This window comes from Panthera pardus, unplaced genomic scaffold (genome assembly GCF_024362965.1).
Source record: "Panthera pardus isolate Hobbes unplaced genomic scaffold, ASM2436296v1 HiC_scaffold_8, whole genome shotgun sequence".
Taxonomy (NCBI): domain Eukaryota; kingdom Metazoa; phylum Chordata; class Mammalia; order Carnivora; family Felidae; genus Panthera; species Panthera pardus.
In genome coordinates this window covers 108,096,540-109,249,972 of record NW_026527013.1, presented here as the reverse complement: position 1 = coordinate 109,249,972, position 1,153,433 = coordinate 108,096,540, and the positions used below count along the sequence as shown (strand labels likewise).

At 36.7% G+C, this 1,153,433-nt stretch overlaps 8 protein-coding genes, 3 long non-coding RNA genes, 1 other non-coding gene and 2 pseudogenes across 23 annotated transcripts; 8 read left to right on the top strand and 6 right to left on the bottom strand.

Moving 5' to 3' along the window:
* The first annotated feature begins 26,839 nt into the window (after positions 1-26,839).
* On the top strand, positions 26,840-37,208 carry AGR2 (anterior gradient 2, protein disulphide isomerase family member). Of its 4 annotated transcripts, none has more exons than XM_019443520.2 (9): positions 26,888-26,946; positions 27,412-27,574; positions 29,765-29,910; positions 30,158-30,221; positions 30,340-30,392; positions 30,869-30,942; positions 33,186-33,249; positions 35,642-35,725; positions 36,912-37,208. In XM_019443520.2, the coding sequence occupies exons 3-9, from the start codon at positions 29,772-29,774 to the stop codon at positions 36,959-36,961; spliced, it is 528 nt and encodes a 175-aa protein (XP_019299065.1). In that variant the 5' UTR covers positions 26,888-26,946; positions 27,412-27,574; positions 29,765-29,771; the 3' UTR covers positions 36,962-37,208. The 4 variants fall into 4 exon arrangements, with proteins under 4 accessions (XP_019299063.1, XP_019299065.1, XP_019299064.1 ...); XM_019443519.2 differs by having other exon boundaries at positions 27,412-27,611; XM_019443518.2 differs by lacking the exon at positions 27,412-27,574 and having other exon boundaries at positions 26,840-26,946.
* A 6,232-nt stretch (positions 37,209-43,440) lies between these two features.
* Positions 43,441-75,272, bottom strand: TSPAN13 (tetraspanin 13). The gene is made up of 6 exons (XM_019443516.2): positions 75,016-75,272; positions 52,406-52,573; positions 51,622-51,702; positions 50,875-50,988; positions 49,533-49,646; positions 43,441-44,527 (listed from the first exon to the last, which is right to left on the bottom strand). The coding sequence occupies exons 1-6, from the start codon at positions 75,076-75,078 to the stop codon at positions 44,453-44,455; spliced, it is 615 nt and encodes a 204-aa protein (XP_019299061.1). The 5' UTR covers positions 75,079-75,272; the 3' UTR covers positions 43,441-44,452.
* A 44,142-nt stretch (positions 75,273-119,414) lies between these two features.
* BZW2 (basic leucine zipper and W2 domains 2) lies at positions 119,415-181,936 on the bottom strand. 2 transcript variants are annotated; one of them, XM_019443515.2, is made up of 12 exons: positions 181,802-181,936; positions 159,094-159,158; positions 150,704-150,880; positions 146,227-146,330; positions 143,829-143,894; positions 140,341-140,476; positions 137,264-137,373; positions 132,184-132,354; positions 130,168-130,314; positions 128,710-128,848; positions 121,320-121,442; positions 119,415-119,876 (listed from the first exon to the last, which is right to left on the bottom strand). In XM_019443515.2, the coding sequence occupies exons 2-12, from the start codon at positions 159,149-159,151 to the stop codon at positions 119,848-119,850; spliced, it is 1,260 nt and encodes a 419-aa protein (XP_019299060.1). In that variant the 5' UTR covers positions 159,152-159,158; positions 181,802-181,936; the 3' UTR covers positions 119,415-119,847. The 2 variants fall into 2 exon arrangements, with proteins under 2 accessions (XP_019299060.1, XP_019299059.1); XM_019443514.2 differs by lacking the exon at positions 181,802-181,936 and adding an exon at positions 161,952-162,044.
* A 278-nt stretch (positions 181,937-182,214) lies between these two features.
* On the top strand, positions 182,215-219,431 carry ANKMY2 (ankyrin repeat and MYND domain containing 2). Of its 3 annotated transcripts, none has more exons than XM_019443512.2 (10): positions 182,215-182,595; positions 187,821-187,885; positions 194,039-194,177; positions 196,009-196,107; positions 204,898-205,058; positions 209,875-210,089; positions 210,882-211,017; positions 214,366-214,494; positions 216,690-216,819; positions 218,253-219,431. In XM_019443512.2, exons 1-10 carry the CDS (start codon positions 182,529-182,531, stop codon positions 218,435-218,437), a joined length of 1,326 nt encoding a protein of 441 aa, XP_019299057.1. In that variant the 5' UTR covers positions 182,215-182,528; the 3' UTR covers positions 218,438-219,431. The 3 variants fall into 3 exon arrangements, with proteins under 3 accessions (XP_019299057.1, XP_053754450.1, XP_053754449.1); XM_053898474.1 differs by lacking the exon at positions 182,215-182,595 and adding an exon at positions 183,459-183,929; XM_053898475.1 differs by lacking the exons at positions 182,215-182,595; positions 214,366-214,494 and adding an exon at positions 183,124-183,929.
* Positions 213,143-213,322, bottom strand: LOC128775819 (U2 spliceosomal RNA; annotated as a pseudogene).
* A 6,230-nt stretch (positions 219,432-225,661) lies between the features above and the next one.
* LRRC72 (leucine rich repeat containing 72) lies at positions 225,662-267,739 on the bottom strand. The gene is made up of 9 exons (XM_019443511.2): positions 267,587-267,739; positions 261,742-261,815; positions 256,957-257,026; positions 245,940-246,021; positions 243,891-244,001; positions 234,929-235,018; positions 234,130-234,282; positions 227,409-227,436; positions 225,662-225,892 (listed from the first exon to the last, which is right to left on the bottom strand). The coding sequence occupies exons 1-9, from the start codon at positions 267,677-267,679 to the stop codon at positions 225,727-225,729; spliced, it is 867 nt and encodes a 288-aa protein (XP_019299056.2). The 5' UTR covers positions 267,680-267,739; the 3' UTR covers positions 225,662-225,726.
* Positions 267,740-330,193: 62,454 nt separating this feature from the next.
* On the top strand, positions 330,194-334,537 carry SOSTDC1 (sclerostin domain containing 1). Its single transcript, XM_019443510.2, has 2 exons — positions 330,194-330,592; positions 333,099-334,537. The coding sequence occupies exons 1-2, from the start codon at positions 330,388-330,390 to the stop codon at positions 333,512-333,514; spliced, it is 621 nt and encodes a 206-aa protein (XP_019299055.1). The 5' UTR covers positions 330,194-330,387; the 3' UTR covers positions 333,515-334,537.
* A 35,971-nt stretch (positions 334,538-370,508) lies between these two features.
* CRPPA (CDP-L-ribitol pyrophosphorylase A) lies at positions 370,509-691,609 on the top strand. Of its 3 annotated transcripts, none has more exons than XM_019443507.2 (11): positions 370,509-370,756; positions 389,800-390,076; positions 410,023-410,172; positions 478,521-478,625; positions 485,636-485,681; positions 511,570-511,664; positions 542,602-542,694; positions 543,683-543,775; positions 567,498-567,629; positions 629,780-629,854; positions 690,216-690,328. In XM_019443507.2, exons 1-10 carry the CDS (start codon positions 370,509-370,511, stop codon positions 629,816-629,818), a joined length of 1,278 nt encoding a protein of 425 aa, XP_019299052.2. In that variant the 3' UTR covers positions 629,819-629,854; positions 690,216-690,328. The 3 variants fall into 3 exon arrangements, with proteins under 3 accessions (XP_019299052.2, XP_019299053.2, XP_019299051.2); XM_019443508.2 differs by lacking the exon at positions 690,216-690,328 and adding an exon at positions 630,479-630,550; XM_019443506.2 differs by lacking the exon at positions 629,780-629,854 and having other exon boundaries at positions 690,216-691,609.
* On the top strand, positions 459,095-460,747 carry LOC109263776 (hsc70-interacting protein-like; annotated as a pseudogene).
* On the bottom strand, positions 656,859-656,958 carry LOC128775806 (small nucleolar RNA U13). The gene has a single exon (XR_008420778.1). It is a non-coding gene; the product is annotated as a small nucleolar RNA U13 (small nucleolar RNA).
* A 1,255-nt stretch (positions 691,610-692,864) lies between the features above and the next one.
* Positions 692,865-913,519, top strand: LOC109263772 (uncharacterized). Of its 4 annotated transcripts, XR_002078385.2 has the most exons (16): positions 692,865-693,862; positions 763,224-763,303; positions 781,998-782,210; positions 792,689-792,778; positions 793,360-793,479; positions 802,879-803,084; positions 813,155-813,261; positions 813,343-813,407; positions 813,501-813,575; positions 813,983-814,101; positions 842,750-842,926; positions 865,934-866,149; positions 867,668-867,860; positions 897,688-897,863; positions 906,938-907,090; positions 913,446-913,519. It is a non-coding gene; the product is annotated as an uncharacterized LOC109263772 (long non-coding RNA). The 4 variants fall into 4 exon arrangements; XR_008420451.1 differs by lacking the exon at positions 793,360-793,479; XR_008420452.1 differs by lacking the exons at positions 897,688-897,863; positions 906,938-907,090; positions 913,446-913,519 and adding an exon at positions 892,949-893,065.
* Positions 913,520-915,316: 1,797 nt separating this feature from the next.
* On the top strand, positions 915,317-995,373 carry LOC109263774 (uncharacterized). Its single transcript, XR_008420453.1, has 9 exons — positions 915,317-915,472; positions 915,635-915,900; positions 918,985-919,177; positions 931,968-932,150; positions 943,800-943,869; positions 946,010-946,183; positions 951,621-951,685; positions 961,852-961,923; positions 994,715-995,373. It is a non-coding gene; the product is annotated as an uncharacterized LOC109263774 (long non-coding RNA).
* A 42,765-nt stretch (positions 995,374-1,038,138) lies between these two features.
* Positions 1,038,139-1,079,022, bottom strand: LOC109263771 (uncharacterized). Its single transcript, XR_002078382.2, has 4 exons — positions 1,078,974-1,079,022; positions 1,048,310-1,048,376; positions 1,041,361-1,041,455; positions 1,038,139-1,040,829 (listed from the first exon to the last, which is right to left on the bottom strand). It is a non-coding gene; the product is annotated as an uncharacterized LOC109263771 (long non-coding RNA).
* A 1,699-nt stretch (positions 1,079,023-1,080,721) lies between these two features.
* MEOX2 (mesenchyme homeobox 2) lies at positions 1,080,722-1,146,219 on the top strand. Its single transcript, XM_019443504.2, has 3 exons — positions 1,080,722-1,081,596; positions 1,128,651-1,128,823; positions 1,144,698-1,146,219. Exons 1-3 carry the CDS (start codon positions 1,081,083-1,081,085, stop codon positions 1,144,920-1,144,922), a joined length of 912 nt encoding a protein of 303 aa, XP_019299049.1. The 5' UTR covers positions 1,080,722-1,081,082; the 3' UTR covers positions 1,144,923-1,146,219.
* Positions 1,146,220-1,153,433: the final 7,214 nt, after the last annotated feature.

The window sequence follows — 1,153,433 nt, the reverse complement described above, 5'->3', positions numbered from 1 at the left end:
ATTTCCATTACTATACAATGCTTTTGATTTAATTTATCTTGTAGAGGATTTTGAAAGTACCAAATAGACACTTCTGGCCGGAGTTGGAAATAGGGAAATAGAATTCAAAGTACTATGGGGGTGCCTGTAGTACTGTAAGGTTCTTTGTACTATAGTACAAACTACTATAGGGTGGCTCAGTTGGTTAAGTGCCCGACACTTTGATTTCAGTTTATGTCTTGATGTTAGTGTTGTGAGTTCAAACCTGTGCTGGGCATGAAGTCTGCTTTAAAAAAAAAAAAAATCGAAGTATTATAGAAAGCTTTATATTTTTAACATACCAAAAACATTCTAAAGAAGAGGGCATTTAATGTCCCAGTCAACAGCAACGGGTCTCAATGGGTCTTTGAAGCAACATGCTTTGAAAGGAGTAAGTATTTTTGTGAGGAACATGAGCCAACAAAGAAAGACAGAAACAGATAGAAAACAGACATCTTCAGGGAGACTACCTAAGGAGACAAGACATTAATTTTTGAACAAAAAAGTACAAATATTTATAGGTAGTTTCAGAAATTATTAGGGGTCATGCGGCACCTGGGTGGCTTAGTGGGTTAGACAACTGACTTCGGCTCAGATTATCATCCTGTAGTTCATGAGTTCTAGCCCTGCATCAAGCTCTGTGCTGACAGCTCGGAGCCTGGAGCCTGCTTCTGATTCTGTGTCTCCCTTTCTCTCTGTGCCTCCCCCACTCATGCTCTGTCTCTCTCTTTCTCAGAAATAAATAAACATAAATTTAAAAAAAATTTTTAAAGAATAACACCAAGGTCAACAGGATCCCCAAGTATAGGGAAAGGAGAAAACCTCCAAAATAACAAAGAGAAGGTAAATGTCTCCTATTATAAAATGGAAAAGGGGTACCTGGGTGGCTCTGTCAGTTGGGCATCCGACTTCGGCTCAGGTCATGATCTCATGGTCCATGAGTTCGAGCCCCTCGTGAGACTCTGTGCTGACAGCTCGGAGCCTGGAGCCTGCTTCTGATTCTGTGTCTCCCTCTCTCTCTGTCCCTCCCCCACTCATGCTCTGTCTCTTTCTCAGAAATAAACATAAATTAAAAAAAATTTTTTTTAAAGAATAACACCAAGGTCAACAGGATCCCCAAGTATAGGGAAAGGAGAAAACCTCCAAAATAACAAAGAGAAGGTAAATGTCTTCTATTATAAAATGGAATAGGGGTACCTGGGTGGCTCTGTCAGTTGGGCATCCGACTTTGGCTCAGGTCATGATCTCATGGTCCATGAGTTCGAGCCCCTCGTGAGACTCTGTGCTGACAGCTCAGAGCCTGGAGCTTGCTTCGGATTCTGTGTCTCCCTCTCTCTCTGCCCCTCCCCTGCTCGTGCTCTGTCTCTCTCTGTCTCTCAAAAATAAGTAAATGTTAGAAATCATTAGGGAACAAATGAGTAAGAGAAATACAGACTTGTGCTAATTGGCTAGAAAAATAAATATAAATGTCAAATCAATGCTTCTGAAGCTCAATATGCCATTAAAAAAATCAACACTGACAGCAAAATATTTCAAAAGTATTGACATGGCAGACTCTTCAAAAGGCCCTTTATTTATTTTCTTTATTCTTTAACTTCTTAGGCTATAACCTGAAATTTCCTTAGAGACACAGTCACGTTGCATTTTTTCTCACTGTCTAATTAACATGACCTTCCAGATTTCTGTCAGATAATAAATTATTTTAATGAGCTAGTGAAACTTTTTTATATAGAAAGCTTTATTTCCAGACAGTGCCATAAGGACATTTTATTGTGCTACTTAAACAAAAAGGAATCTTGGGTGTTTTTTATTTTATTCTTTATTTTTTAATGTTTATTTTATTTTGAGAGAGAGAGAGAGAGAGAGAAAGTGGGGAAGGGGTAAAGAGAGAGAGAGAGAGAGAATCCCAAGCAGGCTTTGTGCTGTCAGAGCCCCATGTGGGGCTCAATCTCACGAACCGAACTATTAGATAATGACCTGAGCCAAAATCAAGAGTCGGCCCACTGGGCCACCCAACACCCTTGGGTGTTTTTTAATTTTTTTTAATTTTTTTTTTAACGTTATTTTATTTTTGAGACAGAGAGAGACAGAGCATGAACGGGGGAGGGGCAGAGAGAGAGGGAGACACAGAATCGGAAGCAGGCTCCAGGCTCTGAGCCATCAGCCCAGAGCCGGATGCGGGGCTCGAACTCACGGACCGCGATATCGTGACCTGAGCTGAAGTCGGACGCTTAACCGACTGAGCCACCCAGGCGCCCCCTTGGGTGTTTTTTAAACATATGTATCACAACACAAAACAAATGATAGAACTTAACTTTTGAAAAATAATCTAATCCTTATACTTTTCATCTAAGGAATGCATTAAGCTCTCCTAGAATGTTGGCTATTATCCAACATCTTACTGAAGAAGGTAGGTGAAATTTTCATTCTTAAATTAAAATATGGAAACACCTCACAACATAAAGGTCCATAGTAGAGAATGGAAAAGCAAATTAAGAGTAATTAAACTACATTCTTTCCACAAATAAGCCAGTTCTGACTATTTAAGGGGGGGGGGGGGAAGCCCTTTATTGAAGTCTCTGACAGTAAGTGCTTACATAATACCATTTTATAACAAAATGTCAAGTTGACCCAAGCTATTAATTACACAAATTTGGATGTCTCCATGTAAGAGTAATTTTAAATGCTGCATGTGCACACGCACACACATACACAGACACACAGTGAAGTGAAGAAACAAAAGAAGTCCTCTCTCTCTCTCTCTCTTTTAAGTATCTTTCTATATTACCTAAAGCTAGTGCTGGTAGTTTAAATCCTTTCCTATTCAAAAGCTTTTATATCAGAGATATGATTTTTTCAAGCTTTAGTTTCAAAATCTAGAATAACCAATTAAGAACGTGTTTTTTTACCATTTTACCATAACATCATCATTTGGGGGTGGGGGGAAACGCAGCAGATAAAATATTTCTGCAGCTAGCAAGGGATTACAGGGAGATCTGTCTGCCATTTCCCTCTGGGTCATTTGACTCAGGACGGATAGACTTGAACAAAACCACCAGAGATCAAGCCAGTGCTTCCTGGCTTATGTAAGTGCTCTGGCTGCTGTAACCTAGTCCCTAAAAAGAGAAGAAATTTCAGATCCTGATACTCGGTGAATGTTCACCTTCCTTTAAATTATAGGTACTCAAAGGACCACACTTTACCATCTTCAACTTACCTTCAGAAATAGGAAAAATGCTGTTCGGGAAATGAACCTCATTATTCATTTGCACCTAAGGACTTAAATTCAAATCCATCATTGAGTTGCACATACTTTGAGCCATTTTTTCAAGCTTTGATCTGGAAGTACAAGTGGGACCCAAGGCGATGATAACTGGTTAGTAAGCCCAAGCCCACACTCATATGTTGAGCACAGCATCATAGAAGCCCGAGAATTTTTAGGAAGAGTTTTTTAGAAGGAACTACATATACTTAAGGGTGTGGAAAATCCCCTTGGATTAGAAACAGTGCCAGGCTTTCCAAACCATTCCCTACAAGTAGTCGTTTGTTGTTTTTGTTTGCTACATTCATAGCTCTCAGAGCCTCAAAGACACCCATCAAATACCACCAGTCAGTAGATTCACAAACACTGTTAAATTTGTTGAAAATCTGGACACTTCGGCACCCCCACCCCCACCCCAGGATCCTTTGTAAATGCCTCATTCCTACTGCAGGACACAGCATAAAATAGACTAGTTAAAAAGAAATATAGTTTATTTTCAAGTTTAGATAATAACTGGATCCTGTTACTAAATGGTTAGCAAATGGATAAAAAAAAAAAAAAAAAAGTCTGTTTTTAATACAGGAGGTAAACTGTGTAAGAAGCATTTATTTCACTAATACTAGGTTTTATGTTAAACTGCTCAAGGTTTTAATTAGTTAGTTTTCTTAAATAGGTTAATGTTCCCACTGGAAATCTTATTTATACCATTTTTGTTGGCGTAGGCTCCCTTTCCCAAAGGCGTATCAAAGTTTAACGTCAAACTAGCCGGATATACATTATCATAAAGTCCGAGTTAATGATAATTGGCAGTATGACTTCATGGCAACACAAAGGCACTGTTCCAAAGGGGAACTTACCATTTATGCAATTGCATTATGAAAGTGGTCCATACAAAGTTACCTGTCTCTTCCTTCTACTGTACCTAAAAACTCAGACTCACCAATGGCCAAGATTTGGATTAAAAGAACAAAAAGGGACCAGAGAGAAATAATGGTATGTAAAAATGATGCCCTTGGGCATCCCTTGGGATGTCACGAAGCTATTCTAGGGCTTTCTAGAAATAACTAACAGACTAAGATAAACTTGGGACACATGTCTTTGGGTCTTAGCATCAAAATAAACCACAACCCTCCCTAAAAGGTCAAATTTGAAGTGCCTTCCTAAGTGGCTGGACTGACAGCTGTTAATTAATCACATAATCTGATTCTTGGCTCGAATAAAGGACAATTTACAGAGATGCTCTGCTCCCTATTTGAGTCATGGTCATACCTCTGGCTTCTTCAGCCCTCCTTAGCAGTGTGGGTTGTGGTCGAGCACCCATATTTTGAGTGGTGTTAGACTCAAATCCTCGTTCAGCCATTTTTAACCTATGTTAGCTTCTCTTTTTTTTTTTTTTTTACCTATCCTACTTTAGGTAGGTCACCTAATTTGTATCAAAGCCTCTGCTTCTTCATGTAAGAAATTGTAATAATAAGAATACTGACTTGACATACTATTGCAGGGGAGAGAAATACTGTAGCAAGGCAACTAGCTCAGCGCCTAACAAGTGTTTGATTATGATGATTGTTTATTCAATAAATGTGGATACAATACTACCAATGTTATGATTTTTGAGCTACAAAGAATTATGAGTCATACAAATGGAAGGGAATCCCATCCTAATATTCGTATATTCAGAGCTCTTTACTACAATGATCCAAGTACAAAAAGAGGGAATATTGCATTCTCTGCCACTAGTGGGCATATTTGCTTCCAGCCTGTTCATGTACACCAGCACACTAACCCTAACCCTAACCCTGACCCTTTAGGGAATATTTATACTTTCACATTTACATCGCCTCATACTTGTTTGAAACTTGGGGTACTCGTTTCTTTTCTGTCTGCAGGTTCAGCCTCCATACCCACCTCATCTGTATATTTTGGTATATAAACAAAAGCTCAGCCTTTAGGATCACAGAGACAAGGACTTGATTCCTGGCTCCAACATTTATGAGTTGGGAGACCTCAGGCAGATTACTGACCTCTACGAAGCTATTCACCTCATCTACAAAATTGGAATAATAATTGCCTTATCATGGTATCATAAGGATTAGAAACAAATATTGTATGTTCCTGGCACAGAATTGACTCTGATAGATGGGAACAACATTGTTACAGTTCTTTGGCTTAGTTCTGCCTAATTCTAAGCTTTCGTCTTAGACTGAGTTATTTGAGTCTTTGTAAGGATAAAAATCTCACTCTGAAATTCTAGTTTGGGACACGATAAAGTATATCCTTCCCTTAGACCTCTTATTCATGGATGTTATGTTTTAAAAGGAGAAAGAGGCAGAGAGAGACAGGGGGAGACCAAGAGAGAGAGAAAAACAGAGATAGAGACTCTCAAAAACAGAAAGAAGAAAGCAAAGCAGGTAGACACCTCAGGACCCAAGGAATGGCACTGTGTTGGGTTCCCTGGGTTTTCTTCTTGCCTCAGACATCCTAAACGTGGGACTGAAGAAGTTGGCAACCTGAAACAGGTAATGAATACACGCAAAATAATCTCCAAGAAAAGCCTGCACTTCTAGTCAAAAGAGCAGGAAAGACACAACCCAGCAAGACAGAAAACTTTTAGACAATAACCATTCTACTCTAGGCACACACTATGGGAAAATTTGAGGCTTCCCCATCACCCTTGTCAGCAAAGGCTAGGCAGAAAGCCAAGAGTTCCACCACCATTTGGTGGTAATATGGCACCCCTCCCAGGTGCAATGGTGTCAAGGAGACCAAGCGGAAGAGAAGACTTTCGCCACTTCCCAGCATTAATTACACCATCTCTCCACCCTTGGGTTGTCAGTAAAGGTATGCAGGGAAGAGTAACAAGGCACCCCTTCCTTTCTCTGGCAGGATGTTATCCCTGTAGGATATCCCCAGTGGGAAGTCAGAAGTCCCACCTCTAATAGCACTAACAAGGTACTCGGCCCCAGAGGTTGGGTCAACAGAGGTTGATGAAAAATCTGGATTTCCATCACCACTGAGCAGTAAGGAGATAGTTCCCCACTTCTATCATCAGTATGGCATCAGATGTGTCACTAATAAATCAGATTTAAATAAGACCCAGAATCTCATAATATCAAAAATGTCCAAAATCCACTAAAAAAGTTAAAACTCTCAACATACCAAGAACAAAGAAAATCTCAACTTGAATGAGAAAAGACAAAGTGAATGAAAACAGAGAAATAATACATTCCTCTATTTACAGGGATATAATGATTGAAATGACAGCAGATTTCTCATCAGAAACCATGGAGGACCAGAGAAAGGGGACATTTTTCAAATGTTGAAAGAAAAAAAAAACAAACTGTAAACCCAGAATCCTGTATCCCATGAAATATTCTTCAGGAATTAAATGGAAATCAAGATATTCTGCAGTAAAGAAAACTTGAGAATTTTTTGCTGGCACCTACTCTAAAAGAATGGCTAAAAAAACACTTGAGGGGTGCCTGGGTGGCTCAGTCAGTTGAGTGTCTGACTTCTACTCAGGTCATGATCTCACGGTTGGTTCATGAGTTCAAGCCCCAACTTCGGGCTCACTGCTGTCAGTGCAGAGCCTGCTTCAAATCCTCTGTCCCCCTCTCCCTCTGCCCCCACCCCCTCACTCACGCTCACTTGCTCTCTCTCTCTCAAAAATAAACAAACATTAAAAAAAAAAGAAAACATGACACAATACAAATGTTAAAAGAGAGAATCTTGAAACTTCAAGAAGGAAGGAAGAATAACAAAGAGTAAAAATATGGATAAATGCAATGAATGTGCTTTCTTCTCTTGAGTTTTCCAAATTATGTTTGATGCCTGAAGCAAAAATTGTAAGATATCATTTGGTGCTCAAGATGTGTAGAGGAAAAATATGTAAGACCTTATATTAAAAGAGGAAGATAAAGGGACTCAAAGGGAAGTAAAATTTCTGTTCTTCACTCAAATTGGTAAAATGTTGATGGCAATAAATTGTTATGAATATATAAGTGAATAACCTATTACTACAACTAGAAAATATACACAGATACACTCAAAAATACTATAGATAACTCAAAATGGAATTCTAAAAATGTTTAAGTAACCTAATGAAGATGGGGGTGGGGGGAATCTTATTCTGTTAAGATTTGGGTAAAAACTGCTGGTGGCTGGGGCACCTGGGTGGCTCAGTCAGTGAAGCGTTCAACTCTGGTTTCAGTTCAGGTCATGATCTGGCAGTTTCATGGGTTTGAGCCTCCCAACAGGCTCTGCACTGGTAGTGTGGAGCCAGCTGGGGATTCTCTCTCTCTCTCTCTCTCTCCCTCTCTCTCTGCTCATCCCCTACTCACACTGTCTTGTCTCTCTCAAAATAAATAAACTTAAAAAAAATGCTGTTGGCTTAGTCATGTTCTTCATCAATACAAAGCTATTCCCCAGCTTCAACCTCCTTCTACTGTGACTGCTGATTATAACACATGGGTCTAGGGGCGTCTGGGTGGCTCAGTCAGTTAAGGGTCCCACCTCCGATCAGGTCATGATCTCATAGTTCGTGAGTTCAAGCCCCACGTCGGGCTCTGTGGAGACAGCTCAGAGCCTGGAGCCTGCTTCAGATTCTGTATCTCCCTCTCTCTCTCTGCTCCCCGCCCTCTCTCTCTCTCTTTCTCTCTCTCTCTCAAAAATAAACATTAAAAAGAAATTTCAACACATGGTCTATACTCAGTGGGGACCCCCTAATAGCCACTACAGTCTTAGACTCAATATCAATAATAATGTGTGTTGAGAAAAATAATACATAGGGCTGACTATCGGAAGAACAAGAGACCTGTTTTCCCAGAGACTTAATAAAGCCTTGGATTAAGCAAGATCATGCGATAAGGGCACTCGGACTGCACTGAATTGTACCCCCCTCCCTCCCTCAACCACATACAGAATAGCTTTTACTATATTGCATTTTGGCACAAGCTGTCAGCTACACTGATGTGAAAGCTTTGCAGAGAGGGAGTCCTGCATCCAATATTAGTGATAATCCTAATACCCTCCATTTATTGAGCCCCTCTTAAATAGCTACATACCGGATATCTTGTACAAATTATTATTAATCTTTGAAACAAGTCCTGGAAGTATATTATCTCATTTACAAGTATCTGAGCCAAAAGTCCCAGTTGTATCTGTCTGTCTCCACTCAGTCAGACTGTCACGGTATGAGAATTTTATTGGAAAAATGTTTTTTCACCATTTCAAAGCGTTAAGAGAAGATACCAGGAGAAATCCTGAGTTTAGAAGAGAGAAAAATTGCTGACAGGAATTACAATCACAACGTTAAAAGGCAACCCAGAAGATACATAGCCAGAAGAGTAGACTGAATATATAGATACCCAATGAAGCGAGAACCAAAGAAAAATCTCTATGGCCACCATGAAGTAAGAGGGAGAGTCATTGAATTACTTTGATAGGTTCTCACACAAGGAGGAGCTTCCTAAGTACTGTTTATTCAGGAATCAATCATGGGTGGGAATTCTATAAATTAGATAGCAGGTATTCAAGCGTTACTCTAGACATAAGGGGGCCTTTGAAGGGATGAGTCTTATAGACAGATTCTGATACAGTGACTGGGTTTCTCTTCAGTCTGGCTTTCTTGAGGGATTTTGACATACTTGTGTATCTAAAGCAATCTAGATCTGGCCCTGAAAATTCCCCTCACTGTCTTTCACTGTAGCAAGCGGCCTTTTCTTGTGCTTTTCTTTGTCCAGTCTTGTGCTAAAGCAGTAAGTGTTCGGCAGGCCCCCTAACTCCTCTAGGCCTATTTTCCCATTTGTAAAATAAGGAATCTGGAGTAAGTGATCTCTAAAGTCATTTCCAAAAGTCACATTCCATGATAATATTAAAAATATTTTAGGGATATATCCCTAGCCCTGATTGTTTGAAGAATATAATACTTATAATTCCCATCGGCTTCCAGGGTATTACCCAATGTTTAGTATTTTTTCCGAAAGTTAACACAACTTCACAACGACCAATCTTTATAAAAATCTCTAGTGCTTTAGTGGTGTTTAGTTATTTCAACTGTATAGAACACACATCGATACCACTGTTTTCTTACAGAACATTTCTTTTTCTATTTTCAGTTTCATGGCCATAAACTTCTCTTTCCACAACAGCCAGATGTTATATAAGATGTCTCCCACTGACAATTAATGGGGACAACCGCAAAGGATGTTGATGGATCAATGTTAGACCAGTCACCAGGATGAAGAACACAACTGAGATCACAAGTACCCCCAACAATAATTCAACACATTTTTGAAACAAAATGACAGCCATCCTCATAGCTCTGGCTGTTTGAGGAGTTAGAGTGACACCACCCTTTCAAGCCATATTTTTCTTTATGTCAAGTCAGAGAAGGAGAGCTGACCTAGTTTCTCAAACAATGGTTTTAAAAGCCAAATGGGATGATGCACATGAAAGAACTTTGTGAACACAGACACATTCTGACATGCAAATGTATAAGTAGCTCTATCTTTCTAGGAATAAGAAATCTTTGTAGGAATATCTTTCTAGGATAAGGTTGCACATTATCATAACAACAAAGCAGTAGTCTGATTCTCTAAAATATCTATTTTTTATTTTTTTAATGATTATTTATATTGACAGAGAGAGAGAGAGAGACAGAGAGAGAGACAAAGCACGAGTACAGGAGTGGCAGACAGAGAGGGAGACACAGAATCCGAAGCAGGCTCCAGGCTCTGAGCTGTCAGTACAGAGGCCGACGTGGGGCTCGAACTCACAAACCGTGAGATCATGACCGGAGCTGAAGTCAGACACTTAAGTGACTGAGCCACCCAGGTGCCCCCTATAAAATATCTATTTTGATAAACATATTTTTATACTCGTGCAAGATTTCCTGAAGTTTGTTCCATTGAATGCTAATAGATATTATGCAAATAAGAACAACAACAAAACACAAATTGTATTTGATCAAATAATTTGGAAAAATGCTTGGTTAAGCAAAGTTAAGCAGACCTCTTTCCCATAGAGCTTCATAATGCCTTTAATATGCTAATGTGCAATACACCAAGGGCACTATAGAATGCAGTGATTTCGAAGTTTATTTGACTATAAAACCATTTTCCCAGGCAACATCTCTTAGCAATAATGTCCACAGAGTATCATTAGAAAACAGAGCACTAATAAAAATGTTTGGTTTTGGTGCAACTTGCTGAATGAAGCAGAACCTATTCAGCATGTGCCTCAGACACACAGGAAGAAGCCAGAGTAGCAAACACTGATTCCAGCTGGGTTAATCACTTTTGTAACAACATTAAACTAAATTGCTAAATAGGGCTTCTGAGCAGCAGATATTCTAGAGACAAGGTCTTTGTTTTTGTTTTTTGTTTTGCTTCCCAGGATTTAAAGTGAAAGTACAGGTAAGCTGATGTCATTTGGCCGAAATTTACACACCCACATCACAAAGCTGGTCTCCCTTTTTACCCCCCACCGCGAGCCCATATTCTAGTATCTCGTGTTCTAACGATTTCTTTTGCTTTTCTATTCAGCATTTAAAATCCTAAACTTACTGGGACTCCCCGAGTATCCTAGTGAAAGACAGCGTATCACAGTAAATAAGAAGTCCCGTGACTTTGGATTCGAGTCCTAGGTTCAACATCCACAATTTACTAGCTGCGTGGCAAATTGTTTCACTTTCCCTGGCCTCAGTTTCCTTATGAGTAAATAGAATAAAATAGATATCCTTAGTATTTAAATTTAGGAACTGAATAAATTTGAATAAATCCCTTCCTGTCTGAATTCCCACTACGTCTGTCTGAAAATCAGGAATCAAATTGATTTGGATGGCATGATATCCCTTGTTATCCAACTTTGCTACCCAACACTAAATAAATTTGATAGCAAGGAGTATTTGTGGTACCTACCTTGTGGAGTCATTGTGATGATTAAATTAGCATCTGTAACGAGACTGGCACATAGTGAGTACTTCCTAATCCTATTGTTCCAACTAATATGACATAAAAATTCCATGAGTATTAATAATAGACCTCTTCTAGGCAATTTATTCCTACTTAACAGAGGTTCTTAGTACTTTAATCCTTTTATTGAAGGACTGAGCTTCAAATTTTATTTATGTATTCATTTGTTTATTTTTTACCAGAGGATCTTTCTTAGGAAGGAAAAAGAACCTGGGGATATGAATCAGGAGACATCCTTTCTAGTCACACTAATTTCTAGCAAAGTAGTAGTCATAATACATTGGGCAGGGATGTGACCTCGATTTCAGTTTCCTCTTCAGAAAAGTGGCACAGATCCCTACCCTTCCTACCTCATGGAGTTTCAGAGAAAGTGAATGTAAAAGTGTTCTGCAAATGGTTAATGTGTAACATTTAGAAAAGGGACTGTTTTCTACTCCACTTGGGCCACTGCTTATTCTTTTTGTGGAAAAAGAAATAAAAAGAAAATTTAGCCAAATAGAAATAAAATTTGGCCAAAAGAAAAAAAAAATAACCTCAGGATTACGGTGCTAAAACATGTATGAAACGGTCGTGAACAAATCTGTTCATAGCATATTTCACAGTATTTAACAGACTGCTGGTTGTACAACAGGACATTTTGGAAACAATATTCACTCAAGCCATGAACACTTTATTGAACACCTACTAGGTGCCAGGAGCTGCTCTTGGTGCAACTGTGGTTGAATTATGGAGTAAGTGACTCATTACCTACAGAACCAGATGTTGATATAAATTTTCCCTCTCACCTAACATACTGCTTTTCCTTATCAAGTCACTTATATTCTTTGCTCAAGCCTCCTTCTTTGTAAAAACGGCCCCCTGTTTCATGAGACTAGGACTATTCATAAGATCATGTTACTAAAGTGTTTGTACTTCCTCAAAAGGAAAGTAACTGGAAAACAGTCTACTTATCAGCAAAGTACCACAGGACTGATTTCCAACTGCAATGACTGCTTTGTTGTTCATTCATTTTCTTACCTTGGAAATTTAATAAACTTTATCTAAAGGTCATGAGTTCTTCCTGAATAGCAGCACCAAAGGTATTTGTATAGCATTTAATATTTAGCCAACCTTTTACAATCTTACTGTTTATTTTCCTCTTAGCAACCCAAATTAGTTCATTACTATCATATACTTCTTAGAAATGAAGAAGCTGAGGCCCCAAGGCATACAAAATTGATCAAGCGTAACCATCAATGTTATCCTCACTCTGAGTCAAGTGAGAAGGAAGTCATCAAGTTGAACATTTTTAGCTTTTTAAAAATTGTATCCCCAAAGTACATTTGACTATGCAAATGAGATTTAATCCTAGCAGGAAAAAAAGCTTAGATAGAATATGAATCTAGTGCTATACAATAAAAAATATTACTGTGTTATTTAATATGAAAGAAATTCTTCTTTCCCTCTCTACTTTGAATATATTTCCCCCTTATCCAAATTATCTGCTAAATTATCCATGAAATATGCTATCAGCTTATCTCCTACTAGTGTGAAATTGTTGGGAGGGGTTGGTCAGAGAGGAAAAAAAAAATCCAAGCAATGACAAACTTTAGACTAAAAACAAACAGGCAAAACCACTAAGAATGAATTGGAACTGCCGAGCCACTGCTGTATGATTTCTCTAATTCAAAAACAATTTGTTCTTCTGAAGAAAGGTTATAAACATCGGCTGTCCATGACTTCAAAGTCATGCTCTGATCTCAGTTTGGCCCTTACTGACTTATACCTGTTTTATCTGTTCTTATTATGTCTTATCCCATTCACAACTTGTGCTTCATCCCCAACACATAGGGTGTGCAAGTTACCTCAGTTTTGGGTAAGTGGAGTTTTACTATTTGTGATGAGTGAAAGAGCCTTTTCCTTCTCCAATTTCCAGCTTCATTTAAGCAGACAAAATCATCGCTTATTTGCAAAGGACACTAAAACAAATCACATCAAGTTTCATCAACTACCCTCTGCCTCTTTCCCACGTTTCTTCCTGCTGCTCAAGAAAAGATACTCCACCTTCTTGTCAAGGAAAACCCTTCCACAAGAATTCCTCCACTGCTTCCCTAAGGCTATTTTCAGTCTTTATTTTACACCACCCCTCACACGGTATATGTGTAACATCCGCAAAAGTTAAATTCTAGAAGCTATCTAGAAATTTCTGTCATCCTTAACAGTTGGGGGAATTAAGATCTCTTTTCCCAAGGCTCATAGGATGTCTCCATATATTTTTCTCTTGAAAGCTTTCAGATTATTCTTAATGGAGCAATAATTTGTGTTGTTTATGCAATAAATGTTGTTATAAAGATAGTGTAACTAGAGAAAAGTAAGGGCTAGAAGGGCTAGAAAAGGGGAAAGAGGAGAAAAATCTATTACTTGGGATAATATGTAACATTTGCAAAGGTCTTGGTGTGTTCCAGGTGTTATTCTTAGTCCATTACATTAATATCATTTTTTCTTCTAAAACACTTTGTACCATAGCTACTATCTTATCCCTAGTTTACCAATGGGAAAGTGAACAACAAAAAGATTAGCAACTTATCTAAGATCCCTCAGTTACTAACCAAGATTGAAACCCAAGTGCTGTCTTTGTGTCCCATGCTGGTAACACAGCATCAGATTGTCCCAAAGGACCGCGCCATGGTCCAGGCTAATGCAGGGCACTGATGATCACAGCTCAACATAAATAAATTTTTATGGTTGTTCACGGTTTTATGTTATAAAACTCTCCAGCGAGGGGCACCTGGGTGGCTCAGTCGGTGGAGCATCCAACTCTTGATTTCAGCTTGGGTCACAATCTCATGGTTCATGAGTTGGAGTCCCACATCAGGCTCTGCACTGGCATTGTGGAGCCTGCCTGGGATTCTCTCTCTCTGCCTCTCTCCCTGTTCCTCTCCCCCGCTCAACTTGTGCTCTCTCTCACAAAATAAATAAATTAAAAAAAATAAAGAATAAAAATAGAAATTACCGGTACGTTTCCCCTCCCAAAACATATCTCCCATACTGTCAGTAACCATCTCTGAAATTCTGTCATTAGAATTTGTGGTTGTTTATGCAAGTCTGTTTCCTTTCCATCCCTATCTTATACAGTAAATTCCCTGGGAGCAAGTGTCACGTCTCCCTCCTCTGTGTACCTCCCTGAGGGACCTAGCACAATGCCATACGTGCAATTAAATACAAAAGTAAATTTCTATGCGCAAGGAATCAAATTGAATTCTCTTTGAATCTTAAAGGAAGTTCATCCTCAAGCATCCTATAGAGGCAAAGTGGGTGACAACCAGGTATCATCCAGGACTTAAGCATCGACAGGCTTGTCAGATGACTGATCACCGCAGAGCAAGGATTCTGAAGCAATGCTTCAGGGATGCAACACAGGCTGAAACTGTCGAAGTAGGAATTGAGGTGGCTTTCAGCAGGAAGTTTCATGGGCTCTGTCATTGCCAAGGCCAACCCTGGGAACAAAGTGCGCCCCCTCTAACACCACCCAGAATTCTGCTCCACCCTTTAATCCAAAGAATTTGCTCACACAAACATCCCAGCACTTTGGCCCAGTGTTCTTAGTTTCATGGAGACTGGACGAGGTGCCTTCTGCCGCACCCGGAAATTTCCACAGTCCTTCAGTGGAGCTCTGGCTTTGTCTCCTACTCTCCCCTCCTAGAGCACTCAGCTCCACCTCCACAGACACTCCTTCCTCCACACACTTGCCCTTGCTCGTGCCTCTACCTGGCTGGCACCCTTAACCTTTTACTCTGTGAGGTCTTCCTGAAACGCCTGATTTAAAATTACAGGCATCCACCACCAGCTCTCCATGTCCCTTTGCTCGCTTTATTTTCCCCTACCCCACTTACCTCCATCTAACACACTCTAGGTTTGGCTAACTTATTTTATTTATCACCTGCCTTTCTTCACAAGAACGTAAATTTAATGAGGGCAAGAATTTTGCTGTTTTCATCACTACTGAATCCCCTATGTTTATAAAATACCTGGAACAGGTAGCACGTAACAATTATTTTTCGACTGAATTAAGTTTCCTTCACTTTTATAATGGTTCACTACCACCGAAATACTTATGCACCCGGTATAGATATAGATGTAGATATAAATATAGATGATATATACATATATACACACATATAAATATGTATTTATATGTATACATATATGTATACTCACATGTACACATAAACACCCCTGGATAGAATATTAGCTAAATTAAGAGCATGGTATGGGGCGCCTGGGTGGCTCAGTCGGTTAAGCATCCGACTTCAGCTCAGGTCATGATCTCACAGTCCGTGAGTTCGAGCCCCGCATCGGGCTCTGTGCTGACAGCTCAGACCGTGGAGCCTGCTTCAGATTCTGTGTCTCCCTTTCTCTCTGCCCCTCCCCTGCTCATGCTCTGTCTCTTTCTATCTCAAAAATAAATAAAACATTTTTTAAAAAATCAAAAAAAAAAAGAGCATGGTTAGTATTAAACACTGTGTGTTATTGTAATAAAGACACACATCCTAGGAAATATTCTAACTCATCCTCTATCCCATTAGCTTACTTTCTTAGATGTTTACACTGGGGCACACATATCCTGAATGTCATCACTTCCTATTTTGAGAATAAATATATAAAAGCAGGAAATAGAGGCCATCTTCTACCCTTACAGAAAGAATTAGATAGTATTGTCATTCTACCCAGCCTGCATCAGGCCTGTCACTGGGTATCCATCTGCTATGCACTACATTTGTAGTTACCACCTGGCTCATCCCAGGCTTGTGGCCAGCTCCCCTCCTCACCTACTCCCCTTCCTTAGTCTCCTCTCACCAATCAATAAGTAAAGCCTAGGGCTGGCTCCACCACAACCTTAAATAAAGACACTCCCTCATCGCCATGGCAATAATCACCTCTTAGGCAACACTCTATGCTGTCGCACTGGACCCTCTTTTCCGCTGAGCAAATACAGAGTAAAAAGTAATCACTTGCATGAACACAGATCAACTCAGACCTGGATATTGTAGGGGACTGGGTTGCTTTTATACCCTACTTATCGCCAACTGACCGTTCCAGACAGTGCCAAATGGTTCAGGAAAAGTGATTTTGGTCCAAGATAGAGAGCTAAAACTACGATCTCTGCTGAAACTAGAGAACAGGGGAAAAGGGGCTTGAAAATCCACCCTGTGGCCAAGAAACACAGGAAAACAACTTGTCTTTCCAGAGACCTAGTAAAGAAAGTCAAAATAAAGCAAACAATGGGGATTCCTATCCCCATTGTGTTGGAATCTTCTAGAGGAGAATATAAAAACTGTCCTCATCAAAGATACTACTCAGGCACCTGCCACACACAAATTTGAAACTTCTCTATAGAAACGTATCTACAACCCAGCAACTGGACTCCCGCAGAAAAATAACCCCAGTGGAAGAATGCGTTCACAAGCAAAGAGTACAGACCTCTGCAAAAACTGGTTCCCCAAGGAAGAGTGAACGAGCAATTAACAAAGAAGAGGTTTGGTTAGCACTGCCAATTCAAATAAGTAGGTTTAAAATTACTAAAGAATTGTTTAAAGGAAAGAAACAATAATGGTATAATGCGATATAAACAGGTGGGTTGATAAAGAACCCAATTAAACTTCTAGAAATGACAGAAAACGTCGTTTAAAAATAATCAGAGCATACCATATCCATGAACTGGGGTAGTGTCAGTGGAATGTCATCCGGGTGCTCTCCAGGAAAACGTGAAGTGAGTTCATTTGAATTCTATAAAAGGACACTGTTCCAAAATGTCAAAGGACGGCACTCTGCCCCAATTCTAGCAATGAGAACACAAGATAATTCTCTTCAGAGCCCCAGTGCCATTATACTAACAGAGGAATGACTCCATTCTGGTTTGCACAACTTCTTGTAACACAGTGCTCTGCCTAGTGAATATACAGGCAACCTTGGAAGAGGAGCTTTGAGAGCAGCACATGTAGCTGCGGAGACATGCTGAGGGTATAAAGAGGGCCCAGGGTCTTCTGGCTCTTGCTGTTAGGTGGAAAAAGCACTGTCTTTTTTTCTTCTTCTTCTGCATTAATCATTCAGGTATGACTCTGGAATTACTTTTTGTCTTGGACTTCAGATAACAAGACAGACTAAACAATGCATTTTTGTAGCCATATAGTCGATGATGACTTGTGGTTGGAAATAAAATATGAAACTCTTTATACTCACCCAGCACCTGGCAATAAGCTAGCATAAAGTGGTGCCCTGGGCACCATTTTTGCATTGGTAGTGTCCTTCTTCTGAGCATCATACATCAGTGTTGCATTATTACCTAACCTGAAACCCTGAAACGTTCTTCCAGAGTGCCTTGCAAAAGGGAAAATGGCCACAGAATCCGAAACTCAGAACGGTATGCAAAGCTACCTGTGAACGCTGTCATTTTAAAAACATCATGAGCTAGTTCATTCTGCAGTTCCACTGAAACCTGAAGTGTTTCCTAGGATGTATTATTGTTTCCAGCATGATATGCTTTGGGGATTCATTTTTTAAGTCTAGCCTGTTTTGGATCACATGCCAGAATAAATATTCTGTTACTTCATACTAGATCTCTGGTTTAATCTAGCTCAGAACATGTAGTCAGTCAACAAAGGCAGGCAGTTTTGCCAAAATTCAGTAATGTATACTGTTTGGAATGGTTACAAAAGTAACACCCAAAACCCATAGAAATAAAAAATTTTATTTTTACTTACGAGAGTAATTTTGCAGAAAAAAATTCTTCATTAAAATTCATGTGTTAGTTTAGTAATCCCAAAGCTATCATTTGAAGTCCTTTTATCCACTTTTCCATAGTGCAGTAGTACCAAACTATTTAAATGACTCTAACAGGCAAAATTATGCAGGAAAAGCTTATGATAAACATTGACAAACGGGACTGCAATGGGAAAATGGTCTAACCACGGCACCCAATTTACTACCAAGAGTCAAGAGAGGCACCTGGGTGGCTCAGTGGCTTAAGCAACCAGCTCTAGATTTCGGCAGGTCATGTCATGACCTCACGGTTTGTGAGATTGAGCCCCATGTCTGAGCCTCGTGTATGGCTCTGCACTAAAGGCATGGAGCCTGCTTGGGATTCTCTCTCTCCCTCTCTCTCTCTGCCCCCCACCCTGCTCTTGCACAGGCATGCTCTCTCTCTCTCTCTCTCAAAATAAATAAATAAATATTAAAAAAAAAGAATCAAAAGAATATTCAACATAGGATCAGTAGTCAATTACATTTTGAGAAAACTGTTTGTGTTAGCACCTTAATAAAACTTCAGAGATCATAGCTATAGCTATCAATAACAATTTAAGACATACACTAAAATGTATCATTTCAGAAATTTCAATCATTTGCACAGATTTTTTTTTGCATTATTTCCTTTGTCCATCTTCAGAAAGCCATTAATCCCTGTTTTCTAAACTGATCTGAGCTGTACATGACACAAATTTTGGACATGTCACATAAAAGTCTTTTGCAATTACTTTGAGGAAGTGAAGATTTTCATTTAAGAGCAGTATAAAATGAGTCTGAGTAGGGCTAGTGAAATGAATCAGATAAGAATAATCTTTAAGTTGTAAAAAGATGTCCATGTATTTGTTCGAATTTTTTTAAAAAAAATGTCCTATACATAACTTGGTGCTTGAAAAAAAAAATCCTTGTACTAATTCTAGTATTTTAAACAAAATGACCTGAATGATTCCAAATGAAAACCTCCTTATAGAATAGCTGCCTTTCAGGATACCTGGGTGGCTCAGTTGGTTGAACGTCTGACTCTCCATGTCAGCTCAAATCATGATCCTAGGGTCTTGGGATTGAGCCCTGCATTGGGCTCTGTGCTGAGCGTGGAGCCTGCTTAAGAGTCTCCCTCTCTATGCGGTGCTGGGGTGGCTCAGTCGGTTAAGCCTCCAACTTTGGTTCAGGTCATGATCTCACAGTTCGTGAGTTCGAGCTCCGCGTCGGGCTCTGTGCTGACAGCTCAGAGCCTGGAGCCTGCTTCGGATTCTGTGTCTCCCTCTCTCTCTGCCCCTCTCCCACTCATGCTCTATTTCTCTCTGTCTCAAAAATAAATAAACACTAAATAAATAAATAAATAAAATAAAATCCTAAATATTGACTGAATTAGAACCCACTTTGTCTTACTGTGGAGAGTCAAAAAAGCTATAAATAATGAACAAATGTGATATTTACATTGGAAAAAAGATGAGAAAAATACAATGTGGTGAACATCACAAAACTTAGTCTTGGAATGATGACGAGGTCTTAAATCAGGAAGAAAGTAAATGTGACGAGTTTCTTCCCTGTTTGCTTTCAGGGCTGACTGATTGCTGAGGACTTTGAGAATAAAGTTATTACAGAATGAGTCACACAGAAAACACAGGCAAATAGAATACTGAGAACACGAGTACGTGTTACTGTTTCATTGGTGCTTAACTTTAAGGATAAAACATAAAAATTGGATAGTGCAAAGTGTCCCAAAAAGATCAATTTGTGAAAGCCATTAGTGATCATATTTCTTTAAGTCAACATTATAGAAGTGTTTTTTTTTTTTGAAAACCTCACAATTATCCAAACTCTGATTTTGAAACCAATTATTCCATTTGGAGAAACAATATAACAGAATTAATTGGTATATAAAAGACACACACAAGCACACTCAAGGGAAATTTTGAGTCACAGAAGGATTATTTTGATCTTCCAAGAAATATATTCAATTATAGGCACACACAAAAATGAGGTTTTAGAAAGTTACTTATGACTATTTGTAAGGTGAGAAAAGTATAAGTATAATAGTACTTTCTTTTTTAACCCATTTGTTTTAATAGTAAATAGTGTTTTCTGCTGTAGGTGAAAATATTAAAATTTATAAGCTTTTTGCTTGTGAAAGAAGACCTCACTAATTTTGAAGTGTTGTATTATGTGATAGAGTATACCATGTGTTTTACATATCAAGCTGATATTGACATGTAATGTTTTTGTGTTTCCATATTGCATATTGTATTCATTTACCACTGTCCCTTACAAAACACCTGTCATGTCAGTGCACAGAGGGCCAGATAATAAGACAGAAAACTCTACTCGTGACTGTATGACAATGTATTCACTTTGGATATGAAAATAATGGTATAATAGCTTTTAAAGAAATAAAGGTAAAAAATCACCAGAAGAAATTTCATGGATCTGAAACTATATAGTAAAACTATCTCAGAAGGTAGGATTAGGCTTTTTAAAAACGTCACTTGCATAAGGAGGAATGACAGCTTCAGACAGCATCTTTGCTTGTTCAGGTCCCCACCCTCAGAAGTGTATTTGTCATGTAACAATATTGACTCTAGGGTCAGACTCCAACTGCTAAGGACACGTCTCCTTAATGTATTAGGAAAACTTCATTCATATATAGCTAAAGTAGTTACAGCATCTAGTGTATTTTTTTTAATTACCCCTGATCCCAGCCTATCCAAACTCGTCACTAGCATATCACTTCAACAGAAGGTTCTAAGTATTTATGAGGTTATTCACTTCAAATTCTCCTGATTTTCAATTCAATTTAACAGGACGATGTTAATGTTTCCTTTATAAATACTCATCTTCAAAAAGATTTTAGAGTTCATAGGGAAAGCACTTACCCACACTGGATACATTTTAAATTGCTTTTTATTTCTTCTTCCCTATAATAAGGCACACCTCTACCATGATCTAAAAGGATTTCCAAACGTGGACCTTCATTCAGGTCAAACAAGAGACTTTAATGCCTATGAGATTAGGATTCCTTCCAGTTTAGTACCAGGTATAAAATTTCTGATAGCCAGGAAGAAATGTTAGACTGTGCTATAAAACAAGTACAAATGCAAAATCCTAAAGCTGTGGGCTCCTTACGATGGCTAATAGATACACAAATGCTTGAGCAAGAGTTTTTAACCTGGGGTGTATGGATCCTGCAAAAGGATCCTGAAATTAGTTTGAGTGTACAAATGAGCCCTCTGAAATAACTGTAAAATCATCCGTGTGTGAGTATTTTTCCAGAAACAGCTCTGGAAACCATTCGAATGCTTATAAGCCCATGCATAGGGACCCTGCTCCAGCCCTGAACTGTCTCACCTGCATTTGACGCTGGTTGTTGACTAGGGCTTGGGGGTCCTGCTACACTGGGATTCAGGGCATGGCACGTCTCGGATGTCCTCGTACTTTTCTGTCTGCTTCTTTGTGTGCTTTACAAGCACATTTTTCTCACTCTCCTAAATGGAAGAATACGACCAAGGCTCGGTGCTGATGCTTCTGCTCTACACTTGCCCTTGAGAAACACACCTAATTGTACAACTCTCAGTATAACATGTCAGTGACGATGTTGCAGCCTTTGATGCCTATCATAGTCCCAAACTTGAGTCCCAGAAACATTTGTCCACATGAGAGGTAAATCTGCTCTCTCTTTGCTAACCCCTAGGAGGAATGGAAGTAAGAATAAAACTGACAAAGTTCCTCACTCAGATTCATAGTATCAAGACTTCTATGTGAAATGGAAGAATAAGTTTTGAAAGCATTGGAATACCTTTATGTGTTTGTTCTTTAAGTGTTGGTAAGATAGAAGAAAAGCTAATATTTTAAAGAATCTGAATATTAGCCTGTGACTGATTAAAAATAAACTAAAATTAGAATATTAATTTGAAAATGGTATTTACTGTTCATGAGCAATATTTAAATGATTCATAGTACTCAAATTACTATCCAGTAATTTCTATTTACAATATTTAAAAGAATTGCTAAAGTGGTTAGAATGGTTTTGCTAATGACATCTGCAAATCTGCCCTGTGGGGCATTTCAAAAGTCTAAGAGAACTGGGGCGCCGGGGTGACTTAGTCAGTTGAGCATTTGACTCTTGATTTTGGCTCAGGTTGTGATCTCACAGGTTCATGGGATCAAGCCCTACATCAGGCTCTGCACCGAGAGCGAAGAATCTGCTTGGGATTCTCTCTCTCTCACACACACAAACAATAAACAAATAAACATAAAAACAAGTAAAGTTTAAAAGAATTAGTTATGCAGGTATTAAATTTGTGAACTTGAGTTAAAAGCATTTGAGGGAATTTCATTAACAAAGTTTGTAAAATAAATTATTAATTGAATTTAATCTATTGGAATAAAAATATCAATTTGTGATTTTTTTTAACTTTTTTTAAGGTTTATTTATTTTTGAGACAGAGAGAAACGGAGCATGAGCAGGGGAGGGGTAGATAGAGAGGGAGACACAGAATCCAAAGCAGGCTCCAGGCTCTGAGCTGTCAGCACAGAGCCCGACGTGGGGCTCGAACTCATGAACCGTGAGATCATGACCTGAATCAAAGTCGGACATTTAACCAACTGAGCCACCTGGGGGTTCCAATTTATGATCTTTTAATTTAATGTATTGAAGTCCATAGGTTACATTTAATCTGGTAAATTTAATTTACTGAAATTGAGTCTTAAGCCTGTAGATTTAGGAAAAAGCTAGGCTTGAAATTTTTACCTTTAATAAACTGAATAGCATTTAAACCCCAAGACGTGGGAAACAATTAATTTTGTACACAAAAGCCCCCCATCGTATGTCAAGATTAAACTGCAATGGCAATCAACTCATCCTATATGTCAAAACACTAATGCTATGTGTCTATTTCTCTAAGCTAGAGTTTAGAGAAAGCTTATTTATTCAGCAGTCTGGTTTGCTGGTTAGATGAATATTTTTGAAAAGCCTCCAGCGGAGGCAAAGTCCTTGAGGACATGAAGCTATTTTCATCTTCCTCTACATAAAGCTCATCATCATTCCATTTGGGAAGGTTAACATTTGATTACAGTTTCCTCTCTTTACTTCCTAACATCAGAAGGCAGCTTGGTAGACTGAAAGGAATATTGGATTCATTATCAGCAATTATGAGGGCTTTGAGTCATCTCTCTACTCATCAGTTTCATGTCATTGGATCAGTTACCGCCACACATCTGAATTTATTTTCTTTATTTTTAAAAGAATCATATCTGGTGAGGTTGTTACGATGACAAATTCATTTTTCCAACAACATGGTCTGAAAGCTTAAGTCCTATGATAGGCTATAATCAAAGAGGAATCAAAGATTCTTCTGTCACGGAGTTCACACACTCAATATTATGTAATGGAGTTAACGGACCAAGGCCTCAATGATTATAATACAGAGAAGCAAGTGATACCTTCTGTAACAATAACTAATATTTTTGAACACTTACTATGTGCTACTTACCATTCTAAGCAGTTTGCTTCAGTTATTTTACATAATCTTACACGGATTATATAAAGCACGTCTTGCTGTCTATCCACACTTTACAGATGAGATGACTGAAGTACAGAAAGTTGAAGTAATTTGAAGGGGTTAGTAGAAAATGTAATAATCATAAAGGTAGATTTGAACTCAAACCAGTCTGAATCTACAACTCGCCCTCTTTACCACTACAGGACACTTCCTCTTAAGGATGAATTCCAGGGGTACCTGGGTGGCTCGGTCGGATAAGCAACAGACTCTTGATTTCAGCGTCGGTAATGATCTCCCGGTTGTTAAGAGCGAGCCCTGCACTGGGCTCTGCCCTGCCAGCGTGGAGCCTGCTTGGGATTCTCTCTCTCCGTTTCTCTCTCTGTCCCTCCCCCACTCACTCGTGTGCATGCGCTCCCTTTCAAAATAAATAGAAAATTAATAAAATGGTTATTTATTAACAACAGATTTTTACAGTATCAGGCAAGTCTGAAAGACTGATTACAGGACATCGCTATTAAAAGTAACGACATTTAATAATATATAAGAAAAACTGGTACCATCTACAAAACCCTCATTGCTTCACACCAAGACAGATATGTGAGCCAAAGATACCACAGTCATTACGATGTGTGTAAGATATGTTCGAATAATTACTTCCTTCCTGCCGTATCTTAGTCACTACGACAAATACCGGGTATTTATTGACAAAACAGCAGGCACAGGAGTATAGTAAAATAGTTACAATATTATTACGATGAATTATAACAAACCAGAGACACTTTTAATCACCAAGTGTATGGGCTGAATTATCCCCTCAAAATTCACAGGTTGAAATCATAACCATCAGTACCACAGAATATGCCCATATTTGGAGATAGGGTCTTCAAAGAGGTCATGAAGTTAAAGATGACTGGTGTCCTTATAAGACAAAATTAGGACACAAGTACAGAGGGAAGGCTGGGTGAAGATGGGAGAAGATGGCATTGAGAAGCCAAGGAGAGGCCTCAGAAGAAACCCAATTTGCTGATATACCTTGATCTCAGACTTCCAATCTCCAGAACTGTGAGACAATGAGTTCTGTTGTCTCAGCCACCCAGCCTGTGGTCATTTGTTACAGCAGATCTAGCAAACTAATACACCAGGTACTTTCTCATTTCTTAATTCATTAAAATCTCATCTAACACTCAAAACAGTCATCTACGATCATAGTACCCTCATTTTATAGAAAAGGGAACCGAAGTTTCAGAGGAGTTAAATGCCAGCTCTGATTGTCCAGGGAGCATGCACCAGGATGCAGGATTCAGACTGAAATCCTGCGACCCCAAATCCTACCCACTGTCCACTCTGAGCAGGTGATGCACTGGATGACACCTGGGCTTTGGTCCCGACAATGCCCTAAACTAGTTGTGGGACCTTCAGAGTCATTCGTTTTTTAAACATCTTTACTATTTGATCTGCACAATGCGGGGGCTGAGTTGAATCCTCTAAGAGCTGAATAGACTAAGGGTTTATGTAAAAGCCTTTCCAGTTTTAAAGTTCAGCTCAGGGCACCTGGGCGGCTCAGTCGGTTGAAGGTCCAACTTGGGCTCAGGTCATGAGCTCACAGTCTGTGAGTTCAAGCCCCACGTCGGGCTCTGTGCTAACAGCTCAGAGCCTGGAGCCTGCTTCGGATTCTGTGTCTCCCCCTTTCTCTGCCCCTCCATGCTCATGCTCTGCTCTGTCTCTCTCTCCCTCTCAAAAATAAGTAAACATTAAAAAAAATTTTTTAAATAAAGTTCAACTCAAATAATTGTCTTCAAATATCTAAAGAAATTATCTCTGTAAACTCATTTATTTATTTTTTAGTTTTTTTTAATGTTTTTATTTTATTTTGAGAGAGAGACAGAGACAGAGCATGATCAGGGGAGGGGCAGAGAGAGAGGGAGACACAGAATCCAAAGCAGGCTCTAGGCTCTGAGCTGTCAGCACAGAGCCTGATGTAGGGCTTGAACTCACATACTGTGAGATGATGACCTGAGCTGAAGTCGGACGCTTAACCGACTGAGCCACCCAGGCACCCCGAATTTTTTTTAATGTTTATTCATTTTTTGAGAGAGAGAGAGAGAGAGAGAGAGTGCATGAGTGGGAGAAGAGCAGAGAGAGAGGGAGACACAGAATCTGAAGCAGGCTCCAGGCTCCAAGCTGTCAGCACAGAACCCGATGCGGGGCTCGAACTCATGAACCACAAGATCATGACTTGAGCCAAAGTCAGACACTTAACCGACTAACCCATCCAGGTGGCCCCTCTCTGTAAACTCATTTAGAAGTGAAAGAAAATTCAGCATTTTGGGAATCACTATTTTTCCCATGGAAATTTTGGTTTTATCAAAAAAAATATATCTACATGAAGGTGTTTGGAAACATTATGATCTTAACTCATTTTAAAAAGTTACTTTCATAGGGCTTGTATCCCATTAGTTAATTTTCTGTTGCTAAAGATTTATCCATTCTGAGCTTTTAAGGATTGCACATAGCTTCATGAACAAAACACAGGACTGAAATGTTTTACATAAAATCTGAGTTCAGTCTTAAAATCTTTCGTAAATAATTACATAATTTTGAGTGAAAAAAGAAGTCGCAGACATGAGGCTCCAGGTCTGAAAACTGAGGTAAATGGCTTCTGCTTGCCTAGCAGGGAAGTTTACCATTAAATGAGAGTATGTGTGGATCACTTTTGAACTTTTTTGGAGGGAAGTTGTTGCATATTTTCAACGACAATGTAATTAATAAAAACTCATAGTGTTAGGTATCTTCTTTCAATGACTTCCTCAGCTTTGAAATACTTTGTGCATGCATGCTTGATTTGCAATTTTTTCATAGCCATGGTGAATGTACATTTTGTTCGTCAGGAAGAGGAAGTGTATGGCAGAAAATAATGTGTCCCACAATGGAGAGTAGCAGGTCCAATGACTGCCGAAGTTTGAATTGTGAATCACCCCTGGGTGTTCTCAACTCAAAAAAGGCAATCTGCCCAAGGGGGAGAAAAAAATTCTACACACCACACACTCCATCCAATCATGTAAAGACAAATCAGCCTCCAGGCAAATCAAATGTCTTCATTTAAAGCTTACCTGGATTTGGCACGCTGCCCACTTTCCAAATCTCTTTAACAATAGACTTTCACAAACAGTTAAAAACAGGCACACTGAAAAGCATACCCTTTGCGATGCTATTTTTAAAAACAAGGGACTCTTGAGCTATTTGCTGGGGTAAAGGAAAGTTCCTTTCTGAGTTTGCAACCTGTCCTTACGGGATTAGTGGGTGGGATTGAGCTGTGCTCGGGAGCATAAATAGAGGCTCAGCTGAGCTGGCTCACTAGGAGGTTTGGACCGCAGTGAGGCCAGCTGGCTCGCACAGACAAGTGGGTGGGGAAATCCAGGTAAGGCTCCCGACAATAATGTTGGCAGGGCACTGGCTAGAGTGAGTTTGGGGCTCTGATTACCGTGTCAAGTTACAGGAATCAATAGAGAGAGAAGTGCAAGGTAGTTCCCAGGGCAATGAAATGAGATGCGGGGAGGGAATTTCCATCAAAGTCTTACCAGGACCTTTCCTTGGCCTGAGCTGGTGGAGGGCTGCATTCCTGAGCTATTTCAAGGTAATGCTTTCTCCTTTTAGAAACAAGGGGTTTAAGAGTGGGTGAGCTCTAAGAGCTTTCAAGCCTGGGACAGGGCCTACGGTCTTCTGTCACTATGTACTGCTCATCATCTAATGCTCTGCTTCTTTCCCACTGGCTAAAGCACAGTTCCCCAGGACTACGAAATCTCAGCTCAGACTGCCCGCTAGGAACTACACTTGGGAATATTACTGCAGATCAGAAAAATGGTTCTTTTTCTCTGTTGTAAAGATATTCTTGTTGCACCTTCAATCTTGAAATTCATGGGATGGGCTACAAGACAAGAGATGGGCTGGCTTTCCTGAAGCATTTACGAACAGGGACACTGAAACCTCCTGCAAGTTCATTCCTTGCTAAAGATAAGAGGACGGACATACAACCACCGTTTCATAGAGTGTGTGTTTGTATCCAAATTCTCATCATTTTCTATGGTTAGCATTGTGATTTTTTTTGTTTTCTTTTGTTTTAGAGAGAGAGGGGAAGGGAGCATGAACAGTGGCAGAGGAAGAGAGAGAGAATGTTAAGCAGGTTCCATGCCCCGCACAGAGCCCAATAAGGGGCTTGATATCACGGCCCTAAGATCATGACCTGAGCTGAAATCAAGAGTCAGGGGCTTAACTGACTGAGCCACCCAGGCACGCTGGCGTTCTGTTTTGAGGTGGTTTATGCAGGGAATTTGCAGGCAGAGTCCACTTCGCATGAAACCTCAGTAGGATGAATGTCAGGAGTGAGCCCACAGTGGTGTATTTATAAAGCAGGAGTGACATTAGGCTTCAATGGGTCACCCTGCCATAAAATGCATGTATTATGTCAGCAGTTCCAGCCGGTAAGCTGTGCAGCTATTACAAGGGGTCCTGACAGTCAGGCAACAAGAACGGCCGGTGAGCAAAATAGATAAAACGTCTCACCATCAGTTGGTGATTATTTTTTCTAACATAAAGAGGTGCTGTTGCTATAAGTAAAATACAAAATCAAATGTTTGTTGATAAATTCAAAGTAATTATTTGCCACAAAGTAATTATTTGTTATGAACCAACTAACATCTAAAAAGTACAATTATTCTCATGTCAAAGTTCTGTTTTGTTTTGTTTTTTTCTTTTCTAGTGTAAAAAAGATGTCTTTGTACTAAGAAGGCTGGGAATTGTTGGCTATCTGTGTAGAAAATGAAGGAAGCGTATCCTTGCTTTTTGTTTGTCTTTTTTGAGTTAGACGTTTGTGGCTACCTGTGATGGTTTGGATAGTAACTGGTCAGTTTAATCCAAGCCATCATCTGGGTTTGGTAACTTAGCAATGCTTTTTTTTCGAAAACAGCTAACGCTCAACAACAATTTCCACTCAAGCTATCAGAACATGAGAAAGGTCTCCCCCACCCCCAGCTTAAAAATACTAACCATTGGTAATCCATCCTGTTTCCTTTGCAGAATTTATTCAGACCTACACCAATATGAGTGAGATATGTTTAAGCAATTTCAGTCTTTGTCCTTCCTGGAACCCCATCCCCAATTCTGCATGTGATCAATAACCACAGCAACTTGCTAATGCAACTCTCTTTACCAGCTAGCTCTCTCCCTCCCTCACTCATGGATCTCATCTTACCGTTCACTTTCCTACTTATAGGCATCTGCTTTGTAGTAGTGAAGCTTTCCCAAAGAATTAACTGTGAAATACAGGAAGGGAAAAAAAATTAACAAAGAGATACCCATGGGTTGGTTCTCTGTATTATGATTCCCATAGAATATTTTGGGCACTGAAAGACATGCCCACAGTCACCTACTGATACAGGCCCACGGAGAGAGTCGAAGAACTGTCTCAGTAGACTGAACTTGCATCGACATATTTTAGTCAATTCAGAACTAAAAATGGAATTTGAGTAAATGTTAGACTAGGGAGAGAGTTATGTGGGTACAAGTTTTCAGTGAAGCGACAAAGTTGGCAGGTTTTAATTTAAATAAGGATTCATTTTACTTAGATCTTACTCTTTAACGGCAATGTCCCCATTTTACAAGAAGGCTGGAGACGTGTGTATGTTTAGGGCCCTTGTTTCAGGATGGGAAAATGGGAGCCAGCCCTGCAAATGGAAAGATCCATAAGACTGGGTTCTGTACCAACCTCCTAAGCTTTCATCTCTCTGAATTTCAGACTCTTCATCTATAACATCAGGCATGGGTAGTGGGAATGGAGGAGTAGCCCCTAAGGTGCCGTCCAGTACTCAAAATTTCAAAATATAAAGTTTAAATGTAAACTCCTTTAGCTATAAGAGTATATACATCTATCTACTTTCTTAAAAAATATCTATAAACCTATTTCTATACTGTAGGTTTCTATGGAGATCTACATCAGTATACACACACACACACACACACACACACACACACACACACACACACACACGGTTGTACGCCTGTTAGTAGAAAAGTCAATAGATATCCACACTATGTATTTTTAGGAAAATTCTGTGGAAGGTAGTTTTTCATACCAGCTAAGCCTCAATTCCTTTGTATCCCATGGCCGTGATGCAGTCTGAAGATTTTAAAGCTGCTCGTTCCCTTTTGTTTTACTGATATTTTGCTTATTTCCACATCAGATTTGCCATGGAGAAGATCTCAGTGTCAGCATTCTTGCTCCTTGTCGCCCTCTCTTACACTCTGGCCAAAGATATCACAGTCAAATCAGGAGCTAAGAAGGACACAAAGGACTCGGCACCCAAACTGCCCCAGACCCTCTCCAGAGGTAGGAGAGAGCTTCCGGTCGGCTTCCAATGCCACTTAATTGAGAAGCTGAGACTTGCGTGCCAAACATATTTTTGCATGTGTTTCTTCTAAATTCATCAAAGTTTATCAATGTTTCTGCTTTCTCTAAAGGGTTTTATACTTGTTTGGTATCCAGTGTATATTTATCCCAGTCTTCACCATTGCTTTTCAACATTTTTAGTCTGAAATTATAATAGCTTTAAATATACTGATTCATTTTGTTCTAGGTTGGGGTGACCAACTCATCTGGACTCAGACATACGAAGAAGCTTTATACAAATCCAAGACAAGGTAAAGAGGAGGGTTACAGAGTTCTCCTAAAGCTCGCAAGTGCGCCACCTAGTGATACGTAGCTGTACATGAAATCTTACTCTTTAAAAATTACCCAATCGCTCTTTGTCTCTTACAGCAACAAACCCTTAATGATTATTCATCACTTGGATGAATGCCCACACAGTCAAGGTAATTTGTTCTTCTAAATATAATTTCCTTTATAGGCTTTTAGCTTTAGGGCCAAGGTTCAGGTCATTCATCTTTATATCCTTAGCACCTAGCATAGTTGAATGAAACATAACATCTTATGTAGTAAGAACCTATTTTAAAGTAACTCCAGGGGCGCCTGAGTGGTTCAGTCAGTTAAGCATCTAACTCTTGATTTCAGCTCAGGTCATGATCTCACACTTTGTGAGTTTGAGCCCTCCATCAGGCTCAGCGCTGACAGCACGAAGCCTGCTTAGGATTCTCTCTCTCTGCACCTCCCCTTCTGTGTGTGTGTGTGTGTGTGTGTGTGTGTGTGTGTGTGTGTGTGTCAAATAAATACACATGTTTTAAATTTAAAAAAAAATAATAAAAGTACAGTTCAACTTAAAATACAATTGAAAGCAATGCTTTCAGCCACTGATGAAATGGATACTTAGTGATTCTTCTTTGTATTCTAGCTTTAAAGAAAGTGTTTGCTGAAAATAAAGAAATCCAGAAATTGGCAGAGCAGTTCGTCCTCCTCAATCTAGTTGTAAGTTCACTTTTTTCATTGCTGACATTCCTCCGTGACTCATTATTTGAAATCGAAAATCTATCTTTTCCTATGCATTCTAGCCACACGGCACGGACTGGGGTCTGTTCCAAATGTCTCCTCTCACAGATTAGAGAGTGAGAGAGAGAGAGAGAGAGAGAGAGAGAGAGAGAGAGAGAAACATAGTTCATTAATAATCTATCTTGCATGCATATGATTTTATTTAGTGATTAATAATTTTAGCTTGTCTGAAAAATGCGCTCTTGTGGTCAGGATTTTCTCTGTGGCTATAATAATTGGAAGGTTTTTGTCTTCGCAAGCCTCTTCCTGTGCCCCTTTGCCTACAGTCCTTCTTAGTCCTTGTATCCTTTCTCCCTGAGAGACAGTTTCCTGGTGGTCTAAATGAAATCACTGCACATGCAAAATAGCTTCCCTTCATTCCCACTTTCCTTCACCATCAACACCCCTCCTGTTGGTCAGGCTTTCTGTCTGCAAGTGCTTTCTACTGCAAGTTCTCTCTCTCTCTCCCCCTTCTTTCCAAGTTGACATAGGTTGGCTTCTTCAAAGAGCATTCTCGGGGCGCCTGGGTGGCTCAGTTGGTTAAGCATCTGACTTCAGCTCAGGCCATGATCTCACGGTCCACGGGTTCGAGCCCCGTGTCAGGCTCTGTGCTGACAACTGAGAGCCTGGAGCCTGCTTCAGATTCTGTGTCTCTGTCTCTCTCTGCCCTTCCCCTGCTCATTCTCTCTCTCTCTCTCTCTCTCTCTCTCTCTCTCTCTCTCTCTCTCCCTCCATCTCAAAAATAAATAAACATTAAAAAAAACAAACAAAGAGCATTCTCATCTTCCTCAGTGCTCTTCCATGGGTTCACTTTCCTCTTTCTAACTTTATTAGTGACTTGGTGAATCTCTACTTGACATACTTGTCTTTTTCATATTTTATATTCTCTATGGACAACTTCATCTACAGCTGTCTTTAACCAATGCCCACACACTGGTAATCCCTACATCTCATCCAAACACATGACGATTTCCAACTTGTGTGTGCAATCGTGGTCCAGATATTGCATTAGTTAAGCTTAAATTCAACAGGTCCAAGGCTGAATTTATAAGCTTGGTTCAAGATTTTCAAAGAGCTCTTCTTTCATTATTCCCTGTTTCACTGTAAGTGTTACTCTAGATGGCAATCTCCTACTCACCTTCAGCAGTCAAGAAACCCTGTGGTCTAACTGCTACATATTCTTGCTATTGGTCATTTCCCTGTAGAATGAGGACTACTATTTAGTGTCACAATTTTTCTCCGCCTAGTTGACTACAGCATTGCTAAATGGCTCTGTGCCTACAAAATAAGTCCCAGCTAGTCCCACATGGCCATCAGGGTAACGATTCCAAAAACCAAACTGGGGTTATGGTACTTCTTCTAAATCTCTCCAGTTGTTCTTGTCTACTCATGAACAAATGCAAACACTGGCATAGTGTGAAAGACTGCTCAAGAGCCAGCCCCAGAAGCAGCTCTCTACCATCTTCTCTCGCCAATACCTCATGCATCCCCTATATTTCAATCCTCCCAAAACACGTAGTCAGACCAGAAAGTGCTGTGCCTTTCTTCTACCTTTGTGCAGTCATTCCCCACTGTCTGCAGTGACCTCATTTTCCACGTAACCGACTCCTGTTCATTTTTTAAGACTCCTCCCTACTCACTTCAGAAAGTCTTAGTAAAACTTGCACACGGGGCTAAATGTCCTGCTCTGGTCACCCACTGCACCTGAACACCCTCCATCATAACACTTCACCAACTGGATCCTTGATATTCATTTTCCTACCTGTATCTCTCAATTGACAGTGCATTCCTTAAAGGTAAGTGCTATAAGACAAGCCTGTTTGTTTCTGTAATTTCTCTAAATGTGACTTCTGTTTCTTTCATTATTCTATTTCCTATCTCACCCAACATGTCTTCCCAAACATTATAACTCCCTCCATATTCTCACTTCTTGAATGTTTTTCCTCTTGATCCTATCATTCAGTCCTCTACATCAGGTTTTGAATTATAGTCTGTTCTATCTTATTTATTATTTCATGTGTATAACCTGCCTCCCCATGTGTATTATAAACTCTCTGTGGAAGAGATGTGCCTTAGAGTATCTCAAGATGCCTAGCCCTGTAACGGACACATTTCTGGATTAACAAGTATGAAAACAACTAAAGAACAGACCAACTAAAAGCTGTCTTTTCTTTTAATCTTAGTATGAAACAACTGATAAACACCTTTCTCCTGATGGCCAGTATGTCCCCAGAATCATGTTTGTTGGTAAGTAAAAGTGACAGTGAGATTAAGCACACCTGTCATTTCCCACGTGCTGCGGTATCTCTTCTCGACTCCCCCTCCCCATCTCCTATTCAGTCATGGCCATTGCCATTGTCATGCCCTAACAAGGGGTATGACATTCCTTTACACTTCTCAACCTATTTTCATTAGAAAATTCAAGCTTCTGCCTATTTCCTCATCTGTTTCTCATCTGCTAACATTAACTTATCATGTCCTGTCACAAATACATCTGAAAAGGAAGCATTCCCATGAACTCTTTAAATGCATTGCCCATTTTCCTGAATACATCAGGCCTGTAAATACTTATTTTTCATCTGGCAAACTTCCAATTCGTATGTTGGATTTTTCATTCTGACATTTTTGATAATTATTTTGGGGAAAGTGAGGAAGATGCACTGGAATAAAAGAAATCAGAGGAGTCATGCTCCTTCCAGCCACCGGTACTTTTCAGGTGCTGTTCTCTCTGCTGGAAAGGTCTTCCTGCTTCCCCCATGCACTTCCCCCATCACCTCCTCCGTCATCCCTGTCGTTCACTGACCTGGCACAATCCCCACTATGTGCTCTTGTGACATCATGTTCCTCTCAAGAGTCACACTTATCTCAGTGATAAGTTCGCATTTAGTGGGTGATTGTTTAGTATATATTTTCCCCCACAGTACCACAGCTCTTGGGGGCAGGTACTGTGTCTGTTTCTTCTCACCCTCCTATTTGCAGAATGACCCTCCGGTAGGCTGGCAATAAATATTTGTTAAACGATTAAACAAATGAATTGGGAGTGGCTTTGAACCAAGTCAGAGTGATTTAAGGACACTGTATAAATAAATCCACCCCATGGCAGAGCCCATGCTCACTGAGCTCTAACTCACTATTGGACCATCTAACTCACTAAAGACACATTAACAGGGGAGAGGAACAAGTGAGGGATATAAAGGAAAAAAGCTGAACTGGAGCTAATAGTACAGATTCCATTTTGTTAGGATTTAGAAAACTGAGAGCCCTTAAACCGGGACTTTATAGGTCACCCAGTTACATTCTGTGCAGGAGTTCTTTTCATACTATCCCTGTCTAAGGGCATTTTAACCCACATTCAATGCCTTCCAAAAAACCCACCTCAGGCAGCTTGCTTGCTCTTTAGCTCCGGAGTTTCCACACTGCCTGCATATTAGAATCACCTAGAAGATTTTAAAACTCAAGCTACCCAGCCACATCTCAAACCCGTTAAATCAGAATCTTGCGCAGGGGAAGGCATGGGGGGGTGGTGGGGTGGGGCCGGGGAGGCTGGAGGTATTTCTTAAAGCTCTCTTAGTGGTTCCAGGGTGCAGGCCATGGCTTGTGAGCCAATGGTTGTTAAAAAGCTTTTCTTATGTTAATTTATTACAAAGAGTAGACCGTGTGTTTGTATCCTGTGCACGTAGCAGAAATATAATAGGTTTTAAGTCTTTGTTGAACAAATAGATGTCTGCTTTCTGTAATTAATGTCAGTTGGTACCATTCCAACATTCTGAAATGAAAGACTGCCCACTTAAGTACCAGCAACAGACTCTACATACAGGCATCTGGTTCTCACAGGACCTCTTCATCTGATTTTCAGGACACGTACCTTAAGCTCTTTCAATCTTCTTTTGCAAGACAAGGTGCCTAGACGTGTGTAGACCCTAGTATCTCCCTTTTCGATCCACCTTATTGTTAAAATACCTTTTTTTCTCATTAAGTGAAAAGTTAACTTGAAAGCTTCAAGTTAAATACAAAACATGAAAAAATGGACTTAAACCTATAGGGACATATGTATGCATGAGGGAAGACTCTTAAGTCTTTATTTTTCAAATGTATCCAGATAACAATAAAGTAAAAAAAAAAAAAAAAAAAAAAACAGGGGAACTACATGCTTATTTGAACTTCGCTTCTCTTACGGGTTGGCATTCTTTACTTGATTAAAAACAACCCTGGGTTCTGAAAACTAGCATTGGATGTGGGTTTCTAATTATCTAGGTTGCTCTTGGTAACACACTGCAATTACCACATAAGCATTTCAAAAGTTTAAAATAATTCTTTAGTAGGGAATGCCAATGTTTCCACCAAAGCACCAAACACCACCCCGAAAGTATGTATTATTGTGTTTTCGAGTTGCTATAGATAGGACAGCAGGGTTCATAACCTTTCCCACAAATAGCATTCCACAGCTGTCAAATGCTCCGGGCCCTGGTTGGGGGACTGCATCCATTGGCCGGGATGCAGAGTGGATGGCATGGAACTCCGTGAGACAGATCACACGCTGTGTTCCTTGCGTGGGCCACGGACAAACACATAGGCTTCCTCACACAGCAGAGCTTACTTGAAAACAGAGACTTCATTCCTGTTTGGTTTTTCTTTGTAGACCCATCCCTGACAGTTAGAGCTGACATCACTGGAAGATACTCAAATCGTCTCTACGCTTACGAACCTTCAGATGTAGCTCTCTGTAAGTGTTACCTCCTGTGAACGTATCTATTACTGTTGCTCTAGGAGTAGAGCTCTGGTGAGGAGAATCAGTTTGACCCTAACTAGCCTTGTGCAAATCATACTCACCTAGATCTCATTTATTTTAAATCTCAACGAAAGACTATTTAGATTAGGTATCCTTTTCTCTTGGAGGATTCTGTGACCACATTACCTGCTTTTCAACTTTCCCTCAGGCAGTCTATCCCATAACTCCTACCAAAGAATAAATGCAGTAGTAATTGTTTTATTACAATAGTAATAGTGGTAATCTGCATGCCTTATGTAGTTTTTCCAAAAGATGAAAATGAAATAACATAGTCCAGTCTGTTGACATTGAGTTTAAGTTTAATTTTAAAGATCAGAAGGAAAGACGGCTCCCAGTAGTTGGAAAGATTCTCACTTTTCCTGGATTTGCCATAAAATGGAAAGACAAGACAGTGCAGATAAAGCACCTCAGTGGGAGACTGTACCTAGTTGTCACATCTAATTAGTCCTTCTGGGAAGAAAGTTGGGCTTTATCCCAAGAACCAATTCTGCTCAATGACTAGTGGCTGCGTAGAACTATATCGCCCAATATGTGAGCCATGAGCTACACATAGCACTTCAACATTCAATTAATTAAAATTCAAAATTCAATTCCTCTGGCACACTAACCACAGTTTAAGTACTCAGTGCACCGGCACTGGATACTTTTCATCATCACCGTAATGTCTATTGAGCGGCATTGACCTAAAATATTACACTGGGAAAGACAGTGTAGCTGCATCTGGGCAGCAGCAAAGATTATCATGGTCCATTGGCAATGCCTCTGGTGGGTGCCGGGAGGACCAGGGAAGCACATTCCAAGCACTGGACATTCTCGAGATAAGAGCATATATCTTAATAAGACTTTGGACTCCTTAAAGGCAGGTATCCTGCACAGTTAATATCACAGTGCTTTGTAGAAAAGGCATGCAATAAATATTGGAAGAGAACTGGAATGTAAATAAAAGCCATTCACATACTTTTGGGAAAAAATTTCATAATAAGATTACCAACTCTTCACCCTATCATGAAATAGAACCCCATTTAGACAATGAATAAAGTACCCAAGTTTAGGGGTTTACTAGATCTATCAACACAATTGCTGGTGGCATCTTGACTGTGGCAACCTTTTCCCCCATTAGTGCTTGACAACATGAAGAAAGCTCTCAAATTGCTGAAGACTGAATTGTAGAGAAAAAGCAACATCTGCAAGCTTTTCCTTCTGTGTCAGGCCTTGAGACTTAAGAAGATCCTAGAAGACTTTGGAGAATGCAGGAACACAGATGGACACACTGATTAATTAGATCAGGGTTATTGTTACAACAGTTACTTTTTTTTAATTTGAAGTATATATGTATGAAAACAATCTTGCATACTACCATAGTCAGCCATGATTTTTTTTTAAAAAAAATAAATCCTTTTGGGGGTGTTCAATGTTATTTCTTCCCCCAACTTAGTCCTTCAGAGAAAAGCTATTTAATTCATTCACCAAATAGGACTTTTGGACACACAAAATGTTCAAAGAGGAGACAAGAAGACAAACTTCACTGGAGCAATGAAGACCAAAGACAGCCAAAGTTATCACCTCACTTCATTATGTAGTTTGTCACTGGGTGCCTAAAATAGTCATGAGCTTAGTCAACAGAAGCATCAACACAGAATATGTGTTAGTGTAAAAGAATATGTACAAAGGCATCCCAAGAAGATTGGGTACCTAACTGAAGACAACCCCTCCCCACCCTGGTGGGGAACTCCTTATACACACTTTAAGAATTCAATTTTAGTTAGATATTGCACAATTTAACCCTCTCAGAGAAAGCCTCTAGCAGACAGCTTTCTCCATCAGAGCACTAATTCAGTGAAAAGGTCATTCAAAGAACATCTGCACCCTTGAACATACCCTCAAGAAATGCTAAGAACTAGCCTTATGATACATTTGATCTCTCAAAATCATTCAAGAAAAACAGAGTTCTGTGAAGATGCCAATGGCAACATTATTTAAACATACTTTTAAAAAAAGGCAACCCGGGGCGCCTGGGTGGCGCAGTCGGTTAAGCGTCCGACTTCAGCCAGGTCACGATCTCGCGGTCCGTGAGTTCGAGCCCCGCGTCAGGCTCTGGGCTGATGGCTCGGAGCCTGGAGCCTGTTTCCGATTCTGTGTCTCCCTCTCTCTCTGCCCCTCCCCTGTTCATGCTCTGTCTCTCTCTGTCCCAAAAATAAATTAAAAAAAAAAAAAAAAAAAAAAGATTAAAAAAAGGCAACCTGGAAATATAATGGTTACATAGTTTATGAACTCACACGGCACTATGTTGTCATCTATAAAAATAAACACTATGAAGAAACAAAAGGATAAGTGAAAAAGAATTTAGGAATATGTGCTGTAATGGCAAAAGGAGGAAGTGTGTGCACACACAGGTTAGAAAGAGAAGATGCAAACACATAAACTTTTGCTTTAAGCATATGGAAACATCAGCAAAGCCTGTTCTAACAAACCCTTTCTTGCCATCTCCCTATCTTTCCTTTGTGTTCAAATAAATTTAAGCGAAAGCCTATGTTGACAACCTAACTACACAGAATTGGAAGAATGCTGTAGGTCAAGGGAGTATTATTTCAAACAGCTGAATAAAAAGGTTGGTGGCACAGTGTCAACACAAAAATGGCGCAGCCATTATAAAAAATATATATATATGGCTGTTCCTTACAAAATTAAACCCAAAATTACCATATAATCCAGTAAATCCACTTCTGAGTATGTCCCCCAAACACCTGAAAGCAGGGAAAAGCTATCTGTGTACTGATGTTCATAGCAGCATTTGTCACATAGTCAGGAGGAGGAAGCCACCCAAATGTCCATCGGTGGATGGATGGATAAACAAAATGCGATAAACACATACAATGGAATGCTATGCAGCCTTAAAAAGGAAAAAAAATTGTGACAAATACTACAACATGGATGAACCTTGAAAACACTATGCTAAGTGAATAAATAAGTCAGTCACAAAAGGACAAATACGTTGTTTCCACTTACATGAGGTGTCTGGCTAGTCAGATTCACCAACACAGCAAGGAGCATGGTAGTCGTCAGGGGCTGAAGGCTAAGGGGAATGGGTGAGGCAGGTGTTATTGTTTACCAGGTGTGCACTGTGAACTTGGGAAGATGAAAAAGCTCGTGGTGCATAGACACTTTTCCAAAGAAGACGTCCAGATGGCTAAGAGACACATGAAAAGATGCTCAACATGGCCCACCTTCAAGGAAATACAAATCAAAACCATGATGAGATTCAACCTCACACCTGTCAGAATGGCTAAAATTAACAACAGAAGAAAAACAACAGGCGTTGGTGAGGATGCAGAGAAATGAGAACCCTCTCGCACTGTTGTTGAGAATGCAAACTAGTTTGCAGCCACTCTGGAGAAAAATATGGAGGTTCCTCAAAAAACTAAAAGAACTACCCTACAGTCCAGCAATTGCACTATTAGGTATTTACCCAAAGGATACCAAAAAAAGATTTGAAGGAGTACATGCACCCCAATGTTTATAGCAGCATTATCAGCAACAGCCAAACTATAGAGAAAACCCAAATGTCCATCAACTGATAAATGTATACAGAAGATGAAGTATATATATATATACACAATGCAATATTACTCAGCCATCAAAAAAGAATGAAGTCTTGCCATTTGCAATGATGTGGATGGAGCTAGAATGTATTATGTTAAGCAAAATAAGTCAATCAGAGAAAGACAAATACCATATGATTTCACTCAGGTGTGGAATTTCAGAAACAGATAAATGTATGGGAGGGGGAGAAAGAGAAAAGATGGAAACCGCAAGAGACTGAGGGCTGAGGGAGGTGGGGGATGGGTTAGATGGGTGATGGGTACTAAGGAGGGCACTTGCTGTAATGAGCACTGGGTGTTGCATGTAAGGGACAAATCACCAAATGCTACTCCTGAAACCAATATTGCACTGTATGTTAACTAACTAGACCAGCTTAAAAAGGGGGGGGGGGGGGGGGCGGGAGAAAAAGCTCATGGTGATGGTTGTAGAACAATGTGAATGTACTTACTGTCACTTAATTATACACTTACAAATGGTTAAAAATGATACATTTTATGCTATGTGTATTTTACCGCACTAAAAAAAAATATTTTCTCAGTTTTATTGGTGGCCCCATGGCTTAGGTGGAAAAAGAGAAAGTAATTTAGAAAAAAATTTGGTAACATAAATCACCTGTGAGTCATTTACACGGATGTTCAACATGCCTGGTTAAACCATTTTCACCTGCTTAAGAGCTGCAGGCTTCAAATGATCATCTATGACTGCTTAGCTCTGTTTTGGTTTTTTGTGTGTTTCATGCAGTCAGTAATCCTAAGTAGCTTCTAAGGTCCTTATATTTAGCAATCACTGGTGAGCACAGGAGCTGGCGGAGAATTTAAAACATGCTCTGTGTCAAGAACAGAACTTTCTTCAGTCACTCACCAATGAGTCAGAGTTCAAAGTCCAAGTAAAATGAGCCTAACCTTTGAAAAAGCCACTCGTCAAGTTGTGACCTCCTAAACTGTAAAACGCAAGAACTTGAAAGTAAGCAAAGGTGGTTTCACCCTGCGAGTGATATCACAGTCCATTGTTTACCATATATTCTAACTCCAAGCAACGCCCTCCGGCCCTCATTTGAAAATGAATTCCAAAAGCTGATTTTCCTGAGGAGACGGATGAGAAGTAGCCTGGCACATGGTACAGGAGTCTGATTTTCCCCCTTGCCCACTATCTCCAGAGGTATTTCAGTGACTACAATTGCCCGGTTGTGATCACAACAAACAAGAAGACCTCTGTTCTCTTCTCTCTCTCTCTCTGGGGTTGAATGGAGGCGTGGGGTAAAGGGCATTACTGGATTGCTCCCTTAAAATTGTTCAGAAAGCATTGACCAATAACATGCACTCTAATTACATTTGGCATTGTCAGGTGGAAAATTAACTGCTAGCCCCAAGCATAACAAGTGCATAGCAACTCCATACAAATCCCCTGGAATTTCCAGAAACCTGAAAAACGCGGTACTTAACTTTATTGTCAACTCTAATAATAAAATTGACATGTGAATGATCCTATTTGTACAGTCACAATGTCTGAAAGTGTTTTTCTCTCACAAAATACGGTGTAAAAATGTGATTGTAATTTGTGCAATACCAGCTATGAGGTGAAATCGTCTCATACATTTACTCAGTGCATTTTCAAAAGGACGCATAAACCAAAACAGGGATAAACAAATATTAAAAAAAAAAAAAAGTAGGAGAAGGTTTTTGGCTTAAGGGAACTAAGATTTTAAGCCACTCTTCTGGATTCTTTCCTTTTCTCTGCACGGTTGTACTCAGTAGCATATTAGTTAGGCTGAACATGCAGAACTGGTTTTCATACCAAAGTCACTGTTTAGATCACAGAGTATCTGAGATGAATGTATGCTACATGAACTCTGATTTTAGGAATTATAGCCTCACATTTTTCCCTTGTATTAGCATTATATTAACTAAAATTTCACCCTTCATATCGAGGTTGACTGGGCAAATGTTCTAAGAAATAAATATCCCTCTTAATGGAATATGTAAATAGAAAAAAAGAAATTTAAAAAACAAGTGTAGCTTCTTTTTTAAAATAAATGTTAGTTTTAGAAGAGAGGAGCTCTAGAGTCTTGAGTGTGCATTACAGCCGTTTGTCGTAACTCAAGGACTGACCCTGATCTGAAATTCACCCTCCTCTGATGCCGTGTTTGTGGCAACATCTCTGTGCACGTAGGCAGTGGCCCTCCTGTAATGCTGGGATCAGCCTGACTTCTGTAGCCGCATTAGTGGCCATCTGGGATTCAGAGGCCTTTCCAGTGGGTTTATAATAAAGTGTGCAATGGGAGCTTTATCTCTGCCTGCAGAACACAAACAAAGATCCACAGGAGACCTCCCAGAAGAGGCTAGACAATCCATCACCTTCAGATCTGCCCAAGGGAACAGAGGCCCAGATTAATCTAACAAGGCTGCTCTTGGTACTTGAGAATGTATTATTTCTTGAATGGTTAATCATTAGCTACCACCCACTCTTAGAATGCTATAGTTTAGTAGCCCTAAAGATTCATGCTTCCCAGGCCCTGATTCGTAATTGGGTTGACCCAAATAAGGTCACTGCAATTAGAGCGCAAACAGGGCTATGGAAGAGCCCTTTCCACATATAATCATTTTGTACCAAGAAAAGTATTACATCAAGAGATACCAGAATCTCAAGGGAACTTCCAAATTTAACAAAGCAAACGAGGAAAATACAAAATGTCTTAAAGTAAAGACAGTGTTCAAAAATCTCACTTGCTTCATGCATCACTTCCAATCTCATTTTATGGGATAAGTAGGAACAATGTTACGGTTGCCCAGGGCTCAATGTGGCAGTGAAGGAGAGCAGACTATGCCACTCTTTGACATAAAGATTATTTTGAGCTGATTATTTTTTTAATGTGTATTTTTGAGAGAGAGCATGAGCAGGAGAGGGGCAGAGAGAGAGAGAGAGAGAGAGAGAGAGGATCTTTGGATCTGTGCAGACAGCAGATAGCCCAATGTAGGCCTCTAACCATGAGATCATGACCTGAGCTGAAGTCAGACGCTCAACCAACTGAGCCACCCAGGCACCCCTTGAGCTGATTATTCTTGAAAAAAAGAGGACACAGGAGCAGTTCTGCAATGACAGTAGAGGTTAATCCTTCTTTAAGGAAAATTTACATTTATAAAGGAAATACCTATATGTAAAGGTGTCTCCTTCTCTGCACCAGGAAGAGAATGACTCTAAATCGCAAGAAAGGTAGCAATGTAGAAGTCACTGACCAAAACCCATTTTACAAGACGTGCCTTTGTTTACACTGCTTTTCCTGTTAACCCCTGTAACTATCCTTCCCTCCAATTTCCACCTCCCAACACACACCCCTTTCTTTAGTCTTTAGCTAAAGACAGTATTTAAGATGATGTCTTGGCTATCATAGGGAGTTTCTCAGTTTTCGGGGGTATTTCCTATGTATACATAAGATATTCATGTTAATAAACCTGCTTTTCCCTTGTTGATCTGACTTTTCTTACACATGGTCTAAGACAAGAACTCGGAAGAGCAAAGGGAAAACTATTTTTCCTTCCTTACAGTACCATGGGAACTGCACAATTTGGTTTTCTTGTAAGATCACCCGGTCTTCCAGAGTCATAGAGGTGACACCACCACCAAATGCTCTAAAATTCTATATATCGACCATTTGCCCCCTTTCTTGGCCTAAAACCCATCGCCGTGACAATTACCAATAAAAGACTATATAGCACATAGAATGCAAGAACTTATGAACTGTCAATAACATGAAGGAACTTACATATTTTCCACAAATAAATACGAATGACTTCTCTTTTTAAAAAAACGCTATGGAGAATTCTCACTGTGGAGAAAATATTAAACACTGAAACATTTCAAGAAAGAATGTGGGGAGGACTACCAGTAGACATCAATGCTGGGAGTTCATTTCCATGGCTAGATTATACACTACAATGGCAGGACTGGACTGTCGGTCAGAGAGAATAAAGCAATAAAGAAAAGAATTCCATTTCACTGAATTCATTTAGCAATTCTTCCATTAATTTAATTGAAACATTCACACACAAAGAAAGGTTTCCATTCTTTAATTTTTTAACATAATCTACAGAACCACAATACTATTTCAAATTCAAATTATGGGAGCTCACATTCAAATATGCTTGGATTTGACGAGTTGCTGTCACAATACTGAGAAAATTCATGAAAAAGGTATTTAACAATTTGTAAGATAATCAAATATCTTTTTGCTACATGGGCCAATGCATTAATAGTAACTTGTTTAAAAACGCAGTCTTTTGGACTTCAAATTATTATAAAAGAATAAGAAGGTTACATAGCTAGACTTTCTCAATTTCCCAAACTCATTACATCTCGAAACCTGAAGCAAATGTCACATACACATCAGAACATTCATGAGACCATTTCTCCTTTGTACTTACCTATAAGAATCAAAAACTAAACCACACGTTCCTAAAGACATAGCTATTTCTAGGCTACATTAGTGTAATCATAAAAGACTACTGGAACTAAATTATCACTTTTATGTTAACAATTTTCACAATACAGCTTTCCTAAAAAGACAACAACAAAAAAAAAAAAAAAAAATGGGGGAATTTGGATTTCCCTTACTGAATTTAACCTAACAGAATTTCACCCTTTCTGGCTTTAATAAATGTCAACTCTTCTTTCCAGTAGGAACTATCTACACAGCACAGTGCTACATACAATTAATTATTCCAGTGAGATGTATATTTAGATTTACAATATGATCAACACAATCGTGCCATACAAAGTTTTTCTGCAGGTAAAAATGCTAAGAAAGGCCACAGTGGACAGTGCCAGACACTGTGAATACAGTAGATTACAGGTACCACTGAGGTTCAGAGGAGACCACGAGTATCTAATTTTTTTCAGCAATGGAAAAGGAAAACATTTAGAGAAACGTAAGAATAAAAATATATAATTCCACTGTCAATAATGTAACTTTTCAGATACTGCTTCCTTAAACAGGCAAATTAGCTGAACTTTAAGTTAGAGAAAGTGAACAAGATCAGAATATGAAAGATGTTCCGTGTTTTCGCATCAAAGGAATGCACTAGGATTAGCACGAGGATCTTTCTGGTTCCTGTATCTGTAGGTCAGCCAAACACCCAGGATCTGGAATGGAAGAAAAAAAAAAAAAAAAAAGAAAAAGAAAAAGAAAGAGAAAGTAACAGTTGCATATATTTCTTCAGTGCATCAATACATAATTCTGGACCTCTGAAGCGCTTTGCATTATTTGTTCAAAGAGGAAGAGGTTTCTTTTTTCCTTTTAAAGTGCAGTGACTAGCCCAAATTAGAGGCCCTGAGAACAATTACTATGACTACTGTGGTAGGCCAAATAATGGCCTTCCACAGATGTCTGCAACATAATCCCCAGAACCTGACAGAATAGGTTACCTTACATGGTAACAGGGACTATGCAGATGTGATTGGGTTAAAAATCTTGAGACAGGGAGATTATGTGGGTGGGCTGGCTGATGTAATCATAAGAAGGAAGAAGGACAAACAAAATCAGAGTCACAGAGAAAGGGTGATGTGATGACAGATGCAGAGGGGACAGTCAGAGAAAGGATGCTGCACTGCTGCCTTCGACGATGGAGGCGAAGTCCACGTGCCGCCTTCAAAGATGGAGGCCACGGCCACAAGCTACACACGTAGGAAGCTCTAGAGGCTGCCAAAGGCAAGGAAACAGGCTCTCCCAGAAAGCCTCCAGAAGGAGTCTGCATTTGACACTTCTGACCTCTAGCAGCATAAAATCATAAACCCGTGTTGCTTGAAGAAACTCCAATCGTGGTTGTTAGAGCAGCACTAGGAACCTATTACAAACACTGAATTTTCTGGATAGCTAAAATATCACATATTCTGATAATTCAGAAACAAGCTGAGTTGAGGGAAAATTCAGCAGTAACAAAAACCCCACAGTAACAAATTTTGCTAATGGAGATCAATAAAAAATGTTACAATTCCTACCTCCCGAAAGGCACAAAGATCCGTAATTCTAGAAAAGTACTAAGTTGTTATTGTGCTGTTTCTTACACCAGGTTTACCAAAGCGTTAACCAACATAATTTTTTTTTAATTAAGAAATGTGTTCATTCTGTTTCTGCCCTCTCAAAGTTGATTTACTTAAAATAATCAAAAATTCCTAGACTGAAAAGATATAAAAATTTAACGGAACAAAATGAATTTCAAATTATATTTTCCACTTTAGATCTGTAAAAACTTTTCACCTAAATTTTGTATATTTGACTTCATTACTACTCATGAGCCCTCTAAACTACTTCTAGAGAATTATGATCACTCCACAATTTTCTCCCTTACCACAATAATAACCCCGGTGTTGTTATAAAATTGACAACCAGCACTGATTAGTTACAACACGTAAGAGCTGATGGAACTACGATCGCTGAGGTGAATCAAGGAAAAATAAGTCTACTTTAAGGAAGTGGAAAGTTTGGGTTGAAATACATACGACAGGGGGAGAAAAGGAATTTACTTAACACACCAAGAGTACTTTGTGACATGCTCTGTTCTTCACACTTTACAAATTCAGAAAACTTCCCAAACACCCTACTTGATGAGAACTATCATAATCCTTATTCCACCAGCAAAGGAACTGAGGCCAAGAGAGGCTAAATAACCAAGTGCTGGTCACACAGGTCATGAGTGCTAGAACCGTGGTTCAAACCCAGAGTGATGCTCTCAGTGTTTGTGGTTGTATGTGAAATCTGATGTGCTAAAGGCCATTCCCAGGCTTACATTTCCACCAACCACTTCAACCAGGCTGGTTGTTACAATGCTGAAATATTTACACACCCGTTGTCAAAGAGCAACTCCGTGGACACCCCCCAACCCACCCAAGCATCATTTCCTTCACTCTGCCTCAGAAATGCTGCACATGGGAAGAGCTTTTGGTGAGAATTTTTGCGGTTTTAATTTTTTTTTTTTTAATGTTTACTTATTTATTTTGAGAGAGAGAGGGAGAGACGGGAGGGCAGAAAAAGAGAATCCCAAGCACGCTCCTTGCTGTCATTGCAGAGCCCAACAGAGGACTGGATCCTGCAAATCAGGAGATCATGACTTGAGCAGAAATCAAGAGTTGGATGCTAAACTGACTGAGCCACTCAGACGCCCCTTAAATATTCTGACTATCAAAATGAGACAGTCTCTTCTTTTGCCTTATTATTGAGCCACTGTCTCATCCCTCATTTCCAGGGAGTTTGGAAGGGAGGCCAAACCCAAAGTGCAAAAAGATCAAAGTTAGATAATGGATTTTAAACTTACAAAGCTGCTTAAAATGATTTGAAGATTTTCAAGGGTAACTTTGACTAGAAGGGATCATGAACTCAGCTGATCCTAGAACCTACGTCTAGAATGCAGGTCACCAACATAGAAATTGTGTCATAAGCCTATATATTATGCTTTATGTTTATTTGTTAAATATAGAAAGACAAAAGGTAATATGCCAAAATATAAAGATTGGTATTTGTAATTTTAGTTAGTAAATACATGTAATTTTTCATCTTAATAATTTTCTGTATTTTCTACAGTTTCTACAAAGAACGTGTGCTAACTTTTTAACTTTGTTCTCAGATTCTAAATGGTTTTTTTAGGGTTTAAGTTTATTTTCAGGCATGATAAATAGTTCAAATCAAATCATTCTGTTTCACCTATGAGAGGAAATCATTGGTTCGGTTAGTTAGCCTCATCCCTATGATTCAGTGAAATACCGAATACAACAAAAAATTGAAAAGTGAGAGTACCCATAAAATATTTACTATCCAGAAAATATCATGTGGGATAAATTATTTTTAAAAATCTCTAACCAGGTTTCAAAGGACATGGTATATAAAATATAAAGCAAGAGTCTATGAAAGAACAATGTCTTCTTAGCTCTTAGATACCTAAGACTCAAGAGTTTATATTCTTAACAGAAATGATAAACAAACAAACAAACAAACAAACAAACAGTAGGAGGAGGGATGAATAGGTAGAACAGAGAAGACCTACAGGGCAGGACAGCAAAAAATATTCTGTATGATATTATAATGATGTAATTATAATACATGTCATTATACATTTGCCCAAACCATATGATGTACAAAAGTAAACCTTAACATAAACTATGGAGTTTGAGTGATTATGATGTGTCATTGTGGGTTCATCAATTGTAACAATGTCCCACTGTGGTGAGTAATGGTGACAATGGAGGAGACTATGCATGCCTATCTAAGGGCAGGGATATATGGGAATCTCTGTACCTTTCTCTCAGTTTTGCTATGGACCAAAACCTGCTCCAAAAAAATAATAAATAAAGTCTGTTTTTAGAAAAAAAATAGTTGGAGCGCCTGGGTGGCTCAGTCGGTTAAGTGTCCGACTTCGGCTCAGGTCATGATCTCGCAGTCTGTGAGTTCAAGCCCTGCATCAGGCTCTCTGTGCTGACAGCTCAGAGCCTAGAGCCTGTTTCAGATTCTGTGTCTCCCTCTCTCTCTGACCCTCCTCCATTCATACTCTGTCTCTCTCTGTCTCAAAAAAAATAAATAAATAAACGTTAAAAAAATTTAAAAAAAAATAGGCATAATTGAAGGTAGTGTAACCTGATGAGAGGAAAACGGAGCTGCTCAAAAGAATCAAATTCAGGGCACCCGTGTGGCTCAGTTGGTTAAGCATCCAACTCTTGATTTCAGCTCATGGTTTGTTTTTAAATAAACATTTAAAAAAAAAAATAAGTAAAGAATTAAATTCTCAAAATGAATCCCAAAATAAAAAGGAAACCAAGTAGCAAAATCCTGATAATTGTTGAATCTGGCTAATGGGGTAATGGAGATGGCTCATCCCGATTTTTTTCTATCTGTATTTTTAAGTTGTTTCATGGGGAAAAAAAAAAGTCATACAGATTAAAGGAAAGGAAGAAATAATGCACAGAATTGTTTTTAAACAATACATCAATTTTCTTGTCCGATGTCACAACCAACCCACTAGACAGCTCTTTCTTGAGAAAAAGTGAAACAGAAAAAATGCTTAGAATAGGAAGAGATGTCAGGGGAGACTTCTTTTAAAAAATGAATATTAACCTTGGTCTTTATCTCCACTTTGTAAATAACAGCCAAGTGTGAATTTTTTCTTCTCACGAGGAGAAAAAAAAGGAAACTGAAAACAATAAAATATATAACATATATACATGTATATAACATATAAATATATAATATATGTAATTATATTATATATACAATATATAATATATAGCACATATATAATGTGCTATAGGGGTGCCTGGGTGGCTCAGTCAGTTAAGTGACTGATTCTTGATTTTGGCTCAGGTCATGATCTCACGGCTCATGAGTCTGAGCCCCATGTCAGGCTCTGCATTGACAGTGCTGAGCCTGTTGGGGATTCTCTCTCTCGCTCACTCTCTCAAAATAATGTATGAGTAAAAAAAAATTTGATACATATTGCCAACTCAGCTTTATCAAGAAATGTCCACAGAGACTGAGAATTTAATAAAGACGATGCAAAAGGAATTAGCATTCCTCTACAATTATCAAACAATATGAGTGTGGTTTTGCTTACAGACACATATATTATCTGTAACTGGATTAATATGAAAAATATATTAATACAAGTTATATAAATAAGAAATTAATAATACTGTTTACCTGTAGGTTTTGGAAGGCTAGGAACAATGGAGGATGGGTTTGGAAGGCAATTTTTCAAAGCTTATCTTTATATGTGTATATGTGTGTGTGTGTTATATACTATATATATTAAACAGTATGAATGTCTTACCTATTTCAAAATTTAAAATTATAACTTATCATACAACTCTATAAATAGAAGAGACTCTAGAAATAAACCAGTCCAAATTCATTTTATTAGTTCATTAAATTTTAAATGATTTAATGATGAAGCATCTCACCCTGTCTAAAGTTCATGCTAGATCTGTGAGGTCTTCTGATTTCAAGCCAGGGTTCAAACAATTATAATACTAAGTCTCAGTGAAAATATTCATCGATACATTCCAAAAGTTAAGGGCCATGCTAAGGTAAAATGTAATGCTCTCTTGCCATATAAAATGGATCCCTACGACAAAAGTGGAAAGATAGCGAGTTATTTGCACATACCTCTGTGAAGCTGAAGAAGAGGCCAATGCCACCAACAAATCTCAAAACCTCTCCAGCATATTTTCCTATTATTGGAGCACACAGTGAACATGGGTGGCTGCTTTTGACACAGCTCTGTATCAATTTAAATAAAAAAAAAAGAAAAAAAAGAGGACTTTTATTTCAAAGTACAGTTATAAAAAGCTGATAAAAATTGAACCCACATAAAAATGAGTGGCTGGAGTATTATATCCAGTCTGGGCCTTGGCTATTTAGTACTGTCCTAAATTCTTAGATGGCTCGCACGATTCCCACCCCCAGTGTACACACCTTGAGTAATCACCCCCCTTGACTGTGGATGGGATTTGTGAATACGATAGACAGTCACTCCCATGTTTGTGGTGTGTTACATAAGATATCATCTTAACAGAATGGAAATTATCAAGCTGACTTTGATGCTGCCATATTGTGAGAGCAAGAAAACGGGACCTAAGTCCTACAACCACCAGACAGACACCCAATTCTGCCAAGAACCCACTGAGCTTGCCAGAGGACCCTAGGCCTCTGATGAGACTGCAGCCTTGGCCAACACCTTGATTTCCCCCAGGGGAGATCCTAAGTGGAAGACCCAACTAAGCCACACTCACGCTTCTGACCCATGGAAACTGAGAAAATACACGGGTGTTGTTCGTGTGTTCCACAGCAGTAGAAAGTTGATAATCCCATGAAAGAGGCCTCATTGAGGGACAAGCCAGTTCAGGGCTCAGAGAGATGTTATAGGAGTTTCCCCAAAATTTTAACACATGTGAACTTCCTAGGAGAGCTAAGCTCCAACTCCGACCTCATACAGGGGTCTGGCCTGGGACAACAGTATGGCTCTAATTTGTCCATTGCGAGCTCAGCTCCCACACAGAAGGAGCAGGAAGTTGTAATGGGGAAGGAGGGAGGGAGGAAATAGGATCCACATATCCTTCCCCCGCGACATTTAAATGGTTAAAAAGCACAATTTAGGATAGACAGGTCTCCTCCCACTACCCCGATATGCTTCAAAACCAAGATATTTGTACGGCTCCTCTGCATCTTGAAGGCAGATGGGCTCTTTTCTTTCACAACTTGTTTTAGGAAGAGAAGAATGGGAATGAATTAGGGGCAGAACCAGAAACATCTGTGTCTGGCAGGGCCACGGGATATTTAGCACTCTCAGCAGTAGATACTTGAGGACAAATGATACAATAATGTCCATGGTATATGTAAAGCATTTTAAAAATACAACTGAGCATCAGAAAATCCATTTCTTTCATGGTAATCATTATTCATCTGTATGCAATACATCTCCAAAAAATACATTATGCTTTGTACTTACAGCCAGACAGGTGTCATTTGGGTTATAAGTTCGAAACCCACAGCAATTTAAATTTCTCTGGATGTCATTTCGAGCACTTGCTGTATTGTTCCAACCAACTTCGAGAAGCTGACCCTAGAAAATGCATTAGTATATGCATTAAAATGTGTTATCCCTGGACAAAATGTATAAAGCTAGAGACTGCAACTTTTAATACTGAGAGTATCTAAAATAAATACTCTTTGGAAGACCATTAGAAGTTTTCAAAGGGCAAGAACTGAATCTGTAACAAAAATTAAAGCACTGTGTCTATCCCAAGAGTGAAAAGTCTCAATTTTTACATGCATTTTTTAAAAAAGCACTGAGTTCAAAAAATTCTCAGACTGAAACAAGACAAATTTTCCATTGCCCCAGAGATCCTTAGTCTTTTACCAACTAGAGTTTGGAAAGCGTAGCTGTGAGAATGGAATCACAAATGTTTCACTGCATAATGGTGGGGAAAGACTGGGTGAACATCTTTTAGTAGTAGCACTTTTTACCCAGGGAAGGCAAAATTCTACTTCGAGGATGCAAAAAATAGCAACACCTGATGGTGTCTCAGGGCGCCAATCAGCCCCACAAAGGCAATCGGGAACAAAAGATGTTAGGTATGTGGAGTGAAATGCCATTCTGAGCAAGAAGTTACTTTATATTCCAATCATTTCTCCCCCTTTTTTCTTGCACACCCTATGTGGCCTAACAAAGCTGGAGATAAATGCCTTTGCTTACCTGTTGCTCCTCGTTCAGGGCTAAGCAAGCACATGATACAGAAAACTGAACAACGAATACGAGTAAGAGAATAATCATGTACTGAGAACTGAAGTTAAGGCATTTCTTGATACTCTTAAAATAATATAAAATAGAGGTACTGACAACATCAGAATGTACTAGAAGGGATTCAATCAGAAAACAGAACAAATGGCACCTAGAGAAAGTTCAAAAAGAAGACACACGATTGTTATTTTCATTAATACACTGTAGGTATAAGTTCATAATAAAAAATACTAATATTTAACAGCTCATCTACCAGAACTTCATTTAGATTATAATAAACATTTTTACATGTATAAAACAAGAAATAAGTATAGATAAACATACGTAAGATTTCTTACTATTAAATCTAAAAAAACAATCACTGAAATTCTCAACCAAATATTAACCTTCTAGAAAGGGTCTATAGGTCACTGAATCAGTTCAACGGAACTTTGAGTTTGCAACACATAAAGAGGACTATACTGAACTCTCAGAATACACTCTTCACGATGTGAAAAGGAGAAAATGGAAACATATGCACATACAGTAATTTCACTGTTAAGAAACATTCCTAATGTTGATTACACAACAAATTGTTGTGATTACACAACAAATACACATAGGGCATGCTAGGAGTTGCTGTCTGGCAATTAATTTCCTAATGATAATTCCAAATCCGTTGTAAGTTATCGAAAGAATAATCAATAAAGGTAAGAACAAATTCAATTGGGGTAAAAATTCGGCTTTTAAAAAAGGATACAAAAAAAAGCAACACCTGATGGTGTTTTACAGCTCCAATCAGCCCCACCAAGGCAATCAGGAACAGGAAAATGCCCACTGCAATGACGACGCCGACCACCCGGAGGCTGGAAATCAGCCCGAAACCAATGCCCCATGCGGCGATTCCAATTAGCAACAGACTAACCAACTGCAAAAACAACCAAAAGGGCCAGGGATGGGGTAGGGGAAAAAGGAAAGAGAAACAGGGGAGAAAAACATCAATTTATAGAATAATATCAAGAACATTTTTCAGTATCTTGCAAATGACTGCTCATACTCAATACGAGAATACACCCAAATCTTAGTAGATAATGTTGTTTTAACAAATCAGTCATGCTTTAAAAAAACTAATAATAATCTATGAAATTATTACGGAGAGTCAGAGGTCATCTGGTTTACTAAGCTTTATATGATTTCTCCCTACGCTTTTGAAATAATGGCATATGAAGAACTTATCAATGCCAATACATCTCAGTCCAACATGTTGATTTCTTCACATGGTAATCACTTATGTTTCCTTCAAAGCCCAGTTGCACTGTAACCTTCCCCATCCCTAATAAACTCTGTTCTTTAAATATGGTTCTACTGTTCCCTTGAACACACTCACATTCTGTCGCCAAGCCTGTCTCTCCTGGGAGACTCAGAGCACCTTGAGAATGGGCCCCCATCTTCTTACCTGTCTATATCCCTGAAACCTATCTCAGAACCCAGGCCTTATGAACAGTCCAAAATTTCTCAAGGAACTGTCGAAAATAACTTCTTTAGATGTCATTATGTATTCTATTTGAATTCAGACAGTGAAAGATCATTAAAACTCTTAGGACAAAAACAGTGTAAGAGACTTGCACTATTTTGAGTAAAATGGCATTGTGAGCAAGAAGAAATTATTTTACATTCTAATCATTTACTCATAAAATAAAATCAAGTGAAGAGGTAAGTGAAACTTACCTGTAAAACTCAAAGTTACAATTACTTCTTTAAAAGAGCAAATAAAGAGCATGCCTTAGAAAGATTATGATGAACTGATAGAAGATAAAGCTCAAACAGGTATGTGGGAGGGGTGGGGTCGGTGTTGTGGGGCAGGAAGGAGACAGTATCTTCAATTCAATTGGGAGCCAACCATTTCTTGGAGCAGGTGACAGTGTAATACAATTGAGAGGAATCAAAATACATAAAATCATAAAATATACTCCTAGCACCATTTCAAGACCCAATAAAATTTGTTTTGAAATATAAATCAACAGTCACTCAAATGGATTTTTATTCAAATATTTTATTTTCCATATGTAAATACAGTTTATTAACACAAATTTTAAATATCCTGGTATCTAAAAATTCTTACACGTGTCGAGACACAAGCAAAGCTGCCAAACATTGACAAATAGGACACCTATTTGTATTTTTATCCATTTATCATAAAGCAGAACTTGAGAAGGAAAGAAACGGTGTGCAGTGTGACAGAACCAAGTTAGGGAGATACATGGACTCGGTGTTCTCCACTGCAGTTATTATACACAAAAAGCTTTTGTCTTCAGAGGTTGAAGAAGAAGGAAGAAATTCTCAAAAACTTTGCCATCCGGAAGTTGCTTGGTCCCTCTCTCGTTTTCTCCAGTTCTCCTATCAGCAAGGCCGTTTGCTTCTGTCTTGTTTTTATCACCTCTCTTACCATCTTCTCAGGACCTCAGGCTATCTTGGACTGAGAAAAAATCTTCTACTCCATCACCAGTGAGCTTATTTCTGACTCTATGGTATCCAAATATAACACATTTCCTTCCACAAGGTATGGAACGAGGGGAGTTGATGAAGGGACAGCCCTTTGCCTTGCCTATACTCAGCATCCTCACTGCATCGTGGGACCCAACACTTCAGATGCTCCACATTTGCAACACATCACAGTAACCTGCTGTATCAGTCAGGGTTAGCCAAAGCAAGAGAACCAATAGGATATATATTTAGAAATAGAGATGTATTTTAAGGAATTGGCTCATGCAGTTGTGGGGACAGCATGTCCATAATTTGTAGGACAAGGACAGCAGGTTGATAATTCAGGCAGGCTTTCTATGATACAGTCTTGAGGCAGAAATCTGTCTTCTTTAAGAAACCTTAGTCTTGGGGTGCCTGGGTGGCCCAGTCAGTTAAGTGTCTGAGTCTTGGTTTTGGCTCAAGTTATAATCTCGCGGGGTTTGTAAGTTCGAGCCCGCGTCAGATTCGTGCTGGCAGTATGAAGCTTGTTTGGGATTCTCTCTCTCTCTCCCTGTCTCTCTGCCCTATACCCCACTCACGCCGTCTCTGTCTCTCTCAAATAAATAAACATTAAAAAAAAAAAGAAGAAGAAGAAGAAAAAGAAAAGAAAGAAATCTTGGGTTTTGTTCTTAAGGTTTCCAACTGATTGGATGAGGCACACCACAATGGGGTAATCTACTTTACTTAAAGTCAATTCAGTGTAAATGTTAAATCTAAAAAGTGCCTTCAAATCAATAGATACACTAGCATTCAATCAAATATTTGGGCACCATAGCCTGGACGTGACACATAAAATAACCATCACACTTCCCAACTTCAGTTCCTAGGTATGATGCCTATTTCCTAATTCAATTAAATTTGGAAGCGGGTTTATCACTCTCTAATTCTTTGAGTCTTAGAGCCAAAAAGATCAGAAGCATGAATAATAGAATAATTACACTTCTTCTAACCCCCTAGTTTGTTTGTTTTTTTAATTTTTTTTTTAATGTGTATTTATTTTTGAGACAGAGAGAGACAGAGCATGAATGGGGAAGAGTCAGAGAGAGAGGGAGACACAGAATCCGAAGCAGGCTCCAGGCTCTGAGTTGTCAGCACAGAGCCCGACGCGGGGCTTGAACTCACGGACCATGAGATCACGACCTAAGCCGAAGTCGGACGCTTAACCGACTGAGCCACCCAGGCGCCCCACTAACCTCCTAGTTTTAAAAAATCCTTTTGGGAATCATATCAAATCCTTACTATGTTGATGACATTCTTACAAGTCAAATACTCAGTAACAAATGACTAGTGCTCACTATACGTTAAAGGCCAGGGACAAGCCCTACTAGAACAAAGGTGGGCCAATTTTCTCTGTAAAGGGCCAGATAGCAACCATCTGGCCTTGTGGATCACATAGTCTCTGCCACAACTATTCACCTCTGCTACTGTAACACAAAAGCATCAGCAAATGAATGAGCAGGTCTGTGTTCCAATAACACTTCATTTACAGGTACTGAAATTTAAATTCATGTAATTTTTGTATGCACTAAAATATTACTCTTCTTTTAATTTTTTTCAATCATTTGAAAATATAAACCCATTCTTAGCTGACAGTCTACAATAACAGGCAGTGGAATGGATGTGGCCCATGAGCCGTGGTTTGCGGGCCCTTGCTCTAGAAGTCAGTGTAGGAGAGAATAAAAAATTACAATGGGACAATCTCTTTATAAGACATTTTTATAGGATGGGTCAGAGGGCATAACAATAATCCAAAAAATCCAGATAAATAGAGGAGGCCAAACACTGCAAAGAAATAGTAAAGGAGTAGGTAGTAAGCCCAAAAAATGACCATAGTGTAGAATGGTAGAAAAAGAGAATGAATATTATTTTATGTGGCAAAAGATGTGACTAAATTAAAAATCTTAAAAGGAGGAGCTTATTCAGGATGATCAGGTTGACCCTAAATGTCATCATAAATATCCTTATAAGACAGACGCAGAGGGAGACACAGAGAGGAGTTGGCCACGTAATGACAGAGGCAGAGAGTGGTGTGGCTCCAAGTCAAGGAATGCTGCCAGCCACCTGAAGGTGAAAGAGGCAAGGAAGAGATGCTCCCCCAGGGCTCTCAGAGAGAGTGCAACCCTGATGATGCCTTGACTTTGGGTGTCCATCTCCTGAACTGTGGGAATAAATGTCTAATGTTTTTAAGCCACCATGTCTGTGGTAGGTAATTCATCAAAGAAGCCCTAGGAAACTAATATGGAACAATTCACACGCCGGGCACTGGACAAGGCAGGAACAACTCGCTTAACAATTACAGAAACCTGCCTAATATTTTGCCACTAATGAAATCCTACCATGCAGCTGGAGAAAAGTGTTCAAGTATCCTTGTCAGCACCCTCCTAGCAGACCAAATCCTTTATGTACAGCAGCAACATCTCAGCAAAATGAGAAAACTGTCTTCTGCTCTCTCAGCTACCAACTTACAGGCTCATTAATAAGAATCTTTTGCCTTTTGAAAAGTAATGTCCACAACTAAAAGAAAAGGATACTTTATCACATCTATAAAATATTCCAGGTCTCAGGCTAGGCATTATGCTATTATTGGAAACATTATCTAGAACATTCTAGTGGGTATCTCTGCTCTGATTTTTTTTTTTTTTTAATAGGGGAAGAAACAGCCTACTCCCTTCTATATAGCTCTCTGTCAAGAGTATTCCTCACCAAGTTTACTCTCTGTGTCTCTAACATAGTTGTCAGTTTATCCCTATAACAATACAAAGCACTCCTCCTTTAAGAACATTGAAGAAAGTATATCAGTTCCCTGTTGTCACTTTAACAAATTACTACCAGTCTAGTCGCTTAAAACAACACATATTTATTCTGCTGCAATACTGGAGCTCAGAAGTCCAATATGGCTCTTACTAAGCTAAATTACAGTGTCAGTAGGGCTGCATTCCTTCTGGAAGCTCTTGGGGCGAATTCACTTCTTTGCCCCTTCCACCTTCTAGAAGACACATGCATTCCATTGCCTGTAACTCCTTCCACCACCTTCAAAGCCAGCAGTGCAGCATATTCAAACCTCTCAGACTACAACCTATTTTTTTCAGCGGGTCTCTTTCTTGGAGGATAGCCCTCCTGCATCCCTCTTATAAGGGCCTTTGTGATTACACAGGGCTTTCCCAGATAATCCAGAATAATCTCCCCATCTCAACATGTTTAATGTAATCACATTTCAAAGTTCCCTTTGCTATGTAAGGTAACATAGCAACCCATATCCAAAGATTAGGATGTACACCTTTGGGGGCAGAGGGATAATATTCAGCCTACCTTAGAGGGTTCTGGGATAATGGGCAACCGAGCTACCATAGAATCTTTCCTACTACAAATACTTTAAAAAGACTGAAATTCAATAAAAATTATTGAAAAAGATTATAATATTTTGTTTAAATATGTAGCTGAGCACTAAAAAACTATGGGAAAGTCCTACAGGCCAGAAAGGAAGGGAAAATGCAAACTCAGACTGTAAGCATACAACTGGTAGGGGGTGGGCAGGTGTTCCTGGATGGGAAGGATAGAAACGAGTTCCTAGATCAGAAGAGTCCCTAAAGAGGAGGGACTTGGGTTTCAAACCAGGCAGGACTGGGAAGTGAAACTAAAGACGCTAACATAATGAGGTCTTCCAGAAAGCTATATTGTCAGGGCAAGCAGTTATAGAAACTGTACCACCACATCCAGGAAGACAGCAAACAATTTTGAGTCCCTTTAAAAAGCTTTTTGTAAAAAAGAGAAACTCCAAGCTTAGAGTCTGTAGTCTAAATGTATGGAGTCTCAGTGTCACTACCCAGACGTGCAGGAAGCTTCACGCCAAGCAATCCAGATAAAAGCTCATCACAGGCAGTGATGGTATTCAGGGAAAGAAAACTCACAGAAGCAAATTCAAAATGATTCAGGGGGAACATCTGCAAGTCCTAGCCCTCACACCATTCCCAGGGAAAAAAGTAAAAACTTTGTTGTCAAAAATCACAAAACACGTAAGAAAAAAAAAAAAATCTACCACTAGAGAGATACAACAGACACAGCAAAAGAAGAATTAGAGTCCCCAAGAAGTTGAGGTACTAGAACTAACCAAATGAGACTAAAATTATTATTATTATTTTTTTTAATATTTTAACGTTTATTTATTTTTGAGAGAAAGAGACAGAGTGAACAGGAGAGGGACAGAGAGAGAGGGAGACACACAATTGGAAGCAGGCTCCAGGCTGAGCTCTCAGCACAGAGCCCGACACGGGGCTCGAACTCACGAGCAGTGAGATCATGACCTGAGCCGAAGTTGGGGCTTAACTGACTGAGCCACCCAGGTGCCCCTAAAATTATTATGTTTAAACTGACTAAAAAGATAAAAGAAGAAATAAAAACAATATGAACAAAACAAAACCATATTTAAAAAGAGAGACTGGAAAAAGAGCCAAACAGAGCAAAGTCAAAGAAAGTAGGAAGAAGAAAAGCATATTATAAGAAGGATAAATAAAGCTTTATTAAAAAAGGAAAAAAAAAAAAAGGTGACAGGCATTCAGCAAAATTATTTTCTAAGAATGAGAACAAGAGTAAATTCTCCCAAATTTCCTTAACTGATAAAGAATAGCCATCAAAAACCCAAGGCAAAAATCATACTCCATGATAAAACCTGAGAAACTTTCCTTCAAAATTCAGAAATAAAACCAAGGTGCTATCACCCCTTCTATTCAGCATTGTAATGGAGATCTTAGACAACTGAGTAAGCCTGAGCACTGAACACAGATGAGAAGGAAACACAGCTCTCGTTATCCATATTAACAGGAGTATACACATGGGAAATCCAAGAGACTGCAAATATTAAAATTGGTAAGATGAGAAAAGTTGCTATAAATAGGACCAATATACAAACATCAACAGTGTGCTCATGCATTGCCCCAAATTTTTAATGTATTTTTTCGAAGGTGATCTGTAATAGCCCTGCAAATATCAGGTACACAGAAATAAATCTACCAAAAGTATTAAAGACCTTCATGGAGAAAATTATAAAATTAATTGAAGAACATAATAAACTAAAATGAAATGTAACATGTTCATGGGTAGGAACGCTGACTATAATAAAGTATCAATTCACCTCCAATTTAGCCTACAAATTCAATGTATTTCTAGTCAAAGCTCAATAAGGTTTGTTTTGGATAGAACGTTATACAATGATCCATTAATTTACATGGAAGAATAAATGTCACCAAAGGGCTAGGAACATTTTTAAGCTTAAGTAGAAAGGCTATAGCTGTTGTACTCTATCTTAGCCCGGCTGCAGTCACCAGCACTATGCATAAGAAATGCTCTTAGTGGCAAATGGAACTGACTTTGTCAGTGCTTACAAGGAACTGTCCCAGACTCTTTTTTGTTGCTTTCACCACACTCTGCAAAACCTGAGCCTGACTCTACATCTTTTGGGCATGTTTTATTATTTTTTTTAATTAGTAAAATTAAACATATAAATAAAACTAAAAAAACCAAATAAGTTACAAATCCAAACAAGTATCACAACTTACTGTAACAGTTTGGTAATTAAAATCAAGTCGTTGACACAAAACTAAATAAGCCAATAATCTGGGCTTGGAAGGAGACAGAATTCCAAATAAGTAGGGAAAGAGTAGTCTTTAATTAATAGCCCTATGACAATTCCCTGCCCATTAAAACAAACAAACAAAAAATAGCAGTAGTCCCTACCTAATACCATAGATTTAAACCCTAAATATAAAAGGCAAAACTTAAAGTTTTAGGAAAAAATAGAGAAAACTGTTTTGACTTTGTGGTTAAAGAAAAACTTCTTAAACACAACGCCCCCAAAATCAAATATTATACTAATGTAATGTTTACTATGTGCAAGGAAGTATTCTAAGTGCTTTACATAAAGCACTTAGTACTCTAAGAGGTAGGTAATACTGTTGCCTCCATTTTCCAGATGGGGAAAGTCATGCACAGAGATGTGAAGTAACTTGCCCAACGTTACACAGCAAAGAGGAGACAGAACTGGGGATAAGAGGGGATCTGAAGCCAGAGGCTGTATGGCTGTGGATTCTGTGTTCTTACCTATCACACTACACCTGATGTGAAAATTTAAAACTTCTACATGATAAAAAAAAAAAAACACCAGACAACTTCGGAATAAGCCTAGGACTAGAGGATATTTCCAGCACATAAATATTAAAGAATACCTGCAAAACAATTTAAAAGGACAAAAAGCACACTGTAAAGTAGCCAAAGGCAATGATAGGCAATCCACCGAAGAAGAATCCAAAAGGCAATTAACACACGGAAGACGTTAAATCACATTATATATCAGGAAAACAAAAATTAGAACAACAGGATACCATCTCACATGCAAAAATTAGGCCTGATGACACTAATGATGTGGAGAGTCTAGAACTCATTTAAGTCAAAGTGTAAATTTTTGTAGTCACTTTACACAACAATCTGGCAGCACCTAGGAAAATTAAAGAAATGTATCCCTTACTAAACCAGCAATTCTGCTTCTAGATTAATACCCAAGAGAAATACCCATGTCCCCAACTAGACATCATACATCAGGATTTTCCTGCAGTCTTGTTTGTCACAGTAAAAAATTGAAAACAACCTCAGAGACCATGAATATGACATTCATAAACTCTAATGTGATCACACAGTAGAATACAAATGATTTTAATCTATTTCTATTAAATCAATAAGTTTCAAACAGAAAAGAAATGAAACACATTACATAAATACTGATAAGACATACCACTTCATCAATTTTCAAACACATAAAAAGCCACCGCATGTTCTTTGTGGTTAATAGTTAAAATTGTCATAAGTATATAAACATGGATGGAAATGACAGATGTTGATTTTAAAATAGTGACTACTTTCAAGAGGGGAAAAATGGAAAAGGGAATGGAGTGATCCTTTACCTGTATTGTAACACCGAACTTCTTTATTTATTTTTTATTTTTTTGATGTTTATTTTTTGAGAGAGACACAGAGTGAGAGAGGGGGAGGGGCAGAGAAAGGAGACACACAATCCTAAGCAGCCTCCAGGCTCTGAGCTGTCAGCACAGAGCCCAAAGGAGGGCTCGAACCCACAAACCAAGAGATCATGACTTGAGCCAAAGTCAGACGCTTAACCAACTGAGCCACCCAGGCACCCCTGTACTTCTAAACAAGAGGGAGATGTGGCAAAACACTGGCATCTGTAGCTTGTTGGGTTCACAAGAGTCTACCATATTTTCTGTGCACATGAAATATTTCCTAATTTAAATGAGCCTTGAAAATCTAACATCCCCTTTCTTACCAGGGCACCAATTCTCAATTCTCCTGCTGTGCCTTCCTTTGTAAATTGTTCTAACTTGCCTCATCAAGCCTTTGTTCCCACTATTCCTCAAACACAGCCACATAAATCAAGATATTCTCATTCATTTCTCAAATATTTCACATTAATTTTCATCTGTGCACCTTCAAGTACTGTCCACATTCTATCCTGTAATTTGCTTCCGTTTAGGAAAAAGGAAGGCTTTAAAACAACGGTGGTATATACTTGAAAGCAGTAGCCAATAATTTGTTGAATCTTCCCTTGTTTATAACAGAAAGCAACACTCTAGATCTGTCACACTTGGATGATCTCATGTGTGAAAATGACACCACACTATCTCCCCTTCCTGTATCCAGCTCTCAAGCACAGGCATGTTGACACACACACATACATCCTCATCTGTAAGATGGAAGAGACCATAGATTTAACTGTCCAATCCAAAACAAACTTTGCAGTTATGACTATACTTTGGCCAAACATAAACTTAATTGGGCTAGTCAATTTTCTGATAACCCCCAAAATATGTTTGTTTGTTTTAATTTTTTTTTTTTTTTTACATTTATTTATTTTTGAGAGACAGAGCACAAGCAGGGGAGGGGCAGAGAGAGAAGGAAACACAGAATCCGAAGCAGGCTCCGAGCTGACAGCACAGAGCCCGACGCAGGGCTCCAACTCACGAACCGTGAGATCATGACCTGAGCCAAAGTTGGACACTCAACGGACTGAGCCACCCAGGCGCCCGTTTTTTTTTTTTAAATAAAATAATTGAAAACAATATAAACGTTTTGTTCTGTGTGGCTGGTGTTTCTAACACATTGTAACACAAAGCCCTCAATATACACAATTTTTTTTACGTAGAAATAGCACCCAAAGATTTATGATATGGCTTTAATTAGATTTGCTTATAAGCGTTTCTTTGACTTACTGAAAAGAAGCCCTTTAAAGATAGTAATGCAACAATTTATTTCTGAGTAGTGGTAATTATATGTTATGGTTGGTTTGTAATTTTGAAGAGAATAGGACTGGATGAAGTCTTCCAAATTAGTGATCTAAAAATTATTGATTCCAATAAAATTAATTCTAACTGTATAATTAAAAAGCCTAAGTTTGTCACCAGAACTTGGTAGACAAAGAAACTGCAAGAATCCTTTGTTCAATAATAACAAGTTTCCTTATGAGACCAATTGTAATAGAAAGTAAATTTAGATCTATAACAAATAGTTTCCTTCGCATGGGAGACAGAGTACTGATAAAAACAGATTATGGATCCGTTAACTCCGCAATAGCAATGTTTTTATGAGCAGGAAGCACCCACCCTTCCTGTTTTCTCTTTAAAACAAAGAAAAGTACATCACATAAAAAGAGCTTCTAGAAGAGAGATTAGATGAGCTATAATGGAAAAGCCACACCAAAGCAAGATTATAAAAGTATCTACAACTGGCATGACTTCCCCAACCAAGTCCTAAAAGGAGGAGGTGGTGGGAGAACCAGTAGCCCACACAGGGATGGATTGTGAGGAAGGAAGCAACAGGAGGGTGCTAGCGGAAGGGAAAGCAATTCTCAACCAGGGCTCACAAGACAGCACAAACTCACAGAACAGTGAGGCACAAAGCTACCTGGCCAGTGACATATCCCCTTCCTTAGAGGTGATAAATCAGAACGGCTAAGTCACACGCCCAACGACACAGAGCAGAGCTTTCTGCTTGGTGCATTTTTTTCTCCATATCATAGTGCCTAGCATTATATTTAGGTAATTATTAACACTGAAATATAATACTGTATAGAAATATAGAAGACAGTATTATACTGCATAAGATGTACTTCTTGCTTTGTGGCCAGATCGTTACGGGTTTGTACAGTATCTCTTTAGCTTACTCCTTATGAGACCTGACTGCACAGCCATGTATAAAAGAACATGTATAAAAGAAAAAAAAAAAGGGAAGTCTTCTACTCACAGGATTTTTCTATTAGTTAACCACCAAACGGTAGCTTGTTCATTTTGTGCTTTCTATTTTCCTTTTACCCAACCTAGAAATGTTGTCACATAGGCCTACTTTCACACAAAAGCACACAGTGCATCGCCCAGAGTAGAGAGGCAAGAGTAAAAAGTCTATCTTCAACATCACTGCAGCAGGTAAAATTGTTTAAAACTAATAAACATGTACTTGTACACTTCTGGATACATGCAATGCCATTACAGAACAAGGAAAAAAATACATTGTGTATAATGTTCTTTGTAATCTAGCTTAGGTTTGTGTTGAAGTACTAAAACAAAACACTAAGCTTTTCAAATGAGGGAGCTGCTAGAATATTCTAGAATTAGGAATAGAAGAACCAAATTACTGCTCAGAAGAGGAATGACCTCTGTAATGGACACATGTTGCCTTTATAAGCCAGCACATTCATCCCTTGTAAACCTTTTTTTTTTTTTTTAATGTTTTTAATGTTTGTTTATTTTCGAGAGAGACAGAGTGTGAGTGGGGGAGGAGCAGAGAGAGGGAGACACAGAATCTGAAAGAGGCTCCAGGCTCCAAGCTGGCAGCAAAGAGCCCAACATGGAGCTTTAACTCATGAACCAGTGAGATCATGACCTGAGCCGAAGTTGGCCACTTAACTGACTGAGACACTCAGTTGCCCCACCCCTTGTAAACCTCTTAATCATAGTATTTCACTGGCTCCATCTGACCAGTACCGGTGGCAGAGACAGACAACATAGGCCTATCAACCATGGTTGTTCATCCTCCTGTCCACAGTTACTGGTCCATGGGATGGGTCCATAAACCAATAGGGATATTGAAAGAAAAAAAAATAATAATAATGAGTTTCTCCGGCACAGTAAGTTACAAGTACAATTAAAATTGAGGGGCACCTGGGTGGCTCAGTCGGTTGAGCGGCCGACTTCGGCTCAGGTCACGATCTCGCGGTCCGTGGGTTCGAGCCCCGCGTCGGGCTCTGGGCTGATGGCTCAGAGCCTGGAGCCTGCTTCCGATTCTGTGTGTCCCTCTCTCTCTGCCCCTCCCCCATTCATGCTCTGTCTCTCTCTGTCTCAAAAGGAAATAAACGTTAAAAAAAAAAAAAATTTAAAATTGATTCTGCCAGTGGCCATCTTGGCACATGGTAAGATCTTCAAAAAGAATGTAAGCAAGCTGAGCTGAGAAGTAGATAAAAGGAGCAAGAGAGTTCTGACCTTTTCTGATCCCCTTGGTCAAGCCATACTTGACAATCCAACTCCTGGATGTCCCAATTCTATGCATTATTTCAAGAATTTGTGCTCTCTCATCAACGTAGTCTTTAAAGCTCATCTATAACACATCAAGAATTCTGGTTAACACAAGCTTCATCTTGCAAATGTTTATCGTAAGTTTTTTCATACCTCTATACTTGTAGAAACTTTGCCTTCACAATTGAGACCACTTTCCCTACCTAGACTAAATCATTCACCTTGAATGTAGGCTTTTAAAAAAATGAGCCCTTCCTTTTTAGCTGAAAACACCTCCCTCCCAAAAACTCTTTAAGGACAAAACAAGAAGGTAAATCAATGATCCAGAAAAATGTCCACAGCATCTTCTTTGTGCAAACACGCTCTCGAGAATTACCAAATTTAACTCCAGCCTAAATTTTACTGCTGAGCAGGTGAGTGGTTGCTTGCACATGGGGAGCAGGGGTTGTGCAGCAGGAGAGAGGGATTACAAAGGAGGATAAGCAAACTGTGAGGGGTAATAGATATGTTCAAGGTCTTGAATGTAGCAATGGGTTCACAGGTATATTTCAAAACTTATCAACTCTATACTGTAAATATGGGCAGCTCATGATATGTAAATAATACCTCAATAAAATTGTCTCAAAAAAAGATACACCTTTCCAAGGAAAAGCATTTTACAGTATCATTCTTGTTCTGGAATGGAACAAGTCATAATGCCTGGAGTTGCTGATGTAACTTGGTGAAAAGGAAGAAAGTTACATGCCAAGGATGGCAGGGCAGGAAAACAATGAAGAGTGATGCCTGATAAGATCCTTGAATTGTGCCCCTGCTCTGGACTACACTACCTGCTTCTGGACATCTTACTACATGAAAATAATAAAGCTTACTATTTTAAGCAGCAGTAGCTGGGTTTCTATTACCTATTGCTAATACAGTGGTCTTTGGTCCTTTTTTAAAGCCAGCAATATCAGGCCATTCTCAGGCCAGCTATCTTTTGTCTCTAATCTTAGAATAAAGTCCAAATCCCAGGCTAACAAATCCAAGGATGTGCAGAGCCTGAATTACCACTGGAGGTAATTCATTGGCCACTATTCCCCACCTCCAGCCATACTTCCAATTCTTCCACTGAGCCTTCTATACTTTAAGTGCCACACAAGCAAGGCACATGTTTTTTCTGATATTCCTAGCACCTGGCTAAATGCCTGGTACAGAAGAGGTACTTAAAATACACTGCTGAATGAGAAAGAGCTCATGATAGCGCTCATTATGTTTTAAGGACAGGCAAACGCTTAGTCCCTAACCAATACAGTATTTGGGAGAAAGAAATTTAGCTTAATGATGTCCCAGATTATCCTTTCTCTATATAAGCTATAAAAAAGATTTTCATTGTTTCATCAAATATCCACATTTCAAAATGAGATGCAAAGAAAAATGTGAATTGTTTCCAAAATATTTCTAGTTACTTCTGCATTTTTTTAGCATCTGAATTCTATGTAAGTGAACTGCTTTAAGGATGAAAAAGGAAGATAGAACATTTGAAAAGAACTGGATTCGATTCTGTAGTTAAATTATTCAAAAATGGTTTGTCAGCACTAAAACAGGAGAGAGGTTGTGATGGTAGCAGAGGATGAGAAATTCAAAACAGTAATAAGGTTCAGAGGGACTGTACCACCAAAATGTACCCCCCACCCAGACATATAAAGAAAGCAAAGGCCCCAGACTGTCTTCCCTGTTCATGCTTCAACATTCACAATGAGCAATTACACTTGAACGCTCAATTCTCCCTCTGAACTTCTGCCTAATGTGGAAAACTGAAGAACAACTCAGCTATGGATGATCAAGCATGTGTTTCTACCATGCCAAACATCTGGATAGAAATCTGAAGATTCTATAAATAATCTAGATATTGCTAAATATCCAGACATTTAGTGTTGAAGCCAAGACTTCAGTTCTTTGTGTCATTTTCATTCTTCAAATGACACAAAGAAGCCTGAAGTGCATTTGTCACATATTTTTCTTCCTTATGTTCTCCCTGGTGCCAAGCAGATTTTATACTTACCAGGCACAAAATAACATATACTTATTATATAATATCTGCTAAGAAATGATATAGAAGGTATCAAAAGTAAGGGATCCTGACTTATCATGTTCCAAGGATCACAGTTTGAGGCGCCGCTCACGGCTGCCAACCAAGTTCCAACTGTATCCTACCCCTTCCTTCTCTGGAGCAGTTCTGGGAGACAAGAAATAGAGTTATGGAAGCAAGAGCCCTGCACTGACTCCTTCATTCAATTAACTAAATGTCAACTATATGTCAAGGCTGTGTTGGGCACCCAGGAAAGGAAAAGTGATTAGGACCTTGCCCATACTGCTGAGAGGTACAGAGTTGATCATATGAAAAGGAGGAGGGCAATTGCTCTTTCCAATGATTCCACTGATCAATTCTAGAATCAAGTCTTAGTCCTCATCTTACTTAACAGCATTTGACACAGATGTTCAATTCTATCTCCTTAAAAAGATTTGCACTGGGGCGCCTGGGTGGCGCAGTCGGTTAAGCATCCGACTTCAGCCAGGTCACGATCTCGCGGTCTGTGAGTTCGAGCCCCGTGTCAGGCTCTGGGCTGATGGCTCGGAGCCTGGAGCCTGTTTCCGATTCTGTGTCTCCTTCTCTCTCTGCCCCTCCCCCGTTCATGCTCTGTCTCTCTCTGTCCCAAAAATAAATAAAAAACGTTGAAAAAAAAAAATCACTTTAAAAAAAAAAAAAAAAAAAAAAAGATTTGCACTTGGTTTCTAGGACACCAACCTCTACCAGGTTTTCCTCTTACCTTTTCTGGCTTCTTTCCTGGCTCCTGAAACTCTTACTAGGAGTGCCCCTGGATCAATCCACAGATAAGTGCTATTCTCCCTCTAACCTCACTAACTTGTGGATGTCATCCAATATAATCTCTAACTACCATTCTCTATGTTGATGGCTCCCAGGATTTAAACTTCCAGCTACTTTTCTCCCCTGAACTGCACTGTTGGTAGTCTAACTGCTACCTGACATCTCCATTTGGGTATCTGATTGGCCAATCATATCTAATACTGAACCCCTTATTTTCCTCCCAAAGCTTTCTCCACCCACAGTCTTTCCATTCCTATTAATAGAAGATCCATCTTGACAGTGGCTTAAGCCATAAATCATGAGTAATCCATGACTCCTCTCTTTCTCTCACACCTCATTCCAAACCATCAGAAAATAATGTTGTTCCATTGATATTATACTGGTACACCTCTCGCCTGAATTACTGCAGTAACCTTACATATGATCTCACTGCTTCCATTGTTGCCCTCTATCATCTATTCCCAATTCAGTAGCCAGACAATCTTTTAAATGAAAATCAGGCCCAAAGCTACCAATGGCTGCCCATTTCATTCTGCATAAAAGCTCTCATCCTTCCAGGGTTCTCAAGGCCCTTCACAATCTTCACCTCAGACCTTCTCTGACTCACATCCTGTACCACTCCACACCTGGCTCATTCTGTCCCAGTCACAATGGACTCGTCTCTGTCCCTTACATAAACCAGGAATGCTCCTCTTAGTGGATCTTTTTCAAAGTTCCATCCATCTGAAACACTTTTCCTCTTTGTCTTTCATCACTTTCATCACTTCCTATTTCCTATTTGTGTTTCATCACTTTCAAATCTTTACTCCAGTGCTGTCTTCCCAAGCAGACTAATCCTGGCCATATATTAAATATGTACTTATCCCCCCCTACCTATCCACTGCCTCACCACTCTTCATTCCTCTTACTCCATTTTTCTCCACAGCACTTGCCTACCTTCTCATAAGATATATAATGTATTTACTTATTTATCATCTAACTTTGTCCCATAAATAAAAGACCAATAAAGGCAGCACATTTCGGTTTGTTTTGTTCACTGCTCTTGATGCTCAGTCGGTATTTATTATTGGAATGAATAAAGGAAAGAAAATTATTTGGTTTCATCTTGTATTTATATTAGACTAACAGTATATTAGACTAGTAATGTGAAATCCCTAGCCAACTATGATTTACAGTCCAATTTTAGAGGAAGTGTATTTGTTCATGGGAAACGTTACAGGAAAACCTGAGTAGCAGTATATGAAAGGTTGGCCAACAGTAGAGGAAAAAAGAGTATTTCAAGAAACACATTAGATTCTACGTTGGATATATAAATGTAATGCCTACTTAATATTATTTTGTAACCCAATGCTAACTTCCACGTTTTAAAATATTTGGCTGTCTTCTAGATTTAATTTTGACCAAATTATCATTTTTATGAAGTTTTCATTAGGTATGTCTTACTCCTGGTGAAAAGGGGGCAGCCAATTCTCTCAATTCGATTCAAGAAGTATTTGAAGAGTATAGCCTCTGTGTTTAAAAAAAAAGAAAATGTTACACACTGAAGGATCCAACAAAGGGAAAGCGATGATCTCTGCCAACAACAACAACAACAACAACAACAAACGGTTAATGGTTAGCTGGGGTAAATAGCAAACACAAAGCAATCTACAATATGGAGAGTAGGTATGGTCAAGGGCAAAGACAGAGTAAAACAAAATCTTACATTACTGACTCTCAGCCTTCAGTGTAATTTAGAATTAGGTAGGAAGTTTTAAAAAGGTTTAAAAAAATAATCACATGCCTTCCCTCTCTCCTGGATCTGACTGAATTAGTCTGGAGTGGCACTTGAGTATTAAGATACCCAAGGAAAAATTTAAGGAAACAACGCCTTTGAAAAGAAATGAGGCTTTATTCGAGTAACTTTACAAAGACAGGACAAGGTACTATAGGTTGAGGGCAGGGGATCAGCAAAGATGGAAAGGCAACAAAGGGCATTTTGTGTGGGGAATTCTGTGTGGTGGGGAAAGATCTTGAATGGCGTGTTAAAGAATTTGGGTTGATTTCACTAAGAGTTTTCCTCTATTATCACAAATGGGTTTGGGTCATTCATTTCACAGCCATAAAATAATTGGGAGGATAAATTCAGGTGAAGGAAGAGTATCTAAACCTAACCTGCTTTCACCAGTAATCCAAATGTGTTCGAAGTGATAATAGCCCATTTTTAAACCACTTAAAACTGTGTGTAAATCAAGCCACTGACATACTCAAATCTCACTTTTCGGATTTGGGCTGAAATGCAATTTTTCCCAAAATGAATTGTTTCTTTTTTTGCAATGCCTCTTGACTCATGTTGTTAAACTTTACGAAAGTCAATAACCTCACTTCAAGTGAGAAATGGCATAAATAGCACATTTGGGTTACCATTTTTAAATCGAAAGTTGGGAAATTTTACAAACGCATTTGGCACAAAGGCAGACTATAAATATCAGCACAACAGCATCATGTGAAAAATCTCAGGTTTTGTCAACAGTGAATCATTTTTAAATTCAAAATGCAAGAAAATATTCAGCAACCATGTAACCATTTTAAATTCATTCAGCAGTGTGAACAGGAACACAGGGAGAAATCACATACACCTAACCACACATTAAAATATGAAACAGGAATAATTTGAAAACTGATGCTCCGAATTTTGAAAAATGACAAGTGTCGTCATTTGAAAGTGACAGCAATACATAGGTTTTTCTTTGGCTGCAGTGCTGGTGGCATTTATTTTAGAGTTACGACTGAACAAAATTATAGTTTTCCAGCACCCTGATGACCAGAGTGACTAAAAAAAAAAAAAAAAAACATACACAGGTTAATCATTCCATATTTACACCTACTGTGCTTCCATCATTTTTTCCTTACAACTGAAAGATTAACATTACTATTTTCAGGCCATGAACTCATGCCTCCATAGAGTCTGCTTGAGTCAACACTAACTACCCTTAAGTGTTAGAAACCCCAATAGCCTAAAAATATTTTCATCATCACACGCAGGTTTGTAATTCAGAAATTTAAAATAAACTTTTTCCACTTGAGGCTGGAACAACTTTTTTTTTTTTTTTTTTTTTTTTTTTTTTGGCTTTCTGTAGTACATCCAAAGCGTTTGCCCACATTTTTCCATTTTATCCTAAAAACTCATTGGGAAGAGTGAAAAATATCATCACCAGTTTATAAATGGAAACACTGAAGCTCAAATAAAGTGAGCTGTTTGCCCAACGATAAATTCCAAGCAAGTTGTAGAGTTGGTATTTAGACTTACGTTTTCTTCCTGAATCCCTTTTTCTCCCTATAGACTGTATAGATATATTTTTTATCTATAAATATGGTATGTTTTATCTATTTTAAGACAATACAATTTCCGAGAGAGAAAGAGGTAAATCATTGTAATTCAGGGTCTTAGAATGGATGTAAATCAGTATAATTTTTGATGCTGTATGGAGATTTTTCCCAAAGCAACCAAAGGTATAGGGAAAAAAAATTGCAAAAAATAAATCAATAAAACAAACTTGGAAAGAATTTAAAGAATGAATATGGAAAAAGAAACAAACTCCTGAAATGACATTTCTCATTTTAAGATTAGTTATTTATGTTCTTTACATTCTCAATTAAAACTATTCATACATGTGCATGTGTATTTTATATATAATATATTATATATATATTGAAAATTAGCACAACTCCTTCAAGCCTCTTCTTCTCTGTTTAGGAAGCACAAGGAGATAAATTATAAATCTTCTAAATGTTAACATATTTTAGTATAACATTTATTTCATATTCTGAAAATTCCCCATAAATCAGAAGTATAATTTTATATATTTTTTTAATTTATTTTTGAGTGCACAAGCCGGGGAGGGGTAGAGACAGGGGGAAAGAGGAACAGAAGCGAGATCTGCACTGTCAGCAGCAAGCCCAGCCGGATGTGGGCCTCAAACTCAAGAACCCCGAGATCATGACTTGAGCCGAGTTGGATGCTCAACTGACCAAGCCACCCAGGCGCCACTTATAATTTAAAAAAGTTGTTTTTCATGATTTGTCAGAACATTTCCAACCAAAATTATTTTCTAATAAACCATGAAAAATAAAATAGACCATTTTCCCAAAGTAGCTCTCATTTGCATTTATATCCTAAGCACTATGAAAAAGTTTCACACTCTTTCTATGTTTCCCTGACTCTATTACAGCTTCTTCCCTTCCCACTTCTCTAATCCACAAAGATGTCTCCTAGTCCTAAATTTTACGTCAGCTAACGTCAGTCCCTCCCTTACATCACATTTAGTTTTCCCACTTCACGAATCCCAATTAGATCCTGTTTTCACAGAATTGGTATTTGCCTTTGTATGTGTTTATTACCTCTCAATGTTCTCAGCGGGATATACACGAGGCAAATTTATTCACTGAACAAAGCTCCTGAGGTCATACAGAAAAAAAGTACATTTTAAAAAACGAGGCTTCACAAAGCACATTAATGTTAAAGCCCAGTCTGGTTCACTGCTGTCTTCCCAGGCTGAGAACAGTGCCTGTTATAAATAAATAAATATTTACTGAATGAAGAAATGTTCAGTTACTTTAATACGAAGTTCTGAAGCAAGCCTTTCGTTTTCTCATAACACCATGAAAATGCAGGGAAGAGAACTCGGCTTCTCCTCTTCCTACCATATCTATAAACAGTTTATATTCACTACACTAACTTAAACTTATTCAAAGCTAAGGATCCTATTGATTTAAAATGACCCAACCATAAATAACAACAAAAATCAACTGTTGTTCCGTTGGCTAGTGATCAGAAGTCCAAGACAGGTTCAGGGGAAGTTCCTTCCAAGCTATTTCAGTGACATGCATTCTGGTCTGATCATGAATTCTGCTCTCAATTTAGGCTCACCAGCAGGCCACTTGAGCATGTGGACAGTTGGGCTTGTAGAGTCTTAAGTTCCTCAAGAAAATGCTTCAACACAAAAGCAGGCCATGGCCTTTACACCTGCCACTCCCGTATGCAATCCTGATCTTACTAACACTTTCAGGAATGATCTCAGACTCATCCTGCAACTTTGCGCCTATTTTAGAGGTAGTTACCCTGGTGGGATTGGAACCTATGAAAGGTCCACCTAGTTCCACCTTAGAAGGAAATGTCTCCTCAGTCTTCACCCTCAATCCTTCACCCTCAATCCACCCTCAACCTCAATCCTCAATCCTAACTACTTCACATTTCTCATCTTAAAATGTTCCAAGGAAGATATGGAATCTAAATAATAGTAGTGGCTATTGTCAGCATCTATTTAAGACCTGGTCCAACTTGTAAGTCTCATTCACCTCCAATTTAAACTGCTGAACTTACTTAAGCTTGTTCACAATGCATAAAGAGTAGACACTAATTCATCTTAAGAAATGCCCGTTTTATCTAAAAAGTCTAGGATTTAATAGGGTGCTAACTATTATATAGCCTTGTGACTTCTAATTAAGGTTTACTACATAACTATTAAAAATCAATAGAATACATTCTGAAGGCCAATAAGTTGGAATAGATATAAAAATCTTAAAATGTTCCTTTAGATCACCTTTCTCCTTGCTTTCCTGATACACACTAAATACAACCAAAAATGACATATCTTGAAAACAACTAGACTTAAAAATAACTTGTCTTTTAACATGTATATATAATATATATTATACATATATATGTGTATATAGATATAGATATACATACATAGATTGCACATTAATTTATATAGGCCCCACAGCCAAGTAAGCATGCAAAGTAGACTTTCTACTGTGTGTAAGCAGATATTATAAGACTAAGTGTCTGGGGAACAGGTGACCAAATCATGGGGAGAGGGCGAAAGTCAGGGCACAAAATGATGAATTTGAATAGCAGGCCATTCATGCCAAGAAAAGAAAATACCTGGAGAATTGGTCAGCACTTACTTAATATACAGTCAATAAGATAAGCATGCTTCAAGCAAGACAAAGGTGAATTTTGGTCTGAAACTTGACATGGTTCTCCAATTACAAGGAGCTGAATCACCAGGTGTTTTACAATTTTTCTCCCAAGTCTACTATCTGTGACCATGTTGATTAGATTCCTACTAACTAACCAGAAAAGCATACTTGATTCCACTGTCTTGCCTTCAAAGCTTTGCAAGCATGTTCATGTACAAAGGAACATTAATGGTAAACCAATCCAGCCTCTCTCTCCTGTTGGTGACCACAAGGCAGCCTCTCCATTCCTAGGATGTAACCTAAGCTTGCACAGATGGCCTAGCTCGCTGCTAATACAGGAGAACTGGGTTTGTTTTCAGGGTGGGTGCTGCAAACCAGCAGGTGTATTTATAGAAGGGAGATAGACTATGATGGAGGGATGATGACAGAAGAGGAAGTTTCTTCCACCTGGGAGAGAAGCCTTTGGAAAGATCTGGATCTCACAGCCTAGGTTCTATTCCTGACTTGCCAACTTATTAAAACCCTTTTTGGTCTGTTATCTTATGTTTAAGATTTACACAATGTCCCTTGCCTCAGATGGCTGTCAGAATGAGGAATGAAATCATGAATGAAGACCTGGGCTGTGATAGGCAATCAATAAACGGCAACTGCTCTCCCATTCTCCATTCGTCCAGAATTGCACCTCAAAAATCACAGAGGTAGACTGCACCATTAAAACTAAAAGGCCCAAGCTTATTAGCAGAGAAAGGAATGACTTGGGTGGAGGCTTGCTTATTTACTGGAGGATTTTGCTTAAAATGGAGTTAGGATATTAATAAATCGGGAGACCACATGGAAAAAGCATCCAGTATGAACAAACTGACAAAAAAAAAAAAAAAGGCATCCCTTTATGTAAGCACGAAACAAACTTCGGAAGCTGCGGATATCCTGTGAACCTACTCGGTGACCTCAATTTAAATCACAAGAGCACGGAGAGCTAACCAAGATGCACACCATCCATATGCCGCCTTGTCAGTTTCAGATCACGCTATTTTTGCAAAACTGTCCTCAAACCTGAGGCTGCTCTCCCGCCTCCAAACCCGCCCCAGGCGGGGTTGGAAGCCAGGAGCGAGTATCAGAAGGGATAGGGATGGGAACGTGGAAAGGTCTGGTCAAAAGACAGAAAAACAAGGCGGTGGGTGAGGGGGCGGGGTAGAGCAATGTGGCAGAGACGCGGCCAGTGAGCCAGAAGGACGGCGGCTTCACAATGAGGGAAAGGAAGAGACTGCGACAAGAGCCGGCTCCTGGTCTCCGGCAGGGAGTGATGGTGAGGTCAGGGGCGCGCAGAGCGTGGGAAGACGGGAAGGGGTGCGGAATGAAGTCAGAGTCGCTGGTCAGGCAGGGGAACCAAGGAGCAACCGAGCAGGTGCAAAGCCCGCAGGCGTGGAGGAACCGGTTCAGGGTACTCACTGTGTACAGCAGGTTGAGAGCGCACAGGCAGTTCTTGGAACACGCGAAGCCCCCGCAAACCATCTTGGAGCCTGTGGTTGCCGAAACCGCAGGTAAACGAGGCTCGGGCGGAGCCTCCGGAACAGCCTCTTTGTCCTTGCCTTTGAGGCCTGGCCGAGGCCGGGGTGGGAGGCCTGGGCTGCGGCTGCAGTGCGCTGCGCGCCCGCCGCGGCTCGAACCCGCTCTGGAACCTGCGGCCGCAGCAGCTGGAGCCTGAGCCCGAGCCCCGCCCAGCACCCCCGCCTCGCCCCGCGCGCTGATTGGCCGCCGGCAGGGAACAAAGGTAGAAATATGCAAATAAATGCGCTCCGCCTGCCGGCAGCCGGGAGAGGCTAGACGGCCCGGGGCCGAGGGGGAGGGGGTGGAGGCCGTAGGGGACCTAGCTCCAGGCCAGACCGTGTGACAGCGGCCTCCCTGTCGTTTCCTGGGGAGCAGGTGAGGAGAAGAGGGCGGGGCTCGACGGAGATCCACGCTGGCAGGGAGAAATATGACAGCACCTCTCGGTTCTTGGCCCTGGTGGATGACGTGGCACCATTTTGAATGAGATTTTAAAATTAAGCACCTGGCCTTGTTTGAAGGAAGGCAGGAATAAATGGAGAAATAAATAAACGAATGTGAATGATTTAAAAGAGAGAATGAAGTGGGGGGAAATAAAAGGAAGGAAATAAGGGAAGGAATAAAAGGAGAGAGCGAATTCTCGGCCTCTCTAGGAAAATAGGTACAGTACATGGCCCATAAATGTGACTCCTGTCACGTCAAATTTATCCTACAGGAATTTGCAAATACCGATAAACTATGAATACGTGCATGCCAGAGAAAATCAGGAGAGATTATTTTTGTCTTTCAATACTAAATATCAATAAATTTTTCTTTTTTTCCCAAATAAGAATTGTGAAAAATATTTAAATGATACAGTCTTTACCTCAAGTCAGTCCATTATCACTTTATTGACTGTCTACTGCGGAAATGCATCTTGTATCCTCAGATTTCTCACCTATAAATTGAGATATTATGTTAAGCACTTTTTTGCACAGTGCCTGGCACAAACTAAGTGCTCAATAAGTGTAGGCCAGTATTAGTAGATCTAATAGGCTTTTTTCTTTTAATGTTTATTTATTTTTGAAAGAGAGAGAGCACAAGCAGGGGAGGTGCAGAGAGAAGGAGACACAGAATCTGAAACAGGCTCCAGGCTCTGAGCTGTCAGCACAGAGCCTGAGGCAGGGCTGGAAGCCACAGACGACCTGATCTGAAGTCAGATACTTAACTGACTGAGCCACCCAGCCACCCCAAGACTAATAGTTTTCTAATACCTGCTGTGTTCCAGGCACCTAAGCTAAGCCAGTAAAGGCTTGGTTGTTTCATAGTACCATCTACCAAAACAGGTTCTTATAAAGAAATGTTCAGATATTTATATGGAACCTAAAGGTTCATACTGAGTAAATTATGTGATAGCAAATGCTAAATATATGGATTTTTTTTAAGTTTATTTATTTATTAGAGGGGAGCAGAGGGAGAGGGAGAGGATCCAAAGCATGCCCCATGCTGTCAGCACTCACAAATGGAATGCTGGGATCATGATCTGAGCCAAAATCAAGAGTCCCACGCTTAACCCACTGAACCACCCAGGTGGCCCTAAAACATATGTTAAGTAGAACACTGCAATTGGTTGAAATAGTTAGTGTTCTTGGAATTTCCTGCTCTGTCTTCTAAGCTCTCCTTACTTCCCCAAATCCCACCACACCAAGAAGGCTCCATTGATTCTTCTGCTTTTGTATTCCACATTAATCTTTTCTGTACACCCCGATTTTGGAAGTATTCCAAAAATCACTCTAGAAAATGACCATCCAACCCAAACAATACAATGCTGCTCAGCCTTCCACTGTAAAAACCAAAAACTTACTAAAGAAGTCCGAGCGAGGAGATCGGTTCATCCACTTCTCATTCCTGGAGGCCACCAATATTGTACCACTTCATTGCTCCCCCTAATCATGGCAACTCTTTTTTTGTCTCCTTCATAATATCTTCTACTATCTCCCTGTGGGCTGAATCTCTTTCTTTATCTCAACGAAAGGCCACCTATTGGTTAGGGGTCCAGCAGGAAGGATATAGTTCATTCAAATAGCATAATTGAAAAGAGTTTAATAAAGAGACTATTTTTTAAAGCGCGGACAAAGTTAAAGGAAGCTAAGAAAAAATAATGGAGAGGCTCAGCTCTAGCAAGAATGGGTAGTTATGATTTTCCTGAAGTCTAAAGGGGAATTTAGGGAACAATTACAGAAGCCGGGCAAGAGTTGTAGTGGTAGAAGCATTGCCTCATAGGATTTATGGGCTTTGATGGGGAAAACCGAGGAACTACTGCAAATTGGGAGGAGGGTGGGAGGTAGTGAACATGATGAATTTCTCCTTAGGATTTATAAAAGACCACTTATTTCCATCGCAATAAGAATGAGCAAGAGATGTTACAAATTCACAGTTTAAAACAAAACAAAACAACAACAACAACAAAAACTGTCAGAGAATTGAAGACCTAAAGACATCTAAAAGAACGAAAATCCGGGAAGTAATAAGACAGTCTTAGGAAGAAAAGTTCACAGTTGCCATTATCCTGTGTGGGTTGGCTGTAGAAAGAAGACTGCATAGAGAGGGACAAAGAGAAATGAGGTGATCTTTTAACCATGTTTTATTGCCCATGTGTGAACTGGTGTGACAGTGTATAATCCAGGGGGCTCCAGCTACAGAGTGAGTCTATTATTGCTTGCCAGATTTAACCCATGAACCTTCACTTAGTACAGGGGTTACAAGTTTCAAAGTCTGTGTTCAGAGAAGAGTACTCCTTCCCCAACTATCTCAAGGTTCACAGATCTTCCCCAAATACAAAGAAAGTGGTTAACAGCTGGATCAGGATGGGCAAGACGAGAAAGACCCCTATGGAGCAATCTGACTCTTGACCTAATCCAAGGCATTGGCTACTCAAGGCTAAGAGGGTAGAAGAGAGAAATCCCCCTATGATATATTGTAAGAATCCTCCATGCCTGAAATAGAACAGCAGGATAAGGAGAGATCTTACAAAGACATGACTGAAAGCAGAGAACATGACTGGAGAACAAAGACCACTCCACAGCAGACAAAATGGCAGCAGCCAGGTTATAAAACAGAGAACTTCCAAGGTTCAGAAAGCTGGTGACTGAGCACGAAGTACAAAGCGTTCTCCATACAGACCTCCTTCCTGTAGAAAAAAGGTCTTGATCAAAATATTTGAAGCCAATGCTGACTGAATCTAATTAAACCTGTATTTTTTCTTCTATCGAGGTAGGCACCCAGCATAGCAGCCTGATAGAATAAGGCCTGTATCATTTAATACATTCTCAACAGTTCTTTTATATACACTCTGTGACACACAATCAAAAATTATGAAAGGTGTGGATAATCAAAAAAATTTGGCTTATGGTCAAAAGAAAAAAATGATCCATAGAATCAGGCCCAGAGATGATCCTGATGTTCAAATTTTCAGACAGGTCCTGAAAACTAAACATGATAAATGTGTTAAATATTCAGTGGAAAACATGCAGGAACATATGGAGAATTTCAGCAGAAAGATCAAGATTATTGGAAAAAATGTAAATGAAATGAGAAATACAATCAGAAAAAAAATTTAATGTGATTTAAGAAAACTGGATAAAACAGAAGAAAAAATTCAGTTGAAAGAGAGATAAATAGAAATTACTCAGACTAAAACACAAAGATTAAAAAAAAAGTGAAAAAAATAGTTCAGAGCCTCTGATACCTTTAGGACAAAATCAAATAGTGTGTGTGCAGTTCCAGAAGGAGAAAACAAAAAAAAAAAAAAAAAAAAAATGGGACAAAAGACATATATAAAGAGAATAACGGTCGGGAATTTTCCAAAGTTGGTAAGAGATATCAACTCACAGATCCATGAATGGTCACTTCTACCTACTGGTATGCCCACAGCAGTATGAGCCTGCCCATATTAAGGTGAGGGAACACAGACCTATTATGGGAGGGTTGCAAGGTCACATTGCAGAGGAGCACATATATGGGAAATGCTGCAGTGTGTCTTTGGAAAATAAAATCTGCCATAGGTAATGTCCTTTTTCCATATAATGCCTCCATATTGCCCCTTTGTTAACAAACTGTGTTTTTTTTTTGTTTTTTTTTTTTAATGTGAGAAAAAGAATAGAACATTGGACTATAGTTCTCAGAGAGTTTCAATGGAGACTAAGCTCAGAGACTATTTTATTAAGTGGAAGAGGAAGTTTTGTATTTGTACAATAAAATTGTCTTTGGCCATAAAATCAATAAAATGGACAATTGAAACTTACTTTCTTTAAAAGTTGGGTCTTCTGGGGCACCTGGGTGGCTCAGTTGGTTAAACATCCAACTTCGGTTCAGGTCATGATCTCGTGGTCTGAGTTTCAGCCCCATGTCAGGCTCTGTGTTGACAGCTCAGAGCCTGGAGCCTGCTCTGAATTGTCTCCGTCTCTCTCTGCCCCTCCTCCACTTTCACTCTGTCTCTCTCTCAAAAATAAATATTTAAAATAATTAATTAATTAAAATTGGGTCTCCTAAGCATATTGTTTTTAATAGTTTTAGATGGAAATAACAAAGATAAACTAAATTAATTAGCTTTACATATAATTTCTTGGTCCTTGAATGTGAAATGAATTTTTAACAATTTAGGAGATTGCTATACTCCTCTCTCCTTTGTTTTAATTTTTTTTCCTTGCTTGCTTGCTTGCTTTCTTCCTCTTTTTTTTTTTTTTTTTTTTTTTTTTAGCCAGGGAAACAGCATTCTTGTGCGTTAGTCCGGATCCTCTGAGAAGCAGACACCAAGACTGTACTAGATATGCAAGAGATTTATTGGAAGACACATCTGTGAGGTTTCCCAGGTGCTACAGAAGGCTGTGAGCACTAAAAGAATGCAACAGAGGTCTGACTTCCGTGAAAGTAAAGAGGGAAGGAAAGAAGGGAGAGAAGGAGGGAGAGAGGAAGGTGTTAGATTTCAGGGCGGTTTTAAGAAGATTTGGCAAGGCCAGCAAAGAGTCTTTGAGTCAGATGTGCAAAGAATCTAGCACACTCTCCTGCAATGCAGCTGCCTCAGTATCCCTGCCACACTCAGTCACTGGCTAGAAACATCAGCACAAATGCAGTGATGGACATTGGGACTGGCTTCAATTATGCTCTCCACAATAGATCTGAGAGGTCCATTTTCTTGAAAAATAAGTCTAACTATATTTTCCCCTAAAAATATTTCCCTACTCACATTTCAAACCATCTTTGAATTTTTCAGTCCTCATCATTTTATCAGGGAAGGAAATTCTCTAACTTCATCTGGGTAATCCACTTCAGGCTTTAACGAACATTTAAAAACTCTTCATGGGGGTGCCTGGCTGGCTCAGTTGGGAAAGCATGTGACTCTTGATCTTGGGGTTGTGAATTTGAGCCCCATGTTGACTGTAGAGTTCACTTAAAAATAAAAAAGAGTCTGTTTAAAAAATTTTAAACAGGGGCGTGCCTGGGTGGCTCAGTCGATTCAGTGTCGGACTTTGGCTCAGATCACGATCTCATGGTTCATGAGTTCGAGCGGCACATTAGGCTCTGTGCTGATAGCTTGGAGCCCGGAGCCTGCTTCTGATCGTGTGTCTCCCTCTCTCTCTGGCCCTTACCTGCTCATGCTCTGTCTCTCTCTCTCTCAAAAAAAGAAACATTTAAAAGACAGATTTAAAAAAATTAACGAGAATAATTTGTTTTAAAAAAATTTTTTTAATATTAAAAAATAAATTTAAATTCTTCATGGTTTAGATTTAGCTTGATATTATCTTAACTTTTTTATTTTAATCTTTTTTTTTTTTTTTTTTAAGAGAGAAAGAGAGAGAGTGTGTGCACACAAGCAGGGCAGAGGGGCAGAGGAAGAGATCAACAGAGAATCTTAAGCAAGTTCCATGCTCAGCACAGAGGCTGACATGGGGCTCCATCCCATGATTCCAAAATCATGACCTGAGCCGAAATCAAGTCAGCCACTCAATTGACTGAGCCACCCAGGTGCCCCTTAATTTTTTATTATTTTTTGCCATTCAAGTTTAAGGTCAATGTATATATATATTTTAATTTTTCTTTAATTTTTTTTTTTTTTTTAGTATTTATTTATTTTTGAGACAGAGAGAGAGAGTGTGAGCAGGGAAGGGGCAGAGAGAGAGGTAGACACAGAATTGAAAGCGGGCTTCAGGCTCTGAGCTGTCAGCACAAGAGCCTGACGTGGGGCTTGAACTCACAAACTGTGAGATCATGACCTGAGCTGAAGCCATACACCCAACAGACTGAGCCACCCAAGCGCACCTCCACATTTTCCTCTTAATAATTCAATACAAGGATTTCACTGTTTTCAATAAATCTTAAACAAAACGACTCCTAAGCTTTTGTACAACATTGTTAACTACTCTACCAAAAAACTTTTTAGACTTCTCAGAAATATGAATATGAAATTGTTCATGCACATTTTATGGCCACATAAATAATATAGCAATTTTAAAACACTTCAACTACAGTACACCTTGCTATAGCTAAACCCCAGTATATTGCTTTAACCAATAAAATACTATTAAATAAATTAAATGCCAATTCCTAAAATGTCTGTCAATGGTTTTAACTAAAATTGATCCAGCTAAATGATTTCTAATGACAAATACATTTTTTATTCCACATTTTTTTTTGGTCCATTATTCTCTGATATTCTTCTGTCTCCTGGACAAATAAAAGAAAGGACTGTAGAATCTTCCATTTGAGATGATTTGTAATCTTTTGGATCCAGTGAAGCATAAGAAGGGAATTTCTTGGCCAAGAATAAGACAAAGCAGCTAATCAATTGTTACTTCTCTCCTTCCAAATCTCTCTCTTCCGCTATTTTCCCTGTTATCCTTTTTGATGTTTTGCCAGGTTTAGCAATTGTATGTGACATATTCCTCCATCCTATAATAATATTGTCTCCCTTTTGCTATGCAGAATGTTTCAACATTAATGCCAAAGGACCTCAAATGATAATTCATTTTCAGAGAAAGTTTTTCTTTCAACCACAAATTAAACTTGAAGTTTTTCTTCCTTTTACCGACTTATTTCCTTCTATGTAATGTCAATGGGACTAAAATATATGCATATATATGACTATCTTGTCATATGCTATGGCACTAAAATCTCAATTCTAAATTTCTGTGACCATTTGTAGTAGCAAATTCAGCTTTTACAGCATTGCAGAGAATTCCAGGGCCTAATAGGCAAATCCAGCTTGACGGCCAGACAAACCAACCAGACCACTGATCAGCTGCCTGTAATGAGGGGGGACAATCAGCTTTAAGCATGAGATAATCTGCTTACCCTTTGCCTCTGTTTTCTCCACATCTTCCCTTCCATTTTTTTTTTCATGTGCTATATTAATGATGTACCAATGAGAGTACAATTGTAAGTAAATTGATGATATTTTTAAGGTTCCATCACATGAAAGAAATTTCTGGAAATCTAAGGCTTTCCATTTTGAGTCCTGTAGATCACTGTGTATTGCATTTATTTAGTCCAGTGGCTACTTCAGTAAATACATAATTTTTATATCTGAAAGCTAATAATAATACTGCCTTCGTTAAGACACATATATCAGAGAAAAAATAGGTAAAAAATGAATAGGAAAAGGTACAATTATAGGGGTCAACTGAATTTATTAAAATAAGCTGTCATTATGTTTGAGAAAATGAAAGGAAACCTGACATTTATAAGGGTGACCAAATGTACTTAATTTTTTTTTTAAAGTATCTTTCTGACTCTTACCTATAAACAGTTTATGAGTTCTAAAATAAGATTGATATAGTATAATGCAGGTCCTGGCACACTGGAAATCATTCAAGCTGGAAACAACTCAGATATCCATCAGTACTGGAAATAGATAATGAAATCATGGTAAACTCACATAGTGGAAACGTATCCCAAACTGAAACTGAACAAAATACAGCTACCTCCATAATATGGATGTGTCTTACAGACACTGGGTTAAAAGAAACCAGAAATACAAGAATGTATAGTGCATCCTTCCATTTATATAAAACTCAAAAACATCAATTCTAATGCAGTATTCAGAGATGAACACTAAAGAGGCAAACTAAATAAAAGCAAGGAATGGGTAGCCATAAACGTCAGGATAGTCATGCGTTTGGGGAGGTATGTGTGGAAACAGTGATTGGAAAAGGGTAAAGGGGGTCTCCTGGAGTGTCCTCATGTTCCTCGAGGATCCCTTTCTGATGATTACTCTGATGAAGAGTGGAGGAGGGGAAAAAAACTTACAGCCTGAAGTACAAGTAGTCTGAGATTTTATATCATATAAACGATATTATTGTTATTCTAGAAAAAAATACAAAAAAATCATCAGTGTATTTTCAAACTTAGTTTCTTGCACAAATTTTTCTTTTGAACAGTAACTGTTTTTTTAGGGAATGTAGCTGATAAGGTGACCTTTGTCATTTCACATCAGAGGGTTTTGTATATTAACTGTTGCTACCATAAAGTGCCAATTGTGTCTCCAAGATATTTTTGGCAAAGTCTAGCAGGTACAATTTAGGGCAAAGAGACCTAGTTTTTGGAAATAAATGTGTGCCAGAGTTAAGTCATATCCTATTTACACAAGTTTAAGTATACTGGCACATGATTAAAACTTTCCTGAAATAGGAAGCATGGTAAATTTTTTGAGACCATACACTAGTCAGAAAATATTTTCATCCTGCCTTCTCATTTTATTAATGGCTCCTAATGTATTGAATTCTAGGTTGGAATTTGTTTTTCTTTATAAGTTTGAAGGTCTTTCTCTAATAAATTTTATCATGCAGTTCTTTTGAAAAATCCAGTCTTTCTGATTCCTGATACTTTGCTTATGACAATTTATATTTTTTGTTCTCTCTTTGGAAGCTTGTAAGACCTTCCCTTTGACTGCAGTGTTCTGAAAACTTGGAGGAGCTCTTTAAGAAAAAGGATACTAGAGTACAAAAATAAAAATTAAAAAAAAAAAAAAAAAACTTAGGTGCAAAAAGTAATTGTCTAAAATGGAAAAAGAAAACACAGCAAATTATAAATTTTTAAAATAAATGATAAATTCTACAAACCTCACAAAACTCATATTGTTTTTACTAACCACTTATCTAACTCTATAATACATTTTCCCTACTCTTTTGTCTTCTTACTCTGATTTCTTCTTTACATGACAACCATTTTGTAGTATTTTCCACAAAAAGGATGGAAACATAATTCAGTGTTTCCTCTAGCATGGTTGATTGAAATCTATTTTTTATTATCAATAATTTAGTTTAACATTTTCTGCTTTACAACTTACAATCAAATGCATTATTGGTAATGCTATATAAATTTGGGGGAAACCCCTAATCATTATCTATTTCTACATAACACATTACCCCTAAATTTAATAGCTTAAAACAATAACCATTTTATTATATCTCACCATTTTATAGGTCAAGAATTTGAGCAGGGCTTGACTGGCCAATTCTTCTGTTCCGTACAGAATTGACAGGGTTGTTTGGTGATATTCAGGTAGCAGCCAAGTTGGTCTGGAGGGTCCATCCTCACATCCTGGAGTTCACCTGAGACACCCCTTCTCCATGTCATCTCAAGGCCTCTGCATGCAGTGTCTGTGAATTGACTACATACGTAGCTCAGTGCTCTAAAAGCAAGGAAGACACTAATAATCTTCTCAAAGATGGGACTCAGAACTGGCACAGTATCATCTCCACAGAACTTGTTGGGCAAAGCCATCACAGGCCAGGCCACATTCAAGGGGAAAGGAAAATAGACCCACCCTCTTGATGGGAGTGTGGCAAAGATTTTGTGGCTTTAATTATACCACAGTGATTTTATTTCAGTTACCTATCAGCTATACAACAAACCACCCTCAAACACCAAAGCTTAAAACAATAACTTGTGGGGCACCTGGATGGCTCATTCCGTTAAGCATCCAACTTCAGCTCAGGTGATGATCTCACAGTTCATGAGTTTGAGCCCGGGTCAGGCTCTGTGCTGACAGCTCAGAGCCTGGAGCCTGCTTTGGATTCTGTGTCTCCCTTTCCCTCTGCGCCTCCCCTGCTCGCTCTCACTCTCTCTGTATCAAAAATAAATAAACATTAAAAAAAATTTTTTAAACAACAATTTGTCATCAACTCTTATGATTCTGTGTCTTTTGTGTATTCAGCTCGGCATTTCTCACTTCAGATTTCTCATTCTGTTGCTATCAGTTGGAGACTGTTAAAGTGATCGGAAGGCTCAAAATGGCCAGATATTCAAGATGGCTTCCTCACCACACGTCTGGAGCCTCAGCTGGGATGGCTGAAGCAGGTGGAGGATGCAGGCTTTTCGCATGAGTAGCATGAGCTTCCTCACATGGCAATTTCAGGGTAACTGGACTTCTTACACAATGTATTGCTGCTCCTGGAGTACGTGTTCCAAGAGATCCAGGCAGAAGCTGAAAGACTTCTTGGAACTTAGCTTCAGAACTCCCCTATACTACTTCTACCATATTTTATTTGTCAAAGCCTGATATGGTCAACCCAGATTTAAGGGGAGGAGACTATATACAAGGGCATAGCCGCCAGGAGGCATTTGGGGCTATCTTTGGTGCTAGCTGCCACCACTTAACAAATTTCTTCCAATTCAAGGCATTTCATAATCCTAAATACTCTTGAATTGACAACACCCAGTAAGTTTGCATGGATGTCCATGTGCAGTGAAATATTATGAGTTTTATGTAATTCTATCTGCTATGAGAAAACTTCCATTTTGATGAGGTGTGATTGAAATGGAATCTTCCATTTACAATTTTACATATCTAATGTTTGAAAAAAAAATTCTACAGACTTCCTTCTGGCCCTATAAATCACAAAACTTTCTTTTTCATATTCTTTTTGTGCTGGGTTCCATAGGATAAATCCATAACACATTATGACTTCTGGCACTGCACCTTGTTTCATAGGGTGAATTGACACAGTGTCAATATGAATTTTCCTGGAAGCCATTCCTATATGGGACTAGCTAAACTATACATGCATTATACATATGGAATAACTAACTACATATGGAAGTGGCTGCAGGCTACATAATTATATCACACTAAACCCAAACTAAATGTGTTCCCAACTCAACTTCCCCTCACTGAACCCAAGTATGTTCACAGTCTCTACAAAGCCATTCAACTAGACGGAGAAGATTAACAGAGGGCAAGTTGGAGTAGAGAGAGTCACCTGATTAGCGTTAAAATATCTTATGTTTGCAAATTTTACAAAAACATTGAATTATTTGAACACATTGCTAGAATCCCTCCCAAAGCCTGTGAAAGATTTATTTATATTCTTCTCCACCCCACCCCCACCCTTCACCCTGGTCTCGTCATCAATTCAGGATACCTTTCCTGGGGCTTTCTTCGCTAGCCTCTATAATGAGCCTCCTTACCTCAGATTTTGGCCTACTTAAATCTATTCTCTATCCTGCAACAAGAGTAATCATTCTAAAACATAAATGTGACCTGATTGTCATGATAGCTTAAACTTTTCTTTTTAGATGTTTGTTTCTTTATTTTGAGGGGGGAGAGGGGCAAAGAGAAAGAAGGAGAGCGAGCGAATGAATCCAAAGCAGGCTCCATGCTCAGCATGGAGCCCAACATGGGATTCAATCTCATGACTGTGAGATCAAGACCTGAGCCTAAATCAAGAAATCAGGGCTGTCAAAATGACTAAGCCACACAGGTGCCCCTAGATTAAAATTTTCAGTGGTTCTTTGCCATTTGTCCAATTCCTTAACATGGCTTACAAGCCTTTTCAAAGCTTGGACCATAACTACCTTTCATCTTAGTACTCCTTACTGCCCTTCAAGCACTCTTTAATCCAATCACATTAAATTATTTTAATTCCCTGGTATTCTTTCACTCTGGGTCTTCTTCACTCCTAGGTCTGGGTTGGGTACCCTATCAGCCAACTAAGGTAGACTGAGCTGCAATAACAGTTTGACCATTAAATTTCATAATCCTAGCAATACAGACATTTATTCCTCCCACATGAAGAAGTCGAAATCAGAAGGGCTGTCCTCCATGGAGTGACCCGAGAGCCTGGAGAACAGAGACCTGCTATTAAGGCCTCCATGCACTTTCTGCTTGACTAGAATGTATCAAATTACTGTAGTAATTGGTGAACACCACTAACTTAGTCACATTATTCATCTAAGCTACCCCCATCATAGCTCCTACCAGACCCATCACCATCTTTATCACAATGTTCCCAGGTCTTTTCACTTCTCTCTCTACCTTTTATTAGTATATGATACATTTTGTGAGAGAACAAACATGTTAGTATGGTTTAATATTTTTTTTCTCTCCTAGTCTCAGCAAATTCTAGGCATTCAATTTGTGTTTACTGAATGAATAAATAAATGCACAAAATATTGATGCTATCATGTATTTACAAGATGTCTAGCCCCATAATCACCTGAATAAAGTATGTTATAAAACTTACTTACGTCTATTCCTTTACTTGGCTTTTATTATACTCCAGTGAGATCATTATGATTTTTTATGTTACTTACTCCATTTTGGAGATCACAAAGTTGAGGTTTAGGGATCACAAAGGATTCATTATTGGTCATATGGCAGACTTCCTTTGTTCTAATTTCAAGTCCCATTCTATATCTAGAGAAAAAAACATTCACTATTTCGTGCAGGCCTGCGTTGCTCAAATCCTGAGCATTCCAAAGAAAAGCCAGTCTTTAGGACTGCCCTGGACCAGTTCCTGAAAGAAGGCCAGAGCCCTTGGAATAGCTTACCTAAGTGTGTTTGTATGCCCGAGGCCTTGGGGTATGCTGTTTTTATAGTGAATGTCTGTTTTGTTCCAGCAGGGGATGGGAGCAGGGGAAGGACAGGAGTCTGAGTTGTGGTCAGTCACTGGGCTGCACATCTACATGACAGACACCCAACAAAAACCGTGGACGTCAAGGCTTAAGTGAGCTTCCATAGTTCACGACACTTTGTACGTGTTGTCACGCATCATTGCTGGGAGAATAAGCGTGTCCCCTTGAGACCCCACTTGGAGGGAACGCCTGAAAACTTGAACCTGATGACTCCTGGGCCTCTCCCCATGCACCTTTTTCCTTTGCTGATTTTAATCTGTATCCTCTCACTGGATAAATAATAAACTCCAACATGCATGTAACAGCCTTTCTGACTCCTTCTAGTGGCTAGGATCCCAGTTGGAAAATAAGTGCTTTTTATAATTAACTCTTGTATAATAAAACGTGCCAATGCTAATTTTCAGAGATACATAGTTTTACACTTGGAGCTTACTTACTAAATAGCATTAAATAAGAGAATTTTCAATCATTGTTGCGTTAGTTGGCAAGCATAAAGTAAACTTCCAGTTCTAACCAATTAGCTTAAGGCAAAATGCAGTAAATTAGTTTATACTGCTAAAAGTAAGACTAATTATTGCCTCATCTTTTTAGAAAATCATAGGAAATATGACTATTACATTTATTTAGAGAAGCGGTTTTGACATGTGGCATGATATAAATACCACTGATTTGAGAGTCTATAAATCTTGTTTTAGCCATGGATTAGACCTTGGTTAAATCTGACCTTCAGTGTACTCATCTATAACCTGTAATTATACTCTTCTTGTAATACCTCATTGAATCACAGTGAAGAGAAAAAGAGAGAAACCATACTAAAAAAAATGTTTGAAAACATGAAAGCATTATAATGTAAACATTATTGTATATTCTCAACTTAGTGGCAACAAAGCAGCATTTTCAATGTAGCTCAATTGTGCTCTTAAGTGGACTCTTGTATAGTAGTTACTTGAATCCTTAACCATGAAATTCATACTTCAAAGCTTAAAATTTTTACTCCTAAAAGTGACATACTTTTGTTGTTAAACTATAGGTGCAATGAGAAGGCTGGGTAAGGAAAACATGTTTTATATACTAATTTATAGCCCTAAAAGAGACAAAGATGGACCATAAGGAGAAAATGTTTCAATAAGCCCACAGTCAACACCTGCTAATATAAATATTACCTTATAAATATGAGATAAAAACACTTGAAAGTTATAATAATGCTCAGATAATCCCATATATGATATAATAATGACATAATATCTAATCAAGATAGACTAGGTTACGTTGTGGTCATGTGACCTGGAAATCTCATGGATTAACAGAAGTAAGGTTTATTTCTGGCCTACCCTGTCTCATCAGAGATAGCAGAGCCTTTTGCTCTATATTATCACCCAGTTTGGGTTAATGGAGGCTCTATCACCTAGTGATGTGAATATCTCAACATGAGGCTTCTAAGGTTGTCATAGCGCAGGAAGAGGGAGCATGGCAGGCTTAAACTGGCATAAGGAACTTATGGCCCAGATACTCCGTAGAGCTCATTTTCTAAAATAACTACTGCAAAAGACTATGGTGTTGTTCAGAAAGCCAAATGTAGTCAGCACTGTTCATCTTACCCACAGGCATGTCACATGGTAATGACTTATTGCTAGTATGATATTACTGGCATGAAAAGATACACAAAGCAGATACACCCTGAGTCTCCTCTAGAACCTAGTAAAACAAACTCATATGTTCCTTGGTAGATGGTACATTGTACAATTCGATGTAACAGACACGTGTTGGCCTATACAATACATGATGTATTGGGACACTTGGGTATCTCCCCAGTGTCCATTTATTCCAACTACCTTCTTCCTTGATGAAAGTACACACTAATTTCCCAAGCAGTACATGTAACAGAGGAAGGTAATTTCACTCTATCTAAAGGATGGATCTTACATGGTTTGATGAATGGCCTTCCTTTGTCCAGAAGCTCTCATCCAGATGTAGAGATGTCAATTAAGTGGTGTGATTAAGGAGAATCTCAGTAGTCTTGCTTGAAATAGTTGGTCAACAGTTTCCTTACATGGTAGGCAGATGTAAAGCATGGAACATACCATGATAAAGTCTGAAGATCATGCTAATGCAAAATCACAACCAGTAGAACAAAAAAGAAATGGAGTCTGAAGCCCTGGATTTAGTCAATGATGAAGTCCTGCCCTTCCTCTAAACTTGCAGTCAGAGGAGTTAGCGTAAATCTTCAAAGGCCGTTGAGTCAGGTATTCTCTGTGCAGCCAAAGATATTATAACAGATTTAACACCTAAATTCTGAAAATATCTGCATGTCTACAATATTTACAATAAGTCCAAATACATGCAGTGAGCTGACCAATAAACTAAGTTTACATGACAGCGCATGTGTTTGGGATCCTAACTGAGTTAAAAATTGATAACTCTACAGGAACACTGTAATGAGCCTCATTGTATTTGTCACAGTTGTCCAGAAATAAACAGAACCAATAGGAGAGAGAGAGGGAGAGAGAAGGAGATTGATTTATAGGAATTGGCTTATCCAACTGTGGAGGCCGAGAAGTCCCATGATTTACTGTCTAAAGGCTGGAAAAGCAGAAAAAGCACTTGTGTAATTCAGTTTCAGTCTGAAGGCCTGAGAACCAAGGGAGCCAATGGTGTAAGTCTGAGTACTAAGGCCCCAATATCGGAAAGGAGACAATGGTATAAGTCTAGGTCTGAGTCTGAAAACTGGAGAATCCAAAGTGCTGCTGTTCAAGGCCATGAGAAGCTGGATGTCTGACCTCAAGCAAAAGGAGTAAATTTGAGCTTCCTCTGTCTTTTTGTTCTATTCAGGGCCTCAAACAGTTGGATGACACCCACTGGCATGGGTGAGGGTATGCTAATCTCTTCTGAAAACCCCCTCAGGGACACACCAGGAAATGGTGTTTTACCAGATCTCTGGGCATCCCATAACTCAGTCAAGTTGACACATAAAATTAACCCTCACACTCATTGAATAAAATAATCTCTCAGACTAGCTCAGCCCTGATCCTTTTCTCTCCTCTCTTTACCTTTTGTGACAGACTTTAGAAAATTTCCTTATCTTTCTTTCATTTCACTCAAATATCATCCCTTTCCCACTGTCCCAACAGTCTGACTTATGCAGCAATATTTAAGAGGTACACATATTACTTTTACAAGTGGTACCTGCCAACTGCCCATACTTTATGCAAGGAGTTAATTTAACATTAACTGATATTTATCATTAATTAGCAAGCAAAAGTTTTGGTAGGAAGGAATTAAAATTAGCTGAACACGATCTTTAAAATATGGCTACTATATCATGGTATAAATTGTTAGGGAAGTAAAATTAAAAACAAAATCTTCTTCCAACCCAGAAATCCTCTCCACAAAGGTAGTTAAGAAACACTTAAAAAAAATTGTTTTAATGTTTATTTATTTCTGAGAGAGACAGAGTGCGAGCGGGCAGAGACAGAGGGAGACAGAGTCTGAAGCAGGCTCCAGCCTCTGAGCTCCAAACTGTCAGCACAGAGCCTGAGGCAGGGCTCCAACCCAAGAACGGGAAGATCATGACCTGAGTCAAAGTCGTACGCCCAACCAACTAACCCATCCAGGCTCCCCTAGAAAAAAATTTTTTTTAACCAATTAAGCATTAAACCAAGATGTCATACGTATCACAGGCAACACTCTAAGTGACTGCAAAAACAGAAAGGACTCACACCCCTTTAGATAGCCAAGAAGATACAACCCGTAATATACATGCTTGCAAGATAAATGATAACTACTCCTCAAGTAAGAAGATGTGACAACACCATTTGTCACACATAGTTCATCCTAACTTTACCTGGCAGTTGGGTGACCACCTATGTTAGCTAACTGGCTTTATCATGATGAAAAACAAACTTCTCATATCTTTATGACAGAAAGTAGTTTTGCAACTTGGAGCAAGGTGCCCACCAAATTAGGCCGCCATTATCTCTCCCTCCCTCGCCCCAGAAACTGGGAAACAAGGGTCCTATCTCCCTTACGTTCAAAGAGATGGTTCAAAGAGACGGTTATCAGGTCCTTGAGAAGCACATTCTCTGTCCTATCAATGACCAACTGCCAATCTAGTCCTCAAAAGGATTTATAAACATTTCAAAGGGAGGAGAAAGTACTTCCAATTACAACTTTTCTGAAAAAACAAAGGGAGGAAAATCTTTTATTTTCAACAGAGAGATCAAGTCTCTCTTATTTTTAATTTATATTTATCCTTGCATTATGCATGTATTTTTATTTTATTTTAGTGTCCCAGACAATAACGTGGATGCAATGCAAATTGAACACATATTTCTAAGGACACCTACTGTGGGCAGGCATGTGCTAATCAAGTCCAAAATCTTCATCCTTATTCTAAAATCTAAAAGGCTCTGAAAATTATAAAGTTTTTATAAGTTTGGCGCAGAAATTCTTTTTTTGTTTGTTTTTTTTTAGCAAAACTTGACCTAAAATGACATGAGACTAAGCACAGTCTTTTATTTATTCCACTTGGTGTGAATAATTTTAATACATTTTACTGAGAATTACTAATGTGCTTGAATACCAGATAATATCCCAGACTCTGCTCAGTTAGCTTTAGTGACTGTTTTACTTTAATTTTTGAAGGAAAAAAGCATTAAAACATGACACAGTGAAAAGAAGGGGATTAGATTCAATACGCATAAATTGCATTTCTAAAAAACTTAATTCCACGTTATAGCCAGTTAATGGAGATGTAAGACATTAAATAACAGAAGTTCAACGGAGTAAATTTTAAATATCTAACTGGCTTTATTAATTGATTCATGAATCAGGCAGGCAGCGTCCCACTTAGTAAGCAGAGGGGAGCTCCAAAGGACTACAGAAAAGGAAAGGTTTCTACAGGTAGAGAGGGAGTGAAAAAAAGGAAATCATTAGCAAAGAATCCATTGTTTTAGGCAAGGTCACCCTTCTGGGGAAAAAAGAAGGGGACTATCGATAAATTTCCTAGTGCTGACCAGGAAATTCCCATGTCCTCCGGTTAAAGGTTCTATTTCTAGGGGGTTGAAACTGCAGTTAGGTTAGGTATTAAGTCTTGGTTTACTGATTTTGGGGCCTTTAACCTAAATGATGCCATTTGGGGTCTGTGGTTTTCTTCTTAACAAAGTAGAAAGAAAAAGAACGAAGTAGACAAACTGAAGGAAAAGGAAAAGGCAAACAGGAAATATGCATATGTGGGCAAGGATCATATTTGTTTTATTTTTTAGTTAACTATCCAGAATTTAGCACAGAGCATAAAACTAACTGAAAACTCAGTAAGTATTTGTGTAATGAAAGATACAGGCGGAAGAAGAGCTGGACAAGCACAGGAAATAGAAAAAGACATTCATAGAAAAACCACAAAGGGAAAAGGAGTGACCAGCACATTCCTGAAACTGGAGGGGGGTGCCACACTCTAGGCCACAGAAGGGCTATAAAGAGACAGGAAGGAAGGAGACAGGAGTGTCTAAACTATTAGCCTAGTGACAGCTCTATAGAGCAGGCAGAGACTTCAAGGTCTATTATCTTTGATCTTTGAAATGCTAATTCACTGATTAAAGACTTTCTGACACTTGTTATTTATACTTAAATTTTCAAGCCACAGCAGCTCACCAGGCAGGAAATTATTCTTTTAGTTGCACTGACAGTGACTGAAGAGCTGAGCTGATGGGGTGAAGTCCTGCCGAGGTCTGAGGGTATCCACCTTTTCTTTAGAAAGAGTAAAAGATACCCCAGCCTCTGAGATGTTTGCATTTGAAAAGAGATGTTACACAGCTTGGCAAGAGCATTGTGGTTTGCCTCTGGATTCTTTGTGTGTGGCAATGTCATCCACAGGCATTCACTCTCTAAGGAGACCTCCAAATATTAATTATTCAGAAGATCCTTAAACCTTCAAATTGTCCCATGGACGATGTCTCCGCTTTTGATTTTGTCCACTGTAAAATTGTGTTGTTCTTGTTAGACCCAGGAGATTTAATCCAGGCAATAGGGAAGAGCAAGAACCCAGGTCCAGGGTGATAGTAGACGCAAAAGAAATGGTGTGTGAGCAAATGAGGTTATCATCAGTTAGGTGATGTTAGTCCTAAGATGCACAAGAATATAAGAAAATTTGAACATGAGGTGAGAAGCAACTTAATGTTAGCTTTTCCCTCATCTTAGCCAGTAATTCTTCATTTTGGTGACCTACAAGAATTGCCCGAGGAAGCTTTTAAACATACTGGTTTCTTGGCTTCAGTTCCACGTATTTTGATCCAATTCCTTCAGACTGGGTCTTGGACATCCATACTAAACACACACACACACACACACACACACACACACACACACCCCTCCAGGTGATCTTAATGAAAATGCAGAATTGCGTACCTCTGCCCTAGGTGATCTGCTAGCCTCCTGCTATAATGACTACTATCCATGTGACCACAGTTACCCTTGTAACTACACGTGTTGTTTTACTCCAAACTTAACTCTTGATTTTTATACACATCTCCCCAAAATTCAACTTCATTCTTCTTGTGTCTGCCCTCTCCTCCCAGGTATCTTTATCACTTCAAACAAGCATCATCACCCCTGACTGGTGGGAAAAACCACCTGACATCTTGCTGTACCTCACACCCCCCACATTCAGTCATCAAGTCCTGCTGACTTTACTTTTGGAAAATCTACTTATTTCCCCGTGTCTCTCCTGTGTTCAGAGGGCTCCAGTCCCCACTCACATGCACCTGGGTTACTAGGATCATCTCTGAACCAGCTTCTCTTCTACTCTTGTTTTCCTACAATTCATCCTCCATATACATTTGGTTATGACTCACTCTTGCTGAAGATCATTCAAGTTCTTTCTCAGACTGATGGTTACCAGGGTCGAGATGGAGGAAGTAGGGAGGTATTGGTCTAAGGGTACAAATTTGCAGTTATAACATTAGCAAGTTCTGGGGCTCTTTGTGCAGCATTGTGATTATAGCTAACATTACTGTATTATATATTTAAAAGTTGCTAAGAGAATAGAACTTAAATGTCCTCGCCACAAAAACAAAATGGCAATTATGTGATAGGACGGAGGTGCTGACTAATGCTACAGTGGTAATCCTCTTGCGATATATAAATGCATCATGTCAATAGGTTATACATTGTAAACCTACACAACATTATATGTCAATTATATCTCAATAAACCCAGAATAAAAAAGATATTTCTTTTGCTCTAAGAATAAAATTCAACTTGTTTAATTTGACCTACTTGGCCCAGTCCACTTTTACAGGCTAATTTCTCAACCCCCACCCCTAACTCACCCTGTTTCTATGTCTTCACCGACTTTTTTTTCTTTTTTTATTTCTAGGCCGCATCAAATCTGGTCTCCTGTGCGGCCTTCATACGGGATCATTGTTCATTTTGCCTGAAGCACCTGTCCTCACATCTTTTCTCCCCAGTCCCACATCCCTATTCTCCATACCACTTCCCTGTCATGCTGGCCTGACCAAATTCTGGGCACCTTGGGTTTCTCAAGTTAAATGTTACCCTCATTCTAAATCAGGTCCACTTAATAAATGCACTAACACCTTGTATTCTTCCTTCAAAGCATTTCCAATAATCGCAATTAAGCATTTATTTTTGTGTTTATATATTTTCCTTTCCCAGGAAAACTTGTGTTCCACGAGGTCATAGACTAGTTCTGTCTCATTGGTGCTAAGTGCCCACGAAGGATCACCGTACGGGTCTCCTAGTCCTCAAACACTAAATATTTGTTAAACAAATGATTAAAATTGGAGCTTCCTCTTTTTGTGGTATCAATATCCATGGGATTCTCTTGACTGGAAGATTGAGGAGTACTCATTATTCCTAGGTTGGCTCTCACAGGGAGGAGCTGAAGATGAGGAAATCAAGATTGTAAGAGACTTTACGATCCTAACTGGATCCTAACACTGAAGCTTCCTCGTAATCTGTGCTCTTTCAAGCCAGTCTATGGTTTGAAAGATTATCTTCCTGGATAAAACCATGTGCCTGTTTGCCCAAAGGGTCCTGGTGGATTACTGTTGAGTATTATTTTAAAGCAGAGATCTGTCAGGCAAGATGTGATGTAGCTCATAAAACATGAGCTGTGGGGGAGGTATGACAGCTAGGAATACCACTCGAATCACCCGGGGACACCAGGGGAACAAGAGATTTCCAACCATTAACATACTTTAGTGATTCCATCCCCTGCTCCAGCGACATTATTAATGTATCTCTTCTTGAGGAGCTATACAGTCTAGAATCATCCTTAACCTTTTACCACATGGACATTTCTAAAGTTCCTCCACTATTATATCAGCTATGTAACTAGAGTTTCTATTCAATAAGATTGGTTGAATCATTTCTATTTCAGAAGCTACTCACAGAAATACAAAATGCTTATGCAAATTTTGTTCTGGCCCAGCGGCATTAAAACAATCGAAGAGTAATCTATTCTTTTTTGTCAGTCATCTAATAATTTAATCACCAATGGAAAAACAATCTACTTTTTTACAGAAAATAATAAGTGTAAAAAATAAGTGAGATTGTAGTATCTAGAATTCTGTAAGATATAATTACTTATACATTTGGCAAATAGTAAGTGTAAAGAAAGAAAGACTCTGGTACCTAGAACTATGTAAGAAGATAGCACAGACATAATTACCTATACATCTGGCTTCAGCTACTTGACAATGACAGAGTTAACCAGGTTCTGGAACTAAGAAATTGCTGGAACTCCTGAAAGTATTACCCAGCGGAAGAATGCAGCATGCATAACCTTCATCCTTCCAGATATCTGATATCATGAGCTCAGTCATCTTCATGAGGAGCTACAAATTTCAATATATTGAGCACCTCCTGACAGCAAATAATGGGAAGCAATCTCAGGGCAGTCAACTAATAGAGTCATCCACGGCTTGGAGACCTGTTTTCTGGTCTCAGGGGAAGCCCTGGAGAATGAATGAGACAAGTCATAAAACACCTGTAGAGACCAAGTACAACAGCAGTCCAGGCCCCCATGAGCAATCTGGGTCTCTTTGTTCAACTTTCTGGGTCATCCCTACAGATAAACAGGTAAAAGTACAAAGGTGTACAGGTATAAAGAAAAGACAAAAAATTACATAGTTTTAAGTTTATTGAGCATAGGCAAAAGATTTATTTCCCTTTTTCACCATTCTTTTATTATCAGTGTATATGTATACATATAATATAATAATGACCCATTATTGTAACATAAATCTCTTTATCCATTATTAAAAGAATTTTGTTGCTATTAACAGGTGATATGTAGTCAGTGCCTACTGGGGGCCTGACAACGCGCTAAGCATATTATATGTATTATTTCGCCTAATTGTGACTACAATTAGAGGCTAAGTAACTTGAATAACTTTATATATGAGATATATACTCTTTATATATGAGATATTGTACTATGAAATAACTTTCATCTCATTCAGCTGTGACCCTATGAGGAGTTAATAAACTTTTTCATAGGGACTATAATAACATTAATAAAGGGAGGCTTGGAGGAACATGTGTGGGAAGGCAAAACTAAGTCAAAGAAAGTAAAATCAGATTTCCATGACTTGTTTTCTGTAAACATTTGGATGAGTAACTTCGCTTTGCTAAGCTGGTTCATCAACTGTACAGTCAGATTAATACTAGCTTTATCCTACAGTGCTGCTTTGAAGATTAAAAGATAATATAATTATTTGGCCTTAGGAAATGAAGTATAATTACTGAAATGAACATTTTATTTGCCTTAGTCACTTTTATGGAAACCGTGTTTGGTTACCATATGTTTTAATTTAGCAAATGTTTAAATTAGCTCTGGGTGATAAAATTCCCAATGTTGAAGAATTTTAGAAAATGGTATTATACTGCATATTTAATGATATTTGTTATATTCATCTGTTTCGAAAAGCAATTTCTGATCGATGTTAGGATGCTTGAAAATTTGGCTTTTGATCGTAATTACATCTAATACTTTAGAAGAAATTTTATGTCAGCTTGATTTGGGACAGCCAGCAGACCTACTGGTGCTGCATCTCAGAGTTCTGCACACATCACCTCGTGTATTAGTTGGTGTCTTGGTCGGCTTAGGCTGCTTGCTCTAACAAACCACCATAGACCGGGTGGCTGACATGACACACATTTATTTTTCACAGTTCTGAGGCTGGGAAGTTCAAGATCAGGATGCCATGCTAGCATGCTTGGATTCTGGTGAGAACTCGCGGCTTGCAGATGGCCACCTTTTCACTGTGTCTTCACAGGGCAGAGAGATACACAGTGCATGCTCTCCAATTGTCTCTTTTTATAAGAACACTAATATAATTATGGAGAACCTACCAGCACGATCTCATCTAAACCTCATTTAACCCCTAAAAACCCTACTTTTAAGTACCATCACATGGGGAGTTAGGACTTCACCGTATGAATTTTGAAGGATGAAAACACTCAGTCCATAACATTTCTAGGGCTGTCATGACAAAGTATGACAAACTGGGTGGTATAAACAGTAGAAACTTATTGTCTTCCAGGTGTGGAGGCTGAGAGTCTAAAATCAATATCAGTAGGGCTGGTTCCTGCTCAGAGTTATGCAGGAGAACTTCTTCCATGCCACTTTCTTGGCCGCTGCTAGTTTGCTGGCAAGCTCTGGCATTCCTTGGCTTCTGCTGCATCAATCTGATCTCTGCCCTCATCTTCACACAATGTTCTCCCTGCGTGTCCCTGTGTCCAATTCTCCCCAGGCCATAAGGACACCAGTCATTGGGTTAGGAGCTGACCCTGCTCCAGAATAACCTCATCTTAACTAAATACATCTGCGGTGGTCCTACTTCTGCATAGATTCACATTGTAAGGTATTAGGGGCTAGGACACCAACATACGAATGGGGGCTACAATTCAATCCATAACACCTAGTTACCTCTAAAAGTATAAAACTTAGACAAGGATAGGAAACCTTATTTAGTTCCCATGTATTCGTAGGCCATATTAGTTTTTCACATTAAGATAAAATATTATTTAATATATTATGTGGTCTCTGTTTTCTCATTTGATGTCTTCTTTGAGAAGTATAGGCAATTGAAATAAAATTCTGAGCTTTGTGAATGAAAGGAAACGCTCATTTACAAAAAGAAATTGAATCCTAAGTGTCATCTGAGAACACTTTGCCAAATCAAATTAGTAATTTGCTGAGTTTCCTTGTATGGTACTTCCAGTGTTTAAAAGTGATTTCTAAATTAGCTATTAAAAAGCATTTAATTTTGCATAAAGCAGCTTTCACTACAGAGCCTTAATTAAAAGTCACTATTCAATTATTTATGTACCACTCTGGGTTTTCAAATGATTCAGAAGGAACTAGCAAGTCACATTTCACAGATTCGAGCCCAGTGGCACACAATAACCCACAGTAAATTTAAAATACTATTATGACTTTCCTTCTATGTGTTTGTATTTATTAGCCTTTAGACACAGCCACTACCCAATGCAGTCTCTAACAGAGCCAAAAAGATGCTGCAAGTATTCTGAATACTCAATAGTCTAGAGCAATTTGGTTCTCAAAAGTTTTCACCAGCTTGCAGAACAGTAATATTGATAATACAAACAAATCTTTTAAAGTAGGCTCCACGCCCAAGGTGGGGCTCTAACCCACGATCCCAAGACCAAGAGTTGTGTGCTCTACCAACTGAGTCAGGTGCCCCGATAAAAACAAACAAACTGTTAAGAGTTAAGTAAGAATAACACCAACAGAAAGAAGACTCTGTTATCTAATGCAACAGGGCATCTGCAGCTCTTTGGTGACCAGGCAGGCTCTGGGGCTGTGGGAGGTCCCAGTCTGCTGACCTCTAGCCCCATTCAGTTACCTCAGGGGCTCTTGAAGTGAGAGGAGTTTAAGGGCATGTCATGGTCTCCAAAACAATAAGCAAAATGAATGACAGAGGTACTCACCGCTCCTCTGATACCTTGGTGATGCCCAAGAGGTGTTCTGTCATCTGGCTATGGGTGACACTGCCCATCATCGACACAGCCCAGGGAGGAGCTGTAGGTATTATATTCCACATGGAAGAAGGCAAGTAGTCCCAGGTGTGGCTGCTTGGGGGCTCAAAGCCCAGAGGCTCTGTGCGAGCTCTCACCAGGTACAGCTTCAAAATTCTAAAAGTTGAGGGGCGCCTGGGTGGCTGAATCAGTTGGATATCCGACTCTTGATTTTGGCTCAGGTCATGATCCTGGGGTCGTGGAATCGAGTTCCATGTGAGGCTCCCCACTGAGCCTGCTAAGGATTCTCTCTCTCTCTCTCTCTTTCTCATGCCCTCTCTCTCTCTCTCTTTTAACGTTTATTTATTTATTCTAAGAGAGAGAGACAGAGAGAGAGAGTGCACGTATGTGTGCACAAGCAGGGGAGGGGCAGAGAGAAGGGAAGAGAGGACTCTCAACAGACTCTTCATTCTTAGCGAGGGGCTCAGTCTTCAAAACTGTGAGATCATGACCTGAGCAGAAATCAAGGCTCAGACACTTAACCGACTCAGCCACCCAGGTGTCCCGAGGATTCTCTCTCTCCCTCTGCTCTTCTCCCCTGCTCGCACTCTCCCACTCTAAATAATAATAATAATAATAATAAAAATAGAATAGGTATAAAAATATATTTTTTTTTTACTTTGAAATATGAAACGTTTCAAATGTATAAGGAAGAAGGCTGCTGGGATGATTGGATATCCACATTTAAGATTCAATTGCATGCTATTGAAGGACTTGTTGGGTCAGAAGACTCATAAAAATACAGTGTCACTGATTTTAAAAAGTTACATTTTTTAAAAAATATTTATATATTTATTTTGAGAGAGAGAGAGAGAGCAAGCAGGGGAGAGGCAGAGAGAACAAAGAATGGAGAGAATCCCAAGCAGGCTCCTTCCTGACAGGACAGAGCCTGATGAGGGGCTCAATTTCATGAACCGTGAGATCATAACCTGATCCAAAGTCAGACACTTAACCAACTGAGCCACTCGCGTGGCCCTAAAAACAACTGTTTTTAAAATCAACAAAGTATTTATTTACAAAATCAAGTTTTACAAATAAGAAGGCTATGGGACACTCTCCTCATTTAAATGCCTAAACTTTTATTTTTCTATTGGCTGAGTTGCTTCTAACAGGATCAATTAAGTCACAGAAATTTATTAGGGCTGGTGAGTCAATTCAAACTCCTAAGACAAACATTGTTTACAACTCTAAGTGAACAAACAATTCTCCAGAATGAGTATTTTCACAAACACTGCTTCCCGTTAAAAAGTAGTTCTAAGGTCAAAGTAGTTCTAAGGTCAACAGTGCTTAAAGAATACTTAATAAAAACGTATTAAATATCAATACAAAAAACAAATAAAAAATTGAAATGTTAGGGGAAATTTCCCTTCTTTTAGTAAACAGGCTAAGATATTCACTTTAGGATGATAAGGAACAGAATACATGGCAAATAAAGGCCAAATATTCTTTGTTCTTTATACTTTTTCCTTATCTCTCTAAACATATAGTAACGGTTGACCTGGTACTTTGAATCCTTGGAGTTAATTGTTTCAGTACTGTTTTATTTTTCCTTTCAGGTTACATTTTAGGAATCTTTACCTACATTGGCTCTTTTCCTTTAGCTTAATCAAGGTTGAATTAAAGTATCCTGGGCTAATCGTTTCTTTTTCCTCTTATAATAGTTCATTGTGAATGAGCATTAGGACCAAGTTTCTTTATATCCTGTTGGCATTTTGACAATTGTTGCAGATTATATAATGTGACCCAGTCCCTACCAAAGAGACCCCTGTCCTAATCTCCAGAACCTGTGAGTATGTTTCTTTATAGGACAAGTGGACTTTACAGATAAGGTTAAATTAAGGATTTTGAGATGGGGAGATTGTCGTGTGTATTATCCAAGTGTGATGGAATTACCATAGAATCACAAGAGTCCTGTAAGAGGGAGATGCACATAGCCAGAGGCTATGCTGCTGGCTGTGAAGCTGGAGGAAGGGGCCACTAGCAGAGGAAGACAGACAGCTGCTAGAAGCTGACAAAGGCCAGGACTCTTCTCTGGAGCCTACACAAGGAACACAGTTCTGATGACCCCTTTTAGACTTCTGACCTCCAGAACAGGAAGATAATAAATTTGTGTGTTTGTAGGCTATTGCATTTGTGGTGATTTGCTACAGTGCCGGGAGGAAATTAGGACAACAATGGTCTGCAAGCAGCTTTTACTCATCCCCTTTGTGGGATCTGCATATGTTGCTTGTGGTGTTGGTTTTAGGTGTGTTTATGAGGTCAGTAATGCTCTAGGGAGCACCTCCAGTTAGTGGCCTAAAAAGTGGTTGAAACCCAAGGTGAATGGGGCTGCCTAAACTGCCTTATACTAAATAGCTGGGTTTCTCTTCCGTGTCCCTACCCAAGATACAGATTAGAAAGCTATTCACTGTAATAAAAACACTAACAAATTAATTTTAAATAAGATAGACAACTTAGAGGACCATTCAAGGAAATGGCAATACCTGAACCCAATTAGTGACTCTAATCAGTAAATTTCAACTGCTCTTCATCACTGCTTAATCTGATTTGAGTTTCCTGTAAATTTGAGTAGAATATATTCATCTTGAACCTTTATTGTTCTGAGATAAGTCTGGAACAATCAGACCACACTGATATGAAAAATGTTTCCCAACTGCAATACTTTTATTCTCTTTAATTAAATATCGATCTTTGAGGTTTCCTCTGATTATCTTCTTTCCTATTTGGTTCAGAGCCCAGATTGTCTACGGCTTACTTCTGCTTCCACGTAAAATTAAGAGTGTGAGCCTGTCTCCTTTTATTCTTCTCGGTTTTTATTCTTGCTTTTTCATCTCCTCCCTCATTTACCTTCTGAGATAATAACCTCAGAGATAGCGTGTATGTGAGTGTCTGAGTGTGTGTCTCTGTGTGTGTACGTGTGTGCCCATGTCCGCCAGTTTTGTCGGCTGAAATTCTGCTGAAAGATGGTCTCTAAGAGAAAAGATTTTTAACAAGGCATGGCAAGAAGTTATATATAGTTGACTCTGGGTTTTACTCTTCTAGAGGCTAGTACTACCTCTAAACATCCCAATCAAGTTGCAAAAATTAGATCTTTAACACTAGGTTAAATTTAATTTTTTTTAATTAATTTAATTTAATTTTAATTTAATTTAAATTAATTTAATTTAATTTTTTAATCAATTTAATTTAATTTTTAATTTAATTTTTTTTCCAGTATTTATAAGGATAAGAAAAACAAAACAAAACAAAACAAAACAAAACCTATTTTATCCCAAACAGGCACTAGTATGAAGAGTGGTGGTAGACCGGTGAGCACAGCTACCTTCCAAAATGAACACTCATGGGCCCTACTCCTTAGTTCAGTATTGTTTTGAACAATTCAAGTTTATTACCTGAGTTTTTAAAGTCAGAGATGTACAGCGAGTTGCCTAAACTACTCCATATTTCTTAGAAAATGAGCTAGGACTTTTTCGGAAACAGTACCTTAGAGGGTTCTAGAGCCAACTCCTGAGATGGACAAAAAGAAGTGAGTCACTACAGCAAGCGCTTCATTACATCAGCCCTAACTTTGCCCCTTCATATCTCTATACCCTGAGATCCCTTTCCAATTCCTTTTTCCCTTTTTTTTTTGTTTGTTTATTTTTGAGACAGCGCAATTGGGGGAGGGGCAGGGAGGGGGGAGAGAGGACCCCAAATGGGTCTGGGCTGACAGGCTGACAGCAGCGAGCCTGAGGTGGGCCTTGAACTCACGAGATCATGCCCTGAGCCGAAGTCAGATGCTCAACCGACCGAGCCATCCAGGCGCCCCTGCTCTTCATTTTTGCATTGTGATCATATGTCAGAAGGAAGAAAGAATAGCACCCGGGATAAAAATGTGAAGCTAGCATGGGAGTTGACAATGGCACATGCATTTCATGTGGGAGTCAGCCTGTCCAGCTATAACTGCCAGTAGCTAACTTGATACCACTATTTGATAAGCCCTTGCCAGCTGGCTGCTAATTTTTTTTTTTTTTAAATCCTCATATTCGTGTATGAGTTCTATGCACTTTTCCTGAATGCACACATTTCTAACATATTTTGCAAGCCCATCTTCAAAGACATCTACTGTATTCATTTAATTATTTACAAATCTTTCCCTATTAGAATTTTTTTTTTTTTTTTAATTTTCAGCATGATTTGAAGAACCAACATAGTTTCCCCACATGTGCAAATCATAAAAAGCTCTGGGGAATTAATTTGTTTACTTGAAACTTTGTTGGTCATCGTATATGGAAAATATTTTCTTTATAAATACAAAGGGAAAGACAAGCAAATCTTTGGACTCCATCTAAAACAACGTTAAGAATTAACATTTGACTTGAATATTTTTAACCACAGGATAGTGGAGGAACTGATCAGTGTTTTTTTTTATTAATTTTGTTAGCATTTTTAAAAATTGTGATTGTGGTATTAACAAATCCTTAAGTCTTTTTATTATAACATTCTTTTACGGTGTCCTGAGAGCACAGATGTAGGGTTCAAAGAGGTCAGAAAGCAGTTTTGGAGTATCTCCAAGTCTCAGGTTCTATGTATGCATGGAATTATGCCATCACACATGTGTAGAAAGATATATGCTCTTAGAGGCCATCATGTCTAATCATCAGAGTTTGCAAGAGAAGTAACTCAAGAGAAGATAAGAATGAAGAACAGACAGCACATGGCCTCTTTTTTTTAATAAAAAAAATTGGGGAGGGAGAGACCATAGTCTCTTGAATCCCATATGATGCACTTGTCCCCAAAACCACATTACTCCAGCCTTTGAACATAAACAAACATGATTCTCCAAAGCTATTATAAAAATAAATGAATGATAGACATCTATCTATCTATCTATCTATCTATCTATCTATCTCCTACTGGTTTTATTCTTCTGGTAGAACTCTGACCAATACAGATTTTGGTATTCTTTTTTTTTTTTTTTTTTTTTTTTTTTTAATTTTTTTTTTTTCAACGTTTTTTATTTTATTTTTGGGACAGAGAGAGACAGAGCATGAACGGGGGAGGGGCAGAGAGAGAGGGAGACACAGAATCGGAAACAGGCTCCAGGCTCCGAGCCATCAGCCCAGAGCCTGACGCGGGGCACGAACCCACGGACCGCGAGATCGTGACCTGGCTGAAGTCGGACGCTTAACCGACTGCGCCACCCAGGCGCCCCCAGATTTTGGTATTCTTATATCTGGATATCATATTACACTAAATACACTGAATCATTGAATAAGTTCTGTAACATAATGAAACCCACAGTCTATTTTTAAAGTTGTCATCATTGTCTTTAAGTGCTTTGAATAGGCTGCCAGGAAAGGTGATATTAAAACTACGAGGATATACAGCATTAATTACAATTTTGTGTTCTTCCTATCAACTAGAAAATAACAAGGTATAATAGCTTTTAAAGGTGTCCATCAGAATACAAAACAATCCTGCCCCTATCTCCCACGTGTGATATTGATGCTCATTCACTGAGTTATAATAATTTTGTTACATAAATCATGACCTAAAGGAATTCTCTCTTCTCCACATAAATTCCCAGTCCTTGATCTTTTTTAAAAATTTATTATTAGTATTATCATTATTATTATTTTGATAGTGGTGAACATAACTGTCTTCGTGGTTAAGTTTTAATAGAGATTTTTGTCTTATGGAACTTAAGATGATTTCTGCAGAATATCTGCTTTTCTTGCTTCTGCTAAGTAACTAATGGCTGATGGGGATGACATCTAAGGTAAAAGGAGATTTCTAGAACCAGAGCTTTCTCATTGGAACTGTGAGCAATCGATTTGAACATAAGTTAACCGACGCTCATACCTATCCCCGAGTAGGATCTAGGCGTGGTATAGAATGTGAATTTTGTTTGAGGGTCGTAGAGTCAGACACTATTATGAAGAATGTAGGTAGAGTGGTAAGCACAGCTGCCTTCCAAAATGAACACTCATGGTCCGTACTCCTTAGTTCACTGTTGTTTTGAACAATTCAAGTCTATTACCTGAGTTTTTAAAGCCACAACTCTACAGTGAGTTCCTGACATAGGCTCTTCTTTGTTATCTCTTCGGTCTCTCTTGACTTTTGGGGTAAGCTGAATCCCACTCTAGGCCATTAACAATAATATGATAAATTGCTTCTAGTGTTAGTTCTCCAGATGTGGAACCCCCAGGTTTTTTTTATCCCCCCCCCCCCCCAGGTTTTTAAATGAGACAAATGTAACAGAGTTGAAAAAAGCTTACAAGTAATAAATGTACACCTGAACAAGGAGAGGTGTGGGCATTGTATGTATATAGCTATAAGCTGGAATGTTGGGCTCGTCAATAAGATTCCTAAAAGAATTCATTGCTCAAGTTTCTGCTTCTGCTAATGACCAAGTAGTGTCTACGAGATCAAACTCTCCATAGGTAACAACTATGAACTCCAAACAAAGTAAGAGAAACAATTATGTGAAGGCACTGGAGAATGACAAGAAATCAGGCAGATGCTACTTGGGGGGCAAACAATGGGAGGAGTTGACACTTAGAAGAAGAGAAGAGCACTGGGTGGGGTATGTCTCCTCCATACTTTCAAAAAAGTGTGTGCGGGCGTAAAAGCTTTGCACGTGGGGGCAGTTCTGGAATACTGATTCGAATCTTCTCTCTGCCAACCTCTCATCCAAAAAAGTGGAGGCCAAAATGCAGTGAAACAGGCTTTTTTAAGCACTGAAAGATAAAAATCGCAATACCGGGGGCACCTGGGTGGCTTAGTTGGTAAAGCATCCAACTCTGGCTCAGGTCATAGTCTCATGGTTCGTGGGTTCAAGTCCTGTGTCGGGCTCTGTGCTGACAGCTCAGAGCCTGGAGCCTGCTTCAGATTCTGTGTCTACCTCTCTCTCTGCAACCCCCCTTGCACTCTCTCTCTGTGTCTCCTCTCTCTCAAAAATAAACATTAAAAAATAATTACTATTTCAGAACATTATATCCAGTAAAATATTATTTAATAATAAAAGCAAAATACATTTTCAAGTAAAAGTAAACTAAGATAATTTGTCAGCAGATCTATACCTTTAGAAATTCTAAAAATGGGGGTTTTTGGTTTTGATTTTATCATTAAGAAATATGATATAAGGTGAAAACTCGGACCGCAGAAAAGAAGCCCCGGAAATGGTACATAAATGGATAGGCATAAAACAAGTTTGTCTTAAATTAAAAAAAACACATGGACTTGTTAAAACAAGAGGTTATTGTTTTCTGGATGGTTTAATTTTTATAGATGCAGTATGTACAACAAGTTTTATAAGAAAGAATGGGGAAAGGGTAAAGATATCTGTACTGTTACAATATACTTATATTTTATGTAAAGTGTTACAGCATTAACTCTAACTAGACTGAAACTTTTTCATTATAATTTTGAACAATAACATTTGTTCATTATAATCCCCAGGGCAACCACTAAAAGATAACATAAAGTAGTATAGTTAGAAGGCAACAGATTTAAACGGGATTCTAACAAACATTGAATTAATTATAAAAGTAGGCAGGAAACAAAAGACAAAGGAGTAAAAACCAGAGGGGAGAAGTAGGAAAAAATTGTAAAATTGTACATTTAAATTTAATGATATCAATAATGGACCAAACACTCCATTTAAAAAGGCAAAGATTATCAGGTTGGATTTTTTTTTTTTTTTTTTAAAGCAAGACTCAGTTACCTGCTGTGTACAAGAGTCTACCTTTAAATACAAAGGCACAGATAGCACGGATAAAAAAAGATATGCTATACAAACGGAAGCCTAAAAAGGGTGGAGGGACTATACTATCAGATAAAGTGGACTTCACAAGACAAAGATTGTCATTGGAGGTAAAGAGGAACATTTCTTAAGGAAATTTCTTAAGGAAAACATTTCTTAAGGAAAAATTGGCCAATTCATGAGAAAGCCATAGCAATCATAAATGTGTATGCATCTAATAACAGAACTTCTAGGTACATGAAGCAAAATTGATCAAATGAAATAGATAATTTACAATTGAGGTTGATTTTAATACCCCTGTCTCAGCAATTAATATAACTACCAGACAAAGAAATCATTGAAGACAGAATCTCTGAACAATTCCATCAACCACCATGATCTTACATATATTCATAGAATATTCCCTCCAACAACTGCAGATTGCACATTATTCTCAAATGCACATGATACATTCACCAAGATAGACCATGTGCTGGGCTGTAAAACAAGTCCCAATAAACATAAAAACTCCGAAATCATATAGAATATGTATCTTTTCTGACTATAATGAAATTATAGTAAAAACCAGTAATGTTAGAAAAACAAATATCTGGAAATTTTATTTATTTATTTATTAAAGAGGTTTTTTGTTTTTTTTTTTTAAGATTTTTTTTTTTTTTAATGAAAGAGAGAGAGATGGGGCCACGAGTGTGAACAGAGGATGGACAGAGGAAGAGGGAGAGAGAATCTCAAGCAAGTTCCAGGTTCAATGTGGGCCTGACGTGGGTTCAGTCCCACGATTCAATGGGATCTTGACCTGAGTTGAAATCAAGAGTCTGATGCTTAACCAACTGAGCCACCAAGGTGTCCCTTAAGATTTTATTTTTAAGTAATCTCCAGCCAGGCTCCCCGATATCTGGAAATTTTAAAATGCACTTGTAAACAGTCCATGGGCCATTGCCATTGTTCATAATATTTTAGAAGCCATTGGGTATTCACATTCTATGATGTGAAATGTGTTTTGATATGAACAAAAGAGTAGAGACTTTTATGGGCAAAGTAAACAGCTTTTCTAAGATCCCTGGAAAACTTTAAGGTTTGGCCAAAAGAAGATAAATGATCACATATTTCATCTGTTATTTTATCCCCAGCATTAGTGCAGCATCAGAATTTAACAATCTCTTGTTACAAGCTGAGTTCATAGCTGCCAGCTACTTCCATAGTTTGATCTATGTCATATAGCTACAGGGCATTGACATCGTCTATCCTTTTATATCACTGAAGTATGCCAGGTCATCTTGTCTCGAGAGATATTTTTCAGTGATCAACCTTCAAAAAAAGTGTATCACTTCACTAACCTCTGATCTTGTGCGAAATCCTGGTCCAGCTTCTATTGTAACTGTCTTCCTACACTTATGTCTTTAGGGATGTTTTCCAAGGTGGTCACTTAAAGTTTACATCTGGCCAGTGGCTCTTATAACTAAGCATGCATCAGTATCACTCAGAGTGCTTGTTAAAATAGATTGCAGGGTTTACCCCCTAGAATTTCTGATTTAGCATGTCTGGAGGGGATTCTGACAATATCCATTTCTAGCCTCCGGGTGATGCTGATGCTGTTGGTCTAGGATTTTCCTGTTTAAAGGGAAAGAGGAATGCTAAGAAAGTATTTACTCAACAGATTTTTTTTTCCTCTTGTGAGATGTCAAGACTGAATTGTGATGTTTCAAATCCTTTCACACGTCTTGAGAATACTTTAGAATTTCAGACGAGACAGGAGTTTGAGAGAGCTAGGGAAGAAATTATAGAACTTCAAAAGCTTTCAAGCTAGTCTAACTCAAGGTTCCAGTTTATGGAATTGGGTTGCTTCCGCATCCCAGTGACTGAGGGATTAGAAACCATCTGACCCAATGGTTCTCAGTGTGTGGTCACTGGACCAGCAGCAGCAGCAGGAGCAGGACCTGGGAACTTGTTAAGAAATGCAAATCCTCAGGCCCCACCTCAGGTGTATGAGTCAGAAACTCTGGGGGGAGGGGGTGGGTTATAGTTCAGCAACCTTAATTAACAAGCCCTCCCGGTGATTCAAATGCACTAATGCATTAGTCTGAGAGCTAGGGATCTAGCCCAGGGATATTTTACCTTTCTTAGATCTGTTCTAGAAATGGGGGGGGGGGGGGGCGTGGGCTGAGGGGCTCACAGTTGTTCAGCACTGTGTTGTCAACACCCACAATGCACTCTTACAGAATATGGCTAGACAATACTCAGGAAAGTATTTTTGCTTCTTTCGGAAACAGATAAGGGAAAGTGTCAGGATCATTTTGTAAGTTATGGGCCCACATCTTATTGGCTCTGTTTTAGAGAAGGCACAATCAATAATGATGCATTTCTGTATAGTGCAATAATCCAAACTCTTACTAAGTAGCAGTCAGGCTGTGGTCCCAATGCTGAACTTTTAAAAGAAGGTATAGGGAAACATTAGACTGAATTGATGATCAACCCTTTAAAAGGGAATTCTTAACAGACTCTTAAAAACTAAGAACAAACTGAGGGTTGAAGGGGGGTGGGAGGGAGGGGAGGGTGGGTGATGGGTATTGAGGAGGGCACCTTTTGGGATGAGCACTGGGTGTTGTATGGAAACCAATTTGACAATAAACTTCATATATTGAAAAAAAAAAGGGAATTCTTAAGGCACATTCGCTCATTTATTCATTCATTCAAACATTCACTGAACAACAACTTCTTGCCAAGCCATGCATTGTGCTGAATGGCAATCAAAGATACACAGTTGAGCAAAATACAACCCACCTCCTTTGTTGGAGACATAATAAACTGAAGAAAGCCATACTGGAACAGGCCCTACTAACCATCTGGCCCGGTGTCTGTACGGTCCTGACACCAGGAAGATCAGTGATCACCCAAAACTTGTCCTTAGACCTTGCCCCAGTTGCCCCAGATGATCTACTGAGTCAGAAACTCCCGGGGCAGGGATAGGAGAGGTGCTGCCAGAAATTGAGGTTAAGCTTTTTGGGTGATCTTGATGCATGCTGAGGTTTGAGAACCATCAACCTAGCCTAACTATATTTGACCTTTCCTAGGTCACAGACCACTCGGAGAATCTGCAGAAAACAGAGTCTCCCCTAAAACTTTGGGTGGTGTGAACTGTGAAGTCCCAGTTTAAGGGATAATTTTGAACAGACCCTTATTTTACAATTAAACACAGTAAATACTAAGAGTTAAGTGACTTGCTAATTGGTTAAACAGCTAATTAATGGCAGGATGCTGCCTCCAAGCTTAAGCCAAACAATTCCAAATGAATCTCTATCCTCCAGTAGCAGGAGCAGCAAGAGCACAGTATGGGAGGCAGTACGTGTCATTGAAGCCACAGTAATCTATGATTTGAGTCTTTAAAAATCGATCTGCCCACATAAAATGGGAATCCTCCTTCAGAGAAGGGAGGGGTCATTTTCTTTTTGTAATGGCTACAGGAGGAAATGCGCGTGTTCCAAAACTATCTCTGAAAAACAGATACGTGCCTAGGAATTATTCTCTGTGCCAAAATAAAATAGCACAACATTTTGGCTCATTAAAAAATAACGTTCTCACGTTACGCGTGTCCTTGCTGAAAGAGCTGAGTATTATTGTTGGTAGAGAGCCTGTGTTCACTTAATTACATACGAGAAAGGAACTAAACGCAAAGGACAACCACAAAAGAGGTTAAGCAAAGTTGAACAAAAGGAGGCATAAACGCAATATCACCGTCCGCATCCACTTTAAAGACAAAGTGAATCTATGCTGTCAGAACACAGGACAATGATTACCTCGAGGGGGACGTGAAGGTGGAGTTTGGGAGAGGCATACGGGACTCTGCTCATGTTCACTGTCTCATCTGACAGCTGATTACACAGGTGTGCTGTTTCTATTTAAGCCATAGATTATGCATTTTTTATTTATTTATCAATATGTAATTGAAACACACAAAACCAAGGTATAGAGATTTTAAATGTGTAAAGAATAGCTCTAAAAATGTCTTTTTCATGAAAGAAATGTCTTACTCAAATCTAGTCTCCAAGAAGAGGGCCATGGCAGTGTAGAAGCACCTATCCAGAGGGACCTTGAATCCTACTGTCTTTCAAAAGTGGAAAGAAGTAATTGCCATTAGCTCAGAGAAGGTGATGTCAGAGATGCTGAATCAGCTGAGCTGAGGACACCACATTGGCTCAAATCCAATGATTCTACAGCCAGGCAACACCTGAGGTCTTTCCAGACTATTGGTTTTCTTGGCTTGAAAATGAAATATTTTACTTTCCCATATTCCTATGATTTTACAAATTCAATCTGCTGAATTTCAGAAGTTTAAACTTTCATGTTTTTAGAGACAAATAGAAAGTTGTAAATGACATATCGGACAAAGGTCTAGTATCCAAAATCTATAAAGAGCTCACCAAACTCCACACCCAAAAAACAAATAATCCAGTGAAGAAATGGGCAGAAAACATGAATAGACACTTCTCTAAAGAAGACATCCGGATGGCCAACAGGCACATGAAAAGATGCTCAACGTCGCTCCTCATCGGGGAAATACAAATCAAAACCACACTCAGATATCACCTCACGCCAGTCAGAATGGCCAAAATGAACAAATCAGGAGACTATAGATGCTGGAGAGGATGTGGAGAAACGAGAACCCTCTTGCACTGTTGGTGGGAATGCAAATTGGTGCAGCCGCTCTGGAAAACAGTGTGGAGGTTCCTCAAAAAATTAAAAATAGACCTACCCTAGACCCAGCAATAGCACTGCTAGGAATTTACCCAAGGGATACAGGAGTACTGATGCATAGGGGCACTTGTACCCCAATGTTTATAGCAGCACTTTCAACAATAGCCAAATTGTGGAAAGAGCCTAAATATCCATCAACTGATGAATGGATAAAGAAGATATGGTTTATATACACAATGGAGTACTACGTGGCAATGAGAAAGAATGAAATATGGCCCTTTGTAGCAATGTGGATGGAACTGGAGAGTGTTATGCTAAGTGAAATAAGCCATACAGAGAAAGACAGATACCATATGTTTTTACTCTTACGCAGATCCTGAGAAACTTAACAGGAACCCATGGGGGAGGGGAAGGAAAAAAAAAAAAAAAGAGAGGTTAGAGTGGAGAGTGCCAAAGCATAAGAGACTCTTAAAAATAGTTTTTGAGAACAAACTGAGGGCTGATGGGGGGTGGGAGGGAGGGGAGGGGGGTGATGGGTATTGAAGCGGGCATCTTTTGGGATGAGCACTGGGTGTTGTATGGAAACCAATTTGACAATAAATTTCATATATTAAAAAAAAAAAGAAAGTTGTAAAATTTGTGACTAAAATGATACTGCCTTGAACTACTCCCAAAATGGGAGTAAAACGTATTCAAATGTATAAATGCAAATTAAGAAATAAGATCACATTGTGTTAAAAATATTCAAATTCTTTAACCCAAAATCCATTTCTATTTTTCTAAATAACCATGGATAAACAAAGATTTATATAAAAATATTTTAAATGGTTATTTTTAAAGGCAAAATTATAAACTGCTTTGTATTGAACATAGAGTGATAAATATGCTCCATCCATAGCGAGAACAATTATATATATTTGAAAATCATGGTTTTGAAGAAGAGTTATTGATATGGTAAAATGTTGTAGAATAATATTTAACAGAGAGCAAGGCATAAAATTGTTACACAATGGACTTACTGTTTAAATAATTAGGGAAAACCATATTTTTAAAAATATAAAAATATTGGAAAGGCTCATCTCTGTGGCAGAAAACTATGTGGTAGCTTCTTCCAAAAGCTTTTTTACATTTTCCAAAATAAACATGCATTTACCTTTTAAATCATAAAGATAGTGCATGTTTCTGCTGGTGGAAATGCAAACTGGTGCAGCCACTGTGGAAAACGGTACGGAGGTTCCTCAAAAAAGTAAAAATAGAACTACCCTACGACCCAGCAATTGTATTACTAGGTATTTATCCAAAGGATATTGGAGGGCTGTTTCGAAGAGGCACATGCACCCCATGTTTATAGCAGCACTATCAATAGTAACCAAAGTATGGAAAGAGCCCAAATATCCATCAATGGATGAATGGATAAAGAAGATGTGGTCTATATATACAATGGAGTATTACTTGGCAATCAAAAAGAATGAACTCTTGCCATTTGCAACTACGGGGATGGAACTGGAGGGTATTATGCTAAGTGAAATTAGTCCGTCAGAGAAAGACAAATATCATATGGCTTCACTTATATATGGAATTTAAGATACAAAACAGATGAACATAAGGGAAGTGAAGCAAAAATAATATAAAAATGGGGAGGGGACAAAGCATGAGACTCTTAAATACAGAGAACAAACAGGGTTGCTGGAGGGATATGGAGTAGGGGGATGGGCTAAATGGTCAAGGGACATTGAGGAGGGTACTTGTTGGGATGAGCGGAGTGTTATATGTAGGGGATGAATCACTGGATTCTACTCCTTAAATCATTATTGTGCTATATGTTAACTAATTTGGTTGTAAATTAATTTTTTTTAATTTAAAAAAAGTTAAAAAAAGATAGTGCATGTTCTTTCTAAAGAAATTCAAGTACACAGAGTAAAAAGAGAAAAATTCTCCTTTCCCTTCTCTCCTCCCGGCTCTGCCCAAGACTTACACAGGAATAGCAAATATTAGAAAATATTATTCCCTTTCTATGTACTTATAAAGGTATATTATATAAACACAGCTTTCCTTAGTGGGAAAATACTGTTTTTAACTTGCATTTTCCTTTAATGATATATTTTGAACAACTTTTTGAGTCTACCTCATTCTCTGATAAGAATTTCTATTAATTTATTCTGCTAGTCCTCTTCTCAGACATTTTGGACACTAACATTTTAAGAATGTCTCAGTTCGTTCCTGTTTCATTACTAACAGAATGATCGCTACATGTAAATCTGGGGGTACACCTATGGAGTGAATTCTAGAATGAAAATGCTGAGTCAAAGAATATGAGTTAATATTTATTTTTAAGTGTTAATATTTATTTCCAAATTATAACTCTAATGGCTGTGTGCAAAAGCAAAGAACCCATTTTTCCCATACACACGACCATTTAGTATTGGTTTTAGGAATTTTTTCCAACACCGTGAGTAAATTATTTTATCTTATTATTTTACACATACTGATTAACAATAGGATTGAACATCTTTCCATGTTACTCATTTTAATTGACTTTTCATACTCATTTTACATTTTCTCAATTTCTTATTGATTTATAGATGCTCTTTATGTCGTATTGTTGTTAATTCTTCATTTGTATCAAAAATTTTTTCTTCCAATCTGTTGAAACTCTATTGATACCTTATACATTTTTAATCACATATGTTTAAATATGGAAAAAGTATTGACATTTTATAATCAGATTTTTTTTGGCTTTTGTGTTAATGTTTTTTCCATGCCTCAGTTATAAAGGTATTTCCTACACTTTTTTAGTACTTTTATTTTAACATTAAATGAAGAATTTAAATCTATCCAGAAACATTTTAAAACTTCTTTAAATTTTTAAACTTTTTAAACCTTTAAATTTTTTTAACATGAATTGACTTTTTATTTTATTTCATTTTTTATTTTTTTGTTTATTTTTGATAGAGCATGCACGAGAGCATGAGTGAGGGAGTGGCAGAGAGAGAGAGAGGCAGAGAGACAGAATCCTAAACAGGCTTGGCACTGTAAGCACAGAGCCCATTGTGGTGCTGGAACTCACAAACTGAACCATAAAATCATGACCTGAGCCAAAATCAAGAGTGGAACGCTTAACTGACTGAGACACCTAGGCACTCTAAAACTTTGGAAGAATTCTTCGGATGTTTTTCTTCCTTTTTTTTTTTTTTTTTTTTTTTTGAGTAGTTGACACACAATATTACATCAGTTTCAGGTGTACAACATAGTGATTCAACTCAATTTGTTATGTTATGCTCACCACAAGTGTGGTTACCATCTACCACCATACATCGCTATTACAATACCTTTCACTGTATTCCCTATGTTGTACCTTTTATTCCCATGACTTACTCATTCCATAACTGGAAGCCTGTGTCTCCCACTCCCCTTCACCATTTTGCCCATCACCTACCTCCTCTTGCCAACCATGTTTGTTCTTTGTATTTATTTGTCTGTTTTTGCTTTTTGTTTATTCTTTTCTTAGATATTACATATTAGTGAAATCGTATGACATTTGTCTTCTCTGACTTACTTCACTTAGCATAATACTCTCTAGGTCCATCCATGTTGTCACAAATGTCAAGGGTGTATATATATATATATATACATACACACATGTATGTATATATGTATGCATGTATATACATACATGTATGTATATATGTATGCATGTATATACATACATGTATGTATATATACATGTATGTATATATATACAATATATATTGTGTATATGTGTATATATATATATATATATATATATATACAATATCTTCTCTTTATCCATTTTTCTATTGATGCAGAAACTATTTTAGTATGTGGGTATGTACTACTGCGGTAGCCAGCCACCAAGATGGCCTTCAATTAACCCCATTAACTGGTATTCATACCTCATGCAGCAGCATTCTACATTGTACCATGGTTGTCTGTGTGACCAATAGAATGTGGCAGAAGAGATGCTATGTCATTTCCAATATTAGGTTGTTAAAGATGGCTTCCTGGGGCACCTGGATGGCTCAGTCGGTTAAGCACCCAACTCTTGATTTTGGCTCAGGTCATGATCTCACAGCTCTTGAGTTTGAGCCCTGTGTCAGGCTTGGTGGTGACAGTTCAGAGCCTGGAGTGGGCTTCAGATTCTATGTCTCCGTCATTCTCTGCCCCTCCCCAGCTCATGCTCTTTCAAAAAATAAACATTAAAAAAAAAAAAAAAAAAATGGCTTCCTTCTAGCGCTCCCTTTCTCTCAGATTACTCATTTTGAACAGGGCCAGGGGGCAGCTGTTATGTCATGAAGACTCAGGCAGACTAAGCAGAGGACCTTGTGGTGAGGAACTAGTCTCTGGCTAATAGGAAAGGACTGAGACCCACCAAGCCCCACTGTCAACTTGGAAGTAGATCCTATAACCTTCAGATGACTGTAGTTCTAGCCAACAGCTTGCCTACAACTTGTGAGAGACCCTGAGTTATGGCCACCTAGCTAAGCTGCTCCTGGGTCCTGATCCACAGAAACCATGATGTAATTGTTATTTAAAGCTGAAAATTTTGGGGACAATCTGTTATGCAACAGATAACTAAAGCAACTACTTTTATAATTAGGACAGGTTTTATTTTTCTAAGAAAAGAGACACCTGTCCTTCAGAAAAAGAAAGGACTTTGGTTTGAGAATTTATTAAATAAGTCCTTGCTATTTGAGCATTTCCCCCCTCCATGCTTGCTTTATTTAGAGTCACTATCTCAAATTCTGTTTGGGAAAAACATCTGTGCTAGAAAACATGGACTATTTAGTATTCTATAATTGTTACATTTTATAGTTTAGAAAATTGATTTTCTGGATATCTCCAGATGTTTATTCATTGAAAGTGGTAGTTTAGGGGCAGGCCCCTTGGTGGCTCAGTCGGTTAAATGTCTAGCTCTTGTTTTCAGCTCAAGTTACCATCTCAGGGTCATGAGACTGAGCTTCCCATGGGGCTTCAGGCTGAGTGAGGAGCCTGCTTAAGATTCTCTCTCCCTCTGTCTTTCCCCTGTTCATGAGTACTCTCTAATAAAAAAAAAGTGCTTCTTAAAAACAAAAACAAAAACATTTGTTTGAACTGTAGAGACATAAGTCATTATAAATAATTTGCCTGCAGAACATAGGGGAGAAAAAGTATAAGTGTGGGACTCAGAAGATGGGACTTCTGGTTCCATCTTGGTCACTAACTCTAAGGCCCTGGACAGCTCTGTGCTTCTGTAGATCTCAGTGTGGCTACCTTTGATATAGTGGGAGAGAAGTCAAATATCCTCTAACACACTCTTTATTTGTGATCCCCTAAAATGAAGGGAAAAGCCTCTTACACATTGGCATATAAAATGCAACATGACATATATAGAATAAAAGATAAACATTGACATGAATTTTTTTATTACCAACTGCATCTAATTCTCAAAGTTCTACCTTTCATAGATCTTTTTGTCAAAATATCAGATGCAGATTTAACTTACTCTACTTGTGAAATATGCCATGTATCCCAACTGGCGGTCAGCACTTATCAAATGAGATGGCCAAATTTATTTTCCCATTAAAATTTTTCACTTCTTTTTCAATTCACATAAACACTTTTAGTATGTACTCTAGGATGTAACTATCACTTCATAATTCTAATTTTTAGATGGATGTAGGGTAGATAATGGAGACTTGTGATGAATCAATGGCCCACAAGGTATCAGACACCTCTCATGTCAGGTTCCTTCCTGCTTTTCTCTCAAAGGATTGTCCTATAAGACAATGCATTCTAGAATTGTCCCTTTGTTTATTTCCAGGTGATTTTCATCTTCAAAGCAGTGTACCATAATGGGATGGATGAGTTCATACTTTCTTCTATAAAATAGAACGGCAGACTGGGAAACAGGGGCATTTCTCAGCAGAATTTTAAGAAAGAATACATATACATACATTGGGGGTATTCTAATCACTTCAAGGTGCTGTAAGGCTCTTTATTCTGACTTCCCATCATTCCTGTCATTATTATTTCTCATGTTATGAAAATGACATTCTCACATATAGATGATTTTTCAAAAAGATCTATTCGAATCGATATTTCTCTGTTGGGACAGTGAACCTGAGAGTGCTCTATGGGAAGACAGAAAGTTATCAAAGGCTGATTACTTAAAAGACAGGAGGAATCCATCATGTTACAGATTTACCTGTGTGGTCTAGTCCTAGGGAAAAGATTTCCTTTTCTTCCTGAGGACAAACAGGAAACTAGAAAACTATCTTTTGATACAGGATGGTGACACGGTAGTGATAAAGCTCTTCATATACTTAACTTGGTGACTGTTGTTTCCAGTGTATCCTCTCCATTTCAACTCTTACTTAAAATGTTTGTCTTGAAGATTACCATTACCCTAACAGCAACAGATGCAGCCCTTAAGTTTTCCAAGGGTTAAGAAAGAACTGTGTCATAAAACGAAGAGCTTGACCCAACAGTAAGATGCCTCCCACTGCTACTACTGAGAACAAGATATTTTAAAGACTAAAATCCCCTAGTTATAAATATAAACAAAGATCTATTTACATATGTACATTAACTCTCATCCAAACAGGGAGGAAATTGCGCTGAGGGTAAACACAAGAAGTGTGGAACAATGTATTTACATACCTAAAAACTGTTAATACGATCATTTCCTGGTGTTTGTGCTAATGTGCATGTATTTTGGTCAATTTCCATTTCAGTATGAAGACAACTGAGATGTGGTACTTATCATGGCAAAAGGAACAGAGTTGTTTTTATAGATGACAAGAGAGGAACCTTTCAAAATTCTGGACGGAGAAAAAAAGCCTAACGCTGAAATGTCGTCTGTGGAAGAAGCCATGTGCTCTGAAGAAATTAAAGCTCTGAGAATATAAGCCCAGATTTTTAAAAAGCCATTTATTTTAAAAAACTGGTTTGTCAAATCACATACACGAGCAGATACACAACTACCAAAGTGGCCCTGTAATAGACACCAGTGGGGCGTTCACCACACAGTACCTGAAAAATACAGCTAAAAAAGAGGAGTCTGTTGAGTATTGAATTTCAGATACCTACTGGACTCCTTGTTGAATGGCTTTAAGTTAGCATATAGTGAGTGAGAGGTAGAGTCCCAAGTATAATAGCTGATGCCTCAGGGCTCCATTTAAAAACAAAACGAAAACAAAAACCATTTCCCCCTTCGCACAAGGGCAGCCTATCCTATTTTTTTTTTTTTTCCTTTGTGAAAACGGAAGCCAAGTTTTCTCTTCTCAAATGGTTCAGCATTCCCAGTAAAAGTGTTGTGTGGTGGCCTATTGTGCTTCTTGAGCCATCTAATTTTCTTCACCTTCTGACTCAGATTCTAGGAGAGATGAGAGAGAAAAGTCAGGTTTTTTATTCAGAGATTCCTTTTGTAAAATGTTTATTAAGTAAACGTTATGCCCAACAAGGGGCTCGAACTTTCAACCCTGAGATGGAGAGTTGAAGACTCTCTCAACTGAGCCAGCCAGGGGCCCCCAAAGACTCCTTTAGAGTCATGAAAGAGTTTCCAATATGCTACCTACCCCAACCCCCAAAAGGCATTGTTTTTTGCCCTGGTCATGCATTGACTAGGAAAAACAGTCACACATTCATTCCTTTTTTGCTTTTAAATGAACTTTGCCTTTCTATTTTTTAATTTTTATTTTATTTGTTTATTTTTTTTAAACCATTTTATTGACCTATGACTGATATACAAAAAGCTATACATATTTAACATGCACAACTTGGTGAGTTTAAGATGTGGATTTTTTTTTTTTTTAATTTACATCCAAGTTAGTTAGCCTATAGTGCAATAATGATTTCAGGAGTAGATTCCTTAAACCCCTTACCCATTTAGCCCATCCCCCCTCCCACAACCCCTCCAGTAACCCTCAGTTTGTTCTCCATATTTATGAGTCTCTTCTGTTTTGTCCCCCTCCCTGTTTTTATATTATTTTTGTTTCCCTTCCTTTATGTTCATCTATTTTGTCTCTTAAAGTCCTCATGAGTGAATTCATATATTTGTCTTTCTCTGACTAATTTCACTTAGCATAATACCCTCCAGTTCCATCCACGTAGTTGCAAATGGCAAGATTTCATTCTTTTTGATTGCCAAGTAATACTCCATTGTATATATTTACCTCTTCTTTACCCATTCATCCATCAATGGACATTTTGGCTTTTTCCATACTTTGGCTATTGTTGATAATGCTGCTGTAAACACTGGGGTGCGTGTGCCCCTTCGAAACAGCATACCTGTATCTCCTGGATAAACACCTAGTAGTTGAACTTTGCCTTTCTAATAATGCAGCATGCTCATAAATATTATTGAAGACTGTAATTACTTTTATCCTTCTGGGTCATCTAAAATAAACTTCTCAGGCTTAGTGGGATTCACTCTCATCCATTATTATTCTGCCACCTTGTGTTCCCATTTTTAGCACCAGTCAACTGGTTAATAATAATCCCATAATGTGTAATTAAGCCAAATGCTTTTTTTCCTCCTTTCACAACTGCTGATGATTTCTTCCCCCTTGTCTCCTATAGGGTGGATAATTGAAAAGGTTGTCTTTTGTTTTTTAACACATAGCACTTTTCATTGCTTTGATTTCAGAAAGGAAGGCTAAGATTATAGGCAAGATGCTTGATATGGAAGACACCCTAAGACCTTCAGTTTTAGAGAAGCAACTACAACAACAAAAATCTGTGCAAGAGGTAGATACCTTAAATTATAATGAGAAAGTATTTGCTAAATGACCACCAAAGTCGTTAAATGGAATCATACCTTCTTCTGCGTTTTGTAGCCACTCAACGAATTTCTTCATCTGGTCAAGAAAAACACTTTTGCCTTTGGCAACATGTGCTTCTTTGTACCATTTCAATATTGCTTCTTCACTCAGTACATCAGCTGCAATTTCAAAGCAAAGATTTCCAAGTTACTACATAAATATGATGTTAAAAAAAAAAAAAGCAACTTTATGTCTCATAATTTAATAGAAAGCAATGACTTTAAATATTGAAAGTGCTGTTATAAAAGAACTCCGTATCTGACACTTATTAAGAAAACAGGAACCAAGCTCATTTCCAATATAGCACAGTGCTGTATTTTGGGAGTTAGCTTGGCAAATACTTTAGTGATGACGATGATATATATCTCATCAGGTATGATATATTGCAAGCTTATCTGTGAGTCACTACTGGGACTTGGAAGTCTTTCTCAGTGCTAATTTGCTGGTAGGAAACTGGGTTATTTTGTAATTTTGCAAATGAATCAGCAATCCCAGCGATTCAGAACACTATGTGTCCTGCCAACTCCAAACACGTCTTGATTAAATAGCAACCTCAAATGACTGGTCTTTTAAGGCGATTTACTCTTTTAGGAGGAAAAAAAAAATGGCAAATAAAAACACATAACTAGAATGTAATAACGCTATTTACAATTAAATATGAAGATCAGCTTTCTGGGTGTATCACAGGACCAACACACTCAAAATCCTATTTTACTCTCTTTTTTTTTTTAAGTTTATATTAAGAGTGTGAGTGGGGGAAGGGGCAGAGAGAGAGAGAGAGAGAGAGAGAGAGAGAGGGAGAGAGATAATCTCAAGCTGGCTCCATGTTGTCAGTGCAGAGGTCTTTGTGGAGCTGAATCTCACAAACCATGAGATCATGGACCTGAGCTGAAATCAAGTGTCAGATGCTTAGCTGACCAAGCCACCCAGGTGCCCCTATGTTTATTCTACTGCTAAGTCATGAATCTCTTATAGCATAATATCTTAAGTCACAAGAGTAATGTTTTCCTTGTACTCCATTAAGAGAAAAAGAGACATTAGGTGGACTTCTTACAGGTTTCCAGCAAAATGAATTATCTACTAATACTCGTTACCTTAAATTCTAAACTCCAGAAATGTGCCTTGAAACCCTCAAGTTACCATTAATTTAGACCATTTAATGTTTAGGAAGCAAAATATGAAAATGATAGTCTACATATTTTGCCAATGTTCCAATGGGTTGTCTTTTCAGATTTCAGAGTAAGAAACGAGATGGGATGCAGATAAAAAGGATATTATTGTCCTCAATGCCTGCGCAATCCACCAAAAATGCCGATAAATCATGCTAATGATGTTTGTGCAGTTGAAAGAGAATTTTAACTTACAAAAAATGAGAAAAATAATGAGATTGTTTTTAATGAAAACACCACTATTGTTTTCATTGAAAACACCACTGATGTTTTCATAACCAAAACCTGAAGTGGTTTTTTTTTTTTTTCTTCAAAATTAATAACTGGCTTGGATTCAATGGAAGAGAATGAACTGACGAAAAATACACAGGACTGGCTTTAGAAAATATCAAGTTTGTTTTGTTTGTTTTTATTATTAAATACACTACAAAGTGTAAAGGGAGAAAAAAGTCTGGATTTACTCATCTATAAGAATTCGGTGTAAAAATCAGAATCAGTTGTCCTAGAGAATTATTGTTAGCTTTTAGCTTCCACTTCCAACTCACACCCTGCACTCACAACGATGAAAAACTGCCATCGAATCCCAGCGTTAGTTGAGGCGAGGAGCAAATGCTTCCCAGCCTGAGGAAGTGACTTGTTCTTGTGCAAGGCTGCTTTGCACAGACTTTGAGAACACTTATTAGCTCCGACATGGATTTTATGTTATTTATTTATTTATTTACTTTAAAGTTTATTTATTTTTGAGAGAGAAAGAGACAGAGAGAGTGTGTGTGTGGGTGTGGGGGAAGAGCGGAGAAATGGGAGACACAGAATCTGAAGCAGGTTCCAGGTCCTGAGCTGTCAGCACAGAGCCCATGTGGGGCTCGAACTCACAAACCGTGAGATCATGACCTGAGCCGAAGTTGGACTAGTAACTGACTGAGCCATCTAGGTGCCCCTCCAACATGGAGCTTAAAAGTCCTATGTAGGGCTCCTGGGTGGCTCAGTCAGTCAAGCGCCCGGCTTTGCCTCAGGTCACGATCTCATGGTTTGTGGGTTTGATCCCGGCATCGGGCTCTGTGCTGACAGTGTGGAGCCTGCTTGGGATTCTCTCTCCCTCTCTGCTCCTAACCCACTTTTGTGTGCTCGCTCTCTCTCTCTCAAAAATAAATAAACTTTAAATAGATAAATGTCCTTTTTAATATTTTGTCTTTGTAGCATTTTTAAGATGCTTGTGATTTAGACAGCTTAAGTTCCAAACTTTTTTAATCATGCTCCCCTAATGGGACAATTTTGAGCGCATACAACCAACATATGTATGCTTTTCAGCTTATAAATTATACGCAAGTACTACAGAACTATTATTATAAAACAAATGGAATTTAAAATGTGACAAACACATAGGGAAATGCTATGTTAACTCCCCACTGTAATGAATTGTGGTGATACCATGCTCATGGTGGAAAGCTGATTGAGGCTGCACTTTAAGGTTATTATTTTTTTTCAGGTTTTTCTTCTGACGATGGAGAACTCATTCATGTGTTTTATTGCCCCACAGAGGCTGAAAGAGGGCATGCAGCTACTAAAATCTTGTCAACCACAGATACTAGATCATTAGGTAAAACTTATCAGATACACTGTTAGCAGAAAAGGAGACCAGGTGCAAAGCTGAGTTCTTAGAAGAGCCTAATTTTGTAATGAATTCTGCCTGCAAGACCATACTCCTTGTAGAGGGGGGAATAAATAATAACAAAGGGACAAAAGCAACCACCCAGGGCAACTTAGGGGGCAAAGCACAAACATCAAAAAGCTTAAAAAGACACTCAACTTTGGTTTAGTGAAAAGTCTAATCTAAAGAGTAAAGAACTTCTTGAGAAATAGAGAACTTTTTTTCTCTCCACTAAGGAAAAGTGGGGAGAGTTCTCATTAATAGAAGCAGCAAAGTGTTTGCTGGGATCTCCCAGAGAAATCCTACTAGGAATACAGAATATCAGTGCAAGTCCCGTAAGAAAAGCAGACATCCTACAATTGCATGTAGAACTCCCTCAGATTAAAAAATAATTTTCTCTATCCTGTCTGGCCAACTTCCTCATCACGTCTGGTGGAATGCTGTGTGCCCTTCCTCAGTATCACCCTCTGTGTGCGCCTCATTTTAGAAATGAAATGAGGACTGTAATCCTTGGTTTTCTTCTACACTCTGAAATCCAGGAACTCAGGAACTATTCTGTTCATTAACTCACTTCCAGCATTTAATGGAAGGCCTGCCATCTCCTATGCATTCAATAAATGTATGATGGACAGATTAATTAACTCGATGAGAACAACTACATATTTCTCAATTTGCAGAGTTAGAATTTAAATGTTAGGTTTTTGTGATGATCAAAGAGGAATTACTGTACGAGTGGTTTGAGAATGGCAAAGCTTTCGAGAACATTACTTACATATTTAAGTTAAAAACTATGACTTGGAACTTAGGAAATTCATTATTTTTTAATGAACTAAAATATTCATTACGGGCATCACACAGGGACATTAAGTGAAAAATAATTTACCCTAAGAATATTGATAATGTATAGCGAGAAGGCCACTCACCTTTTTTTTTTTAGAATGAGAACAGGAAGTTTCTTTCAGAAAAATATCCACAAGGGACAGAAATTAACCTAAGAAGTATCTGCAAACAATAAAACCCATGACACAGATAGTGCCAGTACCTGACAGGTTTATATTTCTCTCAGATGGACATGCTGAGAGTATGGTACTTGGCTTTAGAAAGGAAGAGAAAGAAATTATTTCAAAAATGAATAATGTGATGATTGAAGGTTAGTGATGGATTTATTTTTCCTATTGCACAGAAATACAAAAATCTAGATTTAAATCAGAAAGAGAATCTTTACTAAATGACAAATCACCACTTTTTTAGTTCATTAGTGAAAAGTATTATTATTTACAGTTTATTCACTTTTATTTCCGTTATTTATATGTTTAAAAAAAATCTTTCAATAATGGCATTTGTTTAAAAAAAAAAAAAAAGGTTTGTCAGAGACATGGGGAATCAAATTCCCAAGTTTCTGTCATCCTCAAGTTCTAGAAATACAGAAAAGATGTGTGTGTACATAATAGATTAAATGGGAGAGAAATTATTTCTAATACATTAAAAAAAAAAAAACAACCCTGCTATAAAGCAAAGTGTTCCTATAGTAAATAAAAGGAATCCACATCATTACATAAAAGACACAAACAAGATACTATTTGATATTTGTTGAATGTGTATGTGTACGTGGAATTAATGAGAAGTATAATCTTGAAACATGTTACCATAGTTCACGGAATTTGTCATTTCTGGCATTTAATGACCCATCAGACAAGTGGTCCTGACCAACAGTCACAGCATCACCTGGAAATTTCTCAAAATGCAAATTTGTGGGCCCAACCCTGGACCCACCTTCAGAACCTGAATCCCCAAAGGTTGGCTCAGTCAGTTAAGTGTCTGACTTCGGCTCAGGTCATGATCTCCTGGTTCATAATTTCGAGCCCTGTATCGGGCTACATGCTGCCAGTTCAGAGCCTGGAGCCTGCTTCAGATTCTGTGTCTCCCTCTCTCTCTGCCCCTCCCCTGCTCATGCTCTCTCTCTCAAAAAGAAACATTAAAAAATTAAAAAGAACCCAAATCCCTGGGGAATCTGTGTTTTAACAAGCTCTCCAGGTGATTCATATGTGTTATAGCGCTAGGAAAAGAGGGCTTTAATACATAACACTGTTCATCAAGCCTTTCCAGGTGTATTAAATACAGAACAAGGACATCCAAATCCTTGTAAAAACAAATAACATATGTCTCCTGGTGCCCAGATATTTGTTGGATAAAATTAGGTCAAATAAAAGACCACTATCCAAAAAAGGTAAGAAGGTAAACACCATAACTCTCTTAAAAAATGGGATGGAATAATCGCTCCTCGGGGATTCCATGTTTCCAAGAAAAAAAATATATATATAATTACTTCTTTCAGAAAAAGACTAGATATATAATTTTGTGCGAAATTATGAAATTACTTAGAAAATAACATTTAGTTTTAACTTCTCAATGATTTATTTTCAGTCTTCACTTTACAGTTTCCTGATTTCATTTACAAAAAGAACGAGGTCAGAATAAAATTGACGTTGACACCTTCCTATGTTCCCGTGGGTCTGCTCATAGTTTCCACAGACCTTACTAACTTTTGATTATTTAAAAAGTGACCACCTAGCTATCAATGGCCTAAGGAAGAGTTTATTCTTCTCCTTTTTTACTTTTTGGTACCCATTTCTTGGTTATTTTATCATTTCTGGTCACTGTTCCTTAGCATATGGGGCCGAACAAGAGGAAATAACTGAAAGCAACTGGTTTTGTCAGTAGTTGTTAAAAGGAGGTCAACGGGGAAGGATGTTGACACTGATGGTTAAAATGAGAAATGTGGAAAAGTGTTTTAATAGATGCCATTACTGACAAAAAAGTAGGGTTTTTTTGTTTGTTTGTTTTGGTGAATAAGTTCAATAATAAAATGAGGTGCTCCTACAGATAAAGCTCCAACACATATGTTTCAGTTACAAAAAGATTTGGTTAGAGACACTGGTTGGGTTAGCTATTAAATGACAAGAAAGCAAATTGTGGGCTTAGGCACTAGTTTATAAAACAGTTCGCTTTTCTGTAGTGGAAAATACTAGCCACTCACAAAGCAAATGGGAAACAAATTTCAGAGGTCTCTCTACCTGTTTACAGTGGAGTCTGCTATGGTGCGTCTGGACAGAATGGCCATAGGCTAGATGGGCATGGCTTCTCCTTGGCTGCTAAAGAAGGTGGGCTAGCAATATGATCTGCAGATTTGGTTCTGATGGGTAACCATGGAGACCATTTACGCCCTAGTTTTAGGATGTTGACTCTCATGACCATGTCCAAGAGGACCTAACTTGGATCTGGCCGGAGGAAAACTCAAATTACTTCAAATGAGACTTAGCAGTCAGTACTTTCTCCTACTGATATAATAAAGATTGTGCCGAATACCTTAATGCTGAGAAAGTAAAATATCACCCAAACACCTGGGGCAAGATATATATCCATCTGAAGAATCTCAACGGCCAGTTAAGACTCTGTGAAGTACCATTAACATCTATAAAATAGTCATTAATAAATAATGTAAAATTTTTATACTAATTCGCCCAAATGATCATACAAGATAGACAAATGTAAGAGGTACCTCAGTGGCTCAGTTGGTTGAGCACTGGACTTTGGCTCAGGTCATGATCTCACAGTTCACGAGGTTGAGCCCTGCTGACAGCAGAGAGCCTACTTTGGATCCTCTGCGTCCCTCTCTCTCTCCCGCCCTCCCCAATTTGCTTGTTCGCTCTCTCTCTCTCTCAAAATACACATTAAAAAAGTAGACAAATTTAAGAACACATCAAAAGGAAAAGAAAGATTTGGCTGATGTTAATTTGTACTTTACTTTTTCTTTCTATATTAAATTGCCATTTAAGATTGCCGTACCTTCTACCAAACATTTTATAATGTTCAAAATGTGTTATTTCCTAAGTGTTCTTCCCTCCTCCCCCATAAAACTACATGAACTCAGACCAAAGAATAGTCCAAGATTATTTTTTATATACTGTAGGTATAGAGATGGAGATCAGTTAAAACCCTAATAGCATTCATTTATTGAAGGCAGTGCCAGTTGCCATGACAACCTAATCCTTACAAATATAATGAAAAGACAGTAAAGGGAAATCTAAAAATAGTCATTTCCTTCAAAAACAGGAGCATGGCTGGGCCAAATAATTAAAATACAAAGTAAAAAGCTAATTATTTCAATAATTTTAGTCAGCTTTATGGCATCTGAGAAGATCTCAATATACTATAGGCAGACTTTGGTAATTATAGTTATTAGAGCTAATTCTTACAATTCAAAAATAGACCTAATTACTTTCTGTTATTACAGTCTTTTTCACCACCCCCCCACCCTCCCACAAAATAATAACCGGTTTATCAGTAGTCTTCTGGCAATGTGCCCAGGGGCTTCATCAGGCTGGTTCTTGAGACCATGAATATGTGGCATATACACTTTCTCTCTTCTAACATAATACGGCTGTCTCACTAAAACTTACAAAGTTTAGCATGAATCCCATGTCTCCCTCTGCCTTAGCCCTTGCGCTGGCCCTCAAAGATCTTCAACAAAACAGGGAAACAGAGCGGTAGGGCAACATGGATAGATACCTTTATAAAAGAGAACCACGATCTTCTGAAAAGCTTTCATGAAATGGATGTTGTCATAACAGTATTCTTGAACCTTCTGGAGGAGGATCAGCTCTGACTGGCCTTGGGAGCTGAACACAGCCAGGAGTGGAGCGTATTGCTGAAATACAAGTGGGGAGTAAAACCAACCATTAACTTTCTTGGAAGGTACAGAGACAATACTTGAAACACAACAGAAATCTGGAGATTTCTTTAGGAAGCTTTCACTTTAAGGGTTATCTCATTAGAACATTGTGTCCAATCAAAATTAATTTTTTAGGCCAGCATCTTATCAGATTTCTCTCAATGTACCCACTAAAAGAGACCAAATAAAATTCTGACACTATTAAAGGTAACTTATGCTGCTGTTTAAAGGGCACTATGAAAAGGAGGCAGAGTGAGGTCTTGGGGTGGCCACATTTAGTACTGGTGGAGTGTGGAGTTCTTTCCCTAGACATCCCAGACACCCTCACAGGTCATCTTTATGGCTTAGTTCCTATTGTTCCCTTTGTCCTAATTGTCCTTGGCTTCTAGTCACTGATGTTGACCCAACATTTTCTCATTTCAACACAAATCTCCTCCAAGGAGCTTTCCCTGATCAACTTAACCTGCAGATTTCACTCACTCCTCTGTTCTAAACACAAAGGATTATCTTTAATTTGTATGCTACCTAGTTTCCACTAGGCAGTCTTTTTATTTTACATTTATTTATATCTTGAGAGAAGGAAAGAGTGTGTGCATGTGAGGAGGGGAGGGGCAAAGAGAGAGGGAGAGAGAGAATCCCAAGCAGACTCTGTGCTGTCAGTGCAGAGCCCGAGGTGGGGCTTGATCCCATGAACCATGAGATCATGACCTGAGGTGAAATCAAGAGATGGATGCTCAACCAACTGAGCTAACCAGGTGCCCCTCTACTAGGTAGTCTTTGACTTCCCAATTCAAATGTAAACTCTGAAGGAAGATATGTCTTTCATTCATCTTAATATAGTTTTATAGGGAGAAGACAATTAATGAAAGCAAAAACATTTATCCTTGCTCAAAAACATGCTATTTACACAATCAGTTGATCTCTTCCACCACTCAGATACTTTTCAAATGTTTTGGAATTTTTATTTAAATGCTATTTAGTTAACATACAGTACAATACTGGTTTCAGGAGTAGAAACTTTTCAAATTCTAATACCATTTTGTAGTTTACTTAAACAAAAATATTACCAGGAATTTTTGTCATGTAAAAGGAAACCAATACAGTTAGACCATATTTCTCTTTAACTTTAATTATTCTGTGTGTTTTCTGACATTGTGTTTAGTAAGACTTTACTCTTAGACGGGAAATAATGCCTTTGGCCCAAACCTGGGTGAATGGCAGTTAGAACCCACATATCATACAGTTAAGGGCTACATTTGGTCTGTGGCCAAGACTGTTTCCTGTTGATCCCGTACCTTCAGATGCTTAAGGGCCTGCTCTGCAACGAGTTCTTCCTTCTTGTTCCATTCAACAGCATTCATTATACAGGTCCACAGAAGTCCAATCACTGCTGTTTCCGGAAGATCATTCCTCTTCATTTCTTCCTTAACATAGAGCACCACCTACATTTCATGGAAAAAGGGGTCAGAGAGTTAACAGGCAGATGGCAGTTTCCCTGTCACCATGCCTGGTCAGTAAAAGGCTTTGGGTGGATAAATATTCTGCTCAGCCCCTCCCTTCCCAGTACATACTCTCAGATTACAAGAGGGAGGAAAAACACAATGATTTGTTCTCAAAGCAGATTTATTTTTAGTTCCAAAATTAATAGGCTTATCTCTGGCCAGGAGCTGCTGGATAATAGGAAGTGAGAGGGAATCTTTGTTTCTTAGAAGTTATTCTTTTACATGCAGCACCCCTTTGGGTCCAGCAGAACAGACGACTTGAGCTGGTTTGACTCTCTGGGTTTGAAATTAGCTCACGGAGCTGTGAATCTTTACCTCCAACTCACAACTTTAAACCTCTAGATGAATAACGCTTTTGGGTTTGTACAAGTCGATTTACCACAATTCATTCTTAATTATTACTTTAGACTCTCATGAGCCATGAAAATAAGCTGTGAAGTGCCAAAGCCATTTTTTATATGATACATATTAATGCAGCAACACTGGACAGGTTATTTTCCCCTTAAAATTATGTTTGATATGCAATTTATCCTCAAATCTGACAGTATGGAATAAAAGGTCTGCCTAGCCTAATGTATTTTATATCACACTTGTCAGGAAAAAAAAACTTTTCCTTTTGAAATACAACCACAAATTGAGGTTACGTCCTCAAAAGTGATAAAACACCACAATCTATACCTCAAGTACACTATGACTTGGTGAATAACACAACTACCACTTCCCTCATTGCCCCTTTTTAGTGAAAATACATTCTTTTCTTTCCTGTTGGCCTGGGTTGCAGAGGTATCAGGAATGGGTTAAGAAGCTCTGGTTAATTCCCAGAGACTGCGCTGGGCAGAGAAAGATGCAAAGACAGGCGACATCTCTGCATCTAGAAGCATCACAGCGTTTTTTGGGTTTGCTTTTTTTTTCCACCTCATGGAAAATCACAAGGTCTTGCTTGGAGAAATGTTACTGACTATAATGCTGACCTTACTGCCATGAGACTTAGAAATATTTTTTGTTCCAACACCTCCATCTGCTGGATAGCATCGGTCTGGAATTCTCTAGTCTTAAGCCATGTAAGGTCCCATGTGGGGCTTAGGGCACATACAGTGGTAAGGGTTTGGGACTCAGAAGTAAATGGCAAAAAGAAAGGACTTCATTTAATTTTTGGATTGTCACATAAAAGTTGTTAAAGTTCACATGGGAAGTTTTCCTCAGGCAGGAATTTTTTAAAAATTTAAAAAGACACAGCGATAGCTACATGAACTATTATTATAAAAAATGTAGTATTTATATTATAGGGATATGCAGTTATTGTGACTATGATCAAACAAGCCATTGGTTCAACTGGTCTTTTCCCATGCTACGAATTCAAAAACCATCAAAAATTTTTGTCTTAAAATTAAAAAAAAAAAAACAAAACCCTATATATTCATACCCAGTGACGCACGCAATACATAGTGTTGATTTCAAACACTAATCATATACTTAACCATATTATATTATCTGTGATGAAATGGAAAAACCACCATAAATGGTGCATAACTGACAGTAGATGGCAAATCTATTCGACAGACTAAAATATTTCATTAATCACAGTAGTGTGATAAAATAAATCACTTGTGTGGAAATAACCATTAATTTCTGGAATATGCCAGAGGATTCTGAATCAACACTTTGCAATTGAGATGGTATGAACAGGTACATTAAGTTCCAAGCAGTAAACAAAGGTGGGTCTTCTTAAGGAAGGTCCAGCCTATGCTCTTCGATGTTAATCCTCTCATTCGTGTGTTCTGCAGTGATCTAATAAGTCCAGGTCCCCACCTCCTTGATTGGGCATTCCTGAGAAAGACGCTCCTGGAGCTCCTTCTGCAGTTCCTTCCTGGTGCCCAGGGACTGCTGGACTCGGAGGAAGTCGGAAAGCTCCTTCAGGCCTGCGTCAGTGAAGTATTTAGCAAAATGATCCACGCTCTGCCTGTTAACTGGAAAGAGTTCCTTGAAGACAAAAGGAAAAAGACCGTTTCACAACAAACTATTCAAATGTCAGCAAGCAATAAAGGACAAACTTTTCATATTAGAATGGCACTTAGATTATCTCACACACTGGGAAGAACAGAACAAAGAATGATTTTCAAATGAATGAATCTTGGGTATCTTTCTGGAGCATTTGCTAAGCACCTTCTAAATTGGACAGGTTTACAGAGAAAGAAAAAAATGCTAATCAACTTATATAAACTAGCTTCACCTATTTTGAACCATTATTTACTTTTTCTTTCACTTTACTCAAAGTATAGCATATATGAATACAGAAGTGAACTTGCTAAATTAAATGTAAATAACGTAACTTACAAGTTAATGGACAAAAGTCAGGTTTTTCTGATATATATACTATACATACATACATACATACATATATACGTATGTATAGTATATATATATTTGGGAGAGAGTGCACGAGTTGGGGGCGGGGAGAGAGAGAGAAAAGAGAGAGAATCTTAAGCAAACTCCACGTTCAGCGCAGAGCCTGATGCAGGACTGAATCTCATGACCCTAGGATCATGGCCTGAGCCACCCAGGTGCCCCAAAAGTCAGTTTTAATAATGCTGAGATGACATGAGGTAATATTAGGAAAGAGTACTGACTATTATCTCAAGAACTTCTATTCACAATCTGAGAAAATGCTGCTATTAGTCTAATACTAGCTTGGAGCTAAAGAGAATTTTTGTGATATCTGTTAATGGTGGTGGCTCTAAATTAAGTAACAGGAAGATCTAATCTAAACCCACCCTCCCAACTCTTCAGTTCATTACATAATTCTGTTGGAAATTTTTAAAGAGCAATACACCATGGCTGCTTGCATATTTTTACCTCATTTCCATTTTACCTTACACAGCTTGGAAAAGTCCCAGTAACACTTAGTCATATTCTAATCCTGTGTGACTTCAACACCCAGCTAAGATATTAAGGCAATTTTCAAAGCTTTCACATTTTTCAGACTGCTGCAGTCTAAAAAGTAGATCCAAATTTTTATGGTGGTTAGATTTGCACATATATGGTTGATAGCTATATGCCTCTAGTAAAAATCTCAGTAGAAAAATCTCTAATAGTTTTGCTACCATGTAGAGGGACATAGCCAAAGGCTTCTATGACATGACTCAAATTTCAACAGTCTCTGTATCATAACTTCCCCTGTTGAGTTAGGAGTTTCAAAATGTCAGAAGAGTTGGTGGGAGCAGCTATTAAACGCATTCATGGTAAAACAAACATTTCACATCAGACTGAAATTTAGTCACTGACATTAGTTCTAGCATTCAAAAGGTCTAACAAATTTGGGATTTGGGGAATGAATTTAATTTTGATTTTCTTCTAGGAATCAAAATGTGGCTATTTTCCTGAAAATTACATAAAGTAAAAACTCTTATAGAGGATAGATTAAGTCTCAACAAGGCTAAACAGCTTGACCCAAATTATGTAGTCAGGTATATTTAAGGACATAGCAGACTATGCCCATAGCCGGTAATTATTCCATTACTCCGTGCCAACATTGAGTATTCAATTTAGGAACAATGTGACTGCAAAGTTTGATCTAAAGTTATGTTCAGAGGAATATATCAAACATATTCCTGGGGGTTTATTTATGAACTATATTCAAAGTCCTTATAAATGACACATTTAAGACAGTGAGGATTATTATTCAGATTAAGCTGAAGTAAAGTCAGTCTAAGTCCTATCATGATATTTACTGGCTTGGAGCATGGTTTGCATTAGTCAGAAAAACCCTACCCAGGCACAAATCTCCATCACCTCATCCCTAGATTAAGGTCTCCCTGCTTCTGCTCTTGCTTCTGAGTCTATTCAAAGCAAAGCCAGAGTTTTCCAACTTCCACAAAGCTTTCCATTTTACTGAGAATAAAAGCCAAAGTTCCTAGATGATATGGGACCTGCTATGTCTCCATGCTGATCTATACTTTTGTTCTTACCAAACACTCCCCACTGCTGTCCCCAACATGGCATGCCCCCAAAGTCTTTGCATTCTGTTCCCTTTGCCTGGAAAACTCTTCTGGAGATATCTATAAAGCTCACTCCTCAACTCCTTCAAGTCTTTACACAAATGTCACCTTGGGGCAGCTGGGTGGCTCAGTCAGTTAAGTGTCTGGCTTTGTCTCAGGCCATAATCTCATGGTTCATGAGTTCGAGCCCCCCATTGGGATTGCTGCTGTCAGGGCAGAGCCTGCTTCAGATCATCTGTCCCCCTCTTTCTCTGCCCCTCCCCAGCTTGTGCTCTCCAAAATAAATAAAACAGTTAAAAAAAAAGTCACCTTATCAGAGAGATCTTCCTCTGCCACTGAAAACTGCCTCCTACTCTGATATTCCTTAGAGTTTTCCTACTTAATGGTTTCCTAATCAATGGTTGATTTAGTCTGTTGCCTCCCATCCCCTCTTTTCAGAGTTGGTGTTTTTCTTGCTTCTGTATTACAGAAACGGGTAACTGCAAACTTTGAGATATGCTTCTTTTCCCCTAAAATGTACTAGTACGGCCAGAGAGAATTTTGTTGTATGTGTTAAATAAATAAAAATTTCCTCCTTGATGGTGAAATTGACCCTCTAGCTTCTCGTTCATTCACTGAGTTAGCAAATATCAAGCAGGTAGGCTCCACAGAGGATTACCTTGTCCTCATGGAGCTTATAGTGTTTCTGCTAGAAACTTCTACCTGTGCTTCTCGTACCCAAAATATATGCAGACATAGAAACCAAGTAGGAACAGTTAAATGATGTATTCCTCAAAAAGGAAAGACACTTTAAGAATAAATCTATGAAGTGACCTAATTAAGTTAACCAAGCTCTGCCATGGGCATCTTTGAGGAACGATGCCTTAAGAGATAATTGTGTCTTGGGCACCTGGGTTGCTTAGTTGGCTAAGTGTCTGACTTTGGCTCAGGTCGTGATCTCGCCGTTCGTGAGTTTGGGCTCTCTGCTATCAGCACGGAGCCTGCTTGAGATCCTCTGTGCCCCTCCCCTTCTTTTCCCTTTCTCTCTTTCAAAATAAACTTAAAAACAAACAAACAAATAAACCTGAGTCTTTTGTGGCAAACCGTAACAGACTGTATCTTTATTACCAGTCATGTGCCCCCTCTCTTTAAATGAGTATTAAAGTCCCTCCTTGCTGTGTCTGCCTGCAAGGGTGGAACAGTAAGCTGTGACAGAATGAACTTTCCTACTCCAGTGCCAGGCTTCACTCTGACTTTTGGCCAGCAGAAGGTAAGCTTTGACTGCACTGGAGGGGTTTACTTCAGTCTCCCGTGTTTCTGCCCTTTCCCATAAGGACAGAATGGCTTGCATGGGAAGTGTTCCTGCAGGCTAGGTCCCGGAATGAAAAGGTGTATAGATCACGGAGGGATCTAGCCCAGATACAGTTAATCCACAGACTCAAGGATGAGAATACGTTGCCTTCATATGAACTTCCACCCTGCTTGGCAACCTATTCACTTATCTTTTATGATTCCTCTTTCTGTACACAAGGATGTGCCCTAAGTCCAGGAGAAAGTAAGTTGCTATGAGGGCAGGGAACTTTTCCTTCCTGTTCTCTCTTGGCTCCATAGCTTCTTGGAGCATGTCTGGCACAGAAACATAGGCTGAATGAAAATAATTATCGGCAGAAATCAACTAGATGATCATCTAGTTAATCGTTGGTCTTTATCATAGTCTAAAGACTTGAAATACCCAAAGGGCTATTTGAAGGTAAATTTCAAGAGACAAAGGAACTTGAAGAGATAGAGAATAAAAGCATTTACAGTTAAAATTATTCTCAGGTTTTCTGAGGGGAGGAGCCCATTTTACAGTAATCCCTTGGACTGACAGACAGAATTGCACACTAAAACACAGTGGAAGTGAAAACCGAGAGAAAAGGTGAAGAGAAGATGGCAAGGGTGTCTTTCTTTCTTTCTTTTTTTTTTTAAATTTTTTTAATGTTTATTTATATTTGAGAGAGAGAGAGAGAGAGAGAGAGAAACTGAGTGCAAGACAGGGAGGGGCAGAGACAGTGAGAGACACAGATCGGAAGCGGCCTCCAGGCTCTGAGCTGTCAGCACAGAGCCCAAAGCAGGGCTCAAACCCATGAACTGCGAGATCATGACCTGAGCCGAAGTCGGACGCTCAACCGACTGAGCCACCCAGGCAGGCGCCCCAAGGGGCGTCTTTCAATTTTAGACTTTGTCCTAGACTAGAAGAGCAATGTCACTCGGAGAAATCTCTGTCTTCTGCACATGTGTGACTTCTAGCAGAAAGAAATTGTAGGGAGTAGATAGAAATATTAAGAACAAAATATTTCTCTTCATTTGTTTTTGAAAACCACAAAGAAAGAGAAATAAAAAACATAATCAAGCAACTATGATAGTGGGAGCTTCAAATCAACCATAACAAATTTGTTTGCTTTCTTAAATAGCTAAGTCATTTCCATGGTGTCTTGGTATAAACAAGGAATTCTGTTTAAACTCTTATTCTGTTAACACATTAATAAGTATGTGAGATTGGTGTCACCCATCTCCAAACTAACACATCAGAAATGTTTAATTAGACTGATGGCACTTTATCATATCGCAACGTTAAATCTGCATACTTACTAGTTACAAAAAAAAAAAAAAAAAAAAAAAAGGTTAATTCTGATCAATGTTAACATAATCTCAACAAATATCCAGATCCGAAAATCACAATAGACCCTATGACTCTTTAATTTTCTGATTCCATTCATTTATATGATAAATGTTAAAATGGAATTAATTTCCCTCTGCCAGTAATACAGAAATAAAAGGGACCATGCTCTGATTTAACACAGACCTAAGCACTTCAGTCTTGCATTGCCAAAGCCACGACAGAAACATCAACCCCTTATCTAGACAATACTTACAAGCAGCCTCTTATCTAAGTTGGCTTTTCTCAAAGAAGAGGTAACAGAGTTGGCATCTTTTTCTGCCATCCATGCTTTAAAAAGCTTGACCGCAAATGAGGCTGCAATGCCTGTTTAAAAAAAACAGAAAAAGAAACAGTGAGAGTTGAATTCTTTTAATAAGCAAAAACACCGGTAATTGACAGACAGGGGCAAGCTGCTCACTAGGTTTCCTGAAAGGAGTCTGCTGCTCAAAGACGTGATTTGGTACAGAGGAAAAATGGATAGCTCTTTAGGCACAGTTCTGTTTCCATTACTCAAAAGAAAAGGAAAAACAGTTAAAACATTTTTCAAAGTGAGACTCCTTAATTCCAACCTGGAATAACCGTGTCTTTATTTTTACCTTGGTTCAAAACAGATTGAAAGCCCAATATTCTCTAGTTTTTTTGTTTGTTTTGTTTTTGCTTCTCTTTCACCTGTGGTTCACCAGTATTTCATGTCTATAACAGTGATCCTGAGGTATAACAACTAAATCTTGAGACATAAAAATGAAATGGCAGCACATTAATTAACATGCTGATAAATGATACTAGGCAAAATGCATTAATAGTGAAAGATATAAATAAAGCTATAGATGCACAGGCAATATTTACTTTGTAAGTTTATTTCTTGTAAAAAGCATTAAAAAAAAAACAAAAAAAACTCATGATGGGGTGCCTGGGTAGCTCAGTCGGTTGGGTGTCCGACTTCGGCTCAGGTCATGATCTCATAGTCCGTGAGTTCAAGCCCCGCGTTGGGCTCTGGGCTGACAGCTCAGAGCCTGGAGCCTGCTTCTGATTCTGTGTCTCCTTCTCTCTCTGCCCCTCCCCTGCTCATGCTCTGTCTCTTTCACTCTCAAAAATGAATAAATGTTAAAAAAAATTAAAAAATCAAAAAAAACCCTCATGAGTCAAGCTATAAAAATACAGATGCTGTTTCAAACTGAAGTCTTTTCTAGATATTTTAAAAGAGATTACTAAAAGAGCTAATGTTAATCAGAAAACCACTCAATTACATATCCATATTGACATTAGGATTTATTTCCAAATATAAGTAATTAGATAGCTAGAAGACAGTTCCTCTGTGAACACTACAAATTTCCAAGTTAATGTTACATTTATTAAATTTCCAAGTTAAAATGCAGCTGAAATATTGAACTGATTTTTTCTGAAGTCTTCACTGTTGCAGCCTCAATCCCTCACACCCCCTTTTTTTCCTAAGAGAATTTCTATTTTGCATAGGCCAGGTGACTTCAAGTCTAAGTCCTGGTACCATTTCCTTCTGCAATGATTAGTCGAGAGTCCTCGCTTTAAGCCCATCTGCCCAGGGTGCCTCCCTGGCAACTGCTACTGGGCCAAAACTAGTCATGTGGCCTATGGTGGCCAATCAGCTGAAGGCATGATAAATTATTCTATGTTGAGAAGTACTCTCCCACTGAATCTAAACAAGAAAGGATGTCCCATAACTGTACCAGCAGACATCGTATAATGACCAGGGAAACCATACTTGGAATAAAGTTGATAATGCTATGATTGGTAGTGAGAAATAACAGGAGAAAATATCCAAGACGTGAATATTATTGTTTTGGACATAAGAAATAAAGGTTCTTATATGGAACAAAATTTCTTATACAGCAATTTGAGTTCCATCTTCTAGTTAGTTCCAAGTAAGAGCATTCAATCAATGTATCATTTATACAAACACAAACTTTGCCCAAATTTCTTCACTTGAATGAGCAGAGGAACGAGTAAAACAAAACAAAACAAAACAAAACACACACACACACACACACAAAACAAACACACACACACACCCCACAAAAAAAACCCCAAAAACCCACTATGGCTAGGACAATAAAACAGGTGTTTCGAACTGTAAACACTGTTAGTTACTTACACCCACTATCTAAATTTTATAATCATTAATATTTTATATTTGCTTCATCATTGTCCATCAAATTATTTGAGGAATTTGTAGAAATCACTTAGGATTTTAATATAACCAGAAAGACAATTATTTTCTGTTATGAAGGCTAGGGAAATCTAACATAATTAACATTTACTGTTTACATGTTATCTTGTGTTTTTCTGAGGGTAAAATGGCTCACATAAATCACAGAATCTGAACTGTCATAAATCTGAGCTATATTAAGCCCAAAACTATAGAAAATCTCTAAGATCACTCGACTCGCAATTTACTATTCTTTTCTCAGCTACAAGAAAACTACAATCCATTTCACTGCAGGCATGAACGAGGCTGGGACTTCAACATTTGTAGGAGAGAAACTAAGTTCTAAGAAGAAACAGATGTGTTCACAAAAGCTCTTTTATTTTTAAGGAAAAAATAACTCTTTGTTTTGTGTTGCATTATAACTCGAATATCATTATCCTCCTCCAAGAGCCCACTTTTGTTTTATTCCATAACCAAGTGATTGTATATATGCCTATCAAACTCTTACTGCCTTAAAATTAAAGCAAGACTTCGATGCCACCATCTGGACTTCTTTCTAAAACTGAGATAATGAATATCTTAAAAATGGGATCAAAATGAACATCGAACACAAGACTTTGAGAGGTAACGGTTTAGAAGAACGGTCCTAACCAGCGAAATAACAGTCTGGTGGGGGGGCATTTGGGAACATGAAGGGGCCTTTTTTCATTACACTAAATAGAGGTGGGTGCTAGAGCCTGGCAGTTTAAATGCCCCACAAAGTACAATGAAGCATTCTCCCAACAAAATATGCCAGTGGCAACTACATTGAGAGAAACAGTTTGGACGACATCCACTTCAGGGTATTTGATCCAGGCATTAAGCCTTACACCCTGAAATTCAGTTCACTAATAGTTTTTGTCTTTGTACAAGTGTGCATATTTTTTCTTCCAGTTTCCTCCAGTAAACATGTACGATTCTTATTGTTTAGAGATACACACACATTCGCTCATACAGATGATGGGTGGGTAGAAGAGAACACTAAGAGGAGTTGCCGGTACTTTTCTAATCACCTGTGGCTTTACTTGTCTTTTGACACATGACAGGTAAGAAAACGCAAGCATCATTACCTTCTTTGACTAAGCTGTCGGTGAACAGACTGGTGAGGATGGTGGCGGGAAGGGTGCCGTTGCCCAGCAGGATCCCCGACAGCATCGCCAACTTTGTCTGCTCTGTTTCGGAAAAGGCTTTAAGGAAGAGGAGAAGCTGTGGGTCAAACAAAAGAAACCAGGTCTATAAAGCAAAGGACTAAGGTAGGAAAATAACAGACAAGGTACATGCATGGCTGAATGGCAGACAACGAGTCGGTCGTACGCACAGCGCAAGTATTACCCATCAGAAACACATGCGCGTGCTCACTTATAAACTGGATGCTAAGGAAAGTGACTTTCTCAGGCACAGTTCCTTGCTTCCAAGTTCATTTACGCGTAGCTATAGATAACATCCACGGGAACAAAAAGAGACATATGGAGAATGGTGTGAATAGGTTATATAAAAAATTTACATTGGACTTTGTACAGAAGAAAGGGTAAGTTTTACATAATGAGCAGAACATTTACTGAAATATATTATTGTCCTTCATATTTTTCAGTGTTGGGATGCCCTTGTCCCCATACTATAGCTACCCATTTTCTTGGGGTTTGTTACATCGTACCACACACAAAAAAACAGGGAAAGTCACTAAGCTTTGACATCAGCATATATTTTTCTGAGTTCAGAGCATATAATATTCTTTAAAACAAGACTGTTGCATGAGAAAGGGGTTTTCTAAGTTTCTGCTGCTCTTTCTAAAATAACAAGATTCAAACTCAGTATTTCTTAGAGCATGTAGTCTTAGCAGCCCTGGTGATGAGGTAATGGAGGATATGACAAAGCCTCTTAAGAAAGAAAAGCCCTCTGATGCGAGTTGGAAAGAGCAATTTCAGAGGGGGCAATTGAGAAAGTAGCAACCTCAGGATGGTTAAAGGAGAACCAAAGCAAAGGTGATTATACCCCATTTCCCATTTTTCATTCTATGAGTTCTCAGTCATGTGGAGTACCCTCCTCTTTCTTAAGGCTACCCCCCTCCCCCCCCCCCCCCCCCCCTGCATTCCTCTGACTCTATTCCAGGCTATTTTCTCTAGTTCATCAGTTCTTAGGCATGTTACTCAGATCCCCGGGGCTCAATATCACTACTGGGGCCTTGCTCACTTTCTCATTGCTTTGCACCAATGAAATGCCATTAACTCTGTACAGTGCGGTAGGGCAATATTAACTTACTATCCTTGACAGTTAAAGGATTATTACATTACAGAGAAGTTATGTGAGTCTAAATATTTGTATTATGAGTAATGAGTAAGTGGCAGAACTGGAATCAAACTAGTCCATTTCACTCCCAGGTTATGCCTATTAAAGTGTCAGTGAATTAAAAACAAAGCCACCTTCAAAGTTCATAAAAAAACATGGAGGGAATGAGAGTATCAGTGTGTAAAGCTCCAGGGAATACCAGGAATGGGACACAGTAAAAGAACTGACAAAATCATAGACACTTTGTATCAATCTGGCCTTTCCCTCTGATTGAAAAGATGATTCAGATTCAAGTGAACAATGAAAAATGGCTCCCAAAATAAAATATTAAACACTACTTTTTAAGCCCATCAATATACTCTCATTCATTAAAATAGTGCAAAAGTTACATCTTTTTCTTAAATTCATATTCTCATTCATCAATTATGTTAATCAACATTAAAATCAGATGCTGCCTGTACTTCAGAATATTCCTTTTAAAATGGATATACTATGAAAAATAAATCATTCTTGAAGCATACATATACATCACGTGAATAAAATAGTAAGGAAATTTTCAAGTTACAAATGAGCTAAGAAAAGCATAAGTGGTATTATGAGACAAAAGTGGTAAAATGTCATTTAAAGGCTTTACATTCTCCCTCCCTGTTATATCAATTCCTCTGTTTAATCAGGTGCTTGTTATTTTCTAGACACCTAGCAATGTAATGGACATTTTTTTCCATTTAAGTTTTTTTTCATATTTATAGAAGTAATACATGCTAGTAGAATAGTATCTATCACTACAGAATAATATAAAAATGTGATTTCCTCTCTAATCCCGCTTCCTTAGAATTAATAACTGTTATTGTGTTCATTAATAACTATTTGATGTGTCCTTCCAGATTTTTAAATGTACTTATATACCTCTATATATTATATACATAACTATATGCGTGAACATGTATTGTTTTTACTGAATTATTCATTGATGACAGCTGAAACTTGTCAAGGGTACCAGCTATTTTTCTGAATACTTTCTGTGTATTGAAATTTACACCAGCCTTGATCTTCACTTTACAGAAAAGTAAACTGAGGCAGATAGAAATGAACTAATTTGCCTGAAGTTAAACTACCAAATGGCTGCTCCGCACCTATTTCACGTAACGATTTATCATGGACATTTTCCCCAATCAATTCATGTGGTTACACTCCATTGTTTACATGACTGTACAGTATTCCACGGTAAGGACAGACCAGAATTTAATTAATCAGTCTCCCATTAATGCACACTTAGCTTATTTCTCCAAACTGTGATAAACATCTTTATACATATAGTTTTATGTATCCATGCTGAACTATTCTTAAGAAATGGGAAAATGGAGTCATAGAGAATGCAAATTGTTTTAAAAAGGGATTTTACTGTCAAATGTTCATGATGTATGGATCTGCATTGAACATGGGGAAGCGAATAAGTAGTAAAGTAGATGCTATGGTTCCTTTATTCCCTTGGTTTATAATTTAGCAGATATCTAAAATTGGAAATAATGATCAAGCAACTTGCAAATCTGTAACAAGTTAATGTAGTGAGTGCTACATACACACACACACAAGAGTTACAAATTTCAAGAGGGAACATGTTGCAATGACAGAAAGGAGGTCTTCTTTAATGAGGTGCTACTATTTATTTTGCTACTTACTAGAGGCCACTTACTCTATTCAGTACCTTATATGTGATCTCATTGATTCCTACAGCAATCCTAAGGTATGGCATCTTACCGCAGCTATTTTACAGTGAGAAACACCACTGAGACTTACACCCACAGATTATCTCCCAAGATGTGCTTTTATCCTCTTTGCCAGACTGTATTTGTGAAAATTAAAGAATTTTACTGGGTATTAGCTGTTGTGCCATATACTCCTTCACATGCTTTAATTGCTTAAATCACCACATCTAGATTTCCCCCTTGATATATTTATTTTTCTTGCATATTTGGAAACTCTAGTTTTTATTTTTAAGCTCTGCAAGGTCAAGGATCAGATGCTATAAAACCACTCCTATAGAGCAAAGTATGTGGTCTTACATAAAGATGAATGAACAAAATCTAGGCTAATCGTGTATTTTCCCCTATAGCAATTAGCTAATGACCTGTTGTACTCATTCATTCAACAAACATTTTTAAAAAACTTACTATGTCCCTGGCACTTCTGCACTATCGGTGTAAATGAACTATTTTCATCCCCCTCCATTTCATTACTTTAAACAGGTAAGGCATTACATTTGAATTTTTACCTTCTTCATTTCATCCTCAAATGCTTTTTCCAAATACTTATATCTCCTGATGAGTTTATTGAAGACCTAAACATAAAACAGAAGCACTCAATATTATGTGAACAAGTTTAAAAGACAATAGGAGGTGTAGAAACTCACCATAATCACAACATGGCCCTAAGTAAAAAGATAACTGTAAAAGAACTGTAAGCATTTCAAAGGAGTTATAACAAGGGGGGAAATGTGTACATAACAATAAAAGAAATTCAAACAAAAGTATAACATGTGAGAAACCAAAAATAACGCTGATAAAAACACAATAATGTTAAACCTGTGAGATGCAGAGAAAGGCAATAGGAAATGAAGGGGGTGACATATAATCACAGAGACCATGGATACGATGGAGAGAGAAGACCTCAGACACATTGTACTCTGGGTGGACACAAAGACGTCTTTAGAAGACAAGCAAAACTTGGTATAACTTCATAGTAATAAAGGATTACTGCCTCCCCCCCACCCCATCTAGTTAGAACCCACAAACAGGGTTTGTAAGTGTGTCAGTGGAATTCTAGGCTGTTTATTTAAGTGAAATGAATGTTTGTATTCCCACTAAATTCAAATGTTGAACACTTAACTTCCAATGTGACTATATTTGCAAGTAGAGACTTTAGGAGGTGGTTAAATGAGGTCATAAGGGTAGGGCCCTAACCTGATAGAACGGATGGCCTTATAAGAGCCATAAGAGAGACTATACCAGGAACCCAATTGGCTGGCATCTTAAATGTACACTTCCCAGCCTTCTGAACTGCGAATAATGAAATTCTATTGTTTTATAGAAATCCCAGTCTATGGTATTTTGTCAAGGTAGCCTGAATAGAATAATAAGTGTTCTTATTTAAATAGAGATTTTTATAAATATTGATTATTTTTATAATTGAAAACGATTTCTGAATCTAATTCCTTTCTCTCTCTCTTTTTTTAATGTTTATTTATTGTTGAGAGGGAGAGTGTGTGAGTGGGGGAAGGACTGAGAGACAGGGAGACACAGAATTTGAAGCAGGCTCCAGGCTCTGAGCTGTCTGCACAGAGCCCAACGTGGGGGCTCGAACTCACGAAAGGCGAGATCATGACCTGAGCCAAAGTCAGATGCTTAATTGACTGAGCCACTTAGGTGCCCCTAATTCCTTTTTCTTCTATACACATAATACACTGTCATCTAAAACTTTTAGTTTAGATTATCCCCTAATGTGATCAAGATGGGGTACAAGAGTAAAGATTACAGTGCTGCCCTTTATGAGGAAATAGTGGCCCAGGCAGGGAAGTAGTATGCAATAAGGAAAAAGAATAAATGGTATTGAGATCCAATAAATTTGATTTGATCACTCGAGTCCTAGTACTTGCCCTTGTAGTCTAGCTGAGAACAACTGGTTGTTAACACAAGTCAGTGATAGAACAGGAACCAGCTACTCATGATGCATGTACGTTCAGCTCTATAGTGTTAACGTTTACTAGGTTGCTCCATTCTACAGTCCTGCAATGTCCAGACCTTCATTAGGGCCTAAAGACTTCTAATTTTATTTTTTTACCAATCTAATAAATGCAAAACGATATCATGATTTTACTTCCATTTCCCTAATTACTAGTAGGTTTGATTATGTCTTCATCTGATTTGGGGGAGCCTTGTGTTTCCTCTTCTTTGAAATGCCTACGTCTCTTCCTAATAGGCAGCTTGTCTTCTTCTCTAGTGACTTGCAATTTTTTTTATTTAATCCTGGTATGAATCCCTCATAGATATTACAAATATCTTCTTGTCTCTTTCTTGTTAATAGCTACATGATAGTCTAATATAGCTAATATAGCTATGAATAGCTACATTCATATCTAATATGAATTAGAAAATTTTAATGAGTACTCTACTGATAGACTTCTATGCTGTTTCCAACCTTTGATACTATTACAAGCATCACTGATAATTCCCATCGTATGTGTATGTGTCATTCTACACATATGCAAGCACATCTGAGAGTGAAGTCCTAGACGTGGAGTTGCTAAGTCAAAGGGAATGTGCAGTTTTAGTTTGGAAAGATAGTGCCAAAGTGCTCTCCCTGAAGTTTGGACCAATTTATACTCTCACCAGAATTTATGTGAGCCTCTGATTCCTTGTGTTCTGTACAGATGAGAGGCAAAAAAGAAAAGAAAAGAAAAAAAAAAATATATATATATAAATAAATCTACCTTAGCTAAGTTTTAATATCCACTGCTTACTAAGAATGCAATTGAGTATCTTTTCATATGTGCAAGGGTTTTCTAACATTTCTACCGAAAAAGTGGCCTGTAGAATTTCTGAACCTAAGGTTTCCCTAAATCCTATTCAGATGTCTCCCTCCTCGCACAACAATCTCTCAGTGATGGGCTTTACCTGAGCATAATTTCGGATGGTTTCATGATCTTCATTTGCTGAAAACACACAGTGGTTGGTCATCTTGGTCTTGTCTCCGTCATCTATGCGTGTTCCTCCAGGGGCTGAAAAGACAAAGGTAATTACAGTTAAGACAATACTGAAATGATAGGAACATTTACAGAGCAGATGAATTCCTGCACCTCAAGGAAAACAGTAAAAGTGGATGTAAAATCTAAAAATCACATAAAAATTGATAGGATGAGGTGTACATGTAGATACATATGTTGTTATGTTTATGTTTCTAATCTAATGCAAGCTAGTTGTTCCATTTCACACTACTACCATAGTGTGTGAGATTATTGTTCTAGATCCTTGACTTCACCAGGCTCCTAACATTCTAAGTCTGGACTCATTTATTCTCAATGTAGTTCCTGGTGTTTCTGACATCAGGACATAGTTCACTTTTTAGGTTTGATATTTTGCCAGACTCCACTTCACCAACACTGAGACCGGCCAGAACCTGGCTCTTGTAGATCTTGTTAGTTTCTTAACTTTTTTTTTAATGTTTGTTTATTTTTGAGAGAGAGAGAGAGAGAGAGAGAGAGAGAGAGAGAGCGCAAGTGCGGGAGAGATGGAGACACAGAATCCAAAGTGGGCTCCAGGCTCTGAGCTGTCAGCACAGAGCCCAACATGGGGCTCGAACCCATGAACCGCAAGATCATGACCTGAGCCGGAGTCAGATGCTTACCTGACTGAGCTACTCAGGCTCCCTTAGACCTTGTTGGTTTCTACTTGAGTAGGTATTAAAACTGTTCCCTCCTCCACTAGCCCAATTATCCATGCAGGGTTGAACAGTATACACTTCGACTGCTCGCTATTTGCATTTGGTCATCAGGCAGCTGTGTTGGCTAGGAAAGTGTATTTTATTCTCTATCGTCTTTTTCCCCCTTGGCCTATACAATATCATGGAATAAATGTACTAGCATAAAAGAATGCATTTTTTTCTTATGACTCAACTTTCTACATTCAAAGGCTCCTCCTGTAAGTTTCAATCATGGCCATTAGAAACACTGGCTGATGAGAAGAACAGAATCCATACTAGGTATTTTTGTTTTCTGATTGTACTTCATTATAATTAGGGTAGGATTCTAGAAGGTTTGAATAAGCCAAGTTAGACTAATGTCTTCCATATACTCAACACATATTTGGAGAATATACACTTGTACCAGCTACTTCCTTTATGCATTTATGTAACTGCCTTTATTTAACTCGTGATTTCAGATCTTTGGATGAAAAGTGCTACACCTAGCCAAACTTTTTCAGATTCCAGCATACCATTTCATAAGCAAATTACTTTTTAGAAAAGTGAGCTCCTTCAGGAATCTATTTTCAGGCAATTAATTTATGCATAAGATTTAATTAGCCCTCTGTAATGAAAACAACCACCTGGAACAAAATTTTATTAAGATGATAATCTTCTAAAAACTCTAGGCTAATGACTCCTATCTGACAGAAGTTAGTTATATAATTGAAATTAAATCTATAGTCTTTTCTTTTAGAGGTAAGTTTTAAAAATTGTATTCTTATACAAAACATGTTATACATGAATAATATTGCTACAGCTTGCATTAAAATTTTTTCCCTCTGATATTGGGACAAAGAATTAATTACCCTTTCTAAAATTTTGGTGAGCCTGCTATTTTCCTCAAAATGTAAGTTAAAAGAAAAGAAAAATATTTCTTGTATCTACTCTTCAAAAAACACAACTGAAAAACCAAGATGACTATTGTTTTAAGAACAATGGAAGAAGGTAAATTTTGGGGTAGGTGTTAAGAAAATTCCCATACTCAATAAGTAAACAAAGTATTTATATAAAAAGAATGTGCCTGGCTGGGTTTATTCATTGTATCAAAGGTCTGGCCTCGGTAGGTACCTGGGGGTTGTACTGGCTGTGCTCCTAAGTCTTACCATACCTTTGGCCTTACCTTCTTAGATGTATGGAGGTACAGTGAAGGAATGAAATCTGAGCTACAGATATAAATTTGCTGATCATCCTTATATAGATGGTCAATGACGCTTTGAGATCATCAAAGCAAAGTATACAGATAATTTAACAGATATATGGGGGCAGTAATATGGAAACCCAAGAGTCAGGTAAGAGGCATTCAGAGAAACACATGGTCTCATGTAGGGGAAGAAAGTAAACATTTCAAGAATGATAGGAGGGTCAGCAATACTGCCAGGAGGGCACGAAGAACTGAAAAAGGTCTATAGGATTGACTTATACAGTCACATGTGACTTTGGCAAGTACCAAAACTCATTGAAGACATAGAATTTAGCAGTGCACCAATGAAAGTATATCGTAATTCATGAAATACAAAAGCCAATCATTGCATCAGAAAATATTCAACTTCACTATTAATTTAGAAATTTTGAAGGTAAATATCACTGACCTAATTGGCAAACACCTAAAAAACTGAAAAGCATAAGAGTACCTAATGTTGCTAAAGGTGTAGATAAACAGAACACCATTTTCGATACAATGTTAATTAGAATCTTCTTTTTGAGGGCTGGTGTCTCTCTGATAGACAGGTAGACAAAGATAGACATAGATATCTCTATTCTTCAATTCATTTATCCCTTGCTAAATATATAAAGACATAATTAGATAAAGGTACAAAGCTATGTGTATACAGATACTGATTATATATTGTGCTTACAATGAAACTAGGAACAAATTAAATATGATTCAAAATCAGTATGATTTTGGTTCTTTTCGAAATCATTCAAGGTAACACTCATAGGTATGAAAGGCAACAACAGATTGCTGAATAAATACAAAACAGTCATACAGAGTACCTTATTTGTATAATATCATCCCATTCTCAAAAATTAGCATATGTAGGTAAATAGATTTCTAGAATGGAATTAACCAAAATATTAATAACAGTTGTCTCTAGGTAATGGGATTTGAACACAATACATATAGTTCTTATGCTTGGATTTGAATGATCCACAGTGATGATGTGAGATCTTTACAAATAGTAACAACAAAAAACTAAAGCAGCAATACAGATCAAAAGGGAGCCTGGTAGTAATTAGAGCCCGCGTACCAAAATGGAAAGATTTCTCAGAAGGAGGAATTAAAATGTGGCTATACCTCAAAATGGATGAAAGTACACACTTTGTCCTAAAGTAGCCTGGCTTACACAGTGTTTCTCAATGAAAGGCACTGATAGCACACTGGGTAGGGCGAATTTTCATTGTACTGATTCCCCCTGCAAAGTAGGTGGCATGCATGCCTCCACTACCAAGTCTTTATAGCAACCCAAACACTTTCACACATTTGCAAATGTCCCCTCAGTAGTTGCAAATCACTGGCCTAGAGGATTGGACCACTTCTAGTGATTTATGGTTACCACACAAACTGATTACACAAACTAAGTTCTAAGAATAAACATGAGAGGAACAATGGGTCATTATGATACCTAATCAACATTTAGATCAACATACCATGTCACTTAGAAAAGCCTTCTACCTTGATGCCTCTGCTCTATTATTTTTATTTTGCTTTTAAACTAACTTTAACTTTTGTAGCAATGTGGATGGAACTGGAGAGTGTTATGCTAAGTGAAATAAGTTATACAGAGAAAGACAGATACCATATGTTTTCACTCTTATGTGGATCCTGAGAAACTTAGCAGAAGTCCATGGTGGAGGGGAAGAAAAAAAAAAAAAAAAAAGAGGTTAGAGTGGGAGAGAGCCAAAGCATAAGAGACTCTTACAAACTGAGAACAAACTGAGGGTTGATGGGGGGTGGGAGGGCGGGGAGGGTGGGTGATGGGTACAGAGGAGGGCATCTTTTGGGATGAGCACTGGGTGTTGTATGGAAACCAATTTGACAATAAATTTCATATTAAAAAAAAAAGAAAAAAAAAAGAAAAAGAAACTAACTTTAATAATTTTCAAACTTCTACCTTTAATCCTTTTAGCTATATACTCACAATTACATATTTTAAAAAACCAGATTTAAACTATATTTCTGACATTTTTTGGATTAAACAGAATTTAAGGAAAAGCGGAGGGTTACGTTTCACTGCATGGAAAAAGGGTGGGCTTTAAGGGAAAGGGTGCTAGGGCATTTGGGGGTTAATTAAATATACTGGAAGAAACTAGTGACATACAAAAGCAGACTTTGTTCCAGAAACATTTTGAATTAGGGACACATGGGGAAGCTGTCCTTTAGCTATAAAGCAAGTAGCCGTGTTGTAACATTAACAAAAACCATCATTTCTGTGCCTCTCTTAACAAATAACTGTTTCTACAGCCACATTACCATCCCAAATGGTAAACAAGGTAAAAATCATAGAGACTCCCATTTGCATTTTTTTTTACCAACTCTCATAAATGTAAATTTATAAAGATTTTATCTTGTAAGAAACTATTTCAATGGAATTTAAAGTACTAAAGAAGAAGCTATAATGCATGGCTTACCAAGCATACTGCCAGCCACCAGGATATCAAAGAGTGTGTCTGCATAGCGACGATAATCTAATCTTGAGCCTGTGGAATCCAGAAACTTGGCTACAGCTTCAAGGTCATCACCAGCTTCATTAAGCCCCTGGACAAGTGTATCCCTGAAGACCGTGGGTTCGAATTTCTCTTTTTCATCTAAAATAAATGTTACAAATTATTCTTTTTTTTTTTTTTTTTTTTAAACACATTCTATCCCAAGAGCAACTATGCATTTCTCTGGTTCATTGTTCTTTATTTGACAGTGTAATTATTTAAAAGTTTGAAGACAACTAAGTTCTTCTACTAGATTTCGATGTTCTAAACCCCTTGTTTAAACATTTATTAAATCAAGTAATTTACTTTCTATTTAGAGGTGCCAAAAAATACATTAATTCTATCTAATACATAATAGAATTAATAACTGATCATTTATGTCATTCAGAGAATAGGCCAATGTAATCTACTAATCCTAACCATCCGAAAAAAAATAAAGTAGAACAATCAAAACTTAAAATTTTGTTTCATCTGAGATAAAGAAAATGATCCAGGGACAACTGCCTAAGAATAAAGGAGAATATATAAATAAACAAAGGTTAGGAGGGAGGAAATAAAGAGGGACATATCTTTTTTAAATTATTTTTATTATTAACATATAACATTAGTTTCAATCATCAATATATCAATTCTATAATTGACATACTACTTTCAGATATACAACATAATGATTCAATTTTATATATTTTGCAAAATGATTACCACAATAAGTCTAGTTAATATCCACCACCATGCATTGCTAGATTTTTTTTTCTTACGATGAGAACTTGTAAGATCTACTCTCCTAACAACTTTCTCTTAAACCGTACTGTATCATTAACTACTGTACATTACATCCCTGGGACTTATTTATTTTATAACTGGAAGTTTGTTCCTTTTGACTACCTTCACTCATTGTGCCCACCCCTCCCTCTCTGCCTCCGGCAACCACCAATCTGTTTTCTATGAGTTTGGGGTTTTTTGTTTTGTTTTGAAAGACTCCACACCTAAGTAAGATCATATGGTATTTGTCTTTTTCTGACTTGTTTCATTTACCATAATGCCGTCAGGTCTATCCAAGTTGTTTCCAATGGCAAGATTTCCCTCTCTTTATGGCTCAATAATATTCTATTACATATGTATATACCACATTGTTTAATCCATTCATCCATCAATAAACACTTAGGGTGCTTCCAGATCTTGACTATTGTAAATAATACTGCAATGAACATGGGGGCGCATATATCTTTTTGAATTACTCTTTTCATTTTCTTCAGATAAAATTTTCTTAGTTCGGTATTCTTCAGTTCTAAATTTTTTGAGGAACTCCCAACCCGTTTTCCATAGTGACTGTGCCACTTTATATTCCCACCAACATTTCATGAGGATTTCCTTTTCTCCACATCTACATTAACACTTGTTATTTCTTGGAGGGATGTCTCTTTTTACAAGGTAAGTTATTCCAGGGCACACTTAAAGTATTTAATATATATCATGAACTAGATATGTATATTTATAGCTTCAGAGCAGACGCTCTCAGTCTTTTTGGTCTCATGACCCTTTGCCACCCTTTACAAAAAGTACTGAGGATTCAGGGGCGCCTGGGTGGCTCAGTCGGTTAAGCATTCGACTTAGGCTCAGGTCATGATCTCTGTTCATAGGTTTGAGCCCCATGTTGGACTCTGCTGACAGCTCAGAGCCTGGAGCCTGCTTCAAATTCTTTGTCTCCTTCTCTCTCTGCCCCTTCCCTGTATCACACTCTGTTTGTCTCTGTCTTAAAAATAAACATTAAAAAAAAGCTACAAAATAAAATTACTAAAAAAAAAAAGTACTGAGGATGCCAAAGAGCATTTTTGTGTAAGGAGGTTGTATCTATGGATACTTACTTTATAGAAATTAAACCAGAAAATTAAAAAATATTTATCAAATAAAAAAAAATTAGTATGAACCAGGCTTTCTTGAATCTCTTTAACACCTGGCTTAATAGCAGACAGATGGAGTCCCATATCCACTGTAATATCACACATCATGTAGCCTCTGGGAAACCACCATAAACCAGAGTAAACATGTAAAAGAGACAAATAATATCCTAGCATTATAATGACAATATTTTTGAATTTGTAGAAGCCCTGAAAGGGCTTCAGAGGATTTGGGAATAAAAATACATGTAGCTTTCTATCCTCAGCAGACTCTAGAGAGACTTCTTGTGGAAGGTCATTTGGAGTCAGATCTTTTTTTTTTTTTTTTTTTAATTTTTATTTTTTAGTAATCTCTACACCCACTGCGGTACTCGAACTCATGACCTGCAGATCCAGAGTTATCAAGAGTTGCTTGAGCCAGTCAAGCACCCCTTAAACAAACCTGATCTTAAACAAAGCAAGGATCATACACTGTTGAAAAGAAGTGAAGATGATAAATTGGAGGAGGTCAGAAGAGGCAGAAAAAAAAAAAACTAAATTAAAGGTAAAAGTAAGATTCAATTCAAAGGACTTCTTCACCTTTACCTTCCCTTTAGGGAGAATGAGTTGGGTGTGGAAAGGGAGGGGCAAAAGATGAAACAGATACTTCACAAAAATCTTACCATAAATACCTTTAGGGAGATAAGTGGATACTGCAACTCTAAGAAGGGAAGAGGGAAAGGAGAGGAAGAAGAATATATTATATAAAGAAAAGAAACATTTCATGAATAAAAGAGTTCTTGGAAATGGGATGTATGATAAAATAAGTTAAAAACTCAATAGTAAGAGCTGAAAGACAAAGCTGAGAATATCTCTTAGAAACGAGATTTAAAAAGTCAAGAAAAAAAGACCTAGAAAATAAGTGCAAAAAAATAAGAAAAAGAGCAGACAAGTCAAATGTTTAAATAATGAGCATAATGAGAATTTTTTTAAAGCAATCTCTACACCCAAGGCGGGGCTCAAACTCACAACCCCAAGATCAAGAGTTACCCGCTCCACCAAGCAAGCAGCTGGATGCCCTCAGAATTCTTTTTTCAAAAAGGGAAGAAATGATTTAAAAATTTCAAGAAAGTTTTACAGAGTTGAAGGACATGAGTTTCCCAAAAAAGAACTGTCTAGACACCAGCACAAGGATTCAAAGTGGGCCCACAACAAGGCTCACACATTATCGAGAAATCTCAACACTGGGAATAAGGCGGCTATTGGAAGTTTCAGGGGTAAAAACCCAAATCACATACAAACTACCAAAAAACCAGAATGTCATTAAATTGCTCCACAGAAATATCAGAAACCAGATGAAATTTCTTCAAAATTCTGAGGGACAACGATTTTGAAACCACAACTCAGTGTTCAGCCAAACTGTTAACTCAGCACAAAAGCTGGATAAATGTATTTTGAGACACCTGAGGCCTCAAAAATGATGTTTCTCATAGAATCTTTTTTAAAAGAGCTCCTGAAGCAGACACTCGGCCAAAAATGAGAGAATAACTCGTGATTTTAAGTCAGGAGATCCCAGGAAAAAGGAGGAAAAAAGAACATGAGCCAGGAAATAGGATTCTCCAGGACACCGTGAAAAGACATTTCAAACATTTCATGTTGACAGCTGTACTGCAGGCCCAGGGAGCAAACTGACCTGGGGAGCTTTTCACTAAGAGTCTAACGTGATGGAGGATAAGAATTCCTAAAGTTTTTGTATTGGAAGATTTACATAACAAAGGGAAAGGTTAGTATCGACTAGTGTTAAGGCACAGAAAACTCATCAAAAAAGGGAAGATAAATTATGAAACATTAACTCCAGAGACAAAATGATGTTCAGAGAGATCAAACCAACCGCATAACAGTTGAGCTATGAATAGCAGGTATAAAGTCCCAATAATATAAACCCTAAATAGTGGCCAAGCTAAAACTGCGTCACAGAGAAAGAACTGAGAAGAGGTCTGCACATGAAAGAGAGCTAAATCTTCATCTTCCAGAGTACAAACAGGAAAGTCAGGAAATAACCATGTAAGGATGGTATTTGGTTACATGAATGTAAAAATTAAAAGAAGCACGTAAAAAGCGGAAGGCATTTCTCTGGGGGATCAGATTTGCTGTCTCTATCATGTGTCTTGCAGAATTCTTTTGACTATTTAAAACGCGTGACTGTGATACAATTAAAAACTACTTGAAAACCAGACAGCACCTGCCTGGTTTGTACAGACTCACTGTTTTCCTGATCTAGTAGAAGGGATGAGTTGTAAGGGGTTAACACCACAGCACAAGAACCAGAGAAGAATGGCATTCCCAGTACCAGTCAGAGTCACACAGCATAAGATGCCATAAAGACAGACATAAATTGAACACTATTTTTCATGAACAAGAGATAAAAGTCCTTTTGATGACATAAGCAAAACATTAAGCAGCCCAGAACATGCAAATGTTGAATGCAAAAAAAAAAAAAAAAAAAATTATATATATATATATATATAAATAAAATTAAGGTCTTGTTTTGTAGAGGGGGAGGAAGAGAATGGGAACTCCAGAGGAATAGATTATGAGAGGCTGTTAGAGGGGGTAATCGTGACTGCACACGAGGAACTCACTGGCAAGCAAGGGAAACTTCACTCCCCACTCAGGGTCCAGATTTACCAAAAGGTAATTCTCCTTTCCACTTGGGAGAGAAAGTTTTCTTTCCTTGTAATATGAGAACATGAGAAGAAAAGACTCTACAAGTTGTTTGCTGTCTTGTAACCAGCTTTCAAAATCAACTGACGCCATTCCTGCAATGGCACTACGACACATTTGGATGTTGACTCAGGTGGTAGAACAGACTTTGATGATTTGAAAATTATTAATTTGAAGCAGTGGAAAATGAAAGCTGGTACACAGGTAAAAATCTAGACTATGCTAAGAATTCATGCAGAGGGCTTTGTTTTGAATCTAAGAGACAACTTAAAAACTTGTGTCTGCACAAAGCCCTTCATTTCGGTTTTATTTTCCTAAGAGATTTGCCAAGGAAGAGGAAAGTAAAAGGAGGGAGACAGCAGGTCACAGCCGAAGATACTTCAACAGTGAGCAATAACGCAGTAGGTCAAGATGATCCCTTGTAGCTCGGGAATCTAAAGAAATCGTGATGGCATGAAAGGATTAATCATTCTTTTGTAGGCTGAAAAGCAACTCCCATCTGCTGAGATAAAATGCCCACCCAGTGGAATACAAAATTCCCCAACAAGAAAATGGCCACAACCCTGTCGAACGTTTGGAGAAACATGACATTTTACCCAAAGGTTCTTTTTTATCTGAAACAACATTATGTGTAATTTGTACTTCACATGAGGACAGTCTAGCAAAAAAACTAACAAAATCCTAATGAAAATATGCTATTACTCCTTGAGTTTCCATTTGACAGGTCAAACCTCCCTAGAAGCGGGAAGTATATAATTAGGGTCTCAAATTTATACTGTGTTGGTGAATCAGAAGTGTGACACTACAGAGTTAGTCATGCTGGCCCTTGTACTGACACTGAGAAACAGGTCTATTTCTGATGCTCAAATATGTCCATAAGTTATCTAAACAAAATGCTTTCACTGGAAACCATGGTAACTGGTTAATATAACACTTTTCCTACCTGTTAATTAAGTGATAAATAGCATAACTTACATCCCTTTTTGAATGTCACTTAGTTATAATAAATGAGTAAGAACTATGATGGGTTTTCTACCTATGTGCATACACACACACACACACACACAGAGTTCAACATTTGAACATTTACCAGCTTAGTTGCTAACACTTACTGAAAATCTAAGAGTGTTTAAAACTGTCAACACAGATGAAATGGAGTATGTGGTCACTCTGGTTGCCTGTAGTTGGTTACTTTTTTCTCTCTCCTATTTTCAGTAATTTTAATCCAATTTCTCTACAAAATTTATAAAGAGGAGAGTTCAGTCATTAACTATTTCATTTAGCTAAGCATAACAATGGCTCAGGGGAGAAATTCCATCATTTCAAATTCCCACAAGCCATACTAGAAAACATAATCTCTTTGAAGAAAGTATCATAAACAAGATGTGCATATTTTATAAAGGAAAAGAGTCTGAATGGATTTCTAAATGATGTGTCGCGTCATAATGTTTAATTTTGATCTTAGGCAATAAAAATAGTTTTGTTTCCCTGACTTGGCATGGAAGAGCATTATTAGCTTTGTTAGAAAACAATTTCAAATTGAAGACAGACCTTCAGAAGACAGCCTAGCAAAATGACCTTGAGATATCCTCACTAGATTTTTTTCCTTACCTCTACAAAACTGCCAGCCATTTATCTGAAGTCAGCCCTATCATAAGAGCAAAAGAAAAGCCAAAGCACGATAAATCATCAGGATGCAATTCACTATTATGAAGAGCAGAAATTGAGGTTGACTCCATTTTTTTTTTTTTTTTTTGGATTTCCAACCAGCAGTTTGGCACAAAATAGCTCAAGTGCTTAAATCCCCAATAGATCTGAGTTATATGAATCCACATCAATGGCAAATAATATATATTTCTGGGTAGCTCTGAGTATTCCAGCAGCGGTAAGACACTGGCACAATCTTGCCCACTAAATGAATCAGAGATAAACCAGCTCAGATTTAGAGAAAACCTTTCTGGCTTAAAACTGAAGACTGACTCTAAGGGCCAGTTGACTTGTTGAATCACGCCTGCTGTTGTGCAATACACCCTCGGGCCCTCTCTTGGCTTTTAAGCTCAGTTACCGTGAATCAGCGTCCCACGAATAAAGCTGGAGATCCAGGTCTGAGATTAACATGTTCCCCCAGTGGGCAGGCGATGGCAAACCTTTCTGCACCTCACAGTTGGACATATATTAGCTATTATCACATTACCAGGCCCAACAATACCTTAACTATAATTAGCTTTCTGAACTATATCGTTCCTTACTGATGAAATCCTTCTGAAATCATCCACATCATTTTCCCCCCATTGACTGCTTTAAACAATGAGATAAGGAAGGCACATTGACTGTAACACCTTGTGTTAATATCAGGGTCCAGATTTCAATGGGGAAATATCATGGGGACACAATTTATATGACAAAGATGGGACTAAGCAGAAGGAGATGGCTGAGGTCATATGTATATTAGTTTATAGGGATGAGCCAGGGATGGAAAAAAAATAGAAAACGGGAAAGCACAAGACAAAAATTACTGTACAAAATAACCACCTTTTGCTTAGTTTACAGTTTCTTAGTTTCATTGTTTCAGTACGAATGTGAATTCCCTGCAAGCAGCATCTACAAAGAAATCCAGCCTCACGGCTATCTAGCTACTCTCATGAACTCTTCCACTCCATTGATTGCATGGAGACTTCTTTTTCTTCTGCAAGGCTAGACTTGCTACTTATGCAGACACAATCCTTACGCAAGACAGCGGAAGGTTCAGGGGCCACCTCAACACTGGAAATGCCAAAGCCGTAACATATGGGTCATCAATTCAACAATGTAGCACATGATACCATTACATGCCATTATGTTTCATAATCAGTAGTGAGGCCTTCAGAGAGATATCCCACCATCATTTAGCTTTCTACATGATATTTCCTTAAATACGTTTCAGTTACTATCCTAGTGTTAGTCAACATAATAATCTTGTACCATGTTTCCTTTTAAAAAGTTTCCTAATCAGGTTATGGCTCAGCTATTTTTTTTTTTTTTCTTTTAAGTCCAAGAGGACTTCTGTATAAGAATGCCAAACTGATTAAACACTTGAAATTTAAAACCATTCTTTATGCAGAAAGGGTAGGGAGATGAACATGACCTAACAATAAGTCATTCACACAAACAGAAATTTTCCCAGTCATTAAACAGGTTCGACACTACCTTTCCACAATAAAAGACACTTGAAAATACTGAGTTTTCAAGATACTTAGGCAATACATTTAATGTGACCTCTTAAATTCTCAAGAGTAAAAACTCCTCAATATCTCCTTCCCTAGATTACCTCTCTCCCAAGTTTTACCATCTTTGCTTTCAACATTTCCTTAAAAACAACAAAGAAAGCAAAACTCAAATATAAATGTGATGTCAAAAATAGTAAAGTTTATCTAGTGTCTTCCTAGCCTCACAGGAGAGTGAGGAAACCGAACAGACAGAATCATCCTCATTTTGTAGATAGACACAAAGTTTAGACAAGTTAAATGACTTGTCTGAGGTCAGAGACCTAAATAACCTTTCAGAGGCTTGGAGGCAGAAGAACTTCAGATTTTACATTCAGAGCCCAGGAGAGTAGAACTAGTGAGCTTAGGTGTGAACAAGGATAATTTGAATCCTTCCCCAAACTCCTGTCTTGCTGAGAACTTCACCTACTCTCTCAGCCCCCCAGTCCCACAAATATGCAGCACAACCTACCCCTTTTCCGAGTTTTGAACCGCTGGCCTGTTAGCACTGGCTTCTGATGCTTATTCATAAAATTTCTGAAAACAAAGAAAAAAAGATTATATATTTCAAATAAGCAGTTCATACAAAAATGTATGGCTAATAAGCATATGTTCAACCTCACCTATACTGAATATACTTTTAAAAAGCAAGGTGTAATTAAAAAAATTTTTTTTAATGTTTATTTATTTTTGAGAGAGAGACAGAATGTGAGCAGGGGTGGGGCAGAGAGAGAGAGAGGGAGACACACAGAATCTGAAGCAGGCTCCAAGCTCTGAGCTGTCAGTACGGACATGGGGTTCAAACTAGGGAACCATGAGATCACGACCTGAGCTGAAGTCATATGTTCAACCAACTGAACCACCCAGGCACCCCAAAGCAAGGTATAGTTTTAACTGTTGAACTGGCAAAAATTTTTAAAGTTTAATAATATCTAGTGTTGACAAAAGACATAGGGAAAACCACAGACATAAACTCTGGCATAGGGAATAAGTTCCACACAATACTTTTGGGAAGCATTTGGTGAATATAAATATTTACATGTTATAACGTGTAGTCTAGCATTTCTTTTCCTAGAAATTTACCATTTTACCTGCACAAATATGCATATTTATGTGTGTGTGTGTGTATAAAGGTTTAGCTGCAGCATTGTTGAATGCATAAAAACATGCAAAGTTAAATGCTCATAAACAGTCATCTGGTTAGATAAGTTATCATAAGCCATTAAGTGGAATGTTATGAAGCTATACAGAAGAATGAGTTAAATCTAAATAAATGTATTGCACTTCTTGCTCTGGCTACCTCTCTGATTATGTTTCCCACACCTGCATCTCTCCCCATCACTCACTGTGCTCCAGCCAGACTGCCCTCTTTCTTCTTCCAATGTGCCAGAGAAGGTTTCCTCTCCTCTGGGAAGATCTCTCCCCAGCCCTTGAGGTGGCTCCCTCACTGACACACTCAAGGGCCTCTTTTTCAGAGAGGCCTTACCTGTACATCCCCACTACTGGTGTCTGTTCTTTCTCCTTTTACCTAGCTTTACTTCGCTTCACAGCCTTTAGCAGCACCTGACATTCCACTGTTATCTGTTTGCCTGAGGTCTACTTCTCCCATGAGGGTGCAACCTCTAGGTGAGTAGGGACTTTGTCCGTTCTACTAAAAGCAGTATCTTTAGCATCTAACACAATGGTAAGTAAAGAGTGAGCATTTAGTAAATACTCGTTAAATAAGCTGTTGCAGACATGGAAAGATGTTCAAGGCACAGTGTTAATGGAAAAAAGCCAGTTAAATAAAAGTGTGAAGCATAACTTTTTGGTTAAAAAGAGAGTATATGCAATATTTGCTTTTCTCTGCAAGGAAAATTTTAAAAAGAATCAATTATCTTTAAAAAAAAAAAAGTAAAAAAAAACCCTGCTCCATAAAATCTTTTACAAATTAAGAATAACCTTGTTGGCATTAATATTATAACCTGAAGATATATCCAGGTTGCCTAAATTATGAAGACCAAACAATTTAAGAGAATGTCAAGCAAATGATTTAATTACCTTTCAAGGGTCTTCTTTAAATTGTGATTTGAAAATGTTTAGATTTTTTCTGATTAAGTCACTATTAAACAATCAAGAAAATTTGCAGTATTTAAGCGAATTATTTATGTCTCAAAGTTTAAAAAAAATCTTCAATAACATGGAAAAATTATTCACTTTATACACCAAAACCTTCTTTCCACAAACAAAAGAAGAAAATCTCCTATCTTCATATAGAAAGCAATCTGCTTATCACTCAAAACTTTAATCATAATTTAATTGGAATTGATTAAAAAATAAAGTAACAAACACAAAAATTTCTTCTATAGTTTCAGTACAGACAATTTTTATTAATACTATAGTGTGAACTTAATATATCATGCTTTGTGATATAAAGGTGACTAAGCCAGATTCCGTGCCCTCAAGGAGCACGCCTAGGGGAGATAAAATCCACAAACATTTACAACTCAACAGAAGTACAACCTAGAACAAGCTCAGAGAAAGTGATGGCTCTTGGTGTTTGGGGCAGCTGCTACATACTGAAATAATTACAAATGCAATAAACTCTATTTGATACAAGTCAGAAACAGAGCTTCTCATGCATTGTTTACATTCACCACAAAACTCATTCAGAAAGTTCCTCGTTGGCATTTTCAGCAGATTCACTCTGGATTAGCAAACAGGTCACTGGGGGTACATGTGATAAATGGGCGCGCACATACATGTTTATAGTTTCTACCCCCCCTCCCCAAACATTACAAATATCACATAAAATGTTTTCTTGTGCCAGCAAAGAAAAACACCTGGTAAAGAGTTTAGGGCTCATACTGAGATATAAGAAAAATAGACCCCAGGTAGCCAGAAGCTTTTCCAGCAGATGAACACGCAGGAACGAGTTACTCTTTGCCAAAGATGTCTCCATTTTGTAATCAATAAAAAATACTTTTGAAGTGTGAGCCTTCACTAAGAGTTTTATTTTAAGGTCCAGAAGATAAACTCACAGAATTCTCTACCTCTACCTTTGCATTTTGTTGCTCTTTTTTCTGCTCATGAGGAATCACCACAAAACACAGCCTACCAACGACAGAGTTACTCTATTTTAAACATCTTTAGCTCCATTTATATTTATACTTTCTTCAGTTCTAAACACAAAAGTTTGTTTCTTCGTGGTCTAGTTTCCTGGGCTTACCATTCACACTCTCCATATACTATATGTGGAAGATAACATAATAAACATGCAAACAAAAAAGTATACAAAGATCTTGACGAACACAACAGCAAATATTAAAACAAACACAAACAGAAACTCACCTACTGGTATTGAAAGACTAAATGAAGATATTCTGCTCAGCAAGTCTCTATCGCTTAGCTGTTACTATTTAGAGCAGAGGTCTGGCTTCTCTCTAAATTTAGCAATCCACGCTACATTATAATCTGCTCCAGTGAGGGTCAGGCTTTATAAGGCACTCACTGAAGCTGTGGCAAAAGAGAAGCAAGGGCACTTTGAATAAGAAACTGTGCTAGTTTAAACCTGGGAAAGTAACAAAAAGTAACAAAGACAGCTCTATTAGGCCAACATCAAAAGCTTATTTTTATTGGGTTGCATTACAGTTTACAACTTGACAACAACTAGAAATGCATACTTATGTGTGTATGTGTCTATGTGTATGTATTTTAAAATCAATTTTACAGAATCCTCAGAGACAAAACTTATGTGGGGTACAACCTATGCATGCATATATGTATGCATATAAAACAATAAGCCAAACACACAGACAAAATAAAAATAAGCTCATGCTGTCCCCCAAAATGGAAAAGCTCCAGGGTTTAAAATAGTATTATTCAAGAAAACTGTATGCAAAATGGTAAAACAAAATGGATTTAAATATTTCACCTGCCATCTAAGAGACTAAATTTCTTGGATATTCCACAAGACAAAAAAGACAGTGAAGTATTAAAATGATTCAATCAACCAAAATTCAAAACTAAGCACCCTATTCATGAAATAAACATTTTTTGAATACATTCCTATTTAAGTCTAAATGGAAAGAGTTTTAGGTTTAACATAATAGATGAATTTCACCCACCTCCCTCTATTAATATTCTAGCTGTCCTGGGTCCTTCGCAGATTCCATCCCTTACTCCCAACAGGACTCAGGGGCCAAGTGTGATGATGGGCCAGCACTCAGATGGACTGGCCTCTTGCCAACAGTGCATTAATTCTGCCAGTTGTCCAGCACACCGTGAGTAGACTGCCCTGTTGTATGTGCTCTTGCTGGTGCTCTCCTTCTTTCATTCCCTTCATTTTGGAAAGAATGTGATCTGACAGAGAAGGACTTCTTACTGTTCCTAAAAGGGGATGATTGTTCTTCTGGTCTCGATAATATTTGAAGTGTGATAATCTGCCTTATGTAATATGTTACACTGCTAATATGCACATATAACTATGCTATCCAAACAACCTCAACTTTAGGAATACGCATACACAGGGGGTGCCTCGGAGGCTCAGTTGGGTGAGCATCTGACTTTGGCTCAGGTCATGAACTTACGGTTCGTGGGTTTGAGCCCCGCAACTGGCTCTGCGCTGACAGCTTAGAGCCTGGAACCTGCTTCGGATTCTGTGTCTCCCTCTCTCTCTCTCTAATATAAACAAATAAACATTAAAAAAAAAAAAAGTTGTTTGGGAAAACAACTTGACCTTTAAGAATCATGAGTATGCACACAGGACAGTGGGGTGGAAATCTTCTGCAAAGGGATAAAAGAAAATTGTTTCGGCTCTGTGAGCCACACGGTCTGTTTCAACTACTCAATTCTGCTGTTATAGCCTGAAAGCAGCCACAGACAATATGTAAACAGGCAGTCGTGACTGTATGGCAATAGAACTTTATTTACAGAAAACAAGTGGTAGATCAGGCTGGGCTCCCAGGTTGCAGTCTGCCACCCCCCATTCTAATACAGTGCGTCCAACAGGAGTGTCTGTGACGGTGGAAATGTTCTAGATTTGTACTGTCTAATACGGCAACTACTAGACACATGTAGCTGTTGAGCCCTTGAAATGTGGCTGGTGTAACTGAGGAATTAAAATTTAATTTTTATGAATTACAATGAAAATAGCCAATGTGGCCAGTCGTTATGGTGGGCAACCCAGTTCTAAAGCATTCATTATAGCCTAACCCACTTCAATTTAATAAAAAGGTGAAAATACATACAAAGAATATGACGTTTTTAAATAAAGTGGCTTGGAGGAGCGTTTTGCCCAAATTTCAAAACCTGGTGGCTATTGTGAGAAAAGAAGAATCCAGCAAACTTCAAAGTGAAACTCTCTCTGGGTAGTAAATAACCCTGGAGACAGTATGAAGGAAAAAAAAAAAAAAAAGACTTTCCGTTCTAAGATAATAAAAGTTACCAGGCAGCAACATCATCTCCAAAGTATAAAGTGTTTGGGAATGGCACCGTAACACCAGCACACAAAACTGGCAATGTGATTGCCACTTCACGGCAACATTCCCATGAAGCACTTTGTGCTCAGGAGGAACGTTCAAGAACTACCTTTTATTCTATACTCCAAATGAGCGAAATAATGTACCATAAGAAGAATGAACTAAAAATTTCCTAAAGTTATAAACTCTCCTCCTTTCCATTAAAGCTAAAACTCTAGGAACATACATCATAAAATCCTTCACTAAAAGTTGTGTCCAGGAGTCATTCGCGTTCATAAAAATGATCTCAGAAGAAGCAAAAATAATTAAGTTGCTCTCTAAAAGTGTAAATTACTAACATTCTAAAGCAATAGACCAGATAAATGCCTACAATAACACTACACTTTGTTGCCAAGAACAACATTATCTTTTTAAATGTCCTTATGATTTTGTACCAAACAGCCTCTGTACTCAAAATCATCCCCAGCCTCTACAGAATTCTTCATTATATCTCCAGGCACATTCTATGTAAGTTTTAGTTTTTATAATAATTGGAAAAAAAAAAAAAAAAACAACGAAATTTCAAATAGTAGCCTATCTATAAAAAAAAAAGTTTCTAAATAAAATCAGATATTCCCTTCTTTAGTACAAAAATATTAGTCACTCAAATGCCACTCTACTTAATACTGGTTCAGATTACATACATATAAACATGTTACCGAGTCTTCTTACACAGTGAATGACAAAAACATTTTCCCTCTAAAATCTAAAATAGTACTTTAAAGAAATATAGGCCAAGGTCACCTGGGTGGCTCAGTTGGTTAAGCATCTGACTTCGGCTCAGATCATGATCTCGTGGTCTGTGAGTTGGAGCCCATGTCAGGCTCTGTGCTGACAGCTCAGAGCCTGGAGCCTGTTTCATGTTTCAGATTCTGTATCTCCCTCTCTCTCTGCCCCTCCCCCACTCACACCTGTCTCTCTGTCTCTCAAAAATGAATAAACGGTAAAAAAAAAAAAAAATTAAATATCACTATTATATTCATGTCCCATTTACTCTTATCCTTAATGGTATGAAATAACAAAAATAATCTTTCTTAAAGAGTACCAAACTTAATAATAGTTCTCCCCTCAAAAACTTGACAACCATCTCCAGAGGGACATTAATGGTGGAAATTTAAATTGTGCTAAGCAACCACCTTACAAGGGAAGAGTGACCAAAACCCAAAGGAATTGTGCTGTGAAAAAAAAGCACTAAGAGCTTACTACTCATCTAAATCTTTTTCTGATATAGAGGCATCATGATAAAATTTTCATTATCATATTTCCAAAACAATTTCACACCTTACACTTATTAGCGTATCTACCTTGGTTCTGAATGGTGATACCTTGTTTTCCTTTTAGCAAAAATAGAAATATTCTAAAAATCACATTTTAAGTATCAATGTACAACTTCTTCAGAGAAATAAATTAAGACAATGTGTAATGTCTGGGAATGCAAGCTGGTGCAGCCACTCTGGAAAACAGTATGGAGGTTCCTCAAAAAACTAAAAATAGAACTACCCTACGACCCAGCAATTGCACTACTAGGCATTTATCCACAGGATACAGGTGTGCTGTTTCGAAGGGACACGTGCACCCCCACGTTTATAGCAGCACTATCAACAACAGCCAAAGTATGGAAAGAGCCGAAATGTCCATCGAGGGATGAATGGGTAAAGAAGATGTGGTATATATACACAATGGAGTATTACTTGGCCATGAAAAAGAATGAAATCTTGCCATTTGCAACTACGTGGATGGAACTGGAGGGTATTATGCTAAGTGAAATTAGTCAGAGAAAGACAAATATCATATGACTTCACTCACATGAGGACTTTAAGAGACAAAAAAATGAACATAAGGGAAGGGAAATAAAAAATAATATAAAAACAGGGAGGGGACAAAACAGAAGCGACTCATAAATGTGGAGAACAAACTGAGGGTTGCTGGAGGGGTTGTGGACAGGGGATGGGCTAAATGGGTAAGGGGCACTAAGGAATCTACTCCTGAAATCATTGGTGCACTATATGCTAACTAATTTGGATGTAAATTTAAAAAATTAAAAAAAAAAAAAAAAAGACAATGTGCAATGTCACTTATTTCCCCTTAAGTGAAGTTATTTTATAAAACTTTTAGGAAGTTGAATAAAACCCTAAAATGCTTTCACTCTATCAATTCATGTCCTCTGCTTAATGTAGATTGTAAGAAGTAGTTCAGGGCATGCATATTCTCTTCTCTGGGCCCTTCTCCTTTCCCCAGATGGATTCTCTCCCCCAGATCCTTCCCTTCCTCCCTTAACAACTAACCAGGCATATTCATTCAACTTCACAGATAGTCTAATGTTACTGATGTGATTCTTAAAGTCTCTCGACACTTTGAAACACAAACACACACACACACACACACACACACACACACACACCACACAGAGATTTATAAGAGCACACTTTGGCTTTTAGAAAGCCAGGTTCTCAAAAATAATGTTTCAAAGTATTTTAATAGCAAAACGCCCCAAAACCTCTGTTCTAGGTAAGTTAAAACAATTAGAACTTTTGTCTACAAGCAAAAGTATTGTGATGACTGCATACCTACAATATTTCAAACCACAAATTCTAAGAATTTAGAGGAAATGGTGGCATAAAATAAGTACATGCCAAAGATTGGGCAGCTGTGGTTTAAATATATATTAATTTGTATTTTGGGGGGTGCTTATTATGTGTTAAGCATTATTCCAGAGCAGTGATCTCATTCTGGGGTAATTATGTGCCCTGCAAGGGAACATGTGGCAATGTCTGTAGATATTCTTTTGTCATGCTGGGGAAGTGCAGATGCTACTGAAATCTAGTAGGTAGAGGATATAGGTGCTGCTAATAATGGACAATGCACAGGAGAGCCCCCCGCCCCCCCCCCCCAAACAAAGGGTTATCTGGTCCAAAATTTTAAGTGTGCCAAGGTTGGAAAATCCCACACTAAAAAGGAAAAAAAATTGTGAGCAAAACCAGAGACAGCCTATGCTCTCCAGAGTTAAAAGCTGTGCACATACATCTAAACATACCAGAGCAGTAACCAGGCAGATATTTCCTTGAGTGACTTATTTCTGTTTGCCAAACATTGATGTTAATTTTAGAGAAAACACATTTATCACTGAGTAGCTTGTCATAACTAAAATCAAAAGTGCAATCAGTATACAAAATAAATGCTTGCCACAGTCTTTAATACTAATTGCTGTCTTTCCACATGGATAATTGTGCATCCTCTGATGATCAGGCGGAAGACGGAGGGTAGGTAACAATGTGGGATTGAAGAGGGAGGCAGAAAATGTGGAGGGCGAGCGAACAAACTTTCCCTACTTACGGATATCACAGCACTGAGATAAAAAGACCACAAGGAAAAGATAAAAAGTATATGACTGAAAACTACAACTGTTTAATTTTTTGGACTTGGAGAAAACAATGATGTGTTAAGTAGAAAGAGAAAAAAACCTAAACGCCCACCAAATTCTATATACATGATACAATCTAATCTACACAAAACACACGTGGTCAAGAGAGTGCATAGAGTTCAGGGAGCATTTTATTCCTGTTCTGTTATTTGTCTGTATTTTCTATAATGTAAGAATGCATAGCTTTTTTAATTAGAAAAATTGCATGTTTAAATGGGAACTCTTTAACCTCTTTTGAAGTTTAAAGCAATCCCCAAAGTGTGGCAATAATATTATCTGTGCATAAGAAGAAATATGACCTAGGCTCCAAATATCATTTCCTACTAAAGAACAAAGGTCTCTTGGATAAATGACTGATTCCAAGGTTAGAGCAGGGAAGATTCAGCATGATTCTCAGAAGTCATGTGTCAGAAAGTACTGAATGGCTTTTAACAAAGAAAGATAAAAATAGATCAAACTACATAAAAACTATCCTGAAGACAATCCACTGACATCACCTGAGACAATGTGGCCACAAAAATAATTAACAACAGCGTGGAGAATAACTCAGTGAGTAAAATAAGAATCTGGAGGTCCAAACTCATTTATTTTAGCGAAAAGAAACAGATCAGTGCACAAGGGAAAGAGAAGTAATTAGACATAAATGTAAGTTTTCTTTTCAGTAGAATGCCAATGGAAAAATACAGAAGGAACATGGAGTTAGAAAATCATTGTGCCAAAAACTGATTCTTGCAAGGATCATCAATGGATGCTAAAAGTGCCCTGACACACTGTGTGCGCGTGTGCATGCGCATATGTAGAGGTGCTTGATGATCAACAGGATATTCGAAAAGCCTCAAAGCATCTTCACATCAGTTACAAAAAGAAAATGCTAACTCTGCAGTGCAGCAACAAGATAACACCTCAACCCAGGGACAACAGACATCACATGACTCCAGACGGTTTACAGTTAGAACAGGATATTATCTGCGTGGCATTCCAAACAAAAATGCATGATCTGAATCTAATGATGAGGAAACAAAGGCACATCTAGGGACATTCTCCAAAACAACTGGCCTGTATTCTTCAAAAATGTTAATGTCTCAAAAACAAAAACAAAAACAAAATAAAAACAAAAATCAAAGAACTATAGCAAATTAAAGGAGACTCAAAAGGACATTACTAAATGCAGCATGTAATCCTTGAGTGCATGCTGTACTGTGAGGAATTATATACATATTATGTGTGTGTGTGTGTGTGTGTGTGTGTGTGTGTGTGTGTGTCTATACACACACACACGTAATGTATTTAGGATAGTACTGGGGGTAATTGATGAAACTGGAGTGTAGACTATGGCGGTAAGTATGGTATCTATTATAAATTCACTGAATTTTACTATTGTACTGTGGTTCTTTAACAGAAATATCTTGTAAAGAAATATGCTCTGATGAAAAAAGGGGCAAAGTGTATACAACCTCCTTTTACATGGATCAGAAATAAAGTGAATATGTAATTATAGAACCAAGGAGCAAAGGCAAACATTGGAAGACATACATGCTTTAATGAATGAGGGTGGGCAACAAGAGTAATTCAGAGAGCTGAAAAGGCCCAAGAACCTAAAAAACACAGGGATTTTGTATTTTTGGGGACTGCTTAGAAATAAAGCTTGCCATAGAGTTACTCTAACTTCCCAGATCCTTCAGAATTTGGTCAGCTGTGATGTAGGAAATTACCCTGCTGTATTGATTGCACACTCCAGTAAAAAAGCAAACAAACAAGCAAAATAAAACCCAACTCTAGATTTGAAGATCCTTAGAATACATTACTCTGGTTAATGTATTTCTTTCTATTTGTCCCATGTACAGTATTACACCCAAACGCTTTTACTGTAACATCATAATGAGGGTTCTTTATACTGCTGCACATACAGACTACACAAAATCCTTGGCACAGCAAGCTATATAACCTGCTTAGCAATGCCCTGCACTACGTATGTTATTCCTGCCACGGAAGTAAATATTCTTCTATATTACAGTCCTAATTGAGGAGATATTCAGAAGGATGATATGAAAGAAACTATTATTAAGGATTACCAGTAAAGTCAGCATTAAAAAAATGTGTATGTATGCAAAATATGTGAGGGTTTTTTTTAAGTGTTTTATTTATTTTTGAGACACAGAGAGAGACAGAGTGCAAATGGGGGAGGGGCAAAGAGAGAGGGAGATACAGAATCTGAAGAAGGATCCAGGCTCTGAGTTGTCAGCACAGAGCCCGAGGCAGGGGTTTGAACCCACGAACCGTGAGATCATGACCTGAGCCGAAGTTGGGTGCCTAACCGACTGAGCCACCAGGGTGCCCCAGATGTGAGGTTCTTAAAGCTAAGAAGTTCTAGCTTTGAGTAATTCAAAACAAATACCTAAAGCCAAAATTATGGTTCCTAAACAGAAAAGGCTTCTAAAATTTTTAAATAAAACAGGCCATTATTTTTTCTATATATCTAGAAAATATTTATCTAAGCAAAAACCACCTAAGCACAAAATACTACATAATAACTGATGAAGGGGTGCCTGAGTGGCTCCCTGAGCCTGAGTGGCTCAGTTGGTTAACCATCTGACTCTTGATTTTGGCTCAGGTCATGATCTCACACTTCTTGGAATCCAGTCCCATGGCAGCCTCGTGTTGGAATCTGTGCCAACAGTGTGGAGCCTGCTTGGAATTCTCTCTCCCTCTGTCTCTGCTTCTCCCCTGCTTGTAGGTACATACACTCTCTATCAAAATAAACAAACATTTAAAAAAAACTGATTAAAAAAAGATATATTCCAGAATTTTCCTATCAAATTACTTTTTTCCTTCAATACAAGCAATGAAAATATTTTTCAAAAAGCAATTTAAAACACTTATTGATGGGGTGCCTGGCTGGCTTATTTGGTAGAATGTGTGACTCTTCATATCAGGATTGTGAGTTCAAGTCCCACATTGTGTGTAGAGATTACTTAAATATAAATATTTAAATAAACTTAGAACAATTTATTGAGGGGCACCTGAGTGGCTCAGTTGGTTAAGCGTCCAACTTCGGCTCAGGTCATGATCTCACTGTTTGTGAGTTCAAGTCCCGCTTCGGGATCTGTGCTGACAGCTCAGAGCCTGGAGCCTCCTTCAGATTCTGTGTCTCCCTCTCTCTTCCCCCCCCCTCCCCCCCCCCCCCCCCGGCTTGTGCTCTCTCTTTCAAAGATAAATAAATATTTTTTAAAAATGTATCAATCAACTGAATTATCAACAGAATAAATATAAAATCTCACAAGTTGATGATTTGGAAGGGCTATATCTATCAAGATATGATTTTATGTTACTCTTTGTTTACCTTATTAACATATGGTCATACCATTTATATTATAATGCATACCACTCTATTACTTGAATAAGGTGTGAAAAAATACTTTTTATAGAGAAAATAATTCCTTAAAAATTGATAATAAGATCAGTTCATCATATACCCATGGTTGCACATTAAGAGAAAATAAGGAAAACAGATGGAGATAAAATATCTATAAATCTAACTTTAAGTAATGGCCACTGTATACATTTTAACATACTACATAATTCTCTATTAGGTTGGTACCTACATACAGAAAATATTTAAATCCAATTCTATCACCTTTTCTAACGTTACAGCAAAGAATAACCTAAAAAATGTCCTTGCATTAGAACTTGCAGTTACAAGATTTGATTCAATGACATCCTCTAGGATCTTTATTTTATTTTGTTTATTTTTTTAAGTTTATTCGCTTATTTTTGAGAGAGAGAGAGAGAGACAGAGAGCAAGCAGGGGAGGGACAGAGAGAGGGAGAGACAGAATTCCAAGCAGGCTCTGCACTTGAACCACCCAGACGCCCCACAGGATCTTTATTTTAAAACCTATGTGTTCTAAGGGGGCTCCAGGGGCTCAGACAGTTAACCATCCAGCTCTTGATTTTGGCTCAAGTCATGATCTTGCAGTTTGTGGAATCCAGCCCCTCATGGAGCTCTGCACTGACAGCGTGGAGCCTGCTTGGAATTCTCTCTCTCTCTCTCTCTCTCTCTCTCTCTCTCTCTCAATATAAATAAACTTAAAAAAATTAAAAGCTATGTGTTCCAATGCATCACTTTAGGAAAATCAGAATCATTTTATTTTATTGGACTCTGTTAAACTGTAAAGTACCACTAACACACTGATGGCATAAAAACTAACAGTATAAAAGGGCATAAAGTGAAAAATAAAGACACTTTCCAACTTTTACTCATGATCTTATGTCCATGGAGTAGCATTCCACTCCATGTAAACAATAACGAATTTAAACCTTTGACATTGTCCGACTTGTATCCTTTCAGAAAATGTCTATGCATATATGTCAACAAATTCACATACGTGTGTGCATAGAAAATGGGTTGAACATTTACAATGAGCACCCAAGATATGCCAGACCATGTGCTATCAAACGATCCATAAATTCATCAGTTTACCATGTGTACTACTCCGAGGGGAGATGGGGACGATGGCAAAGGCTACGTATGTATGGAAATAGAAGGTATACCAGAAATCTCTGCACCCTCCCCTTAATCTAGTATAAACCCAAAACTGCTCTAAAAAAGTAGTCTTAAAAAAAAAAAAAAAAAAAAAAGAATCAGCAGGGAGTAGTGCCAAATTCCAGAGAGCAAATCATTTTATTAAAGTTGATTCTGTGTCACATGCAAAACTGGTAGGAGTCTATATGACTACCTGTTCAAGTGGGAAGTTAGAAGATAAAGTTATAGAAATGGGGATTGAAGTATATTCCATTCTTCTCTTAACCAAGGAGAGGAAAAGAGAATCTTCTAGAAAAAGGATTACACCCCTGACTAGTAACCAGTGGGAGAATTTTGCTTTGGAGCATTTGCTTAAAAAACATGATCATGGATTTGCAGGAAACTCAAAGGTGGTGGTGGGCAGGCATCCAGACATTTCCACATTTATGAGTTCTCTCAACCAAGCCTGCAACCATTCCCCCCACCCCCTCACCCTGCCCAGAAGGGGACCTGCCCAGGCCTGTCTGGCAGATGAAGCCTTATTTGAAGGGTGGCACAAAAATCACTTACCATCCACACGAGTATTTCACAATTGCCAAAGCATGAACTGAATAGAAATGTCAAAGCCAAGCCCCGGACTTGGTGGTATACAGCACACTGATGATATGGGACTGTATTCCTTGGAATAGTTTTATAGCAGTGGACTACATAAATTCAAATGTAAAAAGACAAAATCCCCAAACACTGAACAAAAAGTAGCACAGACCTATAAATTCTCAAGTACATTTTTTTTTTTTTTAAGGTTCAAACATAAAGAGAATAGCTTGTTTGTATTTATTTATCAAACATATGACTGGTACTAGTCAACAGGAATTCAACAGGGGTTAATCAGACAGATTGCACAGTGCTAGTTTTCTACCAAGTGGAGGTTTAACCCAAGCACTGCACAAAAACCTGGGGAGTGCGAGTTAACAAGAATTAATAGTTTCCAGTATGTTAAAATAATCCCATGATGCATTTGAGTTGTGGTTGTGTTTATTAATGTTTTAACAATATGTTTTACTTTTTTTTTTTAAGTTTATGGATTTGAGAGAGACAGAGACATCATGAGTAGGAGAGGGGCAGAGAGAGAGAGAGAGAGAGAGAGAGAGAGAGAGAGAGAACCCTAAAGCTCCGCGGTGACAGCAGAGAGCCCAAGACAGGGCTCAAACTCACAAAACCATGAGATCATGACCTGAGCTGAAACAAAGAGTCGGATGCTTAACCAACTGAGCCACCTAAGTGCCATGTTTTTTGTTTTTTTTTTTTTTTTTTTTTTTTTTTACTTTTTAACTTACAAGTGATAGCCATGAAGCATAGAACCCTTTGAAAACCAGGGACCCAAAACCCAGATCTTCATCTAACAATCCGATAACGCGCTGATGTGTCAAACCACTTGCTTGAGGTCATGCATTCCATTCTAACATTGGTGATAAAGCAGAGATAAAAAGCAAAAAATGCCTTCCCATCAGGGGCTTCATACAGGGACCAGTCAGGGCCAGAAACTGATCAACCCGGTTTCCATTCAGTGCACTTTCCAAAAAGCCAACCAAAGTTGTAGCATGGGCTAGGGCAATTATTTACATGATACTCGAAGGCAGTTTTTTCATTATTTGCCTCATAGACTTTATGGTTTAGAATTAGATAGAGTAAAGCATAAATATTAATTTTCAAGGCTAGTTCAGCACTTGGATAAATTGAACTGGCACAGGCTACCTCCCCCAATGCCAAGTGGTTTTCCACGGAGTTCCGTTACGGAAACATGTATCTTTAGTGAGAGGATTTAACAAAAGTCCTGCTTCTGAGAGACATGTAAATAAGAAATTTATGGCACAATGGTTTCTAGTATCACAGGAGCTGGTTATCACATTGTTTCCTGCAGAGGCTCACCTCTAACAAAAGCACAATCTTCACACTCCTCAATACCAAAGCCAGACACCTTTCCCCTAGGCAGCAATTTCCTCTGTCCGTGCAACGTGGGGTTCTCCTTCCTGTTTATAATAACCTCATTCTATTACCTCGTGTACTGAGAAAAACACGTGCCATTTGTTTTTCTTAGAAACGATCACAAAAAAAAAAAAAAAAAAAAAAAAAAATCCAGGAAGCTGTCGTAGTTTGAAAAGAAGTAAGGTCCTCTGTGCAAATGAACAAGAACAGGAGGACAGCAGAATATTCTAAAACTGCTCACCCAACAGTGGCTTATGATATATTCTCTGCAGTGTGTAACAGTTTGTATTCCTTCTGATTACTCACCTCTGCCTGGTGGTTTTCTTGATATTTATTTAAAAGTCCTCAAAGATAATAGTACATCTAACCATTGTTTTTTGAAAGTCTTCATCTAACATAAAATTTGAAATATGAATAGACAAAATATAATTCTAAATCTTTCAAACACTTTGCTCAACATAAGCCAAATCATTCCATTTGGCATTTAACTGCCCCAAAAATACACTTGCTGAAGAGACCCATGGCATCAGCATCAACATCAGAGTGAGCTAAGAATGAGAAGTACTTTTGCGCATACTCTGCTCACATCAGTGCATGTTATATTACAAAATCAGAAATTATTCTAAGTCATGTGTTTTATTCCCTAGTAGATGCAAAGGGAAGATACTGCAGAAACTCTTAATGACAACCACAATCCTGCATTAAAATGGTTCACATTAATCTGATTATTACATCCCTGCTTTATCTCTCAGGTTTAACTGTTTCAGCAACATCTCTAATCCACTGAATAAAAGTAGGAAAAAAATAGATCAGAACAGTCCAACTGGAAAGAAGTCAAAGTGAGAGAATAAAAACTCCTAAAATTCCTTTAAGGTATAGATTTGAAGAATTCCATGGATCAGAGATTCAGAAATATTTAAAAACTAAACTTCAGAAAGAATTTCCTGCTTATTTTCTAGGTATTTATATTTTAGTTATTTTGGAAAATTTCAAAGCATATTGTAATCAAGGACAAAATATTCCAATAGGTGGCATTTTCTTTTCCATTGTTTGTTTTCATGTCTATTATCAGCTTCCTGCTACCACCAATGCTGAAGATAGTGGTTTGTACTTTTGGATGTAGTCTTAAACATGTGATGTCACATTTTATAAACTACTCGAGAGCAAGAACATACGATCAAAGTGTGCTTTAAAATATAATCTACTACTTTCATGATCTTAAAAAGTAGACATATTGAGGAAAACATACCTTTGAATGAAATCACTGCTAGCTCCAGTATAGTTGGCTGAAAAACTGCAGCCAATATTTATTTTATAAATATTTATGATGTTATAATATTTTATGTAATTGTTTTTCTTGGGGGTTGTCCTCCCTGGAATGCTGTCCATTTTCTGGTTTGCCAAATTCATCAGCCCTTCCAGACTTGGTTCAAAATCTCACTTTCTCCAGGAATTAGCCCTCCCACTGAGCTCCACCCTTTCTGGAATTCACCTTTGTGTCTGTACTGCTCTGGTTGGGGATTGGAGAAGGCTGTGGGGAGGTGGGGTCATTTGAGCTGAGAAGGATTTGAGTAAATTTGATATGCAGAAATGGGTGGAGGAAGGCATTCTAGGAGCAGGAAGCCGGTGGGTGGGTAGAGGAGTAACAACATTGTTCCAAGTAGAGCTGGAAGATTGGCAGGCACCACCAGAGAAGCCACTCAAACCCACAAAGGGCTCTCAAAGGTAGGAGCTGACATAAGCAGAACCTAAGCAAACCTATGAGCTGACATAAGCAGAACAGAGCTTTAGGATAATTTCATCATTCAGTCCCTATTGGTTCAGGGGCTGATCTATCTCCTGGAGGACAGCACAAGCCTCTTGAAGATAAAGATCATGTCTTATTCCTTTCTTTTTTAAGCTTATTTATTTACTGAGAGACAGAGAGAGAGAGAGAGAGAGAGAGAGAGAGAGAGAGAGAAACACACACACGCAGGGCTTGAACTCACAAACTGTGAGATCATGACCTGAGCTGAAACCAAGAGTCCGACATTTGACTGACTGAGCCACCCAGTCGCCCCTCATGTCTTAATCTCTGTGACTCATTGGTCATACCAGATGCACACCAAGATCTTTCTTATTAATGAGATATAATTATTGGCATATTTTTTGAGTCTCTCTTTAAAAATAATTTTTATCTTCCCAAATCTAGGAAGATGAGCATATAGCAAAACTAATGCCAATACAATTTTACACTGAAATGTTTCCTCAACTAGGCCTGTAATTGTGTTCTTCTCAACTGTAAATAGACAGGATTGACCCTAAAAATAACAACTTGTTTTTTTATAACATTTTACAGTACAGGGCATCCTCAAAGTCACCCTGCAAGTTTGGTATATATATATATGAAGAAACTGCAAGCAAGGAAGATTACCTTGGAAAATACATCTCATCCCGGAAGCTGGAGCCATGGTTTTCTCCAATTCCCAGGGCTATGGTTGTGCTTGGCTGTCTCCCAGAGACCATCCATAATCATTTCCTACCAGATCAGAAGAGGCTACTTAATGGGCCTGCTTTACTCCACAATCAACAGACCAGGAAGAGATTCTTCTGCTCAGAGGGTGATCAATGTAATTTAAAGGGCTGCTTTGTCTTCTGGGTTTAACACAATCCCACAATAGACAAGTGACAAGAGACAAAACTGCCAATTTTCTTCCCTAAATTATTAATTGGGAAAGTAAATACTAACTTTTTCCTTCTGAGGCTGAAATAGCTTTCTACTTTTCATTCGTGGAGTTTTGTTATACTCTGATAAGACGCACCGGCCGAGAGGTTTAAATTCCACAGTGATACAGTTCATATAAATATGCGTTGACCATATACTAATGTATGCTTCAACAATATCTGGCCGTGATACTGGATTGGCTACATTGCCCTTAGACAGTGTGAAGACTTGGCTTTGAAGCTTCATTAAAACTTCTTTAAAATCCTCAAAGTCTGGGAAGACGTTTTAAAAATCATACATACAACAAATTTCCTTGTTGACTTTGGGAAACATCAACATTTAAAAAGTCCATAACATAATAAAAGAAACCTAAAGGTCAGGAAACACAAGTTATAAAGTTGCAAATATCCAGGGAAGTGTACGTATGAAAATAAGCAAATGCTGAGTAGAAGTCTTGCGGGCACATGTTCTGAGTGTGGCCCTTAAAAGCTTACATGAGTACACTTCTCCGAACAATGCCACTCATGACAGTTTGACCCTTCTTTTTCGGAAACGGTTTATGAGACATAGAAGAAATCAGTGTCTCTGCTTCATTCACAGCTTGCTTTTTTTGGTTAAATTAAATGTATCTGCACCCCTCGTTCAGACTTATCTGCAAATTACTTTGTCATTTTCCAAAAAGGATGAAAATTAGCTTTCGGTACGATATTCATAAGCCTGTGACACAAGCATTGAGTAATGCCACCTGCCTTTGAGTTTTGTGGAGAAGTTAAAATGTGAGGTGAATAGTTTATGGAAATGCATTGTTTGCAAGACGGTCCTTTGCAAACTGAGGTGTAACTGTTTGAACATGGAAACGAGTAACTGCATAAGCTGAACTCCAAGTATAGAGAAAGAATATTTGCATTCATATTAGTCTTCTGTTTTGTTCAACAATGACAATTTTTAGAAACTATAATACTTCCAACTTCTCCTTTTAAAAAACTTCATTATGGAAAATTTCAAACACACCCCAAAGTAGAGAGAACAGTATAATGAAGTCACTGCATACATCACCCGCTTCAATTGTTAACCAGTTTTCTCATTAATATTCTTACTCTCAGTCCCTGTCCCCCATGGTCACAGAATTACACTGAAGCAAGTTTCAGATGTCATAACATTCCCTCCTTAAATAATTCAGTACTTATCTCTAAAGATAAGGGATTTTTTAAAAAAAATACAACCACAATAGTTCTTTTAATTGGAAAATCCAGGAATGGTATGCAAAATCTGTAACCACGTGCATATCAACATTTTTTTTTTCTCGGTTGACAGCATTCATCAATCAGAATGTCAAGAAGCTCGACACCCAAACATTTAAAGAACTTCAGCCCTTGGTGATGGCAGGTGTGTTCAGTGCCACATCACCTCATGATGCCAGGAGGGATTAGTCAAGTAGGTAAACAAATCCACCTAAAATAACTTAGAGATGCAACTGAACTCAATTCGGCAAGCACTGAGCATATACTAGGTGCCAGACACTGGATTATGGATTTTGAGAAACAAGGGTAAATTAGTCCTCGTTAATTCAAAGTTGAGAAGGAGAAGGGGTCAAACAGATTAATAAGAACTATAATACAACGTCATGAGAAGGGTACCTGCTTCAGGTATTTTCATGGGGATCCAGATGAAGCGGCGATGATGGGGGGTGGGGGAGCACTGGGGCTCACAAGAAGATAGGTGAGAATTCAAGAATGCCAATAATGGTACCAGCAACTCCCGTGTAAAGATTTTACTCATTCCCCTAGCTGAGGGGCACGAAGAAATGTGTTTATTATCATCTCTGATGCCCTCAGTGGATGAGGTGATCACGAAAGCCAGAGAGAATTTACATGTAAGTAGTATTTCAAAAGTTGAGCGGTCCAGCAGATATGAGGAGGAGACAAGAGACTTAGCGGTGAGGGAAGGGAGGGCATTCCAGGAAGAGAAAAGCAGGAACAAAGGGGTGGAAATTACTGGCATGTGAGGGAACCAGCAGTGTGGTGACCTCTGAGTGTGTGGGAGGGGCTGGCTGACTGGAAATGCCGGCTGGGACCAGAAGTTGGAACTAGCAAGCAAGAACTGGGCCTCTGTTCTATGGCCAGTGAAAAGCTATTGACACGTTTTAAGTGGACCAACTGGGTCTTTACAGAGTATATGTTTCATCCTTGGGTGGATGATGGTGCTCAAGGTTTATTGAACTGGTGGTGCCTTGAACTACTAGCTGGATGGAGTAAGAGGAGAGAGAAGCAGGCTATGTAGCAATCCACTGTGGACAGGCCAGGAGAGGTCTAGGGTGGCACTAACAGAAAAGAGAGGAGGAGACCCCAAAATATCAGACATTTTAGAAAACATTATTTTTAAAAAGGTGATGAAAGAAACAGAAGAGAGACCAAAGCATCATGCAAACTTTATTATGCAGTGTGGAACAGTGTATTGTATGCTTCAATTTCTGTCCAAAGTGGGAATATACATCTAAGTTACAAGCATATAAAATATTTCAGTAAGGATATGAGAGAAACAGATACCAATGGTTATAGGTCATGAAGAAAGGACTAGGAAAAGAGGTAGGAAGGAGACTTCTACTTTGGTATACTGAACTACATGAATCTGTTATCTACTAGCTAGTTGAAAGAATGTATAATTTCCCCCTTCCCCTTACTGCCAGCCACATAGGCAGAAAATAGTAGGAAAAAAAGTTCTGGAGACAGATCTGGGTTCCAGTTCTGGCTCTGGCACTCCCTAACTGTGGGGCCGTGGGCAAATTAATTAAGTTCTTCTAGTTTCTGTCCTCTCATCTGCCGAATACAGATAATACTGGCTAATTCCTGGGTCACTGTAACAATAGTTAAGATAATCCTATACAAAGCATCTGCTAGAATATCTGAAACAAACTAAATACTCCCCAAGTGGGTGGTCACTGTTTTATTATTAATGAAACTTGTTTGACATGAATACTTTCTTAGTACAAGAAAAGTTCCTTGGTCTAGTTTAAGGTGTGCTCATTAGCTAATCTTATTCCTACATTAAATATTTATTCTGTACAAAATGATTAATGTAATCCATCCAATGAACGCTATCCATTACATTATCTGTTTCTAGGAACTTAAACAACATACTATTTATCTGTATTTCTTGGTAGATGTTAGTTTTTGTCTTTAAATGGCATTGACTCTAAATTTACTGAAGTCATGTATTCAGAGGCCTAAATACCAATCAGATGCCATAAAACACCAAGAAAATAGGTAATAAGTTGTTATCCTTGAGGAACTGACAACCTCAGGGCGACAAACAGGTGTGACCTTCAAGTAACCATGGCCCCAATTTGGCATAAGACATGGAAATACTGGCAATGAAGTACCCAATTTTGGACACACATCCACTGTAAGATGTTGTCACCAGTTGGGGGAGGCTCCTCTGCAAGCATTTCCTTAGGTTTGTGGGTTTCTTCTGCATGATACTATGTTCTAAATAAATTGTAACTGTGGCAGTAACAGCATTTTAAGTGTTACAAAAGATTGGTCACTCTCAAAAGCCTTACTACTTGTTGTTTGAACAGCCACATCATTATTAAAGCATCATCAAACAACAGTTTCTTTGTTATACACTGAGATGAATAATTTCAAAGTATTTTCATGTGAGATGTTAGGGCTCAGATCTGCCCCAGCATGCAAAGATGAAGCCTTAAAAAGAAAACAGCTGGAGTTTAGAAAAGATTTTGTTAAATGCAAGAAATAATGATGAACATCTTCCAGGATTTCAGAAGCGTTAGTGAATGCTTCAAAAATAAAATAAAATAAAATAAAATAAAATAAAATAAAATAAAATAAAATATAAAAAAAGAAAAAGATCAAAGGCATATGGCCAGAGGAAAATGAATTTCATTTCATATATGGCACTGTGGGGAGAAAGCGCGGTGGTAGGGATGCTTAACAAAAAAAGGTCTAGATAATTATTCAAATATTTCTCTTTGAAGCAGATGGGTCTAGGAAGAAACATCAATACTAGTCCGCAGAGAAACAACAGTGACACGTAAACACTAATTTCTAAAAGAAGCTTTCAATGATGCCATAAATATGTTACGGATGCGCGCCCTGGAGGAATGACTGACTTCGAATTAGCAAGCAAGTCTTGCTTCTGAGCCACAGGAGGTGGTACACACTTCTATTTACCCCCTAGCTACCTACGGTGGTAGCTCAAAGCTCGAGGCAACATATTACAGTTGAATGAAGGTTGGATTAAGAGGCTAATCTAAGGCTATATATAGGCAGCAACACCAATTTAATCTCCGCCCCCTTCCCCTCCCCTCCCTATTTCCATAAATCTCAAGATCAGAGTTACAAAGACTGGGAACTCTGGCAGAGCAGAGGCCCTTCCTTCCCCCCTTCCCCCAGGCCGTCTCTCATAAACGAAGTATTAGTTTAAGTGTAAATTGCTTCCAAACATCCTTAACCGGCACCACAGGGCGATCAGATCCGGTTTTCTTCCACAGCTTCCACAGAGGCCAGAGGAGATGACAAGTAGTGTGTGTGTTGGGGGGGGGGGGGGGGGGGGGACGAGTAGGGGGGAGGGTGTTAAGGCTTGCCAGAAGAGAACTATCTTCTTCAGACACTATTCTCACGATGCGTCCCCCTCGCGCGTACTGGGGAGCTCTCCTCGCCATCCCGCCCCTAGCCCAAAGCCCCAGCGCCGGCCTCTGGGGAGCCGCATCTGGCCGTGCCACGCACGAGACCGTAAGCACCCGCCGCTTCTCACCGCGTGGCCCGCCCCCGCCGGCTCCCTGTCCCAGGGTCTCCCGGGGCGGCCAAATGGGGCGAGCGGCGAGTCTTCAGTCCCGGGTGCGGATATGCGATATATGCGATGGCAGTCGGGTGGAGGGCAGGCTTGCCCACCCGGGGGCAGGAAGCCGCCCCAGCAGGCACATGCTTCCTCCCCGCCAGCTCCGGCCCGGATGGAAGCCCCCCGGCGGGGCGGCGCCCGCGGTTCCCGCAGCCCTCCCGGCTTCCCGTGTCCCACCCGGGTTGCTTCTCACCTGTCCGAGGAGGTAGCGGCGACGCGCGAGGCTGCAGGCTGCGGCGATCCCGGCAGCGGCGGTGGCACCCGCGGCAGTGGCGGCGGCAGACAATGGAGGAGTGAAGGACAGACACATTGACATCGACCCACGGAGCCCGGCGCAGCCCCGCCTCCCGCGCCGCCCCGCCTCCCAGCCCGCCCCCGGCCCGGGCTGCACCACTCCCGGGAAAATGGTGGGGGCTTACAGAGACAGACAGGGAGGTCTGTACGCCCCGAGCAGCCGCGGCCGGACAAATATCATCTGAAAAGAGAATTTAAATGTTGCGTATGTCTAAATATGTGAACATGGCGGCAGTATGGGGGTGGGGAACGTGGAAGAGGAGTTTCATCTCCCCCTCTGATTTTCTCCGTTGGGTTTTTCCTGGCCCGGCTGCTCCAATGGGAGCCTCTCGCTGCTGCCTCCTGTAGCTCCTCCTCCCGGCCCGGCCAATGACGCGCAGGGGGCGGTGACTGTCGCTGGGCTAGCAGCGACCGACCGCTCAGCTCGCCCGAGCTCGCCCGCTGCTCGCCCGCTGCTCGCCCGCCGGTAGGAGGGAGGAGAGAATTCGAACGCTTCCGTGGTTGGCTATTCGGGGTCCTGGGTTTCGAGCTGCCCCAGTGCGGCTGGCGTTCCTGACGCGCGCACACATATCGTTTCTTCTTAATACTTTCAAAGAAACAGAATCATCTTCAAGCTGGCGGGAGCAATGGTTCATATAACGAAAGGCGAGCTGACCCAGGAGGAAAAGGAGCTGCTGGAAGTCATCGGGAAAGGTATGGGTGCTGGGCTGCGACCGGGCGCTGCCTGCCTGGTCTGGGGGAGTGGCGGAGCCCTGGAGGCGCCCCTGGCCGGACTGACCCTCCGCTGCTTTTCAGCGAGGTTGGCTGCCTCGCACCGGTTTGAAATAGCGTTTCTCTGCATGGTCTCGGACCGGTTGCGTGGGCGGAGAGGAGCGGAGCGGGAAGCACTGCTGGGACTCCAGCTGAGGTTGCAGAGGTCCGTCTCCCAAATCAGCTGTTGGAAACATACACGTTTCCAGGCCCCAGCTCACATTGTAATGAGCGACCTCGGTGTGTGGGTCCCTGGATGCACATTCTTCAAAACTCTCAAGGTGATTTTGACCACCGTCAGTCCGGGCAACAGTGGCCTCAGGTTCTTAGAAGGGTGTCTAAAGGGCCGTTTCGACTTCCGGAGGCCGAAAGATCTGGATCCTTTAGCTGTCCCCGCCCCCGCCTGGGGGGTGGAGGGAGCTCCTAAGAAGGGTTCTTTATAAGGGCACAGAAGTAGGTCGGTAAATCGCTTCATTGAGGGTTCTACATCCTGGCCTCCCCGGCTTCCTTCCAGAAGCTCCCGGCCCCCGCAGGAACCCGCAGGGAAGCGAAGAGGTTGCCTAGGCGTCCACGGCCGTCGGCGCACTTAGCACAGCATGGATCTTCTCAGCGAGTTCTTCTGTGCTTTCCCTTCCACTCCCCCAACGCCTGTCCCACTTCCGCCGCTCCGGGTGCTGGGGCGGGAGATGCAGGCCGCGGGGACGCGCCTGAAGCCCTCAGTTCCCGAGTGGACGCCCCAGAGGAGCTCCCTGCTGAGTTCCGTTACCCGGCAGGTGACAAGAGTGTGACTTCGTGGCTTCTCCTGCACGGTCACGGCTCGGGATGGGGATGCATGGGACTGCGGATATAGTTAATGTGGTTGATTGAAGCTCAAGAGTGAGATAGCCACATCTGACCTGGAATGGCAGAGAGGCCACTTACGACAGCATAAAGACTTCCCAGTGTCCAGTCTTGTTTCTGTTAAGCAGCCAGGGTCAAATCTGGATCCCCCAGAGACCATGGCAGATTTATTTTTCATGCTGACAAGGCAAGTCTAAATGTAAAAGAAAAATCGGATTTGAACCCAACAGGTGCTGATGAACGGATCCCACCTCATCTGATGTCAACAATTTCAAGTCAGTCACATCTACATTCATCATGACAAGAGTTCTTTGCCTAGAACTGTGTGTCCTGTAGTTGCTGCTTTTAATGTTTCTTCTGCATGGTCCTGGCCGACCTTTTTGACACTGCACTCTTTCTGTTTTTCCTGAGGCTCTGGGATTCCAGTCAGCAAACATGTAAGCCCCAGCTGTGTGCCAGGTACTTTGGTAGGCAAAAGGAAACAGGATCCACTCAAAATCCACCAGGGATGCACATTCTGCTTTTAAACAGAGCTATCAGTTTTTCAAAAGTGTAAACAAATTAACAGTTTTGTAAGGTGGGTTTCTGGAAGGGGCGGGTGGGGAGGGGGTGGAATCCTTGGAACATATTCCTAGGTGTACACCAGTTTTTATTTTAAAGGTGGTATGAAAGATAACTAATTAAGTTTAGTCTGGTTAGTGCTGTGATGTTTCTGGGCCCAAATGGAGCGTCAAGTTGCATTGGTTCACAGACAATGTGGTTCACCAATTTCATTGGCCCAACCCATGAGAATAACTGAGATGGACTTAGTCTGTGATGCATTCTTATCAAGGGAAGGTCCATGGGACATCTCTGTACTCTCAAAGAAAAATAATGGGAGATACGAGAAAATACCAACTATAGTCAGCCTTTATTGAATGTTGGTATGAGCTAGCGTAATTCTTAGCACTTTACAAGTGTTGATCCATTTAACCTTGATGAGCTAGGAACTGTTATTATTTTGTTATTTATTTTTCACACACACACACACACACACACACACACACACACACAGTGTGTGAGTTGGGGAGGGGCAGAGAGAGAGGCGGAGACACAGAATCCCAAGCAGGCTCCAGGCGCTGAGCTGTCAGCACAGAGCCAGACCTGGGGCTTGAACTCACAAACTGCGAGATCATGACCTGAGCCGAACAAAGTCCGACGCTTAACTGACTGATCCACCGAGGCATCATGAGCTAGGAATCCTACCACAATCATTTGCTGGTGATGTGGCCTTGGACACATTGCTTTTTCTGAGCTTCTGGTTCTACATGGTACCTACCCCACAACATTGCTAGAAGAATGCAACGACTTAGCGTCTGTAAAGCATTTAAAATGCTGTTTGTGTTGTCTGTTATTACGGTAAATGAATCGACAAGTTGGATAACTTGTCCAGTGTCACACAGGGAATAAGTGACAGAACAGAGAGATCATTTGGCCCGTAGTGCTAGAAATACGCTGGAGTTGAAAACAGACCAAACAAAAAATGATACCAATACCACAGCAGTCCTTACCATATTCACTTCTAGAGGCAATTTAATTTCAACAAAACATTATCATCTGTCAAGTTAAATTAATTTTAGTTTTAAATGTTACTGATTCCATAGTTTTGTGTGCATTTAATTTGAGAAATAACTTTTGGTTTATAGTTGAATAGAGTTCATAAACAAAGTTTATGTTTGTACTCGTAAGAATCATTTTTTTTTTTAAGTGGGCTGCTAGCATTCTTAATGTTTTTGCTTTTGTCTATGTTTTCCCTTTGATACATTTCTCAACCTGGAGAAGTACTAGATTAGTCAGCACTAGTACTTGGAACTGACAATAAATTTTCAGCCAAGTGTGACCTGCCATGTGGGCCAATCTCAAATAAACTCAGCACATTTTTGAGTATCCGTTTTAGGCCTGTCACTGCCCTCTAGAAGTTAAGCAGACTGCAAGTGAGACTTAAAATCCAGAGAGTACTGCGTGTTGCTTCTGGACACCTTTAGAACAATTTCTTCTTCAAGTGAATTCACTTGGTAGGTCATTTACAGGTTACCTATTTGTTAGAACACCCAGAAGAAGTTCCAGATAAAACCGGGAAGCTGTTTGGTATATACCATTTATATATTTCAGTTAATGATGGCATCCATTTTACAACTTTGAAGAAGAGAAAATTGAAATCACAGAAGCACATTTAATGGGCTTATATTAGGTGTAGATTGGCCCGTTTTTCTAAGTTCTGATATCTTTTTTGTTAAGCACTGAGGAAGCACTATTTCAAAATAAATAAAGTCTTCCTTTAAGAGTATAAACCAGAAGATCTTCAATCACTTATCTTGTTTGGTACTTAACAAGAAAGGAATGTATTTACTACTTTTTTTTTTTTTTTTTCACTGTTTGCATAAAAGGGGTTATGTAATAGTCTTGGACAATAAGGTGTATTTCACCAACGATATTGAAGTATAATGAAAGAACAATCAATGGTGCATATTTAAAGTATATTCCAGACCTTCTATATTTTCCTGCTGATGTTGTTAAGTAAGGAAGATCAAATTAGAAATCATCACAAGGTTTTCCTCTTGGGGTATTTTGCTCATCTATTTTCCAAAATCTGGAAGCCCAAACAGTTTGAAAAAAATTTTTCATCCCATTCCTTGCATTTCAGAAGGCTAACTGGTACTCAGTGATATGTGTGTGTATACCTCATCTTTTATTTACTTATTTTAAATTTCTCACTGACAGGCCAGATATAACTTAGATTGTTGGCCACTGGGCTAAGCATTTTATACAATTATTGACCTGTTCTCTCACGTGAGCCATAATCCCCAGATTCCCCCTAACATGTAGCATGCTTTGACAGGCTCACAGTCCCTATGGTGCTCTCCATTTACTGAGCAAACATCTCCTGATCAGATGGAAAATAATTTCAATTATTTTTCACTGGCTAATGGAAATCAATTGAAGCATCTTTCTTAAGTGAAATTAGGGTGCCGGAGTTTTTGTTCTGGTTTAATTCCTTTCTAAAGATGTGGCAGAAAGTCTCTGATGAGAAGCCCAGGTATGGCTAATGTCCCATGTAGAACTTGCTCACGTGCTTGAAGGCCTTCCTCACTCATTCTGTAGCCCCTCATCCAGTAGTACTAACTGTCCTCAGATGGAGTCCAGGGTGGGAAAAATGCACTGTTTACGAGGTAGCTGCTGTTGTAATCCAGAGACTTGTAGATCATTCGCCTGACACATTTCCCCAGCAGAGCTATTTCTCTGTCAATCTAAGAGACATTTCTCTGCCTGTCCCCTGTTGGTGTCAGACAACCAGATGACCTGCCTGCAGAGCAGGTCAGGGAGAAGGAAGCAGGCTGATCTTTATTCTGCATTCCACATTTAACTCTGGAAAACTAGCCGAATTTAGCATCTTCTTGAACTGTAATTTTCAGTTAAAAGAGAGAAATAACTCCTCACTGTGGGATTCTCCTTTTATGTCCTTTCTGGAGGAGAGGCTTATCTCAACCTTTCTTCCTGAGAACATTCAATTTCATTTGTCTCGTCCCTGTCAAACCAGAAATTTTTTGGCAGAACGAGTGGCTGACTGTTATTAATGATGATAATAGCAACATTCTCTCTTGCAACTACTTGCTTCTGTCAGTATGCCTTACAGAAGACTGGAAAAACCTGACAGTTGTGGCCCAATTATGGCTTATTTCCAAATGTACAAAGGACTAACCTTCAAGTTTAAGTTAGAGGACTTTCAGTATGAGAGCCTGATTATTAACCAAAAAGCACTTTTATATGGAACCAGGCTTTAAAGATATGTTTACTTAAGCATTTCTAAACCAAGAATTCTATTATAAGTATGTTGCCATCAATTCACAGGGCCTAGTGATGACAGAGAATATAAATACTGACTGTATTTTGAACTCCAGTTATTACATTGACTGGAATTTAAGCTTTAGATGGTGGGCTGGACTAGATGCCCTTTAAGATTTCAGTATTAAGAGTCTTATTTATGCTTTGTGGTTACTGTATCACTGCCAAAAAGAAAATATGGCCAATTTAATATACTCTAAGGTCAGTGGAAGTAAAAACAAGATGGGGCTATTTTAGTTACTATAACTCTGTTCTGGGTAATTACTTTGTGGGAAAAATACTATGTGTTGATGCTTTGTTTCTTAACAATCTAACCAGACTAGTTTTAGTTTTACACATAACCCTTTAAAATTTGTTTCCGTGGTGTTAGATTTTTTCTGTTATAATGATAAATAACTTTAGTTTACATTTTCTTCTTCAGTCTTCTTTTTTTCTTTTTTTTAAAGGTACTGTTCAAGAAGCAGGAACACTGTTAGCCAGCAAGAATGTCCGTGTCAACTGTTTGGATGAGGTAAAATTTAAATTTTTTTTTAATGTTTATTTTTGAGAGAGAAACAAAGTACGAGTGGAGGAGGTGCAAAGAGAGAGGGAGACACAGAATCCAAAGCAGGCTCCAGGCTCCGAGCTGTCAGCACAGAGCCCGACGCCAGATTCGAACCCACAGACCTGGAGATCATGACTTGAACCAAAGTCAGATGCTTAACCAACTGAGCCACCCAGGCGCCCGAGGTTAGGTAAAATTTAAAAAGCAGAATAAAGTGTTTTATTTTCTATGAGACTGGATAATATATAAAATACAGTAGTAGGAGTTCTTATCTAGCATTTGTGATTAAGTTATACTGATCTCTAAACCAAGTGTAAGCAGGCAGTTTACAAAATACAAATAAGCATGTAAAAACATGTTGAATTTTATTAATAATCAAATAAGTCCAAATGAAACCAAATCATATTATTTCTTGTAAAGTGTGGGAAACATTGGACTTTTTACATACTAATGGATTAGGTATAAATTGGCATCACATTCTGGAGAACATTTTAGAATATGTGCCATTTTTAAATGTACATACTTTTGATACAGCAATTCTACTTGTAGGGAAAGTTAACTGAACCTAACCTCAACTTTCTAGTATAGCTGCTTTCCAAAATAACTTTCTGCAATGAAGGCGATGTCTGTTCTGAGCTGTCTGATACCAGCCATTAGCCTTGGGTGGCTCGTGGCTACTTGATTATTCAGTGTGGTTCTAGTGCTGGAAAGTTTACATCACTTGCTCGTGCAGAAGGGGAAGGGGTTTTATTGATCCTTCCAGACATAGGTAGCAAAATTACTGTCAGACGAATTAAAGTTTCAAGCAAAAAATTTTAAAAATTTTTAAAAAGATGAAGACTCTCATAGATTAAATTAGTAATCCACCAAGAACATACTAGCCTTAGGTGTTCACTTTAAAGCTTATAACTTTGAGATTCATAGAGAAAAAGATAGAATTCAAAGGAGAAATTTGTAAAACTGCTGAAACACTTTGACAAACCACTAGATTAAGTAGAAAAAAAGTAGTACAGGGAAAAGAAAATTTGGATAACTAATTGACAGACAGTGTACTAAGATAGAAAAAAAAACAATAGTACATTTTCTTTTATATGGAACATTGATAAAAATTAGTCTGTGTTACACTATCTTATAAAGGAAATTTTAGCTAATTTCAAAGTTTACCTAATGCAGTAGTAGACATTACAAATAAACAAAAATATGATCTGAATAATAAAGCAACTTGAAAAATTAATTTTAACTGTCAGTAGTTCTTGGTTAAAAGAAGAAATAGAAGTAGGAATTGTCTACTATTTAAAACTGAGAACATTTATCAAAAGCTACTATTTATCAAAAGCTGTGGTATGTGGCCAAAGTGATATTCAGGGAAAATTTGCATTTGTCACATTTATCATCAATGCTATTATTATTATTATTATTATTATTATTATTATTATTATTTTGCAGCATTTATTGTACTTTCAACTTGTGTGGTATTCTGAGCTTTCAACTAAAAATTGTTTTAAAAGATTAGGGTATGCTCAGAGAATAAAAGGAGTGAATGAATGAATTAAAATATAAATAAACATTTAAAAAAGTCATCAGGCACAAGCAACAAAAGAAAAAAATTAAAATAAAAATGTTTGTGCTTCAAGGTATACCATTAAACAGTGAGAAGATAATCCCACAGAATGGTTCTACAAATCCTATCTGATAAGGGAATTGTAACTAGAAGCTATTATGAACTACAACTCAACAGTAAAAAAGACAAATAACACTATTAAAAACTGGACAAAGGATCTGAATAGATACTGTTCCAAAAGATACTCAAATGACCGATGTGCACATGAAAAAATGCTCAGTATGAGCTGCCCGGGAACTGCAAATCAAAACTGCAGTGAGATACCATGGGACACCTGCTGGGATGGCTATAATAAAAAAGATAAATAATAATAAGCATTGGTGAGGTTGTGAAGAAATGGGAATCCTCATTGATTGTTGGTGGGTAAATGGCACAGACAGTCTAGAAAACAGGTTGACCGTTCCTCCATTGATTAAACATAGAGTTTTCATATGGCCCAGCAATCCTAGGTGTATTTTCCTAAGAAAAATAAAGCATATGTCAACACAAAAACTTGCTCATGAATGTTTATAGCAGCATTATTCTTAATAGCCAAAGTTAGAAATAACCCAAATGTCCATCAGCTGATGAGCAGATAAACAAAATGTAGTATATCCGTACAGTGGAAAAGTCCTTCATAAAAAGGAGCGAAGGACTGGTAAATGCTACAACATGGATGAACCTTGAAAACATCTGCCAAGTCAAAGAAGCCCGTCACAGAATACTAAATATTATGATTCCATTTGTAGGAGCTGTCCAAAATAACAAATCCATAGGGACAGAAAGTAAATTAGTGGCTGCCTAGGGCTGGGTAGGAAGGTGGTGAGGTGTGGGGGGGGGGGGGGGGGTGGTCCCTGATAATGGATAGGTGGTTCCTTGTGGGGGAAATAAAAATATCCTAAAATTGATTGTGGTGATCCTTGCACAACCCTGCAAATATACTGAAAACTATTTGATTGTATGTATTAAATGGTGAATTTTATGGTATGTGAATTATGTATCTCAATAAAGCTGTTTAAAAAGGATAGGAAAAAAAACAAAGTTCTCAGCATAAGAACAAAATATTAGACACAGTCTGGAAAGTATGAGCCAGAAAATGATGTATATAAGTACCAAGAAAGTAAGAGAGAGTATAACTGCAGTTATAAAGGAAATTTTCATGTTTTTGTGTTGAAGCCAATATATATGAAAACCCATATAACAGTAACTTTATAGAAAAATAAAAATGAATATATTCATCTCATATAGAAGTAGAAAAACTAGAATAATTAAGGAAAATTTGTGTAAATATATTTAAATGCCAACCACTTCCTAAAGCTGCAAACCTGAGTATGCTTTCCAAAATGTTCAAGGACTTCTCATTTTACACAGATTGCAGTTCATAAAAAGATGGGAAGATACCCAACTCATTTGATAAGACTAGCATAACACTGATGCCAAAATAGGAAAAAGACCAAGAAAACCTTGGGCCCAATTCAGTTTATAACTCAGATAGAAAAACTCTAAGATACTAGCAAATTGATCCAGTAGTATGTCAAAATAATAATTAAATAATAACCAAGTAAGGTTTCTCCAAAAGTGATAGGATGGTTCAATTTAAGAGAATCTTTCAATATTATCCATTATATTACAGAATAAAAGAGAATCACCTATGATTATCTCAACGGATGCTATAATACCTTTGATAACATTTAGTGTCCATTGATGGTAAAAGCTCTTAACAGATTAGGATAGAATAGGTTTTTTTGGTAACTTGATAAAAGATTTGTGGAAACCTTCCCCAAACAGTAGCATCCTGCTTAATGTTAAAACATTAGACACACTTTCATATTTAATGGTAAAACCTTAGAAGCATGAGAATCAGGACAAGGAGATTCCTGAAGATTCTGTGAGCAAACTGCAGATACATTAGGCCTCCTTGGTGTTCCTTGAAGGCAATAATACCCTTTGCTCTCAAAGTTTCCGACTTGCATTCCCTTTACCTGGAGCAGTCTTCCCCTAGTTATTTAAATTCTTTGTGTCTTCACTCCCTCAGGAAGGTTTTGTTCAAATGCCACCTCCTTAGAGGGACATTTCTTAACTGTCCTTTTATTTAAAAATAATAATCTCTTTCTCTCTGGCATTCTGTTTGCCTCTTACTCAATGTTCTTTCCCTGTAGCACTTGTGTTACCCCTGCCTTATCACCTCAACTAAAATTTAAATGTCAGGGACTTAGACTGGAGGAGCATGGGATTTGTTCATTGCTATCCACAGTGCATAAATCTGTGTCTGACATATATTAAGCACTCAGTAAAGATAATACGTAGTAATCATTGCATTCGAAGTTTATAATTTTTTGTTCTAAGTTATTATAACCCTTAATAAAAAGAAAGAAAAGCTTAGTATAAATTATCACTTAACATGTTTGGCTTCTCTTACCTAGGGTCATCCAGGCCAGCACTGAAATCTGATATGGGAAAAGCATACGCTGTGTTACAGACATGACAAAGATAACAGGTTCAGAGATTGCACAGCAAATGATGTTTGGGTTTGCTCATTACCTCTTTGAAAAAAAGCTCTCATTGATTAGTTCTGAAAACCAATCCCTGTTACGAAGACCAATGATAAATAAGAAAGAGCAAAAATAAAGAAAAATTTAAAGGGAGAGAGAGAGAGAGAGAGAGCAGAAAAGGAGTATCAGGAAACAGGAAGGCAGTCAGGTAAATGGACAGAAGTGATCAGCAGAGAGGACAGTTAAAACACAAGCAGACATAAAAAAAGTGAAGACACTTTGCAATTGCAATGTAAGATTCAAAAACTTTGCACATCTCCTTTGTTCTTAAACATCTTTTCACACTGTGTTGAAAGCTGCTTTAGGGTTATGTATTTATTTATTTTAAATATATGGGGCAGTTCTGCGGTGTCAGACTATATTATAACCTTTACTTATACAATGGGATTGCTGTGTGATAAATCGCCTACCTGCCTGTACTGTGTCCTTCTTTTCCCCCAGGCTGCACCTAGCTTCTTATGTCTAGGTTATAGCATCCTACGGGGCTACCACCCTAGTCTTGCTTTGAATGCATTTTTGTCTTATTCTAAAGGTAATAACCATATAATTCATCCCCACTTCCTCAGAGCTGCCTCTGTGTAGTGAAATCCTGATTACCCATGCACACCTGAACCACTCCCAACCTTTAAATACCTCGTCCTTGTAGATACTCCCAACAAAGGGAGTCTTAACATTATAATCTTACCAGTTTTTTTATTGTTCTCAAGAAACATTGGCTACTCCTACTAAGATGTCTCTTGTACAGCCCCTTGAAAGGTCTCAGCCTTCGTATAATCCTTATATCAGTAGCACTTCTAGAATATTGATGGTTTGTGTTCATAATCATAGTGTGGACTCATAAAGAACAATTCAAATTATGTTGACATTCTAAGATTCACTACAGTAACAGATTCTACATTTTAATGTTTATTTATTTTTGAGACAGAGGGAGACAGAGTGTGAGTGGGGGAGGGGCAGAGAGAGAGAGGGAGACACAGAATCTGAAACAGGCTCCAGGCTCTGAGCTGTCAGCACAGAGCCCGATGCGGGGCTCGAACCCACGAACCGTGAGATCATGACCTGAGCCGAAGTCAGACCTTAACCAACTGAGCTACCCAGGCGCCCTCAGAGTCTACATTTTAGAGAAGTCTTCATCCAGAACAACTTTGAAATTCCAGCACTTAAAGAGTTTTCCTGGTTTGCTTTGAAAATCCACTTAGAGAACACCTTGCTCATTTATCTACCACGTAGCATCAGATACTCAGAACAAATAAGGCTGGATGTTTCGCTGGATATGCACAAAACATGCAGACTAAACAATGTAGTGTGAATATGACCAATCATTTTTTGATATTTATATTGTATATATGATCAAATCATATATATAATCAAAATGTAAATGTGGTTTGGGGTGTCATTTTAAAAATGATACTATTATAATATACATTTCCTGCATCTTGTTTTTCTCATTGGCAGTAATTCGTGGAAATTTCTCCAATTCGTTAGATACAGATGCAGTCAAGAGGTTCACGATTACTCTTTTCGTGGTTATGATTTACAAGTGGATACAACATGCTTTATTCAACTTTCTCATTGATAGGCATTCTGATTGTTTGAGATGTTTTTGTTTTCATGTTTATGCATTTGTATCCGTTCGTTCATTTGTTTCTCCAGTAGCTAAGTATGTGTGGTAGAGATGTGAACCCTGATGATCTAGGTTCTTGTGCCTCCCTGGCCATTTTACTGGTTATGTGAGGTTGAGCAAATTTCTTTGAAACTATTTGCTAATAAAAAATTATCATATCAGATAACAAAACTCTTATTTTTCCTCAGTAGTTTATGAAAGATCCAAGTGAGAAAGTCAACATAAAAGTACTTTATGAGTTTATTAATTCATGTTTCTTTTATCTTTTTAGTTTAATTTCAGGAGTTGTTCATAGGAGAAAAGGTAAATAAATATAATTAATACTTTTTCCCTTTTTGTTACAGAATGGAATGACTCCTCTAATGCACGCTGCATATAAAGGAAAACTTGATATGTGCAGATTACTTCTGCGACATGGAGCTGATGTAAATTGTCATCAGCATGAACATGGATACACAGCCCTCATGTTTGCTGCACTTTCTGGTGACGTTTTAGAATTTATTCTAATGTATCAGTGTCAGTCACCTATGCAAAATTTTTATAAGTACATAGATACTTTTAAATTACATGCTTTTTTATTATAGTAATTTTAAGGTCAATTCTTACAGGAAAGGTGGGAATTGGTTCTTGAAAGGTTTTAATGTATAAAGTATGTTAAATAGTTAATTTGGTGATATGTTTCTTTGCTTATTTAAATCAGCTGATTGTATGGACAATATATTTTGTGTAGAGTTAAGGAGTTGGATCATTATTCTTTCAAGTGAATTCCATTAACGTTCTGTATCTTTGTATGTTGAAGTAATATGAAAACTTCTTTGGTCTCTTGAAAAAATAGCTGCTATGTTAGAGCTGTCTGTTTGCTTCACTGACATTTATGTCCTAAATATGCTGATCCAGTTAGAAACTTACTCTGATTTGTGAATAAAGACAATTGGGAAATATTTACAATTAAGTGGAGTCATCTGTATTTGTAGGTGTTTTTGTTTTTGTTTTTGTTTTTGTTTTTTTAAGAAAAGGAAGATATAATACTCTCATACCTTAAAAACAGTAATCTATATTTTTATAATCCTGGAAGAGGAAAGCATTTCTGGAGAAGGGGTGGGGATAGTTTAATAGATGATGGGGATTAAGGAATGCCCTTGATGTGATGAGCGCTGGGTGTTGTATGGAAGTGATGAATCACCAAATTCTATACCTGAGACTAATATTGCACTGTATGTTAACTAGCTTGAATTTAAATAAAAACTTGAAGGGGAAAAAAGAAGGAAAGCCTTTCTAAGTGTGATATAGAAAATATAGAATATAAAAAGGACAACATTGGCCAACTTGGTTATATATAATCTTAACATTTCCAAATAGAGAATATACCAATGTATAAAGTACAAATGAAAAACTGAGGAAAATGTTCATTACATATCTTAAAGGGTCATCTCATTATGTAGCAGGAGCTCTCATAAATCATATAGAAACAAGTACTGCAATAGAAAATTGGACAGAAAATTGAACAGAGAACAAAAGACATAGAGCTGGCCCATAAGGATATAAAATATTTCTACCAATTAGCAAAGAAATGCAGTTGGAAAAATAAATGATCATTTGTCACTCACTGTATTGGCAGAGGTTAAGGAAGAGTGATCATGTCCAGCGTCAGCATAGGGACTTCTCTGCACTGTTTTGGCATATGCACATCTGCCCAACCTGCTAGAAGCCAGCCTGGCAAAATGCCTTTAAAATAGGCATAACTTTGATTCTGCAGTGTTTTCCAGGAACTGTTCTATCCTGCAGCAATTAATGGAAAATGCTGGTCACTAAGTATAGTCCATAATAGGAAAATATCTGTAATGATTACATTAGCAATAGAATGCAAATAGAATAAAAGCAAATGATAGACCGTCACCTGTTGTATCATTATTCCAGGGCCTGTGGATGTGAGGATTGGGATGGATTAGTAGTAGATATTAAGGGGAGATTTTTCATTTTATCACTCTTTGTTGTTGATATTTTTTGTTTCTTTTCACTTTATACGTTATCAGTAAAAAAAATACATTTTGTTAAAAAAAAAAGTGATACTCAGTTCTATACCATCTTTGTATTCCCTGATGTTTTTCCCCCAAAATGAGGTTAATCTCTATATGGGTTTTTGTATTATTTTACTCTTTACTCTGGTTATGATTTACATTTCAGAGAAAATGAAAATATTCACAAGATAGAAACCTAAAACTAAATGAGGAAAAAGGGTACAGATCATTTGAAGGAGGTGTTTTCAGTTGGGCATTTCCTTAATATTAACAGATACGTCCCCTTCTAACGTCAGGTAACAAAGACATCACGTGGGTAATGTTGGAAGCTGGTGCTGAGACAGATGTTGTCAACTCTGTAGGAAGAACAGCAGCTCAGATGGCAGCCTTTGTGGGTGAGTTTGTACGGCATTTTTTAATTAGGTTGTATCCAAAATGTCCTCCGTGAAGAAATAGCACTTCGCTTCTCAGAGTACAAATAGTGTCATGTTTAGTTTTAAAAGAGCAAAATGTTTACACTTTTTTGGGTTTTGTCTAACTTAATGAAACGTCCAGTGACCCTTTGGAGAAAATGAGCAAGCTATCTTGAATTTCCACCTTGTGAGATACAAAGAATAGTGGGGCCATTTTAGTTGTAGTTAAATGCTTTGATGACTGTATCTTATTTCTTTAAGGAAGTAGTTTAACCTAAAGTCAAGAACATGAACTGTGAAGTCAACAGTCCTCAATTGAAATCCTGGCTGTGCCAGTCAGTAGCAGGTTACTTAATTATTCTGACCTTTACTTTATCCATTGTAGCATGGTTCCTGGTTATTAAAAGGATTAAATGAGATGTTGACTTCCGGAGCTTTACGGGTAGCACTAAATAGGTGTCATCAGTTACTGTTGCTAATAAAAATTGCAACAATGCAGTTTTTTCATAGAAAGGAGATTAATAATAGTGTAATATATAGCTGTTTCATTTTCATGCTCATCAAGCACAAACTTTTATTGTGTTGTGCCCAGTATTTCTTGGTATATTAATCCTGTTACTGGACATAATATGAGGGGTTTGGAAGAGAGTGACGTGAATATTTGGTCATTGGTGTTTTAGTCCAACTGAGTTAGCAGTTAAGGAAAGTCAAAAAATAGACAAGCAAATATATAAACCTCTGATTTATTGGGAATGCAGCAGTGACCTTATAGGACTGATAAGTCATTAAACAAATAATTATTGTTTGCAACCTATATACCAAGCATCACTGTAGGTGCTTGGGATACAGTGGTGAATGAAACAGAGGCTCTTCATGTGTTCAGGCAGTTGGAGGCTAATAGCAATGACAACCATTGTGAAATTATACTTCAAGGCACAGCTTAAGGGTTTCATAGAAATACGTCAAATAGAGGGATCTTGTATCCTCTTCCAAGGGGGTTTTGAGAGAAATTACATTTAAGCCATGGAAATTAGTCTCGTACAGGAGGGCAACAACTGTGTTTTGTTAAATTTTGTTACTAAATTATCTCAAAACGCTAATAGTACCTACCAGTGATTAAGTCAGGTAGTCACTGAGTCAGCTCTGTGAGAGCGAATATCCTTATTTTATCTCAACTTCAGGAGGATTTAAGTATGGTCTTGCAGTACAAACTTCAGAGAAATATTTATCTCCCACAGTTAGAGTCTCCCTGGTTGCCCCCAGCTTACCACTAGGCTCATTTTGAGGGTGTCAGTACAAAGGGAAAATAAGACTCATCTAGGAAGCTTGGTTCTCATATTTTAGTTCACGTCTGCTGCTAATTCATTACAAGATCATGGGCACATCGCTTCTCTGCAGGACTCAGTTTTCTGATCTGTGCCCTGAGGACTAGCAGTTAGATGAAATGAGGTTCTACTGAACTCCCAGTTTTCATCATGTCCACGATGTAGCAAATGAGAACGCAGACAAAGTTTCAGTAACTTTCCTCAGGTCACAGGGCTGGAAGTGGAGAGGCCTCTTTTTTCACACATGAATACGATGCTCTTTTACTTGCCTTTCTCTTAACACCACTAGATCCATAGAAATCTAAGGTAGAAATTGTCCCCAGTCCCATCCTAAAATAAGAGAATTGTTTGCATTCCATTTGAATCTCATAGACGAGAATTAAACCCTTTTGGTCTACACGATATTTTCCATTATAGGTAGTCTTTTTAAAAAGTCATCCACCCCCTCTTACTGTCCTCAAGCGGAATGGTTTGTATCAATATGTGCACGCATATGAATGATTTTTATCTTTTAAAAAAGAAAAATCTTTTAAAAAAGATTTATCTTACAAATATATTTCTTATAACTTGTTTCCTTCACTTACTAGTATGCCATGGAAGTCCCTCTCATCTCGGTGGATATAAATTCAGTTATCTCCACTGAATTTATGTCATATTCCATATGATTCAGACGTACCACAGTGCATTTGGCTGTCCCCTACTGATAGTTTTTAAAAATCATTTCACTACAAATAATGTAATAATTATCCTTGGTCATATATATTTTACACGACAGTGCTATAATACCTATAACACATACTCTCAGAAGTAAAAGGGCTGAGACGCAGGGTATGTATTTTTAATTTCAGTGTAAGTCTAGATTGTCTTTTAAAAAAGGGCATAACAGTTCACATTCTTATTTTTTTATTAAAAAATTAAAAAATTAATTTTTTTAAATTTACATTTATTAATTTTTGAGAGACATAGAGTGCATTTGGGGGAGGGGCAGAGAGAGAGAAGGAGACACAGAATCCAAAGTAGACTCCAGGCTCTGAGCAAGCTGTCAGCACAGAGTGGGGCTCGAACAAACTGTGAGATCATGACCTGAGCCAAAATCAAGACTTGTACGCTTAACTGACTGACCCACCCAGGTGCCCCATGATTCACATTCTTTTTTTTTTTTTCTTTAAAGTTCGTTTATTTTTCAGACAGAGACAGAGTGTGAGCATGGGTGGGGTAGAGAGAGGGAGACACAGAATCTTAAGCCGACTCCAGGCTCAGAGCTGTCAGCCCAGAGCCTGTTGCAGGGCTCGAACTCATGAACTGCGAGATCATGACCTGAGCCACGGTTGGACGCTTAACCAACTGAGCCACCCAGATGCACCCGCCCCCCCACGCGCCACACACATACAGTTCACATTCTATGAACATCTTCATCAGAACTGGGTGTTTTCACTTTTTTGCCAATCTGGTAGTTGAAAAGATGGTATATTGTAAATTTACATTCCCCTCATTATTCACGAAATTAAGTTATTTTCTGCTGTTGGTCATTTCTATTTCTCTTTTCTGTGGACGCTCATACTCATTACTTATTTATCCTTTGGGTTGTCTTTTTCTTACTGTTTTGAGGAGCTTTATGTGTATTACGGATGCTAACCCTTTTTCTATAAAATGTATTTCAAATAGTTATATTTCCTTCTTTTGACTTTATGGGAACTTTTGCCATAGAAAATTTATTTTTAAGTAATCATAGTTTTTCTTTTATAGTTTCCGTGGTTCTTGTCTTGTCAGAAGAGTTCTTAAATATGGGTTAGTTGAGGATTCTCCTAAATGCCCTTCAATTTTTTTTTTTTTTTTTTTTTTTGTACTTTCAAAATTTAATTCTTTAGAGTTTATTTCCCCCTGGATATGTAGTTAATTGTGATAGCACCACTTACTAAACCACCCAGCATTTTCCCACTAAATTGTAATACCACTTTTGTGGTAAGTTAATTTCTCTTATATACTGGTATCTATTTCTGGGCCCCATATTCTCTTCTACAGGCCTGCTTGTCACTCTCTGTGTCAATACCATATTGTTTGATCACATTGACTTTAAACCACTTGTTCCCTTCAGGTCTTCCCGTTTGAATACCTTCCTCTGTCCCCCCATTTTTTTGGTTCTTCTTGGACTTTTATTAAATAGTTATATAATTATTTTCAGAGAATTGACCACTGTATGATAAGACATGCTATTCAATCGCATGGTATGCTGATATATTGATTTTTGTGTATGTGTGTGTGTTTTAGAACTTATTTTTGGTACCTTAATAATATTCATTAGATTCCCTCAGATCAGTTCTTTCTTTTAAATGAAACTCCATTCTTCTAAAATTTACTTCTAGGTAATTTGTAGTTATTGCCCATATTGTAAGGAGAATTCCCACCACCACTGACTGCCACACTCTGTCATTTCTAGCTGGTTATGGATAATAAGGAGAAAGCTATTGATTTCTGTATTTTTCTTGTCATTTTTATTAGAGTCTCCTGGGTTTTATAGCTGTTCAATTGCATTTATTTTCTGTTTGAATTTGCTTCAGGCTTCAAAGTAAGAAGCAATAATAGTAGTGAAAATTGACATGTCTAGGTTTTTTTTTTCCTGTTTTTAATGGTAATATTTTTAGCTCTTCCCTTTTTATGAAATTGCTAGTAGTTTTATTGGTACAGAATCTACTAATACACTTTTTCATATATTATAACCATTCTTGATTCATTTTTGTTTTTTTGCCTTTGTCAATAACCTCTTTGCTGATCTCTTTATTTTCCATCTTTATTATTTCATTTTAGTAGTGTAACTACTTCTATACCTGTATGTTTATAAACCCATGTAGGTGTGCTCTGTTCTCTAACCCAGAATGAGATATTCTTTCTTTTAACAGGTATTCAGCTTATGCATATTTATGGTTACTGATAAACTTGACTACGTACCTCCTCTTTTACCACGTTTTTACACTTTGTTTTACTTGGTGGTTTTGTGTGCGTGTGCATGTGTGCATGTGTGTGTGTGTGTGTGTGTGTGTGTGCGTGTGTGTGTGTGTGTGTGTGTGCTTAATGTGACTGGCCTGGTCATGTTAGAGTACACTTATTTCTTCTTTTATTAACTTGAAAGATCAAGAATGCTTTCCCATTCCACTAATTCTTACTTTCCTATTCACGACACTCCCAGTAAAACCCATATTTGTTGGTTATTTAAAAACAAGAACATGGGAATGCAAGCTGGTGCAGCCACTCTGGAAAGCTGTATGGAGGGTTCCTCAAAAAACTAAAAATAGAACTACCCTATGACCCACCAATTTCACTACTAGGCATTTATACACAGGATACAAGTGTGCTGTTTCGAAGGGACACATGCACCCCCCATGTTTATAGCAGCACTATCAACAATAGCCAAAGTATGGAAAGAGCCCAAATGTCCATCGACGGATGAAGGGATAAAGAAGATGTGGTATATATGTGTGTATATATATACATGTATATATATATACACACACACATATATATATACACACACGCACACATACAATGGAGTATTACTCGGCAATCAAAAAGAATGAAATCTTGCCATTTGAAACTGTGTACATGGAACTGAAGGGTATTATGCTAAGTGAAATTAGTCAGAGAAAGACAAAAATCATATGACTTCACTCATATGAGGACTTCAAGAGACAAAACAGATGAACAAAAGGGAAGGGAAACAAAAATAATATAAAAACAGGGAGGGGGACAAAATAGAAGAGACTCATAAATATGGAGAACAAACTGAGGGTTACTGGAGGGGTTGTGGGAGGGGAGATGGGCTAAATGGATAAGGGGCATTAGGGAATCTACTCCAGAAATCATCGTTGCACTCTATGCTAACTAATTTGGATGTAAATTTTAAAAAATAAAAAATAAAATTAAAAAAAAAGAGCCAGGCAAGGAAAACAAACAAACAAACAAAGAAACAAGAACAAAATTTTCCTCTATGTCCCACCCCCAAGAAACTGTATTTGCCCATTTAGCAATTCGAACATGAGAAAATACTTCTAAACTCATTGATTTCTCTACTTTCTCTGTTTTGCCTTATCAGGCCTGGGACTTTCCTTTCCTCCTCCACCACTGCCACCAGCTGTGGACTTTGCTGAGGGAGTTTAGTATTTTTAGTCCCGATATGTAATTAGAGTGTCATTCAAAGTGTGTTACTTCTCTTCCAGTAATCCTCAGAGTCAACTCATGCTGCCTCCACCCATTATTCAGACTAGCCATCTCTGCTACCAGGCGTTCTCCACTCCTCTCCCCTCCCCCCTAGCTCCATCTGGAGCTCTCTGTGTTCTCATTTAGGTTTGGGCTATAGGACCTTCTGGGATGGTTTGTAGGCTGAATCTGGTTTGAAACATATCATAACAGAAATTCTCTTTCTCTCTGAAATGTGAGTCATCCCTGGGTAGTTTCATGGTTCTTGTATCACTGTGCTTTTCCCTCAGTCATTTGTAGAACTCCCTTCACACTTTCCTACGTACTTATAAATGAGAATTTATTTTCCTTAGTAAACTTTCCATATATCATTCTGGAAGTGTGTTTTGAATTTCAGCCTATCCTAGAAAATAAAACATTTTACTAAGATGTGTTTAGTTGTGTGTGTGTGTGTGTGTGTGTGTGTGTGTGTGTGTGTGTTCTCAGTAATCCTTCCTAAGACTGACTCAGTGACCCTATTCAATCAGGAAGACTTAAGTCTAGTGATAGTAATTCTGGCCCCAGATTATACACTGCCCCCCCTGCCCGCCCCCAGCATATATTTTCTGTAGTGATAGTACTGTTTTATTTGTATTTACTCAGAATTTATAAATTAAATACCAGTAAAACTAAATATTTGTTTTGGTTATAAGTATATACATCACTCTAATATAAATTATTAGCAGATTATTTAAAATAAAATATCAAAATAATGTAAGCACTACCTAAAATGTAAAAAAGATTAATGCTGAAAATATTATTATTTTGTCCTTCTTACAAAGATGGAAGCTCAAGAAGCCTCTCTATTCCTGTGACTGTGTCATTGATACATAGCTGGTATTTTTAATGTACCAATATTGCCAACTGCTCACAGGGACTGTCCTGACTCTATTAGTTGAGAGGCTGATGAGAACACATAGTAACAAGCTAATTCTCTATTTACCCGACTTTTTCCTCTTCAACTTTTTCTCTGTCGATTTTAAGGTTTTTAGGAGGTAATTTTAGAACTTTTTTTGTTTTTTTAAGTAGCAATACCCATCTTTTTATTGAAGCTGGATATAGACTGCCTTTTAAGGAAGGATTGTAGTTTGCCTTCATCTTGTCTGGTTTCTTTCTGCACAGTTGTAAATTTCCACATGCGGTGACCAGTGTTAATTTTGATGCCGACATGTTCATGTCCTGCTTGTACATTTGCTTGATGGACTGTTTCTGTCTTTCCCTCCGTGAATATTGTGGAGGTAGAGATGATCATTTGCTAAACAGAGCACCTCATGTTTCTAATATATCCTATTACTGTTTGACATCCCCTCAAGGTACATATATTGGAGCTTTTTGAATAAAAGAAAGAAAGAGGGAGAGAGAGAGAAAGAAACAAACACACAAACAAACAAACAAACCCTGGTGTTTGGGTACTTAAGAACAGCACTGAATACCAAAAAGGAGATTGTGGTCACTGCTAAAATTTCCCTTCAAATCAGGGACATGTTCGTCTATCATTTGTTTAATCTTTAAGTCTCGATCCATTTCTCTTTTTCTTTCTGGGACTTGTGTTATTTTTCACTACTACGTTTCTCGATCTGCCCTTCAGCTCTCGTCTCTTCCATAATGATTACCATTTCCTAATTTTTCTGTTTGGAGACATTTCATCTACTTCATCTTCTGCATTACTATTTTAGTCCTCACTACTATACTGGGTTACCTGTTTGAGTTTGTGTGTTAATTTTAAAGTTTTGAATCTTTCTGCAATCCGCGAGACTTCACATTTTGTACTCGATCTGCTTGATTTGAGTGTTCTCGTTTGGTGATTAGGGGTATGGTTTGGTGCTGGTTTGGGTCAGTGGTCGTGGTTGTAAGTGCACTTCCCACGAAAGAAGCCATCTGGTGGAGGCAGCACATAGTCTTCATGTTGCTGGATCCCTGCAGGAACTTTGCTCTGTATCTCCTAGGCAGCGAGGTAAAGCTGGAGGGTTGTGGAGCAGTGAAGAGAAGAGCCACTATCTCTATACCCGTGGGCCCACGGTCAACAAACTGGAAGATATTTTGTCCTCACTCAAGCAGACGCTGCCAGGACCATGCATAAGCTGGGCAGGGGCCACCCAGACCACTCTCCCAGAGCCCTGGTGCCCTGGGCCCACTTCCCAGGACTTTCTGCTGCTGGTCCCTCCCACCTCAGCAGGCAGAGAAGAGGAAGAAGTCTCTCCTCCAGAGATCCCGGAAGAGTCTGCACCTACAGCTGTGCCCTGCGAGGTTCTGGCTGCTTGCCCAGAGTGGCCTCTTCCCCGCCCCAGAGAGTTAGTGGTGAGGGAGCCTGGGAAGGAGAGGCAACAGGAACACACATTCAGGCTACCAGCTTCTCCAGGGACAGTTTTGGTTTCATAGAACCAGTTTTACCTCTAGAGATGGCTTAGAGAAGTGGCATAGGGATCTATAAGAAGCTGTAGAGCGGATTCCAGGCTGCGCCGGCAAAAGCTTTTCCTCTAATTATATTCACAAAGAGGCCAAGCTTTTCTCAAATTCAAGGGAAGGGGAGATAACAACAACAACAACAACAACAATAATAATAATAATAATAATAATAATAATCTATATAGAGTGAATTTACATTCTGTGTGAAGAAAGCCAGATGTGATTAGGGAAGAATGACCATCATTTCTGTAAGGGTGGAAGAAGAGACATTTAAATAGAATAAAAAACAAACAACTTTTAATCTTTTTTTTTTTTAATGTTTTATTTATTTGTTTTTGAGAGAGAGAGAGAGCACAAGCAGGGGAAGGATAGAGAGAGAAAGGGAGACACAGAATCTGAACCAGGCTCCAGACTCCCAAGTGGTCAGCTCAGAGCCAGATGCAGGGCTTGAACTCACGAATTGCAAGATCATGCAACACCCGGTTGCCCCCAAAACAACTTTTAAAAAATATTTAGGGTCAATTATAAATTGAACTCCCCCCCCCTTTTTTTTTGTAGTCTCCATAATCTTCCTATGTACTGTGCATTGTGTCTTTATAAGGAGATTATGTCTTGACCTCACAAAACATGCTTATAAATGTTCCTCAAAACATTTTACCTCTCCTTCTCCTCTTCTACTCTCTTTTCTTGAAAATGAAAGACGTTAATGCATGGTTACTTCACAAGAACACAGCAACATACTTAATAAAAAATTGGAAAATGTCCTATTTTGAATAATAAAATAACAGATTTCCTATTTTTCTGTTAAAAGGTCAACATGATTGTGTGACTATAATCAACAATTTCTTTCCCCGAGAGAGACTGGATTATTACACGAAACCCCAGGGACTGGATAAAGAGCCAAAACTGCCTCCAAAATTGGCAGGCCCACTGCACAAAATTATTACCACGACAAATCTTCATCCTGTCAAGGTAGCATAGTGTTTTTTATCTTCGCTTTTCATTTAAATATTGCTTCGGAGTTGAAACTTCTCTTGGTTATATAAGATCATTGGGCTTTGCCAGTGTAGAGCTTGTGATGGAGCTCTGTTGTTCAGTTGGTACAGTGAAGGAGTGTTCTTGGTTTAAACCTGAGAGTGAGGGACACAGGCTAGGGCAGGAGGAGAAGCTAGGCAAGGAGGTGGGTTCAGCTGAAGCATACTTTCCACCTCATCTCACGGCAGCTCTGGACTGTTAATGGTTCCAGAGGGGCAAGGGAGTCAGGCTTTTGTATCACTCAGTTGCCAGTGCCGGAAACTTGTTCCCAGAGGGAAAGGACAGCCTCCCAGCTACTGCCAAGGACAATGGCTTCCTATGGATGAAGGCAGTTCCCTGGAGAAGGAGGCAGCTCTGAGCCCATTGCAGCCAGCACACCCAGGAACTGAGGCTTAGTACACAGGCTGCTAAAAGGACCTCAGTGGGGCACCAACAGCATCTATTACAGTAAAGATCCTTCCAGGAAATGTTCTGAAATATAATCATGAGCACATTTTTTTAAAAAATATTTTTATTTTATTTTTTTGAGAGAGAGACAGAGTGTGAGTTGGGGAGGGGCAGAGAGAGAGGGAGACACAGAATCCCAAGCAGGCTCCAGGCTCTGAGCTGTCAGCACAGAGCCTGACACAGGGCTCAAACTTACGGACTGTGACATCATGACCTGAGCTGAAGTCGGACGCTTAACCGACTGAGCCACCCAGGCGCCTCAGTCATGACCACATATTTTAATGCAAGTAGCTATTTGATGCCTTTAAATAATATAGTTCTTCCAGAATTAGTTAAATCACAATAGATTTTCAGACTCTTTAGAACAACCCAGAAGTTCACATGGCTTACCTGAGAAACTTTAAGAGCCATTCTGAACTACTGTCTCTAATATTTTCTTCATAGTTTACATACAGACTTTTTTATTTGTTTAAAAAATGCATTTTTAAATTTAATTAATTAATTTTTTCATAAATCAATCCACATGAGCATAATTTTCTCAGTGAATCATTATAGAAAACTCTGTGTGCCACAGTGATGCTGTCCTTTTTCAAATTTCAGTGATCTGTATCTTCATTTATAGCGTATAGATTTGATAGTAATTCAGAACTGTTTGGTGAGCAAGACGACAAATTGGATAAAAAATTAATAACATTAGTACAAAATGTTATTATAAATGCAGTGAATTAGATGTCCTTTAAAGTCTATTTTGGTGAATCTGTGGAACATACTGAACACCATTAAAATAAGCGGGCAGTTTGCATAAAGTAACTCTTTTAAAGACTGACACTTACCTGAAGATATAAGTTCCAAATTATATGTAATATTATTACTTTATTGATGTTTCCCTTTGCATACAGACTTTGAAGCTCAAGAAACAAACTTACAAAACATAGCTGCCATCTGCCTTCCTTCTTCAATTGTTGTACTTAATATTCTGAAAGAACCCCAGGAGGTAACACTTGTGATCCTAAGTGGGCAAAAACAGAAATTCAGCCACAAATCGTATGTTTGTATTTATGGTGGAGATTAAGTGGAACTTAGAATTTAACTTCTAGAAAATACGTAGCCCTTCTGTAACGATGGGTTTTTTTCCCTCCCAGCACACGCAGGCAAAGAGATAAGTCCCATGTAGGAGCTCCTCCTCGTCCGTGGCGCTCTTTTTCTTAGCGGTGGTGCAGGCTAGGGTAGGAAGACAAGATTTTTCCTAGGATATAGCATTTCTCCACATGGAGAATGTGTGCGGTTTTACAAGGCCCTCCAGCCTGAACATTATGGGATCTTCTGGTTTAGACTGATTTGAAGAAGTTCCCTGTATTTTTCTGATTCACTGTCTTTTATATCTGTTTCTACCCCTTGAGACTGCAGTAATCTCAATAAATGGGAATAATTGAGTCTGTGGAGTAATTTTTTTTTAGTGTTTATTTATTTTTGAGAGAGAGAGAGAGAGACAGAGCATGAGTAGGGATGGGGCAGAGAGAGAGGGAGACACAGAATTTGAAGCAGGCTCCAGGTTCCGAGCTGTCAGCACAGAGCTTGATGCAGGGCTTGAACTCACAAACCATGAGATCATGACCTGAGCCGAAGTCAGACGCTTAACCGTCCGAGCCACCCAGGCGCCCCTGTGGAGTAATTTTTGATATTTATATGTAACCCAGTCTCTTCGGGTTAAATGTTTTAGTAGTTACTGTTCTTTAATGATCTTTATTACTTTTTCTTTTTTTAAATTTTTACTTCTTATTCTTCTTTTTTTTTTTTTTTTTTTTTTTGAGAAAGAGAGTGCATGCCCGTGCACACGAGCACGGGAGAGGCAGAGAGAGGGGGAGAGAGAATCTTAAGCAGGCTCCACACTGACAGCGTGTGCACTCTCTCTCAAAATATTTTTTTTTAAAACTAAATAAATATAAAAGTGCATACTTGAATAAATTAGAGTAAGGGTATATTTATACAGGCAATAAATTGTAAACATATATGAACTGAAATAGCCTACATTATATATTTTTTAGTACATTTGGTCTTAAAAGAGATTATTCTGTAATTATAGTACCTTCCTTCAAACCACACCTTGCTTTTTGTAGCTATAAATGATCTATTCACTTGGAAACCTCCCCGCCCACTTTGAATAAAAGTTGTGCAGTTGCTATCGTGGTGGCTTATTTTCATTGCTTTCCCCTTTTCAAGTCAGCAGGGGTCTTCTTGAAGTGTATTATAAAAAGGTAACTAACAGCCATTGTATAGAGTTACAGACCTTTTGAAATCACAGAGAGCCTCCTTGATACACAATTCACCCTTTCACTGCGGTGCACTTAACATAGCTGCCTGTGCGTCAAGGTTAAGTGGCTCCTGTAGCGATATGGATGTTTGTTTTCAACAGGGACTTGGAGAATTGTGCTGATGCTCAGAATACAGAGGTTATACAGGAGAAAAACAGAATCACAGGAAAAATGACAACAGAATTGAGCAGAGTCTCTAAATGGTCAGGAGACAGATGTACATAACTTTTTAAGGCCAGAATTGTTGGTATTTTTTTTAAAAGAAAAATAAAAAGAATTCAGAATGTCACTGTATAAACATATTCTTACATTCTTTGGGAGATGAGATATATCTGGCTTTTATGCTTAATGGAATATATTTATTCCTCCTCAGTAATTAATAATGAGATTTTCTTTATAATGGATTACTTTATAATGCTCAAAAGATTAAAGGAAGGAAACTAGTTCAAATAATATTTTTTTGTGTTTATAAAATGTTTCAGTAAGCTCATAGAGCTATGGTTATGTCTTTTTTTTTTTTTTTTTTTGAGTACGGTGGTATATATTACAAAGTAAATAAAGCCTAATATTTTCATAAAAGGAAAAAATGAATCTGGGTTCTAAGAATTTTTAAACAAGGTTTTATTTATAAGTTTAAGATCCTATGTTTTGATTATAAACGCTTCATGCAAAAATATACAACAGTTTCAAGTGAGTGCACTTGACAGTAGAAATACATGTAATTAACAAGCCTTCTCTGCCAAAAGTTAATTTTTGATACATGTTATTATGTAAGTTGTCAGCAAATTTACCAACCGGACTTCTCCTTATACTTATTTCATGAACTTTCTTTTATTATTGAGTGCTATATTTTAAGTAAAATATTATATTATATACCAATCTAGTAGTGTCAAAAATAAGTTCAAATCATATTTTAATTTCACAAGAACACTTAATCTATGTTAAATTTCTAATTAGGCTAGGCATGGGATTTATGTAAGTTAACAAATTATCTTCGTATCTGAAGAAAAGGATCTAATACATGAAATCTGCTTTCTGTGATTACTTGATATTTACATTACCCAAGATAGGTATTTAGTTGTAACAAAGGTTAGCAAATACTGACTTTTTGCTATGTGTGTACAATTGTGCCCATGTTACACATGTGTTTGCATTACTGTTATGTCCCCATGGATGTTTACATCTGTCCTGTGCAGACCTACTTCAGGTAATCTAGCCTATAACAAAGCCAGTAAAAAAAAAAATAAATAAAAAAAAAAACCAAACTCCTCATTACACTGATTTTGGACTTAATTTATATACATATATGAGAAGTGTGGGACTCATAATGCATCAAATTTGATAACTCTCTAGTATTCCTCCTTTTAAAGCTATTATTGCTTTGACCTATTCTCATTACCATAGAAGATTAGAAGCATATCATAAAAATTTCCACAGAGAAATGTAGTTAATTGGAAAGTAATACACTTTTTATTTTTAGACTGCTTCTTGTGAAAATCTCATTTCTTTATAATTAATAAGAATTAATGAGAATTATAGTACTCCTAACCATGAAATTCTAAAGCTCAGTAATGTTAGCTAAAAGTAGTGATTACTTGGTGATTTGATTCTGTATATAAAGGATATGTGAATATGCCACTTTTATCTTTGGTAGAAGTGCTTTTAACCGAGAATCTAAAATCATCTGCGTGGCGTACTAACACCCTGGTTTAGCTGGATGGCAGATCACGTGATAACTTAGATATAAAGAGCTCAAGAGATGTCACGATGCTACGGTCCTCTGTATTAGTTTCATAACTTTGATCATTGGCAGTTGGCATTCTAATTTGAATTAACATAGTAAACATATGACCCTGAGAAAGACATTATTTGGTAATCTATTGAAATCAACCCAAACTGACTGCCTAATTTTGTACATGGAAAAATCTCTCATGGAATTTCTTCTTTTTTTTTTTTTCTCATGGAATTTCTAAGCTCACTGTAATTTCTTCTAGATCGTGATGCTTATAAATGAGAATCCTCTACTGGCAGAAGAAACAGCTCTGAATAAATGCTACAAGGTGATGGATTTGATTTGTGAGAAATGTATGAAGCAGAGAGACATGAATGAAGTGTTGGCTATGAAAATGCACTACATCAGCTGTATCTTTCAGAAATGCATTAACTTTTTAAAAGATGGAGAGAATAAACTGGACACTCTCATCAAAAGGTACTGGGTTTTTTTTGTTTTTTTACCATGTCATATGTAGAACATGCTCAAATGGATAATGAATTATTATGTGAAGCCTCATTATGGATTAAAACATTAAGCCATTTAGCAGCAGTCGTTACTGTTGGGCTCACATTTAGTCTGTAAGAAACGAAAGACGATGTTACATTTAGACTGAGTGGTTATTCAGTTCTGTACTTTCTACAGTGATGCTTTTGTTATCCCCAGTTTACAGGTGAGGAATCTGAAGTTCGGAGAAGTTAAGTAGTGTGTGTAAGATGTAGAAGGTAGCCCAAGTCCAGCTTTGACGATGGGTACACCGTGCCGTAGGTTCCTGGTCCGGATTCGCCGTGGCCCTCAGTGTACCTCCGTTACTGAATCTGCGAGATCTGTGTGTTATCCTTGTTCTCTGAACCACCAGGGATCAAATTCCCTTACAGTCACACTGAGAAAAGTGAACTGTGTCAGAAGGGTGTAACTTCATGAGAATTCTCGCTCTTTGTACAAATAACTGGCATGGTAATGAGTAACTAGCTAACCTGATCATGACAGTTAGTGTGTTTTATGGCAGGGGGTGCTTTTATAAATACGGCTCGGGGCCCATAAACCTGATAAGGCCTAGCTTAGCATGCAGCTAGAAGAGCAGTTTGAATTAAGTCTGTCATCACGACTTGAAGAGACAATGAAAATCTGAAGTAGAAAAGAAGAAACTACGAAAAGTTCATGGGTTTGGCTGTGAGGAAATGCTTAGGGATCAAACTCCAGTTATTTTGTTAAAAAAATATCTTACAGCTTGCTAAGAGGCCGAGCTTCTGATGGCTTTCCGGTATACCAAGAAAAGATCATAAGAGAAAGTATCCGAAAATTTCCTTACTGTGAAGCGACACTCCTCCAGCAACTGGTGCGAAGTATTGCTCCTGTTGAAATTGTAAGCCTCCTCACGGTCACTTAGTTAACTCTACCAGTAAGACCTAATTACTGTATTTTGAACAATTAAAGGCAAGTTCTCTTTAGCATTAATTTATTGTTTATTTGATAGATAAACCAGTACAAAGTCCCACGCTAGATGAAAGGAGGAACTGATTGTCTAGGTTGACGGTTTCTGGTCGTGGGGGATGTGAAGGGATGGTCACGGGGAAGCTGGTTGTATGTCTTCATAAACAATCTCAAAGTGTGTCCCAGCTTCTGAGATTCTACCTTAATGCCTCTGATTATAAATTTTCCATACTTAACAAAATTCTGTTTTTACTTCCCAGCTGTAGGAAGTAAAATTTAACTTCATTGCCTGTTTTTTTTTGTATTTATTTTTTAAAGTTTATTTATTTCAAGAGAGAGACAGAGAGAGAGCATGAGGAGGAGAGGGATAGAGAAAGAGGGAGTGAGAGAGAATCCCAAGCGGGCTCCTCACTGTCAGTGTTGAGCCCGATGCAGGGCTCGATCTCATGAAACGTGAAATCATGACCTGAGCTAAACTCAAGAAATGGACGCTCAACCAGTTGAGCCACCCAGATGCCCCACTATCTGTTCTTTAAATTATTTATTGCCCTTTTGTTATATATTTATTTACGTATTTCATAAGACACTCCCTGGCTTCCTTATTGTGAACAGATTTCTGTTCACCATATCTGCACTAGTCATGCTTTTATATATTTCAATCAAAGCCTCATCAGCCTTTGTCTACTTGGTAAGAAATTGGTCCTGACACTGGTCACATCCATGGCTTCCTCCCTCCCTCTGGCAATGTTGGTTCTCCCCCGCCTTCTCTAGTCTGTCCCATCCTTCTCAATGTGAAAAATAAGGACAAGTCAGGGTGCTTATTTATAAGGGTACCAGGTGCTCCTTTATACATTAGGAATTCATGTATTCAGAACCATGAGATAGGAAAGATCTGAAGAGACCAGATGATTTCATGAAGTTCATGCATTGATTTATCCCTGATCTCCATGATTTCGTGTAGAGAATTTTTACCTTTACTTTTTAATATATGTGGTTATTTGGTATTCAGACTTTTGGAAGATTAAGGTTAGCAAATTATGGGGGTGGTTCATCAATTATGAATGTGCTTTTGTTCACATATTAAACTCCACCTAACCATTAATTAAATTGATAGGGTTTATTTATTTGCATATACTCAGAACCATATCAGGGAGGCAGACCTGATATGTCACAGTGGCTCAAAAATGGATTCCCACTTTTCAACCCAATATCCTTTAATGTTTTTTAACCTTTATTTTAATTTTTTTGAGAGACAGAGACAGAGCGCAAGCCAGGAAGGGGCAGAGAGAGGGATACAGAATCCAAAGTAGGCTCCAAGCTCTGAGCTGTCAGCACAGAGCCTGATGAGGTGCTCAAACCTACAAACTGTGAGGTCATGACCTGAGCTGAAGTCAGATGCTTCACCAGCTGAGCTACCCAGGTGCTCCTCCACCCAATATTCTTTAGCCATAGAGATTATCGTACACATGCTTATGACCTCAGGGTTGCAAGGCATCAGTTGCTGTTCCGCCAAGCTCACGTTTTTATCCCATTAAGGCAGGAAGAGGAAAGGGGTCTGTAGCTAGAAAACAAGGTCTCCCAGAAACCCACTGCCTGTGCGATGTGACCACTCTTAGGTTCGCAGGTTGTCTGGGGAAATGAGTGGTTTTAGCTGATCTAAACCCTGCTGCTCTGAACAAAATTTTGCTTCTCTTAGTGAAGAAGTTGGGGGAATGGATATCAGAGAACCTACTAGCACTGCCTGCCATGTGGCGTTTTCAACATTAACAAGTGGTAGACGACATTACACGTTCAAAGGGGAAAACGGCAAAACTAACAGGAGCCGAGAGTACTTTAAAAAAAGTCAAAGCAGACCAACGTGGGGTTCAACAATTCATTGTAGTTCTGTATCGTGTAATAATGTTAGAGTTTATGCAGTACAGTTATTAATGTATATCCTAGCGATCTGAGTTATTGAGAAAAGGTTTATTAATAAAGATAGTGGGGCACCTGGGTGGCTCAGTCGGTTAAGGATCCAACTCTTGACTTCGGCTCAGGTCATGATCTCGTGGTTCATGAGTTGGAGCCCTGCGTCGGGCTCTCCACTGACAGCACAGAGCTTGCTTGGGGTTCCTTCTGTCCCTCTCTCTCTGCTCCTTCTCCCCACCTCAAAATAAATAAACAGACTTAAAAAATAAAGATAAGATAGTATGAAATGCATTTTACACTTGATCTTAGCCAAAAGGCCGAGAAGCGATATATGAAATGCATTTTAAAACATTTTTCTCTTTAAAAATTGTTGTTCTTCCAGAATTATATATTCTCTCTGGGAAACTATATTTATCTGGAATGCTGGTAGTTGTGAATGTCCCGCGTAGCCACTGTTTACTACCTAAGGGGTTTTGTTAAACTGGCAAGTTTACAAGCCTCTGAAGCAATGCTAATCTTTTCCTGTACAACGGTAACTCTCAGGGTTGCCTGCCACGTCACCTACGGCACTTTCTGCCCACGTGGGTGCCTGGGCCCTCCTGCAGAGGTTTTCATCCCCTCTGCCTCCTGTGGCTCTTGGCTTCTTCCTGTCACAAATCCCAGCAGGAAGTTTGAGGCATAGCTACATTTAAGAAGTGTTGAGTCCGCATTGTAACAGAGTATACTTTTAAAGAAGTTTGGCTTTTGTAATTGACAAAATATATTTTAACTTCTGGAAGACTAGCTAATGTCTCAGTTCTTACAGGCTGTGTTGAGTGTTTGTTTTTAAGTTGAATATCTTTCCATGAGATGAACTCTGGTACCTAAACAAATTTGTACTTAACAAAGTGGATGACAAGGTTGTGTATAACAAGAAAGTTCCTGTCCCCCCAGCAGTGACAAGAAAGGTTCCGTGACGTTGTCTAGCTGTACCATCAATTTTTTTTCTCAAGCAATAATTCACACTAATAGCCGTGCTCTTGTAACATAGGTAAAGGCTGTGTCACGTATAGCCTTATTGACTTTGTCTCTTGTGTGCCTGCTTCTGGACAACATTGTTTATGGAGTATCGTCTCCGTAGTCTTCCCATGTTGATTTGATCTGATTTGATTTGATTTATCTAAAGTTGGCAAGGTGCAGCGAGAGAGGGAGAGAAAACCCAAACAGGCTCCACTCTGTCAGCACAGAGCCCAAGGTGGGGCTCGATATCATGAACCGTGAGGTCATGACCTGAGCTGAAACCAAGAGTCAGATGGGTAACCAGCCGAGCTTCCCAGGCACCCCTCCATGGTGATTTTAAAGTGTATTTTTCTCTTCTTCATGCCTACTCTAGGGTTCTGATCCCACTGCATTCTCTGTACTTACCCAAGCCATCACTGGTCAGGTGGGTTTTGTGGATGTCGAATTTTGCACAACCTGTGGAGAAAAGGGAGCAAGTAAAAGATGTTCTGTATGCAAGATGGTAAGAATGAAGTTCTTTGAAGTTCACTGATTTGGTTTAGGTTTCATATCCGAATTGATAAACTGAGTTTTAATATTCTACATACAGTGATTGACGTTAGTTTTCTAATAGACTCTAATATAGTATAAATTCTATGCATCTCATCCTTTTTTTTTTTTTTTTTTTAAATTTTTAATGTTTGTTTATTTTTGAGACAGAGAGAGACAGAGCATGAACAGGGGAGGGTCAGAGAGTGAGGGAGACACAGAATCTGAAACAGGCTCCGGGCTCCGAGCTGTCAGCACAGAGCCCGATGCGGGGCTCGAACCCACGGACCGCGAGATCATGACCTGGACCGAAGTCGGACACTCAACCGACTGAGCCACCCAGGCGCCCCTATGCATCTCATCCTTAAAAGTAGTTCTGGGAGAGAAGTATGGGAGAAATGTAGTTCTGTGCCTTATCTTCTCTCAAACTTCCATATTGCCACAGCTTCAGTGCTGACCACCTCCAAGAAAAAGAATGCAAGAGAGTGAATACAAAAAAGATAATCCATAAGGGATTGAGGCTGGTGCAGACCTGAGAACCTAAAGTAGGACAGTTCATAGATATGCAATCTCGGCTCTTCTGATGGCGGCTTAACTGCAGTCTCTCCATCATGTCTTCTATGTAAAACTACAACTCCCTTCTTACTGCCACCGATCTTTAAGCTCTCTGGACTGTATTACCCACTTCTGTCAGAATGAACTTTGAAAGGGCATATCTAACCGGGTTCTTCTCCTCACAGATACTACCTGCAAGCATTCATCTGTGCATTCACTTTACACTGTCCATTAAATCAAGTTCCTATTGTTTTTAAGGTTGAAATTCTTCAGCATATTAATAACATTCATCACATTTTGCTTTAACCTACTTCTCCGCTTCATCTCTTTTAATTACTTCTTTGGACCTTGGTTTCTTTATATGTGAAATGGGGTTAGCGTTGTAAGAATTTATTGAGACCATCTATATTGGTTAACTGTTGCTGCATATAAAACCCTCCAAAATTCAGTACTTAAAATGCAGTAATTTGCTAATTTCCCATGTTGGCGGTTGGCTGAGATGGGCTGAGAGGGGCTGGGACACTTTTTCTCCATGTGTCTCTTATCCTCCTTAGACCAGCAGGCGGCCCGAGCCATCTCATAATGATGGCAGAAGTAAAAGAGGGCAGGTGAAAACACATGAGGTCTCCTGAAGTCTAGCCTTGAAATTGTCATGCTCTCTCATTCCTTTGGCCAAAGCAAGTCACATGGCCAAATTGTAAACTCAGTTCTTCCCTTCATTAAAAAGAACTTTGAAGTCTCATGGGAAAATGTAAACATGCAGGGAAAAATTAAGAATTGGGACCAGTGAAACAGTCTCCAGTATGTGTCATCTATTTATAAGGGCCTCGCACAGTGCTTGGCATAGAATCTTACAAAACTCTAAGGTCCATTTGCACAAACTTCTTGCTGTTCCTTGAGCATATAATTCATTTCCCTTCCTCTATTTTTGTACAAGATAATCTGCCTGGAATGCTTCTTTCCCATTCCTCTGTTGACTGACTTCCTTCATTTAGAGGGAGTCACTGCTTCCTCTGTGCTCCTGTTGCTATTACTACACTTACTAGGATATAAATCATGTTGTTGAGTGTCTGCCTTCCTCCACGCTGCCCTATCCAGCTCTTTCTCAACCTACCTTCTTCTGAGATAACTATATCTCCCTTGTCATAGTACTGTATCATTTCTGACACATAGTAGGTTCTTTTTTAAAACAAATTTTTCAATTGTTTATTTATTTTTGAGAGAGAAGTAGAAAGCAAGCAGGGGAGGGGCAGAGAGAGAGGGAGACAGAGTCCCAAACAGGCTTGAACGCGGGGCTTGAACTCACAAACTGTGAGATCGTGACCTGAGCTGAAACCAAGAGTCGGACGCTTCACTGACTGAGCCACCCAGGTGTCCCCACATAGTAGGTTCTTAGTAAATCACTTGTTGGAGTCTTTGGTAGACTGTTCGTTGTATATCCATTATTGTTATAAAGCATGAGCTAAAAATTACAAATCTAAATTAGTGTACCTTATGGTTTTAAAAGAAAGCATACCAAACAGCATTTTTACAGCATAGTTGTTGGTTTAGTGTTATAGTTGGAATATCATGCAGTCACAGCTCTTGAAATGAAATAAACTTAATTGTTTTCAGGTAATATACTGTGATCAAACTTGTCAGAAAACGCACTGGTTTGCACATAAGAAAATCTGTAAGAATCTAAAGGACATTTATGAAAAACAACAATTGGAAGCTGCCAAAGAAAAGAGTGAAGAGGAAAACAGTACGTATATAAAAAGCAAGCTCATGGAGAAGAGGAATGATATTATTAATATTAACACAGGGCACCAAGGGACGGAGTATTCTCTGGGGACTGAGGAAACTTGGAGTTGACCAGCATAAGAATCACACTTAAATTTGTCCCTACTTTGGGTTGCTGGGATAATGTCTAGAATATGGTTAGCCTAGAAGTCCCTGGAAAACAAAGAGGTACAGAATTTTAAGGAATAGGGTTTATTCCATATTCTACATTTGGACTCAGGAGTGTACCCTGCAACAACAGGACTTTAAGTGAGTATTCACTTATCCTCTACTCACAAAGGATTTTAAGGTCTTCGACTAAGGAAATAATTACATTTCCCCTAATGGCTACCCACAGATTTTAAGGTTGGGAACCTTTAATTTTTTAAATTAAATTACAAAGCTGTAGGTGAAATTACAGAGCAAATTTATAAATTACAGATTACATCGCAGACCTACTGTACAGATTAGGTTTCTATAAGTGTCTGGGCATAGAGTTCCCTATTATTTTTTTCTCTCCCTCCCTCGTGAAGTATATGACTCATTTTCATCAGAAACAGTGAGTTGCTTCAGCAATGGTTCACAGACCGTAGTGGAAAACAACATCCACTCTATGCCCCACCCCTGAAAATATATCATACGTTCTGGGGAGCGCATCTAGTTTGAAAAAGTGGCCCAGGTGTCTCGGATACAAAACACTTCCCCCTCCACCCCTTAAAAAGCTGTACTGCCTTTACCACTTGCTTGAGAAACACTGTTAGTAGGATTGAATGATGTGCACAAAATGAAATTTAATTTATATAAATAAATTGTTACGAGAACAGCCAGGCTTTCTGCCACGCTTTCTCGTGTCTTCTGGACCAAACTTCTGTATGCTCTGTTTGGAGGGCAGAGGATAGCAGCTGGTCTCGTACCAGACGAGCAAGAGAGTAAGACTGTCAGGAAGCATGGGAATTCCCAGTTGCGAAGCATCAGCAGGTGCCATATGCTTTTCTAAATGTCTCACGCACCTCTACTTCCCACCAGGGTAGGATAGCCTTTATTATCCCCCACTTTACAGATGAGGAAACAACCTCGTACAGGCCATCACCTACCCAAAGACATCAAGGTAATTCACGGCAAAGCTGTATTTAAATGAAGATTTTATCAGATGCCAGACAACCATTTAGATTTCAAGGCCCGGCTGTGGAGCCAGAGGCCCGGGTCCAAATTCTGGTTTGCTCCTTCACTCTGAGTTGCCAAACCCTTCTCTTCTCAGTTTCCCCATTTGTAAAAGTCATGATAATGATAATAGAGATAATTTACCTCACATGGCTATTGGGAGGATTAAATAATTTAATACACGGAAAGCACTTAGAAGAGTGACCGACATGTGGTAGGAACAACAAAATGACTTTTTTTTTTTGTTTTGGTCAGATGGCAAACTTGATGTCAATTCTAATTGTGTTAATGAAGAGCAGCCAGAGGCCGAAACGGGAACTTCCCAAGAGGATTGTAACCCCAAAGAGTCTGTAGAAGGGGAGGAAGAACGTCCTCAGAGTGAAGTTGGGTTGGAAGGCTTGCAGGATGCTCCTGCAGGTCCACAGGCATCTGAGGAGTAAAAGCCAGAGCCAGCACCAGTGTGGATGGTTCGTACCCTGGCAGGTAGCTGGAAATCTCATGCGACTGTATCCTCACTGCCTCGTGATACCTGCATGGCACCATGGCAGGATTCCATGTTTCCTAGAATAGACGCTTTCAAGCAAAGCTCTGTCTACCATGCCCTAATTTCCTCGTGCTCTCTGTACTGTCATTGGACCGATACCACAAGGGAAAAATTTTTATTTCAAACTATAGAAGAAACATTTTTATTCCCTTTCTGAGGCCAGCTTCCCTGCAATTGTTCTCAAAGCAAAATACATCCCTTAAAGAAGAAATAAAATATAGGCTGTGGGGAACAAAGGACCCAGCAGAATAGGTGTAGGAGAGAGATTTTCAGGAAGGAAGGATTTTTTAGCCACTGAGACGGGTAGTTAGATGAATCATAATTTATATGCGAGTAAGATGAATATAAATAGCATTTACAATAGTGAAGCCCTGCTTATTAAGATGCAATGAAATGAAGAAAAGTTGTATGTTACAGGATCTGTCCCAGTTCAACCCATTGTAGTTTTATATAGGAATTATCCTGAGCAGTCTGAACTTTATATAGTTCCTGTGGTGACGTTGTATATACAGTATTTGTACCTTCAGAAATGTTAAATCTCCCAGAAGGAACGAAGGCATAGCCACAGTTATCTCAGCATGTGCTTTAAAAAGGATATTTCATGAAATGTTTGATTCAATAATGGCTAAACATAGTGTGTCCGCAGTTATGAAACTAATTCACGTGCCATATTCCACTTGAAAGGCTTTTATCTTCCCGTAAGCTTTTCATGTGGCTCTTCCTGTCCAGAAACTGATTTATAACTGTCACTTTTAGAATGTCCCGGCACCGGTTTTTAGCTTACACAGTACCGAAGCAGGCTAAGGTGTGATAGCCAAAGACAGTGCCGTGTTTCAGAGTTTCTTGTGATGATTGTAAAATAAATTGTGCCTACTGTATAACCAACTCTACACCTTGTTTCCTGGTTTATTGCTGTCAAGGGGTGGGAAATATTAAAGAAATAATAGAGGACTTAATTTTAGGAATTTCAGCAAATACTAGAGAACAACGTAATAAGTATTTTAATGTGCACAAATGCAAATCACAGTGACTAAAATTCCCACCTCACTTCACTGATCACATTCTTCTATCTTGCTGGTTCTCCTCTTACACCGAATGACTTTTCTCCCAGTCCCAGTACTACACCTGCACTCCCGCTACCATGCTGTTCCCGGAGGACTTCTTGGGGGCAAATTCAGTGTGAAGGGTTAACTGGTTGGGAATCAGGCAGACTGCACCTAAACTTGCCAGTCATGACAAGCCTCCCTTCCCTTGTCAAGGCACCTCGTCTGCGCACTGAGAAACATTCCGCTTTGACTCGTGTGATAGTCCTCCTAGGCTCTGTTCTCCCACCAATCTGTTTTATACCTGTGTTATCTGATTGTTTTTTCGTGTGTGTTGTCGCCATTTTGTGTTACCATTACGATGCCTGTCTTCGGATAACATGGAGGGTTGTGAAAAAGCAGGAGGAAATAGGAAAATCGAGAGATGTGGCGTTGTAGAGGTACCTTTTCCCTTCATTGAAGTGAATGCTAACATGAATCAACTCTAACACCGCTACAACCCCCAGTGGACAAAGAAGACTTCAGGTATAAGCCATGTCAACATGAAAATTTTCCATAGATGTGATTCAGGGAAGAGGTGGTCAGAAGATGGAGTTTAAGACACAATGGGGTTGGTTCTGATTATAATCCCTTCCTTTGTCATACTTCAATCTCAGAGTGATATTTCCAATTAAGATAGGTGGTCATCCAGTTCATTTTTTTTAAACCGTGTTGAATTACTTTTAATATGCTATGAAGAAACTTCTCAAACAAAAATATGACCTAAAGGATTAAGATAGTCTTATTATTCCAATATGTTTCATACCTAGAGCTGATGTAATAGAATATTGGTCAGCGGGTTTACTAGGAAACTGGATTTTGCTTTTTGATTCAATAGGTGATAACAGTAGTTAACACTGAAAGTTACTCTATCCCTGAAGTTATCGTTTTTAATCTTTATAACAAGCCTGTAAATTAGACTTTATAACAAGCCTGTAAATTAGACTTTATTTTAAGCCCCATAGCACAGACAAGGAAGAGGTCAATTAACTTATCCAAAAGAACAGAGCTGGAACTCATCCAGGTCTCCAGTTCTGACCACTCCATTATATACTTTTACTATGTTACCTTTGCTGTAGTATCTCTGCAGATATAAGATAATAGAGCTCTGAAGGCAGGCCATTATTTTATAGGATTTAATGAATATTTTCCAGGATCTTTAAAACATGACTGATTTTAGTCATCTATCACGTACATGGGTTTACTTGAATTTTAATATTACTGGGTACTGAACTTCATAGAAATTCTTCAAGTAGATATTCCTTTTTTTTTTTTTCCTAAGTAGGTATTCTTGCAGTGTTTTTATCTTCTCAGGATCCCATCTCACCTGCATCTGAAGCCAATGAGTGCCCTTCTTGAGTGGGAGCTTGTACATCTTCCAATCCAGGTGTTTTTATGGTTGCTACTGGTAGCCGTGACCTGCTTCTTTGACCACACCCAGGCCAATCAGAGCACTTCCTAGAGGTTTTACATTCCTGAAGCTGAAGAGGGGAGGCTTTTTTTTGTGTTTTGTTTCTCTCTTACAACAGTGATTAAATACAGGGATTCAATTCCAGAACTGTGCTGACATGTGGAGGCACCTGAGAGAATACAGCTATTGAACACACCCAAGCTGGCAAGGGATAGAGGGAGGGAATGCTGTTTGAGCTGTTGAATCCACTGAGTTCTGGCAGTCTACACTGGGCTTACATGGTTTGGTTACATGAGCAAATTTCCCATTTGGATATCTATAATTTAAAACCAAAGAATTCTTACTAATACATTTGTGACAAGTGGAAGACAAATGAGACCAAATTTTTAAAGTTAAGTGCATATAAATAGAGCTAAAAGGAAAATGAAGTCATATAACTTAAAATTTTGAAATTTATATGCTCTTAGAACATACAATAGCAGTTCAAGGTTTTTGATTTTTGTTTTTTGTTTTCTTAACAGTTCAAGTTTGGAATTAAATCATGGTTATCATTTTGGTTGGAAAGGAAACCACCAATGCAAGGTGTTTTTCTTTATGAATGTTTTTTCTAGGAAAACTCATTTGCTTGAAATTGTATAGAAATTAGTGCATATTTATATAAATTGTGATAATACTAAAGCATTATTTACATAGATAAAAAGCAATATCTTAATTTAGTAAAAAACAAATTTCTTCTTCTCATAATTCCTTCAGCAGATAAATAGGAGATTTCTTTTCCTCTAAAAGGTAATTCTGGCCTAGTTTATAGGGCTGTTTTTTGGAATCCTTTAAGGACTTTCATGAATACATGAAGGCATCTTTTGAATAAAAGCCAAATCATAATTTGTCTAGAATGAATCAGGTAGCTACATAACTGACCAATTCAAGGCAATGTATCTAGATAATTCATAAACTAATATGGAACCACTTAATTCCAGGATGATTTGACATGGGTAAGATTTAAATGTGAAAAAAAATGATCATTCTCTGAAAAAAACCATGAGAAAATTCTTAATGACTGCCTGGAAGGAGGCCTTCGTAAATAGGATCCTAAACCCAGAAGCCATAAAAGGAAACAAATACAGCTACACTTAAAACATAACCTGAACACTTCTGCCTCTGGAGAGGTAGAGTAGACATACTTTTCTCTATTCCTTCTGCTAAGTAAAACTAAAATCCCTAGATATGATACATCAAACATAAATAAGAAGACTTCTCCATAAGGTGGAGAAAGAAGGCAGACTGGCTGGGGACCTCAAGAGCCAGGCAGTGACATTCAGTTTGTTCTCTTGAGATTTTTTTTTTTTTTTTTTTTTTGCCTCATATATCCCAGTTTTGATGCTGAAGAAGCTGGCAACATGGAAATACCAACACTAAAAATAAAAAGTCCCTAAAAAGGCCTACTGGCCTGCCTTGTAGATTTGTGACTCAAGACTGCAACATCAACTCATTCTTGAATTTCTAGTCTACCTAGGCCTGCCCTACAAATTTTGGATTTGTCAGCTCCTAAAATGGCATGAACCAAGTCCTTGAATCTCTCTCTCTCTGTCCCCCCTTCTCTCTCTCTCTCTCTCTCTCTCTTTCTCTCACAATATATATATAGGATATATATAGGATATAGATATATATAGGATATATATACATACAGTTTCTGTGGAAAGTTTCTTTGGAGAGCCCTAATGCACCAGGTGTCTTACTTTGGGCAGTTATATAACAAATAACCTGTATATAACATGTATATAACAATAAACATGTATATTTCTCACAGTTCTGGAGGCCAGAAGAGATCAGAGTGCCAGCATGGTCAAGTTTTTGGTGAGTACCCTCTTCCTGGTCTACAGAGGGCCATCTTCTTACTCTGTCCTCACATGGTGGAGATAGGGTAGCCAGCTCTCTGTCCTCTTAAAAGGGCACTAGTCCCCTTCATGAGGGCTCTACTCTCATGACCAAACTACCTCCCAAAGGCCCCATCTCCAGATACCATCATGTTGAGGGGTAGGTTTCAATATACAAATTGGGGGGGGGGGGGGAGGAGGTGGGGACACATTCACTCTGACATCAGATAGAGTTCATAAAGGACACAGCTGCTCCGGGGATAAGAATAACCATTAGATCAAGCACTGACTTTGAGAAAGCTACTCTACCTAACACCTTACATCCATTTATGTAACTTAATACTTGAGATTTAATGAGTTAACTATGATTACCATTTTAAATAAGAGGAAATGAAAGCTTACAGAAGTTAGCTAACTTGTCCAAATGACGACTAGTAAGTGGAAGAGCTAAACTGGGTCTGATTCCAGAGCTGCAGCTTTTAGCCGCTTCCCTATCTACATCTATATAATATTTTCTCTTTCCTGGTCATGAGAGCTCCTGACGGATCCTAATATACTTTTGACCCACATCAGCTTGCATGTTCTCTTTTGCTTAAAACAAAGAATTTAATACCCTCTCAACTGTGTGTTCCATTTTGATAGAGTTTTAGGTTACCTCAGTAAGGATCATGTCTTTTATTTTGTGTTTCTGCCTAAATGGTGTTTTATTACAGTCACATCCATTCAGTAGCCCTTCATTACTGAATAAAAAACATTGAGGAGTGCATTTTAAAGCAAATCTTTTTCTTCATACAAATGAGACATCTTTCCATTAGTTCCTTAAAAAGGAGATTAAGTAAAATTTGCTAGCCATATTTTTGTAATTGGAATAATTTTTTCATCCTTTTCAGTTGCTTGCAGGATTAAAAATAAAATATCAGGCTCCATATTTTTTTTTACAATTCTTTCAGTAGTTAACCTGGAGATTACAATATCTCATCTTAAAGTTACTGCAATCTATTCAAAATTAATACTGCTTATGCAGTTTATGGGCCAGCTTAAATCGGATCCCAAATGTACCATTTTCATCATGAAATAGGTTGCTGTTCTGCCTGCTCAACATTATTGCTTAGTGGGTCTGATAGTGCTCCACTTCTGATGAGTAACGTTAGTCAGAGTTCCCTGATGTTCTTTGATCAGATTCTTAGTACTAGGATGGATGCAGTAGCATGCCTAAAACTGCTATTTGAACAATTACTAGCTCTCTGCTGAAGGTGGTATGGCCTTATTCAAGAACCTTTTGAGGCTGCACTGTGACTTTCTTAGAGTTTGCCAGACTTCACAAATCATCCTTACCTATCATAAATACTTTCAGCACCATGGATTATACCAAGTTATTCTGTTACCTGTTGCTGTATCAAGGACGCTTAAATTACACTGAAATCGATCAGCTGGAAGCATTAATAATCATTATCTCATATAGTTTCTGTAGGCCGGAAACCCAGGAGCAGCTTAACTGAGTGGTTCTGGCTTGGGGTTTCTCAGGAGGGTGTGGTGCAGCTCTTGGCCAGGGCTGCAGTCATCTGAAGGTTTAATTAGATCTGGGGAATCTGCTCTCAGGATGGCTCTTTCTTATGGTTGTTGACAATAGGCCTCAGTCTCTCACTGGCTTTTTGAAGTTGACCTCAGTTCCTCACCATTGAGCCTCTCCAGAGGATTGTGTAAGTGTCCTCATGACGTGGTAGCTGGCTTCTTGCAGAAGTGATCCAGGAGAGACAACAAGAGAACATTTCAGCTCTTACCACAACCAAATCTTGTAAGCCATGCACTATAACTTTTGTCTTGCACCACTCGTCTACATCAATGCCCAAATCTCTGGTTTTTCTTTCCCCCAAGTATAACCCTCTGCCAAGGATCATGGCTGAATTTTCAGATTCTGGCTTTGTACAGAATCCTAAGTGCCCACAGGGGAAAGGAGGTTACAGATTCTCAAGGACGGTTCACTATTCCCGCTAGGGCTTTTGTCCCTTGCCTATTTTGATTTCAGCCCCACCTATAGTGTCCCACTGCGGTGGTGTCTCAGCACCACCAGATAGGAGGAAATGTCACTCTGCTCTTTGTAAGCTTTGATCTAGCTCTTTAGCTTAGCTGGGGAAAACCAGCAATGCATTTTGTCTCTCAGTACCAGGCAACTGCTAAAAGCTTTTCTGGTTCCTCTTTCCTCCAGCAGCAGGCTTCAGGATAGGCAAAGTTCAGACCACGAGTCCACACGCAGAACTGGCAAATGCCTTCAAAGGTGAGATAAAACGACAATAGACTGGATAAATAAATTGTGGTATGATCATACAATGGAATGCCGTACAGCAATGAGAATGATAGGGCTGTTGCCTCATGGGTGAATTTTACAGTATTGAGTAAGGGAAGCCAGACACAAAGTAACTCAACTTTTGTGATTCCATTTATATGCCTTTCAAAGACACACACAATTAATTTATGGTTTAGAAATCATAACAGTGGCTAGGTAATAGGTAATAAGAGTGGTAACAGACTGAGGAGGCACTTCACATGCTGGTGATAGTCTATTTCTTGTTCTAGGACTGCTGTTACCCGAACATGTTCATGTTTTGAAAACTGTTGAGCTGAACATTTAATGATTTGTGTACATTTCCATATACATGTATTACTTCAGCAAAAATTTAAAATGTGTAGGAATTGTATTGTTGGTGTTTCTGTTTACATTTACATATTTCAAATAATATACTAATTATACAATATACTTAATCACAGAGAAGTTTAATGAAGAACTGGAAACCACTAGGCTTTCTACAGATACCAGGGTTTATCTCAGTGTAATGGTGAGCATTTGAGCAGATTCTGTGCCTTGCTCATCAAGGTATTTTTCCTCTCGTGTTGAAACTGTGTCCCAGTTGAGGGAGGTAATAGCCATAGCTGATCTCTTCATGGACCTTACAAATACAGCATCTTCTGGGTCATCAAACACAGTTCTGCAAAAATGGCAGTAATGTCAGACAAAAAAGTCATTAAGCCAAAGTGAAATTTTGATTTAAACAAATAAATGAAATCTTGCCATTTGCAAGAACATGGATGGAACTAGAATGTATTACGCTAAGTGAAATGTTAGTTCAAGAAATACAAATACAGAATTTCACTCATATGTGGAGTTTAAGAAACAAAACATGAACATAGGGGAAGGGAAGGAAAAATATGATAAAAACTGACAGGGAGGCAAACCATAAGGGACTCTTAACTATAGAGAACAAACTGAGGGTCGTTGGAGAGAAGTCGGGTGGGGAGATGGGCTAAATGGGCATTAAGGAGGGCATTTGTTGGGATGAGCACTGGGTGTTATATGTAAATGATGAATCAGCAAATTCTACTCCGAAACCATTATTATACTATACGTTAACTAACTTGGATTTAAATTAAAAAATAAATAAGGAAACAACCCTCCCCCCCCCCCAATAAATGCCATATTTTTCTGTGTTATTGGTAGCATAGTACCACTAACAACTCTTGGCTTCTACTGATAAATGACTTTCAGACTAAGGAATGATATTTTTATTGTATATATTGTTTATTTTTAAAATACAGTTTTTAAATATATTTGGGATTGGCTGTTCCACATTCATATGTTCATGATTTAAAACCAGTGTTAAATGAGATTATTAAACTATTTGTAGATGTCATATGCTTATTAGTATCTTAACTACATTTTATTAGAAAGTTGCTATTTCTCTACATTATGCTATATTTTATTATTTTTTAAATTTTTTGTTAAAAAAATTTTTTTTATTATTTTTGAGAGAGTGAGGGGGAAAGGTGTAGAGGGGAGGGGGGGAAGAAGAGGGTCCAAAGTGGGCTCTGTGCTGACAGCAGAGAGCCCAGCATGGGGCTTGAACTCACGTACTGTGAGATCATGACCTGAACCGAAGCTGGATTCTTAACTGACTGAGCCACCCAGCTGCCCGTACATTATGCTATATTTTATAAGTGTTCTTGGCAATAATATTTTTCAATCCTGAATCCAAAGGAAAAAAAAAATACCTAAGTGTAAAATTTAAAAAGAATTAATGACTTTAAAATTCATCAATGTTCTTGAATTTGAAATGTTTTTCATAGTTTAATAAAGTATTTACTTTTGAAAATATAAATTCCCATGAATATAAAATGTTAATCTACATATCTGCTTTCACTGAACATATTTAGAGGAACATTAAACATTTGTAATTTTCTAATAATTCTTAGGTTTTATTTTTTATGCACCAAATCAGCTTTTCATTTATTTCTGGTTATAATAATAATATTAAAAACCTAAATATGTAAAATATGAATAAATAGCTTGAACTTATTTATCACAGAAAGACAGAAGTTTTTCTCATCTATTGAAGAGTTAGTCGTTTTTTAACTCATTAAAATCTATTTGGGAAATGAAGATAATTTAAAGTCAATACAATTATGAAATAATTTGATAATAAAAGTAAAGTTAAAAAAATCACTTACTTGTCTACATTATTCGCAAATGAAAAATCTATAAAAAAAATACATTTCTAAGTTAGTATTTTCCAAATAATTATTCAGCTTTTTAAAACGGTAAAACCGTGCTATAAAGGAAAAGTCTGGAGCACAACTCTCTGATTTTTGAATGACCATTTAGATAAATAATTCAATCCATCAAAAATGCCTTGACGCTTAAGCTCAAATTGAACTTTTCTCTTAGTTATAGTGCCTTAGGTTTGCCTTAGGTTTGAAGCAAGTTCTTTAATTCAATACAGTTCTCAAAACTCTGAGAACAGAATGCTTAATCAATTAAGTTACCAGTGGAATCCAAGTGGGGATTTTTGTAATTATGATATTGAGTCTCATGTGCAGAAAGTGATCCTTTTTCTCAGATAGACACATGAATCTATAAATGGACTACCAGACCAAATGAGGAGAACTGTTTAGGGCAGTTTAAACCTTTTGAATTCTTGGCATTAACTTCAAAGAAATAGAATAAACAAATCCTAGATCACAAGAGTCTCCATCTTCCCTAGCTTTGGAGCTCAAAGGCTAGTCCACAAAGCCGGGATTTCTTATGGTATCTTCCAGAGACTGTCATTGCTTTGTTCATTCCTCTCCAGAGGCCTGGTGCCAGGCCAGACATGGAATGTACCAGCACCTGTTGGGCCACCAAAGCCCACAATACCACAAGCAGCAGGGAGCACATAGCCCCTGCCTTAGAGGAGTTCATGGAATTGTTCCCTTCACAAATGGCTGACCATTCCATTTCTGATTTCCCCAGTCTCTCTTGCTGCATTTTTTTAAGAATTTACATTTTACTTATTTATTTATTTATTTATTTATTTATTTATTTATTTATTTATTTATTTATAAGTAATCTCTATACCCATCATGGGGCTAGAACTCACGACCCTGTGATCAAGAGTCCTGTGACTGAGCCAGCCAGGCACCCCTTCTATATGTTTTAATTATAAAATGCTCATTTTGCTGATAATGAATATAAACTAGAAAATAGTAGAAAGTGAAATCTCCATTTGATCTTTCTCATTCCTCTTACCAGAGGGATCACTATTAAGAGTTTTGTGTGTAGATTTCCAGCCTCCTATGTACATACACATGTGTACTCACATATGTGAACTCAGTTCCAATTTTGTCATACTCTGCATTTTATTAGTCCATGATGTATTTTTCTTATACTCAATACCCCATGGAATAATTCTAAAGTGCAATGGTTCATGTTGTAGGAATGTTCCATCACTTAATATTCTTCTATGAAGGACCATTCGGTGTTTTCATTATTTTTTCTTTTACTTAGAATGTTTCATTGAGCAGCTTTATACATAAATCTTTGTTGTTATGTGCAAATACTTTTGCAAAAGAGGCTTCAAATTTAAATGCTGTTTTGAATGGTTTGCACATTTTATATGTTGGTGGATGCTGCCATATGGCTAAGAAGGTTAAACTAGTTTACACTCCCACCAATAATTTATAAGTTGTGCTTTTTTCTCCCTTAATCTTTACTAACCTTCTCAGCGTTTGCATATCTGCAGGACGAAATTGATATCTCATTGTTTTATTTTCCATTTATTTGCTCACTAGTAAGGCTGATTATGACACATCACATTTATTTCCTTCTCTAAATGTCTTGTTCATAGCTTTTGTCACTTTTTTTTAAAATTTGGAGTTTACAAATTGATTTATAGGAACCCTTTAATATAATAGGAATTAGCTTTTGCCTATTGTATATATTGCAAAGATTTTCTTTTAATTTTGTTCCTATATCATATAATGGTTGTCATTTTTATGTAGTTTAAATCTGTCAACTTTTCATTTTTATGGCCCTGAGTTTTGTGCAAAGCTTTGATTGTACTTCGTCTCCTTGGGATTATAAAAGTTTTTCTTTTTTCCCCCATGTACTTTTCAATTCATTTATATTTAGATATTTAATCTCTCTGGAATTTATTTTTCCTTATGATGTCTCCCGAAGAAAGTGGTTTTTGTTTATTTCTTTGGCGCAGAACTGCTCCGTGGCACAACTCCAGTGTCCCCCAGTCATGGCTTCCAAAACCTGCTCTGCTGACTGTTGATTTTTGCCTTCACAAATTCTTCTGACTCTGCGGTTTTCTCGTTGCCAACCAATCTCGAGTTCTCACATTGACCCCTGGTACCTCTCTGAGGCTTCCTGCACAAATAGCACTTGGCATTTGCTTTCCTGGATGTGCCTCATGTCGTTGCTTCTCAGAGTCAGAGATGTTTTTAAGGCCTGGATTCCCAAGGCTTCGATCCCCCAGCTCAAAAGTTTTAATTTTTACTTTTGTCTGGATTCTGGCCTCCCTGTCTTATATCTGGATTCACCCACTCTGCTGAACTATCCATTTGCTAAATAGTCTACATGAATTTTGTTGTTGTTGTTGTTTTCTTCTTCTCTCTTCCTGAGTAACACGCCTCAGCTGCTAGGCCTAGGCTCTGGGACATCATCCTCAGCTTGGTCTTAGCCCTGCAGTTCCATCTTGTTTGGGGGAGAAGAGCAAATACAGAAATCCAGCAGTTCTACTTAGACCACTACTAGTCATTTAAAAATGTTGGGGCGCCTGGGTGGCTCAGTCAGTTAAGCGTCCGACTTCGGCTCAGGTCATGATCTCGAGGTCCGTGAGTTCGAGCCCTGCGTCGGGCTCTGTGCTGACAGCCCGGAGCCTGGAGCCTGTTTCAGATTCTGTATCTCCCTCTCTCTGACCCTCCCCCATTCATGCTCTGTCTCTCTCTGTCTCAAAAATAAATAAAGGTTAAAAAAAAAATTAAAAAAAAAGAGTTATTGATATTTTCATTTATTTTAATCTCCCTTAATGTCTATCCCTATTTAGGTAGTTGGTGGGAAATCCCCCAATGTCTACTTCCTTAAAGCCGTATAAAAGCCCATAGCATTTTGATTCTGAAGTTATTGGTTATCCTGCAATAAGCATGATAATTAATGGAAATCGATGCATGTCTTTTACCCGTTTTACAAGGATGGATACGTGGCATGTGAAGAAACTACAAGTTGACCTCACTTCTCAAGCTGTTAGAATATAATTGGTTTCTTTCCCAGTATAAGGTTAAAGATAATGAAATCAAAACGTGGTGTTAAAATTACCTTATGAACAATTTTAAGTATGGTTTCTTCCCAGTTAAAGGATTCAGAGTCCTAAATGTGCATGTCACAGCAAGATGAGATTTATATAAAAACAAATATAGAAACTATAAAACTGTAAGACATATTTTAAAAAACTTACATAGTGGGTTTTATTAGTTTCATTGTACATGTTCAGTTATTAAGATAAGCTAAAGTAAGCCAGGCTAAATATTGGGCTAAAAATACTATTTAGTTGCTCTGATATATTGGCGTTTTGTAGGAAATGAGTAGATTAGGGCCATCCTAAGTTTTAGGAGCGCTATAGGTAACATAGCTATGAATTCAGAAGAACAACTCTCAGGTGCAGTGAAACACTCTCCGTATTCTTTCTTCCTCTGATTTCGTTTTTGGAGGTTTAATATGAAAAGTAATAAAGAGAATAATAAAAGGATAATAGTTTTTTTTCTGCAATCTCGTTGCACTAAAGAAAGGTAAAGCGCTAAAGGTAGTGTTCAACCGTCTTCCTCATACTTGTAATAACAGTAGCGCTGAAAAACAGATGGAATGGCTTACATTGTTTTTAAGAGTGTGTTACCTATTTTTAAGAGTGGAGATTTTCTATCCAGAGATTCACTTCCTGCCATAGCATGGCTCACTTGCACTAATCTGATAACATTCAGTTTGTGTATCTTACATGAAGTGAAAGAAAAACCTAGGAGGAGACTAATAGAACAGTTCAGTTTTTATCACGTCCTTCATATGTCAGATAGGGTGGTGGCAGTGTGTGTATATAATGAGTGTGTGTATAAGAGTCGTGACAGCCAGAGGAAGATATTGTCTGTCCCTAGTTTTAAAAATCAGAAAGCTGAAACAAGTTAGGGTCAAGATTAATAAAACTTCTACTTACTAGCACAGCTGGTATTCAAACCTAGGGGGAATCTGATCCCAAAGCTTGTGTTCTTGCCTCTATGCTAGTTGTTCTCTAACTGGGGTGTATATCAGAGTCACCTGAAAGGCTTGTTAAAACAGCTTTCTGGGTCCCATCTTTGAGTTTCTAATTTAGTCGATCTCTTTTGGGACAAGAATTTGCATTGGTCGCAAGTTCTTATGCGATGTTGCTGTTACTGGTTTAGGAACCACACTTTGAGAACCACTGCTCTACACTCTACTGCATCCAGAACATGTCCTATGGACATTTCTTCCATTCTCTGGGACATACAGTGGGTAAAGGGACAAGTTTAATGACATCTTGTGGAAACAGTCATACAAATTGATGCATTCTACAATTTAACTGGCCTGGTCCCTAAAAGAGTCGTGGAAACAAATTGCAAAATTTTTAAATTTAAAAAGAGTAAAGGTCCATAACAACCACATGTTGTTAGGAAATTTAATTGGATTCTGGTTTGAAAGAGCAGCTATAGCAGCCATCTTGGAACAACTGGGAACATTTGAATATGTATTATTATGTATTAAATAGTATGAGTACACTCATAGTTTTTTAGGTATGATAATGTCATTGGGGCTATATAGAAGAATGCCCTTATTTTTAAACTTAGAGGCTAAATTATTTAGAACTGAAGAGTCGTGATACCTGTTACTGAAACATCTAAATGGTTCAGTGGTATTTTGAGGTTTTCCAGTTAACATGGAGATTGGGGATGGCCAATCAGATGTAAGTAGAAGCTTCTGAGGAGGTCGTTCTTGAATAAAAAGGCAAAGCCTCATTTATGAAAGGTGGTGAATATGACAGAATATTAACAATTATTGAATATGTAAGTGACATTCTTTCAACTTTTCCTATGTTTTGAAATTTTCACATTAAAAAGTTGAGAGGAAAATCTTAATTTTGCCATTCTTTTCCTCTTGCTCATTTAAAAAAATGTTTTATTTTTGATAGCGCGTGCAAGCATGAGTGGGGGAGGGGGGGAGAGAGAGAGAGAGGGAGACAGAGGATCTGAGGCCAGCTCCGTGCTGACAGAAGAGAGATGGATGCAGGGGTCGAACCAGGGAACTGTGAGATCATGACCTGAGTTGAAGTTGGATGCTTAGCTGACTGAGCCACCCAGGTACCCCTCTTGCTCATTTTTTACTAGCTTAGCTAGTTGTAGAATTTTTGATTGACAATTACTTTTCCTCAGCTTTTTAAAAGCATTGGATCTGGGGCACCTGGGTGGCTCAGTCAGTTAAGCATGTGACTTCGGCTCAGGTCATGATCTCGTGGTCCATGAGTTCGAGCCCCGTGTTGGGCTCTGTGCTGACCTCAGAGCCTGGAGCCTGCTTGGGATTCTGACTCCCTCGCTCTCAGCCCCTCCCCCGCTCATGGTCTGTCACTCTCTGACTCTTAAAAATAAATAAACATTAAAAAAAAATTTTTTTTAAAGGCATTGGATCACTTTCTTCTGACTTCCATAATTGCAGTTGGAAAGTTTATTGTGAATCTATAACTTATTATGTTATAGGTAATCTACAATTTTCAGTCTATTTTTAGATCATTTTGCCTTTGGTGTGGATTTTTGACATTGTTATATGTTATTTATGTCTTTGGATTAATTTTCTGTGATAAATCTAAAGGTTCATATCATTTGTCAAATTTGGAAAATCCTCAGTTGTTATCACCTCAAACATCAACTTATGCCCAATTTCTCTATTGTTTTCCTTCAGGATTACTAAACTGATGCTGGACCTTCTGTTTCTAATGTCTCCTTGTCTCAACAGCTAATTAATATTTTCTATCTCTTGCTTTCTCTATACTACATTCTGGGTAGTTTCTTCAAAATCTTTTTCCATTTTAATATTTTTTTCCTTCATTTCTAGAAATTTTTTTTTTTTTTTTTTGCTTGTGGTTTTGCAAATCTATGTCATCTCTTTGGCACAGTGTCATGAGTAAAAGGGTTTTGTCTTTGCATCTTTTTTGTACCTCCTTGTGAGGCCTGGCTGTATAGCAGTCACCTTGTAACCATAAATCACACTATGAATAGAGCAAAAGATAGATGTATTCTTAAATACTGATATCATTGAACTTTGCACTAACCCTGAACACCCTCCCTTTGTACTATTTGCTATGTGAGAAAAATCTCTATTTCCTTAAGTCAGTGAAGTTGGATTGCTGTTACATGTAAGAAATTAAATTCTAACTAACGAAACATCACTGAAAATATTCAAATTCTACTTGTGTATAATGAGTGTGTATATATGAATCCAACCTAAATAGTAACAGTGATTACTTCTGGGTGAAGGAATTGTAGATGATCTTTATTTCTTCTTAATATTTTTGCCATATTATCAACAACTTATAGCTTTAATTGGTGAAATTGTCCAGTGATAGTGGTAATAATAATAAACAAAGCTTATTTACTGAGCCTTTTATAGTCACTAGATACTAAAGGAAGAATTTCAAGGTAATATCTCATTATTATCACATTACCTCATTTAATTTAATATACATAAACAGATAAAATTGCATATCACTTTAATTGGACTAATAAAATTGGAGAATATTTATTCACCATGTAGGGGCTTAGCTTATTGTCAATTGCAGCCATTATTATTATAATCAAAGTAACCAAAAGTCTGAGGAATTTTAATTTCATTTTTCTTCTGGTTTCAAAATACCTGGAGGTATTCTCTGAGCTGGTTTTTGCTTAAACGGTGATCTAGGATTCCAGGAGGCATCTACTTTTCCTCTGAATGCTATTGATTGAACAATATGAGCCTTTTTGTGATTAAAAATGGTGATCATTGATCTTCTTTCCTTCTCTGTAACTTCTGACAAATGCAAATAGTAATGTTAACTTTGTAGCATTATAGAGAAGCAGAGAGATTCAGAAGATAATTGAACACTTGGAAAAATGTGTTTATCTGAACTATGTCATATGTGAACATCCTGTCAGAACTGCGAAGGGCTATCACAGTTATTTCCTTGGAGGTAAAAGAGGCCCCCTAAAGGGTAAAATGTAACATGGTGAGGTTATTTTTGTGGTTCATATAAATGGACATACTAGTTCATCTACAATGTGTAAAGGTGTATTCACAAAGAAATTATCATTGATTATATATGTCTTAATATATATATTTACAGGAATTCAAAGAAGGCCTTAAGAGATTTAGTCCATTTCTCTCATTTTTGAAATAAAACACTAAAATGCTGGGGACAAATGATTTGGCATCCAACACATGTATGTCAAAATCAGGGCAAGGAGACCAATCCTTATGCTCAGTTAGATGGCCTTTTCAATACAGTGATCAAGAGAAATAATTCCTAAGCTAGGGAAAATTTCAGAACAAACATTTTGAAAATAAATAATTGAAAGTCCATTTACAAAGAAAATTATTTTCAAAGACTTTCAGCATTTTTAAGCTAGTGAGCTAGAAGACTGTCCTTCACTTATTTCTCTGCCAGAGGTGTCCTTACGATTTCGATCAAGCAACTCTACTCCTGGAAGGTGGTAGATTATATATAAACGGTACAGGTTATATTGGCACAAAGGGTTTTGGTAGAGACCTGCAAAGAGAGAATCCAAGTTTAGATGTCAGATTTCAAAACAGGTTTCATGTATCACTTGCTAAAATATGGGAAATTGCAGAATTAATATGAAACATAAGAACATGTAAAACTCTGCTCCATGGACCAAACCAATGGCCCCACTAAAACTCACTTTTCAGAGCGGCCCTTTTTTTCCCATTTGTTAAATACACTCATCCAACAAATATTTCCTGAGTGCTTACTGTATACTAAGAACAGTCCTAGGTGCTGGGGACATAGCGTCTACCCCATCTACCACAAATGATGAAAATTTTAACATGGCTATAAGTTAATTAGTAAAGAAACGACAAGATATCAGCTCTGCGGAGGCCTTAATGCTGCTGTCTGCTGAAGTATTTGTTCCCTCGGTTCTCTTCTAGTCTCAAAGGTCACAAAGGTGGCTGTGTGGAGACGGGCAGAGATGCAGTACACTGATCTAATATCGTTTTCTTCCTCCACTTTAAACCATCGCACGCAGTTCAGATTACATAAATACCAGTGGCGGCTTCAGAGCTCAGCAGGAGCGGAGCTGAACAGGTGCTGATCTTGCGTCTTGTTTACCTCTGGCCAGAAGCACGTGCTTCTGGTTTCCTTTATGCAGGTGCTGTGATACCTAATGAATCATGCTGTCTAGTACAGTGGCCGGAGGTGGGAGGCAAGCGCATGTGGAAGAGCTCCTGGCGTTTCTGACGTCACATACTTTAGACATCAGCGTGCAGGTGCATTTAAAAAAAATTTCAACTAAAGTTGTGAGAGTCTTATTTTCGTGGAGTGAGGTATCTTCCCTCTTCTTCCCTAGGTGTGTGAAACAGGGTTACTTTAATACAATGTGAAAGAAAGCTTTCATGATTTCCACTTGAATATCTTTAGCTACTGGATTCTGCCAACGTGCAATTTCTAGAAAAACACTTCGGGAAGATACATCTCGTGAGGAGAACCACTAGGTGGCAGTAGTAGAAAGAGTTCCAGCCGTTGTGCGACTACATCGCTATCACAAAATGGGGCTCGTGTACTGTACATGTTAAATTTAGGAGTAGTGCTCTAGCATTGGACTGTAAAATACAGAGACGCTTGATAAAAGCATGAAAACCCTAAGCATCATAAGCCCAGGAAAGAACAGTTGGCAACATGAAGAAGGTGGGGGAGTGCTTCAAAGACAATGAACTATTTTGATAAAAACTGAAAAAGTTGATCATCTGGATGTTTTCCCTGTAGGTTATAAAACATTTTGATATTTATCATATAAACACAAACTTTTCTGGCTAATGAAACCATTACATGTAGCTATTCCCTGTGGAAAACTTGAGCTTTACAGGGACTTAAAGTAGGCAATGGAAGACACCTGGTACATAATAAACAGAAGCAATCAGAATGAGGAAGGCATAAAAGAAAATGTAGATCCAGGAGCAACAAAGAATTTAAAAGAAAGGAAATATGTATGCATTGGGGGAAATAAGAGGAAAAAATGAAACAAAATTTTCAAGATTTCTTGAGTGACAAAAATGGTTTAAATTGTTAACTTGAAAGGAATTTAAAGTGGTAACAAATAATTATTACTACTGAACAGGGAATAGGACAGATGTATATTAAACCAGTAATAAGGACAGGTTTTTGGGTTTTTTTGTTTGTTTTTTTTTTTACGTTCATTTATTTTTGAGACAGAGAGAGACAGAGCATGAACGGGGGAGGGTCAGAGAGAGGGAGACACAGAATCTGAAACAGGCTCCAGGCTCTGAGCCGTCAGCACAGAGCCTGACGCGGGGCTCGAACTCAGGGACCGCGAGATCATGACCCGAGCCGAAGTCGGCCGCTCACCCGACTGAGCCACCCAGGCGCCCCTAAGGACAGGTTTTAAAAGATCCACAGGGATCATGTATTGGAGCCAGAAAGAGAAAAGAACATCCTACAAGGATGTAAAAGCAAAACACAATTGTTTTTAATGAGAGTTTAGGAGGAAGAAAAAGTCACAGATGCTTCAGTGCGGAAGCCTGTTCTTTGGTTACCGTGTTGGAGAATCACATCTGATGCTTCATAACCCTATCGTACATTAAAGATGGGGGGGGGGGGGATAGTCTGCCGTCGCCTGTGATGTAAATCGAAAATGTAGCTATGACGTTTCCTCTTGGTACACCCTTCCCATTCTCTTTTCCCTCTGAGAACATTCCTATTTCATTTCTTTTGGCTTTTTTTTCCTAGCCTTCAGTTAAGTAACTTCTTTATGTAAATTGAAAACCAAGCTTCGGCTCAACAAAACATCCAATTTAGATTTACTGCTGTTAGATTACTTATAAAGAAGGTGTCTCAATACTGAAGACTTGATGCGTTCATTGTGGCTCACCATTTATCTCATTCTAAAGTAAAATCTAAGTGACAGCAAGTCAGAACACTGGGCTCTTAGCCCAGCCTCTGCTTAAATTAACTTTAAAAAATAGAATTAAATCGTTTGAGAGGCATTTCATCTTTACGATTTTTCACTTTGTTTTTCCTTGCTCTTAAGTTTTAGAAAGAAGCAATCTTATTTCCAAACTCTTTTTCCCCCCTTCCATACTATTAAACACTCAACATTTTGGATTTATGAGTTTTGGATTGATGCTGTAAAATTACCATAAATTAAGTTTCTAAGATATGAAATCAGTTTCCTGTGTCTGAAAGTTCTGAAAGCCTTCCATGATGTATGGGTACATTCCTTTAGAAACTATGAAGCAAAATTGCTTACACTTTCACTTTCAATAGGTTAATACTATTTAATCCACTTTCCCTCTAGGCTACTTATAGAGTACACCTCGGTGGCGCCAGCACTGTCTTGCTTATCTTAATTTGGGATTCTGAGTCTCAGCAATTTACATCTATCCAATAATATATCAAAATGTCTTTACTACCTTACTGCACAGCTTGAATTACATGAGTCACATGTACGAAGCTACTTCTTGAAACAGAAGAGAAAAAAGTTATCTAAATAATTGGCTTCAGTTAATTTTTTAAAACTTTTAAAGCTAAATTGAAAACCATCATTTAAATGAACATTAAGGGTTTTAAGACCCCCTTTGAAGAAAGTTGATGTGATTAATAATGTACCAACATGTTCGCTTTAATAGATGGGGAAAATGATACAGAGAAGTTAAAAGCAGTTATGTTCTGTGTCTGTGCAGAACAGCCTGCAGAAGCGAGTTCAGCTGGCAATGGTCACACACTAAGATTCTGAGGTTCTGGCTCAAGGTTACTTAGCAAGGGCAGCATGTCCGTTGTTTACCACCATCTTACTTTAACAACATCTGTGGGCCACTGCACACCACGTGCTCATACTGAATATGGAAATCATCCCTGATTATTAAAAGGCAAACCTGGACTAAAGCAGGGGATGAAGACAGTAGAGGGGTCAGAATATTCTCTTCTTCAAGACAAACAGCAAAGACCCAGTTGGCTCTTGTTATTGGGTGGATTGTTTTGTTTTGTTGTTTGGGAGGGGTGGTCCTGATGGGGTTTGGAGGGGTGGCAGGCGTTCGGAGCTGATGGCCAAGAAAGAATTTTTGAAGACATTTTTGGTGCAAAAAGGTGATTTTTATTAAAGCTCGGGGACAGGACCTGTGGGCAGAAAGAGCTGCACTGGGGTTGTGAAGAGTGACTGCTTATAGACCATGGAGTTGGGAGAGATGAAGTCAGGAGGAAGTTTCTTAAAGGGTTTCCATATGCTAAAGAAGGTTCATTTACTGGAGGCCTAGATTTTGTCAAGCTGAGGTCGTTTTTTCCTCTAGAAAAGCTTAATCATTGAGATGGTAGGGAGTTCCTGGAGAAGGCTATTGATAAGATTGCTTTTTTTTTTTTTTTTAAATTTACTAAGATATTTGTAAACTGATGGAGACTATTAGTGTAACTGTTTGTTTTCTGCCCTTTCCTTTGTTCTTGGGCAGCTGGGAGTGCCTGGGGAATGTCACATCCCACCTGGGGGCCCAGGTGGTGTATGTGGTGTCAGCTTGCCTTACACTCCCTCATCAGTCCCACTTGAGCCATTTCAGGTAAAGGCTCGAAGGCAGAGGCCATCAAGATCATAGCCCCACCCTGATCTCAGTGTCCCTCTTCAGCCCCTGTCTATTTGCCATATGCAGTGGACAGGGGCCAAGTGGAAAAGGATAGAAAATGTTGAAGATGGAGTCTGAAGAAAATGGAGACCATCTCTTGAAAAGGTCACTCTGTCTCTAATGGTGAATCCTTAAAGGGCTTCTGGGAAGCAAATCTTAAAAATTATGAAATGCTGGGGCGCCTGGGCGGCTCGGATGGGTTAAGCGTCTGACTTCGGTTCAGGTTCATGAGTTTGAGCCCCGCATTGGGCTCTGTGCTGACAGTTCAGAGCCTGGAGTCTGCTTCTGATTCTGTCTCCCTCTCTCTCTCCCCTTCCCCTGCTCATGCTCTGTCTCTCTCTCCCAAAAATAAATAAACATTAATAAAAAAGTATTTAGAAACTTATGCAATGCAGGTGTCTGAATGTACTTCCCAATAGTGGAGCTTAACGAAACAAACAATTTGAGAGAAATGAGGAGAGTGAAAGTTTAGGAACAGCAGAATGTAAGTATTTTGTGGCTGCTGCTGGTGGTGTTTTCCTGCTGTGTGCTGGGAGAGAGACAGGGGGACTGAAGGTCAGGGAACATCATTAGCCAGAAAATGGGTCTTTGAAACACATAGCTCCTGATTTAGAAAGAGTTCACAGAAAGGGAGGAAAGAGGAACATGGAGCTGGAGAGGGAGGGTGTGGAAAGGTAGACCGCCTGGAGAGAAGAGGTGGGGCCCTCCTGACTCAGCCTGGAAGTCAGGAATTCCAGTTTCCAGGACCTCACACTCGGCAGCTGGGGTAGGCCTCCCTGAAGCTCTGGGCCCTGTGTCTCCTGGGCCATCTCTTGGCAATCCTCCTCTTAAACGCCAAAGGAGGGGAAAATGCCGAAATGGATTAGAAGTTTCCCCTCCAGGCTATTTTCTCACCCTCTGAAGAACTTGTAACTGGAGTGGAATAATAACAACACTTTAGCATTTTATACGGTTTTACAACTTGAAAAGGCAAAAATGTTAACACTTGAAAATATATGGATCTCTCATTTTAGTTAATGAGCTGAATCTAATCTGTGATTGCAAATGAGGCTCAGAGAAACTTAATCTGAGCACATTACTGCACAAATGCAATTAGTAGTCTAGTACGTGTGAGACTTTTTCCCATATAATATCTTCAACCAAAATGGGGCAAGTGTTCAAAGTGTGCATATTTGCTACCAAAGCTTTTCTACAAATGTTTTATTTTTAGGTAATTGGACATAGCATTCTCTCCCTTTCAAAAAACGATCCCACTACAAGATTCTCATTTGGAACAATTGTAGTCGTGGAACTTGAATTAGATGGCCATGATTGTAAGTAGAGGTCGCTTCAACTGTTGTGACAGGAAATGATAAGGACGTTATATGACCAGGCTGGCCAACCTAGAGAACTAGAAAAGGCAACCCCACCTCAGGGCTGACACAACTCTGTGCTCACATACTTGCTTAACAAGGGAGACGCAGGCTGGATTTCAGACTCCACTCGCTTCTGCACCAAGCACTTTGTTCAGGGCATAATCCTGTTGACTCCCATAGGACAACCTTGATTGGTAACTTCCAAATCTTGTCTTGTAAAATAAATCTGATTAAATTATTGAGTTCTTACATTTAGCAAATTGTCCATTTAGTTGCACATCTAGTTCCTTCTGCTCTCTAAGAAATATTTAGGCTGAAAGTTATAAAACCATAAGCTCCAGACGGGGTCTTTTTTGTTTACTTTTGTGTTTCCGTGTAGCAGAGGGTCATATAGTGACTGTATGATAAATATTTATTGAATGAATGAATGAATGAATAAATAAATAAATGATAAATATTTATTAAACAAGTGAATGGATTGATGCTAAACAAAGAAACAAGGCATGAGTTTAAATGTTAACATTTCTTTGTAGTTTGGTTAAGTCTCTGAGACCTGCGTGCCCACCATTAAAGGGGAAATCATTCTAATCAGATCATAGGATTTCTGTGAAGATTTAAATGAGACCATGATAAGAAAGCATATTCTCAACAGGAAAGACATTCAAATATGTTGTGATTATAATGATTATTATTTAAAATGTCATTTTTTTAAAAAGTAGGCTTCCTGCCCAGCACAGAGCCTAAAGCAGGTCTTGAACTCAAGACCCTGAGATCAAGACCTGAGCTGAGATCAAGAAGTCGGGTGCTTAACTGACTGAGCCACCCAGGTGCCCCAAGTTGTTTTTCAAATCTATTTACAACTTAGCAGAATTTTCTAGACTGCATGCATCTCAATTCATTATGTAATTTACATAAACCACAGTAATACCATTTTTGTTTTTATTGCTGCTTCAAAATAACATTAATGTCAAGAAATGCTTTTTCAAAACATGTCTGACGGAGTTAGCTTACTATTTCAGACAATCTTAAGGGCTAGCTATTAGCCCATTTTATGGAAAAATGAAGGTAAGTGAGAGTTCCAGATCAGTCGTTTAATCCCAGAAGCATTTGTTCCGCACAAAAGGGCCAGATAATTCCAATATGCAGGCCAATCCTGACTATTTCCCAGACCTTATCACATTTCATAAATAAGCCTGGAGTTATTTGCATGTTAAAAGGTGTCTGAGGGGGCAAGACTGCCATGTGGCCAGCTCCAGGGGACACCATTCAGTGTGTAGGCAATATCAATGTGCCCCTTGGACCTGTACTGTGCAAGAGCTCTGAGAAGAACAAGACAGGAAGTAACCAAAGATGATGAAAACCTAAGTAGAGGAAGCAGAAAAGAAAGGGTGGTGATAGATATGTACTAACTAGTGAGTGGGTGAGGATAATAAGGGAGGGCAAATGGTCTTGACCAACTGCCCAGTTTGTGGCCCAAGTTGGTGTGCTGAGGGGAGGGATGGGGTGTAGGAGTCAACTTAGATTACTGTTTGTTTCCTAAACATCTGTCTTCAACTTCTTTCCAAAGGAAAAATCAACAAGATTTTAGATTAACAATGACAACAACAACAAAACATAGAGCTCACATGAACTTGGTGTCATTTTAACATTGGGGTTTGAACAACCTACCTATGAGCATCTAAGTCATTTTTCCCCAATACAGTAGGTGTAACTGATTAGCACTGAAAATATATGAAAACTTTAATTACTCTATGAATTGATCTGATCAGAATCTCCACCATCAACACCATTTTACACATACTCAAAACACTGTTTCAGGCAAGTCTGAGAAATAAATAGAAAATAAATAGGAAAAAAACACATCAACTTCACGACATTATGTAAACAAGTCTCCAAACTCTAAAGTTTGAAAGCCCACTCATTGGGCTGAGTGTCTTTTCCCTTGGTACACCCAAAATAATTTGTCTTCTGTTCTACCTGTGTACAGGTTATTTACCCTTCAAGAGTATAAGCTTATTAGGAATGCAAGCCGTTGCAGCCACTCTGGAAAACAGTATGGAGGTTCCTCAAAAAACTAAAAATAGAACTACCTACGACCCAGCAATTGCACTACTAGGTATTTATCCAAGGAACACAAGGATGCTGTTTTGAAGGGACACATGCACCCCCATGTTTATAGCAGCACTGTCCACAATAGCCAAAGTATGGAAAGAGCCCAAATGTCCATCGACAGATGAATGGATAAAGATGTGGTATGTATACACACACACACACACACACACACACACACACACACACACACACACTGGAGTATTACTCGGCAATCAAAAAGAATGAAATCTTGCCATTTGTAACTACATGGATGGAACTGGAGGGTATTATGCTAAGTGAAATTAGAGAAAGACAAATATCATATGACTTCACTCATATGAGGACTTTAAGAGACAAAACAGATGAACATAAGGGAAGGGAAATAAAAATAATATATAAACAGGGAGGGGGACAAAACAGAAGAGACTCAAATATGGAGAACAAACTGAGGGTTACTGGAGGGGTTGTGGGAGGGAGGTAGGGCTAAATGGATAAGGGGCATTAAGGAATCTACTCCCGAAATCATTGTTGCACTATATGCTAACTAATTTGGATGTAAATTTAAAAAAATAAAATTAAAAAAATAGTATGAGCTTATTGAGCAAGAACTATGTATTATTTATTTTTCCAACCCATTTCACACTGTCTTCCACTACGTAGGTCACCTCCTTCCTGGGGGTGATTCAGTATACATGAATGAAATTTTCTGTTCACCCACTGGAAAGCTTTAAAAATTTTTAATTTTTTTGGTGTCAGCTTTATTAATATAATTTGCATACCACATACCACTCATTGTTAAGTATTCAATTCATGTTTTTTAGTATATTCAAAGAGTTGTGCAACCATCATCACAGTTGATTTTAAAACATTTCATCACTCCCAAAAGAACCCCTAATTCTTTAGCTATCACTCCCCAGTCCCCCCTTTCCCTCCCAGCAGTGGACAAACAGAAATCTATTTAAAAATAGTGAACTCTCAGTGTTGTTATCACAATAGATGTATGTATTCTGGACACATCATATAAATGGAATCACATAATATGTGCAAACATTTATATTTTAAATAAAACCAAACATACAGGTGTAAACATGTAAATCTTTTGTCACTTCCATCATTTCCCTTTGAGATGCCATATCAATTCTCCAAAAAATGTTTTCCACCTGTTATTCTTTCAAAAACGTATTTTTAAAACGAATAAGATTTAGTCTTCTTTTCAGGAATATTTAAGTATTTAGTTATACCACTGATCTAATTGAAACTTAAAAAATGCAACCTTTCCTGTGTTACTACTATTTTAACTTATGGCCATATAAATATACAAATGAATACTTAGGCTCTTCAGATTGAGCATTCCCTTTAATTCCTTCACTGTTGCGTCAATGTCCGTTAGCTCATTGTGGTGTAGCAGGAGGATATGCAATGAAGGTAGAGAGTGCAGGCCTGAAAAACATTATTTTGTACAAAATCTTAAATGCTTTTAATGCTAATTAAACATGCCAATTAAACAAAAGCAAAGAACACATTTCAGCTGGTAAAAGGAGTCACTACTAATGATGTGAATTGTCATTGAGAATACAACAAAACATAAGACTTTGAATGATTGAGTGTGATGTGGGAATGTAGAGTCAATTTCTTCCCACTGTTATTGTTTTACATTTTTTCCTGTAGCTATCATTTTTCTGTTTGATTTCAGAGAGGTTATTTTCTTTACTCTTCTTTTTATTGTGTTTTGTTTTGTCACTGTTACTTAGATTTATAAGGCCAATCAAGGGAATAATTACTCATTTGAATTGGTACTTTCCCCGAAATTGCGCAGCTAAATATTTTCTTCACACAATAGGAAGAATATTCACATTACTTTTGTTGATTCTAAATTTCACATTTCCCCGCATTTTTAGCATAAATGAAAGTGGGTTGTGTCTTTACTATAGCCACATCATAGTTGAATTGGAAGATTTTCTTTCTTCACAGTACATGAAATCATGGTGGATCTTTTTTTTTTTTTAATGTTTATTTATTTATTCTGAGAGTGTCTGTGTGCAAGCAGGGGAGGGGCAGAGAGGGAGATCCCAAGCAGGCTCTGCACTGTCAGTGCAGAGACAGAAGCAGGGCTCCATCGTGCAAACTGTAAGATCATGACCTGAGCAGAAATCAAGAGTAGGATGCCTAATGGACTGAGCCACCCAGGTGCCCCGAACTCACGGTGGATCTTAAAATTTATGGTATTTTGATCCTATGATACATGATATTAAAAAAATGTTTTGTGCTGTACCTTTTGTATTTCATGATCATAGTACATCATGTACTTTTATACCTGACTTGAAACTGTCAGCTTAGATACGTAAAATTAATTCAGAGTGAAAGAGGAATTTGTCTGGCAAAAATTATAGTCACCAAAAACATTAAGAGTATTTATAAAATCTTCATAAAGTTTATAAAGTTTGAGTGGCAAAATTTTTATTTAAAAACATTTTTTTAACGTTTATTTATTTTTGAGACAGGGAGAGACAGGGCATGAACAGGGGAGGGTCAGAGAGAGGGAGACACAGAATCTGAAGCAGGCTCCAGGCTCTGAGCTGTCAGCATAGAGCCCGACGCGGGGCTAGAACTCACGGACTGCGAGATCATGACCTGAGCCGAAGTTGACCGCCCAACCAACTGAGCCACCCAGGCGCCCCCAAAATTTCTATTTAAAACATTCTTTTACATTTTGAATAAGGTATATGACAATATTTCACTAAAACTGTAGTCTAAAGCACATTTCTTTCTTTTTTTTTTTTAACATTTATTTATTTTTTGAGAGAGTACGAGCAGGGGAGGGGCAGAGAGAGAGGGAGACACAGAATCCAAAGCAGGCTCCAGGCTTGTCAGCAAAGAGCCCGACCTGGGACTCAAACCCAGGAACTGTGAGATCATGAGCCAAACTCGGCACTTAATTAACTGAGCCACTCAGGCGCCCCTAAAGCACATTTCTTAAAATGAAATGTATATGAGAGCATTTTATTTTTATGTATTTATTTTTTTAATGTTTATTCATTTTTAGAGAGAGAGAAAGAGAGCGCACAAGAGTGGGGAAGGGACAGAAAGAGAAGGAGACACAGAATCCAAAGCAGGCTCCAGGTTCTGACCTGTCAGCACAGAGCCCAATGTGGGTCTTGAACTCACAAACTGCGAGATCATGACTTGACTGGTAATCAGATGCTTAAATGACTGATCCACACAAGCATCCCCATAAGAGCATTAAAAAAAATAGATTTCACTACATATTACCAACAGAAATATTAAAACAGATCATTGCCTGCCATTAGCTATATGATAGTTACCAATTATTACTCAATTGAAAATCTATTCAAACAGCAGAAAAAATGTAAGACATACCTTCTATCTCGAATATGGCATTGTTGTTTAGATATAGTTCTGTCAGACAATAGTTTCTAGTTAGAAATGTTATTCCATGGAGCTGAAAATGAGAGATAATAATATATTTTCTATAGTAATTATATATATAAATGTGTATGTATATACATATATGTATAAAGTTATAATGAGATCATAGAAGTTTGATGTTTGCTGTTATTATTATTTGTCACCTATTGGTTTGGGCCATGATTTCACATCTGGACTGTCTGAGGACTTTGTGATGAAAAGGATGTGTTCAGATCATTGAAGACAAACCTTTCATAATGTCTTGACCAAACGTCTTTGCATGGTTTTCGAGGCCCCTGTAATCTGGCCTAGCCCCTTTGCTCTATCTAATGTTGTTCCCTCCCAGTTCTGCCTCCTGCAGTCTCATTGGAGGTGGTCCCGTGTACCCACTGATTCACCATCACACATTATGGAGTGACTAGTGTGTGCTGCGGGCTCTGTCCTCAACAGTGAAGCCATCTCTGCAGCTGTGTGTGAGTCACGCCTTCTCTTTAGCCTGCTTGACTTTTCTCTCTACATTTCCCATAATTCTTAAGGATCAGCCATTGGCCGGCAGAGTGAATCAAACCATCCTTGAGTGGACCTCCATAGGAGGTGTCCCCTCCTCGGGGGATTTGCTGAAACCATCCTTTGATCTCCTGGCATCTCACTACTGTCTTCTTCTCACCCTGTTTTGACCCACTTTTTGTTTCACGAAACTTGCACCTGCTCCAGCTCTTGGAGTCTATGAACCATCTCTGCTCCTCCAGCTCAGTGTCCTTCTGTAAGCAGATCTCAGTTTAGCAGAGGATAGTGTAATCTGAATGCACACAGGAGGGCAGGCCCAGTGCTAACAGCCTGACCAGCCACAACTCTTAGGGCAAGGAAAGGGCAAGGCACAACATCATCCTGTTGCTTAACAGCCCATCTTTTTAAACAAGGACTTTCTTGACAACCTCCACGCCCATGAACCTCCATTGTCTTGACCACTCCCACACTTCATTTGACTTCTACAGTTAATCACTTGCTTGCTAGTTTTATGTCTTCATTAAGGAAAGGAAAACCATATTTCTTCGGTATCTTATTGCCTCCACCCCCTCCCCCATTTTCCTAACAATATGGTGAAGTCACATCTTATTTTTAAGATCAGTTTTGAAATTTAGTTATATGAACTGCAAAGAGTCAAAAGCACTCTTGAAATTCCTCAAATGAACCATTAAGTACTATACCCAGGAAATGGGGTATTCCACTCTAAACTGAATGTCAGAAGTGGCTCTGTTACTCTACCAAACTCCATTAAAAAAAAAAAAAATTGACTCTATGACTTGGGTAAAATTTAACAATTTGTTTGAGTTGTGAGGACGGATGAGTCAGAGGCAGGGCGGTATCTTCTAAAAGCTGCAGGTAAGTGAAATATAAGGCTATCTGTCTACTTAGTACAGGATCTATCAGGGAGACTATTCCCATTAATAGTTATTGACCAAGTGCTTCGTATTTTATAAATACAAAAGTATATGCTCATGATTATACATTAGTTTTAAGTGTTTATTAAAGCTTATCATAGGAATTATTATCAGTGAAATGTTTTTGGCCTTTGATGGATTGATTCAGATAGATGCCAACCGTGTGATTAAGTGAGGATTCATTGCGAATTTTAGTCACGCCCTCTCATAGCTCAGAAAAGCTATGTTAGATTTGTGTCCCAAGTTGCACAACTGATTTCTTTAATGAATTGTTTTTTATTTTTCTGTTGTTATATTTGCAACATTTGCAAATTATGAAGCTATAAAAGGCACATGTGCTGTTTATCTCATCATTTCACAGATTCATCTGCACCAAATTATGTCAGCGCCCATGCAGGAGGACCACCAGTAATTTCACCACAGCTTTTGTTAGGTCATACGAGGGGCTGTGTTCTTCCCAGGTAGGAGACCTACCAACACAATGAGGGGCGGATCCCAGTTGGCTTCCTATCCCTTTCTACTCTTCCTTCTGGCCTCCTGACAGCAACTCACTGCCTTCCTTCCCCTTACCACTCCCTGATCTAATGATAGCCACACCCGACATAAATATAGAAAACAAACCCCATTGGAAAGCATGACTTTGTCTTCTCTTCTTTTCCAGTTGCCTGCCCGACCACACATTGACAGAACATTTCTAATTAGTCAGGGCTTTAATTTCTCTTGCATTACTTATTAACGCAGGAAGAATACTAATAAACTCCATAATTTCATCTTGATTATAGCATCACAGTTTTCACAAGAGCATTAATGTCATTGTACCATGATGACTGGGATTTTAAGACTGCACTGTTTGTTGGGGTGAGATGCATAGGAGAATGGGGAGGAAAGAGATAAAGCCAGATCATGAGGACCCTGGGAGCTATTACAAGATTTTGTGCACAGGAGTGTTACTGTTCAATTTTATTTTAGAAAGAAAATGGCAGAGAAGAAAATGGTTTAGAAAGGATAGTAAGTATAAAGGGAGGAGTTGAAAAAAAAAAAAAAGGGTGTTACGCTAATTCAGAAGAATATATGGTGGCCCAGAGTAAAGTAATGACAGGGAGAAGAGAGGTAGAGGGTATTGAGAGAGAGACAGCTCTAAGGTGGAATTCACAAGACTGAATAGGCATTGCAATGTAGTAAGCTGTTGAAGGCAAGATCTAGGCATGAGAATTGGACACATGCTGATTGTTCTGACATTCATACTGACAGTGTTAAAGTAAAACGTTATTATAATTATCCATTTAGAAAAGTCTACGCTATTAATTCTAAGGATCGCCTTAGGATTTATATTGGATGTGACATTTCACAAATCATTTATTTTAGCTCAAGACTTGGCACATAACAAATGCTCAATAAATCACAGCTATTATTATTTCACCATTATTATTATTATTATTATTATTATTTTTAGAGAGAGAGTTGAGAGTACTTAAAGCACTTACAGGTAACCACTGAAGTACTAGTGGAGAAAAAATTATGCCAGCATGAATTTAGAATTGAAGAGGCATTCATTTATTTATTTTTAAATGTTTATTTCTTTTGGGGGAGAGAGAGAGAGAGAGGAAGCACAAGCTGGGAAAAAGGAGAGAGAGAGGAAGAGAGAGAGAATCGCAAGCAGGCTCCACACTGTCAGCACAGAACCAGATGTGGGGCATGATCCCACAAACTGAGATCACGACCTGAGCCAAAATCAAGAGTTGGACACTTAACCGACTGAGTCACCCAGGAGCCCCATGGAGGCATTCTTTTAGAACAGGGCTTCTCCACCTCTACAACTACTGACATTTTGGGCCAGAATATTCTTTGTTGGGGTTGGGAGGGCTGTCCTGTGCATTATAGTATGTTTAACAGCAAATCTAGTCTCTATCCACTAGATGCCAGTAGCACACACACACTCCACTTGTGACAGTCAAAAATGTCTCCAGAGAGTGCCACATGTCCCCTTGCAGGGGAAAGAATGGGGGTGGGGGGTCTGTGTGCAAAGTCACTGCTGGTTGATAACTGCTGATTTAGAGTCAAGGGAAGAGGGAAGAGTCATATTTATTAAATGCTAACTATTAGTTGGCCCCTGACCTAGATGTTTTTACAGACATGATCTAGTGTGATGCTTACAATAGCCCTTTGTTATTTGTTTTATCCCTTATTTATCTAGGAGGAAACTGAGGCTCCGTGAAGTTAACCAACTTTCTCAAGGTAACAACAGAGCAAGGATTAAAATCCAAGTCTGTCTGACTCTTGGATCAAAAACTGGCCTATAGTACACCATAATTTGGTTCCTTAAAAAAGAGGAACCTCTATATAAAGTAACCAGAAGACATTAATTTGAACATACATACTTTGAAGTAATAGAAAATATTATCAGTTTAAGTAACGGAAAATACTCTATAAATTATTTTTCTACTATATCAGCAATGTTTTTCACCAAAAATCATATTTAAAATATACCCAAAAATATTTGGTGTGAAACTGACAAAAAATAGAAGAGAATTAATCTCTAAACATATATGTCCAGTATATACTGAGCCAACTAAAATTCCATGATGTATATTGTAAAGCTACTTGAAAAAAAGGTAGTAATCCAAATAATTCTTTACCAATATTTAAAATAGCACATTAAATATTATTATTTCATTTTTCAAATGCTCTAAGCCGTTTTTAGAACAAGGTATGTTTTACATAAATGAATAAATAAATATATTTATACCCAAACCTTATTGAAAGAACCAATTAAAGTTGTATATATTGGCTTTTGGAATATTTTTCATCACTCAATCTAAAAGTTTCCATTACTCAAACTAAGAGTATTTTCTATTCAAAATATTTTCAAATTAATGTCTTCTGGATGATACGTATATCAATTTATTTAATCTTCATGATAAACTCATATGGTAAGAGTACTATCATTACCTTATTTTAAGAAGTGAAACTGAGGTACAGAACTGTTGAGTAACTTGTCCAAGATTACACAGCTAGCATATGGCAGAACTGAGGTTGACTCAGGCTCCAGCGTCCTTGCTGGGAACCACTGCACTTCATTACCATCCAGAGTAGGAAGCTGAGCTGTCAGTCAAGCTCATTTCCAGGCTCAGCTTGAGTCACTGGCTTGACTTGCCCCATTCACTTGATCTAATGTTGATCTCTTGGGTAATATGGGCATCTCTCAAAAATTGCTTGCACCTGGCTGACCTACAACCTACCAAGTTTCAAAAACCTAGGGGCAAATCACCATAGGCCAGTGATTAAAAAACACGATGGGGGGTGGTGGGGGCAGCGCCTGGGTGGCTCAGTTGGTTGAGTGTCCAACTTCCGTTCAGATCATGATCTCACGCCTATGGGTTTGAGCCCCACATTGGGTTCTGTGCTGACAGCTCAGAGCCTGGAGCCTGCTTTGGATTCTGTGTTTCCCTATCTCTCTGCCCCTCCCCTGCTCGTGTTCTGTCTCCCTCTCTCTCTCTTTCTCTCTCTCTCTCTGTCTCTCAAAAAATAAAATAAAGTGTTAAAAAATTTTAAAAAATGATGAAATTCTATAATTATGTGTTACTTAAAAGGGTATATTGTTGTATGTTTGATGACAGAAATCACAATATCTCCTAAATTTACATAAATGTCTAAGTATTAGTTGGGTAGAGTTTTAATAATACATATTGAATTATGTAGGAGAAGAAAAGAAAAAAGTCAATATACTTCCAGGATTCCTAAGTTCATTTTTATGGTGCTATTGTAGAAGAAATGAAAACAATGCATTCATTTGTATCTCAGTTCAAAATATGTACAATATGTGAAAATAAAATCTATACATTAAAAATATTCAGGAATAACTATATTTATCCAATACAAAGACTTTTATTCTCATGTTTTCCCCTCTGTATTCCATGTTATTGAAATTTTTGTATATGCCCTTTTACAAAATAGGTTACATTTTTTGGTTAAATCATTTTAAATCATAACTAGATACACAGTGTAGATATCTATGAATTTCATAACCATTCAGTGAAGCCTTATTTAGGTTATTTATGTTGATTTACTTTTTTGAAGAGGTTTTAAATATTTGGCAAAACATAATTCTCTCAACAAAGTTGACATAAAGGATAGAATTAATGTTGACCTGAGGCAACAGAAACATGTAAGAGCCCAAATTATATGGAATGCATGTTAGTTCATTTTATTCCTTAACAGTTCTTATGCTCTGCCATGGGATTTGTGCTGCTCTAAATTTGTTTTTCAGAGCAAGGTATGTTATATATAAATGAATATATAAATATATATATCCAAACCTTATTGAAAGAACCAACTAAAATTCCATGATATATGTTGTAAAGCTACTTGAAAAAAAGTAGTAATTCAAGAACTCTTTACAAATATTTTAAACAGCACATTAAAAATAATTATTTCTTTTTTCAAATTGTGAATTGCTAATTTTGAGTATCAATGTCCCTTCCTAAAATAATCAGATTTGTGCTATTTACAAAATTCTCAATATGTGCTGAATGCTTGGGAGATAGGAAAGAGTAACGTATCTTAATGGTGTAGAAGAATGAGTCCAGGATCTTTCTTTCTTTCTTTTTTTTTTAATGTTTATTTATTTTTGAGAGAGAGAGAGAAAGAGAGAGACAGAACATGAACAGGGGAGGGGCAGAGAGAGAGGGAGCCACAGAATCAGAAGCAGGCTCCGGGCTCCACGCTGTCAGCACAGAGCCCATCGTGGGGCTTGAACTCACAAATCTTTATATCATGACCTGAGCCAAAGTTGGATGCTCAACCGAGTGAGCCACCCAGGTGTCCCAGAGTCCAGCATCTTTCTCAAAGCAATTTTGCTTATTTTAATCTGACCATTCTCTGGTTAGTTAGTATGGAATATGTTATTATAAATAAGTATTTCAATTATTTTTTACATGATGAAGTTTATGAACAATACCTTTGCCAGAAGAGGTACTTTTATTTAGATTTAGTTTGTAAAATGTGTCACCTATTTGGTCTTTGCTACATGGCAGAAACTCAGATTTCATTTTGACAGTTGCTTGGTGAAGCAACATACGGGTTTTTCATCAAGTGCTTCTTCTAATCTGAGACAAATGAAATATACCCAAGTACTGGCCGTTCTTCCAGAAATAAAAGGATACTAGCATTGTGGCACCAATATTAAGAGTTCATTATTGGGGCACCTGGGTGGCTCCATCGGTTGTGCGTCCGACTTTGGCTCAGGTCATGATCTCACAGTTCATGGGTTCGAGCCCTGCATCAGGTTCTGTGCAGACCGCTTGCTCAGAACCTGGAGCCTGCTTCGGATTCTGTGTCTCCTTCTCTCTCTGCCCCTCCCCAACTCACGCTTTGTCTCACTCTGTTCTTCAAAAATAAATAAATGTAAAAAAAAATTTTTTAAAAAGAGTTCATTATTGAATGAATTAAAAAACAATTTTTGAGGTGATGAGCCCAAACACAAAAAGATCAAAAGTATAGACCACTTGAAAGTGTAGTATAAAATGCAAATCACTCAACTTCTCATGGAAGATTGGTAAGGATTAGCTGTGGACCTAAAATTCCCTCAGTCAGTTATTCTAGAAGATGAGACAAAGAAGGGGGTATTTAAAGGGCCTCGGTTAATGTGCATCTAAGAGCAGCGACCTCCCACTAATTACATGAGGAGAGATGAGAAAAGGTGACCCAGAAATGGAGGTGCTGCAGAATTAGTGAATATCTATGCAGTATGAGGAAGAAATGGGCCCTCAGAGAGCATAATAAAGGAACCAGAGTTGCCTGAGCAAACCTAGGAAAGCTGGGGAATTGGAAGCAACTTTTACCTATTGAATCTGCAAGTCCAGGGTCAGATTAGATGCTCCAGTTTTATCACCCACTAGAGAATGATGAGGAAACATACACCTGCTTCTAGCTATGTTAGGTTCTAAATACACCAAACTACATTCATTGCCTCCCAAGAGTATAGCTTTCTCATATTCCATTCCAGGTAGTTTGCAAATGCCATGCCCTTACCATGAGTAGAGAGAGCCACTCCCTCCGCCCTTCTTAATTTTATCGTGAGACCAGGTACCATCACATTTATTGTTACATTCTGTCAGTAGGCTAACCGTAAGTACAAAACGAGCCACATCAGATAGGATGTTTTGGCTTCAGGTAACTTCTGAGCTGAACTCAAACTGGCACATAGATGAGAACATTTATTACCCCACATACCAAGAAGTCCAGAGGCTATGAGAGCCTCAGTCCTAGTATCACAATGAGTCCCTGGGCTGTACTTTTCTCTAAATGTTGCTTACATTCTCATGCTGAGAGAATGGTTCCTGGCTTCATATCTAGGCAAGAAATTATCGAGGAACCAAGGGACCTCTCTTCTAGTGCTCCCTTTTAGGACTGAGGAAACGTCTCACAGAAGCCTCCTAGCAGATGCCTCCTCTGTCTCTATTACCATAATTGGGTTATGTGCCCATTCATTGACTAGCCACTCACAAGGAGGATGGGATTATCCCGATTGGCTTAGACAGTATAGGATCCATTCCCTGCAACTGGTGATGCGGTATCTACCTGATTAAAAAAGAGAAGTATGTACCAAAACCTAAATTCAGATTCTGCTGTTTAGGTAAAAAGAAAGAATGGATATTGGATGGACAACCAATAATATCCAATACACATTCCTCAACAAAATTCTTGAGTATAAAAGAGTAAACAACAAAGATGTGTTCATTTTACTTTACCACTTTGTGCCTTGGTTTTTCCTAAATAGAGGGTAGTTCAAGATACTCTCTAATGTAAGAACAATGCCAGTCACAGATTCTGGTCATTGTTAACAAAATGTTGCAATTCTAAATATTTACATTCCTGTGTCAGTGTTGATGTTTTTCACTGTATTTTCACACATCATTTCAATGCTGGTATATTAACTTCTTTGCGGTCATCCTAGAGCTATCTAGATTTTAAAGAAAAGTAATAATCGTGGGGCTCCTGGGTGGCTCAGTTGGTTAAGGGTCTGACTTCGGCTCAGGTCATGATCTCATGGTTAGTGGGTTCGAGCCCACAGCAGGCTTTATGCTGACAGCCCAGAACCTGGAGCCTGCTTCAGATTCTGTGTCTCCCCCTCTCTCTGCCCCTCCCCCGTTCACGCTCTGTCTCTCTCGCTCTCTCTCTCTCTCAGAAATAAGTAAACATTAAAAAAAATAAAATTAAATAAAAAATAAAGAAAAGTAATAATCAAAATTTTACACATGGATTTTGTTGAAGTACTATCATAGCTAATATGTTCATTGGAGTTTGGGATCCTGAATAAGACTTCTTTTTTTTAAATTAATTAATTTTTGAGAGAGAGAGAGAGAGCACAGGAGTGAGCAAGGGGCAGAGAGAGAGGCAATCCCATGAGGTGCAGAGGGAGATAAAGAGAGGGAGAGAGAGTGCAGAGCCCAGAGCAGGGCTTGAGCTCACCCAAAGTGGGGCCTCAACTCACTGTCCGTGAGATCATGACCTAAGCAGAAGCCAGATGTTTAACCAACTGAGTCACCCAGGTGCCCCCTAAATTAAGGCTTTAATTTTTCATGGACTATAAGTATTCAGCAGCTTAGCAACCAGCCAATTATTGACCCATAGGAAAACTTACAGGAGTTCATTTATTTATCGAATGAACACCGGATTTTTGGATAAGGTATCTTTTCATTGCTATACGAACTAAGTAAGTCTATTTTTTAAAAGAACAAAGTTAAATGATGATGATGTTGGAAATAATATAGTGAGTTTGATGAATGTACATAACCAGGCACATGAAGAGAAATCAGCCTCCTCCATTCCTTCCCCACCCACTGCCCTTCAGAAACAAAAGAAAGTAAAATAGTTGAGTGCGTGTACCATCCTTTCCTATGTATATAATGTGTCTCAAGTCAATTGTGTGAAAATTCAATGACTGGAAATGGGATAGTGTTCACTAACACAAAGCTAAAAGATATTTAAGAATCCCTAATTATATCTTTCCCTGTAGACACATTGCTGATATTTGTACACGTTCTTTCCTTCAGAGATGAACACCACAAGAGGCACACGTGAAAAACAAAGAGTAGTCAGTTTGGCCATGCTTCTGATGATTTCCGTCTTTTTCTAATCAGAGGTCGCACACTGTGACCCAGGATCATTTTTGGCAGAGTGTTTAAAAGAGTTTTAAACTTGCGTGCCCTTAGGTGGTGCGTACACTTTCCATTTCAGTTGCTAGTCGCCTGGGCCTTGAAGGTGATTTGTTTGTTCTCTCAGAAATCATTTCAAGCTCATGAGACTTATACTTACACTTAATATGAGAAGCACTTTCATTTTCCATTTCCCACTTAGTTAGTTAAGAAAAAAAAAAGAGAAGACTGAAAATGCCATGTAATATTGAAATGCTTGTATAAACATGACTGCTTAGGGATTCTGTGCTTTGAGTCGGGACTACTGTTGACAAGCAGACTACTGCTGAAAACTGAAATTATTTCTTTTTTTTTTTTTTTTTCAACTTTTTTTTTTTTTTTTTAATTTATTTTTGGGACAGAGAGAGACAGAGCATGAACGGGGGAGGGGCAGAGAGAGGGAGACACAGAATCTGAAACAGGCTCCAGGCTCTGAGCCGTCAGCCCAGAGCCTGACGCGGGGCTCGAACTCACGGACCGCGAGATCGTGACCTGGCTGAAGTCGGACGCTTAACCGACTGCGCCACCCAGGCGCCCCAAATTATTTCTTTTTAATCAGCTGGTATTTGAAAGTCGAAATTCAGAATGTTAAGATTGGATCATGAGTTCATAATGAACAAAACACAAGCTGTTGGAAAGTCAAATTTTTGAAAGTTGAGAATAACCGACTGATGATTGTCTAAGCTCGCATTTTAGTTCAGTTCTGCTCTTTGCCTTGGAAAGAACTTGGAGCCCCAGCCAGGCACCCACTATGGGGGAGGCAGTGGGAGGGCACTGCCTCCCAAACTCTAGCCTCCAAGAGAACCTTTAAGGGCCATACTCAGTGAACTTCCCTGCAGTCGGGGACATGGTGGCTTACCGTCTGGCACTTCCTGAGAAAGTAGATTGGCTTAGGTCACTGGGAGGTGACCACCTGCTTGGCTTCTGACAGCAGGAAAAAGGTGTGTGAGTGCTGGGAAGTGCATGCCAGACCACTGAAGGAATATTGATCTGGGGTACTTTACAAGGGATCCTGCCCAAGGGCGTAGTTTGCCACAGCCCAGAAACTGTCAGTTTCAGGTACCACTGGGATAAAAGGGGAGGAGGAGCTGGGAGAGGCCAACGAAGAGGAATTAGACTTGAAAAAACCTACTTTGGAATAATCCATTAAAAGAAAAAAAGTTGACTTTACACATCTGTTAGTACCAGAGGGTACAGATCATGTAAGAATTTTGTTTCTTACTTAAATTAGGAGTATAGAATATTAATACTTTTAAAGATTAGCTTCATCAAAAACATGAAATTAAGATTGTGATTTAATTATAGAGCTATTTAAAGATAAAATAGAACTACCTTATTGTGATGTAGCCATAAGTATTTTAATTTTTTAAACCTAGAGAGATCAATGACTTCCGTCAGTTCCCTGGAAAGGAATGAAGAAAATTAACATTAGCAACAATTAATTTAATTTAATTTAATTTAATTTAACTATTAATTAGCAACAATTAATTTATTCATGGGTAAGGTGGGTTATATAGTAGGTCTTTGGAATAACTGTAAAGGCCTCTGTCTTTGTTCTTTCAAAGTTGTTGGCACACCTCTCTACTAATTTCCAAAATACCATCGCTATACTTCATTCATTTGAATTAAGATTTTGTCAGCCAGTTAAAGAAAATACTTAAGGAAAACATTTGATCACATTCCTAGAAATTTACATCTCATTGTGATTACATTTATTGGCACTACAATTAAAAAAGGAGATTTGGGGGCACCTGGGTGGCTCAGTAGGTTGAGTGTCCGATTTCAGTTCAGGTCACGATCTCACAGTTTGTGAGTTCGAGCCCCGCTTTGGACTCTGTGCTGAGAGCTCAGAGCCTGGAAGCTGCTTCAGTATCTGTGTCTCCCTTCCTTTCTGTCCCTACCCCGCTCACTCGTTTGCACTTTCTCTCTCTCTCTCTTTCAAAAATAAATATTAAAAAAAAAAAAAAAAAGGTTTTACTGGGTACAGGGCAGAGGGGGAAAAGTGAGTGTGGAAGACCTTGGACTTGCACATAAATGTGGAAAACACCATCAGCTCCTACTTCCACAATGTCTTTGAGGTTCTTACTTTGGGGTTGTCCAGATCTTGGCCACATTGTACTTAAGACGTGGAAATGGCAGTATGTCAAAAGACAGAGACTAGGTAGTGTTTTACTCTTCCTTTGTTGTTTATTAAATATGGGATCAAAATATCACCATCCTTTTTGAATTATACAGGTGGTCCTGAGTCCTGTTGCTATGTGGCTCACTCAGCAAAGGGACAGGCCTGGGGTGGAGAGGGGGAATTATCAGTGAAGTGGGCAAAATCCTGAGAATAGTCAGCCCTTGACTGCTATGGGCTCAAATATTCAGATCTCTTTTATTTCTAATGGCAGAAACTGTGTGCCCAGGCTGGGTACGTACACATATATGTCTTTATCAAACACTGGCATAGAGCACACACTCTGTGGCAGGCACTTTTCTAAGCCCTTAAAAATCGTTAATGTTAATTAATGTTATATACATTAACTCATTGGTGGTAACATCCTTTCACAAATTTTTGTGTTTTTTTTTTTTTAGCTTTGCGACACTGAGGAACTAGTATTTTCCTATTTTTTGTGAAAACGTATTTTCTAAATCATGCAAACAACATTTCTAAACAAAAGCAACTTTCTCACCAACTTTTCACGTGGAGAGATTTCAAAATTCAGAAAAGTTGAAGGAATAGTACATTGAAAGCTTGGATAGCCCTCACAATTTTTAATATTTTGCCACACCTCTGCTCGCTGTCTCCAATCTATATAATATATGTCCTTATTGTTTGATAGTTTTCTTGGTGAACCATTTCAACATAAATTGCAGACTTATCGTAGGGCTCTCGCTCTTAAACACCTTGAGCATGCGTATCCCTCAAATAGGGACATTCTCCTGCAGAGGCACAATACCATTATCACCCCTAAAAATTAAATTGAATTCAATAATATCATCTACCATGCTTTTCATATTCAAGTTGTCCCTGTTGCTCCTGCACATCTTTGTTTCAATCCAGAATCCCATCAATATTCATGCACTGCATTTTTAGTTGGTATAATACCTTAGTTTTGTTAAATTTAGAATAGTCACTCCCTCTCCTTTTATTACCTTCACACTGACTTTGTGAAGATCCCAGGACACTTTTCTGAGAGAATGTCTCACATTCCTGATTTGTCTGATGGCTTCCTCATGATTAAATTCAAGGAGGGCCATTTTTCAGTTACAAAGGTAATGATTGCCGCATCACATTATGAAGCAAGTGATGCCACTTTGCCCCACTCTTGGTGAAGGAAGTTCAGTCATGGGGTTCAGGCTGCATCTGCCAAGTTTCTCCATTGTAAAAGTATATGAATGTTGTCATTGAGCAGTTATGTGTGGGGCAAAACTCTAACGACTATGTGTATGTCTTGTCCCCCAATAACTTATTCAATGGATTTAGCTTCGGTTGATGATACTTAGTGAATCAGAAGATTTGGGATTATAAAATGCTGATTTTTCTGATGCTTTCATTCTTTTTACACTTATTAGCTGGTATTCTGTTAAATAGGTGATGGGTATCAAGGAGGGCACTTGTGAGGAGCACCAGATGTTATATGTAAGTGGTGAATCACTAACTTCTACACCTGAAACTAATATTACACTGCATGTTAACCAAGTGGAATTTCAGTAAAAACTTGGAAAGAACATCCACCCCTGCCCTTTCTTTCTTTCAGTCATTCTCTTCCACACCTTACTTGTATTTTTTTCTTAAACGTTTTCCGTTGTTGTTGTTGTTTTGTTTTTGTTTTTGTTTTTGTTTTTTAATTCTCAGAGTATCCCAAACAAAAGACTTCAAGCAGAGTGCATGTCCTTTAGACATGCACTCTTGGTCATTGAACACTTCTCTGGTACACAAAATATTCCAGACTCCTCAAATCAACTCCTAATAGGAGACTGATATGCATAATGCATTCTCCTCCACTGTAGATATGTAGCCTATTTCTGGGAAGAAGAATTTGGATCTTGGTACACCTAAATTATTGCACTGGGCAATAATGATAATACATTAACTTCATCCGTTCCCATGAGAAATAAAACAATCATTATGTGGTAGGAGAGAAACTCAAGTCCCACTTAGAGGATTTCCCCAAGGATTTCCCAGAAGGGTTGTTTTAATACATTAATACTTTGAAATATCAATTGTGTCAAATTAATGTCATTAATTTTCTTGTACTAGTTGTATTATATAAGGTAATAAAGTTGATTCCCTTTTAAAAGGACTTTAATTCAAGTCAAAAGGGTAAATTCTGCACATAAACCTGTTAGAAATCAATAAAGGGCTGTTGCCCTTTATTTCGGGGTGATGCCAGTGGAAGACAAAGAGAAGAAATCCTACGACTAATGATGGCAATGACTTATGGCGACAATAACATGTTAGTTCTGTTGTCACAGTATGCATTCTCCATGATTACTCAAGGAAATAGTTGATTTTGTTGTTGTTTTATTTTGTTTTGTTTTCCTGTTTGGCAACAGAGACTCCAACAAATAACCTAGTTTACCCAGTTTAGTGGTGTCTGGGCTGAGAAATACATATAGTTTTTGTACCCAGATGTATTAAATGATAACTTAGTATTCTTAGGATATAAAATGTATTGTCCTTTAGTTGAGAAGACCAGTAATTACTCACTGTCAGAGGATCAATATTTCTATTTTTTTCTAGTGTTTTAAAGCTTTTCTTATTGTTATCTGCTTACCCTTGTACTACACAGATGTTAAAATCATGAAAGGCTTAGAGATGCGATCTTTGGCCACATAAAATATGTATTATAAAGCTAATTGATCTATAGAGAGATTCAAAGCATGACTTTAAGTGTGTCAGAATTATCTACTATATCTGTTCCATTCTAAAATACCCATTTTTAAAAATCCTAAATTGGCCAGCTCTTTTTTCCGTTACTATAGAGAGATTTAGAAACGTTACCAAGATAAATATTTTTCTCTGCACTTATTAATCTAAAAAAATTATACATCACAAAAGAAATATGTTTATTAATAAAGGATTTCCACAAATCACCAGCAATAAAGTGACTGACTTCAATGATAGAGTGAGACATTTGCTTTAAAAAGTAGCTGAGTTCCAAAGATTACATGAGTCGAAATATGTCTAGCCTATTTTAAAATAATACATAGAATTCATAGAGATTGAAAAGCATGAAAGGGGGGAAAGAAGAGTAGGAGTAGGGTCATTGTTATTAAATTCAAAGTATAGCCGCACAGATGTCACTTGTTGGCTAGTAAAAACTGTGGTCCAGTCTAACCCATAACTTCATCTTCCTCCTACACATGGGGTTCTATCTCAGGCATTGTGACTACTCTGTAGAAGAGCCCACATTACCTCTCCCACCTTGGGGAGTTGGAGGGGCATGAAAGGGGGTTGTTACAGGAAGAGGTTTTCTTACTTACCTGTAAAATTAGTACAGGGGTTGTTGGCTAGGGGTATAATATAATAGGATTATTATTATAGTACAGAGGTATAATGAGCCGCCATTCTGTAATAACAGTAATAATATTAACTGTATTAATGCTCACTGAGTGCTTACTGTCAACCAGGCCCTCTACTTTCTACTATCACACCTAATCTTCACCCAACAACCTTGTGAAGCAGATAGCATTGTTATACTCAGGCAGAAGCCATGGTAGATAAAATATGAGTCCCATTTACATGTGCATTTCAGAGAAACCCAAGGAAGTGTAAGACATACTTAATAATAAAGAAAAATTATATTCCTCTGTTTCTCTGAAACTCACATATAACTGGACTTGCTGTATGTTTATTTGGTAAATCTGACAATCCTAAGTTTTATGGCATGCCCAAGATTACACAGCTGGAAGAGACAGAGCTGGGATTCACACTCAGCCTGGCTCCATAATCTTTGTTTTTATCTATTTTAATTTCGCCTTTCTAATAGAGACGCCAGTGAATGGTAAAGTAATTAGAGGTTGGTACTTGCCTAGCCAGTCCTTGGGGAAAACAATGGAAAAGAACATGTGAATCTGTGAAACATTATAATATGATGCTCTTCTAATTCTTATATAAAGGACACTTACTTTTGAGAAAGGAACAGCTCAAAGACATCAGCATCCCTCTTGTGGCCACATATCTTTAGCTGATCTTCAACTGCCTGATAACATATAATTAATCTGTCAAGCCACATTCCACTGAGCAAAAATACAGAGACATTTGCAGTCAATAACAATAACGTCTACAAGAAGATCAAAAGAAAGGTGAATAAGGAGGCAACCACTCTAAACTAATAAATTTCAACACTACAATTATATATTATTTAATCATTTTTGTGGTTGAATTTCATTATCCTTAATCCTGGGCACAGATGTGTAAATAATTTTTAATCAAAAAGAAAAAAGTTTGTATGTGTACATATTAACCAAAAGCAAGTTTTTTTTTAAATGTTTTATTTATTTTTGAGAGAGAGAGAGAATGTGAACAGGGGAGAGCCTGAGAGAGAGGGAGACAGAGAATCTGAAACAGGCTCCAGGCTCTGAGCTATCAGCACAGAGCCCAATGCAGGGCTCAAACCCATGAACCATGAGATCATGACCTGAGCCTAAGTTGGATGCTTAATCGACTGAGCCACCCAGGTGCTCCCAAAAGCATGTTTTTGATTTTCTATGCGGCCGAATGATTTGGTCTTTAAATATTCTTAAATGTTCTTTCAAACATGAAGAATTCATATTTGGTAGCTTTTTCATAAAGCTTACAGAAGATCCTTGGTATCACCATTGCAGGTAGAGTAGGATACAATACATATTATTGTACAGGTGTTTCACATTGTAACTTCTCAATAAACGTCAGACCAATGAATAAGTGAATAGATATCATTTCCCTTTCTTTGCGAAGGAACAGTATCTTCATTTTTCACGAGTTACTAACATACTTGCACCGTGGGAATTTTTGATGGGAAAGAAGTAATTTTTATTCCCATAGGCTTTGTTTTGAAAATACAAATCCAACAACAGCAATTTAAGTGCTTTGCTTTTTCTTTTTAAGAGCCTTTGCTAAATTACAAAATAACATTTACAAGCCACATGGCCTAAAATGATACAGAGAAATTAAAGCCCATCTATAATTTGCCATGAAGGAGTAAAGCTAACAAGACACAACAAAAGTGGAAAGTATAATTGTTGCACTACTGGAATCTTATAAACATTGTAATTATCAGAGTCAAAACAATCACCAAATTTCAGCTGGGATTTGTCGTGGGTGGTGAGGTTGTGTTGTCAGTGATTTATGAAATTTTGACAATAGCTTTGTCATTTAGTAGAGGATGTTAAGAAGAGTTAGATTTAATGGAATGAACAAATATTGAAAGAAGAGAGGAAGATAGATATACCAGGGATTGAGAGTCACTGTTAATGTATTTCCCAAACTTCCTTTGTTACCTTGTTACACAAGGTGGATCTTGGGGCTTAGAGAACTCATTGGCTCAGGTGGAGGCATTTCCATCAGGGCATTTTGTGACTCTATAAAGAGCAAGCTGAATTGGGGGCTTGGATAAACCCACTAGATCAGGCTTAGGCATCTGGATCTGGATATTTTAACTTAACAATCTAAACTATCAGCTTCTACTATAAGCAGCCAATTGCAAGTGTGTTAAAGTGTTTGGGATGTTAAAATCCAGCCAAAGTAGAATTAACAATTTGCAGCTCTCCATGAAAGTTTTAAACGGGCTTTTAACTCAATTCCGCCATTCTACACCTAGCACTCAAAAATATACTAGTCTGTATATGTGCGTGTACCTGCACGCACACACACACACACACACACACACACACACACACACACACAATGTGAAGTTCATTGTTCATCTCAGCATACATTTTCTATATTTGTGAAATATGCCCCCTTTATTGGAATATAGGTTACATTAACATGTAACTTCACAAGAATATAGTGTAGTAGCTTAAAAATATATACAGACAGATATCTAAACATATAAAGATATCCAAAAGTAAAAATGCCATTGGCAGTATAACATGTGCTAATACCATTTTTGTTACCAATGACATGTATACACATACATGTGTGCATTTGTACACACTCCAAGTCGGTAACAAAAGTTATCACTTGAGATCATGGGGGACTTTCATTTTCTAACCTGTACATTTAAAAATAATTTTGGGATATTTTAAGAAGTACATATTAATTCAGTAATTGGAAATTGACACAAACTTTGAAAATGTAGAATAAATATTGTAAGGATTTGAGTCAAATTTTGAAAATGAAGAGATGAAAAGGGAAATTGAAACAATCAGCATAATATGCAAATCGCTGGTGTAATTATTTACACAGCTTTTAATCATGGTATGTTTCTTTCCAACCAAAAATTTGGTATGAATCTAGTAACAAGTATTAATGTCAAAGTGCCAAAGAACACGAAAACGTGCCAAGAAGTTTCAAGTTTCAGAGCATCCGTGGTGGAGCAGTTCCAGGTCCCAATCAACACACAACTTCACGAGCAGCATATCCCTTTCATCTAAAGACGCACAACAAGCATTCATTCCCTGAACTCTGTTTCTATTGTGGTAAAATATATATAACATGGAATTTACTATTTTAATGGTACAGTGCTGTGGCATTGAGTGCATTTACATGGTAGTGCAACCGTGGCCACCATCCATCTCCAGAAGTTTTTATTCTTCCCCAGATGAAACTCTGTACCCGTTAAACACTAACTTCCCCCTCCTCCAGCCCTCCGGCAACCATCCTTCAGTTCTCTCTCTCTATGGATTTGACTACTCCAGGTACCTCACCTAAGCGGAATCAGACAATATCTGTCCTTTTATGCCTGGTTAATTTCACTTAGCATAATGTCTCCAGGGTCCACCCATGTCGTAGTGTGTGTCAGAATTTCCTTCTTTCTTAAGGCTGAATAATATTTTTTCATAGGTATTTACTACATTTTGTTGTTCCATTTATCAGTCTATGGACACTTGGGTTGCAACCATCTTTTGGTTTTTGCCAATAACGCCGCTATGAACATGGGTGTACAAACATCAATTTGAGTCCCAGTTTTCACTTCCTTTGAGTGTAATATACTCAGAAGTGGGATTGCTGGATCATATGGTAATCCTATGTGCAATTTTTTGAGAAAACATCGTACCATTTCCGTAGCAGCTGCAGAAAACAGCATTCTTTAAGATGGACCATTTTTAAAATAGTGGTTCCATCATTTGCTGAACCACAGACCCCCGAGTGCTTAGTTCAGGTGGTGACTAGTTTAGTTTATTAGACTAGCGAATAAATGTAGTGATGAATCAGGTAAGGTGTCCGCTGTCTGTGAGTAAAGCTTTTACTCAGAGAGCACAGGACACACAGAGCTGTAAAGGAAGGTTACAGGTGTTAAGGGATATGGGACAATGAGGATATGCTCTGATGAATACAGAGGGAGAAGAAATTACTGTCAGCCTAGGAACTCCACGAACATTTCAGGGCATGAGTGACAGTTAGGCTGGACCTGAAAGGGTAATGAGAAATTAAAAACAGAATATTGATGAGCGTGTTTCTAATCAGAAGGGAGCAAATACACAATGGAGAAGAAGCAAGGAAAGAAAGTATGACACATGTGTGGTTTGTGGTCTTTGAATGCAGTGAAAGGCCTGTGGAAGGTAATTGTGAGAAATATACTAAGAAAGGTGGATTGGCGTCATATTATCTGTGCTCGGAAGTGTGCACTTACTCACCGTGCAAACAAAACTTTTATAGGCCCGAAGAACTCAAACTTAAAATCACATGTTGTATGTAATCTGTAACTTAAAATCAATTTCATTTTATAAGATATATATGAAATACATATTTTAGCAACATGATAAAGTCAGCGCAAGAGAGTCCAACAAAGTTCTCTTTTTTTCCCATCATAACTACATCCATGCTTTTAAACACTCTCCAATATCAAGGTATTTGAAAGACATTTTTCTTCCATCTCTGTTGGTGCCCTTGCTGTGCTGGTACTCTAAAACAAGGGGCTTGAGAACTCTGGAGTGATTAATTCAGCACTGGACTCCATTCTGGGGCAATAGGAATTAAGGGATGTTTAAACTGCAGAAAAGTTGTGACAAAGCAAGGCCTCAGGAAGAAGACTCTAGCAGGCGGAACAGGTACGATCGGCTGAGGCGCAGAGACAACGGCAGGTGGGAGGCACGGCTGCCACTGGCAAATCAGGGCGAGGCCCCAGGAGAGTGGCAAGCAGGAATGAGTGCCAAACAGACAGGACAGAGGGTGTGCGGAGAGAACGGAGAGAACGGATGGCAACTGGCAAATAAGAAGGTTGAGAACAAGGGTGAGCAAAGTCACAGGTGGTGATGATCATGTGAGGACATGAAGAGGAGGAGGTGTCTTGGAAGGGAAAGTGAATTCAGCTGGAAATGCTGAAACTGTGGCGCTGGCGGCTGGGACACACGGGTCGAGACATCCACCAGAAAGCTGCAGGTGGAAGTGTGGATCTCACCAGAGATGTCAGGGTGGGTATGCACAGCGTGGTGAGTCAGGTCCCTACAGAGGAGGGAGCGGGACCCAGGTTAGATGGTTGGCAGGTGTCTCCATTTATAGACAGGAGGGAATTGGGTTGGGAGAGCGGAAGGAAGGGGGTTTGGGAGAATGCTCACAAAGTTAGGAGAAACAAGAGCAGAGTGGGAGCCAAGAAAGCAAATTTCAAGAAGGTAGGATTTGTTATTTTTTTAATGTTTTTTAATTTAATTTAATTTAATTTAATTTAATTTAATTTAATTTAATTTAATTTAATTTTACTTTTGAGAGAGAGAGAGCAAGGAAGGAGCAGGGGGGGCGGACAGAGGATATGAAGCAGGTTCTATACTGTCAGCAGAGAGCCTGATGCAGAGCTTGAACTCAGGAACCGGAAGATCATGACCTAAGCAGAAACCAAGAGTTGGATGCTTAACCGACTGAGCCACCCTGGTGCCCCTCAAGAAACTAGAATCTGAATCTGCAGTGTTATGTAAGGTAGTAGGTAGAGGGTATTCATTACTCAGAAAAGGTGTTGAATCTGGACAACAATGTCAGTTGTCTGATGAGTGTGAACAGATTTCCAATTAACTGGTTAACAAACCAGGGAAATAAAAGCAATCCAACATGGAATTGGGGTGTGGGCAGTTCTGGCACAGGGAAGATAGCAGCAAGCTTCCTCCACTGCCCTGATGCCTTAGGATCTAGATAAAACAGAAAAAAAAATGTTTGATAATTGTGGAATTGTTAAATCCCAGAAGAATGAAGTCCACATCAGAATCTATAGAAGAAAGATTCTCTTTGATGATTTATGTATTCTGATGATAAACTCCTATAGCTACATGCAACTCACATGCACCATAGCTTAGTTAGGACTTACTGTCAGGAGCTTCAGTTCCTTAGAGAACCCCAGCCTTGATTTCCATGGTAGCCCCAAGCCTTTCCAGACAAATCCAAGAACCCTTCAACACTTGGCTAGCTCCTATGTCTAACACTTCTGACATTTTTTCCCCAAACATTCTTTAAGCCTTTATCTTAACTGCCCTCAACTCTGCTTTTACTGTCCATCAAAGAAGAAATGCCATTTCAGGGAATGGCATTTCCGGGTTATATATATTTGCTGGAGAGTCAAGACTCCAAGATTATGTCTTTCTCGCCTACTCCCTAAACCGCCATTGTTATATATGCGGCAGATGGCAAGCCGGAAAAGGTTCATGTCGGTCCACTAGTGTGGAACAGAGGCACCCCCAAACCCTACCCTGGAGATTACGGACCCCGAGCCCCAGCGCAGGGCCTGGGGTTTGCCGTGGTTGCACCCCCTCCGGCCCGACCCCACCTGGCGGCCTCCAACTGACTGGGGCTTTGGCGCAGGATTCCAAGGGTTCGTGGCCTGGAGAAGAGGGCACCGCTCACCCTGAGGCTGATCTCCAGGGCAGTTTCCGGAACACTGACTACGCGCGTTGAGTGTCTGAAGGCGCGGGCCAGATGGTCAGGGGCCCAGGCCATCCGGGCACCCAGGAGGCCAGCAGCACCTTCTATCCAGCCAGCCCAGCCCGCAGCTCATTGTTCTGTTACCAACAGTTACCGCAAAGTCGGCAACTAGAAACCAATCCAAACTAGGGAAGATTTGAAGGCAGTCGCTGACTTCTGTGACGTTTTCACGTGTGGCCCTGCAGCGTCCATCACGTTACACCCTGGACGCACTCCTGTTTCCCCGGGGTGCGGGGAAGCGTGCTGTGGATGCCAGAGAGCAGGTGATCAGCTATGTATACCAGAGTGCGAGAGAGCACCCCAAAGGCAGTCTCCCAGTAATAATAATGTCATTGATTTGAGCTCTAAGTATCAGAAAACGCAGCTCTCTGAAAATTAGATGTACCACTGACCGCCACGAGGAGGCTGGGGATGAAGGTACACCCTGTGGAACCCTAGTGGAGCTTGTAGGAAAAAGGAAAAAATCAGTACCGCTAATCCTGCCTTTATTTAAAATTTTGACATTCCGCCTCTCATGAATGCTGCTGTATTAATTTTGAATTTCTAAGAAAAAATATTGCCTAAGACATTTATTTTGATTGCTGACTTTGAATACCTTACGTTTTTGAACTAAGGCCAATGTCTAACTTGCTTAATCCTAGACCTAGTCTTAGGATGGGCACGGAGGTGGCATTATGGAGGAGTCCCACGATTCCAGGTGCACAGAAAAATGGAACTCTTGGCGGATCTTATTGTGAAGAGCATGTTGGGTGAGTAGCTGAGAAGTCCTCCCTCTGACAGAAAATGGGTAAGTTGAGTCACTGTTTTTGCAAGTCTCTTCCAATCTCTAAGTCTTTTTTTTTTTTTTTTTTTTACTTTTTGGATCCCCTAGTTCCATTGGAACCTCTTGCATAGGCTGTCATGTGATCTTGTTCATGTGAGTTTTGTTTCCCTCTAGCTTGGGATGCTTGAGATCTGTCTGTGCCATCACTATTTTCTGCCAAGGCTGAGTACACTGCATTTAGTAAACGTTGGTTCAATTGTATGAGTTGGTTGCGTGGGTCCAAATTTGAACTTGAAATCTAAAAATTAAATGTAGCTTTTAGAAATAAGTCAGGCTACTTGCATTAAAAAAAAATGCTGGTGTTGGGATAGAGTGTTCAAAACTGTCTCGGTAGAGAAATCAAACACACACTCTTTTAGTACTTCTTAAAAGTATTTGGGTCTGGTGGAGGTGGGTGGGTAAGCGTGTACCCAGTTATCACAGGAGTAATTATCTGAGAGTGTTGAAGTGGTTTTTATCCCAGAAGTAAAAATCAGTTGAGAGGAATGATCCACTGAGAAAATGCATAAAATAATTTATTTGTCCCTTTTTGCTGTGAATATGAGTTATATAATTTCAGATTATCATTCACGTAGATGCTACATGAAAAAATGGGAGTACATACTATTTGCTCGTTTTTGTACATTATACACATGCGAGTATTAGAATCATATGCAAAATACTTTTATGGAGCATCTTACGTAAGTAAACTACTAAGCAGATAATTTCTACTAAGATTACATTTAAAAATTTTATCCTTATTTAAAAAATCTTTTTACTTAATGTTGATTAAGAAGAAAAAAGAAATTAAAAAAAAATCTATTTTAGTAAAGGAACTCAGGAACTCATTTATTATAGGGTCTTAATGTGTTCTCTCTTGGAGAAAAATTCACCATTTAACTGATCATGAAGACTAAAATAATGCAAATTTAATTATGGAATGTCAAAGATGGAGGTTAGTGAAGTACTTTTTTGGTAAAGGAACATCATAGAAATCCTCACATGGGTGGTATCACGTTTTTATAAAAGAAGCATCCTTAGCAGAGTGAGCAGAGAGATTTTTTTTACCTCCATGAGATGGGAGTCTAGCCTGAGGAATTCAGCTTGAATTTTGAAAAATCCATGTAAAATGTACATTCTGCTTTATAATCAATCTTGTTTTAGTATAAAAATAAAGTTGCTCCCCCTAACTTCCCTCAAATCTTTGAGTAATATTTACATTGAGGCAAGACACCCTGTGTTTATCCTGTGGCTTTACCTCCCTGGCACGCTGCCATTGCCTGCAGGGGTATGCATACCCCAGTTTGAAAGCTCTATCGTATCATGTATGTGGCTTTGGATAAGAAGAAAGAGCCTGTGCTCCAAGTCAGGGCATGTGGGGTTTGGTCTCAGCTCTGACATTAACTAGTTGTTGGCCACTGTCAGGTCACTTAATGTCTCTGCGGATTAAGTGTTCCTTTAATAGTAAAATGAAGAAGTTGAAAGTTTAGCACAAAAATCTATTATTTAATTACATTCTTCTAGACAGGTAATGTGTGTTATTCTCAGAATGAAAGATTCTTGTTGAGTTGTTGACATATAATTGTTTTTTAAGAACCATTTTTCAGTGGAAAATATGTGAGAAAAAAAATATGCATGTGATGGTTATCTTTAAAGCTAAATAATTTTTTTAAATATTATCTTCCTAATTTTGCCCTGAGTAATTAGGGCAGTAATAAGTCTGGATGCTATTTTTCCAAGTGGCTAAAAAATATTTATTATATAAAATCATCATTATCTGTCATTTTCTACTGTAAAGAATGTACAGAGAATGAGCAACATAATCACCCACAATCAAAGCATATTCTTATATGTATAAATATATCTTTTTATGATATTTGATAAGCAGAGTATCAACATTTTCATTGTTTTAAGTTTTGGTAAAATGATATATCATTTTAATTGACAGCTACAATTTTTTTGTTTGTTGACACAAAATGCGAATGAAATAGAATATTGAGAATTCATGGAATTCTCCGTGAGTCTTTCATGTTACTGCAAGTCTTACAGGAAGAGGCACTGACTGCTTTTATTCAGGACTATATTTAAAATTTTTATAATGAATAGCCTTGGAAGATATAGTGTCTGCCTCCTGAGCAAAGAGTAGGTGTATTTTTGGTTTTTTACTAAGCAGCATAATAAATGTAATGTCTCCCTTATGATAAAGATGAGACCAGGCAGGCTTTTACTGCCTAGTATAAAATATTTGGGTTTTCCAAGTTCAGGGTTCCTCTCCTCCAACACAACCCATTATATGTGACCACATCATCTGGCCTGATTCTCAGGTCTCTGGAAATTGTGGCTGGAGGAATTGGTGCAAATACACATACTCTGGTTGTGCTTGTTACTGTGAATACTAAACCGTCCCGAGTCTCTGACCCAGAACTCTCATATCATCTTCCAGCCTCTATGAAACTGTGGCTCACTCACTTGCTTCTGCCTATGTAGGTTTTTTCCTTTTAATGAAAAGTGTCCATATAATTTATTCAGCCTTCATATTTCTCTTTACCATCTCATGAACTTCCATCTTTTAAACTCAACTACTGAATTGAATTTTTGTATTATATTCCATTGTAATTATTCTTATGGTTTATTTATTCATTACTATATTGATGGACATTTATGTTGGGCCAATTTTTTTTTCTTTTTTGCTGTGATAATCAATGCTGTAATAAATGCTTCTGGATGTTACATCAGGTGAAATTCCTTGATGGTATTAATGAGTCATATCTAGGAATGTTCCTATCTGTATAGGATGACATTTTATTGAATTTTGCCAAACTAATTGGAGAAAAATTTTATCTCAGTGCTTTAATTTGTTTAGTGAAGATGAGTAGCTTTGAAATGCCTATTAGTTATCTGTATTTTTTTTCTTTGATTTTTCTTTTTTCTTTTTCTTTTTCTTTTTCAATTTACATCCAAGTAAGTTAGAATATAGTGTAATAATGATTTCAGGCCTAGAATCTGGTGATTCATCCCCTATGTATAACACCCAGTGCTCATCCCAACAAGCACCTTCCTTACTGCCCATTGCCCATTTAGCCATCCCACCACCCACAACCCCTACAGCAACCCTCAGTTTGTTCTCTGTTTAAGAGTCTCTTATGTTTTGTTCTCCTCCCTGTTTTTATATTATTTTTGCTTCCCTTCCCTTATGTTCATCTGTTTTGTATCTTAAATTCCATCATATGAGAGAAGTCATATGATATTTGTCTTTCTCTAACTGGCTAATTTCACTTAGCGTAATAGCCTCTAGTTCCATCCACGTTGTTACAAATGGGAAGATTTCTTTTCTTTTTTTTTTTTTTTTTTTTGATTTGACATCTAGGCTCTTTTCATACTTTGGCTATTGTCAACAGCGCGGTTATAAACATTGGGGTGCATGTGATCCTTCAAAACAGCATACCTGTATCCTCTGGGTAAATACTTAGTAGTGCAATTGCTGGGTCATAGAGTAGTTCTATTTTTAGTTTTTTTAGTAACCTCCATACTGTTTTCCAGAGTAGCTGCACCAGTTTGCATTCCCACCAGCAGTGCAAAAGAGTTCCCCTTTCTCCACATCCTCGCCAGTATCTGTTGTTGCCTGAGTTGTTAATTTTAGCCTTTCTGACTGGTGTGAGGTGGTATCTCATGTGGTTTTGATTTGTATTTCACTGACGATGAGTGATGTTGAGCATTTTTTTATGTATCTGTTAGCCATCTGGTTGTCTTCTTTGGAAAAGTGTCTATTCATGTCTTTTGCCTATTTCTTCACTGGATTGTTTGTTTATTGGGTGTTGAGTTTGATAGGTTCTTTATAGATGTTGAATACTAACCCTTTATCTGATATGTCATTTGCAAATAACTTCTCCCATTCCTTCGGTTTCCTTTTAGTTTTGCTGATTGTTTCCTTCACTGTGAAGAAGATTTTTATTTTGATGAGGTCCCAATAGTTCATTTTTGGTTTTGTTTCCCTTGCCTCTGCAGATGTGTTGAATAAGAAGTTTCTGTGGCCGAGGTCAAAGAGGTTTTGGCCTGCTTTCATCTCTGGGATTTTGATGGCTTCCTTTCTCATGCTTAGGTCTTTCATTTCTGTGAATCTTCATTTCATGTTAGTTGTTTAACTTTTAACATGCAGATGGAAATGACTTAAGCCCTACAAGCTAGATCTATAGAGCTTCCCAGTTCTTTCTTTTTAAAAAAAAATTTTTTTTAAACTTTATTTATTTTTAAGACAGAGACAGAGTGTGAGCAGAGGAGGAGCAGAGAGAGAGGGAGACACAGAATCCGAAGCAGGCCCCAAGCCCTGAGCTGTCAGCACAGAGCCTGACGCGGGGCTCGAACCCACAAACTGCGAGATCATGACCTGAACCGAAGTCAGACGCTCAACCGACTGAGCCACCCAGTCCCCTCCGCCCCCCCCCACCCCCCCCAGTTATTTCTTAAAGTCACCCAGTGATTCAGGTCATCTTGTAGCATCCTGTACAACTGTCTTCCCTTGCTTTCCTCTTCCTGGCTAATGCCTGCTGCCTAGCAGACTGCTGAGATAAACTATTTCTCTGTCCTCAAAGTACCCCTTCGCTGATCCCCAGAATCTATGCCCAAGATGCTATTACCTGATGTTCTAAGTGTTGCCATTGTTTAAATTGTCAGAGTGATTGTGGGTTCTGAGCAAATAGAGAAGCATCAGTCTCTTGCCAACCCTGTGACACATTTGTCACCATGGTTCTAAAGGAATATTGCCCATATGTATTTTTCTTGAAGTCTCTCAGGAAAAGAGTCATTTCTAGTGCTTACTTACATAAACCCATTTTCTCCCAAAATTCACACACAATCCTCCAAATAGCTACCTTAATAGGAACAGGAGGTGGTTCAAGTTTGGAAACATTCCTAGACTACCTGGAACAGCTAAAAAACCTCTAGACAGAACTCCAGCTTAACCAAATAATATAATTTTCAATTCTAAACCTGTGCTGGCTTCAGTGTGGTTTTACATTTTCTCCCAAGATCAGTGGGCCCCATGTCTACTCTCTATCTATGCCCTCACAAAGCCACCCTTTGACTATCCCTTGTGAATAGAGGAGAACATGCCCATCAGGGTTCTAGGTATAGAGTGTGGAAAAGATGAGGGGACAAGAACTCCTGGTGAGCTCATCCACTTGTCCCATGGGGTGGGCAGGATCAGGGGGTAGGGAGGCCAGAGGAAGACCTGAGCAGGAGCTTTTATCTTTTAATTTAATTTAATTTAATTTAATTTAATTTAATTTAATTTAGTTTTTTAAGTAGACCCATGCCTAGCATGAAGCCCAACATGGGGCTTGAACTCATGACCCTGAGATCAAGACCTGAGCTGAGATCAAAGTAAATTGTTTAACCAACTGAGCCACCCAGGCATCCTGAGAGCAGGGGATTTTAAATAATGGAGCCTGGAACAGAAGACCTCCTACCTGAAATTAGCATGGTAACTGGGTAGAGAAGTCATATGGTTCTTTAAAATGAATTTCCATTATAGGATTTCATTGTGTGATGTCATTAAAATAACTAATCCTTCCCTTACCTTGTTCAATTTAGACTTCATGAGTTATTGATACAGAGAAATTTATCCTAAATTGGCAGAGAAGTCTTATAAATGCTAGTCAGAATACTGTATTTTGTCACATATATGATTTAACAATCAGACATCTGAAGCATAAGTTCTCTCTCTATACATGTGTGGGAGTATGTACATGCATGCATGTATGTATGTATACATATACATTCACACACATACGTGCACACACACACACACACACCTTACTACTAGACAACATTTCAATGCCCCCAATGATCTTTTTCTCTCCTGGTTTTCATATCCTTGTGTAATCCTCTCCCCTTGCACATGGGCTGGATTTATGGACTCACTTCTAGTAAATAGAATGTGGCAGGAGGATGGGATATCACTTCTGAAATTAGGTTATAAAAGGACTGTAATTTCTGTCTTGAGGACCCTCTGTCTTGTTCTGTGGCCTGGTCTGAGGTAAACTTGCATGATGTTGTGAGCTGACCTATAGACCCACATGACAAGGTATTGTTGTCTCTGGCCAACAGCCGGAGAGAGGACCTGAAGTCTGCCAATAGCTGTGTGAGTCAGTTTGGGAGTAGATGCCCCTCTACTGAAGCCTTGAGATAACTATAGCCCTGGCCTGGCTTGCTGCCTTCTGAGAGATTCTGACCCAGAGGCACCCAGGTGAGCCACACTCAGAGTCCTGACACTCAAAATGGAAATAATAAATGTTTACTATTTGAAGCTGCTAAATTTTGAAGTAATTTGTTATGCAGCAATAGATAACTAATGCATTTATATGTGTATTATTGTATTATATGTATGTATGAATTTAAATTACAAGTACAAGGAAGGCCAAAAAGTCACATTTCTCTAGTCAATTCAGTTATTTTCAAAAGAATCCTTGTCCCTGTTACCATATGTAGTAAACATTTGACAAAATTTCTCATCCTGACAATTTCCAGATTAATATTTAAATCTGGAAAGATAAATTTACTCTTGGAATGTTAGCTACATGCAACCACATGTTTAGATGTAAAAATAAATTTGACTCTTTTATCATAATGTAATTTAATTGAAGGATAACTTCAAAAAAATTTTTTATTAAACTACAACTTAATCTAAATTGTGTTGTGTTGACTTTAAAAAAAAATCATTACCCAAATAATACTATTGGCAAGTCAATAAACAATTTTTTAAAGTCTTTTTATGAAAACTTTTTAAATGCAATATATATTTTTAAAAAATGGGACAGAATAGAGTACTATTGTTTTGTCAAACTTTGGGTATTATATTGGGGGTGTTTTATGTCTCAATACATTGTTTTCTCCGAAACTCTTTTTTAAAGTTTTTTTTTTTTCCCCTTTATTTAAGAGAGAAAGAGTGGGGGGAGACGGGCAGAGGAAGAGAAAGACAGAGAGAGAGAGAGAGAGAGAGAGAGAGAGAGAGAGAGAGAGAGAATCCTAAGCAGGCTTCACACTCAGAGTGGAGCCCAACGCAGGGCTCAATCGCACGACCCTGGGATCATGACCGGAGAGAAAATCAAGAGTCGAACACTCAACTGAGTGAGGCACTCAGGCGCCCCATCTCAGAGGCTCAGGGATCCAAAACTGCTAAGATTTTCTTCTCTATACTCCCATAGATTTTAAAGTAAATTTTAGAATGAAGACTCAGCTTGGAAGTCATTTTCCTTTTTTTTTTTTTTTTAATTTTTTTCAACGTTTTTTATTTATTTTTGGGACAGAGAGAGACAGAGCATGAACGGGGGAGGGGCAGAGAGAGAGGGAGACACAGAATCGGAAACAGGCTCCAGGCTCCGAGCCATCAGCCCAGAGCCTGACGCGGGGCTCGAACTCACGGGCCGCGAGATCGTGACCTGGCTGAAGTCGGACGCTTAACCGACTGCGCCACCCAGGCGCCCCGAAGTCATTTTCCTTTATGGCTTAGATTAGTTTTGCATAATAAGATCATTGTTAGCAGTGGCATCCAGGATTCTTGGGGACAGATTATTTGTTGCTCTTATTTCCTTCCATACTAAAGTGACAGGGAGAGACTCCCAAATTAGCTTCAGGAAGCCTAGGTTACCGTGTGTGGCCAGCGTGGGCCATCAAGCCATTTAAAGGAGTCTTCTTTCTGCATGAGATGACCCAACATCCTTCCTTTATGCACTCATTCATTCAGTCAGGCATTGAAATTGACTGAATCCCTACCATCAATCAGATACTCTGCCAAGGACTGGAGAATGTGAATAAGGCACTCTCCAAAGAAAAGGAGTTATGAAGCAAATAGTATTAGTACCCATAGCTCTAAACATACTTTAATTATGTTTGGTTCTGCTTGATATTGGCTGGTATTCAAATAGATTATTAAAGATGTTTCTATTATTTTCTCAGAGCCTGAAGTGTTTCAATTACTCTTGTACATAATTCCAAACTGTCTTATTGACTGTAATAACTGTGTGCTCTTTATTGCCTTTATTCAGCTGTAAGGTTCTTATTAAAGATGCTTTCATTACCAACTTTTCACACAAAGCAAGTAGGAGACAAAGGTTCAATAATCATTTTAATTATAGACACTACATTTTGGAAAGTAGTTCAGAAGAAATCTTTTTCAGAAGAAGTACAAAGACATTGAGAGGTTTTTTGCATTTCAAGTTTAATGCTTCTAAAGTTTTAGAAAATAATTTTTGTTTCATGAATCCTTTTTAGGTTATAACGAAGAAATAAAATGTGTTTCCACATTGGGGAATGGTTTCCAAGATGCTTGGCAATTTTCCTTATATTTGGATAGAAAAGATAGACAAACAGCTCATTTAGGCTCTGTCCAATTTAGCCTTTCCCTAGTGATCTGGATTATGCAGGAAGAAGCAGAAATCAAGCTAAAGGCCACCAGATCCCTACCATTTGTATAGGTGATGGCTTCATGACACTTTTGCAGGCACAGATTATTAAAAACAGGTGGGGAAATATGGGAAGGAGAGTGAGCTAATAAAACAAAGGAGAGAGAGCAAAAGGGGAGAAAAACATAAGGGAAAGGGAATGAAGAGAAGAGAGGAGACAGAGTCAAGACAAGAAAAAAGAGAGCAGAAATACAGAGAAACAGGAGAGAGAGAAAGGAAAGATGATCCGGAATTATACTGTCTCTTGATCACCCTCACCATTTGAAAAGAGAGGCACTACTTCATCCTGGATCTCATGGCCCAGGGAGGCTGGTAATTACAGCTCTCTAAACTCCTGGCATCAAGAATGGGCACATAATCCAAGATAGGCTAAGTAGAATAATCACTCCTAGATTTTTCAAGTTGTAACTAAGGGGAAAGGGGGGGGGGGTGTCTATTCGTGGTGGTGAAGCTATGTGGTGTAAGACCTAAAGTTAATATTACACGTACTGCCTTAATATCCAAACCTGGGAGGGCCTAGAATGACCTAACTCATGTCCCCCTCCTCACTCTCTTCCCACAGGCAGAGTGTCCTAGCCAAGCAACCCTCCTTATCCAACAGAATGAATACAATTGCTGCCTGTCCCTGAGTGGCAGGTTTCACTTCCTTGCCAGCCCAAACAATGATTCAAACAATCCAATCACATCCTTGTGTGGGAACGAAGGCATCTCACTCTCTTGTCACTACAGACTCTGCCTCCCACAGGCCCTGGCTATTCACTCTGTTCCAGAGCACACCCCCTGTGTGGTCTTGCATGTTATGCAGCAGCGTCCTCCCCTGGGCTGTGAGTGTAGGGCACTAATAGACTGCTACCCGTCGTATCTCTCCAGAGTCAGGTGTTATGCATTTGGTCATCCCCATGAGCCTGGGGTGAAGATCCTGCCCTTACCAATAATTTGAAGAGAAGGCAATTAAAACAAGCTGTGATATAAACCGGGGGCTGCTGGGCATGTTTCCAGCCATGTATAGTAGCTGGGCTGAGAATGAAAACGTAGCTCACGAAGAGTGGCAGAACTGGGAGAAAATGGGAGAAAATGATTTGGAATTCCTGGCTCTAGTCACCACTGAGGTCCTGCCTTTCCAGCAGTTTTCCACCTTTTTTTTTTTTTTTCTTAACTTCTTATCGCTTGATGAGGGGTTCTTTCAATGGCATCCAAGAGTTTAGATGGATGTAGGCAGCCAGGGGAAAGAGGGGAAAGAAGGAAAAGTAAAGAAAGAAAAGTTGTACATGGTGAGTCGGAATCAAGAACCAGCTACAGTCACCTCACTGTGAATCAGTGAAGTCAATATTTGGTTGCCTTCATTTGAATGGAAGTTAATGGCCTTTTATTTACTAAGTACCTAACTGTGTGACCTGTACAGTTCTTGTAGAATGAGAAGATATATAACAGGTGTAGAAGGCTGCTTATAGTCCAATATCATGAACAGGGAAAAATATCTCCAGACACATAAGGTATATTCTATAGTGGGATAAGGAAGATATCACCCCATGTGGAAAGTCAAGTATAAAGAAATTAGAATATTACTTTTCAGGATTTATATTTGAAAGCACTGAAGTTCTTTCTTGAAGGCCCACAGTTTTCTGTATAGAAAATGAAGGAATCTTAAAGTTTATATGCTGATGAACATTAGAAAAATTTTTTTCTCACTGAGGTGAAAGTCACATAGAAAGCATTGTTTTGATTTTTTTTTGTTTGTTTCTTTATTTATTTTGAGAGTGAGAGAGAGAGCACAAGCAGGGAAGGGCAGAGACAGAGTGAGAGAGAATCCCAAGCAGGCCCTGGGCTGTCCCTGTGGAGTCTGACACGGGGCTTGAACCCACAAACCACGAGATCATGACCTGAGCCGAAACCAAGAGTGGGACGGTTGACCAACTGAGCCACCCAGACATCCCAGAGAAAACATTTTAAAATGAACAATTCAGTGGCATTTAGTACAGTTACAATGCAACCATCACCTTTATCTGGTTCTAAAACACTTTCATCATGCTCAGAGGAGATCCATCCCTATCCCCATTTCTCCCTCCACCCAAACCTCCCCCACCCCAACCCTGGCAACCACTAATCTACTCTCTATCTTTATGAACGGCCTTGTTGTGGATGTTCCATATGAATGGAATATATGTCTAGCTTCTTTCACTTAGCAGAATGTTTTGGAGGTTCATCCATGTTTCAGCATGCTTCAGCAATTCATTCTTTTTAAGGCTAAATAGTGAACCTTTGTAACAATGTACCACAGTTTGTTTATTCTTTCATTTGTTGATAGATACTTGGGTTGTTTCTGTCTTTTAGCTATTGTGAATAGTGCTGCTAGGTAAATTTATTGGAACGCTTTGTTATTTGTTAGAACACTTGTCTTCAGTTTTTTAAGGTATATGCCTAAGAGTGGAATTACTGGGTTATGTGCCAATTCTGGTTAACTGTTGGAGGTGCCATCAAATTATTCTCTAAATGTGGCAGCCTAAATGTAACTGGATTTCACAACCCTAGCCACAACTATTGGTCAGTCACAGAAGCTAGTACAATCAGTTTTTGCCTAGACTCTTTCCATTGTCTTATCATTAAACTGTTAGTGTATGATCTTAGAAGCTGCTGTTAGCCATGTTTCTACCTAGAAGGTGGACTTAAAATAGAAGAAAATGAAAGTAACATACAGAGCAAGAGCAGGTCAAGTTTAATGGTGTTAGTTCTTCCTTCTAGCTAGTTCTATGCCTGCTTTACTTCATTGCAGTTTGGTTATGGAAGTTAATATACTTTCCTTTTGGTTCAAGCTACTTGACATTAGATTTCTCTACTTTAAATCAAAAGTCCGACCAAGTTAGTTGATGTGGTAATATTATCTTGAGGTGAACTTCTTAATACCCTGGCATTTTCACATGCATGTGTCGTTTCTTGGGTCTATATCTGGCCCAAACTGACCCTTATTTCTAGTATAACGCTTGCCAGAACTTCTGTCTACTGATATTCCTGCTCCTCCCCTCCACCAAATTAAGAACTAATAAGAAAATGTGAAAATATTTCTGGTAGAATTGTATCTTTTTTCTTTCTCTTTAAAAATTTACATTACTGTAGTTGGAGAGCTGCCAAGAGCTTGAAGTACAGCTGCATTTTTGAATTAATTAAATATCATAATCCTGTTTGCAGTTTCTATCAGTAACTAGAATGAATGTTATAGAAAGAGCATTTACTAAAAGGAATGTGTTGTGTAATTTAATGTATGCTAAATGTAGGTGGTCTAAAGACTATTTTACTGCATTCCTAATTTTACCCATAAACTTTAAAAATTCTGTCACTGAAGTGTGAATACCATTCAACAAAAGGAAGTCAACTAAGCCCTTTATATAACATTATTTTAAATAATCTTTTCTATATTTTCGAAGTCAGATTGTATAGTTAGTTAATCCATCTACCTATTGTAATATTAGGTGGTGAAAAATGTCCTGCATCCTGTCTCTATACATTCTTTTTCAATTCCCTTTTGTTGACTTTTCTTATATTTTGTATCATAGCTTTGGTAACTAGGATGTCGTTGGGTGAAGAAAATCCCTTATTTCCGATCTTTGTCATTTACAAATTAGTGACTCAAAGTATTACATGTGCACTCCCATAATTGTTTATCTTGGTGTGGCCCATGCTGAAAATTATTTCTGCTATCAAAATTATTTTGTTCTTTGACTTGATCTGCTGGTATTTTTTGGTTATGTTTTCTCTAGAAGTCAGGAATTGCTTGTCGGAAATCCCTTGACAAGAAAATTTACTAAGAACGTTACTGGATTGGTAAACTTGACAGTTTCTTTGCTAACAAATTCTAGCTTCCATAGCTTAACTTCTTACCCTACAGCTATTTTTTCCTCTCGCATGATTTTCTTCATATACTATTGTGGTTTGGATACTTTTTTATTAACTTTGTTTTGTTACTTAGATATGGATCACACTTAAACTGTATAGCTATGATAACTTAACACTTTGTATTACTTAAGATAATTTAAGACACTTTCTTTAACTGGTGGAATGATCCTGAGGCTCTTGTCTGGAGCTCCATTGGAGGAGACCCATTGGAAAATCACACAGTCTGGCTACGGCTTTTTCCTACAGTGGCTTTTATAACCTGGATCATATTCCGTTTATCTATAAATGATCTCGGTTGTTGTTTCCAACAACCCTGAGTATAAGTCCCTGTGATTTATCATGTACAGAGTCACTAACTGGTTCATTGTCAGTGATAGGTGCTAACTTTGGAGTAAAGGGGTTGTCCTAAGTTATGAAATTTTCATTATAATATCAGGACACTAAGCTTTACTTGTTTACACAGTAAAGAACAGTAAAGAAGTATCTTGTGTCTATTAATAAGAAATCCAAAGGGCGATCAGTTCTCAGGGTCAGAGCTCTAGATCTCTGCTAGTTTTATTTTTAATTTTTTTAAGTTTATTTATTTATTTTGAAAGAGAGAGTATGGGGGTGGGAGCAGAGAGAGAGGGGGAGAGAGAGAATCCCATCAAGACTCTGCACTGTCAGCGCAGAGCCTGATGCAGCGCTCAAATTCATGAACCACGAGGTCATGACCAGAGCTGAAATCGAGAATCAGATGCTTAGCCCACTGAGCCACCCAGTTTTCCCTAGATCTCTGCTAACTCTATTTTTTAATTTTTATTTATTTTTACTTGTTGATTTATCTTTTAATTTTTTAGAGGGAAAGAGAGCACAAACAGGGGAGAGGAGCAGAGGGACAGAGAAAGAGAGGGAGAGACAGTGTATCCTAAGTAGGCTCTATGCTCAGTGCAGACCTGACGACCTGGGATCATGACCCGAGCTGAAATCAAGAGACTGAAGTCAAGAGACCAACTGAGTCACCCAGACACCCCTCTGCTAACTTTAAGTCCTATACTCCTCTAAGTTGATTTTCTTTTCAGGTTTTCAGTTAGCCTTTCCCATCCCAAAACAGTATTAGCAGCTCCAGATTTTACTTCTGATATGCCACTATTGAGAGGAGTGCTTACTTTCTATTATCACCTTATGGAAGGGGAAACATTTCCCTAAATGCTTCCCTTCCATGTACCCTTGGCCAGAATGGAGTTACATGCCCACCTAAAATCAGTCACTGGTGGGGTGCCTCGGTGCCTGGGTGGCTTGGTTGAGTGTCTGACTCTTGATTTTGACTCAGGTCATGATCCCAGAGTCATGGGATTGAGCCCCCCATCAGGCTCTGTGCTAAGCGTGGAGCCTGCTTAAGTCTCTCTCTCTCTCTCTCTCTCTCTCTCTCTCTCTCTCTCTCTCTCTCTGCCCCTTTCCCTGGCTCTCTCTTTCTCTCATTCTCTAAAAAAAATTCAAATCAAATCAAATCAATCACTGGCAAGGAGAGTGGTATTGCTATGATTGGTAGACAATCAAGATCCTCTCTGATGTGCTATCTGCCAGGGGGACTCACCCTTCACTGAACTGGGAAGATGATAGTTTGCACTCATCCGCCTGGACTCCCACATAGATGCCCTCCTCCACCTGCTAGAGTTCTACACCACCCAATGGGCTGTCCTCCTTCCCCAAGGACATGATCCTCATGTGGCTTGAACTCTGACACTATATCCACTTGTCTATCCATCTATGCTCCCCCTACTCTTGGGGAGCTGCTCTGCCAGTGTGCTGAGGCTGAATTCCCTGTATGGGCCCACTGTGTGCATGGACGCCTTCCTCATCTGCTTGGGCTGTGACGCCTGTGACCTCCTTCATACCAATGAGATTTGACTGCTTGCCCAGCCGTGTTCTGTTCCAGAAAGAGTTAAACTATGCTCAGATGCAATTTTTATAGAAGTCTATTTAAAGAATAACAAATAGCTATCTATTTAAAGAATGGCAAATAGCTATGTACAAAGTAAAAATAAAGCAATGAGACTTTTCCACTCACAGAAAAAAAAAGGAGTTGTCAGAATAGAAAGCTGTGATAGTGTATGTATACTGTTGCTATAAGACATACAGCTAATACGTATGGTGTTCATAGAATAAGAAAAATATAACTATTCCCCCCAACCCATTAGCAGTATCTCATGTTGCAGATGAGATACAGAGAATAACAATTTAAAATGACATTTGAACTTTTCTTTATTGTTAATTTTTTTTTTAAATGTTTATTTAAAACCCCACGGGGGTGGGGGGGCGGGGCACAAGCAGAGTGTCAGTGGAGAAGGGGCAGAGAGATGGAGACACAGAATCCCAAGCAGGCTCCCGGCTCTCAGCTGTCAGTACAGAGCCAGACAGATGCAGGGCTCAAACCCATGAACCATGAGATCATGACCCGAGCTGAAGTCGGATGTTCTACTGACTGAGCCACCCAGGTGCCCCTCAAATAACATTTTAATGTTTAAAACTGTGTAGCAACCCTTGACAGTTAGAAAAATAAGAATAAGAACCTGGCCCTATTGTTCCCAGAAATGAATTTAAAATAAAATAGTTGCTTTTTAAGAGTTGATGTCATGGTACTTAATAGTCCCCAGCACAGCTGCATTGCAAGAAGGCAACTTTGAGTGGCAATAAAATAAACCTTTTATGTTGCTATCTTAGCTGCAAGATTTCCACAGCATATTCATTTTACAGATGAGAAGCCCGAGGCATGGAGCGTTAAGTACGAGGTCCAAGATCACACAGCAAGCAGGCAGAACAGGCAGGACCCACTCCCATGCAGCCTGGCTCCTGTGCCCTTCTCTATAGTGACTGCTGACCTGTGGGAAAAATACCCAACTGCGGTATTATCTTTAATAGGAGAAAGCTGGGAAGTAACTATAGAAGAGAAAAGGTTAATGAATCATCTGTTCTGTGGAAATTAAACAGCTGTTAAAGAATGATGCAACCAAGTCACATTTATTGACAAGCAAAGGTGTTTAGTTTATCACCCAATGTTTGCTGTAAACACTGAGTAAGACCATCTATAGATTATAGGGAGAGTAGTTGTGTAAACCTATAAATGCCCAAAGCAGGATGGAAAGATTCCAGGCAAATTGTCCTCAGGGTCAGTTGGGAGAAGAGCAGGATCTGGGATGTGAGAAGAGGAATCTCAGGGGATAGAGGTATATCAACATGATGCAGGAAGGAAAGGTCAAACACATCCCCTGAGGTAGAGGAATGCTCAAGAGGGTTACACTGTCCAGAGGTGGGGGTGGACCCCACAGGCTGGAGGCAAGGGCTTGTCCTCTCTCAGTTTCATGCAGGGACATCACCTGCCCAGACCAGCTCCAGGGTGATGTCAGGCATATGTAGGCCAGGAGTGCTCACCTAGATCCTTCATCTTTTCAGGGCTAACAGGCACCCTGTGCCTACCAGCGTCTCTCAGGTAAATGCTGCAAAGAGCAAAAAAAGCTCAGATGGGTCCAAGACTCAGGTGTCCCTTTTGGAGCCTCTGTTGGGGATTGAGCAGCCCTTACTCATGAATGGTCTACTCAGAATATCCTGACCTGGCTTCTGTTTAACTCCCTTCAGGGGAAGTTCAGGAACCTCCATCATGTTCTGAACATGTGGCTGGTGCAGGGTAGGGGAGCTACACACAGGAATGAGACTCAGTTCTTGGCCTGGGGAGGTGAGTGGCCAGGGTTAATTTGCCAGTCTGTTGCCTGTGAATCTTGTGTCATTCCATTGGAGTGGTTTTGTTTTTGACAGTGAGTAAGGACCCACTTCCAGAATGTCAGGCCAAATGGGTAAGGCCAGGAGACTTGGAGCCCTTCTGTCATAGTGGCTTCTTCTGTTTTCATACCTGTCACTGCATGATGTTACTTGTCAACATATGAGTAACATTGGGCTTCCCTGCTGGAGTTAAACTCCACAATGGCAGATCTTTCCATGCAGCCCAGATCCTGAACCCAGGATCAGAGAGGGAAGACTCAGCCTGGCCCCTCTGGCTGGCTCCCTCTAACTAGTCACAAGGTCCATTGGGTAGTTGAGAGAGTCCTGGGGCCTCATAAGGGGGGAAGGTCCCCATGCTTGATGTCTCCATTGGTACACTCTGAAGGTGGCCCTAGGATGGGAGAGGATAGGGCTCCAAGGCTTCTCCCAAGATGGCATGGTGGTTATCCGCATATGGTTTCATTTCTTACAAATTCACTGCACAGTTTCAGGGGTATTGGAGCTCTCTGTTTAGCAAATGTCAGAGACATTTTAGGTAACATTTGGGGACCTGTGGAAGTTAGGAACTTGATGAAATTAAAATGGAAATAATTTTATGGAGAAAAAAGTCCAACTGGAGTTTCAACTGGGATTTCACTAAATTTATGGATTAATTTAGGGAAAATTCAGATCATTATAAGTTATTAAGATTTCCAATACAGGTACAGGAGATTGAAATCTTACTTGTTTTGAGTTTGGTATCTGAGAGGGCAAGATCATCTTTTTTTTGCTCCTTTTTTTTCTGTTTTTTTTTTTTTTTTTTTTTTAAGGCTGACTTGGCTGTTTTTAAAAAAAAAATTTTAAATGTTTATTTTTGAGACAGACAGAGAGAGAGAGCACAAGTGGGGGAGGAGCAGAGAGAGGGGGAGACACAGAATCTGAAGCAGACTCCAGGCTCTGAGCTGTCAGCACAGAGCCTGACGCGGGGCTCGAACTCAGAGACCATGGGATTGTGATCTGAGCCGAAGTTGGATGCTTAACCGACTGAGCCACCTAGGTGCCCCCTGACTTGGCTATTTTTGGTTAAATATGTGATATTGGGCATGGTCTGTGACAGAATTTGTACTTGATCTTGGAGTAAGCCTTCAGGAGCAGCATGAGGAAGTGGTGACAGCATTATTCTAATATCTTCGGTGAATCGCTTGACTATGGAAGGTTCTTCTTAGTGATTTTTGATATAATGAATAGCAAGTTAGCCATAGTGATTCTATTAAATATTTTTAACATTTTTAACATTTAATATTTCATATTTGACATTAAATATTCTAACATTACTATTAGCTCTCTTCTTTCTGTCTGTTCTTACTCCTCACAAGAGTTTTATTTACCCGAATGTATTTGCTTAAAGTCTCCTATTTTATAAGCACTGTTTTAAGCCCTAGGGACTTAACCAGGAAAAATTAAAAATCAAAATCTTTTGCCCTTATTAAGATTACGTTTTAGTGAGTACAACTCAGTTATACAACATGATGTATCTTTGGCCAGAGATGTGTCCATGAAAATAGGAAAAAGTTGATGCTCGATGAAGATGTATTTAATTTGAGCTGTGTGTCATATTTCTGGCCTCTCCCACTTCCCAGCACGTGGTTAAGTTGCCCTTCCTTGATCTCTTTTGATTGAGTGGGGCCAGATAACTAATTATTACTTATGAGTTATAAATAAAGATAATTTGGGGCACTTCTGGGTGGGAGCATTGAAATGCCAGTGTAAGATAATCTGGGACACTTCTTTTGCTCTGATCTGAGGGTGGGCAACATAGGAGATGGTGGCTGCTTCATCAGCCTGGGCTCCTGAATGACTGAGACAGTTTGTGATATTGATCCTCTGAGATTTTGTGGGGGACACATTGTTTGTTCCTGCAGGATAGCTCAGCCTGTGCTCACTGATATAACAGGTTTAAAGGAAAGCAAAATGAAACATGTTATATTAGGATTTGTGAGCAGTAAGGTGCCAAATTATACTTGTACAGCACAAGTAGGCAGATATAGATCAGGTTTTGTAAAATATTCCTTCCACTAGAATCCATGGGAATCCTCTACTAACTGCCTCTTGTTGTCTTTTTCATTTTCCTGTTTCTGGTCACTGGCCCCACATTCCATGCTCGCAGCTCTGGTTCATTCCCTATTTAGTGCCTGGCACCTTCTCTTCATACACTCTCTGATGCTGTTGAATTGGAGCTGGCATTGACCTTTTATTATGGATACCACATATTTCTGGTTTCAGTCATTCGATTCTCTACATTATGCAAAGTACAAACGTGAACATCTTCTTTGCAGCCTAATAGGTCATTCGGTCTAGCTGATATGCTAATTTATTTGAGAGGGCCAAGGTAATGATGCAGTGTTCCATTGCATGTTGATACACTTAGGCTGACTTTCTTATTTTCATCATTATTACTTTATTAGTAAATGACATTTTGGTTCTCTTATGTCCATTCCATTTTCCTCCCCAATTTAAATGAATGAGGATTGGTAATATTGGAGAACCACTTAGGCAACTAGAACTGTGGGATATGTTGCTAGGGCAGTATTGTTCAACATTGGTTCTCTGATAGAATTAAGAGCTCTAAAAGACTCCAGACCCAGGCAGCACTCCAGACCAACTGCAATGGAATGACTGTGCCAGGACTTTGGCATCAGTATTTTTTAACCCCCTCTCCCCTCCTGTTGATTCCAATATGCAGTTGAAGTTGAGAATCACTCTTGTAGACATTAGTGCTGTGTCGGGTGAGGGCAGGTAGCCAAGGTAACTAGCTGCAGAAGGACACAGAGGAGAATGAGGACTAGGAGATAAAGTCTTGCAGGGCCTCCCAGTGAATACTGGCATGCTATACATCTTATTCCTGACGTGCATCAAAGTTGGGCTTAGACACACTTGACGTCTACCAGGATTCTGTATTTTGTGCTGGCTTCTCCTTCTCTCTTCTCCTCCAGCCAGAGCTTGAAAAGCTACTCCTAGGGTAGCAAATATTTAAAAGGCAAATCTAGGTGAATAGAATCATATTGCAAAGTCCATTAGGAGAGAGGCAACGCCTAAAGGATAAAACAAACAAAAAAAAAAAAAATGGGAAGACACCAGAATGGAGTCGGGAGGTTGAGCAAAGGTGAGAAGGAAGGGTGGATTTTTACACGCAATGGTACAATGAGGCTGGGAACCCCAGCTCCATTGTTGGGGCAGCCACCTTTAAAGAGCACGGTGAGCCTGGGCAGGGAAGAAAGAGCAGATGGCATGTGGCATATTTTGAAATAGAAGCCAATCCTTAGCAAGTAATAAAAAGTGACTTTAGCAAAATTGTTTCTATATCTATTCTTCTTGAATGATAGAATAGGGCTATATTAACATTTTTTTAGGCAAAGAAAATCATTCATTTATGAGGAAAACCCTCCAGCAGTTGAATGTCTCATAAAAATGACACATCTTAGACAGAAAGTAACCTGTGTTCACCTAGATCTTGTACCTCAATATAATTCTACTAGGGTGGGTTAGGGGTAAGTGTTTTACACTTTAAAGGTATAGAAAGATACTCTGTAGGCTGGGTTGGCACCCACTTCCTTGCTTACGTGCTTTTCCCTTCTCCTTCTAACATCCTTTTCCGACATTCTCTCTCTCTCTTTTTCTCATCTTTTTCTAGCCTTCTGCGCTTAGGAGATCCCCTGCCTGCCACAGTGACTCCACCCATCAGATCAACACCCTGGGAGGTTCTTGCCCTCCCTTCTGTTCTGGTGTTTCCTTTCATCAGTACCATCCTTTCTTGCCACTTGTGTCTGTTCTCTAATCTCAAATTCTTGTCTCTGTCAGGAGGCTTTTTCTAAACTGTGTGACTTCATTTCTCTGCTGCTTCCATGAGCTCCCTGAGAAGCCTGAAGCTCAGCTAAATCTCTCCAGGACTATGTGCAGTAACGTACCCAGTGAAGCTTTGTTTAGCATTCCCGAGAAATGAGTCACCTGAGCCCTCCATGTGTAGAGAAAGCTGAGAAGGCCTACCTGAGTGGCCGAATGCTCCCTGAACCTGAAGTCTGCAACCCTCAGTTGAGAGTGTCATTATGTCCTCTCCTTGATCTTCTTGCTTTGGATCTAGTAGAATATCTCCTTGTTCTGTCTGTTCCAACCAAAGGAAGACTGCCAGAAGTCTGTCTGGGCATGATTTCCTGGATGCTTTGTTTCTATATTTTGTAGTGAGAAAAAATGATGAGGTTTCATGTAGAGGATGTTGGTGGTAGTTCCCACGTTCATTCTGCCTCTGTGTCTTACTCTTTGATGCCTGGGACCACTTGCCTCTCTGCTCTGTCTACTATCTCCCTGACCTCTGCCATTAAATGGAATTTCTTCTTAATGTTTATTTATTTATTTTCAGAGAGAGAAATAGAGAGTGTATGCACGTACATGCACGCAAGCCAAGGAGGGGCAGAGGCCAACAGGTGGCTCGATCCCATGAACCATGAGATCATGACCTGAGCCAAAATCAAGAGTTGGGCAATTAACCAACTGAGCAACCCAGGCGCCCCTAAATGGAGATTTTTAACTTCATTAAGGGGGGAAAGTGGGGTAGGAGAGAAAAAGTACAGAACAGCTCAGAATCTCTGGGGGCGGGAAATAATTTAAAAACTTTTCCACTATTATAAGATTATTGTATATTTTTATAAGAAACAAAAAGTCTTGCTTTTTTAAAAATTATGCTCCAGTGACTTTATATTGGTTAACTGCAAACATTTTTAAAGGAATCTTTTTTTTTTTTCTCATAATAGGGTCAATTTTTTTACTGCTCAGTGTAAAATTCCTTATTTGGTTCACATTTGTTACAAATTAGATCATTAAATTCTTAATGCCCTATTAAAGAACTTCCACGTCTCACATATTCAATATGCCCTTAACATAATTTTCCAGCGTATTCCTATGTACTGACTTAAATTTTTTTAACTATAACACATATTTTTAAACTAATGAATCCTGGCTCTATTCTTTTTCCCTTATGGCATTCCTTTATCATCACCACTGGTGACATTTTTTTTTCTGTTCTTTCTCAACTTCTTTAATTTTTTTTTTTTCTTGTGTGTGTGTGTGTGACAGAGAGCATGTGTGTGCATCCATGAGTGGGGAAGGGGCAAAGAGAGAATCTTAAGCAGGCTCAATGCTCAATGCAGAGTCTGATGCAGGGCTCTATCTCATGAACTGAGAGATCATGACCTGAGCTGAAATCAAGAGTCAGTTGCTCAACCAACTGAGCCTCTCCGGCATCCCCCCAACTTCTTTTAACAAAACATTTCAAACATACCTGTAGAGAGAATATCTTGCCAATCTTGTTTTATCTATCTCTATATATTTTTAAAGAGTATTTGAAAACAAATCCCAAATATATCATTTTACCTTTGGTAAAATTTGGTAACTGTAAGAGGTAAGGACTTTTAAACGTGAAATGAATATTAGATGACATTAAGCAAGAATTTAAATTATTTAGGTACAAATGTGGTTAAAACAACTAAATAATTTAAATTCTTGCTTGATGTCATCTAATATTCATATCATCCTTCGATTTCCTCAGCTCTCTCAAAAACATCCTTTTATGATTGATTTGTTTCATTCAGGATCCAAGTAAAGTCCTCAGTTAGAATTTAGTTAATGTGTTTGTTCGGTCTCTTCAAGCTACCTTCACTTACCACCCTCCCCACTTTTTAATTTAATTAATTTAATTTAATTTAATTTAATTTAATTTAATTTACAATTTATTTATTTTGAGAGAGAAGGAGGCAGTATGAATGAAGGAGGAATAGAGAGAGAGAGGAAGACAGAGAATCCCAAGCAGTCTCTACACTGCCAGTACAGAGCCTGATGCGGGGTCTGAACTCACAAATGCGCAAGATCATGACCTGAACCGAAACCCAGTCAGATGCTTTACCGACTGAGCCTCCCCAGGCGTCCCCCCACTTTAATATTTTCTACTTGTTGGATAAGCTAACTCGCTGGTCCTGGGTAATAGCTCGTCTTCTGCACTTGTTTGCTCCCTAAATGATAGTATTTATCTTATGCTTCTGTCAGCTGTTTTTTCCTATAAATAGGAGCTAGAGCTTTTCAGAGGATTGAGTAAATTTTGGTGCTTTTCTTTCTCTCTTTTTTTTTTTTAGGGAGAAATACATTATAGATGGCATTTTGTATGTCTTGTTACAATATTGAAGGGACCCACAAGGTCTTCTGTCCTGTTTTTGGTGATACTAAGAGGGATCCACAGATTCAGGAGATACCAGCCAGGTTATCACATTGTAACATTCTTATCCACTTTTTAGCTAAAGGTGTAGCAGCCTTTAATATTGTTGAATTCCTTTATTTCATTAGGGGTTGCAAAATGGTGACTTTTCTTGCAGTCTCTCTGTATTTATTAGCCATCGATTCTCCATAAAGAACTTTCTCTTGTCAGCAATTTATTACCCAGAAATACAGTTTGTACAGGCACAACAGAACAAGTGCTTTATTTTTTTCAGTGTATTGATTCATTTTCAGAATGGTGGATTGGTATTAGAAATGTCCAAGGATGACCAATGAATTTTTGTTAAAGTTTTAATATGAATTAATGGATTTTCAGGTGTTTCAATCCACCATAGTCATTATTATTTTTTTCATCTACTGTCATTGTAGTTCAAATAACAGAATATTAAGCTTTTCCAAATTTTCTTTTCTGGTGGGCATAGACAGATGACAGAGCAGAAATTCTTAAGGTGACCTGTGTGTCAGACTCTGATGAGTAAGAATTGATAGTTGTTTTATGTTTATGAAAATTGGCGTGCGTATGGTAAAAGACCAATGATAAGGTTTTGATGAAAAGTTGTGGATATATGTGTATTCACCATAAAATTCTTTCAGCTTTGTTGTAAGTTTGAAATTTTTCACAGGTAAAAAAAAAATAAAGAACTTGGATATTACGTTAAGACTCTCTGAAATAAACAAGTTGGGCTACATCAAGCTAAAAAGCTTCTGCACAGGAAAGGAAACCATCAACAAATGAAAAGGCAACCTATAGAATGGGCAAAAATGTTTGCAACTCATATATCTGATAAGGGGTGAATATGAAAAAAATTTAAAGAACTCACACAACTCAATAGCAAGAAAGCCAAATAATCCAATTTAAAAATAGGCTGAGGAGCTGAATAGACACGTTTCCAAAGAAGACAAACAGATGGCCAACAGGTACATCAAAAGGTGCTCAACAGCACTAATCATCAGGGAAATGCAAATCCAAACCACAATGAGGATTCACCTCACACCTGTTAGAATGGCTGTCATCAAAAAGATAAGAGATATCAAGTGTGGGTGAGGATATGAAAAAAAGGTAACTCTTGTACACTGTTGGTGGGAATGTAAATTGGTGCAGCCACTACGGAAAAGCAGTATGGAGGTTCCTCAATAAATTAAAAATAGAACTACGATATGATCCAGCAGTCCCATTTCTGGGTATGTATCCAAAGGAAATAAAAACAGGATTTCGAAGGGATACCTGCACTCCCATGTTCATTGCAGCATTATTCACAATCGCAAAGATATATAAACAACCTAAGGGTTTGTCAACAGATAAGTGGATAAAGAAGATGAGGAATATTATCCAGCCACAAGGAAAAAGGAAATCCTGCCATTTGTGACAACATGGATGGACCTTGAGGGCATTATGCTAAGTGAAATAAGCCACACAGAGAGAGACAAATACTTCATGGTATTGCTTATATGTGGAATCTCATAGAAACGGAGAGTAGAAAAGTAGTTACCAGGGGCTGGGAGGTGAGGGAAATAGAGAGATGTTGGTAAAAGGGTATCACCTTTCAGCTGTAAGATGAGTAAGTTCTGAGAATCTAATGTATAACATGGTGACTATAGTTGATAACGCTGTTATGTATCACTGAAATTTGCTAAAAGAGTAGAATGCTTAGAATTTCTCTGCCCTTCCACCGCCACAAAATAGGTAAATATGTGAGGTAATGGCTTTGTTAATTAAGCTGATGGGGAGAATCCTTTCAAAATATATACGTATGTCAAATTGTTATGATGTGCACTTTAAATATCGTACAATTGTGTTTATCAGCCATACCTCAGTAAAGGTGAAAAAAGCATCCTTTAGTGAGCACATTGAAAATTATAGCATAACACAAGAAAAAAATGAGTGAAAGCGTTTTTAGATTTTGAGTATAAAGGGAGATGTATGTGTTTCCATTAGTGCATTGAAATTTCGAACAGTGGCACTCAGACATCTACAATGTCTGTTGACCTCTGATATGTGAAATTTTTCTCAAATTAAATCAAGACTATTGAGCTGTGTAGGGATAAAAGAATCTTGATTTGTTTGAGAAACACATTTTGAAAAGTTATGATGAAGTTTAATGGGAAACATACTTGTATAGAAGCCTGGGCATAAGGTTGAAATTGATCATCACATTGTTTGTTTAGAAAAGAAAACATAACATTCAAAGAATATGTTGGAAGCATTGGATTTCTTCACATGAGAACACACACATTGAAAATGATGAGGCTTGGATAAAGCATAAATTACAGACTCTTTTTTTTCTTAGAAGTGTTGAGCTTTAAAAAATATGCATATATTATTGGGAATACTAAAAATCAGAATATTTTTGCATAGGGAATACTTTTGAGGAAAAAAAAAAGATACAAAATAATGGGAACATTTTGTTAACAATACCAATGACCAGACTCTGACAATTATTCTACCAATGGAAGAATAAAATGACAGAGAATTTACAGCATGCCAAATACATAGATTTTCAGCAGTAGCCTATCATTGCTTGCCTGGGTGGTCTCCCATTTCCCAGAAGAGAGAATCACTGAGTTTCATGATAGTCATGATGTACTCTGCACCAAAAGGTCCTCTGTGTGGGGGGAAGGTGGGGGGGAGGGGGAATGACTTTTTAAAAAGTCATAGAAGGGGGTAAAAAAAAAACCATAGAAAAAATTTTGTGAGTTATGTAAACCAACCCATTTACCCCTAAGAAAAACCACACCTAACTTCTTCCAGACAGATTAGAATCTTTCTTATTTCCAAAGACCTCCTGAGAAGGAGTTTCCATTTCCTTACTTTAGTATTTGACAGGCTTCACGCTCAAGAAGACTGCTCTTTCGCCTGTGTTAAATCTTTCATGGTACTGCCAAGATTTTGTTCGTATAATTTCCTCTAAGGGAAGACAGGCAGACGACTGTCTTCAGGAGATCTTTGTACCTCTGTTCCCCTTGGCCTCCTTTTTTCTACACTCACAATTTCCATCTTTTAAGGCAAAGATTGCAATGCCTTAGGGGTTAGGTGGATAATACATAACTTACCGGATTTGAGATTGTAGGGAGTGGTGGCAAAGTGGAGAGTCGGTGCTCCTCCGAAGGCATTTAATTGCATCGTCATTTTATGTACTGGTGAGGCCAAGCCAATGAAGACTTTGGGGTGAATTCTGCTTATGAGCTGCCCACTTCCATCCTTGCTATAGGCCTTCCTACCAGGGTAGAACATGTTAATAAGGTTGTATTTGCCTGTGCATACAGTGGAATACCCAAGTCTTAGTTTAACTCTGGTGAAAGATGTTTGTCTAGATTTCATATCTTCTGCAGGAGATTTTAATGTATGCATTAGCCCCAAGATGGCCTTCCGTGCCCTTGTCTCCTGGTGTTCATACCCTTATGTGCTAGGCCTGTGTGAGTAGCAGGATACATTGGAGATGAGGATGCATACCTTCCAGTGCTAAGTCATATAAGTCATGAGCAGCTTTCCCTCTGTCTCTTAAATCACTCGCTCTGGAGGAAGCTGCAGCTATGCAGTGAGGAACCTCAAACAGCCCTGGGCGAAAGACATGAGGCCCCCAACCAACAGCCCAAACTAACCTGCCACTCTGATGAGTGAGCCGTCTTGAAAATGTATCCTCCAGTTCCAACCAACCCTTCAAATGCCTATGGGACCAGCCAACAGCTGACTAAAACTGAATGAGAGACTTCAGGTGAGCTCTGCCCACAAAAGACCTGAGGTCTTGACCAATGGAAACCTGATGTGTAATAAATGCTTAGTATTGTTTTAAACCACTGAGTTTTAGAGGAGATTCGCTGGGCAGCAATAGATAATTTGACAAGTAAAGCTGGTGGATTTAGAGCTATAAATCCACAACTGCAGGCATCTATTACTTAAAAGGAGTAGAACAACAATCCTGGTGACCCATTCCTCTCAGTTTCCCTTTTAAACAACATTTTCTGGAGTGCCAGGGTGGCGCAGTCCGTTAAGTGCCTGACTCTTGACCTTGGCTCAGGTCATGATTTCGTGGTTTGTGAGTTCGAGCTCCACATTGGGCTCTGTGCTGACAGCGTGGCGCTTGCTTGGGCTTCTGCCTCCTCTTTCTGCCCCTCCCCCACTTGTGCGCACACTTGCTCTTTCTTTCTCTCTCTCTCTCTCAAAAATAAATAAACTTGGAGCACCTGGGTGGCTCAGTTGGTTAAGCGTCCGAGTTAGGCTCAGGTCATGATCTCACTGTTCGTGGGTTTGAGCCCCAAGTCGGGCTCTGTGCTGACAGCTCAGAGCCTGGAGCCTGCTTTGGATTCTGTGTCTCCCTCTCTGCCCCATCTGCTGCTTGTGCTCTCTGTTTCTCAAAAATGAATAAAAATGTTAAAAAAAATTTTTTTAATTAAAAACTAATTAATTAATTAATTAAAAAAGAGAAATTTCCCCAGTTTAATGAGATATAATTGATATAGTATTATGTAATATTAAGGTGTACAACATGATGATTTGATATATGTACATATTGTGAAACTATGGCCACAGTTAAGAGTTAACACATCCATTGACTGATTTACCCTCCCAGTTTCTTTGGCAATGGGGATAGAGATGTTTTGTTCTTCCTCAGGAATGGAAGCTAGAGATCATGTAGAAAGCATGGTGATCTTACATGGATCCATGTCATATTTTTTCCCATGTCACACTGGCTTTTAATTATCATTCTTTAATAGCTAATATTAATTGAACTTTTACTGTGTGGCAGCATTATGCTAAGAGTTCTGCCTGAGTTATCGTCATATAATCCTCCTAATAGCCCTAAGAGGTAGCTATTATTCTTATTTTCCAGTTTACTGCAAGACAGCTCTAAGGAACTGGTGAAGTAAGCTGATGTCTAAGTAGTTGTGAGTTTTTAAAAAATGCTCTATGACTTTTCTGCCCCCAAATATCTGTACAAATCACACATCACAGTTACTTCTATTTCATAAGTACGAGCCTTGAATGTTTTTCAAAATAATCTCTTAACAGGGTAGTTGGTCACTTCATGGATATATGTTTAGCAGATGTGTTTCGTACCCCTTCTTGGGAAAACGGGTGTGTGGCCCTTGCCCGGGAAAGCGAGGCATACAGGTCTGCGATTCCAGGGAGCCCAGCTGAACGAGGGTGCCAGCTGCTGTGCTCCTCCATCCATCCCTGTCTGCACTGAATTCCTATTTCCCATGAGCCATTCCTGGCCAGTGATTGAGTTGGCAGGGTCAGCAATACATTCCTGTTCTGCGGGATGCAGGGCTCCTCTGAAGGATGATGCCAGATGGTCCTGCCAAAATCTCTCACGACTACACTGCAGTCTCATATTCTCCTACCCATCCTGTCTCCTTGCCTCTCTCATTCACCCGAGGTTGGACATGCATAACGGTCTAAAAAGCACCCCTTTCCCCCTTGCCTGTCCTTAGGCCTCTCACAGGTGTGGTTGCCTCAAATTTATCTCCTGCATATTTAGTTCTGTCTTGGCATCTGCTTCTTAGAAGGCATGGACTGGCTCATAGTGGTAGCACATGAAGCATCTATGGTGACAATGTGACGAGAAGATATCATGAGCAAGCCTAAAAGGACTTGGGGAGGATTCAAAAGATAAGTAACACATTGTATAATTTTGGTTAAGCAAAACTCATGCTGTGCTTAGAAACAAATCAAAGATTATTTATGGGGAAGTTAAGAGGAACCCTATTAACAATAGAATTGTTGATCAAAAAAAAATGAAGATACGTAAGGATGGGTGTACGTGGTCTGTCTGATAAAGTTAGGTACATTTAGTCATCTAAAATAAAGAATACTCACATATAGCAGATGTTTTTGGTGCCCTGCTTTATCTTGCCCTCGGCCCATTTCTGATTTTAGCTGTGGCAGGTGTGGACAATTCTGGACAGACTCAGGCTTGTGACGACAGCATCCTACCTCAAGCACATGCCAGGAGAAGAGTTACCAGATTTAGAACATAAAGAAGAAGGAGAAGGAGAGGAAGAAGAGGAATACAGGACACTCAATTAAATTTGAATTTCAGATAAATAATGAATAATTTTTAGTGTAAATATGTCTCATGTAATATATGTATTGAAAAAATATTTACTATTTATCTGAAGTCCTAATGTACCTGGAATCTTGTATCTTACTGGCACTCCTAGCCAGGAAGGTCTCCACTTTTCTGTCTTGGAGCTTTTTTTGAGGCCATGGGAGCTCTCTCACCCTGAACTGATGCAGCCTGACTGTGAAATGGATTTAATGTCCCAGGAGTAACCCTCAACTAATGGAGAACTGTAGCTAAGGGATCAATACTCAGCAACCTGTCCTTCCAAAGGAGAAGTGAGCATTGTGTCTGTTTCTGATGTCCCTGCAATATCGAGTCTCTGTTTCCTACAGCAGCAATCTCAGTAACACAAGCCTATACTGGCATCTCCTTGCCTTCTTATTCCCCCGGCTTCACCTCTCCTGCTTCCTGTGATTGTCCTTCTGATAAATATAATTCCATGTCTTAGGATCTGCATTTGGAGGGATCTAAATTAAGACAACGTAATTATGCATTAGGCAAGTATATGCAATCCCTTTTCCCAAAAATAATTCCAAGCACTCATAAAGCTGAAAAATGAGTTTGCATAAATAGATGGTCACCTAATTATATGAAGATATAATTTTAGATTCTAGTAAATAAAAAATAAGGCAATTTGCCTTTCAGGAAGACCATTTTCCTTATTTGGCTGTAAATAAAATAAACCACACATTAATTTATGGTTAAAAAAAATTCTCATGAAAACAGTAACCCACAAGTATGTAAAAAGGGAGCAAGTGAAGTTAAGCAAATCCATTTTCTAATATATGCACTTTGAAGGCAATATGAGTTTTGTTTAAAGAAGTGATAAAAAACAGTTTGTATGGGTGTCTGTAGAGGGTTTGGGAAGTTTGCGATTATTAGCTCTCAAGTACTTCTGGTCATCAGTATAAATATTGTGTTACTATTGAAGAGTTACATTCATTTTTGGCACTGTTTTGCACTTCATCACAGTTTTCCAGTACTTTTAGACTGTGCGAGGTTGTGCATAAAACAATCAATCATCCCCTGTTGGCTGTTTGGCAGAGACAGCCAATGACTTGTTCTGTCATGAACTGAATTCATATATATTCATGAGGCCCAGAGAAACACTTCATTGTTTCAGATTGTTTTGTTATTTTAGAATAAATCATAAAGACACCATCCCACCCATAGCTGGTAAGGAAATATTTGTCCTATGATCCTCACTTTTGTGGTTTGTAGTGTTTTAACTTGCACAGGTTAGCCCACATTACATGTCTTTTTTTTTTTAACAGTAAGTTACATACCTTTTTAAAAAACGCCATGCCTGTGTTCCCTTGTATCAGCAAAAATTAGAGACATCTAAAAACTGAAATGACCTGTGTCCTAAGGTAGGGTGATTTAATTTTCAGATTGGGGGGGTGGGGCATGGTAGAATGGTAAACTTCATACAGGCAGGTGTTGTGTAAGCTTCCAAATTCTAAACATTTCAACCTTTTTGTCCCTCATTTATTTGTGCAGAACCTTCCAAGAATCAGTTGTAATTGTGTAATTTTATATGCTGCCAGGATGTCTGCATGAACCTCAATAAAAGCAAAAATATCACCATCAGCATGAAAACAACTTACTGAGAAAGCTATTTTAACACCTTTGATTAACAGAAGAGGTGAATAGTTCTATTTAAACCATCCAAATTCCTCACATTGTCTGTCTTTCCTAATCAGTAATCATATGCTCATAAAATCTTGTAAAATCTAGGGAAATAAAATCCAGAGACAGTGAATCCCAGAAACATAAAAGTCATAGAACATTCTTAATCACCACCAATGTGATTCTCAGAGAAGACAGTTTATTGGATCGTCCCTATGAATTATGAGTTCAGCAATAAGACTTGATTTAAACTGTTTACTGTCTTTGTTTCTAACAATGGCTATTTGTTTAGGTGGCACAGTGCCTATTTAAAACTTAGTCAACTTCTTGCCATAGGGATCAACAATATTTAAAAGGACAAATGGTAATATAAATGTGGCTCCACATAGGGTTGGGATCACACTTGGGTTTAAATCCTGACCCTGGGTGTATTAGATGGTGAAATTCAGACAACTTACTTGATTTTTAACCCTCAATTTTCTCATCTGTATAATATGGATACTAGTGTTTATCTTATTATTATGCAAAAATATGCTGGCCATAAAGTAAGAAGCTAGAAATTTTAGCTATTGTTTTCATTCTTATTAACTAGTGTGCTTAGCTGCAAAAAAATAAATAAATAAATAAATAAAAAAAGGAAGAAGAAGAACCCACTCCAGCTAGATTAAACAGAAGATGTATTTATATATTTATTTTTTAGGAAAAAAATGTATTAAAGGAGACCAAATGGCTCATACATTTTGGAAGTGGAAGGTACAGAGAATCTGACTTGGAAGTGATATGAAATGGGCAATGCCTAAGTCATTCTGACGAGGCTGCCAAGGGGCATATATACTGGAGCTCACACAGGAGTTACATAAATCGTGGAGCACAATGCAAAGTGAAAATATGAGGCCGCTTGTTCAAAAAGTAGGAAAATTTCCATTTAAAGACACTGAAATAGAGGGGCGCCTGGGTGGCGCAGTCGGTTGAGTGTCCGACTTCAGCCAGGTCACGATCTCGCGGTCTGTGAGTTCGAGCCCCGCGTCAGGCTCTGGGCTGATGGCTCGGAGCCTGGAGTCTGTTTCCGATTCTGTGTCTCCCTCTCTCTCTGCCCCTCCCCCGTTCATGCTCTGTCTCTCTCTGTCCCAAAAATAAATAAAAAAACGTTGAAAAAAAAAATTAAAAAAAAAAAAAAAAGACGCTGAAATAGAGAGCTCTTTCCTTTTTCCTGCAGGCTCCCTCACCACCTGTCATGGTGTTTTGTTTTGTTTTGTTTTGTTTTGTTTTGTTTTGTTTTTATTTGCTATTTCATGTTGTTCAAAGCAAAGAAAAGTGAAATTAAAAAAAAATTTACTATGAGTTGTATTCATCTTCATGTTGTACCATGTCAATCTTAAATGCAGATACAGGAGCATTTAGCTTGTATGCAGAATTACTGAAATCTCAATTCATCTATCATAATCTGTACCTGCATATGTATTTCATTCTTACCAGAGGAGTAGAAACATTGCCCCAAATTAACTTTTTATTTGACTTCTTGATATGTGGGCATTCTACCAAAACTCACTCTGTGAGGCATCCTGATAAGCAGGAAGGACTGATAAGAAAAGGAGACTTGGGTTGCCCCATCTGTCCCTTTTCTTCTGTCACAGTTCTGTCAGTTGGCTACTGCAGAGGAATAACATGAGTGAGAAGACGTAGGAGAAGGTTCCTTGGTTGTTTGTGTTTCTTGGAATGACATTGTCTTTTTTCTGTTTTGGAAGCAAGATCTGGTTCGAATGGGGAAGTGTGGCTTCTCAGGGCTGTCGGTGCTTCCCACCTCCACACCTGTCACTCCGTAGCAGACATGACACATTTGTTTTGTCCTTGCTTTGAACCTTGCTGGGCTCCTACACATCGCGGGTCTATGGAATGCTGCTCTCACAGGTCACTAAATGCTATATGCAGATGGGCGGTAAGGAATTAGGTCAGACACAAATACTGTGCAAATTGTTACATTTAGTATAACCTGGTTGGGGTATTCCCTGAAGATTTTATTTTTAATTTAGGAAGGCGTATACTTTACAGTCTGAATATTCTTTTTCAAGAAAGTAAATGCTACTTAAAGGAACGTATATCAGGCTACATGAGACTAAGCAGAAGAAATGTGTGTATAAATTCATCATTGTCCTGTTAGGTGCAGAGAACTTAATGACAAATGTCATCTGACAGAGTCAGATTTATGATCCAGAATTAAAAAAAAAACAAATCCCTATTGGAAAAATGTACAGTAGCTTAAGCTACCTGTGTTATCTCATAAAGTCAATTTGATAGATATACTCACACTCAGTTCCCAAGGATCTTCTCTTGTGACCTGTCATCAATATGTACCCTCAATATTGATGAGCTGAACTCAAATAAAAGAAATGCCTTCCCTCTAATAACTGGAGTTGAATGTGTAAAGTCATCATGGTAGGGTGTCCTGAATTCTTGAAATTCATTTTCAAACTCATTTTTCATTCTTTTTTAAACTTCTATTATCCTTCCAATTAAAATTTGTTGTTTTTTTTTTTCATTTTAAGACATGTTAATGTTGATGTGTTCATATTTCACTCCATCAGATATATTACTCAGATTTTGTAAAGAATTTCTTGGCTATAAGATTGTTGGAATATTAAATCTTCCTTTTTGTTTTATTTTACTACTCTAAAGACCTTACATTCTGCGTGCTGTAACAAAATGTTAAATTAAGTCAGAAATACACAATTATTTTTTTCTGTAGATAAACTGGCTTCCATTTTGTGACTAAAATTTATCAATTCTGATGATTTGGATGAAAATATATAATACAGATACACACACACACGGCACACTGGGAGCCTACTTTGTTACTTTATTTTTGGCGTGTTTTTCAGAACTGACATAACTTATTGCTCAATAAATATTTGTTAGGACAGATGACTCTGTGAGTAACTTACGAGCATTCTCATGAAGATGTTAATTCACCTCAGAATGGATAATAGATTTAGGTGAAGAAACTTCACAAAATTAGGTTTCTCATTTTGCATTACTAGCATTTTCAATTACATTTAAAACAATTTTTTAAAAGGGGTTAGATCAAGAACTTAAAGAAAACAAGAAACTTTTCTGGAAAAGTGGTTGTGTGGGTGCTTTTCTAAACGGAATCATGAAGTTATTGAGCACAACATTGATATTCCATCAGCTCTACCTTAATCCTCAGTAAAAAAAAAAAAAAAAAAAAAAAAATTAGCTGAGCTCATGATGACCCATATTAAATTTCCCAGACACTCTTGATGCTAGAGTGACTAGATTTTAAGACCAATGAGATATGAGCAGAAGTGACATATACAATTCAGATTGCACTGTTAAAGGTAGAAGATTAAAAATTAATCGTAGAAAAGTGCCTGTGATTTGGGATTTATAGTACATACAGCCAAATTTTGGTTCTAAATAATGCAATGCCCAAGATAGAATGTTTTTGGACAAAAATATGGTAAGAACTCGTTAATTTTTCAGTGAACAAATTAATGTAAGATGGGAATCGTTGACCTATATATATACATGCATATGTGTATGTGTATGTATATGCTAGTTATAATAATTAAATATTTATCTTCCAAATAATTTGCCACAATTCTCTTGATTTTGGAGCTCCAGTTTTCATCAAATACTTGCTTGGACCATCTCCGTCTGGCCTTTCGAGGAGATTGAGTGCCAGTAAGGTGGTCCTGAAGAGCTAAAAAAAAATAAAGTTGATTTCCTATACTTACATGGAAAGACTTAGAGGCAATGTTAAGTGAGAAAAGCAAGTTACAAAATAATGCATAAAGTATAAATCCAGCAGAATAACAAGTACAAAATAAATTTATGTATAGCTTGGCATGCATATATGCCAACTCATATGAGTGTATGTATTTGTGGGTGTGTGTATGCATGTGAATGTATAAATCAATAGAAACTTTTTAACAGTATATGGAGAATTGTTAATAGTAGTTACCTCTGTGGAAGAGCAAGCATTGGGAAGGGAGTTAGGTGAAGGCGATACATAATTTTTTAGTCCCTGTGCCTCGTTTGTTTGAATACTGTATAATGAATATGCATTTAGAAATTACTTGGGGAGTTTCTATTTATATGTATGTGTAGAGTGAAATAAAAATATGTATCATCAAAGTTAAATATATATCCTATTACTTATTAAATATTTATATATGATAGAAGTAAAAGCAAACTCAAGAAGGTTTAGTTTAACTATATTGCCTGTGGAAAAAGATTTTAGATTTTTTTACTTCCATAGTAAAATCATCCCTGGTTTGACTCCTCATTCAATAATTTGCTGGAAACAGCTAATGGGTGAGTTAAATGCATTATTTGAAAAGCATAGGTCATAATGTAACCTTGCAGACTGGCTGTTAGTATTATAGGTAATATCACCAGATCATTCATGCACCATCGACTGGTACATTAGAGGCACTCGGTGGATGCTATTATTACTGAGATTATTCTTAAGTGTGAAAAACTGAAATTAAACCTTTTTGATACATCATAGTTATAATTTCATTAATCCAGGAAAAAAATTATGATGTAGGGAAAGACAGAGCTTGACAGGAAAAATGTAGGCAATGTTTTAAATAAGCATACTTCGTAAATGACTTCAGTAAAGTTACAATTAAAAATGTTTTATAACAGGGCACCTGGGTGGCTCAGTCAGTTAAGCATCTGACTTTGGCCGAGGTCATGATCTTGCAGTTTGTGAGTTCAAACCCCTCATTGGGTTCCTTGCTGACAGCTCAGAGCCTGGAGCCTGTTTCAGATTCTGTGTCTCCCTCTCTTTCTCTGCCCCTCTTCCACTCATACTTTGTCTCTCTCTCTCTCTCTCTCTCTGTCTCTCAAAAATAAGGAAACATTAAAAATTTTTTAAAAATGCTTTATAATATATATGATGCTATTTGTAAATTAATTTAGGGGACACCTGAGTGGGTCAGTCAGTTAAGCATCTGACTTCAGCTCAGGTCACGATCTCACGGTTCGTGGGTTCAAGCCCTGCATCTGGCTCTGTGCTGACAGCTCAGAGCCTGGAGCCTGCTTCAGATTCTGTGTCTCCCTCTCTCTCTCTCTGCACCTCCCCCACTTGCACTCTGTTTCTCTCTGTCTCTCAAAAATGTATAAATGTTTAAAAAAATAAAATTAATTTATAATTTTATGTATCACATAGAAGATAAAATGAAAAAGTTCTATTCATAATAAAGAAATCAATAATAGCAGCAAACAGGGGCGCCTGGGTGGCTTAGTCAGTTAAGCGGCCGACTTCGGCTCAGGTCATGATCTCACGGTCCGTGAGTTCGAGCCCCGCGTCGGGCTCTGTGCTGACAGCTTAGAGCCTGGAGCCTGTTTCAGATTCTGTGTCTCCCTCTCTCTCTGCCCCTCCCCTGTCCATGCTCTGTCTCTCTCTGTCTCAAAAATAAATAAATGTTAAAAAAAATTAAAAAAAAAATAATAGCAGCAAACACAAAGGAACCAAAAAGACTCTAAACTCTGTCAACCCTATCTAAGGAAGATCAAATAAAAAGTAATGTTTAATCATCTTAGATCATATATATGGGTTAAAATTAATTATTATTAAAATTAATTAATCATTAAAGCTAACAACTAAATTAATTAACAAGTAATTACGATTAATTATTAAAATAAACCAATAACTTAAATAATTTTAAGTTTAATTTAAAATAATTAAAATATCACAAATTATATAAAATTCCTAAAAATCTGATGAGTTCTAGTATAACATTATCAGATATAATTTAAGAATATGTCATAAAAATATTTGTCAATTGCATCATTTTTGTATGTGTGTATAAACTTTCAGCAGATCCCAAGCACAGCTATTTGTCTTTTGCCATTTACAGTTGTTTTACTCTGATGCTTTTGCAAAAGTGCTCCTGAAAAAATGCTTCATCTTCAAAGAGATTCATGGAAAAGACCCTGATATATACTCTAAAATACAGGTTTCTGATAACTTTAAGATTATAACATTAAACTGAGTAAGAGTTTCTAAAACTCCAATGGAAAACTGATTCATAATGCTGTTAATCCAAGATGAAGCAAAACAAGAATTATATACATAAGATGAATGAACTATAAAAATGATTATAATTTTTATGACTTCATTTATTTATTTTTATGTATTTAGATATAATTTTTTGTCACATTGGTTTCCATACAACACCCAGTGCTCATCCCAACAAGTGCCCTCCTCATTGCCCATCACCCACTTTCCCCTCTCCCTCAGCCTCCATCAACCCTCAGTTTTTTCTCTGGATTCAAGGGTCTCTTATGGTTTGCCTCCCTCCCTCTCTGTTTGTAACTTTTTTTCCCCTTCCCCTCCCCTGTGGTCTTCTGTTAAGCTTCTCAAGATCCACATATGATTGAAAACATATGGTATCTGACTGACTTATCTCACTTAGCATAATACCCTCCAGTTCCATCCACGTTGCTGCACATGGCATGATTTAATTCTTTCTCATTGCCAAATAGTTTTCCATTGTATACATAAACCACATCTTCTTTATCCATTCATCAGTTGATGGACATTTAGGCTCTTTCCATAATCTGGCTATTGTTGAAAGTGCTGCTATAAACATTGGGGTACATGTGTCCCTATGCATCACCACCCCTGTATCCCTTGGGTAAATTCCTAGCAATGCTGGGTCCTAGGGTAGTTCTATTTTTAACTTTTTGAGGAACCTCCGCACTGTTTTCCAGAGTGGCTGCACCAGTTTATATTCCCATCAACAGTGCAAGAGGGTTCCCATTTCTCCACATCCTTGCCAGCATCTATAGTTTCCTGATTTGTTCATTTTAGCTACTCTGACCAGCGTGAGGTGGTATCTCAGTGTGGCTTTAATTTGTATTTCCCTGATGGTGAGTGACGTTGAAACATCGTTTCATGAGTTTGTTGGCCACCTGGATGTCCTCTTTGGAAAAGTGTCTATCATGTCTTCTGCCCATTTTTTCACTGGGTTATTTGTTTTTCGGGTGTGGAGTTTGGTGAGTTCTTTTTAGATTTTGGATACTAGCCCTTTATCCATTTGCAAATATCTTTTCCTGTTCTGTCAGTTGCCTTTTAGTTTTGTTGATTGTTTCCTTTGCAGTGCAGAAGCTTTTTATCTTCATGAGGTCCCAATAGTTCATTTTTGCGTTTTATTCCCTTGCCTTTGGAGATGTGTCGAGTAAGAAATTGCTGCAGCTGAGGTCAGAGAGGTTGTTGCCTGCTTTCTCCTCTAGGGTTTTGATGGATTCCTATCTCACATTTAGGTCCTTCATACATTTTGAGTTTATTTTTATGTATGGTGTAAGAAAGCGGTCTAGTTTCATTCTTCTGCATGTTGTGGTCCAGCTCTCCTAGAACCATTTGTTAGAGAGACTGTCTTTTTTCCATTGGATACTCTTTCCTGCTTTGTAGAAAATTAGTTGACCATACATTTGTGGGTCCAATTCTGGGTTCTCTATTCTATTCCACTGGTCTGTGTGTCTGTTTTTGTGCCAAATACCATACCGTTTTGATGATTACAGCTTTGTAGTAGAGGCTAAAGTCTGGGATTGTGATGCCTCCTGCTTTGGTTTTCTTCTTCAATATTATTTTGACTATTGGGGTCTTTTGTGGTTCCGTACAAATTTTAGGATTGTTTGTTCTACCTTTGAGAAGAATGCCGGTGCAATTTTGATTGGGATTGCACTGAAGGTGTAGATCGCTTCGGGTAGTATTGACATTTTAATATTTATTCTTCCAATCCATGGGCATGGGATGTTTTTGCCATAAAATACCTAGGGATAAACCTAACCAAACATGTAGAAGATCTATATGCTGAAAACTATAGAAAGCTTATGAAGGAAATTGAAGAAGACACAAGGAAATATGACTTCATTTAAAACATTGCTGGTTCTTAATGTGTTGTTTTATAGATTTAAAGTACTGCTTTTTCTATTCTCTTTTAAGCTATCTGCAACTTACTGTAGTTTGGTAAAGTATTTAAATACTTTAAAGCTAAAGTATTTAGGGGTGCCTGGGTGGCTCAGTCAGTTAAGCGTCCGACTTCAGCACAGGTCATGATCTTGTGGTTAGTGAATTTGAGTCCCGTGTCAGGCTCTGGGCTGACAGCTCAGAGCTTGGAGCCTGTTTTGGATTCTGTGTCTCCTTCTCTCTCTGCCCCTCCCCTGCTTGTGCTGTCTCTCAAAAATAAATAAACATAAAAAAAAGAAAGTATTTATCTTTTTTCCCTACCCGATTCTTCCAGAATTCAGAAAGTCTTATTAAATATTCTTATTTATCATGACAATGTATGTATGTTACATATGTTCAATAAGAATCTGTTTTTCTTGTAACAAGACACAATTGAACAAGTCCTTGGCTTGGCTTCCTAGCCTAAAGAGGCTTTTGAAAGTCCCACCTGAGATTCCTTATTAAAAGTTCCAGCAAGAAATACTTAAAACAACCTATATGAGGAGTGCCTGGGTGGCTCAGTTGGTTAAGCTTCCAACTTCGGCTCAGGTCATGATCTCAGGGTTGGTGAGTTTGAGCCCTACACTGGGCTCTCTGCTGTCAGCACAGAGGCTGCTCCAGATCCTCTCTCCCCCTCTCTCTGCCCCTCCCTGTCCCCTTCTCATGCTCTGTCCTCCTCTCTACGCCCCTCCCAGGCTCCTGTGAGAAAACCCATGTGCATGCTTTCTCTCTCTCTGTCCATCTCTCTCTCTCCCTCCCTCTCTCTCTCAAAAAATGAATAAACATTGGGGTGCCTGTGTGGCTTAATCACTTAAGCGACTGACTCTTGATTTCAGCTCAGGTCATGATCTCACAGTTTGTGAGATACAGCCCCCTGTAGGGTTCCTCACTGACAGTGTGGAGCCTGCTTAGGATTCTCTCTCTCTGTCTCTGTCTCTGTCTCTGTCTCTCTCTCTCTCTGCCCCTACCCTGTTTTGTTCTGTGTTTATGTGCTCAGGCCAAGTTTATTGAAACTGGAAACTAGACTTGATTTGCAAACAAATTAGTTTTACTATGGTTATCTTTGATAGAAAGGAGGTGATTACAAAGAGAAAAACATATGTTTTAGCAATACTCCTTTGTGGATACCAGATCTAGGGCTATTAGTTATCTTTGAGGTTTTGTTTTCCATCCATAAAATGGACCGAATCCTAATTCTTCTGATTTCCTCCAGTATCTGCCTAGAACTCTCCAAAATAGCATTTCCAAATTTCTCCTACTCTTTTGACTTGGAATCACTATAAGACTAAAACTGCCATTTCCCTGAATCCAGGCAAGGTAAAGCTAGACAGCTAGATATACACTTTAGGGAAATCACAACAGCTTATGTGTGGACAGTCTCCATGCCTTGTTGCTCCGTGACCACTTAGAAAGAGCACCAGAGACGTTGACTCTCTGCCCTCTGACCTTTCTGCCCTCACTCTATCTGAACATGCTTTGAACCGACATCTAGAAATTTTCTCAACTGATTGCTGTCCATACTCAGAAACTGAATGTATAATTTGTTCAAACTATGAACACTTGTTTTCTTTTTATTTCCGTAGGAAGGCATCTTATTAAAGTACTTGACTGCTCACATCACATAGAGGCCTAATCTATGCACTACCATCTCCCAAAATAAAATATCCTCCCATTCATTCTGTCCTAAATAATCATGGGGATATATGATTGCTAATATATCATGTTATGCCAATGTAAAACAAAAACTTTTAAAAATTATAATTCATCTGAGTTGTTTGCTTAAATCTTGGCTCCTGGGAATCTCTACTCTGGGCAATTTTTAATCCTTGGCTGTTGTTTTTATAGTCCTCATGTTAACCTCTCTGGTGTGTTGTATACTCTCGAGGGTTTTACATGCCTCTCGTCAGCTGCTCATGCACCAAATGGTGTCCATCAGGATTGAACAACTGGATGAAATCAACAATAACCACATAAATGATGAAGACGGTGACTACATGACCCTCCAGCCTGATGACTCAACTAATGGAAACAGCGAATGTGTGATTCTTCAGTCTGACTACATCAACGGTGCTAACCGAGAAGAACTATTAATGCTCTTCTGGTTGGTCTTATTCTCAGCCTGCCAACAGGGGAGAATTGTTAAAATAAAAAACAGAGACTGACTTTGAAAATTCCCTGAGCAGACAAAACCGGTTTAGTCTTTCAAGCAAAGCTTAATTTAACATATTTTGCAAGACTGACTTGACCTGGGCTATTTCTTGCTTATGCCTCTGAAAATCAAAAGGAAAACTTAAACTGTTTCTCAAGGTTGATATGAGGTAACCCCTGACCAGTTCCCTATCATTTAAGAAAATTCTACTATTATGACCAATCACTGTGAAGAATAAAGTCACTGGTTTCTCATTATATAAGGTGCTTTATAACAAAATACCCCTGAGCCTCATTCGACATTTTGGTTTGAGTGCTTCTCACTTGCAAACTGTTTTTTTGGTGTGTGCACAATAAAATTTCACTAATTACTACTTCGGTGCTTCATCAGTTTCACTGTGACTATTTCTGAACTTCTGACAACTAGTACTTCTCCCAGTTACTCAATGGAAGTGGCCAATGGAAGAGTTTCTGACATCCGGAAGGTGTCTATGCAGTCCCCACAGATGGGCAACAAGCCCTTCCTTGAAAGGGCATCAGGGTGGAGGGTTGCACCTCTGCATCTGCCACATTGTTAAGAGAACTTGACAAAGTAATTTTAAATCTCAATTGGAAGCATAAGCAAACCAGAAGACCCAACAAGTTTTGGAAAAAGGAAAATAGAAAGGATTTGCTCTCTCAGGTATTAAAACATATTTTAAAAGCCTCAGTAATCCTTGTCATAGGAATAGACTGAAACCTCAGTGACACAGATCTGAAGGCCAAAAACAACCACCTGCACCAGAATATTTAGTGAGTGATTGTGGGACAGCAGTTCATTTTTTGTTTGTTTTATATTTAGCTATTTTTTTTTTTTTTGAGATACTCAGATTAAGGCAATGATGTATATCATGAATATCAGGGTACTGTCCATTTCTTACAGTCGACCTCCATGTTGTAGTGGCCTTGCTGATAATCAGGTTTCTTTAAAAAAAAAGAAAACCCCAATAATTTCATGTTCATAAAAATGTCCATAAATGGAGGCAATTAGGTTGTTGATGTAAGATCTTCTTAGTTGAGGATATAAACCCCAAATGTTTAAGACTTACAGAAAGCTGTAGGTCGGCTGTTTACTCTGCTGTGACAAGCGTCTGTGTGGTAGGTCACCAGCAGCTGTGAGTCCAGTGTGGAAACCAAGAAAAAGCACCAAGATATAGTACATCTGCTCCAGTTGTGTGGATCTTTGCATTTATGTATATTTGGCTAATTAAATCATAATTCTAGTATTATGAAGTAGAGTAGGCATGAGAGGCTTAGTTTCTTCTTGTTAATCTGTAATTCTCTTTAAGTCTGAAATGTTAATGGATAAAATCAGTGGGAAAGGTTTAGATGTTCAGTAAGACTTTATTTAAAAATTTACTTAAAAATTTGGGGGGGAAGCATAACAAATAAGTTCGCTACCTTGCACCCTATCAAATAAACGTTATATAATAAAGTCTGTGAATCACAAAGAAGTAAAGTGTGTATATATGTATACCTGACCCTGGTGATAGGGAAAGCTTTTGTAAACATGAAGATATAATCAGAAACTATAAAATAAATGAATTATATATGTCATCATATATACCCATGCCACGCGTAGACATAGACTAAGTCTTATATGTAAAAACCATATATGATTTAGCCTCTAAGCAGTCTAAGACAAAGATTCACGTGTGGGTTTTTTTTTAGAAATGTGATCCCAGATGGCAGCAGTGAGTGGCAGAAGCAGAAAAAGTCAATACAAGGATACATTATTCAGTTTGCTCCTCTTTGTGTGTTAAATTACTCTGTACCTAGAGATGTTCTGAGAAAACTACAAATATCCTTGTACTTGGAGGCACAAGGAAAAAGTTCCACTGCCCATAGACCTTCTTAGTCCACAGTGGCAGTAACCAGAGAGTATTGATTCTGCCATGTTTTCACGTTGCAAAACTGAGCACAAGTGAGTGCCTGGGGGTGTGCTACTATCAGGGCAAAGAGAGCCCAGAGCAGGAAGCAAGAGGTTCAGGAACAAGGTCTTCAGGTGAGTGTTCTCAGGCTGCACCCAAAGGAAGCTGGGTGAAGCCAGCAGGGAAATGGACTTCACAACAGTGCTGGGAATAGGAGAGGAGGCTGGAGCCTGAGACGGTGCCCACGAAATGCTCAATGCTACAAACAAGGAAGACCACCAGCATGATTAAGTTGAAAAAAAAAACAAACAAAACAAAACACTGTCTATTCATGATAAAGCATTTGTAGTAACTTCATAGGTAAAGACCTCTTACAAATACATGGAAAGAATAAAGTAAATACAATTTAAAGATGAAGAGGCAAGTTATAAAGGAAGAAAAAACCTGATGGCAGACATTAAAAATGGTCCCATTCATGAACAATTTTAGAGATGAAGTGAAATATTCAACATACACAATTTTCACCCATTAAATTGGCAATTCAATAAAAAATTATTCTTCTCAGGTTTAGGGTGGATCGAAAGAAATGGGCCCTTTCACTTATGGCTGATGATTATCCAATAGAATATTTTTGAAGAGCAACTTGGCATTATTCACAAATAGGCTAAAGTGAGCACACAGAATAATCAAGGAATCATTTTTTTTACTATAGTTTTCAGAACTTAAACTACATAAAAATATGGATTAATTTTCAGAGTAGTTAAAATTGCCAATTAATAAATGAAAAAAGAACCAATGCAATAATGAGCAAAGAAATGAAAACTTATAGTGTCTATTACCTATTTAATTTAAAAATATTCTTTATCAATTAAATCACGAGAATATTAAAAATTGACAATCCTAAATGCTTATAAAGATGGGACGTCTACAGTGTAGGTAAGTTTGTACATGAAGCGTTGGAAACAATTGGGTATCTGGAACCAAACATTATGGAACCCATTTTAAGGAAATGATAAGAGATACAAATATTGATGCACAAAGATGTTTTCTTCAGTATATTTGAATTGTCAAAGAATTAGAGACAACTAAAAAGTGTCTGTTTGAAATACAGACACTTTGAAATATCTATCCACATGAAACCTAAGGATGAAATATTAGAATCCTTCCATGTTAAGTCAGGAAAAATCTAAGATTGCCTACCCATCATCGCTGCTTTAAATTAACATCGGTGGAAAGTTTTAACCAGAGGCATAAATAACAACATAGGATGAGAAAAAAAGCACAAAATAGTGAAAAGACAGGAACAAAGTTATCATTATTGCCAGATGATGTGATTATCAGGAAATACTGAGATAGTTAACTAAAAATGTATTAAACAGCATCAGTACTGTGGTCAGTTACAAGATCAATTATCCAATTCTGTAGCTTTTCAATGAACATTTAGAAAATATGATGTCAGAGACTCTCATTTCAACAGCAGCCTAAAACATAAAATATGCTTCTGATTAAACTTAAAAAATGTATAGACAGATACAAATAAAACTACAAAACCTGAATAAAGGACAGAAATAAACAGAACACATGGACAAAAACTTAAGAAAAAATAAAGGAAGTGGGAGGAAACCTTTGGAGGTGATTAGATAAGTTTATGGCCTTGATTGGGGTGATAGTTTCACAGTGTGCATCTATCTTCAAATCACCAAGTTGTGTACATTCTGTATGTACAGCTTTTTATATGTCAATCGTACCTCAATAAAGTGTTTTTTCTAAAAGAAAATAATTTGTGTCTTTTTGAAGACCTAGAACACCGTTGGAATATCCTGACTCTGCCCTCCCAGCCCCTTGTCTGTCGCCAGTAGGAGAGCTATGATTTATGCAGCCAGAGTTTGTCCCAAATCACCTCCACTTTCCCTCCCTCTTTTTCTTTTCTCCTCTCTCCAGTTCTTCAGTCCCCTCGTTTTCCCTCCCCCCCCTGTCCTTTTCAGTTTTCCCTCTTTAGTTTTTCTTTCTTAATGATACTCCTGACCTACAGAGGTGATGGTTCAACCCTCAGCTTTTAGCCCAGCCCTGTTTTCAGGCCTGGATTCTCTCCTCAGTCCTCCATTTGATTAGGGTTATGCTCACCCTATGCTAAATATTTCTGAAATTTAAATTTCTTCTACAACCCCTCAGAGTTATCTGTCCAAAACCCCAAACTACTCATGTCACTTCTTTGCTCAAAATTCTAGGAGTTCACGTTGATTTTAGAGTAAAATTCAAAGGGCGGCTGGGTGGCTCAGTCAGTTAAGCATCTGACTTTGGCTCAGGTCATGATCTCACAGTTCGTGATTTGGAGCCCTGCTTCAGGTGAGCCCTGCTTCTCTCTCTCTCTCTCTCTCTCTCTTCCTCTGCCCCTTGTGGGATTCTCTCTTTCTCTCCCACTATCTGTTTGCCCCTCACTCCCTTGTGCCCTGTCTCTCTGTCTCTCAAACAAAAAATAAACAAAATAAAGAATCAAATTAAAACTCCTTAGGCTGAGAAAATGTTGTTCAAATTCTTCCAGTGCTTATTTCTCTGGCCTCTTCTAACTACTCCATGGGAGGCATTTCAAGGCAAGCAAGATGGGTTTAGTTTCTAAAATTTGCTGTGCTTTCTGTCACTGCCAGATCTTTGAGCACATACTATTTCTTCTGTCTAGAATACTGCAACTTACTTGCTTTTTAATCTGCCTCCTTCTGTTTATCCTTAATACTGTGCTCGGAATTCACACCCCATGGAAATCTTTCTGGTCCTCACCAGTGACTTTGAGCTCTAGATCAATTCTTTGATTCTCTCCTGCCCTGACTTCTAGCCCTATACTGTAATTATCTGTTTAACTGACTGTCTTAATCTTGTGCAGTGAATTTAGGGGAGGCAGTTTATTCTATCACTGCAGGGCAAGCCACAATCTCTCGTACATACTGAGTACTCAGTATGTGTTAGCTGTAGTGGTAAATAAATGAAGGGCAACAAAGAAAGCATATTATAAATCCCACAGTGAAAAAAATGTATCCCTTTGGCATTGATAAGGAAAAATCAATTTTTAGGTCCAACGTGGAGAGGTTGAGCAATGAAGATGAGGATTTAAGATGTGAATTCTTGAAAGGCTGTAGGCCTTGTTTTGAATCATATGATGATTTCACTGGATCAAAGAGTGGTTTGGCAAGCAGTTGTTAAGGAACACTGAAACAGTGCCAACATTTCTGAGCTGATCTACTCCAGAGTGAATAAATTTTAAGGAACTGTAATTATCATGTGCATTAGCCACCTTTATAATTGGAAAGGGAAAATAGCGTTGAGATCGTGCCGTAAATGACAACATTTATGTGCTTAAGGGTTGTCTTTAAAGGCTCAATCTTATGAAGATTTCATCTGGAGGGACGCAAGCCTTTCAAGTGCTTCAGCCTCGGACTTGTATGGTATTTGGAGACAGTCACCCTAGGGCGTGGCTGTGCACAGTTGTATTTTGTTTTGCTCAACTTCTGAGACTAGCAAGATTCCCAGGACTACCAAGTATGGCAACAAAACCAGCAGAACATTTCGATGGTCACTAAACAGCTTGCAATGTCCTGGCAGGAGCGGACTTTCCCCAGTCTGTTTTAACTTCTTCTTTGGCTGTTTGTCAGAAGAGACTTGTCTCCCCGACCACCGTCAGGCCAACAGCCCCAACTGCTGTATAAACAGGCTGGAGAGTTAGGCCCGAAGGCAATCTAAACTGTTAGTTGACATAATAAAATTCTAAGCCATAAGACGTTTTAAGGATCCTCTCTGTCTTTCCTTGTTGAAAGCAATTTTAATCAATGCTTCTTAATCAGAGAATAATGGTTAAATTGTTTCCATGAGATTTTTAATTGACTTAATCTTTTGCCAACCTTAAACGAAGCTAAAGCCTTCAATAAAGATTGCAAAAGTACCAATTAAAGGTAAAAGCAATGGCAAACAAAAAAAAATTAATGATCATAATGCAGACATGGATTTTCCATAAATAAATTATTTTTTTCTCTTCAAAATAAACTATTAAATCTTTTCTCTTCATATTATGTGTTCCAAGCCATGCTTGATGTCAGTATGAAATCAAAGTGATATAATAAATCCTTAAAGTAGCAAAGGCATGGTTTATTTTTGTTGGAATTATATTTTAAGAGAGCAAATGGATGTCAGAAAATTCCACATGTAACTATGTCGAGATAAAGGAACACTATTTTAAGTGGGGATTGTTTTGTTAATCAATGTAAAAGAACTATCTTCTTATGGATAAAAAGTCTTGAAAATTGACATGCAACTATAAAATATCAAGATAGATAAAATAACTTGGTATTTTGGAAATTGCAAATGTTTATGAAGATGGTATGAATTCTGGTGTAGAAGCTTAGATATGAAAATATATATATTGCGATATATATGTATTATATACATATGCATATGTATATAATGCATATATACATGTATGCATTTCTTTATATTTTTAAATCAATTTAATTTAAAAACCTGGCCCTCATTTTCCTTTCACTCCTTCCCTTGCCCCTCATCAAGGGCTTTGCAGAGTTTTCTCCATAAGGCTAAGGCACTGGGGAGGTTCCTCTAGGTACTGGTGGTCATCAGCAGTCATTCCCTACTGGATACCCATTTCTAGGCTACATGTTCCCTTCAGGTTCAGAGGCTATGGAATTACATTTTTTGGGGGGGAAGATGGCAGCATAGGAGGATGCTGGGCTCACTGCGTCCTGCTGATCACTTAGATTCCACCCACATCTGCCTAAATAACCCAGAAAACTGCCAGAAGACTAGCCAAACAGACTCTCTGGAGCCAAGCGTAGACGAGAGGCCCACGGAAGAGGGTAGGAAGGGCGGAGAGGCGGTGGGCGCTACAGGGACTGGTGGGAGGGAGCCAGGGTGGTGGAGGGGCAGCCCGCCCAGCAAGGCAGAGCCCCCGAGTCTGACTTGCAAAAGTGGAGAGGCTGGACTGCATGAGTTCTGACAGCCAGTGGGACTTAACATCTGGAATGTTATAAGCCAACAGCTCTGCTCAGAGAGCGGGAGGGCAAGAGGACAATGGGGAGGAGAGGTGTTGAGCCCTGGAAGACAGAGCTCAGCTCGGTGGGGAACAAAGGCTCTGGGCAGTGCCATCTCCCTCTCCCATCCCCCAGCTGAAATCCCAAAGGGAACCAGTTCCCCACACGAAACTTGCTTGCACCGCTCAAACACCCAACGCTGTGCTTCTGTGGATCCATCCCTCCGACGGGTCTGCCTGTCTCCCTCCTGGTGCTGCAGGACCCCTCCCACAGGGAACCACCGATGGCAAAGGGAGCTAAGCCTGCCCCTCCCGCCCCTGTGCACCTTGCGGATCCACCCCGGCTAATATCCCAGATCCCATCAAAGCAGCACCACAAGCCTGGATGTGTGCAAGTAGCCCAGACAGAGGCCACACCACTCCGCAGTGAGTCCTGCCCCTGGGAGAGGGGAAGATAAGGTACACACCAGTATGACTGTGGCCCCAGCGGTGGGCTGAGGGCAGACATCAGATCTGACTGCGGCCCCGCCCATCAACACAAGTTACTCCAGACAGCACAGGGGAGTGCCCTGCAGTTTGGAGCCACCACAGGGACTACCCAAAATGACAAAACGGAAGAATTCTCCTCAAAAGAAACTCCAGGAAGTAGAGACAGCTAACAAATTGATCAAAAACGTTTTAAGCAATATAACGGAACATGAATTTAGAATAATAGTCATAAAACGAATCGCTGGACTTGAAAAAAGTATAGAGGACAGCTGAGAATCTATTGCTACAGAGATCAAGGGACTAAGAAATAGTCAGGAGGAGCTAAAAAATGCTATAAATGAGGTACAAAATAAAATGGAGGCAACCACAGCTTGGATTGAAGAGGCAGAGGAGAGAATAGGTGAATTAGAAGATAAAATTATGGAAAAAGTGGAAGCTGAGAAAAAGAGAGATAAAAAAATCCAGGAGTTTGAGGGGAGAATTAGAGAACTAGGTGATGCAATGAAATGGAACAATATCTGTATAATAGGAATTCCAGAAGAGGAAGAGAGAGAGAAAGGGGCTGAAGGTGTACTTGAACAAATCATAGCTGAGAACTTCCCTGATCTGGGGAAGGAAAAAGGCATTAAAATCCAAGAGGCACAGAGAACTCCCTTCAGACATAACTTGAATCGATCTTATGCATGATATATCATAGTGAAACTGGCAAAATACAAGGATAAAGAGAAAATTCTGAAAGCAGCTAGGGAAAAACATGCTCTAACATATAAAGGGAGACCAATAAGACTAGTGGCAGACCTATCTACTGAAACTTGGCAGGCCAGAAAGGAATGGCAGGAAATCTTCAATGTGATGAACAGAAAAAATATGCAGCTGAGAATCCTTTATCCAGCAAGTCTGTCATTCAGAATAGAAGAAGAGATAAAGGTCTTCCCAAACAAACAGAAACTGAAGGAATTCATCACCACTAAATCAGCCCCACAAGAGATCCTAAGGGGGATTCTGAGAGTGAAATGTTGCAAGGACCACAAAGTACCAGAGACATCACTACAAGCATGAAACCTACAGACATCACAATGACTCTAAACCCATATCTTTCTATAATAACACTGAACGCAAATGGACTAAATGCTCCAACCAAAAGGCATAGGGTATCAAAATGGATAAAAAACAAGACCCATACATTCACTGTCTACAAGAGACTCATTTTAGACCTGAGAACACCTTCAGATTGAAAGTGAGGGGATGGAGAACTATCTATCATGCTACTGGAACTCACAGGAAAGCTGGAGTAGCCCTACTCATATCAGACAAACTAGAATTTAAATTAAAGGTTGTAGGGGCGCCTGGATGGCTCATTCAGTTGAGTGTCCGACTGCAGCTCAGGGCATGATCTCACACTCCGTGAGTTTGAGCCCCATGTCGGGCCCTGTGCTGACAGCTCAGAGCCTGGAGCCTGCTTCGGATTCTGTGTCTCCCTCTCTCTCTGACCCTCCCCTGTTCACGTTCTGTCTCTCTCTGTTTCAAAAATAAATAGACATTAAAAAATTTTTTTAAATAAATAAATAAATTAATTAATTAATAAAAGGTTGTAACAAGAGATGAAGAAGGGCATTATATAATAATTACAGGGTCTATCCATCAGGAAGAGCTAACAATTATAAATGTCTATGCACGAAATACTGGAGCCCCCAAATATATAAAACAATTAATCACAAACATAAGCAACATTATTGATAAGAATGTGGTAATTGCAGGGGACTTTAACACCCCACTTACAGAAATGGATAGATCATCTAGACACATGGCCAATAAAGAAACAGGGGCCTGAATGATACATTGGATCAGATGGACTTGACAGATATATTTAGAACTCTGCATCCCAAAGCAACAGAATATACTTTCTTCTCGAGTGCACATGGAACTTTCTCCAAGATAGATCACATACTGGGTCACAAAGCAGCCCTTTATATAAGTATAAAAGAATTGAGATCATACTATGCATACTTTCAGACCACAATGCTATGAAGCTTGAAATCAACCACAGGAAAAAGTCTGGAAAACCTCCAAAAGCATGGAGGTTAAAGAACACCCTACTAAAGAATGAATGGGTCAACCAGGCAATTAGAGAAGAAATTAAGAAATATATGGAAACAGATGAAAATGAAAATACAACAATCCAAACTCTTTAGGATGCAGCGAAGGCAGTCCTAAGAGGAAAATACATTGCAATCCAGGCCTATCTCAAGAAACAAGAAAAATCCCAAATACAAAATCTAACAGCACACCTAAAGGAAATAGAAGCAGAACAGCAAAGGCAGCCTAAACCCAGCAGAAGAAGAGAAATAATAAAGATCAGAGCAGAAATAAACAATATAGAATCTAAAAAAACTGTAGAGCAGATCAATGAAACCAAGAGTTGGTTTTTTGAAAAAATAAACAAAATTGGTAAAACTCTAGCCAGGCTTTCTCAAAAAGAAAAGGGAGATGACCCAAATAGATAAAATCATGAATGAAAATGGAATTATTACAACCAACCCCTCAGAAATACAAGCAATTATCAGGGAGTACTATGAAAAATTATATGCCAACAAACTGGACAACCTGGAAGAAATGGACAAACTCCTAAGCACCCACACACTTCCAAAACTGAAACAGGAGGAAATAAAAAACTTGAACAGACCCATAACCAGCAAAGAAATTGAATCAGTTATCAAAAATCTCCCAACAAATAAGAGTCCAGGACCAGATGGCTCCCCAGGGGAATTCTACCAGGCATTTAAAGCAGAGATAATACCTATCCTTCTCAAGCTGTTCCAAAAAATAGAAAGGGAAGGAAAACTTCCAGACTCATTCTATGAAGCCAGCATTACTTTGATTCCTAAACCAGACAGAGACCCAGCAAAAAAAGAGAACTACAGGCTATATCCCTGATGAATATGGATGCAAAAATTCTCACTAAGATACTAGCAAATTGAATTCAACAGCATATAAAAAGAATTATTCACTATGATCAAGTGGGATTCATTCCTGGGCTGCAGGGTTGGTTCAACATTTGCAAATCAATCAATGTGATACATGACGTTAATAAAAGAAAAGAACAGAACCATATGATCCTGTCAATCGATGCAGAAAAAGCATTTGACAAAATTCAGCATCCTTTCTTAATAAAAACCCTCGAGAAAGTCAAGATAGAAGGAACATACTTAAACATCATAAAAGCCATTTATGAAAAGCCCACAGCTAACATCATCCTCAATGGGGAAAAACTGAGAGCTTTTTCCCTGAGATCAGGAACACGACAGGGATGTCCACTCTCACCGCTGTTGTTTAACATAGTGTTGGAAGTTCTAGCATCAGCAATCAGACAACAAAAGGAAATAAAAGGCATCAAAATTGGCAAAGATGAAGTCAAGCTATCACTTTTTGCAGAAGACATGATATTATACATGGAAAACCCGATAGACTCCACCAAAAGTCTGCTAGAACTGATACATGAATCCAGCAGAGTCACAGGATACAAAATCAATGTACAGAAATCAGTTGCATTCTTATACACTAATAATGAAGCAACAGAAAGACAAATAAAGAAACTGATCCCATTCACAATTGCACCAAGAAGCATAAAATACCTGGGATTAAACCTAACCAAAGATGTAAAAGATCTGTATGCTGAAAACTATAGAAAGCTTATGAAGGAAATTGAAGAAGTTATAAAGAAATGGAAAAACATTACGTGCTCATGGATTGGAAGAATAAATATTGTTAAAATGTCAATACTACCCAAAGCTATCTACACATTCAATGCAAACCCAATCAAAATTGCACCAGCATTCTTCTTGAAGCTAGAACAAACAATCCTAAAATTTGTATGGAACCACAAAAGGCCCCGAATAGCCAAAGTAATTTTGAAGAAGAAGACCAAAGCAGGAGGCATCACAATCCCAGACTTTAGCCTCTACCACAGAGGCTCTGGAATACATATCCTACTGGAACTTTAATGAAGGTGGTTATTGTGCCTTTCTGAATATTAGCCACCTTTCTGGGACACTGTCAGGGAGTAGGGCTTGGCCTCTGGTCTTTCATGAAGCACATATACCCAACCCCAGTCCTTCGCTCCCAATTCTACCTCCTCCTCAACTTCCTGGATGAAGGCAAAGGAAAAAAATGGACGCTAAGTGATTGTCTAGAACAAATATCCTGCCACATATATAAAGGAGATCATCTAAAAACAATCTAAATATTTTATCAGAAGAGAATTAATGGATAGTTTATATAAGATCCATGTAGCGCATCCAATGCTAAGGTTGAAAAGAATGAGGCAAACCTGTATGTTCTGATACAGGAAAATGTCCAAGATAGGTCATTAAATACTCAGTGTAATTTGAGAAATCCTATGTATAGCATGTTCCTGTCTTTATGACAAAAGTTAAAAATATATATGTGTATGTATATGCATATCATATTTAAATTAGCTTATAAATGCACAAAATGTTGGAAAACATCACAAGACACTCCTAACTGATTATTCCTGGGTAGTGGGGTTGGAGGAGAAATGGGAAGAGGTGACTTTATCCTACTTAATGAACTATTGACACAGTTTATAACATGCATGTATCCTTTTCATAATTTTATAATCCTATTTCTTAAAAAGGTAGAAATCTGATGATGCAACTCTTTTCCATAATACAATAAGCTTAAATATTATGAAGTAATCAGCTTAATTTTCTTGTTAATCATATGAGAGCATTAAGAAGGACACTTGTTTAGAAAATTTAAAAATATAAAGCAGTATTCTCTTTCAAGGTTCATAAATAAAATATTCTGTGCTGAAAATCTGCATATATCCTTTTCTCTATTTTAATAATTATATTTTAAATAATTTTACTGATCTTAAATACATTGTGCTGTGTATTAGGATTGGAAATGTAAAGCACCTGATTTTACTGAGATTAAAATAAATGTCTTTGTCATATGAGGACTTTAAGATACAAAACAGATGAACATAAGGGAAAGGAAGCAAAAATAATATAAAGACAGGGAGGGGGACAAAAACATAAGAGACTCTTAAATATGGAGAAGAAACAGAGGGTTACTGGAGGGGTTGTGGGAGGGGGATGGGCTAAATGGGTAAGGGGAACTGAGGAATCTACTCCTGATATCATTGTTGCACTATATGCTAACTTTAAAAAAATAAATTAAATAAATATAAAAAAATAAAAACTAAATGTCTTTATATTATTCTAAATTGTAATACCTAATCCTCAGAGACCCACCTCCCAAATATTCTTCCTTTTCCCCCAATTGTCCTTTCCTTTGTATTTCACCATTTGTTAATTTAGTCTATATTTTCAATAAAGCCTTCCAAGAACAGAATTTTGAATAATGAAAAGAGCATTTGCAGGAATGAAAGGCATAAAGGCATTAAATTGAATGGTGAGTATGAAAAACTACTATAGAAACATAAATCTAAGGAATGGAAAGAAAGGAGGATAGCTGGCTCATGAAGATGTTTTTTCTGCAAGTAAAAGGATCTAACTGACTTTTTTTTCTAGAGAGAAAGAGAGAGAGAGAGAGAGAGCACGCAAGCAGGGGAGGGGCCCAGAGAGAGGGAGAGAGAGAATCCCAGGCAGGCTCTGTGCTGTGTGCTGTGAGCATGGAGATGATGACCTGAGCTCACATCAAGAATCAGACGCTTAACCCATTGAGCCACCCAGGAGCGCCTCGACTAACATTTTTAAATGAGATGCTCTGATATCCATTTTTAAAAGATCCTGCTGTCGAGCACCTGGGTGGCTTAGTTGGTTAGGCGACCAACTTTGGCTCAGGTCATGGTCTCACAGTTCATGAGTTCAAGCCCCAGGTCAGACTCTGTGCTGACAGCTCAGAGCCTGGAGCCTACTTCAGATTCTGTGTCTCCCCTCTCTCTACCCCTCCCATGCTCACGCTCTGTGTCTCTCTGTCTCTCAATAATAAATAAACATTAAAAAAAATTTTTAATAAATAAAAGATCCTGCTGTATCTTATTCTGGAGAGTGCATTTTAAGGTGATGAGCCTGTAAGATGAGAGATCAGTTAAGTAGTTAATGACAGTAGCCCAGGCAAATAATGATGAAAACTTGAACTAAGCCAGTTGCTATCTGGGTGATAAAAAAAGAAGGGATGTTGAGAGATGTTTGTTATTTATGGTTTTGCAAAAAACACAGGGCATAAGTTTTATAAGCTTATACAAATATGTCTACACAGTAGTTTATACTACTTGAGAATTCCTGAAAGTAGGGAATTAGGTTTAAAAAATCTAGGGGCAGGATTACATGACAGTAGGTATGTAAATGAAAGTGTTTGTGTTACTTGACAAAAGGTTTCTAAACCAAGTTCTAGCGTTCTACTCTAAGAAAGCATCCGACTAAATTTGCTGCCCGTCGCTGGATATATTTCTTGAGCTTTGATTCTAGCTGTCTCTTAGACAATTTCTCTTGGTTTTCCACCAGCACCATAACCACATCCTAATGCAGTCTAAACTCATTATTAAACTTTAAACTCTTCCAGCCTGGTTCCCCTGACCCCACCATTTCCCTAGTCACCCAGCTTTACAACTTTATTTTCACCTTTGCCTTCATTTCCAATCAACTGCCAACCTATTCTCAGTGTCTCTGATCTTTGTCCTAGCCTTCCCTCTCTCTTTCAAGTTCAGGATTTTTTTTTTTTCACCTGAGTTCTCGAAATAATGTGCCTCCTTCCTATGTTGCAGTGTAACTCTGCCTAACCCATATCACGCGTTGCATCTAGAATCAGTGTTCTGAAACCATGTGTGTGCTCTTGACCTTCCCCTGCTTATAATCTGTCGGGGCGAGTGAATATTTCATTTAATGAGATTGCTTTGGAAAACTTTGTTATTATCTACTAAAGTTGAATATACAAATTCTCTATTTCATCCACTTCACAACTAGATTTATATTTAACAAAAATATGTATCTATAGATGCATCAAAAGACAGGCACTAGGATGTTTATAACAACTTTATTCATAATAGCCACAAGCTAGAACCAATCCAGTCTAGACTAGATAAATGAATTGTGGATGTCAATGCAATTCAATAGTATACAACAATGAAAAAAGTCATTCTTATATCAAATTCTAAAACAGGCAAAATTAATAACTGGTGTCAGAAATTAGAATAGTAATTTTATTTTAGGGAGGAGGAAGAAAGTGGTTACTAGGAAAGGGGACAGGAGAGAAACTTTGGGGTACTGGAAATTTTCTATCACTTTACCTGTATGTAAGTTACATGGTGTTTTTACTTTGTGAAAATAAAAAACAAAACACATATATTCACATTCACATCCTTCAGTGACTCTTCACTGTTTACCAAATTATCTCCAAACTTTTAAACCTGCAAAGCAGGACTGTAGTTAATGATGTGCTCCAATCTGCCTTTCCAATCAATGTAGACACAATTGTTTTCCATGTTCCCTAGCACATATCCTTCATTCCAGCTATATAGTAGCTGTGGGACCCCTACACCACACCTCCCATCTACACAGAACTTGGAAGCAAATTACTTCATTAAAACATACCAGAGTTGAAATTAGGAAGTTTCTGCAGCAACTTTATTTCCCAGAAAAGCTGTAGTGGTATTGGGCCAGATTCTCTGCTACGTTCTTTTTGTCCTCCAGTTTTCTGACATACCAGGGAACTACAGATTGTTAGGCCTCTACTACTGGTGAGGTAAGGTCCTAATAGGTTTGGGCTTGGCCAGGAAACCCATTGGTACTTGAATAAGAGATTCCTCAGGAAAGAGTGAAACGAGACTGCATGCTGCCAGGGCTAGGAGCCTGACTTGGCTGTGGAATGCTCCTGAGGTTGGTGGACAACAATCAAAACCACAATGATCAAAGTATTTTGCCAAAATCTGGGTCAACATTGATAGCTGTGAGAATCAGATATGGCTGCCAAAATTTCTAGTGAGCAATGGTATCACCGTAGGTGGTAATTTTTGTGTCCATCTCTGTGGAACAAAGCATTAATCAGTCACTGGAAGACACCAAGAATATCCAGGCCCTAGGGAGAAATAAATACAGGAAAAAGAAATGGGTTCAGGTTTTGGCCAACTGAGCTGAGCTTCAGGGCAGGGCTTCCATCTGACTGTACAAACTGGAAGAGTCTGGAGCAGAGTCCTAGTTAAACAGATGAGGTAACTGTGATGGAGACTATGGGGACAGGGCATGTGTGCAGTCTACTGTCGTGCATCTCACACCTTAGCACGCAGAACAAGGACTGGGAGAGTTGTTAGAACACAGGTTCCTGGATTCTACCCCAGGGGGTTCTGATTCAAGGTCTCAGGACCTTTTTTAAAGCTTAATTATTTTTGAGAGAGAGGGGGGTTGGAGGGGCAGAGAGAGATGGAGACACAGAATCTGAAGCAGGCTCCAGGCTGAGCTGTCAGCACAGAGCCAGATGTGGGGCTCAAATCCATGGACTGCGAGATCACGACCTGAACCGAAGTCAGCCACTTAACCAACTGAGCTACCAGGTGCCCCTAAAATACGGTTTTAGAAGAACTATCAGGGTTGTGTGGAACAAAACGAATTCTAGCTCCCATTATTGGGGACAGGATATTTAATATGTTACCAACCATGCTCACACTGAGTTCAGGGACTTGTGTGAGCTGAATGTACGATGAAGAGATCATTTCTTACTGTGCAAGGTAGCAAACGCCAGTGAAAAGGACAACTTACTAGTTTCCCTAATTTTTACAACCATATGGAAGCCCTCTTCTTACTGTCTTGACATGTTCCCTAGAGCTTGCATGTAACGTTTTCCTTAATAGCAGCTTGCTGGCATTTTTAGGAAGTTTCCTGGAGAATTTGCCTAGGCTGGTGGTTTATAACCCAGGACCGTTTTGCACATCGGGGACATTTGGCAATGTCTGAAGAAGATATTTTTGTTGTTCACAGCTGGGTGAGGGAGGTACAAGTGGCATCTAGCGGAGAAAGCCCAGGGTTGCTGCTAAACCCCCTACAATACACAGGACAGGTCCCATAACAATGCCCTGGCCCGGAATGTCGCTAGTGCCAAGACTGAGAACTATATCTAGGGATGTATCCACTGGATTTTGAATTTCCACTTGGGTCTTGTGTCAGGCTACACAGCGCCTTATAAACAGCACTATGTAAATTAATATTATCTGTGTTGGGGATGCTTATAACAACAACAAAAACACATTTATTCTACAAATAAAACCAAAAAAACATTTAAACAAAATAAAAGAGACAACTAATAACGGTGGTGAGGGAGGAAGAAAATCCTACAGAAGGATCAAGTTAAGGGGAATTCCTTTAGTGGAATTCTAAACAGGAGCTTTAGGGAAAAGGCAAGAGGGTAAGCGCTGTGCCTCATTCAGCTTTGCAGACCCTGAACTGCAGCGTCTTTGACAAATACTGGACTCGACACATATTGACATGAAATGAATGAAAGATGTTAATCCATCCTCTTTTAAGGATTTTTATGCATGAAGATTCTATAGTAGTTTTCTTTCTCTTCTAAACTAAGGGTGGTCAATGCCATAAGTTCTCTTATTAATTGGAACACTCTGAACATAGTTTAAGTCCATAGAGAACGAGATATAGCTCATTATTGCATTCAGTAAACATATTTTGTTTATATTTATTCTGGTTCTTCCCCTGTCAGAGACAAAAAAACAATTGGTCAGTCTAATTATTTTTAACCAAAGAACATTTACACATTCTTTAGTGTTTAATCAAACTAAACAATCTCTTTCCTTTTAACTTTTGTTCTCCATCTTAAATTGAATAATTGTGTTTGTTGGAGACTTCTCTAACCTTTGAAAAATCATTTTTAAATTCAAAGACTCTAATGAGAAACAGGACTTTTAAACTCATATTCAGTGACGATTTTTTCCATTTCTTCTGGGCCTGGTTTTATGCCAGACACTTTCATTTTTTTTTTTTTTTTAATTTCTTATTGAGATAGGTAAGTTTAGTGATGTTTTACACATGAAACAACTAACTTAGTTTCAGGAAATATAACCAGTTCATACAGATTACAAATGCCAGAAATAAGATTCAAATTCAGATTTTCTGATTCCAGTGCTAGGAGTCACATGATCAACAATACTATTAGAGCATTTAAATTCCAGCTTTTGCACATCAGAGTAATAGCGGTAATTCTATACCATTATTTGATTATTAATAATAGAACAACATTGATGACTCAACGGAGGACCAGAAAATAGATTTCAAAGCCTAAAAACAGAAGTTGCCCAACCACCATATTGAATGGTGCCACGTCTAATGCTTTCAAGGTCCTAGCATTATTCACAAAATTAATAGCTTAATTACTGTATCTTCATTTTCAAACAGATAATATTGTCTTAATTATCTATGGATATGTAACAAATTACATCAAACCTTAGTTAGAACAACGTTTACTATCTCATAGCTGCTGAGATGGCTCTGGCTTAAAGTCTTTCATAAGGTCACAAGGTATAAGCTGGGGCTGCAGGCCTCACGTGAAAGATGGGCTGTGAGATTTGCTTTCAAACTTATCCATGTGGTTGTTGATAGAATTCAGGTCCTCATGGTTTGTTTAGTGGAAGGCTCCCCTTCCTTGTTGGCAAGAGACATCCATTCCTTGCCACTTGGGCCAACTCTCCATAAGAAAACTTATAACATGGCAGCTGGTTTCTAGCAAAGCAAGTGAGGGACCTACAGCAGGTAAGGAAGACAGAAGTCACAGTCTTTTGGTATAACCTAAGCATAAAATTCACATCTCATCACGATATTATATTCATTAGAAGTTAGTCACTAGGTCCAATGTACACTGAAGAGAAGCAGATTGCCTCAGGGGTGTGAATATCATGAGTTGAAGGTTATTAGGGGCCATTTTTCTGATTGCCTACCATAAGTATTAACCAATTTTTGAGTATGTGAAAGGACAGTTTTTCTATATTTCTTAAATAATTTATCCACTTGTTGAACATTATTCATAAGATAAAAATCATTCTTGTATCACAAGGCTTTCAAAGCCATCAGACAATTGGCCACTCTGATACAATGGACGGGGTGCTGACTCCAGACTTGAGGAGGTAGAGGGCAAGGGACTTTCTTTACTCCTAGTTCTATCTAAAGTGAGTCTTGGAGGAAAGATATGTATTAGCCAATGAGGAAGGGAATGAGGAAAGTGATAGAGGGAGATTTTCCAAATAGAAGGAGAACCATGCGCATACGAAGTTTTGGAGATGAGAAAGAACATAGCTTGCTCAGGGCAATACTTTCTTAATCAATTATGTCAAACATTTATACCCATAATCTTAGAGTTTGTGGTTGTTCTTAATGAAGTACTGTTAAACTGCTCAGAAGAACTGTTAAATAGCAAATTTGTGATTATTTCTATTTTATCAAAGTAGTTTTCTAATTTGATCCTGTATGATGTATTGGATCTAAGAACTCTAAATTTTTCCTGTCCACATGCACCAACCATATTGCCCTCATCCTGGCAATTTTGCTTCTGCCTGAGGTAATATCCTAAGGCTGAGTCTGCAGAATACCAGATGCAAAACAGAGTTAACAATTATAAATAAATTTGATCAATCTGATTAATCCACCATAATAATTAAACTGCAAGGGGAGCCTGGGTGTCTCCATTGGTTAAGCATCTGACTTCGGCTCAGGTCATGATCTCATGGTTTGTGAGTTTGAGCCCCGCGTCGGGCTCTGTGCTGACACTGTGAGCCTACTTTGTATTCTGTGTCTCCCTCTCTCTGTATCCCTCCCCCACTAGTGCTCTGTCTGTCTCTCTCTCTCTCTCTCTCTCTCTCTCTGTCTCAAAATGAATAAATAAACTTTAAAAAATCAGAAAAAAGGAATTAAACTGCAAATTAAAATATCTTGTTTTACTGTGACACACAGACACACAACAGAGTAATGGTGAAGAGATTAGATTCTTTTGACCCCCTTGCTTCATTTAGGCATTGGGTCTACTGGTAAATGGTTAATAGTAACATCCTTCATGTAATTAATATCAAGTACTCTGATAAGCAGGATAAAAACTTCTTCAGTTAGTATTTTAAGAGGATGCCTAGTATATAATCTCCATGTGCATACAGTAAACTGATGTATTGTTTTTCAGGAAGGATGTTAGAATAAATGACTACATACAACCTTAGGATAGGGATCTGATTGTTATGAAGAAGACATACACATTAAATTGAATTTTTTTTACTTTAGTTTTTATAATTTTGATTATGTAGAATTTTGAACATTTGAACCCTTAACCCATGACCAGTCTTGCCCCACCTACACCTCTAATAACCTCCTCCCAAATTATTTTTGAAGTTTATTCCAGACATCCTATCATTTTGTCTAAGAATATTTCAGCATATACCTCTAACAGAGAAGTAGATGCTGATTCTAAACAAAACCATAATAATACTTTCCTTCTTGAAAAACTCAGTAATTTCTTAGTATTATTAAATAATTAGTCTTTATTCTTAATTTTACTTTCTTTTTATATTGAGAGAGATAGATGGATAGATGATTTTGGCCTGCAGGAGATATTTGGAAAAGTCTGGAGACATTTTTGGTTATAATGGAGGGGGTGGGGATATAGTACTGGCATCTAGTGTGTAGAAGCCAGCCAGGTATGCTGCTAAATACACAGAACAGGGGCGCCTGGGTGGCTCAGTCGGTTAAGCGTCCGGCTTCGGCTCAGGTCATGATCTCGTGGTCTGTGGGTTCGAGCCCCGTGTCAGGCTCTGTGCTGACAGCTCAGAGCCTGGAGCCTGTTTCAGATTCTATGTCTCCCTCTTCCTCTGACCCTCCCCTGTTCATGCTCTCTCTCTCTCTCTTTCTCTGTCTCAAAAATAAATAAATATTAAAAAAAAAAAAAGTTTAAATACACAGAACAGCCCTCCATAATAAAGAATTATCTATTTCAAAGTGTCAATAGTGCAATTTGGAGAAACATAGATGGATAGATGGATAGATAGCTGAATAGATACATAGGTAGGTGGGCAGGTAGGTAGGTAGATAGATAGGAATAGCAGCTATAACAGACCCAAGTTTATAAAGGGGAGAGATACAAAATATCTATGCTATCAGGTCATGTCAGTAACTGCACAGAAGGCAAAAATAGATCTAAAATTGAAAAGATGATTCAGAGTGTGTAATTATTCCAATCAAAATATCCCATAAACCAGAGGAAATTTCGTGACTTTTTTTAAAAGAATGGAGAATGGTAAGTAATATTAATGGAACATCTGTTGCAGGTGTGGATAAAGAAGGTCAGGAAAGTATGTTTCTTATGTGTGCAGCAGAGTCAAAGGCAGCAATGAACAAAATGCTTAGTAAATACAGATAGAACATGTGTTGGGCAGCTAATGAAAAACCTAGAAAAAATTATTTTGAATTTGCTAAACAATGATCTGTCCGGAATGGCTTTTTTTATGCTAAATGCTATGAATTTTCACAATTGTGACATATTTTTAAGATGAAAATTGATAGTATTTCTTTACTGCAGAAAGAGCTATGCTCATTATTCTCCACACAGAACCCCTGGCAATAATTTACCTAGTGGAGCAGCAGTTCATGCAGATCAAAGCTGCATTATTTAAGTGTGTCCAGGGGGCAGATTTTAGCTCCATATGCCTTATACTTTAAAGGAAAAAAAATATATCGGTTTGCTTCTTGAGAAACAAAATATGTTTAATAGGTGCTTACTGCAAGTCTAGCAAAACTCACCCGAACTCCTTCCTATTATCTGGGAAGAACCCGCTCCCTACCCTAAATACTCTAAAATCTGGGGGGAGTGCGGAACAATTGTGGGAATGTAAATCTCTTCAAATGAACAGCAGTGTATTTTCATTTAAATTAAACCCGAATGTGAACTAGATTCAGGAAAGGAAATGGCAGAGAGGGAGATAGTCTGGAGTTGCTATAGAATGTGCCTGGCTGCTTTAGCTCCCAGACAACTGATGAAGCGCAACTCTGAAATTTCAGGCCATTTGTATACCAAGCTCCTCCTTTTCTGTAGTCTTCTCTTCTATTGGTAAAATTCTTTTGCAGGGTCATGTAGGGATCCCACCCCTTCTCTGTGTTTTCACTCTGAAGCTCTATACAACTTTACACCTGAATGAACGCCAAACCTCACTGGATATATAAAGGGAACCTTGAAGAGGAATTTCACAGTTACAGTGCAGAAGCAGAGGGAAAGGAATTAACCAGCTCTCCAGCCAAGCAAATCCTCTCCTCACCATGCTTCCTCCTGCCATTCATTTCTATCTCATTCCCTTTGCATGCATCCTAATGAAAAGCTGTTTGGCTTTTAAAAATGATGCCACAGAAATCCTTTATTCACATGTGGTTAAACCTGTTCCAGCACACCCCAGCAGCAACAGCACGATGAATCAAGCCAGAAATGGAGGCAGGCATTTCAGTAACACTGGACTGGATCGGAACAGTAAGTGTGTTTTACTTGCATGGATTTTGTTTTTTTTCTCTTTTGGTAGCATTAGCTCACATTCCTATAGAATCGTTTCATTGCTAACTAACCTGAACCATGTATATTTTGCTAAACAATCTGGGAGTAATCTACTGCATGTGTAGATTGGCATTCTTCCCTACAAAGTTAATGCAACTAAAACAGTGATTTGATAATGCAGGCGAGGACTTAAGTTCTATCAAACATCCAAAAAAGAAAATGTTTCTAGGAATTAAACTGTTGCTTTTTTAAAAATCATGCAAAACAAGAATTTTTAAAAAAGTGTTCTTCTACGTAGTGTACATTCGGGTTGTTTTCTGTGTATTTCAGGACATGTACAATTGTGGTAAAGTGCATAAACGTGACTAACCAAAGTATGTATAGGAAATCATAAGCTTTCCGGGAAAAAAAAAAATGGCTCACAAGGATTTCTAAAATATGTCTAGTGAAATGGTTGAAAGTTTTGATGATGACCAATGTAAAAGAGAGATGTAACTAAAAATATTGGAGAATCCTACTTTTCCAACATAATTACTTATTAACCAGATCCAAATTGGGCTAATTGTATACTTCTGTGAAAGAGTGGGGAAACTTTTATAACTTTGGAGATTTAAAATAATAGCAGTACAATAATATTTTGTACAGGGAGTATTTGTTTTCTTTTCTGTTTGCTGAATTGACACACTAATCAAACATTACTTAGAGGGATTCAAATTTCTTCTCCTAACTTTTGCTTCACTCCTTTCAGGAAAAGTTCACATGCTAGCAAACAGGTTTTCATAGAGACACAGAAAAACAGTGCACAGGAAATCTTACACAAATCTTTTGCTCCACCTCAATTCCATTCAACTGCTAGAAGTAATTTTGACCTTTGAGAAGTCCAAGCAAATAGGGCTATTAATGTCTTTCTAAGAAAACCAAGGTGTTTTCACTTTCTTGAGGATAGTTGCTCTTATGTACAAAGGCGGTATCTGATTATTATTAGATTACTGAGCAATGTGGTGGGTATTCATGGTCAATGAACTGTCACTGCAAAAATGCCAAATCGGTATATACTTGGGGAACAAAAAGCTAGGCAAGTCAAATTCATCTCCGGCTCTTTCCAGGTGCATTCCTAAGGCAGATGCAGGAAGGGAAGCTGGAATCAGAATGAGACAGGCAGAGCACACTGACCAGTCAGCTAGTTTACCCTTTCACTTTAATCCCATGCTCTATACGGATGTATGTGTGTCTACATAAATTGTTTTACAGCTACTGCATCCCTTTAGGCTATGTCTCCCACCTCAGAGCTACTGAGGCCGAGAGACAAAGTCCAACTCCTCATTCAGGATCTACTTCAAATTAGCCTTCAGGATTCCACTTCAAGGCAAGACTACTTCACCGGTCCTTAGCATTTTTATCTTTTAAATTTCAGCAGTCTATCCTTATAAACATTTTTTTTTTTTCTGGTTAACAAACTTTGATTTCTTTTCAAGATTGTTACAGGCAATTTTCCTCAAGTTTGGGTAACAAAGCAATGGAAAGGAACACTCAAACATTTCAAGATTAATTTTTGCTTTAATTGCATAAGGCATGTAACAAGAAACAGCTGATTAGAGAACATACTTAACAGATTCAAATAACTAAACAAAAAGTTTGCCATGACCAGCCTTCAGGAAACGAACACCATGGTTCCTTTTGCAGTTGTAAATCAGACATGTTAGGCATTTTTCTGCCATAAAATTCATGGAAATGTAGCCAAGTTGTTATGGCAACCATACGTTCCTGATTTAGGGGCTTTTATATTCTTCAAATTTTGAGTTGTAGTGACATTTTGCCTTTCAAACATTTTAATATTTGTTTTTAAAAGATAGCTTGGGAATTTAGGTTTAAAACGTAGTTATTAAGGTTGATATGCAAAATGTCAGACTTTGTACACACATGTATGTATGATTCTCTGCAGCTGAATTTTATAATTGAAACAAAATAGAGAGAGAGCATACACATTGTACACAATATTTAAATACTTTTCACATTTTCCCAGGAGATTTTTTTAAAAACCTAATTAAAAGCACTTGCAGATATTAACTGATATGACCTGTGAGAAAAAGAACATTATAGTCTCTTAGCTCACTGAAGAAGGAATATTTACACAAGTGTAAGAACTGTTTAACCCTTACTGGGGAGTAAGACTAAAAAACAATGGGATTTTCAAACACTTCAGTAAGCAATTAGTTAATGTTACCCATGAAAACAAAAATCAGGCCTAGTTCATTTTATTTCAAAAATGTACAGCCATTTGAACTGATCATTTTCACGGAAGTTATCTCTACACCCATCCAGGCAGATTTTTGCATTGTGAAAATGAAATAGATGTTCCCTTTCTATTTAACAACTTGCTATCATTTGGATACAGTTTTTGCCATTGCAGATGCCTTTGTTGTTGTTGTTTTTGAAGCGTTCATTTGCTTCTTCTCTTTCATGCACGCTCTTCCGTTTCCTGTAGGTAGAGTTCAAGTGGGTTGCCGGGAGCTGCGTTCCACCAAATACATCTCCGATGGCCAGTGCACCAGCATCAGCCCCCTGAAAGAGCTGGTGTGTGCTGGTGAGTGCTTGCCCCTGCCGGTGCTGCCCAACTGGATAGGGGGAGGCTATGGAACCAAGTACTGGAGCAGGAGGAGCTCCCAGGAATGGAGGTGTGTCAATGACAAAACACGCACCCAGAGAATCCAGCTTCAGTGCCAAGATGGCAGCACGCGCACCTACAAAATCACAGTGGTCACCGCCTGCAAGTGCAAGAGGTACACTCGGCAGCACAATGAGTCCAGTCATAACTTTGAGAGCATGTCGCCTGCCAAGCCAGCCCAGCATCACAGAGAGCGGAAAAGAGCCAGCAAATCCAGCAAGCACAGCCTGAGTTAGAACTCAGACTCTCGACACCAGACTGGCTAGTAACCATCTGCTTTACAGATCTTATTGCTTGGAAGACTCAAGCCTGCCATTGCTATTTTCTTACTTGAAAATAGATGCTTTGTGCTTTGATCAAACCCACCAAGCTGTCCTAAGTATCAGGACCTTCTCTGGGAATAGCTTTTCTTTTTCAAGTTTTTCAAGATGTATGCATATCCTTGAGTGCAATTTGCATTTAAATTCCATGCAACCTGTAGTTTTAATTCCCCATGGTTCTCGAAAGACTGGTGATACTATATACATCACTGAATCATTACTTTTTAAAGCAGAAAAGGGCTTCTTGGTTATCCTCCACTCTCCAGCCCATCCCCCACCCCACACTATCCCCAGCAAAACCCTTTCATAATTAAAGAGTTAAAAAAAAATTGTTGCCATGAATCTTCACAGTAACATTTCAGAAAGGTGCTTTTTTTTTTTTTTTTGGTAATTTTCATGGGAAGTTTAGCAGCCATGAGTGATCTCCTTTGAAAGAGTGAAAGATATTGTGACATTTCACTTCAAAAATAAGCCCTGTAGCTTTTTACAGTCTCATAGTATGAAATTATACCCTGCATGCTGACCCTTGCTTACAATGGAATGCCAGAAATGCATGGCAGCAGCTAATAAGTAAAACTGATGAACTATTTATTTGTCAATGTTATTATTTAATGAGCTTTCACATGTGATTTTTTTTCAAACTGTTAATTTTTTATGTTTTGAAGCTTTTCCATGTACCTAAATATTTTCCTGTATGATTTGTGGTTGATCTAGAAATATGAGAATACGTGTAGATATGTAAAATAAATATTTTAGTCTCCTTTTTACATATATGTTTTATCATGAACTTTATCAATAGTATGGATCCTTTTAAATCAATAAGATGCTTTGTAAAACTGAAATATATAATACCTTTTTGTTTAATCTGTGCAATCCAAAGGTGAATTAACCTTCAATTCCGTCAGTTTCTTTTAACGAAAATAAACACTGCTAAAAGTTGTTGTCCTTGCCTTTAACATGTATGAAAAAGGTGCACGTGTACCAAAATTAGAATTTATGTATCAGAATAATTGATTTCTTTGATAAGGCACATTCAAGTTTTGAAAAAAAAAGTTCTTCAGTAACAGAGGAGAGAAAGAAAGACAATCTTTTCAGTAAAGGGATGATTTAAAAAGTTGGGTGACAATCCAGTTGTAGTGAGTTGTAATGAGAATATCATATGTATATACACCTGGGATGCCAAGTCTGCTGCCCATTATAATCACCTGGAGGAGATAATTTAAGACCCAATGTCCAGGCTGGCATCCAAATTACATCATACTTTCTGGGGGTAGAACTCAGATATCAGCAGATTTTAAGGTTTTCCAGGTGATTCCAGCATACAGCTAAATTTGAGAAAGGACTTGTGAAAAAACTACTACCATCTGTTAGGGGAATTTTGAATACTATTGCGTGCCCCTCCCCCACCCCCAAACAACAAATAAAACCAAATAAAAACAACAAAGGAAACAAAAACTAATTTTTCAGTATTTTCGAGTCTGACATGTTGAAACATTAAGCAACCTAGCCCCAGTCTTGAACCAGATTGTACGGTTATATAACTGATGTGCCAATTCAATCAAATGATTCAGCCCATCGCTCCGCATGAAAACCAAAGGGGCTTGGTTATGGGCTGATAAGATCTTCTGGGTTTTCCCTTTTGGATTTTGAACACAAAGGGGTCCTTGCTCCTCTTCTGTAGCAGGTTGTGCTTTTGTAATTGCAAATTTAAACGTCACATGCGTATCACACATGACATTATAAATTAAATAAGGACATTTTGTCCCTTTCCTATGAGAGGTAGGAGAGTCTCAACCTATATGAAGACAGAAAACCTCTCTAGATTTTATAATAATGCTATTATACCATCAGATAATGTAACAATTCATAGTCCACTATTGATTTATCTTCCAGTCTTACTAACTAGATATTAAACTATCTCATATTATATCATATTAATACTTGAGACACTTATAATAATTATATCACAGGTTGAATATACCAAAAATGTATTGTTTCATATGTCTATTTCAGTGGTTTAACATTGCTCAATATGGGATATTTCATATAACAGACATTGAAGACACTGTAGCCATTTCTTCTGTCTCAACAAGAAGGCACTTTTAATAGCCTTAGAGTTAATCTTAAAAATTAGTGTGTTCCAAGATCTGAGGCATAAAAAGGACTTGACCTGACAATGTCTTTTCAGAATCAAGAAGATTCTGCTGTTGCCTTGAAAAAAAAAAGTTTATTTACTTTTGAGAGATAGAGAGAGAGAGACAGAGGAGAGCCCGGAGCAGGTTCCCAGCTGTCAGCACAGAGCCTGACACAGGGCCACAGGGCTTGATCTCACAAACTATGAGGTCATGACCTGAGCTGAAATCAAGAGTTGGCTGCTTTACCCACTGAGGCACCCAGATGCCCTTGTTGTTTACCTTTTAATAAGAAAATGTTGAAACATAAGTTTGGGTGATAATAAAATGCTAAAATCTTCACTGATTTGACTGCTAATGTGAATTAGTAAACAAATGTACTAGGAAAAATGAAATGGAGTAAAAAGATTATAAGACTTCTCTCGTCTCTGCTAAGTCAAGAATTAGATCGATTTCTCATGGTCACATTTAATTTACTGATCTGTTTCTGGCAGTGTTACATTGATGATACATCCATTGTGTGGTATTTGACATCAAATGAGAGGAATAGGTCAGCAATCAATAAGAAAGGCCTAGGATACAATCAAGCTCCCAGAGAAGAGTGCAAATTAAAAGTCAACAGAAAGAGTAGCTTTACAGTTATTTAAAAAGGCGAAAAAGCACTTGCATCTGAATTGCTGATTTTTTTTGAGTTTTTTTTTTTTTCTGATTAAACTATGCGTAATTGTCCTCTCACCTTAGTAGCTATCATTTCAAAATGGTGAATTGTGATAATTTCAGCAGATTCTGACCTCTAGTTCACATTCATGATATCTATCCATGAAGGAATTGTTTGTCAAATTTATTTTTGTTGCTGTGAATAAGGACTTTTTCAAGAGGCTTCGTAGATAGAATATAGATACTAATATTGATATTTATACATACATTAGATATATAGATAGATGTGTATATTAATAACAAAAATGAAAGAAAAGTTAATAGCACATATACAAATAAATAATACAGATAGTGTGCTATACCCTAGTTAAACATGCACATAGAACCTTTAGAAATACCTACTTACAAAAGAATTAACATTTTTCTACAAATTACTTATATTTATTCATTTACATTAATTACAAATAATTGCTAATTGGCAATATTCTATCAGCCATGTTTATTTTACTGTGTATTTTTTGAAAAGCAATGAAATTTAAGTTGCTTTAAAAAATTTAATTTTGAGAGAGAGAGAGAGTGTGAGTGGGGGAAGGACAGAGAGAGAGGGAGACAGAATCTGAAGCAGGCTCCAGGCTCTGAGCTGTCAGCACAGAGCCCGATGCAGGTCTCGAACCCACAAATGGTGAGATCACGACCTAAGCCAAAGTCGGACTCTTAACTGACTGAGCCATCCAGGTGACCCGCTTTTTTTTTTAATATTAAAAAGAAACTTAATCTATTCCAGCTCAATGTCAAATGAATAAGGTTTTACTAGACGGTCTTGCTGTATCATTCATTCTATCTGCTACTAGAATTATTATTTTTTAATTACATAACCTGATATATCTATTTAGCATGATATTTACTTGAATAGGTATTGAATAGAATGGTTAAACTAGGTAGTTATGGTGGAAAGAATAGCACTCTGTCAAAGCAAAACCAGGAACCTTCCTAACAGCTGAATAAAGTCTTTGAACATTTAAATTTGCCATATGAAATACCCTTTTTTTTGCAATCACTATGAAATTTAGGTATCAAAATCAAATTCATTATAGTTGGATTTAAAACATTATTTGAATTTGATGTAACTCTTGAAACTGTTTTTTAGCACTAAAGTGGCAACTCATTGCATACCTTAAATTCGGCATTTATATGCTTCCTGTAGTCATACAGTTCTAATGGAAAGTGAAATGCATGGAAAATCTTTGATGAAATCCTTGTAGACACTCAGAAGGAATTCAGAGGGAAAATGATTTAGGATCCTCAGTGCTAGAGTGTATTCTCTTCTTAGGATGTTTACTTCCCTTAAGTGTAGACAGGTGACTTCCATCTTGGTCCTGTTGAAACCTATTAAAATACAGCTCTGTGTTGTGTTAAATGAGTCGAGACTTGTGAACTAAGTAGACATTTGGCCACTGTTATTACATTCACAAAGGGAGACCTTCTAGAATAGATACTGCAAAAGGCATTCTCCTTGTCAGTATCATTTTCAATTCCATTGGTTTATCCATTATTCCTGACTCTTTATCTAACGTTGCATTTGGTGCCTTTACCTGCATAGTTTGTAAATTGTCTTGAAGAGCTACAGGATGGCAAGTACCGCAGAAATCCCAATGGAAGGATGTTTTAGCTTCCTGGTTCAAGAATTGTTTAAAATGAATGCCAAACTGACTGCATAATTATCTCCAGTGCAAATTAGACTGAGTGTTCATCCTCCACATTGGCAGACCTGCTTGCTGAAGGATTTGTTTTCTGTCACAAACAAAGAAGAACGAAACAGTTTGGGAGATTTATGAAGAAACTTTAATGTTTTCCTTTGAATTTTAGTAACTACACACTAAGGATTACCTTATATTAGTGATTTCATTTTTTTAGCAATTGGATTAGGCCCTTGAATCTGAGGCAGAGTGTCTAAATTGAATGATATCATCAGTGATATAAATATATTCAACCCAAATTCATTGTTATTAAAACTGATCAAGGGTTTGATAGGCTTAAAGATATTTATTTATTCACTGTTAAAACTATAACTGTCACTTTTTTTTTCAGTAGGAATAAATGCCTTTTTTCGGGAATTTGTTATTAAATTCACACAAATTTAAAACTCTTTTACATTGCAATCTTGGTTAATTTTCACACAGTGATCATTTGAGTCCTCTTATTCATTGAGGTGTTGATCTAAATTTGGCACTGAGAGACAGACTAAAACACAGAACGAAGCAGTCTAGTAACCAGAACTTTTTGACAATCCATGCAATCTTTAATTTGCACTCTATGTCTATACCGTTGACCCTTGAACAACATGGGTTGGAAGGTGTCGGTCCAGTAACACATGGATTTGTTATGGTACAGTACTATAAATGTATTTTCTTTTACGATTTTCTTTTTTTTGTTGTTTTAATTTTTAATTTTGTAAAAAAATTACAAATTAATTAGCATATAGTGCAACAATGATTTCACAAGTAGATTCCCTTTACCCATTTAGCCCATCCCCCACCTACACCCCCTCCCGTAGCCCTCTGTTTGTTCTCCATATTTATGAGTCTCTTCTGTTTTGTTCCCCTTCCTGTTTTTGTATTATTTTTGTTTCCTTTCCCTTATGTTCATCTGTTTTGTCTCTTAAAGTCCTCATATGAGTGAAGTCATAGGATACTTGTCTTTCTCTGACTGACTAATTTCACTTAGCATAATACCCTCCAGTTCCATACACGTAGTTGCAAATGGCAAGATTTCATTCTTTTTGATTGCCAAGTAATACTCCATTGTATGTATATATATACCACATCTTCTTATCCATTCATCCATCGATGGACATTTGTGCTCTTTCCATACTTTGGCTATTGTGGATAGTGCTGCTATAAACATTGGGGTGCATGTGTCCCTTTGAAACAGCACACCTGTATCCTGTGGATAAAGTGTACCTAGTAATGCAATTGCTGGGTCATAGGGTAGTTCTATTTTTAGTTTTTTGCGGAAACTCCATACTGTTTTCCAGAGTGGCTGCACCAGCTTGCATTCCCACAGACAATGCAAAAGAGATCCTCTTTCTCCAGATCCTTACCAACATTTGTTGTTGCCTGAGTTGTTCATGTTAGCCATTCTGACAGGTGTAAGGTGATATCTCATTGTGGTTTTGATTTGTATTTCCCTGATGATGAGTGAAGTTGAGCATTTTGTCATGTGTCGGTTGGCCATCTGGATGTCTTCTTTGGAGAAATGTCTATTCATGTCTTTTGCCCATTTCTTCACTGGATTCTTTGTTTTTTGGCTGTTAAGTTTGATAAGTTCTTTATAGATTTTGGATACTAACCCTTTATCTGATATGTCATTTGCAAATATCTTCTCCCATTCTGTCAGTTGCCTTTCTTTTACGATTTTCTTAACATTTTTTCTCTAGCTTACTTTATTTTAAAAATATAGCATATAATATATATAACATAAAAATGTGTGTTAACTGTTTTTGTTATTGATAAGGCTTCTGGTCAACAGTAGGCTATCAGTAGTTAAATTTGGGGGGAGTCACAAGTTATACATGAATTTTTGACTGCAAGAGGTTGGTTTCACTAGGGGCTCCTGGGTGGCTCAGTCGTTTGAGCATCAAACTTCAGCTTAGGTCATGATCTGGCGTCCATGGGTTCAAGCCCCACATCAGGTTCTGTGCTGACAGCTCAGAGCCTCGAGCCTGCTTCGGATTCTGTGTCTTCCTCTCTCTCTGCCCCTCCCCCACTCACTCTCTCTGTCTCTCTCTGTCTCTCTCTCTCTCTCAAAAATAAATAATAAAAAAACATTAAAAAAAAAAAAGAGGTTGGTATTCCTAACCTCCATGTTGTTCAAGGGTCAGCTTTGACTGACAATCTTTACCAGCTGGAGCTTTCAATATATTTGTTTGCTTTGTTTCCTCTCTTACTTCTCATATGTAGCTTATATAAAATATTTCAAGTTTTTTTAATTCCTCAAGTTTAAAGTAAAAAAAAATAACCAACTCTTCCTTGCTATGGATTTCTTTGTTGCAATCCAAAGATAAACGTGCCAGATGCATTTAATAATCAAATGAAGTTCCATTTTGCTTGTTCAATACTGTCTTTCCTAAGAATTGGTTAATTTTGACAAGTTTGTATACTGATTAAGAAGTGTTTTACATTTAATCTGTGACTTAGTTTGACCTTAATGTTTATTTTAGAGAGAGAGAGAGTGAGGGAGAGACAGAGTGTGAGTGGGGGAGGGGCCAAGAGAGAGGGAGACACAGAATCTGAAGCAGGCTCCAGGCTCCTAGCTGTCAGCACAGAGCCCGATGCAGGGCCCGAACCCACAAACTGTGAGATCGTGACCTGAGCCGAAGTTGGACGCTTAACCAACTGAGCCACCCAGGTACCCCTTAATTTGACATTCTAAAAAAGTAATAAACAATGAAGTTTTCAATTTAACTTATTTGCAGCTTAAAACAAATTTTTTTTTTTTTACATTTATTTATTTTGAGAGAGACAGAGATAGTGTTAAGGAGGGGCAGAGAGAGAGGGAAACAGAGAATCCCAAGCAGGCTCTGCACTGTCATTGCGAAGTCTCATGCGGGGCTCGGACTCATGAAACTGTGAGATCATGACCTGAGAGGAAATCAAGAGTCGGACTTTTAACTGAGCCACGCAGGCCCCCCTGCAGCTTTTTTATGTAGTCTTTTTATACAAGTGACTTCAAGACATGCAAACTTGTTTTGTTTCTAAGTTTTTGTTTAAATTTCAGTTAACATACCGTGTAATATTAGTTTCAAGTGTACAATATAGTGATTCAATACTTCCATACAACACCGGGTGCTCATCACCAGGAGTGCCTACCTAAATCCCCTCCCCTATTTAACCCATTCACCCCACCCACCTCTCCTCTAGTAAACATCAGTTTGTTCTCTGTAGTTAGGAGTCTGTTTCTTAGTTTACCTCTCTCTCTCTTTTTTTCCCTTTGCTCATATGTTTTGCTTCTTAAATTCCACATATGAGTGAAATAATATGGTATTTGTAGTTCTCTGATTTATTTTGCTTAGCTTAATACTCTCTAGCTCCATCCATGTCATTGTGAATGGCAAGATTTCATTCTTTTTTTAATGGCTACACACACATACACACACACACACCACACACACACCACACACCACACACACATATCACATCTTCTTTATCCATTCATTAGTTGGTGGACACGGGCTATTTCCATGATTTGGCTACTGTAAACAATGCTTCTATAAACATTGAGGTGTGTGAGTATTTGAATGGGTATTTTTGTATTCTTTGGGTAAATACCTAGTAGTGGATTGCTGGATCACAGAGTATCCAGCAATTTTTTTGAAGAGCCTCCACACTGTTTTCCAGAGTGGCTGTACCATTTGTGTTCCCATCAACAGTGCAGGAGGGTTTCCCTTTCTTCACATCCTCGCCAACACCTCTTGTTTCTTGTGTTGTTGATTTTAGCCATTCTGACAAGTGTGAGGTGATATCTCATTATACTTTTTATTTGCATTTACCTGATGATCATGTCTCTTGGCCATCTATAGTCTTCTTTGGAAAAATGTCTATTGATGTCTTCTGCCCATTTTTAGTTGGATTATTTGTTTTTTGGGTGCTGAGTTTTACAAGTTTTTCTTTTTCTTTAAGTAGGCTTTATGTCCAATGTGGAGATCAATGCAGAGCCCAAAGCAGAGCCTGACATGGGGATTGAACTCATGACCCTGAGATCAAGACCTAAGCTGAGATCAAGAGTCAGATGTTTGTTTAACTAACTGAGTTACCCAGGCACCCATACATACTTAATATATTTGGATACTAATCTTTTATGAAATATATCATTTGCAAATATTTTCTCTCATTCCATAGGTTGCCTTTTAGTTTTGTTGATTGTTTCCTTTGTTGTGCAGAAGCTTTTTATTTTGATGTAGTCCCAATAGTTTATTTTTGCTTTCATTTCCCTTACCTCAACAGACATATCTAGAAAAATGTTGCTATGGTCGGTGTCAAAGAGGTTACTGCCTGTGTTCTCTTCTAGGATTTTTATAGTTGCAGGTTTCACATTTAGGTCTTTCATCCATTTTGGATTTATTTTTATGTATCATTTAAGAAAGTGGTCCATGATGAATGGATAAAGAAATTGTGGTTTATATACACAATGGAATACTACGTGGCAATGAGAAAAAATGAAATATGGCCTTTTGTAGCAACATGGATGGAACTGGAGAGTGTGATGCTAAGTGAAATAAGCCATACAGAGAAAGACAGATACCATATGGTTTCACTCTTATGTGGATCCTGAGAAACATAACAGAAACCCATGGGGGAGGGGAAGGGAAAAAAAAAAAAAAAAGAGGTTAGAGTGGGAGAGAGCCAAAGCATTAGAGACTGTTAAAAACTGAGAACAAACTGAGGGTTGATGGGGGGTGGGAGGGAGGGCAGGGTGGGAGGGAGGGCAGGGTGGGTGATGGGTATTGAGGAGGGCACCTTTTGGGATGAGCACTGGGTGTTGTATGGAAACCAATTTGACAGTAAATTTCATATATTAAAAAAAAAAAAAAGAAAAAAAAAAGAAAAAAAAAAAAAAAAAGAAAGTGGTCCAGTTTCATTCTTTTGGATGTTGCTGTCCAGTTTTCTCAACACGATTTGCTGCAGAGCCTGTCTTTTCCCCATTGGATATCCTTGCTTCCTTTGTCAGGGACTAATGAAGTTGGGAATTGTGATGTCTCCAGCTTTGCTCTTCTTTTTCAAGATTGCTTTGGCTATTTGGGTTCTTTTGTGGTTCTATATACATTTACGTTTGTTTTTTCTAACTCTGTGAAAAATGCTGACGTGAACTTGTAAACAGAAGATCTGGGATATAGTTTAAACTCTGCTGCTGCTAGTCAGTGGGGTGAAATTATATTTGTGTCTTAATGTTCCTAAGGCTCAATTACTTTATAAAATAAGCGACGTGGACCAGATAATGTCTAATGTGCCTTCTAGCCTAAAATATTCACATTCTGTTATCCTCCAAAATTAGGCCATATTTTCAACCGCACTGACACCCACAAAGGCAGAATTGACTAATGCTACTCTCTGGTTCTGATGATCTTTCCAGTTCATTCAATTGTGAAATTTCAGAGTAAGATTTTGGTCAGACTTGTTATGGAATTGACATACTTCATCATAATCAATACCTTGTTAAGGTAGGCAATATAAAACAAAATTGGAGACCCAGCTCCAGGAGGGCTGAAACTATAGCCTGTTACTGGACATCTCTCACATTTTGTCTAAACTTGAGCAAACACCAGGAACATGTTAAAGACCAGGGAAAGGTGAGGCAACTTTGCACAAAACAGACTAGAAATTTTCTCTATAAAAAATAGTATTGCTACTCTATTGCCTACTCATTTCTAGAAAAATAATAACAGAAAGCAGCTATAATCTAATACAGAGAAGTGGGTTTTATTGGAAAATAATGTTATGTTCTGTTGACAGTTTTCATTTTGAAAACCTTAAATATAAATACATATTATTATGTAAGTGGTCAAAATATTTTGTGATATTTGGAATTCATTCATTAATCTATTCATTTGTTTAATATTTGTTGAAAATCTAGTCTGTGTCTACTAGGTTCTAAGAACATATTGGTAAAAAAATGGTAATCCATTTAAGAAGATAAAAAAATGCCCTCCTACAAAATGCAAAAGTAATTACATATAATCTCGTTTTTGAGCAAGATTCATAGGACATCATTGCTATGATCCATTATCTAAATTGCACTATCTGGACTTAGAGCAGAAAAAAAATATTTAAAAAGGGAACACTAACATTGTCATAAAAATTTGAGGTAGACTATAACAAACAATAAACGTATACTGGAAAAAAGTTTTTTTTTTTTTTCCTTATGATTTTTAGGTCAGCCAAATTGAGCTGAAGCCTTTATTTTCAAGCAGACATAATCTTAGCACTAACTTCCTGAAAAGAACCTATCTTTTTGTACAAAGTTGTTATCAATTTTATACAGATTTTTCTCCTTATTTAGATATCCTAATAAATTGTTTTTTAAAAGACCGTCTTTTTCTGAACAATATTAAATATAAAAATTCCTGTTTCCTAATAGCTTCCATATATTAAGTGGAATCATTTTATTTTGCTGATGATAGCATGACTAAAGGCAATAGCTATAGACAATTTCAGCAAAATATTTATTTATTTATTTATTTAAAAAATTTCACTGTTTATTTTTGAGAGAGAGAGAGACAGAGTGCAAGTGGGGGAGGAGCAGAGAGAGAGGGGGACACAGAATCCGAAGCTGGCTCCAGGCTTCAGGCTGTCAGCACAGAGCCTGGACTCTGGGCTTGAACTCATGAGCAATGAGATCATGACCTGAGCCAAAGTCAGACGCTTAACTGACTGAGCCACCCAGGCACCTTAGCAAACAAAATATTTAGATATTTGTTCATCTAGGGCACCAAATATTGCTTGTATCCAACATTTGCATAGATATTTTAAAATAATTGTACACTTTAGAAATAATGTCATGGAAATCAATTTGCTCGGGAGAGGAGTCGTGGGGTGATCGGGCTGCCTGATTAGGGTAAACTCCCAGCAAAGTAATCTCCCCAAATGTGGAGATGTTTATAGATTACAGCAGTAGGTCGCAGTGATACCATGCAAACCATACTGATATTGCGTAACTTAAGTTGGTTCTCAGTCATTAACTTATGTTTGAGGGTACTACTTTTTTAAAGACGTGGATTGCATTTGTGTAAATTTATATCATATCCCCATTCTTCAATCCATATAATGGGAAAGAAAAGTCAAGAGAATGCCTCTGGCAGATGTTGGAACTGGAAGAAGGCTCTTTTTTGATCATAGTGTTCCTTTGGAGTTAAGACATTTATGATTCAGTAATATTATTAAACTGAAACAGGTGTGCTTTCTGGACCTTCTGGGTTAAGGATTTTCTGTCTTGTTTTATTGTCTCTTTTATTACCAGTAGTCGTGATAAGTATGTTCAATGGGAGGATGACCACAGTACCAGAAGAGCTGTGTGTTAAGTTGAAATGAAGAGCTGGAAAATGCTGATGACAGGGGAAAAAGGCTTGTAAGGGCACACAATCAACACCATAACACAGCTTTGGAATGAGTTCCGAAAAGCCACAGTCTCTCAGGACTGCTGCCCAGAAGAGGAATTTTCAGAGGCTGTTCAATTTCAAGGCCATGAGATGACCTGCTCCTCTCCTTCCCTGGTGAAAACAACAAACAAACAAAACAAATATAAACAAACAAAAATCCTCTCTCCAGCCCTTTTTTAACTACTGAGACCTAGTATCCTACACTAGGTCATTTCCATTTTTTAACATTTTTGATTCCTCTCAAATACAAACATGTCTGGAAGAGAAAGTACACGAAGGGAAGGTTTGCAAAGTCAGTGGCTACTAGGACCAGTAGCTTAGAAGTAAGACAAGGGAAAATGATGAGGATGATAGAAAAAAAAAACCCTGCATAACAGAGTGCTCTGCCATACAGTAGCAAAAATTCCACCAAAAGTCCAAATACTTTGTATGAACTTTCCTAATTTTTAAATATTAGCAGTAGACTTAAAAACAACAACAGCCCTGTATCTACTGAACTCTGCATACCAATCTACTTATTGGGTTTAAGTTTTTAAAGCTGTTTAAAATTAGGCTAAACTGGTCTGTGGGCCACATGTGGCTACTTAAATCATTTCTCCCTCAGGAGTTAGGAGACCTTAATTCCAATCTCAAGTCTACTGTTTCTGAATGGCTTTAGCTAAAATTCAGCTAAAGTATAAACCTCTCAAGATCTGAGTTGACATCTCTGTATTAGTTAGCATCCCCAAAAGAAAATAGACAACACACTCAGAATAAGTTAAGGAAGATTTATTTATAGGGGGATTAATTATACAAGTCTGGGGTGGGGGTGGGCATGTCAGGAAAGCACAAGACAATGGTACAGGAGCAGCAGAGGAGCACAGCAAAGCTGTCACAGCCTGAGACCATAAGAAAAGAGGGAAGGATGAGGTATGGGACTTTGGCAGGCAAGGGCACCCAGGAAGAGGAGCAGAGGGCTATGGTCGATTTGAGGAGTCATTTAGAGGAACCTGCAAATCAAGGGAACCAAGAGAATAATAGCCTCCTCACTTTCCTTTCTCCTTCCTCCTCTGATTGATCCCCTGGCCGGTCTCTCCGTTGGCAGTCCCCACCAGAGGCCGTGGGCTTGGGAGTGGTGGATGTAATCCATATAGATTAATCTTAGGGGAGGGTGAAGAGTAGAGGGTGGATATGGAGAGCAAAACCTAAGTTGTCTGGCACAATCTCCTCTAGCATACTTTTCTTTACAATGTCTGGAACAGTGTATTACATTAAGTAGGCACTGAGTTGTTATAGAATCTTTGTTTTTAATTCCTAGAATGTAGATACAGTAAAACCTTGGATTGTGAGGAACTTGTTCTGCCAGTGTTCTGCAAGACGAGCAAACGTTTTAAAAAACTTAACTTGATAAACGAGCAACGTTTTGCCATACAAGTAACACGTGATGCCGAATGTCACATGATCACAGCTGAGCCAATGGTTCTCTCTCACGTGCTACAGGATTGTGGGTGATCATCTCCCGTGCTCCGATGCTCCGCCTCAGGCCTCAGGCCAAGGTGACCACTGACAAACTGATGGATCTGCATCGGGAGCAACAGCAAGAGGTTATGGAGGAAATCTCATCTGCAGAGGAAGAAGAAAAAAAGGTGGAGGAATCACTCAGTTCAAATGAGATTAGGCAGATGTGTAAAATGTAGGAAACAATGCAAAATTCTGTAGAAAAGCACCACCCAAATAAGGCAGTAGCAGTGAAAGGGGCGAGTCTGTTTAATGACAATGCAATGTACCATTTCCCCGAAATCCTCAAAAGAAGGCAAAAGTAAGTGTTATTGGATAGGTTCCTTGTTAAAGTTGCACGAAGAGAAAAAGATTCCATTGAACCCATAGATAGCAGTGATTCTGTTAGTGATGGTGAAAGTCGTCCTACACAATAACCCCCCTGTATCTCGTCTCCCTCAAACCAGCCACAAAGGGTTTTAAAGGTAAGTGCAGGTTAATTTATTTTTTTCTATATTTCATATTTTCTTTATTTTGTATTAGATTACAGTATTGTAGTCATTTTTATATGAATATTTTTGGATTGTGGAACAAATCATCTGACCTTCCATGATTTCTTATGGGGAAATTTGCTTTGATATACAAGTGCTTTGGATTACAAACATGTTTCCGGAATGAATTATGCTCTCAAGCCAAGGTTTTACTGTACTAAGATGCTCTCCAAGTTCCCTTCCCTCATTAGTCTTCCCCACTTCATTATTTTCTACTCGAGGCAAAAATCTGAAAGAGACATTTGGGAGAAATTCTGAGAGTTTTAGATGCCCTGCCTTAAGGTTAGATATCATGTGATTCAAGAAACCGGCCAAAAAGACAAAATCTGAGATAACATTTTGACCAATATCTCATGTAGCACTTGAAAAAGTGGGCCATGTATACTGTAGACTCCTATAGCCTCTGAGAAATTTTCATACGCTTACATTCTATGTAGGAGGTAGTAGTTGGGTGTTTATTTTTGCTATTATTGTTGTTACATATTTTAATAACAACCATGTCATTAGAACATGCAGTCACAGGTGAATGACTAACTACAAATCAATTTCTATTTGAAAGTTTATTTCATGAAGGCCATTCAAGCTCTGAAATAGTCTATTCATTAGAAGAAAAGGAACCATCTGTTCCATAAATTTCCTGGAAATCAAATGAGAACAGTTCACCAAATATGATAATGCTCACTAAAAGGTATTATCTAGAATACAAATATATACTATGTTAGGGTTGTTCCACAACCTTAGAAAATAAAGCATTTGAATCAGGCAGCATTTAAGCTTGGCAGCCATCGTGATCTATGGTGAGGAGGAAACTTAAGATCTAAAACCACAAGGTTGAAGGTCTCCAGATTAAAAGAAGGGTGGCTACATTACTCCTGCATGATTTCAAAACATGTAACCCTTACCCATTCACGCTATACTCTCCAGCACTCATCAGTGTAACCCACGACCTACATGAAGTTATAGATTATCATCATGGTTCCATATGCAGCTGGCTTCTTCATTTGGGACTGGGACGATCATATCACAGTTTCACAGAGTGGGACGGATCCAGGGAATGATGGCAGAGGAATGCCAAGACACTTTAAATACACATCAAAGCCAATTTTGAAAGTTGGCTTAGGTGTGGAATGATGGGAAATGAAGCACTCGGCTTTCAGAATTTCAAAGACTCACTTTAAGAGGAAGCACTACATAGATAAAAGACGAGGAGAAAGAATGAACAGCTGTGCCAGGCTTTGCTTAGTGGTTACACTGCCGAGCAGAGCTTTTAGATGTACAAAGGATAAGAAGTACTGCCAACTTTGCAATTTCTTCTTTACCTACATCTGAATGCATAGCAATAACATCTGTAAGTGGAATAGTTCCCCGTTCCTCTTCTTCCATTCCCTTATACTTGAAAGGCCATATGTTGGGCTTAATCCACTAATGATAATATTACTTGATCAAACAAAGGTTCTAAAATGTTAAGATCCTAGGAATGGGAAGACAAGGAAAAGATTAAATGTGGAATCTATTCAAACCACTTGTATTTTATGTGGCATACTGTTAGTATTGAATAGTAGTCAAGAGTACAAGTACTGGAGCTATAATACCTGGGTATGAATCCTGGCCTTGTGCTTAGGTACTGTTTGAACGACATGTACCTCAATTTCCTCATCTATAAAATGGGGTAATTATACGTGGCTTAAACAAGTTTCTGAATGTAAGCGCTGACAGTGTTAGTGGTTACTGCTATTGTTATTGTTATTATTGTGTTTCTTTGTTAAGAGCAGCTAGCTGAGTGGGGGAGAATGTAGACTTGGATAGGGATTTCTTCTCCAAGCTCTTGATCCAGAAACTAGACTAGGAGTAAGAAGGGGAGAAGCACATTAAAGAAGGAAGAGTTCGCAAGATAGGAGAATGCAAGATGGAGGACAGAAATATTTTTGGAAGATATTCTGAACTGATTTTATTTTATTTTATTTTATTTTATTTTATTTTATTTTATTTATTTTTTAATTTTTTTTTTTTTTTGAGAGAGAGAAAGAGAGAGAGAATGAGAAAGAGAGCATGTGAATAAAGGAGTGGCAGAGAGAGAGGGAGACAGAGGATCTGGAGCAGACTCTGTGCTGACAGCTCAAACACACAAACTGTGAGATCATGACCTGAGTCAAAGTCAGATGCTTAGCCAGCTGAGCCACCCAGGCACCCCTGGGCTGATCTTAATTAATTTAAAATAAAAATGAAAAGCTTTGGCATCTTTCAAGGAAGGAGATCTCCTCTCTCTCTCTCTCTCTCTCTCTCTCTCTCTCTCTCTCTCTCAAACACACACACACACGCACACACAGTTAATGCCTTTATCCATTGCCTTTTTGAATCATCCTAAGTTTGTTTTTCTTGGCTATGTTGTCATTTCCTATTTATTTCATGTATCTTGTGACACAAAAATTGAGGTAGGATGTATTTTCATGTATTTATGCTCCTTTTGCCCCTATACTTAATCCTGAAAACTATTGTATTTGTTTACTTTACCAATAGGTCACCAAAGGCTCACACTTTATCATTCATTTCTTCAACAACAGAAATAGTAGTTTCTCGCTTCATTTCTGCTTTTTCATAATTCCAATGCAATGTATCAATCTAATTTTAAATGTTCAGACTATTGCTTTATTCTATTTTTTCTTTTTATAATCTGTGTTAACTGATGGCTAATAACCCTCTAAAGTGATTCTCTAAATTTTTTGAGCATATTCTCCACAAGAAAAAAAAAGCAAACTATGATTACCTTTTTCCAATACACATTTATTTATTTACTTACAAATTACATAACCATATTAATGTGTTATATACATTATGAAATAAATTTAAAAACAGGAATAGAATAAAATGAGTTAAAATGAATACACATTATTTTTCCTGTATTCCAATGGATCATTAAAGCTTAATAACATTAACAATAATTAATAATGCAAAATAAGATAATAACACATGAACTTGAGTATATTCTCTGAAAATAGTAAACGTCATATAATTTTGGAAAACTTGTGCAAGATTTTATAGTTTATTTAAACTACACTTCTAAGTATTTCTTGCACATTTCTCAGTCTTCTATTATAACCTCCTTAAAATGCTCTATGCTATCAGTAGTTATGCCTTACAAATAAATTATAGTCTTCTTTGGCACCCTGATTAATCTTTCCCTTATTTACTAATTTCTGTGTCATATATATTTTCCTCTATATTCCAAGATGATTTTGTGAAGAGAAATCCAGAAGACAATGACATAAATAGAAGTAAAACACTTAACATCATTCTAAAAAGTAATGGCAAAATTCCAGGTTAATGTGCCTGCTATATCTGGAAGTATATCTTATCCTTGGCCTCACAAGAAGATATTTAGAAGGTATCAATAGAGGCTTTGTTACTAAAGATTCTTTCAACATAGTTTATTGGCATAAAGAAAGTGATGAAACTTTTTTATACCAGTATAACCTTAATATACTTGGCAAATTTGTTTTATATCTTTTAGAAACCTTACATTCCTAATTAATGCCTGCATTTAATAGGGGTATTAACTCTCCCTTGATTCTTTTTTACATTAGAAAAGGAAGGAACACTAGGAACATTAGAATTTTCATTTCTATAGATGAAAAAACTTCATGTTTTAATTATTCTATACTAGAAATAGGGTATGACTTGGTAATTTTGAAATAGTAGTTGGCTATTAATCACTTTTTTTTTTTCCCCTCCTGTTTGGTATTTGCTTTCCGTAGGGGAAACTAGAAATTACATACAAGGTATAGCAGCTATGACTAGTAAGCTATTTCGATTACCCTAGAACACCTAAACCTTGGAATAACAAATTCCTTTGAAATGGAAACAGAAATATTATGGGATGTCTGTCTCATCTGTTGCAACCATGTAATCAACCACTTCATTGCACAGGTTTTGTGTACATCGTTTTTTTACCCTTCAATTAGACTGAAGTCTCTTAGAGAGGTAAGCGATGTTTTGTATCATTTGTGTATCTCTTACATAACAAGTTGGTAGCCTCCTGGGGAGGAACAATTTCCTTAGTTTTTCCAAACCAGAGAATCCCTTAGTGGATGAGGGAGTTGGGACTGACTGTTGCTATGAGACAGGCAGAGGCTGTTGAGACCCTGTTGAGACAGCAAGATGCCCACAGCTGCCACCTCATATTCTTCCCACCATGGGAAATGAGGGCTGAGACTCCACCCTCCTGTTGATGGTAGGCCTTGCACAATCCCTGATTCCTGGCTGGCTGGGATCTCATTGAGCAGATGAATGCTACAGACAGCTGTAAATTAACGATAGAAAAAAACAAAAAACAAAAAGTGCTGGTGAGGCTTGCTGGAAGAGGCGGTTCAATGCTAAGATTGGATCCAGCCTTTGTCAAGGATTGATGGAAAGTCTGTTTCATGTGGATGGTGTTTTCCCCAATGTTTCTTATTTTCTTCCAACTTTTCCCAGGCTTATTACTTCAACTTATTATTCCACACTCCCAGTTCCCTTCTATGTTTCTTGATTCTATAATTCTGTCCTTTTGGGAGGTGAAATCAGCATCTCAAGCAGATTTTTGAAGCCCAGACAGATGACTAATTACAGTGTATACCACCGCCCTTAACACAAAGAATCATTGTCTAATAAAACAGAAAAATCTTAGCAATGCGGATGAAACAAAGTAGGTTTTTGTGCAAGTCTAACTGATGCATGTTCTCTTTGATATGGTTTTCTATATCAAAATAGGGTTAGTTGAATCAGTCAGTTGTATTTTAATTGTTTGGTTCCTTCTTTCTTAGTCCTAAGCTTCTTTTAAGGGTGTTCATACAAAAATCTGTTTTCAAACCATATCAAATAAAGTGTCAGTACTGGCATATTCTTTTAACTTGATGAAACTTGGGATAGCTTAGATAGTCCTTCACTTTAGCCCTTGCTTTTTGCAATTTATTATTTCTTGAAAAAAGTTGTTTTTTTAAACTACGGTCAAGACCTGAGATTTAATAGGCCTTAGTAATGGCCTAAGGTGAGTCAGTAGTTTACTCTTACACAGCATCTACTATGTTTCTGGAAAAACAAACATGGCACATAAAATGTGTTAGTAATAAGATTAGATGGGTGGAAAGGATTCAGAGCTATAAGACATTATAAAAATCACTTTGGGGCTGGTGGTATGCCTCATGATCTCATTTCTGTGAAAGATCTACGAAGAGTTGTTTGTTGATATTTCAGTTTGTTTAGTGTTTTCACTTGTTGTTAGAACAGAATGTGACCTCTAAGCTCTATATGCTGAACTGTAGTCCCATTTTTAAGATTCTCTCTACTTAGATAAGCCTCTTACTGACAAGTTGCCTTGCTGTGGCACCCGTGCCTTTTACCATCTTCTGGTAAACATGGTCATAATCAAGCTGTGCTTACCTAATGATACTGTGTCAGTTAACTGTCTTCAATGCCACTCCTTTACAACAACCACAAAATTCCAATGGCATAAAATAATAACTACTTATTTAGATCATAGGTCTAAGGGTTTCCTGGGGGTCACTTGATCTAAATGGGTTTTTGGATTAGCCTGGTTGATATCAGGGTAATCATTTATAAATCTGGAGGACAGCTGGAGTTCAGGTGATATAGTTTAGGTTCAGCTGGGGCAGTTAAGCTCTGCTTCTTGCTTTCCTGCAAGAACTGGCCTGCTAGCTAGGGTATCTCATGGAGAGGTTTTTTGTTTGTTTGTTTGTTTGTTTTTTCTTCCCCCCCACCCTCCACCCTCACATGGAGAGGTTTATAGGAGAGGCTCAAGAGAGCCTAGTAGCAGAGGTACTTTTTAAGAATTTGGTCACTCATGTCCCTTAACATTCCATTTTCTAAAGAAAGTCACATAACTGAATTTAAAGTCAAAGAGGGGGGAAGTATACTCTGTTTCTTTACTGGAAATAACTGCAGGTAACATGCCAAAGGGTGTTGATACTCTAGAAGGGGTAAAGTTCTGATGCAATTAGTAGAATATACTACGTGTATCTTTATCCACATTCAGTCTTTGTCCCAGAACTTGAAACCCTTCAGACTCCACCCTCCTCAGTGTATTTATAGTTGTTGAGGAAGAGCACAGTAAATGTGGAACTGAATTTCTCTCCATTTTCATTGCATGTACTATGAAGTGCCGATTCTTTAGATGAAAGACTGAAAACTTTATTATTCTTCAACATGATTTGATTTGTTAGATGCATTTGGTAAAAAGAAATGGACAAATAAAAATTTCATCCAAAAAATCCCACCAATCCTTAAACTGATTTTGATCAGACCATGTGAAAAAGAGAGCAAACCTCATCCCAAAGAGACAATCTAAGCAATTTTACAAAAATAATTTCTTCTATTTAAGTAATGAAAAGAAGAAAAGGGTCTCGGAGGGCAATCACAGTAAAAATATGAATCTTATACTAATGAAATAAAATCTCCAGTCTGTTCTTGGCCAAACACATTTTATACATGTCGAATAATCATTTAACCCAAAGTTTTAAAGAAACAAAACATATGTCCATTTATAAATCCCAAGAATGTTTTCTTAATCTTAGGGAACCTAATTTGGTTTATTTAGGCCTCTGTGTCTTCAACTATATAAAGACAAGTTGGAAAAGTTGAGATTGATATGCCTTCTTGTGCTAACGTATCCACATTTTGTTGCATTGTCAGAGCGATATTGCATCAGCTAATTGTGCTGGAGAACAGCATTCAATGAAGAGATCTTTTTTTTCAGGGACAGATTACCTGTGGGTGGCTTTGGGCAAAAGTATAAAGTGGGCTAGTTTTGGCTTCTTACAAACCTTAAAAATGAATGAAAAGTTAATAGTCATTTAGCTACTTCTAATAACTATCAATTGAATTTATTCAGCCAAAACTGACCAGCACTATGACAGGTGTAGGAGATACATTGATAAATGAGCCAGTTACGATTCCTCATTCACATACTGCTGGTAAAGGTGGAAATTGGTGTAACCACTTTGGGAAACTTGTCTGGCACATCCACTGAAATTGAACATATCTTGTGGTCCAACAATTGCAGTGCTTGGTATATATACCACAGAGATATGTACATATGTTCACCAAAAGACACATAGCAGTATCATTTGGAATAGAAATTACCTAAATGCAAATCAGCAGAAGGGATAAATTGTGGTGTTTTCACACAAGTGATAACATACAGCAGTAAGGATGATTTACAACTACACAAAACAAAATGAATCTGATAAAAGTTATGTTGAACAAAAGAAGCCAGACACAAAATAGCACACACCATATAATTTTATTTATATCAAGTCCAAGAAGACGCAAAAGAAATCTTAGCTTTTAAGATGTCAGAAAATATTTACCTTTGGAGTGTAACAAACTTAGAACATAATACCCAGAGTTCTGGCATGTTGCTAATCTTCAGGGTTTTAATTTGGTACTTGTTATACAATTGTGCTCGATTTGTGAAAATTTGTCCACCTCTACATTAAGGGTGTGTGTACTCTTATGCGTGAATATTATAATTCGATAAGCAAATTTTTTCCCTTCCTACAAAAATTGATCATGGGTAGTTTACAGTTCACAGTGGCAAATAGGAAATAAGAAAATAGATATTTATCTGTTTTCAGTAAGTGCAGTGAAGGCAGTGAAGAGTGTGTAGCAAATATTAATCAAGTATCTACAATGGGGAAAGCACGCAAAACAAAATAAAACAGAACAAAGCAGCTGATCCCTTATTTTGTTGATGACCCCGTGTTTGACAATCGAAGTCAACATAAGGAGAACACTTGGCTGTTCAAAACTGCCATGTGCCTTCCAGGACTGAGAGTCCTCATTAAAAAGGAGGTGCCCTATCTCTGGTGGAAGATGTCATAGACTGGGCAGTTGACTGTTGTGCTTTTTCAGTAATGTGCAGTTATGCAACGCTCCTTGCACATTCTTGCTTAAGAACTCCATTTATTTTGTCCAATATGCTTCTGGCTGGACTTCTCCATTCCACTAGCATCTGTTCTCTTTTATGTCTCTCTTGTCCCAAAGGAGGTACAGTCAGCATTTGAGGACTTATAACGGGATGGGTGACATTAATAAACATCTGGGAAGCTGGTACTTTGCCTTCATTGTAGACAAACATAATTTAGACCTATTCATTCATTCATTCATTCATTCATTCATTCTGTTAGCTAGATATTACATGAATTTTGCTTTCTTCTGTCTTCAAAAGCATTTTTTTTCTTGGCTATATTTTTAGGCATCTGCAAAATCTATTGCATATATTTAATAATGAGAGTAGCATCTGTCACTTAAAAATTAGCTCCACAGTACTGTAATAAATGAATATTTATAGATTAAACTCTAAATTAAGTTCTCTTCCAGCCCAATTTAATCATCCACCCAAAAGAAGTTCAATTATGCCAATCGGCCTGTGAAAATCCCTGGCATCCTAGGCTATGAACCCGGGTCAATAAGTAAGCCTTCATCATCATTTTTTTCTCATAGTTAATGTGTGAGCAGAAAAATCTATTTTTTTTTATAATTATAACAATTTTAAAAAGCACGAAATCTGTTTAAAACATGCTGTTAATATGTAACAGGCTAAGCAACCTCTAAGAAATATAATCCTGATTAGAAAAAGATTCATTTCCATTTACCCTGTGCTACCAAATTTCTTGGCTTGGTCACCAGACCCCTACATGTTGCTTGCTGTCAGTTTATATTATCTGTGTGTGAATCAACTGATCTTGACAAATTGAATTCTCCAGACTGGTAAGGAGACAGCAATTTAAAGTCCTCTTTGAAAAGAGCTATTTTAAGTCCACTCTTGACTATACAGGATTTAATTTTCTAGTTCTCTTTATCCAGGACTTTGGCTCTCTTCTCACTCCTTGCTTTTTACCCAATCCACTCCTCCTTAATTGATTGACCAAGAGGTGGGCAGGGTGAGAAAAGAGAAAGGAATTTAATTGGTCAGTTGAGTAACTATATACAGCTCTGAACCTTTCAGTAATCTTATTCTATAACACTTGTAGAGATAATGTTAAATGGTTTCAGAAAACTGCTATTTAGCAAAGTGAGAAATACTGTATCTGAATTTTGAGTCTTAAAGAAAGCACATTTAAACAGTACTGAGAATTTTCAAGTTCATGATTCAGTTCCTGAAAGTAAAAAAGAATGATATCTCCAGTGGCTGAAACTTATTCATTCTATAACCTCTCTGGTTTGTATATAAAATAATTTCTTGTGTTATATATTTGGGGAAAGGTGTAATTGGTCCAAAGAAATGTATATCCTTGATAATGGATGTTTAAACATAGTGATTTTTTTTTCTTTTCCTCAAACATAACATTATAGTCCTTAAAAAAACACAGAAGTTTAGATAGAACTGGGTTGTAATTGAAAGGATGCCCATAATTTATGGGCATTTAAAACAAATATGCATACACATAAATGCAGGAGAGTAATTACAATGTAATTTGAATATGGGAGGGAGTTTAAAACACTGGAAAAAGAATTCAGCACAAACTCTAGTTGTTGTTGTTTTTGCTCCTAATCTTTTCTGTAAAGACAGAAGCTGGGAGAAACTTTTACTGAATTAAAGCCAATTAATGGTTGGGTAAATACTTCATATTTTTAATTTGAGTACACATATTTCATTGCCATAAGTTGTTGAATTCATCATCCAAAGAGCATTTATTGAGGACCTGGATATTTCTGGCATTGTTCTGGAGATGATGTGGAGATACAGACAAATTCTCTTTCCACAGAGATTTCATTATGGGACAAAACAACAAAGAAGTACCATTATGGAACAGACTCAAAGGGTCATCAACAGAGAATAGAGCACAAAAATTGCCTTGCTGATAGACTGCCAAACTACCAACACTTCTGTGGGTGGCAGGTTGATTGCCTAGGCAGGTATAAATCAAGCATTCTCTTCAGTACATGCTTTGCCTTTTTACTGATAAAAAGTGCTTGGGGGGGGGGACACAAGTTGGTACTGGTTGGAACCCCTCAAACACCACGGTCTTTTTGCTGGAAAGCACAGGCAGGTTTGAAAACAGAAGGCGACCATTCTTTAACCTCCCCCCACCCCCACCCCCACCCCCTACTTTTTTTTTTTTTTTAAAGAACTCATTATGGGTAAAGCATTGTTAGACCCTAAAGTGAATGCAGCAAAGACATAAGGTGGGAGGAACCTTCCCTTCCAGTCTAGTACAATTTAACGGGAAAAGATGATAGAACCACAAGAAATAATCACACGTTAGTATGGAGTTTTCTTTAGGGCTTATGAGAAAATTTCATTTATATGATTCACATAAATTTTGTTCTGAAAACTACCCTGTGAGGTAAGGCAGGAAAATGGTATTATTATGGCTAGCTTATGATGGAAGAAACTGAGCTCAGCAAAATTGAATGGCTTTTTCAAAAATCAAAGAGCCAGGGGTGGAGCAAGACTTAACTTGTTTGTTCTTTTTTTGTGACCATTTAGATTTTAAACGACATCTTGCTCTTTCCCATAAGAATGCTAATGATACATAGACCCTCATTCATTCATTTGTTCATATATTTATTGAACATATTCTATTTGCCGGCCACTGTAAAAAGTCTTGGGGATATAAAAATGAACTATTGTCTGCTCTCAAGGTGTTCACCCACGTTTGAATAGCACTTTACCTTTTCCAAGACTCTTCATAAAAAGGATACAATCATCACCACATCCTCTGTAATATGTCATTATTTGTTTTATTTTGCACATAGAGGAATTTAGTAACTCACCTAAAGTCAAAAAGTTGGTAAGGGCCCAGGAACTTTCAGTCATTACTTGAGTACTAAAATAAGTACAGAGCTATAGAACATTGGCTCTAAATTTTGTTGGACCTGTATTTCCATCACTAAAAAATTTTGAGAGTGTACTAGCAATAGACATTAAAAAAAAGCGTTTTAGCTAGTATACATTTGCTGTTACACTAATGTTAATACATGGCAAAACCCGCAAAACATTTTTTAAAAGATGAAAATTAAAGCAAATACAAATAGAAGCTTTAATATATACTTTCTGTACCCTAATGGATGATCTTGTACACCTTTAAGGGTCCACATACCTTTCTTTGGAGAACACTATTATAGATGATTATACACAAGTGGCAAAGGGGGCGGTCAATGTGGGTGGGTGGTCCAGTGAAAGTGGTGTTGTATTGAGTTCTGGGTGTCTTTTAAACTATGAGTGAATAATCCACATTCTAAAAAAATCTGATCTTCACACTCCAGTCATGAAGGTCTCTGTCAAACGGTAGAGAGTTGCAAGTTTTTCATGTTCACTTTTCTTACTTTGTTTCTAGGTTGTGCTTTTCAGCTTTTGACAACGTGACAACAAAACAAGTTTGCGTGCTAATGATTATAAGCAAGGAAATTTTGGGGGCGCCTGGGTGGTCAGTCGGTCAAGTGTTGGAGTCTCGATTTCAGCTCAGGTCATGACTCAAGGATCATGGGATCAAGCCCCATGCTGAGCATGGAGCCTGCTTAAGATTCTCTCTCTCTCCTGCCCCTCACCCCTGATCGCTCACTAAAATAAATAAACAGATAAATAAATTAAAAAATTTTTGAACAGAGGGATGTCTTCCCCACAAGCACAAAAAGGAGAAATAGTTAGATTTTATTCCATTCATGTGACAATCACATAAAACTTAATTACAAGGGGAAACTTTGAAACAGTAACATTTTATTTCAATCCCCAAACAGCTATTAATATAATTTGTGCTGTTGCAATAACTATACCACTTTGTGAAAACATTTAGCTACTATTCATGAAGAGGCGATCACTTTCTCTCCCACAACAAACTCCTTAGTAGAGCTCCATTTTAATTACTTTTTAATAATTTGAACAAACCCTTCACAGAAAGCAGTTTTCCACTTCAAACTTATGGTAATACTAAAATTCAATTTTTTTAGATATTAGCTCAATGAATAGGTTTTACCAGGAAAAAAATAAGCAAATTTTAATTGATCCTTTGAGGGATCTAAAACATGCCAGTTAGGCATATAAAATCATTTTCGTAAAATCCCAAACCTAATATACACACACAAAAACCCTCACAGTCTTCTAAAATTAGTTAACAACAAGGGATGGAATAATAAATGAAAGTTTTTGTCTGTATCGTTGCATTACCCAAATTTAGGAGGCAAAGTTTGCAGTATATTTTCTAGGCTTGGTGTCTCCTGGAGTTTAGTAACAGTGGCCTTGTTCCATTGGTATTATGCTGGGGCAAGTGATTAATCTAAGACAAGCCATATATATATATATATATATATATATATATATATATATGGGGTTTTTTTTTTTTTTTTGGTTTTTGTTTTTTTGCAAAGGGTGATGACGTCTTTGTGTTTATACCAGGGATCTCTGAAAAAACAAACATGTTTAATTTTTTTTTACATTTATTTATTGTTGAGAGACAGAGAGAGAGCATGAGCAGTGGAAGGGCAGAGAGAGAGGGAGACAAAGAATCTGAAGCAGGCCCCAGGCTCTGAGCTGTCAGCACAGAGCCCAACATGGGGCTTGAACCCACGAAACGTGAGATCGTGACCCGAGCTAAGTCGGACGCTTAACTGACTGTGCCACCGAGGTGCCCCCAAACATGTTAAACACTTTTAAAAAACTTGTTCAAATTTCGACAACAAAGACCGTTAAAAATGGAGTCCCGGTGAAATTTGGTGGAATAGTTCATCATATGAGGGAGCTCACTTTCAATTTGTTTATATTACACCTCTGTTCAAGGAGAGTTGTGGTGGCTTATGTCAGAAAATGTTTGACATGAAAATTAAGAAATAATAGAAAATGTTGAAGTCTGGTATCAAAATGAGGAACTGGTAATATTTGGGAAAAAAATGTAATTTGTGCTCTAGAATGACAACGTAAGAGCCATCATTCGTGACGAAAAGAAATCTTGATTTCTAAGGCATATTGTAGTTTTCAATGCCTTCTTTGCTTAGCTCATCTCATTGTATCCAGGAGTGTTTGCTGTGGGAGATACTGCTCACCGTTCACTGACGTGAATGTTTATCGTAGCCTTTTGTCAAGATTGGCAGTAAGGAACCGAACCGCACTATGAAGAATACTGAACACAAATTGAAAACTTTGGCCTCTCCTTCAGAGGTCAGCAGAGTTTAGACAGACCTGGCATTATAGCCCACCACTTCTTCTTTTTTTTTTTTTTTTTTATAGCCCACCACTTCTTTTGTCAAGTCACTAATTTTAGGTTCTGCATCAGTAAAAAGGCAGCACAGCAGTGATAAGCTTTGTTTCATAAAAGCAGCTGTGAGGTCTGAAAGCATTATTGATATAAGCGCATAATACTGTGTCTTGCATGTAATACGTATAATTAACTATAATTATTCATCAAGTCTATAGAACCACAGAGGAAAGGTGCACCTATCCCTTGATTCAGTGTTCAATCCATTATGCAAACCAGGCCAGATTTTCGAAAAATTATATACAATTTTCGTTGTATATAGTCGAGTATAGCGACTGCCTACAGAGGGGCTCTTGAGAATAAGAACTTCCAAGCTCTCACCTCAGTATCTGATTCAGCATTTGCACCTGTAAAAACCCTACAGATGATTTTGATGGGTAGCCTGTCTGAGAGCTATTAATCTATATTATGTGCCAAGAAGGCCCTGGACCTGCTTTTAACCTCTCAAGTTTCCAGCTTATCAGCTGCCTTTGCCTTAGTTGCTGTTATTACTATGGGGGTCTCTGCTTCCACTTGCCTTGGGATCAGAAGTTCAAATACATAGGCAGAAAAAGTTACCCTGCCTCTCCCACACCATCTGATTCCCCTATCTGTTGATAGTTTCTTCCACTGTTTTCTGGCTGACACATTTACGTATAAATGTGTCACTTACTCTTTGCAAAATTTGGAACTGGAGAGAATACTCCCCAAACTGCTTAATCATGGCATACATGATTTCAAAAGAGAGGCCTGATTCAGACAAACAGGGTAGTTGAAACAGGACCCCATGTCCATATGAAAGAAATTAGGCAACTGCATTATTTTTCTCCAAGTGTTACCACCAAGGTGTTGTTTATAAAAAAAAAAAAAAAAAAAAAAATGGGAACCAGAATGTTTCATTCTGTTGAAACAAGTTTGTATATCTGTAATGGATATTGGACGCTTTGGCTCCCTTTCCAAGATCGTGTACGTTTAGCATTCAGAAATCCCTGGTTGGCTGAGTCTATAACTTGTAGGTAAAGAAAATAAAAGCCCATATCATTTTGTAGAAATGGCTCTTTTGTAGAATAAATGACCAGCATGAATTGTAACAGAGCTTACTATTTTCAATTTTGGAGTAAGAAAAGTCACTTTTCAAATCGTTTATAGACTTTCAAAGAATTGTGTTTTTCATCGCTGTTATTGCAATTACGTCCTCATATTTTTAGTTTTATTGAATTCTGAATTAGGAACATCATTTGAAATAGTTTTAAATGATTAAAGTTGAATTTAACACTTGTGATTGAAATTCAAAAATTGAAAGAAAACATAAATAATGAAGAACTGGGACCACTACCATTTTTCCCTGTAATAAAATGCTAGCACACACAGTATAGTTCTGAGGAAACCTTCACTTATAAGAGAGACCCAAAAGTTGTCACATTTTGGAAATCAGTTTTTGGATGATCACTTGGTATATGTAACAATAGGGCCTTTCGTAGCAGAAACAATTTCTTAGACATATACACACTTTGCTAATATTTCAGCCCTAGTTTCGGCTTTTATGAGGGCGAAGAAGAGGGTTGCGGACAGTTATTGATAGTTTATAGTATAATCTGTAGAAACAAATTCCAAAGAGAAGATAGGGCCATACACATCACTGTGCATTTCTTTGACCACTTTCTCTTTTAGAAATTACTCTTTTAATCCTCTGCCCTGGTGTGGCCAGGAATCTATGGGGTCTGTAAATCTGAGTAGATGTTGCTCTAATCTAAAGACATGCGGATCCCTCAAATGGGTGATTGCTGCCTATAGAAGATTGTCTGCAAAGATGGTCATTACTAATTCCCCCATTCCCTGTGTGTGCTATTCTTTGCCTCAAGGTGTAGAGCCATTTCCCCTCTTCTTGAATTTGGGCTGGTTTTGTGACTTCTTCTGACCAATAGAATGAGACAGAAGTAATGCTATGCAAGTCCTGGACATAGAGTCAAGAGGCCTAGTGGAGGGGCGCCTGGGTGGCTCAGTCAGTTAAGTGTTTGACTCTTGATTTTAGGTGGCTTAGTCAGTTAAGCAACTGACACTTTTTTTTTTTTAACGTTTATTTTAGAGAGAGAGAGTAAGAGAGAGAGACAGAGCATGAGTGGAGGAGGGACACAGAGAGAGAAAGACACAGGATCCGAAGCAGGCTCCGAGCTGTCAGCATAGAGCTGGATTCAGGGCTTGAACTCATGAATCACAAGATCAAGGCCTGAGCCCTGTGTTTCCTCGGTGCTTACAGCAAGGAGCCTGCTTTGGATACTCTCTCTCCCTTTCTCTTTGCCCCTCCCCTGCTCTCTCTCTCTCTCTCTCTCTCTCACACACACACACACACACACACACACACACATACATGCACACGTGCTCTCTCTTTCTCTCAAAATAAATAAATATTAAAAAAAAAGAGGCCCAGTAGAATCTACTTTTGATTTTTTAGAACCCATCTGGTATATAAAGAAGGCCAGGGTATCTCGTTGGAGAAAGATCACGTGAAGAGAAATGAGATGCCCCAGACAATAGCCAGCTCCAAGGCCCTAAACATATGAATGAGTCCATCTCAGATCCTTCTCTAGCCTCAGTTGAACTTCCCCAGTCAACCCTAAAGGAAAGAGAGATGAGCTGCTTTCATTCAACCCAACCCAAATTCCTGGCTCACAGAATTTAGAGAAATAAAATGGTGTTATTTTAAGACACTAAGTTTTGGAATGGTTTGTTGTAAATCAATAGACACCTAGAAAAAAAGTTATAAAACAACATAATTCTTGTTCTTCAGACTTTAATATGATTTAGCAATAACATAGCACACTTATCTTTGACCATCCATTCAAAATAAGGACTAGAAAGTGTACCATTTTTAAGATTAGACTCTCACTGGCTTCATGTGTATGGTTTATTTCTTGACTTGCTATTATTTCCAGGCCTTGGGAATTTCCAGAGATATCATATCATGTTTTTAGATTATGATTCTGATATTTACTGAAAAGGAAATATCTCAGCTTTTATTAGTTGCTATTCCCCAGGATAAAAGAGTTGGTTGGATTTTCATCACTTTGAGATACAGGGTTAGTTGGGTAGAAGGGCCTTAGTGTCATAACTCAAATAATCCCAGATGTTAGCAGCAGCCAGTGGAAATGGGAAATAAATTAAGGCCAGGTTACAGAATATTCCAGGGAGATCCAGGAGTCAGAATTCACAGGCCTAGCACTGTGGTTACATCTGTTTTTATGTGATTAATTTTTTCAGAGAAGTTATCCATCCATTAAATGGAGATCAGCCTTCTGGTTACTAAAGCTCTTCCAGTCAAACTGGGGTTCTCTTCCACCTTATGTCAAAGAGATGTGGAATTCTAAGCAGAGGTCAGTCCTAGGACTTAGGTCAATGGGTGTGGAGTTCAAGAAGAAGGTTTCCAGAAGGTAGGTACACCCTGTGAACACTAAGGCAGTTCTAGGCAATGAGACAAATTCAAAAATGGAACCCTCTAACACGATGGAGCTGCTTGTTCTGCTCTGGACTAGTAGAGTTAACTCCATAGGTGAAAGCCACAGATGAACTACTGGTCAGCAGAGCTGGTAGTGAGACACCCAATTCAGGAGATGGGAGAAAAAGGGAAAAGAGTCAGGAAGGCAAGATGCCAGGAGGGCCAAAGACAAACAGAAATGTGAACATTTGCCCAGGACCAGTGTTGGTTAGTTTGTGCATATTTTTATTATTGTACCATAGCAGCTAATAATAATCATATATTTTTTTGAAGTTAGGATAGAATAATTGCTAAAGAAAGATTTGACAAAAAGGGGAAGTGTTTTTCTTTTTAATCTTTTGTCAAAGTCCTGAGTTCTTTTAAGGAACAGGATAGGAGAGGTAGAAGAAATAGGAAGTTGGGGTGAGGAGGGTTAGTGCAAACTTAAAATTGAAACTTTTTCATTTGGGAGTAGTTTTAAGCATTCAGATGTTTCTGAAGACTAAGTGAAAATTGATCTTCATGCATTTAAGTTTATAGCCATTGGCACATTTAACCTTTTTTCATTTATTCATTCTTTCACTTACGTCTTAAACCAATTAGTGGTAGCCATGGTCACAAATGGAAATATTTAATTTTTCTATTTAAGTTATTTCTATTCACATACAGCATAAACAACAGTAACCTAATTTCCACCTCTTTGCGATCTGCCACAAGTTACTTCTACATGAAACATTGTCTTTCTGTTACCACTAAGCACTTCTTGTCCAAGCCTGCCTATTGCTCTCTTAACTAGAATTTCCAGCACTGTCCAAATTCTGTGTTCCTCTTGTCCTCGTCCTCTTTTCCCTCCTCCTCTTCATGTTTCCTTCTCCTCCTTCTTGTCTTTCCTCTTCCTTTCCTTCTTCCTTTTCTCCTTCTCCCCCTTCTCCTTCTCTTCCTCCTCCTCCCTGTCCTCCTTCTTTGCTAGCCCAGTGAATACCCATGCTAGAGAGCAATGAAGCACTTTTTGATTTAATTTTATTTTTTATAAAAATTAGAAACTTTTTTATATCCTCACATCCGTTGGATGTCACTGAAGAGACTGTATTACCTGTCTCTCAGTCTTCTCTCTCTCTTCATGCCAGCTATCCCATTGGCCTCTCTGTACCTCTACCCCACCATAGTCCCTTTTGATCCACTTAAGGTCAAGATTTGCTATCGTCATGGTTAAAGTATTATTAGGCAATGATGTCCCATATTCAGACTCTATTGGACAGTTCACTTCTTATATTGATTCTGTGCTTTGCATGGTGATGGTGGTTGTGGTCATAATGTCACATTCAAATATCCACATTCTTCCTTTCTTACTGTGCAGAAGACAGTAATGACTGCATTTTCTGGAACCATTTCTTTTCTTCTTTAAATCTTGTTTTAGTACTGAGTTGTAGTTAAAATGCATAGGGATAGCTGCTGCCAATATCTGACCTTGCACAAAAGCAAATCTTCCTTTTCTAACTGTTCTCTTCTTTGATGATTCTGATTATTCTTCCCTTCAACAGATTATGAAAACTAGCCACCACCAATTCTAGACTAGTCATTTGTTTTCTAAACAAACTTTCAAAGACATCACCCCTCCCACATTCCTTCTGCATAGAAGTCATTCCCCTCTTTTAGTTTCTGAAGTTGTGTGGCATTCGACAGTAGAACCGTGCCCTTTAGTTCTATGCGCAGAAGCAGAATTCCAGGGAACAATTTCAATTCTGCTTAAGTTGTGGTCCAAGATATGGCTTTTGGGGGCTCTCAGAGGTGATTTGTTTTTAAATGACAGTTCTGTAGAAACACAAGGAGATGATTCATTTCTCTATTTCTCTAAAACGTCTCTTTTTCCCCGGTACTTAAATATTTTTTCCTTGTGTTTTCCTCCTTTTAAATTAACAAGGAAATAAGACATAACTGTTTTAATGGATTTCTTATGCAATTTTTATGTGGCATGTTTAATATACTACATGCCTTTTGCTTTAGGTCTTGAAATTAAATGCACTGAATATAAAGTGAATTGGGTGTCATTCTTTTTTTAATTCAATGTTTATTTAAGTCTGCTTCACGCTTAACATTGGAATCATCTAAGGAAGCATATTAAAAAAGGCAGATTTCTGGACATACTGCAGGTCTTCTGAATCTAATTTTCTGTCATAAGGTGCCAATAATATGTTTTCTAAGATTATTATATAATATATAATATGCAAATGACATTATATAAAATACATAATACTATATATGTTCACAATTGTCCCCAACTGATCCTTATGACAAATTAAACTTTAGTAATATTAATGATGTCAACTTTATCATTCAGTCCTAAGGCTATTCATCATTGTTTCCTTTTTTAGCTGTAATAGGAAAAACAAAGTAGACAGTTGTGACAGTTGATAATTAACTTTGTAAGATATATTGAGAAAATGAAAGATGATAATCTTGTTGTCATGTGGTGTTTAGTTTGAATTACCCACAGAAAGACCTCATTGTGGAGCATCATTTTTCTTACATATAAAAATGAGGTAAAGGTCAGGGGTTAATAGACTGCAGCATTTTCATAAGACACAATGGCAAAACAGAATTCATAGGCTGACAGAAATGTTGGGGCTGGCCCTTGGTAGAACAATTATATATTTTGTTTGGCTCCTATTCCAACAGAATTAAAGGGTAAACCATTAAGCTGTTCATTAGCATTTGTGAGCAACACCCCAAGTAACCTCTAGAATAGCTATTAAATAGGAAGTGTGTTTGGGGAGGAGGGGAATGACTGGCAGTGACAATTATACTTGAGTTAACAGTAAAAAAAAATAGACTTCAACTTGATCTAAAATTCAGTAATAATAATAATATCCCCAAGACAATCTTCCAGGGTACACTGACATGTAGAAACAAACAACAAAAGGTAGTTTTGGGTCTTTCAGATAGACAGATGAGAGCCACTTCCATTTAATGGGCACTTCTGTAAGCATTAAAAAAAGACATGTCAAAGTGAGTTTATAAAATTGTGGCATACATTTAACAAAGCTATGCTTTGAACAGTCACAGTACAATGAAACACATTTCATTATTCACAGGATAAAGGGTATTTTAAAAATCATAGTGCACTGTGGGTGTAGTTATGGGACATAAGTGAAGTCAAATGAACAGTGTTTTCTTTCGTTAGTCACATGAATATATTTCTAATTATGTCTAACTTCATTTGGAAATTACAGTTAACATGGAAATTTGAAGGTTTTCCTGTGTATGAAATTGTTTTAGTTTCCTATGGTTTTTATAACAAATCACAAATTTAGTGGCCTAAAACAATACAACTTATTTATTTTTTAAAGCTTGTCTATTTATTTTGAGAGAGAGAGAGAGAGATTGAGAGAGAGAAACATGCAGGGAAGGGGCAGAGAGGAGAGACAGAATCCCAAGCAGGCTTCATCGAGCTGTCAGCACAGAGTCCTATGTGTCCTTGAACTCACAACTTGTGAGATCAAGACTAGAGTGGAGATCAAAAGTCGGACGCTTAACCGACTAAGCCACCTGGTGCCCAACGATACAAGTTTATTATCTTAGTATTGTAGATGTGAGAAATTTCAAAATGGATTGGCTGGGCTATATTCTTCTGGAATCTCTAGTTGAAGACTTTGGTTCCTTCCTTTATCCAGTTTCTAGAAATTCCTGGAATCCTTGACTTACAGCTCTGTATTACTCTCACCTACAATTTCATCCTCATACTTTTTAAATTCTGATCACTCTCTGATAAGGGCACTTGTGATTACATTGGGCACACCTGCATGATCCCGGCTCCGCTCCCCATCTCAAGATTTTTAAGTTAATCACAGCTGAAATGTTCCTTTTATATAAGGTCAGGTAACATATTCACAGGTTTCAGGGATTAGAACATGGGCAGCTTTGGGAAGCCAGTATTAAGTACCACAGAAACCCAGATCAAAAACCACTCCAGAACTTTCCCCTTTGCATGCCCTGCATTGTAATGCAGTTGGGATTTGTTTTTTCTAAACTTTTCAACTGATATCACAGACTGGTTATTACCAACGGGTCACGGAGGATCTTACTTTCCAAGGTATGCACTTTTAGCTACTCATTGCAGAGAAAGTATTTTCGTAATGTGGCTGTTACAACTTGGTATAAAATTACATGGGAAACTATATCTTTTACCCAAAGTACATATAATAAGAAACTAATTATACCTACATAAAAAGATACAGAAAAATGTTTCTCATACTGTGATAGACAAATGAACAGTCTGTCCTTTTCTTTCAATACAAGTCTTAAATATTGTTAACATAAAGTATAAAAGATCTAAGTATTCATAGCAAACAGCAAAATTAATATATTTGCTCTAAAACAAAATCAAATCAATAAAACAAGATTATTGTTAAAATTTATTAAGATTTATAATTATATAGCAATTAAGATAAGACTTATTACTATGCTTTTTTTTTTTTGCTGAAGATTAACAATGAAAACTAGCTTTAACTCCACTGTTAGATTAAAAAGGGAAGTTTAAGATCAATATTAATTGGAACAATTATTTGATTTGTTTTCCTGCCTCTGTATAGATTCCTTTATTCATTTATCCATCCAGTCAACAGGTATTAATTGAATTCCTAGTACAGGCCAGACACAGGTGTGGTGGTGATGGTACAAAGTCAGGTGTATTATGGTGCTTATTTTTCAGCTAAGAGTCAATGATCTGACAAACTGAAACTGTAACGGAGTTAAACATTAATTATAATAGTAATTTTTTGTTACTTTTGTATTGAAAGTACTTCTGCATTGAAACTTGAGTATTGAAAATACAAGTACATTGAATATATTAAAAACATGCTCTATCACTGATAAAAACAGATTGGAAAATCATATTTTAATTGTGTATGCTTTAATCTCAATTGGGAAAAATTAGTAAAAATACTGAGTTGGATGGGATATTATAAACTGATAATATTTTCAGTGCTTAAAAGATTCAATTTTTATGAATCTTGTATTAACTATTGTTGGTTGAAGATTGATAAATATGAATTAGAAAATATTTAATAGTATATACTTCAATTATCATTAACGTATGTATTGAATGAACTACTGATTGAATATTTTTTAAGCTTCTATTATATTCCAGGTGCTGGACATAGAACCCACACCAAAAAAGTAAAAACCCGACTCTCCTGGAGCTTACATTCCAGGGACCTAATACATGGGCTCTGACATTCCAAATACTTCGATACATTTTTATGGTAAACATTGCCAGCAAGAACAGTACTAAGGGCAGTATACCTCCAGGCCTGGAATTCTTCAACTCTGGCTGTGCTTCTGTGCAAGGGCCTTACGGCAGTTCTGCCGTTAGAGGTGTAATTTTACACAGGTTACTTAAACATTGCAACCTTTTTTCTTTCTCTGTGTCAAAACAAAAAACCAAAACCAATAAAATCCCAGTAATAGCTGGGTTCTCCTGTAGATTAAATGAGCTAATGTGTGTCGCTTGTTCAGCAGTTATTAGTATTACTGCTTTGGCTCTGTGGGTCCAAAACGTGCCTGCTCATTAGAATTACCTGGGGGTCTTTAAAAACATTCCCAAACTCGGGCCACACACCAGACTAATTAAATCCCAATCTTTGAGCGTGGGACATAGGTGTCAGCAATTTCTGAGCTCCCCAGGTAGTTCCAATTTGCAGACAAATTTGGGATCCGTGGCAGTTTGGGTTAATTATTTCATAATAACACTGCCCGGCCACCTGTCTTTTTCGAGGTGGAACCAGGAAATCTTACGAGCTTAATCAAAGTCAGAAATCGAGGTCTTTCTGTCCCCTCCTGTGACCTGAATCCAAATATCCTTAAGGGGAGAGGGACTGGGGGGGAGTCCTGACCTCTACAGCCTACGCAAAACTGTTAAGTTTAATGGGACCCGTAGGTTCCTACGGAGGGCTGACACTTCCACCCGAGGCGACCGCTGGGCCCGCCAGAGAAGCGAGGAGGCGCGAAAACGCAGCCCGGCCGGGGGCGCTGGGCTCGTCGCTGAGGCCGCGGACGCCAAAGGAGGAAGCTCGGCACCCGGAGCGTCCCCTGGGGACACGCAGCGGCCCGGACTCCGCGGCTCCGGTGGGCGCCGTCAGGCCTCCTCTGCCCTCCCCCCCATCTTCCCGGTGACCCCAGCCGAGCGCAGCGGGGCGCTGTGGCCCGGGGCGAACCAGGCCGGCCGGCCGGCCGCGCCGCCCGCCGCCATGGAGCCCAGGCCCGCCGCGCCGCGGCCTCGCTTGTGCGACTCTCTCGGCGCGGACCAGACACCCTCGGCCTCTACGCTGAACGCGGCCCGGGCCGAGGCTCGGCCAGCTGGGCGCCGCGCTCCCGCAGTGGCTGCAGTGTTGCCGGCGGGGGGTAGTGGGGAGCGCATGGGCGTCCCCACCCCGAAGCAGTTCTGCCCCGTCCTGGAGAGGCCGCTCATCAGCTACACGCTGCAGGCCCTGGAGAGGTAATGCGGCGCAAGGCGCACCCCCGGTCCCCGGCCCCCGGCCCGGCCTTCCGCTCCTGGTGCGGCCCGCCTAGGGCGGCCCGCGGCACCTGCCCCTCGTGCTGCTTTCGCGCTGGCGCCTTCTCTCGGCGGACTGCGGGGCCGACTCCGCCCGCTCAATCCCAGGCTTGGGCTGCGTCCTTCCCTGCAATTCAGGGACCGGTGGTTCTGATCCTCTAACAGACCTGCACGCAAGAGGGGACTGCCCCACAGACCCCTTTCGGTGCCCGGGCCGTCGATGTGGTGGTGGGGAGCCCGGCTCCTGGAGCTGGACTAAGGAGAGCATAGGTTGGAACTAAAAGGCATTTAGTTTTGACAGTGGCCCCACTGGGGCCTAATGACAAGCTCTTTCAGGAGTCTCCCTGCCCGTCTGCCTCTTTCTCAATCTCTGTTAATGTTTTGTGCTCTCCGTGCATGCGTGGATTGGAGTTTTACTCACACATCTCACTTCACGGGCCTTTGTTCACTTTATCCATTCATGTACATTAACTGAGTATCTCTTAAGATCCTATGTTAATTACGAAGTGCTGAAGGTGGACGGAGGGACAAAACTTAATCCAAGGCTTTCACCGGTGGATATAGATTTAAGGGTGCGAAATTGTTAAGGCCAATACGTGTGGAATTGGGGTGAGGACTAGAGACGCAGTAGTGAGATGGAGAGGGGGTTTGTTAATTGTTTTAGCGCATAGTAGTATGATTGAGCGTGGGGTGAGTCTGGAGGGGTAGGAAGCAGGACAGTTGCACAGGTCCCTAGATGAGTTGCTATGGGTTGAAGCCAGTGTGGTGCTGTGATGGGATGTTAAACCTTGAAGTGAGTCCTTTGTGTCTCAAGAAGGATAACATTATTTTAGTATATCCTTTGCAGGTGGCTTTCATGAAGACCAAGCTAATGAGTTGCTGCTAATTTAAGGCTGTTAGCCTATTACCCAGCAAAGCTCTTCTTCCTGTCCCATCATGCTTGCACACACCACAGAAGCCAAAGGGCCCACGTTGTGTTGGATATGGTTATGGAAGCGTGAAGAGTCATAACCACCCTTGATTAGGGTAATCAGGCCAGTGGTCACATCTGAAACTCAAACAAACATGGAAACAGTTCAGGTGCTTTCCCTACTCTTGTAGCCCACCTTTTCTGTGTGTATGAATCATGTAACTACAGTACTACAGTATGTTAGACCCCGTGACAACATAACTCCTTTATGTAGGTTATCTTAAGGGACACAATGGATTTTGGCCAGCAGAACCTAATTGCTTAATAACTGGGCATAAGGGAATATAGTCTCTTGTACGTTCAGTTTCCTTTCCTATGAAGCAAATTAACATCAGCACGTTTGCATCTTCTGGGGTAGACTGAGATAGGTGGTTACTGGAAAAATCTTTCGAAGTAAAAATGTTCTGGGAATGCCTTTTTTAATGGAAGATGAGGAACATGTGTTTTGTATTGCTAACAGCAGTGATAAAATTCTAATAGTAACTAAAGAAACCTCCATTTTGAAATCCATCGGAGATCATTTTTGTCACTATTAAAATGCCTGAAGAACTTAAGGGATGATTGCATTGGGGTATGTTTCAGGAAATCCTTGGAAATCTTGCATTACAGGGGTTTAGGTATGGGTGCTTCTTAGCCATTTGCTAAAGGAAGGGCATTCTCTTGACTGCTAATAGACTTCCTAGAGCATGGTGTTAAAAAGCCTAGGTTATTTCATCCTCTTGAATTATGCAAGTTCAATTAAGGAAAGGAGATGGAAGCATAAAATGTCGTATGAAATTCTTACGTTTTGCTCTTTGGCAAAATGATGTATGCTTACCACATATTAAAGGGGAAGCATCACTCTCAATGCATCAGATCAGAAAAGATGTAATTGGATGTCACCACTGTCAATCATCTAGATTATTTTAGGATAGTGTCAGCTCTCCTTGCCCTCTTATTTGATTTCAAAGTTCATTTGTCTTGCAGAAGTTAAGACTTTCTTTTCTCAAGCTTTTTCCATCTCACTAATAGAGAGGTTGTTGTGAATAATCTTTATTAGTTGATCTTGACTATGAAATTAAAGATACTCACTGACTGAAAAATGACCCTCATAGTTGGATCTGTCCTTTGGAATTTTGAACCGATGAAAAACTATGGCATATGAGAGACTTCACCTCTGAAGTTTGGTCCGCAGCTCTTAAATTGGGATAGGGAAATGTAAAGAAATGTGGCTCGTCTTTGTTTTAGTTAAATACAGGTTTAAATGGCATTATTTTCACTGTTGCATTTATCCACCCAAAGAGACTAAAAACAGTATAGCCACACAAGGGAAAATGAATGTAAGAACTGGAGTAGATAAAAGATGACAACAAAACATTGGAAGAACAGGGTGGAAATCAATCAGACTTAACAGTCCCCAAGAAAATGGGAACAGCTGTGGAGAAGCAAGTTGGTTGAAGTCCCCAGATCTTGGAATGTTTCAGGAATCAGAGGTACAGGATGCTTCGGAAGGTGGGGTAGACAGCTCAAAACAAAACAAAAACAACTGGTTGCAACCTTAAAAAGAAACAGTTAAACTCCTAGCTCACTATCAAAATACTTGAAGCTTATTCTCTGACTCAGTACAGCCAATGGCTGAGTGAAGGTTCCATGGCCATAGAGGAGTTGAGAGGAAGACTGCACTTTGTAGTGATGAGATCCTTAGCTTCTAAGGTCAACTCAGGGGAGTTCCCCCCCCCCCCCATTTTTTTTAATGTTTTAATTTTTATTTTTGAGAGAGCAAACAGGGGAGGGGCAGAGAGCGAGAGAGTGGGAGACACAGAATCCGAAGCAGGTTCCAGGCTCTGAGCTGTCAGCATGGAGCCTGACACCAGCTCAAACTCACTGAGTGGTGAGGTCATGAGCTGAGCTGAAGTCAGATGCTTAACTGACTGAGCCACCTAGGCACCCTGAGTGTTTTTTTTTTTTTTTTTTCACTTTTTAAACAACATGGTACATATTAAAGCACCTGTTCTTAAATGACTGAAAAGTTAGAGGGGACCTTCAGAGAGTCTGTATTGTGAGTTGACTGAGACTCAGGATTGTTATCAATTCAGGTGACATTGGGAAAATATTTTTTTCTAGTTTAGTCCAGTTCTGGTAGGCCATTGAAATATCTTTGTGTGTGTGTGTGTGTGTGTGTGTGTGTGTGTGTGTGTGTGTGTGTGTTGGGAGGGGGAGAGTGCCAGCAGTGGAGGGGGAGGAGAGAACCTTAAGCAGGCTCCGTGCTCAGTGCAGAGCCTAGCACAGACCCCGGGTTCATGACCTGAGCTAAAAACAGGAGTCAGATGCTCAACTGACTGGGCCACCCAGGCACCCTGAAATTTCTTAATTATTAAATTAAATGACATTCAAAAGACTCTCTGCACCTTCCCAAATCTGGGAGACGTTGGCTATGGCTCTATCTGGACAAAGTCTATCAGTCAGTTGTATGTGCATATATTTCCATTAAACATTGTGTGTGTGTATAAACGTATGTGTGTTTATACATGTTTATATACCACCTCTATTAAGGTGATACAGCTGGTCGTTCGGATCTGTGCATTTGGGTTTAACTAAAACAAAACTACTACTTGGTAGGTTGTATTAGGAACAAGAGTCTTTCAGAAGTTGATTAAAAATGTTTCTAGGATTTTGAAACTTTGCTTTTGGCCTTGTAGAGGGAATAGAAGTTTATTAAACCAAAGATTTATAATTTGAAGAGAGCTTTTTTTGCCCCTCAGCATACTAACAAGGAATTGATATCAAGGGTACTAGCGCCTTATGTAACTATTGATTTATGTATGACCAGAGTTTTTAAAAGAAATATTGCTCTAAGAAAACTTAGGTGGACATGGTAGTGGTGGAGGCATAAAGCCCTGGCAGTTAAGTTGTAAAATACACTTTACAGATCAACTGTGCTCTTTTGCTGTCTAAAAAAATGTGTTCCCAGGTCTTATGTACGGAGTAAAAATCCCTGCCGTTAAGCTTACTTCGGGTTCCAAATATCTAAGGAAAGAAACTCATTAAGAATGGTTAATCTGGCTTAGCTGAATAACTAAAATGACAAATACAAGAAAAGTAAGACAAACACTGTCAAATACAAGGCAAACACTGGCCATGCTTCTTCAGATTCATGGTGATGGTGGGCTAGGAGTGGGAGTTCCTTTGCTGATACATTTGAACAAAGTCTGGCACAGCCTTCTGCATAGTTGGAGAAGTTTCTCAAGTTTTCTGCAGTAGAGGACACTGCCTAAAATGACTTGTTCCTCGATAGGGTTCACTGCCCATTGAAACTGTATTATAAACTGGCAGCCAGTATAAATCTCCTCTAGGAAGGAAATGGGCTGTCCCACTTATAAAAAGCATTGCAGACTTTGGATACTAATATATATCCTTATTAATGTGTTGGCATTCTAATTCAGGTTTCACTCTTAGTTTGGCTAATGTAAGTTAGTCAACATAAATGTGATAATGTCAGATGAATTTCAAAGAAAGCTGTTTTGTGGATTTGTATGTGTTGATCTTAAGGAGAGTAGATTTTTGTGGTTAAGTTGGGTTGCTTTCTTGCCACTTGGAAAATCAATGGAAGTCCAGTTTTAGAAACAGACTCCATGGTGTGTGTGTGTGTGTGTGTGTGTGTGTGTGTGTGTGTTGTCTGCTTGCCTTTTTTAAATTGAGGCATAATCAGCATATTAGTTTCAGGTGTACAACGTAGTGATTCTGTATTTGTATATATGTTTTTATGTTCTATTTACTTTTTAAATCCTTCTTTTTCATCATGATGAATCCCCTTCACCTATTTCAGCCATTCTTCCCTCCCAACTCCCCTCAGGTAATAATCAGTTGGTTTTGTAGAATTAAGAGTTCTTTTTTGGTTTGTCTCTTTTTTTCCCTTGTTTTGTTAAATTCCACATATGACTAAAGTCATGTGGTGTTTGCCCTTCTCTGACTAACTTATTTCACTGATACTCTCTTGATTTATCCATGTTTTTGCAAATGGAAAGATTACATTCTTCTTTATGGCTAATATTCCACTGCATTTAGGTACCACTTCTTTATCCATTTGTCAGTTGATGGATGCTTGGACTGCTTCCATAGTTTGGCTGCTGTAAATAATGCTGCAATAAACATAGGAGTCCGTGCATACCTTTGAATTAGTGTTTTTGTATTTTTAGGGTAGATACCCAGCTGTGTGATTACTGGATCATAGGGTTGTTGTTTTTTTAAATTTGAGAAACTTCCATACTGTTTTCTAGAGTGACTGCACCAGTTTGCTTTTCTACCAACATTGCATGAGGCTTCTTTTTTTCCTGAGTCCTTGTCAACACTTGATGTTTTTTGTGTTTTTGATTTTAGCCATTCTGACAAGTTTGAGGTGATACCTTATTGTAGTTTTGACTTACATTTCCCTGATGATAAGTGGTGTTGAGCATCTTTTCATGTGTGTCTTGGCCATCTGTATGTTTTCCTTGGAGAAATGTGTGTTCATGTCTTGCCATTTTTAAATGCATTATTTATTTTTCGGTTGTTGACTTTTCTAAGTTCTTTTTATATTTTGGATACTCTTTAACAGATGTCATTTGCAAACACTTTGTCCCATTCTGTAGGTTGACTTGTAGTTTTGTTGATTGTTTCCTTCACTGTGCAGAAACTTTTTATTTGGATGTTGTCCAAGTAGTTTATTTTTTGCTCTTCCCTTGCCTCAGAAGATATATCTAGAAAACTGTTGTTATGGTCAGTGTCAGAGAGATTACTGCCTGCCCTCTCTTGAAGTGTTTTTTAGGGTTTCAGGACTCACATTTAGGTCTTTAAACCATTTGAATTTACTTTTGTATATTGTGAAAGAAAGTGGTCCGTTTTCATTCTTTTGCATATCTCTGTCCAGTTTTCCCAATACCATTTATTGAAGAGACTGTCTTTTCCCCCTTGTATGTATATTCATTCCTCTTTTGTCAAAGATTAATTGGCCATGTAATTGTGCATTTAATTCTGGGTTTTCTGTTTTATTGATCTATGTGTATTTTTATTCCAGTACTATACTGTGTTATTTTATTTTTAAGATTTTATTTTTTAAAGTCCTCTCTATACCCAATATGGGGCTTGAATTTAGAACCCTGTTATCAAGAGTCAGATGCTTTACTGACTGAGCCAGCCAGGTGCCCCTGCACTCTTAATTACTACCACTGTGTAATATAATTTGAACTCTGGAATTTTGATAACTCCAGTTTTGTTTTTCATTTTCAAGATTGCTTTGGCTATTGGAGGTTTTGTGTGTGTGTGTATGTGGTTCTATACTATTTTTAGGATTGTTTATTCAAGTTCTGTGAAAAATGCTGTTGGTATGTTGATGGCAATTGAATTAAATTTGTAGATGGCATTGGTAATAAAGATGTTTTAACGATTTTTTTTTTTCTTGGAACCTGTGAGCAAGGAATGTCTTTGCCTTTTTCTGCGTTGTCTTGAATTTCTTTCATCAGTGTTTTATAGTTTTCCGAGTACAGGTCTTTCACATTGAAATTTATTCCTAGGTACTTTATTGTTATGGTATGATTGTGAATGGGATTTTTGTCTTAATCTCACCTTCTGCTTCGTTATTAGTGTATAGTAATGCAGTAGATTTCTATACATTGATTTTGTGTCCTTGGACTTTACTGAATTCATTGGCCAATTTTAGTAGATTTTTGGTGGGGTATTTAGGGTTTTCTATGTGTAGTATGATGTCATCTGCAAATAGTTTTACTCCTTCCTTACCAATTTGAATGCCTCTTATTTCTTTTTGTCTAAAGGCTGTAGCTAGGACTTATAGTACTACATTGAATAAAAGTGGTGAGTGTGGACATCCCTGTTGCTGATGTTAGGGGGAAAGCTCTTAGTTTTGCCCCATTGAGTATGATGTTTGCTCATACGAGACCTTTATTATGTTGAGATGTGTTCCCTCTAGACCTATTTTGCAGAGATTTTGTTTTGTTTTTAAATCATGAAGGGATGCTATACTTTGTTAAATGCTTTTTCTATATCTATTGAAATGGTCATATAGTTTTTATACTTTATCCTACAGATGTGCCATATCATTTTGATTATTTTGTGGATATTGAACCACTCTTGCATTCCAGGAATAAATCCCACTTGATCATGGTGTATGATCTTTTAAATATATTGTTGGATGTGGTTTGCTAATATTATGAGGATTTTGCATCTATATTCATGAGAGATACTGGCCTGTACTCTTTTTTTTTGTGGCGTCTGTATCTGGCTTTGGTATCAGAGTGATAATGGCCTCACAGAATGGATTTGGATGTTTTCCTTCCTCTTGTATTTTTTGAAATAGCTTGAGAAGAATAGATATTAACTCCCCTTTAAATGTTTGGTAGAATTCACCTGTGAAGGCATCTGGTCCTGGAGTTTTATTTTTGGGAAGTTTTTTGATTACTGATTGAATTTCATTGCTGGTGATTGGTCTGTTCAAATTTTCTACTTGATATTAATATTTGATATTGATGAATATTTTCATAATATTCTGTTAAAATTGTATTTCTGTGGTGCTATTTCTTCTTTTCCATAAATTTTTGTTACTTGGGTCATCTATTTGTTAATTTTTTTTTTTTTTTTTAATTTATTTTTGGGACAGAGAGAGAGCATGAACGGGGGAGGGGCAGAGAGAGAGGGAGACACAGAATTGGAAGCAGGCTCCAGGCTCCGAGCCATCAGCCGAGAGCCTGACGCCGGGCTCGAACTCACAGACCGCGAGATCGTGACCTGGCTGAAGTCGGACGCTTAACCGACTGCGCCACCCAGGCACCCCATTTGTTAATTTTTTTAAATTTTCTTATTTGAGTCTTGCTAGAGGTTTATCTATTTCGTTGAGTTTTTTCAAAGAATCAGCTCCTGGTTTCATTGATCTGTTCTATTGCTTTTTTAGTTTTTATATTATTTATTTAAAAAAAATTTTTTAAACATTTATTTATTTTTGAGACACAGACCGAGCATGAACGGGGGAGGGTAAGAGGGAGGGAGACACAGAATCTGAAACAGGCTCCAGGCTCTGAGCTGTCAGCACAGAGCCCGACGCGGGGCTCGAACTCACGGACCATGAGATCGTGATCTGAGCGGAAGTTGGCCGCTTAACCAACTGAGCCACCCAGGCGCCCCTATATTATTTATTTTTATTCAGCATATAGTTGGGTCTTGATGGTTTGTTTGTTTATTTATTTATCTTGCCACCCTGTGTCTTTTCATTGGGGCATTTAGTCTATTCACATTCAAAGTAAGTACTGATAGATACGTGTTTATTGCCATTTTGTCACTTGTTTAGTGGTTGTTTCTGTATATTTTCTCTGATGCTTCCCTGATTGTATTTCATGATTTTTTTGGCTTTCTTTGGTGATCTATTTCAAACCTTTTCTCGTTATTCTTTGCATCTCTATTACCTGTTTTTGATTGGTAGTTACCATTAGGTTTGTATATAACATCTTCTAGTAAAGCAGTCTATATGACATTGATGGTCACTTTAGTTGAAGTTCATTCTTCTTCCCATTTTTTAGGTGTATAGCATCATAATATACATCCTTTTCTTTAATGAATCCCTTGACTGGTTTTTACAGAAAAGGTTATTTTTACTGCTTATTTTCATGTTCTCACTTATGATCTTCCTTTCCACCCAAAGGATTCCCTTTAATATTTCTTATAGGACTGCTTTACTAGTCATGAGCTCTGTTTTTGTTTGAGAAACTCTTTTATCTCTCCTTCTATTCTGAGTGATAGCCTTCCTGGGTAGGGTATTCTTGGTTGCAGATTTTTTCCCGTTGAGCACCTTGAATATATCCTGCCATTCCCTCTGGCCTGCAAAGTTTTGGTAAAAAATCCCTTGTTAGTATTATGGAGTTCCTTTGAATGTAACTGTCATCTTTTATTGCTTTACTTTTCTTTTTCCTTTTACTACTTTTTGCCATTTTAATTACTATATGTCTTGGCGTGGACCTCCTTGGGTAGAGATTTTTTTTTTGGGGTGAGGGGGAAGGATATCTGTGTCTCCTCAATCTGGATATGTTTCCTTTCTCATATTAGGGAAGTTTCAACTATTATTTCTCCAAATAATTTTCCTGCCCCTCATCTGAGATCCTATAGTACAGATATTATGCTTGGAGTCACTGAGTTCTCTAAGAATATTCTCAATTTGCATAATTATCTTTACTTTGCTAAGATTGGTTATGTTCCATTAGTCTGTGTTCCAGGTCATTAAATAATTTGTCTGCTTTATGTAGCCTGCTATTTGTTCCATCAAGTATATTTTTAATTTCACTTACTGTGTTCTTGATCTCTGGTTGTTTTTTTTCTTTTTCGTTTGTTTGTTTTTGTTTTTTTTACTCTCTGTTAAGTGTCTCACTGATGTCCTCCACTCTTAAGTCCAGTGAGTATCTTTATGATACTTTTTTTAAATTCTCTATCAGCCATAATACTTACATCTGTTTTGCTTGGGTCAGATGGTGTGATTTGGTCCTGTTCTTTCATTTGGCAAATGTATTTCTGTCTTCTCATTTTGTTTGACTTAGTGTATCTATTTCTCTCTGTTAAGAGCAAGAGAAGTAGCTGACTTTCCTATGATAACAGCCTTATGAAGAAGAGGTCCTTCAGGGCTCTGTAGTTACCCAGGGCCAGGAGCTTCAGGGAATGTCTTCTATGTGTGTTGTGTCTGCTCTGCTGTTGAGTCTTGCCCTATTGTTCGTTCAGTTCAGCTGTGGGCAGAGTCCCTCTCTGCCTGTTGTGGGCAGCAAGGTGTGCAGTGGTCTGCTTGAGAACTGAGACTTGCCCCCACCACTATGTAAACTGAGGACCTACAAAATGCTCAGGTCAGATGTGGCGTTGGCAGTGTTTGTGCTGGTCTTCTGGGGGAGGGCCCAGAGCAGGGGGATGGAGGCAAGAGTGACTGGAAAGGGGTGGATCCATTGAAGCATTTGGGAGTGGCATGGCCTGGTGGAGCTTTGTGAAAGCAAGTTAAGCTATGAGTGTCAGTACTGTGCTGCTTCCCACAGGTAACCATTGTTTATGCTATGGGGCTGGGGAGGGAAATAGCATTTGCCAGCTTCTTTGTTCCTGGAGGTGTCTCCTAGTGGCATCTGTTTGTCCAGGCGGTGTTCTGAGATGAGCAAACTGCTCATCTGGGGGGGGGGGGGCAGTCTACCCCAGGCATTTTTCAAACTGCTGGTTCTACACTGTATCTGCATGGGCTGTTTATCCTGCTATCTCTTTAAGGATGGGGATTCTGCTTCCTAAAGCTTTCTGGGCTCTCCTAGAGCCAAGGCTGGGATTTTTAAAATTCCAGGCTTTAAGTCCTGCTTGTTTTAGGAACTCATGAAATTTGGCCTTCACTCAACTCACTCAAAAGAAAATACTAGAGATTCATTCTCCCAGTTCATGGGCTCCTGGTGTGAAAATGTGTTTTCTGCCCTTTACTGTGCTGCCAGCTTGAATGGCATGGTCTCTTTTGCTCTCAGACTACATCTCAGCCCTTTGTACCTTTGATGTGACCTTTCCCCTGCCCTTAGTTGTGGAGTTTGTACTACCAGTGTATTGGTCATTTCCTGGGTTATTTATACTGATATGGTCATTTAGTTGTAACCATGGGGTGAGGTGAGCTTAAGGTCCTCTACTCCACCATCTTCCCAGCTGATAGGTGTATGTGTTGAAGTGTGTGTATGCACTGATGGCTTAATAGATTTTCTGAGTTAATAGATTGTCTCTAATTTTTGCTTTCTTGTGTACTTGTTCTATCTTACTCTTTCTGAAAACCCTGGAAATTGTATTGAAACAAGATAGAAATATATATGTACATATATAAATGTTAATTTAAATAAGCAATGTTGATTGCTTGAATTGAACTAAAAGTTGGAGTAGGGAAGACAGGAGAAATATTTAGACAGGAATTGACTGGTTTTAGTGACTAATTGAATTAAGGATTCAGAAAGAAAAAGGTACTTGTGTTACTTTCAGTTGAACATGTTCAAATACAGGAATTGAACTTTAAATAATTTTCTTAATGCATCATTAAGGGTCAAATCTGAGTTAAGGGAAACAATAGGCCTACATTATGTATTAAAAATACAATAAGACTGTGTTTGTATGACTAGATGTTTGTGTCAAATTGCCAGTGGGAAGGCCCCCATGGGACTCTTTCAAGGAGAGATTAGGACTGGTAGGTTGGACTTCAAGTAGGAAGTCTGGGGTCATGAGACCTGATAAGGAGACCTGACATTGTGGGGGCAATTGGGAGCCATCCCCTTCACACCAACTCAACAATGGTTTGCTGCTAAAATAGCAGGGTAGGTATGGGGAGATGTAAATCTACTAAATATGGCCACAGTACAATCCACAAGCCTAATCTCTATGAAGACTGTCATGGCAGTCAGCCCTAGCTGCCACTGTCCCTTGGGGCCAAATTGGGGAGGGGCAGAGAGCAAGGGAGAGAAAATCCCAAGGAGACTCTGCGTGGTCAGCACAGAGCCTGACATGGGGCTGAAACTCACCAACCATGAGATCATGACCTGGGTCGAAATCAAGAGTTGGACACTTAACTGAGTCACCCAGGCACACCATGTATCTGTTTGCTTATTATTTATACAGTTTATTTATTTGGAGAGCCAGCATGAGTGGTGGGGGGGGGGTGCAGAAAGAGGGACCAAGAGAGAATCCCAAGCAGACTCTGCACTGTTAGCACAGAGTCCAATGTGGGGCTGAAACTCACAAACTGAGTTCATGATCTGAACCAAAACCAGGAGTCAATGCTTAACCAACTGAGCCTCCCAGGCATCTCCCTCCCTGTCTGTTTATATAAAAAGCATGTGTTTAAATCTGTCATTTTTAACTGATCATATTAAGCTGCCCAAGCAGAATACTGTAAGTGATTTTTTAGCATTGTGGGAGAAAATATGAGAAATGATAATTTTTCCTCAAAATGTCTATAGGTGATAGTCTTGTAATTTGCCTAGGGAATGTGCTAGAAAGGAATTAGTCAAGAGAACTTGATGAAATCTGGGTATAGCAATTCAGTGTGGACATACTTTCCACTAAGGAGGTCAGCCAGATTCATTTATTCAGCAAATACTTGTTCAGTAGGCACTGTGTGAGGTAGTTAAGGTTTTTCTCAGTCCCATGATTCTACATTATTTAACTTTAATACTGTAAAAGTCTCTTAATTCTACAACTAGAAAAGAATGTGAATAAATCCTTTGAAATATAAATAGTACTTAAAAAGGATTGCAAGTGCTTGGTTGCTGAACAAAATACCATAATTCTGTTATCTCTTAAGAGTGGTCTAAGACCATGTCTCCTAAATTTTTTTATTGTAACTTGTTTAAAAAAATATTTTGCATTATGACTCCATCAAGCACATAAATACACAATATGTACGTATTTGAATTTCAAGAAAACCTGTCCTATTTGCTATACATTCTAACTTTACCCTTCTATTAATTTCTATATCATTTATCCAAAAATGTTAACCTAAACTCCCTAAATTGATACACTAATAGGCCTTAATCTATAGTTTGAGAAAGAATAAAAGACTTAAAAGACTTTGCTGCTTAGAGTCTCTTACGACTTTTGGAAATAATCAAAGGACTTGGGTATATCTAATTATTTACATCTATTATGACTGACTTTCTTTGAAACAATTATTTTATAGCTCTTTGAAGGCATTCTAGTAACTATCTTGGGGAGTTCATTAATTCATTGACTCATTGTGCAGGAATTTGAATGACTATTAAGTCTAGCAATGCCTTGTCTTTCTCCCTCTTAATTGTTCAGTATTATTTAATTGGAAGTAATTTTTATGAAAAAATAGCAACTTAAGATCTTTAAAAGTTGCTTTTAAGTGACTTTTTTTCTGATAAAATACACTGTGAAGAGATAAATAGCTTAGAGTACAAGTTAAATTCTTGATTATAGAGTAGTTTTGCCTACTGATTTAGTTGAGCATGTACTTAAAATGTTTTTAAAAAATAAAACAAAAACCTTAGTGTGATGTTTTATTAATAAACTGAAATATATTTGATCACTGTTAATAATTCTTTCCTATAAACTTGAGCAAATCACAGACCATTATGTCAAAAGTGTTAACTGAATCCATGAACAGAGAAAAGGCTTAAACAATTATAAAAGTAATAATTTATTCCTTTCTAGTTATTTAAATCTTTCCTATTCATGGATTCATTTAACAGATACTGACATATGGTCTATGAGGTCAGGAATTCTGCCAGTCTTGGTTCATTATTATATAACAAGTGTCTAGCATACTGCCTGGCAAATGTTAGGTGTTTATTTTTGCTTGAATTACGAGAAATAAAGGAAATTTGTCATTTTGATCACAAATGTAGCAGTATTACATGGCTCATCACTAAGAATATAAATGATGTGCTGGAGACACAATGGATACTAACATAATTTTGCCACCTCTTTCTCACTGTTAGTGCATTTGCAGAAGTTAACAGTGTGCTCCCAAATCAGACTTGGTTCCACCCAGGTCCCTGCATTTCTTAAGTGTGAGATCATGGGCAGGTCACTGCTTCCATGTCCTCTGTAAAGTGATAATAGTGATTTCCTGCGATCTGATATATTGGATGAGATATTGCAGGCAAGTGCTGTACATAGCACATGTTACTGAGCGAGCCATCAATCTTAGTTACTGTTAATATTACTAATACTCCTTGGTTTAGAATGTGCCAAGCTCTGAAGTGTAGACTTTGCTTTCTGTGAGTTGGCAGCCTAGTGAAGGAGATAGAAAAGGAAACCGTAGAGTATGATGGTAAATCTCTTTAGCAGTAAGAGTACTCTGGAAGTGGAGAACAGGGATGCTGCTCCCAAAATGCCTGGGAAAGCTTCCTGGGGGAAGCCATATCTGAACTGACAGCTGAACAGGTGGAACTGAGCTTCCCATCTTGCCCCACCCCAAGATGGGGTAGGTGTGCTGGGTAGCAAAGGAAGTAACATAAGCAAAGACCTGGATGTGAGAGAAAATGTCCTCCTAAATAAGAGGGGAATGGGACAGATGAAGTGGCATAGGGACAAGTAGGCTGACCTTGAAGGGTCCTGCTCAAGAAGCAGCAGGGGGTAACTTTAGGTTTGCACTTGAGAAAAATCCTCTAGAAGTGGTGAGAATGTGTTATATTGGGATAAAAAGTAGAACGAGACCAGCTAAGAGGCTGGTGCAATAAATAATGGAGGAGATGAGTGCTTTGGTCACAGCTTGTGTCACTGAAGACAGAACCTTGGGAAGCTTCACATTTAGAGACCACGGACTGTCACTTGTCAGTTGCGGGGGGGGGGGGGGCGTGTGGAGTGGGCGCTTTAAGTACAGTATAAATTCTAAACTGTGTGAGTACACTGTAATCAATTAAGTTTGTAATGAAAGGGATGGGGGATGGATGGGCTACAAAGCAGAGCAACCAACACTGAGACTTACTCCCTAATACTTTCTATTGACTGCACATCATAATACATATCTTACTCTTGGGTGCTTTGTGAATATTTCTGCATTGTTTCAGCTTGCTTGTGATTAGAATTCCCCCCAGTGTCTGACAAAACATAAGTAATTCTGGCTTTCTAGGAGCCTAAAGTTATTGAAATGAAGGTAAGGAGTCAAATGCTTGAAACAAAACCACATCACATAGGGAAGGTTATACTGTTTTTTTTTTTTTTTTTTTTTTTTTTTTTTTTGAGTTTTTGTAGCTGATCAGCTTAATGAAGAGCTTCTTTTGTTTTTATAACCTTTGAGATGATGCTGTGTTGAGAGATACTACACCATTGCTGGTAGGTGAGATTGACCAAGGTCATTTATTCAACAAATAAATGAGGGTATACCAGGTATGTGAAAAGCAATGGACAAAACAGATGTTGTCCTTTCTGTCATGGAAGTTACCTTCTAGAAGATGGAATATGGTATTGTATTCTGGTAAAACGATTTCAAGAACTTTTTGGTACAAGATGGTAGTTTGGGAAAGCTAAGTAGAATGTGTATGTCACCTCTTAATTGTTTCCCACTTAAGAGAGACCGTAGAGAATGAGGATTACAGGAGTTAGAACATGACTAAGGCTTAAGCCATAGTAAATGCTTAATGTTAGTTATTTTATGTCATAATGAAACTTTTTTGCCAATTTTGCAAAGGTTATGCTTTCTAATTTATCTCTTAAAACCCATCTACAAGCTCCATCTGGTAGCGAGGCTACAGTCATCGTCTTTCCCAGAATGAAGCAGCAGTCATCTCCTACTTGGTCTGTCTGCTTTCCCTCTTTCTCTACCAGATGTCTTCTCTACCTTGTAGCAAGAGTAAAACTGAGTGTACTAAATTAGCTGCTGTTAAAACAAAACAAAACAAAAACAAACAAAAAAACCATGAAGTGAGTGACTTAAAGCAACATGTTACTACCTTCAACTTCTGGAAGTTAGAAGTTTACAGTAGGTATCACTGGACTAAAATATAAAGGTGTTGGCAATGCTATGTTTGTTCTGGACACTCAAGGGACAGTCCATTTCCTGGCCACTTTCTGGTTTCTAGAGGTTGCTTATATTCCTAGACTTGTGGTCCTGTATCACTCTGGCCACGTTTCTATTAACTCATCTGCTGCGTTGACTTTTCTGCCTCTTGTTCACGTTTAAGGATTCCTGGGATTATATTAGACATATCTAGATGGTCTAGGAAAATCATTCCATTTCAAGATCCTTAACCACATCTGTAAAGTTCCTTTGGCATGTAGGGTTGTCCCTTCACAGGTTTGGGAAATTAGGAAGTAGTCTTCTCTTAGGGGCTTTTCTGACTACTAGAGTTTTCTAGGCACTGTTTTATGACATGATACACATTTGGGTAAGTGAGCACTTTTTAAATTTTTTTTTTGTTGTTTTTTTAGAGAAATGTCCTCTCCTGCATAAAGCTTTGTTTATGGCTTTGTATTATAACATTAAAACTCATAACATGGTCTGTGAGGCCCCATGGCTTAGCCTATTCTGGGTCTTGCCTTGACCTCCAGCTTCTTCATAGGCTCTCATCCCATTCCATTGCTGAAACGATTTGACTCCATTTGCTTCCTGGCCCTCAGGACCTTGTAATGGCTTTTACTTACAGCAGACCTTCATACTCCTTTGCCTATTTTTCCCTGCCACTCACCATTTGGATCCTATAGCAAATTCTGGTTCCTTAGGGAATATCACCTTGGCCTTCTCTGTGCTAGTCAGATGATCTGCTTGCATGTGAGCCTGGATTTCTTCATAACACTTGATCACAGATTGCCATTGTTCCTTGGGGTTCTTTGTTTGATCTGTAACCTCAGCAAAGGCAGTATTTATTTTCATTGTGTTGTCAATGCTTAGTTTATCAGCATCTTCATTCAGTAAATACCTGTTAAAGGAATGGACTTAAAAATACAGTGTGCCTATAAAGTAGCTCTTTGTGTTGCTCATCTGTATATTACTGTTGTAGCGACAGGAAGAATGGGATTGGAAAGGGTTGGTTCAATTACAGAAGGTTGGAGGTTAATAATTAAGTAAATCAACCAAATGTTCACATAAATAAAACTCATTTCACTCAGTAATTTTCAGAACTTTCCATCTTTGTAAAAATGTATATAAGATTTTCACTGTCTAGCATGCATATAGAGTGTCTCAGAGGCTGAGAGTTCTTTGTATGGAACGAGAAAAGACCCCAAATAGCCAAAGCAATCCTGAAAAAGAAAATGAAAGCTGGGGGTATAACAGTCTGGAGTGCAAGATGTATTACAAAGCTGTAATTATCAAGACGGTATGGTAATGCCACAAAAACAGACACTCAGATCAATGGAACAGAATAGAGAACCCAGAAATGGACCCACAAAAGTATGGCAAACTAATCTTTGACAAAGTAGGAAAGAATATCTGGTGGAATAAAGACAGTCTGTTCAGCAAACCGTGCTGGGAAAACTGGACAGTGACGTAGAAAAATTAACCTGGACCACTTTCTTACACCATACACAAAAATAAACTCAAAATGAATGAAAGATCTAAGTGTAAGACAGGAAGCCATCAAAATCCTCGAGGAGAAAGCGGCCTCTTTGAACTTGGCCGCACCAACTTCTTAACATGTCTCTAGAGGCAAGGGAAACCAAAGCAAAAATAAACTATTGGGACCTCATCAAAATAAAAACTTCTGCACAGTGAAGGAAACAATCAGCAAAACTAAAAGGCAAGTGACAGAATGGGAGAAGATATTTGCAAATGACATATCAGATAAAGGGTTAGTATCCAAAATCTACAAAGAACTTATCCAACCCAACACCCAAAAACCAAATGATCCAGTGAAGAAATGGGCAAAAGACATGAATAGACACTTCTCCAAAGAAGACATCCAGATAGCCAACCTACACATGAAAAAATGCTCAACATCACTCATCATCAGGGAAATACAAATCAAAACCACAATGAGATACTACCTTACACCTGTCAGAATAGCGAACATTAACAACTCAGGCAACAACAGATGCTGGCAAGGATGTGGAGAAAGAGGATCTCTTTTGCATTGTTGGTGGCAATGCAAGCTGGTGTAGCCACTCTGGAAAACAGTATGGAGGTTCTTCAAAAAGCTAAAAATAGAACTACCCTATGACCCAGCAATTGCACTACTAGGCACTTATTCATGGGATACAGGTGTGCTGTTTCGAAGGGACACATGCACCCCTGTGTTTATAGCAGCACTATCAACAATAGCCAAAGTATGGAAAGAGCCCAAAAGTCCATCAAGGGATGAATGGATAAAGAAGATGTGGTGTATATATACACAATGGAGTATTACTCGGCAATCAAAAAGAATGAAATCTTGCCATTTGCAACTACATGGATGGAACTAGAGGGTGTTATGCTAAGCTAAATTAGTGAAAGACAGGTATCATATGACTTCACTCATATGAGGGCTTTAAGACACAGAACAGATGAACACAAGAGAGGGGAAGCGAAAGCAATACAAAAACAGGGAGGGAGACAAAAAATAAGAGACTCTTGATTATGGAGAACAAACAGAGCATTACTGGAGGGGTTGTGGGAGGGACAATGGGCTAAATGGGTAAGGGGCATTAAGGAAGACGCTTGTTGGGATGAGCACTGGGTGTTATGCATAGGGAATGAATCACTGGAATCTACTCCTGAAATCATTATTGCACTATATACTAACTTGGATGTAAATTAAAAAAGAAAATAATTAATTTTAAAGTGACCTTTATTCAGAGTTCGTATCGTGGGTCAGAGGCAGTTTGCCTGGTCTGAGCCTGTTGGCTCTATGTGGAACATAGAGTCTATAATGACCTCAAGCTCTGTTAGTGCTGGTGTTCAAGAAGTCTGCCAAAATCTAATGCAGTTGCCACTCAATGCTATGGAGTATGCAGTGCAAAATGTCAGTGTTTAAAAAAATATTTTACAACAGAAAGATTGTTTAATACTTTGTGTGACTCAATAGGTCAATTCTTTAATTAAATATTTTATTACAAAGTTTATCATTTTGAACTTGATATAATCTTAGTATCCCATTTAAGGCATGATGTTTCACTTGGATGTAGGCAAAGTTATGCAGCTGTGTTAGTGATTTGATGGATTTCTTGAGAGAGACAGAAATTCTGGTATTCAAAACTGCTTTGATTTGTTCCTATTTTATTGAACAAATGATTTGGAAAAAAATCAATTTAAAGGACTATTACTGCATTCTTTTATCTCAATGTACTGATAATAGAATCCAAACTTTGGAATCCATATCTATTGTATAGTATTTATATAGATAAAATTTGACTATGGAGTATAAAACACTAACTACATCTGTTACTAGCTATAGTGTGAAATATTCACTGATTAACAATCTTTTTACTAGACACAATAAAATGCATAAAACTGATTTAACTTTCAGTTTTTGATAGCCCTATGAAGTTACAGTAGTGCTTACTAATTCAGTTTTGTTACTAGCTTAACTTGTATAAGGCTCTATTTATATTAAACGTATGTACTCTTTCCTTTTAGAGTATGTTGGATAAAGGACATTGTTGTTGCAGTAACTGGAGAGAACATGGAAGCAATGAAGTGTATCATTCAGAAGTACCAGCATCAACGCATCTCACTGGTTGAAGCTGGAGTGACCCGTCACAGGTCAATTTTCAATGGACTCAAAGCACTGGCAGAGGATCAGCCTGACTCTAAACTGTCTAAGCCAGAAGTTGTGATAATCCATGATGCTGTGAGACCATTTGTTGAAGAAGATGTCCTTCTTAAGGTTGTCACAGCTGCTAAGGAATATGGGGTAAGTGTTTATACTTCTGAAGGTGGATAAAAGATGCAAATACAATAGCAAATGTTGAATTGCTGGATTTTGATGAAATCCTATTTAAATGTCTATATGAAACAGGCATGATGACTTAAAAGCATCATGCTAAATTTTTTTTCAGGAAGCTTGAAGTGTTGTAGGTCATGAGACTGTACCGGAATTTATTTTTTCTTACAGTCCAGTGCCTCATCATAACATGAGCTTTTTGGAGAAAAATGTAATAATGTCTTCAGAGTATGGCTATGTATGCACCTTGAATAAATGAGAAGCAATGTACACTTACCTGAAAATACCTAAGAAAATTCTCAAGTCTAGGACACACGATTATCAAAAATTTGGCTGATCACATGCACATTGTGTTTGGACTTTCCGGAACTGGTTTACTTTCCAGCACGAATAACTAGGCAAGATTTTCACACCCTTTAAAGTGAAACATTTTAAGATGATACAGAATTCTGTGTGATATTTCACCAAAGAAGACAAGATAGCAAAAGACCTTTGGTAATGTCTAGAACATCTTTGTTTTGTTCTTATATTAGTAGATAAAAATCCTAAAAATAAGGTAATAGTTTTCTAGTCTAAATTTGAGACAGTGCAACATGTTGTACACAGTTGGTATAGCATAATAGCAATAAGCTATGGAGCTGGACATGCTTAGGCCCCTCTTAAACATTTTTTAATTAATGGTGTATGTGCAACTTTCTCAACCTCTTCGAGCCCATTTTCTTTACTTTCCTTACTTGTAAAAATACAGACGATGGAGTGCCTGGGTGGCTCAGTTGGTTGAATGGCTGACTTTTGATTTTGGCTCAGGTCATGCATGATCTCACAGTGATGAGTTTGAGCCCTGAGTCAGGCTCTGTGCCGAGTGTGGAGCCTGTTTGGGATGCTCTCTCTCCCTGTCTCTCTGTGCTTCCTCTAGTTGTCTCTCTGTTTCTCTCTCTTTAAATAAATATTTAAAACAATGCAGGTGCTAATGCCTGTGGGGTTTTTTACTATTGGAAATTAGGTGTTAAGTTTTTAAAAATAAAAAAGGTATTAAGATGAATTACAACATGTAGGATTGTAGACCAATGGAAGGAGTCCTCTAAGCCTTCTTAGCCATATGGGTGGTGAGTTAAAAAATACCAATCTGGAAAAGATAGTATTTGATTTGTCTTCAGTGATCTATATGTAACTGCAATTTTGTCAGGAAATTGGTGGTAATTTTATCTCATCTCCCTGCAGCATGAATTCCTTTTAAACCTGTATAAGAATTCCATCAATCAAATAAAACATTTTTCTTCAGTGTAACTTAAAAATGGTAGCTTGATGTAGTGTTAATGGAGTGAAAATGATCATAGAGGTACGTTAGTTGACCTCAAAACTTGGTCAGGGCCCTCCTATTTCTTCTGTGACTCCTTCCTGTTTTCCAGGCTCCTTTACTGTAGTAGATGCAAGATGATCAGTTAGAAGTGAAATGAAGAGGAAGAAAAGGGCACAGGATTTATAACACTGAGGAATTAGAGTGAAACTTGACAAATTTGAGCAAGTTCCTAGGGAGCACTGTATAGGTGGGGCTGATAATGAAAAATTTATACTATAAGGCAAATAAAATTAGAGACCTTTGGCTATGTTACCTTTTGGAAAAATATCAGTCAAGCTCACAATACAAATTACACATTTGGAATTTTTTGCTGATTTTTTTTTTTTTTTTTTTTGAGATCTTATTTCTAAGATTGTCTGTAAAGTGATACTTGTGGTAATAGGTCTGAAAGTTAAGAGGACTCTCCTGCTGCAGTTAATAATAAGCTAAGATATCCTGGTTTAACTGGTGACTTAATAAAACATAAACATGCATAGCATTTACTGTTTTTTTTGTTGTTGTTGCAGATGTGTTGGAATTCTTTGACTCTTTATAATGAATGTTAATAGAATAACTTTTATGTATTATGCACATGATTAAATCATACACGATGTTTTAATGAAATCTGTGAAACTTTGATTGAATTAAGAAGCTAGTTTTAAGCAAAATCTTCACTGTTTATTTTGAAGCTTCAGGAACTTGATGTCTTCTAGAAATAATGTCTTGTGGGGTGCTTGAGTGACTCATTTGGTTAAGCGTCTGACTTTGGCTCAATTCATGATCTCACGGTTTGTGAGTTTGAGTCCCACATGGGGCTCTCGACTGTAAGCACAGAGCCTGCTTGGGATCTTCTGTCCCCCTCTCTGCTCCTCTCTGGCTCATGCTTGTGTTCTCTCTGTCTCTCTCAAAAATAAACATTTAAAACAATGGAAGTGATGTCTTGTTTGGATGGTGTTAAGGAATAATTTTCAAGACAGTAGGAAATGAGTTTAATACAGATAGGTGAAATACTTTTTTTTTTTTTTTTTTTTTGATATTTATTTATGTTGATAGAGCAACCACAGGGGAGGGGCAGAGAGAGAAGGAGAGAGAGAGAATCTTAGGCTCTATGCTCATTGTAGAGTCCAACACGGGGCTGGATCCCAAGACTCTGGGATCATGACCTGAGCCAAAATTAAGAGTTGGGTGCTCAGTTGACTGAGCCATGTAGGCACCCCATGAATGATTATTTCAATGTCCTGTAGATTCAATTTGCGCATATATATATATATATATATATATATATATATATATATATATACACACACAATATGTTTGAGAATTCTTGCATCCATGTTCATCAGGGATATTGGCCTCTAGTTCTCTTTCTTAGTGGAATCTTTGTCTGGTTTTGGAATCAGGGTAATGCTGCCTCTAAAATGAGTTAGGAAGTTTTCTTTCAATTTCTATTTTTGGGAAAAGTGTGAGTAGAATAGGTATTAACTCTTCTTTAAATGTTAGGTAGAATTCCCCCGGGAAGCCATCTGGCCCTGGATTTGGTTTGTTGGGGATTTTTGATTACTGATTCAGTTTCTTTGCTGGATATCAGTCTATTCGAATTTGGTATTTCTTCCTGCTGCAGTTTTGATATTTTATGTTTCTAGAAATTTATCTATTCCATGTAGTCTGATTTGTTAGAATATAATTCTTCATACTATAATCTTGTATGTATTTCTATTGTGTTGGATGTTATTTCTCCTCTTATTATTTGTTTATTGGGGTTCTTTCTCTTTTAGGGGGCATATCAGTATTATTTTTTCAAGTAAACAGCTGGTTTCATTGATCTAAATATTTTTTTTCACTTTCTATATCATTTATTTCTGTTCTAATCTTTATTACTTCCCTTCTTCTACTGGCTTCAGACTTCATTTGTTCTTTTTATAGCTCCTCCAGGTGTAAGGTTAGGTTTTTTGAGATTTTTCTTGTTTCTTGAGGTAGGCTTGTATTGCTGTATACTTCCCTCTTATGACTGCCTCTGCTGCATCCCAGAAGTTTTGGACCATTGTGTTTTCATTTTCATTTGTTGCCGTGTTTTTTTTTTTTTTAATTTTTTTTTTTATTCATTTCTTGGTTGACCCATTCATTCTTTAGTAGCATTCTTTAGTTGTTTAATCTCCATGTTTTTGTGGTCTTTGCAATTTTTTTCTTGAGATTGACTTCAAGTTTCATAGTGCTGTGGCCAGAAAAGATGCATGATACAATCTTACTTTTTTTTTGTATGTGATGAAGCCTGATTTGTGACCTAGTATGTGATCTTTGCTGGAGAATGTCCCATGTGTATTTGAATGTCCCATGTGTATTTTGCTGCTTTAGAATGAAATGTTCTGATATATTTGTTTTGTGCATCTGGTCCAGTGTGTTATTCAAAGCCACTGTTTCCTTGTTGATTTTTTGCTTAGATGATGTGTCCATTGATGTAAATGATGTAAAGTCTCCTGCTATTACTGTATTATTATCAATGAGTTTCTTTATGTTTGTCATTAACTGTTTTATATATTTTGGTATTCCATGTTGGAATTCAATTTACAGTTGACAGTTCCACTTGTTATGATGTAGTGCCCTTCTTCATCTCTGGTTACAGTCTTTGGTTTAAATGTAGTTTGTGGGGGCACCTGGTGGCTCAGTTGGTTAGATATCCAACTTTGGCTCAGATCTTTATCTTGTGAGTTAGAGCCCCAAGTCGCCCTCTGTGCTGACAGCTCAGAGCCTGGAGCCTGCTTCAGATTCTGTGTCTCCCTCTTTCTTTGCCCCTCCCCTGGTCGTGCTTTGTCTCTGTCTCTCTGTCTCTCTCAAAAATTAAAAAAAAAATGTTTACCTGTATATATATGGCTAGTCTGGGTTTCTTTTGATGTCCATTTGCATGGTAAATGTTTCTTCAGCCCCTCTCTTGAAATCTTCAGGTGTCTTTAGGTCTAAAATAAGTCTCTCATAGGCAACATATAGATGGGTTCTGGTTTTTTTTATTTAATCCATTCTGACACACTGTGTCTTTCGACTGGAGTCCCTTTACATTCAGAGTAATTATTGATAGATACGTATTTAGTATCATTTTATTACTTGTTTGGTCATTTCTGAAGTATCTTTGTTACTTTTGGTCTTTACTTTAGACTCAGTATTTCTTACAGGGCTGGTTTAGTGGTCACAAACACCTTTAGTTTGTGTTTGTCTGGGAAACTCTATATCTTTCCTTCTATTCTGAATGATAGCCTGCTGTGTTGAGTATTCTTGGTTGCAGATTTTTCTCAACCAGCACAATGAATATTTTATGCCACTCCCTCCTGGCTTGCCAAGTTTCTGTGCAGAGATCTGCAGCTAGTGCTATGGGTCTCCCTTGGAAGTTAAGGACTTCTTTTGTCTTGATGCTTCTAGGATGTTTTCTTTTTCTCTATATTTTGCAAATTTAACTGCAATATGTCTTGGTATTGACCTGCTTTTGTTGATTTTAATGGGAGTTCTCTATGCCTTCTGGATTAGGATATCTATGTGTTTCCTTCCCCAGAATAGGAAAGTTTTTACTTCTTATTTCTTGAAATAAACCTGCTGCCCCCTCTTCTCTCTCGTCCTCTGGGACTCCTTTTATACAAATATTACAGTATGTGATGGAGTCACTGAGTTCCCTAAGTCTACTTGCATGTAGCATAATTCATTCTCCCTTTTGTTCAACTTCATTATTTTTCATAATTTTCTCTTCTATGTGACTTACTCATTCCTCTGCTTCTTTCATCCTTGTCATTCTATCCAGTCTGTTTCAAATCTCCGTTGTTGGAGTTTTCATTTTTGCCTGATTGGTTTTGAGCTCTTTTATCTCTGTGGTAAGGGTCTTCCTGATGTCCTCCTGTTCTTCTCAATCTCAGTGAGTGTCCTTGTGGTTGTTACTTTAAATTCTCCATCAGGCACATTACTTGTATCAGCTAGATCTCTGGCTGGATCTTTCCTTGTTCTTTCTTAGGGGATGAGTTCCCCTCCATCTTGGCATTTTGTCGAAGTCTCTGTCGTCTTCTCTGTGTTGGAAAATCCTATTAGGTTTCCTGTTCCTGAGAATAATGGCTTTATGAAGGAGATGTGATAAAGTGTTCAGGGCCTGGCGCTTCAGGCCCTGTCTGTGCTGTCTGCTGCATGTAGTCTGCTGCTGTGCTTTGGCTGCTCTGTTGCTCAGGCCAGTCATTTGCAAAGGGTTTCCTTGTCTGTAGCATGCAATGTTTGGATCTTGGCCAGAGTGTAGTGAGTTTTAACTAGGTGTGGTCTGGTCTGCTTGTTAAATGAGATTCGATGCTCCTTCCTCTTGACTTGAAGCCTTGCAGAACTCTCTGGTTGGAAGACATGGTGTGAGCGCAGGTTTCTGCTGATCTTCTGGTGAAGGGGTCTGCTGTGCTAGGCCTTGGGCATGCTTGTGTGAGAAAAGGAGGACCAGCAGAGTCCTGGCGTGTCAGGACTTGGTTTAAGCTGGTGAGGCTGCCAGTGGTATGCTGTTGAGTGAATCTGGTTGGCCCTGTGCTCTTTAGTGAAGCTGGTTTATGCTGAGGGGTCATGGAGGGAGATGGCACCAGCCAGTTCCTGTGTCCATGGAGAGGAGTCTCTGTGCTTGCTGCTGTCAGGGAACTACCCCCCCCCACCCCCAGAATATCAAGTAACTTCCCCATAAGCGTCCCAGGCATCTTTCAGATTGCTGATGTCACACAGTCTGTCTCCAGGTTGCTTGCCCACCTGGAACAGTACATTGTCCTTTGGACTCTATCCCAGTCAAGCCTGATGCCTTTTTTTTTTTTTTTTTTTTAAATATTTGTTTTTAATGATGACTTTTAAACTACAAACTTTAAGGATGTGCCGTGTTAGGGGGCCTGCCCTAGTCTTCTGGAGAGGGTCTCGCCACTCTGGGACAGATGTAGGTTTGACTGAGAAGGGCAGGTAAGCCGGAGCACAGGGGCATGGGGTTTGTAGCGACGCAGGCTAAGCAGCCGGTGTCTGGGTTAGCTGCCCTCAGCAGGTGTCTCTGCGCCTATGCTGTGGGGCAGCGAAGGGAAGTGCTGCCTGCCCGCTCTTCTGTCCCCAGAAAGGCGTTTCTGTGAACACCACCTCTAAGAGACAGTGGAAGAGTGAACGGTCTCTTCCCAAGCACTTTAGGCAACCCTCAGATCATGCAGTCTTTCCCGGATGGTTCGCCTGCCTTCTTTCCAGGAGGAGGGCAGTGTTCTCAGGCCTCTTTCCCAGCCAAGCCCGCCAACCGCTAAAACTCCTGGCTTTGAGACCTGCTGGTGAAACTCAAGAAAATCAGCCTCTCTCGTTTTCCCAGCCAATGGCTTTGGAGAAGAGTTCTCCTGAGTGTACCCACGTGCACTCCAATCTCTCTCTTTCTCTTAGCTTTCTTTGTGGCCAGGACTCCTTTCCCTCTGCAGCACCCACGATAGGTTTCTTCCCCAAACCATGTCTCCATACTTCATACCTTCCTCTGTGTGGCCTCTTCTATTCCTCTAGTTGTACAGTCTGTTCTGTCAGTACTCAAGTCACTTTCCGGGGTATGATTTGACAATAATGTAGCTGTGTTCAAGGGATAAGTCAAGTCTAGGGTCCTCCTGCTAAGTTGGCATCTTAGCTACATAGTGTCTGCCAGGTTGATTTTAAAGTCACTTATTTTTCAAAGGTATTGTGCATTGTCTCTATGGTGTGACTAGATAAGAGTATCTTTTTTCCTCCCTTGCTTAGGATTTATTCATGCAGTTTGATTAATATCTTATCAATTCTAGAGCCTTCCATATCATTAACTTTTAAATATTGACTTTGCCCCATTTCTGATCCTACAGCTTTTTCTCCCTTCTACTTATGCATCACTGAATGTCTGGTAAACCTTACCCTGTCCTCATAACATCATTTTTTTTTTTCTGGCGCGCGCGCGTGTGTGTATGTAGCGGGGGTGGTGGTTTCTGAGTAGCCTCGGTTTTCATTTATATTAGTCCTAATATAATATCTTGTTGAAGTATTTTCACAATCAAAATTTGACTTCCTAGGAGTTTGATTTGGTCCTTTTCAGCTGTCATTGCCCCCCCCCCCTTTTTTTTTTCACGATTTTATATTCTTTTAGTACTTAAATACAAATATTTAATTCATTGTAGCTAATGTAATTCTTCGTAGTTCTTAACTTCTTCATTTCTCCACTTTTATTCAAGATTTGTTTCTTCCTCTGTTGAGCAGTTTGTATTGTAGTCCCATGTTTGGCAGGACTTTATCAGTAGGAATCCTTTGGGCATGGGATGAAGATGTGTTTTTGAAGCAGATTTGTGTTCTGCCAGGGATCCTGAGGGCTTTACCATTTTGGATTCACATTATGTTAATTTTTGGCTTGAGGTTTTATCCACCTTATGGTCATGTTAAACCAAACTCTGAACTCCCATTAAGTCTAGATGACAGTTAGGGCCTCTCAGGGAAGGTTCCCCTACCCATCAGAATACAAGCCAGGATAGACAGACAATTTTGTATAATCTTAACGCAGTGGTTATTGTGCTTTATCTGGCTTACCTTTTAAATGGTTACCTGGATCTTAATGTGAGGACCACAGTTCTTGTGGACTAGGTAGCATAGTCTCAGGACAGAATTCCTCATTCTGTCTCATTTGTTTATACTAAATCCTCTTAATAACCCAACGCATCTCCACTGTCTTCCTTGGATTCTGGATGTGATGTTAGTCCTAGGTAGTTATCTCATGAGTCACGGTTCTAAAATAATGATTTTTTAAAGTTTATTTATTTATTTTGAGAGAGAGAGAGAGCGCGGGAGAGAGAAGGGGAGGAGCCTGGAGAGAAGAGGAGAGGGAATTTCAAGGCAGGCTCCATGCTCAGTATGGAGCCAGATGTGGGGCCTGATCTCATGACTGTGAGTTCATGACCTGAGATGAAACCAAGAGTTGGCTACTTTGCCGTTTAACCAACTGAACCACCCAGGCACCCCTAAAAAATTAGTAAAAAAAAAATAACCTTAAGAGTCACACTGGGGAAAAAAGCTATTAATAACATTTTCTCCTGAACTTTCTTTTTACATTGCAAGAGGTTTTGCAAGATAATTTGTCAGCCATAGTCCTGAAATTAGAAGTTTTTTTACTGGGGCACCTGGGTGGCTCAGTCAGTTGAGCGTGTGACTTCAGCTCAGGTCATGATCTCAGGGTTCATGAGTTCGAGCCCCGCGTTGGGCTTTGTGCTGACAGCTTGGAGCCTGGAGCCTGCTTTGGATTCTGTGTCTCCCTCTCTCTCTGTCCTTCCCCTGCTCGTGCTCTGTCTCTCTCTGTCTCTCAATAATAAATAAACGTTAAAAATTTAAAAAAAGGTTTTTTACTAAGTATAAATTATTTTTATATTTCTGCATAATTAAAAGTCCAGAGATGGATGGGGCGCCTGGGTGGCTCAGTCGGTTGGGCGGCCGACTTCAGCTCAGGTCACGATCTCGCGGTCTGTGAGTTCGAGCCCCGCGTCGGGCTCTGGGCTGATGGCTCAGAGCCTGGAGCCTGCTTCCGATTCTGTGTCTCCCTCTCTCTCTGCCCCTCCCCCGTTCATGCTCTGTCTCTCTCTGTCTCAAAAAAAAAAAAAAAGTCCAGAGATGGAAAAGTAGTAATGAGGACATTGTTATAAGGGAGATGTTGGAAAGGGTAAAATAAGTTGGAACATAGAAATGTGAGAGAGTCATTTTAGGATTAATAAGGTAGCTGTTATATACACAAAACTGCCAGTAATAACATGAATTTGAAAATTATAGTGCATCAGAAAGGCAACCTCCTCAAAATGTGTTCCTGAGAGAAGACATTTCCATAGTTGCACATATTAAAGTCCTGTGTTCTTGGATCTTTAATCATGTTTTATCTTCTCCTCCCTTGCCAAGTTCTGACAGTAACAGGTCACATTTATTGCTCCTTCTTTTGCACCTCCTCAGTGCAAAAGTTTACTCCTCAGTGCACAGTGATCTGGCTTCTTCTCCTCTGACTACTCTGTTCAAAATCACCTGTAATTTTTCAGCTCCCAAACTATATGTGCAGTTTTAGTCTGTTATAAAATAAGTAAGATGACTGGCTTTTATACCTGGTTCCTTGAAGGAAGAATTGAAGTATTTAGAATTTCCAAAGCAATAGAGGTGGGTTTTTGTTTTTCATGATCCCCTTCCATCTCCCCTGAGATGATGCTAATGAGATCACTCAGGATCTGGGCTGGTTGTCAGAAATACTAATGGTGTCTCATTACCAATGGCAGTTGGAGGTTTGAGACTTTGAACCAGCCCAACCTCTGGGGAGAGTAATTGCGCTGGAGACTGAGTTGAACCACATGGTCAATGATTCAGTGACTCACACTGACAAAATGATATCCCAGTGAAGACCCTGGACACTGAAGCTCAGGGGAGCGACCTGGTTGAACAGCGATGTGCTGATTGCATGGGGAGAGGGCACCGCAGAGGCTGTGTTCTGAACTCGCAAGCCCTCACCCCATGTTTCTCGACATTTATCTGGTCTGATACATATCCCTGGTCATACACATGTGATCATAAATAATCATTGTCAAAATGTAGTTCTAATCATTTTCCTGAGTTCTAGGAGTTTTGGGTGAACTTCATTGGAGGTTATGAGAACCTTCTCGGTTTGCAGCCAGTATATCAGCAGAGCTGGTGATGTGGGGATCCCACTTGGGTCTGGTGTCTAAAATAAGGGCATTCTGGTTGTGAGCTGTGGGGGTTGTGCTAAGTCCAGGTGGCTGACATTAGAAAGAATCATATTATACCAAAGCAGCCTATACAGAATGTCTTAGCTAAATTGACAACGTTAACCAGACCTTCCTTCTGCAGCTCTCTCTACTTTGTCTTCTGTGACTGCAATCTTTGCTGGTTTTTTTTTTGACCACTCTTTCCAGATATATCTTCCCATACTCAAAATGTTTCCTTTAACTTCTTATATAACTGAACAAAGTACTTCTGAGCAATCAAAATCATGCTCACATTACTTAATTGAAAAGTAATGTTCACATTGAAAAGTACTGTTACACAGTAAAATTCACTTTTGGGAGGGTATACAGTCTGAGTGTTTATACCTGTATAGATGATTACAATCACAACAGAAGTTTGTAACACGCCAAAGAATTCCCTCCTGCTGTTGCCTGGTACTCAGACCCTTGGTCTCTTCCTAATCCAGGTCAATTCTTGATAGGTGCTCTGTCCCTTTGTTTTTGTCTCTTCCAGAGTACTGTATAAAAAGAATCCTACAACATGCAAGTTTGTGAGATGATTATTTGACGTGGTACAAAGCATTTGCATGTACCCGTTTTAACTCCAAATTGGCATATTTACTCTGAAATCTCTCATGCTATCGCTTCTCTGCTATAATTGCAGACCTTGTATGTTAAGCTTCCAACTGAACAGAACCATTTAAATTTGCCTTTTTTAGCATCTCTGGAATAATCTGTAGGTTTGAACTCATTAATCTTCCTTGATTTCTTTCCTTGAATTAGCTTTTGGAGACCAGGGGGGAACCATTAAATCTCCCCCTCCCCCCATCCAGGGGAAATAACCTAAGACTTGAAGTTTAGAAAGATGGCTGTCTCCCTGGTTTGATAGATGGAGTACAGGAGGTTGAGGGGACTGAAATTAGTCTGGGATCTTTGTAATGATCTAGCGAAGTGGTCAAAGTCTATTTAAGCAGACTGAAATAGAGAAAGAAGTAGAGGTTGGGGGGCAGGGGAAGAGTTTAAGGAACTGGATTGGCTGGACCTGATTGGATGATGTGAGCCAAGGGGTAATAGGACACATGTACTTGTGAATGCTTTAATTTTTCTTTGCCATTCCCTGACAGTAGACCTCATCTTCTCTTCTAAAATGCTCCTGCCCTCCCAGACCTCAGCATCCTTTTCAGACACTGAATTGCTTTCCCGAATTTGGCAGACCTACCCATGTTAATATTAGTTACCTAAAGAATTTTAACTGCTTGTGATCTTATCAACTCCTGACCCTTAGGTACATCTTACTGCTTACCTAATAAAAAGTACCCTACACTTACTATATTGGGTTGTTTCTCCAGTATTTAAGGCAACAGGTATTTTTGTATCTGAGAGTAGACTTCCAGACCTGAGTTTCTTTGTGTATCTGAATACTGAAGTGGCACAGCATTTCTCAAACTTGGCACAATCTTACATGTTTTCGTAAGGTACTTTCTGTTGGGGGGGGGCAGCTATCCCATGCCCTGTAGGATGGTTAGCATCATTAGTTAGAAAATATATTGAGTCCCTTTCTGAAGAGAAATAGTGTAACCTAATAAACTGAAATTCTGACGGGGTCGGGGTGGGGGGGTGGTGTGTGTGTTTGTGGGGGGGCGATCTTTGTATTTTACAGCAGGACTGTACTCAGTAACGATTAAGGAAAACTTGAGAAGTAAAAGCTAATATGTGTGTATCAGGAAAAATAAACTGTTTGACTATCCAGTATTGGATATTTATGCAAAGTATTTTGGGCTTGTTATTAAAGAGCTAAACGACTCAACAGATGCTATTTTCCAAACAAAGAATCTTAGGTAGAATTGACCATGGCCAACAGTAAATTGTACTGGATCTTTATTGGTTAGTTTTGATCATGATCAAGTGCATTGAAGGTCAGAGTTCATTCAGTGTTGGGTGGGGGGTCAGGTAATAAGCGCTCCTGGGCCATTGGATTCTGTATCTTACTGGAGGGAAACATTGGTATTAAGACCTGGGTCTAAAAGAAGCAGTTTGATATGTGAGAAAGCCTGATTTCTGAGTATTTAGTGGCAAAGTTGAGGCTTATTTTAACAAAGTTGAAGTGCCCAGGGCAGGTAGTGAATTATTCCCTGACTATGGAATGAGGTAAAACTTGATGTGTTACTGATGGTGAAAAGGCTACTGTGTGAAAAGCTTTTGTTTTCTTTAGCTAAAACTGTGACTCCTGTATATTTTATGTATTACCTCTAAATCAAGTTGGAGAAGGAGGCAGATCAAGGGGTGGTGATATACCTAGGGATTAAAATGTAGTAAGGCTTATTAAACACCCAGGACATCCAAGCAGAATACTTTTGATCAAATTAGATGTAAGTTAAATGGTACTGCTTTAATTTTCAGGAATTAAAGTTGAGTATATCAAATGGGGCTTTATTTCTTCATGCTACATATCCTTTTTTTAGGGGTACATGGAGTGATAGAGCAATTTGGATAAGTTTTTCTAAAATACTGGCATTTCTGTATTGAATAAATTATTTTTATGAAAGGATATTGGAGTTATTGTATTATCAAAATATGAAATACTCACAATCTCATAATGCCCAATGATTAGCTTTGAAGATGTGATTGTGTAAACATTCATTAAGTAGTCTCAGAATAGAGACAACTCAGCTAAATGAAATTGTAATTATATAGTCAGGATTTCTATAGTATGTTGTCATAATTAGCCTGAATGAAGATAGGCGAGTAGGAATGCATGTCAGCACCTGCTCTGTGTATGGATAAGTATTGTTGAATTTTGCTTCTAAAAGTAAACAGAAGAGGTGGGGTTCATTTTTCCACATTGTGTGATTTGTATCTGTGATTTCCATGCATTGACTTGTGGAAATACTTGGATAGATTAGCGTGAGATGCAAGTAATCACTGTGGTGCTGAGCTGTTAAGCTTCCATTCAGGGCTTATTAGGCTAATTCCCAATGAGGCAGTGTATTTGATAACTTGGGAATTATGCTTCATGTAACAAACTACCCAAATAGCTCTATTTTAGAGGCACCTAACTGACTTTGTTCATACTTGTGTCTTAATTTTGATACTTTAAATTTCGGAAAAGATTCACATAAATGAGGAGTTAGGTTTCTGAACAAACATCCCTTTCTATGGAAACAGCTATGGAGTGCGTGCCTGTCAGGATTAGCATCTTTGTTTAAACCAGATAGTTGAGTGAGTGGTAGTTTTTTTCCACATGTTATCCTTTTTATGGGTATTTTATTCAGTAAACCAGTAGTCACTTTGTGCTTTAAATGGTCTTCCTATTGTGCTACTATACAGCTGATCTCTAGGCTTCCAGTTAAACCTTACTGAGTCTTGCAGTATACTGGTCCTACCATAATTACATCCCAGATAAGGATGTTATTTTTTCTCTTCAGAAGTTTTTAGTAGTCAGAATGAGAGTCCACAAATACACTCTTAGAAATTAAAAAGGGAGAATTTGAAAAGCACTTTGGACACTTAGGTATCCACCACCTGAACATTACTGGTCACTTTTAAACCATATCCCTGCCCTGATCTTATTTATTTCCCCACATGGATAAACATTATCCTGAAATTTGTTTTTATTTCCTTGTTTTGTTTTTTGTTTTCATTTTTGTCGGATGTATTCCTAAAGGGCATAGTAGGTTTGTATGATTTTTCATATCCCTGTAAAAAAATAATTATTTGTATGATTTAACTTTTGCTTATTTTGACAGCACTTTTTTCCCCCCCAAATACATTTAGGGAATTGTATTTATGTGAATCTGTGCAGCTATCACATGTTCATGATCACTGTTTTATATCACAGTTCATCTATTTGTAGTTGATGAACCTATGTTTTCTTTAATTTTTGCCAATGCAAGCATTGCTGGCATGAACGTTACTATTAATGTCTTAAGCACGTGACCCAAGGATTTCATTACAGTCAAGATATATGCATGTCACCAGCTTTACCAGATGATGCTCAATTACTTACCGAACTTGGATAAATTCTACTCACTAGGGTATAAAAAGAGTTGAGCTAGAGCCATATCCTTACCATTTAATATTGTTGATGGTCTTTTTTTCTAATCCAGTTAGTGGCAAATGCTTTCTCTTCGTGGTTTAATTTGGTATTTTGTTAATAGGTTTGGCATTTTTTTCCCCAGTATTTACAGGATTTATGTGTTCTCATTGAATTGCCCATGAAAGTCTTTTGTCATTACTTTTATTTTTTAAGTAAAAAGCAATTTCTAGAAATTACTTATATATTAGGCACACAAATATTCTGCCAATTATATTCCTTGTAATCATTTTCTTCCAGTTTATTTTAATGTAGTTAAAAATACTAATGTCTTCTCTTATGATCTTCGTTTTCTGTATGAGATCTGAGGGAGGGAGAATGGGTGCTGGGCTCAGATTGTGGTGGTGCAGAAAGTGAAAACTGTGCTGAAATGGTATATTTTGAAGGTGATGGGCTTGCTCATGGATTCGATTCAAATGGAGTATGAGAGGAGATAAATTAATGCTGATCAAGGTTTTTGACAATAACTAGAAGAATAGAGTTGACTTTGATGAAGATGGGAAGTGTATGGAAAAGCAGCCATGGACTGTGTGGTATATGTGAAACCAAAACTGATGTCAATATGTTAAAGTTGGGGTGTAGCTCTTGATCTGAGAAGTTAAATAGGGTATTTGGATATTGAAAGTCTGGAATCGAAGAGATTGTTTGAGGATGGAGATATAGTTTTGGAAGTTCTCATGTAGATAGTATGTGAAATGCTGTGACTTGATAAAGTCACTTACGGAATGAGGGTAGCTAGAGAACTTTGAGGTCTCTGCTTGTGAGATGATTGAGAAGGTTTTCTGAAAGCCAGGTGAACAGATGCCCTTGAAGACAGAGATACCCATTGGATTTGGCCACGTGGGGGTCATGGGTGATATTTATAAATGTATTTTTGTGGTTTGGGGGAGATAAAATCCTCATTGAAGTCGATTGCAGAGAACAGGAGAAGAGACAGACATTGGAGATTCTAAGGAATACAGATAATTACTTTAATGGAGTTTTGTTTGAACCTCACTAGGAGTAATTTGCTTATAGCTGGAAGATAGGTGTGATCAAAGGAAGACTTACTTGATGGGAGATGTCAAAGATTGCTTGGATGCTACTGAAGATAGTTGACAGTAAAGGAATAAAAATTGATGAAGCAGGATAGAAGGCACACTGTTGGTGAAAGACTTGAGAAAGGGATGGGTGCCAGTGGATAGGTTCAGACACTGGCTTTTACATAGGAGCTTGGGAAATTTTTTTGTAGTTCTCAGAAAATAAATTTTAACTTCCTTTGTTAAACATTAAGTATTTGTTTTTGATGGTTTATTGCTAGTATAGATAGAGATAGAAGTGATTATTTAATGTTGATCTTGTCCTCTGCTTTCTTGTCAAATATGTCTATTCCTAGTTTTATAGGGAATTCATCCAGATTTTCTGTAGAATACTGTCTGCAAATAGAGATAGTTTCACTCTTTCTGGATGCTTTTTATTGGATTTTCTTGTCTAATTTTCCTGACGAGAACTTTCAGTACAACGTTTAACAGAAGTGGTGACAGTGGATATATTTTTGTTCCTGATGCTAAAGAGAAAATCCAGAGTTTTTATCAAATACGATGTTACCTATTGGTTTTTCACAGTTGCCGTTTTTTGGCTAGAGGAAGTTCTGTTCCTAATTTGTTGCATGGTTTTTTCACGAAGGAGTGTTGCATTTTGTCAGATACTATTTCTGCATATGTTGACATGTTGGTGTTTATTATTTTTTTGCCCTTAATATGATATATGACATTGATATTTTAGTATATTGAATCAATTTTTCATTCATGGGATAAATCCCATTTGGTTGCCAAATTTGGTTGTTAGTATTTGGTTGAAGATTTAGGCATCTGAATTCATCAGGGGTTTTGGTCTGTCGTTCTTTTTTGTGATGTCTTTAGTTTTGGCAATACTCATCTTACAGAGTTAAGTTAGGAAGCATTCTCTCCTATGTCCCTTTTTGGAATAATGTGAGGAATGGGTATTCAAGATTTTTTGTATAACCAGTGAAGCCTCCTGGGCTTTTATTTGTGAGAAATTAAAATTTCTAATTCAGCTTTCTTAATTGTACAGGTCTATTTAAATTGTTTGTTATTGAATCTTTTTTTGTAGTTGATGTCTTTCTAGAAAACTGAAATTTCATCTGTTTTGCTGAAATATACTTGTTCATAGTTTTATATTTCTTCTGTAAGGTTGGTAGAATGTCATTGTTTGATTCCTGATTACACTAATTAGAATCTTCCCTCTCCCTTGGTTTGTCTAGCAAAAGATGTGTCAATCCTCTTTATCCTTTCAAAGAACTAACTTTGGATATTGATTTTTTTTTTTCTATTTTACTACTTTCTATTTCATTTATTTCTGCCCTAGTCTCTATTTACTACTTATACTTGATTTAGTTTAAGTTTTTTTTTCCCGAAAAAACTTTAGAAGTGTTAAGTCTTCAGGTAGAACATTTTTGACTTGAGAATATCTTTTTATGTATTGACATACACTATAAATTTCCCTCTTTGGATTGCTTCTCCTGCATGCTCTGTTTCATACTGTATCGTTTCATCTCATTGTGTCTTCTGTTTTCCTAATTTTTTCTTGCATTCATTCTTAGTATGTTCACCTTCCACATTTTTGAAATTCTCACATTTAAAATTTATTGACAGATTTTTTTTTTTTGAGGTATAATTGATGTACAACATAAGTTTCAGGGGTGAAAGATAATGTTTCAAATTTGTTAACTTTATTTTGGTGATCATTTCGCAATGTAAACATCTGTCAGCACACGTGGTTACAGAATCCTTAGGATTTTTAAGATTTCTAAGCAACTTGATGCTGTAGTCCATGCTGTACATTACACCTCTAGTTCTTATTTTGTTCACTGGATATACCTTTTGACTGCCTTCACCTGTTTTGCCCTTCTGTACCCCCACTTCTGGCCACCACTAATCTTACGTGTCTTTGAGGCTTTTTTTTTTTTTAGGTTATATGTGTAGGTGAGATTGGTCTTTTCGTATGTATTGGTCTTTTTCTGACTTGCTTCACTTAGCATATTGCTCTTGAGGGTCCATCCATGTTGTTAGAAATAGAAATTTCCTTTCCTTCAGGCTGAAGAATAGTTTCTTGTGGATGTGTATACCACATTTCCTTTACCCAGTCACTGGTTGGTGGACCTTGAGATAATTTATCAGTTCTAGGTGGTGATGGTCTCCCTCCCATTTCCTCAGGGCTTATTGTTGCTGTTGTATGTGACTTTGCTGGTCTATTTCAGTGATGTTCCCCTCCCCCTCCCCCCATACCAGGTGAAGTCTCTGAAATCACTTCACAGAGGGTGCAATCTTGGGCATGGATATAGTCACCCTGGAATGACAGTGGTTTTAGTAGGATTCTTTTTGTCTTTGTTTTGTAATCTCTTACTGTCTGTCTCTGATATCACACCCAACTGATAAAGTCTATTCATTACCTGCAAATTGCTTTCTTTTTTTCTTTTCTTCCTTATTTCTTCCTCTATTTCTTTGTCTTTCCTTCCCTCGCTTGGCAATGCCTGAGTTATAAAATGTTCTACAGTGTGATTCAGTTACACTTTGCCTCCTCTGCAATGGTAGTTTTTGAGGCCAATGTTGGAAGTTTGCTGTGATTTCATGCCAGCTGCTGTTACCTGGCTCTTTCCAAGGTGTCCCTGGTAAACTAGCTTGCCAACAGTTTAGCTTTTTGCTCTCTTGTAGCTACCACCCCAGTCTAAATAGCTTAGTGTGATGATAGTCTTTTTTTTTTTTTTTTTTTTTTTTTGAGAGTGCACTAAGGTTTAAACTTGCTCACAGTCAGTTCCATATAAGGTGAGTTCCCTTTTGGGAGAGATTGATAGCTCTGTTCTTAAAGCCTGTCTGTCCCATGAAAAATCCCTGTACTGCTACTTGAGTAGGGAGTGGGGGGCATGATGTCTTGTTTCTCTAAGTGAATCTTCTATTTCACAAGTAGGGTGGTGCATGGAGACATTCAAAGACTCTTGTTATTCTTCTGGTGTGAAAACTCTGCCCTAAGTGAGATTGGGGGTTAAGGGTATTCATGCCCCAATATTCATTGTCTACCTACTGTGCCTGGGGTAGATAATCCATTCACAAGTTGTGGCTGTGTGGTTGGAAGGGAGTCGGCAATCTCTCGTCAGCAGTTTCCTTAATTTAGCCTCTATGACCTGGGGCTGAATGGGATGGGAAGTTCTAACACTCTGCCTTCCTTCTGGGAGGTAGTGGGAGAGGGAGCCCCATCTTTTCATCCATACCACTCCGAGTGGAACTTCAGTCACACTAAGCTGGGTGGATTATTAAGGAAGAAATAGATCTTGCCTTGAGTACCAAAAGCTCTCTCTTTTTGGCAAGCTTTAGTTGATTTTCTTAAAAAAATGTTTCATTTGCTGCATGCCCTTCAAAGACTTTAAATGGTTGCAGTAAAATACTTTCACTACTTTGGCTGGAGAGAGAATCTGGTGAGGTCCTCTTGCTCACGCTTTGTGTTTCATGTTGTATATTAAATAGAATTTTTGCTTCATGGCCTGGTATAGAAGATTATTTGCCCATAGTTGGAACGTAAATAGAACTTTTCCTGTAAAAAGTTGTGTGTGTGCTCACACACGTGTATGTGTTTCTCTTGCCTTCTAACCTTTACTGACAGGTGTTGGGCTTGAGGACTTGGGTTTGCTCCTTACTGAACTTGCACCTACTTGGACATTACTGCCTTCCTGTCAGCCCTGGCAATGTGCTCATTTTTGCTTTTATTCCAAGGTTCCAAATTTCTACTTAAGTCTCTGGGAATTGTGACAGTTTATAAACTGTCTACTTGGCTCACACATTAGCTTTTATTTTCAGCCAGTCTCTTGGATTTTATAAGCCAGTTTACGGACTATTTATCTTGCACAAATACTAGTCTTCTCAAGTCCAAATTTGTTGGTGTATCAATTTGATGGCCTGCAGTATCTGTGTATTAGTCACGTGGAAGATAGGAACTTGCGGAGGAGGTTTGGTTAATGGCCTACCACAGGAACTATATTTTAAAGCAACTTCTCCAAAGCAGTTGTTTGGGTTGTAGTTTCAAGACTACAATGAAACACTTTTAAAGATAAAGGGGACAAATTGTCAGATATGAAGGTGTCTTTTTGTAATGTTTAAATGCATCTATAAATGAGACAGTTTAATCAGAGCTATTGAAATCAATGGCTACTTTACATGAGGGCACATTGCGCTGAGATAGTTTGAAGGGAATTTTTTTTTTTTTTTACAGGAATTAGAGTATGGCATAAATTCATTGTTACTCAGGTTGAGTCTCATTTTGTCCTTCTTAGGAGATAGGTCTCTTTCCTTAATTATCTGTGTTTAAGGTAAATCTTTTGAAAGCCCGCTAAGAAATAATGATGTGTCATCCTTCTCTAGTTTTTCCCCATTAATTCTTCTCCCTCTCTTGTTCATGGAACAGCCACTTGTATCTTACCATTCTGATCTAGTATAAGACTTACACGGCTAGTGATAAACAAATACGAACTTACAGTGGAAAAGAGTATCTGTACCTCTTACTTGGAACCGTAATATTAAGAAATAGATTTTTTGATGTGAAATACTGTTTTATTAACCAAATTAACACTTGTTCAAATATTTTCTTGAGGTTGCTTGTTAAAATTAGAAATAGAACCTCTCAAAAATAAGAGAGAAAGTTGAGAGTTTGATTGTGAAATATGCTCTAGGTGAAACAAATGTTAATTGGATCTCTGTTTGTTTTTCAGGCAGCAGGAGCAATTCGACCTCTTGTATCTACTGTAATCAGTCCATCTGCTGATGGTTGCTTAGACCATTCACTAGAACGTGCCAGACACAGAGCAAGTGAAATGCCACAGGCTTTTCTATTTGATGTGATCTATGAAGCATATCAGCAGGTAAGAATCAGGGTTTCTGAAACCTGCTGTGTTGGGGGTCTGTAAGAATACTTGTCTATTTGGAGATTTGCTGGAAGAACTTGGGTGATTCCGTGTATAGCTAGGCTCATGGTTAAAATGGACAACAGTGAAGTACGGACGATTCACAGCTGGGTCATAAGAGAAACACATGCAGAGTCTGGAAGTATACATGTGTACTCTGAAGTTCTCACCTTCCCCTGAAGGGTCACACAGAGCACTCCCTTCCTCGCACCAGCAATGAAAATTTAGCAACATGTGTGTGATGGTTCTTCTCAGGGAAGACCATCAGAGACTTAGTGTCCAAGGTATTTATTGGGGTTGGTCATATAGGGATCCTCTGCCTTAGCATGTATAAAAATTCCAGATTCCCAGAAGGAAGGTAGCTGTCCAACCTCAACCATATTGTTTATGCAGTTAGTCTGAGCACAGTGAGCCATACTTAGTGGTTAACTGTTCAGTGAGAATACTGCAAGAGACAATTTCCCATATTGAGGTGGAAAAGTAAGGACAGCCGTTTTAGGCCTGTATGATAAATTTCCTGCACAGCTATATTGATACCTTGAAAATTTCAATTAACAAAATAACTTCTTTTAGAATCTCACATAATTCATTCATGTTTAGATGACCCAGATTACCTTTTTGTTTTTCATGTTCTAAAAATGTTTTGGGACCCGTAGAAGTTTTACTGGCTTTTATTGCATATTGATGGATTAAATACTTACTGAATATTAGGTATTATGCTTGTCAGAAAATACCCCATGAAATAAGTTATAACTACAGTGACTCATTGCTTGACTGATGTTAAATAATCTATGAAGAGTAGTTTGAATAGATGGACTTTGAGGAATATGAGGTACTGGTAATAGGGTTATTGACACTTAAAACAGAAGAATGCCTCCTATTTCGGATAGAAGGTGATCACAAACACAATAAATTATGGCTCAATCTCGTTGGTTAGTTTTAAAATGAGAGGATGTAAATGAGAATCCATTTTAGTGATATAAACAGTATGCCATGGTTTGTATTATTTCCCTAAAATGAATTTGGAGTACAGGAATTTATCTATATTTGGCTATTAATTATTCCAAGGGTAAGCTACTATAAATATTTATTCAAATACTCTTTTACATCCTAAATGTTGCAGAGCTAGACCACATCTGCCTTACCACCTGAAATTGTTGATCCTTAAACACTTAGACTTATCACATGTCATTCTTCCTAGTATATTTTAGAAGATAAAATGAATATAATTTCATTTCCTCACATTAGAGAAGCATTTTTTCCCCCCAGTTTTTGCTGGAGAATTAAGTGCTAATGCACTGAGGTATTGGTTCTCATAGTGTGGTTCCCAGACAGAATCGGTATGCTTTGGAACTTGTCAGAATGCAAATTCAGGGGCTCCACCTCAGATCCACTTAATTACAAACTGTGGGAATGGGGCCCAGCAATTTGTGTCTCAACAAACAACTCTGCCATGTGATCCTAATACCCTGAATTTTGGGAACCACCACCCTAAGGCATTCACACCATGTAATGAATCAGACGCTCTTCTACTGCGTTCTTGAGAGAATTCAGAAAATAGTAACATGATAATAATTACGTGTGTTCTGTGGTTCAGGTGAGGAATTTTGAATTACAGAATCAGTTTGAAGGTTTTGCTATAAGCTTTTGGTTTTTCCTCAATTTTTTTGGTTTAATTATTTATTTAATTAATTTTTTTATAAGTACTTTTTATTTTTTATTTTATTATTTATTTTTTTAATATGAAATTTATTGTCAAATTGGTTTCCAGACAACACCCAGTGCTCCTCCCAACAGGTGCCCTCCTCAGTGCCCATCACCAGTGCCCTCCTCAGTGCCCATCACCAACTTTCCCCTCCCTCCCACCCCCCTTTGTCAAGTTTTGATTAAAATCCAGCTAGTTAACATACAGTGTAATACTAGTTTGAGGAGTAGAATTTAGCGACTCATCACTTAGCACAACACCTGGTACTCATCACAAGTGCCCTCCTTTATACCCATCACTTATTTAAGACATCCTGTCCAAGTACCTTCTCTGCAGTAACCCTCAGTTTGTTCTGTTTCTTGGTTGGCCTCTTCCACCCCACCCCCTTGTTCATTTGTTTCATTTCTTAAATTTCGTATATGAGTGAAATTGTGGGATATTTGTCTTCTTCTGGCTGACTAAATTTCCTTAGCCTAATACTCTCTAGCTCCTTTCTTGTCATTGCAAAGGACAGTGGCAAGATTTCATTATTTTTCTGTGGCTGGGTAATACTCCATTGCATGTATGTACGTGTATGTATATGTACGTCTATCTACATGTACATACCACATGTTCTTTACCTGTTTGTCAGTCCATGGACATTTGGGCTCTTACCATAACTTGGCTATTGTTGATAATGTTGGGATAAACATCAGGGTAGGTGTATCCTTTCAAATTAGTATTTTGTGTATAATCTGGGTAAACGTGTAGCGGTGCAATTGCTGGATTGTAGGGTAGTTGTGTTTTTAACTTTTTTCAGGAACCTTCATACTTTTCTTCAGAATGGCTGCACCAGTTTGCATTCCCACCAGCACTGTAAGAGAATTGCCCTTCCTCCACATCCTTGCCAACATCTGTTGCTTTCTGTGTTGTTAATTGTAGCCATTCTGACTTGTGTGAGGTGATTTCTCATCGTAGTTTTGATTCATGTTTCCTTGACGATGAGTGATGTCGAGCATCTTTGCATGTATCTGTTAGCCATCAGGATTTCTTCTTTGGAGAAGTGTTTGTTCATGTTTCTGCCCAGTTTTTAATTGGATTATTTGTTTTTTGGGTATTGAGTTTGATAAGTTCTTAATAGATTTTGGATACTAACCCTTTATCAGATATGTGATTTGAACATACCTTCTCCCATTCATAGGTTACCTTTTAGTTTTGTTGATTCCTTCACTATGGGGAAGCTTTTTATTATGTTGTAGTCCCAACGTCCCTGTTGCATGTTTAGGTCTTTCATCCATTTTGAGTTTATTTTTTTTTGTGTGTGTCTGTGGTGTAAGAAAGTGGTCCAGTTTCATTCTTCTGCATGTTGCTGTCCAGTTTTCCTAGTACCATTTGTTGAAGAGACTGTTTTTTCCACTGGGTATTCTTACCTGCTTTGTCAAAGATGAGTTGACCATATAGTTATGGGTCCATTTCTGGGTTTTTTATTCTGTTCCAGTGATCTCTGTGTCTGTTTTTTTTCCAGTACCATACTGTCTTGATCACTTCTGTTTTGTAATCCAGTTTGAAGTTAGGAATTGTGATGCCTCCAACTTTGCTTTTCTGTTTCAAGATTACTTTGGCTATTTGGGGTCTTATGTGCTTCCATACAAATTTTAAGGTAGACTGTAGCTCTGTGAATAATGCTGGTGGTATTAAGATAGGAATATGTAGATTGCTTTGAGTAACGAAAACATTTTAACAATATTCTTTGAATGCATGGGCATGAACTGTTTTTCCATTTCTTTGTGTCCTCTTAAATTTATTTAATCAGTGTTTTATAGTTTTCAGAGTACAGATATTTTATCTCATTGGTTAGGTTTGTTCCTACATACCTTATGGTATTAGGTGCATTTGTAAATGGGATCAGTTCCTTAATTTCTCCTTCTGCTTCATTATTACTGTATGCAGCTGATTTCTGTAAATGGATTTTTGCATTCTGTGAGTCTACTGAATTCATGTTTCACTTCTAGCATTCTTTTAGTGGTGTCCTTTAGGTTTTCTGTATAGAGTATCCTGTCATCTGCAGAGTGAATAACTTCTTCCTTTCTGATTTGGATGCATTGTCTGATGGCTGTGGCTATCACTTAGAGTACTATGTTAAATCATAATGGTAAGAGTGGACGTCCTTCTCTTGTTCCTGCCAGTAGAGGAGAAGCTTCCAGTTTTCCCCCATTGAGGATAATATTAGTTGTGGATCTTTCATACATGGCCTTTATGATGTTGAGGTGTACTTCCTTTAACCCTACTTTGTTGAGGGTTTTTACCATGAATGGACATTGGACTTTGTCAAATGCTTTTTCTGCATCTACTGAGAGGATCATATGGTTGCTATCCTTTCTTTTACTAACGTAGTGTATTATGTTGATTGATTTGTGAATATTGAACCATGCTTGCAGCTGAGGCATAAATCCCACTTGTTTGTGGAGAATGTTTCTTTGAACGTACTATTGGATTCAATTTGCTAGTATTTTATTGAGAATTTTTACATCCATGTTCATCAGGGATATTGGCCTCTAGTTCTCTTTCTTAGTGTATTATTTGTCTGGTTTTGAAATCAGGGTAATGTTCGCCTCATAGAATGAGTTTGGAAGTTTTCCTTCCATTTCTATTTTTTGGAATAGTTTGGGAAGAATAGGTATAAACTCTTGCTTAAATATTGGGTAGAATTCACCTAGGAAGCCATTGGGCCCTACACTTGTGCGTGTTGGGAGGTTTTTGATTACTGATTCAATTTCTTTGCTGGTTATCGGTCTGCAGAAATTTTCTACTTCTTCTTGTTTCTGTTTTGGTATGTTATGTTTCTAGGAATATATGTATTTCTTCTAGATTGTCCAATTTGTTGGCATATGATTTTTCAGACTATTTTCTCATAATGGATTATATTTCTGTTGTATTGGTTATTTCTCATGTCTCATTTGTGGTTTTATTTATTGGGGTCCTTTCTCTTTTTGGTAAGTCTGTCTAGGGGGTTATCAATTTTATTAATGTTTTCAAGTAGCTTCTGGTTTCATTGATATGTTCTTTTTTAAGTTTTTTTTAAGTTTCTATATCATTTATTTCTGCTCTAATCTTTATTATTTCCCTTCTTCAGCAGCCTCTATTGCTGTATACTACCCTCTTAGGACTGCTTTTGCTGCATCCCAAAGGTTTTGGATTGTCATGTTTCCATTTTCATTTGTTTCTATATACTTTTTAAATTTCTTCTTTGATATCCTGGTTGACCCATTAATTCTTCAGTAGCATGTTGTTTAACCTCCGTGTATTTGAGGTCTTCCCCAATTTTTTCTGGACTTTGATTTCAAGTTTCATAGCGTTATGGTCAGAATATATGCATGGTACAGTCTCATTCTTGTACTTGATGAGGCTTGATTTTTGACCTAGTATGTGATCTGTTCTGGAGAATATTTCATGTGTATTTGACAAGAATGTGTATTCTTCTTTAGGATGAAATAATTCTGAATATATTTGTTAAGTGCATCCAGTCCAGTGTGTCATTCAAACCCATTGTTTCCTTGTTGATTTTCTGTCCATTGATGTAAATGGGATGTTAAGTCCTTTATTATTATTATAAGTGAGTTCCTTTATGTTTGTTATCAATTGTTATATACATTTTGGTGTTCCAAGTTGAGGGTACAGATATTTATAGCTGTTAAATCTTATTGTTGGATAGTCTTCTTTATTGTGTTGTAATGCCCTTTTTCATCTGGGGTTACAGTCTTTGGTTTAAAATCTAGTTTGTCTGACCTACGTATTGTTACTCTGGCATTCTTGATGTCCATGTGCATGGTAAATGTCCATCCTAACAGTTTGAATTTGCTCATGTCTTTAGTTCTAAAATGAGTCTCTTGTAGACAGCATCTAGATGGGTCTTATTTTTTTATCCGTTCTGATACCCTATGTCTTTTGATTGGAGATATTAGTCCATTTACATTCAGAGTTATTGATATGTTTTTAGTGCCATTTCATTACCTGTTTTGTCATTGTTTGTAGAGATTTTCTCTGTTCCTTTCTAGTCTTTTTCACTTTTGGTCTTTTCCATTCAGATTCCCTTTTACTATTTCTTACGGGGCTGGTTTAGTGCTCATGAACTCCTTTAGTTTCTGTTTGGGAAAATCTTTACCTTTGCTTCTATTCTGAATGATAGCCTGCTGGATAGAGTATTCTTGGCTGCAGTTTTTCCCATTCAGCATGTTGGATATATCATGCCACTCCCTTCTGGCTTGCCAAGTTTCCGTGGAGAGATCTGCAGCTAGTCTTACATGTCTCCCTTGTAAGTTAGGGACTTCTTTTGTTTTGATGCCTTTTAGGATTTTTTCTTTACCACTATATTTTGCAAATTTAACTACAATATATGTTGCTGGTTGGCCTGCTTTTTAAAATTTTAATGGAGTCCTCTATGCTTCCTGGATTTGGATGTCTGTTTCCTTCCCCAGATTATGGAAATTTTTGGCTCTTATTTCCTCAAATGTTCTGTCCCCTCTTCTCTCTCTTTTTCTTCTTGGATTTTTGTAATACAAATGTTACCCACTGAGTTACTAAGTCTATTGTGTTCCATAATTTTTTTCTCTATTTTATTCAGCTTCATTATTTATCCTTCTATATCACTTATACATTCTTTTGCTTCTTCCATCCTTGTGGTCATTACATTCAGTCTTTTTTGAATCTTAGTTACTGCATTTATTTTTTAAAATTTTTAAAAAATTCTTAACTTTTTTAATTAAAAAAAAATTTTTTAATGTTTATGTTTCTTTTTGAGACAGAGAGAGAGACAGAGCATGAGTAGGGGAGGGGCAGAGAAAGAAGAAGACACAGAATCCAAAGCAGGCTCCAGGCTCTGAGCTGTCAGCACAGAGCCGGTTGTGGGGCTGGAACTCGTCAACAGTGAAACCATGACCTGAGCTGAAGTTGGACGCTAAACTGACCCAGCCACCTCAGTTACTACATTTCTTATTTCTGAGTGGTTGCTTTTTAGTTCTTTGATTTCTGTTGTAAAGGCCTCCCTGAAGTCATCCATTCTTTTTTTTTTTTTGTTAATGTTTATGTATTTTGAGAATGAGAGAGCACACAGGAGTGGGGAGGGGCAGAGAGGGAGGTGAGAGAATCCCAAGCAGGTTATGCGCTCTCAGCACAGTATATGGGGCTCAATCTTTCAGACTATGAGATCATGACCTGAATTAAAATCAAGAGCTAGATATGTACCTGACTGAACGACCCAGGCACCCCTAAAGTCTTCATTCTTAAGCCTGGCGAGTATCCCTTTGATTGTTACTATAAATTCTCCATCAGGCATATTATTTATATCTGTTTTGATTAGATCTGTGGCCGTTACTGTATCTTGTTTTTTTGGGAATGGGTTCTTCTGTCATGGCATTTTGTCTAAGCCTCTGTCTTGTTCTTTGTGTTAGAAAAGGCTGTTAACTTTCCTGCTCCTTAGAGTAATTGCTTTATGATTAAGCAGGAATATAGTGTCCAGAACCTGGCACTTGCGGGAGTATCTCTGGTGTGTGTTGCATGCCCTGTGCTCTTGTGCTTTGGCTACTCTATTCTTCAGGCCAGTCATCTGCAGCAGCTCTCCTTGCCTGCTGTGAGCATTGTTTGGTCCTTGGCCTGAATGTGGTGAGTTTTAACTAGGGGTGCTCTGGACTGCTTGTTAAATGAGACCTGATGCTACTTCCACTAGAGCTGAAGCCTTGCTGAACTCTGGTCAGGAGGCATGGTTTGTGCCAGCGGTTTCTGCTGGTCTTCTCAGGAAGGGGCCTGCCATGCTGAGACTTAGGTACACTTGCCTGAGAGAAGCAGCATTGGCAGAGCAGTTTAGCTATAAGTTTTTAAGAAAATTGATCCTAAGGACCCACAAATAAACTTAAATACATGAAATAATTTGCTCTTGACTTGATGTAATTTGTTTACATGGTTTGATTTTCAAAAGCCAATAAAACAATACTAAACACTAGGGAAGAAAGTGAAAGTAAAAAAAAAAAAAGGCTTGAAGTTATAAAATAAACAAAAGCAACCCCTTATGCCCCCACCAAAAAAAACAAACTTAACCTTACCAAAAAAGTGACCTTGTCTTTTTGATGAAAATGAATAGATTTTAACATGAAAAAACTACTTTGAATGCATGAACTCACCCAGTTATGATTTCTATACAAGTTAGCTTACTAAGGATAAACAATTTGAACTATTTTTCAACTAAGAACATGTTTCATGGAAAAGTTTTAGTGAATATTGAATATATATTTGGTACTGGATACAATAGTGACTAAATAGACTATCTTTTGTGAAGGTTTTTATTTCAAACATTCCTTATTAAAGCTGAAATAAAAATAAATTGTCCAATCATTGCTCAGGACCACTATTTTGAAGAGATTCGTTCCCCATCACATATTTTTGGCTCTATATATATACCTGGGTTTATTTATAGACTCTCTGTTGATATGTGTCTGCTTTTATGCCAATAGCATATCATTTTGATGACTATAGCTATGTAATGCAGTGGTAAATCAGGAAATGAATGAACCTGTGGTTTTATTCTTGCTCAAGATTGCTTTGGCTATTTGGGGTCTTTTGTGGTTACATATAAATGTCAGCATTGTTATTTTTCTGTTAAAAATGCCATTGGAATTCTGAAGGATTACATTGAATCTTTTGATCAGCTTAGGTCATATAGACATTTTAATAATCATACTAACCCATGACCTCAGAATATCTTAACATTTGTGTTCAAATTCTTTCATCAATGTCTTAAGGTTTTCAGTGTACAAATCTTTTACCTTTGGTTAAATATATTTCAGAGCATTTTACATTTGATGCTATTGTAAATTTTTTTTTTATCGAAATACTTTCTAACAGTATATAGAAAAAACTGATTATTGTGTGCTTTTTGTATCTTAAAGCTTCACCAAATTTATTTACTCACATAGGTGTTTTTTGGTTTCTGTATATAATATGTGCAAATGATAACAATTTGATTTCTCCAATTTGGATGCCCTATTTCTCTTGCCTGATAACTGGCTAAGACTTCCAAAACCACTATGTTGAGTAAAAGTGCCAAGATTGTGGGTACCCTTGTTTTATTCCTCAATTTTGGAGGAAAAACTTTTGAACTGTCACCACTGAGTATGTTGCTAACTGTGCGCTGGTCTTATATGGCTTATGTTATGTTGAGGTATGAAGTTTCCTCTATACCCACTGTGAGAATTGTTACCATGAAAGGATGTTGAATTTGGTCAAATGCTTTTTCTGTATCTATTTAATCCTTAATTTTATTAATGTGTTATACAACATTGTTCCCCCCCCACCCCCCTCCACACACACACACACACACACACACACACACACACATATACTGAACCATTCTTGCTTTTCTGGGATAAATTACACCAGTTGATCATGGTGTATGATCCTTCAATGTATTGTTGAATTGGTTTGCTAATATTTGGAGGAATTTTGCATTTGTGTTCATCATGGATATTGGTGTGTAATTTTATGCTAGTGTCCTGTTTAGTTTTGGTGGAGGGTAATGCTGGCCTTAGAAAGTAAGATTGGGGGTGCCTGAGTGGCTCAGTCAGTTGAGCATCAGACTTTGGCTTAGATCATGCATGATCTCACAGTTTGTGAGTTCAAACCCTGAGTCAGGCTCCGTGCTGGCAGCTCAGAGCCTGGAACCTACTTCGGATTCTGTGTCTCCCTCTCTCTCTGACCCTCCTGTGCTTGCACTCTGTCTCTGTCTTTCTTAGAAATAAACATTAAAAAGGGGCACCTGGGTGGCTCAGTCGGTTGAGCGGCCGACTTCGGCTCAGGTCACGATCTCGCAGTCCGTGAGTTCGATCCCTGCGTTGGGCTCTGTGCTGACAGCTCGGAGCCTGGAGCCTGTTTCGGATTCTGTGTCTCCCTCTCTTTGACCCTCCCTCGTTCATGCTCTGTCTCTCTCTGTCTCAAAAATAAACAAGCATTAAAAAAAAAAAATAAAAAAAAAATAAATAAACATAAAAAAAATAAGATTGTAAGTATTAACTTCTGTTTTTTATAGTTAGAGGAGGACCTTGTTGATTACTGACTGATTCTCCTTACTAGGAGTCTGTTAAGATTGTCTTTTTCTGATTCAGTCATGGTAGGTTATATATTTCTAGAAACTTAACCATTTCTTTTAGGTTGCTCCATTTATTGGTATATAATTTTTCAAGGCAGTGATTCTTGGTAGTTGTGTGTTACCATTTATAGTGTTAGATATTTCATTTAAAATTGAGACTTTTTTCTTAATAAGTGTAACAAAAGGTCTGTCTATTGTATTTTTTTTATAAACCATCTCTTTCATTGATCTTAACTATTGTCTCTATACTCTATTTCCCTTAATTCTACTCTGATCTTTGTTACTTGTTTGTAACTTTAAGCTTATTCTGCTTCTCTATTTCTTTGTGGTATAAAGTTAAATAGTTCTTTGTTCTTTATTCCTTTTTTAAATTTTTTAAATTTTGACTTAGGTTCTTGTTTCGTAATATAGGAACTTGTCACTTCCCTCTTAGAACTGTGTTTTGCTACATCCCGTAAATTTTTCTGTGTTTAATAATTACTGGATTTGCTATAGTCCTGTGGGACTCAAGAATGCCCTGTTGGGTATCAGAGCTCTTAGGTGATTTGGGGTCCCGTCTCAAATAGAAGCTACAAAAGTTCGGGCACCCAAATAGGTGTACAGGCTGCCTCCGAGGAGATACTGGTGACTTGATTTTACTGTTAGAACAGTCCAGAGGAGGGACCGAAGGAAATGTGTCTTGGCTTCCCCAGTCCGCAGAGAAGAGCAGCCACTCTGTAGAGGTGTGCTATATTAGAAGCCAGATCCTTAGTCCTTAGGCATGGCTTATAAAGTTTGCAGTGAATTCTTGTCTTCCATTGTCCTTGAAATGACTTGTTTTCTTCCCTCCTCCACACACTGCCCCCACCCCAACCGCCTCCTGCCCTGCTTTGATTCCTAAAGGGATAGCTGCAGTTCATGTCCACATGTCCACACCTATTTGAAGAAACTGCTGTTTAGTTTGCTGCAGCCCTCTGGGTCTTGTGACCACAAGCCTAATGGACTTGCAGAGTTAGGTGTCTCAGGATCCTACCTATAATATGGGAATCTTAAAGTTGGAGTATAGATACGTGGTAAAAACCCTTGCTTATCAGGGAGAAGATGTTGAGTTGGGAGTTTCCTCCCGATTGTGTGAGGCTGTTTTGGGTTGGGGATGTTTAGGATGAGTTTTCACCTTTATTTTTTTGATGTAGGTATTTTTCTTGTTTTCCTAGTGTGTAGAAATCACTCAGCTGGGTTCTAGATAGGTTTCAAAGGAAAGTGCTTCTGGTGTGGCAGTACATCTGTGAGAGGAGGGAGATTGAGGAGTCTCCCATGTTGCTTTCCTGTTGGACTTCCTCTGTGAAGATTGCATCTTAATAGGGGAGACAGATGTCTACTAAAGGACACTTTTAAAAAGACAAAATTGCAACATTCAAATACAAAATGAGCACATGAAAATTTTTTTCAACACATGGAGGAGCCACTATGAGGTTAGTATTCACTCAGAGGACGTTCAAAAAGTTAAATATGTGTAGGCAGCTTAACAAGGTCTGTTAGCATAAGATTACAGGTTGGATGAAAAATTGGTTTATGTCTCACCACGAAAAAACTTTTCGTTTTTTTTTCCATTTTACTTAAATTATTTATATCACTAATAGGAGAAAAATATTGATGTTAACACTAACTTAAGACCGTCTTTTAAAAAAGTGAAATAAGTTCTTGAAAAACAGTCCTTGGGTGGCTTTTGCTGTACTTCCACATTCTGGATTTTTTTTTTTTTTTTTTTCATAATGAGAGAATAATCAACTACATGATAAATCAAATAGTGATAAATGTTTAAAGAGAAAAGTAGGATAGAGCTCCAGGGGTTGGAAGTTGCTGTTTCCTATTAAGTTATCAGACTGGTACTCTGGGAGAATGAGAAATTCAAGGCAAGATCTGAAGGGAATGAGTCATGCAGATAAATGAGAGTACAACATTTCAGATACAGGACACAGTGTAAGAAAGTCTGGCTATGGAATAGTGATGCTGGTAGGGAGGATTGGGAAGGGATGTGGTTGGAGAGTATTTGGGTCCCATAGCATGTAGACCCCTAAAGGTTATGGCACAGACTTCAGATTTTACACTGAAAGAGAATAGGACTTACCCTGTCAGTTGAGGCAGAATAGATTGTATAAGGGAAAGAAGGGAGGAGCTTTTGTGATACTGAAGGCAAAAGGTGGTGATGACTAATTGGACAATTGAGATGGTAGACAATGTGATATGAAGTGCTTATGCTCTGAATGCTTGAAGGTAAAATGAAGAGTATTAGCCAATGGATTGTATGTGGGGTTTCAGAATAAGAGGGGTCTTAGATAAAGACGTGATCTCAATAACTAGAAGGATACAATTGCCTTTATTGAGATGGAGAATGTTAAAGGAAGAGAAGGTTTTGTGGGAGCTGAGGAAGAGTTTAGTTTTGATACCCCAAGTCTGCAATTTCCTTTAAGCACCTTAAAAATGTCAAGGAGATAATTGGATACAAATCTAGAATTCAATGGAGAGGTCCAGATAAACAGTTGTCATCATCCAAGTATTGACTACCTTGGAGTTGATTTGAGATTATAGAATGAGGGGGTATAGACTTCAGTCTGAACCCGGGGGCAGTCCAAGATTATCAGGTTGAGGAAGTATGTAAGTTTTCTATTGCTGCTGTAATAAACTACCACCAACTTAGTGAATTACAAAACCATAAATTTATTCTTTTATTTAGGAGGCCAGAAGTCTAAAATAAAAGTATTGTCAGAACTGTTAGAGGTTGTAGAGAAGATGGCTTCCTTCACTTGTCCAGTTTCTAGAGTCCACCTGCATTCTTTGTCTCTTAGTCCTTAAATCTTTCCAAATTCCTGTTTTTACTGTTACATTACTCCCAACTCTTATTCTCTTGCTTTCCTCTTAAAAGAATCATAGTTACTACATCAGGCCCATCATGATCATTAATTGGATCATACCTGAAAAGTCTATTTGTCGTATAAGTTAATGTACTCAGATTTGGAGAAAGAGAATACAGACATCTTGGAGGGGCCTCAATTAGCTAAGGGAATAGAAGAAGGGTTGGCCACAGGGTAATGTCATGGAAGCCTAGGGAAGAATGTGTTTCTGGGGGCGCCTGGGTGGCTCAGTCGGTTAAGCATCCAACTTCATCTCAGGTCATGAGTTCAAGCTCCATTTTGGGCTCTGTGCTGGTGCCTCAGAGCCTGGAGCCTGCTTTGGATTCTGTGTCTCCTTCTCTCTCTGCCCCTCCTCTTCTCATGTTCTGTCACAGTCTCTCAAAAATAAATGTTAAAAAAAAAAAATTAAAAAACCCTAATTATTAGCCTTGGCAGTGAGAGTCTACTGCTGTTGGAAGAGAGTGGTGAATATGAAAACCCGTATAGAATTTATTTACTAGAGAAAAGGAGGGCTTCTCCTTGGGGAAATTTCCATGAATATTGAGCAGAAAAATGGAGGGTGTGGCTGAAGGACATTATGGATTAAGAAATTTAGATGGATGGTACAATAGCATATTGGTATCTAATATGATTTAGTAAAAGGAGACAAAAAGTGATGCCATATTGAAAGGAGATTGGGATATAATGTCTTCATGGTTTTGGAGTTGACCTTGACAAGGAGGATGGATAGGTCACCCATGGGGACAGGAAAAAATACAGAGTGTGTGTGTGCACAGGTATAAGTAAATGTGGTAGGAGGATATAAAGTTTGTTTATTCTTGGTTTTTTATTGTCTTACTGTTATAGGAAGCAAATAATCAGCTGACGGGCAGGTGGGTGAGGTGTGAAGTCTTAAAGAAAGTTGGGAATACTAAATACTTACTTTTATTCTCTTCTATGTAGCCTAAAATACAAAAAATTGTCCTGAAAAAAAAAAGTTATATTTTTCCAGTGCTATTTCTGGGCATTCCTGGAAAAGTGATTAAAAACTTTTTTTTTTTTAAATAGTAATAAAAGAGGAGATCAGGTGCATTCATGGTGGAATGGCCATATGCAATGGAATATTACTCAGCCATAAAAAAAGAATGAAATCTTGCTATGTGCATTAATATGGAGGAGCTAGAGTATATTATGCTAAGTGAAATAAGTTAGAGAAATATAAATACCATATGATTTCACGCATAGGTGGAATTTAAGATGAACATAGAAGAAGGAAAAAAAAGAGAGGGAGGCAAACCACAAGGGACTTTCAACTATAGAGAACAAACAGGATTGCTGGTGGGGAGGTTGATGAGGGGTTGGGCTAAATGGGTGATGTGTATTAAGGGGAGGGCACTTGTGATGAATACTGGGTGTTATAGGTAAGTGATGAATCACTAAATTCTGAAAAAAAGTAAAAGACCTTGAATGGCTTAATCATTCATGTGGTTTTGAGATAGGGACTTTTACATTATTATTATTTTTTTCCTTTATCAAGGGTTTAACTTATGTCTTTGGAACTTGTGCAGAAAATACATACTCTTCCCTACATCTGGAGAGTTGAACAAAAATTGGGATGTTGGTAGTAAGGTCATGTGGGAGAAACACATCTTAATATGACACACACACACAAAAGTAGGAGATGTGAAGGTTGAGGTTATAGATGACATGGCTTATGAAATGGTACTGAGAGATCATAGGTGTCAAGATGGCATTATGTATATTGACTTGCTGGCCTGTTACTTCCCCTGTCCTTTCTGCTGTCTGCTCTCCTTCATACTTAACGTTCTTTATATTGTAGCTAATTCTGACCTTATTTCCTCACAAAGAAGATTTCTCCTTTCAGGAACTTGACTTTCTTCCTATCTTGCTATGTACCCTTTAGATAATGCCTAAATTATCACTTAGGGAAGTCTTTCCTATCTCCCCCACTCCCCTACCCTCAACCAGATTAGGCCAACTCCCTACAAGTTTCCTAGTGCCCTGTTTTGTTTTTCTTGCCCAGAATTAATATCAAAATGGAATAATTGGTAAGTTGTGCATAGCATGTCTAACTCCCCTGTTAGGCTGAGTTCTGTGTAGGCAGGATGGTATCTGAGTTCATAGCCACCTGACTGATACATTAGTCCCAAGTAAGTATTTGTTGAATGGAAAGAGTATCTAAGAGTGTATGTGCATGTAAGTACATGAAAAAAGGCCTATGTGCTGTTTTTTCCAGGCCACTTTGTCTAGTTATGAACGTTGTTTCCACTGTTGATTACCTCCATGTATAGATGTCACCTCCTAGGAATCCTTCACTGATAATGTCAGATATAATAACCTCCTCTATCATATTTCTTGATTCTGTTTTAGTTTTCCTTACTATATTTCACTAGTTTACATAATTGTATTTCTGGTAAGTATTCGTGGCTCCCTGATGATGCCATGTCTGTTCCATGAATGCATGGACTTTTTCTTTTAGCACCTGGAAGACTTGATGGTTTACCCTAGATTCTTAATACTGTCAAATGAGAGAATTTCATGCACATAGCTATTTATATGTAGATATTATGTTGACACTAATGTAAATTATGAGTTGAGCATGGGGAAAATATATGTGTACATATTTGTATGTTTAAAAATATTTCTGGAAACCTTTAAGAAATTAATATGAAAATATTAGAAATATTGGCAAATATTTGTGTCTAAAGTTGGTGACTGGCAGCATTTTTATAAGTGTGTGATTCTCAGTCTATATATCTAGACATCAGATAGTGACATCTTTTAGTAACTTGAAAAGATCACCGAAAGTTATGTTTTTGAAAATTTCATTGGTGCATGAAAATGCTCATGATTGGATATTAATGGAACAGGATATAAAGGTATATTGGCTACATATGGTACATATTTATGCTTATGTGTAAATGTATGAGTGCATAGAATTAAAAAAACTAGTTTTATCTGTGAATACTGAAATGTGTGTATGGGTTAGTATTAATTTAAAACTTAATTAAAACTTACAGGTATGAGATAGTTAAATACTTGGGATGCCTGTGTGGCTCAGTTGGTTCAGCACCTGACTTTGGCTCAGGTCATGATATCATGGTTCATGAGTTCTAGCCCTGTGTCAGCTGTGCTGACAGCTCAGATCCTGGAGCCTATTTCAAATTCTGTGTCTCCCTCTTCTCTGGCTCTCCCCAACTTGCTCTCCCTCTCCCTCTAAAAGATAAATAAACATTAAAAAAAAAGACAAATACTTAAGTATTTCATTATTACTTTTCCATGTAATTAGGTGTTTTCTCTTTGATTCTTATGGTCGAAAATCTATTTCTTAGGAGTATTTAATGACAAATTAGGTTGATAAAGGAAAAAAGAAAACCTGGTAACTTGAACAAAGAAATTCAGTAGTAAGTTATGCTATCTTTAGGTATATGATGAAAATCTCAGATTGGTCCAGAGAATTTTTATTGCACTGACAGCTGTGGAGCCCGCTCTGGATTCTCTGTCTCTCTCTGCCCCTCCCCTGCTCTCTGTCTCTCTCTCAAAATAAATAAATAAACACTTTTTAAAAAGGGCTTATTGGGGCGCCTGGGTGGCGCAGTCGGTTGGGCGTCCGACTTCAGCCAGGTCACGATCTCGCGGTCCATGAGTTCGAGCCCCGCGTCAGGCTCTGGGCTGATGGCTCAGAGCCTGGAGCCTGTTTCCGATTCTGTGTCTCCCTCTCTCTCTGCCCCTCCCCCGTTCATGCTCTGTCTCTCTCTGTCCCAAAAATAAATAAATGTTGAAAAAAAAAAAAAAGGGCTTATTTATCTTGAAAAGGTGAAAACACCTTTAAGAAAGTTCAATTTTAAAAATAATTCTTTTAAGGCTCTAAGTACAGGAATATAATGACCATAAAATTAGAGAATATAGCAGGAGTTCCCTTTTTTTTTAATACATATCTTGTGCATATACCCCATATGCATTAGAGAAAATAAGACCTGTATCTTGTATTAGTTGCTAATAAGTGTGGGCTTTAAATGCTAAATTGACAAGTAGCTTGTCAAGAAGACTGAATTTTACTAAGATTGTCTTTTCTTCGTGTCTACAAGCATTGCAGTTCTAAGAAGTTTGACTGCTATTTTCAGAGTAGAGTTTCCCATTCATTCTCCCTCACTTCTAGTGTGCTGAAGGAGGGGGACTTTGGTGGTTGTTGACTTAGGCCTGGACTGAATTAAGAGATGGTCAGGAAGAGCCTCAGAATGAAGAGTTTCAGAAGAAACCTCATATTACATGGGGTTTTGAAAAGGAAAAACCTTTTCCAAAAGGAAAGGGATAAGAAAAGGACATAAATTGTTTAACAAATGGAAAACTTAGGAAGGGATAGAAATTAAAAGATCCTCAAGAGGAGGAGTGTGTGAAAGGTGGAAGAAAATGGAAAGAAAAGGGAGTGAGAGGGAAAGGATCTAAAGATGAAGTGTTCGGAATTAGAAGGAACTGACTTCACTGAAAATTACTGCCATCCGTCAGTTTGCCTCATGACTGCTCACTATAAACCACAGTAGCAAGTTGCACATCTCAGTTACTAGTAAAACCACAATCTGTGTGGTATAGTACTCAAGATAAAGTAAATCTACAATCCTGGTGTATTTGGACAGTTAGCAAACATTGCCAGAGTTCTTCTCTTTGTCCTGTTTCTCCTGATTTTTATCTTTGATTGTCTCTTTCTCACGTCTTTTTTTCTTCTACCAATTCTTCTAGATAGGCTCATGTAAGCCTTGTCATTTTACTGGTCCCATTTGGGGAATCTTCGAAAGTGTTGGAAAAGTTACTCTGTGACCTTCTCTGGGACCTCCTTTGAGAAGATTAACCTCTTTACCCCCAGAAATTAATTTCTTAGGCATTAGCCTGAAACTGATTTGTCTTCCTTTCTTTATATGTGTGGAGACCAATGTATAAATGCTACATAAACTTGGTCTTTCCTGTATCTTCCTTTTATTTAGAACTGTTGAATGAAATTTTAATTGTTAAATATCTTGATTTAGCTCTTATCATCTTACATGTGGACTTGGGGGGTAGGGGAGAAATCTCTTGATGGTTTTCCTCCTGCCTTCCGTGTCCATGTTCATGAACATTTAACATCAGCAAGCACCCCAACGGTCTTTATAATGTGCAACTCTGTCCATGTTGGTCCACAGCCCTCGATGGCCCACAGCATGAAGTACCTGCTCCTTCACATGGCCTGCAATTATCTTTGATGGTTCAGAACTGCCTTCTATGGGTATCATGAGTTGTAGTTTTTCCACTGTATATGTACCTTTTATCTCACCATGTCTATTTTTGGTATATTCTTTCCAGTTTTCATTAAACAGAGAAAAGACTTCTAATTGGGGCTTCTGCTCAAACATCCTCTGCTCCTCCTTATTTATTGAACCTCCTGAATTCCTGATAGTTTCTGCACGTATTAAAACCATTGAAATTTGTCCCCTTGCACCCCAACACATTCGAACATTTAAAGTAGTATTTAACAGGTATTTAGAGGCACATTAAAGTGCAAGCTTCTTTGTTCCATTTTTTGTTTGGTTTTGAACCTTGATACATAGAATTGAGTTGATGATCCTTCTTGGTTTATAGTTTGCTGCTGCTGTTTACCTTTGCTAGCCACTGTTTTTTATTGTAAACTACTTTTTCTTTCCGTTTCCAATCTAAAATCTTATTCAAGATTCCAGAAGAAATTCTGTTAAATGATTTTCGTTTTAATAACTATATAGATTCTTAAAATGTATCCTGTTATGCTTTTAAAATTCACACAGAAGACGGTGACTTTTTATCAGCATTATTTAGGAAACTGTCCATGCTGAAGCATCCAAAACTTTTGTTTGATTATTTGATAACTTTCAGTCTTGCACCAACCACATTTTATTTATTGGTGTCTTCTGAGGGTGGACACCTACATTGCCTTCTACCACACAACAGAAATGAATGTTGGCATATGTCACTTTGTGGGCTTGGGTGCAAGAGTTTCTTTGAGGTATGTGTCGAGGATTACAATTAATTACCAGGTCATAAGGTAAATGCGTCCTTAGCTTCAGTAACCTATTACCAGATTGATTTCCAGAACAGCTGTGTGTGTTTGAGAACCTCCTAACAGAAGTGTGAGGACATGTTTCTAGTTTCAGCTGCATCTTCTGCAGTTTTAACCTTTTGTAACTTTCTAATTATTCTTGATTTGATAGGTATTCATCTCTGTTGCAACTTGATTTTATTTGATTTCTAGCGAGGGTAAACTTTTCTACGTAGTACATTTCTGTGCTTGTTATCTGAATGTTTATTAATACTTGTCAATCTTCATTTGGGTTTCTTGATTCTTAATTGCTTTGGTGGAGTTTCTTGTATAGCCTAGCTACTATTCCTTTCCTAGTTGTACACGTTACAAACATATTTTGCTAGTCTGTAATCTCTCAGTGTTCTTCATTGTGATGCAGCCAAATCTTGTGCATTTAAAGTTTTAAGAAATTTGTCCCTATGTTGTGGTTCTATTTCATTTTAGTTTGCTGTTTCAAACTTAAGTCTTTCTTTTTCTTATTTCTCAAAATAGAAGTCTCTGAGTACGGTTACAGAGAAACTCTACTCAGAGAAAAAAAAAAATATATATATATATTTATTTTATTTATTATTTATTTACATCCAAGTTAGTTCGCATATAGTGCAACAATGATTTCAGGAGTAGATTCCTTAATGCCCCTTACCCATTTAGCCCATCCCCCCTCCCACAACCCCTCCAGCAACCCTCTGTTCTCCATATTTAAGAGTCTCTTATGTTTTCTCCACCTCTCAGTTTTTATATTATTTTTGCTTCCCTTCCCCTATGTTCATCTGTTTTGTGTCTTAAAGTCCTGATATGAGTGAAGTCCTATATTTGTCTTTCTTGGACTAATTTTGCTTAGCATAATATCTTCTAGTTCCATCCATATAGTTGCAAATGGCCAGATTTCATTCCTTTGGATCACCGAGTAATACTCCATTGTGTACACATGCCACATTTTTTTAATCCATTCATCCATCAAAGGACTTTTGGGCTCTTTCCATACTTTGGCTATTATTGATAGTGCTGCTATAAACATTCGGGTGCATGTGCCCCTTCGAAACAGCATACCTCTGTCCCTTGGATAAATACCTAGTAGTGCAATTGCTGGGTCATAGGGTAGTTCTGTTTTTAATTTTTTGAGGATCCTCCACACTCTTTTCAGGAGTGGCTATACCAGTTTGCATTCCCACCAGCAGTGTGAAAGAGATCCTCTTTCTCTGCATCCTCACCAACATCTGTTGTTGCCTGAGTTGTTAATGTTAGCCATTCTGACAGGTGTGAGGTGGTATCTCATTGTAGTGTTCATTTGTATTTCCCTGATGATGAGTGATGTGGAGCATTTTTTCATGTGTTGGTTGGCCATCTGGATGTCTTCTTTGCAGAAGTGTCTGTTCATGTCTTTTGCCCATTTCTTCACTGGATTCTTTGTTTTTTGGCTGTTGAGTTTGATAAGTTCTTGATAGATTTTGGATTTTAACCCTTTATCTGATACGTTATTTGCAAATATCTTCTCCCATTCCTTCAGTTGCCTTTTAGTTTTGCTGATTGTTTCCTTCACTGTGCAGAAGTTTTTATTTTGATGAGGTCCCAATAGTTCACTTTTGCTTTGGTTTCCCTTGCCTCTGGAGACGTGTTGACTAAGAAGTTGGTGCGGCCAAGATCAAAGAGGTTTTTGCCTGCTTTCTCCTTGAGGATTTTGATGGCTTCCTGTCTTACATTTAGGTCTTTCATCCATTTTGAGTTTATTTTTGTGTATGGTGTAAGAAAGTGGTCCAGGTTCATTTTTATGCCTGTCACTGTCCAGTTTCCCCAGCACAGTTTGCATACTCTTTATTCCATTGGATATTCTTTCCTGCTTGGTCAAAGATTAGTTTGCCATACATTTGTGGGTCCATTTCTGGGTTCCCTATTCTGTTCCATTGATCTGAGTGTCTGTTTTTGTGCCACATACTTAAGTCTTTGATCTCTTGTGAGGTGATTTAAAAATACTCTGTGATAATGGACTACAGCTTTTGTCATCCTTATAGAGTGAGCTAGTTTGTCCAACCTCACTTAGTAAATAACTTATTTTTGTTTTTTGAACTTGAGAAACTGCCTCTTTTATATTGTAAATTATCTATATATAGATATATTTAGATAGGTAGATATACACATATATATATATATTCATATATATGTGTGTGTGTATTTCTGAGTTCTTTATGTACTAATAAATGCTTTCTTGTGAACTACCATATTGTTTTAAATTTTACTTTTAAACTGGTCTTTTCCTGCATAGGATCTCTAACAGAGCCTTAGACTAGGCTTAACTGCTGTGTAAGGGGATGCATTACTAACCTGGCTGCTGCTTCACAAACATAGCTGGCCACGTTATCACATGGGACATGACCTGACATGCTTATACAAAACTGTCGGTGTTCTTCCTGACAGTGGACTATCTAGGAGACAATTTATCTCTCCAGCTTCTTCTGGGTTACAGTTAATCCTACAGGGATTGAACTCCTGGTTGTACCACCTAGTTCATTCATTCAGTCCCAAGGGAGGGCAGATCCCATGACTCATACCATAATACCATAACTCTGTCCAGAGGTAGCTATAGGGACAAATTGGAGATTCTGGTTTGTGGCCTCTGATAGAGGACCATGTGGCTCCCTATGTAGTTAGTTACTTTGGTGACCTAGGACTGTGAGACTAAGAGAATCTGAGGCAAGGTGTAGGATGGGACTGATGAATTATCTGTTGACGTTTATTACTTTTAAATAACTTTGAAACTTAAAGTTTCCACCAATTATATGTTTTTATTGGAATTCTTGGAAGTTGTGCATCAGTTTACAGACCAAATTGATGGCTTTAAACAGTAGTCTGTTGCACTCGTGAACATAATGTAGCTCATTCAGATCTTTTATGTTGTTTGAAGGCTTTTTACTTTGCTATATATCATGTATTCCTTATAAGTAATTTCATAGTTTATTACAGCTAATGGATATATAATCCATCTTCTTTTGTACTTTCTAATTTTTATTTGCTATTGGGCATTAAGTTTCCCCATACTCCCTTTTGGTAGATTGAGCTTATAATAGACAGTTTTATTGACCTCTGGTTTTAAATTTGTAAAGTCTTCTAAAGTGTTTTACATAAATGATATTATTTGCAAGTGATGACAAATAGGTCTTTCTCCTTTGAATCCTTAATTTTGTTGTGCCTTTTGCCAGGATCACTGGTGTTATGTTGTAGGACAGCAAAGAAAATGGAGTTAAGTTTTTCTGGATTTTATCATTAAATGGACTCTTAAATAAAATCTTTGCTCTACGTTTTTTGTTTGAAAGGCTTTAACAGATTAATTCTTTTCCAAGATGGCTTATTTCTTTAAAAATTTCAGAAAAAGGTTATTATGCTTTTTGAGAAAATTTTTCTCTATGTAGTGAGATCATCTTGTGACTTCTCTCAGTCTTGCTAATATGGTGAATTTACATAATAGACGTACTGATTTTGAGTTGTCTTTATGATTTGGGGATGAACAATACTTAATAGTATTTTTTATATTATTGGACTTAGCTACTTGGTATTTTATGTGGAATTGTTTTTCTTTTTATAAGTGAAATTGTTGTATGTTTCTTGTGCTGTCATTATTTGATTTTTCAAAGTTTATTTATTTATTTTGAGAGGGGTGGAGAGGGAGAGAATTCCAGCCTCATGAACCATGAGATCATGACCTGAGCTGAAACCAAGATCGGGCCACTTAACCAACTGAGCCACCCAGCCTGCCCTGTCTTTCTATTTTATTTTATTTTATTTTATTTTATTTTATTTTATTTTATTTTATTTTATTTTATTTTATTTTATTATTTTTTACTTTATGTATTAATTTTTTAATATGAAATTTATTGTCAAATTGGTTTCCGTATAACACCCAGTGCTCATCCCAACAGGTGCCCTCCTCAATGCCCATCACACACTTTCCCCTCCCTCCCAACTGCATCAACCCTCAGTTTAGTCTGTTTTTAAGAGTCTCTTATGGTTTGCCTCCCTCCCTCTCTAACTTTTTTTCCCCCTTCCCCTCCCCCATGGGTTTCTCTTAAGTTTCTCAGGATCCACATAAGAGTGAAAACATATGGTATCTGTCTTTCTCTGTATGGCTTATTTCACTTAGCATAATACTCTCCAGTTCCATCCACGTTGCTACAAAAGGCCATATTTCATTCTTTCTCATTGCCAAGTAGTATTCCATTGTATATATAAACCACAATTTCTTTATCCATTCATCAGTTGATGGACATTTAGGCTCTTTCCATAATTTGGCTATTGTTGAGAGTGCTGCTATAAACATTGGGGTACAAGTGCCCCTATGGATCAGCACTCCTTTATCCCTTGGGTAAATTCCTAGCAGTGCTATTGCTGGGTCATAGGGTAGATCTATTTTTAATTTTTTGAGGAACCGCCACACAGTTTTCCAGAGCGGCTGCACCAATTTGCATTCCCACCAACAGTGCAAGAGGGTTCCCGTTTCTCCACATCCTCTCTAGCATCTATAGTCTCCTGATTTGTTTATCTTAGCCACTCTGACTGGCATGAGGTGATGTCCCAGTGTGGTTTTGATTTGTATTTCCCTGATGATGAGTGACGTTTAACATCTTTTCATGTGCCTGTTGGCCATCTGGATGTCTTCTTTAGAGAAGTGTCTATTCATGTCTTCTGCCCATTTCTTCATTGGATTATTTGTTTTTCAGGTGTGGAGTTTGGTGAGTTCTTTATAGATATTGGATTTTAACCCTTTATCTGATATGCCATTTGCAAATATCTTTCCTATTCCGTTGGTTGCCTTTTAGTTTTGTTGATTGTTTCCTTTGCAGTGAAGAAGCTTTTTATCTTGATGAGGTCCCAATAGTTCATTTTTGCTTTTAATTCCCTTGCCTTTGGGGATGTGTCAAGTAAGAAATAGTTGCGGCTGAGGTCAGAAAGGTCTTTTCCTGCTTTCTCCTCTAGGGTTTTGATGGTTTCCTGTCTCACATTCAGGTCCTTCATCCATTTTGAGTTTATTTTTGTGAATGGTGTAAGAAAGTGGTGTAGTTTCATTCTTCTGCATGTTCTTATCCAGTTCTCCAAGCACCATTTATTAAAGAGACTGTCTTTTTTCCATTGGATATTCTTTCCTGCTTTGTCAAAGATGAGTTGGCCATACTTTTGTGGGTCTAGTTCTGGGGTTTCTTTTCTATTCCATTGGTCTATGTGTCTGGTTTTGTGCCAATACCATGCTGTTTTGATGATGACAGCTTTGTAGTAGAGGCTAAAGTCTGGGACTGTGATACCTCCCTCTTTAGTCGTCTTCTTTAATATTACTTTGGCTATTCAGGGTCTTGTGTGGTTCCATACAAATTTTAGGATTGCTTGTTCTAGCTTTGAGAAGAATGTTGGTGCAATTTTGATTGGGATTGCATTGAATGTGTAGATTGCTTTGGGTAGTATTGACATTTTAACAATATTCCTTCCAATCCAGGGGCACGGAATGTTTTTCCATTTCTTTGTATCTTCTTCAATTTCCTTCATAAGCTTTCTATAGTTTTAAGCATACAGATCTTTTACATTTTTGGTTAGGTTTATCCTAGGTATTTTATGCTTCTTGGTGCAATTGTGAATGGGATCAGTTTCTTTATTTGTCTTTCTTTTGCTTCATTATTAGTGTATGAGAATGTAACTATCTCAAGAAACAAGAAAAATCCCAAATATAAAATCTAACAGCACACCTAAAGGATAAACAAGCAGAACAGCAAGGCCACCCCAAACCCAGCAGAAGAAGAGAAATAATAAAGATCAGAGGAGAAATAAACTATATAGAATCTAAAAACAAACAAACAAAAAAACAGTAGAGCAGATCAATGAAACCAAGAGTTGGTTTTTTGAAAAAATAAACAAAATTGATAAACCTCTAGCCAGGCTTCTCAGAAGAAAAGGGAGATGACCCAAATAGATCAAATCATGAATGAAAATGGAACTATTAAAACCAATCCGTCAGAAATACAAACAATTATCAGGAATACTATGAAAAATTATATGCCAACAAACTGGACAACCTGAAAGAAATGGACAAATTCCTAAGCACCCACACACTTCCAAAACTCAAACAGGAAGAAATAGAAGAAATGAATCAGTGAAGAAATTGAATCAGTTATAAAAAATCTCCCAAAAAATAAGAGTCCAGGACCAGATGGCTTCCCTGGGGGAATTCTACCAGACATTTGAAGCAGAGATAATACCTATCCTTCTCAATCTGTTCCAAAGAAATAGAAAGGGGAGGAAAACTTCCAGACTCATTCTATGAAGCCAGTATTACTTTGATTCCTAAACCAGACAGAGACCCAGCAAAAAAAAAGAGAACTACAGCGAATATCCCTGATGAGTATGGATGCAAAAATTCCCAATAAGATACTAGCAAATCGAATTCAACAGCATATAAAAAGAATTCTTCACTATGATCAAGTGGTATTCATTTCTGGGCTGCAGGGTTGGTTCAGTATTCGAAAATCAATCATTGTGATACATGACGTTAATAAAAGATAAGAGCCATATGATCCTGTCAATCAATGCAGAAAAAACATTTGACAAAATTCAGCATCCTTTCTTAATAAAAACCCTCGAGAAAGTTGGGATAGAAGGAACATACTTAAACATCATAAAAGCCATTTATGAAAAGCCCACTGCTAATATCATCCTCAATGATGATAGCATTAGCTATCTATTAGCTAATCAGTTAGCAACTGAGAGCTTTCTCCCTGAGATCAGAAACACGACAGGGATGTCCACTTTCACTGCTGTTGTTTAACATAGTGTTGGAAGTTCTGGCATCAGCAATCAGACAACAAAAGGAAATCAAAGGCATCAAAATTGGCAAAGATGAAGTCAAGCTTTCTCTTTTTGCAGATTGACATGATATTATACATGGAAAACTCGATAGACTCCACCAAAAGTCTACTAGAACTGATACATGAATTCAGCAAAGTCGCAGGATACAAAATTAATGTCCTTATTTGATTTTAATAGCAGCACTATATTTCATGAGGTAGGTCATTTTTCCTCATTTAATCTCTGGAACATTGTTTATAAGAAGCATGTTGAGCTTCAAATTCTGTTGGAACTTCCTAGTAAAACTGCCTAAGCCTGGATATTTTCTTAGGGGGCAATAAGGGTAGGAAAATAGCTTTTTGGTGGCTGTTGAGTTACCATTATAATTTCTGTAATGATGATTGAATTACCTATGTTTTTTTGAGCTATTTTTGACAAATTTTTAGAAATTAACCAACTTCCTTGGTATGATCACTTGTTGGTATATTAATTAAAAATCTATAGGAGGCCATTTGTTTACAAAGTATATATTTTCTTTGAAGATGTGTTGCTATTCAAGTCCTATGCCCATTAACAAAAATAGGTTGGTTTTTCATTATTAAGTTTTCAGAGTTCTTAATATACCCTGGATATGAACCCCTTACCAGATAAATAACTTGCAAATTATGTCTTTTATCTCAGGGATTGCCTTTTCACTCTGATATTGTCCTCTCATATATGAAAGTTTAAGTTTGATATGGCCTCATTTATTTCTAATTTTGTTGTCTGTCCTTTTGGTGTTACATTCAGTAAATCACGGCCAAAGTGAACACCATAAAGCTTTCCTCTACATTTTCTTTTAAAAAAAAATTTTGTAAAATATTTATTCTTGAGAGAGAGACAGAGACAGAGTGTGAGTGGGGGAGGGTCAGAGAGAGAGAGGGAGACACAGAATCTGAAGCAGGCTCCAGGCTCTGAGCTGTCAGCACAGAGTCCGACACGGGGCTCGAACTCACAAACTTTGAGATCATCACCTGAGCTGAAGTCGGACGCTCAACTGACTGAGCCACCCAGTTGCCCCTCCTCTACATTTTCTTAAGAGTTTTATAATTTTTATTCTTAGAGGTAGGTGTTTGTTTTATTTTGAGTTTTTTATATGATGTTAAATAAAACCCAACTTGATTATTTTGCATCTGGATATCGAGTTTTCCCAGTGTCATTTGTTGAAAGATTGTCCTTTGCCATTGAATGTTTTTTGCATCCTTGTAAAAAATGAACTATGTAAGCAGGGGTTTATTTCTGGGCACTCTGTTGTATTCCACTGGTATATATGTCTTTATGCCAGGACTGTATGAGTTGGTCACTGTAGTTTCCCAGTAAGCTTTGAAATCAAGAAGTGTGAGATGTCCAACTTTTTTTAGTTAAAGATTGTTTTGGCTATTCAGAGTGAGAAAGTGCTAACATTATAGACATTAACAATTTCTCTTTGTTCTTCTGTCTTCATTATCTAGCATAGTGCCTCAAACCTAGTAGATGTTTAATACTTATTAATGTGAGAATTGAAAAAAAATGGGAGTTTTTTATAGTATAAGATTCGGAATGTTCTTACAGAATAGTGAATTTCTTTTCCTTCAATACTATGGGGTAGAAAATTGGACTTAACTGTAGAAACTTGAAAGAATGATACTAACAAATTTTTTCTTACTCTTCATTAGTTCACAGTTGTTCTTTAAGAAGTGTGTCTGAAGATAAGAATATCTGTTTTTACCTGTGTTGTGGAGTTTTTGAAAAAGTAGCATAGATGGAGTCCACTTGCAAGTGTCAGTAAGAATAACAACAACAAAAAAAGAGGCAGAGGACTCAGGTCAGAGGACATCAGAGGATGGCAGAGGACATCCGATAAAAGGATGATTGGTACATTGTTCCTGTTCAGCTAGGTATGGGTTCATCTAGAGTCACATAATGAAATACATTTCAGTCACATTTAGTCCTTCAACCTATTATGTTAACTTGTGTAGTATGAGCATTAACATCCGGATGGTAGCGTAGCAGTTGGTAGCCAAAACAAAACCGACTTCTTAAACAGATCTAAGAACTTTGAGTCCTATTTGAGGCTCTTAAGTAAAAACTTAAGAAAAATTAGGCTTAATAAATTCATTTTTGTGTATATCTGAATTACATAATATTCATCCATGGCAGGTATCCATATGCTGGTTTTGTTAAGTTGGGAATTCTCCTCCTCCTCTTCCTTTTTAATTTTTTTTTTTTTTTTATTTTGGTTAAATTTATCAAAGGAGCAAGAGTGAGACTTTGAACGCTGAAGTGAAACAGAAGCCATTTTTCTCCTAAGGTCTTTGTGCTTTCAGACTAGGTGACGGACAGACAAATGGTGCCTTGCGGGTTCCAACCTGTCCTTCCCATCATGTTCCGCCATCTAACTGATCCTAATGATGGCTAGTCATCATTACTGTTTTACCATAACCAGCCTTGGTTCATCACTGGGCTGGGGACCCACTGAGGCAGGAACTATACGAGGGCAACTATTATTCACAGATCTCAGCATAACTTTGTCCTCAAAGTCCCCCTTAGGTGTCTGGGTAGGTTTGGCTTGTCAGACTGATGAATCAATGATGACTCTTCTGATCCTTCAACGCATCCTTTATTCTGCTCCTTCCCTAGTAATTCTGACAATTGTGTGAGGTCTGATTCCTGTGTGACAAGGAATTAGATCACTTAGAGTAGCCCTGCTCCCCAGACCGATAAATCCTGTATAGTCAGCTCTTACTGAGTTGTGAGCACTGCTAAATTTTCTTACTTTGTTTACAAAAGAATACATTTTGGAAGACACACAATTCTTGCATAAAAATATTCTGTGGTGTTTGGTGCCAATGTTACTTGATTTTGTAATACAGCTTTCTTATTGTTTCACAAAGTATTACCACAAGAACTAGAAGGAAAGTTTTGCTTTTAAGTGGTTCCCACAGGATTGTGGTTTATTGGTCTGCTGCCTAGAACTTTAAAGTCCTATATAATGACATAAAAAAAAATTGCTAACTATATAATATTAAAGCTGGCATGTTTAGGAACTACCTTTGTTGTAGAGAATACCCCGATCCGAGTTAATTTTGTGTAATCTATCCCTCCAAACTACATGTCTCTTAACATGTATTTAAATATTATGTATTTTAACACATAAGAATATTGACATGTCATTTCCAAGTTTGCTGCATTTTGTGGACAGGATTTTTTTTGAGCCTTGACATTGTGAGCTATAAATGTGATTTTGGCATTTATCTGGTCCATTTGAGGATACCATTTCATATGCTTTAGAGTAAATTCAATTTTGTTGGAGGTCTAGTGGAAATCTGTTTTTTCCCCTGAGAACATCTTGGATAAGGGTTTGTCAGTGACACTTAGGTGTACCGTTGAATGCCAACATGGCCATGTTTGATAAAACCTCACAGTAAGTAGTCTGAAACATTAAATGAGTGGAAGTTCTCTGCTCAAAGTATTCTCTAGATTCTAAATCAAATCATCATCCACAGCTTTTGACTTCTACTGATGACACAATAGCTCGAATGGCCGACTTTGAAGTAGATAAAAAATAAAAGTTATGCCACCTATATGTATTAAGACAGAAACAAATACAGAGATGATCTATTTATGTTATATATATCTGTGTAATAGATCTATGGTGAAGGCAGTAAAGACCAACTAAAAGTAGGCAGAAAATGAAAGAGATTCAGTCTCCGACGGGAATCAACAGTGGATAAAACCCACATTTACATGAGATGCCACTTAATTTGTCTCTCATGTCTAAATCTACTTGTCACTGCTGTCTTGCTAGATCCTGTGGACATCTCTCTGTTGCCAGGAAAATTTTAGTTTGCTCAGTGGAGGGTGCTGAAGGGATAGTGCGGGAGGAAGGGGTTTTTCCTCCTGGTTGTGGTATGCTTGCATTCCTGCCGGGTCCACAGCTGCCATTAGCATGGGTGTGCAGCGCGGAGTGTTGTTTATTCTCTAGCAAGTTTTTGATGGCAGTTCTGGCCCCCCATTCCCTGCCAGGCAGCTTTTGTTTGCTGACACCCTAGTGAAGGTTTTCATGTTGGCCAGTCCCAGCCTGCGGTTCTGTGCCTGCTAGCCTTAGTTCCCTGGCACAGTAGAAGGCTCCAGCTTGTTGGTCCCTGTGTGCAGTACCCTGTTTAGCTGCCTTGAGTTCTTGGCCATATATCATAGCCCATGGTTTCTGACATCCCAGCCTTGGCCTGCTGATGGTGCACCATCTCTGGACCAGGTCAGGCTGCTAAACTTCTTGACCATCCAATGGGCTACAGCCAGGCCTTTTCATTTATTATTATTTTTTTTAATTTTAATTTTTTAAATGTTTATTTTGAGACAGTGAGTGAATACATGCAGTCACGGGAGGGGCAGAGAGATGGGGAGAGAGAATCCCAAGCAGGTTCAGCGCTGTCAGCTCAGAGCGTGTTGCAGGACTCCATCTCACCACCAGAGCCCAAATCAGGAGCTCAGATGCTTAACCAACTGAGCCATCCAGGCACCACAGCCAGACCTTTTTAAAGGTCTAAGCTCTCAATTTCAGCTGTGGAGAGGGGGGCCTCTTTTTTCTAAGTTTGTTCCTTTCTTGGGTATATTTCCTCAGACTTTTTAGAGTTTTACTCATTGTCAGATAGGCGATAATGGCATTGTCAGAGCCTGTGGGGCCTGGGTAGTCAGCTGGCCAGCCGAGCTGAGAGAAGATGCTGGGACAGTGGCAGCAGGTGTATTGGATATCAAGAAAATTGGAGATGAGTACTTTACATTCATCACTGAGTGTAAAGACCCCAAGGCCTGTACCATTCTCCTCCATGGGGCCAGCAAAGAGAATCTCTCAGAAGTGAAATGCAACCTCCAGAATGCCATGCAAGTATGTCCCCATGTCCTTCTGGACCCCCAGATGATTCCAGGAGGTGGGGCCTCTGAAATAGCTGTGGCCCATGTTTTGACAGAAAAGTCCAAGGCTGTGACTGGTGTGCAACAATGGCCATACAGGCCATAGGCTGTTGTCCAGGCCTTAGAGGTCATTCTTCGTACCCTTATCCAGAACTATGAGGCCAGCACCATCTATCTGTCTGCTTACTTTCCTTTGGGCCAAGTACACCCAGAAAGCTTTGAAACCAGTACCTTGGTGGACATGAAAGAGGTGGGCATCTGGGCGCCCCTGGCTGTCAAGCTGCAAACATAAAAGACAGCAGTTCTGCTACTGGGGATTGAGGACTTCATCTCCAACCACAAAAAAAAAAAAAAAAAAAAAAAAAAAAAAAGGGTGATGACCATAGCAAGGCGGGCTTCCACTGCTGTTCCACTGCTGGCCAGGAGTGAGTGGTGGGCAAGGCGACCTCAGTGTACAGAGCCAGCAGAGGCTCCCTCTTCCTTGAGCTAGACTCTCAGGGACGCTGTGGATGTCTTTGTTTGGAAGGGATCAGATTGAGGGGTGGCCCCAGCCCCTTTCTGTCTGAGCTCAGTTTGCAAAAGGCAAACAGGTCTTGAAAGAAAATATATAGTTTGTAAACCAATGGCTTCCTATAGATTTTAAATTAATATGCCAACCTGTGATGATATAAAGGAAATTGGTCAATTTCTAAAAAAAAATGTGTCAAAAATAGCTCAAAGGAGAAAACCTAGATAATTCAATAACCATTACAGAAATTATGTTAATTCAACAGCTACCAAAAAGCTATCTTCCTAACCTATTGCCCCCTAAAAAAAATCTCCAGGCTTAGGCAGTTTTAGTAGGAAGTTCTAACAGAATTTGAACATTCAACATGCTTCTTATACACACCGTTCCAGAGAATTAGGAAAAATGACCTACTTCATGAAATATAGTGTTGGTATTAAAATCAAATAAGGACAGGGGTGCCTGGGTGGTGTCACATGAGAGTTTTCTTTATTGTAAGCTTGCTACTTAGTTTGCTTCTGATGATTAAATCCAAGTCATTAAAAAAAAAAAAAAAGACCTTTAAAGAGAGGTTTAAACCTTTCTTGTTCAAATTATGTGTAGTGTACAAGTCCTTACTGAAGAGTGAACAATATCATTTTACTTGTTTATCTTGAGGCCACTTCCCCATTCCTGTAGTGGCAAGGAAGAAAGCTACGATTTTTGTCCTGAGAAGCCACAGTCTAGAACACGGGACTCCCAGGGCAGTTGGGATGGCTACAGAACAGTTGGGGCATATGTGATTATAACATCTTGAAGGCTTTGCTAACTCCTGAACTGTACAGTATGGGGCAGTGCTCCAAGGCAGTGTGAAGACATCAACTGAAAGGCTGAAAGACAACCAGAGACTGAAGCAGGTACTCACACCCAAGGAAACAGAGTTGAGGGTTGGAATCCTGTCATGTTAAAAGTAGTGAGTAAACACCTTTGGATTTTCATTAATAATCCAGAAGGACCACATCTTAAGAGTAGAGACCGCTTACAGGCAACAGTCACCTCTCTTCAGAGAAAGAAGAAAGACTCGTCTGTAACACGTATCTACAGTGTCCACTCAGTTGAAAGTTATTATATGTTAAAAAAAAAAAAAAGTAAAGGTGATTTATATTAAGAAAATGAGTCAATAGAAAAAAAAAAACCCAGATGTTGGAAACAGTAGTGTTTCAAAATAAGAATATTGAAAAAAATGTTGAATATACAAGAAAACATTGACTTAATAGATGAGACCTGATGAATTTCAAGACAAATACAGAAAATATAAAAAAAAAAATACAATGAAAACTGAGAACTGAAAAAACATCCAGGATAAAAAAAAATATTGAAATCTATTGGCTGTGATCAACAGTGAATTGAAGAATGTGGTGAACTTGAAAATAGACTATGTTCTATGAGTCTAAGGGGGAAGTGGCCAGTCTTGTTAGGTTCCAGGTCTGTGCCTAGGCCCTATCTCTTTTCTTTTACTATGTAGGTCGGAGTAGTTAGAAGACAGCCAGTAGAAAACAGATTGCCTTCCTCAAAGAATTTGAGGCTGTTTATCTCACAATCATTCTATTTTAAGAGTAACACATGGGGAAGATAGCTGAATTTCTGCTAGTTTCAGCAACTTACTCTTAGACTTCTTGGAGTCTTTGTTTTTTCTTGTCCATGAAAGGGGATAGTACAGTGTTGGCTGGATTGAGAAAGAAATGTCTCTAAATAGTATACAATTAAAGTTACATATTATGAACAATTCTATTGTTCTTCATTTCAATCACTTCAGTCCCTGGTAACATTTATATGTAAATGTGGTTAATTATATGAACTTTTTTCTTTGTTTCATCATTTTGAGATAGATTTGTAAGTAATGTAGAATTGTGTGAAACTTTTTCCTATTTCCAGTAATGTTTTATTATTGAGCATAAATAGGGTATATAAGTTGTTGAACCAGCTACGTATTGCCATTATAACTTAAATCAGGAATTTTGATCTAAGGCTATATGTTATGTAATAAAAAAAATAATAGAGGCAGTAGTAGGGTACTATACTTGATACTGTAGTAATAAATGAACTTCCACTTTGAGCAGGTACTGACTTAAAGCCACTGTTCTGGTCAGTATTCCCTTTGAGGGGCTTGCCTGTCTTGACAGAAAGGCCTCCTAATATACTACCTTTCTTAAGCCTGTTCGCCTTCCCAGTGATGGAAGAAGTTAAGAATAGTGATTACATTGGGACCCCAAAATACCCTACTTTTATTTCTAGTTCCGTGAACTTGAACAGTAATGAGCACGATCTTAAATATTTCTGGGCCTATATTCACCCCTGTACCTGAAAGTCTAAAATTTTTTTGCCCCTCATTTTATGGTTCAGAAACAGGTAAAGAGTTGGGTGTGGCAATGATTACCTCTGAGTAGAGGTTGACAGGATACTCAATGGTCATTTGGTTGGTGATATAAGCCTAAGTAAGCATGAGATATTAATGCAGCTGAGACTGAGCCGATGGAATGATGCCCTCAAAGCATATAAGAGGTTGCAGTAGTGAAGACATTGGCCAGGTGAATCACGACAAGGGCATTTCAAGTTGGGTTAGAAAATAAACAGTTGGCTTGAAAGAGATTTCATACTTCATTTCAAACTGTTAACTTCAAAAGATTAATTTCAGTGATAGAAATACTGGCCTCAGTTTGCAGCATTCCAGTAACGACTGATCTTTTAGCTTACACAATTAAAACCGATTTGGCCACATATTTCTATTCATTGTTAGATTTCTTACTTTAAAATACATGGTACTTAAATAATAAAATGCAGTATTCATTGAACAAAAGTAAATGCCTATCACTTAATATAGAACCACTTGCCCTTTTGATTTCAGTTGTCTTTTTGGTGTCTGTTGTGCCTAAGTGTCTGTTTTAAGCAGCAGGTATTTTCAGCTGCTGTTCACTGCTCGGTTGGTTGGGAGTTTATATAGAGGAGGATTGACCAAGGAGGAGTGTACATGTTTCTTTTAAGATTATTATAGATCATCAGTTGAAACTGATGGAAAATGTCTTCTTCTGCCTCACCTTAGAATACACTTAATTTGTTAAATTAACATGGAACTACCCATTCATGCAAAGGGAAAGGCAGACTACTAGTTCAGATGATCCACTCTATGGAAGGCAGAATAAATAGTATGTGATAGATTCCTATTTTATAATTAAGAGGTTAAGGTACTTGGACAGTATCTATCTGTTAAATGACAAAAACAAGATCAAAATTGTGGTATCATTACAATACCTGTTAGGTTTCCTGAAATTGATTGTTACAACAATGGCATGCTTTATTCTAGTACATCTTGATGATACTCACTTGTAAAAAGTATAATTACTTATACAAATATTTTTTCAATAAGATTTGGCAACACAGAATGAAAAGACTGGAGTATTTCCTTACCTACTTCATTGGAAGTATATTCAGTACAGTTTTTATTAGCATATTGTCTTTCTTTTTATCTCTGGTTTTCATCTTTTTGGTTTAACTTGTGGGTTAGTCTTGATGTTGAATATGTTTTTTTTATATATATGCCCGAGGGGAATAAGTGTATTTGAAATGGAATAAAATAGGATGACTAACTCCATTATTTTCTGATCGAGTTCAGTGAAGGAGGTTCAGGAAACATCCTACTTAATTGCGTTTAACGATTCTAAATTCCTTTCTTGGAAACACACCTTTTTCTTAGCCATAGTAGTCTGTAGGGTAATGAGAAAACTGCCAGGAAAAATGTTTTATCCTGTAATTCTAAAAATAACTAAAACTTGTAAAATGCTTTGGTCAGGCTTTTTTTTTCTTCTTAAGGTAATCAGAAGTTTCTTTGTAAGTTAAATGTCCAAAGCCTTCCTTAATCTGATGAAGATAGGTTGCAACATGGGTGCAGTCTGTGTGTTCCCTACCACAAAATACTAAATGGAGTTAAGAGTATCAGGAAGTTACACTTTTCCCCTTTCATTAGAAGTAGGTTAGCCTACTTACTGCAAACTTGATTTTGATGTATTTTGGAATGCATAAATGCCCTTTGTTTTCAACCCTATTCTAAATCATGTTAGATCCTGTCCTAGTGGGATATAAAGCAGTGTAATATGTGGGGGGGGGGGGGGGGGGGGTGGATCCTTAAAATGCAGCACTGAACATACAGTTAAATAAACTTAATTTTTTTTTATTTTTACCATGGCTTTATTCATTAAGATGAAGGAATTTATTAATTTATTAAATTAAGTTTTAATTCTAAAAGGAACATCTTTTCTTTAATAAGTTCTTTTTGAAGAGGGGTTACCACTGTCAAATTGTGTACTTAAAATGTCTTCTTGTTTTCATGAACACATTGTGGTAAAAGTTTCATTTAATTAAAAAAAAATTATTCTATTGGAGGGGGGTTGGGCTAAATGGGTAAGGGGCACTAACGAATCTACTCCTGAAATCATTGTTGCACTATATGCTAACTAATTTGGATGTAAATTTTAAAAAATAAAAAAATAAATTATTCTAATCAAATGACAATGATCAATAGTATAATTATATATACTTTCTCCCCCTGGTGTAGCTTGCTTCTTGCTCTATTTTTTGGAAGATAAAATAGTGATATTATTTAAAGTGGTATTAAGATTTGGTAGGACTCTGTTTAGTTTGCACCCAGGTAAAGTGAATCCTGAGATTCACTCAACAACAAAAACAAATCAGGAAACCCCAATTAGAGTTCTTACTTTATCTTTTGTAATTCACATCTGAAAATCCTAGACTAGCCACAGGCCAAGAATCTATGTGTTGATTGATGCTGTTGTTAGTAGACTGAAGCTAATGATGAGAAAGGTGGCTATCACAGTAATAAAAAGCCACAGAACTTTGAAATTGCATTTGTTGGGTTTGAACATTGGTTCTTAACCTGTCCGTCTGTTTCATGACCTCATTTTCTTAATGGTTACATAGGTATGTCTTTAAGCCCTATCTCAAAAGGTCAGTGAGAACTTTGGATGAAATATGAAATTTTCTAGTTCAGTGCTTGGTATTAGAAGTGTTTGTCACCTGTTACAGATATCCCCCAAACTCACAGGATGAAACAACAATTGTTTACTCTTGTTTGTGGATTGCCTGGGAGTTGGTTGATCCAGGTTGGGCTTGACTGGCTTGTGGTATGTGGTTCCTTGCGTGAGGGCTATGCTCAGGTTTGCTCTCTGTGTGTTTCTTGAGCCCACACTGAAGGGCCAGCAGCTATCTTGGAGAACTTCTTACAGTAATGGCAGAAATTAGAAGACAAGTGGAAAACTCTGATTCTTCATAAGTGATATGCATGTGCCTACCACATTGACACATTCGCTTTCATTCCATTGGACAAATCAAGCCATGTGACCAATCCCAACATCACTTTAATGAGCAGGTACACTTCACATTTGTGATGGTGGCAAGAAAATGCGTATATCATTCTACAGGGTAATGAAAAAATTATGATCAGTACTCAAATCATCAGTAGTAAACAAATAGATGTTTCTGTTTTGCCTTTAAAAAATATTAACTTTTTTTTCCTTTTTCTTCTTACCATGTACTTTCTGACATGAACAAAGTAGGTATTGAACCTGTAACATTATTGAGGTATTAACAGCTTTACAAACCTGACTGGTCATATATCATTTTCTCTGCTGACACAAGTGCTTTTTCTCATGCTCTGGTTTAATTTCATCCTGTAGATCACAGCTTAAATATCAACTCCCTATGAACCCTTCCTGTCTATTTTTCTCCTTCTTTCTAATTCCCTTTTTAATTTCCTTTGTAGTACTTAGTTGGATCTGTAATTATTTGGTTTATTTATGTTTATCCCCTGCAAATATGCAGTCCATGAAGGCAGGGATTTCATCTTCATTGTGTTTGCCTCAGAGATGTTAGCTGATTTTGATAACTGACCATTAGGACCACTTTTCACTTCCTGTGCCTTAAATTCTTCCCTGTACATTTTAAATTCACCAATAAAGACTGAGCCTCCCAAACCGTAGGTCCCCATGCTTGACCCCAGGACAGCAGAACCCTTGCATGTGCATGTGTGTTCTCTACCTGGGAGCTCATTGTGTATCCCTGGTTATGCTGTGTCATTTCCAAGTTTTGTAAGCGATAAACCTTTATTTTGTTTTCCAAGTTTCCTGATGGTTGTTGTTGAAGGGTATCTGGGAATCACAGTAAGAACAACCAGGGTTAGTTCAGTCAAAACATTGTTTTGGAGACAGGAGATGCCTGTTGGAAGGCTGACTGGGGCCCACGTGAGTGCCCCTGGACATTTGCAGCTGATAGCATTCCTATCAGTAGGCTGAGACTGGTACAAAACAGTAAGAATAAAATAAATGGAAGAAAAGCTATGTTTTTAGGTGAAATCAGCTATCTTTACTGTATCTCATTTTGGTATAACAGTTTACTACAAGCATTTATTAAACAACACATTAGAACACTGATCTGATGGGTTTTGAGTTGGCATTTTTATAGGTACTGAATTTAGCAACACCTAAACAAAATCTTTATATCTCGATGCAGAGTATTCAAGGAAGTTGTTTGGATTCTGGAAGGTAATAACCTAAGTAAATGTAGCTCCAGCAGCAGGTTGCTCATACTGTTATAAAGTACATTTCCAATATATAAAGTGGACTAATTCTATGCATTTTATACTTCAGATAGGGCTGAGAGTGACACTAAAGTTCCCAAACTGGTGATTTGAAAACTGAGTACTGCCTGCAAAGGTATGGGTCTCTCCTGCATTTTATTTTAATTATATATATTTTTAGCATTAAAAGCAAAACAAAACAAAAACAAACCTTACCTTTGTCAACAGCATAAGATTCAGCAGTGCTGGGTTCTCCGTATAGTCTTTTGTGCTAAATTGTCAAACAAATGACATCTTCATACACTGTATACTCTTCAGGACTCATTTATAATTATTCTTTTCAATTGCCTTTTAAATCAGATAATGAGGTACAGATATTTATACTGCCTTTTGTGTTAACTTATGTATGTAGTTACTTTTATTGGCTGTGTCTATTTATGTAGATTCAGGTTGCTGTCTAATGTTACTTCACTTTAGCTTCAAGGCCTTCCTTTGGTGTTTCTAGTAGCGCATGCTGCCTGGCAAAGTATTCTATCACTCTTTGCTAACTTGAGAATGTCATCCTTCATTTATGAAGGATTATTTGGCTGGATATAAAATTCTTAGTTCATGGTCTTTTTCCTATCAGCGCTTAGAATATGCTCTCCCACTGCCTTCAGGAATTCATCAGATATGGTTTCCTTTGGTTCATTAAATATATTTAAAATAACTTGTCTTTATCTAGTAAGTCCAAAGTCTAGTCTTCCTCAGGACAGTTGTATGATTTTCTTGACATATGCTCTTGTTTCTTGGCATATCTGCTAATTTTTGTTGAAAACTAACTTTTTTTAGTAATACAGCAACTTTGGAAATAAGAACCCACACCTCTATGGTTGGCTTTTGAAAACATTTGTTTCTACTTTCTAAAAATTTTTTAAGATGTTTGTTTATTTTTGAGAGAGAGACAGAGAGAGACAGACCATGAACAGAGGAGAGGCAGAGAGAGAGAAGTCACAGAATCCTTTTCAGGCCCTAGGCTCTGAACCGTCAGCACAGAGCCCAACGCGGGGCTTGAACTCATGAACCATGAGATCATGACCCGAGTCGAAGTCAGACGCTTAACCAACTGAACCACCCAGTTGCCCCCACTTGTTGGTACTTTTGATTTGTTAAATGACTTACCTGAATTCTATAGTATGTGTATTCTTGTCTATTATGTCCTATGTAGCCATTGAGGTCTCTATTAGGATAGTTTAGTGGTCAGTTAATGGTAAGAGATTTCCTTAAGTATCTGGAACAAACCATGTTCCCAGTTTTGCCTGTTGTCTCTGTGTGTAAAGACACACTTGGCTATGCTCAGGAAAGCAGTTTACAACTCTGGCTTCCTTCTCACTTCCTGTTTGTGAAGCACAAGATTAGTCAGAAGTAAGAGCATGGGACCTTGTCAGGTCTTTCCTGGGCATGTGGACAGCTCTATGTATGTTCATGGTCTTTACTGGATACCCAGGAATAGCATTTGGGCTTTTCAAAGCCTTGTTTGGACATCTTACTCTTCAGCTTTTCCTTTTAATGGTTTAGCTTAGCTTAGCTTATTGTTTGCCTCAATTGTTACCATCACATTAGGCAGCTGCTGTGGTAAGCAGTTACTGCTGATAATTTTTAGCACATGCTCCTAGGGAAACTATACTGGAAATCTCTGACTTAAGTCAAACAAAAACAAACCTTAGAACTCAGGTTTTCAGGGTTTTCAGGAGACAGGTGAAACTATGGCAGCTACCTTGGGACTGGAATTTAGAGAAACTCCAACTTTGTTTTGTCTTATCCAGTGGCTGTTAGGCTTCTGTTTTTCACTGTAGCTGTAGGTTGTTGGTGTTCAAGATAACCATCATACTCAGAAGAGACTGTGGGGCATGAGGTGGAGGAAAAAGGATAATTAAAATGCTACAACGTTCACTGTGGTTTTGTCTTTTTTTTTTTTTTTTATACCAAGATTCAGCATTACCTACTTCAGCAAACATTCCGTAGACTGACACATGGGTTTGATTAACTTCCAGAGTTGTGAAAAAGGTGATTTTCATAATACCTGTCAATGTTTTTGTTGTTTTTACAGAGAAAAGAATTTTGGTGCCCTCAACAAGTAACTATATTCCTTGTTTTTTTTACGTGACAGTTGTAACTCTCAGTTATGTCTGAGTGTAGGACTGTCAGGTCAAATATGCAAGAGCCAAGTATGCACAAGTTGATTCTTTTTTTAAAAAATTTTTTGAACATGTATTCATTTTTGAGAGATAGAGTGTGAATGGGAGAGAGGCAGCAGAGAGAGAGGGAGACATGGAATCTGAAGCAGGCTTTAGGCTCTGAGCTGTCAGCGCAGAGGCTGATGCAGGACTTGAACTTAGGGACAGTGAGATCATGACCTAAGCTGAAGTTGGCCAGTTAAACGACTGAGCCACCCAGGGGCCCCATATACACAAGTTGATTCTTGACCATATGCTATTTACTTGCCATAACCAATATGTGACTTATTAATAATATTCTGATACTAAATATATGTCTTTTAAATGTCTTTTTCTGTAAGTTGTGAACATATTTCTCTAACATGTACATTTGTGCCTGCTTCTGCTTTTTAATTACCATAAAGTAGATATGATTTACCTGATTTGAGAGGGTGGGATTGTGAGTATATTCTGCAGAAAGAGAGTGAGTGAAAAAGTTGAACTCAGAAATGTTAAATCATAATTTTCTAAACTGGGTATCATGGAATATTCTTGAAGATAGTAAGTTTTGGGAAAAGGCCTCATGGTAAAATATATTTGGGAAATTCTAGGCATAATATTCCTTATTTGAATATTTAAAGTGGATATTAGTAACCAAGGCCTGATGCAAAGTTGCTAAACTTTAACCTAGCATTTCCCAAACTTATTTGCATGAGGAACATATTCTGTGGATCATAGCTAGTAATATCGTGAGAAACAAGTACATTTTTGCAGAAGAAACCAGTGGACCTCTAGATAATTTTATCGATTTACTTTAACTTTTTATTTCAGCTAGTTACAGACAAGATATGCAGAGGTGAGTAGTGGGGACAAGTAACGATGAAGGCAATCTTGCATACTTAGCTGGAGAATAGAAATGTACTTAAGTTTTGCTAAGCTGTATCATTAGCCATATCTTTTATATATAATGAGGAATTAATAAGTTGACAAAATTAAATGTTTATTTATGCTATAGAACTTTAAGAATGTAGTCAATTTGTTCTTAATGCTTTGCACAGTTCTACACGTACGGCAGTTGTTAATGTGTGTGTGTAACAGATTAATGCATTTTATAAACTTTCATAGAGCTTATCACTGGGAAGAAAGAAAGCTATAGGAAACTGAAATAGAATTTTGAGCTCCCGTGTTTGGTTATGCAACCATTTCTAGGTTGGTAAATTCAGGAAAAGGTATTGAACTCTTTTGAACACTTGAGAAATAAACACGTACGTATATGGTTACTTTATAACAAATCAAGAACAGATGGGAAAAGGACAGTCTTTCCAATAAATTGTGTTGGTGAAGCTAGACAGCCATGTGTTTATGGAGGAACTGGACCAGTATCTTACACCATACACAAAAAATAACTTAAAAATGGAATAAATACTTGAACATAATAACTGAAACCATAAAACTTCAACCATACATAGGTGGTAGGCTCCTTGACGTTGATCGGGGGCAATGATGGTTTTTTTGGTTTGGTTTTGTTTTTTTGCATCTGACACCAAAAATAAGGACAACAGATAAGTGAGACTGCATCAAACTGAAATCTGTATCTCTGAGGGATTGGTGGTAATAATTCCATTTTCATTCATGATTTTATCTATTTGGGTCATCTCCCTTTTCTTTTTGAGAAGCCTGGCTAGAGGTTTGTCAATTTTGTTTATTTTTTCAAAAAACCAACTCTTGGTTTCGTTGATCTGCTCTACCGTTTTTTTAGATTCTATATTGTTTATTTCTGCTCTGATCTTTATTATTTCTCTTCTTCTGCTGGGTTTAGGCTGCCTTTGCTGTTCTGCTTCTATTTCCTTTAGGTGTGCTGTTAGATTTTGTATTTGGGATTTTTCTTGTTTATTGAGATAGGCCTGGATTGCAATGTATTTTCCTCTCAGGACTGCCTTCGCTGCGTCCCAAAGCGTTTGGATTGTTGTATTTTCATTTTCGTTTGTTTCCATATATTTTTTAATTTCTTCTCTAATTGCCTGGTTGACCCACTCATTCGTTAGTAGGGTGTTCTTTAACCTCCATGCTTTTGGAGGTTTTCCAGACTTTTTCCTGTGGTTGATTTCAAGCTTCATAGCATTGTGGTCTGAAAGTATGCATGGTATAATTTCAATTCTTGTAAACTTATGAAGGGCTGTTTTGTGACCCAGTATATGATCTATCTTGGAGAATGTTCCATGTGCGCTCGAGAAGAAAGTATATTCTGTTGCTTTGGGATGCAGAGTTCTAAATATATCTGTCAAGTCCATCTGATCCAATGTATCATTCAGGGCCCTTGTTTCTTTATTGACCGTGTGTCTAGATGATCTATCCATTGTTGTAAGTGGGGTGTTAAAGTCCCCTGCAATTACCACATTCTTATCAATAAGGTTGCTTATGTTTATGAGTAATTGTTTTATATATTTGGGGGCTCTGGTATTCGGCGCATAGACATTTATAATTGTTAGCTCCTCCTGATGGATAGACCCTGTAATTATTATATAATGCCCTTCTTCATCTCTTGTTACAGGCTTTAATTTAAAGTCTAGTTTGTCTGATATAAGTATGGCTTTCTTTTGGCTTCCAGTAGCATGATAAATAGTTCTCCATCCCCTCACTCTCAATCTAAAGGTGTCCTCAGATCTAAAATGAGTCTCTTGTAGACAGCAAATAGATGGGTCTTGTTTTTTTATCCATTCTGATACCCTATGTCTTTTGGTTGGCGCATTTAATCCATTTACATTCAGTGTTATTATAGAAAGATACGGGTTTAGAGTCATTGTGATGTCTGTATGTTTTATGCTTGTAGTGATGTCTCTGGTACTTTGTCTCACAGGGATCCCCCTTAGGATCTCTTGTAGGGCTGGTTTAGTGGTGACAAATTCCTTCAGTTTTTGTTTGTTTGGGAAGGCCTTTATCTCTCCTTCTATTCTAAATGACAGACTTGCTGGATAAAGGATTCTCGGCTGCATATTTTTTCTGTTTAGCACACTGAAGATATCGTGCCAAGTCTTTCTGGCCTGCCAAGTTTCAAAGGAGAGATCAGTCACGAGTCTTATAGGTCTCCCTTTATATGTGAGGGCACGTTTATCCTTTGCTGCTTTCAGAATTTTCTCTTTATCCTTGTATTTTGCCAGTTTCACTATGATATGTCGTGCAGAAGATCGATTCAAGGGAGTTCTCTGTGCCTCTTGGATTTCAATGCCTTTTTCCTTCCCCAGTTCAGGGAAGTTCTCAGCTATAATTTCTTCAAGTACCCCTTCAGCACCTTTCCCTCTCTCTTCCTCCTCTGGGATACCAATTATGCGTATATTATTTCTTTTTAGTGTATCACTTAGTTCTCTAATTTTTCTCAAACTGAAATCTGTATCTACACTCTGAAGGAAAGAAATCAAAATACAAGTTACCGAATGGGAGGACATACTTAAAAATCTTCTTTCTGATAAGGGGTTTATGTCAAAAATATACAAAGAACTCCTACAAATCAATAGAGAAATAGCTAAAAAAACAGGCACATAATCTGAATACATTTTTTCAAGAACACCTGCAGCTGACCAACAGGTACATAAAAACATGCTCACCTTCACCAGTCAGGGAAATGCATATCAGAACCACAATGAGATCTCCTCTCAACACCTGTCAGAAGGCAGAGTATCAAAAAGCCAAGAAATAACAAGTGTTGGTGAGAATGTGGAATAGAGGGAACCATCCTGCAGTGTTGATGGAGTCTAACTTGGTGCGGCCATCCTGGAAAATCGTGTGGAGGTTTCTCAATTAAAGAACTGCCATGATTCAGCACTTCCACTTCTGGATATCTATTAAAAGAAAAGGAAAACTCTCAAAAAGATATCTGTGCACCTACATTCAAGGCAGCATTATTTGCAATAGCCAACATAGGGAAACAACCAAAGTGCCAATAGACGGTGAATAAAGAAAATATCTCTTATGTGGAGTCTTAACAACAAAACTCAAGTTCATGGGTACAGAGAAGAGATTAGTGGTTGCCAGAGGTAGGAAGTGAGGGGTGGGTGGGAGAAATGAGTAAAGGGGGTCAAAAGGTAAAAAGAAAGAAATTTAAAAAAACCCAGTCAACCAAAATAGACATCACCAAATCCATATACAAGAAGTCCTTAATTTGATTCCATATATCTTTCTAATGTTTAGTTAGCTGATTTCTTAAGACATGATAAATTACAATTTTTAAAAAAAAAATTACTGCAGAAAAACTGTTGTCAGAAAATCCAAAGGGTAAAAATTTGGCATTTCAAAGGCATATGAATTATACTAAATTTTAGTAAGAATATGTTTGATGTTTTTGAAATACACTTTGAAAATAGATCACTTCTTGAAGGTGTTTAGTATTCAAAATTTCTTGCCCCTTTTTTCAAATTCATAGTAACATAAGGAAGGAAGTAATCTGTAAAAGACTAAAATCATGATCTTACAAGTCTCTAATCACTTCCAGTGCTAAATTCATTATAGCCTGGACCTTGAATAAACCTGACTTGTCTCTTAGATATTAATTGCTGATTAAAATGGTGTGTGTGTATAGATGTATCTATAGATCTATACAGATCTATAGATATACCTGTATCTAGATCTATATAGATATCTATATAGATACACACACACTACTGCGTGTATATACACACATACACACACTAAATTTTTTACAGTTTTTGGACAAATGATCATTTTCTATTATGCTGCCAAGTCCACCATATATTATCAATGTATTTTAGAAAGAGTAAGTATTGGGCACCTGGGTGGTTCAGTCGGTTAAGCATCTGTCTTTGCCTCAGGTCATGCTCTCCTGGTTTGTGAACTTGAGCCCTGCTTCAGGTGAACCCTGCTTCTTTCTCTCCCTCTCTGACTCTCGTGGGATGCTCTTTCTCTCTCTGTCTGCCCCTGGCTCACTTGTGCCCCACCCCCCCAAAAAAAGTAGGTACCATTCCTTTGGATGTTGGTTGAATAGTAGATGTATTGTACACATTTATTTATAGTTAAAAATGGACTCTTTTGAACCTCAGATTATATATATTTATATAAAATATAAAAATATAAAAATACATTAAAAAAATATAAAAACCTGTGTTGTAAAGTTGAACCTTAAGTGATTTTGTGAATGATAATGTTTCTGGCTAGAATTCTAGTTTTTTGAAGTTTGCCATAGTGGGGTTATAGTGTGTCTTAATTATTTTAATGATTGAAGTGCAGGTATTTTATACAAGCTGTCTAGAAAGCTAGTAGGAAAGGATCCACTTTGCCTTCTGTGACCTGCAGTGTGTACTGTGTTATTGGAGGGTTGGCAGGCTATCATGTGAAAAAGAACCCCAGATTACTGTTTTCTCCTTCAAAACACAATAGTGAGGATTTCATCAACAAAATTGTAGGTGGAGAGTTACACATGTGTGATTCTTAAAAAGAAAGCAAGAATTTTTTAATTTGTTTCCAAATTATTATGACATAATCTAGGTGCAGTACTCTATAGTGCTTCTGACAGGATTTGAAACAAGATTGGTGGTATTTTGAATGTAGTGTATTTAGATTTTTCTGCATTTGATCAGAGTATTTGCACAATGAAATGTCCAGGATATATAAAGCGTTCCGTTAGAAATTAAGGCGGGATTCTAGAATCGTTCAGGAGACTCAGTAAAGTAAAACAACAACAACAACAACAACAACAACAAAAACAAAAAACAAAAAACCTCAAGGTATCCTGGACAAATTGGCGGACATTTTCTCCCACTAAGAGTGCAGTGAGTGTGGTTAAAATTACTGTCCTAAGGTACAATATGTATGTAGTTTTTGAAAATAGATGAGAGAAGTTGTAACAGGAAGCCTCTCTTTGAGCTTTATGGAAACAGAGAAGAGACTAAAATTAGGCCAAGTGTGCATTAGCCTTAGGCAAAGGCATGTGTGGTGGTGAAGATGGCCTAGGATTTTGTAGCAAGTCAGTGATGGAACACACCCTTGTCAGCTGTGTTGAACTTCCACTTCTGTGTAAGGCGGGGTAGAATGAGTGTATGTTGCACATTGCCCCTTTATTGCTGAGCCAAGGAGCTTCCCCTTCCTCCTTAGTGCATGTATTGATAAATTATATGTAGATAAGGGTATACACACATTGATATAAATATACTGACATAAAAATTTCAAGACAAATACACCGTTTACCTTAGGAAGTGTTTGAATGAAATGAATGTATGAAAGAAAGAGTATTTTACCCTGTGGAGAGCAATGCTGGTCTCCAGAAGCTATTTCCTTTGAGTTACTTTTTTTTTTTTTTTTTTGTCTGCACAACATGCAGTCTGAGCCACAGTGTTCAAGGTTACTTGACACCTTTTATGTTAGCCACCTTCCCTTATTTTTCTCCAAGGCTGTGATCCTTTTGAAGATAGCTAATTTCATGTGGAGTGAATTGGAGCCCTTCCTTGGTAGGGTCCCTTCCCTAAGACAAGAAAACACACACACACACACACACACACACACACACAGAAACTTCAAGGTAACCTGGCTATGTGTGTATGTGACAACATCCCTTACGACTTGTAACATGAGATCACTTAATCAGACTGCATGTTTGTGTGTATTACCATATATGGGAGACAAAGAACTAGGGAATATATTAAAAACTCTGCCATATGGCGTTCGGGGCTCAGTTTAGGGCTCAGCCCGACTGAGCCATGCTGGCACGAATCAAGTTGCTTCCTGGAAAAAGGAAAACCTTGATGTCACAACTCTGTGTGAGAATCTTGCTACATCCCCACTATTGGAAATGAGAAAGGAAGACTATTTCTCTCAGGGAGGTGATTGAAAGGGTGCATAGAAATATTTCTACTTTTTGAGGAAAAAAGGGACAAAGTTAAAAACATGAAAATGAATTGGAATGCCCTACTCCTGGCACTTACTTTGACTTTATTTCAACCTAGAAAGACAAAAAGATTCTAACTCTTATTTTTCTTTTACATTGTGACAAGGCAATCAGAAATGGCACTGTCTGGGGGAAATATAGGGGCTTTTTCATGATTTGGTAGTTTTCAGGCACTAGACAAAATTAGTCCCCCAAAGTTTCATCAGGAAGAAAGTTTTATATCTTTTTGCTGTGCATTTGCATGATCAAGAAAGATAGTTTCTAGTTTTCAGGGAAATCACTCAAATCTTTCACAAGCACACTTTATGGAAAAAGATCACACAACATAAACTCCTCAAGATTGGGGTAAGAACTCTTCTGGTATGTTTTGAATTTGTTTCTCTCTCTCTCCTAACCTCAAAACATAACACATAAAACAGTTAATATGTAATGAATGAAATGTATAAAAATATATAAATGACATATATTAAGATTGGTAAGTTTATTCTGAGAATATTTTTTCATCTTTTATGTGATCCCAATGCCTAAAAAGTAAGATAATTTTAGCTCATACAGGACTTGATTGGTCTTAAATCTTCCCATGTGAGAATTCTGTAGAGAAATAGTACCTCTGTGATGAGTGATGAGTAGGGCAGATGATTTTTCTTGATTCCATGACATCTACATTTTAAGAGAGATTTCTTTCTTTAGTATCTACATATATTTCCTCCTCTTGATATTTTCACAATGAAAACTAGTTGTTTTTTTGTTTGTTTTTTTTTTACTTTTTTAATTTAATTTAGGCCTGTGTCTGTTAGATGTCTGTTTCATATGAAAATCCTTCTGGGGGACAGAGTGTGTTTTTGCTCACACTGAATATCAGAGAATAACTGTCAACACTCGGGAAATAATGATTATTAATCAAGAAGGGAATGCATTTCCTTCAGAAGACTGAGACCTGGCAGTGGGTAGGAGTCCTCTGTTCTCAGTATTCTCTCTCAGCTTTTTTTTTCCCTTTAGTTTTTCTTAGTTAAAATATATTCCACATCTTTTTTATGAAAGACTACTCTTAGACCATGTTTTTTTTTTTAGCATAAAGACTAAATTTCGAACAGTTTTTGGACAGATGATCATTTTCCATTATGTTTCCTATGCACCATATATTACCAACATAGTGTTCTAAAAAGAGTAAGTACCATTCCTTTTGATGTTGGTTGTATAGTAGATGTATTGTACACATGTATTTATAGTTAAAAATGAAATCCTTGAACCTGAGACTATATAAGGCACTCTAAACCACTTAGCATGGTGGAAGATTCTAGAAGTTCATGCCGAAGTTAAGCTGATATGGTGGATTTCACATGTATTGTGAAAGAGTTGCCAGAGTTCACTCTTGGAGGGTTTCAGTGTGATATTTGAAATATTGTTTTGGGAAAGATTTTTGGATTGTGACCATATTTACAAACAGCAGTGATGTTGTTACAATTACACAGTCACCAGTTTTGTAGGAGAATTTTGAGGTGAAATGCCTCTATTAACAATTCTTCCTGTTCCTTTAACTTCCCAGTGTTCAGGGTATCTCCCTGTCTCTTGGTTTTGCAAAGAAAGGAGACTTCAGGTTTTCCAAGACAGACTCTAAGTTTCTGGAGAAATGGAATTGGTAACTGGCAAGTTGTTGACACATTTGTTAGAACTAGGCTTTTTGTTGCTTTATGATTAATCCATTTTTTCCTATTCCTCTGCTTAATTTATGATTTCTGTTTCCTGTAACTTGAGTTTTACTTGCCATATCTCTTCCGCTGTAAGAACAATGTGTGCCATTGTAGGTTTGGCTTCCTTTCACAGCTTGCAGATTGTTTTGTTATGTCGTAGTTCAAATTTCTTGCAGATGGAATGTGATTTACTCCGCTTTATTTATTCATCCAGACCATAAGCCACAGATCATCTGATAGATTGGCTACTCTGGTGATAGGTCCTGATGCAATAGACCAAACACCAGAATGGGGTTGGAGAGGGAAGAGATGACAGGAAATAAAACATGGTTGATGCCTCTTTACCATGGACTGTAGATTAGGCATTTTCCTTAAAAAAGAAAAAAAAAAAAAAAAAGGGCGGGGGGGGGGTAGGCAGGGTAAGTATCTAATACATGTACTATAAACTTAAAACAATTTCAAGTAGAGGCACCTGTGTAGCTCAGTTGGTTGAATGTCCATCTCTGGGTTTCAGCTGGGGTCATGATCTCAAGGTCATGGGATAGAGCCCTGCATCAGGCTCTGTGCTGAGTGTGGAGCCTGCTTAAGATACTCTCTTTCTCCACACGGTCACTCTAAGTTAGTACCTGCGCCTGGAATGGGGCCACAACCTTTGTGCGTCGGCCACCCACCACCACCTCTGGACCATGGACCCCTGCAAAGTGAGTGAGCTTCAGGCCTTCGTGAAAATGTGTAAGCAGGATCCGAGTGTTCTGCACACCAAGGAAATGTGCTTCCTGCAGGAGTGGGTAGAGAGAATGGAGGGTAAAATACCACCTGTTACTCATAAAACTAAATCAGAAGACAATATCAAGGGAGAAAAAACAGATAGTAAGAAGGTGGAGGAAAACATAAAGACAGATGAACCATCAAGTGAGGAAAGTGATCTAGAAACTGACAATGAAGGTGTGATTGAACCAGATACTGATTCCCATCAAGAAATGCGAGATGAAAATGTAGAGATAACTGAGGAAATGATGGATCAGGCAAATGATAAAAAAGTGGCTGCCATTGATGCCCTAAATGATGTTGAACTACGGAATGCCATTGACTTGTTCATGGATGCCATCAAACTGAATCCTCTCTTGGCCATTCTATATGCCAAGAGAGCCAGTGTCTTCATTAAATTACAGAAGCCATCTGCTGCCATCTGAGACTGTGACAGAACTATTGAAATAAATCCTGATTCAGCTCAGCCTTACAAGGGGCGAGGGAAAGCACACTGACTTCTGGGCCATTGGGAAGAAGCAGCACATGATCTTGCCCTTGCTTGTAAACTGGATTTTGATGAAGATGCTCGTGCAATGTTGGAAGAAGTTCAACCAAGGGCCCAGAAAATTGCTGAACATCGGAGAAAGTGTGAGCAAAAACGTGAAGAGCGAGAGATCAAAGAAAGAATAGAAAGGGTTAAGAAGGCCGGGAAGAACATGAGAGAGCCCAGAGGGAGGAAAAAGGCAGACAAATCAGGAGCTCAGTATGACTCTTTCCCAGGTGGCTTTCCTGGGGGAATGCCTGGTAATTTTCCTGGAGACATGCCTGGAATGGGGGTGGGGGAGGGAGGAATGCCTGGAATGGCAGGAATGCCTGGGCTGAATGAAATTCTTAGTGACCCAGAGGTTCTTGCAGCCATGCAGGATCCAGAAGTTATGGTGGACTTCCAGGATGTGGCCCAGAACCCAGCAAATATGTCAAAATATCAGAGTAGCCCAAAGGTTATGAATCTCATCGTAAATTGTCAGCCAAATTTGGAGGTCAAGCATAATGCCTTTCTGACAAAGCCCTTGCTGAAGGAAAAGCAACTTAGATCACCTATTGGATGTCACAGTAATACAAACCAGTGTATCTCTGACGTTCTCATGGAGAAAGCTGGGGTGCTGTGAAGATAATCCCTACCCCTCTGCCCCGCATGCAACTGAAACATTATACAGTGATTTACCATTAGGGTTTTCATTCAGATGATGTTTTCCTACTAGGAATTACAAACTTTAAACACTTTTTAATCCTTAAAAATATTTAAAAACATATTAAAAGGGTGTGTTAATTCCTACATTTTTCTTTACTAATCATTGCAGTTTTTTTCTTCCTTTGGATTAATTGGGCAAGGAAGATACGTCAGTATGGAAGATTTATTGCTCAGTTTGAGTGAAATAAAAGCTTATTAGCAAGAGGCAAATATCACATTTAAATAGATGAAGTTTGAGATGGGTATATGGTTACTGAGACATTTTGACTTGTCTTTTTAAATGCTTTATTTTTTAAACATGATTTATTTCATTAAAACCATTGGGACCACCAGTATTGGGTAGGACCTGGATAGGGGCCGAAAGTTCTTGGCAGGGCAGCAGCAACCTTTCTCCTTTAATATAGCATGCATACTTGTGCAGATGCATTTAAATCTTACCCTGTGGTGAAGGGATGATTTTTATAATGCTGCAGTAGAGTTGGATTACTTAGCTGTGTTCTTCTGTGATACCGAAAATAAACGTTTCGTATTATTTCCACACACACGCACAAAAGATACTCTTTCTCTGTCTCTCTTTTCCCTCCCTCCCTCCCTCCCCCTGCCCCCAGCTGCTGCCCAGCTCCCCTGCTCGTGTGCTCTCTTTCTCCCTAAAATTAAGAATGAAATAAAAATCTTAAAACAATTTCAAGTATACAGTATTTCACTTGATGATGTCCTCAGAAAAATTCAGGCAAAAACTGAAAATCTTCTATTGTTGTAGGTATTTTCACTACTAAGATAAAAATGAGTATGACATTAAAATTGTTGTTTGACAACTCAGTTGTTGTATCATGGACAGTTTACTCAAGGAAAATGAGGTTAGAGATTGTGTATTAGTGTACTTTGAGGCTTTGTTACTAGTGGTACAAATTTTATTTGCTCCATCTATGCTAGAGACAAGGGCTAGTGTAGCATATGAAATGCAAGGGTCTCAGTACATCAAAGGCTGGTGGCCAAAGTTAGGTGTAATGGTCTGGAGCAGTTGTTGTTTGCCAGGGGCATACTCTGCTCATCCAGGATGGAATTCATACAACATACAGAGGATGTGCAGAAAGTGACCTATCTATCGGGCTGTGTTCTTACTCACTTTATATTTTTTGATTAAAAAACAAAACACACACAAAAAAAACCCTTCTTGTAGCTAATGGGATTTATTAAGTTCCTCAGAATAACTTGTTACCTATTACAGAAGAAATACTGAAATCCAGGTGTTCCTAGATAACTTTCCAGTGTATCCAGATCATCTTGCTATAATGGATCCTCACCAGTCTGTAACTGCACTATGAAGTTCATCCTGTCCAGGGACCACAGTTTTAGCTCTCTGTGGATGAGGGACAGGTGTGCAGGTCTTAATTCTTTCTCTATGCGGCAAGGCTTTTGTGTACATGTGTGTTAATATGCATGTTTGATAAAATATATTCCTTAGCATGTATTACATATATTTGATAGACTGTTTTAAAAGAAAATAGGTCTTTAATCTTGTCTTTATCATCCAGCTTAAGAAATAAAACATTGCTGGTATTTTACTTGATGTCTTTAGTATTCTCCTTTTTGTTTTCATCCTTGTCCTGCGTTCCCTTCGCTCCTATTTTAATTTTGGGCTAATAATTTTCTTGTCTACCTCTACAGTCTTAACAAATAACTAGAGTTTCCTAAAATTACTTGGTTATGAATATATGTATGAAGAGAGTCTTATTGGTAATATTTCTGCATGACTTTTGGTAGACATTATTGAGACTCCTTCTGCATATATTTGTAGTTTATTACTTAGAGTTGCTTGCTGTATTATAGAACAGTCATTAAAGTCTTCCTAGTTGTCGGTAAATTTCAGAAAACTTTTCCAACAACTTCGTTTGCCATAGCTATATCCATGGTGTGTAATAAACCATCCAAGAACATGGTAGTTCAACGTTAATTTATGCTCATGTGCCTGTGGGTTAGCTGAGCTTCTGATATGGACTTGGCTAGATAGCTCTGTTTTGGGGTAGCTCTGCCTCACACTGCAGGTGTATATACGCTGGACAGTTTTCCATGCTTTGCCTTTCTTTGATCAGCAGTTTATTCCAGGTATGTTCTTTTATGGAAGTGACAAAGGTATAAGAGAGTGGTAAGCTGCAAGGTTTTTTAAAGGTTAGATTTACAACCTTTGCAACTGCGACACGGTCATTTCTCCTATTGGATAGTACAAATCATGTGGCCAAATGTGTAGTGAATTCATTTTCCCCATTCCCAGGCTTAGCCATCATGGATCTGTTTTCTGCCTGTATAGTTTTTCACCTTGTAGCAGTCTTAGAAACGGAATCCTAGAGGTGTAGTCTTCTGTGTGTGGCTTATTAGTTTAAAACATAATGATTTTGAAATTCACTCACATTGTCGAACAGATCATTTTTTTTGTTCCATCTCTGTGGCCTACTGTTGAGGCAGATTTCATTCCTACTCTTAGTTATGACTTGTTTCATGATGGAAGGATGTAGATTAGAAAGAACAGAGTTCATGAAAAATGCCACAGGTAGTTTCCTAGATCATGTGTCAGTTGAGAGTTAGTGCTGAGGAAACTAAATTGCAAAGTGAAAGACTGTAAAGGGGTGAAACTATCATGGGAGATAAGAGCGAACTAGAGAGAGGACTAAAGATAATAAATTACAAGGAGTGTATTTTTTTTTTAAATGTTTATTCTTGAGAGAGAGGCAGAGTGCGAGTGGGGAAGGACAGAGAGAGAGGGAGACCCAGAATCCGGAGCAGGGTCCAGTTTCTGAGCTGTCCGTGCAGAGCCTGATGTGGGGCTCAAACTTGTAAACTGTGAGATCATCACCTGAGCTTGTTGGACGCTTAATAGACTGAGACACCCAGGCGCCCCAACAAATGTGTTTTGGAAGGAGGTTACTGGGCAAGTTGTGTAGAAGATGGGTTAATATTAAAACTATGCTTCTGGTCAATGAAGGACTTCAGATAATATCTAATTTAGGTTTAAGGCAGATAGTTAAAGTTTGAATTGCCCTGAACTCAGGTTAAATTTTGTAGAACTTACATAATGTGTCAATTAAAAAAAATAATAACTAATATTGTGAAAGGATTGATGCTTCTCTTATTTCCCTCAGCCTGTGAACATACCTCCGATATACCTGTCATCTCCTTGTGTTAAATTTGCCTATATGATTTTCCCCAGCCTTACTCATCCTTCTTAGTGCCTGTAATTTTTATTTTTTATTTTTTAATGTTTATTTATTTTTTAAAGAGACAGAACATGAGTGAGGGAGGGGCAGAGAGAGAGGGAGACACAGAATCTGAAGTAGGCTCCATGCTCTGAGCTGTCAGCACAAAGCCTGATGCAGGGATCGAACCCACAAACCGTGAGATCGTGACCTGAGCTGAAATTGGATGCTTAACCAACTGAGCTACCCAGGTTCCCCATGAGTACCTATAGTTTTTAATGGTTGGTAAATTATCCTTAAATATTTGCTTAGTAAATACATATGTTCCTCAGCTTTCCTGATAATTCTTTTCTGTGTTTTCCCCATGAATGTTTGGTATTTATTTACAATTTCCTAAGAGTAATTTTACTAGATGTCCTACAGGTGACTTAAATCTAAATGATGCCTTGAGCTTAACCAATAGACCTACTCACTTTTCTACATCTTTCAGCCTAGATAATAATGTCACCAGTCCTATAGCTACTGAAATAACTTGTGACTTTTGATCCTCCTTTCTCAATATTTCCTGGACTTATTTCAGATACTTATCATCTCTTGACATTCTGGCAACAGCCTTTTAACAGATCTCTGTAAATAAATTTGAAGCTGCCTTGTCTCTGGGGTTGGATGGTGATAAAGGGTTTCCATTTTCCCTTAGTTTATATTAGGGCTAGATAATGCATATGTAATATGTCCTTTCAATATATTTCTCAGCAATATTTTACTCTTAATTTTATTGCTAACCTTTGACCAGTTTACTTTTCCAATGATGGCCCAGGAGAGAGTGGAGTAAGATATTCCAGTGAAAGTCTTACTTTTTAATAGTGCTTGACAATATTTGATCGTGGAAGTCAACAGAAGGACTAAAAACACAGTTTTAGATTTACTGGTAAATTCATTTTCCCATGATAACTTTTCTCACCAATTACCTGGAGACCCAAAAGGAAATAACATTTTCTAGGTAATGATGAACTGATACACATGGATGGTGTTTGTCTCTAGGTTCATAACGAATTTTGGTTGGGTAAGGTCGGCAAAAATATGATAAACTGACAGTTTTGTTTTCTGTTGATAGGCACTTGAAAACCTTTTCTGAGTACAACTTTATGTAAACACCTTAAAAAAACTTGTATACAAAGAAATCCCGTCCTTAGCCAGGTCATTTGTGCTTTGTTTCCTGAAGCATGAGAGATGCTTCTGAATTATCAGCCTCCTATGGACTTAGTCTGAAATTGTTTATTCATAAAATGATCAGATAAATTTTAAGAACCAAGCTTCTTGGATAACTGTCTCCCGTGCAATTCTAGAATATGTTGCATAATTCAGACAATGTAAATGTATGCAAACTGCTTAAAGTTTGATTTTCAGATGATAAATTGAATGCAGGTGTTCATTGTTTACCTAATTGTAAGATAGCCTATTTTGTTTCTACTTGAAACATTCTGAGCATGGATCTGTAACTACAGAGTGAGAAACCTGTGCATGCATGCCTTTGATTTAGTTTTTCTCTAATGTATATATTGTTCTTTGTTGGGCAAACTTCCCAGGCTGCCTTGCAGAAATAATACTGTGAATGATGTTAAAGCTGAAAGGATAGATAGGTAACTGGATTATTTGTAGCCGTGGACCGTGACACAATTACCATAAAACAATGGATCCTAACTTCCATGTGTGTTATAAAAGTTCAAACTGGTAAAATCCTTTCCCAGAAAAATAACCACATGATACACAAAACGTGTTGAGTGGAAAAAGACAACTTGTCCATGTTGAAAAACCTCAGAAGACTCCAAGAATGATTACTTCAGGAATATAAAAGTGGTGAAGTGCCTGTGTGTGAACGTCTTGACAGTAGATCTAAACAAATAGCTTAGTGTTAGCTGTTGAATGAGTCATTAAGTATATAGAAAACTATACACTTGGAAGATAGGTTTTAATTCCAGGGAAGACAAAGGCTTGTGCAAGAAAGGAATTATAATAAATGACTTAGCTCGGAGGAATGTTTACGTAGTCAGTGATGTAAACACTCAATACTAATTTAACCAAAATTATGACATTGAAGGAGTAGGGAATTGGTAAGTTTTAGTGTATATCATGGTGAGGTTGGAAGGAAAGGGACAGAATTCTTCAGTAGATAGTTCAGAAGATAAAGAGGTAGTATCACAGTATGTTCAGAGATCACAATGTGATAAGTTAGTTGACCCCAGATTTTCAGTCCCCTTACACTGTTCTACTTCTGCACCCCTGCCATGGCCTCTTGGTGAGGGAAGGGTTTTCCCTGGTTATCGATTGTGGATTGGACCTCCTAACTTGCTTTGGGATTTTAGCAGATGTGATAGAGATGGAGGCTTAAGTGTGCTTGTGCTGTTGGGCTTGCCCTCTTGTGGTTCTAGTATTGCCGCTAGGAAGGCATATACTGGTTGGTTCTAGCCCCTCCGGTTTGTCTTGCAGAGTGTGACCAATGGGTCCTAGCTGCCGCAGCCAACTCAAAGCCCTGCAGCTTGCAGCACAACCATGTAAGCCATCACACAGCTCTGCAAGTGAAAAATAAGCTTATTACTACTGAGCCTGTGTATTTGTTATCCAGCAATAGTTGACTGCTAAACATGGAAGTGAATAATAGAAGAGATAGTTGAATGAAGGAGAAATAATTGTGTATGGGGAAGACAAATTAGAGTGAAGGGGGTTAGGTAAACTTTTTTGTGACAAATCTTGTAGGGATATTTGGTTCTTCAAAGTATGTACACTTAAGACTGATAAAACATATGAATAGAAAATTAAGGGAATAAAACAACATGATTGATTTGTAGTTGGAGTTCATAATGGAGATTTAGTGGATAGCCAATAGATCAAGGCAGTAATAAAGCTCAAATGCCTTCAACTATAGTCTTCTGACTTTTTAAATGTTGTTTAATATAGCGTGGGATGCCTCATTGAGCTAAAATGGCAAGATTAATGTAAGGAGAGAGTAAGAGAAATGATGGATTGGAAGTTTTAGTCAGAGACTTGAGTTGTGGAAATTAAAAATGTCTTACAAGGAACAGATAGAGGTAAAATCAAGTTTGAAGGTGATTGCCAAAGGGGAAAGGTTGAGGGATGGGCAGAATGGGTGAAGGGGTAGTGGGAGGCAGAGCCTTCCAGTTATGGAATGTATGTCACCAGGATGAAAGAGCATAGGGAAGATAGTCAGATATAATAGTACCGTATGGTGACAAATAGTAACTACACTTAGGATGAGCACAGCATAACTTATGGACTTGTGGAGTCACTGTTGGGTACCTGAAAATAATGTAACCTAGTGTGGCAGCTATACTTGAATTAAAACAAAACAAAACAAAACCTCAAAAAACAACTGAAATTATGAAAGGATCCAGAAGGAAAAAGGAAAAAAAAATCACGTTTCTAGAGTTGGAATGGTGGCAAGAGTGGACAGCAGACCCCAGTCTAGTCTATCACCCACCCCCCTGGGAGAAGCCACAGCTTCCTGACCATCCCAGTCACCATGACCGCAATCCAGAGCAGTGAGGCCGAGACCTGGCAGCCACTGAAGACACCAAGCGTGGCCCCATGGGCAGTGGCACACAGAGTGATGGCATCTGCCTGTGGGGACAACAAGGTCATCCTGATGAAGGTTTTGGGAACAATAAAATGAGTGTAAGAAACCGATATGGTTTCATCAACTGGAATGCCCCAGACTGCTGTAAAGAATAATCCCAGGAAGTACCTTTGCAGTATATGAGTTGGAGGAACTGTGGAGTCAGACGTTGAAAGAGAAAAGGGCGTGCAGGCAGCAAATGTGACAGGCTCTGAGTGGAATTTCAGTGACAGGCAGTAGGTAAGCAGCAGATCATAACCATTATCCATGCTATCCCCTTGGCCAGTGTTGTCCCCGCGACTCCCAGCAAATACCCAGTATAGTGAGAGTGGGGGAAAGAGTGGGAACTGAGCTTGCTCCTAAAGGCCTGGCCTCATGCAGCCTATGATTTCCATCTTATTACAGGTGGTTACCGGTGGCTGTTGGCCAGTCTTCTGAGGTAGACTTCAGGGTAGACCCGTGAGATAAAATATGCATCGGGCTTATAGATCACCATTGCACAGGGGTCCTCCTCTCCAAAGATAGCCTAGTCTTTGGAAGATAGCACTGAAGAAGATAGGGACGATCAAGGAGATGAGACCCAAAGTCAGCAGCCATCTCATTGTCAGTACTGCCACAATTTCACTTATGCATGCAGGTGCCCAGAAAACCCTAAATCATAAGATGGGCAAGAGACAAAAGCAGCCGAATCAGAAGCTGAGAATTCGTTAGCTCCAGAGGTTGAGAAGGGTGGGTCTGAGTACATGTGGGCTTACCGTCTCCACCATCATCCAGTTGAGTCATCCAACAGGAAAAAATGAAGATGAAATTCCAGCAATAAGAAATGTAAAAAAAAGATCGGAGCTGAAATTTTTAAGTGCTTGGACCAGATAAATAGAATGATCTGCATTATCTATGTAGCATGGGGTTTAAATTTTATTATTATTATTATTATTATTATTATTATTTTTTTTTTTTTTTACCTAAAGACATCTCATTCCGGTAGTAACAAACATGTTTTTAAAAAACTTTTTTCTCAACACCCCTTTAATTTTTATTGTTGGTTTTCGTAATGTTTATTTTGAGACAGAGATAGGCAGAGTGTGAGTGGCGGAGGGGCAGAGAGAGAAGGAGACACAGAATCTGAAGCAGGCTCCAGGCCCTGAGTTGTCAGTGCAGAGCCAGATGTGGGCTCGAACCACAAACCGTGAGATCATGACCTGAGCTGAAGTCTGACACTCAACCACCTGAGCCACCCAGGCGCCCCCCTCAACACCCTTTTAAAGGTTTTTAAATTGTTTCATACCTGGTCAAGTTGAGATTTTTAAGAACCTCATTTTCAATTTGTAATAAAAGTTTACGGCTTAACTTTTTTCAAAAAAGTCAAATGACAAGCATCTGTTAATAAAGGTCTTAAATAATTGTCAAAAAAAAAAGTTTCTCGGAGGATTACAGAAAAGTAGTTGCTCAGGGGAAGACAAAAGGTGAAACAAAGTTCTAGAGGATTTGAAAGTTTTGTATATGGGCTTGGAATTCAGCCAAGGTAGTGTCAGTAGTTCGAGTAAAAAGGAAGACTGATCCATGTGCGTAAAACTGCAGAGCCTGTGAAGTAGTGAGAGATGACGGTACTATGAAGATGGGAAGATTTTACCAGATGACATGAATTATGGAAGGATAGGATTCCAAAAAAATTCCTTGTTATGGAAGAAAAGTGGGGATCTGGAATATTAACTCTGACTTCAAGCCTTTTTAGTAACTGATGGTTGGGAAAGGCAGTAGATACCACATGAGAAAGATGTCAAGCAGTTGGTGTACCTTCAGCTGTAGGTGGTGAAGAACCTGTTTACGTAATGAGATTGAGTGTACCACAGCATAACAGAATGGTACAGTAGAAAGGGTAGGGAAGGAGGTTAACTATGGGGTGAAGATCCATGAAGAAGGACCCAAAAGTATGGGAGGGATATTACTTTGATGTTAGTCATGTAACTTTACTCCTGCATATGGAAAAAACAGCAAAGCAAGATATACATAGCAAAAAGCTTCAACTATGTGTGATTTACAGAGTACTTTAAAATGGGAAGAGAATGGGGCTCCTGGGTGGCTCAGTCAGTTAGGCATCCTACTCTTGGTTTTGGCTGGGGTCATGCTCTCGTGTCTCATGGGTCTGAGCCCCGCATCAGTCTCTGCACTGACAGAGTGGAGCCTGCTGAGGATTCTTTACCTCTCTCTCTCTTTCTACCCCTCCCTCAATCGTGCTTCTGTTTGTTTCTTAAAAATAGATAAACATTAAAAAAAATCTAATTATAGAATGGGAAGAGAAAATCCAATACTCTAATGGTAACAGTTGAGAATTCATAATAGTTACATACACTTTTCTTATCATTTTCTATTTTTATTTTTCCAACTGCAACACTAATTTTTCTCATTTTTTTCCCTGAAGGAAACTGGCTGTCAGGGAAAGCAGAAGGAAAAGATTCATAAACATGGTCAGAGCTATTCCAATATTGGTACAGAGGAAACAGAAATTTACACAAACATTAGATGTTATCATAAAGTTTCTGGCTACTTATCAAACCCCAATTTGTATAGTTAACTATTTAAATTCATAACCGATATCCAGACTTTATCAAGGAATAGCCATAAACTACTCACTACACCAGACACCTCCAGTGTCTGTTTACTTTTTTTTTTTTTTTAAATAACTCTCATTCTCCATTTCTCAAATGGAAGAAACTGAGGAAGAGACTACATAAATATTTTCTGCCCAACTTGTCACGTGGAAAAATTATTTGACTTCAGTGTCCATGCTCTTAAACACTTGGTAACAGGGTCTCAAATTCATGAGAGTATATATATACTGCTATCAGGTGAGCAAACCGCATTTAAGGACTTGTGATAAATTTTAACAGATAATTTATAAATTTCTGTAAGTTGTTAAAGAACAAGAACAAATTGAAAATCAATACCTTAAATTTATCACAATGACTAGATTTCATATTTTGTAATAGAGTAACTCACATGGACTGTTATTTCAAATTCATTGTTTAGACTTTTAAATGTTCTTGACCTTAATTATCACCAGAATATCAGATTCATTTGTTTAAAGTTAAATCCATGTGTTTTGAAACAAAATCCTTAATCCAGAAGCATCTATTTCTTGGGGATATAATATTGACATTGCTTCTTACATTACACTGTATAAATGTTACATAATTTTTTTTCCACTAGGTAATAGAAGGACAATATACATGTAGCAAGGGTTAACAAGAGCCTTCATGTCAACTCTGTCCCTTGTTCTTCCTTCTTAGAGGCGGCTTCTCTTGAGACTTTTCAAAGAGATTCTATTCATTCTTAACTTAGGTCTGTGAATCTCTTCCCATTTATAGGCACCCCTTCCTAAGGAGGCACAACGCCTTCTTTCACTTAGTTTCTCATTCTGTCTGCGTAGCGGTCACCTGGAGACTCTACTTCACTACTCTGCTAGCAGTTGCCTTTATTTTTCTACTGTGTGGGGATATCTTGCTTTCCATATCCTTTGTCTGAAGTTTACGCAGTATAGTCCTCAACTGTGTGGAGCACCATGTCCTGAGAAAAGAGGGCATGGGGGATTCTCTGCTTTCCTATGCACGTAAAGAGCTTAGAAGGTATCACTCTATTCCAAGAACAGCAAAAATTTGAGCAAAGTGAAAAATTAACTCTTTTTAACTTCATCAGCGGTGAAGTCACAGGGCAAACTACTGTCCTCAATATTGCAGACACAGGTGAAATTTAAAGTATTTTGAACTAAATACAAATGAAAACATTGACCTTGGAATATAGCAGAAGCAGTGCTTAAAGGGAAATATATAGTGTTCAATATACATACTAGAAAAGAAGAAACCTGTAATTGATACTCTAAAATTCCATATTAGGGAATTAGAAAAAGAGCAAATAAATTCCAAAATAGGTAGACGAGAAATAATGAAAACTGGAGCAGAAACAAATGAAATGGGAAACAGTAAGATCAAAAGCAAACACAAAACTTGGTTCTTTGCAAAGATTAATAAAGTAACTGTGCCACACAAAGAGGAAGGAGGATTCAAATTACTAACCCAGCAAGGAAATAGGGGACATCTTTACAGAACCACCAGAAAGTAAAAGGATAATAAATGAATAGTGTGAACACCTCTACGTCCTCAAAGGGGATGATAACCTGGATGAAACGGACCAATTACTTGAGAGAGACTATCTGCCAAAACTCACATAAGAAAAGACAGTCTGAGTAGTCTTATATCTATTAAAGAAATAAAATCAGTAATTTTCCAAAATAGCACCAATTCTGGGTGCATTCACTTGTAAAGTCTAGTACATGTTGAAAGGAGAAATTGTACCAATTCTCCTCTAGAAGACAGAAGCTGAGGGGATGATTTGCTAACTCATTCTGATGCCAGCCTAACACTAAAAACAGACAAAGGTATTACAAGAAAACAACAAACCACTAAGTCATGAACATAAGTGAAAAAAGAAAAAAAATTAACATTAGCAAGTAGAATCCAACAATGCATGTGAGGAATTAAAGACTTGAGCTCAGTGGGAATTATCCTAGGTATCCAAAGCTAGCTCCTCTTAAAAAGAAATCAATAACAATATATCAACAGGCTGAAGAAAAAATCAAATAATTCATTACTTCCAGGAAAAGAATTTGGCAGAATCCAGCACCCATTAATGATAAACGTTTAACAAACTGGGAATAGAGATAGCACTTCCTCAATATGGTAAATGATATGTACAAAAAACCTACAGCTAACATCACACTTAATGATAAACTAGAAACTTTCCCGCTAAGATCAGCAACAAGGCAAAAATGTACCCTCTCACCATTCCTTTTCAACATTGTACTGGAACTCTTAGTAAGAAAAGGAAGTAAGTACTTTGGGAAAGGTAAAATAAAACTCTTGGCAGGTGACAAAATTGTCTTTGTAGAAAATCTGGAAGAATGAACCAACTCTTGAAGGGAAGTGGTTGTAGAAAAGTTGCATAATTCAAAGTTAATATACAACAGTCCATTGCTTTCTTATATAATCAACAGGTGAAATTTGTAATTAAACACATCATCTGTGATGGATTTTGGGGGTGATGGTGGGGTTTGGAGCCAATGGCCAAGAAAGAATTCTTGAAGATGTCTTTGGTGCAAAAAGATGATGTTATGAAGCACAGGGACAGAGCCCATGGGCAGAAAAAGCTGCAATAGGCTTGTGACGGGTAACTGATTATATACCCTCAGGTTGGGATGGGGTTAGGGTTAGAGGAAGTCTCTCAGTTAGTTTGGAAGCAATGTTCCCAGGACCTTGAGGAGCTAGGTGGTGTTAGGAAAATGCCATTTATAACCGTTTAGTAAAATCTCAGCCATGAGACCCTTCAGATATCTATCAGGGGGCCATAAGCCTGGAGTATGGTTGCCAGCATATATCTTGGGGGAATTGAGATAAAGGACATTTCCAAGAGAATTTTTATTTGTTAAAGTAGACTTGCAGGATCCTGGGAGGTCAGGATAATGTTAAGCCAAGATTCCCTTTTGCTCCTAGAAAAGTGTCATCGTCAAGGCAGCTGAGCTCCTACAGGGAGGTCACTCTGCTGGTTTCAAGGACTTGTTTAATGGGCTGTAGACAGTAAGGGAATTGAATTTTTCATTTGCCTTAGTTTCCTGCATCACCATGGCAAGCACTTAAACCCCTTTGCTTTGTTCTTGGGCAGCCTGGAGTGTCCAAGGAATATTACACATACTTCACTTGCAGGGAAGGGCGCTAGCCTGTACTTTGCCCTCAGCTTGCATTATGCTTCCTCATCAATTTGTATGTAGTGCCCCCCAAATAAAATACTTAAAAATCTGTCCAAATATGTATTAGATCCATAGGAGAAAAGCTACAAAACTCTAAGCAAAATTAAAGAGCTGAATAAACGAGATCTATCCCATGTTCATGAATAGGAAGACAGTATTACCAAGATGTTAGTTCTTCCTATGTGGTCTATAGACTCAAAGCAATCCAATTAAAAAAAAAAACAGCATTTTTTTTTGTATGTGTAAACTGATTTTAGAGTTTATATACAGAGGCAAAAGATTCAGAACAGCCAGTGCACTATTGAAGAAGGATAAAATTGGAGAACTGACACTACTGAACTTCATGACTTACTATAAAGCTATAGTAATCAAGACTGTCTGGAACTGGTGAAAGAACAGACAAATCAGTCAGTGGACAGAGTACAGAGCTCTGGAATAGACCATGTAAATGGCTGATTTTCATCAAAAGAGGAGAGGAAATACAATGAAACAAAGGTAATCTTTTCAATAAATGGTGTAACAGCTAAACATACACATGGAAAAATGAATCTAGATGTAATTTACACGTTTCACAAAAATTCAGAAGGGATCATAGACCTGAGTGTAAAACACAAAACCATAAAACTCCTGGGAGAGAGAAGAAAACTTAGCTGACCTTGGGTTTGGTGATACCTTTTTAGATACAACATCAAAGACATAATGTACAAAAGAAAAAATTGATAAATTGGACTTTATTAAAATTAAGGGAGAATATACCTATAAAAGACACATGTGATAAAGGACTCCTATCCAGAACATTAAAAAAAAAAAAAAACTATTAAAACTCAACAAGAAGAAAAAGAACAATTCAAAAAATGGTAAGAGACCTCAATAGTCATCTCACCAAGAAAATATACAAATGGCAAATAAGCATATGAAAATGTGCTCCACATTCTAAGTCATTAGGTAAATGCAAACTAAAGCATTGAGATATCCCTGTACATCTATTAGAGTGGGTAAAATTTAGAATGCCAACATCTAATGCTGGTGAGGATACAGAGCCACAGGAATTCATTCATTCGTGGCGAGAATGAATGTAGGACAGCACATTCACTTGGAAAGACCATTTGACAGTTTTCTTATAAAACTGAACATACTCCTACCATATGGTCCGGGCATTGCACTTCTTATTTACTCACACGAGTACAAAACTTATGTCCACACAAAAAACTACACGTGAATGTTTATACCAGTTTTTGTTCATAATTGCCAAAACTTGGAAGCAAGCCAGAAAGGTGAATGCATACATAAACTGGTATATCCAGAAAATGGGATATTACCCAGGGCTAAAAAATGATCGAAGAAGACATGAAAGACATACAAGAAACCTAAATGCATGCTTTTATGTGAAAACAAAACAAAACAATCTGAACAGGCCACGTACTGTGAGTGCAAGTATATGACTTGTGGAAAAGGCAAAACTATGGAGGCAGGAAAAATTCAGTGGTTACCAGGGGTTGGAGGCAAGGAGGAGGATGAATAGAAGGAGTGCAGAGAATTTTTAAGGCAGGGACAATACTCTTTATGGTACCAAAATGATGAAATACATTACGCATATGTGCCAACTCATAAAATGTAAAAACACTGGGTGAATCCTAGTGTTAACTGGGGACCTGAAGTGATAATGATGTGTTGGTGTAGGCTCACCAATGTTAACAAATGTTCCACTCTGGTGTAGAATTTTGGTAATGGGGGAAGCTGTATGTGGAGATAGAGGGTATTTAGGAGATACGTATACCTTCTATTAACTTTTGCTGCAAACCTAAAATTGCTCTAAAAAGGCAAAGCCTATGAAACTCAAAATGAAAGAGAATGCAGAGGAACTAAAATTCTGTTGAGACCCTCAGTGTTTGTAGAAATCCATATCCTTTCCTCAAACGTGATGAAAAAGTGTTTTTGAAGTACAGTTTTATGTTGACAATCATTACCTTCAAAATTATGGATAAACTATCCCTTTGTTTTTCTAATTTTCATTCTTGCTATTATGTCTCAACCAATTTGGGCTCCTGCTTTATAGGAGACCTTTTGTTGCTGCTGTTAATTGAGTTTGGTGTATTTTCATTCATGAGCTTCTACATTCCTTGAAACTTTTTAATTTGGAAACTCATGTTCTTCATTACTGTAATTTTTTTGAAACACTTGATCTTTCTCCTACTCTTTTGTGTTCTTCCCTTCTGACTCTTATTTCTTCTTTTCTTTCTTTTTTAACATATTGGACTTTGTGGTCATTGTTTTTTTCTCTGTTTTCAGCTTTTTAAATATTACCCTATTTTATAGTTATAAACACTTTCTCCCTTATCATGCTTTAGTCCTTTTTCTTACTGCATAATTTCTGTAAACATTTTAATTTTTGCCTTTTTGACTTTAGATTTCATGTTAGTCTTGGTTTTCAGTTAAATCTGTTTTTTTCTGGTCATATTTATCTGTTGGGTGACTGTACTTGCTGGCTTTTGTAGGTGGAGCTTGTTGACTTTGAGTTTCATTATAACCATGACTGAGATGGACTGTATTTGGGGATCTCTGACAGTGTCCTCAGGGCTTCTGCCTAGGAAGAATATTGTTTGACATTCTTTTGGGCTGCAGGTTGATGGAGGCAGAGGGTTCTTAGCATCAGTGTATGTGTGTGTATTTTTTGTGACCAGTGATATCACTATGATTCCCATGCTGAATCATAAAGATCTAAATTTTCAGCAATTACACACTGATTAACTTTCTTAATGTAAAAATCTACCACTGTGGTAGTTGTTTTCTGTTCCATCTGTTGTGTTTCTTTTTCTGCCTGCCTTTATATTAATTTTTTATTTTAAAGATTCTGTCTTATCACTGTTGATTTCTTATTTTTAACTTAAAAATACTTAGTGCATGTCTTGACTTCAGAATGTATGTGTAGTCACGGTCACCTTCAAATAATAATATAGTATTCATGAGCCCAAAGTAGTAGGTTGCACAAGGGGAGCCTGCAGGGGTGTAAAAGTTCCTGTTGAGTATGTGGCTCCCAGAAGTTCTATATTCTCCTACTCACCTCCACTCAGTACTTAGCAATGTGTTGAAATTTTCTACTTATTTCTTCTTAGCTGCTTGTATGACACCTGATGTCTCTTGTTCTTCTGTTGTACTGTCTGTAAGCTGGTGATGGCATTCTCTCTGTCCTTGGGGGAGGCCTGCCTTTTCTTAGATTTAAGGATGCTTGGTCCTCTTGTGACCTTGGCTCTGGTGGATTCAAGAAAAGTTCTGCTTTGGTAACTTATCTGTTTTTTCTTCAGAAAAGAACATGACTTCTTCCAGCTTTCCATATGTTACACAAAAATAGAAATCCTAATCAGTGTTAGCGAGAAATGTAGAAATTCAAAATTTAATTGGTCATTAGGCATGTGTAGTTTTGAATTTACCCCCACAGTAAATTTTATTGCAAAGATTACCAAAAGTCTCATAAATAGTTGTAATATTAGTCTATAACAATGAATGACAAATTCAGGCTGTTCTTTTTGTCAAGATGGCTCAGCCTCTGTTTCTAGTATATATTTCCTATATACCTGACCCAGAATTTTCTGTTTCTCATTGGCCCTAGTGGCTGGAATCTTAAAGACTTCATACACTTTGTAGGCTGTTGCCATCTTTCATGGTACAATATGTGGCCAGCAAGAGTCTAGCATCCAGTAATTCTCTTTGTACCACCTAAGACAGGAGGGAACACCTGTTCCTATGGTCTCCTCTCAGTATGCACTTCGTGAGCACTTTGAAGTCTTCCCACAAATGTGGTAAATATCTTGTTTCTGAAAAGAGTCAAGAAAAGGGCTAATACTGGTCATCTTTCAGATTTAACCATGTGTTAAAGAGAACATTCTGTTGACTGTACATACATCTCACGTACTGCTAAATGAGACCAGATGCTGGAATTACTAAGAAGAGGTTTAACAAATTCATTTATTTGCATATAACTAATGTTGGTAATACTTTTCAAAGATTATAATGTCTAAGAAATCTGTCATGTTAAAGTGTATCAAAATGGAAGATAGAAGCTGAGACCATCCTAGTCAACTTGGGACTATGTATATTTGATGCTTCTATTTTCTTCGCCGTTACCTTCCCAAACCACTGTAGCTAGGATTTTGGAATCGCCAGTACAACAGTACAGCTTTGGCAACAAGTGCTGCATTTCATACTGATATTTGTGGCCTTTCTTTGGTCTTCTTTACATGGGTATGTTCATTCTAAAATCCAAATTTATCAGATGTCTGAAACTTTGGTATGTTTTTATGCCACCTTTTCTCTTAAAGGTATCCCTCTCTCCTCCAATTGTATTCAGTCTTTAGAGTGAGATCAGAGACCATTTCCTTTGAAAGGCCTACTCTGATGCCTTTACACAGAATTAAGTATTTTATTTCCTGGTCTACTCATAGATATACTTCTAGTGTTGTATTTATCACATTCTGTTGCAAAATATTTGTTATATAGATCAGCCTCCTTTTTAAGAGGTGAGTTCCTTGAGGACATAATAACATGTCTCATTTATCTTTATGTGCTGGTATGTAATACAGAGCTTGGACATGATCAGCACTCAGTATTATTCACCTGAATTGTTAGTCATTTTAATAGTTTGGCCTGAAATGCTTAAAAATGTTGCTTGTATTTTGCTAAGTTTATGAGAGGCTTTTCCATTCCTGTTTAATAATGGAATACTGAAATGTTTTCAAGTTAAGAATAAAAATACACATTTTTGAAAATGATATGTTGACAAGTAAAATATTAAAATGAACAAGAGCTGTGACCTGCAGATATGTTGATATAAATAGCAGAGTTGAAGTTTGATGGATACGTGTATTTGTTAAATAAAATTCTGATACAGGGATCTTCAGCCATACTCTGAGACATTTTAGAAACATGCTTGGAAGGGTAGCTTATAATCAAAGGAAGGAAAGCATTATGTTTATTTGACCCCTAAAACTATTGAGGAAGTTTAAAACTTGGGATTACAACTTTCCTATAGTGTATATAGGTAAAATTTACACAGGTAAAATTATTGTGTATTGTGTATTGTGATTAATAAGTACCGAATCAATTAATAAGTAGCTAATCAAAGAGTTAATGAGTTCTCTAGGCCCTATCTTTTCTGTATTGATTATGTAATTTAAAAAAAAGTTGTACTTAAAATATGTTGAAACAACTTCTTCTTTTTTTTTTTTTTTTTTTTCTATCCAGTGTAGTGACTATGACTTGGAATTTGGAACTGAATGTTTACAGTTGGCTCTAAAATATGGTCACATTAAAGCCAAACTTGTGGAAGGATCACCTGACCTCTGGAAGGTAAGGGAGTTGGTGTTTTGCTCTGGGTCTTGGCTATGCTTGTATATCATTCCTAAAACCCATTCTGTAAGTGTAAACACTTTCTGGCTGCTTCAGGAAATGGAGAAGTGGTATAAAAATATGTGGTTTCATACTGAAAGAATATTTTGAGGAAAAAGGGTATTGATGTATGTGTGTGTATATATGTATGTATACATTAAAGGCATTCAGAGTTTCACTGGGCTTTCTGAGCCATCAAAGTATGGTATCATTTCTATTTCCTTGTTTTAAGAAAATTCACTTGGAGATAATTTATTCAAATAAATTCCATTTTAGCTGATAAGATGGTTTTACTCATTGTTTTTCCTTCTCTCTCCCTATATCCTTCTATTCTGTTGCCTTACACTGCTTTGGGTTAAGGATGCAACTCTGCTTCCCACAGTGGCAACATTTCCTTCTGGTCCCTGGGGTGGTGGCTCCAACTTAACTGGGTTAAAGAAATATCTGCCATAGTTCTGACTCTGTGGACTGGATGACTGGACCCACTTGATAGCCCCAGTGAGCAGCTGGACTCTTGAATGTAATAAGGTTTGACTCGTAATGACAAATTCTTTGTTTTGGAGGGAATGAAGTGATAACACTCTCATACTAAAGTTTCCTGTGGAGGATGGAGTGTTTCACAGTGTGGCTTTCGTTTGTATAAAGGTGGGAATGTGTCGAACTGAACGATCTATTCTGGAATCCAAAGGCATATTTCCCCATTGACTTGAAAACAAACCAGAAAGCAAACCTACTAAGTTAATTAGGTATTATGTACGCTAAACTGAAGGGCCTTGCTGCATTCTAAGATTGTCTCATACACACTTGAAATGTTCTGAAATTACAAAATATTGGCATGTCTGGATTATTGGCTGGTGGAGAAAATCCATACAGTATTATTGTTTTTTTAAGGGTATCCAAATGTCATCAATCCAGCAGGCAAATATTTTATTCATTCTGTGTATTCTTTTCTATATGTGGCTCTGGTGGTGATGAACATATTGTGAGGACTGTGGTGTTTACCAAGTAGATGTTTTGTTCAAGATGCTGACTCCTATCTCTGTAAGGCCCCTTTTGACTGTGTGCTAACTTAATTTGCAGGCAGAGGGAGAAGGGAGTGAAAACTCGCAGACAACATGTTAACATAACACTCCCTGACCTCATTTTTGATGTCTTAGGGGGTGTGGTGATCTATCTCTGTGGGTGTTCAGAGCCTTTTTGAAACTTGTCAAGTGCCCTGAGATTTGCAGATGAAAGTAAAGTAACACATTGGTCTTGAAATTTTCCACTTGTTCCTCACCAATTTATTTCAATTAAAAAAAATAATTGTGAAATCTCATATTTCACTGCTTTCTCCAGCAACACAGTTTTAGCGCTCACATCTTGGTGCTTGGCTTCCCTTTCATGGGCACCAATGTCTGTGCCCAGAGTCAGGGATTGGCCTTGCCAAGTGCTTCTCATCATTCCCCTTGTGAGTCATTTCATGATGCTGTTACTGGTTAAATTGTGTCCCCCACAAACTTATGTTCAAGTTAACTTAACTCCTGCACTTGAGAAAGAGACCTTATTTGAAAAGTATCTTTACAGGGGACATAGGTGGCTCAGTCACTTGAGCATCCAACTCTTGATTTCAGCTCAGGTCATGATCTCATGGTTGTGAGTTCTATTCCTGCTTTGGGCTCTGCACTGACCACACAAAGCCTGCTTTTGGGATCCTCTCCCTGCCCCTCCCCCCCCGCCCCTCCCCTGCTCTTGCTGTCTCTCTTTCTTTCTAAAAATAAACATTAAAACAAAAAACATCTTTACAGATCTAATGAAGTTAAGATGAGGTCTTACTGTCATCCAGTAGGCTCTGAATTCAACAGAGAAGAATAGCCGAAGGGGGAGAGAGATAAAGGGAGGATGCCAGTGACTAATGATGGAGGCAGAGACTGGAGTGCTGCCTCTACAGGCACAGGAAAGCCAAGTGGGAAGAGGCCTGGAAGCATTCTTTGACACATCAAGCTTTCAGAGGGGGACATGGCCCTGCTGACACCTTGATTTGGGACTTGCCGCCTCCAGTACTGTGAGAGAATAGTCTCAAAGCCACCCAGTTTGTGGTTGGTTATGGTAACCCTGGGAAACTAAAAAACATTCCACAAGCTTAGGCCCAGAGGGATCAGCCTTATAGTATCAGTTTACAAACCTGAAGGGATAGGGGAAAGCCCGTTTCTTTACAATGTTTGAATAATGGGATCTTGGATTCTAAAAGTGTCCTTAACAATGGATTGGGCAAAAAGTCTTTTAATGGCAGTGAGGATGTCTTTTATAGATACCACATGTCTTCTGTTGAGGTGAAATTATTTTGAGTACAAATACTGTAGTTGTTGAAGCTTCTATGTTTCCTCTTCCTCCTGTCTCTCATTGTCTTCCTCCGCAACCCCCACCCCCAGCTTTTTTCTTGTTGCTGATATTTTCCTAGCTGTTGGTATCACCTTGTTGAGCATCTGGATGACATTGTGTGAACTGTCTTCAGTATAAAGGCTTCTCATTTAATTTTGAGGTCCTGGCATTTTGTTTGCGTAAAAGTTTTTCAGTTTCTCTTTAAACCAAAGCAATGGAATCTACACTTAGAACTTAGTGTTCTACTTCTATACTAGCACTAAAGATGCTACCATTTTTTAAAAATTTAGATCTGAAAGAATATTTAGTACAAGGAGGCTAAAACTGATACTGGAATCAGATGGCTGAGCCAAGTACCTGGCAGGTGATTCACAAATCTTGACAGGCTGAAAAATGCATTTCAGGAGGCATTTTACAACCATAAAAAAGTAAGGCAAGGGAGGATTCTGAAACATGGATCTAGGATACATTTCCCTACCCCTCAGAAGTCAGGGAGTTGTCTCCTACCGTGATGTGAGGAGTGACTAGGCATGTCTCATGCCTGCATGTAGAACTCTTTGAACTGCCACCAGAAATCCCAAGAGGGACATTTTGTATTTTACATACTTTTTTGTAAAAGTAAATGCAAGAAGTAAATGCTCAGAGTTAGGCCACCTCTCTTGGAGTAGCTCCTCTGTGGCCTGGAGGAAACATTTAAATCACCGTGCAGGGTAGAGGATGTCCCCCCACTCCCTGGGACAAAGAAGAGAACAGGACTGATTTCTGGAATAGGAATTGGCTCTCTCCCTTTCCCTTGAGGGGTTGTGCCTTGCGAGGCCTTAGTGAACACATTATTACTTTTACAAAGTTTCATCTAGTAGACAAGAACTTCTACTCCTTTAGTTTATAATTGTACTATATTTTTGTCCCAATATATTTAAATACATGCTCACTACACTATACAGACTAATTGAATAGGTTTTTTGTTTTTAAATGTTAGAACTATCCTTAAGGCATAAAAGATTTATAACCAGGTATTAAAGAAATTCAACTGTGTTCCATTGTCTGAAAATACTTGTTTAGGAGGAGCTTCTGAATTGTTTGAGTCATCACATATTACTGGAATAACTGACTTTTCAGGAATCCTTTTGATGAGAACTACCCCCCCCCCCACTTTTTTTTAAGATCCAAATGTTCTGCCATCTTTGTTTAAAACAGAAGAAACAAAATAGTCTCACTTCTTTTTAATTTCAAAAATGCAATGTGGTGACCTTGTTTATTTTCAGAGGTTTTCATCTAGTCATCCAGTGTAGACGAAAGAATATCTTCAGATAGATCCAATTGATGAAATAAATAAAATCAATATATCCCCAAATCCAAATTTGTGTCTAATAACACACCATACTCTATTTTTAAAATTTATTGTTTTCAGGCTTCTAATCATTGCAGTGACATATTCATTTTCTTACAAGGTAAAAGATGGGAAAGATAGGGATTACGTGTTCTCTAATTTACCGAAGATGGTGGCCAACTGAACTGGGCACTGAGAAATCTAAAGTCCTACATCAAGTGCTGACACCGAGCAACACAAGTAGGTGTGATGGTGGTGGTCTTGGGGACCCACCCTGAGGCAGCTGAGGGAGCCCAGGCCACGGAGCCACAAGACCATCGCTCTGGCTCTGAGTTTCAAGCTTCTTTTCCATGGAGTAGTTTTTTCCTGCAGTTACACACTTAGCTCAGATGAAATACTGCACAGAAGCACAAAGAAAAGAGACAGAAATGGATAGCTGTGTGGCACATGCGGGGCCCTGAGCCTCAGGCGCACAGAGCACCTGCCCTGGTCTTCAGGCGGCTCCTGAGCCTCTACTGAGCGGTGTGAAAATGAGTGATGGAAGAGAGCCTCAATCCTCTGATTCACTTAAGGGTTGATGTTTTAAAGTAACGAATTTTCATAACGCATTGTGCAAGGTCAAAGGAAAACTACAGATCATGCTGACAGAAGGAAATCAACTTCAAAACTGATCTAATAAACTTTAGAAAATTAAAAAAATAAGGCAAGGGCAACCCATATTACGGTAAAAGTTTGACAGAAAAAGTATAACTCATCAGTTCAGAATTACAGCATTTTCCAGTACTGTTTGTTCCCTTTGAAGTACGTTAACTTTCAATTAGGAAAAAAAGAAAGCTATTTTTAAATGCAGTATTTTACAAGTTTGTGAGAAACATTATGTACTTTATTTTCATTAAATCTGTGTTTGGTGAGAAGTGGAGTTCAAGTAGTAGATGTAAGGCATTATGTAGAAGATATTAGTAAAAAATAAAAGCTTTAATCTGTGTATAGTCAGTATCCACAGCCTACAAGAAAGAGTAGACAAAAGGAAATGGAGGAGTCTTTGTTGTTTATACGGTTAATGATTTAATAATAGTGGAGAAAGGACCTTTAGGTGATAAAAATGTGTGTCTTACTAAGATTGATTGCAATGCAAAACTTTTAAGTGTTGCAAGAATGCTAGAAAAGGGATTTTAGGATTTGAGACCAATTTTTCTGTAAGTTAAAAAATGTGTCATTAAAATCTCCTTGAAAAAAAAAAACAACAGTATAAGGTACTTTCAGAGTTCCTCTATTTTAATTTTGAATGCAGTTTTATTCCTTATAGCAGGAAAGAATACAAAATGAATAATGGTAATTAGGCTGTTTCCTAGTCCAGGTCTAAGTTTGCCCTACGCAGCAGAAAATTATTACAGAAAAACACTAGTGTCTCATTTGAATTACAAATATTGAAGCCTGATTTTAGATACCTAGTTGACTTTGGGTTTTCAAGAACACAGAAGAAGAACTTACTTGATGCATTTCTTCTAAGAAAATTTCTCCACCAAAATGTTGTTTTCATAGGTTAAGGCATTTTGCTCATTCTTTTCATTGTTCTATTCCCAAAACAGAATAGGACCTAGAACACAGTAGTTATTTGATAAACATTTGTTGAATGAATGAATGAGATCAATATAGTGTTTAATTTGGTGAATACATCTGTTTTGTATCCAGATAATGGAATTATATTGTGGATCAGGAACTATCGTACTAGTTTTGGTTGGTATATGCTTGTTTTGGCAATAATGTAGCAATGCCATATTTGAATTTAATAGTTTAGTTGAAGGCTCAAGCGGCTTTCTATCTTAGGTTAGTTACTACTTTTTGTTTGTTTTTTAAAGTGTATTTATTTTGAGAGAGAGCAGGCAAGCCAGTGGGGGGGGGGGGGGGGGAGAGAAGCCCAAGTAGGCTGCTTGCTGTCAGTGCAGAGCCTGATTCCTGGCTGAAACCCACGAACCATGAAATCATGACCTGAGCCAAAGTTTGTCACTCAACTGACTGAGCCACCCAGGCACCCCTGTTAGCTACTGCTTTAATTTTGAATTTTTGGGTATAGTTTTGCATCAGGATTTACCTACCAGGATAAAGGCATAGCAGGGGAGTCTATTTTGAGTAGAAGTGCCCTGAGCAACTTGGACTGAACACAGTTTCTATAGAAGTCTAGTTATGAGATAATCTGAAGGAAAAAAAAAAAAAAGTATGAGTAACAGATACAGAAATGCACTAATTTGTTAAGGATTTTTCAAAGTGTGTTTTTAGACCCTTTTCATCAAAATCATCTGGGTACTTTAATGGTAAACTAGCTCCGAAGCTTATAGTACTTATCAATGTAGTACATTATCTTCTAGGTTTTTCAATTCTGACGTGAGAACTAATTCTGCAGACCCATGCACCTGACAGGCTCTATTTGAACTCATGGCTGTGTTCTGGGAAGTATGTGCCATTGGACTAAAGCAGGTTACAGTTAGAAGGAGGATGTATATGTGTTCTCAAGGAAAGATAATGATTGTTCTTATGTACATGATGGTACCATCTAGTCTCTATCAGATGCATATATCAATAAAAAGCTTGAAACGTGAACCTTGTCTACATAAAGATCTCCATTCAGAATGAAGTCTCTCTTAATGTGAATTAATCTGTTTTTAAAATTTATTTTTGAGAGAGTGTGCAAGTGGGGGAGGGGCAGAGAGATAGAGACACGCAGAAGCAAGCTTCAGGCTCTGAGCTGTCAGCACAGAACCGCATGCGGGGCTCGAGCTTGTGAACCGCGAGATCATGACTCAAGCTGAGTCAGACGTGTAACTGACTGAGCCACCCGGCACCCCTTAATGTGAATGAATCTTTGAGAATCATCTCATTTGAACTAAAAATGCAATTTTGTGATTTTTTTGTTACACATACTTTTCTTCCTTCCTTACGCCATAAAACTTTACTATGAAACAGTAATAACCTCCAGTGCTGGTGCTTTTATTTAAACACTACCACGTTGTCTTGGAAATAGTATTTGAATTATAGTAATAAGATTTTGGTAACCACTGCCACATAATATCTCAATTTGAAGATCTAAAATCCAATATTAAGCAGTTTGCAGAAATAGAATATATTTTTCTGAACTTGGTAATGTTGTTATAATTTATAAATTGTCCATAGTATGTGTTCATAGTTTCTCCATAATAATTTCCTTTGGGGCATAATTTTATTGCTCTCACATTTCTTCCTGGTCTGTTAAGTCTAATGACTTTTTTTTTTTTTGGTCCTTTAGGTGACCTACAAACGAGATCTGTATGCAGCTGAATCGATTATTAAGGGTATGTTTGGCCTTGTGACTGTCAGTTCCTGTGTTTCAAAAATGTAAGCCAGTTTAGAATTTCTCATGACATTTTAAATCCCAGAATTCTCAGAAGTATAAATGCCTGTAGGCCACAGAGGTCTGTGATTTGGTGTTTTTGGAAAACAATTACATTTTGTGTTTCCTGCTTGTGAAATATCACTTATTATTTATGTCACATTAGTTTTAATTTTTATAGAGGAAATACTTAGAAAAGGATGGGACCCTGGGGTGCTTGGGTGGCTCAGTAGGTTAAGCGTCCAACTTCGGCTCAGGTCAGGATCTTGCGGTTTGTGAGTTCGGGCCCCGCGTTGGGCTCTGTGCTGACACCTCGGAGCCTGCAGCCTGCTTCGGATTTCTGTCTCCCTCTCTCTCTGCCCCTTCCCTGCTCATATTCTGTCTGTCTCTGTCTCTCAAAAATAAATAAATGTTAAAAAAAATTAAAAGAAAAGGATGGTATCCTTATACTATTAGAAGTAAAAACTGACTTTAATTAACTTAGGATACTTACTTTTACGAAGAGGCCCAGCTTCCACTGCACGCTTATAACACTGCCACACTAGTACACTGTATATCATGTTCGTATGAAGCTATTTTTCCCCCAACTAGAGAAGTAAAGCTAGATGATTTGTTAAATTTCTTTTCAGTTTTGACAATAACTGTGATTTTGTTTTGGAATTTAGATACTACACGTGTAATAACCCCTTTATCATTGTTTTTCGTCTCCCATCTACACTAAGGTAGTTATTTGATTATCAACAAATACTTGTTGTTGTGCTGAACACCGTGCTAGGAATGCAATGATGATGCACCAAGCACGTTGAGTGTGTATCTTGGCAGCCTCAGTTACTTAAATCAGCGTTTCTTAACCCTAGCACCCTTGGTATTTGAGGTCAGGTATTCTTTGTGGTGGAGACTGTTTGATCCATGGTAGGTTGTTGAACAGCATGCCTGGCCTGTATTCACTAGGCACCTGAGATACTCTTCCCCTGGATGCAACATCTAAGATGTATCTTGAGAGAATCACTGTTAGAAAACCGTTGTCCTAAGGGGCGCCTGAGTGGCTGGGTCGGTTAGGTGTCCAACCTCAGCTTAGGTTATGATCTCATAGTTCAAGTCCTGCATTGGGCTCTGTACTCACAGCTCAGAGCCTGGAGCCTGCTTCAGATTCTGCGTCTCCCTCTCTGTCTCTGTCTCTCTCTCTGCCCCTCCCCCCCCACACGCTCTATCTCTCAAAAGTGAATAAATATTAAAACAAATTAAAAAATCTGTGGTCCTAGCAAAAATTACAGTGCTAATCCTGAAGCAGGTGTGGTGCTTTACAGTCTTTTACTGACTCCTTTGAAATAAAGGATTGACCTGTGTGCTTAGGTTTTGACTGAGAGCTGAACATCTGTATTCAAGCTTGGAAGTTGAAAAAAAAATGCCGAATCTGAATTCTCAATGCATCCGTTTGTTAAGTAGGTTTTCCCCAAATTTTGAATTATCAATTGGCTTCCCATTCACAAAACTGAAATCTTTTCTCTGATCATGACATTGTATGTTTGTAATTTACCCTTAAGGTTTTTGTCCTTCAAGAATATTGTGTTTCAAACCATTAATGTACCATTATTTATACATCTGTGTATCTGTGTATGCAAACAGATCATCTATAGTTGTAAATCAAAATGTCGACATGTATTTACACAATAAGCAGGCATTATGTAAACATTACTGTGGACAAGTTGGCTAAACCATGATGTGGTTACTTATGCTCTCAGCACATGGAAATAGAAAACTAGTCTGGTTTCCTTACACAATCATACCTTTGTTACCTAGGTAAAATGGACATGACTTACTTTGTGAGTAGGTGGTAAGTGGTCCTACTGAGGATTCTACAAATTATATTTGCCTAGTGTTTATCAGATCAGGATTCTTATAAAAGTCTACATTTGAAGTATAATTGTAGGGATTATACTTTTGGAAATTGTATAGAGATAAATTGCTTTTCTTATTTACACAACATGTTTTAGTGTGCTATTTTTATTTTTATTTTCATTAAAAAATTTAATGTTTATTTTTGAGGGGGACACAGCATGAATGGGGAAGGGGCAGAAAGAGGGAGACACAGAATCCAAAGCTGTCAGCACAGAGCTTGATATGGGGCTCGAACCCATGAACTGTGAGATCATGACCTGGGCTGAAGTCGGACACTTAACTGTTGGAGCCACCCAGGTGCCCTTATTTTTATTTGTAAAGTATTTTTTAAAAAAGTAGTCTTTTATTCTCAGAGTAACTAATATGACCGGATGGAAAGAGCTCATCAATGATCTCCAAGGTTTTCCTTATGCTCTAGGGTTTGCATTTCTATCTTCCCAGGAGATTGTGATGTTGTGGATATACTGGGAGGGCCACTGCTCTGGGGCCTCCTCTACTCTCAGTGTGGGCTTCTAGATCAACAGAGTTGAGGTTACCTGAAAACTCGAATGCAGAATGTGTGACCCCACCACATTAAATCAGAATATGAATTTTAACAAAAACTCTGGATCGTTAGTTTGTATGTTAAATTCTGGAAACATTCCTCTAGGCTGCTCTTGAGTCTTTCATAGATCATTTCTTTTCAGATAATATTATTACTGCATTAAGAGCTTGAAGTCTTACTGTACTTTATCAGCTCCAAATGCTTGTTTGCATACCTGAAATGGCTACGTACCTTTGTGACTTGCACTAATTCTAGTTCTGAGGCCTGATAGGAGAAACAAACATGTGTGACATAGGCCAACGAATACCCTTGGATTTTTTAAACTAAAATTGCAAAATAAAATACGATATATAGTAGAGTGAGCTACATACTCATCTCTTTGCCTTTTCCTAGTAACTGTTCAAAATATTTTTCTAGACACGACTATAACATGGCATTTATTGGGTACTAACTTTGTGTCAGACAATGTTTAAAGCATTTCATGGGTATCATCTCTTGGTTCTCCAAGAACTTAATGATGTAAGTTGTGTCACTGTGTCCATATTGGAATAAATAATCAAGGGTTCTAAGCAAGTACTGCTTTAAGACAGAAAATAAATTCTTAAACTACAAGTTTCTGTCTTCAGTAGTTTATCTCTTAATGCAGCTATTGCCTCTTTTTTTGCTTATGCAGAGATTGTTCAAACTGTCTTCTCTGAAATTCTTGGACTGCATGTGTTTTGAAATTTGGAATACTGATTTTTTTTCAGAAGTTCATGCAGCACCCAACAAGTCACATCAGTAGTGGGGATTAAGGACCTTACCACATAGTGGAAATTAGAATGCAAGAATGTTTATATCTAGTACAGGAGTGAAGAGTATGAAGCGTCTAGTCCAAATTCAGGTCTTATTTTACCACCAAATTTATATAGGAAAACCATGATTAAATTTGCTATTTTAAGGCAATCTTAGATTTCAGCATTGCCCATTACTTGGTGTCATACGCTTTTAGATTCACTCTGTGAAGATGAGAGGTTGTCTCTTCTTTTTTCTTATGTAGCCTGTAACACTGAGTTTAACTGAATGGACTTGTATGTTGTAGGCTATGGCAAGGGTTTGTTCCTTCGAGTCGAAAAAATTTAAATGATGGGGACAAGTGGCCTTTTTCTCCAACCATACCACTTTACCTGCTTCTGACAGGTACATATCGAGACCCCCATGTATCAGTCCCTATATTATATATATATTTTCTCAAAGATGATATAAAAGATGATATAAAATCACATGTATGACTTTTATGTCAAAGTTGAAAACCAGGGTTTGGAATAGATGGCCCTTATAACATTTAAATACATTACCTCATTTTTTTTTTTTTTTTTTTGACTATAATGCTATAATAGAGATAATATTCCTCCCCTTTTGGAGATGAGTTAAACAGAGGTTTAGATTTAGTACTTTTCTCTTGGTCACACAGTAAGAGCAAGATGCACAATTTAAACCCAGTTCTCTTTTTGTCTTTAAGTCTGACTTTGCTCTGGGGCGTGGCCACTTGGCACCTCTGATTCATGAGTTACTCATGCTGAGTACTGTAGTGGATATTAGCTTCATTAAGTGCTCTTTTAGCCAGGATAGCCTAGGGTTTATAAAATTCAGCCTACCCGAATCTGATTGTGGCCTGATGAAGAGTGTCCAACCACATAGTCGAAGGTGGACATGTTCTCTTATAGTGCTGCGCTAACCACACAGTGTATTATTCTTCTAGAGAGTGTGGGAAAAACATAAAACATAATACTAAAATAGTAGATTTCTAGACATGCCGAAAGGATAAGTAAAAATAAAAACTCAAAGCAATAGTTTCAAAATGATTGGTTGGTTACTGTTTAGTTTTGTTCTTTGTTAATTCTGGTAGTTGAATGTTCATCTAGCCATACCAGTTGTCCATTTCCAAGATGAAGGTTGGAAGTTTTCATTCTGTAAATCGTCCTTCCTCAGCTGCTTTTTCACTTGAATTCCAATCATTGCTGCTCAACAAATTACCTTCTGATGAAAGCATTTTCTTGTATAGGTATTTTAAGATTCTATAAAACATTTCTTGTTTTATGGCATGTCTCGCAAGTGCATTTTGTACTCCCCAATTTATTTCTCACTAGAATAGCATCCATGTTTTGGTCCATCTGAATGTTTGTTAAAGTCCATTTTTTGTTGCTGTTGTTGTTGTTGTTCAGTGTGGGAATTTTGATGTAACTAACCTTAACCAAGCTTTTGACTAAAATTGTTGCTTGTAGCATCTAGAAATTTGACTTCTATTTTTGTATTTTTAGATAAGTCGTATTTTGAGGTTTATTTTAGCATCAGTATATTTATATAGATTTGCATCTATAGTGAAGTATTTGATAATAGTAAAGGTGTATATAAAGTGTTCTATTTGTTCACACAGTTGTGTGTGTTGAAAATCATATAGTTAATCACAAATTTACTGTGAGGTAAAACAAAGCATCGTTTTTTGTATTTTGTTTTTTATAGTTAAAACAATTTTTTTAAATGTGTATTTAAAGAGAGACAGCGAGAAAGGGAAGAGCAGAGAGAGAGAGAGAGGGAGACACAGAATCTGAAGCAGGCTCCAGGCTGTGAGCTGTCAGCACAGAGCCTGATGTGGGGCTTAAACTCAGTGACCATGAGATTATGACCTGAGCCGAGGTTGGACGCTTCACTGACCGAGCCACTCAGGCATCCCTTAACGTTTTTATTTAGGTAGGGGCCATCTGGGTGGCTTACTTGCTTAGGTGTCTGACTTGATTTTAGCTCACGTCATGATCTCATGGTTCCTGAGATCGAGCCCCATGTCATACTTCACACTGACAGCACAGACCCTGCTCGGGATTCTCTATCTCTGCACCTCCCCTGCTCGCACATGCACTGTGTCTCTCAAAACAAATAAACATTTAAAAAAAAGGTACTTAAATTCCATTTACACAGACAGTGACCATTAGTTTCATGTGTACAATATAGTGATTCAACAATTCCATACAACACCCGGTGCTCATCACAGCAAGTGCCATTCTTAGTCCCCATCACCTATTTAACCTATCCCCCACCCAACTACCTCACCTCTCCTCTCATAACCATCAGTTCTCTATAATAATTAAGGGATTGTTTCTTGTTTTGTCTCTCTTTTTTCCTTGGCTCATGTGTTATGGTTTTTAAATTCTACACAAGTGAAATCATGTGGTATTTGTCCTTCTGTGACTTATTTCACTTAGTATAATGCTCTCTAGCTACAACCATGTTGTTGCAAATGGCAAGGTTACATTCATTTTTATGGTTGAATAATATTCCCTTGTATATATACCACATTTTTATCCATCAATTGATGGGTACTTGGACTATTTCCATAGTTTGATACTTGTAAATAATGCTGCTATAAACAGAGAGGTGCATGTATCCCTTTGGATTATTGTTTTTGTATTCTTTGGATGAATACCCAGTAGTGCGATTGCTGGACCGTAGGATAATATTATTTTTAACTTTTTGAGGAACCTCCATACTGTTTTCCAGAGTGGCTGCACCAGTTTACATTCCCACAAACAGTGCAAGAGGGTTCCCCTTTCTCCACACCCTCGGCAACACCTGTTGTTTCTTGTCTTGTTGATTTTAGTCTTTCTGACAGATGTGACATAATATCTCATTGTAGTTTTGATTTGTATTTCCCTGAATATAAGTGATATTGAGCATCTTTTCATGTGTCTATTGGCCATGTGAATGTCTTCTTTGGAGAAGTGTGTGTTCATGTCTTCTGCCCATTTTTAAATTGGATTATTTGTGTTTTGGGTGTTGAGTTTTATATATTCTTTCTGTGTTTTGCATACTAGCCCGTCATCTGACATGTCATTTGCAAATACCCTCTCCCATTCCATAGGTTGCCTTTTAGTTCTGTTGATTGTTTCCTTAACTGTGCAGTAACTTTTCATTTTGATGTACTTCCATGTTTATTTTTGCTTTTGTTTCCTTTGTCTCAAGAGACCTATCTAGAAAAAAGTTGGTATAGCCAATGTCAAAGAGGTTACTGCCTTTGTTCACTTCTAAGATTTTTATGGTTTCAGGTCTCACATTTAGGTCTTTAATTCATTTTGATTTTACTTTTGTGTGTGGTGTGAGAAAATGGTCCAGTTTCATTCTTTTGCTTGTGTCTTTCCAGTTTTCCCAGCACGATTTGTTGAAGAGACTGTCTTTCCCCCTTGGATATCCTTCCTTTGTCAAACATTAATGACCATATAGTTGTAGGTTTATTTCTGGGTTTTCTTTTCTTTTGTATTGATGTATGTGTCTCTTTTTGTGCCAGGACCATACTGTTTGGATGGCTACAACTTTGTAATATAACTTGAATTTTAGAATTGTTATACCTCCAGCTTTGCTTTCCTTTTTCAAGACTGATTTGGCTATTAGGGGTCTTTTGTAGTTCCATACATATTTTAGGATTGTTTGTTCCAGTTTTGTGAAAAATGCTGTTGGTATTTTGATAGGGATCGCATTAATTGTGTAGATTACTTTGGGTAGTAGAGACATTTTAACAACTTTGCTCTTTGAATACATAAGCATGGAACATATTTCCATTTGTTGGTGTTTTCTTGAATTTCTTTCATCAGTGATTTATAGCTTTCACAGTATGGGTCTTTCACCTCTTTGAGTTTATTCTTAGGTATCTTATTTTTTGGTGATGTTATAAATGGGATTTTAAAAAAATTCTCTTTCTGCTGCTTCATTGTTAGTGTATAGAAACACAACAAATTTCTGTATATTGATTTTGTATCCTGTACCTTTACTAAATTTATCAGTTGTAGCAGTTTTTTGGTGGAGTCTTAAGGGTTTTCTATATATATTATGATGCCATGTGCAGTCAAAGTTTGGTTTCTTCTTTACTAAAATGGATTCATCTTATTTCTTTTTGTTGTCTGATTGCTGAGGCTAGGACTTGAAGTACTATGTTGAATAAAAGTGTTGAGAGTGGATGTCCTTGTCTTGTTCCTGGTGTTAAGGGAAAAGCTGTCAGTTTTTTGCCACTAGGGATGATATTAGCTCAGTTTTTTTCATAGATGTCCTTTATTATATGGAGGTATGGTCCTTCTAAACCTATTCTTTAAATTTTTATTTATTTATTTTTGAGGGAGTGCAAGTGAGGGAGAGGTCGAGAGAGAGACACAGAATCCAAAGCAAGCTCCAGGCTCTGAACTGTCAGCATAGAGCCCAACACAGGGCTGGAACCCATGAACCGTGAGATCATGACCTGAGCCAAAGTTGGACACTTAACCAACTGAGCCACCCAGGTGCCCCTCTCTAAACCTCTTTTTGAGGGTTTTTTGTCATAAGAAGATGTTGTTCTCTGTCAAGTGTGTTTTTCTGCATCAATTACAATGATCTTATGGCTCTTATCCTTTCTACTATTGATGTAATATATCACATTGATTGATTTGTGAATATTAAACCACCCTTGCAACCCGGGAATAAATACCACTTGATCTTGGTGAATGATTTTTTAAAATCATTGCTAGCATTTTGTTGAGGATTTTTGTTTCTATGTCCATCAGAGATATTAGCGTTAGTTCTCTTTTCTTTGGTTTCTTTATATGGTTTGGATATCAGGATAATGCTGACTTTGTAGAATTAATTAATTAATTAAGGAAGTTGTCCTTCTTTTTCTATTTATTTGAATAGTTTGAGAAGAGTAAGTATTAATTCTTCTTTAAATGTTTGGTAGATTTCTCCTGTGAAACCATCTGGTCATGGAATTTTGTTTTTTGGCAGTATTTTCATTACTGATTGAATTTATTTGCTGGTTATCAGCCTGTTCAATTTTTTTTCAGTTTTTGTAGTTTATGTGTTTCTAGAAATTTATCAATTTCTTCTAGGTCAACCTATTTGTTGGCATATAGTTTTTCATAATATTTTCTTAAACTTGTTTGTATTTCTGTAGTGTTGGTTGTTATTTGTCTGCTTTTTTGTGATAGTATTTTAGGCTTTTTTTTTTTTTATCTTGATAAGTCTGGTTAGAAGATTATAGATTTTATTTTTTTTTTCTTCCACAAACAGCTCCTGGTTCTATTCATCTGTTTTATTATTGTTTTAGTTTCTGTATCATTTATTTCTTCTCTAAACTTTATTATTTCCTTCCTTCTGCAGGTTTTAGGTTTTTTGTTTTTTGTTTTCCTAGCTCCTTTAGATGTAAGATTATGTTTTTTGAGACTTTTCTTGCTCCTTGAAGTAGGCCTGTATTGCTAGAAACTTCTCTCGTAGAACCACTTTGGCTGCATCTCTAAGGTTTTGGACCATTGAGTTTTTATTTTCAGTTGTTGCCATGTACTTTTAAATTTATTATTTTATTTCTTCGTTGACCCATTCATTGTTTAGTAGTATGCTGTTTAACCTCCATGTATTTGTAGTCTTTCCATATGTGTGTGTGTGTGTGTGTGTGTGTGTGTGTTATGTATATATATATTTGTGTGTGTGTGTGTGTGTGTGTGTGTGTGTGTGTGGTTAACTTCTAATGTCCTAACATTGTGGTCAGAAAAGATGCATGGTATAACTTCAATCTTCTTGAATTTGTTGAGGCTTGATTTGTGGACTAATAAGTGATGTATTCTGGAAAATGTCCCATGTGTACTTGGAAATATTTTGTATTCTACTGTTTTAGAATGCAGTATTCTGAATATATCTGTTAAATCCATCTATTTGAGTATGTCATTCAAAGCCATTGTTGTTGATTTTCTGTTCTGATGATATGTCCATTGACATCAGTGAGGTGTTAAAGTCCTCTACTATTATTATTATTGATTAATTCCTTTATTTTTGTTATTAACTGTTTTATTATTTGGGTGCTTCTATGTTGGGTGCATAAATATTTACAGTTGTTATATCCTTGTGTTGGATTGTTCCCTTTATTATAGAAGGTATCCTTATTTGTCTCTTGTTACAGTTATTGTTTTAAAGTCTATTTTGTCTGATACAGCGTTGTTACCCTGGCTTTCTTTTGACACCCATTTGCATAATAGATGTTTTTCTACCCCCTCACTTTCAATCTACAAGTGTCTTTAGCTCTAAAATGAGACTCTGCCAGACAGCATATAGATGAATGTTTTTTTTGTTTTGTTTTGTTTTTTTTTAAAAACTCCACTCTCTCACCCTGTATCTTTTTGGTTGGAGCATTTAGTCCAGTAACATTCAAAGTAATTATTGATAGACATGTATTTATTTCCATTTTATTATTTGTGTTTGTGGTTGTTTCTGAAGATTTTCTCTGATCCTTTCTTTCATGGTTTGTTGATTTTCTTTAATGATCCATTGGTATTTCTTTGTCTATATTCTTTACCTATTTATTAGTGGTTTTTAAAATATGGTTACCATTAGATTTGTGTATGACTTCTGCATTTGGTGGTCTGTGTTAAGTTGGTGGTCGCTTAAGGTTGAACCTATTTTTACTTTTCTCCTCCCCATATTTTGGGTACATGTTGTCATATTTTACTTTATTTTGTGAGTTTCTTGACTGAATTTTTTAAACAAATATACTCATTTTTACTTCTTTGTTTCCTACCTTCATACTGTCACTTTGGTGTCCTTTCAACTCAAAGAGTCCCCTTCAATATTTCTTGCAGTACTAATTTAATGGTCATGACCTCATTTAGTTTTTGATTGTCTGGGAAACTTTGTGTCTCCTATTATGAATGATAGCCTTTCTGGATAGAGTATTCTTGACTGCAGATTTTTCCCATTTAGCGCTTTGAATATATCATGCATCTCCCTTCTGGCTTGCAAAGTTTCTGCTCAGAAAGTCCCTGTTAGCCTTATTGGTTTTCCGTTCTATGTTACTGTCTTCTTTTGTTTTGATGTTTTTAATTTTTTGTCTTTATCATTATATTTTGTGAATTTAATGACAGTGTTTCTTGCTGTGGATCTGCTTTTGTTGATTTTGTTGAGGGTTCTCTGTGCATCCTAGATCCAGATAATCTGTTTTCTTCCCCAGAGTATGAAAGTTTTCAACTACTATTTCTTCAAATAATTTTTCTGCCTCCTTTTCTCTCCCTACTTCTTGGACTCTTGTAATATTAATGTCATTACATTTGATTGAATCACTGAGTTCCCTAAGTCTATTCTCATGTGGTATAAATCTTTTTTGTCTATTTTTTAAAATTTTATTACTTTGCATTACTCTGTTGTCTTTGTCATTCATTTGTTCCTCTGCTTCTTCCATCCTGCTGTTCATTCTATCAATTGTATTTCTCATTTCTTGTATTGAGCCCTTTATATCTGTTTTCTTATTCCTTTGTGTTAAGGGTCTCACTGATATTTTCCACTGTTTTCCTCAAGTCTAGTGAGAATCCTTAGGATCCTTTACACAATCCTTCAGGCATGTTATTTATATTTATTTTGCTTAGCTATAAGTCATGGCCTTATTCTGTTCTTTCCCTGGGGATACATTTCCCTGTCTTCTCATTTTGTCTAAGTCTCTGTGCCTGTTTCTCTGCATTAGGAAAGTCAGCTCCATCTCCTGTCCTTGAAGATAATGGCCTTATGAAGAAGAGGTCCAGGAGTGCCCTTTAGTGCAGTCCCCCTGTTCCCTAGGACCTAGTGTTTCCAGGAGTGTCTCCACTGTATGCTCTGTGCACTCTGCTATTTTGTCCTGGCCACTTTATCCTTCAGGCCGGTCATCTGTGGAGGCTTTCTTTGCCTCATGTGGGCAAGATTTGGTCCCTTTCCAGAATGTGGTGCTTTAAGTAGGTGTGTTCTGGTCTGCTTGTGATGAGACCTGTTGCCACCACTGCCAGAAGTGAGGCTCTGCACAACTCTCGAATCAGGAGGTGTGATCTGAGCAGGGATTTGAGCTGGTCTTCTGGGGGATGAGGCCTGCTGTGCTGGGACTCAGGCAAGTGAGACTGGGAAGTATAGTTGCATGGGAGTATGGGGGAGGTAGAGCTTGGTGTAAGCTAGTTAGGTGGAGGTGTTGTGTTAGTTCCTGCAAGTGGCTCTGTGGTTATGCTGAGTGATGCGGTAGGAAGGTGGTGCCTCCCAGTTCCTTTGTTCCTGGAGGAGTCTGTCACTGAATGCTGCCTCTCTAGGTAGTGCTCTGAGATGAGCAATTAACCTCCCCACTGTGTGCCCCAGGCACTCTTCTGGTCCCTCTTTTCAAGATGCCTATCCGTGTATTGTTTGCTAATCTTCTCTCTAAAAGCAGAGCAAAGCCGTCAGCCACACCCTCTGACCTTTAAAACTCCAGGCTTTAAACTGGTTTAAGCTGGTTTGCAGAAGTCAGGAAATTGGACCCTCTTGCTTTCCAGGCCAAATGCTATAGGGATTCCCATCACCATTTTACTGCTCCTTTTTCTGAGGTAAAGAGTGAAATTTAAAACAAACTTTGCTAGAGTAGCATCATTAAGCTCAACAAGACATTGAACTTACGCGGTAAGTTTGTAAACATCTTCTTAATGAAGAGGTATTATACTTTACACAAGCTGGTTAAGCCCACCCAAGCCTGCTTTGCTTGCTCAGATGTCCCCAAACTATTAGTGTTAACAGATGCCAGCGGTAACATACTTAATTTAGATTGATATGACATACAGACAATCCCAACCAACACTTAATTTAATAGGCTGACTGACCTTATCTTGGCAAAAGGAGCAATATTCTAAGATTTTCGCAGAAAATAACCCATAGAGTATGTATGTATGTATGTATGTATGTATGTATGTATGTATGTATTTATTTTTATTTAACTTTTTTTTTTTTTTAATGTTTACTTATTTTTTGAGAGAGAGACAGAGCATGAATGGGGGGGGGGGTGGATAGAGACAGAGGGAGGCACAGAATCCGAAGCAGGCTCCTGGCTCCTCACTGTCAGCACAGAGCCTGACGTGGGACTCCAATCCATGAACTGCGAGATCATGAACTGAGCTGAAGTCGGATGCTTAACTGATTGAGTGACCCAGGTGCCTCCCCTATAGAACTTTTAAATAAGAGATTGCATTTATTTTGTATCATAATCTTTCTGATCTATCATAACCTATCTAATCTTTGAATATATTTAATTTTTTGGTTAACAACTGTTGAAAAATAGTATTTTATTCTTTCTTGGTTATAATTATACAAACCTAAGTAAGTTTGTGTTATTAAAAAAAGCCTCATGGTGCCTCTTGTCATAAGATGGTTTATGTAAACCTGGAAAAACAAAATAATAAAAAAGGAAAATTTAATTTTTACATGGCTTCAGTTAATATTAATTAAAAATAACTAATGTTTACCTAAAATTTCATGTCTTACCAATCATTATCTAATGTTTTCCATTTGTTAAAGTAAATTGACTTTGATTTCTCGAAAACATCTATTCAGAAACAGACTTTATTCTGAAAATACATTTTTTTCAACGTCACTGATAAAGGCAGTTCTTTTACTGTTGTGCTTTTTTAACACGTAAGCTATAAAACCCATAAGCCTGCTTTTTTATGTTTCATACAGTGTTTTAGAAAATTATCCCAGTAGGCAAGCAGTTGAATCATCTTGTGCTTACACATTGAAAGTAGCTTATACATTAAAACTGGATTTGACTGCATGGAACAAGGTAAAATTACATGTGAATAAAATTCAGTGTTACTGAGAATTAGGGAGACTCATTGTGATAATATGTATTTTATGCATATGCAGAAACTCATGTCTTAATATATTTTTGATTTTTTTAATATTTACACTTAAAGTCATGGCATCTTAAGTGTAATGTATTTTTAGGTTTTTAAATCAAATTGAAAGAATGAGAAACTTTAAATCAGGTTTTCTACATCTGTAACAGGACAATGCTCTGCATCTGTAGTATGTCTTTAGCAGGTTTTTCTTGTTAAATACCCAGCGATGACACCATTTATGTCATTAACCATGCTTTTGTACAATGCAAAGTGACAGCTAAGATTTACATACAAACTGTAATTTTTGATGTATCTGGCTTTTCACTGTGATTATTCATTTTCCACATTTTCACATTAATACTGTAACTCCTTTATACATAATAGTTTTTGTTCTTCACTGTCTTGTAAGTAGTACTGTGACTGTATCTTACGAGAATCTGTAAGAACATTTGCGTCAAGCTTTAATTAGTTAGAACAGGAGGGTTGCAAATGATTTAATAGCAGTTTGGTTTCCTTGGAATCTTACTGTAAAAGAATGTAAATTGGAAAGTTAAATATTTGGGTGAAGATTAGAGAAAGTAGAGTTGACTTTAATTTTATAATTTATTTGTCATTAGTGAGATGCTCACTAAAGCATAGGGAAGTAAATCTGTCATATTCAAAAACTTCTAAGGTCACAGTGAGTTATCAAGCAATTAGCTAAATAAGACTTGATAAGACAAAAGACAGTTATACTTGACTCTGATGTAGGTAGGATATAAAACAACAAAAACTCTAAATGAACGTTTATGCTTAAAGCAATAATACATTTTGTAAATATCTTGGTGAGTCATTAGATTTTAAAAAATGTATTTCACATTTCTGTTAAGTCAGAATATATATACTTTGAAAAGCAATATATATAAATATATGGCATCATTTACTTGGAAAAAAGTAATATCTTACATGTAAAAATATGTCATGGGACAAGATATCACATGTCTGCTCCTTACTTTTAGTTGTAAGTAGGAAAGGCAGGAAACTTCATCCTGTATTCAATGACTAATTCAAAAATGTGGTTAAGATCAGACATAACAAATCTTGGGAAAAAAGTATCTGCCCTGTGTACTATTGCCCTTCAGTTGAAACAGGGACAGTCAACCATAGAACTAACTTCTCTGAAGATCAGTTTGACCTATTAAAGTAGGTATGTGTGGTTTTCTTGCAAGACTCTCTGTACCATCCCTATTTTCTGCTTGTCCTGGAGACATGGCTTGTTGGCTTTTTTTCCTTTCTCAATTGTATGCTGCCCCTTTTCCTGTTCTAATAGCTTCCTCTATGAAGGTGTTTAGAGAAACCTGAAGCCTTTTCCTGTAGTTTAAATGAAAACAGGGATATGAGGGCTCAGCTGTGATGGTTCTGTTTAATACTCTTTTAAAATCCTTGCTGTAAGACAGAAAATATGATTTGCTGTTGATTCAAGGAACTCAACAGGGGAATGGAAGAGGACTGCCTTTATTTTGAATGGATTAGGGCTAGATATATATTTTGGAGGTTAGCAGTATTGGATTTGATAGTTTCTTATATACCTAAGAACACTAACATTTTGGCTGAAGAGGTCAGCAAAGTGAATGATGAGGCTTGATTAAGTCACGGTATTAGATGTTTCTAAGAAAATTGAAGGCTGGCCTGGATTTTTTTGCTCACTTGTGGAACTTACTAATAACTTAGTATTTAGGTTTGTCTCTACTGAAAGATGTTTTGAAACCTTCTTGTAAAAATTAATACAATCCTGAGCACTCTTGAGTTCTTACTGGTTATTAGTTACAGGCACATGTCTAGATATTCCTTATTCCTCTTTTTTTCTTTTTAATGTTTATTGTTTACTTTGAGAAAGAGAGCTGGGGTGGGGGAGGGGCGGGGGGGGGGAGGGATAGTAGAATTGCAAGCAGGCTCTGTGCTGTCCCCCAATGCAGGGCTTAACCTTATGAACTGTGAGATCATGACCTGAGCTGAAATCAAGAGCTGGCTGCTTACCTGACTGAGTCAGCCAGGTGCCCCCCAAACTTTTTTCCCGTGCTCCTCTTAATGTGTCATTGGGTTTTCAGGTGGTAAAGAGAAGGTTGCACATGTTAGAAATTTTTCATTTTACTCTTTTCTGAAGTTGAATGCAAAAACCCCAAATTATATGTGTTTTCTAACCCTTGAAGGAATACCCTATATTTCATGTCTACCAAGAAGTCCAGTGTTCAAGGATAATAAGATGAACTTTTAAAAGATGAGTATATTACAAATTAGTGTTTGGCCTGATTCATAAACTTAAGAATGTCTACATAATATTTCCTACGTCCTATGAAGGACTTCAGAATAACATTGGAATAAAACATTGTTTTAAAGTTAATTTACTTATTTTGAGACAGAGAAAGAAAGCATGCCCAAGTTGGAGAGGGGCAGAGAGAGAGAAAGAGAATCACAAGTAGGCTGTACACTGTCAGCACAAAGCCTGATGTGGGGCTCCAACTCAGGAACCATGAGATCATGACCTAAACTGTGATCAAGAGTCAGATGCTTAACTCAACCACCCAGGTGCCCCTGGAATTAAACATTTTGGACAACATGTTGTACAAGAATGTATTTTGCTAAACCACATACCCTAACCAAAGGTGGCTAAGTTTTAGATGGCAAAGCATGTTATACAAGGGGATCAAAAGCCCTGAAGAGGGGAGCCTGAGTGGTTCAGTCAGTTAAGTAAGTGCCTGACTCTTGGTTTCAGCTCAGATCATGGTAACACGGGTTCGTGAGATGGAGCCCTATCTTGGACTCGTAGCACAGAGGATGCCTGTAGTAAGGAACTTCAGAGGGGGTGAGAACAAAGAGATGATATGAGAGATTGACCTGCTTTGTATCCTGATGTTGTGGTTACACAAACTTATAATGTATTAAAATTAGGGAGATGACATAAAGGTAATTTTAGTGCATACCAATGCAGAGAAAGCTAGAGATCAGTATATCTTCACATGGCCCGGAAGATGCTCTTTCTATTTTAGGAGTGTTACATAGAGGTAGCATTGGAGTTTTAATTTATTAAATAAAGTGTTGGAAGTTTGCTAGTTATGTAATTAAAAACAATGAAAGAAGACTTCCTATTTTCCCCACTCTAATGTCATTTTCTATTGCAAAGGTTTGTTGGAAACTGCAGAGAATCTTATTTACTCCATGAATCTGTGAGACTACCATTTGACATGTGTGGCTTCAATTAGAAAAAAAAAAGTGTGTGTGTGGGGGGATTCCTGAATTAGGAAATTACCTATCTTCCTTATATGTTTTATCAGCATGTGCAATGGTTGAGGGCTTCAATTCTAGACTAATTTGCCTGGTTTGAATCTTGGCTCCTCAGGTCACTAGCCAAATTAAGCCCAGGAAAATCATTTAAATCTTTACCTGTAAGAACGACATAATGGTTTTGCCTGCATCAAACGACTTTGCTTAGAATATACATTTATTATATTATACATAATATGATTTGTAAATTACCGAGTGAGAAATCATCCAGTGATTTGGCTGAGTTGCTCTGTGCCTCAATTGTTTTTATTGAAAGGGTGTTAGTATCTTTTATTTATTAGTAACATTGCTTTCATGAATTAGAATTTAAAGGTCTCTCTGTGGTAACTTGAATTTTTAATGCCTAGTACCCTGAATAAAAATAATGCTCCTGGGTCTGGATGTTTTTAGCTTTTCTCTTAAACGTTTCAAAGTTCACACATTGTTTTAACAGTTGGTTAGATTTCCTTATGTGATACACTCCAGACCTTTATCCTGTCCTCTGATCATATATAAAGATGTTTTCTGAATGAAAGAAGGATGGATGAAAACAGTAGTATACTTGCATATGTTTTTTAAAACGTTTTATTACCAAACCACAGATACAGAAATCCAAACCAAATTTGTACCTTAAAGAATAATGTGCATATCTGTGTAATAGCACCCAGATCAAGAATAGAACTTTCCCACCCACAGCAGAGACTTTTTCTTGTATTCTTAGGCAATTACAACTTGTTCTATCTCTATCCAGATTTTACAGCAATTTCCCCATATTTCTTCTGAGCTTTATCACTCAAATGTACATTTCTAGACACTTTGGTTTAGTTGTGTGTGTGTGTTTATTAATGACCTGTTTAATCTCACTTACCCTACCGGTTCCCCATCGTTTTATTTTGCTTAAACTTTGTTGCCTGATGAACCCAGTTTATGCGATGTGTAGATTTTTTCCTATTTTGAATTTTGATGAGTGTATATTCTTGCATGGTTCAATTATGCATATTTCTGTATGTTTTTCTGTCTTCTACAAAGTGTTAGCTGGCTCTAGAAACTTAGCAAGATTTAGTTTCATCTCTTTGGTAAGATGAGAGGTGGTATGAGTTTTTTATTACACACCAGTGTTTGGTTATCTCTTATTTTCTTGTCTTTTTTTTTTAAATGTTTTATTTATTTTTAAGACAGAGAGAGACAGAGCATGAGTGGGGACGGGGCAGAGAGAGAGAGGGAGACACAGAACCCGAAGCAGACTCCAGGCTCTGAGTTCTGAGCACAGAGCCTGACGCTGGGCTCAAACTCATGAACTGTGAGATCACAACCTGAGCCGAAGTCGGATGCTCAACTGACTGAGCCACCCAGGCGCCCCTTTTATTTTCTGATGATAGCAGCCATTGATATCCAGTGACTAGATTTCCTAATATGTGGAGGTGGTGTTAAAAATCATGACATTTTAATTCCTTTAATTAGTTTTCGTGTATTAGTTGAGGTAATTTCATAAACACTTCTCATCTATACTTTATTTACCCAGTGTACAGTTTACATAGAAAGGTAAATGGTTATTTTCTTTTATTAGTATTCAACTGAATAAATTCATTCTCTTCATTCTCTAAACTTACCAATTATTTTGTGTGTGTGTGTTTACATAAAGATGAAATACTTCATAAATTTATATGATACTTCCAGTTCATTATTCTATTTTAATTCCACCCCAATAAGAACCTTGGTTTTCAAAGATACAGGAATTAACAGAATATTGTACAATCATTCAGATACTTTATTCAACGGTGTACCCTCCAGGTCTCAAAGTGTAGGTATTATCAACCAAGACTATTTCTGAAAAAAGTTACATACTTTTTTATATGTTCCATTCATTCTCCTGTTGCATTTTCTTGTTGATACTGTATATTTCCAGATTATATAGCCATTATTACCGTATTCAGTTAATTTTAGACATTATTTAGTCACAGTTCTGCAAGTAACTATTTTATGCTGTTCCTCAGTCATTGTATATATGTGTCTCTAGACTTTGGTTGTTTGAAACTTGAGCTCTAGTACATTCCCTAGGAAATATTCACAGGAAAATCATTTTCTAAATTCAAGTTGAAAATTGTGTGCTTTATACTTGAAAGTCATTTTTGCTGAATATAAAATCTTGGCTCATAATTTTTTCCTTGAATAACTTAAATATGTTCCTTTGTTTTTATTGAATACATTCTGATGATTGTTTCATTACCTTTATTATCTCTATTCTTTTGTCTAGGTGACCAAAGGAATGATGTTTTTTTTGTTTTTTTTTTTTGTTTTTTTTTTTAAGTCAAGTAATTTTACTAGAAAATGTCTTGGTAATGTTTTTTCTTGGTAAATTTTTGAGGATATTTATATGTGATCTGAGTGTGTGTGTGTAAATAAAAATGTCAGTATTCTTCATGGATTCCTATTACATTTATGTTGGATCATCTTTATCCAACTTCAGTATATGTAACTTTACTGGATCCTTATCTCTTCATTTTTTAATTTAAAACTATTTTTCATTTTTAACTTTTTATCTTAAATTATCTGTTAATTTAGTACCTATGTCATATTTGTATAGTCTTTGTTTCTGAAATAGTCTTTTACTTTACATTCTTTACTGAGGACTACCACCTAATTTCTGTGTTTGTAAATTCTAAATTATATAGTTCTCTAATGTTTGGTTTCATTACCTGTATGTTTTTTAGCTTGTTGTAAAATAGTAGATTGCAATTTTGATTGGCTTCATAGGCACATATTTCTGGCACACCTTCATTATTTTTAGAAGTGTTCTCTTATAAAAAATTTATATGGTGCTTGACTTTGATAATTTTTCCATTAATTTGTATTTGTCTTTTTACAAAGAAAACAGTCATGTTGGATTAGGGCTCACTCTAATTGTCCTCATTTTAACCTGATGACCTTTTACAGTCTCTTGTCTCCAAATATGGTCACAATCTGAGGATGCTTAGGGTTAGAGCTCCCACTGTGGAAGCGTCCCCTCCCTAAGGAAAACAAAACAAAAAACAAAAACAAGGCAACCTAATTATACCCGTACATAACAACATCCCTCACAACCTTGTAACATGGGACCACTCAATCAGAGTACATGTTTGTATCTTACATATATGAGGGACAAAGAAGTAAAAATATATATATATAAAAAAAACTATGCCACGTGGAGTTCAGGGCTCAGTTCTTGGGGTACCAACCCAACTGAGCAGTGCCGGCAGGAATAAAGTTTGTTCCTGGAAGGAAAAGGCTCACCGTCATGGCTCTGTGCAAGAATCCTGCTACACCACAATGAATTTGATAGGGGACAAAATTCATTCAGCCCATCAAAATCTGTCTTAGTCATGATCCTAGCACACAGCCTCAAAACAAATGACTGTCAATACCTTCTTGTTGGTGCCCTGTGCTAAAACTTTGGAGTGGTGTGGGAAATCAGAAGTTATCAAATAAATTAGAGTTTACTGAGTTTAGGAGTCGGTGATTTTATGGTAGAGAAAAACAAAGGATAAAATTCAATGTAAAATTTGTAATAAAAGCAAAATAAAAATGCAGACCAATGTGAAAGAAAAAAATACCCTTTAGGATACTAACTTCACATAGATTTGAGTTAGAGAACAGAAATTTATAATTTCATGGCTCTGTGACTTTAGGCAACTTACTGGCTGTATAGACTCAATCTATAAAATGGGGAGAATTTCTGCTTGTTATGATTGAGAGAAATGATGTTTAAAACTGTCTACCTTGGTAAAAAGTAAAGACAATATTAAAGCCACTTACTTAGTATGGCATGCATATGGATTAATTAGAATAAATGCACTGACTACCAGAATGATTGCTGACCATAAGGACTCCCATTACTCTGTTGCTGGGTACTGCCTGAACATCAGCTTTGTGAGTGGCTTATTACAGCCAAAGTGTGTGTAAATTTCTGTTTCTGAAACTTTACACTGCAGGGCCTTGCCTTAGGACCACTCAGATTAGTAACACAGTAATTCATACCTGGGTATAAGGAAAATCCTGGCAGATTAGTAACACAGTAATTCATATCTGGGTATAAGGAAAATCCTGGCTGCGTGCTTACATATGTTTGAGAGAGATAGCTTTATGTATCACAAGTGGGAATTTGGAGGTGTGGGTTTATTGTAGTTTCAAAAAAGTCTCTTTGGTGAAGGTTACCTCCCTATTCCTTTTTTTTCCTCTCCTCCTGTTCCCACCCCTGACCAAAATGCATCTAAAACACTGACCTGTGGTTATTAAAGCAAATGGTTTGAGGTGGACCTTTCTGGAGAATTAGACAAGGACATGAATGGCATTTGCAGGTAGGGGGAACACATATATTAGTCCAAACATCAAGATATGTCCAGGGAATTATAGGTGGTATGATTTGGCTGAGGAGTAAGGAGTGTTGCTCAAGGCATGGGTGATTCTATGTTGCCTTTTATAGAATTGCAGGAGGTGGGAATTTTGTGATGAAGACTGGGAAATTACTAGTTATCTGTTGAAGAATTAAGCTTATTTGCTAGCATATTTGTCAGGGTTCGCCAAAGAAATAGAACAAACAGGATACACACATGAATTGGCTCAGGTGATTATAGATTATGGAGGTTGGCAGGTCCAAAATCTCCATAGCAAGTGTCACAGTTTAAGTCCTAAGGCCAGCAGGCTGCTGTAGAACCAGGAAAAGCCAGTGTTTCGTATCCAAGGCCATTAAGCGGCAGGTTCCTCTCTTACTCCTGGGAGGTCAAACTTCTGTTATATTCAGGTCTTCTACTGTTTAGATGGGGGCCCATCCACTTTAGGGAGGGCAATCAGCTTTATTTAGTTTACCAGTTTAAATGTAAACCACATCTAAAAATACCCTCACACAAACACACAGATTATGTTTGGCTATGTATCTGGACACCCCATTGCTCAGTCAAGTTGACATAAAATTATCCATCACAGCCAGGAAAGTAAAATCAAATTGTACATTATTTTTAACATAATACTTTTGACAATTGTGCACATACTTTGACCATTTAAAAGTTCTAGCACACAAGGATGAGGTATTAATTGAAAAATTGGTTCTTATTTATTAATGCTTACAGCTTGTAGCTAATGTATAGACTACACGTAATGTTCCTTTAGAATTTTTTCTGCTTTTAGTTGTGTTGAGCTCTGTGATACCTAGATGCTGTACGTAAATAAAGAGTTTTTCAGTGTAGATCAGAGAATATGTGTTAAAAACGATGTTTGGTGGAGAACATACCCTACAGGTTTAGATATTAAAATACTTCATGTGTCATAATTGTCCTTTTAGGAAGATTAAAAAAATATTTTATAAAAAAGGTAGCGTGACAACTAAAACTAACAAGTTAATATTAGTTGGGGGTGGGTATGTGGTTCATTCACTTGAACAGCCGACTCTTGATTTCGGCTCAGGTCATGATCTCGCGGTGTGTGGGTTCAAGCCCTACATCGGGCTCTGAGCTAACAGTGTGGACCCTGCTTCAGATTCTCTCTTTCCCTCTCTGTCTGCCCCTTTTCCACTTGCACACATGCGTGCGCACTGTCTTACAGTAAATGAGTAAACTCAAAAAAACAATGTTAGTAATAAAGTTGACAGGTCAGGTATGAGCTAAATTTAACTGCATTATTTTTCTAATTTATCTTTAGGTCTGTTTAAGGGAGAGCACAAAGACTACATTCTTGTGGTATATTTTTCATGATTCTGGGAAACAAAATGATTTTATGGTTTTCCCTCATTCTATTGTTGTGTTTATTTTAATGTCTAAAATTTCTAAGAATCGCTTTATTAATAGTTAGAACAACAGATTAACAACTCTAAAGGCCCCTGTTTTTGTTGATTTCATTATTAACCTCAGAGAAGTTGTTAAACTGTTTGCTTTGAGAAATAGTAACTATTAATTATATTATGTTTGGAAAGAATTTTCTCCTTCATGAAAAAATGAATTTTAAATGTACATTTTTTTCTGAGTTGGGGGTACTGGAGTAACTGGCATTGAGGAGGTTCAATCTATCGCAGCCCTGCTTCCATAGCTGCATTCTTCACCATTTGAGCCTCCAGCTGCATGGCCCGAGTGCAATCATTGCTATTGTCTTTTGTTGGTAAAGATTTTATGTACATTAGTATTCCCAGTTAGGATTGTCAGTGTGTGTGGGATTATCAGTAGAAACCACATGAGATGTTTCAACCTAGATCTAACGGATAAACCAAGATAAGAAGGATCAGAATGTATCCACTTTAGTTATAAAGAAGTTCAGGGAGGGACACCTGTGTGGCTCAGTCTGTTAAGTGTTGCACTCTTGATCTCTGCCCAGGTCACTATCTCACAGTTTCATGAGTTTGAGCCCTGTATCAGGCTCTTTTCTGACAGTGTGGAATCTTGTGATTTTTTTCTCTCCCTCTCTGCCCCTCCCCCACTAGCACTGTCTCTGTCTCAAAAAACAAACAGACAAGCAAACAAAAAAAACTTATAAAGTGCAGGGTTGAAAACACAGGACTGTTACTTAAGATGTGGTTTTTATTATTACACATAATTACTGCTTTTTTGGGTGTAACTTTGAAATTTGAAAAGGATTAGTGGGACAAAATTGAAATGGATTTTTTTTAACCAAACTGAAATAATTAAGACCATAGAGACCAGGGGCCATTTGTACTTACAGATGGGTCGTATCTTGAGTAGACAAAACTAATTTTAATTTATATTTTTGTTGGATCCATGTAACCATGGAAGTGACAATTATTATGTGAACAATTATTAGGGGTTTACTTGGACCAGACACTCTATGTAACTTTAGGTATATTAAATCCTCATTTAATCCTCATTAAAATGTCATAATGTTAGATCTTTTATCCCATGTTTCCTTCATTTCTTGTATATTTATAAATTCTGTGTAGAAAGTTTGTCATTTCTACATAGAAACTGATTTTTAGTCTTTGCATATTTCAGACATGTAAAACATTGATAAAGCATGAATATACTATTTATAGAATTTTTTGGATATTGGATTCCTGTAGCATTTAAAAAAATTGCACATTGCTCATTAACTTAACAAACATTATTAAATGCCCAAGAAGTGCCTTATATCTATAATTTATGAACATTGTGTGTTTTTTTTTCTTAGATTGCCTTTATAGTACTGGCCAAGAAACGGCTAAACTGTAAACTCTAGTGAGCCATGAAGATCAGAGTAGGTGGATGGATTTGGGTTTTTTTAAACAGTTTGACACTAGCAATCTCAAAGGGAATTGAATAACAATTCTCAGCATGCTCCAATTGCTACAATATGGAGTAGATTAGAGAAAACTGCAGAATTATCCCAAAAGGATTATATTCAAAAAGAGTTATACCATTTTGGGGGAATTAATCAGCTATCATAGACAATTAGTTTTTTGTTTTTTGTTTTTTTTTTCGAAGTGAAAACTTGTATAAACTCCACATTATAGAAAATCAAGGCAATGAACAAGCAGAGGTTTTCAATGTGACTAAACATCTGAATCAGTTTTGGAGCTTCAAAAAAAATACAGGCAAGGATCTTGTTGGGTGGGTTTTAAAAGTATGTATTTGAAAACTACAAAAGCCAAACAAAACCTACTCAGAATTGATTCTGATGTGCAACCAAAGTTGAGAACCATTGAATTGGGGGAACTGATGAAGATTTAACCTGGTCTAGACTGTGAATGCCACTGGACAGGTAGAAAATTTTATATGACTAGGGAAAGGACATATTGGTATGGACAATTGACAGTATAAAGAAAATGGTCAATCTGGCACAGATTACTCTGGAGTATAAATCCCTGGGAATTACCAGGTGTAAACAGACAGTATAGAAATCGACATGATAGAAGATTCACCTTATTTATTGTTATATTGCCTTGAATCTAGGTTCTTGTATTTTTTTTTTTTCGTTGATCTTCGGTAAATAGGTGATTGTTTTTTAATCCAGCTTTATTGAGATATAAAAGACATATAACATCATGCAAGTTTTTGGTGTGCAATGTAATGATTTGATGTATGTATATATTGTGCAGTGATTACCACGATAAGGTTAATGTATTCGTTACATCCAATAGTTAAATTTTTTTTATAAGATGAATTTTAAGATCTCCTACTATATGCATACATATGCAACACACACATGTTCATGTATTTTTTTATTGTATCTTATGTGTTTTTGGGGGGCAGAATATTTTTTATGTCAAACAAAAGATGAAAGAATAGTACATATAACTTCCATTCTGTCTTTTACCTAGGTATGCCATTTGCCCATTTTTTTTACATTATCTCCCCTTTGTAAAGCCTCAGCAAGAGTGATCATGAAAAAGTTAGTTCATTTCTGTGAATTCAGGTTTCTGGTGTCTATTATATAGATTCATAATAATATTGTTTGCAGGGCCATCATGAAGATTGGTAATAATAGAACATAGAGCTCTTGCACCATACAATATTCTTGATAGATGTGAGGTAGTTAGTAAAGGGAGTACTATTAATTGGTGCTTTTCTTAATATTTTAAATGTCTGTTGTCCCCAGCTGTGCTTGGAAAAATGATTAACTATTACTAGATTAACGTTTATATATATCATGTTATATAAAGTTGTTCCTTGAAGAAGCAGCTGGGTTAAATGTTAAACTAATTTGATTTGGGATTCTTATTTAAAATTAAGCCTTTGTAAAAGTTTTTGACATAATACCATGCATTGTCTTCTTAATTGGCAGCAATATAGCTATTTCTTAGTATTATAGACCTAGCTACTGTAGAGTAGGATTATGTATCTTTTGAGAGAGTGCATCCAAGGTTTACAAAGGTGAGAATGATTATGTCATATGAATTGTGTTTTTAAAATGGATCATGTTGAAGACACTTAACAAATTTGAAGAAAATTAGTTTGGCTATTATATTCACTTGTAACAGTTAAACAGGCAAGAACTTAATTGTATTGAATTGACTGAATTAAGACGAATGCCAAGGACACTTCTGTGCTCATCCAGGACACTAGGTGGCACAGTGAGTTGCACACAGAAGGTACTTTCTAGCCTGATGTGGGGGATCTGCATGAGATGGGATTTTATCAGATTCTAGGGGAGTCTTTATAAACAGAGAAGGAATGAACTGTCAGGCAAATAGCTGTCACCTTCAGTTAGTCCTTTTTAGATATATCCTATGATGTCTCATTTCTGTTGATTATACAATGTCCTGGTTAGCCACTTACACAGCACTGAATCCCTATCTTTATTAACTTGGGTGGTAAAGAGTGGAGGACTTATCAGTGTGGATTCCAAGTGACTTCACTGGCCTGCAGGTAAAAGCTTTGTAGTTTGACAGTTACAAACAACAGGTTAATCCAGGTTTTAGCATACTAGGGCTTTGTTCCATCTTCTCTTAGAAACTTACTTTTTTTTCTTTTTCCTTTTTCTTTTTTTTTTTTTTTTTTTTTTTTTTTTAATCTCAGAAAGAATTTCACAGCACATTTGCCTGGTTATGGACACAAAAGATGAGAATCATGTAGGTCATCGTCTTGAAGAAGTACTAAAAGACGCATTAAATGTAAGTATTCAAAGATTGAGTTTCATGATCTCAAAGAGTTGAGTTCATTTTACACCTCTTTTTTTGAGCTGATGAACTTGATAGTTAAATTCATATCTAATTGGGCTAAGGAAATGAAAGTAGTAATTAAATGTGAGGTCCATAGAAATTATTTGTAAGTTTTACCACTAATGACTTCAATTATTTATTTCTATGACAACTTTGTGTCTTGCAATGTTTTGACAGAATGATTTTATTTAACTGTAACTTCCCTGTTTCCGTTAAAACATATACCACCTATCAAAGTTTATGGTGAACATGTGATAACTTGTTAACAATATACATGATCAAATTCTATTTAAAAGCTGAAGGAAAAAGTTGATTTTAGGTAGCTAATTTTATTACAATAGCATAGTTAGAAGAGGAATGAGCTCTGTTAGGACTGTCTGTACTCAGATGGCAGCTTTATTGCTTAATTTCCTTATCTTAAATTGAAAATGTCAATACTATCCACTTTGTGAAATTATTAAGAGGGTTGAATAAAATAACTTAAAAGTTTGAATTTAAAGTTTAAATAAATTTAAAGTACTTAGAAAAGCATCTGGCTTGTAATAAGTTTTTGGTGAAAATGAGCTATAATAACTAAACTTTCAATGATGAGACAGATACGTATTAAGTAGTAAATACTACTGGTTTCCCAAAATTTAGTCCTGAATTAGGTACACGAACTGTTAAGAACATAGATCCCTGGAATATGTAAAAATTGAATGAACCATACACTGGGATTAGTTCTGGAATCCAAATTTTTAACAAGCTCCCCTAGGTGGTATTAATGACAATCAGTGACAAATTCTACCAGTAGTGTTTGCAGCAACGACCCAAAGCTGAAAAAAAAAAAAAAAAAATGATTACCATTTCTGCTGTTTCTTAGGTGGAAAGGTTATACTATAATCCAGTCTTCTATCCATTGCTTCTATCCATTGACTTTCTGGGGATTTTCCCCCCATCTTTGAAAATTTTAGCACTTTGCTCTCTGCTTTCTGTCTCAAGTTCACTTGTTAAGAATCTGTTCCTGGGGAGCCTTGGTGGCTCAGTGAGTTGAGTCTGACTCTTGATTTCAGCACAGGTCATGATCTCACTGTCCTGGGATGGAGCTCCAAGTTGGGCTCTCCATTGGTGTGGCGCCTGCTTGAGATTCTCTCTCTCCCTCTTCCTTTGCCCCTCCCCAGCTTGAGTGTGTGAGCGCGCTCACTCTCTCACGCTCTTGCTCTTAAAAAAAAAAAAAAAAATCCTAAACTATAGATAACTTTCCACTGTCTAACCCACTGAAGCGCCCTTTTGCCTCAAAAATAGTCTTTTACTCTTGGGTAATCTCATTTATTCTTTTTCCAATCAATGCAGAAGCCACTGAGGTGGGACCTTGAGAGAATTTTTTTTTTTCAACATAATACTTAATTTTTTTAAATTTACGTCCAAATTAGCACATAGTGTAGTGCAACAATGATTTCAGGGGTAGATTCCTTAATGCCCCTTACCCATTTAGCCCATCCCCCCACAACCCCTTCAGTAACCCTGTTTGTTCTCCATATTTATGACTCTTTTATGCTTTGTCCCCCTCCCTGTTTTTATATTATTTTTGTTTCCCTTCCCTTATGTTCATCTGTTTTGTCTCTTAAAGTCCTCATATGAGTGAAGTCATATGATATTTGTCTTTTTCTGACTAATTTCACTTAGCATGATACCCTCCTGTTCCATCCATGTAGTTGCAAATGGCAAGATTTATTCTTTTTTGATTGCCGAGTAATACTCCATTGTATATATATACCACATCTTCTTTATCCATTCATCTGTCGATGAACATATGGGCTCTTTCCATATTTTGGCTATTGTAGATGGTGCTGCTATAAACATTCGGGGGCATGTGTCCCTTCAAAACAACATACCTGTATCCCTTGGATAAATAACTAGTAGTGCAATTGCTGGGTCATAGGGTAGTTCTATTTTTATTTTTTGAGGGGCCTCCACACTGTTTTCCAGAGTGGCTACACCAGCTTGCATTCCCACCAGCAGTGCAAAAGAGATCCTCTTTCTCTGGATCCTCACCAACATCTGTTGTTGCCTGAGTTGTTCACGTCAGCCATTCTGATAGGTGTCAGGTGGCATCTCATGGTGGTTTTGATTTGTATTTCCCTGATGATGAGTGATGTTGAGCATTTTGTCATGTGTCGGTTGGCCATCTGGATGTCTTCTTTGCAGAAGTGTCTATTCATGTCTTTTGCCCATTTCTTCACTGGATTATTTGTTTTTTTGGTGTTGAGTTTGATAAGTTCCTCATAGATTTTGGATACTAACCCTTTATCTGATATATCATTTGCAAATATCTTCTCCCATTCCTTCGGTTGCCTTTTAGTTTTGCTGATTGTTTCCTTCGCTGTGCAGAAGCTTTTTATTTTGATGAGGTCCCAGTAGTTCATTTTTGGTTTTGTTTTCCTGGCCTCTGGAGATGTGGTGAGTAAAAAGTTGCTGTGGCCAAGATTAAAGAGGTTTTTGCCTGCTTTCTCCTCGAGGGTTTTGATGGCTTCCTGTCTTACGTTTAGGTCTTTTATCCATTTTGAGTTTATTTTTGTGTATGGTGTAAGAAAGTGCTCCAGGTTCATTCTTCTGCATGTCGCTGTCCAGTTTTCCCAGCACCACTTGCTGAAGAGACTGTCTTTATTCCATTGGATATTCCTTCCTGTTTTGTCAAAGATTAGTTTGCCATACATTTGTGGGTCCATTTCTGGGTTCTCTATTCTGTTCCATTGATCTGAGAGTCTGTTCTTGTACCAGTACCATACTGTCTTGATGATTACAGCTTTGTAGTATAGCTTGAAGTCCAGGATTGTGATGCCTCCAGCTTCGGTTTTCTTTTTCAAGATTGCTTTGGCTATTCAGGGTCTTCTCTTGTTCCATACAAATTGTAGGATTATTTGTTCTAGCTCCGTGAAGAATGCTGGTGTTATTTTGATAGGGATTGCATTGAATATGTAGATCGCTTTGGGTAATATCAACATTTTAACAATATTGTTCTTCCTATCCAGGAGCATGGAATCTTTTTCCATTTTTTTGTGTCTTCTTCAATTTTTGTCATAAGCTTTCTATAGTTTTCAGCGTATAAATTTCACCTCTTTGCTTAGATTTATTCCTAGGTGTTTTATGGTTTTTGGTGCAACTGTAAATGGGACCGATTCCTTGATTTCTCTCTCTGTTGCTTCATTGTTGGTGTGACCCTGAGAGAATATTGTTGGAACTCTGGCTATTCTTCAAGTCTGAGTTGACAGAGCTGGGTTTTTATACTCTTGTTGAGTACCCAGCTGTTATATTCTGTGTCACTAATTCCTTTTTTGGTCTTTAGGAATTAGCGACAGAATATAACAGCTGGGTACTCAACAAGAGTATAAAAACCCAGCTCTGTCAACTCAGACTTGAAGAATAGCCAGAGTTCCAACAATATTCTCTCAGGGTCACACCAACAATGAAGCAACAGAGAGAGAAATCAAGGAATCGGTCCCATTTATTTATTTATTACAGTTTATTTATTACAGTTGCACCAAAAACCATAAAACACCTAGGAATAAATCTAAGCAAGTCACAGTTAATGCAGTATTCTGTTAATAGAGTATTTTTTTGTTGCTTCTTTTTCTGTTCATGTTTAGTGATAAAACGGCATGAGATGTGGGGATACACACAGTGGTTCATTACTGGTCTTGTGTGATTGATTCATCACTGTGGCCTCTCAAGACCTTACCCCTCTCATTTTCAGTGACCTTCATTTACCTATCTGTTGGACCCTGTCTGGATATTGCCGTCATCTTCACTGGGTTGAAAAATAAGTACTAAGGCTATTTCTTAACCTCTGATCACAGATTTTGTCATTCCATAACTTTTACAAAATGCATTCCTGTGCATTTTTGAATTTTATAGGGAGCTCTAGGTCCCCTATATTGTCCCTTTTAGCTACATTTTATCTTATACCCTTCTTTGCCTCGTTCACATACCGTGTTCTATCACTTCCGTGGATCATGGATCTTCTACTGATAGCCTCAATTCCCTGTTCTTTGGAATTCACCCCCTTGGTTAAAGCTGTATCCATGTATTAGTCTAACTTTCACCTTTCCTAGCCTTGACTCAAACAATACTGCTGGAGGAAATTATACAGTAGTTCAGATTGTTGCCATTAAAAAAAAAATACTGGTCTCCATCTGCAGTGGACACAGAATGTTTTAGAGCAAGCATACCACGATTGCATAGTGAGCTCCCATCCTCCTCAGTGAATATTTTAGACCTCCAGCACTGCTCTCAAATGCCAAACCCAGGGTTTCTTAACCTCAGCACTGTTGGCATTTTGAGCTGGATAATTCTTTATTAGAGCTGTCTTGTGAATTGTACACTATTTAGAAGCATCCTTGGTCTGTACCACTGGATGTCCCTAGTTATCTCCAGATAGTACTATCATTCCCAGCTCCTGATTGTAGCAACCAAAATATCTGCATTTATACAGTAAATGGTGCCTGGATGGGGCCAAAATCCCCCTTTAGTTGAGAAATGTTGGTCTAATTCTACTATATTGACCCCTATTCTTAGTTATATTGAAATTGTCTCCAGCTTCAGAGCATAATTTTTATACTCTCACATGGGAACATCCTTATCGTCCTGGTACCAAACTTCCGCAGAGTCTTCAATCTGTAGTCATGCTCTTACTAAGACTGTATTCTCTTCTGAGCTCTGGTTCCCCTCCATCCACTCTCCCCACTGCCATCAACATTCCACCATATTCAAGTTCCTTCCATTAATGGAAACAAAGCAAAAAAAAAAAAAAATCCTCTCAACTCAGGTTACCTGAAGCTGTCCTTATTTAGAGTAATGTAACTTCTCATTCCTTCATATATTATAGCCTCATTTCCAGTCCCACCTTCTGAAGGAACTACTCTCAGCAAGGTCCTCGATGACCCTTTGAGCAATCCACAATACCTCATCAGTTCTTACCCTGATTTACTGCAGCATTTGACCCTCTTGTCTAATACTTTCTTCTACAAGGAATCTCATCCCATTTTGTAAAATCTTGTTTTTTTGAACATCCTTTTTTTTGTTTTGTTTTGTTTTGTTTTGTTTGTGGCTTCCTCTTAATTTTGTTTATAGGATACTGTTTATAATTTCTGGTTCCTGTACATAGGTGAGTGGTTTTCTCTGGAAAAACTATGCCGATGCTTCATATATCCTCTAATTGTTAGGGACAAAATCAGTCTCTGACCCTGTGTTTAATTGATCACTATCCTGTGTTTTAGAGATATAAATTCAATTAAAAGTCTCCCAGACTCTCAAGTTTGAATATTAGTAATATTTCACATTTCACAAATTGTTGTTCCAATTTTCCTTCATCTGACCTGTGTATATTTTTCCTAGATCCCTAAACCTGGTATAATCTTTCACCCATTCTCTATCTCATCCCTGAAGCAAATAAAATTCTGAAACACTTTCATTTTACCTCATTATCTCTCAACTGTGTTGTATTCATCAACCCTGTCACTATCCTATGTACCCCAGCTCTTGTCTGGATTATCACACAGTCTACTAACTGATATCCTGCCTCCAGTCTTGATTCTGTCACATCTATTCTTGGTATGACTGTTAGATGCATTTTTAGAACTCCTACGCCTTACCATGGTACTCTCCACTCATAACTGTCGTTTGATTTGCCATTGCTCCTAAATTAATGTAAAAATTCCTTGCCAATCTTATCAGATCTCTCATGTTACTAATGATGCTATTAAAGATGACAGACACAGCAACAATAATAATAAACATTTTTCATCACCTATTTTATGTTAGGTACCATAGCATATGTTGTTAATAACCTTCTGAAATAGGTAGTATTATTTTTATTTTCCAGTTGAGAGAATTGAGGCACAGGGGCATGCCTAAATGGTCCTTATTAACATTGCCATGAAGTAGCAAAGCAGGAACATGGGGATAAACATGGATTTATGTGATACCAAAGTCTAGCCTCTTAAAGTGGTACCCTTGCTTCTCCATATTGCTCACTATTCAGGCTAGCTCTACTTCTTTGAGTTTCTCAAATTGGATAGCACTTTCCTACCTCTTCACTCTTTGTCCCCAGTAGTGTTTCCCCAGGGAGCTTTTCCTGCTCACTATTTTTTTACAGTCTGGTTTACATAACTCTTTTATTGTATTCTCCAGGTTACTATCTGAACTAATTTGAAGTCTTCCCGGAGCTTAGTGTAGTCTTGATTCTAGGAGGAGATTTATTGAATGTTAAATAAACAAATGGATAAATGATCATGACTTGTTATCACTAAGTTGAACATTGTATTACGTATTGTACTGTGCTTTCTGCATAACCGATTACCCCCAATTTAGTGACTTAAAATAATGAGCATTCACTATCTCACAGTTTCTGTGAGACCTGAGTGTAGGCACAGCACAGCCAGTAGGCTTTGGTTCAGGGGTTTCATTTTGGGTGTAGTCAAGCTGTTTTCTGTAGGCTGAGGCCATGGAAATGGATCTGCTCCCAAGCTTACTCAAGTAGTTGCTGGCGGGCCTTAATCCTTTGCCATGTGGACTTCTCCACAGAGCTGCCTCACAACATGCTATTCAGAATTGAAGGCACAGTCTTTTTGTAAATTGATCTTACAAGAATATCCCCTCACTTCTGTCCTCTTGCCTTCTTTTGAAGGAAGTAAGTATATCCAACCCACACTCCAGAGGAGGTGAATATACAAGATGGTGAATATTGAGAGGTAGGGTGATTGTTAGTGGGCCTTTCTTATTTTTTTAAGATGTTTGTTTTGAGAGAGAGTGAGTATGCAAGTAGATACATGCTTGAGTGGGGGGTAGGCACAGAGAGGGAGAGAACGAATCCCAAGCAGGCTTTTTTGCTATCACTGTGGAGCCTGTCATGAGGCTCAATCTCATGACTGAGATCATGACTTGATCCAAAATCGAGTCAGATGCTCAACCAACTGAGCTACCCAGATGCCCCAGTGGACCTCTCTTAGAAGTTGCTTGCTACAAACGTATATTCATCATGCAGTTGAAAAAAAATACCCAGTAACGTGTCCCACCTAGCTTCTTGTGGTATGTGAAGCAGTACTGTATATAAGTCTGAGTCTTCTCTATTAGAAATTTGCCTTATGTTACCTAAAATTTCCTCATTGAAATCATTATCCAGCCAAACTATAATTCCTTGGTTAAATAAATGGAGGCACAATCTATTTGACATGAAAACTAGGGATTAGTACTTGAGTTCGTCAGATATTCTTTATGACTCACACCACAGTTAATCAGAAACATCTGAATAGTTGTCAAATCAACGACAGACAAAAGGAGCTAACTAGCCTAAACCAAAAGCCTCAGGATGTACTCTGAGCAGGAATGACTGTAATCTCCTGAATTAAATGCAGTTCTTTCCATATAAACCAGTCAAACAAATTTTCAAACTCCAACAGAGAATAGAGCCAATGACTAATTTGTTGAGAATTTTATGTTGATTAGTACATAGTATAACCCTAGGTAACCTATTGTATAATCTGATAAAACGTACTAAATATTGAATTAATCTTAGAAGAAATGAGCCTTCAAAAGAGAGACATAATGGTCTTAACATATTGTTCACAGCTTCAGAAATAGTTCCTGAGCTTCTACTTGTCTTCTTTTCTATATATTTTTTCTTTTCCCGTGTTCCTCCCTCTCTCTGTCACTTTTGATGATAGAAATTTTCAATCACATACCTAAAAAGAGACAATACTATTAAGAATTCTCACGTACCTATTACCTAGCTTCACAATGACCAACTCATGGCCAGTATTGTTTTCTTTATACTCATTTATCCCCAGATTATTTTAAAGAAGATCTCAGCTATCCTGTCATTTCATCTGTAAATATCTCAGTATGTACCTGTATAAAAAAAGTTTATTTTTAAGCTATTATTATTATACAATAACCACACTCCAAAATATCCTTAATTGTGCCATAATATCATCAAATGTCCATCAGTTATTAACTTTCTCCAATTCTCTTATGTATTTTATTCTTTTGTTTTCCATTTATTTGAATCATTGTATCTTTCAGTGAGCCTTCCATTCTCTTTCAAGAATGTCCACAAACAACCATCAGTTAATATGTTTCTGAAATGTATTTTTATCTACAGTTTTTATCTTCATATTTTTTTAGAGTAAATTGTCCTTTAGAAATGCCCATAGTGTGGCTTTTATTGTTTGCGACTCTGTGGTGTCAGTTAACAAGTCTCTCTGTCCCCTGTATATCCTAGAAATTGTTAATAAGATCTAGAGGTTTGTTCAGATTTTGACTAAAGTTTTTCTTTGGCAAAAATAAATTACTTTTTTCATGGCGATGTATACTTCTCCCAAGAAGTACATAAGTCTAGTCTTGTGTATTTTTGTGGTATAGGCAGACACTACTGTCTAGAACCATTATTAAGTGAAGGTTGCCAAATGATAAAAAGTGCATTGCAAGAAAGGTGGAAATTGTGGCTCTCCTCTGGAGAGTATCAATGGGGTTTTTTTTTCCTTAAAGATTATAGATAGAGTCATGATTTTAAAATATATTTAATGGGATTCAATCCATAGCAGTTATTTTTTACTGATGCTCAATTGGTCCAGGTCTGGCCATGAGAAGCATTTTCAAGTTAGCTTGAATCCTTTTTGCATTAGTCTGATAGTCTTTGATAACTCCTGCTTTCTGGTGTGACAAGATGTTCTAGATCCATCTTGTGCATTTCCTGACCAAAACTGGAATCAACTAGTTCTCTAGCTGACTGCTGCTAGACTGGTCATTGTTTTCACTTTTTATTTTGTTAACAGAGGTAGAAAACACTGTTTCCCTTATTTGTTAAACATAAAACACATCTTGAATTCTCAATGATATTTCCAAATGAAATTAGAATTGGAGTTGCAGAATTTTTTTTAATGTATTTTAGCTCTACTTTCTCCAATAGTGAAACTTACTGTTTTACATAATTCCAACATAACAAACACATTTACTTTCTCTCATGATACACATACCACAAGGTGGTCTTGACCTTTCAATTTCACCGTGTCATCAGTCCATTCCTGTGAACAATGTAAGGTATTTTCTAAAATAGGTAAGGTATTTTCTAAATAGGCTATATCCTATTTAGGATGAACAATCAAAATAATTTTTCTCCAGTCATTTGGAATTGTAATTGATTATGACACTATCTGGATACACAAAATCATTCGGCTTATCTCATTTTTAGACGTTGATTTTTTAAAAGAAACATGTTTTATAAATTTGTATGAACCTCTACCAAAATAAAATCTACAAAGCAAATTACACTCAAAGAAGTCCAACTTTTGTCTCTGCTTTCTGTGCCTATTGCCTTACTCTTCTACGAGTAACCAGTTTTTTGAAGTTTTATGGTTTATTCCTTACCCTCCTTATCAGTTTCTGTATAGTAAGTATTGTTTTGCATTTATAAAGTTTTCCTCTTGTCCCCCTTTGATGACTACCTTTCTATTAAAATTCTTAGGAAATACCTTTGTCTTTTACTAATATTAAATTCTTTTGGCTATTGTCTAATGGATCTCTTTTCTGGGCAACATTGAAATTAACTAGTGCCTTCTTCCTCCTACCTAATCTGAATTAATGTCTTTAACTACCACTTTAACACCCTTTTTATATTCTCTCCCATTAATATGTGATTACATATTATATTGTCTCCCTCAAAACCATTATTTATACTTAGTTCTATAATAAATGCTGGTCTTATTTTAAGAAGACTTACATTGATATTTTGCAGATATTTTGGTTCTCTGAAAATAATGCTCCCATAGATTCACTAGGGAGGGTTCCTCGACAGACACAGTATTCCATGTTCTTGCATATGAATAAAATTAGTCTTTGGCTAAAAATTTGCAAGCCAAAAATTTTTTGGCTCAAAAAAATGTTGGTTCAAAACTTTCTCTTTGGACATCTTAAATGTGGCTTGGTATTTTCTTCTATCATAGAGTTTTTGGATCAAGTGTGGTTAAAATCTGATTGTCTTATAAATGACTTGGCATATTTGCTTGGATGCCCACTGAATTTTTTTTTTTATTTAAAGTCCAGTTGTACTAGAATTTTCTCAGTGTTGGTCCTTTTAGGTTAATATTGCTCTGTACACAATGTGTCTATTATTGTGTAATTTCACATCTTTTTATTTCCTGAAATTTTTATAGCATTGTCGTTTTTAGTATATTTGCATTCCATCACTTTATCTCTTGCTATTGGATTACTATTGCATGAAAGCTACATATTGTTTACCCATCTTTGTAGCTATTAATTTCTTTTGGATTATTATTTTTGTTAATTTTAAACAATTCATGCTTTCAATTTTATATTTCTCTTCAGGAGTTGTCTGTCATATTTATTTTCTTTGGTGTTCTTCATAATTTACCCTTCATTTCTGAAACAAATTATTTTCTCAAATTAATTTTCCCAATTTCTTGTTCTAGTCACCTTTTTTCTGATTTATTCCAGTTCTCACTTTTGTAGTTTTTCATTTTGTTTTAGCTTATTATTAAATGCTGGGTTGCAGCTTTCATTGCTTTGTGAATATCTTTCTGATGTATGTGTATTGTCTGTAGGGACATTGTTTTGCTCTTTATTCTTTTATTTCTTATATGAGATTTGAGGTCCTTTCTTGTTGCTACTGTTTAAGTAAGAAGGTTTTTTTTTTTAATCTATTTTTAGGAGGAAAGGGTGGGTCATAGTAAGTTTTATAGATAAGTGGCATGTGCTGCTTATTCACTTGTTCAGGAAAAGATGGAAGAGATGGCCTGCTCTTTCTCAGCTTCTGTCTCTGTTACCTTTCTCCTTTGCCTGGATGTTCCCTGCCACTCCTAGCACACCTCTGACAATTTAGATTTCTCTGCCTGATGCTTTGACTTTGAAGGTGCTTTCTTAATTTGGGTCCAGACTCCTAATAATCCCCAGCAGAGTGAGAACCTTTATGTAGCTTCTTTGTTTTCAACTCAGAGACTAGAAAAACCTCTTTTAGTTTTTGCTGCTCTTTCCAGAATGGCTTGCTAAGCTATCCAGAGAGTACCCGATGATGGTTTTGAGTTACTTTCTTTGGGCTCTTTCCCCCCCCCCCCCCCCCCCCCCGCTTTCTTCTGCACAGTGTCTTAAATGGTGGGGGTCTTTATAGATCCTGGCAGTTTGTCTCTACCCACTGACAATTGGTTTTGTGGTAGATATTATCTACAGATTTTTGGTTTTGAAGTCTTTCTTGTACTGTTTTTATGGAGAGATCAACAGACACTTGAAGACTAAAAGAACTATCTTTCCAGAATCCTCTTCCCCTTTATTTATGTGTACTTGCCTAGTATTTGTAATTTTAAGCACTTGAATTTTTCTCTGATTTTCAAGTATCTAATTGATCTATAAATATACATGGCATTTTTGGAACTTTAAAAAATTAGTCTTGACTTGAAGTTAAGGATTTCATAATGATTTTATAAAGCCAAGAAGTACATGGATGTTCGAAAGAAAGAAGAACCACTGTTTATCAAACATCTCTTAACTTTAATATACTCCTTTAAGGACAATATATTGGATTTTTTAACACTAGGAGTTAATGTAGAACTTAGAAAAATGAACTTTGTGTGTGCTGTGAACTTAGAGAATCTTGGTTTATCTTGGAAAGAGATGTCATCCATAGCTGCAAAATCTGTCCTGGTTTCTAAATTTACCTAAAAACTCTTAAACCAAAGAAGGAAGTAACGAAATGTTTTCTCTCAAACGGCAGCAACACTAACAATTAGAGTGTTTTCTATGTGCCAGAGGGACTATGCTATATACCTTAATCCTCTAAAATAATCCTACAACTTCCCCCTCAGTTTACAAATAGAAATAGGAAAACTGTGGTTTAATGATTTGCCTGCGATTACATAAGTAATGAGTGTAGGTGCTAATTGATTCATGGTGACTTTACTAAATATTCCTTTAAGAAAAGGTAAAGTAAAAGAAAATTAAAAAACAATAACAACAGATGTTTAATAGGGTTTATACCTAAAGTCAGGATGAAGGTCCCCTTGGGAAAAGAATTACAGTAAAACTTTGGTTTGTGAGCATAATTTGTTCTGGAAACATGCTTGTAACCCAAAGTACTTGTATATCAAAGCAAAATTTCCCCCTAAAAAATAATGGAAACCCAGATAATTCGTTCCAATACCCAAAAATATTCATATAAAAATGATTGCTGTAATATAACACAAAATAATAAAGAAAATACAAAATATAAAGAAAGCTAAATTAACTTGCACTTTCCTTTGAAAACCCTCGTGGCTGTTGTGAGGGAGACAAGAGAGAGGAGAGTTAGTGTGTAGGATGACTTTCACTATCATTAACTGAATCACGGCTATTAGCTCAGTGGAATCTTTTAATTTTTTTGCAACTTTAATAACAAGGAACCTATCTAATAAAATAGAATGAAGCAAAGCATTCCTAAGCTTAGTGTTAAATGGAAAAGCAAAGGACTGTAGATGCTTTGAAGTGACAAAAAATACACTAGTGCCAGTGGTGGGCACCTTCCAACATTCTGAAAAAAACACTGATTTCTGCCAAACATTGTGGCCTGAGACCCAGCATCCTAGCATGGGAGACAATCACCCACAATTGTGCAGTGAGAGAGAGACGTAGAGCTAGAGAGAGAAGAACCATTGGCTCACTTGTAGTCATTTGACATTTGGCATCATGTACTAATATTACAAGACATTGCTTGTTTATCAAGTTAAAATTTATTAGAGGGGCGCCTGGGTGGCTCAGTCGGTTAACCATCTGACTTCGGCTCAGGTCATGATCTCACGGTCCGTGAGTTCGAGCCCCGCGTCGGGCTCTGTGCTGACAGCTCAGAGCCTGGAGCCTGCTTCAGATTCTGTGTCTCCCTCTCTCTGACCCTCCCCTGTTCATGCTCTGTCTCTCTCTGTCTCAAAAATAAATAAACATTAAAAAAATTAAAAAAAAAATAAAATAAAATAAAATTTATTAGAAATGTCTCCTTGCGTTGCAGAACACTCATAGCACAAGTTACTCATAATCCAAGGTTTTACTGTACTTAGTTTTGTAATGTCTTTCTCCATCATATGGGCAAATTTACCTTGTGTCATTTTTCAGCTCATAACTTAAGACAAACACAAAATGTCACCCTTTCTGACATTTTTACCTCTCAGAGCTTTTGTCTTACTTTGAAAAGAATATCTAAAAACACTGAAGTCACCACGGTTGAAATCCAGGCACCTGCTGGGCAGATAGGTGTGGGTATGGAGCTGCTCAGTACACAATAGGAGGATTGTCTTGTTGGCATGAAAAGAAAAAGTGTTTCTCATTGAAACTCAAGGAAGAGATTGGGTATTCTTGTTGTCATTATCTGTGCTAGATTTTGAAACATACCTTAGGGTGTGAACTGAATATCTACACTCCAGTGATGAACACACCATATCCATGAAGGAAGTTGGTTAAAAAAAAAAATAAGAAACTAAGTAAGGGACACCCTTCCCACTTTTCATACACATGAACATTTCACTCAGACTTGAATTTCAAGGCTTTATTATTAGGCTTGTTACATTCCTTCCTTGATTTCTTAAGGAGTTTGAGGTATTTCATGCGCCACAATAACTTTGGAGATAGAGCTCTCTCAAGGTACAGGAGACAGTGATGGAAGAGTCTGCTCTCATTTCTTGCTAACTTAATAGCTTATGCTATATGCTGGGCTGAGTAGTTAGGGATTTGTGAGGAGGAAGATGTGATCATTCTTCACTAGTTCCTTAATTTCCTAATTTACTTGCCAAATAATACTTGCCTATCAAGATTTAGTCACTGGATATATGGAGTTGAACTAAACAAGTATGGTTCCTTCAGGGGTTATCTGGAACATACTCCCAGTTGGGGATGACACAGTAAATGAATACAAAACCATGTTGAGTTACAAATGGCGATGACTATTCTAAGCCAAAAGTAAAGTATGCTAATGCAAGAGAGCCCTGGAAAATGATTTAAATTGCGGAAGGAAGGCACGTAGGACATTTAATTACACCGAAACGAGTAATCAGGAATTAGCTATTTAAGGAGAAATCCAGGAGAAAAGAGCACATGCAAGGCATTCAAAGAGCATTGTTGAGTGGACTGAATTGAGACGTGTGGTGGAAGGTACCGGTGTGGGGACACTGTGTGAAGGTGACTAACACCACCACCGCTGCTGCTGCTACTGTTACTAATAATTTGTCCTAAGAGGAAAACGAACTGATAGAAAAGTTGAGCTGGAAGTAGCATAAACCAGTTATATCTATAAAGAGATTATGTTGACTATTGGTTCTTAAAGTAAAAATCTATGGAAGACGCATAGTATTTAATGTTTTCTTATGTCACGTGTACTCCTAAAAGCACAGGTCTTTTCAGCCCATTTTTCACTCATATAATAGAAGAAACAAAGTTCTTAAATAATGCTTATTTTGTATTTTGAACAAACAGGGACTCTAGGAGATTTTCACGTATTTGCTTATCAACGCCTTCCTGTTTCCTGGAGCCTTTAATTTAATTATCATTTTGTGTAACCACCAGTGATGGGCAGGATATAACTGAAGCATGTTTGTTTTCTTGGGTGTATAGCAAGCTTTGGTTTTGTGGAGGCTGTCTGAGATACCTAGTTCATTTTGCCTGCTGTCCTCAAGTTTGTTTCCAGTGAGTGTATGGATCTGTTCCTTTTCTTACAGACCTAACTAGATCCAGTGTATGACATACTAGTTAAACAAAACATCACAAATAGCAAATGAAATAAGAGCAGATAGGAAACAGAACAAATTAAGCCATTGCAGCACTGTTAGGCCCATGCAAAGTGGGGTTATTTTATGCTTATTTTGACACATAGCATAATATTTTAGCTTAAAGATAAAAGATTGGTTCATTTTTTGAAGCTGACTGCAGTGAAGTACAGTGAAATAATATTGTAAACACTACAATGGGACCTCTGAACAATACCAGCATAATTGCTTCACTTAGAGTATGTGGTTTTAGTGTGTATATAGGACTACAGAAACTAGCTGAAGACCATCCAATTAAATTCTTTTAGTTTGTTTGGGTTGTTGGCCAGATTTCCTGATCAGTTTTCCAGAGGTAAAAAAGAAAAAAAAAATTCAAAATTATTGGACCACCTAGTTGCTTGGGATGGTATTAATTATATTCATGCTGTATTTAGTAAAATTAACAGTTTACAATTATAACTACTTGTCATAGTTTTAGGATGATTATTAATGAGGGGTTAAGTACAATCCTCCTCACATACCACTTTGTTTACTTTATATACATATCTTCATTTTTTGTATCCGTCTATGCTTTTGAGTTGCAGGGACATAATGAAATATTACTCTTTCTCAAGGAACCAGATGGTTAATTTGGAACAATGCTTTCTGCATCCTTGCCCGCTTAGGAATGAGGTCATTCTTCACAAATTCTAGACAACTGTTAGGCTGAGTTCAAAACAAACCAAAAGAATACCCAACATTTAGCTTTGGGCATATATTTGTAAAGATCAGGACTTCTAATTCAGGAAATTAATTAATTTTACACACATACCTGGTGAGTATGTTTAGGAGGGGAGTCTTCATAAAAGCTGAAAAAAATGCTGTATGGAGTGTATGTTAGTTTCCATCCTTCATCAGTTGATTTTGGTGAATTCACTAGTTATCTTAATGCTATTTAAAGTGTGGTATCATTTTAGAGCTTATTTATTGTGATTTCGTTTCATTTTATTGACTTTCTTTGGTTCCAAATAGATCATACATGTTCTAAAAATACAATTTTATATTTTTAATTATTGTGTTTCCCCTAATGATTTGAGAGATACGTTCCATTTCAATTATTTGCATGCATTATAATTCTATTTTGTAACACCATAAAGGCGTTTATATATTGTTCTCGTGACTTGTGCTACATAATGGCTCTAGGGTTTTTGTTTTTCCAGGGAAACTGAACAAAATATATCCATTTGAGCTTGTGGTCATAATAAATTATCCATGGCATCTTGTTTCCAAAGCCTAGAAGTACTTACCTGCTTAAATTAAAGTCTCTTTTTCTCTTGCATTGATATCACATACTTTGAATGACTGTTCACTGCTTGTGAGTCCAAGTCTCTACCGCTTGACCAGTTATTTGATCTCTTTTGCAGTCTATATCGAACTTTTCACTTATCTCTATGGTAGTCCAAAATGTTGTCTTGCTCATGCCTTGAAATTATGTAGTTTTCTCTCTTTTTTACTCAGCATTGTGTTTAATTATATGCCATCCCTGCTTGTCACTTGCAGATTTCATTTGGGGCTCAGTTTAATATTACTCATTTCATGAAGTTGTCTTCATTTTTCCAGTTCTTGGGCTTCCTAAACTACTTAACAGCAGTGGTGTTATTATGCATGGTCTGCTTTATATTGTTATTTGTTCTTACATCTATCTCTTTGACCATATCTTTTATCACTGATCCTTGCACAAGACTGTATACACAGTGAGAGCTAGATATATAGTTGCGGTTAATGGTGATAGGATGATGAACAAGCAAGCTTATGGAAAACCTCTCCATCTGGACATGAGCCAAATATATTTTTGGAGATAAAGAGGTGGCCGCCAGGCATCCATCAATCACGGGAATCGCTGAGAGGAGTTTAGAACACAAAGTACGCCCAAAAAGCTCTAATTGATTTCCCAGCCAGAAGACAACTATTTTTACAAAATGAGGGAAAGGAAGGGCAAAGAGCAGATGTTGCAAAGATGAGATGAACTGGAGTCAGCTAGAGTGATGAGGTTGAAATTGGTGTCCAGCAGCCTCTGTCAGGAAAGGAGAAGGAGGGAGTGATGAAGAAATGAGCTTTGCAGAGGGGGAATTGAAGTGGGGTGAATAAATAGATCCATAAGCAACACTTTTAAGGTTTGTTATTGAGAATGTGTAATATGATTCTGATGCTACATCAAGATATGAATCTATCTTTCTTCATTATCTGGACATATACAGCTTAAAAAATATCCTGAAGTAAACACGTGTTCACACACTTTTGAATTAAGTCACATGAGCATGTTTTAGTTACTTTTGCTTAAAATGTAAATTATCTTTAATATTAAATTTTTCAATGTAGCTATGCTTTTGCCTTCCGTGTGTGTGTGTGTGTGTGTGTGTGTGTGTGTGTGTGTATGTGTGTTTTTTTCTTTTTTTTTAAATTCTGGAGGTTGACCTGTGTGTGCATCATAGAATATTTGACAGCATCCCTGTCCTCTGTCCACTAGGTGCCACTAGTAGTTTCCTATCCCACATGTGACAACTGAAAATGTCTCCTGATATTGCTGACTTTCCTCTGAGGACAAGGTTGCCTAAAGTTAAGAACTGCTAATACAACCTGTTATGTTTCATGAATGCTCAAATTTTACAGTGGGTTGGGAGTAAAGCCATATATGTATTTGTAATTTCCAGGGAATGCATAGCTAAACGTAATAAACTATAGTCTTTGGTATACTATTTAAATCATTTCTAATACTGATTAGGAACTTTTTGTTCGTGTTGATTCTAATTAAATCAATGACATTTTGACTAGAATATAACTTGTATATACTTTATTAGTGTATACTTATATAGAAAACGAGCTCTAATTATACTTCTGTAACACTTCTGGCAATGTCTCTGTACTTAGAAAAAGTTAAAATTTTGTAAAAGTAATTAGATGATGCTATAAATCTGGTAAGAAATTGGATAAAACAGTTGAAATAATTCTTCAATTTTACTCATGTATATTTGCTATAGTGTGATAGATTTAATCAAGATACAGGTAATGTTTTTTTAAGTTTATTTATTTATTTTTAAAGAGAGAACACACACACACACACACGTGGGGGAGGGGTACATAGAGAGGGAGAGACAGAATTCCAAGTAGGCTCTGTGCTGACAGAACCCATGGGGGCTCCAATTCACAAACCATGAGATCTTGATCTGAGTTGAAATCAAGAATCAGGCCCTTAACCGACTGAGCCATCAGGTGCCCCAAGATATGGGTAATTTATTTTAGATGACACAGAAAGGCAGTGGCTTCAGTAGAGTCAAAGCTAAGTGATCTTCTGATTGCTAGATGGAGGCACACTCTTAAGTAAAAATGAGAGTAGGCTTTTAGATTAAATGATATTCAAATTATCTAACCTCTTTTTGCCTCAGAGTGTGATCCATGAACCAGTTAAGGCAACATCAGCTGGAAGCTTGTTAGAAATGGAGATTCTTAAACCCCACTACGCATCTAATGGCATAAAAATCTGTATTTTTAATAAATTGGAGAAATACAAGTCTAAAGTTGATTTCATCTTCCCAATATGATTTAAGCTCCATAAGGACAGAAACTTTGTGTAGTTCATTGCTATGATCTTAATGTACAATCTAGGGTCTGGCTCAGAGCCCTCAATAAATACTGGTTGAGTGAATGAAATGTAAATCCATCAGTGGATAGGCTACTCTATTCTTGTTTGTTAAATATTTTATTAAGCAGAAGATTTGTTGATGTCAGCATTCCAATACTCACCTTCCAAATATTTTATGCATTACTAGGAAGAAGAAAGAGGTCAAATGACTGTACATACTTTAAAATTTTTTTTTATATTTGTTTATTTTTGAGAGAGACTGCACTCAAGCAGAGGAGGGGCGGAGAGAGAGAAGGAGACACAGAATCTGAAGCAGGCTCCAGGCTCTGAGCTGTCAGCATAGAGCCTGACATGGGGCCCGAACTCACGACCCCCAAGTTCATGATCTGAGCTGAAGTCGGACATTCAACTGACTGAGCTCCCTAGGTGCCCCCACTGTACATACTTTTTAACATATTTTTTTATCATTTATAAAATTACAAAATGGGTAATACTTACAGGATATACCTGCCGAAAAATAGTTAGGAGCTAAAGCCAATAATTTCTCATTTACTACAAAGTTGTCTATTAGTTACACATAGTATAATTTTTTTTTAAGTTTGTTTATTTTAAGAGAGACAGAGACAGTGTGAGTGGGTGAGAGGGAGAGGGAGAGAGAGAATCTCAAGCAGGCTCCCAGCTGCCAGCGCAGAGCCGAATGTGGGGCTTGAGCTCATGAAACCCTGAGATCATGACCTGACCTGAAGCCAAGAGTCAGACATTTAACCGACTGAGCCACCCAGGCACCCCTAGTTGTATGTAGTATAACATTATGTAGTAAAACTCAATGGGAAGAAAAACTTGAGCAGATGTGTATTTGATAGCTTTCTCTTCTTTATAGACACAGTATCCAGCTTTGGATATGTAATTTGATAAAACGGGAGCCTTTCTCTTTAACAAATGGTGCTGGGAGAGCTGGACAGCAACTTGCAGAAGAATGAAACTAGATTACTTTCTCACACCATTCACAAAAATAAACTCAAAATGGATAAAGGACCTGAATGTGAGACAGGAAACCATCAAAACCCTAGAGGAGAAAGCAGGAAAAGACCTCTCTGACCTCAGCTGCAGCAATTTCTTACTTGACACATCCCCAACGGCAAGGGAATTAAAAGCAAAAATGAACTACTGGGACCTCATGAAGATAAAAAGCTGCTGCACTGCAAAGGAAACAACCAACAAAACTAAAAGGCAACCAATGGAATGGGAAAAGATATTTGCAAATGACATATCGGACAAAGGGCTAGTATCCAAAATCTATAAAGAGCTCACCAAACTCCACACCCAAAAAACAAATAACCCAGTGAAGAAATGGGCAGAAAACATGAATAGACACTTCTCTAAAGAAGACATCCGGATGGCCAACAGGCACATGAAAAGATGCTCAACGTCGCTCCTCATCAGGGAAATACAAATCAAAACCACACTCAGATATCACTTCACGCCAGTCAGAATGGCCAAAATGAACAAATGAGGAGACTATAGATGCTGAAGAGGATGTGGAGAAACGGGAACCCTCTTGCACTGTTGGTAGGAATGCAAATTGGTGCAGCCACTCTGGAAAACAGAGTGGAGGTTCCTCAAAAAATTAAAAATAGACCTACCCTATGACCCAGCAATAGCACTGCTAGGAATTTACCCAAGGGATACAGGAGTACTGGTGCATAGGGGCACTTGTACCCCAATGTTTATAGCAGCACTCTCAACAATAGCCAAATAGTGGAAAAAGCCTAAATGTCCATCAACTGATGAATGGATAAAGAAATTGTGGTTTATATACACAATGGAGTACTACGTGGCAATGAGAAAGAACGAAATATGGCCCTTTGTAGCAACGTGGATGGAACTGGAGAGTGTTACGCTAAGTGAAATAAGCCATACAGAGAAAGACAGATACCATATGGTTTCACTCTTATGTGGATCCTGAGAAACTTAACAGAAGACCATGGGGGAGGGGAAGGAAAAAAAAAAGAGGTTAGAGTGGGAGAGAGCCAAAGCATAAGAGACTCTTAAAAAGTGAGAACAAACTGAGGGTTGATGGGGAGTGGGAGGGATGGGAGGGTAGGTGATGGGTATTGAAGAGGGCATCTTTTCGGATGAGCACTGGGTATTGTATGGAAACCAATTGGACAATAAATTTCATAAAAAAAAAATGGGAGCCTTGAATTTGTTGTGATAGTGCTCAGGTTTGTTGAGATGAGGGTCTGTATATTCTGTCCTTCAATCTTTGTAGTTTTGAATCAGAACAGTAATGGCCTTTGAAGAGTATTTTAATAGAGGGGATGTATAATGGTAGACTTTTATTAAGGGAGTGTTACCACGATAATTCCTTCTGCTACCATCACCAACTACTCAGCACATGTTGAATGCAGTGGTTCAGAATTACTTGACTCTTTTCCAGGATAAAATCTAAGAACCTGCATCGGAGGACCTTTCTTAGATACTTAGTTTGCTGTGCAGGACCCAGAAAAATGATCTAAGTTAGGAGATTGTGTGTGGCAACAATTAAACTTCTTAGTACTCAAATCATTTTCTCCAGATGAAGCCTTTCTTTTGGGTTGACTTTGGAATCTATAGTATCATTTTCTCTGAAGAAAGGCCTTGTGACTTTCATGATAAGGTAATAGTCACTTGGAGTAAACTGATACCCAGTGTATTGTGGATGTTAAGTAAATGGGCCTGGAAATCCAGTAGATCTTAGTCTGAGTACTACTCTGTACTGGTTTTATGATCTCAGGTTATTTAAATAGGCTTCTGTGCCTCAGTTTTCTTAATGTAAGGATCATGATAATATATGCACAGGTGTACTTGGTGACTTCAGTAAGATAATTGCTCAAAGTATTTAGTGTAGATTCTTACAAATGGTAACACTTTAAATGTAAAGCATAAAATGTCAAGGGGTAATGGAGGTGTGGTGATGTGTTAAAGTGCTCTTTAAATATGTAAGTTAAATCAGGAGTGGAATAATCATAGCAAACATTTAATAAAGCACTAGGTGCAGGGGTAGTTATTAATGCTTTAAATATATGCCAGCAAACGAAGATGAATGACGTGACAACACTCATGCTAGACTTGAGATTTTCTAGAACAGTGATTAGTGGGGAAAGTCCATGGACTCAGGAACAGAGGCACTCACTGTCCATTGTATTATGTAGCATTGCAAATGGATCTTACGGCTAATGTTAGACTCCAGTCTTTGCATAGTGTGGCTTTTAAGCTGCATAATTAAGGGAGTACCAGCCCTTCCCCTGGTGTGATAAAGTACTGGGGTCCAACACCATTGTGGCATTGTAGAATCATGGTTCTAGTGCTATCCTGCCTGCCCTGCACTTAAGGCTAACAGAAGGTCAAGACTCTCTTTGGTATATCTAACAGGCTAGAGTTTGAGGCTTATGGTCGCAGCTTGTGAAGTACAAGGAGTCTAGTATGATGTACCAGCTCACTGTTCATGTTGGGAGGTCCATAGCGTATGTAACATGGGAGAACGGTAACCTGGATGATTTATCACCTCAAAGGTGCATTAAGATTTATTGGTTTATAGCTCTGGCCAATAGCTTTTTTTTTCTCTGAAGCTTTCCAGGAACCCCAACCATAGGGGAGAAGTTCTGGAAAAGTTAAACCTTAACTCTCATATATTAATTTAATCAACTTTCTTATCAATTCAATGAACGAAGTGTTTATTTTACTGACGATTCATCTGAGCCATGAAGCTTAAATAATTTACCCAAAGTCATACGGAAAGCCAGTGGCACAGCTAGATTTACAGGCAGGGATCTTGGCTCCAGAGGCCATGCTGTTAACTACAAAAACGGGCTTTAAAGCTGATTCTTAAAAAAATAAAAAATAGTAAATGCTCAGTGGACAAAACCTCCACAAAAGAATAAAATAACCATGAAGTAAAGTTGAATTGGCAGTTGAAAATTAGAAAATAATAAATCCTTAATAAAGCAGTTACTGAGGTGAAGATTACTAAATATGAAGGAGAGGCTCTGGGCTGTTAACCTCTGACTGAAGGTCCAGACACAGCACTCACAGACCAGAGGCGACTCCACTGATAAACACAGTGACGGATGAACTGAGGGCCCAGTCACAGCCTTCATTTGGCAGCAGTCATAGTTACAGAAGATGCCTTTCAAAAATGAGGATTTGCAGTATACAAAGACACTTTTTCCTAAGCTTTATTGAGGTATAATTGATGAATAAAAATTATTTTTACATATATAAAATTATATCTATTGATGATAAGATGCACATATGCACCATGGTCACCATGTTTAATTAACATATCCATTATTTTACATAATTACCACTTTGTTGTATGTTTTTTTGTTTGTTTTTTTCTTAAGGTCTACCCTCTTAGTAAATTGTTTCAAGTGTATAATACGATACTGTTAATTACGGTCACTGTGCTGTACATTAGATCTCTGACTTATTCATCTTGTAGACCTGAAACTTTGTACCCTTACACCAGTATCTCCCCACTCCCCCCACCCCCTCCATAGCCCTTGGCAAACACAAGACTTTTAATTGTAAGTATTGTCTACAGAGTGAAAAAGTGCATCTTGCTCTGATTTCTTGTTTATGCCCACATGAGTACCATGTTTGAACGGGAGGGAGGTGAGAATTTAATGGAATCAGATTCAGACATGATCCAGCCAACATGTTCTGTAAAAAGAGGGTTGGCTTTTCAGAAACACATTTTTGAACCTCTGACTCATGGGACTTGAACCAAAGTCTTTGAGCCTTAGTTAATCCTTAACTCTTCCTGAGATGGAAAACATTTTTTGACAAAGCATCTCCCTTCCTAATAGCCATGCTTTAAATAGTATTTTTAGTATGCAGATGGTTGCATTTAGTTAATGGTAAATCTTTTCTAAATTCTTATTTGTCAGGATGTAAGGAAAGTACTTCATGGTTTTTTGTTTTGTTTTTTTGGTATACCTCTTTAATTTTACTGAACATAATGGAAGGTTGTTTTAAATTTTGTTTAAATGTTCTTTGAACCAAAATATTTACAGAACAAGGAGTTCTTCTAGCCAGGAGATTGTTGCGTTTGTTGTGTTTGAGTGTGGAAACATTAGGAATGACAGCATAAGATGATACTGTAGAGCATTTTCATAAACAACTTAATAGCATTGTCTAATGTGGTCTTTGTTTATTAAAGGTGTCCAAGACTCCTTTGCTATATTTAGGTAAATCTAAGGTTTTTTGTTTTTTTGTTTTTTTTTTACTCAAGTATGGAAAATACTTTCTGGTTGGGAAAAGGAGTGTGACAAAAAAAAAAAAAAAAAAGAAAAGAAAAAGAAAAAAGACACTTAACTAGAAACAGTTCTTAAAAATGTCACTTTCAGGAAGGAATAAGTGGCAGTGTTGTTTTGCTTTGTTTTAAAAGTATTTAAAAAATGCTACTATTTAATGCTTTCTGTAAGAATATTGTGTGTCCATTTCTTAGTTTGTAGGCCCTAGTTAATGAATGACTATCTTTTAATTAGAATTTTAATTTACTAAATAATAGTAGAACAAATATATTTTAATAATAACAATAATTAACATTGGCTGGGTACTATGCTTCCCGTATACCTATATCCTGTATTTGAGCAGCTTATATTGTATTTATTAACTGTTAATAATTAAGAAATAAAAACTTTAATAAGGAAACAAGTATATATTGAAATCATTATCAGCTAAAACCCTCACAGGCAAGAATGAACCCAGTATTTGTGGCAATAGTAGAAAATGGCCTTAGAGTTTAAGAATACCTGTGTTGATGAGAAGAGTTGATAAGTCAAGTTGGATGGTTAATAACATTTGAATAGCGGGGTGCCTGGGTGACTCGGTTAAGCATCAGACTTAGGTTCAGGTCATGATCTCAGGGCTCGTGAGGTTGAACCCCACGTTGGGTTCTGTGCTGACAGCTCAGAGCCTGGAGTCTGCTTCAGATGCTGTGTCTCCCTCTCTCTCTCTGCCCCACCTCCACGCTCTCTCTCTCTCTCACACTGTCTCTCTGTCTCTCTCTCAAAAATAAACATTACAAAAGACAATAGTTGAATATAATTAGATTATGGAGTACTTTAAAGACAATTTCACAATTGGAAATTCAATCTAAACACATACATGTTGGGGGCGCCTGGGTGGCTCAGTCGGTTAAGCGGCCGACTTCGGCTCAGGTCATGATCTCGCAGTCTGTGAGTTCGAGCCCCGCGTCGGGCTCTGTGCTGACAGCTCAGAGCCTGGAGCCTGTTTCAGATTCTGTGTCTCCCTCTCTCTGACCCTCCCCCATTCATGCTCTGTCTCTCTCTGTCTCAAAAATAAATAAACGTTAAAAAAAAATAAACACATACATGTTCTATATATAACTATATGTTCTTAAATATTCTGAATCGAAAAAATGAAACTCAGTTTTAGGAATATTAATCTTCAAATACTCTTGACACTTAGTGAATAATTTTTTTTTTTTTTTTAAAGAATGTATGATGCGTAAGTGCTATAGACTGAATGTGTTCTCTTTCAGAATTTATATTTTGAAATCCTAACCTCAGTGTGGTGGTATTAAGAGGTGAGGCTTGTGGGAGATGATTAGGTCATGAGGATGGGGACTTCATGAAGGGGTCAGTTGTCTTACAAAAGAGACTCCTGAGAGCTCCCTTGCTTTTGCTATCATGTGATGATGCAGTAGAAAGACTGTTGTTTTTGAACCACAAAGGGGTCTCTTATCAGTGAATCTACCTGCACCTTCATCTGGTTTGTCATGTCTTCCAAACCCCACCCCTGGATCTATAAGACACTGTGAAAGGGCAAATGGTGATTATCCAAAAAATTCTTAAATTTTTAAAAAAAAATTTTTTTAACGTTTATTTATTTTTGAGACAGAGAGAGACAGAGCATGAACAGGGGAGGGGCAGAGAGAGAGGGAGACACAGAATCTCAAACGGGCTCCAGGCTCTGAGCTGTCAGCACAGAGTCTGACGCGGGATTCGAACTCATGGACTGTGAGATCATGACCTGAGCCGAAGTCGGACGCTTAACCGACCAAGCCACCCAGGCGCCCCGAAAATTCTTAAATTTTAATTGAGGGAGAAACCGATGGATGTGCTGAAATGAAGGTCAGGGAAAAGTCAGAGAAAACCTTTTAAATCTTTGTACTACAGCAGCAGAGGCAGGGAAATTTTTCAGTGCCTACTGATTCTTAACTCTACAACTTGTGAGAAAAAATAATTAGGGAACTCTGCAATTCATATCAAAAAATCATACTCCATGCAAATCAGATTTTAAAAATATGAAAGAAACCCCACAGCTCACTCCTTAAAATGTTATCATACATTTTCTTTGGTACAATTCAGTAAAAATTTGTATTCAAGGGGCACTTGGATGGCTCACTAGGTTACACATCTGACTCTTGATTTCAGCTCAGGTCATGATCTCACAATTCCTGAGTTTGGGCCCCACATTGGTCTCTGCACTAACAGTGTGGAACCTGGTCAGCATTCTCTCTTTCCCCTCTCTCTCTGCCCCTATGCCACTTGGATTCTGTCTCAAAATAAATAAACATAAAAAGATTAAAAAAATGAATTCACAAAGGTTAAAGACAAACTTCAAAGATGGGATGCCAAAAGATGAATACAGTTATTAACTATCAGAGGAAACAAAATTCAGACTAAAGCAGCACTGTTTTAGAACTGCTTAACAGATCAGAGCGGCACCTGAGTGGCTCAGTTGGTTGGCAGTCCAACTTTGCCTCAGGTCATGATCTTGGGGTCCGTGGGGTTGAGCCCTGTGTGGGGCTCTGTACTAACACATCAGAGACTAGACCCTGCTTCAGTTTCTGTGTCTCCCTCTCTTTTTGCCCCTCCCCCGCTCATGCTCTGTGTCTGTCTGTCTCTCTCTCTCTCTCTCTCTCTCTCTCTCAAAGAATCAATATTAAAACAAAAATAATGGATTAAAAATAGACTACAGCTGATGTCAGATTATTATGATAGTGGGAAACTTGAAATAATTAGAGTGTGTTCTAAGTAAAAGATAACTAAAAGAGAATAGATGTGAATGATGATAAAGGCATTCAGCATAGGATAATGCTTCTTGGGGAAGCTTGAAGAGAATTTTCTTGAAATGACTAACTGATGCTGTAAGACCTAACAGGCATACTTGGGAAAAACTGAGGTATAAAAATTGACAATTAAACACATGTTGATTCTGATTAGGATTTTGAATTTCCTCATAAAGAATTCTTCACATAGGGACCTAGGTGTAAGAAAATAAAATCAAAAGTTAAAGGAAAAAAGGATACTCTGCCTGACCTCTTGCGTCTCCACAATATTCACTATCCAAATAAAAGGAAACAGTGTCTGTGAACTTCAGAGGGAATGCATATAGAATCCAAGAATGGGACCACCAGCCAAATTTTCAGTCAAAAAACAATAGGAGGAAAACCAAATATAATGTCTACTGTATTTCGTATTAGAACTACTGATGTTGAATCTACCCGGTGACATAATGAATGGAGAGTAGGTGACTGACAGATGGATTATAAGCTTTAGGATAAATATATAATTCTTGGAGATGGTGGAACAGTGACTACAAATCTGTGAGAGAAGAGCGAACCCAACTTTGATTCCCGGGTAATAGGTTCTTTGAACGTAAAAGCAAAACTCAAGGAACATAAAGATGTTGAGGCTTTTGTAAAAAAAAAAAAAAAAAAAAAAAAAAAAAAAAGGAAAACCAACTAAAGAAACTACTTGCAGATAAAGTTTATCAAATAAAGAAGGGAATTAAAATGAAGAGCTTAAAAATGGAGAAATTTTGTTTAAAAGGTCAATGATTTGGGGGGCACCTGAGTGGCTCACTCATTTGGGCCTCTGACTTTGGCTCAGGTCATGATCTCACGGTTTGTGGGTTCGAGCTCCACTGTCAGGCTCTGTGCTGCCAGCCCGGAGCCTGCTTCAGATTCTGTGTCTCCCTCTCTGCCCCTCCCTCACTTGCACTCTGTGTCTCAAAAATAAATAAATATTAAACAAAATTTAAAAAGTCAATGCTTTTGAGTGTAGATAAGTCTAGGTTGTGGGTTTTATGGTGTTAGAATAGGATGTGAATTTAATCTTATTAAATGGGTAAAAATCACATGATTACCAGAACTAGGCTGTAGGTGGAAGCTAAAATGTGCTATTTCTTTCATAGAAGGAGGACAGCTAATGCCGACAAATAAAATGCATTGCCATTAAAAATCCAGTATTTTAATCCTATCCATACTACCTCTTCCTAACGTTTAGAAGTTTAGGGCTCTGAAAGTGAAAAATTACCTGAGATTTAGCAGCATTTGCTTCAGTTTTACTCTACTGAATTTTCTTTCCTAACGAGCTAAAAAAAGACCTTTGTGTTATCTGATTTGAGTGCCATATTGCTTTTGTTTCTTCATCCTTTTGTCCTACAATCTTACTGCATATATTAATAGAATTAATAAAGTATTGTTGGAATGATATTTAGCTAATGTTCAGGGTAATTGTTACTAGGTAGTGGTATTTTTGGATCTTTTTTTTTTTTTTTTTTTTTTTTTTTACCTTTTTCAAGTAGTTGGTTTTAAGAACAATACACCATTTTTCTTGAAACAAGACTTTTTTTAAACTATTTTTTTTTTTTTAAATTTATATCAGAGTTAGTTAGCATATAGTGCCACAATGATTTCAGGGGTAGATTTCCTTAATGCCACTTACCCATTTAGCCCATCCCCCCCTCCCACAACCCTTTCAGTAATCCTCTGTTTGTTCTCCATATTTAAGAGTCTCTTATGTTTTGTCCCCCTCCCTGTCTTGAAACTGTTTTACATTTAAAATACCTATATATCAAGTATTTGCTGGTGGGAAGAACATTCGTGTTTCTGTGCACAAGGACCCCATATCCTTTCCTTAAGAATTTTATCCATTTCAGTACTTCAAAAGTTAAATCAGTCTCTCGTGTTCTCATCCTAGACCTCATTTATGTATATGCAAAAGAAAATTTTAAATGAAATCATTTTGTAAAATTCACATTTCACATTTGTTGAAGTTACTATCTCATGATGTGATTGTTTTATTTCATATCTGTTAAGTCAAACTTGGCAGGATCTAAGGAATTTTATAGTACTTGTATGCAGACATTCACACTAATATCTTTTTTTTTTAAATCATTTTTTTAACGTTTATTTTTGAGACAGAGGCAGAGCGTGAACAGGGGAGGGTCAGAGAGAGAGGGAGACACAGAATCCGAAACAGGCTCCAGGCTCTGAGCTGTCAGCATAGAGCCCAATGCGGGGCTCGAACTCACGGACCGTGAGATCATGACCTGAGCCGAAGTCGGATGCTTAACCGACTGAGCCACCCAGGCGCCCCTGTTCACACTAATATCTTAAATACTGGCATAAGACCTTAACTCTGTGGTCAGAGGAAAGACTATTTGTTAACAGCAGTAGCATTAAGGAGAATATAGCATTGCACTGATGGTCTACATTGCAATTCCTACAGGGGAATGCTGTTAACCACTAGGTGCTGTTCTAGTTGAGGTAAATTAAAGATGTTGATGTTGGGAAGCACTTAATTTGTTTAGGGACCATGGGCAAAAAAAAGAGACGTTGTCTTTACTCCTCTGGAATGTCAAGCGGATCTGCCCCAGGGAGAGAGAGGAGGCTACCTTTATTTTTTGGAATATGCACAAATATACTCCAGGAAGAGACATCCCTATCTTTGCAAATCTGCCTGTTGTGCAGACATCTTTGAAAAGTCCATCTGGAGTGCGTTAGCTATTAATGTCTTTGAAAATGTTTGGGTATATAAGACATCCCTGGAAAATTATCTCCTTGTGATATCTAGAAGATGTGATTCCTTGAACAAACTTAATGTTGCACAGTGAAAGCCAATAATTTCTTCTCTGTTTAACTATCAGTATATGGCTGGTGCAAATGGAACTATTTTGTTAATTTTTTTAATGTTGTCTCGAACTTGGTACTCAATAAGAATTTTAAAATGAAAGAAAAGTCTTGAAATTTGCAAGCCAATTAATTCGTAGCAGTGCTAAGACTTCAAAACATTTACTTCCCCTTCTCTAAAATTCTGTCAAAGTTACATAGAACTAAGATGAATCCTACTTACTATGTAATGTTTTTGGAAGTACACGGTTTAATGTTTTACTAAGGGACTGGCCTACTGTTTTAGAATCATAAATTGTAAAGCATTGTAAATGTAATGCCAGTATTAACCATTGAAATGTGGCTTTCTGGGGAATTAAAATAACATACATAAAAGGCCTCTTGTTTAATAATTAAGTTTTTGTTCTTATTGATATTAGAGGGAAACAATGGAAGTTAATTAGAATATTGAGTTTATGGAATAAAAGTCTCATTAGGAGAATTTTTGTATTATATGTGCTATTCTAAATCTAGTCTGGGACCACCTCTATTAATAATCTCTTCATCTCTTGTTTTATTATCATTGTCCTAGTTCAAGTCTTATTTCTCTCTCAGATTATTATAATAATTTTTTAAATATAATTTATTGTCAAGTTACCTAACATACAGTGTATACAGGGTGCTCTTGGCTTCAGGATAGATTGCCATGATTCATTGCTTACATACAACACCCAGTGCTCATCCCAACGAGTGTCCTCCTCAGTGCCTGTCACCCACTTCCCCTCTCCCCCACCCCATCAACCCTCAGTTTGTTCTCTGTATTTAAGAGTCTCTTATGGTTTGTTTTGTTTAAAACTATTTTTCCCACCATGGTCTTCTGTTAAGTTTCACAAATTCTTATCAGTGAAAACATACAATATCTGTCTTTCTCTGACTGACTTACTTCACTTAGCATAATACCGTCCAATTCCATCCATGTGGCTGCAAATGGCAAGATTTCATTCTTTCTCATTGCCAAGTAGTATTGCATTGTGTATATGTAGGTATGTGTTTCAGCTTTTTTATCCATTTATCAATTGATGGACATTTGGGCTCTTTCCATACTTTGGCTATTGATAGTGCTGTGTCCACCATGTTGACTCCTCCCTCACTAATAATTTCTTAATGCTTTTCCTGCTTCTAGTCATTCCAGGTTTGGCAGAATCTATCTAACTGTAGAATTTAACATGTTTGCAGAATCATCCAACAACTCCCATCTAACCAACCATTTGATTATAATCCAGAATTTTCTGATTTGTATAAGAAAAAAACAGGTACTGCCTATCCCTGCATATATCCTGTACCTTTACTTATTTGAAACTATTTCCTTTATCTGTATCTCTGTTCACCAAAATAATATGCATCAGTCATGGCGTAGTTCAGATGTCTTTTTCTTGGAAGCTTCATAAACTTTAGCCTGAATTATTTTGACTTTTATGGTCTTTGGCTTTTTGTGTCTATTGAAATTTTATGCTCATTTGTGACATTAGTTTAGGTTCTGATTTGGTCTATCTAGTTTATAAACTGCTCTTTCTTAATTATTTATTCTCCTAGCATGTAAAAGTCACGTCTCGACTTCCGTGTCACACTGGCAGAGATCTTGATCAAATCATGTCAGAGCAGTGCTACAGTTACGTTTGCGTGAATGTAAGTAGTGACCTTAAATGGTTCAAAGCCTTTGATGATCTGTGTAAATGTAATGTGCAAGATAATTATTTCTTGATTTTTAATTCTTTGAATTTAAGTTTTTGTGATGAGCTGTGTTATTCAGTATATATTTGGAAGTTGTATTTTTTAATTTTTGAAATAAAAAAAATATTTTCTCACAAGTTAATTCCCATAATGAGAAGAAGGTGATATTTCTGTAGATGCCATTTTCAGTTATTTGGTATGAAGCAGATAAGATGACGCAGGTTTGAATTAATGAAGAATTCAAATTTTAATAGATATGACCGTATGGGTATCCTTGAAAGTTGTTCAAAAAATTTTCAAATTTGGGGCACCTGGGTGGCTCAGTCGGTTAAGCGTCCGACTTCAGCTCAGGTCACGATCTCGCGGTCCGTGGGTTCGGGCCCCGCGTCAGGCTCTGGGCTGATGGCTCAGAGCCTGGAGCCTGCTTCCGATTCTGTGTCTCCCTCTCTCTCTGCCCCTCCCCTGTTCATGCTCTGTCTCTCTCTGTCTCAAAAATAAATAAACGTTAAAAAAAAAAAAATTTAAATAAAAAAAAAAAATTTTCAAATTTTCAAAAAGTGAAAATTAAGCTTGATAAATATTTTGGATGTGTATGTAAAAGCTCCATATTTTTTCCTTCATTAACTTTTTTTAATTTTTTTTTAAATTTTTTTTTTAATGTTTATTTATTTTTGAGACAGAGAGAGACAGAGCATGAATGGGGGAGGGTCAGAGAGAGGGAGACACAGAATCTGAAACAGGCTCTAGGCTCCAAGCGGTCAGCACAGAGCCCGACGCGGTGCTCGGACTCACGGACTGGCGAGATAGTGACCGGAGCTGAAGTCAGCCACTTAACTGACTGAACCACCCAGGCGCCCCTCCTTCATTAACTTTTAATTCTTGAATTAACTTTTAAATCGTTTAAGAACTTCTTTTCACTTCCTTTTATTTTCTGGTCTTTCAGGTTATGACCTCTGATTTTGAGGAAATCCGGAAGTTAGTGGATATGCTGGAAGAGAGTAATCTTTCCATTTTATATCCTGTTGTTGTTATTTCAGTAAGTGATTTAATTCAGATTTAACTCCTCATCCTTAGGCTTCCTTCCTTGGGATTAAGTTTTTCTTTTTAACAAAATTTCATCCAATTGACGAAATTTACCCAAACCCAGAAGAAACTCCTTTTACGGATTCCCGAGGTTTCTCTCTTGTTATGACTTCTATGACTTTGTTCCCTTATTACTGTAGTTATTTGTTTGAATTGACAAGTTTAGGCAAAAAATTAATCTAGCAACCAGTTTTATTTCTTTTTCTTCATTAAATTGCAAAGTATACTGCTGAATTCACTAGCTGTTTGGAGAGTATGAAAGAGCTTATTAGCATGTTAGCAAAATACCATTGGAGAAAAAATACCGAGGTTAAAAAAAAAAAAGAGGGAAAATAGCATGTGGAAGTAAATTGTCTCTTAGGTTGTATCATCTTCTCTGTCACTTGGACAGCAAAGTAGAAGGAGAAACAGATGAAAGAGAATTCCTTGGAGGTGGCCCATGAAAATTTTGGGAAGGTCTTTCCTGTGAAAGACTACAAGTACATGTTTAATACAGCGTTTTTTTGATTGGTCTATTAAACTGTACAAAAGAGGGAGATCTCAACACAACCAGGAAGGAATAAAATCAGAGACTAGCTGAGTAGAGTGTAGTCTGTGATATTTTACTGTGGGAAGGGGTTCTAAATGTGACATTCTCCAATCATTTGCTTAACAATTGCCAAGTTTCTAATCTTGGGCCCATCCCAATAGTGTGGGAATTTAGAATGTAGTTCATGGTAGGTAAGATCATTAATACAAAAAGAAAATTTGTAATACAAATGAATTTAACTCTAGCATGGCAAATACATCCAAATTAGCAACTGGGGAAGACTGGTTTTACTGTCCTATTGTATGTGGGCCTATATTCTAATGGTAAGTTCCATGGATCCTGCTGATTATGGAAAATCAAGTTCCACAAGTGACTGATTTTAACAGAAGTATCAGTGCCTTCCATTGGGGGGTGTTGTGGGAAACATGAAATTTACTTAATGCTGGAAGGCTCTAAGGCTCTGTAGGGTACAGTTAGGTTAAAAGTCCTATGTATAGCCCTCTATTCCTCCCTTTGTGTTAAGTTACTTAGAAATCTCCTTCTCTCCATGTCCCCAAATAATACTCTAAAGTGTATACAGCATTATGAAGGGAGCAAATGGCTTTAAACTCGGAATTTCTCAGTTCCTTGGTCACCTTGGTTAAGTTTCCTGACATTTGCTTTCCTCATTTTAGAAATGAGGCTAATAACCCTACTTCTTAAATCATTGTAAGGATTAAGAAGAATGAATGAATATATAAATGCAAACTGAAGTTGGTATCTCTTTGGGAGGTGTGTAGTGTTTCATTTAATAAATAAATTTAAAAAAAAGCTTTAATAGCTTAGCTCCTCTTCTTTCCCATTTAGATTAGATGACTCAAAGTTCACTTCCACTGCTCTCTAATCTGAATGCTGAGTTTGAATCATACATTTTTCAACATTCTATTAGGTACTTCAGTTTGAGTACTTCATTATCATCTTACGTGTGCTGTATCAGATCTATCACAAAAACTTGTTTCCTACAAGCTGATTTCTCTTAGCAGCAGTAGTTGTGGCTGGGACTCAGGTGGGAATCTGCCTTAGCTTTGAATTTCCTTTCTACCTTTTTCCTCTGCCTCTCACCAACAAACACACGTGTGTGCGTGGACATACACACACAGTTTTTAACTGTTCTCTTTCATTGCACGTCAACCTGTTTTTTTGTATTTTTCCATAAATATTTGAATTTAGTTTTCTGTTTATTTCTGTTGAGTTCTATTTTATGTATCCCAGTAAGTGCTAGAATTTTATTTATTTATTTATTTATTTTTGATTCCCTGGTGTTCTGTATCAAACCAAGGAAAAAGATGGATAGTCCTCTAATTAGAGAGTAAATGTCTCCTAGAACTAGTTTGAGGATAGTATTATTATAAATCTGTATACCATAAACATTGGAAAATGTTTAAATTGGAGAGTTGTTATTACTGCATGATTAATGTTTGTTCACCCATTATTTTCTCAGTGAATAGGTAGACTCAGTGTAGGGATATGAAAGTTATTATTAAACTTAATAGTAAAATGTCAATAGAACATATCTAGAGTCTGTATCCTTAGAATGGACCAAATCACTGGAAAGGTAAAATAAAGAATGCTGTGTTCTTGGATTGAGAGGCAAGTGAATTTTTCTGGATTTTTGAATTGTCCTGTAAATGATTCAATAAAGGCTTCATCCCATTTCTTTCTGATAGTACTTTTCCCCAAATGACCACAAGGCCATTTCAGTTTTCCTATGACTTAATCTTTGGCAGATTCATTCAAATATTCCCCAAACGAATAGTTGTGTAGAAAATATCATTCTAGTTGCAAAATGAATAAGATAAAAACTTAAATTTGAGTCTAAATATCTGGGGACATAAGTTATACATGAGTAAGTAGAAAAAAAAAAAACAATGCATGCAGTGTCTGGAGATAGAAGTATGAGTACACATGAAGATATAGATCCATATGTATGTAACTGGAAAGATGTTACTATAGGCAGGTCATACCAGTCTAGAATGGTATGGGTATTTTACTTTTATCTGAATTACTTTGCTAGAAGATTAAATTATGTCTTTTTATTTTTTTTTTAAAATAAGGCTTTTAAACATTTCTAAAATCTCAGAAGAGTTGCCAAAGAATTTGCTTATTTCCTTCCCTGAACAGGCAGGTTTTATTCACCAGAAAATAAATCTAAAATGACTTCAGGGTCATAGAAAAATAAATCCATTATTGTTTTGGAATTAGGTGATTCCGTAGTTATTGAATGCATGTATTGTAAATGTTTAGAACCCTATTTTGTCTAGGCTGAAATGTAGTACAGTGGTCCTTTTTTTCCTATGTGAGGGTTTATCAGCTTCCAATTTCAGTCCATCTGAAGAGAGGAAGACTTGGGAATCACCCAGTGGCAAAGTAAAATTGTGGTTGATGAGGTGTTAGGATTTTTTTCAACTGAGAGACTAGTTAAGGTGGTCATTTGCAATGTTACCATGATTCACTCTACAAGGGCAAACTTTCAGAGGAAATGGGGCTGACGTTAAGCTGGGACATGTTGTTTGGCAAAAGTAATACATGGTCAGTTTTTGTTTGTTTGTGTTTTAAATTTTTTTTTAAATTTATTTTTGAGAGAGAGCAAGAGGATGGGGAAGGGCGCAGAGGGAGAGAGAGAGAATCCCAGCAGGCTCAGACTGTCAACACAGAGCCCCATGTGGGGCTTGATCTCAGGAACCATGAGATCATGACCTGAGCTGAAAATAAGATGAGATGCTTAACTGTCTGAGCCACCCAGGTGCCCCAACACTTGATCAGGTTTTAAGTGTTGGAAATTGGTGTCTGGTCTGCCATGCTGGTGAAACTCACATTGTCTTAAATTTTCAAGGAGATGTAGAAAAATATTTTGGAATTTGCTATTAAATGTTATTTGGTAGTCATTTAAGTGGTACATCGGACCTTCAACCTCATCTGAAACTTTAATCCCTTGGAGGGAGCTAAGCACTGAAGGAATGACTGGTTAATGGTGTTAGATTCTTGGTACACAGGTGTTGTAGACTCTGGGTCTGGAGTTTTTTCTTGTCCAGCAAGAAAGTGGGACGCAGGATTAAAATGCTAGAGATGGCTAATGTTCTGGAGAAGATAAGAGCCCCTATTAGAGGTCCTTGCACCATTTTAATTAGGATCAGAAGGCTTATAAACATGGTGATGGATGGGCACAAAGAGACAATGAAACTGTGAACATTAACTCATGAATGTGAGGGAAAGGGGTTTTTGAAGATATGCAGTGTTAGGGGTTTGGGTTAAAACAAAATCCTGGCAGTGGGTGGAAGGTTGTTTACAGCAGACATGAGGCACCAACTGTGTTTACCTAAACTGGTCTAGGGGATGAGAAAGAGCAAGACACCTCAGGGTCAACAGGGCACCTTTCTTTTGCTAATCAACTCCACTTGGGGCAACTTCCCCCTGCACTGGGCTACTTCGCCCTGCAGCTGTCTATAGCCCTATTTACCTGTTTACCTAACTTGGTCCTTCCTTCCTTTTTTTTTTGAAAGCAGCTTTCTGTTGTTGTACTAAGTTGGGGGGCGTTTCTGCCCTGAATACCTAATATTGTTTACCTCATATACCTTTATCCTATACTGGGGCCTTTCCCTGCCCTATCTATACCTATTTCCCTAATCTTCTTTACCCAAACTTGGGTGTGAGCATCCTATGGCTTTCTAATTCTTTATGCCTTGTTAACCCATCATTGCAAGCTCAGGGAATTCCTAAGCTTATTCACCACACACAGGTATTTAGCTAAAGTAAATTTTATTTCAGGGTGTTGATTGTCTGAAGATCAACTTCTCTCTGCGTTTATGAAGCTGAAATGGGTTAGGAAATACTGACTGTAGGAGGTTTTTGCGATCTCAGGTAAACTGACAGGAAAGATGCTACTGCCTTAAGATCTGCTTAGAAGAAGAAATAAAATTTCACCATGAAAAGTAGAAAAAACAATTAGGACTTTATCTTAAAATAACTAAGATAATGATCAAAATAATTTTATCTGTTTAAAAAATTAGAGTGTTTGGAAGAGGCATCTTTGCTTAGTCTTGTGAACATTGCATGATAATATGCTATGACATGCTTCATTTCAAGTGGTCATTTTTATAAAAATATTTTTGGACATTTTTAATTTTGTAAAAATATCTTAATATCTTGTTCAAAATTCTCTTTGGGGTCATAATTCTTATTTTATTTCTTTTTAAGGGTTTAATTTAGCCAAGTTCTCATTTGTCAATGGTGTTGAGTAGAATTTATGGATTTTACCAATTTTAATTTGTTCAACTTAATAAAATCCCAAATTTTGATAGTTGTAATTTAATTTTGTTGTAATCATATTAAACCATTAGAATTTTTAAAATTGGTTTGACCAGATGCAGACTGATACTATTGACTGTTGGGCCTACATAGATGCAGCATTAAAGTAGGCAGAGGTAGTTGAGTGGGCTCAATTTATGAGCGTTTTGTTTTTCATTGAGTCTGCATCTATGTTAGGATGACATTTGTTAGCCTATGTAGCCTTTTAACTGTGAGCCTTTAGAAACAGGTAATCAGATAAGAAGCATGTCTTGTACTAGGAAAATTCTTCTAACTTGAAAGAAAAAAATACGTATTTAAAGAAATTTTAATGCTTGTTTATTTTTTGAGAGAGAGGGGTAAAGTGCAAGTGGGGGAGGGGCAGAGAGAGAGGGAGACACAGAATCTGAAACAGGCTTCAGGCTCTGAGCTGTCAGCACAGAGCCTGACGCAGGGCTCGAACTCAAGAACTGCGAGATCATGACCTGAGCTGAAGTGTGACGCTTAACCAACTGAGCCACCCAGATGTCCATATATATATATATATATATATATATATTTTAGAGACTGATTGGCACAAAGGAATTTTTAAAATGTACGTTCTTTCATATGTCTTTTATCAAGAAAAACCTTATAAGCATAAAAGCCCATGTTTTCTTTTGTTAAATTGTGTAGGAGTTATGTTTTGAGAGCCCTTTTCAGAAGAGATTTCTGATGCTGTTTAATGTATCATAAATTATCAAGGAACCGTTTTTATCTTGAGTTGACTGAAATTACTGTTAGCCTTCTCTTCTTTGTAGTTACCGGTGGGGGTGGGGGGTACACAGCTAGCAACTTTTTCAGATTGCAACTCTCAAGAGGATTAACTGAAAACTTTCTTTGGAATCACCTGATATTATAGCTAGCAACATGGGGCATGTTCATTTCTTTACTTTCTACTTTGATTGTGTTTTTTTTCCATTATTTAAATTATGAAAAAATATTTAGAAAAATAAAGTAATATATTAAATATATTCAAATAGTAAAAGGTGAACTCATAAAATTTGTTATGAAAATCGTTCCCCCACCCCCCCAAAAATAGGCTTTTACTTAAATAAGATGCAAAAGTGCTAAGAATCTCAATTATAGACTGAGTTCTTTGCTTGGTAATTAATGATCAGGGAACTGTTTTTTTCCAACAGTGGAGAATAAGAGTTTTGGGAAGCAAAACTTAGTTGTTTTCCAGCCAAGGTTATGTAAAACTAATTGTAAAACTTTAAAAAATTCCTTCCCAGGTGCAAAAAGCAAAAGAGAGGTTCTCATTTATTTGGATCTGGCAAGTTTTGTGCAAAACATCCGTTCCTACTATTATCAGATGATATAATGAACAGTTTATTCTTGTTTAAAGCTTACTTTTTCAATGAGTAAAGCTGTTTCATATAATAGACACCAATGAAATGTTTAATTTTTAAAAGCAGAATAAAATTGGCAAAAAACATAAGTTCAAAACTGAGAAATGAAGCAAACTCTTTTACTTGAGAAAATTTTTACCACTTCCCCACTACAAAATAAATTCACAGTATTCATCTGGATAATAGCACAAAAACTCTAATTTTTGACTATGTAGACTATAATTTTATTGGTGCTTTATGAGTGTTAGGAATCTTTTCCTGAATTTAGCAAAAAACATACATTACCATATGGAATTTTAATGCTTTGAAAAATACAAATAAACCTTCAAAAGTACCTAATTTAGTTCTAGTTACCTGGAAGTAGTTTATTGACATAACAGATCAGAATATATGGTCTGTAAAATACTTCAAAATGTTTAATATTTGAACATGTTAGCAAATAAAAAAAATAGAAAACCACCATCCATTGACTCTTGATACTGTGACATCTGGGGAAACTCAGCAATGTAAATTGTTTCCAGAAGGTTCCACAGCTCACCAATGGCAGAGCTAGGAACAGAATCAATCCACTGTGTACTGTATCATATAAACTTGTTACTTTTATGCATTCATGGATGTGTTAAATAATATTGAAAAAGGTTAAAAGTATACATACACACATATATGTATTTAATATTCTTTCCCAATAAAGAACAAATGACAATTGGAAGAACATACTGATGCCTTCTTTTAAGTGCTAATGGTTTCTTTCTTTGCTTCACAAGGTATTGACTTGAGGCCTTATTGAATTTAAGTTATAAAAATCTGTGGTCCTGTTAAGTTTCTTACCAGATACTAAACATGTCTTTGTCATCTTTTACTGAACTACTTATTCTATACATTTCCTTCTGTTAACCCTATTACTAATAGACTGACAAAATATGTGTTTAGGTCACAAGTTCTTAAAAAACAAAAGAGAGCTGGCTGTTGTAATTCTCACTGCCATCATACTGGGTTTACTTTTTACAATGTGTATATTTCACGCCCTTTATCTGTCTTTATTTTTGAATGGATATTCTCTATGTGCGCATGTGTGTGTATGTGGTTAATAGTCAAAGAAGGACCAATGGGCTTAGCACAAATCCTTCTTCTATTCCAATCTCAACCACGTTGCTTCTGTAGCCTTTTGTTTTTCCTTCAAAAAATTATGATCTTATTGTATACTGAATGTTTTCATGTTTTACTTTAGGTACACTAACGTGTTCTCTTTCATGGCTGTATATGGCCATTGTAGAAATGTGGCAGAAATGTAATCATTTCTACAAATTCTACAAATGTTTTCATTTGTTTTCTGGTAATAAACTAAGTCTGAAGTATTTCCTGCCTAAAATAATAATAAAATCTCAATCCTGGTTTTAAATTCCTTGAGAACCTTTTGAAAGTTTAGTCATGAAGGGATTCATATCTAACACAAAAGTGAGGAATGATGAAGTCATTCTTGTAGGAGGTGGTGAATAGAAAGAATTGTCTGTTATTTTAAGTTTTAGAAGATCTTTGCTTATGGCTAAATAGTTACTGGAAGGTTTTTGTTGTGGGATATTAAAATTCCCTAGGATTAATTGTGACGGGCACATAACTGACGCTGTGGAGAGAAATTATTCTTATAGGACATACTAGTTTTAATTCATTCTGGTAATGAATTATGGTTATTTTCAGATAGAGTGATGTTATAATGGAATATGCAAATATAATAAATTCCAGAATACTTTTTATAAGTTTAATGAATGAATTTTTCTTGATTAAGCACAGGGTTTGAAATTGCTATTTATTTTCCTAATTTAAGCAGTTCACTGAATTTGGTCAGATGCACAAAATTGTTTATGATTTTATTTGCTAGTACTTTCCATGTAAATCAGTTTATAAAATTTAACATGAAATGCACAGGAGGCAAATAATGAAGCTAGCCTTTTTCGTTAGGCAGCTTACATTAATTTTAGGCTTAGAAAAGGCGTTGAGCAATGGATTTGATTATTTACTGTCATATCAGAAAATGTGCCTGAGGATTTCTTTTACTAGTTGTTTTTTTTTTTTTTTTTTTTTTTTTGAATACAGGACTCTATTTTAAATGGCCTTTAGCTCAATTGTGTTGTGCTATTTCTTTACAAAGATGGAACCAAATATATTTTCAGTATCATTTATTTGACAATTACATGTTATATGTGTTATATACATTGATTAAAGTTGATTTCTTCGGGCGCCTGGGTGGCTCAGTCGGTTAAGCGTCTGACTTCGGCTCAGGTCATGATCTCACAGTCCGTGAGTTCGAGCCCCGCGTCGGGCTCTGTGCTAACAGCTCAGAGCCTGGAGCCTGCTTCAGATTCTGTGTCTCCCTCTCTCTCTGACCCTCCCCCGTTCATGCTCTGTCTCTCTCTGTCTCAAAAATAAATAAACATTAAAAAAATAAATAAAAAAATAAAGTTGATTTCTTATATAGATTAAAGTCAGGCTTGGTATATTTTTATTTTACTATTCAGAAGGTTTTACTTCTTGGAGAAAATAAATTACGTTGTCATAAAGGTGGTGTTAAATAAAAGAATTGACTGTTCTTTTAAGTTTTAGGAACTCTTTGGTATGGTGAGGATGTTATCCCAAGACTGAGGTTCAAGGTACAAGGGGTAGATAGGTGTACAAATAACAAGTGTTTACTAACTTTCATGTCTCTCAGTTGTATTTCAGAGTCTTTTTTTTTTTTAATTTTATTTATTTATTTTGAGAGAGAAAGAGCAGAGGAGGGGCAGAGAAGGGGGGGGGGGGGGAGAGAGAATGCCACACTGTCAGTTTGGAGCCTGATGTGGGGCTTGAACTCAGAAAACATGAGGTCATGATCTAGGCCCAAGTCAAGAGTTGGATTAACATCAGATTAACATCAGACTGAGCCACCCTGGTGCCTCTACTTCAGAGTCTTTATCTGGCCACAGAGTGGGATGCTCGTGAAGGAATTCAAGTGACGTCTCTTTCTAAAGATATTTTTCATACCAGACGCATACTGTCAAGGCATTTTGCTGTTGCATGACCCACTGTGAATGTGCTTTATGTACAGGTATAATAGAGCAATTCAGATTATAACAATCATGTTAATTTTGAATCAGGTGGTATAGTATTCCTGTTAGGAACCATTTTTGAGAATTGTGTATACTTTAAGCCTCATTCAAGATTTCTGCGTTATTGTTTGATTCTTCCTCTTGCATGTATCCATTATCTTTCTCTTTTTGTGGTAGAATTTTCATTAGGTTAAGTCTAAATCTTTTTTCAATCATTCCTTTTTTTTTTTTCTTTTTTGGTCTCTTTAAAACCATTGTAATATTGCATGATGAGTCTCCTTCCTATCCCACCCCTTCAAAGAATCTATCCATTCATGTCTATCCGAGGCCCTACCTTCTGAGAATGGTTAAAGTACCAGTGCATCTTTTTACCTACTCATTTTATTAAAGTTTATTTTCAGAAAGAAAGCAGCATGTCCACGCTCAAACAAGCAGGGGAGGGGCAGAGAGAGAGAGAGAATTCCAAGCGGGCCCTGAGCTGTCAGAGCAGAGTCGGATAGGGGGCTGGATCCCACGAACCATGAGATCATGACCAGAGCTGAAATAAAGGGCTGAATGCTTAACTAACTGAGCTACCCAGGCGCCCCTACCTATTCATTTTAAACTCATTTTAGGCGCCATGTACTTTGCTCTTCACAGTGAACTATCCCATTCTCTTTATTACCTAACTGATGACTTAATGTCAATAAATAGAACATATGTTGAACATCTGCGTGACAAGCATTTTGACATACACATATGCTATTTAATAATTTAGTTTTTTTTTAAACTGCATCTTTAGAAGAGTATTTCAGATGATTTTATCTTGTTAAGTAAGGAAATAATTTTATTTATATATTTTCTTTTGAAGATGAAGATTTTTTAATAACATATGCTTAAGTGAGTGGCCAGAGTTAGCTTGGGAAGTGATCCAGTGGCTGGGAGTTCATAGCATTTTGGTTACTATTCTATTTACCATTCCAAGGTTAAGTTGTAACTAGTTCTCTTTGAAAAAGGGGTAAATAAGCCTGGAATAGAAGATCAGGAGAGATCTTAAGAATGTGAGAGGAACCTGAAATTTGGGAGACTGAACAGGTCCACATCTTTGAGGAGCAGGGAGAATAGCATTTCTTCATGGCCACTAGAAAGAGCCAGTGGATCTGAGACTGACTGAACCACACACTGGGGAATGTTGAGGATTAGGCAGGAAAAGGTCAAGGTGGGCCTCTTTTCTTAGTTTGAACTCTATGAAGCAGCACTGCTCAGTAGAAATGGATGGGATGATCAGATTTGCATTTTACATTATAATTCTGGATACAGTATGGAGAACAGATTAAAATGATCAGAGAGCTTCCTTGATGCATTTCTTGTAGTTAGGAGGCTATCACAGTTGTCTCAGAAATAATGGTGGTGGCTGCTCCTAGGGTCATTTTGGAGTGAATGGGCAGAAATTGCTGGAGTCAAGGCATATTTAAGAAGTAGAAGAACTAAGAATTTGTGCTAATTTTAATTTTTTTAATGTTTGTTTTGTTTTTGAGAGAGAGAGAGAGAGAGTCCAGCAGAGTGCATGTGGGGAAGGTTCAGAGAGAGGGAGATACAGAATCTGAAGCAGGCTCTAGGCTCTGAGCTGTCAGCACAAAGCCCATCATGGAGCTTGAACCCATGAACTGTGAGATCATGACCTGAGCTGAAGTCAGACGCTTAACTGATCGAACCACCCAGGTGCCCCAGATTTTTGCTTCTTTAATGAGAGAGAAGAGGTAAAATCTCAAGTTTTGTATCTTGTGAAACTGAGTGAATAATATTAAGATAGCGGACATTAGAGAACAGTCTTTTTGGTTCATGAAGTTTGAGTCAGCAGATGATTACCACACATTTGTTCTCAGAGATACTTACGGAGATTTCACCCATAGTCAAAAGCTTTCTATTCATTTTTGTGTGTGTTTATGTGCAGAATCTCTTATCCTAAAGCCAACTTGGAGAGAGAAATTCCATTCCTCCACAGCTTCCTTAGTATTTGAGGTTTGTTTATTATTATTTTTTTAATGTTTGCTTTTGAGAGAGTGCACAAGCAGCAGAGGGGCAGAGACAGAGAGAGACACAGAATCTGAAGCAGGATCCAGGCTCTGAGCTATCAGCACAGAGCCTGATGTGGGGCTTGAACCCACGGACTGCGAGATCATGACCCAAGCTGAAATTAGACACTTAACTCACTGAGCCACCCAGGTGTCCCAGACTCTTACATAGAGTTTGTCTGATGAATCGTGTTGTTTCACGAAATATTTTCTATAGCAACATTTCATATTCAAAGAAAAATGCAACTGAAAACAAAAAAATCAAAATCTTGTTCATGGGTTGAATCATTAGCAGGCAGCAAGATGGTAAGAATATTATCATGCCTAAGTAGTGTTCCTTTAGGATAAAAATTTTTTGCCACCTAAAAATAGATTACTTCTGCAGTTTTCTGGAAAGCCTGAAGTGTTTTATTGAAAGTGTAGAAGGGTGATGGAATCACTGCAAAAAACTTCTTTATGCAAACATGCTTTGGCTTGAACCCTATTTGCAATAGGTTTGTATGTGATACTTTTGTAAAGTGTGATTAAATTTTCAGGCAACAGAGGTTTTGTTTTACGGGATTTTAAACTTTATACTTAAATGCTGGAAAATTGTTATTTGGGAATGACTGGACTAGTTAAAGTTAACCTGCATGTTTCTTCTAAGTATTTGGAGTATTGTACCCGAGTATTACATCTTTGGAGAGAGAACTACAGATTTAAGTTTTTTAATTTAATATGTTCAGGGTAATGACTGATGTCTAGTTTTTTGCTAGACCAGTGATAGCTATGATCTTGTGTTTTTTGCTTTTCCCATTTCTGAGAAATGGAGCTCCCTCTACATTTATAATCCTCAGGCCCCCTTCTCCCCCTGCAAATGTGGCCTACTAACACTTATTACTAGTATAATTATGTTACTGGTAGTAATAACAGACACTGCTTTGAAATAATGAATCACCATTCATTTCTTTTAATATAAATGATCCCATTTAATCCCCACAGGGGTCCCAAGAGTTGAAGATCATAGATGCCATTATGCTCATTTCAAGAATAACGCTTGTGGTTCAAATGATGTTTTTTTTTTTTTTTTTTTTTTTTTAAGGGATGTCAATACTTGGCCCTCTTTGAGTAAGAGAGAAATAGATTGTAAAAGGAGAAATGGATCTTAAAAACCACTCAATAGGATGCTCTTAATTTATAATAGATAATTCAGGTCATTTTCTGTGCCTGGACTGAGATAGATTTTTTTATATTAGGGGTTGACCAATTTTTCTTGTAACGATCGTAAATACTTTAGGCTTTGTGGGCCAATATGGTCTTTGTTACAACTGTTCAGCTGTGCTGTTCTGGTGCAAAAGTACCCATAGACCAGTGTAAAAGAATGGGTGTGGCCGTGTTTCAGTAAAATTTCACAGAAACAGGCATGTGTCTGGATTAGACACATAGACTATAGTCTCCTGGATTTGGCTCAGATTTTAAATCCTGTATGACCTTTCTGCCACCATTACTTGGTACCTTTACCTAAAATACCTCTTAGACATTTCTGTAATAGGCATACACTCTCTGGGTCATCAAGTCTCACTATTCAAAGTGTCATTCATGTGCCAGTTCCTACATTTTTATCTCTAGGCTTTATCATTCTTCTCAGTTTTGGCAGGAATGTTCAAGCTCATGAAGTTAGCAAAAAAAAAAAAAAAAAGAAAAAAAGAAAGAATTTATCATCTTGTCTCCAAGAGCTGTCCCAACAGTCTCTTATTTCAGTTTGACCTCACCATTGCTTCTATGACAGATTTTGCTAATTGCTAATAAGGAGCTACTCTCTTTATTAAAACCTTCTAGAGGCTCTTCATCCCCTACTGGACAAAGCTTAGTCATATGATAAAGCCTTGGCCTTGTCTGGTTCTTGCTTAATTTTATTGTCCTGACTCTTACTTCCTCACCAAACAATTTGCCCTCTGGTAATACTGAACTTTTAGCCCATTGACCCTATTGCTTGGTATATATGTGTCTCCTCTGAGTTTTTTGACCTTGGACACCGTTTTTCTTGCCCGATTCTTACTGTTATTTGTGAGTGATAATATTTCTTCTTGGAGTCGTTCTTCAATCCCTCCATGCTCCGAGTTTTTCCCCCTTTCCCACCAAAGCATGTGTAGGCATTCAGAAATGTTTATTGACTTATTGACTTGAACTTGCCTTGGGATTCCTAGTCATGATGTCTCTTATTCCATCCTGTTTCAGTGTTGCCTACCACAAATGGACGCTTTGTAGTGACTTGCAGAAATTAAGGTGCGAGGTACGAGGCTAGGTTCGAGGAAATACATAGAAATTGCACCTCCAGTAATATCCATGTTCGACTGAGAATAATATTACTTCTACCTGAGGGTATTATTTACTATATAAATTTAAACTTAATAAGTTATACTATTTTGATTTATGTTATCCTTCTTAGTACAGTTAAATTTTTTCCATTATTCCTTTTAGAAGAAGAAATTTTGTTTCCCTTCAACTATAATTGTCTAACATATTTATCTTTTCAGATTTTGTGAATCATATCCTTATGCTTCATGTTAGGAAGAATACCTTATTGTGCCTATAAATGACCACTTATGTCTTAAATTACTTTATGTATTTACCCTAAATAATAGCATTAACCTTTGAAGTGTTTCTCATTCCTAAGAGGAAATCTATTTTTCTCTTACAAATTGAATTTAGGGGTAATATTCCAACATTTTTGGAGGAGGCTTACTTTTTTGTTTCAAAATAAATTCTAAGTGGATAACTACTATATTGAGAAATTTTTAAAAAGTATATTTGTGAACATTCATTTTATCTTTTAATTCACATGTACAGCATTTACTTATATATTTAATAAGAAATATTAGGTTATTTGATGAAGACTAAAGTTTGAAAGCAATGATTATGGATTATATTTGGAGGTTTCATTTCCTAGTCTATTTCTGCATTTTATTTGGATTGTGTAATACACGGATTGATCTACTAGAGAATTATAATATTAACAATTGAAGAAGGATTTTTTCTTAAAAAAATCTTCCTAAATTAAATGAATCCAGAAGCCTGAAAGTGAATAGCTTGTGTCCTTTTCACAAATATAAAATTGAACAAAAGATACCTTCACACCTGTAATACACGTTAAGGTGACAACATATGAGCAGAATGTGATATTTCACTCGTTAATGTGTGTTGCTCAGTTTGTTCTTACACCATGATGAGAGCATGTGTCACGCAGATGTTTCTTACCTCTGGCTGGCCGTTCTGTTGAACTGAGCACACATATGCTGTGAGAATGTACCTCATTGCACCATCTATGTATATAGACTTGCAGAGGCCTGAATTTTTAAAAAATACAGTGTGTCTTTCATCTTAGGCACTGCTGTTTTCATTTCTGCAAATTTGGTGTGTGTCCTTTTTATCTCTTCTACTTTTCTCCTTTTGAATATATGAGAAACAGTTATGGTAACTTTTAATATCCTAGTCTGCTACTTGGCACTTTGGTATTAGTTTGACTCCATTTCAAGTGAAGTATTTATTTCCTTCTTATGGGTATTTTCCTGCTGCTTTTTATGCCTGGACTCTTTGTGTGTGTGTGTGTGTGTGTGTGTGTGTGTGTGTGTGTGTGTGTGTGTGTGTGTGTATTTAAAGTGTGCTATGTGAATTTTTAATTTTCATCTAACTTGGAAAATTTTCAGCCATAATTTTTTTTCTGTTCATTACCATACTTCTCTGGGAATACCCAATTATCTGTATAGCAGATTATTTGAAGTTGATCTATTATCTCACTACTGCTCTGTTTGTTTTTCCTTTGAGTCTTTTTTTCTGTTTGATTTTGAGTAGTTGCTATTGCTATAATTTAAATTCACGAATCTTTTGCAGTGTCTAATCTGCTGTTAATATTTCCCAGTGTATATTTTTTAAATCTCAGATGATGATATTTTCATCTTTATAATTTAGGTTCAGGTCTCTTTTACATCTTTTTTCTACTTAACCCATGCATTCTCTTCTAGAGCTTTGTGAACAAATGGAACATAATCGTAAAATTGTTTTAATGTCCTTTTTTATTCTAATAAATGTGTCACTTCTGAGTTGGTTTTGATTGATTTTTCACCTTATGGACCACGTTTTTCTGCTTTTTTGGGCATTTGATACATTTTGATTAGCTGTTAGATTTTGTGCATTTTACCTGACTCTGGTTACTGAATTTTTTTTTTAATTGTTAGAATATTTTTGAACTCTTTTTTTGGGGGGGATATAGTTAGAAACAGTTTGATCCTTTTAAGCGTTGCTTCTATGATTTTTAGGTCAAGCTAGTATGTTTAATGTAGGTCTAAACATTGTAACGGAGGCAAGACTCTTTTTCAGTACTCTACCTAATGCCCTATATTATGAAGTTTTCTACTCTGGCTAATGGTTACCACCATTATTCCTGACCTTGGAGGTTCATCAGGCAATGTTCTTATCTTCTCCAATAGGTTTTTGCCCAGTGTCACCTTATTTATTTATTTATTTTTTAATTCTCAAATGCGTGCAGGGATCAGTACTCTGCTGTATGTGTGAGTTAGTCTGATAGTCACCAGCCTTCTTGTACCTCTTTGCTCTTCAGTACTTTGCCCTGTGAACTCTACCCACATTTGTCTCCCCATGCTGTGAAACCCAAATATCTGCCTCTGCCTTCAGTGTGCCAGATCCTGGAAGCTGTTTTAAGGAAGAGTAGGTGGTGCAAATCTAAGGCTCATTTCATTTTTTCTCATTCCTAAGAGGTGTCCCTTGTTGTAGGTGCCTCATGTCTTAAATTTCTTTGTTTGGTTTGCATACTTTTGTCTGTTTCAACTGGTAAGGTAAATTTGGCCCATATTATTCTTTCGTAGGCAGAAACAGAAGCTGGAATTTTCTCAGTTTAAGAATTTTATTTTCATACATTGATATTCATCGCCATTTTCAGAAATATATTTTATATGTAAATAAGAAAAAGCTCAGGCTGTTTTAGGTCAGACTGTCTATTGTTTTGCATATTCCAGATGCAATTTGTTCAGAGGAGGATTTTAACTAGTAACATAACAACATTTAGTCAGGAAAGAAAATTCTTTTTATAACTCAAACACATAAATTAATGACCCCCCCCCCAAAATTAATAGGATTTATGATGAACAAATTAGGTGTATTTATATCACACAGGCTTCTTTTGTCCTAGCCATATGTACAGCCCATTAGTACATTGTACAAAGGTGAAATGTTTGCTATACTCTTGTATATGTATGTAATGCTTCAGGAAGTTGTGCCATAATGCAACAGTGGCCGAGTCTGTTCTTCTAGGAGAATACCGTGTGAAATCTGAAAAGAAAAAAAATATATATTTTCAAGATACATTAGGTTTTCCCACTGATTGTTTAATGTGAAGTTCCTGTGCACCTGGCTGTCTCACTTTCTCATTTGGTTAAGTGTTCAGCTTTTTTTTTTTTTTTTTTTTTAATTTTTTTTTTTTAACGTTTATTTATTTTTGAGACAGAGAGAGACAGAGAATGAACGGGGGAGGGGCAGAGAGAGAGGGAGACACAGAATCGGAAGCAGGCTCCAGGCTCTGAGCCATCAGCCCAGAGCCTGATGCGGGGCTCGAACCCACAGACCGCGAGATCGTGACCTGAGCTGAAGTCGGACGCTTAACCGACTGAGCCACCCAGGCGCCCCAAGTGTTCAGCTCTTGATTTTGGCTCAAGTCATGGTCTCACGGTTCATGAGTTCAAACCCTGCATCAGGCTCTGCAGTGGCAACGCAGATCCTCCTTGGCATTCTCTGTCTCCCTCTTCCTCTGCCCCTCCCCTGATCACACTCTCTCTCAAAAATAAATAAAACGTTTAAAAAGTGAAGTTCTGTTTTCATTACTTCTTTGATTGTTTACATAAGGATCTAAACAAAATGGGTATACAAGTATAACATTTGTCTTGACATTATAAAACTCCTTTATTTTTTAATTCTTTGAATCAACAGAAAAACTTAAACCTTTTGTATGGCTAATATTTTAACGCAAAATGCTGTTTACTGCTTTGGTTACATGGTATAATTTCTCAACCTAATAGTTTAGCTGGTATTTTAAGATTTATAGATGAGTTGTTAAACATTTGCTCTAAATTTTTATGATAGCTTATAACTTTTAATTAGCTTCTATTCATCATAATTATCCATTGAATTTCTTGGTAGCATTGATTTAAACTTGTTCCAAAATGAACTGGTTCAACAGTAAAAGCTTGTTCCTTTTTCTTTTTAGAAGTATAGTTAAAAAAATAAGGTATAGTTTATTCATTTTCATTAATAGAATCCATGTAGTTCATAAATAGTTGATGTGAGATGAAACTTTCCCTTTTTTTTTAATCCTTAAGATAATCTCTTACTCTGATCTGCTTAGTATTAATCAGTTTCGTCTGTTATTAGATCTCCCCATGATTATTTTGAAAGTAATGTTGTCTAGATACTGGGCCTAATTCCCACAATTTACTTTTCTGTACCTATAGGTAGATAATTGTACAGTATCTGTTGTGTGGTTTCAGAGAGCCTCTGGTCCACCTACCAGTTCTTTGTAACTTGATTGATAATTACCAGAACTTTGATTTTGATTGTCCTTCCTTCCACTTAGGTGGGCATTAAGCAGTGTATATTTAGATACGTACTTGAACTTCAAAAATTGACTTCTTAATCAAATAAACAAAGACTCTATTTCTCTTCGTACCACAATTCCTGACTCCCTTCTCAGGCCTTCCTGTTAACATGGGGTCTGGAATGAGACAGAAGTGTTAAATGTGGGGTTATGGAACATTCCTGATGTTGTAAAGAATATTGTACTTGATATTAATTATTGTCCTTTAATTAATGTACCTGTCCTCAGAGACAAATGAAAAATTACATATTAAAATATAAAAAAAATGATTGGAATTCATCTGGGGCCAGGGATATATTAAATGGTTACTAGACAAATATAAAGCATGTGTAGAACTGAATGTAGAAGACATGAGGCACAGAGGAGCATTTTCCAAACTCTGCCAGAAACCTTGCCCACCCACAAAGCCATGAAGCTACCCATATGTTAAATGTTTAAGCAGTTTACTGGTTTATAGGAGTGAATTTGCTATGTCAAAAGAAAATGAAATGAGATGTTCCTTTGCATGTGGGGGTGGAGGGTAGGAAGATATCCTTATCTTTTTTTTATATATGCATGAAAAACAGTTGTTAGAAATGGCATCCTAAATGAGAAATACTGTTACTATAATTTATATGTAGCAAATGAGTCAATAGTTCAAAAGGAGATGAAAGAATATCTACCTAATGTAGCTTATAAGCAAATCTGCAGAACTCAACCTAAATGAAATGTTTTGCTACATTTCCATGGATGCAAGACTGTCCACCCTGTAAGTTTGTTTTATTAAGGCAAAAACATTTACATTTCTCTTGAGCTATCATGATCATTTTGTAGCCCTCTGCTGTATTTGTATAAACCTGCTCTGTCTTTAAAATTAAACTTGATTGCATTATTGTACCAACTGAATTTTTTCCTGGAACTCATAGTAACTGGTGGATTTTAGAAGTTCAAAATTAGTAGCACAATGTAAAGTGTATGCTTAGGTTTCACGGTATTCATATCAGGAAATCCATCTGCTAGAGATTTTCTTCTGTTTCTCATGATGTCGTCAGGCCTTCCCATCTGGTCAAGGAGAACTTTGAGATGCATTGTACATCTTTACTTTTCATAAGTCCATATCCATATCTGTTTCTTTAAAAGCTGATTATGTCAACTATTACAAAATTAAGCACATTCATGAAAAGTGACCTTTATTATGCTCTTAGGTTTTACTACATTTTTGAGTTTACCTGTAGTTTAAATAATTGGTTTCTTAATGGGGAGTATAGTTTGGTGGTTTGATGTGATAACATAGGGAATTTATAGATATATCAGTAGCTTGCCTGGAATTCATGTCTATGAATGGTTTTCTTAATTCATGGAATGTTTGGTGAATAGCATTGGCCGACTGGTTTCTTGGCATTCCGTTTCTTTTTTCTTTCCAAGGAACTAGGGTGTCTTGTGTCTAATAGATCTTTAGCTGGAGTGAAAATCCTCCAGTCCTTGACTGACATTTTATGTCTTGGTGAGAACTTAAACTATTGTGCTTTGTTTTTTAGTTCACTATGCAGTTTTGCAATAATACATGTTTCTGTAAAAAAAAAAAAAAATAGCTTCTGTGTAAGTGGTAGATAAGGGAGTTAGGTCCATATAATTTGGAAGTGGCATCAACTCATATACAACTTTTTCTAGATAAGAACAGCCAGAAAGATGGGAATAAAATGATAAGGAGAGGAAGGAGAGGAAAAACCTCTCAATTTAGCTGCTGCACTGGAAGCAGAAGGTATTACAACTTTGTTTTGCTTTTTAATATGCTTCACTGATACATTAGTTTCTAAGAGAAGTACAGTAAAACATATGGATTTGTGGATTTGGAAACTGTTCTCATAATTGGGTCAAGTATTTTTTTCCTTTGTGTATTCAAATAATTGTTCTTAGTAATAAGGTTATGATTATAATTTTCTTTCTTTTTTTTTTTACTATACCCTATTCCTCTGAATTAAGGTTTTTGTCTTAAGCTAAAATGAATCATATTGCTACATCCTTCTTTTTTGGTAGTATTTGCATGGCATATCTTGTTCATCCTTTAATATGTGCTTGTCAGGATGGTTTGCCTTAGATATTTGTCTTACAACTAGCATATTGTTAGATTTTCCTTAAAAAATTCAATCTGATCCTATGAAAGAGTTAAATGTTTTCAATTTATGTGTATTACTTTTATATTTGAGTTCTTTAGACAAGCTTGTTTTGTTACTGCTGTTGGCCAATTGTTTTATTTTTATTTTTGCTACTTTTAATTTACTCCTATAATCTACTCCTATAATTGGTACACATTATCCTTTTCTCCCTCTTCTTAGTTCTAAAACCTATAAAATGTAGTTGTATATAGCTTTAATTAAATACCATTACTTTTTTTAAATATACGTAATTAAGTGTAAGTTAACTCAGTGTAAGGTCTCTAATTTCTGTCCTTGTTTTAAAACAAAACACACATTCAGCACACTTTACCTATTGAACCTTTTCATTTCAGTATAATTTATTCTTGTCTACAATTTAGTTCTACTGCTTTTAAGCTCCCAAAGTTATTACCCTTAGACTCTCTTTTAGGATACTCTTTTAGGAAAATTGAAAAATGAACACCCACTCCTGGCTCTGACTTCACGTGGAGGTTCCACGGGCAGGTGCACTTCCTCCTGGGCCAAGTTCAATGACAGCTTTGCATTGCAGAGCTCCTTTCCCAGTTGTATCTATCATTCCTTCTCCAATTAGTGCATTCCCAGCATTTCCGCTCTTTAATTTCTATGTATTTTTAAATCTCTATGGAGGCTGTAATTATGAAGTAGAATGGTCTTGTCTTTTCTGCTCCTTATGCTATTTTTTCCAGAAACCCTTTCTGTACTTCCCCCGCCCCGGGCCCCCTTAGTTAATTTAAGATTTTTCAGAACTGAAAATTTGTTAGGAAGACTTATATTAAATGAGAAGTGTCTGTCTGCCTCATTCACTATCTAGGCTAACAGTAAGGTTTCCCGGGTTGTACATTGCATAACTCAAGGACATTTCATTGACATAAAGTTTGTTGGGTAAGGTGGTTGCTAGTATTTCATGGTATCTGAATAGTAAGAATAATTACACAGTTGAAAGAGTTAAATAGTACTATGAGGCTTGTAACCCCAAACAGCAGCATTGTTCATCATTCCAGATGGTATGGGGCTATGTAATGATCTGGCAGTATGGGCCCAGGAGAGAGTCTTAGCCTTGGCCAGTCTCCTAGCTTTAGATTCATAATATGACTGCAATTTCATAAATGCCTTTTGAGTTTGGGGAATTACCCTGCATTTTTTTTTTTTGGCAAGCCCACAACCAGCAATTTTAGCTTCAGATAGATATTATAAACTCAGAAGACTAGAAGATGCCTGTGGCACTAGTTTGTGCAACATTATAAAAGACTACAGGACAGGAAAAAAGACGGTGATGGTCATGTCTCTTCCGCTTTAGCTCTTGAGCTCACAATGTCATATTAGTTATAAGGACTGCCTTTCTCCCCCCTCCCTTTTTCTCCCCTATCTTGGCTTCTAAAGGGTGAGGGAAGGAGGTCAGAGAAGGTGGTGGGTGAGCTATCCTTCTAAAAGGCTCAAACTATAAATAGGAACTAGTATCTTTAGTAACAACTGATGTTAGCTTCCTAGGTTTCAGCTAGGGCAACACCTAGTTTCAAGTTAAATTTCACTGAAGGAAAGGTCTAGCATTTATAGTTCATTAACACTTATTCCAGCCTGGCTGTAGTTCACCAGTCTCAAATTATATTTGCTATAAGCAATGTTGCCTGGTAAAAAAAAATCTGAAATTTCATCTTTATAAGTTTTCAGGGAATCACTGCTAGGGGAGGGTGAGCTCAAGATCACAGGGTAACATTGTCTTTTCTTCAGCTATTCAGCGTATAGTAAGGCCTGAGACCCTTTTCTTCCTGCTTTTCATCTTCATTGTTTTTTGTTTTGTTTTGTTTTGCTTTGTTTTTTCTTTTTTCTATTCTTTTTGTTTCTTTTTTTTTTAATTTTTTTTTCAACGTTTATTTATTTTTGAGACAGAGAGAGACAGAGCATGAACAGGGGAGGGGCCGAGAGAGAGGGAGACACAGAATCTGAAACAGGCTGCAGGCTGTGAGCGGTCAGCACAGAGCCCCACGCGGGGCTCGAACTCACGGGCCGAGAGATCATGACCTGAGCCGAAGTCGGACGCTCAACCAACCGAGCCACCCAGGCGCCCCTCTTTTTGTTTCTGAATGATAGAGCATTTTTAAGGAAAAAAGCCTTTATTGTCACTTTAGAGTTTAGGAAGAAGCAATGACATATGTATGTCTCTCTTTTTTTTTTTTTTAAATATATGAAATTTATTGTCAAATTGGTTTCCATACAACACTCAGTGCTCATCCCAACAGGTGCCCTCCTCAATACCCATCACCCACCCCCCCTCCCTCCCACCCCCCATCAGCCCTCAGTTTGTTCTCAGTTTTATTTAAGAATCTCTTATGCTTTGGCTCTCTCCCACTCTAACCTCTTTTTTTTTCTTCCCCTCCCCCATGGGTTCCTGTTAAGTTTCTCAGGATCCACGTAAGAGTGGACACATATGGTATCTGTCTTTCTCTGTATGGCTTATTTCACTTACCTTACCTACTGAATTAATATACATAAATGTCCTAACATAATTCTCTTTTAAAATTGATATTTTAAAAGTACTTTTCCCTGGACAAGCAAAATGCAATCTGTTGGGTGAACACTCAGTCCCTTGTGTTACTTAAAGAACATAATAAAATTTTATTGTGTATTTTCTATAGAGTGTATTTCTATATCGAAGAATGGAGGAAGGGAAGGGATTAGTATAAGAGTTTTTGAGTGGGGTAGATTTTAAAATGCTTCTAGATAATAAATACGTGTAATTGAACAAATTGTAAATTTTAAGAGTTACAATTCTTGATACTGTGAAAAAAATACAAATATTTCTTAATGTTTATTCTGTGTTTGCATTTGCATTTTATTTTGATATTATTGTGATTTAGATAGTTTATGTCCCAGAAAAGACAAACATTATCCTAAAACTTCAAATTTGAAGAAAGGAGGAAATCTTATCCTGAGCTCCTTAAAATTTAAATGAAAAATAATGCTTAAAAAATAGTCATTGGAATAATTTCATGAAAAATATTATTTAACACTGCAAAAAATTATATAATTCTGGATTTACTCTAAGACATAGATGATTTATTAGAATTTGAATTATCAGTTTGAAAGGGATTCTAAAAAACTATGAATGTAATAGAGCACTTCCTTGAATTTTATTAATATTAGTAATTGCTTAATTTATCATATTTCTACCTAGTCTAGTTGCAGTTTATAAATTAAGCTAGGTGAATAGTGGAAATCATGTTTTTTTTTATACATTTGACTCTGACACAAGTGGAAATAGAATATTGGCATTTTATATTTTTCAACATCGTGTTCTCAGTGACTGTTTATTGTCTTTGTATTTGTAAAGGATACAGGAATCTTACTGAGCATTTATGGCTTGATATGCTTATCTAGAAATTAACACAAACTGTTAAATATTATAATATTATATTTGTATTTTGAGCTTTTTTAATGTTATATTTTTCAAAGCAAAGAGAAAGGATTATATTCTAATGTGACCTTTTGTATTATTTTGCAGGTGTATTTTCTTGATTATAAATCAGTACCTTTTGATCAGAAAATGGAAAACCTAATGCAGATTAGGGAATATGCAAAGGAAGTGAAAAAGAGAAATATTTTATTATGTGGTCTTCTTATATATTATCCACAGGTAGGTAAAATTTTGGTCTCAGATTTATGTTCTGTACACTACAGTTGTAAGGGTGAGAACGTGAGCTGTTAAAAGCAAAGATACAATAATGATGAGAAGAATTTTGGCTAGAAAGTTACCCATCTATTCATGTTCTGTAGTAGGTGGAACCTCTCTTGACTCTAACGGAAAAATTTATTTATTTATTTATTTATTTATTAAAAAAATTTTTTTTTTGTTTATTTATTTTTGAGACAGAGACAGAGCGTGAACAGGGGAGGGGCAGAGAGAGAGAGAAACACAGAATCCAAAACAGGCTCTAGGCTCTGAGCTGTCAGCACAGAGCCCGACACGGGGCTCGAACTCACTGTGAGATCATGACCTGAGCCGAAGTCGGACGCTTAACCGACTGAGCCACCCAGGCGCCCCAAAATTAAAAAAAAAAATGTTTTGATTAACAAAAAAAGTGAAATTGGTGAATATCTTATACAAGGTGGCCCTCATGGATTGTCCAAATTTAGCAAATAAAAAATACAGAATATCTGAATACATTTGAATTTCAAATAAACAATAAATTATTTTTTTTTTAATTAAAATAAATTTTTAAGTTTATTTATTTTTGACAGAGACAGAGTCCAAGCATGAGCTGGGGAGGGCAGAGAGAGAAAGGGAGACACAGAATCTGAAGCAGGCTCCAGGCTCCAAGCTGTCGGCACAGAGCCTGACGTGGGGCTCAAACTTAGGAACTGTGAGATGGTGACCTGGGCCGAAGTGAGACGCTTAACCAACTGAGCCACCCAGGCACCCCTAAACAATAAATTAAGTATGCCCCAAATTTGGAATTCAAAATTTGAAATTCAAATTGAAATAGACTTTTGTATTTAACTGAGTTCACAACTCAGCCATTTGTATAGTTTGAAATGGCTTGTTTCTTTTATGTTGTGCTAAAAATGTTGGTGATAAGGTTTTTAATTACTTGAAAGCAGTGCCTGGCACTCATATTATAAGAGGGCATGGTATTTAATCAGGGAAAAATTCTTACTGTCCCTGTATTCAAAACAGAAAGTTAGTTAGGCTGAAGGCAAAATGAATTAGGATTATAGATTCTGAGTGCAGAGAAATGCTATTTAAATCAGACTCCTTAGAGAATCTGTTAGGGAAGATGGATTTGCCCTTTGTGCATAGATTGCTTTCTCTGAAATGGCAGAATGCTTTGTAGTTTGTTACAGGTACCCCACAGGAATCAAGAAAGTGAAATAATCCATGGGGTTTTTAATGGTGTAGAATAAAAGTGATTTGGTATTGACTATGTAAGGAATGACAGACATTGAAAGTTATATAGTTGATGAATAACAGTTATTGTTTGTGAGATTTTTAAGGTACCTTGTTAGCCTGAAGGTAACAATATTTATTTTGAAACAATGGATTTTAATTAAATATAAGACCCATCGTTTAGCCAGTTCCTTGGTTTCCTTTGAGATGGTTTTCTCTGCTTCTAAAATATGTAAGCATTACTTCCAGTTGGTTATCAAGTACGAGGCAAAGCTGAATTTACTTAGGATCATGGAAGTGCAATATGTTAGTGTTATAAGGACTGTTCAAGTCAGAACAGCCAAGGACTAAAGATACACACTTGCGGGAAAGCGCATAACTGGCAGAATAAGAATAAAAACTTGGGTCTGTATCTTTGTTCAAGAATATTTCCTCTTCACTAGAGTGTCTTTGGTTGTACTCCAGATTATTGTGGTAGGAATGATCAGTTCTTTCTCTTGGGCCATGCAAAGGAGTCATGGATACACAGTAGTAACGCTATACTATCCAGATATAAAATATAGTTCTTTGAAAAAAAATCTCAAAAGCTGAGAACTGGTAGAGCACACACACTCTCTGGGACTCTGTTTTTCCTATGATTTAGGCTAAGCACAAAGAGTCTGTATGCATTGTAGTTGACATGCCAGTGGACAGTATGGTCTGAATGAAATATAGCCTGCCTAGTGAAATTTGAATTTCGGATAAACGCTAATTTTTCGTACGTCAAAATATTGCATGAAGCATACTTAACACTAAAATTCTTTGTTATCCCGCCTGAAATTCAAATGTAACTAGGCATCTTGTGTTGTTATTTACTAAACCTGGTAACCCTTGTAGAGTTGATACTCACAATAAAATGCTTCATTTCCTCCCAACTGGCATGCTCTACACATTAGTGGAATGCAGTTGCATATCTATGTGACTCTGTACCTGGGAAGGCTTCCTGGTCGGAAAAGTGGCCTTGTTGAAAAGGAGCCACCTTTCCGGCCTACTACTTTGTATCTGACCATTATTATTTTGAGCAAATTTGGACCTGTCAACCGAGCTATCTACTTAGCTATCAGAAGTGGGGAAAAGATGACCTTGCAAAGCCTTCAAGATATGTCTCTCATCTTTTTAGGAAGCAAAGATAGCTTAAGTAGATGTTGCTTTTGTTTTCCTAAAAATAGAATAGTAAAGATGTTTCAAATATGTGAGGACATTTAAAATACAGTGTTTAATTTTGTCCTTAAAGACACAGGTGCCAGTTGGCTGTTAGCTCAACACATGTCCAGTGCATAATTCTACCTTAAAGAGCATTTACCAAAGGACCCTGGAATGTTCATCAGATACCCCATTAAAAAGGGCTATGGTTAAAAAATTGGGGAGACATCAGTGAATAGAGTTAAACAGATGTCTTCTCTGAAGGGCTTTTCACAAATGCTTAATATACTAATGAACATTTTATATCTCCAAATTGGGGACAAACTGCATGCTGTTTTCCATTTTCTATTATACCTGATTAAGCATAGACAACTCATGAGGCTATTCTCTAAATGAAACTTCGGGGAATAGCGCTCATAAATAGTCCACGTGTAAAGAAAGCAGTACCTCTGGACAGTCTTTTACTTTTTTTTTTTTTTTAATCTTTGACTTTTTAATTCAGTACTAATTTTTCCACTTAGTTAAATCAGTATCTTTAATTTTGAGTGCCTACTTGACAAGTATTATATCAACACTAAGAATACCAAGTTTCGTAAGGTGGAACTTCTGTCATTGTTTAGTGCGAAGAGTGTTGGTTTGTACTTTCCGTGGTGCCGGGACACATAGCTTTTTGTAATGTTCATATGTTGAACTTTGTTCCCTAAATAAATCTATCTCTATGATAAGCATTAGGGTGTTTTCATAGATTGTTATTATGTGTCCTTTTCAGTCTCTGATCTGTGAAACCTAGATCAGTGAAATACAGAAAGATTTTTGACCATTTTTCATAAGACATAGCATTAAGAGTTTGTTTGGGTAGGCTTTCAGTTTACTGGTAACTCCTCCTTGGAAGATAAAATGGATTGGCTTCAGTATCTGTGCTTGTACGTGTGGTCTTTCTAGCTTTAAGAAGACCTGCATTGTTATGTATATAGTACCTCTGGTTATGTGCATGGTCTGGACTGCTTGGCTGCTCCTTCACAGTGTTGACATACATGATAATTATAATTAAATAGAATTATGCAAGCTTTTTTTTTTCTTTTTAAACATATGATGCTGTAAAGCCTCTATTTGTGTTTGTATAGAGTTCCCCATAAATATGTAGGGCTTTCTGTGGTGAATTTAAACTTGTTAATTGTATTTGAATCGTTTATCTTTTTGGATCTGTAATATAACCTATGATCAATTAGCCATAGTTTCTTCATAATTAGACATTTGCAGTCTCTGTGCATCTTTAGGGAAGAAACTGATTTGGAAAAGGTTAAGGATTGATTCCTTCTTGAGTATAAATGTTCTACAATGTTATCCATGATCAGTTACTGATAATTCCTTGATAATTCACTTACTCACAAGTGCCACCTAATTATATAATGTTTCAACTCAACTCAATTTATCCATATTTTTTTATTGATATAAGAAATTTTAACAAATGCTTTGCTTAGCTCTAGATATACTTCATAAGTTTGCATTTTTTTCTGATCATAGAGATAACATTTGGTAAATTACTGAATATGTTCCTTAGCTATATCAATGTAGTAAAGAATAAATTAACTTTTTCCAAAATTGACTTTAAAATATTCTGCTAGCTTCAAAAAATTAGTCCTTTAAAATAAATACCTTATGATTTCATTCATATGTGGAATTTAAGAAATAAAATAGGTGAACATAGGGGAAGGGAAGGAAAAATAAGATAAACAGAGAGAGAGGCAAACAAACCATGAGACTTTTTTTTTTATTTAAAGTTTTTTTCAATTTTTTTTTTTTAATGTTTATTTTTGATAGGGAGAGCTTGAGACTGAGTCTGAGTGGGGGAGAGGCAGAGAAAGAGGGAGACACAGAATCTGAAGCAGGCTCCAGGCTCGGAGCTGTTAGCACAGAGCCCAACGCTGGGTTTGAACTCAGGAACCACGAGTTTGTGACCTGAGCCAAAGTTGGACACTTAACTGACTGAGCCACCCAGGTGCCCCAAGAGACTCTTAAATACAGAAAACAAACTAAGGGTTTCTGGAGAGGATGTTGGTGGGGGAATGAGCTAAATGGGTGATGGTCATTAAAGAGGGTACCTCTTAGGATGAACACTGAGTGTTGTATGTAAGTGATGAAGCCCTAAATTCTACTCCTGAAACCATTTTTACACCATATGTTAACTAACTTGCATCTAATTAAAATTTTAAAAAAAGGAAAAAAGAAAATAGATTCTTTGTGGGTACCTTCAACTTAGACTTATGGATCAAGTGGCTGGCTTGACCATTTATGTATTAAGTTTTCTGACTTTATCATCGAGTGCTCAGTTCCTCAAGTTGTAAATAAATAAGGAAAGATTTGAAATTTATGTTTTAGGCTAGAAACGTAGCATAAAGTTAGCCCTTAAAATTTGTTGGATGAATTTAAATCAAGTCCTATTCCTCTTTCTAAAATAACCTTACAAGCATAACTGTGAATAATTAAAATCAGGTTTTATAGCTTAATCTACATAAAGGATCTTAATCCCCCTTTTAAGTATTCTTTTAAATTTATATGTAAAATATTACTCTTCATCTTATTATTCTAAGTTTATGATGCAAGTTGTCATGAGGTCCATGATATAAATTATGTATTTTGGGAACCTGTGCTAATTATTTCAAATCTGTATGTGATGATAAAATAGTGAAGTTATAGACACTTAGTATTTCTGGCATGAACTGTTCAAGACCATAGTTCAGAGCTTTCAGTGTTTGTTGAAGTCTAAAAAATTTTTTTTCATGTCACAACTCTGATTTTCAAGGCAAACATTTGCAAGTATATTTTTAAAAAATGTTTCCTGTAATTAACTTGTGATAATATGTAAACTGTTTTCCTGAGTTCTGTGAGCCAATTCTAGCAAATTATCAAACACAAGGGTTGGGGGGGAGTTTGTTATGGGAACCCCTGATCTATATATAGCCTGTTGGTAAGGAGTACAGATGACCCTGACTTAGATTGCCATCTGAACCAGAAGGTAGTCTTGTGGGACTGAACCATTAACCTTTATGGTCTGTGCTCATTCTGGGTAGTTAGTGTCAGAATTGTTTAGTGTGGGAAAAATAAAATAATGACCATTTGGTATCAGAAGTGTTGAGAATAGAAAGACAGTTATCCATTTGTTGAATATAAAACTTGATATATGTTTTATGTTCCCAGTACCACTAGAAATGTTCCAAACTGTGGGCATTCTTTCGGTAATGAAAATGCTGTGACTTAGAGCCTCCAGCAAGTTGACAGTAGAGTTGTAGCATGAAAAATAAACTTTGTTGTTACTGTAATACAACTTAAACCATACTCATCATTTCACAGATGGGGCTTCTAGGTTCAAAAGATATGATTCCAATGATAAGTATCTTTTTTGATGTCATTGTATAGACAGTGCACCATTGAATAATGTACCCACTGCTTTTTGCATTCAGCTTTATCCCTCTTCTTCACAAAGATAGCATGAAAAATCTTAGCAGGTATTTTTCTCAAGTCCAGACCTAACATTTGTACACTTTTCTCTTGTTTGAGTGTTCTACTGGTATTCTGGGAGGAAGAAATAAGTTTAAGTTGTTTTGATGAAGTTACATTAGGCCCAGCTGATGAATGATTTTCTGTGCCAGTGGCTTCTAAATACTGGTTCTTGTAAAAGTCCTTAGCTGGCAGTATTATATTCACCTGACAAATTTAATAAATATATATTTCTAGCCTGTACCTTAGGGAATCTATTTCAATCGATCAGGCATATACCTGGGGCTCTATATATTTCACAAGCTCAAGCCCTGATGAAAGTGTCATGTGAACCAGATTTGGATGATTGACTTAGGTGAGTGGTTCTTCAGTATATTGACATACTGGGATGAACTGTTGACCCTCTTTAGGTTATTTATGACTGTCACCTCTGTGGAGGCTCTGGGATACCAGATGACATGATGGAATGTTGAGATGAACTTGAGTAAGGGAATGAAGAATGACCATTTGAAAAAGTTTCTCCGCTAACTCTGAGATCATCTCTTCTTGTTCATTAAGAGCAAACATTCTAAACACTCATAAACTATCTGGTTAAGGTTCTTAGTTGTAAACAAAATGTATCAGTGGTTGTGTAAAAGAAAGTTTTATTTTAGTACATTTTGTATCTTAAAAAATTTCTGAAGAGTCGTGAAGCCAAGATTGGATACCACCTAGTCAAGAACAGTGCAGGGGGCAGAAATGCTCAGCTCCTCTGTGACTGTGCCAGTAAAAGTGCCTTCCATCACTGACTCTGGGTACATGTGATGCTAGGAAACTACAGGTAGAAACTGTACCATAGATCATACAGAAAATTCAAAGTCTTTGCCTTAGACCTACTTTCCCTGTTTCTGGAACCAAGCCAACCTGCTCACTGCTACCTTCTAAGTCTCCTGTATGTGCATAGCAGAATCCATAGAATTTTGATAAAACAGAATCTGAAGAAATGTAGTTTTTTTTTCCTCTGTAGTCTCTCTAGCATATTAACGAAAACTGGGGTATGGTTGGAGAAGGTATTGGTTGAACCACTTGGCATTGTTAGCCCCATCAACCTAGGTGAAAGAATTTTGTCCTAGGTTGAAATCACAGTACCTTTAACATGTTATATTGACTGTCAAGGGCTTGTCATTTACCTGAATCCAGGCCTCCATGTGGTATTTTAATGTCACAATTTACACATTTTTTTAAATAAAATTTTACACCTGAATTTTTATGACAATAGAATTTGTAAACTCTGTAAAATTTATAAAGTCCTGTACCAGTTTTTTAATTTAATCTATACATTTTACATGCTCAAGGATTTAGAAATAGAAGCACACAGGCTTATGGCTAAAGATTTTTCCAAAACTATTATTTAACTGATTATTTCTTGGTCTGAATTAGCATCATCCCATCTAATTGAAACAACTAGCTATATGAGCTTGAACAAGTGATATAATTTGTGTAGGTCTTTTCATTTGTAAAATGCAGAATCAGAAATTTTTGAAGCCTCCACTGGATGAGAAGATGGAGACACAGGAGGTGGGCACATGACAGTATGACATGACCCCAATGTCACATGACCCCATCAACCGTTATTCACTCTGACAGGGAAATTCTGAACCTGAGCCTAGATATTCTTCCCTCTTCTTATGTGACCATAAACTTTACCCATAATATTATTTCATTTATTTTGTTGAGAAATTATTTGTTGTAGTTGATATATTTCATTATAATTGAGAGAAGGAACTGTTTTTTTGTGGGTTTTTTCTGTTTTTTTTTTTTTTTTTTTTTTCTGTTTTTTTTTTTTTCTGGACGTTGAAATTCTAAGATCCCAGTGCTTGCTTGGTCAAGTTCTGGTGAAGACCCTGTTCCCTGTTGCAGGCTACCATTTTCTCATAGCGTCCTCACGTGTCAGGGAGAGGAGGAGGCCTCTCTGGGGTCTGTTTTAATGATAGCACTAATCTATTCATGAGGATTTCACTCTCATGACTTAATCACCAACCAAAGCCTTCACTTTTTAATACTAACACATTCTGGGGGTTAGAATTTCAACAGGAATTTTGACAGGAGACACAAACACCCAGTCTGTGACAGGAAACCAATTAGCATCCATCAGTGAAATGTTAAAATAGTAAACAAGTTAGCATGGCAGGGACTGTGTACCATTTTAGTCTATGCATTTTCCTCTGTCTCCTTTCTTCTCAGAGCTGTCATTCCACTGGGTTTGATGAAGTGGGAAATAGGTCTTTGGAAACAAAGTTTGGCTTTTTGAGTATTTTTCACAAGGTGAGGCCATTGGGAAGGACTGCACCAGTTGGCAGAAATAGAAAATCCAAGTCTTGGAGAGGTCAGAAGGTAACGTGATGAGCTTAGTTACTTTCTCACTGCTCATCAGTGTCACTCTTTCTTCAACTACAGCTCTGGAAAGCATATAAAAAGTGAAGAAATTTACCAAAGCAGGTTTCTAATTCTGTGGTTTTTTAAAAAAAATTATTTGTAAAAGATTAGAGATTTTTCTATAAACCTCCACAATAGGATATGGAATGGTGAAATGAAGTGTTTTAGCAACAACATCAACTTAAATAAAGCTGTGTAAATTGATTTTCCGTCACAAAGTGTAAGCCAGATCTCTCTACTCGATGAGTTAAATACTATTGTCCTTTTCTACTGCCTGGGTTTTCAAAGTCTTGTATGTACGGTAAAGGACATTCAGTAATCATTCTTGTTGGTGGATCTCTTTGTCATTTACTCCGGGTAAGTTCATAATGAAACACTGAGAACTGTATGAACAGGTCAAACTGCTGTAGCATACTTTTGTGCCAAAAGACCTGAATTTGTAAGCTAGAGTTGATACCAGTCTTTCCCTCTTAACTGCATCCCGTTTGCTCTCTGTCCTCTAACATGAGTCATCCTTGAAGTATGATCATTTAGAGAATAGGTATATGCTATCAAATAGCAGAACAGTGATTTTTAATGATAATCTTGGAGGAGGTTAGACTTAAAACTCCGCTTCCCGCAGCAAGCAATTACTTGTAGTTTAACTGGGAATTATTTACTTAGCACACAATTCTTTCCATGGCACTGAATCATGTGGCATGCACACCAAACATGCTGTACCAAATCTGTTTACAGAAACCCATAATACCCTGTTCAGAGTAATCAGACTGTTTTGATGTGGGAATGTTTATGAGACTAAATATTTTTCACTTCCAATATTGTTTTGGCTTTTAATGTTTAAACTTAGTCATTCTTTGGGAAAATAGGAAGATCATAAAATATAATGTGTCTTCCAAATTGTGTGAGATTAAAAAACAAAACACTTTTTAGGGAGTTTGGATAGCTTACTTAGCCTCATTAGAGTGGCAATAAGCTATTATACTTAGATATACATAAATGAAATGGTGTATTAGGTACAAACTTCTGCTACAGATCTCCACTTAATTTTTTGGAATAAATGAAGCAACATTATGAATGAAAATGGCCTTGGAAAACTAATGCACTTATTTTTTCGAATAATGTATTAGTTAGCTATTACTGCATAACAAATTATTCTCAAACTTAGTGGCTTAAAAAAATGTTTATAATCTCACAGTCTCTGTGGGTTCAGCTGTCTGGGCCTTTCTCAAGACTCAAGTCATCTCAAGGCTCCACTGGTAGTGATCTGCTTCCTAGCTCACTTATCTGGCTTTTGGAAGGATTTGGTTCTTCTGGGCCCTTTTGCACTGAGGCCTCAGATCTTTACAAGCTTGTGGTTGGGGCCTGTTCATAGAGTATCTCACGGTGTTAGACCATGCAAGAGAGAGGACCAAGAAAAAAGTCAGTCTTCTAGAACATAATCACCAAGTGACATCCCATCATCTTTCTTGTGTTCTGTCCATTGGAAGTAAATTACTAGGCTCTATGCACCCTCTGGGGAAATGATTACACAAGGGCATGTATACTTGGAGGTGGTGATGATTAGGAGTCATATCAGACACGGTCTTCCACAATAATACCTGAGTTCAAATATTAAGGTTAAATATTTCTTGATACCTACCCCATGCAGAGTAAGGGGTTGGTAACCTTAAGTTGGGCTAGAAATGTTTTAATGAAAAACCTAGGTTGTGTATATATAATAAGTAATATATATGCATGTACATATGATCATACACATTTTTGATATGTGAATAGAATAATAACAGCTGAAGATGTCGTAGCAGAGAGATGAAGAGCAAAGAAATAGCAACTTACCTTGATGTAATCTATATAATTTTTTTTTTTTTAAGAGCTTGATTTAGGTCAAATTCATATCAAGTCCGTATCAAATATCCATACATCAAAAAGATAAACATATGTTTGTAGATAGGCTATCTTATTTGAGTTCTAGTGAGTGAACCTTGAATTACAAAATAATAGCTATAAAGTGGTGGTATTGTCTTCAATAAGTTGAGACCTATTACATTAAGAGTATATAACCCAGAAATGTTTTGTCGTAGAGGCTTGGAGAAGAGTTTCCAGAAAAGATAGGTGTCGTAGGAAGTCTAAATGACTAGGAATAAAAGGAATCCAATGAATCTGACATTGTATTGGTAATTTTCAGGGAAGACAGCTTTGTAGACTTACAGAAAATATTGAGAAACTTTATTGGGAGTCATGATTTTCTATAAACCTTCCCCGCAGCAAAACTGCTATAATACTAATATCAAAGCAAAGTCAAAAATAGGATTTAATTTTAGTTGCCATGAGTCTGATACTTTGACTCATGAAATAGGAAAAAAAAAAAAATAGACATGGCAAATAGGGTGAAAGAGTAAACTAAATAATTAGTTCCTGGAAAATTGAGAGTTTTCAAATGTATATGGCATTATGTCAGCCCTTTGAAATAAAGTGTGTTGTATATATACTCTGAGTTTAATGTGGATTTTCCTTAAATAACATTGGAAGGAGATACCTTTCTCTGTTTATTTTCATTCTATGGAAGACTAATTATCCAAACTTCAGAAGCAGCTGTACAAAGAACTCTAAAATTGCAACATTTAACTGAATCAAGTGGAGAACTTCACGTGCATGCTAGAGGACTTGAAGACATCAAGTAGAGTGGGAAATGAAATTAAGAGAAATGTGAAGTCAAGATAATTATTTTAAGATTTGACATTCTAAGCCAATGACAGCATCTCTGAATACTTGGAAATATTTGGGTCCCATTGACTATTAGATATTTCATGTCCTTGAGATTAAGAGTAATATTTGTAAGACCAGAGACTATGTGAGGACTCTTTTCCAGAAATGAGATATCTAACCAGTATGAATTCCTTACTTTCTACCCCAGTCACTATTTAGGAAGAAGGGTAGTTTGTAAAATTAGAATATGTCTTTATTGTCTCTGACAATTCTATTAGCATTTCTGATTATGATCGTAATGGAAATACAGAGGTACCTTCTCCACTGAGAATCAGGGAGATATGAGTAATGTTTGGCAAATAGATTTGTGTATAGAAAATGGTAGGTTTATTAGTTTTCCTTCTATCTCATTACTCACCTTTGACAACTGCTAAGGAAATGTATTTTAATTAACCTTCAACTTCCTCTAACTGAATGCATAATGGCATTTATATACTAACGCTATTAGGAAATGAGTTGGTAGCAAACATATCTACAGTTAACTTGTAGAATCCGAATTTTAATGGAAAGAAAAACATATTTTACAAACACTATGCATGATGAGTATTATGCTTCTGTCATTATTTATATGTTATGTTTGTCATCACAATATCGTGCTGAAAACCTGTATTAGGAAAATAAGTAAGGAAATAGTGTTCAAAGAATACCACAGATAATTTACCACCTTTTCAACTAAAATTACATAGTTTAATTGCATTTTTACCGTATTATCTTTTTAAAAATGATTCTCATTGTGTATTTATGGCCTTTAAAAGGTCTAAATCAAAATACATTTTTTAACTAGGCCACGGATCTGCTACATGAACAATTTTTTTTTTTTTTTTTACAAAGATCATTCAGGAGAAAAGGAAGTTAATTATTAGTAGGACACGTTTTACTTTTGTTTACCACAAAAACATTTTCCGTTAAAATTATTCAGAGAAAATGCAGGGTTTTTTTTGTTTTTGTTTTTGTTTTTACATACGTTGCAAGCTGAAATTAGAGCAATGTGAAGTGTATTACAATAAGGACCATGAAACAAATCTGTGCCACCTACTGGTGTGCTCTTCTTATATCGGGCTTGCAAGTGGGAGCCGACTTTGTGCTCTCTTCTTACTATAAAGATAGGAAACAAAACAAAACAAAAAAACATTTTGATGCTTGAGTGAAGATCTGTGTTTGTGAAAAGATATATACTATTAAATAACAAGCTACATATAATAGGAATGTATGCATTTATGGCTTTTTTAATGCTTCTGCATTATAGTATATGTTTCCAGTTCCTTTGCAGTGAGAAGCCAGGTCATTTCTTGCTTGCCTACTGGACATATGTCTGATTGTGATGTGATGTGTTTAGTTTTGAATTTTAAATAGGATTAATAACACACTGAAACGGGTATCAAATGTGCCATCTTCATCACCATCTTCATCACCGTCTAATTCCTCTTATCTCTCGATTACATTTCTGTCCTGATATTTTAAAATGTTTTGTTGCAATTAAAGGATTTATGCTCTTCAGGGAGGGTGGTCGGTTTCTTTTTCTCTTATATTAGGAAAGTCAAGGGGCTCTAGGTTGCCCACCTGGTTAAGCAACTGGACTCATGGTTTTATCTCAGGTTATGATTTCATAATTCATGAATTTGAGCCCCAAGTTGGGCTCCACAGCGTGGATTCTCTCTCTCCCTCTCTCTCAGCCCCTGCCCTGGTTATGTAATGCCTGAAGTTCCAAAACCTCCCACAAAAGACCACCAGAGTCGTAAGTCAAAGCCAAGTGGCAAGGGTCGTTTATTGCAGGTTCGAACCTGGTCCTCTGCGCACTCGTCGCCGGTGACGCAAGAGGCCACGATCAGGGTTGGTACAGCGTTTTTATAGACAGAGACAAATAGCACAGGGGAGGTTTCAAATTATGAGGGGCCTGATTAGTTGATTTTAAAGTAAGGACATTTGTTGTTCTCTGATTGGGCGTCCTTTGTCTGTCCTTTGGCGGGAAGGCTTTGTCCCTTACTTGTGGTGGGAGGAAGAAAGGGGGAAGGGGGAAGGGGGAAGGGGAGGAATGTGTTGAGCAAGCAGGTTTACAGAAGGGAGAAATGCTGGTTAGTTTATGTACAATCACTCATTCCATTACATATCAGACTACATTTAGGAAGTTTTACAACCCATTCTACTACACAGCGGGTTACATTCAGGAAAGGCCTCACAATGCTCGTAGCAAACAGCAAGCAAAACAGACTTCTCAGCAATTGTATTTCTTATCAAAGATCCATAATAAGCAGAAAAGAGAACCTAGCTTTAAACTAAGGCAGGGCTGTCATTTGGATTGTTCCTTTCAGTTATGTGCGTTCTCTCTCTCTTTCTCTCTTTCTCTCTCTCTCTCTCTTTCTCTCTTTCTCTCTCTCTCTCTCTCTCTCTCTCTCTCTCAAAATAATGTAAACTCAGCATTGATGTAGACCTAGTATTTTTCTGATCTTTTTGAGAAAAGTATAAAAACATACATTAGAAATTATGAAAATCTAGCTAGTGAATTATCAGTTCTGGTTCATGGAGAATGAGCATGTTCCCTACATTTAATTTTTTTGATTTGGATGTTAAATATAATTTTCCCAAAATGTGCTGATCAAGAAGCACAAGCATTTAAGAAGAAACACAACTGGGGAGAGTCTTAATGATATTCAACAACGATATGGCCAATATAAGTTTTAAGAAGCCTCTACTCGTATTTTATAAAGTTGGGCCTCCTGTTTTGTGTTTTCTTTACTCGTAAAGATTACCAGTCTTTGCCAGCAACATAACAAGAACGTGGATTTTCTTCATAAATACACTCTCCTAAGTCAAGTAAATCACAACTGAATGCTTCCTACCATTCCTCAAATTTTTGCAGATTTTTTAAAAAAATATTTATTTATTTTTGAGAGAGAGAAACAGAGTGTGAACAGGGGAGGGGCAGAGAGAGAGGGAGGCACAGAATCAGAAGCAGGCTCCAGGCTTTAAGTGTCAGCACAGAGCCCAACATGGGGCTCAAACTCACAAACTGTGAGATCCTGACCTGAGCTGAAGTTTGATGCTTAACCACCTGAGCCACCCAGGCGCCCCATGCAGATTGTTTTAAGACCTTGAAAAGAAGGACAAGTTGTGTTTTTAAATATGCGTAAGTCCCTTTGTAGGGGACACTGAGAAAGTCAAACCTTGGCTGAGACCCTTGCCCTCAGGGAGTGGTTTCAATGAAGGAACTATAGCAGGTTAACTGGGTGTTAAAAATGCATAACATTTGCTTTTCAGAGCTTAATTATTTCCAAAGGTAGCTACTTCCAAGAGACTAGTTAAGCAAGAGCCTTATGACCCTTGTGATGAATTCATGAAAATCAGTGATGGGCAAATAGCTATTTTGCCTTCTGTCAGCCTGGCTAGCTCTCTGGAAACCTCTACCTTCTAAAACCCTGTATATTGCACTTGGAATTACACATCTTTTCAGCTCTCATATTTTTGGGGCTTTATTTAGTAAGAAAGCATATGTGCTAAGACAAAATAGTAGACCGTGATATCATCTAGGCATTGGAGAATAGTAAATTTCCTGACTAAAATGTACAATAAAGGAAAATAATGAGTCAAAATCCCAAAAGGTTAACAAGTTATGCTTTTTGTAAAGTCTTAGAAAAGCTTAAGAACTAAATTTGCTTGTTCTGTAGTTCCCTTACTTTAACAAGGATTATAAAGGAAGGGGACTTTTTCTTACCATGACATTTCATTTAAGTGCTAAATTTAAATGAAATTTTAGAATAATTCTGTAATTATCTCCTCAAGCATCCAAAGTTGGGCTTAGATATGGTGGCTAAATTACTGCTAACTTAAAGCCTTCTCAATCCGAATTTTAATTGGTGTTTGTATCATTTGGATATTTATTCAGGCTCACCTTTGACTCATTTCAAATGTCATGATTTTTTCAGATGCTTAAGATGTTTTAGATGGGAAACAAGGGTTTTTAGTCAAAATACCAAGTTCCTTAAAATTTTTATTTGAAAACACAAGTGTAGACTGTTCGCAATTTGCAGAATTATCACTTCGGTAAACAGACTGATAATTTTGAATGAGCTATAAAATAAACGTACACTTGCCACAGTTTGTTATACAATAGAAATGTGAATTTAAATTTCATCTTTAAATGTTCCACCAGTTACCTTGAAATTTTGACAAATGATACATATTTTTTTATATCTGGAACATTATCTGTTAATAAATGGATGTGAAGCTGCTAGCTTTGTTAATGTACAGATTTCAGTATTATATGTCCTGAACAAAATTTTATGATTATTTCAAAACTTAAAGAAAATGTAGCATGTATGTCAGTTTCAAGGAAATTGACTTGGGGAGAATCACAGCAGAAAGGAGTTTTAAGCCTGTTGAATTAATTGACGAACTACTTGGTTTATCATTTGGAAAATTTTAATTGTGAATATCAGAAACAAACATTTGGAAAATTTTAATTGTGAATATCAGAAACAAAATATATATTGAATTAATGTAACTGGCCAATCCAAGATTCATAACTTTAGGGTTTATTAGACCCAGATACTCAAAGGGAGATGGCCTCTTTTTCTCTATTGTCTCTCTTCCACCCCTGCCTACACCCAATAACTTCATTCTTTATTCTCATGTAATTAAAAAAATAATTCTAGCATACTTAACATAGTGTTACATGAATTTCAGGTTTATAATAAGTGACTCAACAATTATATCTATTATCTAGTGCTCATCATGGTAAGTGTACTCTTTAATCTCCATCACGTATTTCACCCATCTCTGCTCCTCTGCTCCCCCAACCTCCCATCTGGTAATAGCCTTCAATTTGTTCTTTATAAAAGTTAAAAGTCTGTAGGGTGCATGGGTGCCTCAGTCAGTTAATCGACCAACTCTTGGTTTCCGCTCAGGTTGTGATCTAATGGTTTTGTGGGTTCAAGCCCTGCATCAGGTTCTGCCCTGGCAGTGCAGAGCCTGTTTTGGATTCTTTCTCTTCCTCTGTCTCTGTCCCTCCCCTACTAGCACTGTCTCTGTCTCTCTCAAAATAGATAAACTTAAAAAAAATTTTTTTTAAAGTATCTTTCTTGGTTTCTTTCTCTTTTTCTTTTGGTCATTTGTTTTTTCCACATATTAGTGAAATCTTACAGTATTTGTCTTTATCTGACTGACTTATTTCACTTAACATTATACTCTCTAGCTCTATCCATGTGGTTGCAGATGGCAAGATTTCATTCATTTTACGGCTCATGTAACATTCCTGTGTGTGTGTGTGTGTGTTTGTGTGTCTATGCACGCGCCCACGCTCACCACATCTTCTTTATCCATTCATCTATCAATAGACATTGGGCTGCTTCCGTAATATGGCTATTGTAAATAACGCTGCGATAAACAGGGGTACATATATCCCTCTGAATTAGTGTTTTTTTTTTTTTAATTTTTTGAGTGAATACTACTTGTGCAATTGCGGGGTTGTGGGATATTTCTATTTTTAACCTTTTGGTGAACCTCCATACTGCTTTCCACAGTGGCTGCACCAGTTTGCATTCCCACCAGCGGTGCAAGAGTGTTCCTTTTTCTCTACATCCTTGACGACATGTCATTTCTTGTGTTTTTGATTTTAGCCTGACAGGTGTCTCATGTAATTTTTAAGTAGTATCAACCATAACCATCAACTGTTATAAGTTTATATATTTTTTTAGTGTAGTAAATTCCATGGAAAAGATTGTCTTTATCCCAATATTTTTGCCACAACTTTTGGTTCTTGCTTTCAGTAAGCTTGTTTATTTTCTGATTGAATTACTGTGGCCCAAGTGGATGTTCATTTTCTTAACAGGCTTAGTTAATATGCCCATCTCTGAAGCCAGGTCAGCTTATCCAAACAACATGGATGACTGTAAGGACTGGATACATTCACAAAAGAAAATTCTGGAGCCATTGTCAACAGCGTGGGGAATAGTTGCTGGACAGACCCAAATTACATAGCTGTTAATGTTATGGACTGAGTGTGTTTCCCCCACATTCCTATGTTGAAATACTACCCCCCATGTGATGGTATTAGGCATTGAGGTCTTTGGGAGACAATTACATTATCAGGGTAGATCCCTCCTAAATTGGGTTAGTGCCCTTCTCCTCTGCCATGTGAGGACACAAGAAGCCAGCAATGTGCAACATAGGACATGGTGCTCAACAGATACTGATCTGCATGCATCTCAGTCTTAGACTTGCCAGCCTCCAGAGCTGTGATAAATAGGTAGTTGTTTAACCCACCCAGCATATGATAATTTATTATAGCAGCCTGAACTAAGCTGTTTTATTATTTGGGGTATTTTGTATCTTAGTAATTCTGTAAGAAAAAGACATTGCTAAAAATAGTTTCACAGTTTGGAAAATAGTGACTCAAATTAATAAAAACAATTAGCCACTAGAATAGTAACACCCATTCATCTTATCTTCATTCCAGCTTGTTCCTGGAAGAAGGTGGGAGGAGGGAGAAGAGTCTCCCTTCTAGAAAAGGGAGAGGGCAAGCAGGTCACACTCTGAGCATGATTCTTAATTTTTTGTTACAGTAGAAGGAAATGGGTTGGAAATTACTCTTCTATTTATCTATCAATCTTGCCATACTTGCCTTTTTTTCCAGAAAAAAATAGTTTTCATAGATTTGTACTGTTTATTGTAATACTTAATTTTGACTGCCTTTCTCCTAGTGATTTCTTTCCAGATGGGGTTTGTAGTAAAAATGTATTGACCTTGCCCTTCCACCACTCAAGTACTGTACATCACCCATCATACTTTTTCTTCAGAGCAATGTAACACAATCTGGTGCACAGTGTTCTTTACTTACATATATTTATTATCCTTCTCCCTTACCTGAAATGGGAACCCTTAGAAGGCAGGGTATGTGTGTGTATTTTTTTTCTGGCTTACTGATTTATTTCTACCATCCGGAATGGAGCCTCTTACAAAGTAGGCCCTCAATGCCCATATGCTGATTTACTAACATGTAGTGTGCAAAATTGTACATATACTTGTAAGTATTATCAGAACATAACAAATTTGAGTAGTATCCTTACCTTTCTTGTTTACTAGATTTCTCTGGTTTTTGTTCATGTCACACTGTGTTCCTGGAAGTATACAAAATATTTTTTTTTTTCAAAATTTTTTTTTCAACGTTTTTTTATTTATTTTTGGGACAGAGAGAGACAGAGCATGAATGGGGGAGGGGCAGAGAGAGAGGGAGACACAGAATCGGAAACAGGCTCCAGGCTCCGAGCCATCAGCCCAGAGCCTGACGCGGGGCTCGAACTCACGGACCGCGAGATCGTGACCTGGCTGAAGTCGGACGCTTAACCGACTGCGCCACCCAGGCACCCCTACAAAATATTAACAGAAAGGTGGTTAAACCGTATATTTATGCTATCAGTCAAATTTATAGAAAGGTGAAAGTGAATAAATGCTGAAATGTAGGTCACTATCATTCATAAATGAGTGCCAGTTGGCTTATCCCAGAAACTTAGAAATAGTTTATTAATAAGCCCACTGCAACAATTTGCCATTTATTCACACTAAAGAAGAAAAATATCTCAAGGTGGAGCAAAAAGCTGATAAAATTCATCACCCAGTACAGTCATGATTAGCTGTTAACTAACTAGAAATAGAAATAGTTTCTTGATAAAGTGATTTCCTAAAAAAATAAACATCCAACTGGCGGCGTGTTAGGTCTGCTGCCTCTTAATAAAGAAAAGGAAACAATGGCCATAATCACCATTCTGGTCAACTTTGCTCTGGATGTTCTGGAGCAGTAAGGCAAAAGAGAGAAAAAAGGTCAACGGATTGGAAAGTGAGAAAGAAATGTATTAATATTTGTAAATAACATGATTATCTTGGTAGAAATGTCAAGAATCTGTACATTTTCAAATTTGAGAACTCAAGAATATATGCTGTATAATCAACATACCAGTACATTTTTACTTCAACACAAAAGCAACAAATTGTTACTAATTTTAAATGCTGTCTTTTATAAAATAGAATTATGCCAAGTGGAGGGTATGTGTGTTCTCTTGATCTTTCTTACAGGATCTGTAATTACTATTTTATTTACAGTGAGTGAATTTGATTTTTTAGTGTATTTATATTTCCATTCAAATGACTGTCATTCTTAGCTCAAAAATAACCAGAGAAAGATAATTAGAAAAATATAAAAGCAGTAATTAAAAACAGAACATAACTTTTTGATCAGGAAGTGTTCAGTATTACCCTTTTCCTGGTAAACTGTTAAGCAAGAACAATTTTTGATATCTAGGTAGTAGATGTTTCTGTTTCAGGTTTCTGCATGTTTTCTTAACACATTACCAGGTGAACATTCATTGTCAGGTAGCTGTTTTGTCCCTTAAGGGAATTGGTCATGTGCCAATTTATTAATCTTTGACAGTATTAGGAATTTGAATGTACACACTACTTACATTTTGGAAAAAGCCTTGTGATACCATTTTTTTCAAAAATTTTTGTAAGAAAAATTTTAATTGACTTATAAAATATCTTAGTATACCATAAGGTAAATCACTGGATTAATTAGTTTTTAGAAATCAAGTTAGGTAGTAGCTTCACTTTTTTAGTTGAAACTTTATACCTTGAATCATTCTAGCACTTCATAGGCTTTTTCAATTTGTAGGAATGTGAATGCCATACAGAAAATATTTAAGGTAGGTCTTGTTTATAGTATTTCCAGATGCTCATTGTAATGTTGCTAATATTGAGATTAAATATGACTCTTGGTGTAAAAAATGTTTTTAAATAATGCGTAGATTTGAGGTTTGTAGATGAACATTACCAATTTCTACTATGAGACAGTACTTTTCAACATCTATGAGATTGAACAATTTATAGTCACACTGAGGCATGAATTTAAGTTACTGCAAATCACTGTAATGATGAAGAATGTGTTCTTAGTATTTAAGCATAACCATGATGCATCTTGCACAAGAACTCATGTGAAGTAATAGAAATTCATTTATGTATAGAAAAAATATTCATGTCCATCAAATAAAATCAATTTCTTTTGGACATTTACACATCTTAAGGTGATGGTTTTGGAATAAATTACAGTTATAATAGAATGTCTGATTGATTTGGGTCCATGAAAATAACAAAATCTGGAAACTAGAAACACCATTCATTAATGAATCTGTTGTAATGAATTCTCTAGTCAGTACAATAATACAAGTGAAAGAAAGATCTTTACTGAAACTTTAAAAAAAAATTATGCTTTGAACATACACTCAGAAAACATATAAGTTCTACATGGAATTATGATTAAGGAGAACTTTATTTTGATGGTAATAGGAAAATAATTTTAGTTTGTGTTTAAAGAATTTTTCTTTTCCTTTTCTGGGCTCATTCTACAGAATTAGGATCCTACTAAATGGCCTGTGTGTGTTAATAGAATTGTTAGATTTATGGCCATCAATTAAATGTGTTAGTTTTTTGATTAGTTCTAATCTATTTTATTAGGAAATTTTGTCTTGGGATGCTGAATTTTAAAAATTAGGGTCTTTGGACATAATCTTTACACATACCAAAGTCATTACTGTCAAAGATAAGCAAAGCCAGATGTTAGTGAAAGTCTTGAAGCCAGATTTATTCAGTAACTCATGATAGCAGGGGAAACAGCTGAGCTCCATTCTGATTTGTGAAGAGGTGACAATGAAAGAGTAGGGAGGAGCAGAGTGAGTTTCAAGTAAAAAGTTACAAAGGAATGTCAACATAAACGTGATAAGGCCAGATGTGTCTGCTAGCTGGCTCTTGCTGAAGTTGGGATGCTGTTCTCTCACAGAGTCAGGGAGACCAAGGTTCTATCCTTCCTGATGATTACATAAAGGAAGGAACTTGAGAAATACACTCTTGACTTGTAGGAGATAAACATACATCCCAAATATACAGAGAAAGGATTTATTTTTGTAAGCCCTTTTTAGTAAATGTTCTTAAGGAAACTCAAGGGGCCTATCCTCTTGTATTGGTTAAAACAAACAGTAAATTGGACTGGCCATGTTGTTTTCTTAAGCATTTTAATAGGGGACTGGTGTCATTCTAGGGACCTGGTCTTATTGTTGCTAGAAGGCATGCCAGGGTTTTGTCATCTCAGTACAGAGTTGTGGGCAGAGTCTTTATGTGCAGTTCTTGTTACTTTATATTACATAAAATTGAAGTGAAAAAATATTTCAAATTTTCCAATAGAAAATAGAGAATTTTCAAATTTTCCAATGGAAAATAGAATTAATTTAATTTAGCTCTCAAGTTACTTTATAACCTAAAGGAATGAAGGAAATAAGTTTTCCTGAATTGAAACTTCATTTTTTTTCAAATGAGGCAATGCTAAGGGTTACAGATGTATCCCCCCCCCCCTTTTTTTTGAGAGAAAGTGAATTCACATGTTTTTAAACTTAAACCATGTACAATTTTACCAGGCACACAGCGGAAAGTAGACCCCAGTCTCCTCCCCTAACAGGAGCATCTGTCCTTCACAGGTGTGTGATTAGATTTCATAACTAGGTTTTCCTTTCTGTGCCCTCAAGCCTGCTTCGTATTCACAATGGTATATTCATGATGTAGGTGTGTCACATTTATCATGTTTGCCTTACTCTGTTCCACCTGGGTTTGGGTAGGTGTTTGTCTTTTTATTAAAGGGTTTTCCCAGCTATGTTGTCAGACCGCTAGACTGGCTTTTGTATTGCAATGAAACATGATTGCCAGCATTTGAGTAATCAACAGGGTTGGCCTACTTTGCATACTAAAATAATTTATATCATTAGGTCATAGGGAGACATTATTATGGAAACAGCAAAATTGTGAGAGTAATTTAGTGTTTGCTGTCTTTGCTGTTCAAGGAAAATGTACCCTAGAGTGATAGCTAATTTTATGTGACCAGTCGGATGTAAAGGGAACAGACCTCATCCTGATCAGTGAAGGTGGCTCTTGACCTTGACTTCTGGAATTCTGGAGTCTCACACCTGAGTGTTTGCAAAGACACTCTACATCTTTGAAGTTTAATGAGCCACATTATTTGGAAAACACCACTGCATTTCTCTTGAATGAACTTGATCATGGTATCTATAGTGTTAGTTCTCTTAACTTAAGATAACTCCATTAATTTTGATTGTTTATTTTATGTTCTACTTGTGCCCGTGTCTAGTTGAGTGACCTGCTAAGTGAAGGGCATTCATAGAGGGTAGGAAGAAGACTAACACTTTGTTTTTAAGTGCAGTTTTATTAAAGCAGAGACAGGACCCGTGGGCTGAAAGAGCCACCAGAAGACTAACATTTTGGAGCACTGGGTGCACTAGGTACTTTGTATACACTTCATTGAAATTTCAGAATAGTCCTATGATGGGTTAATACCTCAACTATATATTGGTGAGGAATCTCTAATCCAGAAACTTTAGTAACTCTTCACACCATAAGCTCGTAAGTAGTTGAATTGGGTTTGGACCTAAAATGTACCACAATGTGTAGCTGCTCAGTGAGGCTTGAGTAGAAGAGCTTCTTTAAAAAATTACTCTAAAATGGAAGCCGTGTTATATTATTAACATTTAGCAGACTTCTGATTTATCCTAAAAATAAAACTTAATTTCTCTTTAGATTGTTATATGATCCATTCTTTTCTTCTTGGCTGTTGAGCGTGGGATGCTGCTGGGTATGGAGTTTGGCAGGATCTTTCCTTGATGATTGAGTGTGGAACTTAGAGGAACAAAAGGAATCCTGGCCTTGATGGACTTGTAATCCCAGAACCAGTCTTTGTCATCAGTTTTTATAGAGGAGTGAACAGCAAGAAATGGATCTGAAGCAAATTGTCTGTTCCCATGGAGTGGCAAGACTGGGTGTGCAGCGTGGGAGGAGTCTTGGAGAACAGAGCCCAAAGATGGCCCCTGAGAACAAGTCCTTTCAAGGAGAGGAGCTTTTTATGTTGAAGTACCCATAACCAAGCCCCGATATTGAGGAGGAAGATAGTAGAGTTGCCTGACCATCTCAGGTATCCCTGAACTTTGTCAGTCTCTCACTCTTGGCCACAGTGAAGCTGAGGGCTCCACAGGAATTGTTCTGGTTCATTCCAGAGGTGGGAGGCTGAGGCCCTTCTCTGCTCTTGTAGCAAATGCCTATTTCAGTGCATTTGGATCTGACACTTGTTGTGGCATCATCAAGACCCAGATAGATTGTTTCCTGGTCTATACTACCTTGATGTGTGCAGGTGAGGCTGTATTGGGGGGTGACGGGGAAGTTTTGACTTTTCAAAGAACTAGAGTAAATGTTTAAATTGTAAAAAGCAACCCCATTAAAGAGACAAAACCTCTGTGACATATTTGGTTCCAGGAAGAATAGTTCTTAGGTAGTTGATTAGTTTCACTGCCAGAATTGGCTTGGTGGGATACATTCCAGAGAGTACTAGGGAGCCATAACACTGTTTTTCTAATATTGCTCACCTTAATTATCTGCTTATCTTAATTATCTTTGCTTCTAGGGATCATTGTGTAGCTTACTTTGTTTTGGGTTGGGCTCCTAATTGTATATTACAAAGAACATTGTAAACAGTGTTTTTCATGCTTTTTTTTTTTTTTTTTTTTTTTTTTTTTTTTGCTTCTATGGTTCTTGGTGGGGTGGGGCAATAATTGGTGGTGGTGTAGGAACCTATCAGAATGACCTGGGGAAATTTCAAACTGCAAAAATCTCTACTCTTTAGGTCAGATGCTATATTCTTTAGTTAAGACTGCCCCCGACCCCTTAAAAAAAAAAAAAAGGAAAACAAAAGGAAAGGAAAACCAAGTGTTTAAACTCACATAATTTTCAAAATTGTACAAGTTTTACAGTTTAAGATCAGACTACTCTTGAATCTGGTCATGTTTGCCTTTGGTACTCTTTATCTTCACCATTAAGAGAATGTATAAATACACCTTATATTCATAACACTTGAGTAGAAAAACAAAAAAGAAAAAAATCTCATGAAAACAGTTTAGCAAAATAAAACAGGATATAAGAAGTGAATGCAAAATTAGGGTTTTTTTGTTACCTAGAATAGGGGAGAGGAATACTTTCAATAGATCTTTGCTTTTTCTGATAGATTTTTGTTAGGTTTGTGTCGACAGAAATTTCAGCTCCATGATGTACTGCCATGTTAAAAGTCTTGTAATCAAATTGAGAAAAGGGTTAAAAGGCAAAGGGATGTGGACAGACATGGTAAGGGACTTGAGACTGAAAAATAAGTACTACAAAAAATGTGTGTGGATATATAACATGTCCTTGAGGGGAAGAGTAGGAATGGTCTGTAAAGGGAAGCCCTCCAAGGAGCCCTCTGTAAGGTCTTCTACTTCAACAGAGTAGGCACCATATTGTAGAAGGAGCGAAGATAAAAGTGCCCTGGCTTACTCACTTGTAGAAGGCTTCGACAGTGTGTATATCAGGATAGTGGTGGTGTATGTGGGAATAAAGGCCCATGTTCATAGTCCTTTCTGCTTACAACATAGCTTTAAAGGCCTAACTTAGGTTTCCGCAAAGGCCAACAAAAGAATCCTTATGTGATTTCAAGTCCTCTTTGTTCCCTTCTGTCATTCTGGCTCTCTTTCTTCTTGCTTGTGAAAATTTTTGTCATAGGTCAACAGGTATTTAATTCTATCATTAAGGCTTAAACTTTCTGCTCCTGGTCAGTTTTTTTGTTTTTTTGTTTTCCATTGAGTGTTTTAGTTTTAATGAAATCAACCAATTAGCCACAACATGTAAAAAGTCAAATTCACTCCTATTTGACTCCTATTGTGAAGACAGTGCAGAGTGAATTGTCCCTGTTCATACATAAGAGGATAAGCATGGAGGACATGTGCCTTGAGATACTTTTGTCCTAGCTCTGCAAAAGCAATGCTACTTTACTGATTTCTGAAGATTTTTTAAAACAAGATTTATATTTAACCCCTTTTACATTTATGGTATTAATGCTAGAGTGTTTATTCAGTTCCTTCCTAAGCTTATATGAGCAGCAATTTAAATATAGTGGAATTCTTATCTTAAAGTTTATATCTTTTAATTAACAGGCAGCTCTGTGGTTGAGAACATTAAGTATATCACAAATTACAAATACAGAGTTGTTTATTGAAGTAAATTTACATTAGAAGTAAAACAACTTATTCTATATTGTGCTATATAAAATACTCTGCAAGTTTTTAGTAAGTATTTCATGAAAAAGTGCCATAGTTAACTAACTTTAGAGGAATATTAAATTTCCTTAACTATAAGATCAAAACAGAAAACTCTATTTTCATATTCTAGCAACAAACAATTAGAAACTAAAGTTAAAAAAGTAATGAAACAGTAGCATGATAAGATATGAAAAATTTAGAAATAGAAAAATGTTGGGGCGGTTGGGTTGCTTGGTTAAGTGTCCAACTCTTCATCTCAGCTCAGATGTTGATCTCAAGGTCATGAGTTCAAGCCCCACGTTGGACTCCACACTGGGCATGGAGCCTACTTAATAAATAAATAAATAGGAAAATGTTGAAGATTTCTATACTTAAAGTTACAAAATATTGAGAGAAATTCATGCCTAAATAAGTGGAGATATATATTATGTTCATGGTTTGTCAAGATAATGATTTGATACCAAATTCAGTGCATTTCCACTCAAAATACCAAGAGTATTGAAAATAACAGCCTGATTCTCAAATTTATACAGAAATGCAAACAGCTTGGAATAGCTGTAATTATTTTTTTTATGAGAACAAAGTGGGATGACTCACTCTAACTGATGTAAAGACTTGTGAGTCTACAGAAGAAGCAAAACTGTGTGGAATTGGTGTAAGAAATAGGAACTGGACAGAACAGTCTAGAAATCTATAGATTGCAATCTATAGATTGCCTCATATTTAATAAATTGTGTTTTTACAAAGGCGTCAAGGTGATTTGATAGGGAAAGGAAAATCTTTTCAGCAACTATTTCTAAAATAGTTGTAAAGAGTTATCAGAGAACATTGAACTTCAACCTCTATCTTTAGCTTGGTACAAAAGGAAAATCAAGATGACCAGAAACCTAAATATAAAGTTTAAAACTGAATCTATAGATATACACACAAAATAATACATAGTTTAACCTCAAAAACAACATGTAGAGCTTATGAAAGAGTACATTTATGGGGATGGTGGATAGACAGTTGTATTTGTCAGAGCTTATTAAACTTTGCACTTAACATCTGTGCATTTTGGATTGCCTGAATTATGTCTCAAAAGTAGACTCCTTAAGCAATAATTTATCAAATTGTGCATGTTGTCTTTGCCTCTCTAAGCAGTCATGTTACTACCATTGTTCCTAAAATTTGAGTTGCATCAATTCTATTATATTAATGAAGGTTTTCCAGAGAAACAGAAAATATATGGGGAGAGAGAGAGATTGTCACTTGATTGCGGGATTTCAGCAAGTCTGAAATCTGTAGGGGAGGCTGGCAACCTGGAAAATTAGGCAAGATTTCTTTGTCTCAGTTTTGAGGCAGAACTTTGATCCTCTGTGAAATCTCAGTCATGGCTCTTAAAGCTTTGGTTGAGTTGAAGAGTCCCACCCTCATTATGGAGGATAATCTGCTTTGCTTAATGTCAACTGATTGTAAATGTTAAGCCTATCTAACAAAATGTCTTCGCAGCTAATCTAGTGTTGGTCCAAACAACTGGGCAGATAAGAGAGTTTTAATTCCTTCTTCATAGATGAAAGGTTAGGATCTATAAGATGCCATCATTTGTCAAAGATTTGATCATTAAAAAAACTGCACTGTGCCAGGTTTTTGTAGAAGCTTGGAATGCACCAAGGAATAGATGACAGGAAAATCTCTGAACTTGTGGACCCTGTATTGTAGTGGATATGAAATAGTAAAAGTACTAGAAAATTTCATAGTAATTTAGGGAATAGTAGTAATAAATGCTTGGGGGAAAAATAGGTAGAATATGTTAGGGGGCACTGAGAATCTCATATGAGGTTTGCCTCATTAAGAAGGTGGCATGTTTCACCAGGGACTTGAAGGATCCCTGTGGATATCTTGGGAGAGCCTATCCACTAGAGGAAGCCAGTAGTGTGAAACCTCAAAGCCTGGGAACTAAGGCTAGAACCTTGGTCTTAAGTTGTTCACTGTTTAAGTCTAGATATTGAGTACATTCTTGCTGTAAGCATAGTGCTAGGCTTTGGAGCTATGATAGTAAAAACACATAATGTGCCAAGAGAATTTCTAATTCTTTGTTTTCGTTTTAGGAGTGGTTCCTCACCCATGAGCAAGAAAGTCATTTACAAAGGTCTTCAAATATATTTTGCCCTGAAAATTTTCTGTAGATAATAATAATAATTATACATATTACATATATGTGTTTGTGTATGTGTGTATATATATGTATATGTATTCTATTTTTTTTTTAAGTTTAAAAGAGAGTGAGAGCACACAAGCATGGGGAGGGGCAGAGAGGGGGGGAAGAAAGAATCCCAAACAGGCTCCACGCCTTCAGCACAAAGCCCTTTGTGGGGTACGGACCCACGAATCATGAGATCATGACATGAGTTGAAATCAAGAGTCATATGCTAAACCAACTGAGTCATCCAGGTGCTCCATATGTGTTCTTGATAAAAAGACAATTTAGACATTACTCAACTCATAATTATGCATTTTTTATTCAACTGATAAATACCAAAAGTTCCATTATGGTCATGCTGGGTGGTACATTATCTTTGAGCAATTGTGAAGTTGAAAAGAGTCCTCCTTGAAAATGTTTGAAAACCTTTGCTCTATGCTATGAGTTTGCCAGATTGAATTGGCTCTGAAAGCCACACCAAAAATTTGCTATTTCTAAAGACAAGGAAGGCCTTTGAAATTTTCAACTGGAGGAAGAACGTGATTAGACCTGTGTTTTTTGGAAAATATCTTTTCATTGTGAGTTATCCAGAGGAAGTCAAATGGAATAAATCTATTGAGGAATGCTTACAGTTTAATTATAGTTTCTTGATGCATAACATAGTGACGCAGACTTCACTGTACTTAAGTCTCTGTTCCTCATGCTTAAAAGGACTTCAAATCCTAATTTCTCTGCAGTATCCATTATTTGAGGCAGTATTTCCAAGGCACAAGTATCCTCTATTAAAAGTTAGCAATTAAAAATAGCTTTCTAGCTTAGCCCTGCCTGGGATACTTGAAGGGAAACATTAGCAACAGTTAAAACAGACCCTTTTGAGGGTGTATGTACATGCTAGCAGATACATGTCTAGTTTATGTGTCTGCAGGATAATTTGACATTTTGATGTTTGGATGAACTTTCATTTCGGCCTCCTGTTTGAAAGTCTAGCTTTCAGAGTTTGAACTTTAATTTGATCTTAGTGGTGAGCCAAATAATTATTGTATGAGATATTTGGAAATATATATTGATAATCAGTAAAATTCCCTCCACTGATACTTAACATTGAATGTTTTAAAGTAGCAATAAATACTTCTTAAGAGAATTGAGAAAGCTGTAAATCAACATATTCAGATTTGACCGGCTCAAGCAATATCTCTGTAAAGGATTTCCAAAGATTGCAGTTTACCTTGCTTACTTTTTCTTGGGATTTTCCATGTGTTCTGTATTTTATTCCTCTCCAGTATGCCTTCCCACTCAGAAGGGCCATTCCTTTGTGATTACTACTCTGATTCATTTCTTCACACTGACTGCATACCCACTCTTGATGAATTACCCTATATTATTCTATATTTTGGTCTTTGATGTTGCTGTCAGGCAGAATATCAATATGAAATTGTAACACTTGTTTGCATTTGTGTTTAATTCAACCTGTGTGGTACTGGCAACACTATGGATATTCATTCTTTGGCAGGATGTATGCTTCTGGCTTTGCTGCTGATTCAGATTTTCCATGCATGTGGGTATGTGGTGGTTCTTGCTTATACATCTAGATGCTCGATTGCTAATGCTTCCCGCTTGCCAGATGGTAAATATGCAGCCACAGTTTTCCAGACAGTTGTTGTCTGGGTACAAATCATTGTACATTCTGAGTTTTTTTTTTTTTTTAATCACTGAATATTCAATGATCCACAACAAAAATGGATCTCCTATGCCTGATGCAGTTCTGTGAGTCCTCAGGTTTCTACATTTACAGCGGTTTTATTCACCATTAGGAAATCTCTTGCATTGTTAATACACCAGTTATTAGTGAGACTAGTGAGATAGGCTCAGCAATGCACTGCTGGGATGGGCTCTAGTACTGATGCCTATGTTAGGCAAAGAGAAGAAATCGCCATAAGTGAAATCTACATGAGATTATTGATGTGTGGCTATCCATCAAGGGCCAGGAGATGGTGAATGATATTACAACCTGCTAAATGTATGCCTGGGAATCAGTCATTTAGTCTGCATTTCAATTGTCTTTTTTTTTTTTTTCTTTTTTTTTTTCTTTTTTCATTCTGATTAGAGAAGGTGAAATAATGGTCTTTTCTATATTGGACCTTGTTAAGGGACTTGTAAAGGAGCTAAAAGATGTGCTGTATATTGGTTGCTTATTTATAAATCATTAAGATTGGGCAAATGATAGAGTTACAATCTTCAGGTTGTCTTTTTTTTTAATTTTTTTTAAACATTTATTTATTTTTGAGAGACATAGCGTGAGCAGGGGAGCGTCAGAGAGAGAGAGGGAGACACAGAGTCCAAAGTAGGCTCTAGGCTCTGAGCTGTTAGCACAGTTACTGATACGGGGCTTAAGCTCATGACATCATGACCTGAGCCGAAATCGGGTGCCCCTACAATCTTCAGATTATCTTTGATTTTGGAAGAAATGTGTGTAAAAGTAAATAGTAAAGATTATAATGTTTTTGAGAAACTGGGTAGATGATGATAAAGAATTGTATTATTATTTACTGAGGGACTACTATGGTCTGACACTGAATTTAGCTTGTAAGTTCATTATCTAATGTTATGCTTACAATGACCCTACTATGGGAATTATCCCATAGGTATGCAAACTCCCTGAAGCTGAGCAAGGTTCTGTATCTTGCCCAAGGTTATGCAACTAATAGTGGCAAATGGAATAGAATTACAAGTTAGTCTGATATCTAAGCCTGTAATATTAATAACTACAATACTGTATGTTCCATTTGGGCATATATGTGTATGCATATGTGTGCATGTATATACGCAAAATAATGTTTCAGTCTGTGAATATGGCTTTGGAATCTTACTGGTATTTCTATCACTGAATATGCCCTTTAATAGATGAGCATTTATAGTACACCACTCCCTCTTTTTTTTTTTTAATGTTTATTTATTTTTGAGACAGAGAGAGACACAGCATGAGCAGGGAAGGGGCAGAGAGAGGGAGACACAGAATGTGAAGCAGGCTCCAGGCTCTGAGCTGTCAGCACAGAGCCTGACACAGGGCTTGAACCCGTGGACCGCAAGATCATGACCTGAGCTGAAGTCGGATGCTTAATTGACTAAGTCACCCAGGCACCCCTGCCACCTCCCCATTTCTAAAGAATTAATTCCTATTCATCCCGTATGTCCCCTCCAGACTGCTGAATTGTGTTTATTAAGTTGTAGTCATATTTCTCTTTATATGGAGGCTTTAGTGTTTTTCTGATGTTTTAGGTATCTGTATTTTGTTGGTGGTATCTATAATTGTATTGAAAACTGAAGAATCTTGCTTATTGTTGAATGAGTTTCTCTGGATCTTATAAGGTTCACAGAAAAATGAAGCAGAATGTTTTTTTAAAAATGATAAGCAGAAGCTAGAATTGAAAAGAATTCAGGAAAATGCCTCATTTTATATGTGTGGGGCTTTTTTTTGTTACATTCCTTGTGCAGGCATGGACTATTAAAATGCTAATAAAATGTCTTTCTGTCTTAATGAAACAAAAAGTTACATATGGGCTTATTGGGCCATAATCCAGAAATATTAACATGAGGTTCAAGTTTTAGGGACAGAAAATCCCCTAAAAATTTGTGTAGAGGCAGGGTGTGTGTTTTTACTCTATCGTGACTAATTAGACGCATATGAATGGAACACAAAGGAAAGTACATGGTACATACACTTGATGGGCCTAAACTAATGAGCTAGGCACCAAGAAGGTAATACCTAGGGAAAGAAAATCTTATTTTCATGGTTTAGTCTGTAAATCTGGATATTATTCGATGATATATGCTATGATTATTTGATATTTTGTTTTTAACTTTGGCATTATAAAATTGAAAGGGGAAAGATTCTCTTTTTATTGATTGATTATAGCATCCCCTCTAAATTACATCTCACAAACCTTTTCTGCAAAGTGGAAATTACAAAAAGAGGAGCTTTCTTGCACTTAAATATTTGCAACTTTTTGGACATGAAAAACAGTTATAAAACTTTAGACTAACATTAGAATGTTAAAAATCTTTCGTCGGTCTTTTCTGATGAGTACTCTCAGCATACTTACCATCTAAGTTAACTAATATTGCTGAATACATTGCATCCCTTGGTAATGGCACCGTATCTTTGGTATTGCCCTTCTTTGAGTCTGTTACTTGAGTGACAGTTCCTCTGTGTCCAAAAATGTCCTCCAAGTGTATATAGGAACCTCAGGAGCACATTTTGTTCTTGTTTTTATTATTATTAGAAAACCAGGCCTCAAAATGTTTGAGGAAACATCGATTGTATTGAATGATATCCTAAGGCTAAGACTTTTTTGATAGTCATTACCACTTTTATTTGACTTAGTAAGCTATCATTTTTAACATATTTGCCGAAAAATAATAAACACATCATACATCAACCAATAAATTCATTTTAATCCCACCACTCCCATTCCAAAGAAAACGGCAGATAACATTTTAGTGGGTGTGTAACCGGGATAAATTCCTATGCATTATCGAGTCTGTCTATATTTATGTATGTGTACATGTGGAGTTTTACATCCTGCAGGACTTCTCATGCTGATGTATTTGAGTCTATCATTTGTGTTCACTGCTATAAGTTATTTCATGGCCTATTGATTCTGTAGAGAGGATTAAGGCATATGAGCATGTGCTATCATGCTCATGTGTGTTTATTTTTGTGAAAGAGAAATAGTGTATTCTTAGGAGTGGAATTCTTAAAGTAAATAATATGTGCATTCTTTCACAGACGCCTTCTTACTGCTTCCACAGCTAGCTCGTTCTTGTGACTGCCCTTTCTTGTGCTTGTGCGCTTTTCCAATGCCTTGGAGCTGTGCCAGTAGCCATTAATGGTATTTCGTATATAACTTGTCACCTGAAGGATTTATTTTTGTCTGATTTTTCAACCCTCAGTGGAATATAAAATAAGTATTTTGAATCATTCTCATATCACAATTAGTGTTAACTCTCCTAATCGTCAACTGACCTTGAGACCAAACTAAATAAATTATCATTTAGAGTGTAAGCTTTACATATTCCTATCGGGAGGGGCCACACACAAAAGCACTGAGCTTTATATTTCTACTGACACTTCCTTTGTTATGCCACAATTAGGCAACTCTAAGAGAGAATGTGTGAGGTAGTAAAATGAGCTTTGGAATTATGTATCCGTCTCAAACTGACTATGTAATCTATACGCAGTTACTTTCCTTTTGACAGTCTATCCTATTTTAGTTATCACAAGTGTAGGAAATTATATGCACAAAAATGTCCCAAATGTTAGAAATCATGTGAAAGACTCCACAGAAATGGTTCAGTAAAATTATATATAACCTCACTGGTAGATGATGGATTTATTAAACATTGCTAGTTAGAAATATGAGACACATGGGAAGTATTTGTTATGTAAAGTAGTCAACAATCAGAGTTGTATGGAAAGGTACGATTCTAGCTATACAAACTCAGCCATCTCGAATAAAGGAATAGGTAATTTTTTTTAAGTTAAAAAAAAACAAACACTTAACCCACCTAAGCATTGAGGAAAAGGTAAATAAAATTACTACTAGTTACTGTAGTATGATCTTTGTGTTTAGTTAATGTTAGTTGAAACTATATTTGTTTTACTTAAAATCTATAATAACTAGCATGCATATTTTAATTTTATCTGCCAGAGTATCTCTGCCATTGAGAAGCCATCAAAAAATTATTTTCTAGACAAAATCTTCTGACTTTCTACTAAAACCAATATGGTGGTTGTATTCATATTATGTTTTTAGTTCTTAGGCTCTTTAATTTTTTGCCAAATTTGATACTTATTAAGTAGGTGGGATATCAAGAAAATGTTAAGAGAAAAGAAAAATTGTTCTACAAATTAAATATGAGATGAATATGAGATGAAACTACAAGAGTGTAGATTTGATGTGTTACCTGCTAAGTTGCAATACTGTACATTGCTTTCATGAGCCATATATAATATTTCACTGGAAAAACAGGTAATTTTTGGTACTGGGTGGCAAACCACTATAAGCATTTAGGAAAACTTGAGTTTATTTTTTTTCTGTTGCTTGAATTGCTTTAATAATCAAGTGTTGATATTATGTAATGTGGATTTGTGCATTAGTCACTACTAATTTTTGCAAAACTGGGGAACTACATAATAGGGTTTTTATAATATTTTTTACTGACTAGATTGATAATTTTAGATTTTTTTTGGCTTTCTACCATTTGGCTTACTATACTGATAGAAAAATTGTGCATATTTTTAACTACATATATATATCTTTATATAATAGTACTTTTTTGATGAAGAAGTACAGTTCAGTAAGACAGTAAGATGCTATAAACAACAATATTAGTAATGAATTTCTAAATAATTCAGTAATGATTGGGACCTACCCTCCTAATAGAATAACCTACTATCTTATTGAATAACTTAATATATGTGGGTAATTATGCTGGGTGAAAGGGATTGATTTAAAATGAAGGAATTCATGAGAATAAGTCATGTTTAGGAAAGGAAAACAAGTAAAAGTACATTATCTTGTATGTACAAGGTACTGTGCAGATGCTTTATGCACATTATTTTGCTTGAGACTCTAAATAGACCTGTGACATGAGTTAGTGTTAGTATCCTTATTTAACTGGTGAGGAAACTGAGCCTCAAGGAATTGCAGCAGCTTGTCCTAGATCAAACAGTAAGTAACTGCAAGAGTTGAAATTTAGGCTGAAGTCTATTTGTTGTCAAGTCCCATGTGTTCTTGGAGCCTCCCATGGCTTTGTACTCCAAGAAGAGGAATATCCAGTACTAAGTAACAGCAGTAAACCATCATTGTAATTGTTTATTATATTACTCCAATTCCTACTTCTTAGGGATGCTTGGGAGATTCTATTGAAAAGACTACTGATCGAGGCAAATCATGTTTATTTTGCAGATAAGCCCTGCTATTTAAGGACTTTTGCTTCACAATTGTTCTCCTAATGTTCATTAGGTCTAAAATTGAATAGTGAGCAAAGTATTTGTTATGGTCATGGTGGTTTGCTCTCTACATCAAATATATTCTAAGTTGTTAGTCTAATCTAATCATGGCAATCCTGTTTTCCGTGCTGATAATTAGCCTACCAATGGACATTGAAAGTAATCCTAGGCATTGAGACATAAAGAGAATTCTACTACAGACTTACGAGAAAGTTTTCCTTGATCACAAGAAAGAATGACATAGAATGAAGGTCTTCCTTCTTGCTCTATACACCATTGTGTCAAGATGTGGTTTCTAAAACCATTATAGTCATCTTGATAGCAGTCTGTCAATAGAGCCAACATTAAAGGTCTCAAAGCAGAGAGAGAGAATATTGGATCTTGATGACATAGTCACATGAAACAAATGAACCAGCAACCACCCATGGTTGCAATATGAACCAACTCTTCAGAATATTTTACATTTAATTTCTTTTAGGTGACCTAATAGCTTTCTTGTGTGATCTGATTTGGATAAAGAATATTTGTTCTTTGCAGCAAATAATTTTTGTGGCAAATGGTGGGGGGTGGTATAGTATTTGGTTTATGGAGCTGGACACTGCCAGTCAAAAATTCTAAAATGTACTTGAGCAAATGGAGGATCGAGGGAGTAGAACGTTGACTGTGTGCCTAAAGATGCTGCAAAATTCGAGGAAATGGTAGGAAAAATTAAAAATACTAGATCACATTGGCTATTTTTGTAATCCAAAATAAAGAAATAAATATAGGGTAAAGGTTGTCTATCTGAAAATAGAAAGAAAAAAACATGACTTGAGTCAGGCAATACCTTTCTGCATGTGACTTTAAAATTAATTTGAAGGAGAAGGGCGCATGGGTGCCTCAGCTGGTTGGGAGTCTGACTTTAGCTCAGGTCATGATCTCGCGGTTTGTGGGTTTGAGCCCCATGTCCGGCGCTGTGCTGACAGCGCAGAGCCTGGAGCCTGCTTCAGATTCTTTGTCTCTCTCTCTGCCTCTCCCCTGCTTGTGTTCTTTCTCTGTCTCTCTCAAAAATAATAAATAAACATTAAAAAATTAAGTTGAAAGAGAATTTTTAAATTTGAATCTTTTGGGATTAGAACATTTGAATTCTGTGCCTTAGGCTAAAGTGCTGGCAATAGTTATGATGTTGGAGACTTAGCTGGAGAGAAGTTTGGAATAAAGGCAAACCTATTTCTCTTGCTTGTTACAAGAGATTTTTCTTGTTTCACCACATTATTTTCTGTTCCACCACAGATAGGATTATACATGACAAACAATATGAGGCCATTTTTTTTTTTTAGTTAAGAATGTCATGTAGAGACTCTTAAATAGGACTGTCAAATAGAGCCCGGTGCCAGTGGAAGAACAGAGTTTCCAGACTTCTGGATGAGGCTAAAGAAACTCATTGATTGTAGTTAGAAATCCACAGGTTTAATCAGATGCAGGTACACGAGGAACTTCATTTTTAAATGAGAAATCTGTAACCAGAGAAATGCCAGGCCTGATAAGAGCTTGGTGCTGTTCAACCATAAAGCAAGTTCATACCTAGGCTCCCCAGTCCTCCGAGGAGATATGCTAGTAAGTAAGTATACAGCCCCCTGAAAAGACATTCTCCATAAGACTTTGCTCATTGTGGCCATGGAGGAAAATGGATGAGGGTAAGCTTTTCAGAAAGCAGAAACATAGGCTATCCAGGAGCATATTCCCTTCTCAGACCTGGAAATAAGGACTTTTTCTGTCGGAGAATGTAGGCTATGAGGATGCTATAGAGCAATGATTACTCAGAGTTGTTTTTTATTGGCCCCCTTTCTGACATTTTAGGGTTGCCATTGTTTTTTCTTTCTTTCTTTTTTTTTTTTTTTTTAATTCCACTGTTGATTGGTGTGTAAAAGTGAGAGAGTAGATACTTCATCCTAAATGATGAGTTCACTAAGCAGTTTGGACCTACTGAAGATAATGGCTCTTACCTGAAAATCTTGGACTTGGAGCTTGATGCAGTGATCGGTTGAGACTTTGGTTCTAGTCCTTTAGGGAAGGTACAGAAATAGGTAGGGCTGGGCAGCTTTGAAAATAAGGTAGTGAGGGGTGTGTGGATATTTTATAGCTAAAAGAGTTAACAATGATGGCTGAATACTCCACAACCATGATTCTCTTCTTTTTCCACAGAACCTAAATTTTGTTCAGTATCTATTCTGGTTGCATTATGTCATGTGTTTGAGAGAAAACCAACTCATTTTTTGTCTCAGAGATATCCTGGTTAGTCTAAAGATAATCTCATATGCTTTGCTGATTATTGCTTCAGGACATAAGTGAACTCTGGCCATTGAGATGCAAACAGAAGTTTTCTGGAGACTGCTGGGAAATTTTTTTTTCACACTCTTAAGAGAAGTCTTTGGGAAACCATTCTCTCCTCCATTAGGTATAAATAGAGAAATCTCCATTTTTTACATTAATAGCAAAAAAGTAAACTCAAGATGAAATGGATACTGTTGACAACAGAACAAAATGGTGGAGATCATTCTTTAGACATACAAATGGTGCTCTGAATGTAAAGCTCTTGAAGCTTGATATAATAACGTCCTCATTCTGTAAAAGTTGAGCCAGCTCCTGTGATTTAGGATTTTCTGTTACTCGAAATACAAATGGTAAAGCCTGCCTTTGGACATTTCTGAAGACAGCATAAATGAACCTGAAGGCAGTTTTTCATACCCTGTTGACTGAAATGTCATGAGAGCAGTCACTGAGCGTGCACTTAATGAAGGTAAAGGTGGATTTGTTGACTTGAGGTTGAGCAACATGTTGAAAATGGAGGGACAGAGTGTAGGTAGGAGAAACCCAACAGGGTAAGAGCAATAAAAGCTTGGCACAAGTCACAATTAAACTTTGGGTGAGTTCAAAGTGATTATAAATTTTGAGGCTCAGCATGGTCTTGAAGTGGAAATTGGGGAGCAAGGATTGATGCTTCGCTAATAATGACCTAGCTTTGAAAGCAATAATTTTTTTTTTAATTTTTTTTAACGTTTATTTATTTTTTGAGACAGAGAGAGACAGAGCATGAACGGGGGAGGGGCAGAGAGAGGGAGACACAGAATCTGAAACAGGCTCCAGGCTCTGAGCTGTCAGCACAGAGCCCGACGCGGGGCTTGAACTCACGGACCGTGAGATCATGACCTGAGCCGAAGTAGGCCGCTTAACCGACTGAGCCACCCAGGCGCCCCTGCAAGCAATAATTTTTTGAGTGTCTGTTTTCTCTTCTTAAAATGGGAGGATTGGAATTGATGCTCTCTAAAGTCCAATCCCCCCAAATTATTTTGGTCAAGTTAACACTGGCATTTTCCCTGGGATAATTTATGACATACTTAATTTATTTAGCAGTTTGTTACAGAGGGCTTTGTTCTCAATATTGATGTTCTCAATATCTTTATTATGATATAGTTGAAATGATGTTTACAAACCATAATGACAATCTATACTTTTGTAATTCTTAAATCATTTCTGTCTGAACAAGGAATTTTACTGTGGCTCGTTTACCAACAACCCCACTCTACCCTCCCCACCTCAAATTTTTTTTTTTTTTTTTTTAACGTTTATTCATTTTTGAGACAGAGAGAGACAGAGCATGAACGGGGGAGGGGCAGAGAGAGAGGGAGACACAGAATCTGAAGCAGGCTCCAGGCTCTGAGCTGTCAGCCCAGAGCCTGACGCGGGGCTCAAACTCATGGACCTTGAGATCCTGACCTGAGCTGAAGTCGGAGGCTTAACCGACTGAGCCACCCAGGCGCCCCCCCACCTCAAACATTTTTAATAAACCTCTCTGTATTTCATAATATTTTTAAAGTTGTAAACTTAAAAAAATAATGCTAATTAAAATGTCAAGTATACAATAGTTGATAAAATTTTACCGAGAAAAAATATTTTTCCTGTTAACCCTTTTATGATTGCCTAACAGCAAGTAGTTGGCCAATTATAGAATTTGAAATAATGTATTTCAGCCAGATGCCAAGAGACATTTTTTTTTTAAGATTTTTTTTTTTTAATTTTTTTTAACATTTATTCATTTTTGAGACAGAGAGAGAGCATGAACGGGGGAGGGTCAGAGAGAGGGAGACACAGAATCTGAAACAGGCTCCAGGCTCTGAGCTGTCGGCACAGAGCCCGACGCGGGGCTCGAACTCACGGACCGTGAAATCGTGACCTGAGCTGAAGTCGGACGCCCAACCGACTGAGCCACCCAGGTGCCCCACCAAGAGACATTTTATGAAACAAATTCAGAGTATAAATTATGTATGTTTTTACTCACTGTTAAGTGGCAAATGTTTACTATTCTTTATAGCAATTGAACATTAGGTTTATAGATTGAGAAATATTGGTGAGAATCAAAATTACACTAATTCTGTTGTTCATTAGGTATTTATTGCATTGCGTATGTATATGAATTGTATATGGAAGAGTTAAAAAATCTGCATAAATTATTTACTGTAAATATAATTATTTGAGAAACAATTTATATTGTTAAAATATATAGTCAGTGCTTTTTTTTCTTTGCCAATATTTAACATTTGTATTTCTAAGTATTTTGAAGTATAAAAGTGTTTTAAAAGCTGTTGTATATCTGGAGAAATATAATTAACACACAGGTTGTGGAATACCAAGATGCACATCTTTGCATTCACTTAATAATTTATACTTTAATTCTGAAAAGGGTTCCTTTCTTTTCAAAGGGAATGTCATTTTGAAAAACAAAATATACTCTGACAGTAAAATTTGGATTTTAGCAGTGAAAATTGTCATTAAGTTTGTGTTTTTTATTATTTTGGTGCTTTTGGTACCACATATGTGTTTTGTTTATATCTTAAAGCTAGAGATTTGGTACATAAGCCACATAGAGAGTAATAAAATTCAGTAACTCAAATTGTTCAGAATCATATGTATATTCTTCCACTCTAAAAGTGATTGTGATGGTAACTAATGAATGATAGGACAGATTCTAATATTTTACTAGAACATCTTAATGGATTTTCATACATTTTAAATTCATTTGGAAAGTATGTTGTTAAAGGTCTGTAATTAGGATTTGCTATTTTTTCTCTTCTAAGAAAAAGTTAGTATTAAGTTTAAATGTAGTGTTCTCTTAAAAATAGTTCCCATATGCCTCAACCAATAAAACTTGTTCAATAATCTCATTTGGTTTTTTCAACTTTCCATAGTATTAGAATTAATTAGAATTTCTGTATCTTGACTTTAGTGAAGATCAAAACACTGCAGAAACATTATCAGAGGCTTTAAGTTAATATCATAAATTTTCTACACAATGGAAATAAGACAGTATGGCAGTTTGTAGACATAGGTACAGCCTTCTAAGTCACTTAGAGCTTTTTAAATTTTTAAATGTTCACTTATTTTGAGATAGAGCATGCATATACAGGAGGGGCAAATAGAGAGAGGGAGAGAGAGAATCCCTAGCAGGCTCTAAGCTGTTAGAGCCCAATGCAGGGCTTGATCCCATGAACTGTGAGATCATGATCTGAGCTAAAGTCAACAGTTGGATGTTCAACCGACTGAAACACCCTGGCATTCCTAAGTCACATAGAGTTTTTATATTTTCCAGGAAATTATACTTTAGAAATAATCTGTTTTTTTATTTTTATGAGATATCATGTGTAGGCATAATTCTCATAAGCTACATCACCAGTTTAGGAAGGAGAGCTTTTCTTAAATACTTACTATAGAATTTGCAGCTATCAGTTTTTCTTGAGAAAAAAAAAAAAGTTGGCTGTAACAATTATAGAATTGCCATTGTGCAGTAAAACTTCAGTCAGTTTAAGTTATAGAAAATATTGTTAGAAAAATATATACAAGTATATGGTTTTGAAATAGATGCATATCATAATGGTTGGCACATAAATACGCAATGGGGTTGGAGAAATTAGGCAACCTTGTATGGCTTGATCAATACACCTGCCATTATCATCATCTTTGAAGGAAGGATGGCACCGTCCTATGTAGTGTATTTGTTGCCTTCTTATATTGTTAAATGCCTGTGAACATTCTACTTCCCTAATTTGTTACTAATTAAAGGTTATAGAATATAGTATTTTAGGAAGGAAAAAGATACCTGTATTGCTGGTTCCCAGCTCTGGTTGTGTATTAGAATCACTTGAAGGGCTTTTAACAAATATTAATATTTGGGTCCTACTCCAAACGAATGAAATCAGAATCAGGTTAGGGTCAGGCAGTGGAATCCCCCAGTTGATTCTAATGTGTAATGTGTAGTGTGGTTTGAAGACATGTCAATACAGTGTAAGATACTCCTCAAACTATTATAACATTTCATTTGACTATTCAAACATTTCATAGGTTTGATTTGATGTGATTTCAACTATGAGTTATGTATTTCTTAAAAACAAAAAAAAATAAAAAACTTTTGACTCGTTATGGTTTCATTGCTGATGTTCAGCAAGCATAGCCTTTGTCATATAAATATATGCTAAAATGAATATAATCTAACAAAATGTAAGGGGTATCGCTACTATTGCTGCTCAATCTTTGGAAGTGTTTCTGTTGATATAAATTAATATCAAGAATGGTTTGTGGCTAAAAAAAAAAAAAGACATGGACAAATAGCCATAGATGCTATTTACTGCCCAAATGTAGGCTACACTGTATTAGTTTCCTATTGCTGCTATTAACAAATAACCACAAACCTAGTGTAGTGGCTTTAAAACAACAGACTTATTTTCTTACTGTTCTGAATGTCATAGATCCTAAATCATTGTGTCATCAAGGTTTCATTCTTTTTCAAGGCTCTAGGAGAAGATTCCTTTCCTTTCTAGCTTCTAGAGGCTTTTTGCTTTCCTTGACTTGTGGCCCCTTCGTCCATCTTCAGAGAGCATTACTACAATTTTTGCTTCCATGGTCACATCTGTTTCAATTTCTCATCTTCCTACTTCCCTCTTAGAATTATGTTTATGATGTTTTTGGCTTCACCCATATAAAGATAATCCAGAATAATCTTCCCATTTTGAGATCCTTAATTTAATGACACTTGAAAAGCTCCTTTGGCCATATAAAGTAACACATTCATAGGTTCTGGAATTTGGACAAGGGTATTTTAGGGAAACATTATTTTGTCTACCACAAACAACTTTGGCCTAGTATATTTTTTTTCTAAAATGTGGAATTTTTTGTTTGTTGTTTTTTGCCTTGAATAAAGTGTCTGCAAAGAAATTAATGAAAAGAAAGTAGAGTTTCAAAAGCAAGCAGGACAGTGAAAAGAATACTTTAACAAATGAAAAGTTGTTTAAGGAACTCTTGAACATGAGTTTTAAGACTTTGAATCAAATAGAAATATTTTAATTAATTATTCCATATCACTTCTCTCATTGATTTATTATGTAACTAGAGTTTGAGTTTCCAAGAATGTATAAATTGAGATAAGATTTGTGTGTACATAAGACATTTTCAAGATACACACTGTGGTTATTTTCCTTATCTCTTCATGTCTTCATATTCATCAATAAATGGATACTAAACAAACTTTATGGAGGTTTTGATGCCTAAGAGGTGCAATTAATGTTCTTCACATAGCAAGAGCAACATAGTAAGTGAACAATAAATTAGTTATTAATAGTAGTATTGCTTATCAGTAAAAAAAAAATGGCTATGTATACATTCTGCCAACATTTAATTATTGTTATCTTGGTAGATTTGTATATCTATTTGGCAAGGAACATATGTTCGTTGGATGCTTTTATGTGTCATGTGCTCTTATTAATGTCCTGAGGTAGATAGATGATACAAACATAAATCATTGACATTCTGCCCTCAACTGAATATATAATATCCTGTTTAGGAAAGAAATTTAAAAGCACTCTAAGAAAGGTACAGAAAAATGATTTTAGTGTGGAGGATAAAAGGTTTTTGATAAGAGGTATGTATGCTCCATTTGTTTCTTAAAGCTAACATAAAATTATTTACCCTGCTACTTCCCAGTAATTCACGTAAGAATTTGTGTGTGTATGCATGAAGGTTTTTTTAGTCTTCATATTCCACCAATTATTTAAAATTCTAAAACATTTAAATTAATAAATAAATAAATAAATTAATTAATTAAATTAATGCTTTATTCAAAATTCTAAAGCATTATAGACATCAGTATGAATCTTCAGAAGTTCTGCTCGACAACTGTACTTCATATGGTTTGGGAATCATTAGTAAACCATTTTGGGTTCCTCCCTAAATATCCTTGGCTATTCCCAGATGCCAGCAGACAAAAATCATTTACAAATATCATACTATTCTTTGTGTATGTCACTTCCGTCTTTTACTGTCCTGAAATACATCCCACTTTCTTTCCTAGGTGCCAAAATCTTCCAAATAAACATTCTCTCCCTAAAGTTAGCAGCCAGACATCTTTAAGAGCAGCCAAGGGAAAGGCCTTAAAGCTGTCTTCAAAAACATTCAGATGTCTTAAACAAGTTCCAGTCGGGCCTGCCATTTGTCCCTTTTCCCCCCTATCCAAGGCAACAGCCAGAAACCTCACTTAATCTCTTTACGTACTATTTACACTTTAGTGAAATTATCTTCTGGCTCTTGATTTGATGGAAAAAGTTGGTATAGTGGGTTTACAGAAAGATAAAAAAAAAAATGTACTTAGTAGTTATAGTGCTTCGACAGACTGCAATTGCTGTGGGTAAGACTACAAAAATTCCAAAGGGAAAGTAGCCCTTCAGTTGATGGCCCATCTAAAATGATGCCCAACTTTAAAAAACTGTCATGTACTACTGCTATTTAAGCTCCTGTACTTCTATTTGAACAGAAAAGATAGGTTATGTGAAGAATACATTTAAAGTGGGAGAATGTGTTTTCAAAATGAAGTGCTCTGGATTTGTTAATTACTTGCCTTGAAACTTGTTAGTGTTGAAGAGTAGTGGGTAGAAATATATACATTTATTATCTTCTCTGAATTAGCACTTTGATACCTTTCATTCACCTGAAGATGACCTCCAACTGATTATTTCCAGATCTCACTAATCATCTGACCTCTGCAATTTTAGTTCTAACTGCATCATAGAATTACGATTCTGTATGTTGCACAGAGGCTGTTGAACAGAAAAATCTCCTTGACTGCTTTAAAAAAAAAAAGTGAATTATTACCGCTTTCTTTAAAAAGTAAGTTAATGAATGAAGTTGACCCCAACAGAACATAATACATACTTCATCTTGTTTTGGATATTTAACTTTGTTTTAAAACTTAAGTTCAATAGCTTCATGTTTGTCTGTAGTATACAGTTCCATTCGTTTTAACAAATGTATCCAGTAACCAGCAGCACAATTAGGATAGCAAAACACTTCCCTTACTTAAAAGAAATTCCTCACCCTGTCCCTTTTTAGTCATGCACCTCTTCACCCCTTGGCAACAACAGATTTGTGTGCCTAAAGTTTCGGCTTTTTAACAATGTCATGTAAATGGAATCAAACAATATGTAACCTTTTGAGTCTCTCTTCTTTCACTTCGCATAATGCATTTGAGAGTAATTTGTCTTGCTGATTATATTAAGTTTTCATTGCTGAGCAATACTGTTTTGGTGGATGTACGATGTTTGCATGAACCTGTAGGAGTATATTTGGTTTGTTTAAAGATTTTGCTGATAACAAGCAATGCTGTCACAAATGTTCCTATACAGGTTCCTTTTTTTTTTTTTTTTTTAAGATGCTCTTTTTTTTTTTTTTTTTAATGTTTATTTATTTATTTTTGAGAGAGAGAAGTAGAGAGCAAGCAGGGTGGGGCAGAGAGAGAGGCAGTCTCCACGCCATCAGTGCAGAGCCCAATGCGGGGCTTGATCCCATGAACCATGAGATCATGACCTGAACCAAAACCAAGAGTTGGATGCTTAACTGACTAAGCCACCCAGGCACCCCTCCTGTAAAGGTTCTTATGTGGTGAGATGTTTTAATGTTTTTAGAGTAAATACTTGGGAGTGTGATTGCTGGGTCATATGCAAAGATGACATTTAACTTTATAAGACTTTATAAGGGGAGGGGCAGAGAGAGGGAAAGAGACTCCCAAGCAGGCTCTGCACTGTCCCTGAAGAGCCTGATGCAGGGCTTGAACTCATGAACTGTGAGATCATGACCTGAGTTGAAATCGAGAGTGAGATGCTTAACCAGGCTCCCCGACTTTTTTTTAAAACTGTTTTTCAGAGTAGGTCTACCACTTAGCGTTACTACCAGAAGTGTGTGATTTCCAGTTGCTTCACTCACGCTGGCCATTTGCTTTATTTTTATTCCAACCTCTGCAATAGATGTGTAAAGGCATCTTATGTGTGTTTAGTTGATGTTTCCCCAGTGGCTAATGATACTGAACATCTTTTTATGTCCTTATTTCCTATCCATATATCTTCTTTGCTGAATGGTGTGTTCAAATCTTTTGCCCACCTTTCGTGGTCTTGGTATTTGTGTCTTGAGTGTTCTTTATATGTTCTTCATTAAAGTCCTTTGTCTCATATGTGATTTACAGTTGTTTGTATCCCAGTCTGTATGTGTCTTTTTATTCTTACAGTGACATCTTTTACAGAACAAATATACTGATTTTTATGAAATCTGAATGTATTATTTGTTTTTTCTTTTATGGAGTGTTTTAGATAAATCCTTGTTTAATCCACGCTCACAAAGATTTTCTTTTATATTTTCTTCTAAAAATTACATGGTTTGGGGTTTTACATTTAGATATATGAACCATTTTGAATAATTTTTATTTAAGACATGAAGTATCGGTTTGTTTTTAACAGGTAACAAATTCTACCATTATTTGTTGAAAAGATTATCCTTTTGCGGTGGCGCTGCCTCTGTGCTATTTTCACATATAAACTGACAATAGTCATGTAGGTATTTCTGAACTAATAATATGCTGTCTTGATTACTGTGGCTTTATAGTAAGTCTTAAAATCTTGTTCATACAAGATTCCCAGCTTTATCCCTCATTTTCAAAGTTATTCTGAATACTCTATTTCCTTTCATTTGTTGTATAAATTTAAAATGAGCTTGTCAGTATCTATAAAAATTCATGCTTGAGTTTTGCTTTCTGTAGATCAATTTGAGGAGATTTGATATCTTAACAACATTTATTCCAATCCATGAACATAGTTTATCTATACATATACTTAGGACTTAAAAATCACTTTTTTTTAATTAGTGGCTTGTAGTTTTCAGCATACAGATCATTTGAAGTTATTCCTAAGAATTTCATTTCTCTTGGTGGGAGAGGAGTGGTTAGGAGAGCTATAGCGAGTAGTACTTTTTTAAAAAAATGTTTTCTACAGTCATTCTCTGTTATTACATAGAAATATCATTGATATTTTATATATTCACTTTGTGTCTTGTGATATTACTAAACTCACTAATTAATTTTAGGATCTCTTTTATACATTCTTTGAGATTTTCTACAAAGACAAAGCATGTTTTATGCAAATAAAATGTTATTTTTTTTCTGTCATCTTTCCATATTTTATTGCTTTTTCTTTCCTTGCTGCATTGACTAGGACTTTCAGTACACTGTTAGAAAAAAGTTGTCAGTGGGGCGCCTGGGTGGCTCAGTGAGTTAAGCTTCTGACTTCAGCTTAGGTCATGATCTCACAGTTTGTGCTTTGAGCCCCGCATCGGGCTTTGTGCTGACAACTCAGAGCCTGGAGCCTGCTTCAGATGCTGTGTCTCCCTCGCTCTCTCTGCCCCTCACCCACTCATGCTCTGTCTCTCTGTCTTCAAGAATGAATAAACCTTAAGAAAAATTAGAAAAAGAAAAAAGTTGTCAGCAACGATATCCTTTGACTTACTTACAGCCTTAGGTGAAGGGACTCAAAAATCGATTATTAAATATGATGTTAGCTGTAGGATTTTCATAGAAGATTTTATCGAGTTGAGGAATGAGAATTATCAATTTATTCTTTTCAAGGAATCAGTTTTGGGTTTCATTGATTATTTTTCTACTCATTTCTTCCTCTTAATTTTATTGTTTCAGTTTTTTACTATTTACTTTCTCTTTCCTTTCGGTTAGTTCACTTCTTTTTTTGAAGTGGAAGCTTAGATGGTTAACTTAAGACCATTCTTTTCTAATAAAAGGATTACTGCTATAGATTTAACTCTTGTCAGTCTTAGCTGTGTTTCAAAAATTTTGGTGTGTTACATTTTCATTTTTTTTTTTTTTAGTTCAAAATACTTTCTGATCCTTGTAAGACTTCTTTTTTGATTCATTCCATATTTGTAAATATGTTGTTTCATTCCATATTTATAAATATGGGGGATTTTCAGGGTATATGTCAGTAGTTCCTTTCTTACATAATTCTGTTAAGGTCATTGAATATACTTTGTATGATTTCAATTTTTTTAAATGGTTAAGGTTTGTTAGGGGACACAGGATATGGTCCATTTATGTGCACTTAAAAGAATGCATATTCTGCTCTTGTTAGGCGGAGTGTTCGGGTTGGTCGAGTTTGTCTTTTCAGGGCTTCTATGTATTCACAGATTCTGTGTTTACTTGTTCTGTCAATCTCTTAGTAACTTTAACATTCCCAGGTGTAATTGTGGATTTGTTTAAGTCTGAATTCAATTCTGTCAATTTCTGCTTCATGGGTTGTGAAGTGCTCACATGTATAGTTTTGTCTTCTTGGTGAATTGAGTTTTACCACTAGGTAATGCTGTTTTTATCCCTGAAAATTTTCCTTAACCTGAAATCTTCGTTAACTTGAAATTAAAATATCATTGCAGCTTTCTTTTGATTGGTCTTTTTTGTTTTTTTCTCTATTACTAGGATATTACTTTTATCTTAGGAATATCATTGTGTTTAAAATTGGTTTCTTGTGTATATTTTAGTTCTTTAATCCAATTTGATTTTTTTCTTTTATTTTTTTGTTCAGATTATTTGCATTTAATGTTATAACTGACATGGGAAAATTTAGGTCTCCCACTTATAATAGTTTTATGTTTGTTCCCTGTCTTTTCAATCTTCTAGCTTCCCTTTCCTTATTTGGATTGTTTGAATATTTGTTAGTACCCCTATTTAATTTTTTATTGGTTTTTAGCTGTCTCTTTAAATATTTTTGACTGGTTGGTTTATCATAACACACATACTCCTAGTCTACTTAGAGTTAATATTTTATCACTTAAAGTGAAATTTAGAAACCTACAACCATGTTGTTTCCGTAAGCCTGTATGTTACAGTTGTCACATGCATTGCATCCACACAAGGAAACCCTTCCAACAATGTTATAATTCTTACTTTATATAGTCTTTCGTACTTGACAAGCTTAAGAAGAGAAAAAATAGTTTGTTATATATACCCAGATATTTACTGATTCTTTTGATGTTCCTTTAGTCCGGAGTTCCAAATTTGCTTCTAGTTTCATTTTTGTTTTGCCTGAAGAACTTACATTAGCATTTCCTTTACAGCAGAAATGCTGGTAATGAATTCTCCTACTTTCACTCATTTGAGAATGTGTTTTCTCTTGCCTTGAATTTTGAATAGTAAAAATACTATTTTGTGTTGTTAGTTATTTTCTTGGAACACTTATAAAATAATGTTGCACTGTCATCTGGCTTCTATGTTTTCTATAGTAAATCTGAACGCATTAAGTTCATTGTTCTCCTACATATAATGTGCCATTTTTTTCTCTGCATGCTTCCAAGACATGTTCTTTTTGTTTTTTTTTTAATTGTATTTTTTAATTTACATCCAAGTTAGTTAGCATATAGTGCAACAGTGATTTCAGGAGTAGATTCCTTAATGCCCCTTACCCATTTAGCCCATCCCCCCTCCAGTAACCCTCTGTTTGTTCTCCATATTTAAGAGTCTCTTATGTTTTGTCCCCCTCCCTGTTTTTATATCATTTTTGCTTCCCTTCCCTTATGTTAACCTGTTCTGTGTCTTAAATCCCTCATATGAATGAAGTCATATAGTATTTGTCTTTCTCTGACTAATTTCGCTTAGCATACTACCCTCCAGTTCCATCCACATAGTTGCGAATGGCGAGATTTAATTCTTTTTGTTTGCCGAGTAATACTCCATTGGGTGTATGTATGTATGTATGTATATATAGTATGTATATATAGTATATATATACTATATATATATAGTGCAATTGCTGGGTTGTAGGGTAGTTCTATTTTGAATTTTTTTGAGGCACCTTCATACTGTTTTCCAGAGTGGCTACAACAGTTTGCGTTCCCACCAGCAGTGCAAAAGAGATCCTCTTTCTCCGCATCCTTGCTAACATCTCTTGTTACCTGAGTTGTTAATGTTAGCCATTCTGACGGGTGTAAGGTGTGGTATCTCATTGTGATTTTGATTTGTATTTCCCTGATGATGAGTGATGTTGAGCATTTTGTCATATGTTGGTTGGCTATCTGGATGTCTTCTTTGCAGAAGTGTCTATTCATGTCTTTTGCCGATTTCTTCACTGGGTTATTTGTTTTTTGGATGTTGAGTTTGATAAATTCCTCATAGATTTTGGATACTAACCTTTTATCTGATATGTCGTTTGCAAATATCTTCTCCCATTCAGTCAGTTGCCTTTTAGTTTTGCTGATTGTTTTCTTCACTGTGCAGAAGTTTTTATTTTGATGAGGCCCCAATAATTCATTTTTGCTTTCGTTTCCCTTGCCTCTGGAGACATGTTGAGTAAGAAGTTGCTGCGGCCAAAGTCAAAGAGGTTTTTGCCTGCTTTCTCCTTGAGGATTTTGATGGCGCTCTGTCTTACGTTTAGGTCTTTTCATCCATTTTGAGTTTATTTTTGTGTATGGTATAAGAAAGTAGTCCAGGTTCATTCTTTTGCATGTTGCTGTCCAGTTTTCCCAGCACCACTTGCTGAAGAGACTGTCTTTATTCCATTGGATATTCTTTCCTGCTTTGTCAAAGATGAGTTGGCCATATGTTTGTGGGTCCATTTCTGGGTTCTCTGTTAAGTTCCAGTGAGCTGAGTGTCTGTTTTTATGCCACCAAAACATTTTCTTAATCTTTAGTTTTCATCTGTGAGATTGGTATGCATCTGCATCTGGCCTTCTTTTTTTTTTTTTTTTTTATCCTTTTTTGGGGTTGGCACTCTTTTTCAATCTGTAAATATATAAATATTTATATTTATATGTGTGTATTTTGGGGATATTTATTGAAGTATAATTAACATATAATGTTATATTAGTTTCAGGTGTACAGTATTATGATTCATCAAATTTATATATTACTTGCTGCTCATCAAGATAATTGTACTCTTAATGCCTTCATCTATATCACGCATCCTCTACCCACCTTCCCTCTGGCAACAAATAGTTTTCTATATTTAAGAGTCTATTTTTTGCTTGCTTGTTTGTTTATTCTTTTTTCCCTTAGTTCATTTGTTTCTTAAATTCCATGTATAAGTATGGTATTTGTTTTTCTTTGATTTATTTTCCTTAGCATTGTACTCTCTAGCTCCATCCCTATCGTTGCATGTGGCAAGATCTCATTCCTTTTAATGGCTAAGTAGTATTCTATTACATACATATACACACACACACACACACACACATGCCACTTGTTTATCCATTCATTTATGGATGGACACTTGAATTGCTTCCATCAGTTGGCTATTGTAGATAATGCTGCAGTAAATATCAGAGTGAACAGATCTTTTCAAATTAGTGTTTATGTTCTTATTTGATAAATACCCCATAGTGAAATTACTAGATCATATGGTAATTCTATTTTTAATATTTTGAGGAACCTCCCTAGTGTTTTTTACAGTGGCTGTGCCAATTTGCATTCCAACTGACAGTGCAGAAGGGTTCCTTTCTCCCCACGCCCTTGCCAACACTTCTCTCTTGTGTTTTTGATTTTAGCTATTCTGACAGATGTGAGGTGATATTTCATTGTGGTTTTGATTTGCATTTCGTGATTAGTCATGTTGAGCGTATTACCATGTATCTGTTGGCTATTTGTATGTCTTTGGTGGAATATGTCTGTTTAGGTACTCTGCCCATTTTTAATTGGATCATTTGTAGGGTTTTTTGGTGGTATTTAAGTTTTTTATATATTTTGGATATTAACCCTTTATTTGATAAATTATTTGCAAATATTTTCTCTAATTTGGTAGATTGCCTTGTTGATAGTTTCCTTCCCTGTGGAAAACTCTTTTTTTTTTTTTTTTTTTTGGTGCAGTCCAATAGTTTAATTTTGCTTTTGTTTCCCTTGGCTGAGGAGTTGTCATATCTAGAAAAGTGTTTATTTGGGTTATATCAAAGAAATGACTGCCTGTGTTTTCTTCTACGAGTTTTATGGTTTCAGGTCTCACATTTGGGTCTCACATTAGTCATTATTTCCTAATTTTTTTTTTCTGCCTTAATCTTTCCTCCTGAAACTTTAAGGATACTCATGTCAGATCTCATACTTAAATTGTTTTACTGATTTCTGAGTTTCTGATGAACTGTTTTAAACAATTTACTCTTTTTCAGATTTGACAATTTTTAATGGTCTGTTTTGACAGTAACTCTTTCTTCTCTACAATCTGTTATTGAGCTCATCCAGCCCAAATTTCAGTATTTTGTTTTTAAATTACAAAATTTCATTTTATTTATTTTTTATAATTTTTAAAGTATGTTTTAAAATTGTGGTAAATATAATACAAAATTTACCATTTAAATCATTTTTTAAAATTTCTTTTAAGTTTATTTATTTTTGAGAGAGACAGAGACAGAGAGAGCGAGTGAGCGAGCATGGGCTGAGGAGGGGCACAGAGAGAGGGAGACACAGAATCTGTTGCAGGCTCCAGGCTGTGAGCTGTCAGCACAGAGCCCGACGTGGGGCTCGAACCCACAAACTGTGAGGTCATGACCTAAGCCAAAGTCGGACACTTAACAGACTGACCCACCCAGGTGCCCCCATTTAAATCCTTTTTAATGTGCAGTTTGGTGACGTAATTACATTCACATTGTTGTCCAACCATACCTGCCATTCATCCAGAGCACATTTTTCATCTTGCAAGACGGAATCTCTGCACCCATTAAATAATAACTCCATGCTCCTCTTGTCCCCAATCCTTGGCAACTACTATTCTGCTTCCCATTTCTATGAATTTGATTATTCTAAATACCTCAGTTTAGTGGGATCATACAGTATCTTTTTTATGACTGACTTATTTCTGTTAGCATGTCTCAAGATTCACCCATGTTGTACTGTATGTTGGAATTCTTTATTTTATTTTATTTTTTCAATATATGAAATTTATTGTCAAATTGGTTTCCATACAACACCCAATTGTCATCCCAAAAGGTGCCCTCCTCAATACCCATCACCCACCCTCCCCTCCCTCCCACCCCCCATCAACCCTCAGTTTGTTCTCAGTTTTTAAGAGTCTCTTATGCTTTGGCTCTCTCCCACTCTAACCTCTTTTTTTTTTTTTTTTTCCTTCCCCTCCCCCATGGGTTTCTGTTAAGTTTCTCAGGATCCACATAAGAGTGGACACATATGGTATCTGTCTTTCTCTGTATGGCTTATTTCACTTAGCATCACACTCTCCAGTGCCATCCACGTTGCTACAAAGGGCCATATTTCATTCTTTCTCATTGCCATGTAGTACTCCATTGTGTATATAAACCACAATTTCTTTATCCATTCATTAGCTGATGGACATTTAGGCTCTTTCCATAATTTGGCTACTTTTGAGAGTGCTGCTATAAACATTGGGGTACAAGTGCCCCTATGCATCAGTACTCCTGTATCCCTTGGGTAAATTCCTAGCAGTGCTATTGCTGGGTCATAGGGTAGGTCTATTTTTAATTTTCTGAGGAACCTTCACACTGTTTTCCAGAGTGGCTGCACCAATTTGCATTCCCACCAACAGTGCAAGAGGGTTCCCGTTTTTCCACATCCTCTCCAGCATCTATAGTCTCCTGATTTGTTCGTTTTGGCCACTCTGACTGGCGTGAGGTGATATTTGAGTGTGGTTTTGATTTGTATTTCCCTGATAAGGAGCGATGTTGAGCATGTTTTCATGTGCCTGTTCACCATCTGGATGTCTTCTTTAGAGAAGTGTCTCTTCATGTTTTCTGCCCATTTCTTCACTGGGTTGTTTGTTTTTCGGGTGTGGAGTTTGGTGAGCTCTTTATACGTTTTGGATACTAGCCCTTTGTCCGATATGTCATTTGCAAATACCTTTTCCCATTCCGTTGGTTGCCTTTAGTTTTGTTGGTTGTTTCCTTTGCTGTGCAGAAGCTTTTTGTCTTCATAAGGTTCCAGTAATTCATTTTTGCTTTTAATTCCCTTGCCTTTGGGGATGTGTCGAGTAAGAGATTGCTACGGTTGAGGTCAGAGAGGTCTTTTCCTGCTTTCTCCTCTAGGGTTTTGATGGTTTCCTGTCTCACATTCAGGTCCTTTATCCATTTTGAGTTTCTTTTTGTGAATGGTGTGAGAAAGTGGTCTAGTTTCAACCTTCTGCATGCTGCTGTCCAGGTCTCCCAGCACCATTTGTTAAAGAGACTGTCTTTTTTCCATTGGATGTTCTTTCCTGCTTTGTCAAAGATGAGTTGGCCATACGTTTGTGGGTCTAATTCTGGGGTTTCTATTCTATTCCATTGGTCTATGTGTCTGTTTTTGTGCCAATACCATACTGTCTTGATGATGACAGCTTTGTAGTAGAGGCTAAAGTCTGGGATTGTGATGCCTCCTGCTTTGGTCTTCTTCTTCAAAATTACTTTGGCTATTCAGGGCCTTTTGTGGTTCCATATGAATTTTAGGATTGCTTGTTCTAGTTTCGAGAAGAATGCTGGTGCAATTTTGATTGGGATTGCATTGAATGTGTAGATAGCTTTGGGTAGTATTGACATTTTAACAATATTTATTCTTCCAATCCATGAGCACGGAATGTTTTTCCATTTCTTTATAACTTCTTCAATTACCTTCATAAGCTTTCTATAGTTTTCAGCATACAGATCTTTTACATCTTTGGTTAGATTTATTCCTAGGTATTTTATGCTTCTTGGTGCAATTGTGAATAAGATCAGTTTCTTTATTTGTCTTTCTGTTGCTTCATTGTTAGTGTATAAGAATGCAACTGATTTCTGTACCTTAATTTTGTATCCTGCAACTTTGCTGAATTCATGTATCAGTTCTAGCAGACTTTTGGTGGAGTCTATCGGATTTTCCATGTATAGTATCATGTCATCTGCAAAAAGTGAAAGCTTGATTTCATCTTTGCCAATTTTGATGCCTTTTATTTCCTTTTGTTGTCTGATTGCTGATGCTAGAACTTCCAACACTGTGTTAAACAACAGTGGTGAGAGTGGGCATCCCTGTCGTGTTCCTGATCTCAGGGAAAAAGCTCTCAGTTTTTCCCCATTGAGGATGATGTTAGCTGTGGGCTTTTCATAAATGGCTTTTATGATCTTTAAGTATGTTCCTTCTATCTCGACTTTCTCAAGGGTTTTTATTAAGAAAGGGTGCTGAATTTTGTCAAAGGCCTTTTCTGCATCGATTGACAGGATCATATGGTTCTTATCTTTTCTTTCATTAATGTGATGTATCACGTTGATCGATTTGCGAATGTTGAACCAGCCCTGCATCCCAGGAATGAATCCCACTTGATCATGGTGAATAATTCTTTTTATATGCTGTTGAATTCGATTTGCTAGTATCTTATTGAGAATTTTTGCATCCATATTCATCAGGGATATTGGCCTGTAGTTCTCTTTTTTTACTGGGTCTCTGTCTGGTTTAGGAATCAAAGTAATACTGGCTTCATAGAATGAGTCTGGAAGTTTTCCTTCCCTTCCTATTTCTTGGAATAGCTTGAGAAGGATAGGTATTATCTCTGCTTTAAACGTCTGGTAGAACTCCCCTCGGAGGCCAACTGGTCCTGGACTCTTATTTGTTGGGAGATTTTTGATAACCGATTCAATTTCTTCACTGGTTATGGGTCTGTTCAAGCTTCCTATTTCCTCCTGATTGAGTTTTGGAAGCGTGTGGGTGTTTAGGAATTTGTCCATTTCTTCCAGGTTGTCCAATTTGTTGGCATATAATGTTTCATAGTATTCCCTGATAACTGTTTGTATCTCTGAGGGATTGGTTGTAATCATTCCATTTTCATTCATGATTTTATCTATTTGGGTCATCTCCCTTTTCTTTTTGAGAAGCCTGGCTAGAGGTTTGTCAATTTTGTTTATTTTTTCAAAAAACCAACTCTTGGTTTCGTTGATCTGCTCTACAGTTTTTTTAGATTCTATATTGTTTATTTCTGCTCTGATCTTTATGATTTCTCTTCTTCTGCTGGGTTTAGGCTGCCTTTGCTGTTCTGCTTCTATTTCCTTTAGGTGTGCTGTTAGATTTTGTATTTGGGATTTTTCTTGTTTCTTGAGATAGGCCTGGATTGCAATGTATTTTCCTCTCAGGACTGCCTTCGCTGCATCCCAAAGCGTTTGGATTGTTGTATTTTCATTTTCGTTTGTTTCCATATATTTTTTAATTTCTTCTCTAATTGCCTGGTTGACCCACTCATTCTTTAGTAGGGTGTTCTTTAACCTCCATGCTTTTGGAGGTTTTCCAGACTTTTTGCTGTGGTTGATTTCAAGCTTCATAGCATTGTGGTCTGAAAGTATGCATGGTATAATTTCAATTCTTGTATACTTATGAAGGGCTGTTTTGTGACCCAGTATGTGATCTATCTTGGAGAATGTTCCATGTACACTCGAGAAGAAAGTATATTCTGTTGCTTTGGGATGCAGAGTTCTAAATATATCTGTCAAGTCCAACTGATCCAATGTATCATTCAGGGCCCTTGTTTCTTTATTGACCGTGTGTCTAGATGATCTATCAATTTCTGTAAGTGGAGTGTTAAAGTCCCCTGCAATTACCACATTCTTATCAATAAGGTTGCTTATGTTTATGAGTAACTGTTTTATATATTTGGGGGCTCCTGTATTCGGCGCATAGACATTTATAATTGTTAGCTCTTCCTGATGGATAGACCCTGTGATTATTATAATGCCCTTCTTCATCTCTTGTTACAGTCTTTAATTTAAAGTCTAGTTTGTCTGATATAAGTATGGCTACTCCAGCTTTCTTTTGGCTTCCAGTAGCATGATAAATAGTTCTCCATCCCCTCACTCTCAATCTAAAGGTGTCCTCAGGTCTAAAATTAGTCTCTTGTAGACAGCAAATAGATGGGTCTTGTTTTTTTTATCCATTCTGATACCCTGTGTCTTTTGGTTGGCGCATTTAATCCATTTACATTCAGTGTTATTATAGAAAGATACAGGTTTAGAGTCATTGTGATGTCTGTATGTTTTATGCTTGTAGCGATGTCTCTGATACTTTGTCTCACAGGATCCCCCTTAGGATCTCTTGTAGGGCTGGTTTAGTGGTGGCGAATTCTTTCAGTTTTTGTGTGTTTGGGAAGACCTTTATCTCTCCTTCTATTCTAAATGACAGACTTGCTGGATAAAGGATTCTCGGCTGCATATTTTTCCTGTTCAACACATTGAAGATCTTGTGCCAATCCTTTCTGGCCTGCCAAGTTTCAAAAGAGAGATCAGTCACGAGTCTTATAGGTCTCCCTTTATATGTTAGGGCACATTTTTCCCTAGCTGCTTTCAGAATTTTCTCTTTATCCTTGTATTTTGCCAGTTTCACTATGATATGTCATGCAGAAGATCGATTCAAGTTACGTCTGAAGGGAGTACTCTGTGCCTCTTGGATTTCAATGCCTTTTTCCTTCCCCAGTTCAGGGAAGTTCTCAGCTATTATTTCTTCAAGTACCCCTTCAGCACCTTTCCCTCTCTCTTCCTCCTCTGGGATACCAATTATGCGTAGATTATTTCTTTTTAGTGTATCACTTAGTTCTCTAATTTTCCCCTCATACTCCTGGATTTTTTTATGTCTTTTTCTCAGCTTCCTCTTTTTCCATAATTTTATCTTCTAGTTCACCTATTCTTTCCTCTGCCTCTTCAATCCGAGCCGTGTTCGTTTCCATTTTATTTTGCATCTCGTTTAAAGTGTTTTTCAGCTCCTCCTGACTGTTCCTTAGTCCCTTGATCTCTGTAGCAATAGATTCTCTGCTGTCCTCTACACTGTTTTCAAGACCAGTGATTAATTTTATGACTATTATTCTAAATTCACTTTCTGTTATATTATTTAAATCCTTTTTGATCAGTTCATTAGCTGTTGTTATTTCCTGGAGATTCTTTTGAGGGGAATTCTTTCGTTTGGTCATTTTGGATAGTCTCTGGAGTGGTGGCGGACCTGCAGGGCACTTCCCCTGTGCTGTGGTGTATAAATGGAGTTGGTGGGTGGGGCCGCAGTGCGACCTGATGTCTGCCCCCAGCCCTCCGCTGGGGCCACAGTCAGACTGGTGTGTGCCTTCTCTTCCCCTCTCCTAGGGGTGGGATTCACTGTGGGGTGGCGTGGCCCGTCTGGGCTACTTGCACACTGCCAGGCTTGTGGTGCTGGGGATCTGGCATATTAGCTGGGGTGGGTAGGCAAGGTGCACGGGGGCAGGAGGGGGAGGCTTAGTAGCTAGCTTCTCCTTCAGTGATCCACTTCAGGAGGGGCCCTGTGGCAGCAGGAGGGAGTCAGACCCGCTGCTGGAGGGGTGGCTCCGCAGAAGCACTGCGTTGGGTGTTTGCATGGAGCAAGCAAGTTCCCTGGCGGGGACTGGTTGCCTTTGCGATTTCGGCTGGGGGATGGGTGAGGTAGATGGCGCTGGCTAGTGCCTTTGTTCCCCAACAAACTGAGCTCTGTCGTCCCGGGGCTCAGCATCTCTCCCTCCATTTGTCCTCCAGCCTTCCCGCTTTCCGAGCAGAGCTGTTAACTTATGACCTCCCACATGCTAAGTTCTGCTTGCTGTGGGAACACACTCCGTCCGGCCCCTCCGCTTTTGCCAGCCAGACTCTGGGGCTCTGCTTGGCCGGCAGGCTGCCCCTCTGCCCCGGCTCCCTCCCGCCAGTCCGTGGAGCGTGCACCGCCTCGCCGCTCTTCCTACCCTCTTCCGTGGGCCTCACGTCTGCGCTTGGCTCCAGAGACTCCGTTCTGCTAATCCTCTGGTGGTTTTCTGGGTTATTTAGGCAGGTGTAGGTGGAATCTAAGTGATCAGCAGGACGCGCGGTGAGCCCAGCGTCCTCCTACGCCGCCATCTTCCGAGAACTCTGGAATTCTTTATTTTTAAAGGCTGTTTAAAAATCCACTGTGTGAAAAAAAAAAAAAATCCACTGTGTGTATATGCGATGTTTTATCTATCCATTCATTCATTGATGGACATTGGCTTGCTTCTACCTTTTGGCTGTTGTGAATAATGCTACTGTGAACATTGTCACATAAGTACCTCTTTAAGACTTTGGTTTCATTTTTTGGGCATATACCCAGAATTAACATTGGTGGATCATATGTTTAATTATATGTTTAATTTTTTGGCAAACTGACACACTATTTTTCCCTAACAGCTGCAGCACTTTGCATTTCCACCAACAGTGCACAGGTGTTCCAATTTCTCTACATTTTTGCCTACACTTGTTTTTTTTGTTGTTGTTATTTATTGATATTTTTTAATTAGATTGGTTGCAATTTATATATATTTTTGCCAAGACTACCCTAAGAGCTTTTGTTTTCATTTCATGGGGCATGGTTATTGCATCCGTTTAAAAGTCTGATAATTTCTTCCCCGGGTGATTTTGTGGGTGGTGTCTTTTGGTTATCTTTTTACCTTGAGAATTGAGATTTTTCCAGTTCTTTGTGCCCTGAGTAAAATTTTTATTCTGTGCATTTTGAATATTGCATTATGAAATTAGATATTCTGTTGAAATCCCATCAATAATGTTGATTTATTTTGTTTTAATATTCAACTCACCTAATTATTTTCAGATTACACATTCTCTTCTGCCTCTTGAGTGCTGTGGTTTCAATTTTCAGTTTAATTTTTCAAACCTAATGTTATCAGGTCATCCCACATGATCCCAACCATGGCCAAGTCTGGGAGTTGGGTAATGTTCTGTGTAATAAATAGTTCAGTTTTCAAATACTTTGCAATATTGCTCTGATTCAGTCCAAACACATGCAGTTCAGAATTTACTAGGAATTCATGCATTGATTTAGGGGGTCTTGTTTTTCACCCCATCATATCCTTTCTTCCTCTGTACTCCTTTGGATAAAAGAAAGTCATTATGAAAAACATGAGATTTGTATATATTATGAAACAAATTCCTGATGATACATCTGTTAAATAAAGCCTACATAATAATTTTGTCTCAGAATTTTAAGGTAAAAAATATTCTTCCCCACAAATTGGTGAGTTCATGTTTCCAGTAATTAAAGTAATGGAAAAATTTTAAACTGCCTGTATTAAAGCAGAATCTGGTTTTGTACTAAATTTTAGATATGAGACAGAGTGTTGATTTGGACGGTGTTAGGTTCAGAGGCGTTGTGATTGATAAAAAAAACGTCAACAACTTTAAGTCCAGAATGACTCATAGTTACGGGAAAAACAATTTCTTCTAGTAGTTCAACTGGCATTCCATCTTTTCTATCTGATATTTTATTATTTTAATTGTTACTTTTGCATTTTCCCATTGTTTGAGGTTATTGTATAACTCAGTTGCATCAGGATGGTGTTTTCAGGCTACCACTTAAATTTACTAGAAGCATATTTTCAGTGTTCCATTCAGTGAACCTGCACTTAAGTATTTAAGCCATTGTCAAGGTTGTTGTTGCTATTTCAGAGGTGTATGTTCAGTTCATCTGATTTTTCATTTTCACCATTAAAAAACTTTCTACCTCAGATGTATGTGGATTAGAATACCTGTGTAACACATAGACTTCCTGAGCCACAGTATCTCCATTCAATGAAACCCCATTAATTTTGTCTTTCCTTATGTACAAAAAGCAAAAAAAAAATAAAAATTGTTTTATATAACCTAAACCTCATGAAGCTAAAAATAGAGGTGGGTTAAATATGTAATTGAATAAACGAATATTCAAGCTGGCTGTTAGGACAAAGTCAATGGAGTCACCAAAGATAATAAGACAGTCCTCAGTCTACCCTTTGTTGGATGTAACTGTTGGGTGTAACTGATGTTTTGCTTCACTTTTTTTTTTTTTTTAAGTTTATTTATTTATTTTGAGAGAGAGAGCTTGAGCAGAGGAGGGGCAGAGAGGGAGCGAGAGAGAGAATCCCAAGCAGGCTCTGCCCTGACAGAGCAGAGCCTGATGAGGCACTCGGACCCATGAGCTGTGAAATCATGGTCTGAGCTGAAACCAAGAGTGTGACACTTAACTAACTGAGTCCCTCAGGCACCCCTTTCTTCACTTTTTATATATTTTCCATGTTCCACTAATGAGCAACTGTTTTCAAATCCTTATTATCATTACAGAGTTCCATTTTATGATTGATCTGATTTTATCCTTGTTCATAATTTTATTGAGGTGTCTGTTGTCTTCTTTATTTGCAGAGATTGCTTATGTATTTGTTCTTTGTTGTTTTTCGGACATTGCAAGTCTCTTTTCTCTAAATGTTTCTATGCTACCCTTCGTTGAATATAAATCTTAATATTTATGTAGTAAGTTAATCAGTTTTCAACCTTGTAATTTATGGTTTAAAGGGAATTTTGTTAGGATTATTGAGGTATAATTTGCATTCAATATTATACATTTTAAAATTTACAGTTTATTGAGATTCAACAAATGTATATAATTGTGCAATTGCCATCCAAATTAGGATATCAAATGTTTCTATCACCCCAGAAACTTTTCTTGTATTTCTTTGCATTCCTTATGCCCCCTCACCTCTAATCCATGGCAACTACTGATCTATTACCTTCTGACTCAGTATTTTTGCCTTTTCTAGACTCTTTTGTAAATAGACACATAAAGTATATAGGTTTTTGTTTTTTGGGAGTTTTGTTTTTTAATGGTTTTTCATTTTATTTTTGAGAAAGAGACAGCACATAAGCAGGGGAGAGGCAGAGAGAGAGGGAGAGAGAGGGAGGGAGGCAGGTTCAGAAGCAGGCTCGAAGCTCTGAGCTGTCAACACGGAGCCCAAAGTGTGGCGCGAACCCATTAACTGTGAGATCTTGACCTGAGGCGAAGTCGGATGCTCAACTGACTGAGCCACTCAGGCACCCCTACTTTTTTGGAGTTTTAAAGAAGTCTTTCCTCACCCTTATGTAGTAAAGGTTATATATTCTCCTACATTATTTTTTATTAACTTACTGATTTACTTTCCATCCTTAGAAATTTAATCTGTCAGGACTCTAACTTTCATGTTAAGACTTGAATTTTTTTCTCAATATAACGATCAACTTGTTTCAGTGTCAGCTACTATTGAGTATTCCTAAAGAAATGCAGCTGGAATTTTTATTGAGACTTCACTGAATATATAGTTTAACTTGGAATGCGTGGCTATATTAAATCATCTCCTCCAATAACAGGAAAGAGCTCTTCATTCAGTCCTTTATGCCTTTTAAAAGGCCTTTAATGTTTGTTTGTTTGTTTCCCTATAGGGATCTTTATTTTATTTTATTTTTATTTGTTTTTCTATAGCAATCTTTAAATAGTTTGTTAGCAAATTCCTTCATACTGAGTAGTTTTTCTTAGTATTGGCTTCCTGTATTCAATACGTATTAGAGGCAAATTAAAGGAGTGCTCTTGATTCTTATAAATCAGTCTTATATCTGGTCTTAGTGCTAAACTTTCTGATTACTTTTAAGAGTTTATATGTTGATTTTATTAGTTTTTGTAAGCAGATCATGTAGTCTTCAAATATTACCATTCTCATTCTTCCTTTAAGGCTATTACATATGTTATTTCTTCTTTCCTGAAAGCATTAATCACAACTTGCTCAATTACATTAACTGTAGTTATGAGAATAGAAATACCTTATTTTCTATCATTAAAAGAATGCTTCAGACATCCATTAAATATAATGATTATCCTTGGTTACTTCACAAATATTTGACAGTGGGAAAGTTTTTCTTAGAACACCAATTTATGTTTTCCACAGAAGATTTAGATGCAAGGGCAGAACAATGATTTTTCTCCCAGCCTGCCTTGAAATCATCTGAGGAAGCCTAGTTACTTATTTCTGTTTAGGTTATACTCCCTGAGCTTTTCACTGGATTGGTCTGGGATAGGAATTAGGCCTCTGTAAGCTTCCCAGGTGATTCCTTTTTTTTTTTTTTTTTTTTGAGAGAGAGAGAGAGAGCACAGGGCAGAGAGAGGAAACACAGAATCCCAACCAGGCTCCTTACTACCACCTCAGAGCCCAAAGTGGGGCTTGAACCCAAGAATGGCAAGATCATGACCTGAGTGGAAGTCAAGTGTCACATACTTAACCAACTGAGCTACCCAGGAGACTTCCATGTGATACTGTCTTTGCAACTAGTTTGAGAATCATTGGAGTGGCCCATTGAACTAACAGATCTCTAAAAAATGTTTATCTAAACTAGTTGAAAATTCTAAATATTGACTCCATAATTTAAAACATATTGACAAAACTCTAGAATATTATGGATTTCTTTGGTTAAAAACAAAAATACATCAGTGTTTTATTCATGGATATCATGAATTTTAGTATGTTAGAAGGTAGTTTTAGTTGTGGAGAAAAGTGTTCCTATTCTGTGTTGTAACTGCTGACTTTCTGATACTTAAATTATTTTTGATCAAAAGGTCTTCTACCCACCCCAGGATCCCTCATGTCTTACTTAAAAGTTTGCAAAATGAATATGGATTAAGATTAACATGGTAAGTATCTTTTATCCAATACTTGCACACCTATTCTAGACCTGTATGATGGTCATGTAGGATAGATAATATGCTCCACAGTTTTAAATATTTATAATCACATGTATAATTCATAAAAGAAAAGCTATTTAGTAGTCTTCATTTTTCTGCATTATCAGAATGTGAGTTGACTCACCATTTACATACTAGCAACCTCCTCTTTAAAAAACCCTTACCTGGAAATGATTCATATATCCACGTGTCATTTTAAAGCTCAAGTTTTTGGCCAGCAAGGCTATCTCTACAGGAAGAGATAGCCTTCCATTTGCCTGTGTTATGGGACAAACCTGTCTTCAACTGTCTTCCCCTTTTTGTTCCTGACTACCCATTTCTCATGTTGTGTGCCACATTTCTTCTGTTTCCACTGTGTGAGGAAGGAGCTCACCTCGGCAGCTGCCTGGTGACCATTCTTTACCTCTAGCTGCAGCTGCATTTCCAGAACAATGAGTGCCAAGCTCTTTAGGGTCTATTCTGCCTCCTTCTCTTTATATAGTTGCAGAGAAGAGGTTCTTCAATGTCTCTGCTGCCTTACTTATGGTGGAAGAGGAATTGGGTAAGAATCCCTTCTAATTAACAAATTAAAAGTTTGTAACAGGTGGAATAGCAGCCATACTCTGCCAGTTTGGGAGGAAGTTGAAGAAAGCGTATGAGACTAAAATGGCAATTTCAGTAGGTAAGGAAAAAAATTATAGTAGTATCTGTAACATAGTTTATATTTATATTTATATTATTTATATTTATTAGCTACTTAAATATTATTTATTTATATTTATATTTATAATCTATTTAAAGAAACTCCTTGAAAAAATTTTACTGTGATTATCAAGAGGGTTGATGCAAGGAAGAGGCCAATGAGTTAATATACCTGCTAAGAATAGATAATATATCTTATTTGTTTTGGCAAGAGGGAAATACAGAGAACCAAAGCAATTATCTATAAGGGATAATTCATCCTTTGTTCAAAACAGCTTGACATCAAATGTTATTTTTGATTACACTCAAATAGTTGAGGCTGAAGCTTTGAGTTTAAAAATCAGGCAGATACATTTTAAACAAAAATTATATGAAAGAAACAGGTAATATAAAAATACACACAACATATTTCACTGTTTAAGTTTCAGTGTAAATTAGTGTTTTTAATTATAAAAGGCTGTGCAATCAGTTCTGAGTTACAGAAAAAGTAGAAGGAACATTTTAAATGTTTGCTGATACTGTACAGGTGCCTTTTGATATTCAATAATGAGAGATTTTAAGATAATGTCTTTGAGCTAAAAATCTGTTCTGTAAAAATTTTCTAAAGATCTTGGGTTGCGAGATATGTTTTCTGTTTTCTGTTTCTTAGCTGTTTGCTAATTAATTATATACACTTTTAATTGCTTTCTGTTACTGCAAAGGAAATAGGAGAATATGGGTGAATAGCTCTCTCAAAGAAATTATATAAAGAATCAGTTCTATAAATTCACAGAAATAATCATATTCTACTTTATGCTTGTGAATTGTACTTCCATATTGTATTTGGTTATGACAGTTTATATAAATTTATTTAGGGCCTAAACATTCTCTTTAATATATGGACTAATTAGAAATGTTGGCCCCTGGTCACAGAAATTTAGAACTTCCTAAAACTAGTATATTATCGTGTCTACCAAGAAAACCTAAATTATTTTTTTATAATTTAATTATTAGCATTTGTCCTTATTTTATCTTAGTACAGGAGTTTCATTTTTCTGGATCTAAGGAGGGTTTTTTTTTTTTTTCCTATTATCTATGTAGTCAAAAGGACTGTTGGAAATTGCCTCATTTTGCCAATCATTTAGAAGAAGCATTTGAATTTTATAACTTCCTTTCCTGATCTAATTCTTCAGACACACACTAGTGAAATGGTGATGCACCATGAGGCAGAAAGATTTCTGGTTCAGGAGTGGTTATTCCTAGGCAACTGTTTCACATTGTGAGTTAGCTGGACATTAAACATCATTGAATTTGTTTTTCTTTCTTGAATTTTAAAGCCTTACTATTTCTTCCTTAAACTGCCCACATTCTTGTTGTCTAAGTAAGCATGCTTCTCTTTGAATGCTTAGTACACTGTAAAAGGCAGTCATTCTCTCCCTTTATGAGAAATAGTTTACTTAGGTAAATTCACTTTCCTGGCCCTCAATTTTAGATTATGATTAGCAATGTTTAGTTACGTAAATATATTAGACAAAAGGTAGGATTAGAAGTGTACAGTTAAAGCTTGTTTTCTTTCAAAAAACTTTTATTTCTTAGAGAATAGATTGAAGTATTTCTGCTTTATGAGTTCCTGTCCTTCATTTCTTTATTGTTAATGTAATGCAGGTGCTTTTCAATGTGCTCCAGGAGTATTTTTATCCATTTGAATGATATCTTGCCTTTTATATGTTAGGGAATATATAAACCAGGTATTAAAGTGGAAATAAAATAACATTTCCATGGTCTTTTTTTATCTGTATAAGACAGGCATGATGGTACTGTTCTGCCAGCTAAGAAGTAGTACAAAACGTTTCTGGAGTTGGATTTCAATTTTTTAAATCTTAGGTGCCTTAAATTTCCCTAACACAATTTGGCACATATATGAACATTGATTACAAGTCTTCAGCTGTGTGTGGTTGTGATTTTTATTTGAGAAGCCCCCCCCTCAGGGACCATTGGTTTGCCAAGTAATGTCAGCCTAATCTTACTGTAACTGCTTGGGTAGTCATCATTACCTGTTTGTCGAGAAAGTTGATTTTCATTAACAGTTTTGTAAATAAAGTCACATAGGATATATTCCTTTTTTCCCTTTTAGAATGTACTGATTAACCTTAACCTTCAGTCTGACTAAATTGAACTGGCAAATTTATTTGTATAGACTGAGATCTTTTTTTTAGACTTTTAATAAACTATTTCTGAGTCATTGAAGTTCGAACTCTCTTGTGTTAATAATAAGTGTCATCTCTTTTCATTGATGATGTCCGTGTCACTTCTGATTTTGGTGCTGTCAGTCATGTGTGTTTGTGTGTGTTTCATGTCAGTCTTAATAACTTGTAACAGTCTGGATTCCTATTTATGCAGGTTGAATGAGAGTGAAAAAACTGACGTTATGTACGAAAATACTAATGCCTGTCAATATACAATTTTCATGTTGTTGGTCATGGGAATTTATTCCAGCATAGTACCTGTTAATAATGGTTTGTATCCAAGGAAGCATCTCCGATTTACCTTTCATTCCCCATCATAGACTGCGTTTTCTCTGTTCACTTAATTCTAAATAGCTTCACAGTAAGTCATTAAAACTAAGCCATAATATCTATCATGATTCAGGTTGTAAGAAGTATTTATGGCTATCAAAATGAGCAGCTAACTTAGCATTGACTGCAAATCCTCTGTTTTTCCAGTTCACTCAAAGAGGATGTGGACTCATGTTTGAACTGTTTGGCCTGATCTTATTTTACCTATATAAATAACATAATTTTATATTTTACCACTTCAAATTATTGCATGGTGCTTGGTGACTATCATCAAATGCCAAGAAACACATCAAGGAATAAGAAAAATAACTATGATATTTTAAGTACAAATCAAAACAAGATAAAAACAAGATCAAAGAAGAAAAAAGCAAATATTCAATAACGAATATTCACATATTTACACAGTGCACTGAATATACAGTGTGGAATAACACTATGCAATTCATGTTTTCTAGCAGGATACAGTTTACCAGGGAGGATGGTCATTGAATAAATAAAGTGATAGGAGGAAGGGGTAAGAAGGAAAGCTTCTATAAGAATGTTATATTTAAGGATAGAGAGGAAGTAACTAGATAAACAGATGGAAAAGAAATATTGAGGCAAAATGAAGAGCCCGAGGCAAGATATGCATAGTATATTCAAAGAAATCAAAGAAGTCAGTGAAAACAGTATTCTTATACTTATTTTAATTTTTTTGTCAACGTTTTTTATATATTTTTGGGACAGAGAGAGACAGAGCATGAACGGGGGAGGGACAGAGAGAGAGGGAGACACAGAATCGGAAACAGGCTCCAGGCTCCGAGCCATCAGCCCAGAGCCTGACGCGGGGCTCGAACTCACGGACCGCGAGATCGTGACCTGGCTGAAGTCGGACGCTTAACCGACTGCGTCACCCAGGCGCCCCAGTCTTATACTTATTTTAAACAAAGGTGTCAATGGCTCAGAGATGAACTTGCTTATCCCAGTAAGATAGCTAATAAGTAGAAATCTTTCTTTCTTCTTGGAAAATATGGGGCAGAAAATATTTTAATCTCTTAATATATTTGGGATATTGATCACCCTCCATATAGGTAGTATCTGTTAATAGATGTCCAAAATAAATTACAAATTGTATTTCCTGTGCTTACAGAGTGTATCAATTAGATGATGAAATTGAACTGAGTCAATGCGATCACCTAGGAGCAATAAATAGATATCAGTTTGTCTTACGACCTAATGAATTTTCCACGAATTCATAGAAATTGGTGATGACAGTGGTTGGAAAAGATGGAGAAAGCTTTCTTGAAGAGATTATGAGCAATATTAGGGTTGTATTGTTATGTTGAAAAGAAAAGCAAATAGAAAGGAATCAACAAAGATGAAGAGATGGGAAGGAGCGGGACTTAACAGCGTAGAGTGTTGGGTTCATGCCAGTGGAGAGCAGAGACCGAATTAGGCCATGCTCTGAGTCTTGTGAAATAGTGCAAAGAATTTAAAGTTAGCACTGTAGATAGTAAGGAGATACTGGAGGCACTAGAGGCCAGTGCGTTTCTAACTAACTGATAACTAACAAACATTGTGGAAATTCCCTACCTTACGGTGTATTAAAAATAATTTAGGCAATAACAACAGTATTGGAAACATTCATTAAAAAGAACCATTTAAACAGAGAAATATGTATCACTTACATCTCCTTTCTTTTAAGGGTCTGCAAATGAAAACAGGCAAAACTGATATAATTACTAAAACCTACTGAACAGAAACATAGGTTTAATTTTGGATATTTGGATAAATAAGTATAACATTTAAAAAATAGTGAAAGAAGGGGGAGCCATAAAATGTTCTTGTTTAGGTAGAAAGTGATCAAGGGAGTTTTGCAGTTTCTTTTAACTGGGAAAAATTTAATGTGGGATTTTGGAGATTTTTAAATGAAGGAGGAATGATGACAATGTAGATACAACCTCCTGGCCTTGTTCAGTCTGAAGATTTTACAGTATGAAGATAGACTGGCATCTATATCTCTCAGTCTCCAGAAGGCTCTGCCAGTACACCTGGCAGGACCACTATAGAAGTGTTTCTGATCAGGCTCACCCACATGAGCTATGCATTTTTGTGTTTCGGTTCTGTTGATCTTTATAGCAGTCAGACTGGAGTGGGTGGAGAGGAATGAGAGAGAGAGAGGTGGAAGAAAGCAATTTTGGCATTTTCAAAACCTCATCCTAAGTATTTTCTAGGGAAAGGGCTATTTTTGATTTTACATTTACATGTGGGTTCCATCTGACGAAACGAACATAGGAAGTTAGTTAATTGTTGACTTCTCGTGTGTGGTGCTTATATATGTGGATTGCTGCTATAGCACATGCAGTCTGATGTTGCTGTTCGATCACTGGAATATGTTTATGGCATTGATCTGGTTCCTGGAACTGATGATGACTGAACATATTTTAGAAATATGGCTCTTTTTCCCATATGTCATAAATAAAGTATCTGGCTTTAATTTATACAACGAATTTAAACACACTGTGCTCCTCGTACTATTGCTAGTTCATTTGTATAACTCAGATCATTTAATCTCTGAGTGTTTCTCTTTTGTCATGTGTAATCATAAATAAAACTTGCAGGCTTTATTAATTAAAAATATACAGATGGTTGCATTTTTCTGGGAGAGAGGGTTGGGGAAGATGGCTAGAGAAGAATCATGAATCTTAGTTTTAGGTAAGAAAAAAAATGGTGAGAAAATAGACTTATGAAATCGTTCTACAGAAAAGTAGCTTTCAGAGTCTTCTCTATGTTTTCGTTCTATTCTATGTTTTCTATAAGTAAAACTCTGTCACTGTTACAGAAAATCGTTTTTAATATTGACACATTGGAAATGCATTATACATTTCTTAATCACTAAAATATAAGCTCTGTTTAACAGACTGTGCAAAAGTGAGAATTTTTTTTGAGAAAAAGGCTTAAAGTAAAAGTGTTTTTATAAAGCTTTTAGTGCCAAATTAAGGTGAATGTCCCGTCAATAGTATATCCGGTCAGGTGAGTGCTTGCCTACTGGGAAAATAGATCGGATTTAGATCTTAGATCCCTACTCAGTAATTCACTAAGAGCAGGAATAATTAAGTGGAGATTTTAAGGCTGACGTATTCAAATCCTCAAATGATGGGCTCAATCTCTCCATGTACTTATTTGAGAAAAAAGGACTGAAAGCACATAAATGTTTTAATGATTAAGTAAGATAGTGTGCATGAATATATTAACTAAATGAACCACCAGAAAATAAGCATCATGGCAATTCTGTGCCTTTGGGCAGAGCACTTAAACTCTGAACATAATAAATATCATCATTTATAAGATAAAGATAACACACCCTCACAGGACTGCTACAATCAGAATATAGAGATTATAGTACAAAAGCATTTTGGAAATTGTCAAGAGGGAGGAAGCAAAGATGATACCCATGTTTCTGGCTGGACTTCTAGTTTATGATGGGGTCTTTAACTACAAACCTGACATGAGGCAGGAAGCAGATTCGAGGGAACAGGTGATGAGTTCCATTCTGGCCATGATGATTTGGATGCTGAAACAACTTTAGTGCAGCAACCCTCAACTTAAAGTCAAACACAAGGCACAAACTGTCACTGGTTTTGCTGTCAAATGTTCTACCCCTGAGCTATGCCCCCTTGTCACTGGTTTTGTTAAAAATAAAATAAGAATTTTGCCTTTATCATGTGCATACCTGTTATGGGTAAAATGTCATTTTGTCGGCTACTTTGACTAAATCACTTTTTCATATACATAGGTGGTACCTAAAATAGACATTTTTTTTTAAAAAAAGCTTATTTTGAGAAAGAGAGAGAGAGTGCAAGGGTGGGAGGGGCAGAGAGAGAGGGGAGAGAGAGAATTCCAAGCAGGCTCTGTACCATCAGTGTAGAGCCTGATGCTGGGCTCCATCTCATGAACCGTGAGATCAGGACTTGAGCCAAAACTACAAGTCAGACATCTATCTGAGCCACCCACATGCCCCAAGGACATTTTTATCACTACTCTTTCTTCCTGAGTTGGAGCAAATACATATATTCCTTCGTGGATGATCTTTGGGCATTTCTGTGCTGTGATTGGTTAATTGGTATGTGGACTTAATGATACAAACAGCTCTGAGTGAATCACATTCTTAAAAGTGAATATATTTAATCTGCATTTTCATGAAATTTATTTCTTCTAAATAAGTGAGCTGATGTCTAGCATCATAAATTTATAAAATTTTCCAAAGCATTATTTTCACCTTGGAAGAGTCAGAATTAAATTTATATTACATTATGTATTTAAACCATATTTATGTGGATGAAGTCAGAACATAATTCCTGGTAACTTAATCATCTTTAATCTTAATTATGTTTAGGCATGAGTTGTTGAGTTGATTTCACCTGAGGCTCTCTGTTGACCAAAGGCTTTACATATGCAGATCCAACCATAATGCAGGAAAGAAGAAACCTTGACAAGAGATGTCACTTTGTAATTAAGGGGAAGTCCAATGGCAATCAATTGAAGTCTGATTTTGGGAAATTTGAAGACAATAGTAATACCTATGAAGAGGCAGGAAGGAAAGTATGGGCTTGAGAGAGAGTGGTGGGTTTATGATATTTTCATTTTTCTAAGATGGGAAAACATGCTGGTGTTAAGGCCAACATAAGTAGGTGGCAATATGATGAAGAGAGGAGATATTCCATAGCATAAGGATGTTGACGTAGCAGGATAAAGAGCATGCTTAAGCAGCGGGGCTTCAAGGGGTAAGGATGACTGTAATGGAATCCAGGGAGAAAGGATGTTTCCTCTGCAGCTACATTGCAACTTGATCTCAGGTTCATGAAACTCCTGTCTGATAGCTAGCAGTTTCTCTTTGAAAAAGAGAGGCAAATTTTAAGAACGACATGAAACAGTAATATGCACCTGGAAAACATCATACCCCTCAGTACTTGGGTAAATTGTGAGAGTAATAGAGCCAGTACTACTCCATTTAATGGGGGCTACTTATTTAAGAAACTACTAGAAGTCATAGTTTAGCCCTCAAACAGAACTCTGTGGGTCCCAGGGCACAGCAGGCAAGCCTCAGAGAGGTGGTGTTGATGAGCATCCACAGGAGGCAAGGTCGGCTTTACAATAGGTGGCCAAATTACTTAAAGCCATGAAAACACCGCCAGAAATGAGGTCTTTTTAAAAAAATGTTTACTTATTATGGAAACAGAGCACGAGTGTGGGAGGGCAGAGAGAGAGAGAGGGAGACAGAATCCGAAGCAGGCTCCAGGCTCTGAGCTGTCAGCACAGAGCCCGATGCGGAGCTCAAACCCACAAACCGTGAGATCATGAGCTGAGCCAAAGTTGGACACTTAATCGACTGAGCCATGCAGGTGCACCTGTTATGTCTTTCTCATTGAATTTAAAATGCTAGGAAAAAAGCATTCAGAAATTGCTTATCTATCCACCTGTTTATTTGTAATACTAAAAATTCCCTTTTTGAGTACTTATCTACAGAAAATCAATTTATCTTGTAGCCGCCCCCCCCCCACCTCTTTTTAATGAGCAACCTTTGGCCATAAAAATAGAAGAGAAACTTTACCACAGAGTTCATTTCTAAAATGAATTATAAAATATGTATGATTGGTGCAAAACAGAAGTTTTTATTCTGAATGGAGTCGACTTGAAAACTAGCAGAAACTAGACTATAAAGCTTCTTTGGAGTTGTGTCTACCAAGAAGCTGGGATCCCATTAATAATATTTCATGTATAACAAAAGAAACTGGCAGTCTTCTTAGTTTTGTTAATGATTGAGAAGTCATACTCAAACTACAAAAATTTGAAATGTGACCTAACCATTTTTGGAAAACATATGGTTCTTTTTTTGTATCTTTGCATTTCTCTTTCTATAGGGTTTGACGCAGGAAACATTGTCACATCCATTCTACATAAAAGTTTGCTTACCTTTGTCAGCAAATTATTTTTATATGTAGATACAAAGATAACTTTTGTAATATAAAGTTTTATAAAATTTGCTATCCAAAGGCTTTACACTTCAGAAAATGAGTTTCTCATTATAAATATTAATATTGCTAGTTTTAAAAGTTCTATTTTGAGGATTATTTAAATTGGATTAAAATATGTATAGGAATAAAGGAATACTGGTAGTGTTCTTTTTTTTTAATGTTTATTTATTTTTGACAGAGAGAGAGAGACTGAGCATGAGCAGGGGAGGGGCAGAGAGAGAGAGAGACACACACACAGAATCCAAAGCAGACTCTAGTCTCTGAGCTGTTAGCACAGATCCCGACGCGGGGCTTGAACTCACAGACTGAGAGATCCTGACCTGAGCCGAAGTCGGATGCTCAACCAACTGAGCCACCCAGGCGCCCCAAGATTGGTAGTATTCTAATTTCTGATACTGTATGTATCAGAGTAAAGGACTAAGCTGCTTTAACAAAGACATCCCAAAGCAGTGGCTCAAATAAGATACATATTTATTTATGTTTTGGCTAACAATCCAGATATATCATCTAGGTTTTTCAGTAGCTCTGTCTCATGCACGTGGCGCCCCTGCTACTTTTAATGCCTAACTTCCAAAGTCATTGTTTGCCATTGCTCAATAGAAATGGAAAGAAAAGAACATAAGCTTTGGGCCAAAGATTTCCTCTGAAGCAAGTCAAATAAAAGTTGCTCACATCATTCTTGATTGCCCTCCATTAGCAATGAGGCATCAGTCACATGGTCACATATGTAGCAAACGAAGCTAGGAAATATACCTATCCAGCAGCCGTGTCTCAGCCACATTTGACTATTCTGGGCAAGGGAGGATAAAGTCTTTAGTGGACAGCTAACAAGATCTAACACAGGTACAAGTCCAGTAAAGGAGAAATGCACAGTTTTAGGAACATTATTGCACTCGTAGAAATTTTTTGAAAGTGAGGTTTGTGGTTGTCCCATTAATATTATTCCAGATGACTGTGCTATTGTAGATTCAGTCGTAATGCATGAAGTTCATGTAACTGATTTTCTGTAAAACCAACAAACCTTCTTAAAGGAGAGGATAACAATATAGAAGGAAAAAAAAAAGCCATGTTGTAGTTAGATTTTCACGTATACTTGTTTGACCTATACCTGTTTTCCAATTGCTTGAATTATTTTCCCGAATTAACTGTTCATTTCTAAATGTATTCATAAATATGCATTTCCACATATTATGTTTGGTATTGGGTTTCTTCCTGCCTAGAACTTTAGAGTTCAGAAGGGGGAAGTGTATCTGGTGACAATCGTGTGTAATACATGAAATAGAGAGGTGGCAAAGAGGAGGTGTTTCAGAGAAGGACTCAGGGAATAGATGATCCTAATGTGCGGTATGAAGAATGGAATAGACTGTCAACATTTACAAAAAGGAAAATAACAAAGGAGTGACATTAAAGGAAGAAAAAAAATGTATGTTCAAGTACATGGGGTCTGGGGAACGTCAAATTAGGCGATAAAAGTAGAGTGAAGGGCCCAGAAATGGGGCAGAGTATTCAAAAGGACCGTGGATGCCACACTGATATGTCACTGAGACCCATGTGGTGATTCTAAAACCCCTGGTGTGTGTGAATGCATTTCTGGGATTGATGTCACTGTGGAGAAGTTCTTTCAAATGGTATTCTAGAATATTTTCTCTTTTTTCTTAGCTTTTAATCATAAAACATATCACCATAAAAAATAAACCAGCTGATTTATTAAGCTCTAAATATGAAATTCAAATTTCAGGGTATAATAGTATTTTTTAAATCTGTTTTTTGTTATGTAACAGAATAAAAGTTCAGTCTACATTTTAATATGCAATAAGGTTTAAATCTTTTTTCTTAAATAGTAAGTATACAACAATACAATTGTATCCATCCTTTTTCAATGAGAAGAGCACTTTCTTTTTTTACATATAAAATGAGTTTAAAGATTGAGATAACTTTTGTTATACAGTCTCTGCTAATATAATGATCTAAAATGAGCATTCTTTTTTGTCTTCAACCTTACTAAATGATGAAGCATTTCTCATATAACATGTTGAGAAGATTTCAAAACTTCCTAAAACTTTCCAAGGAAGGTTATGGGTAATGGGTAGCTCCTGAAGGTGTTCTAGCCAGACAGTAATGTATTACATTACTTCATGGTAAGATTCCTTTCAAAGCAGCTTACAGGATGTATTGAAATAAAGACAGATAGAAAGAGAAGTGACTACAGAAAAGTAAGGTCAGGTGAGAGGTGAGCCCAGGAAGGGTGGGGAGGAGCTCAGAAGGTGCAGTCAAGAGACTCATTAGGGGCAGAATGGACATCTTAGAGAATGAGAGGGCAAGGTGGGTTGGGGACCCAGAATGGTGCCTGGTTCAATGGTTCAGGCTTGCAGCCAGTGCAGGTGGAAGCCAAGCAGAGGAAGAGGGAACATCTTAAAGGGGAGCTCACACATGTGTTCAGTTTTAGAAATTTAATTAATATTATCTTATTAGTATAATGACAAAGATGTTCATATGACTCAGTTTTATGCTAATGCCGACTTGTAAGCAGAACATATTGTTTCCATGTGAGAACCTTCTCCTAACTCTTAGATGTCCTTCCAAGTACTTCCTCCAATTCTAGTTGCTTATCTTCCTCATGTCTGTGTCTCCCAATCAGAATGACAAGAACACGCTTATGAATTTCACTTCTTGGCTCTCTAGGGAAAACACACACACGCGCGCGCGCACACATACACACACACACACACACACACACACACACACACACACACACACACACCACATTTGTGCTCTGAAAGATTTCCCTGTGCCTCACAAAGCACTAGAAGTATTTCTTCTCTTTCTCTTCCTGTGACTTGCTTTGAAGTCTTTGTTGTCAGGAGAATTAATTTGAGTCTCTCAGAGCATTGGAGCTAGAGTGAAAAAACTTGTCTTTGCTGTTAACTTGTGTTAGGCAGAAGATGTCACTCTTTTGGAGCTTTATTTCGCTATTTCTAAAATTAAAGGATTGGATTAGATAAGAGTTTCTTAACTCTTTTGGCTCTTGACCTCATTTAGGAGATCTATGGGCTCCCTAAAATTACATGGAAAATTGTATGTCTATTTATTGAAGCACTTGTCTACAAGAAGATCCACAGCTCTCATCAGATTGTTAGGGTTCTGGGCCCCCCGAAATAAAAACAAAAAACACTAGTATGATCATTGACATAGCCACTGGATTTGTTGCCATAAAGCTGCTATTTTTTGATGGTAGCAAAAATATTCTGCATGGCATAATAGTTTTCTTAGATGTAGCCCTATTCTAGGAGTTCATTCTTAAGTTATTCTGTTCCTTTTAGTGCCTCTATGATCATCTAAGATGCCACCTTAATCACAGCATCAGGTCTCTGAGGGGGAGGATGGAGTGGGGAAAATCACAGAGGTCAGTGGGGGGAGGATTCTGTGTGGTCAAAACCTCTGCCACCTGATTCTTGAGACTAGGGGCATGTTTAGATTTTCTTCCCTTCACTTATGCAAGCCGCAAGAAAGGATGTGAAACCCTTGGCACTGTTAAAAGAGTTGCCGATGTCTGTCCTGGACAGAAATTGGCTGCAAAGTACAAGCATGAACAAAACTGGCCAAAAGCTTGTCTAACTCAGAGCAGTGACAGTTACAGAGATAAAGTGAGTGAGATAAAGCGAGAATGAGTGTTGACCTTAGAGCTATTTTTAAGTCTGAACGTTGGCCAGTGCTCTAATAAACTAACCCAAACAGACTTTGTAAGTTCCAGATAGCATAATTATATAGTGATGACTTTTTGTTTCTCCATAACTCCATAAGAAAATACAGAGTTTAGCTTCATTTCTGTTTGCTTAATTTATAAACAATGGTTTAGTCTTCTAAGAAATTTTCACAGGCTCTATATTGACCTTAATCATATTTATCTCTGCTGCCCCTTGTCCTTGATTTCCCTTTTTGTCTCTCCCATATCCTAGAGACTATGGATTCTCAAAGTAACTGAGGTTAAATGATCCAGTTTTGTTCATCTGTTCATTTATTAAATTGTGATTTTACCCAATCTATGTGTTTTTACCACACATACTTACTTGTTTATTAAATTGTAATTTTCCTCAACCTGTCATTTTGTTTTTACTGTTTATACCCACTGAGCAACTTGTCACAATGACTCACTGGATTAAATCCAACAATATTTGAACTGGTCTGTAGCCTGTTGAGTGAGTCCAGTGACAACTTGCTTGGAAATTACAGGAATGCTATTTGCAGGAATTTCTGCAGCCCTAAAATGACAGGGCACTTGATAAATGTCGAATATGTATGATCGTGATAGCTGGCCTCTGGTTTGGTATGAGACATCCATAGGCCAGTAGACACAGTGCAGCAATGCATTAGTATTCAAATGCAATAACAGTTTACACATTTTTAAAGTAAGAATCACTGATAAAATATTAACATAGAAAAGCAATGATCAAAAACAACTACATTAAAAAAACTTTTTTTTTTTTTTTGCTCTAAAGTTTTAAGAACAAGAAAATCTCAAATGTTGTCTCCAGTTGTAATCTGGTTGACAAGTCTAAGAAATTAATTTATCAGTGATTAATTAATACTCAGGCACACTTTTTTACTCTTGTGTGGCAAAAGTTTAATCTTGTTACTGTATTTAGACATGATATATATAAGCATTCCTTCCCATTCAACATATAATTTTGGAAACACATAATTCCTAACGGGGAATCAAGTCTGTCAAACTTAACCAGAGCTCGGCAAATGTATTTACATTCGATTCCTGGAAATGAAAACCTTGAGTTCTGTTTTTGTTTGATTCTGGCTCACTGTGTTAAAATTAGGAGGAGGCAGGCCATGGCCCCAGTTAGCATCAAGTCATAGTATTTAATGTGAGATGGAAAGAGCAATTTCAAAGCAACTTAAAATTTTAAAACTTTCGGTTAGCATCAAGTCATAGTATTTAATGTGAGATGGAAAGAGCAATTTCAAAGCAACTTAAAATTTTAAAACTTTCAAGGTGTGACAGGGGTTCAGTCCTAACATTTAGTATCTTCAACATGGTGATTTGTCAGTAGAATCCCTTCTGTGTATTCCCATGAATGGCCATTCGGTGAATCTTTATATAGCCTTCTTAAGAAGACAGGTGTTGGTCTTAATAGTTAAAATGAGTTGTAAAGATTCTAAAGTAAAAAGGAAGTTGCTGATTGTTTCCAAATGAGGGGAAATTATTAAGTAGATTCCCGTTCCCTAAATATTCTGTGGAGATTGTACAGCACAAGGTTTTGATAAACCTGTCATTAAAAAGTCATTTGCTCATTTAAAGTCTTAATTTGAGTGTATGAGTAAAAGGTTTTAAGTAATTATGGCTCAAAAGCACTGTGACTATATGAAATAGCACCAGTTTTTATTGTATGTAGAATGTCCCAATTAGATGAAATGAGCTTCTATTAATACTTGATGTTTCTATTTAAAAAGCTAAATGATTATATGGATGTAGTTAGAACTTTAATTTTTATGAGTCCGTTTGGTGGTATCTTCAAGAACTATTTCAGTGAATAGGATACCACATACTACTTTTTAATAAAAATGTTAAGCTTGAATCCTAAATTTTGAAGAAACCGAGAATACTAGATAAGGGCCTTAATGTTCTCCATACTAAATGCACTGCCTTTATATGACCAGTCACGTCATATTTATTACCACGTAATTAGAAATCACTGGCACTGGCCTGTGAAAGATGCCTGCATGTTTCCTGGACATCCCATATAGAATGCTCTTCTGCATAGGGCATTCAATAACACCACCATAAACTTGGTCTGTCTTTCCATGCTGTGGCAAGATAGAATGCCGATGTTCTAACTTCACTACCTAATAGCTTCTCTGGAAAGCATTTAAAAGTAGAGATTTTTAGCGGTAGATGACAGAAGCTCAAGTGAATGTTAAAAGGTCTAATTGGCTTTATTAATTGATGCATGAATCAACAGCATCCAGTCTAGGAAAGGGTAGCTCCTAGGAATTGTGGAAATGGAAAGATTTTATGGGCAGAATTGGATGGGACAGTTAGCAAAACAAAGATTGTTTCAGGCAAGGTCACCTTCCCTGAGAGGAAGAGAAAAGGGTCTTACTAGGTGGATTGCCTCATCATCCTTTAGGGAACGGAGAGGGCCCCTGTGACAGATTACCTCATTGGTGCTGACCAGAAAAATCCTGACTGACCAGGACTAGTTTCTCAGGGAGGCTGAGATTACAAATAGGTTAGGTATTAAGCCCTGGTTTGGGGACTTGACCTAGCACAGGTGATGCCATTTGAGGCCTGTGTGTTTTTTTAACCCTGGAATTCATCCCAGGTGAATCTGAGTCAACTCAGTTACTTCCACATCGCCAATGGCTTTGTTCGTGGCTACGTGGTGAAACAAACCATATGTAGACCTGACTTTTTTTAAAGCCCATGTTTGTTCTAAAATCAGTTTTGTTGTGCATAGATGAAATTCTGGTTTGTGTTTGCTATGGATTTCTCTTTACTTAGTATCACACTTATAATGATGCTTACAAAATACTGTTTATGATAATAGGCTGCTTAGAGGTTACTTTTCTTTCTTTCTGAAGATAAAGTAAAAAACAAATAAAACAAGACATTTTCAAACTTGGAAATAGTTAACTTTAAAATTAAACTTGAGGCTTTACTGATCCTTAACACGCAATATTCATTTTTCTGGATATAAATTGTTTCAAGCCCAAATGGTGCATTAAGATGTTTCAGAAACTTTACCGAGACGCCTTATTTTTGTTTACCACTTAAAATTGTTTTCTCCTGCATGAACTGAAACCTTGTGGTTATAGTCGTTGCTTATCCACTTGTTTCACTGTAGCATATCAGCTAGGTTTTTATTGTATTTGGCAGACTTGTTTATTTAAGAAAGCCTTAACAAACATTTTTGAAATACTAGTTGGCAAGAAAATTGAGAAAAACAAAACAAAACAACTTGTTCATACACACAGGTTTGCATGATTGCCCTCTCCTGAGGCAACAGTGTCATTACTTTTTACAAAGGGTTAGAAATGAGAGCTGACAGTCATTTGCAGATCAAATCCTACTTCGTTTGGCAAGTAGCCACATTCTCTGCGACACAGTCTGCTTAATCTGGGCCACACGTCTGTTGTCTTCTAATTTAAGTTTTTTTAGATTCAAACACTCTCGAAGAAAGGCCACCCCCTACTATCACGTACATACCAAATTTTTATGCTGTTTTTATATTAATACCATAGAATATTACAGAATACGCCTTCATAAGCTTTACAGAAAGACTTAGAGATTTGCATATGAGATGCGTATCTTGCAGTTGATTTTGAATTCTGTTTACAACTATTTTCTGCCTTTGCTCTCTTCCCTTATGATGGAAAGTGTGATGGGATTAAATTATTGTTAATACAGCTCACCCTTGAACAGCATGGGTTTGAACTGTGTGGATCCACTTACATGCAGATTTTTTCGATAGATACAGTACCATACTGTAAATGTATTTCTTTCTAAAGTTTTCTTAATATTTTTTCTACCTTCCTTTATTGTAAGAATATAGTGTATAATATGACCTACAAAGTATGTGTTAATCGACTGTTAACGTTATAGGTCAGCCTTCTGGTCAACAGTAGGCTATTAAAGTTTTGGGGGAGTCCAAAGTTATGCACAGATTTTCAAGTACATGAGAGTTAAGCGCTCATAACCCCCATATTGTCCAAGGATCAACTGTATAATGATTGCTGCGTATGACTGTCATCACTAATATCATTAGGAAAAACATTATAATAATGCCCCTTGTAGGGGAACTTTTTTGTTTTATAATTTTTGTTAGTATACAGAGATAATTGAAATGAATATTATTTATTTGCAGAATAATAATTACTGTATATTTATCCATTGTGCCCTGGCTTTACTTTATAATCACACTCTAAATATTTTGTATTAGCCAGGAATTCATAAATATTTCATTGTTGATAAAGAGAAAAGAATTACTTTTAATGAAAATGAGAAGTACAGTTTCAGAGTGGAAAACATATCCTTCCCAAGTTTTCTGGAGAATATATTTTGAAGAGAAAAAAGCATGTATGTCCAACTCTGCTGAAAGTGTTGTGTATGTGTGAAGATAACTTCAAAGGAGTTATATAAGAAATTGCACTGGGGGAGATGCAATGTGTGTATAAATAAGTGCCACATTCGATAGTGCAAGTAGCAGGTGGAATAGATAGTTTAAGGGCTAGAAGAGACAGATCATTCTGCTCAAGGGGATTGAGAAATGCTTTATGGAATAGATATCAATATCAAATGCCTAACATTGAAAAATCTAAGGGGTGCCTGGATAGCTCAGCCGCTTGAGATTTGGACTTTGGCTCAGGTCTTGATCTTGTGGATCACATGTTCAAGCCCCACGTTGGGCTCTGTGCTGACAGCTCAGAGGCTGGAGCCTACTTCAGATTCTGTGTCTCCATCTCTCTCTGCCCCTTCCCTGCTCATGCTCTGTCTCTCTTTCTCTCTCAAATAAAATAAAAACATTAAAAAAAAATCTGAAAGACCACAGTTACAAGAATGAGGGCAGGAACTAAATAATCATTGTGTTAATTAAGGGTATGACAAGCCTTGCAGATAATTGGCAGTAAATACATAATTGTAGCACAGATTTTACTGTTGGATTTTTAACTAAAGCAAAACTTATACTGAGAGTAATAGATTTTGTTAGACAAGTAATGACAAAAATGGTAGAAAGCTTGAGATACTTGGTACTGTGCCTTCATTTATTCTTTGAACGATACTTTTTGGAACTGTACTATGTGCTGGGATAGGTAAAAGGCACTAAAATAAGGCAGATGTGTTCCGACCCTCAAAGAGCTTAGAGTATAACTGGGTTTAGGTAGGGAAATTCATGTTTTACTGTTTTTGGATGGCAAGTTCTGTTGTTTAATTCTTGAACGTAGATAAGTAAGCAACTACTACGTAAATAGCATCAGTCATATGAAAGCCATGCTTGGCAGAAGACACGCATGCACAGAAGAATGGAAGCATGTGTGGTTACAAAGTTAGGGCATGTTGTAATCACACATACTTACATCATGCTACTGATGGAAGGTTTGATTTAAAAGATGACTCCTTGGAGGTTGATAAGGAGGTGGATGAGAGGCATGTCGCATGCGTCAGATGAGTGCTTTTCCAAAAGCTAGGGGCTTGCCTCTTGATGTGAGAGGTTGAGGCTGTCACTTGTGACATCATCCCAGTTTTATGATTTCAAAAGTGATGAATGTAAAGTTGATTAGGTTCTATTAAAAGTTCAAAAATGATAAGTTATGTATGAGAAACTCTGTTGCTTAAGGCTTTTGTCCTCAATTTTTTAGTATAAAGTATGTGCTATTTTACTTGTTATTTGAGGTGTTTATCTACTAAATATTCTTTAGAGAGGAATGCATTTGATGATAAGCATAGATACTGATCGACAGCATATAAAATATAAGCTTTAGCCAACTTAGTAAGAATAGTGGCACCCCCCCAAAATGCCCATGCCCTACCTCCTGGAACCTGCAAATATGTTACCTTACATGGCAAAAGAAAAGTAAGGTTGCAGATGCAAATAAGGTTGCTAATCAGTTGACTTTAAATAGGCAGATGATCCTGCATCATCTGAGTTGGCCCAATGTATTCACAAGGGTACTTAAAAGTGGAAGACGAAGGCAAAAGGCTCACTGATGTGAAGCGAGAAAGATGTGACCAGCTATTGCTGGCTTTGAAGATGGAAGGAGGCTACAAGCCAAAGAATATGGGTAATTTCTAGAAGATACCTAAGATAATAAATTTATATTGTTCTAAGGTACTGAATTTGTGGTAATTTATTACGGCAACATACAGGAAACTAATACATAAATATTTAATAGTGGTAAGGAACATTTACAGGTTACTGTTAGAAAATGTTTGAAACAAAATATATATTAGTGACAACAAGAAGTTGGAGAATAAAATGTCAAAATTAATAGAATTTAAGAGGTTCCTGGGTGGCTCATTTGGTTAAGTGTTCGACTTTTGATTTTGGCTCAGGTCATGACTTCATGACTTTTGGCTCAGGTCATGATCTCAAGCTCCAAGTTGGACTCTGTGCTGACAGCATGGAGCCTGCTTGGGATTCTTTCTCTTCCTCTCTCTACCCTTTCCCTGCTTGCTCGTTCTCTCTTTCTCTCTCTCTCTCTCTAAATAAATAAAAATTAATTAAAATATATTAGAATTTAATATCATAGTTTAAAATCATGATTTGTTTAGAATAAGTGTGAGCCTTAGAGTACTTTTTTTTTTTTTTTTAATATTTGCTGGTGAAGCAACAATTTGAATCTAACCACATGAAGCTCATTGGCATGATTTAGGGATTTTTAAAAGGGGATGTACGTACTTTTAAATATAATGCAGAATTATAAATATGCTGGCACCCATATTATTTGGATATTGACAGTATAATAAAGTACCTCAAATCTGAGGAATCATGTTTTATATGTCATGACATTGGTGAAAAGATTTTCTTAATCCTTATTTTCTTAAAGTTTCTAATATTCATAATGAAGTATGTGTATCTTTGTGTACATGTACATGTCTGTGTGTGGGGATGTGTGCTTTAACAAAATAAGAATCATTTTCTCTGGGTTACAAATGGTACCATAATGAGCTTTCCCAGGAAAAGTTTTGGTATTGGGGCCAGGTCTCCTGTATAAGGGATTGAATACAGGACCATATATGTTTCTGCAACTTAAAATGAACCATGTGCAAAATACATTTGGACTCTTAAAGCAAATGTGCAGTTAGTAATTTCTCAAGAATTTTAAAGAGCCCCTCATGAAGGTTGTCAGTGAAGAGCTAGCAGCTGATTGTCCTTTCAGAAATATTACTTATCTTTGAAAAACTTCTTTTTGCCTTGGTTTTCCAGCCATCAGTCTCTCCCAAGAGAACTTTGAACTTAGGTATCACAGAAAGTTCCAGGGATATCAAACACTTCACTTGGTACGTGCTTCCATAACACCGAGGGCCTTCCCTTTGAGGCTTAAGTTATAAAGCGTGTTTCCAAAAGCTTAAATCTTTCAAAGTTAGCCAGTAAACTGCACTGTGGCTGTTGTATACAGTGGAATAGAATATCTTATTTGGAAGAGACATTAGTTTCTCCCACTTACAGGTTGATACTCTTCCTGAGATCAGAAATTTTGTGTCCGTTAATAAAACAATATTGCTGGACTGAGATTTAGTACATGTAAAGATAAATCTCACTACTTGCTGCTTGCTTTATCTCTTTGAATTTAAATTTCCTTTTCTCTTTGGACCCTTTTGTGGCCTACTTTCTGGTTGTGAGGCTCAAATGACATAATATATTAGAGACTCATGTGAAATAATCTAAGGCATGGGTTTTCAGTATTTTCTCCTCTGCAACCTCCCCCCCCCCCGCCCCCAACGCCAAAGTTAATGACTGCATGGTGAAATTTATTGGCAAAATTATGTTACTGTATAATACTCATGGAAACTGATGATTTATATTGACTTATAAGATGCTCTCAGTAGTCAGGCAGCAAAGAAGCCAGTTTAACCCAGCAGTTTCCACACTTAGCAGACTCTGATACCCTTTTGTCACAGAACATACAGTACATGTTGTTTAACGTTGTTTGGAAACTGCCTTCATGCAGAAACTTACATGTAAGGAAACTAAGGGCTCAGGAGTTTATGGTTGGAACATGGCAGTGGAGGGAGGTACTGCACCTTTACAATCAATTGAAATTCCTTTATTTTCTTCTTCATTTTGCAGGTAGAGAACCACAGAGGTTTATAAAGGTTTCTATGGGACTAGGGGTTTCAGAAATAATTCTTAGTATCTTTAATTGCATAACTTTAAAAAATTTACTTATTGTTAGTACTATTATCGTCGTCATTATATCTCGTTTGATCTTAACTCGCCTCTTTTCAAAGTGTTTGTGGTGACTCTAGTAAAAATTGTGCGTGACATCATTTATTTTATGAATGCATACTAATAATTATATTTAGGTCTAAAATCATGTCATAGTTTTGTGGAAGACTTAGATAAGAAATTGTAAAGTTTACTGTGACCATAAAGCAGCTGCATGAATCAGCTTCCCCTTGGTTGCAAACTTTATCATAGTTGTGTTTTCCAAGGTCCATCAGTTCTATTTAGACAATAGAGGCCAACGTGTTGAAGGCCTGATATTGTGTGCTCCAGTGGTTAACAGTCAGGCTTTATCTCTTTAATTGCCAAGGCATGTCCCTGAGGTAGTGTTTATTCCAATTTTATAGGTAAGGAATCCGAAATGTATTTTCTTGACTCCCCTGTTTGTTAGGAGAGCCATTGTTCTTCTAGTTACTTGAATGCCACCAAGAATCCTAATTATTCCTCCATGTTCTAGAGTCAGTAGCTAAGTGCTCTGAATTCTAGTTCTATATTTCTGGCATTTCCCACTTCCTTTTTTTATTCCTAATGTGACCACTATAATTTAGGTATTCATTGCCTCTTAGGAGTTGCTGGGATAGTTTCATAGGTGGTTCCTCCAGTAATGTCTTTTCTGAAAACTGTCCTACATCCCACAGCTAAAATATCTGACTACATCTGTAGATTCCATTGTTCATACCATTGTTACTGTGTTGGGCTGCTATTAAGAGACAATGGTGAGGGGCACCTGGGTGGCTCAGTCGCTTAAGCGTCTGACTTTGGCTCAGGTCATGATCTCACGGTCCGTGAGTTCGAGCCCCGCATCAGTCTCTGTGCTGACAGCTCAGAGCCTGGAGCCCGTTTGAGATTCTGTGTCTCCCTCTCTCTGCCCCTCCCCTGTTCATGCTCTGTCTCTCTCTGTCTCAAAAAAAAAAAAAAAAAAAAAAAAAACATTAAAAAAATTAAAAAAAAAAGGGACAATGATGATAGGTACATTAGTGCTTTGCACATGACTAAGGAAACCATAGTTTTTCAGTCATTCCTCTGTCAGAGAGAAATAGACTTTATGTAAATATGACTTCAACCAGAATTAAATGTTCATCATTCAAGGATTTCTTTTGGAGGTAAGTTGCACATCCAGTGACCTTATTTGTACTTTTTTCTTCAGTTAGGAACTTGCTTCTGTGAACACTTAACATCCTACTTAACCCCTAGCTTAAATGGATTTCATGCATGTTTCTAGCTTTCTGTGCTACACTTTTCTGGGACTTGTGTTTTTATTGACTTTGTCTCACAATTGTTGCATAAGAGAAGTCTTTAATTCTCTGGATGTCTTTGATAAAATCTTTCCTGAATAATGGAAAGTTTTACCCTCTAAATACCCTGAAGCATGCATTTCAAATCACTTTGGCCTTCAAGTACTTCACTTCCAGAGAAGATTACATATGGGTGAGGTTTTTTGTTTGTGTTTTCATTTCTAAGATGGAAATGCAATCATGGTTCTGATGGTCGTGGTGTGGAGTTTGTAAACTGTTTGACATAGATGGCACATGCTGTTCTCGGTGCTTTGTATTTAGTAACTCAGCCAATTAGAACATAAAGAATATCTGATATTCTTCCCAACTTAATTTTTTAACCATGAGGTTCAAGTAGAGTATAAAACTGCCAAGCCTACCTGATGACAAATACTTACTATAGTTTTTCTTGGTCTATTTCAAGCAATTGTTACTCATTTTTAAATCATCTTGGTGGAACCTTACGACAATTCTTGTTTGAGGAGGAAGAAACTAAGTTATAGGTGAACTAGGGTTGAGATTGATTACTCTTTGCTCTGGTGATTTTATAATGCATTAATGTGCTAAAATCGAAAAGTACTTAAAACCTCATTAGAATTTAACACAGGACAGGGTTTTGAATTATGCATTATTCTCAAGAGATTTATTACAGACCTATACTTATAATGTAGGTGGTGCATTTTGAGTAGTTTAGGAAGATAGCCAAAGAAATTTAAAATATAGTGTATGAATATAAATGTGGAAAACTCTTATCACAGAGTACTTTCCTTAAGATACGGGGACTATTTTCGAACAATTGTTTTTCCATGCCTACCTCAAAATCAATAGTTTTATTATAATTTATATTTAAATTACTAGCATATCAATGAATAAAGTCTTTTTTGTACTATATAATTTCTTTAATGCAATATAGAACTTTATTCTTGAAATTAGAAACCCTTTCATAATAAGCATGGTCCTGTATTTAAATTGAGTATGTGCATATTTTGTACTCAGCAGAGGATCCAGGCTTGTCTAAAATTATGCATACAAATGCTTTGGGGTTTTTCTCATCAAGGGATATGAAATGTAGTTAAATAAATAATCTTTCTAGCACTCTGATAATTACTAGCCTGGGAAAGATAAGAATTATAGTGAATGGTTGAATATATGATGCCTTTTTGCTATGCCCTTTAAAATGAAATATTTTAATATTCATATTTACATAGCTCACTTAAATCTCTTATGTTTAATATTTTAGATTTGTTAGTCTTTGTAAGAAAATAAATCAAAATCTCTGTACAGCTTTTTGCTCATTTAGGGTCCATTTTTTTTTACTCATTTACATAAATTAGAGAAGAAAAATATATAAAAGCTGGTTTTTGGTGTTTTGAATAAATTCAAGTGTTGAGTATTGGTTAAATATTTAAGAAATTGTATAATTAAAGCCTCGGTGTCAAAATATTTTATTTTATAAATTATTATACAATATTTTTCTTAAAAAAGAAAAAAGAAGATATAGGGGGTTTGTGGATGCTCATCTCCACCATTCTAACAAAAGTAGCCATGGATAAACTGTAAATGAATGATTGGCCATGTACCAGTGACACATAGTAAAGACCGAAGGAACCTTGATTTGTTGTGAGGGCCATAGTTTGCTGACCCCTGATATGGAAGGAGGAAGGTGAAGCAAAGTGTTTGTTTGTTTGTTTGTTTGTTTTAAGTTTATTTATTTTGAGGGAGGGAAAGGGGCAGAGAGCAAGAGAGAGAGGGAGAGAGAATCCTAAGCAGGCTCCGTGCTGTCAATGCAGAACCCTAGGTGGGGCTCAAACTTACTGATCATTAGATCATGACCTAAGCCTAAGTCTGGTGCTTGACTGACTGAGCCACCCAGGCACACCAACCAAGAGAAAGTTCTTAATATTTGGTCCATTGATCACTTTTAGGCATTAGCATGCAGAATGTTGTGCACTGGTTTCTTTTTCTTGTGAAATGTTTCATGCCTGTCTTCACTGCCTGAGTGATTATGCCCCCCCAAATATTAAAAAGCATTCTATTTATTAAAAATGGCAAAAGTTTATAAATAAATGTGTCCTGGATTATTCAAACAGATCTCTAGGAGATGCTGAGAAATAGTTAAACCTCATCAAAGTTGCCCATCAATTAGAAAGCCAGTTCCTACAAGATTGAGTAAAAAGGATCGTAAAAGGCGATGGTTTTGAAACTATGCTCTACAGAAAAATCCAACAGATTGCTCACGGGCTTCTGTGGGTGATGAGGGAGTCAGAAAGGAAAGTGTCACTGCTGCTCCTGATTCTTCAATGGAGGCAATTCACCTTTGTATTTTATTTCTTTAAGTCTCTGCATATTAATTAATATAAATATAAGAAATGAGATCATACTTCTTGAAAACTAGTTGTGTAATAGTAAGTTAATGAACCATTTACTGTTGTTGTTTTTTCCCTAGCCTGTACAGTATTTCTTTGGATATACTTTATCATGGGCAATAGTTCTACTTGACACTTTTTTTTTTAAACAGAGAATTTAATAATGGCAAAGTAATATCAGTCTTAAATTTAGTCATGTTTGTGGGAAATATGGCTGACCAGACTATGAGTCTGTTAGCCATAATGGTACTTCTTTGTATTTTGTAGCAGGTTTTCTTTCCCTGGAAAAACACTGCACCTATTGAAGGTTAGAATTGTAATTCCAATGTAGAAAATTCTGCCAAGTATCTACTTTGGGAATATTTAAGTAATATTATGAATTCTTAAGCTGTATAGCAGATTTTAGTCTAGGTAACACAAGAGATGCATTTGTACATTCCTTCATTTATTGATTAATTTTTTTTAAGTGCCTACTATATCCTAAGCACCTGGGGTCTGTAGTAAATATAGTCTAGTTGCAAGAGAAAGAAAAAAAGCATTTGATTTTGGTATCACATTTCTCTTTTGAATTAGTATTAATACTATTTACTTGGGGGAAAAGCTCATGATAAATAAAGCAATTTAATTTCTTAAAATGTTATATTTGATGAGGACATTTTTGGATCTGCCATTTAAACTTTAGAAAATTTCTGGTGTGGATAGGGTGGGTTCAGGGGTGGACACATCAGGTTTTGTTGTCTCTGTTTTGGTGATGTAAAAGAAAATGAGAATGAAGAAGCTTAATGATACCCAAGGGCACTGTTCTTACATCAGAGATCTGTTAGACTGCCTGTTTCCTCCTCTCTCTCTTCTTTACCATGCTGCACTCTGCCTCTTCCTCACTTACTACCCCTTAGGGCTTTCTCATGTAAAGTGAGCTACTCACACAGAGAATAAATAGGTCCTTTAAAATGTTTAGTTAATATTTTAACTCATGATTCTTACCGTCTACCATTCACCAAAGTACAGCATAATTTTAAAAAAGAAAATAGATTTTTAAATATTTTCATACTATGTAGACAATTTTATGGAACTAAAAAGTATATTAGGGTCAAGTTCCTTTTTTCTCCTTGTGCTTATGTTTTGGTGCTCAAGTTATAATAAGCTCATACCCCTCATGGCTAAAGCATGAAACACAGGTTAATACCAGTAAATACACACTGAAGGCATAATTTGGATACCCTCTGATCTCTTAAAAGCTCTTGAATGATTCTAAAATATTCTTGGTTAATTGTTTTTGCCAGTACTTCAAATTTAGTTTTTGTATTTCTCAGGGTATACTCAAGGATGGCTTAACTTTTTCCTTTCACCCCAAGATACCATACCATTGCCAATTGTACCCTTGCATAGCCAAATCCTTTTCCTGAGAAATTAGAGATATTTAAGCCGACAGTGATTTGTTCTATCTGGAAAATTATTGTAGGTGGTAAGTAAGCAGCAGACGTCTAGAAATGATGATCTTGTTTTCACATAAATATCTTCAGCTGTAAAGAGTTCAGTTAGAGAAATATATCAGATATATATGTGAATAGTTGACATAGTTTATGTTCTGTTAACCTTGTTTATTTTTACAGCATGTTGGTTTTATTGTTGTCTTAATATTTACGTTATATCTATTTTTGGTCACTTCAAAAATGAATAAAGCTTATGTTGTAAAATATTTTTCCTACATGGTATTTTCCTGAAGTTTTAATAAAGCATCACTAGTTTAATCAGCACTCAGTGCTCATATTTTGTGCAAGATTATAATTGCAAGCATGAATCTTTGATTCTTCATGGTTGTTTGTATATATCATATCATTCAGTATGATAATGAAAAAGCAAAATTCATAACTATCTCTACATCTGGCTCAGAATTTTCATTATTAGGTTTATTCTTATTATTTTTGTGTACAAAATGCTTATAGAAAAAAAAAAGAACCACTAAAGCAGTGGATATTCTAATGAAAAACTGAAGAATAGTGTCAGTGGAAGTTGAAGGAAAAAATAAACCTCTTTTTTGAAATAAGATGATTAAAAATTAAATTTTATGTAGTGTTCTTTTTTTGTTTTTGTTTTTGTTTTTTTCCATATCAGACAGGTAAAGTGCCAAGGTCATAATAATGTTTGAGGGAGGCACATATCACACAAAGGTGTGAACACGTAGTCATGCTTAGGACTACAAAAGGATCTAATATTTGTAATCATATGCTAATAAAAGGAGATTTTCTGTAGCTATCTGTAAACCTCAGTCCTCCTTTGAATATTTAATTTTGAATACCATGTGTCTTCAGTATTGTTACCGTTAAAAAGTATAAAGTTAATACCCATATTTTTTATAAAATAATTCTTAAAGTATAAAAGTATAATTAAGAGCAAAAGTCTTTTCCTCTACCTATTCCCCTCCCCTCCCATACTTAATCACATCAAAAAGGTTAAAGTATAGATCATTAGAGTTGAGTATTTCAGTTTTCCTTTCTGAAGTAGTATCTCAATCTTGTTTTCTATAATACAGTGCTTCAAGAAATTATCTTAAAGAATTCAAATGGTGCAAATTAGCGATCTCAGAGCTCTCAGATGTAGGGAATACTTTTAGAGAGATTAATCTAGACAGAAGTCTTAAGATGTATACATACATACATTAATATATAGGTGGGGCACCTGGGTAGCTCAGTTGGTTAAGCAACCAACTCTTAATTTTGGCTCAGATCATGATGTCACAGAAGGGAGATTGAGCCCACTCTCAGGCTCATGCTGAGTGTGGAGCCTGTTTGAGATTCTCTCTCTCCCTCTTTCTCTCTCACCCACTCTTGTGCATGCTTGCTCTCTCTCTTTCAAAAATAAATAGATATAAGTAATGTGCAGATACACACACACAAACACACACGTGTGTATATGTGTGTCAGAGATACAAGGTACATCACTTCACAGAGTAATTTTATGGAAGAAAGTAGATACCTTTGTTTATTGAGGTGGAATGAGAGGAGGGTAGTGGAAAGACATACCTGATATATATGTATTGGGTATTATATATATGTGTGTGTGTGTGTGTATGTATATGTGTATATATGTGTATATAATATAAACATGTATAATTAATACTTTAATATATGTTTTTGTCTATATACATTAATACAATCCTATAACTTTATATGATATACAGCATTAATAAAATGTATGTTTAATATCTTCTCATTACCCTCATTCTCATTCCATTACAATGGACAATGGATACCTACTTTCTTGTATGAAATCTCTGTGAGGTGCTGATGTTTTATGCATTTGATGCAGTGAAGACACCCTGGAAATAAAATGTTAGTGTCCAATACTAAACTATGAGTTCCTTAAGAATAAAGACCATGTGTTTGTTAGCAATTGTTAGCATTAATTTGTAACCATGTTTCAAGTTTTACGTATTTGAAGTCAGTCTAGTTGGTAATTGGGTCCTTTTTGAACTTCAGAAAGGATGGAGCATATATAGAATCAATGAAATAAAGTTATTTTGGAAATTCAGATGGAACTGGACTTAATACTCAGGACCCTCACTTATTTGCTGTCTAAACTTGGATGAGATACTTAATTTTTTTTTTTTTAGGTTAATTTTCCTCCTCTATAAAGATAAAAGAATATTCATATCATATGGTTATTCAGTGTATTAAATGAGTTTAAAACAGTTGGTAAAAGGCGTGTAAGATATTTTAGTTCGGATCTCTATAGTTAAATATCTTGAAATGATTCCTTTGCTTTTTAAATAAGCTTTCCAATTTATAGTAAAATATTTAATACTTAAATTTTATATGTATGTGGTCAAGGTAAATTATGAATTTTATATGCCGTTTAATGTATTTTTCCATATTAATTGGCTTTAGGTATCACACGGTTGCATTTTTTTTTTATCTAAGAAAATAAAATTGAAAGGTTATTGAGAAGTAGGCCCAAAAATGTGCGAGTTTAGGACACACAAAAGGAGCCAATTGAAAAGAAAGCAGTGTGTTTCTCAGCTTTTGTTCCTGGAAGGAAGATAGGAATACTTCCATCTGCCAGGGACATGGCAGGGATAACGGTCCACAAATGCATTAAAAAGGGTACTGTAAGAGTTTTCATGCTTCAGAGATAAACATATAATTATTACCATATACAAGTTAAAAATAGTATGGAAATAGTTTTTCATGGAAGATTAACAACTGAAGCCAGAAATGTTTCTGGTTGCTCGTATGGAAATTGCTTTGTTAGATGATTGTACTCACTGGGTAAGAAGTAGTTAGTAATTTGTGTGACTTGTTACTGTCAAAATCCTGCATGGAGTGACTCTGATTTTAGATAAAGTTGTATATGCTGGTAGAATTATGATTTCGCTTTTGGCTTTTGAATCACAAGCAGATTTTTAGTAGCAAAGAAAAACCTTCCCTCTGGCCTTGTTTGTTGTCAGAGTGTAATGTTCACGCACGCTTGCATAAGTGTTCATAACAAGCTTGTAGATCCCAAAAGGAGCTGAAGAATAATTTCTGGTGGTCTTTGTGTAATTGCTGCCAGCTGAGGAAGCAAAATTCCAAATCAGTTTGAGTAACTTTCACAAATAACACTTACCATAATTATTAGGTAAAGCTCAATATATAGTTTATATAATAGAGTCTTACCTCACCACAAAGTAGTCAAAGAACAGTCAAGCAGAGGTCTTCACAGAGGTATATTTTAACCTTTTGCTTGACACTCTACTTCTTTAGGTTTATTAAAACCTTCTGGCTGTGCGTTTGAAATTGTGCCCGTTTAAAACATCCTTGTATGAATTTTCTGTTTTGCTGTGAGCATTTCCAAGAGCACCTCACAATAACGCTAAGAAGGTGATCCTCAAAAGGCAGAAAATGCTACATCTTTGCTTAGGTATATTGGAATAAAGTGGTTTTGAGATCTTGGCCAAGGACAGTTAGTGTTATTTATTTACTTTTCAAATAGTGTGTTCAACTTTGGGAGAAATAAAACTTAAAAACCAGACCCTAAGATGGGATATTAGTAAGTAATCATAGTATAAAATTGTTAATTTTCAGAAACGTTTAGCATAGTATTCACTTAAATATGGAACTTCTCATGATACCTTTGCTTTATGGTTAGATTTAATTTTGGGCAGCTTCTTTTTAACTTTTATTTTTTTCAACATTTATTTATTTTTGAGACAGAGAGAAGAAGTGGGAGAGGGTCTGAGAGAGAGGGAGACACAGAATCCAAAGCAGGCTCCAGGCTCTGAGCTGTCAGCACAGAGCCCGACACGGGGTTCAAACTCACAAAATGTGAGCTCATGACCTGAGCCAAAGTCGGATGCTTAACCAACAAGCCACCCAGGCACCCCAATTTTGTGCAACTTCTTAGAAACATTTCTAGTATTTTGCAAAGGGTAAATTTGTATGTGTTGTGGCTAAAATTCAATCATAATTTTTGAAAGCAAGTTGAGAAATGTCAGTATTATGCATATTCTGCCGTATACATTTCTGTATCATTTAATCCTATGTTCATTTTTACTTATCTATTAACATTATAGAAAGTGTTCTTTAAGATGTTATTATGCTGTACAGACAGGTTTCATATATAAGAAATTATTCAACTTGATATCCCTATTTTCACACCTTCCTTTCCCTCATTAAAACATGCTTTCTGCTCTACTTTCCCTTTTTTGAGTGCTACTTTCCCATTAAAATGTCTAGAAACTTAGGGGCTCCTGGGTGACTCAGTCAGTTAAGCAACCCACTTTGACTCAGGTCATGATCTCATGGTTTGTGAGTCCTAGCCCTGCGTTGGGCTCTTTGCTGACAGCTCAGAGCCTGGAGCCTGCTTCAGATTCTGTGTCTGCCTCTCTCTTTGCCCCTCCCCACTCACACTTTCTGTCTGTCTCTCTCTCTCAGAAATAAACATTAATTTTTTTTAAGAAGTCTACAAAGTTGAATCATTGAGGGAATTCTGAATATGCTTTCTTTGCTATGTATATAAGACCTGTGTAGGTCATGTGTTCATCTTTGTAGTCAAGGTCTCCCTTCATATCTAAAAATAATTACTTTCCTTCCCTTTCATCCCGTGGCACATTAGCAATAATATCTGGAGATATTTTGAGTTGTCATAACTGAGGGTGTGGTGCTATGGGCAGATAATGAGCCAAGGTTGTGGATGATGATAAACATCATACAAAGCACAGGACAGCCTCCAGTGATCATTACTCAAGCCTAGAGTGACCATCACGTTCAGGTTGAAAACCCCTGCTCTAATTTCTGTTTGATCATTTGTTCTCCAGATGATTCTTTTTAAAATACTACTTATGCTGTGTAAATCACCTGATGAAGCATCTTCAAGGGTGTTGTTATGAGTACATGATCTAAGTTCTGTACCCTGGTTTCAAACTTACTCAATTAATACATCCCATCCCTGCTGCTGTGAGGTCTTCTGTTGCCTTTGTTAGTCAGGGAGTTGACTGCTCTGGCATGTATTTGGGCCCTGTATCTTCACAGCAGCCGCCTATCCTTACCCTGGTGGTGCTGGGGAATTCTTCTACCTGTACTTCTGAACTAGCTCAAGTCCTGGAAGATATAGTTGACCATTGTACAAAATCATTTCAGTGAGTTTATGTCATTATCTGTATACTACTTATTCACCATTTATTTTCTCATTTCTGTGATTATCTTCAGTTTAAAACATTATTTCTATCAATGAAATCCATTGTGCAAAAATAATATGGAGCTGGGAATGCAAGCTGGTGCAGCCACTACAAACCAGTATGGAGGTTCCTCAAAAAACTAATAACAGAACTACTCTACAACCCAGTAATTGCACAACTAGGTATTTATCCAAGGGATACAGGTGTGCTGTTTCAAAGGGACACATGCACCCCAATGTTTATAGTAGCATTATCAACAATAGCCAAAGTATGGAAAGAGCCCAAATGTCCATTGAGGAATGAATGGATAAAAAAGACGTGGTATATATATACAATGGAGTATTACTCGGCAATCAAAAAGAATGAAATCTTGCCATTTGCAACTACGTGGGTGGAACTGGAGGGTATTATGCTAAGTGAAATTATTCAGAGAAAGACAAATAACCTATGACGTCACTCACATGAGGACTTTAAGAGACAAAACATACAAACATAAGGGAAGGGAAGCAAAAATATTATAAAAACAGGGAGGGGGACAAAACAGAAGAGACTCATAAATATGGAGAACAAACAGGGTTACTGGAGGGATTGTGGGAGGGGGGATGGGCTAAATGGGTAAGGGGCATTAAGGAATCGACTCCTGAAATCATTGTTGTACTATATGCAAACTAATTTGGATGTAAATTTAAGAAAATAATAATATGGAGCATATTTCCTTTGGAAACCAGAAATCTTATCTATTTGAGGAGCAGAATGAGAAGTTTCAGTCTCCTTGATTTCTTGTTAGATTCTTAAGCAGCCTTTGAGGCATTATTAGATAATATTAAGATACAAACCCTTGTATTACTCTTTAACTTTTTGGTATATGTTTCACTATAAAATTCCTTATAGATTATAAATCTTTTTATGACAGAACCTACCTGATAACACATTGCTATGCAACTCACACTTGGATATATAGCACTATGTATATACATAATAGATAGTTATTAACTGTGTGAAGAGTAACATGGCCAAGTCATCAAAAGTCATACTGGAAACAAAGTAAACAGAAAGCAGAATCTTAGCCTGGGCAGATTTATAGATTATAAGGGTGAAATAGATACATTCATCTTTTTTGCTGAAATTTTCCTAAAAATGAACTAAAACAACAAAAAACAGGACATATATTCCATTCTGAAAACAGGGAACGTCCTCATCCTTAAATCCTAAACTTCTAGGAATATCTTCCAGATGTTATTCAATTTGGACCTAATTTTTAAAACAGGATACAGAGATTCATTACTTATGTCCCATAAATAAAAGTGTTCCTTGGCAGTATACAAAGGAAGAAACTTAGTTCAAGGGAGTTTCCCAATTAATGCAATTTGGCAGAATGAGGCTGGGTCAGTGTTAGGGAGTTGATATCTGCTTTGCAAATCCATTTTCCAATTTAGGAATGGGCAGTAGAAGATAGAAGGACTTGCAGTCATGGTGTTTTTTTTTTTTTTTTAATTTGTTTATTTAATTCTGTTATAAGGATTAAATAAAACATGTAAGACAGATTCTGCTAGGTGCCCATCTCCTCACTTCAGAACTCAGTTTTTGCTGACACAGCAGCATCATATCTCAGCCATGCAGCTTCAGATGGTCTCTGACATAACCAACGATTTCCTAGAGTCTGTATTTAAAAAGACCCCTTTCTCTCTTGCTTCCTTCTATCTGGAAAATATCTAATATGCATCATTAAAGGAATATAAGTATTTCTTCTGATTTCAAAAAAAGAATATTCTCTCTTTCCAATAATCAAAATATTATAGCACATCTATTATTTTAACCATTATTATAATTTTTTTTATTGCACATAAGTCCTGTCAAGAGTTTTATCAGGGCAACTGATCTGGGGGGTATGATTGCCATGCAATGGGTGCAGTCTCAGATGATATTGGGTAGAATGTGGAACAGCTTTTTTTTTTTTTTTTAAGTTCAATAGTTACTTGTTTGATTGCATTCCCATTCTTGTCTCAGGTCTTGTGTGAAAGTAGGGCCTCAATAGGGAAACAATGAGTCCTGTGAGTTGGAATGGCAATCTGTCAGAAATGGTGAAACACTGAAAGAGAAATATACTTTCTGGTCCCTGGGATTACATATCAAAGAGGAATGAGAGACACTGGGAGGGGGATGAAATGGACATGTAGAATAGGAAAAGAGACTAAGTTACATCTGGCTTGCAGAGATTTATCAACAAATAAAGCCAGAAACCTAAATTTCATTTTTTAGACATTTTTTTTTCATTCAAAATATGTGCTTCCCTGTACAAATATGTACTAGCACTCACTCTGGTGTAGGCATCATAAGGGAAACTGGGAGTACAGTGCTGAGCCTGGACAGACAAGATTACATGTATCTGGTATCAGCCTAGAGCTTCAGGCCAGGAAAGAATCACATTAATAAATACAAAATTGGAACAGAGACAAGAGCTAAAAAGGAGAGGTCCCATGAGAGCCACGATGGATGGATTTGACCTAAGCAGGCATGTCCAGAAGGACTTTTTTGAGGAAGAGGAACAAAAATGAAAAGGAACTTTTCACCCACTCTGAGATCTGAAGGAAAGTAATGATGGAAGAGAAAGAATTCTGAAGAAAGGATAAGAATGCCTTATGACCGAAGAGAACTTCAACTCAAAAGGCTTAAGAATAGGCTAACGAGGTTAGACTGGAGAGATAAAGGAGGAGCATGATTATAGAGGAGCACCATGTGTGATGTGGCGAGAGGGATCAAATCATTTTTTCCTAAAAAAAATAATGGGTTTGATTGTACTGATTAAAATTGGATGTATTGCTCAAACTTTGAATCTTTTTCTTTTATGCTTCTATTCTCATGGTTAAGCTACAGTAATTAAAGCAATATATACCAATGTTTATTTATAACCATCCTGTAAGACTGAAAATAATTTGTATATTATGCATTTAGTCATGAAGTAAAACTAATTATTTTCGGATGTCTATGGATTGCTCATTACTATACTTTCTCTCTCTTTTTTTTTTTATTCATCTTATCCCTAGTCATGGTGACTTTATTTCTATGACTATCATAATGTTTTGTAAATACACCCTGTGTGGCATATTCTTAATTCTGTCCATTATGGGCTCCTACTAAGGTGGTGTGTTATTTGGGTCTAATTTGTCTTTCTGCGTTATGACTTTGAATTGGTGTGGATTCTTCTTGATCTTCACTGACTTTTTTTTTTTTTTTTTTTTTTTAATTTTCCATTCTATCATTAAGAATTTCCATGTCCTTGATCTTGTGTTCAGGGGATCGAGCCCCATGTCGGGCTCTGCATTGACAGCATGGAGCCTGCTTGGGTATCTCTCTCTCTCTCTCTCTCTCTCTCTCTCTCTCTCTCAATAAATAAATAAACTTAAAAAAAGTATTTCCATGTCTTATGTTCTAGCCTAAATCTAGCTTTCTTACCACGTTACTCTCTTGGCTCTGTTATTTGTCATCTGGTTTCTCTTCTTTATGTTAGAAACCCTTTCTCCCTGATTTACAACTCATGTGAAAAAGTCACAGATTAGCTCTAACCCAAATAAGGGGACTTCTCATTTAAACAATTTAATTTCCCCTAGCCATAGGTTTGCTTCCTTAAAGTTCTCTATATCACTTTGGGAAAAGAACAGAAAATGGCTTTCCTGGTCACTGGTACTGTTTGGGGAGGTCGAGATGAATTTTAGCAAATTTATAAGAATATGTCTGTGTTCTTCTTCCACGTAACACCTGAAAGAAAAGCTGATTTCCTTTGTAGCTATGGTTGGAAGAGTTAGGGCAGCCTCAAAAATTGCATAAATTATTTCTGTAACCGAAATCTTGACCATAATTAACATGGTATCCATTGTTTTATCAGTGTAAAAAATGAATCCATTTGCTATAAAATGGCATAAGTAAAATTTAAATTAGTGGTTTGTGATTTATTCTTTTTGAACATCCTGCAAATGTGGACTCAAATTGCTTGGTGTGAGTTGCAATTACTAAAAGTTATTGTTGATAATATTCTGTTTTAACTTAGAAATGTCGATACTCCATCTGACACGTTTCAAGACTTAATTATGACCATTTGATGGGTTTTAATTTATTTTGCTTTGTTTTTGCCAATGTGATAATTATCTTTTTTATTACATTTCATAATTGGTTATTGCCAATGATTTGAGAGCTACCAAGTTGTGTGGTTAGGGTCTTTGAAAGTATTACATTATTTTAAAGTTTTAAAAGGTGGTTATTATTATTATTATTATTACTATTACTATTATTAATTTTGAGAGACAGAGGAATAGAGGATGTAAAGCTGGCTTTGTGCTGACAGCAGTGAGCCCGATGTGGGGCTTGAACTCACAAACTGTGAGATCATGACCTGAGCTGAAGTCGGTTGCTAACCCAAGTGAGCCACCTGGGGGCCCTTGAAAATATTAAATTTTATAACTTTTTTTTTTTTTTTTTTTTTTTTTTTTTTTACTATTTTACAGGAAAGTGCATATCATTCTGTGGATTGTTCTTAAACCACTTACTGAACTCTGTTCACAGTTCTTTTATATTTTCAAACGATTACTTTTTTATGTTTAAAAGGAGGATAGATTGTATTTTACTTTCCAGTATTTAACCCTTATATTTCTTATTTTCCCTGTTACATTAGCTAAGAAATCCAGTGCTATGAGGTATATTAGAAGCGATGTCACTTATCCTTGTGTCTCTTTTAAGGGAAATTCGTATGAAAGAGATTCCTTTCCCCGCTTGACTTCTTTTTGTTTTCTTTCTCAGGAATAGATGTTGAACAGTACAAATACTAAATGGAATTAAAAGTTCTTCCTGGGTTATTCCCTTCATTTTATAATGTGTTAAATAACAGATTTTTATATGTTGAAACCAAACTAGAAATCTTAGTGTAAATTCTTCTTTTTCACAATGTATTGTGGTGAGAGAACATTGTATGCATATTATCACAACTTTTAGTTAACACAATGTATTCACATTATTATTACCGTATAAATGTCATTTACTTCTAATAGCTTGCTTCCCTTATAGAAGATTATTTTTCTTTCGAAATTCCCTGACAACTTAAGACATTGTCATTTTTTTCCAGATTAAGTGCTCATATGATCTGCTTTAGGCTGTGAGTAAACTTCTGTATTGCCAATTCTTTAATGCAGGTAGGGAGTGATGGCTCTGTCAGCCTAATGACTCCTTAGACTATAGTTAATGAATACTTACCTTTAAGATTGGGCCAGGATCTTTTTCTGCTCCATGAATTTGTTCAATTCCAAATTGAATCAACACAGAATTGTCTTCTCTAGAGCTCTGCCTTGGGTCTGTAGTTTTTGTTTCTGGCCTAGTCCTCTCTCTTTCTCTTTCTCTTTCTCAAGAGTTCTCCAAAATTTCTAGTCACATTATAGCATGACCTGTTATTTTCCAGTATTATCATATGTGTATCTGTGTGTGCATGTATGAGGTTCCAAGTGCATTTAACCCCACCATAACCACCAGTACACATTTGCAGGGATTTAAAATGAGGAAGACATGTGCCCTTAGGCTACCACCTTGATCAAGCTTCTCAATGATTTATTTTTTAATAAATCATTAATTAGATGATTTCAAAATCATCTTTCTAATCTCTTTCTTTCTAATTTCTTTCAAAAATTAGAGTTTTGTTCTTCTGATACGTTATTAAGTTATCCATTAGGCAATCTACTTCATAAAATTAAAAAGTAATTGAATTCTTCTTGAAAGGTACACTTAGAATTTATAACACTTTCTTTGAGGCGGGGGGGTCCCCAAAGAGGTCCACCATCATAATTCTTACTGCTTATAACGAGTAAGTGTAATTACAAGTAATTACTTATAATGAATAATAAGTAACTCTCATTACTTACAATCCCCTCATTGAAAGGTCATCCTGTCTTGGCTGTTATCTTTCTCATATTATCTTCAAATTTGTGGTGATTACTCTCTAGTTGATTCATTGAATTTATTCTTAACGTAAAAATGATTCTATGGGGCTGCATAAGAGAAAGGAGCTATTGTTAAATGAATTGTATGTTATAGAGATGGCCCCAGAGTAAATGGAAGATAGCCTTGTCTGTTTTGTAACTGGAAGCAAGAAACTGAATAATTACTATCTAACAAAACTGTTTTATGTAACAAAACTGTTACAGAGTTTATGTAACAAAACTGTTTTATGTTTATTCACAGTTTTAAAAGATCAAGTTTTAGTTATAGTTTGGAAGAAAGAAACCACTCTTTTGTGGCTTCCTTCCCTTCCCTTTAGTGAAATAAATTGTATTTTTCATGCCACGTGATATATTCAATGTTTCAATGGCTCTTGAAAAGAGGTGATTAGCAATTTAATATCATGATAACTGTTAAGTCAAATTAAATTTACAATTTTTATTTTGTTTGTATTAATTAAAATACTTTGTTAATGTTTGGGTGCTAAAGAAAACCTTTACATATTTGTCCTTCATTTACCAGCTATTTTTTTTTTTAAGTTTGTTTATTTAAGTGAGAGAGAGAACATGAAAAGGGGCAGAGACAGAAAGGGAGGGAGAGAATCCCAAGCAGGTTCTGCTCTGTGGGGACTGAGGCCAGGCTTGATCCCATGAAGCGTGAGATCATGACCTGCGCTGAAGTCAAGTGTTGGACCCTAAACTGACTGAGACACCCAGGTGCCCCTCAAGCTATTTTGATAAAATATAGAGAGTTGTAAGTAAAGGAGTTAAAAGCCCTACAAATTCAGTATCCCTTTTAAATCCCTGACCCATGGATTTCTGTAGTTTAGTGTGGTATGGTGACTACTTCTTGTCATGCCTCTTAAGCACCATACAGTTTGTCATACAGTGTACATTTTAGAGTTCATTATCACCATCACATGATATTTATTGGGTGGCCCTGTAAGTTGGATGAGCTTCTGCTATGCGCGTTAAAACAGTTATTTTTTAAAAATATCTTTGACTCCTAGTGATTGATATGCAGGTGGATGTTGCTGGACAGAGCTCTGAGTTACTAGGGCTTTTGAATCTTGTTTCCTGACAAACAAGATAGATCTGCATGAATCTAACAGAGTTTGCCTTTGGACTTCCCTAAAATTTGACTCCCTTGTGGCTTATCTATAGTCACTATTCCTCTTCCGTAACTTAACTTGTTGTTTTGTTGCTTTATACACCCTAGCAATAAGCTATACATCAGGCTGCGGGAAATGGCAACTGATTCTTTTCTTTTGAAGGGAAGAAGAATAAGTACTTAGAATCTTAGGATGTTTAAATCTCAAGCATATTAAAATATAGCACTTATTGGGGCACTTGCGTGGCTAAACTGGTTAAGCGTCCGACTTTGGCTCAGGTCATGATCTCACTGTATATGAGGTTGAGCCCATGTTGGGCTTTTCTGCACTGACAGCTCAGAGCCTGGAGCCTTCTTCTGATTCTGTGTCTCCCTCTCTCTGTTCCTCCCCTGCTCATACTCTGTCTCTCAAAAATAAATAATAGACATGAAAGAAAAATTTTAATAATATCTAGCATTTATCAATTATATTTGTATTCTTCTTATAACTTCTTGTTTTGGATTCATAAGCCTACTGTAAATAACCAAACTAATGTTATAAGATACTAAAGACTCTTTGCACTCTGTTGTATTCCATTAAATTCTTATGTGCAAAATGTTCCTGGTTGAAAACAAGGAATGTTTTACTGTTCAATTTAATCTATCTTGTTTCCCTCTTAAAACATTCGCTTTATTCCTTCTATTCAGCATATATAATTAGTTTGAAGGCAGAAAGTTAACATGCTATAAAGGGATGTACAAGAAATGGTTACCTCAGACTGAAAATAATTGTTATAAATCAGGCTGTTACTCTAGCATTTATTATTGAGAATATAAAGAACAATGCCAAAGGCATCTCCAATAATAATGAGACCAACTTCCCCTACCCCTCTTATCCTAAACTTCACAATACTTATTATTTAAAAAAATCAGTGATATAATATATGGAAGAATGCCATTGTAAGCTACAGTTTTCATAGGGGAGCTGTGCGAGTGTGTGTTTTTGTTTTTGTTCCGCAATGCTGAGAGCTTATTTCCAAGTAAATAACGTGCTCAGATCTAAAACAAAACAAATCTAAACAGGCTAGAAATCCTCATGCGAGCTTTTGTTTCATTTTTTAAGTCAGGAGATATTTCATTCTGTGAGAGGATTATATTTTTATAACAATGTATATAATAAGAACTTCCTATCATTGAACTTGACACTTACTTTTTAAATGCCTTTAATATATCCCTATAAAGATTATCAATCATTTTTGCTTTCATGATTTAGTGCTCACTGTTCAGTAGTGTCTCTCACTCCTTTAGTCAACGTGTGTGTAATCCAGACAGACATTTTCTTTCTTGTAATTATTACTCCTCTTTACTGGTATTTTAATTATTTATAGCCGCAAGCATTTATTTGTCTTTTAAAGGCCTTCCAATCCCAATCAGAATGAATAAACAATTAAAAGGAAGAAAGGTTTTGTAGCTTTTCTTTTCCTTTTGATTGTGTGTGTTCTATATAACACTTAAATTATTCTTTATGAAATTAGTATATCCAGGAAACTGGAGAATTAGGCTTTAGGCTGAGGGAATGGAAAACATGTTAGCATTTCCTTTGTAAGGTTTCCAGGGCGTCACAGGAGATTTCTAATGTGCTGCTTGTTTCTGCTGTCCCCAGATCTTTTTCAGTTTATTAAAATACTGGAGCAGTAATTAAAATGTTGCTTAGCCTTTCCTATGTTCTACACCTCACTGAAAACATGTCGGCAGAGAAAGCAAATGTTCATCGTTTCTCTACACAAAACAGATCCCGCCAGGGATCATGCCAAACCCAACCAACCATGACAGTCAAATCAATGTATGTTTTGTTTTAGATTTTTATTTTTGCCTTTGCTTTAGTAACTTGACTCTGTTATTTGTTGTTCCCATTGGCTTATCATTTTATGGCATGACAGGTCCTGAAATTGACAAGGCTTCCTGCGTATCTTTCCAATGTGTATGTGTGACGCTATAAACTATAAGAGAAAATGGCATTTTGACTCAGTAAATATTTGCTTTATGTCCCCTACATCTGTTTTACAGAACTTTTCTTTTTTTTATTCCTCCATCAATATTCTTTGAAAAGTACTTGGTTCTACCCTTTGTCTGGATGTTAAAAATTCTGGAATCAGTGTCCCAATTTACAAGTTAGAGTATTTATTATTATTAACCAAAGAGATGTAATTCTCTCATCAGTTTGTATTCATGACATAAAACATGAATTACCCTGGTGATTTTTTTGCAGTGGTGAAACCAGGATATGCATCCCATGGGGGTGTGAATATGTGTTGGACCACACAGCAAACTTATTGCTGCTGAGTCATTTAAAAATCTCAAGAGGGATTGTATTTTTTAATTTGGTATTAAATTAGGCCATCTAAAAATAATGGATCTGAACTTGTACTAGTCATTTAGGAGCAAGTTTTCTTGGATAATAATGTCCCTAAGGTTAAATGCTTTAGACTCCATAGATTCTGATTCTGGTTTCAAATCTGGGTTTTTCAGTTATTATCTTTGTGACTCTAGACATGTTATTCAATCTTTGTTGTTATAAGTTTTCTAAATAATGGAATTTGCTTCACGAGGTTTCTTCCATTTTCTTTAATTTTGTCTCTAGTGATTCTGTAAGATATCTGGGTTCATACTACGTTTTGAGTTTTATGTACATGTTACTTTTTTCTTATTAACTTAAAATCAATGATGATTTAATATATATTGTCTTGACCTTGTGTAAAATGAGGAATTCAATGTAATTTTCAACCTTGTTAATTACCTTTTCACATTCCATTGTTTTATGATGCACTTTAACCTACTTTTTGAACATTATCTTTGCAGAATAATTATTATTAAAGCAGTACTTTGATTCATAACCTATTAAAAACAACATCCTTATCCTTATCTCTGTAGAACTGACTCTTTTTTTCCTGTAACAATCTGTAAATACAGATGGATAACTAGGTACCATTTTCTTCTTCATGGCTTCTTTTTTTTTTTTTTTTTTTTTTTTTTTTTTAGTGTTTATTTTTGACAGAGAGAGAGAGAGAGAGACAAAGTACAGATGGGGCATGGGGGTGCACAGAGAGAGACATACACACAGAATCTGAACCGGGCTCCAGGCTCTGAGCTGTCAGCACAGAGCCCGATGAGGGGCTTGAACTAATGAACCACGAGATCATAACCTCAGCTGAAGTCAGACTCAATCTACTGAGCCACCCAGGCACCCCATCTTTGTGGATTTTTTAATTTCAAGTTCTATAATCTTACACTCCTCTGATTTCTTTCTATAAAGTATTTCTCTGCTTCTCAGACTCCTTGCCATCCTCTTTGTTTTTGTTCTATCCCTAACTGATGGAGATTCTTAGGGCACTGTCTGGTGAGATTCTGAAGAATTCTCATTTACTCTGTGATGTTAAATACCCTTCTTGTGCAGGTGAGTCATTTCCAAGCTCCAGATTCACATGCACAACTGCATATTTGATGTTTTGTCTTGGATGTCTCCCTAGTATTTCATATTTTTCCAAAATGAACTTCATAACTCACAGTATGGAAAACCTGCCTCTGGTGAATTTAACATTTTGTAACTTTTGTAGTGACTCTCTATAATAATTGCTTTTTGTCTTATAGGCAGTGTTTGTTTGTGTTTGTTTTGTTTTTTGTTTTTTAGTGCATATACTGAACATAGTGAACAAAACTTCCCTTTGATTAGTGCCCATCTGGTAGACCTTTTTCAGTTACTTGATTTTGAGCTTTTCATGTCCTTGTGTTTTAGGTATGACTGTATAGCTGTGTTTTGTTTGTAATTCAATCTGAGAATCTTTGTGTTTCTGAGTTTCATCATTTACATTTGTTGAAATTAGAAAAATACTGGGAACAGTTTCTCCCACCTTATTTTTTGACTTCTGTCTCTTCTGCATTTCTTGTGTTTTTTTTCTAACTCTCTAATTGAGATTTTTTTTGTTGCTTTTAATTTTTTCTATTCTTTTTAACTTTCATCCTGAATTAATTTCAGACTTAATTTTTTTTCAAATAGAGTACAAAGCATTCTTATGCACCTTTGACCCCAATATCAACATTTTATATCATTGCATTTTCAAAATCAAGAAGTTAAAATTGATGTAACACTGTAATCTACAAATCTTACTAAAATTTGTTATTGTTTCCAAGGCTATCCTTTTTCTGGTCCAGCATCCAATTTTTATATATTGCTGTCACCTCTTACTGGTCTCATGTAATCTGGGATACATCATCAGTCGTTGTGTTTCATGACCTTGCCTTTTTGATAGATACTGGCCTGTTAATGTCCTACAGTGTCTCTCAGTAGAAGTTTGTCTGATGGCCTTTCATGATTAAAGTCAGGCTATGCATTTTTGGCAAGACTACCAAGAGAAGTAGTGTATTCTTTCCAGTACATCGTATCAGGGGTCACCAGACGTTTCAGAGTCTGTTAACTGTTGATGTTAATCGTGATCATTTGGTTCAGGGAGTGCCTGCTAGATCTCTCTACTGAAAATTATTTTCCTGTTTATAATTGGCAGGTATCTTGTGGAAAAATACCTTAAGACTTGGTAAATATCACAATTTCTATGATAGCTGTGCAGACTTATTTTAGTATACATTCATGATTTTTTCTGGCAATAAATGATAGTGCTCATCAAATGGAGGTTTTCTATTTCTGTCGTTCTTTCCAAATTTATCAATTTGTATTCTATCATAAAGAAGAGCTTTCTCTTGTAAACTATTCATCTATCTTTCCATCTGTCTGTCTATCAGAACTCATGAATATTAGTTTTACATTATGGGTTCTGTTTCATTATATTATTATTCTAGTAGTGCCAGATTTGGTTTTTAGAAACCTCTTCATGTTACCTTCTATTGTATTTCAAAATATCCTTTTCAGATTTTGAGCATCTTCTTACGCTTTTGCGCTAAGAGATGTTGTAGGCTCATCTTGTTCTTTTCCTCTTGCAGTTTTGGAATCAACAGTTTCTCCAAGTAATTCTTATTTCTTTTAGTAGGTGATGGTATTTAGAAACCAGGATCTGGGCACTAAGGGTGTTCATTGCTCCGGAGTGTCATTATTTGTATTCTCTTACAGTGGACTTTGCTAGGAAATATATATATTTTCATACACCTATTTCTATATGTGTGTGTTTGTATATAATATATAACCTATCTCAAATCAACTGAGTTCATACTGACATCTGTTTCCAGTCTAACATTAGAGGGTGTTTCTAACCTCTTCCTTTTTTTTTAAGTTTTTTTTTTTTTTTTAGTGTTTATTCATTTTTGAGAGAGAGACAGAGAGAAAAAGACAGAGCGTGAGCAGGGGACGGTCAGAGAGCGAGGGAGACACAGAATCCAAAGCAAGCTTCAGGCTCTGAGCTGTCAGAACAGAGCCCAACATGGGGCTCAAACCCATGAACCATGAGATCATGACCTGAGCCAAAGTCAGATGCTTAACAGACTGAGCCACCCAGGTGCCCATAGCCTCTCCCTTTTCTTATATGTAAATACTTTCTCCAACAGTGAGGAATCTTTCATTATCAGCAGTATGTTTACTTCTTTGTTGAATCCTGGAATACACCCAAGTATAATTTCAGAAATGCCACTCTGGGAAAATAAGTTTACTAATTAGGATATAGTCATATACAGTTCTTTATCTTAAAGTATAGAATAAAAATAATATTGTTCAAAATTACTGAGGTTAGTTCTTTTCCTAGCCATCCTTTTCATGCTCTTTATTTATTTATAATATGTTGGAGTTCATTTGATGTTGTTAATAATCCACTTTGGATAGCTCCCTGCTGACCTTGTTGATTCTAATTGGGTTTTTTGGGTTTTTTTTTTTGTTTTTTTGTTTTTTGGTTTTTTTGAGTATGTGAAACATTAGTGTGATTCTTAGTTTCGCAATTCTGCAAAAATTCTATTCCATTTGGAGTGTTACTTTACCGTCTTCTGCTTAACTCTTTCTTCTTATGGAGGGTGGTTCATTAATTGAGGTGGTTAAATCTTTCTGTTGTGTAATAACTCTGTATGGCTGTATTAAGTTCTCTCCTGTGCATCTGTTGGGGATTTGACTAGTTTACCTAGTACCTAATTCAGTGCCACCCTCTCTTGTCAGTATAGCAAAATACAGTTTAGTTAATTTATCTCATTTAATGGTGGAAAGAGGAATTGTGTGTCCTTTAATTTTTTCTCTTTTGTATTTCAGGACCCTAAAATTTTTCCTTTTTGTTTCTTTTCCCCTTTACCACTCAGTTGACAAAGATCGCTTCTCTCTTCCTTTTGTGGTTTTCACCACCAGAATAAGGCTCCCACTTCAAATCCAGCATAATTTTAAGTCTTTTAAAATTGGTCATGCTGGTCACATGTACACTCATTTTACTGTTTTATCAAACTTAAGGCAGGCTTACTCTTTGTGGTGATTATTTTAGATCAGCTTTTTACTCATCAGTAGGTCCCTTCTTCCTTCTTTCTAAGTTTTTCCCAGATTGCCTTTCATTGCTATAAGACTTGTGTTAGGGCAGAAGAATATGAGAAATTGCTTATTTTAATTTGGTGATTTTCTCTTTTTTTTTTTTCTTTTGACTTAAAGTTATTTTGGAAGTTCTCTCTCTTCAAATTATACTCAAGTTGTTGTTGTGTGTAAATTTTATTTGATCTTTTCATTGTTAAGTTTTGTTTATGTTTTTTGTTTTGTTTCTCCTTTTCTTTTTCTTGTTTTTCCTTTTCTTTTTCTTGTTTTTTTTTTTTTTTTTTTTTTTTCTTAAAATATTGTGAGAACCATCTTTGGTTTTAGGTACCTGGAAGCCCCAATGGTTTTTCACTCTGTTTTCTCTTAACTAATAAATGGGTTTCACATTCTGTTTTTTTTTTTTTTTTTTTAAAGTTCATTTATTTATTTTGAGAGAGAGAGAGAGAGAGAGAGCAAGGGAGGGGCAGAGAGAGGGAGAAAGAATCCAAAGCAGACTCCTACTGTTAGGGTGGAGCCCAATGCAGGGCTTGAACTCATGAACCATGAGCTCATGACCTGAGCCAAAATCAAGAGTCTGATGCTTAACTGACTGAGCCACCCAGGCACCCCCACATTCTATTATTAGACATTTAGGAGGCCTTCTGAAATTTACTTTGCATATTTATGTGAAAGTCTAGTTAGAATTTTGATCACTCTCCCTACAATTTCATTGATCTTAGAACATTTTGTTTGATTGATCACCTTCTACTTTTTATGCTGCTGTTCTTAGCCAGTATTTTTTTTTTTTTGTTCTTTTAAATACTGTCTGTATTTAAATGTTACTTTTTTGAAAAATGTTTATTTTTGAGAGAGAGCATGAGTGGGGAGGTGCAGAAAGAAATGTGGACAGAGGATCCAAAGCAGGCTCTGCACTGACAGCAGCAATCCCATTGTGGGACTCAAACTCCTGAATTGTGAGATCATGACCTGAGCTGAAGTCAGCTGCTCAACCACCAGAGCCACCCATGCACCCCTTAAATGCTATTTTTTAAATTAATTTTTAATGTTTTTTTTTATTTTTGAGAGAGAGCTGGGAGGAGGGGCAGAGAGAGAGGAGACAGAGGATCATACGCAGGTTCTGTGCTGAGAACAGAGAGTCCCATGTGGGGCTTGAACTCATGAACCATGAGCTCATGATCTTAGCCAAAGTTGGACACTTACTCACCTGAGCCACCCAGCCACCCCTTAAACATTATTTTCATTAATTTTCTGGAGACATTGCTTTCAGATTTATTTACTTATTTTATTGTTAATTTATTTATTTTTAAAAGTTTATTTATTTATTTTGAGAGAGAGAGAGAACATGAGTGAGGGAGAGGCAGAGAGGGAGAGCCTCCTTGGGATTCTCTCTCTCCCTCTCTGCCTCTCCGCCACTCATGTTCTCTCTCTCTCAAAATAAATAAGTAAACTTTTAAAAATAAATAAATTAACAATAAAATAAGTAAATAAATAAAATAAAGAAAAGAAAAAGAAAAAAAATAAATGAAATGAGTAAACTTAGGTTTTGTTTAACTGAGTGAGCCTATATTCTATCTTCATTGTTGATACATTGTGTTTGTGATAGGAAGTAATAAGTGTTCTAGGTTAATAGTTTTTTGTTTTGTTCTGTTTTGTTTTGGAATGAGTTAATGTTTGCTTTTTGTCTTTAGCACTCTTTACAAATACATTATCATGTTCTTGCTTCCTTGTTGCTGTGAGGAAGACTGTTGTAAGTCTATTGTTAATCCTCTCTTGGTCTGTTTTCTCTAGTGGCTTTTTAATTGTCTCTTTATATTTGGTGTTTCACAGTTCCCTTGTTATTGGTTTGTGTTCCTTTTTATCAACCTTGGAATTTAGTGGGTTTCCCTTATGAATGAATTCATGTAGTCCATAACTTCTGGAAGTTTTTTAGCAATAATTATTTTTCATTTCCCCCCATTGTCTCTGTTCTCCCTTTCTGGGGTTCTGATTAAATATATATTGGACATTTTTGTCCTATTTGCCAAATTCCTTAAACTTCTATTACATTTTCTATTCTTTTTTTTTTTTTTTTTTTTTTTTTTCAACGTTTTTAATTTATTTTTGGGACAGAGAGAGACAGAGCATGAACGGGGGAGGGGCAGAGAGAGAGGGAGACACAGAATCGGAAACAGGCTCCAGGCTCCGAGCCATCAGCCCAGAGCCTGACGCGGGGCTCGAACTCACGGACCGCGAGATCGTGACCTGGCTGAAGTCGGACGCTTAACCGACTGCGCCACCCAGGCGCCCCTCATTTTCTATTCTTTATCATCTCTGATATGAGTTTTGAGTAATTTCTTCAACTCTGTGTTCAGTTTCAGTAATACTCTTTTCAGTTAGGTCTAATCTCTATTCTGACCCATACTTTGAAATTGTTTTGTATGTTTAAATTCAGCATTTTTTTTCATTTGTATGAGTTCTGTTTTTTTTTATTTTTCAAATCTACACATTTGAGAATGTTGTTTTGCTTGCTCATTTTTGTGTTCCTGTGTTGATTTATTTGGATTTTTTAATATGGTTTTAAAAATGTTTTGTGCCTGATAATTCTAATGCTGATTTTATTTTGGTAATAAATGGGTCTGTTTTTCCTTCATAACTTGTTATTAGAATATGTTTATGTGTTTGTTTGACTTAACTGACTACATATTCCATAGAGGTAAATAACTATGTGTCTGTTACTTCTTAATATATAGCTTACTGTCTGGTATTAGTTAAATTCCTTAAGTAGTTGTTAAAAGGAGTCCCTATTCTTTTTTCCTCATTTGATCATTGGATAAGTTAAGTTTTTAAATAGTTCTTTTTAAAGAAACATTCCACTAACTGGCCATTTAGGGCCCTTGCATATTGCACAATGTCTCCTTTTTTGTTCTTCTAACACAGGTCAGGATTCTTTGGTAACAATGTTTTCCTTAAACCTCATTTTCTTTTAATACTTAGCATTTCACAAAAGTTACACATGAACCATTCTTGCTTATTAGAAATAATCTGTATCGTCTGCTGAAGGCTGTTGAATTTTTATATTTAAATTTGAAGGTAACATCTGAATATGGCTTCTTTGACGGTTGTCACTAATTTTTCAAGGCACTAAATGATACCTTTCTGCAATTCCTGATCTTATTTAATTAAGGGATTTTTTTTTCCTGCATCATGATAACTTCTGTATAATCTGTTGTGTTTTCTCCCCCAATTTTCTTATATAATTTAGTTTTTAATATAATGCCTTGACTTTTTACTATTTTTTGTCCTTTATTCTTCTGAGTTGTAAACATTTTCAAATTTGACTTCCACTTACTGAATTCAGTTTTATATAGAAAAAGTAGGTTATCTGTCACCTCCAATGAGATTTTTAATTCAAAATACATTTATTTAATACCTACATGAAATCCCTTATGACATAAAATTATTCCTTCTTTGTTCCCAATCCTATGATTGAATCATCTTCTTTAATCTTACTGTCTTCACTTAGTAGTGTCATTTCAGAAAGCGATTGAATTCTGATAATTCCAGTAAGTTATTTCCACCTAGAATGCTGCTTTGCATATCTGGTTTTTTGTTTCTCCTCCCTGGGAAGAAGCTTTAGAGGCACAATTCTATCTGTGAGCTTCTTCCTGAGAAATAATTCTGCTCTGATGCTTAGAGGGAGCTTGGCCAATCTACTTTTTGCTGGTTAATACTGACAAAAATTAGCACCAGTCTGGGCAGGGTGCAACTCTTTTTGTAAGTTGTAATTGAAAGCATGCTTCTTGAAGAAAATAGAGTTTTTAATGCAATGTTAAACACTTTTCTGTGGAACCTGGGGATTAAGATTTTGGATACTATTTACCCATTTAACCAATAGTCAAGAATCTAATGATCATTAACTGTGCATCCTTTTCTTTTTAACTGCTGAAAACTATTCCAATAATAATTCTCCCCCTTTCCATCTCTCTCTCTCTCTCTCTCTCTCTCTCTCTCTCTCTCTCTCTCTCTCTCTCACACACACACACACACACACACACACACACAGCTACCAAGAAAATATGTTTGCATTGATTCATTTAAGTTTTTCCCTTGTATTAAGTTTGTTATTAAAAATTTGAATCTAAAATTTACAGGAAAAACTTAAAGTTTTTCTGCTCTGAGAGAATCATCAACATTTTCCCACTAATTGTGTTTCTACCTAGACCTCCACTCAAGAAGAAACTCTTGTGCATAATCTTTCTGTCCCCTTTGTCATTTCTCATGCATTCTGGAAACAGTACCCATTGCCCTCCTATGTCTAGTATATATTGCTTTTCTGCTTATGTACCTACCCTATCTGAGAATGTTTGCCTCATCATCTGGCTTTATCCCCTTGACTTAGGTATATTAATGTCAATTTATCAATGTCCCTTAGATTTAACTCCCAAACCAGGCACTCTTTCATAGTAGGAGGAATCATGTAACACAAAATTCTAGCCTTTGACATCTTTCCAATTTTCAAGTACAGAAAGCAGGGTTTTTTTTTTTTTCTTACTTTATTTTTAATAGGTTATTTCTATAAAGATGCATCCTTTATCTAAATACTTTGATGTTTCAGAGATGTCTTAATAGTCATATATAGGACCAGATCTTTTTAGAATTAGCAAATTGATCTAGTAAGTATTTATTGAGTACCTACTATGAATATAGTACTTTATTTGATGTTATAACTTAATTTAGGAGACTTTTCTTTTACTACCTACAATTTAGCTAAGAAAATAAGACTTATATATGTGAAACCTAATAAAAATACTAATAAGAGAATGATAATGTAAATTATTGATGTTCACTAAAATAGATAATTTCATTAGAGCATGTCATCACAGCCAGGTTTTTGAAAATTGATGAGAAGTAGAAAAACAATTATGAGGAAACCATTTTACTAAAGAAGGAATAGCTGATTATACCAGTATGGCCACAAAAGTGGATTCTGTATAGTAAAGAAGTGAGAACCACGGTTAGAAGGGTTAATTAGGTTGTTTGTGGAGAGTCTTAGATTGTAATGTCAAGTATGTGCTGAAAGTAAGGTGGGTTTGATAATGAAAATGGTGTCCTAGTGAGATGAGAGCTGTAGCCAAAAGCAAAGAAGAGTAGCCAGCTGGGACATCCTAGACCACTCCAGTTAAGACATCCTAGGTAGCATCCAGCATCCCTGTAGCATCCAGCCAAAGGATGGTGTGGATGCAGACTTTGAGCACTTGGAGTGTGACTGGCGAGGGATGTCACAGTAGAAAGCTAGCAGGGCTGCTGGGCAAGTTGTGTAGGATCAAAACATTCTGCTAATTAAAAGGGACATTGTGTATGAGAACACTTTATTTCAACTTTATTAAGTTGTGAAATTGATAGTAAGAATGATGTTAAAAGAAAATAAAGGATGACAGTGTGACAAATCACAGATCTAGAAATAATTGACATAACAATGAACTGCTTGTTTCTCAGAGTAGACATCTGCTTTTTGGTTGCCCATGTTTTACCCCCCTGTACTATGGCGCTAAACACTGCAAAGTTTGGGTCTTTCCTATCTTTATCTGTTAAGCAAAGTAACAGTGGTGGACCCCAGAGTTTTGTTAACTGATTATTTTTCTTAGTTAACTCTTTGTACGGATACTTATTGAATACCTACAGTATGGGTAAGGCATTAAGAAAAAAGGAGACTGAAACTGCTATGTGATGATTATGTTAATAAGTAAATCCAAGTGCATATCATACTGTTTTATTACCGAGGTTTTCAGGAGACAGCTGTTTAACTCAAATTATCAAGAGACAAATGCTTTTCATTTGGATAGGACTGTTTTGTTTTTCTCAAACGCTCATCAATAAGTGACTGCTTTTTCCTGAAGTTTTGGAAATTTATACACAGCAAACTTTTATCTTCATATCCACTAGGGGGCAGTGTGTTACCATTAGATTTTTTTTTCCTTCCATATCAGGAAAATATATACAATTTTTTTATTTCATATTATCTTATAAATGTAACAAAAGTGTTAAAAGATTTTTAAGTCAGCAATGTAGCATTTTATATATTATTTATGATATATTTTTGTATATTGTATATGGTCTCTGTAAATGTATGTTATAGTGAGCTTTTAATTGGAGTGCTTGACAGTTTTGACATTTTGATATTATTTTGCATAAGTTCACCAAAACAAGGATAGCTGGAAGAAGGATATTAATATCAAAATAAGAGCAACCTGAATTTCAGGATGGTTTTGTAATTCATAGAAATTGAATTAGGGTTTAGGTATGGAATTTGCTGAGACAATATAATGCTTACGTTTCAAAAAGAGCTGTGTAATCTAGTGACATATCTAAAGCCTAAATTAATATATACCTATATTTTAACTTTATAGTCTTCCTTTTAACACAGTACATTGTGTTCTTTAGGAGTGATGTGTAGGGAGGATGAGAATCTCTAAAAGATTTCCTTTCAGGTTGTCTATAAAGATTTGGACAACAATGATGTCATAGCTTTTCCTGCTATTCTTTGACAACATATTCTGCAAAATAGACATAAATTTGGTTCTAACAGCATACTATAAATTTGTTTATGCCTCTTTATTCAAAGACTCAGAGCAGTGTAGTACAGTGATAGAATTTAATGTTTAAAACAAATCTTTTAAAAAGTTCTTAAAGTTCATATACACTGGGAATAGTTCTGCCATAAGTTGTCCTTGAGAAAATGGAAGGGAACATTCGGAGAGGAAGGAATTTCGAAGACATAGGCTTTATATGAAAATGGCACTACTGGTAGCTGATACGGAGGAGGGAAAAGAGGAGCTGCTATAAATTATGAAACCATTCCTGTCATTCCCAGTCTTCTATGAAAATAATACCTCCTACTTTACCCGAGTTCCCAAATTTTGCCAACTGCTTCAGAGTCCCATGAGAATTTCTGCATCAAAACTTTACTCCTTTATGGAAGTTGATAGATACACACAACCATCATATGGACACCTATGTATTAACTGGAAAAGAAACCAACCACATACAGACAAAGACCAGGATTCCACTGACATTCCATTGATTTAATTGCTGTGGAGTAAATTTAGAATTACCTTCTGTGTTTAAGACAATAATTGCAACTTCTGTGCATCTTTCATCTAAACATAGGGGATTTCATCTTAATCTTGAAATGACAAAGGATAAAGAAATAGCTAAATGTGATGTTTCTAGATGAAGTCCATATGAAATCCATATGAATTTTAATCCCAAATAATTCAGTTTGAGAGTATATGAAATGAAAAATAGCTATTATATGTTGATATTTCATCTAATGTTCTTCCTAATATGAAAAAACATGGTAAACTATCCAGGATCTCAATGAACAATTGTTAATGTATTGAATAAAATTAAGGACAAAATTTTTGTTGTTTCCTTTCGTGTGATGTCCAAGATATTTTTCTTAAGCTCTAAGTCAGTGGAAAGCTAAGGCCTTGTGATTTATTAACATAATTCTTTCTTGGACTGTCTAATGAAGACAAAAATATTCAAACAAAAAGTGTTTATATAGATTTTTAAGATTTTTTATGAAGATAAATATTTCCTGGAAATTTGGACAGTGTTCTATATTATTGACTTTATGCAATAACAAATCAAATTTAGTTACCAGGATTTAAACAGTCTTGAAACTAAATTTTAGAACAACTTACTCTTCTTACTAGAGAGTAAGTTGTGTTCTGTTTGGAAATTTTGAAAATAAAACACACTGAGGAAATAAGAATAGCCATAAATCCATCATCCAAAAAGAACTTTTGTTAATTTTTTGCTATTTTCCCCTCTAGTATTTCAAGAAATCAGACCACTGTATTCTTTATTTCCTTTCTTGCTGGCTTCCAATTTTTTTTTTAAAATACACTTGTAACCAAAGAAAGTAAATGCTGTATTTTTGAGCTAAAAGTTATGTTTTTATTGTTTTATGACAGGTTAGAATTGGCAATTTTTATGATTTTTCTCAAAAATTTTACATTGCTATGAAGTGAGCAAGATAAAAGAAGTAATTATGATTATGACAATAATTTAGATTTAACACAAACTTTAACACATTTTGTATCATTAAATACTCTCCTGTTTTTCTTTAAACTCACGAAATGTATGCTTTTGATTTTTATGTGTGAGAATGTAAAAATTGGTGTGCCGTGTTTACAGTTTATGCTCTTTATGACTTGTGAGTAGAAATTAAGGTAAACCTGAAGCCTGGAAACTGCTAGAATTACAGATAGTATATGAACTGTTGATAAATGTAATTTTGGTAATTTTATGTGTGTGTGTGTGTGTGTGTAGGGGGGAGTTTGGGTACTCACTTTTCTTGCAATATCTTTGCAAGGTCTAGCCTCTCACAGTGATATGCCACCACAAAAATTAGTCATGATTTCTTGTTCCCTCAGTATTTCTTGTCCATCCTGGACTCTGAAGTTTTTGCCTTTTTCTCACCCTTTGCTTGTACCTCCTTCAGGCATTTTTCCAGCCTTATGTGGTCTTACCACACTCTGAATTCTCTCATCCCTTTAGGGCCAGCTGTAACAATACTACCTTTAGCCTCATCTTTTGCACATTTAGGTACATGACATTGCACTGCTTGTCTAGAAATGGGGTTGACTGTTTTTTTGCTTGTTAGTTTCATGTAGTGAATATTCCCAGGTGACATGGCTGCTGAGATAACCCACAGGTGATTTTCTAAATGTCCCAAACAAATGTTCTGGTGGCCTGCTGGGTGTAACAGTAGATAAGGAAGCAGTAGGGAAGTGAAATAGTAGTTGGTCACAGGTATAAAGATGATTATAGCAACAATTCACCATTTCTCTCTCTGTGCTTCGGTTTGGATATGTATGTATTTATTTTAATCTGCCTTCAGGATCATCAGCCCTGCCCATCTCATATTAAACCACTACAATTAGTTATTAATTTCAAGTGTTACATCTTATAGTTGTAAAATATTCTTTATTATAGGTCCCATTGTCTGTTGAAAATGTCCATTTTTCATCAATGTTGCCATCTCTTCCCTATCTTTTTTTTAACACATTAATTATACTTATTTTGAAATTCTTTCAGGCCAATTCTAACATATGGACTATGTCTGAAAATGGCGCAATATATGAATCCAATATATGGATCGTTTTCTCTCCTTTATGGTTTTTTTTCCTGCTTTTTTTGCTTTCTGCCTCTTTACTCATCTAGTAAGATTTTATTATATGCCATACTTGAGTTATAAAACGTTTTAAATGCTCTAGCTTATTTTATCTTCCTCCAAAGAATATTAAAATTTGTTCTGGAAAGCATTTGTATTATTGGGAGATCAACCTGATCTTCTGGAGACTGTTTAACCTTTGTTAGGGCCGGTCCAATTCAATTTTTTCTTTATTCCCAGGCTGCACGCATGGCCTTTTAGAGCTCTGAACTGTAAGCCATGGGTATTCACCAAGGTCTCTTCATTCTAGCCAAACTCAGATCTAACCTTCTTGTCCTCAGTACAGTGTAGCCTCTGAAACTTTTGCTCAGCTCCCCAGCTTTCCAGCAGTTATTCTCTGCTAGACGCCACTGGGTTTCTTCCTGTGTAAGCCCAGTTTAAAAGCTGGCCAAGGAATCAAGGAAAGTTTAGCAGATTTTTAGAACTTCTCTGCAAGTCCCCACTCCCAGGGACTTTGCCTGCAGAAATCCAACGACCTTAACAACTCTAAATTGCAATCTGTGTCTTTTCTGCCTGAGAAATTATCATTCTTCTCTTCTTGGGCTCTGTATCACTTTATACTTTGGAAAAAATCTCTCAACACGATAGCAGGGGTGAATGTTAGCTAATAGGCTTGTCTTTCAAGGGTTGTAGACATAGAGAGGTGACTGTCCAAGACCTGCAACAGTATTTTTACATATGGTAGATCATCAGATTTAACTGTCACATATGATCAGAGGGTGATATCAGCCCCTCTGTCAGGTGTGAAATTAGCGCACACCATAAAATAATTCTAATAGTTATTATGAATGGATATTTACCTAAGTCTGTGGTTTACGGGTGTCTGATGTAGTCCCCACAGACAAGCTGTGATGTAGCTAATATTGTTATCTCTGTCTTAGATGAAAAAAAAAAGGAGAACTATGAAACTACATAATTTGCTAAAGATCACTTGAATATTGTCAAAGCCTGTATTTTAGTACCAGTGGACTCATGATAGAGTTGGTGCCCTTATCAGTTGCATAATTTATTAAAAGAATAGTGTATTTAAGGAATATACAAGTGGGCTGGTGTGCACCAGTTACCTTTGTAATTCAAGTTTTGTAATTCTGGCACGTAAATCGAGAAATATTTTTAAATTGAACATACATGCCCTGCACCCAGGTTCCCCTATTTTTAACAACTAAAATCCATCGTTCATTCACATATCCTTAGTTTTACCTAATGTATTTTCTTATTACAGGATATTTTATTACTTTTTGTTGTCATGTCTCTTTAGGCTCCTCTTGGCGATGACAGTTTCTCAGATTGTTTTTCGATAAACTTCACAATTTTGAGGAGGACTGGTCAGATATATTGTAGGATGCCCTCTTTTGTTTGTATGTAATGTTTTCCTCATGATTAGACTGGGCTTATGGGTTTTGGGGAGGAAGACCACAGCAGTAAATGCCATTTCATTATATCATACCAAGAATGTGTACTATCAACAGGAGTTTTCAGTATTTATGTTGAATTTGCTTAGTTTTAACATTAAACATTTTTATTATATAATACCTGGTATACACAAGGGAATGCACATATGTATACATATACATATATGTGTGTGTGTGTGTGTGTGTGTGTGTGTGTGTGTGTGTGTGTGTGAGAGAGAGAGAGAGAGACAATGATAATAAAATGACCACCTGTAAGGCCCCTGTGTTCCCCCCTCCTCACGGGTTAAAAACACTGGTTTGCATATCCCCTGGCAGCAAGAAATGCTTTTTTAAAGATCTCAGCCAGGGCACCTGGGTGACTCAGTCATTAATCATCTGACTTCGGCTCGGGTCATGATGTCATAGTTTATGGGTTCAAGGAGCTCGAGCCCCACTTTGGATAAAACACAAACCCCCGGTGAGTGCCACTTTTCTCTCTCCCCCTCTGCCCCTCACTATTTACACCCTTTCTCTCTCTCAGTCTCAAAAAAAAATATCTATGTGAATTTGCATTTTTTCAAAACTACATTAGCAATACTTTTATAGAGGTAAGAAATTTTGAGATGAGTTTGAAGTCCACACATTATTTGAATATCTGCTTTTGTACATACTAGAATTTTCTGATTGTAGGTGTGTCTCAGCATCTTGTTTAATCACTTTTTAAATTTCTCTATTTTTCAGGAATAAAGTAAGCTCAGGAGGGAAAACAGTAGAATAACATAGTTTCTTCTCACCGAATTAAAATCGTTCTAAATGATGCCTATAAAGATTGCACAAATAAATTAACCTTTATTTTTTTTTAAATTTTTTTTAATGTTTATTTATTTTTGAGACAGAGAGAGACAGAGTGTGAACAGGGGAGGGGCAGAGAGAGAGGGAGACACAGAATCTGAAACAGGCTCCAGGCTCTGAGCTGTCAGCACAGAGCCTGACGCGGGGCTCAAACTCACAGACCGTGAGATCATGACCTGAGCCGAAGTCGGCCGCTTAACCAACTGAGCCACCCAATAAATTAACCTTTAAAAGAGCATTCTTACTTAAATTCATTGTTTAAAAATGTGTAAGTTATGGGACTCTAAAATGAGGACAGAAGCCTTATTCTGAGATAAAGAAATGTGATTTTTGTAGCCCTAGGATCTTAAACAGATTTCTTCCCCTTGTTCATTTGTTACTTGGTGGCTTTCATTATCACAAGTATAAACTGGTTTCATAGAAGCTATTCAGATAGTCTTTTTCTGTTTATTTTTAGAGGAGGAAACTTAATTTTCATCATCTTTTGTATGTCTCAATAAATGAGACAGGTGTGGATGTGTATTATAAACTGTGCAGTATTGTAATTAATTAATCATAAGGAGTGACAAATACATATTTATAGTTAATTTGTATTTTGTTTAGTTTTAGAGTATTCTGTGTATTTATGAATGAATAACATTTTAAGCATAAACATATATGGCCTTAGAATGATTTGTTAATATGTGATTTTCAGCAAACCTGTACAGCATTTGAAATCCAATATTGAAATGTCATTGAAACTCACTTGAGGGGCGCCTGGGTGGCTCAGTCGGTTAAGCGTCCGACTTCAGCTCAGGCCACGATCTCGCGGTCCGTGAGTTCGAGCCCCGCGTCGGGCTCTGTGCTGACAGCTCAGAGCCTGGAGCCTGTTTCCGATTCTGTGTCTTCCTCTCTCTGCCCCTCCCCCGTTCATGCTCTCTGTCTCAAAAATAAACGTTAAAAAAAAAAAAAAAACTCACTTGAGGGTCACCTGGGTGACTCACTGGGTTAAACCTCTGACTTCAGCTCAGGTTGTGATCTAACTGTTCACGAGTTCAAGCACCACATCAGGCTCTGTGCTGACACTGCAGAGCCTGCCTGAGGTTCTCTCTCTCTTTCTCACTCTGTCTCTGTCTCTCTGCCCCTACCCCACTTGTGTGCTCCCTAAGAAATAATAATTAATTTTAAAAATCTTTAAAAAAAAACCTCACTTGCAAGATGCAAAGTACTGACCATTTAGTCCCTTTGTGGGTTTTCCCCAGCTCTCCCCTTTCAAACACAATCAGGCAAACTGATGGAAAAGAGGAGCTTATGCAGAGGTGGTCTCTCACCAACATCCTCATAAGTGAGGAACCTTGGATCTCTGAGCTGGTGAAGGTGTGATAGTAGAAAGGTTTTGATTATATTCTTTGTGCCATTGCCAGGCTTCCTGCTAAATGTGAAAATAGGAGTCAACAAAGTAACCCAAAAGTGGTCACTGTTATTAACAAATGAGTTAAACTGAAAGGGTGATGATTTCTCTATCATATAGCCTCCTGTGATTTGAATTCATTATAATTTGTGGAGTGCTACCATGTGTTAGGCATTGAACTAAGTGTTCCTTATTCAGAAAGAAAATGAAAAATTCTTTATATCAAGAAACTCATCATCTGGTGGAAGAGATAGATGGTTAACTCAAAAGGCTATTGCAAACTCAGTGTACCAGAGGAATTCATAGCTGTGGAAACAGATTCACCTCACCCAACTGGGCTGGAGGGCAGGAGTTAGGGTAGATTGTAACCATTGAAAACTGGGCCGAACTATAAAGAGTAACCACGGTCAGCCAAACTTGAAAGGGAGTGGGATAGCTTTTCTGGCAAAGGCATTAACTGGTGCAAAGGGGGGAGAGGCTAGAAAAAGAGCTTGTTTGGGCAATCGTAAGCAGTTCTGTGTGACTGGGAGAATTTAGTAATCATCAGGGAAAGGCAGGAAGAGGATGGAAGGGTAAAGAGGTAAAGGGTTCTGACTTGATCCTGAAGTTCAAAAGGTGGCCTTGAAAGGATTTTAGGCAGTGTAGTGAGGTGAGCAGATCTGTACTTCACATTAAGTGTTTTGATTCCTGTGTGGGAAACAGGGTAGAAGAGGACAAGACTTGAAAGAGACTGTTGGTGAAATTGCTGCAGTAATTCAGGACAGAGATGTTTTGCTGGCAGCAGGGCTTTGAATGGCTTGTATGGATTGAAAAAAACACCAAGGAGGTAGAAGCAGGAGGTACTTTGCTACACTGAACATTAGGAAAAGGCATTAAACGGATGCCTGGGTGGCTCAGTTGGTTAAGTGTTGGACTCTTGGTTTCGGCTCAGGTCATGATCTTACGGTTCGTGAGTTTGAGCCCCACGTTGGGCTCTGTGCTGACAGCATGGATTGTGCTTGGGATTCTTTCTCCCTCTCTCTCTTCCCCTCCTCTGCTCACTCCTCTCTCTCAAAAACAAATAAATAAACATGGGGGGAAAAAAAAGGAAAAGGCGTTAAGGATGATGCCCACATTTAGAGGTTGGTTACCAGGTCCTTCTTTTTGAACCTAGTGCAATTAATAACACAAAAATCTTTTTAAAGGTATTATCTCTCTTTTGACTTTCTTTTCCCCTTCATACTATCGTCCCTTCATCCCCTCAAGAAGCGTAAATCATTAGAGTAAACATATATCCATAGGCAGTATGATTTCAAAGGCAAAACCACATTTTAGCAATTTGTGAGAAACTCATTTCACTAATTTGCCTGATCCTTACTTCACAAACAACAAGCCGTTTTTATTTTTCCTCCCAACCAGTATTCACAGTTTATAACAAAGTCTGTTGGAGAACACTCAGAAACAAGATGAAGGAAAGGTTTGCATCATTGATGAACTATTCACACTTGAGTGATGAGCCAAAGTTGGTCAGATATTGGATTAAGGGAAAATCTTTTGTTTCATACTGTTAACATTTGAAACTGTGTCAGAGTTTTCTTGGTATCTTCGGTGGATACTTTTTGCATATAATGAAAAGTGCTTGCAAAAGCATTTCTCCTTGGGGGCACTGGGTGGCTCAGTCAGTTAATCCTGTGATTTGGGCTCAGAACATGATTTCATGGTTCATGGGTTCAAGCCCTGTGTCAGGTTCTGACACTGACATCTCAGATCCTGGAGCCTGCTTCAGATTCTGTGTCTCCTTCTCTCTCCCCCTCCTGGCTTATGCTCTGTCTCTCTCTCTCAAAAATATATATACCTTAAATTTTTTTTAATTTCTTCTTTATTTGAGGGACCAAGTATATACCAGTGGCTGTGGCCTGAGTTCCATAAATGCCTACTCTAGAGAGCAGCATACCTTGAAAAGTGGCTCATGAAAACAGTAGAATAGTGGTTATCAGCAGCTGAGTGGGGAGGAGATGGGGAGATGTTGATCAAACAGTACAAACTTTACTTATAAGTAAATAGGTTCTGGGGATTTAATGTATAACATGGTGCCTATAGGTAACAATATTTTATGCTTGAAAGTTGCTAAGAGAGTAGATCTTAAATGTTTTCACTACCCTTGTAGTGGTAGCTGTATGAGGTGATGGATTAAGTTTCTTGTAGTAATCATTTCATAATTTATATGTATATTATATCATTACATTGTACACCTTAAACTTATGCAATGTTATCTGTCAGTTATGTCTCTATAAAGCTGATGGAAAAACTAAAAATGAAGAAATATTAAAAAAACTTGAAGTAACTATTAAATTTAATGTGTGACATATTTTTAAAAATTATTATTATCTTTTTTATTTTTTTTTATTTTTTTAGGACGAGCAGAAGCTACAGGAAAGTTTAAGGCAAGGTGCTACGATTATTGCCACCTTAATCAAAGAAAGAAATTCTGGACTTGTTGGTCAGCTCCTGGTAGCATGAAGAACACAAAGATAATTACTTATTGGGTTTTAGAAACATTTATCTAGGTATCTCTGCTGTGCTCCCCTCCCTATTATATGTAGTGGCATGTTTATATTGTCTTTTATGTCTCATAATTGGTGGGATATGATGTTTGGGTTAAAAAAGTGGATCATTGTTTATATCTGTGAAATAAAAATATACTTTTGTGCATGTCAAATATAAATTGAATCAGAAAATAGGTAAATGGAAACTAATTGCTTTCACATAATCTTTGCACAAAAGCATAAAAGATTGAATAGAAATAATGACGGCTGAGGTAATCATCCTCGAAATGAGAATTCAGAAAACAACCATGATCTTATCTCTGTGTTAATTAGCAAATCACATTGTCTTGATACTAATAGATATGACTTAGAATTGTTCTTAATACTAAAATTGTCCTCTTACCATGTGATATTTTGACCTGTATTCTAATTTTCCACACCTTAAAAAATAAATAAAAGAGGAGATAACAGGGAACTCTGGTTGAGATATTTTCACCGTTGGGCCCACATTACTCTAGGTCCATAAAGAAGATGTAATCCTCTCCTACTTTCTGTTTTAAAATTGTCTGTTTTCCTTGGTTTATGAAAAATAATTTTGACTTACTTTGAATGGTCTCTGATTTTTCTGGATACATTTAAAAGAAGACTGGAAATCCTCATGAAAGTGAAATTATTTTGGTCAATCCCAAATTAGTCTTTTTTGAAAAGGAGGGAGTCATTGCATCTTCAAGAATTAAATTATTTTTTGATACAGATACTGCTGTTGTTTAAAATCAAGTTTTCAATCTTTCAAATTGCTCCTGGTATATGCACCTTAAATGTGTAAATGATTTTCCCTAAAACTAAATTTTACAATTATGTACATCCAATCATTAGAGATAACTTTTATTCTATATTTACATTTACTTCATACAAACACATTAGATCAGATTCCAAGACTTAGGTTACATGTGGAAACTATAAAAGCTGCAGGAGATGTTATCAGTTGAAGATCGACTGTGAAATACCTACATTAAGGAATTTCTTCTTAACAAGTTGGATGATTTTCTCTAGTTTTCTCAAGGATCTCTTTTGGTTGGAGAGTTGATGTTTTACATTTCAGTAATGGTAGAATATAATGGACCTGGAGTTATTACTATAATTCATTCTCTTAAATGAAATGTATTGTTTCATTGTAGTTTGGATGTAAATTTCTGGGCTTGCCACTTTTTTCCTCTCTCTCTAGGGATGTTAAGAAATATAAAATAAATGATATAATTCAAATTCTTGAGGATGAAAATATATGGATAATGTGTAGATTTTTGGTTAGAATGCCTATGTCATTGTTAAGGTGGTGGGCTGGCTGTGTTGGGAAAGGTTCACACCTGCACCTTTTTAAGTCTTCAGGTGAAAATGTTTTAAGAATTTGGAAGTGCTTATAAAGGCAAATAGGGAAATGTTTCAGGGTTTTAAAGAGAAAGTGCCTTTGAGTAAAGGCAAGAATCGGCCTATCTATGACACAGCAAAACTATTCTATTGATTGAGTGCTAGTTAAGTTACCTTAGATTCCAACTTATTTATGGACTGTTATGCCAGACGAAAATTTATCTAGGAGCAATGACTGTGAGTTTACCCTAGGCGATTAGAATAGTGTAATGAGGTTTTAGTTAATATTAAATTGTGCATGAAATAATTACCATCATCATCATCACCTTATCATAGCATTCGATCTTTTTCTTTACAGTTTATAAAGTGATTCACAGCTTTGAAAATAATTTAAAGAAGTCTTCTCACATCCTTGACTGCTTAGATGGAACTGGAGGTTCAGGGATCTTTAACTGCCTTGTCCACAGCCATGGGGCTGCGTAGTGACAAAAAGTAGGGATTAAACTCAGGACCACTCATAGTAAGTTTCAAGCTCATCTCCCTGTTTAATCATAATGCTGGCAAAGGACATCCAGCCGAGAAGCTATGGGAAGTAAGCCAGAGGCTCCAACTGTGCATTGGAGGAATGGATAAGGAGGGACAGATCATCCCAATGACCAGAGGAAAGTCCTGAAGCTTTTGGCTTTCTAGCCATCTTTCCAACATAGACTAATTGGTAATTGTAGCTAGAGGTGAAGGGAATGGAGAGAAGTATTAGCCAAGAGAGAAAGATAGACTGGTTGTTTTTATTGTTTAAGAGATCCAGAGGCAAATTTTATAGTTACATTTTCATCACTGCTTCTGTAAACTTAATTACTTTCATGGGAACTGTCTTTTTTTCACTTTATTTTCCCAAATATTGTTAAAAATAATAGTAATTTATGCTTCAGGGGTGTAAAATTGTCCTCTACCTGTGGAAAGTTCTGTGGAAAGACTCTTCTTTCTAAATGTTTGCTAATTGAGTGCAATTTAATTAGCCTTTTAAAGAATTTAACAGTGTGTTCAGTGGTTTGGTTAATGACATACTGGTAAGAGGTATAAATTTTTTAAAACCGCTCAGTTTGAGAGATAACTTGTTGCAAGTATATGAATTTACAGGTAAGAATTAGTAATAGTTTTAAGTGTTAAAGCCATTTTGATGAAGAAAGATTGAATTTTAAAAGTTTAATTCAAAAATAAACAGAATAAATGAAAAATACATATCATGTTGGGCTTTATTAGTGTGGTTTAAAATAAGTCAGAACTGGCTGTGTGAGGTACACAGCCTGGGGTACTGTACCACTTTATATGTTCTTGTACATTTTTAGTTTCAAAATGGTGAAAAATGTACAGATTTTTTTAAATGACAGCAACACACTATTCAAGATTTTCAATATATTCTCTTTATAAAGCAAAATATGTGTTTGATAAATAACTAAGTGGTTGATATTTTAATATCCAATGGCAGTTGTCATTGATATTTAGTGTATATATACATATTTTTAAAACTAACTCAATTACAATTGAATAAATATAACATTTACTCTCAGAAAATAACAGTGATGTTTTATTTTATAGAATTTGAGATCCAGATTTATTATTCTGTAAAATATATTAAAAATGTGCAAAATCAGAAGTCTCAGTTTTTCTTTTTTCTTCTTTCCCTCATATTAAGCAGGTTTCCTAGCAATTAAAATGGCTGCTGAGAATATAAAAGCTATATTCAGTCACAGTGGAATGGAGTACTGTGATTACTTAACAGTGTCTGCATGGGGGTAGTGAATTGAATTTGGTTCAGAAATATTCTTTCTTTCCACTTAGCTTCCATAGGAGGAATATATGTGCACGCCTTGACTTTGGGATTCACCGTGTAAGCTACTCTGACCAGCAGAGTGAGGCACAAGTGGCTTGTGTATGCCTGAGACTAGACTTAAGAGACTTTGCATGTTGCCACTTGCTCCGTTCTGCTCTTGCCCCCACCGTGAGATGAACATGTCCTACCTGGCCTGGTGTCTCCAAAGGAAAACAAAAGCCCAGATCAGCTGATGTCCAGATAATCAACAAATGGATGAAGAGCCCCAGCTGAGAGCAGCAGGGTTCCCCAGGCCAGTTCAGGTGACCTCCACCAGACAGGTGAGCTAAAGCAACGCTCAGTGTTGTTTGCTAATACTATGTTTTGAGACTTTTTATTACACACCAAGTGGTAACCAAGGAAAGAACATCTGTGGCAGTGCATCAGTACGTTTGTCCTCACAAATCTAGGATGTATCTACAGACACACATTTTGCTAAGTAGAATGCTTGTGAGGAGAAATGTTGGTCCCAAAGTACTAGAAGGTCCTGAGGGTTACTTCCTCCCTATTTAATAGTTACTAAAAGAAAAACAGACCTGAAAGTTTTAGAAAAGTTTACAAAAGAAGTTAAACTTTCTTGGGCCTAAAATGATATTGAATTCAAATACAGGCATTTAAAATAATAATAAAAATGACTAACATTTATTGAGTGAGTGCTATGTTCTAGAAATTGTTCTTAGTGCTTTGCATGTATCTTTTTTTTCTTCATAATAACTTTATGTGCCAGGTGGTGTACCAATCTGTTTTACAAAATGAAGAAACCAAGGCATATACATTTCAAATAACTTCTTGAGAGTAAGAGTCACCCAAGCAGCATGTGGGAGAAATGAGGTTCACAAAGGGCTTTCTCACTTTAGAGCTCATATTCCTAAACACAATGACCTGCAATATTACAAAAACATAATACTTTAAGATCTTTTAAAGAATGACTCTCAAAAGAGTCTTCTTTAATAAGAGGGGAAAAAGCTAAGTCCCATTGTCTTTCAGTATTTCTATACTCTTCCTTTCCTTTGCCCATCATCACCCGCAACACATGAACATGCTTTGGAACATCACTGTGTCTGCCTGTGCCATTAAAATTTACAAAGACTAATACTGATGTACAGTTACTATCAATGACATCTCTGAGGGCTCTAAAGTTGTAGGAATTTCCTAGTGGATGTCAGATACACTTGAATAATGAAAAAGCAGAAGTACTTTCCTGATGAACCAGAGGTGCATATAGCTATTTGTGCCTCAGCAACGAGAAGACATGAAAAGAGAAGTAGAAATCCATTTATCATGTTTATAGGAGAAAGGAAAGTCTAGAGAAATGCCAAGGCATGACGAAGTATGAAGTCTTCCCTGGCCATTAGACAGTCCTAAGCACATATGCCAGTATTCGCTTGATGGGCAGTTTTTGGGGTGAATGGTGCTCCGTATAATGAGGTAGACCTGAGCAGAGCCAGATTGTTTTCTCTTACCATCTGAAATATTGGAATCTTTGATTTTTAAAAATGGCTTCACAGCTGAAATGCATTATGTAAATATATTCTGTACTTAGTTGAAGATACTACCAAATACTCTGAGCAGTTCTTAAAACATATGGGTCTATTTAGCAGCATGGATAAAGCTTGACTTGTCAAATGCATTTTTTTTTTTTTTTTTTTTTGGCCAGTTTAACCTTAATTAATCTTTGCAGGGTCTCTTTGAGGTAGGTCTGTATCAGCCTTGTGTTGTGACAGTTGCAAAAAGGCATATGCAGAGATTAAGGCCTCCTGATCACTCCACACACTGAAAGCCAAACTGAGTTTGGGAATCCAGAATTTCTGAGTCTACTGTGGACTGTTTTTCAGGGAATTAGATTACAACTAGGAGGGGGCTGTTCTGTACTTAAGGTTTTAACAAAATCTAAACCTGCATCCAGAATTTTACCTAGAGGCATTCCCTCATTTTTCATTTTGCAAAATTGCACTTGAGCCCAGGGGCAAAAACTTCAACAAGGCACTCTTAGTGATCTTTCTGACCCGAGTGGAGACATGATTTGAGATTCCAGAAGGAAGCCAATTTTGTAAGAATTTCCACTAGTCTGTAGACTATAATAATTGGGTTATTTGGATAAGGTTTGGCAAAGCATCTAGAAGATTAACTGAATGAGGTTTCTGGAGGTTTGCCATTCTGGAGCTATCCATTTTGTTCTTTGTTCTACCTCATTATAAAATGCACTATTGAAATTGGTTGGTTTGTTGGTATGTGAGGTTTTGCTTTCTCCCGCCCCCCCTTCTTATTCTTTGCATCTGAGCCCTTAATTTGGTTGAAAGCAAGCTCTTCAGTCTAAGTGGATAACAAAACATCCCTTTGAGGAGAAGGAAATAGATGATAAAATCTGCATGTTACTAACTTTTTCAATAGTTTGAAGGAATTTCTCTTCCATCCTGTGTGTGTTTTTAAGACCCTGTTAAGTTCATAGTTCCTTTTTTCTTTTCTTGTTTGAATGGAAGATCATTCTCTTGAGTTTTAAAAATGTATTATTGAACTGCCCAGTTCAGGAATTTCGTTGCCTGTTTTACTGAATGGAGGTATGTATGACCTGATAGTAAAAGAATGCTATTCAAAGACATTTCCGCCTGTTTGTTTCTTGGATCAGTGACTGTTCACATAAAATCTGGAAAGAAGCCAAAATGTGTAAACAAATTAAGAATTTTGAGTATCCCAGTGGGAATATCCATAACTTTTACCATGAATCAGGAATTTAAGATAAGTGTAATATGCTTTAATAAGATAGCAGGGCGAAACAACTATAGACCAAATATCCTTGGCTTTAGTTCGAGAATCTTAATGGATATTAAAAGATCTGGTTTAATTGTGCAGTTATACATAACACTACTTTTCCCCAAACTTATATATGTTGCCTAAATTGAATTTAATTTTTATTTCACTAACTTTTAGTTGTTTACTATCAGACAAACTTTCAACTCTGAAGTCACTGCTTTAAATTATTTTGGCCCACCAAATATATAGGATATGTAAATTATTTATCTTTACCCTTGATAATGAATCACCCTCTACCCATCTGCATAAATCTGTGACTACAGTAAATGACACTTTGGTAGACTGGGGGTTTTTCCACTAGTATTTTTTTGATATATATACTCTTCTTCCAACTGTCTCTCTAGCATATGAATTGAAAATTGTGGTCTCTCTAGTTCCTTTCACTTAGAATTAAAACTTAAATGTGAAACTTCCCCCTTAAGAAAGATTACCCTAAGTTTAATTCCTCTTAAACTTTGAAAAGGTTTATCACCATTAGGATATCTCTATTAATTTCATCTTGATATTCTCTCTCCCTCTCTCTCTCTCTCTCTCTCTCTCTCTGTGTGTGTGTGTGTGTGTGTGTGTGTGTGTGCGTGCGTGCGTGCATGTGTGCATGTAGGGAGAGAATGTAGACAAAGAAAAAAATGGATGTATTTTTTCATGTCAACATTTTTTTGAAAGAATTATTCTCAAACAATTGCAGCATGAGCTTGGCCTCTGCACATATAAGAAGAACTTCTAGAGATTAGCATATTAGCTCTCACTGATTTAGCAAAGTTTATCTTAAATAAATTGGGAAAATAGAGAAAATATATTGTACCTACCCATATAACAAATACAAATTTGTATATAGTAATTATGCATAATTAACAATACTGATTGGCAAAGCAGATGCAACACAATTTTTAAGTAATTGTATAGCTTTAATAATAGAGACCTCACTAGCCCCTGATGTAAAATGATTTTACATTATTGTTTTTTAAACTTATGTTATTAAAACATGAACTCATATGGTTTCTGCCAGTGGCTACACTGACTCAAAGTCATACTCCCTACAATTTCATGAATGCTCTAGAATAAGTCCCTCGGTTTCTCTTACTCTTTTCATTGTGTTGCCATGTTGTAACCTCTCCTAATGATGGTCATGAGAAAACCACTCTGGGTCCTGCTGGTTCTAGTCTTAACTGTTCCCATGTGTCCTCCTGTAGCCCCAGAGGAGGGACTGTCCTTGTATCCAGGGTATCAGTCTTGGACGCTCTTCCAGCTCACTCAGAGAGCTTAACCAAGGAGCAATTCTAGGAGGTAGAGGCTGGATGCTCCCTAACATTGTAGTCATCTCTCTGTTGCTGCAGGGATATGTGCTGCTACCAGCGAGAAGCAAATGTAGGTTTTCCAGTCACATCGGGCGTGTCTCCACTGGCTCACTATCAGAAACACTCGATTCCTGGGTGTCTGGTCCCAGTTATTCCTAGACCAGAGAGCAAGCGGTGCCTACCCTCAGCTACATCTTCATTTGAAGGACTGATTTATGTCTTGTCTCCCGATGAGACCCTCTTCAGAGTGGGTGATAGCACTATCATCCCTTCTCTTCAAGAGAAATGCTCAATGTGTCCAACAAGTTCAACATAAAGGAGTGTGAATGTCAGATTTCCTAAAGTCTGGATTTTTTAGTGTTAGCCATGGTTAATTTGCAACACTAAGAAAACGATCTTTTCTTCCCCCAAATACCGTATCTAACTGGGAGAAATATTTTATGAGACTTGACTAAATTAGACAGTTTTACAAAGTAACACAAATGAAGGGCAAAGTATGTAAAATAAAGACTCTGCTTTTTTTTTCTTTATAAAATTGCTGTGATCTTTATTATAGTAGAAGAGGATCTTAGAGACAGTTATTCAGTTATAATTACCATTGAGTTGCATTTTATTCTTCTCCTAATAATTTTTACATATCTGATATAACTTTTATGAGAACTCAGTTATCCATACTTTATAGAAAAGCCTGAGGCTCACAGAGAACACGTGATGTTCCTAAGATCACACAACTCATAAGTGGCACTGCCAGTTTCCAAATCCTGTATTTTTTTTAATTCCCCCTATGCTTCTTGTCATCAATAGGGTCTAAAAGTTATCAGTAAGAAATGTTATAAGTTAGAATAAGAAATGACAAAGGATAAATGTGGTTATCAGTGTAGCTTTTGAGAGTCTACTTGATCAGTTGGGTTTAAGTTTTTGTTTCTATCCTCATTACTTTGTGGGCTTCAGGCCAGCTGTCAGAGATAGTCGTTAACAACAGAGGTGTATTTCCTGGTCAGTAAAGTGAGAACGCCAGAGCAGACCAAATGCTGGTCCCTAATTATTGAGTGTCTCTTATGTTCAAGACCTCTAGGTGCTGTGGAAATTGTATAAAGAGATGAAAGGCAGGATTCCTATTCTCCTTGAAATGTTTTTTTTTTTTCCTGGAAAAGTGAGAAAAACAAATGAAAATTATGACTATGGAAAGTGATACAGTAAAAGTGAAATAAGTGGTATCATTAGGTATTGACGGGTTCAGAGGAGAGAAATTCGAGCATTTGAGGTAGAGGCTTCTCTGTCTTATTGTGGCCCTAGTCTTGATGATTTCACTTAGGCTCTTACTAAATTCTTTCCCTGGGCTTTCACATAAGGCAGCACATCCTCCTTTGCCGGTATTCGTGTAGCACCGGTGGATACCTTCACTTTCTGATTACATATTTTATTGAAATGTTCTTTTTATACATCTCTGTCCACTTTGAAGATGTAATCTCCTTGAGGCTAAGCATGAAAGTTTTACCTATCTGGCTAATTTCAGTTTTCATTAAATGTAACAGTAACCTGTAAAGTAAGGTCCCTTTCAGGCATGAAATTTAATTTCAGACTCTCAACAGTATCAACACCCTTTAATTAAGCCTTTATCTGCTGGGATATAAACCCTTGAGAAATGTACAGTCTTGTTTAGCAAGAGAGATGGAATACATAGATGAAGTGATATCTAGGAATCCATCGGAGCCTATGTAACGTGTTGGAATCTTCAATTCATAAATTCATGTGTCTACAAAACCTATTTTTAAAAAAATCAGTTTATCTGTGATTTCAAGCCCCAGTCCTCGGGGGTTAGGCTGGAAGTCAACCTCAGGCATCGTTCAGGGTCTTCTCTCATGGATGTTGGAAGACCCTGGGTGTCAAGCATCAGAGCATCATAACTGTCCCTCTCATTCTCAGCTGTTAGTCCTCACTGTCCTCACAGGGTCATCACCCCCTTCTCCATCTCCAGATCTCTCTTTTTTTCTCTTCTGGCCTCGAAGTTCCTTCCTCTCTTCCCCTTACCCAAGGATCATTAGTAATTCTAATGGAGTTTGACTTTTACACCAGAACGAGCTGCACCAGTAAGTTTAGGTTCTTCTTGCTTTCCCCCTTTCCGAAATCCCCGCAGCAAGGAACCACAAAGCCAGGCTACTATCTGTAAGTGTAAGTATGAGCAAAAAGTACAAAGAGCAAAAGACAAACGAATTACTCAAGTAATCCTGGCTACCGTATATTAAGCATTAAATGAGGGATGCCGATGACGAATGCCACGCGTCGCAGCGCATTTTTCTGATGTCTCGCAAACCCCTGCCACACCCAACGGATATCACGTGAACCGCCAACTGCTTACTGAACAACACTTTTATCCTTGGACTTATTACTATTTAGTTAAACTTCAAACAAAAACAAAAACCTGAAGTTCTGTTGTCCTCCTCAGGGACATTCCTCTTTGGGAGGTTTGGGTCCTTTGGTATCACCTTATCCCACAGTTGTTCCTTATGCAACTTGCGTATCTTTCTTTGAATTATCCATCACATCTAGGCTCTCTCTTTTATTTCTGTCGTCCTTTTGGCTTGTGTCCTCATCGCTAGCAGCTACTCGTGCCTTATATGCCACACAAGGCAGGAAACCACTTACCATTTCCTGATCACACCGTTCTTTTGCCTTGCACCTTTGAACACACTCTTACTGCCTGGCATGCTCTATTCTTAGATCTTTTTATACACATTTGAATCACTCTTCTGCATCTATACTTATGTAGTACTGACCCACCACTCCAAAACTTACAGTATTTTAACACTAGACAACTTAAAAATAGAGGACACGTTTTATACGTCTCTCTTTTCTTTGAAATTAGAATAGTGAATGTTGGTTTCAGGTATAAAGAAGTTCGGCAGGCAGGCATACTTAATACTGAGTAAGCCTCCCAGATTTTCTTTCCCTTCAATAAGCCACATAGATGATGCTGTCCTCATTCTGAATTACTGACCCACCATCCTCAGGAACGCTCTACCTACTTTTTCTAGCAAGCAAATCCACCATTTGTCTTTCACTAGGACCCATCATCTTAGTCCACCTGTCTGTTTCCTGTCTGGTTCTATCCTTTAGGGCAAAACGTAGCTGCAGTGGAATTAGACATCTTGCCTTCCTGAGCGCACGCCGGCTGTGCACTTTGACTCTTGCTCTTATCAGAAACATGTCACCTGTCCACTGTTGATTCGATCCCCATCCTTCCTACCAGATTAATTCCTGTTTCTGTTCTATTAGCATACCTTCCCTGACCTCTCCATTCTTATGGTACTTACAAGGTGCAAATTCATGACAATTCACATGCAGAGTCAGGTATGCTTATTTGTATAGCATTTTTTTTTCTCCTCAGTTTGAGGACAAACACCATATCTCAATTTATAATTGGCTGCTCTACAAACCCTAGATATGCTTTGAATATGCAATGAGCATTTCATAGACATGTAGAACACTGACTTGCTAGGGATTAATCATGGAATGGTCATTTCATTTGCAACTGTGGCAGAAGTAACTTTTATTACCAGCTATTTCAGGTACCGCATTAGATACTTTATGTGCTGACATTTAATTTCACCTAATGGAGAATACATGTTCTGGTGTGTAAAACAAACAGTCCAGCTTTTGCATAATATAAGCTATTTCTTTTTATAATTTTACTTCTTAGGTCCTATTATGGTGGTGTCTATATGATTTTTAAAAGAGAGTGCTTCAATGTTGAGGAATTTAACAACATTCTCATACAAGGAAAAGGAAAAGAGCAGGAAGGAAGTCAGTTGTCAAAATCATTTATGAGTGGCCCCTGAACATCTGATCAGTTGTGCACTCTCATGAAAAATGCTTAAAGTCCTCGATACCTGGCATTTGTAACAGGCTTTTAAAGCCCAGTCTCCTTTGATGTTTACTTTTTACTTCACTCTTTTCTGAAGGTATACAAATAATTCAAACAAGCTCTTGAAATCGTTTTATATATGTGCTGCTTTAATGGAAGCTAAGCTCCACCTGGTGGTAGAATTTGCTATTGTTTTGAACTCAATGTACACCGATCATTTCATTAGTAATAACGAATTCAATATACATCTTTCTATCTCTATATATGCATGCATGCATACATACAGTAGTGTGTGCATGTGTGTGTGTTTTTCAGTCTTTCCTCTGTCACAAAAGTTGTGAGATGCTCTTGTTACTTATTTTACTGGCACTGACATTTAAAACAGGGCATTTAGCACTGTATGATTTTAAATGTTTTATGATGCTCAGGCTCTCAGCATTGACCATAGTGATTTTATGGTGGAAGTCACAGACCAAATCTTTTCTCCCACCCATGTCTCATATTGTTCTTTCAAAGGATTTGATTTATGCTTTGATATAAAGACTCTTATAGTTCATATGATATCATACAAACAACATGGAGAAGTGTTTGAAGATATTAAGTCATATTTTCATGCTGGAATAGCTCAACCCTTTACTCATTACACAACTGTGTTCTGTCTCACAAGCATGAGAGAGGATTATTATCTATACCTCATACATTGAGTGATGTTGGGTAGCATTTAGCTTTATAAGGACTAGAAAATCCTTCAGAGTTTATGAACTGGAAGCCCTTTGGCTGGATTTAACCCATGGGTATGGGTTTTTTTTTTTTCATATTTGTATTAAAATTTAAAAGAGTTACCCATGTTTGAAAGTTGGAAAATGTCATTATAAAAATGTAGCTATCTAGCAATAAGGGACTTTTTAATTAATTAATTTATTTTTTGCAAGGCAAGTAAACTCAATGTGAGCAACAGTTACTCCTTTTTAGTTGGGGTACATGTTCTAATTTTCCATAAGCCCACTACTCCTTCATGCTCATACTCTGTATCCTCATCATTATTGGCTGGCTTCTATAGGTATTAGTATTTGTGACCATTGTTGTTGTTCTGTGATGCTTCTCTGAGAAATTTATAGTCTAGTCGAAGGAGAAAATAAAGAAAGGTGGGTCAGTAACTATCAAAACCATGAAGGAAGCAATTCATATGAAAGTAAAGAATTGCTTTCTCTCAGATTTAACACATAGCCTCAGCAGTGGAATAGGTGTGCTTCATATGTACAAGATTTGAAAAGAAGAAGTACTTTCCCTAATGACTAGCTGACACAAATTTTAAAGGTTTCATTTTCTTTAAAGCACAAACTCCTGGGCTGGGAAGTATCCAAAGCTATATTATTTATTTTCATGTTGAGATTATTTTAGTTGTTTTAGGCCCCCTCAGATCCAAATGTTTATTTCACAAAGGGAACTGGACTCCAGACAGAGTGGCTTTGACAAAGGCACACGAGTCCTCTGTTGAAGATTTAAGGCTAAAATCTAAGCTCCCACATAAATATATGTACCTTTTCCACCCAATCAAATCATGTCCTGAACAATTATTTTTATTACTAAGCCAGTTGCCCAGCCTTCCAAACCTGGTCCCCCTCTGAGGATGTTAAATACTTGATGCCCCACCACTTTTTTGATTTTCATTTTGCATCTCCCTTTAAAGGGAGCACCTCTTCTGTGACTAATAATTACCATGTTACAACCATCCTCACTAGTTGTGGCCAGAAAACCAATGGTCACCAAAGATGTTTACATTGTAAACCATATAACTCATGCATGTATTATGTCACATGGCAGAAGAAAATTAGGATTGAAGATGAAATTAAGGTTTTTAAAGGTTTTTATTTAAAGTCGACTTTAAATATGTTACACTACATGAAATGGATGGGCCCAATAATCATGATGCGACACTGCTGGCTACTGAAGTGTTCTTCTTAGGGAAGGAGGAGCCACAGAACAAGGCAGGCAGATGTACTTTAGAAGCTAGATTAAGGTAAGGAAACAGATTGGCCCCTTGAGCCTCGAGAAACATAGCCCTCTAACACCTTCATTTAAGCTCTTGGAGATTCATGTTGAAATTCAGGCCTACAGGACTGGAGGGTAATAAATTTGTGTCATTTTAACGCACAAAGTTCGTGGTAATTTACGACAGCAACAATGAGAAACTAATATACCAGCAAAGAAGTTTTGGCTGAAGTTTGCTCTCTGAAATTTTTGTCATGAAAAGAAAATATTTTCAAAGGTAGTCATGATTTTTATTTTTATTTTATTATTTTTTTAACTCGTAATTTTTAGAACAACGCAAAATTCTTACCATCTCTTGTTCTCCTCTTCCCTACCTTGTCTCGAGAATCACTGTTCTAAGCCATTCCTACCCCTATGTAGCAGAGAGAGAAGGTTTGATTAAAGACTTATGTTATTCCAGTGTGGCAGGGCAATGGGACTTCGCAGGTAGGAGACATATGGTAAAAAGAACTAGCAATAGGTAGAAGGTATCAAAAGATAAACTTTCTTTTTATTTTCCCCAAGAGTCCCATCGTCTGTTCATAGATTACTTCAATTTAAAAATGACATATGGACAAATTCTAAAATAATACTGGTGATTTGGCCACAGTTTAGTTTATCTAATGTTGGAAAGGCCACAGCCAAGTAGTGCTATAGACACAAGGGACTCTTTGATTCAAGTTCATGGCACACAGATTTTGGGGAAAGTAAATGGAAAGGGTTGAGAGGGAAGTGTAGTTGCTCTTGCGTGAAGAATTAGGAATTCAATGCGAAAGCTTAGACATCAGAATATTGAGAGTCTGTCAATAGAAATGGATTTAAGCACACATGAAGTATTTCTATGTAAATCAATTGCAGAATGTTCTCTCTCATTTGAAAATGCACTTAGAGCAAAAAGGAAATTTGTATCAATACTCTTTGGGGTTTATGATTGAAATAGTGCTTAGAAAATAAAAACATAAATTCGTGTAGCTCTCTGAATGCTCCTGCAGCTGACTTCCTTGAGAATAGAGAATGTGTTTTTAATTATGATCACTCTGGCCACTCTGTCACTGTTTCTCCTGAGATGCGTGATGTTTGTTAGGAACTTTTTTTTATTTTTTCTATTGCCTTTAAACCAGAGAACTGCTGACATTTTGCAGTGCACTAAAACAGTGATGGTTTATATTTTTTTCCATGGTAGTATGGCACAGTAAGAACATTTTGTGGCTTATATGATATTATTGATGGATACATTGGCTGTCAAGTATATTTCGGTCAATGATGCATTTACATGTAATCAAGGAACATAGAAGACAGTCAAGCCCCCAGACCCAATATTCATGCAAGTAGTCCTCGTAGTAGACCACTTCTTAGAATCATATGCCAGATTTACAAGAAAGTGGGTGATAACTATAAAACATTTAAATAACTAATAACATCAACTAAATAGGCCAGAAAGCCATGACACCTTAAAATAAATAAATCACTTCTATAGAACAATAGGCTTACTTCCTTCTTTATCACCTGTGAATGATGAAAACTCCTCTCTTTATCTCCACTTAGTTGTCCCTATGGTTTTCTTTCACGTAATAATTAGAATTCTTAATACGTATTACAGTATCAATTCACAGATAAAATATCTGTTAAGAGGTTTCTCGCCTTAGCTTTATAACTTTTCATAATGTATTTTCTGGAAGTACAACAAACTTGCATTACTTAGGATCACACTAATTTCACTCACAATCTTGATATTCCTGTCATTAAGCATAACACCGAATATAGAGTTGCTGTCCAATATGAGTAAATGAACTAATCAATAAATCTGTCTTTTCATTTTATTGGCACTTTCTGATTTATCCAATATATCCCAGCTAGTCTCTGTTTTGCCCAGGGATTCCGGGTACAATTTCTGCAAGCCCAAGGTAGTTCTAGATTTTAAAGATAAATGTTTTCAGTATGGTATTCAAATGTTAGACAATTTTGTAATCTAGTGCTTAGTCAAAAAAATAAATTCTCTTGCCACATAGCAGGGAAATCTCATTGAGAGAGCATGTTTGTCTCCAAATGGCAATTTCTAAGGGATTTGTAAAGGTTTTTGTCTGATTTTCCCCATAGTAGTTGATATTTGAGAGCCTACTTGTCCCCATTCCCATTCCTTGCATATTCATCCTTATGTAAGGACCTGTGTAGAGGTTTTTAAAATCCCTAGTGCTAAGATTCTTACACTTGAGTATCCGTACAGAAATCAGCAGTTATCTTGTTAAATACATAGTTTATCAGGCAACATTCCTAGAATTCATACTGAATAGGTCTTGGATTACATCTTGGAAATTGTGTTTGTAAAAACTGCAGGTGGATGTTGTAGTGGATATCCCAGGCCATACTTGGAGAAACGTTGCCTTAGATTACTCTGTACCCTTGTGTGGTTGTACAAACATCAGTGTGTGCCCACAGTATCCAGTCTACCAAGTCGTTCCCTACCATCTAGTTGTCCATATCCCAGCACCTCTCCTCTGCCTCACCTGCTCCCTCACCCTTGCAATTATGTAAGTTATGTAACAACCTGCCTGCCAAGGTTTTCCCCACCATGACCCACCCTAAGACCTGTCCTAATTCTCATTGCTCTCCCTAGTTGTCATAGACTCTGAGTCTGGAGTTCTCTCTTGTCCAGCAAGAGAGAACGCAGGATTAAAATGCAAAAGAGGCTAATGTCCGGGAGGAGACAACAGCCTCAAGTAAGGATATTTGATATTTGATATTTTTTATTATGGAGCAGAAGGCTTGCAGGCCTGAGGGCGGGCACAAAGAGACAATGAAACGGTGAGAAGTTAACTCCTGTCAGTGGGGAAAAGGGTGTTTTGAAGATATGCGGTGTTAGGGGTTTGGGTCAGTACAAAACAAAATCCTGGCCCTGGGCAGAAGGTTCTTTATAACAGACATGAGCCCCACCTCTGTTAACCTAAACTGGCCTAGGGGATAAGAAAGACAGAGCAGGCTACCTCAGATTCAACAAGGCACCTTTCTTTTGCTAATTTGCTCTGGGCACCTTCTCCCTGCTTCCTCTACACATCTGTTTACCTATTTTGGTCCTTGCTTCTTGTAAAAGCAACTTTCTGCTATTGTACTAAGTTGGAGGGGGAGCGTTTCTGCTCTGAATACCTAATCCTGTTTACCCCATTTTTGATGCTTTCATCCTGAGGCTTTTGTATTCCCATATATTTGACCTTTGCACTGATTACCTAATCTTGGATGCATACATTCTGTGGCTTTCTATTTTGTATGCCTTGTTAACCCATAGGTGCAATCTCAGGGAGTTCCTAAGCTTATTCCTGACACCTAGTTTCCTAAAACAGTTCCATGAGCAGCAGATTCCCTGAAAAGCAGGTTAATCTATAATGTGGTATAAATGGGAATTAGTACCTATTGGTGACCCCAAGCATTGAACCTGGGGATACAATTTCATCAACAGAAAGCCTGACGTAAGCATTTATTCAGTTGTAGGTTCTGTGTCAGCTCAGAGGGGCAAAAGGGCAGGGGGATTTTCCTGCTCAAGGGGCGTACAACATAATGGTGGGAATTTCCATGTGAAATCTTTGAAACTGGGGAACTGAATTTGAGTAAATGTAGGATACGTATGGCTTAAGTTCCTTTACTGTGTGACTAAATCCTGTTATTTCACACATTTTTACTCTCCCTTTGGACTGTAAGTCCCCCGAGGTCTTTTAGGTTCTACACACACCCCCTCTACTATTGTGGATTAATAAAAATAATAAGGCACACTACCTTTTCCACCTAATAGAAATTAATCTTGTAGTTTCATATAAAGTGAAAGGAATATTTTTTAAAAACTTAAAAATTTATTGGACATATTTGTCCTCATAAACTATTTGGTCTTGGGTATAATACTCAGTTTGGAATATTACGGGCAACAGTATTATATAGTGGCAAGTAAAATAACCCTGTGAAGGTTGTGATTTTACAGATTATTAATAGGGCATTCTTACTTTGTTACTCCTGCCTGAGACGATGTATTTTTTAAATGACTTCTTAACACTACTGTTGCACTTGTTTAGTATCTGCTGTGACAGTGAGCCACTTTCTAAATATACTTGAAGATGGGAAAAATGGAAAAGAGGGTATACTTTTCCCAGTTTCTTCAAGAGGTCCAAAAAGACCTCTTGTTAACCCCTTGTTACAAAGACTGTAATTTGGACTCAAACATAACTTGATGACAGTAGTTCCCCTAAAATAGAAACAGTAGCTTTCTTGAGGGGGTGAAACAGAACAGACAAGAAGCAGTTCCTGCTTCCCAGGAGCTGTTGACTAGACAATCTGCAAAGACCCTCCCCATTCAGGATCATGAGAATCCTGGAGCTCAGTGTATTGCAGTGTGCAGGGAGGGTGCTGAACTTTCCATTTAAAAAATGCCCACTAGAGGGAGTATAACATCATAAATACTTCCTTTCAGTTGCCTTGTTTCTGGTAAGCAGTAGAAAAGCAAGATTGAAGTTCAAATACCTAGAATTTACTTCATACTCTATTAATATTTTTCTTATTGAAATCTTAAGGAATATTCTGATAAGCAAAGACATTTTGTCCTAAGAAAATTTAGTGTAGTATACACTAATAGAACATTAGTATTTTCATTATATACGTGAAAAGTTCAGAATTTAAAATCATTGTGTGGACAGAGAATCCACACAATTATATTGCCTATCACCATGAAACATCTTGGTTCTATACTGAGTATGTATCACCAAATTTTGTTAGGTTTGTTGTTGCCTTTTTTATTTGCCATGGATATGATTCCAGTGTTTACCTGTAAGCCTGCTACCGCTTTCTATGAGCTCTTTCCTAGACATTTAAGATAAACTTTTCCACTGGAGAACTGGTTTGATTATACAGTTAAAAAATCAAATGTTGAATTCTTAAAAAACATCTTCCTGTCTTAGGAAAATTAAAAATGGAAATTGCTCAAGGATAAAAAGTACTACTCATTCCCATATGGATGGTTCTACATTTACCTCTTATTTTCTCATATTTCTGTTAAAATTTCTTACATTTTTCCAAGTTCTTGTAAGTAATTTGAAATACAGTTTAAATTTTGACATAAGTTGCCAAGTTCTGTTTTGAACTTTTAATTTTTGAATATTTGGAGAAAAAATCAAAATAATTTATAATCTGTTTTGAAGCACTGAACATTAAAACATGATTTTAAAAGTTAAAGGTAAATTGTTTCTCAAAAACTAAGATGATATTAGCTTTTTATTGCTTAAATATATTTTAAACTGGAATTTACATCATTCTTATCAAAGGAAAAAAAGCACATGTATATTATTTCAAATATCTTTTAATGCAAGAAGTTAATTTCTTAGGATGTTAACTATTTGAAAAACATATTCAACTGATTTTCTTTATCAGTTACCTTCCTGTCAGCATCAGTAGTCAAAAAAGAATTTTCCCCTAACCTCTCAGTTCACTGAAAATTATTACTTTATTTAGACCGAATTTAAAAATGTTTCTTTTCCATTGCAATAAAAAAAAAATACCACCACTTTGCAAATGATGCGTCAGTGTGGAAATAGCTAAGTTATTTTGACTTTATATTGCCTTTTAATAAGTTATTTGGGGCAAGGGTGACTTCTTAATCTCTTGATCTGCTCTTTTGTTCCTTTCTTAAATTTGCTTCTGCTCGCCTCAGTGATTCTGTCTCTGGGTGGACTCCTTCATTACTTCATTTGTAAATAAAATCAGTCTCCAACCTTCTTCACAAGTCACTTTTATTTACTTTTATTTATGTTTAGAAAAGGCTAGTATGGAATTAATACATGTCGTAAACAATCAAACATACGTAAATGGTACTAAAGGACAAAAGTTAAAAGGTAATTTTTTTCTCTGTCTCTAAGGTTTTGCTATCTTTCTGTGCAGTTTGTATCTTCCCAGATATGTTCTAGCACATGCTCTTCTGCATATGTACACATTATTATACATGTATGTTCCCTTTTCTTACAAACAAGGAGTCATATTAAAAAAACTCTTCTCTGACTCTTTTTTTCATTAACAATGTATTTTTAAGATGTTTCTGTGTCAGTGCTTACAGAATTACTTCACTTTTTACAGTTCCATAGAATTCCATATTTTATTTAGACTCCAGTTTCCTGATAGACATTTAAATTGTTTCTAGTATCACATTAGAGCAAAGTCCTGCAATGTAGGAATTTGAACGTTTTTGAAATCTTGTGCATTTCCTGTCTTTTTATAATTTAAATGCTATAGATGGCTCAAAAAATGGCTGCCTTATTAATTACGTTTTATTCATGGCCTTTTCCCACAAAGTTTGTCTATGTTTTATATCGTTCTGTGTCTCTGAACAGTATTTACTTTTATCAACAAAGCATGTTGGGTCCCAACAGTTAGATTTCAAAATAAAAAGTGCTTTTTCTTTAAGTGTATCCTTACTAGAAAGTGAAAGAATCATTTGTCTTACTAATTCAGGTGGAAACTCTTATGTAAAAGATTGGAGGAAAAATTCCCTGTGAATTACCAGAATCACTGTGACTTTAGATCAGGTTGATCAAATATGAGATTAACAACACGATATTAATTTTTTTTTTAATTAAATGGCAGGCATCAGGTGGTTAGTAAAATTCTTATGACACACTCTGGAGTACTCTATAGTAATTAAAAGCAACAAATTATTGTACATAAAACAACACGAATATATTGTAAGAACACTAATGAATGCTTCATGTAATAGAATGAATCAAAATTTTTATAAATCAATAACCTTTCCTTTAATGATTATGAGGTCCTAAATGAATGCACTTTACATTAAAATATACACAAAACATTGTGTATTAAACAAGAAGCCCCAGGAATTCAAGGATATCCAATATGTTAACATGGTTCTAGAAAGAAGAGCGAAATGGGATTGGAGAATAAACCAAATACAATCAGAAACTAAAACAGAATAAGCATTTTAACAATGTCTTCATGCTTTTTTGGGATACTGATGTGTCTTATTATAGAAATCAGTGGTTTATTCCCCATGAACTTCTAAGTTGATCTTTGAATTTTGTTTTTCTTTTAAGTGAACAGTTGCAGAAATCAACAGGAAAAATGCAATACTCACATTCCTCAGATGCAGTGACGGTAATTCTTACCTAACTCCCCTCTGTGGCTGTGAATGATGGTATATTTTGGAGATGACTACAGTTGAGGGTTATCTGTATTTTTGGTCTATCTGGGATTGTTCAAGGTGGTTAAATTGGTAGAAAGATGAGAGATAGATGATCATTTTAAAGCTTTGTTATAATCCCAAAGTCAAGATACAAAAATAGCCCAGGTAGCTAGCTGTTTGAACTCTTCTTCCAGGCTAAATGATGAGATGTTCCAAGAGCTGGGAACTGGGCCTGAGGCAGATAGAACTGTCCAACAGTGGAGGTTCAGAGCCAAAGGGAACTAAAGACTATATCCTGAGTGAATGCTAAAAACAAACAGCTAAAATTCTCATAGCAGTTCCAATGTGCCACACCTGGTTCTAACCACTCAACACAGAACTGTTCAATCTTCACAACAAAGCCATGAGGTTATAGATGAGAAAATTGAGCAACAGAGAAATAATTTGCTCAAGATTATTCTATTAGTGAATGGTAGAGCTGACAGTGAAATCCGGGACAATTGCTGAAGGGTCTATATTCTTACCAAATATTGCCTCTTTGTAAAGGGTGAAATAATCAACCCGACCTATTTCATGTGGAAGTTTCCCTTGGACTTGAAGGAGCAGTGGGGGAGATGGAATGCAAAGATCTGTAGGGAAGTCCTGGTAGGAGTGTCAGGAAGAAGTGGGAGGAATCCCAAGGCCATTCTGTGGGGGCAAGAAGGGTTACATTGCGTGCCCTGGTTCTGCTGAACAAGGCGGGAGCTCTGAGGGCTGTTCAGCCCATTTGTGTAATATGAACATTTCATTTCCCTTCATCTCTCTGGAGCCTCAGAGCAGACTTCCAAATAAGTTCGGCGGTGTGGAGGCAGCCAAATCAGGATCCTGGAAACGTGATAGTCTTTGTTTTGGTGAAGTTGGCAGCCCTCTCTGTGTCTTCTTTCTGGATGAATAAAAACTCCAAACATCATGAGCCGGATGTTTGAATGTTTTTAAACCTTGTAATTTTGTGGATTGTTCCTGGCCCCCTTCCCCACACTCCCACCCCAGTGATGTCACGAAGATTTGCACTCAGTTTCTTCATTTGTATGGACTTTGCAATGGAGAAAGTGTGATTTGAATTTGTTTTCTCAGCAAGGTGATGGCACAAGGGTATTTATAGTGTTGAATAATTTTTATATTCTCTCAGACAGCTAGGATGAGTAGTATGTTGTAAATCCTACTCTCCAGGATATCTCCCTTCTGCTGAGATAATAAAATTGATCAGATGTTTTGAGGTTAAATAAACTGTTGTAATAATCTGGCAGCTGCCTGCTGGTTGTGGTTTTCAAAAGCAATTACTCACTCTGGAGTCAACTTTGAACTCTACATTTTAATTGAAAAAAGCTAATTGTAGGCTGTTGCTCCCGACTTACCATTTGACTTGGCAGATTAGGAAGTAAAAGGATGCTGAGAAGGGAGGAGAGTGGAAGAGAAAGTAAGAAGTGTTGTCGGGCTCAAATTCCTGTTTATGTATGATTGTTTTCACACACAACACATCGTGTGCAACTGGAGAAATGGCAGTTGGACTCTAAAGTCTCTGAGGCATCCATCTGAGAAGGGTCTGCAAAAATCCTTATTTTTCGTTTATTTGCTTATTTCTCAATCTCTCCTCTGTGTGTGCGTGTACGTGTGTGTGCGTGTGCGCACATGCTTGTGGTGAGAGAGCCGCTGTGTTAATTTCTTAAATTTAATTCAAATGTGAAATTTCAGGGAGAATTTTCAAGATTATTATCGGACCATGCTCATATGCCTAATCAGGAGCCTTTTTCTTAGTTTTGCAGATGCTAATGGGGAGAGACTGCTCTTTGCTTTCACCAAAACATACCTACCAGTTGTACTTAAATTCAGTAAGAGGTGGGGATTAATGACATGATGGTCCAGCAGGACACATCAAGCTTCTGCGGAATCTTAAGAATCTACATTAGTACAAGAAAGAAACAAAACATCCCCAAAGAAATACAGCTACTCTGAAATTTGCATCCATGACAATTAGTAGCATTATTAAAACGGCCAGAAAATAGCTGTTACAATAAAGTTAAAAAATGTGAGATTTTGTATTTCTGCAGTCTTGTCCCTATCTAAAGGCAAATTTAGTACTTTTAGGTTTATTTAGCACATATGATCCTGTGCATTTCATAGACATACACACTGTAAATTAAAAAGGAAATACATATATACAATAAATAAAAAAGAAATACATATAAAAGTCATATATATAAAAGTCATATATATATATATATGTTTGGACTTTATGTTCTAATATCATTTGGCAAACTTGTGCTGGGAATTTCCTGTGAATCTAATAAAATATAGATAGCCTAAATTAAAGCTGAAATGAAAGGCATGAGTATAAGAATACTTTATACAATGTTTTAAAATGCTAGTTACATATCACTTAGAAATATAATTTATTTTTAGACTTTTTGTGGAATGCAGATTTGGCTCATCACAGTTCTGTTGATATTTTCATTGACCTCATAAATATAATTTAATCTCTATGCATCAGCTTTCTGATCTGTAAAAATAAGATAAATATTCTTCCCACACACTTTGTGCTCAGAATTCCTCTGTTGAAACAATAAACAGGGTTGTAATATATGAATTTGAGTACTGCCTCAGAATCCAATGTTCTCTTTATCAACAACAAAGAGGGGCTGACATTTATTTGGTGTTTCAGTATCAAATTTGAAGATATTATGGTTAATGAAAAAGAGAAACATCTGTGTTGATATTATGAGGATTATTCTGAATTATGGATATGACTGGAAATGTCAGTTGCTTGCTACATGATTTCCAAGAGCCATTTTTGTGATCTCGATATTCATAGAGATCCTCAAGTAAAAATCACCCAACGAGGCAAGCCCTTACAGAGATGAAGACTTCAATCAAACACACTTAGTTCTCTCAAAATATTTTAAAACAAAATCTATGTATGTATTTGTACTCCTAGACCTCTACTTTTAGCAAGATACTTTCTTGGTTTAGAAATTAGTGGAAAAAGATAATTCTGATAACAGTAGGGGAAATTATCTCCTTCTCGTGAAGAAAAAATTGAAGAGAAAGTTAAACTTTTTATATAATCATATTAGAGGCAGAATTTAGAGACAGTAGATTAATACTTCCGTGATGGGAAAGACTGATATTTGAAGAAGTAAAAATATTGAGTTACACATGTTTTTTTTTAAAACAACTATGAATGTATTGCGGTAAATAGAATTTTCTCCTTTGATGGTCCTAAGATGTAGAGAAGACATGTTTGAAATGACAATTCTAGAGTCTGGATTTCAAAAACCATACAAAACCAAACGCTCTTCCAGCATGATGGTGTAATAGACATTTTAGAACTCTGGCTCTGGAAACAGAAGATGGGATTACACCTCAACTCCACCACCTACGTTTGGCCTAGGGCATGTTTCAGAATTCCGCTAAATCTTAATTTCCACATCTGTATAATACAGGGATAATGCCTACGGTACTAGATTATGGTTAAGATTAAATGAGTTACTACAAACTAAGATAAAACTGCTTAAAATGTCCTAGCTACTATTATCCTGTTACACACTGTGGTTTGTAAATAATAACATAGTTTCCTCAAACTAATCACAAAGAAATTGTAGAAATCAAAAACAAAGTTACATTTGATAGGAAAAATAAAACTTAAATTTTCAGAAAAGTCCCAAGGAAGTCTGTAAAGCCAGTACTTAAATTTGGGTATATGGATGGACTTTCGTTGTCAAAGCTTCTAGAAAAAGAATAGTGAGAATTAAGTTACTTTCAGGAATTCTTTTACCCCATTAATAGATATACACCATTATGATCAAATTATTAGAATAGAAAAAGTGTTTAAAAAAGGAATAGGAAAAATTCAAACAGGAATAACCTCATGTGTTTAGGAAATTTCTTATATTATTTCTATAAGTATATTTGATTATGAACCAAATTAGTGGAATATGTGTTCCTTTTCAAGAAAAATGAAAGAACAGACCAGAATTGAGCTGTTGACATAAATGGAAATTTGTAAGGCACCAATGGCTATTGAAGTTTTATCGTAGCTACGTCCCATTCTCTTAATTTCTATAAGCAGTACCTTACTGCTCTAGGGGACAAAATATGCTATTCTTTTCTATTTTTTCTCATACAGACTTTACAGTATCTCGCCCCCAATGTTACCTCAGTTTCTCGTCACCAGAAAAGACTGTGGTGTGTGTGTGTCCCTCAAGAGACTTCTGAGGATGGTGTGCAGGTCACTAGCTACTACCTGCGGCAGGATCAGGTTCACAGAGAGTGCTAGCCAAAGCAGAGGCACGCCGCAGCGTCTCCGGTTACTTGGTCCATCTGCTCTCAGCTCTGGTGGAGGTTTGATTATGAAGACTGCATTTTGTTTTGCAGACATACACTTGAGTCTTATTGAGATAATTTGCTGCAAAGAAACTCTGGCTACTGCTCAGGTGAAACAGCTTTCTTTCCATACGGTTTCACTTTACTGGAGGTGAGATCCAAGAACGGCTTTTTAATAGGAGAAGAAGGATTTCTCCAAGATGACTGCTAGGATTTCTTTGTTTAATCTACTTTCTTTTCGTTTCGAGTTGATTGGGGAGACATCAGATAGGATTCTTGTTTTACTGACATGCTTCTTGTCAACTATCTTGCCTTTCACAGTCTGACTACACAGGGACATTTACAGCCTTCCAGTGGAGTCTGCCAGACTTAGGTGTTATGCGCCATACCTCCAGGGATCATTACCATATGGTATTTTAGGAGAGGACACAGTTCATTTCAATGCAATTCAAATGAGCAGATTTCTTTTCTTTATTGCACCACTGCATTTGGAGGCAATCCACCAGAGGCAGAGTCTAACTCTCAAAGGAATGCTCTGCCCACTCTGTCCATTTAACAGGACATTTGGCTCAAAAATCTAGTCGGTTGATCACACATGTGCAACAGATGTGTGAGCATGCGTAGCGAAAATAAAAAATAAAAAATCCCAGCAGTGTACTGTGGGAAATGTAGCAGAACTACTGGAAAACAGGACACAAAGAAGTCTGGTACTAAAACTTTGATTTTTGCTGTTGGAAGGGCAATGTTTCTTATTAATCTTTCCCTCCTTTCCTAGGAGGAAAAGGTGTAGGTTTCCACTATTATTTTGCAGTGATTATTCATGTAACACTGGTGAGGAAACTTTGTTCATTTTCACAGACCTCATCTTATAAAGATATAATTCTAAATATTTTGACCAGACTTTCTTGGGCCTCTGCTTCTCAGGAACTGAGTGTTGGCACACTTCCACCAAAAAAACCACCCATTTACAAGAGAGGATATCAGAAATATACATCCTTTCATCCATGCCCCACAGGCTTACATGGAAAGAGAGAGCACCAGCTGTTTTTCTCATGGTGAATAAGGGTTACTTGGGGAAATCTCTCTTCCTGTTTTTATATGGACAACTAAATTGTTGCATAGCCAGTTAATTTTGGTTAGGTCAACAGCACAAGGTTAATTATTGGAACCTTCCTCTTTTGCCTGTGTGAGAGTAAAAGATTAATAGGAACCAAAAGAAGAAAATGAAATATAGTGATTTATTCTAGAAGAGATGTTTATTTGGGAAATACTTGTTTTGTTTTTATTACATTTGAAAAGACTACAGTTATTCATCTTGGTTTTCTAGGAAATAGTAGAAATTGGAAAACCTGAGAGTTAAAAAATTAATAAGTCCAGACAAGATTTAGTAATATGTTAAACTACATCACTTTTATAATAGCAACATAAAAAAAAAAAACTAGAACAATTGACTAACTTATGACATAAGTTAACTAACTTTGAAATAGTGTTTTCCTGCTGTCTGTTACACCTCAATTTGACTTAGATAATTTCTACACTTTTTTTTAAAGCTCTGTTAGGATTTTACATTCTCTTTTTTATCATTGGATTTAATTAATGCATCAAAGGACACATAGACTGATTTCTTTCACTGTAATATATTTTGATCCAGCTGCATGTTATTATATAACCTCAGAATAAAGCAACCATATCACTGTTGATATATTCTTCTTACATCCTTTGGATTTGGTCAGCATTACATATGGAAGCAGAAACCCACCCTGTATTGTTATAAGGATGGTTTTTCATTCATATCCTTGTTACTCTTAATAAACGTCCCAAAGAAAAATATTCTCCAGCAGCTACTCATAAAGAAGCAGAAAATGGCAAAACCACAGCATAGAAGGAAACCTATGTGAAAACACTGGTTGTGTCTTCCTGGATACAGAAAACAAATAGAGCTTTTGAAAGAGCTTGCCAATATATGCCTGCCAAATAAAATATTGTTTTATGAAGTCAGGAAAAAACTAATTTTAAAGGTTATTGTAGGTTATTTGTGGTCACTTCTGGTGTGCATACAACATGATGTCATCCTGAACTCTTCTCTATTTTTATTTCAGTCTTAGAGGTCTTTTGTCTAAGACTCGATCTCAGCTACTAGAGACATCTAAAATACTCTTATTATTCAATACTCATAAAAATCTAGACTGAAAAAAATTAGAATAGATGGAAAAAAAGTCCCAGCCAAGTCTAGGCAAGAAATCATTCAGGCAGATCTATCTTCTGAAATCATACCTACACTGTAGACATCTTCTCAAGACACGTTTTCTGGAGAGCTTTTCAAATGACTGGAAAGTAGCCATATGTCTAAAGGGTTCTGCTGGAAAATTATTGCCCTTTGAGGGGGTAAATGGGACCCTTGCCAGAGACCTCTCATCTGAGGAAGGGGAGCAAGGGATTCCTTGGATAGTCCAATTTCTTTCTGAGTGGAGCAATGCCTATAATTCCCATGTTTACATGATCTCCCGCAACAGATTGTCTTCTTCCCTGTATCAAAGTTGATTTCTTTGTGGGAATTTTTTTGCTTGGAAAACCCCTCTTTGTTGAGGTGGTCCTTGGTGAACTAGGAAATGTCAAATAAACACCGGGTGAAGACAGAGTGGAATGCCAGAGAGATGTTACCAATTGAAAATGCTAACCTGAGATGTCTCTTGAGGAAAAAAAATTAAACAACATTTGTGTATTAAAAGGGGATATAATTTTACTAAAATGTAAAAGAAAATGCATGTTTCCAGTGGAAAACTGACACCGTAAAAAAATTATCAGAAAACCAAGCTGACATCATTTGCATTGTCTTTATAAATTCATTTATTTGTTCAAAAAGTTATTTTAGAACATCTTGATGTTCTAGGCATGTTGTGTTAGAGAACAAATGTAATAAAGCAGTTATAGTAGGAGATAAATAATGCTATGGAGAAAAATGAAAAAGAAAAGAAATATGTGGAGTGCTGGGGTGGAGGAATTATAATTTTAAGTTGGTGATCAGAAGACACCTCCCTAAGAAAGTGACATTTGAACAAAGCATCAAGTTGTGGAAGGGGTAAACCATTTGTCTTCCTTCAGAAAGTGTGGTAGACAGGAAGAGTATGTAAAAAGCCCCAAGACAAGGGGACAGGATGTATTGGAAGAATGGCATGAAGGCCAATATTTATGGCATGTATGTCTGTGGTTATACTAACTTCATCTGCACCCGTGTGCAAGTGCACCCCTGACCTCTGTACACGCAGGCATTTTATTTTATTTATTTTTAATTTTTTTTAATGTTTATTTTTGAGAGAGAGAGAGAGAGAACGTGAGCATGAGCAGGGGAGGGGCAGAGAGAGAAGGGAGACATAATCTGAAGCAGGCTCCAGGCTCTGAGCTGTCAGCACAGAGCCTGACACGGGGCTTGAACTCAGAAACCATGAGATCATGACCTGAGCTGAAGTCAGATGCTTAACCGACTGAGCCACCCAGGTGCCCCCTCCCCCCCTTTCTTTTTTTAAATACACGCAGGCATTTTTAAATGGCTGAGGGGTGCTTGGGTGACTCGGTCAGTTGAACGTCCCACTCTTGACTTTGGCCCAGGTCATCTGGTGGAATTGAGCCCTGCGTTAGACTCTGTGTTGAATGTGGAGCCTGATTAAGATTCTCTCTCTCCCTCTACTCCTTCCCAATTGCACCCACACACATGTGAGTGCTCTCTCTCTCAATAAAATAAAATAAAATAATAAAATACCTGAGACAGTTGGAGCAAATACACATTTCATTAACATAATTTTGTCATTGAATGTTAAGGTATACTACTCACAGTTCAGGTGTAGGTAAACTGCTCTTTGAAAAATCTGCTTTTTACATGGAAATGGGAAACAGCAAATACAGGGAGGTGAAAGATGATTCTGATGTGTTTGTGATTTTATAATCACAATGATTGTGCTAATATTATACAGTATATTAAGTGCATCAAACCTATAAATAAATTTCATCATAAGATTAACAATGATTTCTTACTGATCCCTTCTTTTTGGGAGACCTAGTCTGTGAAATGATTTTCTCGTCTCTCTGCATAGTTTTAAAGGTGATATGAAACACAAGACTCATTCAGTTGATAAAGTTTTAGAGAACTTATAGTAAAGAATATAAAGTAAATATATAGTATAATATAGGGATATGTGATGAGTTAGTAAACAAGATTTTTAGAAGTCAAAATTGGGACATTAATCATTCCTTTAATGTAAGTCCCTACTTTATGCTTGTTCACTAAATGGAGACAGTTTTAGAAAAGTGTGATTTGGGGTTTCCATATTCCTGGTTTGGGATATATTGGGAGTAGTTGAATGGAATGAAAATTGGAGGGAACACTGAATTAAAACTCGCAGTAGTAAGACAAGATTGGAACATTTTTTTTTTTTTTCTCTTTCTCTCTCAGTAGTAGAAGAAAGAATATATTTGGCCCCTTTATGAGATTATATGCTTTCTTTAACAATGTTTAGAGAGCTGTGTCCTTTTGATGGTATAGTGGCAAACCACCCAGTCAGGCATCAGCTATTTCACTGGGGGACAGGTTTGCAACTTGTCATTCCTGTTTCTACATGGAGATGAGAAAAACAAGGTTCTATCCTGTAATATTTTCTTCAATTATGAAGCCTGAAAAATAAAATAAAAAGACCAAGAGAACTTCGTATCAGGTTAACTAGGGACATAATGGGACTGACTCAGAGGTGAGTCACATTGTCCACTAGCTGGTCCTGGGTCACTGCAGGATTCACTGAGTGAACCTCAGACCTAGAGCATCATTGTCTGTCTTTGGGCGTGTTCCAATTAAGGGGCGGGGCTGTTTAGATGACTGAGCTGTCAACTCTACATCCTTGAGGATCTCTAAATTCCAATTGTATTCTGGCTATAAATTAGCTGAAATGATTCCAGGAACTCTCACTTGCGTCTTTCTCTTCCTCTTCTATGATTGATAAGGCAACTCAACTCCCTTATGATGATGTCTATAAAATATTTTATAAGCTACTGAAAACATATCCTGCATTTAGCCCTGGGGTTTATTCAGGTTCTCTTCTTGCAAAGAAAAGTAGATATCATTATATCTCATGATATGGGATAGTATACGTTAACAAAGAAGTAAAAGTAGTATCAAGTGGAAAATGTCAGGCTGGGGCAACCATTAGTTATATGAATGATAAGTATTCTGAACAAGAATCATTGTACTTTGTTTTTTGTGTTATTTATCATTCATTATTTAGATGGAAGTGGTTCATTTTTTTAATGTTTATTTTTGAGAGAGAGCGAGAGAGAGAAAGAGAGAGAGAGTGTGCTCTCACATGTGCAGGGGGAGGGGCAGAGAGAGAGAGAGAGAGGGAGACACAGAATTCAAAACGGGCTTCAGGCTCCAAGCTGTCAGCACAGAGCCTGATGTAGGACTCGAACGCATGAATCGCAAGATCATGACCTGAGCTGAAGTCAGATGCTCAACTGACTGACCCACCCAGGTGCTCTGGAAGCAGTTCATTTTAATAGGAAAAAGATCACCTAGTACAGGACAGCTTATAATGAGAAATAGGAATTCTCTATAACCCACAGTCCTGTTCCAAAGAGGTAGCTCCTTGTAATTTTTGATTTTGTGTTCTGCTACATGTTTATTTTTTTTAATCGAAAACATTCATTTTCTTCAGCCTTATCATAGTATCTATTTTATAGAATATATTCAGTACCCTAAAAGTCCTGTGTTCTATTCACCCTTTCCCCTCCTTCAACCATGGCAACCACTGATCTTTTCTCTGTCTCCAAAATTTTGTCTTTTTCAGAATGCCGTATAATTGGAATCATACAGTATGTAACCTTTTCACATTGGCTTCTTTGACTTAGTAATATGAGTTTAAGGTTTCTCCAAGTCTTTATGTGATTTGATAGCTCATTTCTCTTCAGTGCTGAATAATATGCATTGTTTGGATGTACCACGGTTTAGGTATCCATTCACCTACTGAAGTACATCTTGGTTGCTTTCCAAGTTTTGAAAAACAGTTATGAATAAGCTGCTGTGCAATGTGTGTGCAGGTTGTTGTGTAGATAAAAGTTTTCAGCTCCTTTTGGGTAAATATCAGGGAGAGCGATGGCTTGATTATATGGTAAAAATATGTTTAGTTTTGTAAGAAACTGTCAGATGGTCTTCCAAAGTAGCTGAACCATTTTACATTCCCACCAACAATATGTGAGAGTTCCTGTTGTTCCACATCCCTACATTCATTTGGTGTTGTGGGAATTCTGACCATTCTAATAGGTGTGCAGCAGTATCTCTATATTGTTTTAATTTATATTTCCCTGATGACACATGATGTGGAGCATCTCTTCATATGCTTATTGGACATCTGTGCATCTTTTTTGGTGAGGTGTCTCTAAGGCTCTGCCTACTTTTTAATTGGGTTTTTTTTAATTTCTTGTTGAGTTTTAGAAGTTATTTGAATTTTTTTTTCTTTAGAGAGCATGCAAGTCAGGGAGAGGGGCAGAGGGAGACAAAGAGAAAATCTGAAGCAGGCTTCTCCCTCAGGATGGAGCCCAGTGTGAGGTTCAGTCCCATGATGTTGAGATCATGACCTGAGCCGAAATTGCGAGTTGGGCACTCAACCAACTGAGCCACTCAGATGCCCCAAAAATTCCTTGTATTTTTTAGATAACATTTCCTTATCATATTTGTCTTTTAGAAATATTTTTTTCAAGACTTTGGCTTGTCTTTTCATTCTCTTGACATAGCAGATGTGTTTTGTTTTGTTTTTGTTTTTGATTTTTTGTTGTTTTTTTTTTTTTTTTTAGTTATTTCCTTTTAATGAAGTCTAGTTCATCAATTCTTTCTTTCATGGATTGTGCCTTTGGTGTTGTATCTGAAAAATTCTTGCCAACCCAAAGTCATCTAGGTTTTCTTCTGTTACCTTCTGGGAGTCTGATAGTTTTGGGTTTTGCAATTAGATAAGTGATCCATTTTTAGTTACTTTTTGTGAAAGGTGTAAGGTCTGTGTTTAGATTCAATTTTTTTTTGCAGTGTGGATATCAAGTAATTCCAGTACCATTTGTTGAAGAGACTATCTTTTTTTCTTGTACTGCCTTTACTGCTTTGTCAAAGACAAGTTATGTATATTCGTGTGGGTCTGTTTCTGAGCCCTATAGTCTATTCCATTGATCTATTTGTCTATTCTTTAGGCACCGTGTCTTGAAAACTGTGGCTTTATAATAAGTCTTATATTGAGTAGTGTCAGTCCTTCAACTTTGTTCTCCTTCAATATTGTGTTGGTTATTATGGGTCTTTTACCTTTTTATATAACCTTTAGAATCAGTTTGTTGATAATCCACAAAATAACTCCCTGAATTTTGGGTGGGATTGCATTGAATCTATGGTTTAAGTTGGGAAGAACTGATATCATAATAATATTGAGTCTTTCTATCCATCATGAGTATAGGATTATGTGATTTGTTTTTATTTCATTCATCTGAGCTTTTTTTTTTCCTTCCTTCCTTCCTTCCTTCCTTCCTTTCTCTCTTTCTTTTTTGAGTTGGCTCCATGCCCAATGTGGGGCTTGAACTCGCAACCCTGAGATTAAGAGTCACATCCTCTACCGACTGAGCCAGCCAGGTGCCCCTCATTCATTAGAGCTTTATAGTTTTCCTCATGTAGGTGTTGTACATTTCTTCTTAGATTTGTACCTAAGGATTTCAATTTTGTGGTGCTAATGTGACTGGTACTGTGTTTTTAAGTTTAGATTCCACTTATTCATTATTAGTGTATATGAAAGTGATTAACTCTTGTATATTAACCTCATATCCTGCAACCTTGCTGTAATTGCTTATTATTCCCAGAAGTTTTTTGTTGTTTCTTTGAGATTTTATACATACCTGATTATGTTATCCACAAAGTTTTATTTCTTATTTTCTAATCTCTTTACTTTTACTTCTATACCTTTTTTTTATCTTATACATTAGCTAGAACTCCCAGTGTGATGTTGACAAGGAGTGGTGAGAGGGGATATCATCGCCTTGTATCTGATCTTAATGGGGAAGCTTTGAGTTTCTCATCATTAAGTTTATTAGCTGTAGGTTTTTGTAGGTATTTATCAACTTGAGGATCCTCCTCTTTTATTGCTAGTTTACTAAGAGTTTTCATCATGAATGGGTGTTGGATTTTATGAAGTGATTTTTATATATCTATTGATGTGATTTATGTATCTATTAATGTGATTTATTTTTGTGGTTTTTCCTCTTTCATTTGTTGATGAGTGATGCATTATATTTTTTTCATATTGAACCAGACTTGCTACCTGGAATAAATTCTACCTGGTTGTGGTATATAATTCATTCTATACATTCTTGGATTTTATTTGCTGATATTTTGTTCAGGATTTTTGCATGTATATTCATGAGAAAAATTGGTCTGTAGTTTGTTTTTAATGTCTTTGTCTGCTTTTGGTATTGGGGTAATTCTGCCCTCATAAAATGAGTAAGGAAATATTCTCTCTCCTTTTATCTTCGAAAGAAATAGTGGTGAATTGGTATAGTTTCTTCCTTAAAGTTTTGATAGAATTCACCAGTGAACACATTAGGGCCTTCTGTTTTTGAAGGTTAATTACTGGTTCAAATTTTTTTTTTTAATATAATTTGGCTTATTCAGGTTGTCTCTTTATTCTTGTGTTAATTTTGGCAAATTGTGTCTTTCAAGGCACTGGTCCATTTTATCTAGGTTTTCAAATTTGTTGGCATAGAATTGACCATAACATTAATTTATCCTTTTAATGTCCGTGGAATCTGTAATGATATGCTTCCTTTTTCATTTCTGACAATAGTAATTTGTGTCTTCTCTCTTTTATTCCTAGTCTGGCTAGAGGCTTAGCAATTTTATTGAGATTTTCAAAGAACCAGCTTTTGCTTTCATTGATTTTTTTCTATTGACTTCTTATTTACAATTTCATTGATTTCTGCTCTAATTCTTACTATTTATTTTCTTCTGCATATTTTGGACTTAGTTTGCTCTTTCTTTTCTAGTTTGTTAAGTTGGAAACTTAGATGATTAATTTTAGATCTTCTTTCTAATGTATGCATTCATTGTTATACATTTTTATCTAAGCATTATTTTTGTTGTATCCCACACATTTTGATAAGTTGAGTCTTCATTTTTATTTTTTCAAAATATTTTTATGATTCCTCTCGAGGTTTCTTCTTTGATCCAAGTATTACAGGTGTATTATTTAAGCTTTTATTTCTAGTTTAATTCCATTGTGGTCTAGGAGAATCATGGTATGATTTCTATCCTTCTAAATTTGCTAACGTGTGCTTCATGGCCCAGAACATGGTCTTTTTTGGTGAATGATTTTTATGAGCTTGAGAAGAATGTGGATTCAGGTTTTGGATGAAGTAGCCTATAGATGTCAATTATGTCCAGTTGAATGATGGTACTATTGAGTTCAACTATGTCTTTACTGATTTTCTTCCTGCTGGATCTGTCCATTTCTGTTAGAGAAATGTTGCAGTCTCTATTAGTGACTTTATCTGTTTCTTTTTGGATTTCTATTAGTTTTTACCTTACATAGTTTAATCTCTGTTGTTAGGTACATATATGTTAATGATTGTCATGTCTTCCTGAAGAATCATTATATAGTGTCATTCTTTACTCCTGAGAACTTTCTTTCCTTTGAAGTCTCCTGTCTGAAATATAACTACTTTTACTTTCTTTTAATTAGTGTTACAATGGTTTATTTTTGTCTATCCATTTACTTTTATCCATATTCATCATTGTCTTAAAAGTAGTTTTCTTGTACATAGCATATAGTTGGGTCTTGGTGGTGTGTGTGTGTTTGTTTGTTTGTTTGTTTGTGTGTTTGTTTTTTTTTGTTTGTTTGTTTGTTTGTTTTGATCCACTCTGACCGTCCCTGTCTTTTAATTGGTGCATTTAGACCTTTGACATTCAAAGTGATTATTGATGTGGTTGGATTAATATCTACTGTGTCCGTTACTGTTTTCTTTTTATTGCCCTTGATATTTGTTTCTATTTTTGTCTGATTCTGCTATTTCTTAATTCTGCTGGTTCTTCTTCATGGTGTTGTATTTCCTACATATTTGGTGACTTTTGACTATGACTTTATATTTCTTAGAAGTTTATCTGGCATTTCCTTAAGTCCTTGGTCTAAGTTTGGTATCCCTCAGGAAATAAATTGTTCCTGCCAGTGTCTATAATTACTACTAAGTAAGTAAGAATCTATTTGTATTTATGAAATCTTAAGAAAGTTAACTTTTTTCCTCTTCCAGTACCAAGTTTCAAGGCACATTTTTTTTCCCTTTTACCATTAGCAGAAAAGGTGTGGTTGGTGGTAAGAAATGGAGAGTTGGGGTGAGGGTAGGAATGTAAGAGATTGTAGGAAACAGAGTACACCTGTATATTAACCAAGAATATGACACTATGTCCTTTTCAGTTCATGTAGGAAAATCATCTATAAAGGTTTCCATGTTGGCTTGGCTCTAGGGTTTATTCATGTTTCTCATGATCTATGAAACTTTGAAAATGGAAGCTCCAGATTACCTAGGTTTGTCAGATATCTTCCAGGTAAAAGCGTTTTTCTTTTGCTTAGTTTCTTTCACTTTATTTTTAGCCTCGAATAGTCCTTACCTTTTTTTATAGCACACCCACAAATTTAACTGATGCTATGTACATTGCATTTTTAGTTACTTTTAGGGCAGGTTATGTTAAGGTATCTAGGCTTCCCAGCTGCCAGAAAATGAATTTGCCTCATCTACTTTTTGTTATTTTTGGCAAATTCTCTAGTATACTACTCATTTTCCTTCCATTTCTTTAACTGTTACGAATGTATTCTTTATTTTTGTTGTTGTTATTGTTACTGTCATTTTAAGTCATTGCAACAGGAAAGGAAAGCAAATATGTGTAGTCAAATTCCTTAAGTTACAAATTAGAAAAAGCCAAATTTAGTTACTTTGAAAATGTAAATTTTCAAAATAAAAGGCAGCAAGTAATTTTTAAAAATTCCTATGAATATTTATTTTTCATTATTTTTAAAGTGAGTTTTTAAAGTGGATTAGTGAAAAAGTGTTGTATATTGGACTGAATATAAGAAAGTTTAGATTAGAGATTTTTGTTTAATTACGTACTTAATTTGTCCTATAAGTAAATTTAATAATCTTTTTTGAGCATGAACTAATTGCCAAATCCCAGATAAAAATATTCACAAAAAGTACATTACTTAATTCTAGACAGAGAATGTTTTCTTTTGAAATGTATTTAAAGAATAATAATATTCTTCTATTTTTTAATATTATGCATATTTTGGATATTATTTGAGGCTACTTATATAACTAAATTTTTAAAATGCATTAAATCATAATATCTGGATATAATATGGAACTTTTTATTTTGCTTTTCTTTTAAAAACACTCACATGGCAGAAATTTCCGGTTTCTGATCAGGACACATATATTAACATTTCATGAAGGAAGGGAAATTTGGATCATATTTAGGATATGCCAAATAGTAAAATAAATATACACTAGATAAGAATATTTCCCTGTGGTTTGGCCCTCATAGACACATTCCCTGGCCAGTTGACAACTACTCTCTTGGGAATTGTAAACATGAAAAAAATTGTATATGTATATATTTGGTATTATCTGCTCTAGAGTAGGCTTGGCTATAGCTGCAGTAATAGCAGCTGTCAGAATTGGTAGTCTTCTAGGAGATAAGACTAGATGGAGAAATTAGGAAGTATTTCTTTGGGACTGATATAAACCTGAGTTTGGCAAACATTTGCATGGATTCTATGGTTTTGGGGTACCATAATCCCTGTCAGTTTCATGGATCTCTATAGTTAAATTTGCAGTATTTGTCAAGTAGACATGTATTATATTAGAGAGACAAGGAAGAAATAAGTATTCAACAAAGTATTCATCTATTAAATTAGTACTACAATAACTCTTGTCTGACCCCAGACTAAAATTCAGTAGACATGACTCTAACTATTGAAATGTATAGGCATTTCAAATTCTAAAAAACCTTGAAAATCCAGCTGGCTAATCTTTGAGCATCTATTATCATCTGTTTCAGTTGTTGGCTATCTTAATGATGAGAATGAAGTTCCTGTGGAAAATTTTTCTAAACTAGCTGATAGCAGTAAAGATCCCTGAACAGAAATAAATGTTCCTGTTCGTTCATTTTGATTGTTGTTGTTTTTCAAGATATGAACTCAGAGTTAGGATTTTTGTAGTTGGAGGTTTAAGGATCCTATCACAAGTTTTTTCTCTGGAAGGATATTATAAGATCAGTGTGGAATCATGAGAAGGGTTTCTTAGTTATTTCTCACAGAAACACTCAGTATATTTAGTGAGTTATAGAAAGTAATTTGTAACATACTCTACTTCATTATTACTTTTTGAGTATTAACATCAGTTGTGGGCCATCACAATTAGCTTCTTAACAATAAATTTAGTTGAGCAATTTGAAAATGTGGTATCTTTTCAGTGCTAAAGCACGGACAATATTATAGAATAATAAAATTTATTTATTACATTTAATATAGATGAACATTAGCTGTTGCTGTCTCCTACCATTAAATTTTGGTTGGCTTTATTTGGTTGGTAGGGTATTTGAAATTATACCCTAAGTGCATTCAGTTTAACACATGGAACAATGAAGGTAAAGTTGTACTGTTAGAAACATTTATTAGCATGAAAGATGATGTCTTTTGATTTTAGTCTCAGCTAATGTTTAAAATAATCTCTTTATATGTTAGGATGACATCAGAAGCATAGTATTACAACACACAAAACTGTAATTAATAAAATTTTAAAAAGTAATGTATTTAAGAATAGTCTAAATTTTTCTCTACACTTTAACAAGCTCAAGGTTATCCTTATAATAATATCAGTCTTATTTTTTCCCTACATCCTTTAAGAGCAAAAGAAAGTTAGAGTTGTGTTAAACCTGTTGTACAGTGAGTCATATTTAATCTTAGTCATGCCCACGGGAATGTTTTGATTCAAATTATCTTAGAGACTCTCATATGTCTGCTGTTGTAGCAGTTATGTTTAATTTTATTTTTACTTTGTACATTTCCATCAGACTGTAAGCTTCATGATGGCAAGACCATACTCATCTGGTGCACATTATATCACGGGAATTTCATACTTTCTCTCAGAATAAACTTTGAATAGATATTCACTGAACCAATAATTGAGGTAACAAATTACTTCTTTGTTTAAGAAAAGGTTTAATATTTTTTTCTTTAATGTATAAACTCAGAATACTTCTTTCCCATTAAAGATGGCTAAGAAAAACAGAAAAGTAATCAAGAGAAATCACAAGTATACCTTATTCTTAAGCTAGTAGCCACTTACACCCTCACATACAAAGTTTGTATTTCTTTGGGCTCTGGGTGTGCTTACTCAACCTTATTTTTGTAGCTATAGTAGGCTGATTCTCATGGCTATAGATGGAGCTAAAATTAAGTAGCAATTGGAAGAACAGAGAGAAGAACTGGATTTTTGCCACCAATCTTCATTCTTTGCTAACCCTGTAGACCATTTTCCAAGACTGTGGCAACATAGGTCTCCTTAGAAATAACTGATGAGACAGAGGAACAAAGAATGCAAGCCAAATGTCCTGTAAATCTAGAAGCAAAAGCCCTCTGATCCAAGCAAACGTTATGACATCCTGTACCTGGCTTCATAAAATTCCCTAAGGTAAACACATAATTCAGGCAAAAGATACCTCTGAAAACATTTGTCATTTGGTCAGCTTTTAAGAATGGTCTTTGTGTTCCATTTGCAATGAATGGCATTGAATGTTGTAGTTTTGTAAATGACCTAATTGTAGAGAGTAATATAATACAAATTGCTTATTTCAAACAGACATTTTTCTTTACCTTATTTAGGACCTTCATAAACTTTTGCCAACAATAATAATTAAATTTGGAGACATGTCTAACTGGGAGAGAATTCTATCTCTCATGAGTCACTTCAATCACCGTCCTGTTGATGGGGCAAAAATACCCATTTCACAAGTGAGAGTAGAAGTGAAGTACACTACAGTGAATGAAGTAGAAAGCTGAAGAATGGATTCTAGTCTTGGCTCCATCACTTAGTGTATATGTGATCCTAGCTGAGTGATAAATACTTATACTGGCCCTCACTGTCCAACTTTGTATTTATGAGTCCCCCTACCTGCCCTACCTCATCAGAAATAAGATAATGCATACGAAATCTCATTTTGCTCAAAGGTGCCATAGACATTTGAAATATTACACTTATATATCAAGGTTAAGCTTCAAAGAGCTCAAGAATGTTGTCATTTCAGAACAGGTTTTGGAAGGATAACAGTGATGGAAATAAAAAGAAAGGAATGGTTGGAAGTGGGGGAAAGCACTTAAAATAGTAGCAGAATCAAAAGTCTTAAAATGAAAATCTTTAGATGGAGGAAGAGATGGAAGAGAATGGTAGAAACACTTAAGACTTTTGTTTCTTTGGCCAAGAATTATAGTTCTTAAATGAAGTCTGGTGTAGTTTAAGATTGTCATTCACTGACTGACAGTCCTGGAATGTTCTATCCCAAAAAGTTTTGGTGGCTAACTTTTCTAGAATGGTAATAAATTGAAAATATTTTTTTTCTTATGCCCCTGACACAGTTTTGCTAAGTTTGGTTGTAGCCAAAAAGAAAAACCAAACCATTTGGAGCATGTCATATACTTGCTCATCATCGGTAACTTGTTTTTTCATGTGGAAAATGATACCCACGAAGAAACAATACCAAGTAATTGAACTAATTGAATTGGACTGACTTAAGTGAAATAATACAATTTTTAGGGAAACTGCTGAAAAAAGTACAGGTTTTTAATAAGGCTTTTAACTAGGAAAGCATGGGGAAATTCCTTAAAATATCATCTTGTTTTTTTTAAGAGACATTTTGACCATGCACTTCTAATTTTATGACATTAAAGATGATATATACTTAGGCAATGTTTTAGCCTCAGTTTATAAGAAATTTTGAGGATAGTCTCCTTTTTCCCCATCTATTTCCTTCCATTTTTCTTTGAATGGAGGAAGGAAACAGAAATTATTAAAAGCAAAGAGTAGCTTGTATTTATTCTCTTGTCTATAAAACTATGGGGGAAAAAAAGTTTCCTGGTAGATCCCCAGTTAAGTGGTTCTGTGGTATATCTTAAAGTGTTTTCCATATGTATATTTTTAAGGAGAGCATGTGCACACGTGCATGTCAGCCAGGGTGGGGCAGAGAGAGAGGAAGAGAGAGAATTCCAAGCAGGCTTCACACCATCAGCACAGAATCCAATGTGGGGCTTGAACTCACAAAACCATAAGATTATAACCTGAGCTGAAAGCAAGAGTTGGATGCTTAAAAAACTGAGCCACCTAGGCACCCCAGTTAAAGTGTTTTCCATAGTAAAACTACCTAACCTCTCAGAATTTTGCCCTAGACATTCATTGTATTTCGAAGGAGTAGCTAATATATCCATGGAGTAAAGGGTCTCTCAAGTGCTTCCTTTTTAAGTTTCCACTTTCTCCACTCCTGGACTAGTGAAACTATTTGGAGAAGTCTTAATGAATCAGTGCTTAACCATTGCCAGCCTTCATCTGTTTTAGCAACCTATAAAATTTAAAACTCTCAAGCTCATAATAAACAAAGGAACAAACTCTCAAGCTCGCATCACATAATTAGGTCTTATCCATTTTGTAGCTGTTGAAAAATGATTACTTTTCTGGCTAATGAAAAACTGAAAGTGAGTCAAATAGTTTTGTTTTGGTTTTGTTTTTAATTTCTGAACTAGTTGCCCGATAAAATAAGAATAGACCACAAAATAAAACCATGTTTATTGTGGCTTTCTTAGAACTATATTTCTTAAAATGTACATTAATGCCCTCACAGTCAAATATTTATTTCAGTTTCAAAAATGAGGAATGTTAGTGTGTTGATCTGCATTGTAAAATATGACAAAGTTGGATTAAGCTACATAGGGACTTTTAAACCAAAGGTGTGTCTGCTGAATGGATAGGTGTTTACATAAGTTAAGAATTGTATTTGGCTACCAATGAGAGACTGCTAAATAATTTAAATATATATGGTTTTATTTTTGTCAATCAATAAAAAAGTATGTAGACAGGCAGTTACTGATATCTATTCAATAGCATGGGAATGTCAGGGAAACTTGGACGAATTTGTAAGCCATCCACTCATGGTCCCCAAATGGCTGCTGGACCTCAATTTACAACTAGGTTTTGGGAAAGAAAAGAAAGAAGGGGGAAATGTAAAGTAAAGTAGCACCTACCTGTCAGCTTAATAAAACTTCTCCAGACATCTCATCCAGTACTTTATTACAACTATGTAATAATATAAAGGAAGGAATAGAAACATGGAGGTCTTACTGCTACATACGTTGAATTTCAGTACCCACTTAGACTCCTCTTCTGAGTTAATCATGCAAAGCCAAAGTTAGAAAACTTCATCCACTGACCACCTTTGTTATAGAAACCTGAGTTTTCATCTCCCATTATTGATGGACCAATAATTAGACTAAACTCTCCTGGGGGTTGGGGGGCAGTATGGACAGGATTGTACCCGGAAGCTCTACCCCTTGGCATTCAACATATGAAAGAAATTTTCATTGTCAAAGAGCAACCTTGAAGTTTCATCACATATATTCTGTCCTATCTATTTTAGCCTTCTTCACACACGAGTTGTAAAATTTTCTTATACCAAAAGGTATTTTAGTTTTCTAGGCCTGCCATGGCAAATTACCACAGATGAGGTAGCTTAAACAATAGAAATTTATTGTCTCACATATCTGGAGCCTAGAAATCCAAGATCAGGGCAGGTCTCTCACAACCAAACTGTGAGAGAAAATGTGTTCCGTGCCTGTCTTCTAGTTTCTAGTGGTTTTCTGGCAGTCTTTGGTTTTCTTGGATTGTAGAAGCATCATCCTGATCTCAGCCCTTATTTCTACATGGTGTTCTGTCATCATCTTCATGCAGTATTTGTATCTATCCAAATTTCCTCTTTTTATGAGGACACGCATCATACAGGATTAGTGCTCTAATGACATCACCTTAACTTGACTACATCTGCAAAGACCCTATTTCCAAATAAGATTGCATTCTGAGGTACTAGGGGTTAGAACATAAACATATCTTTTTGAGAGAACATAACTCATAATACAGATTATATGCAAATTACTTATCAAATGATCCTGTGGCATCCACATTATGACTTTTTTTCTCTTCCTCCATTTCATGGGGAAATTTTAGGCTGTAGGGATATTAAGATTTTTAAAAAATTTATAGTACATTTTAAAATCTTGAATTTATTATTTTTTTAACTTAATTTGATTTTAATTCCAGTATAGTTAACATACAGTGTTAAATTAGTTTTTAGGTGTACAATATATAGTGATTCAACAATTCTATGTATTACTCAGTGCTGTTCAAGATACGTATACTTGTAATAGGGATATTTAAGACTTCTTAAGGGCCTCCTCAATAGCATACATTGGAAATAGTGCTAGTACATTATCGTGAAAATATATAATGTATCTAGGTCACAGTTGGATTGTTCTTGAATCTGAAATACAGATACTTCACATTATGTCTCTGTAACCATTATATCTGTGTCTTTTCACCACAACAGTTCATCTTTCTCAACACTTTTTTGGGGAATAAAACAACTTTTTTTTATCTTAAATTTCTGAAAACAATACATTAAATCAGTATAGCTTCAGGAAAAGACACACCACTTACTTAACACAGTAGTTTCTTTATTTGTCACAGTCTTAAGGAAAAGGAAGTGCATATCCAGGGGGTTGCATTGTGTCCACCAAAAAGATAGGTTCAAGTTCTAAACCCTGGTACCTGTAAATAGGAGCTGATTTGGAATTAGAGTCTTTGCTGGTATAATCAAGTTATGAGGGGAATCATAATGGAGAGTGAATGCTTATCCAATGATTAATATCCTCATAAGAAGAGGGAAATTTGGATACAGAGACACAGAGAGAGACCATGTGAAGACAAATAGAGACTGGAATGAAGCATCTATGAGCCAAAGAATGCCAAACCTTGCCAGTAATCACCAGAAACTATGAGAGAGGCATGGAACAGACTCTCCCTCAGAGACTGCAGACAGCTTGCCAAGCCTTTTGGACTTGATTTTGGACTTTGAGCTTTCAGAGCTATGAGAGAATAAATTTGTGTCAAGCCACCCAGCTTGTGATAATTTGTTATGGCAGCCCTAGGAAATTAATATATCCAGCATATCCCTTTTTGATAGCAAATGCCTGTCTAAAGATAAGCACCAACCGCCACCCCTTATCCAATTTTTTCCTTTCTTGGTGAGTAAAATAAACTTCATTATGATTTATATTCAAACTTTACATTCACACTATTGTTTATTATCTCTCTAAACTTGTTTTTATTGTTTTATATATATGGATATATACATATATATGTATAAACATACACTCCAATCTATGAAAATTGTTTTGGTTTGAGATAATATACTTCATAATTACCATTTAAAATTAATTTTGTTTTCAGTTGATGGCTTTTCACTTTAGGGCAAAATTTTCAGGAGCAAAATGAAAATTATTAAATGAGACGTAGACTTTGCTTTGATTTTCATGGTCACAACATGAGCAAAGAGTTTCCAGCAAGGATAAAGTAAGTGGATATATTGGTTTCCTGGGAAATAATACAGTATACTCCCCTTATTCATGGTTTTGTTTTCTGCACTTTCAGTTACCCAAAGTCACCTGCAGTCCAAAACACACGATCCTCCTTCTGAGGATACATAGCCTGACAAACGTCACTTAGCACTATATCACAGCGTGCACATCATTGACCTCATTTGTCTCATCACATAGGCGTTTTATTATCTCACATAATCACAAGAAGAAGGGTGAGAACAGCACAAGATATTCTGAGAGGAAGCATATTTGCATAACTTTTATTACAGTATATTATAATTGTTCTCGTGTATTACTGTTAATCTCTTACTGTGCCTAGTTTATAAATTAAATTTTATCAGATGTATGTATGTATGTATGTATAGAAAAAGACAGTATGGGGAGCCTGGGTGGCTCAGTCAGTTGAGCGTCTGATTTCAACTCAGGTCATGATCTCACGGTTTGTGGGTTTGAGCCCTGCGTTGGGCTGTGTGCTGACATCTCAGAGCCTTGGTGCCTGCTGCGGATTCTGTGCCTCCTTCTCTCTCTGCCCCTCCCCCACTCATCCTCGCTCACTCTCTCTCTCTCTCTCTCTCTCTCTGTCAAAAGTAAATGAAACATTTAAAGATTAAAAAAAAAAAAAGAAAAAGACAGTATATGTGGGGTTCAGTATTATCCATGGTTTCAGGTATCCTCGGGGGTGTTGGAATGTATCCCCCATGGATAAGGGGGGACAAGTACTGTATTATTGGAAAAAATATATAGTTATTCATATAGTTTTTAATAATACATATAAAGAGGGAGAGTAAGTACATGAATTATTCAGGGGAAGAAAAGGGGAGCAAAGCAGGAAATGAGGGAAAAGGGAGTTAGGCAAAACTGGTGGGAAGATCAAAGTGAGAAGTACCTGAGTAGAGTGTATTTTTTCCATCACTCTTGCTTTTTGATACTGTACTACTAGTCTTCAGCTCTGTTTATCAGATTTGTGTGCAGTTTTTCAGATTAATTCTTTAGACTTCCATTTTTAATAATTTATCATTAAAATATAATTTCTTTTCCCCAACTATCCTTCAGCTGTTTGTTCACATATTGCTTTGTCAGACAGTATCCTGACTATCCAAATTCTGTCACCTGATAGTCACTATACTTCGGAGCTTCCTTATACTGCTCCACCTGTTCATCTTTTTACTGCACGTTTCACCTTTTAGCAAAATTTGTAATTTACTTATTTATTAATCTTTGTTTTAGTCTGCTGTTGCCACTCCCCCCCCCATCCCCAGTAACAGAAGCTTCTTGAAGTCAAGCACCTTAGTCACTGATGAATCCCGTGAATCTAAGGCAGTCCTTGACATACCATAGGTGCTCAATGGTTATTCATTTAAAAAAAAATGAGTATATTTTCTTCAAAATAATGATCTGTTGTGACATTTTCAGGACTTTTTTGGTAATCACTCACCCTTTATTATGTGTACATTTGTGAAAGTTGGATATTGGACAAGGCTCGTGTGTTCTCATTTTATCATTGGACGTGGAATTATATATGTATGAAGGGGAGTTGTTGCTTGACTAATTGTTTGCCTCCTAAAATATGTCTATAACATAGTGTAGTAAGATGTTAACAAATCTCAATTGAAACACATCTGCTCTACTGTTGTCTCCAACTCCTGGTCTCTTCAAACTTTTAAAACTGTCATAGATTACTGGAAACAAGACTGCATTTGAAATTAGTTCAATAAAACAGTAGTTGCAGATGCTCCATTAAGAGTTTAAAAACAAAATTGTCAGCCAAAGAAAATGGCTTGTAAATGTCTGGCCATCACTTCAGTGCTGCAGGAGTAAGTTGTCTGGCAAAGAGGGAAGTGGGGCTCCCTGCTTGCTGACACATAAATGACTAAATTGGAGAGGTTTCTTAGTCTGTCTGCTAACCAGTGGTGTGGATATGTAACTGGATGCTGGCATTACAGTGCAGTTGTAGGTAAAAATCCAGAAGGTGATGAAAGACAATCTACGGTAATAGAATTGGAAGAACTCAGGGGATTGGACTAACCAGGTACAGTCTTGCTGCTCCTTCTTTCTCAGTTGTATGAGCATTTTTCTACGATCTAGAAAGTACAGGGCGATGCTTTCCAATTTAATTGATGGCTTAGTCTGGCATAAGTGATTCCACATGGTGGTTGATGAATGGCTCTTGGGTTAACCCCTCCTCTTTTTTAAGAAATAGACAAATCCAGCAGAACTTTCCCTTTTCTCGCTAGAACTATCACCCACATATCAATTTATCTATTTTAGATGAATTTTAAAATATTTCAAAAGCTGATGAAACTTCTTGTTCTTGGCTTTGTGAGAAATTGGAACATCATAAACAGAATTTTCTTATATTCTCAGCCATTGGGTTGATGAATGGTTGAAAGAAAAGCAGCATCCTGGGTTTTTCAAAGGCATGTCTATGCTTAGGTCAGATTATATGGTGACTTGTAGTGTTACTATACTAGTATCCCTTTACACAAGAAAAATTTCTTTTAAATAACAATATCAATTTGGGCTTGCTCAGGGATTTAACAGAAAGGTTTGGAATATGGCAATGGTAATATATACTCAAAAGGTCAAAAATTCTCAGCTAGAGACTAGTTCAATATGCTCATTCATCACATTCCATTTTTGCTCATGTGAAACAAAGACATAGAACTAATGTAAGTTAAACCATGGAACTGCATAATCAGGCTTTAAAATAAAAGTACCAAATCTCAACCTACTAGTGTCATTTCACAGGATTAATCTTGATATAGTCTTTGTTTAATAGATATTTTGGATTGTGTTTTTTCCAAAATTCATAGCTAGAAATAAACTGAATGACAGACTATGTCAATAGCCTTCATGTATATGACACATTTCATCTAAAAACTACAAGGTACTACATATTTAACCTGTTAATAATTTTATATAAAATCTTGATTAAAATATTTTGAACTTATCAAGAATAAAACAAAGACAATTGAGCAGTAACAAAGGTTGAGGTTTCTTTAATCTTTTGAGTAAGCTATATTGGAGAGATGGCTTTTATCATAATTTTGGGATAATGCAGTTTAGAATTTACACGTTGTGATCTTCAGATGAAGACAGCTGATGCTTATACACATCACTGATGCCAAGTGGTGGCTTAATACACTGCATCCAAGCTGCTTCCATGAGTAAGTGGGCTCTAGACTTTCTCTCGTTTACTCAGTATTGGAGGAGACATTGCAACAAGGGTGGAAGTTGGTTTCAAACCAGAACTCCACAAGATATCCTGTTCTGCCTCTGTGTGGTCCTTTGGTGACCTCGTCTCACTTGTAGAAACTCTGGGAAATAGATGTGGCTATTAGATACTAATAATAGCCATAGATACTAATAATAGATATGGCTAATAGATACTTCTGGGTGGTCCTTAGCAGTTAATAGAGATGAATTCTGGGGCCATCATAAGAGATTCACAAAAGTCCAAGAAACTAGGCCTGGACAAGACCCAGTCTCTTAAGATTGGTGATTACTCCTAAGTATCTCAGTATATAAATTGAAAGGACTAGGGTATAAATTGAAAGGACTAGAGATCCCATCAAACACACATCACCAACTCTGATGCCAACCTTGGTTGGCATTTTTTAAGGCCAAACTCAAGGCACCATGTTTTCAGATTGAGCAATAACTGGGTTGTACCACAGTAGGTGGTCAGAACTTTCTAGGAATTTCCCTATGCCCAGGAATATACAAGGAAATTTGCTTTAATATACTTAAGTCCAATGACTTCTCTAAATAACATCAATATTAATTGTATATGCATAAATAGGGGAGCTGAGGTATGGTTAATATAAAAATACACTGTAGTACAGTGGAAGGAGCATGTGCTTTGGAGACCGCCAGTTCTGGGTTTTAGTACCCACTCTGCCATTTCAATCTCTGACACTTGAGTGGCTGAGGGGCTTGAAACATTATCATCCCAAGAGATAGTATATACAGAAAGTATCAAGAAATATTCAAAAAGTATTCAGACATGTTTGCATATATTGATCTTTTCAGAAAAGTTAACAATAGTTCAAAGGTAAAAAGAGTTCAGTAGCAAAATCATGGGGTCTGGGTCAGAAAGTTTTGGATTGACACTGAGTGACTATGAGCAATTTCTTACCTGAACCTGAGATAGAGGTCTTCATATATAAACGTGGTCAATATTATCTACTTTGTAGAATAGTTACAAGGACTAGATGTTAAGTACCTAGCAGGGTGTGTGACACATTTTAGGTACTAAATCAGTGCTAGCTTATATTTCCTCCATTTTCCACTTTATGGCCTCCCATAGCTACTTGGGGTCTCTATTGGCAATAAAATATTGAGCATATAAAGTGTGGGTCTGGACAATTTTGACAATTTTTTTTCCATTTTATTTAACTCTAATTTAGTTGACATGCAGCGTAATAATGATTTCAGGAGTAGAATTTAATGATTTGTCACAAATAACATGCAGTGCTCATCCCAACAAGTTCCCTTAATGCTCTTTACCCATTTAGCCCATCCTCAACCCAACACCACCCAGCAACCCTCACTTTTTCTCTGAATTTAAGAGTCTCTTATGGTTTGCCTCTCTCTCTGTTTTTATCTTACTTTTCCTTCCCTTCCCCTTTGTTCATTTGATTTGTTTTTTAAATCCCACATATGAGTGACATAATAGATTTGCCTTTCTCTGACTGACTTATTTCACTTAGCATTATTAATACATTCAAGTTCCACCCACGTTATTGCAAATGGCAATATTTCATTCTTTTTGATCGCCAAGTAATGTGGTATACACATACCACATCTTCTTTTCCATTCATCAGTCAATGGGCATTTGGGCTCTTTTCATAATTTGGCTATTGTCATATGGTCATATGGTATTTCTATTTTTAATTTTTTGAGAAACCTCCATACTGGGTTCTCTATTCTGTTCCATTGATCTATGTGCCTGTTTTTGTGCCAGTCCCTTACTGTCTTCATGATTACGGCTTTGTAATACAAATTGCAGTCTGGAATTGTGATACCTCCAGCTTTAGTTTTCTTTTTCAACATTACTTTGGTGTTTGCATTTACAAAAGGACATTAGGAGGTGTGGTGATGGAATTGTTCTTTTTTAAAAAATTTTATTTAAATCCAAGTGATTTCACATATAGTGTAATAATGGTTTCAGGAATAGAATTTAGTGATTCATCACTTACATATAACACCCAGTGCTCATCCCAAGAGGTGCCCTCCTTAATGCCATCACCCATTTAGTTCATTCCCCCACCCAACACCCCTCCAGCAACCCTCAGTTTGTTCTCTGTGTTTGTCTCTTATGGTTTGTCTCCCTCTCTGTTTTTATCTTATATTTCCTTCCCTTCCCTTTGTTCATCTGTTTTCTTTCTTAAATTCTGCATAAGAATAAAATCGTATGATATTTATCTTTCTCTGACTGACTTATTTCACTTAGCATAATAAATTCTAGTACCATCCATGTTGCTGCAAAAGGCAAGATTTTATTCTTTTTGATCACTGAGTAATATTCCATTGTATATGTATACCATGTCTTCTTTATTCATCAGTCAATGGACATTTGGGCTCTTTCTATAGTTTGACTATTGTTGACAGTTCTGCTGTAAACGTTGGGGTGCCTGTGTCCCTTCGAATCAACACTCCTGTATCCTTTTGATAAGTACTTAGTAGTGCAATTGCTGAGTCCTAGGGTAGTTCTATGTTTAATTTCTTGAGAAACCTCCATACTGTTTTCCAGGGTGAGTGCTGCACCAGTTTGCATTCCCACCAGCAGTACAAAAGGATTTCCCTTTCTCAGCATCCTCACCAACATCTGTCGTTTTCTGCACTGTTAATTTTAGTTTTATAAGTTCTTTATAGATTTTGGATACTAACCCTTCATACAATATGTCCTTTGCAAATATCTTCTCCCATTCCATCATTGCCTTTTAGTTTTGTTGATTGTTTCCTTCACTCTGCAGAAGCTTTTTCTCTTGATGAGATCCCAATAGTTCATTTTTGCTTTTGTTTCTGTTGCCTCTGGAGACATGCCTAGTAAGAAGTTGCTGCAGCTGAAGTCAAAGAGTTTGCTGTGTGTTTTCTCCTCCAGGATTTTGATGATTTCCTGTCTTACATTTAGGTATTTCATCCATTTTGAGCTTATTTTTATGTATGGTGTAAGAACGTGGTCCAGGTTCATTCTTCTGCATGTCACTGTCCGGTTTTCACAGCACCATATGCTAAAGAGACTATCTTCTTTCCATTGGATATTTTTTCTGCTTTGTTGAAGATTAGTTGGTCATACATTAGGTCCATTTCTGAGTTCTCTATTCTGTTCCATTGATCTATGTGCCTGTTTTTATGCCAGTACCATACTGTCTTGATGATTACAGTTTTGTAATACAGCTTGAAGACTGGAATTGTGATGCCTCCAGCTTTGATTTTCTTTTTCAGGATTGCTTTGGCTATGCAAGATCTTTTCTGGTTCCATACAAATTTCAGAATTGTTTGTTCTATCTCTGTGAACAATGCTGGTGTTATTTTGATAGGGGTTGCCTTAAATGCATAGGTTGATTTAGGTAGTATAGACATTTAACAACATTTGTTCTTCCAATCCACGAGCATGGAACATTTTTAATTTTCTTTGCGTACTCTTGAGGTTCTTTCATAAGCTCTCTTTAGTTTTCAGCGTACAGATCTTTTACTTCTTTGGTTATGTTTATTCCTAGGTATCTTATGGTGTTTGGTGCAGTTGTGAATGGAATTAATTCCTTGATTTCTTTTTCTACTGCCTCATTATTGGTGTATGAAAGTGTAATCAATTTCTGTACATTGATTTTATATCCTGCAACTTTGCTGAATTCATGTATCAGTTCTAGCAGTTTTTTTGTGTGTGGAGTTTTTTGGGTTTTCCATGTAAAATATCATGTCATCTGCAAGGAGTGAAAGTTTGACTTCTTCCTTGTTGATTTGTATGACTTTTATTTCTTTTGTTATCTGATTGCTAAGTCTAGGACTTCCAACATTGTTAAACAACAGTGGTGAGAGGGGACATCCCTGTCTTGTTCCTGATATTAGGGGGAACGCTCTTAGTTTTTCTCCATTGATGATGATCTTAGTGGTGGGTCTTTCATATATGACCTTTATGATATTGAGGTATGTTCCTTCTATTCCTACTTTCTTGAAGGTTTTTTTTTTAACAAGAAAAGATGCTGTATTTTGTCACATGGTTTTTCTGCATCTTTTGAGAGGATCATGTGGGTCTTACTCTCTTTTATTATGTGATGTATCACATCAATAGATTTTAGGCTATTGAGCCACCCCTGCAGCCCAGGAATAAATCCCACTTCATTGTGGTGAATAATTCTTTTACTGTATTGCTGGATTCAATTTGCTAGTATCTTGTTGAGAATTTTTGCATCCATGTTCACCATGGAAATTGGTCTGTAATTTTTCTTTTTAGTGGGGTCTTTGTGTGGTTTTGGAATTAAGGTAATGCTCATTCATAGAATGAGTTTGGAAGTTTTCCTTCTATTTCTAGTTTTTGGAACACATTCAAAAGAATAGGTATTAACTCTTACATATAAACTACCAAAACTGAAACATGTTTCAAATAGAAAATTTGGACAAACCCGTAACTAGTAAAGAAATTGAATCAGTAATGAAAAATCTCCCAACAAACAAGAGTCCAGGGTGGTTTTCCAGGGGAATTCTCCTGACATTTTTTTTTTTACATCAAAAAAGAGCAAATGGAAACTTTATGCTCTTGGTATGGCATCCAGAATATAGAAGTCCAAGACAGGAATCAGGAAACAGAGGATTCCAAGTAGATACTGCATTTCTTGTGACACTGGCAATATAGGCTCTAGTGAAGGTGCTTGGTTTTTACAACCCCCATGGACTGAGCCCTCAGAATAGGCCTGGGAGCAGGCACTCTTTTTTCTGGTACCTTTATAATAATTTGACTGTCTTCCAGAGACCTCTTTCCTGGTCCCAGAGCCCAAACCACTTGAGCTTTTCCCTATTCAGGAGTATGACACGATAGGAAGTATATCCCACGGTGGTACTTGAGCTTCAGTTAGTACGAGGAACAATATGACTTCTTTAGGCAGGTAAAGAGTAGAGATCCTGTAGGAGAAGGGACCATTTAAAATAACACAGTAAGAGTACTAAGAACATATTGGGGCATTCATGATGCAGTGCCTGTGTGCATATATATACACCTTTTTCTTGAATTACAGACATGATTTTAAATTAAAGATCAATTGAAATGAGGTCGAGGATAAGCCTTATTAAGATATGAAGATCAAGTGGAAGAAATACCTGAAAGCTTAGCGCAAACACAGGTGAAAATATGAAAGAAAAAAAGACTTCAAGGAAAGTGTAGGAAATGATTGAAGGGATAAAAGGTTTTCGTAGGAAAGCTAGGTGGCATCTTGTTTCCACATCTCAGCAGAAAAATCTGTGTTTGGGCTGTCCATAAAATTCCAGACTCATATTTTTGTTTGACACTCAACTTGAATGGGTAGCAATCATTTCAAACTTAACAGGTCCAAAACTGAACTTCTGATCTTCCCCCACCAAATTTTACTTTCATAGCCTTCTACATCTTTGTTAATGGAAACTCCATCCTTGAAGTTGCTCATAAAAAATCTTGGGTTACCTTTGACTCCCCACTTTGTTTCACACAAGTATCTGATTGATCAACACATTTTGTCATCTGTACCTGTGCTGAATTTGCTCCTAACACATCCACTGATGGCATCATGATGGGAATCATCATTGTCTCTCACTCAGCTGACTTCAGTAGTCTTCCAACAAGCCTCCCTTTCCCTTTTCTCAACCCAGGGGAATCCTCTTAAAAAATAGGTTAGATCATGTCATTCCAACAATAAACCATTCAATAGCTCTCCACCTCACTGAGTAAGAACAAAAATCATGGTCACGACCCATAGGACCTTATGTACACTGCCCCTTATGCCTATCCCCAACTTCTCATCTTACCTATAACCTTGTGGTTGCAACATATTATGATTCAACTCTTTGCTCACTCAGTTTTAACCCCATTTGTCTCCTTGGTTCTTAAAAATGCCAGGTATTCTCCCTCCTGGAACTTTTTTCCATCAGTTATCAACATGCCTTCCTCCCTCCCCTCATTAACCTATTTAAAATTTCAGACCTCCTTTGCTTTGTGTGTCTCCATACCAATTATCAGCATCTAACATAATATCTATTTTACATATTTACCTTGCTTGCATTCCTATCTTGCCTCTCTCATCCCTACCTTGCCCCCAGAAGTGAGACTTTATTACTGCAGGAATTTATTGTCTGATTTGTTCACTGTTATATCCTCAGGAACTATAGTACAACCTGTTACATAGTGTTGGTTGAAGTTTACTGATTGTGATAGGAGGAGTCAGTGCTGACGGATCTTTTCTTCAGCGGTGTTCTGGAAGTCAGTCATGCAGGCCCACTTGAAGGCTGCACTACTGTGTTGCCAAAAGTTGGTAAGCACTAACAGTTGTCCTTACCCACTTTGCTATTTTCTTTGCCTTCTTTCCTCTCTTACCCATAGTAGGCCCTAAATAGGCCATTGAGTTTTGATTACTGAATGGGATCTTCTAATTGAGCTCTATTTGGAGACTCAAGCTATTAGAAGAATTTCTTATTCATAAGAAATGTCATAAGTGTCAATTGTTTTATAATAACAAACTAGAAATATCGTGTAAAAATTTGACCTAAAACTGTACCCATTTGGTCTTTAGAGATTACACTTTTGATAATTATTGAACCATACTGAAAGTCAAGTGAGATTTGAGAAGCTAGACAAATAAGCCTGTTTAAGACAAAAGAAAGGAGCAAAATACACAAGAATGGGCATGAGATATGAGACATTACTGGAGGTGTGATTAAATTAGTAATAAAAAAACAAAGTATTTCTACAGACAATTTTGTGGCAACAAACCTAAAAACCTTAGAGATAACAGAGATGCCTCTGTAACATAATTTAAATTTCTAAAATTATCTCAAGAGAAAGTAAAAACTTAATTCAATAATAACAAAAGTGATGGAGAAGTTTAAAAATCTGCCATTAATAAAATCCACCAAGAACACAGATTTTCACAACTGAATTCTCTCAAACCTTTGGAAAACAAAACAGATAATCTCCATGTTATTTAAAATAGTAAAATCCACTATAAAAAATCATTAATATAAAACTCCATGAATTTAGCATAAAAAACAAAACTGTAGCCTAATCTCATATACAAATGCAGATGTAAAAATCTTCCCTTCCCCCATAGTCTTCTGTTAAGTTTCTCAAATAGTTACAGAGAGGGAGGCAAACCATAAGACACTCTTAAATACAGAAAACAAACTGAGTGTTGATGGGGTGGGGGTGTCGGTGGGTGAGGAGGGCACTTGTTGGGATGAGTACTGGGTGTTGTATGTAAGTGATGAATCATGGGAATCTACTCCCTAAGCCAAGAGTACACTGTATACACTGTTTGTTAGCTAACTTGACGATAAATTATATATATATAATTATATGAAATATATATATGAAACTTTATTCATATTTAATATTTATTCATATATATTCATATTTATTCATATATAAATATATATATGAAACTTTATATGAAATTTATATATATATATCTTTCATATAAAACTAAAAAAACTTTATAAAATATTTTTATTTTTAATATCTACAAACCAACTAGTATAATTATTTATGTCAGTCTATAAAAGATCACAATCTTATGGTAATATCAATACATCCTAAAAAAATATGTATGTTAAATAGGAATAAAAGTAAACTACACAATATGACAAAATAACTTCCCTCAAACCAAAAGTAATTGTAGTTCTAAATTATAAAATTCTCATTGTGATTAATATAAAAAATGAGAGGGGTGCCTGGGTGGCTCAGTCAGTTAAGCATCTGACTCTTGATTTCCACTCAGGTCATGATCTCACAGTTTGTGAGTTTGAGCCCTGCATCAGGTTCTGCACTGACAGTGCAGAGCCTGCTTGGGATTCTCTCTCTCCCCTCTCTCTACCCCCACCCTGCTCGCATACACTCTCTTTCTCAAAATAAATAAATATTAAAAATGAGATGGAAATTTCTACTGCTATCATCGTTGTGGGGTAGTGAGTTAAAAAAAAGTTGAAGTCAGTATAAACACTGGAAAATAAGATTTTTTTTCTAATGACAATATTGTATGCCTAGAAATCTCAAGATTCTAATTAAAATCAAAATCCAGGAAAAAATTGAATAAGAATTTGTTAAGGTATAAATAAGGTAATATGTAAGGTAAATAAGGTAAATATGTAATGATCAACAGCTTTGTCCATGTTATCTGTAAGCAAATGTCAATAAAAATTGAATATCTATTTACAATAAACAATAATATTACAGATAATTTTAAGATGAAAATATCAGATCTATGTAAAAATATCTATAAATCTTACTGAAGGACATAAACTAATATTTAAACTATGGAAAATATGCACTTATATGGGAAGAATTAATTCAGTAAAAATGTCAATTCTTTGAAATATTCTGTAAATTTGAGCCACTTCTAAATAGAACTTCATCAAGATTGATTTTAGAATGGATACAGTGACCTAAAAGTCTTCTTGGAAGAATATATGTCTGAGAACAGCCAAGAAAAGTTTCATATAGAAGAATGAAAAGCTGGGAAATTTGCTTTACACATTATTCATCAGACTATAAAGTCACTATAATCACATCAATATGGTATTAGCCATATGGAGCCATAAAAAAATAGAGAATCTATAAAATAGATGTCTGTGTGTGAAAATTTCATATATGGTATAGTCAGTGGGAAAATAATTATTTAGCAAATGGGGCTACCAATTAGCTATTTATGCAGAAGGAAGCTGTTGTGCCCATTTTCACTACATTTGCTGATCAGTACTGTAGCCACAAGCTACAAGTGCCATTTAAATATAAATTAATTAAAAATAAATATTGAAATTGTGTTCTTCAGCTGCATTAATCATGTTTTAAAGCGTGGCCCATGTTCACTTTATTGGCAAGTGTAGATTATTGGAAGATTTCCATCTTTGTAAAATGTTATATTGGACAGTACTGATCTTTCCTTCCTCCATTTCCTTATACATATAAGGAAACTTATATATGAAACACTTAGAAGAAAATCATCAAGGCTACGTATGCAATGTAGGGTTTTGGGGGAAATGATAACGTTACCAGAAACCCAGAAAAAAATAAAAAGAGATATATTTGACATAAGAAATTATAACTTTTGTACATGTCTAGAAACCAATATCCATTGGAGTTCTTGACTGAAACCAACAGCATCTATTTTAGATATATGTTGCGGAAAACAGTTAGGCAGGCAGCTGTGCTCACTGGTATACCAACAATACTGCATAGCCAGAAAAACAATTCGGAAGAGAAAACAGCTAAGTGTCACTGAGAGACTACTTTGGGAATATACCACTGCTACCTCTGTAGGGCATCAGTACTATAGCTACTGTCCTGCCTTGCTCATTTCCTAGCTGAAGTTACGTGCAGGAGAATCCGATAGGAAGAGACTGGGGCATATTCTTGTGTCTTAGCTGCAAGATAGCATGTGAAATCACATTTCTAGTTTAGAGGGACAGGACTCATAAGTGGTAAATTCTCACATATAGAAAAGATGTTCATTATTTCCTCTAACAACCACAAGTATGACAAATGTCCACTACATTAACATAAAGTCAGCAAATGATAGAATGGCCGGGGGAGTATTGCAACCCAGATGAAGATGAATGTTTAATGTTTCTCTGATAGAGAACATGTCCTTACAAATTGTAAAGAAAAAGACAAACTACCTAATAGAAAAATAGATCAAGGATATGAAGAGGGAGTTCACAGAAGAGTAAATTCAAATTTCTTATACTTAAAATCACAAGGAGATAGCACTGACTGAACAGACTGACAAAATTTAAAAGTTTTAATAAATTTGCCAGCAGGCTGTGAAGGAAATGGTATAGAAACTATCCCCACTTTTTTAGAAAGCGATTTAATAATGTCTGTATAATTTAAAATAACCATAGTCTTAGAAGCAACCCCATTCCTTTGAAGTAAAAGAACCACTGTATAAAAATATATATACAAGGATGCTTATGTTCTTTTTTATTTTTTGTAGTGGCAAAGACTGAAAGTGTGAATGGACTTCAGTTGAAAAAAAAATATGATACACTCACATTATGAGGTATTAAAAAAGCAATTGTAAGGAATGAGTAAGATCTATGTTGTTTGTCTTGGATTTATTTTGACAATGAGCTTTGAATGAGAAAAGCAAGATGCAGAGAAGCAAATAGAATAGCATACAAAACACACTGTGAGAAAGGAAAGACACTGAGTTGTTAACAAGAATCACATTGGGTTGTGAACATGAAAGAGGTAAGTTGATGCAGGTGGAGAAGAAGAACAGAGACATTGGGAAACAGAAAAACAAAACAAGAGTTGAAAGTTAAAAACATATTCAAAACTCTCATTAATATAAAACTATTCACATGAGTTATATGTATACCTATTTCAAGAGAAATTATAAAAGCATTTAGGGTTCTACACTTTAGACATGTCTAAAACATATTATTAGGTGAAAAATTTTTTTAATATTCCAAAATAATATGTAAATAATTCCATTAAAAAGCAAGTAAACAAACAAGTTTGTGTGTGTGTGTGTTTGTACCAGCAAGATGACAGGATACACACCGACTGATATTCTGGTTTCCTCAGGATAGAATTGGAGAGCAAAGGGTAATTTTACTTAATATAGTAATACTAACAAATCTTAAAATTCACAAATATATATTTTAATTAAAAATATGTTACTACACAAGAATGTATTATAAAGGGAATAAACTATATGAGTCACGGAATAATTGGAGAACATCAAGTCAGAGAGAGTGGTTTGAGATAGCCTCTCTGAGGAGAGTAAGCTGAGACTTGAAGGATAACAGTAAGTTTTATTGATGGGAGCTGGACAAAGAATGTTTTCAGCTGAGTCCATGGACCTGATCTCTCATTTGAAGGGCAGAAAGGAAGCCAGGGCACCTGCTGTGTTGGGAGAAACTGGCTGGATTGTGTGGGGTAAGGTCAGAGATCCAGGGCCTTGTAGACCACTGCTAATAAACGTTTGGGTTTGTAGACTGCTTGTGGTCAGTAAACAAGGTCAGCACTTAAACTTCAGAATCTTTGCAGCAACTTCACATTGCTGAGACTCCAGCACGTGATCACTGGATCATCTCAGTTCACATATTTTCAGACTTTCATCATGCATCTCGTTGCAAATTGCTTCTGGTCATGTGCAGTAGGACCATGTGTCAGTCCATGATGGATTAGAAAAAAGCAAAAGCAAAAATGAAAACAAACTCATCCTCTCCACAGGTTGGTAGAGAAGCACTGTTGTAAACCCTGGAGAAATGTTTTGTTGCTATTCTTAGAGTAGTGGGCAACCACTGAAATGTTTTTAAAAGAAATGAGTGTATATATTTTATGAAAAAGAAGTTCCCTAGTTTAGAAATAGAGTTATCCCAGCTTTCATTGTGCAGAACATATTGGAAAGGATCAAGGATTAAAAGAAGGAGAGTACTTAGGAGAAAATTATGGTGGTGCAGGTGGGGGATGATGCTGCCTGGACCCAGTAGTGGCAGCTGTACGTGGGAATGGAAAAGGAAAAGTCATGAGGAACCTTAAATGATTTCTGATTTCTTCTGCCTTAGGAACCGGTATGTTATGATAACATGTATGGGGATAAGGGATAATTAGAGAAGAAGAATGTGAAGGTAAAACTCTATAGTTCCGTTTCATATAGATTTAAGTTTGAAGCGTATTTTACAAGCCAAGTGAAAATACAGCTCATCAGAGAGATCTGGACTTACATGGCTTGAGGCGTTATAACATATACAGAGTGAACAACCATCTTGGTTTGCCCAAGACTGTCCCCATTATATTACTGAAAATCCCAAGAGCTGGGAATCCTCTTAGTCCTTGGCAGACAGGGGCAGTGGCTTACCCTATGCAGATGATATTTACACCATGGGATCAGATAAAAGCAACCAAGGAGATCACATTCAAGGATTGAATCAGTTAAATATTAAGAGAGAAAGTAAATTTAGAAGGTTATAACCAGTGAGATGGATAAGAGGAAGACAGAAAAGTGTCAGATATTTGGTACCAAGGGAAAAGAGGATGTCAACCAAAGAATGCTGGTGAATGTCAAGTAAGAATAGGATAGAAGAATAGACTTGGCAAGATGGTGGTGACCAGTGACCTTAACAAGAAAATATTTTTGAGAATGATGGGGGAAAAAAACTACAGTGTTGTAAGTTGAAGACTGAATGGCAGCAAATATGATTAGCAAGTGCTAGAAAATCATCCCAGCAGCTTTGCATTGAAGGGGAACAGAGAAACAGGTAGTTCTTAGAAGAGGCTGGAGAGACTATAAAGTGTCATTTATGATTCACTTTTAGGAAGTTAAACTGCTACAGGAGTGCAGGAAGTCTGGTAGTCAGTGTTGGGTATCCATATAAAAATGTTAGCCTTAATTTGAAGTGGTTTTCTTCTTCCTCATTCGTGATCTTTTACAATTATAGTCAGCAAATATGTCAGAAGTTGGCATGAAAAAGTTTTAAAATGGATTCAACTAGTGTATGCATTTTTCCACTGGAGGAGGCTAGAGAAAGGGGAAAGCAAGTTAAAATAATTAAAACGGGAATACTTTCAAGTAGAAAACATAGACTCAAGGCCAGGTGAAAGAGGGAACAGGACACAGAAGTAGATAGAAAGAGGGCAAAAAGTGGAGTCATTGTCATAGATGTTTCCCTGAAGTTGAAGAGTGAAAGCTGAAAGAGCAGCAGGTGGCAAGCAGAGAAAAGAGTGATTGATATTAAAATTTCAGGTTTAATGAGTTGCTGCTGGTGCAAGGTCAGTATCACTGGCTGGGAAGGGGTGGGAAAACAGGTGATTAGAGGTGAAGAAGGGAAGGATCTGACAGCTAGGCAAAATGGTTCATCTGCATGAATTCTGAAGCCACCAAATATGATGGAATGAATAGGAATGGAGAAGAAGAGGAAGAGAATGAGTCCAGAGTAAATTTGAAGGAGTAACTGAGTCAGTACATGAGTCTAAGAAGATATAGTAAGTGATTATAGTCTGATAGTGCAAGCTTCAAACAGGAGGGAGTGACACACACTAACTCCTTACCTTCTAGTGCTATTGGGTATATGGTGCATGATAGAAAAAAATCCTTTGCTTCAGACCGTTGCAAGGAAAATCATGTCCTCAGGACTTAAGAAGTTGAAGATAATATTCAGAGGAGAGTTTGAAGTGTTAAGGGAGTCTCAGGATGACATATTGACTGCATAATTTGCAGGATCCAGTACAATGTAGACATGTAGGAAATCATGTCCCCAAATCAGTAAGAATGTCAACATGGCAACACTACACTTCTAAATGAGGAGCCCTTTATGACTACCCGTTGCACGTCTATGAAGCCTCCCCTACCTATTCTGGGTTTTCACAGGGCTAGGAAAAAGATTTGGGAGGGAGGGCAGCATTTGGTTAGATTAGGGGATATACTGTATTTCTTAGTTTGGAACTGCTATGTGCCTAAATGCTCAAACACTATTATCATTTAATCTTTCTAAAAGATGAGATAAGTATCATTTCCTCATTTTACAGATAAAGAATATGAAGCACTGGAAATTTAAGTGATTTGCCCAAGGTCCCAGTACATATTGAAATATGAATTGATTAATGTTCTCTGTCTAAACTTTGCTTTTGTTTTAACCGACCAATTATACATACAAGTTTTGGTTAGTTTGATATAATCCAAGGTAGCAAACAAAGAACAACTAAAGAGTAGGCCTCCTATTGTTTTTAAGGCATTTCCTGAAGTCTACCATTTCCTTTCAAACCTGCATTTGAGACGAATGTACCTTTTTAGTACAGGTATATATGTGACACCTTGTAATGGCACAGCTAGGTTAAAAATGAAGGGATGGCATTCAGCTTTTTCCATTTTCAGCATTAGTGAAAGAAGGAATTTTCAATTAATTGTGTTTCTTAGTTAATAAAGTTATGGGTAAGTTCAATTCTATTTTAACTTACAAAGTATGTTTTAGTGGATGTTTGGACTCATTTGTGCTCCCTTAAAAATTCCTATGTTGAAGCCCTAACCTCAGTGTGACCATATTTGTAGATAGGGCCTTTGAAGAGGTAATTAAGGTTAAGAGGTCACAAGGGTGAGGTCCTAATGCAATAGGACTGGTGTGCTTACAAGGTGAGGAAGGGTCACCAGGGCTGTCTGTGCACAGAGGAAAGGCCGTGTGAGAACATAGTGAGTAAACCAAGCAGCTCCGCCAGCACCTTGACCATGAACTTTGAGTCTTCAGAACTATGAGAAAATTAATTTGTGTTTTGTCTCCAAGTCTGGTATTTTTTTATGGCCACCCTAGCAAACTAATACAGTTGGAAATGTTTTTATTTTTTAGAATTTAGTATAAAAAATAATTCATATTCATCTTTTTTTAAAACTGGCATGCATGATTTTGCATAAATGTCAATTGGAGACTTAAAAAAAATTCTGTTGGGATGAAATTAGATATGATTTCCTTACTCTGAACTTAACATATTACTTTACATGAAAGCAGGAAAGATTTTCACCTTTAAAAATAATTTAATTTTATTCTTATCACAAATGTTTATTACAAAATATTTAGAAAACATGGAAGGATAAGAACAAAAGTAAAACATAATTTTTATCCTACTATGCAAGGATAATTACTAAAAATATTCTGATTGTGGTATAACAATATATCCATTTAAAAAAGTGTAGGGATTAATGATACACTCTAATTTGTTTCATGAATTTAAAACTTAATACATCTATGTATAATATAATATCTATATTTCTGTGTCATTAAATATACTTTACATGTACACACCCTTTTTTTTAAACTGTGGCATCAAATTTCACTGCATGAATTTAACATAATTAATTTAATCAATCTATTGTTTTTGAATAATCAGATTTTTAAGTGTTTATGATAAATGACAAGCATGATAATTATGACAGATATTTTCAAAAATTAACATAATTCTCAGCTGGCTCTTTTTCTAAAGTGTCTCTTCTACCTTTTTTTTTTAATTTTTTTTTTTTATTTTTTAACGTTTTTTTTTTTTTTATTTTATTTTTGAGACAGGGAGAGACAGAGCATGAACAGGGGAGGGTCAGAGAGAGGGAGACATAGAATCTGAAACAGGCTCCAGGCTCTGAGCTGTCAGCACAGAGCCTGATGCGGGGCTTGAACTCACAGACCGTGAGATCATGACCTGAGCCGAAGTCGGCTGCTTAACCGACTGAGCCACCCAGGCGCCCCTCTTCTACCTTTTAAAGAGGAAGAAAACTTTATTGCTTAGGCAGTTTCAGGCATTGGTTTTTGCTGTGTTGGTCCAGGAAATTGATGAATTAGAGCACTGTATATGTCTAAGAGGCTATATTAACTCATGTGAGGACATTTGAGAGAAGGAAAAAGATTGAGCTGAAAAGATGGAGAAAAGAGGTTAGAGAGAAGAAATGGCCAGCACTCAGTTGTAGAAGAAAGTTTTGGAGAGTTTTAATAGAGAATCAGAGATATTGGGACCAGCTGCCGAATTGTGATGAGTACGATTTTAGGAAAGATAAATGGGAGAAGAGGATTTTTGGAACTTCTGCAATGTAGTATGCCTAGAATTAGTCAGAAGTCCCTTTGAGAAATACTAAAAATTACTATGTACTACATTGTACACCTGAAACTAATATAACTTTGTATGTCAAATGATACTTCAAAAATAAGTATTTTTTAAAAGTCCTTTTGAGAAATAGTAAAAATTTGATTTTAAATAGTTTTTGAATACTTGTATATTTTGAATGTGACTTTTTCTTTAAAATGAAAACCAATGGTAAAAACGACTTAATTTGCAATACATAAATAATAGAGATGAATATATTTGCAGCCCAATTCTTGAATACATCATAAGTTATTATAACATGCTTGATAAAAAGAATGGGAAAATTTTGAAGGTTTTAATCTATATTTTCAAATTCCAACTAAGAAACTATCTTTTTATCTCTACAAGCACTATTTAAAATATTTCTTCAACTTTGCCAATCTGATAGTGGTATCAAATTATTATTTTAATTTGTATTTTTATTAAATGTATATGGATATTTTCTCATTTTATCTCTCACAGTATTGTGAATGGTGGGCCTATAAATATCTTTTTTTTATTAAAGATTGGATAATATCTTATAAATTGTATATTTTCCATGATTTACTTTCTAAGATCTAGAGAACAATATTTTCACTTTAAAGTGAAATGCAAAGCTTATATGTTAAATAAAAATGTATTTCAGGTAATGGTGCACATCTAACATTTCTAAAACTACAAAAATTTATAGTTAGACCTCCCATGAAATATTTTTCTTCTTACATTTTTTCTGTGAATATGAATTATTTCTTCAGGACGACTGACTTTCAGATTCATTCTTAAATTTTTTTCTTAACATTTATTCATTTTTGAGAGTGAGAGAGACAGCATGAGCAGGGGAGGGGCAGAGAGAGAGAGGGAGACACAGAGTCGGAAGCAGGCTCCAGGCTCTGAGCTGTCGGCACAGAACCCAACGTGGGGCTGGAACTCACGGAGTGTGAGATCATGACGTGAGCTGAAGTCCGACGCTCAACAAACTGAGCCACCCAGATGCCCCTAGATTCATTCTTATTAGGTGCAATCTTTGTAAAAAAAATCTTTCTTTTAGATAGATTTTGCCAGCCAGATTCTAAAATTCTATCTAGTTTAAGAGAAAATTGATGAATACAAATTCATTGGTATTTTACTTTTTCTTACCTACTCTGTAATTTCAGATATAAAATTTCCTACCTTCAATTTAAGCCTTGATCTAATTACTTTTTCTGTGCTGCTTATTACAGGTAATAAAATCTATCAACCAATAACTCACTCAAGATAGGAACTTCAGCCTCATATTTGACACAAGTGTTTTCTCTGTCTTTCCCACATGAAGTCCTATTGACTTTATTTCTGATTATTTTCACTATATTTATTTTTCCTGTTCATGACAAATAGTACTTAGCATAGGTCCTCATTATCTCATCATGAGATACTTTTTCACAAAATTTTTAAATGTATCTTCATTATCTCATAACTTCCAAACTCTGTAATCTGGTATATAAAGCCCTCCTTCCCAGACTACTCTTCCACCTTTTCTTTCATCTCTCTATCCCTTGAATTTTGTTTTTGTTCTTTAAATTTCTAAATGTTTATTTATTTTTGAGAGAGGAAGAGGGAGAGCATGAGTTGGAGAGGGGGAGAGAGAGAGTGGGAGACACAGAATACAAGGCAGGCTCCAGGCTCTGAGCTGTCAGCACAGAGCTTGACATGGGACTTGAACCCACAAACGTTAAGATCATGCCCTGAACCGAAGTCGAACACTCAGCCAACTGAGCCACCCAGGTGCCCCTATCCATTGAATTTTGCATTTTCCCCTAAAATTTAACATATTTTATATCTCTGTTCCTTTTAGAAGGTGTTTCTTTGGAAGGAAAGTCTGTTTCATTCCTGTTTCTTCGATTTCCTTAACTTTGGTTTTCTTTTAAGAATTAGTATGCCTTGGGGCGCCTGGGTGGCGCAGTCGGTTAAACGTCCGACTTCAGCCAGGTCACGATCTCGCGGTCTGTGAGTTCGAGCCCCGCGTCAGGCTCTGGGCTGATGGCTCGGAGCCTGGAGCCTGTTTCCGATTCTGTGTCTCCCTCTCTCTCTGCCCCTCCCCCGTTCATGCTCTGTCTCTCTCTGTCCCAAAAATAAAAATAAAAAACGTTGAAAAAAAAAAAAAAAAAAAAAAAAAAAAAAAGAATTAGTATGCCTTCTGTTTGAGATCTTATCTGTTATGTGTCAGGTGCTCAACCTGTATATTTTTTATGATGTTTTTGATTCTTACACTCTAGCTATATCATGATTAAGGTCTTGGCTTGTTTTATACTTTGCCAGTGATTAGAGGTAACTTGACATATAAGACTGTCTTATTTTGTTTTCATAATATCTCATTTAAAGGACATAGATAGATGATAGATAGAAGATAGATACATATGCTCAGTAACGGATTTTTGAACTGAATTGAATATCAACATCTCTATTTCTCATCTGTTATAAGATATCTAAGACCTGGGCTGCTCTAATTAAAAAACAAAAACAAAAACAAAAAAAAAACACTTTAAACTACAATTTCAAGAAATTTTTATTATTTTTTTTAAATTAGAATAAAGAACAGGAAATATTTAATTCTTAGCTCCAGGAAATGTATGTGTGTGTGTGTGTGTGTGTGTGTGTGTGTGTATACACATATACATACATATATATATATATATATATATATATATATATATATATATATTTAGCAAAAGGGGATCTGTCTTGTGGGTCTGCTTGGTCAGATAGATGTTCACATTTAAATCCAGATTTTTTTAAAAAAATTGATTTTAATATTTGTTAACTTTATTTTAAAAAACAAACAAACAAACCCTCTTTTATAGACCATGACCTGCCTTCAAATAGTAGCACAGAATTAACCAATGGAGAAGAGAAAAAAGAAAAAAAAGGCCTAAAATATAGGAAGAAAAATTAGGACTCCAGTAGGCTTAGGACTTAGCCTAATAGTTAGGAGCCCAGTGGAATTCACTGTTCTTGACCAAACTTGCAACAAGGTTACCGGCTCCATGTAGTAGAGTGAATTTGCACTCCACCTCTGGATTCCACACAGTCCTTTCAATGCTTTATCTTGTGGATAGAGGGGACCCTTCTCAAAAAACCATAAAGTAGAACCATATCATGTGACATGAGGAGGATCTAAACTAATTAAACCTTCCTTGACAGTTCTAAACTAAGAGCTCTCTTATATCTAAAACTCATCATTCTTATTTTTTATATCAATTGTGTAAATGTATATACACGTACATACTGCAATTCATTGCATTCTGGTTTTTTTAATTGTCATAATATTGTCTCCCTGACTTAGTTGTAAATTCCTGGAAGATAATATGTATAATTTATACTATGTTTTTTTTTTTTTAAATTTCATGCATGTAGTACATTGGTAATACTCTGGATATCTACCTGATAATTTGTAATTAATTTTTTTCTCACTGAACATTAGGAAGAAGTTAATAAGTCACCAGCATACTGGTAATATACATATCTCAGGAGTTTGCACTTATCTCACCCAGTTGGTAAAACAGCTCGAAAGAACTAATGGCACTTTTTCTCTCACTTGTTTGATTCATGACACCACAGGACTGGAGAATGAATGGAAGGAAAAGAAAAAAAAAAGAATCTTTCCTCTTACATTTGGCAGATTCTATGGCTTTGAAACCTAACTTCCTTGCATGCAGGGACTGCAACTCGTTAATATCTTATCCCTTGTGCCTTGCACATAGTAGGTGCTTAAGATCTATTTGAGTTAATGAAGTAGAAAAATCTAGGTCACTGTTAAGGAACATCTGAACAATTTAATAAAACAAGCAGAATCTGGGGTAGGTATTCAAATCAGTCAACACAGGCAGGGACAAACCAAATTTTAGATTAGTTAGAAATAGAAACAATTCCCCATGTGTGGGGTCAAGTTTGGTTAGATCTAAGAAGGTTTCAGATCACATCTGCCTCTTGATTTTGGATTTTGACAAAGTGACAAAGAAGTGACATTCACTGATATAATACAGAAAAGGATTTCTTCACTATTTATTTTTGGTATAGTTGTTTATTTCCTCATCTTCTTCCTGTTTATAAATAGTTCCAGGTAGCAAGAAGGAGCATAATCAGCATAATGTCTCATTGTCATAACTGGACATAGGGTTGACCATTATAATACCAACCAAAATACTTTTAGGGCATTTTCAAAGCCCTCTGTGAGATGAACTCGACCTGGCAGCTTTGGCTGTTGCAAACAGTTGTGGTATGATGTATTTGCACATACATAACCACTGAGTTAAGCCTCTTGGCTGGGAGAAATTCAGACAATGGTACGGTGTTTAAGTCCAGGCACATTGTGAATAAATACCTAATGCTGACATTAATGCTATGCCAAAATCAGGAATTTGTTTGAATTATTGAACATGACTCTTATTCTCTTACTGCTGAGTGAAAGAAGTTGTGAAGAAATACTTTCCTGAGCTGGACCTATTATTTTGAAATTTAGCCCCACTCATCCCATGCAGGAAAAGGAGAATGCTGGAATCTTACAAAGACTATTCCCTAAAATAAAGGAAATGTAGTTTATAATGTTCAGAAGCCAGAGAATTCAGTGAGGCCCCTCATTTGTTTTTCAAGTTTTGCTTAAATTGGCTTACAGATTTATCTACAATGCATTGCACATGGATATTTTTGTCACCGCATATTTTACAACAGCTGTGATCCTGATGGGGATTTAGTTAACCAAACGCCCCTCTGCATGCAAGCGGTCACCAGGCAGCTAATGGATTGAGGGCTGAAACGACAATAAAGTGAGCAGAACCATGCAGCTGTGGACCAAATGTAGGATAATAACTAGCAGTTGGCCATTACGGGGTTAACTGCTGGGGTTCTGTTAAGTGTAAAAAAGGGTTGATGCCCTGCTTAAAAACACAGCCCAAATCTGAACATTTCCATTGGGTCAAAGTAAAAAATGCTTCTGCTTCCTTTTAAACTGCTGATTATTTTTAGGACACCAATCTTGTTGGAGTGTCTAACGTATATATTATTATAATTATATATTTTTGATAATTGTGTTGTACTTTTCCAATATGCTTTTAATCTAAATAAGGATCCTTGCAGAATATCAGCTTCTTCGTCTCTGGGGCTTCAGCCACTAGTGCCTGTGACTTTATAATTTCCAGACTTGTTCAATTTACTCTGGGAAGAATTTTTACCTACATTTGTTGAATTAAAGAGCCATCCATTCTGTTGTTTTAAACAAATGAAATTGTATCACTGCAGTGTCAGTCCAAACATGTGTAATTAACATGGAAAATATGTCTAAGCCATATTGGTCAAGATAGATGACTTCCTTACATGACTTATAAACAGTAAGAGGCATAAAGCCAGGATGTCAAAACCAAGTTGTATATCGCAAAGGTTTATCTGGGAGGACTTTGAAATTACAAAGGAAAAAGAAAGAATCAGCCTGCCATACTTTCTTAACAAGGAGAGCAGCTTTCTGTTATCTGTATAAAAATAAGCCTCCTGTCCTTCTTTTCGACATATGTTACTCACACTACAAAGGTCAAAACAGACATTTCATTCTTCTGCAAATGCTCATCAAACAATCTAATGGTACATGTCAGAGCTTTCAAATTATTCTGGCTGGAAATGGGTCTCTAATCTTCTTTTAAATTTTAACAGCGACAGTGCATAGAATTCTCTTTGGAATTCTTTGATTAGTGACATAGGCTCTAAAAGAAAGAGTTTCTACTCTGTCTCCTATGTGTTTTTCTGAGTATGATGAAAGCCACCAACTCTGACCCTTTTTCCTATTATGTTTTACCAGGTAATGATTCAGTGACACTACCAGCTAGGTAGTAGACGTATAGCCCATAGGAACTTATCTGTTTCTTTCCTGTATAATAGTGTACCTGAGCATACCTGAAGATGCTTTGTATCTTCAAGTATATCCCATTCCTGGTTTTATGTCAGCAGAGCCATCAGTTAAAAAGTTAAAATTAGGGGCACCTGGGTGGCTCATTTGGTTAAGCATCTGACTTTGGCTCAGGTCATGATCTCGTGGTTTGGGAGTTCAAGCCCCACATCAGGCTCACTGGTGTTGGTGCAGAGCCTGCTTCAGATCCTCTGTCCCGCGTCTTTGCCCCTTCCCCACTTGCATTATCTCTCTCTCAAAAATAAATAAACATTTTTGAAAAAGTTAAAATTAGGTGTACCAAGAACCTCTGAGAAAATCTATCTGTGACTGAATTATATCCAAGGAGGTTTAGTTACTGAGGCACAGTAAGTAGCTCAGGACAAGGAAAAGCCGGTTAGCTATAGCCCTACAGCAAGACCTCTTATTCCAGAAAGTATAATGAATTGCCAGTGTAGAGGTTAGTGGACTTATTAAAAATAATGTCATTAGAAGTTTTTCCTTTGAGAAAAATCCCCTGGTTCCATTCTGACACTACCCTGAGAAAGCTCTTGACCACTTGGTTCATGAAAGCTTGAAGTTAATGAATTAAACCCATCTCTCTTCTAATTGTAAAGGTCTTAAAATACGTAATTCATTCCTTAGTTATCAAACAGCCTGGGCTCATGTGGTGTTTGCACACATGAGAGGGAAGGAGAGGGAGATGGAAAGAGATATCTAGGAATGTGTTGCACTGTTATAAAGGAAAACTAACTGTCCAGTCTCCTGAGGGTACTCACAAAACTGCTGTAGAGGTCAATTTCACTGTGGATTGCAGGAGAGTTTGGATGGAATTTTATTTGTCAAGGAATAGGAGTTAAATTTGTGCCACCTTGATCAACTCATGGATAGAAAAGATAGACATACTGATATGTGCATGGGCTTCACAGGAATTCACCAACACCAGGAAGGCTTCACGTGTCCTTGGGAATGTAGTAAAACAATGAAAGCAGAAACATATCTCCATTGCTCTTTCTTCACTTTAGTCACATGCCAGCCTTCTAGAAAACCTTAACTATACGTCTTACCTTCCATTCTACACTTCCGCTGAGATCTGACAAGATTGGTAGGATAGAGTTGAAAAAAATCATTGAAAAGGGATATATTCTTTTCTGCCTTTATCTTTCTGGTTACCTCAGTAGGATTCAAGGAAAGACAGTATTATGCTAAGCCCCATTTCCCAATTGCATCCAAGGCAAAGCCTATCTTTAGGATGCTGATTGTTGTGCCTTACATGAAAACTGTCTAGTGTCCCTTGAGTCTTAGAGTCAACTGGCCGAACCCCAGCAGCTGGGTAGTTTCACCCTATTTTTCTAAGCTTAGCTCAACTCCGGATACCATAGCTTACCAATACTTACTTTCATCTGGATTGAAGACCTAACAGAAGAGTGGGAAATGCAACAGGAATCCTTAGGGAAAGTAAAGAAGTTAACAAAGCAGAAGAAGGATCCTATCTTACAACCATAAACCCTATTTTGTTTTTGGTTTTGTTTTTGTTTTTTCGGCACAGCCTGATGCCATCTTTCATGTAAGCAGTGCCAACAAATCAATATGTGTCAAGAGATTTATTATTGACTTTTAAAAGTTGAGGATGTAAGGTAGTAAATTACTGGAAGATATATTCTCAGCCAACACTAACTCCAGGGATGTGGTATATAAACAGGGTGTATACTCAGGGGCATATGGTCTCATATGCATATATCAAGGGATGAATCTGTCATCCCGACTATATTCAATCTCTTATGAAATACCAGGCATTGGAAGTTGGTAGCTACAGCAACTGCAGCATATGCTATAAGCATTTCAACTATTAAAGTATTTGCCTCTTGGCAGGTGTATGCAAGAATGACAACCCTTGGCAAGTTCATCTTATCCTTGCACACAAAAAATAAAGAGAAAGGAATACTTTCAATCTGGCAGAAATAAGCAACAGGTGCTGAAGGCCCTGTGATGTCGTTTAACAGGACGGAGTATATTAAACAGTGTGAAATAAGCAAACATAATTATAACATACTTATAATGAAAATGATGGCTCCTAGTTAATTCTGGTCTAGACTGGTTCAAAGACCCCAGGGCCAACACACCTTAGGAGGGATTACACCCTTTAAAAATAACAGAATGCATAAAATATTTAATAGTGTACCCTTCAATAGTAAAAATCCTTTACGGATTCTAAAGTTTAAGGGCTATTTTTTTCAGACGTGGAACTTTAAGGGTTATCCCATATGTTGAGGACTATAGAGCCTCCTGTCCCTATCTAGAATCTGTTCTTTCTTTAATCTAAAGAACTCAATCCAGTAAGAATTTTAGTCCCATCCTTTATTTATTCTGACTCTTGAAAGTGATTATATTTGGTGTATCTAAACTGCTAGTCACCATTCATTTAAGATTTCTAATGTCAGGAGCAGTTATTCTTGAATAAATCCTGTTCTAGAAGCTAATGATGATACACCCCAAAATTTATACAAAATTGTATCCCTATCCTTTGTAACATTACTAATAATGCAATAGAACAGTCTTGATCATTGTCATAACATTGATGAAAATATTTAGGCTCTGGAGTCAGGGCTACCATATTCAGAATTCTGTTTCTGAATGCTGCTTGTATGGGCTTGACTTGATTAATTAAATTCCCCAAGCCTGTTTATTTTTAGTGTAAAGTGAAGATAATAAAAGTATTTGCCTCATAGACTCTTTTGAGGGTTAAATAATTCATTTATTTACCTTAATATAAAAATGTCACATTGTGATTATTTAAAAGCATTAGCCACTTGTATTTCTATTTCCTGGAATGGATTCCGTTGAAAATAAGAGTGGTGGCACAAGTTGGTGAGACAGATAACTTGATATTCAGACTTCTCTAGGTGCAATTTCTAAGATAAGCCCTAAACTTTCTTTGTCATGATCAGGGCTTTGCTACTCAGAGTATGATCCTTAGACTAACAGCCTCAGCATGGCCTGGAGGCTTGCAAGAAATGCAGAATCTTGGGTCCCATCCCAAATCTACTGATTCACAAATCTGTTTTTTATACTCTTTAAAATTTGACGAGCCTTGGTCTATACCTCAAAGTCCCTTACATATACTTTCATGTATTCCTGATCTATTAATTTAATAATGTCTGTCATCATATCTGTGTATTTTTGTTAGCCCAAATACTTGCTTTTTTAATTCTTGGGTCACTACATAAGTCCTTCAAAGTAAGTGATACTTCACTAATGCACATTATTTTAATATTTTTTGATACACACTAGGACCCAAGTAGCCAATATTAATACCACATCCTCCTTCTCTTACCCTGAAACACCTTACTATTCTCACCATCTGATCCCTAGATTTTGATTTGCATGTTTCTAGAGAAACTACCAAGATATATTTCTCATCTCCTGTTTCTGATGTTGAGGCTGAAATAATATCGACGTCAGTTTTTATTAGAGACATGTAAAAGAGGTATGGATCGCTGCATGCTTCTATAAATTATTTTCTTTTATCTTTATTAATCATTGATAAATTTATTGTACCTTGAATAGAATGTTTAGTTAAAAAAACCTTCAAGACAAAGATTGATCATGCTTAGTAGAAGACAAATACATTCAAGTAAGTTGGAATTAATTCAAATTAATAATTTAAAAGATTCGTTAGGAAAATATTTGTGAAAAACAAGATGATGGCAAGTTTCTCCCAAATTTGCACTTATTTCTATTAAATATGCTTTAGAGTTACATATGGTCCTTTTTTTCATACTTAAAGACTATCCTGATTTCAATTGATAGTGGTATTGTCCATACTGATTTTTTTCACTTGTGGTATAAACGCTCTCAGACAAAGACAGCTTGAGAGTGCATGTTAACAAATTCAAACACTACAAATGAGTGTTACAGTACTCTGCACTGTTCATTCTCACCTCATGAATCCGGAAGTGTCTGTGAATTTGAAAGATTGCTGTTGGTGGATGATCTCATCTTCCACACTCACATAGTCTCTGGTTACGTTTTTTTCTCCTGTAAAGGGCTCCCTATACATGAAGCTACGGTGCCAAACTTCCTAGACAGGCGTAAATTATTGCAACCTCTTGCTTACTTTTCTTTCTTTACTTTTTATACTGGATGACAAACTAAAATGCAGAGTGATAGATAGTGCTAAGGGACAGTGACTATTGTGTTTCTTCATCCTTGGGGTATTTTATATGTCTCAATAACAAATTGGATGATATTAGAAATCAAACATGAGGACTTTGAAATTTTCATTTGTAGGAGAGAAGTGTTGGTTTTGTAAAAGCAGCTGCAAATTTGACTTTAATTGCTAACCGAAAGGAATGGTTGCAATATGTAGCCAGACAAAATATGAAAAATATAGAAAGGTCAAAGTAGTAAAGTATCCATTTCCTTTTACATAGAGCATAGACTCATTCACTGAACTGACATTCCTGCAATAAATTCTCACTTTCATGAAAAATAAATTTTCCGTTTTGAGAGAAAGGAAGATGACTGTGTTACGCCAGCCATAGTACCTAACCCATCTTAATCAGGAGGGCAACACAGCAAATACCTTTCTCCTACTTGGTTTATTTTTAATTTATAGACTCTAAAACTGTGTATCAACTAAATTCTTTCCGCCTTTCTTTCTTTCTAGTTTTCCCCTCAATATTCTTGAAACTTCTCTCAAGGGGAGCATTTTTTTTTTCTTCACGGTTTGTGTGGTACATGCTCTCTGTGAGTTCTTTATTTTTACCCTAAAGATAGAAGTTGTCTTTAAACTCTGAGATAGACCAGATGCCAATTTTTAAAAAAAAAGTTTAAAAATAGCTGATAGTGGTAAAACTCTATAATTACTTTGCTAAACTTTTTTTTTTCTAGAATTAAGTCTTAACATTATATTGGAACTGAATTGCTCAAGTTAAAAGCAGGAAGGAAATGAACATTCATTGAGTGTCTACTATATGCCAGAAATTTTCTGTACATGACTTCTTTTTATCTTTGTGGCAACATTGTGTGAGACCTGTTATTCTAATTTGCTGTTTAACAACTGAAATTCAGACATTTAGTAACTTGCCTAATATCATATAGCTTCTAAGTCTGTATGACCCCAAAGTGTTCTTTCCCACTTTACACCACTGTCCTCTCTCTTAATTTTGCCAATGAGACGCATGAGGTGTAAAGACACTGAGGGGATCAACTGGCGTCTCAGTTTAGATTGGGAAATAGGTCCTCTGACTTAGTTCATCCCACTATGTCATTAAGAATACAAAGGTGGGAAAAATACCTGTGAAAAATTGGCCCAATTTTAGGGGCCAAAACTCACGTTAACAAATTTTTAAGAAAATTTACCACGTTCATCTTTGGGGAATGGAGTATAGTAAGTTTTTCTGTTACTAAAAATAAAGTCTTGTGTGATTCCTTGTGATTCTCTTCCTTTATTCGATGCCATGAGTTGTTCTGACCCCAGAAGTGATGACTGTTATCCTTAAAGAATTTTGTATGTGATTGTAGGCAACATAGCTTTCTCGTCTCCATGGAACTGGAGCATAGGTCAGATTATGCTGGGCCAAACTCCACATCTATGGCACGGATTTTCTATTTTTCAACTGTTAAGGCAGGCTATCCTAATAAATTTATACAACCGTTCAGAGAATGAGTCTTATCGTATTCATATTTCTCTACTTTCTCCCTCCTGGTTCCACAAGGCCCAATTCCGTGCATTGCAATGAATATTTTTGCATGTTTATGTTAGTCCTTCGTTCCTTCCACCAGAGTTTACATGGAGCAGGCACTCCATAGATGTTAAACAGATAGAGATAGATGTTTTACTTAGCTATTAGTATATTTACAGATGAAAAGACAAAATCTGATAGCTGAGAGATTGGCGGGGTGTGGGCATGGGATGGCAAATTAAGTAAGTTTCATTATTATGTTCTCAGACCCATTGTTTCTGGAGGTTTGATACACACACACACACACACACACACACACACACATATACACACACATGTGCACATACAGCAAAATTTGAATATCTTTTGGCACAGGAAACCTGCTTCAGACATTTATAAAAAACATCTTGTACTCCCCAGCTACCTTGGACTACTCACTATTCCTCAAATATACGTTGTGCTCCCTTCTCAGGACTCCTTTTTAAGAGTTTCCCTCTAATATAAATGTCTCCTCTTCCTCTTTCTGTGAGTCAGGTTTCTATCCATCTCTCAACATTGGGTTTAAAATCTTTTGCAGCATTTACCACTTTGTATGCTAAATGTTGAATATTTTTTATATCCTTTTAACTTCATTATAAGCTAGAAAATTATTTGTATTTACCACAAGGTAAATGTTATTTATTTACTTTTTTTTTTCAGTAGGTTTCTAGGACATCGTGCTTTCTCAATTTTCTCCCTCCCTCAATGGCCATTTATTTTTACTGTTTTGTTTTATTTTGTTTTGTTTTGTTTTGTTTTGAGTCACTGGTCTGGACTCTTAACAGAACACAAGCAGTTAACCTTGTAATGGCTAACTGCTAGTAATTATCCTACATTTGGTTCACAGCTGCATGCCTCTGCTCACTTTATTGTCATTTCAGCCTTGAATCCCTTAGTTGCTGATGGTCCTGTATATATGTATGAATCATCTGATGACTCACAAATATATACACATATATCCATCTACCCTCAACTCCAGATGGTTATCTCCACCTTCATGTGGAATCATCTTCACTTGTATCTTTACCTGGTATCTCAAATGTAATGTGTCCCAGACAGAAATCCCCATTTGCTGCCCCTCAAATCTGCTTTACCTCCCATCTTAGCAAATGGCAACCACTATCTTAGAATCATCATTGATTCATCTTTTTCACTTCATTCATTCAACCTTTCTTTTTTTTAATGTTTATTTATTTTTGAGAGAGACAGAGCGTGAGTGGGGGAGGGGCAGAGAGAGAGGGAGACAATCTGAAACAGGCTCCACGCTCTGAGCTGTCAGCACAGAGCCCAATGCAGGGCTTGAACTCACAGACTGTGAGATCATGACCTGAGCTGAAGTCGAACGCTTGACCGACTGAGCCACCCAGGTGCCCCTCATGCAACCTTTCAATGAATTCTGCTCATTTTATCTGCCAAATATATTGAGAATTTGACCACTTCTCACCATTCCATATCTATGACCTTGATCAAAGCTATAATCATCTCTTGTCTGAGGTACCCAGTGGCTTGCTAACTGGCTTCTCTTCTTCTGCACTTGCATCGTGTAGTGTACACATATTCAATAGAACAGCCATATTGATTGAGGTATTATATAAAATCGGATACTGTGTCCCTTCGCTCAACTCTTCTAAAATATCCCATGCTACCACGGTAAAACTCCAAGTCTTACAAGACCCTGAATAATTTGGTGCCCTGTCCTTCCAGGCTCTCATCTCTTACTGCTTCCCACCTCAGGTGTTTACTTGTGATGTCATTGGCCTCCTTTCTTTTTTTAGAATGTTCGGTATTCTACCTCGAAGCCCTTGGTGCTCCCTCTGTTGGGAAAGGTCTTCCCCCCAAAACCAACATTGCTTAAACCTTCGCTTCCTTCAATCTTCAGATTTCCCCATTATAATATTTTCCCCCATAAAGAGGACCCTGGTCATCCTATTTAAAAGTCCTCCTATCCCCAGAACTCTCTACTCACTTTCTTCCTGCTTATTGTTGTTTTTGTTTCTGTTTTTGTTTGTTTTCATAGCCCACCTTTTAGATTGTGTGAGACAGCATGACCCAGATTGGGTGCTCAATAAGCATTTTCAGATTTGTTGAATTCTATGGCAGCTTCCTTGCACACAGTAGGTGTTTCCTATTTTTTTTCTTTTAATCGACAATGTGAAGCTCCAAATTTATATTTTACACCAGCAAGGAGAACACAGATTTTTTCCATTTCATGAATTTTTCACAGCTAACAAGAATTGAAAGTGGTTGTATATCAGAAACAGGTGTGTTTCATCTGTGTATAGTAAAAACACTAGGTTTCAAAGAATGGAAAATTTTGGTCGTCCATAGCAAAAGAAACTATTGAACCAACAACGGGGACATTGAGCCAATGGCCATGTTTAAAGAATATAGACAGTGCCACATAACTAGGAAAGTGCTGGTTCAAATGCTTTAAAGGCACCTTTGATCATGTTTAATTAAAGAAATTATAAAATACACTTTTTACTTAAAGTCTTGCCACACTATTATTAGGCAATTTTTTTTTTTCTTTTCAAGAATAGGAGCCAGGAAAAGATAAGGCATGGTGGCTTTCTGCTCTAAGCCCCATAAACAATTTTATACCCCCAAAATGAAACAGTTAACAATAAAACTTTTTTTTTTTTTAGTGAAAGGAAAAGAGTTTTAAGAGCCATTCATACCATAAAAGGTGTTCTGTCTTGCATTGGCTTTATTCTTTATTTTTTTTTCCTGTAATCTTTCCTCTCATTGAGAACCCTATGGCATGAAATTTCATTTCACAGATTTAAAATAGGACATAGAATCCTAAGCAGACTTAAGAGCAATTGCACAGAACAATCTATCATGGATTCTGTGACTGTTACACACCATGCATAATTTCCCTGGGACCAGGATATTTTTGCTCTCAAGCTGGCCCAATGCTCCTGCACAAGATCATTCTCCTTGCCTGGGGAGTAATGGCATAATTGAAATGGATACCACTCAAATCAGAAGAGTCCGTCAATTCTAATCCAGTAAAAACCATTAGCAATTCTCAGAGGTTGTTGACTACAGGATCTAGAGGTAGAAATTTTCAACTTCACTTGTCAGAACACTGATCTGCCAAAAGCTCCAGATACAATTTTGAACTATCCAAGCAATTTTCAGCACCTCCAGTATAAGCACATGGAGGATTTATTGACAAAAGCATGCTGTGCATGTATTTTTTTAAGTAGATTGGCAAAAATACCCAGGATATTTGAGCATAGGCTTCTTTGTCTCTTTCCCTTAACCCTGCCAGACCTCCCTAAGATATATGCCAAAGAGAAGCTCCCATCCTTCCCTGTCCCTGATGAATGATTTGGGAATAGTCCAAGCAGTAAGGGAGGGATTTAGCCCAGTTTCCTTGACTCTAGCCCCATTTATTTATGAGAAGGTTGTGAGAAGATTTGCAGGGAAAGTGAAATATTCCATAGTGTGGCTTTTCATTCAAATGTGTACTTAGGAATAATCATTGCTGTCACCGCTTCAGTGTTCAAAGAGGAAAAAAAAAAAAAACAAAAAAACAAAAAAACCCCAAAATCTCCAAACCACACAGTGAAAAAAAAAAAAAAAAAAAAAAAAAAGCAAGGAAGGAAAAACTAGGAATTGTGTAGTTCAATACTTTCTAGCTCCTTATTTTATCATTAGATCCTTTGTTCAAAAACTTTTCTTTAAATTCCATCAAAGTTAATTTCTTTTCCATTCTCTCTTCTCCATGTGTGAGTGTGTGTGTGATGATAATTGTTAGTACCCATAGTACTTTATTATTCCTTAGAATGACCCTCAATGGTACATGCCCCTGAAATTTTATTTCAGGAGCAATAAAAATGAAGAAAGAAAGGAAAAATGATCTACCTTATTTTTTTCTAGTATTATGATTTCTAAACATAAAGGAAGCTGAAGTTTTACATGGGGAATACCATTATCACATTCTATAATTTTGCCGACTTCAGTTTTCACCTATCTATCCATCAATATCTCTGTCCATCCATTCTTCTAATTTTTTTATGCATTTTAAAATTGATTGAAGATAATCAGTATTCTTCACCTCAAAACACTTAATACACATCTCATCAGCTAGAGTTCATTATTCATTAACTATTTTGATGAGGTAAATTTTATATGAGGTAAAATGCACAAATCGTGTGTATTGTTTGATGATTTTTTAGAACTGAAATATAGTTGACATGTAATATTAAAGGTGTAAAACAGTGATATAAGAATTAGAAAAATTATGAAATGCTCATCATGATAAGAGTATTACAATATTATTGGCTATATTCTCTTTACTGTACTTATCATCCCTGTGGCTTATTTATTTTATAACTGGAAGGAAGTTTGCACCTCTTAATCTCCTTCACTCATTTTGTGCCCCTGTCTCCTTTGGAGCCCAGTCCTCTATATTTATGAGCCTGTTTCTTTGTTATTGTCGTTTATTTGTTCATTTGTTTTATTTTTTTATATTCCACATATAAGTGAAATCATGTGGTATTTGTCTTTGGCTAAATTCACTTGGCAAAATACCCTATAGGTCCATCCATGTTGTCTTGAATTGAAAGATTTCATTCTTTTCACGGCTGAGTGCTATTCCATTGTGTATATCTAGCATATCTTCTTTATCCATTCATCTATCAATAGACACATAGGTAACTTCCATATCTTTGTTATTATAAATGATGCTGTGTTAAATATAGAGGTGCATATATCTTTTTGAATTAGTGGTTTTTTCTGATAATATGCAGAAGTGGAATTATTGTATGATACGGTACTTCTTTTTCTCTTTGTTTTTCAGTTAGTTTGCTTATTATTTATTTATTTATTTATTTATTTATTTATTTATTTATTTATCTTGAGAGAGACAGAGACAGTGTGAGCAGGGCAGCATCAGAGAGAGAGGGAGACAGAGGATCCCAAGCAGGCTCCATGCTGCCAGCACAGAGCCTGACAATGAGATCATGACCTGAGCCAAAAACAAGAGTCTGATGTTTAAGTGACTGAGCCACTTGGGAACCCCTATCATATGGTACTTCTATTTTCAGTTTTTTGAGGAACCTCTATCCTGTTTTCAACAGTGGCTGTATCATTTTACATCCCCACCAACAGTGCACAGGGGTTTCTTTTTCTCTACATCCTCACCAACACAAGTTATTTCTTATGTTTTATGATACTAGCCATTCTAATTCTTGTAAAGTGATAACTCATTGTTGTCTTGATTTCCATTTCCCTGATGGTAAGTGATGATGAACATGTTTTCATGTGTCTGTCTGTTGGCCATCTGTATGTTTTCTTTAAAAAAAAAAACAAAGCAAAACCTGTTTAAGTCTTCTCATTTTTTATTTTTTTATGTTTCAAGTTTGTATTTAAATTCTAGTTAATTGGGGCGCCTGGGTGGCTCAGTCAGTTAAGGGTCCCACTTCGGCTCAGGTCATGATCTCCCGGTTCGTGAGTTCGAGCCCTGTGTCAGGCTCTGTGCTGACAGCTCAGAGCCTGAAGCCTGCTTCAGATTCTGTGTCTCCCTCTCTCCCTGACCCTCCCCCGTTCATGCTCTGTCTCTCTCTGTCTCAAAAATAAATAAACATTAAAAAAAATTAAAAAAATAAATTCTAGTTAATTAACATAGGGTAATATTAGTTTCAGGTTAAATTTAGTGATTCATCACTTACATACAACACTCAATGCTCATCACAACAAGTGCTCTCCTTAAACCCATCACCCATTTAGCCCAACCCCCTGCCCACCTCCGCTCCAGCAACCCTCAGTTTGTTCTCTTTAGTTAAGAGTCTTATTTTTAATTGGGTTATTTGCATGTGTGTGTGGGGTGGGGGGAGGGGGAGTTGTTTGTTTTGCTGTTTAGTTGTATGGGTTCTTTACATGTTTTGGATATTAACTCTTCATCAGATTTATCATTTGCAAGTATTTTCTCCTATTCACTAGGTTGCCGTTTCATCTTATTGATGGGTTGTTGCTGTGCAATTATTTTGGTATAGTCCCAATTGTTTTTTTGTTTTTGTTTCTCTTGCCTGAGGAGACAGATTAAGAAAAAAATATTACTAAGGTTGCTGTATAAGTGATTACCGCCTATCTTTTATTTTAGTTTTAAGGTTTCAGGTCTTAGATTTAGGTGTTTAATCCCCTTTGAGTTTATTTTTGTATATGATGTAACAAAATGGTCTGGTTTCATTCTTTAGCCTGTAGCTGCCCAATTTTTTTCAGCATCATTTATTGAAGAGTTTCCCATTATATCTTCTTGCCTTCTTTGTCATAGATTAATTTACCATATATGTATGGCTTTATTTCTGGGCTCTCAATTTTTTCCATGGATCTATGTATCTGTTTTTGTGTCAGTACTATAGTGGGACTGTGACACTTCCAGCTTTATTTTTCTTTTTCAAGATTGCTTTGGCTCTTTGGGGACTTTTGTGCTTACATATGAATTTTAGAATTTTCTGTTGGATCTCTGTGAAACTCAACTCAAAAACTGGGTATTTTTTGAGAGACTGCATTAAATCTGTAGATAGCTTTGGGTAGTATGGACATTTTAACATTAATTCAGTCTGTGAGCATTGTATATCTTTGCATCTTTCAATATATTTGTGTCATCTTTGTTTTTTGGGTTTTGTTTTGTTTTTCATCGGTGTTTTTAGAGTCCAGTTTTTTTACCTCTTTGGTTAAATTTATTCCAGGTACTTTATTCTCTTTCATACAATTGTAAATGAGATTGTTTATTTTCCTTTCTGCTATTTTATTATTAGTGTATAGAAATGCAACAGATTTCTATATATTCATTTCGTGTCTCCCAACTTTACTGAATTCATTTATTAGATCTATTAGGTTTGATTTTCATGTGGTCTGTAGGGTTTTCTATATATAGTATAAGTCATCTGCAAATATTGACAGTTTTACATTTTCCTTACTAATTTGGATGACTTTTATTTCTTTCTGTTGTCTAATAGCTAGCTAGCTAGGACTTCCAGTACCATGTTAAATAAAAAAATGAGAATGGATATCCTTGCCTTGTTCCTGATGTTAGGGGAAAAGCTTTCAGTTTTTCACTCTTAAATGATCCTAGCTATGTGTTTGTCATGTATGTTTGTCTTTATTAAGTTGACATGTGTTTCCTCTAAACCTACTTTATTGGGAGTTTCTAATTATGAATGCATGTTGAAAATTGTCAGATGTTTTTTCTGTACCTATTGAGATGATCATATGGTTTTTATCCTTTATCTTGTTAATGTCATGTACCACACATTTATTGATTTGTATGTACTGAACCATCCTTGAATCCATGGAATAAATCTGATTCAATTGTGGTGAACAATCATTTTAGAGTATTTTTGAATTCAGTTTGATAATATTTTGTTGAGAATTTTTCCATCTGTGTTCAGGAGAAATGTTGGTCTATTAATTTTATTTTTGTGGTGTCTTTGTCTGATTTTAGTATCAGAGTAATGCTGACCTCATAGATTATATTTAGAAGCATTCTTTCTGTTTTTTGGAAGCCATCTGATACTTGACTTTTGTTTGTTGGAAGTTTTCTGATAAACAGTTCAATTTTGTTACTAGTTATTGATCTATTCAGATTCTCTATTTCTTCCTGATTCAGTCTAGGAAAATTGTATGTTTCTAAGAATGTACCCATTTCTTATAGATTGTCCAGTTTGTTGGCATATAATTTTTATATGAATTTTTAAAAATCCTTTGTATTTATTTTTTAAAGTTTATTTGTGTGAGAGAGAGAGGGATCTTTTTTTTTTTTTATTGATCTGGCTAAAGGTTTACCAATTTTGTTTATTGTTTCAAAGAACCAACTCTTAGTCTCATTGATCTTTTCTATCGTTTCTGTTTCATTTCATTCTGTGACTTTTTTATTATTTTGTTCTTTCTACTGACTTTGGGCTTTGCTTGTTCTTCTTTTTCTAGTTTTTTTTGGGGTTTAGGTGAAATTGTTGGATATTTTTCTTATTTCTTCAAGTCGACCTGTGTTGCTATGAAGTTCCCTCTTAGAACTTCTTTTGGTGGATCCCAAAGATTTTGGAACATTGTGTTTTCATTTCCATTTGTCTTCAGGTATTTCTTGATTTTTCTCTTTGATTTTTTTGTTGATCCATGTGTTGTTTAGTAATATATTGTCTCCATATTTTATGTTTCAGTTTTTTTTTTTGTTTTTAACCCCTTATAATTAAATCCTAATTTCACTCTGTTGCAGTAGAAAAAGATACATAATATAATTTCATTCTTTTTAAATTTATTGAGACGTGCTTTGTGTCCTATCATGTGATCTACCCTGGAGAATATTTTGTGTGCACTTAAAAAAAATGTGTATTCTGCTGTTTTAGAAGGGAATGTTGTATACACATCTGTTAGGTCTATCTAGTCTAATGTGACATTCAGACCACTGTTTCCCTATTGATTTTCTGTCTGGATGATCTGTCCATTAATGTAGTGGGGTGTTAAAGCCTCCTACTCTTATTGTATTGCTGTCAGTTTCTCCTTTTATGTGTGTTGATATAAGCGTTATATATTTAAGTGCCTCTACATTGGGTTCATAGATATTTACAATTATTATACCCTCTTATTTGATTGATCCCTTTATTATATAATGACCTTTTATTGTCTCTTGTTCATGTCTTTGTTTTAATGTCTATTTTGTCTGATATGATTATTGCTACCCCTGCTTTTTTATTCTTCCATTTGTATGGAGTATTTTTTTTCCATACCTTCCCTATTAGTCTATATGTGTCTTTATGTTTGAAGTGAGTCTCTTGTAGACAGCATATAGATAGGTCTCACTTTTTCATCCATTAAGTCATCCTATATCTTTTGATTGGAGCATTTAGTCCTTTTACATGATAAGTATGTACTTATTTCCATTTTACTAATTATTTTCTGGTTGTTTTATAGTTCTTCTCTGTTCCTTATTTTTCCTCATAGCTCTCTTCCCTGTGGTTAAAAGGTCTTCTTTAGTGCTAAGATTGGATTTCTGTCTCTTCATATTTTGTTTTTCTATTATAGATTTTTGGTTTGTGGTTACCATGGGGTTCATATACAACATCATATGCGTGTGACACTCTAAGTTGATGGTCACTTAAGTTCAAGCACACTATAAAAGCCCTAAATTTTTACTCCTTCCTCTCTCCACGTTTTATATATATATTATATTTTACATCTTCTCATTTTTATATCACTTGACTAGTTTTTGTAGATATTTTTGATTTTACTACTTCTGAGTTTTAACTTCATACTGGCTTTCTTAGTGATCACTCTACTACCTTTACCATATGTTTGTTGTTTCTTGTGAAATTCTTGTATTTCATAATTTTCTTCTAGTTGTGACCTTTTCTTTCTACTTGAAGATGTCCTTGTAACATTTCTTGTAAACCTGGTTTGCTAGTGATGAGTTCTTTTAGCTTTTGATTGTCTGGGAAATTTTTTATTTCTCCTTAAATTCTGAATGACAACCTTGCTGGGTAGAATATTCTTGGTTGTAGGTTTTTCCCTTTCAGCATTTTGAATATATCATGTTAGTTCCTTCTGACTTGAAATGTTTCTGCTGAAAAATCAACTGATAGTCTTCTGGGGTTTCCCTTTTGTGTAACTTTATTTGCTCTGGGTGCTTTTAAGACTCTCTATGTTTAATCTTTGTTATTTAACTTATTATCTTGGTGAGAACCTCCTTGGGTTAATCTTGTTTGGGGCTCTCTGTGATTCCTGGACCTGAATGTCTGTTTCCTTCTCCAGATTAGTGAAATTTTCAGCTATTATTTCTTCCAATAAGTTTCTGGCCCCTTTGTTTCTCTCTTCTGTTTCTGGGGTCCCCATAATATAAATGTTATTATGCTTATGTTATAGAGCTCTCTTAACCTGTCCTGATTTTTTAATATGATTTTTTTTCTTTTTGTTGCTTAGATTAGTTGCTTTCCATGACCCTGTCTACCAGGTTGCTGATCTATTCTTCTGCATCCTCTAATCTGCTGTTTATTCCCTGTAGTGTATTTTTCATTTCACTTATTGTCCTTCACTTCTGTTTTTTAATACTTTCTCTTTGTTGAAATTCTCACTGAGTTCATTCACTCTTTTATCTAGTCCAGTGAGTATCTTTATGCAATTACTTTGAACTCTTTATCCATATCCACCCTATTTCTTATCTACATTCCTTTTAGCTCTTTTTTCTCTGCCTTTTTCTTGTTCCTTCATTTGAGACATATTCCTCTGCCTCCTCATGTTTTCTAACTCTCTATTTCCTGGTATTACGTAGGTCACCTTCATCTGCTGATCTTAAACAAGGTGGCCTTGTGTAGAAGGGGTCCTGTGGTGCCCTGTACCACAATCCTCACTGGTAACCAGGACCAGGCTTCCAAGAGTGTCCTCTGTGTGGGATGCATGCACTTGGTCCCTTTTTTGCCAACTAAGAAGCTCAACTCCAGGACCTGTGGGCACAGTGGTATGTGGAGTTAACTTCCTCCCTCCTCAGGGTAGGGCTGATTTGGAGGATATGGGTCCCAGCTGGGGCTGCCTCCCAGGTATAGAGGGGGTGGGAGTTGCTTTGGAGTGGTGTCTGCCAGTGTGAGCAGGTCAGGTGTGGCACATCTACAGAAGATGCTGCAATGGATCACACAGTGCTAGCCCCGTAGATGGAGAATGTTAGCACAGACTCCCACAAGTGTCTGGCTATTTAGGGTGGGGGAGGGCAAGAAAAATGGTGCTTACCTGCTCCTTCATTGCCAGAGAAAATTTCTGTAGATATCTGTTACACTGGTACATGTCTTAAAATTAGTCAATAAATCTCCTTTATGTATGCCCCAGGCACTTTCAAACTGCTGCTTCTGTGCTGGGTCTTGGGCTCGGTTATTTGGTATGTTGGCTTTTTAAGTGTGGGGACTTAGTTTTACATTGCCCTTCAGTTCTCCTGGAGTAAAGCACACTGGTTTTTAAAGACTCTGGAATGAAGCCCCACTGATTTTCAAAGACTGACACCCATCTTCCTAGTGTGAGTCCCCAGGGCCAAGGGTGCCTAGTAAGGAGTCTGATGTCCTTGCTCCCCCATGCTTATTATATCTCTCCCATTTGTGGTTAGTCACACTGGAGGCTTGGGTCCTAATCACATCTCCATCCCACCTATTATTTCCAAAGTGGTCTTCTCTCTATGACTAGCTCTGGAAGATTTATTCTGCCAGTCTTTTGATTGTTTTCAGGGAGAGTTGTAATGCATGTACTTGTTGTCTCAGTGTGTCCATGGGAGGAGGTGAGCTCAGGATCTTCCTTCTCCACAATATTCCTTCCTAGCAACCACTCATTTCATGATTTTTAATGAGTATGTACATCTATGGAACTAAAATCTCTTTAAAGGTGTAGACCATTACTATGTCAAATCCAACATAATCCTCACCTTTTAGCCCTCGGCTAAGAGAGTCATTGTTCCAGTTTTTATAGCATAGATTAATCTACTGATATTAGACTTCATTGTCATTCCAATGAATTGTATAATATCTACTCATTTGTGCAATGGTTCTTTTATTCAGCATAATGATTTTGAGATTCATCCATGTTGTAATGAATGGTTTATTCCTCTCTGTTTCTGGGTAATATCCCAGGGCATGAACATACAATATTTTATTTATTCATTCATTCTCCCCTCGATGGAAGCTTGGAGTAGTTTTCACTTCAAGCTTTTGGTGATAGAGCTGCTGTGAATATTCTTGTGCAAGTCTTTTTGGTGTACACATGTTTTCATTTTTCTTAGGTAAATACTTAAGAGTAGCATTGCTGGATTATAGGGTAGACATTTGTTTAGTTTTATAAAGGAATATTTTCCCAAAGTGGTTGTACCATTTTACATTCTCATTGACAATGTATGAATATTCTGGTGACTCTCTAAGCTCGCCAACATCTGGTATTCTCAGTCTTTTAAATTTTAGATTTTCTTTAGAGGTATCTCATTGTGGTTTTAAATTACATTTTCCTGATGATTCATGATATTGAACACTTTTTCATGTGTTTTTCAATCATTTGATTATCTTCCTGTATAAACTGTTCATTATTTTTTCCCATTAAAAAAATTGATTGTTTTTCTTTCTCCTTGCCCCATTTTGAAAACTGAGAGTATTGAATCCAAGTGAAATCACTGTGTTATTTAATCAGGTTTTTTTAAACCTCAGTTATATGAAACTATCCAAATTGTAAAGCAAATGTAGATAAATCAAGTAAAGGAATATTAGGCACAGTCTCCAATTTTAAAGAAGAAAATAATTTATGTTTTCATTGTAGTTTTCCCAGTGCTGATAATGGCTTATCTTATCTGGAGCAGAATATGACAGCACAAACTAGCCTAAGATCTCTCAAGCTATCTTTAATTTTCATTTTAACTCTCAGAAGTTGTAAGATAACCATCTGATTTAGTTAATACTTTTCTGAACTTGTCCCTCAAACTTGGAAATCTCTCTCCACCATTTATTATTTCCTTGTGAAACTCAAGTGGCCATCTCACTCATTACCCTCCATATTATTTAATAATTCTATATTATCGATAGCCAACTGCTAAACTTAACAGTGGGGGATCAACTTGAGAAGGAGCAGAGGGGTGATAAATGCATTCCCCTTATTATCATAAAGTTGGAAAATTATGACCATATGCATGGACTGAGCCAGAAGGGCAGAAAATTCCCTTTGACTCCTTATTATTCACCCATTGTGCTGTTCTAAGTTCCTTTAGTGGTCAAAGGGTGACAGAAGCAATACATCAGGCTTTTGCTGTAAAATGTTATCTAAAGGCAAAAAGTGGACCTGTAGGACAGATAGAATTCTACACTGAGCCATGGGATTTATGACAAAATTCTATAACCATATAAAAAATATCTGTGACTACATTTATGTGAAGCAATGGTGCCATTCTTTGGCTGGTTTAGGTAATCACAGGTGCACATTCTTAGTCATACTAGAGATATATCCCAGTAGACATTTTGGGATCTGTTTTGAATTTAAAGTGGAAGTTCCAAGACAGATTTGGCAATTCTTTTCAAATTCTCTTTTTCAGAGGAAAATACACGTTATGGGAAAACACTGGAAAAATTTAGGTTGTGGTTAAAAAATAGTATGCTACATGTATATATGCAAAAACACACTCTTGGTTTGATATATTATTTTTTTGTGACACCTCTGGATGTGCTTTTGGTCATGTGAAAGGAAACATGTAAATAAATAAATTTCCATGAATATGAGAGAGGAAGCTTAGCAATGAGCACAAACAGCAAGCAAAGCAAGGACTGAAGGCCAGAGGGATCCAGATTCTAATTCAATATTGGATCAGTTACTCTGTGATAAAATGTTTGCAATATTATTTTTAAATATGCAAGTCGATCATCTGGGGAACATCAGCTATTATGTTTCAAATAGAAGGATTAAGGTTTTTTGAGAAAAATTGAGAAATACTAATTTTTCTTTCTGTATCACTTCAGTTAATAAACTTGCTTCTCTGTCATTCTAAATTAAATATTATTACCTAAGGCAAACAATGAACCTGTGCTGCCTTATTTTTTCCACGTCTAAAAGGTAGGGAAGAAATAAATAATCTGGAGCATTTTTGTGTTTTTTTGTTTTTTTGTTTGTTTTTTTTTTTTTCAGAAAGAGGCCAGCATACACTATGTTGTAAATATTAGCCAGAAATATATATTAATGAGAATATGCAACAGTCCTCTTGGAAAACTAGTCATTTATTTTTTGTCCTTCATTCCACTTCTCCCCCCTTTCCCTTTCGCTTATTGGGATGAGTGTATCAAAGAGAAATTTCAGTTTATGCCTCTTTTGGGCCATGACTGGGCCTATTTGTTCTACAGGCTGGTGTGTATGTAGTGAGGTAGCTTCCTGGTCCAGTGACTGTTTTGTAAAGTATAACTTTCCAGCACATAGCCTAAACAATGAATTGCAGATGTATAGCAAGTTATTCTCTCAGGCCTAGAAAGTCCAGATAGGGCCAGAGGTGGCTGATATCCGTGTTTAGTAGCCTCCAACTATGAGCAACATTGAAATGATCCCTGGCTAATAGTTACAAAACAGTATGTTCGAAGGAAGGTCCAATAATATCTGCAGCCATCTGACAATCTGAATAGTCTTCACTCATGCTAATAATTGTTCTATCCATGGGTATCTCTCTATTCAGGACTCGGGTTCAGGTTGTACTAGTTGTGGGACCCTACCAGTTTATAGCTGAGTTCAGGTCTCACATACCTAAAGACCATGATATACAGCCTGTAGTGGCAGCAGAGTTTTACAAGGATTCTTTTTTTTTTTTTTAATTTTTTCTTAACGTTTATTCATTTTTGAGAGAGAGAGGCAGAGTATGAATGGGGGAAGGTCAGAGAGAGAGGGAGGCACAGAATCTGAAACAGGCTCCAGGCTCTGAGCTGTCAGCACAGAGCCCGATGCGGGGCTCAAACTCACAGACCGCGAGATCGTGACCTGAGCCGAAGTCGGCCGCTTAACCGACTGAGCCACCCAGACGCCCCATTACAAGGATTCTTAATAGGCTTAATTGTGAGTGGCAGTCTCAATCCCTGTATTCACACATATGGGATACTTATATAATTTTTTGACATTTGCGTTCTCTTAGTGACATTTGAGCTTGTCCATGCTCTGACAATGCATACACTTTCTGAGTCTTAGTTTGAGATAGCTTATGTGAAAAAGTTTAATTGGATTAACAATCACTTTGCCCTCAGAAATGCCAACTTCAATTACATTTGTCAGTGAAAGACCTGATTGAGCTTTCCAAATGCAAGAAGTTTAAAGATGAAAGGGGTAGCTGGCTGGCTCAGTTGGAAAAGCATGTTCCTTTTAATCTGGGGTTTGTGAGTTCGAGCCTCATGTTGGGGATAGGGTTTACTTAAAAAATAAAATAATAAACATGAAAGTTAACCAGTTTTTCAAAGAAAATTTGAAAAGATTTTATTTGTAAGTATGGTGCAAATTCAACATTTAATATTTTCCATAATGCTTTGTGTCTTTGTAATTATTTAATGTCAAGAAAATGTGATGCTTTTTTTTCATCTCCAAAAAGATATTTATAGACACTCTTAAATCCCTTCTAGTTTCCTCAAGTGAACTATACAAATATCATCCTTTTTTTTCTGTATGCAATGGCAAGAAAGGACTAAGGAATCCCCGCTGCAAGACATACTGATTATTGGTCTTCCTTTTAGTGGTATCAGCTATTGATAACTTATAGACCATTGTTGTTTATACTAATGAATTAAGTCTGGTTATAAAACACACAAGAGTTCATCAACACTGATCTGTACTCTATGGTAAACTATATGTGGTTCACAAAACAATTATATATCACCAGCAATTATAAATGAAATACAGGCATGACTATCTAGTAGTATCTACCAACTGCTCCTCTCACGACCCTGGCCCTGGGCTTGACTAGGAGAGCAGACTTTTGAATTTCTGTTACAGACAGTCCCTTAAACAGCCTCTGATCTTTTTGGTCTGCTCTTTTCCTTGCTCATACCTTCTTTCTTTGATCTGATACTGATTGCAGAAAGTCTCCAGACACTGTTTCCAAACGTTTTAAGCTAAGGGGTGCCTGGGTGGCTTTGTCAGTTATGTGTCCGACTTCGGCTCAGGTCAGGATCTCATGGTTCATGGGATAGAGCCCCACTTTGGGCTCTGTGCTGAATGCTTGCTCAGAGCCTGGTGTCTGCTTCAGATTCTTTGTCTCCTTCTCTCTCTGCCCCTCCTCCCCTTGAACTCTGTCTCACTCTGTCTCTCAAAAATAAATAAATGTAAAAAAAAAAAGTTTTAAACTAATTTTAAAATAAAGTTTTTTCAAGGTGTCTGGGTGGCTCGGTCGGTTAAGTGACTGACTTCGGCTCAGGTCATGATCTCACAGTTTGTGAGTTCAAGCCCCGAATTGGGCTCTGTGCTGTTAGCCTGTTTTGGATTCTGTGTCTCCCTTTCTCTCTCTGCCCTACCACCCTTGCTCGCTCTTTGTCTCTCTCCAAAAATAAATAAACGTTAAAATTTTTTTTTAAATAAGCTTTTTTCATTTATGCAAAATAGCCATTGATGCATGCTATTTTTAAAAATAATATGCAAAAATGTGTAGAAGAGAACTGAGTCATTTTTTTCTAAACCCCTCCCCAATCTCACACCCATTTCTCTAATAACCAGCCAACTTCCCATTCTTCCTACCTCCCCCACGAAAATAAGAACTTCACCTCAGTGACTCAGATTTAATCAGCTGCAATTTATTGACCAATGGATATATAACCCTACCTCATGCCACAGAGATTTGAAACCACTTTTAAAACAGACATTGTGGAAGTAATTTGTATGTGTCACTGAGTTCTGTAGTTTGCTCATTAAATAGGTAGAAACACACACACACACACACACACACACACACACAGACACACATACACACACACACACAATACTTCACCAATTTATGTACTTTTCCCACCAAGGAAATGTTAGTGGGAGAACCAAAATTTCTGATTGAGGGTAGAGAGTCGTTCATTGAAACACTGGAACCAGAAGGTTCGGCTGCTATATCACATGGACTGGAAGGCTGAGAGCCTTTCAGGATTTCTCTGGGGACTTGATGGGTGTGAGTCATGTTGCTTTCATTTCTGTTCACTTCCACTGCCACCATTCTAACCTGAACCACTATCATCCTTCACTTGGGCAACTGTGTGCTGACCTAGCTGGTCTTCTTGATTCAGTTCTTTCTCACAGATCCGGTGTTCTCCCCAGAATAGCCAGTTCCAATGTGTTGCTTCTCCTTACTCTGACTCACAGCCTTAGATTATCTGATCTCGTCATTTTCTGTTTTCTTCCCTGCTTACTATGGTTCAGCCACATTGTGTTTCTTGCTCTTTATCAACACTTTTGGCCCTTCACATACTTTGGGTCTTTATGCTTGTTTCTCTTTCCATGTGTCGTATCTTGTCCATCTAGCCAATTCTTCACTAGCCTAGCTTTTTCATATTAATCATATCCCAAATTTTAGATTACTTCATCAGAGAGTCTTTCCTGATCATTCTACCTCAAATAGCAGTCTTATTCAAAAGCCCTCTCAGGCTTGTGCTTATATTCTTTATAGCACTGTTATAATCTGTACTTTCTTTATTCATGTGAATGTCTCTATGTATTTCCATTTCCCATAAAGATAGGTATGGTATCTCTCTTATCTCTATTTTCAACATGAGAGGAAGTAACACTAATTGATGGTTAATTGTTACAAAAGCAAACTAAACTCTTCTTAAAAAGAATCACAGTGGTTTATGTAAGAACCCACATCTAGCACACACAGTTGAAATGATTTTCAATTTCAAGCATATCGGCCATTATCAAATATAAAGGATCCAAGATTTTTGCAACTATCTCTCTTTTCCAACTGTCAACCTTGTCTGCCTCTATCCTTTTACCCACCCAGGCACCAGAGGTATTTTTGCATCATTGCAAAATCTAGCTTGGCAATACTTCAGCCAAATCTGTATTATAAAATGTCTCATCATCCAAAGTTCCTCCACCCCCAGGCTATTTACCTAGAATTAAACAGTCCATTTATTTGGTACATACTATCTCCTGCAAGGAGACAAGCGGAAAGTCTGATTAAAGTGACCAGGAGACTTCACCCTTCCTGGGCATTACACATCTTTTTGAAAGAAACTTATTGATACAGATATTTTCCCTAATAGGAACAATATTTGGCGGTGCAATATTTGGAGGGACTTCCACATGCCTGAGTCTTGAGCTAGAAGAAAAGGATTTAGGAACTTGACCTCTTGCATCTGAAAGATTGCCAAGATCTTGCTTAAAGCATACCAACCTACATTAATCCCTGCTGAAAGTATCATGCAAGATTTCATCTTCCTTTTAAATTAAGCATATCTTACCAGTCATCTCTTTCTGTAAGTACGATATTAGTGGGTTTGGTTTGTAAAATGCATATACTATATTACATAATGGACTAGATGCAATATTGGATGCATATTAACATTTTATTCATATGCATTATACTTGTACAACCTTGGTGTATTTGTATCAAAATTCCACTGGCAGTGTTTTGCTTTTGATCTGTGAGCTATTAGAAAGCCTGTTACTACAGATGAAAGGAGTTAGAAAGTTCTATATCATAATGCAGTGCGATCAGTAATTCACAGAGCAGGTAATTTGCAATGACTTGCCAAGCCTTTGATTGCACCGGGTTTATGGCTATTAGCAGTTTCCCCTTTCAAATTTGTATGGTTCCATACTTCCTTTTTGACCTCTTTTTCATCATTTATGGTCCAATTTGGTAGTGAAAAAACATAACTGCTTGCTTAGTGCATGGCTGTCATTCAAACCCCAGTGACTTACCGAGCACTTTGACATTTGTGATGATGAAAAAAACATTAAGCAGGTGTACAGAACACTAACCAGGTTCCTGCAACAATGCTTTATGGGATTCACAATGTACCTCTGGGCTGTAAACTGATTCAGACTTGATTTTCTCTATCAATTTAATCTCAGTGTTCAAACTCCCATTCAAAGAAGGAGGCATAGTTTTCACTAAAATTGAAGTTAAATAAAATCTCCAATAATGATGTTAATATAGGACCTCATAGGAACAATTGGAAGGGCCATGACTGCTTGCCACTAAAATAATATGAAAGTAGGGCTCACGTGTCTACTTTGAAGTCATGCAATTAGGAGTACTACTTGATACTGGACTATATAAAATTTAAGCCCTATAAAATGTCTTTAGCAATGAAAACTTACAGCTCAATGGCATGCTTTAGCCCCTTAGCTGTCTGAATTGTATGTACACCACGTGAAGGAAACATCGTATTATTTTGTGGAGGTTTTTCTTTGCACATTTCAAATTGGTCATCTGTTGTACAGGTGTGCCGCCCATCTTGGTGAGGGTTAGTCTGCCCTCATGTGCAGTGTGTCTGGGGGACATGGAAACCTGCAAGACTCAAAATAGTCCAGGTCTCCAATTAGTGTGTTTGGGGAAGCATTCAAAGTCAGGACCACTGAGTACACGGGACAAGTGGTCAGTGATTTCCCAACTGAGGACTGGTTAGGCGTCGCAGAATCTCTCATTCAGGCCCAGAATAATTTTCAGTTTAAAGCTGCTAAAATGTCACACACAGACTCGAACACACCTGACAACAAAAGAAAGACTGTCATCAAGATCATGCATTTGCTGTCATCATTCTGACATGAAAAGAAATTATTTGTTTCAGTAATATGGAACAGACAGGCATTGCACTTTGACTTTCTGGGTGTTTAACTTATTCGGAAAAATTATTTGAAAAAATTTAAATCTAGAATAGGGAGTTTTCAATTGTTTTCTATTTGTGACTGGTGTTTTCTAGTAGAAAACATAAAAGTCGCATCCATTTATATACAATGCAGAAATACCTTATTGCCACGGAAGCCCCGGGAACAGTAATTAGAAGTAAATTGGGAAGATACGACTGCAGATTCATGCTTACTTGTGGATTCTGAAAATTTTTCACATAGAATATATGCAACTGAAGCTCGAAAGTCTATGCAAGCAGTCAGTGCATGGAAGTGACTCATAGTCCTCCAAGCATTTTGTATAGAAAGTTATGTGTTTCTTTTAGCCACAATCAAGCACATGGAAGGCAGCAACATTAGTTGCTTCTTTGAATATTAAATAGCCATAGCCATGATATTGTAGTAAAATACAACGATATGATATTGACAGCTTCATTTGCCCTTACCATCTTGATATTATATTGCAACATTTTTATCTTGTTTCTGTACATAACTTCTTCATAGGCCATGCAATGGCTATGTACTCCTATTTGAGACCTTTCTCCTGACTGAATGTGTGAGTTAGATAGCAATGATATGAATGGGCCTAAGACGGGAAGTTCAATTAAAACACAAGGTGGTGGTGATGCTTTATGAGTTTTACAGAGATGGCAAGAAATTTTATATCTGCTGTGTCCTTCAAGTTGGCTGTATTTTCAGTGTAGAGTGGAAATGTTCCTGTGAAATTATTGATCTTGACTTTTACCAGGCCTGCAGTAAAGTAAAGGTAACAAATAATGTCATGCTTGAAGTTGGTGAAAAAATATTTGCAGTCATGGTTGTAAGTTGGGGTCAAACTCAGGAGCACTGAACCCAAATCCAAGAGCACCCTGAATTTTTCCAGCCTCACATAATATTTTTATTTGTTTAGTTTTACTGAGGAGATTTTTAGGTTAGTTAACTAGTACTTCCTGCTAACCTGTCTTGATGTTTTACCAGGTCTAACCTAAAAACACATGCTTGTTTTGAGTACATGTGCTGACAACTGCTTAAATACATCAGCCCTTATTTATTGCAAGCTTTGCCTGTGCTTTCATCTTTTCAAAGATTTTGCATGATCCTTTGGTGTAGTTTACTTAAAAAAGTGAATAAATTGATGAGGTATAACCTTCCAGGGAAAAAAAAAGGATAAGGATCCCATTTAAAAAGTGCAAAATATAAACCAAACCGAGAATAGGCAGAAACAGTTTACCCACATATAGAAAACTAGTACAGTTTATTTCCTTAAGAGTGCATTCAACTGTGGCTACAGTTATGTATCTGCATTATAATGTTAAATCTTAATGAATTCCTTCCTAAATTGGAAATACCAAGGAAAATTGTCTCAGTTTATGAAATTACACTTAGCAGGTTTATTTGTTCTCTCTCAACTTGAAACCCACAAGTTTTTATTAAGGCTATGGTTCATATTTCAAATAGCAAGAAATCTTCAGGTGTCTCCCTTTTCTTTCCCTTCAAAATAAATCTACAAAGCACCTGGATTTAGAAGAACAACATAGATATATTGCCCATTAACTCTGAAAACTAGCAAGCACTTCCATGATAAAAATAAACAGTGTGTACCATAATCGATGAGGAGGCAACATCCCACATTGTTTATTGATTCATAAGGTTAAGATTAAAGTGGGATTCTTGCCTGTGTTTATCAACAGATTTTTTTTTTAAGCAGTGAGTGAACCTGGAATCCCACAAACCAATCAATAAAGTTTAAAAGCTTCAGTGAATCTAACCCATAACAGGTCCTTGTTTGGAGAACACGCTCAAGAAACACATGTGTCTTTAAGAGGTCTTGAAAGACTTTACACCCATGGACCATTACCATTTCCAAACACCCTGCAGCATTACCAGCCCAACATATGCTGACTGTATATCACCGTGACCCTCTCACTAAAGCTCTTTTGACTGGAGTGCTTTTAATACCCACTTTCTCAGCTGAGCTCAGGAGTGATTTGTTTTACATGCCACATTAATCCTTTCCACATTTTCTGGATGAGGCAACCACAATTCCACTTGTGAGGTGTTTCTAAAACACAGTTATAGGAATAAAGCAGCAGGGTCCCAGACTTGACAACGTCCCTCTAGGCAGCTGACAAAGTGGGCTATCGTGCCTCGGTTTAACTCTTCAAATGAGCATTTGTGCCCAGCCACTAGGGTGGGCCAGTTTTCTAGGCCAGTAGGAGGCCCCATTTATTGAAGGCAATTTACTCTCAATTAAAACGCTGTAGGAATCTTTGTAGACGTGATGCCTGATTGATACTAATGCATATTAGTAAAATTAAAATTAAGAATAAATGGAAAAGAGCGGTAGAACTGAAAATATATAAAACACACCTCAGTAAAACCAGAGAAAGTTTATACATCACACCATAATTATAGGAAAAGAGATTTAAAAAAATAAGTAAATGGGCAATTAGTGTTCAAAGCACAGCCTTTTATTATGTGGTAATTTTATAGTTTTAACTTTAAAGGCAAGTTCCCCACCCCCCAAATGTATTCCAAGACCAATGAACTTCTGTTGCATACATCCATGAACTTTCCTACATTTTTAATGTTCATCGAATATAAGTAACGTAGGTTTTCAAAATTTCAAGTTGTCAACAAGGCTAACTGATTGGACCAACCAATTGTTAAAAAAAAATTGTTTTTACATGTCAGCACTTGGCTGATTTTATTAACTTGTTAGTATTATGCTCCCAATTTTATGTGCTAAAATCTAACTGTACAAGCAACTTGAGGCCTAAAATTGTGCCTTTATCCAATCCTAATTTATTGTTCTTCCCTCATAAATTTTATTTGTAGCTTCAATGGTCTGAAAAAGCAATAAATCAGAGTGAGGTGAGTTTTACATAGTTTAGATTGAGTTCCTTATTTTCACTTGAAATTAATCCAATCCGTTCCTTCTGGTCTCATTGTCATGTCGCTCCTAGTGTGCCTCCAAGCAGCAGACGACTAGCGTCAAAGGCATCCCTTCTAAGTTGGTGGATATCAGTTACACATGCATAGATGATAAATCATTTACATAAATCATCAGATTGGGGCACTCTCCATAAACCAGAGTTCTGTGAATAAAAAAAAAAATACTCTCCTACTTTTTTCTAATCTCAAATTGTTTTCCTTAGATGATCAGGAATGTGCTTCTAAGTTTTCATAAGAAGCGTTCTAGAGGAAGGTTTTACTGAAACTTCATTGCCACTGTTGAAATCTTGGTTGCCAGAATGTGGCTGGCATAATATAGGATATATACAAATATAATATTTGTAAAATGGATGATGGATTCAAACACACCTCTTCACGTTCCAAACAGCAACCCGGTTATTAATAATAACAATATTATCCAACATTTACTTTAACACTAGAATGCCTACCAAAAAAAGTTAGATATTCCCCATTGACTTTTAAAACAAAATATGATCAAGTAGAAGAAAAAGACACTGATTATAATCTCACTGTCTTTTTCTCTCTACACATACTCACATAGACATGCACATATACCACACTTCCCACAGACTCTACTTAAAAAAAGTAATGTATATTCAGATGTAGAAAGCAGAATTAATACTTAACAGAGTATTGATGCTCTGTATTAAGTACTCTGTTGCAGACAGTTAAGTACTCTACATTTAGAATATGTATATTTCTTTAAATTTTAAAATAATATATATTTTTAGAACTTTGAAAAGTTGAGTTTAAATTAATTGGCCGACAATTGAAAAAGAACTGTGAATTTCCTCTGTGTTTTAAAATTGATTGTTAAAAATGGCGTTTAGCTTTTGGGCCTCTTGTCTCAATGTCTAGAATAAATTCAAACTGAGAGACTTTCAAAGGAAAAAAATGCCTGAGTAAAAAATGAACTTGCTTACACTTTATTGCACAGGCTCTGCTTCCAGTATTTTTAAAGGAAACCTTCTAGATTGCGTTCTTTCTCTAAATTTATGTTTAACAGGATCTAGAAATCCTTGGCCAGCTTAGAAACATAAAAACATTGTTTTTTCTCTGCTTGGACATTTGCTCATTTGAATTTGGGTTCATATTTAGTTATATCCACTGGAATTGCCCATTCCTCTTTTGCCATTGGGCATTTTTTCAATCTTAACAAAACCAAGTCCATATTATAGGCCTGCTGGCCAACATTCCAGGTAAATGAATGGTTTTAAAGAAAAATGGTGCTATTTTTCAAAAGCCTGACATTTAAAAAATACAAGTCCAGAATTGAAGCCTTCAATAATTTTTCCATGCCTATATGCTACAAGAAGCAAATGGTTACACAAATGAATACATCTGGGATTATTTTCAAGCTGTTATTCCCCACCAGGGAAAATATTTAGAAATAAGTCTCAGTCTTTGTGCTGGAACTACAAAGAGGCCAGCCATCTTGATGCTTTTCCAGATCGTTTAATGATTTTCCTCATATTGTGTGGTGGCTTTACTGCCCTGTTTCGTATGCCTTCCCATTCACTGTTGGTAACCATTTATGTTGGGTGTGTTCCAATTTCCAAATCTGTTTTGTGGCATTTATAGCTTGCAGCTAATAAGGCCATTCAGTATTTTTTATATGAAATATTAAAAAATATACTTTACCATGGAAAGCTAGAGGAAATGATTCAAAATTAAAAAACAGCCCTAAAGTATGGAGTAGCCATGCCTTTAAACTGCTCAGTGAGCATGGGTGTGGTTGAGAGGTGGCATTCTGCTTCTAGAGTCCAGGAGATGCAGTGTTAGGTGTGTGTGTTGTGTATATGTATTATATACGTATGTGTGTGTCTACATACGTATGTGTAGTTCAGTAAATGTGTGTACATAAGATATGGGCAGAAGGAAGGGTATCTGTTTATCTTACCCTGCAACCTCTGACTTTATAACTTAGAGCCTACAACAGATATCTACATGTATGTGTTTATCTATCTGTCTACCTATCTTTCCATCTATTTGTTTATTTCTTGGTGTTATTTTCATTATCAGCTTGAATTTTAGAGGGTTTTTTTATTTTTTTGAGTTTTGCCCTCCTGTGACTTTACGTAAAATGAAAATTATTTAGAGTTTCTAAGTTGCATAAATACTGTATGCGTAGGAAACTAAAATCTACATACTTAACTCCAAATTGAATGGTAAGGAATTATTATTATTAAAATAGTCTTTTGGTCAATATATGTTTAAGAAAATCATGTTACTCATGCTTTTATTACCTCTTTCAATCAAATCTAAATGAGATATTTAACATAGACTTCCTTACTTGTATATATTAGATTCAGTTCATAAGTTACTTTGAGTTCCTATACCATACCAAATTTTATACTTAATTTTTTCTTCAACTCACAAAGTAAAAGTGATTAAAAGTTTTAATTATGACCAAAATCTGAAAGAAGATAAAATCTTCTGAAAACGTAATTAACTCTTTTAATATTATCTCTGTGAATTTCAGCTTCAGTGTCATAATATCATATGGGAATAAGTTTCTCATAAGAGAATACAAGCTCTCAGTGTTTAAGAGTGCACAAATAATGCATAAGGTGGAAGTGAGTTGCTTAGTGATGATGTGGCTCATCTATTTCTATAGTTCTGTAAAAGAAAAAAATTCTCAACTGTAACCACAGAGATGAGGATGAAAAATCTTGTCCTTAAGAACTATTTTTAGGTTATTGAATGAGGGAAGACCGCCACTTACAGGATATGGGCACTGATGAAAGTGTATGTCTTAGGCCTACAGAGAGATAAGCTAATTTCTGTAAAAATCGTGTGGAGTGTTCCTACCCTTTAATATCACCTGTATGAGTGGTGTCATTTGTGCAAAAAGGCAGTATTTGAGCTCTTGGGTATTTATATTTTTACAAGAATGACATTTAATTAATATATTTACATATAGATTAAGTTTCATTTGCCTTTTTGCGAAGAAGACAGTATATTTAATTTCACCAAGACATGCTTCATATTAACAATTCATGTAGACATCTAAAAACTTAGGTAGTTTTGAATTATAAATAATATATTCTTATTTTGTAATTTTAAGAGTACTAAGTGATCATTTGAAAGGATTTATCAATAGGAGAGCAGAAATTTAGAGAACTTCCTTAATCTTATCCTTAAAATATATCCAAGTTTATATCAATATTTTTATATGCGGCATATATGTGTTAACAGATTCATGTTATTTCTGATTTTTTACATGTGTACACCACTAGGCTATACACTAATAGTTCATATTATTGTTATGTAAATGGTATTATTAATTTACAAAAACTGATGGAATTTTAGGTCCTGTCCTACAACCTCTTCGTTTTGCTTAATAATTCATGGATCACTTTCTCTGCCAGTACACAGAGATATGCACCAATATTTTTAATATTGTACTGTACTCTCTTAATAAATCATAATTCATTTAAATAATTCATTATTGATAAAATATTTATATTGTTTCCAGATTTTAACTGTTAGGGACAGTTCTTCAATAGGCATCCACTCATAAACAGTTAAGCGTAATTGGGCTTATATATAATATAATACTGTGTCTATGTATATGTATACACACACACATACATACAGAGAGAGATTGTATGTATGTAATTAAACTTATGATGGTTCCAAAAAATTCTCATAATTTACATTGCCAAAAAATTGTCCAGAGGATGCACGTTTTAACCCTTCTATACGAACATGAATATTAGCACGATTTCTTTCTTCTTTCTTTTCCTTAAAAAAAATAATACAAATAGTATGTGCTAATGTACAAATCTCTTAGCCGTACAGGACTATATATAATATTAAAAAGCAATTTTTACTGTCTTCTCCAGTGGTCTTTATGTCCTCTCTCCTCCTGGTCACACACCAATCTCACTCCCCTATCTATTGCTATAGTCTCTCCGTATTTCTAAAAAATCTCAGTGTGGGCATGTGTTCTTAACATAAATACTACGTGTTGGTCACAAGTAGGATCTTACTTTATATTTGACTCTACAATACCCTTTTCTTCACCTGCAAATATATCATGCATGTCTATTTTTTTAATGACTTCATATTATGTAGTTTGTATGCTAATTTATTCTTGCCCTTTTGAAAATATTTATGCTGTTTTCAGGTTTTCCCTACTACAAAAACTACTCATATCAACCTCACACAGAAATCTTTGCCACTTGTGTATTTGTGAAGAATTGATATGTAGAATTGGAATTATGGAATCAAAAATAGGCAAAACTAAAATTTTGATAAATACTGCCAATTGCCTTATTCATCATTTAAAAATATTTGTCAGCCATATGGTAATAATATTTCACTGTTTCTAGTCACAATTTTCTTGTATTATTGAGGTGAAGAAACTGATTGTATGTTTTTAGGGCATTGGATACCTTTGACTCTAAAATGTCAGTTGGGGAAATTTGCTAAATTTTCTTTTGTGTTGATCTTTGCTTACTTTATGATTCATAGGACTTTATTTTATACATTGGAATTATCACTCATTTGACTCTCATATTTTTGTCTTTCTGTTCTGTTAAGGGTTTTCCTTTTTTTCCTTACAGTTTTTGATTTTATATTTTAAAACTTACTAAATTTTTCCTTTTGTGACTTTTGAATTTTGCAACATACTTAGAAAAGCTTCCCGACCTCAAAATGAAAGATATTTATAAATGATTTCTTACAATATGTTGGTTGTTTTTTACATGCATAACACTTTGAAGTCCATTTGGAATTTATTTTAGTGCAAGTGAAGTAGCTGTCCAGGTTTATTTTCCACGTGTTTTTTTTTTTTTTTTCCAAATTATAAGCTATTTGGCCCAATACTACTTGATGAATGATCTAGACTATGTAGATATGCCAACTTTTACATATATTATTTTCCCATGCACATTCGCATCTATTTTTAGATTCTCTCTTTTGTGCCATTGATATGTTTGTTTCCACATCAATATCAAATGTTTCTAATCACTTTAACTTTGTAATAAAATTTAATGCTGTGTAGGACTAGGTCACTCACATTATTTGTATTTCAAAGAATTTTCTTAGCTTTATTCATGTTTGATTTGAGACCAAAGAAAAAGAAATGTTGCTTTCATTGGTAATGTGCTGAATTTTCACATTAATTTAGGAAGTGTCACTATTTTAAAATAGTTTGAAAATTACTATCCAGTAATATGATATATACTCCATTAATTTTTTTTTTAAGTTTTTTTTCTTTTAAGTTTAGAGAGAGCAAAAGTGTGAGTAATGAAGGGGCAGAGACAGAGAGAATCCCAAGGAGGCTCTGAGCTGTCAGCACAGAGCTCCATGCGGGGCTTGATCCCATAAGCCCCAAGATCAGGACGTGAGCTGAAATCAAGAGTTGGAGGCTTAACCGACTGAGCCACTTAGGCACCCTAATGCCCCTTAGTAAGTTTTATAATCATATTCATCTTGATATTAACCATTACTTTTAAAGTTTTCTTACAGACATGTTGTGTTCCTATTGATTTGTAAATGGGATATACATTTTATATGTGATACTTTTGGTAAAGAAAAATAATTTATCTGCAAAGAAATATGTTAAAATTTTTAATAATTTATGCAGTAGTTATTTTGCTTTTCTGAAGACATGTCATATAATCTACAAAAAATTAAAATTTTGTTTCTTATATACGTATACATATGTGTATATATATATATATATATATATATATGTATATATTTACTAATGTGTTGACTACTTATGGAATAATTAAATAATAGTGGTGATAACTGATACCCTTATCTTAATTCTAACTATGATGCTTACTTTTGTGTGTCAGCTTAACTATGATAATGGATACCCAGATAGCTGGCAAAGCATTATTTCTTGGAGGGTCTCTGACAGTGTTTCTGGAAAAAAAGTAGCATTTGAATTGTAGACTTAGTAAAGAAGATCTGCCCTCAACAATATAGGCAGCAGCATCCAATGCATTGAAGGCTTGAATAGAACAAAAAGTCAGAGGAAAGGTGAATTCTCTTTCTCTTATTGACCTGGGATGTTCATCTTCTTGTGCTGTTGGGCATTTTAGCTCCTGGTTCTTAGGCTTTTGGACTCTGGGACTTATACTGTTTGTTTATACCTGATTTTCAGGCCTTCAGCCTTGGCCTGAATTATATCTCTGGCGCTCCTGGTTCTCCAGTTGGCAGAAGGCAGATTGTGAGACTTGACCTCCATAACCTCGTGAGTTAATTCTTATAATAAATCTCCTCCTATATGCCTATATATATTCTATTGGTTCTGTTTATCTAGAGAACCCTATGAAAACACTAATTTTAATACAAATTAAATAATGTTTTATTCTAAAGTATATTCTTCTTATTGGTTTATCATAGAAAAAAATTTAATATTATTACAGAACTATCCATATATTGCTGACATATTCATGAATATTGAATTTTATTAGGTGATTACCCATTTATATTGAGATAGATGTGCCATTTTCATCATTTAATCTATTAATTGGTGAGTTTAATTTCCTAATACTAAATATAATTGTTTAGATTATATTTCCTAATACTAAATATAATTGTTTTTCATTAAAGAAAAGTAAGTATAAATTAAAAGTTTTAAATTGTTGGATTTTTATATGCATTACTTTATTGTCCTCATATTGCAAATTAGATTGGAATGTGATATTTTTGTCATACACTGTTAGTTTGAATAGCCTAAGTTAGATTAGAATGAAATTTTCTTTTTTTATGCTATTTTTAAAAATGACAATATGTACTTATTTTGTGTTTTGATCTGTTTTCTTGGCAAAGTATTTTGTTTTATTGTTTTTCCTGAGAATTTCTACAAATTTACCAATGAAATTGTACCTGGCCTCCTTGTGAAATAATTCTTGACATGGGATCAAGAGCAAGAAGATTCAACTCAAAGAGGTATTACTGAGAAGTGAGAGAAAGAAAGAGAAAGAAAGAAAATGATGTTGGATTATACACAGTATTGCTTGAATAGCAGATGGAGAGCAAATTATGGAAGTTTATGCCACAATAATAGTTTTGAACATCTTACAGATAGCGTAGAGTCATTTAAAAGTTTTAACATTAGCAGGGCGCCTGGGTGGCTCAGTTGGTTGAGCGACTGACTTCAGCTCAGGTCATGATCTTGCAGTTTGTGAGTTCAAGCCCAACGTCGGGCTCTGTGCTGACATCTCAGAGCCTGGAGCCTACTTCAGATTCTGTGTCTCCCCCTCTCTCTTCCCCTCCTCACTCTCTGTGTCTCTCTGTCTCTCAATAATAAATAAATGTTATAAAAAAAAATTAACATTAGCATTTAACAATTAAAGCATTCATTTAGATTGATAATGGACTATATAGAAAGTGACTTGACAGAGAAACAGTGGACAGTATCTCAGGACATTGGGTGGCTTCATGAGGGCACATAGTAGTGGCATGAAGGATAGAGGTGAGAAGATGGATTCAAAAGGCATGATTGATAGGTACAGAGGTTAAAGAGAAAGATCAGAGGGAGAATAAAGGAACTCAGCTTAAGTGACAGACACAATAGACAACACAAAGCCAGGCACTGTGTTGCATTATGGGAAAATGACATGCCTCCCTCACTTATGGAGCTCCTCATCTAGTAGTGAGAGAAATACTAGAAGGTGCATTTCTGTAATTTAATATGGTTAGGATTTCAGCAATAATTATTCAGTCATAAGTGTCCCAGATGGTATTTATGAATCCTGCTTTGTTACTGTCCAGGGCCAGAGGTGTGGAACAGTAAGGTGCATGCAGGAACCTGGTCAGACATGGTCAAACACTGGATGTCCTTAGGGAGATGAGTGGCAATGTGACTGGCATATAGGAGAGGAAGGAAATTGTGTTGAGTTTGGGGGATGTTCAGAAGACAGTTGAATCCTTCTCTAAATATGGGCTAGCAATATGAATATCATCTCTTGATCTCTTTTCAGTTTCACAGTTTTTCAGACTTTGAAAGTAAAAGACAGGTTACAGAATGGGAGAAGATATTTATAACAGCATATTTGATAAAGGGTTGGTATCCAAAATCTCTTAAGAACTTATTAAATGCAACACCCAAAAAACAAATAACCCAGTGAATAAATGGGCAAAAGACATGAATAGACACTTTTACAAAGAAGATATCCAGATGGCTAACAGACACATGAAAAGATGCTCAACTTCACTTATCATCAGGGAAATACAAATCAAAACCACAGTGAGATACACCTGTCAGAATGGCTAAAATTAACAACTCAGGAAACAACAGGTATTGGCAAGGATGTGGAGAAAGGAAAATCCTCTTGTACTATTGGTGAGAATGTAAACTAGTGTAGCCACTCTGGAGAACAGTATGGAAGTTCCTCAAAAACTAAAAATAGAACTGCCCTACCTTACAGCAATTGCATTATTAGATATTTACCCAAAGATTACAAAAATACAGATTTGAAGGGGTACATGCACCCCAGTGTTTATAGAAGCATTATCAACAATAGCCAAACTGTGGGGAGAGCCCAAATTGTCCATCAACTGATAAATGAATAAATAAAGTTTGGTGTACACACACACACACACACACACACACACACACACACACACATACACATACATACATACATACATACATACATACAAACAATGAATATTAGCCATCCAAAAGAATGAAATCTTGCTGTTTGCAATGACATGGATACAGTTAGAATGTATTATGCTAAGCAAAATAAGTAAATCAGAGAAAGACAAATACCATGTGATCTCACTCATTTGTGGAATTTAAGAAACAAAACAGATGAACATATGGAAAGTTGGGTGGGGGGAAGAGAAAAAAGGAAACATACCACCAGAGACCCTTATTTTTTTTTAATTTTTTTAAATGTTTATTTATTTTTGAGAGAGACAGAGACAGAGCGTGAGTGGGAAAGGGACAGAGAGAGGGGGAGACACAGAATCCGAAGCAGACTCCAGGCTCTGAGCTGTCAGCACAGAGCCCTACGTGGGGCCCAAACTCACGGACGGGGAGATCATGACCTGAGCCAAAGTCAGACGCTCAACCGACTGAGCCACCCAGGTGCCCCGAGAGACTCTTAATGATAGAGAACAAACTCTGATTTGACATAGGGAGGTAGGTGAGAGATGGACTAGGTGAACGATGGGTCCTAAGGAGGGCACTTGTGGTTGAGCACTGGGTGTTGTATGTGAGTGATGAATCACTGAATTTTACTCTTAAAACCAAAATTGCCCTGTATGTTAACTCAAGTTTATTTTTTTTCAATTTTTTAAAGTTTATTTCTTTTTGAGAGAGAGAGAGAGTATGTGTGTGAATGAGTGGGGGAAGGGCAGAGAAAGAGAGAGAGAGAATCTCAAGCAGGCTCCATGCTGTCAGCACAGAACCCATTCAAGGCTTGATCTCAGGGACTGTGAGATCACGATCTGATCAGAAACCAAGAGTTGGATGTTTAAATGACTGAGACACCCAAGCACCCCAACTAACTGTAATTTAAATGAAAAAAGGTAATAGTTTACTCCCATCCTTTGAAAGGTAGTATTCTTAGCAGGATCCTGGCTGCACCATGTAATAAACCATAATACAAATTATATTGGTGAAATGTATGAATATTCATAGGACCTGAGGTAAGTATAGGCTATTTTGTAATTTCAGGTAATGTTTTGCTACCAGTGACTTTTGTAGAGAAAAAGGAGGTTTAGGGATTTCAGGATGACACATAAGGGATTATGGACTTGTATATCCCCTTGGGAATAATACATTTTAATGATGTTTGGACTAGTGTCAATGGATGAAGTTATCCACATAGGAAAATGAATTAGAGAATAAAGAAGTGTTAGTGGACAAAAACTAAGGAAAATTATCTTTCAAAGGAAGTTTATCCATTGAAGAAAGTCTAGAGGGATAAGCCTGACATGTTAAAGTGGGACATTTTAAGAAGGAAATGTCAACCAGATCAAGTGTGAGCCAACAACAGCCAGCCATATGAACGAGGAAATATAGGCATTTATAAACATGGTGATGAAAAGAAATCTAAAAAACAGGATGTTGTAAAAAGCACCCAGGAGGCTGCTTTAGGGTGGATGACCTGAATGTCATAGAGGCGTACTCACCAGAGAGAGAGGCTTGGTCTAGGTAGGGGTTCTAGATGTTTTTATGTTATAAACTGGACTTCTGTGGCATTCTGTAGAAGTTTACAGAGTAAAAATATTTGTAAATAAATGAAAAAATGTATAGAATTGTAAGTTAAATCTATTATATTGAAATATTATGTCAAATATGTTGAACATGCATTTTTAATGTAATATATATATTAATTAAATTATTAAATATTAAGAGATAGAGGCAGGTCTAATACCTCAAAATATTAAAATCATGTATAAAAATATTAGTTCAAGATATATATAATAACTATAACATAATATGAAAATATCTATGATTTCTATTCATGACACAGTAATAGGTATTGCCTAATACAACTGTGGAACGTAATTGATGGAAATGGTAAATAGAGAGGTAAAAATGTTCCTATCCAAGTTCATATACTACCAGTCCAAAGAAAAATTTGGTGATTGTGGAGATTTAAATAAGTTTTCTAAGAAAGAAGCACAAAACTCGCTATTCTGTAACAAAACTCTGAATTCTCTAGCTAGCATCTTCAGCACTTAAGACTGATGTTCTAATACATCTTCTAGGTGACATGGAAGGCTATCGTGATTTTTAGTGGGGCTCAAAGCAGGAAAGGGAATAATATGATGTAATCACAGTGTCTCTTGAGCCATATTGTACTGTGATACCAGGATTATGTGCATTGGGAGAATGAAAACATAACCCCTGTGGTAATATGACACCAGAGGCATCACTGGTGGAAATATTAAAACATAGACCCCCGGGTTTCTGGAACAAGGCCGCATTATTTATTGTAATGAACTGCATACCTACTGAAAGCCAGCTCCTGGTATGCAGCTGGGCCCTGGCAGGAATTGAGCTTCTGACCTAGTGACACCATGTACTGAGTCCTCTAAGATTATTTAAGTAATACAGTCAGATGGAACCCAACAGTTGTAAGATGGAAATGATACATCCAGGGTCAGGAGTAAGCAGAGATAATAAATTGCATAAGCTAGTAGCCCAGACAATCCCTTCCACCACACCATGTTATCTATCACTCCTGTAGCAGCACATCTCCCCCAAGTCACACCTACTGCAGTGTTGAAGTTTGCTTATAAACAGGTGATGGAAGAGAATGCCCCTCAGTCATGAGTTCACTAAAGGGTTGGTATGTTATCATGATGTTAGGTGAAAACACAGATGAATCACAACTCCAAGCAGAGGTTTCCCTGGAAGGCAGTGGTGTAGGAAAACTCTTCAATAAGTAAAGCTGGAAGTATTGTATTTGGCATTCACTTTGTGTGGAAAGAGAAATACCTCATGGTCACATGAACTCATCAATAGTGGCAATAGCTGGTTAGTCAGGGACATAGAAAAGGAAGAATGTAAAGTTGGGGACCAAGAGGTCTGGAGAGGTGACCTGAATTTGGACCTATGAAACAAACACAAAATGTGAAGATCTTTGATTGGTATGTCAATATCTCTGAGAGAAAACACACATTGACACAGAAGGGAGCAACCAAATTGATACAGTGACTTGGCCAGTAGACATCACCCAACCTCCATGATAATCCACCCTAGTGCTGGCACTATGGACAATGAAGAATGTAGTCATGGGGGTCTGCATGGGCACTGACTTACCAGTGCTAATCTAGTGACTTTCCCTGTTGAATATGCAAATTGTCAGCAAAGAAATCAATCCTGGACCCTAGTACATGGCTGTTCCTTGAAGAGTACAGTCAGCTTCTTGGTGGACTACATTGGACCCTTCCACTCTGAAAGAATCACAATTCATATTCTCTGTAATTGACACTTATTCTTCCTATGGGATTGACTTTCATGCCAACAGAGCTTTCTCTAGACCCACTATCTGAGGGCTTGCAGAGTGGTTTTATTCACAAATAAAACTAATATTGGTAAGTATATCAAAGGAAGTGTGGCAGTGGAAAAATGACCAAGAGATCCCGCGGTTCTTTTCCAGTCACTAGCCTCAGAACACAGTATCTTGACCTCTTAAAGATGTGGCTGAGGCACAAGTTTGAAATTATGTCCTGCAAGGATCCTCCTCCAGGACTACGTTATTCTCAGGGTTGAGTGTATACTCTAAATGAAACACTATTATCTGAGGTTTTGTCTTCAAAGAGAATACATGAACCTGGGAACCAAGTAGTTGAAGTACAAATATTCCCACTTACCATCACTCCCAGTGACATACTTGGGGTCCTTGTACTTCTCATTGCCACAAATTTAGGGTCTGTGAATTGAGAGGTTATGGTTCTCAAAGGAGAATTCTTCCATCAGTGTACACAGTAATAGTCCCTTGGAATTCTATGATATAACTATCAGTCACTTACTTCAGGCTCCTTATGCCAAAGACCATGAAGAAAGCAAATGAGTCACAGTACTGGTAGGAATAATTGACATCAATCTTTAAGAAAAGATAGAACATCTGCTACATGAAGAATCAGAAAATGTTTGGCTTATTCTGGGTTTATTTAGTGAGTCATCTTTTGGAGAGTAATTAACACTCTTGTCCCCTCCTCTACCACCTGTTTTAGACGCCCTCATGATCAACTAGTAGTTGTCATACTCTAGGTTACTTTCCTCATGGAATGATCCAGAACTTTATCCCTGTGGGATTTGAGGGGAGGAAATTTTGTCCTGTGATTTCCAAAGATAGATCTTTTGCAGAACGTGAATCATATAGGTATGAGAAGAACATAACAATCTCTCGGTAAAATAAGAATCACTATGAGGATAGCTCCAGCTAATATCATGTTTGTAATGGCATTTATTAATAGAATTAAGCCATTTTATTTTTTCTGGTAATCACTGGTAGCCAGGAAAAATAACAAAGTAACTAGTTAGAATGAATCAGAGAGAGAAATTGACATTCTAAAGAGTGTAACACAAAGATAGTCAAGGGGTAAGGAATTTGAGGGTAGTGTTAGGACAAATCATGGAACCCATTTTAAGTAGGGAAGAAATTAAGTATGGATTGGAAAAGAAAGTTAAGAGAAAGAGATCAAGGAACTGAAAATCTAAGAAATGGGTTGAGTTATGTAAGAGACTGGGACTGAGAAGAGAATTAAAAGTTGTCACTGGAAAATATAAAGAGAGGCAAAATAGAATACTTGCACACCAAATAATGGACAAAATTGATGACAGAAAAATATTCTTAGGCATCTTAATAAATATGTAATGTGACTTATCTATGTTCGTCTTCAGTGGTAAGATAAAGAAGGTAAATTGCCTTGTGTTATTGATATTAGAAGTAATTTTGGTTTAAACTACTTTTACATATGTAAGTCTAAGTTAGATAAATGCATTGGGAAAAATAATGTATTTTTGGTCTTTCATTTTTTTTTAATTCAAGACAAGATGGGAAGCTCTTAAAAATAAATCATGTCTTAGAGTTTTACTGAAAACACCAAAATTCGTTTATGACATCAGGGTCCCTCATACTAGAGTAGGTCAGGTTTGGTTTCCTTAATTTAAAATAGATTCTCAGCATTAATCAAAGGTGATCAGGTACTTTCCCTAGAGTTTGTTTCTACATATAATGGATACACTTACTGAAATTACATCATGTAATATTCTCCAAAACTGTCAAATGACAGCTTAAAAAAACTAGTTGTTCGTGGGGTGCCTGGGTTGATCAGTTGGTTAAGTGTCTGACTTTGGCTCAGATCATGATCTCACAGTTCGTAAGTTTGAGTCCTGAGTCCAGTCTGAGTTCACAGCTTGGATCTAAGAACCTGCTTTAGATTCTGTCTCCCTCTCTCTCTTCCTTCCCTGCTTTCCTGCTCTCTCTCTCCCAAAAATAGATAAGTAAACATTAAAAAAAAATAGTTGTTTATTATGTTCCCAACTAAACATGAGATAAATTGATACAATCTTTATTTCATGTCATCAATTAAATGGAGGTTATTATGGAGAGTATCCTAAAGAAGTGTTTTTTTTTTTTCCAGGTCATAAGTAAACATCATGGTTTTATATAATGATTTATGTTTTTTTATAGCAAAGTCTCGATCTTTTTAAAATTCAAATATAATTGATGTACATTATATTAGTTTCAGGTGTATATAATGATTTCATATTTGTATATATTTTTAAATGATGACAATAAGTTTAGTTCACATCCATCACCACATATATTTACAAAAAGCACTTTTTCTTGTGATGAGAACTTTTAAGGTTTACTCTCTTACCAGCTTTCAAACATGCACTACAGTGTTATTAACTTTAGTTCCAATGCTGTACATCACATCGCCATGATTTACTTATTTTATAATTGGAATTTTGTACCTTTTGACTCCCTTCATCCATTTTATCCACCCCCAGCCCACCTCTGGCAACCACCAGTCTGTTTTTAGTATCTAGGGCAAAGTCTCTAATAGATTTTTAACTAGCAGTATCTATCCATTTGTGATGACTTTTATTTTAAATACTTTGTTTATTTTTAAATGTTTACTTATTTTTGAAAGAGATAGAGAGAGAGAGAGAGAGAGAGAGAGAGAGAGAGAGAGAGAGAGAGAGAGAACATGAGCAGGGGAGGGGCAGAGAGAGAGAGGGAGACAGAATCTGAATTGGGCTCCAGGCTCTGAGCTGTCAGCACAGAGACTGAGGGGGGCTCTAACTCACCAACCACTAGATCATGACCTGAACTGACACTTAACTGACTGAGCCACCCAGGAGCCCCAAATATTTTATTTTTAAGTAATCTAAACACCTAAGGTGGGGCTTGAATTTACAATCCTGAGATCAAGAGTGTCATGTTCTACTTAACTAAGCCAGACTTTTTATCTGATGACCTTATCTCTTAACTGTGTCAATCTAAGCACATCCTTACCACCAGGGAAATTTAATAGGCCAGTCTACACATCCCCTTGGTATATAATCCCAAGAATGTATTATAGGCTTTGAGGTTTGTGCTTCCTATCCTTAAATATGTTGGCACTCAAAGCTGCTTAAACAAGCATCAACAAAGGTGCCTGTCTTCTTTGAAGTTATTTTCTGCGGAAATCACAGTCACTGACCAAATGATTTGGGAAGATTAAATTGTGCTTATTTTATGGCATTCTAAAACAGCAGGGTTAAATACTGGGCCAGCTGCCAGCCACTCAACACCCACACTTTCATGTTTGGCTGCCAGATATAGCCACACGAATTATTCTGGAGCAGAAATGTGCAATGGCGCCATTCTGGAGAGCAGAAATTCGTTTTTAAGTTTAATGCTTTGATGAATGGATAATTCAAATAGTATTCATTTTTACATTCATAAAAAGGACCTTTTAAAATTAGATTGGGTCTTGGTTGCTGGAGGAAGTTTTCTACTTTCTTTTGGAGGAAAGATACCTCCTGCACTAGGTGAATTTCCTCTTTCTCTATTCCAGAAAATGTGGGGTTCCTTTCTCCAACTCTCTCAAAAATCAGGATGTATACTAAGCCATTTCATTGATAAGGAAAGTGTATATATAAATAGATAAGTACACATATATGTATATGGAACACACTTAAAATATTAATGTAATGTGTGAGAAATATAAAGGCATCAAATGATTTTGCTTACCTAATTTATTCTATGTTAATTTACACTGGAAACATGTTTTTCTCTAAATTCTGCCAGAATCACCAGGCTGAGGTATGGCTGTACATTCCTCTCAGACATCTTGAAGGCAGGATACAACAGTTTCACAGGGGGGCCTCTCACTGGGGGCCTATGGAGATCTCTGTATGGAGAACTTATGGAGAAGAATCATAGCCTCACACTCAAAGCTCACGGTCTAGAGACACATAGGCAAAGTCTTATAAATAATATAAATGATTTAAAAATATCATAAGTACAAAAAAATAAATAAAAATATAAGTACAACCATAAGATGCCTAAGACAAGTATATACTCCAGGAAATAGTGAATGGTTGCAGAGAAGCAAATCTGAGAGTTTTCAGACAAAAGGAATGACTGTTTCCAAGAAGACAAAAAAAGAGGTTGAGGAGCACTTTTTTTGGAGAAGGTAGGTCTTGACCTGGACTTAGAGAATCCTGGAGGTTGCTCCAGATGTAGAAGAGCCATACCTTATCATAGAGAAGTACTTTCTGCAAAAACAGAGAGATGGGTGTCCATAGCTTGTGTAGGAGCTACCATAACGGATTGCCTAAATGGGTTGAGTTATTTTGGTTTCTTGCTTCTTTTCTTTAAGAGATATCACAGGACTTACCTTGGCAGTGCAATCACCAACACAGACAAGAGAAAAGAAATCAGTGGATTGGGGAGAGTTTGGAGAGGAGAGTCAAATGAGTGATGAAGTCAATTTTAGTTTGAATTCAAAGAAACCGAACAAAAATGAATGGGAAAAAAATTACACCATGTGCTCCATGACCTCTTAAAATGGGTTGCATTGAAAAGGTAAGATACAATACCTTGCACATTTTGGTTCAGTTAGTATTAAAATTAAAACGTTCTGACAAACTTTTTATCATTTTTAAGTCATTCTGATGGCAATATTTGGTTTCAAGATTAAATAGCATTTGTGCTCCGTACAATTTTTCTCTTCCCTTCATTCTAGGCAGACAGCTGATCTTTGTTATTCTTCTCCTTGGAGGTCTTTGCAAGGCAGCAAATAGAAACTTCATGATGTAGACCTCTCCTAGGATCAGTGAAAGTACATTGTTGGGGTCTTGTGGAGGCAGAAGAGAGGGGTGTGCTTTTGAGAAGCAGAAAAAATATGGGGGTCTTTGTATGACCCAAGAGAGAGGTTAAAGATCCATTGGTCACACAAGCCCCTGGAGCTTCCCTGAGAAGAATATTTTCAGCTATTTCAAACATGCCTAAAAAGGGGCATCACGGCTCCTGAAGGCAGAGGACATCAGTCCTCCGGAGGGCAGCAATGTCAACTGTGACGTGATTTAGAACGATTTCCCATTTTGTTAACATTGGGACTTTCGTACTACTCTGGGTAGGGAGACCCCCAGGAAAACTGAAATGGAGTCTTCCTCAACGTCCTTACAGGATGGGAACTCAGTTGTGAGATTAGTTTGATTACATAAAAAACAGAAACCCAATATTGTTGCATTAGGATTTTTTAAGGTCTGTCAATGAAAATTGGTAAGTTGGAGAATGAAAGATCTAAGGTTCTAGATTTATTTCCAGTTCTTTCTTCCACCTATCCACAGACATAGTATAACCTCTCCAAATTTCTTTGGGTTTTGGAATTTGTGTTCTAATACTCTGCTATATCAAGGATTGAGTGGTGACATAGTTCAAAGTCTTACCTATTGGTGGTACCTATATTTTTTAAATCCTTATTTACTTTGAGAGAGAAAGAGAGTGTGCTTGACTGGGGTAGGGTCAGAGGGAGAGGAAAAGAGAGAATCCCAAGCAGGCTTTCCACTGTCAGTGCAGAGCCTGTTGCCTGGGCTTGATCTTATAAACTGTGAGATCATGACCCGAGCCGAAATCAAGAGTTAGATGCTCAACCTACTGAGTCACCCAGGTACTCCAGGTGGGCAATTTCTGATGTTATGTTAGTTCCCAGCATTTTTCCACATTGTCAATGAGGTCGGTGCACAACAATTTACCAGAGGAGGGGCACCTAGCTGGCTCAGTTGGAGGAGCGTGTGGCTCTTTATCTAGGGGTCTTGGGTTAGAGCCCCACATGAGGTGTAGAGATTAGTTAAAATAAATTTTAAAAAAACTTAAAAAAAAAGAACACCTTCCCAGAGGAAATTCAATTCTTGCTCAAGTTCTGAGTAGCATCGTCTTGCAGAATGGTTGAACATTTCTCATATTGGATCTGATGTCACATGAGATGCTGGCAACAACAAATTCTCTTTCTGAGCAGAAAGCACTTGGTGAGATACCACTTTTACCCTTTGGCCAAAGTACTCAGATTCTCCTTTCCCAAATGACTCCTATCATTCACATTTAAAAATATTTTTAATTGGGGTGCCTTGGTGGCTCAGGCAGCTAAGCCTCAGATTTCACTCAGGTCATGATCACACGGTTCACGAGTATGAGCCCCACTTCATTCTCTGTGCTGACAGCTCAGAGCCTGGAGCCTGCTTCGTATTCTGTGTCTCCCTCTCTCTCTGCCCCTCCCCTGCTCACGTTCTGTCTCTCTCTTTCTCAAAAGTAAATAAATATTTAAAATATATATATTTTTTAAAGTAACATGGGTTGCATTATGTTTATGCTAGGCCATCTCAAATCATTTTTAAAGACAACTGAAATATGAGCTATAAATTCAACAATAATAAAGCCATGGAAGATGGTGTTTTCCTTCTATAAAAAGTTGTATTATTTTCTTGCTTAAATTGAAGAAAGTCTCTTGGAATCACTGTTCTCATTTTATAAATCATTCACTGCGTTTTTCAATTATTCTACAGTATTACTAAATGACTAATAAAATATGTATTACATTAATAATTGAAATCTTAACTGCATTGGGAAAATGTAAATGTGTCATATTATGTGAAGAAATGTTGAAATCTTGCCATAAATAGTTCCAGTCAAGCCTGAAGAACTGTTATTAGTATTTCATTTATTAATGTCTAAGTAATCTGCATTTTTGATAATTTGAGTAAGCCTTAAGCCTGTCAAAATTTGCCATTTACTTTTCATTTCCCCTCAATTACTTTTGACATTTTGTTTTCCATTTAGCAAGTAAGCAAGCTTCCATTCTTGGGGATGTTACTTAATAGATACCACATGTACAAGGCCATAAGTAAACACCATTTACTGCAAAACAGGTTAATAACAGTGCAAATATTGTTGCTATAGTTCTATATAATCCAAATAAGAACAAACTGTTGTAGCAATTATTTGAATTCACCAAAAAACGACGAGACATCTTGCCTCAGGTGGGGAGTAACACAAACTTAAATTTGGACTTCTCTCCCTTTGAGGAAGGAAGCATTAACAATTGTGGGAGTTGCTCATTTTACTGTACAGCCAAATGCCACCAACAGGAGGGAATACTTAGGAGACCAGTTTGAATTAACACGTTTGCAAAGTTAGGGAAAGTATAAACACATATGATGTTAGAGAAGAAAGAAAAAAGAAAAGAGAAGAGAGAAAAAGAGAAAGGAAGAAAGGAAGGAAAGGAAAGGAGACAAAAGAAGACAAAAGAAAGGAGAAAGAAAAACCTGTATATACAGTGCTTGCTTGCAACCACTCTTTTTAAAATTTCCTCGATAGCTCCATTTGTACAAATAGTATCCAGGTCCATACTCTAGATGTGGTTCTCTACAATGATAGCTTATTTATATATCAATAAAAAAATCAGCGTTGTCTGATGCAGGTTAATAAACAAAATGTGATCATTTTTCCTGAAAAAGTTGCAGTATGTGTCTTGGGACTGACAGAAAATAAAAATGATAATAGTTTCTTAGGGACTATTAGTTCAAAAGAAGACAAATAAGGAAGCTATCACATGCCCCTATTTAGTATTAAAGGATCCAACTTTGGACCAGGAAAGGAAGGCTAGGGAAGGGAAATTGAAAAGAGTTATAAGGACAACAAGGAAAGTCAGAGTTGCTAATTTGTATAAAGAAGATATTAGAAGATTGTTTTATCAGACTAAGAGGTCCATGTTACTTATAGTAACTTTAAAAGTTAAGAAACATGTTACATAATAACAAGCTGCTCAAAGAAATATTTAGTTGTTATTGATGTAGCTTTATGTCTTTATGGAATTTCAGAAAACATTGGTTGTAAAGTTTATTTCTTTGGGTAGTTTTAGAAGTTGTTTAATTTATGTACTCTTTATATACAACAGACATTAAGCACTGGTATATAGCAAGTATTGCACTAGGCACTGGGGATATTCATATAATTCCTGCCTTCAAGGATTTTACAATACCTGCTATTTGTGTAATAATTTAAATTTGAAGAATGCCTTCACTTACTTTTAATTGAAGAATGCCTTCTCTTATTTTTAATTGTTGCTGCATTCCGCGTTTCCATGCATTCTTTGGGCAACATGACCTTGCTATTTATGGTGATGAAATTTTTTTTAAAGGGGGGTCATTTTTTAATTTATTTTATTTTTATTTATTTATTTTTTTATTTTATTTATTTATTTTTAAATGTTTTATTTATTTTTGACAGAGAGAGAGAGACAGCATGAGCGGGGGAGGGGCAGAGATAGAGGGAGACACAGAATCCAAAGCAGGCTCCAGGCTCTGAGCTGTCAGCCCAGATCCTGACGCGGCGCTCGAACTCGTGAACCATGAGATCGTGACCTGAGCTGAAGTCGGATGCTCAACCGACTGAGCCACCCAGGTGCCCCATAAAGGGGGGTCATTTTTTTTAAATGTGAGGAGTTATAATACAAATAGCATAATGATGACTCTCTCAGCTTGTGGGCCCATAGCAAAATACCATGAGTTGGGTGGATTCAACAACAGAAGTTTATTTTCTCACAGTATGGGAGGCTCAAAGTCTGAGATGTGGGTGCCAGTGGGTAGGGTTCTGGTGAGAGCTCTCTTCCTGGTCTCCAGATGGCTGCCTCCTGGGTGTATTCACACATAGTGGAGAGACAGGGAGCAAGTTTTCTGAAGCCTCTTCTTATGAGGGCACTAAGCCCACTATGAGGGTCCCACCCTCACGACCTCATCTGGACCTAATTACCACCTAACAGCCCCATCTCCAAATATCATCGTAATGAGTTTAGGACTTCAAAATATGAATTTTAGGAGGACACAGTTCAGTCCATACCATTGACTCACTTGCCCCATTTGAAAAATTCAGTGTTTTGTTTTTTTTTTTTTGGCCATATTTGCTTCAGAAAAAAATTTTTTTTAATAACAAGTTCATAATTGAAGTTCTCTTTATACCTCTCTCCAATCATGCCACTTTGCTTATGCAAATGTTACCCTGTCCTTGTCTTTTGTGTATTTTTTCTGTCTAAGTTTTAATACTTTATTTATATATCTGTCAATAATATTTAATACTGTGATGTATGCTTTCATACATTATATAAAAAGGTATGGTTTATAACTCATTCTCTATATATGAGAATATATAGTATGTATATACATATATAAATAATATAATATGATATAATATATAATTAATATATAAGGGAATCTTGAAAATCAGTGCTCAACATATGCTATTTATTTCATATCCAGGACTCATGGGTCCAAGAAGCTAGGGGTGGGAATGGAAGTGGCTCCACTCACTATTACCCTTAGTGGTCCACTAGCAAAAATGTTCCTTCCTGTCCTCACCATTTTATGTTTTGCTGGTCTAGAGATCTTAGTTTCAAAGGAAGAAAGGCTTCCACCAGGGGACACCGAATGATTCCATTGAACTGGAAGTTAAGACTGACTCTAAATCAATAGTCAAAGTAGGGAGTTATTATCCTGGTGGGGGAATGGTTCCAGTTTCCAGGAGGAAATTGAGCTGGTACTATAAAATGAACGTAAGGAAGAGAATGTCTGAAATACAGAAGATCTGTTAGGCATCTCCTACTACTACCATGCTCTGTGGTTAGAGTCGGTGGAAAATTACAACAACCCAATTCAGGCAGGACTACTAATGGCCTAGACTCTTCATGAATGACTATCTGGGTCTCTGTAGCAGGTAAAGAGCCATGTTCTGCTGACATGCTTCCTGAGGGCTAAGACAATATGGAATGGATAGAGGTGGTTATTAATACCGTCCACAACCAGGTGATCAGTTTCAGAAACTAGAACTATAATCGTTATGACTATTTCTTCCTTATTCTACTATGAATATATTTGTGTGTGTCTCTGGACATGTAGACATACTGTTTTTCTTCTTATATAAGATGTATTAACTTTGCATCATGGTATTTAAGTTTTGTTAACTTTACATCATAGTATTTAAGTTACAGGATATGAGGGAAAAGGGATTATCACCCAAGGAGTTTGCATCATCTTCTGGTAAAATAATTAGTGGATTTTGGGTTGCACACAGGATAGTTGTATCATATTAGGCAGAAGTATATTTGGATTATGTCATTAGAGATTAAATATGGTTTAAGGAGATGTGTAGGGGTGCCAAGTTCACAACAAGTGCTAGACTGTGATGGGTAATTTTATGTGTGAACTTGACTAGGCTATGTTGCCCATTTATTTATTTAATACCAATCAAGATGTTGTGAAGCTATTTTTAAAATGTGATTAATATTTAACTCATTAGACTTTGAGTAAAGCAGATTATTTCCCATAACATGGGAGAACCACATTCAATAAGTTGAACGCCTTTGGACCAAAGACTGAAGTTTCCTCAAAAAGAAACAATTGTCTCAGAATTGCAGTATAAAAACTCTGCCTGCTGGGGGCGCCTGAGTGGTTCAGTCAGTTAAGTATCAGCCTCCGGGTTTCAGCTCAGGTGGGTATCTCAAGATACTTGGGATCAAGACTTGCATCAGGCTCTGTGGTGACAGCTCAGGACCTGCTTGAGATTCTTTCTTTCTCTGCCCCTCCCTTTCTTGTGCATGCTAACTCTCTCTGTCAGAATAAAGAAGGAAGAAAGAAGAAGGAGGGAGGAGGAGGAGGAGGAGGAGGAGGAGGAGAAACAACTCTGCCTGTTGGCTTGCCCTGAAGATTTCAACCTCAAGAATGCAATATCAATTCCAGCCTGAATTTCCAGCCTGTCACTCTACAGATTTCATACTTGCCTGTCCTTACAATTGCATAAGCCATTTTCTTAAAATAAATCTGTTTGTATATCCTATTCATTCTTTTTTTTCCTCAGGAACACTCTTACAACCTTATATTCAGTAGCCCTGATGTACTCACTTGTTTTAATAATTTACATGTAGAATTTTTTGGATTTTCTCACTGTGAAGAGCAAAACAGTTTTGTTTCTTTCAATGCCGTAGACATTTTATTTTCTTTTCTGTCTTGCTGTAATTGCTTGGGAATCCAATAAAATGTTGGACATATTGTTGATAATAGAATATTTATTAGTGAGAAAGACTTTTAAAATTTATAATTTTATATTTTGCTATGCATTTTTGTAGATATGTTTAGTATAGAAGAAAGTTTTTTGGGTTTTTTTTTTGTTTTAAAATGTTTTTAAATTCAGTTTTATGAAAACTTTGCTAAAAAAATAAAAGTTTTTCTAAGTAATGAATATTAAAGTTTGGCTAATTCTTTTCTGAATAATAGCATTTCTAATTTATTTGTTGATGTGATTAAATACACTGATTGATTTTCAAAGGTTGACTCATTCTAGCATTACTGGGATAACAGCTTCCTTATTGGAATATTATTTTTATTTTTTTCTAGATTTGGTTTAGGCATCTTTAACCACATTGTGGTTAATATTATTTTTAGTCATTGCTTTATAGCTCAGTGTTTAATCATAATTTTTGGAATATTCTGTATTTATTTTGTATTTTTCCTTGAATTTCTGTTAATTTTTGTCTCATAAAATTGAAGCTATAAAACTAGGTATTTAGAATTGTTATATCTTTCCGGCCAATTGGACCTCTTATTACCCATGAATATTTTCTTTTCATCTCTTTAGTAATGCTTTATGCCTTGTAGTATACTTTGTGATAAATCACTATAGTTGCTTTGTTTGCTGTTTCTGCTTTTCATATTTTTCTATTTGTTACTTTCAATTATTTTCTTAACTTTGTTTTTAGATATATTTCTTCCAACACACATAGAGTTGTTGCTGTTGATAAATACAGTATGAAAATCTTTGACTTTAATAAGGAATTTAACATATTAACATTTACTGTAATTACTGACATATTTGTGTTTAAATCTACATTTTACTATTTTCTTATATTTTCCATATTTTGTATAAACATATTTCCTCAACTTTGTACCTTCTTCTTGTGTGACTTTTTATTATTTAATCTCAGTCCATGAGCTTAAAATTATGACTGATCACATGGAAGTCAGAATTAACCCTATGCATAACTTTTTACCACTACTCAAGACTTGAGCATCAAACTCTCCTTGACTCGAAACTCAATAAATAGCTGTCTTTTCAGAAAGACCCAAATGACAAATGCCAGTGAATAAAGAATGCTAGTACAGGAGGGTATAATTGAAATAATCAACCATAAAAATAATATTTTCTGGGGAAGCTGGATGGCTCAGTCAGTAAAGCATCTAACTCTTGAATGCAGCTCACGTCATGATCTCATGGTTCATGAGTTCAAGCCCCACACCAGACTCTGCACTGACAGCATGGAGCTTGCTTGGAATTCTCTCTCTTCTTCTCTCTCCTCCTCCCCTGCTCATGTGCTTTCTCTCTCTCAAATCAAATAAATAAAATTTTCAAATAATTTAAAAAAATATTTTCCAGAAACTTGAAATTTTACCTTAAAAATACATATGAATGTCCTCACAGTATACCTGTTTGCTTTAACATTTAAAAGTATGTTAGATAACCATTAAGAAAAAAATAATTTAAAAAATAAATGCAAACAACTCCTCTTTGTTATTTAGAGTAATCCTGTATCATCCACTCCTTTGATTCCCCCATATTAAGATGGATGGAAAGATTGATCCGACATTTTGAGATCATCACTTTCAATGTTCTACTTTTCAGACTCAATATCACAGTACTTAAAAAAGCTAAGTTTGTAGAAGTGGAAGTTTACCAATGTGTACTTTTTGTTCACTGTTTTTTAGGCTCTCAGACTAATCATGAAACACTAACAGAAATATGCTGGCTTTGGCAGAGATAAAAGTTGTATAATTCTGGAGTTGGACAGGCTTCTATCTCAGTCACTTCCTATCTAAGTAGCCAACCACATTGTTTGGCACAGCCTTGGCACTCAGGAAATGGACATTGTTGTGATGGTGTTTTTTATATGATTTTCTTTAGTTTTGAATTTTGCGTATCTTAATGATACCTAATATCTTAGTCCCAGAAAGAATGTGATGCAATTTTGAGGACAGCTCCTTCCTTAGAAAAAACTAATATCTAACTTTCAATGTCATTTGCCCAATATTTTTCATTTCTTTCATTTACTCTTCCAAAAGTACAGTTAAGAAAATGAAAAGCAAATGACAGCCTGGTAGAAACTATCCAAAACACATCTGTCAGACAAAAGATTTGAATCAAGAACATGTAGAGTTCCTACAAATCAATTCCAAAAAAAAAAAAGAAAGAAAGAAAAAGAGAAAAAAAGCAGACAATCCAATCAAAGAAGAAACAAAAGACATCAACAGATACCTCAAAAAATAGTTTAAATGGTGAATAAAAACGTACTCATTGTTAGAAAAATTCAAATTAAATCCACAACGAGATATTACTGCACACCTGTTAGAATGCCTAAAATTAAAAAGGCTGACTATACCAAGTGTTTGAGAAAATGGAACATTTGGAACTCTCATACAATGCTCAAGGGAAAGGAAAATTGAATAATCACTTTGGAACAGAGTTTGGCAATTTCTTAAAAAGTTAAAATCACACTTTTCTATGGCTAGTCATTCTATTCCTAGGTACATGCTCTATAGAAATTAATGCTTATGTCTATACAAAGACTTGCACCTAAACGTTCAAAGCACCTTTATTTGTAATACCAAAGACTGGAAATGACTCAAGTGTTCCTCAACAGATGAATTGACACACAATCGCAGTGTGTCATACAATAAAAAGTATTTAACTGGTAAGGGACTGTTGAATAATCTAGCACCGATGGGTAGCTTCATGGTTAGAGAGAGTGGCTATAAAAAATGTAATTAGTTATGAAAATATTGTCATCTAAGTATGAAGCAGACAAATTGAAATGTGGCTGCCACTTATAGTTCTCAAAGGAAAACTGATTTCCTGGCAAGTAGTTATTCATTTTAGTGAATCCTGAGGAGACTTACAATAAACTCTCTCTTTCTCTCTCCCTCCCTCCCTTCTCTCTCTCTCTCTCTCTCTCTCTCTCTCTCTCTCTCTCTCAAAGTAAATAAATAAAAACATTTTAAAAACCTTAGCATATGTGCATATCATGTTTTGGCTATTTTCTTTCAATGCTAATTTGAAGCAAATAATGAATGACCTGGCTTTGTTATTTTTAGTATTACACAAATATAAGTGTGTTTAACATTTTTGTGATAATCTTGTCAAATAGTATATATATTTTTAATTTTTTTAACGTTTATTCATTTTGAGACAGATCGTGAGTGGGGAGGGGCAGAGAGAGAGGACGACACAGAATTGGAAGCAGGCTCTGGGCTTTGAGCTGTCAGCACAGAGCCCAATGCTCTGTGCTCAGCGGACTCGAACTCAGCGGACTGCGAGATCATGACCTGAGCCGAAGTCGGACGCTTAACTGACTGAGCCACCCAGGTGCTCCTCACATATAATATTACTTTGTGTAATTTTAAAAGTATAAATGCTATACTTACATTTTTAAAAATTTGACACTAATTACAATGTAGTTTTAAGCACAACTGATATGAACAAAGTTGCATAATAAATTGATCTGCCTCTTATTTTTGTTTAACATCTGTTTGTTTGTTTGTTTGTTTCCAAACAAACAGGTTCCTCTCCCTTGGGCTCATGTCCCGAGAAGCCTCTGAACCCAATTAGCCTTGCTTTCCTTCACCTCTGCTTCTTCAGGACTTTTCAGAATTTCTTAAGCATTAAGGTAAAGGCTGTTTCCAAATTCGGAATTCCTTAAAGAAGGAGTCATTTAGTGCTCCTACTAAATGCTTTCCCACTGCTTCAGGTGCATATTGGATGTACTTGCTGACCCGTTTGTGGCTGTAGAGACCATGTTACAAGTGCTGGCTGGTGAGTTGTGAGTAGAACTGATCAGTATCAGGGTGGGGATCTGGGCACCTCCTTGTGACTTTCAGACCCATTTAGGATTTTTTTTTTCTTTAGGAATGATGATAAGAGAAGTCTCTGAATGACTGATGAACAGAAGCCCTCTGCCCCACTGATACACCTGTCACATAAGTAAGAAAATAATGAAAACTTATATGATTTTAAATCACTATGACTTTGAGGTCATTTGCTACCACAGCATGAAGAGCCTGTCTTGAATTGATGATATGGCATTGTAATATTACATTGTTACAGTGGCATTGCTTTAATATTCTTAGGAATGACTCTAATGACTGTAATGGTAGAATTTTTGCCATCGGAAAGGGAGCAAGAGATCCCATGCTGGGGAGTAATACACCTGAAAGCATGATATATAAACAGCTACATTTTCAGCCTATCTGCAGGGTTGGTGGCTGATGATGGATATTCTGTGTTTTCATTTTTTGCTTGAGACCAAAAATGCAGGGTGTCAGCCGAAGACTATATCTGCTTCGAATATTTTTCTTTTCACGGCAATTTCTTAACATTCTGATTCTCAGACATTAAAAACAAAGGCAGCTGGTGGAAGCCATTGGACTGCACAATCTGCTACTTGAAGCACAACACCACAGGAGGCTTTTTTTTTTCTCTCTGATAATCGGGATTAGTGCAAAAAGAGGTAAGTGGAAGCTACTTCACCATTATCACAAGGCTTAGAAATAAAACGCCCAAGTATACATTGATAACATTGCCCAAACCTCTCTGAAAAGAATTTCTGAAGGTTAAGTAGGAAAACTAAATCGTTAGAGTGATGACAGCACCTCACCAATAATTCTGTAAAATATGACTAATAGTATTGGAACAAGAATAAAGATTTTAGATTTTTTGGTGGGAAGGGAACACACACAAACACAATGACTAGTCTTCGGTTATAGGCAAATCAGATCTAAGTGCTTAATATGAAAGTCAGTTACCTGCCAGAGACTCAAAAACTTTTTACGAATAATTTTTCAAAGGTACTGTCAAATCTTTCCGTAAATAAAGCGAGATGTCAAATCAGCAAAGAATTAAAATGTATTTATTAAAAAAAAAAAAAAAAGCTCAAGCAGAAGGGCATCTGATGTTTTACAGACATTCCAACACCTTCAGGAAATTTGAACTCACACCAAAGGGTCTGATAGTCATTTGAGTCTCCATCTGTAACTGGAACATGTGTGCACACAATGTACATTGAATCACTCCAGTGGAAAAAAAAACACCCTGGTTTTAAATTATAGAAGGCTTCGACCATTCTTCTTAACCACAAAGTCTTTGGCAGCTTGACACAGAGTGACTTAGAGTGATCTGGTCAGAAAGCTTCCTTTGGTGCTAGAAGCCACAGTGCTGAGCTACAAGCAACTGCTGCTCCAGGGACAGTGACTGCAAAGTAACCCAGAAGAAGTCTGAGACTGAGGGACAGTTTTGGAAGCAAACGAAGAGAGGCATTACTTGTTCTCTCTCATGTGTGGCAGATAGTCACTTCTCAGTCTAATAATTTGCTTCATGTTGTCAGCTAGATGCCCGGATTTGGATGTGCTGAAGTTAATTTTCACATTTGTTTTTTTGTAGCCAAAAGTATCCGTGCCATATCCAAGTTCTTGAAATATATAAAGCAGTGCTCTAATTTATATTGTGGGCGTAAAATAATTGGAAAGTTTAGATTTCACTGGAGTAAATTCACTATCAGATTGCTTATGAGAAATCTATGTTAAAGGCATTAAGTTTTTGGCTACAGTTTATTATAATTTTCTTGTACCGGATAGGTGCTACCTAACATGCATTATCTCATTTATTCTTTATGGCAAACCTGCTATTATTATCCCCATCCTACGGGTGAGAAATCTGAGTTTTAACAACATTGCCCTTTGCTCAGTGTCACGTAGCTTGCAAACAGGCAAAAGGCAGCCTCCAAACTCAGTCCTAATTCTTAACTCCTGCTCTTTGTTGCTGTCTTAGATACTTCCTCCTTTTGTACTTTTATAAAGTACTAGTTTCTCTTAAAAGGATCATCTGGGCATCTTTGAACATGGTAATTAGTACTCATATCAGGGTTTTCCTTGAATGGAGATGCAAATGGTTGAGTGCTCGAAAGCACAGACTCTGAAGCAAGGACCACCATTTCCTAGCTGTGAGATGGTGAGTCGATGGCGTACATCCCTGTAATTCCATTTCTGTGCCATATAGCCTTCTTGGGAAGATTCATTTACTTTTACCTAACGCTGTTCAGCAGATAGTATGCAAATGTAGGTGTTGCTACTAGCATTAATGTGTCTGTGAATATCATAGTCACATATCTGAATAAATCATAACTCACAGAGGAGTTATCCCAGCTCAGCCACCCAAATGACACCAAAAGCCTTTTTTCAGGTTAAGTAGAAAGCCTCACTGCAGCTGTGACTCCAAGAAGTCCCAGCCCTGAGCAGGACGCAGTGAAAAAGTGATGGTGTGCCACACACTGACTCCTAAGCTTTTAACTCAAACCCTGCTCCCTGCCCCCCTCAAAAAGAAACATGACATAGTAATCCCTTTCTGAACTTTATCTTACATTTCAACAACTCTTTGGGCCATCTCAGTTGCTACAGTTCAAATTTCCTGCTGGTCAGGTAGCACCAATATCTGCATTTCCCTTTTATTCCCGGCACATCATCTCTGGGCTTTCTTCACTGAGGACGCATTTCCAGATTTGGGGTGAAAATTGAAACTGTAGAGCAGCAGAGGGACAGCAGAGCGGGGAACATGGAAGGACTCATTAATCAGGATCCAGAACTGCCACTGATTACAACTCTGGGAAGTGGGGCACATTCTTCCCTGAGGGTGAATGTGCTAGTGCTGGCCTTCTTTCTTCTTTTCTCTTTTCCTGTGGTGCCTCAAAAAATGTGCAGGCTCTGGCTCCTAGCCAGTGGGGTGATTTCTTTGTTTAAGAGAAAGTGTAAAGTATTTTCGCATTAAATGAAGAACTTCAGACATCTCCAGGAATCTTTCCTTCAAGGGCTTGTTAAAATCCAACAAAGACCCATTTATACTTTAAGAGAAGCTCTTCTCCCTTCTCTGGGTTGCCTTGGGGATTTTCATTTCTTTCTGCAACATTACTCCATTTTGTTCCTCTTCTCAGAAGAATTATGGTCAAATGCATTTAAAAAAATTTTTCTTCAACCCTTGTATCTCTGTTTATTCTTATTTAATCTGTGTTATTAGTATTCATGTTAAAAAAACAAAACCCAAAGACATCTGAGTTGATTTTAACTGCCTCCACCCTCACTGGGGGTGACAGAAATGTTTATTCTTGATTTTTAAAGTCACAAAAATCGTGAGAGATTTACTAAGAATACTAGTTTTTTCTGAGTTTGTGGTTCCTCATTCCAAATTTTGTAAGACTCCTAGGTACCTCGAGTCTTCACAAGAGGTATCAGGAAATAAATTTAGGAGTAAATATCTAAATGAAAGGTAATTGCTGCAATTATAATTATCAGGGCATACACATATACCTTGCCTTTTTGAGTGGTGAGTAAAAAATATTCTTCAGAAGCATGAAGAAGATTGTAAATTGTGCAAATATCTTCTCCCATTCTGTGGGCTGCCCTTTACTTTTGTTGATTGTTTCCTTCACTGTGCAGAAGCCACATTATAAACTTTGGGAAGTTAAGAGTTCGTTTGTTGCTGTGTCCTCTTTAGCCAGCAGAGTGCCTCCCATATATTAGACCCTCAACACATGCTGTCTGGAGGAATAAATGAATAAACTTAAAAATGATAAAATGTCCAGTCTTAAAAATCGATTTGATTTGGTTCTTTTCTCTCTTAGTATTAAGCACTTGAACTTGTTGCACCACCATTTGTATGTTAATTCACCATAGACTGTACACCATGACACCTTTAGTAAGGAAATGAATGCGGCATTTCCCCCTAATGTGGTGGACTCACATTGTATTTCCCGGTCTTCTTGAGTATCATGCCCTAAGGATCGATGCTGCGTAGACATTTAGGTCTACATGGCTGCATGGCCTATCTGTAGTTGTTGTCAGTAGCCTTCTCAGAATTGTACCCCGTGACACATTCAATCCTATCCCTTTAGTGTAACATGAAGAAGTAGACTTTATTATTGTTGGAAAATTCCCTCTTGATACTAAAAAAAAAAATGTTTAAATGAGGTCATTTCCTGCTTAAATACATTTCAGTAATTCCTCTGAGGTAATATCAGCTAATTAAGGTGCAAGACGGTGATTAGTTTTCTCACTGCATAAAGAAGATGAAAATAATGCCATTCATATGATTTAATTAACTGAAAAATTACTTGTTTTGAACATGTTGTAGACTGTTCGAATTTGGGGGGAACATTTAAACAGGGAAACTGGAAACTATTTATCTTAAATAAATCTATCATCTGTCAGTCAATTGATCCTCTGTCTAAACTATTTATGAGATGAGCAGCCAAGGTTGAGAATCACTCCCATGACAAACTGGTTCTTCCTTAAGGAGGCTCTTTTTCAAAAGTCCTCTCAATGAGTGGCTTTTTCTCTTGCACATTCTAATACCACAGGGCCCGGAGATAGGGAAAATGCACTTTGCCACTTCCAGGCAATCTTTCCTCCTTCTTTCATCAATCCTTCCAGTTTTAAAGTTCATGGTGTGAGCTCGTATTACCCTTCCTTATTGCACTCCTTTATGTATCTCCAGGTCATTCTCTCTTTTCCTTTCAAGAGATAAAAATCACTGTGTCCTAAACTACTCCCATTTGATCCTTGGTCATATAATGCTTCCATCTAGCTTCTCAGTGCCTTGACCTTACGTCCCCTAAAAGGGTCATCTTCTATCAACACAGGACCATCAATACTCAGGTTATAGCATATAATTTCTTTGTACTAACAACTCTTAATTTCCAAAGCTTTCCATTTCAGGAATCTGTCTCCATGACCATTACCTTTTGTCTTTCTAATTCACACATAGTTGTATTCTACTGGGACCAAGATCAATTGCTCACACCACTTTTTCATTGTCACCCAGTTGTCATTGTCCCTTTCTTATTCACCCAATTTACATCTTGTGACCCATCCTTATAATTACTCCCTCTTCCCTTGCATTGTATCTGTCTTACAGAATTTCATCCATGGCTAATCCATGGTTAAATCCATCTCTCTGCCTACTCCACATCTGCTCCCATACAGCTGAATACGGCTGCAGAAAATCACAACCATAATGACTGTCTTCCTTTAAATTTATGATCTCTAATCTCAAGTGGGCTCTTAATGCTGCCTGGCAATCATATTATATTTCCCTAGTACATTCATTCTCCCACTCTCCCTGAAAAATACTTCCTACTTTTTCTTCTCTCCTCAAACTTCTAATACTTCCTTTTAAATCCTAAGTCCCAGCTGATGACTGCTTCCCGAGAAAACAGAAACAAGCAGAAAAGAGCTTCCACAGCCCCTCCTTTCATCTGTTGCTTTGACAGTGTTTGACTTAAGCGTGTTCCTATCTAAAGACAATTCCTCCGCTTGGCTTTCTCTTCTATTTATAGACGTTGTTCTCCTTCCTGTGTCATTTCCCTCCACTTTCTACTACGTCATTTATATCAGTGTACAAACATGCTTTTATTTCTCCCATCTTAAAAAATGACTTTATTGACCCTGTCCCCAATTAGCTTCCACTGAATTTCTTATTTATTTTTGTATAAAAACTTTCAAAATGTTGTCTGAATTAACAGTCCCCAATTCTTCTCCTACCTTTGTCTTTTAAACCCTTTCCAGTCAAGTTTTGAAGTCACCACTCTAATGAAAGAGCTTTTATTAAATCACCAGTGCCCTCCATAGTGCTAAATCCTAATCAGGTTTTGTGTACTATCTCATTTGACCCAACATCAAAATTTGATATAGTGGATCACTCCCTTTTCCTTGAAAGTTTCCCTGTGTGGATTCCAGGATATTACACTCTTCAGGTTTTCCTTTTTTACTCTCTCTCTCTCTTTATCCTCCCTCTACAGCTCTTTGTAGATTGCTCTTAATCTTCCTGACCACGAATTATTGGAGTACCCCAGAGCTAAGACCTCAAATTCTTCCCTTCTATCCTTATACTGACTATCTTTACAGTTTCATCTTTTTCGTGATTTCAGAAATAATTTTTCTACTGACAACTCTTCAGTGGATATCTCCATCCTGGACTTCTCTCAGCTTAAGTTCTCTCCACTTAGATACCTAATAGGCTCCTCAAACTTAGCAATTCCTAAATCACACTCTTACCCCTCCCACCGACCTGCTCCTCACAGAACCTTCTCCGTATCAGGAGTTGTAACTCCACACTTCCATTTGCTCAGGCCCAAATCTCTGGAGTCAATTTCTCTCTCTTTCTTTCATAAGCTGCTTTCAGTCCATCACAAACTACTGCTCACTCTATCTCTAAAATACATCTACAATGCAAACATTTTGCGTTCCCTTTACTTCTAACAATTTAGTCTAAGTCATCGTTTCTTGAATGAATAATTATAATATCCTTCTAGCTCGTATTCTCTGTGTTACCCTAATAGTTTATTATCAATATAGCTGACTTACACAACATACATTCAAACATGTCACTCTTCCACATAAATAGTCCAATGGCTTCTCATCTCACCTGGAGTAAAATCCACAGTGTTTACATTGATCTGCATAATCTGGTCCTGTCTCTATCTCTTTGATCATCTTTACTGGTTGCTCCATTCTGGTGATACTGGCTACTCTGCTCTTCTTCTCACACTCTGATGCATAATCTGCCTTCAAAACTCTTGCACTCGTTTCCTCTCCAGAATCCTCTCCAGTTTCTAGCGTAAATATACAGGACTAGCTTCCTTTCTTGATTGCAGTGCAAATAGCCTCAGTGAAGCATTTCCTGGCCACCATAATTAAAATTCCATTCTCTTTTTATTTTTGTCTGTAATACCTTTCAATATCTAGCTTACCATATATTTTACTTTTTTATTTCATCTATTACCTATTTCCTTTTTATAGAGTATAGACTTCATTCTCTTGTGTTAACTACTATACTTCTGGGCATTCAGTAAATATTTGTTGAATGCATATGAACGAATAAATGCATATAATGATGTTTCTGATTACCAACCATGCCAAAGGCAGTATTGAGATATTTGTGTGTGGGGCGGGGTGGGGGAGTGGGGGGTGGGGGAAAGGAAGAATGACAACAAGATACAAAAAGGAAAAAACTGATTTTATTTTATTTTTTTATTATATGAAATTTATTGTCAAATTAGTTTCCATACAACACCCAGTACTCATCCCAAAAGATGCCCTCTTCAATACCCATCACCTCTCTCCCACCCCCCATCAACCCTCAGGTTGTTCTCAGTTTTTAAGAGTCTCTTATGCTTTGGCTCTCTCTCCCACTCTAACCTCTTTTTTTGGAAAAAACTGATTTTAAATGTTTCAAAAAGATTGCAGTGAAATAGAAGACTCTACCTGAGAATTCTGTTAGTATATTCAAGGAGCTAAAACACGAGTACTAATTGTGAAGGAGTCTTTCCTATATTTAAGCTATACAGCTTCCATGATACTAATTTTTAAGAATATTCATTCTTTATAAATGTTTAATGAAATGTTAAGGTGAAATTCAATGCATTCTCAAATACTCAATAGCTAAATACCCAATTTAAATAAAATAGAAAACTAACGAGGCTCTAGTAGCAAAGACAAATAGAATAATGATTTGGAACTTCTTGCTTAGTGATATTTATTAATTTTATGTTGTTATTCCTTTATGGACTAAAATGGATAATGTAACATAGGGCCACAATTAAGTACTACTGTATGAAGTGAAGAAACCTGTCATACATGATGTAAATTCTGCTCTTGGAATTTATGTAGAATACTGTACAATTCCATTAGCCCTTACAAGTTCCTTTTTACTCTAATCAGTTATTGGTACTTTATACGCTTGCAGGATTTTTGTACCACATTGTTAATCAGTCTCTGCTGTCTCTTCTGCCAGTAACTATAGAGTTACTTCTGAAGACTAGATCTTCTTTCTTCAGTGAGTGAAAAGCAACCAGAGACAGCTTGAAGAATTCCAAATGCTGTCAGCACAAAAAAAAAAAACAAAAAACAAAAAACAACAACAACAAAAAAAAACAAAACCCAGATGGAATTAACCCAGGGAGGAGAAAGGAAGTGGAAAAGAGCAGTCACATGAGTTCGTGGGCCTGGCTTTTTATCATGCCTACTCTTGGGGCCACATCAGCGGCCTTGTTTTTGTGCCAGAAGCAGTGCAAGTCATAATTAGAATATGGAATATTGCAAAGAAAGGGGAAAAGGCCCCATCTGTGCAGCCACTTTAACTACAAGCCCAGAACCTGTTTTACAGCTGAGGCACAAAGACTGTATTAATACGTGTGGTTAGTTCTTCTCCATACATACTGTAGATTCATTGTGTCTGCTTTTCCTAGGTGGAGCCAACACAGACGTAAAATATTGTGTTCTCTTTTTGCTGTTACACTTCCTTTCTCACCAGATGCAGCAAACTCCTTCCTAAGCCTTTCTGTCTGTACTGCTCAGCATGTTGACACCAATCAGCTTGCAAGTGAGTGGGCTGTCAGCGCTGGATATTTTCTCCTCCATTGTCACTGGTCTAATGACATCCTCTGGTTTATGCACTTTTCTCTCCAACACCACCATAAGCTAGAATAACTCACTCAGTCTGGGTGTTAGGCACCTCTCCTATAATTCATGCCAAGGAAAGGAAATCCCTAGACTTAAGGACAAATAGTGTAGCATATGTACAGGGTACTGTGCAGTCTCCATGTGTAAACTTTCCATTTTAATATAATGAAATAAAGCATTTCAATGTGTACGGTGATTTTTTTTTTTTTTTTTTGCAGATAAGTAATTAGAGATGAGAGATCCAAGTACAATAGGACCATTATTTCTAAAATCACCATGTGAGTGAGAGTCTTATATATTTAGGTGGATTTTGGAGTCTAGAATGCTATGAGAGTTGAACAAATGATTGTTAATTATTAGTTAAACACAAATGTTTATTGAGTCATAAATCTAACGGATATCTGTGGGAATATTCTTAAGATAACAATAATATATTGGTACCAGATTTATGAAGATAATTGAGATCCCAGAAGTAAGTCCATGAATATACTCTAAACTATTCTTTGATAAAGACAGCTAGAACAGATAATAAGGATAGTCTCTTCAAGAAATGGTATTTGAAAAATTCAATATCCGTATGCACAAGGAGGATATTGGACCTTTATCTTACATAATACACAAAACTATAAACTCACAATGTATTACAAAAGGTAAATGTAAGAACTGAAATTGTAGAACACCTGCAAGAAAATATAGAGGAAAAGCTCTTGACATTGGTACTGGCAATGATTTTTTTGGATATTTTACCAAAACACAGGGAACAAATGCAAAAATAAATGAGACTACATCAATAAAAAACTCTGTTCAGCATAGGAAATGATAAACAAAATGAAAAGACAACCTATGGAGTGGGAGAAAATATCTTCATTCCACATATCTAACAAGGGGTTAGTATCTAAAATATATAAGAAGCTCATAAAACTCAATAGCAAAAACACAAATAACATGATTAAAAATTGGGCGAAGGACCTGAATAGATATTTTTCCCAAAGAAGACATACTTATATATGAAAAAGTGCTCAATACCACTAGTCATTCAGGAATTGAAAACCAAAACCACAATGAGATATCACTTCACACCTGTTAGGGTGTCTTTTATCAAAAAGTGAGAAGATAATAAGTTTTGGTGAGAGTGTGGAGAAAAGAGAACTCTTTTACCTTGTTGGTGGAATGTAAATCTGCATAGCTATTATGAAGGTTCTTCAACAGTATGAAGGTTCTGAAAAAGCAATCCCACTTCTGAGTATATATCTAAAAGGAATGAAATGAGTATGTTGAAAATATGTCTGCCCACTAATGTTTATTGGATCATTATTTGCAGTAGCCAAGGTATGGCATTAATCTGTGTATCCATTAAGAGACGAAAGTGTGTATATATACAGTGGAATATTATTCACCCATAAAAGAGAAACATATTCTGCCATTTGTGACAATATGGATGAAGCTGGAAAACATTATGCTAAGTGAAATAAGGCAGACACAGGAATATAAATACTACATAATCTCACTTACATGTGGAGCCTAAAAAAGTTCAACTCATAAAGCCAGAAAGTGGAAAGGTCGTTGCCAGGAGTTAAGAGTAGGGGAAATGGAGAGGGTTGGTGAAAGGGTACAAATGTTCAGTTGTAAACTGAGTAAGTTTTGGGAACCTAATATTCAATGTGATGACTGGAGTTAATAACACTCTATACTTGAAATTTGTTAGAAGAGTAGATATTCACATACATGAAGGTGAGTATGTGAGGTTATAGATGTATTAATGTACTTGATAGTGGTAATCATTTCACAATGTATGTGTAATTAAATCATCACATTGTACACCTTAAGTATCCGTTTGTTCTTGGGTCAATAATCACCAATCTCAGTGGCTAGAAAGATAATAAGAGCCAACTGTCCATTGTCAGGCTCATTGCAACCAAGTTATCTTAGGATTCCTCTCTGTTTATATGACACATCTTAAATATTATGACAAAATCCATGCATGTGTTTACCATGAAATTTCCTCTTCATTGGTACACAGGAATACAATATTTTCTGGCTTTCCTTGAGTTTTGTTGCAACCTGAAGTAGACACTGTTTTTGCCCTGCTCATTCCCTCGGCTCTCTTTAACTAGTCTGTGTGTGCATGCTGCAGCTTTGACATACCTTGCTGCTAACGGCTGACACTTTGAACTTCAGACTTTTGCTTTGGGCACTAGTGCTGCCTCACCTGCAAGATGTGGAATGCCCATGACTTTCACATCTCTTTACGTTATGACATCCAGTGGCACAGCCCATCATAAATGACTCAAGTGCACTCATACTTGGCTTTCTTCTTCCTCTCATCCATTACTGATTTGGGGGGAGATCGAATCCTAAGTAAATAACTTGGATTTAAATCATTGGCTTAGGATCTGCTTCTCAGAGAAACCAACCTAAAAACAGTTACTGAGTTCTGATGAATGAAACTGTAAAAGGCATTACATCACTTCTAATCCGAGATACCTAAAAGTGAATGTGCCTCTTCTATTTTTCTCCTTTGACAAGTTTGGAGGCCATGTTTTGAAAGCATCCTGTATTCTTGAGTCATGGTTTGGTGGAGCTTTGTTTCTGAGAACTTCTTTCTCTCTTAGACTTTTATGACTGATAAATAAAGCTTGATCATGCAGCTACTGAACCATCAAGGTGGTTCTTTTAAGTTAATGCAACATAGCCTATCCTATCCTGACTAATAAAGCCCTTTTATTGCTTTTATATATTAATATCTTCCTCCTTCCACTAGATTTGGAGAAGAATGCATGACTTGTATATCTTTATATAGTATTTAATGCCTAGGCATAATAAATATATATAGAATGTATACATTTATAATTTATATATTTAGATATAATATATAAATATATATATATATATATATATATATATATATATATATATATATATATAATCTGTATATATAGAACAGTGGCTGAATGGTTGGATGGGTTAATGCTCAAATGAATTAATGAAAAGTAAGTAGCAGGAATATTCCCACAATCCAGGTAGATTGACTCCGGTGTCAGAAGTAATAGCTCATATACCTTAGCAAAGTCTGTTACCATGTAAAAATAACCTCATAAAGTCTCATAATTTTAGGATGAAATCAATACTTAGATCCTTAGAAATATACTGCCAATTCAAAATAGTTGAGTTAGAAAGTCTTATGAGAAGCTGACCAGATTTGTTTTTCAGATATTATACTATTTTCTTGGCCTCTGATCTTGGGGAAGTGTTGGCACATGGCTCCAGTTCCTGCTTCTTAGATTTGCTTCCTGAATGGAGAAACCCTGGGCACTGTTTTCCTTTGTTCGGGTGGTTAATTATGTTTCAGGGTGGTACTCACAGGGCAGAACACTTTTATAGCTACTTGCTTCAATCTGGCCTCTCTGCCAATCCTTGTTCCACTTGTGGTCAGTGAACCCAAACTCTGGAGAGGTTACTTTCCCACCCAAACTGCCCACCCAGGCTGGGAGCTTGCATTTAGCATTCACTTTCCCTGTCAATTTCATCTTTTTCCATTTGCTTTTACTCTCCTCTGGTTCTCATCGAGTTGAACCCAGCATGGTTTTCCCTTAGTTAACTGCTGTGTTGTTCTAGGCATTAATATCATTGTCAGCACAGTTGTGTGAACAAGTTTTATTGGTTATTTTGGGCTTTTTCTGCCAGTAGGAAGACTAAGTCTATAATAGCAATCAAATGCCTCAGAGAACTATTTATTCCATATTTGTCACTTGCCAATTCCATGGAAGAGGATTTCAACTTCCTATTTGGAATAGTACTATTTCTGATTTTACAAATTAGTAGAACATGAATGAAAAGTATAGAAGAGAAAATAAATTCCACCTATAATCCCATAACTCAAAAATAAACACAACTCAAATTTTGATATAATTTTCAGTCTCTTTTATTCCTTAGCATTTATGAATTATTAATATATATATAAACAGATGTACACATACCCATACTTTTTTCTTCAAAATTGAGATTGTAGCCCATAAGCAATTTTAATTTAACATCATTGCATGAATTTCCCAAGTCCTTAATTTATTGTTACATGATATGATTTCTAATGACTACAGCAATTTCTTATATGAATGATTCACCTTATATGTAAACCGTTCACTTTCTCATGCACATACAGAATGTTTCTCACTTTTTGCTCTTATGGATATTATCAGATTAACTGTTTATATATATGTCAACATGTGCATGTAAAATTATTTACTTAAGATCATTTTCTAGAATTGTGTTCTCTGGGCAAACATGTACAAAAGCTTTTAGGTCTCTTTACTAAAGCAGATTTCTTTCCTACAATGTTTTGACAATATATTTCATACCTTAAATAGCAGGAATCATTATTGCTCATAACCTTCATAAAACATATTAAAATTAGATGTCTTTGTGGATGTAATTTGCATTTCTTTGAATAATATATTATTTGTATACTCAGGTCTCAGATTCAGTTTCTCCTGTAGATTACTCATATGTTCTTTTTCTTTTTCTTTTCTTCCAAATTGTTGTTGTTTTCTCTTTGTTTGATCTCTTATTTTTCATATTAGAGGCTTTCCTAAAATGCTTGAGAATTCTGGTTTCTTTACTGTTTTTAAGAGTGAAGAGCCTGCAAATCTTGTTATAAGCTCTGTGTGCATATGATGCCTATTGATCCCGAGATTCATAGAAAGATTGCTAGACCAGGCCATTTGCTGGGACTCCCTTTGTGTCAGTCTCTTTACTCTTCTCTTGGTGTGATTAGATTTCCCATGAAAGTTCTCACTGGAAAGGTTGCAGGTGTTCCTCTGGTCTCCCTGGGTTGTTGTTGCTGTTGTTGTTGTTGTTGTTGTTGTTGTTGTTGTTGTTGTTGTTGTTATAGCACACCTGCCCTAAATTTTCTTGATGTCCCTCAGTCCAGAGATCCTCTCTTTCAAGTTTCCAGAGAGTGGGCCCTTAGACATCCCATAGGGCGAGGGACAGGCAGACACAGGAAGAGTGGGAGAGGGAATCTAGACAGACATCTGTTCTCATCCAACCTTCAATTTCCCAACCACCTCCCTCTCTCCCAAAGCTACCTGTGGACATTAATTCCTGAATCTTTTGAAGATTCTATACTGAACTTTAGGACAAAGCACTCACTTATATGCTTTCCAGGCCGTAAAGTCCTGTTTCTATTATGTCTATTCCTATTTTCTCCATCCTTTGCACTTATGTCTACTAAAATCGTGTCTTTTTTTTAAATGTTTTTATTTATTTTTGAAGGAGAGAGAGAGAGAGAGCAAGCAAGCGAGTGAGGGGCAGAGAGAGAGGGAGACACAGAGTCCGAAGCAGGCCCTCGGCTCTGAGTTGTCAGCACTGAGCCCCATGCAGGGTTCGAACTCATGAACCACGGGCATGACCTGAGCTGAAATTGGATGCTCAACCAACTGAGCCACCCAGGTGCCCCTAAAATACTGTCTTTATGATGCAACAGCGGGGTTTCAGGAGACAGAAGTATTGGCTGTCCAAAGCCATCTTTGTAGTTAGGCATCTGTCTTATCTATAACACATATGATAAATTATTTTTTAAAATGCAAATGGGAAATTTCATAATTTAAGTGGTTGAACTTATTAACATTAATCATCATAAGCAATATGCCTAGACCTACTTTAGTAATTGTTTTATACATTCTCTTTATACTACCTTCCTATGTCTTTTATTTTGTCCTTTGCTTTCTTTTTCTTTCATTTAAAAAATCTATTTATGACAATCTCTAGACACTTACTTTATTCTACATATTATTATAAAATCAAACACATTAACAACTCAATTTAACCTTTTTTAGGTAAAATTTAAAAGTAGAGAATGTTTTAATCTTTATTCCCTGTCTTTGAATATGCAATTTGTAAGTACATTAAAAACTGGGATTGTGAGTAACTTGTTCTGTGAGTTTTCCGCAAGACAAGCAAATGTTTCTAATAAATTTTAATTTGGTAAATGAGTGATGTCTTGCAGTACAAGTAGTACATGATGCCGAATGTCACATGATCACAACTCAGTCAATAGTTCTTAAAATCCTCTTTGATATACAAGTGCTTTGGATTGCAAATGTGTTTCCAGAATGAATTACGCTTGCAAACCAAGGTTTTACTGTATAGACATAAATGATGAAGATTGTTTGAAGTATAAATATTACTGTAGCATAGTTGACTTACAGTGTTACATTAGTTTCAAGTGTACTATATGGTGATTGGACAACTCTCTATATTATGCTCTGCTCATCACAAATGTAGCTACTATTTGTCACCAATAACACTATTACAATACCATTGACTTCATTCTGTGTGCTGTACCTTTTATCCCCATGAATTATTCATTCCATAATTGGGATCCCATATTTCCCAATTGTCTTCACCCATTTTTCCCATTCTCCTACCACTCCTGCCCCTCTCCTCAGCAACCATTAGTTCTCTGTATTTAAGAGTCTGTGTTTTTGTTAGTTGGTTGTTTTTTGTTTTTTTTTTTTTTTAAGATTACACATATAAGTAAAATCATATGGCATTTTTCTCTCCCTGTCTGATTTATTTCACTTAGCATAATACCTGCTAGGTCCATCCATATTGTCACATATAGCAAGATCTCGTTCTTTTTATGACTAATATTACTGTGTGTGTGTGTGTGTGTGTGTGTGTGACTTTTAACAATTAACTGTACTAATATTTTTACAAACATTTTTTAGATTTAATTTTAATTGTATTTTTGGGCTTACATGTGATTTCTTATTATACAGTTTTCTACTTCTTGAGTTTTCCCTTTGATTCACCTCTAGATCAACTAATAATCCTTTAAGCACCTCTTTCAAGAATGCTGTTGTGTTTTCTGAATTTTGCAAAAGTGAGACTGTTTGGTGGTTGTACCCAATGATTTAGCTCAGTGTAGGATTTGAGGCTACTAATTTTTACCTGGAAAATTCTGTTGATGTTCTTTAGTTTTATGATGGTATTCAAATATTATAGATGTCCCTTTATTTCATAAGCTTTGATGTAAAAATAAAACTTTATTTTCTATATCTCTTTTTGAATTCTGACTCTCAATTCCCATTCCGTAGAACAAGTGGAAAGTTTAGTTCTTCTTGAAATACCCATTTTATTATTGTTCCATATACTTAAACATTGTGTGTAGCAGGGAGGGAGGCTTAGGGAATTACACATGTCTTGGTTTGCCAAGAACAGAGAGTTTTCCTAGACAGAACTTTATGTGCTAAAACTGCAGAAGTCCTAGGTAACCTGGGACATGTTGGTCATTCTAGACATAGACCATGGTCTTTGATTCCTGTGGTTTACTTTTCTGATGACTATTGTAGAAAGTTGATAGGCTCTTCAAGTTCACTTGTTCTCTTTTGCTTACCATATATGCTTGGCAGACTCTTCTGCAAACCTTCCAGGTGTGTGTGCTTAAATGAATAACACAGCTCTTCATTCATTCATTCATTCATTCATCCATTCATCCATATTATTTTTTTAAGATTTGGTCAGCTCCACAGAGGAACTGCTCAAGAACAAATTGTGGTTCCCTCTATCTCTTATTCATACTCTTGGGGCATATCTTCCCAGTGTAGGGATAATCCTTTTCCCTTTGTGGTTAGAAATTTATGTCCATGAAACTCAGGAAACTTTGGTTTTATCATGAAATCCTCTAGGTTCTCCTAAGAGCTTAAAAATTGGGGGAAAATGCCCACAAAGACTTCTGGTTCCTTCCTCTTTTCCACCCTTTCTCATGTCTTTCCTGTAAGGACTCCATGTAGAGCTGTTTACCTGTTTGACAGGGAAAGAAGAAAAGAAATTAGAATCTTGAAATGGCATCCAGCCCTGTAGCTTTGAAAACACCAGTTCTCTAACAAATTTTATCCTCCACGAGAAACCTGTTCTATTTATCTTCAAAACATTGGGATTTTTTTTCTTTAGATTTTAAAAATATTTTTAATCAGAATATTAGAAGCCCTTTTGAGTCGCAATTTTAGATTTCTTGTCAACCCAGCAAAAAAATTACCAATTAATCAGCTGACCAAGCTATGATTTAGCATATGTTCCAAAGCACAAGGGGCCCATGTAAGTATCATCCCTGATCTTTACGATCCTTTGGTCATAATAGATTATTTTTTTGGAACTTATTGGAACACCATGTGATTGATTTTGGTATTTTCAAACACTGTATACAATGAATAGAGAAATAACATGGAATTTTTTTTTCTGTAATCACTAGTCAGATACCCTTCTCTGTCTTACGGTATGCCCTTACTGTACACAGAACTTCAGATTATTCTGTATCTCTAGAAAAAGTCAAGCAGCTTGACTGTTTCTCAGGAATAGTTAAACTGAAGTTAATGATAGAGACTTTTCTTTCTTTCTTTTTTTTCAAATTTTCTTTAACAATAGAAAATCAGCCCCCTCTAAGTAGTCCTAGAAAGTTTCCCTCAACAGCTCTTCCTCACAAATCTGCCTATATGCCTGTTCTAGCGCCCACCAGGGGAAACAGTCCTGTTAAGAAAGAATAACAAATGTTCCTTGGCAGAGTTGAAGATGCTGGTCACATAATGTTGCCTTTCCTCCTTTATACTTCATCTGGGAGGATTGATGGGTACTGTTTAGGTGAGGAATAAATGCTAAAAGTTTGCGTAGAAGACCTATCTATCTAAGTTGCTTCTGAGTCTAATTGAATAACCCACAGTCTTCACCATTCTCACAGAATTTATTGATCTCTACCCCAAAGCACCAGGAATATTGTGACCAATAAGAGTGTTAATGTTTTGGTGATAGATTTTGACTGCATCTGTCAGCCCATCCAGTTTCCTGAGTGACAATATCTAATATAACCATGCCAATATTGTGACTTTAGCTCTATTATTTTCAGTTTTGCAACTACATTCAATGTACATTTGTATCTAAGTTTATATTCACCAATTCCTGCTAAGTGGGGTTTTTTTGTTGTTTCTCATCATCCCTGTGGTTTCATGTTGAGTATTAAAGTATTTTGCTAATCACAATGTGAGATATGTATCTAGGAATTAATTTGTATGCCTTCCCTTTTGCAAATGATGTGTTATTTGCCTTTCATTCACTTTTTTTTTTTTTTTGGCTTTGACTGGTTCCATTAGATTTTATTTACATTTATCTTAACAGACTTCTGCAGTTAATCAAATAAATTCACCAATAAACCCTGGATGACTGTTAAAACGATTAAATAAGCTTTTTCAGCCACGTTGCAGCTCTCCAGTCATTATACTCTTTGCCTGAATGTATTTATAAATAAATGCCTGCATCACAGCTAGCCAATTGTCAGTGGGTATTCAGGGAGAAAATGATTAAAGGAGAACTGTTTCATGTCATGTGTTTTTACTGGAAATTGTTTAGCATGGCTTCTGTTTGGTAGCTCCTTTTTGAATCCAGAACTATAGTGTTAAGACTAAAGGAATCATTAAAAATTCACATAGATACAACTCATATCACCAACCTTCTACAGTATATAATTCTTCATTTTTCTCTTTGTTTATAACGGATTGATAATAGGGACATTATCACCCTTTTTACTTTTGGGAAAATAGATCCAATGGGGCTACTTAAATTGTCTAAAGTACTTTAAGAGTAAATTATTCTGACTCAAGTTTCAGTGTTCTTTCACTTTACTATAAGCTCCCAAACTATTTTGATGATAATACATTTAGGTGTTCAAAGTCCTCTTAAGCCTCCCATTTACACTTTCCATATTGGTGGGGGAAAGAGGAACATTTGTGATAAAAACAAAATTTCAGTGTCTAAACAAAATTTTTTCAGGGTAGTTTAAAAACAGAATTTATTAAAAAGCAAGAAAAGCAACTGTAAAATATATCCAACCCGACTAACACAGATAAGGTGCTCTGCTTTCTTAGAAACTGCAAAATTTCCAATGATGTATGTGAGTACTGCTCAATAGCAGCTCAGTGATACTGCTAAATATTGTCTGGGATCCAGACTTCAGAGCAGGAAAAAAAAAAAAAAACAACAACACTGTAAGTACCCGGGATGCATCGATTTTTGTTTATAAATATTACATTTAGTTAAGCACAATAACTTACTTAAAAAGTGATCCTCAGTTATACATAGATATATACTTGTTTGGAATTGACTACCACTGAGTCATAATAACAGAAGAAGAAACTTGCATTTTGGACCATTTCCATCCATCGAGGTTAGTTCTTTCTTCCCAACAGGAAGTCACAGCTGATACCATGAAAGATCACTACAAGATGGTTTTCACACAATTTTAAAACTATGAATTTCCTTTGAAGGAAGGTATCTAACCAAACTTATGCCACTTGGCCTAATGCCAATTTATATATTGGGATTTAATGAAGGATTTAAAAAAAATAAAATGATTTAAAAAGAGCATTGAATCTAGTACCTCTAATATATTTTAACATCATGAGACATGTAGAAAATCATTATCTTTAATCAGCATACATTATCTGGAAGTGATGTTGGGGTCTTCGTGAAGCTTGATGACAAACACTATGATATTTTCTGTATTTTATTGAATAGTAATAAAAACATGGAGGCGCAATGTCTAAATTAATGTTTTCAAAAGTTGCAATGAGTACCTGAAACTTAACAAGTGAATTTAACTTTTTTGTATCAGTTTTAATGCTTGAAATGGCCACATGCAATAATTTCAACTGATCGGCTTTTTGTGTCTGTGAAACTGACTTAAACTGACAAATGCAATCATAGCCCATGAATATGCCATGGCACGTTGGTTGTACCATGGTACACTACTTCATGTTTCCTGGCTTCTGATTGGTTTACTTTTAGAGCATTGTCTACCCTGTAATACTTTGCCCTTGAATAAAGATAATAGGGAGAGTAGACCATAGAGAGTCTTAAAGGGAACTTGCAGGTGTGTTACAACCCTCAGTGCAGTTTTTCGGTCCTGTGTATGTTTGGGGTTTTGTTTTGTTTTGTTTTGTTTTTTTCCCTATTTGCACCATATTTTTCCTCGGTTCTGGCATTTCAAAAGTATTTACAAACATTTGTTGAACACTTAGTTTGTGCTACAAATTCGTCTCAGTGTTTCGTGTATAAAGTAATTATCATAAACCTATGTAAGGTACATAGTATTATTATTCCATTGACACTGAAAGGAAACTAAATAGTGGGTCCAAGATTGCAAACTCAGGCAGAGTGGCTCAGCATGTACTCTCAACCACAGTCTCTCAGACTGCTGCTCTCCTGCTTGAAGCTTTCCAAGGGACGAGAAACTAGTTCACTTGGAGTGCTACCCCTTCTTTTTTTTTTTTACCCACTTCTTATGTTTAAACCTACTTTTCCTCATGTTGAGCTGCTACCTGGTTCCTAATAATCACCAAAATGTGGTTCTCCCTATTACACAATGCAAAATGATGCCTCACTAAGATTGCTGAATTTAGTGCTGCCCTTGGGATATTTGGAGATAACTCTTCAAATGCCAGTTTTCTCTTATCCAGCGTTAGTATGCCCCCTTGTTATTTCTCTTGGAATGTCATTGAGGCCCTTCACCTCTCCAGCAGTTCTCCAGGCAGAAATAGTCCTCTTAAGGTATGATACCAAGACTTTAGGCTAGAGTTTCTGGGATGCTTTTACTATTGTAGAACAAAGACATACATGAGTTCTACCATTCATAAACCTAAACTTCCACTGGTGAAAAATCAGATTAGTGTTTTGGCAGCCTTGTTACAGGGTGACACAAATTTTATATGGATAGGAAGGAAGGACCACAATACTTACTTAGGGTCTTGTGATGTGCAGGGGTTTTATGTTATCACTCCACATTAAGGGAGTCAGTAATGGAATGTCAGGATTGCGTAGTTACTCCTTGTGAATTCTGTCCTTTAGCCCTGCTCCCTTACAAATGAACCTACCCTTTCAAGTATTCCCTTGCAAACAGCAGTGACATATGGCATCAACTGTTCAAGTGAGAGAAATAGTGTGGTCACAGTGGGAGGCGATCAGCCAAAACAAATTGGAGGAGAGATGAGAGATTGTGAGACTGAAGGCTCTTGTTTGAACTTGGAGTTGAATGAGACCTGCCTGGGACAAAACTAGCACATGAGACAAATTAAGGAAATAAAATATTTGGAAATGTACTCTTGGAATAATAGGAGACTTCGAGGTCTGGATTTTACCCAGGGCCTGGAATTGGTGGTTCTTTGGTCTAAATGAAACATTCAGTCATTAAAAACTGAACAAATATAGTTAAGTCATGTTTAGAAGGAGAGTTTGACTCACTCTTCAACTCCTAATTCTCTGAAAACAGTATACAATTTTCTAACAATGTGATTTTAATGGTATTGAAGTGAGATTTTATTTTCCAAGTTTTAAGCCATTCTTGACAATTAAACTGAGGGTAGCCATAAACAATCTATGAAGAAAATGCCCATGTTGGGTCAGAAAATCTTAAATTGTGCCCTTGCACTGACATTAGATATTTTATCTCTCTGTTTTAATTTCTTACTGTGTAAATTGGAATTAATCTACTTATTTCACAGAATTAAATGTGATGTTCAATGGGAAAATCTTTTGTGAAGCACAACCTACTATTTAAATGTCATTTATTATCATCAATATTTATAACACTATCCATATTTCTTAAATATTCTTTCTGATGTATGAAGTTCTTCAATTTTGTAAAGCAGCCGTTAAATTGGGAATCTCTTAAAAACACTCATTATTCTTATGCTAAAGATTGGTGGCCAACCACCAAGTCCTTGCTTCTCTTCTTCCACAGCAATAGAATCCGTAGTTGGTAAAGCTCCCAGACTTCCTCAGGGTTAGATGTGGCCAGATGTCTTAGTTTATGTGAGTGAAAGTGACATGTGCCACCTCAGGACAATTTCTTAATACTAGGCAGTGCTTCCTGAGTTTTTCTTTTTTACTGCCAGCAAGTCCTAACCTGAACATACTGACATATCACACATGAAATAGATACCTTAGAGGATGGTGGGAAAAATATACACATCAAACCTGGCTTTCTGGGTCACCCTTTGGACCATACCTGCCTGATACCCTGGAAGTCCCACCTTTAACTATTTTGGTTAGAGAAATAAACTATAGTTTTTAAGCTACTGAATTTTTGATGTCTGTTTGATACAAGAGTTTACTGCCAGTGAAAGAACTATTAAAAATTATACCCATGGTGTTTTGAGATATTTTCATGTTTTCTCTATGATCCCAAGGCTGCCAAATGCTAGGGGGGAAATGAGGAAATGTTCTAAATAATAAAGACTCTCAAATGGGCAGCATGGAATGAATAGCATTGATAACCTACCACTGAATAAATGATAAGAAGTTTGATTTTTTTAATATTGGGATACTTTTATACTTGTAAAATAATTGCAGACGCAGTGCATAGGGTTCCATTTACTTTCACCCAGCTTCCTCTTATATTAACATTTTATGTAACTACAAAACATCAAAAACTAAGACATGAACATCGGTACAATATTATCAACCAAAGTGCAAGTCTGATTCACATTTTACCAGTTCTTTCATCACTGTTCTTTCTCTGTTCCACATCTAATCCAGGATTCCATGTTGCACTGACATGCCAATGTAGTCTCCTCTCATCTGTGAGTCCTCTGTCTTTTCCTGTCTTTTATGACCTTGACACATTTGAGGTGTGCTGTTCAACTATTTTGTACAAGGTCCTTCAACTTGGGTTTGTCCACTGTTTTCTCATGATTAGATTGAAGTCATAAATTAATGAAAAGAATATCACAGAAGTGATGTGTCCTTCTCAGTACATAGTATCAGGGGGTCCATGGAGTCAATATATATGACTGGTAATGTTAACCATAATTCCTTGACTGTGGTAGTGTCTGCTAAAGTTTTTCATTCTAAATTTACTTTTTTTTCCCTATTGTAATTACTAAATTCTGTGGAGGCATAATATCCAAATATCCTCTTTCAGCTAAAACTTTCACCCACCCATTTTAGTATCCATCTGTGGATTTTGTCTGTGGCAAGTTTTACATTTAGTTTTACATTTAGCATTCTAATGGTAGTTTTCTATTTTCTCTTAGTACTTTCAAATTGGTTCATTAACATTCTCTATTTATTTTAGGCAGATATCTAGGAGTGGGATTGCTTGGCCGTAGAGGTATATGCTGAATTTCAAAGAAACTGTCAAACTCTTTTTCTGTTTGGAAATGGCTGAGGCATTTTGTGATCTTGACAGCAGTGTCTGAGAGTTTAGCAGCATGCTGACCAATTTTTGGTATTGCTAATTGTTTGAATGTTAGACATTCTCATAGATGTGTAATGGTGTCTTTCTGTGGCTTTAATTTGTGTGTCCCTGATGACTAATGATCTTGAACATTTTTTTTCCTTTTATTAGAGAGAGAGGTGGGGTGCTGGGGTGCGGCAGAGAGAGGGAGAGCGCTCTGTAAGGGGCTGGAACTTGTGAATCCTGGGATCATGACCTGAGCTGAAATTAAGAGTCTGAGGCCTAACTGACTGAGCCATCCAGGTGCTCTGAACATCTTTTCATATGCTTATTCCTATTCTAGCTTCAAAATCTGTTCCTTAAAAATAAGTTAGTAAAGGGGCGCCTGGGTGGCTCAGTCAGCTAAGCAACTGACTCTTGATTTTAGCTCAGGTTCGTGAGTTTGAGCCTTGCTTTGGGCTCTGAGTTGATATTGTGGAGCCTGCTTGGAATTCTCTCACTCCTCTTTTTCTGTCTCTCCCCCCACTCACACACTTTATCTCTCTCTTAAAATAAATAAATAAATTTTTAAAAATTAAACTTAAAAAAATGAGTTAGAGACTTAAAAAAAATTCATACCCTGCAGAAACTGAACTAATGGAGAATTCACAAAGACATTGTTAAACTAAACTTGAAATAAGTGTTACTTATTTCAAGAGAAAGAAATGTCAAAATCAGAACTAAGGAAGATGGTAGGACCCTTCAGTTTTTACATTCCTCAGTGACCTGAGAGAGTTCCTAACAAATCCCATCTAGGCTTGCTTACTATTAGTACAAGAACAGTGTATGAATATAAGTATATAAGTAAACTTAGTGTGTGTTGTGGACACAATGGTCATATAATGATAGAATATGGAATCTGAAAGAGATCTAGATACTTGGACCATCTTTTTCTATTTAACCAGATGCTAGTGATAATCTGGACCATAATAAAACGTCTCTTGCCTAGTTCTTAGTGTTGTGTGTTTTTTGTTTCCCTCCTAATTTTTACATAGCTTTTATATCCATATTTGGTGTTTCCCTCATACCTATCTAGGCAATTCTTTTTTTTTTTTAATGTTTATTTAGTTTTGAGAGACAGAGACAGAGAGCGAGGGGCAGAAAGAATGGGAGACAGAGAATCCCAAGCAGGTTCCACACCGCCAGCTCTGAGCTGGATGTGAGGTTCAAACTAAAGAACTGTGAGATCATGACCTGAGCCAAAACCAAGAGTCAAGATGCTAAGCCAACTGGCTGTCCCTTTCTAGGCAATTCTTAAGCCTTATCACCTGGAAGAGTAACTGATCCTGAAATGTCCTTGGGGCCTTTATTAACTAGGGGGAGGATACAATAATCCAGGAGAGAGCACAGGGTCCTTTGACTTACTCAGAGAGTGCCAGTCAGCATCTGAGACCATAAACAGCTTTCATTCATTCATCTAGTAAATATCTACCAAGCATCTGTGTCAGGCCCTAAACTAGGCACTCAGATGACCATAGTAAATAAAATAAAGGTATTTTCCTGCTCCTAGTGACCTTTACATTTAATTTATTAATGTGTGTGTGTGTGTGTGTGTGTATGGAGATATATATATATATATATATATATATATATATATATATATATATAGAGAGAGAGAGAGAGAGAGAGAGAGAGAGAGAGAGAAAGAAAGATATTTCTTTTTAAGAATGTGTTAGTGTTTCTCAGCCCAGGTACATACCCGTGGCAAAGGTGCATGTTGGATGACACAACTATGACAGGTTTCTTTAAGGAAAAAGAGGTAATAATCATTTTAGATGCTTACTTCCTGAGTGAACAGATGTGCATATTTTCAGCAAATTGTTGAGATACTTCCTGTTGTAAAGCAGTTCTTAAAGACTTGGAAGAGTTATTTGCTTACATCAGATTTTAGGAAGTAATTCATAGAAGAACAATTCAAATACAAGGCTTAATATTGTTCCTCAAGCTACACCCTTTCTCCCTTCTTGCAGAAAAACACTGCCCAGACTTCCTATTAAATACAATCTTTTCCTAAAAGAAGGTGAGTGGTATCAATTTTGAAACAATGGAATGCCATCTGGGATGGTCGTTTATAGAAGAGAAGCTAAAAATGAAAATTATCATTAGGGAAACTGAACATACAGAAAATGAAGAGTATTTCATTAGATTCTAACAAACTACTTATAATCTTATTCAAAACATAAAATCTTATTCAAAACTTTTGAAATGAAAATCCAAGCAAAACAGAGTAATACACAGATAAATATTCTCTAAAGTATATATGCATATATACCTATACGTGTATATATGTATATTATACATATTTATCACACATATCATTATATAACATATAAATGAAGTATATGTATTTTTATATACACATACCATATATATATTTATATCATATATATAAACAGGATATATTTATGGAATGTTTCTGAATCTTCAAACATGATTTTGTATAAGGGACATAGAAATTTACAAATAAAGAAGAAAATAATTTTAAACACTTTAAAATAATTCAACATTAATTTTGAAAAGGTTATTCAACTGCTATCTTTTTGTGAACTTTTAATAAAATATAGTTTTCAACTTGCTGAAATTTCTGGTCACTCTTGTGAATGCTTATGACTTACATTTTTTATATTTCCTTCAAAGTTCTATGCTTAAATCATAAAAATATTTTTAAATTACTCATGGAAAATAATTTACTGGAAATATGTTAGCTGAAAGACATGGAAGTCTGGATGAATCTCACATACACTACAAAGAACTGTGTGGCCATGTGTATTCAAACTCTGGCAGTCATCTTTGTATGCACTGAAATATGAATATTCATCCTTTGTGTTTCACTGTGATGTGTGTGACAGTATTATATGCCACCTTGACCTCTGACCATCACCAGAGATTAGAAGGATGTTATGTTGAGTGGCAATAGATTGAATTTCATAGCACACCTTCTTGTGACAAGAAACCATGACCCCCCTGAGATGTAATGAATTAGAGAGTTTTGTGTTTGGAAGTGTCAGGAAATAGGGAGAACTACCTCAGGACCTGCAAGTCAAAGTTTGAGGGAAAATATGTCTAAAAAATAAGAAGAGTAGAAGTATGGGCAAAATAAATATGGAAACAGAAATCATGTGAATAACACCCATTTTAGAAGTTGCTTCCCACATACACTCTGATGTAGCCACTTTTTAATCTCTATGGAAACTTCAAATAAAATGATTCAGTGAAAAGTTGGAGATTTTAGGCAAAGTTAAAAGTATAGGTACAACTGAGATTCCATGAAAACATGTTGCTAAGAAATTTACTGCTATTAACCACTTTCTGCTGTATTCTGGGGGAATGCTTTCCATTCTATATTAGTTATTTACATACCTTTTCTAAAATATTCTTTTTTTCTAGTTTTATAATCACTCTAATTACTGGCTTGTACTTTTAATATTCTTACAAAAATCCAATAAATAATCATTGAGTTCCAAGAATATTTCTTTAAGAAAAGTAAATATAATGCTGAGCTCTCTAAGGTATAAGAAATTTTTTTACATCATCATAAAAATTATCACTTAGAAATGATTTTATGGGTCTTCTATGTATTAATTTATCAGATTTTGGTATATCCCCCAAATATTCATGTTGCATCTGTTACAGGATCATTATATTTGGTTGCTGGAAGGACATACTTTCCATTATCAAAGTTGACTAAATGCAGTCTCTAAAAAAGTACAGAAAGCTTTCTCTTGCCTAATTATTTTCTTCTGTATTACATAAGTGACTTGTTCTTGTGGATAATTCACATTTTTTGTTCAAATTTTACTTGTTTAGCAGGATAGAGATTAACCTTTATATTTGGTTAATATTCATTCCATATTTTATTTCATAATGTTTATTAATAATGCTTAATTTTTGCTTAGACACTTGCTACAGAGAAGAGTGGATGTGCCACATTTGTCAATTTTTGTAAGTTTATAAATGTTTAAATTTTACTTTAAGCAGAAATTACAGAAAGATCAAGGTAATCTGAATTATGTTGTCCTCACTTCTCTGCTTCCTTGACTATGGGGGAGAAAAATTCTCCATTTGATGGACATGGGTATGACCAGGCAACATCAGCCATGGAAACATCAACTGCCATGGGAACAGATGTGGAGAAAATCTGTAATTTAAGATATTAAGTAAACTTGAAGAAGATAAGTCAAGTCATACATGTTTTCCCTAAAATATCAGTTTTTTAAACTATTCTTTGTCAGCTGTGATTCTTTGAGCTATCACTAAGTCACCTTGATTTATTTTATGTACATAATACCTTTGGAGGTAGTAAGAGTCATGCCTTGTTTCTTCTCCCTTTCCATCAATTTCCTTATTAATTGTTTTCTCTTTTCTGGCACCAATTTTTGCAACTGCTAATCTCATTTAAACTTTTCTTTTTTAAGTGCTTCTAAGGCTCTAAAAAGAAGCTCGCAGATGCTAGAACGAAGTTCAGGAAAGGACTAGAATGCAGCAACTAGATTTGCCTGTTCAAGGTAGGCCAAAGGCATCTAGGCCAAGTCCCAGTTTGATTGCAGGGGATACAAAATGAAAAGGGCTCTCTGGCTTTGAGAATTTTACACACACTCAGAAAAAAATAATAAATTATATTTCCATATTACCTTAATAATTCCAAAAATTAGTAATTTTCAACTTTTTTGGAAGTGGGACGTAGAATAGATGATGTTAAAATGCATCACACTGCTATGGGAATATACAGAGTCACAAGTATTTCTATTCCACTAGTTGCTAGTTGTAATTCCAAGGCGTTGGTTGTTACCAGAGAGGCTCTAACAGATTGGTGACTAGATACTGTGGAGGTCAACAATTCTTGCTGATACATTTCAAGTATTAGGACTAGACTCTGGTCTGTGAAGAAACACGGTTAATGTAAATAGGACCAAACATTTTGGTGGAACTGAAGTATCAGGCCAGTATTGAGAAAGGAGGAGGACTGAAACACAGCCAAATAAACCATGCACCCACCTACCAAAAAGTGCTATAGAGGTCAAGGACTTGGTCTTAAACCTAAGACAGGAATTTTGAATTTAGAACTATAATTTATGGTCAGAAAGGATCTAGTAAACTCCAGTGATGTGAAAACAAGTCATGGTTTAGATTTCCTCTTAACTAAAGGCTGGACTTGCTGAGGACTTCAGGGACAATCAACACTGTGTATGTATGTGTGTGTGTGTGTGTGTGTGTGTGTGTGTGTATATATATACATATATATATATATACATATATATATACATATATATATATACATATATATATATATATGTATATATATATATATATCAGTATATATACTGTATTCTTAAATGCCATCCAGGAAATGCTCAGATCATCCAAAAAAAATTCCAGGATAGCCCTGTAAAGGAGTGATTAATATTATTCTCTCCTAAATCATGGGTAATTTAACGTAGAGAAGAAAAAAATGCATTATTTGTCATGCTTTATCCTGTGTTTGAGCAACACTGAGCAACTACATCAACCCCCTCTCAAATTAATTGATTTCTTGTTTACTGATATATTGATGGAGAAATTAAAAGAAGTATTATTTACATGTTATTAAGCTAACAAATATGGCCAAATTAATTAATTGTGGGTAACACTTGAGAAATTCTCTCCATCCCATTCCTGCTATAGAACTATAAGGTATGGGGCACCTGGTGGTTTAGTGAGTTAAACATCCTACTGTTGATTTCAGCTCAAGTTATGATGTTACAGTTCATGAGTTCAAGCCCCACATTGGACTCCAAGCTGGGAGTTGGGAGCCTGCTTGGAATTCTCTCTCTCTCTCTCTCTCTCTCTCTCTCTCTCTCTCCCTCCCCCTCTACCCCTCCCCTACCCCTCTCTCTCTCAAATAAATAAACTTCACAAAAAGAACTATAAGCTATGAGCAATAAGGAAAGGAAGGATATTTTCAACTTGACACCTACAGGGAAGCCAGCATATCATGAAACTGAATCATGGCGCAAGGAGACAATCTGCACATCGCTTTTCTCTACTTAACTTCAAATGTTTGTCACAAAACAACGCCCAACCAGCACCATATAACTCCCTGTTAACTGTCAGTAAGATAAGGCTAAAAGGTTTCTACCTCTGATTTCTCCCCCAGAAAGAGTACCATTCTAATTTCATGACTCCTGGTTTACATTCAGTATATAAGCATTTGAATATCGTTCTTGTTTTATGTGTATATTTGAATAACTCTTTATATTGACATACTTTCAAGAAAAATCTTCTTTAGAAATCTGAACAAGATGTTCAAAAATGCAAAACTGGTTTTTAGTAAACCAAGTTAAACTTAAAAGTGATGCTGTGTGGAAAAGAGCAACAAAATGTTTCCTAGCGGTTATGTACGATTGTTTTATTAGGTTTGATAAGACTAAACAGTCCAAAGATTTGACAGTCCTGACACCTGGCATATGAAAGATGGAATTCCTGAATGGAAATTATTCTTATTGAACTTCTCTGAAGAGTTTGGCTGGAAAGAAGTATCTTTTCCAACGCCAGTACATTCTCGGCGCTCCTTCAACTGGCTGAAAAATGAGGTACTGAATTCTTTGCTTAATAGGAAATCTACTGTTGTTTTAATACATTTTTTTGGAAGCCTTTTTTTTTAAATTTCTGTCATCACATTTCCTTTGTGGAAATAAATATGACACCATATGGGAAAAAATGTTATAGCTCCATATGTATAGAATAATATTCTGAATTTAAAGATGAACTAGCTCTAACCTCCATTTAATGATCAGAAAAATGTTGAAAATAAATACCCATACAGTTTATATGCTTCATGATTGCTATGCAAAACACCAAGGTAATATGGCTACTCTGTACTTGGCTGTGTTTAGGTAAAATCAGAACTGTTTATAACATGAATAATAAGGTATTTTTATGCGGCTACATTATTTATCTTACTGGTTCTACTGTGTGATGCACAACAGACTCGTACAGACTTGTACTGTAGTTCAGATAGTCATATACAATATAGCTCAAAGAAGTGATTCCTATTCTTTCACCTATGACTTAAAAAAATGTAAGACAGAAAACCAAATAAAAAGAGGTTCATAAATCACAACAGTATAGATGTTGAAAAGGAAAAGTGGGTGTTTTTTGTTTTGGGCCTGTCAGTTTATCACATGAATTTTTAAGTTATGAAACATATAAAGAATAGCTTCATAATTGAAAACAAAAAAGGAGAATATGGATTAATTGAACAAAAAAAATAAAGGATTCTGCAGAATTTAGAGCTCATTAGAGGAAGGTATCCATTTTGGAAAGTATAAGACACAAAAGTATTTTGTGATTCTGGAATACTTTCTCTTTTCAGCCCAAGGCTCAATCATAGGAGGCACTATAGAACCAATACTTGGGGTAGAGAGCTAACAGGTATATTGAAACATCTGCCTCTTTAACCCATGAAGTATGTTCCATGAGTCCAATATGGTAGTAGGTGATGGACCAGAATTCATGAGTCCCCAAAACAATGAGCTGAGGGAAATTCTAACCTAGAGGTGACTAACATGTCATATCAAAACAACTCTACTGGCAGAGAATGCTCTTCCTCCTGAGATACCCATTTTATCTTTGATCCAAACATGATCTTCCTTTATGTTTTGCTCATTTTTCTCTGATCATAGAGAAGCATTTATCTCCTATTTGTCTCATGTCTCCTGTTTCATATGGTAGTTTCAAATAGGTGAAGATAGTCAAGTTCCTCAGCCTATGTGTCCAATGGAACCCTGTATTCTCCAGAGAAAACATTGTCAGCTCTTGACGTCATTTTTTAAATGTGAATTCTTGTCATATTTGTTCCCCATCTTATTCCACATCTTTAAATGAGTTCAAAAGTTGTTCACACCAATACATTTTAAAATGTGTCAATCAAGATACTCCAAATGCACTCCAATTTTTATAGAGGATCAGAACACTATCACTATCTCACTTACATTAGCTGTTATTGGAAACTAACATTTGTCCTCAAAATTTACAGTGAAACACTTTCCTCCCATATTGCCAGTCTCATCAACAGAATTACCTTCTTGCCATTAATGAACTCTCTCTGTATATATATATATAGGGGCAAATTCTATGACAACCTAAACCAATAAAACACGAGAAAAATAATTTTGAATTGGACTAGATGAATGTTCCTCATGTTTGAGGGAGGTTAGTGCCATGATTAGTTATCCATTTGGCAGTTGAAATATTTCTTTCCTTTTCCTTGCCATGATTTATGTATAAGACAGCAAAAATAATACTCTCATCTATGATAGAGTTCTTTCTCCACATGAGCTTTTCTGCTTGCCAGCTTTCAACTTTACATTTTATCTGAAGTCTCAAGTAACTGACAGCATAGTCGTTTTTTATATGCTTTCCCATTCCAATACTTGTTTCAATTCCACACTTCTGTTAAGAGGCAGGTATCACGCTTCAGTTCTGAGCCCCCAGGCAAGTGTTTCAGAATTGTCCTTACCTTCCTCTTTTGTGAATTGAAAAATAAATGGCTCACCAGTGGTAAAGAGGTTCTTCTTTTGTGATTCTTCATTGCATTATTTATACTTTGGCACATAAATAAGGCTCAGATATAATCACTTGATATCAGATATTAGAGAAAGAAGAGGAAAAGAAAGGGGAAAAACCCCAAAAACTTAAGGATGACGATGTCAGAGTATCTCTGGGAATAGCCACAGATTGGTAATTGTGATTATTGGTTTTGTTATATTCATCCTCAATAAGTTTTTAAATTTCCTTTTGAATGAACACAGTATGTCCAAGGAATGTCACTGTAGTGCCAAAGATTTACCATTCTTTGAAGATGCTGTCAGAGCTTTCAGATACGTTGAATATTAGGATAAGGATGTTTTTAAACTCTCAGTCTCCTGGCTCCTTTTGTAGGCTCCAGACTACAGCTGATCTAGGCTAGAGATTTATGTTTAAGCAAGTGAAGAGTTCTAATTAAAATCTTGCTCTGGACATGTTAATAACTGAAATAAGACAGTGTTTGTGATAAAATGATCAATTACATACAGATGAGCAGAAAATCAAGGGGCCTGTTGAAGTTTTGTCCAAAAATGGGGAAGAGGTGTTCTATTGAATAACATTTAAAGGGGCTGTAGGAAACAAAAGTAAAGTTGCATTTTGCTGAGTTACTAATTCATGATTCTTGCTACTTTGGAGGGTTGGCAAGACCTCAAAAGGTAATAGTTTTAAGACACTCCGAAGAAGACCAGATTGTGGGCAAATTTGGGCAAAATGCCCTCTAGCAAGTCTGGTGAGGTCTTACCCTCAGGAGACCGTTCCCACATGATCAATGTGTATTGACCAATGGAAAACAAAATCCAAAAACTCAGGAGGCCCTCTTCAAATGTTCTTGATTATAAACAGTCCTTGGGACTTGGGAAGCTATAATATGAGAGATCAAATTACTCACCAGAGGCTCCAAGTCAGATGTATTTTGATTTAGAAATATGTTTTGATACCTAAAGTTTATGATTTTATTAAAAAGAAATTATACTTGCTTCATTCTAAAAGGTTTGTGGAGGGATTCCGGGGTGTCTCAGTCTGTTAAGTCTCCAACTCTTGATTTCAGCCCAGGTCATGATTTCACAGTTCGTGAGTTCGAGCCCTGCATCAGGTTCTGTGCTGACCGTGTAGAGCCGTGCAGAGCCTGCTCTGTACCTCTGGCTCTGTTCCTCCCCCACTTATGTGTGTGTTCTCTCTCTCTCTCTCTCTCTCTCTCTCTCTCTCTCCAAATAAATAAACTCTAAAAAAAAACTTGTGGAATAGAAGGAAATGCATGGCAGTAGTTGAGTCAGGACACACTGGGTCAAAAGGTCTTTGGATGGGCATGTGTCAGCTGTGGGGAAGTTCTGTCGGTGATGTCTAAAGACAAGTCATAAACAGCCTGGGCTTTCTGTGCATTGCTCTATCTCCATGGCTGCTAGGATGCATGGCCCTGTCTACTGTGTAGTTATACACAGCACAAATGCTGCACGGGCATTTTAGATTTCTGATCTTGATTCACTTTCCTCTCTGGCCAATTCTCTGTGAGTGGTTATTTTTTTATCCTTAATAGTCAGAGTTTTGTGCCTCTAGAAATATACTACAATTTTATGGCTCTTTCCGATGAGTGAATTTTTCAGCAACCATATGGTGTGGCTGGCTCTGACTCTGTCCAACTCTAATGACCTTCAGAATCTGTGCAGCAGCTTGTTCATTCCGATCTTTCTTAAGCCTTGCTGTATGGATTGCAGTCTTTGATAAGTCAAGTTGTTGAGTTATCATTCTCTTCCAGAAGGTTTAAATAAGAGAGTTTGAAAGTCATCCTTGGGTTGAGTTTTATTTTTGCACAGTTTGCTCTCTCCTTTGCCATAGGCATAATAAATCTAAGGCATGCCTTGTCATTTTCTTTTTGAATATTTTAGAAAATACTTATTTCTCAAGCCCTTTCATGAGAAGTGCCTAAGATAGTATTACTGTCCCTTCTCACTTGTATGTATTAGAATATTTTCTACCATCATCTCGGTTTATACTTATTGAACCTCATTGAAATGCACTTTTTTCCTTTTTTTCTTTATTTTTAACATAATTTATTGTCAAATTGGCTTACCTGCAACACCCAGTGTTCATCCCAGCATGTGCCCTCCTCAATGTCCATCACCCACTTTCCTCTCTCCCTCATACCCCCATCACTACTTGCTTACTCTTGCAATTATTTCAGAGTTTAAAACAGTAAAATATTAGGTAGTGTCATCAGTTTCTTTTCTAAAGTAAAACTCTTATTTTTATCCACATAATCACTTTAATTAATATTTACTGTATGATTAGCATAGCATATAGTATGAAGAAATTTGATGTGTAGAATGAAACACTACTGTTAGTAATAATAATATTAAATATATTTTAAAAAGGTAAAATTTGTTGAGTGGGTCCTACTTGCAAGGCACCATGGAAGAATTTTACATGTCAGATATCAATTAATTCTCATATATATATGAATGGATTATAGAAAAATGAGATGTGGGAAAATTTGTTCTCTTCACACGGGGCAATAATAAATGTCATGTGGACAATACACAACAAATTCAAAGTTAGGCAGCTTGATTTCTTGAAATTATCCTGACTTTCTGGACAAGATAGAGAAAGATGATTAAAATAAAATATTTCTGGGATACTTGGCTGGCTTAGTTGGTACAGCATATGACTCTTGATCTTGGGGTTGTAAGTTCAAGCCTCATGTTGGGTTTAGAGATTACTTAAAAACAAAATCTTTAAAAAAAAGAATAAAATAAATATTTTTGGTGAGAATAGAGTTTAGCTCATGAAAGGCCTAGTGAGTCTGTCAAATAAAACGGGACTTTATCTTAGGGTAATGTAGATCAGAAAAGGCAGTTAAGTAAGAGGTGACATAATTGGCTGCAGTTTGAGAAAGCTCTATCTGGTAATTGGTGAACTGGAGGCAGGAAAGGTGAGAAATAGTTAAACCTCATTCCCAAGTTTCTGACTTGTGTTGCTTGAGTGAATGGGATATTTATATGACAGTGCAGGAGGAGTGAGGAAGATAATGTACTCAGGTTTGAAAAAGTGGAGTGGCACTGAGGGGAATAGAGGATAGAGTAGAGTTTGACCCTCAGATAGAGATTTGTGCTAGTTCTGGATGGAGTAGAACTGAATGGGGTTCTCCTTTGAGCATTATAAAGCACTGAGATGAGAGAGGCAGGGACTCAGGAGAATTCCAACACAGGCATCCCAGAAGACAGGGAGTTGATAGAGTTGCCTGACAACCATTTTGAACAGTGATGGGAGGAATACCAAAACAAGCAGGTGTTGTGAAAGCCAAGAAAGGCATTTCAGGAGACAGGACGACTGTCGTACATTTTTGAAAAATGCTTTGTAATCTGATGATTGAAAAGATTCTGTTGGTTTTATTACCAATGAGATTGTTGGCAGTGTTGGCATGAGTAACTTCAGTAGAATGATGGATTCCACAAAGCAAGCTGAGTTTGACTGGGGAAACAACTGGGAGGTGAGGAAGCAGAAATAGTAATGTAACAAGTCTTTAAGAAGGTTGTCTGTGAAGCGCAGGAGCAAGGATACGTGCTGGCCTAAAGAGACATGTAAAAATAGTCCCAATGAACTTAGACAAAACGTACTCATAGTTGATTTGGTACCAAGAGAGAAGGCATAGAAAGAGACATAGGTGTATATATTTTGCAAATGCATGTAGTGCGAAGAAGCTTAACTCCTCTGTAATGATACAGCAGATTAGAGAGGGGGGAGGTACTTAAGGAGTTTAGAGAAGTCTCAATTAGCTGTTTGGGGAAAAAGGAAAGCAGTGGATTAGGGTGATGTGAAAGGTAAGGTATGTTGAGGAACAAGTTGGGGCTATAGATCGTGGCAGGGATCTACAAGTTGCTGCCGTTTTCTCCAGAAGAATTTCGCATCCTGGAGAAGGCAAACAACTGCATTTTTTCATGCTTGAGGTTTTTCTATATGGGTGACTGCAGAACTCATATGAGTGGAGAGTGTATTACTAAGAAAGGAGTTGAAAAAACAGATCTTGTTATCTGGTTTGAGTAGCAATAAAAAGCAAGAACTATTTAATAAGCATGAGTTATGTGCCACATGTAAAGGGATAAAGCAATCAGTAAAACAGCTATGGGTCCTGTTCTCAGTCATGTTAGTAGTCATACAAATGTATAATTACCAGTGATATTAATTGCTCTGAAAGAAAATTAAAATATGTGGTGAGAGGCTAAAGGACACATGGTCAAATATTTTAGATCAGATATACTGGAAACACATTCTGAGAATGGGAGCATCACAAAGGAGTCTTACTGCTGAATGTTCTCAGGAGATTTGAGGAGACCTAGGGAAGCAGTACGGGGTTCTGAGAATAGCATGGGAAGCGAGGATCCTTCTCAGTAATACTGAGAAGGTGGGGCGCCATGTGGTTGCACCTGACGTCTTCGCTGATCCTATGGGAAGTCTCGCTGCTGTCATTGCCACTCAAATCTGTCCCAAATTGAGGCCAGGGGACAACGATTTGCATCTTCACATTACACACTCATTGGCTGAAGGTTGTCCCACCGAAAAAGTTTATAATCATGAGCAAATCACTCGCTGCTACAGCTGAGGGAAATTCATAGTGAGGGTCATAGCAGAGAGCTTCTTAGCAGCCCATATTTCCAACAGTTGGGGGTGTTGTGTTAGCCCTAAAGATGGTATTGAAGTGAAGTACCATTTAATTCTTTATAGTCTACTGCTAAGTGATACAGATCCAGTAGCATCTTCTAGGAAGTGTTCTGTATCTGGGAACAGCTCCTCCAGGATCCCTGTTGACTTAGTTTCCTGGGAAACTTCTAAGGAAAGGGTTATCGGATCAATTGTAATCCCTGTTGCTGCATGTGATCTCTTAGCAGTAGCTGATATTCATCACCCTCCTCCATGACATCTCCCAGATTTTGTTTTCTTATTTTTAACTGTTTTGCTTGCTAGGTAGATTTCCTGGTGGAGTGACTGAGATTGTTATCCCCGGAGGATCCCTGGTTACCATGCTATTCTCAGACATTGGCTGCTGTACTTGTTCATTATTTTAAAAACCAGTTATGGAAGCAAGGGAATACCCCATTGCAGCTTCTGAGCACAAAATATATTCATCCTCATTTTGCGGCTTTAAGGTCAGGGTGGGTCTCTTGAAAAGATGCCTGCTGAAATGGTGATTACTTATTTTTCCTGATGTTTTTTTGGCACACGGAACAACTTTGAAAACCAAACTGATTAATATAATTAGGTATATGTAGAAGAGACCCATTCTGCCATTCAGCAGATAAGTAATTTCTGGGTGGTTTTATACATGTCCTATGGTCATGAGCCCATTGCCACAGTTCAGTCGCTATAAAGTTGGTCCTTTTGAGTCATAGTCATGTGGAATTCTGTGTCAATAGATAATACATTTTACTATATGTTTTTAGATATACAGGAAAGGCAAGCGTAGGAAAGACATTTATAATCAGTATATGGATCTGACATGCTGATCTTTCCATGTGGGAGGAGTCCAATGCATAATCAACTTTCTACCAAGTGGTTGAGTGGTCTTCAGGAGGCTGAAATCACATCAGAAGCTCATCATTTGTATCTGTTGTTGGCTAGTTAGACATTCAGCAGGAATAGTGTCCAGAACAGTCTTGGTGAGTGATTGCCCATGAATAACCTCCATCCCTGCCATCATGGAAGCTACATTTATTATCCCTTTGACCCAGCACTGGTTGACCAGTGACAGTGACTGACTGACTTTATATCTTAGTCATTCTCTCTACTTTGTTACTTAAGTTTCTCTCTTAAGTTTATGCTCACTAGTGGCATTAGCATGCAATACAAAATCTTCACACTCTATGCCCTCTCCCAGAAGTCCATCCACGTGTTTCTTCCCTCAGTTTTCATTGTATTATTAAGAAATATACCTCTTGACTGCCTATCTCTTTTATCTACAATAATAATATGTTTTATTAATCCTCTCCACAACTTCGTTGATGGAGTTGTCCTCTTCTACAACGTCATTGTGTTGCTCATTGTGAAAACTGCACCTGTTTTGTTTCTAACAGTTAAGAGCTGCTACCTGCATTCCTATTCTATCATCCCATCATCCCCATCACTTTCATGAGTCCTAGCTTTCCCCCCAACCCCCATCAGCCACCGTCTACAGAGGACATGTTGTACTGAACTTAATGATGACGGTGCTCCTCCCACTAGGCATTCCTTATTCATTTAGTAAATGAAAATTTCCCCAGGCCATCCCATGGAACATATTAAACTGGTAGGTTTTCCAGCCTTAGCTAGTACATGCATTCTAGAATGTTTATATCTCTGAGTCTTTGGAACCCTTCCTCCCTTACCTGTTGCAGCAGTTCTGGCATTTGTACTTCATTAAGGCAGACTATCAATTTTCGTAAGTTTCCAAGAGTCATCTTAGCCATGTATTAGTAATGCCTCCTGGGGTCCTTGCCAGAATTTGAAATATAGTACAGATAAGTATTCCATATCAGTAAACTTTTCCTTATCAGATTTATGTCTGCTTCCCTCAGTGCATCTGAGAATACAGTTCCATGCATTTTTTCCTTGCTCCTGCTGGTATATATCAGCCAGCAGGAACTTCCTCAGTCAAGAGTCCCTCTCTTTCCTTGGCAGACTACTCTCATTCCTCTTCAGGCTATGATAGGATTTGACAGGTTTTTAGTGGTAGGGTTTTAAAATGGTTGCCAGGATGGTAGAAGGGAGTAGATCGTTGAAGAGGTAAGCATTGTCTTGTAAGGCACCTGCCTTACTTGAGGCCTCTGCATAAACTTCTTGCAAGGAGAGCTATTAAGTTCTAATAAAGAGGGTATAGGGTCAATTTTACAGGCCCAACAGGTTCAGGGAGTTTGAGAATTCAAAGTTCTCAACCTAGAAATCCTTGTTCCATATCTTAGGGTCTTTCTCTTTTCCACTTTGGGCTGTGACCTTGGCACAGAAGACCTCGACTACCAATGCAGCCTTGTCAGAAGCTCTGTTATTCTTAAGATAAAGTCATGTATCTGATCCTCTGTTCTGACTTCCCCCTACTGCATGAGATTAGGGTTTCTTTAAATGCAGCCAATGAAGACCTGTAGTTTTGTGTTTTGCATTAAATTGGGAATCAGTGACTGAGCCTGACATTGTCTTTCTTCAGTGAATCAATGGAACTAATCAAGGGCCACCTATTTCCATAGGCATTATAGCTACCAATTTGCTCATTCTGTCCATGTGCTGGAAATATCGTTGCCAATATTGTTCCCTCCTACTGATATCCCATCTTAGTGCATCAACAGTGAATGTTTAAATTAGAGCATGCCAGAGGCTCTCCACACCCCTCCTAACCTCAGTGATGGTGTCTTTATTGTCACTCAGACACTGGGAAATCCAGCTCTAATGTTTCACTTTACACTTGCTTCCTAGTACCATCCTTGATACTATCATAGGCTGGATTCCCTGGAAATAGACTCTGAGAAAAAAATGTATTCTAAAAGTTCATTGGAAAGATTTTAAGGAGATATTCCTGTAAATATGTAGGGAAGACAGTAATGGAAAGAAAGAGATGTTCATCCATCATGAAACAGGCTGAAATCAATAACTGGTGAACATTTGTAAATCAGTTGAAGCAAAGGGACAGACATTTAGACATGGTATAGCCTTCATTGGATGGTCATTTCCAGTGTAATCTGCAATGGTGAGCAGTTGATAGCTGATATCAATTGATAGTCAACAGCAGTTTATCTCACTGCTGAAAAACAGATCTGGATAAAGCATGCAGTATTTATTACGGGAGGATTCAAGGTAGGCTTTGTGCTTTGTGAAGAAATATATAGATTAAGATCATTAACAGGCAATGTAAAGGCAAATGGTGGGAGAAGAGCATTGCAGACAAAAGGAAGACCATGTGTGAAAATTCCAGAGTTAGGAAAGAAGCTGTCCTTCCAAAGGTCTTGAAGACATCAATTGTGAAGAGGAGTAAGCAAGAGAGATTGGCTCAAGACATGTATAGAGAGACAAACAACAGTTAGATCATGTAGGATCCTTTAGAGCATGTTAAAGATTTTGAATCTTAATATGATGGGAGCCATTGAAGAATCAAAAGTCAGAAAGTTTAAGAAGTCGAAGTAACATTATCAGCTCTGACTGGAAAAAAGATCTCTTTGGATGGCAATATGGAGAATTGTTTGGAAAGTCATCAGAATCCAACCAGAAAACCCACATAGTGATTGTGGACATGAAGAACAATGGGAAAATATACAAAAATTTCAAGAGAATCAATATCCATAGGACTAATCCAGTGGATTAGATGTGAATATTGAAGGACAGCGAAGTGTCGAGAAACAGAAACAAAAACAGCATTCTGCCTTGAACACCAGATGTATAGGTAAATAGCATTGTGATCTAGAGACACTGGAGGTTGAAACTGCAAATCTGAATGGACCTCAGTTGAGTCAGCACTTATAAGATGGTTGATGGGGACATCAAGGCAGTTGGATATATGTATGAAACACCAGTGAGAATACTAGGCCAGGAAAATAAATTTAGGAGCTATAGACTATACTTAAACCCAAGGAAAAGAATGAGCTTAAATACGAATGCGGTGTAAAGTGGAAACATAAAAGCTAAGACATGAAAAATATTGTCAAGTTGGATAGAGATCCCAGTTTTTAGAAATTCAAAGGTTCACTCCCTTTCTGTTTTTTAATTTCCCTCATTCTCTTTCCACCCCAACTCCCTGCACCTCTACTTGGTGAGCTCCAGACAGTATCAGTATACAGAATGTGGCTGCAGACTATTGCAAGGATTTCACCGGAAACCCTTGTCATTCAACTTGAGTGGATTCTAGAAGGCCCTGTGCTTAAATCCAAATATTTGCTCTCAATCTGAAGTATTTCAGAAGGTTCCTTTTCTTTCCAAAGTTGTGTATATTACAGTTTTATTTTTTCAGTCATGTTTATGTCAGAGAAAGATGTCATTACTACCATTTTTCTGGTCTTTAACATCACTGTCTTCTTTTTGAACAAGGATGTGCCTCAGGATATATGTGAGCTACTTGAATGTGGTGACTATGTCTTATTCATATTATGGTTCCGATGTTTTTCCTAGAATATGACAAATAAGCAGTGATCAACAAATGCTGATTGAACAAATAAATGAAAGAAACCTGAATAAATGACTAGGAAGGTACTAAGGGAGAGGGAGAAAATTATTAGAGCAGAAAGAAAAGGAAAGGAAAGGAAAAGAAAGGAAAGGAAAGGAAAGGAAAGGAAAGGAAAGAAAAGAAAAAAAAATGAAAAAGAAGTGGGGGAAACAGTGACTACTTACAATCCAAGTCATTAGAAAATCATTGTAGCAAGACACATCTTTCATGTAGCCTGGTCTAATTCCTGGGACAGGCAATAGATTCAGAGATGTTTTTATGTATTCTACATACCTTAAAGTATTAATTAAATGTTTTTAAATAGACATGTTTCATCACACTGTAAAAAGTGCACATGCTAAGTTTCTGGTGGGGATTTTTTTTTTTTCTTAACAGCTGCGTGATATATTTAGAGGCACCATGAAGAATGCCTGAGGTTACAAAAAAAAGGGGGGGGGGCAGAGAAGAAATGAATCACTTGACATAATATGACTAAGAAAAGAAGCAAAAATTTTTCTATTAGTCAAATGTCAAAATATGTAGCAAAAATCAAAGAAGCTTAAAAACAAGCAAATCCAAAACAACATTGCTGCAGGCAGAAAAGAAATATTAACCAAATGATAAAAGGCCATTCCTAAACACAGACTTCAGCTTTTTTCTATGTTTACCAGCAAGCTGGTGGCAACTCAGATTTCAACAATTTACTTAACCACAGAAGATAAAGTTGCTAGAAATTTTTATCATAAGCGCTGGTGGAGGAAAAGAATGGAAAGACAGAGGACCACTGTTAGAGGGTATCAGGAGGGGGCTGGCTGGCACTGAATGAGCAGCAAAGAGTCTATGTTTCAGCAGTCTGTGTTTTCTGAAAAGCAAAGGCTAGGATTTTTCCTTTTGCATTTTCCCTAATTAAGTTTTCTTATGTAACAAAAATGGATTTATTAATAAATGAATTTAAGTAATATTAGCTTGATCACAGCTAGCTTATGTTGTAAGATTTCATATACTACCATCTGAAATTATAAACAAAATATTAGGGTATTTTCCTGTCCAATATTTTTGGGGCATTTTGAAGTGGACTTTTTCGTTATTCAAAAAGGAAATGATTATTCTGCTTCTGTTTATTGCCAGATGGTAATATAAATTTGTAGTTTATTTAAGAATAGGCTTAAATGTGGGCCTTTGTATTTGGAATGTATCTATAATTTGATTGAATCCTTCTTATTTGTGATGTATCAATAATTTGATTGAATATGAGTTATGTACTATGAAGTTGCATGTTAGATTAATTTCCTTTTTCTTCCTTGAAGACACCACAAATAAACTGCACCCCAAATCACGTGCTGACAATTTTGTGAGGCTATTCAAATATATTTCCTTGAAACTTTTTTTTTAATAATAAAGGAATTTTTTATATTTGACTTTTTAGACCTTAAATGGCATCCAAAATACTTTTATTTGACTATGTACTATCTGTTGCTAATACATAAGTAATTCATTTTATGGAAAATATTTCTTCTAGCATTATTTTCTAGCATTTTAATAAATATAATTTAAACATTTATTTGGAAAAGAGTCAGAATTTTGGAATATATGATTCTCTAAAAATACATTCAATTATAGATGATTCAGCACACACTCCCCCCATATATATCTGGATTCAGATCCTTTAGTTGTTTAAATAATAAAAAATTATAAGTCTCTTAAAATTTTTAGGCACATAAAAATTCTTCTTTGAAATGAATAAGAAAGTACCTTTAATTCACATTTCTAATATAGTTATCTTAAAATATGTTGAAATTCTTTTCATCATTAACTATTTTAACTATAGGAAAATCTAAATGCTTACAGATTTTGAGACAACAATAAAACAAAGCCCCATATCTTCATTAAATTTTAGTAACTATTATCTCAGGACCAATCTTCCTTCACATGTGCCTCTCCTCACAAGACTTCTCAAAGCTACTGAAAGGTACTCTTTTCTAAATAAAAAAGGATGGGGCACCTGGGTGGCTCAGTCTGTTGGGTGTCTGACTTCAGCTCAGGTCATGATCTCGTGGTTCATGGGTTCGAGCCCTGCGTGACAGCTCTGTCTCTCTCTCTCTCTCTCTCTCTCTCTCTCTCTCTCTCTCTCTCTCTCTCTTAAAAATAAATAAAACATTAAAAAAATTAAAATAAAAGAGCTGCAAACTAAAGGATAATTGTTTCAAATATCTCTGATCCCAGCCATTCAGCTGTGGGGCTCAGCAAGGGCAATATTCAACCTGAAATCTGGCCCTGGCAGAGATTCTTAAATGTTACTTAGTTACCTGTTAACCATTTTTAAAATCAGTGACCAAAGTTACCAGTAATGAAAGTCAAAGTGTATTCCACCTATGCATATAAATCATATGCCTTTTGGTGGTTTAGGCTGCTTTTTGAAAAATGTTTATTTATTTATTTTGAGAGAGAGAACACACATGTGAGCGGGGGAGGAGCAGAGAGAAAATGCCAAGCAGGTTCTGCTCTGTCAGCGTGAAACCTGAAGCAGGGCTCACACTCATGAACTGTGAAATCGTGACATGAGCCCAACCTGACTGAGCCACCCAGGTGCCTGCGGGCTAATTTTTCTCCTGTAACAAGGAGCTGTTTAGGTGTCCTATCATCATCAATTTGTGCTTAGTCCTTTGGTTTGGGATATAACACAAATTACTTCAGTGCAAGGCAAAACCCAGAACCCAGAACCCATGAATAACAGCCGTTGGGTGCTTTCACTGGCGTCAAGAAAACACAACCACTTCGGTCATTGTATAGAGTTTAAAGCTTTCATTTTATAAAATCGGTAAATCATCAAAACTCAATTAGTATTCATTCAACAGTTCCATCTATTATGTACCTACTCATTGTAGCTACTCATTCAATGAACATATGTTGTGTGTCATACACTGGACTAGGCACTAAGGGTACAAAGGTCAAGTAAAATTCTATGATCTCTTACCTCCAGACAATGAAGTATTAGCAATGAGAAGAAATGATCTGTCACGCCACATAAGGACATGAAGACGTACTGCTGAGTGACAGGAGCCAATCTGACAAGGCTAGACACTGTATGATTCCAAGTATATGACAATTGGGAAAAGGCAGATGGAGGCAGCAAAAAACATTAGTGGTTACCAGAATTTGGGAGGAGTGAAGGATGGGTAGGTGGAGCATCAGAGCCTTTTGGAGCAGTGAAACCATTCTGCATGACACGGTAATGGCAGACACAGGTTATTATACATTTATCAAAACTTATAGATCGTAAGTTACAAAGAGCCAACCCTCAGGTAAACTCTGAACTTTAGTCAACAAGTACATGTCATTGCTGGCTCATTCATTGTAACAAACGTGTCACTGATGCATCACCTTAATACCTAATAGGCGTAACTAGAGGAGAGGGGTATGTGAGAACACTCTGTCCTTGCTGCTCAACTTCTCTGTAAACCTAAAACTCCTCAAAATATAAAGTCTATTCATTAAAATCAAATTTGTGATCTTTTTCCTGTTCTATTTCAAGATCTAGTTTGTGGCAGATGTATAAATAACTATCCTTCTTAGTTTCCTAGGTTTACATTAACAAATTACCACACGCTTAGTGGCTATCAACAACAAAAATTTATTCTCTCACAGTTGTGAAGGCCAGAAGTTCAAAATTAAGGTGTGGATGGTGTCATGCTCCCTCCAAAGGCTCTAGGGGAAAGTCTTCCAGCCTCTGGTGGCTCCACAAATTCTTTGGCTTGTGGTCAATCCAATCTCCCCATCTTCACATAGTCTCCTTTTTTTCCCTGTGTGTCTTTCCTCTGAGTCTTAAGAGGACACTTACATTGGATAAAGCCCACCCATATAATCCAGGATGATCTCGTTTCCATAACCTTAATTTAATTTATATCTGCAATGAGCCTTTTTCCAAACAAAGGCATAGTCAATGGTTTAGGGTCTTAGCGTGTGGATGTACCTTTCGGGAGGCCACCATGCAACTCATTGCACTACCCATAACATGATTTGCACTATCGAATATAGAATATAGTACAAATACAGTGCTCTGAGAGGGAGGTCTGAGAGCATCATAGGAAATGAGACATGAGATGGATATTGAAGGTCGAACTAGATTGACACATCGGGGCAGTGGTATAGTGATATGAGAGGTAGGAGACTGCTGTCCCCAGGGACATATGGCAGGACACAAGACATATTTAGAGAGTGGTAATAAGGTCTGTGTCTCTAGAGAGGAGGGTGGATGAGGGCTAAAGGAAACAATAGCATATAAGTCTGAGATGTCAGACTGTGCCAGGTTATAAAGGAACTGACAATCCTAAGAGAAAAGTACTTATTCTACTTCCTATTCACAAAATCTCTAAAGATCAGATTTGTACTTTAGAAATAAGTCACTGCTTGGAACAGTGAGAACTTTAGGAAGCAGAGGTTAGTGGCAGGGAGATTAAGAGGCTATGCTCAAATGAGATACTACTCTGAGGTCTCGCAGTGGGGAGAGAGCCAAGAGATGAGAAATAGATATTTCGGAGGTAGATTAGACAGCATGTGGTGAATAACTGGATCTGATGAGCAGGGAAGGATGTGAGGATGAATCCTCAGTTTATGGCTTCAAGTCTCTGTTTGATGCCATTTTCCAAAGTAAGGACTTTGGAGGAAGGGAGTGGTTTTATGTGGGGTGTAGAAAGTTATGAGCTAACTTTTGGATATATTTAATTTTCTTTTATCTTGTACCCAAGTTCTAAAATTGGTGTATTGAAATGTTTTGTTTTGGAGCAGTAAAGGGCTCTGAAAAAAGAAGCTTAAGCTTTTGGGGAAATCTTCAAAATTATCTTTAGAATTGCCCACATGGGCCCTTCCAGTCAGTTTCTGTCACACATGACAAGCTCAAACAGACCACATGGCCCTGAAAACAAAAAGAATGAATCACCAAATATTGAGAGGCTTTACTAGTTCATGAAGGTAAGAGAATGTTTTCCCTTTTTGAGGGGCTAAAAGAGGTCTGAAATGACCACGACAAATAGCAGCCCAGTATTATTATAAAGAGATTGTAAAAAGAATTAGAGCATAAGCTCTCGCCAGGGAGGAGATCTTAAACTTTGATGAATGCTGCTTTATTACCTTTTATTTTTTATCTTTTCAGAGCTGGTGCAATGAAAGAAGAAATCTCTGTTCCAACATAAAAAATAAACATAATATCACTATGACAGGGACTGATTCAGTATGGAAACATTGACTGTAGAGGCATTCTGGCTTACTTCAAAAGACTTTCAATAACTGCCAAAAGAGTTTATTTGGATAGTTTCAGTTTCATGTGTTTAATCAACTAAAAACTCAATCCAGAGTTGAGAGCGTGACACAGCATGTGTGCAGAAGAGGGTGTGCACGTGTTCATATTTGTGGGGCCATGAGCGTGTTTGCATGTGTGGATGTTGGAGCATGAGCAAAGGTGTGTGTGTGCATGCATGTGTGTTATAACATCTTATGCTCTTTTATATCATTCGTTTTTTTTTATAAATAGGGCCTGTGCTCATCTTCACAGCTGTGATTGTATTGGACCTAAATTTCTTGGATTTCTCTAACACTTCATCATGCTCTAGATCTTACAATAGTATGTCACAAAGGGATTCCGTAACTATATATAAGACAGGAAAGTAGAAGAGCAAAACTTCTTTCCCTCTGGTTAAGAGAGGTCCTGCAGCTTGATGTGATAAGCCTTACTTTTAAGGACTCCTGTGTTCTTTCTGTTGGGATCCACGGACTAGTATGTACTAATACCTGTATATTGTGCCATTCAGTTACATGGTAAAAGCAAAATAATGTGACCTAAAGGAATTGATCTCTTAGATTTTTCTGTTATTATAATAGGTAAATTCATTTTAGCCATTCACACCTGAGCTTGTTAATAACAACGTGATGACTACCATCTCCTCTACCACTGACTTTTTGAGGTTAGCCGTGGGGAGGTCAGCACCTCGTCGGGTGTTTCTCCAGTTCTTCTTGTCCTATGTTGTTTGGAGAGTTTGATAAAATCATGGATTCACAGGCTCTATCCCTGCTGAATAGCAGTGTTCATGAAAGAAGAACTGTGATTTTAGCTAGCTCATTGTGAGCTCATTAAGATTCAGTAAAGTGAAGAAACAACAACTAGTCCAATCCTTTGTTTTTCAGATTTTCAGAAGATTGAGACCAGGGAAAATTATTAACCCGTTTAGACCATGTCTCTTTTTCCTAAACCATTGTGCTGGCCCACCAACCTCTAAGGTGCACGATACACATAGAAATTCTGACTTGGGTTTTTCAAGATAAATGAGTTGAAAATGATTCTAGTATGCCACAGTGAATTTGGTCCCAGGTCAAATACATGTGTCAGCATGCAGCTTAATGGTTGTATAGAATACAGTGTTAATGAGGCTGGAGTTGTGATATTTATCCCTTTAGTATCATATATAAAATAAAAACAGTGATATTCTGCCCATCCAGCATCTCACTGTGATTCCATTCAGTTGTCTTGCAAGTATTCCCTGCTGGTCAAAAAAGGGATCAGATGATGGAGTGTGGGTGACTTGTGACTGCTACCCATGCTGGAGGGATATAACTCTGAGGGTATGTGTTGATGACAATGCCTCAGCAGTAACTGTTCTGCAGATGAAGAACAATTTCTTTTTAAAACCAGTGTCATTTGTCATTAACTTTTTTTGGCAGAAGGATGAGACATGGCTCCTATACCTAATGAACTTACAATGTGGGTGGAAAAACAAAGATTGGCACAGAAACAAGAGATTACAGGTCAGGTTGTGAGTGTAGACCTGTCATTTCAAACCAAGGACATAACGCGATATTTCCTCTCACTCTTTGTTCCACATACATATATAATAAGGTATTATGTCAATTGTTTGAGAAAGTATTGGGATAATTTTTTGACATTGACAGTCACATCCTTTACACTGGGCTCACCCATCTGAATTCTATATATTATTTCCTGAAGAAAACAATTCAGTAAATATAAATGTAGTTAATTATCCTTCTTTTGCAGTTCCTCTACAATCATGAGCAAAAGATTATAGATACTGTGTTTTATTTTTATAGAAAACATAGGCAAGGCTTGCGCCTTCTTAGAAATTTTGTGACTTCCCATAAACTACTACATTCTCCACATTCCAATTTTTTCAGTCGTTAATTGTGACCAAGAGTGAATGGCTTGACAGATTTCGCTCGGGGCACTCTAAGCCACATGTTCATCTGCCCATTCATTAAACTTCTTAGTATTAAGAGTGAAGGAAGACACTAGGCTAGCACTTGTCACCATTCCCTAGCTTGCCACGGTCTTTGGTCAGCTCACATTGCCTCTTCACTTCTGAGTTCGTTAGAGTTGCCAACTGAGGCAACTGACTTGCTAAGAGAGATGGGGAGATCAGGATGAATGCATATTAAATTTCATCAAACTCTTCCTGGTGTCATAAAGTTAGCAAATGGCATTATTTATGGCATTAATCAGTGCATTTGTCCCCGCTCCCTCCTTTCATACTCATCTCCTGGAAAATGATTGAACAAATCTTACCATGTATAAAGGTCAAAGATGAATAGTTTATTTGCATCCACCTCACTGGTCCTCCCAATTATCCCATGATGTAGGGTGAAGTTCATTCAAGTTTTCTAGGCTCAGAGACAATTCCCCCAAATGCATGTGACCATCAAGTGTCAAACCTGGGTATTTGAACACTTCGAGTATGATTCTGGAGCCATAGCTTTTGCCACTTGACTATTCTTTCTTCCAAGGAAGAGCTATGGGATTAGAGACAGTTGGGAACACCGACCCAAATGAGGCAACATGGCCTGTCTCAGAGACAAGTAGCACATACTCACACTCAACATTTGGTAGCCCCTCTTCTTTTCCTCCTCATTCTCTAGGTCTGGACTTTTCCTAAGTTGTTATTTGGAAGACCAACACAGGGAAATTATAAAGGAAGGTGTAAGTTTAAGTAATTTATGGAAAATGGCCACTACTCAGGGAAGGAAAGGTAAATGGCATCCATTGAATGCTGGCATCTGTTGTTACAACATGTACCTCCTGCTACAGGCATTGGCCCACTTTACAGATGAGGCATTAGAGTTCTTTAGGTTTACCCCCTTGCATTGTTTCTGATGCTTAAATACAGATATTGTCCCTCCTTTCCAGATGCCCTCTGCCTAGTGAGAATTCAGATATGAACATATGAATTACCATAGACGGGAATGAAAGTGATGAAAGAAATATATACTGAAAAATCTATTTACTGAAACTTTTGGTTCATTCATTCAAAAACTTCCAGTAAAAATAATAGAAATAGTTTCATGAGATTCTTCTGAGTTCTAGAATTTTCCTTTGGAGAATAGGCCAGTTATGTTTTTGTTTGGAATTTAATTTATGGTAAGGTATTCAAAAGTCATTATTAATTTGAAGCTTATTCAAACAGTCGAAGAATGCCATAAAAATGATACTTTCTGTGGTCCTGGATAACTTCCTCCATAAAACCTCCATGGATGGTGCTGAACGCCTGACCATTTGCAGGATTAAGCAGGTATATCTTGAACAATTGTCTGTAGTCAGAGGCAGTAAAATCAAAGCTATGACGTTTTTATCCCATCAGGCTGTTCCAGATACTAGTTCCACCTTTTGACAGGATGCCAAGCAGTTGACCATTAAAACAACGTATCTGGCACCACGATATCTGGTTTTTGAAAAACTCATTCCAATAAAACAAAATAACATTGCACTTCACTTTTCAATTGCTTTTCTTTTTTGATTGTCTTTGAACAGACACGTATTTGATTCACAGGATGCACTTAAGTTTAATGTTCCCATAACCACAGACAAAATTTTGTGCTATTTTAAATAAGTTTTAATAGAAAGCATGGATGATAGTAAGAAACATAGTAAAACCTAGTGACTTCCTGATACATCTATAAACTGTGAGCTATTTTGGGAAAATGTAAAAACAATGCACAAAGAGACCCCACCCCCAAATCAAGTCCCAAATAATCTTGAATGAAATATAATTAGAAGGAGGAGTTGAAACAAACAAACAAACAACAAAAAAAGCAAATTCTGTGACCAAAGAAATATTGATACTATTCTCAAATGTTAATGAAATGCAAATCTGTGAAGATGAGCAATGTCACCTTGAAATGACATTATCAATTTTAGCAGACAGTGCAAGTAGTCATCTAATTGATGACCATAAGGAAGATTTCACAGCATTATGAAACTAAATGTATGCATTTTACAAGGAAGAAAATGAGTACAAGAGAAGCTAATTCTACTCATAAATAATATTACAAAGTTCCGTTTTAAATAAAGAAATGTTTTGTTATACCTGCTATATCTTAGAAAGACATGTTATAATGCTTTTTTCCTCAGTTTCCACAGAGTAGAAACTCATGCTTTCCCTTGCTCCCAAAGCAAGAAAACAAGCCCATTCTTTCCATTGGCATTCCAATTCACTATTCCCCCCCTACAACATATCACCTCTTTTACTATATCCAGATTGAGGGTTTTGAAAATGTAAACCAGTCCTCCTGTCTTAGAAACATACATAAGAAGTCTTTCTTTAAAAAAAAATAATAAAAAAAAATAAGTAAACTTTTTTTCATATTGGGATCTAGGGCACTGTAAGAAAGGTATTCCAATTGATGGCAGAAAGCCATTATGAGGAAACAAACTGTATATAAGCATGGGGACACAGCCTTTGTAGCTCTGAAATAACTTACACAAAGAACTCATATATAAATTTGGCTCACCTCAGCAATGCTTTTTCTTTAAATTACACAGAAATCTGAAATGCATTGGGTGTATGTAAGGGCAAACTGTGGCCCTGAGTAAAAATGTGTATTTAAAAGGGGAAATGTGGAAGTAATTATTACCTTGATGTATTTACCAGAATGCACAGAATGTATTCAGCATGTCTCGCTTGGGCATTGAGGGTTTCGCAGAACACCTATGACTCTAAAACTCCAGCATTTGGCATCATGTGATCCGGGAGTTAGTGATAAACTACCTTTACCCAGGCACTGTTGTCTTGGAAAGCCTCAAGGAGCCAGGCTGCTGAGAAGAACTGAAATCTTTATTTGAAATGAATGAGTCAGTCTTCTCTGGTTCAAAATGAACAGTGTTGCAGGCAGGCACTTTCGAGAAATAAACAGGAACTTTTGTTTCCTTCCACATGGAGACTAAAAAAGCCAGGCGAAGCAAAGTGTGCTAAGTAATGGCAAAAAATTCTAGTTGGATTTCATGATTACTGTTGGGTCTTTAAACTGTACCTCTAAACCAAACATTCATATTTCCTGCAAACCAGACTTAAAAGGAGGCTCTGGTCAGTATTAAGAAGTGTCCATATGCCCAAGAGTGGGGAGTATGTGTATGTACCCATAGGTCCCAATGCGCTGGCTACGGTAGATATGCTGTGCAGAGTAACCTGAAGTGGGGAAAGTGTACAGTGGGAATCCAAGCCAAAGACCTTGAGGAAATGTCCAAAGTAGAAAGCTGATGAAAACATAGGAAAGTCCCTAATTTAGAGATGCAGAGACAGAGCTACAAGTGGGGCCCTGGGAAAGAAGCCACACTGAAGTAGACAGACCATAAACAACATGGAGTGTCCCCTCTGATTTCAGCACAAATCAGTGAGCATTTAGGGTTTATTTTAATGGGACTACAAGTGCCTGATCCATGAATATATAGAGCCAGCCAAATAGAACGGGATCATGAGATCTAAATGTTTGCATTTGTCTTGGCTTCTGGAATGGTAGATAATAACAATTGCCTTTTTACAGCAAAGTTCCAGGACACATTGCTACTCCTCCTGTTCCTCTGTGATCACACCTCACAGACTCTGTAAGTGAATTTGAGATTAACGGATACAAATAAAATGCTGAGCTTCTGAAGTGAGGGAGTTTTCAGGTTATAAAGAACCTTCAAATACCATGCCTAGTAGAAGGGAGCAAGACTTAGTTCAGTCTAGGAAAGTACATAGCAGTTTTCTGCTGAGGACAAATGTTGGAAAGGCCATCCTAGGTGAAGAAGAAACACCATGTGTAAACAAACTAGTGTACCTAAGGAACTAGAGTGATTTATTATGGATGGACCACAGATTATTGGCAGGGAGTGGCAAAAGGCATGGTTAGAAATGTTCAGGCTAAGGCCAGATTCTAAAGGAACAAGCTAACCCATGTTATGGAATTTTAGCTTTATCTTGTAGGCCATGATGAGTGATTAATACTACTAATGGGATGATGGGGACGGGGTCAGGGATCACATGTTTCAGCGTATACTCCAGAAATCTACCTCTGGCAACAAGATGAATAGTTTGGAATGAGCAAACCTAGTGGTAGGGGAAATCAGTTAGAAAATGTTGCAATCGTTCAGTGAACAAAATAATGGATATTATGGAATAAGCAGCAACAGTAGAACAACTGAGATAGTGGACTCAAGAATATTCAGGAGAAAATGTGGCAGTACTAACAGAAATGGACCATCAGGGCCAGTGGGGTTGTTTGGTAGCATGGAATACAGGAGAAAAAGCAGATGTGTTATGGAGGAGGGAACAAAAGAGACAAGTTTCATTTTGAAAATGACGTGTCTGTGTGGCACATCTGGGTGCATTTGCTTGGGATCAGATGGAATTACTGCTTTTAGAATTAAATTCTATTATTCAGTTCACTTTTTGTTGCAAGTGACACAAGCCCAACTCTAACTAGTTTAAACCAAATGAACGGATTTATTAGCTTTTTCAAGGGGACACAGCTGGATTCAGAGATCTAAACATTATTCTTAGGACTTTGTCTCTTATTTCTCCTTGCTTCTGTTTGGCTTCAATATCAGTGGCTCCTTTCAAGAGGCAGTAAGATGAATACGGTCAGCTCTACCCTTACACACTCTCGATTCCTGAGGAAAAGAACATGCTCTTCCTATTGTCTATGTCAAATTTCTGGATTCTGATTAGCCTGATTTGTCTTGCACCAATCCTGTTCCCAGGGCATGAAACACTTGGATTGTCCAAGCCAGGGTCACGTTCCCAACCTGGAGGCCAGGTTCCAGGTAAGGCACCCTGTCTGACCATCCCCAAAGAACCACATGCGATTGAGAGAGGTGCATCTGAGTGGCAAATAATACACCTCTAGTGGAATGGCAATGAGACAACTAGACGTTTCTCCTGCAGTTGAATGTCAAGACTCTGGCAAGCAGTGAAGGTGACTTTAAAACATGTGAACAAGATAAATCTCTTCCGAGTTAGCCCTGCCTTCAAAGGCTCCAGAGCTTGGCCCGCACTATAAGGAGAACCAAAACAGATCTCTAACACTCAAATTCAAGGACTTTTTAAGTTTCTTTTTGACCTTCCTAGGAAGGTTTTTAAAAGTTTGGTAACCAATTGGACAAACAAACAGAATTCCTTGGGAAGAATGTTTGGAACCAAACCACACCCCACACCCACTAAAACCCCCTCCCTCTGTCACCACACACACACACACACACACACACACACACACACACGATGCAAGGCTGAGAGAAACCAGTGTAAGTGTTTGGGGGAGTGGGGGTGGACACAGGAGAGAAGAAGATCACAGTTCCTGGCCTGAAAGCCTGGGAAAGGAGCTGCTTTTGTTTAAGGCAGCTGCCTCCAATCACCCCAAAAGGTGTTTAGTCAGATTGGATTCTCCAAATAACTGAATTCCATCCCTCCCCCTGCTGGGGCTGTGTAGCTTTTGGAAGTGATTAGAACTGCCTGGAAACCCTGAGTTGGAAAGGTAAGCAGAATGGGGAGCTTGACTCAGTCAGTCCCATTCTGGGCTTGGGCAGATCCAGTGACTGCCCTGGCATCCTGGGCACCAGACCATCCTCTGCCTTGCTCTGTGCCAGCAGATCCAGGTGGCTGCTTGGGTTCACAGGGAGCTTTGCAGCCTGGGGAGAGCAATACCCCTTGAATCTCAGCTGCAGCGTGAGTGCAGGACTAGGCTTCAAACACTATAGTGCATGGCCATGACTATAGCCTGAAGGACAATTTTAAAATATTCAGACCTGTAGGATGTGGGCCTTGGACGCTGCAAATTTTAGGGGCAAACGTGTCTCTAGCACTAGCAATTCAAATCCTTTTATAGTGTAAGCAACACATACTTAAATCTAATTTCGATCATGGTGCAAAGAGAAATGTCTCTTTCCCAAAAGATGGTTTACTATTACTGAAGAAACATACTTTCAATTTCACTGGATTTGCCTTTTAATTAAGTAGGTTTGCCATTAACAGTCATATAGGATAGGAGCACCTGGATGGCTCATTCAGTTAAGTCTCTGACTCTTGGTTTCAGCTCAGGTCATGAGATTGAGCCCTGCATCAGGCTCCACACTGGGCATAAAGCCTGCTTAAGATTCTCTCTCTCTCTCTCTCTCTCTCTCTCTCTCTCTCAAGAAAGAAAGAAAGAAAGAAGGAAGAAAAGAAAAGAAAAGAGAAGAATCACATAGGATAATCCACCATGAGGAATACTTACAAATTGACTTATATTCTATTTGGTTTTACTTAAAAAGTATTTAATTAATTCATTATTTAATTTTACTCACTAGATTACTGGGTTATTAAAAAAGGATAAAACACAAAAACCCAGTGAAGAATTATACAGGGCCAGGTCCCCAACAAAGGAGCTTCTGTCCACACGGAGTTTGGGGCCTGCCCAGTGGCACATGGCAGCGTTCTGGTTCGCCAACCTGGAAACTCCCAAATCCCATACTACTGGGATTTTTACAGAGGCATTCTCAGGTAGGAATGATCAAGTTTTAACTCTGTTTTCAACTCCCCTCTCCTCTCTGGAGAATGGAAGGTGGAGGGCTGAGAATTCCAAGCTTCAAATTATGGCTTGTCTTTCTGGTGACCGACTCCCATCCAGGAGGCATCCAGAAGCCCACGCAGGGTCACCTCAAGAGAACAACAGATACTCCTTGTGCTCTTATTGCCGAGGACCTTAATGAGTATGTTAAAGGCATATATTTGTGTTTTATTTTTATAATTTCTTTTGATATTTTTATGGGTTGAAATGGAGTTTTCAAGAATTTGTGTGGGATTTGGAATATTTCATTTACAGGGAAATTTGTCAGATTTCACCTATAGGTCAATCCTATGAACGATGATCGAGTAGGAACAAATTACATTCTTGCTGGGGTCACCTTCCAGTCACTTTTGAGAGTCACCTGTCAGAGTGCTTTTTGTAAGTGGTCACTTGCCTGCACTGCCCATTAGCCAATTTGTGGCCCAGCACAGAGCATTCGGGAACTTTGCTACCTCACGAAGCTGATTTCCTGACGCATTCCGCTCTGTTGCAGGATTCTGGACCATCTTCAAAGGCCTTTGCCTGGTTTTTGTCAAAGCTTGAAAATGTGAAGGGGCAATAAATATGCAATCTACTTTAATTTATAATGTTATTTTAATTCTAAAAAGTGTCCCCAGATATAGTAAATACAGTTGGTGCTAGACTGATGGATAATAGAATAATTCTGCAAATAAAATACAGAAGAATAGGTTCCTTTAAGATAATGTATTTTGACTGGTGTTAGCTTCTAATATGGCAGATTGTATTAGAGTTTTCAAAGCTGTTTGAAGTCTGTAGATGTTTTCAGTTTTAGTAACCTCAAAAACAGATGTTTAAAAAGTCTTATTGTGCTTTTGTACAAATGGTGTATAGGAAGAGTGTTTGCAGAACACAGATTACCTCAGCCCTGTCCTGTGAGTCTCTGTCTTCGGTTGTGTTTTTTATGGTCTGTGGTACATAAACTTTTTAGACAGTGGGAGGAGACAGTAGCTGAAATAAAATTAAGTTTCTTACCATGGGAGAACTTTTATTACAACTTCCTCTGTGACTGAGCAGAACCCAGAAAGAATAGACAGTCTTTAGCCACAGAATGCTCTTGAGGCATTTCTGAGAAATATATTTAATTTGTATAATCACTGGGTAAAAAAAACACTATTTCTGGTAAGTAGTCCACACATCTAAGTGCTGTCAAAACCACATAAAATTTGGGTTCAGATCAAACTATATTCTTACTAACTATGTATTCTCAAAGGAATTAGAACACCATCTATGAATTAGGGAATAATTACTGACCAATAAGGATATTCTGAGGAAGAAGTAAAGTAAACGAGTCACGAAATCCACATATAATAGGTGATCAGCACTAATATGAACGTATGTCTGGCCATGACTTCTCACACTATTCCAGTTAATAGTACTTGACATCTGACACATGTACCCACTTCAAAAAAGCAACAGTTCATCTGAAGCTTTGCAGAGATGAAACATAATAAACGCAGTACAAATTTAATGCCATATAAATGTATTTTAACTCGTGTTAAAATACATATATTAATATTCATATATTAAATATTCATATATTCATATATTCATATGTTCATATTCATATATTAAAATCTGAATAGCTTTATTTCACTTGTTTGGAATTAAGATGTGGTTTTTCATTACTTTACCCCAATTACTTTATGATGTATTATTAATCATTCACAGCTTATTTTTTGAATGTTTATTTATTTTTGAGAGAAAGAGAGAGAGAGAAAGAGTGTCCATTTGGGGGGAAGGGGCAGAGAGAGAGGGAGACAGAGATTCCCAAGCAGGCGCCACACTGTCAGTGCAGAGCCTGACAAAGGGGTCAGTCCCACGAAACATGAGATCATGACCTGAGATGAAATCAAGAGTCAGAGGCTTAACTTGACTGAGCGCCCAGGCACACGGCACTTCTGACCACCTAAACATTTTCTTCCTTGGCTCTCCTTTAGCATCAAATCTAAAATGTTCCAAGATGAACCTCAAGTTTATTATCCTTCTTCAACTTCTACCCCCAAACAGCCATTCCTTTTGCTATTGCTGTTAATGGTGCCTTTTGTCCACGTCACCTAAACTTGAAATTTCCTCCCTTTCTTTTAACTTCTTATCCAAACTGCTAAATTATTAAAATATTAACTTGAAATCATTTTGCCATGTAGTTTATATATATTATATATATGTACATATATATAATAGCACATATATGTGTCTACATGTTAGAGCTTGCGTATATGTGTATATATACATACACACTAGCTCTCTGTGTCCTATCATTTATATGTATGTACATATATACCTAACTAAATATATATATATATATATATATATATATATATATATATATATACACATATATACCTGTATATGTAAAGAGCAAGTATTTTGTTGTTACTATATGAGATACAGAGAACCTTACATTACAGAAGTAATGTTTCATTTATTCTACTCTTCCAGTCATGAAGTTGATATTATGATTAGTTCCATTTTTCAGATAAGGAAAGAGTTTCTGGAACTTACTTAAGCTCAATCAAATAAGAAAGAAAAGAGTTGGGGTTTCAAATCCAGATCAGTATGACCCCAAAGCTTACATGATCTTCTATCTATTCCATCCCTCCGAATCACAATGTCACTTCTGTTCTTGAACCCGTATTAACCTCTATTACATTCTCTCCTTTCTGTACTGTGTGTTTTGCCCTCAGTGCAATTTACAATTCATCACATGATTCATTCTCTTAAAACACAGTTCTATCTTGTATTTCTTCTACTAAAAAATTGTGAATGGCTTCTTATTGCAAATTGCCTCTGTTACCTTTATGCCATCACTCTATTAAGGTTCTCCAGAGAAACTGAACTAATAGGTGTGTATATCTAGAAACAAACTTATTTTAGGAAAGTGACTCATGTAATTGTAGAGTTTGACAGGTTCAATATCTGTCAAGTAGGCTGGCAGACTGGACACCCAGGGCTTAGCCAGTTTTACAGTTTAAGTGCAAAGGCTGTCAAGGTTGAAGACACATGAAAGAAGAATTGTTGCAGATGAAGTCCAAAGGCAGTCTGTTGCAGAATTCCCTCCTGCTGAGGGAGGTCAGCCTTTTGTTTAATTCATACCTTCAACTGACTGGATGAGGCCCACCCACATTATGGAGGACAGTCTACTTTACTCAAAATCAATCAATTTAAATGTAAATCTCTTTCAGAGTAATGTTTGACCAAATATCCAGGCACCTTGGCCCTCAAGTTGATACATAAGAGTAACCAATATGGAAACTATTCAACAGGTTCCTTATAATTTAGCAAAACTGGGCACTGATGGGTATCTCAAACCACCCTATTATATCCTATCTTCTTCCTTTAATGGCACTATTACCTTCGCTTGAACAGCTCACTCCTCTTGCAACTTACCATTCGATAAAAAAACATGCTTAATGAATGAAGAGATAAATATAAGAAGAAAATGAAAAATAGCACTCGATATATTAAAGCTAGTATTTCCTGAAGTCATAACTAAATAAGACTTTCCACAAATGCTAACCCAGCCACCAGAGTTATTTGTTATACAAACAGTAACTCTGGAATTTTGCCTTTTCATCTGAAATGTAAAGTGATGAGGAACACAGCATCACTGGTCAGTAAAACTTTCTGTGATGATAAAGATACTGTGGCCTGTACTATCCAACATGGTAGCCACTAGCCACATGTGGCTATTAAGCACTTGAAATGTAGTTAATTAAAATAGTTAATTATATAGTTAGTTTTACTAATGAATGCAATTTTCTCATTTCATTTAATTTTTGTTAATTCAAATTAATGTGGCTATATATGGCCAGTGACTACTGCGAGCAGTGCATGACTCAACAGAGAGTCTCCTAATTTAATTCTTTTTAAAAATTCTGTCATAGTATTTAATTCTAACTGTGTAATCAGATAGGTTGGAAACTTAAATCTCCATAGAAATACTGTTAAATAGAGATTATGAAACTGACAATGGAATTTTCTGGAAAATAGCTCAATCTGTATTTGGTGTAAGATATTCCTATGTGACAAAACTATTTAATAATGATGAGGAAAAATGCACACAATTCACTTTACAGTGTAAAGTGCTTCATACCTTAATTTCTATATTAGCAAAACAGAGCTAAAAATAAATATTTTATTGGTGTAATCATGAGCACCAAATGGAATAATACATGTTTTAACAGTTTTTAAGCACGTAGCAGATCCTCAACGTAGTGTTTTTCTCCCCGATAATTTTTTTAAGTTAATTTCAAAAATGTTTCCTATATAACCGTATGATAGTCTGAAGGGTAATCTTTGTTTTTATTTCTTATTGACTTTGGTTTTGTTTCTTAAAAAAAAAAAAATTAAGCCACAAAGAACAACAATAAAAAAACCACAGTGCCATATAAATCACAAGTCAAAGCAGGGCAGAGTTCAAACACTAAACAAAAGAAAAACATTCTTCACCTTGAAGGCCCTTTTTTTCCCAAGCCAGCAAGCTAAAGGATTTCTCCATCCCTGTTGGTGCTGGCAAGGACGCCACAGCCTATTTGTTTTCCTTCTCATCTCCCTTTGCTTCAAGTGCTCATTTCTAAGCCTTGCCACCGGAGATCCTGGCCCCTATCCTTTGAAAGAGACCCTATCATTTAGGAAAGGACTTGGGGCGGCCAGGTTGCCTAGCGGCTCCATGCCCCCGCAGGACTGCCAAATATGTGGGAGTAACTTCCTGCTCCTTAGGGGCTGTGCCCTGGCACCCTCATTGCCAACAGCTGTGTGGGGTCTATTCTCGCCAGGGCCCTCCCATGCATTGCTGAAACATTCTTGGAAAGCCGAGTTCCAAAGCTAAACAAACAGATAAAGTTTGCAATAATATGCGTTGGCATTTTACAGCATGGTTATGAGGAGCATTTAGAGAAAGTATAACACACCTACTAACATTCACACTCTACAACAACAATATCGTCCCCAAGGATAGGAAACCTACACGTGTACTGGTACAGAATTCTCATTTGAAGTAGTCCTCCACAGAGATCCTTATTTTAAAGGAGCCATCGAGTTTCCTGTTATTGTCTTTGCTTTTCTTTTTCGAATCTCCAGACTCAGAATATTACTGATGCCCCCCATCGGTGGAAGGACTCTCTCCTCACACCTCCTAGTATTCGCAAGGCTTGTGAAAAATGAATTTTAGTGTAAAACTTGAAAAACATAATTTAACCAGAATAATTAGTCAATACATATTGCTTCAAGTAAGACTCATTGTCATAAAAGTGGTGCATTGAGGAGCAAGGTCATAAGCTGTTGGATAGGTCTCAGTTTACGCTTACATGTGCAAATATCTCTCTGTCAAGGGACAGAAAGTACGCCGCTTCCTTTAAGAATCTTTTCTAGTTTTCTAAGCCCTCTTACACTCAAGAAGCACATGCTCAATTCAGTGGCAACTTGAAAACATGTGACAGATGTATAATAAAATACCGCACCTATGCTCACACTAAGGGCTCAGAAGGAAAATTAAATCTTTCTAAGTAGGAGAGTTCAGGCAGTCATTTTTTCCACACTTTCCTGTATGTGCTCCAAGCCCTGGAATGTACTGAGGAATGCATATTGAATGATTTGGTACAGATATTTTTCTTCAGTTTTTCTTCAGATTTTATTGCGTTCACAGGGAAATATGAAATCACTAGGTTATCTTATCCATAGGTTTATATAGAAATGAAATAATGTGTTTAATACTTAATGGATGTGTAAGAAGGAAAATGTTTTTCTCCCTGAAAAAAAAATCAAATACAGTTAATGCCAGTTATAATGCACCTTCCCAAACCTTACGTTTGGTTTAGGCTGCAGAGCTGAAAATCAAATCAAATCACATCTTCCTTCTCTATGGCAAGATACAGCAATGGTTCATTTATCAGGCATTGTTAAAAGATGAAGTGCTCCATGTAAAAGAAGTGCCCAGACATGAATTTTATTCCTTTATGTGTAAATTGAAAAGGAAAAACACACAAAAAAAACACACTAAAAATATATATTATATGTTGCCCTCCTATGCCATATGCCCAGAATATAATTTAATCAATTTTGAAACTAAGCTCAGGCACTTATTAAATAACTTTGGTAAGTTAGTAAAACCCAGTTCAGCCATTTACTAGTTTTATAATTTTGGCAAATTAGTTAGCCTCTATTTTCTCATCTGTCAAGCAGAGATCATTATACCTATGTCACAGTTTGAATTAGCTAATCTATATAAAACACCTCATAAAATGTCCAACACATAGACCTACCCAGCGTAACCTCTTGGCCAACCCTGTGGATTCTACACAGACTGTCTGGATTTGAATCTGCGTTTGTTACTTCCTAGCGAGCAAACTGGAGCCATGCTTTTAACTTACCCTCGCTGTGCCTCAGTTTCCACATCTATAAAATGGAGATGATAATAATACATAAGGATATACAAGTAATACACATAAAGCCTTTAGAGCAGTGACTTACATACATAAGCAGGGTTCAATCACATTAACTATGATTAATGTTTTCTGAAGCATTTCTAAATGATCCAACTGTATATAATTTTGGCAGATGTGTGTGCGTGTGCATGTGTGCGGTGGGTGGTGTATTATTTTTCTCTGGTTACTTACTTTGATTCTCTCACTAATCTCTCCCTAAATATCAGCCATAAAATGTCCTCGGAAGTAGATCCATATCCATTTCCAAGCTTTGGCATTTTCTGTGTTTGTCAATTTGTTTTGTTTTTCCTTCCTGTTTTCATTGGAAACATCATACTCAGTCAAATACTGGGGAAAGACTAGGGTGGCTGAGGAAATGATAGGTCCCTTCAGAATCTGCCAACAGAATCTGTAGCAAAAGTGGTGACTTAGTAAGAAGTTGTTGTCACTCAAGCAAATAGTAAAAAGAAACTGTAGTAGCAAATAAAATGGGTGTTGTCAGTATATTAAATTCAGATTTTTACAAGAAGGGTCTCTGCCTCTGTGTACTCTTCTCCAAAAGCAAGGCTTTGAGGGGGAGAAGGGTCAGAGGATATGCCCACCTAATGTCCACATTCTCCCTTTCTGACTCATTCTCCTGGTGCCTGCCCATCGTTCCTCAGCCTACTTCCAGATTACTGTACTGAGATATACTTCTCTAGACCCAAGGGGTGGCGGTGGGGAAGCTCTGTGTTGAAATAAGAATAAAACTAGGATGCCTGTCCTGTCCACATTTATGTGCTTAGGGAAACCTCATGGTGGGTGGGAGACAGCCAGGCCTGAGATACATTGGAGGCCAGAGGGCAGCAGACTGGCTTCCCTACATTTCCACATTTAAGTGTGAACTTTGAATCTGCATCCCTGCATCATTGTAAAGTACATATATCAGGGTAGGAAGATATAACATGTTTAAATAATAGCTTACGTGTTTGATTTAGAAGTTTAAAATATTAGACTATGGTATGTTGATCTCCATTTATACTCCTGTTTCAGTCTTCATAAATAAGAGGAGGCCTGTCTAAATTTTCCAACTGGGATGCTTCTTAATATTTGAAGATTTGAAACTTGGAGACAGAGGGCATAGTTTCACTATGGCTTATAGTTGAAATTAAAAATATGGAAAGACACAGGTATGTGAGACTAGATTGACCTCAAACCATAATGAAATCCTACTAAATACTTAACAGACTGGTTAGTACTAAAAGGACTGACGACATCAAATTGTTGATGGAGATGTGGATAAACACATATTTAGTGAGAATGCGAAACAGTATGAGCCCTTTCTATAAAGGTCTAATGGTTTCTTATAATACTAAACATGTATCTACCTATGACCTAGCAATTCTACTCCAATGTATTTAGCCAAGAAAAAATTTTAAATATGTTCACAACACGCTTTTTGTAGTAGTTAAGAACTGGAGATGATCCAAATGTTCATAAATAGAAGACTGAATGAAACTCTGATATATCCATATAATGAAATATTACTACACTAGAATAGAATACAAAATAATGAATTTCTGATTAAAAAATATGGAAGAATTATAAGAAAATGCTGCTAAGTGAAAGAAGCTTTAGACACACCTAAAAAAATATATATTGTATAATTCAATTTATACAAATTTGAGAGCAGATAAAACTAATCTGTGTTTAAAAGGGTCTGAAAATTAACTGCCTCTGGGGGGATGGTGGTGGAGAACAAGAGGGAAGGAAATGATAAAGCGCTGTCTGATGAAGGTAAAGGGTATGTATAGGCTTGTGTAGAAGGATAGTCTTCTTGGAGAACAGGGAGCAGAAATTCCTGGAGCTAGGGATGTTTCTCATAGTGAGAAGCTGGCCAAGATTTGGAATTCTATCAGTAGCAAGAATTCCCAAGATACTTTTTTTTCCAGGGAAGTGGCAGAATATCAGAGTAGAATTGTTTGGTGCAACTAGAAAGGTCCTACCTTAAGCACCAGGTCTGGGGACCATGGCAAGTATCCTAGGGTCCCCACCTTGCACAGGAGCAGCCTTCTTCAAGCAATCTGTTGGCCTTAAATAATGAGTAAATCAGAAGGGACACATATGGATTAAAGACCAGAAAGGACTCCCTGAATGGGCTAACTTTTGTGAGGTCCTGGGGTTTTCACGTGACTTGGAAAGGGTAAACAAATTGGCTGTAACTGAATTTTATACTGTACTGGAAAGTGAGGTCTCAGTCAGAATAGAAAAATTAAGTCATGTTCTGGGTCTTCTACTTCTAGTTTATGTTTAAAAGTTTAGCTCTCTTTCGGAGGGATTAGGCTTATGTGTGTGGCCCGGAAGACGAAAACCATGATAAATGCATGGAAGTTTTACAGAAGTCAGTGTCAGCTCAATATAAAGAATATTTCCTTTGGGAGCTATAAAACCAGAAGGGGTAATGTGTTCATCAGCTAATAATACATGTTCTGGTTCACTTAAAATTTGATATTCTCTTTGCAAATTAATAAATGGTATTCTAAGACATTAACACAAAAATAAAAAACAGAGTAGGCTGCTGTTGTAAACTTATCTAAACTGATTTAGTCTTTCAGAATTATTGGGTTCCTCTATTGTGAAAATAATTTTGCAATATATACATGTATCAAATCATCACATTGTGTACCTTAAACTTACACAATTTTATATGTCAATTATATCCCAATAAAGCTGGAAAAAAAATAATTATTGGATTCCTTTTGTGTCTGTAGCCTCCAGTACCTTGCCACTATTTGCTGTTTTATGACACAAGCAAGTCTCAGGCTAAATGCCACCAACATATATTTATTAGCAAGTATATACAGGTCAGGAATTCCACTTGCAAACTGGATAGAGTTTCTTTGTTCTTTTGGGCACTCCTACAATTAAACAAAAGAGTCCTGTGAGGCAAATGTGACAATATTCCAGTAGCAAAATTGTGTTTGTCTGCTAATCAAAATGAGGGGTGTAACCCTAGGCACAGGACACAATTTTGAGAAGTTGAACTAACCAAGATTTTTATACCTCAGTCAACCCAAAGCAGAAGTGATCAGTCCATATTATCTTTTTTTAATTTATTTTTTTAATATGAGATTTATCGTCAAATTGGTTTCCATACAACACCCAGTGCTCATCCCAACAGGTGCCCTCCTCAATACCCATCACCCACCCTCCCCTCCCTCCCACCCCCCATCAACCCTCAGTTTGTTCTCAGTTTTTAAGGATCTCTGATGGTTTGGCTCCCTCCCTAACTTTTTTTTTTTTTCTCCTTCCCCTCCCTCATGGTCTTTGGTTAAGTTTCTCGGGATCCACATACGAGTGGAAACATATGGTATCTGTCTTTCTTTCTATGACTTATTTCACTTAGCATAACACTCTCCAGTTCCATCCACATTGCTACAAAAGGCCATATTTCATTCTTTCTCATTGCCACGTAGTATTCCATTGTGTATATAAACCACAATTTCTTTATCCATTCATCAGTTGATGGACATTTAGGCTCTTTCCATAATTTGGCTATTGTTGAGAGTGCTGCTATAAACATTGGGGTACAAGTGCCCCTATGCATCAGTACTCCTGTATCCCTTGGGTAAATTCCTAGCAGTGCTATTGCTGGGTCATAGGGTAGGTCTATTTTTAATTTTCTGAGGAACCTCCACACTGTTTTCCAGACTGGCTGCACCAATTTGCATTCCCACCAACAGTGCGAGAGGGTTCCCGTTTCTCCACATCCTCGCCAGCATGTATAGTCTCCTGATGTGTTCATTTTAGCCACTCTGACTGGCGTGAGGTGGTATCTGAGTGTGGTTTCGATTTGTATTTCCCTGATGAGGAGCGACGGAGACCATATTATCTTATACAGTGCTCATTTTGTCCCAGAAAAATATTCTGATTTTCTTAATGATAATTACAATACCATCCGATACTAAGCAGGGATCAAGACTCAGGATGATTGAATTGATTATGATCATCATTCTGCAATGGAGAATTCTGATGAGGACTTTGCAAGCAGTAGTTAACCATCCTTGGGGTATGTAATTTTCAGTAAAATTCTTTACCTTAACTCGTCATCCCTCGGGCACAGATTAAAACTAATATGCACATTTATATCACTTTATTTAAACTGAAGTATTCTCAGATAATTTATAGAAAATGTAACATCTCCTTCATAAAGCCATGAGTTCTCATTAATATAAGTGATCAGATGGAGGCTGTAAGAGCAATTGTTAGGGTCTTTACTGTCGGAGAAAATTCCTTCAGTGATCCTTTGGATCGTCCTCTCATTCTAAAATTATCATTATTATTATTATTTTTTTTTTACCTCAGATATCTAATTAGTGATGAAACTTGGAATGGAAACTGTTTCTCCTTTTTTTTTAAATTTTTTTTTAACATTTATTTATTTTTGAGACAGAGACAGAGCATGAACAGGGGAGGAGCAGAGAGAGAGGGAGACACAGAATCTGAAACAGGCTCCAGGCTCTGAGCTGTCAGCACAGAGCCCGACACGGGGCTCAAACTCACGGACCATGAGATCATGACCTGAGCTGAAGTCGGACGATTAACTGACCAAGCCACCCAGGCGCCCCCTGTTTCTCCTTTTGATCACCATCTCCTTTGGTCTGGCTGCTAGATTTAACAGGTTACTCAATATATTCGTATTTCTAATCATTTCGATTAAGTCTTGTAATTCCCACACCCACTGATTTTCTTACTGAATATTATTTAAATCTTTCTTTTTTATCATTTTCATTTTTGTTATTTTTATGATAAAATTTAGAGTTTAAGTGTTTTACTCTGCAGACTAATTGCAAACCACATTTTAGATGAAAAATGAATAATAAATATGGTATTAACCTCCTCTAAAATGTTAAATAAAAATTACTCTCGACATTCATTAAACTTACAAGTGAAGCTTTCAGTTACTCCACAGCTCACTATTTATACAATAATTTGGTATATTTGTAATCTGTCAGAAAGGCCATATAAAATATCAACATTTTCTTTTTCTACAGATTAAAAGCTATGAATTTTAATATGTTGAAATAAGTTAAAAGGTTACAGTAGGTATATTCTCTTCTGTGAAGTTCAAAATGCAAACTTAAGCATAATTCTAAATATTAGGACATAATGTAAAATAAACGTTAGGACTGAATGATATCTTTGGTGAAGTCACTATTTAAAAACAATTAAGATTGCTCTAATTTTCACAGTGAAATTGAAACTATTTTATTAGATAAAAATATTATGCAGGAGAATCAGGCTTCTGATTATTCTAAGATAACTTTCCCATTTCTTTACTGATAAACCTTTCTTCTTCCTGTCATCACTTCCAAGTTTCAAGGAATTTGAAAGCCAACAAAAGGAACATACTGTTCTGTCGTGTCAGGCTTGGTGGTTTTATGGAAACTTGACAGGATCCCTCCTTCTCCTAGCTGTCCGTATACTCTCAACAAGGACAGCTTAAAAAAAGGCCAAAACAAATGTTTCCTTTATGGGGTTTTGAGGCCATTACTTCCAGTTGAGAAATAAAGGCACACATTTAGTGGCTTGGTCTGTTGCAATAAATACTATTCAATATTGGAAAATTTGAACAAGTGATGAATTACAAGTCTAAACGTGTGTTGTTTTTTTAATGAACATGCTGGTAGATTATTGATCAAGATGTCACCTTTAATTTTAGCATACCAAGTACTATGGAAAATGCATCCACATCACAATGTCATAAAGGGTTTCCAAAACAGTTGGCCTCCTACATTGTACTGCAGCAGTGAGTATAAACTAAAATTTCCTGGAGGACAGAGGCCTTGTGTTATTGATCATTATAACCTAGCCTCCCAGTGGCTGATTACCGAATGGGGAAAACCAACAGTGCCTTAAGATGGCAACTGTTTTGTATAGATATAGTGAAATAAGAACGGGATCGATTAGTGGTCAGAAACCTGAGACTCTCCTTCTAATCCTATGTCCATGAGCAAGCCTCATTCTCCTCATTTTTTCTTAATTTAATTTTTTAAAATTTATTTTGAGAAAGAGAGAGAGAGAGCACAAGCAGGGGAGGGTCAGAGAGAAGTAGAGACAGAATCCCAAGCAGGTTCTGCAACATCAGTACAGAGCCCCATGTGGGGGTTAAACTTAGGAAATGTGATCTCAAGACCTGAGCTGAGATCAAGAGTCAGATGCTTAACTGACCGTGCCACCCAGGTGCCCCCTCATTCTCCTCATTTATGGTATGAATAATAACATCTGTCTACCTACCTCAAAGCTATATTTTAAGGCAAAAAAAAGGAGGTTTGTTGTTTTAAAATCCTATATACTGCATTGCTATAAAGGGTTGTTGTCTCTACATCCTACGGGTAGAGTTATCTTTAAAATACCTCGGTCACGGGAGATACTGTGTTGCTTAATATCTCTGAATCCAGCAGGTGAACCTCTGCAGCTAGAGCTCCATAAACCACATTTTAAATGTTCATTTATTTGTTTTGAGACACAGGGAAAGAGAGAGAGAGAGAGAGCGAGCAGGGGAGCGGCAGAGAGAGAGGAAGAGAGAGAATCCCAAGCAGACTACACGCCGTTGTGCAGAGCCTGGCACAGGGCTCCATGTCAGTAACTGTGAGATCATGACCTGAGCCTAAACCAGGAGGTGGATGCTTAACTGACTGGGCCACCCAGGCACCCCAATAATATTATATTTTAAAAACTGAAGTATAACTTAAATACAGTTAAGATTGCACATATTTCATGTATACAATTTGATGATTCTTACAAATGTATACACCCACATAACCAGTAGATTAATCGAGACACAAAACATTTCCACTGATCTCAAAAGTTCCCTCCTGTTCCTTTACCAGGCTATTTCTACCCCTGCACCACCAGGCAGCTGCTATTCTTATCTCCATTCTTATAGTTTAGTTTTGATATTCTGTAATTTTATATAAATGGAAAATGCAGTATGCACACTTTTGTGGTTATTTTGCCCAATGTAAAATCTTGGAGATTCATCTTGTATCAGTTTTCTTTTTTCATTGATGAATAAATATATCATTATTTATTTACCCATTCACCTGTTGATAGACATTGATTGTTTCTAGTTTTAGGCTATTATAAATAAAGTTTCTATAGATATTCTTGTACAAATCCTTTTGTAGAAACATGTTTTAATTTCTCTTGGGTATATATGCAGAAGAGAAATTACTGGGCCATAAGGTTGGCCTCTTTTGATAAGAAAATGACAATTTCTTAGCAGTTGTAACATTTTAAATACTCACCAGCAATGAATGCATGAGAATTCCAATTGGTCTGTATCTTGTCCAACGTTTGGAATTAGTGTGTGTATGTGTGTGTGTGTGTGTGTGTGTGTATGTATGTAGCTTATCAATTTCAGTGGTGTTTGTAATGTAGCACCTCATTGTAGTATTAATTTGCATCTCCTGATGCTAAAAGTATATACAGGGTTTTTGAAGTTTCTTACCCACTTTTAATTGTTCTTTTGTCTTTATATTATTATTTTTAGGAGTTTTTTCTATATTGTTGATACAAATTCTTTGTGAGATACTGTGAATATTTTTTTCATTCTATGGCTTGACTTTCATGTTGTGATACCTTTTTGTAACAGAATTTTAAGAATTTTGATTTAGTCTAGCTTATCAATTATTTGTTTTAAAGTTAATTTATTTCTAAAAATTCTTTGTCTACCTACATTTGCAAATATATTTCTCTTATTTCTTTTACTTCTGGGCACTTGGTCATTTCAATTTTTACATTATACTAATAGTTTCACTTCATGTGTGTATGCTTTGAGGTTTGGGTCACATTTTATTTTTATTTTTTATACGTTTATCCAGTTTTCCTTTTACCCATGTTGAAAAGACTTTCTTTTCTTCCAGTAAGTAGCTTCAGCATATTTTCAAAAATATGCTGACTGTATATATTTAGTCCACTTATGAGTCTATTTCTGGGTCTATTTCTGGACTCTGTTCTGATCCATTGCACTTAAGCCAATACCAAATCAGATAGCCCCTTATAAACTGTATCTTTATAACATGCCTTAAAGTCAGATAGTTAAGTACTCTAACTTTGTTATACTTTATCAACGTGAGCAGTGTATAGTTTGATATTTTTGAAAATTTTCTCTAAAAATCTCTGCCTTCAAATAGGGGGGTTTAGTCCATTTACATTTAATATAATTGTTGCCACTATTAAATTTAAGTCTATCATCTTTCTACTTTATTTGTTCCATTTTTTTTGTTCTTTTGTTCTTTCCTTCCTGCGCTCCTTTTGAACAATGAAATTTATTCATATATTTCATATTATCCCTTTTAATGATTTTTTATCTATTAATCCAAGTCTTTATATTTGTAGACACTATTTTATAGACTAGAATGTACATTTCATATGATTGCTTTTCAAATTTGAACTTTTCCTCTACAGAAGAAAAGTAAAAATGATATATAGTTATTTGCCACTAATATTATTTTTCTGTGCTCAGAAAATGGGAATATCAGAGTACAGGTTATTTTCAGAGTGACTACAAGAGAAGAGGAAAAGGTAGTTGCTACGAGAGAAAACAAGAAGTACAAGAGTAAGACTGAAGCTCCATTTGTATTATTTGGACTGAAGAGTAAATATAAAAATATTTTCTTTGAATTTGTCCTATATTAGTTTTTATACAGGTGATACAGCACAGTGATACTTGATCTAAATGTAGTAGCACATGTCTGTAGCTTTGAAAAGAAATGATCTTGCATGAAAGACAAATATGTTTGACTTCAAGCCTTTACATTTACAAGAAAGCCTTTATATTGTGTTAAGATAAATAACTGTCTTCCTTTGATTTCATCTCTTCATTCATTCATTCATTCATTCAAAAAGTAACTCTGTTGGCTATGAACATCACTGTGACCACTGAGGAAATCTTGAGTCAATTTCTAAGAAGGCCAGGAACAGTTAATGTTTCTTTTTTGTTCCTTCAAAGCAAAAGGAGGCCTGGCCTAAATTAAGCTGGGAGTGCTTTTTGCAAAGCATACCAAGCTTTATGGGACTTCAAGCTCAGCATTTTAGGCACAGTATTTCAAACTAAATCACAAGAAAAAAATTCACCACTATATTACTTCTTTTAAACAATTCAGCATGATGTATTTTTTTTTTTCCTCCTTTGGAAATGGGACACAGCTGCTTCCTGGGTTGTGATTATGTTTGAGAATTTTTTGGTAAACTGAGGCATTCCTGAAGTATCACTATGAAAATGTGTAAAATATAAGTCTTATATCTTAAACACTTATTGAGCTATGGGAAAAATAAAGAAGAATGAATTTGTAAGGAAAAAGAATAAAATTACAACTTTCTAATGCATATTCTTATGAGTTTTTTAAATGCGGCATCTTTTTAGACCATTAAGAGCAATTGAAATCAGATTTTTATTTTTAAGTAAAAGAACACTCTTTACTAAATAATAATTAACTGTGTAAGAATAAAGAGTTCTATGAACTTACTTTAAGTGTTTAAATACAAATGTATTTTACAACCAAACATTTTCCAAAAAATTTCCTTGTTTAAAAGGAAGCAAAAATCATTTTAGCTCATTCTTTATCTTATAGATATTTTTACCATAATGCAGATTATCTTATTATTTCATGGTGCATTTTATTTTTTAGGAAACTGCTTAGGCTTTTTCCACCCCCTTGACTGCAAGAGTAATAGATACTTATTAGAAAAAAAAAAAAGCTACAGAGAAAACAGAGTAAAGAATTTAATATATCACTGGATGAAAAATAGTCCTTTTAAATCTTTGTGGATTTTATTTTATACTTTTCCTGTATATGCATTTTAATACCACACATACAACATATGTTTACACACACACACACACACACACACACACATATATATATACGTATATATACATATATATACGTATATATATATATGTATATATACGTATATATATATGTTTAAGGAGTTTATACTGTACTTTTCACATATGTACTGTTTTAAACCCCAGTTTTCCCTTAAATAGGCTTTAAAAATGTTACATATCAATAAATATAGATTCAGTTAGATTTTTATATCCATTCTATTATAACTGTTCTATGACAAGATCACCACTAACTTCTAATTCAGTGTGCAGTCCTTATTCCTCATTTTACTTGACCTTTACTTGACATTGTAGATCCTTATTTCTCTTGAGCCTCTGTCTTCATTTGGCTTCCAGAGCTACTTCTGGTTTTATTTTTCTCCCTGCTCCTTCTTGCTCTCCTTTATTAATTTCTCTTCAATCCCACAGTCTCTAAACCTCAGAGTTTTATTGGGCTCAGTCCTTATACCTCTTCTCCTGTCTCTCTATAACCATTCCCTTGGTGCTCATATATAGTCCAATGACTTTAAATACCATTTACAAGATAGCATCTCCCAAATGTAACTCTCCAGGCTGGCCTCTACCTCTGATTTCCTGAGTAATACATACAACTGACTACTTGACATCTCTATTTGGAGATTTTATAGGCATTTCAAACCTAAGATTCAAAACTTCAAAGTGGACGTTCAAATCTGATTGATATTATCTGGCAGACCTACTCATCTTCCCTTTCTCAGTAAGTGGTAACTCTATCTTTCCTGTTATTCCAGAAATAAATTTTCAAGTCATCTTTGAATTCTTTTACTGATATCCTACATCTGATTTGATAAAAATGCTATTGCTTTTTCAAATAAGCCCTGAATCTTACCACTTACCACCTCCCAAGCTATATCCAGGCCTAAGCATCCTTATCTCTTGCTTATATTATCACAGAATATTTATAATTGTTCTCCTTCCTTCTAACTTTAGCTCATTCTAATTTATTTTTAACACAGCAGAGTAATCTTATAACATTTAGAGAGAGCCCATTACTTCTCTGTTTTATCTTCTCCAATGGCTAAACTTCTTCACAAGCACCTCTTTTCCTCTCTGAGCTCATCTCCTAAGGAGTCACCTTTTGCTAACACCTCTGTGCCCATACCGACCCCTTGTTGTTCTTTAGGGACATCAGTTTTAGCTGTTCCCTCTGTGTAATAGCATATTCTTTCAGATATCCTTGTAATTTTTTCTCTGACCTACATCTTGATGCAAATTGCACTCTCTTTATGGGTCCTTCAGTCACCCTATCATGAATCCCACCATCCCATTTCCCTGCTTTATTTTTCTTTTTAGTACTAATATACTATGTATATTATGTATGTGTATATATATATATATATATATATATATATATGTATAAAATATACTATGTATATGCTATGTATATTTACTTAACTGTTGTGTTTTTCTTCTGTCTCTTCAGCTGGAATGTAAGCTCCAGAAGGGCAGGGGTTTTTTTTTTTCTGTTTTATTATTTATGTATGCCCAGTTTATAGAACAGTGTCTAGAATATTATAAGCACTTAAATGTTTGTTTGGTGAATGGAGAAATAAATGAAGTTTCATCATTATTTGTACGTACTAACAGTATTTCATTACATGGATGATCTATTACTTTTTTCAACCATTTCTGAATTAATGCATGCTTAGTTTGTTTAACTTAATTTGTTTAATTAACACACTATATTAACACCCTTTGACAACATCTGAATGTTTCTGTAAGATAAGTTTCTGGAAATGGACTTACTGTATTAAAGGTCCAGCACAGGGGCGCTTGGGTGGCTCAGTCAGTTAAGTGTCTGACTCTTGATTTTGGCTCAGTTCGTGGTCTCATGGTTGGTCAAGAGATTGAGCCCAACTATCAGCATGGAGCCTGCTTGGGATTCTCTCTCCCTCTCTCCCTCTCTCCCTCTCTCTCTCTCTCTCTCTCTCTCTCTGCCTCTCCCCCACTAGCTCTAAACAAACAAACAAACATTTAAAAACAAAAGGTCTAGGGGCGCCTGGGTGGCTCAGTCGGTTAAGCGTCCGACTTCGGCTCAGGTCATGATCTCAAGGTCCGTGAGTTCAAGCCCTGCGTCGGGCTCTGTGCTGACAGCTCAGAGCCTGGAGCCTGCTTCAGATTTTGTGTCTCCCTCTCTCTCTGACCCTCCCCCGTTCATGCTCTGTCTCTCTCTGTCTCAAAAATAAATAAATATTAAAAAAAAATTTTTAAAAATTAAAACAAAAGGTCTAGCACAGCTTTAAGGCTTTAATTATGTGGCTGGGAAGTCCTCCACAAAAGAGGTGAGGTCACACTCCTGAACAAGGTGTGTGATTTTCTCTAGTATGGTGCATTGGCTATAGTGAATATAACCATTCTCTCTAATACTTCTTAATATGATATTGAAAATTTGGTACCTCAGTGTTGTTTTACATTCATGTAACTTAAATAAATAACTAAATACTAAAAAAACCTATACTTGCAGTTTCTCATAAACCTAGACAGTAGAATCTCTCTCAGCCAATCAGCACATGAACAGCTTTTGTTAGTAGTAGTGTGGCACCTCCTCAGACTGAACAGGACAGTTCCTATAAAATCCTCAAGTGGAACTGACTTTTCACATCCATATGTACTCTCTTCCCCTTCACCAGGCTGATTATATTCTGCTGTTTTGCCACTGTTTCCTACTAAGATCCAATAACAGCGCTGATATTAGTGTTTTTGCAGAGAAAGCCACAAACAAAACGCATCCTAGCTGAATTAATCTTCTTTACAAAGAAAATCACTTGGAGCTCCTCTCTGTCATTAGATCTTCTGTGAACTTCTAGGTAGGTGCAAGTTTCCCCCGTCCCTTTAGGGAGGTGTAAGATGGTCGGGAGTGTGTAGCTATTCAGTCAGTCTACCACCAGCCTAACTAAAGCTTATTTGTTTTGGCTGTTATTCTGACAGGCCTCCTTCCTGTGCTCTTGTTAGATTTTTCTGGCTATATTCATTAAATAGGGAGCCTGTTTCTTGGTGAATATTGAATTCCTGTATGTGATAACTAGCAATTTTAATGAAATTTTGTTAATCTCTGAAGCATGGAATCCTTTGTGTCCAGTCCCCCTAATCTTCCTGAGCTATTTTTTGTTGTTGTTACCTAGATGTTAGTATTTTCTCTGTGAGTATAGTTCAGATTTTCTGTTTATTCTATTAAAAATTGCCTATATTAAAATTGCATTTTAAGAAATGTATTTCTTTGCATGACTTTAGAAGTAGAAGTTGGTTACTCTGGTTAAAAGTTGTAATTAATATGGTGGTTGAGACTATACAGCGAGAAATAGTGACAGAGAAATAACAACTCTGCATGTGCTTTTGCTTTTTAAGGAAAAGGAGTCAATTTTTCCTAATTCAGCTTTTCCCAAACCTTTTGGTTCTGCATACCTTTAAACTATTAGAAATTATTTTTGAGGCCAAAGACCATTATTTTGTGGGCTATAATATCAATATTTGTCACATTAAAACTTAAAACTGTGACATTTTAAAACACTGATTGATTGTTTTTTTTTAAAGATAGAAGTGGTAAACCAATTTCATGTTAGTAGAAATAGTTATTTAAGAAAATAACTTTTTGTAAAGTTGTAGTTAGGAGGGTAACATTGTTTTACATTTCTGTAAATGTCTTTCATATATGAATTAATCGATGGCAGCTGGATTCTCAGCCTGCTTCTGCATCCAATCTGTTGCAGTATCAGACATCATGCAGCTTCTGGAAAATTCCAGTGCACACTTGTGAGAGAATGAAAATGAAAAAGACAAATAACATCTTAATATTATTATGAAAATAGTTTTGACCTTATTGACCTCCTAAGTGTTCCCCAGGGGTCCTCAGATCAGATGTTGTCTTACAGTTAAAGGTCAGTGTGATCCAGAATATGAAAGGGCCTAGTACAGGACAAAACTTGGAGTTGGAATGTATTAGTTTTGGTTGATATTACTTACATATGAAAAGAAGCTATGAAGTATGTTAAATTTTTGTGAATATTTGGTCACTTTTGATGGGCTTACTCCTTTGGTTTACTGATCCATGCCTTCATCTACATGATGAAAGAATTTTCTTCACTTCCTCGGTAACCTGCTTAGATAGCGCAAACTGTGTCTCACCAGAACGATTTTCTGTGCTTTCTGTTGACTTTATGATGTCCTTGATTATTTAATAAAAAATTAAAACAAACAAGAAAGAACATAGCCTCCTCAGTTATGAAAGAGCTAAAGTTCTTACAATGATAATACCTTGTAGATTTTTTTTAAACCTCTTATTGCCAATTTGATTAAATAGATAACTAGGAATTGTTTCTCAGACACCCATTATTCGATTTTATTAAAGTGCCCAAATTGTCTCTAAGAACTTAGTTTTGCCTTCCTGAAATTTGTCCCTCAATTTAGAAAAGAATGAGAACATTTTCAGGATATATATGTTATACCTAAAACTATTTTTCGAGAGTTCCCAGAGGTCGCCTGAGAAATCACAAAGATTTGTTCTATCACCTTATAAATAAAGAGAAGTGAGACAACTTTATGTTCATTTGATCTGTTATTATTGCAGGAGCTTCATGGGGAAAGTTGTCCATTCAGAAAAGACAGCCTTTCCTAGATAATGCATGTTTAGGTAAAATGTTGTCAATTTTATGAAATATGGGCAGTCCCCAGAAATTTGCCAATGCCTTCTCTGTCTGTAATATGTTTTTACTCCCAGGAGGAAAATTAATCAAAATTTCTATAAAATAGTTACATGCTATACTCCAATAGAGAATTTTACTTTCTTTTGTTTTGATATTATGATGGCACTATTATTGATTATGGTAATAAATTGACAACAACCATTAAGTCTATAGATAGTTTTGTTTTACTCTGATGCACGCCTGAAGTCTTTGCTATAAGCCAAAGGCCTGAACTATATCATTGACAAAGGTCTCTGACAGTTTGAATGACAGACATTTCGAAGAATAGACTCTTGAGTGCAGGCTTCAGAGCTGACGTCACACAGACAGCTTTGAAAAACATCCTTTGTGAAATTAGACCACTAACCCAAGAAATAAGAATTCATTTCCTAGAACTGAATAAGAAAACATAGGAAGAAAATTTATTGTGACTCTTTGCTTGGTATAGTTTTAAGTTTCTACTTTCTTTTTTTTTGTTGTTACAGATAATAATATTTTTATTTTTTTTTTGTTTTATTTTTTTTTCCAATATATGAAATTTATTGTCAAATTGGTTTCCATACAACACCCAGTGCTCATCCCAAAAGGTGCCCTCCTCAATACCCATCCCCCACCCTCCCCTCCCTCCCACCCCTCATCAACCCTCAGTTTGTTTTCAGTTTTTAACAGTCTCTTATGCTTTGGCTCTCTCTCACTCTAACCTCTTTTTTTTTTTTTCCTTCCCCTCCCCCATGGGTTTCTGTTAAGCTTCTCAGGATCCACATAAGAGTGAAACCATATGGTATCTGTCTTCTCTGTATGGCTTATTTCACTTAGCATCACACTCTCCAGTTCCATCCACGTTGCTACAAAAGGCCATATTTCATTCTTTCTCATTGCCACATAGTATTCCATTGTGTATATAAACCACAATTTTTTTTTAATTTTTTTTTAATATTTATTTATTTTTGAGACAGAGAGAGACAGAGCATGAATGGGGGAGGGGCAGAGAGAGAGGGAGACACAGAATCGGAAGCAGGCTCCAGGCTCTGAGCCATCAGCCCAGAGCCTGACGTGGGGCTCGAACTCACGAACCGTGAGATCGCGACCTGAGCTGAAGTCGGACGCTCAACCGACTGGGCCACCCAGGCGCCCCTAAACCACAATTTCTTTATCCATTCATCAGTTGATGGACATTTAGGCTCTTTCCATAATTTGGCTATTGTTGAGAGTGCTGCTGTAAACATTGGGGTACAAGTGCCCCTATGCATCAGCACTCCTGTATCCCTTGGGTAAATTCCTAGCAGTGTTATTGCTGGGTCATAGGGTAGGTCTATTTTTAATTTTCTGAGGAACCTCCACACTGCTTTCCAGAGCGGCTGCACCAATTTGCATTCCCACCAACAGTGCAAGAGGGTTGCCGTTTCTCCACATCCTCTCCAGCATCTATAGTCTCCTGATGTGTTCATTTTGGCCACTCTGACTGGCGTGAGGTGATATCTGAGTATGGTTTTGACTTGTATTTCCCTGATGTGGAGCGACGTTGAGCATCTTTTCATGTGCCTGTTGGCCATCCGGATGTTTTCTGCCCATTTCTTCACTGGGTTATTTGTTTTTCGGGTGTGGAGTTTGGTGAGCTCTTTATAGATTTTGGATACTAGCCCTTTGTCCGATATGTCATTTGCAAATATCTTTGCCCATTCCGTTGGTTGCCTTTTAGTTTTGTTGGTTGTTTCCTTTTTTTGTGCAGAAGCTTTTTATCTTCATGAGGTCCCAGTAGTTCATTTTTGCTTTTAATTCCCTTGCCTTTGGGGATGTGTCTAGAGATATGAGGAAGTCCTGGCTTTTTCTTCTTAAACTATCTATAATGCATCAGTTTAGTAAAATCTGGTGTTTTAAGCTGAAATACAACATTTTAAAATCATATTTTGTTCTTACCAACCACCTGTATTAGTTTCCTAAGTTTTCCATAACAAATTATCACAAACTTGGTGGGTTAAAATGACTGAAGTTTGTTCTCTCACAGTTCTGGGGTCCAGAAGTCCAAAAATCAAACTGCCTGCAAGACAGATTCTTTCTGAACGCTCTGAGGGGAGAATCTGTCCCATATCTGTCCTAGTTTATGATGGTGGCTGGCAATCTTTGGCATTTCTTGGCTTGTAGACATATCACTTCAGTTTCTGTCTCTGTCTTCACGTGGCCAATGTGTCCCTAAATCCAGGATGATTCTCATCCAAATTCTTACCTTAATTACATCTACAGAGAACTTATTTCCAAGGAAGGGCACATTCACAGATGTTAAGACTTGGAGCTATCTCTTGGGAGGGTACAATTCAACGCACTCTACCACCTGTCCAGAATTCAGAAACTTAGTATGTTTTCTTACTTGTCATGGAACTATTTGCAAAAGCATAATAAGAATCTATGCTACAAAGTCTTGCCTGAGGTGTTATATTTGAAACTGAAACTTCTAAATCAGGTGTGACAAGCTGCCTTTAAGGAAAAACAAAACCAAACAAAACCTTAACTTATGTAGCTAATGCTTCCACACTTCTCCCAAGAAAATTGGCTGATACCTGGCTTACAGGGTCCTAATCTTACCCTTGAATGTAGTAAGGAAAATTCTTGGAAGACTAGGAATCCTTAAAAATTTGGGGAACTTCCAAGAGATAGGAATTCACTTGGATATATAGTACTGCCAGTAAAATATGCCTGGCCTTGTGATACAAAAAATAGAGGCTTTAAAAAGTAAAATCTGAGATTCCTTATGAAATTATCCAGGCAGAGGTTAATTTATGGACTTTTTAGCTATTCAATATGGTATGTATGACTTGGGAATTGCAAAGCAAACTCAAGGAGCCTATGTGATAAATTAACACTGTTGCTGTGTTCGGGTAAATAATCAGATCAACCTTAATGGCCCATTTTTAGGGTCAAGAATAATCTCTGAGATAATTATGATCACAGGAGGGATAGACTGTCAGGAAAAAATATGAGAGACCTTGAACAGGCCAAAGATTACTTGGTTTCCTCTTTAGCACTCCCTTTCAGGTTATCTGTGCATTTTGTTATCTTTGGGTTATTTTATAACTCCGTAATTTGTAGAAACCAGTAGCAATGAAAATGATTGTTGTCCATAAAAAATTGAATTTGTGTAGAGCACCTCCAAGAAGTCAGTTTTGTATCTATTAACCAGCCACTTTATCACCTCCAACTTCCCACATCTGTGTTCTCTGGATTCTCTTTTGAGCATGTTCTAATATCTTACAGGTTTCCTCATTTATTAATAAGTTAAATAATATGTGTCTTTATTTAAAAAGTGAACAATATATAAAATTGTGTTTGTTACATCTGTTCACCATTCTGGAAAAATACACTTTCCAGAAACTTTAGGCTGTCTATTTGGGAAATTGCATATGTTGATTGGCTTACTTCTCTCCTTCTCTAGAATGGAAGCTCCTTAAAGGCAATGACTTGGTCTTATTCAATATTATTATCTCCAGAAATGAGAATAATTCCTGGTATCTCTGAGGTGCTCAATAAATGCTTTCTGAATGAAGAAATGATCAAATGAACACATTTGGAAAAAGGGATTATAATTTTCCTTACCTGATTACATTGAGCAAACATTTCAAGTGATATTTGCAGAAGGAATTAAGAAATTAATCAGTACTGTGGGTTTAGCAATTACTTGATGAAATTAATAATTTGAATAAGTATATAATAAAATTTGAACCTGGGTTATTATAATTTACACATATGTGTTATAAAATTAAATATAAGCTAAAAAATATATACTATTTTTATGACCAAAATACTCATCAAATTAAAACAAAATAGTGTGTAAAAACCAATCACCTCGTTATCAGCATTGTACAACCTAAAATAGTAAAATAGTACATGGTAAATTTAAATTGTTTATTTTATTCCATTTTGCCTCATTTCTCTTTTCAATATCCTTCTTGTCTGTCTTTTGTCTCTGTCTCTCTGTCTCTCTTTTTCCCTAGCACATAGCGTCATCAGGCTCGTTGACATCCAGGGTCAACTTCTCAAGCATCCCTGCCTCTTCCCTAGGGGAGTACCAGAGGTACCAAAGAGTTTACAAGGGGTTCTCATCACAGGTGGTATTCAGGGTACAGCTAGTTCTTTTTTTTTTTTTAACGTTTATTTATTTTTGAGACAGAGAGAGACAGAGCATGAGCAGGGAAGGGTCAGAGAGAGAGGGAGACACAGAATCTGAAACAGGCTCCAGGCTCTGAGCTGTCAGCACAGAGCCCGACGTGGGGCTCGAACTCACGGACGGTGAGATCATGACCTGAGCCAAAGTCAGCCGCTTAACCGACTGAGCCACCCAGGCGCCCCAGGGTACAGCTAGTTCTACGGAAGTTCACTGCAATATCCTTGTATTCTATATGTATTCTCTCCTAAAGCTGATCTGCCTGGGAAAATGTCTGTGGTCAAGAGACAAGTTAAATCTTCTTTTCCACCTCCTTTATCCCAATCATCATACTTTCACTTTTGAAATAAGAGGTATGGCTCTTTCCTATTCTAAATCTTACTATATTATGTCAAAGTAAAACCTTAGACCATGAAATGAATGAACTTTAATATCCACTTCATTAAGAGATGTATTTAGAGAATAATTTTTATGTTTTTATGACTAATTATCAAAATTTTAAATATAAGAATTTTGTCATTTATATATTAATAATTATAATAATAAAGTTAAATCCAGAATAAAATTTTTAACTTTTAAGAACATATATCAAATTTTTTTTAATTTCAATTTCAATGTACAGATATAAATGTATAAATATGTATACAATGTATAAATATATACATTATTGTCACAGTTAAGGATACAAAGAAAAGATGGTTAACTAAAGACTTTTAAGGGATGCCTTGGTGTCTCAGTCAGTTAAGTGTCTGACTTCGGCTCAGGTCATGATCTCACGGTTTGTGCGTTCAAACCCTGCATTGGGCTCTGTGCTGACAGTTCAGAGCCTAGAGCCTGCTTCTGATTCTGTGTCTCCCTTTCTCTCTCTGTCCCTCCCCTGCTCATGGTCTGTGTGTCTCACACTCCACAGACAATCTTTCAGTAATTTCCAGAATGTATTCAGAATCTGGCGACTTCTCACTACTTCATGTTGCCTTCCAAATTTAAGCCATTATTTTCTTTCACTGGGACTATTGGATTTGTCTCCTAACACATTCCCTGTCTAACCGTGCCTCCCTGTAGTCTATGTTCTCACCTCAGCAAGAATGTCATAACTCTGCCCAAAGCTTGTGAAAAGAGGAAAGTGCAAAGTTGTTATTATGGCCTGTGAAGCCTTAGATAGACTGTGTCTCTGAGTCTGCCTGCAAGGCATGCATCCCCTCTCTCTACTTTCATCATCTGCCACTTCTCTTACTCCGTCTGTTGCAGCATGCTGGTCTGGTGGTTTTCTTCTCACACGCCAGACATGGTCCCACTTCTGAGGCCTTTGCACTTGCTGTTCCAGATGCTGAAGACTTTTCCTCCAGGTAACTTCAGGACTGCTTCTCTCCGTTCTTTTGGACTTCTGTTCATATGTTCTTTCTTTGAAAGACATTCTCTTATCACTTTCAATAAAATCGCACCCCCCACTGCCATTGTCTATGCCTTGATTCTTTTTTTACTCCTGTTCTTCCTCACAGCACTTTTTAATATTTACTTAAAATACTCTTCTGCCCTTGCATGAAAACATTCATGCCACCTGACATTATGTACTTATGTGTTTACCTGTTAATTGTTCTTCTCCTCCTTTTTAAACAGTTAACCACTTGTTATTGGAGATTTCATTTTGCTTTCCTGTTGTACCTTCGTGACCCAGAGAGTGACTGGCATGGTGTAGATGCTCAACTAACTTCCTGTTGTGTGATTCCACTCCTGGGACAGATTCACAGAAAGTGCCTTCCTTTGTGCTCTTTCACTTCAATATACCACCTTCTGGAAGGCAAAAGTAGAATAGTGGGGCTTCTACCCAGTGTTCCTGGATAAATGCCAGAGCCACCATAGGGACAAGGGTCCTCTAGAGCCTTTTCTTCTCTAAAGCTTCTGTAGCAGGTAGCAAACTTTTGGAGCTGTGTGTGCAATAGAAATTCAACTCAACCTGTTTTAAACAGTGAGAGGACATCCCGATGGACAATCGTTGAACCCCCAGCCCCACAATGCCTTTAGTTTCTAAGTTCTATCTGCTCTTTCCTGTGGTCTGCTAGGTTCATCCTGAGAATGATTCCCCTTAGGCTTATGGATGCGTGCCCAAGGCCTTAAGGTCACATGTGTTTTAGGTCACATCCAATATGAGAGAGAAGACCCATGAATCCTTCTCAGCAGAACTATGAAGAGCTTCTCTGGATCTCTACAGAAGTTTTTACATCATTTTGGCCAAAATAGAGTCACATGTTCATACTTGACTCAGTTACTAATAAAGGGCAGTCAGTTACCACTACCCAATTCAGGCTCACTCATGAACAGAGGATAATGTGATCACCTTTCTCTTGAGTTGTGTGGGCTATACCAAGGAAGTCGGAACAAACCAGAACAAACTCTGACACTCTGGGAGATAGTAGGGAAAATGTGTACTAATCAGGTGGTCCAGAATATTGATATATTCTCAAACCAAATTCCTGAAGGTATAATGACTTGAAGACTAAGAGACAGCAATAACCATGGCATGTGAGACAGGCAGTCCAGTGTGTTGTAATATGCTTTTCATTTTCTATGTACTGTGTTTGACATCTTAGAAAACCTTTCTACCTGGAGAGAGGTTGCCCCTTTAGGGGCCAGCCAATTCTTAGACATAGCAAAGGGTCCAGCCTGAGGCATGCCTTTGAAATGCAAACTAACCAAACCAAAGTCATGCCTCCCCTATCTGACATACACTCCAGGAGAAAATATTCCTCTCCTTTAACCATCCCAGGACCAGACTCCAGGCTACCAGGGACCATCCCTACAGCTATTTAAAGCCCACCAAAATTGTCAAACCAGCCAGTTCTAAACTGTGTCCTCTGCCCTACTTGTCTTTCCCATGAAAATCCCGGTAAAGGCTCTGCCCTAATGCTTTCCCCTCCTGTCTTATGCCTCTTGACCACACTGGTGTCTTTCCCATGGGACCCTGCCTGGCCTGCCCTGCCTCCTGTCTTGGACCTGTGAGTATAATAATCTTTGTTCTCATGAGTTCCTCCCATGTCTCCTTTTGTGGTTGCACCTGACTGGCCATCACTTTAAAAAAATATAAAACACTGGGCTTTTCCATAGAGTGAGAAGACATGGAGAAGGCTGCAGGTGCTTTTATTGTTTATTTTCTTGGGCCTCGGTTAGTTCACTGCTCCAAACTAGTCTTAATGAATGAATGAAGTGTAAATGAAGCAGACTTTTTTTTTTATTCCTGTGGTGCTAAGGCTAAAAGTACAGATTTTTATTTTATCTTTATTTTTTAAAAGCTTATTTATTTATTTTGAGAGAGAGAGAGCGTGAGTAGGGGAGGCGCAAGAAAGAAGGAGACACAGAATCCCAAGCAGGCTCCGTACGTGTCAGCATGGAGCCTGTTGCAGGGCTCGAAATCACAAAACCTTCGAAAACTTGAGATCACGACTTGAGCAAAAACCAGAGTTGGATGTTTAACCGACTGAGACACCCAAGTGCCCCAAAGTACAGGTTTTTAAAAATCTGATTTGAGGTGCCTGGGTGGCTCAGTTGGTTAAGTGTCCAACTCTTGATCTTTGCTGAGGTGAGATTGAGCCCCACCTTGGCTCTGCACTGGCAGCACAGAGCCTGCTTGGGATTCTCTCTCTCCCTTTCTCTCTGTCTGCCTCTCCCCCACCATTCTCTCTCTCTCTCTCTCTCTCTCTCTCTCTCTCTCTCTCTCTCTCTCCCTCTCTCTCTTCTCCCTCCCACCCCCCCAAAATAAATAAATAAACTTAAAAAAATATGTTTATTTGTTTTCTACTTCTAGCTTGTTGGTGAAGTAAATCAAATATGGATTTGTGCTTCAGAATTATTTAGTTTAAAATCCAAACTTCACTTCTTATTAACAATATGCCATTGGTGGAGTTATTTTTTTCCCTTTGAGGTTCATGTTTTTATCCACTAAAAAAGATTGCCATAAGGCTTTCCTCAGTGACATTTAATCTAGATTGTGTGAGATAGTTTGTGTAAAACACCTGACCTAAAGTAGACAATGTGTAAACGCTGCTGTCTCCTCCCTGTACAGCAAGGCACACAGCTGCAAGGACATGTCCAGTGTTTCTAAAAGTCTACAGCTTTCCACAGAGAATGGTAAAGGCATAGATAGATAACCTTTCTTTGTTATTAGATTATAAACCATAGGACTTGTTTAACTCCTAAATTTCTATCAATAAAGTATTACTCAGTAAATAATTGTTTTCAGTTGACTGGTTTTATTCCTTTCCTTGACTCTATTGAAAATAAGATAACCCACTCAGTATATGGTAACAATTCAGCCTTTAATTATAAGTTCCTAATATACTAATATCCTTCTTGTTAGTATAAAGATATTTGAATACTTGAAATAATATGATAAATATGTTAATTTTCATAGTTTACTTTCATATTCTCATTCTTTGTTTTAGGGGCCGAACTACCTTGTAACTATATTGATTGGAAAAAGTTAGGGCACGGGGTGCCTTGTGACATTTAAAATGGCCCTTTAACAGAAGGTCTTTTCTTTTTAACATTTTATCTGCGTCCATTGCCTCTTCCCAGATTCTTGCTGCTCATTCACTGTGGACCCAGTCTCCTGATGACAATGATGGCCCACGGATGTAAACTCACCTGTCAGCAGTATTTTCATGACCATTTTGTAAAATTAGAGCACTGTCCAGAATAATAAATGAAATTCAGGGAAATGGGAAAACCAAAACTTGACATGATCCATCCAGGTAAGAGCTAAGTTTTCTATGCCTTTCCACATCATTCATTTCCCTTCCTGTTAGCAAAGCAAAAGCCAATAATGCCAGGAATCCCACACTCCCCTGTGGTAGTACCTAATTGCTTTCGTTGTCAAGACGAGAAGGGATATGTTCCCACTTGTTTTTAGGCACTCAAACTCTGGTACTAGCTTTGACCTTCTGCCAGTATAAATGATTTGCTTTAAGATAGTAGCTATTTCACAAAAATAATTAATTGGAATTCCCAGGCCAGATGACATTAGTGCCAGAGATTCCAAATAACTTGAACCTAATTGTAGGTCAACCACTGACCATGACAGGGAGGAGGAAAAGGAAAATGAAAACAAACAAAAAAGCAGGTCCAAAGACTAAAGACAACACTTTTTATTAGTTCCTCATCTTTCAGAATCCCGTATAATGTCGGATGATTTCACTTTCCGTGGCTTCATCTGTCTTAGCAGCACCAATGATGCTTTTCTTGGCATCCTTTTCAAACTATTCTAATCTCAGCAAAAATTTCCTAGTGGAATTCTGTCTAGCACCCAGTTGTACTTAGTGGAGCCAAAGTTCTCAATTCCTCAATCATTTGCACCAGCCAGGGACTCCTCTGACGGGCACACATGTTTTTCCCACCAGAACCACGATTCTCTACTGATTTGTGCTGATTCTACACACGCTGCTGGTTGCAAATTTATATTTGGATCCCACCAGTGAGATCTGTTCAGACTCCAGGACCCATTAAACTTCATCATCTTGAAGTTCACTGGCATGGCTATTATTTTTAAGAACACTTAAAGTATGAAGCACACATTCCACATTTACTAAGTATAACTTTCATCACCAAGAGAATTTCCATATTCAAAATATGAGCTTAGATTTGATCTATGCTTTCTGAAAGGAATTCTTCTAAAGAAAGTCTCCAATTCAGTGAGCAAATGCTTTTCAATTTTTATTTTCTCAAAAGATTAATTATTTCCAAAAAGGAGAAACATAAAAAATGGGAAATTGGAAGGTACATTTACAGAAGTAAGTTTAAAAAGAAATACCATCTTTTGTTATCCTGGCCTCATACCAATTCCTGCTCATGCTCTGGAGAGGTGAGGTCACCGTAACAATGCTTTTCATAAAGGCTCTTGTTATCATTTTTGTTTTTTAACACATCAAGAGGAATCAAGTGAATAAAGGCAACTAGCAGTGTTTACATTTGAGGCATTACCTCCTCGGGGATTTGCGATTTTGAGAACTCTAATATTGCTTTCATTACAGATATGAGTCTTATGTTTACACTTTCAGAGTTGACATATTCAAAGAAAAAGAAAAGTGTCTATCCTTTTTTTATATGCACTTCACTGAAGAATGCTGAAGTGATCAAACAACAAGTAGGATGACCAATTTTGCAAAGTAATTTCTTAAATATGATTTATTTCAATTAGAACGAGTTTTGTTTGTTTGTTTTTTTCCTTTTGGAGATTGGTCCGTGACACATCTCCACTGTCAAATCTATATTCAGAGTTCTGACGAATGTCCTAAGTAGAGTGTAATGGGAGAAAGGGAAAGAATGGTTGTAATGACTGCAACAGCAGCAACAAGGTATGGTAATAAATAAAGGTCAAAATATGTCTTGGGTGGTAGCAACACAAAGGCCTTTGGTTAGAATAGTTAGATGGATAGACAGATGATAGGTAGATAGATAGGCATAGAAACATTTACCATTAGACCACACTAGTCTATTTTTAAATTTCTCAGCTACTTCATATTATTATTATTTATTTGAGTCCTCTAGAAATATATATAAGAAAGACCCAAGAAACAATGGTTAATTCAGGCCAAGCACATATCACGGCTCTGAGGTGCTGATCTATGTTTGTCAAAAAGCTTTTCTTAATATCCTAATGCATTCTTTATTCTGAAAAGGATATTTGGTGTATTGCAGGTAAACTTCAGATAAATCTGATATTATGAAGATAGGTAGATAGGTAGGTATATTGATACATAGATATAGTATGAGAGAATCTCCTTATCTTCTCCCTGTATTCTTGGCAGTATTTCCAAAGGATTCTAAATAGAAGCCTGTACACAAGTCATGGCCATTTTATCATAATCCACAAAGTCAAAGGACTCTGCTGCATGCTCTCCTCACCCTCTTTTTCTCCCTCCCCCCGACCCCGAAACCACTAGAGATGACATCTACACTATTTCAATGTATTTTATAGTCAGTTACAAAGGACAAAGGGTCCTGATGTTTTGCTGAATTTCTCTGGGGCCTTTTATATAGTCTTCCAATCGATTCCAGAGGAAGAAATATCTGGGGCATATGGTTTAAGGTCTTTTATTCACACCAATTTTGAGAAGTGACTGTTTTGCATGACTACTGAAATCAAAAACTATCTAGGGAACGCCAGGTGAATGTTAGTTTTAAATGTACTGAGAAAAAAGGAAAAAGAAAGAAAACCTTGCCATGACTGTCAGACCATGCCACAAAGCTGTTTCTACATAGGCAAAGAGATTCTTATTCTTATTCTCCACCAAGATGAATAATTTTATGCCAGAGCTACTGCTGTTTTTTCAATCTGAAAATCTTTAGTAACAACTCAGATATTCTATTTTGAGCTAAAAATCACTTTACCAGCTAGTATGGTTCTGTGCCATCCAATAATATATTCACAGTGAGGAGATATTTTAGATATAGACATTACAAATGCATTTGTAATTGTTATACTACCTTTATATGATCTAGTGTTTTTTTTTTTTTTGTAGATCCTAATCTGATTAAAACAAAATAAATTATATGTTAGTATTATAAGGGTCAACATGTTAAATATTAACTCCCTTTAATGTTTTAAGACATGTTTGCAAGTGTTAAGCCAATTTGGAACATTTATATTTTAGTCAAAATTATTAGAATTTTTGATGAGTAGTAATCTAATTGAAAAAATAAATTTTTAGTGAGTTCCTTGTTTTGTTGGTTTCAAAATTAATCCTGGGTATAATCAGAGAAAAGTCACACATTCCAAACTGTAGTACACCCTGTCTGGGACAGTGGGGAGCAACAAACACTCTGGCTACAGACAGTAACAAAATAGGGGCACCTGGGAGGCTCAGTCAGTTGAGCATCTGACTCTTGGTTTTGGCTCAGGTCATGATCCCAGGGTCATGGGACCAAGCCCTGCTTCGGTCTCTGCGCTGATAGTGCGGAGCCTGCTTGTGAGTCTCTCTCTGTTCCCCCCTCACATGCATGCTCTTTCTCCCTCTTTCTCTCTCAAAATAAATAAACTTACAAAAAAATCAGTAACGGAATAAATGCACATTCTGATTGGTAAATCATATAAATAGTCCAAAGGAATCCTTTTATCCTGGGTAAAGAGAGGGGTTGGCTCTGGATGGAAACACCTGCATTGTTAAAGATAAAATTTAGAAACGTGTGTCCAAGATTCATTGCATAAAGTGTGGCTGGAGACTATCCCTTTTATTAAAACTAGGAGGCCAGTGACTTTTGTGACTTCCAGTTCTTTTATCATCTTACGTCTTCCTACCGATCGCCCGTTTAAATGCTTCTCCCCTGCCCCTTATTTTTGGTTTTCCCCCCAGAGAAGGCAATTTTATTTCTCTTGGAAAAAGTTCCATTTCCTGTTCTGTGGTAGGGGTCCTGAAGCACAGACCTTCTTAGGCTTCCATCATTCCATCAAAAGATGTCATTAATTCTAGGGTACTTGACAACCATGTTCTCTTTCAAAGACACTGAGAAAGCAGAGGGAGATTACTGGTCTCCTCCCTGGTGGTGCAAGATTTTTCTATGTCATCTCTGGATAAAAGCTTCTGCAGCATAAATTTATTATGCACCTTTTCAGTCTAGAGTTTATGACAACTTTTCCTTTATAAAAGTGGCACAGTTAGGTGCAAACAAGCGTGGATATCAGAAACAGACATAGCTGAATCAAATTCCAGCTCTATCTCAATGAGCTGTGTGACTTTGTGCAGTCTCCTTAACTTCTCTAGGCCTTATTTCCTTTTTTTTAAACTTTTTAAAAAATTTTTTAAATTTATTTTTGAGACAGAAAGAGCACGAGTGGGGGGGGGCAGAAAGAGAGGGAGACACAGAATTCGAAACGGGCTCTAGGCTCTGAGCTGTCAGCACAGAGCCCAACTCGGGGCTCAAGCCCACGAACCATGAGATCATGACCTGAGCTGAAGTCCGAGGTTTAACCACCTGAGCCACCCAGTGCCTCTCTAGGCCTTATTTTCAATAAAATGTGGAAAACAATTTGTTTCCTTTGAGATTATTGGAATAATTATAGGAGGTAATGTTTTAAGTACCTAGCTTATTGAACAGCACTTATTAGGAACTTAATATAAATATTGCATCCCTTCCCCCTTTCTGTTCACATGGTCTAAGTGCTAATATTATTTCTCCTAGAAAGTAAATCCTAACTTTAAGGAGATCAATAGTTAGGAGAATAGAATGGCTTCTGCTTCCATAAAGACCTGGACATTCTTGCCACTTAGGTGACTTTGGGCACATTGATTTAATTCTCTGAAACTATTTCTTCATTTGCTAATGCAAGTAGCATCTACTAAGCCTGGTAGTTATTAAATTAAATTGTATGGTGCACAGTGTTTCCTGCAGTATCTGGAGTAATGCCAGAAAGTATGCATTTAAGAAATGGGTTTTTTCCTACTGTATCCTGCTCTTCATATAACTACTTACATAGCAGTAAATTGCCAATCAGAATGATTACACAATTTAGTGTTATGGCCAGTGTGACAATATGTTTTAAAAGTTCTTCTTCCATCTTTCATTCCTTTTGCACGCTAGAAAGTAGAATAAAAGCAATAGCATAAGTAATGGAAGACACACTGTAGTAGGAAAGTTCAAGAGGTGAAAAAGATGCCAAACAGGGGTGTTGGGCTGGCTCAGTTAGTAGAACATGTGACTCTTGATCTTGAGGTAGTGAGTTTGAGCCCACGTTGGGTGTAAAGATTTCTTAATAAAAAAAATGTTAAAAAGAATACCCTAAAAATTATTGTGGATGAGACCAGAAAGCCTGAAATAGGGGTTGTAGGCCAGTGGAAAGTGTAGGATCAGACAGATGGAGATGGACGGAAAATGTGGTGTAAATCAGATCATACTCTTCTTCTCCATAGAGCATCCCAACGGCTTCCTTACATTGGACATAAAGTCAAAGTTTATTTCATGCAAGATCAGATCTCACCTGCTTGTCTAACCTTTTTTCATGTCATTCTTATCTGCTTTTTCAACTAAGCCAGCTATACAGACTGGTTTTCAGTCCCCCATACCTGCCAGCCTCCGTCCCACATCAGAAATGGTGCAGGATATGCACTCGGGGTTGGGGGGAGTGAACTATTATTCTGTATCTTGATTGAACGGATCGCTACATGGATATGTATACTTGTAAAAATCGATCACACTGTACACTTAATTTAAGTGCATTCTGTTGTATATAGAATATGCCTCAACAAAGTTGATTAAAGAAAAAACAACCTGTATTCAGGTACAGAAGCCAACAATAAAGTAGAATTGATCTCAAAATATTTGTTTTAAGAAGAATTTTGCAGGCATTTGAGAGTTCCTTAAGGTAAATTGGTAAAATTCAAATTTTTTGTATTTAGAAGCTGATTTTCCCAGACTTCAAACATAAATAAATGAATGTGGGTTATAGTCTAAAGGAAGTGGAATTTGGCGAAGAGCAGATAGCATGAACTAAAACTGGGTGGTGGCCTGAAAATTCAATAGGGAGCTATCACAGACCTCATCTACGATTTCCATCCAGGAACAGATCCAGACAGCTGGAGACTGTGTAGGGGGCCTTTAAAATACAGTTACCAAACTCTATTTTTTTTTTTTAAACCTGATTTGAGTTAAATTTCTTAGGTTAGATCCCAGTTCATCACAGGAAAACAAAACAAAAGAAAAAACCTTGGCTTTGCTCGTCTGATTTGGGGAGGTACACTTTAGACTGTTTCCAGGGTACTAGCGAAGGAAATCTCTGACAACCCACCTTGTGTACAAATAAAAGATATCCTAAAGGAAATAAGCTAAGATGTGACAAGAAAAATCTATACTTCTGAGAAGACACCAAAGTGTAAGAAAATCAAAATTACCAGTGATGTTTTTTTTTTTTTCTTTTGCTGTGGCCTTGATGAAAAGGAAAGGGAAGAATTTGTGCAGTTTGTTCACTCCCCCTCAGATTTTTAGAATTATGTAAGGATAATAGTATTTCCCCACCCGTCCCCTGAGGAGCTTTTAAGACTAGCATCTGTGAGGTGCATTTCCTAGATAAATGCAAACTGCCCTTTGACTCTTTTCAAGATAAGAAAACACTGACCCTTTCAACCAAGTTATTTATGACATTCACATAATGTGAAACAGTGTTTAGACCTGATGGGAACGCCCAGAAGTACATGTACTGGAGGCAGTTAAGATTCCCCTCTGCTACTATCCAGGAGAGACCGCCACACAAGTCGAACAATGCCCAAGGCTCATTAAGAAGTTTGATGAATTTAATACAATTCAAATTAAAGAAAATCTCAGGGGAACATGTTTCGAAAAGAAAACCAGATGGGGCTCCAGTGTAGAGCATCCAGGGAGCAAGTGTGGGATGCCCTATAATCCTGGGGATTCTGGAAACATGAGAAAATGTGATTTATCTTCTTGGCGAATTAACATGCAAAATGTGTTGGTGGCATAATATTGAGTTTCAGGTTTCATGATGAAATTTTCCAGATTGTGGAAGAAAAAATCCACTGGATACTGGAAGAAGTCATCTCCCCTTCCTACAAGACTTGCCACAGTAAAGGAGAATCAAATAAAAGGAAAGAAAAATGCACATAATATATCAGCACTAGTTATCAAGTGCAAAATGTCAGGATGTGTACCACCAAGAGAATAAGAACAGATCTGAATGTCATCTTGCCCAGTCACTGTCCTTTCCTTTTCTAAGTATGGAGTAATAATATTAAATGATGCTCTTGTACGCTGGACTAGAAAGTGGGGAGCTGGGATTCTTTTAACAAAGAATGTAGTGACAGAAAACAATAACAACCCAGTTTATGATTTAAAAAAAAAGACTTATGTTTTTTTAAATATGAAATTTATTGTCAAACTGTTTTCCATACAACACCCAGTGCTCATCCCAAAAGGTGCCCTCCGCAATACCCATCACCCACGCTTCCCTCCCTCCCACCCCCATCAATCCTCAGTTTGTTCTCAGTTTTTAAGAGAAAAAGACATAAGGTTTAACTGCAAACCCAGAAATAGTAAATCTGGAGTTGTCAGTTGATTTAGTCATGTTGGTGTAACCATTTGCACAATGAACCCCGACTGGACTTCAGTACAGGTGAGGACCAGTGTTTCTCTCTAGTCAGACAATGGCTGCTAACTCAGAGAAAATGATTGAAGGTTTTTGGCTTATTTTGTTTGGTTTTTCAACATCATATGAAAATATTTTTTTTTTAAATATAGCGTTGATCATTCACCTTACTAATAGCTGATTCTGAAAATTTTAGCAAAATTCAAAACCAGGAGAGCTATTACCAAATAAAAAGATAAGTGTTCTGAATGTTCAATGTGCTCCCTTTGCCAGAAAATAAAAAATAGTGGAAAATTAAAGTCATCTGAAATTCTGTCACTCAAACTCATATAAAGAGAAAGCTATCACAAAGTGATGTCATACTCCACATCTAATTGTGCATTGTTTTTTCCCTATTATGTATAATGAATAGGTTTTCATGTCAAAATATGCAGACTAAAGTAATAATTTTCAACAGCTGCTTAGTACTTTATCTAAATACACTATAATGGAATCACTATAAATGCCATCTTAGTACATTTATGTTTCCAATTTTTTTTCTGTGCTTAAAAACAATACTAGGATGAATATATGGAATGACTAGAACAATTAGTATGCACTTGAATTATAATTCTAGAATTCGAGGGACATAAAACAAAATTAATGAATTAAGGGTAGATCCAACAGTTTTAATTTCACAGTATGTAATATGTAATGTATCAGAATTCCATTCTGTCTCATATTTCTTTGTCCCCCCTTATTGGTGTCAGCCAGTAACAGAAATAGGAATCATTTAGAGAGGAATTAGAACACAGGGAGCCTGGAGTCACCTGTAACAACCTTATTAGAAACCTAAGGAAAAATGTGCATCACATAAAAAAGAGTAACTCAACAATAGCTCATGGGTGAGCTAAATTAGAAGTTAGGGAAGAGCAGAGATTGTTGAGGAGAAGATAAAATTTTAACGGAAAGCAAAGGACAGACAAACTACAGCAGGTTAATATCTAAAAACAAAGTACCAAGTAAGTAAAGATTATGTTCTATATTTAATTGAAAGACTAGATATAAATAAGTCCTCAGGGACCCTGGTGAAACTTTTGACTACGATGTGCAAACTGTCATGCTAAGCTGACTTGTGGTAGCAAAGACTAATGGTTTCCAGGACATAGTGTCCATTGGGAGGAAACTGGAAGCAAACCTGCGAACTTCAGAGTAGTGATTCGTATCCCCATTCTTGTCAGGATGGCAGCACCTGGAAAGAATGATAGAATCTCAGATTCCTAGAAAAATGTAACTTTGGGAGAGATATGAAACATGGCTTCTATAAGGGGAAAATAATGTTCTACTAATTAACTCAACCACAAGTCTATATTCCTATTGATTAAACTCCCAAAGCAGTATATCCCGTCCTGTCCTTTCCTTATTGTTGCTGCTTTAACAGCTTAGAGCATCGAACTAGATTTTTCAAATAACCTGCACACCTTACCTTCCATAGGGTATTGTTTATTCTGTCATCAGAGTAATGTCTTTAGGATATGTCATATTAGTCCTTTTGTCTGCTTGCAAATGTTCAATTGCTTAGACTATCATATAAAATAGTTTGAAGGCCTCTGCACTCGGGCCTCTTCTGTTCGTATCTTGCTCCATGGCTCCTTTCCAGAAATGCCACACAGCCTGCACGTAGTTCACCACCCTGGGGAAGCTGGTGCGTGCCTCCATGCCTTCTCACTTGCTATTCCTTCATTTTTTTTTTTCCAGAATGTACTTCCTGCCTTTTGAACACCAAGTAAATTTTCTTTGGAGACTCTTCTTAAGTGTCCATCTCAATTAAACCTTCATGGCCCTCCTTCAAGACAGAGTTAGAGATGCGTCCCTCTGTACTCTCATTTGAGCACTGAGCCAATTACAAAGGTAAAGGTTCTTGAGCGCCAAATGGGCTCTTCTTCTCCGACCCTTATAGTTTCTTATAGTGCCTAGCTCTTAGTAGCTTTCCCATAAAGATTTGTTGAATAAATGAATCTCTTAGATTTCTCCAAGGTGATATTGACAAAATAGAATGTAATTTTATTTCTCCTTTCAGAAAGACTTTAAAAGTGCTGCATCCTATAGGTGGTCAAATAATTTAAAAAAATGGTTTCCTTGTTATTATGGAAAATGTTTTGTCTTAAGTACGGAAATGGTTTAATGACAGGAAGCAATGTGTAGGAATAAATGATCATTTCTCTACTTAGAAAAGTGTTAGTGTCAAGATTCCCTAGAGACCTGATGCTGGAACACAATCTCAACCACCATGTTAAATATATTACCTAGAAAAAAAATACAGAGAAAATCCTTGAAGTTTTCTTTTTCATAATTGCCAGGGTCTCTGTCTAGTGAAATACTGAGCTGACAGGTATAACATACAAGAATATCATGAAAACAGTAAAAATAACAGAATAATAATACTTGACTTTGATGCAGGAAAATAAAGATAATAGAATTAAGGAAAAATCCATTCATCGAATTTATTTTGAGTACCTATTATATACAAAGTCCAACAGAGTTGCAGAGGCTGCAAAACTGAACAATACTGAGTCATGGTATCTACTTTGATACATGGATATAAATAGTAATCAAAGTGGAATGTATTGAGCTTTAAATTAATAAGGTTATATAGGTATCTAGAAGAGTAAGAGATAGTTTTTAGTTGGAAGAATTGGGAGCTTCATGAGAAACATGTTATTTGAGCAGCTCATGATGTCTAGATGTGATTTTTAAAAGTAGAGATTAACAAAGAAGGTGATTTAAAATGAAGAATAATTGAATGATCAAATATGACTTCATAAATGCAGTTGGAGGTGACTGAAAGGAGGTACTTGAGAACAAAAAGAAGATATGCAGAAAGTTGATTTGAAGACAGAAAAAGACTAAGATGAGTTAGGTGGCAGGGAAAATAAATGTATAAGGTACTATAATGTAAATTATAAATTACAACCTAAGGAAAAATCAGAGTCTGGAGAACATTTCAGAATATTGCTGCAGTGTCAGCAGCAACATACAATTATGTGTTCTAAATTTTATTGGAAGTAAAAAAAATTTATTGGCAATAAAGCATTTTATTAGAAACAAAGCATTCGGTGGGATTTAACTGTCATATAAAGTGATGGTGTTACTATACTCAGGTAAGTCTTACATTTTCAGCACTTTATAGTTTACAGATTCTTTCATGTGCATGACCTCACATCAGGTGAAAAGAATCAGGTGCTGTCATTCTCATTTTAAGGGTGGAAGAGATCTAAGTAGTTGAGATCACTCCATTCAAGTTTGCATAGCCAGTAAGAGGTAGACAAATCCAGAGATAGAAACTAGATTTCCTATGTGCAAATTCAATATTCTCTCCCCTGTTCTACTTAGCACTCAAGGGAGATGGAGATAGAAAAGGTCCTAATGGGCATTACTAAAATAATCAAGGGAATAAAGGGGATTCTTGAGAAGGAAAAACTTTAAAACTATGTTTTCTACAAATCTAGTTTGGAAAGCACCAAGTTTTGTTAGTAATTTTGTAAGCATTACAAATAAAGTGAAGATGGCTTAGATCATAAAATTTAGATAACTAGAATGGTAAGATTCTCTAGTCCAGAAGTTACAAACATCTGGCCTGTTGGCCACCTCCGTCCTCTACAGATGTTTTGCACTACCTTCACAGTGTATTTTAATGCAATATTTTAAGTAATTTTCACAATTTTGAAATTGGAAAATTGTATAGAAAGATACCTATTTATAGCTTCTTTTGAAAATCAGAAGCTTTAAGAAAAGTGGGCATTGGCCCAATAGAACATCAGCGAGACTGAATAGGGGGTTCAATCACCCTTTACAAGTGGAATTTGTTCATTGCTTCAGCACACTATTCCCTACTATACACTACTAGGGTAGACTACGCCCCAGTGAATCATACCCAGTCTGCTTCACACCTTTGTATCACTTGGTAAGTGTTTGAGTGTTGGCCACTGTTCCCACATCTAAGCAGAAATGTTTGAGGTGCCATTTGGTGCTAATGGCAGGCAAGTCAGTTACACCCTCTTTCAAACAAATACTTTTGAGTATGTTGACAAAGAATGAACTTTGAGACTTCAGAAAACAAATTCTACCCATAAAAATGGACTTCCATGTCATTGGAAGAGCTCCAGGGGAAAAACTCTAAATAATCCTAAGGAACCTGACCTTGGCTCTTTCTGAAGCCAAGTTTTTTTTTCTTCCTCAGATTCCATGAGATTCAGATTCATTCATTTATTCACTGAACAGTTACTGAGTTCCAACTGTATGCCAGATTCTATGTTAGTTGCTAAGGCAAAAATCAATGAATAAAATGGTCTAGAATCCTTGCCCTAATGAACCTTACATATTGTAAGAGTAAGTAGAAAATCAAATATAAATATAAATATAAATATAAATACAAATACATATATATGTATATATATATATATATATATATATATATATATATATATATATATATAGTTCAGAGAGGGAATTGGGAATAGGGGATTGTAAGTGTCCTAAGGGAGATCATAGAAGGCCTCACTGAGAAAGTGACATTTAAATTACAATTTGTGGGAAAAAAAGGATAAACTTGAAGTATTAGAGGGAAGAGTATTTAAAGAAAAGATGCTTCCCAAATCATTCCTATAAAGTGCCCTTTGTGCTTATTAGTTCAAATTGTTTCCTGCTACTGGCAACCACGAGACTTAACCATTTCAACCCATGAGTAAGGCATGTCTGACCATTCCAATGTTATTAAACATTTTAAAACATATTTTAATGTGTCAAGGCAAGGGCCTCATGGAGTACTATAGGATTTAATAGGCTTAATATCTAAAGTTCTTTTAATTGTTTTTAACTCTACACTGGATGCAAGATTTTCTTAAAAAAAAAAAAGACAAGAATCTCTGCAAGCAGGAACAAACTGTTATTACCAAAATAATGTAAAATTAATTTGGGCTTTTTCTTAAATTGAGGCAAGAGGAAAATATTTTTACATTTATTTTTTTTATTTTTGGGATTCTTCCAAAGCTCTTAGACTAATTACAATTAATAAGGGGGACAGTGAAGAAACTATTATTTATTTTGTTTTGAACCTGGGCCAGATATTTTAATATTTATTTTGCCTTATAAAAAATCACAAATGAGTAGATTGGAAGGCTAACTCATGTATGCAAATTTATACAGCTAGGGAAGAAAGCAAGCCAGGATTCCACCACACCTGATTTTATTAATTATTATTATTATTATTATTATTATTATTATTTAAAGTTTATTTATTTATTTTGAGAGAGAGACAGCACACAGGAAGGGCAGAGATGGCGAGAGAGAGAGAGAGAGAGAGAGAGAGAGAGAGAGAATGCCAAACAGGCTCTGCACTGTGAGTGAAGAGCCCAATGCAGGGCTTGAACTCACAAACTGTGAGATCATGACCTGATCTGAAACCAAGAGTCAGACGCTCAACCGAGTGCACTACCCAGGCATTCTGCCACACCTGATTTAAAAAAAAAAATAGGAAGATTGTTCTAAAAGAATAAAAATAGGGTCGTTCTAGACCACAATGTGATCATAATAATCTAACCACAGTGACACCTACCTAAAGTGGCTCTCTAATATAATTACTAAGAATGAAATTCAAGCCATTTGTTGGCAGCTTTGTGTGGTGCTGATACAAATATAAGAAGAGGAGAGTCATAAATGAATTGCTAGTGGAAGCGGTGTCTGTTACTGAACTGATATCCTCCTGCAGACTTACCTATGTACCATTGGACATCACTCCTCTCTTCCAGGAGAGTTCTGGAAGAATCTCCCAAATAGCAGTTTCTCTATGTAGAAAACTAGAGCAACAAGAAAGAAATTCAGAGGGGGTGGGGGGAGAAAAAAACCTGAGTTCCCAATGGGTTCTATTGTGCTCAGGACACAGCAACCAAACACTACTCTCTGCAAAAGAAATGTCAGCCCATGGTGCTTGGAGGACCATACAACACTCTCACATAACCGTGCTGATGAGGTGTCACCTACTTCCATCCAAAAGTTGTTGTAATATGATAACACCTTTGGGATAAGGCACTTTTCTGTCTATGAAATTATTGAATGCAGGCCTTATTCACCTCTCCACGTTAGGCTTGGATGCTCAAAATCTGACTTTAGGCCCTGCAGAAATGAGAGGAGGCATCCAACATATGAAAATCTTCCATCTGGAAAACTCCTTAATGGGAAATAGATGAACTAGATGGTCCAATGAGGTCCTCCACATCTTTAATTTCCATGATTCTGCCTAGGAAGTATTTTGGAAATTTTCTAACCCAAGGCAGATTCCACTGATTTCTGAAAATGAGGGTTGGGGAGGCAATTGGCATTGAAACAGGGAAAGGAACTGTCCTTGACTGCTAGAAAAAGATGGAAAGCCCAGGGTACAGACAGACAGTGGGGATAATCGATCCCCCACCACCTTATCTTGCTGAAATACCAGAAAAGAGGAATGGAAGGGCCAGACTGCCAATTTGTGGACTCTTCTGGCAATGGAATGGTCACTGAAACCATCCTCCCAGTAATTATCTGTTAGGAAACAGACTCACTTTCCTCTTTAGGGCCCAAGACTCTTTTCACATAAAATAAGAGATTAAGTAAATCCTTTTTGGTTCTCAGTCACTTCTGTAACTTCAGTTTCTACTCTGCTGCTTGTTAATTTTCCATGCCCTTAAGAGATAGAAATAACAACTAGCTCTGGAAGATCTCAACGTGGGGAAACCAGAAAAGGATTTGTAGTATTTGGTGAATAATGTATCTTACTGGAATGAAGGAAATATAGGAAGCGATCTGTATCATTTCTGAAATTCTGCTTAAAATATTAAATGAAAATTTTGCCTTTTCAACTGTGTTTGAATTTAAGAATATAAAGCATAAGCTTTCACTACTTCATCTTCATAGTTGCCAGAGTTATTGAATCTTATTGGAATGACTCTGATAAAACCAGTATTTCAAACCAGATCTGTCTTCCCCAGGGTCAACCACCACGCTGTGCCATTTAGAATTAGAAATTAGAGCCTCTTCATTTTCTTTGCTTAGTGAAATGGTTGTAGAATGAGTGAAGCAGTTTTCTATTTGAAATTAATCATATTTTCTATTAGCTTTTATCTCTAGGATTGTTGAATACTTCTGAGATTTGTTAAAAGTCTCTGAGTGCTTTACTACATTTTAGTGAGCGTTTATAACCTGAATGTACAATGACTTTCTAGGCACTGTCCCTGACCTCTAGGAATTTATTTTTGATTTTTCCTTTTTATGTAATTCTGTTACAGACATGTATTCATTCATACATGTTTCTATTTCTTTAAAAAAAACCATTTAGTGATATAAAAATATGATGTATTTCCTGAGATAGAATTTTTAGCTGAAAGTAACACTGACTTTTATCTAGCCTAGCATTCTTTTTTTGTAAAGTTTATTTATTTATTTTGAGAGAGGGAGAGAAAGAGACAGTACATGAGCAGAAGAGGGGTAGAGAGAGAGAATCCCAAGCTCCACAGTGAACATGGAACCCAACTTGGGGCTCGATCCCACCACCGTGAGATATGACTTGAGCTGAAATTAAGAGTCATCATCCAACTGAACCACCCAGGTGCCCACAGCCTGGCATTCTTAAAGACGTGTCAGTTAATACTTTGTTTTCATTCTCTTTCTCCTTCTTCTTCTTCTTCTTCTTCTTCTTCTTCTTCTTCTTCTTCTTCTTCTTCTTTTAGCTCTTTGAGAATATCTACCTAAAAGAACCCTCCAGTCTATTGACCTGTGACCCAGAGCTTAAAAGAATTAAAAACAAAAACAACCTACCAGGAATAGTTTTAGACAGTAGGAAACCTGAGAAAGACTGCATTCAAGAATCAGTGAAGTATGTGAATCAGGGTCCTGGCTCTATTTTTGCTACTCAAGTGTCGTCTTTCATGACAACAGAAAGTGGCAACTGTGACTGATTTTGAAAATATTAATGGGGCATCTGGGTGGCTCGGTCAGTGAAGCATCCGACTTCGGCTCAGGTCATGATCTCGCGGTTCGTGAGTTCAAGCCCCGCGTCAGGCTCTGTGCTGACAGCTCAGAGCCTGGAGCCTGCTTTGGATTTTGTGTCACCCTCTCTCTCTGCCCCTCCCCCACTCATGCTCTGTCTCCGTCTGTCTCAAAACTAAACATTACGAAATATTAAAAAAAAGAAAATATTAATGTACAATTCTTTGAATGTTCTTACTCCATGTAGCAGGAGCTGTTATCTCGATCCAATACTCATGTGCTATGAAGAGTTCTCATTGGCCTTTGCTTGTTAAGCACCAATGGAAACAGGGAGCTGTTGTTGCCTGTTGGGACCTCGTTTGATATGTTCAGCTGTGAACGCTCAACATTTAACCTAATGAAGTCTCAATAAATGTATATTAACCGTTGACTGACTATACTAAATGAATAAATGAAGTTTGTTCGTGTATCAACAGTGCTGTGTTTTCTTCCGTGTCACAGCCACCAGCAGTTTGGAGAACAGTGAAGGCTGAACTGTATTAATATCAACAAACGTGGTTTGCCCCTGATTATGCTTGTGACCTTGTACAGGGGACTTTGCTCTCTAGACCCTGCTTTTCTCCTCTGTAGATTGAGGGAATTAAACCAGGTAATCTCCAGAGTCCCTTCCTACTATTCCATCCAGTGATTAGTGTGTGATGTAGCACGTGTTCTGATATTCCTTACAATATTCAGGGCCAGCCTACTAACCACTCACTCCTCAAAGACTACACGAGCTGAGAGTTTAATAGGTAAGTAGAAAAGAATGCAAAAGTAAGGGTTTTCTCCTATTCGCAGCCTGAGCAGCTTTTTAGTTTATATTTCCCGGGGCTAAGAGAGTAAAGAGTGGAACTAAGAGCATCAGAAAATATTTTTTGTGAGCACAGGACAATATTTTATTTAGATCAGTTAATGGGATAATGGTTGGTTTTATTCACAGGAAGGAATATGCTTTTCATATTCATAAGGTATTAGTGACTCCAGACCCATTTAATTTCTACACATCTGTTAAGTACAGAAAAAGGAAACCTAATGATCTAACAGAAAAACACACTTAAGGCTAACATTTGGTTCCCAGACCTATCATTCTCTTTGCCAAAATGAAGTTACTGAAGCTTTCATAGTAATTGTTGTGACTGAGCAGAGCAAAGGGACTCATGTACATTCATGCTGGTATGTATACACATGTATTTGCACCTCACAAGCCCATATTAGAACTTGCTATTTATTTCCTGAATGAAGCCTAAATTAGATAGTGATACTCAGCATTGTTGCTGAGAAATGGATTCACAATGTGTTCTTGTTTAAAACAGACACAATGAGTAGACAGCAACACAAGCGCATTAAATTACTCTGCCCCAATTTATTTTTTAGAGCAGTTCTTGCTGAAAGGTCTTTCAGGAAAACAAGGACATTCAGGAAGTAACCCTTAGTCTCTGTGGACGAATGTGTTTATTGAGAGCATGCTTGGTGAGAGGTGTACAGACTCTGGTCTTAAAGCCCCTGTTCCAGCTTTATTTCCTTCTTGGTGAAACTTCCTCAGTTTCCTCATCTGTAACATAGGGTTCATATAGTATGGCTGTGAGGATCAGATGGGAAAACAATGTGACTGCAGAAAGAAACAGTGGAAAAGGGCACAGAGAGGTCACTGTTAAGTCAAAACCAAAAACAGTTACTCTGTTACTGTTTTTATTTTTCACAAATTGCATAATCGCCTTGGCTGTCAGTAGCAAATGTGAAAATTACCTTGTCATAGTAGCTCACAGTGTTCCTTTCTCCACACTATAACATAATTGTTATTATAATTTTACCACCACCAACAGCCAGGGTAGCTGCCCCTATCCTCACCTCCGTGACACCTCCGTGTGACAACATACACCTGTGTGGCTTATGCATGAAATTAGCTACACAAATTGTGGAATACATGTACAGCTTAACTTGTTTTGAAATAATCGAAACATTGCAAATGTTAAGTGTAAATCAAACCAAAGATGAAATATGGGTGCCATTTTTTGGTGACATGTATCACATTTCTGATTAGTCTTCCAATTTTAACATCTCTACTTCTGACTTAGTAAAAACTTTGTAACATGTGCATTGTAGGAGAAAGTGGTCATTCGCTCCCATCCACCTTTGTACTACTGATCCACGATGATGCTACCTAGCCAGGATAAGCCCACTGTGGGATGACAAAAGTAATATGGACCACCAAGAAAGGAAATCACCATATTCCAGGTATGTCCCTTTCTTCTCTATGTTCCCCATCAATACATGATTTGTTTTTCTGCAAAGCTCTTTCCAGAACTGGCAGTTAGGAAATAAAAATTGCTTATCTGTTCTTGAAAGCTTTTAATGACTGCTTTCATTAATAACTCGTCCAACATTTTTTCTCCACAGACTCTGTGCTGGTACCCTTTACCAGACATACACCATCAGCAGCCAGTTCTGTGAATCTCGCAGTTGGTGAACCCTGCTGGTGAGGTTCCCCGCCTCCTCTGCCTATGCTTCCTTGGTATCAAAAGTGCCTTCTGCTGCTTTACCTGTTGAACTTCTCTGAAGAAAAAAGTTCTTCCTCATACCATTAACACGTTTATGGTTCCAGAGAAACGAAATCTAAGCATACAGCAATGTAAGAATCCAAAGTGGTAGAAGATAAATACCAGGTAAAATGTACAGATGGAAGTTGTCTTCGGTGAATGTCCCCAGCCTGGCTAGTTTGGGGATGGAGGGGAGAGGAAAAAAGGGCTCACTCTGGCTGAAACTCACATTTGGAAGGTTTCACCTTCACATGAATGTTGACAAAAACTTACCTCATCCTTCAAAAAAAACTACCTGGTTGTTTCTAGGAGTTTCTGGAGGCTACCTGATTTGTGTGTGAAATTATAGCTGTTCAGGTTCTATCAGCTCATTTTTCTCTTTGAAAGTCAAATGTCCTTGTTACACCTAAGGAAGGCTGCTGACCTTGCCACCAGGACTCACCTGAACAATCAAGGCAATGTACCACACAGCCTTCTTTTGAATAACTGCCTTAATAGCATGTAAAAATGTATTCCATGGCTAAGAGCATGCGTAATGGCCTCAGTTAATATTGAGAGTCCCTTCTGTGTATCTCTACCTCCTTACTGGCCCCTTTAATTAAAATCTTAAATATGGAAGCTTATATAATTAGAATAGATACAATTTGAAGTAAGAAAAATTTACTTGACCTCACGAAATGTTTTAAAACAAAAATCATGAAAGATCTTTTGAGCCATAAATGTGTGATTTTGACCACTGCCACTGCTAAACTCTAATAGAAGAATACAACATTTAACATTTTGGCAGTCAGTTTTAAAAGAAAAATCACGTACATGCGTATGCAATAACTTTAGATTTAGGAAGTGTTTTACTTTATAAAAATATGTATTGTTTGTCATACTTGTATGCTTCCTACTTACTCGGCGATAGGATAGTCTATGATCAATAATATTTACTAATTGAATTTTAAAAAATAGATATTTTAATCATCTCCTGGCTAAATAAGCTATCATATGGCCCCTAGAAACTTCATTGCTTAGAGGCTAGTATTCCAAAATCAGTTTCTAGAATCCATATAATGTGAGACCAGAGACAAAGCTCATTAACTGCTGTTGTCTCTTTATGCCCAGGCCTTAGTCAATAATTTAAATCTTAGTGCTAATAAATAATTGATACTACAGTGGTATTTCTTTAAAGACCTGAATTTTCTTATAGCTTAGTTTTCTTAACATGCCTCAGCGATATTTTCCTCTGAATATCTAAGCATTGGCTTCTTAGGAGTCCCAGGGAACAAAAGAGATTATTTTAGTGTGAAAGATGCCAGATTTGCTTAAATAATTAACCAGGTTCCACAGATGTTCACCTCCTCCCTCTTAATAAAAATACAATTAAATAATGAGACTCAGCTACATTAAAGTAATAAACCAAATAATGGGGAAGGGCTAATGCTCAATAAAGTCCAAACTGACTTGTGTATTTGGACCAATGTTTTTCTCTGATTATAGGTTTTTCCAGAATTTTTATTTTGGTAATATCCACATAGCATAAAATTTACTATCTTAATCAACTGTATGTATAAGTTCAGCAGTACAACACAGTCATCATCGCCAACCATCTTCGAAACTCTTTCCATCTTGCAAAACTGAAACTCTATACCATTAAATAATAGCTCCGCATTCCTCCTTACTCTAGCCCCTGGCAACTACCATTCCACTTTCTGTCATTAGGACTTTGATTATCCTGCGTGTGTTTCATGTAAGTGGAATCAGACAGTGTTCGTCTTTTGGTGACTGGCTTATTTCATTTAGCAGAATGCCCTTAAGGTTCATGTCTGTTGTTGCATGTGTCGGAATTTCCTTCCTGTTTAAGGCTGAATAATACTCCATTGTATGTATCTACCCACCTTTTGCTTACCCATTTATCTATCAGTAGACACTAGGGTTGCTAACATGTTTGATCTATTATGAATAATGTGGCAATGAACATGTGTGAATGAATGAATGAAGATATGTGTACATATCTTCTCAAGGCCCTGCTTTCAATTCTTAAGTATATACCCAGACTTAGGATTGCTGCCTCATACGGTAACTTTATTTTTAACTTTTTGACAAACCATCATATGTTTTCCATAGCTGCTATGCCATTTTATATTCCCTACAATAGCGTATAAGGGCTCCAGTTTCTCCACACACTTGCCAACACTTGTTATTGTCCTCTTTCTTTTTTTTTTAAAGTAACCATCCTAATGCACGTGAGGTGGTATCTCACTGTAGTTTTGATTTGCATTTTCTTAATTATTTGTGATGTTGAGCTATGACTATATTTTTAAATTGTGTGGATATGAAACTATTTTTCCTTCCATTTGATAATTCTAAGAAAAACAGCTAGATAAAAAGGAAATTCCAAAACTGTGGGAATAATTTTAGCACTATTCCTATCCTTAAAGGATTATTATATATTTGAAGGAAACAGCTTACTAAAATACAAATCGCTTTATCTTATATTCAGTCTACAGCTTTCCACACTGGCAATTCAACCCTACTGAGTTCACCCTATTCATTCATTCATTGATTCATTCATTCATTCAGCAAATACTAAGAAAGGCTCTCAGTTGCTTTTACAGTACTGGTTTCTGGGAATGTATAAATCAAACCTTACTTTTTCTGTCCTCTAGTAACCTATCTCTAGTTGATGGGGCATTGTCTCCCTTTAGCTAAGTATAGGTCAAAGTAGAGGAGGTCTATGTCATCCTACTAAGATGTCAGAGAGATCTAATTCAAAAACTTTTGCTGCCTTTACCAGAGGAGTGACTAGAAAATGTTATTTAAAGTGAATTTCCTCATCTGAAAGGGAGAAGTAATTATTCTTACTTAGGGGTTTTGTTGATTAACCCCATGGGCATCGTAAAGTGGTTAACCGGGTGTAGACATCCCCATAATGACTTTCAGTCTTTTATTGGCACATACATAGCTAAGAGTTCACGAATATCTTACTCTAGCCCAGAAACATCAAGGCTTCCATGAGTTTAGAGATCTGTCACAATAACCATTTCTCTTGAGTGGTCCTTGAAAAAAAAAATCAGTAAATGTAAGTGATCTCTGCTGTCAGTGCTTAGAAGTTATATAAAACAAAAACTGTCTGGAAAAATATAGGCATGAGGGAGATAAAATCATTTGCTGAGACTTGTACTTCAGAATTGCACCTCATCCAGCATTTAGTTTTCCTTAAAGAGACAAAATGGATCCCAGGACCTCCTATCTGGACTGTAGCATTATTTTGTGTATTCATTTATTTGAAGAAGGGAAATCTGCCTTCATGAAGAAAATGTACTGGTCGCAAGGAGTTGGACTGTTTTGATCTTGCACGGCAAGTTCTCACTACAAATTCATTAACTGAGTGGATTCCTAAGTGGCTTGAGTACAGGTAAGTAGCACTAATCGTGTGGATCAAAGCAGTATCCTCTTTACAATAATTATTTCTCGTTGTGAAATTTTAAACTAATAGTCTGTTTTTCTGGTATTATATGGCAGTCTCATGATCCCGGTGATAGTATTGGCCCTTTGCTTTGCAATATTAAATAGAAATTAAGTTTTGCCTTGTTAAAACTCAGAGCTCCATCCTGGACATTGACAGCAAGATGATTGGACACAGGAAGGGAATTAATGCAACCTGAGGAAGTGCCTCCCCTGCTCCCCATCAAGGGTACTCTAACCCTATAACCACTAGCCCCACGCACCTGGAAGCAATCCACTTATTTTCGAAAGCTTTAAAATTTTCTACAAACCCCATCTTGCAGTTTTGTTATTCTGTTGATACATTTTTTGCCCCAAATACAGATTTTGAAATTTTTTTCTCATCTGGACACTGGGTAATTCTGGGAAAAAAGAAACTATTATATTTGATGCATTGTGTTTTCAAATTTTGATGCAGTGCCTTTATAAATTAGCCTATACTGATATAAAATTATGATTCAGGGTCAAAACTAAAAACTTAGACCAGATGGGAATATTTACCAATGCTTACTTTAAGATATAAAAATGTGAAAATATTGAAGTAGAAAACCGTGCTGAAATGTAGCCACTGTTCTTTTGTTAATACAGTAGTATATATTCATTATAATTTATTTTCCCTTGAACCGTATTTTGTCTTTAAGTAATTTTGGTGTGTAAGAACAGAGTACTTTCACATTTGTACATTTTTTCCTCAATAAAACTACGACTGCATTATTTGTCTTAGTATTTATCTCTGCCCTGGAATGTTTCTTGAAGTTTTCTTTCTGATTTTTAGGTTTCATTTCTACAGTATAATTTGCTTGTTTCTTTAGTCTGCTGCCAGGAAGTTAAATATAATAGTAAAGCTTTACCAAAAAGTGGAAAGTAAGAAAATGTGAAAATTGGAATCCCTACGCCTTTCTTCTTTGCTGAGAAAATTTTTTGTACCTATGTGCTTTGGGGATTTGATATTAGTCATTTGACCGACTCTACAAAAAGATGTGAACTGAGTCTTCTTAAATAAGATCATTCTCATTGTTCAGTTTTTATTGTATAAAAAGTGATTTTAAAAATTCTGTCTAGGTTGTTTTTACCTCTATAAGGAAGGATATATATAGATATATTTTTAACTTTATCAATCCCTGTACCTATTTGTTAACATTTCCTTAAATGTGTTTTCTCCAGATGTTAAAAGTAAAAAGCCCTTGTTATTTTTTCCATTGTCACTCTTTACTACTTTCCATAGGCGGTATATTATGCACGCCAAGGACTGGAGGAAATAACAGACGTGTGAGCCCCAAATTATAGGCACAAAAATAACTTTCATAAAATAAGTTTTAAATGACACCACTTTCCAAAAAAGCCGACTCTAATTGACTCAAGCCTAGAAAGCAGTAACGTTAGGGAACATCAGACACACGTCCACTGATCCCAGAAAGTGTTCCACAGTGTGACATTAGCTGAAATGATGACATTCCCAGCTTGCTGCCAGCACATTCCAGGAGGCAGGCTGGGTATTTTGGTACTGGTCAAGCCGGTGTCCCCAACAGTATTGCTCTGACATCGTTGAGATACTATCTTATTTAATCAAGCAACTCCTGAGAACCCAGCTCCATTGCTCACCTGCAACAGATAAAAGAAAAGACTCCAGGCAGAGAAATTGCAAGAAACAAGAGGGGAAACTCCTTTTTGAATGCAGACAGAATCCTCACCCGGGCTTACTGACTGGAGCAGTCCGGGTTCCTGCTGTTTGCAGAATGTTACAGATGGCTGCCTGGGCAGGAAGCCCTCCCCCTTCCCTAACGGTGCTCTGGGGAATGCTGGGGGCCTGGAACCAGCCCTCTCCTTCCCTTCCAAACCTCTTCTCCAAACCCCTACTGAGAAAAAAAAAAAAAAAGAGAGAGAGAGAGAAAGAGAGAGAGAGAGAGGATGAAGAAAAAAAAGTACGCCCTGGAAACATTTCTGCCAGTCTGTTTTTTAGTGGAATCTTGAATTAACCTCTTCACTCCCGATTAGAATAGCAATTTATAACTTCGCCGGCATCTCTTTAATGTCCAGAATCAATTCCACCAGCTCATTGAAGTACCCTACCATTTGGGTTGAATTATAATGGCACTTTTGAGTTATGCAACAATTTCAAGTAAGCGAAAGCAGGTTTGAATTCAGAAATAATTAAAAGTATTTTAGCACATCAAATATTGTATTAATAGTGTCCTCTGGTTAGATTCGTTCTTAAATCCCGTTGGAAAGTTTTGTTTTTCCCAGCTTTTTCCTTTGGTGCAGTTACTTTTTTTTAAAGTACAAATTTGTTTTGGACCTCTTAAAGAGAGGTTAATTTCATAATCAGTCTTTTGTTTATAATTTGAAGGCAATTTCATTATCATAACCCTATTTGTGTCCTATTTAGTCTGTATTTTAAGGCTTACTGTATTTGTGTTTCTTAAAGATGGCTTTTATTTCGTACTTTTTAAAGTTAGGAAATTTAGCTAATATATGTCTGTATCCAAAGAGCAAGCAGAAACTTTATGCTAAACTGTAAAATTCAATTTTATTTCTAACTTCATCATTGCCATCATAGTAGAAACAAAATTTGCCTAGGAAGAATATACTTATTTTGAAACATATTACATTTATTTGAGTCAAAAATAAAGTGTAGGGAAGGAAAAAATAATTTTTCCCTCTACCCTTCTAGGTTCTTGGCTGAGACACCCACTGTAATAAAAGATTAACAGGAGAAAAACAACTAAGTTTATTAACTGTATGCCTCCTGTAGACATGGGAAATACCCAGGAAAACTGAGTCACTTCCTGAGATGGCCTTAACTATCATCTCCAGCTAAGGACAAAAGATGTTGGGGGTGGGGGGTGAGAGGGAGAGTGAGCCACTTAAGGGAGGCTATCAGGAAAAGTGCAGAAAACAAAGGTGTGATTGTTATGCAGATTTTGGTTGTGACCTTCTCTATTGATAAAAGCTTTGAGAGCCATCCTTCTCTTCCTAGTGCTGAGAGAAAGGTACTTTTACAAATGGAGATTTCCCTTATAAATTTGTCTCTTACAAAAAGGAGACTTCTACTCAGTTTGCAGAGCAATTCCTATATATGTTGTTTCTTAAAAATACTTCGCCTAGGTGCGCTGGGTGGCTCAGTTGGTTAAGCATGCAACTCTGGCTCAGGTCATGATCTCATGATTCCTGAATGTGAGCCCTGCATCAGGCTCTGCACTGGCAGAGCCACTCTCTCTCTCTCTCTCCCAAAAATAAAAAAAAAATGAACTTAAAAAAACTCAGACTAAAATAATTCTTATGCCAAAGAAAAATATTTTACAGTATCAAATTCTGCTTCCTGAAAGTTACAAACTAAACTTGATATTCCTGATGATAAGCTGGTTAGATATATCATCATCTCAATGATAAAATATTGTAACCATCTATAGTTTTACTCCATGAAAAGACAGGTAAAAGCTTAAAAATGGGAAACTATTGAAAATGTAGTTAAAGAATGTAACAGATGCAAGTTAAAAAGGAAAAGAACTTTATTTCATATGGAGCAAATCCAGATATTCTGTGATTGACTACATTTATCTATTGATTAATTCACCAAATATTGAGTACCCTCTGAGTTTCAGGCCCCATGCTGGATATTAGGGATGCAATCATCAGTGAAACACACTATTTGCCCCAAATAAACTATAGCCTGGTGGAGTGATGATGTTTTTGGGTCCAGAAAGAATTCTTGACATGTCTTTGGTGCAAAAAGGTGATTTTATTACAGCATGGGGACAGGACCTATGGGCAGAAAGAACTGCACTGGGGTTGTGATGGGTGACTGATTACATACCTTCAGGTTGAAAGGGAGTTAGGGATAGTGTAAATTTCCAAGGAATTTTGGAAGCAAGGAATTTTGGGACCTTGAAGAGGCTAGTTATTGTTAGGAAAAGCTTATTTACTACTATTTAGTAAAAACTCAGTCATGAGGCCCTTCAGTTGTATATAAGTGGGCCATAAGCTTGGAATATGATTGCCAACATGTATCTTAGGGGGTTAGAGATAAAGGAAGTCTCCAAAGGAATTTTTATATGTTAAAGTAGACTTACAGGATCCTGGGGAGTCAGGCTAAGAGTGCCTTTTGACCTTAGCAAAGTGTTATCAGTGAGGCATCTGAGTTCCTAGAGGAAGGTTACTCTGCCTGTTTTAAGGATTTGTCAATGGGATGTAGACACTAAGGAAATTTAATTTTTCATTTACTTTTTTTTTTAATTTTTTTAATGTCTATTTTTAAGAGAGAGAGAGGCAGAGCACCAACAGGTGAGGGGCAGAGAGAGAAGGAGACAGAATATGAAGCAGACTCAGGCTGAGTTGTCATCACCGAGCCCAAAGCAGGGCTTGAACCCATGAACCATGGGATCATGACCTGAGCCAAAGTCCGACACTTAACTGACTGAGTCACCCAGGAGCCCCTCATTTTTCATTTACTTTTGTTTCCTACATCAGAGGACAAGACAATCTGGGGTTCCATCACCTGCTATCTTAAGCCCTTGTTTATGAGGGGATTTTTTTAATGTTTATTTATTTTTGAGAGAGATAGAATGTGTGAGTTGGGGAGGAGCAGAGAGAGAGGGAGAGAGAGGATCTGAAGCAGGCTCTGTGCTGACAGCAGCTAGCCCCATGCAGGACTTGAACTCACAAACTGTGAGATCATGACCTGAGTTGAAGTTGGACTCTCAACTGAATGAGCCACCCAGGCACCTCATGAGCCTATCTTAAGGCCTTTTATCTAAACACTTAGAAAGGCTAACTAAAGACAAGTCAGTTTAGCCGGCTCTCAACTGAACAAGCTCCAGTCATGATACCTGGCATCTATTCTGATTGGTCACTGCACCTGTTCCCATTAACCCCAAGCTGTACGCTATTTTTAATAGCATGCTTGTTTGGACACATTAGAAACTCATCATTCAAGATTCCTTCCAACAATTTTTTAAAATTGTATTTACCTATCTGGGTTTCATTTCTAGCTAAAAATAAATACATAAATTAAAAAAAGGGGTGAAATTAATGAGTTTTTGAGCAATGTTTTTTCTTTGAGAAAAAGAACGATAAATGTAAACAGAAAGTCTCAACTCTTTTTGCCCTTGCCTTGCTTGTTGTGTGAGGGAGTGATGTTTGGAGCTGCCACAGTCACACACCTATGAGGGAAAGCTGATGGCATAGGTGCTGGCCTTGGCCCAGCAAACTTGAGCTACTCAGTTTCCCACTTGGGATGAGCTACCTCTGGACTTCTTATGTGAGCTATGTTGATAGCTTTCCTTCTTTAATCCACTTTGGTTTTGGAAATGTTACTGGCAGTCAAAAACACCTGAGCTGAAATAATATGTTTAGAGGAAGTAGAACTATTTTTGTTTCCTAGGAATGAAAATTGAATGGGTATACTTACATTCCAAATAAAGGATTTTGTAATATGTCTTTAATGAGTGCAGTTTTCCAAATCATAAAGCTTCTTGGGAGGCATATTAAACTCTATAAACTCCATAAAATCTAGGTTCTAGAATTAAATATTATTTGCTAGATAAATAGTCTTCTCCCATGCATTCTTGGATTCCAAAAGTTTATCTGACTTTGATAGCTAACTTCAGGTGACTCTCAGCTTGCTGGTTTCAGAGTCAGTAGTGTGGTTTACGGTCATACCTTACAATTTGATCAACCACATCATAAAACACTCGATAGAGATATAGGCCAACACTTTCGAGTGAGAACCCAAGCCAAAAGCCAAATTTTCCTTCTCTGTGTGTAATTGTCATTGACTCTAAATATCTATTTGAGAGAAATGAAAGATTATTGGGCAAATTAGAGTCTGTCAGCATCAGCCTACTAGCTGCATCATATCTTTTGTACGTTACATATTTCAAAACTCTGTCAAATGGAAGTGTCCACGCAAAGCACACATTCTATTTTCATTGCACCTTTTGTCATCTAGCCTCCAAGCTTCCTTTCTTATAGTACAGTTGTCACTCATTCACATTAACACAATGATATACAAGAATATATATATATATATATATATATATATATATATATATATATACACCTATGTGTGTGTGTGTGTGTGTGTGTGTGTGTGTGTGTATGCACACATATATATTTGGACATTCTAAACTACTGATGTCATGTAGTTTATTGCAAAATTACTGGGGCTTAGGGTTTTTTAAAAGATGCATTGACTCCCTAAGCATAGAAGAAAATCCTGCAGATAGATATCCTCAATAAAAAATACAAAGCAAACAAAACTGTGTGTGTGTGTGCATGTGTGCAGGAATGATCTCATTTATTATAGTTTTACTGGATAGTCAAGTAGAAAGAATCATAATAAAGATACATGAAAGTGGGAGGAAAAATCTATGTTGCTTTAGCATAAGATAAAACATGAAGTGTGCTTCAAGGAAAACATCAAGTCACACTGGAAATGCCTTAAATGTCTACATGTGTAATGATTCAGCAAGGCCCAACGCGCTAATGACGAGCCCTTGCTGCATGCCGCAGTGCTGCAAAGCAAAGCCATTCTTTTACGTTGCCCTTATCCAAGTCCATTAAGAAATAATGGTTCTAAGATGAAAGTCTTGTTAGGGTTTCAATGAAAATGTTTGGCACACCATGATGAAAAGTCAACAATCTGCTTTTAACAAGAGACACTGGAAAAACGTTGGTTAACATACCACTGAAAATATTAATTCTCCTTAATGGCAGGATGCAACATAGCTTTTTATAGTTTTTGATCCATGTCATAAATTTGGCTATGACAAAGGGGATACTCCAGCTTTAACTCACTGGCAAGAACATTAGTTATTTTCCAGCCCTAAAAGTTTTGGCCCTTAGTATTCTCTGTAATGTACCAAAGGACCAGATTATTCTCAGAAGGATACATAGCCTGTTTCTCTGTGTGTGTGTGTGTGTGTATGCACATGAGTGTGCAAGCACACACATATTTGCACGTGGATACATAAGTGTAGTCAATGTATGTGTGTCACTAGCACGAGTAGTTTTCTTTAAGCTTTTGGAGAGAGAGAATAAGGAAAAATGCTACAAGTCTCAAGTACTGGCCAGAATTCCACAATTTGCAAAGTTGAATCAATGAGGAAGATAACAGCCTTGTGGACCATAATAACTTGATCACTATATGCCTGGATATGCTGCCCACTTCAACTGAATGTGGTTAGAAAAAGTATTATTTTTTCCTATCCTTTTTTCCCCTCAGCATAAATATAAATTTTCAGGTTTTAAAGATGTAGGAATAACAGGGGGGAAAGGACTCCTCTCATTTGCTCAAGACAATGAGTCTTGGCTTCAGAACTTACATTTCAGAACAGAGTTATTCTTGTCCAAATCCTAGTATTCTGTCTTAGTAAAAGAGATATACATATGTGATAAATATAACTTCAGTGCCAGACCTTAACATTTTATCCCCACTGGCTTCTTTCTGCTTTGTCAGTGAGTGGACTGTTCGTTCCTTTTATTTATTTATTTATTTATTTTTTTCAGAAGCATTGACAGAGGATTTTTTTTTTCATTGTATAAGTAAAGGAATATTTGCTAATGCAATAATTCTTTTTGCTATGATTGAGGGACATAATTGTAATAACGTTTTAAGTTTATTCCTGATGGTTGGACTTGTTTTTCAAACAACAAAAACCCATACATTTAAAATATGCTAATAGGTTTGTTTCCTCTATTTTAAATTTAATTGTGAATCCAATGTCTTAGAACAATAAATGAGAAAAAAGATGAAGTGTGAACTTCATCTGTAGGAAAAATATAAAATAGCTTACCAACAGAACATCTTAAATGTTTTTTTTTAATGAATAGGAACATGCATAGAATGAATTATACTTTAATGTTTCCTTATACAAGTACAAGTAGTTCTTAAACTTTCATAAGGATAGGAATCACTAAGCCGATATGGGGGTGGAGACTTGTTAAAAATCAAAAGTTCTAGACTCAGAGATTCGAATTCACTAGATCTGGAGTAGAGTCCAGGAATCTGCATTTTATTTTATTATTATTATTTTTAATGTTTACTTTTGAGAGAGAGAAAGAGAGAGAGCCTGCATGCGTGCATGCATAGTGAGGGAGGGGAAGAGAGAAAAGGAGTCACAGAATGCAAAGCAGGCTCCAGGTTCTGAGCTGTCAGCACAGAGCCTGACCTGCAGGGCTAGAACTCGGGAATTGCGAGATCATGACCTGAGTCAAAGTGGGCCACTTAACTGACTGAGCCACTCAGGCACCCCCAGGAATCTGCATTTTAAACACCTTCCCTCTACCATTTGGTATTGGTACTAATCTTCCTATGAAGAATTAAATCTGGGACAAAGGATTTGTTCTCATTCATATTCCTACAGGTTTTGCTGTTAAAGGATTAACTTTGTACACTCCAAAAAAAGTGTGCTCCTTCAAAAGACACAGAGCCTTACCCAGTGCAAGTTTTCTGTTTCTTTTCTTTGTATTCCTTTTTTTAAAAAGTTTATTTATTTATTTTGAGAGAGAGAGAGATGGTGGGAGGGAGAGCAGGGGAGGGTCAGAGAAAGGGGGAGAGAGAAAGAATCCCAAGCAGTCTCCATACTGTCAGTGCAGAGCCGATGTAGTGAGGTGGGGCTCCAACTCAGGGACTATGAGATCATGACCTGAGCCAAGATAAAAATCACAGCCTTAACCCACTGAGCCACATAGGCGCCCTCTTTGTATTTCTTAAACAACCTATGGTGGAGAGCTAACATCATACTGGTATGTATGTATGTATGTATGTATGTATGTATGTATTTATGTATGTATGTATTTAGTGGCCTGTGATTGCACAGGATTGAAATAATCTTACTTTTCAGTCAATGTATTTTTATTGGTTTCATATATACTTACCCTTGCAAAATATGTATTATTTTTTTAAGGTGCACATATGCTTAATTTACATACATAGTACTGTGTTATAGATCACATTCTTTTCTGTACTTTTCATTGACCTCTCTGTCTTTAAAGTCAATTTATGTTGTGTAATCTAACCCATATCTCAAGCTGCCCCACTGTTCTCTAGCTTATGTACCATCCATGTTTTACCCTTCCATTCTGCCAGGATGGAGTCCCACATTGCCTCTAAATCCCCACCCTTAAAAAATGCTATAATAGATATCCTCTTACATATACATTGATGAGCCTGCACATATCAATTTCAAGGTGAGTATAATCAATTTATGTTTTAAAACAAACTTTAGCCAAGGGGAATAGGGGCTTCAAAATTTCTGTCATTTGTTTGGTGACCTTAGGAACACAGAAGAAATCTATTTATGATACCCTTATGAAATACATAGTTTATTCTATGGAATATTTGTTATAATTCATCTGTTCCTCACTTAGTGCTTTCTAGAGTGATGAGCTTATTTAAGAAGAAGAAAAAAATGCAGAGAAATAAAAATTATTCTCTCATCATTGCTTTTAATGGAAGAGAAATAAATCATATTTTCCCCAAAACTACTTAGATTAACTTGACTAAAAACATATTTTTTTTTTACCTGTGATTATCAATCCAAATATAAAATCAGTCCAAATATGTATACTGGTCTGAATCAAATTTACTGAATAATTGAATTATTTTGAAAAACCTTTTATGGCATTAGCAGTTTTTGAATTTTATATGTAAGTAGTGGTATTTGAGATTCATATCTTTAATAAGGCACATGCTTAATAAATCAGTCTGTTGATTTCATATTTATTGGATGACCTTTCACATCCTTGCATTTAATGAAGTGTTACTGTAATTTGATTTGTTTATGTGGTGCCTCTCTCTTTATACTTGGAATTATCTTGCCAGAGAATATACAAAAGCTGCTATGCAAAGATCAGCAAATATCTTTAAAACCTTAACAGCAGTTTAAAGGCAACTTCAGAGCACATATTAGAGACCCTTTGCACAGCCCCTGAAAACATAGCCATGTGGCCATTTCTGTTCTTGATTTGATTTCTGCACACTTTTAACTGTTGAATGTCCAGAATGATGGCTTGAGTAGCATGTTCCAATTCAATGAGATTTCATATAATATATTTTAACCAAATTAGCAAGGGCAGTTGTATTGGTTAAGCATTTCAATGAGATAAGAGGGGGGAAAAACACTTTTTGGTGGAATAAAGATCTGAAAGCACATTAAGTCAGTGTGGAAATGAAATTTAACACACAAGTTGCTACTTAACAACACACCATTTCAAAGAAATATTAATGGAGTTGATAGGAAAATAGGAGGTCATGTCTTCATTTATTACTTTGTTGATTGGGGAACGAGATAGGTTCAAGTTGTAGGCAGTGCTCCGTCTCCTGAAATTCCCCCGTAGCGTGAGGTGATCACATTTATTTCAGCTGAAATAAGCTTTCCCTCCTAGAAGTCTTATTGGACAGAAGGCATTGTAAGCAAGTAGAAGTAAAGATGGGAAGAGGAAGCCCCTGTCTGAGACCATGCTCGTTCCTCCTCCATCCAGGTCCAGTACTTCTGCAGAAGTGTTCAGGCTCCCTAAGAACAACTTTAGGAAGCACCAACTGTAAAAAGCAAAGGCCAAAAAGGAGCTGTAAATGCCACCACCGTTTGGGCCTGTTTACAATGATTAAAAGCAAAATGAATCACAGTGGGTTTGAGAGTACAGGAAGCTGAAAGGGTATCCCTGCCTGTGAATTTGGTGCCGACTGCAGAAGTGCCCTGGGTTAACCCTAAATGCACGGACACATACTTTTTTCACTCTACTGTAATCTCCACCGCTGGGTCATGCATAAACTGCTTTTAGGACAGCACAGACCTAATTTGAGTTTGTTGTGCTCCAGGCAGCGAAACATTAACAGAAGAAAGCTTTACAACTTATTGAATACGGTGCATATTTTCTCACTTAACCCTCACTATCCTCTAAAGTAGGAATAATTTAGTAGTAGGAAGAGGGGGGAAATGCTTCATGGTAATATCATGATACTCCTTAATATTCATTGATACTGAGTATGCCTTTTTGTGTTTGCACTCTCATTCATGGGCAAAGCACTAAATGTTTTTCAAATCTTGGGAACCTTCAAAAGTAGGTTTTAATGGCGGACTGTGTATAAAAACCATGTCAGGAATCACAAAGAAAAACAATATTTTATTGGCTTATTCAAAAAACACAATAGTTATTTTCAAAGGGAAATAACAGATAAACATTGTTTATATAAGGGTAATTCAGAATTACTTGGCCGCACTCATGTTTGTTGATAAAACTGAAATGAACTTTCACTTAGATATACTTTGAAGCCCAGCTTCTGGCTTGGTTCCAAGGGTGGAGTGAAGGAGAAATGTGTCAGCAGTCTGTCCTGATTGTATTCAGAGTCCTATGCTGAGTACGGGACACCACTTCTCTTCCCTTGCACAGACCCAAGGAAAAGTAAGGTCTGGCCCTACTATTTGTAACACTTTTAAAATTTTCTCTTCCTTTCTGATAGGCAGGTGGGAGGCTGAGAGCTGTGATAGTACCATTTAAACACTGTATCATTAATGTGTTATACGTCAGTACTAGCTTGATACCCATATCCTTTAATTAGGCCAGAGAGATTCTGTCACCCATGTTATTCTCAGTGTTGTTTCGAGACTGGTTGGTTATTGATAGGACGAGTTTTAAACACACCAGATAGATATGTCAAGCCTACACAAATGTCTGCCCAAAGTCCATTTTCCATCAGCCACATAGTTCAAGTATTCTGTGCATATTCAACAAAAATTCTGATGATCTACATAGCTTTCATATATGCATAGTGAATCTGTAACAAAGGGATAAGAGATACACAGCATTTTTAAGCATTTTATTTCAGAATCCTAGAGGCTAGTGGCTACTTACTTTGTTTTGCTTCAGAATTTAGCACCACTTGGGTGATGCGAGAAAGCTAACCAACAAATAAGTTTGAGTGGAAAGACATTAATTAAGGTGATGTCACTTCCATAGTGGTTCTCAATCTCTATTGCATGATCGAGCCATCTGACAAGCTTTCAAAAAATACTAATTCTCAGGCCTGCACCATACCAACCAAATAAAAATTTCTGCAGATTATACAGGGGCAATTTGTGAATGTTCCTCTGATACTGCCATGGTTCAGAATTATTGAGCTCAGCAATAATTTCTATCAAAAAAGAAGCAATCGCACGTACGTTCTTTTGAGTTTTGCTAGTTTATTTTCCTGGTGATAGACACTCTGCTGGTCCCTAATTGAGTTCAAACTTCGTGTGCAGACACCTTAGTTTAACCATTCATAACTTTACTCACCAAAATCCAGTTCAAAGGTCTAAAAGCTTATTAGAAATGAAGATCTCAGATTCTAAGATTCATCTGAGAATCACTGAATTATAATGTCTTTTAACAAGACTTCTTGGGAGGTTTGCATACACATCCAAGATTGGGAAACACTGATACAATTTCAGTGATAGGAAAATCTTTTCAAGTTAAGTATTCCCTGTTTTTGAGATTTAATTTTGCACTAGAAAATAAAACGAGCACTATGTTAAAAATGGAACAGGGGGGTGTTGTGCCTCAAGTTTTTAATGTGCCGGAAGTCAACCAAGTGGTGAGTTTTGTCAAGATGATTCACAGATACTCACTCTGGTCATGAATTCCTTTCATCTGACACCTACTTTCATTTACTAATGGAAGTGCTATCTTTTCACATATGCTTTCTTTCTTTGGCTCTACAGTGAATTTTTCATCCTATGTACAAAAAAAAAAAAAATGCAACAGAAGGCAATACAGCCAAGTATTGAGGAATGAGGGAATTTGGTGATTGGCCACTAGTGACTGGCAAACTGGGACAGCAGGATCTTGAGTTTCCAACAGTGAGTCTCATAGTTCAGACATCCAGAGCCACACTAAACCTTCAGGTAAATAGCCTTAACTTGAATGTGGAATTAACTGCTTCTCTTCAGTGCTTCATTGAATTCCTCTTCTTGTGTTTTCTCTTTAGTCTCACCCTGAACTTGTAACAGGGAACAAGTTGGAGAAAAGCAGGCAAGTAAACTCATCTCAGAAAATCTAGGGATACTTGCCGATTTTAGATATCATATCCCTGATAAGACCTTTGTGAAACAAACTCTTGGTGCACAGGAAGGCAGGAACCCTGCCTTGAATGTGATTACTGGTTCTTTGCATACTTTGCGTAGATTTCCAATAGTAAAAGTTTCCTTCTCTGCCCAAACCTCTCCCTTTCCTAAGAATGCCCACAATAGCTGACATTTATTTACATGTTGATATTTACCAGGAGCTAAGTACTGTATATGTATTAATTCATCAAATTTTCCTAAGAAAAGCATGAGGACAGTGAAGCACAGTATTTTTTTTAATGTTTATTTATTTTTGAGAGAGAGCGAGTGTGAGTGGGGGAGGGCAGAGAGAAAGGGACAGAGGATCTGAAGTGGGCTATATGCTCACAGGAAGCCCGGTGAAGCACAGTATTTTTTAAGTAATCTCTGCACCCAACATGGGGCTCAAACTTACAACCCTAAGATCCACAGCCACTTGCTCTACCAACTGAACTAGGCAGGTGACACAAGCACAGTATTTTTTTTTAATGTTTTATTTATTTTTGAGACAGAGAGGGACAGAGCATGAGCAGGGGAGGGGCAGAGAGAGAGGAAGACACAGAATCAGAAGCAGGCTCCGGGCTCTGAGCTGTCAGCACAGAACCCGATGCAGGGCTTGAACCCACAAACTGTGAGATCATGACCTGAGCCAAAGTCGGTTGCTTAACAAACTGAGCCACCCAGGCGCCCACAAGCACAGTATTTTTTAACAAAACAATTTTTAGAAGAGTTTTAACTTTACATAAAAATTGGAAAGATAGTACAGAGAGTTCCTATATATCCCACACCCAGAGGTATTAACATTATAATTAACATCTTACATTAATATAATTAAGGAACCAATCTCAATACATTATGTTTAACTGAAGTCCACACTTTATTCAGGTCTTCTTAGTTCTGAGTGTCCTTTTACTGTTCTGAGCACAAGATTGTTAAAGAAACTTCCAAGATTACACAATAGTAGTTGACAGCTTGTCTTTAAATCCAGACTTACTCCAGGAGTCCAAACTTTCAAACACTCATTATAATGCATCGTGAGAGTAAGGTATGTCTATTAAATCATACATCTTGAGAAGAAACTACACCAAATATACAGGAAAAAAGCATCTTTTCTATAGTTGTGGCAAAGCCAGTACAACCTGAGGAATATCTGATTCCATGGAAAGCTTACATGTGACATTTGTGGTCAAACAACCAAGTCCCTCTCCATCAGTTATAAGTAAGTAGTTAGGCTTCAGTTTCCTTTGTGGAAAATGGTCATAATACCATATGCAAGGGCTATTGAGAGGATTTTTGTAAAGACTAAGGGATATCTGCCTGATTCCAACCTATTTAAGCAGTACATATTTTTTCACTTCTTTCCTCTTTTTTATGTCCCATACCCATATGTGTCTATGCTCAGTATTTGTAAAGAAAAATGTCATTACTGAAAGGTGATAAAATGTAGGAATGACCTCACAAGTGAAAATTCTGATATTTCTCTTTGCATTGAAGAAGTTGATTGGCCACCATCCTGCATGATTTTCTTATCATTGGCTCTATGACAAAATCACAAGGCTTGATCCAAATGACGATTTAAGGCCACTGCAGTTGTATTTTTACAATGTCCTATCTCCTTACCTCAGTTTCTTTATATTTAAATAACTGGTATGCAAATCTCATAAGAATGATTTTCCACACAAGTATCAACTCAATATTTTGAGGCTTCTTTTCAACAATTGGTCTGGTTTTCCAAAAGAAAGTTGGATCCCAGCATGTTCCTACTGCTTCCTGGTGCCTGTAACAGCACCAGGAACAGGGAGTTCATCTTTCATACACACAACATGGCTTTGGCAACAGGGCGAAAGTGTCTGTCCAGCCAGGAAAAAACATTCACACACTCCCACATGTTCACACCACCCACATCCAAAAGGCTGAGCCTGGAAGCTGCCTTTAGAATTGTCATCATGTTCCGATACGGATTCTGAGGCTGAAATATATCCATATTCTGCAGTGTCTCAAACCTACTCAGCGACTCTTCCATTGCTATCCTCTCACTTCCCTCTTGTTTCCTTCCCTGCTCCTGCTTCTATGTCTCTCAATACATCTATGCTATTAATGTTGTAAGAATGTCATTTAATTACTTTAACTAAAATGTGCAGAATGTGTTAAAGTCACAAAAAGGCTTTGAAAATTAGATGTTTTAAACTTTGTGGACTATATTTCCCTCATTAACTATAAAAAAAGTATGGTCTCATTTAAATTTACATGTAATAAAAAATTTTTAATTTTTGAAAAAATATAAGTACAAACAGAAACCTAGTTTAGAAATGCCAGTTCTTACCAACTTAGGATGCTAGTTAATTTGTTTCTACATGAAAGGAAACATCTTTATCATACATCGATAGATCTAGGAAATCGAATTATATGAATAGAGGGCTCAAAGGAGACTGTGAAATGTAAGTTTCCTCCAGAAATACCTTAACCGTTCCAAATAATATTATTGAAAATCTCCAGAAAAGATATTTGATGACTTTCTGTAGTAATATGATATTTTTAAAATCTCTCCTCTCCTATATTCATATCTCATGAGAAATAGAGGATTATCATTTCCCATTAATATCCCAACAAGCTTATACTAGCTCTGCAAAGAGGGCATGTATCTTACATGAGATCTGACTGGCATTGTGAATCAATGAATAAGGATAGAGATGAACACTCTCTGTGCATCTGGGTGGCAGCGTAGCCTAGTAGTCAAGAGTGTGGGCTCTGGACATACACAACATAAATTGTCTGGTGCCGCCACATTTTCTGTTTTTTGTTTTGTTCTGTTGTTGTTGTTGTTTGTTTTGTTTTGTTTTGTTTTTAGCTAAATGATCTTGGAAAATTAATTATCTATTTCCTTATCTGTAATTGAGGTAATGATACTACTCAACTCATCAAGTTATGGTTAATGAATTAATGTATTTTAAGGAGATACAAACACATTCGATAAATAGGATTTTTTTATTATTTCCTGTGTAATAGACACTGTACCTCTAGAGATATTTTAAATATTTAGTCTCCATTTAATATCCTGATATTAATGATATAATTAGACATTATTATTTCCATTTTGTGAATGAAGAAAGGGTAAAGTGGAATTAGAAACCTACTCAAGAGGAGTCCATTAGACAGTGGCAGAATAGAGAGTTGAATTCAGAATTATTTTACTTCAAAGCCCATCATGAGGAGGCAATTATCTCTCCCTAAAAATGATACCATAGAATGTGCTCTAATTTTATTTTACAATAATTTTAACTTTATTAAAAACTATTGATGAAAATCACTTTAGTTCACTTTAACTTTCCAATGAGACTTTAGACTTTTCTCCAAGAACGTGTAATGTACCTTACAGTGAAAGCAAATTACTAGGTCTTTTTGTTTTGTTTTCTCCCTTTGCTCATATATTTAAACAGCAACCATTTGTTGGCTACTTCAGTATAAATAATGTTGGAAGCAAAATGAAGATCAAAAGTATTAATGCCAAGTGCCACTTATCTAGGTATTATCAAAGTGGAAGAAATGAGACAACTCTTCACTCAACGTACGATAAAATATTCAACATCATCTAATTACTAACATGAGTCACACAGGAAAGGAAATGCTATATAAGCTGTGAAGGGTTTTAGATAGCTCAATAAAAGAAGTAATTCTTGAGCTAGGAATAAAATAGTGGGGAGAATTTACCTACAACATGCAAGGCATTCCAGACCAATGATATAGTGTGAGGGAAAGTGTGCAGGTAGAATTGAGTATGGCTTATTTGGAAAAAATGAGGAAATAATCTCATTGGAGCAAAAACTGAGTTGAGGAGATATATGAGCTGAGACTGGAAAAACTATTTAAAAAGCATACTATGACCAACCTTGGATGAGAATTTGCAATGTTTCCATTTTATCCCATAGGCATTTGGGGTCCACTGACAGTTTTTGAGCCAGGATAGTTATGTGATGAAATCAATATTTAGAGAGATTTCAAAATAATTTTGCATTTAATACTGAATTATTTTAATTCCTTTTCTTCCATCTAAACTTGGTGGAGGAAGGAAAATGGGGATAAGATTATGCAACTACCACCAGTCTCAGTGAAGTAAGACCATCTCCATGTCCAGTCTGAAATTTCTGTACATTATGGTTTAGAGGAAGAGGTAATGGAGACCACTAAAATATTCCTGGTGACAGGTGATGGAAGACTAATGCATTGTGGGGGGATGGATAAAGATATCCTGAAGGAATAGCAAGAACTTTGGAAGAAAATGTCAAAAACAGTCATACAAATGTCACAAAAAGGTTACCTTCCCTATGGATGAGATTATTAGAATACTACAGCTAGCTCATAGAAGGAGGATTGAAAAGAAGCATGAAAACAGAGAAACACCTTTGCCCGTGCAAAAACTGGAGAATGGCAAGGCCCTCCTAAAAGAAACTGAAGAAATCCTTCTAAATTGTTCAAACTATGACAAGCTGATTTCAGGAACACCTGAATGGCTGAGTCAGTTAAGCATCTGACTTCGTCTCAGGTCATGATCTCAGGTTTGGTGGGTTCAAGTCCTACATTGGGCTCTCTGCTGTCAGTGCAGACTCTGCTTTGGATCCTCTGTCCCCCCGCTCTCTGCCCATCCCCTGCTTCTACACAGTCTCTCTCCCAAAAAAATATATGAAAGAAAATCTAATGTCAGAGAAAGATGTGTGGAAGTGAAAAACATGTTTGCAGAATTTGACACTGTAAACATGATGGCAGAAAACATCTGACCTTAGAATATAGAATATATGAAACAGAAACCAAGCTCCAAAAAGACTCTTACACAAAGAAGAAAAGGAGTAAAATGAGGAAAATTAAGATAAATGTATGACAGACTAAAGGATTTGGTCTGTTTTATATATTTCCATATATTAAATAGAAATTAAGAAAAGGTAACAGAATGGATAAATCAGAAGCAAGTGTTAAAGAGACAATTAAAAAGAAAGTTTTTTGAGTTGTAAAAAAATATATACTCAGAGTATAAGAGATTGTCAAGTTTCAGGGAAAGTAGAACAAGTAAGTTGTTATCTATACTTAACCTCATGAGTTTTGAATTATAAGATAAACTTTAAAAAATACTATAAGCATCCCGATGCAAAAATAGTTTAACTGCCAGAAAGTGATGAAGTCATGTTTTCAATGTTTGGCAAAATTCTATGGTCAGCCAAATTCATTTATGTGAAAGACAAGCTGGTGTACATTATCAGACATGCAAAAGCTTAGGAAGGATGCTACCCTCATACTTTTCTGGTAAAGAAGACTCAAATACATGCTGCGATAGATTGGAGAATAATACAAAAGAGAATGGAGAATAATAGAATGAAAGAAAATTGTGGGAAAAAAACCCCAGAAAACATAGAATAAGTCTAAATCATTGCTTTTGGAGATTAACAATAATGTATGTGTCCAAATATTCTTACTTTATTGTATGTAAATATAAAAATTAGTCATTTAACATTGATATGTACATATCAACAAAAACTTGGAAAAATAAGAGGGAGATAAGAAAGTGAAAATTATGATTTTTACAGACGTTATTACATAGGTTAGTTTTCATTATTGACACTTAGAAAAACATTGGTTTAAATATTTTTAAGTGAAAAAGGATAGATTCAAGTAGTCTTACTTGAATCTGGATGATGTGTATATGGAGCTTCACTGAGTTCTTTTAATTTTGGTTCTGTTTCAATATTGTCATTCTAACCTAATATAAAAATGATCACCAAAAACCCACCCAAAGAGTTTTTTCCTTATGGAATGCAACAACTGAATTGGTAATGCAACAGAGAAAGAATTCAAATGTTATTACTGTAAGAAACAGATGCAAAGTAGATTATTTTTGCTGTGATTAAAATGTATTTTACTAACTAAAGAATAACCACTGCTTCCATAAGAAGTAGATCTAAAGTATCCAATTTATAAAACCACAAAAGACCTCAAATAATCAAAACAATCTCCAGAAAGAAGAACCAAGCTGGAAGCATTACATCTTCCTGATTTCAAACTGTATTACAAAATTATAGTAATAAAAACAGTATGGTATTAGCATAAAAACAGACACCTACAGCAATGGAACAGAATAATGGGTCCAGAAGTAAGTCCATATATGTATGTTCAATTATTTTTGACAAAGGAATCAAGAATATACAATGAAAAAAGGATAATCTTTTCATTAAATGGTAATGGGAAAGCTTGAGAGCCACAATCAAAAGAATGAAACCAGACCCCTATCTTCCACCATACATAAAAATCAACTCAAAATACATTAAAGACTTTAAGTCCTGAAACCATAAAACTTCTGGAGGAAAAAAGGAGTAAAATCCTTGACATTGGTCTTGGCGTAGTTTTTTTTTTTTTTTTTTTTTTTTTTTTTTGATTTGTCACCAAAAGCAAAATCAACAAAAGCAAAAACAAACAATTAGGAACACAGCAAATCAAAAGTTTTCTGCAACAGCAAAGGGAACCATCAATAAAATGAAAAAGCAACCTATGGGCAAATTGGGCAAACGATCAGGAGGGCCCTCATTGTAATGAGCACCTGGTGTTGTATGTAAGTGATGAATCACCAACTTCTACACCTGGAACTAATATTACACTGTATGTTAACTAACTGTAATTTGCATAAAAACTTGAGAAAAATATTGGGCAAAGGACCTGAATAGACATTTTTCCAATGATGACATGCAGATGGCCAACAGGTACATGAAAAAAATGTTCAACATCACTAATCGTCAGGGAAATTCAAATCAAAACTACCATGATATGTTACCTCATGCTCATTAAGGTAGCTATTTTCAAAAAGACAAGAGATAACAAACACTGGAGAGGATGTGGAGAAAAAGAAACCCCTGTACACTTTTGGTGTGAATGTAAATTGGTAGAGTCACTGTGGAAAACAGTATGGAGGTTCCTCAAGAAATTAAAAATAAAGCTGCCACATGATCCAGCAATCCCATGATCTAGCAATCCCGAAAGAAACAAAATCATGAGCTCAAAAAGATATCTGTAGCACCATGTTCATTGCAGCATTATTCACAATAGCCACTTTATGGAATTCATCTAAGTATACAACAGTGGATGAATGGATCAAGAAAACGAGGTGAATATATGCAATGGAATATTATCCAGTCTTTAAAAAGAAGGAAATTCTGTCATTTGAGACAACAAAGATGAACCCCAGAGGGCTTTTATGTGAAGTGAAATAAGCCAAAGAAAGATAATACTGTATTAAATCACTTGTATTTGGAATCGTACCAAAATAAAATAAAATAAAATAAAAAGATAAAAGCCTAACTTATAGACACAGAATAGAAAAGTGGGTGCCCAGAGCTGGGGGCTGGAGGAGATAGGGAGATGCCTACTGAAAGGGCACAAGTTTCAGTTATGAAATGAATAAGTTCTAACGATCTAATGTAGAATGTAGTGACTACAGTTGATACCCACTGTATTGTATAATTGAAATTCATTAAGAGTAGACTGTAACTAAGAAAAAGAAAAGGTAAATAAGTGAGGTGATGGATTCGTTAGTTAACTCAATGGGAGAAATCCTTTCACAGTGTGTATACATAGATCAGGTCATTAGATGGTACAGTTTAATAGCTTTCAATTCTATTTGTCAATTAAACCTCAATACCTCGGAGAAAAATAAAGTATCCATAATACTAAAGAAAAGTGCAAAGAAAACATGGTCTAAACAGCAAAAGACAGGAAGGGGGATAGCTTACTAAGATAAATTAAAAACAGAAAGCAAAGAGGATACTTGTGAAGAAAAAAAGAGCAACAACTAGATACTAGTTGTAAAAATATGTGAATAAGTTAAATTTCTCTATTGAAATTTGACAAAATATAAAAATTTGGCATCTGCTGTTTTAAAAAGACAGTCATAAAAGAATCATAAAGTTTAAAAATATAATGATGGACAATTAAATGCAACCAGAAGAAAGAACAGGTAGGCATTACTAACATCACCAAGTTATAGTATAAATAATTAAAACAATAACAAAAAGCCTAAGATGCAAATAATAAAATGGGCAGTAAACGTATATAGGATATTTACAAAAGATATCTAAATGACCATTTCACATATGAAATAATATTCACTCCTACAGTTCTTGGCAGAATGTAAATTTGCACAATAGCCTAGGGAATAATTTTGGGGAAAAAAATCCCAAGACTTTAAAAATATAGTCTTTAAGTCAAGAATTCCCTTGTAAGTAATTTGTCCTAAGGAAATAATCATGAATGAATATAAATATTTGGGTGAACAGGTGAAAAGATGTTCACTTATTGTTTATAACAACAATAAATTGGACACTTAAGTGTTTAACAACAGACTTCTTAAATCAATTATAATATGTCCTCAGGATGAAATGTGTTAAAATATATTCAAAGTTTAAATATTATAATTTAGAGGAATATTTTGATGACATGAGAACATGTCTCTAATATATTAAGTTTATAAAACAGATGTAAGGAAACAAGTAGATGGGAAGTATATACATAAAACAATGTGGTGATGATAATATTTCAAAATTCTAATGCATATGCTTTTCATCTCTCTTTTCCTGTCGTATTATGGTTTCCCAGCAACCACCATGCACCTTGAAGGGAAGCTCAAGTCCCAGCTATGCAGAACATCAGATGACACAGTACTGCATATGTGGTACAGGAAGTGGCCTAGGCCTGAGGTCAAGGTTGAGAAGTTAATAAGAAGTGGCCTAGGCCCCTGAGAATTGCATTAGTTGCACAGCCCAGCTCCACTCTCTTTTCGCCAAATTTAGATGCGAAGAAAGGGATTGAAATAATGTATATTGGAGCTATAATCATAAAGAAATCCTTGAATTTAAATGAGATTATCAAGAATAGAATTTTTTTTTCATCAGGCAAATACTTTACTTGGATTCAGAAAATGAGTTTAGTTAAAATTTGTAAAGTTACACTCACATTTTTCATGGAGGAATTTATACTTGCTACATCAAAACATACTTACTGGCAGTTATTCTGAAAACTAACCATATATTCAAAAATTTGGTGACAAGGGTGTCACTGTTTTACTCTTGGAAATCTTTTTGATGTCTTAATTGAAGACACTTGAATTCTTACATTTTTCTTCTGGCAATCTGTAGCATTATTTTGTTGTTGTTAAAGTGTATAAAAAAAATCTGTTTTCCAACAGATACGTAATTGGAAAGGGAAGGAGAATTTTCAGATAATTGTAAATATTTTTTGATCCTACACCAAAACCTGGGAAAAAAGTAGTTAAAGTTAGTGAAATGTAAGATCTGAAATCATATTAATCAACTTTCTTTATCCTGTTTTGTTAAAATCCACTAGTTTTTCTTACACTTTAAATGGCTGTTTTACTCATATGTAATTTTGTAACTTCATACAGTCATCGTTTGGAAAACAGATCACTGATTTATGTAACTCTTCCAAACATTGACATATTTCATTATACATTATCGAAGTCACAACCATTAATGTCCTCACCAATTTCATCAGAAGTGTTTAAAGTATCATGAAACTACAAAACCCATGGTAGATAAAAATTTTTCCAAAATTCTCATTTTCTTTTGACAGCTCAGATTTTGTCACATTTACTGTCAGTTGCTTTTCCCAAAGTGCCATGCTCATTTTATTCCTTTTTGAAGAAATGTCTGCCCTATACCCAAGTCCGAAGAATCATGGTTCATCTGTTGATTTTTATTTCAAGTTAAAGTAATATTCCATGGTGGCATATGAGGTCATTCTAAAAGGAATAATAGGATGCTAATCAGTCTTAAAGAATGAAAAGAGCATTCTAAGTAACAGGCTGAGAAAAGACACAAATGCATTGAAGTGTATGTCATCCTGGAGACCTTGTAATTATATTTTAATCAGAGCATAAAACAGATAATAAGAGCAAATCTAGTAGGAACAGAAGCCAGAGGAGATTTTGTGAACTATTGTAGAATCTTGAAATGTTAAAAATTTGATCTGCAAATTAATTTAGTTATTGCATCACATATACTCTATTAAGATCTCAGTAGTGTATTTCACTAGATCTTTATTTAGGATTACAACTTATTTTCTTGAAAAAGTTTGCACAGAAACATAAAACAAAGCACTGTAACATTATGTGTGATCTGTAAGCCTAAAAGTCTTTTCAGTAATTAGAAACATTTTTTTTTCATTTTTGACTAAGTTGTTAGATTCCCTAGAGATAAGTAAATCAGCACACATTTTGCCCAAAGTCTGAAAAGGCAGTTCTTGGAAATAGCTAGAATCAACTTCTTTTAGTTACTTAAATGGAGCCCTGAGTTTGAGACTTTTCTACCGATGTGTTGTTCTGGAAATCAATGCCTATGTTTTCACTTAGATTCTATGGAGCTTATTCAACATTAATGCTCAGCCCTGACATTGTCTTAACAAGATGAGTTAAAGATAAAGAAAATATCAAAGTTTGCAAAAAATTCTTTGCTGTTTAAAGTATTTCTAACTGAATTTAACCTTCACCAATAGCTAAATGTTTTCTTTTTGTGATTGTTGGATCAGATAGAAGTTTTATCCAAACTATTTATCCTAATCAGCAGTTGGAGGAGAAGAATGTTAAATAAACGATGTTATTTTGATTCTTTCCTTGGATGTTTACCAGGCTGTTGACAAAACCCAGAGAATGTTTAATGACTTGGTGGGGAAACTTGAAACAGAAGTGGGAACTGCTCTCAAGGAGACTCATTTGCTATCTTTTTTTCAGCTCAACAAAAGGAAAATGATGACAGGCCACCTCTTGGTACCCAGTTTGAATTAGAAAATTCATCATGCTCCTTGTCCAGAGTTCAATTCTCTCACATTGAATTAAATAAACATTCTCAATGAAAGCCAGAAAGACACAGATAAAGTTCAGATGTCTTTAAAAAGAGATTTTACACAGGGGATCGAAGGGGATAGGCTCTCCAAAGTCTCACACATAGACTTATGCAAGGTTGCTTGTGTTGTGCCAAGAAATAAGGCGTGTGGCCTCAGCGCCTCATGATGACTGAAAGCTTGTGGTCACAAACTTAAGAGAGTTATCTCTTAGGAATGTGGTGATAAATAAGCCATTATAATATTAACCAAGGAAACAGTTTGTATGCACATCCATTAACGGAATTACTGGAGTTATTCAATTTTAAATCCTTATTAATCTTTTTATATCTTGGGTAATACCAATTCCCTAAAGTATGCTATTTAAAGCTAAGGGAAAAATGCATCCTCAAGGACCTATTGCCAGCAAAGAAGCTGTTTTCAACATCTGGGAATAAAAATCACCACCAAATATAGATCATTGGGTCAACTCGCTTTGGGAAATGGTGAAATTCAAAAACGTGAGTTACAACATTTGCATGAACTTGCTAGCTTCATGGTAACTAATTTAGAGTCCATTCCCAGATCTGTATGCTGACTGAGAAAGTACAGATGTGATTGGAGCATCATTATCCTAACTGCCAGCAGAATTCTGGTAAAGTATTGCTAGGCCAATCATTTGCCTCCCTATCTTCTTGATTTAATTCATTATTCTTCGATCGATAGCAAAACACAACCAAAGAAACTTATTTATTATTTCCAATCTAATAACCTCACCCATTTCTACAAAGAAGTGGAAATTTGTATTAAATTACTGCTCTCTGTTTAGAACAATTAAAGCCAACATAAAATTTCTCAGGACCTAGAATGGGGTGTCATCATTTTGATGCAGGTGTTACTCCAAAATTCTTAGTCAGTCATTTGATAATGACACTTTAGTCTTATTTTTTTTATCAGCTGTCATTTAATCATTTTCTAATCTATATTTTGTTCTATTACTGAATGTTTCCTTTTACTTTCCATCTAAACTTCTCTGAAGAATGGTCAACTATCCTCATTTACCATTCACTCTTAACTTTCTGTAGATTTTTCTTCACCTAGCAGCTCAGCTGACATTGTTCCCATTTACAGTAACATCTTCCTCATTGTCTGTCCCAGTGGTAATCTGTTGCACTGAGCATATTATAGTATTCACTCCTTCTTCAAATGACATTTCTTGGAATGACTCTTGGATATCTGTATTCCTCACTCCCTTTTTCTTACCTTTCTCCTTTGGATACCTGTTTTCTTCCACCAACCTTAAATTTTGAAGTTCCCCAGGAATTTATTATCTTTTCACTAATTTCTCTACTATGTCCTTTCTCTGGTTGATAATTTTCATTCACACACACACACACACACACACACACACACACACACACATCAGCCAGAATTCCTCTGGTAAGGAACAGCAACAATCTTTTTATCCAGCTGCATCCTGCACATATCCATTTGGCTTTCACATGAATAACTCAAGCTCAACATGTGCAAAGTTGAACTTTCCCACTGACATTTCTACTCTCAGTGTTCACTAACTCTTATGGTTGTACCACCAGTTTTAGAAACAAGAGTTTCTAATACTTGCACATTCTCTCCCCATCATCCTACTTCCAATCAATCTTATAGTCTTGACATTTTTATATCTGAAGTATTTATTCAATGTCTTCATTTCTCCCCCATCCCAACCACAACTTTCCTAGATTGACTTAAATCATATTTTTTTTTAGATGGCTAAAACTGCCTCCAATATGGTTTTCTGCCTCCAATATATTTTTTTAATTCATCCCCTCTATTGTAGTCAGCATAATCTAAAACAAAACAAAAAAAAAAACCTGATCCTAATATACCCTATTTAATAGCCATTAATGTATCTGTGGAGCTTATGGTCAAACAAGGTACAAGCACCTACATATATAGCATATTTAAGTGCTTAAAATTTGGAGCCTGGTTTAATTTCTGTGTGAGAGAAAAACTAAAAATGATATTAAAGTGGTTTCTATAAGGGAGAGTTGTATTTCTATCTCACATAAAAGAATTCTTAAGGTAGGACAGATCCAGGCTGATACAGAAGTTTCACAATGTCCTCAAGGACCAAGGATCCTTTTTTTCTTGCCCTGCCATGTTTAGCACAAAATTGCCATTCTCAAGATCACTTTATGATTCAAGATGATTGCTGGAACCATACTACCTGTTCTAGGCAGCAGAGAGAGAAGATAGAAAGTGGAGAACAAAAAGCATCTCAAATAACTTCTAAGGATTTTTTTCTTCATAGTAACACACAATAGTAATAGGGGAAAAAATGAGTATTTTATAAGATGGGCTCCAAATAGAGAGTTATTCTTATTTTCTTATTTATTATTTTATATTATTTATATTCTATTATCTTATTATGTTTTATATTCTATTCTCATATTCTAATCCCTAAATTCTTATTTATATTCTAGTCATGGAGTTTTGAATAGCAATCTTTTCTTGATTATTGATTACATTGCTCCTTAGAGGATGATTTTAAAGATTAAATTACATTTTGTATAAAATAACAGAGCAGTGCATGGTACATAGAAGGTACTAAATTAACCTTTTTTTTTTTTTTTTTTTTTTTTTTTTTTTTACTGTTAATGATACTTAAAGAGGAGAAAATACTGGAAGAGCTTAGCATGAAAGTTATTCTAAAAATGGTTCACCTGGGCTATTTCAAAGATCTAATAATTTTGTAGCTGTTTGACCCTCTGTTGTTCTTTCTTCTCCTATGGAAGCTAGACCCAAAGTCCTCCACAGGTCTTCCTGACTAGGAAAAGAAAAAGGACAGAAGAGAGGAGTGAAAAGGAACAGTGGGCCATCAGGAGAGAAGTGAACAAGTAGTCAACTCTAAGGTTCATGAATAATGAACTACTGTGCTACCCCCTGAAGAAGTATAGGATAAAGTAAAGGTAATATAAAATCAAAGCAACCCAAATTCCCTGCTCACAATTTACATTTTCAATAAGAGCTTTAAGGTCTCTTTTGTATAGTCTTCTAGAATTGGTGCATATTCTTAGCACTTGATATTTTGTCTTAATAGGATATAACATTCATCCTTTCTGCTATAAAGGGATATACATTAATAATTAATTAAATATTAACTAATAAAATGTCTAGATATCCTTAGTGAGCTAATACTTTGTGGCCATTTTGAACAAATAGAGCCTCCATTATAAATTTATTGTGAAGAATAGTATTGTGTAAAAGTTATGGTGAAAAAAATGAACTATATATAAAATGACTAATACTTTGCTGAGTGTATTTTGAAATCCTAGTAAGTAGTTGTTATTATATAATGATGATGAATCTGTGTCCTATTAGTATTTATCAGTTTGCTTTCTAGGAAAATATGTTTCAAAGAATATTTTTATAATAGGATATTGAGTGGAACTTTTTTAGTTGCTCTGGATTTTGTCACTAGAATGGAAAATTAGGGACAAATTGCTTGTCCTGGCATACTCTAAAACGAACCAGATGTCTCAGAAAAAGCCTACTGAAGTATTTATGGGTAAAGGGATTCACTGTCTCCAGCTTTCAGATGACAGGGTAGAGATAGATAGATAGATAGATAGATAGATAACAAAGAATGATAAAATAAAATGTAAAGTTTAATAGTGAATATAAACAGATGAGAGTTTTCTTTTGATAGTCTTTAAAATTTTCAGGACGTTTGAAATTAAATCTAAATCAAAAGTCACCAAAAAAACTTAAAAAAAGAAAAGCATTACAATTTTAGGGGATCATATCTCTTTACACTCTCCTTAGGGGGATAATCAAATTAGCTCCACTACCAAATTAGCTCTGCTACCCCCAAACATCCTTCATCACTGCCTCCCCCCACAAGTCTTTATAAACAGAAAGAGGAAAGAACCAATGAAATAATGATTTGTTGGGTCAGTGGAGAATTTTCAACAGTTCCCTCCTCTAGCTAGGGTGTAGGAGGTGAATAACATAGCCCCTGCCTCCACTTTTGTGAGGAGTCTACTATCCCATTTACCAGTTAGATATCTGTTTTTGGAGGAGTTCAGCCAATATGAAGGCTGTGCTTTTTAGTTGGGGGAAAAGGAACTTGAGAATGAAAATAAATGAGAGAGAGAGAGAAGAGAAGAGAAGAGAAGAGAAGAGAAGAGAAGAGAAGAGAAGAGAAGAGAAGAGAAGAGAAGAGAGGGAGAGGGAGAATGAGGGACCGAAGGGGGCAGAGAAAGGGGGAGAGAAGGAAAAGGAAAGCAGCTCACACACTTAGCATGACTTTTCTAAATTAAATGGACATCAAAGAAGACAGCCAGTCTTACACAGTCTTGCCAGGACCACCGTTCCTTAAAATTCTGATTCCCTCATGAGACTTACAGATAAAATTCTTTCCAAATCCTGCTGAACTCTTGTACACTTCCAATTATCTTCCAATACTCCTTTTTTTAATATATTGTATGATTTTATTAATATAAAGCTAAAAAATGGACTACTTATTTATGATTGAAGGTTTTTTTTAAATGATTTATTGTCAAATTGGTTTCCATGCAACACACAGTGCTCATCCCAACAGGTGCCCTCCTCAGTGCCCATCACCCACTTTCCATTCTCCCTCCAACCCCTATCAACCCTCAGTTTTTCTCAGTATTTAAGAGTGTCTTATGGTTTGCCTCCTTCCCTCTCTGTAACTCTTTTTTCCCCCCTTCTCCAGGGGGGACCCTGGTCTTCTGTTAAGTTTCTCAGGATCCACATAGGAGTGAAAACATATGGTATCTGTCTTTCTCTGCGTGACTTATTTCACTTAGCATAACTCTCCAGTTCCATCCACATTGCTACAAAAGGCCATATTTCATTCTTTCTCATTGCCAAGTAGTATTCCATTGTGTATATAAACCACAATTTCTTTATCCATTCATCAGTTGATGGACATTTAGGCTCTTTCCATAATTTGGCTATTGTTGAAACTGCTGCTATAAACATTGGGGTATAAGTGCCCCTAGGCATCAGCACTCCGGTATCCCTTAAGTAAAATCCTAGCAATACTACTGCTGGGTCATAGGGTAGATCTACTTTTAATTTTTTGAGGAACCTCCACACACTTTTCCAGAGCGGCTGCACCAGTTTGCATTCCCACCAACAGTGCAAGAGAGTTCCCGTTTCTCCACATCCTCTCCAGCATCTATAGTCACCTGATTTGTTCATTTTAGTCACTCTGACTGGCGTGAGGTGGAATCTCAGTGTGGTTTTGATCTGTACTTCCCTGGTGAGGAGTGACGTTGAGCACCTCCTATCAGCCTCTGCTACTGGTGGTATGGACTATCACCAGCAGCCAGCCCTCCTAGGCATAGTGTGTGGTGATAGCTGGGAATAGCAGCTCTTCCTTAAACAAGCTTTTGCTTAAACACCTTCCTTAAACATCTTCCTGTGTTTCCTTAAACTTTTCCTTAAACTTTTTCCTTAAACACCTTCCTGTCTGGAGGAGGTGTCTCTGCTCATATTGTGTACATACTCTTTGTCTCCTGATAGAAATCATTTCCAGAGCAATCCAAAAGTCTCACTTAATTTCTGTTAAGTTTTCTTTTAAACATTATAAAGCGGGAACAAGCCAGTCTGACTGTAATCTAATATGACAAAGAAGTAACTTCACATTACCCTTTGAGGAACTGAATTCATAATTTATGGAATTGAGACTTTAGGTCCTTAGGTTTTTATAATTATATCCTAATGTTTTTGCTTTAGAATGAGATAAAATATTCATTTCACTATTAATATTCTCTAAACATTTTTATTCTCATGCTCAAAAACATGTTTTGCCTTCCACTTGACTATAATATCCAGGGCCCCGAGCTTGCATTAAAGGCTCTATGCAATCCAAGCCAATCGTTCTTGCCTAATATTTCACTATTCCTCACATGAATTATCTATCCTAACCCCTAGCCTGTGATTTCCTTCTTCATACTGTCTCTAGTATTTGTCTTCTCCTTTACATTCCCACAGCTAACACTCTAGTCTATTTCATTATAAACTTACATCTGGATTATTACAGCAGCCTACTTAGGTAGTCTTGTCAACGCCATTTTCAAACTATGATGCTACTGGGTAACTCTTCCTAAAACATGACTTTTACCATGTGCCCTGTTCAAAACTCACCAATGACTCCTAATTTTCAAGAATAGAATCATCATTTTAAGATTTTTCCATGCCTGACTCCGTAGCAACTTGTAACTTTATCTGCTTTCCAAGTAGACTCCCTATCTAGTTGTTTTTGTTTCCTCTTTCCTTTACAATGTACCTGACACCTTCCCCCACTGCTTTGTACCCTTCCCCAGCTGACCTAGGCCTTCGTTTTTACCTATAAAATACTCCTCATTTTTCCAGCCCATTTTTTCACCTCTTTCTTTAAGTAGATTTCAATAGAATACATATTCAACCAGTAGCTTCCATCTGTGACATTTGTTAAATTTTATTGTTTTTCTGGTCATTTAGAAGGCAGTACTTGTAAAAGGAACATGGACTTTGGAATAACAAGATTGCACATTTGGGTTCCATGTCTACCACCTTACTACTACCTGTGAAACTTGGCATACTACCTCACCTTTCTGAGGTTCATTTACCTCATATGTAAAAATAAATTACTACATTTATATACAGGTTAAGTGTGTGATTTTGCGTTTCCAATAAAGTGTAGTCTTATAGAAAGCAGAATTGTACATCTTATAGTCTATATCGCACAATGTAGAACTAGTCATGGCAGATGCCCACAACCAGTCATCTAGGACTGTCATCTTCCAACTTGGATCTGTGACCCCAGCGGGTACACAAGGATTTTCCAAGAAATACATGGACATGAATAGCTTAAAAACCTGGGGCAAATTTCTAGATCTTTAACTTCCATCTATGTTCTTTCTTGAAGAGTCACCTACCTAAGAAAGTGCCTATAGCCAAGGAATTAATAGCTATGTTTCTGCTTTATAAAGAAAGTTTGAGTCTTTCTTTCATTCATAACCCATGGTATTTACACATTTAGAGAGCTGGAAAAAGGTACAATTCAAAATATTCTAAATATGGATATTATGACACTAATGAAAAGGAATGACACTACTGTTTGACAGACCTTTTTTTTTAACACATCAGATAGCTTCAGATTCTTTGCAAGAAGTAAAATGGAGTAGACTGTACTCAACTATGGATCATCAAAAATAACTTTTAATGATAAATCACCATGTTATTTTTGGCATGTAACTCAGAGAGTTTACAAGGAATTGTATGACATGATGAAAATAAAACTCCCTCCATTCCATTTTTTCTTATTTATGAGTACATGGTTCCTCAGGGCCTAGATCTATAAAAATGAAAAGTGGGTAGCTAATAGGTGTTGAAACGTATCTTATTCTAGCAATAAAATATATTCATCCTAGGATATAAGGACACACTAGCGAAAAGAAAAGAAAAGAAAAGAAAAGAAAAGAAAAGAAAAGAAAAGAAAAGAAAAGAAAAAGGCCTTATCCATAAGAAATGCATTTCATAAAAACTTTCACTTTAAAATTTAATAATTACCTAACAATATGTGTAATATATGTTGGTAGGGTTGATATTTAAGTTAATAGCAATAATCACAGTAATATGTAGAATAAAACACTTTTTGAAATATTGGACATTGTATCCCAGGAAATAAAGAAAAGCAACCTGTGATTTCAATGCCTATTATTGTGGCAGAGAGGCATAATACAGAAGCTAATAAAATAATTTAAGGCTAAAAATATAGAACATAATGACAAAGTAGTCCTTGGTGGAAATTAAGTTTAAAAAAAGGAACTAGTATGTACATTTTAAAAACAGATTATAGAGGACATTAAATTGCTGAGACATTTATTAAGGTATTAAACATTTAAAATAGTGCAAGATTGTCTTACTGTCAATTTTTGTAATATACTAGATATCTTATCTTCATATGTTTTACAGAAAGTATTTCAACATCTGATAACATATTTAAATGTTAACTTAAAAGTGTGCAAATATATGTGTGTGTATACATATATGTATACATACATACATACGTATATATATATACTTTCACAAAATTATTTTAGAAGGTATTAAAGCAAAGATGGTTAAGCAGCACCATTTAATCAAACATTTATTTGCATATTAATCCTTGCAATTAAATGAGAATCTAGTAATACTAAAAGAATACACAAAATAAGACAACAACCTTTTTGTTTTTTGGTAAGCCATATTATTAATCTTTCAAAATAGAAATTATCGCTAAAAACTAAAGAAAACAATTATGCTTCCCAGGAAAATCAAGATGAGACTTGTTTTCTTACCATAAATAATCAGGACATTGCCAAAATATTTGAAACTTTTTTTTTTCAGATATTGGACAACCATCATCATTCAAGGACTATTATCCTGATATTCAGAGAAGGAAAACAAAAGTGGTGAGTTATGTTATGTTTGTGGCTTTCTCTTTAGAGGCTTTCTAACCCATGGTGCAGGGAGGGGAATCCCAACTACAGAATGGCATTCTATCTAAAGAGGCAGAAATCATGGGGCACCTGGGTAGCTCAGTTGGTTGAGCATCTGAATAGGTTCAGGTCATGATCTTGCAGTTCAGCTCCTGAGTTTGAACACCACATGGGGCTCTGTGCTGACAGCTCAGAGCCTGCAGCCTGCTTTGGATTCTGTGTCTTCCTCCCTCTCTGGCCCTCTCCTGCTTGCTCACTCTCTCTCTCTCTCTCTCTCTTTCTCTTTCTGTCTCTCTGAAAAATAAACATTAAAAACATTTAAAAAAAATAAAGAGGCAAAGATCAAATTTCAGGGAGGTAAAGGCAGCTGGAGGCTGAGGAGGGGAGTATAAGAAAAGAAGAAGGTATACAGGGAAAGAGTTCCAAAAGTCTATATAGAATACCCTGGGATCTGTTGCTGAATTCTAAGTTCCACATGCATAGAAAAATATCTACTTTTCCAAGAAAAGAAATACCAGAGATATATAACTAAAAAATATGCAGAGTTTGCGTAGTTCTGAAATACTTTTGTGTTTTAGCCAGCCAGAATAGAGAGATTACGTTGAACACTCAGGACAATCAGGAGAGATGGCCAGACATAATAGGAGAAAAAAACTTTTTTCTAGAGTAAAACTACCATGGACTTGCTAATAAAACTTAAAAGCAAGCCTCAAGATAAATAACTTAACTATATGGGAGACCAAAGTCCAACAGCCTTTGAAAGAATTTTTAAAGAACTATGCTACTCAACAATATAAAATTAACAAATGTCCAACACCCAATAAAAACGAGCAGACATATGAAGAAACAGGAAAATGTTGCCTATAACCAGTAATATAATAATAATTATTATTGATTTTACCATTAATAACCATCAGTTTAATTCAGCACATTCACAAATTAAGAGAATACCACATGACCACCTTCATAGACGATACAATTGAACACCAATTTATAGCAAAACTTATAGAATTTCCCTCATTACTTCTATATTTATTATTGAGAAATTTTCTGAATAGAAGAGGTACTCTTTCACCCCCATATATTTATATTTTAAAATTTTTTTATTTATATTAGTATAAATATATGAATATTCTATTTTGTGGATTAAAATTCAATACTATAATTATTTAATTTTTTTCTTAAATTTTTTCTTCTTGGTCATTGAACACAACGTCAGGTTTGCTCCTGTGTATTTTTTATCTTTTTAAAAAGCCAAAATAATTTTGAAAAAGAGCAAAGGTGGAGGACTTATTTTATATGACTTCAAATATAAATATATATATAAATCAAGGGAGAAAAAAACAGAGTGCCCCAAATGAACACACACGCATATATGGGTAATCATCATTAACAAATATGCCAAGATAGTTAGGTGGGAAAATTTCTTCTTTCCAACAAATGTGCTGGTACAACTAGATATCCATTTGAAAAAATATATGTCTCAACCCTTACCTGACACTATTCATGCAAAATTAATTTCAGATGGATCCTAGACATATTGTAGAACTTAAAACTACAAAAGTGTTAGAAAAATGAGATAGGAAAAAATCTCTGTACATCGGGTAGACAAAGGTCAAAAAGTATGAATCATAAAAGGAAAAAAATCAATAATTGGACTTTATTGAAATTAAAAATTTATGCCCTACAAAAGACATGTTTAAGAAAGACAAAGACCTGGAGAAAATATTCCCAATGCACATTTCTGATAGAAGACTGGCTTCTAGAATCTATAAGAATTCCTACAACTGAGCCTAACTGGCTCAGTTGGTTAAGCATCTGGCTTGGGCTAAGGTCATGATCTCACAGTTCGTGGGTTTGAACCCTGCATTGGGCTCTTTGCTGACAGCTCAGAGCCTAGACCCTGCTTCAGATTCTGTGTCTCCCTCTTTCTGCCCCTCCCCTGGCTTGTGCTCTGTTTATTTCTCTCTCTCAAAAATAAATAAGCATTAAAAAATGTTTTTAATAATTCCTACAAGAAAACAACTTCATTTAAATGAATAAAATAAGATAAGCAACTGCATTTAAATGAATAAAATAAGATAAATAACTTCATTTAAATGAATAAAATATTTGATAAGCTTTTCATAAGAGAAGCTATATATGGAAGACCAAGAAGCCCATGACAACTTGCTCAAAATCAGGAGTCCTATAAAACCACTGTAAGATATTACTACACATCAACTAGAAAGGCTACAATTAAAATGACTGTCAGGAATTCTGCTTCTGTCCAGGAAGGATTAACTGCTACAACCATTGCCTTCTGAATGTAAACATCTAACTGGACAAAATATTTGCAACAACTCTTTCCAGACATTGAACAACAAGCAGAGTCCTGGGATCACAGAGAGAAGGGAAACAAACAAGGTCAGCCCTATAAATGCTCCAGTGTGCTTCCTGGAAGCAGTTTCCAGGCCGCAGGGTAGGAGGATGAGCCCAAAGGAAGCCTGGTAGCCTCATGGATTTGTGGATTTAAAAAGATAGAAATCAGAGTTTGAGGAGGCCAAGGTCTCTGGACAAGAAAGAAAAGGGAACTGTGAAAAGGGAGAGCCTTTTCTTTAGAAAGATTGTACAAGCTGCCCTAAAACTTATATGGCAATTCAAAGGACATAGAGTACACTAGTCAATTTTGAACTAGGTGTAAAGCTCAAGTTAACAAATTACCAGAATTCAAGAATTTAATAAAGCTATAATAATCAAGACATTGTAATATTGGTGTTAAGGATATCCAAATAGGCCAGTGAAACAGACTAGGGAGTCTAGACATGCATGTATGACCAATAAATGTTTGTCAGACTGTCAAAATAAGACAATGGGTGAAGGACAGACTTTTCAACAATGGATGGTGGAACAACTGAATATCCATGCAGAAAAAAATAGATAAACCTGAACCCTCAAGTCACCCTTCAGGACGATTAGAGACCTAAATTTAAGACCTAAAACTATACATCTGCTAGAAGAAAACATAGTAGAAAATCATAGCCTTGGGTTAAAGATGTCTTAGGGCATATAAAGCTAATACATAAAAAAAAATCACCCCATGAACATCAAATTAAAAACTTTTATTTTTAGAAGAAAACTATTTTTAAAAAAGGAAGAAGCAAGCCACAAACTGGGAAAAATATTTACAAAACAATGATCTGATAATTTTTTAAGTTATTATTTATTTGCTATTGAGAGAGAGAGAGAACTTGCGCAGGGGAGAGGCAGAGAAAGGGAGACAGAGAATCCCCACCAGGCTCTGTACTGTCAGCCCAGAGCCTGATGTGGAGCTCAAAGTCACGAACCATGACATCATGACGAGCCAAAATCAAGAGTCTGATGCTTAGCCGACAGAGCCACCCAGGCTGCCCTGATAAATCTCTTGAAGTCAGAATAGATAAATAACATAATAACTCAGTGAGACAAAACATTAAAAATGGGCTGACGATTTGAACAGTTTACTGAAGAAGACATAAAAATAACAAGCCCAAGAAATAATACTGAACATCACATCATTAGGGAAATGAAAATTAAAATCACGATGAAATACTATCAGCCATCCACTCTGTTAGTGTCATATCTACAAAATCTTTGGTTAACCCTTTTCTTCTATGTATTCTTCTCATAGTTCTATATTTTTGGGTCCACTTTCAGGTCTATGATCCATTTAGTGTTAATTCATATATATGAGGCAAGGTATGGAACAACATCTACATTTTGCATAATGATAGCCCATTGTTCCAGCACCATTTGTGTTTGCTTTTTACATTGAATTCTCATTGCACGTTTGCCAAAATCAATTGTTCTTATATGTGTGGTTCTATTTCTGGAGTCTTTATTGTATTTAATTAATCTATTTGTTTATTTGATGCCAGTGCCATACTGTCTTGATCAGTATAACTTTAATAAGTCTTGAAATCAAGTGTTAATCTTTCAACTATTTCATTGTTTTTAAAAGCTGTATTGACTATTCTGTGTCATTTCTGTATAAAGTTTGTAATCAGTTTGACACTTTCTACAAAAAAAGCCTCCTGAGATTTTGGTTGTAATTTTTTTGAATCTATAAATTAATGTGAAAATAATTTACATATTTAAAATGTGAGTTCTCCAACCCCTGTTCAATGTATATCTCTTCTTTTATTTAGGTGTATTCTTTCATTTATTCCAGTAATGTTTTATAGTTTTTGTATAGGTATAGTACAACTGATTTATCCCTTATTTTTTTATTTCCTCCTGGTGTGTATGAGGCATCATCAATCTAAACATCCTTACTAAATTTTGTTGGGGGTTAATCCTGTTTTGGTGGGGGGCAACAACTATAAGGAATGTGATCACTTTTTCAGATAAAACATTAAAAAGAATATCACTCTTCTTGCTCAAATAAAAAAGAAAAAAACTTGAGAAAGGGTTTTAATTGATTTGGCTGGTTTACCTACGTGAATCTGACTTTATCTGTCAGGAGTGCTTTGTCAGTAAAACAGAAGATAACTTCATAATATTGGCTCAAACAAGTGGAAAATTATTTTTCCTCCATTATCAAAACTAAGGGAAACAGCCTATAGCCAGAAAAGTGGCTCAAAACCCAAGCTCTTTCCATTTTTCTGGTCCAGTATATTTGATGTTGGCTTAGGTGTTCAAGCTTATTGCATTGTGGTTACAGAAGGGGCGCTGCATCTCAGGTACTACATCTGAATTTAGGCTGGTAAGAGAACAAACTGGCAAAAGGACAAGCCAACTGTTTCTGCTTATTCTTATGGGGGAAGCAAAATCTATCCCCAAGTACTATTCAGCAAACTTGTACCTCATTGGCCAGAAAGTGCCACATGGCCACTGTTAGCCACACGGGATTCTGGGAAATTGATTATTTTATCTTTCCAACCTCTTTGATAAAATTGGGAAGAGGAGAAATGGATTATATTCAAGTATTTGGGAAATCAAGCTCTAATGTCTGCCACACTGACAAATACTATGTGTGGCAGATAGAAATGTGTTATTAATCCAGCCTCGGTTATGAGCCTGTCTCTGAAGGTAGGGAAGGACACAATCAATTTTTACAAGAGGAAATTCAGGGATGACTAGGTTGACAGAGATGATGTTTATCAATCACACACGGAGTGAAGGCAAATCTCTGCAATTTCTCTCTTGGGATAATGCAATCGGATGGAATTCTCAGCAGCATTCTCCTTTATTTAAATTGGATTAGAAACAGAGTTTATATTAACACATATTATCCATTCCTAAGACCTACTAAGATTTCTCTAGAGAGGAAATATTGTACATGAAAAAAAAAAAATAAGAGCATGGGTCAGAAGTCAGAGTCCTGTGTTCAAATCCTAGAATATTATCTAGATTTGTCATAGTCCATAAATAACCCAACTCTTGGAAGCTCAATTTCCACATCTGTAAAATGGAGATAGCTACACTGAATGGCCATAGTTTTGGGGGAAGATTAAAGGAGATAACTTACATACAACGTCTAGTTTCTACCTGGCACTTAAAAATGTCCGTTTCTTTCCTATGACTTCTTTCTTCTACTTTTCCCTTTTATTTCTTCTGACTAGATTTAAAACATCTCTGAAGCTCCTATTTGTTCTATTCCCCAAAGGACTCCTTAAATGCCACAAGACATCCAAATTTTCAGAAGTTTGCATAACATTTTTGAAAGAGCCATGGAAACATATATGTCTGGCCAAATGACCCTAACCTTCCCAGGTCTAACCAAATGATAGTGTTGTGAAGCCTTGTCATCCTGGCTGTGTTCAGGATACAAACTTCCCTCATGATGCTGAGACTGATTTGCACACAGTAGAGGTCAACTCTGTCATATTTCTTTAGGAAAGCCTCCCCTGTTTTTCTAGTCAATTCATACATTTTTAGTATGACCCCACATTAACATGTTATGTCTCTGTTCCAGTGCTCACAGAAATTCTAATCTTGTGTCTGCCTCTGTGTGGCCGTTTTTAAATTTAGATTTGTATTTCTGAAGAAAGGGACAGTATTTTCTTCTGTTCACAACTGTATCCTAAGTGCCTATGCTTGAGATAAGAGATGGAGAATATTCCAGAATCAAGTACCTTTTCTGAGTTGTCCCTAAAACACATCTTCACCCCTCCCCTTCCCACAATTTATCAACACTTACTTGGATTGTAAAACTTAGGATGCTGCTTTGTGCCAAAGATAGCAGAAGTTATGTTTCTCTGTCACTAGCAACTTAAGGTCTTCTTTTTTATGATTCGTTTCTTAATTTATTCATTCACTTGCTGAAGTAGTTTTATTTTGGAAGAAAATATTCCATGCAGCTCTAATTTTTTAGTTTCACAAATGAAAGGATCCATTTACAAAAAGTGGGGACTGAGATAAAAGGCTCTAAAAATGCATTTCCCCTCAAGCAGATGGACTAGTACAATGTGCCGTGGAATGGACGTTTCCTGTCCTACATCCACAGAAGCATGGGAATGCAAGTTCATGATTGCGTGTTGGGGCCTCAGATTCAGAGTTCAGCCCTTGTAAGAGCTGTGCTAAGAGGTTTCTGCACTGTCTACCACCTCCAATTTGGAAACCCATTTGACTTTTTCCATTAGTGTTTTTCTTCTTTTTGAAGTGTTGTAATTCAGCCTCAGTGTGTGGTCTGGCTTCATTCTCACAAGAGCAGAGACAGGAAGATTTGAGCCAAACTGTGGTGGGCCAATGATACAAATTGCCTCTATTTTCCGTTTTAACAACAATTGTTTTTACTTTAACAACTCTGAGGCTGGAACTTTCTTGGGCGGCAGGGAGGAGGAGAGTGGAATTTTGAATATCCATGAATAAAAAAATAAATAAAAATAAAGGATAAATCTATGTGAAGTGGCCCACAAGAAGAAAAATGATTATATATCACTAATAGTATTTATATTTTATATAAGTATATACAATACATATATTATATTTTGAATTAAAAAAATGCTTCTATGTGATTTGTCAGGAGTCACCAAATTGGTACATGCTATGACTTTGCCACCACAAACCAACTTACTCTGTTTCATAGTGTATTATACTTCCTTTAGGATTCTAATTTGGGCTTGAATCCATGTGTTTCCATAAGTCAGCCACTCTTGAACCTGAACCAGCTCCTAACCTCACTTTTTGAATAAGTTAATGGGGGATATGTCCACATTTAATATCCAGTGCTGTATTCATTGCCTTTCTGGTTACCCATAATTGGATGATTACAGAAGGGAAATCTATTGTAGAGTGCGGAGTGCGATGCACCTCTCACTATGTTGAAATTTATGTTCATAATGTAAATTATGTAATAAATTATATGGTAAATGCAGGAACAAACATGTGGCTCTGAACTGAAATTCAACATGACACTCTCAAATAAATGTTGAAATGTTAGACAAACCATTTGTTTTTACTACCTCAACTTTTAAAGTCTGCTAAATGGGATAATGATTCCTGTCTCCACCTATATTGAAGAATTAAAGAGTTATTGTCTATAATGTGATTCTAAAGTCATCTGGCTCCCAGATGCACTGCTTTTTATAATAAAATCAGACATAGATAATCAACTTTATTCATTATTTACTATATAGCTCAATATTCAACTCAGGCTGAATTGAGAAGTTTTAAAATACTATCACTTCTCCGATCATTTCGTAAGAACGATTTGCCCACAACTCATATTCACCCCATTTTTATTAATTATAACCACAAATTCTGTGGTTGTATCTTCTTCTCATATAGTTGATATATTTCTTTGTCCCTCAGGATCTGAACCTATGTTTTCAATTCAGTCTGAACCTATTACTTTGGATTAGACTCTTTTTCAATCAGTGTTGTCAGTGTTTACTCCACTTGTTCATTTCTGTATATATTTACTCAGTTCATAGATATTGACCACATTATATTTGCAAGGTATAGAGATAATACAAAAAATAAGAAACTCAAAGTTCCTGCCTTCAAGTAGTTTACATTTGGGGTTGGACTAGGTTAAGTTACAGAGAAAAACAAAAGAAAATATTGCATAGGGCATGGTAGGATGAATAATGATTTCTCGAAGAAGGTAACATTTGAAGAAAGATTTAAAATATGTAAAAAGTTAGGCATTCTGTTATGGGGAGAGGGAAGAGGAAGGATGAAGGCTGAGAAGGTGCAGAGGAGGTGGGGAATGCCAGAAAATTAGGCAAGGGCAAGGTTCCACAGGGGTCGTGGTCCATAATAAGTTCTTCCAATTTTATGTAGAGAGTGTGATACCATGAAAGCATTTGAGTACAGGAAACATTCATGGTATTAGTTTCTAATACTATAATGGCCTGTTTCTTTGAAAGAACCAGGAAAAAAATCAGTAAGTATATACTGAAGGTTTTCTTTGTGCAGGACATTAGGCTCAAATTGTGAGTAAATAAATAACACAATTAGAAGCCTGGCCTTCAGAATCTGACAGTGTATTAGAGCAGATGGATCACAAACAGATAAGAAGATAGGGATAGTGGAATTGGATGAAGGTGATTAAAAGGCACAAACTTCCAGAGTGCCTGGGTGGATCAGCCCGTTAAGTGTCCGACTTCAGCTCAGGTCATGAACTCAGGGTTCACGATTTTGAGCATTGCTCTAGGCTCTGTGCTGACAGCTCACAGCCTGGAGCCTGCTTCAGACTCTCTCTCTGTCTCTCTGTCTCTGTCTCTGTCTCTGTCTCTCTCTCTGCCCATCCCCCACTTGTGCTCTGTCTCTCTCTCTCTCAAAAATAAATAAAAATATTTTTTTAAAGGCACAAATTTCCAGTTATAAGTACTAGGGATGTAATGTATATATAATGTCATATGTGTGTGTGTGTGTGTGTGTGTGTGTGTGTGTGTGTATAGTTTTGTTTCTTGGAATTTTTTTGCACTTGTATGAAGTGGTAGGTATAAACTAAACTTATTGTGATAGTCATTTCACATTATATGTAAGTCAAATAATTATGCTGTACACTCTAAACTTATACAGTGCTGTGTGTCAAGTATATCTTAATAAAACTGGCAAACGTACTTGTACATCAGGAGACTGCACATGCCAAATTAGTGGGATGGCCTTCTTCTCCTTAAAGAGCTGATTCTTCCTTGGGAAAACAGAGCAGTCACAGGTAAGGCAAATGGATGACAACAGAAGATTACTCCACACTATGTGCAAAATATTTGAAAATAGGCATATCAAGGAGAGCTAGAATAGTAAGATGATGTTGGTTGGAGAAAGAAGGCTTGAATGGGGACTTGAACAACTAGCAAACATCAAAGAGAGAGGAAGAAAAAGAAGATACAACAGAATATAATATATAGAACTCATGGGGCATTAAGGATTTTGGACAAGTAAGATAGGAGAGAGGAATGGACAGGCCAAAATTTTGCCTTCCAAGCCAAGCAGAAATTTTTAAATTTATTGATGAAGATACTGTCAGAATTTGTTCAGGGGAGTAATGAAAACTATATGTGAGGAAGACTAGAGTGAAAGGGATATAAAGGGAGGTCCAATAAAATGAAAGAAAGTTTGAAGTAATGTAACCCAATCTTTATATTTTACATATGTAAAAACAGGAGCCCAAGAATTGAACTTATTTTTTCAGGTTTTTACGGCCTGTGAGGATCAAGGAAGGGGAGAGAGAGAGATGTGAGTAGGTGGCTGAAACCCAAGACAGGACACCCTTATACAGCTTACTTTGGAGTGATGGCAGTACAATCACCAAAAGGTTTTAATGGATGTATAATAAAATATATAAAGGACATTTATAATTTGCATAAAGATATTTTTACTTTTTATTGAAATATAATGTGCATAAAGTATACACATTTGAAATGCAGAGTTTAATACATTTTTGCACAGGGAACATAGTTTTATGTAACTAAAAAACAGATGAAAAAATAGAACATATAGAAGATATAGAACATTCAAAAGCCTCTCTACTAACAGTCTACCAGTTAAAATGCCCTCAGATATTAACCAATATCCTCTTTTATCAACTAGATTCATTTTGCCAGTTTTAAACTTTAAACAAATGAAGTTATAAAATATAGGTATTCTTTTTTTATTGCTTTTGTTTATTTAATTTTAAATTCCGGTGTGGTTAACAGTGTTATATTTGTTTCAGGTGTACAATATAGTGAGTCAACACTTCCAAACAACAGCCGTTGCTCATCACAAGTGCACTTCCTCATCCCCATCACCAAATACAGGTATTCTTTCATGTCTGGTTTCTCTGAATCATCCCACAGGGAGGTTCACCTAGTTGTTAAATACAGCAGTAGAGTTCTTCTTTATTATTTCTGTATATCATCACATCGTACAGATGTACAAATATTATTGATGGAGTTTTGTTTCCTGTTTTCTATTGTGACTAATACGGCTGTGAATATTCTCACACCTGCTTTTAGTGTACAATGATATGTGTTTCCCTTGATTACATAGCTAGAAGTGGAATTGCTGGGTTATAAGGTATGCATGCACAAAGCTTTAGAGATACTGTCAGTTTACCAAAATAGTTATAAAAATGTATATTCCCACTAAGTGGTTTATAAGGGTTCCGCATCCCTCAAGGTCATTTAAAAAAAAAGTTGAGAGTTTAACTGAAATTGTATTGAAGCTATAGATAAATTTAGAGAGAATTGGCATTTTAAGAATATGGAATACTCCAATCTCTGGCCATAGTGTTTTTTTTTTCCATTTATTAAGGTTTTCTTTGATTTCTTTTGTAACAATTTATAGATTACTGTGTTGAGGTATTACAGTTTTCATTATATTTATTCCTAGGTATTTGGTGACTTTCAAGCTATATTATTATTGATTTTTCTTTCAACTTTTATTTTCTGAATGTCTATAGCTAGTATATAAATGTAATTCATCCATATAGAGTGTAAATTCAACAATATTGCAAAAATTTAATTATAATTGTTTATCTGTATACTTCTTAGATTTGTGTGTTTTCCATCCTTATATTTATGCTTCATTCTGAATTATTTTCTACTAATCTATAATCTAATCACTGATACTGTCTTCTGCAATTCTTAAGTTGGCATTAAACCCATCTTTTAATACTCAATTTCAATTATCTAAGCTTTATATTTGATTTCTCTTTTAAATACTGTTGCTGTTTGGTGAGGTTTTTCAAATTGTAATCTATTTTACTAAATATATTAATCTCCATTATTTAAGAATCTATATGTCTTTTCTTTGTTCTGGTTACTTGATTGCTGTTCTGGACATATTTTGTAAGTTTTGGAAAATACGTAGAAAAAAAAGTATAAAGGCTTTAGACATCTTCCTCCAGAGAAGATTTAGTGTGTTTGTTTTTCCAATCCAATTTGAGTATAGGCAGATCACTTCCATCTAGGCAAAACTGGTCTATTTTTAGTTGGTTCTTACTCCTTGTATGCAACCCTTGCAGGAATCTCAATGTAAAAAAGTCTTAAGTGTTTAAATGGGATCATTCTTATTTGGGGGAGCTGAACGCTGCTTTTTGTCTCTCCAGCATCAGGAGATTTTCACAATCTCAGCTAAACTAGTTAGCTTCTGAGCAGCATCTCAGAGTTTCTCTGTAACAGAATCGGTGAGTCCTTGGGGTAGAAATTATATATAGACTGTCAGAGTCACTTTCCTAAAGTCCCTTGATAGGGGTTTCTTCAAATTATACCTCTTCTAATAACGCTAGTTCCAATTGTTTTGTCTTCCAAGAGTTTCTAGGCTGCTGTTTTGTGATCATTTTCTATGTTCAGGGCTAGGAATTGGCAGTCAAGGTGAAAACGTAGAGACAAATGGAGGGTTCATTTTAATGCATTAGCTTTCTTTTCAGGAATTTGGTTCCTCGATTTCTGGTTGCCTTAGTTATTGGAAAATAATTTTAAACAGTTCTTTTTTTAGTTTGTTTCATTTCACTCAGCTTTAATAGTTGATCTCTGAAAGATGTTTTGTCTAATACACTTACTGAATCACAGCAAGAATCTCTGAGCTATAAATACAGTTTCAAATATGTAAAATGATATTTAAGACAAAAATTAAAACAGGAGAATCCTTTTTCCCATTATTGTACTATTTTAGGTTTGGGACTTTTGGGGTTCTGTTTGTTTTGCATATTTATTATAACTTTGCAATCTCAGTACATGACATTTAAGAAACTTTATAACCTGACTCTTGAACAACTTCTCCAATACCATCTTCTGTCTTATCTCCTAAACCAGCCTGAACTTCTCAAGGCTTCAAAAATATTTCATGCATTTTCTCATATCTACATTTTTGCATGCAATTTTTATATTCCCAGAACTAAGCTTCTCAACTGATAAATCCGGAATATTTGCATGCAGCCAGTGGATTAAAGGTGTGGTAAGATATAGATCCTTTCAACTCACAGGGTGGCTGGTCAGAGTCAGGACTGGCCAGAGCACTCAGGGAAGTTGCCTCCAACTGAGAATTACTTCCTCATTTCCCACAGTGTGCTGTAAAAATAGTATATGTGCTATGAAATGAACAAATTTGGAAGCAGTGGCCAAGAATATTTCCCTCCACTCTCTTCCACATTCCTATACACAATTAATTTTCATTCCATGAAAGGTTTTGCTCACTTTTTAAGACCTTGCACAATTGTAATCTCCTTTCCACTCACTTTATTCATTTCTATAACAACATAATGTTGTAATTTTGTGGCTTTTGATATTGTACCAAATATATGGGTTTTGAAGTTAGAAAAACTAAATTTGAATCCTACATGAGGTCTTGTGGTCATTGGTAAGTTTTCTTGGAGTGTCAGTTGTCACATCTGTAAAATGAGGGAAATACTACCTACCTCGTTATTTTAAAAATACTTTTTGAATGCATATTTTATGCTAACCACTGAGTTAGTCATTAGATTAAGAGAATTTTTGTGAATGTGTATAGCAATAGCATAGGAAACATCTTTTAATCCCTTAATTTGAAATTTTACTTTACATAATTTTAAGATCAGTAAATTAGATGGACAGCAGTTGGCAAAGGACTGGCACCAATTCATTGAGGTTCCAAATTTTAGAGCCTGAGTAAATATGCAAATTGTACCTTGTATCAGTTGGTCCCTTAAATTCTTATCGTTCTATAGATGAATTCTAAACAGTCTTCTTTGGAAGTCTGCTTGAAAGACTTCTCTTACTTGTGAGATTCATTAATCTGAGTAGAGAATCATACAAATTATATGGATATTGGGTTTGCTTCCTAACTCATGGCATCTTCCTTACAGCGGCTCATTTTTTGAAAGCAATTGGTTATCAAGAATGCAGACCCTAAGCCAGTCAAACCTGGGTTTAATTCCTGTCTCTCCCATTTACTAGGTGTTCATCTCATGTAAATAGTGCATTCATTGATTAAATAGCCAGTCTAGGCTCCAGCTTCCTCATCTGTAGAGACTGAAGTAATAATTGCATATGACTTGTAGGAATTTTGTGAGGATAGGAGGGGATTCTACATGTAAAACTATTATGGCATAGTGGTGCCTGGGTGGCTCAGTCGGTTAAGCAGCCAACTCTTGATTTCAGCTCAGGGCATGATTTCAGGGTTCATGGGATCAAGCCCTGCACCAGGCTCTGCACTGTCAGTGCAGCTTGGGACTCTCTCTCTCTCTCTCTCTCTGCCTCTCTTTTTCTCAAAATAAATAAATAAAAAATAAATAAATAAATAAATAAATAAATAAATAAATAAACATTTAAAACAAACAAAAAAAAAACAAACAAAAAACTTTTCTGGCATGGCACACAATAAGTGCTCAATAGCCACTGGCTATTGTTATTTTCCCAGCCTTAGGCTCTCTTCCAAGAGTCTCAGTGCATTGGCCAAAGAGCAATTTAATCTATTTCCTTCTTCCACCACCATTTTCCAGAGTCCTCAATCCCAGGTGAGAGTGTTGGAAAAAGTTTTAATTCTGAAATGTATTTGGGCAGGCCAGTTATTCCACATAAATCAAGCACCCCCTTGAGGTTCCCCGTTTTTTAAAAGCATGGGAATGTGGGCTGTCTTGGCTTCACTGCTTTTGTCCGGTGTGTAGGATGTCCTGGCAGTCCATCCACTTGAGCCTGAAATTTGGCCTTGGGGCTGGGTTCTGCTCACTTCCTCCTAAGTGGGCTTTCAGGCCAGGAAAATGTTGTAATAGAGTTTCTTCTCTCCAAAAAATCCCTAGAGACTCCTCCTCTTGGACTTGAGGGTAGACATTCAAATACTGCCTTCCTTGGATGTTTTTTAGTTTAGCCAAGGATTAAGTTTTTCAAATTGTCTGCCTTAATAAATATGTCCAACCATTCTATTCACTCTATATTTGAACCCAAGGTCAAGGGCTGTTTATATTTAAACCCTTTCCAGAAACTCATATTCTTTTCCTTTGTGACCTTTTAACCCACCTGCTGTGTGTGTATGTGTGTGTATATGTGTGCCTATGCGTGTGTGTGTGTGTGTGTGTGTGTGTGTGTGTTAGGCTCTTGATTGCTGACTTTTCCTTTTATACATTTAATCTTCTTTTATTTTCTATTTTAATATATGTACTAGAGCACAATGAGGTATTTTTAAAATAGATGTATATACTAACGTGAGAGGCAGAAAAAAATACTTTGGAACAACAAAAAAAATATGCAGGAAATGGACATGGAAAATACCCATTTTAAGTTTGGTGGGTAAAAGCACAAGCACATTAGGGATGGAAAAGTGCTTCCAGAGGACAGCCCTACTTAAAAATAGAGAGAGAGAGGGAGCCCCCATTGCCCTGATTCTGATTCACAGTCTTTTATTTTAGGCTGTGATCCTGAGCCAACGTATTGAAACCCATTCGTCATGGAGTACCGACAGATGTAGGCAATGACACAAATGATTTCACTGTCTTCCAAAAGGTAATCTATACAAAGCACCATGGCTTATCAGCCCTTCACTTATCTGTGCACAGGATTTGTTATTTTCTCATTGAAAACACAGAGAAAAGTGAGGGCTATACAAACAATTACCCCAGGTACACAGAGATGATCTTGGAAGTTATAGCTACTTTATCTAGAAGAGTTCAAAAAAGCCTTAAACCTAATGACTACAAAGGAGAATGTTTCTGTCTTTAGCTAAGTGAGGCATGCATTTCTTATGGGAAAAGAAAAATTCTATCTATATAATCCAGGGTTGTTTTTCCTTCTGTTTATAGGGAATATTCTAATATACTATTTCAATCACCTTTAAAGATGCTGATTCTAAAGTATAATGCGGTGAGAACTGAATTCTCTAAAGAATAGTCAGCACCTTCTACAATAAGCCCTTTGAAGAGTCATGGATACACATCCACATCATCTTAGACGATGAAGTTGGCAAGTTTCACTCTTCCTTCCTCTGTCTGTGCCTCCATACACCTTTCCAGTCACATCTTACAAGAGATATACCATATATTACATTCTTAAAGAACATGTGAGAATGATTAGTTCATTAAATGATCCATGTCTAGGGGCAGTGGAAGATCAAGATACGTCTGCCAAAATCTTTCGATCCAGCTTTGCCTACTGTCCCTATCTTAACCTTCTTCTTTTTCTTCTTCCTCTAATGTGTATAAAGAAAGGCCTGGTTTGTCCCTTTGCAAGGTTACTGGATCCTTTTAAAATGTTCTTATGTGAGATTTTATATTCCCCAAAGTTTGACATTTCCTGAATTTTCATTAATTCTGATGGCTGGGAAATTATCACCTAGTGAAATTTACAAAATCAAAGTAGCCATGGGCCTCTCTTAAATACCAGCTTTAAAATGCTTATGGAGACTGGCAAGCTAATTGCCTTTTCTAGATGTTCTTGCTTACAGAACAGTTGCAAGGTAATTCTGGGAAGATTTCCAGGAGAACTTGATCCAGTAATCAGATTATTCAGAGATCCATAATGATATCATCAGCCTCGAGTACAGAGGCACTTTCTTGGAATGATTGCAGTGGAAAAGAGATTCAAAACTGACAATAAATATTTTCATAATTTTCAATAACAGTATCATGAACATTATGTTGGCTAGTGAATGGTGTTTCATTGTTTTCAATATTTTGACTAATAAAATTTATGAATGCCTCATTTAAAGATTGTATAAGCTCTATTACTATTGGAATATTTTTGTTAACCACAACTTTGACAGATAACATTGTTTTGTTTTTTCCTTCAAGCTAAGCCAACTTGGTGCTGAGTGAAATCTATTGTGTATCGTGACTTTGTCAATGCAAATTGAAGGCTATTCCTAGAACAACAATATACAATGTTTAATCACTACTTATGGTACCCTATATTTTTCTCTTGAATAGGCTTGGGTTCATTTCTTTCAATGAAAGTTTGGCTTCTAGACTATTGTTGCCAAGGTATTCCATAGGAACCAGAAAGAGCTTCTCCAGAGAGTTCTAAGTAATTATTATACCACATTGACAAAAGATTCATATTGTCAGCTCTTAGAATTATAGAGGAAACTTAAGCAGAAAAGTCAAACTTAAGTCCTCTGAAGAAAGAATCTGAAAGCAAAGAAGATCTAAATAAAATTCAGGCATAGAAAGTATACAGAAAGATGTTCCTGTGGTTATATGGAGCTTGTAAAAACTAGGGTGAGACAAAGAACTGAGAGCTAGACAAAGTCCTGTTACAGGTATGTCTCCTGGTTCAACAAGCCGGGCTTTGTCTTTAAAATGATCTCATTGACCAGGTCAGACAAGAGGCCCTTAAAGACAGGTTTTCCAATTTATGCCTTCTCTGAGATATCTCTCTTACCAAAGAGCCTGGAAGCTGTAATCATAAAACCAAACTATGACATCAGTTGTTTTCAAGTAACTAAAGACGTTAATGCAATTTTTATAGTGCAAAGGCTCTCAAAAGTTAGCACAGGCTAATGTTTCCTATTAAAAGCCATAATTGATCTCTGAAATTAATAAATATGTAATCTGGAAGTACTTTGTATCTTTTGAAATATATACAACAAATTATTTTACTAGACTTCCTATTTTACATATTCTGGTGATCAAAGAGAACAGAAAGAAAATATTTCCTTGAAATCAGAATTTTAAGAACCATGGACCCCTACGTATCTTCTCACCTTTTTAAAACTAGAGTGGGAGTCTTAGTTTTTCTAATTCCTTTTTGTCAATTCATGCCCCAGTGAAATTTAACAAATAATTATTGAATGCATTAATGCCCTCAGCATTCTGACCATAGGAATATTATCAAAAATAACAACAGTCATGGTTTCCATTAGGGATACAAGGTTTTGTTAGAAAATACAAACATAAGTTCAGTATATAGCAGTACAAAACCGTACACCAAACACGGTCAAAGAAGCATATATGGTACAGTATTACTACAGGTACTATTAGGAAAATTTTGCAGAACACTTGAGTTACCAGAGGATAGCAGAGAGAAAAAAGCCGGATTTTAAAAGGAATAATTAAAAAATTCAGTTTAGTAAACTTGACAGCAATCACTGAACTCATTCTTGTACAGATCGTTAAATAATGTTTTGGTTACTAAAAAAAAAAGTTTTAATTGCAAAAGCATTGGCAAGAGTTTATTTAAAAAGTAATGTGGGGCACCTGGGTGACTCATTCGGTTCAGCCTCCGACTTCAGCTCAGGTCATGATCTTGCAGTTTGTGGGTTTGAGCCCCACATCAGACACTGTGCTGACAGCTCCAAGCCTGAGTCCTGCTTCCGATTCTGTGTGTGTGTGTGTGTGTGTGTGTGTGTGTGTGTGTGTGTGTGTCTGCCCCTCATCTTCTCTCTCTCTCTCTCTCCCTCTGTCTCTCTCTCAAAAATAAATAAACTTAACAAAATTTTTTAAAAAAAGTAATGGAACATCTCTACTCTCTGCTCAATGAGGAGTGAGTAGCTTTGAGCAGAAGCAGACAAATATTGATAGTTGTAACTTGTATTTGTGCTTCACAAGTACCAGGCTCTATGCTTAACACATTGCCTACAACACTCTTAGACTTTCTCATCACAAGTCTATGAAGTAGGAAATCTGTTATATCCATTTTACATATGAAGAAACTGAGGCCAAGAGTGAGTAATAATTTGCTTGTAGTCAAGTGTCAGAGAAGTAGTAAAGTTGGCCTTAACATGATAATAAGACTCATATACCTGTAATATAACTTCTAAATTATAACATATAAAAATAATGTTTGATAGATGTCTCCTTCTAACTATAACAAAGTAGATTGCATGACAGTAATACTGCTGCTTAGGTTAACTACAGAAAAAAAAATTTAAACTGCAAAACACAAAAACCAAAACAGCCAATTGGAGGGATGGGAGAACAGTCAAGGAGACCTGGGAGAGAAGAAAAATGAATTAAAATATGTCATACATTTGCCACTGATATTTTTTCCTTGGGACATTTGGTAACTCAAAGCAATTAGTATAAAGGCTTAGCAAAAAATATCAGGTTAAAGGTTTTAGCAAGCAAACTGGGTTCAAGAGATAAAAAGTTGGAATTCAAGACCACCAAGACAGCAAAAATTTGAGATTCCAATATCCCAGTGAATAAAGGCAATCACAGAGAAATGAGACCAACATTCTCTGTACAATTTCCCCTTAAGGGACTTCCTAACTCCTAAGCTACTCTTGTGTGGGCCAGATTTAATAGAAAAAAAATTGGAAAACATCTGATAAGGAGTTAAAAAGTGAAACACATTTTATCAGTATTATGTTACAGCAAAGGGAAAAAAAATGGAATTTAGTCTTCACCAAGGATAAAGGGCCCTCACCAAGGATAAAGACCTAGGTTTATTTATTTTTTAAAGATTATTTATTTATTTTGAGGGAGAGAAACTGTAAGAGAAGGGCAGAGAGAAGGGGAGAGAGAAAGAATCCCAAGCAGGCTCTCTACTCTGAATGCACAGCCTGATGTGGGGTTCAGACTCATGAACCATGAGATCATGACCTGAGCCAAAACCAAGAGTCAGATGTTTAACCAACTAAGCCACCCAGGGACCCTGAACTTTACTAGGTTTAAAAGCACACCAGAAATAAGCCAGCCTTCAAAAACATATATAAACAAAATGAATATAAACAAAAATGATTTCAATTTTTAATTGGAACAACTTAACCCACCCATATTTTAATTTATTTTTAGATAAAAATTAAATCTCTGGTAAAAAAGAAAGACTCTATAAATTTTTATATAAAGGGTTTAGCATACAATAAAAAAAATTACTAGGCATGCCAGAAGATATAACCAAATGATTGAAAATCAGGAGAAAAAGATCCCAGATTATAGAAACAGACACATAGATGACTCAGCTCTAGGACTTTCCAGATAAGAATATTAAAAGAATTATCACTATATTCAAGAAATTCAATGGGGATTTCACTATAGAAGGGAGTCTATAAAATAGAAACTAATGGAAATTCTATAACTAAATAAATACAATGATTGAAATTAGTAATTAAATATTTTTAACTCTGAGCAAGATATATGCAATAAAAACCACATCTCATGATGGGATTAGAAAATTTAAAGATTATTTTAAAAGCATCCAGGAAAAATGACTCCATTACTTGTATAGGTGCAATTGTAGACTGAGAATCAACTTTTCAGCAAAGGATAATGGAATGACATCTTTAGAGTTCTAGCAGCAGCAGTAGCAAGTTACACCTCTATAATCAGCAAAAGTAAGCTCACAAATTAAGAAAATGTACATATACTTTTCATCCCAAGAAAAATGCTTTGGGAAGAAATTATCATTAAAATTAATATTAAATGGGATTTTTTTCTGGCTGACAGAAAATGACTTATGATTGAACATAGTAATGCAAGCAGGAATGAAAAACAGTAGAAAGATTACTTCTTCCAAGTGGTGCCTTGGAGGCAGTAGGCTGCTGTAGGATGAAGCTGAATATCTCTTCTGAGCTACTGGCTGCCAGAAATTCATTGAAGTGGATTATGAACATGAACTTCATACCTTCCTTGAGAAGTGTGTGGCCACAGAAATTGCTGCTGCTGATCTGGGTGAAGAATGGAAGGGTTATATGGTGTGAATCAGTGGTGGTGGTGACAAACAAGGCTTCCCAAGAAGCAAGTTGTCTTACCCATGGCCGTGTCCACCTGTTGTTGAGTAAGAGGATGCATGATGTAGACGAAGGAGGACTGGAGAAAGAAAGCATCTCTCTGTTCAGGGTTGCATTGTGTATGCCAATCTCAGGGTTCTCAACTTGGTCATTTTAAAATAAAGGGGGGAAGGATATTCTTTGACTCATTGATACTACTGTGCATCATCACTGGGGACCCAAAAGGGCTAGCAGAATCCCCAAACTTTTTGGTCTTTCTAAAGAAGATGATGTCTGACACTATGTTGTAAAAAAGCACCTGAACAAAGAAGGTAAGAAACCCGGAACGAAAACGCTCAAGTTTCACTTTCTTGTTATTCCACATATCTCCCAACGTATACATCAAGAAGTCTGCTCTGGAGAAACAGCATATTAAGAAAAATAAAGAAGAGGCTGCAGAATATACTGAGCTTTTGGCCAGGAGAATGAAGGAGGCCAAAGAAAAACTCCAGGAACAGATTGCCAAAAGATAGGGGCTGTTCTCTCTGAGAGTTTCTACCTCTATGTCTGAGTCCAGTCAAAAATGAAATTTTCTAAGAGTAACAAATAAATAATATCAGACATGAAAAATAAAAACAATAGAAACATGAAACATAAGAGTAAATATAAGTAAATGTTGATCCTTTTAAAAGCAATAGTAACAATACTTTATAAGGCATAAAATATATGTAGACTTAAAATAAGTTACCAAAACAAACAAACATAAAGATGGAGATAGTTAAATGGAGTTAAAATAAATAAGATCTTTGGATTTCTGGAAAGTGGTAAATTTACTAATTTGAAATACAGTCTAATAAATCAGAAAAGAATTAAGGGATACATAACAAACTAAGAGAAGGAAAATAAAATAATAAAACATATAGGTTAAAAAATAAGAGGGAAGAATGAAATTATTAGGAAAACATAAAACATATAATAAAATGCTGAATTAATATACAAATAGAGCAGTAAAACTTTAAATGTAACAAATTAACGAATTCATCTAGTTAGAATACAAAATTGTTGGACCGGATAAAAAACTAAGTGGGGCACCTGGGTGACTCAGTTGAGTGTTGGACTTTGGCTCAGGTCATGATCTCACAGTTTGTGAGTTGAGCCCCACGTCGGGCCCTGTGCTGACAGCGTGAGCCTACTTTGTATTCTGTGTCTCCGTCTCTCTGTATCCCTCCCCCACTAGTGCTCTGTCTCTCTCTCTCTCTCTCTCACTCTCTCTCTCTCAAAAACAAATAAAAATTTAAAAAATTGTAATGTCAATCAATCAATAAAAGTCAACTATAATCTATAAAAGTCACAGCCCTTGAATGTTTAAAAGTAAAAATGTTGGACACGTGCCCTGAACACTCTAAACACAAAGAAGGTGATATTGTTATATTGATATCTGAGAAAACAGATTTTATTTTTTTTATTAAAAAAATTTTAATGTTTATTTCTGAGACAGAGAAAGACAGAGCATGAGTGGGGAGGGGCAAAGAGAGAGCCAGACACAGAATCCAAAGCAGGCTCCAGATTCTGAGCTGTCAGCACAGAGTCCGACGCAGGGCTCCAACTCACAAACTGTGAGATCATGACCTGAGCTGAAGTTGGTCGCTCAACTGACTGAGCCACCCAGGTACCCCTGAGAAAACAGATTTTAAAGCAGGAGGTATTTCTAGACACAGGGAGAGGCATTTCATAATGATGAAGTTATCAATCCAATAGGAAAATATGACAATTCTAAATTCTTCTGCACTATCAATTTTAGTACTGGCCTCCAGAAACTGATAGGAAAAAAAATAGTCAAATTATTTTAAAGATGAAGGTGATTAAGAATATGACTATTGGGGCGCCTGGGTGGCGCAGTCGGTTAAGCGTCCGACTTCAGCCAGGTCACGATCTCGCGGTCCGTGAGTTCGAGCCCCGCGTCAGGCTCTGGGCTGATGGCTCGGAGCCTGGAGCCTGTTTCCGATTCTGTGTCTCCCTCTCTCTCTCTGCCCCTCCCCCGTTCATGCTCTGTCTCTCTCTGTCCCAAAAATAAATAAAAAACGTTGAAAAAATTTAAAAAAAAAAAAAAAAAAAAGAATATGACTATTAATTCACATTAGCAAAAATTTAAATTTTAGAGCATACACAAGCTTTCATAATAGAAACTTTTCAAGTGTGACATGAATGAGCTTCTCTCTGAGTATGGCTTTCTCTCCGTTCCTCAACTTCCATATCAGATGCATCAGAATCCTATTGCTGTTACCTTCAAAATATAACTAGCAACCATTTCCTCACCATAGTGCCTGTTAGCACCCTGGTCTGAGCCACCACCGACAGAGCACTGAACAAACCTTCCTGCTTCTATTCTTTCTCTTTTACAGTTTAGTTGTGGAACGGTAGTGATTCCCTATCTTACTGAAATTATAACATGGAATCCTTACAGTGGCTTACATAAGACCTTTCTCTATTTGCCCAGAGGAATTAGGTCCCTTCTGCTTTTCCCTCATTGATATTCTTACAACACCCCAGGCACACTGTCAACTTGAAGTCATTTTTCCAGTCTTTCTGCCTAGATTTCCCTATACCATACACTCACGTTAGCTTTCTCAATAAAATTAGTAGTCTCGATAAAGACTACTGTAGTAAATTTTGTCATCAGCATCCATTTCCTCTCCCTAGTGTAAGGTTAGACTTGGCCATCTGACTTGTTCTGGCCAATGAGAAAGGCCAAGGGAGAAGGAAGCTTTGGTAGGTCATGCTTTGCTATGTTCTCTCTTTCAATCAATATTATTACTAAGAAAGTACTGTCCTTGCTCCATTAATCTTTGTACAGGAAAAAAGATGACGGTCATAAACAAGGGCTGCTGCCACCCGTTATTGGTTGTTGACATGTATAGTGAGTGAAACAAAAATATCTGTCACTGTAAATCACTGAGATTTGGAATTATTACCACAGCATAATCTAGACTATATTATCTACATTCACCAACCTCTTCAACTCTGCAAATGACCCACTCCTTTTCTTGTCTCCTCTGTTGTTATGACCTTGATCTACTTGATTCTCTATTCCATAATAGTTATCACTTCTCATCTTTTTGGAAATCATTTTCAAGGGTCACTTGTGCTTCTCTACACCTTGGTGGGTATACCAAGAATGAAAAGTCCTGATAGCTCCTTAACTGGGACATTCCTCAGTTGTGTTGATAGAGAAGAGAGAAGTCTCTCTCTTGAGAGAGAAGTTAATGTCTCTCTCTCAGACAAAGACAAGACTTGCTTACTGCTTGTTATGAAATATCCCATTTTGATGTGAGGTTGTGATGCAACTCTACTGTGTGCACAGCATCCATCTGGTCCCATCGGCATAATTCCCATGCCAAATATGCTAATGTTCTTGCTGTGCCTGCTATGCTGTGCATAAAAGAGTACCTTGTCTCTGACCCAGGAATCTCAGGTCTTCAGCCAGCAACCACGAACCAGTAACAGGGTATCTATCTAATTAACTTGCAAATAGGTAAAATCCTAGATTATACATTCACATTATATTATTGACTTAATTATTATGTTTATCACTTATTTATCTCTTCCCATGAAAATGTAATTTCCTTGAAAGTGCAGATAATTATCTTTTGTCCAGCCAATAGATTAGTCTTGGGACACAGTAAAACAATAAGTATTTCTTGATTAAATGAATGAACAATGAACAAACTTTATCACAAAATAGTAACCACCTAAAATTACATGTATTTCAGCTTTCATACTGGGAGTTGGAAGCTATATTAGATAATTTATATGTTCCCTTATATAGTTAAGATTATATAATTCTATGAATGTTGAAAGCAACCAATACTATAAGAAATTATAAAAAGGAGAGTTAAAATATAAGGTATGTATGAGAAAATCTGAGAGATTCTGCTTCCAAATAATTTAGAGACATGATAGTATGATTTTCCCCCATAAGTTAATATATAGAAAAGGGCAAGTTGGATACAATTTATCAGGATATGCTGTGTGTTTGCACGTGTCTGTGTGTGCCCTGAAGGAATTGTAAGAATGGTTGAGACTAAAACAAAATAATCTCTGCATCCAAATTGATATATTTGGTAGGTGGTGATAAGTTTGAAAAAGGCATATAATTTTTTCCAGTTGAAAATGGGTTCTTTTGACACTGGAAATGGAGATATGAAAATTCATTTTTACCTTGGTGAATGGTTGGCCGTGAAGCAAGATTGTTGCACATATTTTATCTCAGGGGAGTAGGTGGGCTTGACATCTGGAAGTAAGAGGTTAGAGCTCATCACTTGGGTAGAGTGGGAGGAAATGAAAACTCAGAGGTGGGTCAGAACATCTTTAAAAAGGAGGAGGATTTTGGCAAGTGACTAGATAAAGTTCCAGATGGATTGGCTAGTAGGTAAAGTACTGCAGAATAATGGACTGTGCAAGGGAGGAAGTTCAGTTCAGTAACTCATTGTGTGGAGTCACATTATGTAAAATGAAAAAAAATTCTAAAAGCTTTTCTTTTTCTATGTCAAGGGAAGTGTACGGGATAGGAAGGAACACATCTTATTTCCTGAAGTTCTTTCTAATTACCTAGAAAGCCATGTTTATGTTTCCTAAAACACTGTAGTAAGGATCAAACTTTCTTTAGTACATAAGCCAGGTAAAACCTTTGATGTCAAACCAACCGTTTCAGACATTAAAGTTTGACAAGCTCCAGCTCTCTGAAAAGAGTAAGAAAGTATAAATTAGTTTCCTTTATTGCTTCTCATGAATAATTAACTCTGTTAATATTCTTCTAATCCTAAATTTTTAGAAAGAGCAAAAAGAACGCAATCATTTACTTGGAATCAACATATTCCAAATTTCCCCAGAAACTGGCCTGGAGAATACAGAAAGGAAAAAAAAAAAAAGACAGTAGAGGGAAAATGATATGTTCTGATTTCTTGCAATAATAATCTTATAGTCATGACAGGTCATGATCTTCCTATAATACTCAAAAAAAGAAAAAGAAAAGAAGTTTAGGTTACGGTGCACAGATGACAGCAACAGATAATTGGTAATGTCAATAAAGAGATGTTAGATGTCTGACTAATAAAATACTTCTGGCTTGCTTCCTGAGTAAATCCTTTTAAAGAGAAGAAAAACTATTTTAAATGGATAATTAATCTCAACAGCACTGGAAAATGAAAACAATGCTTGTCTGGCCGAACACACAAAAGCAGGCTGTGCAGGCTATGACTCGCAAAGTACTATGCATATATACAGCAATCCTCCACTGGCAGGTTAGAAATAAGGAGGGATTTCTGTAAAACAGAAAACAGGTAGAATCAGACTGACAGAGAGGCTGCAGGGGAACATTGACATAGAACACTTACAGAAAAACTATCATGAAATATAGATCAAAGTAATTAAATGTGAGGAAGAGAATGATATCCAGGGGATCTGTGTGGGTGCCTATAAACTTCACAAGAACTGGACCTTCCTCTGTCTCTTGGTTTGACTAATCAAGAGGATTAGCAAAGGTATTTGAACAGTATCCCAGGCAACTAGCCACTCTTTGAGAGGAGAGGGAGCCTAGTATCCAGAAGACAAACTACAATTACACCTCCTGCAGGGATATTCTATCCATTTCTCACAACTAATCATGCAAACAGTTCTATCAAAATTTGAACAGCTGTTATTACCTGAGACCGTGAGCAGGCAGTAATGAACCACCAGATACATGAAGAAAATCCAAAAATCAGAGTAGCATAGAAGACAATTTTCCTCACAAATATTTGCATCTTCAAAGTAAATATACATACAACAAAATCCTAACATGAATGAAGAAAGAACTATATGTGGAGATACATGGTAAAAATGTAGAACTCTGAGGATAAAAAGAAAAGGTGAAAGCTTTTTAAGAGCTGAAAAAAAAACTTTCTTACAAAAGAGTAAGAATCAAATTAGAATCAGACTTCTTCCTCAACAGCAGATGCTATAGCACAAGAAGGAGTTTTTCAAGTTCAGAGAACATGATGGTGAATTTAAGCCTTAATCTTATATCCAGCGAAACCATTGATTGATAGAGCAAAATAAAGACATTATAAAATATCAGCACTCATAAATTTCCCTAATCACAGTCCTTCCAAAAGAGAACTATTGGAAGATTATTTCCACCAAAATTAACAATAAATCCGATAAATACGACTAAATATGGTGACAGATAAACGGTAAGAAAAATCTTAAGTAGGTGTAATAGCTGGTTCCTAATGTAAAATACATTAGCAAAACATGGACCTAAAATACACATGCACTGAAACTTGGAGTAAAGGAAGATTTAGAAATGGAGGAATAAAAATATGCAGTTTCTATAAAGAGGAAATTGGCTTGATGTTGTTTAATCCTGGATTTTGATAGAATAAGTTATTAAATTAATTTCACTAACATCACTAGCCAAAATTAACAAGAGCAGAGTCAAATCATTATAAATATCAAGACTTACAGATTACCTTAACATTATTCCAATAATGTGGATTTACACAACAGATATCTATTGTTACTATCAGAGCTAATTTTGAAATGAGAAGTAATTTAACTACTAAAAACAAAGAAAATAGGCAAAACAATAAAAATAAATAAATAGATTTCAGTGTGAAAACAAAGAAATGGAACAAACAGAAGTAATTCTTTTGCCAAAAGATGCACTCCATCAATATGTCCTAGGCATTAATGTGTCTAATAGATTTAAAAATTGCAAGAGGCATTAACAAAAAAATTGTCTAAAGAAATTTTAAGATAAATGAAATTTTAAGATAAAATGAAAAAATTTTAAGATAAATTTAAGATAAATGAAATTTTAAGATAAATGATTATATGAATGTATATATCTATATATCTATCTAACTTTGTACTCATATATATAAACTCTACAAATGAAACAATATAACACTTTTTTTTCAAAAAGTGGGGGAATTCACAAGTTAGCTAGGCACTAAGCTATAGAGGAGAGTAAATCTCTACAGATGCCAAAATCAGAGGCCATACAGCCCACATTATTCTTTTTTTTAAACATCACAATAAAGATATCTACTTAATAATTTTAAAATAAATTATTTTATCTCATGGAATAATATAGAAATCAAGAAGAAAATGAGAATTTCCTCAAAAATAAGCAAAGATAGAAATAGTGTTACTAAAACCTCTGGGAGGTGACCAAAGTCAGGCTCAAAATAAAATGTTCACCCATAAATTAATTTAATAAAATACAAGAAAATTTAAAATTGAATTATGTATGCTTCATATCAAGAAAATACATAAAAATAATATAAAGCAGAAGAAAGGAATAAATAGATAAGAACACAATTTTTAAGAAAAAGTAGTAATGATAAGAATGCCAAAAGCTATCATTTATTTTTTATTATTTTTTAAATAATAATTTCAGGAATAGAATTTAGTGATTCATCAGTTATGTATGACACACAGTGTTCATCCCAACAAAGGTCCTTCTGAATGCCACTGTCCCATATAGCCCAAACCCCACCCAACACCCCTCCAGGAACCCTCTGTTCTCTGTATTTAAGTCTCTTATGGTTTGTCCCACTCTGTTTTTATATTATTTTTGCTTCCATCCCTTATGTTCATTTGTTTGGTATCTTAAATTCCACATGTGAGTGAAATATTATGATAATTGTCTATCTCTGAATGACTTATTTTGCTTAGCATAATATGCTCTAGTTTTATCCGCATTGTTGCACATGGCAAGATTGCATTCTTTTTGATCGCCGAGTAATAGTCTACCATGTGTGTGTGTGTGTGTGTGTGTGTGTGTGTGTGTGTGTGTGTGTGTGTGGCTGTGGGTATATATATATACACACACCACATCTTTATTCATCAGTCAATGGACATTTGGGCTCTTTCCATAGTTTGGCTATTCGATAGCACTGCTATAAACATTGGGGTGCATGAGTCCCTTTGAATCAGAACTCCTGTATCCTTTGGATAAATACCTAGTAGTACAATTGCTGAGTCATATGGTAGTTCTATTTTTAATTTTTTGAAGAACCTCCATACTGTTTTCCAAAGTGGCTGCACGAGTTCGCATTCCCACCAGCAGTGCAAAAGAGATCCTCTTTCCTCACATACTCGTGAACATCTGTTGTTGCCTAAGTTGTTAATTTTAGTCATTCTGATAGGTTTGAGGTGGTATCTCATTGTGGTTTTGATTTGTATTTCCCTGATGATGAGTGATGTTGAGCATTTTTTCAGGTGTCAGGTGGCCATCTGGATGCCTTCTTTGGAGAAGTGTCTATTCATGTCTTTTGCCCATTTCTTCACTGAATTATTTGGTTTTGGGGTGTTGAGCTTGGCTAAGTTCTTTGTAGATTTTGGACACTAACCCTTTATCAGATATGTCATTTGCAAATATTTTCTCCCATTCCGTCAGTTGCCTTTTAGTTTAGCTGATTGTTTCCTTCACTGTGCAGAACCTTTTTATTTTGATGAGGTCCCAATAGTTCATTTTTGCTTTTGTTTCCCTTGCCTCTGGAGACATGTGGAGTAAGAAGTTGCTGCAGCCAAGGTCAAAAAGGTGTTGCCTCTTTTCTCCTCAGGATTTTGATGGCTTCCTGTCTCACACTTAAGTATTTCATCCATTTTGAGTTTATTTTTGTGTATGGTGAAAGAAAGTGGTTCAGGTTTATTCTTCTGCATGTCATTGTCCAGTTTTCCCAAAACCATTTGCTAAAGAGACTATCTTTTTTCCACAGTATATTCTTTCCTGCTTTGTCAAAGATTAGTTGGCCATACATTTGTGGGTCCATTTCTGGATTATCTATTCTGTTCCATTGATCTGAGTGTCTGTTTTTGTGCCAGTACCATACCATCTTGATGATTACAGCTTTGTAATCCATGATTGTGATACCTTCAGCTTTGGTTTTCTGTTTCAGGATTACTTTGGCTATCCGGGGTCTTTTCTGCTCCCATAAAAATTTTAGGATTGTTTGTTGTAACTCCATGAAGAATGCTGATATTATTTTCGTAGGGATTGCATTGAATATGTAGATTGCTTTCAGTAGTATTGACATTTTAACAATATTTTTTCTTACAATCCATGAGCTTGGAATGTTTTTCTTTTTTTTTTTTGTCTTCAATTTCTCTCATAAACTTTCTATAGTTTTCAATGTATAGATTTTTCACCTCTTTGGTTAGGTTTATTCCTAGTTATTTTATGGTATCAGTGCAATTATAAGTGGGATAGATTCCTTGATTTCTCTTCCTGCTGCTTCATTATTGGTGTATAGAAATGGAACTGATTTTGTACATTGATTTTATATCCCATGACTTTGCTGAATTCGTGGATCAGTTCTACCAGTTATTTGGTGGAGTCTTGGATTTTCCACAGAGTATCATGTTATCTGTGAAGAGTAAAAATTTGACTTCCTCCTTGATGATTTGGATACCTTTTATTCCTTTGTGTTGTCTGATTGCTGAGGCTAGGACTTCTAACACTATCTTGAATAACAGTGGTGAGAGTGGACATCCTTGTTATGTTCCTGATCTTAGGTGGAAAGCTCTGTTTTTTCCCCATTGAGGATGATATTAACAGTGGTTCTTTTGTATATGGCCTTTATGATCCTGAGTTGAGATCCTTCTATCCCTATTTTCTGAGGGTTTTATTAAGAAAGGGTGTGGTATTTTGTCGAACATTTTCACTGCATCTATTGAGAGAATCATGTGGTTCTTATTCTTGCTTTTATTAATATGATGTATCATACTGATTTATTTGTGGATATTGAACCAAACCCGCAGCCCAGGAATAAATCCCACTTCATTGTGGTAAATAATTCTTATAATGAATTGTCGGATCTGGTTGACTAGTATCTTATTGAGGATTTTTGTCTTCATGTTCATCAAGGCAATTGGTCTGTAGTTCTCCTCTAGAGTGGGGTCTTTGTCTGGTTTTGGAATCATGATAATGCTGGGCTTGTAGAATGATTTTGGAAGTTTTCCTTCCATTTCTATTTTTTGGAACAGCTTCAAAAGAATAAGTGTTAAGTCTTCTTTAAATGTTTGGTCGAATTCCCCTGGAAAGCCATCCATCCCTGGACTCTTGTTTGTGTTGGGAGTTTTTTGATTACTGATTCAATTTCTTTACTGGTTATGGGTCTGTTCAAATTTTCTATTTCTTCTTGCTTCAGTTTTGTTAGTTTATATGTTTCTAGGAATTTGTCCATTTCTTCCAGACTTCCCAATGTATTGGCATATAATTGCTCATAATATTCTCTTATTATTGTTTGTATTTCTGCAGTGATGGTTCTGATCTCTCCTCTTTTGATTTTATTTATTTGGGTCCTTTCCTTTTTCTTTTTTGATCAGTCTGGCTAGGGGTTTATTAGTTTTATTAATTCTTTCAAAGAACCAGCTCCTGGTTTCATTAATCTGTTGTACTTTTTTTTTTTTCTTTCAATATCATTGCTTTCTGGTCTAATCTTTTTATTTCCCTTCTTCTGCTGGTTTTGGGCTTTCTTTGCTATTCTTTTCCCAGCTCTTTTAGGTGTAAGGTTAGATTGTATATCTGAGACCTTTCTTTGATCTTTAGGAACGCCTGGATTGCTATTTACTTCCCTCTTATGACCACCTTTGCTGCATCCCAGAGGTTTTGGGCTGTCATGTTTTCATTTTCATTGGCTTCCGTGTACTTTCTAATTTCCCCTTTAATTTCTTGGTTAACCCATTCATTCTTTAGTAGGATGTTCTTTAATTTCCACGTATTTGTGGTCTTTCCAAATTTTTTGTGTGGTTGATTTCAAGTTTTATAGCACTGTGGTGTGAAAATATGCAAGGTATGATCTGGATCTTTTGTACTTGTTGAGGGCTGATTTGTGACCCAATATGTGATCTATTCCAGATAATGTTCCATATGCACTTGAGAAGAATGTGTATTCTGCTGCTTTAGGATGAAATGTTCTGAATGTATCCGTTAAGTCCACCCAGTCCAGTGTGTCATTGAGAGCCATTGTTTCCTTGTTGATTTTCTGCTTAGATGATCTGTCCATTGTTGTAAGTGGGGTGTTGAAGTCCCCTACTAATATGGTATTGTTATCAATGAGTTTCTTTATTTTTGCAATTAATTGATTTATATATTTGGTTTCTTCCACATCAGGGCATAAACATTTACAATTGTTAGATCTTCTTGGTGGATAGGCCCCTTATTTATGATATAATGCCCTTCTTCATCTCTCGTTACAATCTTTAATTTAAAATCCTGTTTGTCTGATACGAGTATGGCTACACCAGCTTTCTTTTGACAACCATTAGCATGATAGATAGTTCTCTATCCCCTTACTTTCAGCCTACAGGTGTCTTTAGGTCTAAAATGAGTCTCTTGTAAGAAGTATATAAATTGGTCTTGTTTTCTTATCCATTCTGATACCCAATGTCTTTTCATGGAGCATTTAGCCCATTGACATTTAGAATGAATAATGAATGATAGGAGTTTAGCACCATTGTGTTGCCTGTTGAGGTGGTGTTTCTGGTGATGTTCTCTGGTCCTTTCTAGTCTTTGTTGCTTTGTCTTTTTTGTTGTGTTTTTTCTTTTCTCCACTTAAAAGTTCCCCCTTAACATTTCTTGCAGGGCTGGTTTAGTGATCACAAATACCTTTAGTTTTTGTTTGTCTGGGAAACTCTATCTCTCCTTCTGTTTTGAATGACAGTCTTGCTGGATAAAGAGTTCTTGACTGATATTTTTCCAGTTCAGCATGTTAAATATAACCTGCCACTCCTTTCTGGTCCGCAAAGTTTCTGTGAATAGATCTGCTGTAAACTTGATCTGTCTTCCCTTATAGGTTAAGGACTTATTTTCCTTTGCTGTTTTCATAATTCCTTCCTTGTGTATGTATTTTGTGAATTTGACTATGATATGCTTTGTTGAATATAATGAAAGTTCTCTGTGCTTCTTGGATTTTGGTGTTTGTGACCCTCCCTAGATTTGGAAAGTTTTCTAGTATAATTTGCTCACATAAACCTTCTGCCCCTTTTCCTGTCTCTTTGTCTGGGACTCCTATGATTCAGATGTTATTCCTTTTTTAATAAGTCACTGAGTTTTCCAAGCCTTGTATCACGATTTTTTGCCTTTGTTTCTTTTTTTTTTTTTTTTTGCTTCATTTTTCTCCATAATCTTATCTTCTAAATCGCTGATTCGCTGCTCTGCTTTGTCCATCCTTGTCATTGTGGCATCAATTTGAGATTGCATCCAGGTTATAACATTTTTAATTTCATTCAACTAGATTTTATTTCTTTTATGTCTGCAGAAAGGGATTTTATGCTTTTTGAACCCCAGCTAGTATTCTGATTATCGTGATTGTAAATTCTAGTTCAGACATCTTGCTTATACTCCTTCCTTTATCATTTTGGAGGAAGAAAAAAATTAATAAAATAAAAATTAAAGTTAAAAAATTAAAAACAAAACAAAAATCAAATAAAGGAAACTATATCCTAGGTGTGTTTTGATCTGCTTGTTGAGAGAAGCTTGATAGAATAGAGAAGAAAGGGAAAGAAAGTAAAAGAAAAATAAAGGTAAGAAAAAATTAAGAAATTAAAAACATTTATATAAATAGAATAAAATGAAATAAAGAAAATGAAATACAATATTTTTTTTAAATAAAGATAAAGTAAAATAAATAATAATAATAAAATTTTCTCCTATATCCAAGAATGAAAAAGAAAATAAAGAATAAAAAAAGAAAGAAAAAACAATTTAAGCAAAAGCAGAAGCAAAGAAAACAAACAACTGAACTAGCAAACAGAATGAAACCTGAATGCAGTTACTTCCAGTTTCCCCTAGAACCAAAACTATGAAGACTTCCATAGTTCCTACACTAAGTAGGTGGAGTGACTTGTTTTGGTCTTCTAGGAGATGTGCTTGGAGGGTGCAGTTGGCAGGGCTTGGTGTAATGGCCCCATTCTCCACTAGGTGGTGCTTCTTGGCTTACTGGGGTAGATCAATGTAGAACACATGTGCATCTGCACAAACGCATGCACAGGAGAGGTGGAAATGGCTTCTCCCAAGTCCCTAGTCTCTGGCACAGGAACTTCACAATCTCCCCTACCTGTAAACACCCCTCCTTTGCCTCAGGACTCCATCCACTCCTGCCTCTATCCTGTCCGTGTTCAAGCTGTCCACCTGCCAGGCAGCCCCTCCTTCCAGAGTTTTATCTCAGATGGGGTTGTATTTCAAAACCCCACACTTCAGAAACCTTCTGTGGCTTGGACCCATGCTGACTCTCTGGGGGAGGGTTTCACTGAGCAATGGCTCAGTGCTGGCTTGCCCCAGAAAAGGTTCGTGTGCTATCACAGTGACAGAGGTTCAGAGATTAAGGCAAACCATAACACACAGCTGGCACTAGATTTCACTGCATTCTGGCATTTTTGTCCCACTACCAGCAAATGTGACTGCTCTCTGGGGTCTGCTGGGACCTTTGCCTGTGGGGAGGCTGTATGGCCTCTACCAAATGGATTCCAAGCAGGGGAACTCCTTCTCCCTGTGTGGCACTTGGACTCCTCAGCTCCCGCTGCCTGCTCCTGGGGATTTGTCCAATTTCCTCACCAGAGCACCACCAGGCACTGAGTTCTGCAACTCCAGACTCTGTGCTCCACTGTTCACAGAATCCTGGTGATATTGAAACCCTCTCTTTTCTCCCCATCAATGGTTTTGGGAAACAGATTTCTTGTTTAGTCCCCTGCAAGTGTTTTCACTGTTTTTCTCTCTTTCTCTCCAGCTACTTTTGGGGGAGTACTGCACAATTCCAGTGCACCATACTTTCCCTGTTTCCCATTCTCTGTCCTCTTCCCACAAAAACATCTCCCTCCTCCCATGACTTTTCTCTCCCCCAGTTCACCTCTCTGCACTGTGTACCTGTCAAGTTCTATGGTTCAAATGATGCAGATTGTTGTGTTAATCCCCAGATCAAAGTCCTAGGTATGCAAAATGGTTTGCTGCTGATCTGGTGCATTTCAGGGGTGAGACAAGTTCAGGGTCTCCATGCTGCTCTGACATTTTCAAAAGCTATCATTTAAAGAGAATGTTAAATAGAGTTTGGCATGCCAATGATTTTTTTTAAAGAGCAAAAACACCACTGGTATAAGAAATAAAGCAGAATTACAGATACAGACTGTTCTTAAATATATAAGAGAAAATGTATGAAGAACTGTGTTGTGGGTTGAAGTGTGGTCCCCTTAAAAATCACATGTTGAAGCGTTTAACCCCCAGTACTTCAGAATGTAACGTTATTTGGAGATAAGGTCTTAGGTAATCAAGTTAAAATAAGGTAATTTAGATGAGTCCTAATCCAGGGGCAGTTGTGGGATTCAGCTCTGCATCAGGGTGCTGGCCCTGAAGCCTGCTTAAGATGCTCTCTCTCCCTCTTCCTCTGCGCCTCTCCTTCTCATGCATGTTCTCTCTCTCTCTTTCAAAAGAAAGAAAGAGAAAGAAAGAAAGAAAGAAAGAAAGGAAGGAAGGAAGGAAGGAAGAAAGAAAGAAAGAAAGAAAGAAAGAAAGAAAGAAAGAAAGAAAGAAAAAGAAAAGGAAAGGAAGAAATCCATTATGACTGGTGTCCAAGGGAAATCAGAAAATGGAGACAGACACAGAGGAAAGATGGTATAGAAGACATGAGGAGAAGATAGCTGTCTGTAATCAGACAGACAGGCCTGAGCCACATCCTTCCCTCACAGCCCTCACAAAAATTCAATCCTGTCAACATCTTGATTTTGGACTTCCAGACTCTAGAACTCTGAGATAATAAATATCTGTTGTTTTAGCCACCAAGTATGTGATACTTTTTACTGCAACTATACAAACTAATGTGAGCTGTAAACCAGTATATTTGAAAAGGTAGACAAAATAGATGCTTTTCTATGAGTACTTAAATTATCATCTAAATAAGAAAAAAGAATTAAAGTATAAATATTAAAAGGAAAGGATAATACTCTCATCATTTACAGGTCAGATGTCTTCAGAATAAGTGGATTTGTTTTCTAGAACAGTCATAAAAAGTACCATAAGCCAGATAGTATAACACAAGAATTTACTTTCTCACAGTACTGTATACTAGAAATGTAAAATCAAGGTATTGTCAGGGATAGCCTCCTTCTTAGGGGCTTTAGGGAGGATACCTTTCTTCTGTCTTCCTAGCTTCTCCTGGTGACTTTTGATCTTTGATTTCCTTCTCTGCATAATTTCCAATATTCTCCAAACTCCAATATTTTCCCTTGTAGTTACATAGCTTTATCCCTGTGTGTCTCTGTCTTCACATAATATTTTACTATTCTTTTAAGGATACAGTCATATTGGATTAGAGCCCACATGAATACCTTCATCTCAATTTGATTACATCTGCGAAGACCCTATTTCTAAATAAGGGCACATTATGAAGTATTGGGGTTAAGACTTCAAAATCTTTGGAGATAGATATTATATCTATCTCTAAAATATCAATACACAGAATCAACTGAAAAACTAGAAGTAATAAGCAAGTTGAAAAAGGTGACCATGCATAATACCAGCACCAATTATTTCTTTTCCCTTAGACCAGTAACAGAAAATTGAAAACTGTAATGAGATAGAGAAAGAGAATGTTTGGGACTCCCATGTTGGGGTTATTACTGAGGATGACGAGATTATACACAATGCTTGGCTAGCTAAAATGTAACATGAGATTTCTGGTGGGCTGCAGTTAAGCTTGGGAGGGGCATGGGCCTCTTGGAATTCCTGAGGCCTGTGGTAACAGCTCTATACTGCAGAATGCCTAGGTCTACCCTCCCAGGTGTTCTGCAGTCCTTGGGGAACTCCATTATCTATATATTGTATGCAAAGTTTAGCAAATCAATAGGACACATAGACCCTTGCTGTATATCTTTGATTTGATTAGTTTCTTGTGATTGTTGACCTTTATGTCATGCACCTTTGTTTTGCTTGCCTGAAATGTTATACTCCCTCTGAACACAAGCCAATGAGATTTGTGATTGGCCTGACACTGCAATAAATGAGAGTGAAGCAAACAGGGTCTTCATCTGTGAGCATTGGCCCCCATGCCTTCTCCTCTCTTTCTTAGCGAAGTGTGGAGTTATCTTTCATCTGTAGGTACAGGGTTTCCCGGCCATTCCCAGCTCTCCCATAAGTAAGAGAAACAGCAAAACAAAAGTACTAAACTAAGCGTAAGAAAAGTCACCACTATGTAAAGAAAAAGTCACCCATGGGCATAAAAATCTGAATAATAAGGAAGACATTCAATATTCCAGGATGGAAAGACACAATATAGTAACAACACTCATTCAATATTAATTTAAAATAATTCCTTCAATACAATTTATTATATACATTTAGTAGTAACAGAAATCAAGGAAGCAAATTTTCTTTTTTGAAAAAAAAATGTTTATTTGTGAGAGGGTGCAAGCATGTGTGAGGGGGAGGGGCAGAGAGAGAGGGAGAGACAGAATCCCAAGCAGGATCCACACTCAGCATGGAGCTCAATGCAGGCCTTGATCCTATGACCTTGAGATCATCACCTGAGCCAAAATCAAGAGTTGGATATTTAACTGACTAGCCACCCAGGCTCTCCAGTTCTAATGGTTTTCAGTTGATCCTGTGTGTTGATATTTTAGAGGTGGAATTATGTACCCACTCAAAAGATATTTTGAAGTCTCAACCCTAATACCTCATAATGTGCCCTTATTTAGAAATAGGGTCTTTGCAGATGTAATCAAATTGAGATGAAGGTATTCATGTGGGCCCTAATCAATATGACTGTGTTCTTAAAAGAAGAGCAAAACACCACGTGAAGATAGAGACACACAGGGAGAAAGCCATGTAACTACAAGGGAGAATATTGGAGTTGGGAAAATATTGGAAGATATGCAGAGAAGGAAATCAAAGATCAAAAGTCACCAGCATAAACTAGGTTTATGATTTGCAACTTTATTTTCAAGATCATATGAAAGACAAAACTACAAAATGAAATGAAAGATCAAGAGTTTATTGAAAAATAAAAACACTGAAGGGGTGTATTTGCTGACCATGTTATAGTAACAATCATAGAATTAGTAAACACGGTAATAGATATGATTTGATGTGTGAGGCATTTTTCTAAAAGCCTTACATGTCATAGACTCTGGGTCTAGAGTTATTTCTTGTCTAGCAAGAAAGCGGGATGCAGGAGTAAAATGCAAGGGATAGCTAACGTCCGGGAGAAGACAAGAGCCCCAATTAAGGGTCCTTGCTCCGTTTTTATTAGGATCAGAAGGCTTACAAATATGGTGATGGACGTGCGCAAAGTTATAACGAAAGCATCAACTTTAACTCATGGACGTAAGGTAAAGGGGGTTTTGAAGATATGTGGAGCTAGGGTCAATACAAAACAAAATTCTTGCGCTGAGTGGAAGGTTGTTTAGAGCAGATGTGAGGCACCACCTCTATTTATCTAAACTGATCTAGAAGACAAGAAAGACAGAGCATGCTACCTCAGGGTCAACAAGGCACCTTTCTTTTGTTAATTAGCTCCTCTCCAGGCAACTTTGGCCCTGCAGAGGTCTATAGCCCTATTTACCTGTTTACCTAATTTAGTCTGTCCTTCCTGTGAAAGCAGCTTTCTGCTATACTACTAACTTGGGTGGCACTTCTGCCCTGAATACCTAATCTTGTTTATTTCATATACCTTTGTTCTTTATTGGGGACTTTGTCCCGCCCTCTCTATACCTATTCACCTAATCTTGTTTGCCCATACTTGGGTGTGAGCATCCTATAGGTTTGTAATTCCTTATGCCTTGATAACCCATCAGTGCAGGCTCCGGGAATTCCTAAACTTATTCCCTACAGTTTACATATATTATTTTACTTAACATAGCTAAAAACTCTTCTTAATTTGACAGGCGAGGCACTAGATGACTATACTAAGGTCACACCATTAGTAACTATGTGGTCTCATTCTAGAGCCTCCATCCTTGAACAGGACTATATGCAGCCTGATAATGAATTATAAAGTCAAAGTGATTAGAATTATTTGGTATTGTCATAAATATAGACATATAAGTAATGGAATAGTACAGAATCCAGATGCCGACCCACTGATGTGGGAGTTTAAAGGTTTTTGAGGTCATTATGAAAATCAACATACAGAAATTCTTTATCAATGTAGCAAAATTTGTTAGCTCTTGCCTCATACTATTCAGTGCATATAAGAATGCAAACCTATAAATAAGAAGAAATATGAGAATTTATTTTACAATTTACTTTTTATAAAATATGCTTTATTTTTTAGATCAGTTTTTGGTTCACAGCAAAATTGAGCTGAAGGAGTTCCCATATACCACCTATCCCCACACTGGCACAGCCTCCTCCACAATCAATATCGCACCCGTGGGTGGTGGCACATTTGTTACAATGGATAAACCTAGCTGTTGACACATCAGCCAAAGTCTAGACTGGACGTTAATGTTTGCTTTTTCTGTTGTACATTCTATGGGTTTTGACAAATGTATAATGACATGTATCCACTACTATAGTATAATGTAGAATAGTTTCACTGCCCTAAAAATACTCTGTGTTCTTCCCAGTTATTCTTCCTCTTCTCAACCGCTCTCACCATAGTTTTGCCTTTTCCAGTATGTCATATAGTTGGAATCATACAGTATGTAGACTTTTCAGATTGACTTCTTTTATTTAATGATGAACATTTATTGGACACCTGGGTGGCTCAGTTGGTTAAGCGTCTGACTTCAGCTCAGGTCATGGTCTCACAGCTTGTGAATTCAAGCCCAGCATCAGGCTCTGTGCTGACAGCTCAGAGCCTGGAGCCTGCTTTGGATTCTGTGTCTCCCTCTGTCTGCCGCTCCCCGACTCACACTGTCCCTCTCTCTCTCAAAAATAAATAAACAACTAAAACAAAATTTTTAAAATAATGACCATTTAATTTTCCTCCATGTCTTTTCATGGCTTGATAACTTATTTCTGTTTCGCACTGAATAATATTCCTCTGTTTGGATATGCTAGAGTTTATGTATCCATTCACCAATGAAAGACATCTTGGTTGCCTCCAAGTTTTGGTAATTATGAATAGAGCTGCTATAAACATCTATGTGCAGGTTTACACCTCATTTCTGTGTAAATAACCATGATTACTGAATAATATATTTAGTTTTGCATGTTTAGTTTTATTAAAAAAACAAAACAGCTGCCAGACTGTCCTGTACCATTTTTGTATTCCCAGCAGCAATGAAAGAGAGTTCCTGTTGTAATTTTCCTTTATAATCTACTTTCTTCACAGTAGTAGTAATTGCCTTATATATTCTTTGTTTATTCATTCTTAGTCTGTCCTTACTGGAATATCTTGTTTATTATTGTTTTCTTTGGACATAAAATAATGATTAAGTTTCAATAAGTTTCCTTAGTAAATATACATTGAATAAATAAATCATTCAGTTTAACTATCCCAAGTTGAGACTATATAGAGAGCTCTGATAAAACCAAATAGAAAAATAAAAACAACCAAAAAGATACAAAGAAAACATATAAAAAAGAAATTAAAATAGTATGTAGTCAATAAGGGTGTTTTAAAATGCTCAAATTCACTTTTAATAAGAGAATGAAAAATAAAAAATATTACCTATAATATTCAAAACAATTTCATAAATGATATCGCTTCCTGGTATAGTTATGGAAAAACACTGTCACATATTCTTGGTGACATTGTGGATTTGTGGTCTGTAGTATATTATAAAATAAATGTTTGTACAACAAATAAGGGGATAAAAAATATAGCTGTTTTTCCAAAAACTCTACTACTGGTAATATATCTTACAAAACTGGTTGTCCAGTTATGTTATATTGAGTGTGAATCTTTTATAAGGTATATATCTTTGTGACTCATTTCTGTAATTTTAAAAAAGATCAAAAATCTAAATGAATAGTTAATTTTCTTATCTTGTATCCAATTATGCATATTTTACCAATTGGCCCAATAAGTGTCTTAATTCCAGGGGCTTGCTGAAAAAACGTTAAGTGTAAGACACTAGTTTTCCATTGGAGATTTTATATATATATACACACACACATATATATATGTATGTATACATATATGTATAATGTATATATGTATATATACATATATGTATATATATGTATTGTGTATATATGTATATATATGTGTGTGTATATATATACCTATATATATGCAAAAAGTTTTATAGACATACCTATAGTGTGTGTATGAGAATTGGAAAGTTCTTCATATTGAATTAATATAAAATGAATATGTTAAATGAAAAAGTTATTCCTGGACCAAATTATTTTCTTGAAGAGTATGTTCCCTTGTGATGATCAATTACAGATTTTAGGTGCCTAAATTTTGTTCTTTTCAGGAATTATCTAATGTTATTTGACAAAGGCTTAATTAACCATTAGAGCCCCCTCCCCCTTCTCTCTCTTCACTTATGTAAGGAAATAGGAAATGACAAAGAACACAGAGGATTTCCCTATCATTCTTCCAAACCAAGCTTCCTTAACTTACCATGCCAGTGTACATTTTGAAATTTCCTAGAAAGTCTGTATTCCTTACAGTCTCCAGAATGTAAAGCATTATTTCAAGCAGTGTGGGAAGATGTTCCCTAGTGATAACAATATATATTTGTTAGTCTTTTTTATTAATGAAGACAATATTTAAATTACATTGTTGCAAAAGGGTGCAACAGGTTTTTTTATTCACAATTAAATTATGCAATTTAGAGGAAAGTGCAAAAGGTCTAGCAAAAGTCTACAATTCATTTAGACATTTCTGTTTCTTTTTCCAATGGGTCCAATAAAAGAAAATAACCCAGTGGATTAACAAAAATGCACATACTTAAACAATGAAATGGCATTTTTCTGAACATATGGTATCTTTACTATATAGAAGGTAAGGTTATGTCTTTTCAGCTACCCAAACAATTCACAACTGCTCAGCTTTGTTATCCTGAGCTAGCTTCATAGTTAAAATAATTTCTGAAATCTGCTTTCTGAGATTAGAAGTGCCCTCTCCCCTAATTTGCACAAAAATAATTGGAAAGGCACATGTACCAGCTTCCAGTTTATACAAGTTCATTTATTTGAAATCCCTTGAGCTCCTCCAATTAAAAAACAAGTTTTTGAGTTAATATCCTTCAATTGTTAAAAACTTGCGTCACTGTGAGAGCACAGTGAAACGTAAAGGTCCCAGCACACTGGCAGTTGATTGTGAGGGGATGTGATTGTTCCACATTTAGACTGGAAAGGGTTAGGAACTCTACTTCCCAATGTGGTTAATGAATGAAAGGAAAATTGGACCCCTGAGCCAGAGTAAATGACCTAAGGGAGTGAAAAATGTTCACAGGTTAACAAGGGCAACTGTTCTTTGCCATAATTCCCAGAGGAGCCAAATGACAAAGGGGCCAATGAACTTCTGTCCTTGTATTATTTATTAATCCATTTTCTTCCTAGAAAAAATAACTTGGCATAACTCTGGAAGACACTAATGTTGAACATCTTAAACTCTGTGCTTGTTTCTCCTTGCTCTGATTCATTCATTAACATACTTTGTGTTAATAATTCATTTGGACATATTCAGTTCAGATGTACTAAGAGATTAATCTACCGTCCTATACTATTTTAAATATTAAGAATATAATATGCCTTAACATAATAGGCGGAGTTGGAATCCAAGCTACTAACTTTAAAGTGACATAGTAATAAATTCTCGGTTATCTAATTGGTGCAAGTGATTACGGAGATTTTTTTTCCCCTTAGAGTGGGAATTATTTCAAACATTTGTTTAAAAATATTGTTTTCTCTGAACTGAAGGGAGTTTTCATAACCATAGCCAAGCCACCACCCCTGGTCATGTTCACAGATACAAAACCCCTGATTGGCTGTTGATGAGTCATTCCTCTTGAGGAATCTTATCTTAACACCTGCCTTATCTTTAACATCCTTTTCAACTTCTTCTAGAAAAACAATAACCAAAAAGGAAAAAAAATATTTGGGATCAGTCCAGTTTTGAAACACCTGCCTTAGAGATAAAGACTGCAATTCTAGGCATTTGTAATGTCTTTACTTTGGGTCTGGAATTTGTTCACCCCTGTTGTGAGCGTCTGCTGACTTTCTCATACATGTGCTTTGCCTGGGAATTACTTCAGTCTAGTAAATTATAAAATGACAAGATCATCTCTGCTACCATGGAAAAATCTGTATATCAGAAAATGTCTGAAGCTCTGGCTTCATAGTAAATGCAGTTTATGAGTTGAAGAAACATTACAACACGAACTCTAATGAATCAGCCAGTAATGTTTTATGACATAATTCCAGTCTGATATTGATAATCTTTAACTTGCGGTTCAAGAGGATATCCCAGGTTTATGTGACCATGGTGAACCAAAATAGAACCATTTAAAAAAAAATTACAGACAGGAATTACACAGCTGGAAACCAGAAGCACCAGTTTTACTTGGGCTATTAAGAAAATTCACAGTTAACTAAATAAAAAATATTTATTCTACCTCATTTATTTTCCCCTTGGTATTCAGATGTGCCCCATATTAGTGCCTATGAAGAGGTTATTATAAGGGCATAAATTTGTTTTAAAACCGTGAGTTAATTTGCTATGTAAACAGCAAAAATTACTGAGCAATTACATAATTTATACTGTTATATTAATTATTTATATTGATTTTTAAAGAATGTAATTTTCTCCTTATGAATAAATGCTCTGACATTAGGAAGTCTTTGCCTAAGTCTCACTTAGCTAAATTCTACGCAATCAGAAACTATCTGGAAGGAAACAGTAGGGAGAATGTCTCAGAAAAATTAACCAGCATCAAAGAGCTTGCCTTGCAAAACCAAGTTAACCACGTGATGGCAAATGCCATAAAGGGGTTTTTTTAATAAATAAAAACTCTAGATAACTTCACAAGGTCCCTTTTATATTTTGCTTTCAGGGAATCAGCTGGCCCTACTTGATGAGAAGAAATGATAGAGAAAAGCACGCAAGTCAGTAAATGGCTGAGGAAGGAATGTGAGAGATTGTGGTTAAAATTATGATGGCAGTGAGTATGCTCAAGAGTTCCTTTAAAGTGACAAGCCTTAGGGCGCCTGGGTGGCTCAGTTTGTTGAACGTTTGACTCTTGATTCTGCTCAGGTCATGATCCCAGTGTTGTGCGATCAAGCTCCTAGTCGGACTCTATGCTGAATGTGGAGTCTGCTTAAGATTCTCTCCCCACCCCATCTCCCATCTCCTCCCATCTCTCCCCTTCCTCTACTTGCTCCTCTCCTCACCCCCCACTCCTCTCCTCCTTGCATCTCTCCCCTGTGGTGTGCTCTCTCTCTAAAAAATAAAATAAATCTTTTAAAAAATGACAAGCCTCAACAGTAACAAGTATTGCTGAAGATGGGAAGAAACTGAATCCCTTATTCATAGCTAACCTTAGTTGACCGTTTTAATTTTATTCATTATTATTGTTTATTTTTGTTGTTGCAAAATGTTTCATTGTTTTCTCTTGGTCCACAGCTTGGGAGAGGGTTCCAGAGTGGTTAAGAAGCTGTCTTGTGGCTGAAAGCAGAGCCTCGAGCAGAAGCCCCAACACCAAGAGGAGGTGGTGGCGGCGGGGGGGGGGGGGGGGGGCGGTTCATGGGGAAGGGTAGGTGTGCCTCAAATGCTATACTTCTTCAGAGCCTCCTAGTCATACTTGAAGGTGAACCTTTCAAAGAGATACTTATCCAGCCCGGGTGCCACCGGCCTGAGGAGATAGTCAGGTAGTTGCTTTCTTCCTAAAGAGTTCCACCTGCTCATTTAGTTAGTAGTTCTCTGGGAAGTCCCAGAACTGCATGGGCAGATCCAGAGTGCCCAGATCTCAAAGGTCCCTGGTCAGTTTCTCCAGAATCATAGTGACTCCCATGGCATTCAGGTTTTACCCCCACTCATCTTGGAATGGCTTCTGCATGTTCTGGAAGAAAGCACAGCTCTGGCACTGGTTTTGCATCTTTGAGAGATACTTGGCTCTTTCTTGCTTTCTCTTAGCTAACTTTGGAAGAAGTGACTCTCCAGGGCCACATCTCATGGTCAAAATAGAAGCCCAGATAAAGGTAGGTGTAGGAGGCCCACAGATCCATTTTGATGATGCAGTTGACAGGAACCTTCACCTCAGTGGAATAATTCTGATGAATCTGGGAAGTCATGGGTAATAGGCAGTAAGGAGTTAAACTCAAAATATGGTGTTCACTGGTCCCAGAGACAGAGGATGGCAGAGAAGATGGTTCTGAAAAGATGGTGGTTGGAGGCTGGAAGAAAGGACAAATCCAGGTCTCTTCCACACAAACACTGTTGAAACAAGAGATCTCCAGGACCTCCTGAATGCTAGTTCAGCCATTTTGGAAAAGACTCTGGCAGTTCTTCAAAAGTTTAAACATAGAATTACCATAAGACCCAGTAATTTCTCTCCTACCTACATACCTGTTATGAGCTTAGCTGCAATGAATTCACTGCCACTACAGGCCCAGAAGAGATAGGCCTGAGGAGCAAGGCCTTCTAATCCTCAGTTACAGAAAGTGGAGCCACCTTCTTGGTTTCAGTAGGCCAGGCTGTTCCTGACCAGGGTTTCCAGGGCAAGGCCTAGCCCATGGCTGAGAGGGTATGGCCACCACCCAGAGCCAAAGGGATGGCTATGCTTTCCAGAAAAGCCTCACTAGTGGGCCTGGAAGGAGTGGCCACCATCCTGGTGGAACCCACAGGACAGAACACCTAGTCAGAGAAGATTTTGGAGCCATAACTTCTAATAGAATTTTCCATGGTAGGTTTTAGATTTTCTCCTGACCTGTCACTTCTTTCTTTGTTACAAGGTCTCCCTTTTGGAAAAGAATCTCTAGCCTCTGCCTGTCCCACCATCTTATTTTGGAAGAACTTATCTGGTTTCATAGGTTCACAGATGGAGAGGAATTTTGCCTCAAGGTCATAACTTAAGTTTCATTTATGCTTGATCTAGATAATATTTAGGTGAGACTTTGTACTTGGTGTTGATGCTGAAGTAGGTTAAGGCTTTTGGGGCTGAAGAGATGAGGTGAATGTATTTTGCATGTAAGATGGGTGTGAGTTTAGTGAGAGGATGACAGAATGTGGAATGTTGTGGATTGAATTGTCCCCCTTTCTAATACATAGATTGAAGCCCTAACCCCCATTGTGACTAAAATTGGAGAATAGGACTTTATTAATAAGGCAATTGAGATTAGATGAGGTAATAAAAATAAGATCCTAATCTAGTTCAACTGGGATCCTTATAAGAAGAGTAAGAGAGGGGTCCCTCGGTTGCTTAGTTGTTTAGGCGTCTAACTCCTGGTTTCAGCTGACGTCATGATCTCACTATTTGTGAGATTGAGCCTAGAGTCGGGCTCCATCCTGACAGCACAAGATTTTCTTGCAATTCTCTCTCTCCCTCTCTCTCTGTGTCTTTCCCCTACTCATGCTTGCTCTCTCTCTCTCTCTCTCTCTCTCAAAATAAATAAATAAACTTAAAAAAAGAAGGTGAAGAGACACCAGAAGTGTGCCCAGAAAGAAGGCCAGGTGAGGAAGAGGAAAAAGGCAGCTTTCTACAAGCCAGGAGAGAATTCACCAGAAACCAACCCTGCCAGCACCTTGATCTTGTAATTCTGGCATCCCAAACTGAGAAAATATATTGCTTTTGTTTAAGTGACCCAGTCTGTGGTGTTGTGATGTTGCAGCTTGAGCAGACTAACACAGTCCTCAGAGTGTGAAAAAGAGATGTGCACACACAAACAGTTGCACATGAATTTTCAAGAAGCATTATTCCTAGTAGTCAGAATGTGAAAACAACCAAAATGTCCACTAACTGATGAATAGATAAACCAAATGTGACATACTCCTACGGTGGAATATTGCTTGTCAATAAAAAGGCATAAGGTACTGATGCCCACTATGGCATGGATGAGCCTTGTTAACATTGAGCTAAATAAAATAAATTAGTTTTCAAAACACCACATTTAGTATGGTCCCAATTATACGACCTATCCAGACAAGGCAAATCCTTAGAGAAAGAAATTAAGTTAGTAGTTTCCTACATCTGGGTGATGGGTAAATCGAGTACCTGTTTAATGGATACAGATTTTCTTTGTGGGATGATGAAATTATTCTAAACTTAGATTGTTGTGATGGTTGCATAAGTCTGTGAATATACTGCAAATTATTGACTTGTTCATTTTAAATTGGTGAATTTTATGTTATATGAATTTTATCCAATACAGGGTTGTTGTTGTTTTTTTTTTTTTAATTGGCATCCTCCAAGATCACATTTATTAATGCTGATAGGTCTGGTTCACAGACAGTATATCCATTGATGGTTTATTCAAGAGTGAATCTATCTGAATGGAAAGAGCATCTCTGACTTCTACTTCTAAAGTGTTATGGCAAATGCTTCATTTTGCTCTTTATTTACCAATTCCACTCTTCCTTCCTTTACCTTCTCTTCCTTTTACTTCTTGTATTGAATAATTTAGTCCTGAAAGCATTGGGTGAGGCAGAGCAAGGTAAGTGTCTATGTCATGGGAGACATGAGGCTCACAGAGAAGTGTCAGAGCTGAAGTAAGCTAAGAATTGTGCCTACATAACAGAGATGCCTTGGAAAGATTGTCCAATTTCTGCTTGGTTAAGAAGAGTTTTTCCTTTATGGTCAGCCTTGCATGAAGTGCCAGAGTCTAAGCAAGCTAGGAAGGCATCCCTGTAGAAGGGCTACCCTACACAGAATGTCAGGGCCTGAGTAGGACGAGGAGGAATGCCGACAGGGCAAATTTGGACGTGAAGATTCAGGGAAAGAGCAAAGTGAGAAGTGTGTTCCTGAAGAAGACAGCCTGGTTTGAGATCTCAGAGGCTGAGAAAGTCAAGAAGAATATCCAAGTAAGTGGGACAGTCCACCGTGGGCAATTAGAATCCAAGCAAGGTGGGGCGTCTGGGTGGCTCAGTCAGTTCAGTGTCCACCTTCAGCTCAGGTCATGATGTGGCAGTTCATGAGTTTGAGCCCTGCATCGGGCTCTGTGCTCACAGCTCACAGCCTGGAGCCTGCTTCAGATTCTGTATCTTCCTCTCTTTCTGCTTCTCTCCCACTCATGCTCTGTCTCTCTCTGTCTCTCAAAAATAAATTTAAAAAGTGTTAAAAAAAAATATCCAAGCAAAGTAAGAAGGGCATTCATCTAAAAGGACAGCCAAGCATGAGTTGATGGTGCCCAAGTGAAGTAAACAGGGTTTCTATGTGAGAAGGTGGATGTCCCTGAGTAGAGAGTCAGAGCATGAGTAAGGTAAGGTAGGTGTCTAAATGGAAGAGCTGTGAAATCTTAAAGTCCAAGAAAGTTGAGAAGAACATCTGTGTGGAGGAGGATGGTACAGGCATTAGGAGTCAAAGCTCAAGGGTAAGGGAGTGTCCACAAGGATGACGTGTTGGCAGCAAGGCTGAAAAATTATATCCAGGGAAATTAACAAATAAAGAAATATATATATTAAAGGTAATAGGATCCATGTTCTTCAGTGTAAGAGAAAGGATTTACAGATACCAGAAGGGAAAAAGATAGCATAAACTATTTGTTGTTACATAGGAATTGGAAACTTGGGTGTGAATTTTCAGTTTTATCTATATATGGTATGACTATAATAAAGGTTATGCAATGTGTAAATATGGATTATATTGGTTCTCAAATTTTAAGGTCCTTAAGAATCACCTGTCATGATTTTTTAAATGAGATTCTCAAGCACCATTTCAGGAAATTCAAAAAGTAGATCATAATCAAATAGATTTACCTCAGAAATGTAAGATTGGTTTAACATTTGAAAATCAATGCATTTCACTACAATAACAGAACTAAAGACAAAAAAACTATGTGATTATCTTAGTAGACACATGACAACATACAACTAATACAATTTAATTTCCCTCATAAATTAAAAAAAAACAAACAATAAAAAAGAAACATCATTAATTTGATTAATGACATTTATAATTACCCTGTGTTAGCTTGGCCAGAACTTTCTTAGAATTGCACAGTAGTTTGCTATCTTTCTATTTTTCCTTAGAAATCTTCCTTCCTCTTTTTCTTTGAAGTATCAGATTTGCCTTGTGATCTGAAAACTATTATTCCATCTTCTCTGATTCTTCCCTTCTTTTCCTTCACTTTCAGCAATGAAACTTCAGCACCTCATTTCTTCTTAATGTTTGATTTCCAGATGACTTGGATTATGAACATTTAATTTCACAAAACCCTGTACAAATGTTCATAGCAGCTGTATTCATAATAACTTCTTAATTAAAACAACACTGATTTCTATTAATAGGAGAACTGATAAAGAAATTATGATATATGTGATGGTAGGCAGGATTATTAATATCCCTTATCCTGAGTTTCTTTATCTGTAAAATGGAGGTATGATAATAATATTTCCTATGTCGTGGGCTTTAAAGAAAGATCACATGTGTTCATGAGTGTGAGGTGCTTAGTGTAACTTACATTTGATCATTCCTATATGGTCATATAAATTACCAATTATCATTATGAGTATAATTTCACAGTGTTTTTTTTCTGGCTCTTAAACTTTTTGAATTAGTTTTCCTTAAAAAGACATGTTCATAATTTTTCTCTATGCTTAAAAACTTATGTTGATTTCGGATTTTGATCACGTCAGGTTTGAGTTCATCATTCTGTTACTGAAAAGTTATGTGTGGTTAAAGAAAATATTTGCATGCTTTTGATCATTTTAAATTTATTGAAAAAATTTAAGGGCCTAACTAACATCTTATCTGTCCTGGAGAATGTTCCACATGCACTAGAGGGCAATGTGTATTCTGCCGTTGTTGGACTGTGATCAGTAGATGTTTTTTAAGGCCAGTTTATTTATGCTGTTATTCATCTTTATAATATTCTTTGTAGTTATTCTACCCATTATTGAAAGCAGGGTATTGAAGTCCCCAAATATTATTGCTGAATTATCTGTCTCTCCCTTTATTTCTGTTAGTTTTTGTTTCATTTATTTAGGATATATGTTCATAATTGTTTTATCATCTAGATGAATTGAGTCTTTTCTCAATGCAAAATGTTCTTTGTCTTTAGTGACAATTTTTGTCTTAAAATATGTTTTGTCTAATTGTAGTATACCATTCAAGCTGTCTTCTGGTTACTATTTGAATATTATGTACTTTTCCTTCATTTTCCTTCCAACCCATTTTTGTTTTTGAATTTAATGTATGCATCTGTAGAGAACAGAGAGTCAGCTTGTTTTAAATCCATTCTGCCAGTCACTGCTTTTGATTGGAGAGTTTAGCCTATTTACATTTGAGATAGGTACCAATAAATTTGCAAGTGCCATTTTCCTGGGGTATTTTTCTATATATCTCATATATCTATATATCTCATTTTCTATGTATCTCATTTTTCTATATATCTACATATATTGTTATTTACTTTTTTGTTGCTGTTATTTCTCTCTTCTTCCATATGTTCTTTCTTTTATGTTACATATTTTCTAATATACTATTTTAAAACTTTTATTATTATTTTACCATTTTTTAATTTATTCTCAGAATTATTACCTTAAGGATTATAATTAACAACTCAAACAGCCTAGTTCAGATACATATGTACTTAATTTTAACATTACAAAAGTTTTAGTCCAATACAGCTTCATACTTTTCCCCCACTTTGTGCTATTATGATCCTATAAATGACATATTTATACATTATAATTCATCAACATAGTTTTATAATTATTTATTTATGCATTTGTCATTTATATTAAATATAAGAAAAGATTTACAAAGAAAATGATGTATATACTTTAATTCTTATCAGTTTATGTTGTCACTTATACCAGTGCATTTATTTCTTCATGTTGAAGTAAGTTATCTAATGCCCTTCCATTTCAGTCCAAAGGACTCCCTTTATATTTCTTGTAGGGCATGTCTGATAATAATAAAGTCTTAGTTTTAATATCTGAGAATGAATCAATTCATCTTTTATTTGGGGAAATGTTTTTTGTGAGATATAGAATTCTTGGTTGTCTTTTTCAGCCCTTAGAAAATTGTCATCCATTGCTTTCTAATCTCCATGGTTTCTGGTAAAAAGTCAGTCATTAATCTTACTGAGGTTTGCCAAGAGTTGTGCTAAAGTTCAAGTTTATGTTTGTTTGTTTGTTTGTTCCTAGCCCACAGATTCAGACCAGTTTTCTGCACATGCTCACTAGTCCCCTACCAAAATTTACTCTCACCATCATAAGGAACATGTAAAAGGAGGTGGCAACAGGGTGTGTAGTTGAGCTGCCCAGAACCCTGGAGGTGCCCATCAGCCAGTTGGGGTGATCTGCAGGTGAGGCATCCTCTCTGGTTTACGGGCAGCTTCTTCAGGACGTCCACATACCTTTAATACACTCCAAGAGTCCTATATGCCACTCTCTCAGCCTTTTTGCATCCCCAACTAGTGCAGCTCAAAACTCAATACTGTGGATGGGGAAAGAAAGAACTGGGCTTTGATGGCAGCATCTCACCCAGCTGGGTATGCACAAAATACTGACTTACATGCTCCTACTTTCTCCCTTGTTAGAAATCTTGGGCCAAAAGATCTCTCTTGGAACTAGCTGTGGCACCTTGGGTGAGAAGTGATGTGGATAAAGTAAAATTATTCCTCTAATCTCTCCAGTGCATCCAAATTTGTATTTTTGTATTTCAAATATACACTGAAAGTTTTCCACTGGACTTCTGGACTTCCACAAAGTCACTTGACCATGAGTGATTATCTTGAGAAAGGGAACTGAGAATAGCTAGAGCCAAGTCATTAGCCACTGCCAGGTCCACAAACAAGACTGAGGCCTGTACACATATTACCTGATGACAGGTGGGCAAAACTCTTCTCAGATTTTTTGAAATATAGCTCCCACAAAGGTACTTCTGTCTGTGGATAGATACCAAATTGTTGTTGTTAAAGTGGGAATATATTGAGTAACATCTTAATCAGACATCTTGCTGACATCAGTCCCACATCATACTTTTTTTTTCCCTTGAATAAATGCTCCTACTATTGTTGTTGGCCTTTGGTCAATTTCCAGAGTTCTGAAAAAGTTTCTTTTATGGAAGCAAGGATTTTCAGAAGTCCTTACCTCACTACACCAAATGTACTTTTCCTGTCTTTGTCTTAATATAGTTTATGATCATCCATCATTTAGACTTAAACATTTTAAACTTAAAATATTTTTGCAGATGACCTACACCAATAAGATGAATAAACTGAAAAAAGTTTTTTTTAATGTTTATTTATTTTTGGGAGAGACAGAGACAGCATGTGAGCAGGTTGGGGCAGAGAGAAAGGGAGGCACAGAATCTGAAGCAGGCTCCAGGCTCCGAGATGTCAGCACAGAGCCTGATGTGGGGCTCAAACTCACGAACCGTGAGATCATGACCTGAGCCAAAGTCAGACACTCAAATGACTGAGCCACCCAGGCGCCCCAAGATGAATAAACTTTTAGAAATGTTAACTTGATATAGGTATCCCTTGTTATTTAAACTCTTTCAATTCTCAGACCAGATCTTTCTGAATAAAGATAAAGATCTTACAATATCTAGTTCCAAATTCGCTCGTTACTTCCACGTATTCCATGACTCAGAACTGTTTGCCAAGCATCCTGTACTCACTCACAGCTTCTAGTTTTTACATACGCTGTTCCCTTTGCTTGGCCAGCTCACTTGATGGCTTCATTCTAGTCATTCTTAAAGTCAGAACCTAAACACTCCTTCTCTGAGACCTTTCTGTAACCTTAGAGATAATGTCTTTTTATACCTCCATTGTACTGTGTGCATTCCTCTTTAAACCACTTTTTACATAGTATGTGCTTGTTGTTTGCCATCTTTCCCCCCCCACCACTTTGAAGGCTGTGATTATAGAATTTCATTTTTTTAAACCCTATTCTTAGAAAAATGCCTGCCCCATAGTATGAACTACTTGAATACATACTTAGTAAATAATTGAATGAGACACTTAAGAATCATAGACCAGGAAGTTTTGAGGAGGAAGATATTAATAAGAGGATCATGGTCCTAGCTGTTTTTAATCAGAAAAAAAAAATATTTGGATGATTTTCCTTTCTTTCTTCTCCAGCAAATGATAAATAGCTCTTTTTTCCTTTTTCTTCCCTGGTAAAGAAAATCTCCTTAGCTTAGTAATGCCTCCAAGTTCACTAAGAGTTAATGGTTCAGAGCTCAAAGGAAAAGACTTGGCATGGGCAGGGATGGGAGGAGAATTATGCAGCCAAAATATTTCTCTTCATTTTTTCCTCCAACTCTGGGGAAGGAGAAAACATAAAACTGAATATTATATTAAGCATTAAACAAGCATAATATTCTCACTCTATGATTAAAGGATAATGGTGGTATTATGATGATGTCAAGTATGATAAAATAAAATAAATAAATTATAAGAAGTCATCCTGTTTGTAGGAAGTTATATTGGTTGACATGTCATATCTTTTGCATTTGTAGTTTCCCTAAGTTTCTGATTTGTTTCCAACAAAAATCGGTGTTGGTAAGATGAATAAAAACCTAAGCATGGGAAGAAGCTGATGGATAGTTTTGTGTGGTGTGCATGGAAAATCCTTTTCAGGAAAGAATCCAAATTATTAACTGGAAAAGGGTGGGAAGAATAACTCATGTCAGTAAAAAAAAATTTATGAAAAATCAAAAGGTCAGAACTTTGGATATTTGAAAGTTAAGGTGTATTTTGACTTATCCTGGGGAGATTCAAAAACTACAACTGAACTGAATTACCTCCAGTGAAATTACTTGGCTCAAATAATTTCCTATTTCATTACCTTGCTTGCCATGAGGACAAGTGAAATAGACCAGTGCAACTAGTGAGCCAAATTACACAATATTTTTGGGAGACCTTGAATCATTACAGTGTAAACTATATTACATGCATATTTCTCTCATGTACAATTATTATTATCAACAATTAGCTATTCAAAGTAACCAAAACTTATCTTAAACTTTTTTATACTCTTTCTTGTATATTTAGAAATTAATCCTTTTCTTGTACAAGAAAAGGAACTTATGTGTGACAGACAGAAATTCTATTGATTAGTTTAAAATCTAGAATTAAAAAAAATAAAGATAATAAAAGCTGGTTTTTCTATCATTTTATTTAAAATATTATTAATTGATTAAAGTAACCTTAATACTACCACATAACTTTGGGCAAGTTATTACCAATTAGTTATCCTGTATTTAGGAAAACAAATGTGCTAAAAACATTAATCTGAAACATGAAATTCCTCTTTGCTTTCATCTCCTAGTTATTATCTATGATATATAATTATATGTGATCTGATATAAATCTTTTTAATTGTTTATCTACTTCAGATGTTATATACATATACACACATGTATTCATACATACATTTTCAATTTTCAAATGCAATATTCATTTTTAAATATAAATGCTCAAGGAAGAAAGTATGATAATGCTGCAACATAGAGGTAATTATTGATTGCTCTTTTTTTGATGTTTATTTATTTTGAGAGAGAGAGAGAGCATATGCACGTGTGCACAAGCAGGGAAGGGACAGAGAAAGGGGAGAGAATTCCAAGCAGGATCCATGCTGTCAGAGCAGAGCCCAATGCAGGGTTCGAACTCAGAAACTGAGATCATGATCTGAGCTGACATGAAGAGTCGGTTGCTTAACTAACTCACCCACTCAGGCACCCCTGGTAGCTCTTTAACAAAAATAGACTTTTATACTTGTTCCTTTGTGTAGATTATCATACCAAAATAATGTTATATGAACTCTTTATAACCTTTAAGTAACTTTAAGTATTAATAGCATTTTCTAAGTCACTACATTTTTATGTTACTTTTTTATGTTTTTATAATAATTATATTATTTTTATGTTATTTTTGGTACAATACTTTTTAAATTTTTTTAATGTTTTATTTATTATTGAGAGACAGAGAGAGACAGAGGGAGAATGAGTGGGGGAGGGGCAGAGAGAGAGGGAGACACAGAATCTGAAACAGGCTCCAGCCTCTGAGCTGTCTGCATAGAGCCTGATGCAGTCATCGAACTCATGAACCACAAGATCATGACCTGAGCCAAAGTTGGATGCTTAACCAACTGAGCCACCCAGGTGTCCCTGTTATAACATTTAAAATATTATACCTTGTCCCCAGAGGCAAAATTGCTAACCCTTCCCAATCTATATGAAAAGTACTACTAGTCCCCCTTTATAGTGAGGAAAGTGAGTTATGCAGACTTTAATTTACTTTCCAAGTTCACACAGCTAGCAAGAAGTTAAGCTGAAGTTGAAACACAAGAATGTTTGACTTCATGTTCAGTCCACCTCTTTTCTCCCTTTCCTATGTATATTTTTGAGTGTCTACAATGTGCCAGGTAATGTCCTGTTCATGAGGGATTTAAGAATGAGAAGATCATATCCTAAAGAAAAAGAAATGAGTGTCTCTGACCCCTTGGAAATTAATGGTTATTCGTCTTTAAATTAGGCATCAAACAGTATGCCATGGTTGACAAAAAATAGAGTTGTATTTCTCATAGTGCTATAGAGAAACGTAAAGATAAGGACTCTCAGAAAAGAAAGTAGCTGTCCTAAGGTGGACTCTTGGCCTGGGGACAGGACAGATAACAAACCAAGTTATGGGTCAGAAGAACTCCCATAGAGAAAGATTATGGATTAAAAATAAATACATGAATCATAATAGAAGCAAGTAGCAATTGAAACAACAGTCAGCATCAGGGTATTCTGTAAGAATGGGGAATAAGCTCAAAAGTAGGTTTAGAAAGTTTTTCTAGGACAGATTAGTGTTTGCAATAGGCAGGAGTTTAAATCCTTACATTACAAGAACTCGACTAAAAAGATAGAACTTGAGTTGGTTGTAGCTTTAGGAAAGGGAGCAATCAAAGAAAAGCCATATTATTGCACTGCATGATGGCTACAGTAGTGGCTAAGCTTATAAAAACAACATTAAGACTTAGGGGCATGTATCTAGGGTATTGTTAGAATGCAAGGAGAGAGAAGCCCCATGTTATAGCAGGACTGAGTTAATTTCTCTGGTTTATGTCTCCTTATATCATTACTGACCAACCTCAGGATTGGTTCTATACCCAGGAAATGCCAGAATATACAGATGTCCCCTGAGTCACCTTAGCTATATGAAGGGAGGATGATGTATCCAAAAATTAGTCAGATCACTACAATAAACAGAAACAACAGAAAAAAAATAAGAAAATTAAGATTTTGAGAAACACTCATGGGACTTTTCTTCCTTTCTTAAATTTCTGAATGACTAATTTGTCCCTGGATACCATGAACATCAATTACTCATTCCAAAGCTGCTCAGAACATTTTTGACTTTTTTTTAAACAGTTTTCAATCATTAGTCTCAGTTTATATAAGCAGATTTTAGATATAGCTCCTCTGAGCTTTCTTATTTTATGATATACGGGTGCTGGATTTTTGAATTAGGTAAATTTCCACACACTTTATGTTTAGGCCTCCCAGGATCTTGTTCTGTAACTGAGGAAAAGCAACTTGATTCCATAGAGGTTTCATGCAAGTTATGGGAAGTTATGGCATTCTCATGAATGTTGACTTGGGCTACCCCCAAGAAGAAGCAAAAAGAGATACTCCCCAAAATAGTTAGCAATAGTTAATAAGAAATCTCCAGTTAGATCCAAGAATAGTGTAGCATGTATTACAGCAAAGTGGTTTTAATGTAGCGGTCATAGTCTATATAGTATGTTGTGGTTAAGTGCATAGACTCTCACAGGTAGCATAAGTGATTTTCATTCTTTGCTCTCCTACTTACTAGCTGTGTGGGATCTAGTGAAGCAACTTAACCTCTCTGCATCTCTGCTTATGTATTAGCAAAATGAATACATAACTAAAGGCCCTATTTCAAGGGCTGTTATAACACTTATAGGAATAAATATATGTAAAGTGCTTTGAGCAGAACATTGCAATAATAATAATTATTATAATTATAAATTACACTGTATATTATAAATATTATATTTTTATTATTATTGTTATTTGTGGTCAATGACTCACAACACAGGTTTTGGCAGTAAGTAATCCTAGCATGGCCAAACTAGAAGTGTGCCCATTTTCTGCTCAAGTAACTAGAATTTTATAGAAACTAAACTGAGACTCATAAAACTTATTGACTACTCTGTACTAGAAGTTAGTTATAGATGAGCACAGGTAGAAGTTATATAACTGACATTTTGGTGAACCTAATAACAGTCTAATTACTAACAGCCTTGAATAAGAAGGGCTGTAGCTATGCCTTCTGTAATGTAAATGTTCTCCTGAGGTATCCTGTTTTGCCATGATATACAAAGTATAGATCACAGATCCTAAAATATCAGGACTTAGGTTTTGGCTCTTCTTTTCTTGACATCACATTTGATACTAGTTTTTCTCATAGTTGTATCATACTTCCACTCCTATTGTTTGAATTTAGGGAGAAGTAAACCCTTGGCTGCTCCAATACTTTGCAAGTTTTTAAGTTGGTAGGCAAGATGAGTACTTCTCTTGCTTAGTAAACTACCTATTTTAGTTCTCTTGCTTCCAGTTAAAAAATGACCTCATGCTTGCTGACACATGTTCAGTGATTATACAAGAAATGTTGATATTTTGTCTTTCGTGCATTGTCAGTTTCCTTTTCTCACTCCCTCACACTTCCACCCTCTAATTTCTTTGAAGACACTGTCCATTTGACATGAAAAATGTACTTATAGTCTTGTGGCTAATTATTTCAAGGAGAGGTGAAAAAAAATCTTGAATATGGCATGATGAACTCCATCTGCTTCAGCTAAAGCAATTGCACACTCCAGAATTTCTTTGCAATGGCAGCTTTTCAGCAATTTACTTTTGTTAAGCATTGCATTCTGTTCCTCCAAAGCTGGACTGATTTTTGTCTATACCTTCAAAGAATTAACCCTACCCCAAATCACCTTTTTAAAAATCATAAACTTTTTCTGTGAAATCTTATGGAGCTGAATTGTCTTTGTCAGTTTTACCAAATTATTATCACCTCTCATGTCATTACTCAGGTCTTTCACTTCTGGCTTTCTCACTTTCCATCGCAAAAGTGAATAATCCCACCGTGGTTGACTGTCTCATTCAAGATTTGAGGTCAAGAGCTGTAGTTGGGGCTTGAGGCCAGTCTGAGGAGAACTACTCATATCATTGATATTTGATTATAAGCTCTGCTACTCTGTTTCATATCAGAAATATTTCTCCTATTGCCATCAGACAAGATTATTTGCAGTAAACCTCTTAAGAGTTTTGCAGCTAACTCCAAGGCTGAGACTGGATCCTATATATGCTACTTGGTACTTATATAATCTCAGATAGGTTATGTAGACTCCTTAACCCTCAGATTTCTCATACATGAGTGAAGATGATTAATATTGGAATATTCCTGGTAGGGTTGATATAAGAATTGATTGAAAAAATTTAAACAGTTCCATATAATGTCTCACACATAGAAATAAGTCAATAAATAATAGATATTGTTATTTCTGAAAATATGCACTCTTCAAAAATCTTTGTGAAACTAGTGATTTAGATTAAATTGTCTTGTACTAGAATATGATTAAACATTAAAGAAATGGAATTAGATAATGTCTTCAAGTAAACAGAACTTTAAGAATACATATATGACTTTATGATATTTTTGCTGAACCCCTAAAGATAAAGCACTTGAGAAAAAGAAAAGACAAAAAGCAATAATACTATTTAATTTTTTGCTAGGTCTAAGAAATAAAAATATGGCAACTGCCCATGTCAGAATGCACCCATTTCTTGGTGATTTGTTCTACTACATTATTGTTGCATTTTCTAAATTTTGAATCATATTCCATACCTAATAATTTAACAGTAAAGTATTATACGCATAGATTTTTAAATAATTGTTCCATATATGTTATTCTTACCTATGTTAGGTAATATAGCCATAACAACTTGGTTAAGGTCCTTCAGAAGATAAGTATGTGTCTTAAGCTTTAAAACAAGACACCCTCACTTCTCATCTGGTTTGACTATAGTAGGACCTAAATACCTATATGTGGAGATTATGTAAACCACCACTGAATAACTCATTCTGGTCATTCCATAGTTTGAGAATATTGATTGACTACATGGTGGACTTTGATCTCTTTTCAGGGAAGGACTTGTTGCCAAGTCCTGGGCTGGGAGTGCTGTTGGTGAACAGTATTGAGCTCTCAACCACTGTAGGGATTGCCTCAGATACAAAGAATTGCCTTATCCAAAGTCATGACCCTTCCTGGAGTGGCCTACATTCCCTTTGAGGAATGAATTGCAACTTTTTCTCCATAGCACTACCCAGCCCTCCCATGTTTATTTCTCTCTACAACACTGCTAATACGACATCCTTGATATTTTAATTTATGTATGTTATTGTTTCTCTTTCCCCTTTGAAATATAAGCTCAATGAAGGCAACATTTGTGGGCTCTTTTGTATTCCAAGTACTTAGAAAAGTACTTGTAACACAATACTTGCTCCATAATTGTTTATTAAATAGTAATGAACTCTAGATTAAATGTACCGCCCTGTGTTGAAAAGGATGAAATAGGCAATATTCAATAAAATAAACAAAAGCTGTGTTTGTAATTTGAATTTTCTCCAAGTGCAGCTTCAGTAATAAAAGATGCTTGTGAAGCTCTACTTTGTTTTCCGCTTGGTTATTGATCCATGAATGTTTACTTAGTCAAAATCTAGGAGGAAACAAAATATGTGTGGCAGTCAATATAGCTCCTTTTTTTATATGGAGCTGTCCAAGGCCACTTTCCTATCTTTTTGTCATTTAAAAAATGGATCCAGTTTATGCTTCCAAAATAGTCTTCACATCTTCTTCTTCTTTTTTTTTTTTTTTGCACATCTTTATTTTTGCCCAGAGTGAGTAGTGAGTACTTCTTTTCTCATTTGCTATGTTTGTTGTGTTTTTATCACAAATTCACCCCCTTCCTCTGCCTACTGTGATCTCTTGATATTCAGCCAGAGCAGGTATTAACAACTTCTCCTTCCAGGACAGGGCTGGGAAGGAGACCTCAGAGTGCCTGCCTGGCCACCAGAGATCTCCTTCTGCCTGAGAAAGTCTCAAAATGTTTGGATTCCTTATCTTTCATCTGTGATATGTAGCCTCCCCCTGCCTCCAGCCCCCAAGTGTGTGAGATCTTGTTCTTCCTCCTATTCCCTCTGACTTGTTTTTATCTGTTGTGCTATCATTGGGCTCTCATTTTCAAATTCACATCTTTCAGTACTGGAGAATTTTTTTTTAATTATTTCAATTTCCCTCTTCTCTCTTTTGGCCCTTCTACTATTCAAGTGGCCAATCACCTACCTGCATGTCCTCTAATTTTCTTATCCTTTTTCTCTTGTTTTTCAACCATTTGTCTTCTTGCTCTACTTACTGAAAGTTTCCTGTGTTTTTACCTTTCTGGCTTTATTTATTTATTTATTTATTTATTATTTATTATTTTTTATTTACATCCAAGTTAGTTAGCATAAGTGCAGCAATCATTTCAGGAGTAGATTCCTTAATGCCCCTTATCCATTTAGCCCTACCCACCTCCTACAACCCCTCCAGCAACCCTTTTTTTTCTATATTTAAGAGTCTCTTACGCTGCGTCCCCCTCCCTGTTTTTATATTATTTTTGCTTCCCTTCCTTATGTGCATTTGTTTTGTATCTTAAATTGCTCATATAAGTGAAGTCATATGATATTTGTCTTTCTCTGACTAATTTCACTTAGCATAATACCCTCCAGTTCCACCCACATAGTTGCAAATGGCAAGATTTCATTCTTTTTGATTGCTGAGTAATACTCCATTGTGTGTGTGTGTGTGTGTGTGTGTGTGTGTGTGTGCATGTGTATACCGCATCTTCTTTATTCATCCATTGATGGACATTTGGGCTCTTTCCATACTTTGGCTATACTACTATAAACATTGGGGTTGCATGTGCCCGTTTGAAACAGTACACCTGTATCCCTTGGATAAATACTTAGTAGTGCAACTGCTGGGTCATAGGGTAGTTGTATTTTTAGTTTTTTGAGGAACCTCCATACCATTTTCCAGAGTGGTTGCACCAGTTTGCATTCCCACTAGCAGCGCAAAAGAGATCCTCTTTCTCTGCATCCTTGCCAACATCTGCTGTTGCCTGAGTTGTTAATGTTTACCCATTCTGATAGGTGTAAGGTGGTATCTCATGGTGGTTTTGATATGTATTTCACTGATGATAAGTGATGTTGAAAATTTTCTCTGTGTCGGTTGGCCATCTGGATGTCTTCTTTGGAGAAGTGTCTATTCATGTCTTTTGGCCATTTATTCACTGGATTATTAGTTTTTTTGGGTGTTGAGTTTGATAAGTTCTTTATAGATTTTAGATACTAACTCTTTATCTGCAAATATCTTCTCCCATTCTGTCAGTTGCCTTTAAATGTTGCTGATTGTTTCCTTCACTGTGCAGAAGCTTTTTATTTTGATGAGGTCCCAATAGTTCATTTTTGCTTTGGTTTCCCTCACCTCCAGAGATGTGTTGAGTAAAAGGTTGCTATGGCCAAAGTCAAATAGGTTTTTTCCTGCTTTCTTCTCGAGGATTTTGATGGCTTCCTGTCTTACATTTAAGTCTTTCATCCATTTTGAGTTTATTTTTGTGTCTGGTGTAAGAAAGTGGTCCAGGTTCATTCTTCTGCACGTCGCTGTCCAGTTTTCCAAAAACCATTTGCTGAAGAGACTGTCTTTATTCCATTGGATATTCTTCCCTGCTTTGTCAAAGATTAGTTGGCCATATGTCTGTGGGTCCATTTCTAGGTTCTCTATTCTGTTCTATTGATCTATGAATCTGTTTTTGTGCCAGTACCATACTGTCTTGATGATTACAGCTTAGTAATTCATCTTGAAATCCAGGATTATGATGCCTCCAGCTTTGGTTTTCCTTTTATGGATTGCTTTGGCTATCCGGGGTCTTTTTTGGTTCCATACAAATTTTAATATTGTTTGTTCTAGCCTTGTGAAGAATACTGATGTTATTTTGATAGGGATTGCATTGAATATGTAGATTGCTGTGGGTAGCATTGACATTTTAACAATATTTGTTCTTCCAATCCAAGAGCATGGAATATTTTTCCATTTGTATGTGTCTATCTTCTTCCATTATTTCATAAGCTTTCAATAGTTTTCAGTATATGGATTTTTCACCTCTTTGGTTAGGTTTATTCCTAGATATTTTATGGGTTTGGGTGCAATTGCAAATGGGTTTGATTCCTTGATTTCTGTTTCTAATTTTTTTTTTGTTTATTTTTAAGAGAGGGAGGTAGACAGAATGTGAGCGGGGGTGGGGGGCAGAGAGAGAGGGAGATATAATCTTAAGCAGACTCCAGGCTCTGAGCTGTCAGCATAAAGCCCAACATGGGGCTTGAGCTCACTGAGCTGAAGTCAGATGCTCAAATGACTGAGCCACCCAGATGCTCCATTGATTTCTCTTTCTGTTGCTTCATTATTGGTGTATAGGAATATGATTGATTTCTGTGCATTGATTTTATATCCTGTGACTTTGCTGAATTCATGGATCAGTTCTAGCAGTTTTTTGGTGGAGTCTTTTAGGTTTTCCACATAGAGTATCATGTCGTCTGTGAAGAGTGAAAGTTTGAATTCCTCTTTGCCGATTTGGATGCCTTTTATTTCTTTGTGTTGTCTGATTACTGAGGCTAAGACTTCCAATGTTATGCTGAATAACAGTGGCAAGAGTGGACATCCTGTCATGTTTCTGACCTTAGGAGGAAAGCTCTCAATTTTTTCCCATTGAATATCATGTTAGCGGTGGTATTTCATATATGGCCTTAAGGTATGATCCTTCTATCCCTACTTTATTGAGGGTTTTTATCAATAAAGGATGTTGTATTTTATCAAATGCTTTCTGTGAATCTATTGAGAGAATCATGTGGTTCTTGTCCTTTCTTTTACTGTTGTGATGTATCACATTGATTGTTTTGCGGATATTGAACCAGCCCTACATCCCAGGTATAAATCCCTTGGTCGTGGTGAATAGTTCTTTTAATGTGTTATTGGATCCATTTGACTAGTATCTTATTGAGGATTTTTGCCTCCATGTTCATCAGGGAAATTGGTCTGTAGTTCTTTTTAGTAGGGTCTTTGGTTTTGGAATCAAGGTGTTGCTGGCTTCATAGAATGAGTTTGGAAGTTTTCCTTCCATTCTGTTTTTTGAAACAACTTCAAAAGAATAGGTGTTTAGTCTTCTTTAATGTTTGGTAGAATTCCCCTGGAAAGCCATCCAGCCCTGGAATCTTTTTGTTTTGTTTTGTTTTGTTTTGTTTTGTTTTGTTTTGTTTTGTTTTTGTTTTGGAGATTTTTGGTTACTAATTCAGTTTCTTTACTGGTTATGGGTCTGTTCAAATTTTCTATTTTTTCTTGTTTCAGTTTTGATAGTTTATGTGTTTCTAGGAATTTATCCATTTCTTCCATATTGCCCATTTCATTGGCATATAATTGCTCATAATATTCTCTTATTATTGTTTGTATTTCTGCTGTGTTGTTTGTGATATCTCCTCTTGCAGTCTTGATTTTATTTATTTGGGTCCTTCTCTTTTTCTTTTTGATCAAACTGGCTAGGGCTTTATCAATTTTGTTAATTCTTTCAAAGGACTAGCCCCTGGTTTCATTGATCTGTTCTACTGTTTTTTTTTTGTTTGTTTTTTTGGTTTTTTTTGGTTTTTTTGGTTTCAATAGCATTGATTTCTGCTCTAATCTTTATTATTTCCTATTTTCTGCTGGTTTGGGGTTTTATTTCCTGTTCTTTTTCTATCTTTTTGAGGTGTAAGTTTAAATTGTGTATCTGAGACCTCTCTTCATTCTTTAGGAAGGCCTGTGTTGCTATGTACTTCATTCGTATAACCACCTTTGCTGCATCCCAGAGGTTTTGGGCTGTGGTGTTATCATTTTCATTAGCTTCCATTTACTTTTTAATTTCCTCTTTAACTTCTTGGTTAGCCCATTCATTCTTTAGTAGGATGTTCTTCAGTCTCCAAGTATTTGTTATCTTTCCAAATTTTTTCTTGTGGTTGATTTTGAGTTTCATAGTGTTATGGTCTGAAAAGATGCACAGTATGATCTTGATGGTTTTGTACTTGTTGAGGGCTGATTTTTGTCCCAGTATGTGATCTATTCTGGAGAATGTTCCATGTGCACTCAACAAGAATGTGTATTCTGCTCCTCTGGGATGAAATGTTCTGAATATATGTTGAGTCCATCTGGTCCAGTGTGTCATTCAAAGCCATTGTTCCCTTGTTGTTTGTCTGTTTAGATGATCTATCCATTGTTGTAAGTGAGGTGTTCAAATCCCTTACTATTATGGTATTATTATCAATGAGTTTCTTTATGTTTGTGATTAATTGATTTATATATTTGGGTTCTCCTACATTTGAACATAATTTTTTACAATTGTTAGATCTTTTTGGTGGATATACCACTTAATTATGATATAATGCCCTTTTTCATCTCTTGTTTTAGTCTTTATTTTAAAATCTAGATTGTCTGATATAAGTATGGCTACTCTGGCTTTCTTTTGGTGACCATTAGCATGATAAATTGTTCTCCATCCCCTTATTTTCAGTCTGAAGGTGACTTTAGGTCTGAAATGGGTCTCCTGTAAACAGCATATAGAAGGATCTTGTTTCCTTATCCATTCTGTTAACCTTTGTCTTTTGATTTGAGCATTTAGTCCATTGACGTTTAAAGTGAGTACTGAAAGATATTATTGCCATTATGTTGCATGTGGAGTTGGAGTTTCTTGTGGCCTTCTCTAGTCCTTTCTAGTCTTTGTTGCTTTTGGTCTTTTTTTTTTTTTTTTTGTCTTTTCTCCCCTCAAAGAGTCCCCCTTAAGATTTCTTATAGGGGTGGTTTAATGGTCATGAACTTCTTTAATTTTTGTTTGTCTGGAAAACTTTTTATCTCTCCTTCTATTCTGAATGACAGCCTTGCTGGATAAAGAATTCTTGGCTGCATATTTTTGCAATTCACCACACTGAATATATCCTGCCATTCCTCTCTGGCCTGCCAAGTTTCTGTGGACAGGTATGTTTCAAACCTGATCTGTCTTCCCTTGTAGGTTAAGAACCATTTTTCCCTTGTGGCTTTCATGATTCTTTCCTAGCCTGAGTATTCTGTGAATTTGACTATCATATGCCTTACTGATGGTTGGTTTTTGTTGAATCTAATGAGAGTCCTCTGTGCTTCCTGGATTTTTACGTCTGTGTCTTCCCCCGTGTTAGGAAAGTTTTCTGCCATGATTTGCTCACATAAACCTTCTACCTCTTTTTCTCTCTCTTCCTCTTCTGGGACCCCTATGATTCTGATGTTATTCCTTTTTAATGAGTCACTAAGTTCTCTAATTCTTATGCTCTTTTGTCTTAGTTTCCTTTTTATTTTCTGTTTCCTTATTCTCCATATGTTTGTCCTCTATATTGCTGATTCGCTGCTCTGCTTCATACATATTTGCCTCCACGGCAACTATTCGAGATTCCAGCTCAGTTATAGCATTTTTTATTTCATCCTGACTAGCTTTTACTTCTTTTATCTCCACAGAAAGGGATTCTAATCTATTTTCAACCCCAGTCAGTATTCATATTATTGTGATTCTAAATTCTGGTTCAGACATCCTACTGTGTCTGTGTTAAGTCCCTGGCTGTTCGTCATTTCTTCTTGTTCTTTCTTTTGAGGTCAACTCCTTCATTTCATCTCTTTTAAGGAAGAACAGAAATTAATAAAGTAAAAACAAAAATTAAATTAAAAACAAAAAAAAAACAAATAAAGGATGCTATATCCTAGGTGTGTTTTCGTCTGCTTGTTGAAAAAAAAAAACTTGATAGATTAGAGAAAAAAGGGAAAGATAAGAAAAGAAAAAAAAAGAAAAAAGAAAAGAAAAAAACCTATGAAATTTTGTAAAATGGATACAACAAAATATAATAAAAGGAAATGATGTAAGTAAAATAGAATTTAAAAAATTTATAAAAAAGTAAAAAATAGGAGCGCCTGGGTGGCTCAGTCGGTTAGGCGGCTGACTTCAGCTCAGGTCACAATCTCGCGGTCCGTGAGTTCGAGCCCTGCGTCGGGCTCTGGGCTGATGGCTCAGAGCCTGGAGCCTGCTTCCGATTCTGTGTCTCCCTCTCTCTCTGCCCCTCCCCCATTCGTGCTCTGTCTCTCTCTGTCTCAAAAATAAATAAAACGTTAAAAAAAATTTTAAAAAAAAGTAAAAAATATAGTAGAAAAAATTAAAGAAAAATATTTCTAATAAAAATAGAAAATAAAAACAAATTTTTTCTCTTTCTATATTCAAGAATAATAAAAGAAAAAAAGAAAAATTTAATAGATGAACCAGCAAACAGAGTGAAATACGATTGAAATTACACCCATTTTCCACTAGAAGTTAAACTATGAAGCACTTTATAGTCCGCTAACTAAGCAGGTAGAGAGATTTGTGTTCTTCAAGAGTGTGGTTGGCCCAGTTGGGTGGGGCTTAGTGTAATGGCTCCATTCTCCACTAGGTGGCGCTGCTTAGTTTACTGGAGTGGATTGCTTTGGCACATCTAGGCATGTATGCACATGCACAGGAAGGGTGAAAATGGAGTCACCCAGCTACCCAGTCTCTAATATCAGTACTCTATGCTCTCCCAGACTGGCAACCAAGCACCCTTCCTTTGTCTCCACCTTCAGTCCACTCCTCACTTCTCCACTGTCCATGACCAAACCATCAGGCTGCCAGGCGGCACCTCCCTCCTGATTTTTATCTTATATGGGGCTGTGTTTCCCAACCCCTCACTTCTGAGGGACTTTGTCTTTGACCCATTCTGACCCTCTAGGGGAGTGGCTCACTGAGCAATGGCTGGATGCTGGCCCACCCCCAGGGAACATTCCTAAGACCATGCCACTGCAAATGCCCAGAGACTGTGGCCAGGCACCAACCTGACCCAGAAAAAGTTTGCACGATTGTGTAGCATTTCAGGAATTAGGGCAAATCACAACATGTATCTGGCACCAGGCTTCCTCCTTAACGTTCTTGCTCCAACATCAGTGGGTGTGGCTGTTCTCCAGGGTCCACTGGAGCCTTTGTCTGTGGGGAGGCTGTACCACCTCTACCAAATGTCTTCCCAGCAGGGGCACTGCCTCTCTCCTTATAGCCCTCAGACCCCTTGGACCTCATTCTCTGCTCCTGGGGATTCGCCCTTCCCACCAGAACACCACCAGTTATTGCTGTGGAATTTCAGACTCTGAATTCCCACTGTTTATAGATTCTTTATGAAATTTAAACCCTCTCCTTTTTCCCTTTTTTTTCAGTCCCTCATGGATGTTTCCACTCAGACTTTTTTTTCCAGCTACTTTTGGTGGGGGTGCTTTTCCTGTACTCTCACCCCTCTCTATCTTCTCTTCTCAAATAAAAACAGCTCTCTGCCCTCTGCGGTGCAGTTCCCTGCCCTCCTCTCTCTCCCCCAGTTCACCTCTCTGTGCAGCATACCTGCCGAGTTCTGTGGCTCAGTTTGTGCAGATTTTTGTATTAATCCTCAAATCAGTTTTTTAGGTATGCAAGTTGGTTTACTGTTGATCTGGCTGCATTTCAGGGACAAGAGATGCAAAACAAACTTCCATGCTCTTCTGCCATCTTGGCCCCTGACTAGCTTCAAATTTTCTTATACATATTTGACTCACTGTCATCCCACAATTATACTTCACACCAATAATTTCCTGTTTAATAAAGGTCGTTTTTTTTTCAAAAGGTTTTCATTCAAATGCTCCCCATGATACAACTTTATAAATTCTCCTCTCTATTCTTGCTCTCACTACTGGATATGGCAAATTATTAGCAAATGAAACTCTGCCCCTCTGTCCGATCAGCCTTCCAAGCCAGTGATCCCAGAATGTGCCCAGGAAAGTGTTCCCTGATTGCTGGGGGTGGGGATTATTTTAAAATATTCTTGTAAAAATTTTTATTGGGTATATATTTTAACATATAAAATACACCCATTTAAAGTGTATTACAATTTAATGATTACTGTTATTGAATGGTGTATCCATCACCATAAATCAGTTTTAGAACATTTTTATTCCTCCAATAAGATTGCTTTTGCCCATTTATAATTAATCCCTGTTCTTAGTTGCAGCTTCAGGCAATTGTTAATCTGTTTTCTGTAAATATTTGCCTTTTTCTGGAAATCTCATAAACATAAAACCATACAATATGTGGTGTCTTGTTCCTGGCTTCTTTTACTTAGCATAATGTTTTCAAATTCATCCATGACAAGGCCTACGTCAACAGTTTTTACTGCTGAATGGTATTTCATTGTGTGAATATGAAGCATTTTGTCTATCTATTTTGTCTTTACAGTTGATGGGCAGTTTTTCAGTTTTCAGATATGATGAATAAGAGAACTGTGAATGTGTCCTTGTGGGGATATGTCCTCTCAGTTCTCTTGTGCAGATATTTAGGAGTGAAATTGCTCATTCATATGGTAGGTTAATGTTAAATTTCTTGAGAAACTTCCAAACATCGTCCAAAATGGCTGCACCAGTTTCATCCTGACCAGTGTGTTTCCTCGTATTCCCATCAGCATTTGTTATTATCTGTCTTATAGACATCCTTGTAGATGTGAAATGGTATCTTACTGTGGTTTTAAATTACACTGTTGTGGACAGGGAACTGGGAGTAGGCCAAGTTCAGCATCAAATACCCTGCTGTTTTTACTAAGGTTCAGTAGTTTTTTTCTTGAATAATCACTCTTTAGATTTCTGTAAGCCTTTGGTTAATTTCTAGAGTTTTTTTTTTTTTTTTTTTTTTTTTTTTTTTGGGCAGGTGCAAAGGGGAGAGAGAATCCTTTCTTATTTTTTAAATGTTCATTTATTTATTTTGAGAGAGAGAGAGAGAGAGAGAGAAAGAGAGAGAAGAGAAAATCCTGAAAAGGTTCCATGCTGTCATCACAGAGCCCACTGTGGGGCTCAATCTCACTAACTGGAAGATCATGACTTGAGTTGAAATCAAGAGTTGGACACTTAACTGACTGAGCCACCCAGGTGCCCCAATTTCTAGAGTCCTGAAAGAATTGATTTTGCTGATACCATGTTGCTTTTGTGGAAATATACCAAGGTGTTCACTCCACTATAACAAAAATCCTGTCTTATCTCTATTGTTGTGATGTGTTTTAACCTTATAAAATCTATTCTTATTTAGAGATTTCTTAATTCTCCCATGTATTTTCTCTTTTTATCATTTAACTTATCAAAATGTAAATTTCTCTTCATTAGAAATTTATTTTGATAGAAGCATTTCATAGCCAATTTTCTAGCCACCATATGTTAAATAATAGTTCTCTTCTCCACATGCTCGTCATGGCTCTTTATCAGATATAATTATTTTTGTAGTTTAAATTTTTTTTGAAAATGATATATTTATCTATACATTTTTTTAAAACACAGAAAAGTTAGAATGGAAAACCACAGCCCCCTGAAATGTTGAAATGCTACTGAAATACTGCTATCTGTATAGTATATTTCTTAACTATTTCTAAATAGTTACGTTTCTAAAGTTGCATGTAGGTGTAATTTTTATGTGATTTCACTGGCTATTGAATGCAGAAACATTCAATTATCACATGCAAACCTTTCCAACTTTCTATTATTGAAAAAATGCCATGATGATAATAGTATAAAGATAGTATCAAAAACTTATATTGCATCTGTTATGTACCAGGTTCTCTTCTAAGTACTTATATATATATTAACTCTTTATTTTTTTTATATCTACTCTCTGAAGTAAGAACTACCATGATTTCCATTTTGCAGGTGAAGAAATTGAGGTAAAGAATGGTTAAAAAACTCATCCACAGTCACTCAGCTAGAAAATGTTGGAGCTGGGTTTTAGCTCTAGAATCTTTATTGTCAAATTCTATTGCTTCCTTGATTACAGGAGTTAACTAGGGCCCAGAGGGATTAAAAGTTTTTCAACCAGTTACTGGTAAAACTGAGACATTGGTTCACTCAGATTCTGAAGGTGACAGAGGGCAACTGTTGGGCAACCCACATACCCCTGGGTTTTTACTGGGAAGAGAGTTTGGGGAAGAAGAGATTCCTACTGTCCTGATTATCTGGACTTAAGCTAAGTTCCAGAGATCGTTTTTCTTCCTGCTTGCCTGTAGGGGAGAATAATAGACATTTCAGACATCAGCCAGAATATTGCTGTAGCAACAGAAGTTTGAATTTCAAGATGAGGTCTTAAAACATCTCACCTCAGTGGCTGCCTATGGCAACATCCTACCTATAGAGGCAGGACCACTCCCAGCCTACAAAGAGATGTTAGAAAAAGGGAATCTCTGCCTTTCTGGATAAACTGGAAGCCCAGTCAGATTGACATGATACTCTAGAGTCTAGATACATTGATCGCTTTTACATCCTGACAAGTCCATGCATGATGGCAGCACATTAATTATGTCACACATATTGCCTACTTCAGATACACAAACTTTTCTAGATTATCCTAAGATGATTACACCAGGTAGAACACCCCTTCTCCCTCCTCAGAAGTCAAGAAGTCTCCTGGCCATCTATTCCAGGCAACATGCAGAGTGGGAAGAGACCCAGCTGCGATCTCTCCAAATGTTCTCTTTTATCGTCTTTGATCTGCAAGAAACTTTTATGTTCATTTCCCTAAACTTTGTCTGGGCATAGTTCTTAGGTGATCACTCCAGCCAGTGAATACATCCCTATTAGTTTTAAAATGTTAACATTGACAGGTGACAGGTAGTGACAGTTTATAAGAATTTTCTGTGTTTCTAAGCATTTGCTTACTTTAACTAGTGAATGTAAACTTGGCATTTCCTCAACAGGTAATGTTAAACATATGTCACTGATTTTTGAACTCAATATAATGAATAAAAATAGGAAAATTATATGCTCCTCAGAGTGTCATAGGGAAATACTTTGGAAGAAACTGCTTATGCCTACTGTAAAATGTGTTTAACTGGAGAATATTATATATTACTATTTTAAGAGCTTTATTATTGTGCTTATTTAGTGGTAACTATGGGATAAATGTTCCATTATATTTACCATAATATGTATGACTAAATAAATAGGCATGATTAACATCGTGTTACATCATATCACTAATAGAATGATATGTATTATTTATAAGCTACCTTTGTTATAGGACACATAAGTGATGTTATTTCTTTTTTTTTAATGTTTTTGAATGTTTATTTTTGAGAGAGAGAGAGAGCGAGCATGAGCGGGGGAGGGGCAGAGAGACAGGGAGACACAGAATCTGAAGCAGGCTCCAGGCTCTGAGCTGTCAGCCCAGAGCCCGACATGGGGCTCGAACTCAGGGACTAGGACTTACTGCCCGTGAGATCATGACCTGAGTGGAAGTGGCAAGAGTGAATGATGAAGGAAATCTAAACACCAATGTTCCAAATATTTTTCAAGGATCAAATAGTTATTTGATCCTCTAGAGGGATCCTCTAGAGGGATCCTCTAAGATCCTCTAGATCCTCTAGAATTTAAAGTCATTCAAAAATAATCCTGTAAACTAAATTAAGGTTTCCTGTTCTCCTCAATACAGTTATGAGCTACTGTTTCCACATGAGACCCAAAACAAAATCCCCACTCTTAATTTAGGGTATCTTACAGATCAATAAATTGTAAGAGTTCTTTTAAAAAATTTTTAATGTTTATTTGTTTTTGAGAGAGAGAGAGAGAAAGAAAGAAAGAAAGAGAGAGAGAGACACACAGTGTGAGGAGGAGCGGGGCAGACAGAGAGGGAGACACAGAATCTGAAGCAGGCTCCAGGCTCTGAGCTGTCAGCACAGAGCCTGACGTGGGCCTTGAACTCACGAACTGTGAGATCATGACCTGAGCCAAAGTTGGACACTCAACCAACTGAGCCACCCAGGCGCCCCAGTGATGTTATTTCTTACCCAGTTATAATGTCACTGGACTTGAGAATTTGGTAGCAAACTTTAGTGAAAGACTTAGAAACAACAAGTTAAGGAAATTGTTTCCCTTGGTTCATCAGCCAAATTACACTGTAAAAGTATAATATACCTTGCACATACATGTAGATTCAATAATGTGGCCATTCCTTCCACGAGGCTTGTTTCCACTGACAATTCTTGACAGAGACTTTAGGATGGATTGCATTTTGCCCTATTGTTTATATTGGAAGGTCCAACAGACATAGTTTGAGTGTTCAATTGTGATTCCTATCCAGTAACATAATCAAGTCAGTTTTTTTTTTTTTAAGTCAGTTTTTTAGAAAGGATTCAGGTAATGTTTTTCTTTATCTTTTGAAAGAACATTAAATAGCTCATCTCACATATGTCCTCTGTTTTCTATAGATTATTATAATAAATCATTTTCAGCTATTTGTTTTCCTAAATCTTCAAAAAAGAACATTCTTTCTCTTGTGTTACGGAGTTGTCGATAATCCTCGCGCTGAGTTTTGGCATATAGATGGATTTTTTCATGCATGATGGGGCAGATTCGTATCCCAGAGTGAAGATTTACCAACAAATAACTGAGAGAGAAAAAAAAAAGGATGCATAAGCGGCTATCTAGTTATAGGTGTTTGCTTTTGTTGTTGTTTTAAGATGGAAGAGAAGTGGCAAATGGCAGTTCAATGTTAAAAAAAAAGACGTTATAAAAAATGACAGAAACATTTAAAAATCATGGTGGTCTAAGTTCACTTAAAACAATGGTTTTTAAAATGTGGTCCCAATGACAGCAGGACGTTTCAAGGAATTGTTCCACTTCACCTAAGTTATCAAATCTGTGGATATGGAGTTAGTCATCATATCCTTTATTACTCCTTTAACATCCATAGAATCAGTAGTAATGGCCCCTCTTTCATTTCTTACACTAGTAATTTGTATCTTTTGTCTTTTTTTGTTGGTTTGCCTGGGTAGAGGTTTATATATTTTATTGATCTTTTAAAAGAACCAGTTATTTATTTCATTGGTTTTATATAATATCCTGCTTTTAATTTGTTTCTGTTATTTTTATCACTTCTTATTTTCTGCTTACTTTGGATTTAATTTGTCCTTCGTCCTCTACTTTCCTAACTTGGAAGTTTAGGTTTTTGAACTCAGAGCCTTCTTTTCTTCTAATACATGCATTCTATGTCATAAATTTCTTTCTGGGCATTGTTATCACTGTGTCCTATAAATATTGATGTGTTATATTTTTATTTTCATTTAGTTCAAAATATATTTTAATTTCTCTTGAGATTTCTTATTTGAATAATGTGTTATTTATAAGCATGTTATCTAATCTCCAAATATTTGGGGGAATTTCCAGCTCTCATTCTGTTATTTATATTTATTTTTAGTTCATTCCATTGGGAACTGAAAGCATACTTTATACGATTTCCCTTCTTTTAAATTTGTTAAGGTGTGTTACATGGTCCAGAATAGGGTCCACATGGGTGAATGTTCCGTATGAGCTTCAGAAGAATGTGTGTTCTGACGTTGGATGAAATATTTTATAAATGTCAGTTAGACCCAATTGATCGATGGTGCTGTTCAGCTCAACTATGTGCCTACTGATTTTTCTGCCCCCTGGAGCTATCAGTTATCAATGGAGTGATGTTGAAGTTTGTAGCAATAGTAGTGGAGGTGTCTATTTCTCCTTGATGTTCAATCAGTTTTTGTCTTGAGTATTTTGACATCCTGTTGCTAGGTATATAAACATTAAAGATTGTTACCTCTTCTTGGAGACTGTATGCTTCTTGGAGAACTTTATGCTTGTGTAATGTCCTCTTTATCCTTGATGACTTTCCTTGCTCTCAAGTATGCTTTATCTGGAATGAATGTCATTACTCTGACTTTATTTTGATTGGTGCTAGCATGTTATGTTTTTTTCAATATGCCCTTATTTTTTAATGTATTCAAGTCTTAAATTCTATGATATTTGTTAGTTTTCTTTCATTGGTCTCATTCTGGTTTTGTTTTGTCCTTTACTGTCCCCACCCTCCTTTTCTGGTTTAGTTCAGCATTTAATATGACTCCCATTTTTTTCATTTCTCTTAGCAAAACAATTATATTCCTTTAAAAAGATTTTTAGAGGATGCCCTAGAGTTTTAGCGCACATTCATAAGTAACTGAAGTACATTTACACACAACACTGTAATGGTTTCACTGAAGGTACAGATTTCTTATAACAGCAGCCCCAAGTCACCTGTATCATCCCTAGTAACATGACTGTTACTCATTTCACTTATCCACAAGCTGTGATCAACAAATATACTGTTGCTATTATTAAGTAAACTGGTGTCTGTTAGATTAATTAGGAATAATACAAATAAATGTTTATTTTACCCTAATTTATTTCCTTTTCTCATGCTCTTCCTTTCTTTTCACAGATCTGGGTTTCTGACCTATATAATTTCTCTTCTTTCTGAAGAATGTTTAACATTTTTTTGCAAAGCAGGTCTACTGGCAACACATTTCCTCAATTTTTGTTTGTCTAAGAGACTCTTTATTTCTTCCTCACTTGTGAGTGACATTATTTCTGGTAAAGTAGTTTTCTTTGAGGCCAGACCGTTGTTATAAAGGACAGAATACTATAAGCATATCTCCATTGGTTAATGCCCATCTCATGCCTCCCTGCCAGAAGCATGACAAAATTTTCCTCTGATTTTCATCTTGAGGAATTTGACTCCTGGAGGTGAAACTCAGAATGTACAGCAGCCCCTTTCAGGCTTAGCCCAGGAGTTTTTAATCTCACAAGGTAATCCAAGATCAGTCGCTAGCAATTAGTCACTTACACTTGTGTTGTTTTTTGTTTTTTGGTTTTTTTTTTGTAATATTTTATTGTGGAAAGAGCATTGACTATGAGATTTACCTCTTTAAGAAATTAAGTGTAGGGGCGCCTGGGTGGCTCAGTCGGTTAAGCGTCCGACTTCAGCTCAGGTCATGATCTCGCGGTATGTGAGTTCGAGCCCCGCGTCGGGCTCTGTGCTGACAGCTCAGAGCCTGGAGCCTGTTTCAGATTCTGTGTCTCCCTCTCTCTCTGACCCTCCCCTGTTCATGCTCTGTCTCTCTCTGTCTCAAAAATAAATAAATGCTAAAAAAAAAAAAAGAAAAAGAAATTAAGTGTATAATATATCATTGTTAACTGTACGTAAGATGTTGTACACTTAAATATTGTAACCTGTTGCTGTTGCCTGTGCCTGCTTCTATTCTTGGTAAACTGTGCACTGTGTATCCCCTTGTCTCTAATTTTCAGGGCAGTGGTTTGCCCTGTGACTTCAATCCTCTTATGATTCTGAGTTGTGGTGGTTGTTTTCCCTGAAGTATAGTTGACACACAATGTTACATTAGTTTCAGGTGTGCAACGTACTGATTCAAAGGTCTGTACATTATGCTGTGCTCAGCAAGAACAGCTACCTTCTGCCACCCCAGGACACTGTTACACTATTGCTACTGACTGTATTCCCTATGTTGTGCCTTGTGTCCTTGTAACTTACTCATTCCATAACTGGAAGCCTTCACCTCCCGCTCCCCTTTACCTACCCTCTTCTGTCTGGCCTAAGTATAGAGGTTTGTTTTTTTTTTTAATTTTCAGTTAGTTCAGCTTTTTTCTTGTTGTGAGAATGGGATTGATGAATTCCGATCTCTGTATGTGTTAGGCAGGAAGTTGAGACTATTTGTTTATTTGTAACACACCAATGCCATCATTTAAAAAAATTACAGAAAGAAATATTTGCTAATTTAACCTTCTAGTACCTTCCCAGAAGTAACTGTGATATTGCTGACCTTAACGTGAACTTTTTGCCCCCAGAAAAAAGTGGTGGTTAGGAAATCTTCAACATGACTTTATTTCCTAGAATCTTCCAAACTTTTGTGTCCCAGGAAATGGCTTACAACAAAGAGCCGCTCTTCCCCACATGACTTGGATAAAATACACAGTTCACTCTTTTTTTATGACTCCCCTAAGACTTGCAGATAACCCCTTCCTTTATTATAAGGTCAGATATGGACCTCTGAAATTCCCACTTTTTGTCTCACAAATGCTTAGCAGAAATGTTTATTTCCTCACACCAGCTAGACACAAAGATAAATATGTCTTATTTAGCTGAGTGACTGAGACTCCCTGATTTTAAAAACAATCTTTATTATATAAGTATCCTACCAATAAATCATTTATTCTTGCTTATATATGTCCAAAGCAAAACTATCCAGCCAAGAAACTCTGATATTGAGATCTTGGGTGCTCTCCTTATTGGAATGCCTGAATAGCATCATTTTCCTTACTTGTCTGGATTTTTGTCTTTGACAGACCTCCTATCAAGTTTATACCTATTTCCCTCTGCTTTATGAACTAGTTTTAAAGACTTTATCATTTTAATTTGTTATGAAATTTTCAACCTCAAACTCTAACTGATAACTTCAGGACATAATAAAACTATTTGGCATTTGCTCATATTATGCCATGCCCCAAACAATCAATCATGCATTATTAGTTGCAGGAACCAAGTCATGATTTTAATCTCAATTTAGATAAATCTGCGATATTATAAGGAACAACTATTTTTCAAAATGTAATTTTTATTTTGATAGCTTCCATGGAAAATTATTATATTAATAAGGTTGTTTTCCAACATTTTGACATTTTTAGAGTTCTACATAATCTTGTTTTGTTATCCAAATCAAATCCTAATTCCATATTGACAGAGTCTGAAATAAATGCAAATAAATTATATATATGTGTATGTATATATATATATATATATATATATATATATATCCTAACTCTAATCACACATATTTTCAAGATGCTATTAAATGATGTCTCTTGAAATCTTATGTCCTGAGAACCACAGATTTTGATAGTCAAATTCAATTACATCCTATCCTTGGCAATATACATTCTTCTAACAGGATGTTAAAAATGAAAACCTTTCTGTTTTAGTTCTGGCTAAGACTTCAAATTCCAAGAAGAAAACAATAGCAAACAAGTGCTTCCACATTCCACACTGAAGCATACACTGCGTATGTTGGACTAGCAAAGAAAACAGCAAGGAAAGAAAAATGAAAACTTTTTTCAAGCGCTAGTTAAATATTCATCAGAGTATAAAAGTTTTGAGGTTGAAGAAGCTATGAAATATTTTTTTTTTTGTCTTTGCATAAAGTTGTTGAACTGCTAGGTCATTCCACCCCTCCCTCTGCCCATCTGCCTCCCTCTACTCAAAAAGTGAGAAAAGCAAGGATGGTACTTTATTCTTAACTGAAGTCACTCTGAAAAGTATTAATCTAACCATTTGGAGACCTCAATATATATGCTCTGGAATGAGGGAAGAGCATGCAAGTGCCTGAGGCATCTCTGAGACACAGAGAGATGAGGTAGCCGTCACACATGTCCTACAATGATAAGTGAATGTTTTCTGGAATCTACACTGTGCCAAATGAGAAAAAGCTGGCTAGGAATTGATTTAAAGAGGACCATTCGCAGGTTTGAGATTACCCCAACCAAATGGGTACACCTTCAGAAATCCAAGGATGAGGGAGGAATCTTGGTTGGGGAGCAAAGGACAAACAAAAAGATGTTATCATCCAAGTAACTGGAAGTACAATAGAATCTTCCATGAGAGAAGAGTCAAATTTAAACATTTGCTAAAGCAAAATCATAATTGTACTAGATAAGTAAAACCATTCCTTCCCCTACCTCTTTTTTCTTCCAACTTTTCTCACCCTGAAAAGGAAAGAAATGTGAGTTAGCAAGCTAAGGATAAGGAATAGAGAGAAAAAGGTAAGGTGAAGGCACATTCTCTTTTTTTACTGCAGACTCCATACCTGAACAGGTACAACAAAGGAGAGGTAGAGAGATCACTGATTCTAAACGAAATTAGGTTTTGACAATTGCATGGGTCTGGATATTTTAACTACTAAATAAGACCAGATAAAGACATGAGAGATCCCTCAGATGTCACCAAAGAAGTAGACATAACTAGACACATGGAAGAGTTTTGGACAGGCAAAGGGGAAAGAGAAGACAGTTGTCTTTGCCTGTACCATATGGAAACGTCCTTTTAGTGTAAAGTTAGAGGAAGTTGCTGATGTTTAGCGCTATCCAAAATCAGGGGTCATTTTAACCGTAAACTCCCTTCATCAACATATCTGTATACATCAAAACACAGTTTTTTGGTTTTTTTTTTAATTTTTTAAGTTTTTTTTTTTTTTTTTTTTAAATTTATTTTGAGAGAGAGAACACAAGCAGGGGAGGGGCAGAGAGAAGAAGAGACAGAATCCCAAGCAGGCTCTGCAACATCAGCACAGAGTCCAATGTGGGACTCAAACTCATGAACCAGGAGATCATGACCTGAGTGGAGATCAAGACTCAGGCGCTTGCTTAACTAACTGTGCCACCCAGGCACCATATAATGATACAGTTTAAGTTTCATATTTCCTATAGCTGCCCCAGTACTCAGTGATCATCAAATTTTTGGAATTCTTATAACAGATTTCCTCTACTTTCTACTTGAATTTAGTGTAAAATATCTTACACTGTTTTTTTTTTTTTTACTGCTTTAATGAGATGTAGTTGACCTACAATACTTAGTGTTTAATATTTATCTATTTAGTGTTTAATAACTATATCTATATATCTCTGGGTCCATTATCATCAGTAAGATAATGAACATATTCATTAATCCTAAATGTTTTCCCATTAGCCTTTGTAATTCTTTCTTCTCATTTCCTTGCACCATCCCCCATCCCCAGGCAAACAGTGATCTACTTCTGTCACTATAGATTAGTTTGCATTTTTTTTAGAATGTTATAAAAATGGAAAGAGAGAGAGAGAGATTGAGATTGAGAGCTAGAGACCTACTGGTGTAGATTCCAGTCCATGTCTAAAGACCTGAGTAACAGGAGCACTTAGGGCAGGAGATCAATATCCTAGCTCAAATAGGCATATTTTTGGTTCTATGCAAGCCTTCAGGGGATTGGATGATATCTACATTGTGCAAGGACTTCTGCTTTACTCAGTCCACCAATTTAAATGCTAATTTCTTCTAGGAACACCCTTACAAACACACCCATAAATAATGTTTAGTTAGCTTCCTGGGCATCCCATGGCCTAATCAAGTTGACACATAAAATTAACCATCACAGGAATCGTTCAGTATGAGCCCCTTTTTATCTGGCATCTTATACTCCACATAATTATTTTGGTATTCATCCATGTTGCAGAGTAGAATTCCACTGCATAGATATTCTACAATTTATTCACTCATCTTTTGATGGACATTTCAGTTGTTTTCAAGTTACTACTATGAATAAAGATGCTGTGAACATTTGTGTGCAGTCTTTATGTGGACATATGCTTTTTTTCTCTTGGATCAATATCTAATTATTACATGGCTTGATTATAACGTAAGTATGGATTTAACTTTCTAAGAAGCTTCCACACAGTTTTATAAAGTGGCTGTACATCTTTTATATTCCCTCCTGCAGTGCATGAGAATTCTAGTTATTTCACTTCCTTACCAATATTTGTTGTTATCTGACTTTTTAATTTTACCCATTCTGTGAGTATATGGTGCTATCTCATTGTAATGTTAATTTGAATTTCCTTAATGACTCAAGATGTGCATCTTTTCATATGCTTATTTGTCACCATTTAGAATTACAGCTAATAACCCAAAAAGGTTATAAAATGGAATCATAAAAATACTCAACCTGAAAGAAACAAAAAAAAAAGGAAAGAGAAAAAAATGGACAGATAGAAAACAAATAACAAGAAGGTCGTTTAATATCAATAATCACATGCAATATAAATGGTCTAAACATTCAAAAGAGATTGTTAGATTGGATAAAATAAGATCCAACTATCGTTGCCTAAAAGAAACCCACTTCAAATATAAATACAGCAATGGTAAAAAATTAATGGGATGGGAGTTGATACCATACTAACTTTAGTGAAAACAATGCTGAAACAGTTGTAGTAATTTCAGACATAATAGATTTCAAAACTAAGAATATTACAGGGGGTAAAAAGGGTCATTTCATAATGATAAAGGGGATCATTTCATCAGCCCTGGTATATAACAGTCCTACATGTGTGTGCATCAAATAACAGAGTTTCAAAATACATGAAATACAAATTGATGATACAAGAAAAAATATAGAGAAATCCACATCCATAGGGCCAGATTACATCCTTTTCTCAATGACTGATAAAATAAATATGTTGTCATCAAGGTTAATAAAAACAGGAACAGAAGTACTAGCCAACATGAACAAATTAATAATTATAGAATACTCCATTTAATGACAGAATACACATTCATTTCAAGTACACACACAGCATTACCAAGAAAGGCTATATTCTGAGCCAGAAAAGAAGTCTCAAGTTGAAAGTTCTCAAATTAAACAAAGGATGTTCTCTGACCAAAATGGAATTAAATTAGTAACCACTAACAATGAAATACTGGGAAAATCCCCACATATTTGGAAACTTTCGGACAAATTTTTAAATAATCCATGGATGAAACAACACAGGAAAAATAAATTAGCAAATGTTCTAAACTGAATAAAAATGAAACAACATATCAAAATTTTTGAGATGCAGTTAAAACTATACTTAAAAACAAAATTATACACTAAAAAACTATAAAAAAGAAGAAAATTATCAAATGAGTAATCTTCTATGTTATGAAATGCAAAATCTGAAAAAAAAATAATCCCAAAGGAAACAGAAGAACTGACATAATAAATGTGGAAAGTAGAAATAAATGGGAATAGAAAAATTAAAAGTGAAAGCTGCTTCTTTGAGAGTACCAACAAAATTGATAAATCTCTAACCAGACTGATAAAGAAAATAAGGGAAAAGAAGACACAAATGACCAAATTAGGAATGAGAACAGTGATATCACTACAAACTGTATTCCCATTCAAAGGACAATAAAGAAATATAATGAGTTTTATGCCAATAAATTTGACAATTTAGATGAGTTAGAAAACGTCCTTGAAAGACACAAACCAACAAACTTTACGCAACAAATTGGATATTTGGACAGCCTAGATCTATTTAAAAAGTTGAATTATTAGTTAAAGCCTTCCCTTACAGAAAAATCTAAGATGAGGTACCTTCATTGGAAAACTCTACAAAACATTTAAGGAGAAAATAATACCAAGTTCTACCAGAAGTCGTCCAGAAAGTTGAGGAGAAAGGAACACCTCCCAACTCTAAAAGCTCATTATGATCCTGATGCCAAACCAGATAAAAATATTACAAGAAAAAAAAAAAAAAACTGAAGATAAATATCCTTTATGAACATTGATGTAAAAATTCCTAACAGAATTTTAGCAAATCAAATTTAACAATAAACCAAATAGGGTTTATCCCAGGATGCCTGTTTATTTTAAGATTTAAAAATTGACCAACGTGATTCTCCTTAATCACAGCTCACAAAGGTAAAACCATGCGATCATCTGAACTGATGCAGAAAAAATGTTTAGCAAAATACATCATCCATTTCTGCTAAACACTTTTAGCAAAGTAAGCACAGAAGTGAACTTCAAACTGTAAGGAGACAAAGAGTTGGTTTACTACTAGAGTAGAAAAGCTCTTTATCTCTAGGAATGCCTGGATGTCTGGTTTGTGACTTTTAGACCACATAATGACATTTGAGTTTATTGCATATTGTTTTAAGGTCTGAAACTCTCCGATGAGCCTAATGATCACTTTCTTTACTGATGCTTGCATTATAGCCTAACTACTTTGACAAGCCTGCTTGACCAATTAGATGGCCAATGGAAGCTTGAAGCCAACATTCCTTGCACAGATCAGCTTGTTCAAGATGGAGACATAGGATGATACATGTGTGATACATACATATGAATAATGGCCCTGGGAAATCTGTTATGGAATGTCTGGTGCCTGTTGTTTGCTTGCAATCTCTTTTTGCTTTTGTACCTTATTCTTTGCCTCTAAGTAATAATAGTCTCACATTTGTGTTCTCTGTAGAGTCTGATTAAATGCTTTCAAATATCCACATTGTGAAAAAATCTTTGCAATCTGACAAAGGGCATATATGAAAAACTAACAGTTTATACTTAATGGTGAAAGACTGAATGCTTTACCTCTAAGATTAGGAGCAAAGCAAGGTGGAACATTTTCATTATTTCTATTCAATATTATACTGGAGATTCTAGCCTGTGCATTCAGGTAGAAAAAAAATAAAAAAGGCAATGGTCTTTGTAAAAAACCCTAGAAAATCTATGAAGAAAGCTATCAGAACTAGTAAATGAATTTAATGAAATTGCAAGGATATAAGATCAATTTACAAAATTAATTATATTTCTATTGCATTAGTGGTGAACAACTGGAAATTGATATTATGAAAATAATGCCACTTTTAATGATATCAAATATATGAAATATTTAGGTAGAAATTTGACAAAAGACATGTGAGTTCTATACACTGAAAATTGGGAAACCTACCTGGGATAAAATAAAGATCTGAAAAATGGAGAAATTTCTTATATTCATAATTTGAATGACTCTGTATTGTTAAGACATCATTTCTCTCCAAATTCTTATTTAGATTCAATGCAATCTCAATCAAAATCTCAGTAGACTTTATTTTGGAAATTAAAAATTTGTTTCTAAAATTTATATGAAATTACAAGACATGTAATTTTCAAAAGACACTGTTACCAAAAAAGAAAAAAAAAAAAAAAAGCAAGCAAAGGCCTGGGGAAAATACTTGCATGACCTATATCTGAGAACGAAATTTTGTCTTGAATATATAAATAATTAACCTAATTCAATAATCAGATAATTAGACTATAACACAATTTAAAATGGGTGAAAGATTTTAACACTTTTGTTTTGATTTTTACCTTTTTATGTGGATAAGTCCTGCATAGCCTACATTTCTTTGAGCTACCAGCACCCATCAGGTTAGTAAAGATGTTTTACATGTGTCTAAACCTATTGAGGAAAATTTAAATGAAATCTGCTGCCATAAAATTTGAATTTTTTTCTATAGTCTTTATGAAAGTTATTAATGGAATAAACTAATGTGAATATTCAGACTACTGACTACAGTAGTTAAGCAATAGTATTACAATCTTCCTGTTCAATTTTGGTGTCTTTTGTGTTTGGTAGTCTAGACATAGCCTGTGTTTCTTAGACATGTTTATAAATGGATTGGAAAGGTGGTCTAAATAAAGGCATTACTGAAATACAAAGCATCTTTTTGTTATACATTGTTGTTGTTAAGAAAGGATTCCAAAAGAGGGCTTCTGGCAGTGAGTCATATATTCTGACATGTTTTCTACAGATGAGAGTTCAGCTCCACCTTTTCCAAAAATGTAAGTTTTAGGAGAGGTCTTTCTTACAGAGCCCTTGGGAAATAAGTTGTAGTGTGTAGACTGTGTTTCTTAAAACAACTCCTATCGTGTTTGAAATCTAATGGCAAAGGTTTTTTGTTTCCAGTAAATAAGTGATTTTGAAACTTTAAAACATTCAACATATTTTGCTCCTTAATTCCAAAATATAGCCTTGCAAGAGAACTTAAAAATAAAGGAATGAGCGAGCACTAAGAAACCTAATTTTACCTTGTGAATGGGAAACTGAGTGTGAAGACAAAGATTCTTTGTGTCCTAAAATAAGGAAGAGGCTTAAGAAATTTCCTGATCAAATATCCTTTTTTCATAGATGAGGAAACCGAAGCCTCACTGAAGTGAGTAGGTATAAGAAGCAAGGAGTTGAAACCAAGCCACAGTGCTATTTCTAGTTTGGTGTTCTTATTATACTTTCTGGAAAGACGGAAGGAAATAATCCCTGACAACATAATTAAGAGGTCAAATAAATTGCCCAAGGTCATATAGCTACTAAGTGCAATGATGGGACAAGAATCTGGATATCTGAGAAGCCAAAGCCCATTATTTATACCATCATATTCTTTATTGTTATAAACTGAATTGAAATGTGTTTTTGCTAAAATATATTTGGGTTTCATGAAAGAAACTTTCATGGTTTGGCTCATCATATTTAGTATATCATTAATATGGAATAAATGTTGGATATTCATTCATCAATTCAACATATTGATTGATTCTAATATACATAATGTTTAACCTGATTGCATACCAACTATTCACCTAGAAGACAAGGGACATTTGTGTTGGTTATAATTCTCTGACAGTAAGAACTATCTCCTCTGAAACTCTTTTAGAGATGTCTTTTTCATTACCCTGGAGTCATGAAAGAAATATCTAGCTGATTTAATTTACTCATAAGAAAAAAATAATAATAAAAGAATGGTATAGATTTCTATTAAAATATGGGGATAGACCTATTCAACTCTATTCATTGATTTTATTTCTATAGAGGAATGAAGAGAGATTGGGCTGAAAGAAAGGTGAGAAAATGAGTCAAGGAAATTTTCCATTGTAGAAATACATTTATCCTGATTCCTTTTGTGATTTGGGATTTGCTTCCTGGGCATCTCTCTCCAATTATAATTTCTCATTTCCTATTTATTTTTTAACTCCTCAGTTCTCATTTTTACAAACATATTCACTGCAGTCTAATTATTACCATAAATCTAGTTCCTAAACTCTAATTATCACTATATTTATAATCAGTATAAAGTTTGGAAATTATTTTGTAGTAAGACAACATAGTAGGTATACTTGTTTATACGTGCCTCCCATATATTGCTAAAAATCAGCCATGCCTTAAAAATATAGCACATGAAGAACTGTATAAAACAGTACTTCTGGCAAGCACAATCTCAAGTTTTAAATTCTTTGTAAGTACTTCAATTATGTCTGCTAAGCACTTTCAAAATTTCCCTTAACATACTGAAGTGATTAAGAGCAGACACTATAAGGCTGACATATTTTACATGTTTTTAAAGTCTAGTATGTGTGTGTTGTGAGTTTGTTGCAATTGTGTGCGCATTTGGATAAATGAAGTCCATGTCTTCATGTAGTCTTCGCTTAATTGTAGTCCAAAAAAGAAAACTGTGGCTGTTTTAATACATTTTTAATCATTCCAATAACAATTGTTTAAATCATGAAGTTTAAAATATATCCAAACAGAAGAATAAATTTAATTAATCTTAACAAATTACACCAAAGCAAAGATGTCAGTAACATATTAATAAATAATAACACGAAATATTTAGTAAAATCTGTGAAACAAAACTTAGTAAATAATTTTGAAAAGAATTCAGCAAAATTCCTTTACTAAAAATGAATAAAGGAAATGAAGTTGCAAATTAAAGTTAAAAGAAATGTAAATAGTAAACACAAAAAGAACCTCACCTTCATTAATTTAACATAAGCTTTTTTTTTTTTTTTTTTTGATACAGAGAAACCACAAGCATGGTTTGTAGGCGGAGGAGGGGCAAAGCGAGAGGGAGAGAAGTTGAATCTTAGGCAGGTTTCACACCCAGGGAGGAGCCTGATAAGGGGCTCAATCTCAGAACTATGAATTCATGACCTGAGCCAAAATCAAGAGTCAGACACTTAACAGACTGAGCCAGCCAGGTGCCCTCAGAATTAAACTTTTAAAACATAGCTACTTAATTACATTAAAAAATGGATAACATTCAGTGCTGGGAAAGATGTATTAAAGAGGTCACTCATAAATATTTGAGTAGATATGGGTTTTGAAGAGTAATCTGGGAATATGTATATAATTTTAAAATTTGCCTATTCTTTGCCCTAATAATTCAACTTCTAAGAGTCTATTATTCACTTATACTAGCCTGAGAGCACACATATACAAAAACACACACCCCTACACCCTCATGCAGAGCAATACTTGTTGCAAACATTACTTGCAGTTTCAGTGTCAGTAAACAATAAAATGAGAAAAAAGATCATAGTACCTCCATTCAAAGTTTAGTAAAACTAAATAGTATGATGTATTGACCTTTAAAGCTACACATTATAATTTATTAAGTGGTTAAAAAAACCCCAAACCAATGTCTGCAGCATGATTCCAATTTGTAAACAAAGAGACTAATAAATGAATATAATAAATGTATCAAAGTGCATATGTGCACATGTATAAACATATGGAAGTCAGAAAAGCATATTTAGCAAATTCAGTAGTGATTACTTATGGGGGATCAATTTGACCAACTCAAACATAAGAATGACTTTCATGAGTAAATTAGAAAGAAAAATGTTGAAGTTATTGGTGACTTTCCCTTTTTTCTGAACCCATGTTTAAAAAGTAAGAGAAAGAAGGGGTGCCTGGGTGGCTCAGTTGGTTAAGCATCCGACTTCAGCTCAGGTCATGATCTCACAGTTTGTGAGTTCAAGCCCCTCAAGAGGCATCATGGTCGAGCTCTGTGCTGACAGCTCAGAGTCTGAAATCTGTTTCAGATTTTGTATCTACCTCTCTCTGCTCTTCCCCCGCTTGCACTGTCTCTCTCTCAAAAATAAATAAACATTAAAAAAAAAGTAAAAGAAAGAAAACATGATGGTATACTGGTTATTGGTGTATAGATTTATAGTAATACATTTCATCCACTATATTAAATAAAATTAAGGAATTCTGCATATCCGGGGGAACCAAAGAAAATATGTATTTGGACTATAGCCCAGTAGAATGAGCCCTACTGGAAATTGTTAGTCTCTGGAAACTAGTTAGATACCTATGATGATATTTCTTTGGAATCAAGTTTAGCTAGGAAACGTTATCAAGGTGATATATTGGGTGATAGGCAAAATATGGCACTATGAGAATTAGGCATATCTGTCAATAAGCAAAGATCCAAGTATATATAAAGCACCAAAGAACTACTGCTAGTTAGAAACTGTAATCACTGGGTTGTTACAAGTCTCCATGACCTTGGATACATGTGGGAAACAAGACAGAATATCAGGGCATAACAGTGTAGTATCCAGCTATTGAAATAAGCATAAGAAATGAGAAGACAAAATCCCCAAAGAACAAGACAAAGACCACAAAATATAAATTTGATGTTGACATTCTCAGCTACATACCCAGAAGATCTGTCTAGAACAGGCAGACAATGCAGTTGAATAAGAAAAGATCTATCTTACATCTTTGCTTACAATTTGATTTTATCACCAGTAAAATGTGAATTATTTTTCTTTCTGTCATCAAATAATGGACACTTCTGAATTTTCCTATTGTTCCCAATGGCACCATAATTCTTTAGTCCACTAGTCCGAAAATTTAGAGTTGTCTGTAACTTCTTCTCCTTTACCAACTTCCACAAATCTTGACAACCATAAATGAAGTCCACATGTCTTTATTTCATTTTAATTATCAAAATAGTCTTCTGACTTATCTTTCTTTTTCTAATCAACCCTCCACAGAAGTATCAACAAAATCTTTTTCATGTTAAATCTTTTTCACAGAGTCTCTACTAGGGTTCCCAAGAATACCAGCTGTGATGAAATGCTGTCTCTCAGAAAGCCACACTCCTTGTCCCTGACTCTCCCTTCTCAGATGGTTTGCATTGCCACTAGTCTGGATAATTTTCCACTTCTTTAACTCCAAAATTGGGAAAAGTTTTCCTCTAAGTATCAAAAAACAGAGTGGTTAAGATCACAGACTCTAAAACAAGACTAATTTGGTTTTGCATTTTGCATGTATCACATTTCAGCTATAGGGCTTTAGACATGTGATTTAATCATTTAAGCCTAGGTTTACTTGTCCATATGAAAAGCACAGTAATATTTCATGATATTTTTACAATTCAATGTTATCTTCCATATAACATTTGTTGTTATTGCTTTGGCACATAAATATTAACAATCATCATCATAATTCCTCAAAATGACAGCATTTTTTTTCTCTTTTGTTTTTTTTTACCAGTGTATGCATGAAGCCTTTTAAAAGTACACAAAATATTTTTGTTACTGTAAAGAATATTCTGACCTACACTATATAAAAATAACTTACTGCTATGAAGTATCATTATCGTTTAAAATGCTTTCCTTGTCTTTTCTTCTTGCTCTTCCTGCCTCAACAAGTCTGTGGTTCTTTCCACAGTCTGATCTTTTTGGTGAAAAGCCCTCCTTGGAAACTTTCCCATCCAAGGGTACATTTCTTTTTTACCAAAAGAATATCAAAGTGCATAGATATCTACATTCTGTAACTCTTTGTTATTCTTATTACTTAAGGAAAGTGTTATTTTAATGAACCCATTGCAGCTTAGGTTATGATCTCTGGGCTCTGGGCTGAGCATGGAGCCTGCTTAAGATTCCATCTCGCTTTCCCTCTCCCGGACTCACACACTCTCTCTCCAAAAATAAAAAATAAATAAATACGATGAATGTTTCAGATAAACAGAGGAGACTCTCCTTAGTAATTCGAATGGAATTTAGGTGCTCCTTCAACTCCAGGCTATTGAGGCTATGCTCATCAAACTGAACTTTAAGTGCCAAGGGTCCAGGCGGGGGTGGCAATGGACAGCACGGCAGGTGGTAAAGCTGGCCTTTGTTCCTGGATAGAGAAGTTGGGGGTAGGGGGGGGTGCATGGAAAGCGGCCCCCAGTCCATTCTGTGTTGGGTGACTCACTTCACATATTCGCTGGCCTTCGAGGAACAGTAACACTTTTTGGGGACGATGAAGGTGAACACACGTAAGTCCCTGTGAACTTGACGAACTCGATGTTGCACAGATGGCAGTACCTGTGGTTCCCTTGGCCGGGGGGTGGGGTGGGGTGGGGGCTCTACATGCCTTTGTCCGAGTGGAAAGAGGGCGTCAGCGAGGACGGCAACAGCATGGGGCTCCGGGAAGATGCTGTGGGCCGAGGAGTGGCGGGAGACGGGTTGGCAGGACTGGGGCTGCTATCGGCCAGGCCCAGGGGTTGCTCCTTCAGCACTTGGTTGAAGGTGTCAGAGGGAGCAAGAGGCCCCGCAGGCGAGCGTGGGCCTCGTAGTCAGACTTCCGGCCTGGGGCTTCTCCCAGAAGGCAGTGCGCCAGGCGGAAGTGATCCCTGAGGTGTCTGGGGACCACGCCTATGGCCGGGGAAGGGGCAGTAGGAGCACTCAACAGCAGCCAAGATGTGGGCGAAGGTGCGCGGATCCCGTGGCACGGCGGAGCGTGAGAACTTTTGTGCGCCAGGTACGTCTCTGGGCCGTGTCGATTCGTGCAGTTGTGGTAGTTGGCCGGGACAAGCAGTCCGCACGCGGTCGCGGAGGAGAGGCCGGCGCGCCGCTGTTTCCTGCTAGATGGGTCCGCGTCTGTCTTGGGCTGCGGCGACCCGGATTCTCTCTATTCTTAGTCGCTCATTCTAGGGTATGGTCATTAAGCCAAATACACAATGCATTTTATTTGCAATCAGATCTCTCTGTTTATCAGTTTACACATTGGTGAAATTGGCCACCAGCCCTCGGTATATATAAACTTGAGGTTTCAGTGTCCAGAACCCTCAGAATATCACTGGCACTTTAGCTGCAACCTCTTTTCCCTTAACCTCCACTAACACCAAAATTAATGTCTCAGGAGAAGCACCACTAATTAGGCAGGCCTAAAGCACTAAAGTGTTATTATCTCTTCTGTCGTGAAGTGAAATGCTATTATCTCTTCAATCGCTGTTCTTTTGTTTTATTTAAAATACTAACAATATGTTTTTAACTTTTAACATGGTTGTAGGACCTATTTCACATCACCTATTCCATGGAAGGGAGAGTTAATATAGGAGAAGGGGAGTTCAGTAAGGAAATAACAGAAATTAAAGACAAATTAGGGGAATTGGTTCCCTGTTCCTTACTCATATTCTTTGACCACATGCCTAAGGCTCCAGAGGAGAGGAGGTGGGGGGGGGGGGGGGGGCAGGGGTTTCCAAAATCAAGTCTGAATCAGATTCCAGGATATTCATTTCAAGACACAGTCACATATTGATGGTAAAGAATAAATGATTTCTTCTCTTCCAGTTGGTCCTCACAGGCATTACTGACTAGTCACATTCCCAACCTAAAACAGAAGGAAGGAATAATCTTTTCAAATGCATCATTCTTTCCACATTTGACTAGTCAGTATATATTGAGTATGCAACATCCCCTGCCCTGGAAGTAGTGTGCAGAAATGATGTGCAGACTGAATAAAAGGTCATGCCATTCTGGTATTTCTCCTGAAAAATTGAAAAGTAGAGATGGTCAGGTCTAGCCACACATCAGAGTCAGATGGAAGGTTTTATAACCTACTGTTGCCCAGGATCCACCCCTGACCAATTTAATCAGAATCTTTGGTTATGGGTTCACACGTTGGTATTTTTTTTTTTTCTTTTAAGTTACCCTGGTGATTCTCATGTGTAGCCAGGTTTGAGAAGCATAGGCTAGCCCTTAGGGAAATAAAAGTTATTAAGAACACATGGGAAGCAGATTCTAGCCAGCTGGCTGTACTTCTCCAACCTTAGAAAAAGAAAAAAAGAAAAAAAAGTCAGGAAAACCCAACTATTTAAGAAACCATGGAAAAGAGGGCTAAGTGGGCAGCCTGGTTACTTACTTCATAGGTAGGGCTGTCACTCAATCATAATTCCCAAAGCTGTGCTGTCTCCCTCAGGCATGGGGCAGAGGCTACTGTGTTCAAATTGCACTGTTCTAGATTTCATAGTTTGTTTAAATAAAAAGAAAAAAAAACATAGCATCTTATTCTTATCAGGACGTTGTATGTAATTAAGATTTAGTCATAAATTAATGCTATTGACACTAAGAAGTTTTTGGAAAGGCTATCAAGATGTAACAAGGGGAGGAATACTGAATGAAATTGGCATCTGAGTTATAGTGCTATTTTTTTTTCAATCACAGAGTGGACTTAGACAAGTCTCTTAAACTACCTCTCAGTTTCCTTGTTTCTAAAGCTAGTGAGTTGATTTGTTTATTCTGTCATCCATTCATTTATTCAGTGAACTTAAACTGATCAACAGTCTCTAGTCAGGCATTATCCAGTGCTAGGGTTACTAAATGAATCAGGCATGCATTCTGATAGAGGGGTTCAAGAGGTCAATAAAGATTCTCATAAAGTCGTTTTAGTAGGTACTAAAACATGAGTGAGGATGCTCTAAACATACGAGATTTTGGATAGGACTGCGTGGGGGAAAGAGTGTGTGTATGCAAACTCAAGATCTTTAAAACAACTGTTGGGGTGCTTGGGTGGCTCAGTTGGTTGAGCATCTGGCTCTTGATTTCAGCTCAGCTCATGATCCCAGATTTGTGGGATTGGGATTCATGTCGGGCTCCATGCTGAGCATGGAGCCTGCTTGAGATTCTCTCTCTCCCTCCCTCTCCCTCTCTCTCCCTCCCTTCCCCCATCTCTCTCCCCCACCTGCTCTCTCCTGCTCACACTCTCTCTTTAAAATAAAATAAAATAAAATAAAATAAAATAAAATAAAATAAAATAAAATAAAATAAAATAAAATAATATAACAGTCATTGATCAGTGTAGCTGAGTTCGGGTTTGAGATAGAGAGGTAAGGATATGAAATGTCATCATGAGAGACCATTGTTGAGGACCAGCTTGTATTTTTATGCAGTGATGGTGTAGTAAACACCTTAGAAAGATCAATCTAATAACTGTGGAAAGGATAAATGGAAGAATGGTGAGACTGAGGTTAGCAACATAGATAAGAAGGGGAACCATACTCCAGAGGATAAATTATGATGGCCTGAACTGAGATCCTTTCTGGTAATGAAAATCTAATTCTATGTTAGAGAATGAAAAAATGATCTGAGAGCCTCTAGAAAAATAATACCTATGAAATGTTTTTTAATGGTTTATTCAAGTACAATTAATATATACATATGTAAATATTTAGAACTTTGAAGCCAAATTTTCATTATCTCTTTTAATTACCGATTAAAAGATGATATTTATGTGAGAATGAATAAATCTTTAGGGAAGTTGACTAATAGTACTGGGTTTGAAGATACCCACAAATTTTTAAACCACTCTATACATCTTTACTTATCTCATCTCTAACATAGCCCTGGGGATTTTCAGAAAATAGCTTGCAATGTCAACTCTGTACTTAAACTGTAAGAATCAAACCCTTGGGAACTATCAAGTTATCAGTCTTTACTACTGAAAACATAACACGGTTTAAGTAGAGCTACTCTAAATGGTTCAGATTACATTTAGGTAATATTTTGAGTGAGATGAAGACAGAGAGATTTTCACCCATATGACTAGTTTAAATTGCCTACATTTGCGTCCCAGATTGTTTTTTGTGAAGTCAACCAAGGGTATAAAAAGCTTCCTTTTCAAAAAGGAAAAGGCCTTTATATGGCTGAGGTCTGGACAAGTGCAAACTGAATACTCTTTTTTTTCTAAAAGGAAAACAATTGGAACATTATTTGTGGGCCTTTAAACTTCTTTATAAAGTTTTTAAAGAAGAAGTCAACCAAATACAGCTTTATGATCCAACATGTATTCTTTTCATTCATTTCATTTGTAATACATAATGGACATTATATATGAAAGAAGAAATACCTTGAGGCAAGTAACTCATGTGTACAACTTTTTATTGTTTATGCTTATAAGAAAATTATCTTTTTCAATCTTTCAAGTATATTCAAGTGCCAAAGCCAATTCGATTACCCATGGGGAAGCATTTGTGGTTCATCTTGGAAACTTGCTTACCCTTCGACCTCACAGTTTGGAGTGGTTCTCGAGTTTGTATAGCCTCTTCTGCTTTTCTAATTGTGTAGTGAAAAGAGAGACATGTTGGGCCCCAAAAGGACATTTATTTCAAAATGTTCCAATAATTTCTCTGCTTCTGTCAGAAGAGGAGGAGAAAGAGGAAGAAGAAGACAAGGAGAGAAGGAAATGAGAAAGGAGCCAATTGACTGTTAGTTTTGGAAAGAAAATCCTATGTATACCACATGCCCATGACTGAGTTTAATGTGTTTTAACTAAAGCAAGGGCTTCAAGGCACAATTTACCATATTGTGCTTCCCATTCCACAGGCTCAAAACCAAGTAACTGTATGAAAACATCTTGTAATAATGCTTTAATGATTTAGTAATAAGTTTCATTTCACTTATTTTCAAGTAGCACAAGAGAAAAATAAAGACTAACCTTTTGTGCCTTTAAATGTCGGGCTCATATCTGTACTAGCATAGCAGATAGGATTTATTTGGACCCTAGAGAAAGCCAATGATACATAGAATATTCACTGCATGACAAACCAACACGGTTAGAAAGATGTGATCAAACTGTGATTGTCCTGGAGAAAATGTTGGTTGTGATGAAAATAATTGAATTTTTGAATAGTAATTAGTCTAGGAAACTGTATTTTTGTGTGACATGTGACTCTATATATTCATGGATTATGTGACTACATACTTTTGGCTAACTGGAAACTACCTACATCATTTATTATGAAGCCATAGAAAAAATATAAAATGATGAGTTCAAAAGAAAATGTTTCATATTACACACAACTGCATATTACATGGTTTAAGAAATTATTTTGGTAGTTTGCAGTCAGAGGCATTTAGTCTTTTTCCACTGTAGTTTAAATTGCAACTGATAGATGGCGCTGACAGGGTGTGATTTAGTGTCACAGATGAATATATCATTGCAGCCCTCTCAGAATTTCAAAAGCCAATTTCATATTAAGCTGAATCTGTTGGAGGAATGTTCTTAGGTATTAAACATACCAAGAATTGATTTTTCCAGGTAATTATCAGAAATGTCATTGTATTTTGTCAAGTACTTTTGTTGGAATGTTACTCCTGGTAATTAAGATATCTAAATCTGGTCAGTTCCTGACAGACTCTAACTTCTCCAACACTTAAGCACATTTTCCAATTTTTCTTTTTTAAGTTGTTTTTTGTTTTTGTATTTTTCCCTACTTCTGGGTTTCAGTGGTAGATCATACAAGTGTGGGAAGTAGAGTCTTTTTAGGAAACATGACCTTTCTTGTCTGTACATCTAAGTATATTTTGTTCCCAGTGCAACTTTTCCTTTCTAGAACATCTAAACTTTTAAAATCATGCAGGGCTAAGTAATAATAATAATAATAATAATAATAAATAATGGCGCAGCATTCTTTTTTTATCACTTTTCAGCCACATAACTGATTAGACTGTCTTGTTCACATACTTGAGAAGTTAATACAATACATAATTTTATAGTATAAGAGAAAGGATTCTGAAGTTTGTAGCAAAAGCAAGTAATTCAGAGGAAAAAAACAAGAGGAACAAAACAAGGAAATATATCTTTCAGGTTTAATTTCCTTAGTGGTAGAGTCAGCCATTTTTATGGTTCAGTCAACACAGGTTCAAAACATCTGGCCACTGGAAAAATAGGGGTTTTCCACATCTCCATATTATGGATCATTTCATAACAACAACAACAATAATAAAACACTTCTTAGAAGTTTTTTTCCTAGATATACTGTTATTATATTTTAACATGTAATTATTTTGAAAAATTACAGCCTATTGGTTTGTATTCTGTGTTTAAAATATAAATTTTAAAACAATGTGCACATACAATAATTAGCAAAATGTCTTTGTTCAAAGGATTACACAGTTAGTAGGGCTCATCTGTCACCTAAGAATGTCCATTTATGGGTCTTTTAAAGCTAATTTGTTTTTCTAGAAACACTATTTAAAACAATAAATAGTCTACTTATGGAAAATAAAATTGGAAATAAGTATCTGGATAAATTAAATTGTATGGGAAAATGCAATTGTTTAGAAACCAGTTCTCAAAGTAAATATCATTTTCAAGAAAAGAGCCTTTTTATACTATATGAAAGTTGTTAAGATTATATGATAGCCAGGTTATTACTTTGTAAACGATAGGCTAGGCTCGTATCACACTGTTAAATACCTCCAATTTTGATGATAATTTTGTGGATAGAAGTTGTCAAAATAAAAGCCTTTTATGCTTACCTTAATGAGTTCAAGAAAATATTTTTCTGCAGTTCAGTGTATCAAGTACATATTACAGATATAAATGTTATATTTTAAGGTGTTATGAGAAATGCAAAACATTTTTAAACTAAACTCTTTCATGTTAAAATATTGTGTATTCCGATATCTAAAGTCAAAACAATTGATTAGAAATTGATGAGAAGTCAGAAATTCAGCTTATTGCTTCCAACTGCCCACTGTAGTTCTTCAACTATCTCAATATTATTTTTCCTTAATTCATTCCTTTCTTCTTAAAAGTGTTTTCAATTAAAAAATGCGTTGACAAAAATTAAATCTTAATACTAAATAACATTAAATATTATAACGTTCTATTTCTTTGGTAGTGTAGAGATTTTTAAATATCATGTGGTACTTATTATAGATGTGAAAGTTAATTTTGTGTGATTAGCAGTAAAATGTTTCTTAATATTTCCCTGTATCTGAAGCTGGACTCAGATAAATTTTTTGGTGTAGTGTCTTTCTCAAAAACGGTATTACTTTCTTCAAATTAGGAAGGTATTTTATGAATTTAAAATCTTATGAAAATTGTATAGGGAGAAAGTACCTTTCAGATCATGTCATTTTCTATTTATTATTTTTTTTGGCAGAAATCTTTAGTACTCTCCCTGTTTGTATTCCTTTTTGAGGTGATAGATGTGTACACACACACACACACACACACACATACCCCTATACCCCTATTGCTAAGGGTGTGTGTGTGTGTGTGTGTGTGTGTCCTAATTCTTAAGAAAAATGAAAGGTTCTCTATCTGTAGAAAGATAGATATCTTTAGATATAAGGTATAAGACATATATTAGATATAAGATATGTATTAGTTACAAGATAAAGATATCTCTGTTTCTGCCTATTCTCTATGTGTAAGTTTAGATTTATAGAGAGATCTGGTCTGTGTATATCTATCTATCTATCTACATAGATAGAGACAAAGAGGGAATCTGTTGTCTTAGTAATTAGGGTATAGGGGCACCTGAGTGGCTCATTTTGTTAAGTGTCTGACTCTTAGGTCAGATCTTGATCTCCAGGTTGTGAGTTCAAGCCCTGCACTGGGCTCCATGCTGGGAATGAAGCCTACTTAAAAAAAATAATAATAATTAGGATATAAATTATATATGCTTTACAAGTAAGAAGACTTCAACACATCTAATTGGAGAAGTCATAGTAAATAAATTATGGTGATTAAAATAATTGAAATTCATTCTTTTGTCATTTTGTGGAAGTGAACATTAAGCCTTTATCTAAGTTGAAAAGTTAATAAATTTGAAATACACATTTTAATCCCACCCATATTCAGATAATCACCAATTTAAGAAATGTGTGGTCCTTTAAGAAACCTTTTATTCTCTTTTGCTGGCAAGTTGGAATACATCCTTACAATGCTTTAATGAATACTTATTGAGCAAATGAATAAAACAGTGTTGTCAGTGATGGTTGTATTTCCATTAAGACCCACAGTGTTCTGTTTAGCCTAGGTATCATGCATAAAGAACACTGTAAAAAATCAAACAAACAAACAAACAAAACAAATATTCAGTCAAAATTCTGTTCTCAGTGGCCACAGTCATACCCCAGCCCTGACACTGGAATATGAACACATTGCCTGGTTGCAGTGTTTGGCATATCATGAGTTCTAAGCTATTGCTGGTAGTACTACATCTGGGATAAGGGGTCTGCACGGGCTGGGGAAGAAGTGGAAATGTGGACTGGGAAAAAGGCTGTACTAGGAGCACAGTTCATTGTCCAGGAATCTTACTTTTATCCTTTTTGTGTTCCTTTGAGGCATGAATTTGGCCTCATGATTACCCTCTCTCCTGGCTTTGCCTGCTCCCACCAGACTCTAATTCTTTTTCCTTCCGTGAACAGAATGAAGTCAACTACATCTTTTTGCTCTCCTGTCTTTGAAGGAGAACGTAGAAGCCCACTGATATTTTAAAAAATCTTCATAGTTATTAACAAATGGAGAGAAAGGGATGTGTAGAGGGGGTTCCATTTTTATCTTCTTCTGATCTTCTTTTTTTTTAATTTGTCTTACCCATTAAGAATATAGAGACATACAGGAGTGCCAGGCGTGGGTATGTTCTCTTCACCTTCATTCTGCCCTTTTTCACACTCAGTCCAGACATGATAAATCCTGCCTCTTGCCCAGAATTAGGAGAAAAAAAAAATCTAACCATCTGTAAATTAGATGAAGTAAGACATGTGACTGGGACAAAAGAGAACACAATGTAGATATAGTAGTTAGTGTGTTTGTGTTTAAGTGTGTAGATATGCTAGGAAACATCGGAATTTGAGGTGATAAGATAGAAAGCTATCAAGTGTAATAGGGAATAAAGGTCTGGAAATTCCCTCCAATATCATTTTGGAAGGGGAAAAGATTTTCCAAATCCCTGCACTAGAATACTGTTACTTCTTAATGACATTTTCTTTTAAGGGACATACTTAAATTGGATTGATGCAAACGGAGAATGTGTCCCCATTTTTAATTGTGTACTGATTTCCTTCATAAAAATCACCTTTCTTTGTTTTCAGGGACATTAGATCCAAATCCGTTCATAGAAAGTTTCAAAAGCGCGTGAATGCCTAAAAATAACACAAAAATTAGAACACAACATGTCAGCATAAAACCATGAATCTTCACATTGGCAGAACCATGATATGACAGTAGTCAAACATTCTTACTTGAAAAGTTAATGATTTTTCCCATGTGACAAATAGAGTTTTATTTCTAAAAATTTCATTTTCATCTTCATTTTTCATACCTTTAGTGTTAACCCTGCCACCAAATTCCAAAGTGACTTTAGTAAAAGAAATTTGTCAGATTAATGTTTATAGTTAATATCAGAAATACAGAATCCTGTATGCACTGAAAGTGTGAGATTTTTTTTCCCCCTGAAATAAATTCTGGGATGAAGTTTAAGAGACACACATCCCTTATTACCAATTTTCCATATTATTCCATGTTATCCATATTACAACTTTCCAATGCATGTCAATTTATGTGTAAGAGTCAGTTCATTCTCCTTTTAGAATACTGCAATCCAGTTCATTGTCATTGTTACAACTGCAGTAAACGGATGTCAGATGTTACCACCATGATACAGTGTAGATGAAAAGAATATTAAGATAACATTATGTGACTTCATATGAAAACTTTTCACAGATCAATAGTCTGACTTATTCTTACCAGAGTTTATACCAAACACAGTACAGTGTGTGTGTGTGTGTGTGTGTGTGTGTGTGTGTGTGTGTAAAATGAAGGCTGGTTGTCTACCAGATTTCTCTAATAGTACAATGGTTCCCCTAAGAGGGTTATACTATTCCATTGACTGCTTTGTGGATTCATTTTCTGTGAGTTATTTCTGGCCAATGGAAAGCACACAGTTAACCTTTGGGTGTTATTCAAGCAGACCCTCTACGATTTTACCAGAGATTGTTTCTGTAGGAATAAATCTGTGTACTATTTGTCTAGTTAAAAACAGCATGCTGACATGGAATCACTGGGGGACTGGAAAATGGATCAGGGGTTGAAAGGAAAGAGAAAAAGGGAAATCTGCTTATTTTAATAATATACCTAGGATAGAAAAGAGAAAATATGGGCAAATTATTGAAATAATGTGTGCACGGAGCACGAAAACTTTAATCAGTGTAACTTCTCCTGGGCGCCTGGATGGCTCAGTCGGTTGAGTGTCTGACTTTGGCTCAGGTCATGATCTCATGGTTGGTGAGTTTGAGCCCCGCATCAGGCAGGCTCTGTGCTGACAGCCCAGAGCCTGGAGCCTGCTTCCGATGCTGTCTCTCTTTCTCTCTCTCTCTCTCTCTCTCTCTCTCTCTCTCTCTCTCTCTGACCCTTCCTTGCTCACACTCTGTCTCTGACTCTCAAAAATAAATAAACATTAAAAAAATCCTTTAATCAATGTAACTTTTCCACACATATACTTAACTCTCTTCTATATCATGTTTTTTTGTTTTTGTTTTTTGTTTTTTGTTTTTTTTGTTTTTTTTGTTTTTTTTGTTTTTTTTTGCCAGTGATTTTAGTTCCTCTCATTTCTGGGTGTATTTCTTATTTTTTTTTAAAAAAATAATGTTTATTTATTTTTGAGAGACAGAGAGAGAGTGAGCATGAGTGGGAGAGGGTCAGAGAGAGAGAAGGAGACATAGAATCTGAAACAGGCTTTAGGCTCTGAGCTGTCAGCACAGAGCCCAATGCAGGGCTGTAACTCACAAACTGTGATATCCTCACCTGGGCTGAAGTCGGATGCTTACCTGAGCCCTCCAGGTGCCCCATGGATTTCATCATGTGCTTGATTTGGGAAGATGTATAAATAGGCATTTCTCAAAGTCTTGGAAAAAAATTCTGTATTTGCCTCATCACATACATGGAAAAAGAGCATGTGTATGCACATGGGAGCATGTGAGTGCACACACACACACTCACCACAGCTTTTGACTTTTCATCCTAAGAATGCATGGTGAAAAGGATATTACTTGCTTATTGAGGAAAAGACATTTAATGTATCACAATATCAGACAATAACAGTGTGAAGGGTTAATCACACTGAAAGGGTGGGCCTACGCCGGCCGACTCCATCTTGTTCTGTGTCCTTCACCTTGACCACACCTCCTCCCCTTGAGTAACACCCCCCCACCCACCTGCCTAACAGGACTCGGACCCAGCCAATCGGCTGAGGCCACAGCCATTACCTCACCAACTGCCCCTAGGCCCCAATAAAACCTTTGTCCTTTTGAAACTCTCTCTCTCCCCTGGATCTCACTGCTGAGTCGGTGCAGGTAGGGGATTGAGCTTGAGCTAGCTTGAATAAAGGCTCTTGTGCTTTTGCATCGGACTCGGCTCCCTAGTGGTCTTTGGGGATCACGAATTCTGGGCATAACACACACCACATATCTTTTTATGATAAAGGTGCATTTTTCACATTTAAGGGATGTTTACCTTCTAAGATATATAAATTATTAAATTAGAGGCTGAATGAACATGCTGGATATTTCATTTCCTCACTTTCCTTTCTCTCAGTATTTCTGTAAAGCAGTGGCTTGGGTTTTACTGTAGGAACCTTGCCATCCTATTTACAGACAGCATTTTGTCGGTTTAGGTGTAGGTGTAAATTTGTCTGATTAATAATTACTAATACTACCCAAGTTAATAGTGAAATCACTATTCACTATTTTTCGAGTAATATGTAATTTAAAATGTAATAGGGAAATGTTTCTTCTGGTTCCTATAAAAGTGTTCTGTCGTATATTTGTCTGATGCTTTTATAAAGCATGTTCTTTTTTTTAAGTTTATTTTCAGAGAGAGAGGGTGCACATGTATGCATGCATATGTGCTAGTGAACAGGGGAGGGGCAAAGAGAGAGGGAGAGAGAATCCCAACCATACACCACGCTGTCAGCATAGAGCCCCATGTCAGGCTCAATCTCACAAAACCATGAGATCATGGCCTGAGCCAAAATCAAGAGTCAGACACTTAACTAATTTAGCAACCCTGGAAACCTGAAAGGGTATTCTTTTCATAAACGTTGAAGTTATGATTTTTGATGATTTGGCCTTGATGGCTGTTCCTATTGTTAACTTTGCAATGCATTTTAAAAATAAATGTGGGACTCCTGGGTGGTTCAGTCTGTTAAGCATCCAATTTTTGATTTTGGCTCGGGTGGTGATCTCATGGTTCGTGACTTCAAGCCCCGTGCTAACAGTATGGGGAGCCTGCTTGGTATTCTGTTTCCCCCTTTCTTTGCCCCTCCCCACTTGCTCTCTATATATCTCTCAAAATAAATTTTAAAAACTTAAAAAAATAAAAATAAATGCAATGAAACTTAAACAAGTTTTTATTTTATTTTATTTATTTTTTGGAGGAGAGGAGTAGAGATAGAGAATCCCAAAAAAGCTCCACACTGTCAGTGCAGAGCCCAGTGCGGGGCTTGAACTCACAAACCATGGGATCAAGAGTTGGTTGCCATCCAGACACTCACAGACGTTCACAGTTTTTATCACAAAAGGCATAGGTCACAATAAATAAATAAATAAATAAATAAATAAATAAATAAATAAATAAAATCTTAATATAACTGAATATCCACATACACAAAGTTGATTCTAGACACAGACCTTACATTCTTCAAAATTAACTGAAAATGAATCACATGCCTAAATATAAAATGCAAAATTATAAAGCTCCTGGAAGATAATGTAAGAGAATATCTAGATGACCTTGGATATGGTGATGGCTTTTGAGGTATAACACCAAAGACCTAGTCCAGGAAAGGAAGATTTGATAAGCTGGACCTCACTGAAATAAAACAGAACCTCCTGCTCTGTGAACAACAATGTCAAGAGAATGAGAAGACAAGCCACAGCCTGGGAGAAAGTATTTGTACAAGGCATATCTGGTAAAGCACTATTGTCCAAAGTATACAAAGAATTTTTAAAACTCAGCAATAAGAAAATAAATTAGTTAGAAGATGAGCCAAAGACCTAAACAGACACCTCACCAGAGAAGATATAAAGATGGCAAATAGACATATAACAAGACACTCCACATCATAAATCATTAAGGAATTGGAAAAACAACAGCAAGGTACTACTACACACTTAATAGAGTGGCCAAAGTACAAAACACTGCCAACACCCATTGCTGGCAAGAATGGGAAGCAGCAGATACTCTCATTGATCACAAAATGGATCTTTGGAAGGCAGTTTGGCAGCTTCTTGCAAAACTAAACACATTCTTACTATATGATCCAGCAATCACACTCCTTGGTATTTACTGAGAGAAGTTGAAAATTTATGTCCACACAGAAACCTGCATGCAGAAGGTTATATCATTTTTATTCATAATTTCCAAAACTTGGAAGCAACCAAGATGTCCTTCAGTAAATGAATGGTCAAACTGTGGTACATCCAGACAATGGGGTATTATTTTATTCAGTTGCAAAAATAAATGAGCTATCAAGCCATGAAAAGACCTGGAGGAACTTTAAATACATATTATTAAGTCAAAGAGACTCAATCTGGAAAGGTTATGTACTGTATGACATTCTAGAAAGGGAAGAACTGTGGAGACTGTAAAACCATCCGTGGTTACCAGGGGTTGTGGAGAAGGAGGAGTGAACAGGCAAAGCACAAATGATTTTTAGGGCAGTGAAACTGTTCTGTATGATATCATAATGGCGGATGCATGTCATTGTACCATTGTCAAAACCTACGGAATATATAAACCAAGACAGAGCACTAAGTAAGGTAAACTGTGGACTTTGGGTGATGGTGTGTCAGTGTAGGTTCTTCACTGTATCACTCTGGTCAGGGGTGTTGATAGTGGGGGAGGCTGTGTGTATGGAGGCAGGGATTAAATGGGAACTCTATCATTGCTGCTCAGTCTTTCTCTGAACCTAAAAAATAAAGTCTTTTTAAAAAACAGGACAAAACAGGGGTGCCTGGGTGGCTCATTAGGTTAAGCATCCAACTCTCAGTTTTAATTCAGGTCATGATCTCAAGGTTTCATGAGTTCAAGCCTTGTGTCTGGCTCTTTGCTCACAATGGTGAGCCTGCTTGGGATTCCCTCCCTCTCTCCCTCTCTCCCTCTCTCCCTCTCTCTCTGCCTCTCCCCTGCTCACACTGTCTCTGTCTCTCTCAAAATAAATAAATAAACTGAAAGAAAAAAAAAAAACAGAACAAAACAACACCTTAGTATTGCGTTTTATTTAAGAAACCAAGCAAAACTATTAAATCGTGTTTCAAAGCCAATAACCAAGATAGGGCCAATTGTGTTTGATTTGTAATGCTTTCTTTCCCTGTCCCTGCCCTTTTCATTTTGGAAACTGCTAATCAACAAGGAAAAAACCCCAAGGTAGACAGGAAAATAAGCATAAAAGAAAATCGCTGGTGGAGGAGGGCACCTGGGCGGCTCAGTAGGTTAGGAGTCCCACTGTTGATTTCGGCTCAGGTCATGATCTCATGGTTCGTGAGTTCAAGCCCCGTGGTGGGCTGAGCAGTGGCAGTGCTGAGCCTGCTTGGGATTCTCCCTCTCTCTCCATCTCTGTCTCTCTCTGTCTCTGTCTCTCTCTGTCTCTCTCTCTCTCTCTCTCTCTCTCTCTCTCTTTGTGCCTGTCCCTTGCTTGTGCTGTGTCTCTCTCAAAATAAATAAACTTAAAAACAAAAAAAGAAAATCAATGGGTTTGGTTTTTTCAAAATTATTTAATTGACATCTATTTGAAATTAACACAAATTTAAAAGTTAAAAGTTTCCAGGCCTCAAAACTAATATTGAAATATGGGAGATATTTCTGATTTCTAAATGTGGTTGAAGTCCATTTATCTTTTCATAATAATTTTCTGTAACAGGTTTTGAATTTTAAAAATTCACCAGTTGATTTATTTTTTTTAATTTTTATTTATTTATTTATTTATTTATTTATTTATTTATTAATTATTTCTGCATGGTAGAGACAGCTATTCAACATATAAAGCCTTCTACCTTGGGTAATCTGTAATTCTGCAACACATAATCAGTAATATCCACTCATAGGCTTCCTAAAAAGACTTTAAATCTATGAATAATATGAGTGAAAGTTGAACAGATGACTATGCAGACCCCTTTCACTCTGAGAAACAAGAATAGCAAGTATTCAATACATTTTAGTTAAATTAATGTGTGAATGTTCTGGAGGAATTATGAATGGATATTCCCAAAAGTTTCCCATAAATTAATATGAGACTCTTCATTTAACATATAAAGTTTTTTTAACCTATAGAACGAAAACATAATAACATATTTTCTTATTAATGGTGAATTTTATGATGGTAAAATTTATATTAATAATACTCAACATGCAATATTCTAGGAACGATTCCACTTGTAATTCTTTAAGAATCCTGTTGCTGAATGAAATCGGAACTCTTATAACCACAATTTTCCTGCAGCACTGCAGTATGAATGGTCTTTTTCTAAGTGGCGTTTCCATCACATGGATTGAATTTTAAGCTATTTTTTTTCAGTTGACCAATCAGACATTATAAAATAGTTATGCTACTGACTTGGTATGTGTTCAATGTCAAGCCACTTTTTTCCATTGACAGCTTGAGAAGATTGTAAAACCATTAAAAAATTTAAGCTTGTGGCTCAAAGGGACTTTCTACAGTTAGACTGCTTTTAATTTTCTCATTCTATTTGGTGAACACCTGCCTTTCCTTGGATATTGAACTAAAGTAAAACTTGCTGGATTCTTTTAGCATTTTTATTTTGAAGCTCAGATAAAATAGAAACTCTTTTATATTTTACATATTTGTATAAAGACAAAAAAGGGGGAGAACTATTTATAGTTAGACTTTATGTATTAATAAATATATATTCACAAGACCCTATTTTAAAAAGTTATGCATTCAATTACATATGGTAAAGGAGCATTATTTAAGGAACAAAATGACTTGCTCTATTCAATTGAAAATATTGGAATAGTAATTTAAGATGTAAGAGTAAATTAAGATGTGGTACTCTGATGCTACTATCAGTAGGTTCTTTTTTTTTGAGCCCTGCATTGAATAAACTTCCTCTAAAGGCTGACACTATTTTATTTATCTTTGTATAACAACACATCCTATAAAGTTCAGCACACAGTAGGCAATTAATGGCTATTGAATTGAAATACCCATTCAGTTTCTTTTGAAACTCATTCATCGACTAATTTTGAGTACTGACTTTGTATCAGACATGCTTTTCAGGTGCTTAGCATTCAAAGGTTGAAAATGTAGTCCCATCTTCAAAAACTCACAACTTAGTAGGAGAGAACAATAAATATTGTAATAGATGTGGCAAGTAATATGCTAGAGGATTCTCAGCCTTGACTTCACATTGGAATCACCTGAGAAGTTAAAGAAAGAAAAATTGCCTTGTCCAGACTCCAACCCAGACCAAGTGAATCAGAATATTTGGGAGTGGTTTCAGGCCCTTAGTATTTTGAAATGCTGTAGCAAGTAATCTAATGTTCAGGAAGTTGAGAAATATTTGTGCTTGAAGTAAGCAAGGTCATAAGAAAGGGGGTCCTAACTCAGTCTGATGGAGTCAGGAACATTTATTCAGAAAAGCTGGTACTTAGTTTAACCTTTAAAGAATGCTTAAGATGAGTCAATGGAGACATGGTGACGGGCATTATTGGCAAAGGGGGAAAATGGCTAATGGGGAAAAAGAGCATGACACATTTAGGAAACAAGAGGTAGTTTGTCATGATTAGCATTTAGAGTATGTGTAGGCAAATCTAGGGCTATAACAGGCAAAAAATTAGACATGTTACATGAAGGGACTATGTGATTGACTCTTCAGTATTCATTATGTTCCAGATGATTTTTCCCCATAGATCAATAAACCTATTATAGTAATTTCTTTCCTTCTCTAATAGTTGGCTAAGGAGTAAGTGGATATAAACAGGTTGAAATCAGTGAGAAACTTAACACTAGCTCCATGGAAGAGAAAACCAGTTTTTCTCCAACTAGATGCATGATGGGAATTATGTTCCACAGTTCCTGTTAGAAGCCTCTTGTAACCATGAAAGGAGCCAGAATGAGAGTAATTAGCTGATACAAGGCAGTCAAAAACCTGAAAAGCAGAGCTGGAACCCTAGCAAGAGCCCACCGTATCTCTAAATTGGCATGTGAAATTTAAAATTTTCTTCTTAGGGCACCTGGGTGGCTCACTCAGTTAAGTGTCCAACTCCTAATTTCGGCTCAGGTCATGATCTTGTGGTTTGTGAGACTGAGTCCCACTTTGGGCTCTGTTCTGACAGCCAGAGCCTGCTTGAGATTCTCTTTCTCCCTCTCTCTCTCTCTGCCCCTCCCCAGCTCATGTTCATGTTCTCTCTCTCTCAAAATAAATAAACATTAAAAAAAAATAAAATGTTCTTCTTCATTGGGTGTCATATGTAAGAGATGAATCACTGTGTTCTCCTGAAGCCAAGATTATACTGTACATTAACTAACTTGAATTTAAATTTTAAAAAAGTAAAAAGTAAAAAAAAAATAAAGAAAATATTACCAGCTTTAAATTGGGGGAAAAATAAATAAATTAGTAAGTAAGTAAATAAATAAATAAGACATTCATTTTGTTAAGCTACTTTGAGTCTGGATTTCTTGTGCCAAGTTTATCCAACTAATTTATAAAGGCAAAAGATTTTCATTTTCAAAACAAAGAGATGCCAATTTAGGAAGGGAATTTTTATTTTTTTATTTATTTTTTAAATATTCATTTATTTATTTTGAGAGAGAGAGAGAGAGAGCATGCCCACATGCCCACAAGTGGGGGATGGGCGGAGAAAGGAGAGAGAGAGAATCCCAAGCAGGCTCCACAGTGTCAGTGCAGAGCCCGATGCAGGACTTGAACTGTGAGTTCATGACCTAATCTGAAATCAAGAATTGGCCACTTAATTGACTGAGTCACCCAGGCACCCCAGGAATGGAATTTTTAAAGGGGAGGAAGACAACATTGTTCTACTTTAAAATGTTACCTCTCTATATATGTCAGGCATTGTATGTGTGCCTTATACATGTATAAAAAAAAGAGTTGGGTTTTAGTCTGCTGACAACAGTAGGTAGGTTGGATTTTTTTCTTTTTCTTAATGTTTATTTTTGAGAGGGAGAGAGAGGCTGGGCGTGTGAGCAGGGGAGGGGCAGAGATAAAGGGGGACAGAGGATCTCCAGTGGGCTTTGTGCTGACAGTGGAGAGTCTGATGTGGGGCTTGAACTCCCAACCTGTGAGATCATGACCTGAGCCGAAGTCAGACACTTAACAGACTGAGCCACCTGGTACCTCTGTAGGTTGGATCTGATAAGTCTCACACTAGAAACAAAAGAACTTAGAAGTTATTTTACAAATTATGCAATATAGGTGATTTTGAAGGGAAAGGGACAGAGTTCAAACATATTTAGGAGATAGTAAGATTTGACAACTGCTAGAGTTTTATGGCTAAGAAAAATGGACAGTTCTAGAATAAACTATTTCCTAGAAATATTTGACTATGTCTAAGTAAGAATGGATTGAACTGCGTATGAAACACTGATTTGCCCTGATTTTTGTGATGAAATTAAGTTAGACAAAACAATTGCTATAGGAATAAAATTACTCAATTTTTCTCCTTATTCTGTTATATTGAGGGTTAACAATTATATATTGTAATTCAGAAGATTTCATTTAACAAAGAAAATGCATTTTACACAGATTTCATTGGAATTGCAGGGAAAGTAGATCCAGAAATTTTCCTGTTGAGTAGGTGTAGTAAACTAAAATGAAATGCCTTGTATCTATTTTACTTACTTTACATATATGAACTCTAATAGCCTCGTTATATCATGTAGTATAGTTAGAATTTTATTGTTTATATTTTTCAGTAAACTCAGTCCTCCAGCTTTCATTTTTCATGCAGTTTTTGTTTAAATGGGAATTCTCCTTCCATAGGAATTTTTATTACCTTCAGTTAATGAAGTACAAATAATATTCTTCATTGGTATATATTTCTTCTCATATGTTAGTTTCCATGGCTATAATTCTATACTTTCATATTATACATATTACACATGGCCAAATATTGAATTATTTAGCATTAACAACACAGTGCCATTAGTATTTTTACCATTATTTTCTATTCGGAAATCTGTTGATATTACAGAATGGCATTTTTGAAATCCAGTTCAGGATCGTGTATCTATCACATTACTACAACTTTAAAGTTAAAACAATTTAAGTAGCAGAGCTAAAGCTGAGAGATGGTGCCTAAAAGCCAAATTACTATTTTTTTAATATTTTAAATTGTATGTATTTTCATCTCTTCCGAAGCTAGAAATCAGGGAGTCCTTAAATTCACTAAAGTAACATTTGGAATATATATTTTTCAATTAATTTTCAAGTTAAATTATACTATGACTCAACACTAAGCAGCTTTTAAATCAAATCAGATATTTTAAAGAATTGTTAAAGTGAGAAAGTATGCAAATGATTCTTATTATTTGCTTAATGCTTATGGGACTACAGGAGGTACAGAACAATGGCTAACAATTATTGAGCACTTACTCTGTGCCCAGAACTGTTCCATTTACCTGATATGGAATGATATATTGAATCCTCACTCCAATAATACTTCAGGTATTATTATTTTCAATATGGAGATGAGGATGTTGAAGTACAAAGAGATGGAATAGTTGGCCCAAGGTCATTGAGCTAGAATGCAGTAAGACCATACTACAAATCTAGACTCTTAAGTCCTTCACCCCCCAACGTATTAATCTGTTGCTTCCCATAGGAATCTAGGGAGATAAGACATGCTTAACCTAAACAATTAGGGTGAAATACTTTCCAATTCCATAATATCAATCATAAAGGCTGTAAATGCATAGAAAAGTGAAAATCACTGAAGGCTTTATGTAAGGCATGGATTGCAATTTGAAAGTATCGGACATTAATATGTGGCCCTCACCTCCAAGAGATATGCAAACTTGGATGCACTATTAAAATCTCATAGGCGTGATGATTGAGAAATAACTATACTCTGTGTTATAAGTTTTGTTTTTATTTGTTTTTCTTGAGAAGCAGTGGATGATACATGTAGAAGACTAAGTAAATAACATATGATTTAAGTTTCCTGGCAAAAATGTGTATTGGACTGGGCCTTTAAAGATTTAGAGAAGAAAAAAAAAAGAAGAAGAAGGAGAGGATAGAGTGAAAAGAAATGGATACATGACTGTATCTCCAAGCTGTATCCATCTGGGATGAGAGATGCACTCTTGTCTTTAAATGAGGTAGACACAAAAGCTTTGCTGAAATTCCATTTATGGAGATTAAAGTGTTTGAAATTAGATTTGAACTCTCATTTTGAAAAATGAATATATCTTTTATTTTTCCATTGCAAACCATGCCTGATATAATTATCTACTTAAAGATTAAGAACATCCTGGTTGCAGTGATATAAAAAAGGGGGGGGGAGGAGTGTTTACTAGGTCAAGTAAACCTTTCTGAGGGGACAAATATTCAGTAAGAAACCATTTGATTCATCAGACTACCATTTGTGCCTGAATATAAGATCATTTCTCCTATAGAAAGATGAGAAATAAAGATTTTGGCCATTTTAGATATATATAAACTTTGTGGGATGTAAGCAACTACTGAGTCATGTCTATTTATATTATTTAAAGTATCAGTTTTCCAAAACATTAAATTATGCACTATTTACAATAATATATGGTTTAGAAATGTTGCTGTTTTTTACTTTTCTGGAATACTTTTCATTCACTATATTGGATTGACTATTGTCCCTCTAGAATTCATGTCTACCCAGAACCTCAGAATATGACATTATTGGAAAATTGGGTTTTTACAGATATTATTGGTTAAAAGGAGGTCATATTAGAGTAGAGTGGGCTCTAAATCCTGTATAACTGGTATCCTTATAAGAAAAAAAAAAAGACACAGTGAACAAGGTCAGGTAATGATGCAGGCAAGGATAATGCACCTGCAGTGAAAGAATGCCAAGGATCGCTGTCAAGCACCAGTGGGTAGGAAGAAGCAATAGAGGATCCTTCCCTAGTACTTGCAGAAGGAGCATGGCCCTGCCATACCTTGATTTTGGACTCTTAGTCTCTAGAACTGGAAGAAAAGAAATTCCTATTGTTTTAAACTACTCCATTTTTGGGAATTTGTTATGGCAGCCTACGAATGCATTTACACTGGTACATTTATGCTCTTAATATACACTTCACCATCATGCATTGGTAAATGCGGAGTCATGTTTTGAGTTTTCCAAGACAGTTTCAAGAGTACATAATCCCCCTACCTTCAACACTGTTTGAGATGCAGAGTATTTTAAACCTGTGTGTTAATACGTGAAGTTGTCTTACTTCTTATACAAGTGTTCACATAATACAAGACAGAAAGACAAATTATTTTATTTTTCCCAAACGTGTATATGCTTGATCTCACTGTTTAATTATTGACTATTTTAAAATATTCTATAAAAGATTTCTTTATGGTACACTAAATTAATTAGACATATAACACATAATTCTGAGGTCATTTCCTAGGAAAAAAATTTTAAATCTTTGTTTAATTAGTTTCCTCTTTTTTCCTTTTTTTAAAATACTCAGTTATGGAGTAAATTGTATAAGCATCAACCGTTATTACATATTAAAGTCCTTTCAGATTAATATATTTTTGCAAATAGTGATTTGTAGTTCAAAATAATTGAGGGAGTGACCCACATGAGACCATGCAGGGATTCAAGATTTCAAAATGTGACTTCCTATTTCCTGTGAGATAATATTGGAAAAATGTGCTTTCTTATATTTAAGCAAACAGGAAAGTTGCTTGATGGAACCGGTCAATTCCCAATTTATTCCCAATCAATTTATCCTAGTCCCAAAGATGAAGTATGATTTAAGGTTGATAAAACATGTTGTGTATTTGTCTGAAAGAGAGAATCTTTTAAAAATTCATTACCTGAAGTGCAAAACACTTTCTTCTGATAGATGTCTAAAAGTTGCATACTTAATAACTTCTGGAGGTATTAACGAGTTATTCAGTTGATTTTCTTTACCAAGCTCTTATGGGTCGAATCTTTATGTCCATATTTTGATTACACTATTACATATTATAAAATTTAGTAATTGTATTATTTATTACTTATTATAGTGTTTATTATAGAATTTATTGTAGATACTTAGGGGAATGTTGTATATCAAGCAAAAGCGTCTTACAATAGTAAGTTTGAGAGAGAGAAATATACCTGGAAAAGAGAAACTAAGTCCTTCAAGTAATATTCCTTATTTTAATTAATAAATTATTATTAATTTTAATACCAAAGTGATACTTTATTAAAACTCTATAATCCCATCCTGTTGTATAGAAAAGATATGGTGACTTTTAAAATTTGTTTTATAAGTGGCACACTTCTCTCTTTCCTCATTTAAAGTAAACTCACCAGCTATTGTCACCTTCTCTAACTTCCAAAAATATTCTTGTTTCCATAACTTTTGCCTTTTCCAACTAGTTCTCAATTATCCACCCAATAAATATTGGATGTTCAAAGTGATGGCGACATAACCACTTTTCTCTAACTTCTTGAAAGTTGCTTCTTTCCAAAAATTTACTCATCAAGATAAAAACCTTCTGCACAGTGAAGGAAACAATCAGCTAAACTAAAAGGCAGCTGACAGAATGGGAGAAGATATTTGCAAATGACATATCGGATAAAGGTATCCAAAATCTATAAAGAACTTACCAAACTCAACACCCAAAAAACAAATAATCCAGTGAAGAAATGGTCTCAAGACATGAATGACAGAATGGGAGAAGATATTTGCAAATGACATATCGGATAAAGGTATCCAAAATCTATAAAGAACTTACCAAACTCAACACCCAAAAAACAAATAATCCAGTGAAGAAATGGTCTCAAGACATGAATAGACACTTCTCCAAAGAAGACATCCAGATGGCCAACTGACACATGAGAAAATGCTCAACATCACTCATCATCAGGGAGGTACAGATCAAAACCACGATGAGATACCACATCACACCTGTCAGAATGGTTAACATTAACAACTCAGGCAACAGCATAAGTTGGTGAGGATGCAGAGAAAGACGATCTCTTTTGCACTGCTGGTGGGAATGCAAGCTGGTGCAGCCACTCTGGAAAACAGTATGGAGGTTCCTCAAAAAATTAAAAATAGAACTACCCTATGACCCAGCAATTGTACTACTAGGTATTTATCCAAGGGATACATAAATGCTGTTTCAAAGGGTCACATGTACCCCAATGTTTATAGCAGCACTACTGTCGATAGCCAAAGTATGGATAGAGCCCAAATATCCATCAATGGATGAATGGATAAAGAAGATGTGGTCTGTATATACAATGGAGTATTACTTGGCAATCAAAAAGAATGAAATCTTGCCATTTGCAACTATGTGGATGGAACTAGAGGGTATTATGATAAGCAAAATTAGAGAAAGACAAATATCCTATGACTTCACTCATATGAGGAATTTAAGATACAAAACAGATGAACATAAGGGAAGAGAAGCAAAAATAATATGAAAAACAGGAGAACAAAACATAAGAGACAAAACAAGGAGTTGCTGGAGGGTTGTGAGAAGGGTGGGGGATGAGCTAAATGGATAAGGGGCATTAAGGAATCTACTCCTGAAATCACTGTTGCACTATATGCTAACTGACTTGGATGTAAATTAAATAATAAATGATTTTTAAAAAGTTGCTTCTTAGGGAAAAGCAAGCAAACAAACACAAACACTTCTATGTTTGCTTGTCCTTTAGATAACTGCACTTTTTTTTTTCTGCCTCACGTACAGATTTTTGAAAAGTAGTGCATCCATTTCCTTCTTTTCTATTGCATTCTGGATCCCCTGCTACTCTAATTAAGCATTCTCTATGCTGTTAACCCTATCTTTCTCCGAGTCTTTTTTTCAAATAGTATCTTGCACAATAGCTCTGCTTTACTTGAAACTATTCGTCATCCACTTGTAGAATTTTTCTCTCCTCTTGGCTCTCAGGATGATGTGCTTATTTGCCACTTGCTCTCTAATAATTGCTCTGACAAGCCTTCATTATGGTTTTTAATCCTTTTCTAAGTACGTGGCTACCACAAGGCTGAGCTATTATTTTTATATTGTTACCTTTTAAACTATCTTAGCGCATCCATAATCATTGTTTCATTGATCACTTGGCAGCCAAGCATTACTTTTATCCTTACTTCTTTTTTTTCAATATATGAAATTTATTGTCAAATTGGTTTCCATACAACACCCAGTGCTCATCCCAAAAGGTGATGAGCACCCTCCTCAATACCCATCACCCATCCTCCCCTCCCTCCCACCCCCCATCAACCCTCAGTTTGTTCTCAGTTTTTAAGAGTTTCTTATGCTTTGGCTCTCTCCCACTCTAACCTCTTTTTTTTTTCCTTCCCCTTCCCCATAGGTTTCTGTTAAGTTTCTCAGGATCCACATAAGAGACAGATACCATATGTTTTATCCTTACTTCTGATGCAAGTTCTAATACATCTAATAAAGGAATCTTTTCAGTAATCAGCCATTAGTTCAAGTTCCATGTATTTAATGCAAAACTCCCCACCTTCCTGTCTAGATAAAATCTTTTTTTGATGTTTCTGATTCTGTCAGCTGCGATAGTCTCTTGGTCCCCAAAGGATGGACACCATGGCCATCAATAACAACTCCTTTGGTACTAAAATGTAATCAAGTGAAAATTCCTGCCTGTCTAACTTGCTGCCCCAAACAATGTACAAACATTCCCTCTAAAGGAAATTCCAGACTCCCTTCAAATTTATGCTACTTTATCTTCCTACAAGGAGGTCTTTGCATAATGTAATACATAAAGTCTTGTTTCTTTACATTCATGAATTACACAAGAATATATGTTTTTATATATCTTCATATTATTACCTAACTGCTTCACATGTATAAATCTTTTCCTATTAAAAATATAACACAATTTCTCAGGACAGAAATCTTTCTATACTTTTTAAATATTACCTTTATGACTGAGCACTTCTTTGGAGCCATTTAGTATTTTATTATGTCTCACACACTTGAATTTACTGTTAACAATTTTCTGGCAAAGCTAGATAGGTATTTAGTAATTAAAACTGAAATGTTTTAGTATAGAATGAACAATTATTTATATATATTTATTTAAAATAGAAGAGTGAATTCCACTGAAAAAAAGGTGAAGCACAGAATATATCTGTAACAATTTTTTTTTTTAACCTAACTGGTTGTCATTTATTGCAAACAAGAGTTAATAACCAAATGCTGGCAAATCTAAGAATGTGTGTGTCCTTTAGTGGCTACTGAAGCAAGTATTGAATACTATTTTTAAATGTATAGAAATATATTTTTATTTCAAGATACATTTATTTTTAAGACAAAGAGACTGTGAGTGGGGGGCGGACAGAAAAAGATGGGGATAGAGGATTGGAAGTGGGCTTCTCTCTGTCACCAGAGAGCCTCTTGAACCATGACATCATGACCTGAGCCAAAGTTGGATGTGCAACCGAGTCAGCCAGGAGCCCCTTTTTCTTTTCTTTTTTTAAAGTGTTTATTTAAATTCCAGTTAGCTAACATATAATGTAATATTAGTTTCAGGTACACAGTATAGAGATTCAACACTTTGACATTTTTAATCTGTAGGGTTTTTTTTTTTTTACTATAGAAGCATATTATTATAATTCACTTGATAATTTTCATTTGCACTAAACATAATAATAGAATATATGTGCTATATATGTGCTTTATATGTACATTATCTCTCAGATGAACCAGTAATACTTGTGCTTATAAATTTAGAAAAATGGTTTTTATTTTAATTTAGTTAACGATTTCAGCTCAATATTGACATTTTGATTAAAAGTATAATTTGCTTTAATGACACATAGTATTATTTTGCAGATTATATAATTTCCAAAATGTTTGATGTTAAGTAAACTACAATTGTGAACATTTATAATAAACATATGCTCTTAAAAATGCAAGAAGCATCACTTCAGTCTAATCTGAATTTTGTAAATTGTTCATATTTAACATACCTGAAACAGGAAAATTATTCTTAATAAGAAATGCTTTTGAAATATTGTAACAAATGCTATGCAAATCTTTTCCATGCTCAATCTCATTTAATGCTAACTACAATTCTTCTATTTATAGAAAAGAAACTGAGGCTCAAAGAAGTTGTTACTTTTCCAAGGTCATTTGATACTAAATAGTGGAGCAGAAATTCAGTCCTTGGTTTATTTTATTCTACAGCCCGTGTAGAGCATGTACAGGCACACTTATTCAAGTTTTCCATGAAGACTTCTTATCAACATAGTGTTCATGTTTAAAAATAAATAAATGTATATATTCATATTCTTGACATCACCTTTAGAAATGCTGAACTGATGGCAAATTTTTTCGTGTAAATGTTTCACAGTCACCTTTTGGGCCTAAGCCATTTCTGACCTATTTTAATTTTTTTTAACGTTTATTTATTTTTGAGAGAGAGAGACAGACAGACCATGAGTTGGGGGAGGGGCAGAGAAAGAGGGAGATACAGAATCTGAAGTAGGCTCCAGACTCTGAGCTGTCAGTGCAGAGTCTGACGTGGGGCTCGAACCCACGAACCATGAGAGCAAGCTCATGACTTGAGCTGAAGTCTGACACTTAACTGACTTAGATGCTCCTTATCTGACCTATTAAAATTGAAATATATGGCCTATTTTAGAACCAAATATCCCCATCATTGTGTCAGGTGTATTAAAAACAAACCGGGGCGCCTGGGTGGCTCAGTCGGTTAAGCGTCCGACTTCAACTCAGGTCATGATCTCGCGGTCTGTGAGTTCGAGCCCCGCGTTGGGCTCTGGGCTGATGGCTTGGAGCCTGGAGCCTGCTTCGGATTCTGTGTCTCCCTCTCTCTCTGACCCTCCCCTGTTCATGCTGTCTCTCTCTGTCTCAAAAATAAATAAACGTTAAAAAAAAACAAAAAAACAAAACTATTGCCACAGCTGCAATTTGCCAATTATAGTAATTTTCTTTGAATGGGAACAAAATAAGTCAAGATAAAAAGAGGTATACTCTGATGTATATCACATAAATAAAATGATGTTTTTCTCCATCTAACGCACACTTTGTAGCTCTGGAGTCTTGAAACTCTTCATCTTTTAACCACAGTTTTTCCCATAAACCTTTCAGTTTTATCATTTGTATAATAAAAAGAACATATATTCACTAGATATCATGGACCAAACTCTTCCTAATATACACGTTAATTGTGTGTATAAGAAAATGCTTGCTTATCTATGACTTATTTTGGCATGAATTAAAATGTTCTTTTAAAGTATAAGAATGTTGATGCTCTAATAGATGGTAGAAGTTTGAGGTAATATTATAACTTATAGCCAATGGAAAATATTTGCTATTAACCTTCCTGAAGTGTAATCATAAGAGTGCCTCACTAACATATATTTGCAAGGAGACTTTTGCGGACAGTTCATTTTAGTTAGCCTTGGTTATACAAAATAAAAGAACAGTTTTTTAAAAATTTAAGGGCAGAATAAAATATTAACATCTGACATGTACATTTTTTTAACTTTATTTTTTATTGTTTAAAATTTACATCCAAATTAGTTAGTATATAGTGAAGCAATGAATTCAGTAGATTCCTTAGTGCCCCTTACCCATTTAGCCCATCCCCCCCCCCCCACAACCCCTCCAGCAACCCTCAGTTTGTTCTCCATATTTATGAGTCTGTTTTGTTCTGACATGTACATTTTGATATGAATTAGGGCAGGCCACTCTTCTCAATCTTCAGATTAGTTCTTTCAAGATTTAACATATATTAACTAAGACCACTTAGAAATTCTGCATCAAATTATTAATAGCAGAATTAGCTTTGTAATTGAATTAAATATAAAATAAATTTTGCTTTAAAATTTTTCTTCAACTGAAAAACATGCATATTAAAAATGAGCATTTTAAAAGTAAAATGTGTATGGAGTAATAGCAGTGGGGTAGAAGACAATTTGGGGTGTTTGTATCAATGATAATTGATATGTTACAAGTGCTTCAATAAATTACACTTTTCTTATTCCCAGATACAATTCCTGTATACACACATCTTATGGCTCATGTTGTACACATGTGCCCTTGTATGTGAATGAGCTTGACTATGGTGACCATACTAAGTGACATCACAGTTTTGGGGGGACCATAGCTATGTTAAAGTCCTCAGCAAAAGCAAGCACCAGACAGGGAGTTAATGTTGCTTTGACTGCCAGTTGTGGCCCAGCTGGACACAGATCTGTTGGGATTTGGAGGAAAAAGTCATGATGGATAATGAACAATTCAGTTGGTAGATTTTTTTTGTTTTCCATCTGTACAGTAGAGACTGGAGGACTATATTGGGTCTGTTATCTTAAATAAATTCTTAGAATAGTTTTCTCATCAAAATATAACCATGCTCACTTATTAAAATACAGTAAGGAATTTGGGAAAATTTCCTTAAAAGTAAGGAATTTGGGAAAATAAAGAACTGTGTTAACTTTTTTGAGGGACATTCATCTAGATTTTGTGAATTCCTATATTTGTGAATATCATTTATATTCATAGTTTCTCCCTGAAGCTAAGCATTATTTGTAACCAATATTAAGAGAGACTGTTTAGATCCTTAAGGAGAGTCTGAGATAGATGCTAATGAAACAGTAGCAAACATCAATGTTGCTTTGAAATATAATATCAGATTTGTTGGCTGAGATTTAAATTTTGTAACAGTCCATTAACAAATTACCAATATAATTTAGAACTTTATGAGTCATTCATACATTGTTAATAGCCTTTGTATCCTTTTTTTTTTTTTTTAAGAGGATTGAACTACATGAGCTCTAAAGTCTCTTCCAGCTCTAAGATTTGTTTTTAATTTTACATTTCAATGAATTTCCACCATGGCTTAAACTCTGATGATGCCAAGGGTATTTTGATATTAAAGATTCCAATACTAGTATCTAAAGTCATGTGCTACAGAGAGAAGAAAATAAGGAAGAGGGTGAGGGAGAGAGAGGATGTTCCTTTATTACCAATGGATATTTAACTGTGTTTTCTTGTTCAACATACTCAGTAATCAAGTAAGGAAAGAAAACTTTGGTTATGTTTTGGATATTTGAATATGCTATTTTTGCATTGTTAGTTAGCATATTTCCCAAAATCATATCAATTGGGAGAAAAAGTAACAGTTTGAACTCTAGTTTGCGTGAAAATCTCAAAACACTGAAACTCTGTAAGACTCTGCTTTAACCCTGTAGCAACTTATGCTTAAGACAATAGAAAGTGTCATGTGATACTCTGAACTTTTTCTTGTCATACCTTAATATGAGAATACCTTCTACTGTTCTGACCCTCACTAAAGATTAAATCTTGCCATTGCCAAAAAGGAAGAAAAAAATTCCCTCACCCAGTCTCTGTTTTCACACATGGGAGAAAAATAGGTTTCAAATTTACTATAACTCAAGCCATTAAGGACTTTATTTGTCCAAGACAACACCTTAGTTTATACTCCAGATACTGCTGAGTCTCATTCTTGGGTATAATGCACTCCATATGCGTTACCACATAGCACAGGCAGACAGTTGGATCTTTCACATTTGAATTGGTTCAGAATAGTTGCAAATTGCAGATAGGACAGTATTAAAGTTTTAGAGGAACAGGTATTACTTAGAGAAGAACAGTAGTTTCTAAGGCAAAGATATAGCAAAGATAGTCAATCCATTTGACACAAGCTAATCAATAATTATATGATGATTATATCATAATTCATAATCAAATTATTTAACATATATAAAGTTTATTCAAGCCAAAAAGGCTTTTTCTCCTTTGTAGGATACCTTTTAATTGTATAGAAATAAAAATGTCTTTTTATTGATTATAAAATTGATACTCAGTTTATAAGACAGCCTTAAGACCAGCCAGAGATAACATGAAACAGTTATCATTCTGAGTATATTTTTTGATATCAAATATGTACATATCTATAATATACATCATAAATATATAAAACATGCATAACAAAAGATGTATGATGTGTTTGTATTTGGATCATCTTTTACATATATTTGTAACCTGTTTTTTTCTTGGCATTATATCATAACTCATTTTCTATATTGTTATTATTTTAGAACATAATTTTTAATACTTATGTTGTATTTATCATAATGATTTGTCATAAAGCATTTAATCAATGTTTATTATTTGATATGTATTTTCAGTACAATAAATATTACTTCAGAGACTTCATTATACACAGAGATTTTGATATATCTGGTTATATATATATTAATTTTGAATTAACTTTGAATGTACTAACTCATCTAAAATTGGGGAGCCAACACTTAACCTTTTATTTATTGCTAGTTTTGTCTTAGTGATCTGTTTTAATTATAGTCTTACCAGTAGTGTATGAGATCTATTATTTTCCTAAATTCTTGTCACTGTAACCAATTTGTTTTTTAAACTTTGTCATTTTGGCAGTTGGACAATGCTATCTTCTTTAGCTTGTATTTTCATTCCAAATAAACATACAGTATTTTATTTTTCTTGATCATCTCATCTGGATTTCTTCCTTGATAATTGAGGAATATGTGTCCTTTTTGTCCTTTTCCTATCTGGTAATCTGTTTTTCTAGCACTGAATTCTATAGGGATTAGATCCTTTTTATTTTATTTATTTTTAAAGTTTGTTTATTCTTTTGTTTCAAGTTTTTATTTAAGTGATAGTTAGTTAACACATAGTGTAATGTTGGTTTCAGGAATAGAATTTAGTGATTCATCACTCACATCTAACACCCAGTGCTCATCACAACAAGATCCTTTTTCAATTCTTTTAAATAGCATTGTGCCTTTCAGACCTTATGGAGGTGTTTCTCGGCTAATTTTTTCTAATTTGGATTCATGATAAATGCAGGATTATTATATTAAAATATTATCTACTAAAATATTTCTACACTCATAGTTTTTGGCAATATAACTTTATACATTTTTTTTAAAAAATTAGAAAATCTGAAAGAATTGATAGCTAGACACTTGAAGGCCAAAATAAAAGAAAATAATGTGGCTCAAATATATGCCCCTGAAGTGTGCCTATCAAGTAAATTAACGGGCCAAGAAAACACAGGTTTGGCATTTCAGGGGCCATTTTATTGGACTGATTGTATCTTTTAATGATTAGTGGATTTCAGGTTGTGTCTCTAGAACCTTTTGTTTCTTTGTAGGTGCCACACACAAACTTGTGATAGGTGAGGAGAAGGGAGCACACTCAGCAGACATTGTACCAGGTCCCCTTTACCTGTATTTGTCATAACTGTGGTACTTCTCACTGTTCGTTTTACATAGTTGCATTTCTGTAATGAATTTCCTTTGTTTGTTTGCTTGCTAATTTGTTTAACATTTATTTATTTTTGAGAGACAGAGACAGAGCATGAGCCGGGGAGGGGCAGAGAGAGAGGGAGCCAGAATCTGAAGCAGGCTCCAGGCTCTGAGCTGTCAGCACAGGGCCTGATGTGGGGCTTAAACTCATGAACTGTAAGATCATGACCTGAGCTGAAGTCAGGCACTTAACCGCTTAACCAACTGAGCCACCCAGGCGCCCCTCCTTTTTTTTTTTTTAATAGATAATTCATCAGATAATTAAGATTTATTGCTGTAGAAAATTTTCATATTTTATGTGAAATTATCGTTTTATATCAGATTTCACTATAAATCACAAAACCTTTCTGGAACTAGGAAGAGATTTAGTACTAAAATAATATAGATTTTAAGGAGCATAATAAGAGATAGCATCCATATTTATCTAACATAGCTGTCTCAGATTATTGAGGTATCGATGATATAGCTGTGTCTGGACATTACCTACATAACAATTAGTGTTAAGCATAATTTACATATACCAACTATTTGAATCAAGTATAAATTATGTACATAGATATTAAATGTTAAGTTTTAGGATGTTAATTGTTTCAGGGATATTTTGTTTCATTGCTATTATGTCTTATTGTTTGGAGTTGAGGGAATTACGTATTCTCATCACATATGGACACAAATGTTCTAATTCCAATGAAAATTAGGGATGAATCTATGTTGTAGAGCAAAAATCAAAGCAAAAAGTACAGAAAACAAAACTGAATCTGGGCTGATGATCTTAAATTTTCTTTGCAGTTATATTGTAGATACACTTTAGTGATAGCTGCTCCGTGGGTACCAAAGCCTAATGATAAAGTGAAACTTGCAGATCCGAGCGCTCTATTGAATATAATTATTGAGTGTTTACTCTGTGCCTGACACTTGCTAGAAAACACCCACATAAGATGCCAAGAAGTCTCCAGGAATATATTGCTCAGTGGTGTGAATTAAGTCTATTAGGAGCAAATTTGAAGTTTGCTAAAGCCTGATGTGGCAGAAACATTTACTGCTCACCAAATAGTCATGTGCTTTAGAATATTTTCCAGACCCCTTAGAGGTATATCAGGTTTTATTCTGGCCTGCAAGTTATTGACATGTATCATCTCTGCATCAAAGTATGTAAAACCAGGTATGTAACCCTCCACCTCTGTTTTTCCCTGCTGTGATATTTTGGAGAAACATGTTGAGATGACGAATTCATGAGATCAGTTGCTGTGTGGAGAGCCAGCCATCTTGTATCAGAATTTGTAGGAATAAGAACTAAACTTTTGTGAAGGCTTAGGATATAGAGGTCAACCCATTGTGACAGTATTGTCTAGTCCATCATGGATAATACACGACTCTTCTTTCTTTGCAAAGACTGTTGCTAAATGAACTTTTCCAAGTATATCAACAATTAGTTAATAATGATGCTCCTGATGTACAAAGGAGTAACTGAATGTCTTCAAATAGGATGTTTTGCCGCTCCAGGAATTTCCTGTGTTTCCTTGAGATTTTGTGCTGGAGGTTTCCTTGTGTGATACCACATTGTGAAGCTCCTATTCATGAGGTCAAGAGGATCAACTTACAGAGATATTTCGGGTCCTACATCATTTTGACAGATATATATGTCATTTGGTACCTTTTTGCAAGGTGGTGGGGCATGAGAGAGAGAAAAAGTTAAATGGCATCTTCTATTCTTTTGGACCAGTGCTATCAAAGAGAAGTACAATGCAAGCCACCTTTGTGATTTTAAATATTTGAGTAGCTACTTTAAAAAGTAGAAAGGAAGAAAATTAACCTCAATAACATACTTTATTCACTACAGTGTATCCAACAATTACCATTTTAAATTGCAATCCATATAAAAGCCTATTAATTTCACATGAAGTCTTTGAAATCATGTGAATTTCTCATGAAGTCTTTTAAAGCACATGTTAATTTGGGTAAGTTACATTTCAAATGCTCAACAGTCACATGTTGCTGTTTCTAACAGTGCAGCTCTAGATACACCTTAAATTTATTACACATTACGTTCAGCATCTTGTTAGGTTCACTCAAAACCTTGTCATATTTAATTCATCATAGTATTCTTTTTCATTAGCAAATGAATGCACTCAGAATTAGAAAGTGATAGAGTTAGGGTCAAACCAGTGCTCCCTCTTGCCTCCGGAAATGGAGCAATGCCCTAGGCAAGTAGAGTACCATTGGGAATCCTCTGTAATGGAAACAAGAGGGATAAGAGCCCCAATTAAAAGTAATGGCATTGGCGATTAACTAAGGGGCGCCTGGGTGGCTTAGTTGGTTAAGCTTCGGACTTCTGGTTTTCGCTTAGGTCATGATCTCAAGGTTCATGAGTTTAAGCCTTGTATCAGGCTCTTCACTAGCAATGTGAAGTCTGCTTGGGATCCTCTCTCCCATCTCTCTCTGCCCCTCCCCCACTTGCTTGCTCGTGCTCACTCTATCTCTCTCTCTCAAAAATAAACATTAAAAAAAATAAAGTAATGGCATTGGTAGTTAACTTATTTTAGTTAATATTAAAGTAGAATCGTTACTATTCTTCTTGAGGATAGATTGCATAATTGGGAGGCGTATGAAGGGAAGGGCTTGTGGGTGGGATCTTACTTCTGATTTGAGCAACTGAGTTTGCAGTGATGCTGTTTACAAAGAGACTGACATGGGCCTTGTTAATCTGAAGTCGGATTTAGTAATTTTTGAACACTGGAATTGCCAGTACAGTGCAAGGAACCTTACCCACTTTTTTGTTTTAATCATATCTGTGTTACATTTGGTCACAAATACCAGATGGTAATGGCATCTGCTATTAAAAAAAAAAAAATGAGTCTACAGGAAGAAATACACATGGATTGGCAAGTCTTTAATATTATTACAGAAAGAAGAACACCAACAGCTAATTCAGATTTATAGAGTGTAACATTTACTAGCTTCTGTGTGCTTCTTCTTGTCTTTTTTAAAGGTACTTTCAACTTTGTCACCACACATACAAGAGTGGAGATTTTTACAGCACTTTCTAATTATGTGTTTATTTTTGAACCTGAAAAAACAATTCTAAGTGTTGCCACCTGGGCATCTGCCTTGGCAAAGTCTGTCAGATGAGGATATGCCATATACTTTGGAAAATCTGATCTTAAAAATCCAAAGGGCTTCCGATTTTTACCCTGATCAAATCATATTTTTAACTGAACAAAATAGGATATAAGATTTGACTAAGAACAAAACTTGGAATAATCCAGGCCTTTCAATAGCTATTGACAGGTAATACTGGTACACAAATGAGAGGTGTCATGAAACAAAATGTAAGAATTATCCTGGAAAGTCATAATTGTGCCATTTTTATCTCTCTGTATTTAACATATCAGGGAAATATTAAAGTTGTTTGTGGTAAGTAGAGGTTTTACTGTATTTGATTATGGGTGAAATTTATTTAAATTGTCTTTGATTATGTCTCCATAGGAACATTAACTTCACTGTCGCCAGCACACATAATCATCCTTAATAAGTTATTTGCAGAAATGCTGTTGCCTTTGTGCAACATATCACTACAGTTGCTCTAGATTAGAGGAAGAAACTCTCACGTTTCCCATTACCATGTAGTCTACTTTCAAGATCAGTAGTAAGTTTTACTGTATTTTATCATAAAGTATTCTAACATTGTTTTGACCATTTTAGTCACATCCCTCTTTCCCTGTTCATTATTTATGCCTCAAGAATTAGTCATTAGAAACATGGAGTTGGAACAAGGTGGTTCCTGCCACTCAGGTCATTAGGCAAGGGTCATGCAAAATGAATAAGCCAAATAGGGGGAAAGACTTTTCTGTGTTATTCTGTGTTGAAGAAGTTTCATCTCATATTTATGTGTTCTCACCTAATGTAGAGAAAACTTCACTTTGATCGCAGGTCTCCGTACTTGGTGGAAATGAGTGTTAGCTGATGGTATGAGTAATTGCCTTATGCTGGGCCCTGGGCTCAGAACTGATACTCCTTCAGGGTTCTGGTTAGTGTTTGATTCTGTTGGAATCCCTGTACTTTGAAGTGCTCTAAGATGCAGTTGGCCCAGTAGGTTTCTTGTTTTTCTTTTTTCTCAGCCACTGAAAGCTTTTGAAAACCAGTTTATTCCCTTCCCATATACTGTTACCCCAACTTAGCAGAAATCATTCTCTAAAAATAAATAAAATTTAGAAAAACAATTGACTACAATGAGTTTCAGGTTACAGATTTGTAAGTCAAGAAAGCACCGATTACTCAGAATTTCAGATACTCAGTAGCTTGCACATGTCTGGGCATTGACCCCATCTGTACCTAACTTTCACATTATATGTAAGTGATTACTTGAAACTGTTTCTCAGCACAGTATTTTGTTAGTATCTCTTTTATCAAAAATATATATGCCATGCATATGTTTAAACATAAACCTTTCTGATTACTTTTTTAAAATTCCAATTAAACTAAAACATGCACCTGGGACCTTTTTACCATTATTGTAAATGTATGTGGCTTATGAATTACATATTTGTATTATCAAATATATAATTATTTTTCATATATTTAAGATTACCTTATTTTTCTGTCTTTTCACCTGCTAAACACCTTCTTCTGGTTTTCCCTTGGCCTATTTTGTGCTCCTGTCATCTTTCTCTTTCCTTACATCAAGTGAGACAGAAGCAAATAGTTGTCATTTAATCATTTGCATTCTTGTTTTGATCCATTTTCATATGGCTATTACCTTGTGTAAAAATATTCTGTGTTCTTAAAATCTTTTACACATCTGAGCTTATCAAGGTACTAATATTAACTCTTAAAAATATTTTATAATACCTCATGTGTTTTGCTTTAACTAAACTATTTTGTATAGTACACAGATACACATTTTTTTATTCCTACACACAAAAGTGTTGATATCAAAGGCAGCTGGTGTTTCTTTGCTGAGTTGGAATCATATAAAACTAGAGTGTGCAATTAAATATTTTGGGAGAGCCATACCAACACAGCTAAAACACAGAGAGTTTTAGTGATTCAAACTCAAAATGAAAGAACCGCTTTAAGAATAAAACATGCTACAAATTGATGAAGCATGAAAAATAAAAACACAGAAGAATAACTTACCATTGTGCCAGAATTACATTAGTCATGTTAAACTCTTCAAGTTGGAAAATTTAAAACAGAAGACTAAGGTTTTACCTATAATTCCCGTGTTTAGTTTCGAATGATTTTTTTCTCCGAGATTTATGAACTTGTTCTAAATTCAGTCCACTTAAAAGTATAATGTTGCTTTTTATGACATGGGAGAAATAAATGGTTTATTTCCCTTAAATTGTGGATAGAAACTTAATGCTTATGAGTTTGATGGTATAGAATATATAATGCAATATATAGCATTACATTATGGAACTGTCTTGCATTAGTATGCCTATACTTCTTACAGCTAGGTATATAAGGGAGCCAACGTGAGATACATTTATCAACAAAAATAACATACAAGGTGAATGCAAATGAAAATGTAGGAACTGAATGTAATTATTTCCCATGTGCATTATAAGAAAACTGTTGAATAATTCTGGATTTAAAACAGGTGGACAAAAGGAAGTTCATTTAGACGTTTTTGAAATTTGAGAGGTGGTCAGTGTCTCTTCATTTTGACACTCCTTACATACACACCAAAGGATGATTAAAATTTCATAAAATGTATGTGGAAGGGAATTGGAATAATGAAAGATTGCAAATATTTTTAATTTTTAATTAAATCTTAAAAATTTAAAATTATCACTCAAATTCTGTATTTCATGCTAGTGTTCTGAACATTATTTACTAGATGATACTTGAAATGAAGAAAACCACCAATTTATGAAAGAAAGAAAACTAAATGTAGGAAGAAGACAGGAAAACAAAGTATATTGGGTATTATTTCACACTTTTTTGAAATAAGGGTTAAGTATTCATTTAGTAATATAGAAACATAACAAATTTTATCGTGAAAGCACCAACCAGTGTTATGTAAAAATAGCAACTTATTTTAAAAATCAGTAAAAGTATATAGAATCACCTAATAATATGCATTAGCCATAGCAAAATTGTTCCTGAAATACTACATTGCATAATTCCTGGAGAAGGGCAGTTCCTTAGTTCTTAAACATGGAGTGCATCGTAAATCACATAAATTACCATTGAGCATTTAGCATATTTTAATATATTTAAAAATTTTTTTACTTCAGAAGAATGAACTGAAGGACAGAACTGTTAATTTCTTGGAGAAATATAGTAGAAAAAATATTTTTATGTACAACACAAGTTTCATAGACAAATTCCATTGTGATTTAATTTTCCATACATAAATTCGTATATCATGGCTATATGCTACCAAAGTAAATTTGTCTGGCAGATAAAATGCAAGACAAAGTTTATAATATCTTTAGCTAAAGATTATGCTTAATTTTAAATATTTTTCCCATCATACCTCATGACACAAATGTGCAGAAGAATGGCAACTCTTAAAAGAAGCATCATGATTCTTAAAATTTAAACAAACTTTTCAGGTTGCTTAATTTAAGTTCTAGTCTCTTTGAAATAAAATATCTTAATTAAAAAAATCTGCCTTTACTATTGAATATTGTTTTGTTAAGCAAAAGGAATAATACATGTACATATTTGTCAAATTTAAAGAGCCTAGCACATGCTTAAATAGTTTTGATTACTTTTTCTGGAAGACTAGCAGCTTACATTATTCATATATTCAAGCTCTTGTTATAATGCACTGCTTGATATTAAAACTTTGCATGAAATACTGGCATTAATAGAATATTTTTCAGGAAAATTCAAATATATTATAAATACAGGATAAACACCAGACTATTTATAGTTTAAAATGAAAGCTACAAAAATTCTATAATACATTTTGTAATTTTTACCATTCTTCATAATATAATTAGCCATTAAATGTAAAAAGGCATCTTTCAATATTGGGATATAGATGTGGACACTGAAGTAGTTGTTATAGGGAATGTTAGGAATCTTTCCTGTTGTTAGGACATTTAAATTTTTTTCTGTGACTTAGAAAATAAAAATCAATATTTTTTCTTATTCCAAATGTTCTAGGAAGTGAAAATTTTGAAAAAAAAAAACTTTATGGAATAATTAATATATATTTGGAAATTCCAAAAAAAAAATTAATATTTAATACTGGACTGCATCAAGACCTTCTTTCTTTCTTCTTTGAACCACACTTTTTCAAGTAACATGTTTCTTATATTTTCTGTTAGAAATCTAGACTTCATCATTTTTACTGATACTGTGTTTTGGGTCTCCAATTAAAAAGACCTTTCCTGCTAACTTTGTTTTAATTGTGTGCTTTTCAAAGAGACTCCTTTTTCTAATCTTTTCTAACTTTTCTTTCCCAGTCTTCTAGCCCCATAGTTCCAGAGGCTGACTGACTGAGGCAGGTTGTAGAGAAATTTCTGGACATGTTGTTAACATCTGACACAGTAAGTGAGAAAAAACCAGCACAATCACTGGACAGGTTCAAGGAGAATTGGCAGCTCCTGGAGATGAAAAGTTTGTGTTTGCTACTTACTAGTTACCTGAAGCACACTGGTTAAATTCAAACCCATTCATTTCTCAATTGCTTTGCTCCCTCTAAACCACTGTAATGGAAACCAAAAGGGGACCTTTATGGATGTTTTTTTGTTGATCTGTGTAGATCCAGTGTATCTTTATTTAGTCCGCCTTGTCTGACATTTTCCATAATGCTTTTAGTAGACACCATTATATTACGTAAATATTTCTGGTTACTGTTTATGGAGATGGTTGCCTAAATTTCTCCTTGGATAAAGCCTTTAATGCATTCACCCATAATCCCTATAGAGGAGCTACTCAAGTTTGGGAACTTTAGTGTTGCTCTTTGTACTTCAACTTTTAATATCAGAGCACATATTGAAACCATAAACACAATGAAAATTCAAAAAATATTCAGACCATATTAGAAGAATATACCCCCTCCTTTTTTTTATCCTTAAAGAGCCAAGGGCGTGGGGAGTGGCAGGAAGAAACATTCTTAAGATCTAAGCCCTGGACGCCATCCTGGGAGTGCTTAAACCCCTTAGAAACGTGCAACCTGAAGAACACCCCCTTTCGAAGTCTAAAACAATATTAGATTCCCAAAATGTATCGGCAAAGAAAGTCTTACCGTCAAACGCTTGCAGCAGGTTCCAGCTCAAACCCAGACTGAAAAGCTGAGCAGCTGGTGAACAAAAGTTTTAGCTTTTTTTTTTTTTTTAACGAAGTCTGCAAAACTAATTTCCCTCAAAATAGGGCTCAATTTCCGTTAAAGAAAGCAGCGCTTACAAATCTCAGAATTCCTGATCACCCCCACCACATCCCACCTCTAAGCAATGGAAAACAATTCGAACTTTCACACGGATGTAAAGGTTTATTGAGAGGCCACTATTCTGCAGTAGGGCTTAAAAGACAAGAGAGGTAGGCTGAAACCTGAGGGACCGGTGGAGGGAAAGGTTCTGCCTTGGGGACACTTCTCAAAGATTCATCAATACTTTTTCGTAATCCAAACCAGATGGCTGGCTTGGTTTGCTGTCCTCATTAATCCCATTAACAACTTCAAAGACCTAGTAGCCATCCTCAGGACACCTGAGACAATGAAAATAACGGGGTTACACTGCTGGTGGCATCTTGGGGGTCCTGGGCAGTATAGGTGAGCGCGGATCTTCTGATGCCACACGTCCCAGGCAGGACTTGACTGTTCCCGTAGCTCATTAAGTGCGGCTTGCTTGCTTGCTTTGTGTAAACGACTCTGCCCCCAGCAGACAGTGTCACCCCTCAAGCAAGTGGCAGTATTAAAGCCCAGCCGTCGCTCATACCAATTAACTGGCGGCAAGTTTTCTAACTCATTTTGTATGATGCAAGATTGTAACCTGGGAGACCTGAAGCAGCACCCAGGTTTAGTGAGCTTTGGTGGATATCAAAGCATAAAATTTCCCAGTAAGTGGAACCATGGCGGTTTGCGGGGGTAGAAGCTGTACCATTAGCTGATTTAGTTTTGAGCGGAAGAGGGTGAATTTCTGGAGGTAGGTGAGGAGACCTGGGCTGGCTCCTGAGGGGAAAGACTGAAAATGTGCGTGCACTATACACATCACATGTTACCACGACGGTATCACTTCGGATTTTCCTGACTGAAGTTTTGGGTGGACAAATGGCTAGGAGATTGACTCGGACCAGGAAAGCAGGGGGAAGGACATTGTGCAAAGCAAGGAGGACATATTCGGAAAGCCCAGGAAGAAAGACCCCACCTGGCACCGCAGGTGAGGATGCCCGCGTCTCCAGATAACTGCAACTCTCGCCGCTCCTCGGTTTTCACCTACCCCACCAGGTTTCTATCTTTTCGCGCTGTGAATAGCGCTTTTCTGCCGAGAAGAATTTCCCAGAAACCTCGGGCGCCAGATACGAGCCCATTAACAACCCACCCAGGGACGACAGCTGCGAAAAGCTAGGCGCGCCGCTGCGCCCAGGGCACGCGTTGATGTAGAGTTTGAGACACTTCTGAGCGCGCGCCAGGCTAGCTCTGATCTTTTTCCTTAACCCTACTTCCCCTTTCGTGCTCCTCAAGAGCTAGCCGTACCCCTAGCTATCCTGCAGGTGCCAGTGCCCAAGTGGCACTGACAAGACATCTTTCTCAAGAGAAGGGAGAGGGCCGGACACTGAGTGCAGAGTTGGGGTGACGTGCGCCGCGGAGCACCTTGGCCGCCGGGCCCGGGAGGGGAGAACCGCTGTACGCCCGGGCTCGGGTTTAGGCGCCAGGCGCGCCGCTTGCAGCCTTGGCGGCTGGCAAGGGCGGGCGGGCGTGGACGCACTGCGTGCGTCCAGCGGGAGATAGGAAGTGGAACAGGGAGCGCGTGGCGCAGACTGAGCGGGAGTTTTGGAGGGAGTTTGCATGTGGTCAGCGCCGGGCTCCTAAGCCAGCCCCCAGCTCACATTACACTCTATTTATAACCTCTCAGAGCCGTTTCCCCCTGAAAGCAGTTCTCTGGGACCACCTTCTTTTGGCTTCAACCTCTCCTACTCTTGACATCTGAGTAGCTCGAAGGGAAGCTTCTCCAGGTCCGAGTGTTTATATGTAAAGGAGTCTGGCCGCTAGGGCTCAGGACCGGGATTATCCGAGCTCTGCAGAAACGGCTATTTATTTGGGAGGGGGAAAACACGATTTCTAGTGAAAAGTGACAGAGGGTGGTAGCGTTTGGAACCATCGTGAAGTCTTCTGCCTGGAACCTGAGACTTGCATGCTATGGAACACCCGCTCTTTGGCTGCCTGCGCAGCCCTCACGCCACGGCGCAAGGCTTGCACCCGTTTTCCCAGTCCTCTCTCGCCCTCCATGGAAGATCTGACCATATGTCCTACCCCGAGCTCTCCACTTCTTCCTCGTCTTGCATAATCGCGGGATACCCCAACGAGGAGGGCATGTTTGCCAGCCAGCATCACAGGGGGCACCACCATCACCACCATCATCACCACCACCACCACCAGCAGCAGCAGCACCAAGCTCTGCAAACCAACTGGCACCTCCCGCAGATGTCCTCCCCCCCGAGTGCGGCTCGTCACAGCCTCTGCCTCCAGCCGGATTCGGGAGGGCCCCCGGAGCTGGGGAGCAGCCCGCCGGTCCTGTGTTCCAATTCTTCCAGCTTGGGTTCCAGCACCCCGACCGGGGCTGCGTGCGCGCCAGGGGACTACGGCCGCCAGGCGCTGTCACCCGCGGAGGCGGAGAAGAGAAGTGGCGGCAAAAGGAAAAGCGATAGCTCAGGTAAGGGCGCGCCGGGCACTGTCGGCGAAAGGGGGCGGGGAGATGACTGGGAAGATTCTCACAGTACTGTGAGGAAGCAGGGAATATGGTATACGTCTTGCCCTCTCTGGCTCCCCGCCGCCAGATTCGGTGGGGCTGCTTTCGTCCTGTTACTTGGGGGCACGTGTTTCTCCAAGCGCAACCCTGCAGCCAACGGCGTTAAGCTCTCCAAGGTTCCAACTAGTTTACCAGAGGGTTAAGAAAAAAAGGACAAGTGACAGTATGTGAAATCGATTGCGAAGCGTGACCTTCCATCTGAGAGGTGGGGAGGGGAGTGCACCCTGGGATGCAGCGTCCGCTGGGCGTGCGTGCGGCTGCCGCTCCTTGACTTTTTCCCTTGCAAGTTTCCGACTCCGAGTGGCTCGATTTTTCCCATCGTTAACTGGATTTCCAAATTATTGCACAATATTTGGAACTTGCAGTGGAACTTGGCAGAACGTATGAGAAAAAAAAGTTTTAGTTTTTTTTTTTTTATTCTGATTTCAGAGTTCTTTAAATAGCACTCTATTCCAAATGGTAAAAATTTCCCTTTCTTGGGGAAGAAGACAATCTAGGAATTCAGATGATTTTAAGGAATGTGTCAGAGATTGGCAAATAAATACATGATCAAACTCTTGAGGAAAAAAAACGATTTTTTGATCGTAGTTGTGTTCGTGTGGTGCTAATCTAAACAGAATCTCTGAGTTGCCAATGTGGAAAGTAAGCTCTCCTCCAGCTGAGTATTAGGGGAGGCAAGTGTTTGGAAACACACAGCAACCGGGGTAATGTTGGTTCTCTACGTGCTTGAGGCTGGTGTGCGAGGGTGCGCGCGGGAGTCGCTGATCTACGTGGGGAGAACTTGAGTACCCACGCAAAAGGGAACTTTACTAAACGCAGATGCTTGAAAGCATAGACTGCCAAGTAAACTGTAGCAGTCCCGAGGAACTGAAGTTTTTCGGGCAACTCCTTAAGGCCCTTAACAATCTGTACGTTGTGAAATTGTTAAAAGATACTTTACAATTAAGGGAGTTGTGAATTTCCTTCTGTAGCTATCGCAACCTGCGTTCCAGCTTTCTGGAAAGTGTCATTGGGTCAGTATAATATTTACGTGGTGTTCTTCCTTCGCGGGATTGGTTTAACAAGTCCTAGAAGGTAACTGCAGATATTAATGTGAAGGATTGGAACGTGTTTGGTTTTGGTTTTTGTTTTTGTTTTTTATAACGCTTTAGGTAAGATCCCACGTAAATGGCAATTTGAGCCGCATACTTCATGTGCCTTTGCAGCTGAGCTATCACTGGTTCTTCAGCGTTAGCCTGAGATACATTCTTCTATCACAAACTTAAAATCCAGCTTCTACTTTTCAAGGTCAGGGGTGAACTTTTAATGCTCCATCACAAATTAGTTTATATGTTAGAAACTTACCAGCAGTATCATTCATTTCTAATGGTTTTTACTAACTGTAAGTGAAACTCTCTTAAGACAGAGTTTAGAGGTTAACCATGAAGGTTTCCATCTTCATTTTTTTTTTTTAAGTCAGTTTTAAAATAGTGTTCATGTCTTAGGCTCAGCATTTGATATCAATGTAACTTTTTTGGAAGCAGATCCCAGTTCAGGTTGGTCAGTCCATTTTTGCAATTCACAGAATCTCTTACTGTTCATTTAACTTCATGCAGTGAAAAACCTATGATGGGCTGTTCCTTATGTTTCCTGAACTGAATCAATGCACCTACGCTTCTTCGGGTAAACCGAATTTTCATATAGGCACATATTATTTTGGTCAGAGGGAAATAGAGAAAGTGGGATTCAAGAACAGGTTCCCTTGAATTATTGTGATAAGTTTCTTAAGAAAACTAATAGTGCTATCCTCTTTTGGTGGGAAATAACCATATAACAAACTAAGTTTATATTTATATGTTGAAACTAATTAGCGTGCTGGAAAAACAAGCACAAAAATCTGCATCAGCTACATAAAGTATTAATAGATGAGATCTTGAGTGGGAAATACAGTTAGTCATCACCCAGGGTAGAATCACTGGGGAGTTAGGATGAGCGTTTTCCATTCATGTTGGGACATTTTGAAAGAACTTTTTGACTAACTAAAAGGAAAGATGGTGATGGTTTTCAGTTAAATATATGCATACTCATTAAAAATAAAATTTGATTTGGCAATTTCATTATTTGTGTTAATATTTGTTAGATCTTTAGATAGATTTAGATTCAAGATATCTTTCTCCTGTGATATTTCAGTTGGTCTTCCACATTAATATTTACAGTTACTTCATATCATAGTATTATAAGGGCATCCTGATCCAGTGGAAACTAAAGCCATGTAGAAAAACACTATAATTTTGACATGTTATTAACATGTATATCTCATATTGCTTGTAGCAATTTTAATATTTCAATATTTTTAAAAATTAAATTAATTTCTGAACTCTTGGAATTTTAAAATTGTATCATGAATAGTAGAGACCACTTATATTTTGTTAGAAAGTTTATAATTACTATATGTTTATAATTGAAAGTAAATGTAGTACATAAATCCAAGGCAAAGTCAGAACCAAAATTCTGCATCCTTACTTGTAATATCCAGATTGTATGTATATGTATATGTGTGCATGACCCTGTGAAATTCGAATAGAATTTTAAGCAGCATAAAATATTGAAAAATAACCTAAATTTTTATTCATGGTAACGATGCAAAAACTATAATATGTAACATTTTCCAGTGTGCATTTACTTGCATCCCCCCCCCCAAACACACACATATGCAAACTCAAGAAGCTTAAGTGTCTAGAAACAACTATTTATGGACTTTGGGCTTTCATTATAGTTTATTGACAATTGAAAATAGCCAAGTTTAATGGACAAGCACATTGTTATTTTTTATATGTGTTAAACATTTTTGCAACTTTGAACCTCCTATGCTTTCCAGCATTATTAGCAAAGCCAACATCTGTGATGTCTTCAAAGGAACTCTTAAAAATCAAAACTTTACAACTGCACTTAAAACAATCTATACAAAGCAGGTGATTCTGAAAAAATGTCTATAAATAGTGTGAATTACTTGGCTTCAATTACATTTGATTGCTCTCCAAGCAATGTAGTAATAGGTATAAACTGTCCACTTTTAGTTAAAATAATGAAAACAGATTAGTCAATTTAACTTTACTTTTTATGCAGGCAATATACAGTGTAAATATGTAAATATTTCTTATTCAAATTAGTTGAATAACTACATATTTTATTAAAAAATCAAAATTATATTTAAAAAGAAGGGAGGTTTGGGGATGTGGATTTTATAAGGTTTGGAATAATATTAGATTCTTGTAAAATTAGAAATATTTATAGTTACAATAATCATAAAATATTTGTTATCAAATTATATCTGCCTATATGCTTGGCTATGCAGAATGACAAGCAAGTATTACTTTAATAAGCTGGAACTTAAATACAGAGCAATGTCTTACCCACTCTAACTCTGGTACCGTATTGTGATTTTTTCCAGATAATTCAATCATGTTTTATGAAAGGAAGAATAATTACTTTAATATTATTATCTCTATGTTACTGGACTATGGCTTTTCAGCATCTCTTTTAGAATTTAAAAAAAGTTTATTGGATCTTGATAATTATAGAAGAATATTGAACAAATTAAGTGTCTCAAATCTATGGAATAAAAAAATGTCATTTAAGTCTTTTTCTTAGAGTGGTAGATTAATTTTAGGTGTGAACATTTTAAAATGGTGACCTGACATAAAAAATTCTAAGTACCATTGACCTCCATGAGTGTCTCAAATGATTACACTCAAAAGTCAAGACCAGCATTCCCTTTAGAATTAAGGTGCTTTATTGTTGAAAGTTAGCAATGAGTGGAAGGAATAATGCAAATAAAAATGGAAATGGTTTTGAAATCTTTGTAACTATCTTTATTTATAGTTCATTTGAAAAAGAAAAACATTAAATACTTGCCATGGTACTGCTAAAACTTTCATTTGGGTTAAAAACCCAGAGCTGAATATTTAAAATTTTAATATTTACTTATAGTAACTTTCAATGGAAACCATTAAGTTGGCACCCTGTAAGGTGATCTCTACTAATAAACTGAAAAAAAAAAAAAAAAAAAAACGTTTTAAGTATATTACCCTGTTTTCCCTCTGTGTGATTTGGAAACATGGACCCTTCATCAAAGCATTGGCATTTATAATAACATAATATTTACTATAGGTTCTAAATGCTCTAAGAAAGTAATTTTATACAAAAAGTGAAATCGCAAAAGGAGATAAAGTTTTCCCCTTAGATCCAGGGAAATTTGGGAGACTAATTCCATATTTAATATAAAAATTAACTTTTTTTTAATTTGAGAAATAACTTGTATATGAATTAATAGCTGAATAATGTAAAAAGTCCCACATATAAATCTATTACATGTACCTGGCCTGGTAATGGTGCCATTTTTATTCATTTACTATATTAAGACATATATATGCTGTGCAATTTTATTAACTGTATTAAAAATGGCAGCCAGAAACAAAGATGTGAGGACTTTTTAGGTTTTCATTTCAAATGAGAACTTAAATATAGTAGAATAATGTATTTTAGTTTTTACACTGTGTTCACTTAGGTAGTTATTTCTAAAATTTCAGAGCGTGTCTCTCTTCTAAGCATTGCTATAATGATTATAAACATCTACGAATGATGCATGCTAAGAATGGGAAAATATTAGAGAATAAAATACATTTAGGAATTCTTAATATTTTTTGAGTTAATAGTTGTGGATGATTTATCTCTCTCAAATTTTCTATATTTTTACCATAATGTTTTTTTATAATAGTAAAATATTTTCTGGGAAAATATATTAGCACATGAAGTGAGCCTATCAAGAGTAGCATTTTCCCCCCTTGATCGAAATCATAAAATAAGAAGGATTAATTCTTGAGTGGCCAGTTAAATTATATTTCCTGCATTATGGTACTTGTGACTGATTCTAGTGGTTAAAATAAAAATAAAATTAAATTAAATATAAAAAAAGAGGTGAAATACTAACCAAGACCAAAGTCCGCAAATTAGAAATTGAGGTAGATATGATGTATTTCCTACTTAATGTATTTAACCAATAAAACACATTTTATTGTCACAACTTATTTCTCCGTATTCTGTGCTTTAGTCACTAGTATGGCTTAGTTATCAATAATAAGCTTTCTGTAAAGGTTATAAAGAAAAGGAAGCACTAACAATTTTCCTGTTTTTGTTATGATGCTCTTATGACTATCTGGAATAGTTGTATTAAACTGAAACCCGCACGTAGGGATGGAGGAACACCGTAAAGAAAAGTCAGTGGCAACATTCCGCGCTACTCCTAAATCTTAGTCATCGGTGAGGTTCAAAATCCAACTGGAGAAAACCTTGCAGAATATTTTATTGCTCTCATGGAGCAAAACTTACAATGGTAAAGGTCATTTAGGTCTCAGCCTTCAATTTGCATTACCTATGTGGAAGCAGAATTAATTTAAATCTAATGCCCCTTTCTCTAATGGTTTCCACTTATGTTATAAAAGCGTAGGGAATTTATTTTCCCTTTCGGTAAGTTGTGTTTGATAGTATTTTAAGATACAAAATAACCAAAAATATGTCTATTGATCCATCTGTATAAATTTGAGACATAGCTTTTAAATTTAGAGTGAGTATTTCTATTTGAAACCTTTTGATATATTTGTTACTAAATTAACAGAAAGTTACTTGGTAAGAGTATGCATTCATATGTGGTCGAATGGGTCAATTATTAATTTCTCTGTTTAGAATTTTAAATATGTAAAAAAAGTTTCTGATTATTCACAAAACTTTCACTTATGATGTTACATTTTCCACAGCAATATAATATTTCTGAATTTACACATTACTCTGTAAATTTGGTATCGTGTATTAGAATACTGGTTTTCATAGGGTTTGAAAATAATTTATGATACACTTTTTTTATTTCTTACATGTGCATATGAACGAGAATCATCAGGTAAAATCTGTATTATATGAATACATTCTTGGAAAGACTTTGTATGAAAGAGAGGAAAAATACTTTCAGAAATAATCAGCTCTCTTAGGTCTAAAAATTAATAAATCTGATCTTAACCTACATGATATTATTGCTGTGCCTCTTTAAAAAGTTAGCATTTCCTAAAAGTTTAATCATTCTAAGCTATTTGTGTATTTTGGTGACTTAATTCTCATATCCTTAGAATTTTACTTTTACTGTAAAAGTTTACAAGGGAATAAGTGATAGTGGTAAAACCATTAGGGTTTTGATTACAGATTTAAATTAAAAAATCATTGCTCTTCAAAATTTCATAGAATCAACTCAATTTGAATGTTTCAAATGTATTTAAATGTCCTCTTTGTTTACATAAGCTTTCTTTCTAATATGTTTTAGGTATGTTTCTTGAAGCTTGGGTGAATTAGATTGGCTGGAATTATGAATATAAGGAGTTATTTTTTCATAGTTATTAGTTTCTACTGTGTTTTAGTAGAAAGGTTAGTGGTGAAGAGAAAACAGGGAGGGTGCTAAATTAACTAGGACATGGCAGCTATTCTTCAAGCACGCTTTTAAAAAATCTGTTTATGTGAAGATATATATGTATAAACACACAATAATAAATTGGTAGAATTCCAAACTTAATTTCTTGATAAGAGATCATCTGAAGTGGAGCATCCACATTAGAGACCTCAACATGATGTTAAATGTTCCAGTTAGAAAGTAAAATATTAGGTTTGAAACGTATACAGCTGTGTGGAGAGTCCAACGGGCCGAAGCTGGTAATCAATGATAGTCATTAAAGTCAAATCTGCCAACTCCCCTGCAGTTTTTGTTTTCTTTTGTTTTTCTCTTCCTCTAGCTCATTATTCTCCACACACTTCAAGAGATCCCACAATGCTCTAAGAAAAGAAAACCCCTCAGTTATCTTACATGACTGTGGGCAAGAAAATGATTAAGATGAAGTCATCTCTCTCTCAGGCTCTGCGGAAACGTAGAGGAGGGTCCAGCTTAGGCGGGTGGATGCCAGTAGAATTTTAAAGGCCTGGAATTTTGCTCTTTGAAAATGTAGCCTTAAAGCTTTGCCAGAAACGACACCCAAATAAAAACTTAGTTTTTTTTGCAGAGTGATAGCTATTTGCAAACGTAGTGGTGAAGTGTAGTCAAATGTCTGTAGAGGCGGCTTCTTATATTGTCTGGACTGTTCAGTAAACTTTTAGATTATCATTCTTAGCCTCCTGAAAAACTATCAAATTAAACTGATGTATATTCTTATTAGTTAAAAGAAAAAGTACAATGGGTAGTGACTCTTACCAAATGAACAGTGAATACCAAGTGAATTTCAGAAATGACTGATTTTATTTTGAGAGCTAAAATGTGAAGTTTAGGAAAATAGAATTGTGTGATCAGAAACTTAGTCGGAACTAAGTAGATAAAATGTAGCCTTGATTTTTTAGGACACCGATAATTTAGCAAATGGCTTCCACATTTCAAGAACCATGTAAAGAGAGCTTTACTAGTAACTGGATAGATTAAAATTAAGTGATGTCTCTCTTTATTTAATATTTTTCAAAAGTAAAATGAGTTCTCAGTATGTTTACTGTCTTCAGCAATTAATATCTCTCCAACTACAAGGTATGTTTACTTTGGGAATTTTTTAATATGAAATACAAATGGGTCTGGATGCATTAAACTAGACAGCATCTAGATGTAAGTCGTTGCAATAGATTGAAATGACAGGAAAGCCAGAGGTTAGGCATCCAAATGTGGGGTCCTGCTGCTGTGCACATTTCTAGGATTATCACCTTTTGGACGTTCACTTTCAAAATTCAGGGAATTACAGATATCTCTTCTTTTAAACTATTGTTTATTCTTGGAAGATGACCGTTACCAAACTTATTCTTGCATTCTCAGATGTTTGGGAAAATAAAAAGTAACAGGAACATTGTGTGTGTGTGTGTGTGTGTGTGTGTGTGTGTGTGTGTGTGATTGTTTTTGCTTAATTAGCCAATAGTTGATAAATCTTGAAGGATTTATCTTATGTCTTAGTTATCCTGTCAGACAAGAAAATAGATGATACACTCAAAGGGATAACTGAAGATGAAGAGAGTTTGATGATGACTCTTTGATGGTGAGCAGTGTGTTGGAAAGCAACAGGAAATGGTCAATCATCCAGGGTCTGACCACATTTGGAAACCATTAGCTTCTCTAAACCTGAGGTGGCAAATAGAGGGAGCTATTGAAAGAATCCAGAATCTGGGGAGAGCAGCAGGACAGAAGGCTTCTGGCAAAGTGGGGACCTCAGGTGGAAAATGCAGCCAGTATCAAATATCATCCAGTAGACGATCTTTATGCCTTCCAATCTCCTTTTGTTGTCTTCCATTGGCCAAATATAATCAGAAGACAATGAAGCAGACCACACTAGTCTTGGTAATGAAATCCATAGGAGTCATAGAGGAATGCAGGCTGCAGAGGAGAAATGTCAGTGTAAATCTGGGAGAACCCCAATGTCTTGCTAATTCTCTTGTTAGCTGTGATTTAACTTCTCTGTTCTGTAGTTTCCTAAAAATTAAAGTGAGTTAATGAATATAAAGCACTTAGAACAAGGTCTGGGTCAGTAAGTGTTGTTATTTTTATATCAGGGTAGATGCAGTTGTGTCATGGGTGTGCCCCACCTGAAAACAAGCTCTAATGTTGCCTGTTTATTTGTATTTTACTACTACTATTGCTATAGGGAATGTTGCTTGCCTAAAAGATAGCTACAGATTTAAAATAATCTGCCACTGTCGCTAGAACTGTAAGTCCCATGCCATTTTCCGGAAATGGAGAGTAAGTTGTAGACCAAGTTGTGTAAGAGATGCAACCTTCCTTCACTTAATCACCCTTAAGATTCCCATTCCACAGACTTTTTTGCTTGCACATCGCCTAACCTTCTTTCTCCGGTGTCTCCTGCCACTTTTCCATCAAACACTTGTTTTCAAGAGGAACATTACAGAGGGGTATTTATTTAGTCAAAAGGGAGCAGAACTTAAATCAAAGGGATTTGAATATGACAATGAAATTTCAGGTCTCTGTTTTCAGTAACTAGGAGGATAGGCATGGCATTCTTTCTGCCATATTATAAAGTTTCCTGCAGAGATAATTTACATATTGTAGTTCCTTTTAATTTTGGTGGTCTCATTTGGAGACACTGATGAAAGGTAAATATGCAGATAGCATGACAAGCTAAAAATATATCCCTGATAAAGTGAATAAAAGCAGTTTTATTTGATAATTTTGTTTTTCTTGGAAAAAAGCAACAATATTTTACTCATTTGTGTGTTTACTTATATTTAATACATTTTTGAGATTTTGTTTATATTACTCACCTGAGTTGCAAGTCCTAGGTGGTTGGCTGATTTCACTCTGGTAAGCTTAGTCACCTCTCCTACACCCACAGTTCAATGTGAGGAATTCAGAAAAGTACTTTAGGGAAATTTTATTATATCTGATGGTCTGAGGCAGTTACTTTCAAATAAGTAAAAATCAAATACTGTACTAAAATTCTAAATGCCAAAGTTAACACTTCAAAGTTCCTGGATTCATAGCAATATAATTGTTAAAGTTAGAGAATTCAAATGACTAGTGATTGCTTCTCTGTTGGATAATGGAAGGGCTGAGGGGATGTAGGGAGAGGGGTCCAGGAAGACAAACAGAACATTATATGTTCCATAATACACAGCAGTGATAAGAAAGGGCCGATGACATTATCTAGTTCATTATTCTTAGATTTCAAGGTAGGCTTGGTTGGTCCATTCTCTTAATGAGTTGTAATCTTTAATGTCTAAATAGGTTATTAAAATCTGAATTATCAAGATACCAGAAGACTCCCAAGTCATCACCCAGTTCAATGAATGTATTTCCTAGATGAGAGAATGTGCCCAGAGAAATTAAGTAATGTCTGTCCACTCAGCCAAGTAGTGGAAGCTGAACTTCCATATCCTGACTTCAGCCTAGTGCCCTTAAAAGGAAAATCTCATAAAATATTGTGAAACCTTAAGTTTTTAGTCTTCCCAATAAAAATAAATTTCAGCATCATTTAAAATGTTGGCTACTGCTTTTGAGTGAATAAAATGGAATTTGACAAAGTGCTTTACTTGGGTGTAAACTACCTCTCTCTAAATCTGATTTTATGGTTACCTCAGTCAGTTTTCATTCTGTTTTTATGAATATAAACACTGTTATACTTTCCGAGCTTCAGTTTTGTAATGACATACTTCTTGTTATCAATTACCAATTTGCCTGTATATTAAAAACAATTTTTTTTACTTTTATTTATTTTTTGAGAGACATAGACAGACAGAGCACAAGTTGTGGAGGGGCAGAGAGAGAAGGAGACACACAATCCAAAGCAGGCTCCAGGCTCTGAACTGTCAGCACAAGCCTGACGTGGGGCTCGAACTCACAAACCGTGACATTATGACCTGAGCCAAAGTCGGACGCTTAACCGACTGAGCCACCCAGGCGCCCCAACCTGTATATTTTTAACACCTCATACAATAAATCATAGCATTTTTAAAGTTGAATATCTGGTAATGTGCAGCTGGACTTTGTTGTATTATGTCTATAATAGATATTTACGTAAACAGAATAGTATTTTGGGTAACCATTTGTGAATTGAAGAATCTGTTTTCTGTTTTAAAATTTTTAACTCAAGTGAATTTTGCTAAATTGGGCTTTACCTATAAAGTATTACTAGTTTTTTTGTGTTCAAAATAATGAATAGCTCTAAGTAGACACTTAGAAACTCTCCCTTGTCACAAGTCATCAACTTTATCTCTGTTCTTGGATAAGTATTGATCTTAGTTTTTATTTGAATGCAGTCTTCTTGCATAGAAAATACTCAGAAATATTAGTAGTTGGCCATTTTGCCTTTGCTAGCCAGCCCTACCTTCCTTATTTCTCCTCCTTTCCTGCCCACACCCATCTTCTTCACAATCTGTAAACACCAAACCCGTCTGCTCCTCTCCAATACATTGAACCATACAACTTCTGAAACACTGTAACAATGACCTTTCATAATGATTTCCAGATCCTTGGTTTTTACTAGAACCTCAAAACACAAAAGTAAATATCAAAAATACAGTTGGGGGTGCCTGGGTGGCTCAGTACTTAAGCATCCTACTTAGGCTCAGGGCATGATCTCCTGGTTCCTGAGCCACTCTTAGGTCCACTCTTGGACCTAAGTGTCCTTCTCTCTCTGTCCCTTCCTGCCCCTCCCCCCCCCTCCAGGAACATGCTGGTGCTCTCTCTTTCTCAAAAATAAAACATTAAAAAAAAAACTGCAGTTGGTTCATTCAAGAAATTTTCTTTTCCTTTTTTTTTCTCTAAACACAACACCATTTCCAAAATAATAAAACATAATTCCTCTTTTGTGTAGTTAATTTTAATTTACATTCAGACTGCTTTCACATTAATGGTCTCAAATGATAATTTCTCCTTTTCTGCTAGACTTATATTTAGGATTCAGCCATGTAGCCTCTTCCTACACAGCTTGGCCCAAATCCATTCTATTCCACATTCTCCTTTATTTTTTTTCTTATTTGTACTTTGATGTCTCTTACACTTAATTTAGTTTTCTCTCCAGGACTCCTGATGTACTTATCTTCTTAGTATCTTTATCTCTTTTCATTCTTCCCTAATGGAGTCCTGTATTCAATATATCGTAATATTTTGAGTCTCATTCCTCTTGTTGGAATTCTACATTAAATTGAAATTATTTCACACAGTATGAATGTTTAATTATAGGCTTTGATGCAAATGCTACTTGGAGTGGCTAATGTCCATCAATGATTTACTACTAGATTTTCTACTTTCTTATGTGCAACCAAGTTTTGTTTGTGTACTATCATATGTACACAACATGTAATTAGATATAATGTAACATATAATAATGTGTCTTATAATGTCATATTTATATAACTGATAGAAATTTAAAGTAGTGTTTTCCTAGCAAAGTGATCTTTTTTAAATAAGCATTTTATTTATTTATTTATTTATTTATTTATTTATTAAATGTTTATTTTATTTTTGAGAGAAAGGGAGTAAGAGTGGGGGAGGGGCAGTGAGAGAGGGAGAGAGAATCTCTGTGCTGTCAGCACAGAGCCTGATGTAGGAACCATGAGATCATGATCTGAGCGGAAACTAAGAATCTGACACTTAACTCACTGAGCCACCCAGGCACTCCAAAAGTGATCTTTTCATGTAGTCTTCAGAACACAATGTTTAGCATTTGTGTTACTTTAAAACAGTGTTCTGATATTTCTTATGTGGGTACCTAAATACAGGTTGTCATAGCTGCAGTCAAGAAGTTTTCTGCAAGATTTTTTGCATCTCCCATTTAGTCAAGAACTTGTGATATTACTTACTTACTATTTAGCTTCCTTTGGTGGGAATTTAGGGCTGTATATTAATGGGCTTCCAGCTAAAGTCCCCCAACTCAATCATTAACGGCTTTATTGATCAGCTTGGTCAGTTTTGCTGACAGTGGGTTTTCTTTTATTTTAACCAATATTTCTTCAATAAACTTCTTTATGCCTAGCCCTTTAAATTTTTTTTTTTGTTTTGTTTTGAGAAAACTAAAAATTAACATGCAGTTGTAAGAAATAGTACAGAGATCCTGTATGCCCGTTACCTGGTTTCCCCCAGGGGTAATATTTTGCATAATTATAATACAATAGCATAACCAGAAAACTGATATTGATACATCCATTAGTTTTATTCACATTTCACTAGTTTTACATGTACTTACGTGTGTGTGTATTTATCTCTATGCTGCCTGCCATATTTATCTTTTATTTTGATCCCATAGCCTATAATACCTTTATTTAATATATATTCATTATTGTCATTAAAAGCTTGTTTATGACACTTCTCAGGAGAGTTTAATGAATATCCACCCTAAGTAATGATCTGTGTTTGTTTCTGATTGATTTTTATGGATGCTTTCTAAGGTCACATACCTGTGATTATGTGGTTTATAGTTACCACTTATGAGTAAATCAGGACAAAAGTAAATATGCATTTATTAAAAACTACCATAAGTCAGCAAAAAAAAAATCCTACATTTTAGAAGTTAAAGTGTCTATATTTTCAACAGTTCAGTGATTGTTAAGCCTAACTTCCTGTTAATTAATGTATAAGAATGCCTCATTCCATTATTTTTGGGTGAAACATGAGATTCTATAAATATTCTGTGAAGTTATGCCATGCATTGTTGAGCACATTGCATACAGCCAAGTAATTATAGTATTTAAAATGTCTGTCCAACAAAGCCAAAAAAGTAAATTAAACTAGAAGTCATGGGGCAATTGGGGAAAATATAGAATATTAATTGATCTGCAGTGTTGTGTTGGATAGTGGCACAAATATTTGGTGATGTGGAAAAGAAAAAAAGGGTTATTTTCAAATAGGCTGGATTATTAAAAAGAAAGGAAAAATCCCTTTTATGAGAAAAGTAATGCAATGATGCTAGTTCAATCCACAATGCCTTGGGTTCTGCTTTGAGTATGACTGGTTAACCATATTTAAAGAATGCTACATGATGAGAAAATGTGGATCTAAGACACTGACAAGTGGCCACATGTGAGGGAGCCTGGCTTGTAAGCAAGGAACACTGATAGTGAGGGTTGAGCAAGCTAAAGAAATCATCTCACTTGTGGGTCTGAGGTTAGTCACAAATCATAGAAACTAATGAAAGGAAAGTTTCAGTAAGCCTACCTGTGCATGTGAGTTGGTTGGGTTATTATTTCTGTAAGAGTTAAAATTTATCTGTATTTGACAAGTTTCAGAAGTTATGTTATCCATGACTGATACTGATTCTACTTCAACAATTCCTTCATTTCATAAAGAAAAATAACTTGCAGATTCTTCATACTTCTGGCCTTTTTTGTTAACATGGTATCATAAGATTACATTATTCAGACCAGTAATTCAACACTGACATTACATTGGAGTGAGTAGGGCACTCTTCAAAAACACTGATGCTTCAGATTATGATTAAGTTAATCTGGAATTGTTTTGAATTTTATAATACGAAATTATAGCATTTAAAGAATAGAGAACATCATGTAACACTCATGTGCCCATTGTGTTCAATATTCATCAACACACGGCATATGTTATTTATACCATCCTACTCCTCCTTCACCTTGTCTTAATTATTTCGAAACAAATCTCAGATATCTAATTTCATCTGGACATTGGTATTTTTCAAAACTCTCAAGTGATTCTAGATTGAGATTGAGAATTACTGGTTTAGAATATTGTTTCTAGGTTGAAAAGTTCTGAGAAGCAGGGACTCTATATTCTGAATTTTATCCTTTTCTGCACGTGGAGGGCAATGTCAGACCTGGTTGGTTTCTCAGTAAAAATTATAGGTTTCCTAAAAACGGCCGTTCGTGTAACTGTAACTGTGTGTATCACCAATAATCATAATGCTCTTCTATGCTGTAGTATGGTAATCACTAGCCACATATGGCTATTTAAATTTTAATTAATTAAAATTAAATAAAATTTAAAAATCAGTTCTCAACATCATTAACCACATTCCACATACTTACCAGCCATATGTGCCTGCTGGCTAATGTATTAACCAGTAAAATACACAACATTTCCATTTGTCAGAAAGTACCACTGAACAGTGCCTCTAGACAAAAAGACAAACTTCCTTACTTTTCAGCTACTGAAAGAATCCCCAAAGATGGGAATCTCCTCAAGTGGAGAAAGAGATTATGCAAATTTAAATACCACACTAAGCTAAATACAGTTAAATGTGTAACTGTAAAAGTTGAAGCTTATCTGAAAAGTAAAATGTAAAGAGCATTATTTGGATAAATAAGACTTTTTGGATAAATGCTTGCTTGCTTGGTCAACCAAATGTTCACTAAAATAAAATACATTCTTCATTTTAAAGAAGCCAAAATGTATCCTAAATGATTATTAATTAAATATAATATATAATCCTGGGATTGGGACAGTTAGCAACATAAAAGCAAAGTCAGAGGTATTAAATGGTTGAATTATAAATACAGAATTAAAATAAAGTAAAACACAACATAATAATGGATGTAAATGTAAAAAAACAAAAAACCCAGAGTATTGGAAGTAGAGAGGGCAAACAAAGCATATTTAAAAATGTAAGGTCAACTAGGGAGATTCTTCCAGGCCTCTTGAGGAATAGGGAGGAGAACATTTTTCTGGGAAAGGGTGGGGAACATGCCAGGAATTAGACTAGATTTTCCAGGGGGAAAGTATGAAAACTTAATAGAATCAGACAGTGGCAATTAATGACAAAGAATTATTAACTTTTACAGCCTCTCAAAAGATTTGGTCTTTCACAGTCCCTGGTGTGATTTCCAGAATTGCAAGTCAGGTAGCTGACAGAGAGGACTATTAAAGGAGATTTTTAACATTTGGGGGAAAAATGAGGATAAAGCATTCACTTTGGCATGAGAAAAGAGCGAATGCAATGAAGAGTGGAGTATAGGGAGTATCACATCTGTACTGTGAAACATCTGTGCATGTTTGGCTGGGGCCATACATTACACAATTAGGTTGCCACAACTGAGGGTTTTGAATATGTGGGAAGCAGGAAGACTGTTCATCAGTGGACTCATTGTTAATAAAGATTAATTGATAATTAATTGGTTGAAGTGCTAGCAATTTGTGGGAGAAAAGACAATACTAGCACTACATGTGAAGCAAAGATATCACTGGATACATTCATGTTAGAATTTTATGAGTGGAGAGTGTACATTCGAGTATGGCCTGCTATGTGCAGGGTCTTGATTCTGTGTGGTGGGTACACTAAGATGAATAGAACACCTTGAGGTTTCTGGAAGGGCCCAGAGCATAGTAGTGAAGACAAAGATGGAAATGACTGAACGTAATACAATGATAGAACATATAATAATGTAGCAAAGGTGATGAAAATACCCAGAGAAGTCCAGGAAGGTTTTAGAAAATCCCTCAGTTCCTCTCACTCCGTACTTTCTACTTTTGAAGTAGAAAAAGATAAAGAAGATATGAAATGGTGAGTAGGTTTTTGGGTTCTTGGACTCATGCATAAATGCTTTTCTAGGGCATTTTCATTCATATCCTCAGTGTTAAGATTTAAGCTTTCCATTGTCTTAAGCACCAAGTTTTGTGGGATAGTAATTGATCATAGGTAGCTAAACTTTTCAGTTCAAAACTATTATTTCCAGGATGTCATTTGATAAAATCAGAGTGAAAGGTAAGAGATCTTGCTAGGTAATTAAATATATAGGTTGCATTATTTTTGGCATGAAATGGATGTCCTCTTTATAAGGCAAGGGAGAATTAGGCCCACAGAAGACAGTGTGGAGTCAATTTACTGATGTGATTGTGATGTCATTAGCTCTCCCATATTTCAAGGGCTGAGTAGAGAATGAATATCATGAAATAAGTGAAATGACTTTTAATCCTTCCTAGCTTTCCTTTCTTCAGTCTTGTTGGCATTTCTCTCCATCTTTATCTTGAGAGTTGTTAGGACTTTCCCACAGGCCGTGTTAGGACTGGAAGGGGTTCTAGAATTCATCAAAACGATCCCTTTAATCTTGAAGATGAGAAAATTGAGGCTTAGAGACTGGCATCCCTAAAATAATGTATGCAGTGCTGGGACTGATAACTTCCAATTTGGTATCTTTCTCTTAGTTCTAAAATCTGAAAATTTCATCCCATTTATTTATTAAGCTGTCAAATAGCTGAAAGTTTCCTTTTGAAGATTGCTCAACTGGTCACTTTCTACAATAGGAGTAATGATAGCATGAAAATCTACTTTTTTTTAGACTACCAATATTATCATTGAATTACCATTGTCCATTTAATTTTAATGAATAGTGAACATTAGCTGGCTGGTTTTTATTTAGTTATTTATTAATGTTTATTTATTTTTGAGAGACAGAGAGTCAGTGCATGAGCAGGGAGATGCAGAGAGAGAGGGAGACACAGAATCCAAAGCAGGCTTCAGGCTCTGAGCTGTCAGCACAGAGCCCGATGCAGGGCTCAAACTCACGGACCACAAAATCATGACCTGAGCCAAAGTTGGACGATTAATCAGTTGAGCAACCCAGGTGCCCCATAGTTAGCTTATTTTTAAAAAAAATGAATCTGGAAGGGATCAAATTTCCATTGATGATATCCCAGTGTATTCCTTGCATGACATTTATTTCCTGGTGAAAGTGGTCATTCATTAAGCAGCAATAATTTGGGCGATTCTGGAGTTGGTGTCTGTTCTTTAGATTTACTTTGAAAATTTAAACATTAAGAAATATTTTATCAGTGATTAATATAACGAATCTGTAATGTTGTTATACTTGAAATTACTTCATGATAAGAGTTTGAGGGTTTTGCTTTGTTGTAAGTGCTCTTTCTGAATCCCAAGCATCTTACTTGAATCCTTGCAATTCATGAGTTTTTGTTTCAGTATTCCTTCAGTGATTTCACAAAACATATTCAGTGTCACCAATTCATCAGGATGTCTTTTTTTTTCTTTTAATTTAGAATAATATTTGTTTTCTTTGCTCATTTTCTCTTCTCTGAGTTATCATGGAAGTGTATGTGAAGGAGGAGGTCATATCAATTCACAAATTTGACTATATTGAATCACATGGGTTTGATTTGGCAAATACATGACATCGTCTTGAACATTTAGAGTGTGGTTAGAAGGAATCCTGAATTGTAAGAAAAGGTTTTTGTGTGTGTGATGTCCACTTAACTAATAAATCTGTCATCACTGACTGGTCTCCATTTCCTCTGAAATAAACAAATCACTATTAAGTCCTTTGAAGCAAGAGACTGCCAGGAAACATGAAAGTCACTTTTGCTTCATCCTCCAAGATAAAGTATTTAATAAGTGGAAATGAGATGCAACAGAAGGAGCCGTGGGGTCTTCACACCTGCTAGAAAGTCCAGCAGATATCCACAGAGCAGGAATTCAAACAAACCTCAAACCTTGACATTCAGCACAAGTGCAGAGACGAAGCCAAGAATGAACTTTTGTAGGGCCCTTGGAAACATCTTAAGTAGAAAGCCTAAATTGTGGGAACATAGGAAACTTGAAGAGGAAAGGCTAGAAATCTGGAAGTGTGTGGCCCTCAAATGAATTAGCCCTCTAGTTTTTTTTATCTTTAGTTTATTTCACATTCAACTTTAAATCAAATGGTAATTGATCCTTTTATAAGAAATTTTATTAGTAAGGCAGGAATTTGATTAAGGAGTAAATATCAAGCATCAGATGTTAAGGGCTTTTTTTGTTCGCTTGCTTATTTAATCTCAGAATTACAGACTTATCTTTTATTTTTATTTATGTCAACTGAAATAAATTAATTCCTTTAAAGTAAATGCACATTCATGCTAACCATCAATCTACTAGGGAAATACAAGTTCACGTAAGAAGCAGGACAAAAAGAGAAGACAAATGCTAAAACTCCTAGAAAGACCAAAACACAAGTAAGATTCTAAAGAAATAAACAGCCATTGAAAAGAAAACTGAAAATGTATGTCAAAATTAAATTTAAAAAGGGGTACATTGCTATTTTTTTCAATATTTTGTCTGCATCCTTAATTTTTGATTAAAGAATTTATTTGTCTCAATAACAGAATTAGTCTCTCAACCTGTGTCTTTTCTATGTAGTTATTAGCTTTTTGAGCACATGTAACTGTAGTTGATACTCATTTCAGTAATCATAATACCAAAAACAAAAACCAATTGACACAAAGTAGAATTTTCATTAGAACTAAAACATTTTTTCATCTCAAGTTTTGATAAACTTCTTAATTCAGGTATTCAGGGGTGTGTGTGTGTGTGTGTGTGTGTGTGTGTGTGTGTTTATTTATTTGATTTTTTCCCAAATACATGACATTGAAAGGTCTAGGAGTGTAACTGGGGAGATCAAAACTGCAAGTTGTTTGAGTCTGCCAGTAGCTCAGTGACTGGAATGACGCTACTATTATACCTATGCTTCTCACCGTCTGATTTACACTAATCTGTCCTTACTTTAAGGATGCCTGCACTGTGCAATTATTTATAATAGTTCTGCCTTCAAAACGTTTGCACCCTCCTTTGTTGTTTTAAAAATGAATTCAGTTCAGGGAGCCTTGCTGGCTTAGTCAGTGGAACATGAGATTCTTGGTCTTTGGGTGGTAAGTTTGAGCCACACACTGTGTGTTGAGATTACTTAAAAAAGCATAAAATCTTTTAAAAAATACATGGAGTGCTATGCCATTCAAACATGTTAGGTATTATTTTCTTAGTAGCTCTCAAATTTGCAATACAGTATTATTTACGGTAGTCACCTTGCTGTGTAGCACATCCTCATGATTTACTTATTTTGTAATTGGAACCTATACCTCTTGATCTCTATCACCCATTTTGCCCACCCTGCACTTCCCTCCCCTTTGTATCTATGAGTTATATTTTGTTTTGTTTGTTCATTTGTTTTGTTTTTTAGATTCCACATACAAGTGAAATCATATGGTATTTATTTCACTTAGCATAATACACTCAAGGTCCATCCATGTTGTCACAAACGTCAGTATTTCATTCCTTTTTATGGCTGAGTAATATTCCATTGTATATGTTTGTACCACATCTTTATCCATTCATCCATTTGTGGACACTTAAGTTGTTTCCATGTTTTGGTTATTGTAAATAATAATGCAGTGAACATGGGGGTGCATATGTCTTTCCAAATTAGCATTTTTCTTCCCCAATAAATACCCTGTAGTGGAATTGCTAGGTTATATGGTAGTTTTATTTTTAAGTTTTTGAGAAACTTCCATACGGTTTTCCTTAATGATTGTATCAGTTTACATTTCCACCAACCGTGCACAAGTGTTTTCTTTTCTCTGCAAATCTGCCAGCTTTTGTTATATTTTCTTTGTTATAATAGCCATCCTAATAGATATGAGATAGTATCTTATTGTGATTTTGATTTGCATTTCCCTGATAATTAGTGATCATCATTATATGGGGTTGTAATGTACAGTATGGTGACTATACTCAATAACATTGTATTACAAATATGAAAGTTGCTAAGGAAATAAATTTTAAAAGTTCCCATCACAAGAAAAAAAGTTTTGTAGTTTTGTATAGTGACATATGGTAAATAGACTTACCGTGGTGATCATTTCACAGTGTATACAAATGTCGAGTCATTATGTGGGACACCTGAAGCTAATACAATGTATGTCAATTATGTTTCAATAAAAATATTTTAAAAATAGGATTTTTGTAGAAATTTCTCTTGCTGGACAGTAACAGATTTGGCCACAGTATGAGAGTTCTTATTTTATTATGTCTTTTTGATAATTGAATCATTCCTCTCATCACCTATTCATCAACAGATTTATAATTATATTGGTTTTTAGAGTTCTCGATACTTTAAAGCAAAATGCAGTTTGTGGCTATGAAAGAATGTTATACCAGGATGCTCTGTGCGGCCATAGTCATTGGGAGCTACAATGGGAAGTTGATTTTCTATCCACAGATATAGCTTTGGTTATTTGCAGATGTTGGAATGACCATGATGTTAGTATATTTGTGGATAGAGTAATGTACATCTGTGTGTTATTTGATAAAAAGGTATAGAGAGCTTTTAATTCTAGGGCCTCTATTCCCACACCATTGATAATCTAGAACATGAAAAATATGTTGTATTTTAGGTTATTGATTTCAATTATGGGAGATATTTAGTGAGTTAATATAACTGTACTTTTAAATTTTCATATGCACTGCATGCAGTCATAAATCCTTTGGAGTGGCTTCATTCTTTATAAATATCAAGATGAAATACAAATAAATTACCCAAAATATCAGTCACTGCTCTGTGTGGATATTAAAGAGGAGGTGGAAAATTTTTAAGGAATGGGGGGTTGCTCCATTGTTCTAAGCCAAAAATATCAAAATTTGGCTTATAAGACTATGGAAACTAAAAGTCTGCATATTCCTATACAGGATTAATGCATTACTCAGCCTTGAAAATATTATTGCCTGGCAACTACAAGGTATGTTTAATTTTCTCAGTTTTATCTTTATTTCTTTATTTTGAATCCAGTATCATTCAAAATTTCTGATCTACTGACACTTAAAACCTCATTAGAGGGTACTTGGGTGCCTCCGTTAGTTTAGGATTTGACTTTGGCTCAGGTCATGATCTCACAGTTCGTGAATTTGAGTCTTGCGTTGGGTAAGCTCAAGCCCCGCTTTGGGTGAACTCCACTTGTCTCCCTCTCTCTCCTTCTCTCTCTCTCTCTCTCTTTCTTCCTCTCTTTCCCTCTCCTTCCTCTTTTTCTATGCCTCCCATGGGATTCTCTCTCTCTCCTTCTTTCTCTATCTCTTGCTCATTGAACCCTCTCTCTCTCAAAAAAAAAAAAAAACCTCATTAGAATATTGTACAGCTAATATTCTCCTCATGCTATAAGCGCCATTTGATATATAGACTGTTTTGTTGATTATAACTAGAGTTGATTCAAGATTTTTTCCACATGTACTTAATTGTTTTTAGTTTAGGAAAATGGAGAACTAAAAAACACTCAAACTCAAACACTTCCCTAAAGAAAAAGTATTATGTGTTACATAAAGATAGTACCCTTCTTTGAAGACCTCAAAGTTGCTGAATATAGAGTTCTCTAATAGTCTGGCTGATTTTATTTTTTCCTCCAAAAGTATTCCAGAAGGAAAATAGCAGTAGTGGTGTTGACTTTCTGTTCTAGAATTCCTTAGTCAACCCCAGAAGAGAGAATAAACAGTAATGTGGGGGAGCAGTGATCTTGTCCTTGTTAGTTCCAGGGCATAATGATGATCTTGCCTAAAATAAAGATAATTAAGTTTGCTAAGGTCTAAGTATAAATTTTTTTTATCTTAGCTTATTTAACTCAACTCTTTCCATTTCATAACGCTATCTAATGTGATTAAATATAACTGTGATGGTAGTAGAACCTGTATTAGGTAGCTTAGCCAGTCATTACCTGTTACTGGAAAATTTGTCAATTAGCTTAAGCAGGCAGAGTGGTGCTAATAATGCCAAAATCACAGGCTTAGGTTTTGTGACATTAGCGTCTTTCAGAGAATGTCTTTCTTTCGTGGCTATACAGAGAACTGCCCTAATCATTGCCAGCCGTATAATAAATGCATTCTGTGTTACACAGGGAACAGTGTGTGTTTGCCCAGCCATAAATGGAAAACCCATTTAAGAATGCCAGTTTGAAATGGTTGATCATATTTTTAGAATGATTGATTCATCTCCCTACTCCTTCAGTCATTCAGTCATTTATAATGTGCATATTGAATGCCTCTTATTGGCAAAGTGCTCTACTTAAATAAGAAATCTGTGGTGGATTTAAAAAGCAAAAAGTGTCTAAAAGCTCAGGCCCCATATATTATGAAGGTGCCCACCAAATCAATTTAATGGATGTTAATATATTCATCAATTAAGAGAAAATTGAAATAATTTGAATTTTACTCCTCAAACCATGCTGATTGAGCTTAGCTCTAAGTACTCAGCTACAGATCATGACACTTTTGATAAGGAAAGAAGAAAGCCACTTACCAGTAGCAGAGCTATTCATCTATTTAGTTACCAAAGACTATTGATTTTACATTCTGAATCACTTTTTAATATTTTCCTTACTGTAATTTTTTAGCTTAGAATAAAGTTTTTCACCTGTATAATGACAAGAGTTCTTCTCCAGTTTATCCTAATGCTTCTTCCTTTCTCATTTTTTTTTTTAAATGCAAGTGTAACCACTGGTATAAATATCTTTCATTGACCACTGACTATGTGTTAAGCTCGGTGCTGGAACTTTAAGGTGACATCACTTGTTCTCGAACCAGGGTGATTTTGTTCCCCAGGAGACATTTGGCAGTATTGAAGGACAAATCATCTTCATGTGTGGAATGCTGTTAGCCACTAGTGGTTAGGGGCTGAGGATGCTGCTAAATATCTTCCAATACACAGGACAGTCCTCACGAGAAATGATTATTGCATCTAAAATGTCAATAATGCATGAATTCAGAAATTTCCGTGGGGAGGTGTGGAAAGGATCTAAAGAATAAGGTCAGGTTTCTGCTATTCAGGCGCACCCATCTAATCCTGCCCTGATTAAAATCCTCCAATTAATACATTCCATGTTGCTCATAGCCCACAATCTCTTGCCAATTTTTTTTTTCTCCCAACTCTCCAGCATTTTTCAACCCCAGAAGAGTATTGCTTTCCAAAGGGTAGGGCACTCTAGGCTCTTGTGTTTGTAAGATTTTGTACTTGCTTTCCTTTGTCCGGAATACTTTTCTTTCTGCATCTACAGAAATTCCGTTCATTCTTTAAATCTCACTTCAGATGTCACTTCCTCCTTGAAGCCATCTTTAACTCACCCTAGAAAAGGTATTCACTGAAACAAAACAAAAAGAAAAGATATTCCCTGCCTCCTTCACATTAGTCTTGTAGCTTACTGTGTATCCTTTTACTTTTGAATGAGCCATTTTGCATTAAAATTATTTATTAACCCATATCTCCTAAACTTGACTGCAGGGATTGAGTCTTTAGTTACAATAACATATGAAAATGTCTGGGGAAAAGTTTCTGTTCAAATATTTGATAAAAGAATAAAATAAGTACCTGAATAATTGTAGAAGGGGAATGACGGCTCTAAATTGCATGCAACTTTAAAAAATAAGTGTTTGGTGTACTTTATTCCCAGGTGTTTAAAATTCTGGGTATATGCATTAGGCATCATTTGACATTAAACAGACATAGATATGAAATTTGCATTCTGTATACACACATGAGAATGTAAGATTATTTCCTTTTCTCCTAATAATCCCAATACTTGCAAATAAACACACAGAGGTTGCTTATTAAAAAAAAAAAGATGCAACATTATGGCTTTTATACTCATATTTTAAAATACCACTGCATAGTTTATAAGTAGGTTTATATATTAAAAGTAGTTTTGGGGGCTTCTGCTTCCAGAAAGATAGAATAAATATTCTTTTCTTGATTCTTTTCACTGAGTACAAATGAAAACACTGGACGTTATATATAAAACAAACCTAAAAAGATTCTCAAAGGTAGACATTATATATATATACACGTGTATATATATATATATATAAATATATATATATATATACATATACATATGTACATGTGTATATATATATATACATATACATATGTGTATGTATATGTATATATATATATAATTATATATAAATTGGACATTATATATAAAACAAAGCTAAAAAGATTTTGAAAGGTAGAGACAGGAAGGCAAAATGGGTAATGACTTTGAGACCCAAGAAATGACATGGTGGTGAGTTCGCGGGGTTTACTTTTGCCTTATATGTCCCAGACTTGGAGCTGAAGAAGCCAGCAACCTCAAAACACCAACAATCACAAACGTAAAAAGCTCCAGCAGAAGTTTGCTGTCTTTAGGCAAAGGTCCAAGAAAGGGGTAAGCTTCACAAAACAAGATACTTTAAGACAATAACTGTTCTACTCAAGCAAAACAACTTCTTCTCTGTGAAAGACCCTGTGAAGGGGGGCAGAATTTAAAGAGGAGGGAAGTGTCAATGAATCTCAACAACTTAAATGAATCTCCAGAGAATTATAGTGAGTGACAAGAGTTAATCCCAAAGGTTATACACTATATCGTTCCATTTATAAAGCATTCTTGAAAGGACAAGACTGATAAAAATAGAGATCAGAGTAGTGGTTGCTAGGAGTTAAAGAAGTGATGGAGCCCAGAGGGAATTGGGAATGGCTATAAAAGAGTAGCATGAGGCATCTTTATGGTGATGGAAATGTTCTGTATCCTGACTGTTTCAATGCCAGTATCCTGAGAGTGATATTGTGCTCTCGTTTAGCAAGATTACGACTGGCAAAACTGAGTAAAGGGTACATGGAATCTCCTTGCGTTATTTGTGGATTGCAAATGAACCAACAATTACCTCAAAAAAGGTTAATTTAATTCAAAATATGGCTTAGTAGTTCTTTAGAATATCTTTATATATACTATACTATAATAAAGTTTATTTAATGTTTTGTATGGGCCATAATACTATTCATGCTCATAGTAAATATTTTCTCTTCCCGTGTGGAGATATTAGTGCTGCTTTATTTGAAAGCACTAGTATCTAATAATAAGAAGGAACAATTTCTTTTGGCTGAGAGTAGAAGATCTGCTTACATGACCATTGTTTACAAATGTCATAAGATATGGTCCATGCGTTATGTCATGTATGTTTTGTTGAAAATGTTATAAATTAATTAAGTGTGAGTATTCAGGAAACATGGGTAATTACATAGTTTTATACTTTGTGACAGTATTCTAAAAAGACATCCATAGAATATCCTACTCACAGCTAGTTCACCTAACATAGTTTCTTCTAAGCAGAATGATAATAAAATAATTGCACTTGAAAACAAATTTTCAGAAAAGTCAAAAGAAAATTAATTTATTGCTGAGATGCCCATAGGTTCAAAGCAGTTGACATCTGATGTCCTATCATTATATACAATAGTAATATCACACTATTATAGGTGGTACTTTACAAGCTGTTTAGATTCCTTGTTGGTAGAATCTAGGGCTGAGAAGAAGAAGATGTGTTAATCACTGGGTGGGTTTTAGATTACTCCTTCTTCCCAAGATATATTTGCTAATGTCCAGCGGTCTTACGCTGGGGGAGCAAAATTACCAAGTAATCATGTAGGTCTATTAATGATGTAGTTACCTGTGTAATTGAAGACCTTGAGAATTTTGATAATCATGTATGGCTTTAAAGTTTTTAGATTGGGAAGGTACAAGCCATTAAATGTTACTCATCGTGGTCTTTTCTCCTTATTTTGCATTTCTTTAGTAGGGTGTCTTTTGATATGGGTTAAAAATAGAATACTTGGGCAATATTGTCTTGTGCAATGATTAAGAGCACAGCTTTTGAAAACTTCTAAGGATTAAAGCCTAGCTCTGTTCCTTGCTGACCTTATGACTTTGCATGTGTTAGTGAATATCTCTCTGCCTTAGTTTCCTTATTATTGAAATGAGATATTACTTGAGTCATTAAATGCAGGTGCTTAGAATAAAGCCTGGCATATAATAAGCACTTACTTAGGAATTAGCTATTATTATTATTATGCCAACATTAAGAACACTGTAGAATTATTATATTCTTTGAAAAGTTCCCTGTTTTTAGAGATTAGAAATGATGCTGAATTGGAACTTTACCAGAAACAGTAGCTTATCGTCTTTGACTATCAAGATTATGCTAGAATTAATTCGTTGGTTTTTGTTCAGTGCCTATTGTACACTGTTACTGGTGATGATGTATTGAATGATCCCTGCCTTTAACTACCCTGGATAGTAACATGAAGATTTTTATAATAAAAAATTAGACATTAAATAATCAATCCTTTACTCCCTGTTTTGAAACCATCAGTGGCTTCCTATTATCAAGAGAAAACACTCAACATAAAAATCAAACGTTCTCATTGGCTTGTCCTGGCCTCCTCTCCCCTCTTTCCCCACATCCTTGTTTCTAGCACTTCGAGATACACAATTTTCCCAGTACATCCCAGGTGCTCTATCAAGTCCTCTGTTCACTCTGATCTTAATGCAATTCCCAGTTTCTCTTATGGGAGAACTCTTCTCCATTTCCATATTCTGGCTTACATTTGCCTTATGTGGTATTTCTTCTTAGCTAAAATCAGGCAGTGAGAGCTTCTGTTCTCTTCTCAAACCACAGTGGAAATCCCTCTGTTGTATTAGCATTTTCTTCATTGTTTTATTTTTTTTTTTTTAGTCAATTTGATTTTATATTTCAAATTTCTAAGCACAGGAAAGTACAAAGAAAAGAATAATTGGAATCCATGTTTTTTTTGTGTGTGTCTCTATCTCTTCCTTCTCCTCCTCTTCCCCTTTTTCTCCTCCTCCTCCTCCTTCTCTTTCTTCTTCTCCTTTTTCTCCCCCTCCCTTTCTTTGTCTGTCTCCTGCTTCCTCTCCCTCCCCAACACTGTGAATCCTTATGGGCAAGGATGATTTCTTACTCCACTTTGTGTCCCCTCAGTACCCTGTACAGTTATGGCACATAGGAAGCACTCAGTGTACATTTTATAAATAATTGTGTTCGCAGGAGATGGAATTGGTTTGAGATATTCTTGAGATACAGTGATGAGACCAGCATCATTTTGGTATATGACACCTTCCTTGATACAATAGGAACTTACTTTTAAAAGGCAGCATAAAAGCAAATTCTGACATACCTAGAAAACAGGAAACAAGTGTGCACTTGGCTAGGCGGTTATTATAGCAATCTTAGTACAAGATGCCAAATCTGATTCAGGTGTTGTTTCCCATCTCAAAGGAAAATTACACAGAACATTGTGACTAATAGGTTGTGGGGGATGGAGAAAAGTGGAAAAAATCAAAACCCATCAAGGATTACAGGTTGGAAAAAGAAGCTAGTTTAGTTTGGGGGAAGAATTTAACACAAAATTGGTTACCTTACAGGGGCGGCAGGACAACTATGTGAGAATGTCCAGTGGGCAGTTACAAGGGTGGGGCTGGTGAGAGCTCTGCACTCCTTCTTCCGTGTAGATTTTTAAAACCTTTGATCTGTAGCTTTAGGCTTACCTGCTTAACAACTTTGAGAGTTTAGGATGAACGGTTTTGCAAAATATACAGGTCCATTCCACCCTTTAATCTCTATAGTGCTGTCTAAATTTGAAGGTCTTCTGTTTGACTTTTCCATGGGATTTCAAGCTCTCTCCTGAACTAAGGCCCTGCCCTGAGTTCCAGATAAATTGTCTGCAGCAGTGTTCTGATCTATCTTGATCTATCTCTTCCTTACCACTGTGACACAACATTTTTTCTTAAAAACATAATTCCCTCAGTCTGTCATTTAAGGCACCACATGGCTTCAGCCTATCTTTCCCATCATCTCCCATCTGTACTTTGTACAACAGGTACGTACTGTTTTCTGTACCCATTACTCAGTCTCTGACCTTAGATTTTGTTCTTATTTTCCAGTCACCTGGAAAGCCATCTTTTGCTATCTCCCATTGTAGAAGTTGTACCTTTTCTTTCAGAACTACTGTACGTGTAATCTGTTCATGAAACTTTTCATGATTCTTCAATTATATGTGATTTTTTCTCCCTTGTTTGATTATCCATAGGTGTTTGTATCTCTCTTCTGACATGAAGTTTTAATGTTTTGAGCTATTTTTGAATTAAAAAAAAGTCTCTGACATTTTCACCAAACACACACACACACACACACACACAACACACGCACACACACACACACACACACACACACAATTTTTATAAGCTTCTTAATGAAGTTACATGTTATATTACTTACCAATTTGTTTATACGTATTCAATAAGTATTTGTTGAGTGGAATTCATATGGTAATTGACAACTTGAAAATTGTGAACTTTTAGATATGGAAATTCTTTATGGAAGCAATCTTTGGAGAATTCCCCATTTTGAGAGGGAAGAGTAAGGGGAGCAGAGATGGGGCAGCCCAGAGATGATTTGCTTTGGTTATTCAGGGAGTTGTGGGAGGGCCTCCCTGGAACCCAGGTCAACTGTGGCTTAGCTAGTGAACAACTTAATTTCATGTAAATCAGCTATATTAATCATTTACAGAGTGAGACATTTCTGCTCCTATTTTATAGTTGTCCTGGCAAGTGGGTGCCAGAGGAAAAGGGAATTCCCTGGGTAACTAGACTCCAACCTCAAAGCTCTTTACTTCCTCTGGATGATTAATTATGTTGCATGGTTCTTAACAAAGGACCCTTGATTCAGATCTTGAAGCACCAGGGTATTAATGCTGCAGCACTTTCGCTGCATCCTGGGTCAGTTAAATTTTTCTCAAAGCTGGTTCCTATTTCTTGGCAGTAACTCTTCAGTTCTGGAACTTTAGTTCAAGCCAAAATAAACTATTGTCTCAGGTCTATATTTTTCCTGAAGCACTATGGCATTTTTATGGAATGTGGAGACAGTTTTATGTAAGACTTTAATGGTAACAATAAAGGATCCAGATCCCCATCTCTGGCCTGCTATCCTTTCCTCTATATCCCAGCAATGATTATACAGCTTCCAAAAAGAGAGCCATCTTGAAATTTCCAAGTGAAATCTGTCATTTATTTACTGTGTGATGTGATCCCCACTTTCCTGGGGTTTTTTCCTCATCCACAACAGCATAAAATTATTTTTTTTATGTGTCACTACATTTTTCCAGAAAAAGAAAGCGTTCTCCTATATCATGATTATATGGTTTAAATTTTGTCTTGTTATTCAATGAAGTAATGCTAATGAAGTCTTATCTTTTAAAGTAGCCATACTTTTTTTTTATCTGTAAACATTTATTATTCATATGGCTAATAATAATAATTTAAAGAAGCCAATACTATACTAAATCTTAAAGACATTTTAAATACAAAAAAAGACAAAGCTTGCTTATTTTTGATATTTGTTTTGCAATATGTATTAATGTAATTTCAAAAATACGTGCCATAGGATGAATTTGAATGCTGTGGGAATATCACTGGCATGATAGGGTCAACATGTTAATATCTAGCGTTTTGAAGGCTAGATTTTCCCACTTCAATGAGTGAATAAAGGAAACTCTTTAGAGATTATTATGTTTCCATTATTTGAGTTTGTTGTATGAGCTCTCCAAAACAGGGTTTGCAAATGGAAGAGTTTGAAAGCAAACTGGAATTCTGAAGTTATATCTCTGTAACAAGATGAGCTAATGTATACATGGTAATCCTAGAGAAAGTGAAGTTCATTAACTTTTAAAAATTTTATTGTTTTACTAAATGCTTATCTTTTAAAATGAGAAATTATGTTCCAGCAATTTTATGTGAAGTACCATAATACACTTTTTGTGATTTGTTGTTGTTGGCTATTATAAACAATTAAAAGTTTCCGTTTTGTAGAGTTGCCACTAGGATATAATAACTGTTCACAGCAGCTTTAGTTTCATGTTCCATAAAATTGAGCTTCCTGTCTTTACATTTTAGAACCTAGATCATGATCCTTGAGATTTTGCTATGCTAATGCATACAATTACTAAGGGAAGGAAATGGTGTAATATGAGAAGACAAAGAAATCAAACCATCAAAGTAGACTTTTGCATAACAAGCAGAATCTTGGTGCTTGTTGAATTTAGCTATAGCATTTACTAAAACATATCTTTGAGCCATATGTCTGGAAATGTCTTACCATTTTAATGTGGAAAGCACAGAGACCTCACTGAGTTAATGTTATGGTGACTTCATGAAGCAAACCTGGATTATTGGTAAAAATGAGCATTGACAGTGTTCTTCCAACACTCATTTTATGCATGTTTAAGTATTATAGGATTGTGGGAATTGTGTGTTGATTTCTTTTTCTCAACAAAAACCTCATTTGATGCTTTTAGAGTATAATAACAGTCAGAAAAGACCTCAGGTTATGTTATTAAAAACTTCCGTCTCATAGAACTATTGAAATACATAAATTAAGGAATTTTTCTAATATTTGAGTCTTATTTATAAACCTTAGGTAAAGTATAAGGTTTAATAATGGTTTAACATATAGCAAATATATTTGTTATATTTGTTTCTTGGTGCGTACCCACGTGTATAGAAACATAAAATATGCAGCCAAATTTCATTTAGTGTGGCAAATACTTTTTGACATATGAACAGCATTCTATATAGTACCTTGAGGATAATGAGCTAGCAGTGAAGAGAAACACTTATTTAAATCAATTATTATCTTAGAGCAGAAAGTTTAATACAGATTGACTAAATCATAATTCTTTCATACTTCAGATTTTAATTTTAGATCAATGTGATTTATTTAAGTGCAAAATACTAGAGCTCTTCTCAAATTGGTGATTAAATACAAATATGAATTATAGAGCTTTCTCTTTTCATTATGTATACCTCCTCATGTTCCATGGAATACTTTTAATAAGACATTGCTTTATAGCCAACTAAGTACGTGATAGAGACCTGTTTGTAATATAACAAGCATTTAAAACATAATCACTTAAATACAGTATTCCTACTAGCCCAGATTTTTAATAGCATGGATTTTACTGAGTTTGATATACTTTATCAAACTCACGTTTAAGACTTTTCTGTGTTACAAAGACAACCTCTTCTTCAGTTGCGAAATAGTGTATTCCAGAGTGGAAAGAGGTAAATGTATAGGTTGTGAGATAGTTAATAGAAAGCCAATATCACTTTATTGGAGGTCTGGGAAGAAAAAAAAATACAATTATGTTGTAAAAATAGATCTCAAAATGCTTTAGAAACTTTGTCTATGGTAAAACTGTTTCTTTATGGGGAAGTTTATAAAGTACCTTTATGTGTATTATCTCACTTCTCCATGTAAGAAATCTACGAGGCTGGAAATAAACTGAGAATAAAGAATTACAATTGTTGGGTAAATGAATAGGGATGAGCACTGAGGTTTTATGCCAAGACTGTTGTTGGCATTTTCATTTCCATAGCCATCGCCAGAAAACTTAGGGTTTTTAGTGTAGATTAATTAACATTTATTGTGGGGCAACGAATATGGAACTTAATTATAACCACAATATTTTTAATTTCCAATATTTCATAGTAAGTGCCCATTATAGAAGATTACCTGGTGTTGTAATGAAATGTAAGCTTAAATATAGGAAACCCCCCCCAACCTTAGTACTGCCGCATATCCATATCCATATCCATATGCATACACTTAAATGCATGTGAAACAAAAAGACTCATACACACTCGTCAGAATGTTATATATGTTTCTGTGTAATTTTCCTTTTGTTTACTATTTGTAAGCCAACTTCTTGCTAGAGACCAGGTGCTTTTTATATTTTAATTACATTGTATAGTACTTTAAATAGCATGATAGTCCAGAGACCATCTGAGAAATGTTTTCTTTCTTTGTTGAAGGTCCCAGTAGTTCAGGTACTCTATTGTCTTTTTCCAGACAATTTTTTACATTTTCCTTTGTTTTAAGTTATAAGTTCCTGAAGTAATTTCAATGTAGAAATATTTTCGAGAGAAAATAATTCCAATTTCCATCTTAAAAGAAAAATATTATTGCAGTTGTGGGAAGTTTGGAGTTTCTTTTCACTGGTATGAGACTATGTCTATGCTTTTAGTTTCCAGTATTTGGATAAGTGAAGGGTGGTCCTTTTCTTCATGATGTATTTTTTACTATGCTTTAGGTTTGGCACAGTTATTATTTCATTTAAACAACAAAACACTTACATGTGGTGATTATTGCTGGATACCCCAATAATCTATGATTAGTGGTGGTTTACTGTGTGTTGCATAAGGTAAAAAGAAATCTTTTTCACTTATTTAAGGTAACTCCTAGCCTTTCTTTGCCCACAGTAACATGAGCATAACCTCTGTGATTTACCCATTTTGTTGATTTGATTATCAGGTCAACACAGCATTAAGGGTTATTAATGAATCATAGAAAACTGTTTTCAGTTTTATAGATGAACTTTAGAATACTACTTTAAATACTATTGTCTAGTCATTGAGGTCAATTCCAAATTAGCTAGGCATATACTCTTAACCTGATCAATCTTTCTTCTCTAAGACTTTATTACTGTAGACATTGCTCTTCATGATTTTATGATAGTTTCTGAATACCATAATTGAATTTGTGAAATAGTAAGGTGTTATGTTGTGCTGGGGCCTTTTTAGTAGGAGTTACTTTAGTAGGGACTTTCAGGAGTCAGTTGTTAAATTTTCAGGAAGTTTGAGATGACAGTTGACATCACCTTAAAATTCATTAAGGTGAGACTATTTGCATCATGGAAAGTGGCAACTTGTATAAACCTGACATTTTTCGCTACCTACCAGTACACAATTGGGACTGAAATATTGCACAAGTGGTAAAAAATTTCAAAATCTACAAATGTTTTATATATGTACCAGAAATGTGTATGAATTTGACTACATGCATATGTGACCAATGGTGATTACATAAAATAAAAGATTTTAAATGTTTAGAATATAAATATATATACATATACCCTTACACACATGCAAACATACATTTTTTTATTTGGCTTACTCTGAAAATAAAAGATAGTGCCATTTAATTATGCTCAGAACAAAAAACGTACTTTAATTTTGACTTTACTTTTTAGTAACAAAGCTGTAAAAAGAAAATATGAAAGAAATAAAATCATACAGACTTGCAAAACCCATTTATTTTTTTATAGGAAACATAATTAAACCTTGCTGATTGGCCAAAGAAATTATGAGCACAGCTGGGTCTTTTAAAATATGTATTGGTAGAAAGAGCTAAAAAAATAAAACCACCTCCTTTGTAAAATCAATTTCATTTTTAAAAAACACATCAAGATGTATTTCAGTAAAGGCTAGGTGTGAAATGACAGTTAAGTGATTCAAATAAAATTAAAAGACTAATAAATGTGATTTAGTAAAAATTTCAGTTAATTAAGTCTGATTCATGATACATCTTTAGTTTAATAATATTATTAAAAATAGGTGTGTATTATTGAATTGGTACTACATCTTAGATATACACACTTTAAATTCCCTAATTTTTCTCTTTACAACAACTCCATGTGGGTTCTGTAAATGGGGAATCTGAATTTCAGAAGACAGGCTCAGAAGACCACACAGTTAGTAAGTAGCCACGGTGGATTTCCAACTCCAGTTGGCTGGCTTAAAGCTCCTGCTACTTTTCCCGTGGTCATGCTTCCCTTCCAAATATGTAGAAGTTTTAACCAGTATGTAAAGCTGTAAACTGATACAGCTTTAATTGTGATAATAATTCTGTTTAATCAATGCAAAACTTTAAAATATATATACTAAGATTTTTTTCCACTCATTGGAAATTATTACAAGATAAGCAGAGGATATGCTGTGTGTGTGTGTGTTGGAAAATTACATTTTAGGATAAATTGTACGTGCCTTCTGTAGAACACAGGTGTTGACTCTCAGGTGTTAAGTACAACAAAAGTGTTGATACTTCTAGCCCCTTTCCCTCCACAGTGTAGTGGAATACTAAATGCCATTTAATATCTAATTCTCATAAGCTTTTGAAACACTTCAAATCTATAGGCTGTGATCTATGACATGTGAAAAAATTATTAAATCATGAGTTTTGATGGAATGCCTCAATTTGATGTAAAATATTATGGATGTATAGATAATTGCATTTAAATTCTTGGGTTTCTGTGTCAAATGTATAATTGCATGTAAGACTTTTCAAAAATTTCTCTTAGAATTTTCCTGTGTAGCAATTCTTAAGGATTTACAGAATGTTTTGTACCATATGTAAGATTGAAGGAAGGCTTCATGGGTAGATGATTAGAATCTGTAAAATATGCAAATATATATGTGTATCTTTTTATAATTGTCCCTCCCATGAAATTTAGTAATAATGATATTATTCAGGTATTTCCCACAAAATGATCTGACAAAAACACAGGTTATACACCACCAAACATTAAATTGTAATAAACAGCTGCTGTGATGTTATATCCCAAATATCTACTTACAATTATTTGTGGATTTATATTTAGAATTGATCTTTAGCTTTTCTTCTTACCTTGATTGTAAGCTACTTTAGGATTGGTATGATGTTGGACTGATTAATTTGATAGCACATGACACATTAAATTATATATATATAATTATATTTATATAAATTATATAATTATAAATATAATTTATATAAATATAAATATATAAATATAAATATAATGATTATATATATTATTTGTATATATATACTATATATAGTATATAGCATATATATAGTATATATAGTATATAGTATAGTATATATAGTATATATAGTATATAGTATATATAGTATATATAGTATATAGTATATATAGTATATAGTATATATAGTATATATATATATATAGCACATATATATATAGCACACATATATATGTGTATATATATATATATGTGTATATATATATATATATATATATAGTGGTGTGCCGTATATATGGCACACCACTCTCAACATAGAGTATAGGCTGTAGATACCTGCTTCAAAGGTGAATTATAGCATAAATTGTTATGTAAATCATACTTTATTATTGAGCCTCACGGTTCAACAATATTGTCAATTGCTAATACCCCTTTCTCCGTAGACAGGCAGATTTCAGACTCAATTATCATTCACACTTTTCTTTGCCCAAGAAATAAACTCTAGAATCAGTCTCTCTGACATCAACCTCTTCCTTCATCTCTCAGAATAATATTTATTAACTAAATGGAGACCTCATCTTTTACTCTCTCTCTTTTTTTAAATGTTTATTTATTTTTAGAGAGAGAAAGAGAGATGGCAAGTGGGGTAGGGCAGAGGGAGAGAGAGAAAACTCCCACTCAGGCTCTGTGCCATCGGTGCAGAGCCCAATGTAGGGCTCGAGCCCGGGTACCATGAGATCATGACCTGAGCACAAATCAAGAGTTGGTGGCTTAACTGAGCCACCCAGGTGCCCCTCATCTTTTCCTCTGTTATTCATTATGTTTTAGACTCTTGCCACCATTCAGGCTTCACTGGTCTCTGCCACCAACCACCTTTGCTTACATATTCTTTATAGCATAGGCCAACAGTTTCTTTTTTTTTTTATTTTAATTTTTTTAATGTTTATTTTTTGAGAGAGACAGAGACAGAGACAGAGTGTGAGTGGGGGAGGGGCAGCGAGAGAGAGGGAGACACAGAATCAGAGGCAGACTCCAGCCTTTGAGCTGTCAGCACAAAGCCCGACGCGGGGCTCAAACCCACAAGCTGTGGTGAGATCATGACCTGAGCTGAAGTTAGACGCTTAACTGACTGAGCCACCCAGGCGCCCCTAGGCTGACTGTTTCTAAACATTTTCTCCTCAAAAATCCTTTTCAATTATTATTTTATCCCCATACTCAGATATCACACTTTAGACTTTTTTCAAGTAAATTTAATTGCAGTTTTTCCCAACTCAAAATATATATGTGGTAAGTGGTGTAACAATGATGAAAAGAAAAAGGATAATATGACTTGTACATTTTGAGATCCATCAGCACGTGTTTGTCATTTTCATACTATGCCCAAATATACTCACATTAGATTGATTCTTTATTATTTGGGCAAACTATCAAATCACAAGCCGTTGATTTAATAACAGAGCTCTGATTGTTTATTTGTTTATTTATTTGTTTGTTTGTTTAATAGAAAGCACATATTCCTTAGTCACTGTGAACAGAATTCTATTTGTGGAGGATATTTAAAGAGTGTTCCATAAATGTAAGTTCTAAAGTCTTACACTTCTTCCTGTTGGGAAAATCCCTTTACAAAAATAATCACAAATCGACTTCAGTGCACATGAGTCACCCAAGACTGTTTTCCTTATTTCTGGTACAGCTGCACTAGAGAAATAGATCACAAAGCTTTTAACTCTAACAACAGCATTCAAAAGGAAACTAACTGCTGCTTAGTGTATGGGCCAGAATCCCTAGTTGGTTGGGATTTTATGATTGTTTTTATTTTATTACTTTTATATATTATTTATCTATTTGAGAGACAGAGAGAGAGAGAGAGAACACACATGAGTAGGGGTGGGGGGGGAGAGAGAGAGAGAGAGAGAGAGAGAGAGAGAGAGAGAGAGAGAGAGAATGAATATCTTAAGCAGGCTCCATGCCCAGCATGGAGTCCCATATGGGGCTCGATCTCGCTACCGTGATATCATGACTTGAGCCACAATCGAGAGTCAAATGCTTAACTGACTCAGCCACCCCGGAGCCCTTTATTTATTATCTTTGTTTCCTTTTTACTGTGAAATTAAAGAAAAATCAATTTGTAAATTATTTGCATTTAATCTTCTAATATGATTATTTCTGAGGTTAAATAATAACTAAGTGATTTACTTATCAAACCCTCTATATGAAGAAAATTATTAGGAGAAAACATTTCCAAATAAATAAATATGTGCACAGTGTTTAAGAGAGTGGGTTTATTTGTTTATTAAATCCCCCTGAGCAGAAATTTAGACATTGATCCCTCTGAGCCTTATAAACTGTTACTTCACCAGTTTCATTGGAAAATCATAATTAAGCCTTGCTTATTTCATTTGTAGACAATCAAAAGTGACACAGATATGTTAAGGTCTTCATTAATTTTCAATGTAAAATAGAAATTTGCTGGTTACTATGTAAATTCTAAACTTAGTAGGTTTTAGGTTGAGTTCTGTTTTCAGAACAAAATTTTCCTACAGTTAAAAAAAAAAAACGAACTTTCTAGATCCTGATTCTATCAACCTATCACCGTCAATTACTGAAGTCCTGGAGTACAATGTTAGGGTCCTTCCTTGAGAATGGCTAGAACTTGCAACTGAGTATTGAGTGCCTGCAATGTGTGGGCACTGTGCTAACTGATTTACTTAATTTAATCCCCTACACTTTAATTATTTGTTAAAGATGAGAGAAAAGCAAGTTTAGTACTGAATAAGCAGATTAGTGGCAAAGACTATGCTATGCTCTTAACATCTGTTCATTTGGCATCTTGGGTAGTAAAGACTCTGTGTAGATTTAGCTTTCATAGCCTAATTTAGTATCACAATTAAAGGGTGGTATTTCTCAAATCTTTGTTTTTTGAAAAGGCCATGCAGTATGCAAAGGGTATTTAGGGAGTTCTGAAAATGTACTTATGTCTATTTTTACAGTTGACACGTGAGGCCTAGAAACATTGTGTGACACTATGAGACCTTCAATGACCCTTTAGTCACCCTGAGTCTCATTTTTCTCACCTATAAATAGAGCAGGTTTACAAATAGATGATTTGTAAGAATCTATTCAAATTCTAAAATTCATGCATATTAAATCAAGATGTATTAATTAAATCCAAATTTATTAATTAACTAAACATATTTAATAGAATAATTAAATTAGTATTAACTATGCTTTGATGTATTATAAAAACATAATACTCTTCTAAAATCTGTTGACACATTTCTAGAAGTATAGCTTACGAAAATGGCAAAAAAGATTTATTTATTTATTTTTTTAAGTGTTTTGAGAGACAGAGAAGAAACATGAGCAGGGTAGGGGTGAAAGAGAGGGAGAGAGAGAATACCAAGCTGATCCCAAAGAGCCTGACACAGGGCTTAATCTCATTGGATGCAGAGCTTGATCTCAGGACCCTGAGATCATGACCTGAACTGAAATCAAAAGTTGAACACGTAAGCAACCAAGCCACCTACGTGCCCCTGTTTATCTGGATTTTTAGTTGAACTGAAGTCCTATATAGTATTGAACAATGCTAAAATGGGCTTGAGGGTTGCTATAGACATATCCTGAGTACAAACCTGAATGCTGCTAAACATCCCACAGTGCCCAGGCTAGCTATCACCACCCATTCATCTTGAATATGTGCATATTTCACTGGACATAAATGTAATAAGAATTATCCAGTCCAACATATCAATCAATAGTGCTGGGGGTTGTAACTATAATCTGTGTGAAGTCTGTTCCTTCACTTGTGTAATATTCAGTCACTTTGGTTTTAAATTTTACAATAGTGACACTGATTTGGTACTTTTCTACCTGAACATGTTTAGAGATATCATTATAGTTACAAAATGAAAGTGATATTTCTCATGTTTATCTACTATTAATTGAGGTAGTAAGTGCTTTGAGAAGTTAATATAAGTAGTATTGCTGTGATGCTTTCTCTTTTTTTAAGCTAAAGGTGATTTAAATTCTAATAACAGAACAAAACCCTTTAGGGTTATGACTGGAATCATAATCCACAATCAAAGTGTGAAAATCAAAGATCCAGCAGAGATTCAGAATTAGGTGCTTAGTACTGGGAATATGAAGATTAATAAAGCACACTTCTTAATCTTACATTAGCTGGAGTCTAGAGTTCAGAGAAGCAAAGGAGATTTAAAGATAAAAACAAGCTCAATCACTTATAAGACTTACTTTTCTAAAAATGTATTAGAGTCAGTGTGGTGACTGGACAAAAAAGGCTCAGAATCATAGCAAAAAACAAGCCCTCATACTCTTAGAAGATGGAGGCTTGTCTTCCACAATAAAAACAAAACAAAATGAAACACACACACAAATAAACCTTTTTTGGAAGCTCTCCTGCTACATGTCCCAAGGAACTTACCAAGCTGCTAGCAGAATTGGTACTGAATTGTTGGTACCTCACTGCAAAAGCTATATGGTGTTTTCTGAAGTCATGAGAGATCTCAGGACTTTTTGCCCTGTTGACAGTTGTCAATTAGATGTGTCACGATTCCTCTGGCACTGCCAAGTTACTTCTTGCCTCTAATTTCTGAGAAGAGTTTCTCCCTTTGTATTCTTCAACACCATGTAACTCCATGCCATTTCCTGACATTTTTACTGAATGGAAGGTAAATGGAGGGGGGCATATATGGAGGTATACATCCTCTTCATGACCTTGTCTAGTGTGTCTGCATGTATTACGATGTAAATGTGAATGCCAATATTATCTTTATATACTTGTTTCTAATTTAAGTTTATTTATTTAAGAGAGAGCATGAGCAGGGTAGTGGAAGAGAGAGAGAGAGAGAGAGGGAGAGAGAGAGAATTCCAAGCAGTCTCTGCACTGCCAACACAGAGTCCAATGTGGGGCTCAAACTAATGAACCACGAGATCATGACCCAAGCTGAAATCAAGTGTCGGATGCTTAACTGACTAAGCCACCCAGGCACCCCAGATTGTCTTTATATTTGCCTTCAATTACTGAATAAATGAGAACAGTAGTATGCATCATAGATTTATATTCTAGTTGAGGAGATAAAGGATCCGTGTAGTGACAGCATGTGGTAATAAGCCTTGGAGGAAAAGAATAAAGATCATTTGATGAGACCTCAGAGGAAGGGTGCATTCTTTAAATTAATATAATCAGGAAAATATAATGGAATGCTGTATGTCAGCAGCTTTTCACTAGGGATTCCACTGGAGGTGCGAATGGTGATTGTTGTGAACTCCTTTGCTAGCAGGCACAATTCAAACATGTACGTGTGCCTTGTTTTGTTGGACAGATGGCCATGATATTTTGGTAGTTTATGTTTTCTCTCTGGGATACCACAAGAAGCATAAAGTCAATTCTGGGCATCTGTAACCAGTTTCTAATACTAGAAGCATCTAGCAAGATTGAAGAAGTTTACAGTTACCCAGAAGACATATGCTGGCGTTGTCTTTGTATTAAATACTTTGAACTTGGTAGTGAGAGCTAAGACTTTGCTAAATTTGACTGAAGGAAATTGCATTGTATTCCTATTTTGTGTGTCTTTGGCTTCTTTTTAAATTTCAATCAAAATTACTATTTTATTAAATATATGTGGAATTGTACAATATTAATTATGTTAATTTCATAAAAACTTGTTAGTTCTTTGTGTATTTTATTTTGTATTTATGTCACAGAGGAAGAACCATAAGGCTGACATCTTACTATAAGAAAAAAACTACATAGTAAATAAAAAATAAGAAGGGCAAGATAATGAAATTAAAATCAATTGTTAACATGTCACTGTTTAAAAACAAAGGAACTCTGCTAAGAAGAGGCTGTAAGGTAAAAACAGATTCATATATTGACGGGCACAAAAAGTAAGAAATTGAAATGAGTTATTAAATAGATAACTTTTAGGGCACCTGTGTGGCTTAGTCAGTTAAACGTCCAACTTCGACTTAGGTCATGATCTCATGGTTCATGGGTTTAAGCCCCGTGTTGGTCTCTGTGCTGACAGCTCGGAGGCTGGAGCCTGCTTCACATTCTGTGTCTCCCTCTCTCGCTGCCCCTCTCCCCCTCGTGCTCTGTCTCTCTTTCTCAAAAATAAATAAACATTAGAAGTTTTTACATAGGTAACGTTTAGTTTTTTAATGATTTTTTTTATTCAAGTACTATCAACACACAACACATACAAATTCATAAGTGTTTCAGGTGTACAATATAATGATTCAACAATTCCATACATTCCTCAGTGCTCATCAAGATAAGTGTACCCTTAATCCCCTTTACCCACTTTCCCCTTCCCCCCACCCAACTCCCCTCTGGTAACCTCCAATTTGTTCTCTATATTTAACAGTCTGGTTTTTGTTTGTTTGTTTGACTTTTTTTCTTTGTAATTTGTTTTGTTTTTATATTCCATATATGAGTGAAATCATATGGTATTTTTCTTTCTCTGATTTATTTCACTTAGTCTTATACCCTCTAGGTCCATCCACATTGTTACAAAACACTATGGACGTTCTTCAAAAAATTAAAAACAAAATGACCATATGATCCAATAATTTCACTACTGGGTACTTACCCAAAGAAAATAAGAACCAGTTCAAAAAGATCTATACACCCCTATGTTTATTGCAGTACTATTTACAATAGGCAATATATGGAAGCAACCCAAATGTCCATCCATAGATGAATAAAGGTATGGGATAATTATATATATCCCATAAAGGTATGGGATATATATAAACTAGATAATAAAATTATATATATCCCATAAAGATATGGTATATATATAAAATAGAATATTGCTCAGCCATAAAAAAGAATGAAAACTAGGGAACTCTTTTAAATTGGCTAAAATTCCTGTAACTGCCATTATCTCAAAATTATAAAGGAGAGAGGAAGCAAAGAGAAGGACTTTGTTACATTTGTAAGTTTATTCTAGGAATGGAACACAATGCCAAGGAAGATCATTACCTACTTTGCGGAACCATCTACATATATGTTGTGGATGACTTTAGTAACCTGAATATTTTCTTCATGCAAATTATGAGATCTATGTTTTCAAATTATTCATGTCCATACTTGCACTAAATTATTAAATTGGGACCAATTTAGGAACAACCCTGTGCTATTATTAGGTCTCTATGTCTCTATCTCTCTCATTTTAAAATGTGACCTAAAAATATATATATTTTATAAAGTATCTTATATCTTTCTTTTCTCCTTTCTGTCATTACATAATATAGCATGATTGTGTAATAAGTTACTATTGTAATATTTGCTGATATAAGCAGCTATTGATAAATACTGACACAATCATGTATGCTAATTTTTATTAATCTCATTTTAAGAATTAGTTGTATAAAAATAAGCTGAAGTGTAATGGGAGACAGTCAAATCTGTAAACTAAGATTTACCATTACATAATAGTAACTATTCTATTACATAAAATTTTTAGCTATACACAGTGAATCTTTCAATATAGCCCACCAAGTAAGAATCTAAATGCCTTTAACAGAAATAAGCAAGGTATGCTCTAAATTATTTATTCAAAACATATAGTTGGATATACAGATATAATAAAAAATGAATATATCTTCAATTTCAATAAACTGGAATTTATCTGACTTTCTTCATCCCTGAGAGCATATTAGACAATCCCATCAATAATCAAAGAGGCAGTGAGCAGGAAGGCTGGATGATGAAAAAGTACATCAACCAGTTGACAATCACTGGTCCAACCCATAGAATTATTTTTGCATGTTGAATACAACTATTACATTGCTATTGCTGTTACTAAACTAAAAAATGGAAATTCCTTTTTTTTAAGCTTTGAAATTTGGGTTTGCTTTATAAGTAAAAAGAAGATATTATTATAGCTGTATGTTTTTCACATCAAAGGCGCGAGAAATAGTGGATGTTTTCAGTGCATATTTCTATTGTGGATTTAGTATAATGGTTTTCAATCCTGTTTTTCCTGTAACATCTCAGTGTATAACAGACACATTCATTAGTAATAGTAACTCACTAAGGCTACGGTTCTCAAATCTGGAGAGTGGATCGTAGATAGGCAAGTGGATTTAAGAACCCCTGAGGAAGGTTGTTTACTCTGGAAAAAGAAATATGGAAAGGTTGAAATTCTTACCCATTTAGAAGCTGGAGTGGCAAGTTGGATAATTTACCATAAGGAAGTCTATTTCCCATTTAAATGTGAAAATTACTAGCATCAATAGGATTATTCTATAAATTTCCCCATCTCCATCCACAATCCTTATGCCCATGTAAAGATAATTATAGCTTCCTGTGCCAACTATTTGTGCAGCTTTGTTAATAATAAATGAATATCTGTCATTTTGAATAGAAAACAAAACATTGATACAAGAAGTTGCAAAGGACTAAAATAGGCTGTGGCTTAGAATTCATTCTTCCTTCAGAATATGAAACAAATATTCATTGTAGTCTAAGCTATAGAGACATTCCTTTACATTTTGATATTTTACAGACATAGGTAAATTATGTCCTTCATTTAAACAAGTTAATAAGCTTACCCAGGGTAGCCAAAAAAATATACTCAATCATACTTTAATATTTCTCTTTTGCTAAAAAGCATTCTGTGCCACTACTGAACAGACCAAGCCCTTACATTACTTGTCTTCAATAAAACATTATTATCTTTTGGCATCCCCTTGTACTAGGGGAAATAAAAAGTCACATGTGGAGAAGTTCTAAATGCTAGACAGAAATGATCCTTGGAGGGCAATTTTTATCCTCCACGGAAGTATTGCAGACTTCTTCCATTAGCATAGTCCCAGGGAGCAAAAGGTTAGGGAACTGGGACCGCCAGCTCTACCTGAACACATAAGTCAACATTTCCTCCAAGCAGCGAGGGAGTGTGAGAGTGCACCCACATGTGCATTAAAGTATCTGAGACAAGAAACAACAATTGTAATATTTTACATTGGAATATACTGTACAGATGGTGACATTTTGTTTGTGGTTGTAGGGAAGAAAGTAAGGCAGTTTCCAGATCCCACCCCCCCACCCCCAACACCTACCATTTGGCATTGGATATAGGAGGTTGAAGAAAAAGGAGAGATTTTTGCCTCAGTTGAAACAGCTGGGAAACAGATGGAAGCTGGTGTGCAATTTGCCTGGTCCAAGTCTCCCACCCATTTTCCACCAAAGAAAAGCCAGTCAGGTGACAGTAGTAGAAGCCTTAGGGTCAGCAAATGATGGGCTTCAGGAAATGCAAGAAAAAAAAATTAATCAAAGATATAGTAAATACAAGTCCAGAATTATAGTCCCAAGGAGCATGTTTTCAATAGCACCGAAAAAGTGGGAGCAAACCTGGTGAAAACCACAACAGAATCACAGATACACAGATGAAAGTGTCCACCGAATTAATTGATGTTGGTGTTGCCTCAATTACATCGGCATTCTCTCTCTTAGGTGATGAATTAAGGAAGCACACACCCACTCTTTATCATGTTAGTTACAGTATAATTATTCCATGTGTGATTATGGTAAATTTAAGTATGCACAGTTCACATTGTTTTAGTCACTGGATTTTACTGTGAGCTACTTTGGTTTGGAATTCAAGCATTCAATAAATTGCTTTTGGATTTAAATGTTGAATTATAGCCAGACTTTTGTTTAAATTCAGTCACTGGATGTATAAACCTCCTGTTGTATATTTCTAGTTAGAATGGGCATGTATATAGATCTACTCAAGTGACCATTCGTAACAAGCATTGGCCCAAATTTTGTGTGCTTTTTATTTGTGTGTGTGTGTGTGTGTGTGTGTGTGTGTGTGTTGGTTTTTAAGCACTTTTGAATACTACAAAAGTTAAAGTATTTCAAAAATAAATATAAATTAATAGGCTTTCCTCATTGTGCATTTGTTCATTCATGCTTATGTAAGGGACGGTGTTAACCGTGAATCATTCAAATTGAAAGGCTCATGAGAAAAAATGTTCTGACTTTGCTGTCAGTTTCCAGAGTTGCTTTACTGAAAGGATCAGAGTATTGTCCCCATATAAAGAATAATCAGCTTCAGATTTTAGACTGAGTATGGTTCCAAATTGGCAATAAAACTTGATTCACGTGAGAACATAGATCCTGTGCGAGGGACTTCTGAATATTCTAGGCTGTGACTGGGTTTCCAGTCTGTCAGGACAGCCAATGGAAAAATTAAATTAAAATAATTCAGTCATCTAGAAGATTTACTCACAAAGAATAGCTAAATGCTCCAAAGATGAAGAGATTGGTAAATCTATAGCAAAAAAAAAAAAAAAGAAAGAAAGAAAGAAAAAAGGGGGGCGGTGATGATGGACTTCAGGTTCCACTTTGATTCAGGTAAGTTGGCCCTGTGTGCACACGGCCTACCTGAGAGCTGACACATCATCTATTACATAAGTTATATGTGATCCTAGTGGCTTACTCTAAAGTACAGCATGTATGTGACATGTCACAAACCATTTTTGCCTTGGATAAAGCCCTACCTTCTCTGCCAAGGTAAGGAACCAGTCAACACAGGAGTAAGTGTCCACACAGGGGTAAGCCCAGAAATGTGGTCACTGAAATCCGAGGAATTTCTGACTGCACCACTGCATCGGTGAATCATACTCTGTGATCCCTCAGAAGCAAAGTAATGGCCAGTGTCCCAATATTTTGATGCAGGCTTTCTGTAGCTGCTGCTACTATTGGATCTATACAGCTTTACATCTGGCCAAACAAGATTCTAGAAAGAATCAGAACTAAACTGTTCACATTAGAGCACCTTGTCTAGCGGATTCCCACTATGCAGGGAATTCTTGACTTCAGTTGGACTTTCCAGACAGACAGAAAAGAACACTGACATATGTATATTATATTAAATTAGTATTAAATACTAATAATATATATATAGTACTTAACATATTTAACTACATACATATAAATGCACATAGTACTTAGCATATTTAAGCATCATTGAATGAAGAAACAAATGTTTCTTGCCCTTGAATGTTGACCAAAAAGATCTTTCCTAAAGTATACCATATTACATTTGTCAATTTAAAAAATAAAATGTCACTCTTTGTAATTTTCCTATATTCTCTCATTTGGGCTCAAGAAGAGTTTGTTGTACTTCCATCTGATAAAGACATCACAATTTGTGTGTACATGCTCAAAAATAGAGAACTGAAGTGATTTTTAAGGGAGCACAAACACACCACTTTACCTTGTTTATGTTGCTATTTCCTGAAGATAGATTCAACATGAATCACTAGAGCTGGTTCAATTACCTGTTATTTGTTTAAACACGTGGAATTTTTTTGCATTATAGGCACACATTGTGTTCTTCGGTATATTAAGAATGTCTTCTAACATACATCTCAGGGATATGATGAGGATAAGTGAAATACTATATGTTAATTATGTCTTAAACTCCTAGGAAGAAACATGGAATAATACACCCTAAATTATTATTATTTCTACATGGCATTATAAGATTTGGTGTTTGGATAGCTTTTGTTAGGTGTTGTGCATCTTATGTTTATCTCATATATGATGAAAAAACATTAACAAACTTTGCATATTTTGAGTTATATGAACACAATTTTATTTATAGACTCCACATTGGAATATTTATTGTACAAAATTAAAGAATAGCAATGCTATTGTCCTTGAAGAGGCTGAACTTAAATGGAAATTAAAAGATCAGTAGAACACATTCATATGTATGCTTTGAGCTTGAACTGACTTTTATGGTCCAGTTGCTAAACATTTAAATTGCTTAAATGTTCATAAACTAAGTCAACACTTTTTTTAGGAATTATAAAATTTAATCGTACTTAGATCCCAACTGTATATATGTTAAACAACTTATTAGACATAAATTTATATCTAAAATTATTTCCTAGAAATGGTTTATTTTATATATTGATCTTTTCATTATAATAGCATATTAAGAGCAATTAAATTTTTTGTTCATATTTTGGAATTTAGGCTGTGAGTCACATGAGCGTAGATTGAAAAATAAGAAGTGTGTCTTATCCTGTTGTGAGATCAGTCTTAACTATCTTTGCTCTATTTTTCCCATGTCTAACACTACCTGAAAAAAGGAGTTACTCAATAAATGCTTCTGGTATGAATGTTGTGATTGAATGCATTTGAATGAACGAAGCAAATCTACTTCTTTCTTACTTTTTTTCTTTTTTTCAGATTCCCAGGAAGGAAATTATAAGTCAGAAGTCAATAGCAAACCCAGGAAGGAACGGACAGCTTTTACCAAAGAGCAAATCAGAGAACTTGAAGCAGAGTTTGCCCATCATAATTACCTGACCAGACTGAGGCGATATGAGATAGCAGTGAATTTGGATCTCACTGAAAGACAGGTAAAGTTGGATATTGTTGTGATTATGGTATTTTTAATTGCATTGAATCAATAATCTTCTCTTGCCATTTTTGAAATATCTAGATTTGTGGTTCTTAAATACCATATGGAAGACAGGTGTTCTATTCCATGATATTTGGGCCCAGCAAAATGACAAAATTCAGGATAAAATAGCAGTGTTTTAAGGAAAACTATATCTATTCAGTTTAAGGAATTATTCCTTATTCTGTAATTGTTTTTAAAATACTATTTCTTGTATATAATGATGGCATATAGTGAGCAATTTTGTTTGCTTAAATTTTAAAATCTCCTTATTTGGTATAGTAGAAAGCTGGCAACCCCATGTAACCCCATGTTAGTTTCCTCTATTGCTCAGGACAGGGTTTGCTATGTTTGTTACCATAACACATTAACCCCCAAACCTCAGTGACATAACAAAAATGTTCACTATTTGCTCGCTGTCCATACTTACAAGTCCAACATTACAAACTATCACTCACAGACCCAGTCTGACTCTCTGGCATCTCGACATGTGGTGTCCTTACTAACCACAGGAGGTAAGAAAGAGTTGGAAGTTCATGCATTGACCTTTAAATGTTTTCACCTGGAAATGACCCATGTCACTTCCATTTATACTCTAAGGCCCGGAAATCATCAGTGGTTCCACTTAAGTTCAAGGGGGCTGGGAAATGATGGGGGCAAGGGCATGCAGATTATTGGTAAATATTTCCCAACTATTTTTGAAATTATATTGGCTTCAAAAATCCAGAAATTCTGACATCAACTCAGAAAACGCTGAAATTATTAATGATCTGTTGACCTCAGTTGATAAAACCTAAAAAATACTGTTTAATTAGTTAAATTTAGGTTTTCTCTTGAATTTTATTTGCTCCAGTAGTGCTTCCAGTGCATTCTTTTTATGGATTCTGATTTGCCCTGGGAGAATCTAGCCTACTGATGGTCAACAGTTGCTAATCTTTAGAAAAACATTCCTGAAAGGCAAATCCAAACAACTTTATGGACAGTGCAGTTATGATTGGCACTCCCAGGACTAGAGTCTCATTTCCTCTTTCACTGTGTGCACCTCCTCTAGGGATCCCATTGGAACCAAAGAAATACCAACAGGGTGTGGACAAATGAATACTATCTTAGGAGAGCAAGTTATTTTATCCAATTTCTTAAATCATCTGCTTTCTTTCTGCTAATTTCTGTGCTTCATCTTTTGGTGGGGTATTTCTGGGTAGTAGAAATATAGAGAGAAACACTTTTATGTGGTTTTATTTATTGGCAGTTTATATTTTATTAAATATTATGACTAGTGCCTACGTTGTGAAGCACAAAATTCTCCTTCTCTTGAACTTTGCATACAAAGTTTCCCCCATAAGTGTACAACATTTGGCATGCAGGAGAGGAGAATCCAAAATCTGCATTATCAGACATCTTTTTTTTTTTTCCCCATTTTTTTTTTAAACTGGGAACAGATAAAGGAGGGGAGGAATTACAGGTTAATGTATTTATACAGAGAGTGAATTCAATAAAAAGAAACCATGTTTTATATGATACATAGAGGAAACAAATGAGGATTTGCTTCCAAGCTACAGAAATAATGGGATTCAGTACTACTCTCTTAGTCAAGAGAAAAGTCAAGGTTCTCTTCTTGGTATTCCAGAGATAGCTGTGGTTATCTATGGTTATTTGATTATAAAGCAGAGGTTTCACCTTTGGTTTAGAATAATTTCATTTTAGAAGCAATTCTATAAATTTGGCCTGAGAATTTTGAAGGTATTTTGGATATTTTGTTTTCTTCATGAGTTGCCATTCCTGATAAAGAGTGATGTGCAATTATATGCAAAATTATATACACACTTTTTAAAAAATATTTTTTAATCTTTATGTTTGAGAGAGAGACAGAGTGCAAGCAGGGGAGGGGCAGAGAGAGAGACACACACAATCCAAAGCAGGCTCCAGGTTCCAAGCTGTCAGCACAGAGCCCAATGTGGGGCTCAAACTCATGAACTGTGAGATCATGACCTGAGCTGAAGTCGGATGCTTAACGAACTTAGCCACCTAGGTGTCCCCCCTCCCCCCCACACACAATTTTAATCTTTGCCTTTTTTTTTAAAGTTCCCTATCAATTTTGTATCAGTAGCTTTTTGTATGTAATAATGCACTTAAAAATCTTAGTGGCTTCAACCAATAACCAGTATTTAATTTGCTCACAATTTTGTGGGTCATAGATTTTGACTGGGCTCAAATGGGTTGTTATACTGCTGGGCTTACCTAGATCCATCATAGAGCTGTAGTCACCTGGTGGGTTTGAAGAGCTGGTTGGTCTAGACAGCCTCAGCTGGGACAGCTTGTCTCTGTTGTGTGTGGTTCCATCTTCTTCTAATAGGCTCCCTGGGACTTTTCAAATGGTGGTGGAAGCATTCCCAGGAGTAAAAGAAAAACAACAATGTACAAGCTCGGTGTCAGTGTAGAAGGAGACAATATAAGGGAATGGATACATGGAAGGAAGGCAACATTTGTTGGAGGCCATTACTAAAACAAGCTAACTATACCTTTATGGGGTAAAAATAGCAAAAAAATAAGTTGAGATATAATTGGGTTTGCGAAGAACTTAAATTTGGTTTTGTACAGAATTTTATCCTATAAAAATCTTTATTCACAATTTTGCAAGTTAATATGAAAGGGAGATGTATCCGTGTGGAATCCAAATTCCCAAAGTTAAGTCTTTAGGTGTGCCTGTATGACTCAGTTGGTTGTGTCTGACTTGTAATTTCAACTCAAGTCATGATCCTAGGGTTGTGGGATCAAGCCCTGCCTCGGACTCTACACTGAGCTTGGAGCCTGCTTAAGATTCTCTCTCTCATTCCCTCTGTTCCCCTTCCTGGCTTGCACACTTTCTTACTCAAAACAATAACAAAAATTTAAGTCTTTACTGGGCCACTATTTGTTAGTAAGAAAAAATTGAATTATTATGATAAAAATTTGAACAAATTTCTCTAATTGGAATTGTTTATTCTTAGGCAAGTAACAATCTCCCTAAGGCACAAAATGGAAATTAATACTACCTTCTTGGGGCACCTGGGTGGCTCAGTTGATTAAGCTGAGGTTGATCTCAGCTCAAGTCTTGATCTCAGGGTTCTGAGTTCAACCCCTATATTGGGCTCCACGCTGAGTGTGAAGCCTGCTTAAGGAAAAAGAAAACAAAAACAAAAACTACCTTCTCTTGCTTCTACTCAGGTTTGTATGTCATAATAAATATGAAAGTATTTCTAGCATAAAGTATAAAACACAAGTGTCAACCAGAGGGGCGAAAAATCTTTGCCATTCAAGACATAGTGAATTGTTTGGTAATACAAATATTTGTTGAGCTAGATGCTAGAAATTACATCTTGCTAAAATAAGCTAGACAAGTCTCTGCAAGAAGTCATGGAAGGGCAAAAATCAAACAAGTATTAACAATTGTGATGAGTGTTGAATGTCACAAAAGAGGAATGACAGAGTTTTATGGGAGAATGTTCCTGGTTGTGCCAGCTGTTCATTTTATTCCTAGACTTCTATGCACGTGCAGTATCTTAAATTGAGAATCTGAAGGCTTTATTTATGTTTTGTGGGATGAATTTTACTATGCTGAGTTTATCAGAAAAATATTGTATGCTGTCAGGCATCAATTTTGATATTCTTAAAGGTCTGAAAACATATTCCTTCAATATGCCAGCACTCTTGTCCCAGTGAGATATTTTCAGTTTATTTTCTCAAGGTTGGGCTTTTAAAGTTGTAAACATAGAGTTATAAACTGAACCCATTTCATTCGTCTTCTTTTAATTGTCTTACAGTAATTGTAGTAATTTTGATTTTGTATTAATGCTATACATTAATGCTATAATATATAGTATTAATACAATGTATTAATGCTATAATGTATTAATGCTATAATTTATCTATGTAATCTATATCCTAACACTATATAGGAGTGTTAAATAACACTCCTTTTATAGGATTTCCAGATGTAAAATTATTCTAATTATAGACATGCACTTTTTTCATTTCCATTCTGCAAGATTTATCTTTTCATACTTTAAAATAACCTGAGACTTATATCTAACTCCATATTGTGCAGTGTTTTCCTTAACTTTAATAGAACCTTTAGTCTCTTAAAATATTTTTCTTGACTTTAAAAAAGCTTTTCAAGACTTAAATGCAAAGGTAGAACTCATAAGTATATAATGTAAAGGGAAAAATAAATATTAAATAAGCTGCAACAATTTAGGGCAGAATTGTTTTAAGGAAATAACTTTCTCCTAAATGGAAACTTACTTTATAATCAGAAGTAATCTTCAGATGTACTTTCATCTAAGAATTTTATATAATTGCCTATGAAATATACATATGTATAGCTGTTAAGTTATTTGTATATACTCCTACTTTGCTTAGTGATATAAATCGCTAATCAATATATTTGCTACATTTTATTACAGGTCACATACATGTAATTATAAAGACTTACTCTGATGCTTAGGTTTCCCTTAAGGAAAAAAGTAAGATATGTTAAATCCTGAAATATCACTCAGGACTTGAATTTTCAAGCCCCTATATGAAGAATAGTTCTGAAATCTCACAAAGAAGTCAGATTCTTATGTTTGTGTCTTCCATAATGCAGTGCCTCTGTAGATCAGGGGAGCCTCTAATCCCCTTTGAACTCCATCTGGCCAAAGAAGAAGAAAAAAAAGGCTCGTTCTGCAAAGTGATTCCACATTAGCATATAGGCATTAAATAAAATTATTTTATGCCAAATAAAAATGGAGATACTAGAACAAAATTGAACTTCAAATATTTTTAATTATATAATTGTTTTGTATAAGTTATCAGTCCAGTATCTCCCAGCTTCTAACTTACAGTTTCTAATTTACAACATATTCTTATATACCCTTCTGAATCAACAGCTAATAATCCTCAATTGGCAGAGCCACTTGGAATATTTTGAAGAGCCAGTTAGTCTAAAGACCCTCCTGTCCCAAGGTATTTTTACATTTGACATGCTTATTCTGGCCTTTTCATCCATCCAGGCACACTTGGAGAAAGCTCCTGCCAATTTTTTAATATCTCACAGTGGGAAGAGGAGGGAAGGCAGCTGCATGAAACTATAACAGGAGTGACAAATGGACATTTTTATACAGCTAAGGCTGCCAAATATAGAAAAAATGGAAGATCCATTTATTTCACAAAGCTAATCAAAGGTGCAATGTTGCAGAATTGTAAACTAGCAAAGATTACTGGAATAAACAGACCGAATTCATGATACCTCTGCCAAGATAAATGGAAAATCCCACCTAGTTGGGTCATATTCCATTAGTGGAAATGAGAAGGATTATGCTTTGTTTGTTACTCGTAAATCTTTAAATGGCTCAGTGCCAAATATTTTCAAAACAGGCATTGACTTTTTGGATCACTATGAAGGAGAATTTTCCACGTACCAAATAAACAGTGATTTTGCCTTTTGCTCAGCAATTTACACAATCCCTGTCCTTTGCAAGTTTATTTCTGTAAATTCATATGGACACTTTTTAGCTAATAAATTATTCTCCATGACCAGACATATTATCTGTTCAAGGTAATTCAAGACTACCTGTGTAGCCAATGATGTTAGAACATTTTCTCATTTCTTAAGGTAGTATTTAACAGTCACCTGCAGTAACAGTAAGATGTTTCTTTGTTTAAATCATGGTGTGTCTGCCATTTTAAAAGATTAAATATGAGTTGACTCCTACTGAAAAAATGGCGGGAAGCATAAGGTAGAGGAGTCGATGGTGGAACATGACAGAATCTTATTTTCTAATGTAGAGAGGTATTGCCTGAGTACTGCTGTTTTTTTTTTTTTTTCTAAGAAATGCATATTGACAATGTACAATCTAAAAGCCAGAATCAGAACTATCTCCCATACTACAAAACATTAATTCTATGATATAAGAAGAGTAATGAATGAGAGTCGATTAGAGAGCAAGATCTAGAAATAAAAAATCAATTATTTAACCCTCTCCCAAATCAATTTTTAGAAATACTACCTATATAAAGTAGAAGACTGAGAAAAAAGCAATTGATTTCTAACAGTTTACAAATATAAATATCTAAATGTGAAATAATAGAAAAAATATTAGAAAAATAAAGCCCCGCCCTTATTGAAATAGCCTTGAAAATATATAAAAAATCAAGTTTTAAATGCTGTTAGATCAATAGAGATAGAAATATACATATAGGTATATAAATGGATATATACACATACATTCGTATGTATGCCTGCGTATATGAGCCTTTATGATTCTTGCTGTGAGCATTCATCCAACTGATATAATGAAAGCATAAGGATAATTCTCTGTTTAATCTCAGAATTTCTATATTTTATTTCCCAATTTATTCCATACAGAAACAAATGTATTAATTTATACTTGATCAGTAAATCAGTAATAACATTCTGAAACATAACATACACCGCATCACAGGATCACCATTTAAAGTGTAATGCTAGGGCACATGGGTGGCTCAGTCGGTTAAGTGTCTGATTTCGGCTCAGGTCATGATCTCGCAGTTGGTGAGTCTGAGCCCCAAGTTGGCCTCCGAGACTGGAGCTTGGAGCCTGGAGCCTGCTTCAGATTCTGTGTCTCCCTCTCTCTCTGCCCCTCCCTCTGTCTGTCTGTCTGTCTGTCTCTCTTTCTGTCTCTCTCAAAAATAAACATTAAAAAAAAGAATAGATTTTTAACTTCACATCTCTTTATCATTTTTCTTTCTCATTTTTTATGCTGGACAGTTTTTTTTTTTTCAAGTGTTGAAATATTTCCAGTTGTTAAGGTTATTGACTTTTTTGTGGTCAGTGCATATGAATATAATAGTAATAATTACTATTATTCTTAAAATAATATTGGCTCTAAGGAGGTGGTTCCTAAATCTAAAAAATTAAATGACAAGTATAGTGAAGGCTTATATATATTATAATAATGAACTTAAGGATGTCTAGAAATAGAATATTAATTTCATTAAATTGAACCATAGGAAGTTGCCCATTGTTCTTGTATCCTGTTAAAAATAGTGTGCTCCTATGTTTAAACCACATATTTATATTTGATAGATTTCACTTAATTAGATAAAGGTTAGAAGAGATGGTTAGTCAAAATTGTATATACTGACCGCGATATGTTGCTAGCTATTGTTACACATCATCCCAGAGATCAGGCAAAATATTGAGAACAAATACTGTCATTCTAGTTGATCTCATTGGTGTGAACAAAATAAGTACCAATTGTGGCTCAGAATACACAAAGTCCATACAGAAAAGATTTGCTAGTCAGGAATTTTTTAACACAATAAAAGATAAAGGTGCCTGATTTGGTTTTGATTGCACATGTCAAATATCAAGTATCTACACAAATTTGCAGAAGTCATATGTCATACTATACTTAGGTAAACAGTTAAGATAACCAAAGGTACACCTGTTTTTTAACTGTATGAAAAATAGGGTTAGGAATAATGAATTTTGATTATAAATTAATATTATTGAAATAGACCATTAAGTTGAATTTCATTAGGTATGGCAGAAAAGGTATCGTGGTTATCATCTATTACTATAGTGACATTTCTCAAAAAAATCAATTAAAAGGAATCACTCCTCTAAGAATTTTACTCATCATGTGAATGGCTACTTTGGTTTGCATTTTTAGAAAGGAGAATGTTCTGTTGGCTTGTAATAATACCCATAACATTATAATTTATTATGGAGAATTTCATTTGTTGCCTCAAAAAAGTTTTTTTGTTGTTGAATATATAATTTGCTTATGACTCACAACAGCTGATGTGTATTCAGTTTGTTTAAAAATACGCAAAATAGTAAATGTTTTATGACTACATTAGTGAGCCTAATTCTCAAGCATTCTAAAGAGGGAAGAAAAAGGAGCTTCAAAAGTGAAAATCATAAAGGCGAGGAAATGATTCATTGCTGAAATAGAGGATAAACATCAAAACCAGCCCTCCAAACAAGAATTCAGTCTTTAGTCATGGAATATGTCCTAATACCCTTCAGCCTCCTACACATACAAACAACCACTTCCCAACCCCATGTTTCATGGCTGTAGAAACAGGACAGTCAACTGGTTGCTCCCATGAATTTCTTGGAAATGGCTGAGGGATTCCTTTTCTGTATAAGATATAAATCTATTCAGGCAGGAAGAGTAAAGAAGCTTTCTTTTCCTCATTTTTCATGCTTACCTTATGGAGCATTCTTGGTTGTAATTCTTCAGTTCAACTGCTGACTTTGCCACTGAATTACGTGGGTAAGTCTTTCTAGGGCCTATTTACCTTGGCTTACTAGATCAGCTGCCATGACCAAATATAATCACAGGGAATGTGATTAAATCTGAAAATTGTACTTATAAAGTTATTCTTTGCATGTTTTCACATGGTAAAGATGTGAACAAATGTTTGTTAGACCGTGTATTTCAAGTGCCCAGATACTAATGAAAACATTTGAAATATTAAAGCTACAAATTCCAGATGTTTAGAGACCTCTAGATATGTCACTGAAATAGTCCGTTTTTGTCCAGATGTTTGGTATTACAATAGTTTCTTCAAAGGGCAGGTATTTACGGTGTTATATAAATATGGGTTATAGCATTGGGTAGTTCAACATTCTCTCAGTCTCCTTGCCTCTGGCCACCTTAGGAAATTGTGTGGCAGTTGCAGACACATATTTCATTTGCGTTCTGCTGTGATATATTGTGAACCCTAAAAAGACAGGTATTTTGAACTTTTATATAGAAGGATATAATGTGAATGACTAAATAAATTAAATAAAAAGGTAAAATGAATGTTTACCAAGTGGCAACAGTGATTCTCACAGTATTATTAAATACAAAAATATTATTACTAGATTCTGAAATACATCATTTGAATAAATTAATGACAGCAAAAATCTCTTTGCTGCTTTATTCAGTAAAAGGAATCAAGATGGGAATAAATGCTTTCCTGTTTATTTAAATAGTATTTTGATCATCTAGACAATATGAATACTAAATACTTTGTTGACTAAGGAATAAAAAGTGAGAATTCTTCCTAATAAGTAAATGTTCTGAAAAGTAAGGTATATAACTGACCACTTTAATTATTCACTACTATAATACAGCAGGCTATTATATATTTGTTACTTTTTAACATGAATATTTTTTGAAAAATACCTGCATGCCTAGATATTAAGAGTCTATAAGGTTTGGTTCATATGGTTTGATTTCATGAATAATAGTATTTTTTCATAATTCAGATTCTTGGGATAAAGAATTTATTTTATTATTTTTTTAAGTTTATTTATTTATTTTGAGAGAGAGTGACAGAGCATGTATGAGCAAAGAAGGGGCAGAGATAGGGAGAGAGAGAGAGTTTCACTGCAGAGCCTGACACGGGGCTCAGTCTCATCATCATGAGACCATGACATGAGCCGAAATGAAGAGTCAGACGCTTAACCAACTGTGCCACCCAGGTGGCCCGATAATTTATTTTTATCAGAGTTGTTAATCATACTACGTAACATGACAATACACGCTTTATATGGAATCTTGCCTTAGATCTGAGCTTAAAAATGGGAATATTTGAAAAGCAAAAAAAAAAACAAAAAAAAAAAAAACAAAAACTTCATTTATCTAGTACTTTTCAGAAAAATGGTAGACCAGAATATAATATTGGCTTAGGACCCCCAAAATAATAAAAGCTCACAGAATTTGTATATCGTGCTCCAAGATGAACAGATTTAATTGTATGCAAAATGTTTGTAGATCCAATATCCTAGAACCTATAGTATTACTCTATGTTACTGGGACAAAAATTTCAGATACCAATAACATCAAAAGCATGAGATTCTCAGAGGAAAGAATTTGCTATAATAATTGTGTGGCAGCATAAACTGAGAGGCACATTGAGCCAAGGGTAGAGTTCTATACCATATCATGGAATATTAGGGGAATCTCTTAATAGTGAATTAGCAGTGATACCAACCAGAACAACAGTTTACATATATTCCTTATTTTATTTTATTTTATTTTATTTTATTTTATTTTATTTTATTTTATTTCATTTCGTTTCATTTTGTTTTGAGTGAGAGTGTCCTAAGTAAGCTGCACACTCAGCATGGAGCCTGACAGGGACCTTGAGATCCCACTACCTTGGGATCATGACCTGAGTCGAAATCAAGAGTCTGATGCTCAACTGACTGAGCCACCCTGGCACCCCAATTTAAGGATATTCTATAAAGTATGAAGCTAATCCTTATACCAAAGGTTTCGTATATAGCCAGTAAACTGTTACTTACCATGCCTCTTTTCTTGACTCTGAATACCTAGGGACTTTATCTTATTTGTTTGTACATTCCTCACTCTAACCCCACCCAGTTTTTATCTAAAACATTAGCTGTTGCTAACATTCAGTACTATCAAGTATATGAATGAATAGATAAATGGAGCTTGAAAGTCACCAAGGAAATGGGAGATTAGCTCTACTTTGTCTAGTTTATAAATGCAGATTATTATATGAAACACACGTGTAAGCTTTAATTAAAATAAATAGTATATTTGTCTCTAAAAATGAAATGTCAGGGGATACCTGGGTTGCCCAGTCGGTTAAGCGTCTCACTCTTGATTTCAGCTCAGGTCATGATCTCACCACAGTTCATGAGTTTGAGCCCCATGTGGGGCTCTGGACTGACAGTGTGTAGCCTACTTGGGATTCTCTGTCTCTCTTTCTCTCTGCCCCTCTCCCATGCTCATGTTTTTTTCTTCAAAATAAGTAAATGAACATTTAAAAAAATTTAATGAAGTGTCAAGCATATGAATGATTATGCTTTAGCTAACTTACAAAAAAAAGAAAACAAAAGCTATTTTTTTTTCAATTCAACCAATGAAGCTGGATTATAAAGTGATACTAAATTAAACTATTGTTTACTTATTTTTGAAACTGTGGTTTTTAAAATTTTTTTCCACATTTATTTTATTTTTGGAGAGGCAGAGAGAGAGAGAGAGCACAAGTGGGGAGGGGCAGAGAGAGAAGGAGACACAGAATCCGAAACAGGCTCCAGGCCCTGAGCTGTCAGCACAGAGCCTGATGCGGGGCTCGAACCCACAAACAGTGAGATCATGACCTGAGCCAAAGTTGGAGGCTTAACCAACTGAGCCACCCAGGTGCCCAAAACTGTGGTATTAATATTCTAATGGAAATATTGATTTATAATCTAGGATTGCTTTTATAGATTTGCTCTTAATACTGTGATGCTAATAGAAAAACATATGCTTTTCCCCAAAATCTTTCTCTCATTTCATTTCACCTCAATATTTTATAGTATATTAGAAAATAAATCTGGACACACTGACTTTTGATATTTTGCATTCTTCCTTTCTATTTTTATAGGATGTACCTATATTTGTTGCTGTTTTTTGTCTTGTTATTAATTTCATGTAGTTTTGGTATCAAATATGTTATCTGACCTCTAGAGAAAATAGTAAATAATTACTGTATAATTATCAAATGCTTTCACACACACACACACACACACACACACACACACATATATATATATATATACACATGTATGTGTCTTTATGTATGGATATATAGCTACCATTGAATACTATGAAAGTCTTTTATCAGTCTGTTTAAAAAAAAGAAATGGCAAAATTTTACATGGTAACATAGAAAAGAACACAAAATAGCCTATACGGTCTCTAAAATCAATACCATATTCTTACATTTTTCTCATTTAGAATTGCACATAACAGGTTTTATACTGTTATTATAGAATTACTGTACCCCTTCTCACAGAAAAGGAAATAAGTGTAGATCTTAAAAGAAACGTATTCCTCCCATTTTCTGCCAAGATTATTTTGACTGAATGTTTCAGCTCTTGGTGACAATGATGATGATGTGTTTCTTCCATCTGGAATTGTCCATGGAGAAAATGTCCCTATGGAGAATCTTGAAAGGCTCATTATTCCAATATTACAAATATGAAAATTGGGGCAGAGAGAAGTATAATTTTCTCAAATTCACACAGAAACTCAGAAGTGAAGCCAGGAGTAGAACCCAACTCATGTGGAAAAGATCTAATGCAACATGCAATGTCAAGCTTGCAAAGGTAATTAAATTGAGTAGTATAATTACCTAAATTATAGTACAGGAAATAGTGTCATATTTACAAACCTAATTATATCGAGTAGGAGAATTACATGAATGATAGTAATCATATGGATGGAGTTCACATACTTTATAAGCTTTACTTTTGTATTCTAACAACTTAAAAAGTAGGGGTTTGAAATATAACAGGAACAACAACAACAAAAGTCCAATCTGAAGCCAAACTACCCCCAGATTTAAATTCTGGCACCACATTTTCCCCTCTGTGTAATCTTAAACAAGTTACTTAACCTCGGCGTCTCAACTTCCTCATCTATAAAATAGGAATAATGTTAAAGATATCTGGAAAAATTGTGACTATTAGAAATATTACATAAACCATACCTATAGTAGTCTAGCCTTAAATAGGTATGTAATAAAAGGTAACCGCTCATCATTTTGATATTAAGTAATAACACCTGAACATCCATCAGCTAGTTTTTGTTGTTGTTTTTAAAGTTTACTCATTTTTTTTTTTTAAGTGATCTCTATACCCAATATGGGACTCAAACTCACAACCCCAAGATCAGAGTTGCATGCTCTACCAACTGAGCTAGCCAAGTGCCCCCATCAGCTAGTTTTTAGTCATTCTTCTTTCATTTTTCTGAGTTCTTAATCAATCTTTTTCAACAGGGAATTTTTTTAATTCCCTAATGGATTAAAGTAAGAATGAGCAATGTATGATATAAAATTTCAGTTATGGCCTCATAGGCCAATGAAAATGCAGTTGAGAAATGTCTTAGGTAATTTTTTTTTTTTTTTTTTGGTGGAAACATCTGAGGAAATTGTACCAATTTTTATGGAGTATTGTGATTTGAAGTCCACTAAAATAAATACACTATTTTTGGAAATTTAATATATTACTCTTCACCTTCTTTTTAGCACTGTGCATTTACAGAAATTAATATAGTTCCTAAAATGAAAGTGGAGACTGGGGTGCCTGGGTGGCTCAGTCGTTAAGCATCTGATTTCAGCTTAAGTAATGAATTCACAGTTTGTGGGTTTGAGCCCCGCATCAGGCTCTGTGCTGACAGCTCAGAGCCTAGAGCCTGCTTTGGATTCTGTGTCTCCCTCGCTCTCTGCCCCTCCCCCACTTGCAGTCTATCTCTGTCTCTCTCAAAAAGAAATAAACATTAAAAAAAAATTTTTAATGAAAATGGATAATTTTGAAAACATTCATGAAGTAGACTAAAACAGAACTATCTCTCCCAGATATAAAGACTTATTATGAAATTTAATAATTAAGGCTATAGCATACATGGAAACTTGGTTTATAACATAGTTGAAATAGCGATCACTGGAGAAAAAGGGTGGACTATTTAATTAATGGTTTTGCGGCAATTTGTTATCCATACAGAATAAAGTAAAATTTGATCTTTGCACTGTATACTAAAATCAATACTTCATGGATTAAACACTTCAATGTGAAATGCAAACCTTAAATGTCATAGAAGACGACTTAGAAAAATATCTTAATGGCTTCAGCAGAAAGAGGGTTCTTAATGAAGACATAAAAATGATAGCAATGATAAATTTAAGTATTTATTTCTTTTTTTAATTTTCTTTTTTATTTTTTTAAATTTACATCCAAATTAGTTAGCATATAGTGAAACAATGATTTCAGGAGTAGATTCCTTAGTACCCCTTACCCATTTAGCTCATCCCCCCCTCCCACAACCCCTCCAGTAACCCTCAGTTTGTTCTCCATATTTATGAGTCTCTTCTGTTTTGTCCCCCTCCCTGTTTTTATATTATTTTTGTTTCCCTTCCCTTATGTTCACCTGTTTTCTCTCTTAAAGTCCTCATATGAGTGAAGTCATATGATATTTGTCTTTCTCTGACTGACTAATTCCACTTAGCATAATACCCTCCAGTTCCATCTACTAAATTTGAGTATTTTAAACGTTAGGGTTTCTGAGCATCAAAAGACACTCTAAGGAAATGAAAAAGACTATAAATTGAGAGAAAATAGTAGCAGCCATATAAGCACAAAGCATTAAATTAGCATTCAAAATATATTTTAAAAGTCTATAAAGAATAAAACTAATTTAAGAAGACTTCAATGCCAACGGCATATAGAGGGATTTCACAAAAGAAGATTTAAGCATCATTTTAAATGTACTTTACTCGTTAGTAATCAGCAAATGCAAAATAGGAACATGGTAAGATAACATTTATAGTCATTATATTGGATAAAAATTGATAACTCCAAATGTTGATATAGATGTGGATCAATAACAACTTTTACACTCTGGACTCTATGTGTATATGTGGCAGCAGTGGATAAATTGATGCAATTTTGAAAACAGTTTTTCTGTATTATCATGTTAAGTTGAATGATCATATACCCTGTGACCCATTGATACAAACCCTGGATATATACTCAGAGAAGTTTGATCATATGTTTCTCAGAACACAAATGCAAAAATGTTTATAGTATCATCATTTATAAAAGGGGGGTGGGGGGAAGAATTCAAGTGCCCAGGGACAGAAGAGTGGATAAACTGGTATATTCATACAGTGGAATAGTATACAATCATAAAGAATGACTGACTGCAGTCTCTTGAATCAACATGGATAGATCAAGAAGCATGTAGTTAGAAACATTCCATTTGGATAAACCTAAAAGACAAGCAAAATTACACAGTACTTTTTCAGGTCACATATTGTGAAAAATACTTTGTGTTGTTTGGTTGTTTTATTTGAAGGATTGGAGATGATAAGCATAAAATTTAGGCTTTGAATGGAGTAGACAGATCAATGAAATGTAAAAGGGACAGTTTACAAGAATGCATAATGATGAGAAATGCAGTGTGAAAGGAACATAAAGTTCCTCTAAAACAAGAAGATAAAATGTGCCAACATTATTCTGGTTCTGAAAATAAATGGTCATTTAATGTATATTTAATTTTTTGTTTTATGATATATATGTACATATACCATATATATATATATATATATATATATATATATATATATATAACTTTAATGTATCAGGCAAATTCAATTAAATTTTAGAAGGAAAACTTATGTCTACAAAGCTGATGTGAAATATACACGTGTATTTAGTTGTATGTATATATATATATAGAGAGAGAGAGAGAGAGAGAGTTCAAAATATGATATATAGTTTATAAGATGAACTCACACCGGTGGTACGGTCACATACAGCTTTGTGAATGCAGTAGCAGGCTGCAGTGGCCCAGAATGGTCCTTTAAGATGTAGCTTCACCAGTAGCTCTCTGAGTATGTTTCAGATTGGTTCAGGAATTGACAGCTGGATGTCAAATCAAAGGACTTGGGAAGAAAAAATGTTTGACCAAGAAAACTATTAAAATATTGGCTGAGATTCATAGAAACTCTTTATAAAGCCAAGTACCCTTGAGCAACCCAAAATGACAGCATTCTTTCCCATCTATTTTTTAATACTGTATGTCATAAAATACAAAATAGAGTACTTTGTGTGCATCTTCTGGAAGTTTAAATCACTATCATCAGTATGGGATCTGGTTAAATTCACTGCTGGTTTATTTTCATATTCAGTCCTTCACAGTGTCCTTGTCTAAGTCTTTGAGGAGTTATTTTTTCATTGACGACAGAAAAGGAGGGGAAAAATGCCATTTCATTTTCTTTCTTGTTTTTCTTTCTTCTGTTTGTTCCTTTTCTTTGTTAAGGTGAAAGTCTGGTTCCAGAACAGGCGCATGAAATGGAAGAGAGTAAAAGGAGGGCAGCAAGGAGCTGCAGCTCGAGAAAAGGAACTGGTGAATGTCAAAAAGGGAACACTTCTCCCTTCCGAGCTCTCGGGGATTGGTGCAGCCACCCTCCAGCAAACAGGGGACTCTCTAGCAAATGAAGACAGCCACGACAGTGACCACAGCTCAGAGCATGCACACTTATGATACACAGAGAGGATCAGCTCCATTCTCAGGAAAGAAATGTCGTGATGGCAAGCCTTACTCAAACATCGTTTACACAGAGAGATGACTATGACAGTGATTTTTAATTATTATTAAATTCAGGCATCTCCAGTCTGTTTTCATGATTTATAGAGGGTTTATACTAAGTGCCACTTATTAAAGATGCTTCCACAGTGAAGATGGAGGTGAACTTGCTTTGACTGTTCCAGATGTGTTGGTCGTGTGTGTGACAGTAAGTAGGTATGTTTGCTTTTGCTTGCACTGAAAATTAAATTGCTATCAAGAGCAAACTATGAGACCTTTTAATTCAAGATGCCTCCAGAGTGAAGATGCAGAAGACGAACTTGCTTTGAACATTCCAGATGTACAAGGTCATGTGTATGACAGTGGGCAGGTATTTGCTTTTGCTTGCACTGACACTTAAATTGCTATCGAGAACAAACCATGAAACATTTTATCCTGAATAGCCACAGTGCCTGAAATCATTCTTAAGTGGATGAAAAATGTATTTTAACTCTGTATATATTACCCTTAAGTCATTTTCCTGTCTTCACTAAGTTTAGCAACGCATTCATATTAGCTGATGAAAATAGGCACTTACGATGACAACCAGAACCAGCTTCCTGTCTGTTTATGCATTTTGTCATCCCAGAAACAATCAGCACGTGCTTACTTGTGTTCAAGTAGAGAAAAATACATTAGAGTCTGATAGGACATATTCTTGTACCACAGACAAAACAAATCTTATGTTGCATTTTCTATCAACTGCTGCTAATACATTATTATAAAACTTACCTAGCTCCTCAATTCTTCCTATCTTATAGCTTGACAAAAAAAACTAGGATCATAGGCAAATCAGTTAACTTGCAGAAAGAGCTTTGTATGACAGACTTTGTCTGATTTTATTTCTTGAAAATGCTAGCTGTTGTATGATTTAATTAAGAAGAAAAATATTTCCCTCGATTGGTGATGGTATTGGACAAGTTGCAAAGCAAAATTGACTCCTCAAGTTGGTAGAAGATAAAATTCTGAATGTCTTCAAATTAGATTCAGTAAAAACATTATTTTTTCATATATGATGTATTCATGCAGAACAACAATCTTTGTATTTTGTAAAAAAAAAAAAGTGTTTAATAAATGACCCTTTGTAAATAATTTTGGTCTCCCTACTGTGATTTTCTAAATTGTTACAGGTTTTGATGTAAACACTTAAGAAAGTTCCAAATTCATCTGCATTGTATATATCCAGATGATCATAATAAATGAATCATCTACAGTTTCCTTTTGGCTTCTGAAATTGTTTATTATGAAAAAAAACAATCAATCCTGGAGTAATCAAAAAGCATATAAAAACACGTATATATTAAGTCACTTTTCTGATTTGAAGAATATGCGAAATGGATTTCGTGTGTATTTTATGAAATTGAAGATAAAGGAAGGAGAAAAGATAGTATTATTCACTGTTATGAGGTAAAGGGAACAGTCATACATTTTGAAACTTACATATAATAGATATGAATCCAGTGATTGTTTCTACGTCAAAATATCCAGAGTTTTTGATATGAAAATCAGCTAAATATGCTAATCCAAATTCTTATGGACATTACCAATGTAAGAATATTTAGGATTATATTAATGTATTTTGTTTCATGCATGATTACACATACATTGGATACCTAAGTTTTACTGATAACTTTATAATACTGTTTTTTATTTGTTCTATATTGTAACATAAAATATTTGGAAATCTCCAGTAACTCCCTCTCCCCACTAATTAATTGAAAATAGAAATAGAGAAACGTCATCAGTAAAAATTTCCAAAACTTTATTTAATTTTATTTTCTTTAGAATGATGAGACTGACAAAATAGATTTGATTAATCTCAATTTACTTAGTCTAGCATGGTATGTATAAAGTACTGAAGAAATTTAAAAACTTAGACTGTTGGCATCAAATTTTTCCCTTTGTGTAATAAATGTAATCACCGCAGTTAGCAGTATTTCTGAATTAACTTTGGGGGGAAAAGACCATTCAGATTGACACTGTCCAGGCATGAAGCAAACACTCTTCTGTCAATCACTTGAGTCAATACAAAGTGTGTTTGTACTGATGACATCTACTTGGGTGGACTGACTTTCTTATTTTAAGATTTAAATTCAAAACATCTTGACAAATTGGAGAAGTGGGAAGATATAAATCGAATTGAGCTCAATAGGGACAAAGTGGAGATTAATTCATTTTGGCAGAAAAATAATTTCCAGAAATAAGAGGAAAAGACTCCTTAGGAGTAGCTAAAGAGAGAACTAAGGGTTGTGGCCAAATAGAAAGATATAAGAATTATACTTTCGTGTGACAAATGAAGTAGGAAAAAGTGACTCTGAATATCTATGGCAGTTAGGAAATGTGAGGCATTTGTATTGTGGACTCTTGGAGAGTTGAAAGCTATTCTAAAATGTGTGAAATTTGACTCCAGAAACCATGAAGAATCACCAGGCAGGACAGACCACTGGCTGACCGAAAGGGGGTATCATTTTATTCATAATAATTTAAATGATCACCAAATAAGATGCTGGAACATGTTAGCACAATGACAACATATGGACAAATAAGCAAGCAGTCTAGATTAATTTTAATTAAAACTTGCTATCTTTTCGGAGTATTTTTGTATGCTTCTATCTTAAAAGTTGTACATAGGTTTGCTGGATAATACCTCAACATCATTCTAGAATTAAAATCTTCTGAGGAAATTTAAGATATTCTTATGTATTATCAAGTTTAAATACCCCAGAAATAGCAAAATCTGAAAGAACTCTACTTGTTTTTATTCTACACTGGGATCCTGGCTTGCCAGGGTATGTTTTCCCATAATGCCCATTACATGTAATTCTGTCTCAGAACTTGTAGCTCTGTGGAAATTTATAATAGCATGAAAATACCTTTCTCTGAAAATAGTATAGAATCATGGTTAGAGCAATTTTTCCAGCAGGATTCAGAGAGATGAACACTACAAAATTTTTCCAAAAGCTGATCCACAAATTTTTAAGTCATTATTGAATGACCCCAATTACCCCTTACTTCCCATATTTATCTAGGGTTGTCAGTCTATATTTTCCTTTTCAGAGACCTAAGACCTGAGTTTCCTTTCCTTTTTTTTTTTTTTTTTTTTTAAGAACTAAATGCTCTTAAAATAACCCCAACCACAGTTTTAATACACTCTTGAGTGATTACATAAAATAAATGTTGTAATTACTTGTAAAATTCAATAAAGGCTCTTCTTAGGATAATATGATGAGATTAAAGGGCAGACACAAAAATTAAATTATAAAAATAAAAATTTTATGTTTTTTTAAATTTTTAAATTTTTTAAAATTTACATCCAAGTTAGCATATAGTGCAACAATGATTTCAGGAATATATTCCAGTTATTCATCCCCTATGTATAATACCCAGTACTCATCCCAACAAGTGTCTACTTTAATGCCTCTTACCCATTTAACCCATCCCCCTCACACAACCCCTCTAGCAACCCTCTGTTTGCTCTCATATTTAAGAGTCTCTTCTGTTTTGTCCGCCTCCATGTTTTTCTATTATTTTTGCTTCCCTTTTCTTATGTTCATCTGTATTGTATCTTAAAGTCCTCATGTGAGTGAAGTCATATATTATTTGTCTTTCTGTGACTAATTTCACTTAGCATAATACCCTCCAGTTCCATCCACATAGTTGCAAATGGCAAGATTTCATTCTTTTTGATTGCCGAGTAATACTCCATTATATATATTTACCTCTTCTTTATCCATTCATCCGTTGATGGACATTTGAGCTCTTTTCATACTTTGACTATTGTCAATAGCACTACTATAAACATTGGGGTACATGTGTCCCTTCGAAACAGCACACCTGTATCCCTTGGATAAATACCTATACTGAAGTTGCTGGATCATAGGGTAGTTCTATTTTTAATTTTTTGAGGAACCTCCATACTGTTTTCCAGAGTGGCTACACTAGTTTGCATGCCCACCAGCAGTGCACAAGAGATCCTCTTTCTCCTCATCCTCGTGAACATCTGTTGTTGCCTGAGTTGTTAATGTTAGCCATTCTGATAGGTGTGAGGTGGTATCTCATTGTGGTTTGATTTGTATTTCCCTGATGATGAGTGATGTTGAGCATTTTCTCATGTGTCTGTTAGCCATTTGGATGTATGGTTTGGAGAAGTGTCTATTCATGTCTTTTGCCCATTTCTTCACTGGGCTATTTGCTTTTGGGGTGTTGAGTTTGATAAGTTCTTTCTAGGTTTTCAATACTAAACCTTTATCTGATAGGTCTTTGGAAATATCTTTTCCCATTCCATTGGTTGACTTTTAGGTTAGCTGATTATTTCCTTGGTTGTGCAGAAGAGTTTTATTTTGATGAGGTCCCAATAGTTAATTTTTGCTTTGGGTTCCCTTGCCTCTGGAGACTTGTTGAGTAAGAAGTTGCTACAGCCGAAGTCAAAGAGGTTTTTGCCTGCTTTCTCCTCTAGGATTTTCATGCCTTCCTATCTTACATTTAGGTCTTATATCCATTTTGAGTTTATTTTTGTGTGTGGTGTAAGAAAGTGGTCCAGGTTCATTCTTCTGCATGTTGCTGTCCAGTTTTCCCAGCACCACTTGCTGAAGAGATTGTCTTTATTCCATTTGGATAGTCTTTCCTGATTTGTCAAAGATTAGTTGGCCATATGTTTGTGGGTCCATTTCTGGGTTCTCCATTCTGTTCTATCGATCTGAGTGTCTGTTTTTGTGCCAGTACCATACTGTCTTGATGATTACAGCTTAGTAATTCATCTTGAAACCCACGATTGTGATGCCTCCAGCATTGGTTTTCTTTTTCAGGATTGCTTTGGCTATTTGGGGTATTTTCTGATTCCATACAAATTTTAGGATTGTTTGTTGTAGCTCTGTGAAGAATTCTGGTGTTATTTTGATAGGGAATGGGTTAAATATGTAGATTTATTTGGGTAGTGTTGACATTTTAAAAATATTTTTTTTCTTCCAATCCAGGAGCATGGAATATTTTTTCCATTTTTTAATGTCTTCTTCCATTTCTTTCATAACCTTTCTATAATTTTCAGTGTATAGATTTTTCTCCTCTTTGGTTAGGTGTATTCCTAGGTTATTTTATGGTTTTTGGTGCAATCGTAAATGGGATCGATTCCTTGATTTCTCTTTCTGTTGCTTCATTATTGGTGTATAGGAATGAAACCGATCTCTGTGTATTGATTTTATATACTGCGACTTTGCTGAATTCATGAATCAGTTCTAGCAGCTCTTTGGTGGAATCTTTTGGGTTTTCTATATGAAGTATCATGTCATCTGCGAAGAGTGAAAGTTTGACTTCCTTCCGGCTCATTTGGATGCTTTTTATTCCTTTGTGTTGTCTGATTGATGAGGCTAAGACTTCCAAAACTATTGAATAACAGTGGCGAGAGTGTACATCACTGTCATGTTTCTGACCTCAGGGGAAAGCTCTCAGTTTTTCACCATTGAGGATGATATTAGCGGTGGGTCTTTATATATGGCTTTTATGATCTTGAGGTATTAGCCTTCTATCCCTACTGTCTTGAGGGTGTTTATAAAGAAAGGATGCTGTATTTTTTTCAAATGCTTTCTCTGCATCTATTGAGAGGATCATGTGTTTTTTGTCCTTTCTTTTATTGATGTAATGTATCACATTGATTGTTTTTGTGGATATTGAACCAGCCCTGCATCCCAGGTATAAATTCCACTTGCTCGTGGTAAATAACTCTTTTTAGTGTTACTGGATCCGGTTGGCTAGTATCTTGTTGAGGATTTTTGCATCCACGTTCATCAGGGAAATCGGTCTGTAGTTCTCCTTTTTAGTTGGGTCTTTGGTTTTGGAATTGAGGTAATTCTGGCTTCATAGAATGGTTTGGAAGTTTTCCTTTCATTTCTACTTTTAAAAAAAGCTTCAAAAGAATACGTGTTAACTCTTCTTTAAATGTTTGGTAGAATTCCCTTGGAAAGACATCTGGCTCTGGACTCTTGATTTTTGGGAGATTATTGATTACTAATTATATTTATTTACCAATTATGGGTCTGTTCAAATTTTCTATTTCTTCTTGTTTTGGTTTTAGTAGTTTATGTGTTTCTAGGAGTTTGTCCATTTCTTCCAGATTGCCCATTTCATTGGTGTATTATTGCTCATAATATTATTCTCTTATTACTGTGTATTTCTGCTGTGTTGGTTGTGATCGCTCCTCTTTCATTCTTGATTTTATTTACTTGGATCCTTCCCTTTTTCTTTTTGATCAAACTGGCTAGGGGTTTATCAATTTTGTTAATTCTTTCAAAGAACCAGCTCCTGGTTTTATTGATCTTTTGTACTGTTTTTTGTTTGTTTGTTTGTTTGTTTGTTTTGATTCAATTTCATTGATCTCTAATCTTTATTATTTCCTGTCCTCTGCTAGTTTTGGGTTTTATTTGCTTTACTTTTTAAAGCTCTTTAAGGTGTAAGGTTAGGGTGTGTATCTGAGACCTTTCTTCCTTCTTTAAGAAGGCCTGGATTGCTATATACTTCTCTCTTATGACTGCCTTTGCTGCATCCCAGAGCAGCAAAGTGGTGTTATCATTTTCATTGGCTTCCATGTACTTTTTAACTTCCCCTTTAACTTCTTGATTAGCCCATTCATTATTTAGTAGGATGTTCTTTAGTCTCCAAATATTTGTTATGTATCCATTTTTTTTCTTGTGGTTGATTTTGAGTTTCATAGCATTGTGGTCTGAAAATATGCACCATATGATCTCAATTTTTTTGTACTTGTGGGGGCTGATTTGTATCCTAGTATGTGATCTATTCTGGAGAACGTTCCATGTGCACTATAGAAGAATGTGTATCCTGCTGCTTTAGGATGAAATGTTCTGAATATATCTGTTAAGTCCATCCGGTTCAGTGTGTCATTCAAAGCCATTTTTTCCTTGTTGATTTTCTGTTTAGATGATATTTCTGTTGCTGTAAGTGGGATGTTGAAATCCCCTACTGTTATGCTAATATTATCAATGAGTTTCTTTATGTTTATGATTAACTGACTTATATATTTGGGTGTTCTACATTTGGAGCATAAATGTTCACAATTGTTAGATTGTTTTGGTGAATAGACCCCTTAATTATGATATAATGCCCTCTTCATTTCTTGCTACAGTCTTTATTTTAAAATCTAGATTATCCGATATAAGTATGGCTACTCTGGCTTTCTTTTGGCATCCATTAGCATAATAGATGGATCTTCATCCCCTTATTTACAACCTGAAGGTGTCTTTAGGTCTCAAATGGGTCTGTTGTAAAGAGCATATAGATGGATTTTGTTTTCTTACCCATCTGTTACCCTATGTCTTGATTGGAGCATTTAGTCTATTGACATTTAGAGTGAGCGTTTCCAGTGAGTGCTGAAGGATATGAACTCATTGGCATTATATTGCCTATAGAGTTTCTGGTGGTATTCTCTGGTCCTTTCTAGTCTTTGTTGCTTTTAGTCTTTCTGGTTTTGTTTGTTTGTTTTTGTTTTTGTTTCTGTTTTTGTTTTCTCCCTTCAGAGAGTCCCCCTTAAAATTTCTTTCAGGGCTCATTTAGTGGTCATGAACTCCTTTAGTTTTTGTTTGTATGGGAAACTTTTTATCTCTCCTTTTATTTTGAATGACAGCCTTGCTGGATACAGAATTCTTGGCTGCATATTTTTCTGATTCAGCACATTGAATATATCCTGCTGCTCCTTTCTGGCCTGCCAAATTTCTGTGGATAGGTTTGCTGTGAACCTGATCTGTCTTCTCTTGTAGGTTAGGGACTTTTTTCTCTTGCTGCTTTCATGATTCTTTCCTTGCCTGAGTATTTTGTGAATATGACTATGATATGCCTTGTTGATGGTCGGTTTTTGTTGAATCTGATGGGCGTCCTCTGTGCTTCCTGGATTTTGATGTCTGTGTCTTTCCCCAGGTTAGGAAAGTTTCCCACCATGATTTGCTCACAAAATCCTTCTATCCCTCTTTCTCTCTCTTCATCTTCTGGGACCCATATGTTGATGTTATTCCTTTGTAATGATTCACTGAGTTCTCTAATTCTTATGTCATGCTCTTTTGACTTAGTCTACCTCTTTTAATTCTGCTATATTATTCTTCATAAGTTTGCCCTCTATATCACTGTTTTGCTGTTCTGCTTCATCCTTCTTTACTGCCATGGCATATATTTGAGATTGCAGCTCAGTTATAGCATTTTAATTTCATCCTGACAAGGTTTTACTTCTTTTATCTCTGCAGAAAGGGATTCTATGCTATTTTCAACTCAAGCTAGTATTTTTAATATCATGATTCTAAATTCTGGTTCAGACATCTTGCTTCTATCTGTGTTGATTGAGTCCCTGGCTGTCACTTCTTCCTGTTCTTTCCTTTTGGGGTTAATTCCTTCATTTCATCATTTTGAAGGAAGAAAAGGAACTAATAAAGTAAA

Excerpts from the sequence above, each read along its gene's own strand:
- AGR2 (XM_019443518.2), top strand. The coding sequence starts at position 29,772 with ATGGAGAAGATCTCAGTGTCAGCATTCTTGCTCCTTGTCGCCCTCTCT. Across the intron at positions 30,943-33,185 it reads TCGTCCTCCTCAATCTAGTT|TATGAAACAACTGATAAACA; the intron begins GTAAGTTCACTT and ends TTTTAATCTTAG. Across the intron at positions 35,726-36,911 it reads ACCTTCAGATGTAGCTCTCT|TGCTTGACAACATGAAGAAA; the intron begins GTAAGTGTTACC and ends TTCCCCCATTAG.
- TSPAN13 (XM_019443516.2), bottom strand. The coding sequence starts at position 75,078 with ATGGTTTGCGGGGGCTTCGCGTGTTCCAAGAACTGCCTGTGCGCTCTC. Across the intron at positions 49,647-50,874 it reads CAAATGACACCTGTCTGGCT|AGCTGTGTCAAAAGCAGCCA; the intron begins GTAAGTACAAAG and ends AAATTGATACAG. Across the intron at positions 44,528-49,532 it reads TCTTCTTCAGCTTCACAGAG|ATCCTGGGTGTTTGGCTGAC; the intron begins GTATGTGCAAAT and ends CTTCCATTCCAG.
- BZW2 (XM_019443515.2), bottom strand. The coding sequence starts at position 159,151 with ATGAATAAGCATCAGAAGCCAGTGCTAACAGGCCAGCGGTTCAAAACT. Across the intron at positions 137,374-140,340 it reads CGACAGCTTAGTCAAAGAAG|GCATTGCAGCCTCATTTGCG; the intron begins GTAATGATGCTT and ends TTTTTTAAACAG. Across the intron at positions 132,355-137,263 it reads ACTTAGATAAGAGGCTGCTT|GAACTCTTTCCAGTTAACAG; the intron begins GTAAGTATTGTC and ends TTTGTCTTCAAG.
- ANKMY2 (XM_053898474.1), top strand. The coding sequence starts at position 183,854 with ATGGTCCTGGCCGACCTTTTTGACACTGCACTCTTTCTGTTTTTCCTG. Across the intron at positions 205,059-209,874 it reads CAAATCTTCATCCTGTCAAG|ATCGTGATGCTTATAAATGA; the intron begins GTAGCATAGTGT and ends AATTTCTTCTAG. Across the intron at positions 210,090-210,881 it reads CTGGACACTCTCATCAAAAG|CTTGCTAAGAGGCCGAGCTT; the intron begins GTACTGGGTTTT and ends AATATCTTACAG.
- LRRC72 (XM_019443511.2), bottom strand. The coding sequence starts at position 267,679 with ATGGCCTGGGCCCCTGACCATCTGGCCCGCGCCTTCAGACACTCAACG. Across the intron at positions 246,022-256,956 it reads TATGGCTACATCACAATAAG|CTCCATGGAATAACATTTCT; the intron begins GTAGTTCTATTT and ends TCTCATTTTCAG. Across the intron at positions 234,283-234,928 it reads AGAGTTGCTTGATCGAAATC|AAGTTACAGAGAAGGAAAGA; the intron begins GTAAGGACACCT and ends TGCATTTGTCAG.
- SOSTDC1 (XM_019443510.2), top strand. The coding sequence starts at position 330,388 with ATGCTTCCTCCTGCCATTCATTTCTATCTCATTCCCTTTGCATGCATC. Across the intron at positions 330,593-333,098 it reads CACTGGACTGGATCGGAACA|GTAGAGTTCAAGTGGGTTGC; the intron begins GTAAGTGTGTTT and ends CGTTTCCTGTAG.
- CRPPA (XM_019443506.2), top strand. The coding sequence starts at position 370,509 with ATGGAGCCCAGGCCCGCCGCGCCGCGGCCTCGCTTGTGCGACTCTCTC. Across the intron at positions 511,665-542,601 it reads TACTAAAAGACGCATTAAAT|CATGTAAAAGTCACGTCTCG; the intron begins GTAAGTATTCAA and ends TTATTCTCCTAG. Across the intron at positions 543,776-567,497 it reads ATCCTGTTGTTGTTATTTCA|GTGTATTTTCTTGATTATAA; the intron begins GTAAGTGATTTA and ends ATTATTTTGCAG.
- MEOX2 (XM_019443504.2), top strand. The coding sequence starts at position 1,081,083 with ATGGAACACCCGCTCTTTGGCTGCCTGCGCAGCCCTCACGCCACGGCG. Across the intron at positions 1,081,597-1,128,650 it reads AAGGAAAAGCGATAGCTCAG|ATTCCCAGGAAGGAAATTAT; the intron begins GTAAGGGCGCGC and ends TCTTTTTTTCAG. Across the intron at positions 1,128,824-1,144,697 it reads TGGATCTCACTGAAAGACAG|GTGAAAGTCTGGTTCCAGAA; the intron begins GTAAAGTTGGAT and ends TTCTTTGTTAAG.